General features: G+C 40.5%; 47 protein-coding genes, 3 long non-coding RNA genes and 3 other non-coding genes across 113 annotated transcripts in view; 20 read left to right on the top strand and 33 right to left on the bottom strand.

The window, feature by feature from the left end:
* tns1b (tensin 1b) overlaps positions 1–88,611 on the bottom strand; it is a 161,412-nt gene extending 72,801 nt beyond the window's left edge. Inside the window, exons 1-4 of one of the 2 annotated variants that reach the window (XM_026143669.1) lie at positions 87,732–88,611; positions 57,839–57,953; positions 39,699–39,736; positions 6,420–6,458 (exon numbers count right to left, since the gene is read on the bottom strand). In XM_026143669.1, coding sequence (XP_025999454.1) covers positions 6,420–6,458; positions 39,699–39,736; positions 57,839–57,953; positions 87,732–87,833 — 294 coding nt within the window. In that variant the 5' untranslated portion in view covers positions 87,834–88,611. Of the gene's footprint in view, positions 1–6,419; positions 6,459–39,698; positions 39,737–57,838; positions 57,954–79,864; positions 80,368–87,731 lie in introns of those variants that run through there. The other variant, XM_026143668.1, reaches the window with a different exon arrangement.
* Positions 88,612–130,497: 41,886 nt separating this feature from the next.
* Positions 130,498–147,303, bottom strand: cyp27a1.1 (cytochrome P450, family 27, subfamily A, polypeptide 1.1). The gene is made up of 9 exons (XM_026144874.1): positions 146,992–147,303; positions 146,348–146,529; positions 135,759–135,958; positions 135,395–135,592; positions 132,753–132,916; positions 132,410–132,576; positions 132,023–132,104; positions 131,662–131,862; positions 130,498–131,364 (listed from the first exon to the last, which is right to left on the bottom strand). Exons 1-9 carry the CDS (start codon positions 147,286–147,288, stop codon positions 131,248–131,250), a joined length of 1,608 nt encoding a protein of 535 aa, XP_026000659.1. The 5' UTR covers positions 147,289–147,303; the 3' UTR covers positions 130,498–131,247.
* Positions 144,947–146,134, top strand: LOC113007867 (uncharacterized). Its single transcript, XR_003269962.1, has 2 exons — positions 144,947–145,437; positions 145,653–146,134. It is a non-coding gene; the product is annotated as an uncharacterized LOC113007867 (long non-coding RNA).
* Positions 147,304–150,307: 3,004 nt separating the features above from the next.
* Positions 150,308–153,986, bottom strand: bcs1l (BCS1 ubiquinol-cytochrome c reductase complex chaperone). 2 transcript variants are annotated; one of them, XM_026144117.1, is made up of 8 exons: positions 153,742–153,986; positions 153,020–153,395; positions 152,790–152,929; positions 152,255–152,449; positions 151,832–151,895; positions 151,569–151,741; positions 151,245–151,362; positions 150,308–150,615 (listed from the first exon to the last, which is right to left on the bottom strand). In XM_026144117.1, the coding sequence occupies exons 2-8, from the start codon at positions 153,337–153,339 to the stop codon at positions 150,363–150,365; spliced, it is 1,263 nt and encodes a 420-aa protein (XP_025999902.1). In that variant the 5' UTR covers positions 153,340–153,395; positions 153,742–153,986; the 3' UTR covers positions 150,308–150,362. The 2 variants fall into 2 exon arrangements, with proteins under 2 accessions (XP_025999902.1, XP_025999901.1); XM_026144116.1 differs by lacking the exon at positions 153,742–153,986 and having other exon boundaries at positions 153,020–153,726.
* Positions 153,987–153,992: 6 nt separating this feature from the next.
* On the top strand, positions 153,993–165,794 carry znf142 (zinc finger protein 142). The gene is made up of 8 exons (XM_026144113.1): positions 153,993–154,155; positions 156,779–157,267; positions 157,351–157,518; positions 159,431–160,246; positions 160,342–160,519; positions 160,704–163,461; positions 164,613–164,718; positions 165,141–165,794. Exons 2-8 carry the CDS (start codon positions 156,784–156,786, stop codon positions 165,668–165,670), a joined length of 5,040 nt encoding a protein of 1,679 aa, XP_025999898.1. The 5' UTR covers positions 153,993–154,155; positions 156,779–156,783; the 3' UTR covers positions 165,671–165,794.
* A 1,083-nt stretch (positions 165,795–166,877) lies between these two features.
* On the bottom strand, positions 166,878–189,093 carry plcd4b (phospholipase C, delta 4b). Its single transcript, XM_026144115.1, has 16 exons — positions 188,954–189,093; positions 186,586–186,639; positions 186,309–186,467; positions 183,931–184,159; positions 183,608–183,737; positions 176,859–177,090; positions 176,042–176,243; positions 175,676–175,820; positions 174,835–174,987; positions 172,086–172,235; positions 170,459–170,621; positions 170,165–170,281; positions 168,240–168,418; positions 168,005–168,137; positions 167,753–167,902; positions 166,878–167,389 (listed from the first exon to the last, which is right to left on the bottom strand). The coding sequence occupies exons 2-16, from the start codon at positions 186,602–186,604 to the stop codon at positions 167,298–167,300; spliced, it is 2,253 nt and encodes a 750-aa protein (XP_025999900.1). The 5' UTR covers positions 186,605–186,639; positions 188,954–189,093; the 3' UTR covers positions 166,878–167,297.
* A 5,335-nt stretch (positions 189,094–194,428) lies between these two features.
* Positions 194,429–203,219, bottom strand: ormdl1 (ORMDL sphingolipid biosynthesis regulator 1). Its single transcript, XM_026145012.1, has 4 exons — positions 203,081–203,219; positions 201,291–201,470; positions 198,534–198,685; positions 194,429–197,638 (listed from the first exon to the last, which is right to left on the bottom strand). Exons 2-4 carry the CDS (start codon positions 201,462–201,464, stop codon positions 197,503–197,505), a joined length of 462 nt encoding a protein of 153 aa, XP_026000797.1. The 5' UTR covers positions 201,465–201,470; positions 203,081–203,219; the 3' UTR covers positions 194,429–197,502.
* Positions 203,220–204,704: 1,485 nt separating this feature from the next.
* Positions 204,705–228,560, top strand: pms1 (PMS1 homolog 1, mismatch repair system component). 6 transcript variants are annotated; one of them, XM_026144975.1, is made up of 13 exons: positions 204,705–204,784; positions 205,973–206,116; positions 206,428–206,610; positions 206,706–206,808; positions 207,931–208,094; positions 214,995–215,111; positions 217,602–217,724; positions 217,832–217,978; positions 218,082–218,854; positions 223,471–223,929; positions 224,078–224,208; positions 228,011–228,171; positions 228,258–228,560. In XM_026144975.1, the coding sequence occupies exons 2-13, from the start codon at positions 205,985–205,987 to the stop codon at positions 228,456–228,458; spliced, it is 2,694 nt and encodes an 897-aa protein (XP_026000760.1). In that variant the 5' UTR covers positions 204,705–204,784; positions 205,973–205,984; the 3' UTR covers positions 228,459–228,560. The 6 variants fall into 6 exon arrangements, with proteins under 6 accessions (XP_026000760.1, XP_026000757.1, XP_026000761.1 ...); XM_026144972.1 differs by having other exon boundaries at positions 205,970–206,116; XM_026144976.1 differs by having other exon boundaries at positions 204,705–204,835.
* Positions 228,561–242,990: 14,430 nt separating this feature from the next.
* Positions 242,991–245,586, bottom strand: mstnb (myostatin b). Its single transcript, XM_026145727.1, has 3 exons — positions 245,101–245,586; positions 244,424–244,794; positions 242,991–243,666 (listed from the first exon to the last, which is right to left on the bottom strand). The coding sequence occupies exons 1-3, from the start codon at positions 245,477–245,479 to the stop codon at positions 243,286–243,288; spliced, it is 1,131 nt and encodes a 376-aa protein (XP_026001512.1). The 5' UTR covers positions 245,480–245,586; the 3' UTR covers positions 242,991–243,285.
* Positions 245,587–249,620: 4,034 nt separating this feature from the next.
* Positions 249,621–253,091, top strand: akap19 (A-kinase anchoring protein 19). Of its 2 annotated transcripts, none has more exons than XM_026144433.1 (2): positions 249,621–250,020; positions 250,945–253,091. In XM_026144433.1, the coding sequence occupies exon 2, from the start codon at positions 251,257–251,259 to the stop codon at positions 251,530–251,532; it is 276 nt and encodes a 91-aa protein (XP_026000218.1). In that variant the 5' UTR covers positions 249,621–250,020; positions 250,945–251,256; the 3' UTR covers positions 251,533–253,091. The 2 variants fall into 2 exon arrangements, with proteins under 2 accessions (XP_026000218.1, XP_026000217.1); XM_026144432.1 differs by having other exon boundaries at positions 249,621–250,131.
* A 3,823-nt stretch (positions 253,092–256,914) lies between these two features.
* hibch (3-hydroxyisobutyryl-CoA hydrolase) lies at positions 256,915–279,777 on the bottom strand. Of its 3 annotated transcripts, none has more exons than XM_026144428.1 (14): positions 279,628–279,777; positions 279,294–279,336; positions 278,208–278,339; positions 277,193–277,277; positions 277,008–277,088; positions 276,804–276,856; positions 267,050–267,128; positions 262,038–262,183; positions 260,885–260,971; positions 260,721–260,779; positions 260,385–260,466; positions 259,431–259,550; positions 259,293–259,326; positions 256,915–258,758 (listed from the first exon to the last, which is right to left on the bottom strand). In XM_026144428.1, exons 1-14 carry the CDS (start codon positions 279,657–279,659, stop codon positions 258,643–258,645), a joined length of 1,149 nt encoding a protein of 382 aa, XP_026000213.1. In that variant the 5' UTR covers positions 279,660–279,777; the 3' UTR covers positions 256,915–258,642. The 3 variants fall into 3 exon arrangements, with proteins under 3 accessions (XP_026000213.1, XP_026000214.1, XP_026000215.1); XM_026144429.1 differs by lacking the exon at positions 279,628–279,777 and adding an exon at positions 279,507–279,619; XM_026144430.1 differs by lacking the exons at positions 279,294–279,336; positions 279,628–279,777 and adding an exon at positions 279,177–279,287.
* A 1,865-nt stretch (positions 279,778–281,642) lies between these two features.
* Positions 281,643–282,841, bottom strand: LOC113008261 (glycine-rich protein A3-like). The gene is made up of 4 exons (XM_026145557.1): positions 282,704–282,841; positions 282,556–282,605; positions 282,120–282,475; positions 281,643–281,878 (listed from the first exon to the last, which is right to left on the bottom strand). The coding sequence occupies exons 2-4, from the start codon at positions 282,572–282,574 to the stop codon at positions 281,843–281,845; spliced, it is 411 nt and encodes a 136-aa protein (XP_026001342.1). The 5' UTR covers positions 282,575–282,605; positions 282,704–282,841; the 3' UTR covers positions 281,643–281,842.
* A 1,386-nt stretch (positions 282,842–284,227) lies between these two features.
* On the bottom strand, positions 284,228–286,173 carry LOC113007901 (urease accessory protein UreE-like). Of its 2 annotated transcripts, none has more exons than XM_026144946.1 (4): positions 286,110–286,173; positions 285,722–285,795; positions 285,256–285,629; positions 284,228–284,479 (listed from the first exon to the last, which is right to left on the bottom strand). In XM_026144946.1, exons 3-4 carry the CDS (start codon positions 285,462–285,464, stop codon positions 284,401–284,403), a joined length of 288 nt encoding a protein of 95 aa, XP_026000731.1. In that variant the 5' UTR covers positions 285,465–285,629; positions 285,722–285,795; positions 286,110–286,173; the 3' UTR covers positions 284,228–284,400. The 2 variants fall into 2 exon arrangements, with proteins under 2 accessions (XP_026000731.1, XP_026000730.1); XM_026144945.1 differs by having other exon boundaries at positions 285,256–285,626.
* A 15,014-nt stretch (positions 286,174–301,187) lies between these two features.
* On the bottom strand, positions 301,188–315,443 carry lss (lanosterol synthase (2,3-oxidosqualene-lanosterol cyclase)). The gene is made up of 22 exons (XM_026145895.1): positions 315,371–315,443; positions 314,752–314,920; positions 314,453–314,591; positions 313,266–313,374; positions 312,764–312,885; positions 312,580–312,676; positions 312,250–312,385; positions 310,409–310,517; positions 309,448–309,566; positions 307,971–308,068; positions 307,797–307,824; positions 307,369–307,425; positions 306,141–306,212; positions 305,549–305,599; positions 305,254–305,403; positions 304,686–304,782; positions 304,206–304,311; positions 303,779–303,844; positions 302,428–302,508; positions 302,117–302,287; positions 301,909–301,987; positions 301,188–301,647 (listed from the first exon to the last, which is right to left on the bottom strand). Exons 1-22 carry the CDS (start codon positions 315,382–315,384, stop codon positions 301,510–301,512), a joined length of 2,208 nt encoding a protein of 735 aa, XP_026001680.1. The 5' UTR covers positions 315,385–315,443; the 3' UTR covers positions 301,188–301,509.
* Positions 315,444–315,746: 303 nt separating this feature from the next.
* Positions 315,747–328,552, bottom strand: mcm3ap (minichromosome maintenance complex component 3 associated protein). Its single transcript, XM_026143774.1, has 28 exons — positions 326,612–328,552; positions 326,213–326,460; positions 325,951–326,032; positions 325,692–325,848; positions 325,410–325,600; positions 325,179–325,318; positions 324,158–324,355; positions 323,744–324,012; positions 323,492–323,654; positions 322,592–322,749; positions 322,218–322,441; positions 321,855–322,078; positions 321,513–321,613; positions 321,275–321,406; positions 320,967–321,080; positions 320,334–320,486; positions 320,031–320,228; positions 319,872–319,940; positions 319,655–319,789; positions 319,419–319,572; positions 318,864–319,128; positions 318,680–318,777; positions 318,164–318,554; positions 317,801–318,067; positions 317,437–317,566; positions 317,013–317,198; positions 316,317–316,467; positions 315,747–316,239 (listed from the first exon to the last, which is right to left on the bottom strand). The coding sequence occupies exons 1-28, from the start codon at positions 328,461–328,463 to the stop codon at positions 316,078–316,080; spliced, it is 6,612 nt and encodes a 2,203-aa protein (XP_025999559.1). The 5' UTR covers positions 328,464–328,552; the 3' UTR covers positions 315,747–316,077.
* Positions 328,553–328,596: 44 nt separating this feature from the next.
* ybey (ybeY metalloendoribonuclease) lies at positions 328,597–331,504 on the top strand. Its single transcript, XM_026143780.1, has 4 exons — positions 328,597–329,344; positions 330,547–330,678; positions 330,796–330,864; positions 331,160–331,504. The coding sequence occupies exons 1-4, from the start codon at positions 329,135–329,137 to the stop codon at positions 331,253–331,255; spliced, it is 507 nt and encodes a 168-aa protein (XP_025999565.1). The 5' UTR covers positions 328,597–329,134; the 3' UTR covers positions 331,256–331,504.
* Positions 331,466–347,727, bottom strand: usp37 (ubiquitin specific peptidase 37). Of its 2 annotated transcripts, none has more exons than XM_026143775.1 (24): positions 347,570–347,727; positions 346,513–346,735; positions 343,375–343,525; positions 342,387–342,475; positions 342,184–342,299; positions 341,996–342,073; positions 341,687–341,778; positions 341,492–341,585; positions 340,517–340,672; positions 340,272–340,403; positions 339,997–340,120; positions 338,415–338,662; positions 338,217–338,334; positions 337,885–337,964; positions 337,580–337,744; positions 337,224–337,277; positions 336,942–337,089; positions 336,637–336,856; positions 335,899–336,065; positions 335,427–335,487; positions 335,029–335,144; positions 334,631–334,700; positions 333,676–333,814; positions 331,466–333,578 (listed from the first exon to the last, which is right to left on the bottom strand). In XM_026143775.1, exons 2-24 carry the CDS (start codon positions 346,684–346,686, stop codon positions 333,491–333,493), a joined length of 2,880 nt encoding a protein of 959 aa, XP_025999560.1. In that variant the 5' UTR covers positions 346,687–346,735; positions 347,570–347,727; the 3' UTR covers positions 331,466–333,490. The 2 variants fall into 2 exon arrangements, with proteins under 2 accessions (XP_025999560.1, XP_025999561.1); XM_026143776.1 differs by having other exon boundaries at positions 336,942–337,086.
* Positions 347,728–347,790: 63 nt separating this feature from the next.
* On the top strand, positions 347,791–354,709 carry cnot9 (CCR4-NOT transcription complex subunit 9). 2 transcript variants are annotated; one of them, XM_026143779.1, is made up of 8 exons: positions 347,792–348,135; positions 348,293–348,478; positions 349,327–349,442; positions 351,412–351,521; positions 351,615–351,724; positions 351,834–351,932; positions 352,960–353,051; positions 353,808–354,709. In XM_026143779.1, the coding sequence occupies exons 1-8, from the start codon at positions 348,118–348,120 to the stop codon at positions 353,974–353,976; spliced, it is 900 nt and encodes a 299-aa protein (XP_025999564.1). In that variant the 5' UTR covers positions 347,792–348,117; the 3' UTR covers positions 353,977–354,709. The 2 variants fall into 2 exon arrangements, with proteins under 2 accessions (XP_025999562.1, XP_025999564.1); XM_026143777.1 differs by having other exon boundaries at positions 347,791–348,135; positions 351,412–351,724.
* A 1,086-nt stretch (positions 354,710–355,795) lies between these two features.
* Positions 355,796–359,687, top strand: LOC113007624 (uncharacterized). The gene is made up of 8 exons (XM_026144343.1): positions 355,796–356,132; positions 357,344–357,433; positions 358,467–358,546; positions 358,639–358,754; positions 358,848–358,945; positions 359,078–359,146; positions 359,221–359,279; positions 359,450–359,687. Exons 1-8 carry the CDS (start codon positions 355,941–355,943, stop codon positions 359,568–359,570), a joined length of 825 nt encoding a protein of 274 aa, XP_026000128.1. The 5' UTR covers positions 355,796–355,940; the 3' UTR covers positions 359,571–359,687.
* Positions 359,561–362,704, bottom strand: asnsd1 (asparagine synthetase domain containing 1). The gene is made up of 3 exons (XM_026144341.1): positions 361,282–362,704; positions 360,845–361,026; positions 359,561–359,929 (listed from the first exon to the last, which is right to left on the bottom strand). Exons 1-3 carry the CDS (start codon positions 362,686–362,688, stop codon positions 359,683–359,685), a joined length of 1,836 nt encoding a protein of 611 aa, XP_026000126.1. The 5' UTR covers positions 362,689–362,704; the 3' UTR covers positions 359,561–359,682.
* Positions 362,684–368,089, bottom strand: asdurf (ASNSD1 upstream open reading frame). Its single transcript, XM_026144344.1, has 5 exons — positions 367,993–368,089; positions 364,124–366,480; positions 363,885–363,938; positions 363,643–363,718; positions 362,684–362,747 (listed from the first exon to the last, which is right to left on the bottom strand). Exons 2-5 carry the CDS (start codon positions 364,196–364,198, stop codon positions 362,707–362,709), a joined length of 246 nt encoding a protein of 81 aa, XP_026000129.1. The 5' UTR covers positions 364,199–366,480; positions 367,993–368,089; the 3' UTR covers positions 362,684–362,706.
* Positions 368,090–371,344: 3,255 nt separating this feature from the next.
* On the top strand, positions 371,345–382,143 carry slc40a1 (solute carrier family 40 member 1). The gene is made up of 8 exons (XM_026144342.1): positions 371,345–371,720; positions 371,829–371,896; positions 372,179–372,338; positions 372,727–372,842; positions 378,165–378,291; positions 378,651–378,896; positions 378,994–379,629; positions 380,410–382,143. Exons 1-8 carry the CDS (start codon positions 371,687–371,689, stop codon positions 380,724–380,726), a joined length of 1,704 nt encoding a protein of 567 aa, XP_026000127.1. The 5' UTR covers positions 371,345–371,686; the 3' UTR covers positions 380,727–382,143.
* Positions 382,144–387,670: 5,527 nt separating this feature from the next.
* On the bottom strand, positions 387,671–404,968 carry wdr75 (WD repeat domain 75). 2 transcript variants are annotated; one of them, XM_026145115.1, is made up of 21 exons: positions 404,805–404,968; positions 404,409–404,538; positions 401,493–401,558; positions 400,879–400,978; positions 400,339–400,463; positions 399,492–399,562; positions 398,957–399,073; positions 398,758–398,846; positions 398,086–398,244; positions 397,787–397,846; positions 396,291–396,406; positions 396,036–396,211; positions 395,760–395,926; positions 395,374–395,554; positions 393,237–393,328; positions 392,946–393,041; positions 391,822–391,991; positions 390,763–390,822; positions 389,152–389,298; positions 388,949–389,040; positions 387,671–388,238 (listed from the first exon to the last, which is right to left on the bottom strand). In XM_026145115.1, the coding sequence occupies exons 1-21, from the start codon at positions 404,888–404,890 to the stop codon at positions 388,025–388,027; spliced, it is 2,514 nt and encodes an 837-aa protein (XP_026000900.1). In that variant the 5' UTR covers positions 404,891–404,968; the 3' UTR covers positions 387,671–388,024. The 2 variants fall into 2 exon arrangements, with proteins under 2 accessions (XP_026000900.1, XP_026000902.1); XM_026145117.1 differs by having other exon boundaries at positions 395,769–395,926.
* A 1,878-nt stretch (positions 404,969–406,846) lies between these two features.
* On the top strand, positions 406,847–427,713 carry LOC113007678 (signal transducer and activator of transcription 4). 2 transcript variants are annotated; one of them, XM_026144486.1, is made up of 24 exons: positions 406,847–406,936; positions 407,039–407,223; positions 410,010–410,145; positions 414,030–414,128; positions 415,575–415,667; positions 415,754–415,832; positions 415,921–416,006; positions 416,122–416,273; positions 417,480–417,638; positions 418,613–418,705; positions 418,792–418,851; positions 418,961–418,981; positions 420,325–420,415; positions 420,531–420,575; positions 421,288–421,371; positions 421,460–421,558; positions 422,142–422,277; positions 424,337–424,389; positions 424,580–424,674; positions 425,492–425,628; positions 425,810–426,001; positions 426,108–426,153; positions 426,251–426,356; positions 427,088–427,713. In XM_026144486.1, the coding sequence occupies exons 2-24, from the start codon at positions 407,096–407,098 to the stop codon at positions 427,109–427,111; spliced, it is 2,214 nt and encodes a 737-aa protein (XP_026000271.1). In that variant the 5' UTR covers positions 406,847–406,936; positions 407,039–407,095; the 3' UTR covers positions 427,112–427,713. The 2 variants fall into 2 exon arrangements, with proteins under 2 accessions (XP_026000271.1, XP_026000270.1); XM_026144485.1 differs by having other exon boundaries at positions 420,322–420,415.
* On the bottom strand, positions 422,238–433,832 carry LOC113007679 (uncharacterized). Of its 4 annotated transcripts, XR_003269932.1 has the most exons (6): positions 432,854–433,832; positions 424,557–424,693; positions 424,012–424,395; positions 422,737–422,871; positions 422,504–422,601; positions 422,238–422,301 (listed from the first exon to the last, which is right to left on the bottom strand). It is a non-coding gene; the product is annotated as an uncharacterized LOC113007679 (long non-coding RNA). The 4 variants fall into 4 exon arrangements; XR_003269933.1 differs by lacking the exon at positions 422,504–422,601 and having other exon boundaries at positions 422,241–422,301; positions 422,737–422,893; XR_003269930.1 differs by lacking the exon at positions 422,504–422,601 and having other exon boundaries at positions 422,241–422,301.
* LOC113007677 (signal transducer and activator of transcription 1-alpha/beta-like) lies at positions 429,643–439,763 on the top strand. The gene is made up of 24 exons (XM_026144484.1): positions 429,643–429,765; positions 430,587–430,714; positions 430,898–431,042; positions 431,136–431,231; positions 431,648–431,725; positions 431,818–431,896; positions 432,445–432,533; positions 433,841–433,992; positions 434,096–434,260; positions 434,355–434,447; positions 434,980–435,039; positions 435,174–435,203; positions 435,292–435,379; positions 435,491–435,532; positions 435,718–435,801; positions 435,920–436,021; positions 436,112–436,247; positions 436,906–436,967; positions 437,054–437,130; positions 437,252–437,391; positions 437,571–437,741; positions 437,967–438,024; positions 438,116–438,188; positions 439,449–439,763. Exons 2-24 carry the CDS (start codon positions 430,587–430,589, stop codon positions 439,596–439,598), a joined length of 2,298 nt encoding a protein of 765 aa, XP_026000269.1. The 5' UTR covers positions 429,643–429,765; the 3' UTR covers positions 439,599–439,763.
* A 7,570-nt stretch (positions 439,764–447,333) lies between these two features.
* glsb (glutaminase b) lies at positions 447,334–488,027 on the bottom strand. Of its 3 annotated transcripts, XM_026145982.1 has the most exons (18): positions 487,711–488,027; positions 479,958–480,054; positions 479,582–479,703; positions 476,122–476,251; positions 474,794–474,873; positions 472,924–473,087; positions 471,306–471,364; positions 466,737–466,769; positions 464,667–464,725; positions 464,031–464,097; positions 463,137–463,187; positions 462,610–462,786; positions 461,353–461,484; positions 460,777–460,869; positions 450,820–450,881; positions 449,590–449,666; positions 449,239–449,302; positions 447,334–448,375 (listed from the first exon to the last, which is right to left on the bottom strand). In XM_026145982.1, exons 1-18 carry the CDS (start codon positions 488,022–488,024, stop codon positions 448,228–448,230), a joined length of 1,929 nt encoding a protein of 642 aa, XP_026001767.1. In that variant the 5' UTR covers positions 488,025–488,027; the 3' UTR covers positions 447,334–448,227. The 3 variants fall into 3 exon arrangements, with proteins under 3 accessions (XP_026001767.1, XP_026001769.1, XP_026001768.1); XM_026145984.1 differs by lacking the exon at positions 476,122–476,251 and having other exon boundaries at positions 487,711–487,882; XM_026145983.1 differs by lacking the exons at positions 447,334–448,375; positions 449,239–449,302; positions 449,590–449,666; positions 450,820–450,881 and adding an exon at positions 455,316–459,250.
* An 86-nt stretch (positions 488,028–488,113) lies between these two features.
* Positions 488,114–496,503, top strand: fkbp7 (FKBP prolyl isomerase 7). Its single transcript, XM_026145985.1, has 5 exons — positions 488,114–488,212; positions 490,029–490,197; positions 490,460–490,611; positions 492,824–492,951; positions 494,148–496,503. The coding sequence occupies exons 1-5, from the start codon at positions 488,134–488,136 to the stop codon at positions 494,307–494,309; spliced, it is 690 nt and encodes a 229-aa protein (XP_026001770.1). The 5' UTR covers positions 488,114–488,133; the 3' UTR covers positions 494,310–496,503.
* A 257-nt stretch (positions 496,504–496,760) lies between these two features.
* Positions 496,761–501,041, bottom strand: osgepl1 (O-sialoglycoprotein endopeptidase-like 1). Of its 2 annotated transcripts, none has more exons than XM_026144473.1 (8): positions 500,734–501,041; positions 499,683–499,889; positions 499,192–499,579; positions 498,010–498,214; positions 497,781–497,929; positions 497,221–497,351; positions 497,057–497,128; positions 496,761–496,942 (listed from the first exon to the last, which is right to left on the bottom strand). In XM_026144473.1, exons 2-8 carry the CDS (start codon positions 499,868–499,870, stop codon positions 496,858–496,860), a joined length of 1,218 nt encoding a protein of 405 aa, XP_026000258.1. In that variant the 5' UTR covers positions 499,871–499,889; positions 500,734–501,041; the 3' UTR covers positions 496,761–496,857. The 2 variants fall into 2 exon arrangements, with proteins under 2 accessions (XP_026000258.1, XP_026000257.1); XM_026144472.1 differs by lacking the exon at positions 500,734–501,041 and adding an exon at positions 500,315–500,376.
* adat3 (adenosine deaminase tRNA specific 3) lies at positions 499,844–505,774 on the top strand. Of its 3 annotated transcripts, none has more exons than XM_026144476.1 (2): positions 499,844–499,905; positions 503,788–505,774. In XM_026144476.1, the coding sequence occupies exon 2, from the start codon at positions 503,815–503,817 to the stop codon at positions 504,835–504,837; it is 1,023 nt and encodes a 340-aa protein (XP_026000261.1). In that variant the 5' UTR covers positions 499,844–499,905; positions 503,788–503,814; the 3' UTR covers positions 504,838–505,774. The 3 variants fall into 3 exon arrangements, with proteins under 3 accessions (XP_026000261.1, XP_026000260.1, XP_026000259.1); XM_026144475.1 differs by lacking the exon at positions 499,844–499,905 and adding an exon at positions 499,908–499,961; XM_026144474.1 differs by lacking the exon at positions 499,844–499,905 and adding an exon at positions 500,295–500,357.
* Positions 499,884–502,397, top strand: alkbh6 (alkB homolog 6). Of its 4 annotated transcripts, none has more exons than XM_026144478.1 (2): positions 499,884–499,905; positions 501,415–502,377. In XM_026144478.1, exon 2 carries the CDS (start codon positions 501,420–501,422, stop codon positions 502,122–502,124), a length of 705 nt encoding a protein of 234 aa, XP_026000263.1. In that variant the 5' UTR covers positions 499,884–499,905; positions 501,415–501,419; the 3' UTR covers positions 502,125–502,377. The 4 variants fall into 4 exon arrangements, with proteins under 4 accessions (XP_026000263.1, XP_026000262.1, XP_026000265.1 ...); XM_026144477.1 differs by lacking the exon at positions 499,884–499,905 and adding an exon at positions 500,295–500,357; XM_026144480.1 differs by lacking the exon at positions 499,884–499,905 and adding an exon at positions 500,369–500,417 and having other exon boundaries at positions 501,415–502,397.
* A 77-nt stretch (positions 505,775–505,851) lies between the features above and the next one.
* sympk (symplekin) lies at positions 505,852–518,911 on the bottom strand. Of its 2 annotated transcripts, none has more exons than XM_026144470.1 (27): positions 518,717–518,911; positions 518,449–518,557; positions 518,077–518,142; positions 516,411–516,464; positions 516,253–516,326; positions 516,027–516,153; positions 515,670–515,919; positions 515,417–515,587; positions 514,988–515,227; positions 512,813–512,964; positions 512,577–512,727; positions 512,264–512,483; positions 511,972–512,122; positions 511,646–511,881; positions 510,873–510,954; positions 510,469–510,582; positions 510,222–510,369; positions 509,604–509,764; positions 509,323–509,431; positions 509,138–509,238; positions 508,288–508,378; positions 508,111–508,212; positions 507,840–508,027; positions 507,581–507,757; positions 507,372–507,482; positions 507,045–507,203; positions 505,852–506,145 (listed from the first exon to the last, which is right to left on the bottom strand). In XM_026144470.1, exons 2-27 carry the CDS (start codon positions 518,515–518,517, stop codon positions 505,984–505,986), a joined length of 3,666 nt encoding a protein of 1,221 aa, XP_026000255.1. In that variant the 5' UTR covers positions 518,518–518,557; positions 518,717–518,911; the 3' UTR covers positions 505,852–505,983. The 2 variants fall into 2 exon arrangements, with proteins under 2 accessions (XP_026000255.1, XP_026000256.1); XM_026144471.1 differs by having other exon boundaries at positions 518,449–518,499.
* Positions 518,912–519,501: 590 nt separating this feature from the next.
* Positions 519,502–535,658, top strand: LOC113008022 (solute carrier family 35 member F5). 3 transcript variants are annotated; one of them, XM_026145130.1, is made up of 16 exons: positions 519,502–519,666; positions 522,275–522,379; positions 522,799–522,965; positions 523,238–523,387; positions 524,475–524,537; positions 524,626–524,707; positions 526,176–526,366; positions 526,482–526,563; positions 526,669–526,756; positions 528,477–528,541; positions 528,663–528,767; positions 528,862–529,021; positions 529,173–529,263; positions 529,531–529,685; positions 530,893–530,993; positions 533,134–535,658. In XM_026145130.1, exons 3-15 carry the CDS (start codon positions 522,831–522,833, stop codon positions 530,972–530,974), a joined length of 1,449 nt encoding a protein of 482 aa, XP_026000915.1. In that variant the 5' UTR covers positions 519,502–519,666; positions 522,275–522,379; positions 522,799–522,830; the 3' UTR covers positions 530,975–530,993; positions 533,134–535,658. The 3 variants fall into 3 exon arrangements, with proteins under 3 accessions (XP_026000915.1, XP_026000913.1, XP_026000914.1); XM_026145128.1 differs by having other exon boundaries at positions 522,795–522,965; XM_026145129.1 differs by lacking the exon at positions 519,502–519,666 and adding an exon at positions 519,677–520,059 and having other exon boundaries at positions 522,795–522,965.
* A 4,569-nt stretch (positions 535,659–540,227) lies between these two features.
* On the top strand, positions 540,228–584,502 carry gpr39 (G protein-coupled receptor 39). Its single transcript, XM_026144679.1, has 2 exons — positions 540,228–541,344; positions 582,407–584,502. The coding sequence occupies exons 1-2, from the start codon at positions 540,561–540,563 to the stop codon at positions 582,904–582,906; spliced, it is 1,284 nt and encodes a 427-aa protein (XP_026000464.1). The 5' UTR covers positions 540,228–540,560; the 3' UTR covers positions 582,907–584,502.
* A 1,009-nt stretch (positions 584,503–585,511) lies between these two features.
* LOC113007767 (uncharacterized) lies at positions 585,512–587,893 on the bottom strand. The gene is made up of 2 exons (XR_003269941.1): positions 587,724–587,893; positions 585,512–587,644 (listed from the first exon to the last, which is right to left on the bottom strand). It is a non-coding gene; the product is annotated as an uncharacterized LOC113007767 (long non-coding RNA).
* Positions 587,894–589,137: 1,244 nt separating this feature from the next.
* Positions 589,138–729,049, bottom strand: LOC113007765 (nck-associated protein 5-like). Of its 6 annotated transcripts, XM_026144672.1 has the most exons (14): positions 728,219–729,046; positions 707,629–707,764; positions 697,292–697,382; positions 694,203–694,373; positions 687,273–687,341; positions 684,869–684,907; positions 683,157–683,276; positions 654,933–655,112; positions 651,973–654,818; positions 650,409–650,523; positions 648,499–648,574; positions 638,632–639,018; positions 634,337–634,432; positions 627,803–629,510 (listed from the first exon to the last, which is right to left on the bottom strand). In XM_026144672.1, coding segments are annotated over exons 2-14 (4,221 nt in total). In that variant the 5' UTR covers positions 707,658–707,764; positions 728,219–729,046; the 3' UTR covers positions 627,803–629,508. The 6 variants fall into 6 exon arrangements, with proteins under 6 accessions (XP_026000458.1, XP_026000457.1, XP_026000459.1 ...); XM_026144673.1 differs by lacking the exons at positions 627,803–629,510; positions 634,337–634,432; positions 638,632–639,018 and adding exons at positions 589,138–589,680; positions 606,971–607,099 and having other exon boundaries at positions 728,219–729,049; XM_026144674.1 differs by lacking the exon at positions 638,632–639,018 and having other exon boundaries at positions 728,219–729,047.
* A 2,237-nt stretch (positions 729,050–731,286) lies between these two features.
* Positions 731,287–737,163, bottom strand: ftcdnl1 (formiminotransferase cyclodeaminase N-terminal like 1). 3 transcript variants are annotated; one of them, XM_026144350.1, is made up of 6 exons: positions 736,648–737,163; positions 735,863–735,997; positions 735,492–735,587; positions 735,055–735,210; positions 733,072–733,260; positions 731,287–732,261 (listed from the first exon to the last, which is right to left on the bottom strand). In XM_026144350.1, exons 2-6 carry the CDS (start codon positions 735,975–735,977, stop codon positions 731,825–731,827), a joined length of 993 nt encoding a protein of 330 aa, XP_026000135.1. In that variant the 5' UTR covers positions 735,978–735,997; positions 736,648–737,163; the 3' UTR covers positions 731,287–731,824. The 3 variants fall into 3 exon arrangements, with proteins under 3 accessions (XP_026000135.1, XP_026000136.1, XP_026000137.1); XM_026144351.1 differs by having other exon boundaries at positions 736,962–737,163; XM_026144352.1 differs by lacking the exon at positions 736,648–737,163 and adding an exon at positions 736,146–736,442.
* Positions 737,164–737,273: 110 nt separating this feature from the next.
* Positions 737,274–740,427, top strand: c16h2orf69 (chromosome 16 C2orf69 homolog). Its single transcript, XM_026144349.1, has 3 exons — positions 737,274–738,082; positions 738,783–739,021; positions 739,364–740,427. Exons 1-3 carry the CDS (start codon positions 737,804–737,806, stop codon positions 739,839–739,841), a joined length of 996 nt encoding a protein of 331 aa, XP_026000134.1. The 5' UTR covers positions 737,274–737,803; the 3' UTR covers positions 739,842–740,427.
* A 4,896-nt stretch (positions 740,428–745,323) lies between these two features.
* On the bottom strand, positions 745,324–760,514 carry stk17b (serine/threonine kinase 17b (apoptosis-inducing)). The gene is made up of 7 exons (XM_026144347.1): positions 759,965–760,514; positions 753,012–753,224; positions 749,935–750,073; positions 748,683–748,809; positions 748,301–748,349; positions 747,049–747,228; positions 745,324–746,667 (listed from the first exon to the last, which is right to left on the bottom strand). The coding sequence occupies exons 1-7, from the start codon at positions 760,084–760,086 to the stop codon at positions 746,448–746,450; spliced, it is 1,050 nt and encodes a 349-aa protein (XP_026000132.1). The 5' UTR covers positions 760,087–760,514; the 3' UTR covers positions 745,324–746,447.
* Positions 760,515–763,265: 2,751 nt separating this feature from the next.
* hecw2a (HECT, C2 and WW domain containing E3 ubiquitin protein ligase 2a) lies at positions 763,266–810,262 on the bottom strand. 5 transcript variants are annotated; one of them, XM_026144559.1, is made up of 30 exons: positions 809,414–810,262; positions 798,656–799,277; positions 793,277–793,384; positions 792,954–793,048; positions 791,666–791,732; positions 791,081–791,250; positions 790,623–790,762; positions 790,376–790,476; positions 789,434–790,287; positions 787,626–787,920; positions 787,405–787,497; positions 786,940–787,090; positions 786,017–786,123; positions 785,562–785,686; positions 784,552–784,737; positions 784,331–784,465; positions 782,393–782,513; positions 782,209–782,305; positions 781,980–782,063; positions 781,442–781,524; positions 779,566–779,686; positions 777,786–777,899; positions 777,045–777,197; positions 774,510–774,608; positions 773,808–773,937; positions 773,576–773,722; positions 770,230–770,344; positions 768,545–768,630; positions 767,988–768,100; positions 763,266–766,812 (listed from the first exon to the last, which is right to left on the bottom strand). In XM_026144559.1, the coding sequence occupies exons 2-30, from the start codon at positions 799,032–799,034 to the stop codon at positions 766,701–766,703; spliced, it is 4,581 nt and encodes a 1,526-aa protein (XP_026000344.1). In that variant the 5' UTR covers positions 799,035–799,277; positions 809,414–810,262; the 3' UTR covers positions 763,266–766,700. The 5 variants fall into 5 exon arrangements, with proteins under 5 accessions (XP_026000344.1, XP_026000347.1, XP_026000345.1 ...); XM_026144562.1 differs by having other exon boundaries at positions 782,393–782,495; XM_026144560.1 differs by having other exon boundaries at positions 809,569–810,262.
* Positions 810,263–811,717: 1,455 nt separating this feature from the next.
* Positions 811,718–831,098, bottom strand: pgap1 (post-GPI attachment to proteins inositol deacylase 1). Its single transcript, XM_026145002.1, has 26 exons — positions 830,800–831,098; positions 827,690–827,843; positions 825,293–825,468; positions 824,963–825,134; positions 824,707–824,867; positions 824,474–824,526; positions 824,328–824,394; positions 824,083–824,188; positions 823,890–823,948; positions 823,173–823,256; positions 822,965–823,014; positions 822,761–822,812; positions 822,603–822,680; positions 821,834–821,909; positions 821,670–821,743; positions 821,536–821,587; positions 821,390–821,456; positions 820,932–821,037; positions 820,807–820,845; positions 820,507–820,691; positions 820,105–820,335; positions 819,890–820,025; positions 819,386–819,436; positions 818,932–819,143; positions 818,063–818,167; positions 811,718–817,981 (listed from the first exon to the last, which is right to left on the bottom strand). The coding sequence occupies exons 1-26, from the start codon at positions 830,929–830,931 to the stop codon at positions 817,843–817,845; spliced, it is 2,817 nt and encodes a 938-aa protein (XP_026000787.1). The 5' UTR covers positions 830,932–831,098; the 3' UTR covers positions 811,718–817,842.
* Positions 831,099–832,033: 935 nt separating this feature from the next.
* trnai-aau (transfer RNA isoleucine (anticodon AAU)) lies at positions 832,034–832,107 on the bottom strand. The gene has a single exon. It is a non-coding gene; the product is annotated as a tRNA-Ile (tRNA).
* A 108-nt stretch (positions 832,108–832,215) lies between these two features.
* trnai-aau (transfer RNA isoleucine (anticodon AAU)) lies at positions 832,216–832,289 on the top strand. The gene has a single exon. It is a non-coding gene; the product is annotated as a tRNA-Ile (tRNA).
* A 551-nt stretch (positions 832,290–832,840) lies between these two features.
* On the bottom strand, positions 832,841–839,159 carry maip1 (matrix AAA peptidase interacting protein 1). Its single transcript, XM_026145469.1, has 5 exons — positions 838,536–839,159; positions 838,377–838,448; positions 836,607–836,733; positions 833,887–834,034; positions 832,841–833,803 (listed from the first exon to the last, which is right to left on the bottom strand). Exons 1-5 carry the CDS (start codon positions 838,902–838,904, stop codon positions 833,725–833,727), a joined length of 795 nt encoding a protein of 264 aa, XP_026001254.1. The 5' UTR covers positions 838,905–839,159; the 3' UTR covers positions 832,841–833,724.
* Positions 839,160–839,434: 275 nt separating this feature from the next.
* tyw5 (tRNA-yW synthesizing protein 5) lies at positions 839,435–843,139 on the top strand. The gene is made up of 8 exons (XM_026145467.1): positions 839,435–839,712; positions 841,005–841,159; positions 841,344–841,413; positions 841,488–841,532; positions 841,636–841,773; positions 841,870–841,957; positions 842,269–842,385; positions 842,460–843,139. Exons 1-8 carry the CDS (start codon positions 839,632–839,634, stop codon positions 842,765–842,767), a joined length of 1,002 nt encoding a protein of 333 aa, XP_026001252.1. The 5' UTR covers positions 839,435–839,631; the 3' UTR covers positions 842,768–843,139.
* A 948-nt stretch (positions 843,140–844,087) lies between these two features.
* lrrfip1a (leucine rich repeat (in FLII) interacting protein 1a) lies at positions 844,088–893,101 on the bottom strand. 15 transcript variants are annotated; one of them, XM_026145465.1, is made up of 29 exons: positions 892,992–893,101; positions 892,479–892,910; positions 873,191–873,277; positions 867,419–867,436; positions 867,204–867,275; positions 864,735–864,776; positions 864,265–864,315; positions 864,029–864,064; positions 863,130–863,189; positions 863,006–863,047; positions 862,856–862,909; positions 861,517–861,576; positions 860,069–860,152; positions 859,421–859,483; positions 858,726–858,803; positions 857,308–857,400; positions 856,770–856,796; positions 856,541–856,666; positions 855,991–856,062; positions 855,243–855,413; positions 852,943–853,035; positions 852,617–852,709; positions 852,352–852,444; positions 852,104–852,248; positions 846,244–846,293; positions 846,014–846,128; positions 845,837–845,916; positions 845,182–845,286; positions 844,088–845,081 (listed from the first exon to the last, which is right to left on the bottom strand). In XM_026145465.1, exons 2-29 carry the CDS (start codon positions 892,566–892,568, stop codon positions 844,974–844,976), a joined length of 2,208 nt encoding a protein of 735 aa, XP_026001250.1. In that variant the 5' UTR covers positions 892,569–892,910; positions 892,992–893,101; the 3' UTR covers positions 844,088–844,973. The 15 variants fall into 15 exon arrangements, with proteins under 15 accessions (XP_026001250.1, XP_026001251.1, XP_026001236.1 ...); XM_026145466.1 differs by lacking the exon at positions 855,991–856,062; XM_026145451.1 differs by lacking the exons at positions 844,088–845,081; positions 845,182–845,286; positions 845,837–845,916; positions 846,014–846,128; positions 846,244–846,293 and adding an exon at positions 847,219–850,515.
* Positions 893,102–895,742: 2,641 nt separating this feature from the next.
* Positions 895,743–906,771, top strand: LOC113008207 (ras-related protein Rab-17). Its single transcript, XM_026145470.1, has 5 exons — positions 895,743–896,217; positions 905,653–905,804; positions 905,896–906,021; positions 906,128–906,221; positions 906,541–906,771. The coding sequence occupies exons 1-5, from the start codon at positions 896,037–896,039 to the stop codon at positions 906,669–906,671; spliced, it is 684 nt and encodes a 227-aa protein (XP_026001255.1). The 5' UTR covers positions 895,743–896,036; the 3' UTR covers positions 906,672–906,771.
* A 3,861-nt stretch (positions 906,772–910,632) lies between these two features.
* Positions 910,633–915,026, bottom strand: prlh (prolactin releasing hormone). 2 transcript variants are annotated; one of them, XM_026144720.1, is made up of 5 exons: positions 914,833–915,026; positions 914,657–914,753; positions 914,085–914,183; positions 912,672–912,683; positions 910,633–911,032 (listed from the first exon to the last, which is right to left on the bottom strand). In XM_026144720.1, exons 2-5 carry the CDS (start codon positions 914,667–914,669, stop codon positions 910,878–910,880), a joined length of 279 nt encoding a protein of 92 aa, XP_026000505.1. In that variant the 5' UTR covers positions 914,670–914,753; positions 914,833–915,026; the 3' UTR covers positions 910,633–910,877. The 2 variants fall into 2 exon arrangements, with proteins under 2 accessions (XP_026000505.1, XP_026000506.1); XM_026144721.1 differs by having other exon boundaries at positions 912,672–912,680.
* Positions 915,027–915,580: 554 nt separating this feature from the next.
* Positions 915,581–962,014, bottom strand: mlphb (melanophilin b). 4 transcript variants are annotated; one of them, XM_026144716.1, is made up of 16 exons: positions 957,195–962,014; positions 954,218–954,389; positions 939,912–940,133; positions 938,405–938,544; positions 936,246–936,287; positions 934,263–934,315; positions 931,295–931,387; positions 930,730–930,871; positions 930,170–930,417; positions 925,737–925,820; positions 923,311–923,607; positions 922,441–922,590; positions 922,269–922,337; positions 921,898–921,946; positions 921,198–921,292; positions 915,581–917,629 (listed from the first exon to the last, which is right to left on the bottom strand). In XM_026144716.1, the coding sequence occupies exons 2-16, from the start codon at positions 954,340–954,342 to the stop codon at positions 917,603–917,605; spliced, it is 1,836 nt and encodes a 611-aa protein (XP_026000501.1). In that variant the 5' UTR covers positions 954,343–954,389; positions 957,195–962,014; the 3' UTR covers positions 915,581–917,602. The 4 variants fall into 4 exon arrangements, with proteins under 4 accessions (XP_026000501.1, XP_026000504.1, XP_026000502.1 ...); XM_026144719.1 differs by lacking the exon at positions 957,195–962,014 and adding an exon at positions 941,448–941,541 and having other exon boundaries at positions 954,218–954,243; XM_026144717.1 differs by lacking the exon at positions 921,198–921,292.
* A 23,122-nt stretch (positions 962,015–985,136) lies between these two features.
* On the top strand, positions 985,137–1,040,214 carry col6a3 (collagen, type VI, alpha 3). Of its 3 annotated transcripts, XM_026145542.1 has the most exons (64): positions 985,137–985,459; positions 992,855–992,969; positions 993,345–993,977; positions 995,465–996,061; positions 997,877–998,470; positions 999,298–999,921; positions 1,000,021–1,000,608; positions 1,002,958–1,003,551; positions 1,003,633–1,004,235; positions 1,004,500–1,005,093; positions 1,005,195–1,005,776; positions 1,005,893–1,006,489; positions 1,006,666–1,007,253; positions 1,007,468–1,008,067; positions 1,008,325–1,008,924; positions 1,009,179–1,009,772; positions 1,009,993–1,010,592; positions 1,010,849–1,011,448; positions 1,011,707–1,012,306; positions 1,012,561–1,013,154; positions 1,013,374–1,013,973; positions 1,014,231–1,014,830; positions 1,015,085–1,015,678; positions 1,015,898–1,016,497; positions 1,016,754–1,017,353; positions 1,019,468–1,020,079; positions 1,020,276–1,020,896; positions 1,021,059–1,021,649; positions 1,021,784–1,022,395; positions 1,022,520–1,022,854; positions 1,023,573–1,023,651; positions 1,023,751–1,023,896; positions 1,023,981–1,024,073; positions 1,024,164–1,024,217; positions 1,024,351–1,024,422; positions 1,024,528–1,024,554; positions 1,024,642–1,024,686; positions 1,024,797–1,024,850; positions 1,024,933–1,024,995; positions 1,025,272–1,025,337; positions 1,025,518–1,025,571; positions 1,025,663–1,025,698; positions 1,025,782–1,025,844; positions 1,025,986–1,026,048; positions 1,026,131–1,026,193; positions 1,026,494–1,026,556; positions 1,026,726–1,026,776; positions 1,026,942–1,026,977; positions 1,027,097–1,027,159; positions 1,027,467–1,027,529; positions 1,028,036–1,028,068; positions 1,028,192–1,028,228; positions 1,028,350–1,028,361; positions 1,028,478–1,028,971; positions 1,029,063–1,029,165; positions 1,029,370–1,030,071; positions 1,030,218–1,030,320; positions 1,030,419–1,030,474; positions 1,030,765–1,031,025; positions 1,031,898–1,031,972; positions 1,032,935–1,033,120; positions 1,037,478–1,037,537; positions 1,038,316–1,038,501; positions 1,039,392–1,040,214. In XM_026145542.1, the coding sequence occupies exons 2-64, from the start codon at positions 992,879–992,881 to the stop codon at positions 1,039,430–1,039,432; spliced, it is 20,241 nt and encodes a 6,746-aa protein (XP_026001327.1). In that variant the 5' UTR covers positions 985,137–985,459; positions 992,855–992,878; the 3' UTR covers positions 1,039,433–1,040,214. The 3 variants fall into 3 exon arrangements, with proteins under 3 accessions (XP_026001327.1, XP_026001325.1, XP_026001326.1); XM_026145540.1 differs by lacking the exons at positions 985,137–985,459; positions 992,855–992,969; positions 993,345–993,977; ... (2 more) ...; positions 999,298–999,921; positions 1,000,021–1,000,608 and adding an exon at positions 1,001,672–1,002,379; XM_026145541.1 differs by lacking the exons at positions 985,137–985,459; positions 992,855–992,969; positions 993,345–993,977; ... (3 more) ...; positions 1,000,021–1,000,608; positions 1,032,935–1,033,120 and adding an exon at positions 1,001,673–1,002,379.
* Positions 1,040,215–1,060,595: 20,381 nt separating this feature from the next.
* On the bottom strand, positions 1,060,596–1,060,669 carry trnai-aau (transfer RNA isoleucine (anticodon AAU)). The gene has a single exon. It is a non-coding gene; the product is annotated as a tRNA-Ile (tRNA).
* A 1,392-nt stretch (positions 1,060,670–1,062,061) lies between these two features.
* On the bottom strand, positions 1,062,062–1,073,512 carry cops8 (COP9 signalosome subunit 8). The gene is made up of 7 exons (XM_026145009.1): positions 1,073,374–1,073,512; positions 1,072,648–1,072,718; positions 1,072,452–1,072,500; positions 1,070,927–1,071,059; positions 1,063,497–1,063,604; positions 1,063,317–1,063,379; positions 1,062,062–1,062,628 (listed from the first exon to the last, which is right to left on the bottom strand). The coding sequence occupies exons 1-7, from the start codon at positions 1,073,443–1,073,445 to the stop codon at positions 1,062,549–1,062,551; spliced, it is 576 nt and encodes a 191-aa protein (XP_026000794.1). The 5' UTR covers positions 1,073,446–1,073,512; the 3' UTR covers positions 1,062,062–1,062,548.
* On the bottom strand, positions 1,067,849–1,069,538 carry LOC113007938 (E3 ubiquitin-protein ligase TRIM63). Its single transcript, XM_075410355.1, has one exon. It carries the CDS (start codon positions 1,069,243–1,069,245, stop codon positions 1,068,196–1,068,198), a length of 1,050 nt encoding a protein of 349 aa, XP_075266470.1. The 5' UTR covers positions 1,069,246–1,069,538; the 3' UTR covers positions 1,067,849–1,068,195.
* Positions 1,073,513–1,104,542: the final 31,030 nt, after the last annotated feature.

Raw genomic sequence — 1,104,542 nt, 5'->3', positions numbered from 1 at the left:
TTATATTATGTTAAGTTATACAAAAAAAGGAGACTGAGACAGAAGCAAGGTGGTGACGAACAGAGGAAGAATTAACAGCTAAAAGCCAGATGTGTCCCTCTGGAGGTGCTTGAGGTTGCAGCAGATTTCCAGATCATCATGTTGCTCTGTCACTGGTGGATAAACAATATATATTTAATGCAAAGCAGGCTTTTACCTTCTGAGGTACCAGTCATAAAAGCTTAGAGACCAATTGGTGACCTCTGGTTGCTAGGGAAAAATGTGTATTCCCCAAGTGATTGGCAAGTGGGCACAAAGAGGGTGCAAACTGCAACTGTTGGAATCAGTTCCCTAACCAATTAGCAATCGGAATACACATTCTTCTCTAACTGCATGTAGTTGCAAGGGGGTTGCAGACCAGTTTGTGGCCCTGTGTGATTGTGGTGTTTTTCACAGTAATTTTTATGTGAAAAAAATCAAACTTCTTTTATTATTTCAACAGAAATTGCTGCTGTATAAAAGACATGAGGTCCAGGTCAAAGACACGATGTTGGTTAGAAGCATCACTCCCAGATAGGTCTGTTTTTAGGTAAAGTGAGCAAACTTTATAACCAGATTTTATCTGATTTAGTTTTTACATCCCGTTGATCACTGAAATTTAAGTTAATTTATACATTCTTCAAAGTAGCTGCCCAAATAAGTGTCCACAATATGCTTACCTAGAATGTTTCTTTGATAATTGAATAATAGATAATAGAATGATAGTAGAATGTTATCATGCTAATACAGCTTATTCTGATATTTAGGCATTTTGTTACAACTCCACTTACTGAAAAGATTAAAACATCACTAGGAAAAAAGTTGTGTTCTCACCAAATTATTTATTACTCAACATGTGAGGGAACAAGATGTAGGCGTGGCTAAAAACAGATTGTTAAGACTATGGTCAGGGGAAAAGGAAACCAATGCTGACTGCTTGTAAAGAGAAGCTAACTGTGGCAGTCTTATTGTGTTAACACAAATCACCCAACCAGACTCCCTACTAAGTATGGCATTGTCTGTGTAAAACTATTGAGGGATAACTGTCAGGATTTTTCAAGTAAAGATGGTCTATTTTGGTTTTAGCCATCAAACATGCTGATTTCCTTCGGGATTAATAAAGAATTCTGATTCTGATTCTGATTATTAATAGCAACAAAACTAAAGCAGTCATAAAAAAAACCCATAGATTTTCTGAAGGATATATTGGCATCTTATACCTTGCAGTTACTGAGTGACCATAATCTAAACTGACAGTCTTCATACTGTGTTTTCCAACACTGGTAAAAATAAATAACTGCTTAGCGTGCAAAAAAAGTCCATTCTGGTAATCAGGTCAGAGTGAACAGAACTGGAAATACTTGGACTGCAGCTACTAAGTTTGTGGGATGACTTCATAAAACTGCAATTTATAAGCCACTGTTCAATTGTAATTCACCATTGTAAACCAAAAGGCTCAGTTATTTTCAGTGTATCAGTTACAAGTATACTGGTATATACTTTTGGTGCATTATACATTTTGCTTTGCAATTTGATGCAAAGCAACCAAACTTGTATGAGCTTTAAAATGTTATATGTTCACAAAAAAGAACTGAATCTCTAGAACATGCACACTGCATTTGGATTGGAATTCTATGGAACTGGATAGAAAAAGCATGAAAGTTACTTTCTCCTAGTTGTTTAACAACCATCTCCTTAGGGAATTCACTCTGAGCAGTATGTAACTAATTCTTCTTACTGTCTAAACCAAAGTGCCGGAAGAGGAAAAACTTGACCATGATGTCCTATCTTTCACACAGCATCTTTATGTAATATCCACTTCAAACACCAATGCATTATGCTTTAGTTGGCTCTCAGTCCAATGTTAAACATGCCTATTTTATGTTTTAGTTCCTGCTTTCCCAGGGCTCTGCGAACATTCTGTAATTTGTAACCGGATCCCTGGTTGCTGCTTGTATACACAGCGTAACACAGGGCACATCGGGGAAATATGTGTGGTTCTAAACACAGCACTAATTGGACCACATCTACACCATCTTTGCCCTGCAGTTACTCATTACTCAGCGATGTCCTGGCCCTGTTCCCTGACTACACAAGACCTATATTAAAAAAAATGGTGGATGACGTAGGTGTTAGTGGTTTATGGTTCTCTGAGTGTGTGCATATCTTTACTTGCGAGAACAAATGTGCAGCCTATCTCACCGGTGAGAACACCTAACATCTCCACGACAGCCCACGTACCCTCATCTAAGGGCTGTGCAAAATAAAACTGATTCCTGGCAACATGAGCTCAACATGAGGGAATATCTGAGGAATGCTCCCAGCATGTTCTACGGCACACTGTGCACCCCTCAGTTGCTGTCATCTTCAACAGTTGAAGATATCTGAAACGCACATCATCACTTACAGTAAATGTTGGCATTACCTTCCAGCCGTGGGCTGAATCATTTCAAATTCACTCCAGAGGTAGTCACCAGTATATTGCTACAACATACTAAAATCACTAAGCACCAATTTCACAGTATCATTGACTTAATGCTGGTGCTGTTAAGTTTTATTCATATCTACTAAATTATTACTCTAACCGTTCATCTGGCTTTATCATCCACAGTTTGATTGAGACCAGAATAAAAATAAGTACATTTAAAAGCTGCATCTATCCAGCGTAGTTCACACAGTGCCCTGCACACTGTTGGACTAGGGGCGATCGTGGCTCAAGAGTTGGGAGTTTGCCTTGTAATCGGAAGGTTGCCGGTTCGAGCCCCGGCTTGGACAGTCTCGGTCGTTGTGTCCTTGGGCAAGACACTTCACCCGTTGCCTGCTGGTGGTGGTCAGAGGGCCCGGTGGCGCCAGTGTCCGGCAGCCTCGCCTCTGTCAGTGCGCCCCAGGGTGGCTGTGGCTACATTGTAGCTTGCCATCACCAGTGTGTGAATGTGTGTGTGAATGGGTGGATGACAGGTTGTGTAAAGCGCTATACAAATACAGGCCATTTACCATTTACCATTTGTGCTGTGCCCTTAAACCAGTTGCTATGGAGACAGATTTACCTTAAGCAATGAGAAAAGTCGATTCTCTTAACACTTAAATAATGGTGATAAGTCTGCACTCTTTTTTTAATGATATTTGATTAAATCAAAAGCACCACCAGTATCAAGAACAAACTTTTACTCCCAGCTGTTGTGATAACAGGTCCTTCAAAAGGGATCAGTTATGCTCATTTACAGTACAGCTCCCTACTTTTATTCTTGGTATCTCCTAGAGTAGGTCTGCGTCATTTAAAGTTCAAAATTCAAAATAATCAAACCTTTATAGGGCCCTCGGATTCGCAGAATTGCCATAAACCTGCAGTCTATTAAATGACCACCAGGGGGCAATAGCTGTAGTTGCAAAATGACTTCGCTCCTGTAGAATATGGTGAAAATAGCCCTCGGCCCTGACCTTTGTAGACATTATCCTGATAATTTTTTTAAGGCTCAGTCACTACTTTGGGGTCACATTCAACAAACGATTACGTTCATTTTGCGAATTATTGCCATTATTAGAGTCTGAGAGGAGAATTATACAGGATGTGATGGTTGTTAGCCAATGAACATGCGGTTTGACTGTCAGCTGACCCCTTCACTCATTATATCCAATTTCAAAACACCAACCTGATTACGAGAAATCGGTCAGCTTAAGACTTTATGCGAGAAGTTCACAAACCAGTACATGACATCAGGGTAGCTACATCGCACATCTTTTATACTGTTTAAAACCAACCGGTTTTAGGTCCTCACACTTAAAGGCCACCCTGACATTCAGTGAAGTTTCTTCTGACTGGCCATTCCCCCTCAAAAAAGGTTTGAACAGCAGGACAATAGGGCCTCTGCATACCTAGTAAGGGCATTATGGATAGGCACTCTTGTTGACAGCCAGGATCCAAGAATAGAAAAAAAAAAAAAAAGACTTGAAATTGAGTTTTTATACATAATAAACTCCACTTCAAATGCTCTGAAAAAAAGGCTTCGAACATCTGCAATTTCAACTCCACCTGCTGAGGAAGATCAAAGATTTCAAAAGCTCCCGCAGAACCTACTAAACACCTCATTGCAGTCATGATGATGTGGTTTAATGAAAAGCCAAAAACAAGATGCATTTGCTGTGAACCAATTTTGTTGCTTCCAAATTTTACTTTATTTTGGACATGTAAGGAATAAAAATGAAAAAAAAAAATCCAAATTCAAATAAAATAGTAAACTCATTAAGCACTGCTTATTTTCATCTGTAGCCGAGTAGCAGCTGCATGAGATTCATTACATAAGGAGCGCGATCATCTGGTAATAAAGTTGAATTTCTTCCAGTTGTAGCTCGTCAATCTTACTGGAATGTCTGGATTAAAAAAAACCAAAAACCTTTCTATTTTTTTTTCAGCATTTTTCTCCAACTGAGTTAATATATGGTCAATCAGAGTGTACCTGATGCAGGGCAGTAAATCACGTTGCCTTTGGCTGTGAGCAAAGGAATTCACCAAACAAGGGCTGAGGAGAGCTGACTGAGAGCACACCTCAGGCCTCGCAGGCATGCACACTCTCACGTCCACCCACACAAGCACACACACACACACACACACACACACACACACACACACACACACCATCCAGTTTCCTGTCACACACCAGAGAGGTGACGCACAAACATAATAACTTACTCATTTCTGTAATACATACTGCACTTTAAAAACCAAACACAGCAAAGCTTACCAACAAAAATTAACACCACAAGTCTTTGGAAAACTTCAGGTGCATAAAAGCAGGTGTCCACCATTGTGTTTATTTTTCATGCTTCCTATTTCCTCTTCAGTATCTGCAGTTGTATTTTTAGAAAATCAAAAAAAAGTGCCATTGTTTGTGTTGAAATCCATTGTTTCCCTCAGCTTTAACACTTCTGTGTTTCTTCCTCTCTCCTCAGCAGTACAGTAAAGACACGTCAACCAGTGTTTTACACCTCAGCCCGTCCGTGTTTATGGAGGCAATCAGCACCTTTAATGCAGGCATAAAAGCCTCGAGGGAGACGCCTTTTGGCAAGCTCAAGAGATAGACTGTCGAGATTTGCCCTGCAGTTACTGTTTGCCTCTGCTTTCTTCAGCAATACACAACCAATTAAGATATTATAATATTTTTTTAATCTGTATTTCAATATTACTAACAAAGTGTCCTCCACACTGCTTGAAAAATGTGGGTATGAAAAACATCATGAATGATAATGAATACAGTGTCTGTTACACAACTGTACAAATGCATTAAAAAAAGGTATATTTTTAAAATTTTTCAATATTATTTATATGTGTATTTTTGACATGACACACATATGTCTAGCGGATAAATTGTTTTTTCTTCCTTACCATTGACTATTAAAATACTACTATACTACTAATAAACTACTTAAAACTCTGGATAAACACCTAAATTGGTGAAACTTGAACCTAGTCCATGTGATGGCTGCAGGAGTGCGTCAGATGAAAAAGGTGGAGGGAAAACTGATAGAGGCCAACAGATAGCGGTGAAGTCTATTTTTGTGGTAAAATAATGCCCTCTGCATCCCAAAGGTGTTTCAGAAAGCAATGAACTCAAAGACATGCCTTTAACAATGCCCAGAGAGCTTAGCCTCATGCCTCTGCACATCTCAAACAGATGTCTTCATGGAGAAGGCATCTAGTGCCAAGGCAACTGCAAGGATAATAACATGTTCTTTCTTAATTACTGCTGCTTTTAAAAACAAAATAAGACAATTTCAAGAAATATTTTCTGTGTGAGCACAGAAAAGTGCAGGGGATATTTGCTTTGGTTTGTCAAGCGCCCAAAACCATTTAAACACACAACATTCGATGAAGCGAGCAAGCGAATCATATCCAAGTCTAACACAGCCTCGTATGTCAATACCATATAAGGCAACCGAGCAAGCGAATATTTTATGGCTCTTGCAGAATCTTTTCATACCCAGAATACGTCCCAATTTGCTCTGTGTTATTTCAAAGACCAAAAGTCGTCATCATGATATAGCAGATTCAATAGCACAGCTTTTTATTTACCTTTCTTATCCAGAAGATTTTTTTAAACTTTTATTCCAAAAGCTATAACCTTTAAAACCTTATCAGAACAGAAAATGAGCTGCCAAACAACGGTTAAGTCGAGCAATGTCAGGTTTATTTATATAGCCCCAAATCACAAGTTTGTCTCTGGGGGCCTCCAGATAATGGACCATTATCTGCTATAGTGACTGCAGTGTTAGTGTAGCTGATAGAGCATGTTACTTTCCAACCTTATTTGCAACAATTCTGCACCAAGACGGACACTGTAATAAGTACAGCATGGAAGCAATTACTAACACAAAAAAGAAAAAAGAAAAGAAAGACTGTTGCTTACCAACTCATAGTTTGTTGCTGGAACACAAGATGAGGACACCTGAAAACAGAAAGACAAGCAGTGAGTTATGTGGATGCTAATTTGGAGTTAGAGAAACACTGTAAACAACAAGCACACTGGCAGCTATATTTAGATTACAATTTATGGCTTCATATTTTCGACATGAACCCCAGATGCTTTAAGTTAGCACCCATGTGTTTCTCCATCTCCACTGTAGAATATACAACAAGCAAAGGACAAGCTTCTACAGAATTAGAGCTACCAGAAAGAGAAAAGGAAGAATCCCCTTCGGAAACAAACTACCGGTAATGTAAAATAATATCTAAAAGTCGCCTCTGCTTTACTGTTTTAACTCCGTTCAGCTCACTGTTTTGGCTTTATGGCAACTTTTGTGCATGATGTTGAATTGAAAAAAGTATTTTTGTGACCCCCAAATGGCCAAAAAACAATGGATGCATCTTTAAATAAGGCTGATAATTCAAGAACTGTATGGACAGTGTTTAGCAGGTGCTGATTCGGAGCTACTGAGTTTAAAGACAAGGTAACGACAGACTGTTGTTGTACATGTTCACGTCCGACCCCTCGTACCGTAAGACCTTATTAAATTAAACAGAAGAACAAAGCGGTGGGACCGCTCCAACAGAACTCATGATCTGTCAAGTGCTCGGACTAATCCGATTACCATCCAACAGTTTCCATAATCATTCTGTGAGCTCAGCGTGAGGGCATGAGGCTGATAAACAGGAAGAGTATAATGATAATGGCTTCTAGCAGAAGATTCGAATGATGTGCGCCTAGAAAAAGATGCCCGCTTGATGAGCATGAATGCAAACAGGATGTCAACGTGGTGGTTGTTTCCTTCCTGTGCATGCCAGTCTTCTCATCCTTGGTTAGTGTTTCGTATCATTCTTCTGACATTTCTCATTTGGATTTTCACCAGTTAGTACCTTCATCTCATACATAACCGACTGACCGGTGATAGCACGGGGCAGCTTTATGATTCTAGAGTGCCTTTGTCATTGCTCTTTTCCTATATTCGAATTTCATTGCTATGCTCCGTCCGTTTTAGCTTTGAACGATTAGGCCTCGAGGTTATCACTGCTGTTAACCTCTAAGAGCACCTTTCATCTTTGCTACCGCTCCACCTCTCTCCTTATCCGAGACTAAACGAGTCATTGCTTGAAGACTGGATTTCTGCGATGTCGGGGTCTGCTTTGTGTTACTGTAGCACATTCTTCCTCTGCCCGCAATAATAAAATAAAAAACAGCCTTTGAAAAAGTGCGGTCTCATTAGGCCTTTCATGCAGCTTAGCGCAGTGTTGTTGGGCGGATATTGGCCAAAGAATTGCTCGCGTCATGTATCGCAGACTTCGCTTCACTGTTTTTGACCCTTCAAACTATGTGTAAATGTTGGCAGGTTCAGTGCCAGAGTTTGTGCGATTGATGAAGTCTCACTATGATTTAGTGGTTATGAAAATCCCAGCTGGAGCTCAACCACCGCTGGATTTTCTTGCTTATTGTTGGGCTGTATACTCATATGGATATGGATACAAAATAATCAAATATTTATTAGATCGGGTGACCGGATTCATTGGCCAATTTCCAGTCCCAGCCTTAACAATTTGAATTAAAAAGACCCAAATTAGCTAGCACTATGTACTTGTATAAACAACCCACTGTACTTTTGAAACAAAGTATGTTTTACTATCTGCCAGTTCTCAAAACCAAACTTAAAAGGGTCACTGGATAACTGCCACTGGGATGTTGGACGGCTGATTAGATTCACAAGGTTGAGGATGTGTGAGTCACCTTGGGTCATTACAGTCTCTTTTATAGCTGTTACCCCATCTGGAATACAGGAATGTTAACTCTAAACAGGAAATGACCTTAATCAGATTACATGATTTTAGTCCCTTTAGCAATGGAAGCAGCTGATATGCAAAAAGACAGTGCCTAAATTTAAGACAGGCTCCAACACAGTGGCTGTTACTACTTCAATGGAACCCTTCCATGAATGCTTGTTAGTTGTGAAATGCAATATCTCGACCGTGATACAGTCTGTTCCAATTAGGTAAAACATGAGGTAAGAGCAACACTTTTTTCACTGATTTCATGCTGTCTGTCACAGTCACCACCGTCCTAATATATTACCCGCTAGAATGGATTATGTCTGTTTTAACCTCCTAAGACCCGAACTCTTCCACGGCATGCATTTTTAATTTCTCTCTGATATTTGGGCTGATTGGGACCTGATGAACGTAAAACTATAGAACTACCAGATTTTTTTTTTTACCTAATTTTTGTTTCTAAGAAAAACGAGAGCCACATATTAGGATATTCGTTTAAAATTTCGATAGAACAGTAGCGGTATAATGTCCTCGTAAGTGGATATCAGGCCCTTGTAGAGCAAAATTGAGAATTTTGGTCTAAATAACCCAAAATGTGTTGTCCACATATGTGGACGCCAGGTCCTAGGAGGTTAGAGAATTTTGTCTTACATGGTGAAGTGTGCCTGGAGATGACAGGATACAGTATTTACGTCTGCCTTAAATCAACCTCAGTTACAAGTTATTCTAGCCCTCCCATCCTTATCACTCGCGCTCAACAGCACACCGTTCTTCTCTCCCTGTTCCTTCGGGGGCCCAGGCTCCTTGGGCCTGGTCAGTGTTCTCACCTGACGCTGTCCCTGCCCCTGCCCCATGCTGTTGACAGCTCATCCACCTGCAGTCAGTCATCACCCAGAGTGTTCACATGCACGGAATTTCAAGTGATCAAGTTTTTGCAATATCTAGTCTGCATACTTGAACAAGAGCATGCTTTTATCTTGACTGTAAACCATGTTTAGGCCCTTTCATTATCTGTTATAAGCTCAGAAAGATAGCTAAAGTAATACCAAACAGAACAGTGTGTTTAAAACATCCATGCTTCATTTCATCCTACCATTTCTTTAAAGTTAATTTGCAATAAAAGCCTATATGCTACGCTCGACGGCCCATAGCTGCACACACAGGTGTTTTCACTTATATTGTCTAATCTTCTCAGGGCTGTGTGGGCATGTGCAGACAGTGATTGATTGACATCTTTCTTACTCTGCTGTTACTTCTCGTGTGCCTGTGGGGGTAAACTTGTCTATTAGTGCATGGAGTTTCAGTGACCTTATGTTATTCCCACCAGAGCTCTGCTCAACTTCTACTAAAGTAATAAGAAAATGCAATAGACAGAGAGGCAGTTCTGCGAAAAACTAAAACTAAAAAATTAAAAAAAGCTAAAAAACTAAACTAAACTTGCTTCCTCCACAAGAGCAAGTAGCAGCCAGTTGCTCCTATTCAAATGCACCTGAGTAACTGATCATCAGCAAGCGTTAGCAACTCTATGAAGGCAGGAGTTTTGGCAGTTTGCTGATCCGGGGCATGCAGGCATACAATGCCACAATAATCCCAGGAGTGGACATTCAAACAAATTCACCCCAAGGTCAGCTCGAGCTTTGTGCCAGGTAAGAAACCGTAACAAGCCAAGAGCTCAGTTAGCATTTTAAATACTAAAGTTTATGGACTGATGCATGGCTTAGGTTTGCAAAGTTGCATGTAAAGAACATATTAGGACAAACACATCATACCAAATGTCAGCACAATGAAGGAAGGGTGATGATTTTGGCTTATTTTGAAGCCAGAATACCTGGGTGCTTTGTAGTTATTGAATTGATACTGCTGTGTATACCAAAGTACTCTTAAGTATTCTAGAGTCAAATGTGAAGCCTTCTGTCTGACAGCTAAAGCTTAGCTCAAACTGGGTCATGCAGCAGGATAAGCACACTAGCAAATTAAGAAAATAAGAAAGTAAGTAAAACACAAGGGGGGGAAAGATATTAACAGAGAGGAGAACATTAGTGCTGATATGTGACTTAAAGGTTGTACTGTTCTGTCAGGAAGGAGCAGAAATAGCCATGAAGGGTCTTGTTTGGTGAGCCCCAAAACAATGAACACTACTTTGACTGGGCTACATTTCATTCGAAGAATCAGCCATCAGATAAACAGTTATTAGATCCGATGCACTGTACAGAATAAGTGGAAATGTAATCGTTAAATGCGTCATTTCGAAGACAGCGGCCAAAATGGCAGAACAGAACATAAAGAGCAAGTTCATGAAGGCGCCAAAACATTTATTTAGTTATTGCAACTCAGTTGTCATGACCAATAAAATTCATTCATTTTATTTGCAATTAAATTATGTTTGATGCAATATCAATGACAAATTAGCGAATGGCGCCACTGTAATGTAACCGCTGATTAGAAGTTCAGATTGAGACTGTAGGTAGTCTGCCCACATTAGAATAGCTCACATTCTCCCTCGTGCTATGTAGCTGCTTCACTGGGACTTGGTGCCATTGTACTGTTGCAGTCAGAGTCAGGGTCCACCAGAAACCACAGCAAATATTTATCTAAAAGCAGGTGAGCACTTAGCAATGGGATAGCCGCAGGTCAAACAGCAGGAAACCACTGAATGAAACAAATATTTCCAACACGAGAAGTCTGCATGGGCAAAACTAAAAGTGCATTAATTTACTTTTCAATAGAAGCGTGAGCATTAAAACGTTTCAGGATAGTCGTCAGTCGAGTCCGCCATGTTGGTCCAGAATTAAATATCTAAAGAACTTTGGTACCTAGACATTAAACTCTTATTTTGGTCCTCTCCTCATTTTTCCTGTCAAAATACTGCACGTGTTTTGAATTACAGATACATATATTTATGTAAATGCTGCAATGATCATTGCCATCTATGGAAATACTGCTCTAATATCAAATCTATGTGGCTTTCATATTGCATGGGGGAACCATGGCTCCTAATGCATACATGCCAATGCAGGCAGAGAACTGCACACAATCAAATTAATCACAAGTTACTGATGTTTCAACATACTTTAAAGCAGGTTTGTTACTTTAAAAATCTCAAAACTGTATTTATGATACAGAATACTCTTTAGTTAAAAACTAAGGAAGCATGATTTTCACACCTAAATTCTTATCTTCTATTAAAAGCAGCAATGACAGTTCTAGACAAACAGTTTCAAGACAAACGTTTGCTATACCCTCTGCACCTTCAGCTGTCTTTTGATACAACATATATCCTCTTTATTGCATGAGGATGTAACCATCAGTAACATTGTGTCTGTCCATTACCAGCTATTTCATTTTGTACAAATGGACAAGTTTGTGTGTTTTTCCATCTGACCACATGCATTTTTAGAGAAAAACAAGTTGGGACCCGCACTCAAAAAATAAATATATATATATATATATATATATATATATATATATATATATATATACAAACATAGAATATTTCAGCATCTATTGGAAGAAAAGCCAGAAGTAGCCACAGCTGCTGTGTCAACCTCAGCTGTACATTGTAGATTTCATGCTTTAAGAAGTCAGATTTCTGTAAGTGTATCCAAACACCCCCATGGAAAATGAAAGGATATTTTACACTACTGCAAAATAAGCTCAGATTACAGCACTAGCCTCAGTACTATAGACCCACACATAAGGTATATTGTTGACCAGAATCAAACGTGCAAACAGCCCATAGAACGAAATGCAATGGGTCCAGTGTAACCATGGCTTCTGAATAATGTCTGAATTTAGATGAAAACCTACACAAAGCCTTTGTCTGGGCTCTGCGGTGCGAGAGGAGGAAGCCTGGTGAGAGTGTGTGTTGATGCTATCGGCAGTATTCAAATGAGTGTAATATAATAAAGTATAATTGTGTTGTTGCATTCCATACATGCTTCTGTTAACTGCATTAAACAAGGGCCCATTTCCTGCAGACAAAAGTCCATGTCAGATATCCCTGGCTCGTATGACGGCGTTCACATGCAGTAAGCTTCCTGCTAGCCGCTGACACACTCCAGAAACTGACACGATATGTAACCGATGTCATTCTCCCAGATCTGAATATGTTAATGACCCCACCAACGAACCCACCGGCGCGGCACGGAGAAAAAATGAATCGATTCATTATTTGGGTAAACAAATACCGCTATGCCTATTTCTACAAATCTCAACCTTCACGGAAGAAAATCAAACACAGAGATGGACGTTCCAGCTTTACTTCAAGCAGCAAACCGATTTCCATGCAGGTTAGCTCACTCTCCACCGTGGAAAAGAGCGTGGGAGGGCATGCGCTAGAAAACTTTCTCCAGCTCTCTGCACTGGCATATAAACACACGGCTTCCCTGTGTGCTTTTATGTTTATCCAGATCTTTGCATCTGGCACGTCCCGGCCGAAATATTCACTGTGCAAATTCAATTTGCGAGGCGTAACGAGTAACAGAAGGCTTTTCTGTGTCCGTGCTGGTCGAGTGTGCCAGAGTGCGGCTTCGTATGGACTTATTGGGATATTATCAAAGCACAAAGGAATGATGGGAGAGCTTTGGTCCAAGCAACAATGCCCTCTTCACTTTGCTTTTTTCTCCTTCTTGATCCATATTCATTATTTTATTAGAATTCTGATGCATCTATGCGGGCTGAATAGGAATTCCTTAAACCTCATTCTTTGCCCGATGTATTTTTCTTTTTTCCTAATGTACACTTCTGCTGCTTTACATCCACATATTTTTCTTTCTTGTCTGTCTCAGTCTGTGTGAAAGTTATGGCCTCTTTGTTTCCCTCAAGGGAAAGTTGTGGAAAATCTCAGATTTATTGGCAGATTGGACTGCAGGACGTGTACACGACTGAGCCGCTGTCTCCAAACACTGGTCCTCATCTCGGCGCTGCTGATTTATGTGTCACAGAATGAGAAGCACTTCAGGAATGAAGAGGCATGTACGCACGGTTGTGTCTGTTTTTCTTTTGTCAGCATATTTAAGTACACGTCTGGGATTATTATACTGTACTATACAGTATTTGGGTGTTTACAGTATAGTATCTTATAGCAAAAACAATTAGGACATCAATTAATTATTCACCACATTGGGGACTTTTGCACAAAAAAATCCTTCTTTTCTAGAAAGGCTTTTTATCATCCGTCTTTGTATTACTATAAAAGCGTCTGGACTTCTTTAAGTTGCTTGAAGACGTTTCACCTCTCATCCGAGACGCTTCGTCAGTTCTAGGGTCAAATGGTGAAGAGTCCCAGATTTAAGCCCTGTGGGAGTGTTCTCCCAAGAGGGACAATGGACCTCCTAATGAACCTCTACCTAATCACTGAAGAACTGAAGAAACATCTCAGATGAGAGGTGAAACGTCTTCAAGCAACTTAAAGAAGTCCAGACGCTTCTTTCCAAGCTTCTTAGACTACAGTGGTTCCCAAACTTTTTTTGCTAGGCCCCCCTTTGTTTTACAAGAAAAATGTAACCCTAACCCACGTCCTCCAACCACACACACCCATATTTTGCTCCATTGCGGCTTATTTCACACCTCAGACATTTAGTAAACAATTAAGCAAATACAAGTAATCTGCAATAAATTACAGTTAGTAAGAAAATAAACTACTAACTCTGCGTCCACACCTACACGGGTATTTTTGAAGACGCAGCTGTTTCGTCCACACGTAAACTGCGTTTCAAATCACTGAACACGGAGATTTTTTAAAACTCCTTTTTTACGTTTACGTGTTGACGAGGAATACAGAGTTCTTCACGCAACGTCAAAAGGTATGTGCCTTTTTTCACGTCACGCTGTGCGCCACGTTATTGTTTACATGAGATGAATTGAAAAATGGCAGATAGTCAGATTAACAGTATTTTGTCTCCATCTTCAGGTTTTACACGCTTACACATACACATGCAGTTATTGTCCCTCTATTTAGAAAGGCAGAGGCGTCACGGTGTGATTATTTTACATGTAGTTGTTTTTTTCCTGTGTAATAATATTCAACATTGCTAACAATGAAGTTGGTTTGGAAACATATTCAGCTATGGTTCATCTCCTGCTTTGCGTTTGTGGAGGCGCCCCGTGCTAGCAGTGTCCAAGCGTTGTTTTTTTTTCCCTTCTCATACCGCGCCCCCCCTAGGGGGCGGGCCCCACACTTTGGGAAGGTCTGGACTACGATGACCTGGATGACTGAGAACCTTCACAGACAGTCTAAAGCCCTGTTTGCATGGGGCTAGTACAGGGGTGGGCAATCTCAGTCCACGAGGGCTGGTGTCCCTGCAGGTTTTTTGATGTGTCCTCGAACCAACACAGCAGATTTAAATGGCTAAATTAGCTCCTCAACATGTCCTGAAGTTCTCCAGAGGCCTGGTAACGAACTAATCATGTGATTCAGGTGTGTTGACCCAAGGTGAGATCTAAAACCTGCAGGACACCGGCCCTCGTGGACTGAGATTGCCCATCCCTGGGCTAGTATTACTCTGGATCACTCATGATTTGCAATAATTGCAGAGGTGTGAATCAACCATGTCCATAATTTCCAATATAAAAACATTCCACCACAAATTACCCACCTCATTTTACAATTAAGAGGTTATGCAACCATTTTAAAATTGCATGTGCAATTGCCGCCTCAGGAATTTCAGCTTTGTATTTCTTTCTTTTTGCAAACCTTTTTGTGTACTGGCAATTAGAAATAGATGTTTGGACTGCATTGTTAGTGGTAATTCTGAGAGGCTCGTGTCCAACCCTAACCCTTCAGAAATAGTGAGACGCAAAACATGTGCGACAGCATTCGGTAAAAAACACGTTGCTGGCTTGAGTTAGTTTGTGTCAGTCTATTAAGATTAACTTTGGGTCTGTAGGTGTCAACCACACATCTCATCTCAGTTCTGATCCTCTATGTGTGCACTATAAAAGAAAGCCACAGCTAAGTCCATCACACTACCTAGCAAAGATTAGCTAACGCTAACTTTATTCACTGCCACAGTGATGATAAAGAGATACAGATAGATGTCAAAAGATTTTTGAAACGAAAAACCATCATAATGAGCACACAGTTTGTTTCTTTGCCTGTGTAGGAGCAAATTGAACCCCGGAGGGATCAGACAGCCTTTGCATGTCCCTGCCATGCTTCTTCTCCACGGCTGCAGCTCAAAGTGGCCTTCAGCCTGCTCATTCTCACCCCTGTCTTTGTTGGACGGGGCTGACAGCGTGGTGAGGGGAGAAGCTGCGGCTTGTTTCTTTTGTTCTAAAGTTACAGCGGGGGTCACGTTCCCTTCCCAGGGTCCTTCAGCTAAGAGCTGGTATTTACCAGCACGCTGATTTACACATTTAGCATGGCTCTCACTTTCTGGCACCAGGCCAAGCGGCTGAGGACGAGAAGAGGGGGTTAAGAAGAAGGCAGCCATGAAGAATCAGGGTTCAGAGGGTGGTTTATGTCCTCTGGTGAGTTGGCAAGCTTGCCATCTTCTGTGCCATTTTTCCTTTGACATTTTGGGCATTGTGCTTGTGTTTGCTCCCTCACCCACAGTCAGATGCAAAGATCAATACCAATTTCACTGCTGTGCTTACAGTATGGATAAACCTTTGCAAGGCATTTTGCCAAGCTTTGCTGAAAGACAGCGAGCAGAGAGAAACTTCAGCTTCTGTCAGAAGTCTTTCAGCATCTCCCCATTTTATATCTCAGTGACACATGTTCACATGAAGACATTTTTCCACATGTCGTCATTTGACATCTGCTCACTTGCAGGAGATGTTACTGTAGGAACGGCCCTTAAAACACGCAAACAAATGGAACAAGCCAGAACAGACAGAAATAATGGGTCAAAGTCATAAAAGCAGAAATGAATGCTTAATACAGAATAAAAATTTTTGTCTCATAAACATTTGGTAATAAAACCTTTAATTTCTTTGATTCATGTCTCAGTCTTTATGATGACATATGTTTGCATCCTGGCATATGATTTGATTACAAAAGACTTGCATTCAGAGTTGAGGTGAACACAGAGCAGGAATGTTAAAACACTTTTAATGTGTCAAACTCTGCACATGCATTTTTCTGCAACAGTAAATATCAAATATGCTCAAAGAAGCAGTTCACAAACATTTTAAGCATAGCTGGACTTTTGAAACTAAGGCATTCCCATCCCAGAGTGTCACATACTGCCATTTTGTGGCATCTTCTGGCATCGGTGGTTTGACACACCTAGCATATTGGACGCCACAGAACGAGGACGTGTAGATGGAGGTGGTGTAAGTCACGAGTCAAGGACTGGGGTTAGTGTTGTGTTTGGAAGCTCATATTTTCTCATATTCTTCTGATTCTTTTCACTGGCTGCTTTGTTAATAGCAAATTAGTTTATCAGAACGAGTGACAAACTTACAAAATCAGCAAGAACGAGCAGCTAGACTCAAAGTCTCAGTCAGTTATCAAGTGCTGCTCTAGTGCTTGTCCACATCATCCCTTGGCATCTGCGTGTTCCTAAACATGAAACTAAATGACTGGTTGAGCTTCACGCATGACTGGGCCACTGAAGAAATGTTGAAGCCAGCTCAGCTTTGACTTGTGCACAAATCAGTGGTGTGAACAGAGAACCATAAGGCACTTGGTGCTTTACGTTTAAATGCTGTGGGTGAGCATTTAAACGTAAAGCTAAGTGTCCAAATGCAACAACTAAAGAGTATGACAAGCATTTCTCCGTTAAACTCAGTGAATCATGCCAAAGGAGACCTTTCTAGTATCCATGAGATCTTTTGACACCCTGGGAATGAGACCCTCCATATTTTTATTACTAGTTTAGAGTAGCAGTAACTCTGCATGATTCACAGTTTAAAATAATCTTTATTTATCTTACACTGAGCTTTGGTGGAGCCACTCAAATCATCCTTTGCTCCCTTTAAGATAACTTTCTCCTGATTGGCTGCCCCCCACCTGATGTTGAGCTTTAAACAGCAAGTGGGCGGAGCTTCTATGTTCACAGCCAGAGCAATGTTCCTACAGTAAGATGACCTTATTAGGTATACCCACTCTCAATGACATCACACAGAGCTAGGAATAGACAAAATGGTTCAAAACAGGGTGTTAGAGCAGTGTGAAGCCTGAGCTTTGGACTCGCAAGGTCACATTTGGCCATGTTTATTTTAAGCATCCACCATTGTAATAGTATATACAAAAAGAGAAGAGAAGGAGAAGCATAATAGCTCCATTTTAAATTTCCATTTCTACAATTATGCCCCGTTTACTGATTACGAACACATGATGTGATTAAAATCAACAGAACATTTTTTTTATTCATATTTGCGTATTTTGGAGGGGAACTGTTATCTCAACATTAGATTGCATTTGCACGAGAAGCGTCGAGATCTTGGAAAGCAACAGGTTGATGTCAGGGGAGAAAACTGGACAAGCTGAGACGAGCCTGTGCAGTCAAACTGTGCACAGCTGTTATGTTATAACCTCAATGAAAAAGAAAAGGAAAGAAAAACCCCACAAAGGGAAGGATATCGTTCATTTAACTGCAGCACTAAGTCACCTGCACGCCTACACATTTAGCTGTTTTCTAACGACAGATGGATGGGTGAGTTTGGGTTTCACATTTAATCCCGCCAAAGTATCTCCCTCCTTTATCTGCTTCTCCTTCAAGTCCCGTTTTTTTTTTTTTTTAACAAAACTGATGTTCATCATGCACTCATCAGCAGTTAAACATCAGCTGTTAAACATAGGATTACTTAAGAATTTCTATTTGCTCCATTTTGCTTTGCGCACAATCACTCATTTCTGACATTCGATCAGTATGAAACAAAAAAATCTGCAGAGAAAACACAGATCCATTCAAAGATCTGGATAACTTGACTCAGCTGAGCATTAATCACTGCCGCACTGTGTTTCCAGCACAAATATTAATATCCTAAATGGAGCTATTAATAATACGCATAAGAAAGCAAACTCACCACTGCCATTAACAGGTCATGAACAAGTTGGGCAAAACTATCCTGGCCATTAAAATCTGATGTCTAGCAGTTACACTCCTATATACTTCCTGGCAAGCTTTAAAAACACTCCACAAAGCTGAGAAACTATATTTTATGTTTTATAAAAAAGATTAAAGGCATATTTGTACTCAGGCCCAGACAAGCCTTTCTCCCATCTTTTAGCTCTCCAGCCTTCAAGTGAGTCCAAGCAGCTTGGTGAAAAATCAGGAACCTGGCACTGATGTTTCCTGCCTTTCTGGTCAGTACTATAAGCCCCGCTCGACACCAATCAGTCATGAAAAGCAAACAACAATATGAAGGTTTCTGGTAAAAGCAAGGAAACAGGTCTGCTTTCTATAAACATTCCCCACAGAGACATGGAGGCTTGATAACAAAGAAGGAGAAAAAAGGAAAAGAAAACAACCTCCCGCCCTCCTCGTGGACTTCTGGCACACACACATGAACATACCTCGCATGGTGTTCACATGGATGCTCAGTCATGTGGACACTAAAATGCTTTCACATCTCACATTGATTTAACGGGATAATTTACCTTCTTACCCAGAGAATAAAGTGACATAAAGTTTGCATTGTTTTTATGTTTTCCATATATATCATGTTAAAAAAAACTCAAAATGCAATGATGGGATAAGATGAGTCTTTCAAACTGTTTTTGAACCAAACATTTGTGACATTTAGACTTTGCTCAAGTCTAAATGTTATAAACTTTATCCATCCATCCATTTTCTTAATTCCTTATCCAAACAGGCTCATGGTGCGCTTGGAGCCTATCCTAGCTGACACTGGATGAGAAGCAGGATACACACTTTGGACACACCTCAGAGAACACAAACTCCATACAGAAAGGCCCAATCCAACCCGCCGGGTTAAAAGTAGCTTTCTTGCTGGAAGGCAGGAGTGCTTACCACTACACCACCATGCTGGCCTCATCTAATCAGGAGCTGGTTCACCAAATCTGGAGGAAATCTTAAAAGAATCAGTGATGAAATAAGTGGCCACAGAGGTTCAAAGCTACGGCATCTTGTCGAAGGCTATTACGCGTCAAAGTCAAGAACTAAGTCCAAAGCAAACTTAGAAGACCTGGAAATCAAATCCTGAGACATGACCTCATCAGTCTTCTCTCATATCTACTGTGCAAACAATCTGAAAGATGTTTAAAAAAAGTTTCAACTCAGTGGTGCAGGTTCAGCAATAATGAGATCAAAAACAAACCATCCTGATCGCAGTCAAGCTATGACATCAGAAAATCAAAATGTTTACATCTTATACAAACCCTCGGAAACTAGAAGAACTGAGTGAATACCTTCAGGGAAAGCATAACAAAGCAGAAACTGTGTTTTTTATTGACCTTTGGGCAAAACTGGCACGAATGGTGTACGAGGGGCATAAAGGCTTAAAAAGAGCCAAACCATCCCAACTAACGTGTGCATGTAAGGGCACCGGGATAACAAAAGGTAAATAAATCTTTCAAGACTCTACATGTGGCTCAGTTCCCCTGGAGGAGCCACGTTCAATAATCATCAAGCTGCTTTAAAGCCAAAACAAGTCAATGTTTGTGAGATGGTGCACTGCAAGGGTACATTGAGGACATTGATTGGATACCCCTGATACAAAGTATTACTGGTCTACTGATAAGGTTGCCATCCTGGAAAATGGGGAACGGTGTCATTTGGTAATCAAAAAAACCCTGAAGTTGCATGCCAAAATAAACCTCCCAAAAAGAGGCTGGGAAAATGAAACCCCCCTCCTTTCTCAATATGTTCCTTGACTATGAAACTACCAATGCTATTCAAGAAAGGGCCATTATACCAGGCCTCCAGCTTGATTGCATGGAGTCATTGAAAAGATTAGCTGTCATTAAATGTTCCACTTTTTGGGGGTATTATAAGGAGCCCCTCTATTTAAAGAGTAGTAATCTGTGAGGGTCCTCGGGAAGTCTAAAGACTGCTGGCTCCAGTTACCAGTCAAGAAACATGGAAAGAAAGAAGACTGCGGGCAAATTCTTGACAGCAAAACATAAAACGAGCCATTATACCCACTGAGGTTTTTAGCCAAAAATAAATTAATACAAATATTTTACAAACTGTACATGATGCACAAAAGGCCAGCTGGAGGAGCTGTATAACTATTTTACCTATCTGCAATGGAACAAGTCCAATTCATATTTTAATTTATTTCTTCTCTCAAGGTGGTGTCATCTTTTTTTTCTTGCGTTAAGCTACTGTGTAGAGTTGTGTTTAATCACTGTCAGAGATTTCCATAATGTGAGACCAGAAGATGAAGTGTTGTGAAGACGTTCAGTCCTGGAGAACAAAAACATCAGTGTGGAAGTCTACATTCCCATTTTGGACAAGTTTCTCCAATAAAAAGATACCAGAAGCCCCAAACCTACCAGTAAGTCACAACCAGCCGACAACCTTGGAAGCTGAAAACCAAAGAAGATATAGGAGTACCAAAAACTGCAGGCCTTCAGTGTGTTTGAGGCTGGCTCCAAGAAACTGCTCAATTCCCATAAACTCCCATATTAACATGCAAAATTCTACAGCAGAAAAAAAAGCACGTTTGCAGCCAGCCGGGCCTCACTTCCGCTACCCGAGCGTGTTTGTGGTGTTGGTGCTTTTTGGAATTGTTGTCAAATAATGCAGAGTAAAACCCATCAAAGCGACTGTACTCCAGCTTTGTTTTGCAATGTTATAAGAAGAAAGCCATAATTAGCAGGTATGTATCTGTATCTATGGGATGAACTCGTACAGGTTATGAATGTTCATGGCCGTGTTGAATTATTTCAACACATCACCCAATGATAATGCACAACTTAAATACCTCAAAAGAAAGCTTGAAAACAGTGTGTGTTCATCTAAGCTGGTGGGCTGATGGTCCCGAGTTGTTCGAGCATCCTAAGCAGTAAATTTTGAAGGGGGTTCGCTGTTCATTTTAACTGCAACATTAGTCTCCGGATATGCTCTTTGAAACGCTCTTAAAACACCTTCCTGTGGGCCTATGACAGCAGTTTCTCATATATGCCAGATGACCTGCTAAGCAACGACAATAAGTGAAACATTATATGACGCCCTTGATAAATGTGAAGCTTTTACTTGCTCTCAGTTGAAGCTATTAATTATACTAAAAGCCCAACAATAAGGCATGATGCCTTGGCATGGCTATGGATTATTTATGTTGCTAATGTATTGCAGGTTTGCAGTATGTGCCAACATTGAGCCCCGAGGACCCAGGGAATAAATATATTGCTGTGTGCACACATTACAGTTCAGCACAGCATTTTGTGAACATAAGTGAGAGTGCATTAGTTCAATTATAATACAGTAGATGTATTATGCAATGTATCGATTCAGCCTATGCTGGATATGCAAACTTTGTACTGTACTTGAGTGTAACATTGAGCAAAATCAAAAGTGTCTCCTGGCTTACATTACAATGCACCTTTGTGCCCTTGAATAAAGGGCTAAAGCCAAGTTCTCTCACTCTTCTAGAGTTGTGCACAGTCACAATGTGAGTCCGTGAGAAAATAGTAAACACAAGAAACTAAATGGTTTGTTACAATACACGGTAATGTCGTAGCTGAGGCAGTGTCTGCAAGAACTGAGACATACACACAGAAGAAGAAAGATTACATCAGCTGAAGAGCATGAGAATTCACACTGGTGGTTTTTTATGGTTCATGAAGCACTGCCTTATCCCTAATCCTAGGAACACACACACACACACACATACACAGTAAGTGAACAAACACACCTTCACAAACTGGCCAGCCCTTCCTCTGTCCCGATCTTATGGCTGAATGTGTGGTTGAGTATGTAACTGTGGTTAGAGTTGCCTGTAAGAGTGGGTTGAGGGAGGCTTTGGCAGACTGGCAGACAGTAATGATGAAAAATGCCTCTTCTGAAATCCAGTCCGGCACAGGCTTCAAGCCAGTGGATGTTCGCCATTCCCACAAAGCCAGGCGTCACGGGTAATGCCGCTCTTCAGGCAAGACAATGCCGTGTTACACATACGCCAGCCAAGGAATGTGTGGGTTACACATCCTACAAGTTATTACCAATTGTGATGTCAGAAACCGCTCATTCCAGCAAATCATTTGTAATCAGTATTTTGCCCGTAGTATTGGTTTAAAGGTCTGTGCAACACAGGAATCTGCATTCCCTTTAATCTCTTGAGTAATTTAAATTCTTTTTAGCTTCTTTAATTGTTTTGGTTTCCCCTTTCTTCTGCTTTTAGAAGAAGACTATCCGGTGACTATGAAAAATTAGCAGCTAAAATGAAAGAAGCTGCCCTCAGGAGTTGGTCAGTTGGACAGACAAATGCTAATATCGTCCCATTTCTCATCTCCAATCACTTTACAGTGTTATGCATGCAACCTATTGTTTTTCCTTAGATTAGCTGATCACATAATGCTGCTTTTAAATGGAATTGCTTCTGAAAATTCAACAGGCTTTTAGATTTAGTTACTGTTTCTTGTTTATTCTTTCCATTCCAAATGGTTACCACTCCAAGACCTCTTTCACAATGTTGCTTAAATATATATTAAGACATCACTTATTATAGTTTGCTTATATGGTGAGTTTTCATAAATGAGTCCCCAAAACTACAAGTGCTGAAAGACTTCTGGGTCTCTGTGGCTATAATGAAGCTGAAATGTACAATGAAAATTAAAGATGTTGGGTGGTGGAAAGTGCTCTCATACACATTGGTCCAAAATGTCACAGAGGTGGTCAACTTGGTTAAACCAGTCCTACTGTGGATGGAAGCACTGCAATCCTGGACGATACAGCTCACATCAGGACAGAAATGTTTCCTCAGAGCATAAAGGTGATTACTCTCAACAACTTTGGACTGATTTACAGTCACATCTCCCTGTACTGGAAACCATGCTGACAAAATGTACCCCACTGTATAACATCTGGAAGTGACTGTGCACAAACACCATGTGTAAAAGCTGGGGGTGCACAGGGGTCAAATTTAGACATTTTTGTGGACACATAACTTTTCCATCAGTGCATAGCTGGTGCTCAATTTCACACATTTCCACCATCTTTTTAAAAAAATGTTGTAAGGCTAGCACTGGCACTACAAAAGTGCCAGACCCAAAGTTGGAACCTCTGATGTCAGTGGTTAAAGGAAGGGTTACCATAATGAATTCACCAGTGACTGGCAGATGGTGCCCACATATTGAGTCCAAAATGAAATCCTACTGAAATTACCCCAATATCTGCTAATAACACCATTGGTTCTCAAATCTGTCAAAACGAGGGCCAGTTTTTAAAAAGCACAAAAGCTAGAGGGGGCAGTCATCAACACCAGCTCCATGCTGAAAGATAAGTATTACTGGACTCGTTCAGCTGTCTCTAGCATACATTACCAGCAGCAGCAATACATTACATTATAGCCTAGTATTGTGTTCCAACAGCTCCAACTACACTACAAAATGTATTTATGGAAACCTACTGTCTTCTAACTATGTGAAGACAATTTAACCTCTTACTCACATTATATCCTGCTGAAAGAGCCAGAATCTGTTAAAAATCCAAACACCCACTCAGTGAGGGTGGATGGGACAGAGAAAAATCACAGCTGTCAGTGACCAGCGTGACCTTGCAAATCTGTTTAAGAATACGCTCTGTGTTTTCACATTACGTCTTTATTCTTCTCCCCAGTTTGAAGCAAACTGGAGGCAACTGCAACTCCCGCTATACGTGCCAAAAATTCCCCAAGTGCTGTTGGGTTTTCTCACGCCTGGGGCGATTATATCTGTGAAACAACTTTTGCAAGGTCTTATTGTGAAACAACTGCAGCAGTCGACACAAACACACACACACACACACACTTTATACAGAGCACCACTGAAAGCATGACAGCAAACACATTTTCATTCTCACTCTTGGTAAGTGGAAGAGAAGAGAAGAGGCCACCATCTTTCCAGCTATGACCATGGGCCACCAACCACAAACATGGTTAGCCAAGGAGACCACACACATACACAAGCACTACAGAAGCAAGCAGTGCTTTACATTACCTGACATAAACACATTTAAATACTACACTGATACAACATGAGCTTGTGTATATTACATGCTCGTTAATATAAAATCCTGCAATCCACACCAGAAGCAGCTCGATGCACTCTGCTGTGGAAACACGCAATATGTGTCTGAATTCACTCTTTATCACTGTTCACCTACTGAAGACAGCACTGCTCCAGTGCAGCATAACGCACATGAGTATCACACCTATGTCAGGTCACACACATCCTGCGATAACTTTGTTTCTCTGTAACAGTGAAGCAAATCCACAATGCAGAAAACTGACACACACACACGAAAAGCCAGGAGCTCGATCATCAGACAGACAGCAGTACTTTACCCTCCTTTCCCAACCACGCTTCTTACCTGAAACACTGCGGTGGCCATCCTGTCTCAGAGTGAGTGTCTTTTTTTTGTGTGTCGTTCTCTCTCTCTCTTTCACTCTTTGGTTTTCTCTGTCTGGTTTTAGTGCTGCATCGTCATTTGGCTTTTCTTCCTCTGCCCCCCCACCGTGTGCAGCAGAGAGGTTTTTCCTCTGTGCTCCGACCAGATGGCTAAAAGCTAAATCCACTCACTGTTACCTTGGTGCAGCGCAGGACTGGAGGAGTGTGTGTGTGAGTGTGTGTGTCAGAGAGCAAGAACGAGAGAGCGAGAGAGAGAGTTTGTGTGTGTGTGTGTCAGAGAGCGAGAACGAGAGAGCGAGAGAGAGTTTGTGTGTGTGTGTGTGTGTGTGTGTGTGTGTGTGTTTGTTTCAGGCTTCAGGCTAATAGGTCTGGTTAGCCTCTCCCTCACTCACTCCTCCTCCAAGAAAATGAGCATAAAGATGTCTAAAGAGTCTTAATGTGAGCGCGCGAGTGGGGCGAAGTGCAGCCAAAGGCAAATCTTAACATCCCACAACTGGAGACGGCGCAGTGCAGCACTCGGCGCTGAATAAGCAGGCAAAGTCTGGCTACGGGCTACAGCTATTTCCCCTCTCTTTCACTCCCTGGGTTTATTTTCTCCTCCCTCTTGTTCAGACCATTTTCACCCTCCTCCCAAACGGGGAGACACATGAGTAACGAGAAAGGAGGAGAAAAGTACTCAAGTCAAATTTCCCAGGGAGATCGGGAGGGAAGAAGGGGACGTGAGATCGGGGGGAACAAAAGCACGCCTCTTTCCTTTCACCGTCTTTTTCTCACTTTCTCACACACACTCCTTCATCACGAGCTCATTCTTCATTCTCTCCTTGTTATCAGCTTCTCAAGTTACAGGTTAAATATGAGTCGTCGGCAGACCTCCACCCGCCTTTTCTGCCCCCCCTTCCCCACAAGCTCTCTCCTACACACTCACTCTACAGCTGCCCACGAGAGGGAAAGTACCATGAATGAATCCATTGACTTCAAGGCAAAGTCAGACAGTGTAAACAGCAGCAAGGAGCTACATGCTGACCAGTCACCAGCTCACAACGCCATGAAATTCTATGGCTTTGATTCCAAGAGTTAAACCTTGTCCCTACATGCTATTATAAAGATTTAGAACATCACTCTAGAGTGAAAGTAGTCAGAAGATTGCTTTCACTGACTATCAGCCTTTCACATTTTAAATATCTTTCCTTTAAATATATCACCTTGGCTTTGAAAACTACGAGTTTTAAGCTGGCAAAAAAGTAGAATCAAGTAACTTAAATAGCAATAACCTGGAGAAAGATCAAAAGCTCTTGACCCCTTAAGTTGGGTGATCTAGTGGGTCCTGTTAGGTCCACAAATCAGCTGTTCCGAGTGATCACCTTCTTCCAGTGATGAAATGTGTCTATTATGGCAGGAGAGGTTTGTTCCAATACACAGAGTAGAAGTGCTTACAGAAAAGGTCTAAGAATAATAAGAATATGGGAGTCATTCGCTGTGGCCTTCACAGTCACCAGAGCTCATCCTAGACTGATGCATCAGACACCACCAGTAAAACCAACACGTCGTCTTCCAGCCCCGTCTAATGTGAAAAATATGAAATAGTCACTTGTTAACGGGGATGAATCGTCACTTTTTACCTGACGGAAAACTGAGCTTTGAAAGATGAGGCAACCACTGTATTTTAAACTAACCTAACAGATTAGTTGTTCATTTCTAACCCCAAATTCAATTAGTTATGCATTAAAAAATAATACAGGGTGATGGGGATGCTTGAGCGTATCCCAGCTGTCACAGGATGAGGGCTGGGGGATACTCCCTGGACATGTCACCAGTATAAAGTGGTGAAGAGAATGGATATGAACAAAATTACTGAGTGAAAATTTGACTTTTTTTTTTAATTGAATCTAGTCTTAACTTATCATTAATGTCAGTTTAATGGCCAACAGGTGATAACCTGGTTGGTGCGATTCAGCCACTGCATGAAAGCTTTGGGGGAAGTGTGTTTGTATGCAGTACTATAGATTTTGTTAGCAGCTGTCAACCGATTGGCACATTTGGGCCACATCAGACTCAACAACTATCCAGTAAATGACATTAAACTGGATGGCTTTAATCTCACCTCAAGTCATCCAAGCAGCCTAGGTTATAGCACTACTCGCAGCCTTACAGTAAGCGTGCCGTTTTAATGTGCTCCCACAACGTCGCTGGCTATTATCCAGTAGCAGACAAAGAGGCTTTACTGAAGAATGCATGGTACAAATTTGTAGCACATTAAGGATTATGTCTCAACATGGAAAGAATGGCCACCGTCTTTGATGCTGCTTGGAGGTAATTACATGGAAGGCGGCTCTGAAGAGCAACACCTCTAGCTTGAAGTCGTGCTCACCAGATGTCAGCTCTGTAAGCGTTATTTAATTCACTATTAATGACAAGGCCCAGGAAGGAAGGGAGTGCTGCCAAAGAGCAGACATGTGGTTCACGGCAACAAAACAACATGCTTGTTTATGTGAGATAGTCACCTTCAGCGGAGGGACACGGTTTTAAACTGTGGGGAGCGGGAATTCCCTGTTCCTAGTGTCTGCGTTTGCCTGTGCGGCTCTGAGTCGAGCTTTGTGTTTCGCCGCTCACCACAATGCAGTGGTGCAGACCACCAGTTTCATCCGTGTATGTCGGGAAGTGCAAAGCGTGGGGAAGTTATCTGTCTGTGTTTGAGGCTGATATGTTTCTCTTAGTCTGGGCTATTTCCTGCGTCCTGGCTTTTATTACCTTCATAATCCTGTGGCTGCTGTCTGTAATCACACCGGCACTGCCAGAAACAACTATCGCACAGCCACGCCAATTCTTTTTTTTTTTTTTACTCTTACTGCTCATTTTTGTAGGAACTGAAATCTCTGAGTCTCTTTTTAACTCATTTTAATAGGACACAACATTAACAGGAGGGTCTGGGAATCCACCACAGGAACAAAATCCTTACATTTCTATTGAATTTTCTACATTTTCTGCATTACTTTTTGATGGCACCATCTTTTTTTCCCCATATAAAGAAAAGCACAATAATCAGACTTACTTTCAACTAATTTACTTTTATCGCCCAGTATTTTCCCTGCTAAATCCACGCACATGTAGGCAAGATTTCCAAAATGTGTGAGTCACAGCGTAACAATGTGTTATCTGTTTATAAAGCACTTAATAAAGCCATGGGCTTAATAGCTCAGATATATTAAAGCTCATGTGCAAAACTTTCTGCATGTTTAAACGTGGAATCGTGTGCATCTCAGTGATGTTTTTCAGACTGATCAAAAACAGTTACATTAGCTTAAGCAAACAACACTCAGCTTGGCTTTCAGTCAGACCTCCTCCTTCATCATGTTCCTTCTGGCTTCTTCAACCTGCTGTGCAGCAGCTCAGAGATCAGAACACAATGTGTCTTGCATGTTCTACAAAAACTCATAACTTACATTAACCAGGCAGTTCATTAGTTACCTCTTGATAGGACTGAGTTGGATGCCCTTTTGGAGACATCCTTAGAACTCTCTTAATTCTTGATAGCATTGATTCAACAGTGTATGTCTGCAGCACATGCTCGATGAGAATCTTCACTTCACCACATCCTAAAAGTGGTCCACTGGACTGAGATCTGGTGATTGTGGAGAAAACTCATTGCCATGTTCAAACCAATCTGAGCTTTGTGACATGATGCCGTGTCCTGCTGGGAGCTGTGAAGATGTGTACGCTGCAGTCATAAAGGCATGGTCATGGTCATCGGCAACACTCAGGGAGGTTGTGCTATTTAAATGATGGTCATTTGGTACTAAGAGGTCCAAAGTGTGCAAAAAAACATATTTCCCACAGCATTATACCACCCAAATCAGCCTCAACTGCTTTTATGTTCTTTACACCTAATTTGAATGTTGCAGCAAAAATTGAGACATTTTTACAATCGGCTATTGTCCAATTTTGGTGAGCCCGTGTGAACTGTAGCCTCAGTTTTTCTGTCAGGCTTGGCAGCCGGTTTAACAAGTGGTTATTTGAGTTACTGTAGTCTTGAAGAAGTCTGGCCATTGTCCACTAACCTCTGATATAGACATTTTTTCCCAGAGATCTGCCGCTCACTGGATATTTTGCCTTTACAAACCATTCTCGGTAAATCCGAGACAAGGTAGATGGTGCAGCCAACAGTAAAGGTCTTTCCACGCTCACAAAGGCACTTAAATTCCTTTTCTTCCCCATTCTGATGCTCAGTTTGAACTTTAGGAGGCTGTCTTGATCCTGTCCACATGTCTAAAAGCATCGACTTGCTGCCAAGTGACTGACTACATATTTGTGTTAAAACGCAAATAAACAGGTGTTCCTAATGAAGTGGCTGTGAGTGTCTATGCGAGAGGGGGTAAAAAAAAAAAAAAAAGATTGCTACATCAGTTTCACTAAGTAGGCCCTTTGCTCCTTTAATGTTTATTATTGGGAGGGAACAAATTCTTCTGTACACGAATGATTGTGAAAGAATGAATGCACCAATCACTTTTTCACCATGTGTGGTCCTCACACCGACTGATAAGCAAAGGAGCAACAATAGGGGGGAATCAGTGCCTTCATCAGTGAATGATGGGGGAAGAAAAAGAGGAGGATAGAGAAAGAAAAACGTAGAAAAGAAAAAACAAAATAGTACACAGTAGGGCTACAGAGAGGAACACAGAGCAGGAGAGAACACTCTGGGTGAGGTCCAGTTTCATGAGTCTGACTCAGGCTTTCCCAAGCAACGTCAGGGGCGAGCGTCAGGCTCTCGGTCCCCCAGCGCTCGGTGGAACGCTTCGGAAACGCCCTCGCAGCTTACAGACCAGATTTAACATGGATTTTTCTACTGGATGGTCATGATTAGGCAGCAGGAGCTGACATGGGATGGAAAAGCTGTTGCCTTGAACCAAAGGACAGGCTGCAGATGTAAGGGTGGGGAACTTGAACAGAACAAAGTCTCCAAACTCCTTGAGCACGTAATAAAGAAGGCTCCTCTGAAAAAAACCCTCAACACTCACAGCTGTTGTAGCACTCAGAGACGATTAGAAACTCCGGGAGAGATGGTGCATGCTCAGCAGTTCTTCCTCTGTACAAGAAGGGCAATGAAATGAAAGTGTGGAATTTTTTTTCTAATTGATCTTAAGCACATTCATCCTTCTCACTCACTTCTTCCATCCACGTCTCCTTCGTGCACTTGGCACGTTGTTCACATTCTTTCCCACAGCTCTTGATTACTCCATCATGCTAAAGCTGGGCGTTCCTGTTTGTTTTCTCTGCTGTATCTATGCACATGTCGCTAACATGCGCTTACTAAATACATGGCCGTAAGCCCATGGTCCTTGTGTAAGCCGTTAGTTTATGCACATGAACAAGGAGAAATGACAGATGATTGTGACTGTAGGTCCATTTTTATTTCTTTTGTTTGACAGTCAAAGTTAAAGTCGCATATTTATTTTTTTCATCTTACTATAATGACTGCAGCGTACGTTTGTAGGTCTTCCTACATGTGTTTATCTATCTGGATGAAACTTACTGTATAAAAAATACTGTATAAAGGATCATCTATATAGCTTAGCTGACTTGGCTGAGTCATTGACTAGTATGTTGGCCGTTGTTTTGGGGTCTTTTAACACATCACTCACTAGTTTTCCTTTTAGAGTCTTTAAAATTTTATTTTCCCACCTGCAAGGCTTGTCTGTACTGTGCAACTTTGTATATCCATCTCCTGGTTCGAGAGCATCAAACATTATTTTTCTCAAGTCTAAACTGATTAATTTTGTTTTTGGCATGATGCTTTTTCATGTGACAGCCCAAACCCTCTCTGAAGTTTTTATACTGTGTGCAAATTAGAAGATAATCCTTGGTTTTAACTCAATTTTATAAGCCTTGAGCATTACAAAGTTAAATCACATCACTGCACATCAGTGGTTTGTGCTATTATTCGATAATAAAGTCCATTTTCAGGGGGCTAATTATATTAACCCTGATAGTTTTATGTCTGAAATAATTCTGTTATTATGTGCAAACAAAAATTATTTATGCTTTCTAAAGAAAACAATTTTAGAAATGCTATGTCAGAAAAGCACTTGACAAAGCCTTTAAATTTCACGGAGGCTCTAATAATTCTGTCCACATCTGTAGCACACAGCAGGAGGTAGCACATGTAGCAAGGACGACACTCACTTTGCATAAAATTTCAGACAATTGCCTTAAATATTTTCACGTGGGAGCAATCAGAAACTGCATACTTGCTAAAGTTCAACATGTCTTGACAAATACTGAATTGTAGTAAAAATGTTTACTTAGTCGATTATTTTCATCCTCATGATATAAAATTAAGTCAAAATCGCAATGAAATTAAACCCAGAAAACATCGCTCCTTATACAAAAAATGCACTCAAATTAGAAGCCATATGATTTATCCCATGATTGAGCTGTTGTTGTGTTCCTGCAAACGTTTGCGGTCATAAGGAGGAGAACAGAGTAGCGAGCATGTGTTCTGTCCTGTGACTGCTAATTCAATTAGCCTCAGAGCTGCTGGCTGGCTCTGCATTTGATCAGACGAGGAGCTGTTGTTTTCTTTTTGTTGTTTTTTTTTTTTAAAGTAGGTGCAGATACCATGACCAATACAGGAATAGTTTAGTCATGAGCCCACCATTGTGTGTTTGCTCTAACTGGTTGGCGCGCTAAGTGTGTAACAATTATACAACTCTGACACGGCCTCTTCCGTTTGTTTTCTTAACAGAGGGTCAGCCCCTCTCCTACTTTAACTTCCATTTCTCACTCTCTGCACGGCCAACACAACATGCAAAATGAAGGAAGCTGTTAATGTTGTCAAAGGGGTTCAACGCAATGCTTTGAAACCTCCCCAAACTTGGACTTATGTAATGTCTTACAGCAAAAGCACAATATGTATTTTTTCCCCTTTCTTTGAATGCCTTGTTTATCCATTAGAACGAAAGCAATGCAAAACTAAGAGCATAAAGGCCTTTTCTACATCGAGGGGGTTGAGCGCCATAAGTAATATACATTTCCTGATGATGACTCAATTTATTTAAATGATCAAAGAACCTGTTATATTATGTGTTTTAATAACAGAAACATGAATTTATAAGAGAAATTAAAGGTGAAACCGCTACAGAGACTGTGTTATGTCTTTGAATATGAAAAACCTTTGCTGGGGCTCAGTTGTGGTGACACATCACAGTTTCTGCCTGTGTGATAAATCAGCACTGTGGCAATGTGTGGTATCTACAGGAAGTTACTGGAACAGTAGTCAAGGTTAATCAAGCCAAATGATCCTGACAGCTGCTGCGACTGCTGAAGCAAGCGCTACACGAGAGAGGATGAGGCTCGAGGGCAAGAGGGAAAAAATGCAAACTAAATAAAGGCTTGTGTGTCAATAGAGACTGGCTGCAAAGACACATGGGAGCAGTGGGTCATTCTGGGATGAATCTTCTTCTTTCTGTCTTCTGGTACAGTGTAGAATAATCTCCAAAGTTTAAATCATGGATACACTGGGCTGGGGAAACAAAATGAATCAGTGACTTTAAATGAATTTGTATGTAAAGGCACTGCTGGTTTTCTCCTTTGGTCAACTTCTTCCTGAAGTAGACAGTATGAAAGATGGATCCAGGTATGCCTCCAACAGTTCAAATGTGTGTTGGGTAATAGGGGAGTCTGAATTGGCTGTAGGTGTCTAACTATATGTGAACCCTGTGATGACCCTGTCCAGGGTTTACCCCACCTCTCCTCTAAAAGATGGATGGATAGGACATAGTGGTGCTTTGAACCAAATGATACTCACTAACCAGAGTAGGTAGGATCAACCCTCTGGGGAGCGTCAACTTCATGCCAGATGTTTCTACAGCTAACAGAGTTTTCGCCTTGAACCCAAGTGTTGGACCATCACACCTTAGCCATTTCACACATGCACTGCAGCCCTGACCTTTCACTGATTCATACATTCAGACAATTAACAGACAGCGAGTGTGTGCTGATGTGCGTCGTGTCCTGCCTCCTGCTTGATCGGCACAGGCGCCACCTCATGACCATCAATCTCCAGCTGTCTGCCTCATATGTGAAAGGCCACATCTGGACAATGTCCAGAAAATCAGATCTGTACAACATCCAGACCTCATTACCTGGATTCATGGTTGAAAACAGTTCATCCATATCCATATAGAACAGATTTGTTTTGATTTATTGGGTGTGGGCTCTGAGGATTCATTAAACAACCAACCGCATAATCAAAATAACAATAATCTCAAAATCATCTAAAAAACAGAAAAAGAGGTCAACAACAGAACAAGCTATTGAATATGAATCCAGGTTTTACCGCTGAAACAAGTGCCCAGATAACTGCTAACCAGATAACTGCTCCAGAATTTCACAGTTATCGATGCAAACATTGTTCTCCAGCTGCAGACCTGACGATCTCTCTCAAAAATGCATCTCACATGTGTGGATACAGGTGTTTGGATGTGTCAAAGATTTGGAAGCGATAAATAATACAAGGTAGACTGTTTGTCTTATTTGTAGCCGCACCAAGAACTTTATATCTCCAGGTGATCGCTCAGAAATGTTAAAAATGTCGGGAAACGGTAGCTACTGACAGGCAGACTGTGCCAGAATGACTATTGAACTCAGTGGTATGTAGTAAGATCCAGAAACTTCCTGGAAAGGAGAATATTTATGTAAGAGGCTCAATTCTGCAAGTGAACCTACTGGTTTTATTATCATTGACTATTATTTCAATAGATTTATACTCTGAAATGCTCAGTAACACAATTTAAGCTTGATGAATGGGAAAGGAATCAAGTGTTAGTAATAATGTTGCAACTTTCATGAAACAAAGGGGGCAATTTGCAGCTTTTCACTTGGCAAACCTGATGAGCCGAATGAGGGCGCATCCATCAGGAAGCTCCAAGCAGCAACAACAGAGCTCAAACTGCAACATGATGTGCTCAGTGAAAGGAACTAAAAGGGTCACAAACAACAAATCTGAAATAACAAAAGCACAAAGTGGAAGCGAGCCAGCACAAAGAAACGTACGAGTTCTCTCCACAGTTTCAAAGCATGCGCTCTGAGAATTTCAGGAGCTGACAAAACAAGTGCTTCATCATTTCAGAGAAGCGGAACGAAAACACCAGCAGACAGAGAGGCGGAGAGATGATACGCTCTTCCACGTTGCTCCTGATTAATGGTGGAACACGGTGGTTTCCTTCTCAAAACACGCTTGACATGCAAGGATCAGAGAAACCAAATAACTTCGACTGGACAGCTCAGCTGTATAACACAACATACACCAAATACTATATTTGAAGCCACACAAATACACAGAATGGCAGGTTCCTTTATTACTATGAGCAAGGACACTGCAGTTCATTTCTGTACTATAAAGTGAAGTAGCTCCTTAATAGAAGTAACTTCATGATTTTAAACGCAGCTTCAGAATTACCCTGCACTACTAAATCATGTTAGCTCAGCTATGTTCAAAAGGTAAGGAAACAGCACAATGTTTGGTGTACATAGAGGATCTTTGCCTTTTAGTGACTACTGTCAATAGAGATACAGATTTTAAGTGAAAGCAATTCCATTCCTTGCTTGACTTCCTTTCTATAGACCTTTGTAGACTGATCATAAAGCAGCCTTAAGGGGCGTCCACACAGATAGTGACTGCTGGTGATGTCCCAACAACAAGAGACCACCCAAAGCAAAGCAAGTACTGGCAGGTCAAGAGTTAATATTGTCTCAACTCAAAAAAAAGTCAAAAAATTAAAGCAACTACCAATGAAAGTGAAGAATGCTGTTGATTGACATATAGCACAAAGGAGTAGTAATTACACTAGTAGATTGACTACTAGCAACGAGTGACCACATGAGCAAGTATCATAAGATTGGATGCTGCTACCGATTGATCCGAAGTTTTTCATATAGCACAAAACGTTTTTTTTTGGTTACTTAGTGCATTAGCAAACTTTACTGTAGTTATACATGATACACTAGCTATCTTTATATGTTAAAAAAAAAAATTTCATAGTTCAGCAATACTGATCAATCTAATAAACTTAGACCTACACCATCCTCCCTATTCTGGTATTTTAAAGAGTACTTAGCGTAAATATTAAGCAACCTAACTAATAGGGTTCCAACTCCCAGCAACAACAAAAATAAATAAATAAAAAATAGTTAACCACCCCTCACGCTCCACCTCATGATGCTTAATCAACGTAATCAACCTTAATTTGATGCAGTGTGAAAAAAAAATGCACAGAAATCAATTATTTTTCAAGAAATATTAAATAGATTCAACATCTTTCTTCAACAAAATTGCAGACTGCACAGATGGTACCTTCCCAAAGGAAAAAGTACTATAGCTTACTAGGGTATATATATTAGACTTAATAGTCACTATATACAGTAATTGACTTCTATTCATTTTACATCAAATTAAAACTTTGGGTGTAAGATTCGGATAATTATTTATTAAAAGCTAGACATTTTAAATGAGAATAAGAAAGAAAAGTATGTCTTTGTGCCCCCTTTTCCCTGTTAATGCCCTATCGGCCCCCCTGGCTAAACTTTGCTAGATCCGCCCCTGCACAGTTACCAGCGTCAGCTACGTAGAAAAAGATCCTGGTGTAGAAAGTAATATTAAATAAATTCTAACAACAGCTGATCAAGCTTAAACGTGCTGCTGTTGTTCAGCCGCTGGTTTCCTCTTTCTGGTGCAAAGTGGGCCAAAAACAAACAAGAGAGACGGACTCGCGAAAGAAAAGCCGATCAGCTGATCGTTAAGCAGTTTCATGATTGAAGTAGCAGCGAGAAGAGGCAGTCGCTCCATATATCGCTTGTTAAGCTTAACGCAGGAATGCTTTACAAACATTCAGAGATGGACTTACACACTTGCTTTACTTCTCTCGGGGATAACTTTGTCGGAGATGAAATGCCGGGTTGCTAGCGAAGCTCCAAATGCTATCCAGACCACCGACAGGTCCCGCATGCCACAGCCGCTCTATCATACTAGCAACCAACCATTAGTGACAAAATAATGCACAGTGAGCGAATCTCTTCCTGTATTTATATAGGATTTGCAGGTGGCTGCTCCTTCCCAAACCTGGGTCTGCTGGAGGTCTCTTCCTGTCAAAAGGGAGTTCTTCCTCACCACTTTTTTCCAAGTCCTTGATCAGAGGGGACCTTGGGGAAATGCCGGGCTTCTCTTTCTCTGTTTGTTGAGTTTATCTTACAATGTAAAGCACTTTGAGCAAACTGTTATTGTGAATTGGTGTTAAATAGGCAATGATAAGGCTACTGTCCTTATTAGCCTATTCTTATCATTTATGTTTTTAACCAACATCCTTCTTGGATTTGACCGCTATTTTTATTTTCCTCACATTTATTTAGGGTTACAGTTTGCTCTTGAGAGAAATCTGTTGCTCTAGACCTGTCCGTGCTTGTGGATGGCTATATGGTATCAACACTACCTCTTTCACATCAATGTGTAATTTCCTGAGGAGCAAACACTGGGCAAACAAACCAATATTTTAATAACTACCTTGATTCAGGTAAATGAAGACTGACAGCCCTGAATTTGATCTTGATAACTCTAGTTGAGGTTAAATTCTTTCTAACTTCACAACTTCAACGTCACGTGTATTAAACCCCAGCAGAAAGTAGTCCTTACTAGGATGAAGTCTTTTTGGAAAGATGGTGTCCTGAACCGATTTTCAGCAGTGTTTTCTTGGCACAATACCCTGTAAGGTTAACTAAAAGGGAAAAATAAATATATTTTAATTAGAACTGAAGTCTGAATGCACTCATGTTGTTATTTAACTGCTGGGCAGGGTGGAAGGCATACAAGCCATGCCTTTAGACTGAAATTAGTGCCTAAGCAGTTTGAGGTTTTACCTTTCCTCAGCGCTTTCACAGCAAGTTGGCACGAAAGTCCCAGAAATCCAGCCTCTCTGTTTTTGTAAGGAAGTATATATATATTATATATACAAAGGAGACTGTGCATAAAGAAGGGAGACTTGTAAATTAGCCTGAAAAATGGAAAGATACCATCACTTCATGCAAACATATTCATGTTCACTTTCAGGATCACCCTATGTGATGTTTTTGGCTCTTTCCTGTCATCACCCAGAAGCAAAATTTTACTGACAAGATTTAACACATTTTTCACATCCAGCTGTGAGTAAACAGGCATGAAGGTGGGGAGGCGTTTTGTGACCATTTGTTTGCTGCCCGGTTAAATATGGGCTGTATATTATTCTTATCTCCAGATGGAGATTTATAATTGTAACGTGTACTTACAAGAACTGTCCTACCTCTGAGTTATTTTCGAGCGCTCAGATTCCTAACATTTCAGATCATATATGGCTGACAGGTCGCAGAAAAGAGCTTTAGCTGGATTTTAAAATAAATAAGTCATAAAAATGTAGCCAGTGGTCTTGCAGGCCTGACTGAGTGCCGATAGTTATCATGCTTGACCCTGTCGCGGTCACTCCCTTGTTTTTCATCTCAGGCTTTTTAGCAAATTGCTTCCTGCCAAAGCCTTGACATTTTTAGCTGAAATGTTTAGAAAAGGAAATGCTGCTGTGATTTTTGGAGATGGAAAGTTGCAGGTTTGTATATATAGACACTGGCAGTTTGCTAGGCTTCTCCAACAAATTTGACCTCTGGCTTCCTGAAATTCAAGCGTTATCATGTACTGTGTACTTCCATTCATCACACTTTAAAAATTGCACGATCTGCAGGGAAAACAAAGGAGAAAAAGACGTAATTTCTGCAGGTTTCAGCGACACATTTCTTCTCGATAAGGTCCTTTCAAATTACTCTGGATCAAAGTACATATTATGAGGGAAGTCAGAAGCTCATCACTAACCAACACCAATGCTTTACCAACATTAAAGTGAGAGATCTGGATCCACAGCAGAATTTCATGTTATTCTTTTTCCCTTTAGTAACATTGTGTTTTTTTCCCCCCGAAGCTCCAGCTCTCCACCAAGTTTCATGAAATTTAGGTTTACAGTAACCTTGCTGAAACCCTACCATCACCCCAGCTACCTACCTAGCTGTCAGTTAGACAGCTACCTGTAGATGCTAAAGATTGATTAATTTAATGATTGCTAACAGGCGCACACAGCAGAATAAATGGAAAGCTGGACAGAGGGACTGGTGTCACTCACACGTTTGTAAAGTGTCATTTTGAAGCTTCAAGATTAGCAACTTGGATGTGTCGAATGAAGGGTGGATCTGACTTTGAAACCACATGCTAATGAGCATATTCTGGAAAATCTTCTTATAGAATAACCAGAATTTATAAAACTTAACGGCCTGTTTAATATGACCTGAAAGTATTGCCTGACACCATGAAACAACAAAGAAAGGTCTGCTTCCCATAGACTTTGATATAACTGCAAGTCATTTTTAACCACAATACTCCCTACTGGCTATTAAACAGGATGCATTAAGACTCTTCTGTAATGCTTCACTTTTCAGACCCACACACTCCCACTCTATTCTCATCTACCATTATTAACCCAAGGTTAAGAGAGAATCACACAAAAGGTTTTTAACCTCCCCCTACAAGAGGCTCAGATCCTAACTGGACATATTTGTAGTAAATTGCTTCTTTAAGCCCACTAAAAAAGTCTAAGTCATTCATGAAGAGGTTTGAGTGCATGACAATTCATTGTCGGAATTAGAATCAGCTGTGAAATTGCCACATATTCCCATATGCACCCGTTTCCCCAACTTCATATCAGCCCAGAGTAAAACAGATTTTACACAGAAGCACTCTGAGCGCAAATAAATGTAGCACAACAACATGAGCTAAAAGACTAAATAACTTTCTTGAGCAAAGCAGTCTATTACTAATGACGGAGGAATAAGAGACATTAGATTGGACCGTCTGTAAACACGAGGAAGCTGTAGGAGTGGGAGAATTTTTCTCTGACGATCCTAAATTTATTATTATATTAATCAAAAAACTGATAAAGGTCACACATTCTTTCAAACAGCAGTAAGACTATTCCATAGAGGTCACTGGCTACATTATCTATTGGGTGATGGTGGATGTGTTATATTTTAAAGGTTGTTTAGAGCTGTGGAATTAAACCTGAACCCTTGCACCTGCTCTCTCACTAGCTTTGGTGAACTAAAACTTTAAACCATCCTAAGAAACTGGCACTCTCATTTGTAAAGGTTATAATATTGAAACGCAGTCACCAGTGAGACAGGAATCACACGCAGGTCTTATAATTTCAGCCATTTTGTTTAATAACGTTCCACTGGAGACCTCCCTCACATGGTTCACCAAACCCACCGCCTCTTATTCAGCGTGGCCCGCCTGCCCTGCGCCCCTGGCATTTCCTGTGTGTAAAACAGAGTGGGCAACGCTGGCAACTAGCACCCATTTCCAATAATGGATACCAGATGAAGGGTGTGTGTTTAGGTATGTGCTGTATGTGTGCAAATCCTGCCCTAAACCCTAAATGAATGCTGCACCTTTCTAATTATCCAGCACGAACTCCAGCTTCTCTTTTTTTTCCCTCCCATTTTCTTGCTCTTTGCTTTCGCACAACATTAATCGAGCTCCAGCTCCACCAAGAGGTCTTTTATTTTTAGAACACGGGGACGATCTCCAAGACGCAAGAGCTCATCCAACATAAACAGATTCTGGTACAAAGAGTACTTGTTTAGACATTCTTAAGATTCTTCTGCAGAACATAAACTCCCCCCAAACCCCACCTATCTCAACATCTGCATGTATATGTGCACATACGCACATCTTAAAGAGTAGATGGCTCCAAATAAACAGAACATTCAGCCCTTCTCATGTTCCTTCATGTGGAAAGCAATATTCACTTGATGCATGAAGGTATTACTAAATATAACATTCAAATATCAGCAAACATGACATTGCCTTCCTTTATGGGTTTTTTTTTATGTGTGCAAATTGTTTAGGACTCTTACCTTGACTTCACATTTCTTGTGGCATGCGATTCGGCACACTGGAAAAAGAGAAAAGGAGAGAAAAACCAATTAACTCCACAGATCATAAAAAGCTTTTGAACATTATGGAGAAATTCAGACTGCGTGTTGCATTATGAGTGATGACGCTGAGCAGCTGTCAAGAAGACATGAAAAAGCAAGAGGTATATTCAAATTCCACAATGTTTGTACTGTGGTCAAAGTCAAACAGCATCTGCTGTTAGCAGGCTGATACTGCCACAGCAGCTCACACTCCCAGCAAAGGCTTAGAATTCACTGCTGTGAAGGATAACACACAGTGAGAGATCTCATCTCTGTGTCATCGGTTAAATGAACTTTTTAAAGTGTAATCATCACCAGTGCGATGATCTTTTTACTGAAGCATCTCAAAATCTACAGATACACATCAAAACAAACTCAGCCGGACATAATAAAGAAACCACTGTGAGAGTTTGGGCTGCAGTACTCATCGTCTCCCAGACTAAACAGCTTTCAGTGCAATGAATGAGTCAGGATGTTTCAGCCGTCTGTGCATTTGTGCGACAGGCCACCCTCCAGTTATCGATTCCTACACTGACCACACGACTGTCACATGAAGTTAAAAGATCTGATTTATCTCGAGGTCTGCAGCTGGAAAATATTAGGTTACTCATTAGTCCCAAACAACAAATGATCAGTCTCAATTATCCAGGAAAGGAAATCCCAAAAAGTTGATTCTGTTCATCTGGACGCAGCGTTTCCAGTGGGAGAGACGTTTCGTCACTCATCCAATGACTTCTTCAGTCCCAGCTTCAGTGGTGCTGGTTTCAGTCATTGTGCAAATGTACTGTTTATAAGGTTGGGGAAACCTGCAGTCAGCTGAACTGAAGAAGTCACCTGGATGAGTGACGAAACGTTTCTCCCACTGAAAACGCTACGTCCAGATTAACAGAATCAGCTTTTTGGAGTAATTAATCAGTTTTCCTGAATTTCTTGCTCCAGAATATTAATCTTAGGCACCGTTTTAAAGATCAGGGACAGATTTTCCTCCTGTTTTTGGAAACTTTCCACTTTTTGAACATTTTAATTCTCTCACCTTTTTTGCTACAATAAAAATCCACGTCTGTCTGCTTCATTCCAACCAGTACCCCAATTTTTCCTGGTTTACTCCTGGATTTTAAGACCACCTTCTAGAGATAAGCCTTGCTCTTTCTCCTAGGAACCTTCTGGGATTTTTTTTAAAGCCTCTCAAACTTTATTCAGAATACTGAATGAAACAGCCGTTATCTTTTGTGTCACACAAGAGCGTCGAAATCAGTCATATTTGTTATTTTTAGCAAGAAGTCATCTTTTCTAAACATTTTCTAAAACATGACTGATTGCATGAGATGTATTCAGGTGATATGAAAAAAAGAACCTCAGTTGCACTCTCTTCAAATAGCCACTGCACCAGTACAGTATATGGTTAAAGCAGATCTCGAAAATTTCATCAAAGATTAAAGAAGTTGTTTAACTATAGAATTTCTGCACAGTTTTCACAGCTCCCCTTCTGTCCTCAAGGCCTCTCTGTGGACTCCCACTGGGCCACCAATAAGGGTCAACAAGAGAGAGCAGCTGGACCAGCGGCTCATAAATTCTCAGCTTCCCTCGAAGGACAGAAAACCAAAACACGGCTCAGCGTGCCGAGGTGTAGGCTTTCCAAATAAAGGAGAAGGCTGTATGCTTTTACTGGAACGCTCTACGCCTTATGTAATGAGTTTTTCTTCCTGTCTCGAGCCACATTCTTCAAAGCAGTTGTAATATCTGTTGTGAATAGTTGTCAAGTCATTGATATGAAACTGGGAGGTGGCCAGTCCTGACATTGTGCGAGAGTCAGATTGTGTGTTTTGTATTATGTTATGGTGGCAGTGCAGTGTTTTCCTGAACCCTATACTTCCTCTACTCTTGCTTCCTAAACACTATGTTCTCTCTGATGTATACAGATTAATCATACAGGATATCCCTGAAACACTCCTTTAGTTCCACGTGGAGTTTTCTCTGCGTGACCCTCCTTCTTATAAGCTTCACTCTATGAATGTCAAGTCAATGTTCCACTGGGGCCAGCAGTTTAGTACATACAGACAACACAGAAAGACTTGATAAAATGCTAATTCTCCCAGGCTTGTGTGAAAGACATATCTTGACATTTCTTGGCCAAGTTCAACTAGTGAATGGTTTTGCACTTGCACAGGCTTAAACAAATCTGCAACATAAAAAGTAAAAAGACCAGAGGTGGAAGGTGAGACTGAGGGAAGAACCTGTTGGATGAAACCAGAAAAACCTCTCAAAGGAGGCAGCTAGTATTCGCAGCCTTGCCTTATTGGTTGTTACCCAGCGCTCATGACCACAGGTGAGGGTTGGAACATAGATCTGGTAGCTGGAAAAGCTTTGCCTTTTGTTTTATCCCACTTTTCACCATGACAGTCTGCTACAACGCCTTCATTCCTGAAGATGCTGCACCAACCCACTGGCCCAGCTCCTTTCCATCATCGTGAATAAAATCCCAAGATACTTGAACTCAGGGGCAGCTTCTCCCCCAACATATTGGGAGAAAACTACTGTTTTCAAGCAGATAAGCTTCTGGAAACTATGAATTTAAGGAGATAAACAAGACTTTGTTGGTGCAGTGGCGCCTATTGTGTACTATTCTTCACAGCTGACTTACTCTGGTTGCCAGAAAAGCTCAGACTGAGCATTTTTCTTTTAAACAAACACACTTAGTTTAGTTAGAAGTCATCTTTTAATTTCAATATAAAAATCTATTTCAAACGTGCATGAACAATATCTAATGTCGGTTCTAAAGCAGGTTACGCTAAAACAATGACATACCGCTAAATTTGCAGCAGGTATCTTTAATGTTGGATAAAAAAAAGCAGGGGTGTGAACTCTTTTCCGCCAAGATAAGTTTGAGAACCAGTGCATTTAAGAAGGTTAATGCACACGTCTCTTTTTAAGAGTTAATTTGACTGAAACTTATTTGGTTATGAAATGGTTTTGATCAAACTGTCACACAATGTTTATTTTTAAAGACTGTTTTCTTGTTTAAATATCAAGTTTCCGATGTGTAAATTACACGTAAATACATGCAAATGATCTTCTATCTTATCCTGTGACACATGGTGCTCTTATTGGGACTGCTGTGGCCTCTCTGATGTCAGCAGTCATGGTGTGGCTGAGTGTGTGTGTTGGTCAGTTAGCTCAGTAGGAAAACATCTGGTCTCCAGAGTGCGATCTCATGAGTCTGAGTCTCCCTCATGGTGAATTACATTTTGATGTTTTATACACCCAAAAATGACATTTGTTTTTTGTTCGTTTTATTTTGTTCTCAAAAATGATCAATGAAAAAGAATATGAGAAGTTCAAGAAGGATACTGAGGAACATCGTCATGGCCGCCCGCACAGCTTTTCAGTAAATGTTCTGTCAGTGATTATTCAACACTGTTTTCAAGAATCTTATTTTTAAGACATGATGTGACACTACAGTTAAACATCAGACACTGACAGTAAAGCCAATGGTTATTTGCTGAGAGGCTCAAGTTATCAAGGCCAAGAACACCTGATGTTTTACCTTTAGTCTTAAATGCTTTAAAAGATGACAGCTGCCTTTGGTGCAGGCTTCTTCAGTTCTAAAACCTGATGGAGAGTCACAGTTTAGTGGAGGTGTCACCCTGGATATGGTCCTGAAAGATGATGAACCACCCTGTAATTATGTGAGTCATTAAAGGCCACACATCCAGGGGACAAACTCCCAAACACAATTCAATTTATATAGTGCCAAATCACGACAAGAGTTGCCTCAAGGTGCTTTACATTGTAAGGTAAAGACCCTACAATAATAGAGAGGAAACGGAGAAAACCCCAAAAATCATATACAAGCACTTGGGTGACAGTGAGAAGACAAAACTCCCTTTTAACAGGAAGAAACCTCTGGCAAAACGAGGCTCAGGGAGGGGCGGCCATCTACTGCGACTGGTTGTTGTGGTCGTGGCAGACCAAAGTGACTGAACAACTCTCAGGACCACCTAAAAACAGGCCAAAACCTGAGACTCTCCATCAGTTTTGGAACTGAAGAATCCTCGTGGATGAGAGCTGAAATGTCTTCATGAATCAAAAAGAAGTCCTATTGCCTTTAGCAATGAAAAATGGCCTGGATGCGGAGAAGCTACGCAAAACTCTTTACTTTTACTTTGATGCACTTTGAAGTCCTTAATTTTGCTCAAGGTCAGAGGTCATGTTCTCTGAGCAGCAACTGTAAGGATTAAGGTACAACCTACAAGGCTTTTCAGGAGACTTTAGTTTTTCTTTCACATCTAACCCTATATTCTTTGGAATGAGAGAAAAGTTAGGGGTTTAGGAGTGGGTACTTATCAGTTTTAAAATCTATCTAGGGTTAAATTAACATACGAGAACTTTATTAACATTATTTACATCAGGTGCACAACACAGTTCAATGTGAGCTGCAAGATGATAAATGTAAGATAAAATATGTGTTCACTGGTATTTCAGTGTGCAACAAGAGTATGTCTACAAACTGAAACCTGAGAAAGTGAGAAGCTTCCTTTTTAGATCCAAAAAGTGTACTTACATCATGCAGAGGCATTTAGTTTCTATTTAAGCGCTCGCTGGACTATATTTGCACACGTGGGGGGCTTTTTTGACTTCTTAATTAGAGGCCTTCAAATCTGGGAGGCACCATGAAATCCTACCGGGATGCACAGCGCATCCCAGAAAGTTCCCAGAGTGAAACTAGAAGGGTTTGTTTCTACAGCATGACTCACATAATCTGTCAGGGAGCACCGAGATCGACTCCAGACAAAAATAATGAAACACGTTCATTTAGATGACTGTCGATTCCCGCAAAGACTGTTTTCTTAACTCACGTGGGAGCTTGTAAACCTTCTGCTTGGCTTTTGTCATGTTTACTTTCATGATCAAAATTGCTATGAATCATTATTTTCTTATAATTTATTGTTTTTTTCCATCTAAACCACAGCTAAATCCGCCATAACTGCCCGTACAATGATGTAAAACAGAGCAAAGTACTAAAATCTCAATTGCTGACACAATTTGCCCACAAAGCCCATTTAACAGAGGCTCTGCAGTTTTAAATCATGCTGTATAATCTCACCGATTTGTCATGGACTCTTAGATGTTCTTGTTCTCTGAGCAGGCTACACTGGCTTAAAAGTGCAGACTGACAATCGATTTTTGACTTTGGAAATAACAGAAACGTCATCACAGTGAGGCCCGGCAGCTGGGTCGGAGCTTTCTGTCCAATCACGTAAGCTTCTTCATCAGCTTAAGTGTTTTTCAGCATCAGCCTTTTATGGTGACGTATAGCAGATGAGAATCCTCGATGTTCGGAAACGTGCATCTGTGTAATCTCATGACAAACGGGAATGCTCATAGGATAAGAAAGCTCATGTCCATATACAACTGGAGAGATCCATGATGGCTTCTAAATGGATCGGGCGCTCTTCCCAAAGCCACAGTAAGAAAGTAAGAAGAAAAGTTTAACCAGTAAATATTTGATAAATAGCTTAAACAATGATTTAGCTAATTATTGGTGGAAAAACAATTCAGAGTGGACCTATTGTGTTTTTTGTTTTTTTAACTCTTAGACTCCACTAAAGTAGCTCTCCATGATTAACAGTCAAAGTAATCTTGATTTAACCTTCTCCTGGTCCTTACACTGACTCAAACAAGCTCTACTCCCTTTAAGGCCAAGCTTCACTCATTAGTATGACTAGCAAATGTGGTGCTGTTGGGATCTGCCCTTATATGGTCAATGTTGAGTCCTATACTACTGGTCTGACAAAGTTTGGAGCTAACTGGAGTCCCTTCTAGATAAGCTGGGAAGGAAGTTGCTAGTCATAACTCACCTTCATCATTTAAAACTGATTTATTATCATCTAAAACTACACATTTTGTTTTTGAGCAGTTTTGCAGTATTTGCAGTTCAAAATAATCCTTTTCATTATATTGGACCGTGGTGCAGATGTTTTAGTCCCCTGAACACCTCCATTTAAACCAGCGTTCTCCTGATTAGAGCAGAAGGTTTGAACAACAGGTGCGAGTTCTGTGCCTATAGCAGAGGCTGTGTGCCTGACACGCTCATAACAGGGATATCCAATCACAATGACCACATAAAGAGCCAGGATTAGAAAAAGCTGTCAGAATCAAAGTCTTTAGAGCAGTGCGAAGCTTGAGCGTTAGGTCACAGGTGGCATCATTTAAAATTTTAACCATGTTTAATACTTGCATCCCGCACTGTAAGAGCATATATGTGACAGAAAATAAGAAAAGCACAGCAGGATCCCTTTAACGCTCTGTAGACTTGTGTTTCAGCGCTACACATGTGATGAGCTGTGACACAAGTCGCGTGGAATGTTCTCATATGTGTGGAAACCAAACACACTTTGCTCGATAAGCATAAAAGCCATGTGCTTGTCCATCAGGACGATGTCCAGCACCGTCCCCCGTAAACAACTCTCCTGGGCCACGTGGGAAGAAGTAAGACTTCCATATTGGGTGTGAAAGCGTGGAGCCCGGAGCGCTCAGGCTGGGCTTTACCTTGTTAGGAAGTCGGTGCTTTGGAGAATAAACAGAGCAGAAATGTTCCTGCTGGAGGGAGGAGGGAGAGGAGGAAAGCAGCACAGTGATGAGGAGGGATGGAAGATGAGGAGAGAGAAGATACTGGAGAAAAAAGACATCTGTGCAGAGGATGAGTAATAGAGCGAGGGGGTGCAACAACTGCTCACATCAATCATTGAGAAGATGAGAGGACAGCAGGGATGGAAGTCGATCAAAATGAGGAGATGATGACGAGTGTGGAACGCCGGCTGCTATCTGAGTCTGGGTCTGTGGTATGCTTTACGACATCGGAGGGAGGGGGAGAGAAGGGTTATAAAGAGGCGGGTGATTTCCTTCCCCTGGTCCCTTGGAATGAGCGTACAGTCCCACAGGGCTGGGCTGGACCCCTTTACAACACAATCAGAGGGGCAGGGGTTGGAGAATTTCCTCTTCCTCCACCCTCCTCACTCTCACTCTCTCCATCCTTCCTTTTTTCATTTGCTTCCCATGCACAAACACGTGAGCACCAACACGTGTACATATGATGCGCTAACATACACTCTACATCACTCGTGTGTGTACGCACACCAAATCCCTGAAATCACGATTCCTTAAATGTTTTTTTTCATCAGTTTTACACCTCTTTTTACACTGTAAGCGAAGCTACAAGATAAAACGTGAAGGTGGATGGATGGGTGGGTTTATTAAAGTAAAAACAAGAATGTCTTTGTCATGCTAAATGACACGCCACTTGCCCAAGTTTGAAACATTGTGGACTGGTAGGCATTTCCAGGTCCTATTTTAACCAAACATGAGTCACGAGCCATTCATCGTGAATCTCACTGCTTGGAGGTCAGTAAACAGCCTTGTGATGCCTTAACACACGGCCTGATCCCAACGTGTCAGGGGGACAAAAATAGCAGCACTGTGTGCAGGAAAGTCTCACAGTGACAAGAAACTTTTGGGGACAAAATAATCATTTTGAAAGCTTCATGAAAAAAAAAAGAATCTTGGAATCTCAATTAGGTGTTTTGTATTTACATAAAATATTCATGAACAAACACACTTTTAAAGCTGCAGTGTTTAAAAAGAAAGGTCTCCCACAACATTACACCTTTTACTTTTTTATATCAGGTAAAATTTAAATTGCACCACTGCATCTTCTGTGGGGTTTGTCACTCTTTATACTCCCTTACTTCATGAGAGGAGAGTATCACAGAGACATCAATTCTGAAGCTTGAAAAGAGAGCCCAAAGTAGGCTCAGGAGATCGGGTTCCCCCTCAGACCGCTCAAACATAATTATGGATTTTTTAATTGTTTATTTCTTTGGCCAAAGACATTTAAATACACTCCCCCCACCACTCAAAAACCAAAACAAAAAAAAACCAAACATGTTTTCTGCCCCAGCTTCAACTCCATTTATAGGTTGTAAACACCAAGTGTGTTTGAATTGGCATCTCTGGGTGTTTTTACTTGAAAGAATGTCTACTCAGTGGTTAGAAACCCACACATGCGGTAATGTTTTTTTTCCCTGTAAACACTGAAGAGACGGGACTTTCAGTGTTTATGATGAAGATGTCTAGCAAATGCAGGTGGGATATATAACATTTAACCTGCTTAAAAATATATATTTTCCATGTAATTATGTGCAATATGTGGAGAAAAACTGCCGAATCTCGCTGTTAGTTTGAATTATTTTTTCCAAGCAATGTCATCCAAATAGCAATAAAATAGCAAAAGTAATAATACATGCTGTGTTGCATAATTAACTGCATTAAATAAACAGAATCATCCATAAGCCAACCACTCATTTTGGAGTTTGTCTTAAAAACTGAATATTGTAGACAAAACAATTATCTTGTCACAAAAGTGACTCCACAGACGACAGCATTAAATCTTCTATTGTTCCAAACGCTTGAAAACCTGCAGTAAATTTCTTAATTTCATCACCTGATCCCTGTTGCGTGGTGCAAAGAATGCTATGAATGTGTCTACACATGCACTCTGCTTGCACCAACCTGCAGTGCACTTGCTGCATTTTCTGTGTACTGTAGCATTAATGTCAGTAATTATCGGCACCCAGCCACCTCGATCCATCTTTTGACTCACACAGGGTGTCATCATTTAGCCCACATGTTTTCCCGAGCTAAAATCCCTGCCTGTGCTGGGTTTCTGCGGGTAAAGCCCCACCTTCATTCAGCTGCTCAGCGTTTCTTAACTTGGGAGATCCCCACAAACATTGCAGGGGAGTTGGATAAATCCTGAGCAAGAGTTCCCATGGACTCAGATCTGTGTCATGAGTTTGCTTCTTCCTGACAAAACAGGACTTCTGTTTGTTTACTCTTGTGTCTGGTTGTGTGTGTTTCACTGTGAGTATTAGTCTGACTTTGTTTTGTTGAAACAGCTGTTTCCCTAAAACAATGTGCAGCTATGGAGAAAAAACACAGGAAAACACTCAGGATTTAAGTTTCTGTAGAAGAATTCTGGAATTTTACAGTCTGCAGCAGATGTAGTGTGAAACAAAGACCTCTGCTGCCACCTGGTGGTTGCTGAAGTCCCTGAATCTGCCATGTTTTTCAAAACGTTGAGGTTTTGTTTTTTTTTTGTTTGTTTTTTTAATGGGGGCTCATGATAAGGGAGGCGTCCAACTTTTTGTCGGACTGCACGGCGCTTTTATCAATTGTCTCACATTTTGATTGCCTCTGGTTTACAAAAGTGAACATCTGGTAAGAAATGTGTGCCTCAAAAAGTGACGTGCTGATCTGTGCATCCCTTCTGAAACCCCACAGATGAACACAAACTCTTTGCTCTTCAGTTTGTTGGGAGCTGGTTACCCTAATCATGACCCAAAGAGCCACAGTTTGTTGGAATTTTCTAAAGTGGTCCTGAGCAGCAGTGCTCCAGGCTTTCTGAAGCACTTTCAAAGGTTTTCTTGGACAATGGCAGCTTTTTCTCCAATTTTCAGTCCAGTTTTGCACCTGATTATTTTCAGAGGAATGATCCTTTGTTGGTTAAGACTTAGGTGCCAAATTTATGCCTGACTGATTCCTAAGTCGAGGGATGAACCACTGTTATGGTTACACATAACAGACAAGTTAGCAATGAATCAATTTTAAATTGCATCTTAAGGCTTTGTTAGTAGTCCTGGTCGCGGAACACTGGACCAGCTCTTTATCCTCTCCAGGATACTTGAGGGTGCATGGGAGTTTGCCCAACCAGTCTACATGTGTTTTGTGGACTTGGAGAAGGCATTCGACCGTGTCCTCGGGGTGTCCTGTGGGAGGTGTTGCGGGAGTATGGGGTGTCTGGCCCATTGCTACGGGCCATTCGATCCCTATACAACCGTTGCAAGAGCTTGGTTCGCATTGCCAGCAATAAGTCGGACTCGTTCCCGGTGGGAGATGGGCTCCGCCAGGGCTGCCCTTTGTCTCCGGTTCTGTTCATAATTTTTATGGACAGGATTTCTAGGCGCAGCCAAGTGGCGGAGGGCTTTCGCTTTGGTGGTCTCAGAATCTCATCTGATTTTTGCGGATGATGTGGTTCTGTTGGCTTCATCGGGTGAGGGCCTCCAGCTCGCACTGGAACGGTTCGCAGCCGAGTGTGAAGCAGCAGGAATTAGGATCAGCACCTCCAAATCTGAGGCCATGGTTCTCAGCTGGAAAAGGGTGGAGTGCCCACTCCGAGTCGGGGATGAGTTCCTGCCCCAAGTGGAGGAGTTCAAGTATCTCGGGGTCTTGTTCACGAGTGATAGGAGAAGGGAGCCGGAGATCGACTGATGGATTGGGGCTGCAGCTGCAGTAATGCAGACGCTGCACCGGTCCGTCGTGGTGAAGAGGGAGCTGAGTGTAAAAGCGAAGCTCTCAATTTACCGGTCGATCTACGTCCCTACCCTCACCTATGGCCACGAGCTGTGGGTAGTGACCGAAAGAACGAGATCACGGAGACAAGCGGCAGAAATGAGCTTCCTCCGAAGGGTGGCTGGCCTCTCCCTTAGAGATAGGGTGAGAAGTTCGGCTATCCCGGAGGGGCTCAGAGTAGAGCAGCTGCTGCTCCACATCGAAAGGAGCCAGCTGAGGTGGTTCGGGCATCTGACAAGGATGCCCCCTGGGCGCCTCCTGGGTGATGTATTCCAGGCATGTCCCACCGGGAGGAGGCCCCGGGGCAGACCCAGGACACGCTGGAGAGATTATATCTCTTGGCTGGCCTGGGAACGCCTTGGTATTCCTCCGGATAAGCTGGAGGAGGTGGCTGGGGAGAGGGAGGTCTGGGCCTCTTTGCTTAGGCTGCTGCCCCCGCGACCCGGCCTCGGATAAAGCGGATGAAGATGGATGGATGGATGGCTCTGTTAGTAGCAGCCTGTCACAAAACACATGACATGTTCACATTTCTTTCTACAAAGCTGAAAACTCTCATATCTCAGTATGGTGTGGAGTGTGGGAGACCTAAAAAAAATTAAAAAAAATAAAAATAAAACTATCTACAGCAAATGAACAGTATCTGAAAGTCATGTTCTTAAGAAAGAGTATAAAGAAGAGGAAAAAAATCCAGGAAAGACACGACACAGGACCTGAAAGAGTCTTCTGGATCTTCAGTTGATCCATTTGATGTTCACTGAAGCTTCATCAGAAGTGTCTCAGTGAAAGGACGGCTGTGAAGAAGCCACTGTTAAGCTAAGTTCACTTCATTAAGCTAAAAGAAATGGGGAGAAAAGGGTGGGGTATGCCAAATTACGCATTAGTGGCAACAGGTCTGGTCTGTCGGAGTGATGTGTCCAAATTTGAAATTTGCAGTTAAAATTGTGGAATCATCATTCGTCAACACTGATAAAATTGTGAACATCACACCATCAGATTTTGATCCACCATGCAATACCATCTGGAAAGCATCTGATTGGCAACAGCTTCATTTTTCAGCACAGCAATGACCCCAAACACGCTGCCAGTGCAGTAAAAGCACACCTGGATAGAAAAAAAAAAAAAAAAAAAAAAAAAAAAAACACACACTGGAACACTATCAGTCAACATTATTGAAGCAGCTTGAGATCATCTTGACAGAGAACAGAACAAAAACGCAGAAACATCCAAAGAAGAGCTTTGAATGTCTTTCAAGAAGTCTGAAGAACTATTCCTGAAGACTATTTGAAATTACAATAAGATGCCTCAAAGGGTTCAGGCTGTGCTGAAAAATCAAGGTCCTCATACTAAATATTGACTTTCAAGCTTGTTAGAATTGTCTAAACCCTGTTTTTGCCTTAACACGTAATATAAGGAAATAACGGGCATCTGAAGACTTTAGAGCAGTAGTGTAAATAATGAAAAGTGTATCACGTATCACGTTCTATTCAGTTAAATTTAAAACAGCATAAACTCATCAGGGATTCTTTTACCTCTTTTTACAGCCAGGCTTGCCCCCTGCTGGCTAACATAAAGAATGTCAGTATGTCAGGGACAGATTACATTCAACTGAACAGCATCAGATACGGTTGTAATGTTTCCATCAATCCAGCTGGTGGCTCCCTGACTGCATGAACTGATTTGTAGAGTTCACCGGGGACTGGTTTGTTTCCTCGTCTATTTGAACAACAAGCAATGTGCGCAGATTTCTTAGAACTGACAAGAAGCTAATCAGAGAGCAGGTGTGAGTGTTACAGAGTGTGAAGGTTTCAGAAGAAGAAACTAAATCTGTACAAAATCAACCCCGTTGTTTCTGACAGCGCAGAGAGCCCATGTGCCTGATCACTGCTCACTGAAAATCATTGTCCCATCAGTTTAGCAGATTAGTATAACGACATCTGACAGGGAGACGGTTACTTTCCATCATCTTCATCAATCTGCTCTCCTCGTTAAGCCAATGACTTCTGTCAAAGCACGGCATCACAGCTTCGTACGGTTTGTATGCGTGCGTACATTTGATGTGAACTTGGGCACTTGCTGCACAAATTGAAGTAAGATCTTACTCTGCTGGCGAGTTATGAGCCCATTTTGACACGATGCTGTAACACATGTTTTCACAGCCTAAGAATTTCTTAGCATCAGTGTACAGCTCCACGTGCAGGCAGTTCTAGTTGTGCGTGCATGTGCGCATGTTTGCTTGATGTGTGATAAGTGTGCATACTTGATGTGTGAGACGTGTGTGCATGTGTTTACCTTCACTGGGGTTTGCTACATACCAGCTGTGTGAGCTAAGCGGTCAAGAACAGAGCAACGATAACCTTCACTCTTGGTAACAAACACACACACGCACCTGCTATAGTAGATTTTCTCTGGTCTGTGGAGAGGACCCGTGTGCGGTCACAAAGGAGTCGCAGAGCTAGACTCTTTGCAGAAAAGTGCTTCTTATCAAACCTCCACCATTTTCTAAAAAATATTTTGGAGCTGCAGAAGTTTTATTAACTGCCTATGACTCTTCTGCCAAATTCTCAGTTGGATTTTACCTTTTAAGGGCACAATAGCAGCTCTAATGTACTACACACGAACATCTCTGTGAAAGAATATAAAAGCCAGTTCCTGCCTGCAGGCCCACCAAAACAGACGGCCTTTTTTTTTTCTTTTGTTTTTTTAACTGGAAAATTTCGGCCCTGACCTGCGTCAACATGCTATTGTCGAAGTAACTAACACCTTGTATCTTAGCAACTGCTGAAGAGAGAGGAAGTGGAGGTGCTCCTGCCATTACGCGACCATGTGACTGGAGAGTGTTGGTAAACAAGAGCAGAAACAGGGAGGGAGGTACTGCAGGGCGATGGGAGTGGAGGTTTTGTTCTGAACAACCATTTAACACATGTTGGGTAATCGGCTTATTCACGATCTGGAAGAGAGTCCGATGAGAACACCGAAAACAATCCTCATGTCTGTTTGGTTACATGTGCAGAAACACGGGAAGCAGGGAGGAAGCAGGTGGCCCGCCTCCATCGAAATGCAGCAAAATGTGCACAATCAGCACCTAAAGCTCATTACCGTTTGCCCAAAAACCTCTTTACACTGAAGCGGTGTTATGAGACACACTGACACTTACATTTGTCTATTTTGTGTCCACAAGGTCTCCAGCTGACTACCTTTGTTCAGATTTCAGCAGTATGCTCATCAATTCTGATTGTCTTTTGATCCTTTGACCTTCAGATTTGTTTAGCAAAGCGCACGAGATGTTTTTAGAACTAAAAACACATGTGCAGGTTTTTAAGCTGCTGACATTAGAAGGACAAAGTCATTTATGGTTTGGGTGCAGCACAATAAGACTGCTGGACCGCCACGTCCTGCATTAGCAACATGCTTTTCCTGTTAGGTGCTCGTCAGTGCTGCATAAGGACAAAATTAAACATTTTCATTAGATATGGTGGTTGTTTAGACTTTTACTGCCACAAGACGCATTTTAAAACTACGTGGGAACGATTTACAGAATGGTGTGCTCTGTTTTTGCACAAAAAGGAATGAGATCACAGATACAAGTGGCAGAAATGAGCTTCCTCCAAACAGTGTCTGTGTTCAGGAGAATCATAGCTAGGTATTCTCTTTATTGCTGTTGGGCAGACGACATAGAGGGTGCGTGGACTACCAGATTAAAGGACAGCTTTTATTGTCAAGCTATCAGACTCCTCAAAAGCAACACCTGACACTTCCAATGGATAGATGGAAATTTTATGTGCTGTACGTTTTCTGAACGAGACAATCATGCTTCCAATAAAGGTCATTTAAAAAGAGAAACCATAGGTTATAACAGCAGCTTTGTTTTCTGTAGCAGCTCAGTCTCACTTTTTATCATCTTTAAACCTGATACTGTCCCACTGTATTATGTCTATGAAGGTTCTCAGTCATCCAGGTTGAAAGAAAGAAAGAAAGAAAGAAAGAAAGAAAGAAAGAAAGAAAGAAAGAAAGAAAGAAAGAAAGAAAGAGTCTGAAGACGTTTCACCTCTCATCTGAGAAGCGCCTTCAATTCTAAGGTCAAATGTAGGGAATCGCAGATTTAAGTCCTACAGCAAATGCATACCTTGAAACTAAGCTTACCCTAATGAAATCAACAGATTATGTATTTAGATTTTACACAATGAGAATACACTTTTCAAGTGTTTCCAAAGCCCGAGCTCTTAGCTCTCTTAAAATCAGCTGAGTGCTTCTTTAAGTCTAAATACTTTAAATGTATCTGGGTACCATATTCTGCATCCTTGTCTCGTTGCTTCTAGTTTTGGCTAAATGGGAATTTAATGAATCATATGACATGGAGACAAACGAAGGAAGAGAAAAACAGAGACTGCTAGACGTCTGCTGTCTGAGCAGACAGCTGTCTCCTGTTCACTTTGTGTTGTCATCGTAAATCTGACACACACACACACACACACACACACACACACACACACACACACACACACACACACACACACACGACCAAAGCCAGATACAAGTAGGGGAAGAGAATTATACTGAGGTAAATTAAATCAAAATAGAGTCCAGTGAAGCCTTGCCATGATGGTTTAGTCCTCTAATAAATCATATCTTACAGGCGGTGGTCCCAGGTGCTGTCCTGTGTCAGTTTATGAGAACACTTAAGGGCTGTCTCCACACACAAGTGTATGCTGTTTAACCAAAACAGACTGACAGCAGCAGTGAGTGTGCGTCACTTAGAAATACATCTTTTTGGGGAATGATTTATCATTTTCTGATCACTGCAAAGTGCACCAATGGAGATCTTTGTGGCATTTTAATGGAATTATTTGGCTAATAACAAGGTTTGCTACAGGAGACGGTTCATTCAAGAAGGCTTCTACATCAGGTTTTTTTTTTTTTGAGTATTTTACTTGTCTGTCAATTAGCACTTATTAGCAATAATCTATGTATATTGCCCATACACATGTAGTTTGCCTACTAAGATTTGTAGAATTAGCTAACTTAGCCTTCCACCCTCTCATCCAACAGCAGTGTTCAGGCTTGTAAATGTAGCCCAGAAACATTTTTTTGAACAGTACGTGTTGTTATTGTTGCGTAAGCAGCAGATGCAAGTTTGCTCCTGTGAAATACAGCATCCTATGCAGAACATGAAGGCTAATGTGAAGATTTAATTACATAAATTATCCCACCAAACACATTCAGAACACCTGGAAGCACAAGTTAGATCAGAGGATAAAGCAGGTGTTGAAGTTCAATTATTTTCTAAGCCTTTTATGATCCCGGAGGAGAAGACTTTACTGTGCCAGCATAATCTGCTCCTGCATCATTTTGCTTTATACTTGCAGTAGACACAGTCACCTAAAGACCTGCTCTAGTATCGCAACTGAGGAAAAGATTGTGCTCTTCTTCTGCTCTATTTGTTATGTAATAGGAGATATAACCACACCTTATATAACCGCACCTCCTGAGCTTTTGGCACTTTTTTAACATGAGCATTGCACAATAATATGTCAGACTGCCTTTGAGGAGCTGATAAGATACCAAAAAACAAGTAATGTTCATGTTTTTCTAAGCTACATCAACCAATCCTGTGTCAGTTTTGGGAAGATGCAAACTAAATATCCCCCCCACTGTGTGCCAACCCACACATCCAGCCTTTTCCACATGGATTCATTTGACGTTATCGGAGTGAAAACAGGCATTTCCACAACAGCACGATGTGCCAAGCAGGCCGAGGTCATACATGCTTCCGTTTTTGTTTTTGTCCTGCTCTGCACACTGGACCGAAAAGATTTACTGCGTCGAAATGGTCAGAAAACGGTGACCACATTAACGTCGGTTACTCCGTCTCAGCTTCTTTCCTGCGATTGTTTGACGTTTTATGTTATAAGCCTATCGCAGTAGTTTCAGGTTTAAAAAAAACTGTAAAAACATAAAAATAACCTCAGAAGGGTCCTGGCTATGTTAGTATATCCATTTAACACAGAGACACCCTGCAGTGTATATTTTTAAATGAGAAAACATGCCTCCATCTTTATTCTATTAATAATGACTGCACCAATGGAACGATGCGAATCAATCAGCCGTCAGTCAACCACATTGTCTCTTCAGTAAACACCATTAAGGAAATTGAGAAGCTGTTAACCTTTAACCCTCCTGGAGCTTCTTCTGCCGTCCTCTGTCACTTAACTGACTAAATCCCGACACAAAGGCGACCCCAAGTAACCTTGGATGACCTCTCATTTAGACCACTGACGGATGTGTAACAGATATTGCCTTCAATGTTTTCCTGACTGCAGCAGTTAATATTACCATCCCTGTGTGCCTGTTAACTCTAGCTCGGGGAGATTTAAGTGATCAAACAGAGTTTAGATTAGGAGTCTAACGAAAGTGTTTTGCAGCCTGTTTCCAAAAAACATAATGCAATCATTTGTAAATCATTTTAATGCTATAGTTTAATGAAAAAATGCATGCAAGTAGCAAAAATGTATGCTCATTTTCTATTTGAAAATTAAAAACCTGAAACGGTAAAGAATTTAGGGACGAGTCTGAAAGCCAGCGCTGAGTGGACTCAGGTGGTATTTTATTAAAAACAGACGTATTTCTAAAGTGGAAATCACCACAAGGACTCAGCAACACCTCTGGAACCCATCATCAGTGAACACAGTTTGCTGCTGAATTCTAATTAAAACTGTCTGGATTGATAATTTGCGCAAATTCTTATTAGTGCCTGAAGCTAAGTGACCTATTCCAACTGTTGTGAAGAAGTACATGTATAACATGTGCTGGTGGGGGCTTTGTAAGGTGTGTATTACACATTGTAAATGGGTGTATTTTAACCATAACTCAGTAGCTTTTGCTCAAAACCGTAACAAACAAGTGAAAGCAAAAACTTTCCAAGGAGTTTCCCCCCAAAGTCAGGTGTGTTTATGCCTCTGTAGTCGTGCCTGCCTGCTCCGAATATGACACTTCTTGGGACCTAAAAGTGGAAATGCTCCTTCAGGTGTTCGTCGTATATGTAGTTTCAGAAATGGTAACATGGTTCAGACTGTAGAAGCAGGGAATCAACTCAACTGTTTAGTATGAGGACTTCTGGACAAAATGCACACTAGTATAGATAACAAGATCTGCTTTCTTGTCTGAAAATCGAAGTATGTAAGTCTGACCAATCAAAGTGAGCTGAACATATTTTTGTTCGTCAACTCTCCCAGAAATGGTAGGTCAGACTGTATATGAACCTTGGACCCTGAAAATATTATCTTAACCACAAAAAAGGAGGATTAAGATAAGATCCTTTTAACTACAAAACAATGCTTGGCTCGGCTCACATAGGCAACAAACTGAAACTCTTTGAAATGCTTTCTAGCTAAGTGGTAATGAGTGCAAATATTAGACAATTTTTACAATTTTATTGTTTTGTTTTTATTGCTTTAACATTATTATTGTGTCTAAAATAGGTCTCTTTTAAATGAGACTGAGTCTCAATGGGATTACCTGTATAAATAAAGGTTAAATTAAAAAAAAGAAAGATACTAAAGGTAGGCTCATCAACAAAAAACGTTAACAGAGCATAACTCTGCTTGAATTCTGTCATCATCACGAGGAGAGCTGCTGGGGTGAGTCCTGATGTGGGTGCTTCAGGACAGGTGACTGACCTCGGCAGATGAATCCGTCTTGGATGATGGTTTGTTTGCAGACGCTGCAGTGCTTTGCCTTCTTGAAAGTCTTCACCCGGAACGTGTGGGAATGAAGAGCCTCCAACTCCTCTGGCTGCAGTCAGGAAAACAACAACAAAAGACAAAAGAGGAGGAATGTTAGTTTAAAAAAAATGTTGCAAGCTTCACTGAGTCCAGGTGGCGTGAGTCATTGAGCGGTATTTTTATGGCCAGAAGATCATTCAAAACACAAATGAAATCATTTTATAAGCTAGACAATACTGAATCTATAAAGTCAAACTGTAAATCATATATCAACCCTTACATTCATCTCAGGAGCAACCCCTCCTCCAGAGGCAAATCATTACAACTAAGTTATTTGTGCTTAAAAACTTTGCTTCAAAGTCCTCTAAAGTCCTCCCAGGAAGTAAAGCTGTGGGGGTTTAAGCTGTCAGAAGCAAACAAAAAACGAAAACACTGTCTTATCTCCTGTTTTTCTTTCTTTCAACCACCTCCTACTCCTTTCTCCTCCCCACATTTGACCTGTCATCTCTTTGCCCTCCTTTGCAGGTGTGTTACACAACTCTGGAGAAACTTTATCTCCCAGGCCTGTTAAACATCCCCGAGTGTCTGTCTGCAGCCTGCTGTTTTTCCTTCACCATGTACCATCCAGCGTCCAGCCCTTTTCCTGCCGGCTTTGTAAACGCAATTTAAGGTCGTGACACACACCAAACACAAAAGTGAGACCGACTCCTGCAGGGTCTTTGTGAGAAACGTGCGTCATATTTCCATAAGCCCCCCCCTCTCCCAAAATGTTCAATCATGGGAAACGTGACATAATTTTTGTTGTTTATTTGCTCAGCTGGTCTCAGTTTGTGTCTTAAGGGAATAACAGCTTAACAGATTATACTGTTAAAGACACTTTTATATTTAATTAGAAAAGGCTGAAATGCATTGGGCAAGAACTGCAAAACAAACTTACACAACACTGACAGTATAGCACCATGTAATACCTCTGCAATCCTACTGAATTTTTCTCTGTAAACGTCTCCATGCACGTGTAGGATTTTTTCATGCATCTAAGTGCCTCAACTCTACATACCTTCAGTACTGGGATGAAAGAGAAAATGGATGTGTTTTCAACACAGGAAGTGCCCGTTAGCATGGCGTTCAGCCATGAGGCTTCCATTAAGAGTGTGTGTCTGTGTGTGTGTGTGCGTGCACATGCCGGACAGGACTAAGTGACCATGTGGTTGGCATATTGGGGGACTTCTTGTACAGGAATTCTCAAACTAGAAGACCACAGAGACATATTGAGCATGTTAGAAGGAAACTCAAGTAGTTCCCTCTCTGAAAGAGCTGCCAGACCACCAACCATCACAACCTTAAAACCACTAATGCCCCCCTCCGTTTTTATTCTTCTCAGTCCAAACAGAAATCTTGTTGGAAGGCAGCGGAGTGAGAAATGACAGCACAGGAATAACGCTTCAATTATAAATCAAACTAAGTATCTGTTGGACTAAGTGTGTAGTCTGTTCCCATTTAACTGCTCTACAGTAAAGCTAACTGGTCATCAAAGTGCTACACTCCCTGTAACAACAATAGCTGTAATTTCTTTGCACTGTTAGATATGTAATTCCAGAGAGGTTTGGATTTACATGGTTTGGTTTTTAACAGTCTTTTCTAGATTTGTTCTGGTCTGTTTTGTACAACTAATAGGCAACATCAAAGGCATCATCGGAATTGTATGATTAAGCTTTCTTGGAACTTGATTTATATTAGTGATTTGCACTGTCTGAGCCTGGATTTCCTGTCATCTGGGAAGCAGTTAAAACACAAGCAGGTAATATTTCAGGTTACTCTCTAATATAACATTGAGTTCAACACTGCAAACGCTAAAATGACTCAACAAGACTTGACAAAGATTTAAAACCGGGGTCAGTGTTTAGGTATGACAGGTCTACAACATTTCCTTTAAAGGGCAAAAGCTGTTATTCTTGCACTTCCATGGACTCGGGGGAAATGTCGAAACTTGTTGATGTAGGTTTTTTACGATTTATCAGCATTTCCTGTCATACAGGCTCAATAGTATCATCCATTAAATATGGCTGACTGGCACAAAGACAGATGCAATTTTTTGGGTGTGAAACCTGAAGCCAGTGCAGAACTGCATGAAGCCTGCATTTATAACAGGCATCAGGGGTGGCAGAAACATCTATTGTCCGACAGAAGTCAGAAAACAGCCTTCAGCCTTGACCCTTAAACACTTTCCTGAAGAGTTTATGACACCAATCAATAACTTCTTGTCATATTAATAGAGTCCTTTTTGCAAATATTGGTCATTCTAGGCATCAGACAAGAACATCATCCAGGATATGCTCAAGAATTTGGGATTTACAAATCAAACAGCTTCACAGAAACATCCACACTTGCACGCACATCTGGGTTCAAAACGCCAAGATGTCAGTGATGAAAACACTCATCTCAAGTCTTGGGAACTCTACAGAAATACATGATTATCAATCCTGTCAACTTCCACATAGTGTTGAAGCAAAGATCCACCATATTAAAAGAAGTTTTAGCAAGATCGTAGTGTCAGTATGTTCTGGTAGCAGACATCTCTCTCCAGAGGTCTTAAAAAATAAAATTCAAAAGGCTGGCACTGTGAATAAGGCTTTACAGCTTTATGATGCATTACACTTTCTCAGAATTGATAGTTTCTCTGATTCACGAGCTTATCCAGAGGTTTAGCAACTTAAACATACTCCAACAGCTCTATGCAGAACTTCACTGTTTGTTTTTCAGAGCCGGATGGCAACAGCAGGACAGCCGACCCTTCATTCCATCTCCCGACTACGCCTTGCCACAACATAATGTGATTAGCTTAATCTAGTTAGACTGAAATAATGACCATGGCTGTGCAGGATGCACCATGTTGGCAAGGGGGCTTTTCTGAGGAGGAGTGAAGGTCCCTGGTTGGCACTCGTATGTATCTTGCCAAGGCCCTGGCTGCCACCTGCTGGTTTAAGACTTTGGATATGGATTTAGACTTTGAGAGGCTGGAAAAGCGTGATATGTGGGTTTAATCGTATGCTCGGTCACAGTAATTCAAGCATGTCTAAGCTTTGCCAAATTACACCAAATTTAATGGACACTGATACTGCTGGAATGAGGCAGGGCGCAGATTACGTTTATACAGAAACACTGTTTTTACTTCCAGGCTGTTGGGGAATCAACTGTCAACATAAAGAGTCTATACTATCAGCAGGCAGGTGGCTGGAGGAACACCTGCCTTTAAATTGCTTTTTGTCAAATGTCTATTCTCAAACCACACAATCAAAAACAGTCATTAAGTCCTGTGGGGGCTACAATGACATCACCTGTTTTGGATGCAATTACCACAACGATACTTGGGAAAGGATGTGAGGCAGTAGTGCGCTCTTTAGTGAACTCTCATGTACTCTGCTTCCACTGGTACATTTTAAATTTCATTTAAAAAAAAAAAAATTATATATTGCATAACAATACAGTAAATTAAGCTAACAGTAAAAGAAAGCTCTCAGATGTCTCTAGTGAAATAAAAAAAATGTGAAAAAATGACAGGAATCTGTTTTTAAAACAAGCCAGAATATCAAAACGTTAACATAAAGTAAAGCAGGTAACGTAAAAATAAATGGAAAATTAAATGTAACATGCTACAAACCCAGGTGTCAGTTGCTGGGGGGATGTGATCATCCTAATTCTCCCCACAAGTGAAATCCCATCACATGGTTATCCTCAATGAGAAGCCCATCATTTCCACTCAGGGCTACAGGTCTTTGTGTCCTGTTTTTACTCAGATTTTGATGCACATCTCCACAGCTTCAACATTACATGACACAAAAGAACATCACTCAGTAGTTTTTTTATTTTTGTTTGTTGGTTTTCTCATCAGCAAAAGTTCTACAGCGGAGCCAAAGCTAAAGGGTGACATGAAAATCCTGCAGACCACTGACTAGTCAGGGAGAAACACGACTAACGGGTGAAACACAGAACATCAAACTCGCTGGCTTCCTTTTCTAAAACCAGAGTTCATATCTTTGCTGTGGCATACAGCCTCCCACCAAAAAAGCCATCATTGTTTTATCATCCATCATTTCTGTTTACACTACCTTTCTGTCACGTTGGCTATGATGACCCAAGTACCGTCTGCAGTGGAATAGAGAAGTTTGGACTCCTTTAAAAGTAGATGCCTTCTCCATGCACAAGGAAATTCATTTTAATAAATTTGGGAGTTCCTGTGGAGCTATAATCATGAACTAGGGATGGTCATGATGGTTACGAATAGTCATTAAACTATAAAAACAAATCTAATCTAAATCTGTTTCCTGTCATAAGTAGAGGTATTTTATAAGTAGAGGTATTTTTCTTCTCTCTTTAGTAATGAGACAATGTTTTGTAATTCCTTGTCTATAACAAACTCTCACTCTCTTCCTCTCTCTCTCCCTCTCTCTGACACACACACACACACACACACACACACACACACACACACACACACACACACACACACCTCTACACTATGCTGCACTGTGTTAAACAGGCAGGATGTCTCAATCCAGGAGTCTATTCAGCGGCCTCTTTGACCACTCCTGAGCCTTCTCACACTCTCCCAGCCCTCTATCCATTCACACACCAGGACTTAACCAGTCAGACAGCCAGGGTGGGGGGTGGTGGTGGGGGTTGGAGGGTACAGTCGTCCACTGTTATGCCACTTGTCTTGTTTGTACATTTTTATTCTCTGACTTCTGTGGGTAGAGCGGTTAAAATGAGGCTGGAGGAGTGTAATGTGCATAGAGGATACTCGAGCTGAAATTCTTTTGACTTTGAGAGGTTTAAATTTGTAGTATCACTCGAGTGCCAAGCAGTTCAAGACATCCTCCTTCACACAGCCACACAAAAGAAAGAACTCCTCAACACGTCCGTCTGTTTGAGTCCGCTTGCCCTCACCAGAAATCTGCGCTTCAGTCGTTTAACCCCAAAATGTAAATACGGCGCGCAGCAATATAGCAGGACGCTCCCTTTTGTCAGCCCTTAATTGTTTCCGATCATTAGCGATGCACCCGGGGCTCTCAGACTTTGTTTATTGTTTCGGGGTGGAGTATATGGGGGATTCGACTGAGGATGATGAGGAGACCTATGGGGGTGGGGAGCACAGATCTGCAGAATTAAAGACGTCCCTCTGAGTGCGTTCATGGGATATGAAGCCCAAGCTGATCATTTTTTGTTTCAACCTGTAGCGGCCCATGCAAATGGACTCTGTCCCTCACATTTGCGTCACACTTCAGGCTCTCAAATGGACCACAAAGGAAGGAAATGGTTTCAGACAACCACCCGGGACCCCCGAAAGCTGGGGTCAGGGTGTACAAATACCCCCCCCTCGTCAACTCAGGCACTGCAGCTCCTGGGAACAGACTCCCGTTCCCTTAGAGACGCACACATAATCTCCTGCCTAACACTCATTAGCACGCATGGGCAAAACAGGCGCTCTCGTGCATAAAGATGTGCAAATACGTACACACAGATGAACAGACCTCCTACATCACACATTCATACACATATGTGCAGAAATAACTGACCATCACTCACAAATTCCACCCTCATTTTACACTTTTCATTCCTAAAAGTTGTAAAAAGAAGAGGAAGGTCTTCACTTAGCAGCTGCTACCTTTCCACTTTTCCCAGTTTAGTTTTAGGCACAGCCTGGAACGGTAACAAAAGGGCTGACATCAAGAAGTTTAAACCAGATTTTTTCCTCTTTAATGGAATAATAGGTTTAGATGTTAATCAATACTGTGTTGTTAAAATTTAAGGTTAAAAGATCTGTTATTTTTATCTGTATTGGGCTCCCTGGACTGTTGTGGTTGACGGGGCTCAGCATGAGAGCTGCTCATGCTTTCACCAGTACCAGCTGTCCAGCCATCAGCAGCAGAAGTTTTACATCCACCACTTTTGCAAGATTCTAGCCTGATGCACATTGGGCTTTAATATCTGCAGTCTAAAAAACAATCTTTGGTTTTGTCATCGTTCCTCTTTGTTTTGGGGGGCATTGATTGCACTGTCAGTAACACCCACATCAGTCCAGAGGCATTTCTTGTTAAGTCATGACATTAAATCTTTAAGTTTTACTTTTTTCTGTTCCTTCACAAAAATTCTTTTTTCTTTTTTTCACTTTACAGATTTGGATTTTCTTGATCGCTAAACTGACACATTGCCTGTAAAGAGTCTTGACAACATTGTGCTGGAGGGATAAAACACACTTGTGGTCGAGTTCATCATTTTCAAATGATGCATTTTAACAACTGTTTGCTTACGTTTACATGTAGTGGACGTAGTGGTTTCTGATTAGTTTGTAGTTCTGGTTGATATATTTTGCCAGTGATAGGATTAGTTATTTGTGTGATGAACACTAATGAATTATTACATTTTCAAGCTAGTGGCTTCAGAACACAAAAACCAGTGTGTGGACAGTATTATCATCATTGCCACCACTTGTTTGGCCAGCATTTAGTCACAATATATCTGCTACGCTGGCTCAAGGTGTCCATCAGAGGCAGCTACAACCAAAAACCTCTGCACAGCTGCAGGCTGCACTCAGCCATTCCTCCACAGCAGATCCTCCATGCATTGTGTCCTCATATCAAATGTCTTGTGTATACATATATTAGAACACTGGTAACTACAATCTAAAACACAAAACTGTGTTTATTTAATCGACTACTACAAGTAGACATTAAATGATGGGCAATTTTATTCATCATTTTGTTTTTTGTTCTCCTCATGGGAGGATTATGGGTCAAACTGGGGGCATGGGGGTACCTCCCAAAGGCAATGGCAGGGGAAACAGTGTTGTCCAAGAACTCAAAATGCACAATTACAGAAACATGATCTCGTCACGTAGCGAAAAACCGCCATAATTTGATTAATGGCAGAAAAATTAAACTCAAATTTGAGATTTTCTTTTTTAAAAACATCTGAAACACATTTGTCCAAGGCTGAGTTTTAGATTTCAGATAGCACTGTTTTTCTTGCAATGGATATAAAGTTTTAGAATCATACTGTTCATACAGCTTCAGCATGTATTAGGTAATGTTATAGTATGGAGATAAAGCCTTCCAGACTCTGCTTGGCGACAGACATTCCAGCTGAATAAGGTAACCAAGAGGCTGTTTTTCTCCTCAAGTTTAGAATTCAAAACTATTCCCTCGACTGCTTCCCACATGTGACTCATGCAGAGACCTACGTATGTACACACACTGATTTCCCCTCAGATTACACTGGCACTTGATGCATTACCTCATATACACACAGAACCATGTTTGTATGGGTACAAACGCCTCTGACACTTAGACTGAATTGAGCAGTACGGCCATCAGCTGTAAAAGCTGTAAGAGTAAAGTAAGTTTAAAAACAAAATATAAAAAAAAAATAAAATAAAAATAGAATTGCAAACAAAATTTGGTTCCTTTTAATAATAAACAGACAATAAAAAAAAAAAACCCGTATACCATACACACAACACAAAATATTAAAGGATCAAAGACATGAAGTGGGAATGTGTGAGCAAACTAAAGTTTATTTTTAAACTGTCTTTACAATATCTGATACAAATTTTTCAAATCCATGTGCATCTAACAGTAGTTTTCTGACAAAAGCCCCATTTTTTAGTAATTATGAATTTTGCTTTCATGTGATATGGCTAAAATGGTTATTTCAGCACACCAGTAAAATCATCAGGACTAGCTAATTGTTTTCTTTTACTGAAAACAATTAGCTAGTGTTGTACTAGAAGGCCACACGAGGCATTATCACAGTCAATGGGAGTTAAAAACAAAATGTATTTCTTAAGTTTAATTTCATATCAGTCAGTTCCAGGTTCAAATGTTCACTGTCCCTAAAAACAAGACAAAGAAACAGACATACCACTGACAGTTAAAGAGTAAAATATTTTTATAATCCTGATAACGTGCTCATAGTCAAGTGTAGCATCCAGGCATCCATGGAAAACAAAATAACAAGGCTAAGAGTAAGAAGATAGGAGTAAACTAGCTAGATGTCACCTAAAGATAAGTAGGCTAATGCTCAATCAGCAGAGAAAAGTGCCATCACATGACAAAAATTACATTAAAAAATGAGGATAAAAAATTAAAAGTTAGAGAATCTGAGATGACCCCATTCACACGATGATACTGGCAATTAATATGGTGCACCACAATTCAATTTATGTGTGTTAGAGGAAAAAAGTTACATCTGTTACATCAGTTACAGCTGGCTAGACGGCTGGGGTGTAACATTTCTCCAAAACACCATTTGCTGGCACAGCATCCGAATTTAAAATGTCAAGAAACAAAAGATGTAGCTACTACTATTGCCCTACTATCTTACCCTGAAATTCCTGACCTAACAAGTGTTGCTGGAACAGTCCACAGTAATTGCTTATTCTCCACTTAAACTGGTCCTAGAAACTAACAATGACACCACTCCCCATGACCAAAAAGAACCCAACCAACCAAACAAAAAAAAAAAAAAAAAACCCAAAACAAAGACATTTTGTCTTCATATTGATAAGAAAATAGAACTTTTCACCAGGTTTCATGCAGAAAAAAAGTAAGTGTTTTGTGATTTTTCAGCTGTAGTGAGAAGAGGTGAGAAAGAAGCCGCCACAACAGAAGAGACGGACAAGCACCAGCCGTCCGTCCTCCCCTTCTGTGTCGATTTCCTACAGCGTGAATGGAGGCAGTGAATAGCATATACACACAGTATAGTGCTTCATTATTGACCCCCACCAATCGAACACTATTGTTCTTCCCGCTGAGGCCAGAAGACTAACCGAGACCTCTGCAGTCAGCTGGGTTAATGAGCCAGCTAGCACACTACAATCTCTCATATGGGACACCATATGCATGGATAGACATTTTAACAAGATGCATTGGAGTGATCACTGCATGTCTCCATCTGTGTTTTTGTGTATACACATGTAACGCTCACTGACTCAATGAGTGTGCAAGCAAAACTAATTTCAGATGACTGCAAACAGAATTTCTGAAAGATTTCTCAAAAGCTTTTTCTACTTTTGTGACGACCCCCCCTCCCATCCTCCAGAGGACGGTCCCCTTTCACAAAAGGCTGCTATTCTTCATTTCAGCTGGCAAAGGACAACTGACCTCTAACCTATCTCCTCTTCCCCACGACCTGACCTCTTTCCTCCACGCACTACCTTCATCGATTCAAGTCTTTCCCCATCACCAGCTAAAAATCCAAAACAATCGTAACCTCTATTCTCTTTCCATCTAAACTCATGATATCATGTGACTATAAACAACTCAAATAGTTGGGGGGGGGGGGGGGGGGGTATAATAAAACAAAAAACAGAGTCTCTCTCCTTGGAAACTTTACAAACTTCACAAAGTATATTAGATCATTTTCAATGGTACCTAAACTGTACAGCCTATCAGAATGAGGCATGACTATAACAGTGGGTTTAAAATGGGGGTCATTAAAAAATTCCAGCTTTGCCAAACCCCCCCGAATAATTTAAACAGCACTTAAACTTCAGTTGAGAAATCAAAGGACAAGTTACTGAAAGATGCAAATGCTACCTGTAAAGTGGTGCTAAACTTTGTAATGCTCCCTCTTAACCAGTGATGAAAGATACAGATAATTGCTGTCTTTGAACTAATGAGGCAAGACTGCTAATGTTACCAGTAATCTGATGCTTAACGGCCTGTATAAACCTGTTCAAATATGTCAATGCTACAGCTCTAACATCTCCAGGACTTATGTAATCATGGACGCGAGTAGCTCTGCTAGAGTCACAGTTGAAAATAATCCTCATTTATCCCACACCGGGCTTTGGTGGAGGCCCTCAGTTTGAAACGAGCCCTATTAGTTTATCTAGTTTTAAGTCCACTTTCTCTGGATTGGCTGCCACTTGCAAACAGCTTGAAGAGTAGGTGGGAGGGGCTCAACTCAAGCTGTGATGCAAAAGTAGAAAAAAAAATTGCCTGAAACAGAGCATTTTGCCTAACAAGGCCTGTGCTTAGTCTCCCAGGGATTAGTTGCATCTACTCTGACCTCATTATTATCTAATATGAACATTCTCCATGGTAACAGTAGATTTGATAGAAAATAAAGAAGAGCTTAACATGTCTTTAAATGATCCAACACAATATAACACTGAAGACTTTGATTCTTAAAGGCAGAGTTGACAGTTGCATGCAAAAGTTTGGCCACCCCTGTGCAAACATACACACGCCTTTGGCAACGGTGTCAAAACAGCTCAATTTATACCTCATCTTTCAGCATGACTTGTATCTAAAACAGCTCTAGATTATCCAGATATTGTTTTGCATACAAAATACGTCAGGCATCAAGTATTACGACTGCGTCGCCCATCCTGCAACTCTTTGTGGTACTGCCACCAAAAGGTCTATCGGATTTGCCTTGTAAGTTTTTGTATAAAAAAATAACAACAGCAATAAGTTCACAATTTCTAGTCTTATGAATGTCAAAATTTGCTGATTATTGTTTATATCTAGCAAACAAAGCTGAATACTTTTAGGCTGCTGTTTAGACAAAAAAAAGACAAAAAAAGAACATTTTAACTTCTGGGCAATTTTTAAGGGATATTTTCAAAAAAAACAGGCAATCAACTGAATTAACGCAGATGCATCTAACCTATTAGCATGCACAAAACAGTAAGGATGATGTTAGGAGAATGAGAAACATGAGCTTACACAACAACAGTGAGTGTTCTTCTTCCTTTCACAAACTCCTACAACACCATTTTCAGCTGATTCTCACATTTCTGTTTAGCCTTTGACTCCTTTCACATGCGATGCCAATTACCGGTAGCAATTATGTGCACGGGCCTTGTTTGTAGCAGTGTTATTCTGTCTTTAACTGAACCTCAACAAAACTAATTTGTTATGACTATTATTCAGCTTCAGTCAGACAGAAAAACACTTCCAGCCTCAAGCTGCATGCCAACCAGAGGCTTAATTTTCTGTTACCACCAGCGCATTGTTGATATTTTCATAGGCTAAATGACAGAACAGTAACTTTACAAAATATTTCCACAAAGCTCATCCAGATAGCTTTGTAATGACTTCTTGGTCAACTCTCGAGGAGAAAGTGAGAGCACATAAAACAAGCCTGGCTCCAATTAACTGCCTTGCTCTGACTGGCATGTTACAATACATTCAGCAGTTGAAGAAGGGAGTTTCTCTGAATCCCCTAATTGTCAGCAGCCCACTACAGAACAAGTGCAGTGAGCAACAATTCACAGCTAAATACCAGAAAGAAGAGAGCTCCCCCAAAGCTTTCCTTCCGCTCTCTGGTTCCCACTAACCAAATAGTCTTACAATGAACAGTCACCTGCTTTTCATTTAGGGGGGAAAAATGCACCCCAGGCATTCCAGTCCAGTCTCTCTTTCCTCCACTTTACTTCCTCTGACTCTACAGGCATTTCATTTCAGTGAGGTGGATCTCAAGGAGGAAATTACTCAGTCATCCAGAAGTAAAGAGAGGGGGGGGAAAAATCCCTTCTTTTTCACAGAGCATTAGAATAACGCACAGCAGTCATCTTTTCTACGTTGTCACAATCTGGTACTCATTCAACTTTGTGAGTAGCATAGGAAGCAATGGAGAAAGGTAGGGGAACAATAGAGGTGGTCAGCCCTCCTACCGAAACACAACAAAGACACAATCTGTGACTTTTTATGTTAGGTCCTGAATTTTAACGCAGAACACCACACCAACCAGTATCTCAAGGTTCTTCATTGACAATCCCCTATGACAGGCTCGGCCAACGGCAGGCCTCGAGGGCCGGTGTCGTGCAGGTTTTAGATATCACCCTGGGTCTAAACACCTGGATCAAATGATTAGTTCATTTTAGTTCAATGTAGCCATTTAAATCAGCTGTGATGAATCAAGGATACATCTAAAACCTGCAGGACACCGGCCCTCGAGGCTTAGTCTACATCCATTTAACCTCCATTTTCAGAAATAATCTCTATCTGCAACCCACTAAATACATATTAACCTCCCTTTTCACAGACAACATGCATGTGTGTGTTCTTTATGCAAACAGGATCGAGAAGGCTGGTTTGTTTTCGGAAAACACTGCACAGGTAGATAGAGATTTCTGTGGTTGGACCGAAGATGAGGTGAAAGTGTTGCTGGAAGTTACCACATGAGTCTAAGGCAACTTTAGTGAAGAAAGTCACAGCTGTGAGTCCGTGGACAAATGTTTGCCAAAGTTTCAAGTTTATCCTTTGAGATCAAAGCACGATCCTGGATTTTAAACTGCAGTTAGGTCAACACTTTTCCAGCGTGTGTGTGTAAATGTGGTAAAAACATAGTCTACGTGCTCATTAGATTCAACCCATATCAAGTGCAAGGTTGTATGAACTTTTTTCTTTTTTTGGGGGGGGGGGGGTTAGGAGCTAGTTAGGACGCATGCACCCTAACTAACCCTTTTAGCATCTGTCTCTATTGCAATGTAGAAACAAATAGACACACGCGGTAATGAAATATTTCTGCAACAGCTTCAACCATGACGTCAGTACTGATGGTGCAAGTAGACAGAAAGTATGCAGGGAGGTGCTGCCGTGTTATCTGTTTTTAGTTTTTATATCTAATTTTACATTGCTGATAGCTTTCTTTAAGAGGAGCAGCGTACTATTCTTCCTCTTGCTTCCACTAGGTTGCTGAATTTTAAAAAATTATAATAATTTTTTTTGTAAAGGTATTTGATTCAAGTTTGACCAATCAGCAACCAGCCTAGCAGTTATTCAGTGTCACTCAGGAGTACGTAACTTAGATTAGGTACTTTTTCTCCACCTATTCCAACCTTAAAAAAAAGAAAAGAAAAACGTGTTGTAGGGCAAGATAGTGTGGTAAAACACATGCACCAGGTGCAGACCGCCATAACACAACCCACTAGTTCCTACAGTGGCCAGAGTATTGGCATCACACTGGAGTTTAACCATCTTCACTGATCCCTTAGACACTCTGCTACAGTCAGGTCTAATTTCAGATCACAGCTGTTCTATAAGTTTGTTTATTGCCAGTTAGCAAATGTTAGCATGTTAAAATGGTTTTGGAACATCATATCAAATTAACATTAGTGTGTGTGATTAACCCCATATCGGCAACACAATAGGTCTGTCAGCTCTCTTATGTTATAACCGTGATGTTTCAACCTTGATGAGGTTCATTATAAACCACACAAGGGCTTTACCAGGTTCAATCCAATCACATTGCACATTTGCATTTTTACATTGAAATCAGTTAGGTCCTAGAAAGAGCTGCAGATGACATCTAAAATGATATTATAGATGCAAAACAAACTATAATCGGTGGCTGTGATACTTTTTTCATACTAATGAGATAATTTAAAAACAAAAACTTTATTTATCAAACAGAAAATGTTGGATACTCATCAATTTAATCATGTAACAGGAAACGCATTAATTGTCAATCTGTTGATCCCACTTTGCTTATTCTTGTTTTTACTTATTCAACTTTAAAGAGCTGCTCTTTTCTTTTGTCTGCAACCTCAAAAGAAATTCTTTATTACTGCTGTAACACAATTACAGTATCGTTTCCTGGCTTGGACTCAGGTATCTGTTTCGAAATGTTACAGCAAATCCGTATTAAGCAATTGATAAGATTTCAGCTTCATTTGTTTTTACAGAAAATCTCAAAATCGCCTGAGATAAACTTTGTCTAAAGAAAACAGTTGAACCTTCTGAACTTTCCCTCGCAGCGTTGTCATATAGCAGCGTATGAAAATAAATTATACATGCGGAACATAGAGAGCTACAAGCTCCAAATAAAAAAGCAGACAGTGCCTGCCAAAGGTTTAGATTCAGAAGGATAAAAATGGGTTTAATCAAAGACAGCCAAAGTTCATCATAGGAGGAAACTGCTGAGGGAAACAGCATGAGCTCCATATCGTGCTGGGTTGGCAGAGGCAGACGCTCTTGGATGGGACGAGTGAAACTAAAACCATAACCCCAGATGAAGGAAGAATGGGGATGACATGTTTTGGGGGACTTTGTTCTTATGATTAGATCTTATTATTTCCTGATGAGAGCTTCTTCTGCTTTTCCCAACCTAAATCTTATCTAAAAATACAAAAAATATAAAGAAAATCTAAAAAGTGCAGAAAATTATTCATGGCACCAGCAAAACTAAACCAAGCCAACCACCTGAGCATGAATTCAAATAATTAAAGAATCTCGAAGCTCCCCCGATCCCTTTTGGATAAATGCACGGGCAGCGCAGCATGATGCTGTCAGCGCCGCTTCCAATGAGCGTTGTTTGGCCTCACTCTTGAATGCACAGGTAACCACAGGAGGTCTTAGATCAAGTCCAAAGTAGTAGGTTATCATGGCATTAAGAAGCTCTGTGACTCTCATTGGGACAAATCAAGCAAGTGGACGGCTAGTAAACGGGAGAAGTAAAGCCCAGCGTTAAGGAGAAAGCTCCTCGTCCTTTCTCTTAATCTCCACAGAGTGCTTTATCATGATGTCAGGCTCTCAAACAAATGTGCTCGATTTCTGGAATCAGATTAAAAAAGGTGACATGTTTCCTGGCTTTAAACCGTGTTTGTGCTTTGTTGCTGTATTTTTTAAAAAATTACAGAAGTTTAACTTGGCTGCTAAGTTGTGCTCTGGCACTGAAGACGCTTGAAAATTCGAGTCTACGTGTACATGTAAGGAATGTTTTGGCTTGCAATTAGTCTACTGCACACATGAGATATGAAGCATATCCATATAAGGTGACTTTCAGCACTAAACACGGGGTCGATAAACAACACAGTAAACGTTTGAATCTTCTTTGACATTTTTCTCTCAATCACCTTCCTACTGTGAGCAGAAAGGGTTCGAATGTACGTCTCTTTAATTAGCAAGGGTGTAACAATTCTTAAATGAGATGTACTGTAATGTTTAAAGTTCAGGTAAGTAGTGAGATGGAAATACATCAGAATACCAGAGTTTGTTTTTTCTTCATAATCCAATCATAATCAAGTGATCACTTTTTTCCCCTGCTTCTTCTTTTTCATCTCCTCCAAAGAAAATGTTTGTGAAGTCAAACTAAAGCCCAACAATGAAAGCATGAGCCTCTAATAATCAGAGAACAGAGGTGAAAATCCACAACAGATTTACCAGTCAGCAGCAACAAGGAATACTTGGCTATAGTTGTACCTTAATCTGATTAATGTAAACAGAAAAACCTAAAATAGCGTTACATGAATCCACTGAACTGCTGATGATCAACTGACCTAAATTTCTAGCTTAAACCTCTACAAATGTTTGTTTCTATACTTCTTTTCTGGCGCAGGTACAGCTTTAATATGTTAAAATCTGTACATCACTGGTGACTGCATTACAAAATTGCAGATTAGTTTTGCAATAAACGTGGCCCCAGGTACCACAGTGCGCTTCCTGTTAGCTGCCTTAATTATTACCAGGTTCAAACACCTACACACACTCAAGAGCATACTCTACAGCCAGTCCACATTGTTGTTCTACTTCTCAAATGTTCACCTTTGACCCTCCTTGTTCTCAAAGTCTAAGGCATTTCCTTGAGTGAGGTCACCTGTATTAAATTATTGTCTAGCACAAAAGCAGAATCCAGAGAGGGAGACAAAAGGTAGAAAGCTGTTGTTGAGGAAGAGTGAAGAATATACTTTATTTAAACAAGATGGTACCTAAAAAAATATAACAAAGTGTTTCTTAACAGTCAAAAACTAAGATAAAATCCATGAAACAAGCCAAAGACTCCAGTATATTTGGTTAAAGGTCATTTTAATCATAAAGTAACAAAAGCAAAAAGTCATGGATTCGCTAGACTCAAACAAACCATGTGATAGACATGACTTTGGGATAAGCAGAGGTTTAAAGGACAAGTATTAAACTTTCTAAGAGGCCAGGTGGGTTAAGCTCTTCAGAGAAAGTAATATTTCTACTAAAGTGGACACAAATGTTTAATGAGCATGGTGTCTAATGTCACCAATGAAAATGTAGATAAACTAACTTTACAGCAGTCTAGCAGCCAGTATCCCTGGATTAGGTAGAGTAAAATGAGGCAATCTAATTACGTTTCTGAATTCCAAACTTCCTGTCACAGAAAACCAGAATACCATGGGAGGTTTAGGACCAATGCGCCCAGTGAAGCATAGACAAAGCTGAGGGGGTCCCTCAGGACCAAAAGGGGCGGGTGGGGGTATTACACAAAGCTCAACATCTCTTGTAAATCAATGAGCAAGAGTTAAACGTCCCTTTTTGTTGTTCATGATTTTTCATCTAAGTCACGACCGTGAGAAGAAGCCACACAAAGATAAAGATGACAAAACTCCCCAACATGTCAACAAGTGGGTCAGCATCAAACCCAGAATGTAACTGTGAGGCAAACTCACTCAAGGGAGAGAAAAAATATTTGGGGTAACATAAACGCAGATGTTACGGTTAGGAGTGGTGATGTATTTCAAAGGGGGCCACACATGCGGAGCACTTTTCCCCAATCAGAGGTAATCTTAGGCAATGGGATTGAGGCAGAAGCTAACTACGAACAGAGAGAGACAGAAAAGGGAGAGTGGAAAAGGAGATGAGCTCAGAGAGCGTGTCGGAAAACGGCCAAAAGTAGACAACATCCAGGATGACAGTAGGTACTACACAGAGATATGCTAACCCACTTCTATGTGTTGCAGCTGTGAAGTTTTTGGGCTTCTTATCTATGTTTTATTGCCATTTAATCTTTTTTTCGGTAAGTGGCTTCCTTTCCCGTTAGAGCCAACTTTTCAACAACTCAGCTTTCGATTAATACATAACTGTGATGGCTTTTTGGAAGACTGCATGCATTTGTAGAACTCCCAAAATCCCTCTGTCTGCATAGTCAAGGACTACACAAATGGGCACTACCATGAGACCATGCAACTTGCATAAAGGCATGGAGGCTGGAGTAGTAACAACAGGCTTGCAGCATGTTTTGATTTTCAAGTCAAGACAACTAAAGACCACCAACCTAACATTCTTCAGATGACACAAATTCCCAGAATGATCCTTTTGAGACCCAACTCTGACACTACAGCGTCTGTACGTTAATGGATATCGATCATCCGGAGGAGTTCTTTGATCCCTCGAAACTGTGAAGGTTCAGCCGATGTCAATATTTGCTCCGACAGAAGTGTGAGGCCAATATGTGAGACTGTGGTTATAGTTAGATCAGAGGCACCTGGTCACTGCTACCGACACTCTGGCACTAGGGCTGGGCCATATTATACCGTTCACGGTAATACCGGTATAATGTTAGGCAACATAGGAAAATGAAATATCGCGATAGAATGGGAGTAAAACGCGCATGCGCAGTGCCTTTGTTTTCATACGCACATGGCCGATTGTTGAGTGAAACAGATGAACCAGAATTGGTTTGTAAAAATGGTGCAACTTCAGTGATGTGGAACTGGTTGGGTGTTTGTCCGTCAGATACACAACAAAGCACATTTTTTTGCAGAACATGCAAGCGGCCGTTGTTATTGTCATATTTGTCGGACTAAGATGCTCTTAAGTCTGGGAGTAATCTGGGTCCTAAACTCCGTATCTTCAGGTCAAACAACACTGCAGCATCACTTAAGAGTTAAAAACTGTCTAAATTCTTTCATCTTTAATAAAACGATCAGCATTGCTGCTTTACCAGGTGTAACTATAAAGTTTAACTTCCAGGCATCCATGAAAACAAAAGTTATTACATTTAACGGAGTTAGAAGTTAGCAGGAAGCTAGCGGAAGTTAGCTCGCTAGTTTCGCTAGTTACCTAAGCATGATATAGCATGTTCTGACGGAGAGATTTCTGAAAAAAATCAAACGTACAGCTCTGCTATCACTTCCAACATAAATGAAGACAGGAAACTAAACAGCAGTGACGTTTGTAGGGTTACTGAAGTTGGGCTAGCTGGTATATAATGATGTGCTACGTGATCGCTAGCGACACAGCTATGTTAGCATAACATAAACAGTGAAGCTGGAGGACGAACACTAACACTTTTCCACTTATAAAAGTTAACGTGAAGGTTCTTCATGGTTAGAGACAAATGCAATCGCATGGTAGGATACTGTAAACGGACCAAACTTCAGTCAGGAGAACAACTGAGATAATCCATCCACAATACGAGGTTAGTCTGTACTGCACACTGCAGTTTAATGTTGCAAAGCACCTCTTTTTAACTTCAGTGGATATTATACATGGTTATGCTCAGGATATGTCAGCCCATTTCTACTGGAAATGCCTTTTGGTTAAACTTTCAGCAAGGAATTTGCATTTGCACTGTTACATTTTTATAAAGCTTTAATGTACATAAAAACCAGCTTCTTGTTTAAGTGAAAATAAATGGAAGGTTGTCTTTTTGCGCTAGTAATGTTGTGGAGTTGTATTTTGTCTCGCATCAATTATATCGTCGGTTATATCGTTATCGCAAATTTTCAAATATATATCGTGATAAATATTTTTGGCCATATCGCCCTGCTCTATCCGGCACATATCCTATCAACTTGCCTGTTTGGTCTAAAGGCCAAAGTAAGTGGGTGTGTTAATAACCTACTGCTCCTGAATGTCAACAGGATTTGCATGGCTTTTAAACTTTATAGGCTGTGGGCTGGTAAAGGGCATTTCATTGCTTTTCCAGGCCCCTACAGAGAAACCTGATTAAAAAAAAAAAATTGAAAAAAAATCCCTAAAACCCTTTTTGGCATTCATTAATTATTCAAAGTGTCTGGCGGAGGGTCAGCACTCTACTGAAGGTCTTCTTTCAAGGCCTTTCTCATCATCCGTAAATACTTTGCCCTCCCGTTTCGCCCGCAGCATCTTCTATTCATTTCCTGCGTCCTTCAAGTCGCTCCTGCCGTTTCCTATATTTCTCTAAGCATTTCTTTCAGCTTCCATGCTGGAAAAATCTTCCTTTATCCTGCTCTGACAAGAGGAAGCCCTCCCTATTGGAGGCTAAGGAACAGATCTCGTCTAGTTCCAGAAGCCAGTCTGTTTCCTGAAGCTGAACTTACTCGCTGTCAGGTGCCCAGTCTCCCACTTTGTATCATTCTATTCTACAGACCAGTCTCTTCATAACAGCTTTTGCAGCTGTACTCACTTTCCCATCTGTTCAAGGAGGACGTCTACAGTATGCAGACTTCATCATCAAATGGACAGTCCCTTTTCTGTTTTTATGTTTAATCTTGGAAAAGAGATTTGTGGCAATGGGTCGCCTCGTCTTTGCAATGTAAAACACATTCCTTAAAGACAAATTTGAGTAAATCATAGGCTGAAAAAAGCCACCATGACGCCTCCTCTCTGTTTGTCAACTCAAGTTTAGCACTGTCACCCTCCCCATCTTGGTTTTGTTAGAACTCGAGCCTAATTTATGTTAAGACATTTGTGTCTCCTCACGTCTTTGGCAGAGTCAAAGATTTTGGGTATGCAACCAGCCCAGTCCAGACGTGCTTGCTTTTGGTTCACCAAGAGTTAGTGCAAAGCCCAACGTTGACTGGCAGAATGCTGATTTGTTGAAGAGTTAATTAAACAGAAAAGTCAGCAAAAGCAGAGATAGGAGCATGAAGATAAGCTCAGTGGGGAAAATGGTTGCAGTGGACAGATTTTACTGTTTTTAACACTCGCTTTCCCTCACTATAATCAAGTTCTTTATCTATGATGACTTCTATGTTCCCTGTGACAGGGGTTAAAACTAAAGAACCAACAACAGCATAAATACGAAAGTAGCCCAGAGATCAGCTGTTATGCGTATTTTGATAGTGCTGCACAGATGCCAGCCCTTTAAATTAGTAAACAGCATCTATAGTGGCTTTGTTGGCACCCACAATCCCTTAAAGTGCCAATGCCCCTAAATGATGAGATTTAAGCCTTAATTTAATTTAAATAGATCAATTATATAAAACTTTACAACCTTTACAGCTGGCATAAAAGCCACAATTAGGTTTAGAGATGAAAACAGCCTTTTAAACATATTTCTTTGTGGTTTAAAGTTTGGAATTTTAATATCAGGGCTGACTCGCTCTTTCAAGCGAACATCAAGTTGACACTAGAGGAACTGCTGCTTATTATTAAGCACTTGCAATGAAGGGAGCTCGACTTCAGGAAGACGTTTCACGTGTCATCTGAGAGGCTTCTTCAGTTCTAAATACTGATGGAGAGTCCCAGGCATTTAACCCTTCAAGGGGTTTTAATAACTCTGTAGCTGGAACTGAAGATGCTTCTTAAATGAGATGAAACTTCACAATTCTTCAGGTCTTCATGAACCAAAAAGAAGTCCAGCTACCTTCATTGCAAATGCTTAAAATGACCATGACCTAGATGACTGGGAAGCTACACAGACTGGATAACGGGTTTATATTTCAGCCCTGGAAGTTGCCATTGGGTGTTTTCCAGAGCTACACATTTTTAAGATATCTCATTCAACAAAGTTTCTAAATGAAAATGTTTATAGCTTTAAGAAATCCTTCAAAAGGTCAGAAGTCATCACAGAAAGGGGCGAAAGCTACACATTTTCAGTCACTTCAGGAAGAGCAAAGTGATTGGAGCTTAATATTCAGCTCTTTTCTCTCCTCAGCATTTCTTCAGATCGATCTGGCCTTAAAGTGGCACTGTCCGTTTTAGGAAATTTCAGAAATGATCATGCACAGACACCTTCTCTTTCAGCATAAAAAAAAAAAAAAAAAAAAACTTGATAAAGGATTAGTCTGTCCAGCAAACAGGTCAGAAGGGTGCAAAGCTCGTATGACCCACAACACCAGGCTGCTGGAATAAGGTGTGCCCAAATTAGGGCCATTTTAGCACCAAACAAAGATCTGCTATTAACACTGAATCCCGCCCCCTTAAGTGAGCTCGCTTTGTCATACACCGCTCTGATGCAGTCAATCAGTGACCCAGAGCTTAGCTGGGGGGCATTGAGATTCTTTTACAACCCCCCCCCCCCCCCCTTCACCTCGCCCCCCGCTCCTCAAAAGAAAGAATGGTAATTAACTGATGAAGAGCTCTGTAAGATTATCCAGTCCTCACGCCAAGAGCTGCAGCTCTGCCAGTGGTGTGCAGTCATGTCCCAAAGGACCACTGCAGAATGGGGAAGGATGGATCTCAATGGTCTATTCAAACCAGTCTCCTCTTTCATCCTCTATTCAGCTGAAAAAAAAAAACGTGGAGAGCAGCAAGCAATGTCGTATATTTGAGACAGGAATGTTCTTTCATATCAGCACAAATTAGGAAAAGCACTCACAGTGTTTTAAGACATGTCGAGACCGTAGTCACAGCACATTTAGGATGGACACTCACACACGCACAAACACTGACCAGAGGGCACACAAGTGCACAAACAACCCCTCACTGTGAGCGGGAATGCGCGGCAGATTGAATTATACAAGAGAAAGCAAAAAATAGCTGTGTGTCCCAACCACCTAGTGCGAAACAGAGCGGGACACAGGGGGAGTGAGGGAGTGGGAATGGGTGAGTAAGGAGAGCATTTAATTCAACTCAAAGTCGGAGCAGAAAAGTTTTCAGCGTGCACACGGAGCAAAGAAAACACAAGAACATGTTACTGAAACGAAACAGACAGTGCAGAGGTTTGTCTCGCGTTTGCACGCCCTCCCGTTCTCCTTCATAATATCTCCCACATTCAAATGTGTCACCGTGCCAAGGCCCCCCACAGCCGGGGTCCCAACCCTCCACCCAACCCCCGAAAGCAGACCACCCAATAGATCCCCTGAGCAGGGCTCCCAAATAATCTGAAGCATAAACCTTTTTTTACAGAAAATATCATGCCCACTGCATCGTCACACTATGTCCCACGTGAGTCAGCCCTACTGACTTATACACATGATTTCACTCTGACATATTAGAGCTGCAGAGAAATTGTGCTAAAATTTCTGCTGTCAGACATCCTGTGAACTCCTAAAAATATCTGACTGGAAACTTTTCTCACCCAGAACATGCAAGACAGGCAGACCCAAGTGCGTGCAGGTCCAGCCAGAGCTGTGGGCAAGCTGAGAGAGACAGACGGCATGGTGACGGACAGGAGTGATGCTGCTGCTGGGGCTGCTGCTGGGGCTGCTACAGACCAGTGGGCTTCCTTAAGTTTAATCCAAGAAGAAGAAGAGTAGCCCAGCACTGCAAAGCCATGACCATCCAGGACATAAATACAGCTTCTTCTTTCTGCCTCTTCCTCAGTGTCCGGCTTGCTGTTTTCCCTCTATGTGTCTGCTCTAAATTGGATCCTTACTGCCTCTCCTCTGCTCTGCGCTCGGTCTGCCTCCCGTTCTCTCTGCCGGGGAAAGGTTCACAAAGGTTTTTTTTTTTTTTGGTTTTTTTAACTGAGGGGGGTCAGGCTGCCCCTACCTCTCCACGGGAGCAAAGGGGGAGGGGGTATAGTCCACTTATTATCCATCTCTTTTGCGCCTCCTCTCCCTCTCTCTCATCCCATGTCTCCCTCCCTCCTTAGCCCTCTAAGCCTCACCACTTTTAATTTCATTCATCCCTTGATCCCACCCCTCCCACTCGTCCCCCCACAGCATCCATGGCACTTCACCTCCCTCCCACCTTCTACGCCTCTCTCCTGCATGCTTTCCTTGTGCATTTCTGTATTAAGCCCATTTTAATATTTCATAAACTCCACGCCGCCTGCTTTTACCTACCTACCTTTGAGGTAAATCTTCACTGACATTTCTCCTGACATCAAAAAATGCAACTTTCAATCACTCTGGAAATCAAAAATAGGCACATGCAATTTATTTTTTCTAGTCTTTTCTCAAGGGAAATTTGCACCAACTCCTTTGGTACCTGCTTTCCTAAATATTTAAATTTAAAAATGTAAATAAGAAAAAAAAAAAGTTGAGTTGCCACTTTCATGGTTTGCATAGAAAATACCATCTTGTCTAAACAAGTGCAAACCTTACTTACAAGTGGTAGACAGTTTGCCTTCAAAGTAAAAGTTGCTCCTTTTGAAATACGTTGGTTGTAGCCATAAGGCACAAAACTTTTACTTTGAAGGCAAGCAGGCTGCCTTTCCAGTTTGCATTGCAGTTCTCAGTTTTGCCACCCCTCAGCGACAAGTTGGCAAGTGCTTGCAGACAAGCTGTGTCTTCCATGCAATCTACAGAGCTCCCATGGCAACCTGCTCACAACCAAAGCAATTGCAAAGAAGTTTTCAGAGCAGCACAACATGCCTCTTTGCAATGATCACGCTGCTCTAAAACAGTATCTGCTTGTTATGCCACGCACCATCAGCTGCAACCTGACTAACACTAGGAGTGTGAAATGGCACAAGACATCACTGCAATAATGAATGAAGGAATGACCAATTTCATTAAATGATTAAATAGTGATATGCGATTGCGAGTGAGGCGCCAACCAGTCTCAGGGTCATGTTTGTTTCTACTCTAAAGTTGGTCATTTTAACATGGTAGTCTATGGGGACAGCCTCTGGTGGTCATTCCAGGAACTGCAGTTTTGGTGCTCGATCAGTACATTGAATTTGACTGACATTTTATCTCTTGTGTGCAGAAATACAAAAACAAAAACAACATGCTTGGTTAGTGACAGGAAGTGGCTTTAAACAGACCCCACTCCCTCTTCACACTTTACAAAAGGGAGAAAGAACACAGGGGCCAGGAAGTAAAAGCTGCCTCATTAAGTTCTCACTGCTCATCAATGACCATGTTAGCCCCATGACTCTTTATCCCTTTCTGCAGGTTTTTCATGCACATGCGCGCACACACAAACGCACACACAATCCTCCATACTACTTGAGCCTACCCACGTGTGCACTCAAACCCATCATTTCCCATCAGAGATAAACAAAAACACTCAGAAAAATCCCAGCCCACAATTTCCTCAAAACATAAATACATGTCATTTAAACTATCAAGTTCACCACATTCATATACACAAACATCCACCAATAACCACCTTTTCCTTCTCCACCCTCTCGCGCACATCTTCACAATTTTCTCACATGGTGTGTAAATACACAAACCCACCCACACACAGAAACAGTCATGCATACTCACCCTTTGGCACAGAGGACTAGTGGCCCAGTACTTCTTGCAGGCCACCACCTACACAATCATTCGCTAAAGGATACGAGGTTACAGACGAAACGAAAAACACACGGACACACACAAGGATGCAAAGCCTGACACAACAAGAAGTTATATAGTACGCATGGCTTCAATTCACACTTTCAGATTAAAAACTGCTCTTCAAGAGGACCACCTGTCATCAGCACGAGTCCTAGTTGAGTTTATAATTGCTTCAGTTAATGGTGCTTTCATTCATTAAATGATAGCATTTAATTAGAGTTGGATGGTTTAGTGGTCAGTGAATTATTACCAATGACACAGAGTTTTCAAAAGTTTGTAAGTTTTAGACACATTTTAATTAAGATTTTGTGTTATTGAGTTTTGGCCACTTAGAGGCAGCTAAAGCCCCATCACACAGTCCAGCGAAGTCACTGATTATGATAATCCCTCGTCGCTCATTGCCATCCAGTACATACATCTACTTCCACCTTTGCAGTTCAGGGTGGGGGGGCTGAAGTTTATCCCAGCTGTCACGGGGGCAAGAACCAGTGTACACCATGGACAGGGTTAACACAGAGAGACATAACTATTCATGCTCACATTTACACCTACAGCCAATTTAGAAACATCAATTTAGCCAATATGCATGTCTCTGGACTGTAGGTGTAAATCAGACTGTGCAGATTACAGGGATACAAACTTCAGCCATCTAGTAGATTCTAACCCAGGACCTTAGGTCTAAGGAGATTGTGCCAACCCCTGCACTGCTGGTCCCAGTCAAAAACGAGAAAGAAGCCAGGGAAACATCAAATGTGGAGAATTTAAATATTAAGACTCCTTGTTTTTGCCTGCTTTTTTATTCTATTTATTTATTTAAAATATTTTAGTATCTTTTCATAGCTAATAGAAGGAGACATCTCAAATCTCTCATTGAGAAGCCTTTGCTTTAATGAAACGCAGCTCCAGCAGCAATGCTTATCCTGTCACACTTGCACCAAAAAAAAAAAAAAAAAGGACCAAACACAAACTAACTGCAACTTAACATTCAGCACTTGAACATCAACAGTCCTGTGAGACTTTACACTGTCTGGCACACATGTTGATGGGACAGCACAGCTGACATGTTGCTGGAAATCAATTTGTTTTTGGACGTCATTTAACACCCCACTGTTTTTCTACATTCTAAAAAAAGATATAGAAATTACTACCTTAGCCTCTTAAATTATACTGTGGCAGAGCTGTAGGTGGCAAGACATTGGCTTTTTGACCACATGGTCAGCAGCTTGATTACCATCTGAGAAATGACAGGACAGGAAGCTTTGTTTGTTTACTTCTTTCTTCTTGCCCCCCATGTGTGAAATCAATCCAATAACCTTCCCAATCATAACTGTCAGAGAATGACAGAGCACTGAAGAGTTGTCCAGCAGAGCTTAGCTGTGCTGAAATAAAAGCAGTCACAGCACTGCACACTATGTTCTTGCATAAAGTCATCCTCCACATTATCTGTCAACACACTCTCATGTAACAGTGCATGATGCATAATTTATTTTTTTATAGTCATAACGCCTTCTATATACAGTAACAGAGGAAACTGTATCAAGTTAATGAATTTCTACAAGATACTCAAAGTCTTTTTTACCCCAGTCACATTATTTCACTATAAGGCCACCAAAAATCAAACAGAAACTAAGTGCAGCAGCAGCACCCACTGGTGGTTTTTGAACAAACTGCATCCCTGATTTCTTATCAAGTATTTGTTCAAACGGCGATCGGCCAAAACAATTAAAACCAACGCCCAACTATTGTCCAGGTTCCCCTTTTGCCACCAAAACAGCTCTAACCTGTTGGGGTGTGGACGTCATTGGGGGTATCTGACACTGCTTTGTTTCCAGTGGTTGGACCCTACGTGGATCGGGCTTGTTGTGGTGCAGCCCACAGATGTTCAGTTTGATCTGGGGAGTTTGAAGTCAGGTCAGCTCGGGTTCACGAGCAGGTTTGCGGTGTGGCTGGATGCCCTGTCCTGCTGGAAGTGCTGCACAGATATCCTAGATAGACCTCTCTGCATTGAATCATACCTGTTATTAACCTCTGTCTCTCTTCCACAGCATGTCTTTTATCCTGTCTTCCTTCTCTCACCCCAACCGGTCGCAGCAGATGGCCCGGCCCCTCCCTGAGCCTGGTTCTGCCGGAGGTTTCTTCCTGTTAAAAGGGAGTTTTTCTTTCCCACTGTCGCCAAAGTGCTTGCTCATAGGGGGTCATATGATTGTTGGGTTTTTCTCTGTATCTATGAAGCGTCTTGAGGCGACTTTTGTTGTGATTTGGCGCTATATAAATAAAATTGAATTGAATATCAAAGTAACATCCAGAAGAATGGCAGCTTTTTGTAACAGGATGAATTATATTACTCATTTCACCTGTTAGTGGTTTTAATGTTGTGGCTGTTTGGTGTAGCCCGGCGATAAATTATAAAGCGGGACTACAGAGACTGAGGGATTGTAATGCAGGAAAGGAAAGAAGGGCAAATTTCTACGACTAATCAGATCACTCAATTTGTTTTAGTACATCTTTAACCTTGACCATTTCGGTTTCTTTTGTAAAACCAGAGCCAAGAGCGGACAGCGAGACAATTAAGAAGATTAACTGCTGTCGGATCACTGTCCTTGAACCACGTAAAGACGGATAAACAGCTGAGTGAGATCAAAGCTGCCCAGCCTGTTACAACGGGCTCAAAACAAGAGACAGAAGGAAAAAAAGACTGAACTGATAAAAGAAGAAAAAATAAGCAAAGGCTGTCAGACATGGATGAAAAAGATGGCGGGAGAAACAAAACCCCCTGAAAAAAGAAAAAAAACAAAAAACAAAACAGGGGTCTGTAGTCAGTGATCACATAGATGAAGATAGTAGATAAGCAGGCGGATAAAGGGAGAGTGAATGTGCAAACAGCAGAGGGGTGTGTTCTGTGATCTTGGCCGATGTCCTGACGTGCTACATGAAGGGGAGTTCACTTGTTGACAGACAGAGGAAGAACACACTCCAGCAGGCCACACACATGCACGCGCGCACACACACACACACACACACACACACCCCTGTGACTCCCATCTGTTGCAAACAATGCAGGCCTGCCGCCCTCCCTTTGAGAACGCTCACATGTGTGTGCACGTTTTTCCTCTGTTCTTTCTGCTGAGAGGAAGGACCGTCCGCCCAACACCAGAACACACCGACCCATGAAAGCAACAATAACACGGCTGCAGTACACGATGTGAGGCATTTCAGGGTGGTCAGGCCTATTCTTTAAAAAACTCTAAGGTTCATTAGTGAAAAGGCCCTTTAAAGCCATAGATGACCCAGGTGACTCCATCTGTTATGTCCCTTATTACATAGCAATACTAATAACAAATAACACTTGCTCGTTTTTCCACTTTCTAACACATCAGCTTTGAGGACCAATTGTTCACTTTCTTTCTGACATGTCCCACCCACTAAAAGGTGTCAGCGTTATTCACCTCACCTGTGAGTGGTGAGGTCGGGGCATGTTAAGGCCAGATTTAATGCTCTTTTTAAGCAGTTATCACATAAATAATAAAATGCATTAGCATTGGTTATCCAAATATCCTCTCCACCTACACAGATTCACCCAAATGCACAGTAAACTTATTTCTACAACTCTCTCTCTGCATTCCTAATACTTGCAATCTCTTCAGAGTATATGACTTGGATTTTTAATAGCAATTACAAATTAATGAAAAGAAACCAACCAAAGCAAAGCCATGAGGATCTGATCTTCCTATTAGAGCCTTTAATATCCTCCAGGGGAAATAAGTAGCAAGCACAGCAAACAAACTGTTCAAATTCACACACACAAAAAAAATCTTGTCATGATAAGAAATTCGTTTTATACTTCTGACCAGAATGACATAAGATATATTACAGGATCTATTCTGTTCGTAATAAGGTTGGATGATCTGATATCCTCGTGTCGGTGTTGTTCCCACATCATCATAATAAATGTTGTTCCAGGTTCAACATTGCAAGTGACCAATCACATTGTTGTGACGTCCCCCTTTTCTGCCTTTGAAAAATACCGCCTTAAAAAAAATCTACTTCACTTGCGAGAAGAGAAACCGCTTCTGTCCGCCGATCCAGGAACTTGAATTCTTTGGATTTCAGGATACTTTTCTTTAATAAACGGTAAGCATTATACATATTGTCCTTACAGAGGCGGTTTCTTTTCTCGCAATTGAAGTAGATTTTTTGAAGGCGTTTGTTTTTTTTCGAGGTCGCGGATGACGTCAAGAGAAGGTGATTGGTCACTTGCAATGTTGAACCTGGAACAACATTATTTATGATGACGAGGGAACACCACCAACACGAGGATATCAGATCGTCCAATAAGCACATCCGCAATTTAAAGATACTGGCTGACAGATAATTTTGACGTCAAATAAGAAAGTCACATAAATCAAAAACTAATAAAATAAGCAGTGCGAGTACAATATTCAAATGAATGTTTCAAATGCAACAAAGGGCTGAGTGTAGCAAGTGGCTGTGTTCATATGAGGATGTGTGAACTAACACACTAAGCAGTGGCTGCTTTTACAGGATTAATGGTTCTATTCATCAACACAGGACCTACAATCAGAGAAAGTGCCATGTCAAGTCAATCTGCTAATATCCTGCTGTTTTGACGTGTCTGTGCCAACGCGCTTATCTCTCCAGCTCATCATACCATGCCAGGCTGCTGAGGATCACACAAATATTAAATTTCCTTTGTCATTTGGCAACTGCAGATCTTAATCACGAGAATAATAAATAACTTCTCATACATCTTCGGTCAAAGGCTGTGAGTCATTAAGTTTCATCAGCGATCACACCCAGTGTTCTCTATAGATGAGCTAAAGCTGCATCTAAATCTGTGGCAAGTTTCCCTTCCTGCAAAGCATGCTCATAATAATAACAAAGACAATGCACTATTGTTTAGAATGCATGATTTTTGCCATGTTCATCACATTAGTTTTCAGTGTGTTTGCTTTTTTAATATTATTTTTGCTTTGATCTGCTGGCCATGTTTAGACATTAGGTTAAAGACAAAAAACCCTAACTGGTGAAGTTAAGGCAAAAAAAAACTGCTTGGTTTGGCACAAAAATAAAAAATAAAATAAATGAATAAGAAAAACTACTTACCGTAGGTTATGAAAAGATTGTGGCTGGGGTTACACATGCCCCCTCCTACATTGGACCTTGCACACTGAAAAGTTGGAAATGCCAGCTCTGTCTTTATAATGCAATGACCTGGTCCACAACCTGCCACCTTGAACATACTGTAAAGGTGACAAACTGGCAGCTTTCTAAAGCCTGTATACCTTGACTTGAATATTTTGGAATATCTGTCTCAGTTCATATTATAATCCTTCCAATACTATCCAAGCATTTCAGTCAAAACCACAAATGTAAACCTCGCTGTGGTGCAAGAGGAAATTCAAGAGGGGCACCAGCATCATTAACCTGCACTTTCTTGAAACCATGAGGTGAATTTCAGCAGGTAGACATTTCATTTTGAACCAAACTGACAGACTGACAAAGTGACACTGCTACACCACTAAAGTGTGGTCTTAACCCAGCCCACCTCAGCACTAAGCTATAAGCAGCAGCTAGAGACACCAAAAAAAAAGGTCAACTTCAATATAAAGGTTCCTGCCTCTTAAATTAACAAAATAAGACATCAAAATGATATTTTATTGAAGGTAAATACATCTAAAATACCAGCTGTACCTTGTTTTTGCTTTTCCCTGGCTTCCAGAAAGGAAAGATGCAATAGAAGAAAAATTTTGCCCAACTGAAGACGGTGGCGAGACACCAGCCTAGTCCGCCCATTCTCTCGTGAAAAAACAAAAAAAACAAAAACCTCCTCGCGTCCTCTACCGTATCCTGTATCTCCTTGCTTTGTCTCCCCTCCCTCTCTAGCCTGCCCTTCAAGAGCCGTGTCCAGAGGTGCAAAGACTAGCAGTGTGACCTGGAGAGAATCCCAGAATGGCTTTTCATCCAATCCAAGAAAAGGTACCTTTTTCTAGTGTTTTAAAAAACTGGAGATCCCATAAAGTGCACATTACTCGTAAATGCCTTCTTCGCTCTCTTGTCTAGCATCCCTACAGCATCCCTCCATCTTTCTGTGGATGCTGCAGGATCTGCCATTCAAAGCATGAGGAGGAAAAAGATTAGGAGAGGGGAACTCAGAAGTGGGCGGTGGTGGGATGGGTCAGGCAGAGCAGTCTGGTTAAGAATGAGGCACTTATAGTGATGGAAAAAGGAGGGGGGGGTCTTAAATTTAATGTAGAACAGTGGGGGGATGGCTTGAAGAGAGAAAGAACAATAAATAAGAAATGTGTTGAGTGGACAAGCAGTCCGTCGTCACAGTTTAAATAATGATGTATACTACAAAGCTGGTATGCTCCAGCTGATAATTCAAGCGCTTCATGTTTGAGGTTTGCAGTGAAAGAACCTAAAAAGAATAAAATGAATGCAGTATTTGGACTCAGCGGAGGATGCTGGTGCATTTGGAGCTTTCAGGGTTTTTTTTTTTTTAATGAAGACTGGCAGATTCTGACCAATCATAAATGGTGCATGGAGCCTCTGAACCAGTTTGCATCTTGAGTGATTAGTTGGGTGCCTAGCTTTCCTTATTGGATAAAGTGGAAGGCAATTGAAATCAATGGCTCCTAACTTGCTTTACATTTGAGGAAGAGCAAGAAAGTGTGTGCAATTACAAAAGGAGGCTTGTGATTATCCAAATTCTCTGCATTAAATTTGCAATTTCACCCAATTTAATCACTGATCATGAGACAATTTACCATTTAAAGAATTCAGAAAATGGAATAGTTGGCTCTTTATTTGGAAAACCTCCCAACCGCAGCTCACTTTCATTGCTTCCCCTCAGAGAACTCAGAAAAGAAAGACTGACTCTTTGGTGAAAAGGCCATAAGATAGGCTGTTAAGGCCAATTTGGGTATATTCTTAGCTTTTTGTTCCCGCTCTGTGGTTTCTTACAGTCAGCCTTTTCCATAGCCTGCCACAGATTTTTTTTTAAAATGTCAAAAAGATGTTGGAAAATGTGAAGATGGTTACACTTTGATATCTGGTGTGCCCATCTGGTATGACTTTAGTCCAGAAATCCCAATTGTTAACAAAAAATAACCCTAAGTAAATGAGGCTGTACGTGTTCAAGGAGTTTATCCTAAAAAATACACTTACACAATAGCAAACTTTTTACACTACAATGAACAACCCCAGGAAGCAACAAACATTTGTACATGTACAAATTAAGAGTCACTTCTTACAATCAAAATAATTTCGCATTGTATCAAGATAACTTTACATGTAAATGAATGCAAAAAACGAGAGTGAAACATGGCAAATATTTAGCAAATTACCAGTAAATGTTGTTGTTAAGCTGTCAGATGTATTTAAGTAAAGCTTAATAATTAAGTTGGACTCTTATCAGTTTGATAGCAGGTAATTATTTAGCTTACCCACATAAATGATTTCCATCAAACCTGCTGAAAAAAGAAACTGTTCAATACCAACCTAACCAAGTCTAACTAATCAGTTCAAGCCTTGATTGTGCTTTGCTGCTGACCCGATGGCCCAGTAGGTGTACCAGATGCACTCCATTTAAGTTGGCTTAAAGTCTATTGGCTGGGGTGAATGCATTGTTGGTCTAAAGCAAGTTCTTAGCAGGAGCAGCAGGCGTGTGGACATCCGCACGGACCCTCGAATTCATCACCTAATGATGAAATGTATATCACTCAGACTCACGCGGACCCTTGAAGACTTATGTGATAAGTATCCTAGCTCAACTATCCATTAGCAAGTTAGCTACCTTTTCCCCCCCCCCCCATTTATTTATTTTTTTCAACAGATTAAGAGTTTAAAGGTTTGAGTGATATAACCCTACAACTCCCTGCAAAAAATTTTAACACCTCGAGAGTTAAAACTTTCAGGATTTTATGCTCCAGGAGATCAAATTTAATGATTTGTTTCCCTAGTTTACTCACCCATCTCCACTTTCCCAACTTCCCATAGCTAAAGCTGACTTGGACACATTTAGCTTACTTAAGCATTTCTGACAAGCATTCATTTTAAACATAAATGTCCTGATAGATGGACAGATGCTTTGTGTATTATAGAGAAAACAAAACTGCCTGGGGAAACTACAAGACCTCACTGCAAAAATGTCGATATGATGTGTGACGAGCAATTACATTCATGTTTATGCAGCCTAAGACTCAGGGTGTAGAAGAGAGAATACAAATTCTAAGCATATAAATAAAAATGCAAACAAAGCACAAATAAGATTCCAGTTTACTTTGCTGCACAAGCAGTGTGCTTGTTCTGAAGACACTTGCAGATTTCTACAAATTTTAACATTTCAGTTACTGAAACACAAAAGGGACCATTTATGTATCAAAGAAAAATAACATAATAAGAGCAATACTGCACATTTTCCAGAGCATTTAGCAGATATGTTATTCTTGCAGACACTTTGAGAGTGAAGCTACTGTAAGTTCTCACGTGAAGGAAAGGTCTCACCATTACACCAACCTATCAAGAGCTTTAAGCTTACACAATACTGGCAAAGGGAGAGAAGTTCCAGAGAAGGCGCAGGGACAACACTATGCACACTTCCTGCCTCTCTGCGGGACAAACAATGGGCTGGTTTCACGTCTCAATCTGGCAACGTCAGCTCTGTTGTCCATTCTAGGAAACCAGACAAGAGGTGAGGGAGTGAAGGGTCATTGTTTCTGGGAGAATAAGAGGGGAAGTGGCTGGTCATGGTCTTAATGTGGGAGGGTTCACTGGGATGTTTTACTCACAGCTGGTGGCATCCATTTGTCACTTTAATTTGATATTGTGTATCAGTAAAATGCAGTGGATTTCTAAAAGCACTGATAAAGAAAAACTGTTTTAATGCCATCTGGGTTATACTTTTTTCCACCACTCAGGAATTACGTCATCCCATTTTCCCAGAACATCACATCTAACAATGCTGCGGGGCAACAAAATAACGTCTAGCATATGAACTCAACATTGAAAATGTAGCGTTTTATATTCAATAGGCATCGCCAGTTAGTCGCAGCCTTCTCATGAGACTTATTAAGTGCAGACGCTGCGCTGCAGACTCTTTCATCTTTATTCAATATTTTACATACATTTCAGCTGTCAGTAGTGAGTGCCAGTCTGTGCCCAAGCCTTCACTAAATCATGAAGGCCTTGCTGGTTATATCCAGTATGCACATGACTGCAGTAAGAGACCGTTATTCCTGTAAATACGCCCAGGATTTGTTAGCAATCACTGCATCACTAGAAGGCAGAACAAATCTACAATGAAGTTAACTAATAGCCAATAATACCATTTGCACTGGAGACCCATTTGTTTAAATATTCCACTTCATATTTCTGCCCCCAACAAAGTGGTTGTGATTGATGCTGCAATTACCTCCTGCCCCTCCCATTATTGATCTAAGGCGTTTTTGGGATCGAGAGCTTGGCGGCTTTAAGCACATGGCAGAAAGCCATGAGGGAATTAAGTGAAAGCTAAGCTCATTTCATCTTTTGACATAGCACAGAAACACTCCTCTATCTTAAGTCGGCAGATGGGAGCAGTTTTGGCAAATTAGCAATCATGGAAAATTCATGTGTGGATTGGTGACAGAATGGAAAGCACAGGAAAGATGCTGGTTTGAGAAAAGCTATAATCCCAGCTGCTAACCCAAAGCTTCTTTAGGTGGAAGAAAGATTTTAGTTTTTACCTGCAGGCAACTGATACTACAAATCTGAATCTGTGTACGAGGTGAAATTTGGAAAAATGTTATTGTTTTATGGAATATTTTATTCCATAACACTTTAAAGGTAATTTGTTTGGAAAAAAATGTCAGTTATGGGTTGTTTTTGGTTGTTTTTTAGGGATTTGGTTTACGGAGGTCCAAATTTACTGGTAGGTTTAGGGTTTACAATGAAATTCATCAGAATTTATCCCATTTTTCCTACATTATTTTAGATGCATACGGCAACTATGAAGCTAATAAATCATAAGTGTACAGGAAGGCCTCTCTAGCAACTTCAATCCTTTGTAGGGGAGTAAATTACAAATTCCAAAAAGGAAAGGGTGAGATATTTAACCTTTACTTATCATCTACACGAGCAGCCACCACACATAAAGTACACAAAGTCACCACTTCACCTTTGGAGGAACTATCAGTCTGCCACTGAGCAATCATCAGCTGTCTCATAAAAGCCCAGACGTGGCTGAAATGGACAAGCTGTAGGCCAAGGTGATGAAAGCGGTGAACATCCATTTTTAGAGAGACAGCTCTGTCATACCTCACTTTGAAACTGTAGGTACTTCTAAGTATACACAACCCTGACTACATATGCAATATTTTAGGATTTACATTTAGCCATTATGGATTAACCGATGGTCATTTAAAGAACTCTGTCCAATCAGCTGACCAGTTCACGACAGATGTTAGTTCCACCTCACAGCCCTATGTAAAACAGTCCTCAGTGTGAAAGTTATTACGGTCTGTGAAGCCATAAAGTAATTACTTCTGCGGACACCTCCACATCAGAGGACAGGACGAAAGAAATGGACGAAGCAAATCAAATCAAATCACTTTTATTGTCACATCACATGCATTTCTGGATGTGTATACTAAATATTTTTCTACGTGTGTGTGTGTGTGTGTGTGTGTGTGTGTGTGTGTGTGTGTGTGTGTGTGTACACATATTTTACAAATTAAATAGAGTAAACAATAAATAATAATAAAGCACAGACCGTCTCTGAGCGAGGTCAAAAAACAGACAGACGGCACAAGGCAAAGTGTTTGTCATAAAAAACATTTTATCAGGTTAAAGTACAGGAACAAAGTACTTCATAACAATGTCGACTTTTTTTAAGTGGACACAAATCAAAAGGGCAGAAACCACCTTTCAACTGCAGCCCAGTCTCACAACTAAACGTGAAACAGAAAAATGTATCTACTTTTTGTGTTCATCGGCAGAAATTATCACATTTTCCAGTCGGTGAACACGAATGTGGAAGTAATGTATTTCAAAAGGAATTTTGAGTCACAAGGACATATTTCTATAGTGAAAGCAGGGAGACTTCACCATGGCAACAAACAAAGAAAAGCTTTAAAAAGCGTGGCAAATCTTGTCATGATCTTTTTCCAAACCTAACCCAGTAATTTTAATGCCTAACCAGTAATAATATTTCTAATAATATATTTTAAAATGATGTGTAAAAATCTTTGGCTTCAAACTTTGGCCTCTAGCATGATCAGTAACACGAATCGCTACAGCTCCAACCTCTCCAACTTCTAAATATAGACATTTTGTTTTCTCTTTTTTCCATTTATTTCATGTTCAAAAGATTAGCGATGAGAGTCCAGGTTGTCTGCCATCCAATGCAATTCATTTATTTTAACAAAAATATACTTGGATCCTTGTCTATTACTTCTTACATTTTAATATTGAGGTATTTTCGAGGGGACTTTTATATATTTTAACACAGCTGAACTATGTTTCAAACAAAGCTCATAAATACAACACTTTTCACCTCTTACAAGTCCAAGCAATACTGAGCCTGAGACAAATGGAAACAATATAAGCACTGTGACAGTCAGACAGTGTCTTGTCTGTCTCTTTTTATTTCTAAAGCAGAAAGCAGTGCATAAAACAATAGGAAGAGCAGCTGAAACAACACTAGCAGTCACTTTCCGCTGTAAAAATGACATCATCTACAGCACAGAAATCAGCTGTATGTAATTAACCTTGACAGCAAATCAGACTAAACTGAACTTTTTACAGTTATCTGCTTTACAAGTGGAACGAAGGACCCTGTTAACAACAATTTTACAACCTCTAACATTCCATGAGAAACAAAAGCCACGACTCCAGCCAAAAGCAGGATAATGATTAAACCTTTCAGTTTTAAAGTCCTGCATGGACAGTTTGGATCAGCATGAGTCATCCTACTTTTTCACTCAATAAAAATGTTTACAAACTTAACCAAGATGTAATACCACATGTGAAAATTGTTTTTTGTCAGCTCACTTACACAAAGGGGAAAACTGACAACAGAAATCAAAGAGGCCAAAAAATGTCGCAACAATCAGAGTTTGGAACATTGGAAAGTGGTTGAAACAGTAACCTGAAAAAAACAACAGCTTTGATGCTGTGCATGCTAGGGCTGACCTCAACACCAGGAGCAACACCCTGATCACCCACAGTTTAAAATGACATGTTGCAACAGCACTTACCAGCCAGAGGGACATCGCAGTTCACTTTGAAGACACCTGGGCAGTAATTCCCTTTAACAGATCCGTAACTTATTGAACACCGAGCTAGCTTTTCTGGGATTAACACAGCTCTGTTAGTCCCCCACAAAGTTGGATGCACATACCAAAAAAAAAAAAAAAAAAGAGCCTGACAGTCTGGCCCTTATCCTGACATACTTCCTGAGCTGTATTGTTAGTGCAGGGAGAGGAAACACGCACCGTGGAAAGCCAGTGTCAAGAGATCATAACATGGAAAGTGAGAATACCAGGAGCTATTGTTTGTTCTGATATTTTTTTGCATTTCTTGTAATTTTGCCAAGGTCAGAGGTTAAGATAAAAACAGCCAGAGTTGCTCTCTAATAATCTGTTAGAATCTACAACTTTGACAGATGCTAGCACATTTCAAATCCAGCAAATTATAAAAACTAAAAATTTTACTTCAGAAAAAAAAAGCTTAAAAATCATATAAAAAGTTCAATTTCTGATTTGTTACTTAAGACTCATCATTATTATTTTTTTTTTGGGGGGGGGGGGGGGGAGCAGTAAGTATAACTAACTTAAAGACAAGCTAGCAAAGAATCTCTACATTCCCACAGACAAAAACCTGTATGTCAAATATGTAGTCACTATGACCTCACTGACTATAAACATGAGCATTTTTGTCACCATCACAAGAAAGTGAGAAACCAAGGACCTTATGGTTCGACAGTGGAGATATAAACCACAATATTTCTGAGTCTTACTGTATACCATGAAGTTATCTTGTATTTTACTCAAAATGGGACCATAAATTACAAAATTAACATCAAGCTGTAGCAACTAAAACTTGAAATCAGAGATAGCATCAGCAAATCAGGAAAACTATTACTGATTTCATTAATTAAAAAAGCAGTGGGGTCATTTTCTCATATATTTTCATACAGTTCAGACTTCTTTTGCAGCCAACAGTTGTCCCCTGTTGGCCATTAGAAAAAACATGCAGGTTCAAGGCACTTAATGCAATTAACTTTTTGTTTGTCATCCAATGCTTATCTTCAACAGTAATACTCCCATTCAAAAAAATCCAAATTTACGGCATGTTTTTGACTTTAACAACATTCTACTGAGGCTTCAAACCAGTATACTAAACTACTAAGACCATAAATCAAGACTTAAACTCAACAAGGCTTAATTTTTCAACCAGAGTTGTCACCCACTGCTGGCATTAGAAAGTCTGAAGATTTAAGGCACTTTATATGAAGCTTAAAACGTGTAGGTCAGAAAATTTAAGACATCAATAAACTTCACTAAACAGAAAATCTCATTCAAGACGTCGGTGATACATTTACCTTAGAAACAGCTCTCCTACTGTTTGATACTTTTGTGCAAAGTCCGGCACTCTCGCTTTTAACTAAAAGCCAGCTTCACCCCTTCACACAAATTCTAAAACACATCAACAATTAACCTAACATACTTTTCTCTGAGAACATGCAAAATCCACAGAGAAGGAGCGATAACAGGCGTAAGCATTGCTCCGCCATCTAACAGAGTTTGGAGAACACAGTTCTTATTTAGATTTAATGGGCTTAAAATCAGAGGTGAGCTCTGTGGGGCTAAATCTTTTTGAGATCTCCTTCTTCTTATAGATGGAGAGATTTTTGTGAATCTGGCAAGTTTGATGAATATAAGAATTTTTTAAAAGGGCTAACAGAGGAAAGTGCAAAGCTGAGAAGTGCAATTCTCTGTGGGTACTGTCTATAATATTATGCTGCCCTTTTTCCTTTTTTTCGTGTTACAGGAGGTAGGAAACTCTTCTAAACAGATAAATTAAAGCACTAATGTGCTGGCCGAGGTGAAGAGGTCGGCCCTTTGCGACAGAGTCTTTTCTTAAAGAACTAACTCCAAACTAAACAGCCTTCTCTTTTGTTTTTTTAAAACAGACCCTTAATGGAAACCACCTCAGGCCTGACAGATTCATTGCTACTTGTCCGTGAGTTAGGAGGGGACTCTTAGAAAGCAGAGTATGCAGACTGTGAGCAGCCCGAGTGGCATGGAACATTAACATCTCCCTCCAGTTTCCTTTTCTCTTCTCCACATGACTTTTACAAGCTTTTGAAGAAGGAAGGGAAATTTACTTTGCTGGGGGACCCAGAAAAAAAGAATGCCAGATTCATTCATTAAAGATGTAGACAGCCAAAAAGAAAAAAGAACTTGCTGGGTCTGCTGCAAATTCCTTCCACACTTAGTGGAAGGTACTTAACAATGTTTTAATTGCTTTTAAATGGTTTTGGAAGTGGGAACATCAAGGGTTGATCAAAGACACATCTAAAACACGAGTACCCATCAGCAAATTTTGCATGACGGTCTTCTTGCTCATCATAGATTGTCTGAACAAAATAAACATATAGTAATAATGTGGACTCCGGCTCATGTAGGTATTGTGGGTAATGAAAGGGCAGATAGGTTGGCTAAAGCAGCTGTTAAAAAAGTAGATATAGATGTACAGATACCATTGTTGAAAACTGAAGGGAAAAGTATAGTTTGGACAGAAAGTAAGAACTTCTGGCAAATGGCGTGGGATAATGAAACAAAAGGAAGACATTTATATAGTGTACAAAACACGATAGAAGTTAAAAAGAGTAGTGGATTAAATAGTAAGGAAGAGGTTATTGTAAGTATACGAACAGGAAGTGAAGTAAGAAGAAAAGTCAGGAGATGGTAGTAGTGCAACGTCTTTGGATGCAAGCTGTCGTTAAACATGAAAGAAGAAGAAGGACGCATCTAAAACCTGCAGGACACCGGCCCTCGAGCCCTGGGTTTGGACACCATTGCTATAAAGGATGGATCCAGCTCTGGTGATGTCGCCCACTGATTTCTGAGATCCAATTCTTAAGCCTCAACAAGAATGTTTCCACCACCTTGGTTGCAAAAAAGCTAACGAGGTGTACATCTTACCGAGGAAGGGTTGGTCTGTTAAATCGCATGCTCAAAAGACTTGGGATTGACAACAATTGTCCTCCTTTTTAAAACTTTTTTTTTTTTTTATTAAATTCAACATGACCCAAAACAAGTGACTGAGCCCATGAAACCAGCAGGAGAGTGTTTACATAGGACAGGTCAGAAAGCAGTTTTCCCCCAAAACACAGCTATCGCCATCTGGTGGCCTTCAGATAGAACATAACTTTTTAGGAACTTCGGCATTGGGTTTATTTTTTTCAACCCAGAAGCTACGTCCATTATTATACTGTCTTCTGGTTTCCCCCTTCATTTGTATTTTATATATATATTTATGTACTTGTTAACTTATCCATCTGAAGACCAGAGTTAGCAGAGTTAAAGGCATGGCCAGTATGACTGACAGGTGTCACCACCACTGATTCAAGACACTGAGCTGGACTTCTTGACTGTTTGTGTGGATTGCTTTCAGCACTTTGGTCAGTGGTTGCTGGGTTTGAAGTGTTTTATAAATTAAGCTGGCTAGGCTGGGCTTGGCCTTGCATCCATATAGTTTGAGGAACTATGCATGCTTGATAATCAAAAGGCTAGCATTCATTTATAACCATTACACTTCACCCCCTCCTCCAAACAAATACCAGTGAGTGATTTCATGGTCCATCCTTCACATTCAAAAGGTTTTTCCTATAAACAGAACAAAGTAAAAATGAATGTGTTTGAAAAACATTTCCGAAAAGTCTCAAAGTCCGTTTTTGTGATGGTATTGAAAGAAAAAACAAAGTTGCACTTTGTTTTCGTAGACCATCAACTTCCCACATCTATATACCCACACATCTAGCTTAAACACAATTTTCATAACAGTGTAGCGGCAGTAAACAACTATAAACACAATGACTGACAGCTTAAAGCATGAGAATGTGTTTCTGTCTGTGCATGTTGTAGTAGATGGAGGGATCCTGTGTGTGTTGTAAACACAGTGAAGCTCTGAGCTTAAACCATATAGGATTCATTCTTCCTAAAGCCTTTCTAAACCCCCCCACCGCTGGATCAAAGCCTGTGTTGTGGGCTTGGTTTGTGACGCAGGGGGGTTACTTTTCTGGCCGGCTGTTATTGTCCCTGAAAGTGCTAAGCCATGAGTGAGGCCTGTGTGGTGAATGCTGCTGCCAAGAGGAGTGTCTGAAATGTTTGTAGTCCTCCCTGCCATGTGTGCTGCGGATAAGGCAGAAGGCCTGGCTTTAAATTGGACGTGCATGTTGCATGACCTCACATTTGTCATGTCTGATTAAACCACACGAACCCCACATAAAAGCCAGCTCTTGCTTTAATATAGATAACAAAATACAACACTGACTGCCCCCTGCTGGCCTCTTTTCTCCACAGTCACCAAATGGATTAATTGTTTAAGGAAAGACAGAAGTTTCTGTCTTAGTGGCGGAAATCATGAACATGTTGCTCTCTATGCAAATGTTAGGAAGCCACATGGTTAGAGGCTCAGACTGTAAACATAGCAATGCTGCTTCAAATAAACACTAAAAGACCATTTCTATTACTGTGCCCTATTTCACTTCCAAATATGACCGCAGAACAACAAAATATGAAGATGATAAAACAAAACAAAAATAAAACAAAAAAAAGAAATGACACCAGGCACCAACCTGAGACTTTTGGGTCAAATTCCAAACCTTTGTAAAGTTTCTGTTTCTGCATTTTTCAACATTTTCAACCAATAAGATGTTAACCTTCACTGTGAGTGCTTAAATTATTCTACACAATCAAAACTAAAAGTGTGTTAAACAGAACACAGTAACCACCAGTCACTAGGGGACAATGTGTATTCCCCGACTGGTTGGCTAGTTGTTGCTGAAGGAAATCTGTCAAAGAGGGTGCTGAACTAAAAACCTTTTTGTAATTGCTTTAATTGCTATTAGGCTGCCATAGTTCAACATAAAGGGCATGAAAGATGGTGCGTTTTCTGCAAACACTCACCACTTATACTCCGAGCTGTGGGGAATCTGGAGAAAGTGCAGCACCAACCAAAAACAGATAACGTTCAGCTTCAAAGTAAAAGCGCTGTCTTACCATTTCTACCAAAACATTTCAAAATGGGCAACTTTGTTTTGGGTTTGCGTTTCACAGCTTTAATTACGCTGCTCAAGCAGCTTGCAAGCGATTGCAGAGATCCTGACATCTTCGAAGGTTGATAATCACAACAACCTTCTAGCAAGGAAAGCATTCACATAGACGTTCTCAATGCAGCACGATATACACCTGTATGCAACCAACTTCTCCTACCGACAGCCAACATCCATTCACCAGCCAGTCATGGATTACACACTTTTCCCTAGTGAGAGGTCAGGTGGTCACTGACTCGTTTCTAGTCCTGTGTGACTCCACTTCTGGACACCATTTACACCATCACCAGTTTTTCAGTCAAAATAGACAAACATTTAAAAACAAATTCTCTCAAACGTGCAGTCATTTTTTTTTTTTTTACTTTATTTAATAGAAAAATAGATTACTCTGCAATCGGTCACAGTAATACTACAGCAACTACCTCTGCCTTCACAGAAGTGGATGTCAAAGATGTTACCAGGTACGCGAAGACACCAAACGCAGCAGGTATACTGGGGACTTAAGAAAACAGAACTGTTGACTGACAGCTAGCGGTGAAATTTTACACACTGCAATTTTATACTCCATCTATAAAGAAATGACACTATAATAACAATATATTATTCCTTAGAGTTCCAGTTTAAATTCAGATCTTATTTTCATTGACGCCATTTGTTTCCCTTGCACGTGCTGTCACACTTCCAGAAAGTCATAAATGCAAGAGTGTTTGCAGCCTCCACCCTTTAGCCTTAAGATTTATACACTGATGACACTGAAAAATAGATTTCAGTTACTGCACTGTATAAAAATGAGGCTAAGATTACCAGCAGACCTTATAGAAGTAAAAAAAAAGTTTGTGTGTATTTGTCTGTGTGTGGTGGTTGTGGCAAGGACACCCTGCCTGTCAGCCTTAGATGTGATACACCCTCTGAACATGGAGCTGCATTTCTTCGCAGCACCCACTGTAACCCATGGCGATGGCGAGCCTGCCCAGCAGCCAGGCATTATGCAAATGTAAATCACGCTTGACTGGCCACAAGACTGTGTGTGTGTCCATCGCATGGCTTCACATTTCACCCAAACTTTATTGGTACCAGTGGTCTTTTTGTCTGCTTTAATTGAATTAACTTCTCAGAAACAGACCTTTGCAGGAGAGCGATGGGACGTAGCATAGCCATCAACCCGGCACGGGAGCTTTTAACTGTGTTTATACTGGAATCATTTAATTCTTTTGAAGGAAAGGAGGGGGGGGGGGGGTGTCTCATTTACTTCATTTTATAACTTGATAATTCTTATTTTTAAGAGCTACATGACACATTTGTCACAGTCACAAAGCAAATGCATCGTCAGCACCATCAGACTCACTCCCTTTGCTTGGAAAGAAAAAAAGAAAAAAAAAAAAAAGTAATTTAAGCTCCTGAAAAATTTTTTCCTCAATCAGCGTGCTGGCTTTAGAAATGCATTCCTGCATGAACAAACTATTTTCTGCCAAAGTCAGAAGAATTTATTGTTGTTTCACAGGACATTTTTGTCTCTGCTCCTCTCACTGGTTTACAGTGGGTGGGGCTCGCTTAGCCTAACTGTCGTCACATGTTCCTGCGCATCAATCAACATTTAGCAACATAAAATAAATCAAATCTGACTAAACCACAGCCACATAAATTAGCCTTGTTTTTAGGTTAATAGACGTAGAGGAATGTCACAAATTGAATGCCAAAATAAAATTTAAAAAAATACAATCAACACACCATAAGTAACACTTTAATTTATGGTAATTATTCCTCAATTTGAAGCTATGGGCATTTTTGTGTAATTACGTGAGTAAGTCTCAGTTTAAGGTACAAAAACAGTCAATGGTAATGTCCCCACCTGCTGGTTAAAAAGCACAGCATCATTAAACCCACATCGAGGAGACCTGAGCTCCACTTTGAAGGGTCTGAAAATCTTCAGATAAAATGCATCACTCTGCTGTTGTTTTGACTACAAGGCGCTGTCTGAAAGAAGGAATGCGTTCATCCTTTCTTCTTTCACTTCGACTGCGGACAAAGTGTCGTGGTGTCCCACCCAGATGCCAAGCAAACAGCGTCACATGGTTTCCTCTGGCAGATAAAAGGGTTGTGGAAGTCCAAATGTTTGGCCAGTGTCTAAGATAATGTAGCGCAAACAGGTTTCTGCCATCTCTATGTGTTTGATTTATGCAGACTTGCAGGCGTGAATGGACTTGAATTCTGCAGGGTGATCTACGGTGGCATTTCAGTTAGATGTGCATCAGACAGCATATAACGCTGGCTCTGACTCAAATGGATATAAAGAGCCCAAAAGTTTCCCCACTGCACAGAAAAGTCATTTTGTGTCAAAAGAAACGCATTTATTCAAAGAGTCAACAGGGAAGTTCAGGAAGAAAGGCCTGTTCTGCTTTTCAGGCTGCTCATTAACTGGCAGAGCATGCTGCTGCTGTCGGGAGTTTCTTTATCCAGATCTGTTCAGGTCAAACACATTGTGAATTCAGCCAAACAACACCAGGGACTGTTGAGATTTAGGCTCACAGCCCTCGGGTCACTCTTGTTATTCATCTTCACATTAATTTCATCACTCCTGGGAGGCAGGAATAGCCAAAAATGTTTCTTTATAACTCACAGAACGTACATTTTCACGTTAATGTAGCCTGGCATGCAACAGTGATTTAATAAGCTAGAAAATCTACTTTAAAAAAAAAAAAAAAAAAAAAACCTGCTAGAACCTGCTTTTCCAAAAATTAAAATTCACAGTTAAGAAATAAAAATGGCATCTCTGTTTCTGCAGAAATTTCACTTCTTGTCAAAGGAACTACTGACTTCAGTCAGGATCATCCATCTGTTTTCTGGAGCCTATCCCAGCTTTCATATGGAGAGAGGCGGGGTCTCTCCCTGTGATTGACAGGTCGCTGCCACAGATTACAACACACACTCATATTTACACCTACATCTCATTTAAAATCACCAGTTAACCAAACATGCACGTCCATGGACTGTGGAAGAACACCACAGTACCCGAGGAGAGCATGCAAACTACACACAAAGGCTTCAGCTGATGATCAGATTCAAACCCTCAAACCCAGACGTCTTTGCTGTGATGGAGCAGTAACGCCGGCACATCACCTCAATGATTAGTACTCAATTTCCAGTACTTGATGGTTTAATTTTAGTGGTATGGCTCTGTTGTGCGTCTCAAACAGTCTCACTGAACAGAGCAGGATTCAGTGACAACAGACTCTACAGTGAAGCAATGAATGTGCATAAATGTTGGACACAGCCATTGAGATATCAAACACTGATTAAGTCCTACTGTGAAGCTTGGGCCGTTTGGCCACCTTGATGTTTTAAAACCACACATGACAAACGAGAGGTGGATAAAAATATGCTTGCTTAATCCTTTTACTATAATTTACAAGCTGAACATCAAGTTTGCATTTTTGTGTTTGTTTTGTAGAAAGAATGCAGGTTTCAGGGGAGTTTGGGTTCCAAAGCAGCTTGCAGAGGAAGACATCATGTGAACCATCAACTAATGTAGGCTTTCTCTGAAATGCCTGATCTTGACTTATTGCACTCTGTTGTATTATTTCATGGACGAATGAATAGTAGAAAGTTTAAGCATGTGTCACAGGAAACTGCCTTTAAGAATTAAACACAATTACCTGATTTAGAAATCAATTTTCAACTGTCTTTTCTTTTCTTTTTCAAAGGTGTGACTGCGTACCCTGGGCCTCAGTTTTGGCAGCTCACCTCTTTTACTCCATAAAAGACCCTGACATGCTGAGAGCTAATCCCAGAGTCTAAATTTAAGAATGCACATGTGTTAAAGGCTTGGCTACGGTGGAGCTTAGCAGTAATATAAGACAATAGCACAAAAGGGATCTCAGGAATGTGCCACAAAAGTGAAAGTGCAGAGAGAGGAATGCTATGCAGTGAGGCGATAAGTAACAGTGTCGCGGTGGAGGGAGCTGCTCGCTGATAATGCAGCCATTAAGGCAACTTGTTCAGCTTCATCTAAAACCATTAAAGGCACTTTATCTAACATTAGACTGTTAAATTCATTATTGTTATCTGAGAAAAGAGGAGGCAAAGATTTCCCTGAAAGATGGCGTGCAGAAAGTTAACAGATTTAGTTTGTCTTTTGAACCCAAAAAATGTGATGCAATGTCACTTTGCTGCAACAATTAATTAGCATTTACGGTACAACTGCAACTGCAGACATACATCAGTCAAAATAAAGCACATTTAATGGCAGAATAACAGTTCAGGGCAGTATAGTGCGAGTATAAGATTAGTACAACTCTGTTCTTATGTAACTATGAGTCATTCTCATTATCCCATGTCAACAAGTACGATATTACTTGCATACCCAGAGTAATATTAGCCTCCAGTCAGAGTTGATACACAGACCTAACACTACAACACAATAAGGTGGAGGTATTCAGGCTATTTTCAGAGTCATGCCACAAAGCTGCCAAGGCAGATAGGCACGCAGGAGGCAAACAAGCAGCAGATTATGTTCTGAGAACTCCTGTGACTATCGTGATGTAAAATGAAGTGGGATTAAAGGGTAAAACCCCTCAATTTAGGTAATCCAATATGTCATTCTTTCAGTCTGGGAAAGTCCATGAAGAATCAACGAAACCAGACCTGCATTAAAGCCAAATGCTTTTAGGCTTTTACAGCCATTTACTGCCATATGTATTCTTTTCCTCCTTTGCTTTGATGCGTGGGATGAAGCACAGTTGTCTTTGTCCCATACAAATAAAAACAAGATGAATCAGGAGGCAATGCACAAAGAAACGAAACTTAGCCAATAATAATAATAATAAATATTTCAGTTACTAAAACGTCCAATTAAATACATACTGTTTTCATACTTAATTAAAAATAAAGGAAATCTGAGTCTAATATCCATAATGCCTTTCAAGGGTGTTGCTTGAGTGGCACTGAACAGTTCTAAAGAGTTTCAGAGTGAGAGATGGAGGATAAAAGAGTGTCCTTCTTCTATGCTATGTCCTAAATGCATTAGAAACTTCATCCAGTGCATAAATGAGGCTTCAGCAGTCTGGGCTCAGTCAAACAGACCAAGGATTCTGAGATTTGTCCATTATCTCATCGCTTTCCTTTTTGAAATGTAAGTTTTCTTCTTAGATAAACGTTTTCTTTCATATGTTTTTAAAGGTTAGCAAGAGTAGCAAGTTTTACAACAGCGCTGTTTAGGATGATATGACGGGGTTATTCAACATGCTGTCAGATATCGCCAGCATCACAGGGGTAAGCATAAGATGTTACAGTTAAAGGTTTTATACTCTGCAGTTGCATCGCTTGACTTTCATACACGGAGTAAGTTTACGGACAAAAGTATCGGGATGCACAGTCACTTAATCTTTGAGTTGTTTGGGAATCAGAGGAACTCACCCATGTATAAGTTACAGAGCGTGTTCAAGTCCTGCGGTGCATAGAGCATAAAAGTCGCCAATGCTCTGCTGACTCAGTAACTGCAGACCTCATCTGGCATTAACATCAGCACAGAAACTGTGTGCCGGGAGCTTCATGGCATGGGTTTCCATGGCCAAGCAGCTCCTGTAGGTGTAATCTGTAGGTGCCCAGTACTTTTGTCTTTACAGTGCATGTTTAATTACCAATTATTTCGTACTTTAGCTTTTACTTGTTGGTTAGGTTAGGCACTAAAAACAGCTCTTTTGGAAATAAAATATTCTGACTTGTGACAGGGGATCTTCTGCAGCCACATGTGAAGACTGGGAAGCGAGCAATCTGTGTTACCGCTACAACATGGCACAGACAAGTTGTGCTTAATGGCTGGAAACAAAACTGCCGTATCCAACCACCTGCAAATGCAAACAGGCTGGTTTATCATCATGTCAAATAATCAGCTATTGATCAGAATAACTTTGATTATGTTTTTTTGCATAATCGAGCAGCCTTATAAGACACCAATGCCCAAAATCTCTAGTCCCAGTGCCATTTACAGCCCTGCCTGCAGTAGACAAATGCAGCTGGAATCATGACAAGGATAGCGAACTAAAAGCATAAAAAAAGTCTGCAGACACATTCCAATCATCTAGATATCATTTTAATCATCCCACACGTGTGAATCTAAATAGAATCACTATATTTTCAGCTTTAGTGTGAACACGGGCCTTGGAGCCACCCTAAATAAACTCCCGGCCGGCCCATGTGACATAAATGCGCGGCATGTCGTCGTGGTCGTGTAGGGTTTCAGGCGCGTGTAACAAATGTGCAGCATCGCGTCCAAGAGTGTGATTTAATTAAAGATTCCTTTGCCCTGTGCACGGGGTGGGACACGCCTGCTCTCATTAACAGGGATCAGGACAGGAACGTGAAACATGCAACTTTTTTCTCTTGTTTTTTTTTTTTTCTCTCCTTTTAAATGGCGGGCCTCTGAGTTTCTGCTCGCATTTTACTAATAATAACTGCACAAGCTTTCACGACAGAACAAACTACCGGTGTCCCCTGTTGTTACATTAAGGGCCCTGAAAGCCACCATACATGTAAAAAAACAGACAAAAACAAACAAACAAAACAAAAAAACAACGCTTTTTTAGTTACAGGAATATGGATAAAGACACAGCTTGATGCGTCAGTGTGAGGAAGTTACAGGACTGGTGTCCAATTACAGAGTTACATACTTTCTATACAAACACTTTTTATATTTATTGGACACTTTATGGTGACGTTTCATCATACCAATTGTGCCTTCTTATTTGTTTTGTTTTTTTACAGTCTAGAAACCACATTCCAGAGCAAATACCTATGATATTCCTCCCAAGAGGGATGTGTAAGTGAGGAAATCTATCCCTTAAAAAAAAAAAGGGGGGGGGGGAAAGAGAAATGAAAACAGTAAAGGCAAACTGGCAACAAAGATCTGCCTCAGCTTGTTACAAACATTAGTGCAAAATGGAGAGATGAAAAAAATCTGGGGTCTTTCTTCCTGTGTGTATTCAGAGTAAATGCAGCATGTCAAGGGGGGGGTTATTACGCCCCCAAAGAAAAACATTCTCCTGATGATGAAAACATGATTGGGCGACCTGGGCAGCCCAGCCTAACTTTTGCTCCACTGTCACAGTAATTACCCTTGGAGCCCTGTGGCATCAGACCTTGGCGAAAAGACCCCGGGAAAAGAGAGGAGGCACAAATATCAACAAAAGACACATTTTGAGGCAAAAAGGATGCGACCTGGGAGAGCCGAGCTGCCTGTCCATCACTCGGAAGCGTTGTGAATGGCTACAAAAGCCCCCAGAGCGACACTTTGTGGGATTTCGACGTTGCCAAGAGCGAATGCCACATTGCCTTGCCAAGTTTTAGGAGCGAAGACAAGAAAATTCACCCCCCTCAAACACACACACACACATAAAAAAATATCAACAAAACTGGAGCATAAAAAGGCCACATTCACAGCTACACAAAGCCATCGAAGCTGGATGGTATAAGACCAAACAGTGTGTATTATGTAGCACTGCTGCAACAAGGTCCGAGGCCGAGGTGCAAGTAAGATCTCAGCTTTACGTTCTAAGAAAAGAAGCAAACAACTGGGACTCTGGAGGGAAAATTTAGCTGCTCTCTGCTTTAATCTATTATTTCGACTGTCATTCTATCCACTATGCTTTGCCAAGTGAATTAAAGACACTTTAAGAAGCTCATTTTGTATCCCTTTATCTTCTCGTTCCAGAGGCTTTGTGGCAAACGTCACGCATCGCTGCATCAGTAATGTCCTGAAAGGCTATTTGGAAAAGAAATATCCGCTCATCGGATTCACACATCCTCTGCCTGCAAGGCTTTGAAAGTAGAAAGCTGTTTGACTCCCAAAAGAAAGAAAAGGCCAAAAGTCGGATAATTACACGCCTGCTGTTGACATAAAAACTTTTTGATGTGCGTGCATTAATACTACATTTGATATTTAACGGCAAATAGTTATGATTCGCTATTATTAAAGCAAATCTTTCCTTCTGCTTCATATCTGAACAAAAAGTTTATGTAAGATGGATATACAACTCAATTTTGTAAATTATGAGTGTCAAACATAAGGCCCGGGGACCAGAATCAGCCTAGAAAAGACTCCAATCTGGCCCACTGGACAGCTTTGAAAACATGAAGGTGGGCATAAATTTTTGGGATGGATGACCATCATGTATGTCTGACTGTAAGCCAGTGTGTCTCATTCATGCACACAGGCAAATAGTCACGTGCACACTCACAGCCACATCCTAACATTCATCAACTCTAAACGTTCATAACAACGGACCTAATCAGACGTTTATCTTAAAGAACCTAACAAAGGCAAAATGGCTAAAGCTACAGCTATCATACCAGAGCCAGATACAAATCAGCAGCCAGTTATAAGAATAATCATAGAGATGAGTGAAAAAGAGAGAAGGGCTGATATCTTGTTATTGTAGTAACGAGAACATACCCGTCTAGCGAACCCGTTTTGTTATATAACAACAACAATCTTTATTTATAGAGCACATTTAAAAGCCTTGGGCATACCAAAGTGCTTTACATAAAACAATAAAAGGTTCAAACATTGATAACGGATAAATAAAAATAACGAGTTATGTTCATAGATAGAAGCTACCAATAAGAATGACTACAGCACATGGGTAATAGCAAGATAAAAGCTGTACCACCATAATAAAAGACACCAATAGAAAGATAGGAGGGAATTAATACAAGAGGTCAATAGGTCACAGCAACCAAACAAACAAACAAACAAACCAGCAATTAAAAGGTGGAGAAGGCAAGTTTAAAAAGATATGTTTTAAGCTGTGATTTAAAAGAATGAATAGAATCAGATGCCCGGATGCCAATCGGGAGATTGTTCCACAGCACAGGTGCAACAAGAGCAAACGATCGATCACCTCTAGTCTTAAGTCGAGATCTGGGCTGAGCCAGCAGTAACTGTGAAAAATCTACTGCACCTGGTTTTGTTTTGGTGTACAGCAACTCATTCTCATTGAATTAACTGTACTAATTTAAAGAAGCAGAGCACTTTAGAAGATCCTGCAAGCTAAAAAGTTCATTTATTTTATTACGTTATTCAAAATATTATTGGCATTTTGCATTTTGAATAAATTTTCTTTAATGTTTATACTGTCAGTTATAGTTCTTAAAAAATTCCTTCCATATCTCCAACTACCTTAAATTTGTCCTTCCTGCTGAGCATCATAACGATAAAAACCAGGTGTCCCGATACAACCAAACGAACAAACACCAGTTTTCATTGGAAGAGTTCACAAATCCAGGCCTGAAAATGATGTTAGAGATTGCATTAGCCAAATGTTTTCTGCTGTCAATAAAAAAAACTCAAGGCTGTCCGCCACTTTGACAGATTAACATACTGATGGAGGATCTACTGTAACACAAAACACTGATAGAATAGAAATTTATGAATTTGTTACCAGTTATTAACATAACTGGGTGACACATCAGGTTAGGAGTCCGGCCAGTAGCATGCTCACTCTTTCCTGACATTGACAGTTTTGCATTATGAATTTGTTGCCAGGGACAGATCATCAACTCGAAGAACTCCTGACTCTTGGTATTCGTTGCAAAGTTTACTGGGTTGTTGATAAAGATGCAAAGAGACAGAGAGTCATTAAAAGTGCCTCATTTGAGGGGAACAGATTCACTATATCAAGATTCGCAATATGAGATGAGATAGCCTTATTTAGTCCCAGAGACGGGAATTTCACATATCAGGATAAACTTACTGCCTTTGTTATCTTCTGATCTAAATCCTTTGCATAACAACTTGAAGTCGAAGACAATAAATCATTCAGTCCAGATTGTCACATGCTCCATTGAAAGCTTGCAGCATCAGAGTAAAATGTCTGCAAGAGGTTAAATTCCTGTGTGTGCAGGCATTAAAAAGGGAAAATGATGGGGGTTAACTTTTGCTGAGGCATCACGCCCTTTTCCCGGTCAAGTCCTCAGTGGGCACCTCTCCACAGAGGAACACACAGAGAGGGTCTTGTTCTGTAGCCCATGTGCAGGTCAGTGCCGGCAGGTAGGAGTGAAATGATAGGCCTCCCCAGAGACACGGCACAGAGGACACACTGTTTCCCAAAGCGAATGCATTCACTGGAATGCAATATGGGGCAGCAGGTAACTCTCAGTTCACCGCATACCTTTATCGAAAACCTTCAAATGCCAGGAAAGCCCCCGCCTGCCATCTGACACTTTGGTGGGAATTCAGAAATAGGGGAGTTTGAGAGCAGCACCTGACAGGCATCGAAATGAAATGAGGATTCATTTCTTAAGGAAGGAGCAGTCCAGCATATTACTGGTGTCAGACTGGCTACTAACACAACCTTGTTTCGCATTTTAAAAAGTACTTATGAAAGTCCTATAGACAAGTCTGGATTCACAGAAAAATGTACTGATTTAAATGCAGAAGGAAAATCTGAATGAAAATGTGCTAAATGTCAAATCCAACACTGAAATTTCATTTTAATTCAGTTTAATTGTCACACCTTTAATCTAACTCTAAGAGGAATAAAAAAGCCAGAAAAGGGCTGAGATTTTCAGCCTTCCTTGACTTAACCAGTTAACATGAAAACAACAGCAGCACTGACCGTGAAGAGCATCGGCACAGCATCAGCAACCAACATCCAGTTAAAGCCTTCTTTAAAACAGCAGTTAATTCATAAGTTAACATAACTCTGATCAAACCAAATAATGGGAAACTTTAAAGGAAAATATGAGACAAAAATACAAACCAGAGGGGGAAAAAAAAAAACCCAATAACTACTGTAGCAAGTGGGCTTTGTGATATTCCTTACACATTCCTTATGTCAGCCACTGGTTTGTGGACTCTCCAAAAAAATAAAATAAAATAAATCAAGTTGTATATTTTAACCATCAATCTTGTTCATTTTTTTCCCTGTTTTGACTGAGAAACTGGAGACATTGTGCAGGTCAGCACAGTAAGAACTCTGCCACCAAAAAATACCCCACTTTTTCATGCAGTTTACAAATGAACATCATGCTCACAATCATGCTGTTGTAAATTAGACTTTAAACTAGAGAGTAAGACCATTACTCTCTAGCAATGGGATAATGAGATCATAAATCAATTAACAAGCAGGATGTTTTTTTCAATAGACGTTTTATACGTTACACTTTTTACTACAGCCAGTGAGTGACCGCCTGCTGGGTTATTCAGAAAACGCTGGTTTCATCCCTTCATCATTTATTAGCTAGTCAACATAACACAGAGGGAGACTTTTGTCCACAAGATCTGTTTAGAAGAAGTAAAATACATCTGTGAGGTAAAAATCTGAAACAGTTTCTTGTGGCTGCCTCCCTTCTTTCACCAATGACCTCCCACTTTCCTCTGTCATTCAACAGATTGGTGGTTTCAGCCCTGCATGGCTACTGTGCAGATCTCCAGATGTGCACGACTCCACGGCTGGCCTCCTCAACTCCTACCACATCCTACAGTTTAGGCTGTGAACTGGCAGGAACTTGCCAGAGATGGGCTTTATGGTCAAAAGTACCCACTAAATTCTTAGTCAGCAGCATTGTACATAGGGACCACCTAATAAAAATTGGTTCATGCCCCAACCTCACGAGTACTAATGGTCTGAGCTTAAGAAAACACCTTTGCCAATCCTAAATTATATCCAAACCTACTTGGATCCTGTCTGAAAAAGTTACTCACCCCCCGAGGTTATGCCACAGGACAATGATCTCAAACACACCAGCAAGTCCACCTCTGAATGGCTCAAAAGATTTTGGAGTGGCCTCAATCCAACCGAGATGCTGTGGGATGACCTTAAACAAGCCGTTCATGTTCAAAAACTCTCCCGATTGACTGAATTAAAACAATTCTGCAAAGAACACTGAGCCAAATTTCCATCACAGAGATGAGAGAGACTCACTGCTAGCTGTCACAGTTCTGCCAGCGTTGGGACAACCAGTTAAAAGAAACAAAGCTCGAGGTTTAATTTATATGAGCAATATGTTTTCCTTCTGAATGCAGAACTGATCAGTAATTTAAGAAATGGTCAAGATCAATTCTTATTCTGCTTTGAACTAACTGTTCCGGTTATCTGGGCCTACACATATGGAACTCCAAAGTGTTCAAAATTAAATAAATAAATAGGTCAAGATGAAATAAATAACTATGTGAACAAATAAGACACAGATATGTAATGCGAGAATGATATTGTGAAATCATGGAACACATTTTGAAAACAATGCTCATTATTGTGAAATATATTGCATTCTGCTATATAAATTTACTTATTATTGTGAAATATTATTTCATGGTCATTATTTTTCACAATAACAGAGATTATTCCTGAGGCATTTTATTTATTTCCAGCCGTTTTTATTCCAAAATGACCTTTTTTTCAAAGTCAGTCTTTATTTCAAAATCCCGTTTTTCCCGATGGTCTATTTATTTCATAATGCGACTTTTCAGCAGAATGACTTTGTCTGTCAATCAATGTAAGTGGGCTGGACCTTTGCACCTATTGGCTTATCGTTTACCATCGACTAGTTTTCCTGGATACCGGCTCCGCGGACGGCTGCTACAGCTAGCAACAGCGTGCTAGGTCAAAAGTCACGGAGGATGGCGGACTGGTGTGAACTTCAGCCAGTTCTGCTCATTTAAGCAAATCAGAGAGGGATCATTTACCTGTAGATACTGTTTTGAGTCGTTTAGATGATGTTTCTGAAATGTCTGGATGATAATTGCTCTTCAAAATCTTAGCATCGATGACAGCATTGTCGAAGGTTTAACAGCAATTCAGCACCGTGTTCGTTTGGAATACGCCGAGGAAGAACAGTCTTCAAATGTTGGCCGTCCACGTCTAGAAATCCCGGTGCAGCACTCAGGACTTTAGTGCTGTCCGGGATAACCATCGGGGTAATTGCCGATACGTTTTCTGTGTCTCCGAGCACAATTAGGAGGGAAATGACGGAGGAAGGTCTAAGGTAAGTTTATGCTGTAATTGAGCACCTGTGTGATTCTGTACACAGCATTGTTTAGATGTTGACCTTAATTATGACGTTTGACAATGAATTATTATCGCTTACTTTTTTTTGTTACTGTCTAAAGTGGGGCAGCTACGGCTAAAGCTATCGGCGCCATCTCGGCGTTGAGACACGTTTAGCAGTGTTAGCTGTTAGTGTGTTAACTCGGAGACTGGGGGCAGTGGAGCCTGTAGGAACCTTTTACACAGAGAGTAGACCCACCAGCTTTCCACAGTCTACTTACTTATCACATCTTGTTAGACAGCAGGGTCATTAGTGCTTTAAATAGTACATAGTTGAATGTTTCATTGCTGTTTGCAGTTGATTGTTCTCTGATAATGCATAACAAGGTTGATGTTAAATAGCGAGTTTATTGAAATGGTTTTGTCTATTTCAGCAGCATTATAGATATCATACTTTCTCTGGTGTCTTCGGCAAAGCTAAAACAAGAATACATTTACATCCTTGGTTCTTTCAGCATTAATTGGAAAACTTTGAGATTTGCTGTGTGTCTCCCAAGCCATTCTTTTTTTATCCCACCTGTCAGGTATAGATGGCAATACTTTAAACAAAGTTAAATTTGTTATACCTGAAGAGAACCAATCCTGACCTAGAATGGGTGAATGAATAATTAGTTGGTAGCCAATGCCTAAGCAACTCACATAGGCCCTGGCAGACTCAATAAGTCCATCTAGGAACAGCTGCAGGAAACACCTCTTCAGTTTAGATTTAAAACATGTGCATGCTCTTTCAGGTTGATGAGGATTATGGTGTGGACTGGACAGGACAACATAATCGCCGCCCATCAAATGAGATCACCATTCCTGAGATTCAGCTCCCAGATGCACTGAATGAACAAGACCCTGCTGTGCTACCAATACTTCAAAATCACTTGTAGAAAGACATTATTACATTTAATCAGTTTCTATGTCAGGAGGATTTTTTTTTTTTTTTACAGCTTTGTAGCTAATACTGACTCAAAACAGCATAACCAATTTCATTTTCAACAAAACAGTGAGTGGCTATAAAACAGGATTTGTTTTATACAGCTGTCACTTTAATGATATTCATTTCTTGGTTGGATATACAGTACATGTCAACTCTGAGCAGATTTAATACAATGAACACAGTACAGTAGTGTAACATCTTAATTCAAATAATTTTTTCTAGAAATTTTTTTTGTATCAGTAGCGAGTATAAACAAAACATATTGTGTAATTTATAATGTACAGTGAACAACTGATTTTGATATCTGAACTCTTCATCAGTTTATATTAAAAAAGCCATAAATGCACACCTGTAGTGTGTATTTTTCACTGTCAAGTGTATTAAAAAGAACTAGAACTCACTAGATTGTCCGTTTCTTTGAACACTGAGTACAGTAATGTGATGCAAGAAATAAGAAATGGTCTAATTTTACCATGTGGTTATGGAATCAATCGTAAACCAGACCAAAACCTGAGTCAGTAGAGTTGAGACACACCTGAATGTCCATTAGAAATGACTCATAGGTACAGTAGTGTGCAGGAAGACGTAGTACTTCAAAACCGGTGGAAGACTTTGGAAGATTGCTGTTGACCACTTCCACAGTCATTTCTCGGCAAGACTTCCCATCCTGTCCAAAACTTGATGAGGGCTTTTTGTTGTGCACAAGATGCTGCAACAGAAGATTGTTTTAAACTATAATGACATCCTATATTCATTATTTTGAATCTTTTATAGAGAAATACCATAAAAGATGACCACTTACATACAGGGCACCAGACATTTTTGCCCCACTCAAATTGCTGTTGTAGCTTTTATAGATATTTTTATGTTAACAAAGCTAAAAGTAGTCTACATACAATTCTAGTGCAACTGATAATGCCACCACTTATGTATTGCATGGAGCAAATAACAAAACAAAATTATACTATAGTGTAGAACTGGGCGATAGAACGATAACGATATGTATTGTGAAATAACTTTTTCTCAATAGAAAAATTAAACTATTGTGATAGACCTCACCGCTCTTGTCCTTTTATAAAAAAAAAAATATATCGTGATATGAAAAAATCTCATATCGCCCAGCTCTACTATAGTGTACTTTGTTATTGGTATATTGGTGTTTTGTGTCAACAATTAATGTTCATCCTTCATAAATTAACCAAATACCTTTACTATTCAGATGTTAAAAGATGTGACCTGACCTTACCTCACAACAGGGAGCAGTCTCTGATTCCCTTGGTAAGAAAAGAGGAATGATGTCTGATCTTTCTGTCAGAAGCGGCCATACCATGGTTTCCTTAAGCCCTTTCCTCAGCTGCTTGACTTGACGACTTGTTTGTGTTATGACCTACAACGGTGAGACCAAACCAAAACTGAAGTTGGAGTCTGTAAAGTGACACACACTTTAAATGTTAAATATTTAAAGAACATCCACTATACTAGTAAAAGCATTTTCAAATTATACCCACTTACAAAATCACTACGTTGAACTAAAATTGCTTTCTTTTCTTTCACATAGATTACTTGTCTTCCATATTAGCACAGAAGATAAGCCACTTTAAAACAGTCATGAATAACTATTACCTACAACAATGTAAATAGTAATACAGACATTAACCCAGAAGACAATTATTTTCTCTTACCTAATTTATAGAATTCTTTGCTATGATAAAAAACAGTATTAAAAAAAATCTGTGACTAAACTGTTTAAAAAGCTCATATTTGGCAGACAGACAGACTAACCAAGCAATAATAACATATCGTTACTTACCCTGAACAGCGTTTCGTGGAGTGGAGCTAGCTGTGATAGCGTTAGCATTTGCTAACGTTAACCCTGTGCGGTTGTGATGAGAACTTGGACCAGGGACCACTTCATCTCCAGTACACTGCTGCAATACTCAGACTGAGGTGAAGACGTTCAATCTAAGCGGTTAGCAAGTTCTTTGAGTAACTCAGAAACGGACTTGTTTCCTGCAGCCATGCCCTTCACAAGAATTGATACACCTGTAACGTTATTCGCGCCCAGTGTTTTGCATTTGTCGGTGCCTTAAGTTTATTTTGAGCTGCATACTGCCGCCAGCTGCATAGGAGACGCATTGCACCATTAAACCTAAATCGACAATTCATGTGCTATTACTTATGTCTGAGTAAAGGAGCAACCAATCACACAACTGGCTCCGCCCTGTCTCTCTTGATTGACAGACAAAGTCATTCTGCTGAAAAGTCGCATTATGAAATAAATAGGCCATCGGGAAAAACGGGATTTTGAAATAAAGACTGACTTTGAAAAAAGGTCATTTTGGAATAAAAACGGCTGGAAATAAATAAAATGCCTCAGGAATAATCTCTGTTATTGTGAAAAATAATGACCATGAAATAATATTTCACAATAATAAGTAAATTTATATAGCAGAATGCAATATATTTCACAATAATGAGCATTGTTTTCAAAATGTGTTCCATGATTTCACAATATCATTCTCACATTACATATCTGTGTCTTATTTATTCACATAGTTATTTATTTCATCTTGACCTATTTATTTATTTAATTTTGAACACTTTGGAGTTCCATATACACAACCAAACCAGAGTTCCTTTCTGTATAGAACTGCAAGGCAAAGCTGCTCTGAGGGCAGGAGCTAAAACAAACTGTTCACTGCCTGCCTGGGCAGCCAAAGTACACAGCAGCACCAGCAAGATATTTCTCCAGGATGTTGGTGGACCTAACAGAAGCCAGACAGTGGATTCTGGGCATTTATAAAACAGGTAAGCAGACTCTAAAGGCAGCGCTAAGCCAAAAAGAAAAGAAAAGAAAAGAGCATGAACCCAGCTGTTCCCATTCAGCACTAGTCATCAGAAATACATTAATTTATATTAAACACCCCAATCTTAGCAGTGCTCAGCCTTTGGCAACATGTATCAACTTTCATGCTAACAAAGCATACTTTGTTTACATGCAAATGTGCAGGCTGTATGTACCCAATGTATGTTGTTGTTGTTTTTTTAAACACCAATTGTGCATGGAATTCATTTACAGAGCAACTTTATTTTGATTCCAGTGCAAAGTATTTAAATTGCCTCTTTGGCCATCTACCACTGCAATGCTCAATTTACTGCCAGCTTATCTGGTGTGCATGGCACGTGCCACCAAACAATAACCCACTTGACAAAGCAGCATACATAGCAATAGACCTTGCAATGGAGTCATGTTTCTCTCCACGTGATGAATCCACTCTTAATATACCCACATGGCTTGGTCTGCTAAGTATCTCTTAGGGTGTGCCCTGGCTGGCTTCACAAAAAGCATATTTTAAAAGGCAGGGTAATTACAAGGACAAAATAGCCTACAAATAGATGTGGATTTCCTCCAGTTTAAGCTGAGGTGTAGACACTTGTGCAAGTTAACTGACCATTGTGCAGTCTGTTTTATGAACACATGGAGCCAAAGGAGAGGAAGAAACTAAAGAAAGGAAATAAGAGAAAGACATTTAGGACACTCAACTACAGTAATATATGTTCAGTTCTCTCAGCTTTTCTCAATATCAGAAGCTCTTCAAGAGTTAAAAAAACAAATAAAGCAAGATAATGTTTTGCTGTAGAGCTACTTTTTTTTTTTTTTTTTTTTAAACACATCAGCTGCTCACCACTTGTCACCAGGAATTCAATTGGCTATTCTGAGCTGGAGGCAGCTTGCCAAAGTTTTATATGATGCGGTTACTTTAGCACTTGCTTCTGGGAGTCAGTCAAACTGAAAGGGTTGGTGCTAGCTTGGATCAGCAGGAGGAAAGCTCTGCCATGATTGGTCATTCAGCTGTTAGACAGCTCTTGATATCTAGCCTTACCGGACAATAACTTTTTACAGTTTGCTCCATAGACTATATGCAGGCACCCTTTGGTTTCTGAACACCATGTTTTTCGCTTTGCCTATAGTATTTTGACCACCAACATGTTGTATCTTTTGGAGACAAAAGCTTAGCTATCATGCTGGATTTACAGTTGTGTGAAAAAGTGTTTGCCCCCCTTTCTGAGTTCCTATTTTTTGTATGTTTATCACACTTAAATGTTTGAGATCATCAAAGAAATTTAAATATTAGACAAAAATAACACGAATAAACACAAAATACAATTTATAAATGAAGGTGTAGGCCACTCCAGAGTCTTCATTTTGTTTTTCTTAAGCCATTCAGAAGTGGACTTGCTGGTGTGTTTTGGATCATTGCCCTTTTGCAGAACCCAGGTGCACGTTTGAGGTCACAAACAGATGGCCGGACATTGTCCTTCAGGATGTTTTTGGTAGAGAACAGAATTCATGGTCTATTTACCACAGCAAGTCTTCCACTTCCTGAGGCAGCAAAACAGACCATCACACTACCACCACCATGTTTTACTGTTGGTTTGACGTTCCTTTTCTGAAATGCTGTGTTACCTTTACACCAGATATAATTGGACACACGCTTTCCAAAAAGTTCAACTTTTGTCTCGTCAGTTTCCCAAAACTCTTGTGGACCATCAAGATGTTTTCTAGCAAAGCAAAATGTTTATGTTGCTTCAGCTCAGCAGTGGTTTTCGTCTTGGAACTTTGCCATGCAGGCCATTTTTGCCCAGTCTCCTTCTTATGTTGGAGTCATGAACAATGACCTTAACCGAGGCAAGTGAGGGCTGCAGTTATTTGGATGTTGTTCTGGGGTTAAAAGTAGAGCTTTTTTCCCAATAAGTTGAATACCTACCATGACTACTCCCTTTCAGTCAAATCTCACCAATAGTCTAGAAGGAGTAGCAATTCTTGCAGATCTTAGACTTCCACTGAATAAGCTCATCGGTCCTTTGATTGAATGAGCTAAAGAAATCACAGTTTATGTTGTTTTTGATGGATCCCTCTGCCAATCATCTGTCGGTGCATGTGTTCCCACTGTATCACAGCACCTCACAGCAAAACAATCTCAGGTCCCCCTCATCTAGATCAAAGTCTTGATTTTATATTTTGTTCGATCGTTATCGCTCTTCAAAGTTCGGTGCCTTGAGCTTCCCTGAGCACTGCTGACAGGTGTAGCCAAAACTATCTTCTTCATAAGGAAAACAAACCACAAGCATCACACGTAAAGTAATCTGTGTGCACCTGAGTACACCACCAACGCACACATAGACATGAAAAGGAAAACAAATGGTATGCAAAAAACCCTCTGGGAAGCAAAGGTTTTCAACACAAAGGTCGACAACTTTTAGTCCAGTTTACAGCTTAAAATGCTTGTTAACCAAGTTTCTCTTTAACACTCAAGCTATACTAACTAGGGAACAGCAGGATTTCACACATGGACCCTTTTAGAGCTTCTTCTTCACCGCTCCTTCAAGCGACTGCTGATTGTTTACACTCATGATGATTGACACTTGGCTACCTCATTTGAGTGACTATTTTAAACGCTTTGGCACTACTTCATTACTGGAGCCACAGCTCTGCTGGCAGAGTCAGGGCATTCATTTCCCACAGCTCTTAGTGTGCCCACAGCCCTAAACGCCTCAGTGCCAGCTGCTTGTGTGCACCACTGGCAGCTCAGCACATCCAGGAAAAGTCACCCAAGATGCTCTAAAAATGTGTCTGTAGTGTTACCTCCAAGCAGCACAGGATTACACTGGTTAATATAAAGTATGTGTCTGTGCTATGGTGGGCAATAGATGCCTATTATTTAAGAGATTAAAGGATTTTCCTTCCACAGTACTGATGCACATGGTGTCATCTGGTGATTCCCCACCAGGGCGGCAGTTGCAGCATGTCAGATGGAAAGATTGTTGAATAGTCTGAATTTAAAAAAGAAATCAAAAAGCACAAATAAGTGTTTGACAGAAGAATGCCACATGCACTTAACTACAAGGCATAGGTTACAACACAGTGGCAACTTTGGGACACCCTCGCAGGAATTTGCAGTTAGCCTGTGCCTCTTTCTTTTCAGTTTAATTCAGGTGTTTTTCCAAGATTTCCAAAATAAGATAAGATAAGATAACCTTTATTAGTCCCACACGTGGGGAAATTTGTGATCCCACTTCTCTCTTCTTCCTTGTTTTGAAAGAATGAAAATAAATGGAAATAACAGACTTGATGAAGCACTGTTAAAAAAGAAAAAAAAGTAAAAATTACGACAAAGAACATTTCATTGTCCGTTACTGAGAGAGTCCTGAAAAAGTCACACAGATATTTGCACCTGCACACGAAACATCTGCTTTCACTTCGAAGTGTGGTTAGTAAACACGCAGCAGAGCAAACATGGTGCTGGAGGACCTAATCAGCCACTTCTACTTAAAGCTAGTTGGCTTTAAACAGCACTCAATGTTGGGGAACCTACATCTAAATGCTTAATTTGAGCAAAAGTGTGTAGAAATACACACGTCAAATCCAGTCTGGCCCCAAAACCCTCTCAGATACTCAGGAAACGCCACACAACAGCAAGTATGAGATGAGCGGAATTATTCACTTTGTTAGAAGCCAAAACAAAATGAAACAGCATTCATGGAAATTAAGTTCAGGTTTGTAAACTTTCATGACATTTTAGAAAAGCACATAAGATACCTTAGCAATAAAAACCAAGAAGAAAGAAAGTAATGATAACGACTGCGAACATATTAGACATATTGTAAAAGCCGAAACGGAACTGGGCCAAAGCTGGTGCACTGGACATAATCAAAATATATACATTTAAAGTAGAAAAACTCGCACCATCATTTAAACAGAGGCTTCTCAGACAGTGGGAGGCTCTAAGGACCAGAGTGGAAAGAAATCTAAGTTGGTTGTTTTTCCAGCGAAACTGGAACTGCTTCTTACCATCAATGGCACCTAGCAAAGCCTTAAATGACCCTTTGAACATCTCACTCAGCCAGCAGGCCCTGCAGAAGCAGAATACCTCCACGCAACGTTATTTGTTCCTTTTAATTTATTTTCTCAATAAACTTAAAATTTTGTCTCCACTCTATGGATCCAGGACATCATACAATTCATGTTGAGACCCGACACATGAGCCACAACAAAGGTTTTAGAAACACAGGCTGATGTAAACAGTTGCCAGCAGCGCTTCGGGAGGTCGAGAAAGAAGCAGTGTGTATCATACCGGCACAAGCATGCATTTATCCACACATCTGCAGGCTGCACAGGGGTATAAGAATGTGCATCACAATGTGATCACAAGAGAGCACAGAGGTCTTGATTTGCCAGATTCTGATTGCAGAAACGCAAAATTTATGAACAAATACAAAGAAAGAGGGAAAAGACTGTTAAATAACTCCCACCCTTGGAGCAAGAAGCACCTTTTGAGCTTATCTGTAGGGCTACAGGTTAGAAATATCTGATCACAGCAGAAAAAGATTAGAAAAGGGAAGAAAATGCAAATAAAGAGGCTGACACGGGCATGTGATCTTGAAAGTAACTAAAATGTATCATAAGTGCAAAAGCTGTATCAGATTATTTTCATCACGCTAAAAGTATGATAAGTTAGACTCAAGATTAACTTCACACATACAGTAGTTTATGAATGACCTTAAAAAATTCCTCTGAGAATGATCAGGTACAAAGACTGGACTGAAAAAAGAGTCACAGCCAGTGTCCAAAGAAAAACTTTGAAAACCCTTCAGAAAGCCTAGAAGAAATGATGGGTGGCTTATGACTTTTGCACAGCACTATAGCTCATTCTAAGCAGAGAGCCTAAAACCATATTAACTTTTGGGGGGTCAGACTTTGGAAAACTTCCTGATTACCTCTAAATTACACCAAACCAACCGGAGGCTGTTCGCAGCTGCAGTTTGGCATCGGGACTGATCTTCAAAGAGAGCCTACAGCTCAAAGTTGATTTTCCTGTCAGGGACGTGCTGAGAGGTGGGTAGTTTATCTTCTCAGAGCGGCTGAAAGACTGGCTCAAACATATCTAAAAGTGTTGATGTGGCACAGGTCACAGCCACGCTAACTTGTGATTTAAACTTGACCCTTTACTGAGCTACTCTGAAGGCTCCACCACCGCAGACACAGCAGCGGAGGGTAAGAGAAAGAAAATGTAAATTATTTCCATGACATCACCACAGGTAGCTCCTTTGATGCGTGTTTTTGTCATGGACTAAAAGCATGACTGAACTTGGACTTTTCAGAGTTGCCCTTGGCATCCATTGTAGTGAATGGTTTACCTCATTTCCTCCCAGGAGCAGTGTTTGAATGCCTAATGTCAACGCAGGAATTAGACGCACACTAAACCTGGATTGATGCTCGTGAACAGGCTGTTTCTTGTTCATTTAAGGAGCACTGGATATATCCTGCTCTCACTGGGTGACTTATTGCTGGAGAGAATCTGATGTTGCCTGCAATCGACTTTAGCAAGCGGAACCAAAGGTCGATAAGTCTTATCTGATGTCCTACATAAAGAAAGTCATCTGGCTTATGTACTACACACACATACACACACGCGTAAGCAAATAAACAAACCGAGCCTGCAGCGAAAACAACCTGAACAAACACGCAGGCAAGCCCTGTCTGTTCTTTTGCTAAAATTGGACGCCCACTCGTGTCTGCGCACATTGGCCACCCGCGCGTTTCCCCCCTTCTGGCAACTTCTCCTTACCTTCTTCGGGCTTCCTTTCTTCTTCTCCTCCCCATGGTGGTAAACAGGCATTTGCAGAAAGTCCTCTTCACAGCAGATGAAGCTCACCGAGCATCCCATCCGAGCAAAGCCAGAGCGCACACGTCCAAACCCATTCAAAGACTCCCAGCACTCGGTGCCCTTGTTCTCTCACGCCACTGCTGCAGCTGTAGGCGCACTAATTACTGCTTCATTCCGCTTAAACGCATCGTGAATCGGCGCAGTCTGTGCGGCATCACTGTGCGCTGTTTGGGGCGCGGAGAAGTTTCCAGGAGTTTGTCGCACTTGTTTTCGCCCGCACGCGCAGACTGAGCGCTTCCCACTGCAGACTGTGGAGGACGAACAGGTAGCCTGCAGCCTTAAACACTGAAGGTGTTCCTCCCTCCCTCTCTCGCTCTCTCTCTTCACTTCATTTATTCGGACAGTACACACTAGCTGTGTTACATTACTGTAAAGACTGAAACACGTCCATTTCTGTCCTAACAGGTACAATCCACACCAATGCTCTCCCTCCGCCTTCCCCGGGGTAATTATCTGACCTCCAGGTAAACATGTGCAGGGGTGTGTCCAGAGATTGGCGGCATCAGGTGGTACAGGCCCAAACTTATTCCACTGCTTTTTTTTGTTTCTTTTAATGAGTTCCAGTGTTTGACATATTCTTTAATGTGTATTTAAAAAGGGATGACGCTGCATCCTGTGACAGGTGAACACACCTGCCAGGACATGTTTTAGTATTATACTGGCATGCAGCTTGTTTTACACTATAGATTTAAAGCATGCATATTATTTAATAATACAAGTTGCACGTCCTTCTTACACAATGTCAGTCTTACTTTAACTGTTTCACTTAACTTGAATTTTACTTTCCTTGTTTTTTTTTTATCACTGTTGTAAATACATAAATTCCTGCACTATCTCATAGTATGAGGTCCTGTGTGTGGCACTTTTATTTTAACCTTGTTGTTTATTGTTGTGTATTGTAGACTGTTCTATTTTTACTCTTTATCATGCTACTGTAACACAAAACTTTCCCCTGTGGGATCAAAGTATCTAACTTACTATCTATTATACTACAACTGCAGAATAACAATATTGATAAGACAGTGTGTCAGCTGTTATAAAGTCTCAGTAACGCCTCCTGAGGCTGGTTATGTTGGAAAATTTGACCAGACTGACAAAAACTAAGGATGTTTCCTGTTTATTTTCATTTGTACTTTTAAGGAAGTTTAAATTTAAAGAAAAGTTTCACACATACTTTTAAGTTCTGTTTTAGTTCACTGTAATAAGATAGTACCACACCCCCTGAAATATAATTACCTGGTTTTAATGTACATGTGCTTTATTTAGTACAACCCCAGTTCCTGAAAAACGTTGTGAGTCACTGTGTAAAATGTACATTAAAAACAGAATGTAATGTTCTATAAATCTCTTAAACCCATATTTTATTGACAATAGAACATACTAAATGTTGAAACCGAGAAAGCAGCACATCTCATAAAAGTTGGGACAGCGCCATGTTTCCCATCGTGTAGCATCCCCTCTTTTTTGAACTACAGTCTGCATAAATATGGGAACTGAGGAGAGCAGCTGAAGGACTTTTTGGGAGATGAATGTTGTCTCATTCTTGTCAGGTAGAGGACCATAGCTGCTCAACAGTCCTGGTTCAGCTTTGTCGCATGTTTCATGTCATAATCCTTCAAATGTTCACAGCTGTTCAAAGCTCTGAACTGCAGACAGGTCAGTTCAGCACCCAGACTCTTCTACTATGAAGCCATGCTGCTAGAAGAGCTGCAGTATTTGATTAAGCATTGTCTTATTGAAATATGCGTCTGGATCCAAATGTATGTTCCTCTAAAAGCTCTGCATACCTTTTAGCATTGGTGGTACCTTTCTATCATCTTTGAATGATAGAGCTTTAACCTGCATTTGTGAACAGCGTAGTGAACTGTTTTCACGGACAGTGGTTTGTGCAAGTGTTTATGGCTGTTTTGATGCAGTGCAGTGCTCCATGAGGCATCCAATAGTGATTTTCAGCCCTCCTTATGCACAGATTTCTCCAGGTTATGTTAAAAATATTATGTAGTGTAGCTGATTAGATATTGTACTTCATACCATTTACTTTATAGCTTTAATTTAATTGCATTATTTAAAATTACCTGGCAGTAAAGAAGTAATCAAAGTCATGTCCTGTTGCAACATTAAATTGATACTCTGTGCATTCAGTTATGAAATGTAGATGATTCTGCACAATATGTACTTTAAGTATAAAATTAGTTGCTTTGAGTATACTATCCTGCTATTAAGTAGCACAATAGAGTAAAAAATATCAGGAGACAGTCAATGAAAGTTAAAAAGAAATCCTGTGAAATATTAATTTTACTATTAGAATTTTAGTTTTAGTTTTTTAGCTCATTACATGGATTTTTTGATTGCTGGTTGAACACTAAGTGCAAAACAAGCAATACAATCTTCCAGTGTGCTGTATTTTAATTTGTAACTTTGTAACTGAGACAAAAGATTTGCATTTCTCAAATCCATAAAATCCTTCAAGCGCTTCAGTTTTAGTTCTTCAACCCTGGTGTGAGGAGTTTGCAGAGTGAATGAATCTCTGGGGTATGTAGTCAAGTGAGGTTAAAGGGCTTTTCATGCAATGATGCTTCCCCCTGCTGGATCATTTGTAAAGTAGTGACCAGAGTCAACAGAGCTGCCCGCTTTTAACCTTTCTTTAACCTGTCTTTCTATTGGATACAAAAATACTTACAAAGCTGCACAGCTATCCTCCATAACTTTCTTCTATTCCTGGACACTATCCTGTGTAACGCTGTGTGAGACTGTTACATCATTTCAAAGTCGGTTTATTGTCTTGTAAGTGTATATGTCACGTAATGTACTTGAAAATAACGATGGGAAAGCCGCACAAACTTCAAGCAGTTATTTCCTGCACCCAGTCTCTTTCCTGAATCTTTTACCTGCCACAGAAATCGATTTATGTTCAGGAAAGATGGTGAATCTCGGTGAACTTCGATAAGAACCGACAGCGGTTTTAGACCCTGAAACTAAGGAAGCAACAACATGAAAACCAGATTACCAGAAGTACTAAAACATATTACTGAGGACACTAATAGACTATGAGAGGACGGACATACAGAAATATAAGAGGTCCAGGACCTTGACAGCATCCACGCTGAACGTAAATGAGCTGGATTACCCCCAAGATGTAACCGTGAGGATGCAAGGAGCAGAAATACTGAAGGTGAACAAGTTTAAGTACCTGGGGTCAACCATCCAAAGCAACGGGCGATGCACAGGAGAGGTGAAGAAGAGAGTGCAGGCAGGGTGGAGTGGGTGGAAAGGAGTGAAAGGGAAAGTTTGCAACATGGTAGGGAGACCTGCCACAACGTATGGTTTGGAGTCAGTGGCAGGAGGCGTAGATATGGAGAACATGCAGACGATTGGTATGACAGAGGCGAATGCTATGGACAGGGTGGCAGATAAAGCCAAAGCTGACAACACTTCAATAAAAACCGAGACTCCGATCGATGCACGAGAAGAAGAAGCACACTTTTTTTCTTTTTATAATCTGTACCTACCTTCTCTTGTATCTTCAGTAACAATGCCGAAAATGTTATACCTTCAGATTTCCCCGTTAGAAAAAGCCAATTAATTGCTTCCATTTAACACTACAACTCAACCAGTATTTTTTGACTCAATAATAAAGCCTATCTATGAAAAGCCTTCAGCTGATCCAACATGCTGCAGCTAGAGTCCTGACAGGGATTAGGAAGAGAGAACATATTTCTCCCATACCAGCTTCTCTTCACTGGTTCCCTGTTAAATCCAGAATCCAATCTAAAATCCTGCTTCTCACACACAAGTTCTTGAACAATCAGTCCCCATCTTATCTTAATTACCTTATAGTACCATATCACCCCATTAGAGCACTTCACTCTCGCATTGCAGGCTTACTTGTTGTTCCTAGAGTATTTGAAAGTAGAATGGGAGGCAGAGCCTTCAGTTTTCAGGCCCCTCTTCTATAGAACCAGCTTCCAGTTTGGATTCAGAAGACAGACACTATCTCTACTTTTAAGATCAGGCTTAACACTTTCCTTATATAGCAATCCTAATTCACTTGCTTGATCACGTAACATATAAATTAACACATTAGTACACTGTGCAGATAATAACAGACACAATTACATAGACTTTATCAGAAAAACATTTTACCTTAACAAAGATATATAATTTGAGTAAAATGAAGATAAACAATTAACAGAAACTGAACAATTCACCTCATTCAGTCTTTTGAGTGTACCATGGGTTTCATAACATACTTTCAGAGTACTTTCAGACATGTGGCTTAGGTACAAGGTGATATAGAGATTAAAAAGCGTTTTTTCTTTCTCTGTCTCTCTCTCATGCTCACTTTCTTTTTGTCTTGTCCCACTTTCCAGCACATGCTGCTCCTTTTTCTCCAAACTTCTAACAAATAAAATGTTGTAGCCATTTTAGTTTCCTTCAAAAAGTGTTAACTCAGTTAAAGGTTTTCATGAAGTTTGCACTGTTGCCTCACAGCAAAAAAAGGTCCTGAGTTCGACTCTACCATCAGGCTGGAGTCCTTTCTGTGTGGAGTTGCATGTTCTCCCTGTGTTTGCGTGGGTTCTCTCTGTGTTTGCGTGGGTTCTCTCTGGGTACTCCAGCTTCCTTCAACAGTCCAATGGCATTCAGTTGGTGGGGTTAAGGTGACTGGTGATTCTAAATTGCTCATAGGTGTGAATGTGAGCATGAATGGTTGTTGGATTCTCTGTGTTAGCCCTGCAACAGACTGGCAATGTCTCCAAGATGTACCCTGCCTCTCACCCTGTGGTAGCTGGGATAGCCTCCTGTCCCCCATTCCCCAGCTCAACTCTGACAAGGACAATAACTGAATAAACTAAATAAACTGCACAGATGGATAAAACCTGTCATACATTGCATTATATGTATATACAATAATCATCTTTTATTGAATTGATTTAAAAAAAACAGTTTAGATGTGTTTTTCTATTAGAAAAAGCTCATCTGATGATTTTCAAATCACGTAAAGGAATGAAAAAATAAAGGAGGTTAAAGATTTTAAGTTTTTAGGAATAATTTTAGATTTACATCTCAAATTTGATAAGCATGTAAAGAAGATTTCAAAGATGGTTAAGGTTAATCTGACTTGTCTTAAGTTAACTCGGCATTACATACCCACTTCAGCACCTCAGTTATTTATGCATTTGTTAAGGGTTCAAATATTGAGGAGGGATACAGGAGGAAATCCAAATAACAACACTGATCCGGCCGGGTGGAGTCAAACGATGAGTTTAATGAACACACGTGTGGGAGATGAACACTGTACGCAGACAGCATCGATCTCACTCGAACAATACACAATCAGTTGTTTTTATACCTTCAGGGAAATTTATGACGCCCCCTCATGCGTCATCACATGCATAAGTTTCAAAACCACAATGACTTTTAACACAGTTTGAAAAAGCAACATCGCCTCGTCTCCATGCCAGGTGTCTTCCTGTCGCTGCCGGACGCTCGCTTATCGTCTGGAACATCAGCAGCAGTTCTGCAACAAACTGTTCTTTTGTAGGCACAATTTTGCAGTCACAAGCAAAATATGATTAACCTCTCACCTAAAAATGAGTCTATCTACTGTGTGTGTGTGTGGGTGTGTATGTGTCAACCTGAAATGCACTCAGTTTCACCTCTCACCTCACCAGCTAAACCTTGTAACCTTTCCACCAGACCAGAGGCTCATCCTTATGTGTAATAACCTAACTGAAACTATATCTGTAACATGTTGAATAAATTTTTTAATCAAGAACCTCTACTAAAAGCTTAATCAAAAGATATAAATGAATAAAAGACAACAATGAATAACCTGGTTAGTCAAATAGCATCCTCCCAACAGCTCCTCAAAGTAACTTACACTTAGACTCTGCTTTAGTTTCACTTTCACAAGCACGCTCTGCAAAAGCCTGCGCTTCCTGTCTACTTTGGCACAGAGTGTACTCAGAGTTAGGCCTTTCTTTTATAATGCAATGTAATCTACATATAAACATTTAAGATTATGAAAAGCATTCCAAAGCATTTAAGATTATCGATTTAACTCAACAGTTTAAAGTGGTTATAACTGCACCTGTAATAAAGGCTAATTGGGTGCCAATATGTTTAAACATCTGAATACAATATCAATGCTGTAGATTATGTTATTAATGCAATGATAACTAGAAAGTGCATTTTCTGAAGAAACTGCAGTGTGAATGCTTGAATCTGAATGTATGCACTGAAATGAATTAATTGCTGAATTTTGAGTTAAAAATATTGAATGAGATAAAAAAAACAAACAAAAAAAAAACGAATTTAACCTGAAAACAAAGGTGCTGAACTGCTAAAAGCTGGACGTTACACAGAAGAAGAAGTTGGAAAAAAACTGAAAATGTTTTAAATGTAAATTAGAAAACCCTAAGAAATGAGAAAAGAACATTTAGAGTCAGAAAACATCTGAAAGAATATTAAAAGGTCATATTCTTTGAATCACTGAATGACTAAAATGTGATCCCTCCGCTTGGATCCACACCATTTAAAAATTTTAAATGTCTGAGCTTTTAAAGACACAGTGTTAGAAAGAGAACAACGATGGCGACATTTTGAGGGTAAAATGATGGCTGTAACACTGTGGACACAGCAGCAGTTGAAAGAGAAGTGTTTAAGATGAATCTTGGCAGAGAGAGAGAGAGAGCTCGTTAAGCAGGCAGGTGTGAGCCTGGTTGCTATAGTGACTGCACCCAATGGCTCCATACACACGTACACAGACATGCGCCTCACTTTTGCTGCTTAAAATGAACAGAAAAGTCAGGCCGAAACAAATCGCTCCCAAATGAAAAGTATAGGTCGTATTGACGAAATTCTTTCACCGTGAGCGGCAGCAATGTCCAGTCTACCTAATTCTCAGTTTTCATGCCTGTGGAGTTTATTATATGGACGTGGTGACAGTGTAAAAACACCATGCTCTTCTGATTTTCAAACGAACCTTCTGAGCCGTGTTAACATTAGAGTCTATGGAAGAGTTGGAGGGAGGAGGCTGTGCATTGGTGACATTTACGAAAGAACCATAACACCTAGTACAATAGTAAACACATTGGATGAAAGAGGACAGCGATGGCTACATTTTGAGGGTAAAATCATACCTGTAGAGCAAACGCTGCAGACACAGCAGCAGTTTTAAAAAAGATTTTAAGATTAATTTTTTTGCTCCTCTCACTCTAGCAGTTGAGCTGTCTCACTCTAGCGGCAACATTCCGTCCCATACACACCCATTATAAACTCTGAAACGGGTGAAAAAACATCATGAAACTTAAACTGGAACTGAAGAAAAAGTATAATAGATATTGAAAAGATAAATACAAGTTGAATAGTTGAATGTCTTGTCTTCATTTTAAAGTTTGAATGGTGGCTCTATGTCAATGTATGTGGAAGTAGATACAGTTTAAAGAGGAGGAAGTTGAATGAGAATTTGAAGGGTCTCTCCATTGAAATACATGGGAAATTTTTGTTGAAAAAAGTTGAATAAAATTAAAAATATAAATGTTAAAAATGAGAAAAATAGAAGCAGTGTTGTCCAAAAGTATTTCTCTGATCTCCACACATTCCATGATATTCTCTCATTTTTCATATTTTATGACAGTTTGGACTCAAGCAGCACCATCTACAGTTCAGCATCCTTATATAATCAATCTTTGAAAATAATGGATAAAAAATCTGTTTGGTGGAATCATTGTCACATTTTAAAGAAATATAATTGACTTAGTTTAGGAGCTTCAATCACTTGTGTTGTCTTAAATTACCCTTCAAGTGTATAAATAGGCTGGTCCCAGAGTGTCTAATAGATACATCCAAAGACAAGATAGTTGAAGGAAACTGTTTCCAGGGCCTACTCCGTGGATCGGCTTCCTCCGAGGCGTGGACGTCTATCAGCAGAGAATGTACCTTCACCTATCAGCAGAGAATGTCCCTTAGTCTGTAACACAGTCAAATATATTCTCAAGTAATATTCAAGCATGCCATTCAGCGTGTTAGTACGAGCAGCTCGGGAGCAGCTTGGGAGAACAAGAAAACAGAGACTGCTTTAGATTGTCTTCCCAAAGTGACTCAACTTTATTCACAAGTATAACAGTTTATATAGAGGGTAAAATTCATGAGACAGCAGATTTATCAGTTTAAACCAGTACAGACCAAGATAAGGCAGCGTCTTCCTGCCCTTGGGTGAAGAAGCATCCTTTGTGTAGTGTATCAGTTCAGCTACAATTGTGATTATCTCAGCGACATATTTTCAAGGCACAAAACGAAGAGTTCTTTCATTAGTGAAATCTGAAACAAACCATTTGGCCTTCAACAGGCGTCTAAAAGATTAAGAAACTAATGTAGCTGAGGGAGTGATCTCTGTGGTATTTCAACCTTGTTGAATGACAGAGTTTTCCTGTATAATGTCACTATAAAACAATATCCAGTAAATGCTCCCATGGTACTAAAATACCTAACAATAGTAATCGCATTACTAGGAGTATAGTGAATGGCAACCGCAAAATATCATATCGCAGATCTAAATTTGGACAATCAGTGTTTTCCATAAAGGCTTGCCATCTGTGGAACACACTTCCATCTGATATCAAATTGATTACAGATGTTAGTTCCTTTACATTGAAGGTTAAAAGTTAGTTAAAGGGAAATCAGAGCTGTAGTGATTTCAATTCATCTTTTTTTTGTGGGGTTTGTTTGTTTGTTTTTACATTGTCTGTTAATTGTAGCTGTATTCATGGTGTATTTTGGTTTCATGAAAATGTATGTTTTAACTCTGTGTATTGTGAATGTAAGCCCAACAAGGGACAATTGTTGAAAATTAGCCATAGCTGTAATGTTATGTGCAGCACATCAGTTTTATGTTTTATACTTGGACTATGTTAAACTGCACTGTCTGTTTTAAATAAAGAATTATTATTATATCACTAAGTACACTAAGAGATTATGAGAGGATGGATATACAGAACTATAAGCTGACTGCTGCAGTACATACATAGAGGAACAGTGTTAAGTTGAACTCTTATAGCATTACTTTGATGATACAACATTTAAAATTGGATGAGTTTAGGCATTTCAATTTGTGATTACAAAGGTTTAAAATCCTCTGCTCCCGTCTCACTGACTTAATACAAACCACCATCACTCAGTCTGCTGTCTTTTCTTATCTTCTGTCCACAAAGTGCAAATTTAGTTGTTTGTCTGGTATCAGAACTGTGCGGCTGATGGATTTCAGCTCTCCCAGTGTGGGGTCGGGTTTGATTTCAAACTGCCTGATAAGCTGTGAAAAAAAAATAGAGTTAGTGAGTTGTCTGAAACGTGGATGACAATTGATTTGAATATGGACAAATGTATTATCCCACACAATCACAAACAACAGAGATGCATAAGACACGTATATACCCTTCAGCATTAATGAAGCCGTTCCAGATTTCCGTCAGATTTTTTCCCACTTTCCATGAGACCCCTCCCCCCCCAAACCCCCGCACTTATTGTTGGACACACCTGGGTCACATTTTAAAAAATCCAGGAGTTTCCCTGGGATGTTCAGCAGTTTTTTCTCCTTCTTGTCACTTACTTGAAACAGGAGCAGATACATCTCGAGCTCAGCAATCCTGCGACCGACACAGCCTCTTACTCCAAAGCCAAACGGGATGGAGCCGAAGGGGTTTGGCCTCTCACGGCCGTCTCGGAGCCATCGCTCTGGCTTAAATGTGAACGAGTCGGGGAATGTGTCCTCATCATGGCTGATGGCATAGTGACAAAAGGTGAACGGCGTCTGTAAAGCAATCAACAACTGGAAGTCAACACAATATGGAATACTGATCCTCCCTTATAACACAACAGCCTTTTTATATCCAGGCATCATAAATATGTCTTATTAAGTTAATACAAAAAGCACTCACAAACAATCTAACAATGGTTAAAAGCAGACCTACTTTTTTTGGGAACTCATATCCACCAACAGAAACATTCTTTTCTGCAATGATCCTCGCATTCATAGAAACAACAGGATACATCCTGCAAGACAAGTTATTTTTTGTTTGCATGTTACTTTAGGCTGGTTCATAGTCTGGCTTCTTCTTAAGCAGGTGAATAAGAATGTTGACTGATGAATTAGTCTACATTTAACCTGTTAAGAGCCATGAGTTCAAATAAAACCCATTTTGGCTGCTAAATAGACAAACTTCAGGAAACTTGAAGCTTATTTTCACTTTCAAAGATTTTCAGTTTGGCTGTTACAAATATGTGAAAACTATCTACTAAAAACATGTTTGTTTCCTGCATTAATCACTTCAGTTAAAGCTAAATTGCAGCAGTCTCACCTCAGCGTCTCTTTGATAACTGCCTTTAAATATGGCATGCCAGTGATGTCAGCAGCGGTGGGGATCCGGTCTAATGGTACCACAGTGGACACTTCTTTATAGAGTCTTTCCTGGATATCAGGGTTCTTGGAAAGCTCGTGCAAAGCCCACGTGAGAGTGTTGGAGGTCTTGGGAGTTTAAAAAATGTGAAAGTAAACTTTTGAAGACATATATGCTGAGCCTTGCATACATGTACATGCAAAAGAAAAGTGAATACACTGAGTGGTGAGCTTTGATGATTAGAGCCGTGCAGAGTGCCTTTTTACATGTGATTTTTTATTACTAGTATTGGTATTCCATTTACCGTGTCCACTCCAGCTAAGAGGAGCTCAGTGACGCTGCCATACACATCTTTAGTGCTCATCTGCGTGTTTGAGAGTAGGTATGTCAGGTATTCACCCTCCACATCCTGCTTGTTGTCAACCTGCTGCTGAATCATCTCCAACTTCTTGTCAATCAATTTTTTGGCTAGAACAGGTGCATAAAAATGGTGCAAAAAAAAAAAAAAAAGTTGGAACACTGTATAATATCAGTCAAAACAGAATGCAGTCATTTACTCATAAACCCATATTTTACTAGCAACAGGACATAGGATGAAATATACTGTATCAACTGAGACAATTTATTATTTCATGAAACATATTAGCTTGGGTTCAATTTGATGGAAACAACATATCTTTAAAACGTAGGGACAGTTGCACCAAACTGGCAACAGTTCAGTACCATCAGTACCATAACTGGTACTTTTATATCTTTTATATCCATAACTGGCTATAAAAAAAGAGCATCTTATAGAGGCAGTGTTTCTCAGAGGTAAAGATAGATTATTCACCAATCTGCAACAAAAGACCATAATCTAGAAATGCTGCCATCTACTCTGGGACAAAGCTCATTTAAAATAGAGGCAAAGTGGAAAACCGATCTGTTTGTTTGTTTCACTTTATTAAAGACACACATGGGCCCATAAAAAAATTAATTCCATAGCGTTACACAGTTATATAAAGGCTAAAATGTCAATGGTTCCATAATTTTGAATAAAACCTAACTGAACTTAGTGCAGGGTCAGTCAGAGATACAGTTATATGGGTCCGCTGCCACTGGCCAGCGAGCCTTGAAGCTACAAATGCTGGCCTAGGACCACCTGGTGGCATGATGGGAACACCCACGAGGACAGCCATGGCTGGTAATAACGGACCGACTGGTCCTGGCCCCACGAAGGCCACCGACTAACCCTTTTTCATCTGGGTTTTCTCCACAGGTCCCGGCCGTTACGGACACCATGCCCAGCTCACCTAGGGCTGCATAGGCATTGGGGCAGGAATGCTGGAGATGTGGGCAACCGGGGTATCTCCGTTGGGACTGCCCGTTAATGGAGGTGGGACAGGTGCTACGTATTGCCAGCCCTCCGATGCCCTACCCTGATTCAGGAGAGACATACCGTTTACCGGTAAGGTGCCCAGGGGGTATATGCCAGGCTTTAGTGAACTCGGGCTGTACGCAGACCCTGGTCCACCAAACCCTGCTGGAGGCTGAGTGGGTGGAGGTGAAGTGTGTGCACGGGGACATTCATAAATATCCCTCAGTGCAAATAGAAATTAGATATCAGGAAATCTGGAATCTGGTCCGGCGGACGGAGCAGTGCCAGGCAGCGCTTGTGCGGGTGAAAAAAGCCCCCTGTGGATAACTGCTGTTCCACACACCTAACAGCTCCCTCCTTTTTATTCTGCAGACCGAGGAAATGAACCATTCGGCTTGTTATCAGCACTCAGTTCAAAAGTCTGTATCTCAGATGGTATATGGTGCATCAGTACCTGTGAAAGTCTGGAAATGCTCCATAAATGCTGAAAGGTATCGCATTGCATATTTCATCAGGATAATGTTAAACTGCATACTGCATCTATTCCAACAGCATGGCTTTTTACTAGATGAGTCCAAATGCTGAACCGGTCTGCCTGTGGTTTAGACCTTTCACCAACTGAAAACTTTCAGACCATCACGAAAAGTTCCTCTGGCAAAAGTCCAGCAGCTGGTCTCCTGTTGTTGTTGACTGTTGCTAAAAGAAGAGGACATGCTGCACAGTAGAAAACATGGCCCGTTTTGTTGCTGCCAATTGCCATGTGTCTCTGTACTGAAGCCCAGTTTTGGACCCAAAGTGCAGGATGCAGAGGACAGGACATGAAATCAATTTAACTTTAACTAAACCAAGAAAATTAAAGCAGAGGGTTACACAGCACGTGTATAAGGGAGAACATGACAAGGAATATAGACAAACAAGAGGGAAGGGGGCAAAGTGGAGACACCTGGTGAGAAAAGCTGAACTGAATCCGAGCTGAATTGAACATAATGCACATGAGACAAGAAACTATCAAAATAAAACAGGAAATGAACAGTTGACAGATCCGGATACGTGGACTTTACACAGAAACAAAAAACAAATACTGGGACTAAACTTACTACACACATGTCTTTTTGACACATGACACTGAGGACTAAGCACAGATAAGACAAGGGAAGACACAGGAACAGACGAAGGCAAAAATAAAAGGGCACCCAAAGCATAAACTGAACATACATAACCTGTTACTAAAAACTGGGAGGAGCAAATTTGATGCCAAATACTAAATAGGGGTTTATAACACAAAATGGTTCACTCTGCTACTTCACCATATTACACTACATAGCACTACATCTCTGGATAAAAGATAAAAGATGCTGAATGATGCACATGTAGTAAAGTAACTGTAAAAGGATTCTGAATCCTCAATAAGATAAGAAAAGCACTGTATAAATACCAGCTGATAGAGAATAAGGCCGTGGCTCCTTACGGGAAGTTGGTGCAAAAACCCCCCACAGATTTATTTTTTTCTTTTTATAATAATGTTTATTGTTTCCTAACACTCTAAAACTTAACTAAAACATCAGGACTGTGAGGTTCAAACTGCTCACCAAAGCTGAAGATGCCCTCCCAGCCAGCAATGTAACGTCCCCAGTAGGGCAGCAGATTCCGGCTCCACTTGGGAAGAATAAACACTATCATGTTGTAGGAGAACATCTGGGCTATGGAATTGATGAAATCTTGTGTACCACCAGGAATTTCCTCTTCCAGACAACCAAGCCTTGTCTCAAACAATATGGAGGCAATTCCTGAATGGATAAGAAAAAGAAAAGGCACTGAATCTAGCAACAAATTTTTTTCTTAACTTTTAGCTTCCTTTAAACTTTAGTTTGAAAATAATATTTTTTTCATTTAGTTCATTAAACAAATATGTTATTTAGCATTCAGCATTTGCAGTTTTAACCATCAGACTACCTTCTAGTGAAAACAGATAAAGCTCATTGGCAATGTTGGTCACAAAGTCTCCTGTTGGGCTGCACTGGCACAGACTGCGCATCTTCTTGGTGAAGTCTTTAACCACATCATTGATAATCCCAGAATACTGGGCCGAGTCCTTCGGATTCAGCATCCGCTTGTTAAGCACCACCCTCAGCTTGTACCACCTCTCTCCATCCCTGTTGGAACAGAAACATGTTTGCACTGAAATAAATAAATCCAAACGCAAACACAACAAAGAGTCTGAACTATGATACACTTGTGCATCCATTATGGCTGATTTTCTGCTACATTTTTCCATTCAACCAGTTTGTAGCCAGAAAACTAAAGAGCTCACACAAATATCTAAGCTGACTGTGGTCTGCAGTTTGTTTGCTACTATGCTTACATGCGCACGCACACACGCACACACACACACACACACACACACACACACATATATGTATATAAAATGCATAGAAACATTGAGAGAGTGCATCCTTCATTTTGAGCACTATTTTAAACCAGTTTGTCTTGTGAACAAAGTAACCTTTTGTGTTTAAAGTGCAGCACAACAGACAGACCTGACCTTCATTGACTACTTTGATTATTTACTGATATTTACTGACTGGTATCTGTCACGGCGAGTGGAGTGAGCCGTGTAGAGGAAATGAAAGAGGATCCAATTACAGGCACTTGCTGAGATGCGAATGTGGTTTATTGTAGAACAAATATGGAAATGGCAAAACGGAACAAAAATAATCTATACTGAGACAAACTAAACTATTGAACAGCAAACATGAACACAAAGGAATGTAAACAAAAGGTACATGATGGCGACAGCAGGGAAACCACACAGTAGATACGCAGACAGACCAGCGACTACAACAACAGAAGACACGACTTAAATACACTCAGGGAATACAGGGAGATTACACACAGGTGGGGAACACAGCTGGAAGTAATTGACAAGAGGAGACAAGGAAGGCAAACTGAATACACTCACATAAGACACAGACTTTCACAACAAAACAGGAAACAAGAAACGCAGACTCGACACAGAGGCAGACAGAATATAACACATGGAACTCAAACTATGCTAAACATGAGACACAACCGAAGAACAAATCCTTAAACACGAATAAACAGAAACATAGAATTCTAATAATAATCAGCAAAGCACACGAGTCTCAGAAAACAATCCAAAATGCAAAAATAAACTAAAACTTAAATAAGTTAGTTTTAGTTTATAAAATATAAGAAACTCAAAATGCTGGGTCGAAACGACCCAGAACCGTGACAGTATCACTGATGCCAAATTTAATCATTTAACATTTTTTGCCATTGGTGCATCGTTCTGATGCAGTATTTACTGATATCACATTGCTATTAGTGTTCCCTGCATCAGATTTCTTCAACAAGCCTGTGATGAGTTTATTAAACTGTGGCTCTGACTGTTGACCTAGAAAAACACCAGAGTATTACTTCTGGTGTTTTCCTCAAAATCCTCAAACTTTCTTGTAATTTCCAGCTTTTCATAATAATATGACAGATATTGGGTGTGGAGCCCACTGTCTTCAGATAAACAACACAGTTTAAAATCTGCTCAGCCTTTTAGTTTCATTTGATTGCCTAATATGGTGGTTCTCAAACTGAGCCTTTGCAGATGGTGAAGGAATGACCACCATCTGCAATATAAATTTTATTTTAGCAACATAAATAGGTTTACTGCTGCTACTGCACTGAGCTTGACAGAGCTAAAATTAAACATTGATCCCCTTATATTGTCACCGGTTCATAAAACTTGTGGAGCATTAACATTTTTCTGATTTCTTATCTTTATGGAATATACCAGCCTGAGAGGAATCTATTTAACCCAAATAGGTCAAAAACAATCCCTTCCACTCATAATAAAACTCTTTCCCTGGAAATCTGTTACGTATTAGAATCTAAGTGTAGCCCTGGCTATATAAGTAGCTCATTATTTCAATTTGTTCATTAATATTGATAGTTAATTGCAAATGTTTAATGTGTTCAAGAATGTATACCTGCAAAGTATGTGATGTGTGTCAGTTAAATGCACAACCTTTTTATTTGTATTTTGAGGTTTATGTCATTATTTTTGATATGGTATTGATATGTACTACAGCTCCAGTGAACCCTGAAGTAGTCTCAGGTAGAGGGGTGGGAGTAAGTGGGGAGCCGTGTGCACTCTGCAGGAAGCGAGAGAGACGAGAGCTGAACAGTGTCGAGTGAACGCAGAGTTCTTAGAAGGGCGACAGACGCATTTTCGGGTTGACGGATAGTTAACTGGAGTCGAGAACTGTTGTACCCTTCTGTGAGGTAAATGTGGATTTTGTCTGACACTTGTATCCAATGTTATTGTGTAAAACGGATTAGCGCTAACACAGCCGCTAGCACAACTGCTAACATAGCTGCTAGCATAGCCTAGCATATTCGCTAAGCTCTTGTTCTGCTCTGTTTTTATTTATTAAGCTAATGCTAAGATTGAATGTTATCGCATGTGAACTGGCATTTAGCGGAGTTGTGTGATTCAGTAGGAGGAGACGGACGTCTTGCTGGTGTGTCAGAGAGGTCCCTTCTGCTGGTGTGCTGAAGTTATGTGTTCACGTGGGAGCACGTGGAAAGGACGACTGTGAGTGCTGCTGCCGCTGCCTGCTGGTAGCCGTGACCCAGTTTCCCCGCTATCCCCTTGAACTGCCTGGAGGTGTGAGTACTGTTGTTTGCACGTGCTTTTTATTTGTACTGCTTGGCAACAAGTGAAGCGACCATATTGTTTTAGGTCCCAACGCACCCTAGCCACGACTCAGGCCTGCAACGAGGGGTTTGGTAGCAGAAAGACTGTAGCACTTGAGGTGTGTGTGTGTGTTTGGTGAGAGTGCGTGTGGGCCCACAATATTATTTGATTATTTTGTTTCTGTTGAGGTAGATACCTTATCATTGTTTAACAAACTTTATTGATTTTACTTATTTTCTTTGTGTTGTTAATTCAGCATTCACTAAAGTGGAGTTAACTTTATAATTGACCTGCTTGTGTGTGATTTATTTCCATGTAGTGTAGTTTTATTACATATTTAATACCATAAGCATTAAAAAGGGAGTATCAATAGGAAAGTAACAACAGGAACCCAGGGCCCCTCTCAATAGAACGTGGGACGGGTGTTACACAATTATGGAGGCACCGCTGGGATACTCCCGTGCTTAACTTTTCTAGTTTGTTCTTTAAAGGAGTATTTTGTTTACAGATTTTCACAGCCTAGCACACCAGCATTAGGGTTTATATGATGACTACTCGAAAAGAGTCTCAAATTGCACCTGAGCTTAGTAGCTGGTGCAGTAAAGCAGGTATAGACCCAAACCGGGCTTTTGTACTGCATGATGTTCCTTCTGATTTTGACTTATCAGACATTGAAGAGACAGCTCAGTCAGTGAAAGCTTTTGGAAGAGTAAAAGTGAGAGATAGACTAAGAGACACCCAGACAGGCAATAACCTTGTGCTGTGTGAATGCCGTCAAGCTACTCAGCCAGACCGCATACCACCACATGTACAGCCATTGAATGGAGGTCCTGTCTGGAAGATTTCCCTCCTCACTGAATCTGTGAGGTCAGTTGATGACTTCTCAGCCAAGCTTAAGAAACTAATGGTAGAAGAAGGCAAAACAATTGATGATGTTAGTGCCTTGCTGTCTACTGAAACCCCACAGGAAAACTCCCCTGAATCCATCATTCGGGCAGTCGGAGACCTGTTAGCGAAAACTATGCGACCTACCGGTGAGAATACTGCATCTCGACGTCTGCGGATATTCTCTGGCCACTCTCCCACTCCAGCAGGTGAAGAGAGCCTGGATAGCTGGGTTGAGCAGGCTCGCCTGATGATTGAAGAGTGTGACTGCTCTGAGAGAGAGAAGCGAAGGAGAGTAGTTGAGAGCCTAAAGGGACCGGCGTTGGAGATCATCCAAGCTGTACGACGAGATAACCCTGATGCTAGCCCGGAGAGCTATGTAGAGTCTCTAGAAAGTGCATTTGGATCCCTGGAGTCAGGTGAAGACTTGTACCTCGCCTTCAGGAGCCTGGGTCAACAGCGAGGAGAAAAGCTGTCAGACTTCCTGAGAAGATTGGAACGCTCTCTGACCAAGGTAGTGCAGAGAGGGGGTCTCCCTAGCCATCGAGTCGACCGTGCACGTATTGACCAGCTTATACGGGGTGCAACTGAGTCAGAGATAATGTTACTGCAGCTAAGACTCAGAGAAAGAAAGGAAGAGCCACCCGCTTTCCTGAAGCTGCTCAGTGAGATTCGAGAAGAAGAAGACCATGCAAGAGTGAGGCATGAGTCAAACACCACAGTTAGACAAGTGAAAGTTGGCGAAGAGACAAAAGCCAAATCGACAGAGGTTCAAGAGCTCAAAGCCGAGATCAAAGAGTTACGCTCTGAGCTTAAAGAGTTAGCAAGCAAGCGCTCAGATGCCGAGCTAATGTTGAAACAAACCAAGAAAGTTGCTGAGACTGGCGCGGAGAATGAAGTCCAACAGTTAAAGCAGCAAGTTCAACAGTTACAACACCAGCTGACCGTTATGGCAGTGTCACAGGGTTCAACCCAAACTGACTCAACAAAGAGAGATGGGAGAGCCAGACGAAGCAAGGTAAACAGACCATATGCTGCAAAAGATTCAGAAAGTTACTTCTGTTACCGGTGTGGGGAGAATGGCCATATTGCCACCCACTGCATGGCTCCTGAAAACACTGCCAAAGTAATTCAGAGGCTACTCGGAGCCCTTCGTAGGAGCAAAGAGGGAAAAGGAGCTACAGGTGGCGCTTCTGAGCCCACACAGGTCGGTTCCATCCGGAAAAGTTCCGTGCACACATCCTCACAGGGTGGACTCCCAGAAGGATTGGTCGGCCCGTCCATGATGACCGATGTGACCATAGAAGGACAACCATGTAAAGCTCTCCTTGACAGCGGCTCTCGAGTCACCATTATATTTGAGAGCTGGTATTCCCGTTTCATCCCCAATGTGCCCATTCTTCCTTTAAAAGATCTCGCCATATGGGGACTGAGTGATTCCAACTACCCATACAAGGGGTATGTGGCAGTTGAGGTGGGTTTTCCCCCCAACTCAAAGGAAGCTGTAGAGACAGTCACTGTCTTGGCCTTGGTGTGTCCAGATCCAAAGAGCCCAGACCCGGTTCCTGTCATCATTGGCACTAACTCCCAGAAACTGCATTCTCTGCTGAGAGATTGTGAAGAGGTAGGAGGGAAAGATGAGATTCACTCACTGAGGATAAATAGTCTCTCCTCAGAACTGCCCTCATCACTCATTAGCCAACAAACAGGCGTGGTGGGTCATGTGAAGTGGCAAGGCCCCGGGCCAATCACTATCCCTCCTTGTGCAGTACAGTATGCAGTTTGCAAGGTGGAACAACAGCAGCCATTAGACAAAAGTATTCTAATGGTGGAGGTGGGCGAATCTACAAACCTCCCAGCTGGAGTGTTGGTTCCACCTGTAGTACTACCATCTTCTGAGATGGACACTAACAGTTTCACACTTCTGCTAAGAAACGAGTCCCAAAGAGAGACTATTGTCCCCACTGGTACAGTGCTAGCTCAGGTGTACTTGGTGGACACTGTCACTGAGTTAACAAAGACCTCCGCCCAAGAAAGGTCTATTAACCCTGAACTGTTTGACTTTGGAGATTCTCCTATTCCTGAAGAGTGGAAAGCCAGGTTAGCAGCAAAGTTATCAAAAAGAGCGGATGTTTTTTCCCTGGAGGAGTGGGACGTCGGCTTAGCCAAAGGTGTCACTCACCACATAAGGCTGAGAGACCCTCGACCATTCAGGGAGAGATCTCGCAGAATCGCACCTGCTGACATTGAAGATGTCCGACGCCATCTACAAGAACTGCTGGCAGCCGGCATAATCAAAGAGTCACGCAGTCCGTATGCTTCCCCGATTGTCATAGTCAGGAAGAAGAATGGCAAGGTGCGGATGTGTATTGATTACCGTCTACTGAACTCCAGAACCATCCCAGACCAGTACACTATGCCACGCATAGATGATGCACTGGATTGTCTGACAGGAAGCAAGTGGTTTTCTGTACTGGACCTGAGAAGTGGATATTATCAAGTGGAGATGTCTGAGGCTGATAAAGAGAAAACAGCTTTTATCTGTCCTCTTGGGTTTTTCCAGTTTGAGAGGATGCCTCAAGGCATCACTGGCGCACCCGCAACCTTTCAAAGGTTAATGGAGAGAGCTGTTGGAGACATGAACCTGATTCAAGTCCTTGTGTATCTGGATGACCTTATTGTGTTTGGCAGGACACTGGAGGAGCACGAGGAACGGTTACTTAAAGTCCTGGACCGGCTGGAGGAGTGTGGTCTCAAAGTCTCCATTGACAAATGCCAATTTTGCCAACCCCAGGTGAAGTTCTTGGGACACATTGTCTCTGCCTCTGGAGTTGCCACTGATCCTGAGAAAGTGAGTGCGGTGACTCACTGGAAGAAACCCACTGATCTGAAATCCCTAAGATCTTTTCTCGGATTTTGTGGATACTACCGGCGGTTCATCGAGAACTACTCCGCCATAGTCCGCCCTTTGACAGAACTGACCAAGGGATATCCTCCTGCACAGGGTAGCAAAAAGGGTGTCACTAAAGGAAAGCAAAATAGCTACTTTCGAGTTGCCGAGCCTTTTGGTGATCGGTGGACCCCAGCTTGTGATGACGCCTTTCAGAGCATTGTTTACAAGCTCACACATGCTCCAGTCTTGGCATTTGCTGATCCAGCCAAACCATACATCCTACATGTTGATGCAAGTTTGGATGGGCTAGGAGCAGTCCTGAACCAAGAGTGCCCAGAAGGACTCCGCCCGGTAGCGTTTGCCAGCCGCAAGTTGAGTCATGCAGAACGGAACTACCCAGTTCACCAACTGGAGTTTTTGGCTCTGAAATGGGCAGTAGTGGAAAAGTTCCATGACTACCTTTATGGGGCTAAGTTCACGGTGAGAACTGATAATAACCCACTCACCTACGTCCTGACCACTGCCAGGTTGAACGCGACAGGTCATCGGTGGCTAGCAGCACTCTCCACCTATGATTTTAGCATTCAATATAAGCCCGGCCGTGAAAATGTGGATGCCGACTCACTGTCCAGGAGTCCGCAAGACACAACAGATGGATGGGTGGATATCCCACCTTCTGGGGTAAAAGCTTTGTGTCGTCGGATCACTACAGATGGTTTTCAAGAACACACCACCAGATTTGTTGACCAGCTGGGTGTTTCGCCAGACGCCATTCCAGCTTTATATGCAAACTTCACTCAGATAGAAGTGGGCCCGCTGGAACAGCTAAGCCTGAAAGAACTGTCAGAAGCCCAAGACTCTGATCCAGTTATAGGTGTGGTGAAACCTCAGGTTGAGAGATACCAAAGTGTTTCAGCTTCCACGCATGCAAACCCAGATGTTGTGTTGCTGATACGAGAAAGATCCAAGTTAAAGGTTAAGCGTGGCCTTCTGTACAGAGTCACCACAAGACCCTCTGGCCGAGAAGTGAGTCAGATCGTCTTGCCTGCTAAGTATCGGCCAATGGTACTAAAATCAGTGCATGATGATGCTGGTCACCTGGGCACAGAACGAACTACAGAGCTCATTAAAGACCGGTTTTACTGGCCCAGAGTGGCATCTGAAGTTGCAACATACATACAGAACTGTGGAAGGTGTGTAGCTAGGAAGTCCATCCCACAGAAAGCTGCTCCTTTACAGCACATTACCAGTAATGGCCCACTAGACCTGGTCTGCATAGACTTTCTTTCTATTGAGCCAGACTCTAAAGGCATGGCTAATGTGCTGGTTGTCACTGATCATTACACCAGGTATGCTCAAGCATTTCCCACAAAAGATCAGAAAGCACTGACTGTCGCCAAAGTCCTTTTTGAAAAGTTCTTTGTGCATTATGGATTGCCGGCTCGCATTCACTCAGACCAGGGTAGAGATTTTGAGAGCAAGCTCATTAAGGAGCTATTGACCCTGCTGGGCATTCGTAAGTCCCGAACGTCACCTTACCACCCTCAGGGTGACCCGCAGCCTGAGCGTTTCAACCGTACTTTGCTAGCAATGTTGGGCACCCTGGATCCAGCTAAAAAGCCTAAGTGGAGCCAGCATATAAGCCAGCTAGTACATGCTTACAACACCACTAGAAATGATGCCACAGGATACTCGCCCTACTTCCTCATGTTTGGAAGAGAGGCGCGACTACCCATTGACCTGTGTTTTGGTGTGGGGTCAGATGAAGAAAATGACTTAAAGCACCACCAGTATGTGGCTAACATGAGAAAAGAACTTCAAAAAGCTTACCAGCTAGCCGCTGATGCAGCTTCCAGGAACAATGAACGAAACAAGAGACTGTATGATGCGAGAGTTCGGAATCAGACACTTGAGGAAGGTGATCGGGTGCTGGTTCGGAATCTGGGCCTCACAGGAAAGCACAAACTACAAGACAGATGGAACTCACTACCTTACATAGTGATTGCCAAGTTACCCAATCTCCCTGTGTATCGTGTAAAACCAGAGAGAGGAACTGGTATTGTGAGGACCGTGCATAGGGATCACCTGCTGCCCATTGGTTACATGGTCAGGATGTCTGCTCCATCAGAAAAGACAGCGCGACCAAAGAGACCAAGGACCAGGGCACAGCAAGTAAGGTGTGAAGATGAAAGTCAGACACAAAATTTGGAGCATCTGAGTGAAGATGATTGGTCCTCAGAGTCTGAAGAACAGTGTGTCTACTATGAACCTCCTTTAGCCTTTCGCGACAGTGTTGAACCTCGACGTGAGGAGGTTGTGAGCCTTCCTGACCATATGGAAAGTGATCATCCCAGTGTTCATGAATTGTCCGAGGTGGAGGAACAGGGGGAAGAACTCTCAGTAGTAGTAGATCAGACGGAGGAAAGTTCACAGCAACACCAAGACTTGGTGGAGGCTGAAGAGCTGGAGGACAGAGATGTTCCTACACCTAGTATCTCAGTTGGGGGTGCTGACTCACCCTATGACCTCCAAACAAAAAGGAGAGTGAGACCTGTTTTGCGCCTCAGTTATGATGAACTTGGAAGGCCCACTGACAGACCTGTGACTATTAGTTACCGAGGTATGGTAATTCAGATTTGCTACGACCCTGAGTCCTAAATGTTAATGCCCTAGCCAGTACTCTTTAGTGAGATTTTAACTGGCCTAATGAAAATAGGTCTGATGGGGACATTCAGACATTCAGAAGGGGGAGGGTGTAGCCCTGGCTATATAAGTAGCTCATTATTTCAATTTGTTCATTAATATTGATAGTTAATTGCAAATGTTTAATGTGTTCAAGAATGTATACCTGCAAAGTATGTGATGTGTGTCAGTTAAATGCACAACCTTTTTATTTGTATTTTGAGGTTTATGTCATTATTTTTGATATGGTATTGATATGTACTACAGCTCCAGTGAACCCTGAAGTAGTCTCAGGTAGAGGGGTGGGAGTAAGTGGGGAGCCGTGTGCACTCTGCAGGAAGCGAGAGAGACGAGAGCTGAACAGTGTCGAGTGAACGCAGAGTTCTTAGAAGGGCGACAGACGCATTTTCGGGTTGACGGATAGTTAACTGGAGTCGAGAACTGTTGTACCCTTCTGTGAGGTAAATGTGGATTTTGTCTGACACTTGTATCCAATGTTATTGTGTAAAACGGATTAGCGCTAACACAGCCGCTAGCACAACTGCTAACATAGCTGCTAGCATAGCCTAGCATATTCGCTAAGCTCTTGTTCTGCTCTGTTTTTATTTATTAAGCTAATGCTAAGATTGAATGTTATCGCATGTGAACTGGCATTTAGCGGAGTTGTGTGATTCAGTAGGAGGAGACGGACGTCTTGCTGGTGTGTCAGAGAGGTCCCTTCTGCTGGTGTGCTGAAGTTATGTGTTCACGTGGGAGCACGTGGAAAGGACGACTGTGAGTGCTGCTGCCGCTGCCTGCTGGTAGCCGTGACCCAGTTTCCCCGCTATCCCCTTGAACTGCCTGGAGGTGTGAGTACTGTTGTTTGCACGTGCTTTTTATTTGTACTGCTTGGCAACAAGTGAAGCGACCATATTGTTTTAGGTCCCAACGCACCCTAGCCACGACTCAGGCCTGCAACGAGGGGTTTGGTAGCAGAAAGACTGTAGCACTTGAGGTGTGTGTGTGTGTTTGGTGAGAGTGCGTGTGGGCCCACAATATTATTTGATTATTTTGTTTCTGTTGAGGTAGATACCTTATCATTGTTTAACAAACTTTATTGATTTTACTTATTTTCTTTGTGTTGTTAATTCAGCATTCACTAAAGTGGAGTTAACTTTATAATTGACCTGCTTGTGTGTGATTTATTTCCATGTAGTGTAGTTTTATTACATATTTAATACCATAAGCATTAAAAAGGGAGTATCAATAGGAAAGTAACAACAGGAACCCAGGGCCCCTCTCAATAGAACGTGGGACGGGTGTTACCTAAGCAATCACAATGAGATTATTTTTTAGGTGGGGCAGCATTACTACACTGTTTGGTAGTCTTACTCTGTAAAAGGTCCATAGCCGAATCCTCTCATGTCACGATATTCCCTCCACACACTCATGTCTCCTCTACAAGGGAACTTCTCATCCTTCCTCAGCAGCTCGGCCAAAAGCTCTGGGGTGCTCAAGGATATTGATCTGAGTCCGTCTCTGTAAATGGGCCCATACAGCTGCTTCTCATAGATCTGACGGTGGAAAAGTGATAAAGGTAGAGCTGCATTCTTATAGAATAAAGATGAAGACATTTGGGGATTTTTGCAATGTGTAATTTAAAAAGCAGACATTATATTTAATCAGTCAGTAATCAGATGCCAGAGGTCAGTGTGTGCTGGAGTGGCTGCATGTGATTCATCAGAGAAAGAAAGCAGCCCAAGACTCTGTGTCAGTTAGCTGTGAGACAAGCTGATACTGTCTGAAGGTAACTATGGACAAAAAAGTCATACAACCAGCCCAACATTTTCTATTATTTATTGTCACTGGAGGAAAATGCAGTCACTTGTAAACCCATGACCTCTCAGATTATCAAATTTGTCACCAGGGTTTCTGAAATGCATCAGGTGGAAAACACAAAACATCTTTGACATCGAACTGAAACAAGCACATATCACTGTGAGTGAACATAATAAAGATCATGCACTGCAGCCTACCTGAAGCTCATGCATACGTTTGTAGAAACCCTGAAACACCACTCTGCAAAGAAACTCCAAGAAGCTGACATGTGGGAGATCTTCCACTGTCCGAGGCTTTTTCTGGATGGTGGAGAGGGCCCCTGAGGCAGGGGAGACCCTTGCAACCCCTCTGGAGCAGACTGGGGCCAGGGAGATAGGGCACGGCAGCAGTGAGCTGCATTTTCTCTTCACCAGTCTACTGGACAGCCATGCAGCCATTATGAGGGGAGAATAGAAAATACAGAGAGCTCCTATTGCATGCAGAAGACTAGCCATAAAGGGAGGCGCCACATCTTGCTAAATGTTTAACCCTTCCAGCCCAGCTCTTAAGGATCAACAAAGACAAGAAGCCACAAAGGACCACAAATGGAAAAATACCTAAACTCACATTTTTCTGCTCAGTAACAGTGAGATGGCTGCTTTTAAGCAAGCCTGACTATAGTGTCAAAGTAAATCAATGACTGTTTCTAGTTACTGAATCAAAAGAATGCTTTTAATTTAAAACACATTTGTGTGATGAGCGAAACAGATGTGAGATCTGATCAACACGACTTTCAGTCTCCAGCAAACATGCTTTGGATACTGCAAGAGTTATATTTTTGTGTGTGTCTCATCTCAGTACCCTCCTACTGTGCTGTACAGTGAATACAGAAAGGCAAGCAGAGGTGATAGAGATCCACTTCCACACCCTTTAATCATACACAACAAAAAAAGACCAGTCTAGTACAGTCAGTCATGTGAAACAGAAAGTATATGCTTCCTTTTCTAAAGTTGCTTCAAAAGGACTTCAGAGGACAAGTAGCAACCAGGTGCTTCTTATGAAATACACTTTATTAACTGATCATTAGTAAGAGTAATCGCCTGTGTAAAAGCAGACGTTTTGGCAGTTTTCTGGTCTGAAGCATTCAGGTGCATGTTACCATAATGCCACAATCTTCCCAGAAGTGGGCATCCCAATTAATTCACCCAAGATCGCATCGTGCAGCCCTCAGAGAAACTGTAAAAAAAACAAACCCTGAGCTCCATCTCAAACTCTGAAGGCCTCAGTCAGCATGATAGTTCATGATAGCACAATTAAAAAAAGACTGAGCAAGTTTGGAAGAGTTGCCAGGAGAAATCCTCTACTCTAAAAAGAGCAGGGCAGCACAGGTTATGTTCAAAAAGCTGCATCTGAACAAACCGCAAAACTTGCGGACCGATGAGACCATACGACCAGATGTTTGATCAGCATGCATAGAAGTATGTTTGGAGATAACTAAACACATTATAGCAACAGTGAAGCAAGGTAGTGAAGGGGTGATGATTTGGGCAGCTTGCAGTCTTCAAGTCAACCATAAGGTCCTCATTGTACCAAAGCATTCTGTCACATGTGGTGATGGACATGTGGTGGTGTGACCTCAAAAGAGCTGTGAATGAATGAATGCTCAATGGCCTAAAACAACAATGTAAAACAAAGTGGATGCTAGACTGATAAATAGAAAACAATTATGTTATCACTGCTAAATGTGGTTCTATCATGGGGTGCACTTAGGTGTTCAGAAGCTTCTTCTGCATTTTAGTTCAGTTTTTGTCAAATAAATCACATTGTGTAAATAGGCAGTGTCTTATTTTTCCACCTCATTTTAAGGCTTGCTGCTGATTTATATGTGAAAACTATAACTTTAACTACAACTATAACCAGAGCTGGACTGGAACAAAAGAATCGGCCCGGGCATTTTGACTAGAGACCGGCCCACCAGGTATTATAGGAAAAGCCATAAAGCCTTTGAACGAAAACAAACGCTGTTGTCACAGTGACGTACAGTCTTGTTGGTATATGTATGATTTCTATACATTTTACATCAGATAAAAACTTTGGTTGTAAGATTCAGATAATTATTTGTTAAAAGCGAGACATTTTAAATGAGAAAAAGAAAGAAAAGTATTTCCTTGTGCCCCCCTTTCCCTGTTAATGCCCTACATGGCCCCCTGGCAACACTTTGCTAGACCCGCCCCTGCACAGTTACCAGCTGTCAGCTATGTAGAAAAGGCTCCTGGTGTTATTTGTCTCTCAGAAACAGTTTATAACTTCCCTTCAACTCATTTGTGTCACCTTAAAGGTAAACCTGTTTCTCCATCACCTGTTCAGCTCTGATGATTCAGTAAGGACATCTCCTGGTTTCATCTTCATGTTTCCCTCTCACCAGATAACCAAACCGATATCATGACCAGCAGCTTTTACGGCTGTGGCTCCAGCAAACATCAGCTGAGACTAGAAAGTAATATTAAATAAATTCTAACAATAGCTGATCAAGCTTAAACGTGCTGCTGTTGTTTAGCGCGACATCCGCTGGTTTCCCGTTCTGGCGCAAAGTGGGCGATAAACAAGAGAGACCGGACTTGCGCTAGAAAAGCCGATCAGCTGATCACTGATCAGTTTCATGATTGAAGTAGCAACAGTAAAGGGAGAGGTGAGAATGAGAGAAGAGGCAGCTGACAGCGTAAAGACACAGAATAACTCCAGCTTTGTGTCTTTTCCCATTGTAGCTGAAGTACGGGACAAACTGTGTTCCTTCTCAGCTAATTACAAAACGCGTAATATTTTCTCTGAATATGGGACGATTCCGTTTTTTACTAATTAACCTTATGAATAAAATAAAGTTCACTATCAGTATCATCAAAGCACCCACCCAGCTGTATAGACACTTCGTCATGCTACCTAGCACGCAGTACGAGTTATTGTAACTGACTGTAAAAAGTCAACACAACGAAAATAAACTCCACCTAAACTTGGTTTATATCTGACCCAGATAGACTGCAGGTCATAACTTCTTACCTGAAGTTCAGTTCACCTCTCCTCCTCCTGCCTCTCCTTTCCCTCATCCATCTGTTGGCCTATGTGGTGTTTTTCCAGGTAGGATGGATTCCCAGAACACCACCACCAAACAACTGAGTTATTTTTACACATCTGCCAGCATCTGGCCAATCCACCACCTTTCATTGTTTATACCGTTACTGAAAAAAAATAAATCATCAGCCCATAAAAACAAAAAATCACCATCGGCCCACTGGGCAAATGTCCGGTGGGCCAATGGCCAGTGCAGCTATGACTATAACTACATTTGGAAGACAACCTTTCAAGGTCAGAGCAAAGTTTTTTGCAAATTTTTGAGAATGAATCTTTCCAATAAGACAGAGCTTGGAGTAAATGTAGGTGAGGTTTGTGTGTTTGTATTTCCAACATCTAAGCAGTCGCATAAATCACAAAAATCAACTCTCTTATGCGTCTGTCTCATTAATAAACTTAAACTGAAAATATTTTTCCATTTCTCTTTATTTGGGCTTCAGCATCCAAATCCCTTCCAATCCTGTCATCCTTTTATTTGAGCAACATTGTCTATCGATCCTGCAGGGTCCATTTTGTGCAGCAGAAAGTGTCCTTGCACCTGAGCAGCACTGATTTCAGAGTGTGTGGCTAAAGCGTGCTTGGCAAAGTGTTCTGCCTCAGAGGCCGGTTCGTCGGGATAAAATCGTCGGAACATCTGGGTGAGCTGCCAGTGGGTGCAATGCCCGATGTACTGCTTCAGATCAACACGGCCAGGTCGGATGAGCGCTGCGTCTAACCTGTGTGCAGATATCATACACAACGCTGGCAGTTAATGGCACTGAAAACACTTCTTATGTTTCACAAGTGAAAGAACAAGTTTTTGTAGCCATGACAAAAAGATTGTAATGTTCATTAAGGAAGCAGAGAGACGTGAGGAAGATGAGGTGATGAAGCTGATCATACAGGCAGGGATGAACAGGTAGGCGTGCACGGATTAATTTAAGATCTGAAGATAAAGTCAATCTAACATTTGATCATGTGATCAGTTATAGTTTATTAATGTATGTAAATTGTCACTATGGATACACGGTCTACTGTGCACATGCATATCAGACCTATGTACTCTGATACTGTGTCACACTGCACTACTCCTTTTTTCCCAGGACACTGGTTATGTCAATCCCTGTACTGCACTTATTTTATTGAGGTAGGCTGCTGTATCACAGCAATATCTCAACTTCACCAGCACTTGGTATGCAGCGCCACCTGCTGTTGGGGTCTTTTATTTTCTTCTAATTCTGTTTCAGTCTCTTCACTGCTTCAATTGTTTTTTTTACATTACATTTTTTACATTTACATTAGAAGCAGCTATATCAGTTTACATGTTGGTACAATGTCACTAAACACTCTTGGCTTCGAACAGTACCTGTCTATGAAGTTGGTAGTCATAAAAACTATTCGGGCCTCCGATGAAGCCACTCCGTCAAGAGAGTTCAGCAGTCCGCTGAAGGTCAGTCGTCCCATTCCCTGATAGGCCAGAGGGTCTGAGAGGCAACAGAAGAAAACACAGCTCAGTGACTTCAAAATTCACCTTCAAACCAGAATGTAACAAATCTGGTCAAATACAGCTTTACAGGTTGCTTCAGTACTGAATATCAGCCTGTTTTAAAACCACAGAGTGGAGCTGATGAACATCTGTGATGTTTTAAACATGTAAAAAGAAATATGTTTGATCGGTTCTGCTGCTCACTCTCAGTGGGAAGCAGGTCTCTGCTGACAAAGGCTGCATCGACATCCTCCAGGAGAATGATGCTCTGCTGCGGAGCCACACTCAGGAGGTGATTCAGGCGGTCGTCTGAAAGTGTTCGGTCACTCAGACTCATCAGACAGATGCTGTAGCCCAGCTCACCAGCCAGCGCCGTGCTGAAAAAACAGCAAGTTACACAGGCATTGGTGAGGTTACACGACGAGTACGCAGCAAGAAGAATAAACCCAAATAAAGCATATACTCACATAAAACTGCTCTTTCCACATCCGGGGGGGCCGTACAGCAGGTAGCCTCTTCTGTAGGGAATACCTGCACAGGTGAACAACCACCATCAGTAGAGGATTAATCACAAAAAACCCTAGAAATTCTTCTACAAAGTAGACAAATTAAAACGTTCGGTAACATTTTTCTTATTAGGTTTTTCTAGAGACCTTCCCTACTCTCGAACAGACTCTGGTAAGGAGTCGGACCAGACCTTCAGCAAAAATCCAAGGGGCTTTTAACAGAAGTGATGTTCATCAATAAAGCGATCAGAAAATCAGCAACTTCAACCAAGAATGGGCAAAGTGCCCTGTGAGTAACAGTTTCATGATAACTCAGTGTTCCTTTAATTGTGGTGATCAAGACATTATAATCATGATTAAAATTCATGTCATGTAACATTTTACCTCTATCTGTGTACCATTTGGGATTTCCAATGAAGTCCTTCACGTCATCTACAATCCTTTCTGCAACACCCACGTCCAGCACCACAGAGCTGAGGGGTCTGCGCCGCCGAGGAAAGCCGAAGGGCCGCCACTCTGCACCCATGGCCGTGTACATCACTGTCCTGCCTTCCTCCTGCTTCAGCGCCAGTTCTCTTGCTGCAAAACAGGAATGAAAGCTCAACTAAAAGCCCACTCAAGTATTTTGTCAAGTACAGTTAAGTCTGTAAGTATTTTAGACAAAACTTCACAACTTAGCCCATGTACACCACACACTGTGCACTGAAATTAAGCAATTAAGGGAGGAAACATCCAGACTTCGAGAAGCTACTCGGTGCAAACATTTGGAGGGATGAGCCTCAAATCCCAAAATGTTGATACTGTTCATCTGGATGTAGATGAGCCTCAAAATTCAATGTGATAATTCTGAAAATACATCTGCAATACAGGTGAAAATCTAACTATGTGCACACCTGACTTCATGTGTTGTTAAACTTACCTTCTTGTAAGATATTAAAGAAGATCTGTCTGTCTCTGCCTAAAGCTGTGAAAGTGACAGACTCCCAGGGGGTTCCGGTGTGCAGATCCACCATCTGCTTCTCCCTGGTTCTCTCCACCCTGATCCACTTCCTCCCATACCTGCAGACCACAACGGAAGTCAGTGTCACAGAGAAAGTGGCCAATCAGTTTAGAATACAGGTCTTATAGGTGTAGTGGTATGTGCTATACCAGATGATGTGGTTGCCAGGGCTCGGGTGAAAGTCAAACTGCGTGTGAACCCGTCCGCTCTCGTGCGCCAGGTAGGAGGTCTCCACGCTCAGGTGCTGCGTGTGTTTGGCGTGCTTGGTGATCCAGCTCAGCAGCCAGTTGTAGCTCTTGTCCCTGCTGGGCACCTCCAGAGTGATCATGTAGTGCCTGCGGAAGAAGATCATCCCCACCTGAGCCCCTTTCCTGGCAAGCGCCAGAGCTGTCCCGACCCCGACCAGTCCGAAGCCGGCTCCGAAGTACGGGTTGTCCTTCAAGCCGTCCAGAAAATCCGTCAGGGGCATGGTGACGGCTGCAGTGAGACTCTAGATACCCCCGCAAAAGGAGCTCATCTGAAGACCTGCGTAGTGCAGTAAATAAAGGTTATCGGTCTTTCTTCGTATCCTGACAGCTGCTTGTAGGCTGGAAATACATTTAGCGACAGTTAAGGCTACCCGACTGGCTAAATTACGACAGTTGCGTTGTTTTTTCCCCTCTGACTTAATCTCTCACAGCTGCCACTGGTGACTTCATTCATTCTCGTGTTTAAACCTTCATTCAGCCACATAAAATCCCCAAGCGTGCAACGATGCTTCTGCACGGCGACCTTTACTACACTTCCTGTGTTTGATGGATACCGTTCCGACTTTCCACTGGCGCTCACAAATAATGGTCCCCCCTCCTTAGTAATCTATTTTTATGCTCACCTAATTTTGCTAACCTGTTAAGAGAATAACTACGCAACGGTGGTTAATGCACTCTGTGAATTTTAGTTTAAACGGCTTGAACCGCAACAGCGATGAAAAGCTAACAGGGACGCAAAGACTTTGCGATGAGCGTCTCAAGAAGCTAATGAGGGTTAGCTCAGCTAGCATTAAACGCGATGTTATTATTGGCGTGTTTCAATCACTTTATATTATTAATCAGAGCGAGAAAAACTTCAGCTGCTGTAACTCACTGACAGCTAAGGATTTCTATAACAGGCAGTCAGTAAAAGTGGATTCAATGAGGCAGACGGTGCAGCCTTGCGGTTAAACACAGCTGTTGATGTTTTGTTTTTTGGATCCAAAGGACCGTGGAAACCCGGGCAGTAGGTCTGACTCTGAAGTTCATTTTCTACTGTAAGCACCCGCAATTTTGTGCATGTAACCGTGTACCTGTGATGTGTCTTATTACAGTTAGCACTAGTGCAGTAACTTCATCAGTATGAAAGACCACTATGTACTATCAAAGTTATATTAATATCAATATCTGTATGTCATTAATTTTTTCTATATATTATCCCTGATTAAAGGGTAAGTTATACAGTGGGGCAAAAAAGTATTTAGTCAGCCACCGATTGTGCAAGTTCCCCCACTTAAAATGATGACAGAGGTCAGTAATTTGCACCAGAGGTACACTTCAACTGTGAGAGACAGAATGTGAAAAAAAAATCCATGAATTCACATGGTAGGATTTGTAAAGAATTTATTCGTAAATCAGGGTGGAAAATAAGTATTTGGTCACCTCAAACAAGGAAAATCTCTGGCTCTCACAGACCTGTAACATCTTCTGTAAGAAGCTTTTCTGTCCCCCACTCGTTACCTGTATGAATGGCACCTGTTTGAACTCATCTGTATAAAAGACACCTGTCCACAGCCTCAAACAGTCAGACTCCAAACTCCGCCATGGCCAAGACCAAAGAGCTTTCGAAGGACACCAGGAAAAGTATTGTAGACCTGCACCAGACTGGGAAGAGTGAATCTACAATAGGCAAGCAGCTTGGTGTGAAAAAATCAACTGTGGGAGCAATCATCAGAAAATGGAAGACATACAAGACCACTGATAATCTCCCTCGATCTGGGGCTCCACGCAAGATCTCATCCCGTGGGGTCAAAATGATCATGAGAACGGTGAGCAAAGATCCCAGAACCACACGGGGGGACCTGGTGAATGACCTGCAGAGAGCTGGGACCAAAGTAACAAAGGTCACCATCAGTAACACACTACAACGGCAGGGAATCAAATCCCGCAGTGCCAGACGTGTTCCGCTGCTGAAGCCAGTGCATGTCCAGGCCCGTCTGAAGTTTGCCAGAGAGCACATGGATGATACAGCAGAGGATTGGGAGAATGTCATGTGGTCAGATGAAACCAAAGTAGAACTTTTTGGTATAAACTCAACTCGTCGTGTTTGGAGGAAGAAGAATACTGAGTTGCATCCCAAGAACACCATACCTACTGTGAAGCATGGGGGTGGAAACATCATGCTATGGGGCTGTTTTTCTGCCAAGGGGACAGGACGACTGATCCGTGTTAAGGACAGAATGAATGGGGCCATGTATCGTGAGATTTTGAGCCAAAACCTCCTTCCATCAGTGAGAACTTTGGAGATGAAACGAGGCTGGGTCTTCCAACATGACAATGATCCAAAACACACCGCCCGGGCAACAAAGGAGTGGCTCCGTAAGAAGCATTTGAAAGTCCTGGAGTGGCCTAGCCAGTCTCCAGACCTCAACCCCATAGAAAATCTGTGGCGGGAGTTGAAAGTCCGTGTTGCTCGGCGACAGCCCAAAACATCACTGCTCTCGAGAAGATCTGCATGGAGGAATGGGCCAAAATACCAGCTACTGTGTGTGCAAACCTGGTAAAGACCTATAGTAAACGTTTGACCTCTGTTATTGCCAACAAAGGTTATGTTACAAAGTATTGAGTTGTATTTTTGTTATTGACCAAATACTTATTTTCCACCCTAATTTACGAATAAATTCTTTACAAATCCTACCATGTGGATTCATGGATTTTTTTTTCACATTCTGTCTCTCACAGTTGAAGTGTACCTCTGGTGCAAATTACTGACCTCTGTCATCATTTTAAGTGGGGGAACTTGCACAATCGGTAACTGACTAAATACTTTTTTGCCCCACTGTATGCTACAGTGGGGACATTTGGAAGTCTGTGGGTTTTCAGCTTGAAAAGTTCGGGTGTTATCAGTGCATTTCCAGCAACTATGATCATATCAGCACCATTAAGATACCACTTTATTCCAGACTTTTTTTTTTTTATCTACATGCACAAAATATATATCAAAGTCTAATACTGAGCTGTTGGGCGGGAGGAAAAGAGGAAGACCACCGACAAGACTCATGGATGTAGTGAAGGAGGACATGCAGAGGGTTGGTGTGACAGAGGAGGATGCAGGTTCTACTGTGTTTTCACATGCTGGGAATTAATATCCCATATCATAGTTCAGGAGTGAGATGACAAATGGAACAAAAGAAAAAGCAAACCCTTAATAATGTTTGATTTAAACAAAAAAAAAGAAGTTCTGAATAATATCAAAACTAAAAGCAAAACAGGAATTCACAAGAGTGCGAGAAGGACAAGGAACAGACAGCCCAACACCAAGAACGAACAGGGTTATTTATACACACATGGAGTGATTGGTCGTTAAACACAGATGTGAAACTAATCAGAATCAGAATCAGAATACTTTATTGATCCCTGGGGGAAATTATTTTTTGTTACAGTGCTCCATTATAAACCAACATTAAGACAAGACAGACAATACACTAACTAAGAATAGTACAATATATACATATATACGCATACATACATAAGTCACTCAATGAGCTGATGCATACAGTCAGAAAGGACTGAAAAGGACAGGAATGTTATAGAGTCTGATGTTTAACTTGTGCATGTGTACCCTAACATGATATTAAAATTGTTGTGAAATTTTAAGGCTTTACTCTTTATTTTTTTTAGACACAATGGAGACGATGGATTTTCATTGTGAAAAATGTGGACAGAGCTTTTCAGACAGCGGCATGTTTGCCTCTCACCCCTGTTCACAAAGACAAATCGCTTCATCCAGTAAAGTGCAGCTGGACAGATTCAAGTGTTCTCGGTGTGCTGAGGTCTTTTCCAAACCAGCTGCTCTTAAACATCACTTTAAAACCAGCCACAGTGACCCAGACCTGACAGGCCCGTTCTCCTGCTCTGAGAAAGGCTGCTACTTCAGTGTCTCGGACCGTGACGAGTATCAAGCCCACATAATGTCTACACATGGCCTCACTCTTGTGCCCTGCACCTACCGGGCTTGTAAAAAGTCATTCCTTACACAAGCTGAGATGGAAAGCCATCGGAAAGGACACATGCCCTTTGGCTGCTTTCACTGCCAGTTTGTCTCTCAAAATGCTAAAACCCTGAATGGCCACCTCTTGGAACACAAATATCTACCAAATAATGCTCAAGGTAAGTGGGCCCTGCGGGGAGGTGGAACTCTCATACCTTCAAACCTTAGCTGTAAGATGGAAATTATGATTATTTTCTCTTAGGGAATGAGCAGGAGCCAACACCGATGGGCTATAAGGAAAGCTGCTTGTCTGAGGTCAGCGTGTCACAAAGAAAAAATCGAGCTTGTGGGCCAGAGGAACAACCTGAGAGGCCAGGTGGCATGAAAGACACGACTTTAGCAGGAGATGCTACATCAGTGCCATCCAAAGGTAAGAACACCTATTATCTGCTTAGTGGATTATTATGGTGACCACTGTAATCAGCTACAACATTAAATCTGACAGTCTGCTTGAACACAGTGGCTCCTGGGCACTCACATGGAAGTCACTTTGACATGATTCTCCTAATTCTGATACATTTGATTTGTATAGTACCAATTGGCACTTTATACACGTGTCAATGATCCTACACTTTGCAGACATTTTCACTAGATGGAGCTTTAGCCAGATGTAGAAGTCATCAAGTAACACCTTTTTTGGGGTTGTATATTGTTTTCTCTTCTTTACTTTTGCACCTTTGTGGTCCAGCTACCCAATTTCGCAGTGCAAGAAACTGCAAAATGACAATCAAAAGCTCTGAGTCTCTAAGATCAAGTCGCTGGTTCTTTGTTATCTCGCCTGCTTCTTCACACCCCTCCCCTGACACTGTTGGTTCCACCATTATGAATTTCTTCCCTCCAGGAAACCACATCATCATCTATTCTGAGATTAGTGTATACCCAGGTTGACCTTCATCCTGCTGTCCTTGTACGACAGGTTCTGCCTGATACTGGCCTGTGCCTTTATAATAAAAATGATGCTGTTCAGTTGCAGTTTTCATTTGACTCAATATCCTTTCCTGCTCTAGGACCTCCTAAAGTGCTGTTACCACTGTTTATACCCTAATTGTGCTAATGTTCCTCTCTCTCCACATAACTGGTTGACTGGTCAAGCTAGGACGTTATAAGCTTATTCAAGTAGGAAGGAAATGCTCCACCCTCCACAGTCCAAGTCACGTGATGGCACTTCCTCAAAGATTTGTAATTCTTCCTAGACAAAGCCAATGATGCCTCACGAGACAATATTTGGCAAAAGTGGGGGAAAAAAAATCTGTAACAGGAAAAGTCCTCCAGCAGACTGCAAAGGGAAAGAGGAGAATGAGAAGAAACAGTACAGTAGATGGACAACAAACGAAACTATGGTAGAGTAGGCAAACATTAATGACACAAACACAGGAGTGAAGATGTGATTGAAACATTTAGTTGCAAAGTTGAGGAAAGGTTCAGGTCCACCCTGTATGGCCTTAATTTAAAGGTTAATCAGAAAGGAATGTCCAAAGCCTGCTATTAAAAGTAGACGTGGTCTCCTCAATGCAAACCAGAAGTTAGTTTCATAGTAGACAGCAGGACAGTGACCCTTGTCTTACCACAAAAAACTGCAGAGCTCATGGCTTTCCTGAACTCCAGAGTCCTAAATCCTGTTCTCAATGATCCTACTGATATGTGCTGGAACAATTCGGATCCAGAGAGGCCTTATTTTATAATCTCAAAGTTGTTGCCAAAGTCGCAGTACAAACACCCGTTGGAGTCCCACATCAATGCCCTGAAAGCTAGGAGCTCTTTTGATGCCACAAAAGAGACCTACACATTATTAGACAAAGACAAAGACAAAATGTTGTGAGTGATTGGTGCCCATCACAAGTGGTTTATTACAAAAAACCCATCTCTCATTACTGTTTAACATGACATAAAAGATCTGTTCTTTAATCAAAATGACAGAGAAGGAAAAAACAGTAAACAATGCAAAATATAAACTGTAACAAAGACAACCCATTATAAGATAAGATAACCTTTATTAGTTCCACACGTGGGAAATTTGTTTTGTCACAGCAGGAAGTGGACAGTGCAAAAGTTATGAGGCAAAAATTAGAATACAATAAGAATAAATACAGTACACAACTGTACAGAATAGAATAAAATAAATATACAATAAGATAAAAATAGAATACAAATACAAATACTATATACACAACTGAGTAAAAATACAACGATGACAGAAAGGACTATTGCACTTAGTATTATTGCATATTATTCTTGTAAACATATATTTAAACTAACATTTTCAATTTGTTTCTATTTAACAGAGTACCTTGCAGAGGGATCAGAGCACATCTATCGCACCCACACCTGCCCCAAGTGTCGTCGCTGCTTCAAGATGCGCTCTCACCTCCAGGAGCACCTTCGTTTGCATTTCCCCGACCCAAGCCTGCAGTGTCCCACCTGCAAGCGTTACTTCACCAGCAAGAGCAAGCTGCGTGTTCACAGGCTCAGAGAGGCCGGCGAAAAGATCCACCGGTGCCACTTGTGCGAGTATTCCGCCGTGGAGAGGAGCTCAATCCGGCGCCATCTAATCAGCGTGCACGCCGGAGATGGCGAAAACTGTTACAGCTACATTTGTCCGACCTGTGGGGGAAGCTTTCACCTGAGCAGCGCATTGAAGGCTCACATGAAGTCACATAACATCCCGTCTGACAGCCAACCCTTGGCCTGCTTTCAGGAGGGTTGTTCTTTCCAGAGTTCTCATCACAAAGACCTCATTAGACACTCTGCCGAGGCTCACGGAGTCAAAGCAGTGGAATGCCGTCATCACGCCTGCGGCGCCCTCTTTAAAAGCGAGACAGACATGGATGATCATTATCGGACGCACCTCGCCTATCACTGCTCAGAGTGCGATTTTTCTTGCTCCAATAAAACAGTCTTCCTCCAGCACCAGCGGCTCGGTCATGCAGGGCCTGAAAAGCTCAGCTGCGACTTCTGCTCCTTTGTCACGTTCAACCCCGTGGAGTTTGAGCAGCACCTCGGGCATCTGCACGCCAACGAGAAGATCCACCGCTGCTCTCAGTGCAGCTACGTGACCTCGCACAAACGGGGTTTGAAGCGGCACATGCTCATGCACAGTGGTGAGGATGGGTTTGGTCACATGAATCCTGCCTTAAAGTCTGGGCATTTCTCCCTTGTGACACAATAACTCTTAAACTTGTTTTTCCTCTTTAAGGTGAGAGGCCCCACAAGTGCAGCCTGTGTGAGTTCAAGTGCCGAGATGAGTCCTACCTGTCCAAACACATGCTCACTCACTCAGATGATAAGAACTTCATGTGTGCCGAATGTGGATACGTCACCAAATGGAAACACTACCTTAACGTCCACATGAGGAAACATGCAGGGGACCTTAGGTACGCACTCAAGAGGTTTCTTACACATCTTTGTTATATTTTAATTTTGGATCTGTTGTGTAAGCTGAGTTTCTTAAGAGCGCAACACCAGAATGCACAGCTGTGGGTCTTTAAGGTGGGGAACAGTGGAGGTGGAAGAAGCATTGTTGGTTCTAGATTCAATACTTCCTGTTTCCTCTCCTAGGTATCCCTGTGATCAGTGTCCATATCGCTGTCACCGCATGGACCAGCTAAACAGCCACAAATTACGGCACCAAGCCAAATCACTCATGTGTGAGATCTGCGCTTACGCCTGCAAGCGCAAATATGAGCTTCGAAACCATATGTTGGCGAAACACTCCGGAAAGGACAGACAGTCCGCCGTGTTCAAGTGCAAATACTGTATGTACACCACCTGCTACCGTCAGGCGCTTCAGAATCACGAGAACTGCAAACACACCAAGCTGAAAGAGTTTCGTTGCGCCCTTTGCTTCTACTCCTCCTTTAGCAGCATCAGCCTTTTCCTTCACAAGAGGAAAACACATGGGTACGTGCCCGGGGACAAAGCGTGGCTGGACAACTACGCTGCAAAGGAGAAGGAGAGGAGCTCGGCTGAATTCATGCAGGATTTTTACAACAAGCCTTCAGTTACTCACAAGCTGCCTGAAGGACCTCCACCTTCTGGTACTCCTGAAGGTCAAAGAGACCAAGTCCTGCCTTACCACGATGGCAGCAGAGAAACGTCTCCTGCTTCACAACCTGAGGAAGTTTTTGACGTTGTTTCTCAGGAGACCATTACAGAAAGTCCTTCGCCCATCGGCAGTCCTGAGGAATACTGTACCCTCGTTCTAACTGCACTCTCCACCTCTGACTTTCAAACCCCCTCTGAAAACTCTGAAAGGGTTCCTACTTTAGAATCTAACAGGCCCGAGGCGTCACAAGTAAAAGCAGACCTCTCATCAGAGGAACATGATGAAGATATACATGATAGCTACGAGCCTCTAAATAACACAGCTGAACTGGTTGAGCCCGGAGATTGTCAGACACCTGACAGAAACTGTGAAACAATCAGTCCTACTTTTCCACCTGAGCACAGTCAGCCATTACAATCTGAGGTGCGTCTGAATGCTATGAAAAAGTATGACAAGGACCAAGCAGAAGCCATGGTGTTAGAGGGACGGGTGCAGATGCTCGTGGTGCCAGCTGAAGGTGTTTACCGCTGTGAGAAATGCTCTTATGTCACCTGCAGAGAGAGTGCTTTGAAGCACCACTGCCAAGCTCTGTGCCAGGGCAGGATGAAGGGCCACAAGTGTCAGGCCTGCGGTGCGCAGTTCAAGCAGAGGCGGGGCCTCGATGGCCACCTTAAAAAGAAGTGCCCAGCCATGCCACGGAAAACGAGGACATTTGTAGGCATTTCAGAAACAAGTGTTGCTCCAAAGGAGAGCTGTACTGTAGATCAGGAGGGATCCAATTCAGATCAGACAGAGCAAAATAAAATTTCCACTGATCCTGAGTGTTCATCTCATTCTAAGACCTTTGTTAATGATGATGCTGCTACATCCAGTGCATCTGAAAACCAGCAAACCGAAAGTCAGAAGAAACTGATCTCCAGTAACAAACAGCAAAAGTCCCTTTATAGTAAAAAGGGTGGGAAATTCAGATGCAAGCTGTGCAGCTTCTCATCCGTCAGGCTCATAACAATTAAACGGCACCTCTCGACCTGCAGAAGAAGATTCAGGAAAAGGGAGAATGAGACCAATTCTGAAACAGGTGATGAAGGTGGGAATGACTCAATCAAAGAAAGAGAAGAGCTGGTGGAGAAACTCGACGAAGATCTTGTAAAAGTTTCTAAGAAACGTCAAATTTTTGGCTGTCCAAGCTGTGCATTTAAGTGCAGTCAGAAGAGAGCTTTAGACAGCCATGAAAGAAAAGGCTGCATGAGGCCTGGTGAAGTACAGTGCGCTCTCTGTTCATTTGTAGCCAAATCTAAAGTTTCTTTGACCCGACACAGTTTATGTAGTCATGGCAAGGAAAAGTTCGGTGCTGCCAAACCCAAACGTTTGCACTGCCAGCACTGCACTTTCAGCTGCAAACAGCAGCGCTGCATGACGCAGCACATTGCACTCAAACACAAAGGTGCACGACCTCACCGCTGCCGCTTCTGCCCCTTCAGCACCACGCGGCGCTACCGCTTGGAAGAGCACGAGTCTCTCCACACAGGTGTCGGCCGTCACCGCTGTGACGTGTGTGACAAAACCTTTGGGGCGGTGACCAAATTGCGCCAACACAAGAGACGCATTCACGACAAACTGCCCACGCACTTCTGCTCGTTGTGCGACTTCAGCAGCTACACGCTCGACGACGTGAGACGCCACAACCGCAGATGCCACACGGGGGAGCTGCAGCACGTTTGCACCCACTGTGACGCTCAGTTTAGCTCAGAGGTCGCTTTGAGAAACCACTGCAAGCGTGTGCACCAGCTCCAGGTGCGTTTCTCATGCAAGCAGTGTGACTACACCTGCAGCAGCGACATCACACTAAGGGCCCACCAGCAGAGCAAGCACCCCCAGGTGAAATGCAACACCTGCCAGGAGTCATTTGAAACTAAGGAAAGCCTCGAGCTTCATCAGAGAGCTCACCTGGCGCATCAGTGTCACGTGTGTCCCTTTGCTACCAAAACGAGGCAGCTGCTGGCTCAGCACCTCTTGAGCGAACATGAGGAGGGACCTGCGGAGGACAAGGCACTGAGGTGCAGCACCTGCCAGTTTGCTTGTCACCATCAGCTGGTCCTGGAGCAGCACCTCCGCTCGCACGGAACCAAGCGCTTGTACAAATGCACCGACTGCCAGTACTCGACCCGGAACAAGCAGAAGATCACGTGGCACATTCGCATCCACACTGGGGAGAAGCCTTACAGCTGTGAGGAGTGCAGCTACACTTGCACCGATCCATCGAGGCTGAAGGTACCAAACAAGCTTCCATAGATCCCAGACAGTTGGTTCTGTTCATCTGTATCCACGTCCACTGAAAAAACTTCTATCGACACGTTGCTTTTAGATAATGCAGGATGCTAAATATTCAAAGCAACTTTATTACTAAAAAAACAAGTCAAACAAGCAAAGCTGGCTGGAGAGTTTGTTAATACAACTTAAAGGGTTAACTTGGACTAATACACAAGCTTGGAAAACAGGAGGGTGAACAAACCCACAAGTGGGCAAAAACTGAGGGGAGGAAGGAGCTGAATGTAGGCTGGGGATGGATTGGATTGAAGTAATAGCCAGTAATGATAGGCTAGGTGAGGACAGAAACCACAGTAAGACATCAGAGAAAAACAAAACAGGACTAACTAAAATATCAAATACAGAGACATTACACGGCACGTTAAACAGAGGCAGTGGAGCACAAAAGTAGCTTAAAGTTGAGACAGAGAAATGGCGAGGAAACTAAAAACACAAGAAGGAATAAAAAAAACAGGTTTTGAAGCTCAATAAAAACAAAAGAATTAAAAATGTAATTTATAAATAGTGGTGTGTACTTTCAAGCAGGATTTAGGCTCCAGGTGTCTTCACAGTTAAACTTGGCTTTTCCGTATTATGAATATGTTCATTTCATGCCAGCGTGCATCAACTTGGCATCTTATGCTGCAGAAATAATGTGATCTGGAGCTGGTTATGTTTGAGATTGGAAATCAGCAGGTTTACTGACTAGTCAGTTCCCTGGAAGATGGCATCATTTGTAGCTAGAATTATAAATCCGGGTTAGTATAGTTTGAGTTAGTGAAATGATAAACATTTCATGTAACTATTGAGCCTGATTTCTGATCTTAGGCTCACAGAAGCCAGATGAGTTAAATTTGCTTTATAGTACAGAACAGGACCAAGAGCAGTAAATGGGAACAAAACGCAGTAAAAACTAAACGGGTATCTGTAAGACGACAACAAAACCGCTGAGACCAACATGTTAAAAGTTAAAAACAAAGAACGATGGCAGAAGCGTTTACAGTGTCTCTGGTTGTGTAGTTACTTATTGAGGCTCATTTTGAGTCTTTCCATGAAATGGAGCACAATGAAAGCAATAACAGGTCCCTTTTATTTTATTTTTAATGTTTTTATAGCTTCACATGAGAGTTCACCAAGAAGAGAAGAAGTACCTTTGTCCAGAGTGTGGCTACAAGTGCAAATGGGCGACTCAGCTGAAATACCACATGACCAAGCACACAGGTATCAGAGGTGGCTGTTTTCACCCCTAAAAATGCAGCTGAAGAGCTGCTGTTGGAAAATGAGACGTTACATTTATTTACCATACAGCTCAGGCAGATATGATGGTTATAAACTGAACACAAAACACAAACTGACAATCCACATGCTTATCTGATGTATCCAAACTGCATACTGGACAGTCTAATTTAGGAGTGTCAATCATAAGGCCCGGGTGCCAAAATCAGTCCAGCCCACTGGAAAGCTTTAGAAATTCCCATATACACACAATCAGTTAAATAGCTCCTTCTAGTGGTCAGGGGTGAAAACAAACCAAATGTCTCCTGCAGAAAGGCATAAAGTGAAAGTTTCTAATTTAATCTTGCAATATGTCTAAGTTATAAAGTGATTTGGTTACATTTTTAAATAATGTTTGTCATCTGCAGGAGAGAAGCCGTACGCCTGTGATGAGTGCGACTACCGCACCAACAGAGCAGACGCCCTCCGCGCACACTGCGACACACAGCACTGTGATGTGCGCCCTTATGTTTGCGAGAAGTGCGGCAAAGCCTTCAAGACTAGCTTCATACTGAAGACCCACCAGCGCCAGCACAGCGACGACAGGCCATACACGTGCGGTTTGTGCCAAAAGGCTTTCAGGTGGCCTGCGGGTCTCAGACATCACTACCTGTCTCACACCAAGCAGCAACCTTTCAGCTGTCGCCACTGCTCCTACAGAGCCAAGCAGAAGTTCCAGGTGGTCAAGCATCTGCAAAGGCATCATCCAAACATGCCAGCAGAGGAAGGTGTGGTAAGAGACTCAGAAGCTGGAGGCCTCACCCTGAAGGAGGCTCTCGAGGGGACTCTGGATAAAAGAGCAGAAGAAGCAGCCAATGAGCTGCTTCCACCAGCCAGTGAGGTACAGGAGGTTGCTGAAGAGGTCGAGCTAGGATTAAACCCTGAAGAGAGAGAGTAACTGGTGACATAGCTGGTAAATACTGATGTTTGATTAGCCAAGCCTAATAAGACACTTAGTACACATATTAAGAGAGAATGTAAAGACGGGTCATTTATTTGAACAATAAACAGTTTTTTTTATATCCTATCTTGTGATAATTTCCTATAATCAGAATATAATTGTATTAATGAGAAAATCACCATATGAGATGCCACAACTGTGCTGCCAGTCCAGAAACTCTTAATAATGCAAAATACATTGTTTACAAAAATTCAACACTAAGAGAAATGGAAGTCCTGGAAAAAATAAACAAAAGAAGAAGAAAACAAAGATTCCTTAAAAACAAATTCATGAAGCCAAGGCTGAAAACAGGACTGCTAGGAACTCTTGGCTTAATAAGCCAAAAGCAACTGAGGAATAAAGCTGCTGCTGATGAAGGAGAGAGAGTGCTTTTTGCAGTTTGCTTTGGATGAGATAAGGATGGATGAGAGAGCATAGAGCAGCTTAATGAAAATGATAGAAAAATATGAAAAATGTGCTGGCACAGACGTACAGGGTGATTGCAAAAAAAAAAAAATGCAATAAATGCATTTCTCTTAAACGGGACAGGCTGATGTTGGCCTTTTTTCTTTTTCTAACAGCTCTTTTTGGGGGTTTTTAAACACGTTTTTCATTTGTACCATTAGCTCTGAAATATTTTGCATGCATAGATAATTTTTTTTAAATTCTGTTTCGACATGTTGACTTATTACAATTTTCTGTTAAATGCTGGGTTTCTTATACTTAGCTCCTGAATTTGAATCCACTTCAGGTTCCTATGTCAGTTCTTTCCGGGTACTCTGGAGTCGAAGGACATGTATGTTGGGATAACAGCTGACTCTGAATAGGTCATATGTGTGAATGGTTGTCTGTCTCCATGTGACAGACTGCCAACCTGTCCGGGGTGTTCCCCACCTCTCGCCCTGTCCCAGCTGGGATGGATAAACAACTGTTTGCAAGTGTTTGTGTTCTGTTTAATTTACATTTTAAGACATTCCCCAAATTTCTAGAAACAAGGTTGGGGAAAAAAATTAACAAGCCACAAATGTTTCTGAACAACTGAATTTCACACACAGGTTTTTAACCACTCAGAAAATCACATACAAAGACATATTTACATTATACACAACATGGCCTTGTAGAACATTCATTCATTCATTAGAAATAAGTCATTCATGCAAAGTTGTGAGTATATTTCTGGATTTTTAATACTGAGATTTGTCTTTTTTCCCCACATCTAACCTTTCAGTACTGTTACAGATATTTTGACATTCTCTACATGCTGCAGTCTTTTGTCTTACTTTCACATCCATCATTTAAAATATTTTTTACAATTTCTGGAATGTAAAGTTGCATATATTGGACTTAAAAACCTAAATAAATAGTACTGCATGGCCTAGTTTATCTTATTTCGTGGTTAAAAATTATAGATTGGTTTAAAAGAGATGCACTCCACTTTGTCACTGTTGAAAACTCAAATTCAATAATGCTGATTTCTGAGATGATCTGTTCCCTGTGGTTCATTTTGACAGTCTTATGTAGCGTTGGCAGATCGAAGTACTGCTCCATGTCGTCCTTGTGACCACATCTGGTTTCTCGTTGTTCTTCATGTTAGCTCAGAAATGCTGATGTTAACAAAGAGCGATGAGGGCGGGATAGCTGTTCCATCCTTAGACAGCAGATGTATGTGACGATATCCTGGAAAAAAGAAGAATTTCAAAACAAGTCTCAAGGCACTTTTTAATGCTAGAAAAAGAGCTTCTGAATATTGGAGACAAAAAGCCCAACAGTGTCCATTACACGGCGTGGGGGCCAGAATCTGCTTACCAAGAATCCAGTGCATTGAGTGGTTTCGGAAAATATGAAATGCAAAGAAGGAGGGCTTAAACTTTGGACTATTTTTTACAGTTTTACAGGCTTATTGTTGATGATGACATCACCCATGGCCTGGGACACCCCAAAAGGTTTGAAATATCATGAGGAGAGCAAGGCTAGTTAGTTTGTGTGATGCAGTCTTCTTGTACTAAGAGGTAACACTGGAGCTCTCCATGCTCTGCTCACCTGGTTGGATGCACATGAAGGGCAGAGTGTACTGTCCAATGAAGTCGTTCCTTGATGCTTTGTCATGGTCTTCCACCACAAAGCAAACCAGCGCCAGCTCAGGGGTGTGGATGGTGAAATCTAGAGTTTCATTCCACACGGGGTTAAACCCTGCAGGAGGAGGGCAGCAGAGGAGTGAATATAACCAACTGGGATCGACTTTATACCCAAAATTTGTCCACTGAGTGGTCTAAGTGTTGAATACTCAGTCACCATTGTTGTTAATGTGGCTGGTCTCATCCTTTGCCTGGTCCTGTGGTACTCCGTAGATCTCCACTCGCACCAGCGGGTCAACAATAGAGCCTTCTTTCTGGTTCACCTTTGGCAGTTGTTGCCCGCTGATCACCTGATAAAGATGCAAACCATTTTAGCGTACTTTACCTCTCACACCACATCTCAGATTTCCACACTGGAGGTAAAATAAACAGATTTTCATAGAGCTCTGTACCTGTATGGATAGGCGGAGTGGTTTGTACCCTTCCCGCTCCTCAGGTTTATCTGGACTGAACTGAGTGTTCCCATCTCTCATGAAATTGGGCTTTATGACGTAGCCACAGCAGCCATTCTGCCTGAACAACCCATCATTTAGATCCATTTCCAGACCGGCTGTCTGGAAATTCAAAGCCACTTTGGGAAAGAGGCAGACAATAATTTGATTAACTTTTTTTTTTTTTACTGAATGGCAATCTAGGATAATTTCCCAGAGTCTGTAGAGCTGTCAGAGTTAATGTGAAAAGGGCTGCAGGAGATGAGCTTTCATCCTAAGCAGATACCATCAGTGTGAGCACTTGTGACAGGAACCATCTGTCCTGTCAAGCCTCTTTAGCGACCTTGATGATGTTAGATACCCAGCTCTTAGCTCTAACCCATCTAAAAATAAACATGGTGTGGCACTGAGGATGTCCACAAGGATAATTACTTCCTAATATAATATTACACAATAATAAATGCATGAGCTGTAAAAGCAGTGTGTGTGCAAACAATGAAGTGGAAAGAAAAGAGTCTAATTGAACTGCCATAAAAGCGTGTCGGTCTCTGTGTGTTGGGCCTCTCCATAGCCTCGAGTGTCACATGCTGCAAGATACTCCAGTCCTTCCCTTTGTTACTTCCTTTAGCAGAAGATACAGTGGAATTTGTGAACAAATTCACAAGAACAACTCATGCTGTATATCCTCCTGAGAACCAGCCTATTCATTTATGTCCTATGTAATTTACATTTGTTTTTGGTCTATATCGTTGGACTTATTTGAGCTAGCCTACTCAATCCTTATGTGCTCAATAGAGGATGACCTTTCCAATGATGTGTCATGTGATTGGGTGGCTTCCTTTAGCTCCAAAGGGGCAGGAAATCGCAAAAAAGTTAAACTGAAAGGTACTCTCTCTTCGGTTCTCAGGAGGATATGTCATTGTTAATTATGTTTTCTCTTTCCACACCTGATAATATATAAACATGCCACATGTGAACTATGACCCTGTTCGTCAAGGTGTTGGCTCGTGTGATGAGTGTAGATTTATTTGTTAAATAACAAATGTTAAAAGAGGGAAACAGCAGAAACTAAAAACACAAGAAGAAAAAAATGAAGAACTCATAATAACTGAAGCTCCCCCCAAAAAACAAGAATTCAACAACTTAAATACCAGAACATCGGTAATGTGCGAGCTCATCCGATTCACCATTCATCACAATTCACACATTACTGCCGGTAGAACGACAAATGTGATGCTGACCTTGAGTATAGTTTAGTTGAAGACCCATTAGTGATCAGTGTGTGTATCCAAGTTTGATTAAATTCTGACCAGTACTATAGGACGGATGCATGACAGACGCCTCGCCTCAAACTCAACAATACATCAAGACCTTAAACACATTATTTCCAGCATGATAAAAGAAAACCCTGAAACTGTGACGAGGAAGCCAAAGTTTTTCATCTGACAGAAATTTGAAATATATATAACTAGTACTCATTTACCAAATCCACCTGCAGATACAAATAACATAACCTGAATATTTGACAGAATGGTCAAGCATTACAGAAATGACTTCCTACCAATTACTTTTAGTACGTGTGCTGACACCAGTGCAAAAACCTTCCTCTTGTTTGGACTTCTAAACTATCAGTAATGCAATTTTCTGGATGCACTAAACCAAAAAACATCACACATATGGTGACTAGCAAATATTATACTCGCCTACAGGAAGAAAAGCCCAGATAATGCTGCTGCTTTTTTGTAACAGCATTTCTGATCAATATCATTCAGGCGTTCTTACACTGTGTAAAATAAGGAGGTCGTACTTAACCCTAATGGATACACCGGTTTTGCACTGGCGGTGAGTTCAGATTTTGCACCAGCAGAGGGCGAGCTTGTCCTCACCTATCTGACAGCCCACGCTCCACATGTCCTGGGGGTTGTAATTGGATGAGTCTGTCCTGAGGCCGCTGGGGTAAGTCCTGCTCAGCTGCCGTGTGTTGTACTGCACAAAGTCCGTCCCTGAGAAAATGTTTGAAGAGAACAAATGCAATAGATTTCTACAGCATAGATAACTCTACCTACTTCTCCACCTTTAAGTCAGATACAGTTTCAAATATTGTAATACACTTGTATGACACGTCACAATCGTTTAACAGCTCATTTATTATCTGAGGAATATACTACTCCTTCGTCTACCTGCTTCCTTAGCGAGCTTCTTGGCCTTGGATTCAGAGAATGAGGAGATCTCGTAGCATTTGGCGTGTGAATGGGCGTGCTCAAAGCCGTCGAAGTGCACGCTCTTGCAGTAAACCACCAGGTCTGACAGCTCCCTGGACATTTTGGATTTTGCTTTAGACTTCTGCAGCATAAAAATATATAATCAGTCAACAAAGCTCAAAACATCACTTTAAACATTCAAACATGCCAGGTAATTAAAGGTGACGCCCTAACCGCCCTTATCAGTCAGTCTAGTGCATTTGAATCAGTACAGTAAGTATATTAATTATTTATTTAATATCCATTTGTGTTTGCCAGAAAAAAGTGGTTGCCTAAAAACTGAAGAATTTTCAATTTTATTTAAAATAAATATACATTTTTATTTAAGACATGGCATTTGTGACTCTATGTGGTAGGTCCAGTGTTTATTGCATTTACACCCAGACTTTTCATAAAGTCTTTTCAATTTCACGAGGGTACTGGACAAATTACTGGCTAACTACTATTTATTTACAGCCCTATTTTGACATTATTTTAGTTGTATATGTAGTATATGTAGAGTATAGGTTTAGCTACGTTTCGTTTCTTTACCAGCTTTTCATCTATATGACCAGGAGGATACAGAATAATAAACTGCTTTTTCTTATTATCTAACATGTGTATGTGGATGCTCGTGTTAAACATGGACACTGTTTCAGTGTGTGTAAGTAAACTCTGTGACTTGGTTTCACATAGTTTTTCTATTCTTGGCCTTTGTGATGTCAGAGAGAGAGGCAAGATATTTCTAAAATGATCATCTCAGGAGGGGCAGCCAATCAGAATAAAGGCTCTAACCTCCTTGTGGCTTCAAGGGAAAGGAACAAAAACAATATGTTTGTGACAGTTGATGGACTGTAGAGTCTAAAATAGGAACAAAGAGCTAGAAGTTTTATTCGATTTATATAGCACCACATCAGAACAACAGTTGCCTCAAGATGCTTTATGTTGTAAAGACCCTACAATAACAGAGAGAAAACCTCAACAATCAGGCGATTCCCTATGAGCAAGCACTTGGTTACAGTCAGAAAGAAAAACTCCCTCTTAAAACTATGAGCAGAATATATCAGCTTTGAAAAATGTGAATAACATGATTAGGATTTCTTACATTTTGGTCTCTTTCTCATTGACTCTTATGGATTAATGGATTTATTTAAGCCACAAACAATTCCAGTTATTCTCTCACTGCCACCATGGTTGACCCATTAGTAAACTTTAAGTGTAAAAATTAGCACATCTTAAGCACTACTTTGAAGATAATATAGTTCCTTCACTTCAAAGTGCAGGCTGAGAAGCCTGGAAATTGTGTCTCACTTAAGTGCATCTTGTATTGGCCTGAAATATCTGTTTCCTGTTTCTCTTACACTATCTCCCATCAACTCTTGTCTCGCCTCGGTGTCTCTTGAATCCCAGCCAAGTTTCCTGCCTTCCTTTACTATCAAGCACCATCCAATCCTGCCTCGTCTTACTATCTATATGGTTCCCTTTTTCTGCTCTCTATCTGTTTTAATTCCCACTTTGATATGAACTATGGAAACAGAGAGAGAAAGTAGTTACTGCATCCATCTACCTTTTCAGGTGAATCTTCTGTCGAAGCCATCTCAGCATCACAGTTGGCCATCTCTTCCTCATCACTCACTTCATCTGTACAGGTTTCATCGACATATTCTTCTAGGCCACCAATCTTCTTGGCTTTTAGCAAAATCTTGCCCTTCAGTTCCTGTAATGAAGACATATGGGAGCATGTCCACTTATCCACTGTCTTTTTCTTTAAATTTAAGTGTTTAAATGATTATCTTATTTTAACATAGTTACACAGCCATATCCATAGATGCCACTTGGATCTGCCGTTAGAATGTGGGTACAATAAAAAGGACAAAGTGACTGAAGACTAAATTTCAGTTTTTTTCATACACACACTTCTAATAAAGGTGTTCCATATTCTTGTACTTTATTGTAAATGCATCAATGTGCCCCCTTTTAAGTGGCTAAAACCTCAGTGGGATTTTTCACAGCCATTACTTTAAGTTAGCATTGATTGTCCTGAGTGCTTTAATGGAGAAGAGTTATACAAGTACTTTCAGTCTGTGTGTGAGATGGATAATAAGACACAGGCTGACCATTAATCTTTAAAAAGTTACTGAATTTTTAATAGTCATCAGGTTTTTCCTCCGGTTAAATCATCAGGGCGTTGTCCAAAAACATTTCATACCTCTTGGCTAAGTGTAGCATAACTGCTAAACGAGTTAAGGTTTATATAAAAAAATAAAAATTTAAAAAAAAAAAAAATCACCAAAACTGAAAAATTTCCTTTAAAAAATGCAAAATGCTAGCTTAATATAAAAGTCACCGCTGAAAGAAAAGAAGCAATGCTTGTGGTTTTAAACCTGTGATTTCAGCTATGGAGTGATTCTCATATAGCACTTTTCTACTCTCCCGGAGTACTCAAAGCACTGTATACAACATGCCTCATTCACCCAATCCCTTCAAAATTCAAGTGCAATCTGAAATGATGGCAATATTTATGTTCCTATTTTCCTATTTTAGTTAGAAGATCCAAATGCCATGTTGCAATACTATACTGTTATGGTAGCCAACGTTTCAAATGCAGATTTGACAGGTTTGTGAGTGTACACTTTATCCAAAACCTAGTGAGAGTTTACTCATGTTTACCACTGGGTGGCTGAAGCTCAGGAGGTAGAGCAGGTCACCTACTGATTGGAAGTTTGGTTGTTCGATCTCTGGCTCCTCCAGTCTGCATGTCTGTGTATGAATGTAGTTAGGAAGCACTCAGTTTAGAGAAAGTGTGTGATTGGGTGAATGTGGCATGTTGTATAGAGCACTTTGAGTGACCCGGGAGAGAAGAAAAGTGCTATAAAAGAGTCAGTCCATTCACTGTCTGAACAGAGTTTCATCATGTTACTTTTGCACTATTATGTTCTGGCACATGTTGTTATTACGTGGCTTGATTAAGGTACACATTAGGCTGATATCTGGGGCCAGAGGTGAAACTGTTCTGGGCCAGCACACCAGTGTGTCTGCAACTGGCCTTGTGCTGGTCCGTGTGTGGGCCACCTCTGGCAATTCTTTGCGGTATGCGGGCCATATGTAAGCACATTGTGTGGGCAGATCCAGGCCATACCAATTTTGCTATGTGGGTACTTGTACTACAATCAGCTGATTTTAGTTCATGTGCCAGAGGAGGAAAATGCTAGAGCAGTCCGCAGCATAGACATGGACATTTATTTTTGTTCCACAAAATGATCACAATCTCTTTAATATGCTGCTTAGTGAATAGCGATGATGACTCTCAAAGAAGAGCCAATGAGAATCAAAAAGTGATTTCGATATAATGTAATGATAATGGAATTGGAATCACTAAATTCTTATGAATTTCCATCCCTAGTAGCACTGCTGCTCCGAGAGTATTTGGACTATTGACAGCTTTTATAAAGGCTGCCATGCCAGTACTTTCCACATTACTTCACAGCCTACTCTCCTCAGAAAAACAGATTATTCAACCACAGCCTGAATGTTAAAAGAGCACTGGCTGGGAGGTGGAAATGATGATAGCAGAACAGACAATCGAGAAAGGAGCGGAAATGACAAAGGCAAGAACAAGACAGAAGTATCTTTCAACATGGAACAAGAAGTAACTAAAAGACATAGATCAGGGAATGTAGATGGTGAAGGGAAACAGCAAAATGAGCATAACAAAAGAAACAAATATTACAACGACCATGACAGGATCCTTAAAATGTTTGAGTTCTTTATACTGAGTACGATTTCTGAGTAATTTCCAGGATGGAAATTTATGGGTTTTTTTTAGAGGTTTATGGGGGGGGTTGATCCACCTTTTTTCAGACAGAAGAACTGAGAGCTGAGGGCACTGAGGCCCAGTGTAAGACACATATGCATTATTTTTTTAACTGTGAATCATGCAAAACTATTCTGATAGACTGCAAAGATAAAAACATGAAGCAGGAACAGAATTATTGTAAATACTTGTGACCATGTGATCTAGGAAGCAGAGAAGTATTTGACATTTTATAAATGCAAGATTACCAGTTCAGTTCTAGGTCCAGGATTTTGGAGCCTCGAGCTTTGAATTCGATATCTATTGCTTCTGAAACAAATCCTGCATTCCTGGACTTGTTCATTCTGTCAATCTGGCCTCAAATCTTTATCTTTCCTTTCTCAGAGGTCACTATGTTAGAGTTTAACTATCCTCTTACGTGTCTGGTAAATGACTGAACCCTTGAGTTTAATATGACTATTAAATGATAAACATTCTCATGGTTTAACTGACAGATTCTGACCTGTGGAGATGGGAGCTGCTGAGGGACCTGTCCATCCAGCAGGGTGGTCTGCAGCATGTCCCCCAGGATCTGTCTCAGGTACTGGGCCATGACCGTCTGCTGTTCCACACTGCAGTGATTCTCAATCGACAGGATGACAGGGAACTCGGACGCCTACCAAACATATAAGATGCAATATAGTTACAACGAACAAGAGACTGTTTTGCCAAGTGGCAAATGTCTTTGCACTGTTGAGCATAAGTTTCCACATTCCTCCAAAACAGATTCCTCATCACATCTTCCTATGAAGCTCTGTAGGAAAGTTTGAGCAGGATCAAGCAGAGACACATTAGAAATTCCTGGTTGTTTTCCATGTGGGTCACTCAGTAGGAGAACATTGGATTCCAGCGGCAGGGAAAGTTACTAACTGAATGTGAGCTTTACACTTTTCTGGGCACACAAACACAGTCCTGTAAATTATATCTGCAGAAATAAACACATTGGTTCTATTACTGCCAGCAGAGACTGTTTTGAATTTATCTAATTGTTTTTGTGTTGGACTGAGGTTCGCACAGCCCAGTCAAATACATTAGGGGTTAGTGGAATTTAATTAGTGTTCATTAATGGCTTCATTAGAAGGAAAGACTCCCAAATGTGCTGGACAATAAGAAAAGCACAGTAACCTGATCTCTTAGTTTCACTGGAAATTGTGCAAAGAGGGGCTTGTGTACAGCATAGTAACAGTAAGTGGGAAATTGCTTATTGATCAGTGGGCTGCAAAGCTAAAAAAAAACAGTAGAGATAAAAAACAAAACAAAAAACAGGTACAGTTAGGTGAAGCAGTGCTTCATAAGCTGCTCACCCTGAATGCGTATTCTTTAAGCGTTGAAATGACGTCCTTAAAGAGGATTTTTGAAGTCAAAGTGTGACCATGATACACAACAGGATCCCCATCATAGCCGTCCCAGCAGTCCACTTCTACACAACGACAGCCTCTCTTCAGAGCCCTGCACACACACACAGTTCTTTTAACTCTTAACCTGTCATCACCACACAGCCAACAGGGCTGCAATGAGTCAGGTTCAACACGTTCCCACATTAAAAGGTTACAATAAACAAAAATAAAAAAGGTTCACAGCCTAATACAGAAAAACTGTTTTAGTCTATTTAGCTAATTTACCACTTTGTGACAAGTGTATGAAGTTGTGTGTGTCTGGGTTGCCCTCACTGAATGTAGGCCTCCAAACTGCTCTGTCCCCGTAGCTGGTCCTCCAGTAAGTAGGTGTTGTGTGAAGAGGAGATGAAGTAGTGGCTGAGCGGCTGACTCATGTCCTGGTAAAGGTCCTGATGCTCGGGTTTGAATATGGAGCCCTCCTGGGAGCACAGGTACATCTGGAAGCCATCTAAGGACATGGCACCTTGCTTCTTGGCTGCACAGAGATAAAGACAGGGAAACTTTTCTTCAGAATCAAGCAAGAATAAATCTTGTTTGAAGCATCTTTGTGGTTTGCACTCAGCGTGACGTTAAACCCATCTGCAAACAGCAGAGTGTCGACATTAGCTTCCTTTTTATATCAATTTTCTTATGATTTCATATTATTTTCTTCTTTTTAAAAATGATTTTCTTATCTTAGTATCCCATCGACCCCGACTGCCACCTCTTCCCAAGCCTGGTTCTGCTGGAGGTTTCTTCGAGTTAAATGGGAGTTTTTCCTTCCCACTGTCACCAAGTGCTTGCTCATGGGAGGTTGTTTGATTGTTGGAGTTTTCTCTGTATTACTGTGAGTCTTTATCTTACAATATAAAGCACCTTAATAATAATAATAATAATAATAATAATGCAGTAACCTATATCTCCTTGAACTGGGTCAATACCACATTAGCTTTCTCTGGTTTTATTTACAATAAATACACTAAAACAGCTTGTGTGTGTTCCTGTTACTATAGAAAACAGGTGTGGCTGTATTTCATAGCATTTGTGCAACAGTCCTGCGCTTCCTCGGGTGCAGGTCTCTAGATGAGGGTGCAGTGTGTTACCTTGTTACCTGTCTCAGACGGCTCGTAGCGTTCGATGAGCTCCTGGGCGTGCTGAGCGCTCTGCTCTCCCTCGTGCTGCTCCACACTCAGGAAGCTCTGCAGCTCCTCCAACATCAGCTTCTCTCCATCTTCAGAGTAGTCCTGGAACACCTTCCACACTTCATCCCTCTGCGTCAGCATCTTATAGAAAAAGACAAACTGCTCGATTTCCAAAGAGCCGCTCTCTGACTTATCAGCCATCTGAGGAGAAAAAAGAAAAAGTCTCTTACTTGTTGTATATTTAGAGTTTATTTTCTTCTAATAGTCATATTTTTTGTATAATGTTTTGTAATTTTGTAAGTTTAGCAAACTGAGCTGAGCTGTACCTATGATTAGGGGTGCAACGATACACAAAATTCACGGTTCGGTTCGGTTCGATACTTTGGTGTCACGATTCGATATTTTTTCGATACAAAAAAAATGTTCATGCCTTTTTAATTTGTCATTTATTAAAATTATAAATATATATTTTAACTCAAAAGTACAGTTTTTAAATTTAATGTTGCTGAAACAAAAGTAATTAAAAAAATAAATATATCTCAGGGCTCTCAAAATTTCAAAATCCCTGGTAGCCCTTCAGGCAGGGACTCTTAAGTTTTTGGTCACCCAAAATAAATGTAAGTAGCCCGAATAAAAAAGAGAGCAATTTTTTGATTGATGTTTTGTTTCCTGTTTTGTTTCCTTTACAATTTTATACTTTAATGTATAATATTGTAAAGGAAACAAAACATTAATCAAAAAAATTGTTGAAAAACAAATTACAACATTGTATAAAAATTACAATCATCAACTCAAATACTTGGTGTAGAGGCTAAGCCTACGCTTGAAGCCACTGAGGTGGTCGTTAACGGGGATGACGCGATGTCACTGGTATGCATGAATTAAGTTCACAGTCCAATAAATCCAGCAGTATGTATCTTGTCCTTTTTGGTCTTTATTCCGTATCGACATAGCATAACAGCACAACGGTCACAAACTGTTTGCCTTCTCAATGACACACCTGACGCCGATTACGTGCGTCTACCTTAAATACCTTTACATTACATAATCAAAACAAAAAGGTGACCTCTAGTGACCACATAAGGTATTAACCCAAGAATGGCTCCTACACTTGGTTCTAATTGAACAGAAATTTCTGTAAGAACTGTGTAGGACATGAATCAGTCTGTGTCAGATCCTGACTTTGAAATTTCCACTGAAGTCACAGGTAAGAGACAAGTGGAACCAAGATCGAGGGCATTTGCTTTTTGAAGTTTGCAAAGACTGCTAAATTGTGCCAGTGGTAGTTGTTGTTCTGGGAAAGATATTGCAGACTGAGCAATAATGCGTTTCTTGCATTTCTCATGGGTTCTAATGGGGGCCTTTCTTAAAATGACTGGTCCCAGTAACAAAGGCGCTTGTCGACTCAGAAATCGAGAGAAAACCAACAACACACCCGGTGGAACATTATGTTATTTACACGGGTGCACATAAGTGGTCCGCATTCGCTGTCAACATAAAAGACGCGCACTAGATAAGAAGTTGCAACGCGCGTTTGCGTCCAAAAGCACTGTTTTTGTCCGCTAGCGTGGGATTTTCACGGCACATTCCGCACCACATCTCTGTGCGTTCATCATTTGTTTGAAGCCAGCTCACCTCCTGCAACCACTTTTCCGAGAATACGCGCTTCTTTTGTGGTTCGGATTCCTTCTGACATTTGTTTGGAGGTGGAGGAACACCAAAGTAATTGCTTAAAGGAGCTTCTTCGACATCTTTAAGAGTTTTAAACAAATGTCTGTCCTCCTCCAGAAAATCTTATGTACGCAAACACGCGTTGCAACTTCATATCTTGTGCGTGTTTTTTTTTTGACAGCGAATGCGCACCTGCGGACCACTTATGTGCAGCCCCGGTTACATAGCTCGTCATATTGCAGCCACAGAAATTCTTTTGTCCATGAAACCATAAAGCTGCACTTTCTTTTTGCCTTATAGTCTGATTTGTCATAACTTTTCCGTTTTATGGTAAGCTTTTCTTTGGCTGTCACTTCTTCACCCTTATTTGGCTCAGCAGAGCTAAAATATATATCCTGCTGCTTTTTTACACACACACACACACACACACACACACACACACACACACACACACACACACACACACACACACAACGGTCAGCGATTCTCTGCGCGATCAACCTCTCACATGTTTAAGCTTGCTGCGGGAGATTTCACTTGTCATGTTTGCATAGTAAGCTAACGATTGATAAGACGATGTCAGAGGAATTGGTGCGCAAATTATCATCACTCACCAATCAGTGCTGTCGCTCTCTATACACAGTTCGCACGATTGCAAAGTGAAAGCAAAAAACAAGCGCAAATTCAAACGCGATTTCAATATGTCACATATTGACAGTGGCTCACCGATGCCAATGACATAATTACCCAGCTACATTTCCGAAAGAATGCAAAAGCATTGACATATATTTTTCCTTCCTATGATAGATTTTGGTAGCCCGACTGGAAAAATCGCTAGGGCTAGCGATTTTGCAAGCCCTGTATCTGATTGAGGAATCACTCATCTTTGGAAAAGAGAGTTTATTACAGAGAAATGGCTCTTTCCAAAATAAAAGCTATACTATACGCTTCTTCTGGGCTATATTCTCAGCAGCATATTGTAGCGGGTCAGGGCTGTTCGGGGTTCTGTTTGTACAGTTATGTTTTGTTTATGTTGCCATAGTGACGGGTGACGCCCTCTCGCTGCGACGGTGTGTCCTTCCGGGGTCAGAGGGCGCCCTGTGTGTTGTTGTTGTTGTTGCTGTGCGGTTGCTGCGCTGAGCAGTTAGCTAGCGGCAGTGTTCTTCTGCAGATGTCAATAAACGGCTGTGCTCCCTGGCTAGCTCACGGGAAGCAAGACCAAACGACACCTCCGTCTCCTCCTTGTCTGAGCTCGCCACACTGGTGTCAGAAGTGGGATGATGGTGGCACCCCATGTTCTGTTCCGAGTGACTTTTCCCCCGCCGGTCGCGACCGGCCGGTGCACCAAAAGAAGGCACCTGGACATTTGCAGGACTTTGTGTGGGGTAATGGGGTCGTCGGGGACGACTGACCCCTTAGGTGGGGGCTATGTAGCGGGTCAGGGCTGTTCGGGGTTCTGTTTGTACAGTTATGTTTTGTTTATGTTGCCATAGTGACCGGTGACGCCCTCTCGCTGCGACGGTATGTCTTTCCTGGGTCAGAGGGCGCTCTGTGTGTTTTTTTATTTTTATTTTTTTTCCCCGATCATCGTCGCGTTTTTTTATTTTTTTTATTTTTTTTTCATTAGTAATATAAACATACAAACAAAATGCACCATATATTACAGATTCAGAGAATAAACATTTCTTACATATTAGCAACTTTCATATATAGTGAAAATAAAATATAAAGATGGGGTCACATAAATTAACAGATTATTGACTCACTAAATCAAAATCTTCTACAAAGGAAACAAAAAAAGCAGCCTTTTTCTTTTTAACTAAAGTCAAAGATTTAACCAACAGGTTCAGGTCGTTTTTCCAGTGAGCCAGTGTTGGTTTAATCTTAAAAAAGCGACATTTATGTATAAAATACTTACACAAGATTGGGCGCTCTGTGTGTTGTTGTTGCTGTGCGGTTGCTGCGCTGAGCAGTTAGCTAGCGGCAGTGTTCCTCTGCAGATGCCAATAAACGGCTGTGCTCCCTGGCTAGCTCACGGGAAGCAAGACCAAACGACACCTCCGTCTTCTCGTTGTCTGAGCTCGCCACACTGGTGTCAGAAGTGGGATGATGGTGGGACCCCATGTTCTGACCCGAGTGACTTTTCCCCCGCCGGTCGTGACCGGCCGGTGCGCCAAAAGAATGCACCTGGACATTTGCAGGACTTTGTGTGGGGCAATGGGGTCGTCGGGGACGACTGACCCCTTAGGTGGGGGGCTATGTAGCGGGTCAGGGCTGTTCGGGGTTCTGTTTGTACAGTTATGTTTTGTTTATGTTGCCATAGTGACGGGTGACGCCCTCTCGCTGCGACGGTGTGTCCTTCCGGGGTCAGAGGGCGCCCTGTGTGTTGTTGTTGTTGTTGCTGTGCGGTTGCCGCGCTGAGCACTTAGCTAGCGGCAGTGTTCTTCTGCAGATGTCAATAAACGGCTGTGCTCCCTGGCTAGCTCACGGGAAGCAAGACCAAACGATACCTCAGTCTTCTCGTTGTCTGAGCTCGCCACATTGGTGTCAGAAGTGGGATGATGGTGGCACCCCATGTTCTGACCCGAGTGACTTTTCCCCCGCCGGTCGTGACCGGCCGGTGTGCCAAAAGAAGGCACCTGGACATTTGCAAAGTGAAAGCAAAAAACAAGCGCAAATTCAAACGCGATTTCAATATGTCACATATTGACAGTGGCTCACCGATGCCAATGACATAATTACCCAGCTACATTTCCGAAATAATGCAAAAGCATTGACATATATTTTTCCTTCCTAAGATTGTCCGACGGGCAGGGCAGAGATAGATTTTGGTAGCCCGACTGGAAAAATCGCTAGCCCCGGGACGTCGGGCTAGCGATTTTGCGAGCCCTGTGTTACAGGCATGGCCCTTTAAGGATGAAGCCTGATGGGAAATGTATTCCGGATGTGTGTAGCGGGACTGCCTGGTGTGTGTGTGTGTGTGTGTGTGTGTGTGAGAAGAGAGAGAGCGGAGAAGGGGAAAAAGTAACGGTTAGCTACAGAAGAGACAAAAAGAAAATAAATAAAAGGAATATAATAACTCCCTCGACAGCCAGAGTTGTGTCGGCGATGCTCGCTGTGAGTAAACTGTTTCAGCCCACTGTACGCGGTGTTCGTGCCTTAGAGAAGAAATAAAGTTCGGTGAAGCAGTTTCCTACGCCTCCTTCGATCTTTTTGCTAGCGAAGTTGACCTGTATAGTAAGCTGTTGCCGGCTATGAGTCAGTTACGGAACCTTCAAGTAACTGCCAGAGGTTTCCTTACTACGGTTCGGGGCCGCGGATCTGGCGCGGTAACACCTCTATCTGATTGAGGAATCACTCATCTTTGGAAAAGAGAGTTTATTACAGAGAAATGGCTCTTTCCAAAATAAAAGCTATACTATACGCTTCTTCTGGGCTATATTCTCAGCAGCATATTGTAGCGGGTCAGGGCTGTTCGGGGTTCTGTTTGTACAGTTATGTTTTGTTTATGTTGCCATAGTGACGGGTGACGCCCTCTCGCTGCGACGGTGTGTCCTTCCGGGGTCAGAGGGCGCCCTGTGTGTTGTTGTTGTTGCTGTGCGGTTGCCGCGCTGAGCACTTAGCTAGCGGCAGTGTTCTTCTGCAGATGTCGATAAACGGCTGTGCTCCCTGGCTAGCTCACGGGAAGCAAGACCAAACGACACCTCCGTCTCCTCCTTGTCTGAGCTAGCCACAATATTAAACATATCAGGTCCCCATAAGGAGAATCATGTGCTAACGGCTATCTAAATGACTCGGGTAAAGTTTGTAGCATGCATGCTTGTTGTTTTTGTCTGCTTCCACTTGTCTTTGCACTAGGATGATGTCGGCGTAAATGTGCAGTCATATTCGTTGTGTTCCCACCAGTGCTGTCAGCGTTAATCTCGTTGAAATGACGTTAACGCCACAACAAGGCAAATCTCCGTTAACGAGCTACCCCTGCATGGGGCTAGACAGCCAACACGTTAACGAGCTAACTGCGCTAACACACTAGTTCCCACCCATGTAATTGAGCATTGCGTGGCACATCCAACATACTGTTTTACTTTAGTCCATGACGCGCTTACCTTCAGGGTCATACCTCACATGAAAACCAAAATAATTCCAAACGCCAGATCTGAATGAGGGTGGGGGAGGTTCAATTTGCCATGTTGCAAGGAGAGCTTAACTTCTGTCTCGCTAGCTTGCCCTGCACTCTTCCTTCTGACGATGCTGTCTGTGTTGAACGCTCAGTGGATCTGCGCTCGACAGTGCAGCCTAGGCGGAGTAGTCGAACGCAGATTCACTGAGCGCTCAACGCAGACATCATCGTCAGAAGGAAAGTTGATAAAATAAATTACAGATTTTGTATTGTTCGATACATATGCGTACCGAACCGAAAGCACTGTATCGAACGGTTCAATATCGATACGAGTATCGTTGCACCCCTACCTATGATATATTAATTTCTAATCCCTTCCTTGACCCAAACACTGCAGCAGCTAATAATAAATTCACCATCAACATCTCAGGTCTAAAAATGCTGGAGAATGCTGCTGTTATTGTGTATATATTTATTTATATTTAGATTTCTTCATACATTCTTATATAGTTCTATATTGTGTATTGTGTATTTTGTTGTACAGTTATTTTATTTTCAACTTTAATTTATATATTTTATCTTATTCTTTCCCAGTTAAATTTACCCTTCATTCTAATTTGTGTTGTACAGTTATTTCATTTTTAACCTTAATTTATATTTTATTCCTTCCTAGTTAAATTTACCCTTTTTAATTTTTCATATTTATTTCCTATCTTATTCATAGCCTTATTCATAGCCTTTTCCTTTTTTGTTTTCTTTAGGTCACGAGCAGTTGTCCAAGCATTTCACTACATATCGTACTGTGTATGACTGTGTACGTGACAAATAAAATTTGAATTTGAATTTGAAAAGCTCTGAGTCCTTCACGAGACTTTTAAGGGAGCTGAAGTCAGAGCTCGGGGCTAATCGCTGATTCCTTTCTCTTACCGTGAAGAGATGAAGAGCATGGTCCTCATTCATCTCTACATTCATCATCTTCAGCAGCTTCTTCACTTCTTTGAAGTTCATCTTCCCGTCTTTGTTTTTGTCAGCTTTATGAAACCAGTCCCAGACCCACCTGAGGACATGCTGAGGAAAACCCAGATCTAACATATAGCTGAGTAAATGTTTTTAAACTTCAAAAATGTCCTGCTAACTGCAGAGGGAAAGAAAAAAAGGTTAAAAGCAGACTACTTGGAGCTTTGTTTAGACGCCTGCTAGTGTGTCTGATATCAGCCAACACCAGAATAAACACCACAGTTAAAGGATACTGGTCCAGCCTCTCCTTCTCGTCCATTGTTTGAGCTTTGTGAATCAGCATGCGCACACCCTGGATCCAGGCCTGGGCCTCATCTGGGGACTCGGCCACGAGGTCCAGATTTCCCTGGCGGCCGTGAAACACCAAGGTGAAGCAGAGTTCAGCAGGGAACTCCTCTGCAATGCTTAGCAGGACCTCAGACTGATGTCCTTCACGCACCGCTTCCAAGTCAGTCACCGAAACTGTAACATGATCATCACATGGAGGAAGCTCAGTGTTTTGAGGTTTACACTGATGCATTTCATATGTTTGAGGTGTGTTTTGGGATCTTGAGCTACGATGAGCTGAGTTCCTGTCATTCTGTTTCAAACAATAACTCGTTTCTAAAGCAGACGGATGTTCACCACACTGACAATTCTTGGGACTTTGCTTCTTTTTTTTTTTTATAACAAATATTCTCACTTTTAGTTGAGCCCAAGCACTTCGACCCAGCTTGTGAAACATTGCTGGAAACCCCTCATGTTTTAGCAAGAACACTATAGCAAGAAAACCTACAAACTAATGTTTATATGTTGTCAAATATACTTCTTAAAACAAAAGAATGCTGGAATGGTTAAACTTGGATTGGGGAGGTCAGATGGTGTATCTACTGTATCATCCATCAGGGGGAAACAGCTCTTTAATTTAGATGTGGGGCTTATTCTTAGTTTGTTTTTTATAAGTAATTACCCAACCTGGTTTAGATATGATGCTGCAAAATGTCATGTGGACAAAATGCAGCCTAAAGGTCATCAGGTGGTTTGACATAGTTTACAGCAGTCAGACTGTGGGGTGTGGATGACCACTCAGGAAATGCTGAGTTTAGCAAGAATAATCTGAACGAATAAGTTATGAAGTTTTCTTTTTCTAATTGCAAAATTGGGACATGCAAAAAAGGTTTTGAGCACAGTTGTATTCTTATGAGTTTTGGCCCAGATGTGGTCCAAATGTCATGAGGTGGGCTTGATATAGATTATAGCAAGCTTCTGTAGGGCAGATGTGGCCCTTAGTACCACTGCGCACCCGTCATTTGGCCGCAGCAATTTCCTAATGTTGTAAACCTCAACATCTGGCAATAAACCCATTCTGATTCTGATTCTGATTCAATATGCGATGGGCCGGTGGCTGAATTGTGCTGGCCAGACAGCATTGTCACTATAGGCCAAACGAAACCATAAGAAATACCACCATGGCTGTTAATCAATTCTTATGTAGTAAAACTCAGGCCTGCTTAGAGCCTGCTTGGCTCTGTCGGTAATCAGTTTATAAAGGACTCCACGTCTCTTTGGGAAATGTGCCTATTTGCTTTGTTGCTGACAGTTAGATGAGAACAGTAACACCATGCTCATGTATGCAATGTCCATATTTCCAGACTCAGACTCAACCTGCTAAGTCTGTGAAGATTAGGACTGCTTTAAATGGCAAACAGACTGATTCTTATATGGCACTCAAAGCTATACAATATATATAATATACCTCATTCACCCATTTGCACAAGCTTCGATTAGTAGATGGACCTGCTCTACCTCCTCACAAACTTTCATTTGCATTGCCGTGGGTCTGTGGTTTTGCCTGGGGAGTTACATAATTTACACCCTTGTGTTGTTAACCACAGAGTTGTCAGGTGAACCCAAAAGCTTAAAAACAGAAGCTCTAGCAGCTCTTTCTAACTCAGAATGAGTCTTTGTGTTGGGACTTTGCATACTGGCATGATTAGCATTAAAAAAAACTTCCTCTATCCAGAAAAACCCCTACTTACCAGGTGACATTAGTTTAAGTGACTAGGCCTCAGGGTGTGGAATGAGAATAGGCCTGAATGTGTACATAAAAATCTAAATGTGGTTAGCTTAGCTTAGCATAAAGACTAGCAACAGGGGCAACAGCTATCCTGGATCTGTCCGCAAGAAACAGCCTAAAAACATCCATCCTAACAACAACTTTTCTTCTCGAGACGAAATGATGAAATAAATTAAATTGCAGTGAAGGAGCATGCAAAGAAAAAAAGGGGGGTTATGTGACCCTGAAAGGGCCAGTGGGGTAGATATGGTTTGTGTCATAATGCTGCAGAAGATATAATCTTGACAGCCCTCTCCAGTACCGTCTCCCTCTCAGTACAAAGCTTCTCCCATCAGATGAGCACGGTCATGAGCATAAGCTTTATGTGCAATAAATTATATATGCTTTAAAGCCTCTTATGAGTTTTTTATTTGTTTGTTTGTTTTTCTTTTTGGTTCATTAACCCCACAACATAAAATACAGAAAGCGGCTTGTCTGATGATATATTTACCAAATGAATAATAAATGAATAAGGAGCTAACTTGTTATTACACACAGGTGTGCTTCTGCACTTACAGGTGGAGTGGCCTCTCCCCGCCCATCTGGACTTGTACCAGATCGTCAAGCCGTCCTCCAAAAGGCGAAAATAACGATTCTTCTTCCAGGAGCGGGACTTGACTTTCCTCAGAGTCGACCCGGCCATCATCACCTGAATGTATGGATCATCTTGGATACCTGCACAAAGATCACAAACCTCTCACACACTGCACTATCAGAGCCGGGGTGAATTTAGCAGTCAGCTTAAAGGTCAGAGCTTCTGCGTTGCAGAGTGAGCGAATAGAATTTTACTCACGTGAACCTTCAGGATCCATCTCTACGCTTGACACATGCCAGTGGAAATGTGTTTCTAAAAAGAACCAGATGTCAGTGAGCGCTTCCAAATATTTCCCCCTGAATCCAAACTAAACCGATTTTGCAAAAGTTCAATCAGCAAATAATCACAGTATAATATCCATCTTTGTTTGTTCAGAAGGTGTTCTCTGGGTCTGATTTTTATCATTACGCAAACTCACTTTGCTTCTTTCCTTTAGCTTACTCAGCACTTCCCTGCTGCAGTGCTGGATAATGACCAGGCATTGAGACAACCAGACGCAGTGATGTGCGTTGGATGGTGAGAAGAACCGGGCTTCTCTTGGCTGGTCTCTTTTTCACGCAGGATCACCGCAGTGAGCAACTCTGCGTGTTTGATTTGGCTGATTTTTATGCCCTTCCTGATTTAACCCCAAAGGGATTTATTTCTCCTCCCAAGATCAAACCATAAATCTTTTGCCTGTTAGGTGAATGTATAAACAATGAATCTTCAGAGCCACTGATGGTAGGAAAAATCTTTACTGTTACTTTAAACTGAAGAGTTTGTTCTGGGAGGTCTCTACTGACTCTCTGCAACTCTATCTCCAGCAAAAACAATGTGTAACGATACAGGAGATGGCAGTTTTGAAACTTCCCTATCTGATGGTCTAAAGAGGTTTAAACACACCAGATAATAAGATAATTGATGTATAGGAAAGAGAACTGCAATTTCAACAGTTTCTTGGAATTAAATTAATCTCTATTTTGCAAACATAGGTGCCTATATGTCTGCTAATATTTAAATTACATAATAAAAACTATAATGTAATCATAGTTTTTACAATAATATAATATATAGTAAAATCAAATGTACAGGTTGTTCCTCTGGCTTATAGTGCTGTTTGTCCATCTTGTGGGTGTAGGAGAGTGTGTGTGTGTGTGTGTGTGTGCGTGTGGTGTTTAAAAAGTGCAATTACTCTTTCTAGGAATCAGTTAGTCCAACAAACAAAATGCAAATCTTGTGTGAAGTTTCACTGAGGAAGTATTTTCTTTCCACTAAACCACAGTCACGAGAGGTATCACTGTCCAGGAGGGAGATCCTGTCCATTGATGATGAGAGGAGAGGCTCTTGCTTGTTATACAGTGACAGGACAGGACAGAAGAAAGAAAATAGTTCCCCAGTGAAACTATTCACAACAAGGAATTTTTGAATGTATTTTTTTATTTGATGCTTTGAGCGCACTGAGGTGAGAAACATTTAGCAGACATTTTTGCAGCTAATAGATATAAAGCTGTGAAACTCACACCAAATAAACATGTAAGTGGAGAGAAAGCACTACACAGTACAGGAAAAACATGTACATTTGATTTTAGCGGGGGACTTTGACCTTTAGCAATGATCTGCTGCTTTCAGCGTCTCATTCTGAGCAGATAAACTGACACAGTGTGTCAGTTTATTGATGTGCAATGCAGACTGGATGCTGCGTGTCAATGAAAGCTGACATTCTCCTTCTATCTCTGCTGTTCACTGATAAATGTGCATCAAAACAAACCATCTCAAAGTTGCTATAGCTGCTCTCTCCCAAACCTCCCCTCCACTCGGGGCAAGTTTATCTAAGCTCTCACCACAGTATGCTTGAAGTGATGCGAGGAATGTATTTGCAGTTGCTTCTCAATCCAAGAGCATTAAAGCAAAGCTTATTTTCGAAAGCTATTGGCTCAATTAACTAATGTATGTTTCGTGCTTTCACTGCAGACATTTTCATGCTCCATCCGAGTCCTTCCACCTCCTCTGTGGAAAGGTTAACACACCCTTTTTCAAAATCCAAACTTTTAACCTGCGCTTAGCTCACGTTATGTTTTATTTTGAGGGCTGTGAGTCACACACAGTCACTTCATCAGGGAGTATACTGACCACATGCAGACACACAAGCACACAAGGACATGACTCAGGGGGATATGTTGAGAACAAACAGGCCAATCATGACAGCCAGCCGCTTCGGTCTTTATTCTCTGTGAATGCCTCTAATTTGTAGTTTTAATTTAAAAGTATTTAATGCATAATGCTGGATGTTCCCAGAAGCTTTGGGGATATTTACCCAGGACTCTGCACACATCTGCACACAACCCTGTAACAGATTTAAGTGAACAAGCACTGCCAGTGCTCTTTCCAGTCCAGTAAAACTATATCTAAATCTAAAGTGTAGCTGGGGGAGGGAGGATCGTGTACAGTAAATTAGAAGCAGACGCAGAAATAGGAAACATTACGAAGCATCACTTTGGCAAAGTCATGCAGCCAGCTGAGCTAAAGAAAACAAGCATGACTCATCCAAAAACGGATTTAAGTGATTTAGTATCTGAGTGAGACTTACCTAAAGAAGAAACCTCAGTAGGGTTGTGAAGTCAGACTTTCAGAGTCCAGCTGAGCTCAGCTCTCAACTCCTTTAAAGTCTGAGAGGGTCTGAAGGGAAAACTGGCCCAGCCTCTCCCCTCCCCTTTCTGCAGCCTTAACGCTAGGAAATCTGATTCCCTCGTCACTGCTCTGCTTCACTCCCACCTCCACTCCTTACCCTCCCCGTCCTCTCCACCGCCCTGCCCCTCCTGACCAGTCTTCCTTCCTTTCCTGCCACTCCCTCACGCTGCCGTCCACAGATCTCTCTTCTCAGAGTCACTCTCCTCAGTCCCTCTGTCCTTCTCTCGCACTGTGGATGCTCGGATAGCCTAACAGGTCTCTGTATCAGCACTGATAACTGGCAACACAATAGTGGGAACAAGGTCACACGTGGAAAGACGCCAAATCGTAAAACAATGAGAAAAACATGCCGTGTGTTCTCTGTAGATATAATCGCAGAATGTGGATCTCTTTTCCTGATAAAACAATGACTCTGGCTAAGTCTGGTGATAATTACAATTACAAGAGACTGAGCAAAGACTGATAAAGTCCAATGCCATATATGTTGGCAGTATGCCACAATGCAGAGGCTTGATTTCCCGCTATAATACAGAGTATAACCCTCCACTGGACCCAAACGGCAACACATAAATAGAAAACACCACTTTCCCAGTTCCTGACCAGTGTTGGTCAAGTTACTTGGAAATAGCAATCAGTTACTAATTACTGATTACTTCTCCAAGAAAGTAATCCCATTACTTTACTGATTACTTATTTTCAAAAGTAATTAGTTACTTATTATTTAGTTGCTTTTTAAAAACATGATGCACAACCTGAATACATTATAAAGCCATAGAACTTTCAGCCCAGTTCTATTTTTTCTGCATAATCCAACATATAAAATTGAATCAAATGAAAAAGTCTATTTTTAAAACTTGTTATATTAGTTTTAATCTTTTAACTTTAGGCACATTGCAACAAGCAAAAATTAAATTCTATGCAACATCCTCTGATCGGAAGAAATTTGTTTAACATTTAAACCTATTTTCTGCATGAAATTTCCCCTTGTGGGACTAATAAAGGTATATCGATTCAATTCAATTCCAGCATATAAAATTAAATATTTTTTGTGTGCAAGTAAAACACAGCAAAAAAAATAAATAAAACCAAAGATTTAACAGCACTAAGTCCTGTTGCTCTTAAATCTATTTTCACCTGTTTAGCAGGAGAGGGGCTGGTGGAGGTTTGCCCGGTGCCGCAGCGGTCATGTCAGTGGGGGGGATCCGGGGGTTTCTCTGTGAATTTCACGTTTCCATGGCAGAGTGCTTGGGGCTTGCTCAGATTTGAAGTTTAATTTTTTTGCTGTAGTGAGAAGTTTTCTTTTCACGCAGACTTTACAGTGAACGCTAAGATTTTTGTCACTTTTTATGGAATCAAACTCAAAGTAATGTCAGTACGTCCAAGCCTTAAACTCTGCATGGTCGAGTTTGTAGAGTGTGTAGATCAATCCATTGTTGATCTACACACGCCTGTTGCTACCACAGATATCTCACACATGTACGTCATCGTCATGAGACACTCTCACAAACAAAATCATGGTTTAGTAACGCAGTAGCGCAGCATGCTTATGAGAAAGTAACAGTAATCTAATTACTTTTTTGCAACAGTAATACCTTACGTTACTCGTTACTTGAAAAAGTAATCAGATTACAGTAATGCTTAACGTGCTACTTCTTATCTCTGTTCCTGACGCAGTCCAGCTGATGTACCCGTTGCACCCTGCTGCACACTTATAATGACTGCAGCTACTTTACCTCATGAACAGTAAACAGAGAAAATCACAGAGTGCATACTTAGGAACATCTCCCCGCGGGACCGGATATGCTCTGAAATGGAGACCAGGTGATGCAGGCTGTCCATCTCAGTCGTCGAGGTTAATGGAACCTGTGGGGGCAACGATCTGATAATGTACCGGTAAAAGGAAATGAAAGCTCATTAGTGAAGTATGCAGGGCTGTTGGATGGAGCTCATCACTCAAGGGAATTCAGGTGAGTCATAAAGGGACAGAAAAAGAAACAAACTTCAAAACTTTGACTCCAGTCAAATGTGGAAACAACGGCAACAACCAAACTTCTGGTCATCTAAGCTACACATTTTGACGCTGATACTCAAACTGATCATTTATTAACATTTATTTGCAAGATAACTTTAGTATATTTAATAAAGCCATGCAAATCTTTACCATCTTTTTATGAATATTTATCAAGTTACAGGCCCTCAAAGTATGTGGGAGTTGGCTCTTTTTAATTCTCCTCAGTTTTCCAGCAATTTGCAACCTTATTCTTACTTATAGGAGATGTCCAGATGACAGGAGGACACAGGACGAATCAAGCTAGAAGATGAGCCTTGCATGCAAATTCATCGAAGGAGATCTATCACAGCTGCCCATGCCACATGGTGCTATTACCCTCGAATGTTTACCCTGCATACACTTTTTGAAGTTTTCTCCAGTGAATTATCAGAAACCGGGTCAGACATCCAGGGTAGCAATGCTAGTTTCTGCTCTTTTACTTCATGCATATTAAACTGGTGCAGTTTACTGAAAGGTTTAATGGATTTAAACCTCCCACGCACACGTCCAAACCATCTCAGACTATCTTTACTACCTCTGCTCCTTGCACCATCACATTTCCATTGGTCTCCCTGTCGTTCACACATGTATTCTGTCTAGCTTCTATTAGACTTTCATTCCTCTTCTCTCCACACCTCCACCTTTCCAGGCTCTCTTCAAATTGCTTTCCATTCTTAGTGCAGATCACAGTGGTTTCTGCAAACCTAACAGTCCACGGAGGCTCCTGGCTGAACTCACCTGTCAGACTGCCCATCACCACTGTAAACAAGAAAAGGCTCAGAACAGATCACTGATATAATCCCTTGAAACTAAGTCACTTGTGCTGCACACCTCACACTCCTCATACTTCTCTGCCACTTCCTCATGCAGTACATCAGTTCCTCTCCTGGTACTTCTCCATCAACACTGTCAAAGCAAACATCACAGCTTTAGTGCTTTCTCAGCTGATGGTCACTCCTCTTTGCTGACCGTACAAATCAAATAAATAATAAAGAATTATTTTATTTCAGCATCAGAGACAGGGGTTTAGCACAGAACTCTGGCTCTTTAACATAAACAGCCTCAGTGGAGATCCCTTCTTTTCGTGATCTCCTACCCAGTAATTTAATACATCTACAATAACTCTGCAGAGTTTGATGTTAACTGCAAAAATAATTGAATTTGAATCTCAATTTCAAATTTGGATTCTCAAAGGTAAATGTACATGATTGGCTGAAACAGAAAATGTGTGCTTCTACAATAGAACACAAAGCAAAAGCAAACCAAGCAAACTCCTTGAATCACTACCTGATGATGTGTCTGCGTGGAAAAAGTCACAGGTGCCCCACGCACACCTTAAGTTTCCTGGAGGTAGAGTCTGGATGACTTAAAAAAAAAATACAAAAACATTAAATTTGACACACAGAAGGTGAGGAGCTTCTCATTTGAAACAACTGAAAGCGAGCCGGTCCGGTGAGTCGGCGCATCCATCCAGTGCACAATGACACACTGAAATCACCAATGTAAATGCGGTGACTAAGGAAGGCTTCGGGAACGAGGTGAACACACTGGACAAAAGATATGTTATTCCTGCACTTATTTCACTCGCCATAGTGGGAAGACCTATGCTGCATGCAAAACATCACAGAAGGAAATAAAAGAGATCTCAATAGTGTTCTGCCATGATATTCATTCATAGGGCTGATAGCAGTTTATGTATATTTTAGTCAAGTTCAGTATGCAGTCCACTCTGTTGCGTTACTTGTAAATTTATTTTAAAAGAAATATACCTCAATCATGTGCTATGAAAGATGTCTGAATCTTTGTGTTGATCATCATGTCAGTTTTATAGCAAAAAGTGCTTTTCAGTCAGGCGCATTTCATTCCTTATCTCCAAAAAAAGCCAGTTTCAATATACACGAAAAGCTGAAAGGTGCGTTTTGCTATATTAACGGATTGTTGGGTAAAGTAAAAATCAGTGAATTGTAAATTATTGATGATTCGTCTCATAAGTCACGACACTGCTTTTACCTCCATAAACTGCCTTTATAAGAGGAAATTATCAGTATTGGTATTGGCAATACTCGTCCTGTAATTTCTTTTTTTCATATTGCATTGATACAAAAATTCGAAGTATTGCACAGCACTACCGTTAGTTTTGTTTTGTTTTTTTTACCCATTAGCTCAGAATAGTAAAAAATACTTCAGTAGGGGACTGAAGTATACATTAGTGAAAAGGATGATTCGGCGTTTTCTGCTTTGGTCTTATCTGATTGCAGAAACTGTTTCTCTACTATGCTAGAAACAATCCTCATGTGTTATGTAACATATTTATACATCGTCACCCATAAACCAGCTCCGGGTTAAAACACTGAACTGCTGTTACTGCTATTATTACATTTAATCTAAAGTTGCAAAACCAGTGAGTGCTCAGATGTGCTCGTCTCCATCTAGTGGTCAATTTTATTTACTGCAAATACATTCATTCATTCCAACTTCAGTTAGAGGAAAGTTCTGGAGAAAATCACAAGCAGTATTTCTTTGATATTTATTTGATTAGTTTTAATTTAGAATTTAGACTCAAATTACACCGATGATTTAGATTCAGAAAAAGACACGGTGGCTGCAGAATAACCCTGACACCTTCACTGTAGCTGAAATAGACAGGTACTTCTATTGCTTTTCTACTCTGAGCACTTTCTTACTACCAATTTTGTTCACTCAGTCCTACAAGTGTTTTTAACCCAACATTCACACAAGGATGGAGCAACTCCGGTGTCTTGCCCAAGGATACTCTGGAGTAGCTGGGTATCAAACCAGTGACCTTCCAGTTAGTAGAGCTGCTTTATTTATGTAAGAGATTATGAAGATCTCATGAACTCATGTGAAGTTATAGAGAGGGTGTATCACTAATATAGGTCATCTCAGGCTGTTGAAATCTTCTGGTTGTGAGGGAAAAGTTGACCTAAAAAAGAAGGGGCTAAAATTTCTTGCTTCGGACAGGGGATAAACCCAGGATGAGATAAATATGGATTATTTTGAACTGAATAATAAAATCTACGGATGAAGACATGCAGGTAGAAGTAAACAGAATAGCTCCTATTTAATATGCCTTTATGTAGATGAAACCTGATAGCTCTGTGACGATAGCACTCCTAAACAAAGGTATCCAATACAGCTGATTATTACTCTTCAGGCACTGAAGAGTAACATCTGTGAAATTCTGATAAGTCCTGAAAGAATTCCTCATTTCTCAGCTTATACTTTTGTGGCAAAGTACCTGAGAGCCTCATTGTAGTCGTCAACTTCAGAAACTCGACGAAGCAATTAAGACGTGAGACGGAGTAGACGGAGGGCAAACATTTTAATAAGATTAAGAACCAGAAATATCAAGTACTACAAGCTATGGCCAAACAAAGTAGGACTCGCTGCCTCAATTATAGCCAAAAAAAACAACAAAAACAAATCAAATAATCCCTCAAAGTATGAAGAGAGTGGCTACATGAGTGTAAGTTCATCACAAAGACACTGGAGCTCCCTCAGTAAACACTTAATCTGACAACAATAATCTGTCTCATTTCTACATAAAGGACATAATATTCACTCACACATTCACTCACACGCACTCACAAAGAGTACAATGAGAAACGCCTGCTGTTCTGATTGGTTACAAATGATTCACAAAGGAAATCATGCACCTGAAGAGCTTGATTCTGTTCTTCCTCAGCACGAAAATGTCTGACACCCGTTACAAAACCAGACTGTACCGGTAAACAGCGAGCCATGGGCTCCTACCCTCACGAAGTAAGACATATTTGAAAAATACATTTGCAACATCTTTGTGACTAGAAACACAATTTGCATCACTGTGTGTGAGATGAGAGCAAAGAAAGGAAGAAAAGTAAACTCAGCCTAAAGCCTCACTGATGCCTGGGCCCGCCCAGGTCGACGCAGGCCGAAAATACATCATTAAATATTCACATAAGTTAGTAATGCGTATGGCATCCTGTCATGTACAGACATATCATCTTTAAACCAGAGGGATGCACCACAAAGCAAACTGAACACAGCCAGGCCTCCTTTCAGAGATAACAGGTGTCATGAAGGTGAGATGTGTTTATCCCGACTCTGTGTTGAAGAAAAAAGGAGCAGATCACACTGAGCAGTGAAGACTTTACGATAATTACTACAGCCAAACATCAGGCCAGAAAGAAAGTTTCTTACAAAGATGGGACTCAATACAAAAGTTCTGAATCTCTGCCCATGAAAAAAAAAAATGAAACCATTCCCTTTGACATTGCCTCCTCATGCACGCTGATTTTTGATCGCTCCGTGGAAGTCTCGACTCCTCACACCGTTTCTGTATCATGTCCTGAATCACTCCCAGTTCGCCTGAATCGCAGCTTTTTCCACTTTCATTTCAGTTTGCGTCTGTGCAAGTATGTGCTGTTGCCATCTTAGCTTTATGACACCACGAGGATGGGCTGGATCTGACCAACTCCTGTAGCACTGGCTTGTCATTCACATAACTATAGCCTCTGACCCTGATGGGGAGCTTAATTTAAAAAAACAAAAAACAAAAAACCCAAAACTGCATGTTTTAAATATTTAAAAGTAGAAAGTGTAGTAAGTGGATGAATTAGGGGGAGGGGAGGGTAATTATTCCAAATATTTCCACAAAATCTGGCTTCTTTATGCAGCCAGATTACTCGACCATTAAAAGACTGCAGATATAAGGCACTAATGCACTGGCTTCATGTTTCAGACATGGAAGCAATGGTCATCTCTTCTGTACAGCTTCGGCTAATTTGCTTTCTGCCACACACGCTTTAGGATGTCTGACTTCAGGAGGTAAAAAGTGCTATACAAAACCCAATGCATGTGCAAAAAAGATGAAGCCTCCACAGGGTAAGAAATGTTACATATAGATTTCACTGCTTTAGCTGCATGTTGTTTGTCTTGTGTAGTTGTAGTTGAGCAAAAAGCTAGACTATGCAGGTAAACAATGTAAGGCAACTAGTCAGAACTGCTTGCAACTGAACCAAAACTTGTAGGGGTTTTCCCCCGCACCTTCATTCCCATTGTGGCACTTCCTGAACAAAACATATTGTGACTCACAAATGCTTGGATGAAGAGCAAATATTCAGCGAATTTACATTTCTTCATTTCTGAGTAAAGCGAGCAATGCAACTGCTCTGACCAACCACATTTCAAGACGTTAAATTACCTCTCTAAATCTGAGGAAATTTGAGACTAATAAAAACTAGGGATGCCTTTTCAGATTCAGACAACCTTCAAAATCAGTCTGCAGGAACCCTGTTCTAGTTGCCCCCTTCACTCATTGTCAACTTTTCCAAACAACTTTGCGTGATCTTTTCCTTCCTTTCTACCACCGCCATGAGAGTTCTACCTTAAAACCCGTCTTTCATTTCAGCAGGTTTGTGAAGTCATTATTCCACAGTATTTCTTGCAGTGGATCGGATATTTTATATGGGAATAAAAATAACGATGGGCAGAATCTCTGAATCATTGGTGAACCACTGGTCAACTGCAGGTACTGCCTTCCAATTCGGGTTACGTCGTTGTTTCTAAGTTTGTGCCAGTAGGATTTATTTATGGGGTGGAAATGCATGGAACAAGTTCTAGGATTTCGCGATCTAAAACTAGCCATAGTGGTGTCCAAGGAAACAATTTTGAAGGAGAGATCAGCAAACATTAAAGATATTAAGAATTTTGATTAACATGGGCAGAGCTGTGGAGCTTTGCGATCACACACTGCTCAGTGTTTTCTCTTTGCTGCAGTTTATTCCTAACACAACTCAGGAAGTGCATTCAGGCCTGACCCTGTCCCATAACAAAGGATGAAAATCACTTGAGTTTTTGGCCATTTCAAAGTGGAAGTAAGTTTACTGACTGAATATTAGACAAATCAGTGTTCTACTCTGCTTTACATCAGCAGGAAATTATGAACAAACATAAAAGCACGTTTTCTGCATTGCCAGCCTAATGCATTTAAATCCCTGTTGCTGTAACAGTTTGTTCAACTAAAACTGCACAGCTTCTTTGGGGGCATTACAAACACACGGCTCAACAGGTTTTGCATATATAACCTCAGCTGAAAATCTGTACTGCTCATTAACAGATAATGTTACACAAAAACTTTGAATGTAGCCTCTGCCCAGAGCTGAGTCATCTGGTTTAAAAAAAAAACAACAAAAAACAAAACAAAAAACAGAGCTACCTTCATGACGCTGAAAACTCTTTAGGCTCAACGTACCTCGTTTCGTAGTGCACCCCTCTGGTGTTACTATACGACAACAGCGGCCGTTACACAAACTGTATGACTTGGTACACACATCGGCGGTACAGACTACACAGGAATTAGCTTCAGTTGCTGAGAGGCGCAGCATTTACAATTATTAATACTTGTTGATGCCAAGAATTCTGACTCCATGCAGCTGTGGCAGTTTGGGGATCAGGACACTCAGAAGCGAGGCAGTGTTGATGACAAAGTGTGTTGTGTTGTATTTTGTATAGAAACTTGCCAGGAAGTATCTGTAAAGGTGGGAAAAAAAAGACAGTGTGTTAGAAATACATTGCAGCATTTTGGTTTCAATCAAATAAAAATAGATAAATAAATACAACGCCTCCTAAAGTAAGTCACTTTCCACAGACACAAAAAGTAAAACATTTTTTCCAGTCTGCCACTGGGCTCTATGAATAGTTTCCCGTCTTTCACACTATCATAACAACTATACAGTACAGAACTATGTCACCAGCATAAAAACGGACATCATAGTTGGTCAATGTGAATGAGACTGGACCCAATACTGAACCCTGTGGAACTCCCCTAATCACGTAAAATGGTTCAGGTAATAAAGTCCTGAAACCATTTATAGGATAAAAATAAAAGACACACATATCCTCTGCTCAGGCCCAGAAATGCTTAGATGTTTTTATTTTCAGGGACAGTCTCTTTGACTCACATGTGGAAGCTGAGATGTGCAGCCAGGCTTCACCTCAGCCAACTGAAGTCACTGAGCTGTACCTCTCCACAGAGTTTGTGCCTTCCAGAGAATTGTGTGTTAATTATCTGTTAATTAATACCGTTTTCTGTGGAGTTACTAGGATGTGGAGTCTACCACCAATGGCTAATGGTTTACTATTGTACAACCATAGAAACTAAGAGGTTTTTTGTGGCACGCTGTAAACATCTTATTTCTGCTGTAGAGCATTTTAACATGGGAGTCTGTGTCACTGTTGGAGCCAGGCTCAAACGGGCATTCATGGATTCAAAATCTTTGGTAGTTCCATGTCACTAGTATCATTTTCCTAGAAGTTTCCACTTGGCATTCTCTCACACATGGTAATGTCCACAGAACTATCAGGGTTGGAGGTACATGTCTAAAGACAACAGGTTCAGAAAGAATCATTGGTATATAATACGTACAGAATAATTGGGGAGATGGTGAAGAACTTTCTAGATGAGGTGAACTGAACGCCATAGTCGAGCTGCTCCCAGTGAGTAAGAAGTCTGGCTTTTCCTTGGTCAGGGGTCTCAAAAGGGGTGCCTTTGACTGCATGCATGAAGACATACATTCCCTGTGGAGTGGAAACTGCGGTCAATAGTGTACTGACAGACTGGCCAAAAAGAAATGTGATGTCCTCTTATTGTCAACTATGAGGGCAATCTCAAAAGTAGGTCTCCTATTGTTTTAGAAATACAACCCATTTATTTTCCATAATATTTACATCATTTTAAAGCTTGAAGACTTATTTATTTTTCCTACATAATCACCATTTCGGTCGATGCAGTTTTACAATGCCCATGTCGATCTCCTGGCAAACTTTTGTTGGAACTTCATCACCCACCCACCCTACAGTCTGGACTTCAGACCCAGTGACTACCACCTGTTCCCAAAGTTGAAAGAACATTTGTCCAGTAGGCAATTCTGCAGCGGCCGTGAGCAGGTAATGACATGGGCATTGTAAAACTGCCACAGCGTCTACAACAATGCATCGACCAAAATGTTGATTATGTAGAAAAATAAGTCTTCAAGCTTTAAAATGATGCGAATATTATGGAAAATAAATGGTTGTTTGTATTTCCCAAAAAATAAATACCTTACTTTTGGGATTCCCCTCGTAAGTTAGCCATCTTGGGAGGTTCTAATTACATGTCTGTGTCCAAAACACTGGAGCTTTAGATGGAAAAAGCTGCAATACAGAGGGAAATGTAATGAAACTGAAGCGCTGACATACGGCCAAGAAATAATCACCACACTGATGGTGTATTGTGGTGGAAAACAATAGGCTATAGTTGACCTCAGCCGCTACTGTTAATAGCCTTCCTTATTGGCTGTGATACACAATCCTTGAGCTCAAACTGTTCAATGACGTCACCCACATCAACTCTCTTCATTTGAGGCCAGCCATGCAGCAATGAAAGGTCACTCTTGTCAGACTTTGAGGCATGGGGAAATTATCATAATAGGTCAGTCATCAGGCTGTCAGAAGGAAAACCGCCTTAAGACAAAACAGGGTTCCTGAATCAAACTGATAAGCGTTAGAAATCAGAATTAACACAAAACTTTCTTGAAATAATATAGAGGATAGCTCAGTAGGTAGAGTGGTGGCCCATGATCGGAAGGTCGGGGGTTCGACTCCACTGAACGGCTACCCTGAGGTACCCCTGAGCAAGGTACCGTCCCTACACACTGCTCCCCGGGCGCTGCACTGGTGGCTGCCCACTGCTTCACTGGGTGAATGGGTTAAATGCAGAGGAACTATTTCCCTATGGGGACTAACACGCACACTTTACACTATTACATAGAATTTAATGCTTTTCTTGCCAAACAAAGAAAATTATTTTTTAATTATTTATTTATTTTAACTATAGACTGTTGGTTAGAACAAAACAAGGATTTTGAAGACCTCACTTTGATCTGTTAAATTTAAAAATGTTAACTTTGTTGTTTATTAACCCTCTAATAAAAGAAAATGTATTCAAATTAAATTTTGGAGGCGAATACTTTTTCAGTCTTTTGACCAATGTGGCTTTTTCAGGACCAATACAGATCCTTAGTAAACTTGGAGACAAATAAACAAAATCAGCATCTGACCTCACCATCCCACTTATGTAAAAATAATCAAAAAGACAACGTGATATATTTTGACACCACTAGAATCTTAAAAAACATAGCAAGATAAATAGACATACTGTATAGTAAAATATCAGTACATCGTCCTGCTCAGAGAAGGCCTTCAGTAGATGACCACAGCTGCATTATTTGACCATTTTTCTGTGACATGTGGCCATTACTAACCAGATTATAGAAATCTGATATTATCAAAGATGTAGGGCTCTGTTCCATCTTAAAAGAAAAAAAACAAAACAAAGAAAACGCATCACTGTCAGTATTTTTCCTGAGTACTTGTTAAAAATAAACAAATGCAAATAAATTTTAGAGACTTTAATATCCAGTGAAGTGGACTTTTCAGGGAAACTGCGAGAGATGGTTTTCATTAATATTTATAAGATATAAGAGAAACTTTAGCAGTGGATGAATTCTACTTTGAGCACATGCTGATTTTCCTGTTGCTTTGGGGACGTTGCTAATGGAAATAAAAGTTAATCCACGAGATCCTCATGTCTTTGGACACAGCAAGTGCAAGATTTGGAATCAGAGCTGCTGCTGAAACAGGTTAACGAAAGCGTGTCACATGTGAGTGAGTGTTGGCAAACCTGAAATAAACTACTGCTCAACCCACCAGGTCAGTCTGGGCTGTAACTCAGAGCATTTCCTGCAAGACATTTGGAGCGTGAACAGACTGAAAATCATGACCAAACCACTGCAGTTTAGCTGGCTTGTCCAGCGCCTGTGTGAAATACAGCAGCTGGAAGTCAGAGATGTCATATTTCATTCATTCATTCATTTATTCATTCATTTTCAGGCACAACAAATACCTATATTGAACATAAAATACACAAAACAAAAAACAAAACTTGCCTGAAAAAGGAGTTTATGCAATGCAATTCAAAGCATTGAATTGCATTCTTTCCCCCCCCCTCAATCATATTTTTTGTTGCTCCTTTTGGCACCATCTAAACAGCCTTTCTCTATGTAGAAAAACCCCTGAACAGCCTGGTTTGTTTCTGAAGCTCAGATAGCAGCACTGACACAGCATGAGAGAAAACTGAACTTACTAAGTTGTGAATGACATTTGTTAGAGTCCACACCACGGGCACGCTGAAGAAGGGTATGCTCAGGAGCACGATGTGAAGCACACCAACACCAAGTGCGTAGGTCAGCCAAATCCCTCGACTGTTCATCACTCGGGTGTTTGGGTTCACCTCGCTGTGAGCCACACCCACATTCATCCTGGTCTGTGGACAGAAAGAAATTCACAAAATCACTTCTGTTATACACATTATAAAAAAAAGCTATTCCACCTGTTTTGTGTTAAAAAACCTGGAGGTTGAATGTTTAAACTGAATTCAAAGAGCTGAGCATCGAGGTGGAGAGAAACTGATTGCAGGGATTTAGGGGTGGAGTTGTATTTATAGATAACACCACCATAATCCAGCATCACTAATCCACCTCTTATTGAGTATGTTCACCCCATGTCTAAATGGGTACCTCTGATGCGTTTTGCTAAAAAATAAATAAATAAATAAATAAATGAATAAATCCAACTTTTTAAAATGAGAGTTTCCTCACACTTAACTCCTCCGTGAAACTCACTGTAATCTATTGTGTTTAGTCTCATTTACATTTACTAATTTTAAGTTCTTAGACAACAGTGAAGGTTTGTTGCAGTTCAGTGGCAGAAACTTTTAATCTGACTGCATTTTAACATGGACAAAAAGAAAAAACAAAAACTCCACAAAAACAATCAAATTCAATAGGATGGTCAACTATGATCAACACTCAGCCCCTTTAATAGATACACCAGTCAAAACACTCATTAAGACGAATATCGGTAAATTAGCCAGAAATGCATTTAGACATATTTAAAAAATGTCCACAAAACCATTTCTAGTGTTTACAGAAGACGTTCCAAAAATGAAAAAAAAAAAAAAGACTCCAGAGAAAATATCTGGTTGATATGGTTGAAATATCTGCTTCGAGCTGACAACAGCAACTTAAAAACAACACTAACTCAAATAATTATCACAGTTATCCACAAGAGCATCTCTGATTACAAAAAATGTCCAATCTTTAAAAAGGTAATACCGAATGTATCTAATAAAGTGGCTGATAATTAGATAAATCACAGTAACAGCATGTACCGGGTTTAGCTCTGAAAAAACAAGCTGACTGTAACTGTATGAATTTTATCTCTATATGGTGCAGCTGTTATTTTGAAAATCAAATTACACTATCAAAGTATGTCTGTAGTACTTGGTATAACAATAACGGGGGTGGAGGGCCTTATGTAACTGGTTAAACTTTGGCCTCTGACACACTTTCTAAATAGATAAAGGACAGATCAGAGCTCAAGTTGTTATTAAACAGCTAGCAGAGTCCAGTAAGTGCATCGTTATTTTAACGGACAAATGACATATATACAGCACTGAGTGCGGCGGTTAATGACTCAAATTTTAATATTAGTCTCAAATAGTGTTCACTGTGGTCATTAACTGCTGCTCTTGTCAGCAGACATGCAAATGATATTACAGAAAGACCCAGGAAAAAAAAAGTCACTATCTGCTTAACTTTTGTGTAACAGCACACCACACTAGCCTTAAAATCACCCAGGAGGCACCAAGTCAACTTATGTTCACTGCACTTGTTATGAAACTGGTGTAAACCTGGTATTTAGCAGCAACCCAACCCTCACAAATAGTTGTATAAACAAGGAACGCCTCCCTTGATTGTTTTTTCCCAGGATATAGCCGGACCCCCGAACAACCACTCTTCCTAAACCAAGTTGAATTCAATTAAATACAAAAAGGAAAAGAAACCTCCGACAATCCCAGAGTGCGAGACTTACAGCTAGTAGCAAGCAGTGAAGGTATTTGCACGAACAAACTGCTGCAAGAGAAACGCTTTTTCCTCCTGTTGTGCTCAGCTCCCAGACAGTGCAGACGGCACGACGTAGACGGACACCACCGGAAGTAGACGCGGATTTAGGGAGTTTTTACCCGGAGTATTTTTAACTCCACGGTTTGACTTGTAAGGCCGTTTCCCCGCCCCCTAACGGCTCACACCAATCAATACGCCAATGAATAAATACTATGGGAATACATGTTATTTATTTAATGTTTAAATACATTTATTTAAATGTATTTAAATTCATAAATTATTTAAATATTAATTTAATATTTAAATATTAATTTTTATTTTTTATTTTTATTTTTCATAACAAGTGCAGTGAACATAAGTTAACTTGGTGCTTCCTGGGTGATTTTAAGGCTAGTGTGGCGTGCTGTTACACAAAATTTAATTATTTTTAATATTTAAATGTTAATTTAATATGAAAAGTTTAAAAAGCGGTTTAAGGATATGGTTTTTACAGGGTACAGGGAAAAGGTAGAGATTTGATAGGGTGTTCTTGTCTAATATTTTCATGTGTATGCGGGTGCACGGGTATGTTGGTATGGGTATATAAATATATATATTTGTAGGTTGTGTATCCTTGAGGTGTTAATGGGGTTATTGAAAATGTGTATATGTGCGTATGTATGTATGGATAGATAGAAACATATATGTATATATATATATTAAAAAAATTACACATAACATATAATGTAATTGCAAGGAGGTATTTCTGTAGTCTATTGATACTAGATAGTGGAAAAGGGGTGGGATTAAATAAGCTTATGCTTCTTCCTGCTCCTTTTTGAACATGAACGTTATTTGGAGTTGTGGTTGCTCGTTTTCCTTTTGTTTTGCTTTGTTCATTTGTCTCTTTTAATTCTATTTTGTTGTACTTTTTCAACATGTTCAAAATAAAGATTCAATCAATCAATCAATCAAAAATACATAAAAAATGAAAAATAAAGAAATGTCCAAATGGCATGCCTGTTCTTATCCCTGCACACAGGATGTCACATCACATCAAGCAGGTAACATTAATTTAATTTAATTTAATTTAATTTAATTTAATTTAATTTAATTTAATTTAATTTAATTTAATTTAATTTAATTTAACTTAATATGGGGTGGCATGATGGTTAACACTGTTGCCTAACACCAAGAAGGTCTTTCTGTGGAGTTTGTATGTTAACCCCATGTCTAAATAGGTACCTCAACTTCCTCACATAGTCCAAAGACAACCACTTAGTGGGGTAAGGTTAACAAGTGATTATAAGTTGCCCATAAGTATGAGTGCAAATGGTTGTCTGTCTCTCTGTGTTAGCTGCCACAGGTGCAGAGGTGCAGAGAATAACATCAAGATTGAAACGGAACGTTTAGAAGATGGTAGTGAGACCTGCTATGAATTGTGTTTTGCAGATGGTGCGACAGACAAATTGACTGATTTTTAGATTTCTTGTAAATAAAATGAGAAATAAGAAAAACAATGCCCAAAACTGCCAGCTCTAACTCCGGGCAGACTGCTCTTTAGACTCCGCCTACGCCTGACTTATAGCCAATCAATATGCAGCGAAGGGGGGAGGGCGGGAAAACAGTAACTTCCGCCTGTGGTTCTCCGTGTCTGTTGTTATGAACGATTGAAGCAGAGAAGCAGTTTTATGTTAGTATTATTTAGCCGCTTTATTGAGCTAATTATGGCTTTGTAACATCTGTACGTAAGTTTGAACTAAAATTGAAATTTAAATCTGAGCTAGCAAGTCTGAGCAGCTTAAAGGAGGTGTGGAGAGCAGTTAGCTAGTCTTAAAGTACAGTTTCATTTTGTGTTTAAAGAAATGTGGATAAATTGTGCCTTAAATGAAGTGAATATATCTTAGTGCCGTTGCTTTTTTGACTGCCTTTACTGGTAAATTACTGTTAGCTGTGATCACTAATTCATCGATATAAAAGGACGTTTTCATGTATCAAGGAGCAGCCAATTTTACAAACCGTAAATACTATTTCTTTAATCAGCAGCAGTAAACGAGTATTTCTGGCAGAAGCGCCTGAAAAGTTAAGGATTCCGTCTACAGTCATCAAGGCAGAGTTGTTAATTAATGTAGATAAAATGTCCCCTTGAAATATCTGCTCTTATTTCCATGTATAGATTTTAACTGCAGGAGGGTCCACTGAAGCTGGTTCAGCGTTTCTTTGGGTTTCATGTAGAGAAGTTAAGAGACTGAACTCATAAACACTTACATGGGATGGCCCGCTGTGTTTGAGCAGGCAGCTAAAACAAAGACTGGAGGTGTAAGAAGTTAGGGAGTAACCTGCAGGTTTCTGGGTTGAGATTTTTGTACAGGATTCCTGATTTTTAAAAATCACATAAATACAATAAATCTAATTAGTGACTTCAATAAACTAAAAAAGTTTGAATCATGCATGCCCCTAATACACAGTGAGTGTCGACAAACTGAAGAATATTCTTGTACTGTACACTGAAAGAAAGGGAAATACTTGGACACGTTTTTCTTTATATGTTTGTGTACAATTTTATGAACTTGTCCACCCCACTTCAGCGCAGATTGCATGTATCTGATGAGCTTAAAGCAGTCTGACACCACTGAAAATGTGGATAACCAAGATCATATAAATATTACATTCAATAAAATTGGTCAGAGGACACAAATCCTCTTTTTGGGGACATCCAGGATAATACTCTGCCGAATCAAATATGTGGTGTCACCCACTATTGCAAGGGATCAAAAGAAAGATCAGGAGCATGTTTATAAGGGCTATCCCTTGGCCAGCTATTCTCCTATTATTCTTGTGACTAGATGTGCCACTAAATCCAGATGTTTCACCTTAGCAGATAACTGTAGTCATGAAGCAGCTGCCCCCGGACACTGTGCGTCTGCTGTCCAGCTCCCAGGTCATTACGTCTGTGGTGAATGTTGTCAAAGAGCTGATCGAGAATTCCCTGGATGCTGGAGCTTCAAGCATTGATGTTAAACTGGTAAAGTACTTAATTACAGCTAATGTTACAGGGGAAAAAAATTAATTTATTTAAAAACCTTGATTCATGCAGAAGCAAATGCAGTAACCAGTCTGATTTCCTCCAGTTAATTACCCCTGTTAGTGTATTTTACTTGAATTTATTATCATATTTATTTAACATTAATGATGCAATGATTATGAATAATGATGTGAGTGAAAATAAATCATTAATATTAGAGCATTTTGACTGCTGCTGCAGTCACTCTTCAGATCGTAACAGCTTTGAGTTTGATTTCCCTTCATGTTGCACTACTTTTATTGACATTTTAGGAAAATTTTGGCCTGGACCGCGTAGAGGTTCGTGATAATGGGCAAGGAATCAAAACTGTAGATACTCCTGTGATGGCTGTGAGACATTTCACCTCAAAGATCTGCAGACATGAAGACCTGGAGCATCTGGAAACGTACGGCTTCAGAGGGGAGGCGCTGGGTTCCATTTGCGCCGTGGCTGAGGTGTTCTATTAAAACTCAAACACTCGTGCTGTGTAAATTACAGCCGCTGACACCTCAATGTGGCTAAACTGAAGTTTTGTGTCATTTCCCTTCAGGTGGCTGTTACCACAAAGACAGAGGAGGATGAAATCAGCACCCAGTACACAATGGACTTGACAGGGAAAATTGTTTCCCAGAAGCCGTCTCATTTAGGTCAAGGTACGGCACAGACAGCAGAGCAACAAGGAAAACTTCCTTTTTAAAAAATATCTAAAAAACAAAAATTAAGTTGCTTCAGATATGAGGGCAGAATTTATTTTAATCCCGGTGAGCAGGAAACTTAATATTGATGTTTACAAAATCAGCCAGCAGACACATTATAAACAGTGCTGTTCGTGAATTATTATTGGAAAAATAGAAGTGTTTTACTTTTATGGAAATATGAATATAAAAATTTAAAAACATCAAACACCACCCATCACAAAAGTTCTTAAATAGGTTAGCTCAATAAGAAAAATTAAAATGAAATATGACAAACCAAAAATAGTTCAGTAAGGTAAACGCTATAGAGAAGAGCAAAGGTCAGGAAAAATTGGAGTATAATAAAGAAAGATAAAAATAAATAATAATAATACATTGATTGTATGGAGGACCAAAATTTAAAAAAAAAAAAAAAAAACTTTCTCCTTATTCTCCTCTCTGTTTAACTTCCAGTTTATTTTGAAATTAATTGATTAGTGCATTTATTGATTAACTTGATTATATTTGCTTTAGAAAAATAAAATAGAAGTAATTAAAGTGTATTTATTTCTCTATTTTCTTTTTAATCTTCTTTTAAGGATTTCTTCTTCGTTATGTGTAACAAAAAGAAAAATAAATAGGGAAATCTATAAAAATAGGAAATAATAAATCAGTGATGCTATCACACAAGTACACTTGTTTATTGTGTGTTAAATTGGAAAATGCAAGTCTGCATCCATAACTGTGCAAAACATAGTAGATTTACTATTACACAAATACTCTGTTTAGTTACTCTATTTATTGTTTAATTGTATAAAGTGTCCTTTAATGATGGAATAATAAAACAGGAATATAAATCAATGGACGAGTTTAATAAAGGTAAAAAAAATACAAGAACAAGTGAAAACAAATGTCAGTTTACATCAGTTTTTAAGCTTACTTTAGATATAATTTTTAGGCTATTTTTGGTGTGTTAATACATTTAGTATTTTATTTATGTACATACTTTTAATTTTTGCGATTTTTTTGTCTGCCATATACTCTAATTGTTGCATGAAAATATAATTTTAGGTCACCTACTCTGTTCTGTTTCTTTTGCAGGGACGACAGTGAGTGTAATGAAACTTTTTAAGAACCTTCCAGTGAGACGTCAGTGTTTCTCTTCTAACAAGAAGTGCAAAGAGGAGCTGAAGAAGGTGCAGGATCTGCTGATGGCCTACGCCATTATCAAACCGGAGCTGAGACTCATGCTCGTTCACAATAAGGTCAGTAACTCGTCCACACAACTTAAGAAGAGAAATAAACATTACTTATATACAACCTTTAAAAACAAAGTGCTAGTACATACAGGCAAGGCAGAGCACACACCAGATATTAAAGTAATTTAAAAAAAAGCCACAAAAAATGCAAATAAAAATACAACGAAAAAGAAAGATTGATGAAAGAAGAAAAACAGCAACATAGATTTATATACCAAGACAAATTAAAACTGTTAAGTAAAGAAGCTTAATAAAATAAATAAAAAATAACAGAATAAAATAGGTCTAAATAAGATAAGATAAGATAGGATAACTCTTTATTGTCATTTCACAGTCATACATAATACAATAGTACAATGAAATTGAAAACACAACACAACACAAATAGAAGAATAAGTGTATGCTTATTGCACATTGTTATTATTGCACCTTATTATTATTACAATTAAATAGAAAAAAGAAAGATGTATTTAATGAATAAAAATCAAAATATAATGCAATAAAGAACTTAAGGTATTGTATTGTAGTAAGCTTGTCCAATAAGTGGTGCAGATGGTGGTAGAGGGTGGTATTTGACTCCTCCATCTGCTGATGGAGGAATCCAATTTGAAGCTTGATTCAAACAGCAAACTTATGAATTCTGAAGTAACATGGATCCATTCCCATAGCAGGCAGTTCAAAACTAAGACCACAGAAATAGTAACATTGCACTTTTCCCTAATAGTCACACCATATTACTCTTTACTGCTTTACTGGAGATTAATGTCACACGCAAGTTTGGCCAGGAAGTGATTAAGATGCTTATACAAGTAAAGATAGAGATGAGTATCAGTCATATTCCACTGTGGTTACAAAAAAAACACAACACCTTTGTATACAAACACCCTGATTTAAAGCTTTAGCTTGATGCAACCACTAGGTGTCCGCCTTAGCCTTCAGATGACATTCCCTTTAGCTGAAAATCCCCTTCAGTTTTTTATATATTAATATGGCATGTATGTGTGATGGGACTATAGATGCAACTAGCTGCTGTATCTGCAGCTCTTTCACTTTATTTGTGACCATGTATAGAGTGTGAGAGTGGTTGTGTGTGTCAGAGAGACCATGTTTACATATCTTAGTGGTGACCAAAAATTGGAAGTCTACTATGCTTGTGGGGACCAACAGCCCTTATGGGGACAAAATCCCCATAAGTCCCCATAAGTTTGAAGGCATTTTTGAGACTCAAAATGTGGTTTTAGTGTCAGGGTTAGAATTAGGTTACGGTTAGGTGTAGGCTAAGTGTTAGGATTAGGCATTCATTTTTTGATGGTTAGGGTAAGTGGCTAGGGAAAGCATTATGTCAATTAGATGTCCCCACAAAGATATGAAAACACAGCATGTGTGTGTTCTCTGTGTTGTTGTTTACCTTTTTTATACACAGGTCTCTATTGATAAAGAGTTCTCTTTCTCAGTAAGACAGACTGATTAAATTAAGGATTTGAAAATAAATGTACTGTTTTGTAGCCATCTTGATAACACTGACATGTATCAAGACTCTGAAAACCTCTTTAGGATTACTGTTAGATACTGTTAGATTGTCAGTTAGTTAAGTTGTCTTCACTATTTTGATTAATGCCATTACTATCACTCCTCCTACTGTATCTGGGGGGTGCAAAGACAATGCAATGCATTAAGTAATGTGTTTTAGTTTTAATGCACAAGTGTATTTTTTTATTGAGTAGTATATTGGTCCATTTTGGGGGATTAACAAAAATCAAACAAAAAATTTATTAAATACTGGAAGAGAGAGCCAAGTAATAAAGCCATTAAACTCTTTTTTCCATCCAGATTTCCTTACAGCTGTAAGATGTTTGGGCATCTTTTGCCCTTTGTCCTTGTGGTTGTGTCCTCAGATGTGTAAACGGACAATTACAGGAAAATATCGAGGAGCTTGGCCGACCTGTTTGAAGACAGAAATTGTCTCTGGCCTCCTGCTGGTTTCTTGTCAGTGCTAATGCGAGTCGGTGAGCTGTGAAATTGTTAACGTGTGATGGAAAATCTTCATTTAGCTTCTACAGGCGCTCCAGAAACACTAAAGATTTTATCAAGGCGAGAAAGACGAACCGAAACACTGCAAGACTAGTGAACATTTTCTACATTTAGGTTGATAAAAATTTCACTCATTAATAAATAAACTTAAAATAAAAACATGCAAAAGAATATATTTGTTTCCAGTAAGGTTCAAACAGCCGAGTTTAAACAGAAACAGCTCAAGCTTTGATTAATTGCCTTATTATTTTTTATGTTCATCCTTTTTGGTTCTAGTAATGTCAGAAAATCTTAACGTATCTCTTTTGAATGACTTATTTTGTACGATTTATTGTACTTTTTCTTAAAGAGAAAGAAAAGAGATTTTGATCCGTGTTGGCTTCAAGGTACATAAATAAGTAAAATAGTCCAAAACCAAAAGATACAAAAGAAATGGTGACATAGAATAAATGAAACTAATAAAAACGTCACATCTGAGAAACTCGAACTCAATCTTTTGTTCTGAAATGTTTGATTGAGAATCTTTAAACAGGATTAGATGATGTACAATAAAACCTGCAGACATTTTACAAATACTTGTGATGCAACAGTCTGTCAGATGGTGATCAAAATAGTATAATTAATGCAACTAATTGCTGAAACAAAACCTCTGTGAATGACAAACACACAACCCTTAAATTGTTAGACAACATGTCTAACAATTTAAGGGGAGCATGATCTGCATATTTGAGGATCCCTTTTAGTGGTAAATGTCATTAAGTGAGAGAGCTCTAATATTTGTTTGATTGATTGATTTGTTTGGTAGCAAGATTACTTAAACATTTATGAAGAAATTTGCTTAAAATTTCGACCAGAAGTGGGGCTTTTGGAGTCAATCTGGATCTGAGTTCAGGGATTTTTTGGAAGGTCTGTTTTACCTGTGCAGTTAATTGAATTTTAATTTCAGCTATATTTTTACCCTCCACCTTTTACTGAAAGAAGGTAATATAGATCAAAACATTATTGTGCTACATTCAGTTTTCCAATCATTTTCTCGCTTTAGCTTTTAGCACATCCGTTTCCTTTACTTTTCCCCTGATCACAAAATTCCAGATTCACTCCCTGCCATATTCCCACTAGCCTGCAGCAGATTTACTGCATTCATGTAGTGTTGAGTTTATTTAGTTGAATTACAATTAAAGCTCATGGAAGTCTAATAATAATATATTAATGCTTTTATTTATTTTTCAAAGTTTAATAAATCCACTGTTGTTTTCTGAGAATGATTGTGTTAAATAATCATAATATCGATTCTCATTTCATTCCTAGTACAAAGGCTCTGACGTTTTTGTATGCCTTTCCCTGCACTGTCTGTGTCTTATCAGGGTTATTGTCTCACTCTTATCTACGGCTGTTTTGTTTTTGGGTTTTTTTGCATTAAGAAAAATTACTGTAATTGCCAGAGTTACCAAAATAATTGTGATTGATATTTACTTTAATCAGGCAGCAGCCCTGATTGCAAAATACTTTGCGTCATCACTTCACAAATGCATATAACATTTAATTTTAAAAAAACATGTGAAATGTCATCTTGATTTTCTCAAGAAAACTCACAAATTAATCCAGACCCAGGGACTGAATTCATGCCTGGTCTGGGGGCAATTTACAGCCTTGAAGCCACAGTGCCTCTGGATGCTGCTGCAAGAAAAATGTTACCAAGTGCATCCATGAACATTAGAGCATGATGTAGCAGACATCATTGTTTGGGCTTGCAGGGAATGCTATAGTTCAAATTACTTTAAGAGCAAACATCGATGCTCTGAGAGGCGTGAATCCCTAACATGTGTTGCCGTTTGTTTGGCTCTTTTAGCAAATGGTAGCAATTTGATTGTTGGATGAGTTTGACTAACACAAGCTTAACTGAACATAAATAACATGTGTACTTAAGTAATATATCATCTTTCACAATGTCTAATGTCATTTAATTAACTGTGAAGAGATGGATCATAAATAAACACTGACCTAACAACAGTTATTAATTCTCATTAGTTATATTCAGCTTGCATGTTTTCCAGCGTGAAAAACTGAAAAGTAAAAAGAAGTCATTTTGTGGGATATTTGGTTTTAGACCAGAGACGTGTTTGGTCTTTTTTTTATATAATTTAGAAGTGTACCATTTTAGATATTTAGTAATTTATTCCCCAAATTTGGAAAGGCCTGTGTTGCAGTAAAAAAAAAAAAAAGGTGACCATTTTTAAATAAAGTAAGATAACATGGAGAAATAGAGTAAAATACTATTTCAACTATTTCAAAACATAAAATGTCCCAAAAGACAAGAAGATTTTTTTTAAGTAAAAATGTAAATAAAACATCAAAAAAGAAATAAAAACACAAGAAAAAAAATCAGAATACATAGTTTAGTAAGTCTAGCAAAATAAAACATCTTAATTGAGAACTAAAGGGGACAATAAAATATGATTTAAAAAATATTTAAAAATGGCTTAAATAGGCAGCATGGTGGCACGGTGGTTAGCACTGTTGCCGCACAGCAAGAAGGTCCTGAGTTCAATTCCAACATCAGGCGGGGTCTTTCTGTGTGGAGTTTGCATGTTCTCCCCGTGTTTGCGTGGGTTCTCTCCGGGTACTCCGGCTTCCTCCCACCGTCCAAAGACATGCAGCTTGTGCGGATAGGTTAATTGGATAATCCAAATTGCCACTAGGTGTGAATGTGCGAATGAATGTGAGTGCAAATGGTTGTCTGTCCCTGTGTGTTGGCCCTGCGACGGACTGGCGACCTGTCCAGGGTGTACCCTGCCTCTCGCCCTATGACAGCTGGGATAGGCTCCAGCGCCCCCCGCAACCCTGAAAAAGGATAAGCGGAAGCGAATGGATGGATGGATGGCTTAAATAGGTAAAAGTATGACAACATGGAACAAAACTCTTGGTTCTCATATGTAGAATCATGTAAGAGTTAGTATTTTTAATGTATGATGACAATATGTCGGAAAAATATGATCCAAAAAGCACTATATGCAGTTTTTGGACCAGGATGTTTTTCTTTTTTGGAGCTTTGCCTCTGTACACATTACATTGTATGAAGGGAAAATGGGGATTTAAGAAAAGTATTGGAACAGGTGAGGCCTATTCCCTCATTATTTCATGACAGTCCAAAAAGACCAAATATCTGAAAGTATTCTAAGTGCTTGCATTTGGTAGCTTTTTACTGAAACTGCCAATATGAGATCCAATGAGATGCTAGTGAATGAAGTCATCGATAGGCTGAAAAACCAAAATCCATCTATTAGAGAGAACAAAAGCTATAGAAGTGGCTTAAAAAGAACTAATACACCAGCCAGCCCAGCAACACCGAAAAGGCTGAAAGATTACAGAAGACAAGTGTGGTTGAGCACAGAATAATTTCTATGGTTAAGAAATACAATTTCATAACATCGTACGAAGTCAAGAAGGTTAGATGAGGAGGTGGATGTATCATTTGACACAAAGTCAAAGTCTACAATCAAGAGATGTTTTCATGGATGGAAATACAGAGGGTTCACAATAAAGTGCAAACCAGTGGTTACACTCAAGACAAGGAAATAAATAAAAAGTAAATTAAAAAGAAATATTGCATGTTCCTGTAGTAGTGGAGCAGAGTCCTGGAGAAAGTGCTGCTTTCTGTGAATAGAGTGGTCAGGAGTATCCGCAATGCAGAAGAGTTTGTTGTGTGATCTCCTGTTCACCACAACTCCAAATTTAAGCTATTTTTACTTGTTTCATTACATAGACATTTTCGTCTCTTACCCATCAGGCACCCCAACACAAATACAGCTGACTGTGGCTGCGATTTGGGTGATTATAATGCCTGAGTTAAGTTGCTGATCGCAGCTGCGGACTTGACCTCTGCTTCAGTTTCAGGCTGCAGCCAGTTTGTACACAGAAGTGTGTAGGCGGTGCAGGTCAGGGAAGGGAGCACACGACCACCATATAGCTTTCATAGAAATCAATTTGGAGTTCGTCAGGGGAGGGTACTGAACCCATTTTGTGCAATCAGCACTTAGTTGCCCCCTATCCTTTATCTCCAGCTCTGCCATTTGGCTTGTGTCATGTTTCATAGTTTCTTCAGGAACTGTTTACAGGAGTTATCCGTTTATAGGTGCCAACTTTAATTTAATATCTGAGACACGTCCTGCAACACAGTGTGTGCTTTTAGAAATCAACACCCAGGAGATAAATTCACTGGTAGACACATACTGATGTTAACATATTTTGCACCTAAAATATTTTCTGAACTGTGGTGCTGCTAAAAATACAGCATTGAGTTTTTTTTCTTGATTACTTATTTGAAAAATTTACACATTTAGAAATTTATGTGGGGAAATCTTTTTAAATGTATTTATTTATTTTAATTTTTGTCCAAGCTTTAATTACTACATTATGTTAAACGTTTTCACAGCATTAGGGGGTTTATACAGTGTGATTGTCGATGAAACTTGCTTTTTGGTACAGTGGACCTATTTTGCTTTTCCTTCTTTTTCTGTCTTTTCCAACTACCATTGGACAACCTGCAACTTGGCCCTGCAAGACTAAATTAACTACGAATTCCTGTTTCATTACTCTTTATTGTTTGGCTATATTGTTATGTGCATATATGTGTATTTTACCAAAGGTTCCTTTGTTTCTTATTTTCCTACGTTTTTTCTGACCTTTTTGAGCCTCAGCCCTGACAAAAATTCAGTTTTATAGGAAAGACCAAAACACAGACTATAGCACTTAAAAAATATCAAAACACTTTAAAAATGTGTCACATCGAAAATTAAATTGTCAAAGCTAATAAATAAAAACTGTAATAACCTTGACGAGGACTCATTGAGGTGGACGGGTGTCATTTCGTTCCAGGTGGTCCTTTGGCAGAAGGCCAAAGTGGCCGATAACAGAAGCGCCCTCCTCGCCACGCTGGGGCCCGGTGCTATTGCCAACTTGATCCCTTGCCACCATCACCAGGAGCAACCGGAGGTTAGTTAAGGGGAAGCTGTAGAAACTGGAGAAAAGCTGAGCGATTCTGCAAGATGAACACAAACGGTTGTTAACCCTTTTGTGTCCCAAATTCACATTTTAATATTGCAACAAAAGAGACGGCATGAAGTGCACAGAACCCTGACGGACGATTGTCATGAGTTCAGATCTGCACACTGCCCCTGTCCCGCCTCAAGCGCACACATCTACTCATTGCTAGAACCTCATGCTGTTTCTCCTGTGGCCCCGTTGCCCTTCATTACGCAGACGTTTGTGTTCGAAAAGCACAATTTCCCCTCGCTCACCTTGAAAGCTTGATGTCAACAAACACATCCTGAGATCCAGATCAGTTAAAATATTGTGTAACATTGCAGCATGCATAACAGGACTTCTTAGAGTCAGTGTTGCTAATGTTATGCAACACTAGCGCTCAAAAACCTAAGAAAATATTTGAAAACAAGTTAAAAATAACCAGATCTGCACTGGTGATGATTAATGATTACGACCTTAGGACCTTAGGCTTAGCTGCCAATACTACATTTAATGCCTGGATATGATGGATAATTTCTGCAGAGCAAATGGGAGCATGCACGTTATACTCGATTGTGAGCTAATAACCTCATCATGAACGCCTGGGCTCAAGCCAGCAAATGTGGTCAGTTGGTGGCTGGCCAACAATTTCTTTGCCCTTTTCTCTTGAGTTCTTTCCTGATGAGGGCTGAGTGATTTTTGTTAGCTAAGCTTTGCTCTGCAGATTGTAATTGAATTACCGTCGAGCTGTAACTTTCTGCTTGGTCACGGTAGGTGTCATGTGGCTCCTACCTGCTGTCAGGCTCCAAACTAATCTATTCTGACAGATATGGAGCAGCCCTTTTCACCCTGTTTCTCTCTCATTTTCCCCTTTGTTGTTGTTATTTTCCTGCTTGGTGCCCGGTTATGAGAACAACCTTTCACCTTTTCCTCTTACTCCCCGTAGCAATGAAAGGGAACTTTTCTCCACCTTGTCCCTAAGAACAAAGCTTCAGTGATCAAGGGGACCGGGTTGACAATTTCTCCAGCCTCGCTAGGGGAGAGCTGTAAGAGCTGTTCCTCTGCAGAACAAAATGTGACACTCGCTTTTTGCCAGCTTGACTACACATAGCCGAGGCCCTTTAGGGCCAGAGGTGCCATTCGTACACTCATAAAGTGACCCTAATGAGCAGAAATGGAGAAACGCATGTGTGCCCTGACCTGAAACAGCAGTTCATTTATTAACTTCATTGGCGTGCGCTGCTGCTAATAATGAGCCTGAGACCATGTGGAAACAAGCATAGCTGTTGACTCCTCGCGATCTGCTGAACATTAATAGTTTTCCATAATTTCTTACTAGCTTGCATTCATAATGGAGTTTTAAGTACAGTTGTTGAGGTTTATGCTGAGTCGTCGATTTTAGCTCATTAGGACCTCCTCTGGCATGATTTTGGGTGAAAGGTCATCATGTATGATGCTGAGTTTTAATGGGAAAATGCTGAACACCAAAAACAGGCCTGCATGTAGAAGAGGGAACTTTGGTCCTCTTTTATGAGTCTGATCATTTTAACCCGTAAAATATCATAACCTTAATATATGGACAACAGAATTGTGCAGAATTAGAGAGAGACGAAATGGAAATGTGGCTTTAGTGCTCCTCTGCCACAGTGTGAGGAGAGACTTTATGAAAAGTGAAGCCAATGTCTTAAACCTGGTTGGTCTTACCTTCACCTGGCCACAAGCAAGGCTGAAAGAATAAGATGGCAAAAGTGAGCTTCTTCTGAAGGGAACTCAGAGTAGAGTCACTGCTCCTCCGCACTGAAAAGAGCCAGATGGCATCTGACCAGTTAGCATTGTAAACCCCCTTTAAGTGAGGTGTTTTGTAACATGTCCAAACTGGTATAAGATCTTGGGGCAGACCAGTGATACACTGGAGAGATTATGTATCTCATCTAATAATAATATTAATGGATTGCATTTATTTAGCGCTTTTTGGGACCCTTCAATACCACTATTCATTCACTGGTGAAGGCAGCTACAGTTGTAGCCTGGGGGCAGACTGACAGAGGCGAGGCTGCCATATCGCGCCATCGGCCCCTCTGGCCATCACCAGTAGGCAGTAGGTGAAGTGTCTTGCCCAAGGACACAACGACCGAGACTGTCTGAGCCGGGGCTTGAACTGGCAACCTTCCGATTACAAGACGAACACCCAACTCTTGAGCCACGATCGCCCTCATCTGGCATGGGAACATCTCCATATCACCTTGAAAGAGCTTGGGGAGGTAATGGGAAGAGCAAGCTCTTTATTTAGACTGCTGTACATCCTATACAAGCGATGGAAAATAGATGAATGATGTTATAGTGCTTTTGTTTCTTTTTGGATTTTTATTCCTGTTTGACTTATTTCTAGTTTTTAATGCATGGCATGCCTTTTCTTATTAGCCTTCTTTGTGTTGGATAACTAATTTTTCTTTTTCTCAGATTCTTTTGGAGGGCTTTTTCCCAAAGCCTGGAGCTGATTACTCCTCTACGAGCACATCTAACCCTGACAAAACATTTATATTTGTCAACAACCGGCCAGTCCAGCACAAAGAAATAATGAAGGTAAACTCATTTTGAATAAAACAATCAATAAATACATTTTTATGGATTAAAAACTTTTTGTTTATTTGTTTCTCTGCAAATTTTATTTTTTTGTGATTGGCCATCAGCTGTTGCGTCAGCACTATACTGCTCAGTATGCAGACGACCAAGCCAGAAATCGATATCCCACCCTTATGCTTAAAATTTCTGTTCCACCTTCATCGGTGGACGTTAATCTGACACCAGACAAGACTCAGGTTCTTCTTCATAACAAGGTAACCACAAAGCTCAAACTTAATCAAAGTGAGTTGTAGTTTATTTGTTTGGCTGTAGAGATTCCTGAGAAAGGAAATTGACCTTTTGTCATCTTTTTTTTAGGAGACTGTATTGACTGCAATAGAGGCATTGCTGGTTTCTCTCTATGGATTTCGGCCTAACGCTGATCTCCCAGCTGACAAACACCTCAGCTCTGAGCCATTTCCTTCGCCATCTAGTCCTTTGCAGGCTGACAGTGAACGAAATGCAGAGAATAGTCACAGCAATGATAGCGTCCCCAGAGATGGACCCAAACAATCGAGTGCTGACACCTCGCTGGACCGCCAGGCCTCAAACTGCAGCTCCTCTTCTTCTATAGCAGATGACTGGATTGTAAACCAGATTCCAGCTGATCTTGAGTCTAACTTTTCTCTTTATGATGATGAAATGTCTCAGACGGTGACAAAGCCAGCAAGCAAATCCCCGGAGAGACTTGTGGACAATAAAATGACAGCTGCAACTATAAGCAAAGTCCAAATTTCAGCTGAGGACTGGAGCCGGGGGACCGCTCTTACTGACCCGGTATCAGGAGAACCCCTGCAGCCTGTCATAATTCATCGACCTACAAAGCAGAATCACTCTGTCCCAGATGAGGCCATGAGTGAGAGCAGCTCAAGCAAAAAGACATTAAATGCCATCACGGAGAAGCGAGCTGCCCTGACAGCCTATGACATGATCAGCAACCGCACCATGAGGGCACCGCTGTCTCCTGTCACTATTTTTGAGAAGGAAGCCAGAGCTGAGGTCCTGAGAGAGAAACCCACAGCCAGCCTGCAGGACATCAGCGTCGCTATCCATGAGAGGTGGAAAAATCTGAGGGAGGAAGACCGTAAGAAGTGAGTTTCCAGACCTTCACCTTTCTGAGTTTCCATCTCTTGTTATTTGCAAGGCAGAGATGGAAGAGAGGAAAGTCTGACCTGCCATTTGCATGTGAGAGGCCTGCTGTGGAAATTTTATTGATACGAGCTGTATTTCTAATTTCCACACAACTTTGCCTAATAGTGGGTGAGGTAACATAGATTTCCGTAGTGCAACAGGTATTCCTAATGATGATATGTCCCCTCTTGGTCTGTCCAGAGGGTCACATCTCATTTCTATTTAAATTTGGCAAATTAAAGCTTCAAGTTTGTTTTCTCTTTCCATGCATATCGACTAAACACAGGCATTAACTACTGATTTAATTTATACTCACTGATATAAACTCCTATTCACTCAATTTTAATTAGAGACCATTTCTAGACTCGCACATGTCCCTTTGTCCACTTAAAAATCTCACCTACACTTACACCGCATAAGTGGCATGAGGACTGACACATAGTTGGCTAGTCAAGGGCAGACTTGGCGCAGCACACATGGAGGTAATGAGCATTTGTGTTTGACCCCGGCTCCCCTCAGAGTCAAAGGATTGGCATTAATGAAGGTTAGATGAGGACGGATATGTTAAAATAAATAAACAGAAAAAAAAGCAAATGTTTAGTTTTATTCTTGAATTTGAAAGGATAATGCACAAAAAGATGAAAAAATTGCCTTAGCTCTTACCTCTCTTTGCAGTCCTTGGCCAGTTATGCGCATTATTTAATAAGTTATAAAATATAAATACCTGTCAGCAAGATACAAGATATAAGAAGATAGTCTCATTAAATATTCATCCAAAAAGGGTTAAAATACTTGCACACTACATTTCCAAAAGTATTCACTCATCCAAATCATTGAATTCATGTGTTCCAGTCACTTCCATGGCCACAGGTGTATAAAATCAAGCAGACTGCTTCTGAAAACATTTGTGAAAGAATGGGTCGCTCTTAGGAGCTCAGTGAATTTTAGCTTGGTACCACGATAGGATGTAACCTGTGCTACAAGTCCAGTCGTGAAATTGCCTCGCTACTAAATAATACACAGTAATCTGTTAGTGGTATTATAAGAAAGTGGAAGTGATTGGGAACAGCAGCAACTCAGCCACAAAGTGGTAGAAAACATAAAACCATAGAGCAGATGCTGAGGGGCATAAAGCACTGAGGTTACCAACTTTCTACCAAGTCAAACGCTACAGACCTCCAAACTTCATATGGCCTTCAGATTAGCTCGTCTGCCTTGACATGTGCATAGAGGGCTTTATGGAAAAGGTTTTCATGGCTAAGGAGCTGCAGCCAAGCCTTACATCACCAAACACAAGTGTCAGATGCAATGCTGTAAAGCACGGTACCACTGGACTCTAAAGCATTGTAGACACATTCTCTGTAGTGATGAACGCTTCTCTGTCTGGCAGTCTGATGGATGAGTCTTGGTTTGCTGGTTGCCAGGAGACGGTACTTGTCTGACTGGCATTGTGTCAAGTGTAAAGTTTGGTAGAGGGGGTGATTATGGTGTGAGGTTGTTTTTCAGGAGTTGGGCTCAGCCCCATAGTTCCAGTGAAAAGAACTCTTAATGCTTCATAATACCAAGACATTTTGGACGATTTCGTGCTCCCAACTTTGTGGGAATAGTTTGGAGATGGTCCCTTCCTGCTCCAACATGACTGCACACCAGTGCACAAAGCAAGGTCCATAAAGACATGGGTGACTGACTTTGGTGAGGAAGAACTTGACTGGCCTGCACAGAGTCTTGACTTCAACCCAATAGAACACCTTTGGGGTGAATAAGAGCGGAGACTGAGCCAGGCCTTCTCAACCAACATCAGTGTCTTACCACACAAATGTGTTTCTGGAAGAATTTCCAAAAATTCCAGTAAACACTCCTAAACCTTATGAAAAACCTTCCCCGAAGGGTTGAAGTTGTTATCTTAGCAATGAAAGGCCCACATTATTATAAACTTTGTGGATTAAGAATGAGATGCCATTCAGGTGTATATGCGTGTGAAGGTACACAAGCAAATACTTTTGGAAATAAAATGTGTATATACATTTAAAAAAATTCCCCACTTGCCCTCCGGGTGCTCTTTGTTTGTCCTTCAATCTCAGTTCCTCTACCAGGGGCTTGGAGACTTGAGTGTCTAGGGCAGTATCTTTACTGTTCCTGGGACTATGCTTTTTTTGGACATCTCATTCCTGGAATCTGTTGGAGCCACTCTCCCAGTTTGGGGGTCACTCTCCCATTCATTTTCCTCCTTAACTGGAGTTGCATTCAAAGTATCTTTCCAACAGTTCCCTATTGTCATCCCATGCCAGCTTATGCCATAGCCTTGTTCCAAAAGCACACTTTTCATCAGTATATCCTGGTTCCTGACCCAGACCTTATTAATCCGGGTGATGCCTGAGCTAGCGTGGCTTCAGTTACAAGTCTCTTATCATGTTCCAAAGTAACCTTGAGTAGCATGGCAGGTCCTAGCCTGGGGAACCCTTACTGGATGCATTCCCTGGCCGGGATTTAAACCCATAAGCTATTATTGACCTATTGTTCCAGTGACGGTAATATTGGTAGAATAGTTTGTCATCCTCCTGGCTCAAGGTTTGCATTAAACGTGTGCAGTACTTTTCAGTCATTTGTCAATTTGTCATTAGTGACTTAGAAACTGTCCCAGATGCACTCGTACATGTCAGAATTTGATTTCTAACTGCTGAGCTACTACATTACACTGTGTTGCAAACATTTGAACCCAATTATGTAAGATTGCTGCATACCAATTTAAAGTAATTGCAAGGTTGGAAAGTGTGCATCAGCAGATTATAGGATCTTTTAATAAGGTATGGAAGAGCATATGGAAAATGACATCTGTTCAGACTTGTGTTTCACTGTACTGCTGTCTTAACCGTGAAATAAGATAACTCTGCACCTTTCACTTAAGTGGCACGCTAACATGAATTTGTGAAACATGCTATTTAAATAATGAGGCGGTAAAGCATCAGACCAAATGCTCAGATGCAGTATATGGAAACAGGAGTTGATAAAATTACTATTTTGTTAAGGAAAGCACCCAATGTACCCTGGTGTCAACTTCTCAACATGATCTTTGGGAACAAAGTGGTACTCATGATGTAATTTATAACCCCATTAAAAAAAATCCTTGAGATGCTGTGTACATTGTAAAGAAAAGCGGATTACAATGATTTGTGTTATGCTAAAAAAGGAAATACAATTTTTTTTAAATGAAATATCTCAGAGCTGGTTAGGTGAATTCCTAATGTCATTGGTAATAAAAAGAGCATCCTGGAGAAGCTAAGTTTTTCAGAAGATCGGAGCTGCTCTGTAAGAATGTGTGGGCGAAAACCTTTTCTTAGCATTTATTTTGGGCTTTCATCGCTTACAGTATGTGGTATTTCTCAAAGACTGAGAGAGAGGCTGGGATCCTAAAGAAGCTGACTGTTTGACCAGTTCACCACTCTTTAAATGATTGTGTAGGCAAATAGTTCAAGAATTAATTTTCTTCTTGAGAGAAAATCTCCTCCCGAGAGAGATCATAGGTCATTTTTATCTTATTTTTATCTTTATATGGATAAATTTTAACTGACTTTTATGGAAGAAGTGGTGAACTGTGTTCACTGACCCTGTTTTTTACTGAGCATGTGCAGTGATTTCCACCACACGTCTGATTTTAATGATGTACTTTCCAAAGGCTGAATACTGTGAACATTCGGTACTGGTTTTTTAGTTTTGCTACTTGCAGAGATTTCACTATATCCGGCTGAAAGCTCCAGCTGCTGAAGCGAATCTGGCACACAAAGTACAAAATATTCAGATTGACAGAGCACAGTTTTTGAGCTTTTTATAGTCTGTTATGTTAGTTTTGCAGCCTTTTTTCAGATAAAGACATTATCTACAACCTGCTTTATAACAGCAAAGTAGTGTTTCTTTGTAACCACAGTAAATTGTTTAATATCAAAAACTGAGACAGAATATTGTTCAAATTGCACTTATTCTTCTCTGTTTTGTAAATGAATGGTTCAGAATCCAGACTTCATTACATGTACAGCTGTTCCAGATAATGATTTTACTGGTCTGGCCAGCTTGAGATTAAACTGGCTTGGTTTGGTCATGAGCAGAATGAGTCTGACATCCCTGCTCTGCATTTCCATCTTTTATGATATTATTAACTGTATATGACCAAAAAAGGGTTTTTGTTGTTGTTGTTGTTGTTTTCATCAAGAAAAGTTATTTCTAATTAGTTGAACTCATGAACAATCTGTAGATACTCCCTTAAATACTTCTGAAAGACCTGTCTGCTCAGGGATGCTTTTAAAAAACAAACAGAACAACAAAAAACAACCCAGTCAGGCTAGTCCTGTACCTCATTAGTTGTGAGATACTCCACCACCTCTTTTACAGTCTTCTGTTTGCCCCATCCCAACTTTTCAATGTTTGACATGTTTTTCCACTATGTTCAACTAAAAATACATGTTTATGCTGATCTCATTTCATTCTCTTTGTTTCATTTATGCACACTTTTTAGAAAAGAGGTTTTGATTTAATAGCAGAAACAGCCATAACTACCATTACAAGGCTTGGTTTAACTCTGCAGGTATGAAGAGAAGGCAAAAAAACACCTGGAACATCATGAACAAAGGACTAAGTTGGCCTCAGCTGAGGGCCCCAGAGAGCCTGGTGTGAGGAGCCATATGCAGGGTCAGAAACGTAAGGCCCCGCTGTCCAACCAGCAGCTGCTGGATGAGCTCTTCGCCGCTCAGCCTCAGAAGAAGATGAAGAACCCTGCTCCTAAGCCCTCACAGCCCCTCCCCTGCAGCGTGGCTGCCCTGCGGCTGCAGCTTCAGCGCCTCTCATCCCAGAGCAGCGCAGCGCCGCAGGGCCTCCGTCTTGTAAACCGGCTGGCCTCTCAGAGCGCCTGGGTCATTTTATGTGGTCAGAGGCTCATGTTGTTAAACCCATTTCGAGTGGAGGAAGCTTTGCTGTTTAAGAGACTTCTAGAGAATAATATACTTCCAGCAGCGAGTCTGCAGAACCCTATACAGTTAACAGATGGGTAACGTATCACTCACGTTTCACTAGCAAAGTGCACAGCCACTTTCTTTGTATAAATGTATGCACATATATGAGAGCTAAGTACGAAAGAAGCATTTTTACCTTTGTTTTTTGTATGTATGTTAAAATCCTCTTTTTCTCTTTTTTAGAAGCCTTGGAGGGGCTGAATACACAGAGGCTTTGTGCAGCATGGAGAAACAAAGCCCGGAGCTGAATGGAGCCGCCTTCTTTTCTGATCCTAGGCTTGTGGCAAATGGTTTTAAAGTCAAACTCACTCCAGGTACAAAGAATAAATCCAGGAAAAGTTGCTTGACATTATTTTATGAGGATATTACCACAGAAAACCACTCAGGTACTCTGGCTTCTGTTAAAAAGAGAGATTAATTTTATTCTTTGAACAGCTTGGAAGAAAAAAATAAACCAACACATATCAACTTTAAGCTTTCATCAGGGTCTGACAAATCCAATCAGCCTGAAATAAATACCACTCCTGGCAATCTACCTACATAACCCATAGAGGGTGCTAAAAATAAAAGCAGAAGCTCCACAGAATTCAAATTACAAGAACAAATCATGAGGATGATGATAAAATTCAATAATATTAATCTCCAGGCTACATGAGGAAAATGTAAATATTGCAAACAAAAAGTCCACTAAGTAAACAAGTTGTGTGCAAGAAGTTTCTTGTTTTGTGACTCATGCTTTTGTTAATGTCATAGTTCAGCAGTTAGAAATGTCAAACCTACAGTCCCCGTAACGGGATTACAGGCAATTATGTCTGACAGAGTTTCTCTGTGTCGGATTAGCTGCGGGTAAAATGAAAAACACCCAGTCTTTCACAAGGTTGTTTATCATGTTAAACAATAAATTCTCAATTCTAGTGTTTTTGTTTTTTAAGAGTTTTCAGTAGTAACCTCCAAATGTTCATTTTAAACTTGCCAAAATTACTGATTGATTACTTAACTTTATGCATTTCAACAATGAAAAGGGTGAAGAATTTGTGAGATATTGTGGTAAATGTTAACAGCCAAATAATGCAGTAATCTTGGTATAAGTAAAATCCTTCTAGAATCAAGTCTCAGCACTTGGAAGTGGTCCTGATATTCAAATAGTATCTAAACTAATTTTCAGTGGTCACTGAGACCTAACAATAATGTTTTTAAAAGTTTTTTCCTTCCCTGTGGAAGTTTTATTTCTACCACCACCTTTTCTGTTGTAGAAACCTCACATTTTAGTTTCTATTCAGGTATGTTTGAGTGCCTCTCTTAATGTGTCTGATATAAATACTGAAAATACTTCATCAAAAACATAATTGTGTTTACTTCAGTTCAATTCATTCTGGATTTTAAATTCGAGCCAGTGAAGAGAAGCCAGTATAGGAGAATAATTCTTTCTCTTTCTAGTCCCTGTCAGTACTCTTGCTAAAGCATTTTGGATCAACTAAAGGCTTTTTAGGAAGCTTTCAGGACATCCTGATAATAATGAATTATAGTAGTCCAGCCTAAAAGTAATCAATGCATTGACTAGTTTTTCACCCTTACTCTGCGACAGAAAGCAGTCCTACATGTTTGTTTATTATGAACTTTGAAGGACATATCCTGATCAAAAGTGACTCCAGGGTTCTTCACGGTGTTACTGGAAGCCAAGGAAATACTATCCATTGGTTTTAATCAAGTATCGGCTTAAAATCTTGTTTCTAAGCTTTTCTGGGTCGAGAACAATAACCTCAATTTTATCTCATTGTAGAAGCAGAAAATTTGAGGTCATCCAGGTCTTTATATCTTTAAAACATTCCTGCAGCTTAACTAATTGGTGTGTGTTATCTAGCGTCATAGATAGATAAAGTTGGGTATCATCTGCATAGTAATGAAATTGTATGCTGTGCCTTCTAATTATACTGTTTACATTACACAGATAGATTCTGTGTAATGTAAACAGAATTGGTCCTAGAACCCTGTGGAACTCCATAATTAACCTTAGTGTGTGAAGAAGACTCTCTGTTTAGCTTGAGTTGCTGAGACAGCTGGGTCAAATGATAGCTTTAATTAGTGAATTACTAAAGGTCTGTAGTAAGTAATCCAGTAATAGATGGACTGATCATATTTAAGACTAAAACAGTAATTAATGGTAGGACTTCTTTGGGCAGTCTTGTAGAAATGGGGTCTAGGAGACACGTTGATGATTAGGAGAAAGTAATCACTGAAGTTAACTCAGAAAAATGAATCAGAGAGAAATGGTTTACCATACATCTATGAGATGGTTACAAATAATTTAATCTCTAATGGCTAAAATGTTATTTGTGAATAAATTCATGAAGAGCTCTGACTCTTTGTCAGCCTGGCTACAGTGGTGAAAAAACCTAGGGTTCTTATTTTCTTCAATCTGATGAATAGTAAGATGTTCTAGCTTTATGGAGGATTTTATTGTAGTGCAACAAACTATTTTTCCAAACTAAATGATGATCTTCTAAATTAGTAAGATGCCATTTCCACTCCAGCTTAAAAGTTATCTGGTTTAAGGTGCACATTTGAGAGTTATACCAGAGGGTCAGTTACTTCTGATTTGAGGCTTTCTTTTATAAAAGCATCCCTCTGTCATTGTCATTGGGGAGAGTTTCCTGGCCAAGACAAACAACAGTACAGTCAATGGTGGTTGCGTAGACTAGTAAGGCACACAAAAATACATAATAGTATACCAAATGTGTACTACAAGCATACTAAATGTAAAGGCCATAAACTGCAAAATACAAAAACTACCAAAATCTATGAGTAATCTTATTGACACTGAAAACATCAGTGTAAGTCTTTATATTGGGGCAAAAAACAGGGTTATTAATATTCAAGAAAAACAATTGGCTGAATATTACTTTAGCTTCTGCCTCCACATCACCTAAACTCACCTTAAATTCCTTAAGTAAGACCAGCTCCTAAAATGTTGCTCGTCAAGAGTTGCTCCCTGCTGGCTATTGGAAAGACTGCAGGTTTAAGGCATGTCAGTGTTGACTTTACTTTTTAGACACAGAATGTTTATATTTTATTTTATATCCAGGCTGTAGTTCAAATCTATGGGGTCTTGTTTAAGGCAGTAGATGAATTTAGCATCAGCACCAAGCCCATCATTCAGAGCTACTCTAATAGAGACCGAGAATAAAAATGTGGACCTGTAAATGAGCGAAAGAAATGAGACTATTAAATAAGACTTCGAGGATTTATCCCAGCAAATGTTTAAACATGATGTCAGAGTAAAGTAGAATGACTTCCTCAGTTGAACCTCGTTCATCCATGCTTTGATGTTACCTCTTCAATATTTGCCTGCAGAGGGTATACAATGTCCTGTGAGTATTGGTTGTTTTTGTTGCTGGAATGGTTCACCTCAGTTGACATTGGCTCTCTGCCCGACAGCGTGGTCTCACAGTAGGTTTGTACCCCAGTGTGCAGGTGATGAGAATGGTTGCCCTTTAAAAAATTCCAGGAATTTTCATTTGGCACTGCCAGCCTCTGTGGGTGTGCTTGGACTGAAGGCAGCGGTGCATGTAAGATGTTTTCAGTGCACGAAATCTGCTGAGTTTCTTTTGCTTTTGTTATATTCTTGAAAATATCCTCCAAAACTTGTGTATAATTTTTCTGATATTTTAAATTAAATCTGAATATAAAGTAAATGTGTAACTGCCGTAGGTAATTTTATTGTTTTAAGCTATTATTTTCATATAAATATTTAATAGAATAGAGAATGATTTGAACCCTGCAGTATTTCTCTGCACAGATATTTCAAATTGTCCCTGGCTCTCTGGGTTTGTTCTTTTTTTTTACCATCCAAAGTTGTGTATTAAAAATAATAAATTGTGCATGATTCGCAGTATTTCCTCGTGAAATGAGAAGCCATCATTCTTCCACCCTACAAGACAGCTTCCTTCCAGTCTGCTGGGGCTTCTATTAGTCATTTAACACTCCATTTGGCCCTCTGCTTGTTTGACTTGGTCAACAGTTCGGCTGTAAACCACAATATTTATTTATTATTCTTTCCTGGAGATAGTACTAGCGTCTGGAGTATATTAATCCTTGTTTTCTGCTTATTTTGGCCAGGCGTCACATCAGCCGAGAGACATCTGGAAGTGACAGCAATGGCAGACTGCGTGCCTTTCCTCGGTGTGGAGGACCTCAGGGAGATCCTGACTGCAGTTCTTCACAAGAAAGCCAGAACTGTGCGGGAGTGTAGGCCATTGAAAGTCACAAACTATCTACAAGTGAGAGCTGCTCTGAGTACAAAATGAACACAGCATCACGGTGATATTTTTGCTGTTTAATTTAATTCGAATTTTTTCCCTCACAGGGTGAAGCAGTCCGACTTACCCGGCAGCTGCCTACAAATTTATCTAGAGAAGATGTGAAGGAAACCCTCCTGCGGATGGAACAGCAGCTGGGTGGCGCCAACCACACCTGCATCCATGGACGCCCTTTTCTTCAGCACCTAACTGACGTTCCTACGACAGAACAGGAAGTGAAGGCTTTGCTGAGACCTTTAGAGCTCTAACAAACTGACAATATCATTAAAATTGCTTTTTTCATTATAATGTAGATGAGTGTTGTCAATTTGTTATAACCAGAATACATAAAATAAATATATTTTTCCCAATTTCTGGGCTTTGGGCAATCATGAAATGTGTTTTTTGAAACTTGTATTGTTGGTTTTGTTAATAACAAGATTTGATTAGACTCAGAACTGCTGTAAAAAGAAGGGAATGTTCTCACAATATCAAAACTCTTTTTGTATAAGGCTGTAAACATGTTTATGCTGTTATGTTGGACATTTTAACATGGGAGTCTATGGAATTGACTCACTTTGGAAATAATAATGATGATTGATTGCATTTATATAGCGCTTTTCGAGACCCTCAAAGCGCTTTACAATTCCACTATTCATTCATTCTCACACTGGTGGAGGCAAGCTACTGTTGTAGCCACAGCTGCCCTGGCAGAGGCGAGGCTGCCACATCGCGCCATCGGCCCCTCTGGCCATCACCAGTAGGCGGTAGGTGAAGTGTCTTGCCCAAGTACACAACGACCGAAACTGTCCAAGATTAGCTTGAACCGGCAACCTTCCGATTGCAAGACGAACTGCCAACTCTTGAGCCACAATCGGCCAGGGGAGTCAATGAATGGCATTGACTCCCAAAGTGAGTCTGAAGTGGCTGTTAGGGGTTTGGCCAATTCCCATAACAACCACAATTCCATGTTGACCTAAATTTCATCTCTGGAGTTTGGTGTTCATCAGACCAGCTGATATGTTTCCAAGTTGGTTAAAAGCAAATTGTCATCCACTGTCTTTGGGTGGGTTAGCAAAACCAACAACAGAACAACAAAAACACCACATTAAAAACACACAAAATGTAAAAGCCCAGCATTGTAACAATATTGAAGGGTTAAGAATATTTGAAATATAAGTTAAATCATGACAATCAGTACAAGACAGCTATTATGTTATCTTTAGCCAAAACTGAGGAGGCTCTCTTTCAAAACTACACCGTCCAATCACCGCAGATACCATAGTCCTAAGGCGGGATTCACATTAAAATATCTTAGACCATAGAACTTTGTATGGGGTTACTTCATGGTCTAAGGAGCTTGGAAAGGGTGTTACTTCATGCATTGCTGCATTGAACCGCTTTGCACTTAAAAGTTGTAAAAAGTAAATCAACTTTGAAGCAAATGAAATCACACTTATTTAAATGGTTCAGCACATCCAAAAGCTAGTCAAACACTGTTATGAAAATATCCTGACAGAGAAAAGTTGTTGCTTGCACAATTAGGAATCAAATTAAAGAAGTTGATCATTGCCATGAATAATCAGCTTGGTGTGCATCAAGTTGGTAACAGGCAGCTAGCTAGACTAATGCTAACTGCTTGGTTTTTGCACTATTATGATCGGACGTGATTTTTGTCTAGGGGTGTTTCCACTGAGATGAGAATTTAAAAACAAACCACTTAAGAAGCTTATAAAGTATATTAATGTAATGTCTTTGCAAAGAGGAACTATCATGTGTTACTTATATATTATAAATTTGATGGATGGAACTAAACAAATTGGTGACTGATAGATACAAAAAAATACATAGTGCCTGAAAAATTGAGAGATGGATGAATAGTTAAAAGATAGATAGCATTATATTTGTGAATAGTATAAAGTGGGTGATGGATGGATGGATACATGGATAGTACACGATAGATAGATGATAGCTAGATGAATAGTACCAGATAGAAAGTATCGGATATATCTATGGATGGATGGATAGATGAATAGATAGATCGATACATATGGTATCTGATGTACAGATTGTTTGTGCCAGACAGACAGGCAGTACCAGATGGATTGATGGATAATACCAGATAAATAGATATATATCGATAGAACCAAATAGATGGGTAGTACTAGATAAATAAATGGATAGATGAATAGTACCAGATAAATAGATTGATTGTACCAAATAGTACCAATAAATAGACACATTTCAAGCAGGCAGACGGGCAGATAAGTAGATAGATCTGTGCTACTATTAACACAGAAGCTCCAATCACCTGCTGTTGAAAACTTCTATTTATGACGAGTAGGAATTCAGAAGAAAGCTTGCATAAAAGGGTACCTTTGACTATAATGCTGTTTTCAGTCAAAGAGACTCCACTCTGATCCAGTATAGGATAAATGTGCATTATTGTGAACTTTAAATCATGCAAAGCTACTCTACTAGAATCCAACTATAAGGTAGTTAGGTGGAAATGAACAGATTAAGTCCACTTAAATAAAAGTGAGCCAGTCTTTGCTGCACGGTCAAGAGACTAACAAGTGAAAAAGGAATGTAGTAGCAATAATGCTGATATGCTTAAAGGAAGACAACCCTTTCTCTGACATTTTGGTTTATTTGGCCAATTCCTCACAGATTATGCATTATCTAAACAGCAGCCTTCAAACTGTAGAGTGACATCTGATCTCCTAACTTGATTTCTGTCCAAAAGCCACAGTATCTTACTCTCCCTAAGCCTCATTGTGGCACCATTGGAATGGGCATTGGCACTGCAGAGAGGTGTACTGTGCCAGCTACTACCCATAATTCTTTTTCTTCAATTAGTGCTGGCCGCTCAGCCTTTAGTATTGACAGATAGTTGTATATTATCCCTGGCTGCATTAAATGCTTCAGAGATTTGCACTGTAATTTCAACCACAAAGTTTAGCAAATCCTTCACACTGTGCTAACGTGTAGTGGTGCCACTTCCTAAAGACATTAGCATATTATGCCTTGCTTAACGTTTAGCATGGGGAAATTAAAGTGTGCCAGAAAGGAGAGAAATGATGGGAGTCAAAATCTAAAAGTATATTGTTTATAGTTATTCATGTGTTAATCATTTTCTCAACCTGACATAATGATAATTGGTCGTACTTCAGCAGGTCTGACCATGTACCACATATAGACTTTCACTCAAAGGTTTTGGCATATGGACACTGAAACCAACCACAGGGAAAAGTGCAATCTGATCAGTCAACTTATGATAATATTATAGTTAGGACTGTGAAAGGTCAAACCACAGCACACGTCTTGTTTTACGTGGCCTCCGCTGAGAGAACCCACAGATGGCTTCAGCATTGCTGCAGGGCCAGCACACTGCAAAGTGCCTCTGGGGAAGGGATAAATGCCAGTAAAAACTCGTGCCCCGCCTTTCACCCCTTCCACCCTCCACTCGTTGTCCCTCACTCCCACATGGATGCTTGTTTGAAACTCCCACTGCTGGACAGTCACTCCACAGTTGCTTGTGTCCAGAAATTCGCGCAGCGGCAGAATCTGCTGTGTACACGCTGTCTTTGGCATCTAGGGGGCATATCAGAGTAATTGGGGTGGATTAACTGATCATCATCTTTTGACCATGTGACCACAATGTTTAAAAGGTCAGCAGTGGTTCATTTTGCCAGCTGTCTTTTAAACCACCTGTTGCACTCTTTTTGACTTTTTTTGGAATCAAAATGAGGCATTTTCTGGTCATTGTGCTGACATGAAGAACGAGAACAAAAAGAGCAGTTTTGAATTGCCCGCAGTATGTCCCACTTATTAATTTCACATAAGGCGCCATGTAGATAGTTTTCTCCTCTCCTGTTACTGCCCTAATGTGCACAGCTACTGCTTTTTAGGTCCTATTCAGCAACGAGGGCAACTGTACCCCACTCTTGCAACCCAGAGGTAACCATAGACTTTAACAGAGTCATCAGATCCAAAATAAAATGACATGAACTATATTTAACCCCCTTTCCCACCCTATTTTTGGAACTTTTATGAGTAGTGGTCACACAGAAAGCTGTTCTCAGTTCTGGGTAATAGCACCACCTGTTTCTGTTTAGAAATATGAAGCTAACTTTATAAAAAAGACAACATTTTTATTGAGCCACATACATAAAGGACATAAAGATAATGTTGTCACATTCAAATGTAGTAATCAGTTAATTTAACAGTTTTAAATAAAACTACCACCATAGCTGACGACCCACCAAGAAGAAACAAGAAACTTAGTAGCCAGTAAAATTATGGCTTTAGGTGGGCATGATGTATACTATATACTTGTATATATATATACTTCTTTTAATCTTTTAAATGGTTATTAACGAATTTTCTTGTGTGCCGGTAAATGCGACTCTATGACTACCTGTGTATGTATTGTTATTACCTATGTATTGGTATTTTATATCTACCCTGCAAGAAGAACAGAGAAGAACAACTTCTTTCCGCGTAATGACAGGATCTGTCTCCACCTGGGATGAACAAATCCATCCTTTGACAGAACATTAACATGCCGTCCTCCTTAAGGCACTTTAGCCACTGCTTCTTCAGTCTTCAGAGTGATCAACCTTGGGGACTGAGACAAAAGGCTTTTCAGATAAATTGTCATGGCTTCTAGCCACATGGAAATGACATCAAAATTGCAATTCTTGCATCTTATATGAAATTTGTGCAACTGCCGATCATTTTCTGACATCTGCATTTAAGGTAAGTCCTAAGATCTACTGAAACATGAATATTTCCAGAGAAATAGGCAGAGAGCCTCAGATCCATAGATGCCACTGGGGCATGACAGTTCAATGGGCATTTCTCAGTTACAGAAAAGGGAGTTGAGCTAATGCTTCTTCATCCATGCTGCATTCACTCAAGAGACTATTAAAGCTATTAAAATGATGTAAAAATGTGTATTTTTTCGTCATGCTCAGCCTCGGTCACATGCCAGATGTTATTTTACACATTCCTTGAAATGTACCAAGTTTGATTTTGATTTGACCATCCCTCCTGCTGGTTTTAATTGCTTTTGATGGATAAATACCCTCATAAAGCAAAAGTCTGCATGATTACGCTTGTGAAGCCTGGTATCGATCTATGACAAGACTGGGGAAAAAATGTCTTTTCTGCCCAAAAACCAACAAGATGGAAAACCAAGATGACAGAGCTGACGTGTTAAGGTGCTTTTAACTCTGCTAGATCCCAGGCTTTCTTGTCTGTTGAAACTCAGGAAGGTGATTAAGAAGTTACATGGACAAATGTCCCTCCAAATTCAACTCATTGCTGGAGTTACAGTATTAATGGTGCAGGCAATTCAATGGGTTTTTGTTTTATCCCTGCTTCACTTTTTCACCAACTTTCATGAAAATAAGCTAAGGTAGTTTTTGTGTAAATCTTCCAATAAATAAACTGTACTGAAAACAACCTACTGAGATAGTACATGGTAATTATAATTTTAATTGTATATCATTAGTCTACTCTGAGTGCACAGAACTTTAAAGACATTAAATACTCTTAGTCAGGCACCCAAAGAAGTCTTTAATCTACCACCAGAATCAAAATCTTCTTATTATCAGCACCACTCAGAAAACATTTATCAAAGCTGTTAACATACCACCGGTCCATATGGGACTACTTTGCTGCATCTACTTTGTTTCTTGGCTGGTAATTGGTGCTGGTGCCTTGCTGTGACTCTGCACTTTTCTGCTAACCACTGAACGGCTACTCAGTTGTTTTTATGGGCTTCAGGCACACACACTAATGCAATGGCCATTAAAAAGCCACAGGTTCCCAACCATTGGAGAATTTACAGTCACACGAAAATCAATTTCATGGGTCAAGGGCATCTTCGATGGGGCCATCAAGTCTGGTGTTTGTAATTTTTTATTACTTGTCATCAATTCCAGTAGCAAGAGGTTATATCCCAAGATGTGCTAATTGGAGGAATATGTTTTAGGTAATTAAAGAAAATGCTACTGCTGTCTAGCTCAAGAAATATCTATTTTTTCGAAGGAATAACTGCTTTAAGTAGGTCCCTTTTAGTCATATGATGTTTTTAGCTTTGAAAGAAACAAACCTATAAATAAACACTGCTTATGTTTCAAATAAATTTGCCATAAACTTTCGAAACCTAATGTTTTTTTCCATATCAATAAATGTCAAGCCCATGCTCAGACAGTACCTTGGATCTATCCACCGAGGCCTATTCTGGAAATTCCTGCTTGCTGCATGAATGTCACTCAACCAATCCTCTTGTAAAATTAATTGTGTGCATTAATCTGTAAAAATGTACCATAAATGTTATTTCTGAGATGTCAAAACCAATCCAGCCCTCTTTGACACATACCTGATACTATTCTACATCCGTCTCTGTTAAGAGCACAGGCATATCATTGGGAGACAGGAGGTTTCCATAATCCTCCCTCCCGTTGTCTCCTTAGAGGAACATCTACCCTTCATCACTGTCAGCTCTCTGTCCCAGGAGAGGCAATGCTCAGCTGCCTTGGAACTTGGGGTCACATTTTTTGCTCGTCACCTAACCCCTCCTCACAAACAAACACTGACATTGAGGAATTTTGTAAACATATCTGGAGTGAACACCAAATTTGTCCTCGCTCCAAGCTTCCAGCAGCCTTACAAAGTCATTAATCAAGCGATAGCTTCCCAGAGGTGACTGTCAGTTTTGGGGTTGGAGTAGTGATTCCTCATTGCTAAGTGAAATAGCAAGCAGAGCGCAGACGGGAAGGATAAATCACTATAGAGGTGAAGACAGGTAGCATTCAGCAGCTGGCCATCTGGCCCTTATCATGTCCCAGACTGGCTGATTTTATTGCTTTTCATTGCTTTCTGGGGGCCCGAGAGACATTTTAATAAACAACCTGTCAATCTTGCCTGATATGATCATCTTCTCCTGGTTGTTTAAGTGATTACAACCTCGATTTTAAACATCATGCCCTCGTAAGATGAAGTGTCTTCCCAGGGGCACATTGTTTAAGTCAGAAGTCATTTGGATTTTGAGGGGTGTTTATCATAACCACTAATCAATGTATTTTCATGGACTAAGGTTTAAAATTTTCCTATAAAGGAGAGTTACTTAACAGACGCCAGTTTCACTTATAAATTGACCTCTTCTTTTAATTTTGTGACAAATGGGTAATTTGGAGGCTTCTTAAATTAGGCCAAAATGGACTGTCCTGCTCTGTTAGTTTGCAATATTGTATATATTGTAATATTGTAATTTATATCATGGTTGTTGCACTGTGACTGCACCATGATGACAAGAAAGCTTGAACTTGTATGTGACGAACCTAACAACACCAAATAGGCTAAATATCGTCCATTAGGCCCCAGTTAGAGAACCTTAGAGACTGGTTGGTAACCACTTAGCAACCATCTGTCACTAGGTGAAACTGGTCATTGTAGATGGTGAGTGTTTGCCTGCAGATATTTGGGAACTGCTCACAAACTGGTTGTGAAACTGTCAAGAGTAGGACACAAACCAGCTGCTTGTAGTTTGCCTTGCACTTTTTAAAGTTTCACTTGCCCAGGGGTTATTTAGCAAATGTTTGCAAGCCATTCTGGAACTTTTATGCAAACTGTGGCAATTGCAGCAATCTGGTAATAACCCTAACAATTACTAAGAGGTTTTTGGTGCCACATCCTCTTTGCAGCCAATTTCATCTAGCAGCAACCAGCAGCCTCCTGCACCCACTTGCCAACCAGTCAGGGAGGGAACATGTATTTCTCCCCTCGTCACCAATGGTTGTATCACATCCAATACGGCAGAAAACTCTCAAGCAATTTCTATTCACAAATTGTTAACCAGTAAATGTAAGATTTATCAAGTAGATCTAACACTTACTTGTTACTTACTCATCTAGTTTGAAAAGATGCCAATGGTAAAAGCACTGATCTTGAGACTTTGAAATAGGATTTCACAAACCAAAACTTTGCAATCATAAGTCAGTGTACTGCTACTGCCATTCCCAGGCCCTGATAAATAGTGCTGTGTCAGAAAGGTAGATTTTATGCCAGATCAAATATGCAAGTTAGCTAGCAATTTGTCAATATTATCAATGAAGCTTGCTAAATTAGCCACAATAAAGACATCTCAGGGTCATTTTAATTTAAAATAAAAGACAGTCAGAGCGTTCTTAATGAAACTAGTGCATTGCTGATGTTGGCTACAGTTTTGCATGGATGTCATACTCATTAGTCCAGACAGGCTTCACTCGATAAAACTAGCTTTCTTTTGGGTAATATTATTAGGAATCAGGCATTTTTCATTTAAAAATACATTGCTAATTAAAGAGCATCCCCAACCCCACTCTGCCCTGAAAGAAGTGTGCATAATTGTCACAACCTGCTGGATACTGGCGCAAGCTTCATTTTGCATTATTTTTCAAAGCTTTTTGGTTGTTGTGTTCCTTTTTGTCTTTGGATCATCGCGCTTTTTTAGCATGTAGCACTAGCCATGTTTTAAAGCCCATTGACTGGTAGTTAACAAGTTCACTGTTAGTTTATTGCTGGTCTTCAAACATCTTATAGGTGCATTGTTAATCTTTTGGAGCTGAGTTAAAGCCTATTCATACATTGATAACGGTACAATGGTACATAACTAAACTTTTAAAATGCGTACTTATCATACTCCCACACATGTACCAGTGTTTTCAGACGGAGCCTTACAGGTCCACATATCAGCTTGAAATAGGTGTCAGTTTTCTTTTTTCTGCACTAGGAAAATACATTATTGCTATAAACATTGTTTAGAATGGTATTTAATGGTTTTATCCAACTTTGTGGCCTCTTGCCATCCTTGAACCTTGCTGCTTGTGCAGGAAGACCTTTACCACTGAGCTATCTAACTGCTGAAACACTTCTCCAGATGGTATGCTTTGCACATCTGTTAAAGGCTCCAGATGTTTTGGGATGCACCTGGCAAGCCCCAGGGCATCGTTTTAATTTGTCCAGATGTTTGGGGAATCTTGAGGGCTTGTTGAAGGAGGTGTAGGAGGAAAAGAAACGTTGCAGTCTGAAAACTGTGAATATTGTAAACCATCCATCAACTATGTTAAACTGATTATCAACAATTAGTCGATACAAACAATATATAAACTCTAATTACTGTAGTTAAAACAAATTTTCTGTTCTTATCTTATTACCTTAAATGGATATGTGTCCCTTTGTAGCTTGCTTACAAAAATATGTTTATTGATAGGCAATGAAAAGGCATACAGTAAATTCCCAATGTTATAATGTGTATAAATGCACAGTAAAAATAGTAATAGTAAATCATAAATGGTGTCTAGAGAATGTATCATTATTACTCTGTTGATCCCCTGACCATAAGGAGGACATTTATAACTCCAAATGAAATATCTGTCCTCCAACTGGATTGATTGTGATTGAATTTGGCACAGATTTCTATGTTTTATCTGCAGATAAATTCTAATAACGTTGGCAAGCTCTTCAGATTTTGGAGTTTTTCCTTTTGAACCTTTTGAGCCTCTTTTTAAGTCATTTTTTGCTGCCAGTTGTTGGCCAGCCGAATGTCTCGCCCATTTGATTCAGAAAAAAATGTTTCACCAACTATAAAATCTTTAGCAAATGTATATCAAATGTGCTACAGACTTACTATAGAGGATAAGATCCAGATTATTTTGATCTCTTGACTTTCACTTCACTTTTCCACGTTACCCAGCTCAATATCCCCTTTGTGGATTGGTTCAGAAGTCTCTAAAGACATTCATGTTCCCTAGATGGGATGTCTTGATGACTTTAGTAATCCCTTGTCTTTTCCCTACTGCAACCTTGAGGTCCAAAATTTGGTACAGACATTAATGATCTCCAGAGTGTGACTTGTAATAACTTTCAGTCATACTTAGTTCTTTCATTTCATTACCATATTGCTACTCATGTTCAAGTACAGTATTGTACTATACCCACTACAACATCAACATCAGCAAGAAGTCCCTTTTTTTTTAAAGCACACTTGAAAAACAACAGGAATTGAGCCAAAGTGCTTTCAAGTCAAGACACAGATTATTATTTCAAGTACACAAAAATATAAATATTAAAGCAAAACCCAAATAGCATGGCTGCACACTCTTAGAGCCACATTTTTATCTCTCTCTTTTTTTTTAAATACAGGCATGGATATTGGTCTTGTGCTATTTTGTATTATAATTATTTTTGTCACTTTGGTCCAGACCTACCAACCCACCCTATCTACCCATCCTACCTAGCTATCTTCCTACATACACAACCCAACTAGATTTTCAACATGCTAAATATAAGCGTGTAACGTCATTCTGAAGATGCGGGCAGAAGTATTTCACTCCAAGTGCAATTAGGCTTTATTACAGTAACATAAAGGCACGATTGGAGCTGTAAATTCTTAGTCTACAGTTCCAGTTATAAATGTTAACACAAGATTTGTGTTTTGCTGATGTTTCATTTTAGTCCTTTAAATGTATATTTTTATGGTTTTAGTAGCCTACCAAAACTATTATATAAATATAATAGCAATATATAAATATTCCAAAACATAAAGCAAAGACTACTCTGCAGCCAGTTCCCTGTAGAGTTAAAGAGAGAGAGAAAAAGATCTGGATTTGTGGCCATGTTTATGGCATTTAAGTAAAATTTAAATCTGTGGAAAAATTACTTTTTACTCGTCTATAGAAATAAATAAAAGTAAGTAAAAGAGCATATGGAATACACAAGAAATGTCTTTATCTTTAGTCTTTGTTAGTTTGTCAACAAACCAGCCTGAAGATGTTCTGCTGAATATGTTTATTGAGACTGTCTACATGACGTACCTAGGGTTTAGGTTTATTGTGTTGTTGTAATGTTGTTAACTTCATATCAGAAAAACAAACACTAACATAGAAACTAATAAAAACTCAACTGAAACCATTTTAACCAATGAAAAGCTAAACTGAAAAGAGTAAAAAAAAAAGAAAGAAAAAAAAGAATAAATTTAAAACAAAAAATTTAAATTCAATCACCTCTAGTTTTGGTAAATCTATTTGATTTCCATAATCATTACTTGATTCCCTTAAGTACGCATTTTCATATAATTACTAAAAAATCATCAAGCAACCTTATGATATGTTATTAATGGCTATTTGTGAATGCACACTTAACAAAGAGTATGTTTAATCCATTCAATTTCTATTAAATTTACGCAACAGGAATCCCATCCAATAACGGGGTCTCCAGCTGCCTTGGACTACTCTTTCACCCCTGAACATCCTTCTTCCCGTTCTCACTCTCACTTCCTCACCTGTCAGAGGTGGAATGTTGCTGGCGGATACGGTCCTCCAGGGTCGGACTCCTGACAGATGTAATGATGCTCAGTGGAAATGTTTCCCAGCTCCTGTTCACAAACAACACACTGCAGTGAACACTGTGGAAGAGCAGCTGCTGTCTGCCCGAAACAAGCAGCTTATGAATGAAAAAGATAGGCAGTCATTACTGAATCAGAGCAGCTCATGTGGCTGCAGGATGTTACTAAGTTTTATGTGCCCAAACCCACAACCTGAGCAGTTTTACAACTGTAAAATCATAAAAGACAATGAAACATTATTTATACCTATTTATAATATTTTTTTTGAGTTTTTAATTTAATAACTTCTAAAATGGCTATCATTAAGATTTTATATTTCACCCAGGATTTTTTCTTAATTTTGAGATAGCTAGGGAATCTTTATTTATGAACTTCTTGTGATTTAATTAAATACTGAACAGATAACTAATATATAAAATAGATCATTTCTTTAATTTTATGCTTTTTTTTTTATTCAGTTACACTAATAATGGACAAAACATCTTGAAAAACTAATGTTAAAAGTAAACAGGGCAACAGGAACAGGGAACAATGTCTTCAAAGAAAACAAGATTGTATGTTAACTTCTAAAATGCCATTTAAGCGAGGTATTACAGCCTGCACTTAAAATACTAACTTATGCTTATAATGTAGTAGGGGGAGTTTGAGGAGCTCTATAATGCCCATACAATATCTATAGTGTGCCTATAATAGTAATGTGTAGTTTATAATGAAAAAACGGGAGATTAGGATACTCATATTCTGCTTTTCAAATATTTCTGTGCCCAAGCCACACCAAAGCATATCCCATTAATGTCAAGACACACCTGTATTCACACCTTTAGAAGCAGCTCAGGTTTCTTTAAGAAGCAATGCTTGGTTTCTAGATCTTTTTTTGCATGACTCCATGTCAGCATTAGCTAACTTATCCAAAAAGCTGTATTCAGGCTCCAGACTAGCTACAACCGTGTCTGGTAGTTTTTGCAACAGTTTTTATGGACCATTCTTTTTTCTACTTTCTGTAGATCATTCAATTGACCCTGCTTCATAAATCTTTATTTCACCATCATTTTCAGACTTTATTGTGTCCCAGCATTTGGTAAACAATTGCCTAGAAAATACTGATACAGTGAATCTGATTTGTGCACTTCTATATTTCAGTAATAACATATCTGAGCTTGTCTCTGAAAATACCAAGGTTTATTTGTAGTGTTTAACCTTTATTTAGCCTGGACCGTATGACTCTATAGATTCAAAAATCCCTGTAAAATGGTTGAGGAGGATGTTAGGATACTCAGAAATGCAAAACACACTCATAACAGTAATCTGTCTGTTCCGCTAAAGTATTCACTGCCTAAAACAAACTCACTGTATTAATTGTATTTCCTTTCATTTAAAGAACTCCAAATGTAGTCATTAATCTAAAAATAATTACAGCATAATGTGTTCTGTTGCACGTATCTGTAAGAATTTTGGATACTTAAATTAGATCATAATTTAAGAAGAATTGCAAAATAAATTTTGGTATCTGTGTAATATTGTGAAGTTTAACTTTTGGAAAGTTATAAAATTCTTGTGTCCATGTCTTACATGTAAAGAGCAGTAGTGTAGGAGGATAGTTAAACTACGGTAAATGGTACACTTTTTTTAAATGGTTCTGCCCACAAACGGTTAAATTAGCAATAATATATAAATATTGGAAGTACAGATCTTTCCACTGGCCACAGGAATTCAGAATCTGTAATCTCCCCCTTAGAGAGCAAAGACGCTCTGTGGATCCACTCTGCCCAGGCTCGGCTCTGCGCTGTGGCTGATCTTCATGGCAGTTTTCCAGCTCTCAGCAGGAAAGGAAGTGGCTCTCACGGGTGGCGCTCAATTCGCCCTCTACCGGGCGGAAGTCAGGCCTCAATGAGGCTGTCAGTAGAATAGGTCATGCTGTCAGAGCGCACCAGAGTTCACATCCTCTCATTAGACTACAACACTTTCAACATCCCTTCATGGGGAAAAAAAAGCAGAGTCAGGGAAATTGGGCTGAGCCGTGCATAAGAAAAACGGGCGGTGACGGGATTGTGCAGGTGTAGTCCGGTAGATGGAGGGAGGACGAGTGCTGGAATTTGTTTTTTGCACACACACACACAGTCACGCACTGGCTGTATCAGCTTGCACCATGTGCTGAAGACATAAAGATTCTCAGCTGCTGGAGTGTGACAGGAGGGGGACTGCGATATTGAGGTTCAGGTTGTTGTGTTGTGATACTGAAACGTGACCGCAAAGCTTTCTCTGAAGCAGCTCTAATAACAAATTCTATCGAGGTTTATGACTGAAAATGAGCTTCGTCGAGATGTCAGCTAATCAAAGAAACAGAACTCTTCAAACAAGCTAGAAATTTTATTTGTTAAAACAAGTATATAGAGTTGCTGCATTACAACATTTATCTTGCTAGGTTGCAGTTTTACATATTTACCAACAATGGTTCAGAAAGGCAACTCCTACTGGAAACAAATGCCATATGAATACAATACAAATTAGCAAACATATCAAAATCAGTTTTTACAACTTTTTTTTGTAGCAACCAATTCTTTCTATTGGTGTGCCATAGTGCAAACTGTGTTTGTAAGACAGAGTCTAAACATGATTTCGACATTCACATCGTTTTCTGTCTTAAACACACTTTCATTTGGAGGCTGCATTCATCGTGCCTTCAGTTCAAGTCCTTCTGTCCAGTCATGTGAATTTACAATCAGAATAATTCAAGTGTATCGGGCAGGTTGGGCTGTTTGGTTGGATACTGACAATTGCGACTGAGGGAGAATGATCTCTCAGTTGGATATATTGTTGCATGTATGTATGACAGAATAAGTGAGGACCTGACAAGACCTAAAGTGGTACTTCAGACTGGTGGAACATGTTTGTATCCATAGGCTCTGAAGAGAGATTAACCACCACATCATTATGGGGGAAACTTTGAGCAATAAAAGAGAGATTAATCTCCAGATTAGTTAGTCTTTTGTGTAGTTTAACTTTTCATTGACTCTTGGGGACACTTAGGGGTACTAAAACATGTTCTACCAGTGTGAAATATCACCCTAAAGAGTCTCCAGCTGTGTTTTTTTCCGAGCCCTTTCAAAAAGTCCTTGAGGATTCCTGGTTTCACTCTGAAAACAAAACTAAAAAATGATTATCACAAACACAGAGCATCAAGTGTGATAGCTTGTATATCAGCTACAAGTGGAGTGGTGTATAAACGGACGGCATGTTGTTATAAATGGACAGAGCACAGATCATTTAAAAAACAAAGAATAATAACACTGTTTTGGAAAACTGTGATCATTTCTGGCTACATTCACTTCAAGGTCCAGCATGTGTTATATTTGTGTGTGTGCGTGTGTGTGTGTGTGTGTGTGTGTGTGTGTGTGTGTGTGTGTGTGTGTGTGTGTGTGTGTGTGTGTGTGTGTGTGTGTGTGTGTTTGCATTCTTGCATCCACCTGGCTTCAAGCCTCTATGGCTAAGATTTCACTGGAGGAAAGAAAAGTGAGAACTATGAAAGCGTTGCCCTGCAGGAAGGTCGGGCTGTTTGTGGCTTCTACTCTGATTCTATTGCACCGTGTTCTGCAGGAAAGCACTGGAACTGGTGGATTGGTGGTATCAAACAGTCTTAAAGTAGGATGCTGGACGGCGCTTCGGCCCCTTCGCCCCCGCCCCCTTTCTCTCTCCATCCCAACTCAGGAGCATCCACAACGGTCCACCACCATGTCGGGGATCTTGCCATAGATGATTTGCTCTTTGCGGTTAAAGTAGAGCATGTTGATTGGCGACATCTTTGTTGGGGTACAGCAGGGACCTGCAGTCCCTCTGGGGTTGGCTTTGTTCACCAGGTGGGTGTGTGGGTACTTCTGTAAGTGCATGTACTCACACTCCCCAGAGCAATAGTTGGCCTTGTAGCGTTTTGGTGCAATAATCCAGTCCCAGCCAAAGTCCTCGAAGTCCACAGTGAGTGGGTAGCGACAGCACCGGGACTCTGGAGAGTTCTCATCGCAGTCCAGGCCCGAGTCTCTCCGGGCACGCCTGGGGCCCTCTGAAATCTTCACCTCCATGAACGGTTGCTGAAACAAGAGAGTGTGTGTGAACAATCTGATAATAACAGGTTTGCAGGTGGAGGAGGGGTGACAGCATTCAGCTTTTCATCTTTTAATCCGCTGCCCTGCGGCTGTCAGTTTTCAAACATGGCACGATAATATTATGAAACTTTGAGTTATGCAGAAATTAAATCATCTGATGGTTGGTTAGCCACAGCTGTCTAGTTATTCTAATTGCCCCAGTGCCGGGTGCCATTATTAGAGCTCTGTGATGTATGTTTGTCATTGATAGTAGCTCTGTGTGTGTATGTGCCAGCAATTACTCTGATTTGCACAGCCACACTGAATACTTAAAGGAATGTGGAGCAGGTGAACTTTTATGTAATCAAGCAATAAGATTTGAGGTTATTGTGGACCGGGCGCTTGTCCAAATGCAGGTGTGCGCCTACATGGAGTCTGTGTTGATTAACAGCTTTCAAAAGTCTTTTATATCCTGATTCCTTCTTCCAGCAGTGAAATGCAGGAATGTTTAAACGCCTGCTGAGCCTGCAAAGCCTCTCTGCACACTGGAAGTTAAAGTCTCACCCTCTGTACAGAGACGCATTAACAGTTTTCTGAACCTAGGCGCTTTAGAAATGGCTAGATATGCACCGATTGTGACAGTAGCGACAGATAGCCTATTGCTCTAGACATATGAGACCAAGCTCCATCTATTGTTCATCGTTTCAAAGTGAAAACCTAACCACAAGCTCCCTGTTAAATTTCAAGTAAAAGTTGAGCTCACCAGACCCTCCTCTCCCGGCTCTGCGGAGGTCACAGCTAAGTCATTTCCCCTCGAATCGAAAGCGTTGATCTCGATGCCCCAGTTGGTCTCTGGCTGCCGCAGCCACACAGTCAACACTTGCTTGACGTCTATACTTTGCCAAGAGCTGGCCCCGGCATTCACGTCGATCTTCAAGGAGCGGATTCGTATGTGTCTGTTCCCGTCTGTGACCGGCATAAGCCGGGAGATTTGCAGGAACACGGTGGTCACTTCTTCTGAGGGACGCAGATGCACCCAAAGCTGCGCTCGAACTACACGACTGGCTTGAAACTTCTGCGTAATTGAGAAAAAGCAGCACTTTGGTTGCCCGTCCACCAGGACGGCGGAATCAGCTGCGGAGACATGGGAAAAGAAAATTAATTCCATGATCGCTGAGAAATAAAGTGGCGCGTTTGCGCATGATTGCGTAAAACTCATGCGTAATCACTCGGCGCACTCTCTGCCCAAACACCATGTCTCATAAAGTGTTTTGAATCTTTTGCATCAACAATTTAACACAAAACCTTGGTGGGAAAAAAATGACTGCTCTCTAAAAATAAACTCTCCTGTGCGTTCTACCACGTGCGTAAAAAATTATTTTGGAGACGTTCGAGTGCGCTTACGCAGTGACACAAAAAATAAAGAAAATTCACACTTACGTTCAGTTGCCACCATCACAATTGTCTCTGTGGTTGCGTGCTCGTCGTCGTCCTCCAGGACTTCTTCCCTGTTGTCATCTCCCAGCACGTCGTACTGATCCAGAAGCTGCTGCAGCGGCGGCGCTTTGGGCAGGAGCTGCTTCACGATCTCTCTGCTAATGTTGGGAGCTTCCTTCATTCGCAGCTTGCTCAGAATCTGAGACTTTATCGCGTTTAATCGCATGGTTTTAATATGCTGCCGGACCTCGCAGGTAGCGCATTGATCCGTGTCTACTGGGGTGCTGACGGAAGGCTGCTGGTGCGCCTCTTGGTCACTCAGAACTACTGGACCCAAAGCAATCAGCAAGCTCAGATACAGCACGATCTGAGACAGATGCATTGTCTCTTAGGTGTGAAGTCTGGTTTAAAAATACGCTTTGTTTAAAAAAAAATCCTTTGCACTGTGTCGGAGCTGATGCGCGACTGAACTGGGGTTGGATTAATGTCCCACACTGATAGGCATCATAGTTTATTAGCGCGCACCTTTTTATACTCCAACTTTAGCCTCTTTTGTGTCGTCAAAATCTATGATTGGCTGGACAGGCAACAATGAATTTTAACCGACTGACAGAAAATTTTTCTTTCGCTGTCAACCCATAAAGGAACGGTGGCTGTGGGCATGTGCTGGACGGGATAATCTCACTCAGACAATGTTTTATATCACCCAAAAACAAATAATTTAATGCAAGTCTTGAATAAAGATAGAAGCTGCATTCTTCATTTTCTTAAACTTTACAATGCGTATCTTCTCTAAAGAATATCCAATAGTCAGTCATATCTTTGCTCGCATCTCTTTCTGCGTCCTTGAGAAAGGGCAGCGTTTTGGATTTTCGGCTGATTCTGGATTAAAATGTTAATTTCTAAATGAATTTACCACCTGAAGAAAAATGACAGTTGTAATGTTATCAGAATCAGAATCAGAATGGGTTTTATTGCCAAATGTTGAGCAGGTTTACAACATTAGGAAATTGCTGCGGTGCTTCAGTGCAAACATACTGTCATAAATTGCGCTTAAATAGACATGAAAAAATAAAAGTAAGAATAAGAATTAAAAGTGCTACGTAGAAAGATATATGCATGAGATCTACATGAGTTATCGAGTGGCACTTAAATCATCTGCTTTGTTGAGGTCAGGCTTTCTGTCAAAATCGAATAAATCCTCTTCCATGAAAATCTGGAACTATATTATTTCTCAAAAGAGCATTGGGTAATGGCATCAGGGCCAAAGAGAATAAACTAAAATGTAGAAAATACTTGGCCAAGGACTTTTCAAAATAGTCAAAGTTGGTTGAACGACCCGAGAGAAGAGCGCCATCGTGTGGCCAGTTACTAACACTAACAGCAGAAACATAAATTGCTGGTGTCAAGGCTATTTGAAAATGTATGTCTTTAATTTTTATGCACTGCATGTACTTTAAATTCTGTAACATCTAAAGTTGTTCTGTGTAGTTGTTCTGTGTGGCACTGCTTCGGATAAATATACTTAGCCATTAGAGAATGGCCCAGGGGGAAAAAAATATCCAGTGAGCAACACTTCTCTGGGTCAAAATGCCTGCTGATGTCAGAGGTCAAAGGAGAATGGCTGGACAACCTAAAGCTGATAGAATAGTAACAGTAATGCATATACTTCTCATAGCAACCAAGGTATGCAGAACAAACCTGCACTGTGTGCTACTCCTGTCAGCTAACACAGGAATCTTTGACAACAACTCACACAGGCTCATCAGCAGAGGATAATAGAAGACTGGAAAAATGTCTCAATTTCTACTTTTAGATTCACATGGCAGGGTCAGATTTTGGCTTTTATACGATGAAAGTTTGGATCTAGCCTGTCTTGCATCAGTGCTTCAGGCTGATGGTGTTGGGGTGTTTTCTTGGTACATTTTGGACCACTTAATGCAAACTGTACATCGTTTACACACCACAGCCTACCCAAATAGGGGATTGCTGATGTCAATCCCTTTCTGACCACCGTGTGTCAAAGCTCAGATTATCTCAAATTGGTTTCGTAAACATGACAATGAGTTGACTATACTCAGATGGCCTCCACAGTCACCAGATTTCAATCCAACAGAACATTTTTGTTTGTGGTCGAAGAGGACATTCACATCATGGATGTGCAGCAGCTGTGTGATGCTATCATCTCAACGTGAACTGAGGAAAGTTACAGCACCTTATCGAATCTATGTCACAAAGAATTGATTCAACAAGAGGGTCCAATACAGTACTGGCAAGGGATACCTAATAAAGTGGTTAGTTTATTTTCTCAACAGCCTATAGGGGGTGTATCCACATGCCAGTCAAGAAATCAGAGCTATGAATAAAGCCAACATCTTTTTTGTAAATCTAACAATAGTTTTATTGCAGTTTTAATCTATTTATGTGTACAATAAATTACTAAGGCAGCCTGTCTTTATGTGGGAGTACAGAGCTTTTTGGTCCTTTGTTCTCATGTTCCTTCGTGTCTAGACAGTGTTGAGCATTGTGACCAAAGTCAACACTATAAGACAAACTAAAACTAAAATCAGGTTTTAGACTGCCATCATGGGTCTCTTGCAGGTTAACATGTCAACATCATTTGGTGTCCACACTTCTCCCAAGGTGGAGAATTGTGTGTGCCCACAAAGTGGAGTATGATTAAAAACTCCCTCAAATAAAAAGAAATAGAGATTTCCAATAACCTGGTGCAACTGATGGAAGGTGAGTCTTAGATTTATTTATTTATTTATTTATTTATTTATTTGCAAATATTATTGTCAGTTATTTTTGAGTCTTACGAGAAAAGCATTTCAGAAAGAGACAAGAGGACGGATACGTTAATTAATTATTTCCACAGTATAGTGGTCATCTGATACATGAAAAGGTATAGATTCACCCGCCAGCAGATGGAGCCACATGAGACATTTGGCACATGTTTTAGCTTGTGATCTTCTGAGGCTGAGTTTGTGTCTCCTCCTGTAATTGAATCAGAGATATTTTATGTGTAAGGTTAATCTATTCACCCCTACACCATGGAGCTTTAAGTAAGAAAACGTTCCCATCTCATTATACACACAAGAGATTTCAATGCAGGAAAAATAATGCTGGATATCTGCATGGATATGGACTGGGTAATAGGTTACATCGCATTGTTTGGTGGTGATGAAAATTATCAACCCACAGACAGCTGAATTCAAAGACACCCCAAAAATCAAAGTGAAAAAAATATGACAACACAGGGGCATGAGAAAGGGTGGATGGTGTCTGTGGATGTGATCTCCTCCCAGATCTGGACCAGGACATTACTGAGCTCCTGAACAATCTGAGGTGCAACCTGGGACCGTCTGAAGGTCCCAAAACATAATGTCCCAGAGGTGTCCTATTGGATTTAGGTCAGGTTAGTGTGGGCACCAGTCAATGCTATCATTGTCCAGGAACTGCCTGCATACTCTCACCACATGAGGTCGGACATTGTCATGCACAAGGAGGAACCCAGGACCCAGTGTACCAGTGTAGGGTCTGACAATGGGTCCAAGGATTTAATCCTGATACCCAACAGCAGTCAGGATGCTGGTGCTTAGCCTGTAGATGTCTATGCGTTCCTCTATGAATATGCCTCCCAAGACTATCACTGACCCATCACCAGAACACATCGGCCATGCTGAACGATGTCACCGACAACATAGTCTTCTCCACGGCTTCATGAAATCTGCTTCTGATTGTTTTGTCAGAGACATTCACACCAGTGGCCAGCTGGACGTCATTCTGTATCTCTGTTTTGCTCATCCTGATCTTCTATGCCTAAAGGAGCAGATACCGGTTCAGCTGATTGGTTAGGGGCCTGTTACGGCTCTATCCAGCTCTCCTTAGAGTCATCCATGCTCTTAAGATTATACGGACGTATTGATGTGCCATCCTGAAGGAGTTGGGCTACCTGCGCAACCTCTGCAGAGTCTAGGTATCAGCTCATGCTACCAGTAGTGACACTGATCCTAGCCAAATGGGAAACAGTCAAAAAAGACGAGGAGGGGAAAACGTCAGTTTCCTCCACTTGTGAAACCATTCCTGTTTAGGGGTTGTCTTTTTGATGCCCGTCTAGATCACCTGTTAACTGAAATCCATAATAATCAGTTTTAAGCAGGAATAAATAGTAAGTTAAAGTTTCAACTCATTGTAGGGTGTCTGCCGCTTTTTGTGCTCACGTTTATTAGAATTACTACCAACATAGGACAGCCTTACCAGGGAGGGCCTCTGGGAGGGCCAGCAAATTTTGGAAGGTGGCCAGTGCCCCCCCCCTGGACCCACCCTGGTGGCGCCCCAAGGATCAGTATCCCAGAAGTTTAACTGACTTGGTGCTGTACTCTGAATAAAAAGTGTTCATTTGGGGTTTTGAGCAGTTTAAATTAAAATAGAAGTCAGTTTGTCCCTCATTTGTGTTTTTGTGATTTTTGTTAGGGCCCCACGTTTATTCTGCACAAATGAACCTCCATATCGTTTCGTCACTTGTTTGGCCGGCAGATGGCAGGCTCGCCCCGTGTGGGTGCGGATCGTCTGGGTTCTCTCTCCTCTGGAGCCCCGCTGCAGCTCGGTAACCTCCGTCAAGCGTCGCTGTGCTCAGCTCAGTCCAGACTTGTGATTTTCTCTCCCGGAGCTGCACTCTGCGTTGACTGACCGACGCGAAGGCATCAGGGGAAACAGTCTGCAGAGCCCGCACCCTCCAGGCTCGGAGATTATTTGGAAATCTGGCACGGAGCGCTTCATCACAAATAACCGGCGAGCAGCGCCACGAACTTGTGGAGATATTTTGATCTCTTTACATTACAGCCAATAAGGTTCAAGTTCAGATCCGTCGGATGCTGTTTGGAAAGCAGAAGGGGGCGAAGCGCAGAGACACAACATGATGTATGGATTACTGTTTATATGAACGACCTTGGGGTTATTGCTCCTTCTTCTGTCGCTGGATTATTTCGTTTTAAAGTGGAATGGAGAGAAATCTGAGACTCTCTTCTAGAAGTATGTACAGCTTCTTTGGGCCACTACACAGTCATGTTCATGTTTGTAGAGATAAAGCTGCAACACTGTGCTGTTCAAATCACGTTTAATCCAAATCCCATGTGTCTGTCAGACATCTAACGGGTGCTCTCAGTTTTTCATACTAAGGCAACTGTTTGTAGCCATTTAAGCTCATTAACATAACATCAGCTGTGGATGCGGATTTCCTGTGTTGATGTCTGCCCGAACCTCCAAATGTTGTTGTACTCACAGGGAGACTCCCCGGCTCTGCATGAATCATTCATGTGCTGCGTGTTGTGCAGACTACATGCAGCTTTCTGAATGAAGCACATGTTTGCTGTGCACTGAGGCCTCCAGTCCTAGAAAAAAAAAAAATAGAGGAGCTGTCACTGCGAATCAGGCTGCAAGGCTCGCTTAGTGGAACAGATGGGAGACACGGGCTTACAACAAAACAGCATCAGGGCACTCAGGCCAGAGACAGACGTGCCTGTGTCATGCTATACAAAATAGGGCGAGGGGGATTGAGTCATAAAACACGAGTTAGTAGAGGAGGAAGAGGAGGAGGAGGGTGGATGAGTAACACAGTAGATGTGCAGAAGAGTGGAGCGTGGTTAAAAGTGACCCTGCAGAGGTGAGCCAACTTCAAGGCCCTGACCTCGAACCAGCCCCTGGAGCCCAGGGTCACAGCCACTGTGAAATTCGTCCACAATCCTCCCCTCGCTCCCCACCATCTGGTATTTTTAGACTGTTTTTACTCTAGTGGAAAATAAATCACTTTAAACAATCCTGTCCCTGTCTCTTCTCTATCTGCAGCCAAGGAAGGTGTGAGATCTGGTCAAGAAAGCTGCCGGACTGTCAGACCCACACAGGGATGGGCCTCCTAGCCGGTCAACCCACTAAAACCCCACCCGCAGCTGTGTAACACCACCCCGACCATCGCACCTGTTGTGCTCAGAGACATGGCTACGAGTGGGAGTGGATGACAGTGACTGCAGCAGGAACACAGCTTCCCTCCAGAGGTAAAAAAGAAATGTTGGTGTTGGAAATCTAACCAAAAACTCTGGCTCCTCACTGCCATCCTACACCCCCCACCCTAAACTGAATCAATGCTACATCCTCCAGAGTATGGGGTGCGTCAAATCCAAGAGGAGCGACTCGGTGGCCCAAAATGCAAACTCCACGGAGAAGGTGGAGGGAAAGAGCAAAGGGACAAGGGGTGAGAAAGCCTACTTAGTTCATTCAGAGATGGGTTCACCAGAGAGCTCCCCTCAGGTCAACCCGGTGCTGCTGGAGTACGCCCAGAAGCTATCAGAGGAGATCGTGGCCCGGGCCGTGCAGCAGTGGGTGGAGGTAGACCGCCGCTACAGCGACATCCCCTACATTGAATGTGACGTGCCATGACGGGGGGAGGTGTGTCGCAGTGGAAAGGTGAGGCTGGGACGAGTTGCTCTGACCATCATTCAGAGTCACTCCACCTACTTGTGAGGAGGAGTATGAATGAGGCGTTAGTAATTGAGCTACTTTTGGATTTGATTTACATGGACTGAGACTAAAAAACCTCCTCCAAAGTGACCAGAGTGCTCTGATCTATGTTTCTGTGATTATTGGTTTCTTAGCTGGAGCCTCACTGACGCACACCGTCTTCAGCTAGATATCATCTTCCTCGGTCCTTATTTGTCCCCTCTCTGCCTCGCAGTAGGTGCTGGCTCTTCGTGGCTGCCCTCATAAGAAATCCTATCAGATATGCCCGGAATCACAATGTTCCTCCTTGCCAGTGAAAGTCTACCCCGTCCACTAATGTTGTCCTGGGGCCAAGATTCTCTCCTCTTACGGAGGATCTTATTTATAGATCCCTTCATTTGGTGAAGGCTCTCACTTGAAAACTGGTATCAGCAGGTCAGAAACACACCCAGCTGTGTGACTCCTTCCGGTCTGACAAAAGGCTCTGTGGGCTCCTAATGGCCTCCCTGGAGATCCACGAGGAGCATTATCCTCCAAGCTCTGCAATTAGACAGGCTTGGCTGCAGCCCTCCTTCCAAACATGTCCTCAAAACGAGTCCAGGAAATCCAGGGTACAAATGATGCGCTTCCTGCCCTCCAGGATATTCTCTGCACACAAGTCGTGCAGTTTGGGAACTTTGACAGGACTTGGATCGTATAGGCGGCCAGCGCAAAGAAACCAGGGCACGAGGAGGATTGACACACTTTCAAGAAACATTTGGCTCATCAACAGAAAGAGGAGTGAATAAAAAAACTAGCAGCAGTTTGGGGGAAATGTTTTAGGGCCTAGTTTCTTTTTTTGTTCGATTGTTTTTTGGGGGGGTTGTCCACATCGTGTCAGTGTATACCTGAGAAATATTGCTACCTGCCCTAAAGAAGAAAAAGCACAAAGCCATGACATTTAACCTTTTATCTCTAACAAGAGGGCCAGTGCATCTGGAATAAGGTTTAAACCGCCCAAGTCCTTAATGACAATGAGCCAGCTTTAAAGGCTCACTCCTGAACTCCTCTGGCCATAGTGGTGTCTATCATTGTTTGTTTTTGTGTGAGATGCCAAATTTGGTCAATTCTGTCTGCTTTTTCTTACATATAGAGGAATATATAGAAATGCTTTTTTAAACCCTCCCATCTAATGTCTGTTTCCAGAAATCATGACTTTGTTACTCAAAAATATAAAAAAAACAAAACCTTTTGTGATTGATACATCATTAGCCAATGAGCTGTCTCCTGTTAGACTCTAATGGGTACTGTAATGTACAAACTGAATATCAAGCTGTGTTCAATAAGACCTGAAACTAGAGACTGAACCCAGAAAGACATCAACTGCCGGTTCCTTTTAAAAAGGGAGTTTGTCCTTCCCACTGTCACCAAGTGCTCGCTAAGTGTGGGTTGTTTAATTGTTGGCTTTTATTTGTAATGTTTTAGTCTTTATCTTACAATATAAAGCAGCTCGAAGCGACTGTTGTTGTGATTTGGTGGTGCAAAAATAAAATGAATTGACCTTTTTTTTCTTTGGACCTTTAAACAACCAGTTCTGTAATTCACTTCCACATAACCTTTATTTTTCACAGCTGTAAGCCTCGTCCATCTTTTATATACAGTCAATTGTCACAGGTTGTTTTTCTTAATAATTTTTTCTTTTGAGGACTGAATCATGATTTCAGGAAATAAATGTTGCTGCTGACAGCTCACACTAAAACAGATGAATAGCATCACAGGCCAGAGGGGTCTCACCTATATGTACATTTATGGGTGAAATGTCCCTTTAATATCCGACAGGTCCCAAGATAATTTCAAACAAATACATTTTCAGAAATTAGAGGTTTTTACTTTTCAAATTAAGTTTCATACCCATTGTTATGAGCCATTCCATTTGGATAAACACATTACATACAAAGGAGTGGATGTGAACCAACCCCTAAACTGTAAATGGGTCACTGGCAGCTTGGTGGATGCTGACAGGTCAGTTTGTTGTGCGTCAAAGTGGCATCAGACAGGTAGAATTTACCCTCAACTGAAGTCATTACTGCGAGCTGTCGCTTAAACTGCCACACAGCTGTTTGCAGAGACAACAGCTTTGAGTATTGAAGTAATAAAATAACTGCAAGGATGAACCACAATAGCAGGAGCCAACTGCTAATAAAGCCATAAAAGTAAGTGGCAGGGTATGGTCACCGCTTGCCTTCTCTCCACGTCTCCAGTCTGTGCTGACATAAAACTGACCAATAAAAGCAGCAAATACACCCACACTGCACTGGGAGGGCTATCTGATGCTATTCGGTGCTTCAAACTGTGCCAGCTTTACAGAAGAGCAGCAGCCTCTTTAAAAACAAAGTTCTGAGCCACAGTTCACAGGTTGAATTGTTTCTGTGAGTTCAGTGATGATGAGTGGCACCATATTGGTGCGCTATGTAACCCAAACACTCCAAAAATCAAACACATTAATCATAATGTTCCTGCGTGGGCAGATTAATCTCCCTCCAAACATGTTATGAGCAAACTGGAGATTAGAGGTCGTGCTAATCGGATGTTTTGCTTCTGATAAACACGAGAAAAGGCTAATCTGACTGTTTTCCTAAAAAACTGCTTTCTGTGAATGAAAGGCTGGCTTAGAAAAACACACACACACACACACAAACACGAGGAGGGCCTGATAGCCAGAGTTTGAGCTGTTAATGCAAGTCAAGATGCACATTTTCTTTAAAGTTCTCATGCTGGAGGCTGAGTCATAGTTTTCATTTCTGCCTCCAATTCTGTTTCTTAAAGATACTGCCAGAAATATTGATGTCAGGTTTGACTGCATTTCCCGTGTTTACACATTTATAAATGTGGGGTCTGCAGGTCATACAAAAGAAAAGCGTCGAGTTGCACCTTTCACAGAATTGAGAAAAGAAAATCTCAGACCCAGCGTGAATATCCGTCTTCATCCAAACATCTGTGTTTTCCAGGTGATGCTTCCTTTTGGGGAAAAGTGATTCATGGTTTTAAAGGTCACTCATTTTACGCTATCTGACACCAGCAGGTGTTCCCACAGACAGGCTTTACTCACACTAAGGACAGATTCTCTGAGATGCAGAGTCTGAAGGGCTGTAGTGCCCTGTCGTTGAGTTCAAATCAATGCTGGAGCGAAGCGTTATCATTTTCTTGATGCAATTTTTTGTGTTTAAAGAAGCTCCTTCTGCTGTTCAGTGTTCAAATATTACAAATATTAATCTTTAATTAACAACTAGTTCAGTATGGAGCACTTTAATGGCCATAGATGGGACTTTTTTCCCATTTTGAGAGATGAATAAGCAAGACGATATGTTTTTTTCTTAAAAACATAAGGAACTTATGTAAATGTAATGAAGTAAATGTATTTTTCAATAGGGTAAGCAGTCTTAAAGTAAAAGAAGGAGACACCCAAGAAGAGGGAACTTATAGCTGAACACACCGGGTCCAGCGGTAGCTAATACTGCCAATTACCTTTAAATCAGCATCGACATAGCCAGAAACACCTGGATGCCCTCATTGTTATCATATTTATACTGAATTTAGCAGAAAAAAATACAAGACATGGGTTTCTCTGATAAACCTGCTACATAAGTGATGATCAATCAGTACCGGATTTGTAAACCAGAAGCTCTTGGTGCACAGAGAGGGATTCCTCCAATCAACAGAAAACAATTACAGGCTCTTCTCTGTGGATCTTATCTGCGAGTTCTGGTTTTTCCCACCATCAAAAATCATTCAAAGACAAATAAATTCTGCCTCTTGGGCATTTGTCTATAATGTTTAATTTCCTGTTTAAATAAAGATTTTTTTTTAAAAAAGTATTTCCTACTACATAATAAATATAACCAAGTATGCACACAATACATGCTATGAAAAGTCAGGGGTCCCCTGTGCTTTGCAGCCTGGCTTCTAGGTAGAAAAAGCGCTATGATGTGTTGATGGTGCACACAAAAATATACAAAATTGGTGCACATAATCGCATTTTGTGGCTTTAAAATGTAATTTTTTCTTGTATTTGACTCCTGCTGGACTCCACAGTCCCCAACACAAAGGAACTCCATTGATTTGTTACAAAACAGATGAGATGCTAGACCCAACAGCTCTGCAAGTTTCTGAAAATGAAAATATAATGTTGCGCCTCCTTTACTTAAAATCTTTTTTTTCCCGTCTTTCTCTCATTATTCCTGAATTTGTCCACCGTCTCTCAAGTTTTGTTTAAAATTAGTATTTGAACATGATTTAAAAATGTGCCACTGACTTGACACCAGCCAAGCTGATTAGTTAATGCTCAGCATTGGACATGTAAATCTGAGGTCAGTATGATCTCATTGGTGCAATCTCTCTAATGTACCAGCTTTCTACAGCAGTCTGAGGGACCCACAGAATAAAAAATAGGTAGAGAAGTCTAGCGAAACACGAGCAGCCCGGGGAACGATGACTAAAACCACATGCATCATGAATAAGCTGTCATGAAATAACCTGAAATGAGTGACTTTGTGCATCACTAAGACTTTGATTTGCAAACTGTACAGTGTGTGTAAAACTGATGCCAATAAATCAGACTCATGCCTTCTGTCATTGAAGTGTTTCTGTGGCTGTTTAATAAGAGGAGACGCAATTTTGAGATATTTGTGGTTCACGATGACTTTAAAATTCCTGCCAAACAAAAACGCCCATCAGCAGGCCGAGGGACAAATGTTCAGAAATGAATTCCGGCCAGCTTTTGTCTGAAGAGCAAGATGTAAATAGATGTAAATCACAGTTCATCTGCCCGTCCAGAGCGAACACTCAGCAATGGAGGTCGTCCTGTCTGCTTGATGAGCTGCAGACTGCACTGATGAATGAGTCAAAGCCTTGATACTCATTTCTTAGGCAGGATTTATGGGCTCAGACTGTGCGAATGTGAGGCAGGTAGAGAAGATTAAAACAGACATGAGGTGTCCCACGCTGCAGTCTGGGATTTAAACAATAATCTGAAGCCTGATTTAAAAATTGTTTGAGTCTATGCAGCTCGATGGGGACAATTCAGTCGGAAAGCATTATCATTCCCAGGTGCCAGCCTGTGCTACCGAAGCAGGATTTCCTGGCAGTGCTGCAAACAGAACAGAGCACTTGACGTAAAATAAACGTGTTTACTTTGGAGAGTTTATATCTGAGCAGCAGCTTAGTGCTCTCATGCTGATAACTAAGGCACTTTGTAAAGTTACACAAGAACATTTTAGGTCATAAAAAATACCATCCTCAACAATCAGTTCCTTTAAACACACCCAGTAACACACACACATAGAATTTCATGTGACCAGCTCTTTTATTGCCCTCTGTTCCAGCACTGAATCCGACTCTGGTTGTTTCATAAATAATGCAGCTGCAGAGACCTAATGATGAGGGAAGTGATTTGATTTCCTCTGAACAAACATCGGGAAAATTATTAGAAAAAACAAAACGTGCATTTCAGACGACTAAAACCAGATTTGCTTTGCTAAATTATGCAGATACATTCAATATCAGCAGTAATTTATAGGTTTGTCTTCGAAGTATTGTTTGGATTTGTGTTAGAACACTTTATTAATTCCCTGTTATACCTAAAAACAACTACAGGTAGCACTTACACTGATCTGCCACAACATTAAAACCATTTTTCCAGTACCAGAGAATTTAGGGATATTCCAGAACAGTGAAGATATTAGTAAATGTGTAATTAATAGTGGGGGGAAAAGGTTTTTGCTTTAAGATGTTAATCAGACTTGACTGATGAGTCTTGGTAACCATTAACATTAAAAAAATTGAAATAATGCTTCAAAATAAATGCTCATATCTCACCTACAAGTGGCGAGACTTGATTCCAGAAGGACTGTACTCATATCAGCTCTGACTTATCAGAGGATTCAACTTCTGTGACCAGTGTTAGAATGGCCCATTGGGTCCAGTGGGTTGCCAGGTGGGGCCATAGACTGTATATGAAGATGGGCTTAGCTTCCGAAGTTAAAAACTTAAGCCGAAGCACCTTGACATTTTAACCTTTTTTAATGCCCACTAGGGGGCGACTCCTATGGTGACAAACATGTCTTCTTTTTTTAAAGATAGATGTTCATGAGGAAAAAAACCCAAAAATCAACTGCACGATTGATTTACAAAATCAAAAGATTTTCCTTAACAAGACATGGGTTAAATCACTAGTTTTAAGTCTTTATAAATGGCAGTAAACTTGATAGAAAAGCGCAGTATTAAGGTTTCAAAAAGAGGACTGTGCAAACCAGTGCATGATGTCATGTGGGTATGCCCATCTTTAATATACAGTCTTTGTTTAGGGTCTCTGTGGACTGAGCTTTTTCCAACAAATTTGATCAATGCGAAAACGTTTAGGAAGCTGCACCTTGTCAGAGCAACATCAAAGGTTTCCCAGCACCGCACTGTAACAAGATGATCGATGTTATCCAGCGTTGAGGGGTTTTAAATGATGCGGCCTGTATGAGATTAAACATTGGAGGGGAAAAAAAAAGGGAACAGGAAACAGGAAGCTGAGACGATATATGATCTGTATCAGAAGCTGTGACCGCGCTGCAGGACTACAGATGATACTGCTCCGTGTCACATCAACAAACATCCACAGGAAATGTAGTGAAGCACTCAGTGGTGAGATCATTATCCCCTCCTGTGTCCTTGTGCTAATGTAGCACTGCTGTTCTGATCCTTTAACATGCAGCACTGTAACATTACAACTGTACAAACTATGCAGAAAGACTCCACTGCAGAGCAACAGTGCACCAAACTACCTGCTCCCTCTTCTGCCTGTGAGCATGACTCAGCTGTGGAGACATAGTCGTGATTTTTCTGTAAAGAATCACCAGAACTACTACTTATTCTACAGCAATAACACGGTTTATGAACAAGGGCTGACACGCTTCCATCCACAGCGGCACGCTCCTCCATAAAAGGATGGGGGGGGACAGGAAGTGGCCGGTTAGAGAAGGCTTAGCGGTGTGTTGTTTGAAGTTGGGAGGCAGCTGCTGACCAACTTCACAAAGTCAGGTCCTTCTCACCCAAGGAGGAAAAACACTGCTCCACCATCTGGTTGGACACCTCCTCCAGTGTTGATGGGTTCCACTTGGGATTCTGGTCTTTGTCAACTAGCACTAAAAACACAGAACATCGAGTTTAGTGATGCTAAGAGGAACAATAACTAACCCACAACCTTTAGAGGCGAGCATATACTTCTGCAGAGTGATCCGTGATTATAATAATCACTGCTCAGAATCCTTGCTAGTCCCAGTATATACTTTAAATCTGAACCAAAAAACCAAAGCTTATTTTAAAAAGGCTGATCTCCCCTTCAAGGTTGTCTTCGTGTGTACCTCAGGACCTCTTCCAGCAAGCCTGATTTTTCAGATCTCCCCCTGAAGCTCATAATTTGCCTTTGTGCATATGTGCATGAGCTAAGCGCCTTCAGCTGAGCTGGAGGAGATGCACCAGGAGACGACCTCAAAGAGGAGATCGGCACGGTTTAAATCAGGTAACGTTTTAATCTCTTTATCATTTTCATTTTACTTTAGTTTACTGATCCTACAGTGTTTATTATGTTTGGTAAATCTATGTAAAAATAAGTTACAAGACTAAGTTTCATACCCATCCTCTTCTGCTTTTGTGTCCCCTGTACTGCAGTGACTTACCGGCTCGAACGCCTTCATAGAAATCACAGCCCCTCTGCAACACAACACAAACAATGCCTTATCACTCCCTGAAACACATCATCAGAGCTGAAATGTGAAACCACCTTGGGTTTCAGACTTCACTGTGATGGTTTTTACCATGCAGGCCTGGCTCAGTCGATACTCCATCACCAGCACGTCCTGCAGGCTCAGAGCTGCGCCCGCCTGCAGCTGCTTGAGGGTGATCTTCAGGGACGTGGGAGACATTTTGGACAGAGTCTAGAGGAAGAGAAACAGTTTGTTTGTTTTACTCAGATTTGGCTTCATAATATCAGAACAGTCACAATCTAAGACAAATCGTTCCTTCTGTGGATTCTAACAGCCCCAGCTGTTACTTATACACATATAAACCTCTCAATAATGCCAGGATTTAGTCAGTGACAGCCGAAAGAGAGAAGGAAACTTTTAAAAAGATCATCAGCTCATCATCGAAATGCCAAAAAAAACCCAAGCTCTTTCCTCGTGCCCATGTCCAGACTCTACTTCCTTCTCACACGACAGCATTCAGAGAACATCCTTACATCCAGAAACAAAAATCACATCACAATTATTTCAACATGTAAATAAAGATTCATTAATAAAAACTTTTTTTTGTTTGTTTGCTTTGGTCTTGCTGAAGGTGAGAAGATCAAGCTCATGACTTTCCTGGTGAACAGATTTAAGAAGTGTGGTAGGTGAGGGAGGGAGGGTCATGTGACTCGTTTAATCTCGAGTGAAGTGGGACATCGCTTTTTAGGCTGTTTGAGGGAATTTTAGTGAATGAAGCCATGATAATTCACCCTGAAACCCCACTAAAGTGTCTTTAGCTCCAGCCAGCAGGGCACGGTGATTAACCTCATTAAGTACTCATTCTCAGGTAACTACTAATTACCAAAATGCACAGCGGAGCCAAATAACACCCCGGCTTCATTCCAGCTCTGTCTGTGGGTTTATCGGAGGGTGGTGTTCACCATCAGCCTCTGTAAGAGTTCGTGTTTTAAAGACAGCTGACTGTTGGAACAGAAGCAGCTGAACCGCACTCTACTTGAACTGAGCCGCAGAGGAGCAACGCACCTCAGTTTGTTTCTTAGCGAACTCTGAGCCGTCGGTCTTCAGGTTCTTCACAATGCCCTCCACACTGCTGGCGCTGAAGAGCCTGACAGGATTTAAAAGGACAAGAGACTGAAAATAAATAAAAGGCTGATAGTCTTTAAAAACAGAGCACAAAGAGATTAAAACCAGCACTGAAAGAGTGCATATAAGAGTACATATGGAGCCCTGAAAGCCGATTTCAGGAATACATTTCTGACTAAATACAGTGTTTCTGTAGATTTTCTTTATCTGTCACCAACAAAAACAGACTCCAGCTCACCTCCTGAACCTAGTTTCAGGAAGAAAGTCATGGCCCACCTGTCTATATCAGAGAGGTGCTTTTTCAAGATGAAAGGCTTCTCAGCATCCAGACTGCTCTGTGGACAAAGAGCAGAAACAAAGAGTGAGATGCAGTAATGAAAATATACAGCTAGAGTCTAAGCCACATGTTTGTGTAAATGACTGGCTTCTTGGCTTCTAACCTGGCTCTGGTAGGAGTCTAGCACTCTGGAGACATCTTCAGCAGAGGGAGACTTCAAGTCCACGAGCTCCTTCTGCAGGTCTGGGATCTGTTTAATGCAAACGGAAAAAGTCAGTCTGCAGCTGATCTGTCGTTTATGATGTGTAGAAGTCTGACGTGTCAGCACATTCACTAAACATAGTTTTATCGTCTAATAAATAAACAGAATGTGAGGATTGTTATTCCCGACTAATGAAAAATTTAGGTTATGTTAACTCTGTTTATAGTTTCTCCATCTCAGTCGTCCTTGATCGCTTCCTGTTTGACTTTGACATTTTTTTGCGTGTATTGCTTTGTCTTTACTTTCTCCATTTTTCCTTCTTTGCAATTGCCTGCCCTGCCCTCATCTTCACCGCCTCTTCCTGCAGTCTCTCAGTTTCTTCTTTCAGCTGCTCCCTTTGCTTCACAGCAGGTCATCTGCTTCCATCTCATCCTATCCCAAGCATCCTCCTCTGTCCCATCAAACTTCTGAATGTCCTCCTTCACTACACTGATGAACTTACACTGAGGCCTTCATCAGGCCGACCTCAAATACCTCAGATTATACTTAATCTGGAAGTCATCAATGCAATAAAGTCTAAACTATAAATAAAAACAGATGCTAAAACAGTACCTGAAAGTAAAATGGAAAAATCAATCTAACACTTCAATCGGTAAGCTACCCTCTTAATGAAATTTGACTATCAGACCCCACCGATAATCTTGTTTCTTTCTCCTTGTTCATGTCAGCTCATTGCTAACACTCTGTGCAGATTCCTTTTGTTTTATTTACTCAGATTCAGAATTTGTGTATTTTGGCTCTTCTTGCATCAGCTCATTACCTCCGAGTCCTCTCTCCTGTCTTATCTAACCCTTTGTCTTGTTGGTAAACTTCCACTGAGGTGAGATGTGTTTGTTTCTGCCCAAACCAAGGTTAGAGTCATAAACAACCTGCCGCCCACCGCTCTGACCTCATGCCAACAGCAAGAAAAACACAACTGGCCTCTGCGCCGGCCGGTGAATGCTGGCACCGTAAACAAGAGTGAGGCCTCCAGTGAATCAGCATCTGGCTTTCCAGTGCAGCTCTGACCTCACCCCCGCACTTCCAACACCTGAACTGAAAGCTCACACGGTACCTTCTTAGACTCCACAAAGTGAGTGGCAACCCCGGCTCTCTGCACATCCCGTCCTTTAAGTCGGAAGCCCGTCAAGGCAAGAAACAATCCCAACTTCCCCTGGAGCCTCGGCAGAAAATAGCCACCTCCCACATCAGGGAAAAGCCCTTTCAAAATAAAATGAAAAGCAGAGTTAATAACAGTTTGCACAGGTTTTTCATGAAAGCAGCATGCCTATTAATCAGTGACTTACACAAGCCAAGCAAGGGTTTTTATTATAATGACTTTTCCCTGAGAATAATCAATGGTTTTGTCCTAAAATATCATCCCCCCTCACTCTAAGACAATTTACACATGGTGGTATTCCAGCAAAAGGCCACTGGCACACTACAAAAGGCCAAATATGCAGCTTAGGAGAATTAATGATCATCATCACAATCTGCAGATTTAATCCGTTCGTTCTGTCCTTTCAATAATGTTTCCATTTGATTTCAATATTTCTGACAGGACGCGACAGTCCAGTGCTTACTGCGGGTTCTGTAGTGTGGCGAGAGGGGGGGATTAGATAAGCTGACCTGATTTATGGCTGAAAATGTAATATTATAAATGTGGCAGATTATGGCTGTTGTTCAGAAGGCTGGCAGGGCCGAGTTAAATCTGTTAATCCCGCCTCACGGGGGGTAACAGGGGTTACAGCGTGCTTGTGTGTGTAGATATAAAGATATGATGTAAGTACTGCTAGAGATGCTATTAATACAAAGACAAGTTTTCCTGGGGGAATAATTAAGTAATCTCAGGCACTGACAGCTACAGCTAAATCACGCCCATGTGATGCTTCAATGTTTGTGAACCAGTGCATTTACAGGTTCATATGGAGCCTTGTGTTCACCTGCTTTTGATTACATGTCATGTTACGTGAAAATACGATAAGTACATTTTAAAAACAACAGAAACACATCTTCTCTCCTTTTTGCCAATGATCTGCTGGGACTGAGACAACACGCAGTTATTGCCTCGTTATTGCTTGTTTATCTTTGCTATGACTTGTTTATCATAATTTTGGGGGTAACAAAAAGAACTCACTTTTTCATAGTTCGGCTCTGTTCCTCATGTCTAACCATTTTTTTCCCCTTCACACAGATGGAGGATGTCGTGATGACTTAAAGGTTAATGAGATTAATTCAATTAGACTGCAACAGACCATTTTATCCATCTAACAATCATATCCAGACTCCAAAATTTTAATAAGTGGACACATCCTGTTGTTACAGCAAAGCCTTTAATTCTACATCAGTAAATGTGCCCCTAATATGAGAACTACATCTCAAACATTTTCAGAGTTTACTGGCACTAAGTTTAAAGCTCCTGCAGCGTTTGAAACCCTGTCGTCTAACTCTGGAATACCACAGTGGAAAAAGCAAGATTCAGTCCACAGTGCGACTCTGGTTAAAGTAAACCAGCACAGACGAGAAGCTCTTGAGAGGATTCCTCCCCAGGATCAGGTCTAAAATAAGCTTGTGGGGTCTATAAGGTAGCTGCATTCCAGTGAAAAAGGCAGAAAAAGCTCATCCCTGATGGAAAATCACGCGGTGTGAAGTTCCTGATTACCCAGGGGACGTGCTGATAACGGCCATGCGGTGACCTGCAAGTCGAGAGCTTTTAGTAAAAACAATCGTGACAATGTTATGACCATGGCAGCTGGGAAGGGGATTAGGCGAGATTTTCTGCTTGTCCTCGCCAAAGTGATGGGAGAGATTCAAAGCTAGCAGGAGACTCAAGAAACTTAACGGTGAGGTTAAAATCAAATTATTCTGTGTGCCAATTCATGTGCAAGAGAGCACGCCAAATGAAGAACTGACACTTTAAAACAGATCACATCCAGTGTAGAACATCTTTGCCCCATTATGGCCAATCCTGAGCATGGACGATTGAAATACTGGCCCATTTCCTCCCACTCCTTACTTTAGCCTAGCCTCTGACAAAACCCCAGACAAATATCAGAGCACATCGGCGGGAATCTCCTACTTTTTCTTGCTGCTACGCTCATTTCCTGTCCGCTGACAACATAATCTTCACCCTCCACCTCTCTCCAGACACCAGACCGACTCCACAGCGCTACACATCAGCAGAAGATTTATTATAAAGTCAGAGCCCAGAGTACTTCAGAATAATAAGTCTGACATGCTTCTGTTTGTATGTGTGGGTGTCAAATGAAGAATGGCTCGAGCGTCCTTGGAAGTTTGCACGTATGAGGGAGCGAGTGCACACAATCAATTTATCAGAACCTGAACAGACTCGGAAAAAATGAGCAGTGCCCACGCTGCAAAGCCCTCTCCTAATCCACTGACTCCAGGACCAACGTAATAAAACCTGCACAGAACGTTACAAAACACCCTGAGAACCTTTATGAAGACACTGACGACATTAACTGTTCGATCACAGCAACACAAACCCACTGTAACAAATACCTTTACAGTCATATCACTCTGGAAACAGCTTATACGCATTCACAGCAACAGAGCTGTGGTAATCCCAGTGGATTTCATTGACAACATGCTAGTTCACGGTACAATGTCGACTGCATTTGTTGTCACAGATTTGTTACTAATCTCCTCAGCACCTCAGCAGATGACCATCTGTCCACTAGAGACAATTAGCGAGAGAGGAACCTACAAGTTTAGTGTCTCAGTGGCCTTTTTCACTGGAGGACCTGCCTCACACTGCAACAGACAAAGATGTCCTACATGATTCAGTTATGATGCTTTAAAAGATCTAACAGGTTAATGTAGCACTTTTTAGTTTGATCAGATCATTTTCTGGCTCCATATCAGGACACTGTAATCTATTATCTTTAAACATGCATGAAATAATTAAAGAATTTGACCTTCTACAACTCTTCAGCAACTAACACACTGACAGATGATTTTTGCCGAAGGATTCAAAGGATGTGATTTTTATGTTTGCTTCCAAAGACTGTAGGTCTGGGCCTCTTTGCTTAGGCTGCTGCCCCCGCGACCCGGCCTCGGATAAAGCGGATGAAGATGGATGGATGGATGGATGGATGGATGGATGGATGGACTGTAAAAAGATGGATGTAGGAATATGTTAAACCTTCACTCTTTCTAATTGCCAGCAGAAGGCGAAAAGGCCTCTGGTTGTATACAAGTCGATGAGAAAACTGAAAGTTTCACTAGTTTCAGTTCATGCTGGATAAAATATGATAATTTTGTTTGGCACCTACTGGAGTCAAAAAGGAGAATTATGCCAGCGAGGCTGGTGCAGGACATGTTACTAGGATGAACTGGATTAGAAATGAGCACATCAGAGGGACAGCTCAGGTTGGGCTGAGATGGTTTGGACATGTGCAGAGGAAGGATAGTGGATAATATGGAGCTGCCAGGCAGGAAGAGAAGAAGAAGACCACAGAGAAAGTTCATGGATGTATAGAAGGAGGACACAAGTTTTCTCAGTTTTGCTAGAGTGGCTAAATTTAATGTAGCATTTCTTAAAACATATTTTTAGAAAGTTTAGTCAAGAAGTTTACTAAACTCCTGACATCCACCTGCAGAGCATTGGCCTTTCCTGCTCTGTGACTGTTTGAAGTCCTGGATTTGTCTCTTCCCTTCTGGGTGATGCAGTGTGTTTGTTTCCCTATCTCCCTGGAGGCTCAGATAAAAAAAAAAAAAAGTTTCTGTGTCAGAAGGCAGCAACAGGAGTAGAACAACATACAGCCTGCTTTTCTATCACTGACATGTACGTCTTCCAGGAAAAGATGAATCATATATGGGAAAAGCAGCTGTTACTGACGACAGCTGCACCGCTGGATCACCTCTCAGTGGGCTCGACTCTTCTATATCAATCTTTTTTTACACACAGAAAGTGATGTGCTGGTCCAGCGAGTCCACACACTTACCACTACTGCATTTAGCAAGTCCAACTAAGCAACCACAGCAACCCATTTAAGGGTTCCTGAACTACTACCAATTTAAAATACACTATGACACTGCCGCTTCAGTCTCCTATGAATAATTTTAAAGTTTTTTAGTTGGCTTAGAAAAAGAAGTGCCACCAAACGCTGCAGTTCCTCTAATGCCCACTTGAGGCTCTCTACAAAAGTGACCCACTCCTCATAGACCCCCACGTTTAAAGGGAGCATAAAACAACATGTTACCGCCTGGTAGAACAACATGTACAAGGGTGATTCCTTTTAAATAATTATAATTCATGCTTCCTTTGCTTGACAGGTGGCACACCTGATTGCTGTCTGTTAGGCTTCTTATAATCTGTTCTAATCCCTGAACAGGACCTCTTGAACATTTCTGTGTTGGTGAACAAAGTTTGAAGTTAATTTTGCAAATTATGGTCAGAAGGGACGATTACCCAGAGTATTTTCATTGGCTAACAACCTGTCAATCACAAGTCGCTGGCCAATGAGCATGCAGTGGCCTCAGTTTCTCAGTCAGACCCACCCCGCTCAAGATGGTGACAGCGAATATGCCCCGCTTGTTTATTCTGCTGTTAGCTCAGCACTTCACCCTCTTGTCCATGTTGAATTACTTTTGGCTCCAAAAAGACAAAATGGCAGCAGATAAACTGCAGCCCAAAAACAATTGGTGACATCATCATCATCTTATCTACCGCCTTAAAAAGTTCTAAAGACTAAATATTCCTATTTTTAGATTACTGAGCTTCTGTTTTCCAAACTGTCTGAAAAGGTCTTTTTGTGATTTGTACCATTGCTGAAGATTAAAGGCTTAAACGCTGGACTTACTTTTTCCACCCTGCCCATTTTAGCAGTTCATTTTCAACACTTATTTAGGAATGAGGTCATCAGCAAACTGCACTGAATGCAAATCACTCTTCTGCTCGTGTTTGGCTCCCCAGCTTCAAATGCAGACAGACCTTGTATGTGAACTGGGTCCAGCTTGAAATCATTGCTCCTACATAATTAATATTCTAGATATACACTCCCACTGATGTGGGCCAACCCTTGCCACTGAGCACTCCCTCAATCAGGCAGATCGCAGGCTTACCAATGGCAGTCTCTGGCATCGCAAACAGCGTCTTCTCAGTGGCCACTCGAAACAGTCCGTGAACTGAGAGACCCACGCCCTACAGGTATAAGAGAACACGTTTTAAAATAATTAGAGAAATAAAATAAAAGTCATATGATAGAATAGAGTAAAATTTAAAAAAGAAAAAAAAAAAGAAAAAGGAGGGATCAGTGTCATTAATGACCGTCACCTCTACAGAAAGCTGGAGACTCAGATGAAAATTGGCTGAAAAAAGTAAACCAGGTTAACCTGTCAAGAAAGTGTGTGTGTGTGTGTGTGTGTGTGTGTGTGTGTGTGTGTGTGTGTTTAACTCATGCAGCTCCCAGCAGGGAGAGAGGTGAAGGCTAATGAGCAGTGTTGGCCAGAGGACATTTCCAGCACAGTAAGGTGTGTGTGTGTTATATTATAAGGTTGCCTTGGAAACAACATCCCCTTGCATACCTGAATGCATATGGCCCTGCAGATAGGCAGGAAAATTACACTACCTGATTGTTCATTATAACTGAAGTACCTGTCAATTGGAAGCTTTTATTTTGAAGGTCAAATATATATCTGCAATAACAGTGTTAGACGTTCAAAGAGAACATTGTTCAATCCAAAAAAAACCCAACACATAAAAATGTTTGTTGTGTAAAAGCTGCTGGTGTATCTCAGTTCATCCCAATGCCGAGTGTCTGCTGGTGGTGGGTTATGGCGTTTGCTGTTGTAACGTTCAGGCTTCAACGTTCTCACCTCTCACTCACTTTGTGAATTTGACATGTGTGTAATTAGACAAAGGAAGGAGTAAATGGCTCTTACAGGGGTGGATTTTACCCCGAACTACAATCTTTTCTCAACTCTAACCAGGTAGTTTTATAACCTGAGCTTGATCATCAACTCATCAATTAAAAAAGCAACATCAAGTGCAAAACACAACAGAGTCCAGTCTGCTGTCCAGTGTTCTGATATCAGAAATCCCGAGGTCTCAGTCCGAATTTACAACTGGATCACTTCTTAAAATCTGACATTCTACTCAAAAAGTTGGAGAAGCCAAACCAACGCTGACTTTGTTGATGAATTGTTGAATGGCTCTAGCTTGGCACGGAGAAAGCTTTACTGGAACATGTTCAAGTTGGGTGTGACATCACTCCCAGCTCTGACATCCAAAGTTAAAAAGATTACGGCATAATGCGACTGCCATCACTCCAACGTCTTAATGCGGACTTTGTCAGGATCGTCACCTCTTGGCGGCCAGTACTTCCACAGTAGCTCTGTCAAAGTGCCAACGCCAAAAATGACACGACGTGTGAGAATGTGTCGATCCACAACATTCAAAACTGTAATTTATGTGGACAGCAACAATAAAAAAAAGATATAAAAACAGGAAGCGATACACAAACCCTCAAAAATCAGGATTATTTAACTTGAGGACCCACTCGCTCCATTATCATGATGGAAACCTTTAGCAGTGGACTCCCCAAATTAAAAGACCCCCATTGATAAATTCAGGGATCTGGTTTAATGAGTTTGGGTTTGAATGTGTAGCAGACTCTGTGTACACAGTTCTTCTGCTCTCACTACACCAGTGTATTAATACAACCCACAATCCTGACTTTATGAATGTGGGCTTTATGATTACACTCGTGGCATTTCATCAATAAAAATAGTTTAAATCTGTGTGACATTTAACCGATGCCAACATCCTGTGATGTGTCAGGGAGTCGATGTAACGCAGACCAACATTCGTTGTTAACTAACCACCAGTAATTATTAATTAAACCACAGAACTGGTGTCACAATACAGTTTAATAAGGGCCAACCTTTTTTTCAGTGTCTGAAGATTCTATATATAAAGGATCATGTTTGAATAACAGATATAAATTTAATCTCACATAATTCACATGGCACTCCAACCTCTCGTCCAAATTGGTACAAAAACAATTTGGTGGTGTAGAGAAACCAGCGTAGCAACACCAAAGTCTTCCTATAAGCAAAACTTCACACCTTTTTTACCTGACAATTATATGATGTAATTCTTTGAATGTCGGCATGGATCTGTTATTACTGCAGCCTGTACAAAATCCAGCAGCTTCGTCTTTAGACAGGAATGAAATGCCATTGGTCACATCTTCACATGTTCATGTTTTTAAAGAGTCTCGCTGGTTTGGCGCCACCCTACTTAAGAGACCTTTTACAGGTTTGTGGTTTTTATTGTGGATTTTTGGGTATATTCATAGTCTGCTTAATGACTCTTGTGTATAATGTATGTATGTATTTTGTACAGCCTGTGCAGCATTTTGGTCAGCTGAGGTTCTTTTAAATGTGGTACAGAAATAAACTAAATTAAAGCCATGTACATACAGAAAAATAAGGTTTTTCAGCTTTTTCCCTGCACAAGTTACAGTCCTACTATTCCCTTGTGAATCAATGTAGCAACATGACTGGCTGATATTTCCTCTTTCAATTGACGGCACCATCCAGCATCTTAACATTTCAGAATTGTCCCACTGATTTCTATTCGTTTTTTTTTTTTGTTTTTTTTTTGGCACCTTGCTATCGTCTTACTGTATATGCACTCTATGAGTCAGCACTACTAAAGATCAATCATGCTGTCGTTTAGTGCAAAGTAAAGGTTGTTACCTGCTGAGGGATCAATCACAGCCAAAACAACAGCAGCTGATTGATTACAGCTGACAAACTGTCTTTATCTTGATCTCAGCGATCAGCAAAAGAGTTCAGAGCTGGACAGCAGCGCTGCTGGATCCGCCTCACAGCAGAGAGATAAACGACCACAGGGGAATAAAAATATCTGATCACTGGAGACTAAACAGGCCTCTGCCAAGAGAAGTTGCTCCTCTGGAAGACCCAGAACCCAAAAACCTTAAAAAAAAACCACCATTGGGGACACAGGCCTTTGCATTTATTTCATGATGACATTTCTCAAAAAAAAAAGTTAAGGATGGATTTACATGAGAATTTTTCCAGAGGTGAGGCTTTGCCCCACTCAGAAGTGGGTCATTCATTATAAATATACTGAATTTTAAAAAGTTCCCACCAGACCCCGTCAAGCTGATTTTTTTTCTATGCATGCAAAATTTCGCTGTCATACTATGAATATTTTCAAACTTTCAGGTCTTCAAAGTATATACAGGTAAGCTGAAATTTTGCACCTTCTTCCAAGCATTTTATCAGAGACACCGACATGCAAACCCTGTGAGATCCAAACTTGCTCAGGACCTACAATGGTTTGATCGATGTGATACAGCTAAACTTCCAGTGCTTGTTTCTGTTCCTCCGCATCACAGACATTAAAGTGGTGATGTTTATCCAAACTCTCTATGTTTATACACAATCCTTCATTTAATCGTGGGTAATTATTAATCTCTGGCTCCGTTTCAAAGCGTCTCTTTTATCCAGTATCCCCTGCCCTTCCCTGATCCTAGTTATACCGGATGTAAAATGGTAAATGGTAAATGGCCTGTATTTATATAGCGCCTTACTAGTCCCTAAGGACCCCAAAGCGCTTTACATATCCAGTCATCCACCCATTCACACACACATTCACACACTGGTGATGGCAAGCTACATTGTAGCCACAGCCACCCTGGGGCGCACTGACAGAGGCGAGGCTGCCGGACACTGGCGCCACCGGGCCCTCTGACCACCACCAGTAGGCAACGGGTGAAGTGTCTTGCCCAAGGACACAACGACCGAGACTGTCCAAGCCGGGGCTCAAACCGGCAACCTTCCGATTACAAGGCGAACTCCCAACTCTTGAGCCACGATTGCCCCAAACAAGAGTGGTTACGGTTTGCAGTTGTAGCATCTATTCTCATGGTGATGTGTTCATAAGAACTCTGTGCAGTTTAACTTTTACTTCCATCTACAGCTGTGGAAGCTATATGAACCTTCAAGTGTAAACTATGCTCTTTAACTGGCACCTTTTATTACATGTTATGGGAATGACTACTTTGTGGAAACAGTCTGGTTTTTAAAAGCCATAAATGTGTTTTTGGATGGCAACAACAGTTGCTCACTTTTATCTTGAGTTGTCCATCGCATGTATCTATGGGTCCTAAAGACAACACTTTTAAACTTTGGGCTCAAAAGGTGGAGAGGGCTTACGTACTGAAAGACCCACCTCCTATTCTTTTCATACCTCTCCATTCATCTCCTCCAGGCCTCCTTTCTTTGGGGTTTGTGTTTGTTTGCTTAATCTGTGTGAAGCTCTTTGGTTTCACTGTTTCCATGTTGATGTTTGTTACAAATGTAATTACAAAAATACATAGAATTTACATTTCAACAAACGAGCGAGTGCTCCTCTCATCTGCATCTATTTTTAGTAACCAGATGAGTCATGTAAAGCGACGTGACCTTGAACTGTACGATTGATGTACCGAGTGTTGAGATTTAAATATATATTTTAATGCTTATTTGCTGATTATATTGTCTTATGTATAAAAGAGGGCCAGCTTTGAGACTAGGTCACAGGGTGACAGGAAACTGCATGTTTTTTGTAGAGTATGAGCAACAGACAGAGTGAAACTAAGTTCAGACAGGTTGCCCTGGCAAAAGACCTCAGAAAGGGGAAGTTATTCCAAGCTGCACAGGAAGTTTTAGTGCACAGGCATATTAATAAATCAGACACAGAAAAGAGGAACTGAGTAGAAGGAGTTTGTTTGTAATGAAACTGTGTGTGTCACGTGTGACGTGTGTGACGTCTGAGGTAACAAAATAACACCATATAAGACACATGTTGAGCTTGTAATGTTAGAGATCCTGCAACTGGCGTTTGGGCTGTGCAGGGGTCTCTCTCTTCCGTAAGATGATTGAATTAAAAGAAATATAAATGTTTTGACCACTATGAGTCGGGTTTTTCTCTGTTCTATCATGGGGATAAAAAAACAAACAAAAAAAAAACGGGTTTTAATACGAGTAAATCACGGTATCAAATTCAGCCAAAGGGCAGAAATAACATAACCTGAAAATAACTGTGGGAAAGCTTACTTCTTTTACGAAGAAAGAGAAAGACAAATGAGAAAAAGAAGGATGGCTGAAAGCAGCCTGTGGAACAAGAGGCCGTTTAATCACATTACTCGAGTTTCACCATAAAAGTAGTGGAATACTGCGAAGCGCTGGTATAGAGCCTTATAAGAACATGTCTCCAGATCCTCCTGTAAACAACGCCAATTTGTCAGCAGACGAGCGTGTTTACAACTTAAAAATTTACAACTTGGCTGGTGAAGCTTAGAGTGCTGAAGATTGTGGAGGCATTCCTGAAGCCCTCTTTAGGATATCTGGGTTATTATGACGTAGTTGTCACACAAATTTGGCTTTGCATAATCAGAAATCAGTAGGTGAGACTGTGAGTGAGAGTGGAAAGTCTGTCACTTACACACCAAGTGACAGATGTCTGTTTGGACACAACAGTTGAGTTACTCTCCACATCGCTCTCACTCACAGAATTCCCCTTTAAAACAACTACACAGGCTCTGGATGGAAAACGAAAACCTTAAAACAGAGATTAAAAACCTTGTAGGCACTCCTTTCATGAGGCTATCAGGAAAAATGTAAACAGGAACTCTTTACTCCAAGGAGACAGAGATCAGAGTCATGCAGCTCTGGGCAAATATCTATCAAACGGGCAGCATTTCCCTTTACGAGCCATCTTAAATACAGAGTGTTCTCACTATGTAAATGTTTGAAATCTAAAGTGCAAGCACAGAAGGACAGGGACGCAGTGTCTGCTCAAACAAAGCACGGTGGATTAATAAGGAGCATTTCACAGAGCTTAATTCAGTGGACTTTAAACAAGGTGAGCGTTGACTGATGTGCATGAGATGTGATGGGATAATCAAACAGTTTGTCTCTGACTGCTATCTGACCTGCCTTTTACTCCCTGGTGGTTTGTTATCGCTAATGTAATAAGAAAATATGTTCTTTGTGGGGGTTCTGCCCTGAGCTTGGAGCAGATCTGCGATCAGGGGCCTCTTGGACTTGTCCTTATATAGAGCTGCCCCTTTCCATCCAGTTATGCGCATTAAACAGCAACCACCCTCAGGATGGTTTGCTCTGACATTAGTGTCGCCTCAGTGCTGACGTGACACATTGAAGAGGTCGACTTCAAATCGCTTTAGTTCCAGAGACATAACTCATCACACAGAAGTGATTTCTCTGTGTGGAAATCACACGATTCAACAAACATCACAGTTTTTGATGGGCTGATGACCAGAGCTGACTTCAAAAAACCACACAATGCAGCACGCATGAGATCCATCCAGCATTTTACTTCATGCTGTTGTTCTGACACACAAATTACAGCTTCTGTCAGTCTTGGAAAACATCATCATCATCGTGGCTGTCTAAACACAGAGCAAGCCAAGAAACAAGATGATTTCTGGTTCACAGCTCTGGGGATTCATCTTCCTGTAAAATGTACTCCATAAAAGTGGAAGCAAGGTGTTATAACCTCAGGATAATAATGCTTGGAAACTCAGGGGCCACTTTCAGGACGTTTACTGACCACTTTCAGAAACATCCACAGTTAGCCACAACACATACAGGAACCTGTTTTCCACATGACATTATGATGGGGAAAACCCTTAAAAACCTCTGAAGGTTCCGGGGTGTAAGGCCCCCAAACATACATTAACACCAATACTCACTACAACACAATCAATATTTATTTATGTAGTTTATAAAAGTGCTTTAAAGAAAATAATCTGAGATAATGATACATTTAGAAAGTGGGTAAAAGAAAAAAAAAAACATTCAGACAAAGACTGTTCAATGCTCTGTATGTGAAGCTGAGGATTTTAAACTGGCACCAAGTAATCTAGTGAGCCAGTGAAGGGACATGAGCAAATCAGGAGACCGTCTGTTGGAGCTACTGAGGTGATTTAGGGCAGATTTACTGAGCTCTTCAACAGAAACTATAAATCTTCATTTAATAACATTTCTCAGGTGAAAAACTGGATATCAGAAGCAAATAAGTGCTAATATTAAATTTCCTGTCCCAAAGACAGCAGATATAAAATGAATAAGAGGGGACCCAGGTCTGAGCCCTGTGGGACACCACAGAAAAATAAAATAAAAAGGGGTTTAGTAGAAAAACCTGCAGAAAGGCTGAGAATCTACTTGTTGAAGTCAAAACCAAATGTTTTCCAGATGGTTTTGACCAAAGCAGAGCTAAAAGGAGGAGTTTGGGCAAGTCAGTCCCATCTCAAGGTCCACTGAAACTTTGCATCTGTAGTAGAGCTGGGCGATATATCGAGTTTTTAAAACATATCGATATATTTTTATACGAGATATAAGATGTGACAATATCCTTTATATCGATATAGTCTATGTTACGTTATAATTATAGTTGTGGAGCCGCAAGTTTGCCTCTCTTTCGTCCACTTTTGTCTCTACGCAACGTTACTCCGCCTCGCCTTCACTGAAGACAACTCCCTCCTACCCCATCGCTTCACGTGCAGGCAGCGACAAGACGGACACGGCAAATCTCCGTTAACGAATTACTGCGCATCGCCCCATGCGTGGGGCTGGACGGCGTCAACGTGCTAACGAGCTAAACATGCTAACGAGCTAACCGCGCTAACGAGCTAACAGCGCTAACCCTAAAATCCTTTCATTCTCTCAAACGTTGATAGCGCGCCTTATGTATGAATTCTGGTTGTGCTTGATGGCCGCGAACCGATTTTATGTGGTACACGGCGCTCAGCAATCTGTCAAAAATGTTTGAGTACGACTTTGGTAAGCTACGGAGCTGCACCGCTTGATAGATTGTCGGCGCATTACGGCTACCGAAGAGCTTCGCGGAGTGATACGTACTGTGCATCAACGTAATATTACCGTATTGTTGTGTGTATAAGGACCATAAATGGCACCTGTAAGAGACGTGGTTATGAAGCGGATTTCAAACTCCAGGCTATCAGTCACACAGTAAAACTTGGGAACAGAGCAGCTGTGAAATCTGTCTGTCTTTGTTATTACGCTCAGCGTCTTTTAGTTTACATTTTGACTGCACAATTGTGAGCTCTTTGTTTAGCACAAAAACAACCTTGTTTTCTTTTATTTATGGAGCATTATTATTTAATGAATGCTCATAATTTAATTTTGAGTAATTTTTCATGTACATCTGTGCTGTATGTTATAAAAGTGCCTGTGTGACATCTGGGACACAGCTTTGACTAAGAACTCTCTTTTTGTTCTTACTTTATGGCTTAAAAAAATATATATCGAGATATATATCTTATATCGCCATCCAGCTAAAAAATATCGAGATATGAATTTTGGGTCATATCGCCCAGCCCTAATCTGTAGTTACAGACAAAACTAAGATGTCTTCCGCTCCCACAGTTTTATTCGACGTTGCTTTTCCAGTGATTTGATTCTTGTTGTTAATTCTCCTTTAGCAGTTTTTCTTTTCATGCTAATGAGGTTTTATGTTAATTACAACAATAAAGTTCTCGATCCAAAATTAAACGCTGTTTAGCGTCTGATGAATCTGACTGAAAGAGTGTTTGTTGAATAAATTCTGGAAAGACCGGCAAGACAAACACCAGCACATTTTCTCTGCTTGCTATGTCTCCCGTTATCCATGACTGTAATCTGTTTTCACTCCCAATGTAACTGGGATCACTGACATAATGCATTCCCTAACCCTAACCTCACCTCAGAGTGGGTCTGTTGTGTTATTTTCCTTATTTTCTGTTCTGTTGGTGGATGCTAGAACCAGTTTGAAAGGTTTTGAAAGGTTTATTTTAAGTCTTGCCTGTGTATGATGTAAGATAGATTTAATATTTTCATTTCAGACTAAGAAACTCCACCCTTATTTAAACCTACCGATTATGAGGGGTAGCCGATCAGAACAAAGCTAGCTTACTGGGGGAGAGGCTAAAAAAAAAAGCACCAAAGGCCAAATTAACCCTTGCTCCACTTTGAGGATCCACTGCTACTTATATTTACAGAGAAGCACTGGATTTCTGTACTGTAGGTACTTCCCAGCCTCCAACCTGGATCGTCTGCTTGTAAGGTGAATGTGTTAACCACTACACTTTCAAAATGCAAACACAGGTGCATGAATATGAACTCTCGCTACCTGGTATCTCCATCAATATACTGTAATTAATAACAGGCCTCCTTTAATGAAAAAACTAAGTCTTAATTATCAAACTTCCCCCTAAATATGTGAAGAGCAGCCTTAATGCCCTTTCACCAGTCGTTTCAGACCTAAACTGGTCCTTACAACAGTAGCAAAGCACGCCCACACATATGCACACAGACAAGGTCGTGATGACTAATGAGCCAATGGGATACTGGCTGCTGTGAGTGACCTCGGTGACACCTCAGGAGTGACATCACCATCAAGGTCACATCAGAGATTCAAGCCTCACAGCATCTCCTGTAACCAGGTGAGTTGAACCGTGCATGTGTGCAGCTCTGCATGTATGACACTACACTAAAAGTACCAGTTCATATTCCACCCAAATCTGACACCTGGAGGGAAAGACTAGTGGCAGCAACAATGATTTGTCACTTTACATTTCATCCAATCAGAGACCACCTTGCCACTGGCAGCAGGTAACAGGAGCAGATAAATCTCCACTGACACCTACTGGCAGACTTTCACATAACATTTCATGAGAAAAAAAACAAAACAAAAACGTTTTTCATGCCTACAATTCATGCCAGTAATGGCAAACAGTATCCATCCTGAACTTTATAATACAGGATAAAAACTCAAACTCACCCCTCCCATTGTTATGCCATCAATAAGGGCGATATACGGCTTCCGGTACGATCCTTGAAAGAAGAAATAAAATGTATAAGAACAATGTGAAGCTGCCAGAGTGTTTGGATAAGTGAATGAAAACAGACAGGTAACATTTTTATTAAACAAAATAAATAAATAGATACATACATAAAATTAAATTAAATTAAATTAAATACATACCAATAGCATTGTTCAGAATATATTCCTCACGAAAGAAGTCCTGGGCAAGAGAGTCTCCGACCTTCCCGGCCTCTGTTACAGCTGAGAGGGGGAAAAAAACAAGATAAAAACAGTAATCGGTCACACAGGTCAACATAAAAACTCATCTGAAACTGATACCTGAACCTTGAAGGCAGCTTGCTTACCTCTAATGTCTCCACCTGCACAAAAAGCTTTGTCACCTGCTCCTTTAATGATCACGATGTCCGTCTCATTGTCGCTTTCCCATTTCTAGATTCCCAAACAAGGCAAAACACAGTTTTTGTTTACAGGAAATCTTCCTTTATTCAAAAACCTGCCTTAAAGTTATCGTTATTAAGTTATAGAGACTGCATGAGCAGCTACATCTGTGGTTTAAAGAGTGTGAAAAGGGATCTTTGTACAGAAATACAACCAAACATCTTCAGGACAGGTGAACCTGACAGATCTTTCACAATGTCGAACTACACATCGGTAAAAAATGAAAGGAAAAGAAAAAACCTGTGCTCAGTGTGATTCTTCAGTACTTGTTTATCCAAGTTTCTGGAATGCTACCGGACGGATGAACACTACTACTTCGTTTGTTACTTCCTTTAGGGGTTGCTGCAGTGTGTTATCTGCCTCCCTACCATCCTCCTCTGTCCCACATGACCACCTCCTTCACTACATCCATGAATATCCTTTGAAGTCTTCCACTTTTCTTCCTTTCTTTCAGCTCTTTATTAAACATTATTTGTCCAATATATCTACTATCCCTCCTCTGCACATGTCCAAACCATCTCAGCTTTGCTTTTCAGACTGTCCCCAAACTGCCCAGCTCCCACATTCTCAGTTTGAGACTGACATCATGGAGATATTTGCTCCATAATAAGGAAATAATGACATCCCACAGCCCGCTGATAGCCTCATGTCATCCTTTTTTCCTTTTCATCCCTGTGAGTTGTTCATGCTGTAGATATAAAGAAGTGGTTGCGGTACTTTAGCATCTACGGAAGAAGAGTAAGTATTAACGGAGTAACTGTTCTGTTTTGGGAGTTTAGGTGACAGGAAATTTCAAACATCTCAACAAAAATCAGCTCACTGAGCCCCTCTTTGATCACTCAGGACCTGGTGGTGCGTGGACAAGGAAAGGTCAAGATTTTTCTTTTAATTCGTCACATACCAGATTTTGATACTACATACCTTGAGCTGGGGGTAGATTTGCCGGATCATGGTAAGGTTGAGGGCATTCAGGACTTTGGGTCTGTTCATGGTGATCACACCGGTTCTGCCCACCTTCTCCAGGAGAACCTCCGGTTCTGCATGACTCGACATCTGTAGAGCAGAGACAGGAAACCTCTATAGAAATATCTCAAAAACACTGAAAGACAAACACATTTCAACATCCACTGATCCAGGTAATGAGGAAGCAGTACAACCAAATGTTGGGGATCAGGATCCAGGAGGCTCCCTGATGCCCAACACTCTTCAAATCCTTATAGTGTGGAGGAGTAGTGGCTCTACTCTGATCGGACTCCTCAATCATTTAAACAAATCAGGACGGCGCAGTTGGTTCGACCCTGCAGATTCTGCTGCACAGCCTCTTAACAGGTTATGGACCCCAGACTGACAGCAGTACTTGGCTCTGATTTTAGAGAAGTTCAGTACAGCTGTGAACCCATGGTGCAGCTCAACTTGCTGCCGTTACCTTAAACTCAGCTTGGATGTGATTTGGGGATGGCTGGGATTTAAAGTGATCACCTTTTGCATTTGCTGGCCCTATTTTTTACTTTGAAGGCTGAAACCTGTACACTCTTCAGCAGTTGGTTCTCCTCGTTTTTGCCAGCAGATACTTGTTTGTGTTGTGTTGTTGCTCATTACTAGTTTAAGTTTTTTTAAACTCAATGACATCAAAACAAATTTTTCTCTTGCACCTTCCCTCCAGCTTATCCTGCAAACTTACGGTTCCCCCCTTTAAACGAGCCAAGCTAAAGGCCATCATCACTTCAATAGAGGGAAGAGTCAATGTATGAAGGTTACTGATAGGTATGACTAATGATTAAAACTGATAAGGTTTTATTGATACCAATGCCATTACTTATTGATCCAGTTCCCTCACTAATTTATTTATGATTTATTACTCCAGTAACCCCCAGTGTTTCCAACACGAACCAGAAGAAAGATGTAGTAAACTCAGCAGGGAAGCAGATTCTGTGTTCCTGCGCATGTCTGATGTGAGTGAAATAATCAGAGGCGGCAGTGGACCATGCTGCTGCTACAACTTCTCACCATGTGAGCCTGGATTCGCTGCAGCCTGCAGAGGGACCTCAGTCTGGAGGAAACAGCAAACACACGGAGCATTGATGACGGTTAATAAGCAGATCTGAATTAACTGGTTCAACTTACACCGCGGGGTAGCAGATACCCCGGCTACAAACACACAACCAGTCCCAGCAGGTGAGTGCAGGAAATCAGCTGACAGCCTTATATTGGTGAACAAACCTGCTGGGTCACTTTAGTGTATCTACTTGTGCCGTCCATAGCTCGTTTATGAGCAGAGACGGTCATTTAAATGTGCCAAAGGAAAAACAAGCCGGCTGCACCTCCCAGGTGAGGCTCGTACCTGTACGCAGACGTCAGGACCGTCAGGGACATGATGATTTTTGACCTGTGCCGCGGGGTCAATAGCAGAACCTCTACAGCCTCGAGTTTCAACGTTTACTTCCTGGAAGCGGGGATGAGCTCCCGCTGATTGGTGGGTGTCGGTGACGCCAGAGCGTCTCTCCGCGGTGTATTTGTGCCACACCGCCACCTGCTGGCGAGTGAAGACGACACACATATTTATTACAGACTCAAAGGCCCAGATTAAGAGAAACACGTGGCATAAAAAACAAAACACAGAGAACATTTTAGTAAAGAAATACAGATGTGCTAGTCTCTCCACAGCTGGAATGTACGGAAGCGTAGAGCTGCCACCCAGGCAAAAGAAAAATACAAGTGTATCATGTTATAACGTGAAAGGTTTATTGTTCTAACAAGACACTTTTCCTGTTTGTACAATATACTTTTCATGTTTGAACAACATAATATCACGTTATTACAATATACATAATTATCACGTTCGTACAATATATTGTAAACATGAAAAGTATATTGTATAAACAGGAAAAGTGTCTTGTTAGAACAATAAACCTTTCACGTTATAACATGATACACTTGTATTTTTCTTTTGCCTGGGTGGCAGCTCTACGCTTCCGTACTACGCTTCCGTACGCATCAATGAGGTCTCTTTATTAATAAAGTCACTTTGTCCAAAAGTGCTGGGTTTGCACAAGTAAGTAAGTGTTTTTTGTGAGTAATACCTGCCTCTCCTTTGCTGGAACCCAATAATCTGCCTCTTTGTCTGCTTTTGTGTGCTTTAAACAAGCTAAGTGAATTTTTTCATGTCTGATATCATGTGTCGTAGTTCCAGGGTTTTGTTTCTGGCTCTGGTTTTGATTTTATTACCACTCTAGTTATGTTGAGCTTTCCTGTCTCTAACTCTTTAGTGTCAGTTGCTGTTTGGTTATTTGCTGTTTTATGCCAAACATTTGGTGTTTTTTGGCATCTAGATTCCTTTTCCCTCCTCCCTCCTGTTGTTATCAGTTGTTTACTGTGTATTTCACTCCCTGTGTCCATGTAGTCTGGCCTACCTGTTGCTCTTCACCAGATCACTGTTGGTTTCCCTGTTTTGAGTCTGTGCATTCCTGCTTCATAGATTTTTTTGCTTAACACCAAATAAATACTCATTATTTGTTTGTTTAAACCAACATTTCCGCATTATAACCCATCAACAATACACAAGTGAATTTAATAAAATAAAATAAACAAAAGCTAAAATTGGTCAGCCCCTTATTCATAAGAAAGCACAGTAAAACCCACAAGTCTGAGTATATTTTCCAGACATAATAAATCCTTAATTATTAACCTGTGAGCACTCAGAGCAACGCTGTCGTGGGAAACATATTGAACTTTGAGGATAGAGATAAAGTATTCCTAGTATTGGCTTGAGTTTTATCTACTGAGGCTCCTTTAAAGACATATTGTTGCAAACCAACTATATGAACAACTTTAAAAATATGATTTAAATATCAAAGTACCCCTAGGTGTACTGTACACACAGTTATCTTTGCAACAAGAAAAAAAAATAAGCACATTGAAGTGGAATCAATTTAGTTTTTTTTCTGCTAATATTTTTTGTGTTAAACTTCAAATTATATTTACATTAAGCAGTTTTTCTGCTTAAATAAAGAATGAATTTATCTTCACCACAGAGTGAGTGTGCACCTTTCAGTAACATTTCTACATGCAAAAACAAGAGGCAGCAGGTCTGAACTTTTCCATGTAAACGGCTAGCTATCATGAGATAAGAGTCACAACAGTGGAAGTTTCAGGGTGTGGAACACCGCTGTGAGCAAGGTGTGGCTGATCAAATCAGTTCAGTCACCTGGGTAAATAAAGTTTGGTTATATGGTCAAACAAAACCAATAAAAAAAAACAAAGGGATACGGGATATTGTATAAAAACAAGACAGGGTGAGATTAATTTTTTAAAAAAAAACTGACCATGCACTGAAATCACTTTTATTTCTTTGCTGACAAACACTGGATAAAAATAATGCTTGTTAAAGCTCACAATGATCTAAAGTAACTTGACAGATGATTCATTTGGTATCTATCAAAGTTTAGATTATTATTATTTTCTGACAAAAACTGGACTGATTTTTTTTTTTTAAGCAAAACTGTGTCAAAGCTCAAAATGATGAGACAGGAGCATGAAGGTTTCCGGGTTTTTTCCATCTAGTCGGAGTCGCTGCTGCAGGAGCTGCTGGAAGACTACAACAGAGAACATGAGTCGTGTTATTCATCAAAACTCACGAGAAGCTCAGTTTGTCAAAGTTTATCTAGCATTTAAAAAAGGCTGTCATGCAGGTATTGCAAGTTTTGCAAAAGCACTATGAAAAATACATTTCTGTGTTTTCCTGTGAGTTGCAAGTCCACAATTTGGTTGTGTTGTACAAATTTCTTATGTTATATGTCACACTTTGAATTTGTGGTTCGGTGCAATCAGTCTTACCCCGTGGCTGTCCTTTCCTTTCTTGTGACAGTGGCCATGCTTGTGACCGTGCTTGTGCTTATGTTTGTCCTTTTTCTTGTCCTTTTTCTTGTCCTTGTGTCCATGTCCATGTCCATGTCCGTGTCCATGTCCATGTCCGTGCCCGTGCCCTTGGCAGGATCCTTGGCCTTGACAACAACCAGAACCAGGTCCGTGCCCATGTCCGTGTCCTCCATGTGGCCCATGGTGCTGAGGAGGACAGGTTGGTGGGACAGTCCCTGGAGGATAACCCTGTGGAGGGTAACCCCCCTGTGGAGGGTAACCCCCCTGCGGAGGGCAACCCCCCTGCGGAGGATAGTTCGGGTAACCAGGTGGGCCTAAAAAAAAGGAGAAATGAGGAATCAGCTGTAAGTTCAAGGTGATGATTGAGGGGGCGATCTAAAAGAGTCGTGTTTACCTTGGTTGTGTCCGTACATTTTGCTGCGTTACCAGGAGAAACTGCAGGTCCTGAAGAATAAAAACACAGATTTTAAATTAAAATCTTTAATGAACACAAAGACAAGAGTATCACAGGTGTATCACAGGTGCATCACAGGTGAACATACCGAGTGCTGAGACCAGATCTGCAGATGCAGACGTCACCTGCTGCTGCTTTTTATGTGCAGCTGAACCTGAAGCAGGGGCTGAGTCTGAACTCCTATCAGACTATTTTCTTTTTTATGACCTACATGGGTGTGTGTGTGTACAATCATTAATATACAGTCAGCAAACTAGATTTTATAAGAGTGCACACCCACAGACCCACATGATCTATTTTGCCCTGTGGTTAGAGTTTTTTTTTTAATCGTTTGCAGTCCTGCAAAACTTTTGAATACTTGGTGTCACCTGTTGATGCTTATAAAGCTGAGCATCTGCACAGACGTTATGCACAGTCAACACACAGGCGCATCGGTGCAGGTTTCATATTATTATTGAAGGAGACACGTTAAATTTCTGCTGAATTCTGCACTGGTTTGTGATGGAAATTTCTTAATCATGAAAATAAAGCACCACGTTGCAATTCAGAAGTAGTCCTTGACTTCTTTCATCGTGTCATTTGGGGGTAGAAAGTACAAATACATGTAATATTGGGAGAGACATGTCTGCTGCATTTCCCTGAAATCTAAACTCATACGTAAGATGATTCTTTTCTCACAGAAATTAATATTTCCAGGCTTAAGGCGAAATTAATCTCACTTGTGCACTGAACACACTTTTTGTTGTAATCAGATATAAAAAATGCACCACCCATTGGAATTAAGACACAAAGTTTCCATCCACAGGATGCAGTACACAGATTAAATGGCACAAAAGAAACCATAAACTGTGATAAAAAACTGAATTAAAGTGACTGTACTGGGAGCTGCAGGGTGTGTAACAGTTAGGAGAAAAACAGCACTGAACAAAGGTCCAACCTGCCCTGAGTAAATAAAGATAAGGCACAGAGAGGAAGCAGAACAGCTGAGGTCAAATATAAAGTGGCACAAATGTGGGGACTGACTGTTTTTAAGATTGATTTAGTATAATACAAAAAACACTTGAATGATCATAATTTAACTCAGATACTGTTAGGAACAACCCTCTGCTTGTTACATTTATTTAAAGTCTGCTTCACGTCAGCACGTTGACTGCTGTAAAAGAGCCAGAGGCTCTACTACCAGCTGAGCATCATTTAAACACCACAACCTGCCGGAGCTTTGATGCCATCCCTTTATGACCACAGAGTGCCCACCTTCTTCCACCATGTTAACACACCACATGACAAAACCCCTATACTCTCAAACTGGTTTCTTAAGCATGACAATGAGTTCTCTGTGCTTCAATGGCATCCACAGTCAGCAGATCTTAATCAAATAGCCTAATAACCTAAGCTAATCTAGGAGTGGTCCTCCTAACACAGCTGCACACTGATTTTAGTTGCACCTTCTCAAGTATAGATAAACAGTAGTTAAGCCTATGCAGCACACAAAGACTCATGCACCACTAGGCCAGCAGGGGCTGCACAGGGATCATGTTTAATATGAGTACCCACCACTATAACAGGACACACATGAAAGTGAGAAAGAGGCCATAAAGAAAATAAATACATCTTTGTTCTCAAATTCAAATTTATTACCACAGAGATAGATACAAAGTCACCATTATAGGCTCACTGTGTGTTTTACATGATCTAAAAGTGTGTTTGCATTTCTTGGGCCAAAAACAGGTTTATATTTGAGTAAACACAAGATTTTTACATCATAAAAATGATTTTTGTAATGTGTCACGAAGATTTCCAGGTGGAATGTGTTTCATGGAGAAGTCTTCTAGTCAGAGTCACTGCTGCAGGAGCTGCTGGAGGACTGCAGGAGGGATAAACACAAGATATTTTAAATACTCTGAAAGTATCTAGCACACTGATTTAATCTCAGTTTTATATCCTCCATTCTGAGTTACTGTAAAAGTGATGGCATCAGATCATCAAGGTTGTTGGCTCAGTGTGACCAACTGTGACAAATTCAGACAAGACTGAGCAAGTTATAAAAACATCAGTGTTGAAAGTCGATACTTGGTGAGTTACACTTGGATAAAATGCTTCACTGAAAATCGGTTTTCAGGAAGGATTGCGCAAACTTGCTAGTGTCATCATACCTCACCTCTGTTTGAACTGCTATTCAGTAGTGCAGTGCTGCACTCCTGAATTCTACCCTGTTCGTAGCCTTTCCCTTCCCAAATGTTCACAGCTGGGACACTGGCTTTAATAACCTTTACTCTAAAGCACTAGTCATGAAAACCAAAACAATAAGTCTTAGGTTGTGTGGAGCTCCGGGAAGCCGCAGATTTGTGTCAAAATCTGTGTGTGATCATGAATTTGAGCAAACCTATTAAGTTACTCATAGGTTTGACACTGGTATTATAAATGAAGACACATGCAGCTACAGGGACTCTGCCCGAGGTCTCTTCCCCTTAGAACAAAACTTACTCTCATCAAGTGCTGCTCATAGGTGATCTTTGGACTGTCTTTTGGTTCTCCCTCTAATATTGTTGAGTATTTTTTATTACAGAAACTAAAGAAAATATAAAGCAGATCTAATAGCATAGCAAAATGTACATTGTTGCATAAATAATCATATCTTACCCCATGACACTTTTTTCCTTTCTTGTGGCAATGACCATGCTTGTGGCCATGTTTATGCTTGTGGTGGTGACCATGATGTCCATGGCCATGCCCGTGACCATGATGTCCATGGCCATGCCCGTGACCATGATGTCCATGGTCATGACCGTGGTGTCCATGACCGTGGTGTCCATGACCGTGGCCATGACCATGCCCATCACCATGTCCATGAGTAGATCCGCAGCCGGGTCCTACCACGTGGCCATGACCTCCAGATTCTCCACAAGGTGAGGTCACTGGACAGCATCCAAATGGACCAGGCTGAGGTGGACATGAAGGTGGTGGGGCAGGGCCTGGTGGACATCCTCCTGGCACTGGATGAGGTTGACATCCTCCTTTTAAAAATAAAATTTTGCTCCTTAAAATTCAATGAATAAATATTTACAAAAACAACTGAGGAATCAGGAAATAAAAGTGATTTCTTTACCTTTGTTATGCCTGAACATGTCAAATGATCTGATCTAAAACCAGAAACTCAAAAAACGTGGTGTCACCCGTTACCTGTTAATGTAAGGGAAACGTTTAATTGTAATGATAACTCAGAGAAGACGGATAAAAAGAAAAATCCACCTTGAAAAAGACAAAAGGTTAGTTAAATGTTTTTAAACCGGTTAAAATATAGAATCATACGATGTATGAACAAATGAAATGAATATATAAGAAAGCCACAGCACAGTATAATTACTATAAACTACTCATCAGAAGGAAAGTTCACACTCGTAAACAGACTTTTGTCCATAAAACTAGAAATAGTACCAGGTGCATAAACACATATTTCATGGTAATTATTCCTACATATCCACGAATGGACTTACTGTGTGTTGCACTGCAGATCAACAGACACAGCGTTCAGCTGACCCTGCCGTTTTATAAAGCCACACCTCTATTATGAAATCCATCTTACATCATCAGGGGCAAGCCTGAACTCCCACCACAAGATGTCATGCCATCATTTGTTAAATTAATCCCAGCAAACACAATGATGGATTTCATAGGATCTGTGTCTGGTGCAGCTACTAATAAATCATCAGAATCAGAATACTTTATTAATCCTGAGGGAAATTAGGGAATCATCATCATCAAATCACAGCCTTTGTGTTTGTGCTGTGTTACAATTGGAATGTCCGATCTTGTTCCATAGACTATATTCAAAACATAGAGACAATTTGCTGGTCTGCTGATGTGAAAGTGCCTCAAACTGTCATTTTTTTTGATCAAGGTCAAGGTCAAATGTATTTATATAGCACTTTTCCAGACAGACGATGCTGCATAAAGCTGTGTGTTAAAAGCCAGGACATGAAAATATGTCTTTAGCAGTGATTTAAATTAATCAAGTGTTTGTTCAAGTCTAATATTTAGAGGAAGACGATTCCAAAGTCTGGGACCTGCCACAGAGAAGGCTCTATCGCCACGAGATTTGAGATTAGTCCGTGGGATGGATAGCATTAATTTTGAGCTAGACCTCATGGTTTTTCCTGGAGCATAAACAGAAAGGACCTCAGGCAGGTAAGAAGGGGCTTGGGTGTTAAGTGACTTAAGAACAAAAACTAAAAGTTTAAATTGGATCCTGTAGGAGACAGAAAGCTAAAAAAAAAATTGGGGTTATATGCTCTCTTTGTTTGGCATTATTTAGCAGGTGAGCTAACTGGTACCAAACGGAGATGTCCAAAATAGTCCTGGCTCTGTAAAAGGACATCAGACAAAAAAACTGAACAGACCAGAAAAGAATAATCAGTTTTCATATTTATTTTTTCAACACAAGATAACCATATAGCGGAAGCTGATTATAGGTTTACACAAAGTGTGTGTACAAAAAGATGAATGTAGACTCTAGATTTTGTTTTCCCAACACTAAAAAAACTGCATTCTCTTTGATGACCAGCAGGGGGCAGCGAGGTGCAAAAGAATTTAATTGCATAATTTCACAGATATACTTGCTTCTGATTTATGAACTCGGTGAACAATTTCCAGATGGTTTTAGTTCTACAACATGTTATTTTTGAAAATCATGTTCCAGAGCAAAGAGACACTGAAGCAGGCTTTGCGTTAAGGCAGAGCTGCCTTGTGACTGACAGGTTGCTACCCCGTGAGAATGCAGTTTCCCCAGTTTCTCAGGTAGAGTTGAGCCACTCTTGTCATGTTCTAATTCAAAAACAAACATAGGAAAGCTCAAGGCTCAAAATGATACTCCACAAACCCAGATATCCAGTTTTTATTCATATGTGAATGAGCATTCTGTTTTACATATTCTTTAAGTTTAATGTATTTTTACATCTGTTAAAGTTATTTTTAAGTAAACATTAAAAGAAATGAGACAGGAAAGGCTAAGATAGTAATGTGTCCTTGCAGGTTCCTCCAGACATCTTCATCTAGTCAGAGTCACTGCTGCAGGAGCTGCTGGAGTCCTGGAGAAGAGACAGATAATATTTGGTGAATTCCTCATGCTGATTCTAAATTCTAAACTCATTTTGACTCAGTGGTTAGGATGAGGGGTTTATTTTTCACTTATGACCTCAAAATATCCTTAAAATTGGCTTAAAGTGTATATTTGCTGACCTGCTACAGTGCGGCAAAAAAGTATTTAGTCAGCCACCGATTGTGCAAGTTCCCCCACCTAAAATGATGACAGAGGTCAGTAATTTGCACCAGAGGTACACTTCAACTGTGAGAGACAGAATGTGAAAAAAAAAAAAATCCATGAATCCACATGGTAGGATTTGTAATGAATTTATTCGTAAATCAGGGTGGAAAATAAGTATTTGGTCAATAACAAAAATACAACTCAATACTTTGTAACATAACCTTTGTTGGCAATAACAGAGGTCAAACGTTTACTATAGGTCTTTACCAGGTTTGCACACACAGTAGCTGGTATTTTGGCCCATTCCTCCATGCAGATCTTCTCGAGAGCAGTGATGTTTTGGGGCTGTCGCCGAGCAACACGGACTTTCAACTCCCGCCACAGATTTTCTATGGGGTTGAGGTCTGGAGACTGGCTAGGCCACTCCAGGACTTTCAAATGCTTCTTACGGAGCCACTCCTTTGTTGCCCGGGCGGTGTGTTTTGGATCATTGTCATGTTGGAAGACCCGGCCTCGTTTCATCTTCAAAGTTCTCACTGATGGAAGGAGGTTTTGGCTCAAAATCTCACGATACATGGCCCCATTCATTCTGTCCTTAACACAGATCAGTCGTCCTGTCCCCTTGGCAGAAAAACAGCCCCATAGCATGATGTTTCCACCCCCATGGTTCTGGGATCTTTGCTCACCGTTCTCATGATCATTTTGACCCCACGGGATGAGATCTTGCGTGGAGCCCCAGATCGAGGGAGATTATCAGTGGTCTTGTATGTCTTCCATTTTCTGATGATTGCTCCCACAGTTGAGTTTTTAACACCAAGCTGCTTGCCTATTGTAGATTCACTCTTCCCAGTCTGGTGCAGGTCTACAATACTTTTCCTGGTGTCCTTCGAAAGCTCTTTGGTCTTGGCCATGGCGGCGTTTGGAGTCTGACTGTTTGAGGCTGTGGACAGGTGTCTTTTATACAGATGATGAGTTCAAACAGGTGCCATTCATACAGGTAACGAGTGGGGGACAGAAAAGCTTCTTACAGAAGACGTTACAGGTCTGTGAGAGCCAGAGATTTTCCTTGTTTGATGTGACCAAATACTTATTTTCCACCCTGATTTACGAATAAATTATTTACAAATCCTACCATGTGAATTCATGGATTTTTTTTTCACATTCTGTCTCTCACAGTTGAAGTGTACCTCTGGTGCAAATTACTGACCTCTGTCATCATTTTAAGTGGGGGAACTTGCACAATCGGTGGCTGACTAAATACTTTTTTGCCCCACTGTATATGGTGATAACCTTTCAAACATATATTATAAATAACAGAGAATTTCAGTGATCTTTTTCAGGATGTATTACACAAACATGTCACGCTTCACTTGCAGCTGAATAACATCTACTTCCTGTTGTGGATAAAATATTTACTGCTGCAGTATTCAGACTTACCCATGATATTCCCTCCCCTTCTTGTGGCTGAACAGGTGCCCGTGTCCTCCCCTGTGTCTGCACCTACGCTTCTTAACATCCAGGATGATGGTGTCCATGGTGTCCATGGTGTCCATGGTGCCCATAGTGTCCATGGTGTCCATGGAGCCCGTGGTGCCCATATCCATTACCATATCCCCCATAGCCATTACAATATCCCCCATAGCCATTACAATATCCCCCATAGCCATTACCATATCCCATATAGCCACCACTATATCCCCCATGGTGACCACCAACTCCGGGATGCCTGAGGCCGAGGTTGAGAAGTCCACTAAGAAAGCCACTACCATGTCCGTGGTGACCATGGTGGCCGTGGTGGCCGTGGTGGCCGTGGTGACCATGGTGGCCATGTCCATGATGTCCGTGCCCTGGAATTAGTCATAAATTAAATCTTTAGGATATAAATTCTAAAAGAAAAATCAAATCTGCAAAGCACACATGATGAGCGCTGTGTATTTACCAAACATTTCAAAACTGCAAAATTCAGATCCTTGAGTTCACCAAAATCTGTTCAGAAAATAAAACACAATATATTCAAACATAAAAAAATTACAAATTACATATATACTTATTATCACGAGCAGAGATTCAGTGTTAAACTTACTGTTCACCGGAAAGTTGATCCACTGACTCGCCTGTCACCTGCCACTCTTTATATGTAAAGCCACACCTCAACCTATCCCATGCTGAACACCCATTACACACGTGAGCCCACAGTTCAATGTAACACAAAAATACGCTTAGATTTGATGTTCAGTTACTTAGTGAACAGTGTGATTAACAGGGCTCTTTGTTCCTGCATTTTTCTCGTGCCAAACAGGTGTGATGATACCAGGAACAAAAACCCAGATCTGTTCAGAGAAAAGGAACTTCATAGAAAACTTTGTTTTTTTTCTTAGAGTTGTTTGTTTTGTTGATATGGCTACACAAACAAAACTGTTTTAAAGGCATTGCATCCATAAATAAAGGGACCTGGTCTAGCTGTTAACATTTTATGGTTGAAATTATGATGATTAGCCATTTTTGTTTGTCAATTCTTTCATTTACATTTGTCATGGAGAGCTCTACTATGAACGGTGTTAAACATCCCCTCGGTATTTTTCCATTATCTAGATTCACTTACTCTAATATTGTCAGCTGGGATACCCCAGTTGACCCCCTATATGTTCACATGATCATATGACTCTTCTTCCACAGAAAATGATCCCTATGAGTGTCACCATCTCGAGTCAAAGACGTCGTCAGATGATGGTGATTAAATGGAGATTTAAAAAATATATAAATATCACAAAAGTATAAGAGTAAAATGCATTTAAAGGGTTTGAGGGTAAAGATTACATTCACAAACCAGAACTCAAACATGGACTTAGTCTACATTCATAATTCAGCAAATCAGTGTAGATGTCCTGTTTCAGGATCATATATAAATGCTTATAAAACACTAAGAACAAATAAAAAATACAGTTGCATCATTATTTATGACTGATGTTCATCAGTAATAAACACAAAGACCTGACACTCCTACTGTCCTCATAGAGGTCTGAGGTAGCTTCCAGGAATGATGATGCTGTTTCTGGAGAACTGATTGAACCTGCTCACTGAACACAGATTAGGTTCTCATGTTACTAGGGTGATTCACCTTTTAGTACAGAAATCCCAGGTTAAACCTGAAGTTACCTGGGTAAGATGAATTCATGCTACCTGGTGCAGGCTTCAGGTTAGTTTTCACATATCAACAGATAAGAAATCACCACATGCTGACCAATCAGATCCTCGGACAATAGCGTCACTGTTCCTGGAAGACACCTGCTGGCACACAGAGCATACACCGAAATACAGTTTAATAAATCTAAAGTTTAAATGGATCCAGTTTAAAGTTTCAGAGTGCTAATGAGCAGCTGTCACCTTAGAAATAAACAGCTGCACTGAGAGCGCGCTCAGAGGTAAAAGAAGTAACCTGAATTAAAACTTTCATTTTACTGTTTTATGTGCTGAATCACCATATTAGTAACTTTAATCTCTCATCTTATTTCTATAAATGTTTTACTGATATATTTTTATGTTCTTTATACATTTCGAATCACCATTTGCTTCCAAGAACGCTCTTTTTTAAAAAGCAGCACCCACTAAGCTACAGAGTCACAATACAAGGCTTTCAATTGTACATTATGTGCCCAGTTATTAAAACACATTAATAAAACAAAACATTCGTCATGACCACACCAGCTACTGGACTGCAGCCTGAAAAAAAACATGCACATAATGGAATAACAGGAATGGTTTTAATGACGTCAGCTATGTGCTGTATTAGGTGAGGCAGGGCGTTGCTGCAGAAAGCAGTCGAACTCGTTGACTGTGACTGTGAATAAAGGATAAAACATCACGGGACGTCCGTGTCATGGTGGCTGTGCTTCATGTGACTGAGTCAAATTGTTAAAAACCAAAAACAAACATTTGGCCTTATCCGAGTAAGCAATGAGGAAAAATTGTTTATTTTAAAGTTCTCTGGTGGTGGTGTAATAACTGTAGGCTCATTTAGATTACGCAGGACATCCTCTGCTCTCTGCAAGAGTAGCTTTGTATAATTCAGAATTCAGAATAATCCTCATTTATCTTATACAGGGTCCTTGTACCACCCCTCAGTGTGTACCCAAAGTTTTTTTTTTTAGTTCCTCCCCCCTTAAGAAATCATTCTTCTGATTGGTTGCCTCTCATACACAGAAGCTTTCAACTGCTGGGTTTTCAGCCTGAACTGTGTGCTGAGACAACTATATAACAGTATGCCCTATCTGTGTCATCATACAGAGCCAAGAGAATATAAAAACTTGTACATACTGCCCTCCTGGTTTGATCCTTTTCTCATGCTCAGTGAACACCCACCACTTTAACAGGATGTATGTGACAGAAAATGAGTAAAAACCATTAAAAAAAACCTGTAAATTTTAAATGACTTCTGAATGAAAAACTACTGTATCCCTGAAGGTACAGTCTGAGTGCAAAGAGATGTTGCTGCTTAGTTTCTCTAAAAAAAATTGTATAAGTGTCAGATGTCTATGGGCACATCGCACCATAGTTTCTAGCCTGTTGTCTCACATTTGTCTGGATGAACACTTTTTAATCCAACACAAGGAAAGATCCGTGGTTTCTGTCAAAGGAAGCTCCTATAGCTCGAAGTGTGCTATGTATTCTATTCTATTCATTTCTGCTTTTTGCCATCCTGTCAACTTGTTTAGCATTACTCAGTTTCTCAGTGTAGTTCTGTTATCTTTGGGTCGCTTCCTGTTTTAGAATTGTTTCTTCTGTCTTCTCTTCTTGTTTTACTTCCTGCATTTTGCCATCCATTGTGTTTTTCTTCCCAAAACGTATTAGTCTGTCCTGTGTTTGAGCACATCTTGTATTTTGTTTATTCATGCACTTTTCACCTGCAGAAATAAAAGAGTAGTTACCATGGCCAGTCTTATCTTTGTCCTCCACCACACATCCTTACATTTCAAAAGGCAGAGGAGACTAGTGTGCAGGTTACCTGCAAGCATTTTTAATTGTAACTAAGTGTGAATCACCATAAAAGTTAAGGTGTCCAGATTTCAGCATGGACTTTTTGTCACGTTTTTAGTTTGCTGGGATCCTGAAACCCTCCTCACTTGATAGAACCTCTCCCCTACTTTTTCTTCCTCCTCAACCTCATCTACAGATGTTTTGTCTACTTATAGGAAGAACCAAACTCTGTACTTCTTTTTTAATTATTAAAATGAAATGAAGAGTAAATGCATCAGGGTGTGGTTGGTGGCTCGACTGCAGGGGAGGAGTGGACCAGTGAGTTCAAAATGTTGGTTTGCTGGTTTTGCACAGCTGTTGAGCATTTTCTAATCATGCCTTCCCTATTTCAGTAGCGGCCGGGGCGGGAGAGGAAGCTGGTGGTGGAGGAGAGCACCGGAACCAGGGCAGCGCACACTGGAATGTGCCCAAAAAGTGAAAAATCAGATTGTGTGATGACAATACAAAATGCAAACCACAGCTACAAAGTCTTGTACGGTCCTTTTAAGATCACAGTAAACTACAAGTAAAAGGTGATATAAGGCAACTAGGACAGTTTGTTTTTTGAGGATCATACAGAGACAGCATTATAAGCAGGAAATCTGCTGAAGTAACATCATTATGTAGATGGAAATTGCACTAAAGATGGCTCAAAGCACTAAAACAGTACTTCTAAAAACCTCAGCAGCTAGATCTATTTACAGAAAACACGACACAAGTACAAGAAGATGTACTCCAGCCCCTCTCTCAGAGTTGACCTGAATGCGTGCTCAAGATATTTTCAGAAAAACACAGTTTGATTTTATACTTATTTTGTTAGGTTGGCTTAAGTTTAGTTCAAGCCGTACTAATACTTTGGACAATTACAGAAGAATCTCACACTGTGGACACATTTGCTGCACTAGGTTTACGAGAGGGAGCTAAAAGGGCAGCAAAGATGGCTAATGTAGCCTGTAATGTAGCTAATGTAATGTCCAGCCTTATGTTTCCTGTCACCTGGTTGTCTGTCAAGTGATGTGCACAACACTTCACGTAAGAGATAAAAGAGAAAGACAGAGACGGCACATAGTAACAGTGTAAAGCAAACATTTCACAACATGTTCTGCATCCTCATTTTCAATGGAAAATAAGGCGGTCTTTGACTTTTTCCTTTGCTACTTGAAAGGTTGTTGCCACATTTCAGTACGCAATGGAAAAAGGTTTCACTCTCCAAATGTCATGTTTATATTTAGTGCCTCCCTTTTTCATATCCATGTATTTACAGCTTGAGTCACTCAGACATTCCCAGCAGCAGCAAGGAACTCCTCCTCACATGAACCTTTGAAATCAATGTTTTTACACAAAGAACATGTTTTTTTTTCAGTAAGATGTTTGCAACACACTCACCCAACACACCACAGAGGGGCTGAGCAGCTCCAGGAGGCATCCACCTCTCTTAGTTTTATATATGGTAAATCCACTGTGTCTGGGTTTCTCATGCTCAGCAGCTATAAAAACAGAAAAATGATGAAGGGATGAAGAAGAAGATGATGAGGGGCTGGGTGTTCAGTTCAGTTTGCACTCTAATTGCTTTTAATTGGAAAAGGCAGCAAGAAGCCTTAGATATTCTCAATTTTTCAGAATGATCCACGTTTATTCCAATTACGTTTATTTCAAAGTGCTATACATAAAATATGACAGGCATTAGGGTCAATGGCATGGCCTGCATTTGTATAGCGCTTTACTCAGTCCCTAAGGACCCCAAAGCGCTTTACACTACATTCAGTCATTCACCCATTCACACACACATTCACACACTGGCGATGGCAAGCTACATTGTAGCCACAGCTGCCCTGGGGCGCACTGACAGAGGCGAGGCTGCCGGACACTGGCGCCACCGGGCCCTCTGACCAAAAAAGAGCGACGTAAGAAACTATTCAAAATTATAGTCCAGTTTAAGAGCTGAGTATTTATGGAAGTTAGGAATAGGGAAGGAATTTTGTATAATTTAACTTTAGTCTCATTCTAACCACTGATGACTCTGTTGAATAAACTGGAAACCAGTCGTTAACCTGGAAAACCTTTTAAAACACAGGCCTACCTGTACAGCAGTAACTCCTGATCACAATTATTCTGTATTTTTACTAATGCTGATATATTTACTAACATTATCATTATTAGTTAAATCGTCATTAAGAGCAAAGATGATCAGGTTTAAATACAGTAACAACAGGAGGTTCACTGTCTGTGAGTGGTTTTTTACTGAACTTTAAGATGATGTCATGTCCACATACAGCCAGGTGAGGTAAGCCACAGCTGGGATGCAAAGTACAGCACTGAATATGTTTGGTCGTACTGTGTTAGAACATGGCGGCCTCTTGTGGTACAAGGCGGACTGCACACCTGTCTGAGGCTGGTTCTGCACACCTGTCTGAGGCTGGTTCTGCACACCTGTCTGAGGCTGAGAACCATGGCATCTTCCTCTGCGGTCAGTTGACGGTGTAACAGTAGCTCATCGGGAGGAAGACCTGCCGACAGTGTTTTGTGTTAGTCTTTGTGTCTCAACTACTAACAACTTAAACCACCAAACCGAAACAAAAAGGGAACTAAATTAAAAAAGAATGACCAAAGAAGGAGAAACTGAAATATTGAGCTCAGCAGGACTGTTTTTTTTTTTTTCTTTTCCTGATGCTAGCTTATTATTATTGTTATTGTTGAAAGCTTGTTTTATTTTCACTTGTCAAAATAATAACCATTGTCGCTCATTTCCTGCCTCCAGACATTTAATTTCACATTCACCTCAGTTCCTATTGTAATCCTCTCAAACCTGGCAACTAGTCGATACTTTTAAGTTGTCTTATTAGAGTCATGAGTTACACACAAGTAAGCCCATAGTCTGAGGGTGAAGTGCTCTAATGGAATGATACAGTACTATGAGGTTTTTAAGATAAGATGGGTACTGAGTATTCAGGAGCCCCGTCAGTACTCCTGCTACAGGCTTCTGTATCACCATCAATGATGGCTCTGCTCACCCGTTACCTGTTAATATGATGAAATAGTTTAACTAAAAGGAAAGATTCACTGTGAATAAGACAAAAAGTTTATTTGAATGTTTTTAAAAGGCAAGCAGAAGCTTGCTGCAGCAGACCTGGAGCTCTCTGAGAGTTTGATGCAGATGTGTGGGGCATAAAAACAAACAGGATGTTGACATTATGAGCTGTAAAAAAAAAAAGTTTACTGAATAAGTCCTCCTTTTATATCTTTCTGCAGACTCACTACGTTGACGGCGTCACACAGATGCTTGGAGGTAATGGGGTGCATGACGGAGGGGCAGAGCACCTGCAGCAGCATCAGTGACTTCAGGCCTTCTGCTGTGCAGTTGGCCACAATTCAACCACTTTGAAAAAAAAGGTTTTTGAAAGTGTCAGTATAAAAACTGTTGTGGTCAACTCTCAGCCCAACCAGTCACGGTGGATGGCCGCCCCTCCCTGAGCCTGTCCTTCCCACTGTCAAAAAAGTGCTTGCTCATAGAGGATCATATGATTGTTGGGTTTTTCGTATATGTATTATTGTAGGGTCTACCTTACAATATAAAGCACCTTCAGTTGAATTGAATTTAATCAAGTCTTGCAACTTGATAACAATCTTAAAAGCTCATCCAGCGTGTATTTGGCCCATTATCTTAAAACCTTATCTACATAAAATGACATTTCAATGGTCACCAGGACACAGAAGCTGCATGTTTAAATCACCAGTCAAATTGGATTAAATTCACTTAAATATCTGCAAATGTTTCTCATTTGGGTGTACTTCTATTACCATTGCTGCCAGGGAATTCACCCACAGATTATAATTCAGGATTCTTTGACTTTCTCTCTGATGTCATCTCAGGATCTGGAAGCAAAATAAATACTACAAAAACAACATGTAGCACTTGATTGTTTAAAGTGTTTAATTAAGGAATTAAAAGCATTGGGTGGATACTGAATACTAATGCAAATGAGCTCCTTTAGCTGAGGACCCTCCCCTGTCCCCAGGTGGTGAGTCAAATACAGTAGAAGAGCTGTTACACATGAGCCTAAATGTACTTCGGCTGAAACTATTGTAAGAATTAGAGGTCATCTATATGTTACCTCGAGGTAAGCCTGCACAGCGAAGCAGGTGTCCCAGAGCTAAGATCCATTCATCCCCTGTGTCAGAGAAGAGATGGAATTAAACCCAAAGCATGAAACTAAACTAAAACAATGTGTTTAGAAGGCAATAAGTTTATGTATTCAAGTAGATTTTGGGCTATTCCTGAACTTCAGCGGTCACCTAAACTGATTCTATGGATTCTTCTTTCTACACCGATGATGCACCATCCTCCTCTATGTCTCACACTTGACATCTTTCTGCCAAGAGAATATTATGGGTTTAATAAAGGCTCAATAAAGAGTTTTATGGCTCTTCTTTTGCAAGCTGCAAGTGCAAAGATCCTCACAAAAACACCTTCAAACTGGTAAAACAAAAACAGAACAAATTCACACCATTTTCATCCCATCCAGTCCCAACCTGGTACACAGAGAACTTAAGTTTATCAGTTTTTCACCTTTTGTAAATGATTTTTTTCCATCTGTATGTTGCATGGTTGAAGTTGTTCTTGAAGCTGGAGTTTGGTTTGTTTTATTACTGAATTGTTCAAGATCGGCTGACTGACCAGAGGTAGTCTGGGACTGTGTGTGTATATGCAAGCATTTAAACACTGCAGAGAACAGTAAATTTATTTTCTCTAAGTCCGCCATTGTAGAACCGAAACCTGACGTCAAAAAAGGCGCACACCTTTGACTGTTTTCTCCGTTTTCGTCCACACATAAATGCAAAAATGGAGTTTTCGAAAATCTCCACCCTGGCAGGAGTTTTTAAAAATCTCAGTTTTCAGTGACCGAAAACGCCGTTTACGTGTGGAAGAAAGGTGCAAACGCATAGAAAAATCTGCATTTTCAAAAATACCCGTGTACGTGTGGACGTAGCCTTAGCCTGATTTATGACCTCAGTAAACACTTTACACATGACTTTATGGTTAGCTCTACAACATAATATTTTTTTGAAAGTCATGTTCCAATTAAAAGAGAGATTGATGAAGGCTTTGCTTTAAGGCGGAGCTGCCTTGTGATTGGCAGGTTGCTACCCAGTGAGAATGCAGTTTCCTCAGTTTCTCAGGTAGGGTTGAGCCACCCTTGTCATGTTCTAATTCAAAAAACAAGGCAAGCATGGCAAAGCTCAAGGCTTAAAATGATACTCCACAAACCATCCAGTTTTTATAGATGTGGGAAGCAACCTTCTGTTTTACATATTCTTTATGTTTATTTTTGTTCTTTACATGTGTTAAAAAAATGTAATATTAAAAGCAGAAAGTATAAAATAGCAATGTTTCCATGCAGGTCCCCCCAGAAATCTTCATCTAGTCAGAGTCACTGCTGCAGGAGCTGCTGGAGTCCTGGGGAAGAGACAGATGATATTTGGTGAAGTCCTCACATTGATTCTAAATTGAGGGGTGGTTAACTCTTTTTGGCAGAGTGGTTAGGATGAGGGGTTTATTTTTCACTTATGACCTCAAAATATCCTTAAAATTGGCTTAAAGTGTGCATTTGCTGTCCTGCCACCTGCTGATAACCATCCAAACACATCTTATGAATAACAGATTATTTCAGTGATATTTTTCAGGCTGTATTACACAAACATGTCATGCTTCACTTTCAGCTCAATAGCATCTACTTCCTGTTGTGGATCAAATCTGCACTGCTGCAGTATTCAGACTCACCCCGTGACAATCCCTCCCCTTCTTGTGGCATTTGAGGTGCCTGTGTCCTTGCTTGTGCCGGCGCCTGTGCTTCTTCTCACATCCATGAGCATGAGGGCCATGTCCGTGTCCACCACCATGACCATGTCCGTGTCCACCACCATGGCCATGTCCACCACCATGGCCATGTCCATGCCCTCCTTCATGACAATGCCCGCCTAGAATTAGTCATAAATTCATCTTTTAACATTAAAATGTTTAAATATGTATAAGATATGGAAAACACACATGATGGGAGCTATGCGTTTTACCTCTTCCCTTTCCAGACATCTCCAAATTTCAAACCTCACACCCTGTAAGTTCAGATCAGAGTGAGTTCACCAAAACCTGTTCACAAAATAAAATACAACATATACAAACTCTTTCTTCACATATGCATACAAGATAATCAGCAGAGATTCAGTGTTGAACTTACTGTGTGCTGGTAACTTGATCCACTGACTCACCTGTCACCTGCCACTTTTTATATGTAAAGCCACACCTCAACCTGAAGTATGCTGAACGCCCATTTAAAGGTCAAATATAGTGTTATAGTCTGCAACTGACCATGCACATACTGACAAAACCAGAATTACATGTTGATGTAAGAACACATGGGTCAGAGTAACACACAAATGCACTTCGATTTGATGCTTAAGTACTTTGTGAGTGAACAGTGTGATTGACAGGGCTGTTTGTTCCTGCATTTTTCTCATGCAAAACAGGTGTGATTATATATGTTATATTATATCTGTACAGCCTTAGAAACAGGAACTTCAGAGAAAGTTTTTTTTATAATTTATCTTTTATAATAGTTTTTTGTTTCGTTTGCAGGGCTACATACTCAAGTCAATACTGTTTTAAAGGTGTTGCATTCATAAGTTCAATCCTAACATTGGCAGTTGGAATTAAAGTGGTTATCACCTCACTAAGTTAATTTAGGTTTTTCCCATGTGTTGACATGATCATATGATTATGATCCCTATGCGTGTCACCATCTCCAGTCAGACACATTGTCAGATGACGATGATGAAATGGTAATTAAAAATGTAGAAAGACCATAAAAATATGACAGTGAAATGCTAAATATTCTCAGGTGAGTAAAGCAAACCATTCATCTCATTATTTGCACATTAAAATAAACATTTTAATTCCAGTTAATTATTTTATCACTGAGGTGATAAAATGGAGCCGGATGTTCTCTCAGCTGCAGACTTGGTGCTGTTTAAGGGTTTGACAGTAAACATTATGTTTAAACTTCAGAATTCAAGCATGCAAATTAGAGGTTGGAGGTTGGCACAGATTGGATGTCCAGTTTCAGGATCGTATATAAATGCTAAAATGATTCAAATTTTAGCGAAAAATCTTATATTTTATGCCCATCAGAGAAACACACACTTGACGCTCCTAATCTCCTCGCAGAGGTCTGAAGCATCTTTCAGAAACAGTAATGCTATTTTAGGAGAATTGATTCAGGAGCCTGGTAAGAAGTGAACCACCTCTGTACATAAAGCCCGGGGTTACCCTGACGTTTCCTGGATAAGCTGAATTCCTGTTACCTGGTTTGGGCTTCAGGTTAGTTTCCAGATTAGAGATCAGCAGGTATGAAATCACCACCTACTCAGATCATCAGAAAATACATCAGTACAGGTGTTAAATACCTCTAATGGAACACAGAGCATACACCAAGAAGCGTGCACAGATCCTGAGGCAGAAACTTGATATATAAAGTTGATAACCATCATCAGAGTGGGTTTTTATCTTTGGCTTTTTTCAGCTGATTAATTATTACACAAAAATTATTTTTGAATTCACCAACTTGGCTTTTAGAGGATTTTGCCCATTGTTATAAATACCTCCAAATACACTTGGTCCGTCCTTTCAGGTAACAAACAAAGGTTAACCTGAAACCTCGTTTGGCACTGATATTATATTTTTACAGAGTTGAAGAAGATGCAGTGAAACCTGCTTTCTTAGCATGTTGTCACGCCTCCGACTCTGAACAAATATCAAGATGGATCACACTGGATTAACCAGTTGTGAAGCTTTGTTATGTTTGTTTCCAAGTGCACTTTTTTTCCCCCAAAAGTGACACTCCCACTAAGCCACCAAGCCACAACACAAGGCTTTTTTTTTTTGTACACTTGACACACAGTTCTTCTAATAAATTAACTCTTTACCACACAAGCTGCTGGACTTCAGCCTAGAAAACATAATGGTAGGATTGGTATCAATAACCTCGGCTATGTGCTGCAGTAGGGGATGCAGGCATTGTTGCAGAAAACAGTTGACTGTGAGCGTAAATAAATGTTAAAACATCATGAGATGTGATGGTGGCAGTGCTTTGTGTTACTGAGTTTTGCTGGGATCATGAAACCCTCCTGACTGCATAGAACCTGTTAATGAAAAATCTCTGTGAGTCTTTCCTCTACTGTTTCTTCCTCATCACCCTCGTCTGCCAATATGTTTTGTGTACTTCAGGAAGAGATGACAAAGCCAAACTCTGTATTTCTTTTTTAATTATTAAGATCAAATAAAGAGTAAACTACAAGTAAAAGGGGATGTAAGGCGACATCGACAGGAGTCTGTTTTGTGTACATGAATGTTTAAGATCAGACTGAGAAAGGATTTTAAGGAGGAGCTCTGGCTGTGTGGACAGGAAGTAATTCAAAGAATGAAACGTGTTCGCAGCTGAAACACATCAATGGTGCATGTTCATTGAGTCATTTCAGGTGTGACTTAAAAACAGAGATTATGTGTTCCAGTAAATGTTGTTTTTCTATTTTTTGTTGGAGACATTGATGTTTTTTGGCATGCAGTCTGTTCAGAGCTTGACCTTCCCGGCCAGCCCACTGGTGGGATAAAGTCGTGAGAAGCGGCCGAGGGTCCAGATCGGGAAGACGTTTCTGTATGAGGTGTAGCTGATGGCACAGCTTTTATTGAACACACCTGCAATATTCTCCTGAAAAGGAAGAAGAAAAACAACACATTAACAATCCTGTTGTATTTCACATGGTCATCAATGCAGGGATTAAAGGGACACATGTCCAGTTTTGGAAATATCTGCTGTAGTAACGTCGTCATATAGATGGCACTCGCTGTGTTGGGCCAATAGCACTAAAACAATGCTTTTGAAAAACTAAGCAGCTAAGTCTCTTTACAGAGTGAAGACATTTGTGTTTGATTTTTAGGGTGCGCTGTCCCTTTAAAGGCAGAGAGTCACCTGTGGCCAGTCTCCGTTGGGCAACTGCTTGTCAATCAGCATCTGTACTCCCCTCTCAATGGACTTCCTGTCAGGATGCCTGGTTATGCAGACACACAACATGCATTACATAAACTAAACAACCCGATTAACACAATGCTCACATCACATCTTTATTCTGACTCTTTCTGATTGGTCAGTAGCCCAAAGGTGAGTTGCTCTTTGTTACCTGACAGCCATCAGCCCTAACAGAGCCCAGCAGGTGTTGTGTATCTGAGCGGAGCCACTCTGGATGTAGCGACGCTGCTCACATGACTCAAAGTCCTCCCCCCACCCTCCCTCTGGCATCTGCCGGTCCAGCAGGAACTGACAGGCTTTCTGCACCTCTTCGCACACATGTCTGCTCACAAAGAATGTGATACAAAAAGAAATATGTAGGCTAGAGGTCACAGAAGGTCATTGCTGTTCAGCAAGTTTTGGAGAACAATGGGCGGTTTAAACGTAGGAGAATGTGTATAAAAGTCAGTGATTACATCTTACCCATTCTCGTACACGTGACCCATGCAAGCAAAAGCTTCCAGGCCAAACCACATCCCATACGTGAAGCAGACTCCCCAGGAACTAAGCAATGAGACAGGAATGTAAAAGTCATCTTCACAGTATAGTTGGGGCTTTCCTTGCACACCTTTATATCATTTTACTTCCTGCCTTTGTCTGTTTTAACTTCATGGTCTACTCATCGGTTTCACCTGTTGTTCACAAGCATTAGCTGCACCGTTCTGTCACCTGATCAGCTTTGAAAGTTGGTGTAATAGTTTTTCTTTCACATTTCAATAAGGATTAGCCTGCTGCATATTTTACAAATGCACTTTAATGCACTTGCACCTGCATGCTACTGATTCATGTTAGTTGTTCATCATCTTGTCTTAGGAATATTAGGAAAGTCTGTGGCATCCGTCTGTCCAGGAGAATAAAGAGTTACATTAGTAACATTTTAGGCCCCTTTTCTATGGAACCAGCTTCCAGTTTGGATTCGGGAGACATGCACCATCTCTACTTCTAAGATTAGGCTTAAAGGTTTCCTTTTTTGCTAAATCATATAGTTAGGGCTGGATCAGGTGACCCTGAATCCTCCGTTGGTTATGCTGCAATAGGTGTAGGCTGCTGGGGGATTCCCATGATGCAATGAATGTTTCTTCTTCAGTTGCCTTACTCAATATGTGTTAGTAGACCTCTCTACATTGAATCATACTTGCTATTAATCTCTGGCTCTTTTCCACAGCATGTCTTTTATCCTGTCTTCCTTCTCTCACCTCAACTGGTCACTGTAGATGCACGCCCCTCCTTAAGCCTGGTTCTGCCAGAGGTTTCTTCCTGTTAAAAGGGAGTTCTTCCTTCCTACTGTCGCCAAAGTGCTTTCTCATAGGGGCTCATACGATTGTAGGGTTTTTCTCTGTATGTATTATTGCAGGGTCTACCTTACAATATAAAGCACCTTGAGGTGTTGAGGTGTTGTTGTGATTTGGCGCTGTTTAAATAAAATTGTTGTCTTTCAGTGTACTTGGTCATTACTTGATGTGTTTTTAATTTTTTCTGTAACAATAGCACTGAAACTTTTTCTCTTCCAAAGTGTAATTTCTCAGTTCAATGCACGGTTACACCGAATAAATAAATCTCAGGTGATCTAATTCCTTTGTGGTTTTGAAGAACCACATAAATGACTTGAGCTTAGCTGATTTTACTAAACCTGACAAACTTCATGTCTATGTTATTATTTCGTTTTTTTGTTTGTGTTTTTTACAAATTTGTCTCTAATGTTCTGGATTTGGGTGCTCTCATATATAAAATCTACCAAGGAGATCCAGTAATAAATCTCTAATTTTGGCCTCACCCTTCCCAAGATCCATCAGGTCTCTGAACTTTCCTGCAGTACTCCAGCCCCTCTCTCAGAGTCGACCTGAAGAAGACACAGCAAACTCAGAGGATCCTCCTGAACTTAAGCGACAACTGAGAAAACACATATGCTCAAGATATTTTCAGAAAAAGACAGTTTGGTTTTATACTCATTTTATTAGGTCAGCTTTAGTTTAAGCCCTGCTAATACTTTGGACAATTACAGAAGAATCTCACACTGTGGACACATTTGCTCCAATGGGTTTATGAGAGGGAGCAGAAAAGATGGCAGTAAGTGTAGCTAATGTCCAGCCTTTGCTGTCACCTACCCGTCTGTCGAGTCATGTACACAAGGGTTCAGGATTGCAGTGCATGTGTGAAAACAGTTTTAGGAGATAGCATACCTCTAAACAACGTGTTTATACCTTATCTCTTCGGCACGGTGATCAGGGTAGACCTTCTGGAAATGCCTCAGAGCCTGCATAACTGCTGAGGTGCACTCCACATATGTGTAATCAATCATGATGTCGCCTGTTTGTGTATGAACGTAAGAGATAAAAGAAAAAGACAGACAAGGCACAAAATAACAGTGAAAAACAAACATTTCACAACATGTTCTGCATCCTCATTTTCAATGGAAAATAAGGCAGTCTTTGACTTTCTGCCCTTTGCTACTGGAAAGGTCATTGCCACATTTTCAGTACGCAATGGAAACAAAGGTTTCCACTCTCCAAATGTCATGTTTATATTTATTGCCTCCCTTTTTCATATCTACATATTTACAGTTTAAGGGACTCAGACATTCCCAGCAACTGCCGGGAACTCCTCCTCACATGACTCTTTGAAATCAAAGTTTCTTTTAGACAGAGACATTTTTTTCAGTAAGATGTTGGCAACACACTCACCGAAAACCTCAGAGGGGTTGAGCAGCTCCAGGAGTCTCCCTCCTCTCTTAGTTTCATATGTGGCAAATCCACCATCTGTGTTTTTCATGCTCAGCAGCTACAAAAACAGAAACATGGTGAAAAGATGAAGAAGAGGATGACGAGGGGCGGGGTCTTCAGTTCAGTTTGCACTCCAATTGCGTTTAAAATGAAATGGCAGCAAGATTTCACAGGAAGCCTTAGATATTCTCAATTTTTCTCAACACTCCACATTTATTTCAACAACATTTATTTCAGTTAGTGCTGTACATAAAATACGATAGGCATTAGAGGTCAAATGTGCAACATAAGGTAATATTAGAGTGTTAAACCTAGAAAATCAATTAGAAATTACAGTCAAGTTTAAGAGCTGAGTATTTATTTGGTTCATTTAAAATACGAGCAGAAGCCTGCTGCAGCAGACCTGCAGATCTCTGGGATGTGTGGGGCATAAAACACAAACAGGATGTGGAGAGTATGAACTGTAAACAAAAAAAAAAAAAAAAAAAAAAAAAGGCTTACTGACTAAGTCCTCCTTTTTTGTACTCACCACGTTGACGGCATCACACAGACGCTCAGAGGGGACGGGCTGCCTGATGGAGGGGCGGAGCTCCTGCAGCAGCATCAGTGACTTCAGGCCTTCTGCAGTGCAGTCGGCCACAATCCAACCACAGTCACGGGTACTGAAGGGGAAACCTCCCTGAAAGAAATGCAGTGCATGCTTTACTTATACACATAAGCTAAATTTAAGACGGTTTATGTTTCGTCAAAGCACATTCGAGTGATTTATTTAACAATGATAAATAAACTGGTTAAAAGCGACTGCAGGGTGATAATATCTGTACCTTATTCATCTGTCTGTAGTACTTCTGATATTGAGGAGGATTCTCCGGGATCTGTAAGAGCGAAAAACTGGTCAGCCATTTAAAATAAACATTTTTTAAAGTGTCAAAATAAAATGATGAAGTCTTGAAACTTGGGGCCATCTTAGAAGCTCATGCAGCATGTATTTGGCCCGTTATCTTAAAACATACAATTACATTTCAATGGTCATCAGGACACAGAAACTGCATGTTTAAATCACCAGTCAAATCGGATTAAAATCACTTAAGTATCTGCAAACGTTTCTCCAAATAAAGTTTTAAAAAAACATTTTTCACTAAAAGGTATTACTTCTATCATCATCATTGCTGTTAGGGAATTCACCCATAGATTATAATTCAGGATTCTTTGATTTCTGGAAGAAAAACTAAAATATACTACTAAAACAATGTGTACTACTTTCTGGTTTCCAACTTTAATGTTTAGGTGAATTATCCCAATCAGAAGCTAGTTTTTCAGATTATTCAGACACCACATAAATATGCAAAGAACACAAAAAAATTTGTTTTCATTATCAAAGCCATTCGGTGGATAAAGTGCATCTCCTTGCTGTACCTGTGTGATAGTGAGAAACTGATGGGCGTCTCGAAGGCATTCAGCTAGTTTTGGGTCGTCCTGAGCTCCTGCCTGAAAAAAACAAAACAAAACTGCAACACACAAAAGTAGTTTTCCTGATGTGTTTTGATGTCAAACACAGCACTAAAACAGCTCGTCAAGGTCGTCTTGATCTCGGACTAAATTACACAGGTAACATTTCTGTTACCAGATAATATTTATTGACAAAGTTGATTGTGACGTCCCGTTTAGGACTATGTGTTGGCTCAGTGTTTGACTAGTTCGACTCTCATCAAATTTTACTCACTGATTTCATATGTGGAGTTTCTCAGGGCCCAATTCTGGGTACACAGCTGTGTCTGAGTACAATAACGTGCATTTTACCTAAATTTAGAAGCAAAAAGTTATCCAGGTCATCCAGGTTATATCTTTAAGACATTGCTGTCTGTTTTCTGTTTTCATGGATAGATAGAGCTGGGTGTCATCTGCATAGCAGTGAAAATGTATGCTGTGCCTTCTAATGATGCTGCCTAAGGGAAGCATGTATAATGTAAACAGAATTGGTCCTAGCACTGAACCCTGTGGAACTCCATAACTAACCTTAGTGTGTGAAGAGGACTCTCCATTTACATTAACAAATTGGAGTCTAGTAGTTAGATATGATAAAAACCACTGCAGTGCAGTACCTGTAATACCTACAGTATGTTCTAATCGCTATAATAGGATATTATGGTCAACAGTATCGAATGCTGCACTGAGGTCTAACAGGACAAGAACAGAGATGAGTCCACTGTCAGAGGCCATAAGAAGATCATTTGTAACCTTCACTAAAGCTGTTTCTGTGCTGTGATGAGCTCTGAAACCTGAGTGAAACTTCAAATAAGCCATTCCTCTGCAGATGATCTGTTAGCTGTTTGACAATTCAAGGATTTGAATTCCATATGAAATTAAGGTTGGAGATTGGCCTATAATTAGCGAAGACAGCTCAGTCAAGGGATGGATGATTAAGTAATGATTTAACTACTGCCAGCTTGAAGGCCTGTGGAACAGAGCTAATTATTAGAGATAGGCTGCTCATATTTAAGATTGAAGCATTAATTAATGGCAGCACTTCTTTAAGCAGTCTTGTCAAATACAGATGGAGGGCTGTTGGAGGGGGTTTTACATATGAGCATGAATGTGCTTTGGTTGAAATTACTGTAAGCATTAGAGGTCATCTTTGTCTTACCTCGAGGTAAGCCTGCACAGCAAAGCAGGTGTCCCAGAGCTGAGATCCATTCGTCCCCTGTGTCAGAAAAGAGATTGGATTAATCCCAAAGCAAGAAACAAACAAGTAAACTAAAACAATGTGTTTAGAAGGCAATAAATTTATGTATTCAAGTAGATTTTGGGCTATTCTTTGGATTAATGCACCACCTGAACTTTAGCTGTCGGCAAAACTGATTCTATGGATTCTTCTTTCTACATCGGTGATGCACCATTCTCCTCTATATCTCACACTTAATGACATCTTTCTGCTGTGAGAATAATATGGATTTAATAAAGGCTCAGTAAAGAGTTTCTTCTTTCTTCTTTTGCAAGCTGGAGGTGCAGAGATCCTCAGAAACACACCTTCAAATGTTAAAGAGGTAAAACAAAGACAGAACAAATTCTCACCTGCATTTTCATTCCATCCAGTCCCAACCTGGTACACAGAGAACTTACAGTAAGTTTATCAGTTTTACACCTTTTGTAAATGATTTTTTTCTGTATGTTGCATAGTTGAAGTTGTTCTTGAAGCTGGAGTTTGGTTTGTTTTATTACTGAACTGTTCAAGATCGGCTGACTGACCAGAGGTAGTCCGGGATCCTGGACACGTGCTCCTGAAAGGCTGCAGAGGAGGGACCATCGACATACCAGCGAACCAGCATGTTGATAGTCTTGGAGATCTGAGGAGAACCATCAGCAGATATCTAACTGCACGTTGCTCTTTTTATTTTACACTGTTGGTTCAAAACATACTTAGAAAACAGGAAATACTTTGTATCAATAGGTAACTTCACATCTGAGCAGACAAGTATCACATGTGGAGTTCCCCAAGGTTCCATCTTGGGACCCCTTCTGTTTAACATTTACATGCTCCCACTGGCACAGATTATAAAGAACAACAAAATAAACTATCATAGCTATGCAGATGACATACAAATATATATCACAATGTTACCAGGAGACCAAGGCCCTGTACAGGCTCTTGGTAAATGCATTGAGGAAATTAATGACTGGTTGTGTAACAATTTTCTCCAGCTAAACAAAAACAAAACTTAAGTAATAGTCTTTGGCGCCAAAGAAAAACGATTACAGGTCACCAGAGAACTTCAATCTATACACCTAAAAATCAGAAACCAGGAGAGAAATTTGGGTGTAGTGATGGATGCAGACCTAAACTTAGAAAAACGCATTAAGACAATAACAAAGTCAGCTTACTATCACCTCAAGAATATTTCAAGGATAAAAGATCTGATGTCTCAACAGGACCTGGAAAAACTAGTCCATGCATTCATCTTTAGTAGGCTTGATTACTGTAACAGCATCTTTACAGGTCTACCTAAAAAAATAAGTCAGACATCTACAGCTCATTCAGAACTGCTCGAGTCCTCACTAAGACCAAAAAAGTGGACCACATCAGTCCAGCTCTGAGGTCTTTACACTGGCTGCCTGTCCGTCAGAGGATAGACTTTAAAGTTTGGATGCTGGCCTATAAAGCTCTGAATGGTTTAGGACCAAAATACATCAATGACCTCCTGACCCAGTATGAACCATCCAGATCCCTCAGGTCATCTGGATCCGGTCTTTTATCAGTTCCCAGAGTCAGAAGAACCAGACACGGAGAAGCTGCATTCAGCTTTTATGCTCCTTATATCTGGGACAAACTCCCAGAAAGCCTCAGATCAGCTGAAACACTCAGTTTATTTAAATCCAGGTTGAAGACTCACCTGTTCTCAACTGCATTTGAATAAAGCACCAAATCCACACTTTTAAGCTTAAATTTCCAAACTTACATTTTAACTACGGTACTGATTTTATCTACTGTTCTGATTTTATATACTGTTTTTTTGTTTGTTTGTTTTTTAACAATTTTAAATCATGCTTTTTATTTGTTTTTGTTTTTAATGTCTCTGTAAAGCACTTTGAATCACCTTGTTGTTGAATTGTGCTATATAAATAAACTTGCCTTGCCTAAATAAGATGATTTAAATAAATTTTGCACCTAGAAACTCAAACTCCACAAATCTGTGTTCTTTGCTTCGAGTATCTGTGTATTAGTTACCGGGCCAATGCTGATGCATTTCGTGTAGCGATCGTCGGCCTCGATGTGATCATACAGCTCTTTGACTGCTTTTCCTCTCAGCGTGGTACTGTGGTGGGCTTCGTATACATTTAACACCACTGCAGGCCAAAAGGAACAAAGTCACAGGGTTAGAGAAGAGAGTGGAGGGGAATACCCACTGAAAACACTTATTACCATCCTCACTGTGTAAAACACCCTCCAGACAAAACTTTTCTATTAAAGTAAATTGGTAAATGTTGTAATTTTTATTCTTACCATCTCTACATTGTTTTAAACTGTGTGATCAAAGACATTCCTTTGTCTCTGACCACTTCTCCAGCCAATTTGGTGCTGGGGGAGGCTGACATGGGTTTTATTAGGCACATCTTATCTGAAAGATCTGTTTCTTGTGTTGTAAGCTTCCTGCTTTTATGATCGTTTTGGTGAGCAGGAGGACACACAAACGCACCCCCATGACACACACACACGTTCTTGCACATGCAAAGACATGCATACACGTGCACACACATACACATAGTGCCTTGTCTTTTAGAACCATTGGGGGGTTTTACGGTGGGAGGTGCTTGTGTTGTGATGTGTATTGTAACAGTTTGTCAATAAATAGCTGTGAGGAGAGCTGCTCTTTGAAGGACTTGGTTTGGAGACAGGTGAGGAGCGTTTAGCTCCACAGCCTGGTTCTGACCAAGCCGTCCCTCATTAGCGAGTAAAAGACCGGTTGAAGATGTTCTGTCTTGTTTTCGTTCTCCATGAGGAATAAGTCTCTAAATTAGCGGAGCCTGTGGAAACACAGACTCAGCAGTTTCTCTTTCCTTCATATCTGCTGCTGAAAGCTTTGCTGTTGTGCAAAACATCTGTTAGTCCATTTTTTCTTAGCAGTCATTACAACCCAACTGTTTTAAATGTGCAGCTCTGGAGGCAGGTATTCACAGGTCAGACTTACTGTAAGCGACTGTGAGGAGTGTGCTGTGAGGTGTGTACATGTCACATGCTGCCACGTTGTTCCTCTGCGCCGGCCAGTTTATAAAAGCATAGTCCTGCACGTAAAGCTCCTATAGCACAAAGAACAAGGCCCATGTTATTGATATACATACAGACTACAGAGGAAGAGAACAATTAAAGGCAAAACACAGGCACAGGAACACACTCTATTCACATAATTCTCCTAGACTCCAACCTCAGCCTAAAAAATAAGAACAAGGAAGAGACAGACAGACAGGTAGATATAAAAAAAAAAAGGAAGAAAACAAACATAAAAAGCGAGAGCGAAACTAAAATAAGAAAAGGAAAGAAGGACTGAGAGGCAGGGCTCTAGAGTGCGACCAATTTGGTCGCAAATGCAACCAAATTTTTCAGTGATGCAACTAAAAAATAAATAAATAAATAAATCTTTGGTCACACCAGTGCGACCAGCTGTTTGGGTAACAAAAAAAAATCTCGTGTGGTCAACAACAGACACACGTTATGCCCCTATCGTGGACTAAACCAATCAGAGACAGTCAGGGGCGGGACCTCTCTGATCGGCCGTGGTCCAGTTGAAAGTGCAGGTGGAAGAGGGAGGTGAGTAGCTTGAATAAAGCGATATTGACTCATTAAATCCTGAATTGACTTTTAAATATAACTGTGTTTTGCCAGAAACGCCAAATTCTCAGATTAAAGCTCACAAAACTATTTCAACAACCACCAAACAGCAAATGAGAGCAGGTACACGGATTCCACACAAAGACGTAAACACGGAGCGGACCCGACGCATCAGAATCAGCTTTGTCTTTCTCGGCTTTCTCACCCGACGGCCCGTAGACGGACACGCCGTCGGAGCTCAGCGATTCTGATGCGTCTGGTCTGCTCTGTGTTTACATCTTTTTGCGCTGATTCTGAGCTGCAGGTTTAGTCTCTCTCCAACCAAAATTCACCGAGCCAGCAGCAAAAGAAGCATCAAACTGCGCTTCACATTTGATAAACATCGTCATGAATTCCCTCTGAGTTTTGCTGGTTTGCTTCCACCACAATAAAAAAATCACACTTCCTGCACAGCTCTCTCTCTCTCTCTCTCTCTCTCTCTCTTTACTTCAAGAACAGTTTCCCGTCTCAAATCTCTGTTTTCTGCATTATTCATTCGCTTATTACCCAACAGTCTACCGTTGTTTACAGCAAAGTCTTTTTCTTTTTTTCACTTAAAGGACCTCGGACAAGAAAGCCTAATTTCTGCTGTTCAATACTGAAGAAATTAAAACTTTTTAAAATTATGCAAAATTACAGAATATTGCAGAATATTTTTTAAGGTTATCTGCTATAAAAAGCCAGGCCAGAAAAATCTCCTTCATGTTTTTCTGTTTTATTCTCAGTTACTTTCACACAAAGGCATCTGCTGTGATGGTCACAATTCTGATGAAGTCTCATATGTATCAGTACTGATAAATGATCAGAATTATAATATTTCTGACTGTCTGAGGATTAATTGAATCAACCTAGAAAACCTTTTAAAACACAGGCCTACCTGTACAGCAGGTAACTCCACAGATGCTCACAGTCATTCTCTATTTTTACTAACGCTGATATATTTACTAATATTATCATTATTTTAATTATCATTAATGGCAAAGAGGATCAGGTTTAATTACAGTAACAGCAGGAATGTTTTTGTGCTAAACTTTAAGAGGATGTCATGTCCACATGACATCACCAGGTAAGCCACAGCTGGGATGCAAAGCACAACACTGAATACGTTTGGCCGTACTGTGTTGGAGCATGGCGCCCCCATGTGGAACACGGTGGACTCCACACCTGTCTGAGGCTGAGAACCAGGGGATCTTCGTCTGCGGCCAGTCTGACGGCATAACAGTAACTCATCGGGAGGTAGACCTGCCGACAGTGACACCACAGGGTGGAGGGGTGGGCCGGCATCCAGGTGGGGAAGAGCCTGGAAGAGACAGAAACACGTCAGGAATCCTGGAACATTTATATTTGAGGGAAAATGATCAGTCTGACTTCCATTCTACTTAGGGTCAGAGTCATGACCAACAACGCCGCAGAGGGTTAAACTCTTGTTTCATGTAACACACCTGTGAGAGGCCACAGAGCTGCACACGAGTCTGGAAATCATCTCCCACTCACCACATCTCAGGGAGGAGCGTGTTCATTCCCTCCCAGCTGTAGACGTTCAAAATGGCCAACCAGAATTTACCCCACGAGGGAATCCCAACTGCTCCACCTGTACCAGATAAACACAGAGCGCTATGGTACACTGCAGCTGAAAACATGACACCATGGAGAAAAACGCACACTGAACATGACAGACCTTTGCTGTGCAGGTTGTTCCTGGCACGAACCATGTCTGGATCATCGGGATCCACTCCCAGGATCCGAAGTGAGGTGTAACTCAGCGCTGTGCCAAAGACGGTGGACTTGTCTTCAACATGTCTGCAGAAGTGACACACACATGCTCACTGCTGCTGTGATCAGCGCTTGAGAAGTTGACTTTGGAAACGTGCTGTCCTGGGATCATTTTAGAGCAGTTTAGCAGCACTAAACTTGCCTCTCTGTTATATGTGCTGTTAAATGTGTTTGATGTCTTTCTACTTCTCCTGCCATCGTGTTTTGTGTTAGTCTTTGTGTCTCAGTGCTTCTTATTTGTTTGTTTGTCTCTGTATTTGGTTCTTATTTAAATCTGGTAAGAGTTTTGATGTAATAACAGGTTGGAATCCAAGTTATTACTGATATCGGTTCCACATGAGTGATAAGGTTGGTATGGTGATATGAACATTAAAAGAATATTAAAAAAAAAAACCCTGTTGACTTACAGACCCCAGCCTCCATCAGGGAGCTGGACTGAGCGCAGGTACCTCACCATCTCCTTCTTCCAAGCCTCAGGCAGAGAGATCTTAGCGACATGGCAGGTGATCAGGAGACCTGTGGAAGTACCCGAACAGAGACATGAAATCCCTCACACCCTGTTTTATTTATATAGCATCAATTCACAACAACAGCCACCTCAAGCAGTTTTATATTTTAAATTGAAGACCCTAATACAGAGAAAACACCAACAATCAAAACAAAGGACAAACTCCATTTGAACAGGTAACCTGCAGAACCAGTCTCAGGGAGGGACAGTTATCTGTGTGAACGAGGAGGGAGATGGACAAAAGACAAACTATGGCACAGAGAGCCAGCGTTAATAATTGCTAAAGATTCAGTGTTATAGTGGTGCATAAAGAGGTGAAGAAGAAACACTCCGTGCATATAGGAATCCCCCAGCAGCTTGGGACTATTGCAGCGTAACTAAGGATGGATTCAGGGTTAGCTGATCCAGCCTGAAGCATAAACTTTATCATAAAGGAAAGTTTAAGCCTAATCTTAAATCTGAAAAGCAGAGTGGCTGTCTGTCTCCTGAATCCACAGAAGAGGGGCCTGAAAGCTGAAGGCTCTGCCTCCCATTCTACTCTTAACATCCCAGGAACCACAAGTGAGCCTGCAGTCTGAGAGCTATGAGGTTTTTAAGATAAGATGGGTCCTGACTGTTCAGGGCCTTGTATGTAAGGAGCAGGATTTTAAACTAAATTCTGAATATAAGAGGGAGTCAATGGAGAGAAACCAATACAAGTGATGCTCTCTCTTTCTAGTCCCTGTCAGTACTCCTGCTGTTTCATTCTGCATCACCGTCACTGATGGTGCAAAGGTTAAAACTGTTGCCTCACACACACACACACACACACACACACACACACACACACACACACACAAATAAATAAATGGTGGGTTCAAACCTTCCTGGGTTTCACAGTTAGTCTGCCATAAATACATTAATGTGTACTGAATTTGCACCTTTATTTTTCTACCATTACATTCACAACTGGAGGTTGAAGACAAGACTCTGTTCCCTGTAAAGGCAGTGCTTTACAGGGAACATCTCCAATGATGCAATGAGAAACTTCACTTTATTTTGCACGGTCACTACAGACATCAGGATAAGGAGGATGACTAGACTCACCTGGCAACAGGAAGAGAGGCCCTCCATAGTCTCCTGCCCAGTGACCGTCCTCGGCCTGCAATTGACTGTAGAAGTGCATGCCTTTCACTGCGGCGTCCACAGCAGTGTGGGCGGCTGGAGAGTCGGACACGAACTTACTCTGTGGAGAGAATCAGTGATCTTACTACCCACCGTGGTCATCCACAAAGTTTAAAGATACTCAAGTTTACTGTGTCGCTCTGAGAAATCCAGTTTCCAGTAAGAGCCAAACAGTCAACTCAAAAGCTGTAAAAGATGGGAAACAACTGAGAGGAGCCCACCGTGTCCAAGCCGAGTGAATGGGCCTCCAGCATTCTCTGCTCTCTGTCTGCGGTCTCCTGATCTTCCAGGTACCGCCACGTCTGCCGGCCCTCCACATTGGTCAGCCTCCAGCGGCTTAGGTCTGTGGCTGGCTCCGTCTTATACGGCCCCCCTCGCCTCCGCAGGTGCCTGGCAGAAAGAGTATTTGAAGAAGGAAACACTTCTGTAGATTGCCTTTTACAGATGTGACTGAAGTGCAGACTTCCAGCTTGATTTCAAGAGATTTAACAAAATATTGTTTCATTTTTATAAATTAGAGCAATTTTACATACAGACCCCATTTTCAAATGCTCAAAGGTTATTAAACACTTGACTGTCAACCTGTTTCATGAGCAGGTAAGACCTGGCTCCGACCTCTCGCATCCCATCCCCAAATTTTAGCTTTCTAAAAAGTCTTTATAATTCCTGAGCTCATTAACAAGTACATTTCACTAATGTTTTCTTAAACATTTCTTAGAGTTACGACAAAAACGTGCACTATGAATGATTTATTTATTATTATCGTCCTATTTATTCAGGTAAAATTCTCACTGAAATTAAAATCTCATAGTTGTTAAATGAAAGAAGCCAAAAACTCACGTTCCCTCAGTCATAGCTGCTGTCAGATCAGTCAAACCCTCCGCTAAAATACGTGAATGAATCTCATCTCAAGAGCTCCCGAAGCTCCGCCCCTTCCAGTGTTTCCACGGGAACTGTAGTCCTGAGAGGGCAGCGAGTGCAGCGAGTTTAGTACATCTTAGACTCCACTTCCCAGGAGGCCATGCGAGGCCCGTCCGAGGAGTTCTCCACATGGAGAGACATGAACAGATACTCGGCTTTCCAATCACAAACCGAGTGGGAGGGGAAATGGGCGGAGTTTACAGTGAGGTCGTGGAATCATAGAGCTGCTCAGATAAACATACACATGTGGCTCACAGCTGGACAGTGATAAAGCAATGATAACAATGACAAACGGTTTTACAAGAAAAATATTCCACTTTTATTCAACAATTATATATTCAATAATAATGTGGGATTAAAGGAGTTCAATCCCCAGCGTTTAATGTGCTAGTTACACAGAGACACTCTTAATAAACAACAATAAATCCGGAGTCAGTGTTACAAAGTTAATCCAGTGCTAAAAATATACATTTTCATGTTTAAAATAACAACAACAACAACAACAAAAAAAAAACCCCACACTCCTATTTGTAGTCCGTGAACCCGACCACACTGAGATGAAAAGGTGATGATCATGTCACAGACAGGTATGAAGATGCAAACACTTCTGTTTGCTTCAAGTGCTGTCAGTCATCGACGATGCTCAGCATGCCGCTCAGCTTTAGCCTGCAGGCCAGTTCTTCCTCTTGGCTTGCCAAAATCTGGCGTTCCAGCTCCTTCAGTCGCCACGTCAAAGATTCAGGAGCAGTCTTACGCCGGGTCACTTTTTCCAAAGGATCATCAGGCTCCTGGAAAGATAAAAGACTTTCTTTATCTGTAGCAGCTTAAACAGCGAACCTATTTCAGTGTCGGGAAACAGTCGTACCTGTGTGAAAGATGCCTCTCGAGTCCTGGCTGTGGGGGTGTGCCTTATGGTGGTGGGCATGGACAGAAGGGTGGAGGATGGGAGGAAAAGCGGGGTGGTCAATTGCTCCAAAGGGTCGCCATCCACCCAGCACTGAAGCTGCTCCATGCTCCTGCAGAAAGGCAGAGAGGGTGTGTTTACTGTCGGACTCCCCAGTCAATCAAACTTCAATTTAAAAATCACAATTTTGACTTGTGATGATTATGAGTTCATTCTGATTACAATGCTCTTGTTTCTTTCTTTCAGGCCCAAATTCAGTTGCTCTCAAGTTTAGCTCCACTAGAGATGGCTAAAAACAATCTTCAGTCAACAAGAACCTTTTGAATCTGCGCAAGGGTTTCAGGGACTTCTTAATTAATATTGAATCAAAAATGAAACGAACGCAGCAGAAAATGAATCAGGGTGTAATGGTTTGCTCCTGGATACCCAGCAGATGAAAAGTTGCTCATAGGGGACACAAAAGAAGTGGAAAATTCTCATTATAATAAAATTGGGATGATTTTGCAAACTGCCATGAGGTTCACTGAGGTTCACTTGAACTGGTGGGTGTGGGATGGCCTTATGGTCATAAAAATCTAGTCTGGGGCTAAAACTCCCTACCTGTGTGAGCCCCACCACCCTAATCCATGACCATCACATGCAGTGATGTAGGTATACCTCTTGCTTTCAGCTTTCTCCTCCTCTAAGCTCTGCAGGACTTTGTGGGCCAGCAGCTCCGGTGGCGTGGGCGTGTGGGTGATGTCCAGCGGGGCTGACGTAGCCTCGACGGGCTCCACCAGACTGTGGAACAACCTCTGCCTGAGGGTCGCCGTGGTGGGTGTGGCATAAGCAGCTGCACTCACCCTGAGGAGGGAGAAAACCGGAGGAATTAGGAACAAAGGAAGAGCAAAGGAGGCGCTCCAAGGATGCCACCATGACGCCGGCTTTAGAGCATTTAAGTAGGACTGTTTTTGGGGAGTATGAGTTTTTGCTTCATGCACTGCACAATAGTGTTGCACATTCAGGTGCTGTCAGATTAAAAGAAAGATGCGCATGTCTCAGAGGCATTGACAACCTGTGGGGTTTTCCTGGGCCTCCTTACCCCTCCTTCTCTTGCTGCTTCTCTCTGTGAGTTTGCCTCATGGCCTCCGTCCACTCCTCGGGCGGCTGGAAGCCCTTCAGTGAGTATTTGGGGAAATAAACCAGGATCTCTCCATCCTCTGTCACAGCATCTTAAAACAAACAATAAATAGGAATTATGGGTCAAAAACATCAATAGCAAAGTGGAAAATAGGCATTTTTTTTAAGATGATCTTCCACAGAAAATTAGACCAAACTGACAAAGACTAAAACTTAAGACATTGTCTTTACATTTTTATTGTATTTGGCAACTTTATTAAGTGCTCTATATGGTTTTAGTTAGTCTCAAATTTAGTTTTAATTAATTACAGCAGCATGGTCCTCACCTTGGCAGACAGGTGGTTTAGGTATCTGCCAGTCCTTCAGCTTGTGGTCAATGCAGATCACCAGCACGTCATCCCAAGGAATCAAACTGAAGTCCACACATACATCGTCTTCTCCAGCGTATCCGGGGGTTCGGGTGCGCCGACTCTTTAACTTGACTCTTTCCAGAAGGTTTTCGAGTCGAGACATGAGGAGGGGTTGATTGCGACGTGAGACCGGGATCTTAGCGGCGTAGCGAAAGATGGAGGAGCACAGCTCAGACCACGAGTCTAAAGAGAGAAATAAGATGATTAAATATATAAAATAGGATTATTAACCTCTGAATATCTTTGTGGAAGATAAATCTCTTTCTGTGTGAAACTGACCTGTTGCGGACAGCTGCTCCCACTCTGGCAGCTGCAGGCTGAGGATGATTTCCCGCAGCCAGGCCAGGTGCTGGTAGGAGTTCCAGGCCAGATGAGGCACAAAATCCCTCATGTCAGGCAGACAGAATTCGCCCGGAGGCCATGAGAGCCCGCAGAGCTCCTGAGATGCCACTTTATCAGCAACGTGAGTCAGGACTGCGTTGTAAAGCTGAACGACAGGAGCTGGATCCTGGGATGGAAGATGTGCGGTAGCTCGCTCCAACCGGTGGGAGTAAACTCTGGGACTGAATTCATGACTTAAGGTGGACTCAATGAGCTCCACTAGGGTCTTACAGGTTAGACTGAAAGGTGGCAGAGTACGGAGAGCCAGCCAGCGCACGGCCTGGTTTATCTGAAGACAAACAACAGGACAGGACGGAGAGAAGATGGAGAAGGTCAGTAAAGAAAAAAAAGCAAGACCGAAAAAAAAGCAAGACCAAAAAAAACCTCCATGATGGCAAAGGAGCAAATGCGTACCTGTTTGGATCCCTGCAGATCATTAGTGGTCTCTGGTATGAAGAAGAACGTATACTCCGATATCAGGCCGTCCGTCACCAGTGTGTGCAGCTTCAGAGCTAGAAGAGATGAAGCTTTTTTAAAAACACTCATTTACCAACTACTACAGAAATCTCTTCGTGCTGTCTTCACTACCATTTCTCACCTTCAACAAGTTTCTGTGTATCAGCAGCGCCCCCGTCTAGCCCTGGTACCAGGATGACGAGTGGCAGTGGGCAGTGCCAGGCGCTGGCTTGCTGTAGCTGTTTGAGCTGAAGCAAGGCGGACAACAGCGGGACGTCCTGCTCGTCCTGATCAGGCTCCACAGTGGGCAGGGCGGGCAGCAGCATGATGAGGGCACTCGTCCCCTGGAGCTCACAACTCTCCTCCATTTTTGACAGGCCGTCTTCGTTTAGCGGACCTCGAGACACCTGCGGGGTGGGGAAAGAAATATTAAAATATAATTCCTAACCGTTTTTTTTTTCTGATCATTAACGGACTTCTGGTACTTTTAATCTCAGCAAAACATGATTTATGTCCCTGAAAAAGCTGCTTCTTCTTTACCCTTTAAGCCAATTCTAGTTATTTTTCTTCACACAAGCCTTTCAGCTTCAGCCTTAAAACATTTAACCTAACGTGAAGCTCCTGTCTATTGTGATTCTAGCACAGCTCTACTCTGAATAATCATATTTCTATTTCTGCATGCCCCGCGTGATCTGACCTTGATGCTAATGTGGACTTTGTGAGTGCGCTGTCCGCTCTCCTGCAGCGTGTTGGTGACAGTCAGTGTCTGCAGGGTGCCCTCTGGCTGCTCCTCCCTGCCCTCTGACTCCTTATGCCCACCAAGCTTCACCTCCAGCCAGTCAGAGAGGATCCTGAAATCATAACAGACAGGACACAATCAGTGAAATGTTCATAGAAAACCGGGCCTAGAATATCTTTAGGGCATTAGAGCACCTGTCTGCCACGCTGGCAACGCTCTCATGGTTGCTGGGTAAAAGAACGACGGCCTTCCAGAAGATTCGCTCGGGTGCGTTGGGGATGCTTTCCGTCACCAGCGCCGGGAGGTCGAGAGGCGCCCAAACTGTTTCGCTGAGGGCGACGCCAGAAACAGGTCAAAATGACACTTTGTGACACGGACTGCTGACTGAACAAACACAGGAACAGGACTTACTCAAGCAGCTGCTGAAAGTAGTAGTGAACTCTCATCTGGTGGATTGCTCCTCGTCTCATATCGTACAACCTGGACAGACAGAAAACATGTTACAGCAAAGGAACTGTGCTCATCGTCCAACACTGACAGGAGACAGGAGAGGACAGGAGATACACACACCTGGTGCTGGAGAGCGCCAACATGCCAGCATTTCCCAGGTTGACCAAACCACGAGCCAGATCTGCTATGGAGGGCTGAGCAGGGGCGCTGGGAGCCAGAGCTTTCAGTTTGAAGCGAGGGTCAACGCAGCAAGGGGCTGCAGGAAAGCCTCGCATCTGTCGCTTCAGCTGACGGCGAACAGCCACCACGTCACGCCACCTGGTAGATGAGGAAGAAGAATATTTAAAAACTGCAGAAAGACGTTTCTGGGATTCTTGGTGCTGTTTTGTTTTGCTCGTGTGCCTTCATTATCCATGTTTTTACCTTTTGATGTACTTGTGGATACGCTGCAGCTCTGCTTCAAGCAGGTTTTCAACCAACACAGCGATGTCTGCATTCAGAGTCTCCTCAACTAGACTCACACACACCTGCTCTGTGCATTTAGCCACCCGCTCTGCTTTCTCATTCAATGCCTCTCTGAAAAACAATTTTTTTAAGTTAATGTCTGCCACTCGAAGAGCTCCAACGTCACGACATTCCTCTTTTTGTTTTGCATGTCCACTCGTCCTCATCCTCTGTCACATGCATACTGTTAAGTTAGTGGATGCTCATAATAAATATGAAACAAGTCTTAAATAATGAGGTTGGTGTGCGTGTGTAAGTAATTCTTCAAACATTCAGTGTCGGGCTGGTTTTTCTATTCTCCACAATCTGCAACAGAAGCCCCGCCCACCTCCTTTGTGGGTCAGCCAATCAGAAGACAGTTGGCTTAAATGGCAGGAGCTAAAAGAGCTTCTCTGAGACATAGGATGAACTGAAAATTGTGCCAAAGCCCAAAAAAGACAAATAAGGATTATTTTGAACCGTGTATCGTGGAAAGCGACTGTATTCAGGTCAAAAATTAACATAACAGATTTTTCTTAGTTACACATTTGGTCAGATCTGTTTAAGTCTTACTGGATCTCAGATGCGGCGGTCTCCTTTATGGTCTCATCTAGCACTTCGTGCATCACCTCTGTGCAGAGAGAGAAGCTGAACTGAGTTAGGAAAGCCTCGTGCTCCTGACGCCTCCTGATACAGACAGAAAAGGAAAAACAGACCAGGGTTAGTCGTGGCAAAAACAGCCCAAAATATTTAAGACAGAGTCACAATTGCGGCTTAGGAAAACACGAGTCTGTTGTTAGAGTAGAAGATATTTTCCCCTTTTCCTAACTGAACCCAGGGCGGTGATACGCCTGTTATAAACCAGCTGCTGGCAGACCAACCTGGTTTCTTCAAGCTTGCGTTTTTCTTCAGCGATGCGCTCATGCTCCAGCTTGATCTCGGCAGCAGACACCTCCTGTAGCATCTGCCTCAGGACCTCGCTCACCATCATCTCCACCTGCACGCTGCTCTCCCTGCACAAAACAAAAATAAACAAAAAAACCCAGCCAGTTATCAATCACGTTAACCGGAGGACTTCCTCCCACACACTGCAATCACAGGTTTTCATGATAAGCTTACTTGAGTGCTGCTGAAGCGTAGCTGGCGCCGGCCTCAGCCATCTCCCTCACTGCTGCATCAACCACCTCTTCTACCACACCATCCAGCTCAGCCATGATGTCCTGCAGCGAGTGACAGAAAAGATGTTTTAATGAGTTCTTATCATCTTTTAAGAGAAGGAAGGAAAATATTAATTCTTTATCTTTACTGTTAAAGGTACACTAAGTGATTTTAAGTGAGCAATCCTAAATTTAATTGCAAAAATATCTACGTTGCTTATAAAAACACAGAGTTACTAGAGAACGGTCTGTATTGAAAATGAGAATTAGTAATGTCTATGAAGAGCTGGGAACTCTTCCCCACCTCATCACTGAACACCAGCTGAGGTTTGGGTGGAGGTGACGGGGGTCTGACAGGCTGGAATAGCAGCTGGGGCTCAGCTGGGTGGGTCGAGAGCTCTCCCGTCTCATCCATAATAGCTGCAGCTGGCCCAAAGGCAGCGGGAACATCGGGAGCTTTGACTGGTACGACCTGAGACAGCAGCTCGCCACTGGGTGGCGCCTTCAGCTCCATTCTGTCACCAACAACTGAAACGGCAAAACAGGCATCAAAGAATTCACTTCCTCGCCTCCTGAATGTGATCAAATGATCATTCTTAGTTGAGTTTTACAGAAATAGAATAACCTAACGTGCGTGCAACAACTGGAGAAAATAAAACATGTTAACCTTTAAACTGGGATGGCGTGGCCTCGATCAAGCCTCCTTCTCCTCTGTATTTGTTCTGGGAGTCAAAGCTGCAGACGGGGGTGTGCTGGGGAGGGTTCGGGAGGGGCCCTCCGTTTACCACCTCCCCAATCAAGACCGTTCTCTTAGCGAGAATCACTTCAGACTTCTTCTGGGATAGCGGCAGCTCTGGCTCCTGATAGGCTATTCGACTCAGCTCGACCATGCTGCAGACAAAACGTAAAACACAAAAACGAGATTAAATCAAAGGCTATTTAAGGTGGTCTTGCCGATGCAATAAGTCTGCAATACGACCTTAGAAACACAGCATTCCACTGAAAGGAGCTGAGAGAGAAACCAGTGGCATGGACGCTCACCCGTCGTTGACGTTGAGGCCGTACTGCTGGACGAAGTCAGTCGCTTCTGCAGTGGTGCGGAACATCAGCATCCGCACGACGTCATTAACAGGAAACAAAGTTGAGCGGGGACCCACAGTGTGAGCCATGTTCAGGGTCTTCAGCGCCTTAGCTCTGACCTGCACACAGACATGAAGTTTAGGAGTTTTCAACACCCGCACAAAAAACTGTATTATTTTAATGAGCACCAAATCTTTTTCCAACACATCAATATTTGTTCTGACCCTTTCAACCAACAAAAAACTAAAATATTGTCCCTTTAATTAATATCCTGCCAGATCTAAATTAATCTCCATGCTGAAGGTTAAGCATCATATTTTTTTAAGGATTGTTTAAGATATAAGCTACAGCTGCTAACAACCATTATGCCATCATACAGTTCCAGGAATAATAATTACATTGACAGGAAGTTGGTTAACTGGGATTTGGTGGTCGTCAGCTGGTTGACGTGCGCTCCAGATACAGCACGAGCTTACAACACAAGTGTAAGCATTATAACAACCTGCTGCCATCCTGTTACTGCAATCCTCTGTTTTAACCTTCTCTCACTCATTTAAAAAAAAGTCATTAAAAAGTCCATCAGGCTTGATGACTACAGTATATCAGGAAATAAAAATATTATCTGGTATGGCACATTCATTTTGTGCTGAATAAAAGATCAAATAACTAAATTGTTTCCTGGCACAGTGCAGGAGATGAATAACAACACAAACAAAATAAAATAATAATAAGAGCAACAAAGATTTAATCAGCAAATTTAGGTTGTGATCCAAAAGTGTCACAATTGAAGCATCCCTGAAAAAAGTGCGTAAACAACCTCATTGAGAAAGATTCAGACATGATTTCCAGGCAGTTTCTGACCTGGTTGAAGTATCTGTGCAGGAGGCAGCTGGCGAGGTACGAGGCTCCTTTCACCAGCTTGAAGAAGCGAACAAAGTTGTTGCTGTTGACGGCAGCAAACGCCTGGACCGCAAACTTCACCTCGGTGGAGTTTCGCACCTCATCACGAAACTGCTGCACCTCACTGCGTGGAGATTAAGGGTCAGGTGTGAGATGCAGCTACAAATTACAGAGGAAATGCTCGCTGGAGCACCGAATGTTTCCGTGACTGACCGCAGGATGTCCCCATCGTTGAGCTTCAGCAGAACGCTGTACTGACGGAACTCCGGCTCACGGGGGCAGAAGATGTGACGCGTAGCCAGGTCCTGGTACATTTCTTTCAGGCTCTGCAGGCACTTGGTCATATTCTCGTTGTTTATCTTGGGGTCGAACGTTGACATGTGCTCCTCGCAGAGGTGGTGGGCACAGTGCACGTGGAAGCGGGTGCACTTTTCAATCAGTGACACCGTTTGTGGGCAGCAGAGGTGCTGCTGGATGATGTCCTGTGAGTGAGAGATGGAGACGAGGATCAGTCTCTCCAGAGCAATGACTAAATCACACCAATCACCCACCTAAACCTCCAGAAACAAAACAGCTTTTTTGAAGTTGTAATTAAGTATAGCTGGAGCAGCTCATCTGAAGGACTACCTTGCGGATGCCGCGGGTTCTGTTCCAGACAAAGTCGTACCAGTCCCGGTAGTTGTCGTGGCCCAGATCCATGATCTGCGTCACCAGATAGTCCATAGTCATGCTGAGCACCGGCAAAGGACGCAACTCGTGGGGCAGGGGCTCCTCCTGGTCGGCTGATGAGCGGCTGTACTCCTTGATGGCGGCTTTGTGATCCACCTGGTCAGAAACGGAAGGAGAAAAAATTGTTTACAGCAAGAAGAATCTAATTTCCTTGCATGACCAGGTTACAGCCTGCTACAAAAAACACTGACAACCATTTCATCCATCTATCCATCAGCGTTTGAGTCACAGGGCAGCAGTCTAAGCAGAGAAGCCAAAACTTCCCTCACCACAGCCACCTCTTTAATCTCATCGGAAGGGGACAAAACGTCATTCCCAAGCCAGCCAAGAGGTATAACCTTTCCAGTGAGTCCTGGGGCTGCCCTGGGCCAATACATTTTCATTCTGCACTACCCATTGAGGTAATGTTAACATCACCTCACTGGGTGAAAAGTGAAAATATGACAGTACTTTAATTACATGTAAGAAGACATTTAAAAGTATCTCAGGCGGTTCATCATCAGTTCTGTAATCGACAGTTCACTACATTTGAAAGTTTTTAGCAAATTTTTGTTTAAATTACGGTAAAAGAAAAGTTTTAAACATTTAGTTGTTTGACTGTCGGGCATCATACGAGGCTTTCTTTGGCCCACAAACTTAAGTGAGTTGGACATTTCTAGTCTGCAGTGTCTCTCCAGTGTATACATATTTTTTATTATTTATCACCAAGCCTAAACAGATATTTACACATTCATTATTTATGAATAGCAGATATGTTTACAATGTTGTGCACCCAAACGTCCAATTAGTGCAATCAGATGAAGTGAATAAAGCGTTTAAATCTAAATGTGCTCCAGAGAATCTTCTGAATACTAAACATGGAGTTCTAGGTCAAATTTAATATTTTAAATAATATTAATATTGATATTAAAGACATTACCGTCTCTGTGCTTGGAATGACTTCGAATGCGCTGAGCTGGTTCCGAGTTTCTCTCATGTACCTCTCCTTCTCAGGACACATGTCAGGACACGTCCCCACAAATACCTTGGAAAGGTGGAGGTCTGTCCGCTTTGGCCGGCCTGTAAAGACATTAGCACTAAATGTCTCACACCTTTTTATTTTATTTTTTGTAGCTCTGTTAATAATGGCTGATGTGAGAGGTGGCTTTGCCTTGACGCAGGATCTTGTCTCTCTGCTCGAGGAGGCGGTATTTGTCCTCTGCGGTCTCAGCCACCTGCCCGATGAGGGGGAGGAGAGAGGATGGGACCGGGCGCTCGGAGCTCTGGCTGGTGCTGCTCTCTTTTTGAGGTTCAGTGTCAAACTGCAGAGCCTTTACGGGGGAAGGTTTCTTCACCGGGGAGCTGACACATGTGAGAGAGTCATGATGTTGTGGAAACTTTTCATACTACATGACAGCTTTATTGGTGAAGTAAAAATTAGGTGCTGTGTTACCTGCGGCTGAAGGTCACCGTGCTGCTGAGTGTGGGAGGTCTCAGGGTGGGTCTCCGGAGTGGTGAAGAAGAACCCGCTTTTGACTCCATGTCCTCCTGGCCTTCTCCTTCTGACGTCTCCTTTCCAGTTCCAGATCTACCCGCTTTCTCCCCTGGACCTGCTCCATAACATTACACATTAATACAGAAGAACCATCACTCTGTGTTAGAGGATATTTTTGCCAAAATAAACTAGCTTTTAAAGAAATGTTTGCATTTACTCTGCTTCTTTCTCTGCCACAGGAGGAGAAGCTCTTTTCCTTGCAGCATTTTGCCTTTTTTCTTTGCTTTTGCCGCTGATGCCTGGAAGAGATGATGGGAAAAGACAAAAAAAATCTACATTACACTCTATAAAGTAGAATAGGAAACTCCAAAATACTTGCAATAAAAGAGTAGAAGCTTGAGAGAGAAAAGTTAAACTGAATGCCAGTTTTGTTGATACCCTCTAACTTAAGATGTTGAGGGTACAAAGAGGTGACTCACGTGGTCATTGAAGTACACTATGGTGAGGTTCTTGGCGGGCCGGCAGATAATCTTGTGAACTTTCCCAAACCGAGCAAAGTGCTTCTCGATCGTGTCTCTTCTGTTGAGTGATGAAGGGACGTTCCTGCACATGAGTGAGGTGCAGTCGGTGGGAGACATGCCGCTCAGGCTGTCCATGCTCTCAGTGCGTGAGCCACGTTTATTTGGGGTCGTGGTTGCGACCTTTGATTCTGAAGGTTTTGCTGAATCTGTAGAGAAAAATCACTACAGTCATTGTAAGCACTGACGAGTAAACTGGTCTTCAATTGTTTAGAAGTACTTTGCATGATGAAAGATTTTTGTCATGACCCTTCGAACATTTGTTACTAATGCATAGTATATATGACTTTTATGTCTCACCTGATTCTTCGGCTTTATCCTGCACATCTTTGGTCAGTGTCTGGGCAGCAGGTGGAGTTACAAAGAGGTCACCACTCTGAATTTGGACATCCTCCCTCTCCGGTTCGTTTGCAGCCTTCCGCCTCACTGGTTTAGCACCATCCTTACGAAGACTGCTCAATGCTCGGCTGATTAATCCTCTTGGTGGGTCATGCGACCTCATCAGCGGCCTCTTTGGGGGATGTCTCGGTGACTCTGCTTCAGGTGGAACATCCTCCTCAGGGACAGCTGATTTCTCAAGGCCGGTGCTGGAGATTGGTGGATCGTCTTTCCGCTTGGTGCCTTTGCCAAGCCGTGCAAATATGTTGATGTCCCCTTGGGCAGTATGGACTTTAACATCTGTACTAGCCTCTTCTTTGGTTTTGGTTTCACTAAAAGCTGAGGGCTGACCAAAAGTTGTTCCTCCAAAAAGCTGCGATGCCTGAGGCTGGAGGGTTTTGGGTGTAAAGCTAAAAGACGACGGGGTGGTGGGCTCTGTGGTGGCAGCCTTAGTGCTGGAGCTGGTGAGTGTGGCTGGTTGGGAGAAGGTGAACTGAAGAGTGGTAGCTGGACCACTACTGCTGTCAGTTGTTAGTGGGTTACTTTGAGAGGAGATAGAGGGGGCTGAGGCTGGTTCAGAGAAGCTGAAACCTAAAGACCCAGGCTTAGGCAACAGAGAAAAACCAGCCGTGGTGGTGGTGCTGGAGGTTGTCTGGGACCCACCAAAAGCTGAGTTGGACAGTGAAGTGGTTGGGGGGTTGGTTGGCTCGGGACTGGCACTAAAGATGGGTTTGAAAAGTGCCTCATTGGCTGGCCTGAAACTAAATTCAGATGGTGCGAAGCTCCTGCTCTGACCTGGCCCAAGCAGACTGGCGTTGGTGGTGGCAGTGGTGGATGATGATGATGGCTGTCCAAACCCGAGAGGCTGAGGCTGACTCACTGTGGGTCTCAGTGGGCTGCCAAACCCAGAGGGCTGCTGGCCGATTGCTGGTGGCTGTTTGCCAAATCCCGAAGCCTGCCCAAAAGCAGGCGTTTGCCCAAACATTGAACTCTGACCAGGCCCTCCAGTCTGTCCAAAAGCCGGTGTTGTGCCACCCCCAAAACCCGTGCTGCTTACTCCTGATGACGGCTGTCCAAACGCTGAAGCCTGGGCAGATGGCTGTCCAAACGCTGAAGCCTGGGCAGATGGCTGTCCAAACGCTGAAGCCTGGGCAGATGGCTGTCCAAACGCTGAAGCCTGGGCAGATGGCTGTCCAAACGCTGAAGCCTGGGCAGATGGCTGTCCAAACGCTGAAGCCTGGGCAGATGGCTGTCCAAACGCTGAAGCCTGGGCAGATTGCTGTCCAAACGTTGAAGCCTGGGCAGATGGCTGTGCAAACGCTGAAGCCTGGGCAGATGGCTGTCCAAACGCTGAAGCCTGCGTAGATGGCTGTCCAAACGCTGAAGCCTGGGCAGATGGCTGTCCAAACGCTGAAGCCTGGGCAGATGGCTGTCCAAACGCTGAAGCCTGCGTAGATGGCTGTCCAAACGCTGTAGCCTGGGCGGACTGCTGTGGAAACGGTGAAGCCTGCGCAGATGGCTGTCCAAACGCTGAAGCCTGGGCAGACTGCTGTGGAAACGCTGAAGTCTGCGCAGATGGCTGTCCAAAGGCCGGGGCTTGTCCAAACATATTGCTTCCTTGAGGGGGCGGCTGACCGAAAAATCCCACACTCTGCGGGGCCTGTGTGCTGGAGCTCTGCTGCCCAAATGACGAGAACAAGCTGGGCTTCACGCTGCTGCTCGGGACTTGGAAAGCTCCTCCATGGGCACTACCGAACGGATTGGGTGTATTCATGGCTCAAATAACGTTTTATGTTAACGTTTTTAAGCATTCGAATAGCAACAAGCAGTAAGGCAGTTCCGGCCTGAGGAGAATTTAAGCTTAAAAGCTGATAAAAAAAAAAAAAAAAAGACGAAAACAGACTCGTAGCTACACTGCTAGCACAGGCTAACACCATGAAAGTATTACTTAGTAAAGTTTGTTTGGCTGCTCATAAAGTTCCCCAGTTAACAGAATTATAGGAATACCCGAAGAAGTGCGTAAAAAAAGATCCCACCTTTTACTGTTTTGTGTTGCTTTTTTGGCTCACGTTTTTCTAAATCCGGTTCCGGTCCGACAAACTTATCAGTCCTCCTTCTGCTAGTAATGCTAAACCATTCGTTCCGCTATGGCCAATGAGGCGGTTGTTAACAGATAAGCGACCATATCTATTAAAAGAAAGAATATATTTCATGAATGTAAATTAGGTTATCAGAGCTGTATAAACCAGAAAAGAACTACACTATCTACTTCCCGGGGACTGCATTCGTGTCACCTCGGAGACTACAGTTTGCTTGTGGCTAACGGCGAAGCTCACCAACCGACAATAAAGTGCTGCCAGGTAGGAGATAGGTTAGTGGGTAACCTTCACCTATGTACCGAGATCTTTCCGTAGCTGTGTTCTCTTCTCGTGTCGGCTGTTTAAAATGGGAGTAGTTTTGAGGAACCTCCAGAAGGTGGTGCCTCTTCGGCGCGCCAGGCTGCGCAGGGACGTGGTCACGCTGAGACACATACTGGGCATCCAGAAGTTCGACCTGGGTATCATCTGCGTGGACAACCAGAAGATGCAGCAGATCAATCACATCTACAGGAAGAAGAACACACCCACGGATGTCCTGTCTTTCCCATTCTACGAGGTAAACATGGCAGCTAAACGTTTTGAATGAACACACTTCTGTTAGTGGAGATCTGGTGGTGGTGGGGGTGTGTTCTGGACGTCTTCTTCTGTTTTTGATTTATTACACTGCTTTGTGTGCAATAAAAGATTCATAAAGTTTCAAAGGCCAAATGGAGCTTCAGAAAAAGCCTCCTTTGTCGTCCAGCTGCTTCTTCTGTGACTCATCAATGTCACCATCTAACAGCATGGGCAAGCAGAGCCTTTGAATGGACTTATCAAGAGCTGTAGGGCAAACTACAGTCAGGGGGTCACAGGCAGCTGTGAACCATCTTAATCTGGCCCTCCACATCCTGAAAGGGAAATAAAACAACCCCAATTAGAAAGCTGAAGGCTGATTTGATTTCATTGTAACTGTCAGCCATGTGTCAGTATCAGTTTTCCACTGTGTAAAGCTTGGCCGAAAAAAATGGCATTGGTACAGTAAAATTATGCCTTTGGTGTGAATGGCTACATTAGGCATAGATGAGTCTGAAGAGTATTTTTTAAGCTCAAAATATTTCTACAGATCTTACACGTATGCTGTGTAAAAGGCTTTCAGTCAAAACTGTTGCCCAATGCTTGCATCATGGCTAATAGTGTCCTTTTCTAATCATCCATATTATCTTCTATGGAAAGCGGCATGAGGTGAATAAGAGTTTTGAAAGAGAGATAGTGTATGCACATTATTTTACTGTTTGGGCATCTATTTGTATTTAGTAGCTCCTTTAATATTAATGTTATTTAATATTCACTCAGGGACGGAAATTGGTGGCTTTCCATCTATTTTAAACCAAAACTGTGAACCTTACTGGTCTGCACCAGGTTACCTGTTTGGCATATATTACCATGGTGATATAGCCAGGTAAAAAATAAAATAAAATAAAAGAGAGCAACCTTCATGGCACTAAAAACTTTGACTCTAGGCTCAGCATAGTAGTACATCTCTCTGATCACTTCACTCAGTTTGGAAAGCTTCCTTAAAGGGCCTCTTTTTATTTACCCTCTACAGAATTTAACTAACTTTCACCACTAGGGTGCAGCGTTACTCAAGACTTAACTAGTTAAAATTGAGGTTAAGTTGACCTACTGTGCTATCTTGTGGGAAAGACATGAACACAATCTGCAGGGTTGGGGTAACTTCTCCACTCAAATATCTGTGTGTTTTGTGGGGGTTTATTTAAGGACCTGAGGCCCGGGAAGTTGCCCTGCCCCCTTCACAGAGACGAGCTGAACCTTGGAGATATCTTCCTTGGGGTGGAGTTTGTGATGAAGCAGTGTCAGGAGGAATCCCTGGATCTGCATGGAGCGCTGACTGTATGAAACAGTAACTTAAGTTATCCTGTCCCTCATGCGTGTAATCCGTCAATGCTTCCAAATGAAGCACAGCAGTACCATTTTCTGTGATTAACTGTTTCATTGTTCCTGTTTCAGGTTGTCACTGCGCACGGGATCTGCCACCTGCTGGGCTACAGGCACGAGACAGAGGAAGAATGGACTGAGGTTTGTAAGGAGACAGTGGCTTTGTGTCCAAATTCATTCCTCCACTCAGACTATAGCTCAAATGGAAATACACTTTGTGCTCAAGTCACAAGATCACAACCCATTAGAAGTCCTTAGAAGATGCCTCCATCATCACATCTACAAAGACTCAGTTTTTTCCTTTAATCTGTCATCCATAGGTAGATCTATATGAGCTGAGTCTTTTTTTCTTTTTTTTTTAATACCAAATTTATGAACTTCAAACTGTGTGATGTCTGGATGTTCGATGTTGATTAAAGGTGTAACATGTTTGCAGATGCAGCAGAGAGAAAACTACATCCTGAGCGAGTACAGCAGACTCACAGGCCGACACCTAGACCCCCTGATGAAGAGGTGCAGTCAGGACAGGTGACCCTGACTGCTGCCTGCAGGCCTGAGATTAAATATTGCACTATGTGATGGTGGAAACTGCTTCTATACTGTTGTGGTTCTTATATTTATTTGAAGACACCCACTACAGTCTGTATTATAAAATGACTTGTCACTAAACAGTCTGACCTCCTGAAAAAACACTTGATGTGAGCTCTGCTGAAGAGTTTCAAACACCAAAAAACATCTGTTCTTTCATTGGAATATTTTATTAAAATCTGCTTTAGGAAGAGTCGGTTGTGTATGAAGGGTAGAAAAAGCTGTTCATTCTCACTTCACTAATACATGTTATGCTCTTTACACTGCGTGTAGGACAGCATGTTCAGGAGAGGCATTTAAGAAACGTCAATCAATGCAGACATTAAAACACCTGGAGAATTAACACAGCGTGGTGCAACAGGAAGTCGGCTAATCAGTGCACACTTCCTAAAATCCCCAAATATAAAGACAGAAGTTGTGTCAAATTTGGTCTGCAGTGATTTAATTTTTGAAATTAATGCCATGTTGTGCTAATTTGAGGGAATAATCTGCTGTACAGATTAAGTCTATAATAGCATGTGTACGAGTGAGCTTTTTTTTTTTTTTTCCTTTCACAGAATAAAAGTTACACAGTCGGTGCCCAGTAATAAACAGAATATTCCACATATTTCATGCCTGACAGGAACTGGTTCATAAAGTGCCCCTTTTATGCTTTTTAAAATTAAAAAATAAAATAAAATCTCCCTACAGTTATAGACCAGAAGACAAACAGAAGTGAAAATATCCAGCATCTCCAACACTCACTGTTTATTTATTCCATCATTGAATAAATACTTGTAGGGTGAAACTGCTTTAAAACAAAAACACCGAGCTGCTAAAAGGCATTGTTTGTAGTCCATAACGAATCTACATCACGATGTACTGCCCTAGTAGCAGTGAGTTTGGCACATTTTGAAATAAAGAATCAACAGGTGATTCCGACTGTATTTACAGGTAAAAACGTCTTCCAAACATGGCTACAGCTTTAACAGTCAGTCTGAGAATATTAATGTTATCAACTGACCAATCAGAGCAGAAGACAGGTGCCTTGAAGGGACAGGCACTAAAACGGAGCAGATAACGGGTTCCTTCCCTGAACAATAAGGCGTTTAATCCCACAGTTACACTTTAACCATGTAAATGAGCATAACAGGGGCACTTTAAATGCTTAACACTTGTTCTAAAGGTGTTGAAATAAAAGATATTATGCAACAGGTACTGTATCTTCTCTGGTTATAAAGTAGTAATGACTTCCATTTGCCTTGGCTCATATTTTGGGCTAATTAAGAGAAACCAACCCCCTTCTATATGCAATAAATATAAAAATCTGTTGGCTTTATAGAAGAAACTCTGACTTGCACACTGTTTCAGATTTGACAAACATTCAAAAACAACAAGGTTGTGCGACTTTCCAAAGTAAAGCTTGTATGCACATATTTATAAAACTTTTCTTGGGAGGCACAAGGTCAAAACCCCAAACAAACAACAAAGTGTGATCAACTGAGAAAAGCTCAGTTAAATATTAATGAATGCACGTTCTTTCACACCTCTAAAATATGGAAATAATCACACAAAAAAATATCAGGTTGCACATGAAGTACAAAAAGCAACTGGGAAGACATCCACACTGTGGGACAGAAAGCTGTTTTGAATGGACCAGTTTGTGCCAGTAACAAATATTGCACCAAATGTACCCGCTAAATACAACAACCCTCTAAATTCTATAATAGCTTATACTCCAACATAGAATATATCTTTATTTTGCTTATATGGGAAATAAAGGGGTCTGCAAACATACAATCTACAAAGCACCAGGAGCGCCCAGTGTTTGATAGTTTGAAGTAAAAGTCTGAAGAAAAGTCTTTAAGAAAGAAACAACAAAATTAAACCTTACAAAACCGTTGATAAAATGATAGCAAAGAAAGACTCCAGCCCCAAAAACACGGAGGCAAAAATTGATCCACGGAACATTTTAACTGCATTTCTGGTATCTGAAAGAGTCTTGACAGGTCAGCCCCTGTGTCGGCATCATCAGGTGTTATTTTTATCCTGGCCTTTAGTGATCTGTAGAGGAAAAAGGAAATGCCTGAAGGCTACCTAAAAGGGACGGCAATCAGTAGTATAGGAGGATTCACAGGGCAGCTTTATCTAACAGGATCAGCTGTGGTTGAGTGTGGGTGGGCGTCCAAAGACGTTGCGCTCAGAGGGGCTGCAGGACATTCCTTCCTGCCTCTGAGGTGCTTCCGGCTCCAGATCTCTCCATCTCAGATAGCTGCTCGAACACATCCCTGAGAGATCACAAGGTAGCAGCGTGTTATTAGCAGGGCATCTCACATCATTACAGTGACATCTATAACCAGCTGACAGGAGGACTTGCACACTCACTTGTGCATGTAGAAGAAGATGTATCCGCTACGGTCACGGTCTCGCTGGACAGCTGCTTCCTGCGTGCGAGACACGTCCAGGTCATTGTAGGTCAGCCACGAATGTTTCTTCATGTCGTACACGTCACTGATGTAATGGCCTACAGGGAAGATAAAGATGGGGAACAATCTATCAATATTTGTTCACAGAGCAAGCATTTGGTTCTTGAAGTCTATAGTCACGACAGCGACAGACACAGAGGGCACACCCACGCCATCCACGTATAGACAAGGATGATGTCACCAGCATTTATCCAAAGTTATTGGACAAATATAACCTCTGCCTGACACATGAGCTAACTTTATGGTTCTAGCTTTAGTATACAGTCAGGTAAATAAGTGTTTGGACAATGATACTTTTTCTTTTTTCTTAAAATTCCACTGTGTTGGTGGCCTGAAAGATTAAAAAACAAAAAACATTTTTATAGCCACATTATCAGTGGCTCCTCCTAAAACCTACAACCATTAAGTTAGCTAATGTCTTAGATTTCAATTCTGTTTTACCTGGTCAGCTAATATTCATCATCTAATATCAGATCAGGACAGGCTAGATCATGTTTTTGCTGAAAGGTGCTGACCATTATTTGAGGCTCTCACAAAATTTACTGCTGAAGACAAAACTAAAGGCAAGAGACCCACAAACCCACACCAAGTAAAGACCACACAGTTTCATCCAGCAGTGTTTTCCCTGATAATTTAAGGATTCTTAATATAAATAAACTTTATTTCTGGCTGCCAATTTCTTCATTGACATTTGAGATAATAAGGGATATAAATAAAGCAGCGTAAACATCAAAGCAGTTCCTTAAAGTGTTCATACACAGTTTTGACTCATCTTCATTGTTCCTGAATAATTTGTCACTGTCAAAACACATGAGGACCTAAACTCGGAGGCACAAACAAACACAAGTGCTCACCAGAGGAGGAGCTGCTCCCGATGTGACTGACCACACTGATGAGTCTGAACGAGTTGGCCAACTCCCCACTCTGTGGATTACAGGATACATAGGCAGGTTAATGCAGGCCACAACCAATAAGTTATCATCAGTCTGCTGCTTTATTTAACTTATTCTGCAGTTTCTTAATCAGTGCGTGTATTTCACCATGTTCTGATTCATAATCAACTCAGTGTCCTGCAGATTATCTAAGACTTTATCTGTGGTGTGTAAACTGACCCCTTATTAAGGTTTACATTTGTAAAACACTGTTTTTATTTTTGCATAGTGATTATACATCCGTTGTATTTAAGGTGAATAAACTATTTGCTGTTTTTTGTGCTCTGCAGCATTTTACACTGTGTGCCAGCTGGATATACCTCTGCGTTTCTCTTCAGGTTCTCGGCTTCTGCTTCAGTGTACTCCATGTCCAGCACATCCTCGTTGCCAGAGTCATCATCCGAGCAGAGCAGATCGGGCAGGGAGTTGTTAAACTCTGTTGAATGAGGAGGAGATGATGACGCCGGTGCAGTATTTTCACATTGCTCAGAGTCTGATTAAAGAACACTTTAAACATTTGTTTGTGCTGACTAAACAGATCTGCAAATATCCAGTCAAATTTCTTTGTTTAGTGGCTGCGTTCAGTCTTATTTACATCGCCACACTGCTGCCAGCTGAGCGGGATCAACAGCAACCATCACAATACAAAAATCAGCTGAACACAGTTGGTCAAATAAGCGTGTGCTGACGATTCCTGGGAGTAAATTGTATTTCTTACCTTGCAAGCTGAGCTCAGTGGCTCTCTTCAAATCATCGTCCTCTCTCATCTCCTGAGCTTCCTGTAGAGATGATGTCATAAGTTTTATTTTCCTGCATCAGGTCTGTTAGTTGGTGAAAGACTTCAGAGTAGTCAATGATATTTAAGGATAATGAGAGATCTACTGTAATCTAACAGCAAATGGAAGGTCACCATTACTGGAAGCTAGAAAAAAAATTGTTGTGAGCATCTAACACTGGTAGAACTGGTGCACCAAACTCAGGTGTTACATTGGATTATACAAAGGTCCATTTGGGTCAGAGGGATGTAAATGTAGCATCCCTTCTGATGGGCTCCAACCATTCTCTCTTCAGCAGCTGAAAGTAAGCACTTTTTCCATTTAGGTGCATCAAAGTGTCTCCACTGTGTTGAAATATGAAAACAATTGAGCTGCAGATGTGTTAAATGCTACACAGTCTCTCTCTGGTCTTACATGCTCCTGGAGGCTCTGTGCCAAAGCCTGCTGCAGCTCCTGTTCTTCTCTCTCCTGATCCAGATTGTACTGTTGGACCCAGTCCAGCTCCCCCTGCTGCTGACCACTCTCTGGAGTTTGGTTCTCCTTGTTTTCATCCATGGTCAGGTCCAAGGAGTCCAGCACATCTACAAGAGTTCAGCAAATACTCGAGTCAGCAAACCTGATACGTGAAGTTGGGTTTTTTTGTTGGATTTGTTGGTAACCCAGGGTTTATGTGAATGTAGAAACCCACAATCAATTTAAGCAGCATGTACTTTCAAGAGAATATGGAACGAAACATGAATGAGCCTTTCTTAGAAATGTCACATATAATAAAAACCTGATGCAGATCCCGTATTAAAAAACAAAAAAAACAAAAAAGTCTATTGCAAGTTTAAGTACTCCAAGAAGTGAGTCTGATCACTTGGCAGCCTTCCCGAAATACCTCTGGCCATTTATATGCAGCATGATCTTAATTAATTTTAACTTTAGTGGTCAGCAGAACAAAACAAACAAACAAAAATAAATAAATAAACACATCTGCATTTAAGTACCAAAACTCCAATCTAACCACTCTTAAAATTTGCAAATGTTTTCCTAAAATAAAAACTTTGTTTCCCCTGAAAGCTGTACATCTACCATCATCTTTGCTGTTAAGAAATCTTGCAATAGATTTGAAACTCATACTGTCTCTGCTTAAATATCCCGTTAGAGTACCTGCGGGCTGTTTGCTATCTGCTTCTAGCAGATCTGCGTGATAGGCCAAGTCATGTGCATCTGTGTCCCCAAACCCGGTGTCCGGGCTGCTTGTCGGCTCATCATCCAGAGGAGGAGGTGCAGAGAGCCCGGCCTCTTGGCGACTAATCTCCAGCACAGCCGCCAGCATTTCATCATCATTGATGCCACTGAAGTCTGTTGAATCGATTGCTGCCCCCCTCTGAAAACACATTAAACTGTGTCACAACAGAAGACGCCAGAGGAGGCTGGATTCTGTTTGTTAAAGTGTAAAAGCAGATGCTCACCTCTTCAGCGCGATCATCGTCGTCAGGCAGACAGATACTCAGGCGTCGCTTGCGGCTCGCGCTCACCTTCCTGTTAGGCCCCTCTTCGCAGTCAGAGTCCACAAGGATGGAGGTACAGTTGGAGTTGGAAGTTTTCCCTACGATCCTACTACACAAAGTCACATGTTCAGCAAATAAATTCATAAGCCCAAACCGAAAACCCTTCAGTCAGATAACACATTGTTTAAAGAGGTTGTTAAAGCACAAAAGTCATTTTTCCTCTGCAAGTGTTGCAGAACTTACCGAAGAGGCGCTGTGGACGAGTTGACCAACTGTGACGTTTTAAGTGTTCTGGACCTTTGAGAAAAACAAAGGCAAATAAAACTCTTGCTGCTATTGGAGCTCTACTTCTAGGCTGATTGTTAAGTTTTACTTAAAGGAGCAATATTTGCATGTTTTTCCTTTAAATTGCAAACTAAATGCTGACTTTATTACATGTAGTCCTCTCTGGGGTATTAAACCAACATGAAAAATCATGGCTGCAGGAGATGTCAAAACATTGCCAATTGGCCTTTTAAAACTGAAATCACTCCAGCCATCTAATGTATTTACACAGAATTAAATTTGTATGCATATTAAAATGTTTTCTCCCATCTTACAAGGCAGCTTGAGGGCTCCAGCCAAGGCTGATGGGGGGTCTTGTAGATTCGGTGCAGTGGGGGAGCAGGGTCAGGTATCGTGGGATCAAGACCTGCTGACCCAGCTTGCTGTTTAGAGACAGCTGAGCGTTAAAGCTGTACCGTTTCAGGTGTAGGATAAGCACTCTGTGAAGACAAAGGTTTTTAGGCACTTAAATTCTTTTTATTCCATAAGCTGGTTATGCTTTCAATGTTTTCCATATGTGCTGTATCTTTAGTGTTTATTGCGTGTCTTTACTGTGTGTGTTTAAACAGACTGTAGATACCTGGGTAGTTTACTGAATTTATGCGTAACAGTCGCTGATTTCCCGTTGCACTTTTCACACGAATACTCAATTTCCTCCATCTGTAAAAAGAAAAAGTAACTAATTATATATGAAATTACATCCAACCGATGCTTGTCTCGAAAGAAATTCTATTTTTTGTGTCTCCTCACAAAGGCTCTCTCAGTTTGTAAACTGCAAACTAAAATGCTACAGTGTTTTTTCCTGCTTGAGCCTCATTGCGCATACTAAGCTAATAAGTGCACTCCTCTGACCCTGTTGGTCATTTTTGATCCAACATGGGGGGCATCAGGATGACGGGACCAGTGACTCACCCTAAAAAACAGATCCAGGGAGTCCTGGATGGAGCGAAGCGGCAGTGTCTTCTTTCTTCGCGGCAAGTCGATGGACAAGTCATTGAATTGTTCTCGCTTGTTCACCACCTCGCCACAGCTGCAACACAACAAAGAGGGAATCAAACACCTTTCACCTTCATCGAGAGTTTTGAATGATAGGCAGGAGACCAGCCTCACCCTTTGCACGTGATGGTGTGCTGCACCTCAAACTCCATGTTGACCGCCACGGGGCAGGTGTAGATCCGCGAGGTGTCTGCCTCATCACCAGGCTCTGCTTTGACTGCCGATGACGTTCCCTCCAGACCATTCTCACCCACTGCAGAAGATGAGGAGGAGGAGGCGGCCTCGTTCGTTAAGCTCTTATTCATCTTCTCCACGTCGTCCTTCAGCTGGTCCAAGCACTGACTCAAGAATTCATGAGCATCCTGAAAAACAAGAAACATGTAGGGGTTTAAAACAGGATTTTATTCACAGCCACTTTAAACCATAAGCCTGAAAGATTTAACTTTTGTGTGTTTTAGTTTGGGGGGGTTTTTGCCTCTCCTGGTCGGTACTTTAGCAATCAGAATTGTTGTCTGAAGAAAGATGCTCAACGGATTTATTTTTTTTAAGTGGAGAAAGTATGGCAATGCCATGTTGGTCCACTTGATTGATCTATATTATTATTAGACAAAAAGAAAGAAAGGGAGAGAGAAAGACAGAAAAACAGAGGGGAGGGGGGGCAGTAAGAGACACTGAGAAAATTTGTTAGAACAGCTATTAAAAGAAGAAGAAAATGAAACAAACAACAAGAGAACACCACAATACAGAGATCAAAGCAACAACCTAGATAAGTGTAAATAACAGTAAATACTAAATATTGAATGTTATAAACAAAAAAACAACAGAGTTGTGATGATGCACATCTATCACAAAACTATGAGGAGGCAGCCTCAAACAGAAATGGATGGGGGGGGGGGGGGGGGGGGGGGGGGGGATCCTCCTTTGAAAGCCAAAAGTCATAATTTGAACCAGCGTGCCATCTCATGTTTGCTTTACTTTCGCTTTGAAATTGAGACACTTTCTAAAGTCACTTGATTGCATTATAGTCAGCTTTTATTTAATTACATTATCATTGAATTGCTGAGCTCTGTACTGTATCACATGTTTCTACATGTTCTACTGTGTTAGATTTTTACTTATTTATCACTTTTAAAACACTTTCCTTTTTGTTTTTAGCCTCTTTCACATAATTTTACCTCGCTGGACACTTGTTGTGTCGTATTGTATTTTACTGTGCTACACACTACTGTATATGCACACCTTTTTTTGGTATTGTAGTCTGTGTTCAATTTTTAGCTGTGGCACCAGAGAAATTTTTGAGCAAATACATTATATCTTCAGTCCAAACACACAGAGTAATAATTAGATAATTATTACTAATTAGATAATAATTAGAATTGCAGACTGTCCTTCAGCAGGTATTCTGAGCCCAAAATGAGCTCAACATTAATAATAAACAGTCTTACTGTAATTTGGGACTAGAGGAAGAAGTTAGAGAAAACACTGGGAAAAGCAAACCTATATTACCTGTTTAATTTCTAAACTGTGCTCTTTAAACATAAACCTTCTACTAAAAGTTATTCTCTACACTATTATTCTTAAATTTTCAAAGGTGCAATTTAAAGATTTGTTTTGCTGTCCCTTTTCATATGTGGGCACACAATCTCAACTGAAAAGCATACCTGGTCATATACATGAGTTTAAGTGGGAAACTTACATTCTGCATGTTTCCAGAGAAACGCTCCGCTGTGGAGGAGATGGCACTCTTTACTTTCCTCAAAAGGTCTTTCTTCGTCTCTGGACAGGCCACATCCTTCTTCACCATGAGGTGAGCAAATCGCCTGCACAGAGTGAAGACAGGACACTGATCATAACAAAGTTCATTTAAACTGCTTCCTGTGTCATTTAACACCTATGTTAAAAATGACAACAATCCAGAGTATTGTTAACAAACAACAGTTACTATCAACCTATAATAATATAATACAGTACCTGAGCAAGGCATTGATGGGCAACTTCTTCCATGGGATGCTCTGCCTCAGCATGTCATTAGAGAAGGAGGGGAGACTGAAGAGGGACTGCAGGATGGCATTCATGTAGCAGGTGTTGCCCAGGTTGGAAAATCTTAAATGAATAACAGAAGTTTCAAAAACTGCTTGTTGTTTTGATTTTTCCCTTGTTATTTGGTGTCATGGATCAAATTAATTTCATATCAAGTGGAGCTGGCTTATCTGTACCCTTGCAGTGGAGCCTGAGGCTGTGCCAGGGTAGAGGGCCTCTGCTTGTTCCAGCCACCGTAGTCCAAGGAGGGTCGTACCTTCTTAAAGGGAGTGGAGTGGTTCGGTAGCATGAGGCTCCTTTTGGCTGTGGGGGTCTGTGCAGTACTGGATGGCCTGAGGAGATTTAAAAATCAATCACTGGATGAATAGAAATGTTCTCCCCTGTTATCACCTGGGCCAAGGAGATGACTGGTTCCTTTCATCTGATTTTAACTAATCAAAACCTACCCAGGTTTGAAGCCAGCACTCTAAGCACCCACCATCAGTCTAGCAGGAAGCTTGGAAAAGTCTGCAGGCAGGTGGGAAAGCTTGGCTCAACCTTGTGAAAGTAATTCACTTTTGAAATTAGATCTGGGACAGAATCTTTAGACCTGATTTTTTCTTATCTAAGATTTCATTTCGGATCTTCATAAATATATATCTAAGTCAATCAAGACAAATTGGGAGACGTACTTTTAATTCTAGGTTTAGATTTCTTTCTAATTACAGGAACACAACTCACAAGTATTCTAATGATCTTGAAATTATCTAAAAATTATTAACTAAAATACAGACAGTTAAGATCTTTAAAAAAAAAATCATAGTTTATGTGACTATATTTTATGTCAAAATATTCACTTTCCCTTGCCTGGTAGGATATAATGCACTATCACATAGTGGCGATAATGCAGTTAGAAGCTGTTTGTAACCTTGAAACAAAACACATGATGGCTACTAGCTACCAGGTATCAGCAAAGTGGGAGATAATCTATAAATAGAAGAATCACAGAAAGCCAAAGCTAGCATGGAGGGCAGGTACTGTAGAAGTCATCTTCGAAGAACAATCAAAAGGTTCCCTTTAAATAAGTATCAAATAGTACTGTTTTTAAATTCTTGATCCTAGGTTCAAACTGCTGCTGCTTTGCATTTTAATTGAGCCATGAAGCAACTCACCTGTCCAGAAAAGAGTGGCTCTGGCTGTAGTCTTTAGTCGCAGATCGGCTGCCGTAGAAAGATGATGGCTGAAGGGGAGTTGACCCAAGAGGAGCTACAGTTAAGGAGGCACATGAGTGTATCAGTGTCTGGGAAAAATTTGCATAGAGAATGCTGTGCAACTAGATTACAAAAAGGTGGTGCTGCTGGGTTTACCTGAGCTCCTGTTCTCCTCTGACTGCTTCAGCTTTTCTTTGCAGCTCAGAAGAAACTTCCTGGAGGAGGGGTCAGAAGTCGCCTTGTTGTTGCTGAAAAATGTTACTCAAATTCAGTAAAATAAAGTCTATCAATCAAGGTTCGTATTTTGCCGATGAAAGTAGCGACCTACTGATTACCAGTTACAGTTTTAATTATCTCGCCACAAGATTTGCAAAAAACAAACAGGCAGTGGTTCAGACAAAAGGCTGCAGAGATAAGGTCATCCTATGAGTCACCAACAGCACTGCAATTCAGTGCTGATTATACCTCGAGGAGTCGTTTTCCTTTGGGTAATCCTCACTGAGGTCGTTATCAGGAGTGAGGAGTCGCTTTCTCTTCTCGCTCCTGAGAAACAGAAACATCGAATAATTCACATGCCAAATGGGGCAGGATTAAACATTCATAAATTAATTTAATTTATTCTGTGTAATACAGTCTAAAAATTCCCAGCCTGCCTGTTTTCAGACAGTCCTGTGCGAGTGGGAGTGGAAGCCGCTCTGCTCGGGCTGCCGAGAGGTTTTCTCGGTGTCGTGTCCTCCCGGCCTTCTGCGCTCTGCCGCCTCAGTGTCGTCTGAATACACCAGGAGGAATTAAGTTAAACACATGTACGTTTGTCCACATGTGTTTAAGTTAAGATTGTTATTGCATTCTTGATCACCTGTCTCTCCCCGGACGGGTTAGCCTCATTTTTCACAGATCTGTTCCCGAGCACACTGAAGTTGGCACTTCCGAGGGATGATTTTAAAACTGCAGCATAAACAAAAAGTTCAGGGGAAAAAAAAAAAAAAAAAAAAAAAAAAAAAAAGCATAAAAATGATCCCGTTACACTGTAGAGTCAGCATCACTTCAAGTTAATCTATGTGCTTGAACTGAAAATAATAAAAAAAAATAATAATAAAAAAAAAATAAAAATAACACTGCTGCATTGCCATGATGCATAAAGCATTCAGATCATAGATTTAAAAGCAGACTAACACACACCTTACTTCGCAACAACCTGTTGCATAAGTTTTCATGACAGCTACAGATGTTTTGTTTATTTAATAGGATACAAATGAATCCTGTTCTTCAAGCAAACTGATGACATGCAGAGGTGCAAGGCAGCCCAGGTGGAGAAATTTTGTTTTTACACTTAGCAACTAATTTTATTTCTCTATCTGATAAGAAAACTATTCAATCAGATAGTTATTTGTGGTGAATGAAATACATTTACAATTTGAAGCACTTTTAAGCACAACATCTGAAATTCAAGTACCTTTCAAACCTTGAAAAGACAAAATAAAATTCAAGCATTTATAAGGATAAGGATTTCAAGCACCTGTACAAACCCTGTTACTAACATTGGGTATCAATTAAATGTAAACCAAATAGATTAAATGACTAGTACATCTGTTATCAACTAGTGACAATAGCAACAACTAGTCGACTGGTCAGCCAGACGAGCACATCCCTACTTGAAACTCTGCATCAACTTAAGAAATATTAATATATTAACATGAAGCTGCAGAGAAAAAGTGACCATTCTCTGCAGGAAGAGCATACAAGGATTAATTCCCAAAAAAATAAAAAATAAAAATCTTTCAGTTTTGTTTGGTTTTTTTTTGTTTGTTTTGTTGTTGTTTTTTAATGTGCAGGGGTGTCATTACCTGGCTTTCCTTGCTTCAGCTTTTCAAGGTATTCTTTAGTCTTCTGAACCAAAGGTGGAGGCATCTTGTCCAGCGTGATGACACTGTTATCCTTCAGAGTCAGGACGATGCGGTTGGCACTCTGGCTAATATTTTTCACGTTCTGGTTCAGCTGAGAGCAAAGAACAGCAAATATTCGGATTCATGATTATTACTATTACATACAATAGTAATATATACATTATCATCGTCATCATCTTTCTCCTCACATCATACTTGTTGATAAAGTATACCTTTGAACAAACTAGTTCTATATGACAAACCTCACTCTATCAGCTATTACTTTCTTCAATAGGTCTTATATCATGCTATCTGAGGAGTGAGGTTCTTCGTAACAAGAGACTCAGAACACTTGACTGTGATGACAAAGTTTTTTTTGTTTTACTTCTCTTGCTCCAGACTATTACAGAAAAGCTCTTATATGTCTGTTTGGAAATTATAACAGTCGTGGGGGTTCAATTTTTTTGACTTTCCTAGCAATGGAGCAAGACAGATTCATTACAGTGTTAGCGCCTCCAAGTTTTCCAGACTTTCCTACAAACTTCAGTTATATTGTGTTGGTAGGAGGGGATCGAGAGAAGGCACACACACTTTATTAAAGAAAGTAATAACAAACTTCGTGTGAATGGGTTAGAGTTTCTGATCTCTTAGACAAACTCCAGCCTCTCTGTCTTAACGCTTTCCCCATCAAAACAACATTTGACAACCTCCCCTGCGCCCATAAAGATGGGTTTTGACACCTGAGTATTTGAATAAATATGTGGTTTGCATAGGCAGAGACCACCTTTAATAACTTCCAATTTAAACCCAGGCATTTTGTTCCATAAGCAGGCCTGAAATATTACAGAAACGGCTAATCTTTAAAAAAAAAAAAAAAAAAAAAAAAAAAAAAAAAAAAAAGAAAAAGAAAAAAAAAAAAAAGAGCATCCAAGGTTACTCCTAGTAGGGGAGAGTTAAACAGCAGCAGATGCTGTGGTCCTTGTCCTGCATGGCCTACTAGCCATGAACCAGTTTATCTCCTGATGCAGGTTTGGGTCAGAGTGACCCACCAGGTCACAGCAGATCAGCAGAGCAGAATAAGGACTAAGATAGGAGTGGTTAAGTTGAACTGCAAAAACAAGAGGTTTACTAGTAGGGAAAAAGAGGACAGGAAGCTAGCTGTTTTAGCAGCAACTGAACTTTCAAAATAAGAGGAAGGGTAATATTAATTATTCTTTTTAGACCCAATCACATCAGTCAGTCTGAAATATTTTAGTTCTGGAATATGGGATCATCTAAAAGAAGTACAGGCATGCATTAAAAACACTTGACCCGAGGGCTGAACAAACCCTGGTATGTGCCATGGGTGAGATTATGTTTCTAATCCGGTTCATTCATGGCTTCAGTGCAGAGCTACTGCTCATTCATTGGATAATGCCTCAAAGCTGACAGCTTAGATTCTTCTAGTACTGACATGAATCAGACATGTAAGACTGATTTATGGGGTGCCATTTAAAAAGTTTGTTCCTGTAATGCTTTAAAAAGAAATATCATCATTTAGCCATCCATTAGTAGGAGTCTTTTCAACCGAGAAAGCAACTCAAAAAAAATAAATAAGATCTCTCGATCTCTCGATCGATGCGCTTTTTTAATTTATCATTTATTAAAATTATAAATATATATTTTAACTCAGAAGTAGTTTTTAAATTTAATGTTGTTGAAACAACAAAGTAATAAAAAAAATAAACCTATCTGATCGAGAAATCACTCATCTTTGGAAAAGAGAGTTTATTACAGACAAATGGCTTTCCAAAATAAAAGCTATACTATACGCTTCTTCTGGGGTATACTCTCAGCAGCATATTAAACATATCAGGTCCCCATAAGGAGAATCATGTGCTAACAGCTGTCTAAATGACTCAGGTAAAGTTTGTAACATGCGTGCTTGTTGTTTTTGTCTGCCTCCACTTGTCTTTGCACTAGGATGATGTCGGAGTAAATGTGCAGTCATATTCGTTGTGTTCCCACTAGTGCTGTCAGCGTTAATCTGAAATGACGTTAACATGACAAATCTCCGTTAACGAGCTACCGCGGATCGCCCTGTGCGTGGGGCTGGACTGCGTCAACACGTTAACGAGCAAACTGCGCTAACGCAGTAGTTCCCACCCATGTAATTGAGCATTGCGTGGCACATCCGACATACTGTTTTACTTTTGTCCATGACGCGCTTACCTTCAGGGTCATACTTCACATGAAGACCAAAATAGTTCCAAACGCCAGATCTGAATGAGGGTGGGGGAGGTTCAATTTGCCATGTTGCAACGAGCTTAGCTTCTGTCTTGCTAGCTTGTGCTGCGCTCAGTGGATCTGCGCTTGACAGTGCAGCCTAGGCGGAGTAGTCGAACGCAGATCCACTGAGCTCTCAACACAGACAGCATCGTCAGAAGAAAAGTTGATAAAATAAATTAAAAATTTTGTATTGTTCGATACATATGCGTACCGAAACGAAAGCACTGTATCGAACGGTTCAATATCGATACGAGTATCGTTGCACCCCTAATATTTTTGTATTGTTCGATACATATGCGTACCGAACGGCAAGCACTGTATCGAACGGTTCAATATTGATACGAGTATCATTGCACCCCTAATATTTTTGTGTGTGGTTTCTTGCAGGATTATGAGGGTTCAGTGTCTTTTTCTCTGTTTTTAAATCAGCTGTTTAATTTGCAAGTCTGGTGCATTCTTACATTTTTTTTTTTTTTTAAAACGTTCCTCTCATCTAACTCATTCACTCTTACACACCAAAATAAGGCGGTGGCATGACTCACCCCAAGGAATCTTATTTTGACATGTGAATTGACACAACAATCCCAAGAATAACAGGCAACCCACAGTACCTTCTGAGCCAGCTGACCCAGATAAAACAATACTCTATCTGGATGAAGTGCAAAAGGTTGCTAGATCATAATCAAAAGGACCACTAAAATCGAAATCAGTACCTCTTAGGACATTAACAAAAAAATGACAATAATAAAGACCAATGTGAAAGTAAGACATTTTTTGGGGTCTTATAAACAACAGTAAACACAGTAAAACACAAAAAAAACAGTAAAATACCTGGAACGTTTTGGAAGCTCCTCCACAGTTGAATCTCAGGCAGAGGTTAACTTTATTGTCCTTTTCCAAAATCTCAAACGTCCCTTCTTTCCACCTGGTGGTGCCCAGGTCCAGACTGGTGAAACGGATCTTCACAGCCCCAGCGCTGGAGAGTTTGGGCACTACAGTTGCCATGGCTTTCTATCCCGTTGGTGCACTTGGGAGACTGGGACTCAAACTAATCCTAAAAAAGACAAATTGGATCCGCTGTCACACAATCTGAGCACATTATATTTATAACAACTGAATGTGTTCAGCAGGAGCAGTTTAAACCAATGGTCAGGTAGTTCTGAATTTGATTACTCTAGTTAAATACTGCAGGAAAATAATGAGCTTAACGAACAGAAGCAGCCACTAAAATGAACATAGCACCTCTTTTTGTAATAACACTAATATCACCTGTAGTCGTCTCGGTGAAAGCAACTTCAAAGTTTCCGAGGCTGAGCTCAGATAACGAGAGCAGGCAACCCACGTTGTCAAAGTCACAAGAAAGTACAAACCATCCAAAACAAGCTGACAGGAGTCAGCGCAGCATCTCGCAGCAGAAAAGCGGACAGCACGCTCGCAATGCATTTCTGACAAATAAAACAGCTTGTTTGGCTGCGTGTGGCAGCTCGTGCCTTGTGATTTTCTTTGCTAGCAGCTTCAATAAAAGCCCATGTTTGCATCTGCCATCAAACTAGCCAAACTAACGGCCACTCTGAGTCGCGGTAGCCAACGACTGGTACGTGCACAACAACACGGGATGTTCCCTCTCAGCTCAAGGCATCGATGCTCCCACAGAATTACCTGTCCAAACCGGCAACTCCAAGAAAAGGTGCTAGCCAAAAGTAAAAAAGCCCCTTTGGATGCGGATAATGTCGTATGCCCGTCCGCAGCCCCTGAATGGGATGGAGGAGGCCGACGTTAGCACCTCGGCTAACAAGCTAACGGACGCTAGCTAACTGGCTAATTTGCTAGTCTGTAATTTGGTGATGGAAAGCGTATCGCGTTGCGATTACACCGAGCAGGTACTTACCTATCGATGACGAGAGCTTGTCTTCAAACTTCTAAAAGTCCGGTGTCGCTTCTGTAGCTGCTGAGCAGGCAGAAAGTTTGTTTTGCCGGCATTCACCTGCTCTCCGGTGCTGTTGACAGCAGAGCAGCACACGACGCGTCGCTGAGCTGCGCGATGATGGCGGGAATGTGAAAATTTACAACGGAAGTAATGACCGAGGATTTTCATCTCGCGATATTTCAGTTATTTGTATCAAGGCTGTCCACGGGTCTGCCAAGCTAAGCCTCGCTTTAGTTTTAGTATGAATTACGTTTAGTTTTGAGCTAATTAGTGTGGTTTAAAGCGCACAAATTAGACTGCTAGTGTTCCCTTTCCCCTTATTTCGGCGAATTTGAAGTTATGTTAATGTACACGGGTACTTGTCTTCATAGGCCAGGACATTTAGCAGCCAGCTCGGGCTAGCTTTGTGCTAGTTACGCCAACTTACTTGCATTGCAACCACGTTCACCACACTTAATCAAATTTAGTTGTTTATAACGACATAAAGACGCCACAAAGAGCTTCGGAGAATGCTTGCAACGGGAGCGGTGAGTGTAATTTCACCTTACTTTGCTTTGAAGTCTCGAACCGTCTTAACATGGAGCTTCCTCATCCTTTTGTTTGATTTACATTAAACATCGACCACCCATTCTCAAACACAGACCCAAGACGACATGCTTTTTAAACTAATTTTGCCTTTTGCAGGCTGTATCTAATGTCACAGCCCTGGCTCAGGTAGACCGGGAAAAGATCTACCAGTGGATCAATGAGTTGTCCAGCCCAGAGACCAGAGAGAATGCCCTGCTGGAGCTCAGCAAGAAACGCGAATCTGTGCCAGACCTGGCACCGATGCTTTGGCATTCCTGTGGCACTATCGCTGCTCTCCTGCAGGTAAGATCTGTTGCCTCTCTACCAGTTGGAAATCAGGATTTTTTATTATTTTTTTATGCTTCAAATCTACATCGGAACCACAAACCTGAATCTTTAACCCTATGGCATAACTGGACATGCACCCTTCTAGAAATTTAATACACACAGCATCCAGAGCACGTACTGTGATTGGCCTACCCAGTGCTATAGATTTCCCACTGTTAATTTCATCTTAGTTTTTGAATTTCTCAGTGACAGAATAACATCATCTCCTCAATATAAGGATTCACAAATGTCAACAAATTACTGGAGAAAGATATAGAGGTAATAAAGTACCAGCATTTTATTTGTTCCTGTAGGCTGGCTCCACATATAAAACACCAGAAGACACACTAATTAACACATAATGCACAAACACATAAATGATGTTGACAACATGGCTACTTACATAAGCTATGCCATAGGCTTGACAAAGATTCAGCACAACCATCAGGGACTACAAGTCATGCCATGTTTGCATGGCAGCTAGGCCTTACAGACCACTCGCATGAAGTGAGCTTCTTCATTACTCTGAATTGTTTTGCTATATTATTTTTATTTATATAATATGTTGCATTGGTACTTGTTGTTAAGAGCTCTTAGTATATTTTAAAACTTGACCTGAATTATAAGACTTCCAGGGCACTAGGTCTTGAAATGGTTGTAAGCGTTTTTTTAATCTCTACCTACCATTAGAGTTTATACCACTTGTTGAGTTAATACCTGTGAGTTAATACCACAGAGATGACGGAGTAATCCATCATCTCTATAGTTCTGTTTGCCCAGTGTCATTTGCTGTGCACCATTGATGCATTCCTTTCTCTTTGTAGGAAATAGTGAACATCTATCCATCCATTAACCCACCGACACTCACAGCACATCAGTCTAACAGAGTGTGCAACGCCTTGGCACTCCTGCAATGTGTTGCCTCACACCCAGAGACACGGTAAGGGGACAATTGGAAGCTTTAATTGTGTACTACTAAAGAAAAACCTTTACTACAGAGCAGATTGAGTTTTATCCACTTTGCCTTCATTTGTTCTGTTTCAATCAGGAATTTCAGGAAACTAAACTACAACCATGCTTCTTTTTTTGTTTTACCTCATCTTTTCTTTTCACTGATACAAACAAGGCTTTTAAGCCTTAAATGAAAGTACCTAATTTTCTGCACTATAAGGTGCACTTAAAATGCTTTAATTTTCTCAAATATCAGCAGTGCACCTTATAATCTGGTGCACCTAATGTATGAATTCTGGTTGTGCTTACTGAACCGATTTTATGTGGTACACGGCACTCAAAAATCTGTCAAAATGTTTTAGTACGACTTTAGTAAGTTACGAAGCCGCACCGCTTGATGGATTGTCAGAGCATTACAGCTACCGTAGTCAGGAGCCTCACAGACTGAGTATCTGGGTCCAAAACGCCGTCCCCTTCAGGTCCCAAATTCAAACGAACACTGAGAGTTAAAAACTTTCTAAATTCTTTCATCTTTAATAAAAATAATCAGTGTTGCTGCTTTACCAGGTGTAACAATTAAGTTTAACATCGAGACATCCATGAAAACAGAATTTATTAAATTTAACAGAGTTAGATGTTAGCAGGAAGTTAGCTCGCTAGTTTCCATCTAAACATGATATAGGATGTTCTGACTGAGAGATTTCTGAAAGAATTAAAACATACAGCTCTGCTATCACTACCATACCGAGCCCTGCAAGGGACATGGGAGAAAAAAAAATTAAGATGAAGTTTTGTGAGATCCCACAAACGGTTTGCAAGATCTCACAAACGGAGATCTTGCACTGGTATGCTTCGCAGGTCACATTTGAAGGCCGAGTCAGTGTATCCTTCGTTACCCAACCTATCCCAGAATTCATAGCGTGGCCCAGCCAATTCGTTTCTAACAATGGCGCCAGCTAGTTGGTTTTAATATTACTTTTTCTGGGTCACAAAATAAACTTTTAAGATATTTTCAGGCGTGAATGTAGCTGTGTAAACATCAAATATCTGCTCGGTTTATCAAGACATCACATATTTGCAAAAGTGCTCCGACGTTTTCAGAGACGTCTGTTACCCACCATCTCGAAGCTAACAGGAGGTCGAGGCCCACTACAACCGGGGGGGAAAAGGCACATCGTGCCTTAACCTCCCGGTCGGCTTCGAGCTGTGCACATCACTAAATACCAGCTTGTCCAACTTCAGTAAACCAACGAACATCACTGCTGTGATCGTTAGCGACACAGCTATGTTAGCATAACAAAAACACAGTGTGTGTGTATGTGTTAGTCCCCATAGGGAAATAGTTCCCATTCACCCAGTGAAGCAGTGGGCAGCCACCAATGCAGCGCCCGGGGAGCAGTGTGTATGGACGGTACCTTGCTCAGGGGTACCTCAGGGTAGCCGTTCAGTGGAGTTGAACCCCCGACTTTCCGATCATGGGGCCACCACTCTACCTACTGAGCTATCCCTGGCCACCACCAGTGAAGCTGGAGGATGAACGCTAACTTTTTTCCACTCAATAAAAGTTAACATGAGGGTTAAGAACAAATGCAATCGTGTGGCAGGATGCTGTAAACAGACCAAACTTCAGTCAGAAGAACAACTGAGATAATCCATCCACAATATGAGGTTAGTCACTAATATACTGCAACAACATGTGAAAGAGCAGCTGTGAGAGAATTAAACATTAATGGATCAATGGTACGGAAGTGGAGGAAACAAGAAGAATGAGTTGAGTAAAGTTTGACTTATCTGACTGTTTTGTTTCGCTTGATGCACCGTATAATCTGGTGTGCCTTATGTATGAAAACAGACCCGTTAATCGACAGTGCGCCTTATGGTCCGGTATATGTGTTTGATATGAGTGTGGTTACACTGATTTAAAAGTATTTTTCTTTTAATTTTTAATATCTTGCCAGGTCGGCTTTCCTCGCAGCCCACATTCCCCTTTTCCTTTATCCCTTTTTGCACACTGTGAGCAAAACGCGCCCATTCGAGTACCTGCGCCTCACCAGCCTTGGAGTCATAGGTATGCTCTCCTCTCATTGTATTATGAAAAGAGTTTTTATCATTCAAAGTGTGTGTGTACAGGTATTAAGATGTCTGTTTGTACTTAATGTAGGTGCCTTGGTCAAAACAGATGAACAAGAAGTGATTAACTTTCTTCTCACAACTGAAATCATCCCGCTTTGTCTCCGCATTATGGAATCAGGAAGTGAGCTCTCTAAGACGGTACGGAGCTATTCTGTTTTTAAAATAGTCTGAACCTTTACAGATAGCCCGCAGCATAATATTGACACCTACTAGTGAGAAATCTTTATACGCATGTTTGTTTTTTCAGGTTGCTACCTTCATACTGCAGAAGATACTGCTTGATGACACAGGGCTGGCTTACATATGCCAGACTTATGAGCGTTTCTCCCATGTGGCAATGATCCTTGTAAGTGTTTGCTGTAAAGATATGCATGGACATGATCAGATAGACTTTCTGTGACACATCATCGATTACAAGAAGATGGTTTAGTCTCACTGATTTCTGTTTGTAATTTGTTGAAAAGTCCAGACAGAATTAAAAACTTTTGTTAACCGTTCGGAATAAACAGGCACAGACTGATATTTAAAAACCAGTTGTCTGTTCAAAGCTTTTTACAAACTGACCAGAAGAAAATCTGCATCAAGTCATATCTTTACTTCGCTGTCAATTATGTCCAAGCAGAAATGGTCCACAGTTAAAAAAAATTTAACAATTAATTTTCAGTCATTATCAGCAAATGAAATACTTCAGAACGTAAACTTCATATTAAAACTAAACTTGATTTTTCAAAAGGAATCAGTTCGTTGCACTGCAGTTCGAACCCTAGAGTCTCTTGTTTATGTTTCTTTTTGGTGTTTTAAAAACCCAACTGGGCACGGACATCACAAATTAGCCCAGGCTGCAGTGGCGTGCAGCATGGTTCATGTCACATGATTGAGCCTATAAAATAAAATAAATTAAAAAAAATAAACCCTTGAGAAGTTGAGAGCAGCATAGTAACAATATTTACTGCACTCCACTGATTTGATTTATGTAATCCATATACAGGGGGCTGATCAAATGTACCAAGGACAGAAGAAAATGCCCCCATGTCACATTCATTACCTTTGATGTGTAAACAGCACGCTGTAAAATCCTGTCACGTGTTCACAGCTGAACTTTAATCTTCAGTCAGAATAAAAATATTGATCCAGTTCGGTGGTTCTCAAACTGTGAGGTGTGGGCAACCTGGTGAAATCATTAGGAGGGAAAAAAGTCAAATAAATCGAGACATTAACAAGAGTTTCCTGAGGCTTTCACACTGACCTTTAACTCAAATGTAGTTTGAGTGCTTTCTTTAAATAATAATTTGTTGATTTGTGGCATGTGGGTCGGGATCTTTGTTTGCTGGATGTAACTGTAGCTGTTGTCTCCATCATGTTTGCATCTTCAGGGTAAAATGGTGCTACAGCTCTCCAAAGAACCATCAGCTCGGCTGCTGAAGCACGTCGTCCGCTGCTACCTTCGCCTTTCAGATAATCTCAGGTACAGCATCTTTACTCTGTTGCAGTTTATTGTGTGCTTGCAACCTTGCGCCACGGACCGGTTTATGCCCGACAATATTTTCACAGACCGGCCTTTAAGATGTCGCGGATAAATACAACAAAATAAAACTAGTACCGGTACCGAAAAAAAAGAAAATTTATTCATAACACACGTGAAAAGACCAAGGAAAACCAAGTAAACGATAAAAACGATAACAAAATAACGCTGAAAACCGATAAAAACCCTGAAAACTATACATTTCACACCTGAGCCTCAACTCTCGCGGCCCGGTACCAAATGACTCACGGACCGATACCGGTCTGAGGCCAGGGGGTTGGGGACTGCTGCTGTATAACACTGGCTTCGCTGTTTGAAGACTTCAATCAGCTTGCCACTAGGAGAAGCTATTGCAAAAATACACTGGTAGTTTTTACACCATGAGATGTTTATGTGTGTAAAAACAGTTCATGGTAACAGGTTGTATTAGATGTAATAGCTGCAGCTTTACTTGAAACACTTGGGAATAACTACATAGACAGAAAAATGCACTACATGTTGAAGCTGTTCATCGTTTAGGAATATTATATTTTTGTTTATTCTGATGATTTTTTGTTTTTGCCTTACTCTTCTTTCTAACCTGACATTAATTATTTGGAAAAATATATCTGCACTTTCATTGAGTGTTTTCATCAAGTTTGAAGTTCAATTTCATTTGAAGTGATATTAAAAGGAGGTTTTGTGTTGTTCCTTCCTCAGAGCCAGAGAGGCACTCCGTCAGTGTCTACCCGACCAGCTGAAGGACAGCACCTTCGCCCAGGTGCTGAAGGATGACACCACCACCAAACGCTGGCTGGCTCAGCTGGTCAAAAACCTGCAGGAGGGCCAAGTGACCGACGCCCGGGGCATCCCGCTGGCCCCGCAGTGAAGAATTCACAGGAGACACAAACGGACTTGAATTTGTATTCTGTCACATGTGGTGCTAAGACTGAAAAGTAAACAACATGATGGAAGAAGATATTTTTGCTCTTGGGTCATTTATTTTTCCACATCTTCTTTATAGGAACCCAGACTGTATGATTTCCAAGACTTTTGTGAATATTTGAAAATCCAATAATGATACATAGGCTGATGTTTTCCTTGAAACAGCTTGATAAAGAAATGTTTAGGTAGGAGATTTTGCGGTTGAAAAAAGGAAAACAGTAACACTCCTGCATTTCTGTTAACAGCGAAATTAACTGACGTTTACTTTTTAGAAAGTAAATAAATATGCATTAAAATGCATTCCTTTTATATGAAACAACAGACAAACTAATAATAAAATGTGTCTATTGCTGCAGTAACTACAAATACATTTTGCCATAATTATCACCACAGATTACTGGTAAATTAAAATAAGATGGTACTGGCTGTAAATATCCTGCTATCACTGGATCCTACAGTTACATCCCACATTACATACATACTCTTGTTTGTTGTGTTTCTAATGGGACTACTTCCAGATGTGCACACTGGTATGTGCAGCAGTTTAGTAATACAGTGATATTCTGTACATTTGCTGGCACATTTGTGTAAAGAAAAAAGGTTTCTGTTCTGAATAAATCTCTGAGCTAGACAGCACTTGTTGGCAATATTTCACAAATAAACAATTTTACACCAAACTCCTGCCCCTGGCAGTGCCCTTTATGTGTGATTAGACTATCTATGGAATTTGACTGTCAATCTATAGCTCAATAATACGACTGCAATATGTCTTCAATACGACTGCAAGCACTTTTTGAGTTTTTTAATTGAAATGGTTCCATTATTTGCGGCTTTGTTGTTTAACAGCTAAAATCCTACAAATCTTTATTTACAGTGAAATTCCTCGGAGAATTACTTTTAATTTAGAAAGTAGCAACTGGAAGCGATGGTCTCAGTGTTTGAGGGGACAGTACGGATCCACCATGGAGGTTAAGGCAATAAGAAGAAAGTATATCTCACTTCCTCTTTCCCCTAAAGTAAGAGGTTAACTTTAAAATCATAAATGAGGTTTATCCAACCAATGAATTCTTAAAACGGAAATTTAACTTAGATGTGAACGCCTTCACATTTTGTGACAGTGATATTGAAAGTCTGGATCACTTGTTTTTCTACTGTGAATCAGTGCACCCCTTCTGGATTGACATGTGGAGCTGGCTACAGTTCAGGAGAATTCAGTTACCACATTTGATGATGACAGTAATAAAATTTGGAATACTTGCTGAGAATGCAGATTTTGACTTGTTGATTAGGACGTTTTTGTTACTGGGAAAAAAATTTATTCACAAATGCAGATATTTTAAAGCTAAACCACGTATAAACAGATGGCTGAATGACTTTAAACTCTGGGCTAAATCGCTGAAACTTGTGAATAACAAGAAAGCTCATAAACTTATTGTATTATTTAACAAGTTTAATCTATGTTAAAAAAGAAACCTCCCTATTTAATGATCATGATTGCCCTTTTTTGTTCATATAAATTTTTTCCTTTGGTTTTAAATCCTTCAATGACTGTTCTCTCTTTTTGTTCTAACTCTTTTTGGCTTTGTGTTTATTGTTTTTTTGTTTTTGTTTTGTTTTGTTTTTTTTTCTTCCTCTTTTGTCGTTGTAACGCTCAACCGAGGATATTACATATTCGGATTAATGATGGTGCCTTGTATGTTATACTGTTGATTATAAATAAAGTTCTTTAAAAAAAAAAAACTAGCGTCCTGCCATTAGTTGGACGCTAACCTCGCGAGAATATCCAGAAGTTGATCTATGGACGTTATCAAACTTTGCTCTCTCGGTTTATACCCGCTAATGTGCCGTTGAGTTTCCCCGTAAAGCACCTGACAGCTCGCCGGGAGCCCTTCGGATTACAGAGTTCAAATGAAAGCCGTGATTCTCGCCGCCGGGTACGGAACCAGGCTCCAGAGGGATGTGTTGGCGGACACCACCGGAAGGTTCGCCCACCTGGCGCACGTAGCCAAGCCGCTGCTGCCCGTCGGTCGGTGCCCTTTGAGCTCACGTTGGATCCACGCGCTGACAGTGTCCGGCTCCGTGGACACCATCTATGTCGTGGTAAATAACCAGTAACTAGGTCCAATAACTGACTCCATTTCACAGGAATCTGATCCGACTCTGCGTAACTGTTAAAATGATAAACCAGGTTTGAATATGTGTGGACAACAGTGTTGGGGAGTAACGGAATACATGTACCGCCGTTACGTATTTAAAATACAAAATATGAGTAGGGATGGGTATTGATAAGATTTTCACCATTTAGATTCCATTTTCGATTCTGTTTAACGATTCGATTCTTTATCGATTCTCTTATCGATTCTTTTTTTTAAAAAAGGAGAACACTAAGGTCGATTAGCTTAGAACTTTGTTTTATAGCTTCTCTTTGAACAAGATAGAAATTTAGGAGTAACATGGCCTTACAAACCCAACAGTGAGATCTTAAGAGATCCAGCCTATGGCTCTTTAATGGGGTGTCACAGGGTCCCCAGGAAAAATAATTGTAAATGTAAAATAATAAAATAAATATTCTTCTGTAGCAATAACAAAGTATAACATAAATTATTCTGTAGCAATTACACAAGAATATCCAGTAATGTCCCTGCCTACAATTAAACACACTCACTTACCGTAAATCGGGGGCATCTGCTGTGGCAAATGGGTGCAAGTCTTTTACCTCAAACTTAGTCACTGCTCGGTGACATTCGTCTATCCTGGCCTGAAAGGAGATGCTACCGGTAGACTGCAGCGAGAACTGCCAGCATCTGAGCCAGACTCTCTCTGTCTCTCTCATCATGGTCACCTAAATGCACAGTGCATTTAGGTGGGGCATGTATTCTGTAATCTGTAGTGGAATACATTTTAAAAGTAACCTTCCCAACACTGGTGGACAAACACATCAAAGATAGTTCCCTGATTCACTTTACATGTTAGTTAAATAGATAGAGATAAAGTGTTAGGCACAGCCCAGATAGCAAGGAGACATTGAACTGATGTTGATTTTTCATCTGATCCATCAGAATCATTAGGATTGAAATTTCAATGCAAAATCAATTTTGAAACAACATTAAAATACTGATGAAACCTGACATTGACATTGAAATAACATTGATTCATTGTTGTTCTGTTATTGTTGATTGTTGATCTATTTATAGTTGACTATGTGACAACAATCACGTAGTGAGTACCTTCTCTTCTGATGTAATGATTATGATAATGATCAGTAACGTGCAGGTCTGTGACCCACTCTTATCCTCTGCTGATCTCCACAGACCAACACTCTGTACCTCAGGGCGTTTGAAGAATGGGCAACAAATTTCACAAATGTCCAGATCCTCAGCGACCAGACGACAAGCAATGATGTAATCCTTTACACTCCGCTTCCATACCGTCCTCTGACCTGTAATCTAAAGATTTTTTTACACATGCCCCGCAGCACTGAGCAGTGTTGGTCAAGTTACTTGAAAAAAGTAATCCTGCTACTTTACTGATAACTTATTTTCAAAAGTAATTAGTTACTTTTTAAAACATGATTTATCCCCTAAATACGTAATAAAGCGATAGATCTTTCAGCCCAATTCTACTTTTTCTGCATAATCCATCATATAAAATGTAATCAAATGAAAAAGTCTCTTTTTAAAACTTGTTTTATTAGTTTTAATCTTTTAACTTTATGCATCAAGCAAGCATTAAATGCTATGCAACATTCTCTGACTGGAAGAAATTTGTTTAACATTTAAACCTATTTTCTGCATATTCCAGCATATAAAATAAAATAGTTTTTTGTTTACACTCACTCTTTCAAATAGATGCACGTAAAACGCAGCAGAAAATAAATAAAATCAAAGACTCAGCGGCCCTGTTGCTCTATTTTCACCTGTATAGCAGGAGTGGGGCAGGCGGAGGTTTGCCCTGGTGCAGGTGTGCTGCAGCAGTCAGTGGAAGAATTTGGCAGTTTCTCTGTAAATTTCACATTCCAGCGGCAGCGTATTTGGTGCTTGCTCGGACGTTTAGGGGTTTTCTTCCCATGCAGTGAGCAGCGAACGATAATGTTTTTGACACTTTTTACGGAATCAAACTCAAAGTAAGGTCCGTTCTTCCACGCTTTAAACGCTGCACGGTCATACTCTCTCCTGCACACAGCTGTTGCCACTCGCTTACGTCATTGTCATGAGACACTCTCGCAAAAAAACTCACGGTTTTAGTAACGCAGTAATGCAGCGTGCTTACGGGAAAGTAAGTAAGTAACAGTAATCTAATGAAGGTAAACTTTTGCATAGTTTCATTAAATATGCTGAAGCTCTTGTACATTAAGTAAGCTGTTGATTCCGATGTCAGGCAGGGATTTTCTTCTCAGATCTGGTTGATTACCTGGACTGATTTGTCCTTCACCAGGAACGACTGGGCGCCGTGGCCTGCCTGCAGCTCGCTGTGAAGCACTTTAACATAGAAGATCATGTCATAGTTATCGGAGGGTAAGTTTGTGCTCCTTAGCTCATGGTAAACTGTAGTTTTGAGTGTGTAAACAGCTCTGAGATGTAGCTCTCTCCCTGTCCATCCTGAACAGTGACACCCTCTTCAAAGAAGATTTCAGCCTCAGGAAAGTTAAAGAGAGGTTCTCTGATGTCCAGTCGAAGTGTGAAGACAGCTGCCTTGTGCTGTCGTATCAGTGCAGAGACGAGGGTGAGGTTAATAAAGCTGTTCACGTGTCCAACATCAGCCGTGGCTTTGCGTCTTCTTCCCAGTTAGTTCTGTATTTTATGTTTGTGTGTTCAGAAACCCAGAAATATGGAATCCTGGAGGCAGACACTGATCTTCGTGTCCTCTGTATGAAGGAGAAGCCTCTTCCCTCAGAGACAAAGTCCAGGAGAGCAGTAAGTTCAACACAAATGGTCAGAATGTGGTAAAATATACACTCAGGGATCTTAGGGTTAAAGACTGTAAATGAAAGATGGAACTTTACTACCCGGACTCAGAACACAGAGCTGACTATTTTTGGTTTTCAGTGCCCTTGTTTCTACATGTTTTCAAAAAGAAGTCTTCGTCTGTTGGACACTTTCCTTGAGGAAAAGAAGGTAAACGAAATAAGCCGACACTCCACAATTAAGTTATGTTTTTATTATTAACGAGAAGCTTAATATTTCCACAGGATGCTCCAATCACAGAGAAAGACGCTCCCGGAAACTTTGTGTCTTGGCTCATTCCGAGGTAATTTCAGCTGGGAGAAATCTGAGTTTTACTCCAAATAAATAATTTCCGCTTTTTGTGTGTTTCAGAAGGAATCAGGGTTTCATTTTGAATCTGTTCTTGTATTTTTCATATACTTAAATGACACTCAAGCTTAGATGATGGCAGACTGTTGTATTCTTTTTTTTCAGGAAACCTGTTTACATTCAGGAAATTTCTGGGCGTTTTGATGTTGGAAACTTGCCATCATATGTTGAATGTGATCTGTACTTCAAAGAAAAACTTCAGGACGTTGAGTCGTACATGGTGTAAAAGGACGTTTATTTTTTTTTTAAACTGATCCAAGAAGAAAATTATCGTGTGTGACTGTAAATACACCTTTAAGTTTATGATCAATCTTTTCTATAAATGTTATTTTATTAATCTAAACAATGTGGAGTCTTGTGCATTTGTCCGAGGCCTTCTCGCGGCTGTTCTCCATCTTTGCGATGCGGGAGCCAAACTGCATGGCTCTCTTGGGCAGGACGGCCGATTGACCGAGGCCCAGTCGCCTTGCCGTCATCCTCAGGAGGAGTTTCTCGCCGACTCCTCGAGGAAGCGACAGATCGGCTTTCTGCCACACGGGAAGCGAATTCAAGTAGCTCACCACGTCTTCGTCCAAGTACGGAAACCTGCAGAGTCCACAGAGGAGAGCGCCTTTAATCTGCGGTGCTCAAAATAAATTCTACACTGAGCTGCAGTTTCAACCAGTACACCAGTCATGATTTCATACGTGACATGAATTTTTTAAGAATAACAAGAGATAAAACACCCACTGTGATTTTTTTTAAGCCACCTTACACAGTGCTGTGGAGGCGAGCTGTATTAACTGTTCATGCCTCTCAGTTCAATTATGTGATTAAATGAAAAAATGAATCATAATTTGGCAAAAATGTTTATTTACACTAAAAAATCCAATTTGTTGTGCTCTTTGCACTTATTGACAAATAAAACTTATACCAGCTGATCTGCAAATAAGAGGACATTTATTCCACTTCGGGTATTTAAAGAGCTCAAACTTAGAGGAAAAAAAAGCTGAGACTTTATCATAATAAATCTTTTTTTTTTTTTTTTTTTTAAATATAATTTGCGTATTGGCCAGAATTTCAAAACCCATTCCAGTTTACAACCTTATATTAAAGCTATGAGCTATTTAGCTTCATTATCAGTGTACAGACACCTCAGTTTAAAATCTCTGCCTGTAGAAAGTTCACAGAAACGGACGGCACATCCTTCAAACAGAAACGGCATGCTGCTTAAATTTTAACCAGACATGAACAAAAATATTATTTTAAGTTGTTTTCATTTCAGTTTTTCCCTGAGTGGTTCCGCTTACTGACAGCAGGTGGCAGTAAAATGTTTTTAAAAACATGATAAAAATTAGTAAAAGCTGTGCTTTTTTTTTCTTTTTTTTAAACATCAGGAAGGAAAACCACCTATCTGTTAGACATCAAGGATACACATGGGATGTTATAAAGACCCCAGATTCATTAAAATAAACATCTTACCCACCACACAGACAAAACAAGCTTCACTTGCAGACCTACCGAGCTTCCTTTCCATGGTCCCCGATCACTCTGTCGTCTCTGCCCAAATTCCTGGAGGAGATCCGGCCCAGCTCCATGGCCAGCTCCTGGATCAAGCCTTCGTGTCCAGAGGTCTTAAACCGGACTCGGTGCCTGGAGTAACCAGCCAGCTGCTCATCTGCTCCGATTCCGGTCAAAATGACCTGCACAAATCAGAAACGTCTCTGATAACAAGTTTTTAAAGTTAAATGTGGAATAATTCTGCTTTCCACCAGCTCTGTATTTTTCTAGCTCACAATAATCCTAATCTATCTTAAACTGGCCTTTAACACCATTTATGACCCAAACTCTTTTATTCCTGAGAATCCTCCTCAAACAACAGTTTCATCAAATTAAAAAAAAGTTATACTGAGCTCTCACACCCTCCTTCCTACAAAAGAAACTCCGCTCTTTGTCACCTTTGCCGACGACGTGAATGGCCTCTGGTGGTTTCCCTCCGCGATGAATCCCACTCCTCTTGCAGCGAACCAAACAGCACAGCCGATGCTGTCGTCCAGCACCGTGTCCAGCGGATGCACCAGGTGACAGACGTGCACCAGGCGCTTTTCCTGCAGCTCCTCCTGCGTTACGTTAATCTCCACAAAGTTCCACTTCCTCTCAGGGTTCAGTTCTTGTAGTTCCCTGAGCCCAGCTCTTCCAGTGATTCTGTCAGGAACGTCAAAGGGGCTCAACACTTGGGAATTTCCCCGATCAGCTTTTAAATCTATGGGCTTATTTTTGGGCTTTCTCGAGGACTCGTTCTGCTTTTTGGGCTCCTGTAGTTTAAAGGCCACATTCAACAGGTCTACAGGCTCATGTGCAGGTACGTGACGGTCAGCTAAAGCAGCCAGGATCATTGAATCAATGCCTCCTGAGAAAAGTATGGCAACACGAGCACAGTCAATAGCAGGAGGAGAGAGGTTTAGAGCCCTGAAAGGTAGAGACTGAACGCGTCTCCTCACTGCCTCGCTGAGAACGTCGATGAGATGATTCACCTCATCAGTTTTCTCCTCACTGCCCAGCAGCTTCTCCAGATCCTCCACAGACAGACATGAGTTTGAGTGAATTTCTGTATCATTTAATGTTTCTGGAAGAGACACATTCATAGGTGGAACAGGTGAAGAGAGTTCAAGACCTGACTGGTTCATCACAGCACTGCAACCTCTCGGGATGGACTCCAACACCTGAGGTATGGTGTCATTACTGACATCACTTTCTGCATGAGCCCAAGGATAAACCTCAAATGCCACACAGCCAGCTTCTGCTGCCGTCTTGAGGTTAACCCTGAACACACCAGCTGCCGGGACTTCCTGCCACACGCACTGTTTGGGACCAGAAGTGTGAGCAGCCACAGAAGTTAGAGTCAGTTCGCCGGCCTCTGCGTCAAATGTCCATAATAAGCTCCGCCTACCAAAGAAATCTCGGCCAAACCACAGGTAGTCTCCTGCCTTCTGGTAGTAAACAAACCCCCATGGTCCACGAATAGCAGACAGGACAGTGAGAATCTCTGAAGGGGCATTGCAGGATGATAGCCGCTGAGCTAAAACCGTGGTGTCATTCTCCTCTGGCGTCACCGGCAGGCCACTGAAAATCTCTCCATTCCACAGCAGGATGTTTCCGGCGGTGTCTTGAAGCGGCTGAGCAGTGAGGAGACCTCTCATGTGAAGAACGTGAGCAGAGAATAAACAGCAATAGCTGAGATCTGAGCCTGTGATGGCGAGGTCCTGGCTCAAATTGGGCCCTCTCCTTTTTAAATGTTCATAAACTCTTTGATTCCACTGAGAGTGAGCGGACGCCAGACTCAGCGCACAGAAGATCCCACACATCGCGGCGTTGCTGTGGCCTCAGATATCCTGAAGTTCCTTTTTCATATAATCAAGCTCCTCTGGAAACAGAACAATGCACTAGTTACATGATGCCATAACATTGTGCCTTCACTGTAGGCCTATTATGGCATAAAACACGCTGCTGACTGTTTAATTATTTAACAAAACAAAAAAAAAAAAAAAAGGGGGGGACCCTGTTCCCAACTTTACTGGCATCAAATTCAAAATGAGCAAATACAGGAAAAGCCAGCAAAGACAGAACACAAAAACAGCCAAGCACTGAGACAACCAAGAATAACAAAACTTTCCAACATTTCCAGTGTTTGTTTTTACCTCACTGCAAATATTTCTCAAACCTACGTCTGAAAAAAGTCCTTTATTGAGCAGTTTCTCATGCATAAACTTAAAATAAACAATGCAGCTCAGAAACAATCCCACAGTGATGCCGGTGACTTTTCAATCTTTAGCTTGTCTTGATAACGACACCTGAAGTTTGATTGACATATTCTTGAAAATCTAATGGAGTTTTGTTCAGAAGAACTCTGGACTGGACGAGATGTTCTGGGCATGTACTAAAAGAGGAGGCCCTGGGATAGATACAGGACAGACTGGAGATATCACATCTCTCAGCTGGCCTGGAAACACATTGGTCTTCCTCCAAATTAGCAGGTGGAGGTGTTTAGGGAAGGGAGGTCTGGCCTTCTCTGCTTAGATTACTGCCCCCAGTCTCCCACTATCCTGGATAGCAGCAGAAAACGATTGGATGGATGGATGTTAAAAAATAAACAAAGCAGGATAAATCTGTTTTTTGCTTCTACCCTGTTTGACACATAATGTATCACATTTTTCAAAAATAATAAACTCTCAGTCAATTTTTTTTTTTTTTTTAGAATTTTTGTTCATCTTTACTTCCAAGTTTTCACCTCTCAACCAGAGACATTTCCATCATCTTACTTTTGCACGAAGTGAGTGTCTGACTTCTCTCTCCCACAAAGAAGATGTTACTGTTCCTCTGCTGGATGTAGACTTTCTGCGGGGGAAACAATCTGCATTAATCCACATTTATACTTTCAAAACACATGACTGCACCAGCCTAACAACATAGTAACCCATGTGATTTGCGTGTTTCCCATCATAACTGCACAAATAATGATGTGATCTAATAAATTTTGAGACTTTCCACTTCCTCCACTTACCCTGTTTTTCTTCAGATTGCAGAGCTCGTCCACAAGAACCTTCTGCTCTTTAATCTGTAACACGGAAAGTTTCACCGATAAAAACTACACTATCTGAATCTGTTAAGACACATAAAGCTAACAGAAGCGGTAGAATAATTATATATAACGAAAATAACCAAAAGTCTATGTATTTGGGAGACATCCGGTGGTCTGTAACAGCCACATTAGCCGTATTAGCATGTTTGGGCTAACGCTACCTTCTTGTTCAGTTCTTCTTTTACTGCGGCCTGTCCTTCAAACTGCTCGTCACTGCTGCAGCTTTTTGAAGACATGATGGTGCGAAGAAACGTAGAAAAAACTGTCCAGAGTTTTTATTAATAAAACCAAACCTGGTTCATACAGAGTAAGCTCATGCGTCTAACCAGAATGAAGCTTTTCCGGGTGCTGAATGTTCACACAGTTTGAACTCTACTGCCTCCTGCTGGTGGGCGGTGATATAGCCATTCAACTGAATCATTCATCTGTATCAAAAAATACAGATATTAATTTGTGCATGGTCGAAATTTTTTTTTTACTTTTTCTATTTGTTTTCTCTTTTTTTTTACAAGAGCAAACCACTTAAGTTTAAGACTTTCTTCAACCTCCAAAGGTAGCCAGCCTGAAACCCCTGGCATTTGTTTTGGCACTTACCTTGAAGCATTATCTAATTAACATTATTTTAATGTGCACCAAAACCAGTCAGTTTCAAAATAAGCCAAAGTCCATTCACTTAAACATGGCTGTCTATCTATGTTCATCTCACTAGGCTTTTATCAAAGTCAGCCTTGTTTGGAGCCTACTGAGGTGGTTCAGGTGATGTATGTCCAGGATGCCTCCTGGATTCCTCCTAGGTGAGGTGTTTTAGGCATTTTTTTTTTACTGGTAGGAGACCCTTCAATAGACCCGGGTCATGAAGGAGCGATTATGTCTCTCAGCCGGCTTGGACCGTCCTAAAAGAGCTGGAGAATGTGCCCGGGGAAAGTGAGGTCTAGGTATGACTGTCACTTTTCTCTCAATTAGGACCACAGATGTCAACCTGCCCCACACAGCAGACACACTTGGGTCTAATCTGGACGTCTTCAGTTAGCAAATATGCAGATCACACATCACAAACTCTGGGTTACTGCAGATGTCGGGTGGGCTAGATGCCACAGCACACCTGACATTCGGTCTATAAAGGTGAATTTGTGGCTCTGCTGAGCTAGCTAGACTCATCCTAATGACATTTAGGCCATTTAGGCCAAATCCGTCAAGCACCTTTTAAACTTGACAAACACACCTGCCTGAAGCCTCACGTTGCTTCGCTGTCCACTCAGCTGCAATGCCTTATTGATCGGAAACAGCTGTCAGATGTTTGCAGTCTCATTCCCTGAAAGCGAGGGCTGTCATTTCAGGAACAGCGGCCACAGGTTGCCACAGCCGGCCAGACTGTGACCCTTGATGTTTATTTTTCTGTGGTGGAGTTGTCAGGCACATATAAAACTCATTGGCCTTATATCCACAAAAACTAAACCGACCACAGCCCTGTTGTGCTCCCAAAACGGTGATTACGACCATTGTTTCTTTGGTCACTCAGATGGTTGGTCATCTTTCTGTATCAGGTGTTGTGACCTTGATACCTCAAGAGCCATGCCTCGGGTATTTGGATTTTATCAGATTTTGTTGAAATACGACTGAGCTGTTCTTTAACACCTTCATTGCAACAGAGCACAAAAAAAGAGGAGAAGCATAAAGAATAGATGAATAAGAGATTTCCCATCTTGCACCTGGATCCCTTCTTTAGCTGCGGCTGGTAAATGTGAGACAACTTTGAGCCACAAGAGGCAGGTCATCCAAATATTTTTATCCAGGAGTACAAATTTAGCTGATGTAAACACAGCTTGTTGTTGCACATCCCGGGATCCCTTCAGGGACAGACGTACCTGCAGGTCACATGACCACAAAATGACAGAGCAGCCGCCTGACCGCTGATGACAGCTACCTGACACAGCGGCCCACTAATAGTGGAGCTGGTAATCTGTTTGTAGCGGCTCAGTGTGTGCAGGCTTTGAGACGGTTGGGCGCTCTGTAAAAGATCACAAAGGAACTGAAGCTCCTATTGTCATCACCCGGCTCAAAATACGTGCTTATGTTACCTGTCGCTGTCAGTTTTGCTCCCTCATGCAATGAGACAGCACAGTATGCATATGCACTGCATTTGTTTTCATGTGCATTCACAGAGCTTTGTCCTAAAATAACTCAACCTCCAACCTGCTTGGATCACACATTAAGAGTTAAATTTAGGGCTGGATTAATCTACTGGAAGGAACCTGGGCTAAAAGAAGCTGCACTGATTCTCTTTGTGTCTGTAAATTAGTGGATTTGTTAGTAATTACCAGTTATCATGGTAAAACTCAACATCAAAACCACCAAGTATTCTTAAACACAGGACCTCCCGGGGGGTGGCGTCTTCAGGGGGATCCCCTTTGGGTCTTCTGGAATGCAGGGTGGTGCTCTAGGGCCAAAAACTGTAGTTCCTTTAGTGGCCACTTGAGACTTCCTCCATAAATTAGTCAAGTCCCATAGACTCCCAACTCTACAGCAGAAATAAACAAGTTTACAACCTGCTACAAAAAACAGTTTTGGTCTATCTGATTAGTTTCACCCTCCATAATAAGCTTTTAGTAGGTTAATATTTTTCAAAGTCATCCAGCTAGATTTCGATAAGGCTCAAAGTTAGAGCTGTGTCCAGTTTGATTGAGGAATGTGCTGAGACAAGGAGCCGTAGCCAACTGCTTTATCTTCTCTGAGTTACTGAAATATACCTCTCCATCATGGCCTGTTTGCAGTTTATTAATTGCATCAATATCAAAGCCCTCTCACTCTTTGACTTGTCTTTGCAAGGGTTCGTTTCACCCCCTTGTCTATATTCAGTCTTTATTTTTATACAATTAAAGTTCATTGAGCTGCAGCAGCTTTGTGCAATACTGTACTAGTGTTATCTGATACCTTAGGTCTCCATAGACTTCCAACTCAAGAAAACAAACATGGAGAAGGAAAAAATACAAACATGAATGCTGAGTCCAAAACTAAAGTGTGGCGTCAGAGTGGCTGCTGGTGACACTGGTGGTAGGTACGACGTTTTTGTTATGTTCCTCGAGCTGTTTTAAGGTGCAGGCGGACACATTGTCCTGTGGGAGGAGACCACAGACATGCAGCGGTGCTATTTCCATACAAGTGCAGAGTTAGTCTGAAACAAATTTTAGGTGGACAGTGCTTGTCTAAGTAATATCCAAATGAAAGTCAGGTGTCTTGTCAGGATCATGACAAGAAGATCAATGTCAATAGTTTTAATGAAGCATACAAAAAATGTATAAAACCTTTAACCTCTTATCAGATGCTAAGTAAGCACATTTTCAGGAACTGGAAATTGTGATGTTTATTACTTTAGTACTACCGTTCATCTATTATTAACTTTTCCATTGGGTGTTCCAAAAAGGTGGAAAGTCCAGTGAGAGCATTGTATTTATATAATCCTAAGCAGGACACCGATAACCTGGTAAATTAATATCTTATTCACATTTCTTCTAAGTGGAAGGTGCTCGTATTAACAAGGATAAAATAATAAAATTATTAACAAATTACACAGCTTGCAGAAAGTTAAAAAAAAAACCCATCCACTTCTAGTTAGCAACTTTTAAAACCACGAATTAACAGTTTGCATCACAGACAACTCAAATATTAGATTTAAAGAGGTCATGAACCAGATTACATCTTAGCTTGGTACAGTAGATTTCTGGTTTTATATTTCTGCTCAGGTTAAGCTGTATCATTGAATGTAGAATTGTGCTTTGGAGCAGTTTTGCAACCTTTGGACAGATCCAACTCAGGCATCTGCTCTTTGATTTCTCTTGGAAATCCAACCTTGAATAAACTTTTCTCATGCCTATAAATAAGCAGGAAATGAGTGACCATCTCCTGCTTATACTACTTTACCCAGTGCAATAATATTTATGAAAGGAAGAAGATGAAGATCATTAAAACACATCACAAGCATTTTGGACATCGTAAACAATACTTTAGTGCCAAATTAGACGTGAATGCTCACCTATAAAGAATTCTGGAGATGCATTTGTTTTTATGCATCACAAAGCTGCAGTTTTTCTTTCTACACTCCAGAATGTGATGCAACCGGTCGACAGATTTTAGAGTAATTTTGCAACAAGGATTTAAGTAACCAACAGAACTGCAATGAGATCCTCCCACAAAGAGCAAAGAGGCTCTGCTTTGTCACATGTCATTTTGATGGACTGCGTTCAGTGTGTTTGTGGGTGTTTTTGACCTTGAGACAGATTAGGAGCTTCACAGAGTCCATTTTTGTTTTCATGCTTAAGCTTTCGTAACACCGCAGGGCTGAGGTGGTAAAACTGGAAGGTTTAGTTGAGTTTGTGCAAAGTTTTGTGTTGCAAATGGATAAAAACAACAGCTCTAAATTTGCATCAAACCCAACAAAAGTAAAGCACTTGATCTTTGTGGTATAATATGAAAGCCACATAGAACCTGCCCCCACAGGACCGAGCACAATACAGGGCTGTATGTGTGGGTATTATTCACTGGAGTGTGCTAAAAAAAAACCTCAAAAAACCTAAACTGTGTCACTGGAGAGCAGTCATGATGTTTCAGTGAGGGTCTCACTCAGCTGATCAGAGTTCATACAATGTGCAGTTAAAAGAGACATACATGCAGGTGTTCACTGAGTGTTTATTGCGGCCCGAGGAGGCTTCATCCATGCAAGCTGTAATTACAGCTGTAATACTGTTCTGTTGACAAAGTGCACGAATGCAAGTCATCCGAATGTGCACTATGTACACAAGTTTTACCTCCAAACTCACCTGCAGCAGCAAGCAGGAGGTAAACAGCTCCACTAGGTCAGCGCAATAACCAAAAGTTTCTTTTGTATGTGGTATCACGTGGGCAGAAAACGCTCCATTAATCTTTAACCTTTGATATAACTCTGCTCTCCCTTGGTCTTTGGCTTTTCTCTGATTCAATTTAAAAGAAAGAATGGCATGCAAAAGAATCATACTAGATCTAAAACTTTTAACATATTTTCACAAAAGAATACTTATACTTCAATGAAGCACTAATAATATTTGGAAACGGTACAAATGTGTAGGTCACACATGCGTCATGGTGTTTTAATGCATCAGTTAAAATTTATGTAAGTGTTTTAAAGCATTTAAATGCCTTGTATATACAATATGTAACTTTAAATACCATAGACTGCATATCAAAGATGGCCAAAGAAATTGTGACATCATAATGTTGAGCAAAGTCCAGGGTGAACATTTTCACCTTCACTATGTTCCCGTTTTGAAACCAGATGTCACAAGCTACATGCGTGCAGAGAATTGTTAATCACGTGCTGAAGCAAACTGTGGTTTATGCTTCTTTCAGACTCCAATAAAAAACACAATTTACAAAGTGAACTTCATGTTCCACTTCATGTGGGACTGCTGAACTATACAACCAGAGGAGTCGCCCTCTGCTGGCCATTAACAGAAAATCATGTTTAAGGGACTTCCACATTGGATTCTGGATCTGTGAACAACTTATAAAATCTGTGTTGTAGAAGCAAGTCTTGCCACTCATTCAGTTATCTAAATTAACTTTATTGTGGTCACCAGAACATAAAATTGTTATAATGACATATATGTCATATAAAAAAAACACATGCTTAAACAGTTTGTTGACTTTTACGCTTTCACCACCATCTTTGCTGATGCAGAACTTTCCAGTATGTTTTATTTCTAATCCTTTCAACTATATTTTAACTGTATTTTAATATCTATTAAAATATGCTTTGGGGTTGTCTACCATATCAGATCAGAAGCTGGCAAGTGGTTGCTGGTGGTTGTTGGTACTATCAGTCACACAGAAGGTGCTGCTCCAAAAACATCCTTATGATTGCAGATTGTTGCTGTTCGTTGTACTTTGAATGGAAGATGCAGAACTGTCTACAACACCCTCCAACTAATAGTAAAATTGAAATAAAACTTTTAAAAGTGCAAAAAACATTCACCTTCAAAGTAAAAGTTGTGCCTCTGTGTTCCAGACATGTTTCAAAAGGTGGTGCTTTTATTTTGAAGACGGATTTTCTCTGTTTGTGCTTTTGTTGCATTTTTCACAGTTTCATAGATGTTTGGAGAGACTTTGGTGAGTGTTTGCAGTCGGTGTCTTCCATGCAAATTACGGTCGACTGCTGCAATCTGCTAGAGAAGAAAGCGATTGCAAAGATTTTTGTGGTGCAGCAATTTGCACTTCTTTGTGACTAATTTCAGCAACCTCAAGCAACCACAGAGAAACTGGTTGAGGAATACAGATTTTTCCCTGGCAACCAGTTTTGGCAAATGGTCACAGCAAAAATGTCAGATAATTGGTTAGTGGTCACTTCAATCTAAAACTTCAACAGGCCTTGATATTCTCCTGATTTTCTTTCGGCTGTTCTCTTTAGGGGTCACCACAGCGGATCATCTCCCTCCATCTTAACCTATCCCTAGCACCTTCCTCTGTGACACAACCCCCCTGCATCTTTGAACCTCCTCTGTGGTCTTCCTCTTCCTTGCTAGGCAGTTCTATATTCATTGTAATCCATTTTCAATAAATTAAATTGAGTTTAATTTATATAGCACCAATTTAGAACAACAGTGGCCTCAATCTGCTTTATAATCTAAAGACCCTACAATATTAGACAGAAACCCCAACAATCAGACGACCCCCTATGGTCAGACAGTTGGCGACAGTGGGAAGGAAAAACTCCTTTTTAACAGGAAGAAACCTGCAGAACCCCCGCAAGGAGGGAAAGCCTTATATTCAACACATTTATTACTATTCACATTTTTTTAATTGTCTTTCAAAATATTTAAGATAAAAACATTGTTAATGTATTTTTTAGCTAACAATTTTAACTGTCATGCATGCTATTAGCTAATAATTTCAATTTCGTGTCCATTATAGTTACCCAACAGTTTAATTTCCTTATTTATATCTTTATTATTTTTCTTAAATGTCTGTATAAAACTTGAATTTCTTTTCAATAATAATGATCATCATCATCATCATCATCATCATCATAATAATAATAATAATAATAATAATAATAATAATAATAATAACAAGAATAACAAGAATAACAATAATAGTAAATAATCATGCATGTTGCTAGGAGGTAAACAAGTGGAGGAGGGGAGCATTTAAAACCGAAGCTCACCTTTGTGAGAGGAACCGGAGGGTTTAACTGTAACAAGGTAACAATGACACCATTTTCTGCTCCTATAGTGCATTTTTTTCTTTTTCTTCTTTTTTTTTCTTTAAGTAGGCAGGACCGCGTCTGTTTTTGACACAGGGGTAAAGAAAGGGCAGTCACGTGACCGCGCGGGGTATATTCGAGGCGGGTCGTAAACAGAGCAGCAGCAGCTGCGGAGAGCAGAGCCGAGCAGACAGTCCACAGGAGCCCAGCTGACAGGAGCTCGTCTCCCGGTTTCGTGTCCCTGCGACCCACCCGGCCTTTCGGGCTATAAAATCATTTCTTTCCAACTTCAGCTACAGTGATAGCTAAGTTTGGAGAGGAGAAAAAGGGAGAAACGCCGTGTCTTCTTTTGTTTTTTCCGGTTATTGTGTCAGTTAGGTGCAGAGGTAGTCGGAGTCGACCTCCTTTTGCATTACAAAAGGGGATCTAGCAGAAAAGAGAGAATATATATTAGACATATCAAGCCGGTTGTTTCTATCTGAAGAGCTTTAAAATGGATAACTCTGGAACTAAAAAGACGTGCATGGGTGAGTTGTTTTTCTGTTGCAGGAGAAATTACTGAATATTTCCCAGGAGAGGAGCCTGAGTGTCACAGATGGGTATCGAACACCAGCTGTAACATGTTTTCTCCACAGAATCCACCCGAGACTTCTTCACCTCGGCCAAATTTCTCATCTACATGGGCCACGCTCTGTCAACATGGGTGAGCACACACTGTTTATAACCAGCATTGTATTATAACCATGCTCATGTCCATCTAACTGACATCACACAGTAAATGTATGCATGTTCACCTTGATGACTATATTTATTTGTGGCCATCCAGTGTTAAATCAAACCTAATGCGTTATTAGTTTTGTTATTGCTGTTTTATATGTCATTACAACTGTGCAAACTCATTTATTTTTGCACCTGCAGCTAGCCACACAGTACTCTATTTACAAATAGCTTTAAATATCTGAATATCTGAATTTAAATTCCTCAGGGTGACCGGATGTGGAACTTCGCTGTGGCAGTTTTCCTGGTGGAGCTGTACGGGAACAGCCTGCTGCTCACTGCCGTGTATGGGCTGGTGGTGGCTGGCTCGGTGCTCCTGCTGGGAGCCATCATCGGGGACTGGGTGGACAAAAACCCCAGGCTTAAAGGTAAGTTTAATCTGGGTTATGTGTGGCACTTTTTGGCTCAGTTTGGTGGGCTTGAATTGGGTTTCTGGCAGTTCTTTTCGCTGGTCAGATGTCACAACACCTCTGACATTTGGCCCATATAAGGGCCAGGACCTGTAGCTTGCCCTGAGTCAACACCGTCAGCCAAGGACAAAGAAAACTGTAAATAGTTACTGCAGCCTGGGATGTAAAACCAGGTGTTTGACTGTGAACATGAATTCCCTTGAACACAGACATTTAACAGTTAAACTGGAAAATAATTACACAGAAGAATTTGGCAAAGACATGAAATGAGCTTCTTTGCACCATAATGAATGTGTTGTGTCTGATCAGATCTCTGTCCCTAATGCCTGTCGTGGTCTTTCCACAGTGGCCCAGACTTCGCTGCTGGTCCAGAACAGTTGTGTCATCGCGTGCGGGGTCCTCCTCATGCTTGTTTTCCAGTTCAAAGACCAGCTCACGGAGCTCTACAATGGATGGATTCTGGTAAGATCCCCTGTCCCGTTTCAACCTGTTTTGGTGGGGATTTGCACTGAAAGCATTTTTACCTCCTTTCTTTAAGCTGAGGTTGAAACGTTCCTACTTTCACTCACTGATGCGAGTTCCCCTGTCAGTGTGATTTATGGAGTGAGCACAGCTTATCCACAGAGGATTGCAACAGCTCCACTAGAATTTTTTAATGTTCATTTGAACTCAAGTTAATCATCTTGAAATCATAAACTTATTATAAGCAAATCGATGAACAAAATCTGTAGAATTTACACTTGAGTATTTAATGCTTTAGTGGGTTTTTTTAAAGCAGTAGAAAGAGCCTGTTTCTAAAATATTTGTGGGTGTAACCTGTCTTATCAAACGACTATCAGGACACAGCCTGAAGTGGACTCCCACAGATACTTACTGAAGCATCAAAAATAGTAAAAAAAAAATTTAATAGAAAATTTAAAAAGAAAGAGGCCTATCAGATAATTTATTCTAATGCAAACTAAAAGCACCTATTCACTTCAATATATCAAATAATTCAAACACAGTTAACAGCGGAAAAACAGTAAAATGTGAAAGTGAAAATGAGTAATACACATAATTAGTTTGTAGTACACCAATCAATTATTTAGATATTTAAACTTTTTTTCTTTCAAATCTAATCCGGTGTACACATGACTGCTGATGAGTACAAATTTCTCTCTAACAGACTGAACTTCTGTTTTTATAATAAATAAGAAATCAATAATTCCTCATTTAAGTTTCCTCTTTCTCTCTGCTCATGATTTCAAGGGAAAGACCCAACAGTTAACACCAAAGCAAGTTAAAATTTCAAGACATAGCAGTATTCATATTTGCAAAACTCTTTCTATTGTCATCAGTTCCTCCTTAAAATAAATAACGCCGCTCTTGAGGCAGTTGGACAAAACATGGCACTTGAACTGAGTTTACATGAAGTTTATTCTGAATAAAATCAGTCAAATCCGAGAAAGGTTCCCATAGTTCAGTGAACCTTGGGAACCTTACATTCATACATTCATACTATGAATATTTTCTAGGCCCTCAGAGTACACAGGAGTGGGTCCGTTTTCACTCTGTTAAATGAGTTTTATCCCAAATTTCTAATCCCTCATAACTTTTATAAGTACCAATGATATTCACATTAAAGTTCTGTTAAAAACTGTACCTGGATCAGGTAGCACTACTCATGTCCGTTAAACCATTGGTGCTCATGTAAGGGAACAAGGTAGGTCTGAAAAATTAATTAAGGCCTTTATTTTACACAACTGAAGTACTTGTAAATTACACCATCACGTAGCAGCTTTTGTCTTCTTCAGGATGTAACTTGAAGAAGCGAAAGCTGATAAGCTTTGGTGATAAGCTGCTACGTGTTTCATAGCAAATCCAGCACCTTGTACTACGAAAGAGTTTATCATACAAAGCTGGTTATCACCTCAGACCTGCACGTTCACATGATCATATGACTCGTCCAGAGAAAGCAATCCCTATGAGTGTCACCTACTCCAGTCAGAGACATTATCACATTATGATCAAATGGTGATCACAAATCTCTAAAAAACATTTTTTTTTTAAATATAACAGCAAAACGCAACATTGTTGTTAAAAAGAAACAGTTAATGCAGAAAACCATTATTCTGATCTTTAGTGTACAGAGCAGTAAAATAAAAATTTTAATTACACTTAATTATTTTCTGGCTGAGGCTGAGGGTTTTTTTTCCCTGCTGTGGAGTCTTTACTATTTAAGGGTTTGAGAGTAAAGATTAAATACAAAATCAATATTCAAATGTAGTTTACACATTAGATATGATGTCAGCAATTAAAGTGGAGGTGTCCTGGTTATGATCAAATGTTAACGATTAAAGTAAAATAAAATTGTTGTAGAGTTTTGATTGCCAACAGATAAAAAAAACAAAATGAAATAAAGTTGCGTCAAAAGATCTATATTTATCAGGGAAACACAAAGACATTAAAATGCTCCTATTCTCCTCGTAATGAAATCTTTTAGGAATGGTGATGCTGTTTTCTGAAGATTGGTCAGTAGGAGTTAATTTCATACCTGTTGGTTTTCATCTGAAACTTAACGTGCTCTGGAGCAGGTTACCATGGCACGTTAAGACGTAAATCACCTTCATAGTACTGTACAAAAATGAGATTTTTTTCCTTAGATTGTGACACTTGGAGTGGCTGTGAAGTTGACTTATTTTTAGTTTTAACAGAGTTTTTCAGCCCTGAAAATTTCAGATGTATATCTCGTTTGATTATGAAGGTATGAGGGCTCAAAATATTGGAAAAATCCAAAAATTTGAATACAGGTTCAGCAACTCTGAAAACATTCAAAGTGTGCTGGTAAAGATTTGCTTTGGATCAATTAAATAAACTAAGATTGAAATAATTAGCTGATTCTGAAGGAGTCATGTGGAGGATTACTCAGATTTATTTATTTATTAATGCATTGATCCAAGAGTGTCCACATAAACTTCTCTGTAGCTAAATCTGTACCTGACTTCAGTTTTTCTCCCTGAATGCAGATGTGAAGCATTACAGTTAAAAAGTGAAACACTTCCAGGAGAAAGTCAGCAATGACTTTCTCTAAAGTTTGATTTCACTTCAAGACGAATCTTGAATCTTGAGTAAAGGGGGTTAGAAAACAAGTAGATTCTCAAGCCTGCAGTAGATTTAACATACGAGTACATACATACTACAACAGGAAAGCTACTGGGGACCAGGTGTTTCAGTTATTTCTTTTTTACACTTGTTGAGCTATGTGACTAAACAGGAGCTCCCTCACTGTCAATATTTTGATCTCCGCGATCCAGAGATCCAGAACTGCAAACTGTTCAAGTTTCCGTTCATCACAGGAGACGGGTTTGGGTGTCGGGTTGAAACACAGAAGCCCTCCAGCGTTGTTCTTTTGTGTTTGAAGTATCTGTGGGAAAATGGGGCTATTTCTCTAGCGGTCAGAGAGTTCAGAGGGCTGGCTGTTGTCGGAGTGCTGGTGGAGGTGGTGAGAGACTGGTGAAACAGGAGATTTAGTGTCTTGCTGAACGCTGTGCAGTCAGCAGGTTGTTCAAGACCAGTCACATGACACAGAGAGAAATGTGGCTGGGCCTGCTGAAGCATTTCTGTTTTTTTTTATTGTTTCTATACTGACCAGAGCAGCTGTGTGAAAATGCATGCACAGACCCACAAACAGAGTCTGCTTCAGAAAAATGTGCAGTTTCTGCTGAAATTTTTAATTTTAACTAATGATATAGATTTTTTTTTCAACAGGAAGTTATTGATTTGACACGTAGTGGGAACGGTTGACATTTGATTTCATTCTTAAAGAGCTAATCAGGTCGGATTTTGAGAGTTAGAAAAAGTTGAGAAACTCATGTTCCCTTTACCCTTGACACCTTCTGTTGAGGGATCTGGTCCATGCTTTGCAGCCAGTTAAAATGACCCACTTTTTGAAGACAAGTTCCTGAAGATGTTCATCACTGTGACAGATTCCATCTGAGCTTGTTGGGCTTCATACTCTCAATTGACACTCAGCTCACACTGCCGTCTCTCTATTATCCACTGTGGTGTAGCCAACATTGACATTTTTCTAGTGTTTGTTTTTGTAAGTTTTGGCATTTACTGCAGATTGTAGCGGAGTGCACAACCTTACGTAATTTATGTTTAGCCTCATCGTATCTTTAATAATTACTCTGGTGGTGTTTCCCCTTGGTAGACTGCTTAGTGGGTCCGGGTGATGCCCCCCCCCCAGGTTAGTCAGGACTAGCTTCCCTGTCATCAGACTTAGACATTTGGGGTCAGTTGGTGTCTATTCAGTATGTTTTTAGATGATTGAACACTTGCTGGGAAGCTTTTTCTGCCCTTCAGTCAGCTCTAGCCTCTATCTTTTGTTCTCCCGTCTCATATTTCCTACTGCCCCTCCCCCCTTAAACCGTCACAGCAGAAACAAACATGACCATAAATGACTGCAAAATGGAGAGTATAACCCTGTGATAAAATTTCACAAAGGCACAAAAATTAGGCAAGCTAGATAAATAAAAACATGCATTTTAAATCTTTTTTAAAAATATATTTATCTGTTCCCTTGGCTAAACTGTGCAGCTGTACTGGAACAGGAATGACTACTTTGGACCCCTCCTCCACCCTAGAAACAACTCCTTTTTAAGTCAAAGGTCAAATCAGTATGGATCAATACAGATCCATCAGTGATGAAACATAAATGTCTCTTCTAATGGGAGATTTTGTCCCAGTATTTTAAATGGGAAACATGGAAAAGGGGACCATAGCCCAGAAAAAAATCGGTGAAATTCAGTGATTTAAAGGGTTGACAGGTAAAATAAAGCTTAAGACTGCGCTGTCCAACAGATCGAGAAATTAAGTTAATGGTGTTAATTCTTTCATTGGAAATCCAAAGAGTTGGAGAATCAGTGCTAAAGCTGGCTCTAGCTATCCTCTAAAAAGCAACAGTGGACTCATGTGTACTTTCTCTGACACTCCAACCAAACCCCGTATTGGATTTAGATTCAACCACATGCTAAATAGGCAGATTTTCATAAACCAGAACATGCCACGAGGTACACATCAAGCTTGGGACTGCAGGCTTTTCTTTTTGGGTGTTCCAAAAAAGATGTTAACCTGAACTCGAACCTGAATTCTTGATGGGTTTATGGATGACCTTGTAAATGTTAAACGTTAAATAAAAATCATAATCTAAAATAATAATATATTATTTTAGAATATATAAAATAATCATGCTTTAGTTGAAGGCAGCTGGACTCCTTTTAGGTGTTTCATGTCATCTGAAAGGCTGAGGAGTTGCAGGTGTTTATCTTCTTATAGGGCTGTGATCTTGGAAATTGTCAAGACACGCCCAGACGTGTGAGGACGTTTGTGAGTCATTAAGGTCACAGTGGTGGAGGTGTGAATGGCAGCTCAGTTGCCTAGGAAGGGATCTCAAGATTGTTTTACAGGTAACTGATAGCTGGTGACATAGGCCACCAGTTCGGTTCAAGGATAGCCGCTCCAGTTGAACCTAAATTGTCTCCTTTTTTCCTCTGAGTTTGTTGGTCTTGAGGAGATTGTGTAAATCAACATAACTCAAATATGTGTTCATCGAAAAGGACTGAACTGTGTAGCTTTGTGGCTTAATACTGAGGTTTTTGGACTACAATGGAATTCGATGACATGAGGGAGTTAGATCTATCCGATTCTTAGTTTTTCATGTTTCATGGGAGTATTTGTCATTTTATCACACAAAGTCAGTCCAAATATAAAACTACTGTTACATTTTTTTTTTATCATTTTCAGACAACTTGCTACATCCTGGTCATCACCATCGCCAACATTGCCAACCTTGCCAGCACGGCCATGTCCATTACCATCCAGAGAGACTGGGTGGTTGTTGTAGCAGGTCAGGACAGCAGCAAGTTGGCAGGTAGGTGTTTGCTATCGACTGGTGGCTTATCTTCAGATGTAGGCCTCATATGATCTGTTATCAGGTCACATGTTCAGCTGGGAGGACTTTGAACCCCGGATGCTGACTCGCTCACATTTCTTTTTCTTTTTTTTTATGTCACTGCAGTTTTCCATTGATTGTGACAAGCTGCTAGAAAGATTTGGTCACATGGTGCACAACACTTTGAACTGGTTGACCCTTATCAATCCGCTTGTGCTAGTTCTTAGTTTATATTACTGTAAACACGAATTTTAAGACCATAATCAGCTTTTTTATATCAATGTGTTAAATTAGCTGTTAAACTAACTAGCTTCTACTTCCACTCCCTTGTCAAACAGATATGAATGCCACAGTGCGGATTATTGACCAGCTGACCAACATCCTGGCTCCCATGTTAGTGGGCCAGATTATGGCCTTTGGCTCTCATTTCGTTGGCTGTGGCTTCATCTCTGGCTGGAACCTGTGCTCCATGTGTGTGGAGTACGCACTGCTGTGGAAGGTCTACCAGAAGACGCCTGCACTGGCTGTGAAAGCTGGACAGAAGGAGCAGCAGCAGGAGCTCAAACAGCTCAGCCCTACAAAAGGTAAGTGCAGCATTATCTGTTTGTATCGTTGGGGAATAAAACTGACTGTGTTTTAGATTTGGTAATCGAGAACCTCCATTATTCTGCCCTTTGACAGATTTGGAGAATGGCCAGAGTCCCGAGGAGTCATCTCAGCCACTTATGAACGAAACCTCCGTTGTTGCCAAGTCTGACTCTCCCAAACAGCGCAGCTGTTGCTACCAGATGGCTGAACCTGTGCGCACCTTCAAGGCCGGCTGGGTGGCCTACTACAACCAGAACATCTTCTTCGCCGGCCTTTCACTGGCCTTTCTTTACATGACGGTGCTGGGCTTTGACTGCATCACCACAGGCTACGCCTACACACAGGGCCTCAATGGCTCGGTGCTCAGTCTGCTGATGGGAGCCTCGGCCATCTCGGGCATCTGCGGCACCGTCGCCTTCACTTGGGTTCGCAAGAAGTGTGGCCTGATCCGCACTGGCTTCATCTCCGGCATGGCCCAGCTCTCCTGCCTCATACTGTGTGTCATCTCAGTCTTCACTCCTGGAAGCCCCTTCGACCTCAGCGTCTCACCCTTCCAGGACCTCTACACCCATCTGATTGGAGAGAAGACCCTGCCTGAAGCTGTCCACAGCCTGACCGGTGGAAACATCACTATGCCTACTACTGCCGCACCAACCCAAGAGCTGCCACCTATGCAGTCCTACATGTCTGTTAGTCTGCTGTTTGCTGGCGTAATTGCTGCTAGAGTTGGTGAGTGAAGTAGTTTATTTTTTTTCCCAATCTGGGAATAGTTGCTGTATTTTAGATGCGGTGCAGAGATTTACCAAAATGGATTAGTACGCCAGCTATTAGTGGCCGAGTCCAGATGGAGAAGAATACGTCTGAAATCAGGAGTCAGTGGACGTTTGGAGAATTTTAAAGGCTTAAAAAACATTGTTAGTTTTGACTTGCATCTCTCTCTTATTTCGACTGTACTTTTATGCTACACTATTGTATTTCAAGTCGTGCAACAACAGGGTCGGTCATACTGTTGTTTGATAGGTCTTCCAAACAAAATTTCTATAAAAACACCTGCTGGAGATGATCAGTGTAGGGCCAGAAGCAGTTATTAAGTGGACTCCAGGGAAGGTCTCACTGCACATTATAGTCATAACACTGGTAATAAAAAAGGTCCACGCACCCCAAAGTGCTGATGTCCATTTTCTTAGGTGTGTTTATTTTATTCGTTAGGAAATTGGAGTGTTCAGGAACTGCTGCTCATGCTTTATTGGCATGTTCATTTCCTCTGACCAGATAGCAAATTTTCAAAATTATCACTTCCAGACAGGTGACTCAAGCAGCTTGACAAGTTGGACTGTTATATAACTTGTAAGAATGTCCCACAGGACCTCTGCAGTATCTGCAACCTTTGATGCCAGTAATATTGCCTCATTATTCCTAGTAGAGCTACTGTTGAGTACTGAAGCGGTTTTATTATGGATATAAAAAGATTATTAGAGCTGACTGTTGATCTTTGCCTCTGCCCTGCAGGTCTGTGGTCTTTTGACCTGACAGTGACCCAGCTCATCCAGGAGAATGTGATCGAGTCAGAGCGAGGTGTGATCAACGGCGTCCAGAATTCCATGAATTACCTCTTAGACCTTCTGCACTTCATCATGGTGATTCTGGCCCCAAACCCAGAGGCCTTTGGCCTTCTGGTCATCATCTCTGTCTCCTTTGTGGCCATGGGCCATATGATGTACTTTCGGTTTGCCTTCAGGAGCCTGGGCAACCGCCTCTTCCTCTGCTGCTCGCCGGAGCAGAAGGTGGAGGCGGTTGACAATCCTTCACTTCCTACCACCGTCTAATCCCATTAAAGAGACTCTGTCCTGGGTACATACATCTCAAACCTTACACTAGCCCTGCATCTTATTTATCTCACTAACATCTTAGCTTGTAGCTGGCAGAGTGCTAACGTAAAGCGTAGACAACATGCTATCGGTAGCCATTAACCATTAGCAGTAGCAGAGGAGTAGAAAGTGTTAGAAAGTAGTGAAAGTTTAGATAATGCAGGGGTTTCTGTAGCGTTTTCAGTCTGGGAGTCAGATGAGCGCCTCAGCCATACACCTATGGATCCACGCTCCTTAACACATGCATGCGCTGTCCAACAGGGGTCCATCGCTTCTGGGTGCTGTTGGAGAAATCATGGACAGTGCAGTGTAAAATCCTCTCCACCTAACAGCCCGCATGTAGCTGTAAAGATGTCTAAAAGGTGCTTCAGCAAAAAAAGGGCAGAATGAGAGAGAAATCTCATAGAGGAAGCTGAGATCCTGACAGTCAGGACGCCACTCGGGTTGCCTCTCAGTTTGGGTTCGTTGGTGCTGTCGCTGCATCCGCTCACTGTTCTCTCATAGACTTCTTTCTGTGCTGGCTTACATATATATATACGTGTGTGTGATGAGCAGGTTGTGGATACTTTTTATTTAACCAAACAGAAAACTGGGATCTTGTCTCTTTAATGTGTGGTGTTGAGCATTTAGCTGTGTTTATTCAGGAAATGCAGGCGGTGGTTTTTGTAATGACTGTATCATCAGTATTGTGTTGTGTGCTTGCAGTTGTGCCATATGAAACACAAACATCCTATGCACCCTTATCAATAGCTCGCAGTTACCAAAGTTAAAGTCCATACATGGCTTAAAAGGAAGTGAGGGAAACCAGTTTTGGCTGTCTAAGCATTCCAAATATACACAATATTTTCCATCCAGTGAAAATCTTACTGTATCTGAACCCACTTGTAGATTGTATCTAATCTTTTTTTTCTGGTAGTTTACAATTATATGAAGATGTGTTAGGGCCGTTCTAGGATTGTGGTGAATTTTTGTGGAAAGAAACTCCAAGACTAAAAAGCTGTAAAATCACACTAAAACAAATATGAATATACAAAAACACAAAAGTGCCAGAAAACGGACATCACTTACGAGGAAAAGAGAGAAAAAAAAGTTGTAAATTTATGGGAAATACAATTTTTGAGAAAGTTGTCTAGAAAAAAAGAGGTCATAAATATGTGAAAAAATTACAACTGCATAATAATCTTCTGCATAATCACAAATGCAGAAGAAAAGTCAAGATTTCCTGAGATTAAGTAATAAATTAGTCAAAGAAATTTAGGTATTCTTTGAGATTACAAAACTACCTCTTTAGTCTCTAAAATTTACATTTTAAATTTGTGAGAAGAAACTCTTAAAATTGCAAATTTATCAGAAAAAAAAAACAGTATTTTGACATTAAAGAAAAAATTCTTTATATTCTCTAAAATAAAAATAAATTTATTGTGTGTACTAGAAAAATATATTTTTTGAGAATTTAGTCATACATTTATGAAAATTACAATTGGACTCGAATGTGTTTAGTTTAGTTCTCTTAAAGAAGTTGTAAATTTATGATCTGGAAAAAATTTAAAATCTGGAAAAAGTCGTAATGATTCTGATTATAATGTTTTTAAGCTAAAATTAATGAGAAATTAAAACTATTACAGAATATTAAGATATACAGTGTTGTATAGATTTACAACTTTAATAAAAAGAAGATATATCCAAGTTTCTTTCCAAATTTCTTTTTACATTTATTTTATTTCATTTTTTTCCCTCAGAATACCACCCTTACCTCCACAAGTTTTGTTTGTTTTTTTTAAACTTGAACGGCTCTAGCATGGATTCATATGAACATCTTAGTCTTTTGAGTTCTCTGGAGTGATTTTTTTCCAGTGATTGTCTATAACTCAGGCACTTTACGTGATTGACTTCTGTCTTTACACCTAATGCGTGATCAGGCATTAGTTCAATATGATTTTGCACAAATCTGAAGTCCCGACTTCACCCAAAACCCTCCGCACCATGCACAGTAATGCGTTCTCTCTTCAGATGTCGTTGTTTGGCGGGAGGGTACTACGGCACATATTGCAACACCCAGCACTACTACCACATGGTCATGAGGGAAAAATAACCTACCCGAGTTCCTGTGAAAAACAGCCTCGGTTTACCTCAGGCGCTCCCACGTTTCCTCAAAAAGCTACTCAGGGATCTGAGTCAGCAGGTCTTATCTGAAATCACTTTATGGCACTAAAACCCTCAACTTTTATTCAGCCGGGGTTGAAAACGTACCCATTTAGGGATTTTTGGCGCTTCTGCATGCCATTTTTGCCATGAAGTGATTAAACAAATTAAAAAGTTTAATTTTTTAATGAATGTTTCCAGACCTTTACAGAATCACTATAATACAGAAATATCTATATAAAGAGCGTAGCATTGAAAGCCCCAAAGGTCTATTTTGTTCCCCGTAGAGTCAACCCTTCAGTTGTAAGTGGAATAACATGTTGTCTGCTTACCTTGCATTTTTACCTGTATCCTTTCCACCTCTGAACCTCCGAAATTTCACACGCCTTAATGGAAACCAGACTCGCCACACTGGCCGGTGCTCGCAGATGAAAAGGTTAACCACAATTCCAGCCGCGGAGGGTAGACGTGTTTGGGTTGGAAGGCGAGTTAACCGCACCAGGTGTGGGAGAACAGAGGGCCATTTTGTAGGGCCCGTGAAACAGGATGGAGGAGCTTTATTTTCATGTTCCACCTGCTTCACATTCAGTCTGCGCACGGGAACAAAAGCAGCTCTCAGAACAGGTCTGCTGATTCAGGAATATCCCACATGGTCATGAATGCTATATTTTCTAATGTAAATATATTTAGCTGTGAGTCGATACAAACTTAATTGGAAAACAGAAAATCAGAGTGTATACTGTTGTTGTGCTGTTTGAAAACTTTTTTTTTTTTACATTTTTATATATGTAGTGTCAACACTTTGTGATTCTTTTTTCTGTAAGCTGTAGTTCCTTTTCATTTGAGCACATCTGTATTTTATTGCTTTCATCTCTTTCTACAAACATATACATATAAATAAAACTCTATATATCAGTGTTATTGTAGTTTGATAGAATAAAAGCACCAAATCATTAAGAAATCCTTTTTGTGTAATAATCACACTCCCCTGAATATCAGGAGGTTTGTATTGGTTGTAGTGCATGATATGTCTTAAATAAAGAAAACCTTTACAATCACTTCTCTGTAAAGTCGTGTTTGTGTGTGTGCCAGTCTTGGCCTTGGCTGCCACTGTGTGAGGTCACATACCACAGCAGAGTTAGCAGCTAATTTCCTTTTTCTCCAGGCAGCCGGTGCTGAACTGAGCCAGGTGACCTGAACTTCAACACAAAAGAGTGAGCTGGATTTGCACAACATGAGCAACAAATGAGCATTTGAGGCTCAGGCACATTAGCGAGCTTCAACTTTAATGAGGGTGGCCTCATCACTCAGCGTCCTGTAGCGCGTCCTGTCCTCGCTGCTCGGCACTGTGCAGCCTGAAACCCATTTGCCATATCATACCAGCACTGGCAGGTCCACCACTGACACCCTGTGCTTTTCATGATGATGAGATGAGAGCAGATTTTCTAGAATTATGCAGAGCTGCAGTTGTCATTCGACCACTAAAGCAGCATGGATCATGTTTGAGTTATCCAAGCTCTCCGATTTTACTTGAAACAAAGCTACGAAAAAGTTGTAAATTAGACCCTCCTCAATTCCCTTGAAATGTATCCTTTGATTCAAATTCTCTAATGAAAAATTCTCTAATGCCTCCTAAGACTGAAACAATGGCTACATTGGTAAATTTTTACATTTTGAAAATATAAGTAGCTAATGGTTCCAGACAAATCCAGAAATGTTTTGGAATTTTTGAGAGATTGAGTCAATGATATGCTACATGAAACAACAAAAGTAGTCTGATCCAGTTTAACACGGGTTTATGTTAATAGATTTGAACATGAGGAGTCATGTTAGTGCAGGATCCCAGCTGACAGGGCGTTCAGTGAGTTGAGAACCAGCCTAAACTGCATTATGTGAACATGTTTTGTTTAGTTTTTTTTATCTTTACTGTCAAATTACTTTGTCTATTCACTATTTGGTACCATTATACCTAATCACTGTACAATTAGGAGAGAACCGGCCACTGACCTTAGTGAAAGTCCAATGTCTACAGACAAGAACTAGGTCTCCAGATAAGTGTGCACAGCATAAATATTATCTCCTTGAAAACGCCTTAAACAACAGGTGTGTTTTATTCAAACCCTGTGTTCACCTATTTGAAGAAAGTTTTCAGGAAAGAAATGAAACTTTTATTCTATCTGCAAAGAAATCGTCAGTGCCTGCTCCTACAGCTGATAAAAAAGGCAAGTGTTAGAGGTTCACATTGCTCAATTTTACAAGTCAGTAATCAGGTGTTTAACTCTATATCCACCTATACACTGAACACCTTTATTACAGTTACAGCTTCATTTCCAGAATAGCTGGTACACAACGAAACGGAATAGGTTTCAATAATTTTAAGTGTATATTTATATACAAAAAACTATATATACAAAAACTAAATTTGTCAAATATTAAACTATCATTTCTTCCATGATCACCTGGATTCATCAATGATTAGATTATATAATTTGATTCTAGGTAATGTTATTACTTCCTTTTAATAATCACTACCTGTGCAAGAACAATTTCCTACTCTCAAAATATTTCGCTTTACAGCTGTCAGCAGTTAGCATTCCAAATGTGGATACTTTTGTAACTGGCAGAGACATCCGAGGGAACGTTTTCCCACCAGAAAGCTATCTTGTTTTATGGGGGGGAAAGCTGTCGGCAGTTGCTATGCCAACTACTTGTAATTAGCAAACAGACATGGAAGTGATACCAGGTCTCATGTTAATGGGTTGAAAAGAAAAACATTCTCCCCCAAGAATCACTGTATCTGTGCAGGAAGTTTTGCAGGAAAATTTTCCCACCCAAACTTTTTTTGATGTTATGCTAACTATTGATAGCTTTGAGATTAGCAAACAGCCATTAGGGTAATATCAAGTATCTTGTATTACCCTTTGCAAGACAGAAAGTTTTATTTCCTAAAGCATTAAAAAAAAAAAAAAAATCTGTTAAGCTAAAACAAAAATATATTTTTTTAAGCTCAGAAAAACAAAAAGTCATAATTTGATTCCAGGTAATGTCCCGTGATTTCCTCCTAACGGTCACTATACCTGCACAGGAACTATTCCAGGAAATGTTATTTATGAATCACAATTGTCTCCTCATGGCACTTTATACTGTCAAGGTAAAGATTCTCCAGTACTGTAAAACGAATGAGCTCATTTTGTTTTTAAATAGTACATTTTACCAGTTTAGATTTGTATAATTCTTTTCTGTATTTTATTATGAATCACTCCAGGAGATTTATGAGATTTGCAAATCATTTCATTCTATTTTTAAATTATATTTCACTTATATTTTACAAAGCCTTCATGGGATTTTCTGGATTTGGTTTATACTGTAAAAGTATTAATATTACACTGAATTTGTACTGGAGTTTAGGTCAAATTTATAATGACACGGTCACAGCGGCCAAAGTGTTTTTACAGATACCAGCTCAGCTTTACAATCCCTCAATTATAATGAGTCAATAAAGGTGACGGATAAAGCTTACGACTAGATGAGAATGACCCGGTTTGATCAGTTACTGTGAAAAGAAACAGATAATTTTTCAGCAGCACCTGATCAGGAAAGGAACTGAAAGATGCTGATGTGAAACTGCACCGTCATCCTAATCCTGGGGGGAAAAAAAAACCAAAAAACACCAGCAGCTCTGCCTGAAATCAGCTTACTCAAGACTTCAGGACTCAAGAGTGCGAACAAACCTTATAGCAGCAGTAATCAGACATTTCAAGGTTGGAGGTCACACAAAAATATGGGCATTGATCAAAAACAACAGCAGTGCCCATGCGTCAGCTATTCAACCTTTACATCACTAAAAGGGTCACAAGTTATTGTGACCCTTTGTGAAAGCAGAACTGAATGTGGTTCACAAGCATATACAACCAAAGTTACATATATGACCTTTACCCTTCATTATACTGATAATGGAAAACAGCTTGAACTCTGAAGATACTGAAAGTCATATAAACTTGGAAACTATATTAAAAAACAAAACAAAACAAAACAAAAAAACCCAAATCCATCATTTACTTGAGGAGTGTAGCCAAGGTTATAACTGTAGCTACAATTTCCAGATTCCCCGGAAAGATAAGTGTTTTCCAAAATAAAATGGAGTTAAAACAAAGAGAAAAATAAATAAATAAATCCTACTTCCTGATGAAATGACCCGTCTGGATTAGTGTGTTAGATAATGAAGACGATAAACCATGTTATAACGGGACGACTTCTAAAACACTAGAAGTTAAAAAAACAACCAAAAAAAAGCTCTACTATAACTTTGGACGTAAACGGAGAGCGAAAACTAAAACAGCAGCGACGTTTGGATGGTTAAAGAGAAGTCGGGATTCTCAGCAACTTCATTATATTTAATGGAGCCAAAACTTTCCTTTCATACTGTGAATATTTTCATAGTTATGGGTCTTTGAAGCACACAAACGTGGGTCAAAATCCTGTGCTTTTTTGGTGCCTTGTTGCTTCATAAGTTCAGGAGAATCAGATCAACTCAACACCTATTCATAGTGTCACTTATGGAGTACTTAAGCTGTGAAACCACCATGCTGAGCATGGCGGGGATGCTTCTCTGCAGCTGGAACATCAACAGTGGAAATGTCACATTTCTCAAAAACAGCAGATACTGCAGCTTTTTGTATACATGAAAACATGCTGAGAGAACAGATAAGAGGAAATATTTTTATGCTTTAGTGAAAAAAAAAACCTAGAAGCAGCAGAACTCTGGTTTGGTACAAATATTTATTTTCCAAAAAAGAAAAAAAGAATAAGACAAAACAATTGAGGATTGAAAAGAATCCAGACCAAAAATTCAGTCCAGAGTTTTGGCAAGAAAACTGGTGGAAACTCGCGCTCGCTGTACAACAGCGGAGGAAAAGCTGGGAGGGGTTCCATTGTTTGGATGTCATAAACTTGTCCAATAATGACTTGAGGATTGTGTAATCAAATATGTGCTTTGTGTTTGCACAGAGATTTGTTTCCAGTCAGGGAGACAAAGTGGAAGAAGCCCACTTTGACTTAATGGTATAAAACAGAAAACGTCCGAGCTGCTGGTGGAAACCTCGTACAGGCTCTGGTTAGGAGTCCAGGAGGCCTGCGAGCCAGCTGTGATCCAGCTTCCTCACCCTCCTCAGTTCTCTCGCCTGAGCCTTTGTCAGAGCGGGGGTGTCCGACTCTGTCGCCGCTGCCGCCGCCAGCTCCGGTTTGGACCTGCTGGATTCCATTTCCTCCTCAGAGTCCTCTTCCTCTTTCTCGCTCTCCATTTCCTCTTCTGCATGTGCCTTTTCCTCCCTGAGGCCACGAGAACACCAAAATCCCCCCCCCAAAAAAATTATCAACACCAATGTGACTCAGCATATTTTTAGAGATAAACAGACCTCAGTTTCACATGTGCTGCTGAATCATGTGAAGCCTCAGTTTCAATTATATTTTCTTAATCCACATTGAGATCATCAGACCAAACGAGGCTTAAAAGAGTCTGAAAATCTAAAACTCTAATTTGAATAATCTTTTATCATCTTCTCTTAATGCTAATATTGCCCAGTCTCTCGCCTTTTAAGACCGAGCCCTGGCATCTCATTTTAAAGTTTCGCCAGGAAAAAATGTTCATTTTTTTTCTCAAAGGTTTTCATTATGAATCTTTCTTATAAATATTTACACTTTTACATCATGTCTAGTCTGTATTCCAGTCTGGGTGCTGCACTTAAGTCTGATGTTGATTTATTTTAAACTGATGTGTGGATCGTTTTTAAAACCTTTTCCCTGCTTGCTGAATGCATTTTTTGTGTTTTCTGTTTCACTGAGAGATCTACAAATAGCAGCCACGCCAGAAGCTGTCTGCAGATACCTGGGAAGATGATCTTGAGCGAAAATCTGACAAATTTAAACCAGTTATGGATTCTGACTTTTTTAGGTCTGATCACATCTTGTGTATACGCTCAGTAGGAAACAAACAACTGCAGCGGCTTCAACAATTATTCAGTAAAAGCTGGATTACTGACCTGGCGTCTGAGACAGAGATGAGCAGAGACTGAACAAACATGGAGCACAGGTATGAGGTGGAGGGCAGCACGTGAGCTGGGGTCTGCAGGAGCTGGGAAAAAAAGGGAAAAAACAGCAACAACAATGAAGTCTTAAAACGCCATCATCTGTGGTTATGTACAGCACAAAAGGGACGGGATCCCTGGATGGACAACCAACCAACCTCTTTCATGGAGGCAGAGGTCTGCGGCAGCGCCGTTCTCTCCGCCCACAGGCTGCTGTCGGAGTCCTGATGCTCCTGTTGCTGCTGTCTGTGTTTCCCCAACAGCAGATAGAAAGGCGTCATGGCTACGCTGTCGTCAATCACAAGCTTGAGAGGGGAAAGCAAGAAACGTGTTATTAATGAGAAACTGAGAGCAGAGGAGCATTTCTCAGATCTGAGGCTGGGAAAGGAGCTGGATCAACAGATGGCTTTTTCACTGGAGGGTTTTGTAACTTCAGATAAGAACAATGGACTTCTTTCACCCTCCGGGTTCCTTCCCGAAGAAAACAAATGGAACAAATCCTCAGTCCAGCTCACAGTTTGACTTTTATTTGATATGTTTTACTTCACTGTTCACTCTCAGGTATCAACTCTGGTCTCTCTATAGCTCAAAACCACTAAACATTCCCAGTATGCAGCATCCTGGGTAATTTAACCTCTACCAGGTGGCCAGTGACCAGATTAGGGTTAATCTCCATCATGTTTAGGCTTTGTGAGGCCAGGTGTCCCGCTTTATGTGGAACTACTCAGCTTATTCATCTTCTGTCCTCCTCAACAACTTAAACCTTATTAGGATGAAAAGAGAAAACATGAGTAAGAAGACACAAGACTGAACTTTGGCTTCCTCTTACAATATTTACTCAGTGAGGGAGTTGTAACAGTCATATTTAAACCGAACACGTGCTTCACGTCTTACTAACATACCCCACACATGTTGGGATCTGGTCACCCCATGGTAAACCGTGGAGATTAATGGAGAGACTGCACGGGCCTCTTTATTAGCTGTTTCCCACAGATTTAGATCCTACCCCACACACTTTTAGCATTGTTTAATCCTACTGAGTCCTCCACCTCAGTAGGAGCTCGCAGGAGCTCCTCACAGCAAAAGGAGGACTGTCATCACTGGTGGTTAAAATAGGAGACAGTAAGAGCAACTGAACTTTCAACAGCCAGAGGTCAGACCTCTCTTCTCTAGTGTCTACTTAAATAATAAATGCTAAAATTAGCCCCAGCGGCCCACCAAAGTAAAATGTGTGCGTGGGAAACTGCAAAACGACCATTCCTAAATTTCAGACTTCCACGGCTCATTTCAGAATCTCAAGATCTTCCTCTGTGCCCCAACCAAGCATTTAAACCCAGCTGCACACAGGCTGAAGACGAAGTATTTCCTTCCTTGTGTTTTCACTGATTCTTCTGAGCTTTTCTCCAAACAGAAAATTAAGAATAACTCTGATTAATTTTGCACCTTGGTTCAGTTTCTTGTTTTATAAGAAAATATTTCAGGTAAACTTTACCTAAATAATATATTTACTGTAAAAACCTTCTCAGACCCTCTGCAGTACCTTTCCAGCTCACTGCTGTTTTATAAACACCACCCAGCACTTGGAACAGGAAGTTCTGAACATCAAGTCTATTATTGTGGTTGCACTGACCCCTAATTCACACAAGCTCTGAACATAAAAACAATCAGATCAAAGTGTGTGGGCAGGTCCTTACTTTAAAGTGAAAAATGTGTTACAAGGTCAAATAAAAGTCCAAATGTTTGGTGCAAAACCAATGGGAGGAGCTCACCTGTTTGCTGGATGCCAGCAGCCTGTCCTCCTCGGCTTTGGTGGTGAATGTCATAAGATCCTGCAGGGAAGAGTCCACAGTCAGCATAAAGTACTTATTTCTATCACGATGAAAGCGTTTCATAAACTATTTATCAAATAATTTTCCTTTGGTTTGACTGTATAAACTAATTCTTCACTGCAGACACTTTGAGTTTAGATAAGGATGTTTACAAAAACTATCAGTTACGAGGTCATCTGCAACCCGGGAGGGATAAACGGCCAGTATCTTATCTCTCCACTAAGTCCAGAGTGATTCTCAGTGCTGTGGAAACTAGTTCAGGTTCAGTCCCGCAGGGACGAAGCTTTTACACAGATACACTACAGATTGTCAGTCAGTTTGGAAAGTGAAAAAAAACAACAACAAAAAACAGCTGTTTGAGCAGACACCAAAACTCAGGACGGTAAAGCTGGGACTCATTCTGGAGCCATTTTTGTCCTTTAACTTTCAAACAAACACCTGTGCCTGCCACATTCATTATTCCCCCTTGGAAATACTGGAAGCACCTCTAAAGCACCTTCAGAGGACTGTAAAGCTGAATTTTTCACATCTACAGCCGCTCCTGTACCTTCAGTCAGATGGAGGTGTAGGAATGTCACATATGTAAAGGTCTCATCTTTTGTCCTAAAATTAGAAAAGAGACTCTTCAGGCTTCGGGGGGGGGGGGGGGGGTTCTAAAAGAGCTGAGCTATTGAGCTATGACATTCCTGCAAGACACGCCATGCCTTTAGTGACCTGACTGACCTTATAATTAGCAACAAAGCAAGGCGCCAAACAACCTGTAGGTGCAGCGCTCGCTTTAGAGCACTCACAACTCTCACGAGTTTTTCTTTCAGACTCAAATCCAACAGAGTTCCTTAAATATACTTGCATATTTTATATTACAGTAATAAAAAGCAGTGTTTATGATTTAAACCGACTCTCCCTGCCAATAAAAAACAGGCCGACCCGGCACATAAGCAGCATTTATGTCGACTTCTCGTTCTGTTTTTCTTCAGCAGAAGTTGAAATGTTGTTTACCATCTGCTGAGTGAGGAAGTAAAGCTGAGAGCGGTTCAGCCACTGGCTGCTCTCCTCGCAGCTCTCCAGCATCTCCTCCCTGGGAGCGAAGACGGCCTGAGTCACCTTCCCCGAGCACACAGCCTTATGGGAAAACAGTGGCCGAGGCTCGCTGGGCTTGAACACAAACACTGAAAGCAGGAAAGAGAGAAACAGTGATATAAAACGATTCAAAAAGTCACAAAAGAAAGTGTGTGTGGACAGCACCTTTATCTTCCACATTATTGGATGAGTTACCAATTAGGTTTATGTATTAACCTGTCATTAAATACATCAAAAATAACATAAAAATCACATTTAGTCTTTTTATTTATTAAATGTGGGCTAAAATTTTATTTTGCCTGTGCATTTATTTAAGACTGTATAAATACAGCTAATTATTAACTTGCTAATTAAGTTTCCCATTGTTAATTGGTGAATATATACATAATTAAATTAATGAACTTCCAAATAAATGAGTAAAAATGAATCGGGGATTAATTAAAAATGAAATAAAACCCTCAGTTTAATATATGTTTAAGTCACATTTTACTTAAACATTTAGTTTTTAATATCAATTCTTGATGAATTTGGTGGCAGAATAATTTACTAATCAAGCCAAACATATCTGATCTTTTCTTTTTTTCATTGGTGGGATTATTGAAAAGTAAGTACTACTACAATTTTATTTTTATTTTGGCACTTTCGGTCCTCCATATTGACTTGCTGCTGTGAGTAAACACAGTTTGGTTCTTTTCTGCGAGATTTCTTAATTTCCATGCTTACATCTGCAGGTAGCTAGTATGCATTCTAATTGTGTGCGTGTGTCTGTCTGTTGTGAGGGAAATGCATACACTATATACACCAATCTATACGACTGTTTTTTGGACAACGACTCAAAGACAAATTCCTCATTCGTGTCTAAACTCTGCATTAAAAGGCCATTCTGATTCTGAGGAACCAGAGTGGCCTTTTTATTTGAGTCAAATTAAACTGGACTTCGTTGTTGGGTCCAATCTTGAGGTTACAGCACCACTATGAGCCAATCAAGTTAGAGTTCTCAGATGCCTTTTGTGCAGTTTTAACGTGGACGGTCTGAAGCTTACGGTCAGTGGATCCGCTCTGATAGCAAAAGGCAGCCATGTTCTCGGAGAGGGGGTCGGCCACCAGCCGCCTGACATCCATGGAAGTGGTCCACTCCACTGCCAAATCGGACACAGAGGAAGACATGGAGGGGAAAAACAGATGGAGACATGCAATTTTTTTAACCAGTCAACAGACCTCTCATATCTGAGAGCCTAAGTTTTAAGGATATGTTAGAATCTGTTCAGACTTTTGGGATAAAAATAGTTTTTTAAGTTGCACAGAGCAAGTCTGTACATAGGGGGAAGTCTTACAAGAGCAGGTGAGGAGGTTCCAGCAGAGCAGATTGCTGGCGGTGGTTCCCAGCAGATACTTGGAACAGCTCAGTCGCCCAAAACAAAGATCACTAATGGAGGGGAAAAAAGGTCCTTTTTATTTATCTCGTGGTTAAACCATCTGAAGTGCAGTTCCCAACCAACCAGCTCCTCACACCACGCATACTTCTCAGGATTAGCTTTTGCACTTAGGAACTTGAAATGAGAACATGCAAAGACCCACTCAGAGCTAAGAGCACAGAAAATCACAAACAGACATTCCTATTATAAAAACAAATGTTTTCCTTTTAAAGTAACTCAGATGAGGTAAAGTGTTGTAATTATAATTATCCCTCAGCAGGCGAGGGCAAACATTATTAATGACTGAGATCTGGTGACTCAGCTCTGGACATCTATAGGTGGTGGTTATGTAAGGGGTAGCAACGGGCAGCTGTCTAAACATCTGTCCGTCTCTTCACATCTGAATTTGAAATTACACAGAAACTGTGTGCTTATTTAAAGAAAGCTGTCAGAGGGTGACTGACTTTTTGGCCAGAGAGGCTTTTACGCACTTTAAGTTCAGACAAACTGAGATTCATGTGAGAGGAAACAAAAATAAATGTCCAGTAATGAATATTCAAGTGATTTTAACATTCTGTTTCCTTCATTTTAATGCAAGTCATCTCTTTTTGTTTTTCCTACAAACGTGCTAAAAGCTGACTCTGTTTTTCGGGGATTATTTCAAAAAAGTGGTACAGAAACCAGCAGCAGTAGTTTCACGTCCTCAGTGACCTCTGTGGGCCTCTTGTCAGCTGAGGGGGAAACGTGCCAACATTTTTGGAGACTTGAGCAGTGTTACGAAACGACAGTGCTCGTTTTTGCACAGAAGGTTAAAAATCCTTCGGTGCTCTGAGAAACAAAGCTCTGAACTTCTGTCGGGAAAACCTGCTTAACTCATTCAGAACAGCTGCTGGCAGTGAACGTTGGAGCACATCCCCCGTTTTAGCCAAATGTCCACTGTTGCTCGAGTTGCACAGGTTTTACTGTCAAGCGGTAAACACTGTGAATAACATGTATAGTGACAATAAAGGGCTATTCTATTCTAAAACAAAAACTCTACACTACGTACTCACCTGGACTGTATATAAAAGATGGACACAGCCAAAGCGCTGATGCATACTAATTTGTGAAGCCCTGATTTTGAAGCCTTGACCTAAGTGTCATCACCGTGGTTACAAGCACACATGGTGCACTTATTTCTAAAACCGCTTTCAGAGAAAGTCATTTAATGGTTGAACTGAAAATAAAGCACCACGACACAAATCCTCGTCCAGCAAACCTCTCAGCTACAAGGATAATGCCCCCTGCTCTCGCCCGAGGGCGCGACCACAGCTGGTCAGCCAGTGAAATTTGCCCCGCCAGTGATGCTGACCACTTTTCCATCTTTAACGTGTGGTTATAACACCACATGGAGTGTGACTGATCTTGGTGAATCGTTACTAAACAACACACATTCAATTTGACATTTTTTAACTTAAAATTAATGGAAAATAATGAGAGCGCGATGTCACTGCTTGTGAAGTTTGAGGTTTTGACATTTTAGGAAACATTTTTGGACTTTAACTTGGTTATCTCATTTCTTCAGTTAATTTTTTAAAATACTTTATTAAACCCTCTATGACACTACGACACATTATTTAACGGCTTAATCTATAATAATGCAAAAAAATCTGAAAAAAATTCAAATTTTGGCAAATTCAACAACTGGTCTGTCAGCCTACAGCTCTAACTTTAGCGCGTCTGTTTGAAATATCTGTCTGACTGATGGCAGCAGCTGAAGAGATGCATCTTCACCAGTTAAACCTGATAAACAGGTTTACACAGATGTGTCGGGGAATTCCTCTTATTGGCTTTTTACTTGTGCAAGTTTTGATAATAACTTGTAACAAACTATTCACTTGTAACAAACTTAAGCCAGTCACCATGACGGTGCTGATATTTGACCCGTTCTGTGTGTGTCTACGCTCTTTGAAGAGGAATGAGGAGACTTGACTGGGTTAACTAACGCTACAAGCTTAAACCGGTCACCGTGACGGTGCTGATATTTGACCCGTTCTGTATGAGTCTACGCGCTGACCTGACAGCTCCCGGCGGCTGCGACAGGGTTGTCAGGAGCTCCCAGGTGGAGGGGCTCCACACGGTCACCACCTCCTGAAAGACGACGGCTAGCAGAGAGCCGTCAGCCGAGAAGCTGCAGCATTCGGGCACCAGGCCGTGATAGGCACTGACGAAATCACATAACCAGGAAGGACCTTCATCTGCAAGTCAGAGGAAACAAAGAGAGAGAGACAGACATAAGCTGAATTACTGTGTGAAGGGGAAAGAAAAGCAAGCCTAATTTGGTTTAAACCTCATGTTCAACGTGATGTTCTGAAAAGCACACTGGTAGAAACTTAAAAATCTCCATTAAACAGTTAATATTATGAGAATTTAGGTGGTTGGCTTTTTCGGTTGACTGCTTACCGTCTGTACCTTCTGTGTGGGCTGGAGCAGCGAGCTGCCAGGCTTTGAAGTGTCCGTCTTTGCTGGTGGAGACCAGCAGGGTGGTCTGGCTGTCGGTGGGCTGGCAAAAGCACATGGCGGTAATCTGGGCGTCGTGGGGGGCCGAGATGGTCGTGTTCAGCACAAAACTGCATGTGACAGTGGTGTGGTTGGTTATTGTTACACTATTTTCATCACATGAAAGAGAAACCTTGACTGACCCTGCAGCCCACAGACAAACAGCTGTAACATCTGTACCTCTGCGTCTGTTCATCGAAAGCCCACAGCTTCAGGTTCAGCTCCAGCTCAGCAGCTTTCTGATGTCTTTCCTCCACCGTCGCCAACCACGAGCCAGAGGCGTCAAACGCCGCTTTGACCACCTCGAACTGCTGTAGGCCCGATTCATGAATGTACTCCTGCTGCACGATGTCCAGCTGTGGGAGAAACAGACAATGTTAACCTAGTTTCCACACTTTCAAATCCACCCGTGTGTGAGACCTGCTGAGAGCTTACATTGTACAGCAGTTTGTCTCTTTGGAGCGAGTAAAACTGCAGATGTCCGGGTTTCCCGTTTAGCACCAGAGCTTTGCTGCGAGGATCCATCATCAAGTCTGTCCTGATGCTGTCGCCTGAACAAGAAAACAGGTTTAAGGAGGATTAACCCCACATACTAAGACATTATTTTATTTCTTTCTGATACAAACTTATGTCATTAATTATGAAAACACATTATTGGCAGGTGATGAATGCATAAAGAAACTCAAAAGGTACTTTTTTTTTTTTTAAAACTACATTTCCTCCAGTCTCACATCACCAGTCAATAACAGTTACTGGTTTTCCCTGTTTGGTGCATTTGTTCAAATGGGTTCTTTTGGTGCTTCTTTTGTTTTAACACCTTTATCATGGTAACAAAGTAAATTTCTATTTCTTTTTGCGTTTTATGTGAAGATAAAGTTAATTGGTTTGCACTTTGTTTTTCAAATCTACTTGTGGTTTTTCTTCAGTGTGGTGGTTTCTCATGTGACATCATGCGCACATTACCTGACTGCTGTCCACCACATTGAGTGTGTGACCGTTCCAGCGATCATTGTGAGAAATGTGAAATAATATGAGTTTAGTGACCTTATTTATGACCGTCGGGAACACTGATGTCCGTGCTTAGCTTCCGGACTTTTCCAGCAGACAATGAGATGTTAAACTGAGAGAAAATTTGGGATTGCACTAGCTGTGGTGAAGGAATGTTTTTGTGTTTTGCTAACTGTCATCTCCACTGTCTGCTGGTTGTGCTGTTGTGCCATGTTTTCTCTGCATGGTGAACTCAGCTTTCCTGTTCCAACCACTCCACCTACACGCAGCGTTATCCACTTTGAGATTCATGCTGCTGGTTTAGTGGAGGATGTCTGTGTAGGCTGTGTACCCATAATCCTTCACTCTGTGTGGGAATACACCTATGCAAATGGACTCGAATGTGGTATCGTTTCGTCACAGCCCTTTTCAATTTGAATCACACTGTTTGGATTCCTCCGTTAGCTGACGCAGTTACTGTGGTAACCGCATGTTTATCCCGAGCGATGCAGAAATCTTTTCCACTTCACACCTGAATTTATTTTATATTTAAACTCCTTACGGCATCATTCTGAAACTGTCATTCGCTGAGCTCTTTCACTTAATTTCCAGCACTATGGCGACAATTCTTTATTTTGCTTCAATTTGTGTGACAAATTCCAACAATGGCATTTCAAAGTCATGCTCATGTTCAGGCAGGTTCAAAAACATGTTGCAAACGCACATTTTAGGATCACTTTTAGTGTCAGATACACCTCAGCAGTGTTACTGATGCTAAAAATTTGTGTTGTGTTAGAAAATAAGCAAAGAATTATTGTCTCACTGCCTTCCTTTCTTTTACATTCTATAATGAAGGGATCAATAAAGCACATCTTAAATTAACACTAGTGTTTATTATTTATACATACATCATGCTCAAAAGTCACCTTACAGTATGTACTCACCTTTGACCAGGCCCTGAATGACAGCAGACACTTTAACGCAACTCTGGATGATGGTGATCTCTATAAGGAAGGGAAACAAAACCTTCAATAAACAAGAAAATCGCTGAAGCAGAAAATGAGTTTGGAACCTGAGCCGTTTAACTGCATTTTATTTGAGTGACTCAAATGCTCTGAAATCAATTTAGTGAAATCTGAGAGGTGCACGACTTGATTTGAAAGAATGGACCATGTTCACCGAATTTCACTGACAATAATTTGTGCGTATCTGCATTGAAATCCTGCAGGCTGAGACTCCTTACTGTTGTCACTGTGTGAGGTACAGAATAGCGATCCATCAGGTGAGACGGTGATGTGAGTGATGGCGCCACCCAGGCGGGGCAGGAAGTCCCGCTCGCTCTCTTGGTTGTACCTCCACTGGACGAGCACAGACTCCACACCTCCACTCAGCAGGTTGGTCCCTGACAATACAAAATAAATACATAACTAAAACCGTAACACACAGAGGAGTGATTTCTGTTTGTTTCCTTGTTCCTTGGAAGAATATATACATGTGGAACTTGCTGTGTTAGTAAGTTGGTTTACACTTTCTGTAAAAAAAAACTAGCAAAAATGGATGATTTCAAGAAAATTACAATATTTTTACTTTTAGAAAGTCCTTTTTTTAGAGTTTAGTTGATGTGTTTTCCTTTTCTTATTGTGCTTTTGATAATTTGATTAAAAATAAATAAATAAATATCACCCCTACTGTTTTGATCCAAGTTACTAAAAATAAAGGAGCACAAAGAAAGTTAAGCAAACAACTTTAAAATTATTCTACTGACTCTCACAACTTCTGCAAATTTAATACCCACAAAAAAGGTATAATATAAGATATTTTGATGCCATTTTAATTGTTATTTCAATTTCAGACTATTAAGGACTTCCTAACGATCGTGGGAACTAAGTAATAACTATAATACAGCTATGAATACCTTCTGGAGTGAAGCAAAGCGAGCTGACGGTGCTGTGGTGCCAGTGCAGAGTGGAGTACGTGTACTCCTTCTTGTGGTTAAAGTTTCTCCTAAAAGGATGAGCAGGAATGTCAGTTTTACAACGCAAAACCAGCGACCAGCAGAAGTTTAAGATCTGGATCATCGATAATCTGCGTTTGTTTCAGTCGAGGTCCCTCACCACAGGCGGATCTTCCCGTCTTCGTGTCCCGTGGCGATGCAGTCATCTTTCGGGTGACAGGCGACGCATGTGAATGTGTTCCAGCCACCCTTTTTGTTGTCTTCTTTCAGGAAAAACCTAAAAACCAGCACCAGGACAGATGTTTGGTGTTACTGAACATCAGCCAACACAACATGGCCTTTGTCATGTGTGACAGCAGCACTGCTTCTCTCCATGACAAAAATAAATAAATAAAACTAACACGATAACCTTTTAAAATTAACATCTAGCCCAGCAGCTGTAAAAGTTTAAATAATATACAATCTCTGACACTTGAAGTACTTTCGCCTGATTGGCTCTACCTCTCAAACAGAACACAACTGATATGACCACATAAGAGACGTTTTTCTCCTGTGTGAAACTGAGCATTCAGAGCGGCCTGAAGCCTTAAACAAAACTCTAAAATAATCATTCAGCGTTGGAACAGGAGAAATAAATAATAGGAGCCTGAATTTTAAAAATCTAAGTCACCTCCAGTGACCATCTTCACTCTCACCTGTACGACTTCTGCTTCTTGAAGAAATAGACCTCCAGCTGCAAGTCGTTCACTGAAGCAATAAATTCTCCCTGTGAAGATTAAAGCAGGCGATAAGCATCAGACACATTTGGATTTAAAACACTTCAGTCTGAAGTAACGTTTGAACTGTTGTCTGCTAAACACAGTGAAGTACAATGATAAAGAGTTTTGGACTTATAACACCCTGAAGTGTGCACAAGCTCCACATTTCTGCTTCCTCAGGCAGACTTCTTTGGCACATTCATGTCACCAAAGTCTGGTCCTTTAATAATTTGTATTTTCTCTGACAACATTGACTAGTGGACAATCCCTGGCTCTTATTTTGAAAGTTGCAGCGCTGCTAGCCTGTTACCTCAACCTCCACTCCTCACTGCCTTGTTCTTTCCCTGCCAGCCTCAGTACCACCCAGCACCTTTCCCCAAAAAAAATCCTGCAGTCAGACCGACTCCAACATCATTCTACACTTTGGGATGCAGCTCGCAACAGTTGTCCTTGTTTTTATAGTTCTGTGATTAGCTGTAGAGTCACTCCAATCAGAGCCTGTAGCAGAGGAAGAACTGGTTCATGTGGTGCTGGGCTAGCAAAGAACACAGGCTGCAGTCCAAGACGAAGGAGCTGAAAGCTAATGGAGGACGAGGGATGCACTGGGAACAGCTGATCATTGATTCACTAAAATAATCTGCAGTGAAGAAGCATTAACTTTCTCTCATATACTCCCCTCTAAAATACCGTTTCCTCGAGAAACTTCAGTTGTCAAACTAAAGTTCCTGACAGATTAAGTCGAAGTAGTCAGTTCTTGGTATCAGCTGTGGCGGCATGTACGTACCCCTCTGCCAAAGGCGATGGCTGCTGGGTTGGGGTTGACGCCACTGAGTACGGCAGAAAGTTCTTGAGCCTCCACCATTTGATCTCCACTCTGTGGCAGATGGACCGCAACCAGCTGGAAACGCTCTGCAAACACAAATCAGCCTTTTTCACACATTCCCATTCAGTGACCTCTAAAAAAACCTTCTTCTTCCCACATATTAAAGCTGGTTCGAGGACGACCTGGTGACTCCAACACATTAAAACTATTCCAAAACAAGCAATAACATTCAACATGAAGAGGTATGACACATACAGGCATCTGCGTGGCTAGTTTTTTCTTAATATTTGACTTCTTGCCCTGAGAAGCATCACTCTGCTATTTTCCCCCTTGGGTCACCCTGCAGTAGCCTGCGATTAAATAAATATCACACTTTATTAATAAACCTTGTTTGGGGACTCTTCCTTTACCCCTCAGACGGTGGTGCAACAGATTCACACTGAGTTCTAGAAACTTTACTTCACAAATGGAGTCTGAATGGCGCTCTGATGTCACACTTACCCGCTCTTTTGTCACTCGGCATGGATGCAACAATAAAGATGACGTTTTCATGTTTGTCAGAGGCGTAGAAGGAGTAGATTGGGTATCCAATGACACAAGTCTAGAAGAGACCGCACAGCTGTCATGCATCTTGGAAACATGGGCTCTTAAACTGGACCCACAAACATCATCATAAACACCTCTACTCCTTTTTCTGCTGAATTTCCATGTTTTGTAGCTAATTTAAGGTGAAACAATTCATTTATATGAGAGTTCATTTACAAAAAATATATATAATTAGTTAAATTAATCACCCACAAGGACATCGAGAGGAAATCTTTCAGAACTAATGCAAAAAACTTCTGTTAGCTCAAGAAAATTCAGTTATGCAGTCAAAGCACAGAAGATAGAACACATTTCCTTTATTATCATGAACAGGATCTGCATCATCTGCATGTTCGCAGACTGATCACAGGTGCCCTGCTCACTCTGTTTGAGGGCTGCCTAATAATAAATAAACCCTTCATTTCACTTTTATAAACAGAGAAAATAGGAAAGTGTGTGTTGCAGCTGGAGTTTGATGATCCACAGTGACAGAAAAGACTGGAGAGAAACAACAAGACTCAACGTCCAACCTTAATAAGAATCCCGTCTGTGAAGTCCCAGAGTCTGAGAGTGCCATCTAGTGATGAAGAGTAAACCTGCAGCACAACACAAGCACAGTGAGAGACATAACAATGAACTGTATTTATATAGAAATATATATATAGAAATATATAGAAATATATATATAGAAATATATAGAAATATATATATAAAAAACAACCCAAAAACAATAATAATAAAAAGAAAAATACAGAGAATAAAAACAATTAAAAAATAAGTGAGGGAAAAAAATAGGGTCCTGCTAAAAAGGAGGTTTAACAAACTCAAAGTCACCGGGAGGAGGCCCCGGGGCAGACCCAGGACACGCTGGAGAGATTATATCTCTCGGCTGGCCTGGGAACGCCTTGGTATTCCCCCGGATATGCTGGAGGAGGTGGCTGGGGAGAGGGAGGTCTGGGCCTCTTTGCTTAGGCTGCTGCCCCCGCGACCCGGCCCCGGACAAAGCGGATGAAGATGGATGGATGGACAAACTCAAAGTCTTAAAAGCCAACTTTTTGGACCCAGAAACGTTGATCAGCATTAGCTCAGTAAACCCAGAGTTATCCCTGAGGGGTGTGGTGGAACAGGCCATTTCCATCATGGATTTGCAAGAGACACATCTGTATGTTATCGTGTCAACATGGACCAAAATCTCTGAGGCATGTTTCCAGCAGCTTTTTGAATCTGTGCCTTGAAGTAAGGTAGCTCTGAAGACAAAAGGTGGTCCAAAGGTGTACCTAATAAAGCAGCAGGTGAGTGTATGAGGGTATGAGGAGCAAGAGGGAAGGAGTCAGGTACCAGGAATGGTTCCCAGGCTCAATTTCCATGGTAACTAGTAGGGCTGCCACAAACGATTATTTTGATAGTCGACTAGTCACCGATTATTTATGCGATTAGTCGACTAATCAGATCATCATCCACTGGACGTAAAACTACAGCTTATTGCACCAGCAGCATCTGCTCTTATATAACTATCATTAGCTTACAGCTTTAAGCTTTTAAGGTGCTAACTAAAAATAAAGACAAGATGATAGTTTATTCAATTTTAATGAAATTTGCAGATTGTTTTGGTAAAGTTTAATAAACTCCTTGCTATCTAAAATATAACAGGACACCGGAGTATATTCTCCAGCATCTCATACTTCTGATAATCAGCTGTCTGCTTGACGTTTATTCAGCTGTGTAAAAACTATAACTTTAATCTCAGCCAAACCGATTTACTCAGGAACAAATAAAATACTAAAAAAAAAAAAAAAGCCAAACAACAACATTTTTAATTTATCTAAGTGACTCATATATATTTAACCTGAGTCGCGAAAGACGGCGGTGGGTTTGAAAACAATTTGCCGGGAGTCCGGTGTTCTCACGGCGCTAGTGACCTAGCCCCCGGCTAGCTATCGAGCTAGTGGGTGACGTCTCCAAAAACGTCGGAGCGCTTTTGAAAATATGTGGTGTCCTGATAAACTGAGCCGATATTTGAGGTTTACACAGCTACATTCTCGCCTGAAAATATGTTAAACGTTTATTTTGTGACCCAGAAAGAATAATAAGAGTAATATTAAAACTAACTAGCTACCGCCATTGTTGGAAACTAAGCTGGGCCGCGCTATGAATTCTGGGACACAGCTGCTTCTTCTTCTTCTTCGGGGTTTAACGGCAGCTGGCATCCTTGTACATGCAGTGCTGCCATCTTCTGTTTCAGTCCGTTATTACACTCTTAAATCCTGCTATTATTCCTGCGTCTTTTGCGATCTTACAAAGCTTCAAACGACACGTCGACTATTAAATCAGTCGTCGACGATTTTGATAGTCGACGTAATCGTGACTAGTCGACAAATCGTGGCAGCCCTAGTAACTAGTGGTGCAACGGATCACCGTTGATCCATAATCCGGACCGATCCCACTCCACGGTTTGGCACACACGTGATCCGAAGATTCGAAAAAGAAGGAAAAAAAGTATGTGCATGGTACGCGTGGTCAGTCTGTCAAGCCATAGTTATGGCCAGTGCTAGCAGTCCAGGAGGAGCAGAGGAGTTTGCGCCATTTGCTGCCCAATCCGTCCGGGCTAAAGCTATTACAAAAGCTATTGGAGTGTTTAGCTGCAGACGTGAGGCCGTATTCCGTTGTGTAAAACAAGGGGGTTTAAACTATGATGAACGTGCTTGAGCCATGCTATGATATCCTGTTGCGCGTCCACTTCAGTGATCAGATCGTTCCAAGCATGTATGAGCACGAAAAGTCTAAAGTTATGCCTGAACTGTCCCAGGCATCTTCTGTTGCCCTAATGGGTGGACCTCCAGGGCAACAGAAAGCGTTGTGACCGCTCATTATATTACCACGGAGTGGTAGATACAAAGACCTGTACTGCCCTATATTGCACCTTAATTTGTTTTTATATAACTGCGAGGAATGAGTCTTGAGTTGAATGTTTTTTAATAGGCAAAAAATACCTAAATAAGTAAATGGCGAGTTAAATTTTTGTCTTTTTTTGCTGAGCCGAAAATTGATCCCATCCCTGACTTAAAACCGTGATCCGATCCGAACTGTGAGATCTTGGATCCGTTGCACCACTAATCGTAACTGACTCAGAGTTTAAGTTAGGGCTCTTTCAGGAACAGAAAATCAAGAGTTTACTTACTTTGCCTCTGGCCTGAACCAACAGAGTGAGTAATGAGGATAATGAGTAAGTAAATAAATAAATAAATAAAAAGAGATCTGATTCTTGTTTGATCAGAGCTGGGGGATTGAACTAAACTTAATAAATAAATAATTACACGTAAAGAAAAAGTGGCTTCAGCAGCTATTCTGCTTTTCCTGTATTTTCTAACATTAAATGAATATCAGCGAGTTTCTGGATAAAGACGTCTTGAAAAAAGTCGTTTTTCTAGGTGGAGAGGTGACTGTACCTGTAAGTGGTTTGAGGGTCTGAGCAGCACACCTGTCACCAGCCCGGTGTGACCCCGCAGCTCGTGGATACACTCCTCTGTGGAGGTGCTGAACACCTTCACAGCCTCTCCGGAGGCGCACAGAAGGAACCTGCAGCGATACAAATATGAGGAAACAAACATCAAACAAACATGTAGGGACCGGGACACAGCTCAGTCTTGGTCTGTGGCTCAGTCAGAGTCACGGAGCTGAGACGAGCTGCTGATACTATGCTGTAAACAGCAGCAGGAACATCCAGCAGCTTCTTCTCAAGCTAATGCTAACAGCCTCAGCTCTGAGGCTAACACAAACGACACGAACCGCGCGAGACCTTTCCACTAAATATGAAACATCGGCAGATTAAAACACTCGCTCACCTGGAGTCGTGGGTTATCACAGGATCCCTGAAGTTTATTTTACTGCCGCCGCAGTGAACCACGCGGATATCCCCGTGTTCAACCATGTTTTTACCGGAGTGAACTCTCACCTCTGAGCGCTGCTCCTCACTCGGTCAGCACCACTCCGTTTAACACGCGCCCCCTGCTGGATAGGGGGGCTACAGTAAGAAATACACGGGGCACTTTTATGACTTCAAATTAATAAATAATAAATAATGTTTTAATTGTATTTAAAAGTTCCCCACCCTCTGCCATTTTGTTACATATGCAGAAAGTGTCATACCACAAAATGTTTATTTAATGGTTAGAGTTTTTATTTGCTCTTTATTGTATTGCATTTATATTTTTATTCAGCAAGAATTTTATTAAACTTTTCTATTTAAATGTGCCACTTCTTTTGTATAGTTCTGTCCTAATCAGTCATTCTACGTTTCATAAGCTTTTTTGTTATAAGGTAAGATTAGATGTACTTTATTTATCAGGGAAGAATTTGGAAAATTAAAAACAGAATCAGAATCAGAAGACTTTATTTATTCCCAAGGGGCAATTAACAAACAACAAGGCACCATAACGATGAAGATAAGGACAATAAGAACAGGCAATAAGAGTGAAATAATAAATACACAGAATATACAGTTTTAAAATTACACAGTTTTAAAATTAAAGTGACTGAAAGGTGAATAAATAACTGTAAGTGACTAAAAGTGAATAAAGTGAATAAATGGTATGTAAGCCAATAATGTAGAGAGTGACAAAATAAATGTCTTATTAAGGTAAAGACAGAAAATAAAATAAGTGTTAATTGATTTAAAAAAAAATGAATGTACTAAGATTTTGCCCCTGACAAATATACCCCAGTACATAATATGGAAAAATTAACAGGAACAACTGCTAACTGTATCTTTAGCAAAGTACACATATTTTAATTTATGATTTAAATTAGCAATATATTTAAAGATATACATTCTGTGGTTTATGTACTGTATTTAGTTAACAGTCTCAGCTATTAATATAACAGGTGTTAATCGATTGTGTTACTCTTAGTTTGTTAGTTTAGCTACTAACCAAGGTATTTAAAAAGTTGCCTTTGCAGCAGAATCAAAATCAAAACACATTTCAACACTTTATGGCTCATTAATTGTGTTTTGAACTGTTTGATTTTTTTTTTTTAAAAGGTTTGTAAATTATTTTATTATTGGTATAATAATCTTAAATGTCAAATGTTGCCTAAGAATATAGATAAAGTTAGCTACAGTATATGGTTCACCCATTGCGTTTAGCTAACCATTTTAACTGTCAGTTAAAAGTGTTAGACAGCTTAACCACTTGGTATAACTTTAACAAAACCTATCAACATTTCTAGTAATTTAATTTAATTTGATACTTTGTCATAATGCCAATTTAACTGCTAGCTTCAAAAGCAACATAATGGTTTAATGTTAGCAAACTGTTAGCAAGCAGTTTATCAGCTAGTCATAAATAATTTATCACCTTTAACTCATAATTTAATCTAGCTAGTGTAATTCAACAATTGCCTATAGATGCTTGTTTCCACCATTTAAAAAAAAAAAATTAAATCATATTTTCTGCTATCTGTTAACTTGAAATTCTAAGATACATAACTCAAAACTGGTGCAAACAAACTTCCATAAATTACTATATAAAAGTTTGTTTACAGTCACTGATTTCATCAGTTTATGGTTTATCCATTATGTTTGGTTGGTCATTTAGACTGTTTATCATTAATTTGTGATCTAGCTGAAAGTAATTTTTGATCATTAATTACCTATCTAAAGATTTATGTAATCAGCTGAGATAAATATGATGCATTCATTTCAGCTACTTCTCTAACTTAGTCTGTTTCTTTATATAACCTTACAGTATCACTTTTCTAGTTGCACCTGTTACCTGTCTAAAAGTTTAGGATCATTCTGAGTGTGTGATTGGCAGGAGGAGGAGGGGCCTTCTGAGTACCTGAGAACAGCCACTGAGGGGAAATGAGGTCGCTTCCTGATCTGAGAGGCACATATAAAAAACGAAAGTCAGCGCAAGGGAAACAAGTGCACATGGTAGATGAAAGCTGACGGGAAGGCAGCGCGGAAACATCTCAGGTAACAAACACGAGGAGAAGCGACATTAAACGATCAGATAATTACATACAATAAATAATCCGTAATTTTAGATAATATTTAACATGTTATTCATGTTTTTAGAGCACTCTTTGGTGATAACGGGTGTGTGCATCGCGTGGTGTCCGAAGGCACAGCATCATGAGCCAGTGGAAGCAGATTCAACAGCTGGAGATCAGACTCCTGGAGCAGGTGGATTACCTGTATGACGATAACTTCCCCATGGACATCAGGCAGGGGCTGGCCAGCTGGATCGAGTCTCAGGACTGGTGAGTCTTCATCTATGTGCAAAGAAGTGTGGGGAAAAAAAAGTCTGTATTACAAAAAAAGGCAGCTGTCTTCATAGGCTGAAAGACCACATGGTATGGAGGACTGAAGCTGCCAAAATTAACATTAACTAAATACACAAATTAATGACTTAGTACATAAATAATTATTCAATTAAGTACACAACATGTAATATTAATGTTTTTCTTTTTTATCAAAGTATTGTGAACTATTTATTTACTATTTACCAAATATGTCTGTCTTTTCATTCTTCTTTCTTTGTAATGATTGTAATATAGCAGTTTATATAAGTGAGTTTTTATTTGTGCTTTAACTTAAGTTGTAGTTTGCTTCCAAAGGGTGGGGATGGTTTAGTTTTAGTATCAGTTTTATTTTTTGTAATGTAAGTACTAAATAAACCCATGACTCAGTCACATGGAGTTATCATCTTCAGTTAATAAAATGCATATTTTTATTTTATTTCAGTTAACTCAAATATTTATTTTATTCATTTTATATTAGTTTTAGTCGACTATAATAACCTTGTACATAAGACTAAAGATAACCAAATAATAAGTATATGAAAATATATTTAGGATATGAGTCTGGTGTTAATATGCTGGCAAAGAATCACCTCCATAAACACTCACAATGTCAGCCGTTTATATTTGTTTAATAAAGCATAAATGTCTAAATAAATATTCTTTAAGAAAAATACTTGAGGAAAAATGGAGTAAGGCAAAATGATGAAAAAATAATAATTTAGAAATGAGTAACTTGAAATTAAAATGGATGAATAAATAATTCAAGGAAATAATCCTATGTAATAGTTCTGAAGCAAAATAAGACAGAAATATTGTCTATCAAATATTTTAAGTGTATAGATATCTATATTTTTAATGGGTCTAGGCTTTTTAAATTTAAATCCAGAAAAGCAGGAGTTTTTGATCCAGACGTCTTCTGAAGCTCAGTGAAAGTTTGTGCAAACATAAACGATCACCTGTGCATCAAAAACATGTTGACAAAGCTGAGTTCAAATCGCTGAGTTTATACTTTTGTTCAGTTGAAGCTGATTGATCAAAACCATGACTTCTTGGTTTTACAGCCCACAACTTCACGTCATAGACCTCATTTCCTACAGGAAGCTCTTTTCAGTGAAAAACCCGCTGTAGCTGCACCTTCTTCCTTATCAACGAGAACAGTGATCATTTATCACCCACAGAGTGTTTGCTTTTAGCTAAAAGGAGAGTAAATGGATGCTTTTAGTTTTCGGTTTCAGCAGGATTTAGGAATGATTGTGGTCTGAGTTAAAGTACATTTTTCAACGGTGCTGGGCAGATCTGAGAGAACCTGCCTGAAGGCTCTTCCATTCCTTCACTAAATAACATGTACATAAGGCTACAAACCTTTGAGTTTTATTCCACAAGAAATACAATTTAAAAAGTCCAAGAAATGTATTGAAGACATAATTTTTCATAGTTTTCTTATTTTTTTTCTTATACAAAGAAAAGGTACATGTTTCTTGTTGTTTTCAAAACTTAAAAGACCTTTTTCTCCTCAAAGATTATTGGTTAAGTTCAGTCTAGAAATGCATATATCAGAAATAAATAGGTTATGTAATGGTAGCTACATTTATTTTTTAAATACAGTCTATGATTTTTAACTTGGGAGTAGAAGGATCCTGTTATGTCGCCATTCATCCCCTTGCGAACGGCGCTGTACGCCTAAGTGATGTCACACCTGCTGTAGCAAGCCACCATGTTGGTGTCGTGTCAGCCGGTCCTGCAGCTGTCGATTTCTTTAAAATGGTCCATTGTGCTTCTGCTGGGTTGAAGAGACAATACTAGTGCGAATGTGGAAGTTTTGTCTCAATTGCGACATCTATTGCTCACGAGAATACTGCAGGGGAATTCGCACCCTAAGTACTGGAATGAAGGGTACAGAGCTGTGGCGGCATCATTATCGGCATGAGAAGAGAGAAAAACCAAGAAGACAAACTTACTCTTGAAGTCTGGCTTCAGTGATCATTCAAGGAACTGCAGTTTTTGTTTTTTTGGGGGCATGACATGTTCTCCCCGTGTCTGTGAGGGTTCTGTCTGGGTACTCTGACTTCCTCCCACACCACAGTCCGAAGACATACAGTTAGTGGGGTTAAGTTAACAGATGATTCTAGATTTCCCATAGGTGTAAATGGCTGTCTGTCTCTCTGTGTTAGCCCTATGACAGACTGGCACCTGTCCATGGTGGTTGCAGGTGAGTGCAGCCTATCCATTGTCTTCCAACCCTTTATTGGAAGAAAATGGATGGATGGACAAAAGTACCACTATTGTCAGAACTTCCCAAATCACACTTATTTTTGACTCTTGAGCAAGGAACTATTCAATTCAGTTTTATTTATATAGTAACAAATCACAACAGCAGTTCCCCGATGGCACTTTATATTGTAAGGTAAAGACCCTACAATAATGCAGAGTAAACACCAACAACTTGCTCACCTCTGTGAGCAAGCGCTTTGGCAACAGTGGGAAGGAAAAACTCCCTTTTAAGAGGAGGAAAACTCTGGCAAAACCAGGCACAGGGAGGAGCAGCCATCTGCAACTGGTCTGACTGCAGTCTAAGAGCGAAGGGCTCTCATGGAGTGATACGGTACTCTAAAGTCATTAAGATAAGATGGGGCCTGATTATTCAAGACCTTGTAGGTCTGTGGTAGGTGGTAAAGCAACTTCTTTGTTCTTCACAGGTTTTGTTGCTCTGAATCTCCTGAATGTGTCACTCTGTATACTTTTAGGGACACCGCGGTGAACGACGAGTCGATGGCTGGCGTGCTCTTCACCAACCTGCTGACCCAGCTGGAGAGGGTGCGCTCGCAGGAGCAGAACTTTCTGCAACGACACAACATGAAAATAATCCAGCAGCAGCTGCAAGTGAGTCCACCTCTCCCCCAGACATCTAATTTCTCAGCACTTCAGATCTGCCTTTGTAACACAAACATTTGTTAGACTTCCTGTTTTCTAGGACAGGCTAGAAGCTACATGCTTGTTTTTTCACATGATGCACTTACTGAGTGCTCCACAGATGACAAAAACAACTGTCACCCTAATGTGCCCCATACTGGAAAGCAGCCTTGACAGACAGATGTAGTGTAAATAGAGGAAGTGTGTATGCTCTACTCACACAGTTTTATTGACACATATTACAGAAGAAACAGGTGAGATTTTTACTACGACGTGATCATGTGGAAAGATAAAAGCTCAACACGTGCTTTTAAAGCGTCACATACATGTTTACACAGCAGTGAATGAGACCGTTCGGCACACGGTGATGGCAGAAAGATGACAAAGATATGGGTTTCAAATCGCATATGGAGGAAAAGCTGGTTAGTTAGGTACTGGTATTTTTATATGGAAGATTGCAAATGACAAAAATACAAAAAGTTAACATAAATAAAAAATATTAATAATACATGCTGATATTCAATTAATAGTGATTTATCTAGTTAACATTATTTATGGTGGCTGCCAAAAATAAAAATTTGAGTTTCTTATTTAATATTAATATTACTGTTATCCATAGTGGATTAAAACTGCCAAAAATATAAATGAATATTAATTCAAAACTACTGAAAAATAACTACTTTGAATGAAACAGTTAAGAGCTGACTGAAGTGCAGACTTTTAGCTTTAATTCAAGGGGTTTAACAATTTCTGTATTAACTGTGTAGGAGATACAGCTATTTTTATACACACGTTATATTTTTAGAGTCTCAAAAGTAATTGGACAGTTGACTGATGACTTAACGGCCAGGTGAGGTCTGTGGTAAGGCAGGCCGGATTCTGGAGTCCTGAAAGAAGATAAAGTCTTACAAGAGTGAAGGGAAGATAAAAGTTTGGAGAAGGAGAGAAATCTGATTTGAAGCGTATAACATCTGTTAAACATGGTGGAGGTAGTGTGGGCCTGGGCATTTATGGCTGCAGGAACGGGTCACTTATGTTTACTGATGATGTCACTTCTGATATAAGCAGCAGAATGGACTGTGACGTGTACAGAGCTATACTCTCTGCACAACTGATCAGACCTAAAGAATACAAGCTACTAGCAGAGAGCCCCACAGCATCTAAAATCAGACTCATGTTTGTGTCGTGCTGATTAAAGCAAATCTGATGATCCTGATCAGTCTGATAGTTTTACATAAATCACATGATTCAGCGCAGGCTGTGGAGCTCCAGGATGTTTTTGAGGAAGTATATGCATGTTAATCATTTCTCATGATTACATTCGAAGAAAAGGCTTTTTTTTGTTCTTTTTTTTTTGTTGAAGCCACAACTGTGAGCATGGATTCAACTGCATGCAAATCTGTAGAAGAAGTTTCTAGCTGAACTTTGCAGACTTAAAAGTATTCAGGAGTTGTGGGAATTTTGCAAAGTTCGTAATTAGCTGCAGTTTATTTATGGCAGTCCAGATTAAGCAGCTTTAATTCTCATTTAAGTTGATATTTGTGGTGTTTCTACATGAGTTTCCTTTGTACAGCTCAGAAAAGAGGTCATGTTGGATTCTTTGCTCAGTACTTGTAGGTTATAGTGCTGCTCTGCCCGTGGCTTCTTGTTATTGTTGTGCACTTTTATCCACACACCTCAAACAAACTGAACACAGAGAAAACGTTCAGCCGTGAACTCCCTGAACTGTTGTCATTAAAGCGTCCTCAATTTGGAGAAGTAGCCTCGTGGTGTGTACATGTGCCTGAGGTGAAAGGGAAGTAAAATAATTGCCGTGCTCACGAGTTGGGAATTGCTGTAAATGTGCAGCTTTCTGTTTGTGTGCTGCCTGAAAGCTGCAGCTCCTGTTTTTGCTGCTACTGTTTTAATCAATTGAAGTCAGTAAAGAGCTTTTGCACATTGAATTCCTTTCTTTCATTGTTGTCTATAAACGCTTTAAGTTATTCTCTCTGTCGATGAACCCTTTGAGGATGTATATTCTGCCAGAGGAGCTTCTCAGGAAGTTTGGTTGTGGTCGTCACTCGCTTTTATTCTGGAAGAAAGACAGATACCTCTTGCAGAATGAACCCTCGAGGCTCATACCGCTGCTTCCTGTGAATATGTATATGTGTTATGTGTCAACACTTCTTAGAGGAAGTAGCTACTCCTGTGCGATAGTCGACGGTGTTTGTGGCTTGTTGTTGTTGTTGTTATGTGTTCATGTAACAGAGGAGAGATTTTAGCTCATGTTTGAATCTCTCTTCCATTCATGTTCACGCAGGGTCTTTCTTCGAGGGGAAATCCCTCGCAGTGGTAGGCGCACATTTTTAATCTGACCTTCGCTGCTTGCTGAGGGAAAATGTCAGGAGTGTTGGGTTTGACTGTAAAGTACCCATAACAGCAGGAGAAGTATTTATAGTGAATTTTTGCTGAATAATGTAGGTCAGCTTGGTGAACGGTACAAACTCTGAAAGGATACCAGTGCATCACTGCCGCTGTCATAAGACTGAGCGTGTAGGTGTGTGTGTGCGTTTGTGCGTCCTCAGTCTGTCATTTTAGTGATGAAATATTAGTCACACCTGAAGGCGAGACAAAAACTTTCCCTCTTCCTCCAGAAGAAGTTTTTTGTACTTTTCTTAGTGAGCATTTGAATGTATGTAGAGGCCGATATGCAGCTTCGGAAAGTTTGTGGCTTCTGCCGCATATATTAGCCATATATAGTCTAAAAATAAAGAGATTTAAAGATACAGGCATCTGGCAGGAATGTATGGAGGTGCCAAACTGCCAAAATCAAAAATAAGTTGATTTTTAAAAAAGTGAATGAATATACCATTAAAGGCATCATTAGAATACCGAATTCACGAAAAAGAATATGTCATTAAAGGCACAGAAACAAAATATATAATCCCACTTATCAATATTTAGCAAATGCAAAAAAAACAAACCAAAAAACATCAAAAGGCCATTAACGACTTTAAAACCAATAAATGTGGGTATTTATTTATACAATATATGTTTCTATTGATTCTACTGTTTTACTTACTTTAAATTTCTTATTTTAATGATTAATGTCATTGCATAACTCTGTGATTTGCCTCATAAAAAAGCAAAAAAGGAATGTATTACGAAAATAATGAAATAAATACATCTTTGAAGAAAAGGAGAAAATGCTAATGAGTGAATGAACGTAGATGGATAGATTGAATGGAGAAATAAATAAATGTGGCACTCATAGATAGGGAATGCAATTTAAAACAAAAATAATAATTTGAGCCCTGAAGTCTATCCCTACTTAAGAAATCTAAGGTTTCTAGTGGACAATAATCCTCAGTTAGGGTTATTTGCTAAAGGTTAACAAGGTTTGTCTTAATGTTGCTTCTTTTATTTTATTTTTTAACCTCATGGTGCAAGTTGCATCATTACAATTTTGATTATGCAACTTTTACATGTTTATAAATGAGGCTCACACGCTCGAATCTGTTCTCTAATATTTAACTAAATGTTGTGGTTAAATTCTTTGCCCTTAAAGAGTCGAACCTGGATGAGCTCCAAATATCTGACTTTATTTACTCAGCTGCTGTTCACGGAGAATGCTCGTTTTGTGTCCAGTTAAACTTCATTCCTTTGTTATTGAACTAAAGGGCTTCTGCTCTGTCAGGGATTTCCTTTTCATCTCTTCTTCACAGATAAACAGACACTGTGGGAGTATTGATCATGCTGTGGTTGGTTTTATAGCCTACTTACACAAATGATCACATCATTAGGAAATCATTGGTTCGAAGGTTTTTTCTCAGGGGGTTTTATAACTGAAATTTTCTCTGTTTGCGTCACTGTAGCTGAAATACGCCACCAATCCTGCTGTAATGGCCAGAGTCATCTCCACCTGTCTCAGGGAAGAGCGCCGTATTCTCTCCAGTGCCTGCATGCAAGAACAGGTTTGTCACATTGTCTGCCTCAGTGAAGGGAAAGTCCCTTTATTACAGTCTCTGCTGGTAAATCTGGGCCACTACCAGGAAGACTACACTGTAAAACATATTTCACACCCCCACCCTCCCAACCAGCCAGTTCACTTTATTCCCAACAATCAGTGTTTGGCTTTTTACGGTAATCACTAAAGTGTTTCTACTCCCGTGAACAGGATAACTGTGTTTGTTTAAGCTGGGTTGTTCCATAGAGACTGCTGCTTCACTTAGCTCACTGTTTGGGTTTAATGCACCATAACTTTATTGTTATTGGAGCCAATAAAGAGTAATAAACTCACCTTGGACTACCTCCCCAGCACTACACAGCACACAGACATCATTAACACCTTTTCTTTCTAATATCCGTGCAAAAAAACGTTGTAAAGACCAAAAACTAAAGCAGTCATAAAGAAGTTTACTATATCGCCTTAAAACGTTTCAGTGATGCTTTGCAGCTTCTGCTCACATCAGATGGCACAACACATCTGTTATTGCAGGTTTAAACTCAGTCTGGTTTCAGGTTTCAGAGGAAGAAAGAGGTCTTCTATATGCAGATACTCATAGCTAGAGTTTAAACATTTAGAGATTCTCTGTGCACAGAGGCTGTTTGTTCCCAAAATATTACCCACGCAATGTTAAAATTTAATGTGCCAGAAAAATATTCAACACGTCCCAGTACACGATATGTCCAATAAATCGACTGTATACAAAAGATGCATGTAGCCACTGTGCTACATGTCCACATATTAACTAAATTTTCAGCTAACTTGAGAAAGCTTGATTACCATGCTGCATCCATGAACTGTACACAGACACAGCTACGTGCTAATACTATAATACTATGGTGAATATTCACTCACCCCAAAGCTGTGGACAGCCTCTACCTCAAAATAAACTGTGGTATTTCTCAGATAATTGGTTAAAAAATGCCTCAAAGACATAAACATGATGAAGATCCAGTCTTTAACTAAGTCTTCAGTTTGCAGAGACCAAAACCAGTGAGTAACATGTTTTTTATTCATGCACTGGCACCCTGAATTTTCCCAAAGTTAATAATGTTTTCTTGTCTAAAGATGGCAAAAAAGCAACTTTAAAAAACATTCATTACACACTGTATTGAACATGAACCCCACATGACCCTGAATCACAAAGCCACAACATTTGCAACATTCTCTGTATCTACTGTACAATATAAAGCGCCTTGAGGCGACTTTTGTTGTGCTTTGGCGCTATATAAATAAAATTGAATTGAACATTTCAACAGCTCTTAGTTATGATGCTGTGGGAGCAGCACCAACAGACATATGAGAGAGTCATGTCATTAATGTTGATATGGTTAAATCAGAAGTAAATAAAGATTACAGTCTGTTCAGAAATGCAAAGTTGTAAATGTTTTTTTTTTTTGTTTTTTTTTTACAGGGTCCTCTGGAGAAGTCTTTGCAGAACTCTGTGGCGTTTGAGAGGCAGAAGAACATGGACAACAGAGTTGGGATCATCAGGGGCAGCGTGCAGGTAACTCAAACACCTTCAATACAGGATGGAGAAAACACAAAGCTGAATTTTATTGATGAATTTTACACAAAAAAATGTGTTTCCAGTTGATGGACCAGGCTGTGAAATACATCGAGGACATGCAAGATGACTTTGATTTCCGCTACAAGACCCTGCAGTCTCGAGGTGAGCCATTTTACAAGTTGTAAAAATAAAAAGTCATTTACTATTTTAGAATTCTTATTTCATACTACTGTTTTTGTGGTTGTGTCAGAATCAACTGATAGAAACTCTGACGTGATGAAACAGGAAGTAACAAGACTACAGGAAATGCTAAACCGGCTTGACTTTAAAAGGAAGGTACGCACATGCAAAGCTCTGAAACGTGACAAAAATATATGCAGGTGTACAAATAAAAAAATTCATTCACAGTGTGTTGATCAGCCATAAACACTGTATTTTATGCCTTTGTTAGGAGATTTTATCAAAGATGGACGTTGTGATCAAAGAGATTGACGACCTGATGACCTCTCAGCTAAACCCTGAGCTGCAGGACTGGAAACGAAGGCAGCAGATTGCTGCCATCGGGGGTCCTCTGCTCACCGGGCTGGAGCAGCTGCAGAGCTGGTAATGACCTCCAACAAAAAGTCAGAAATCCTTACTGCTAATGCTAATTATTTATTTATTTATCTATTTATTTATTTATTTAGGACAGTGCATGTTAATGAACATAAATGTAAAAAAAAAAAAAAATTACATGAATGTAAACATACCAGATTATAGCCAAGGGCTAATTTCCATCTGTTGTCCTTAAGCATAAAAATAGACATAATAATTCATAAAAATTCATCATTCATTCATAATAAAAACTCCATCACCAAACTTACACATACACACCATTCTGTTCCCAAATAAAACATTAAAACTATACAACTCATACATGATCACACACTTGATTTGTCCATAACCAGTACTTTGTATGGAAGCCCAAAAATGCTAAAATAATATTAATAAATTATGTAAACAGGACATATGGTTGTATATCTGTTGCATTTGTAATAGTTAAGTACCATTTGTATATCTGCTTTTATATAGATATATGGAGGACCAACACCAACTGAAGTAAATTCATTATACAAAAAAATAAATGTATACATTATTTCTAATAAATATTTATTTATAGATTGAATATTAATTTCCCAGTACATATGACACCCTGTGATATATACTGTAAAATATATGCTATATGTCGCCCAACTTGACACGAATATTACTTGGTTAACTATATAGCTAACTCGTTAGTATAATTACTATGGAAGCTTGTTTCTGTGACTGAAAAACGCTTTGTTTTTGTTTTTTAATTTATTTTAAATGGTAAATGGCCTGTATTTATATAGCGCTTTACTAGTCCCTAAGGACCCCAAAGCGCTTTACATATCCAGTCATCCACCCATTCAAGCACACATTCACACACTGGTGATGGCAAGCTACATTGTAGCCACAGCCACCCTGGGGCGCACTGACAGAGGCGAGGCTGCCGGACACTGGCGCCACCGGGCCCTCTGACCACCACCAGTAGGCAACGGGTGAAGTGTCTTGCCCAAGGACACGACGACCAAGACTGCCCAAGCCGGGGCTCGAACCGGCAACCTTCCGATTACAAGGCGAACTCCCAACTCTTGAGCCACGATCGCCCCGATTTTTAATTGCCAGCCATTTCTCTTTTTCAGTGGCAGAAACGATCTTCTATAATTGTCAGTTGTCAGTTAAGTAGTTTACTAAATAAAGATCAGATAAATTCTCTGCCCTCATCCTATTCTTCGCTTCTCTCAGGTTCACCCTGACTGCCCAGAGCCTTTTCCAGATCAAGCGTCAGCTGGACAAACTGGGGGAGCTGGTGGTGAAGGTGACCTATGAGAGCGACCCAATACCCCTGCAAAAGCCTCAGATGGAAGAGAGAGTGAAATATCTCATCTACCATCTCATCAAGAGGTACCAACACAGCTCAGCAGAAGACATTTTATTCCTTTAGCATTTGTGAAAGAAATCTGTGTTGCATGTGGGGGTATTTCTATGATTTTTATTTTTTTTAAATGTGGTGACACAGAACAAGAATATTTAATTTGAAATGAATGAAGTGTTAACAAATACTCAAGTAAGGTACAAATAACTAAAAATTCTACTTAAGTACAATAACAAAGTATTTTTACTTTGTTAATTCCCACCTCTGAAATTAGCTGCACAAAAAATTAAACCCTGTTATGAAAAGAAGTATTTAGATGCTTTTAATTTATTAAACAAAACTAAAATTGAAGTAAAAGTGCAATAGTTTGAGTAGCAGAATCTACTTAGAGTATGCTGAATCACAGTTATTGATTCTCTTTTGTGTATATCTCTTTGCTGCTGAAGCTTGAAATGATTTTAATGACCTGTTGACAGCTGTGTAGCTTCATCTATAATAATAAGAGTAGTGATTTAATGTTGGGTCTCATTAGAGAAACTGTCAGAGCCTAACACAAAAACCCCAGTTTTACCAGGAGTAAGATAAAGGACAATTAATTAATTAGTGACACATTCACTGAGATAAGAAAGAAAGAAATGGTACTAGATACCACTGAAGCTGTTAAGTTATTAGCCGAAAGATAACCTATATAATGAAACCAGAGGTGGTCCCAGGATTGAGCCTTGAGGGATGCCACACGGGAGAGGAGGAGATGCAGATGTGTAATAAGCAGTGCAAGGGATCCCAGCCCAATTCATCTTTGTGCAGAACAACTTTCAGTGCTCTGAAAAATGAAAAACACGACTTCCTCCTCTGCTTCAGCTTCTGACAACACATTAGACAATAAACCGAAAGGTGGTAACTACCGGAGGAGGAACACGGCCAGCTGTGGTTTGAATGTTCTCTCTCAAGCTCGGGGTGTTAAAGTGAAATTGTAAATCGAGGTGTGGGTTTTTTTTCACAGTTCATTTGTGGTGGAGAAGCAGCCATGTATGCCCACACATCCACAGAAACCCCTCATCATTAAGACTGGAGTACAGTTCACCACCAAAGTCAGGTATGGTGATGTGACATCTTGTTGTTTCAGGATTTGTTTCTGCTGTTGGGTTGCAGTTTGTTTCAGTTTATTCTGATTTCTTGCAGACTCCTGGTTAAACTTCCAGAAGTGGATTATCAGCTGAAAGTGAAAACAACATTTGACAAGTAAGATGATTTATTTTCTTATTAAATGGACCCCACAGTAAACCTGTCTTCATTGCTTGAATAAAAATAAGGTAAAAATGTTGTGTGCTGTGCTTGTGTGTTTCTGCAGGGACCTCCCCCCGGGCAGAGTGTGAGTACAAACTGTCTAAGCGTGCTACTACTAAATGTCCAAGAACAGGAAACAGCACCAGATTAAAAGCAACCTAATCTGCTCGCTAATACAGTAGTTAGGCATGGTTTAGTGAAATAATACTACTTTATCTAATACTGGACCTTAGAACCCCCTCATTTAATTCTCTACATGAAATAACCTGTTTTAGCTTCTTCCTCTTTAAGACAACTTCTGATAGGCTCCCCCTTGAAAGCAAAAGGTTTGAATAGCAGGTGGGCGGAGCATCTGTGCCTGAGGTATTCATACAGGGATATCCACTCTGATTTAACATCATACAAATTCAAGACTGGAAAAAAAATAATGAAATGTCTGTAAGGGGGTAAAAACTTAAAGATTAAAAGCCAAAATCAGCCCTAAAGCTTCCTGTTTTATGGCTTCACTGGCGTGTTATTTGTTTGGCGTTACCAGGTGTAAATATGGTTTGAAAAAGCACTTGGAAACCAAACATGCACCTCGGGGGAACTTTGCCTCTAACTTCCTGTAAAACCAGATGCAGAAAAAACATATTATTGGGTTAAAGTCACCTTAAAAGCTATAGGAGTTTACTGAAAGCAAATGGATTAAAAAAAGAAAAGTGAGTGATTAAGAATGTTTTCTGAGATGTGAATGAATACAGGCATGCCGTGATAGATTTACTTGTTCTCTTGCTTTTTTCCTCGGTTCTCAGTAGGATACAAAGCAAAAATACTCGATGTTCATTAAAAACCAATTGCCTGAACTTCACTTTTATAGAAGTAGCACTTCTTCAATTTTTGCTGTTTAAACAGCTGGTGTTTACTGCCACCTTCTGGTAGTGTTAGCCTGATACCGCGCACTGGAACAGACAGGAAAAGCAATAGGAAATAGGAAGACAGGAAACACTCGCATAATGTACTTGACTTTGTTATAACTTATTGACTTGTCAGTTATTCAAAAATCCATAAAGATATGTGGGCTTTAAAGATTTCATCTGCAAATTATAACAAAAAAATTTACAGCGAAATGTAATCAGCTTGGTTTTCTTTTATAGATCTCTGTTTTAGATTTATACATGTATTGACAGATTATATACGGTGTTATACATTGCAGGAAGGACAGTCTGCAGCTGAACCTTCTTAAAATCGCCCTGATTTAAAAACCTTTACAGTAAAATAAGTGGAGTGTTTTATTTTGAAAACTACATACAGATTTTAAATATGGTTTAAGTTATTGTCTAAAACAATCCACAAACACTTCATCCTCTGAATTAAGTCCATCTTATAGATGGATGCTGGTAAACATTGATAAGAAAATCAAGTTTTCTCTCCTTTTCTCCTTAGAAGTCGTCAGTTTTTCATCCTGACCAACAACACTAAAGTTATGGACATTGAGGACTACTCAAACGGCTGCCTCTCAGTGGAGTTCAGACATCTGGTAGGACAAAACTCTAACAAATCTTGACAGTTGTTTAACTGGTTCTTTCATTGAACCTTTAACCATTTATTTAAAATGGTGTTTAGTCATCTCACTCAGAGTTTGTGTTTTACAGCAGCTGAAAGAGAAGAAATATATCAACGGCACCAAAGGGAACGAGGTAAGAAATGTAGATGATCTACGGAGGACGAAAACTGCCAAATAAAAGAGACTCTGTAAATAAGTTCATATTTAATGAAGTCCACAAAAAGTGTAGGGATTTTTTTTTTTTTTAAATAATCTAAATTGATTAAAAAAAAAAAAAAAAAAATTGTATTCTTTTGCATTTTTTGTACTATTTGTAGTATTTTCTTCCCATAAAATTTTCTATTTTATTTATTATATTTTTATTATTTGCAGTGTATTGTGTTTATTTGTATTTCTAAAGTAAATAAATCATTATTTTAAATTCATATAGGTCTTATTCATTTATAAGATATGACCTAAATTGATTTTCAGCTGCTTTTGGATGCCCTTCATGACACAACCCCATGCTTCATGGTTGATTCAGAAATACATCATGTAACTAATACATTTAAATAAATGTAAACATTGAATGGGAAAGTAGATAAATTAGGGAATTAATACAAAGGTAAGTAAATATTGAAGCAAAACTATCAGTGCCATAGTTTGTAAATTATTTAATGTATAGGCTTAATTAATATTTAATGTATTTAATGACATATTAATTGATGTATAGCATCATTTGCTCCTGATTTGGCAGTTTCTGTCCTCCGCAGTGACCATTAATGCTGCTTCAGATGGATTTGTGCATCATATTCAATGAATCTGCCTTTGAACGCCAGTTGATGTTTCAGTGTTTTATTTTTCAGGGCCTGCTCTCTGTGACAGAAGAACTTCACTCTCTCAGTTTTGAGGCCTGCTTCACGGTGCAGGGCCTCACCATCGACCTGGAGGTCAGCGGCAGAGCAGATCTATTTCAAACTTGTTTTTGTTGCTGTTCATTTACAAAATAATTTACTAATATTTATTTTTATTTTCTAGACGTGTTCCCTGCCGCTCGTTGTGATTTCCAATGTGAGCCAGCTGCCTGGAGGCTGGGCCTCCGTCATGTGGTACAACCTCCTGACTGATGAGCCGAGGGTGAGCCATACTGGACTTCTTCTAAAAACAGAAAATTCATTCATTTGAAAGTTTAAGTTTTAAATGAAATAAGTTGAGCTGAATCAAACATAACCTCACTTTCAGCTCAACTTATTTGAACACACCTGGACATCTTTGTTAAAAGCCTTTGTTTTTATAAATTCATTTCTATTATCTTTAAAATAAAATAAAATAATAAAGAAAGAAACACAGATTTTATTTTTTCAGTCGACCTCTGTTGTGCGGATCTTCACAGGGCATTTCTGCATTTTTCAAGTCTCTAAAATTGGTTTTCCCAAAACAGATGCGCGATTAACAGCATCAAAATGACATAAATTACAAATAAATCTTGCAATTCACCCCCATCTCCTGAGTTTAACATCAGTTCATAAATAAAACAAGAAGAAAACTGACTTAAATTCCAAGTCTTTGACTTCCAGAGCGTGACAACAAATTCTGCTGATGTTCCATTTACTCTGGTTCTTCTGTAACTGTAGCTCATGTTCTCCAGCTGTTTTGGAGATGTTTGTTTTCATTTTTTATGCTTTACAGCCTCCCTCACCTTCTCCATCTTCCTCCACAGAACCTGGCTTTCTTTGGGAACCCTCCTCGGGCCAGCTGGAGCCAGCTCTCTGAGGTCCTCAGCTGGCAGTTCTCCACTTTTGCCGGGCGAGGCCTCAACAAAGAGCAGCTCACCATGCTGGGAGAAAAGCTCTTTGGTATGTTTGTCTTTTAGTTTTGTTCTTTCGCAAAGGTTGAAGATTAAGAAAAAATACATTAAAAAAAAATGTGGCTTTAAAGTCGTTAACCTGGAAAAACATCTTCCAACACAGCAAACAGTAAAATATTATACTTAAGAAGACAACTGCAAGCTAACAAGCTAATTAGGACAGAAAGTTAAAGCTGAAGGCAGAAACATCTAAAGAGAGGTGGGAGAGTGTTTACTTGTTTATGGAGGGTGAAGCGACACCTCTGTCATTGTGAAACCACACGCCAACAGAGATATTCAAGCATGTAGGTGGTGCAGAGACTCCAGAAAGTCGCTCAGTTTAAAAGCGGAAGAACCAGAAACGTTATTCGAGCCAAGTATCAGACTGGTCCAGCTATAAAGTCAAAGTCAGCATAGCAGAGAAACTCTGAGGGGCGATCAGAGGGTCTATAAAAATGAAAAGCCTTACCTCATTTAAATCCAGTGAATCACCCTTCCAGCGTGGCTGTTCTTATATATTGCTAACCACTTCCGTTTATGCATAAAGCAAACACGTTTGCTTCAAGCTGAGCCAGACTTCACGTGAAACAACAGGGAGCTTGGTCTGATGAGTCAAACAAATCACTCTAAAAGACCAAAAGTAGCATTAAAGGTGATGAACAACAGCGGTTTTTTTGTTTTGTTTTTTTAACCCAATCAGATCCCAACAAATCAAAGAAGCTAAAAATGAAGCTGAAGCTTCTTTGATGCTCTGTTTTCTGTATGCTTGTAACACTTTGATGTTTCAGATCATCAAACAAATTCAAATAATACACAAAGATAACACAAGTAAACACAAAATGCAGTTTCTAAATGAAGGTGTTTATTATTAAGGGATAAAGATGCAAACCTACATGACCCTGCGTGAAAAAGTGATTGCCCCCTAAACCTAATAACTGTGGAGGAAGTTGTCTCATCTTTGTAGAATTGTTGCAGTTCAGCCACATTGGAGGGTTTTCCAGCATAAACCACAGCTTCTCAATTGGATTCAGGTCAGGACTTTGAGCAGGCCACTCCAGTCTTCATTTTGCTCATGATAAGTTGCTTTTTGAGGTATTTAGTTTCAGTTTGTCAAACAGGTTCTGTTAAAGTGATTTCTTGATTCAGCAGGTCTGCCAGTAATCAGGCCTGAGTTTGTTTAGTGACGCTAAACTTTGCTTTCCAAACGATGTGGTTAATCACAATTTAACAAAAGGGGCAATCACCTTTTCAACCAGGGCCAGGTGGGTTTGGATAACTTCTCTCTTAATCAATGAAATAATCATTTACATTTAAATATTTTACTCGTGCTGTGTTCTCTAATATTAAATTAGTTGTATAATCTGAAACATTTAAGTGTGATAAATATGCAAAACACAAGGACATCAGGAATGGGGCAGACAGTTTTACACCCCGCTGTATATCGCCTGCTCCTGATCTGTCTGCTCAGCATCCCACTGTGTGAAAATAGTAAATTGTATGAATATAAATGAATTAAGGCAAAAAACAAACCCTGAGATCTCTCTCTCTCTCTCACATTGGTTCTGTACTTTCATCTTTATTGTAGCTAAACATCCTTTTCCTTTCCTTTACCTGTTTGGTTAAAAATTTTGCTTTACCGGGATGTAACATAGGCAGGAAGAGATGACCAGGTTTTTATATTCATTATCATTCCACAGACCCTGCTCTATGAGATAAATAAGCTCCAGGAGGAAAGATATATTACCTTTTATTGAAATTTCCCAGATTACCGTTGAAGCCTATGAAAAAGGCACCATGAAAGGCCATTGCGTATGCGCTGCGTTTTGATTCGGTGGGTTTGTTGTTGATGAGAACTCGTACCTCAAAGCTTCATGACAACATGCTGTTTGTCTCGGAAACTGTAGTAAAACCACTTTATGCCCACACGGGGAAGGTCACACTAGTACATTAGTGCTGCTGCTCACAGAGTTCAAAGAATTTTCTAAAACAAGTTCAGAGAATAACTAAAAAGCTGCTGACCTTGTTTTCCTGGGACGGCCATTTATGATAGTTTCTCTTTGTCTCTGTAGGTCAGCATGCCTCCTGCAGCGACTATCAAGTGTCCTGGTCCAAGTTTTCCAAGGTGAGTCTTAGATAATATGAGCATGAGCGGCATAGTACCATTATTTTCTGTGTTATTGTGCCATCTAGTGGCAGTCATAAAACCTTCTGCCGTGTTGTTAATGTTGGTCATGTATTTTTATCCCACATCGTATCTAATTTCAATTTAAATTCCGAGAAGGTTCTCACTCTCTTTTCTTCCAATCATACAGGAGAATATTCCAGGGAAGCCGTTCAGCTTCTGGATGTGGCTCGACTCGATCCTGGAGCTCATCAAGAAGCACCTGCTGCCGGTCTGGAATGAGAAGTAGGTCATCGTGTCCCGGCTGAAAGATCATAAACAGAAAATGTTTCTAAAAACAAACAAACAAACAAACAAACAAACAAACAAACACAACTCCACAAAAAGATGAAAGGGTTATTAGATACATGAACCGCTATCATTAACATATATGAAGGACCAAAACTGCCAACATCAGTTGGCAAAGACAGAACAGTTAGATACATTTATAAAATATTAATATATTTAATATTACATTACAATAAAATAAATTTTCATTAAATTTATTAATATCAATATGCGTTCTTGCCGTGAGCACAGCATCTGGTGTTAACCAATCAGAGACAAGTTTAAGCCCTCATTTGCATAGAAGGAAATGGAAAGGACAAATACATGGAAACTCAAATGGAATGTAAATACAGAACTAAATGAAAACAAAATGTGGCATAAATATACATTTCTATTAGGTAATTAATGCTTACATCTATTGTTAATGCTGCTGCTTTAGTAGTTAGAGGTTTTTTAATTTTTAAGGGGTTTTTTGGGAGGATTTCTTGTCTTTTTAGAGTTTGAATCAACAGAAATTATTATGAGTTCAAGTGTGTATGTCAGCCAAATTTAGACGCCTTTATAAAGGCTTTATCCCAAAAAATAGCATCAATGGATGTCTGCAGGTGCCAGATATCACCTGCAGACTACAACCCTGTCTTAGAAATGTGCAGCTTCAAAATGCATTAGGATAAACTTCGTATGAATGGCAGATCTAAAATGTGAAATTGGACAACAGATCTCACTGGTTGAAACCAAAAACCTAAATTTCTTTTGTCTTTCTCCGCCTCCGCAGCTACATCATGGGATTTGTGAGTAAAGAGATGGAGCGAGCCTTGTTGAAGGACAAAGAGCCAGGCACGTTCCTGTTACGCTTCAGCGAGAGCCACCTCGGCGGAATCACCTTCACCTGGGTGGAGCACGGCGATAACGGTGAGATTTCCCATAAACCAACATCATCAGACCACGTGTGGTAATAAAATGCAAATGTATACCAAACCTTTAACTATGATAAGACCGTTAAATAAACTTTGTTGATAGAAAATCTGTGCGGTTTTACTTGCTTTGCTGACAGTGGACAACAAAGTTTGCTAACAGTAACTTTTCACACTAGGTGAGGTGAAGTTTAACTCTGTGGAGCCTTACACTAAAAACCGGCTCAGCGCGCTCCCGTTCGCCGACATCATTCGAGACTACAAAGTAATCTCAGACGGGGTTGTCCCCGAAAACCCACTCAAGTTCCTCTACCCCGACATCCCCAAAGACGAGGCCTTCGGGCGGCTTTACAACAGCCAGCCCAGCAAAGGTAAGATCTAATTATGAGGTGAAGTGTTCAAGTTTTTGCTGGGAAACTCTCAGGCTAATTCTCAGGTCGAATTAAATATTAATATAAACCTCTGTTAAACTTCCAGTGCATCCTTACATCCCATCAACCCTGATCCCCATCTCAGAAATGCGGTGAGTTAATATTTCAGTCAAGTCGAGCTCAGTTAACCTTAAACAGAATTTCAAAACAGGCAAAATGTATTTTAATGTCTCTTCTAATGTATTTCAGCTCCAACGCGAGCACCACCCCGCGGTCGTGTCAGTCTCCGGAGCCCCCGATGACACCTGGAGAGTTTGACATGCTCAATGAGCACCTGTGCTTCGACATCGACACCGTAAGTTTACATTATTGTACTTAGTGGATAATACTGGTAATAATATGCATTTTATTATTGTAAATGAATAAGACACTGTATGTGTCTTTTAACTCTTATCGCTCTGTGCAGTAGAGCTAAAATAGAAAAAGGTCAAATGTGGAAAACTTCTGGAAACCTCATAATAAAAACAGTAAATTCATTATTCTGCTTGTTTCAAGTCAACGTAGTCTATAAAAGATCAGAAGTTAGAGATTACACATTACTGCGACTAGGACCAAAGTGGCAAACGCCAAAAAGCTGGGTTTTGTATATTTTCTGTATTTATAGCAAGCATTTTTATTATCGTTAACTCCTGAGCGTAAAGACTGAGAACAGTGCAGAGACATTTCTGCAAACACTGTTGAAACATGGCACACTGATCAGTGATTGATGAATTGTTGTGTTGTAATCAATCACACTGATGGAAAGTTGTCTCACATGACATGATGTGAATATTCATGAAGTCAATGTTTTAGGATTTTAAGTTTGGATTAAATGGAGTTTAATTGTTTTTTGTGTTTGCCGACAGTCTGTCTGTAATCAGATTACATTTCTTGTTGACCTGTGATCGCAGGCTGAGATTAAATAATTGAAGACTGCCTCTGATTAGCCTTGCTGAAACGGAAGACTGCTTTTTGCTTAATCTTAGAATTTGTTGAATCTGTCCCGATGTTATGCCGCTAATATTTTTCTTCTTTTTGCGTTTACAGATGAGCTCTCCGTATTCAGAGTAAAAAGAGGGAAGAAAAAAAACATCTGCATCTGGAGCTTCTTTGAATCCTTTGTCAATATCGTGACTCCCGTGAGGGTGTTGTTTTTACAGAGTTTGTGGTTAATGTGTTTTTAAAGCATATTTTGCTTTGTTGTCCATGAAAGAAAAGTTTGTATCATGCTGGTTTTGTGCCTTTAATATTTTGCATGTTCAGTCATGTTTTTCTATAAGAAATGAATTGTATATAAATCAATCTGAACATGTTTTGTTTATGTTTTTTGTAGTTGACATTATTTTGATACTTTATGTCTGCATCTGTCTCTTTTACCTGTTTGTTATTGGCAAAAAAGTTAAATACACGCAGTGTTTTGATTCCCTTTGTTTAACTCATTCACACAGTCGCTCAGCTCTCCTGCCCCCTGCTGGCCACCTCACTGAAATAGCACCGAGGTTTTGTGCTTTTATTTCGAAAGCAGTAGGAAGTGAGACGTCGGCATGTAACAGCTGCTGCTGCTTGGCGGTTTTTACTTACGGCGTTTCTGGAGAATCACGTGATTCTCGGTGATTGTTGAAGGGTGAGGCTGTATTTGGGTTCTTGCGGAAGTTAAAAAAAAAAAAAAAAACACCAAAAAAACCAACAACAGCAAAAAACACGGCTGAGGTGTCTCAGTGTTGCTGCTGCTGCTCATAAATTATTATCATAAAGAATAAATCATTATTTATACCATGTTATTCATGAATCCCCATTACTCCTAATCAGATTATTTACTGTATGTGTGAACCTCTGACCACAGTCAGGTTATTATGCAACAGCATGGCTGAACATTTTTTTTAAAGAATATGTTGACTTAAAAAGTACAACTTTGTATTACAGAAGATCAAAAATGCCAAAATAAAAAGTAAATCTTGGTGCTTTGACTGACAGGTGTGTTCAGACACAGGGAGGTGTTAAATGTCTTTTCGGCATTTCCACTCCTTTGAGTCCCAGAATTTGACCTCTGGACTCTGTCTCTGTGAGTTACACCTGTGTGAGTAATGGAGGAAACTTGTGAGCTGAAAGCTCAGCTCCCCATCCTCTCATCCAAATATAGCCACTTCTAGTTTAAAGAAAAGTAACATGGAAGCGGGGGTGGTAGGTGGAGCTACAGCATTTTTCAGTGAATGGATGGGGGTTCAGTGTCTGTTCTTGTCCAGGGATGCTTCTGCATGCAGACTGAAGGACCGAGGGATCAAACCCTGGATCTTCAGATTAGTAACGCAGGTGCCAAAAGTAAGACATTCTGTACTTGAGTAGAAGTACAGATGCTAGTGTTTAAAACATAATCCAAGTACTGATTCAACTTCTTTACTCAAGTAAAAAAGTACTGTCTCTGATATTTACTCAAAGTAAGAATGTAAAAGTAGCTCTTTGGAGGACTTTTCTACCAGCTGTTTTTGTACAAAGGCAACTGAATCTTGTGCTGTATTAATAATAAAACAACATAGTATAAACTTGATTTCAGTATAAATTTTAATTCTAATAAATGTGTTCAGCTTAAATCAGTTAAATAGAACATGAGCAGAAAAAAGAAGGATAATAAAACATAGCTCTATTTTTTTGTTGCCTACATTATAGAGCAGGGTTCTCAAACTTAAATGAGCCGTGGGCCACTGCTGGCACTGTCATCTCATGTGAGGACCATTTTAGTGTTCAAGTAGGACAAACGAATGAGAAAACACCCACAAATATTCCCAGTGTTTTGTTTGTTTTTTCAAATTTCAAATATTGTACAACAAGACGAAACTGCAAATGTGAACGAATTTCCTTCTCCCCTCTCTAAGCCTTTCATTGAACTTCCAAATAAACACATTGGAACTCTTTCTGTCCAGACATCTGGCAGCACTTCTGCTGTAGTTTCTTTTGTATTTATGAAACGCAGACATAGTTTTTGACTGCTAGTGAAAATAGTTTTCCTTACAAATAATTCTCTTATACTGCCTTCATATTAACTCATTTTTTGCTTTTTAAATAACTTATTTTAGCATTGCACTCAACAACAAACAAATCTTCCCTAACAAAAAAAGTAACTTCAAGAGCCAAGCTGCATTATATTTCTTCACGTCAATATAGTGGCACCCGGGCTGCCAGTGTGAGACCCATGTTGTAGAGGGTAATTTTGTTTCTAAATAGGAAAAAGGTTGTTGGGAAGAGATTACAGGGATTTAACAGTGTGGGGAAAAGAAGGTGCAAAAATCCAAAACAAAGACACCAGACAGTACAGACCGATACAGACACAAGACAGTGCAGACACAACAGTGCAATAGAAATGTGCAGAAAGAAAAAGTATTGTGGAAAAAAACTGATAAAAACGGGTTCATGCGCGCTGATGTGCAACAGCCCACCAAACTGAGCTGAAACCTGCACAGAAAACAGCTGTTTTCAGGGTTTCAACATCTGGCTGTTGTTATTTTTTCTTTACTTTGTGACTTGCCGGATGTCGAGCTGTGCGGCCTCCAGCTTTACGCACTCAGCAGGACGAGTTCTGGAGAATCACGTGGTGAGTGTGAGTGGGCGTGTGCAACGGAAGTTCGAGTCCTCGTTCTTAAGGCAAGAATTAACAGCCAGATCAGAAGGCTGGAGGTCGCTTGTGATTTTTGTCCTGCTTTCACCTGTCCGACAAAGAGCCACCCACCAAGGTAAGTCATGATTTCTGCGCAAAGAAACAACTTTAGTTCTATTGCGGGCAGCCTTGTGCGCAGCTTATGGCCCACTTTTCCTCCAAAATGTGCGCGATCCTGATTTTTAGAAGTAGGTAATTGTCTGATAAAAGCTGTTAAAAAGGCAAATGTAAATAAATGAAAATCCTCGGTTCTTGAAGTTGCTGCGGTGTTGTTGCATTTCTTGGAAATCCCCTCCGATTATATTAAAGAGCGGGGCAAAACTTTCCAGTGAGCTCAGTTACATTATATTTACCGATAGCTGGCGACATCAATACGCCACCACAATCGCTTTGCATTACATAAACACATAAAACTAATCAGGTCATCATTACTCACACCTCACTTTGGTGCTGTGCTTATTCGAATTATTTTGAGATTTCCACGTTCTGTGTCCACAGACATTCCCTTTGGCTGATAAATAAGATAAATATAACTGCATGGGAGTTTAAGTCAGCTTTTAAGGACTAAGAAAACTGTCAGTGTGATCACTTTTGAAACTGCACTTGTTATTCACTTGTTACAGCATGTGATCTGACGATTGGCGGTACACATTTTCAGTGAGCGTCAGTCATATTTGTATGATTATATATGGTTATAGTCATGGCTGCCCTCTTGGCCAGGCCACACGTAAAAACAGATTTTTAATCTATATAAAACTTTATCTTAAATTACTCTAGCGTAAGATGTATTTCTGTTAATAAAATGGAGGAAAATAACGGTAAAGACTCCTATCACATCTGTGGACCAATCAGAGGCCCTGAACTCGTAAAAAGAGGTTCGTGTCTTTGTGACTGCAGATGGCTCAGTGGCAGGCCCTTCTGAAGCTGGACTCTGCACTCCAGAGCCGGGTCTGCCAGCTGTACGAGAGAAGATTTCCCAAAGAGATTCGCCACTATCTGAGCACCTGGATCGAGAACCAGGACTGGTAAGACGGGGCTGGATGCAGGAGCAGGGAAAATAGTTATGGTCTAAGATTAAAGAGCTTTAACTTAATAATATAGTAAGTTGTACAGTATGATGTAAGGAAGATTGTGAAATCGTAAATTGTTTTTCAGCACATGCAAACAGATGCAGTCCTGCAGTTAAATCTTCTGTTTCTCTGCATTAGGGATTCGGCAGCTGTGGACGAGCACAGAGCCAGAACCTGTTTCCAGGCTCTCCTGGTGTTTCTAGAAGAGCAGTGGTATCATTCTGTTCAGGAGAACAATATTCTGCAGGGGCCAGATTTTTCCAGGATGAAGGACTACCTGCTGGTAGAACAGATATGATGCTCTGTGCAGAAAAAAATTTTATTATTTGAAAATGCACTTCCAGTAATGATTTGCGTGGTTCTTTCTGCTCCTTAGGGGCATTTCCAGGGTGAGCCGCTGAAATTGGCCCTAATTCTGTCTGAATGCCTGAAGGAGGAAAAGCAAATTCTGGCGTCGGTCTCTCAGCCTCAGGTCAGTTAAATGCTGTTCTAATGAAGAGCCTGGTTTCATTCCTAAGTCATATTTACACAGACAGGTCTGTCCCAAGGTCACTGCAGTTAACCAAAAGTAGATATGAAAAGATTTTAGTAGAATCATAACTTTGATGCACACTAACTGTAAACATGTGCCTGGGTTGCTTATAGAGAGAGTTACAATTAACGGCAGAAATACATTTTCCCGGACCAGTGAGTAGGTGGAACTGTAAAAATTGCTCATGCTAACAGAAAACGTAGCATTGTGAGTCATAGCAAAGCAAATATGGCAACACGTTAGAGCGAAACTGTGATCACAACCAGAGGAAAGGAAAAGTAAATATAAATTTTAATTATAAATAAATATTTGATAATAATTGCAAACATGTGACAGAACCTTCTTGTTTTTGTCAGAGTTGCAATAATTCAAGCATGCAACAAAGCTGGAGAGAGTTGGACGACAAAGTCAATGAACTGAAGCGACAGACTTTGGTAAGATTACTGGGATTTTATTTTCAGCCTTCCAAGAAGGATAAATGTTTTCCTCTTGGTTTTTAAACCAATGCACTTTTACTCTAATGTAGGAGACCAAGAAGGAAATCAAGACACTGGAGGGTCTGAATGAAAAACTGGACTATATTCTGATGGCCTGGCAAAATAAAGGTACGATAGCACGACCACATACTGTATATAAAAGATGGACATAGTCGCCATGCCATTACCTACTGGTTTTTGAAGTGTGGACGACATTAAATTATTAATTTTAGCAGTGTGATTAGTAATAAAATCCTAGAAATTTCACTAATCAAAACTGAGGCCGTAACTCAACACAGCCCTTGCCCATCTTTAAAAAGGCACAAACACTGCAGTGACTCAAGTTATTTGAGCGGAAGCCCAGCAGACATCTGACAGTTACCGATGCCTCTGTCACCTGTCATACTGGCCATGCCCTTCAAAGTAGGGAAGGAGGGAAGTATCTGCAAAGATTAAACCTGTTTTTTGTAACAGGCTGAAAACAAGGTGATGTTGTGGCGTAAATTTGGGCATTTTAATATGGGAGTCTATGGGGACTCTGACTCACTGTCAGAGTCAACCTCAAGTGGCCACTAGTTCAGTCCCATTTGTCAGCCCAGGAGTTGCTTGGCAGGATTGGCAGGTCTGGTTTGTCACTCAGTTGTTTTTGACACAAGTGTCTTGTCTTCCTTTTCCAGTGGAGGAGCACACTGATATGGCCCAGTCCCAACATATTGTTGATCAGGAATGTCAGAAACATGCAGTCTTCATAACACAAAGAAAGGAGGTATGATAAATAATAATAATAATATGGTAAATGTTTGATGAAATGTTGGCATTAGTGGTGTAAACTAGTGTTTTGAAGGAAGGAAGGTTCAGGGCTTAAGCAATCAGCATCATGGGCTCATCCGGTTAGAATAAGAATAAGCAGCCATCTAATTCAGAATTATTCTCCGGGTTCTCCTTTTATTCTCAAATAAATAAGGCAAAGAAGGAAGGAAACAAAGACACACATGGACTGCCACAGCCGAAAGAAAACAGGAAAACAGATTTAAGTTACTCATTCCCTTAAACAAGACATAAAATAAAACCCAACTAGAACCTCACCTCAGCTGCCGCCCCATGTGGAAGTGAAGAAGGAGTGAGCCAAAAGTGAATGCAGTCCTTATATAATGTGTGACATATAATGTGTGACAGGTGAGTGCAATTGAGGACAAGCACCACACCCAATCAAAGGTGAGAGAACTAAACAAGGTGCATCTGGTGAAGTGAGTGGGTGTGCTGGGATGTGCCAAAGGGTGGGTCTCTACAACAACTAGTCTAAATGGATAAACCACATTCATTTTGATATTTTGTGCAATTATTATGAAAGCTTCATAGAAAATGTTCATGTCATAGATTTCTTTCATGATTGTTTGCATAGAAATCTAGAAACAAACTGGTTGGGGCAGTTTAGTAGAAACATCTATTATTTGCTATTGGTCTGTTCTACTTCATGTTTCAAATTACATAATACATAATTACCTAATCCTAGCATGAAATGTAAAACTAGGTCGCAGTAACATTACAAAACTGTAATTGTAAATGTTTTTACAGCATAAATGTGACATCGCATTTACACTGTACTGTAACGTTACTGCTGCATTGTGACCATGGAGCAATGTTGTCACGGCGTCATGTTGATGTTGGCAGCTTGCCAAATCATGACTAAATGCAACATTGTTTTTCTGGGGAAATATTTTTGAGCAAAAACATAGGTGGAAATGCCTTGCACTGATTGGTTGAACAAACCAGCAACCTATAGGCAGTAGGACTAAGTCAACTTTGCGTAGCAGTCTTCCCCTTTCAGACGTTGCCATTTGAAATGCAAATAAGTCATATAAGCTGATACAGCCAACAGCAACATAGATGACAGCTCTCAGAGTTATACTCATAGAACCTTGGGTTACGGTGGGTAACCTTTCCTTAACTGTTATTTTGCTGTGTTCAGATTTTATTGCGGGCTGTGAGAGATCATGTCTGCACTGGTCAGATGGTGAAACCTCTTCCCTCTCTTATGCGCACATATGAATCTTTTCTTTTTTTGTCTTGCAGATTGTGCTGCATCAGTTGGTTAACATTTTAAAGCAGACAGAAAAGGTTGTGGCGACTCTCACTGATGTGGAGCTGCCAGAGTGGAAGCGCAGGCAGCAGTTGGCCTGCATTGGAAGTCAAGATGACACCAGTCTGGACCACCTGGACAAGTGGTTAGAGCTCATTTGTTCTGCTCACCTTTGCATGTCTAAGAGAATCTGTTTTTCCTCTGACTTTTTACACTCAGCACTTGTGCCTGTTTTATTCTGTGTGCAGGTTTTCGACTGTCGCCGAAGTGCTGCTAGGAGTCTGCGAACAGCTGAAGAAACTTCAAGACCAGAACAGCAAATACAGCAGCACTGACCCTGCCTTCTGCCTCCCTACTTCAATCCCAGAAATGGAGAAATTTGGGCTGTCCTTGTTAATAAAACTAGTCACAAAGTGAGTCACTCTTTTTTTACATGTATAGACACACACACACTGATGCACCAACAGTATGAATAGTGACATGTTCTGTTGTGGTCTGGCATTGCAGCGCTCTGGTGGTGGAGAAACAGCCCGTCATGCAGAAATTTCCACAGCGTCCTCTGATACTGAAGACCGGGGTGCAGTTCAGTATCACAGTGAGGTAAGCATGCACTGACTTTATACACGTGTATGTCTGAGAAACCCAAATGTCAGCTGGGACTTCATGTCACTCACCGCTTCAATGTAATGGGAGTATGTAATCAGTTCCTTTTGTTTGTCTGTCTGTTTGTTAGCAGTTTAATGTTGGGGGAAAACGGGGTCAAATGTGAAAATCAGTGAAAACTTTATATTGCCCACAGTTTTCTGTGGCCTTTACACAGTTTAGGGTCAGGTCTGATCCCCAAAACTAAAACATTTCTTTATTAAACTGACGTTCATCTTATTTTGACTGCAGTTTTCTCTCTGAGGTCTCAGATGGACCTCATTAGGTATACTTTCCTTTTACCTGCTAATTATTCTTACAGACAAACTGTTTCTTAACAAGCACAGGAGTTAGCAGCTACGTTTTGAGATGAGACATTTTGACTGAAAGCAGTTTATGAGCTTACTTAGACCTTTTTACGTGTTTACTGGGCCCAAAATAACCAGTGCTAAACTAAAAAAACATAAAGAAATGTCTTTTCTCTTTTCAGGTTCCTGGCAAACATCCCTGAATTCAAATGCAGGTTCAGAGTCAAACCTGTATTTGACAAGTAAGTGAAAGAAAAGCTGGTCTGAAAGAGTGGCATAGAGTTCAGATGGAAATATTTATTTTTTGAACTTTTATTTTAAAAAGACCTTTTTTAAATTTTAAACCTTTTGTCTTTTTTCTCCCCACCAAAATAAGGGATGTTGCAGAAGCCAAGACAGTGAAAGGGTAGGTAGACTAAAATCTGAAATATACATTTATGAAAGTTTATATTTCTGTAATAAATGAGTACTGATGCTTTTTGTACTTGTCGCAGGTTCCGTCTCTTTGATTTCAACAGAGACGACTGTAAGGTGTTGGACGAGGACACAGATGGAGGCTTGATGGCAGAATTTGGGCACATGGTATGAAAATCCTCAACGTTAACAAAGCTTTATGTTTAACCATTGTGCATTCATATGTTCTTTTATACAGTACAGCTTGTAGTTTCTTATAAAAAAATTATATTTTTTCAGTCGCTCAAGGAAAGAAAATCAAGAAGCAAAAGCTCATCTGCGGTAAGAGAAGTTTATTTTAAATTGTCTTTTTTCACATGAGCATTTATGAGCATTACTATACTGTACACGTTTCAGTAGTATGTAGTCCTATAAATCTTGATGGAAAATCTTGAGGGTAAGCAGAGGTAAATACTAGAGACGTGAGCTGCTGCCTTACTCATGTTACTTTCTTTCTTTTCCCTTAGAACCATCTGGTAGTCACTGAAGAGCTGCACATCATCAAGTTTGTGACAGAGTTTCAGTACGCAGGACAAACGTGCAACATCGAGGTAAGCAGCATGAACTTCAGCTTTGATGGCGTTCTCTAGTCCTGATCTTTAAAAATGGTTGCTGTGGTGGAGGGTTTGTACTTTTATTGACTGGTTTCCTCCTCTGCTGCCGGTCCAGGCCAGCTCCTTGCCCGTGGTCGTCATCTCCAGCACGAATCAAGTCCCCAATGCCTGGGCCTCCATCATGTGGTGGAACATGGTGTCCACCAGTGAACCTTGGGTAAAATTTTGTTACAGCCAACAAACACTAGTAACATCTGTTAAGACAAGTCAGGAAACTTCATTGTGGTTCTGTGACTTTTCCCTTTAGGACCTGTCACTGTTCCTGAATCCTCCTCCTCTCACCTGGAAGCAGCTGTCACAGGTGCTGAGCTGGCAGTTTTTGACCGTTGGCAAACGAGGGCTCGATGAAATACAGCTCTTCATGCTAAGAGACAAAATTATGGGTAAGTAAATAAAATCTAAGCTAATTTTTTGCAATTACTTTTTAAAAAGACATTTATATTTCATTTGCGTTGTTGATGGGAGTTAATTTTAGAGCTCATTTTAGTTATTAAGCTGTGTATATAAAGATATATCTTGCATATTGTGCGTAGTCTTAAAAGCCTGATGTTTCTGTGTATTTTTTGGTTTTGAAAAACAATATCACTAAGGATCAAAGTAAAAAAAATATTTACTTGCATGTTTAAAAAATGTATATTTTTATATAAAATCAGTACTGACCAGTACAAAAATAGTTTTTCGCATTTTGGAAATCACTATTATTTTTACTGAAATGATACAATTAGCATGCAAAGCAGATTGTTAGCATAGATTAGCATGGAAAATACATTATTAGCTTGTAGCATACAGTAAAAAGCAGAGTACATAGTTGGCTTAGCACAAAATACAAAGTAGCTTAGCCCTGATGTGCAAACATTTGAACGTGCACATGAAGAATAAAAAATATGTGCACAGGTAAAAACAAACAAACAAATAGTGCAATGATTACGCATGTACTATACTATCTAATATTAAAATTTATAAATACTATAAAACACTTTATGGTAATGTGTTTGTTTGTTTGTTTGTTTGTTTGTTTGTTTGTTTTTTTAAATGTAACAGTTGGTGCTGCTGCAGATGATGATGATCCTGACGGCACGGTGTTCTGGAGCAGCTTCTCCAAGGTGGGTCTTAAGATAAGTTCCTGTAGTTTCCTTGAGTCTGACAGCAAGCACACAGGGGCTTGACTCTTTGTTTTCCTGTGAGGCAGAACGAAAATGCCTGGATCTGGATCGATGGCATCCTCGATTTAATCAAGAAACACTTGGTGGATCTTTGGCGTGATGGGTACGACTTCACACTGACATCCAAACTTAGATTAGCAACATTTCTTAAAGTTGTATTACAGTCATATACGGATGATGTGCTAATGTGGAAGGGTGTGGCGTTTCCTGTGTGCGACTTTCAGATCCATCATGGGGTTCGTGAGCAGGGAGAGGACACGCCTCCTGCTGCAGGAAAAACAGGCCGGTACTTTTCTGATCCGGTTCAGTGAGAGCAGCAGAGACGGCGCCGTCACCTTCAGCTGGGTCGACCACTCCAACGATGGTATGTTTCTGAGTCTGTCTTCACTGAGCCCACTGAGGACAATTTAAATAACTCTGCTGGAGGAAATAGAATAGTTATAATTATGTATTCACTATAAAGTATATTTACCTTAAATTGTGTGTTTGCTGACTGCAGTGGTTTGTCCTGCTTTGTATTGATATGTGTTTTTCCCCCTGTAGAGCCTCATGTGCATGCAGTACAGCCATACACCAAGAAAGAGCTGTCGGTGTTACCTCTGCCAGATATCATTTACCGCTACAGTCTGGCATCCCAGCGAAGCAGAAATCCCCTGGTCTATCTTTACCCCGACATCCCCAAAGACACCGCCTTCGGACGCTACAAATCCCCCGGTATCACCTCTCACATCACTTCCTCCATGAAAATTACAACTAAATAAATAAATAAATAAATAAATAAATAAAAATCCTGTAGAAAACAGTGAATATAAATTTTGTCTGGTACTCTGTCATAAGATAAAGATAAACTCTGTCATAAAGTGTTAACCTTTTCAAATAATGTTGAGATGATCCAGTTTACTTTCTGTGTAATGAGCTCAATCCTATCTGTCCACCCAGAAACATCAGAACCTTCAGGGGATGGATATCACCGCAGAATACCTTCTTTTATATCAAAGTAAGTAACAGTAACAAAAATGCTTCTGCAGTGTGTCTGAATTTAATTTTTATTCATTATTACAATCTTTTTTTTGTTTGTTTTTGTACAGCGATCCTACGCCACCTCCTTCTCCACCCAATGAGATCCACATGATGGAAATGGACAATGACCTGGAAAGAAGTGTAGGTTTATTATTTCTTTTTAGGTTTATTTTCCCGCAGCCCTTTTAAATAGACTTAATTCGTTGGGATCTGGATCTCGTTAAAGATCTGGTTTAAGAACAGCTTATTTACCATTTAGCTGTAGCCTGTTGAAAACATGAATACTAAAAGTGACGTACGACAGAAGATCCCAACGATCACACAGTAATTTTCCCTCACCAACACTGTATCTGTACCTCCAGTGATAATTTCAAAATTTACAGGTTGTCTTTAATGAGCCCGCTTTGTGCCGTGTTCAAACAGCCATTTCTTTTATTTGCATAAAAGACCACAAGAAAAAAATATGTTTAAAGGAGACTAAGGCTACATTCACACTGCAGGTCTTAATGCTCAATTCCGATTTTTTTTTTGATCAAATCCGATTTATTTATTTATTTATTTATTTTTTTTGTCTGGTTGTTCACACTAAAAATAAAATGTGACAGCAAACACGCTCTAGTGTGAACCGTTCACGGCCCTCAAAGCGGCCCGCATGCGTAAAAGAAGACGTCACACACGACGCGCTCTGTTTAGACCCAGACCAAACAGTATTGTTTGACTGATGGCCTTAATATAAAGACTTGTTTCGGACTTTACGTTTCCCAATTTTGCTTTAAGTTATAAAGTTATTTTGTTATTTACATATGGCCTAATAATGATCCTTATTGCTGTTTTAGAGAGGAGCGGTGCTTCAAAGGATAGTTGCAGATTTCTGTCAGAATCTGCAGATTATACAGTACAAATAAAATGTTCACGTTTCTCCAACGTTGTTTTCCCAACAGCTTCACTGACATCTACACTGGATGGCCAGGAAGCGTTCGCGATGTTTTCTCCGGCGCTGATAATTGGTGTCTGTCTTGTGTCAGTGATGTAAAAAACAGATTTAATGCGACTAGTCATGTCACAAACTTCAAACAGCAGTGTTTTCTAAAACACATATGTATCGGATTCAGTACCACATACGAAAGTGACCTAGATCGGATTTGAAAATATCGGATTTGTGCTGTTCAAACTGTCATACCATGATCGGATATGGGTCGCATAGGGTCAGAAAAGTCGGATTTGATGCGCTTTTGCCTGCAGTGTGAACGTAGCCTAAATGTTCTCTCTCTGTTGCAAGTAAATCACAACACATCGAATGCATCACATCACATGCATCACCTTCTGAGTATCTCCAGGTTTAAACCCTATCCCTTTCCTGCTGCAGCTAACTTAAACTAAACCTTCTGTGTTTCACTGCAGGCCAGCTTGAGTGAACTCTTCTCTTTTATTGTCGACTCGCCTGCTCCAGTCGTGTCCTGGGAATCTCAGCTGGACATCTGCCCAACTTTAGCTTCGTTACAGACATCATCGCCTGAAAACCTCTTTGTCGATCAGTTTAGTTTCAGCTAAAATCTGCTGGATTGCTGATCACACGCTGCACTTTGCTGGAAAAGAAAAGCTGTACTGTAAAAATAGCAACAATCAATGTGTATGAGATTTTAATTCAAAGTTTGTATTCACATTCTGTTTTTCTTACTGTGCTGTATATTTGGTATATTTAGTTTTTTTTTTTTTTTTTTTTTGACACTGTAATTTTTATTGATAGTTTTGTCACAGTTTAAACATAGACATGTTTTGCATTACAGGAGAAATAACCATGCAAGCACACAGTCAAAACAAAACAGAACTAAAGCGAACAGAAGGTGTGGGTGCCAATTCTAATCAACTACCGTATGCATGCCTGCCTTTGCTCAGCAGCATACATACTCCAGCTTATATATGTACTTTTATACAGGCATGCATCAATAGATATACAGAGTCATAGACCTTAAATGTTTTGTTCGTTCATTAATTTTCCTTGGTGCCATACAATGTCCACTTCTCCCACTTAGCAACGAAAATATCTTCCTTTAATCTGAGAATGTAAGTCATTTTTTCCATTGCATAGATTTCTCCAACAATATTTAACCAGTCTTGTGATGAAGGCGGAGCCAGTTTGTACCAGTTTCTTGTTATAGCTTTCTTTGCAGCTATCAATAGGATTTTTGTCAAATACAAGTCGTCGTACAGAACATACTCTCTAATATTCCCAAGATATACAGTTTTAAAATTGTGTGGTAATTGGTAGCCCAAGATACTGCCTATTACAAGACTCACGTTCTTCCAAAAATTATGCAGTTTCAGGCACTCCCAAAACACGTGCGTATGATGTGCTTCCATGTTACCACATCTTCTCCAGCATGGCAAACTGTCTTGAGTCTGTTTACTTTTGATTTTTGGTGTAATAAAGAATCGAGTAAGGTGTTTCCACCCAAATTCTCTCCAGCATCTTGAGTTAGTCGTTGTGTTCTGGGTTTCACACATACCTAACCATTCCTCAGTTGAGATATCAGTTTTTATTTCCTGCTCCCATTTCTTTTTTATGTATTCAGTTGATGTTGCCGTGTTCTCTCTTAGATTTTTATATAGTACAGAAATCTCCTTGAATTGGAGGCCCCTGTATGATTTAATTATACAATTCAGGATGCCATAAGACGTACGCGAACTTCGTATTTCCTTTGAAAAGTAGTCTCTGAGTTGCAGGTACCGGTAAAAATTGGTTTTCTCTAGACTATACCGATCTTTTAAATCTTGAAAACTCATCAAATGGCCATCTTTCATTACTGTACAAATCGCTGTTATTCCTTTTTGTTCCCACTTCCTGAATCCTGGGTCGTGAGCACTCAGTATATCACCAACAACATAGGCAGCCCAGTTTAACATCTTAACCTCCCTTTCCAACTTACTTTGTTTAACTAGGCCAAACCATATCTCTAGAGTGTGGGATGTTATAGGATCAAGGAAATGCTGTAAGGTTTTCTTAAGTTGCTCATTTCCAAGAAAAGTCTGGACTGGGACATCCCGTACTTTTATTTCAATATCTTTCCATTTAGCATTAAAGTTCTGATCACACCACTTTATCGCCGGTCTGGTTTGGGCCGCATGATAGTAATCTTTTAGATTAGGGAGTCCCACACCACCCTGCTTCCTAGATAGTTGTAATGTTGTGTATTTTATTCTAGGCCTTTTACCATTCCATACAAATCTAGAGATGAGCCTATCCCAGTCCTTGAATTTTTCCACTGGGATCTTAACTGGCAGAGATTGGAAAAGGTACAATAACCGTGGGAGGACACTCATTTTTATTGTTGTGATTCTTGCACTAAAGTCTAGTGTAAGAGTTGACCATCGGTTTAGATCATGTTTTATCTGAGTGGTCAGCCTATCATAATTTGTTTTAAAAAGGTCACTCAATTGTTTAGTCACGGTTACACCCAAGTATTTCATTTGTTTTGCAGTCCAGTTCAGTCTAAACTTATTTTTAACCTCTTCAGATGGCAAATAGTTGAAAGCCAGTATCTGAGTTTTGGTCACATTAATTTTGTACCCCGACATTGATATCAGCAAAGCAATCAAAATACATAAAATACATCAAACAATTGAAATTTAAAGTTGAGCTTTCGGATTTTCTAGTAGAGCATAAATGATATCATCTGCCAAATACGCTGATGACTTGGTCTCCCCTTTAATACTCTATTCCTCTCACCTCCTCACTTTGCCTCGGATGGGCCTGCTGCCAGGGGTTCAATATATAGAGTGAAGAGAAGCAGGTGAGAGCAACAACCCTGATGGGTACCCCTCTCTCGAGAGATTTGCTCCGTTAGGCTGCCATTGATTCTAATTTGAGCTGTAGGAGATTGGTAAATAGATTTGATACACATCACAGCACCGTCATCAAAACCAAACCTTTCAAGCACGGCATATAGGAAGTTCCAATCTACACTGTCGAAAGCCTTCTCTGCATCCAGGCTTACTAGGGCCGCACTGCCCTTTTTTGTTTGTATCGAGTTAACTATTTGGAGGGTCCTTCTTATACTATCTTGAGTTCTACGTCCTGAGATAAAGCCAGTTTGGTCTTCATTAATTAAGTCTGTCATAATTGCTCCATATCGCTTAGCGATTATAGATGTGTATATTTTGTAGTCCACATTAAGAACCGATATGGGTCTGTAGTTGTTACAATATTCGGTGTCTTTTCCCTCTTTAGGGATTACTGAGATAATCGCCTCTCTCCATGAGGGAGGTGTTACACCCTCCGCAAGGGTATGATTGAATGATGATTGAAGCATTGGTATCAACTCCTCCTTAAAGTTCTTGTACCACTCTGAGGGGAACCCATCGGCCCCCGGTGATTTATTAGCTTTCAGACTGGAAATTGCTCTAGATATTTCTTCATGACTGATGGGGGCAGTCAGTTTGCTGTTTTGCTGCGTACCAATACGTGGTAAGTCTAGGAAGTTAAGAAAAGCAGTTTTCTCATCTTTATTTGAGGAACATGGTTGTTTATACAAGTTTTCGTAATATTTCTTAAATGTTTCTTCTATTGCTTCCTGGGTATACTGCAAGTTATTTGTAGATAGGTCTCTAATCTTGTGAATCGTATTAACAGCTTGCTGCTGTCTAAGACGCCGTGCTATCAGTCTAGCTTCCTTTGGGCCATTCTCATAATAATCCTGTTTCAAAAATCTAAGTTTTTTTTCCACTTCTTCAGTCAATATATTGTCAATTTCCTTTTTTAGTGTTTTAATTCTGCCTTGGAGCTGAACATTCCGAGTTGTTCGGTATAATATTTCTGTGTTTTTCAATTCCTCCACCTGGCTTAGGTACAGGGCCTTCCTCATTTGGTGTTGTTTTGAAGTTATAGCAATAAGCTTCCCTCTGAGCACAGCTTTGAATGCATCCCAAAACACCGTTGGGCTAATTTCTTCAGTGGAGTTTTCCTCTATGTATTGCTTTATATCTTTCTTGATTTGGTCTTTCGTTTCTTTATTATTCAGACAGCTCAGATTTAACCTCCAACAGGTATTTCTACGCCTACTATTTAGATTTAGCTTTAAATGAATGGCACAGTGATCAGCAATATCTGCCACTCCAATTGTGCATTCAGTTACTCTGTGTAGATCCCATCTGTTCATTAAGACATAGTCAATTCTTGAGTATGTGTTGTGAGTCTTTGAGTAGTGTGTATACTCCTTATCCAGTGGGTGGTGTTCCCTCCATACATCTACCATTCCATGCTCCTTCATAAATGTATTAACCATTCTCGCCAGGCTGTTTTTGCTTCTATTTGTGCTTGTTGTATCAATTCTATGGTCGAATACCACATTAAAGTCTCCTGCACACAGCACAATCCCTTCAGATTCTGACATGACTGTAGTAAGTAGAGTCTTCACATTTTGTTGGTTGCTCTCAGGGGGAATATAGAGATTGATTAGTGTCACCGCCTCCCCTTCTAGTTTACCTCTTACAATAATGTATCTCCCCTCACTGTCCCGAATTTCTTTAGAACATTCAAAATTAACTGAATTTTTAATAAGTATTGCTACCCCCCTTTTACGACTTTTCTTGCAAGTACTATAGTAAGAATTTCTGTACCCAAATTTCTTCAATTTATCATGCTCTTCCTGCGACAAATGTGTTTCCTGAAGATATATTACATTGGCATTAAGCTTTCTCATTTTGAGTATCACTTTGCTTCTTTTAATTGGGTTATTCATCCCATTGACATTCATTGACACCAGCGTTATATTCCTCATCTTTTCACTGTTAAGTTTTGCTTTATTTTTGGCTTATCACTATCATAGCATCCCACACTAACTCTAAGAACTTGGAACAAGATAACAAGAAACTTAAGAGAAACTGAAAATACGTATTTCTTACCCACAGCGTCCCTGTGGTTCGTGGGGTATATCCCTTTCAGATTAGGGGCCCCCGTGAGATCCAACATAGGTTCCTTAAGAAAAAAGAAAAAAAAAGAAAAGAAAACCTACCACTTTCCGGTCTACCTTGCCTTGAAAAGTAACAGAGTAATGAACCTTTAGTTTCAGAGTTCTACTGTTCAGTCATTTCCACCGGATTCAAATGTTTGTATCCTCACTTATAAGTTCTCGGTGTTAGATCGCTGCCATCCCAATGCATTTTGCAGTCGCTCCTCCAGCATCGTGCTTTCCCCGCTCCGCTGCGGCACCTCCACCTGTATTCCTCTCCTCCTTAGCTCCTCCGCCGCCGCCTGGCCACTGTCATATGTCCTGGCGCCGCTCTCCCAGTGGATCCTGATTCTGGTCAGAGGCATCTGGAAGCGAATTCCTCTCTCTTTTAAGGCTTTCTTAATTCCAGCGTATTCCTTCCTCTTTTGAACCACGTCGGCAGCGTAGTCATGATCAAAGAAAAGCTGCTTATCCTGATGTACAACCTTTTTCTTCCACGCTGCCTTCAGCACCATCTCCTTGGTTGAGAACTGAAGAAAATTAACCACCACCGATCGCGGAGGTTTTTCTGGTCCGGGTTTTGGCACCAGAGCTCTGTGCGCCCGCTGAATATTTAGAGCAGAATTCGGCGGGAGCGAAAGCTCAGCTCTCAACAAGTCCTCCACACACTGCAGCACAGAGTTTCCTTCAGAGCCCTCTTTTAGGCCGAAAATGCGAATGTTGTTCCGTCGGCTACGGCCTTCCAAGTCAGCCAGTTTCGTCTGAATATTCCGTTGTTGCTGAAGCGACTGGATTAGAGCGTCTTTTGCGGCCAAATTCCACCTTTCCATCTCTTCCAGTCTTTCCTCAGCTTCTTCGAGTCTGGTCTCATGGCTAGCTAGCTCGTTCGCAGTTTCTGCCAGCTTTGTATTAATGTCTTTCTTGAAGCTGTCGAATTCGTCCTTCATTTCTTGTGTGATGTCTTTCTTAAACGTGGCAAACTCGGTTTTAAACTCTGCTTTAAGTGAGTGAATTTCCTTAATGATGTCCTGGAAGTCTGCGTGAGGGTGGCTAGCTACATCTCCTTCCATCTGCTCGCCTTGCACGCTGTTCTCGGACATGTCTGCGTTGCCCCCTCTTACCAGCTCCACTTGTTTCACAAAATCCTTAATGTTTCCTTGTCTTTTTGACCTTCTTCCACCTTCCATGGCATTTATTACACGGTTTAGCGGTGGAAATATTCGAATTCTGGTTCTCTTTCGAGTTTTGACCGGGAGCTGCAGGTTTATGCTGCCATCTTCCTTACGTCCCCCTAGTGGTCCCCGGTATATTTAGTTTTAATAAAATAAGTGACTGGATGACTGTGCACCCCGACTGTTGCTCTGTGGCTGCTCTGGGATCACGGTCCTCCTCTGACACTGAATTGAATAAGTGGTTAAGTCAACTGATGGGTGGATGAATTCCAGGGCCGAGAAAACCCGCATGGCCTCTTGGTCTTGTTTTGAAAACAAAATTTGCATCAGATGTTTGTCTAGTCCTGACCAGAGATGGGCAGTAACGCGTTACTTGTAACGCGTTACTGTAATCTGATTACTTTTTTCAAGTAACGAGTAAAGTAAGGGATTACTATTGCAAAATCAGTAATTAGATTACCGTTACTTTCCCGTAGGAACGCTGCGTTACTGCGTTACTAAAACCGTGATTTTTTTTGCGAGAATGTCTCATGACAGTGTCGTAAGCAAGTGCGACGTTGGTGACAGCAGCTGTGTGCAGATCAACAATGGATAATATATCGAGTGCGGGAGAGAGTATGAGCGTGCAGCGTTTAAAGTGTGGAAGTACTGACCTTACTTTGAGTTTGATTCCATAAAAAGTGACAAAAACATTAGCGTCCATCGTGCGTGGGAAGAAAACTTCTTTTTACAGCAAAAAAACCCCCTAAACTTCCGAGCAAGCACCGAGTAGCTATGACGTGATGGGAAACTCACAGAGACACTCGCGCGGATTCTTCAACTGACCGCAGCACACCTGCACCAGGGTAACCCTCCGCCTACCCTGCTCCTGCTTTACAGGTGAAAATAGAGCAAAAGGACCGCTGAGTCTTTGACTTTATTTATTTTCTGCTGTGTTTTACTTGCATCTGTTTGAAAGAGTGAGTGAAAACACAAAAAATATTTTATTTTATGTGCTGGAATGTGTAGAAAATAGGTTTAAATGTTAAACTAATTTATTCAAGTCAGAGAATGTTGCATATAATTAAATGTTTTGCTTGATGCATAAAGTTAAAAGATTAAAACTGATAAAACAAGTTAAAAAAAGAGACTTTTCCATTTGATTACATTTTGTATGATGGATTATGTAGAAAAAGTAGAATTGGGCTGAAAGATCTATCACTTTATCACCTCTTCAGGTTGTAAATCGTGTTTTTAAAAAGTAACTAAGTAACTAAGTAACTAAGTAATTAATTACTTTTGAAAATAAGTAATCAGTAAAGTAACGGGATTACTTTTTTGGGGGAGTAATCAGTAATTAGTTACTGATTACTTTTTTCAAGTAACTTGACCAACACTGGTCCTGACTGGCAAACTGAAGACACTGACAACTTGTCAGTCACAAGTCATTAAATAATACACACTCTTTTAAGTTATTAACTAAGTTTCTAAACTACAGATTAAGATTATAAACTCACCAGAATCCTGTTTACAGAGGTCACAAGTCAAGAATCAAATTCAACAAAAATGAATAAATCATATCAAAAATTATTCGAAAATACTTAATGCTCAGTGTATTTCAAGTAATTTTAAAGCACTCCAATATTTGGTTAATGTTTATGTTGATGGATGTATCCTGGTTCCTCACAGTTTTGCTGGAGATTAAGGTGATGACATCCAGTGTAAATATGTGGTTAGACACCCTGTTTCTGATATTTTTTTTTAGGGTTGAGTACAGTAATCTTAGTGTTTCAGGATTCAGAGGTCATCTAAAAAAATGTTTTTAGTTTATTGAATTTGTGTTATCTAATGTCATAGATAAAGGTATCATCTGCATAGCAACGAAAACGTATGCAGTGTCATGTAAAAAGCATTGTTCCCAGTACAGAAGCCTGTGTTACTCTGTCACTACCTCCTCTGTGTAAAGAAGACTCCCAGTATACATGCACAATTTGGAACTGGACGTTCGGGTATCACTGCTCTGTCCGAACACTTTGATAGCTGAATCAATGAAAATTCAGAATTTGGCATCTCACTCAAAGACACTTCAGATTCAGACTGGAGGAGCCAGGAATCAAACTACAAACCTATAGATTAGTCGACAACCCACTCCACGTCCTAAACCACACCGTGTGAAACACAATCATATAGAGGTTTCTATTCCAGCTTTTTATTTGGCATTTTTCCATGAAATACATGAACTCCAACTGACAACATGAAAACACTCACATGGACATTAAATTTAAGTATGTAGTTTTGATTATAATTATCGTACGTGTTGTTCATGTTTATATATTTGCAAATTAAATTTCACAGGTTAAAAACAATGACTATATTCCACATGTGGAAAGAAAACATCTGAAAATAATGTCTGAGAATTACCGCACAAAACCAGATCAGGTTGTCACTGTAAACATTGCCCTAAAATGTATGCCAATCAACATTATATTGATATTATAGTCCGCCCAAATTAAATACGCAAATGTAACCATGCTGACAAAATAAACTACAAAATGCAACAAATCACACGATCTTCTGTCCGTCTCACACGCTCTGAAATGAATTTCCATCTTTAGAAAGTCTGAAATAAATACAAACTGTTTCTATTGCAAGTTTTTCCACTGAAAAATACATTCTGGAGTACAATCTCTGAGAACCTGCTGGTGACCTCGCAAATGAGCACAGAGGCAGGAATGTAAATCAAGCACACCCGTAACTACACATCGCATAATTTACACCATAATTTCCACACAGTTTACAACACATGTACAGTGAGAGTAAAACGAACAAAATACTAAACTAGTACAAGGTACATCCTAGAAATGTGGTTTACAGTACTGTGAGATTACAGGAGTAATACCGTAAACACTTTAGATATGAGTTTAAGCCGCTCACGCTCACATTTCGATAGACGTGAACAAGCAACCATTTACGGCCAAAAATCAAATCACAGCAGAGCAGCTAAATAATTCAACAGAAGCCTGAGCGTTGGGCTACAAAGTTTTTCCTCCTCCGGTCCTCCGTAGCAACCTGCAGCAGGTCTCACAGAAGGCTGTCCAGGCTCTTCTCAGGGCTAGTCTTGTGCTCGTCATCGGAGGGCGGGCTGTATTTCTCGTGGTACTGCTGCAGCATGGTGACCACGTCGTGGTGGCCGAAATGCACCGCCTCATCCATTGGCGTGTTTCCCCATCTGTGCAAAAACAAATTAAAAGGTTAAAGAATACACTTTATGTTTGATAAAAAAAAGAGAGATGTAACCCTGCAGGTGGGTATGGAGGACCGAAAACACCCAGAATTAAAAGAAACTATTAAAGGAAATTAATAACCAAGATTAATATTCATCCATCCATCCATTTTCTTCTGCTTATCCATTTCAGGGACACAGGGGGGCTGGAGCCTCTCCCAGCTGTCACAGGACAAAAGATTAGGACTAAAATTAATAGTAGATAAATTAATAATAAATAACAAATATGTGTAGGCATTTATTAGATATTGCATGAGTTCACCTTCACAACAATTTCTCAATTTATTTATTTTAGAAGGAGTTTGCCTAGCCTAGCAAAAAAGACACGCACACAAAAAAAACTACAATATGTTGCAAAATAGGGGAAAAAATGTACAAATACTATTTGGCTTCAATTTAATAATTTATTTATAGAATTCTAGCCTCTATATTTTAAACCTTTCTGATTCAGATTTACAATTTATTATTTAATGAAGCAACACATTTCTTTGTGGCCAACCCAGTGGCACACTGCCTCATTTACATAATGGGAGAGAAATTATTACACAAATAAATACACATAAACTGATGGTAAACTGGTGAATAAATAATTTAGCATACAAAAATAGATTATTATTATTTAAAATGTTTCATTTATTTATATTATTTATGATTTTGGCATGTTTGGTTCTCCACAGCTATCAGAATCTGAGCTTGGAGGATGAATTTTATTTATTTTTTAACCACACTGAGACTTTTCTCAAAGGCTGGAAATTCTGCTTCAAAGCTCATTATTATAATCAGTATAAATACAGGTAGTAAAGACTCACCTGTCTCTGGGTACTGGATTCACCTTGCAAGCCTCCAGCAGAAAGCGAACCACCTCTATGTGTCCTAATGGAAGCAGGGCAGATGTTACAAATTACTTTTACCTTGTTATACTGTGAAAAGGGTGCATGCTTGATTTTAATTGGCTCTCCTGATGCATAACTCCTCTTAAAGACTGTATTTTTCTGCAGCGTCTGTATCTTATGTCTACTTCTTACCTTGAAACTTTGCTGTTTCCATATATGTAATTTATATACATCATGGAAACAGCTCCAGACCACAGGATCAGACTTTAAAGAGTATTTGAGGGCGAGCTGTGTCTACTTACTGACTGACCTCAGGCTGAATGTTACCTTCAGCTGCTGCAACGTGCAGGGCCGTCCTCGAGTCATAGTCCCTCTGCTCCATGTCCATGGATGACAGCGCGAACCTGCACACACAAAGGACCAGTAAACAACTCTGTATGCCCCTCTAACTGCTGCACAGTTCAGTCTCAGGCTGGAGGTTAAAGAACATCCTGGTGTTACAGCCTGAAACATCTTTTCCTAGGAAATTACCTTCAGAAAGCAGCAATAATACATTTTATATGGAGAGCTGATCTAGGATACACGATTTCCTTCTGTTTTATGACTTCCTGTCCAGTTTTGGAGCAGTTTTTTGTTTTCTGTTTCTTCCAGAAGTTTCAAATAACCAAGCAGGGCTAGAGCAACAAACCGCAGTTCCTCTAGTGGCCACCAGAGGCTCCAGCACTGAGTCAGCCCCCACAGACTCCAATGTTAAAAGGTGCAACTTCACAGCAGAAATAAACATGTTTACAGCCTGATACAAAACACCTTCATATCAAGTTTACAGGAGGGGAAATATTTTAATAGCTTATAATATTTTTTAAGGGTTAAATTGAGGGGCGTGGTCACTCTGACATTCATCATTTTTAGATCCTTTGAGTTTTCAAAGCAAACAAACGCTGAAGCATCACAGAGGTTTACAGAAGGTTTTACAGCTACATTAAAATGATAAGTGAGGCTTAATCTCCATGGTGAAATCTTAGTCGCCCTCACAGTGCTTCTTTCCCCATTTACACACCTCTAACCAGCATAAAATTACTCAACAGGTAAAAGTGAATTCATTGTTGAAATCAGGTTAAATTTACTTCTTTGTAACAGCCTGAAAACACGACTTTCCAAACAAAAGTCTAACAACCAGACCGAGCCCATAAAACGACATCCATGTTTGTTTGCAGACTCTTGTAGATTAAAAAAATGATGAAAAATATTTTAAGTCCATAACTCAAAATTGATCGTTAACAGGTGAAGAAGGCTGCAAACATGGATGCAGAGCCACACTTTAAACTATTTTTGAAAATAGTGCAAATGTTTCATGAGACTTTCATGAGGTCAGATGTAAAAACTCCACAGGGACACCTGTAAGTTCATTTTTCTGCCACTTGAGGTCACCAAGGTGCTTCCTCGTGCAGCCAGAGGAGTCTTTCTTTCATGTAGATGTTATTAAAAAGCTCCACTGGGGGGGCGAGACGTGACTAAATCTGAACTGCTCTCTTATTAAAAGCTGTGTGAGCTGCTCACCTCCTCAGGGCTGATACGTCCCCAGTGTAGGCGGAAAACAGCAGGTTGATGACAGACTTGACCTGTGGACGGAAACGGGACGTTTTCAGGGTCACACCATTAAACCAAAACACACAGGCAGCTGCATAAGAGCTGAAAGACTCACGAAGGAATTACTCCACACACATCTAATCTAACGCCACACATCTCAAGCAGCACTGAAAGGAAGTCAATCACACATTTATTTTTTATGATTATTTTGGAAGAAATTAGTCATTTAATCACCACAATGCTATAATTCAACAGCACTAACTATTTCAATCACAGATCCACGGTTTGGTCATAACTTACCACCAAACAGGAATGAATCATTTCCTATGAGCAAAACTTCAAAGTAAAACATGTGAAGAAAATAAGAATACAAACATGGAGAGGGCTCTACAGAAAAAAATCAAATCAAATCATTAACATTCAGTTTTTAGTATTTCACATTGTCAGAGCTGCAGTCTGTGAATTAATGTTGTTAATCCTTTATCAGAAGGGTTGCTGGGAGAGTTTCTCCTGAACAGGATTATTTATGTGAGGAGAGAGCTGAAGAAACGTAAAGTTTTGGTCCAAATAAAAGATTTACACAATTGAAAAAAAGAGACAGGGACTCAGAAAACCTGCAGATATTCATCAAAACAGCCTAAAATGGACATTTTTAAGAGTTTGACCATCTCTGTATTTTGTTATTCTGATCTTTTCGCTCCACAGTATCATGTTTTGTTTTCAGATAATCTTCTATTTTAAGATGTACTCATTTGTACCAGAGTCGTTGCAGTGTTCATAGTTTTCTTTTAGACTTTTAGTCTTTCTTTCACTTTAGCTTCAGTTTATTCCAGAGTGGATTTTCTTGTTTTTAATTAGTGTTTTTCTGTTTTACTGCAGGCAGCGCTTCACTCATTCATTCACTTGTGAGGACTGGTTTAAAAAAATGTTTATGCTAATGGTTACAACCATCTTTTCAATACAATTTGTGTTTGAGATTCAAAAAATAATCAGTCTCGCACAAAGCCTGTAACTGTCCAGTGTCATAATGTTTCTCTACAGGGTAAACTAGTTTCACATCTAGTTTTATTTCTTTAGTTTTAGTTAAGTAAATTAACCTTGGTTTGTACAAATTGGCCTTTGAGTGAAATCTTCTGATTTTGTTGTCCTAACCTCGTCCTCGTTTGGTAGTCCAATGAAAATATGCAAATTGTATCAGAGAGGCTAAAATAAACATGAGCACATACAATTTTCTGATTTGTGGCAAAAATGTGCACGAGTAAATATTTTTATTGGTACTTTTGAACTCGACATCATTGAATTAGGTAATATTAACTAACATTAGGCTTGGAATGTGACAGGAGCATTTACCTCTCAGAGTAGCTTTGTATGATTCACAGTCCATAATAATCCTTCTTTATTTTATCTTGGGCCTTTTTTTTTTTAACCCAAAGTTCTTTCGTGCAAAACAACATAAATGAAATTAAAACTAAATCAGCTGGATGAACACATTTTTATCTTATGTTTAAAAAAGCAAACAAAGCTTCAACATTAACTTAAAGTGGGGCAATTAACCAAGATGGCTACTAAGGTGCAAGTATGTAAAGGAAGAATATTCTTTAAAGGGCATGCGCAAAGGAGCTGGCAAGGGGCGCAGTGATCGAAGGAGATGGAAAGATACCAATAAGTTGGAGGGGGCGGTTACTTAGGCAACCAGAACCTGGAAGTCTGCAAGTTACCAAAGTGATGCGTGACAGGTTGCGTGGTTGACAGGTCGCCACAAAACGAGCGCTTAAGATTTACCCTATACTCCTGACACCTAGTTTAAAAAAGTGATTAAGCTGATGGTGATGCCCATCTTTTGTATACAGTCTGTGTTTGAGATGGTGAGAATAATCAGGGGACAGGGTCTCACATACATGACCTTTAATCAAAAATCAAAGCCACGTGCGAAAGTCGTTAACTCTCTAATGTCTCTCTAAAAGGTAAACCAGGCACCTTAAAACCCAGACCAGGTGCACAAAAAACACCTGCCGACGAGGCGTAAATATATTTGCATGTCTTCTTGTACGTTAGAATGCAGCAAAGCTGGAGTACTGATGAATGCAGTAACAGATGGCTGCTTGTCACCTTCAGGAAGCTTAATTCAACATCAACACATCCTCCAAACATTCACCTCTCCAAAGGTACAGTATAGCCTCATTCTGTGATCTGTTTGTTTTGCTGGTGGCAGGGAGCCAAAAGTCACACGCCTATGTGGTGTGACATGACAAAAATGAGGAATGGTGGTCCTTCAAAAACACCTGAGAACTATTTTTCTCCTTGCTGTCATGTGACACGTCACTGCGCACTCACATGGACGATCTTCTCAAAGGTCAGCGTTTAGCTTCTCTGTGCTCTGAAGGAGCTGCTGGCTGTGACTTCTTTCCACATCAATCGATGGGTGTGACTGTGTGTGCTGTAGTTAGTACGGAGCCCCGCAAGTTTAGCTTAGCTTACCATAAAAACTGGACTGGTGTGTGTGACGATTATAAAAAGGAAACTAAAGCTTATTTCACTCATTTATTTATTCACTTATTTATTATATTTGATAAAACAATTATATACTTAAAACCCCTAACCTGACAAATATTTGGAAATAACAAAAAAAAAAACTTTTTGTCTTTTTTGTATAATCTATTTAAAATAGCTACAAATTTCTGATCATGTCACCAAACTAAGATAAGCTTGAGGAGACAAGCTTCCCAAGTACAGGACTCATGAGGTGTTTTTTGTTATTTTTGCACAAAAAAATTGTTCTTTCGTGCAAAACAACACAAATTAAAGTAAAACTAAATCACCTGGATGAACAAGTTTTTATCTTATGTTTACAAAAGCAAACAAAGCTTCAACCTTAACTTAAAGTGGGGCCATTAACCAAGATGGCTACTGAGGTGCAAGTACGTAAAGGCAGAATATTCAGAATAATCAAAAGACAGAGTCTCACACACGTGACATTCGAAAAACAAATCGAATTAAAAAAATAAAAGCATTAAAGAACCGCTGCGAGCTCAGATGGGGAGACGGTTTAAAACAGATGCTTTATTTCATTTAATACAAGAAACAACAAGGCAGCAAAAATAATATCGACACCATTTTTACTGTCACGTCTGCACGTCCAGAACAAAGAGGCAGCTCATGGAGACTTCACAAACAGAAACATATAAAAGTATGACAGCTGTGAGCTGGGAACTGTTTGGTTTCACATTTTCAGGTCAGGAAGCAGCTCATTTTATCTTCTGCTTGTCTTTATATAAAAATCTAACCTCACAGTTCCGAGGTCACCAAACTTTGATGGTAGTGATCACTTTTAAATCTTTTATTAATTTACAACGGGATAACACACATGTTCAAGACACAAATTAACAAAAGAGAGACAGTGAAAAGGATTCAAACAAGGATGAAAATTCATGGAAATTGACAAAAAAAAAATAAAAATCATGCAGACAACAGAAAACAAACTCATACATGACATGAAGGTCTGTGCAAAGACGAGTCCTTTTGTTAAATTTGCACCATTAGAATTTAATCATCTTTGATTTTCTAACACTCGGGTTTGGATCGAGCCGTTCTTCATTTTATCTACTTTCATGGTGCAAACCGAACAAAGATTTACACAGACTCATAATACAGATCTGATGATTTCCACTGACGCTGCATTCAAAAGCCCCGCTGTCACGATTCTGATCGGAATAATCAGGGTTTTTTTGTTTGTTTTTTTGAAGAATAACACCAGTGTTGGGTAAGTTACTTTAAAAAAGTAATTAATTACTAATTACTTAATCAATATTGTATTTAAAATACTTATCTAATTACTGTGTCTGAAAAGTAACTTAATTACTCAATAAGTAATTTAACTAAATACTTCTTAGTCTTCTTTTAAAGACGGAGACTACAGTACGCAGCGGTAGCATCTCTTCCACAATGTAGCCTGCAGTTATTTTTTTAAGCTGACCTTCAGACGCTTTCTGTGCTGCTGAAGTAAAATCAGGTTTTGCCTGCTTAGCAGGAGTTGCCGCGGTGTTATCCATGGATGATGAACAAGAATCACTCAGAAGTGTTCGTCTGTGCTCTCCTGTCAGGCGCTTCAGTAGATTACTCGTGCTATTAACAGCAGCCGATAGTTTTTACATATTACTGTAATATTCTTGTCTGCTTGTTTCAGAAAAGTGAAGAGATGGGAATATGTCCATTTCATAAAACAGCCACTCGCTTCAGCCGAGTCCGACATCTTCCGCTTTAGAATACGACTATGCAGCAAACTGGTGCGAAATGACGCGCAGCTGCACTACAGCGATGTTAAAGCGGCAGAGTTTATTTTTACCCTTTAGAAGATAAATTATTGAAATTAAATAATGATATTCAGCGAGTTTAATTATTTTACAATGTAACGCAAGTACATTGTAAGTAACTGTAATTAAAATACCTAAAAATGAACAGTAATCAGTTACTCTACTTTTTCAGTGGAAAAGTAATTCAATTACAGTAACGTGTTACTTAGTAACGCGTTACACCCAACACTGAATAACACATAAACACAAGGTTTATGTGTTATTCTTCCAAAACAAAGAAGGACAGATGCGATTGATAATTAGTCCTGATTGGCTGGATCGGTTTAGTCTCCCCCCAATGCAGGTCCCTTTAGTTTTTATCTCTGGCTCTCAAATTCAGATTTTTGTGCCAATGAACTGAGCATCAAAGATGTAAAAGTCAATATTTTAAAGAAGAGGAGAGCGACTCGTTTCGCTCACGGCCAAGAGAAGGAAATGCCGAGCTAAGACCGAGCGAATCAGGAAAATAAACTATTCCTGTTAAACCGACGAGCTGCGCAGCGTTTAATCAAGTCCTAAAACAATTAATTACGTTAGTCTTAAAAGTGTAGTTTTTTTAGTGAACTGATTAATGAAACGTCCATAAAAACAAAAAAAAGGAACTGTTGTTATGGTAAAGGCCTCGCTCACATGTGAGGGAAGTAAAACAAGCGAGTGGTTGGTTGCTCGTAAAAGTCACGCACTCTGGAAAAACTCTGCACATATGGTTGATTTAAATGGGAATAAAATGAGCTTTGTACGTTAAACCGGGTTCAAGCTACACAGTATTTTTATCTCCGTATGCTCAGCACCCAGGATCTGTGTAGCCTAAACCGGCATACGCATCGCCTCCTCATTAGATCGGTTTTCCAGTGACTCAAGAGTTTGTACATTCAATAGTTTTACTAAAAAAATAAAAATAAAGTGCAGCTACATCATAATTTTCTCTAATTGTTTGGCAATTATATATTTTTTAAAAATCTCTTTATAACAATTTGCATTTTAAACGCAGTGTCAATTTTTCATAACTAACAATTCAGCTAAAATCAGCAAAATCAGTCGAACAGCAAACTTCACAACCAACAACACATGCGGGGGAGTTCATTTAAGCGTTCATACATTTGATCACTACACGAGAAAATAACTTTTTTATGTGATAATAATCTTCAGATTATAATAATCCAGCAACACTGATGATGACTGAGGCTTTTGAATACGTTTCACCTGTAACACCCACATGACCAGCAGAAGTTTAACAAAAAAGGAAAAAAAACAAAAACATGCCATGACAGTAGTAACATGGTGGTAACGGCTCCAGCAGCATCACTCTGAGCTCAAACCTACAAACACATGTTCAGTTTCAACAGTGATTAATAAACACACACCTCCTCCTGCTTCACGGTGCAGAGAAACTAAGGCATCCGCTGGCGCGACATTTATGTGCAAGTACTTATATTTACAGAGGAGCTCGTGAGATAAACCCGGAACGTCTGAAGTAAAAATTCAAACACACTCTTTGGTCTGCAGCTGAAGATCACTCGTGTGCAGATGCACAGCTGATAGCTACACACGCCTGCTGCTACGAACATCCAGAAATAAGAAATGCTGCCTAAACTGATGAGACTAAGACTCTGAAAACTTCCCAAACAACACTGAACGTTGTTCCTCGAGCTGGAACATCGACACACACCGGTTAACACCTCTTTTCTACAGATTTATGAATTTTTTTATTTTAAACAAAGTTTTCAGTGACATATATAGAGAAGAGCAGCTCCTCAGCAGACTAAAGCTTCTAAAACTGAAAGGGCCAGACTCACTAACCATCCTGCAGTCAGGATTTACTGAAGAGACCCACCAAAACCTGCACTCAGCTGTTTTTGCTGATTAACGAATCTGGTTTTAATTAACATGATTTCTTCAAGTTTGTGGCAGGTGGCTTACTGCTGTTTAAGCCACACAAACACAAAAATCATGTTTCATCCTGCACCTGACGGGTTGCTGGGAGCATTAATGTACTTGGACAGCCAGGCGGAGAGGTTATCAGAAAGGTGGATGTTAGTTCAGAACTAAAACTTCAGCAGGAACCTTTCGAGCTGAGCTCAGCGTATTTCTGGTCAACAGTAATTGTACTAATACTAGTAATTCTGGTACTTTGATGTAATAGAGTAAAACACAACACGGGAAGTCAGAGGGAGGGAATAGTTGCTCGCTACATGATTCATGTAAAAGCCATGGATGTGTTACGGGCACAGGTGAGCTGATGGGGCTGCAGTGTTTCAGGATTTTAGCCACATTTCTGCACAAGTGCCGGTCCCTCATGAAACTGTAGTGCACAGAAACTTATTTTGTGTCTATTAATGAGAATCTGGCAAGAGTGTAGTGAGATAGAGTCTTATAATCTGATCTGCAGGTGGAGTTCTGCAGAAACTGCTGTGCACAGACGGCTTTTAGTTGGATTGTTTCCATTGACTTTCATAAATTCCTGCAGTCTCACACAGTAAAAGCATCATGGCACAACAGCGGTAACTCAATGCAAACATAAATAATGGCATGTGACGGCACATCCAACATGTGATCCGTTCTCCTTCAGCTGTTTCTCCACGTGTGAAGCTAGCCATGCTGTATTTTTTTGGTTAACAGCTCACTCGCACACCCAGCAGGCTCGTGTTTGACTCGATAATCGCTTTGGTCATCACTGAAATGAACTGTGGCTGAGAAAAAGGGTTTTATTTGATGACTTTATCCTGTAACTGGACTAGAGCAGATAAAAGCCTCAGATTAAGTTCATCCACGGTTAGTACGTCTGATTTTTTTCTGGAAGTGCCAGCTCCATCTGCTCGCAGAACTTCCGACGCAATTTCAGGTGAGGGACATGAATCGTCACCTTTGTAGTAAATAAATGCTGCATTCACATTTAGCAGATTTATTTCTACATGGAGACATCGTGTTTGCATACTTTTGTGAGCTGTGCAAGGGAGTTAATGGTTGTATGAAGCCACGAGAGACTTTAACTGAACCTACACGACTGACTTTACTCGCCTTTCCTTCCTCAGAATTCAGAAGCATGTCAGGAAGCTGCAGGCAAACAAGTCAAACCTAAGAAACAGCCCAATGCTTTTGTCACCTGACTGCGAGAAAACTGCCCTCTGTTAGTATCAACCACATCATCAAACACAAACAAACTCAACTCGAGCTGAAAGTCCTCACGACTTCTGTCTGTTTCATAGTCGAGTTAATGTCAAAGAAATCGAAGCAGGCACAAATCAAGTATTATTTTAACAGAAAACACAAAGATCTGCAAAATAACGCAACACTTGTGAATGACATTTGTTAATGTTCTTCATCTATATTTTAAATCGAGGAGCCAAATGTCACAAAAGTGGGAAAAAAAAAAAAATAATAATAATAACCAGGAAAATAAAACATATCAATCACGGCTAAAATATTCATTTAATCACTCGTAACACACCCCTAAATTTAAAGTCAGTGTTTACTCTCAAGCAGCTGTTGTTTTGGGTCGTAGAGTGAACGCAGCATTAGCCGACATTGTTAAAAAGAAAACTCTGACGTGATGAAGAAGAAAATAAAGATAAAAGTGTGTTGAGATAAAACGAGAGCGAAGTGCGTACGTTACACATCAGATCCTTGTCACGTCGCTAAGGCAACGAAGCAAATGGAGGTCATTTGGAGTTCATAATAATAATAATAATAATAATAATAATAATAATAATAAGCTGATCCCATTTTTCCAGCACAGACAAAATCAAAAACAAGTTTCCTAGTAACCGCTTCACCAGCAATAAATAATCCTCTACATAATTTATACATAAATATGAGGGTGAGGAGACGATGCCGTCGCGTTGTTGGGAGATCAGGCGAGGTGGGGGCGTCTGTTTTTGTTTGTTTGTTTGTTTGTTTTAAAAGTTTCACTCGATGACTTTGTCCATCCTATAGACTACAGTGGTGGAGCTGTCCTCGTTCGACTCAGCGGGGGACACCTTTTTCCAAAGAGGGGCTTTCAGAGCCAGCTCCTGCTGGAGGCTCTCGTAATCCATAGGTCCGAAGGTCTGCTGCTGTTATTGACACGGATAATAAATTAGTCTCAAATCTCCGTTTCTGCCTGCGTTTATGTGCTGGGTGGATCGCTGCAACACTTGGAAGTAAAATGGAGCCATCAGTTTTCACAGTGCCATCAGTTTTCACAGTGTTTCCCACACATTCAGCAGTGTTAATGGAGCACTATATACCGAAAATACTGCATAATGTAATAACACAACACACCTGCTTGCTCATATTGACAACTTATATCCCTACCAGGGGTCAGACATCTTTGTTTATAGAGCTATAAAACACTTTTAGGCCCTATAGTAACCGAAACACAGCTCAACAGCAGGTGTTAATTTAAATCTTTAACCACATGTGACTCTGCAGCGGGGCATTTTCATCACAGTAAGACCACGCTTTCTTCTTCTTCGTTTTTGCATTAATAAAACTAAAATTGTTTACATTTTTGTTGTTATTACCAACAAAATGTAACAATAAGTTAGCATATTTACGCTGGCTCTGACACAGAGTAGCTATAAAGCTCTGCGCCTGCATTAGCAGAAGGAATCAAAGTAAAAGAGCTGGCATAATAAATAAAGTAAATTTGACATATAGCATTATAGAAACGTTAAAAGTAGTATTTTTATACAATAGATTAGATTCTATCTAATCAATAGATTGTGATTAAAGTCCAGCAGCAGATTATGCAGTAAGTCAGTAACTCAGCAAACAAATCTGTCCACAAAATCCTCTTTTTCCACTTTTACATTTGTAGCTCAGGTGACTCAGGACTACACACTTAGGACACTTCCACACTGACCATCCACCTGAGCAAAACAGTTTTCTTTCAGATTTTTAGACTTGACGAAATCCTGCCGTTATTACACCTGGTTCACATCATCCGACATGCTCGCTGCTTGATTTTTTTTAGGCATTTTATTGTTTAGTTCTTTAGTCGTACTGAGGAAGCGAGCTAGAGCTTTTAAAAAAACCACGGTGGTTAATCAGAAAAAGAGAACATTAATTTTTGATCATTTCAACCCATTTGTGTTTACTTGCTTAAACAGAAAGTAGAGATGGCGAAAGCCTGGATGCACCCTGGACCCCAGTTTTTATAAAGTCACATGATGGAAAAAGCCGCAGCTACGTCAGCAGAGTAACGGAAAAAAGCTTCACCAGTGCTCGCCATTGTGGAAGTGCACGCTACGGTCTGAAGAAATACTTTAGTTTCCTCAGAAAAAGGTTCTGGGCACTCTGAATGTAAAATGTGAGGGAAACACTGCATCATCTACCAGACATGTTCTGAACGATCAGACTGAGTTTGGCTCCAGGTGTCTTTTAACTCAAGATTTGGCTCCTTGTATGTTAAATATATGCAGTAAACGAATATACTCCACTCACTTTATGCAGCTCTTCCACCCGAAGGAGGAACAGGGACAGTTTAGGGGCTACTGTGCGTGCAGTTATGGAGGTCAGTGCAAACAGCTGAGACTACAGGAAGCTGCTGGAGAGGTGTGCTGTCACATGAGCCTGACGAGGCGGCGTTTGTCCTTACCCGCTGGTCGCCTCCTTCTCTGCGAGGGTCGTGCTTCTTGGTGAAGTGCCTCAGATTGTCGTAGTTGTGGAAGTTGAAAAGCTCCACCAGGTCCTGAAATACAAAGACAGAAAGACTAAAACTAACAAAGCAGCTGAGAAAAGCTAAAATGGTGTCTTGCCACCTAGTGAGAGGTGGGAAACTCCAGCCCTGCCACAACCCTGGACTAGGTAAACAAAAGAGATGATGGATGAATGAAAAGAAAACAAAAACGTAAACAAAATTCAATTAAAATTAAAAGTGAAGTCTTACATCTTGTGTGTGTTAATGTGACGCTGAGCGGTTCAGACTCTGCTAATGTTTTGGGTCTGATCTAAAATGACTGCTGCTTAGACTTCAATGCAAAGTAGCCGGGGTGCTCATTCGAATTCGAATATGAACCACACTAATGGGAAAGAGCATCCCTGCAATGAAAGGCCACTTTCAGCTCCTAAAAGCAATTCTGCTCCTTCTGCTGCTGTAAAATATTTAAGTTAATAAACAAGGAGGTGCAATATTGTCTCGAGGCGGAGTGTTTATTCTCCGGGCATCACGTACCGTGCAGAACTGGATCCCTCTGACCGAGTTGCCCAGCTTGTCGAGCGGAGGCGACCAGCACATGATGCCCATCACGTTGGGCACAACCAGCAGGATCCCTCCTGATACTCCAGACTTGGCAGGCAGGCCGACCTGCAGCAGGGAAACAAAGCAGTTACAGAAAGGCTGGCTGTGTGTGCAGAAGCAGCACGACGGTGACAAAGTACATCAACACAGCGATGGTAAATCTCACGATACACTGAATATTCTCAGAAATCCCTAAGAGTTATTTAGATTTTTTGTGTCAGATCCAAAGCAACAGTGCCTTCGTTTTTCTGTTCAGTTTCAGAGTCCAGAAATCCATTTCCCACCGACTCAGGATGAAAGTCGTTGTGCCTCGTTTATTGATCATTTCCTCTGAGATACTCTAGCTGTGGTTTAATGTGAGAATTCATATGGTTAAAACTACCTAACACAGATAATCTAACACTATCACGACTTTAAAATCTGATATCCAATCACATGGGCCCTTCGGTTGAGGGTTGTTAATACAGTAAACACTGTATTAACAGTATTAATACAATTGTGGTGCTTTTTAAAAGTAACAAAAGACATCTCATTATGTTTAACAGTTTTAACTGGGATGGATTTTGAATGTCATGCTTATGCAGAGCTGGATTATCACCAGAGGAAGCTTAGTTACATTTTGAATTGTTGGTTGCACCAGAAATGTTTAAAGACAAAACTGTCCGAAAACAACAACCCATGCTTCAAAAAAGAACGTTAGCTCCACAATATGCTAAACTCCGTAAGAAAACAAGTGTGAAAAAACTTCACCTGAGCTTCATGAATTTGTTTTTTTAGTTTAATATCATCAGCTATAAACTATTTATTTTGGATCCACATCTTGAGTATGTCTCCAGAACACTTATGTCCATTTTTAAGGACAAACACTCAAACTTTTTTCCCTGTTTGCTCTCAGTTTAGATGATCATTGCACCTGATGAAGCCTTGTCTCCTCGACATCATCTCTTATTTTGTTTAATATCTGCAGTGCTTTATTTAAGGTTTTTGTTCACTGTTATATTTTTTTTAAATCACCTGTAGTGCTACTGTCTGCTTGTTGAAGCACTCTGAACTATTTTTAGGCACTGCTGTTTAATAAATTGCATATTCCTGCAGTTTTAACAATCATCGTTCCAAGTCTAATTAAAAATTCTGAAAATACAAACAGTTAATAAATCAAAACACCAGTAACCCGTGTTGTGTTTCACTCACATGGAAAGCAAACTGCCCTGAGAAGTCGTACATGCCACAGGAGTGCATCAGACTCAGCGTGTTCCTCACCGCCTCTGGGTTCAGCACACGCTCGCCCGTGATTGGGCAGATACCCCCGTTGGCCAGGGTGGCCGCCATGACACTGGCACTCTCACATGTCACCTCAATGGAGCAGAGCTGGAGAGGCAGAGACAATAACTCTGTTACTGCAGCTTGATTTACAAAGCGAGGTGACAGAAAAGTGAAAGTAAAGGGTGGAAATGATGGAAATAAATCCATCTGATTGGTTTGGGAGATACTGGAACAGCATATAGAGGTAAAACCATCTGTTCGTGGTCTGGAAGCTATGTATGTATCACACAGAAAGAAGCTGAAAGAAGTGGTGGAAACAACTGGTCAGGAAGCTTTACTGTTGAGGATAAAAATCAATAGCAGGAAGCAGCTCAGCAATGAAGCAGGAAAACAACCTAATGATATCCTCTCATTAAAAATGTATAAATACTGGAAGAGGCTAAAGTTACACTCACTTGAAAGTACAAGTCCAGTACAGAGGTCATGTCTGTCCCCTCTGGGAAACACTGCAGAGAGGAGAAAAAAAAACATTTAATAACCATGCTCTCATGCTGAAGAGACTTGAAAGCATCAGGTACAAGAGCCAAAGGGCTGAAACCCTTTAAATATGTGTTTCACAGTCTCCACTTCCTCTAATATGCATCCATCATCTCTCCATCATCTTTGATCCGTCACAGCTTACGAGTGCCGTCAGCCCCATTAAAGACTTGTTTTACACCAGACCACCTGATCAAAGGTTTACTGTTTCAAAGAATAACTGTTGTTTTCTTCACAGGAAAAAAAAAAATCCCAAAACTCTTTTCATCTTGTTCTTTCCTCAGAAACACATGGACTTGGACACACGGTGACTGACTGACGTCTTTCTTGCTGTCTTGCATCTGCAGATGAGTTTATTTCTGGGAAAGTCCAGCTGAACTTGCAGCACTCGCGCTAATCAAACGAGGAGCTCGGCCAGAACATGGCTCACCTTGTTTGATTGTATTTATGTTACTGATCTGTGATCCCGGCAAAAACCAGGCTGCTGTGTCCTAGATAAGAACAACACCACCAGGTTTTTTCTGTTCTAAACTGATGCTGCAGTTTTTCCATTCATACGTTTAAAAAAAGTCTCAGGGGTCTTAGCTGACTCCTACCAAAAGGCAAATCAGGAGGGTTACAATCAGCTGAATCAAAAATATGCAGATTTTTCTCATTTATGCATGAACGTAGTTAAGGGGCGAGAAGCATTACATGCTGAGCTGCTGGCTGTAAACTTTCAAGCTTCAGTGGCAAAATAAGCAGAAACGTGAGGCTAGTTTAAACTCTAAATTCTCTCCAGGTTTTCAGAGAGGAGAATCACAAAGACAAACCTTTTTTTCTTTCAGGTAGTAGCCGATGGCGAAGTTCCTGTCTCCTGACTCACGCTCAGACTGGAATCTGTCACACAAAGAAGAGCACTCCCATTACAGATGAAGGTAGCGTGTGTGTGTTATTTCAGTGCTGTGCTGGTATTCACAGACCTCGGCCTTCATGTGTACAACATAACCACAGCTCACGCAATCATGTGATGACACTGCAACACGAGCCGTCATAAATCATGCAAACCTTTAAAACCTCATCAGCACCTGTGGAAGTCCTCAGCACACAACAGATGTGGGTCACTGAGGACCAAAATGATGTTTCTGTAAACAATTTTCAGCCTTTTTGTATAAAGAAAAGGGTTTTTTTTACACGATTAATTATTATTGTTGTTGTTCTGAGCAGGTATTATAAGACAGTCCTGCTTATATCTGACTTCTCGTGAACATAAGCCATTTAAAACATGGCCTGTGTGCTTGTTAATTTGATCCCAGTTAATTAAGGTGTTTTTCACAGTTTATGCTTCCTGTAATGAGCCTGTGAAGGTTATTACGGTGGTGTTTAGGTCAGCTCGGTTCAGGGGTTTGCAGGGCAAGGATAAGTAAACTTGGGTGATTTTAAGGAGGCGATGTGGAGGGAGGACTTACGTGGCGTTGCTGAAACCCACATACTCATTTCCCGCCATCTTTTTCAGAAAGTTCATGACCTGGAGGGAAAGCAGGAGGAGAGTAGAGATGAAAAAATGATCCAGAGGTTCATGTATGGAGGTCAAACACTACAAATGATAAGAGCTGCCAGCTAAACAGCACATATAAAACATCAAGAGTCCCTCTAAACCTATTCAACACACACAGAGGTGCAGATAATTAAACCTCAAGAGAAAATTCAATGTTTGATTTCACGAGTACTGACTCTTTCCTACACGAGAGCATTGACTGCACCAATAAAAACATTTATGAGGAGGAGGGGTGCTGAGGGTGCTCACCAGCCTCTCAAATAATGGCTACAAGAAAAACCAACACAGTGGCAGCCAGAGATGGGCAGTAACGCGTTACTTTTTTCAAGTAACGAGTAAAGTAAGGGATTACTATTGCAAAATCGGTAATTAGATTACCGTTACTTTCCCGTAGGAACGCTGCGTTACTAAAACCGTGAGTTTTTTTGCGAGAATGTCTCACGACAGTGACGTAAGCGAGTGCGCCGTTAGTGACAACAGCTGTGTGCAGATCAACAATGGATCACATATCGATTGTGGGAGAGAGTATGAGCGTGCAGCGTTTAAAGCGTGGAAGTACTGACCTTACTTTGAGTTTGATTCCGTAAAAAGTGACAAAAACATTAGCGTCCGTTGTGCGTGGGAAGAAAACTTCTTTTTACAGCGAAAAAAACCCTAAACTTCCAAGCAAGCACCGAGTGCGCAACGACGTAATGGGAAATTCACAGAGACACTCGCGGATTCTTCAACTGACCGCAGCACACCTGCACCAGGGTAACCCTCCGCCTACCGCAGTCCTGCTTTACAGGTGAAAATAGAGCAACAGGACCGCTGAGTCTTTGACTTTATTTATTTTCTGCTGTTTTTTACTTGCATCTATTTGAAAGACTGAGTGTAAACACAAAAAATATTTTATTTTATGTGCTGGAATGTGCAGAAAATAGGTTTAAATGTTAAACTAATTTATTCAAGTCAGAGAATGTTGCATATAATTAAATGTTTTGCTTGATGCATAAAGTTAAAAGATTAAAACTGATAAAACAAGTTAAAAAAAAGAGACTTTTCCATTTGATTACATTTTGTATGATGGATTATGTAGAAAAAGTAGAATTGGGCTGAAAGATCTATCGCTTTATCAACTCTTCAGGTTGTAAATTGTGTTTTTAAAAGGTAACTAAGTAACTAAGTAATTAATTACTTTTGAAGATAAGTAATCAGTAAAGTAACGAGATTACTTTTTGGGGGAAGTAATCAGTAATTAGTTACTGATTACTTTTTTCAAGTAACTTGACCAACACTGGTGGCAGCGAATGCTCAGGTTGACCCTTCAAAATGAGGAGTCTGAAACAAATGAGCAATGTCGCTTTTATACATCCACTGGTCATTTTATTAGGTACACCTTCAGCTCTGCCATTATTTATCATGTCATAGATTCAACAAGAGATTTTTGTCCATGTTGACTTGATGGCATCACACAGTTACTGCAGATTTATCAGCTGTACATACATAATGTGAATCTCCCATTCTACCACATCCCACAGCTGACCCTATCGTCTGACTGCCACAGCAGAAATAGAGTCTTATCTCGTCAGACCTGGCAACATTTTTCCAATCTGGTATATCCAGTTTTGGTGAGTCTGTGTGAAGTGTACCCTCAGTTTCCTGTTCTTAGCTGACAGAAGTTATACCCGGTGTGGTTTTCCACTGCAGTAGCTGAGCTGGTTAAGCTGGTTCAAGGCTCAGAGATGCTCTTCTGCATACTTTGGTTGTAACTGTAAGTGTTATTTGAGCTACTGTTCTATATTGATGCATCAGCTCGAAGCAGACCGGCTGATTAGAGAGTTGTGCTTTGAAAAGGTGTACCTAATAAAGTGTCCAAGAAGATTTATTTCACATTTTAACATCAGGTTATGACGTTGTTAGATGAACGAATCACACCTTGACAAAGAAAATATAAATGAACTTTAAATACTTGTGGGTCAGAGCTCTGACCAATACTCACATAGTCAAATTTCTCTGCGTTGCTTACACTTTGCTGCGGAGAAAACAAAATAAAGAGTCGTTAGCACGGTTCATTTATAGAGAGAAATCTCAGAGGATAAAGCACATCACAAAAGATTTTATAAAATGATAAATGATAATTCTGACCAACTAGATTTACATAATTAGCAGGCATGAACAGATCTGATTACAAATAAAGTGTAAAAATCACACGAGCTTTGCCAAGAGTTCAACAAACTATTAATGCGATCAGTTTGCGGATAGATTACAAAGAGGGAAGTTTGAAGGGAGACTTAGCAGACGTGTTCATGACATCTCACTGATTCCAATCCAAACAGTCAAACCTGTTTTTAATATGTATGACATTCCTGACTGTGTGCATGTTTCTACAGTAAGTCTGCAAGATGTGGGTGTATGCAGGCAGGTGTGTATTATAAGTTAACACTGTGCAGGTGTGTGAGTGTGTGTATATTTGAGGTGAAGAGGGAGGGAGGTTTGGCCTTCGTCACAGCTTGTAGCTCGCTGATGTCCCGCAGAGAAAACACAGCAAAGGAAAAACAAAACAAAAGAACATGGCCACACATGCACATTTAAAGTGCTGTAGCACCAGTTTTAACTTTACTTGTAGAGTTTTAAAACTGTGGCACTGATGGAGATGTTAAAGAGTCACTACATGAAGTTTCTACAGAGCTGATTGGAGGAGAATAAAAAAAATAGAGAGAAGGGAGAGGAAGAGGATCAGGGGAAGTGGGAGAGAATGAGGAGATAGATATGGAAAAGGAAGAAAAAATTACCAACGTCATTTGACCTGCTGCTGCAGTCATTATTTCCCACAGTTCCTAAGTCTGCAAAATATGCAACATACAAAAACAGCAACAACATGTAGCCTTCAAGCAGCATGTAACAACAGTTTGGGGGCATACTGCCACGGCAAGCTCCTCACGGCGGGTTTCCCCACCGAAGGTTAAAGGCTAACTGTGCAACCTCACCAACGGCTTTACAGTTAAAATCAAAATCAAAAGCAACACATTTAAAAAAAAGAGACACTGATGAGCCGATGTGGACACAGACACATGTTCTGAGTTTGAGTTTAAGGCCTGAGGACTTCAAACTGCATCATTAATTAGTAAGAAAGCTGTGACTGAACCTGTCTGACGGCTGTGAGCGTCTAAGGAAGTCCTCTTTGTATCACATGGTGGTTCAAAAACACAGAACCTGATCAGCTCAGACTTTAGTGAGGTTAATGTTAACTCGAGCGTGCCTGCAGAGCCGGAGTCCAGACATGTTCAGTAAAAGTTTTATGATTCAAGAAGCAGCGAGTTCAACCAAGCCGGTGTTGAAGCGTTAAAATCTGCAGTTCCACTAACGTCCACTTGAGGCCGACTCAAGCAGCGAGCCAGTCCCTGCAGACTTCCGCGTTAAATCAACTTTACAGCAGAAATAAGGTTCGGAGCCTGATATAAGCAAGTCGTCTCCCAGGCTTCACCTCAGCCTGTGTTTGTGCTCTTGGAGTCTCTTTAATTCAAATAAAAATGGCGGCTGAGCAGTTAATTGTACTAACAGACCATCCAGGAAGGATGGTGCAGTTTAGATGAGTGAAATTAGAGGATTTTATTTGAATGTTATTCAGCGGTTAGCAGCTATCTGTGCACTGCACCCATACAGTTTATGCTCCTGTTCAAGTCTGGTAACTTCTGACTCCAAATGTTTAAGTTCATCTTTTTTTAAAACAGTTTTTATGCATAATATTCAGCACTTTACTTTTAAAAAAATAAATAAATTTGTGGCTTAAACCCAATGTAAGCTGGAACCCACAGCTGCCCTCAATTAACAGTATTATAATTATCTAAATGATTCTTTATGTTTCTGTAATTGTTAATCCACCTGTATGTGAAAGCTCTTTAATCTAAACTGTATTTTAGTGATAAAATATAATTATTATCGTTATCCATAAATTTTTGAACTTATTATTTTAAAAAAAAAGAAAGGGAAAAAAAAAAAGAGAAAATAGTAAAGAAGATTTTTTTTTATTAAGATGCCAAATTATTGTTATTTACTTGTATTCCTGATTACTTTCTGACTTCTCAAAGAAATCCCGTGTGAGAGCTTTGCATGACTGGGTTGATGGTGTTAGTAAAGCTGTAATGTCACATGACAGTAAGGATAAACTGTAGTGAGAAAAAAAAATTTAGTCCTGATTTTGGTGCAAATTCAAACTTTTGAAGCAGTTTAATGGGTCTGATGGGTGTCTCTGTCCGTGCTTTACAGTTTAAACATAACAGAGGTGTCAAAATACAAGGTGTGGAGGCTTTTATTGCCAAAATTTAATTGAGAATCAGTGCAGCCTATTTTTCCCTGGTTTAAGAGTGTTTTGGCTAACCTAAACATGTCCAGACTCCAGCTCAGTAGGAAGCATTTAGTGACTCTGACACATGAATGATAAACTGCCTGCAAAACAAACAGTTTGTTTTGGTCCTGAGAAAAAAGATCCAGCTCTTGATGCTAAAAGCTGTGGGTTGCTTTTATCACAGGGTTTCCTGCTCTACCTCCTCCTGCAGCTAAAAACAAAGCTGATAAGAGCAGAGAGTGAAACACAACAATAACACCAGGGTCATTGAACTGAAACACAGAGCAGTCGATTATCTGCAGATTTATTTTATATCATTCAAACATTTAAAATGACATGCAGGCGTTCGTCCATCTGATGACTGATTTTTGTGACTGTTACTCTTGCATCTGCTCTCTCGAATGTTTCAGTTTTCATTTTAGCTTCTTTTCGTTCATTTTTACTGCGATGCTCTTATTTTGTTATAAACCAAGCTCTTCCCTTTTTCTACCTTTTCTTTAAAAGCACAAAGTCATGCAATTAAATTCAAATAAAGCAGAGTTGGAACAAATGTTTGGTCATCCATCTACAGAAAGTAAAGGTCAGATTATTAATGGTTTAGAGGGATTAACATTTCCTGTAGTTGCCTTTGCCTCTGGGTTGCAGTGCAATTAATCAAAATCTAATTAAAATCACGATTTTACAATACAGTGCAAAGTTTATTGTTTCAAAAGTTCAAAAAGTCTGTGGTTTTTCCATCGGTTCTTCTTTGCTTTCTGCTCGTCTACCATGCAGGTCTCCCAGATACTCACCTAAACTCCCTAATGTGATGACCGTGTGTCACTTCACCTTCTCCGCCTCTTTTGTCCCTGCGTTTATTTGTTTTCATTTGACTTAAATTTAAAATTCATACCCCTGTAAAAAGACATTTTTTTAAATTTCAGTAAATAAACGTGATTACTATTTTTGTCGTAAACGTGGAGTCCTGCCTTATTTCAGTTCGGGACCAAAGGACCGGAGAGAAGACAGCGTTTAGTCTAAAAGCATTTTTGTAAATGAGCCTGCTGCTGTCTCTGTTTAAACTAATTTTGTCCTCTGCTTTGATTTAAATTAGGAGTGTTAAGAGTCTGCACTCCCCTTTGCTCAGCTGCTGTTTTTCAATCGCGACGCAAAAGCTGCGTGATAAACGTCCCTCTAATGTGAAGCTAACAGATCACGAGGCAAAGTGTAGTCACTTTAAAAACGGTTCATCTGCAGGGTGAAAATGAACAAGAAGCACAAATAGAAAAAAAAGATCAAATGAACAATGTTACAATAACATGTGGTCACTGAAAACACACAGACCTGAGCTACCTTTAAATACAAAAAGATCCAAATCACTCTGAAGAGCTTCCTTCTCTGGACTGCTTCCACTCAAGTCCAACAAAAACTAAAAGTAACACCTTGAAGCTTTGGCAATATATCAATGCAGCTGGGATGAATCACTTCATTAGTCATACAGGATAAAGTCTAAGTGCTGGGGACAGAAAAAAATAGGTCACCTCCAGAAAAAGCTGCAGCAATCGATCGTTAAAGTGAGTCATGACACAATAAAGGGGGGTCAAACATCTACTTGAAAGGCTTTAAAGTGTTTTTAAATGTAACTCTGCCAGAGGAAAAGCCTATGACAAAGCTGGCATTTAAGCCAGGTTTAATATCTCCTTTGTTTGGGGGGTCAGACTGTGAGCTGCAGCTGGTTTGATCTCTCACCAGAAAACTTACTGAATCTACGTTAAGGCTGAGATAAAATCTGAAGGTGTGCATTTTAACCTGTGCTTGCTCTCCGTGCAGGTTATTTTTAGTCTGTGTGGTTGAAGCGTGTGAGCTGGAGCAGCTAAGTGTCCTTCAGGAGGGATTAACGAGACTTTTAATCACCACAACAGGACACACGCCTAAGGGCAGTAACTTACAAATACCTCGAACTGAGTCAGTCGTAAACACGAGAACACAGTGGAAAGAAAATCATGAGTTTCACAAGAATCAGTTAAATAAGTCAGGAAATGGCAGGTAAATCATTAAAAGCAGGTTAATTAACCCCCAGACCCACAGCCTTACATTACCCCTCATTTTACCTCACTGATAAAGCAGCTCAGTGACGCCCACATTACAAGGAATTTTCTGAGGTTTGAGAGGAAGTGACACACAGACTGGACGTAAACGAACACAAACACACAGAGGAGGAGGACGAAGTGTGACTGCTTTTACCTTTATGAGTGAAGTACAAACAATAGCGCCAGCATTCACCATCGGGTTGTGCGGCTTATCTGCAAAACAACGAGAGCTCCGTTAGCGTGCTACGAAGGATCAAAGTGCAAACATTCGGCCTGAGAGCTGTGCATATACACAGATCAGAACACGAGGGTCAAGTGCATACACAGTAAACACTGACTCAAGATAATACAGAGAAACACAGCGGAGGCTGTAGCAGCTGAAACAGTCACAATATCTGATTTGAAGTATAAAACCGAACAAGTCTCTATGTAGCTTGCAAAAAAAACAGATGTATGTAGTCTAAGGAGCTGAGAAAGAAATGAACTATACTTCTGTAGGTTTTGTGTATATATGTATATATATACATATATACACAAAACCTACAGAATGCTACTGTTAAGTGTTTATAAGCAAGTTTTTGTTGTTCATACAGTGGACTAACAAAGATTAAGAAAAAAAACAGTCCAGGCCTACTAAAAACCACCCACAGGGCAGATTTTTGCTGTAATGTGTAAAGAAAAGTGCGGCCTACTGTATCTAAAGTGTAACTTTCAACCTGACTGTTTGATGGCAACTGGCCGCTTGTTGATGTTTGTGTAGCTGTAAATGCAGGAATGTGCTGGTGGGCTGACAAAGTGTGTTGCAACTTGCTGCTGTATCTGTGGTATGCTGCTGATGATCTAACTCTAACCGTCAGGACTCTGTGTACATCACACAGCCCAGTGAGAACCATCTGTATGTATGGACAAGTTTAAAACTTATTGTTGTTACTACTGTAGAGGAGTGCAGTGTTTACAGTGTTGTGTGAGTGTGTGGAGGCGTGGACAGGGACATAGTGAAAAATAAATCCAGCACTTTCCTCCCTCAGATCTCTGAAAGAGCTTGAACGCTTACATCACCTGAATTTCCTTGTGGTCATGTGATCTGCTTACACAACATTATCCCCTTGCAGGGCTGCCCTGGCAGAAGGCGGGAGAACACAGGAAGTGACCATGACATGTCTGCAGTGTGAGCCTCAGCCTGGGGATTCTGGCATTTCCTCTCAAAATGCCCATTTTTGAACAACCCAACCACGTGTTCTCCCACAATGCATCTGACTACTCACAGCTCTCACACTCGTTCTAACCAATGCTACAGCTAGCTGAGCAGCGATGGCAGGCCGTGATAGCCTCCCCCATCAAGCATCGCAGTGAGATGCAAGCGCACGTCCTGATAAAAGAAGCCCTTAGTCTTTATTAGCCATGTGACTGAGGTTTAATAAGCTGAACTGTTTTTCCACACACCTACACACAAAAGCAACACACGCCCCCTTTTGCTGGCTTTTTTGGGCATGTAAAAAAAACAGCTAACACAGACTTGTTAAAAAAACACCTATTCAGGGGGTCAACATAGGCCTGCATGTTTTTAACCCTACAAAAAGGTAGAGTGCCAAGACATGTGGCCAGGCGAGGGGGCTGCTTCGCTGGATTTCTGACTCATTGTGATTTAAGAACATCTGACCCTCGCATCATATCTACCACTTAAGTCTTCCACCAACTTCCTGTACCCTGCACTAGCTCTTCATCGCTTTACTTGGAGGACAAGGTTTAATAAAAAGTCCAAGACAACTCACCATCTTCATTCAGGAAGAGCTTGTTGAAGCGGAGGCCGCTGGGCTCCTTCCCAATGAAACTGTGCACGTACTCCGTGCTGTGGTCGTGCACGGCGACGGCATACTTCAGAGGCTTCACACAAGACTGCATGCAGAAGGGGACCTTAGTGTCTCCCACCGTATGTCTGCAACAAAAACATAAAGATAGGACGTTATCAGAGCAGGCCGCAGGCTGCGGGTTCAGTGATTAGAGACAAGAAGAAGCCAGAACAGACACGTGAAAACAGTGAGTGTTTCACAATTTGTAGGAAAGGCACGATAAACTGAAGTAACACTGTGTAAAAACAAAACCGTTATCTTTACAACTGTCAAGGTTTGTTAAACAAACTTTTATGAAAGTTTACAAGCACTAATCAGAGAACAGGGTGATCAGAACGCCTCCTGACATAGTTACTGAGAAATGGTTATTTCTTTACACGTGTTTTGTCTTTTCTGGGAAATACAAGTGGGATAGAATCAACAGTTTTAACCAGCTTGAACCAGGACCGCCATACAATAATTAAAAAACAAACAAACTGGTTAATCTAATGCTTCTCTGAAATATAAACACTGACCTTCACAAAGATTACTGCGCTAAAACAGGTACTATAACGTATAATGTAATATAACACCTTAATTTTTTTTCTGCGGTTGCCTGGTGACTGTAATGATTTATTTCTGCTGTCAATGACCTGCTGCAGGGAGCTATGCCAATTGAAGATTAATTGTCCAACAGAGTTAACCTCTGGGTGACCGTGTTTGAGCATAAAGGTGATTGCATAGGTCGCCCTGGTGGGCTGCAACTTGTCTCCTAGCAACCATTCTCTCACAGATTGGTAAAGACTTGCAGATAACTGCTGTTGACTTTATAAACGCAGATTACCAACAAGTTGCAATTCATCTAAATCAGTCTGTGCGATGAGCTCAACATGTCAGCATCTCTTTGGAGATGAGCATATATACAAGCAACTGAACTCGACTCAGCTGCTTGTTTTCTGATTACGTTCCTGTGTAAGAGCGTTCGGTGTCATTCTGCAGTTAAATTGCTGTCCTTTAGCAGCTTTGTCGCTATTTGTGGAAGAAATTCCGTTTCAGATCTTTGAGGTTCTGGCTGGAATCTAAATGTAAATAAATAATGTGGATTTCTGATTTCTGATTTTGCAGACACCAACAGATTTGCGATTTTCATTGATTTAAAGTTAATTTTATCAAAAACAGTTTGCATGAAACTCCAACTTGACTTTGCTTAACTGCAACCTGATAACAGTCTAACTCCATCTTACTGGTGTTTTAATCACCATCACAGGCCTAGTCCCCTAGTCTGCAAAGCAACTACATCAAAGGTAACACCATCACTATTCTTTGGGTTGTGCCACCAACTCTAACAACTAATTCTAACTCAGTATGACTCCAGTAAGGATGTTAGGATTTCGGGTATTTGCATCCTTGACCTTATTCATTCAGTCACTTTGTACAGCTCGTGACCACAATTAAGGGCAGGACTGCATATCAACAGGTAAATCCAATCAAAAAACAGCAGTTAGAATTTACCGATCTGCTGTGGAAACTTCTGTTTCTTCTTCTTTCTTTAGGTCTTAAAAAATCTTAAGATAAGATGAAAGTGACAGAGTAAAACACAGCACCATCTCAGAATCATTAACCAGGTTTCCTGAGGTTTTAATAAAAAAACAATGCGTAAAAACTGTCCTGTTAGCGTTCCTCACTTCACTCCTGGAACATTATTGTGTTATTATTTAACCAGCATATAGCTGAACATGGCGATTTCACACAGCAACAGTGTGTGAGAACCATTAAGCGAACATTAAGTATTAATGTGCTACCAGCGTCTCACCTCTGCCCGTCCACCGTGCACAGAGAAACCGCCCACAGGTCGGGGCTGAACTTGGCCAGCTGAGGAATGTAGTCTGCAACCTGAAAGAGAGGGCAGGCAGGTGAGAGAGGAGGCAGGTCACCTTACACTGCTGACGTCTGCCGAGGCTCAGGCTTCAGCACACAGCACACACACAGAGCTGGTAATACACAATAACAAACCTCAGAAGGAAGAATCCACCCTCGGTCATTCAAAATAAGTTAAATTAGGACAACATGCTAATTTACCTTCAGCTACCATCATGACAGTGGCTCACTTCCTGCACTCTTATTATTCAGACTAACAAGGCCCCTTTTAAAAACAGTTTCATATTAAACACGGCAAACACCTGTAGTTTCTGTGAGTTAAAAGCTCTAAAGAGTCCGTTTTAAATAGTTCTTTCTACTCTTGGCTTAAATGTTTCAGGTTAGCACAGAGGCCCAATATAAGATATATAAGGATCGCTTTAAACTAATAATCATGCAAAACTACTCTAGAAGAGTCCAGGAATAAAAACATGAGCTGGAAACATCAGATCAGATTCTTATCAAATAAAAAGAAAGTCTTCATCTGGTCTAGCAGAGCACCAGTTTGGCTTAGAAGCCGCCATTTTTCTACAGAGAAGACTTTTACAAACAGGAAAACACAGCTAGGGAAGCAGCGACTGAAATTGTGAATTGATACTGATGTTTAAATTTAGGATGATATTTTATTTAAGTCTTTCTTTTGTTAGTGATTATTTCCTCTTTGTTCAAAGGAACAAGGAACGGGTCATTTATCTGATGTGACACCTTATAAATACAGACCACTATAACCCGGGCTGAGTCTGTATTTCTGATAGATGGATGTTTGCAAACTGACTAAACACAGCCACTAATTTCGCCTCTGCTTTTTTAAAAATTGTTTTAGTTTAACAGGTCAAACATCCTCCCACCTACAACCCTGCTGGAGTAAACAGCCCTCTATTAGATTGTTAGTTTTCCGTTTAATTTAGGGATATTAGCCGATATTTCTCCTTTTTATGACTTTGCTGACTTTGTTTTGAATGCCTGAAAGTTTTCACAGCGAGCGCCAAACAGATGACGCAAACAGAAATATGCTGTCAGTGAAAATCCTGCACTCTTCTGCGAAAGTGACAGCTAGCTCACAGCGGCCTCAAAGATCCCTTTAACTCGTCTGAGGGCAGATTTTTCCCTTCGAGGCTCGACTGATCCAAACTTTCGACTGCACCTGAGAAGAGACTGATGGTAATGGCTAAATTATAACCATGATGCAGAGAGAAAGAAAAATCCATGGATCTAAGGACACACCTGCCCTCCAGTGAGATTTTTGGCATTCTCATACAGCTCATCAATATGGGAGGTGAAGGACTGGAAGTCTGGGATGACGAACTTCTTGCGGAAGGCCTGAGTGAGCAGGACAATGTTGCTCTGGACACACCTGATGAATAAATCACAGAAAGCATGCTAAAACATCGGAACTGCATGCAACTGGAGGTAAAGTTTGCAACCCTGAAGTCTGACAAACTTTTGTGACGTGTTTGATGAAGAAGCTTCATCAGAACAGTTTGATCAGCAGCTCATTTTGTCCTGGAAGGAGCCTGATCCAACATGAGCGCACACACTGATGAATGAGAGATTTCACACACTGTAAAACCATGAAGGAAGTAACCAAAGCTAAGCAGCAGCGCCAGCTGGGATGGATCAGTTTAACTGACAACTATGTTTGAATCAAACCCCCAAATCTTATAAACGAGGGCTGTTCCATACATCGCACGTTTTGTGTGTTAGTGACGTGACTTCAGGAGATGAGTTTGAGGTGAGGAGGAAGAGGACAACATTTTATTAAGATGCTGGCGGTGTTATGTTTCCTTTGTGCTTTTGTTTCTTTGGCGAATGGGACCCCTTCCCCAACAACACATAGTTAAGATGCTTCATATCTTGAGTCTGAAAGTGCAGGCAGAAATTAAAGAGCTATACGAGCACATGAACGCCTACGACCTCTCTCCTCCTCCACCTTGATATACTTCCCAGCCACTGAATTTAAATATAGTGGAGGAACATGGCGGCTTCCACAAACCACAAACCCATTCCTATATTTTTAATGGATTAAATGTAAGTTTATGAAACACATCAATTTGTTGGAAGACATAATTTGCACATTAATACATATCTGTATATATTTATACTATGAGTACTTAAAAAAATACTAACTCTGTACCTGTAGCCCTCACCTCAGTAGTGATGAAGTGCTTTGAACGCCTGGTCAGAGACTTCATCATTTCTTCACTACCAGACACACTGGACCCACTACAGTTCGCTTACCGTCCAAATCGTTCCACAGACGATGCCATCTCTCATCTCCTCCACACATCACTCACTCACTTGGACACTAGAAGGGGGAATTATGTTAAAATGCTCTTCATAGACTACAGCTCTGCATTTAACACCATAATTCCCTCCACACTCACCACCAAGCTGGAGCATCTGGGACTCAGCTCATCTATGTGTCAGTGGATCTCCAACTTCCTAACTGGCAGACCACAGGCAGTAAGGATGGGCGGACATGTCTCAGCCTCCACCACTCTCAGCACTGGAGCCCCCCAGGGGTGTGTTCTGAGCCCCCTGCTGTACTCTTTGTACACATATGACTGCGTGGCCACTACCAGCTCCACCACCATCATCAAGTTTGCTGACGACACCGTCGTGGTGGGCCTGATCTCTGATAACAACGAGACGGCCTACCTGAAGGAGATTAGGAATCTGGAGAACTGGTGCCAGAGGAACAACCTCCTTCTAAACGTCAGTAAGACAAAGGAGCTGATAGTGGACTTCAGCACTAAGCAGGAGAGGAACTACCAGACCCCCGTCATCAACGAGTGCCCAGTGGAGAGAGTGGACAGCTTCAAATACCTCGGAGTTCACATCACGCAGGACCTGTCATGGTCCTGTCACATCAACACCGTGGTGAAAAAGGCCCGACAGCGTCTCTACCACCTCAGACGCTTGAGAGACTTCCAACTGCCCTCCAAGGTGCTCAGGAACTTTTACTCGTGCACCATAGAGAGCATCCTGGCGGGAAACATCTTAACCTGGTTCGGGAACAGCACCATGCAGGACAGACGAGCTCTACAGAGGGTTGTGCGGTCAGCTGAGCGCACCATCCGCTCCGAGCTCCCTGACCTGCACTCAATCTACAGCAGGCGGTGCTGGACCAAGGCCAGGAAGATCGTGAAGGACCTCAGCCATCCCAACAACAGACTGTTCTCTCTGTTGAGGTCAGGAAAGCGATTCCGCTCCCTGAAGACCAACACAGAGAGACTGAGGAGGAGCTTCTTCCCGCAGGCGATACGGTCTCTCAATCACACCACCACACAGTACTGACCCACACATATGGTTCTTACACACACACTGGACTTTCTGGACTTTGTTTTTGCACAACACTGGTCACTATATTCTTCATTTCCAGTTAATACTTGTACAGCTGCTGTTATTGTGTATATATTTATTTATATTTAGATTTCTTCATACATTCTTATATAGTTCTATATTGTGTATTGTGTATTTTGTTGTACAGTTATTTTATTTTCAACTTTAATTTATATATTTTATCTTATTCTTTCCCAGTTAAATTTACCCTTCATTCTAATTTGTGTTGTACAGTTATTTCATTTTTAACCTTAATTTATATTTTATTCCTTCCTAGTTAAATTTACCCTTTTTAATTTTTCATATTTATTTCCTATCTTATTCATAGCCTTTCCTTTTTTTGTTTTCTTTAGGTCACGAGCAGTTGTCCAAGCATTTCACTACATATCGTACTGTGTATGACTGTGTACGTGACAAATAAAATTTGAATTTGATTTGAATTTGAAAAAGCTCAACCCAAAATAAACTGTCCCTGATAGAAAATATTTTCACTTTCACTATGTGACAATGTTGTGTAGCACCTGACGAGTTACAGGGTTAAGTTATTTCAGTTATTGTTAAGCAGTTATTTTTTACTTTTACTTAAAATTTCCAGGGAAAACACTGCCTGTGCTACTTTTGTGCTCACATTTTACTTGTGCTGTGTCACTGTTATTGCTGCTCCTGGCGCCTTCTTTCAATATATTCCTACTTTGAAGTAGGTAATATGTCATCGGTGACAGTAGCTCACTCGAAAATGAGAATGAAAAACTCCCTTGTTTTTCTAATGCTGCTTGCAAGCATGAAGAAAATGTTCAGTAATTTCTGGCTGACAATTAGAAAGACCAAAGAAAACAGTCACAATTTCACATTCTGTTCACTTTGGGTTACAAATCAAGCGCACCACCTTATTTACAGCGGTGTGCTTTCACCCCTCCTGAAAGCCGGAGAAAACGTAATCTTCACTCATGCTACAATGAAATGAAGGCTTTCACTCACTGCAGCAAAATATTGCTAAATATGTTAATTTTAAGGAAATCCTTTTTTTTTTTTTTTTTTAAAAAGAAGAAAAATGAATGCTTTAAAGTGAGTAACTGATAGCGTTAAATAACTGATCGAGCAGGCCCTGTGAATGAAAAGCTAAACTAATTCTGCACAATCAACTGCCTACTTCACACTTGATGAATATATTTTTGTACTCATATAATAAGGAAATTCAAATACTTGAATTTGCTTATTAATAACACACGACCATCAATATGTGCTGAATGCTTTTTGAGGCTGCTGTCAGTGCAGTTTCCTTGAAAAAATGAAGAAAAAGGTGGAGATAAAAAATAAATAACACCATAACGAGCAGCCTCACTTCTTGAAAAGGTGCCTGTCCAGTGTAACGCCATCTGAAGTCTTCTTTAGAGTTTCTTTCAGTGTTTCCATGCACTCCTTCAGTCGTGGATCTCCGGAACGAAGCCCCGTGGCTTTCAGTGCCTAAAATTAATTAAACAAAGACGTTTTTGGTGAATATTTTCACATTTTTAACACAGAAGTCAAAACTGTTTGGATGAAATATTCACATGAATACTAGGAGTGAAAAAATGTCAGTTTACAGCCAACCAGCAGGTTTCTAGTTTTTATGTTTTAATTAATTTATTTCAATTAAGTAACATGTCTCCTAACACCCAGTTGCAGTGCACCATAATAACTCTGAATGTATGTGACCAAACTGAATCTGAAGGACTTACTGTGAGAAATTTGTGAGCAGGAATCGTCTCTTGACCTTCGGCCACTGTGTAGAAAAGCAAATCCTCCAAACTCGGGAGAATCCCTGCGTTTCTTCTCCTGGGATAGAAAGAAAAGACAGAAAGGAGGCAATGATTAAGTCCCCAAAGCAGTATCGTCACCTAAAAGCACTTTACACACGAGCTCTGATATAAAGTAACTGCAGCCTCTCAGGGTCGTTGACACACAGCAGAATCGCCCTTTAACACAAACCACACTATACCGTATTCTCACTTTTCAAGCCAGTGTAAACACAGAGCTTATCTTTGGCTGTTGATACAGCCATTTACACATTAGTGACGGATCTAATAGAAATAAGCAGGCCAAGCGTTAGTGACAAAAGGTGTGTGTGTTTGTTTATACAGTAAATCCGAAAAACGGCTTTACTCTTTATAAAACGCCACATTACTGAGTCTATCCTTTTATAGATGTAAATGAAACAGCAATGATGATGATTCATGAGGAGATGAGATGACAGATGTACTATAAACAATATGACTGTTTGTATCGGAGACAAAGTTTAAATTGATACTTCCGGCGCCGTCTCGGATGGCAGCCTGTCTAACATGCTCTCTACAGTTGAAAATTACTTTCCTATTTTGGCGGGTCCTTTAATGTTTGTAGGAAAATGCTGACAATGTTCTATCACTCTGTGGTAGAGAGTGTTGTGTTCTTTGCAGCTGTGCTGGGGCAGTGGGGTGAAGACAGCTGATGCCAACAGGCTGAACAAACTGATTAAAAAGGCTGGTTCTGTCCTGGGTGTCAGACCGAAGAACCTAGAGGAGGTGTCCGAGAGGAGAATGCTAAAAAGGCTTCTTTGTATCATGGACAACCCCTCCCACCCCATGCACGCCTCCATGATGGATCATCGGAGCACACGCAGCAAAAGACTCATTGCCCTGAAATGCAGAACTGACGGCCACAGAAAATCCTTTGTACCGGAGGCAATAAAATTATACAACTCTTCCTCACTCTGTAGGTGATTTTCCTGAAGATTAATAACAAGCTATTCTGTTCCCATTCAGACCGTGCAATATCACCCAACAGTTTTTTCATTGAATGTTTGTTTCATCTCCCCATCATATGCTGCTACTCTTGTATCCATTTGCACAAAACTATGTCACTTTTACAATCACCTGCACTGATAGCTAAGCTATTTATTTTTCAGGATATAGTTATACTGTTACTTGCTACAGTTATTCGATATTATATTTTGCACTATCCTAATGCATATTACTGTATACTTGTATTCTATTGTACATATTGTATATCTTATTACTCTCTTCCTGTCTCTCTTGCTGCATTGTGCATGTGTATGACAAAAGAATTTCCCTCGGGATAAATTAAGTTCTTCTTATCTTATCTTAAATGGTTTTGGAAGGAAGAGAAGACGAGCTTTAGAGGAATATTTGGTACAGCTCAATCCAATAGAGCATATTTGGGACGTGATGGAATGGCAGGCTGACATCATGAATCTGCAGCAACATTGCTCAGCAAAATTCCTGAGCAATGTTTCCAGCAACTTGTTGAATTTGTGCTGTGATCTTGTGAAATTATATCTGAGGGCAAAAGTGGGCAAATTCAGTTTTAACAAGGTGCATCTAATAAACTGTCTGGTGAGTTTGTCCTTGTGTGTATGTGCTGCCATATTCTGGTGCAACGGTTAAGTCCATGCACATTTATACTTTTTCCTTATTCACTGAATTGAGCTAATGCATTAAACAGTGTACACTGTCTCCACTTAAATAATGTTGCAATAGAAGCATCTATAATTACATAAACCCCCAAACTACGTGACCGCTGCACACAGGTTTGGTGGTTGTGTCTGGATCAGACCTAAATTCCAGGAATTCTCCCGTCTTTGGTCCCGTCCAGCCCTCGGAGGCTCTTGGATTAATAAAACCAACACTGTGGCTCGTTCACACGCCGGGATGACACCGCAGCAGAGGAGAAAAGTTAGCTCGGCACAGAGAAGCATTCAAACATCTGGATTTTTTTCAAGACACCAACAAATTTAACCTGGAAATAAATAAATGAGCCACCAAAACTTTGCACTGCACAGACTAGATTTAGCTCTGCCAACAGCCACATCACCATTTAAAATCCCAGGATTCACCCTGCGCTCCTCCCTGCCTTCCTCTCATCTCTTCCTGTTCTCCACAGAGTAAACACTCCACATTCAGCCGAGGTAACGACAGCCAAACGTGTGCAAACACACCCAGATCGACTGAAATGCCGTCAGTCGGGCATGCATGATTCAAGAGATTTATTGACCCGACATCTGCCTCTGCACGCACAGCAACAATAAGAACAGCACACAGTCGAAAGGAAACTTGCATGCGATATGCATCTAAGATAAAGTCTCCACTCTCACATGTGCTAATCTGAGACACTTTTAAGCACAACCTGCCCTCTGATGTGTTTCACGCTGCTGAGCAGTCATTCAGACTCTGTGGAGGAGGGGTTTGCACTGAGATCTTTCTGCTCTGAAACTTGCAGCAGCCACATGGCGGCATTTTGTGCAGAGCCGGCAGAAAACACGAGGGCGGCTTCATGTAATTAAACTCCACACATCAGTGTGGGTTCATTAGTCATGATGAGGCCCATTTAACTTTTGAATTCATTCATTTATCAAAACTAATAAATCTCCACTTGGGATTCTCAAGTCATCTACCAGAGCATCCATCACAGAAGAGGTTTAAACAGGATGTGACCACAGACTGGACATCGACATGGATCTAGCCACTGTTACGCCGCTCATTGGTTTCTCGAGTTTCAACATTAGTGTTCAATATACATCACAGCATCTAATTATCGCTATTGGCATAAATGATCCCTTATACACCTTTTTACTAGCTAAAAGTGTCCTGAACCATTATCCTGAGGCGATTAATTCAAATTCAGAATGAAGAGGGTGTTCATGGTCATCAAAAATAGGCTGGGCTTTCCTTAAAACAGCCTGATGATGCAGCTTAACCAATGAAATTTGTTGTCAACCAGTAATTTTTCCAGCAGCTCTAACAATCCTGTTCAGTTTGTTCTTAATTCCCCCAGTCAGGTTACCATACCAGACTGAATTATTGAACATAAGGATGCTTTCAATCAAGCTCACATAACTGACACAAGCCTCTCAACTTTATCTTTAAGAGCTGATATCACTAATAATGCTAATCAATAAAGGAGGAAGCAGTTACTTCTACCTAAACCTGGTTCTGGATGTTTTAAGTCATCTTAGATCATGAGTTTAAAATTCTGGTTGTACCATAGGGCTGCTCGATTATGGCAAAAATGATAATCACGATTATTTTCACTGAAATTGAGATCACGATTATTTGACGATATTTATTTAACCCTTTAAGACCTACTATAGAACCAAGTCCACCAGAGCTTTTTTTTTTTTTTTTTTACATGCTGTAGTGCCATTTGTGGGAGCATTTCAAGTTGCTAAACATCAATACAACTGTTATAGCCCATATTTTAATAATATGTATGCATTAAGTCCATAGTAATTACATAAATTGCAAAAAAGTGCAATAAACTACAAAAAAAATTGAAAATCACTTTTGTTTTGTTTACATATATTTCTACTTGGAGAAATTTAAGAGGCTTATCCCTCAAAACTTTAAATACAATAAAGTTGCAAAAAATAGTTTACAACAACAGGAAATTTATTTTGAGTGTCTTCATAGTTTTATTTTGGAGATACAGCAATTTTTATATACTGCAGGAAAAACAAAAAACAATCCTATGATGCAAATTTGCAAAGAAAACAGCATGTGCATCATTTCACTGTGGGAAGTGTTACGAACAGCTGATAGGAACGGCGAAGCCTGTTTCTGGAATATTATGTTTTTGTTCCTGCAAGCGCTTTTTATGCAATTTTTGCAAAGCTATATGTGGAACGAAACCGTGACCGAGGACAAGCTGATGGCATCAGATGTAAGTACAACTCCTCCGGTTTCATATGCAAAACAAATTATTGCGCTAGCTTACACGGTTCAGGTTCTACAGGGATTTAAAAATAGTTACGCAAAACGGAGCGTGCTGCTCTGACCGGCTTTAAAGGGTTAACAATGACTTTAAAAAAATAATATAAAATAGTGTGCAACACCACTGAAGTTTTTTTTTTAAACTCTCTTTTCAACCAACGGCAGTTACTCTCCAAATAACTTCTGCTTAGCTTTCCGAGCTTCCCTCCGGTCCTCTTAATCAGCGGTCTCCAACCTTTTTTGCGCCACGGACCGGTTTATGCCCGACAATATTTTCACGGACCGGCCTTTAAGGTGTCGCGGATAAATGAGGGAGGGGCTAATAATCGGCTCAGTCATTTTTAATGATCGTTGAAAGCCCAGATCGTAATCGTGATTAAAATTCGATTAATTGAGCAGCCCTATTGTACCATATTTAACTCTTTGTTTCGTGCAGATTTCCATTGTCATTTGGTGGTGTGTATTTGTATTTGTGTACAACTGCAGTAAAGCTAAATCCTTCCCACAGAGAAACCTGTCAAATAGTACATAGTAACCTCCACAGAGAGCATCAGGACTTCTGCTGTAAACACTTCAACATTGGGAGTCTGTGGGGACTGATTTACTGCTGGAGCCTCAAGTGGACATCAGAGGAACTGCAGTGCTGGCTGCACATGCAGGAGTCTCAGGTTTGTTTGGATAGCAGCCACCTGAAGTCTCTGTTCATACACTTTTCCAAGTACTCCAGGTTCACCTTGTAGTTTAAAGCAGCAGGAAGTAGATAAAGGCTGAATCTTTACTTTACTCAAAGCTAACTTAAGCAGAAAAACTGACAGCAGTGTCAAGCCCTATTGAAACCCTTGGACTGGTCCACAGATGACTGAATGAACAAGCCCCATTTCACAGAGTCCAGTGGTTTAAGTGCCCGAGTCTTACAGTTGTCAGCAGCAAACATGAGCTGAACTAAATGAGCAAATCCACCAGACGGTGTTTAACCAGTAGATGGGTAAGGGCTGAATACTGCCTTGAACACCTTGTTTGTCTGCATTTGTCCCTGTAAAAATCCTCACGGACAGATGGCTCAGTCCATCTGCAATTGGATGACTGCTCACCAGTGCATGCAAGAGCTTCCTGGAAACAAGAGCTGAAGAGTAGTCTTCTTTCTGTGCTCTGCTTCATCAGGAGTGCTTTAGCAATGACGGCTGCCCTCTGGACACCCAGTCACACAAGAGTAGACACACCATAGTGCTCATATATCTGCCAACATCAAAAATCAGAGTAACACCTAACCAGACCTCCGGTAAATGCAATTAATATTTAACCCATTGTTTTACATGGATGCTGCCATCACGTGAAGCTTCTGCAGCTACAGGCTCAGATCAGGCAGCTGCTGGCCATCTACTTTAAGACAGTTTGACTTGTTTTGCTTCATTTCGTGGCTTCATTTCACTGAGGGCGGGGCTTACGGATGCAGCCGGAGGACTGGTGGAGCAGACTGGTTCAATTTCAGTTTTCTATTGACAGGAATAAAAGAGGTTTCAGAGAAAAGTGTGCGATTACAGGACTTTTTAAGATGTGCAACTGCAGCCTGACTTAGCTTTTCCTCCTTACCTCACTGGCTGAATATTCGTGGGTATGCAACCCTGCTGTACTCATGCAAATAACAGAAGGAGAAATCCTGCTTCACCTTCGGTGTGAACGCACCCGTGCCAAATATTTAATGACTGTATATAATGATGATTTCATCTGCAATGTCTCAGTCATGCAGTAATGCTGTGATATACTGTAAAACCTTATCACTACCAAATAATTATATTTTTTTGCTTTATTTATTAATCACACTGTTTTAATAAACATATCACACTTGATTTCATAGAAAATACTGAGATAGTCTCCATCACATACTGACATCAAGTCTAAAAATATCCACATCTCAGCCACTCTTCATGTGATGACAGCTTGGTTTGACCAGCTACTCCAGGAAACACATCAGCCTGTGTTAGATACGGGTTCCCTGATGGGTTTCCTGCAGTAGCTGTACCTACTCTTATCTAAAGCACTGAGAAACAAAGACTACAAGCTAGAGCAATAACTGCATGTTGTGTTGCTTTCATTAAGCTTCATTATTTCAGACAGGAAACCTGCTGACCCTGAGGGATTATGTGAAGAGTGTCTTGGGAGTGCAACATGTGCATTAGCAAAGCAAAAACCAATATCGTACATCTGTGTGGTGACGCCACCCTGTCCATGTGAGTCTTCATTTCGAGGTCAGGAAATATCTCATGAATTTTTTCCAGCTCGCTGCAAAAGGAACGACGTGGCTGCAGGCAGGCAGCTGGAGGCTGCCACAGATGTGGATTTAACCCCCCAAAAAAGACTCAATCATTAGGATTTCATTTTTTTATCTGATGACAGCTGCAGGGCTGCTACTTAGTAGGAAAACTTGTGAATTTTTACCAAAGACACCAAAAATTCCTGCATTTCTCATCAGTTTGTAAATTGTGGCATTGGTATTGTGTAAGGTCAAACATATGGCAACACAAGGAAGTCCAAACTAGTGAAAACTGCAGAGACGTCATTAGTAATTCCAATTTTTAAACAAAATATTTCTTTTGTACTTTATTTGAGGTGAAATATGTTTAAACTTTACAGTATTTCCCATTTTTAAATGACTAAAATTACCTTTTCTTCTTTCCTACAATACTCAGAAGTGAAGGCTTTGTGCCCTATTAGAGTCACAGCCATCCTAAAATCATAATGCAGATCTAATTTTTAAATGATACGGTTTTATTTCTACTTGATATAGTCCGCTAAAACTAGGCCCATCAACTGAAAAAAAATGGCAGGACTATTGTAATGCGTCATTAAGTGGATGTGGATAAATATAAACAGCATAATGTGTCCTTCATTCAATGCTGTAATGGTTTTATGTTAAAATACATGTTTTGTTGTTGTTGTTCTTGTTGTTTTGTTTTCTACAGGGAGTTGATCGAGTCTGTTAAGTTCAACATAAATAACCTGTGGAGCAGCAGCAGCAGCAACGCTCCAAATGTGACCTCCTTAGTGAAGGTCACAGTAGAAACCACTAGAACCTGCTCTGCTTCCTCCCCAGAACAGCAGCACTCCTTGTCGCAGCGAGCGAAACTAAAATAAAAACACGTGCATGTGGATGATCGTAGCTCAGTGAGAAGCTGAACCCGGTCTCCTGAAGCCTCGGTGTGGACCTTTTTACCCTCTGCTTCACGGCCTGCTGCTGTTTCACTTTCACAACTGTTGGCCCCCGCTGAGTATTATCTCCTCTGGGGCAGGCAGCTAACAGGACAACACTTACAGATTGGCGTGGTCAACTCAAAATCCCGGTAGAGCGGAAGTGCCCTGATGCGGAGTATTTGAAGACGTGAACATTTTTTATCGCCACCTTTAACGAAGCCGGTGGAGCGAACACGTCGCACATGGCCCGAGAGCCACTGATGTCCCACACAGGCTACAAGCTAGCTTATTTTTTTTATTTATTACGGTTTATTTAAAATGTCTTAAATGAAGGGTTAAACCTGTAAAAATCACATTTAAAAAATAAGTAAACATTTACATTTTAAATAAAGGGACATTTAATGCGGTCATTAAAAAGTGTTCGCGTCGGTTAGCGGTCGCAGCATCCGATCGCGTCACGCACAGACGCCAGATGCGACGTCATGGCATGACAGCGGGCAACCCGGAGATCTTCTAGAAGTATTTTACTGAAACCTACTTGTCGCTGTCCGCTTCGCCGCCGGCTCCATCCTTCTTCAGCTGCTCCTCTACCTCCTCGGCTTCGGTTTTCACGCAGTAGGAGCGGAGAGAGGCGGCGCGGGGCGCGGTGCGGAGAGCCGGGCGGTGCGCGGCGGCATTGAGGAGCTTCAGAGGAGCAGATGTGGCTCTGGCATCAACGGAGGTGGCGCCGAGGCAGCAGAAGCAGCGGGAGCCTGTCGGCAACCAGGTCTTCTCTCGGTAGACGGGAAAGGGACGCTTGAGGGTGGCTTCAAACAACTCCTTCAGCACTGTCGAGGACCTAAAATGTAACATCTCAATCCTGTCGGGCAATGAGAGAGAAATTCGTGATTCCTAATAAATCCGAGAGAATCTGCGAGGCTTCTGAATAGCGATTCGAAGCAAGTTGTCTGTCCGAGCGGCGATGACTCACAGACACCGGCTTCCACAAGTATATAGAGCGGAACAGCCACGCCCCATAGCTTTTTATTGGTGGAAATACAGTTAAGTAATTATGACGTACCCTATCAATTCTTCTTCTGTGTTTTTTTTTTAAAACTGCACCATCGGATATATGACCTATCAATATATGACTATGTTTTTACAACATGTTTACAGAGAAAAGGTGGCTTAATTACGCTGCTTTTACCGGGTTTATTAGAATGTTATTAGATTCATTCATTCCTTATTATTCCGTATCATTATCATTATTATTATTATTATTGTTGGTGATGGTGGTTTTGTAGTTGTTATTATCATTAAAGGAGACTTGGTGGTTGAATGAAAAAGTACAAGAGAGAATTCGAAGGAAAAGGCGTATAATGAGTTGTATGTCAGGCTGGACGCTAAGGAGCGAGAAAAGGATTTGTAGTGATTGGCAGGGCATATGAAGCTGGAGAGGACGTGCAGCAGGTTAGGGTAATTAATCCTAACAGAAATCTACTAATGAGTGACGAGAGTGTGCTGAGATGATGGAAGGAGTACTTTGAGGAGATGGTGAATGAAGAAAATGAGAGAGGAAGACAGTTTGTGAATCAGGAAGTGCAGAAGATTAGTGAGGAGGATGTGAGGGCAGCTTAGCAGAGGATGAAGAGTGGAAAGGTAGCTGGTCCAGATGACATATCTGTGGAGGTTTGAAGGTGTCCAGGAGAGAGGGAAGTTGACTTACAGATGGATAAAGTTGATGACATGAGGGCAGCTTAGAAGAGGATCAAGTATTTCCCATGAAGTTATGGGAAATAGTTATTCAAGCTATGTTAATAAGAAGGTTGAGTATCTGCAAGCAGCAGTATGACTTCATGCAGAAAAAAGACCTCTACAGACGTGAGGCAAAGAAGTATGTGAGCGTGGAGCACGACAAGTATGAGGACAGTGATGTTAAAGTTTTCACTGTGACTGAGCGGGTTGGACAGGATTAGAAATGAGTACATCAGAGGTACAGATCAGGCTGAGCAGTTTGAAGCATGGAGGAAGAATGTGGAGACTCCAGGCAGGAAAAGAGGAAGCTCAAAGAGAAGATTCATGGATGTTGTGAAGGAGGAGATGCAGAGGGCTGATTTGAAAGAGAAGATGATACACTGTGGCACAGTGTAAAAAAAAGCATATACTACTACTACTACTAATAATAATAAAAATAATAATAATGATGATGTGTGCATTTCAGTTTATTATTATTGTGCTGTACGCAATAATAATATAATAATATTAATAACAATAACAAAATAATAATGATTATTACATATTAGCAATTATGACTAAAATTATACTTATATAATTAGATTTTAATTAATGATTGTGATTTTGAGTATTTTAATTATTATATAAAATAATTATTATTATCATACATATTGAGCCTGTGGAGCCATTGCTTTTCTTCAGGCAAAATTTCAGTGGATTCGGGAAAAAGGCGCAAACTAAGCAAAATGTGCAAATTCAGGGAATCAAGTGTCTAACACTCACTTTTGCAATGAGCACGTATTCTGTAGTTTTATACAGCAATATACAGCTTTAATGTAAGATTTCGGATGCAGAATTAACATCACATTATTTATTTGTTTGTTTTTATTTACGTAATAATTCTGCAGCCCCAGTACCTTTTGAGAGCAGCATTTCTGCCCTCGGTATAGTCTGTCAGGAAAAGCATGCGCAGTTTCTCCAACCCAGGTTGATCCCCTGGCAGTCAGAACTCAGGGTATTCCGGCCCAACGTCTCATACGTCCTCCTCAGTGTTCAAACGTCACCTTCAGAAGTTGCCACGAATGCAAAGCGGCATGATGTGGAGGTTACTGAGCTGCACAGTGTGCCTGTTTGTGTCCGCAGGGCTGAGTCTGCGGCCAGTTTCGGCCGCTGAAGAGGAGCTGGACGGAGAAGTGGAGACTGAAGTTTTATTTAAACCAGAGGAGTGCAGCCAAAGGAGCAAGAGAGGAGATCTGATCAATGCTCACTACGATGGGTTCCTCGCCAAAGATGGTTCCCAGTTTTACTGCAGGTCAGTGCTTTGAAAACAGAGTTATGTGTTAGTCCGATGTTAATTTGGAGTGAGTAATGAATGCATACTTAATCCTAAAGTCCTCTTTAATGTGTGTTTAAAATGCTGAAGCTCTATTTAAGCTTTAAGTATGTTAAAGTGTAAAGGGATTGGAAACATTCCTCATTTTAAGTTTAAAGCAACCAAAATTAAAGTGCACGTTTAGTCAAACTTATTCAAAGATTGTTGATGTTCTTTGTCTCTGCTTTTATTTCTGTTTCAGTCGTACAGACAAAGATGGACAGCCTCAGTGGTTCGTTTTGGGTGTGGGACAAGTCATTAAGGGACTGGATGATGGGATGATGGGCATGTGTCCTGGAGAGAAGCGAAAACTAACCATCCCATCAACCCTGGCATTTGGAGAAAAGGGCAAAGGTAAAAACATCTAGGTGGTGGTAGGTGTGCTGATTATGTATTTCCCCACAAGGTTGGGGATGTGATTTTAAGGTTTTTATCATGAAAACTCAGTTATACTCAAGGTAAGGCCTTAAAAGGTTATCAGCAGTCTGAGTTTTAAGTTGCTTCTATCATTTCCTGTTGTGGTGTTCCCCAGGGCTCAGTTCTCGGTCCTGTTTTATTTTCTGTCTGTGTGCTTCTGTTGGGTCCAATAATCCATTAAGCAGTGACTGTGAAGACCCATAGAGGCCTTTATATGACTGTTTCAGAGGTTGAGAAGTACAACTTGTGTAAAAATGTGGACACCTCTTTAAACAAATAACTAAAAAGTCCTGAGATGTAAATAAAAATGTTTTCCATGAGCTTTGAGTTTCTGCAAGTTGACTTTGTTTCAGTGATTTGAAAGCGTTGCAGAAATTAAGTTTAAGTAAATCAGTAGAAAATCTTAGTGTTTGCTTCAAAAATGAGCTACAGCAGCATCTGTCTTTTTTATTATTCATTACATACATACATATGCTGTGTTTTCTCAACTCTGTTTTGTGTGATATTAGTTGATTGTTGCAGGTCTGCCTTCATGCTGTCTTATCTTCTTTTACAGCCCTTTAACTGAAGGGAGATCACATCCCTCGCAGTGTTTGCTACTCTTCTCCACATGGCATGTCCTGTAAGCATGCAAAGATCTTTAAAGGTCTCCTCTTCGTTTCTTCTTTGTATGTGTTGGAGAACTTTTGGAGGAGTAATAGTTGATTCTTTGATTAATACTAACTACAGTCCTCTGATAGTGGTGTGTTCAGTCTGGGATGTTGCATTTCACCCTTTGCGTGTGAAAGAAATGTTTCTTCTGCTTAGAGTGCATGTTTTAGTTGCCCCCTGCACTAGTTGGCTTTATAATGACCCACAGACACTGAAACAGAGCTTCACCGATTCTTCTCTCTGTACCCTCTGTTATTCTCTGTACATTAACTGCATGTCAATCTAATATTCTTTTACTCTCTTGCTCGTATAAAGCATATTTTATCTTGTTTGATTTTAACCAATGGCAGTCATTTTCCAAGGTACCTTTGTGTCTTTATTAGGCAATAAAAGAGAAATGGTTTGTAATCTAAAGCATAAGGTGAGAAAATCTAAAGATACTGCAGAATAATATGTAACCATAAAACGTTTGGGTCAAAAACATGGACATGGACTTATGATTTTTCCCAAACAGCTACTAAACAGACTGATGAAAAACAAACAAACATAATTTCACTTTGTAAACACTGAAGAGGAAGATTGTACTACAACACAAGCCATATTATTTGTCAGATAATTACTATTAGAGGCGACGGCTCACATAATACAAACTTAGCCTTAATGTAATTTAGTGGGTGGAGCCAGAGGTTATAAGGTTTGGGTTAATATTGCTGTAAATGGTAGTAGCAGGGCTTCCTGTGCCTGAAGTTACCATCCTGGAGTTCCACAAGTATACTTGGTCCCATCATGCTCACATTTTTCATTAACATCGTGTCTTTTGTAATAGATTGTAATGTCCATAGTTACTCATGCTGAAGATGCAGTTGTGTGTTGCAGAGCTGTGACATAGGGGGAATTAGCTATGGAGACCAAAGCAGATTTTGTATCAGGATGTAAACGTGTTTGTTTCTGCTGTAAAGTCTGGACATTTTAACATAGAAGTGTATGGAGACTGAGTCACTGCTGGAGCTTCAAGTGGACATTAGGGGAACTGCAGTTTTGACACTTTAGACTTTTTCTGCATTGTGTAATTTAATGGGGTAAAAACAGACGTAAGCAGCCGTACATGAATTTTTACATAAGATCAGTTTAAAAAAATCTTCTGGTCTCTTGGGGCTTGTGTAAACCTTTAGATTCACATTTTCAACACACATATTTTTCTTTAAGCTTCAGAGCAGCGTCTATAGTTTTGCTCTCAAATCACATTTTTAAACACACACCTATTCTCCTTGATAGTACAAACAATGCACCAAACCTACTGCGTACTTCCATGCCTTTATATTTTGCACTGATTAAAGTCACTACCATGTTACTCAGTGATTAATGTTTCTCTGTCGGTATCTGCTGTTTTATTCAACTCAGCACAAAAATCTGAAATCAGCAGCTGAGCCACCAATCTGATAAACTTCTTCAATGATAATGAATCATCGGTCATTTAAAATGTTGATGTTTTAAACAGGTCCGGTGCCTCCTAATGCCACCGTGGTCTTTGAGGTGGAGGTCCTCTCTGTGTCCAAGGGACCACGCACCATGGAGGCTTTTGGAAGGATGGACCTCGATAAAGACAAGAGTCTCTCAAAGGCAGAGGTAACTTTATTTTATAACCTGGTAATTACAATAAAAGCAAGGACACAGTTGGTTCAGCTCATGCTTTCTATCATAAAATAAGTCCTCTGTAATCCGATGACATATGATCCCAATTCCACTTATTCAGCCGGACATTAGTCTTCAGTTCCAGGTCTGAATGCACCTTCAGTCCTAAATGACTGAATAGAAAAGTGAAAAGACAAAAAACTGCAGCACATTAATAAGGCAAGAGCCTGGAAACAGGGTCATCATATCTTAAGAATCAGATAAGCAGTCGAGCAGAATGGGCTTGTTTTATGCTGAAAATCAGGGTTATTAGGAGATACAAATTAGCACCTGGCCCATCTGTGTGCGTGCAGCTTAAACATGCATAGAAAATACCTTCCTACAAATTTGTTTCTCTGTAATACCAGTCATGAAACTGAGAGAACAAACTACATGATTGTTATGTAATAAAACAGGATCCAGCTCTACATGAAATGTGCTTAGTTGGTCTCTTTTCGCACACGACTCTACCACTCTGGTGTATGTGGGTAAACGTGTGGCATTAAAGGCAAAAAACTGGGGTTCAACCAAAAAAAAAAAAAAACAGCCAAAAAACCCTTTGTCCAGCGTAAAAATATGTGATTCTGTGGCGAAATGTCCCGTTACGTTAGAATCGGCTAATCTCCTGCAGTCTCCAGTTTCATGCAAACTCACAAACACAATCTTGTTCCTGTCATGTGATTCTGGAACAGAAAGTGATGGTTTTCTTAAAATAAACCCGCGTCTTTACTTCTGCAGAGGCTGATCTCGTGGTTTAAATTTAAATTATCCCAAACTTGATAATCTGACTAATAATCCTGCCAGTGCAGTAACACATCAACCTGTTTTCACCAGCCCTACCTGAGATTATGTACCTTGCATGTTTATCATAGTGCATATTTCCACTCCTTCACATATAGTCGCCTCATAAAGAATAAAGGTTGCATATTATGCTCATTATCTCTATTTTATCTTTAAATTATTAACTGCAGTACCAAGAAGCTTCTAGCACGCATGTTGTCTGGATGGGTAATACTGAAAGAAAACAGGAGAACCAGCTGCTGAGGTTTCTATAACATATATATATATGTGATACGTTTCCTGTCAGGCACAGCGTGAGGGCGGCGTTATTAAAATTCACAGTTTACTCTAAGGTGTTTCTCTGTTTCCAGGTGAAAGAATATTTGAAGCTGGAGTATGAAAAAGGGGGGAAGCCGCGCGACGACCCTTTCTACGAGAAGCTTATAGACGATATCTTCTACAAGAACGACGGCGACAGAGATGGCGTGATCAGTGCGAAGGAGTATAACATTTATCAGCATGATGAGCTCTAGCACTGTTTGTTTTTTTTTTAGTTTGTGTGTTATTTAGAGAGGAAACTAAAGGGAATACACACACACACACACACACACACACTTCCACTGTTAGATGTGTACACTTTTTCAGTCACTTTCCGTCAAACAGACTCACCACTTCTTCTTCATCTGGAAGTTTCCTGTTTTTCCCGCAAAGCCTTTTGAACATGTAAATTCAGGCCTGCAGAAGCGAGCATGTGAGGGGGTTTCTTCCTCTTTAGCGGTTATTTTGACCCATTTTGTCGTTGTAATGATTTGGAAAATGTTTGCGGTGGAAATAATGGGCCAGTGACTTGTTACCTGTTTCCCACTGACGTGAAGCCATTTCTGCCTTTGAGAACCAGCCCACATCGTCACTGGTGTGAGTACCCTTCATTCCAGTGTTTCTAGACCGTGTAAAAGATGGACTTAGCTACTCTGAAATCAGCCGTTGCTATTGCTGGTCCATCTGCTTTTTTTAAGGACTGACCACAGTAAAAGTATCCTGAAATATCAGCTTCAGTTTGGTGATAGTCTGTGCATTTTACAGCTTAAAATGTTGACTCAAGAGTTTGGAAACCCCATAAATCTTAATCTGATCCATAATCAATGGTCAGTCCTTGAAAAACCAGGTGGACCAGCACAACCCCACACAAGTGTGATCAGCCTGGAGCTCTTTGCATATTTGCCAATATAGTCTTTGAAATTTATAAAAGGCTAATGGCTGCTCTTCACCAGAAACAAGTTAAAGCTGAAGCATGCCCATGATTTCACAGGACCTGTCTTTGTGAAACCACAGGTAGCGCCCTCTGGTGACTGCTGAAACAAATTCAGGTTTAAGGCACTTGCAGACCATTTTCTATACAGTCTGTGGTTTCTAACAGAAATTTGGGCTGAGGAGGAAACATCTGAGGGCTGCTTCCGGTGGAAAATGGGTAAAAGAGGCCCCCCAAATAATCAGTAGTGACATGGAAACACTAAATGGGATTAAAATTCTGGGGCCTTTTTCTACGAAGCAATCTTTTCCTTATGTAGCTTCACTTAACCTAATCAGGCTAGGTGGCTATCGTCTCGATAAGTCATCCTGGGGTTTATCAGTCTAGGTATGAGTATGCTCACATGAAAGAGCCAGGATTTGACCACTCGCGAACATGCACAGGTGTACTGGCAGCAAATGCCGATGGAAACATGACAGCAGCAGTGTGTGAGAAGAAAAGAGCCGTATGGTAGTAAAATTCTGAAAACTCAGAGCTGTTCTATTAAGACAGAAGATTATTTAGTTATTCCTTTAAATTAAGTTGTTTGGATGCACGTACCACAGTCTCAGCCTTATTCTTTCATTTGCAGCCTGCACTGTTTAATGTTCTAAGAGCAAGTAAAGAATAAATAGAAAAAAAATTCAAACTGGCAAAAAGGTCAAGCCTTTAAGGTGTGCATGGCTTAGCCGCCCTGTCATACTATCTTAAAGCTTTCAGAACAATAAAGTTGACTGAATTGTTTGTAGCAAACAGGCAGAAAGGCGAGTAATAAATTTGCTTCCAAGAATTTCCATTTTTTACTTACGGTCATCAGATAAAGACAAAAACTTGAGACTCTCTTGCTGTTTGCACTCCGAGGTCTTCTAGGAATGGTGACGGATTTCCAGGAGAACTGATTGGTCAGAAGGTGGTGATTTCATGTCTGCAGCATAGGTTACCATGGCAGCGCACTCATGGTAGAAGTGAACTGCTGAAAACCTCCAACTTTAACCTAAAGTTACTTGCTTTGTAGGATAGGCTAAGCTCCAAATGTTGTTTTAGGGCAGATTTTTCCTTTAGGAAGCAGACAACAAGTAAAGCTGAGCGAGCTCGAGTTCAGTCTGAAAGTAAGAATATGTGCAGCACCTGTGAAAATGTGCAAACACCACTATATATTTTGCCATTTAAAGGTTTTTTTCCTTCAAGTTTTCTGAACTTTGATTCAACTTTCAGCCAAAACCGAAGGATTGCACAACGTCCTGCAATCAGCCATGTGATAAAGTCTTTTAAGATGAACACAAGAACAAACAGCTCAGAGGATCCCGGCTGCATCCGGGCCTCACAGCTCCCCGGATCAGCAGTGTTTCTCTCAGAAACCACGTCTGTAAACATCTGTGTGTAAAAGAATGAACTGTGACACAAGTGAACATAACTGATAATAAAATTGTGTTTTTGTCTTGGTGTGGTCAGATCTGTGTTTGTGTGTATGCAGAGGGAACAGATGAACGAAGAGGAGGAAAATCTGTATTCAGTCTACTTAGTATGGAGGACTGAGAGTGCCAAAATCCTAAATAAAAAACCAACTCACTAATAAATCAATAGGACAAAAAATATCCATCTAGCTACTGAAACGTTTATAAATAAATATGAAAACATTTAAAAGTAAAAAAATTTAATAAATAAAAGAAATACTTTTTTTTTTTAACAAAACCAGTTTCAGAAAAAATATTTATTAATAAATATCTGTATAATGTCCTTTTTAGATACAGTACTGTTATACACTGCTTTGGGAAATCGCAATGACAATGACATCAGCTAGGGATCTTCATCTTTAAGGGTGGCAGCCTGATCGCGGCGGCCTTCACCTCCGCTGTGATGTCAACGCCCAGCGGGGCCCTGCAACACAGCATCAATGAGCCAGTGTCGATTTAACCGGGGGACGACGACACACACTTTAGAAAGAAAACTTAAAAGAACAATAAAATAAACCTCGTGAATAAATAAACTGACCTTGGCTCGTAGCAAACGTCAACATCTGGAGCCAGGATCCCTTTTCCTTCTCTCAGCCGCTCCACGCCGTTCCTAGTTTTAAAAATGAAAAATTAAGGAAAATGTTTTTCTCATCCTAATCTAAGAAAATTTAATCCGATTGGCTGACAGGACAGTAAATGCACCATGCAATCATCACTCCGTTGTCAGTGCAGAACTTTGCAGGAGGGCAGATCAGATGCAGACCGGTCATCTCCGTGACAATCGTCAGAGCTTTTCGGATGTACTGGTTGCTCGCAACTCCCCCAGAAAGCACCTAAACGTAAATCAATGTAAAGTAAAGGACTAGTTTTACTTTATATTATTTTCACTGTGAACACATTATAAGAAAGCAGCACAAACAGAGACATGTTTATTAAATCTATGGAAGAAATCTTTGGCTCCCGAGGATCGTTTGTACAGAAACCGACCTCATTACCAGAAATTTAGATCTTGTTTAATATGAACATCCACCAGTGAACATGAGACAAAATAAGGTAAGGTATAATAAGTAATGATCCTGTGACTGAAAGGTGAATGTGACTATAGAAAGAAAAGTTAAGGTTAAAGCACTTTAAGCTCAGGAAGCTTTAAAACCATTCTAAAGATTTCAGCTTTGCATGATTCACAGTTCAAAATAATCCTTCTTTGAGACAATTTTCTTCTGACTGGCTGCAGGTGGGTGGGGATATCCCAGCAAACTCACCAAGGTGGGGCTGCTCGGCGGCAGCAGGCCGTTTGCCTTGCAGAACAGGATGGCGCGGTGTGTGCGCTTCGCCAGGTGGGCGGCGACGGTGTGCTGAGCGGCAGCTGCAATATCATTCACACATTTCAGCAGTGTCCCCTCTTCCACACCTACAGAGGGAGGGGAGGAGAGCCTAAAAGTCAGAGGTGAATCGCTGCTGCAGGCGTTATGGGGGAAACGGGGCTCGTACCTTCCTCTGCTTCTTTTTTCATTATCGTCATCGTAATCTGATTTCTGAGTCCAGCAAAGGAAAAGCAGCAGTCGTGCGTTTGTCCCATTGGTGTCCTGAAAGAGAACTTCGTCCTATCGCCGTCCCGAGCGAGCAGCTCTATGGCCTGGCCTCCGCTCAGCGAGGAGCACTGCGGGTGTTTGACGAGGGACAAACGTCTCGCCACCTGTAGGTCACAAAAAGTTTCATCTGCATAAAGAACTGAGGCTGCTGATGTTTCTCAAACTTCCAGCAACTCTCTTGCTTTGATCTCATGTGGGCTAGACCAGTGAAACACCTCTTGCTGAAGTATACAGAAATGTAACTACACGTTTAATCAATGAAATATCTTGAGAAATCTGTCAGCACGTCTCTTTGAGCTTAAATTGTAAGAAGTAAATGTGTAAAATTACAAAAAGCTATCATTTAATGGAATATGAATAACCATTGGGGAGATAAAGATAACCCCAATGGTTATATATGAAGACTGAAAAAAAATTTTCGTCTGATTTTCAGTATTGCTCTTATTGTGAAAGGACTCAAGGTTCTCTCATTGATCCTTCCTGAGCCCAGCCTCCCCAGTGGTCCCTATCCTGGATCACTTTTATGTAAAACACACTACGGACATGAAAAATCAGGATTTTGTGTTTTGGAAGTGAAAGATTTTCTCAACTTCTTGTGCTTTTGATTTTGTGGACTTCCTTCTCCAGGATCCCAAATCCTAATCTGTCTCCCTGTATCTGAGTCTGTCAGACAGCAGGGTCTCTAACATTTCTCAGTCTGCAGTCACCATGCCAACTGGTCCCCACAGGTGTGTGTGGCAATGTCACAAAACTAATTCATCATGTGGACGACACCTTGATAACTTTACAAAGGCCGGGTTAATGACCTCAGACCTGTAGCTCTCAGCCCCGCTCTGATGAAATGCTTGTAAAGGTCACATCTTCACTTCCTGCCACCCTGGACTAACAGGTCAATACCACCCTCTGCGCTGCACTGACACACCTCGAACATCAGGGGTCGTGTATGAACGCTGTTTTTAGTCTCAAATTTGGGACTTCTTAACAAAGTGACCACAGGCCCTTACAGAGGGGACTTACAAATAACGGGATTCTAGTCTATCCTAAACATGTAAATTAGTTTTGTATGTCATTACGGTCTCACTTTATCTAGAGTATCTCCAGGAGCTTCATCCAGAGCGTGACCCAAAAGCAGGAAGTCATCAACTCCCCGGGCCACAGCGAGGAGTGAGTGGCCTCCGGACACGAGCAGCACCAGGAAGGGGAAGCTGACGGGCTGGAGCATCCTCACAGTCAGGGCGTGGGCCTCCATGTGGTGGATGGGGATGAATGGCTTGTCATGCCGCCTCACCAACTGCCGAGTGAACTCAAGTCCGACACCCAAGCTCAGGGCCAGCCCGGGCTTCACTGTGGTGGCGATGGCGGCCAACTGGCTTGGGGCCACGCCACTCCTCTCCAAAGCCTCCTGGACCACACGCTCAATGTTCTCCCTGTGGAGCTGCTGGGCCACGGTAGGGATGATGCCTCCAGTCCTGCAGGTTTGAGAGCATGTCAGGTTACTCTGTTTATCTACGACGATCGCTGCCAGTTTTTTACAGCCCCTAACAAGCAGTGACCTTGACCTCTGACACCTACCTGAGATGCACCTCCTTCTGTGAATGCAGAGACTCTCCCAGTATGGCGCCAGTCTCATCCAGCACAGCCGCTCCCGTGTCATCACAGCTGGTCTCGATGCCCAGAACCAACCTAGAGCAGGAAGCAGTGTGACGGAGTGTGTATCCGAGCTGCAGCAGCCTCAGAGCCTTCACTTTACTGCGAAACATCTTCCCGAACTAGTCACACCTGTGAGGACAGGCAGGTAATACCTCAGGGTGACTTCACAGCAGTTCCTCCAGACATTAAACTAACATAATGGTAAGCCATGAATAAGTTCTTAGAGTTCAGGAAGCATGATAAACAACTGTATCTGTCCAGAAAACGTGGGTTAACCCAAGTTTCTGTCCTGCTTCGTCTCGCTGTGCTACATGTAAATAATTCCGACTACCCCAAACTCTGTGATTAAAAACACAAAACTGACAACAAAAAGGCGAATCAACAAATTTGGCATTAATACTACTTAAAACATTTCTATAAACTCAATAATAGAAAACGTATTTCGAAAAAATAAGGCACAGGTCCAAAAAGTCGACGCTTCTTTCTCTTCCGGACATTTTATTTCGGTGCACAAACGCGTTATTGCGGATGGCGTCGGGCTGTTGGGATTTTACCTGAAGAAACGGAATTTTCATCAGATTATTTATGTCTAACCAGGTAAATCAGGTTCTTCTGCATGCTCTCCGTCGCAGTGTGCCGTTTTTAGAGTTCCTGCAGGTATCGAGTAGCCTCTAAACCCGGAATTCTTTTCAAAATCGCCCGTTTCCGTACAGTAAACTTGCCTTTGCGTTGCCTTTGGGGCCACACAGAATGTCGGATTTCTGTTTTGCGGTAAATAATTCAAGAAATAAAAATGTAACCGATATTAATGTGAAAGGTAGGAATTCTTTTACAAAGGCACAATATTCATAAGAATTTATTTGACTTAAATAAAACTATTATTTATCTATCTTTCTTTCACGGAGTCATAAACTCACACAGCGCCGTTTTAGCACTTAATTTAACGAGCAATTACACACACACGCACACTAACTTTAAAGCTTGGTGTTGTTGGTTTTTGCTGACCAAAAATCATCGGATTTGGATGTCGAGAAAAAAGTTTTTACGACACTGGAGCTCGCGTGACCCGCGACTTTAAAGGCAGCGTCGTGTTTCTTTTTCTTGTTTTTCTCGAATTTTTCTGTTTTTAACTGCAGAACAAACAAAAGCCTGCTGTTGAGTGAGTGAAAGGTTTTAATGATCATTCAGTCTGAGTGAAGCTCCGTGTATGATGGGCTGTGGACACAGAGAGGAAATTCATCGGATTTAAAAAAAAAAAAAAAAAGGCTTTTCTAACTCTATGGACAGAAATTCAGAGATTAAAATTCACAAGTTTACAACTTTAATTTCATTCATTTTATGAATAAAAATCTGAATTTTAAAGTAAGTTTAAGTCTAAGGGGAAGGGGAAAATAAATCTCAATTGTAATTTTAGAGAAAAAACATGGGAATGCAGCAGAGTATTCATTACTTCTCATTAATTTAGTATAAAAATAACTGAAAATGTACCTTTTTAAAATAAAATAAATGTATTTAATTCATTTTAATAAACTTAAACTTTTTAAAAAAAACAACTAATTTAATATAAATATTAGTGAACCACAGAAAGACTGCTTTATTATTATTATTATTTTTTTTTCTGGGTTTTAATGAGTTTCATGTTAACTTTCTTAAGGAGGCATGGAGCGCCCAGCATGTATTTTGGAGGAGTTGAAGCAGTTTGTCGTAAGCGAAGCTCCGCCCACAGCGTATTGTGTTCCAGATTTCATATCTGAGGACGAGGAGTCGTACCTCCTCCAGCAGGTCTACAGGTCTCCAAAGACTAAGTGGACTCAGTTGTCGGGCCGGAGGCTCCAGAACTGGGGAGGGTTACCACACCCCAAAGGCATGCTGGGAGAGCGGCTTCCCGATTGGCTCCAGACGTACTGTGAGAAGATTTCGTCTCTGGGCACGTTCAGTGGGAAAACGGCCAATCACGTGCTGGTGAATGAGTATAAACCAGGAGAGGGGATCATGCCCCACGAGGATGGGCCGCTGTACCACCCCACCGTCACCACCATCAGCCTGGGCTCTCACACCCTGCTGGACTTCTATACGCCGCTCAGCAGCACTGAGGGCGCCGCACCGCAGACAGCGGAGAGCCGCTTCCTGTTCTCGCTTCTGGTAAGGCCACGAAGCCTTCTCATCCTGCAGGATGAAATGTACCAGCGCCTCCTTCACGGTATCCAGGGGCGCGAGCAGGACACGCTGACCGAGAAGGTGGTGAACCTGTCTGCCGCCGGGGCGCAACTGGGTGAGGAGCTGAACCGAGGCACCAGGGTGTCTCTGACCATACGGCACGTGCCCAAGGTCATCAAGACGAAGCTGATGCTGGGAAAGCGATGAAGAGCGATAGAGCTGACACTACAGCACAGTGATGGAGTTTTAGTTCAGATGGATTCACCGAGTGAATATTAAAAGGATTTTAGCATCTGTGTGTAAAACGACCAGAACTGATCACCACTGAGTCTTTAAGTTTTATGTTTTAATCAAGTAATCTGATGCACTTTCACACCTGGAATAATTTATTTGGAGTTCATCAGATGTTTGTTTATGTGACAGATGAAAATAAATACGACCATAAGCGGTGTGTGCGCCGTGGGTTTGCTTACAAACACATCCACCAGTCTGTTAGTCTGTCTTAGTAAAGTGATGCACCGCCATGTGCTGCCAGCATGGGCGTGAGACACAGTTTAAAAGTCCAGCAGAGGCCGGATACTCAAAGAGCTGAACTTTAAAGTCACACAGGTCATGCAAAACTTCCATTAGAAGTAGTGGACAGAGCGATTAAACAAGCACGGCCATTCCTGTGGTTTTACGTATCAGCAGGTCTTAAAATGATTTAAATAGATGAGCAACAAAACATGACACATTACACCGTCTCATTATTTAACATAAACTGAACAAAAGTGAAGAAACAGTGCTGTGAAAACTCAGTATGTCCTCATCGCTTCCACACGAATTCGGAATAACTATCGTCTGGAGCATTCAGGTGTGTTAACACAATCCAACAATCTTCCCAGGAGTAGATACCCCAACACATTCACTCCCAGGTCAGACTGAGAAATACTTAGAGAAAAAAAATCCAAGAGCTCCATGTCGGACCCAACCGGCTTCAGGCAGCTAAAGGTTAAAGTTCAAGGCTGAAGAAATATGCTTTGTTTGGAAGGGTTACCTGGAGAAAGCCTTTTCTCTCTAAAAAGAACATGGCAGCACGGCTTAAGTTAGCAAAGCTGCATCTGAGCAGTGTTAGAGGTCTGTGCATAAATGAATGTCTGCAAACACCAGAGAACTGAAGCCAACGCTGTAAAGAAAGGGTGGGTCAAAGTTCCTCCACAACAGTGTGAAACACTTGATCAGAAAAGCATGACTTCAAGTTTTGGCTATTACGCCACCACGTAAAGGGAGTTAAACAGAATGAGTGAAACATTTTGGAGATCAGAGTAACGTGGACCCAGAGATACTCGAGGTGGTTTGAATCCATAAAAACACAGTTTTGCTTAAATGAAGAAATGTGAATGAACGTCAGTTTGAGTTTTCATGTTTTATTGTTGATCAACGAGAGATAAGAGAAATACAAAACCCCTCACGGTACCTGTTAATTTGTCTCGTGTATACAGGTGTGTTTCCTAGTTAGAAACTACATAATGGAGATGATGTCATATGTAGGTTGTCCACCAGGGGACTGTGTTTACATATTTATTTTAAAGTGCAACTCCCCTGTTATTTATATTTGTCATAAGCTCAACTTGGGAGGATGGTTTTGAATCAATACTAATAATCTTCATTTTAATTATTTATTAAATAAAGATTTGCAGTTTTTTTTTTAATAAACATGGCTTGATTTATGGGAAAAAATGTCAATATCTCCATCTTCACTCCCACCACACTGAGAAGGTTAAAACATTGAAGGTTGGAGGGAAACCCTGCAAACATGATTTCTGGGAGAGCCGTCCCTGCTGGAAGCCAGGTTTGATGAGTAACTGAAGGTTTTGTCATGTGCTGACAGGACGATACCGGGAGATCAGAGCCGCCGATGAAGCGCTGGAAAGGCTCGCCGTGTGATGTCGACTCCTGGGTCGCCCTTCCAGTCCTGTCAGATGAGCAGTCGCAGGATGTCGAGCTGGTGGAGGTGTACGCTGCGCCCATCCTCGACAAGAAGGAGACGTCTCGGCTCGTCAGGGAATTGAACAGCCTCTGTCCGCTGAGCGGCCTTCAGCACGTCAAGAGGGTGCGGCCGTGCAGCGAGAGACCCCACACCCTGGAAGTCCTCATGTGCCTCGTCAGTGATGTGCCAAAAATGCAGGTGGTTAGCATTGACTCTCTGCTGCCCTCAGGTGGAATAAATTGCAACGGGTTGGGCGAGCCTTTTGTGGTTAAGGTTCCCGCTCGTGCCCCTTTGACCCGACCCCAGTTTGAGTTAGCGAGCCAACACTGGCCCACGTCCTTTCACGAGGACAAGCAGGTGACAGTCGCCCTGAGAGGAGAGCTCTTCAGCCACCATCAGAAGGAAAGGATACACGCCTACATGGCGTCCGCTGTGACTGCAGCCAGAGAAGGAGGCGTGGCGGGGATGGAGGCCATCGGGGCTGTGGTGGTCGACCCAAAGACGGAGAGGATCATTGCAGTCGGCCACGACTGCAGACGCAAGCACCCTCTTCATCACGCTGTCATGGTCGTCATCGACCTTGTAGCTCGGAGTCAGGGCGGTGGGTTTTATGGTTTTGACAGTTACCCCGCCTGCAGGTTTACTTCAGCGAGCTCAGTTCAAACGGAGGCCCAGATAGAGAACGGCACTCAGCCGTACATTTGCACCGGGTACGACCTTTACGTGACGAGGGAACCTTGTGTGATGTGTGCCATGGCCCTCGTTCACTCTCGGATCGGTAGGGTTTTCTACGGAGTCACTTCAGCTGACGGGGCGTTAGGGTCAAAGTTCAAAATCCACACTCAGAAAGATCTGAACCATCGATTCGAGGTGTACAGAGGAGTTCTAAGCAGGGAGTGTGAGGATCTTCACAGCATGGATGACCACATCAAAAAGGACAGAGGAGAATGAAGCCAACTTTTTATTACACCTTGGAAATGAATTTAAAACTCAGACATGAAAGAGAAGCCAGCTACATTTTCTCTAATGGCCTGCAGGGGGCAGCGACTCGTCAGACGCTGTAAGACTTCTGATCCTGTAGAAGTCAATGAGAAGACAGCCACGTCTCCCTTTGGTTTTTGGCTTCCGAAAACATGTTCCTGATGAGTTAAATCAAACATTCAGTCCAGTTAAATTATGATCACGACTGGAGTCAGAAATGAGGATTAATCAGGACATGCTCATTATATAAATACCTGTTAATCACAAGTCTGTAAAATGTTGATGTTTTAAGCTGAGATAAACTTCAACATCTACTGAGTTAATTATGCTTTTGTATCAGAGATCCAGTGAGAAATTTTTTATTACATTTTTTATCCAAACCCAGATAAAGAACTTGTGTATTTGTCTCCATCTAGTGGTCAATTAGATTTACTGCAGTGGTTAAATCCTTTACCTTCAAAGCATATCGGAACATCAGCTCTGCTTTCGCCTGGAAGCTTCTTCGCACAGCTGCCCACACTGAGAGATCTCTAGAGATTTTATTACGCCACAAAACCACTACCTACAGCAGTTATTTAAATCGAAACACCCAATGCAGCTCTTTAGAGATCAAGATGTGGATGTTAGATGTTGATGTTTCCTCAATTCTCCCTCAAAGGTCCCACAATATTTAATCACACATGTATTTAAAAGACCTCATAAGGAAACATAATAAAGGCTAAACGAGAAAATTCAACAGCTAAATGTATTTTTTTAAAAAGCAAACAAACTGGTAAACAATGCCCCCTGGTGGTTGAATTTTTAGCTACATTTTGCAGAAAGTGGTTACTGAAAGTACCTTTAATGTGTTTGAGCTGGAGTGGAAGCGTATAGAGAGGATGTACATACACCTACAGCCAATTAACCCTCAAATGGATGTCTTTGGACTGTGGGAGGTGCACTACAGATTTATGACATTGATCAGTAATTGAACGGCGTCAAAACTTACGTTAAGCCAGTGTGCTGATTTATTTACCAACTTATTATGACGTGGAATGCTTTCATACACAAAATGAGCTGATATTCTTCCTACAAATACAAAATACAAAACAGAAATCCTGAAAACTGAGTGCATCCTTATTCTACATCCTCGCTGGTGTTTCCGGCCTCCTTTGTGACGTCATCAGCTTCAGTGTCTTTTTCGGGCTCTGGCTCCTCTGAAGGTTCGGGCTGAGATTCCTCCATTGGCTCCTCTACTGGTTCTGGTTCAGGTACCGGGGTCTCAGCCTCCGACTCCACCTGGAGAAAATCAAAAGCATTAAACGACTACCTATGAATGGCATGCAGGGCCCTAAGAATCCAGCCACAGCAAAGAAACATCACCGTCACAGTTATTAAAGACATGAGATTAAATTGTGACAGTGCCAGAGTGTCTTTTTCTGGATTAGCACTGGATTGGATTTTATCTTAGCTAATGCTGTGATTTTAGCTTTTCCTTTGCAAATTTTAGCTCATGGAAATGTGGTATTCCACAGGGTTCAACTGTAGGACCACTACAGTTTAACTTAAAAGAAGTGTGTTACTGAAACTATCCCGATGATACTCAACTGTATACTTCACTGTAACTTGATTATTTAAGCCCTGCTGACACACTTTCAGAATATATACAGGATGATATTAACTTTCTACGTTCAAACTTTTAGAACTCCTGGTTATTTGAGCTAAATTTTATGACTTTCCAGAGCTGGAGTTGTAAGTAAGTTACAGCTGGTATTCCTGTTTAGCCTTTTCAGTGGTCTACTTCCTGTTCTAGTTATTATTTTACCAGATTTTTGCTTTTTTAATGAATTTTATGTTTTATATGCATGTTTTATTTTATTTTTCAGGACTTTTGTTGATCTTTATTTTTTTATTAGCACTCCTTTTATTTTAGATGTTTTTCATTGTTGCTTGTTTTTTGGAAGCAAGCAACAAGGTTTCCTTTGTGCTCTTAAATAAAATTTTGCTTTCTTACATTCAGTTTTAACCAAACTTGAATTCAGTTATGCACTACAATAAAAATAAATCCTCAATTCACAGCAGTTTATATTTACTTTAAAACCTCAAACATCCGACCTTTTGTATTATCTGCAATCTAAATTACCTCTGGTGCTGAAGCCGCTTTTAAAGCCTTTAACTTGTCGTAGTTTCCTTTTTACCTGTGAGATATTAAGTGTCTCTTCCTGTATTGCTGGTTCAGACTCTTCTTGCTCCATTGGCTCTTCTTCATCTTTCTGAGTGACGGGCTCCAGCTGGACTGTTGTTTCTGGCTCTTTTGGTGCCTCTTCTACAACTGAAGGAGCTGGAGCTGCTTCCATCTGTAGGAAGATGTCACGTTAATTGCATTATTGAGATAATGGAGCCAAGAGGTAAAAGCTAGCTGACCAGAAATAAAGAAGCAGTGCTGGATGGAAATGTAATTTTTACAGATTGGCGATGGCCAATATGTTTATAAACTGCCCTAATTCAAGACATTCAAAAATCACCTGTAGCTCTTGATCTGTTACATCTGTCTCTACGACCGGCTCTGCAGGCTTCGGCTCTGGTTTTTTATTTGCTTCCAGGACCGCCATGATGGACCCGGGGATGTGCGCTTGCTATGTACACAGAGAGAAAAAAAAGAAAGTGGGTTGAAATGGAAGTTCAGGATGAAGTAAAATGTTCAGAGGTGTGTAAATGTGGAAGCAGCTGTCACCTGGTGAGGCGTGAAGGAGTGGACGTGCTGCAGAAGAGGCGCCCTCATCTCCGGGCAGCGCTCGAACACGCTCGTGAGCTGAGCGGGCGGCAGCTGTAAGAGCACGCTGAACGACTGCGGCTTTGTCCTCTGGCAGCACTTCACGAATCCCTCCCACACCTTTGGATACTTCCACACCTGCAGGGCGAAATAATAGGAAGAAGATTAGCTTCAGCAGATGATCTTCTCTGGTTTCCTGCAAGATCAAAGTGTTGCTGACCTGCTTGACGATGAGGCGGGAGAGGATGTTCATCACAAAGCCGCCCAGTCGGGGGTACATGGTGAGAGACTGGATGACAGTGCGCATGAGCAGCATGGGGAGGGGGTTCTGCTCCATCAGCTGCTGCATCACCACCGCCAAAACTTCAGATGTGTACACATTCTTCTCGCCGAAGCAGAGGTTGGTAGCTGTCGGGCAGATGCTGAAGATTAAACGCTGACAACAGTTTGTTTGTCCACGACCGACACGCCATGTTTGAGGACTCACTGACCTTTTATGATGGACTTCATGTCACATTTGATTGAGTCTATGTTGTGCAAGGCGATGAGGAGGTCGCCTGGAGTGAGCGGGGACACAGAGGAACTCCCTTCACCTGCAAAACACAAAAGTCAAATCTCAGTCCACCACAGGAGTTAGACGAGACAGAAAAGTGATGAAGGGCTCTTACTGTGCTGAGTCCCCAGCAGCCTGTTAAAGACCTCCTTCACTACAATCGGGTTCAGTTTGATAAGTTTGGGAAGAGCCTGGATGACTTCGTTCTGCACGAGAAAAACAAGAAAAACCAGATTGAAAAACCCCCAAACTTAACAGGAAACGGTTCACTGAAGGTGTTCTCATAGTACACGTTCCACAGTCCGATTATGGAGGCCAAAAGAACTCAAAATAACAATATTAGCTATAAATTAATCTTTTACCCTTTTCTTTTTTTTTTGGTAATTAAGTAAATAGAAATAGAAATGTAACAAGGTGGAAGGAGGCTCTATAACCAGAAAAATTATGAGCTCTGATGATATCCTTCACTTTGCTGTTGCTCAAAGTTAGAGGGAATTCCTCCATGACGTCATCTCACAGGTGAGCTCTGATATTTATCCGTGGTGTATCTTCAGCAACAATAACTATTGTGGTCATCTCATTGGCTTTACTTACTGACAGTGTGTACGCACAAATCAGTGATTTTTCAATGTTTTTGTACCTGAATATGTTCAAATTCAGAAGTTTTTCTGACCGTGTGTACAAACAGACAAAATCCTGGCTGTCTTAAAAAGCTTAAATAAAACCTTTTAAAATGAACACTACAACAACTAATTATTATTTTTGCCATTTGGTCATTATTTACAGTTTTCCAAAATATATATATATAAACCACAAAAAAAGTCCAAAATTATAATTAAATAAAAAGTAAAATAAACCGTAACCAAAACAAAACATCAAAAGTGGCCCTGAGTGTGTTCATGAACAGCTACAAAGCCAAATTAGCACCTGTCGTCATTCACCTGATGATGAAGAACAATCATTACCTTTTCCAGCCCGTTGATAACGGGGATCAGGAATCGAACATCTGGCACCCGCTTGTGGTAAAGGTCTCGCACCCTCTCCACCAGCTCTGGAGATGGAGGCACTGAGTGGAGGGAGAAAAATTATGTTACCCATCAGCAGAAGAACGGGGGCATATTCAACTGGATTCTGCGGTTCCTGTTTTTACCTTTATCTGTGAGAATGTGCAGGCATCGAGTGACCAGAGTCTCCGCTCCTTTAGGACAGTTTTCCACCAAAAGCAGCAGCTCAGGAGAGTTCATGCCCATCCCACGGATCTACAGAAACAAAGAACAGAAGAGGACTTGATAATAACATTCAGAAAGATGAGCATTACTTCTTACTTACAGCAGCCACGCCGCTAATTATACAAACTTTGAGTCTTGATATAAATTAATGGCGAATCAAAAATCCGAAAAGGGCTTGAAATGAAAGTGAGGAGTGACTTACAGGCTGCTCGATGGCTCGAAGCACGCTGCGTTTGATGTCAGCGATGGCCTCGGTGTAGACGCTGGCGAGTTCGTGGACCAGCCGGTGGTTCAGAGGAAGCAGGGAAAGGTAGAGGAACAGACACTGCCTCACAGTCTCTTCAGTCCAGGGAGCAGCCACCTCTGCCTCAGCAAAAAACACAGAGTGGAGGTCAGAAAAGTCTGAACAACTCACTTAGTAAGCACCTAAAATGCTACTCTTACACACTCTGTATATAAAAAATGGACTTAGCCACTGTGACATCTCCTGATGGTTTTGTACTCCACACTTGGACAGCTTAATGTCAGCATTTAGGCTGCTATAATGTTGTTTTTTTGTAGCCAGACGTGGCCATATTTGTACAAAATTGTAAAGTGCTAACGGGCTATTTGCTAATTAGCCAATGCTAGCAATCTTTTTTTTTTCCCACTTTAACTGAAGCAGAAACAGCAAACAGCTAAAAATGCTCCAAAAAGCATCAACAGCACAAAAAAGTTCTAGTTCAGATTCAATGTGTGGTCACTAGCTGGAATGGCAAATGTTAAAGCGGCCACACCCCTAACTTTAAGCTGGGCTGCTGAGTGCATGCTGAAGGCAAACCTGTGTCTTTGTCGGCCCCGAAGAGCAGAGACGGAGGGTTGGGGTGAACCAGGAGCTGCAGGTAGTTCAGGGCAAACTTTTCGATGTAGTCCCTGAGATGGTCCTTCTCGTACATGCGCTTCAGAAAAGCCAAGGCAGTGGTTCGCACCTGAGAGAAAAAAAAAAAACCCAAAAAAGGAAAAATATATGACATTTTCTTTTAAAAACACTACCCGAGGGAATTTCAGGGTGAAGACGCGTACACCACCTTCTCCTTTTCATGGGAGCTGAGATCCAGGAGCACGTGCAGATACTGAAACTGCCTCGAAGGACGTTTGACGATGAGCTCTTTCAGCGTCGTCATGCCCAAATACACCCGAGACTGAAACACAGGTCACAGTTAACAGGACGTTAACTACAATCCAACAAACCCAACAATCCATAGATGTATATAACATGGTCCACCACCTTGCTTGGTGCTGCTTTCTGAGGTTTTAATGGAAGAAGCGGCGCATCAGCGCTTCATCACAATGCGTGTTTTGTTTTTTTAACATTTCAAAAAGATAAAACTGATGAAACCAAGCTGATAAATATCATCCAATCACATCACTATATGCCATCATATCCACCCATGTCAGTCAAGAGGAGCATTATACTGGTGCCGCCATTTACCTCGTCCTCACAGTAACGCCGTATGACTTCCAGTGCCGACTCTGTGATGATCGGCGCCTCCAGCACCAGTTTGGTGAAAAGTCTGAAACGGTCAAAAATCAGCTGGTAACTCAACTGAAAGCAGGTTTAGCAACAGAAGATCAATTCAGCTAAATTTTATTTCTATATCTGTGCCAGAAACCAGATTTGTTCTGTGCAAATATTAAAAGCGCTTCTTCCTGTCCCTGCCTTTCACAATAAAAACCCTTGACATATTCCCTGTGTGACAGTGAACAAAATAGGAGGAGATTTAAGGTTAAAATACGCTTTTATATTTTACTTTTTTACTTATGAAATTCGAACATCACCAAAACAACTTCTGCTCTGATTGTTAAACATGTTCGGGGTTCAGCAGTTCTCTATTATGACCTTCGCAGGCCAAATCAAAAAGTGGGACATTATCATGAATGAAGGATGGGGGATGAGGGATATGAATGCCACTTTATTGGCAAGCAGATGTAATATATTATTGGCCAGTAGTAGCGCTGTGGAGTGTTGGTGCAGGACTCCTGTGAATCGTAAACATTAATATAAAACATTTAATATGTCACAACTATCTATTCAACAGGATAAACCTGGATGAACGTGATAATCTGTGAAAGAGAATATTTTCAACACGACTGACTGCACATTCATAAAACTACACTACTGAATGGCATGCTGGGTAATTCTAGACAACAGTGGGAGGAGCTCTGTGCTGCATTGAGGAGCAGTAAAGAGTGTTGTGCTCTCACCCGTCTCTCTGCTCAGGCTTCTCCTGCAGGCCGGACAGCAGCGTGTACAGACAGTGGTCGTAGCTGTCCAGCAGCCCCGACGGCAGCTGGCTGAGGTAGGTGTTGTACTCCTGATAGAGCAGCGAGAAGGCCAGGTCGCTCCTCGTCCTGATGTCGTCCAGGATGAAGTCCAGCACGTCAGCTTTCATCATCCCGTCGAACTGTGTCACAAGCCGGGAGAGGAGCTTCACCCGGACCTGCCGCACATATTTCAAACCAGGTCATATCATTGCTTCGTTTTTGTTGTTTGCTTCTTAGTGATTATACGACTGGCTGGGGTTACTCACATGAGACATTCCACTTTGAGCAATCGCCTTCTCAGAATGCAGGATGCGCTTCACCGCCTTCGAGGTCAAGTTCTCGATCTGGCTGTCCGATAGCTGCTGGACGATGTCGGAAAGTCGAAATACTTTTTTCCTGCCGCTTGCTCCGGTCATCCTGAAACAACGTAAAACTCGCTGATCAACAATGATTCAGAAGCTTTGGAGAAAAAAAATTATTCCACTTAATTTCCAGATGTGATGTAAAGAAACATCTTTAAACTGTAGACGGTGACCTTGCATCATTTCCTGAACTCACTTGGTCTGTGCAGATGGAAGGATGGGCTCCGGAAGCCTCTTTACCACCGCGGCTGGAACTTCCGGTAAAGCCTTTTCTGCGTAACCTCCGACCACAGAAATGGCCTGCCCGACCATCACGGCAGGAACTTTGCGTTTGATGAGGATGTCTTTAGAGCCAACATCGTCATCATTTTCCTCTTTAACAGCGCCCTCCCCTCTGGCTTTGCACTGCTCAAGTCCTGCGAGACAGACACAGATAACAGTGGCATCTCAGTTCATCTGTCAAGGGTTTCAAGTTTAAGAGATGGGTCACATAAGCTTCTTCTTCTGACCTGGACCGATCCCTGCGGCGGTCATCTGTGTGGCCATCAGCCTGGCCAGATGTTTAATTTGAGCGTCAGTGCCTGCTGACTCCACAGGTGTGTAAGTGGCTTGGAAGGAGGCTGGCATGATATCAGGCAGGTAGACCATGCTGATGAGCACCTGAAGAGTGACACAGGGGGTGTGAGGTGAGCTGTGAGGCAGTTTGGGTTAAAAGGAAAGGGAGCAGAATAAAAATGGTCCTTACAAGGTTGGCCACGTTCTCAGGGGTGAGCAGCGGGTGCAGGAACTCAGCCGTGAGGTCGATGGCGGACTGAGCGACGGGAACAGCGGCCGGCTTCGGAACCGAGAGGGGGGCGGGCTCCTCTTTGTCCTCGTCATCTTCAATAAGTGCCGGCTCTGAATGCAGGCAGACAAAGGTCAGAGGAATCCAAATTATTTTTTGCACAATTACCAGCTTTTCCTTTAGACTGGAGTCTGAAAATGTTAATGTTAAATGACATTTCTCTCATTAACCCTGGAGAACCCATGGGGTCAAATTTGACCTGACCCCATTGGTTCTCCAGGGTTAAACATGCTCTACAGTTTACAGCAGATCTGAAAAAGCTACAAAAATTCTAAAACTAAATAAAAGTGCTTTAATACAGCTATAAAATACTTTGTGCTTTTCACACATTTCTGCTCATGTGTAGCCATGCTGACACCACCACAACAGGAATAGTGAATTCTAGTGAATTCACTATTCCTGTGAATCCACAATTCGGCCTGGGGCTCGGTCACTCAGGCACAGCTGGCTGCCGGCGGAGCTCACGGGCGCGTCACTGCAACTCCCCCTGGCTTCTGCTCCGCGGCTGCTGAATGAGCCCTCATCTGGGACTCTCCTCAGCTCTTACTGGGACAGTGGCGCGGCTGCCCCTCTGTGGGTCTTCCTTGGTCTCTTGTGTTCTGGGGGCCTCTGGATGTCTGGAGTTTTGATCTCCTCCATACCTGCTTCATACCATAGAGGACAGGGCTGTGGCTCCCCACACTCCCTAGCAGATCATTACATGGAGAAACCTTTGGAATGCAAGCATGCTGATCCACACAGGTATGCACACAGGTGTACACATGGGTATTCACAGACACGGACTACAGCTTTCTTGGCTGCTGCCTCAAAGCACACTGTGCGCTGTCTATCTTGCGTGCTGCACAATATTGTTTATTATTTAGTATCTACTGATATCTACTGCTAGCTAGTTTATTGTGATGGTGCTTTTTTTTTTTCTTATTATGTTGCTCTTTGTTGTTTGCTTTCTCTTCTGGTTTTTTTTCTCCATACAGGTGATCCAGGTGTTTGTTTTTTTTTTGTTTGTTTTTTTTTTCTCTCTTCGCCCCCTTCTCACCGTCTCTTCTCCCCTTTGGTTTTCTTTCTCTCCCTCTCTTTCTTTCATTCTTTCTCCCTGTCCTATCCCACAGTCATGTCTGTCCCGTTTGTAGCAACTGAAAATAAAATAAATTCATAATTATAATAAAGGTCAATCAAATGGACCAATATGGCAAGGCCATGATGATCCACTTGGTAAAATAAATCCGCTTGGCATCTTTCTTGGCCTTAAGACAACAATTCTGATGGCTATAGATCCAAACGGGACAAAAAAAAAAAAAAAAAAAAAGAGAATATGAAGGTTTTTGTGATTTCACTGCATTTTCTTTACCCCAGGCTGCATGGTTAACACCTCTGCTACAGACACAGGCTGTTCATCATTAATCTGCAGCTATGTTTGAGATTACAAACACTTTTAATTTACACATTATTTCACCTGGTTCAGATTTTGGATTTAAGAGATTAGACAATGGGTTTCTAATTTAGAAAGCGATAGTGATAAATTTCTATTTCCTAAATGCAGTCACACTCAATCAGCCTCTTAAGGTGCTAATGGGTTGTTATAACATGCTGTTAAATGATCAGAGCGCACTCAGTTTTTTCTTCATTGCCGGGGCGATTGTGGCTCATAAGTTGGCAGTTCGTCTTGTAATCGGAAGGTTGCCGGTTCGAGCCCCGGCTCCGACAGTCTCGGTTGTGTGTCCTTGGGCAAGACACTTCACCCGGTGGCGCCAGTGTCCGGCAGCCTCGCCTCTGTCAGTCCGCCCCAGGGCAGCTGTGGCTACAATGTAGCTGCCATCACCAGTGTGTGAAAGTGTGTGTGTGAATGGGTGGATGACTGAATGTGTAAAGCGCTTTGGGGTCCTTAGGGACTAGTAAAGCGCTATACAAATATACCATTTCATGTCTCAAACATAATTCATGAACAGAAGCTGCTCTTTAGCACCAAACGATTAGACTTCGACCACAACAACTTAAACTGAAGTGCACTTTGTCGATTAACTATCCGACCAAGTTTAATCACAATCCGTGGATCCAGGTTAGCCTGAAACCACTCACCCATCTTGACCTTCTTTCCCTCGGTGTATTGCTCTTGGCGAGGCCTCTTTCGCTGCTCTCGTGGCACAGGCGTGGAGCGGGTGATTTCGCTTTGGGGCATTCCCAGGTCTAACAGCAGGATGCTGATCTGACCGTGAAACTCCAGGCTGCAGGGATGCTTGAGAACCGCCACCAGGTGGAGCTTCAGGTTCTTTCGCACGCTGCTTACCTGAGACTTTGCCAGAGTGGGGGGCAAGTTTGCTGAAAAATGAAAGTGTAGAGGAAACATCTTGTAATTGAGTTATTTAGCAGCTGCAGCCAGACTGTGAGAGGTCATAGTAAAGCAATATATCCTCTGATGTTATCAAACCTGGGAAAAACATGCTTTGAACTGATATCAGGCCGATATAACACTCTAAAGAGTGAGTGTGAATTCTGAGAAGAACTCACCGTGTAATGTCTCATACGCTTGCACCACCTCTGACATGAACATTGGTCTCTGGCGAGCGATGGTGGCCAGTGAGCCCAGCGCTGTGGTGAGGTTAATGCTGGATATGGCCGGGTGGACCATGAACTTAAGCAGCTTCTCCAGCGCCGTCTTTCCCTCCTCACACAGCTCATCTGTTTGGGAAAAAGCGAAGACATCAGCCTTAAAAGGTGAACGTCACCACCTCAACACATGACATTAGTCCAGTATCTGTACCGTAGTGAATGTACGAGTGATCTGTGGGAACTTTGTCCAGGCTGATGTCGCCTTCCTGACGCTTGGGGACGTCAGAGTCAGCCGTCCGTGGTGAAAGAGTAATGATTAAAGATTCGGTAAACTTGATGGCGTGAGTACGAACGCCGTCGTTCTCAGAGTCCAGCAAGGCCAGAACATCCCCTTTCATCTGTGTGACAAGATCCCAGCACGCCTCCTGCATTTCTGACACGGCTTTGGAGCGCACCAACCACTGAGACAAGAAAAGATAAAGGAAATGAAGATGAAGTGAAGAACAGAAACTGATCGCATAAAGAAAGAAATGGTAGAAATGAAGCGGGTAAATCTGACTCTTTGTACCTGAAGTGTGACTTTATACAGCTGGGTGAGGGTGAGGATGGCTTTCTTCACCACATTCACACTTTCATCCTTCAGCAACATGTTCAGGTTGGCGATGAGTCTGAGGAGGAGCTCATTGTCTCTTTTACTGAAAGCAGGATAATAAAACAGTAAAAAATCTCAAATGCTGACCCTGACTTAAAAAAACCCCCAAACAAACAAAACAACAGCAGGTCTGAAAACTCACCATGCCTCCTCGATGAAGCCGATCACAAACTTTTTCACTTCGATGGACTTGTCTGTCTGGAAAGCGATCATCTCCTACAGGAAAAAAACAAAACAAAAATGAGGCAAATTTAAATGAAACTACAGCTGGTTATGAGAGACAAATACTTGCTTACTTACATCCAAAAAATTGTCGAGAAGAGATGGATCCTTGTTGATGATGAGTTCCTGGACCTAAAGGTTAAATGCATGTACTGAATCAATGTTCTTGTGCATTCCTGTGTAAGTGGATTAGACACCAGTCTACACGGTTGCACTGAGATCTTCTGATCATTTCCAACTCTATATTGGACTCGGCTAGACTAGCTTTGCACAATTCACAGTTAAAAATAATCAATTTTTGCCTTATACTCAATCCATTGCGCAGCCCTTAAGTTCGTCCTCTCTGTTGTTGTTTTAGCCCCTCCCCCTTTAAGTCAGTTTTCTTCTGATTGGCTGCCCCTCATAATTAGAATATCTCATCTGCAGATATGGGTGAGACTTCAACACCATGCTCTGGCACCTTAGTAGTGTATAGTTAAACTTGTTTACAGTGAAATAAACAGGAACAATTTTTTCATGTAGGTTACAGGACAATAGTTTTACTGGTCTGGCACTCTTAAAAACAAACTGGGCTCTAAAACAAGTTTGACACTCCTGGTTTAGAGCCGTCTGAAGCCTTCTTGCTCACAGGGATTACCTGCACATACACAACCTCATTAGTGGAAATTTTGTACATGTTTAATATAAACATCCATTGCTGGAAAACATGTATGGGACAGAAAATCAGGAAAACCAAAATGGCTCCACTATAGAGTTTATGATTATACATGTTTAGCAAAAATATCACACATGTGACTTTCTGCCAGCAGCCTGGTGTAGGTAAAAAAAAGAAAAGCTTTTTGATGGTAGATCCAAAAAGATATGCTGACAGTAAAAAGTTTGTTTAAGCCTGCAAGTCCAAGTCATCATCTACAATAACTCAAACTGCTTTCAGCTGCACCTTTTAGGGATCATCCAGCTCATCCTATCCCTGCATCCTACTCTGTCACATCTCTTTACAACATCCTACCTGTACATTTACCTGTACCTTTTAGGATCGTTTTTAAAGTTATTTCTTTGTTTTTAAATCGGAGCTACTACAACCATATACCCCTGCCCGTTCCCTTAGGTCCACCAATCAGCAGCTCCTTAAGGTGCCAAAAACTAAGTATAAATTTAGAGGTGATCGTGCTTTTGCTTTAGCTGCTCCAAAGTTGTAGAATGATCTGCCCTTGCATGTTAGGCAGGCCTCTTCTCTTTCTGAGTTTAAAACTCTTCTTAAAATACATTTATTTGCTGAAGCCTTTGGCACCCTCTAAGGGGTTGACTCAATTTGTTTTAACATGTTTTATTTTATTTATGCTTATGCTATTTGTATATGTACAGCACTTTGTGAACCCTGGTTTTATGTTAAAGTGCTTTATAAATAAAGCTGGTATGGTATAGTATCCATATAGCTCCTCTGAGGTCCTCCTCTTTATCTTCTGCCTGGCAGCTCCATCTTCAACATCTTTTGTCTTATATATCCACTATTGTTCCTCTGCAAATGTCCAAACCATCTCAGCCTTGCTTCTCTAAATTTGTCTCCAAAGTGATTAACCTGAGCTGTCCCTCTCTCTGACAAACTCATTTCTAACCCTGTCCTTTCTGGTCACTCCCAGTGAAAATCTGAATATCTTTAGATTCTCTACCTTTCTCCACAGCCTGTGGTAAGGGCCGTGCTCGGTCTTTTGTATCACAGAGTTAAAAAGTCCAAGCTACAAACCTGTTTGAGCACATTCAGCTTCTCATCTGTGGGTATCAGAGCAGCCTGATTCAGGAGCTCCACAACCTGGAAGGAGAAGGCAGACCCCCATTACATTACAGTTGATTTAATAAAGGCACAGCTGAGAGATTTTCTAATTTAGGACAAACCTACTGTATGTGTACTTGTTGCTGCACCTTTCAGCAAGGTAAATGTAAGACCTTTAAACCCCTTTTTGTAAAAAGCTTTTCATTCTGGCAAAAAAGTGGTCTATTGCCGTTGAAAATGGTCGTCATTATTATAATCACAACTGTTGTGATTTCATCCAGTTTTTAAACCATAAAATCCATAAATCTTCCCCTAAAATGTTTATCAGCGATCACAAAAACGTACCTTCTCGCTGGTGGTCATATCGATGACAGCGGGGGCCTCAGAGTCCCCCTCCTGTGAAGAGAAGTCCATGTTGTGACCCTCACGCTGGTGATAACATGCTCCAAAGATCCTGTAAACAAACGAATAATAAGGATGCTATCTGTGTTATTATACCAGAGTGCTAAACGCTGTTTATTAGCCTTTAATAAGACGCTCCTGTTAGCCTTGTGCTAACGGCGGGAGCTGCTTTAACTCCCTTTGTGCAAACACATGTGCAAAAGCTACTTACCGTTTAACTCTATCTTTAATTTGTTCTTCCAACAACAACTGAATATCCCGGGTGTCAAGAACTTATAAACGCAGGAGGCGTCTTAAGCTAAAGCACTAAAACTCTTCTAGCTCATAATGGACGCAGCCATGTTTCACCGAAAAAAGCGGTGTCAAGCTTCTTCTTCGACGGTTGGGAATAACCACGCGCAAAAAAAAAAACAACGGCCACTAGAGGAGACACCTGCGCCACTACAACAACAGAAACCTGCTGTTCAGATAAAATTAACATTCAAGGACTCATATTCAAGGATTCAAGGATTTTCATTTTCGTCACATTTACGACACATTTACACAGATGAGGTGAAACGGAATTAAAAGCCAACAAGAATGAGAACACATCAGAGCAATTTATACAGAAACAATGAACAAAAAATATTTACAGTGTAATTCAATATAAATAACAAAATATTAAGTATAATATTGTTGTATGTATAAATTAGTAAGAAGTATGCATAATGATTGTATTTGTATAGTGCAATGACACAAATGGTTTCTCAGCTGTGGCTGAGCAGTAGAGACTACAGAGCACCACCTCTTTGAAGCTCCTATTTTTATTTGTGTTTGTAAATGATGTTTTCTCCACAGCCCGAGGTAAAATTGAATTAATTTGCTCAATTTAATTTCCAAAAAGACATTTTCAAAGGTGAAAACACCCATCTATAACAAATAACCAAGAAAATGAGAGTTTATAAATACCGTATGAAAAAACAAACATTTTCCCCTTAAGACTTCATACCCCAGAATTCCTTGCACCGTTAAGTGATGTCACCTGACAGGAGGCTGAGCTAATGTTTACAACCGCTGGGCTGGTGACTATTTTTATCGGTCAAAGCTGTGATTTTTGTCAGGATTTCCGGAGCATATGGGATGACGCTTAAATAATGGCGCAAACTAAACTCTCACATTCGGGTAAAAAAAAAATCTTATTTTACTATTGTTTCTTTTTCATTTTTCAATAAAGCCAGTTAGCGCTTAGAATGCTAATAGGTAAACAAGCAGCTAAACGCAGCACACCTGCGACGGCGGTACACTGAATAAGTGGACTTCAGCCTGAGCTGTGGGCAATGAACTGGAGTAGATGTCCAGATAAGTTATAAAGTAAAGCGTCGGGACACCTGTCGACCTCCAGACTGTCAGAATTTAACAGGTAATAAATTAGCTAGCTTAAAAGCCGTGAGTGGCTAGCTTTGAGGAGGTCGTGTTTCCAGCAGCTTACCTGTTCGTACCTTAAAGAGTTACTGCCAACGCTCTCTGGATGTACTACGCGTAGCTAGCTGGCAGATAGTTGGATTTAAAGCTCAGGTAAGTGAAGACTAATGTCTTTCATTAGTAATCGTTTAAAAGTTTTCTGAAGTGTGTTTTTTAAAGTTCGGGGCATGCCCACTGACAGTTGAAAAACAAGCAGAACAAAGTTTATTTACACATAGTCTCCTACTGTCTGAAAATGGAGCCATGAGCACCATTTTACCGAAATCTATCCCTCCGTATGGTGTTTCGATGGTAGTAAAAAGCCCTGTTATAACATATGGTTCGCTTCATTTCAACACAGTGTGGATTTTATTGACCATATATGTGGTGAAATTCACATATGGTACACAACAGGTAGAATATTAAACAAAGTCTGTGTAGGTTCTCAGTCATCTTAAGTCTATCTGTTCAGTGAAGGAGACCATCACAGAGTAGCGTTGGTGGCCTGTCCACCAGCCACCTTTTAAAGCAAGAGATTCTCCATTCACAACTTGTCTAGTGCGACCTTAACGAGTCTCATAAAGTCAGGATGGGTCAACAACGTCCTCCAAGGTAACAGCCCCTCTAGTGGGTAAATGCACAGGCCTTCCTCTCAGCTTTCTGAACTCAAGTTGCCTCTCAGATGAGACTTAGTGTCTTCAGAAACTTAAGTCAAGTTGCCATCAATTTGATCACTTCAAGTTAATCAAAGTAGAGTTTCTCAGTAAAATAAAATATGACATGTGAAAGAAAATAAATTTGTGAGGTCAAAATTAGTAGTTAGATCACAAAAAGTGTTACTGGTAAGGCTTGAGTTAGATATCTGCAGGGAGTGTTTGTAGCACCTATGATGTAACGTGTAATTGGCCAATGTCATTGTTGGCATTTGTGCTTGTATCAGTGGATTACGTGTTAATTACCTTGTGTGTCCTGGTGTTGTACATGTTCTCCGGTCAATAGAAACAAACAAAATGCTTTTGTTTGTTTTTCCAAGTCTTTGAACATTCCCTGATGTCGTCCAGTATATTGAGCAGTCTCCCTCCAGGAATTTGCTGAGATTTGCGAGTCCTTATATTGATGCTATGATTATTAGTCCTTATATTGAGACAATAATTGTTAAGTGGCTGGAAATGCCCAAGAGTAATCAGTGGCACTGAACAGGCCAATAACGGTAGTTGTGTACTGCTTTGACCTGACGTGTAGTTACGTTTCTAAGAAGGTGCACCTCAGGTTACACAGTAGGTTAAAAAGAGAGTTTCAGAGACAACAAATAAATAAAATTAGATCAACTACATCTCTAACCTCAGACTAAAACACACTCACAACAAAAAAAAAAGAAGTAATAAAGCTTTCATGTCACATCGAGCTGTAGGTGAACTCTTAGTATTTAAGTTACAGTCTGCTGGACAATGCATCCATGGTTTAACTCCAAAGTTTAAGGGGTACACCGCGACATTTCATATTTTTCAAAAATTTTATTTTCTCTTAATTTGTATTTGTTATCCCTCATTTTAAAAGTGACTGGTATTTGTCTGTCGTATGATTTATTTCCCCACACCACCACTCAGTAACCCACATATGAAACAATAAGTAAATAATATAAACTAAGAATAATGATATTTCACAAAGTCTTTAAATTTGTAAAATATTAGAGAAGAGTTAAGCATTTTAATTTTGACATGATTACTGTAAAGTGCATGATAAGCATGTTAGCACGAAGACAGTAGTGAATTGTTAAAGCTCAGTGTCTGCAGACCCCTCACAAACACCCAAAGCTCATCGTTCAGCAGTTAACAGAGGCAGCGATGAGCATTCAGATATGCAGCCTTTATTTCCATCGCAGCATTTTTCTATGAGGTGTTCTTTGGGCTGGTTAACAGATGCTCACGTCCTCATCAGGAAGAGGATTTGTGTCAGAGTTTGTGGGACTGTAGCCTCAAGTTTATATTTTCCTTTTCTTCATACAGATCCATGGTCTGCTCTCTGTGCAGCGTTTAACTCTTTACCCTTTGAAAGTTGACTAGAAGCAACCCTCGAAGTTCTTTTCTGAACTGATTGGTTTGTGTCATATTTCAGACTTTTTATATAACAAAATAACTGGGTTTGAATCAAAAGTTAGTGAGGCTGGTCTCTGCCTGTGCAGCTACACAAACTATTCTAATGGTCATCAAACCTCATCTTTATTGAAATAAACTGACTTGTCAAACTCATCATTAAGGAAACAGAGGTCACCAAATATAGGGGATAGAGATAAATATGTTATCATGGACATTTGTTTGTTTTTTTGCAGGTGTTTAACTGCGAGTCTCAACTTAAACTGGCTGAAACAAAGAATCTGAGTTGACCTTCAAAGAGACTGGCTAAAATTCACAGTTTACTTATTGGCAGCGACCAGGTGGGTGTTGAAGTGGTAAAAAGATAACCTTACTCCGTTAAACATTTGGCTGCAGGCAAACTTACAGACACTAACACACTTATTGTTTGGGCAAAAGTTTTCTGAAGGTTTGTTTATGTCTTGCATTGTCTGTCTAACTTCCACTTCCAGATTAAAAGACTCCACACTAGATTAGCCACATTCAAAATTGAGGTTTTGGTTGATATGTTAGACTGAAGTCTCTCGTTGTGTGGTTTCATAACTTTTTAGATGTTTTTAGTGATTAAAATGTTGAATGGCAGCTTTTTAAACAGGTTTAGAACAGGTTCATCAGCTTTAAAGTAGAAAAAAAATCTAAGGTAAATAGTTGGGAAGTTTATAGTTGGTCAACCTCGGAGCTCACAGTCTTCTGTCTGTCTTCTGATGTTGTCATCAGCCAGGCAGTTTCTGAATTTCTCCTCTCACCGTCCCGATGGAGTGGGTGTTCATCATGAACCGGATGAGCTCTCAGGGTAGCTCTGCAGCCCAGCGGAGACGGATGGCTCTGGGGGTGGTGATACTCCTGCTGGTGGATGTTATCTGGGTCGCCTCCTCCGAGCTGACCTCGGTAAGTCTGATCTCCATGCCTGTGATGTTGGAGCCAAACACTGAAAAGGCTTAATAAAACGGTGACCATGTTTAATGTGACTCAGAAAGCAGAAAAAAGCAGAATAGGCCCGCTTTAAAACGAGGCGCAGATACACCAGATGGTGCTGGAGTAACTTTACCTGACTGTGATGCTCTTCCTTCACATCTCATGAGGAAAAACTGCAGTTAAATATTTTTAAATTGTGAGTTTCAACCTTTGAAATTAAGTTTATGAAACAACTCCTTCTGCAGTACATTTTCAAGCGACAGGACTATAACAAGCCCTTCTTCAGCACCTTCGCCAAGACGTCCATGTTCGTGCTGTACCTGCTGGGCTTCCTGCTGTGGCGGCCGTGGAGGCAGCAGTGCACGGGCACCCTGAAACGCCGCCGGTCCGCCTTCGTAAGTGGACACTTTCAGCGCACATTTAAGGGCTGTTTTTCATGCTTTTACTTTTCTAATGGTGACAGGTGTCTGTTGAGCTCTTTTCTTGTTAAAACTCTCATCAGTGTAAATGTTGCTGTGCTCGCTGCTCTTCATCGTAACACGAGTCAGTGAGGCAAACATTCTGCTCAGGGGGAACTGACCCTTTGAACATGTTTATTCAGGGGGTGAGTTCTGCCTGTATGTTTGTAGAGTAGGGGTTTATAAAAAACAGAATTGTACTTATTTTTAACTTTATTTGACCAGGACGCCCTTTTAGATTTAAATCTCTCTGTAAACTGAGACCTGCTTGGCAAGCTCATATGACTGTGTCAGACAACGCAAACAGACAGGAGGCAAAATAAAGGCTTAGGAACATCAACATAAGTCTTTATAAGAGCTTTAAACTCTTCCAGGGAGACACCCAACTTTGTTGATGCAATAACTCGAGAAGGAGGTTACGTAGGGGTTTCAAATTGATACCACAGGTGCTTCTACTACAAATCTCAGACAATTCTCAGTGACTTCAACCTCGAGGTCAGGGTCAGAGGTCAGTTTTTCTGAAAATCTTGTGAGGTGAGCTGAGGCGTAGCATTGGATTTCGCCAGTATTTTTCTTTCATGTTTACCTCAGAAAGCAGCACAAAAAGTTTAGCATTTCACAAAGGAAAAGATCAGAAAATACAGGCAAGACCCCCTGCGTCTGCTCCCTTGTGGGCTCATCACAGTAAACCTTCAGCCTCCATTTCACTCTATCCCTCGGATTCTCCTCTGACATGCCAACCCTCTGCATGTCCTCCTCCATCACATCCATGAATCTTCTCTGTGGTTGTCCTTGTTTCAACTCTTTTGTCCATTATATCCACTGTCTGCTGCAAACCTGCCAAATGCTCTATGCTCTAACTTTATCTCCATTTATGTTTGTCATTCTTTGTGTTCATGAACAAAAATGACGATAATTAACTAAAAGTTATAGAATGATATAATTGTCCTGTTACGAAGCTGAAGATCAGTCTGACATCTTCTGCTTTTGACTTCTTTGATGTTTGATTTGCACCTTTCTGCAGTTTGCTGATGCTGAAGCCTACTTCACACCCTGCACCACTGACTCCACTGTGAACAACTGTCTGGTACGTAGTTTATTACTGCAGGTGTACTGCACACGAGTAAATCTTCCTGCACCTGTACCTAAGCTGGCTTTCTGTCACACCTTTGCAGAGTGAGCCTCTGTACGTCCCTGTGAAGTTCCAGGACATCCCCACCGAGCACTCGAGCTGTTTAATGGGAGACTGTGAATCCTGTGAGTACTGATGTTTGTGTCATTCATTAAAAATGCATCCCTGCTTCTGAAGCTTTCACCCAGACGTGACTGATTAGGAGTTAAAACTTCTGACCAACAGAGGGCAGTGCTGAGCTGTGCAAATATAAGAAAACGTTGTGTCCCTCAGACCTTTGCTTTCAGTGACTAACAAAACTAAATTATGCTCAAATTGTCTGTTTGATAGAGCAGTTAAGAAACAATGATTTTTTTTTTTTTTTATGCTCGCCTTCACAAACGAATGAAGATGAGCATAAAAAGCAATCATGTGTCTTAACTGCTGTGATGGGAAGCTGTGACAAGGTAAACGGTGATGGTTTTTTTGGTGTTTCTACTGAGATTTCGTTTCCTGTGTTTATGTTTGTGGCACCTGAAGCTGGAAGTGATGTTTTTTATGAAATTAAAACATTCTGGGAAGCGCTCAGAGCGACGTGTGAGGAGATAATTTTGAAGAATCCAGAGGGAATCCAGGGTGATTAAAAATAAATATTAATGAACCTTGAATGATTAAATGCCAAAAAGATGACAGGATTGTTTTGGAAATAAACTCAAACACCATGTTACACATTGAATGAGACAAATTTTGTCAAACTTTGAAAAGAAAAAAACCTCACACATAAAATTAGCATAAAAAGTAAGGCGGTTTGTTTCTTTCTTTCTTGTAACAATGTTTCTTGGTAATGAATCTCATACTGTTGGAAAGCCTGTTTATTTCTCTGCCACATTGTGGATTGAGCAGCAGAGTTAAGTATGTGGGTTGTGCTCGTGGAAAAAAAACCAAGTTCTCTGCCAATAACAAATGGCTTATTCTGCCAGTCACTTTTTTAAAAGCTACTGGTACTCCACAGCTGCCTGATTGGCTCCTGATTAGCAGAACCTTTTACTGATCTGGACATGGCCAATGCTATAGGACAACTTCATGCTGGTTTTCCACAAAACCAAGTTACAGCATTATTTGGAGTGAGCACCAGTATCTTCTCCAAATTGAGAGAGATGGGTTGCAAAGTTGGCGTTCCAGTCAGACAACACAAGAAGACCGTTTCCTCATTCTGTCAGCACGTAGGAACCAAGGGCAGTCTTTTACATGTTTGCAGTCAAGGTCTGCAGGACGATATGGCCGATGACTCTCTACCCAGACAAGCCAGGTCAGACTGCACACAGCCAGGCTCTGGTCTCATAAGGCAGCCAGGATTGCCCTTCACCATTAAGCCCATTTGCGGTGATGTCTGTAACATGTGCATTAGAACCTGAACATGTTCAGTGATGAGTCCAGATTCTGCCTACAGCAGATAGATCGTAGGGTCAAAGTGTGGAGAAGACACAGTATTATACGTATTGCTGCACCAAGAGGGTAACTGCTTTTGATGGAGGCAGCTTTAGAGCCTAACTAGGTGTGTCCAGCAGTAAACATTAAAGCCTTTAAAGATACGTCTTGTCTCTTTATTCCCAGCATCCAAAAAGCAGCGGGTGCGTTTCAGTAACATCATGGAGGTGCGCCAGCTGCCCTCCACTCAGGCCCTGGAGGCCAAGCTGTCGCGCATGTCCTACCCCGCTGCCAAGGACCACGAGGCCATGCTGCGCACCGTGGGCAAGCTGACCATCACTGACGTGGCCAAAATCAGCTTCTTCTTCTGCTTTGTGGTGAGCAGCAGTGAGAGGAGTTGGAGTTCCCGACTTTCTATCAGAGCTGGATTTATGAGGCAAATTAAACTGTGTTTTATCACAGGCCTCATCGTTGTTTTTGTTTGTCTCACAGTGGTTCCTGGCTAACCTGTCCTACCAGGAAGCTCTGTCCGACACGCAGGTTGCAATCGTCAACATTTTATCTTCCACCTCAGGTAACTCCATCACTCTCTCTCTCCGTGTACATTACAGCACTAACATCTCAAAGATGATGGATCATTGCATTAAATCGTTTCTGAATGTCTCCTTTTCCTCTTCAGGTCTGTTTACACTCATCTTGGCAGCCATATTTCCCAGCAACAGCTGCGACCGCTTCACCCTTTCCAAGCTCTTAGCCGTGGCTCTGAGGTAAGGCCGGATCACGCGGAGGGTGAGAAAAAGCATTGTGGGAGACCTCTTATTTAATTAAAAAACACCTCAGTTTCTGTCCTCTATCTATTACAAACTTACTTTGTCAATAAGAAGGCTGTAAAACTGATAAAAATACAGTTAAAAACCACCTTCCTTTTACATTTGGCCGAATGGCCCATTTGGTGGGCTGTTTGTGGCTCTCGGACCATATGTTTGAAACCACCGGGTCTAGTTCATTCAGGAGTATTTCAGATCATAAATTCAGCTCCTTTCTTATTGGGTATTGTTAACTTCATATTCCTAAGCAGCTGATTCAAAACAAATAAAAGTCATAAGCTGTCATCTCTGCTGGAGGAGATGTAGCTCTTCTTTTCTTAGCTTGTTTGTGTTTTGCACAAACCAAAACACATAGATTTCATAATCTGGTCTTCCGGCTGCACCTTTTCCATCCAGCTCTACTGGATTCATGGAAATCTTCAAGCTCTGCTTCAAATTATTTTTTCATTTTATTTTTTAAAGTTTGGCCTCTGAAGTAAAATGAATAAAATTTACTCGTTTTCACTTTCAAAAAAAAAAAAAAAATGCAGTCAGAGCTGATTTCTTTTTTTTTTTTCTTTTTTTTTTTAAACATTCAGGCTGCAAGTTCTGTTTTTTCATTTCTAGCATCGAACAACCTGCTCAACACACTTCATTCAGAGGATGCTAGTTTAGCATCACAGACACATAAACTGGCAGATTGAAGAAGAACTTGGTATTTAGTATTCTTTTGTGGAACTTTTTAACCCTCTGAAGCCTAACCTGTCTCTGACGTCAGACAGGCGTTTTGCCATGTTTTTCTTCCAAGTTCTGTAACTACCGTAAAATCGGAACCTTCAAAGACGAAGACTGACTGAGCTCTACAGAAAACAGATATTTTTACAGTAGTTTTAAAAAAGAAAAAAAAAAGTTTTTGCTTTTTACTGTTATTTGCCGTGATTTGGATGTGCTGCCCTGCCTGGGATTACCGTATATATCGCTGAAAAAGCACAGAGTTGACACTTTCAGAAACTGTTGGAATTTTTGAGTGTGCAACTGGTTCAAGAGTTGCATTAATTAGACCTAAAGGTTTGACCTAAAACAGGTTAATAGACATTGATTAGACATAGAATGGTCAGGTATAAGAACTGGAGTGAATGTGAGCGAAAAGGAAGTCAATGTCGAAGGAAATGCTTTGAAAGACCTTCAGACAGCTGGAGAACTGATGCTGAAAACCATCTGGCTTCTTGGAAGTAAAATAAAAAATGAAGGGTGGTTCAAGACTTTTGCATGATACTCGATAATAATGGGTTGTTGTTGAAAATAGCAGATTTTTCACGCTCTTCACTGGCTGTGCTCTCAGATTCACTGGTTTTATTTCATAGTGTGATTTTTTTTTTTTTTTTTTTTTTTTTTTTTTTTTTTTTTTTCCCCCCCCCTCTTTCTCAACCATCTTTGTTTCCGCTCGGTTAGAGGCAGATTGTTTTCCTTCAGAGAGACTGACTGTTTGATCCTACTGCTGATTAAACCCTGTGCTGCACCTGATTAAGAAAATCATCACATTATTCATTTCTTTCTACAGTTTTGTGTTTTTCAGAAAATCTGAGCATTGTAGCTGTGTTATATTTTCTCTCTCTGCGTTTTCTATTTTTAACATGTTCGTTTTTAATTGTGAGATTAATTCAGTGCCTCTCTTGTTTAGCATGGGAGGCGTTGCCCTCGTGAGTCTCTCCAGCATGGACATCTCGGATGGGAAAGGAGTCATCGGTCAGTGATTTCCAACTTTTTCTTTATCACAGAGGCCTCGTACAGGCATCACCTTGTTCCTAGTCTGTTGGTGTAATACAAAAAAAACACATCTAATGTAATGATTTGTATTTCTATGAAGGTTCCCTGTGGTCGCTGGCTGGGGCGATGCTCTATGCCGTCTATATCGTAATGATCAAGCGGCGAGTGGATCGGGAGGATAAGCTCGACATCCCAATGTTCTTTGGTAGGAGAAGTGTTTGTTTTAAAGGCTCAGCGGTCACCTCTGTAGTCTCACTCCATGAAGTTGTCTAAATTGGGGTGTGCTGTGCGTCTCTCAGGGTTTGTGGGTCTGTTCAACCTGCTGCTGCTGTGGCCTGGCTTCCTCCTGCTCCACTACACCGGCTTCGAGGCCTTTGAGCTCCCCAGCCAACTCGTGTGGACGTACATCCTCATAAACGGCCTCATCGGCACCGTTCTGTCCGAGTTCCTCTGGCTCTGGTGAGCTGGGTTACATTTTGTATCAGGTCACGATAGTGACACCAAATCATCAACGTTCACACTACCATGAAGGCCACGAGGAGTTGTGTTTGAATAATGTATAGCTTTCAGAGAAGTGGTGATTTTTAGTGACGAGTCTTTGTGTCCTCAGGGGCTGTTTCCTCACATCTTCTCTAATTGGGACTCTGGCATTGAGCCTCACCATCCCACTTTCCATTATGGCTGACATTTGCATGCAGAAGGTGAGAGTTTGAGATAAAATTGTACGTAATTTTGTTGGTTTTGTGTGAAATCAGCAAGAAAACTGTCAAAATTGTATCTAAATGACTCCGAATGGGTTTACTTAAGGTACTTTTATCTATTTTAACTAACTCTTTGTGATTCATTCTTATAAGGGTCCTTTAATCACAGAATAAAATGTTTAATGCATGGAAAACACTCCACACCACACCTTTAATGGCACGGATTGTGTTAAATTAGTTTCCCCTCATATGTGTGTGTGTCGACAGGTGCGTTTCTCATGGTTGTTTTTTGCCGGAGCGGTCCCTGTCTTCCTCTCCTTCTTCATCGCCACACTTTTATGTCACTACAACAACTGGGACCCAGTGCTGGTGGGGCTGAGGAGGGTTTACGCCTTCATCTGCAGGAAGCATCGCATTCAGAGGTACGAGACTATAAACATTTATCATCAGAGGGTTTTTCTTCTTTTAAGGCCTCCATTGGTGAGCCACGGTGCATGAAAAGAGGAAATGCTGCTGAAAGCCGTTCCTATCAGCAGCAACTCTGTTCATGGATTGTGACAATAATCTCAGATATGATAACAGCTAAATTAGGATTAGGAGTTATGCTCCGGGGCTGGAAAACCAAGTCAGGAAGTGTAGAAAACTGAAACTCCTCTTATAAGGTTGGCTCCGGAACACAGACTGTACGTAAAAGATGGACGTGCCCACCCAGCTTGACAGGAGCCTTTTCTCCGTCGTCATCTTAGTGCTTTGAGATGTGACAAGTTAGTGCAACCACATGCTTGATAACTTGATAGGTAGTGAGTGTAATTGTTTGGTGATTGTAAGAATGACCAAAATATATAAAACAAAAAACTTACAGGCTGGTGGAATATTGGGAAAATAAGTAAATTTGAGCAGAATTTTGCTTTTATTTTTATTTTTTTATTTTTTTTTTTGGGATGAATAACCATAAATGTAATTACACTTTGACTAGAGCCAAATGCATTTTAATTTCTCAATACCGCGTTTGTTCAAACTCTTATTTAAGCAAATGAACATCAGTGAAATGAAAAAACAAAGCAAAAATAGAGCACATCATTTGAAACAAATGAGTCTTTTTGGACTTTATGGGCACAAATTGTCTGTATTATCCACTTTTATTTGTGTACAGTGAGGCTCCAAATGTAGCGGCTGTGTCATTTGTGATGCAGCTGCAAAAAGCTGCTTAATGGCTTGTGTGTTTGTAAAAGGCAGATGGAAGTTGTAGCTGTGCACACACCTGAGAGCAGGCAAAGCTAATGTACTCTGAAGCCTGTGCAGGAAGTGAGTCATCACACGCCTGGTGTTTTTAAGAAGTCAAAGCTTTTAAGTTTGTAAAAAGAAAGTGAGTTGTTGTTGTGCGTCTGTGGTGTGTGACCTATTAAAAATGGATTGACCTTCACTCTGACCCACACTTTGGATAATGCAGTCCATTTGTGGCTTGCAGTCTTGCTAAGTTAAGTCTGTAATCAGCTGTACATGCTTCACTGACTAACCTCTCTGCACAGCGCTCTTCTGCTTTTTGGTTAGCGGTGATTATAATAATAATGATGGTTGTCAGGATGACGACTGTGATGATGATTGACATCCTGTTTTCTCCATCCGCAGGCTGCCAGATGACAGCGAGCAGTGTGAAAGCCTTATTCCCCTCCACACCGTCTCCCCCGGCGAAGGAAGCTTCTGCTCGTGATCCGGCAGTCAAACAAAATGTAAATCCCACTCGACCTTTTCTGGTCTTGGTTTGTGCGCTGTTTACGTCTGTATTTGTGTTTGTGAAAGGCTGCTAGAGTCAATCTTAGACTGAAAGAATAACAAATCAAAAGTAGTCATTTGTGTACTCTGACTGACTGATGGTGCTGCAGGATACGGAGGACCGAAACTGTCCAGATTAAAATGTGAATAAACAAAAACAAATAAGAGACTCGCTCATTCAGCAATAGCAAAATAAATATTCCATTAAATCAGCGCAAATGTTACAAATAAATACTCTTAATATACAATTACCTATTTAATTTTCTATTTTGTACATGTAGTATATATTTTTGTATTATTTTTTCCCTTGATCCTTATTTGCTTTTTAATTAAAGCAAGTAAACTAATTTTATTTTGTCTTGCCCCTAAAGTGTTCAAAAAAATAAAAAAAACTTAAAGTAATTTGATTAAAAACACAATTGCTTTTGAAAATTATGTTTGTCTTCTATATTTATTTAATGTTCTTTAATTTAATTTCGTATTTTCTTTGGATATTTAATTAAAATATGAATTTAATTTTCTTCTTTTAACATTTAGAATTCTTAATATAACTTATGGCCACAATTATTATTAATTAATTATGTATTGCCACAAAATGCACTAGCATAAAATATAATTCACCAGCAGTATTAATATTGTATTAAAGAGACCAAATTCAATTAAATTTAAAATTCAATTCAGTTGTGACAGATTAATAAACATATTTTGCATGTTTTGTCCTAAACTTCACTATTTTCCCCATTTAATAGAACAATTTATTCCTGGCATTTCTCTTAGATTTAAGTGTTTAAGTTAATTTTGTATTTTTTTTTATTTATCGCCAATAAAAGTAAGGAACAAACTAAGGCAAAAATGTATAACAATAATCTGAAAATGGTACTGGAAGGTAGGATTTCTTTTTAGAAGAAGAAACCCTAGTATTAATTAATGTGTTGGAAATTACATAAATAGGGGAATTAAAATAAAGTTAATGAAATACAGAGGGAAATTAAAATAGTAGTAATCTGTGTCATAAATTATTTTGATAAAGATATTTTTGGAGGATTTACTGGTGTATTATTGTTCTTTTCAGACATTTATTTAGTTTGGATTTTGGCAGTTTTGGTCCTTCATAGTTACTTCTAACCTAAATTTCCTCTGCAGTGTGAAAACCGACAATGAGAAATCCAAATAGAAACGTATTGGATTTTTAGTCTCTTTTTAGCTCATTGTTTCGGTTTTCCACATTTTTTTTTTTCTGTCCTCAGTGTAGTTTGAAGGCAAAGGGAATAAAAGAAAAGGAAACCATAAGGAATAGATGTTATTTCATTTCACGTCTCATCCTCAAAAACACATTATAATATGTCCACACTTTGCTTTGAGCTTGGCAGCCTAAAAAAAACTTCCACTTTAATGCAAAATCCTGTGACAGGTTTGTTCCCTAAACAAGCCGATAATATTTACCAGAGTTAGCCATTTGCCTTGAACATCTGTCCGACGTCCAGCCTAAATATTTTAGATAGAAGTCACTTGTCTCTGGTCATTGCTTTAGTGGAGCTATGATTCGATTTCGCAGCAGAGCTGAGGGGATCTGACCTCAGCGTGCAGTTTCTAACAGGACTGTCACCCAATAATAAATGCTGATCTTACTATTTCATTACAGATCAAGTATCAGCTCATCATGTAACAGTGCCACAAACTCTTGTATTCTCAGACAACGCCACCTTCCAACAACACGGGCAAAGTGTTTTATATTTTACTTACTTGGATAATTTATTCAATGCAAGTATGATAATAAGGAAAAATATTCAAATAATATAAGAGGACACACAGTGTTGATCCACAAATGTAAAGGGGTCTTACAACCTGTGCAGGTGGGATATTTCAGGTAAACTACTGTAACTGATGACCTTCAAGGCGTGTTTAATCAGTGTTGCTTCAGCAGGCTGAGGTGTGATCACTGCTGGTATAAAACGTCTTCTTTTTGTCTTGTGTTTTGTTTTCTTGAAGCCTGGCAGTGAAAGCGTTTCCTATTAAAATAGGAGGTTTTTGTTATGTTGAGTTTCTGTAAGCGCACAGTTTTTGTCTCTGACAACATTTTTTTCTTCTCTCTTGCAGGGCGGCCATCGTGGATCTGGCTGAACTGACAATCGGGAAGCTTTCAGAGACATTGAACGTACCCCCAGTGCCTCCCATTACATCTTATTTATTTTCTACAGTGTTCAGATTTAGTTCTGGAAGCTCGGTTTTATCATCACGCTTCCATCCAACACTACAGACTAAAGATTTCCTCATTTTTGCTTATTTTCTGTCTAAAAGAAAGAAACGGTACGTCACTCAAGATGCAGGGCTTCATTATCAGTGATATTGCCAAATTAAACCGTTAATATGGGAGAAGACTTCCTTTTGGTCTACTGAAGGATCCTAAGAAATGACAATCTATTGGACACAAAGTGTTGTTTATTATTTCCAAATGGTTCCTGTGACGCATAACTGTTGTTGAGTTGTTTTCACGACCAGAGATCTGGCAGAACTGGAAACGCTGGACACGGACGAGCTCCTGGTACCCAGCGGGGGCGGCTCGGGTAGTCAGAGCGACCTCTGTGTCTCCACTTTATAAACACTAGACAGACAACACTACAGCCGAACAGGACAGCATCACGTCTTGTTTTCTCAGTGCTGGATTCTAAACACGAGCTCCAAATGGGATAGAAAGCCTTCAAAAAAAGTTCTGCTCCTAAAAATAAAAACCCACGTCAAGTTTGGATTGAGCTCATCTCCCCTTTAAGGTCGTCTCTGAGTGAAACTCTGGACCTCTTCCAGCACCCCGACTCCTTGGACGTTCCTCCTGTTTTGATTGTTTGCATTTGATTTTGGGACAGTTTACACGGTTGTTAGATCACATCGTCCCAGGTAGGGCACAGAGTTGCATCTACAGGGTTACACACAAGGAATTCATCAACGTAGCCACGGTGATGTCACCCATTTTGAAGCCTTACCCGAGGAATCTGTCGGATACGTGTCCATGACACTGTTTTCTTCCGTCCTTTGCACGGCTTCAAGTCACACTGGGAGCGTTTAACGACTCCATAATCTTTTATTTTTAAATTTAAGCTGTTCCTGTGTCTGACTTCCTGCCCTCCTCATCAGCTTGCAGTGACTTTGAGCAGTACGGAACAGGAACTTATCAGTCTTTTGAAACACGCTGCGGGAAAACAGGAGGAATCGAAAGCCAAAGCTTTTTCGGTTATACTAGAACTTCACTCAACTGATGCATTAACTTCTTGGACCGACTGCAACTCTCAGAAAGCCTTATAATTAATGAGGTAACTGCATTAAAATGCTCCAGAAGCCTCAAACAGCACAAGAAAGGTTTGGAGGTTGCGTCCAGGGGCTCCAGTGGACAATGAAAGAACAGCAGCATTTGGCACGTTTGCCTTTACTCTTTCTCTCATCACTTTAAGTTCGTCTGTCAGGTTATTTAGTTTTTTGTTGTTTTTTTTTAAAGTTGGGGTGTTCACAGTGACACTCAGGTCGTTTAAGAGCACAATCTTCTCTCGCAGTGCCACCTACTGGCCAGGTTTGGCACCCTGGAACAAACAGGCACACTAATGGATACACAGAAGTGAAAGTACGCAGTCAGAGCTGGATACTAAAGGAGTGTTCTTGGCTTATAGTTGTGTTAGAAGAGGTCCAGTGTTTCCTGAGGAAACTACCTTGAAGGGGAGATCAACCGAAATCAAACCAGACTGGAGTCACCGAACTTTGTGATCGCCTTCGTGCAATAAAAACAGTTGTCTGCAGTTTCCTTTGTTAAAAAGGTTTGTAAATAGTGTACACAGTGAAACATGTACATGGAACTGTTTTATTTTTGACCTACAAATGACCACTAAAGATTCATATTTTATATCCGTGTCTTCTGGAACGACTGCCGCCACAGGAAGCTTTCGCTCTGCAGCCAAAACTCGCTGATATTTCACCACCTGAACTGGACTGTGTGTGATTTTATTTTACATCTTAAGTGAAGAAAAAATATTTACTGTGCTTGTGATTTTATGTGACAAGAAGGAGCCGTGTTGTTCTGTCATCAGCCTCAGTGTTGGTCATGTCAGCACTACCGATGGAATTGAGCTGCTGATGTTGTTCCCTTCATCCTTTTAAATATGTGCATCTTCATGGTGTTGTTTTTTTTTTTTTTTTTTTTTTTTCCTGCACTCATCTCTGACTGAGCGTTTCGAGTGGAGGAGGTAATAGCCGTTCTGTGAGGGTGAATTAACGAGTTGAGCACTTTAAGTGACAGAAAAATTATTGCACTTTCTGTGTTTTTTGCCAATCAGTCAGTCCCATCTTTCAGCCACGACTTCAGGTTTGAACACTGAGAGTCTATGGTTCCTGAAAAGCGTTGATTATTTCTGTCTTATCATGGTGCTCGTGGAGTGCTGATTTTCTTTCTCAGGTTCTTTGTTTTGTCTTTACTGTCTGAGCGTTATCTTTGTCTTTAAAGTGTCTTTGATGCTGAGGATGTTATACAACCTAAATGAAGGCTAACCTTATACCAACCTAAGCTCTTGAATAGTCTTATTTTGCAACTCTTGTTTTCATACTTCGGTGCACTATTAAAAAATATCTTTTAAATATCTGCATTTGAGGGTGTATTTATTCAGTTGTGTAAATTTTAACCAGATGTGACATTTTCATTGCTGACATCTTGGTTTTTTTTTTGGGGGGGGTTGTTTTTGTTTTTTTGTTTTGTTTTTTGACAAGTAAACAACACACTGCACTGGTAAGGTAAAGCAGACCCTGGGTTATCTTTGACTCTTATGTGTCCATGATTTACAAAACAAGAATCATGCTGTACGAAGCATGACAGCTGTAAGTGTGAATATATACTTTTCTGATGAGTTTACTTTCCCATAGACGTCCATACAACCCAACTTCTTTATTTTTGCAGCCAGAGGAGTCGCCCCCTGCTGGACGTTACGAGTGAAAAAAAGTTTAAAAGTTGTTTTGTTTTTTTTATTCAAAATATTTTAATGGTGAATTTGTGGATATAGTTTAGAAAGAAAAAAAGAAGACTGAAAACAAACTGTTTACAATGAATACAAAACAGAACTTTTCATGTTAAACATTGTTTTCCTCTCTTATTATTTACCAAACAAGCAACGAAGAAAAACAAACCCAGAGGGGAGAAAATTTTTTTTTTTTTTTTATTTGACTATTGCCTGCTAAATTAGATTTTTTTTCCCCCTTCCTCGTTATTTATGAAACGCTGAAAAGTTACTTTGTTACAAATGTAAATGTTTTATATTTTGGTGGAGAAAGATGGAAACGGTATACAAGGTAAAAAAAAAAAAAATAAAAAAAAAAGTTTGTAGAGTTCTAACTAGACTAAAAGTCAATATTTGGTATAACCACCTTTTATTCTTCAGCACAGTCTGAACTGTTTAGGAAGCTTTGTTTTAATTCCTTTAACTAGTCTTCTAGTTCTCCGGGTTTCTTCAATAATGTTGAGGTCTGGACTTGGAGCCCAATCCATGACTGATAGTTTTCCACTGTTTTTCTGTCCTGGTATGCTTTTACTGCATTGGCAGAAAATACAATTTTTGTCTTTCAAACTTATCTTTTGGGTTTTTTGTAGATTTGAAAAAAAAAAGGGGGGGAACAAATGATATGTTTATTTTAAATTGGTTCTTTGCCAGGTTGCCTTTTATTTGTTGACACAACACTGGTTCATCCCCGAGTTAGGAGCTTTTCTTTCCACTTGAATGACTCATAGATTAGTGTTAAGGAACTTATCAAACACACACTTCTCAGAAATGATTAATTCTGGTTCTTTGGAAGCAACTTATAAAAAAATTGGACTTTTGCACAGCACTGTGTAGAAATAAAGAGTGTACACATAGGTCAGAATTATTTTCATATGTGAAGATGTGAAGGGAGAAGCCATCCATAGCTATAATAACATGTTTGCTTCTCTATTTTAAAATAAGAGTCTATGGGAGCCAGCCTGTATCTGACAATACTCAATCACAGCGAGAAGGTCCTCAAAGCTTTTATCTAATCCTCTTCAACCTGCCTTCATCACTTCAAGGAGTCATCCTTTTAGGGTTTCTGTTTCACTCCTATGTTTGATTGACATTTTAAAATAAGAGTCTATGGGAGCCAGCCTCTAGTGGCCATTAGATTGACTGCAGTTCTCACCATCTGTGTTTCACTGCTAACAAAAATAAAAAGACTGTGTGTGTGTGTGTGTGTGTGTGTGTGTGTGTGTGAGAGAGAGAGAGAGAGAGAGAAGATAATGGCCGGAATGAATTGGCAAACTAAATATTTTTTCCTGAAGTTTTGTGCACATCCTGTTTGGAGTTTGCAGAGGTGATTGGGAGGAGGAAGTTCCTTTCACTCATTAGCCAGATTGGATGTAAAGGGAAATCTTCCTCATTTCTGCAGCCTGGAAAAAAACTTTGTTTCCTGTGGGTTTTTAACCCAGTCTTGGTGTTATTTAGATATTTGACCTGCTTATTTTGCACAGTGGGTTGTGAAAAACTGCTAAAAAATTATGTTCTGCACATTATCTGTAGTTTCACTCATGATTCACTTTATCCACTTTAGGAATATGAACTGTGCGTAGGCTGAAAGTCGGCCTTGTGTCTGACGTTTGGCTGCTTTTTTTTCCCTTTAAAATAATCAGCTGTTAGTTGAGTCCTTATCACGTCATGTCTGCTCTTTTTTTCCTTTAACCTCAAACAGCTGTGATGATTCCTCGCCTCATGATGCTGCTCATGATCTCAAAGTCAAACGGACAGTTTGTCGTTACTGAGATCTACAAACTGGAGCCTGAACACAATGTCACATAATTAAGATGCATCAGTACCATAATGAACAATCAACCTCAATTTTAGTTTTGACAGTTAACATCTGGCTGCCAGTGACGCTCGATGGAGCTCGGCAGTTTAATTGACGGTATCTGACAATACTCAATCACAGCGAGAAGGTCCTCAAAGCTTTTATCTAATCTGCTTCAGCCTGCCTTCATCACTTCAAGGAGTCAGCCTTTTAGGGTTTATGCACTCGAGTGTACTTCATGTTTATAGAGAAAGAATGGCCCCGCATTCATCACTGATTACCTTTAAAAAGGAGGAAAAGCAGTCAGATTTTCTTCCCCGGGCCTGGTGATGAACTCACCTCCTTCATATTTAGTTTATTCCACCTTTGACTTCTCCGTCATCCAAATGAACAACTGTGGCTAAAAGTGCACATTTCTGTCCTGTTTGAAGTCATTTTCAGGATTTCTGATTGTGCAGGAACTTCATTTTTATCTTCAGCACAAGCTCGATATAAATCTTAAATGTTTATTTGTACTGAACTGAACAGCGTTTCAATTGCTGCTTCTATTCTCGCTAAAAACTCGAGGCAGAGGATGTGTAAAGGAGGCACATTAGGACCGATGATGCACTGTAACATTGTCAATGTTAATGTTTAACTGAACAAGATGAGATGGCAAATAATGCCATGAATTTAAAATCTGTGAATGAATGAACACACAAATTCAACAGTCCAGCTGTTCAGCTCAAAGCAGACGCCTGATTCATTACAGAGAACATACAGAGCTTTTAACAAAAGGGAAAGAGGAACAAACAAGTACGCTGACGTTGGAAAGTAAATACTACAACCTGTTTCACTCCTATAGCTATATACACATAATCAGATTACCGGGCTATAAAAAGAGTATTAGAGCTACATTACGAACAACATATTCTTGTTCTTTTTGATAAAGAAAAGTGAAAATGTGGAGATTAAAGTTCAACACAAGACATTTTGTAGATGGTGTAGCAGCTGTGGCAGCTGTTTGACTTAAAAAACAACAACTTTAATCATGAAATTGCAACTTCAACACAGAACCACTTGGGACTGAAAATATTTATATTTCTTTCTCAATACTGTCAGTGTTATCAGACATGTTTCCAGCTGCCTTTGACCCGTGATTGGACAGTTTCAGCAGTGCTCCATTAATCAGTAATCAGTTTAAGATATGGACTATACAAAGAAATCAGAGAGACACTTCAGTCTTTGTGGAAAATTTCCTGCACCTGCCTCCATCATTCCAAATATCTGCATATTTGTTTAAAATAAAATAAATGTTTGTGCATAAAATGTTTGGGTTGTGATGTTAGGCTGACTTGGCCCAACAGAAGTAAATAAGTGTGAATTATAAAGTTCAGGCAGCTTAATATTTTGAACTGCGTGTATGTTTTGTCAACTAAATGGCAAAGTAAACTTCTGCTTGCCCAGCATTTTTAGGAAGTTGAGAACCCCCCCCCCAAAAAGTTCAACTTGTTGTTCTTTTTACAGTGTTGTAATGTTATGTTAGAGTTGCTCCACCAAGTAGTAATGATGTGAAAATAAATCTACATCTTTTATTTATATAAAGAGTGTGTTTTCTGGATCGTTGGTTGATATTCTGTCATTATCTCCATAAAAAGAACACTACCATAAAATTTAGAGATTATTCATTTCTTTAACTGAGAAATCAAATAATGACTTACTCCACTGCAACAGCCTGGCTAACTAAACTATTATAGTTGACCCAACAACTATAATAAAGTTGTGAAAACTTGGGACAACATGACCCAAACAGAACTAAATAAAAGTCTGAATTATGAAGTTTGTGAACTTAATATTGAAACTAAACAACCACGTAAACTTCTGTTTGTCCACCTTTTTAATTTACTGTTTAAACAAGCCTTCGGTTACCAACGCTTTTTACATTTTTAATTTACATTTAACCTCTTATATTGTGTATATTGTACATTTATATCGTACTCTTTATTTTAATCTTTGTGTACAGTGCTTTGTGACTACCTGTCTATGAAAAGCGCTTAATAAATAAACTTTACTTACTTACTTTACAAAGTGTTTACAGTGTTGTAATAATATATCAGCTCAACTTGACCCAAACAGAAGTAAAGTTCTGTGGGCTTCATATGTTGAACTGTATGTCATGTCAACATTACCTTCCGTGTTTCTTTCCTTTACAAAGCCGAGTAAAGTCAGCAGAGCCGTGCAGTCTGTTGCTGATCTGCTTCGTTTTTTGTTTTTATTCGTTGGCCCACCTGCTTTTTGTTTCTTACAGTGTGTGGGGTGAAACCAGACCCGCGCTCGTGTTTGATGTTTAACTGGGCTGTTCTCATCGGAGGGAGGAGGAAATCAGCGCAATTTAAATGTTGCCCAACACTTTACTTACTCACAGGTGAAACCACAGGAGGACACGCACGGGCGGAAACTCTCTGGATACTTCTACCTGATCATGAAGGCAGAAAGGAGGTGGCCGGGGCTGGGGAAGCACGCCGGGTAAACTGCGGAGTTTTTGTTTAGAAAGTTTTCCACAGTGCGCGTAGCGATCCGTGTTTCCCACCTCTACGATAGTCGGGAATACTTTGAGACAAAGTTAAGCTGTTTCCAGGAAAAACCGGCCCGCAAGGAGAGCGCGCAGCAGGACTGATAAGAAAAGCAATACCTGGAAAATCTGGACGCGCCAGTCTGCAGCCATGAATGAGGAAGTGCAGAGAGGAGAGGAGAAGAACTGGCAAGAGCTTGAACCCAAATATGGGATCAAAATCTTCCTCACGGTCCTCTACAGCCTCATCCTGGTGACGGGCATTGTGGGTAATTCAGTCACTATCCGAGTGACCCAGGTGCTAAAGCGTAAGGGCTACCTTCAGAAGAACGTCACTGACCACATGGTGAGTCTGGCTTGCTCTGACATTTTGGTGCTTCTCATTGGCATGCCGGTGGAGCTCTACAGTGCCATCTGGTTCCCCTTCTCGTCAGCGTCGGGCAACGCCTTCTGCAAGATCTACAACTTCCTGTTTGAGGCTTGCAGCTATGCCACCATCCTCAACGTGGCCACGCTCAGCTTTGAGCGCTACATCGCCACCTGTTACCCTTTTCGCTTTAAAACCTTGGGAGGAAAATGGACCACCGGCCTAATCACCTTCGCCTGGGTCGTGGCCCTGCTCGTGGCCCTGCCACTGCTGATCACCATGGGAACGCAGGGGCACATCCCAGTCACGCGCAGCACCCCAGTCCAGAACCTGACCTTCTGCACCAACCTGAGGGAGCACTGGGTGATGTACAGGATCAGCATCTTCTTTGCCTTCATCGTGTACATGATCGTGCTGGTCTGCGTGGCTTTCATGTGCCGAGCTATGATCGTGGTCCTGAAGAAGCCAATGGGATTCATTGAAGGAAGCACCAGTGGAAATCAAAGAGCAATCCACAATGAAAGTTCAAAGGTCAAGTCAGCCAGGAAGCAGACCATAGTTTTTCTTGGTAAGTTGGAATGTATTGTATTGTATTGTATTGTATTAATGTCTTAAAACCGATGAAGCTGCAGAAATTTGTAAAATAATTTGAATCTGATGCCACAAACGTGGAAGAAGCGGCGACATCATGACACCAGAATGCGCCAGTCCACTGCCTGGCTGCAGTTCAGTCAGGCATGCAGCAGAGGGCGATCACAAGGTAGTCCGCAACCAATGGCAGTGCCGCAAAATGGTAAAAAACCATCGTGGGCTGGACCAGAAAAAAAAAATCACAACAGCTTAAATTAATTTTTTTAAAAACACTGTCCAAAGTTTTCCCTTCTTTAAGCGTTGAGTTTATTCTAGAACTGTCCTCGCCATCATTTGTAAAGTGGAAATACCACAAAATATCATTTCCTATTAAATTATTTTATTACCAGAACAAACAGCCTTTGAAAATATACCCCCAGGACATGGAAGTGTAAGTACACGTACAAATTGCAGTAAAAAAAAGGAAGAAAAAAAAAATTCACACAGACAGTGTCAGGGCTGGCATTACTGTACTGGGAATATTATCGAAGTCACTTTAGTGGCCCGGTTTGAGCCCTGACCTTTGGAACAAAGTAATTATTAACAACTCAACAAAAATCCAAAATTTTTGAATTTGTTTTTAACAAATAAAATGTCAATAAAGTCTTTTAGTTCAAATAAAACAACACGGCCAAAGAAGACTGGCATTCTGCTGCTACATGCTGATTGGTTAGTTAAAGGACGCACAGTTAAACTGTAAATGTACTTTACTGTATGATGGCATGAAGAGGGGATAGCATATCCCTAATATGATCATCTCAGGTGCGGAAGCCCCACCCATCTGCTTCTCAAACCTTTTGTTTGCAATGACAGCCAATCAGAAGAAATTTGTCTTAAAGGGGGAGGAGCGAAAACAAATCTAAGTTTAAGATCAGCTTAATTTAAAGAGGTGGACTTTTCTTACCAAAGTGCTTGAGTCTACTTGAACTCTCCCGAGTCTAAATTTCTCGATAATGTTAACAGAAACAGTGAAGTAGGGTCTTCTTTGTACACACTGTGCACCGTGCTCTACATGAGTGATGTGCAGTCTCTCCGCTTGTTTACACCAACAGTAAAAACACCACTTTGTCTCTGAGCCACAAGAGGAAGTAATAAAAATGAGTCTGGGCTGTCTTCTTCCCTTGTTCTGACCATGAAAATGATTGATGTCACACACTGACACGCACAAGCTGCTTTTGTTTAGGGTGTGTCAAACACGCTGCACACAAATTGCCTGTAATAGTAATCATGGCTTGTTTAATGCTGAGCTGTTCTGCTCATGTCCAGCTCTGAATTTTTATCCTTGGACTCCAGGGTAGCTTTGCATGAGTCACTGTTCAAAATAATCATCCTTTGCCTTAAACTAGGAGTCGGAGCAGCCTCACAGCCCCAAACACACTATTTTAGCTTCTCTCCTTCTTCTGATTGGCTGCTCCTCATTTAGAACATGTTTGAATGGCATGTGGGTGGAGTTTATTAGCATATCTGCTTTCTATGACATCATAAGGATCCAGGAGTTTTAAAAGCTGCCTGAAACGGAGTGTTTAGACCTTTTTGTCTGTTATCCAAAAGTGTGACCATGTTTAATATGGACTTCCACCAGAAAGCTAAATCTCTATTAAGCTTTTAGCCTTGCAAAGAGATGTTTTCATGCTGCCCAGTGTGAAGTCTTGAAGTTGAGGAAGTCAAAATGCTCCATGGTCGTGTTTTAACTCTTAAGAAAAATACTTCCCACTCAAAAACTGACATGAAATCATCACAAGAGACAAAAACATGGGTGAAACCTCACTAAACACCTCACAGAGAGGAATTCTTCTACCAGAGCAGTCAGGCATGCCAGCACCTGCCTAACCCAGACTACATGTTAACAGCAGAGTTTGTGGAATAATGACACGTTGGACGTCCTGTGTGCTCTGTCTGGGTCCACTGAATATGAGCAAGGAATGGCCTCGAAGAAGGAGAGGCTCGGAGGTGTTAACGGATGTTGATGTTCTGCAGTGAAGGCAGCAGACTGACTGTGTCCCTTTAGTCATACAGCAGACTCAGCGCATAAATACACAAAACACTGACAGGAAACAGGACGTGCATGAGCTAAACTGCACACTAACAGAATAAAACTTTTAAACCCCTGTTATCCTGGTCCCAGCGACACCTACAAAACATTTTGAATTGTTTTGGGGGTTTTTTAACTTTAAATATGGGTGCGTTAACCATCACCCCTGCCCCAAAGAGCTGTTTGATGTTTTAAGTTTTGTTTTTTTTTTGTATTAAAACATGCTGACATCAACCTGCTTTTGTTTAATGGACTGGTTCTTATATAGTGATTTTCTACTCCATCTGAACACTTAAAGCAATTTATACAACATGCATTCAAGCATTACGTACTAAAATATTGCATTTTATGTTCTTTGCCCAACTGGCTGAAATCTTTGACTTTTATAAGCTGTAAAAACTTGAGATTTTAAGGTATATTCAAACTTTATTGCTTCACTGTGATGTCGTAGGGTACCATAATGACAGGTGTGCTGCATAGCGCTCTCCATCCCCTTTTATATGATATAGTACTGAATATGGTTTCTTGAAATGTCTTTGTAAGGTCACCTTTGATCTTGGGTGCTATCAGTGAAGGTCCGGGTCAAATTCTTAGTCAGCCTAGGTATTCATATCCCCAAAGGCCACATATATTGCTGTGTTTGAAGTCGATCCATGAAGAATTGTGGGTAATATCAATTTCTTACTGATTTTCACCTAAATTAAATCAACTCGAGCTGTTATTGGTACCATTGGACTAAATTGAGCTTGATATCTTAAAAACTGTGGATGCTGGTCTGCTAACAGGGGAAAATAAACTGGGCTGTGAACAGAGGTCCACCTTTATTCCACAATAATCCTCCTTTTGTATAATACCAGCATATTCCTCTGGATAAAATCCTCATACAGCACACACAGTTTTCAAAGACTCGTCCTAATAGGCCGTTACCTGTAAATTCATTTATGGTTTTCAATGCGCTCTATAAAGTTTTAGGAAACTGGACAAGTGGGGGACAAAAGAAGTGGCAGACTTGAAATACTATCTACAGCTCATGAACAGTATCTGAAAGTCATGTTTTTATGAAAGAGGACAAAATCCTGCAGAGAACTGAAACAAGACTGAGAGGTGATCTGAACCATCTACTGTTCACTGAAGCTTAATGAAAATTCTATCCATCCATCATGCAATACCCTCGGAAAGCATTTGATTGGCAGCAACTTTATTTTGCAGCATGATGACACAATGATACACTGCCAGTGCAGTAAAAGCATATCTGGATAGTGCTCCATTGTGTGTCTTCCCCAGAGCCCGGCCCTCAACATTTGAGCAGCATGGGATCATTTAAAGGCAGAGACATCCAAAGAGCTCTGGATATCCTTTGAGAAGCCTGAAGATCTATTCCTGAATATACTGACAGAAATTCCAGAAAGCTGCCTAAAGGCCCCGGTTTACCCACCGTAATGGTCGCTTGCCACCACAACATTGTATCACAGGGCTGACCCACTTGACCCAAGAAGTTTTATTTCCAGTTCTCAGAATTAAAACTTTAGATTAAAAAAAAAACAAACCTAAACATGTTTTCCTTTTCTACAAAAAAGTAAAAGACAACTTTTTTGTTATCGGGGAAATTTTGACCAATCACAATAAGCCATTTCACACCTGCCCTACACTTGTTTAAATCTGAGCATCATGTCACATTCATAGGTTGGTTAATAGAGGCTGAAGAAACAGAAGTATTCTGAACCCAGCAAATACATTTAATACTGACAGTTGTTAAAAGTTTCTGTTGAGATAAGTATTTGCAGCACAGAGCACCGCCCTCTCCCTCTGCTGATTGGCTCAGTGTAAGCCACCTGGCACTCCCTTTCTTTTACTCCTCCTCTCAATATAACAATAATCATTCAGATAAGATGATACTGGATTATAGTGTTTATTATCCTTTTAAAAATCTCATTTGTGTTGTGTGGCAGCTGTCAGACAGATATAACCACAACAATGATGAGTTCCTAGTTACTGACATTAAAGACCTCATGAATCACCTGGACTTGTTCAGCAGAGCTAGAAAAGATTTTTGCAAAGGTGGTGCCCTGCAGCTCCATCCTGATGGTAATGCATATTCACCACGAAGAAGGTGCGCTACATCACTGAGGATGTTGCGCCTCCTTTGTCACCAGTTCGGACTCACAAAGTTGCGTCATATTGCGTTGCTACTGACCTGCAATCTTACTGCTCGTATTTACAGACCTGCTGAGATCTCGGTGTTTGAGTGGATAGTAGTGATGTTGGTCTTCATAATCCACAGCAAAAATAACAATAGCAGTGCTGGTGTTGTTTACTCAGTGCGTACAGGCACGTGTAGCTGCTTCAGGCCCAGCCCAAATTACTCAAGTCCGTTTAAAATCATATAAAATCGTTCATACCATATATTGACCTAAGCTTGTTAGACTTATACAAACTGTTTTTGCCTTAAATTAGGTAGCCTGAGTACAGCTGGGACAGTTGAAGCTGCCATTTGTTTCTGCACATGTGTATTAGTGTTTCACTTCAACACGTCGCTTTCCCATAGTTCACTGTGCTTTAACATTGCTAAACTGAACTCTCAGATCACTCTAATCTTCACTGTGTACTGACGTATGTCAGGACATGATGTCATTCAAGGTTATCGCACTGCTAAGAGAAATGGGCAGGGTGGTCTGTTTATTTAAGTGGTTTAACATTACTGGTTTAGGCATACAAACACACCTTCCTCTGTTTGAGTCAGTCTACTGTGATGTCCTGCTGGATCAGCCTGGCATTGAACGCCAGCCAAACCTGTGTGTGTGTGTGTGTGTGTGTCTGAATCACAGCACAGGAGTCCATTATGTACTCCTAAAACTCACACATTCAGAGTATTGATTTTATAACCTTGGTGTTTGTGTGCGATTATTCTTTTTTTTTTTTTTTTTGTGCTGAAAGTATAAATACTGTGAAACATTTTAAAAACTTTTAATGTGAATTGTTGTGAGTTTTACTTCAGGCTGAAGGGGGCCGACGGGGAGGGACTGAGGTAAAGAACCAGTGTGATGTGAAAACAATGGGAAGCTAGTGCAGAGTCTGTGACACTCAGCTAATGGAGGCAGTTAAGGTGTTTTAAAGCCTGTAGGGCTGATTGATGCAATTTGTGAACCACACTGCTCCTCTAAAACATAACTCGGTTGAGTATGATCACACAAACAAGATGCACAAAATCACTTTCAGGTCAGAGCAATCCAGTGGCAGTTATCATTATAATTTCTGCATAATTCACAAAGATATGAGAGGGATAATGTAGAGCTGAAGGTTTGCTCGACATTTACACCAAGCTGCAGCTTCCAGGGCTGAGAAACTGAGGTGAAAGTGCAAAAACCTGCAGTTTCTTTATATAAAAGTAGACTTAGCCACAGGTGATATCACGATTTGTTTTGTTTTTTGTCTCTGCATTTTAAAGCTTCACCCCACCATGTTGGTTTTTTTGGAGGCAGAGGTTAAACTATTTGGACGGGGAAATGGAGATGGAGCTGGAGCACACTGTAGGATGGTCTGAACCCAAAATGACACCAACAGAGCAAACACTGTCTGCATGTCGGGCTGTTTGTTTTTATGTTGGACTCACTCAGTTCCCGCCGGTTTCCAGGATCAGTTTCTTGCAGCAAGCCGTAAACATGTTTATTTCAGTTGGACATTTTAAATTGGGAGTCTGTTAGAACTGGCTTATCTTTGGAGTGTGTCTCAAGTGGTCATTACAGGAACTGCAGTTTTTGACTCTTGAGGCTTTGTCTTCATTTTTCAGTTCTGAAGGTTGCGACTTCATTTTAGGGGTGATTTTTGTTTTTAAATAACTTTCCTCTTCTAACTGTATTAAAGTGTGTACATTATGAGGGGCGTGGCCTCTTTGACTGACAGGTGTATTCGACACAGGCTATAGCTACTAGCTGTCTGCTAGGTTTCGCCTCAGCTAATTGAAGTCCCTGAATTCTGACCCCTGGATGTGCTGTGGGTGCCTTTTGGAGCATTTTAAAATAGAATCTGGCAAACAAAAACCCCAACCAAACAAACAAGCCATGACTTCAGACTGTCTATGGTCCAGTTTTTTCCATTGACACTGGAGTGTTCTCTGAGTCTGTTAGCAGTAATTAGTATGTATACCTGTGTTTGTATGGGCTTCATGGATGCATGTCTTTGCTCACCATCTTCTCCTCCATATATGGTCATGGATGGCTCCAGAAAAACACATCTAAAAGACCCAACTCCAAGCTTCAAACTGGGACTCCACAAAATACGGGGTGGCTCTGTCCATCCTCATTTTACAGTCTGTGGCAGGCTAAGACAGGGAGAGGGAAACTGACCAAGAATACTGAGATTTTATGAGGAGATTGAGGTCTTGTGCCTCAAAGTACACATCTTCATAAGCAACTAGTAGAACATGTAATTTTTGTATCAAAGTGCAGACTTGTACTAGCTGCAGAAGTCTGGTTAAAGCCAGGGATTACATGAAAGCATGGAGAGTTTTACACTGGACCTGTAGGAATGTAAAGACGTAGTGTAAGACGTACTTTACACTGTTAACATTTGTCAGGCTTTGTGTTTGACATGCTTTTAGACGACATTTACTCAAAGTGAAGTGCAAATAATTTGGTGGCTGTTACATATATGGGCAAGCTGCCCAACTGAAGTCTATGCCTTGAAAACTGTCATTAATGCTACTTTACATTCACTTCTTTTTACATTCTTCTGAGGGAAATGCTGAACTTTAAAAAGAACTTATAAGCTTAGAAGTTACAAAACACGTTAACCCGTGGTTTCCAAGCATTGTGCATAAAAGAAAGTTTCTTTGAGTTCATGGTAAAGTAAAACACTTATCTTTGGAAAACAAACCTTTGAGTTTTATAGAAGTTTAGAGGAAGGATTTCCCCCCTCGTCCTAAACAGGTTCATTTAAATAACTGCTTGAGAACCAACCACATCAACTTGTTCACTATTTCAAAAGGGACACAAAGGTTAAAGAAAGGTGAGAATGCAGAAGTGAAGCATTGCTAATTAAAGGCTAATTCGCTGTTCATTGGGCTTCTTCTTTAAGAATTGTTAGACTTTTGTGCATTCTGTGCATATTTCACCCGCCTCTAAAAAATGTGCAGCTCAATCAGGAATCGCTCGCTGCTTCGACATCAAAGGTCTCTTATTCTGCTCAGTTTCAGGAGGATCAGAAGACTGATCTACAGAAGATCAAAGCAGCAGGACATGCCCAAAACACCTCACCTGGGAAGCACTCAGGAGGTATCCTGAATATCACTTCCTGTCACATGCTTCCATGAGGTTGCTATTCTAATTCCCCACCACACCGAGCTCATCGAGCTCTGCAGCACAAGACAACCAGTCGACCTGGTGGAGCCGTAGTTAGTGTAGGAGAGGCAGCAGATTATGTTGCTCAGGTTTTTCTTTGTCTCGAAGAACTTGACAAATAAAAAATTAAGAGAAATTAGAAGCTTATAGATGTTATAATTTACTCGTTTATTTAAGAAAAGCAGTTCCCGCCTCCAAAGATCATGAGGAGAATCGTGAGCAAGTAGATACGGTCGCCACTATCATCTGAGAGTACAGATTCACATTCAGGATATTTTCAGTTCCAGGTCTCTGGGTTTTATTATCACCTGATAATTTCACTGTTGTCCTGAGCAGAAAACTGCTTCACTCCCACTGTGGTCTGATTCAATTACTGGCCAATTGTACACCCTTGTTAGCCTAATAACATAATAAGTATTAGACAGAATCTTTGTCCTCACATAAATGAACGAGGAAGGGTCGGCTGCATTAAAACCAGCTCATAAAGTGGGTTTTTATCCGTTAGTCACAATTACTGTGTGGCTTAAATTCCTGATAGGACACAATTTGTTTCTGTGCTTCTGTGTCGATGTGACTCTGAATGCGGATTCACTGGTATTACCTCATGGTCGATGGTGACAAGGTGGGCATGATGATGATGCCAGACATAGTGAAAGTGATGTGAGAATGAAAAGGACATAAAATCAACATGTTCCTGGTTAATTAAAGGATTGCAGTCATGATCATTTGGATTGGCAGACAGTGCTGAATATTATACTGGAAATGGCCTTTAAAGTGGGCCTAATCTGCTTCTCTTTTTTCCCCCCACTCCATCAGGTACATCTGTTCAACTTCTCGTTAACGCAGATATCACATGGCAGCAACTCAAGTGCATTTAGGCATGTAGGTCAAGACGACCTGCTGAAGTTCAAACTGAGTATGAGAATGAGGAAAAGTGACTTTAAACATAGCGGGGTTGTCGCTGCCAGACGGGCTGGTATTTCAGAAACTGCTGATTTGCTGGTATTTTCTCACACAAACATCTGTAGGTTTTATAGAAGATGATCCAAATAGGAGGAAATATCCATTTCACTGGGTGGAAATGCCTTGATGATGCCAGATGACGAAGGAGAATGGGCAAACTGCTTGAAACTAATAAGAAGAAAACTGTAAGGCAAATAACCACCTGTTACAACACTCCCATCAGCTAAGAACAGAAAAGACTAATATGCAATCAGATTCACCAGAATTGGACAACAGAAGATTGGAAAAGTGTTGGCTGATCTGATGAGTCTTGATTTCGGCTGGACTTTTGGATGGCAGGGTAGAAGGGCAGAATTTAGAGCAACCAACATGAAAGCATGGATCCATCCTGCTTTTTATCAACAGTTCAGGCTGGTTGTGGTGTGGTTGTACGTGGGATATTTTATTAGCAAAGTTTTGGTCCCTTAGTCACCGCTAAACACTGTTTAAACTCCTCAGCCTTCCTAAGTATTGTTGCTGTTGTCCATCTCTGAATGACCACAGTGGCTCCTTCCAGCAGGAGTGCATGCCACAAATGCCACAAAGCTCAAATGATCTCAAACTGGTTTCTTGAACATGACAATGAGCTCACTGTACTTAAATGGTCTCCACAGTCAACAGATCTCAGTCCAATAGAACACCTTTGGGTGTACCTAATAAAGTGGCAGATGAGTGTGATGCAATTCTCATTTTCTCAGTAACAATGAGAAATGCTCCGGAGTTACTCAGTTTTCTCCCCACGTTCTGTGTTTAAATCAGCTGAAAAATGGACCTAATATTTGGAGAAATTCAGCTCTTAGTGAGGGCTCGAATGGGCTGTGAATAATGAGTAAGAGCAGAGAAAAACTGAGATGTAATGCATATATTCGGTCTGAAGAACATGCCTCACTTTTTCTCTGTAATGCGCTTCAGTTGAGTTTTTGCCTATTGTCTCAAAATAAGCCTACTTACCATATCTAAACCATGCAGTCATGAATACTGTAGTGTTTTGCAAAATTAAGAGTAAGGATTTTGAGGAGAAAATTGTGTTTGTAACCAAAGTAACGCTCCCTGCTTCAGAGTCTCAGCATGTATCAGACATGTTTATTACAAAATTGAGGTTTATTGCTGTTTTCAGGCTGTTTACCGAAAGCGTTCACCTTCCAGCAAAGCCACTGCTGATACGAGAAACGCATTTTGAGTTTGTTGAGCTTCAGTCTCTCATTTTATATCCTATAAAAAAAAGAAAAAAAAAAGGTGCACAGAAAAAATGCTGTTAAAAAGAAAAAAGTGCAAGTCTGAGACTGAAACTCGACAGCCCTGAATGATTTTTAATCAGGCGGCGTGTAATGACACTCCTCAGTGTGTGATAGTCTTTTATGCAAACAGTTTGCTTGTACTTAATTTCAGCAGGAATCGTGTGGGCTGTTCAGAGCACACACTCCAACTCTACACCCTCCTCCACTTATTACCAACAGACTAGAATATTGATGCATAAATAAATATTGATGAGAACAGATATAGGGGGGATTTTCTGGGTTTAAAAAAAATATTATTTATGGCTCACTTTCAAGTCAGTTTTTATTTCTCACTTTATTGCATCCACATTTAAAGGAAGGTGTTTTGAGTCTTATTAGGAATGACTAATTTTCATGATTCCTAAAGAAAATCACCTGACCATGATTTAAAAAACTTCAATATTTACTAATACAAAATTCATAAGAGCTCGGGCATAAACACCACTGCAGACTCGACTTCATCATCTTTGTAATGGAATATTACATTTTACTGAATATAACTTTGAGGTCACGTCTGTTATCGACTGCAGCGATGATCCCAGTTTGCATTTGAATATTGTTATTGTGACAGATTCCACTCTGTCGTAAACGCTGATGTCAGATGTTTCCCGTTCCTGCCGCTGATGCACTTTACTTTGAAATAACTTTCAAATCCCGGCTGGGCCCGGCGACTTTGGAGAGTAATTAAAACCAGGGAACATCCACGTTAAGTTGCCCGCACATCACGTCCAGGACAGAAGGTTAATTGCTTGAGAGCCAGCATTTGTAAAATGAATATTAATTCTATTGAGCTGCTTTTGGCTTTTGGCCTGTGACCTTTGACCTTTGGGGCCACTTGTGATGGAGCTTAGGAAAAAAAAGAGCTGTGAGGGCTAAAGTTTTTGGCTGCAGCAGGGCTCATGTGTTAGAGCTTAGCAAAAACAAATCACAGACATACAACATTAGCATTAATCTTCAGTTAAAGTGACAAAACATCTGCTCTCAAACTGAAGAATTTCAACATCAGGGTTTCCTGATTAAAACAAATATTAGGCGCTAAAAGAGAGTTCCTGAACCACACCAACTTTATTTTGATTCCTGAGCCCATTCAAGTATATTTAATGCCTAAACCAGGGATGGGCAGCTCCAGGCCTCGAGGGCCGGTGTCCTGCAGGTTTTAGATGTGTCCTTGATCCCACACAGGTGATTTGAATGGCTGAATGACCTTCTCAACATGTCTTGAAGTGCTCCAAAGGCCCTCAAGGCCTGGAGTTGCCCTCCCCTGGCCTAAACCTACCCAAGTTCACTATAGTTCCCAAACCTATTCAAGTAGGTGTTAGTACATAAACCTAACCAGTAGGTGGAACTGAAAAAAAGGAAAAACTAAAACAAAAAGAATACAAAATTTTCAACAGGATGGTAATCGAGGTCTGCTGGCTGTCTCCATAAACCTCAGTCTCAGGAGTCCTGTGTTTAGTTTATCCCACATCCACACCTCCACCTCCTCCAAAATATGGATGTGTTCGCTCTGTGAATCAGCAAACTCTCCTGCGGGTTTATTTCAAGTCATTTCCTATTTTGGTTTGTAATCCCAAGTCTCCTTGCACTCACTTTGCTTCCTTCATTTGTTATCCTGCCACTCTTGTTCCTATCAGTGAAATATATACCCTGTAAACTTACACCCTTTTCACTCTGTCACTTCGAATGTGGTCTTGTTAGTACTTGTTGTCAGGCTTTCCAGGATTTCTCATCTTCTCATGTTTGTTCTCCTCTTGGATTTCTTTTTGGATTGTTTCCTAACCTTCACGTGGATTGTTTGGCACACTGTGATTAGAGATCTGGATTTTGTGTCTTGTTTTTGGATCGCTCCGTTTTTATAAAAGGTGAACCCTCAAATTCCTCCAAACCTCAACATGTATATTTTACCTTTTGTCCATCATGTATTGCGTATTTATTCATTGTGTATTTATTCATCTGAGTGGGAACGTTGTCTTTCCATGTTATGAATCTGTAATGATTTTTAGCCAATTATCTACTGTAGCTGTCCATTTTAACAGTGATCAATTATTTCGTTGCACTAAAAAATGTCATAAAGTGTAAAGTGCACTCTAGATACGCTCCATAAATTTTAGAAAAAGCCAGCTGGCATTGAGTAATTCCATTTTAATGCCATTTCTGGACCAAAGACCGGCACTCCAGAGGCTGATTGGCTGAAACAGAGAGAAAGAACTTTGCTACACATGCTTAAAGCAGCCGTTTACATGTATGAAATGCTTTATTCTTCTTTTAAAAATCTGGTTGTAACTTAAAGTTTGAGTCTTCCTTTGCTTATTACGGTCTTTGACTTCTATGTAAAAAACTTCAGGCAAATTGTTTTTGTTATAAATTGGCTCCCAGCTGCTGTGGTTGCTAAGACCAAAGACCGTTGCTGATATTGGTGCATCAAGATGGCGATAATACAGCCGTAAGATCTGCTGTCAGTTTGCAGGTGAATAGGGTCAAGTTGGTAATCACATGCAATGTGTTTGTGTTAATGGTAATTAACTGTGATAAAGCCCCAGAAATTCAAATGAACATACAGTGGTCCCTCGCTGTATCGCGATTCACTTTTTGCTGCCTCGCTGTTTCGCGGATTTTTTGGTGTGCATTTTTTTTTACAGTGCATTGTGTTCTGCATCCTGATTGGCTGTAGACCATTTTCAATCAATCTCTTGCCGTGTCTCCTGTACAACTTGTCAAATTTATATAAATCTTCGCTAGCAGAAGACAACACAACAGTGTCAACGTCAAAGGATTATAAGGCGCATTAAGTGAAACCAAACAGTCAGATAAGTCAAACTTTACTCAACTCATTCTTCTTGCTTCCTCCACTTCCGTACCATTGATTCATTAATGTTAAATTAGCTGCTCTATTCCCATGTTCTGGACTTGAAAACAGGGTTTGATCTTTGGTTTCATTCTATAATACTGGATTCATTATTCTACTAAGGCTTGGAGTTTGAGAGTGTTGAAACAAGAGAGAAACGTGTGAAACTGTTCATGCCTGTCTGAGAAAAGTGTACAAAGTGTTTAGTGAGGGGTTTTACAGCCTTAAAACATCTATAATAATTGTAAAAAATAAAGATCGCTACTTTGCGGATTTCACCTGTCGCAGGTTATTTTTAGAACGTAAAACCTGCGATAAACGAGGGAACACTGTACTTGCATTTAGTTCAGCCAGAATTTAATAGATTTCAACAGTTTCCTCTACAAATTGTGAGGTAGTACTGAAGAATGGTGATTTAACTGCGAAATTACATAGGTGCTTGATAATCTGGCTTTTATATAGAAATACAGCCAGTTAGCAAACAGCAAAGAGACACATTGCAGAAGAGTTGTGCAAACTAACTCAGATGAATTCCAGTGTGTTGTCATTCTGTCTGCATTTATAAATTAAACAGCAATTATTGGCTTCGCCAGTCTGAGAATCCGGTCAGTTTTAGCGCGACTTTATGGAGACAAGTTGCCTCCTACCAGGCAACCTGTAATATCCTTGGGATCAAAAAGTGGCTGCCGCAACTACAGCAAAAAGAGTTCAGTCAATCACCGGGCAGCCACCATGTTTTTTCCTTGTAGCAAGGGGTTTGCCGGCCTATTTTTACTCAACTGTGAGTAAGCCGAGCCATTAGTCATATCCACCCCTTACTCATCGCATCAGGAATCAAAATTCCAAGATAGCAAAGGTGAACAGGCTCAGTCTGAGGCTTCACTAACCAGTGCATGATGTCATATTGGTTTCATCCGTCTTCCTGCCGACGGTCGTCAGTAGATTATGGCAGCTAATTTCATCCTAACTTCTGGGGCTGATGTGGATTTATTTTATCAGCAAACATTAGAACGAACCAAAATACAGTTCACGTGGTGGAGCTAAGTAAAAAAGAAAAAAAAATAGCTGGCTAATCAAATCTGTCTTATAATATGGGATAGAATAAAACAATTCAGGTAAACAAATAGATGTTAGTGTTTAAGCACTACTGAGAGTGTTTGATAGTACAGTTTTGTTCTTTATATCAAAATAATGTTGTGGCAAGCGTGTGTTAAACATCATCAAGAATTGTGAGACTTGCTGGTTAGATTACTTGTTTTTTTCTTTTTTTTTCTCTTGCTATATTGTCTGTGAGGGACAAAAGAGATGAGATGATGGGAATGTATGGGATTAATTTCAGGTAGTATTTCAGCAGGCTTTATGACACCTGGTACCCAGAGATGACCTAGTTTTATTCCAGCATCATTTATACTGTGTGAATGCCTGAGTCATGTACAAAATAGTCAGACTTGGGCAATTATACCACTGTACCGATACCACTGTACATTCACAAAATTAGAATGAGAAGAAGGAAATTGTTTTTACACCATAATTTCAAATAAACATAATATGATGGCAGCAGAGGAGAAGAGAAGCCAATGTGTAAGGGTGTGTTTTTCTTTTAGAATAATTCACAGCTTTCTTGGCCTTGCATTTCTTACCTGTTCCCATCAGACACTTTCCACCACTCTGCCACAGCAGGGCCATAGCTCATGAAGTGCGGCGACAGCCCAATTGCCACCCATGAACCTCTCTCCTTCGGATCGATTGGGCTTATTTATTGTGTTTGACTAGATACCTTGACTCCCCGCCGGCCTGTTTACGGTTCTCGGGTGGCCTCCTTCAAACCCTTTTATCATCAAATATAAAATAAACCTCGGGGAGGATTCGCTGTGTGCCTTGCCATTCATCCTTCCTAGCCTCCATCGTATGCTCGGCACTGAGTGACAGCTGCATAGTTTAGTAATAAGATCCTGGGCCCCCGTGGCCTCGTGGCAGCCAACATAGCTGAAGGCAAGCCATCCTGAGAGTGACAGCACTGCACTCAGCGAACCACCTGGGAGACAAATCTGCAGATGGTTTAGAGTGAGTGCACCTTCATGGGGTGTGTCAGCGCTCAGAAGGGAATTCACTGTTGTACTGCGTGGGTGTGTTTACTTATCTGCTCTACAGCACCATGCTATACGGTGGCATGCACTGATACTAAAGGTTGCAAAGACTGGTGTGTGTGAAAGGATCTTAGACTGATATCTGTTTTCAATATTTTGAACTAACATGATTCATTTGTGGTTTGTCATTTTTCCTTTTTTATTATTAAATGAATCCATAAGAAATGAACCCTTAGATCATCTGGTACTTAATGTGACTCAATGAGCATCTGTTGGAACAGAGGTCTATGTCTGTAACTTATTAGCTATAATTAGAGTATATCTTGTACTACTTACTCAATGCTTGGACTGCGGGTGTGGCTGTTGACTGCAGACGATTAACACGGCTGCTCAGCTGAGTTGCATCATCAGAGGTATGTGAGGTCTGAGTTCGATGTAGCAAGGTGTGTCTCCCGACACCATTTATGTATTTTCTATTAGGATAAGACTCTTAGGACCAGAGGCTTTTGACGTGGGGTGTCAAACATAAGGTCAGGGGCTCAGAATTGGTTCAGCGTTGTCTTTAATCCAGCTCCAATGGGTGTCTTTGGAAAATGTGAGGAGCGTATACATTTTGGACTTTATTTTATTTTTACTGATAAAGACCTCCCCAGTGGGCATTCATGCTACACCGGAGTAATTAGGTGATGGGTAAAAAAGTTAAAAGTACACAAATATAATATAATTGCTACACAGTAACAAAGACTAAAAATGTCATGAATTAACTGAAACTTTTAGTTTCGTAGATATAGGACAGTCAGTGTTTAATGTCCCAGCTCTAGACGGATAGCCAGTCCAGACCATCCATAGAGAGGTAAGTGATCCATCCAACATTGTCCCGATTGGTGTTTTTCTTAGATTAATGTTCTCACCTGTTGAACTTTAAAGATAAAATGATTAGTTATTAAAAATCACTTGATGGTTTACTCCATCTTCTGCATCCTTTTTTAGAATACACTCATCTATTTATCACATACATCTTTATTTTTTGCCCACTTCAGTTTTGATTCGATTTTAAATTAATAATTTTTTTGACCACCACTCTACACCTAATGACAATAAACGGTAAACCCCTTTCCCGTGACATTGCAAATTTATTCTTGAGATAAGACTATTTTGTAGGAAGTTGCTGGGGGTGAGCAGGTGGGGTTGGAGCAGCTTTTTAATGTCCTGTGGGACGTACTGCTTCAAGGAGCTTTAACTCAAAGAAACGTGGCATCTTTATCACACTGACTGTTTCAAAGCAATTAAAAAGCAGGAGATTAGCAGAGAGGAAGTGCCCTGTAGGTTGACTGATGAACCAGCCAACATGCCATTTTTGCTCAATTTTCTCCATTTGTTGTAATCATTCTTGTGTTGCAGCCACAATGAATTATGGTGCTGTCTTCCTACCGTTATGCAAAGATAATGTAGAGATGTTTTTATTTAAGCACCAAAGTACAGGCCAAGAAAATTAAAAGCACACCTGTATTCATGTGAATCTATGGGAATCTAGTTTCTGTGTCACCTGGCATGTTGTCAGGACTTCTTCTGCCTGGAGCAGGTGGCGTAGCATGTGTTGCATCGGCTCTGGTTCAAATCGTTAACTCCAATTGTTGGAGTTGATGATGAGTGATTCAGATTCTAGAGTTAAGTTGGATTCTCTGTTGTGGGGTTTGCCTCTGAGTTTCTTTTTTCTCCACTGAAGACTGTGTTTTTCTCAAGTGTCTGTTAGCTAGAGCTTTTGGGTGTGACAACTTTTAAAGCTGGTTACTGGAGATTTCTCAGGTTTCTGAAATCTGATATCATAAGTAGAGCTTTTTGTATAAGCTCCACTAGTCTCTGAGGTTGTCAGTCATCCAGGTCATGGTAGTCTTAGTCGAGTTGAACTAAGTCCTTGAGTTGAAAGAAACGGGACTATTTTTTAGATTTTTCATGTCCCCTCCAAAGGGCTGCTGCTTATGATTCTTGGAGTCATCTTGGACAGACAGAGGTTCTTCAACACTCTAAAATTAGAAACATCCTGTCTCAGATGCTAAAAGCAGTTCATGTATTTATTATGAATACATGAACTGCAGTATTCAGTACATGAACAGTATTCATGTAGGCCATAAATACTGTAATTATATTTCAGGACTTCCTGCCTCTGATTCAGGCTCCATGCTTTCTTGTAGTAGACTAAGTCTCTCTCAGAAGGGGTGCTAGCTTGGAGCCCTCTAATGAAAAATGCACACATGTTGAAAATCTTGGAACACCTGATTCTGCACCAAGTGAGACTTGAGGTCAAAAACAAACATGATCTGCTGTAGTTTGCATACAAACAACACACATGGAGTGAAGGATGCTGTCCTCTACTTGCTTCATAGTCTTTGTTTCCCGGATCACAGACTTGGGGAACTGTATTTTTGGGACATTAAGGAGCAGCAGGGGTGCTCCACAGGGGAGTGTCCAGGCTCCATTCCTTTTCACATTACTCATTACTTTCACAGGACTCAGATTTGTATGTATTAGATACAAATATACACTATAAATACAAATCTGATGGCAGCAAGTAAAAAAGCAATAACTAGAAGATGGCTAGACAAGGACCCACCAACGGTTGGAGAGTGGTCAGCCATTGTAAAAGATATCTGTGAAATGGAAAAGATGACCTTTTCTCTAAGACTCTGTAAAGACAAATTTCAAAGATACTGGTCAAAATGGTTTTCGAGTATGCAAAAGGGTTGTGAATAATGTAGGGAAAGGATCTTATTCATCCCCTTCCCATTCTATTTTCATTTAACCTGATATTTCTGGTGCTCGACTGGTCTTAATTCCTTATGATGTTGAATGGACACTTGTATAGACATGCACAAAAATGTGTAAAAGGGTATACATACATGAGTATGCATGTATGCACATGTAGATATGTATTATGTATGTAATGTAGATACTTGAAAGTGTGTGTGAGTATGTACACAGATGTGGGTGTGGGGGTGTATACAAACGAGCAAGATGCACGGTGTGTCTCCAAGTGGAAAAACTACATTTTAGTAACTTCACATAGCCATTGTTTTTATTTTTTTATTTTCTACTTAGTTGTTTCCTTTTTTCCCTTGCTGTGTCTGTGTAAATGTTAATGTTCCTAAAAATAAATAAAAATAAAGTAAAAAAATAAAATAAATACAAATCTGAGTCGTGGCACATCTAGAAATACCCAGATGCCATTGTGGCGTGTATCAGGAATGGATAGGAATGTGAATATATAGGGCTCTTGTAAAAGCCTTCAGTGACTGGAATTACACAAACTACCTCATGTTGAACACCTCTAAGGCTACGTTCACACTGCAGGTGAAACCACATCAAATCCGACTTTTTTGACCCTAGGCGTCCCGTATCCGATCATGGTATGACAGTTTGAACAGCACAAATCTGATATTTTCATCTGGGTCACTTTCGTATGTGGTACTGAATCCGATACATATCTGATGTTTTAGAAAGCGACTGCTGTTTGAATGGTCATGTCGCATTAAATCTTTTACGTCACTAACACAAGACAGATGCCAATTATCAGCGCCGGAGAAGGCAAACCTCTGCACGGAGGTTAACATGTGAGTCTGTGGAAGCCGGCCTCTACAGGACATTTAGGCCTTTTACCCTGACTTCCTTTTTTCAGTTCCAACTGTTGATGTTTCGTCACACTGGTGCACAAGAAGTGATAACTTTTCCCACTGGACAAATTTTGTTATCCTCTTCATACTACCCCCTCGCCTACATATGTATACTTGAAGTGTTGTAGTTACTTTTAATCTTTAACTGAACATTATTTTAGACCACAACAGAAATGTCTATGGTAAGGTAAGATAAGATAACATAAAATAACAAAAGATAACCAGACTTTACAGGAGATTGCTTCTACTGATAACTTTTAAATATGAGCTTTAAAGATGATTTTGAGCATCCCGCATGCCACAGGTAGCCGCTGAATAAACTTTAGCAGCTTTATAGCTCCTGAAAACTGCTTCTACTAGATATCCTAAATAATGTGACGTTTCGCTCAGTTATTGGACACCCAAACAGAGCTCAAAGGAGACTGAATGTCATACTTACATTAATCACCTGACCAGAAACACAACACTTTTATTTGAACCTGACTTTAAAAAAAAAAAGTGAAGTTCTGACATTGATTCAAAAATGCCCGTTCAGATCACTTTACCGTTAATGAGGATAAAACCATTACCACAACCATACCTTATCAGTGGACAGGTGACAGATGGCCAGCAGGACTTGTGTAATAAATCATGCCGGTAAAAATCTAATCATTAAACAAACACGAGGGCAAACTGTACACAAGACTCAGTGTGTTTATGGTTCTGAAGGCATTGTAATAATAATAATTAATTAAGGGATCAACAGTCAAGTTCAAAGATGGCATCGATGGTACCTGGTTATAAGAGCACTGATCCAGTAGCAGCATTACATTTAAAGGTTTACTATCAAATATAAATCTCAGAGGATTTAAATGAATACCAATCTTTATTTTATGTGTAAAAAAACAAACAAACAACATCAGACATGACTGAAATATTGTATTCTTATATAATAAAATAAAATAGTAATATAATATAAATATAATAAAATAGTCATCAAATGTATGTTTTTATGTAAATTTCTACTTATTTTTCTTGTGCTCATTTTGATTTCAGGCAAATCTTTACTAGATTAAAAGAATTATTTTTATACATAATGTATTTTACTTGATTGAACTACACACAATTCCATTTAGTTATTTGTTATATGTTTGCTGTGTTTATCCTCATTTTTACCAGCTGACACCTCAAACTTCCCCATCTCTGGAAAAAATAAAGTATACCATCTCTTGAGTTTAACTGAGTCTTAACTAAACTTTGCAATTGTCTGCAGGTCTAATTATTTGTAACAACCACCTCGGGATGGGTAAAGGAGATAAGAAGAACCACTTGAGGCACCTCCTCAACCCTTTCCGGGTAAACATGAGCGAACATGATAGCTTAGCTAATGCAACCCTTCTGTTTTCTTCACCTCTGCCTGGGGCATAATGAGGGTCAGATATGCCAAGTGTTACCTGAGCTCTTCTGCTTTCTTTATGTTGGATTAGACGTTAAGAAACTGGATAGACGTATGGTCAAAAAGCAGCATAGGCTGAAAGTTGGCTAATCTTCTCAAGCTGTTTAGATGACGGAGGATACGGAGGCAAAGTGTTGTTATTGTGCGCATCCAATCAATAAGGTATTGTTATGACACCTCAATTTAATCAGAGTAAAACCAACATGTGCTGCAGTCTGAAATCCTCTCCAGCATCAGTGAGATTGATGCAGGACTGTGTTGAGAGTGGTGATTGGATGTTCGGTGTTACAAGCACTCTCAGTGCTGCACTTTTTTAAATGAATTCAAAGAAAGTAATCAGATTTGGGCAAGTGTGTTACAGCCGAAGTAGTACTTCTAGCCGGAGTTGGTCTTGAGTGCAGTCGTAGGATTTTCCCCGACTTCAGCTCTGAGGTGGTGCAGCTGGGGTTCATGGTTCAAATCTTTTTTATTTTTAGTCAGTACTTGCAGGCGACATAATAAAACTGTGTTATGCACATTAAAATACTAAATTAATAGAAGACGCAGTAATCTTTCTCATGTGTTTCGGTGATATAGCTGTAATAATAGTCGGTATTTTTGCTGTCTTTACTTTGTCGTGGTCCAGGCAGCCACTGCACTTGTCCTCCCTCACCTCATTTACTCAGGCTTATTGTTTACATCTACATGCCCACTCCCTACCTTTGGAAGATTCTGGCCTGCCATCAACTCTTAACTGGAAACTGGTCACAAGTAAATGCTTCGACCTACCTCTTTGTGTCCAAGCTTGTGCCTGGTAGACAGGCGGAGGATCCCAGCTCCTTACTGCATGCCAGGTTAGAAAGTTTAGCTATCTTGCAAAGATGTTCCATTGAAATGCTTCTCCAAAAAGTTGTCTCCTAGATTTATTGGTATTTATGAAATTGAAAAAGTGCTTTCATACTCAAGTCATTCCAGTTTCCATGAAGTTCCCAGACAAATACTCAACTGAAGTTCTTACCAACTCCAAATACTTCACACCTATAAAATAAACCTTTTAAATAGAGCTGACTGTTGTGGTCTGGGTCCTGACTCCAAGTCTAGAACTTGTTACTCGTTATGACTTAAAATGAGTTAAACTTTTTTTAGTCTTAGTTATCAATTTTTCCCAAGTTAATTTTTACCCCCTTAGCCGTAAAAGGCTGATGGGGTGCTGCAGTCACTCAGTCGAGGGGGCGACATGAACACCCAAGCTTGTGAATGCAATAACTCCAGAACAAAGTGACATATAGGACTTTTAAATTGATACCATTTATCTACTAAAGGTGTATCTTGATCTTGATTTATTCTGCGTGTAGTTTGTTCTATGTATTCTTCATCAGAACGCATCCTTTAAACATCTGGGAGCATTTATTAAGAATTTAGGATACTAGTACATATTATCATCAAATCTTTTTCTGTATGCTGATCACTGGTGCTGCTCAGGTATACTGTAAATCTGTAGATAGTTTTTTTTTTTTTTTTCTCTTTTTCTTCTCTTATACTGTATACAAAATGTACAGTCAGGGGTTACTCCCAGGATGAGCATTATTGTAAAGAAGGTGTTGCATAGTTTTCCACAATATTCCCCGTTTGCTGCTGTTCAGTGTGCTTGTATCCATGTTTTTATTAGAGTGCTTTAAACCGGGACACGATCTGCTCATCACCAAAGTCCCATTTGTCCTTGGATCTGTTGCATTTTGCTTAAACATAACCGCCTTTACATGTATTTTCCCTGTTAAATAAATATTATTGCAGAAAAAAATTTGATGAATTTGTTCTCAAACTGCAGGCTTACTTGTGGTTTGTAGGGTATTTAAAAGTAGAATGGGAGGCAGAGCCTTCAGCTTTCAGATCCCTCTTCTGTGGAACCAGCTCCCAGTTTGGATTCAGGAGGCAGATAGCACTGCTTTCAAGATTAGCCTCAAAACTTTCCATTTTGATAAATGCAATTAGGTTGGATCAGGTGACTCTGAACCCTCCCTTAGTTATGCTGGAATAGGATGGCTATCCAGGACCCTGGTTCTGCTGGAAGCTCTTCCTGTTAAAAACAGTTTTTCATTCCCATTGTCACCAAGTGCTTGCTCTTGTTGTCACGTGATTGTTGTGGGTTTTCTTTTTATACGGTAGGGTCTTTACCTTACTATATAAAGTGCCTTGAAGCAGCTGTTGTTGTGATTTGATACTATATAAATAAAACTGAAATGAATTGATGCAGCACTGCGAATAAGCTGCAGTTGAAATTTGGACTGAAATAAGCAATGAGAAGGAGAACACAGAGAAATATCTCATCTAATTAATCCTTTCTTACTCTTTGTGGCCTCGCGTGTGTTCGTTCTTGTTTTTACTTTGAGGGCAGTGAGAGTCACAGATCCCAACTTTTGCTGCTGTTGCTTCAAGTCTGAAACACGAACTGAAATCATGTCAACAGTCACTCGCTGTCGGCCTCAGAAATCACTGAAAAGGAAGGAGATTGAGTTGATTGGCTGCACATCACTTCACACACATGAACAGACAGCAACACACACAAGCTCGCCCATGGCATGGGACCCTGGACATCTGCCCCTATATATATATATATATATATATATATATATATATATATATAAAAAAAAAAAAACACCCAGCACGCCCCTGCGGGCGGTTTATCCTTCAAGCTCGGGTCCTCTACCAGAGGCCTGGGAGCTTGAGGGTCCTGCGCAGTATCTTAGCTGTTCCCAGGACTGCGCTCTTCTGGACAGAGATCTCCGATGTTGTTCCCGGGATCTGCTGGAGCCACTCGCCTAGCTTGGGAGTCACCGCACCTAGTGCTCCGATTACCACGGGGACCACCGTTACCTTCACCCTCCACATCCTCTCGAGCTCTTCTCTGAGCCCTTGGTATTTCTCCAGCTTCTCGTGTTCCTTCTTCCTGATATTGCTGTCATTCGGAACCGCTACATCGATCACTACGGCCGTCTTCTTCTGTTTGTCTACCACCACTATGTCCGGTTGGTTAGCCACCACCATTTTGTCCGTCTGTATCTGGAAGTCCCACAGGATCTTAGCTCGGTCATTCTCCACCACCCTTGGGGGCATCTCCCATTTTGACCTCGGGACTTCCAGGTTATACTCGGCACAGATGTTCCTGTACACTATGCCGGCCACTTGGTTATGGCGTTCCATGTATGCCTTGCCTGCTAGCATCTTGCACCCTGCTGTTATGTGCTGGATTGTCTCTGGGGCATCTTTACACAGCCTGCACCTGGGGTCTTGCCTGGTGTGATAGACCCCAGCCTCTATGGATCTTGTGCTCAGAGCTTGTTCTTGTGCTGCCATGATTAGTGCCTCTGTGCTGTCTTTCAGTCCAGCTTTGTCCAGCCACTGGTAGGATTTCTGGATATCAGCCACCTCCTCTATCTGCCGGTGGTACATACCGTGCAGGGGCCTGTCCTTCCATGATGGTTCCTCGTCTCCCTCCTCTTTCTTGGGTTTCTGCTGCCTGAGGTATTCACTGAGCACTCGGTCAGTTGGGGCCATCTTCCCAATGTATTCTTGGATGTTCGTTGTCTCATCCTGGACTGTGGTGCTGACACTCACCAGTCCCCGGCCCCCTTCCTTCCGCTTAGCGTACAGCCTCAGGGTGCTGGACTTGGGGTGAAACCCTCCATGCATGGTAAGGAGCTTTCTTGTCTTTATGTCAGTGGCTTCTATCTCCTCCTTTGGCCAGCCTATTACCCCAGCAGGGTACCTGATCACGGGCAGGGCGTACGTGTTGATGGCCCGGATCTTGTTCTTACCATTCAGCTGACTCCTCAGGACTTGCCTGACCCTCTGCAGGTACTTGGTGGTTGCAGCTTTTCTAGCGGCCTCTTCATGGTTCCCATTCGCCTGCGGGATCCCCAGGTACTTGTAACTGTCCTCTATGTCTGCAATGTTGCCTTCTGGTAGTTCAATCCCCTCAGTTCTGACTACCTTCCCTCTCTTTGTTACCATCCGACTACACTTCTCCAGTCCGAACGACATTCCAATGTCATTGCTGTATAGCCTGGTAGTGTGGATCAGTGAATCGATGTCTCGTTCACTCTTGGCATACAGCTTGATGTCATCCATGTACAGGAGGTGGCTGACAACTTCTCCGTTCCGTAGTCGGTATCCGTAGCCAGTCTTGTTAATGATCTCACTGAGGGGGTTCAGGCCTATGCAGAACAGCAGTGGGGACAGAGCATCTCCTTGGTAGATCCCGCACTTGATGGTGACTTGTGCTATGGGCTTGGAGTTGGCCTCTAGTGTTGTACGCCACATCCCCATTGAGTTCCTGATGAAGGCTCTTAGGGTCCCATTGATCTTGTACAATTCTAGGCATTCCAGTATCCAGCTGTGGGGCATTGAGTCATAGGCCTTCTTGTAATCAATCCAGGCAGTGCACAGGTTGGTCAGTCTGGTCTTGCAGTCTCGGCTGATTGTTCTGTCTACCAGTAGCTGGTGTTTTGCGCCTCTGGTATTCTTGCCAATTCCTTTCTGTGTCCCGCTCATGTATTGACCCATGTGCCTGTTCATCTTAGCCGATATGATGCCTGACAGGAGCTTCCATGTAGTACTGAGGCAGGTTATTGGTCGGTAGTTGGAGGGGACCGGTCCCTTCTTGGGGTCCTTGGGGATCAGGACCGTCCGGCCTTCAGTTAGCCATTCCGGGTGTCTCTCGTTAACTAGCAGCTGGTTCATTTGTGCTGCCAGACGCTCGTGGAGTGCAGTTAGCTTCTTCAGCCAGTAGGCGTGAACCATGTCGGGCCCTGGTGCTGTCCAACTCTTCATACTGGAGACCCTTTCTTGGATATCTGCCACTGTGATGGTTACTGGACCCTGTTCAGGGAGGTCGCTGTGGTCTGCCCTCAGATCCTCTAGCCACTGAGCATTGCCGTTATGGGTTGCATCCTTCTCCCATATGCTCTTCCAGTATTGCTCCGTCTCCAGCCTTGGTGGTGCTGTTCTCTTATTGTTCCCTTGCCACTGAGAGTACACCTTTGCTGGTTCTGTGGAGAACAGCTGGTTTATTCTCCTGCCTTCTATCTCTCTGGTGTACCTCCTCAAGCGGCTGGCCAAGGCTGTGAGTCTTTGCTTGGCAGTTTCCAAGGCCTCAGGTATGGACAGCTTGCTGTATTTCTTAGGCACCTTATTCGTCGCACCTTTCTGCAACTCCGTTAGTTGGCTAACCTCTCTCCGTGCTACTTTGATCTTGCCCTCTAGCCTCCTTCTCCATGGAGGGTACTGCCCCTTGTGGCTGTTCAACTTGTAGCCAAGCATCTCACTGATCACTGCTGCCGTATTGTAGATCAGCTTGTTAGTGTCGGTAATCGTGGTTGTAGGCATTGCCCGTAGTGCTGCATTAACATCATCTAGCAGACCTTCTGAGGGTACTTCACGTAATCTTGGTAACCGGCTACGGGGGATCCATGATCCTATTTTTCAGGTCAGTTCCTCTCGCACTCAACGATCCTTCTCCTATCACACTTGGGGCTATGTACCCAATCTTGGGTGGGGGTGATGATATCTCCCCCCTGACCTGGCGTCCTGACTCCTCCTTGCCGTAGCATTTGTGTTGTACCTCATCAATCTCTAGCTGTGAGAGCAGTCCCTTCTTTCGAATGTTGGAACACTGAGCTACTAGTTGTTTCGCCGTCATTGTGGATGTTGGGTATCGAAGAATCCATAGGTCCCTCATCCTATTCATGTAGCCCCTTCCGCCGGGGTTACTTGCGTAGTAGCATTCCAACAACGCCCTGTTTTCGTCCCTTGCCCACCGATGCCTTCTTGTTCCAGTAGCCCACTTTTCGTCAGGGTGCCCTGGTTCCTCAACACCTGACGCGGACCTTGTTGATCCGGGCGACGTCCGAGCCGGCATGCCTTCATATTTATCTGTCTCGCTCATGTCTGCGGTAGGCTTGCTTAGCATAGGGGGTCTAGCCTTAGGACCCTTACTGGATACAGACGCCCCAGGCAGGAATCGAACTTGCGATCCTCTGTTCCAAAGGCGTGTAGTCTAACCACTACGCTATCCAGCTATATATATATATATATATATATATATATATATATATACACACACACACACACGCGCATACACAGGCATAGTGACCTCCATCGCTAATTGACAAAACCCACACACTGTCCAGTGACCTGCTTTCCCAACACTCCCCCCCCCATCGTGGAATCACTCGCTGTTACGTTGTATGTCAGACAAACCTGTAGATGTTCTCAGCACACACGTTCATCAAGTCCGGCACTGCAACACCCTATGTCCACCACAAGTAACTTTGTGGGTGCTGCACATTACAACCTAGCATAAATACATCTCATTACCCTGTTCGTTTTCTCAAACATGAACTGAATTATTTCCATAATGATGTTTGTTGACCACTCCCTTCTCCTGTTTCCTTAAAAAAAAAAAAAAACTGTGTTCGAAAGACAAAAATGCAGATAAGTAAACAGTAACAGTGTAACTTATAATTAAAGGAGACATGGAGACAGAAACACATCCTGAACTGAATCCTGAAATGCAAATTAATGAGGAAAGAAATTGTTTATAACCACCAGCATGTACATATAATAAATTCAATGTTAGGTTGATAATTCAGTTGTGTCCAAACATTTTTGGACAATGAAAGATTTCTTGTCATTTTCATTTAACCCTTTCATTCAATAAGTTTAATATAAATAAATACTACTACTACTGTTTAAGAATTGCAACCATTTTATACATAGTCTCTCCTTTTTAGAGGCACATAACTAATTGAATAAATTAACATAATATTAGATATAAGGATCATATAAAATACTTGGACAAAGCAATATTTGTTAGTGTCTGGAGCCTGCTATGTGTCTTGTGTTGAGGTGCTCTGCCAGTCCTGCTGCTCAGCTGCTGCTTGTTTGTTGATCTTTCTGCGTTCAGATAAGCTCTGTTGGGCTGAGATCAGGTGACTGGCTTGGCCATTGAAAATTATCCCATTTCTTTACCTTGGCATTCTCTTGGGTTGTTTTTGCAATATGCTTTGGGCCATTACCCATTTGCACTGTAAAGTGCTGTCCAATCACTTTTGCAGCATTTGGATGAATCTGAGCAGAGATTACAGCCTCGCAAACCTCAGAAGTCATAAATCTGTAGATAGTTAACCTGATAGTGAAAATACAGAGTGTAATAATTAACATTTAATTCATGGCATTGTTAACCAAGATCAAGATATTTAACCTGAGAACCGTCTAAACCATTTATGAACTCTCTTAACGTCTGATTAACTGAACTGTTGTTCAGCAGTAATTCTAATGTCAGAGGCAGCTTTGCGCTGGGAGCTTAGACCCAACAGCTGTGGTGGAGCCGTTTTAACAGGCAGAACATCATCTGCATCCATGAAATGATTAATTGGGAGATTACAAAACCACCAGCAGCAGCTGTTTTACAAGCGTTTAACTTCCCTGGCAACCAAAACGGGGCTGGAAAAACATATTCCATGCTCGTTCTCGCTATTAATGGCATCAGCTGCATGACATGAAAGCAGAATATAAAACACATTTAAAATGGATGTTTATGGGATCCTTCTTCATAATTGTAATTATAAAATAAATATATGAAGGACCGGTTAATAAAAATGGGGTGTTAAGCAGTGTGGTTTATTGGCCGTTACAGTCTTTTATTTAGTTATTTATTTATTTATTTTCCAGGCATGACCATATTTATGCTGGCTCAGTAGATTGGTTAGCATATTAAATGAGATGAAGTTTGGCTAGCACAACTTTGGCGTTTATTACAGCCAAATGTTGAATTAGACAAAATGAAAACTTTACTTCCTACTTTTTCTTTCCTTAGTGCCTTCTTTCCTTTTTTCTTCCTCTGTCCTTCTTTCCTTTCTTTCATCTCCCCTTTCCCTTTCTTTCTTTGTTCTCTTGCCCATCTTTCCTTTTTCTTTCTTCCTCTTTTCATTTCTTCCTTGAATATTTCCTTTCATCTTTTCTTCTGTCCTTTCCTTGCATTCCTCCTTTCCTCTTTCCTTCGGTCTCCAACTTCACTCACTCCTTGCCTTTATATTGTTCTTCCCATCTTTTTCTGCCTCCTTTGATCCCACTTTCTTCTTCTTTTTATTTTCTTTTTTCCCTCCTTCCCAACTTTCCCCTCCTTTTTCCTGTTCTTTTCCTTCTTTCTTCTTTTTCTTCCGTTCTTTTTCCTTTCCTGTTTTTCCTTCATCACTTGTATATTTCCTCACTCCTTTGTTTTTTCTTTCCACCGTTCCTTCTTCATTTTCTTCCCCTTTCCCTTTCTTTTCCTTCTTACCTCCTTTCAGCATTTTCCTTTTTCCTCCCTTCCTTTCATTCCTCCATCCATTCCTTCTAGCTTCTTTCTTCCCTTTTCTTCCTGTCTTCTTTTTCCTTCCCTCCTTTTCTTTTCCATATATTTTTATGTTTTTTTCCGTCTTTGTCCCTAACACACACGGTTGTATTTATATATTGACATGTGCATATTTTTTATCAGGGTGGCAAACACAACTCTCTGGTGCCTGGCTGAGTAAATGTGCTCTGAGGTGATTAGCTCCTTTATGAATAACACTCCTGTGTGACTGATTTCAGTGTTTCAGGTGGTTTAATAACGCAGGATCTCCTGTTAGCCGTCAGATTGATTCTTTGTGGCTTTCCTCTTGTGGCTGATTGAGGAAGGATCGTTGTGTTTGTGCCTGACAGACTCATAACTGCCGTTAGATCTTTGCAGTGTGAGCTGCTTTTCATGGATAACATTTAATGAATTCAGCGCTGTGCAGAAACAGCCTTAATTGCCCTTTTGTGAAAACTATTTGCAATCACTGTTCTTGGTTTAAATTAACCTTCTACCTCTCAGAAGGATGTTTGCTGTGAAGGAAACACAATTTAGTCCACAAAATCTTGACTAATGTTTGCATATTTGCAATTAAGGATGTTTTTTAATGGCTCATATCTACCTGGCACTATCTGAGCTGGCCTGCTGGTTAAACTCGCCCATCTGGCATCTCAGAATCTCATTATTATGCAGCTAATAAGCCCAAATTTCCAATCTACAAAAACCCTCTTTATTCTCTCTGTGGGAGGAAATCGTTCGCTATGCTTGTGTCTGATAGTCTCTGGGTTCAAGGGAAATTTGTTCTCAGCGTCGCAGACTTTGATGATGTTTGCCTTCATCACAGGTTTCTTAGGCTTATTATCCACAGGACCGACTTCATCCAGCGTCTGAGGAGAAATCTAACCAGATCAATGAGACAGCTGCAGGATTATTTTCTCACGTCAGTTTCATTTTCTTTTGCTTCAGCAGTGGTTTGTGGTTAGATTGAAGTCACTTTAATATGAAGTCATTAAATGTGCAGTTTTTCATGCGATGTGTGTTTGAAACATACTAAATGATTAAAATTGTGGCTGTTTAATTAAATATCAAGTTTTATACTAGAAATTTTCGGTTAAAAAAAAATCTCCTTTTATCACCAGTCTCTTCAAATAAAGGGAAAGGGAACTAGTGCCATAAACTAAATACTAAATGATCCAAAATCAACAAAGCCTAACATAAAATGGGAAAAGCAAGAAAAAGAATAAGCAACAACAAGGGAATCAAGCAGGAAAACCAAGAGGAAACAGACAAGAACAATGGAAAATATGGAGGAAACACAAGGAATAAGAAGGAGCTAAACAATAGAAACAAAAGAAGAAAAGCAAAATAAAACACAGAAGAAACACAGAAGGAAAACATGGAGGTCAAGCAAGTAAAATAAGAAGCAAAAGAAAGTAAAACCAAGGAGGAAGACACAGAGGAAAGGGAAGATTTGGAGGCAAAGCAAGGGAAAAAGAGGAAACAAACAGAAAACATGGAGGAAAAGAAAGATCTGTTTTCTGATAATCATTTCCTTTATATACAATATGAAAATGTAAGTCATATATAAGCTCCTCCATTGATGTTCATATCACACCACAAACAGCTCCTGAAAGTGAAATCAGCTGCATAATCAAACAAGTGAATAAGCTCATTCGTTAACTTTTACCCTCATCAAGCAGATCTGAATAATTTCACTCCATGCTCATCTTCTCCTTCATTAGCACTCTTCAGTTGGGTAATTGTATAGATTTGACATAAGCTTTAAATCAGTAAGCAATCAGGACCGTCGTCACCGGTGAGATCCAGTCATCAATCAGGTGTTTATCAACAAATACTGGTGAAAGACTTCACTTCTCTCGATTATTCAGCTCTTGTCTTTGAGCTGTTTCCAGTCATGCAAATGAAGGGCGCCGGCGATGTGGCGATGCCCTCTATTTGAGAAAATCCCCCCCCCCCCCCGAGTTATGGGAGAAATTTTGTGTTTATAAGCTGCTCGCTGAGCATCCGTGTGCAGGTTTATGCAGCTTCTGGGATTTCTAAAAGAGTCAAATCAGTTGCAAAAGTTTTAAAATGAGTTTCAGAGTTTCTCCCCGTGCTGAATATTCATCTGATTATCAGGCGGACTCAGGTGTGACCCAGTCCTGATACTCTCACTGATTCACTGGGATGTTGTAGTGGTTTGTTTCGCTCTGAAATTGCATCTAAAATCTAAAACAGTATTTATAACACCCATGAGACTATTGTAAAAGATTTGTTTTTAATAATTAACTAATTATTAGGTCTTCCCTCCCCTTCCGCCAAGAATTGTTGGCAATTGTTTGATAACAGAGTTACTGCTAAAGTTACGGGCTACAGCATGGCGTCGCCTATTGGATTTTGAAGCCAGAAGTGACCATATTAGCAGATAGATTAGTAAACTGCGTTTTTCAGCTGTGGGTTGCAGCTGTCTAACTGTTATGAAGCCTCTTGGTGTAGCTAATCAGTAAACTTGGGATCATTCAGTTATCTGATGAACTGTAAAATTTTGTAAAACCTTTCCGGTTTTACTGAATAAAAGAGTAATTAGCAATATTTTTAAAAAGGCCACAAACAAATCAATAAATTCAAGCCAATTCAGTTCAATTGTATTTATATAGAGCCAAATCAGAACTATAGATGACTCAAGGTGCTTTATATTGTAAGTTTAAGACCCTACAATGATACAGAGAAAACGCCAACAATCAGATGACTCCGTATGAGCAAGCACTTGGTGACAGCGAGGAGGAAAAACTCTCTTTTAACAGGAAGAAACCTCCTGCAGAACCAGACTCAGGGAGGGGCAGCCATCTCCTGGAACCGATAAATCAATAAACAAATTATTCTCCTGAAGACTAATGCAGCCAAGAGTCTTTTTACAGGCGCCCCCTGCTGGTCAGTTAAAAAAAAAATTCAGGTTTACAACATGTCTTGATGCAGGCTCAATCATGCAGGTAAGGAAATCTCAAAAAGCTAATTCTCTTCACCTTATTCACCTTATTCAATGGGGCTAGTTTAATGACACACTCCCAAAGGGATTTGTGTGTCCTCCCATGGACCTTTCACTTGTTAGGCAAGTGTGTAAACCACAGTATTTCCTGTATGAGCTACACAGAAAAACCCATCCGAGGTCTGAAAGGGGAAGATTTTCCATGTAAATGAGGCAGCGGTCGGTCTGATTTCTTTCTCTTTTTTTAGCTCTTATTAAAAGTGTAAATCATACTTACGGCAGGCAGAGACTCGGCTCGCCCCCTTTTCTCCTGCTGTGAGATGCACAGAGGAACTGGGAAGCTCAATCAAACACACTCCAATTACAACAAAAAGACAGACAATTAATTGTTCCAATAATCTCCTTTAATTGCCTGCTAATTAGCAGGCAGTTATATTTTGCCTGGCAGAGAGACAGTGAGAGTGTGTGTGGGTGTTTAATGTCAACAAGTTCGGGAACATCACTGATGAGTGCATCAGCTGAGATTGGAGTTTTTGAGGAAGGTGCATTCAGCGTGAAGAGAGTGACATTAAAACAATAAAGATTTATCAATGACATGAAGGAAGGCTCATGCAATCACATGTTCAGCTGCATCCTAACTCCTCTGCAGAGACATTACTGATCTGTTCTGACTCAGGGGCATATTGCCAGGTGAACGTCTCGGCTGTGATCAGCGAGCCGATGTGATAGGTAGATCTATAGGGGGAAAAAACACCTTTAAAGAAAGAGAGATACGGCCACTTCATGATCTGCTGCCAGGATTCGATGATGCATCCAATCCGTAACCTGCTGCATCGTTACATTTTTAATGCAACATATTGGAAATATGAACTTTGCAGGTTTTAAAGTACAAAAAAAATTTGCCTCGATGTATCATCCCTCCAGGTTTTACTGAAATTGAATCAGTGGAGTGTGTGATATCTATAGTGCCTTCATTTGAACAGTTAGGATCATTTATAAGGCTGGTGGGATAAAGGATGGCAGGTCTTCATCAATTTAAGTGTAGGAAAGTGGCATTTTTTTAAAGCTATGATGTCCCACTGTTAGTGGAGCAGGACTGGAAGGACCCACTGGAGACGCATATTATGAGAAATGTGTGCACTTATCCCAGTTAGAGCTGAAACAGTCAATCCTCAGCAGTATTGGTAATATTCAGTCAAAAAAAAACAACCCCCAAACCTGCTAGGTTTGGTTATAAAGTGCCAAAAGAAACAAGCAATTAAAAGCCAGACTGACAATCCTAGAGATTTGAACCTGAGGCTTTGGGAGCCCCACAGGGTTTGTGGCCCCGGGCAGTTCCTGGCAGGAGAACCGGCACTGCAAGTCTCCAACATGAACACACTTGGAGTGCATCCACATCCAGCTGCTTAGATTTATAAATGTGTATGGTTTTATGTGCTTTAACCGTTAGTCCTGAATGAAATTGCATTTTTCATCCAAAACAAATGTCAGATTGGTGGAAATCATCAGTTTATGGCTGGGATGGGCAACATTTTTCCTCTGAGTTTCAGACTGACTTATAAAAGGAAGGGGTCTCACACTGAACAGAAAAATAACACAAAGTGCTGAAAAATGTAAAAATCCATGACTGCTGACAGACACGACTCCCTGCTTTACAATAAGCCTGGATCCTTGTTTCATCTCTAGTTCTAGTCTCAGACCTGACATACAACCGTGGACTTTTTAAGCATCAGGTAACTGCTGTCTTTAACCGTATCTGTCAAAGTCAAGTTAAATTCTTTATCAACGCTGTGAAATCACACTGTCTTCCAGCAAAAGAAGAAATAGGAGAAGCTAAATAAATGAAACTGAATTGGAGAATTGTTGTTTATTCAACTGTTTCATTGTGAAAGTACACAGTGGCGTCTCTGATCTTCTCTGTGCTGCCTACAGTTAGTTAGATGTTGTTCTTTTTGAGACAACACAGGGAGGTGGGTGCTGCAAATATGAGTTTTTCAGTTTTCCATTAGAAAGTTGTTTTAATATCTGAAAATAAAAACATGTCAGGATTCAACATTAGATCAGATCTTCAGCCTTTAATGACAGTTCCTCCCCTCTGCAGACTTTTGAAATGCCAGAGCTCAAAAATGCATCATCCTCCCACACTAGGAGGATCTGGAGATTTGCAGCACACAAGCCTTCATTTTTTGCAGTAGACTGTCATCAATTATAACTCTCCTTTTTTGTTCACTGACATTTGAAAATCATCTTCAAAAAATATTCAACCTGAAAATCTCTGATTATCTTGCAAACCTGACAAAGTATTTCCTTTCTTGTGCTTTTGTCATTCATTTTAATCTTCTGATCATCTGCTTATTGCTAGTGCTCCTATTGATGGTCTAGCTGGATTTAGCAAGAACTTTGGTTTGTTTCTGGACTTGAACTCAATAAAAAGTCAAAACCAGAGATCACACGCAGGGCTCAAACCCAGAGACCACAGGGACCAACCTTAGAGACCAAGCCTATAGACTGCAGGGACCAAACGCATGGCTCAAAACCAAAGACTAAACCCAGAAATCACAGGGACCAAATTCAGAGAGTAAATCTGCGGAACAAAACTAGGGATCAAATCCAGAAATCCCAGAGCCCAAACCCTCAGGGACTGAGAGTTGAAACATAGATCATTGGTAAACCCTCACTTTTGACTTCAGCTTTCTAGTACAACACCTGCAGTTACTGTTATGACCTCATCAACCCATTAATCAATTGGATGCTCCTTCGGTTCTCAAGGTCCAGCTTCAACTAGATTAATCCACCATTTTTTTTAACATAATACCATAAAATCAGACTTGAATTCTCTTTCTGCCTCCCTTCACACTTGACTGCAAACCCTTTTCTCAGTGCGCTCTGAAGGTGAAGATGACAGTGTTGTCACTTATTAAATAAATTGCTTTGGCCAGCTGACCAAATTGTTTTTGGAATCTGGAGAAGGTCATAAAGAGAATATATTTCCAGATATTTTTAATAAAAAGACACTTTAAATTACCCGAGAGGGTCTAATTATCTACCAAAGTGTCAAGGAGAAATGACTCAGAGCAACATGAATCTCTAAAGTTGTTTTTATCTGTGTCCGTCACCTCTGCCTGCTCATTTATTTTTGTATTCCAGCAGTGTTCCTTTCTTCTGACTTGTCTTCATCTCACTTTCTTCCTCTTTGTACTTTCACTCAGATGAACCCTCTGTCTTTACTGTCTTCACAAACCTTGATTTGAATTCCTCTTTGAAAGTGATCAGAACTAGAGTTATTACCGGTGACATCTCTTGGTATTGATTCAGACTGGTCACGGTACAGCTGGCCTTAATGAACAATACCATACATGTGAGTGTTTTCTCTCTTTTGCCTCCTTTTATCTTAAAGCATTAAAAGAATTTAACTTGGGGGCTGATGCTGTCTGTAGCTTGTTTTCTTCAAACTTGATGATTGTTCTGAGAGGAATCCCTGCAGACCACAAAGTGTTTGGCTGACGACAAACATGATGCAGAGTGCTGCTTTCCACTCAGATTTCTTCATCACCTCTTGTTTGCTTTGTTTAAAAGCCTGCCCACAAACAAACCTGTTTTTTATGAGACCAGTGACCCTGCTAGGCAACAGCATGCGTGGCTCTGGGGTTGATCCTTCCTAACAGAGAGCAAACTCCAAGTCACATCAGCAGGCAGGTGGACCAGCCTCAGGTCCTGCAGCGAAGCTGTGTTTGTACATGGCGAGACCCGACATTAAGCTGCAGGGCGTCATGAAAAATTAGTGTCTGTGTCTGGAAAATAAGACACATGCATCTGATGGGGTCAGCAAAAACAGACAGCAAACTGTTTATTAAAGGCGGACATCTGGATTCTGTATTTTGAAGCCTTAACGTTTTTGTAGAAGGTAGAAGTGACCATATTTGGATATATTTGATTAGCAAGCTGCATTTTTTAAAACACAGGATAAAATCGCCAACAGCAGCCACAACCGAAAAGTTCAGTTCAGTCATTCAGCTTAGCAGGGATCTGACCACAGCTCCCTGTCAGTTATTTTTTAAAAACTCTGTAACAGCTGTAAGAAGGACAAAGAGAAACACATCCAAAGAAGGTAAAGTTTCATTCCAGGTTGAAGGTAAATATATATATATGTGGACATTTTATGTCTACGAATGAGCCTCGTAGAGCATCAGTTATAGGTACTTCAGTGTTAGCATGCACCCATGTTCTTGACAGACGATCACTGCTTAACGACCTGATAAACATGGTGGTCATGGCCTCAAAACTAGTCAATGACCAACCACCGGTTGCAAGGGAAAAGTGAATACTCCTGGAGCTGCTGTGAGAGGTTGATGGCTAAATGATCCCCTGGTCAGCATCTGTCACTAGGGAAAAATGTGCATTCCCCTAGCTTTGGTCGCTAGCATATTACTGCGGTCATAGTTTGAATGGAAGTAACAAACTCTGTCCAGCTGTTCTCTGCGCTGTAGTGAAACTGAAGTGTGTGCCCCAACCGAAAAATGCAACACAAACATTTCCAGTTTGTATTGATTATTTTGTTCTGTTAATTGTGTTAATTATTAAAATATGGGCATGTTTTTCAGAAGTTCATTATAGATGTTAAAACATAAACATGATTTGAAAGGGGCTGACCCACCCATCGGGGCCTCCCTAAGCTGGTTGCAATAACCAATTTGGTCATTTTGAAATTAAAATGTACTTTTCTGAGTTCAAAATGCAATTTTAGTTACTGTTGTTTAAAAAAAAGTAAAGTTTTAGTGAAGTAAAATGTCTTTTCATACTACTTTTAGTTTGTCGATTTGGTCCATTAAACCTTGGCGTCTGTAAGACTGACATTGCCATACATTGAGGCTAGGCTATAAAAACAACAAACAACATATATTCACTTTCACTTTTTTGGCTTGTAAATGTGACAGATAAGTTAATGCAGCTTTTTTTTAAAAACAAAACAAAACACGACACATGCTTCAGGCGCTCATGTTTTTAGTCTAAGATAAGATGGGATATAAAACAGAGGAACTTCAGCCCAAAAGGCCCATTAAAATGCATTTCAGGCTGCCAGAATTCCCAAATTTCTGTCAGGTTTTCTGAGGCAATGCCCTTGATGTCTTTATTTTGAACTATTGACATCTCTTTATAAAGTCTCTAACATCACTGGCAAACCTTAAGACAGGCTGCAAGGGATCAAAGCTCACTGACACTTGAGATTAGCATTAAACTGAACCTGAACCTTTATAAACAAACACTAATGAGTGTACTTAGTCTGCATGTGAGAAACACAGACTGATTTTTCAGTTTTTTTATTCTCCCTTTTCATCTCTTAATAATATCAGGATGGATGATTCCCCCACCCAGCGTCTTTGGACATGGTGTTATACATGAATGTGTTTATGTTTGTGCTCCTCAGCAGGAAGCATTTGTCTCACATCAGATAATTTTGTGAATGCAGAAAGGCTGTTTGGTTGAAGCTTAATCCCCATTAAAAACACTGTAGGGAGACGGATAAACAGCAGAAGAGAGACCGAGGGTGTGTTTGTCCTTTCAGAGAGTTCAGGGCATGACTCAGACATGAATGATGAAGTGTGAGTAATTGCAGTGGTATATTCAGATATTTCACTTAAATGTGCTCTCTGTATATTTTTACATTTATTAAATGTCATTGTATTGCTGCCATGTGAATGGATTGTAACTTAAAACAGGAAACCTCCCATTAGGTCTGTGGATTGATTTGTGCATGTTACGTCCCCCCCACCATGGTGGTGGCAAAGGCAGGAAGGAGACAGCAACACCGGACAACCACAATCAATGGAGGAGGATGACAACAGGACAGTTAAGAATTAGGCAGGATTTAGTGGAATCTATAAGAAAAAAGGTGGAGGAGGAGGACTGGGCGGTTGAACCAAATCAAAGAAAGTAATAAAACAAAAAGAGGTCGAGAGCTCCCAGGGCCTAACTAAAACAAAAATGCAAAACAAAAGGCCTACCTAGCTGCTCGACAAAAGGTCAGTGAAAACATACAAAAGTGGCATCAACCACATACCCTAGTGTGTCTAACAGTTTAACACCTGCAATCAGTGTATAGGGTACCCCAGCTTACCTGCCCAGCTTCCCACCACACATACTATAAAGACACCTGTTCGCAAATGTTTGTCATAGCAGAAGCCAGCAACCACCAGCTGGCCAGGGAGCTGCTCATTTGTAGTGATCCTTGGCGTGTGATTGGCCAACTGGGCCCAGACCAGCCAATAGACACATGCCAATCAACTTCGAACTGGCCAATAGGTGGAGGCTTGACACCTGAAAGATAAATAGAACACAAAAGCAAAGCCACATCTCTTGGCACGTAACAGTGCATGAAAATGTAGGTTGAGCCATTAAGATCCAAATGATGTGAAGCTTATAGCTTTAGAAATAGAGTCAAATAATTCTGTGTTAATGTAAACAACCAGCTCGCAAGATAAAGACAAACTAACACTGGTTCAGATAATATTTTACTACCGACAAGGTTGGTGAACAAATTTGCGACTGTTTGTCATCATCCTGAACAATCTGATTGTTAAGTGATGACGTGACGAATCCTACTTCCGGGTCTAAAGTAGTCTGCGTTTAATATGGCTTTTGTGTTGTTAACATGTTTAATGTTATGTATTTTCTTCTATTTAATCTCAAAAAGCTCCTAAAACAGTCAGTGATCACTGTTGACCTCCCTCGGCTTTTATTACCGCTAATTTATTTAAGCTCAGTTTTTAAAACCTTAGGATGTAACTACAGCCCAGCCCATGCAGCAGTATATGAATGACTAACCTCGTATTGTGGATGGATTATCTCAGTTGTTCTCCTGAAGTTTGGTCCTTTTACAGCATCCTGCCATGCGATTACATTTGTTCCTGACCACCGAGAACACTCACGTTAACTTTTATCAAGTGGGAAAAAAGTTAGCTTGTTTATATTATGATAACATAGCTGTGTCGCTAGCAGTCACGTAGCACATCATTATATACCAGCTAGCCCAACTTCAGTAACCCTACAAACGTCACTGCTGTTTAGTTTTCTGTCTTCATTTATGCTGGAAGTGATAGCAGAGCTGTACGTTTTAATTTGTTTCCAAAACCCCGCAGTCAGGACATGCTATATTGTATTTAGATAGAAGCTAGTTTGCTAACTCCCTGCTAACTTCTAACTCCGTTAAATGTCATAAATTCCGTTTTCATGGATGCCTGGATGTTAAACTCAATTGTTACACCTGGTAGAGCAGAATGCTGATCATTTTATTAAAGATGAAAGACTTTAGACAGTTTTTCAACTCTCAGTAATGCCATAGCGATCATTTGATATATGGACCTGCAGCGGAGTTTAGGTCCAGACACGGCTAGTAACGTCAGACTGAATAGGTGTCACCGCTCAGACCTCCACATCAGCGCTGGTGTAGCGGGAAAAAAAGTCAAAACTGGAATCAGTTGGTTTTTTTTGTTTTGTTTGTTTGCTCATTTTTTATTATATATAATATGAAATATTTAAGTTTATTGTATTTGCTGTAAAAAAGTTTGCATAATAAATAATATAATTTGTAGTGTCAAGCAATTTTTTTTATAGATTTCTAAACTTAAATAAATATTAGTGCTGTCAATAGATTAAAAAAAATTAACTAACTAATCTCACAATTTTCTGTTATTAATTGCGATTAATCTCAATTACTTTATTAATAGCCTGGCTCCAATTACATTTTTTTATTCTTTATATTTTAAGTAATTATCGTTGTTCACCGAAGTCCAGTGGTCTCCGGTGAGAGCGACATTCCTTACTTGCACAAGCTTGCTGGACTGCTGAGCCCTCTGGTCCCCATACAAAGTGTGCAGTCTCGACACAATGGTTCCTCTCGAGGGCAGATTGTAACACTCATCTCCTGATGCAGCACGAATGACTTCTCTCAGTCCATCATCTTCTACTATGCTAACTGGTCGGCAGTTTTTAGCTATCCAAACAACCAAGGAATTGGTTACCTTTTCTCTCACATTTTTTGTTATTCGTCCACAAGCACCATACTCCTGAAGCGTAGACTGGCGAGGTCCCGTAGAGGTGGATTCAGTTGGGTGTTTTGCTCTCAGGTGATACGCCAGTGATGAACTGCTTCTGTGGTACTTGAATTCAGCGTTGCAAATTGTGCATCTTACTCTCGTTTTGTCCAACAAGCCATCAGGCAACTTCTTAAAGAGAAACTTTCCACCCAAAAGTCCGCCCTCGTCCATGCTTGCGTGTGTTAGCTAGTGTTAGCTAGATAGTAGCATGGTGTCACTTCTTCTTCTTCTTCTAATCATTTCTGTCAGGCCAAACGCCAGCATAGCACACTGTTGCCCCCTCCTCCAGAGGTGCTCATGAATTTAAAGGTCTTAGATTACAGGAAATTAATAAAAAAACAAAATCAGCGTTAAATTTTTTTAATGCATTAAACATTTCGCGTTGATCTTAACAATTAACGCGATAATTTTGACAGCACTAATAAATATATAAAAATAAATTGTTTAACCAATCTACATAACGAATAATTAAAGTTGTCCTCTAAAATAAATTGACACAAATGCACTAATATGTATAATTCAATTTTAATTATTAATGTAACTGCAATGCATAGATAAAACATCAGCTAAATTTTCTCAGTTTTGATTGGTGTTACGCTGTGAATAAATTATGAATTTATTATTTACCATTTACCAGCTCTTTTGGAATTGGGATTGCATTTCAAGTAGAGAAGGGCGATATGACCAAAAATATTTATCACGATATACATTTGAAAATTTGCGATAACGATATAACTGACGATATAATTGACACTAGACAAAATACTTTACAATTCCACAACTTTATTAGTGCAAAAAAACCAAACAAACAAACCCATCAATGTATTTTCACTTAAACAAGCAGCTGTTTTTTTTAAATGTGCATTGAAGCTATATAAAAATTTAACAGTGCAAATGCAAATTCCTTGCTGACAGTGGCATTTCCAGTGGAAACTGGCTGACATATCCTCAGCATAACCATGTATAATATCCACAAAACTTAAAAAGAGGTTATACACACACAATACGGTAATATTATGTTAAAACACAGTACGTATCACTCTGCGAGGCTCCTGCGAGGCTCCTGCCTACGATAGCCGTAATGCTCCGACAACCCATCAAGCCGTGCGGCTTCGTAGCTTAGCAAAGTCGTACTAAAACATTTGACAGATTTTCGCGCGCCGTGTACATAAAATTGTTTCGAGGTCAGTAAACACAACCAGAATTCACACATAAGGCACACAGGATTATAAAGGGCACTGTTGATTTTCAGAAAAATCAAAGGATTGATTTTAAGTGTGCCATATTTTCGAAAAACACGGTAATAACGATGGCCCGCTAGCATGCTCTACCAAAAATAGTGCTTTGTTGTGTATCTGACGGACGAAAGCTAAACCAGTTCCACACCACTGAAGTTGCAGCATTTTTACAAACCAATTCTGGTTCATCCGTTTCATTCAACGATCCGCTTTCGCCCTTCTCATTCCCCGTCGCCGGCACGCTTTTTCCTCCATGTGCGTATAAAAACAAAAGGCACTGCACGTGCGCTTTCCCCCCATATTCTATTGCGATATTTCATTTTCTTATCATTATCAACATTATACCGGTATTACATTTCAAGGGTAAAGTTGAAATACTTTTTTGGGAATAAAGGTGAAAAACTGTTATGAATAAAGTAAAATATCAAGAACATAGCTTTTTAAAGAATAAAGGTGGTGTTTTAGCTCGTCACCCTTCCTTTGAGTAAGTTTGATTAAACATATTTTCTTTTTAACAAACATGTAGCATATTAAATGTTTTGTCTTGTTTCCTGTCTTTTTAAAATTATTATATGATATTGACAGACACGAGAGTTTTAAAAAAGCCATCACTTCTCTTATATTTATTCTTTTTGTGTTTTTCTTTAGTTCTCATTGTTGGATCCTTGATGGTATGCTGGCTTCCCAACCAGATTCGCCGTCTTATGATGGCCGCTATGCCCAAATCCAACTGGACCATTACCTACTTCCGGAGCTACGTCATCCTCCACCCCGTGGCCGACACCTTCTTCTACCTCAGCTCTGTCCTCAACCCTTTCCTCTACAACCTGTCCTCGCGGCAGTTCAGGGACGTATTCATGCAGGTTCTGCGGTGTCACCTTACCATCGTGCATAAAAATCAGTCCACCGTGCAGTTCAGGGCTGCCCCCATGCAATCCCTTCAACGCCCCCTGCTGCTGAAGTCACTGCGTCGAAATAGGTCGAGTCGCACCACCGTCGCCAAAGAGGAAACACCTTCATCCTTTACGACAATTCAGTCGCAAGATGACTCGGGACTGGGCACGGATACTCAGACGTCCATCATAGGGACTGAAGAGCAAATCTTGGCGCTCAAGAATAGAAATGTACCATCAGAGTCGGAAATATAGCCTGTTGTGCGAGTCAGTGGGAGAAACTGCTTTATCCATGGATGCAGTAACAAGTATTCAGTGAGCAGACACCCTGTGCTGTGTTTATTGAGTACACAAAAAACATAGCACAGGGTGTCTCGAAAGGACATTTACCTCCAGTGATAATGTTAAAATATAATATAGAATCTTAAATACCCCAGAGCTTCAGTTAAAATTAAAGGTACAGACTGGAGGGTTTAAGGACTGTAGTCTGTGTTCTGCATTCCAGAGAGGGGATTTTTTATCAATATTTTGGCCCACAGATGAAACTGAAAGTCACATTATGATCACCAACCTTCAAGAAGAGCAAATGCAGTAAAATAGCAATGGATTTTAACATTGATTAACCCTACTGTTAGCTATGGTAGGCCATGATGTCAGTGCAAGGTCACAATCAACTATTAATCTGAAATAGTATTTAGGGTACTTAGCTTTAGCACAGTAGCTGCAAGCTGCTTTGCAAACCACAACAAGCCTAGCTCTGCTTTTTAATCCCTTATATGGTTCAATTGATGTTGCATCTGGCGCTTAATGCTGCTGTATCCATGTCAGGCTTTCCTTTTATGTTCAAGAAGGGCGGGAGGTCCCAAATCAGGGAGTAGTCAAAGTTGGAATCTATAATAAAAATTAAAAATAGAAATCTAGTGGTTAGAATTAGTAACTTAGAAAAAGTGTTTTGATGCAATGATGTTGGGGTTCTAATGGGGTTAATATTAACTTGCCAACACCTCACAGTCTCTGGCTAATCTGGAATAGCTGGACTTTGGTGTAACACTTGATGGGCCCAGCTTTGAAGCCTGAAAAGCGAAGTCGACACAAAAACCTGCATTCTTTTCAATGGCCAGCAGGGGGCGACTATAATATTTTGCTGGCTTTATGACCTAGTTTTTGGTCATACTGAGTAAAACATTAAGTGCATTTTATAAATAATAAATAATAATCATTATTAGCGTCAGAAAAGAGGATAAAAGGATTTTACAAACCAAAGGGTGAAGTGCCCTGTGGTTCCGTCCGTAGTTTTTATACCAGAGGTGTAAGTTAATTAGTCAATCGATGTTTAAGATGAGTGAAAGGCCAGCAGCTGAATTAAATATAAAGCACTTACAGGTGAATTCTGCTGCAGTGTTGAATCAGAACATTTGTGTGACTTTTTTTTTAGAATTTTTTTTTTTTTAAACTTGGTTGTACTAACTCTAGACTGTTTCTACATTTATATTTAATGGTGAACTCTAACAGTAGACTAACACATTCACTGTTAGTCTACTGTTAGAGTTCCTAACCTCACTGATGCTTAGACCTGACGGGGAGTCGGTTTAGACCTGGAGTAGTTTGGCAAAATGCAGTAACTGAGTTCACGACCCAGCTCGATTACAGAGAGGGAGTTCACAATCTGAGTTAAGTTGGGAAATCTTTTGGTTTTTGTGCCGTAAACATGAGAAACTGTGAAACTTTAATTGTGCCGACTCAGGATTAAATCTGGCTCCTAATTATTTCATTTGTTTACTCTGTAATGTGTAGGTATGTACATATCTTAGATACATTTTTATATTGGAATAAATGTAACTATGCAACTAATCTTTGAACTTGAACAATTCAATTCATTGTGACAAATAAATTAACGTGACTTTAGACTAAAGTGTTCCTAACTGAACTAAGAAACCTTTACACGGTACTTTTAGCATCTTAAAACTGTCTTTTACACAAGAACATCATCCCAATACTGTTTCCTTTTTCAGTGTCAAAAACACAAATGTCCCAGTGCTATTACTCAGTTAAATAAATTATACTACCCAACTCACGTCTGTCAATCGGACTGATTTCATCATCACTTTGGGCATTAAGTCTCTGTCTCAGGGCTGGAGAAGAACCCACAGGAGCAGTTTTCCAGGTGTTGCTCCTTTTCTGGGGTCATCTCGTTGCCTCTCGAGTGCACCTGTTGTCACTTTGATTTGCACCAAAGCAGGTGAAATGAATTCAGAAATGTTCATTGACATATACAGCCTTTTCGCTTAAAGGTTAGATTCAGCTCACCACAGAAGAACATAAATACATATTTAAATTCTTATCATTTGCGTGTCTCAAATATGCAAAAGACACTGAATATTTCCATTTAACAAACTATAACATCATTCTGCTTTCTGTGTAGCATCTGGGTTACCTGCCACCATCACATGCTTCACCCAGGCGTCTGCAGAGGTATGCGTGCTGAAGTGTAAGCCTTCCTTGATCTGTATTCTTGTCTGTTCTCGTGCGCGCATCAGTCATCGTACTGCTCCATTACAGTCTAAATGGCTATTTTATCAAGGACATTTATGAAATTGGCTTGTGTGTATCCTAAAACTTATTTTCTAAATTTATCTAGTCATCTATGCAGCTACCTGCCGACTCCTGAGATGAATGTCCAGCCATGTCTGACTTTATCCCAAGGAGAACAGCCTCATCTTAGCTCTAATACCTCTGTGATGATTTTATATGCACTATAACAAAAACATTGATTAACTTAAAGTATATGTTTCTGTCTGTGTATCCCTGTATATACACAGTTGACAACATTTCAGTAAAGTCAGTGAGTAGAGTCAGTGTATTTAATTAATTTTTTTATTGTTTAGCAGGCTTTTAACTGCATCTCACAGTCAACTGGATTAGATTTGGGATATTTTTTGGAGCAGCCTAGAAAGCTGAGCTGGTGCTGTCCTCCTTTTTTCCAAATCACTGTGACAGTAAGATAATTACCAACAAAAACAGCTTTTTATTTATAGTGATAAACACACTGCACCCTCTGAACTGTCACTCACAATTTTTCCACATTTTAGTGCCAACATTTTCCTGTAAACATTACAGAGCACAAAACACAGAGGCGTGGCCGAAACAGTGAGAACTACATAAACAAATTGGGTGAAGTGGTCCCTTCCTGAAACAAACACAACTGTTTCTGATATCGTTAGGCAGCGAGGCAGACACAGAGAGGAGGCAATGGCACAAAAATGCAAATTTCAACGAGGAATTGAGGTTTCAGGATAGACTAAATAGGTCCGAAAAGGGCAGAACGTGCCTCAAAGCGGCATTATTTTTAATGGCTGACTGGAAAAAGAAGTCACACTGTATTGAAGTGTATGAAAAATGGCCCTCTGTTCCCCTGATCTATGACAGGGGTCAGCAATATTTATTATCAAAAGGGAGCTGAGCCATAAATGAGCATATCAACATTATGAATAGGTATAAATAATTAAAACAAGTCTGCAGTTACTTTGTATGACTATTTGGTTTTTTAACTTTGCATTTTCATAACAATAATGCCACATTCATGTTGAATTTATAACATTATAGAACTAGGATAATAAAAATTTAGTTAGTTATTTTTTTTATTAACCACCAAAGAGAACATTTGTGAAGTGAAGGAAAATCAGATTTGTTTTAAGTAAAAAGATCTGTTGGTAGTGAAAGCAATCACATTGTGTTTATTATATTTATTTCCATATACAGATTAATTTTTTATCAAACCCAGAGGGAGGCACTGGACATGGGCAAAATAGCCACAGGTTTCTGACCTCTGATCTATGACCTCAGTAAAAAATGATTTCCTGATGACAGTATGGCCTCAGTGGCTACTTTTAAGTCATACTGAATACAAAATGTTTTTAATTTGTAAGTTACAGTAAAATTAAAGCCAAAAAGAAATATACACTGGGTCATATGCAGTCCAACTGGTCACATCACAGTGGCTGCATCCATCTTTGTGTCTCATTTTTTTACTTTGTTTCATTTAGAGGCTTAAACTAGCTAAGAGGTTTTCATACATGAAACATCAGGAGTATTCGGTCAGGACATTACTGCTGAGAATCCCGAGGATCTGAAGTTGTGTTTGTTGCTTGCAGCTATTTGAGAAGTCTTTAAAAGGTATCACATATTTGCACCTTTGCCTAAAGCAGTGGTTCTCAAACTGTGGGATGTAGAACCAGGGGAAAATACAAAATGAAACTAATTGGAATTAAGAGTATGCTAATGCTATGTTTACCTTTATTTACATAATATACTTATTCAGATAAAAATGTTGAGGGTTGTAAAAAATTGTGGGGTATGGGGCATGCCAGAACAGGTTTGAAAACCACTGACCTAAAGCAGCAGGATTCATACGAGCATCCCCAAAAAGAGAGGGGTGCGCGCATTTAAATAACCTCATTCATTATTGAAAACTAATTAATTATTACCAACACAAAAACAGCATTAATCACTCTGTATACGTCACACAGTGGTCAAAAACAGAGTCACAGTTTTAAAGTTTAAACCATTTGTTAAAGAGCAGCCATCCTCAGGTGGAACCCTGAGCTTCATCATAGCTGTGCAGTATTTAAATTTATAAAGTAAATTTAAATCAAGTAATTACTTTTTTCTGCTTAAATTCAAAGTAAATATTTGCAGATTTTATTGTTGTATCATTAGTTTGCACATAGATGTTTCCCACATAGTGACTGCTCATCTCAATCTTTAAAATAAACTCAACATGGGAACAAATTTCAGGTACAGCGAACCTTAGACGTTTAAGCTGTCACGGAGGAGCAGGGAGGACTCGGCGCAGACTGAAATCTCAGAAAAACAGGTTTATTTACACACTCCAGGTGCACTATATACAGGTGAAGGAGAAGGGGGCCAGGGTTCCCAGGGGTGCAGAGCGGGGTCGGGAAAAGCGTCCAGAGTCTCCAAACCAAACACGAGAAATCTGCATACAGAGAACAAGGGTTAGCACGGAACTTTCACGGACAGAGCTCAAAACTGGCTGAGGCTAAAGTAGCACTGACGAGCGTTATTCAATAGTCCAGCGGCGAGGTGCTCTCAGTCACTGCCTTAAGTAGCGGGAGCAAACAAGGTGAGGAGCCACAGGTGATTGCCTACAGGTGGTGGAGGCCGGGAGCTCACAATGAGCTCCGCCCAGGCAGCGAGCAGAGAGAGAGGAGAGAGAGAAAAGACAAAACATAACATGTAGCCACACAGGGCCAGCCGAGCAGGCACGGGGACCATGACATAAGCGGAGTCAAGGCTTGCTGTGTTGAGAAGATTTATATGACCTCTCCAGCACTTTGAAGTCTTATTCTTATTGTCCTGGTCAGTCACAAGTTCAGCAACCCTTATTACTACATACTTACTGCATAATGGTCTTATTTTACCTGGCCAACAAAAAGCCACTTGACTAAGCAAATAGGAAAATTAGTACAGCAACAGTTACAGTTACAACCCTAACTGGAGCCAGTAGCTTCTGTTTTCTTAACCAACCTCATCTGGGGACAGATCTTGTGGTTGTGGAAATAATGTTACTCAGTTTCAAAAGGGTCAAATGCTAAGTATAAGAGTCAAATAAGCTAAGTATTGTCCAATGTGTTAAAAAACAACAACCCAACAACAAACAAAACAAAACCTTAGAGGACAGTGGTGAACCGTCATCTCCAATGAAGAAATGTGGCTGGAAAAGATCATGATCAGCAATCAGGTAAATGTTCTGTGAAGTCAGAGCATTCCACCCCCAAAGTACTCAAGGGAGTAGGACCAAAGAGCTGTGTAGGCTTAAGGAAATTAATGAGTGGTTCAGGGAGTATGAGACATCATTTTCGCAGATGGATTGACCACTACAGAATCCAGATCTTAAACCACTGAGAATCTTTGGGATATGCTGGAGAGTACTTTAGTGATTCTGCCATCATCAATACAAGATCTTGGAAAAATGATTAATGAAAATCCGGAAGGAAATAACTGTTAATTGAAATGATGCCACAGCAAATTTGTGCCTTCTTCAAAGGTGTTTATCAAATTTCTGTTTGGCCAAACACTGTAAAACACCTGCTAAGAGGCTGAAATGGTTGTTAAAATTAAAAAAATGTTTTCCTATTATTTTATATTTGTTTATCATTTAATTTACCAATAGCCTCTCAATGCCAAAAGGTCACTAGTGAACTTTATGTGGAATCAGAACCTGTTTAGTTCAAATTATACCAAATTAACAGAACATAAAGGCAAAAACCCCATAAAAAGAACTGATTTTAAAGGTAACAGCCTCTTCTCCAACCCAATTCTAATCGCACCTCTAAGTGGTTTGTTAACAACATGGTAGATGCCAAGAGGTTAAATAAGTCATGTTCATTTGGGAGATGTCATACATGTTTTGTTTCAGTTGGTGAATACACTGCAAAACTTGTTTTTTCCTATTCATAGAGCATAGAGCAGAAATAAGAGATTTATTCTGGAAATTACACATGCTATCTTTGCTGTTTGCCTTTTTCCACCTTGCAGACGTTCATGAACCCTCTGCTGGAAGCCGTTTTATCCACCACATCTTACCCATATTCACGACATGACACATGGCGATAACTTTGTTCACTATTGTGTCGTTTTTGTTGCAACAGAAAGCCGGGACTCAAGAACAAATGCTGTAAAAAGCCTTCTCTTGTATACATTTCAAAGCATGTAGGGCAGAGCTTGTACAGTTTCAGTTTGTTTCAACGCACATCTTAGGAAAGTTCTGTCAGCACAGGATAGAGGAAAGTAGGATGATGATGTTGAAGGAAAGCACAGGAAGCCGTGGCGTGTTAAGAGTGATGGCAGCAGATGGCTGGGGTCGCTTCTTCTGGCGTGGTCCGTTACACAGCGGTGTGTTACAGCAGCTGATGCAGACCGAGTTGAGCTTCCCGGTGCAGAACTGCTGGTAACCAGAAGAGGCGATAAGACAAGCTCCAGATGAGGCACAGGACTTTCGGTAGTGCACACCTGAAATGAGGACATAAATGGATGCATTAGGCTCGTAATGAGAGGATTAAAGCTTGCGATGGAGATGGGTAACTGGGAATTTGTTCTTTCATCTACTTGAAGGAAAACATGATTACAACACCTCTTTTACAAACAACTCTTAACGTAGCCAAGTCATTACACTTAGCTGTCCTGTGCGTCTTTGAAAAACACCTTCAAGTGTGTAAGTAACTGCAATTGTGAACAAAAATTAATAAATTACTGCCTGTACTTTTTCCTTTTAACATCTGTTTTCACTTGAATCAGTAACCAGCGACTGATATAGAAAAGCCAGCAACCAGCAGCGTTGATGAGGTGTTTAAATTATTGTATAGGAAAATCTGATTATGAAGATATATATACTGTTTGCATGCAGCAAATCTAAAACATAAACTAGAGGTCTAAGGGTGAAATGTATAGAGAACTGTTTTGTGTGGTCAATAATATGGAATTAGTAAGAAGATGTCATTCCCTGACCAACATTTTGGAGATGAAATGTTAGCATTACACAGTAGCTAAATATCACATATCGTTAATATCATAGCACACATTAGCTAATGAAATAATTTGGCCAGCTAACGCACTTTAATTTGTTCTCAGGATTTTGGCAGCAGTTTAGCCTCCGATCCTGATCAGACTATTTGTTTGACTCTCTCGCTTTAACTTAGCTAGGTTATGTGAATCTGTTGACCATTAGATCATAATGTAAGCATACAAAATAATTTAAAACTGATGAGATAAGTTTAAAAAAAGCACTCGGCACAGTATTTTGCCAAGTGAGACAGCTTATGTGTCTGTGGCTGTCTTACAGTTTGTCTGAGGAAAATGTTAGCCAGCCAGAAAAGACAGATTGTAGTTGGTTGGATCATGAAAACCAAACCACAGAAAGTCTTTAAACAGAAGTGGCAACTACTACAATCGTTTTTCAAACCTAGCAAAGCAGACTTTTTTTTTCAAAATTTCCAAATCCAAGTTGTTTTGTGTGCGTACATCTCCCAAAGTAGTTTTTAGTGATAATTTAAAAAATATTTGCTCCACCACCAACTCCTCATGGGTATAAATTTTGAATTTTTGTGCTTTAAAAGATAAAAACTTTGCACAGTTAAAAAATTGCATCCATGAACACACAAAAATAGAAGAAAGACAAATCAACAGTGACTATCTCACAACCTGCTCTAAGAGAACGTGTTGTACAATATGTTCACATACTGACAGTGAAAGCATTAAATACATTTAACAATCAAAATTAATGAAGCACATTGAATTATTAGATTGTATTGTATCAGACTGTAAAGAGTTCCATCCAAGCTTGTTCATTTGTTTTGTGAAGGAGAACTTTATGAGAGAACGTTTTCGACCTTGAGGCAGTGTCCAGTTCACAATAAATAGATCCAGTATAATAAAATATCTTTAAAACTATATTTACAGACATTTCAAGTGACTGCATTCGATGTTTAAAGTTCTTCTGAAAAGCATTTCAGGCACAGTTTTATATGAAGTTATAAAAACAAAATAATCCACATTGCAATAAAAGCCAAGGGGAATAAAAGAGGGTAATTTTTTCCACATATTCTTTCGCTGTATACACGGACACGTTATTTATTTATCCAGAACAAGTCAGAGGCGTTTATGAGATTACTTGGGGGAGGCTTTAACATTTTAGTGACATTTTCTTTTAAAGAAATTTAGAAATCAGACCATGAACTTCCAGTAACCCCTGTAATATTTCACTCCTCTCTCCACCCAAGTGAAACTGATGCAGGTGTAGTAACACCCAAAGATCTGTACGCTCATTTAAATTGTGCATCCTTCCATGTTTTCTACACTGCAAATATCAGTGGAGGTCCCCGAAGGTGCAGACTAATCCAGGGGAAACACAGTGTGAAATGTTACAGAGCTCTGGAGGGAAAGGTCTCATCCTCTCACAAAGCCTGCAGATTAAAATCTGACTGAAGCCCTGTTTACATTTTGAATTTTAGCTGCTGGAGTGTTAAAAACCAGGAATAACAAACCTGGAATAACACTGTGCGACAAGGGAAATGGAAAACTGACAATCTCTACACGAACATTCCCAAATAGCAATTACTAACATTTGCATGTTTAAAGAAAATATTTCATAGATCCCAGATCTTTTAATATTTTTATGTTATATTTATGTCATCATCATCATCATGAGAATGAAATGTTACATTCTCCATTTGTATTTATACATGGTCAAGTTCAACATATGTCCAGTATGCAACTTAATGGCCACCTAAATTTAAATTTTATTGGAGCCACCACCAAATATGGAAGGAAGAATGATAAAGTCCTTAAATATCACAGACATATAGTTTAACACAGCAGTCCCCAACCTTTTTTCCGCCACGGACCGGTTTAATGTCAGACAATAATTTTAACGCACCGGCCTTTAAGGTGTCGCTAAAATACCCTAAAATGTTATAGTAACACGTAAATATTTCTTTCAAAATAAGACACACAACTACAACACGGAAAAAGACCCAGGGAAACCGAGTTAACGATAAAAACCCTGAAAACCATGAACACACGAGCCTCAACTCTTGCAGCCCCGTACCAAACAACTCCCCGTCCATGGCCCAGGGGTTGAGCCCGTTGGTTTAACACACAATTCAATAGATTCCGATAAAGCTAAAGACATTTTTGACAACGCTCAGGACATCATCTAAAGCAGCGGTCCCCAACCTTTTTTGCTCCACGGACCGGTTTATGCCCGACAATATTTTCATGGACCGGCCTTTAAGGTGTCGCGGATAAATACAACAAAATAAGACTAGTACCGGTACCGAAAAAAAAAGAAAATTTATTCATAACACACGTGAAAAGACCAAGGAAAACCGAGTAAACGATAAAAACAATAACAAAATAACGCTGAAAACCGATAAAAGCCCTGAAAACTATACATTTCACACCTGAGCCTCAACTCTCGCGGCCCGGTACCAAACGACTCACAGACCGGTACCGGTCCGAGGCCCGGGGGTTGGGGACCGCTGATCTAAAGGATCTTGGAAAGAAAAGGGTCTGGATTTGCTCATTTAAATTGTGCATCCTTCAATTTTTTATACACTGGACATCGGGAACCCTTCTGCAAGCACTGCTAAATATTTTGTGGGCGTTGTTACTCATTCACATATTTTGGCTAACAAATTACCAGTTTGATTATAAATCATCAGCATGAGGATTTAGTTCTACAGCTAAGGTGTGAAAGTAAGGTGCAATGACTATTACAACTGGGATCTCAAATTGTTGACCAACGAAATCAATACATGTACTGTGTCCCTTAAATGACGTTCAATATGACAGGTTAAAGGCATAGATTTTTTCTGAACTACTGGACATGGTGAGTTCAGGATAATCTTCAAAGCTGTCTTTATAACTTGGGTTTGGAATTCTTAATGTCAGGATGCGTCTACACGTACACGACTATTTTGGTAACTATAGCTTTTATTATGCGTTTTGGCTGTTTGTTTTTGATGTTTTGGATCCCTGAAAACTGACCTTTTGGAAAACTTCTGCCAGAGTTAAGAGTTTGGAAAACTTGGATTCAGTGTTAAAGTGTGGACAAGGACTTTTGAATGGTCAACATTTCTTCACGGTTGGAGTTACATCGCCACCTGCTGCTTTAAGATGGTCTTGACAAGACTTGGATGTGGACGGTAGTGATGGGTCGTTCGCGAACGAAATGGCTCTTAGAGCCGACTCTTTCACGTGAACGACGCGAGCCGGCTCCTTATCGCGAGCCGTCACGTGTTTTTTTTTTTTTTTCTTTCTCTCACCCCCTCTCTCTCTCTCTCTCTCGCACTTTTTTTTTCGCTTCACTTCGCACCTGAGCCTTGTGCTTTATGCTGGGCAGAGGGGGGAGGGGCGGTAGTTACACTGAGTAGCACAGGAACAGAGCCAGAGGGAGAGAGAGCGAAAGTACAGTGGCCCCTACAGACAAAGCACATACAAACTTCAAATCACGTACGAACTCTGAAGCACGTACAAACTCCAAAACACGTACAAACTCCAAAACACGTACAAAAGACAACAGAAGTGCTCCAGGATGCTGGGCGCAGTGTTGAGCTTTTGTTACCTAGTGGCTACACAAGCCAGCAAGTACCAACGACCGGATTTGGTGTGTTGTAGTAACAGGTAAATGAACTTTTTTTTAAATTATTTGAATATATATGAGTGCCTGTGTATAAATACACAAACAATACACACATGCTTTCAATTGTGTAATTTAAGTGATCTAGTAGCTCTGCTTTGGAAGTTCAGTTCATGCTAGAAATGTGTTTTGGAGTTTGTACGTGTTTTGTCTCTAGGGGCCACCGCATGTATTTATATATAAACATATACAAATAAAACTACTTTTTTTTACGTTAGTAATTCCTTTTGTGCATAATTTTATATTATTGTTAATAATAAATTAATTAAAGCAACAAAACAACCTGAAGAGCTGGTTCGGAGCCAAAAGAGTTTTTAGTGAGCCGAACCGAAAGAGCCGGATCTCTAAAAAGAGCCGGAAATCCCATCACTAGTGGACGGATATATTTTTTAAAACAAACTCAGAATTTTTTTTGTTTAAAAATAAAAAAAAGACTGTTTGTAACCTCAGAAACACTTCAAGAGCATGTCCCGTTCTACGATCTGATCTCACTGCAACTTTATACACACCCCCCCCCCCCCCCCCCCCCTGCTTTAAGCTCCTACATCATGCCTGGTCTAGTATGTTTCTAATGCTATTTAAAAATGCAGCTTCAAGCCATGCTAAATATGAATAGTGCTGATAAAAACCTGGCAAGGCCAAGAATGGTGACTGAGTAGTTTTTGGGTGCGTGTATCTGCCAAAAAATAAATAAGCTAACGGACAAGGAACAGCAGCATGTTAGAAAGATGAGTCGTTTTTTGATGCTTGGACCTGAGGAACAGAGTCAATATGTCTTTTTTTATTTTAATATTTTGAGCAGTAATTTGAAGATGGAAACAGTGGGTAACATGTTCAGTCAGGGGAAAATGAGCGTTAATAAAAGTGGGATATTACTGACAAAGAAAACAAATGTGATGGTTTTTCCCATTTCAGTCACAGGTTTTTTATTGGTGTGCTAGCCTCAACTCCTCTTCAGCTCCTTCATCTTCATTCATACCTTCATCTAGAAGCTTTATTTAAACTCCAGACCAGTCACCACCCTCCTGTGTGCAATCATTAGTTCAACCCTTTTTTTTTGTACATGTCACTCACAGTTTTTCATTAATCTGGCTTCAGGTTTTATTATTTTTTCACACCCTGTCAGATTTTGACTGATTTTTTTCTCGTCTCTGGAGCTTTTTAACTTTCTCATTTAAAGTTCAATAAAGACGATCTGTCACTCACATTAAGTATCTTGATGTTGATGGGGCCATTCTTGCTGCTTTATTTTCTTTGTTACTTTTATTTTGTAATCTGGGCCCCCACCCGTGTTATAGTCTACATACATCAGGCTTAATGGCCTAACAAAATTTAATAGATCCATGGTGCATAAAGTTTGGCTTGCAATGAACATAGCGTGGAGCCAGAATTAGACATGTTCAATGAGGACAGCTAGAAACCCCATTTAAGGAAAGCCATTTTGCAAAGCTGATTTATCAGTGAGACAGTGTAATCAGCCAATATTAGCAATTTGCTGATATGTCAGTATCAGCATTTATAAAGCGTGATAAATGGAAATTAAAAATAAAAAATTGGGGTGGCTGTAGCTCAGGAGGAAGAGCAGATCTTGTGCAGCCAATGTGAAAGTGGGTGATACATGTGCAAAAAGACATCTGATCCTATTGTAGTCTATGGTAAAATGTCCCATAGAGTACAAAACACTTTTAGGTTGAGTTAAGGTCCATGACATTGCTACTGACCAATCATGTTGTTATGATATCATAGCTTTAAAATGTTGGGGAAATGTTGTAATTACCAACACTGTCTTCTGGGAAAAAATGGAAAATATTTTCTTTATTTAATTTAAGAATATGATAAATATGTTATCCATTTAGATTTGCTTTTAGCCCAATCTAGGTTACTCATATTAATTTGCTAGCGATTTTTTAATTACGTTATCTAGCTTCTTGGCTAATGCAAACTGAATGCTGAGACAACGTCACTGGGCAGTTGCATTTTTGAACCTGATAAGATGAAGTTATCTCACTTAACTTATTTATTTTTTGGCTACAAAAAATATTTTTTTTGTCAAGCACATGAACACTGTCAATGAAACCTGCCATAAACGGTGCCATAAGATGAGCAGTCAGCTAACAGATCATATTGGGTCAAGTTGGCAATTACATTAAATTTATATGTAATAATACAGCAATTAACTGTGATAAACCAGTGACAGTCACATGTTGCTGCCTACATAGTTAGAAATTTACATTTAAATAATACATTTGCACTGAGCAACCTTTGTGTTCAATAGGATTATAACAGGAAAACAACCATCTGGCAGCCAGTTGAGTCAAATTGAGTCAGCAAATTGTGCTCATTCACAAAGATTCATTCAAAATGACAGCAACATGTTAGCAGTCTGTAATTATTTGTAAATAGAAGTTTCCCTCAGCCTACTATGAAACCAGAAATCAAGAGAGTGGGAGATCTCCTAACATGTTATACATTTAAATTGTAGCTATAAGATACCCCTGGATTGTACTGTGAGATAACGAGTTGCTGTTGATGAGCTGATTCAGTGCAGCAATGCAGCTGTACACCAAATTTTTTTATGTTCCTTATTTTTAAACATGTTAATGAATAAAAAAGTTGAAGAGCAGCAGTCAGAGTCTATTATAGATCACAGAGGTTTCTTGTTTAATTGCAAAACTGCCCACTAACCTATAACTAATATATAATATATATAATATAATGTTTTATCGATTACCTTGAGCTCACACACAGTCAGGGGGGCTCTTCTAGTTGAAATTCTGAACAAGTCCTTTATAGACATCATGCTCTGTAATTGAGTATTGAGTATTGATTACACTCTGTATGTAGTAGCTTTAAGCGTGGAGAATATATGCATTGATGTGCCACATTTCAGGAGCAGATATCAGCATAATGAAGCTCACGCGGCACATCAGGTAAACACTCCATCACATCTGAAGCGCCTGGGTGGGATTTCGTTTAATTTGTGCGTGGGGATCCAAAGATTCAGCACTTCAATCTAAATTATGCTGTTGAGTTAATTTATGGCAAAAAGGGTGAAAGGATGAAGAGAGAAGAAGTCTAATGAGAATCAGCATGCTTGGCTGCACAGGGAGGACCGAGCCATCCAATAAGTGTCTGGAAACCCTTCAGCTACTCCTCTAAATGACCTTTTAACCAAAAAAAAGAGCGATTCACTGACACTTTAAAGAAGCACAGAACAGGATCAACGCTAATGCTTTTGTTTTGGGGTTTTTTGCCAGTGACCTTGACATGTGCAAAATAACAGTTCCTTACTGGAGACAGAGTGATGTGAGTCTGCTCTATAGAGTTTATTGTCCATTTAAATCAAACCAGACGAGGCAGTGAAATGAGATAGCGGATGTTATACGAGCTGAAGTAAAGATGTCATCGAGATAAATGGTCAGCGGGGACGGTGGAATTTCACAACAGATATTTTTGGTGAAGGATGTAGAATCAAGTAATTACCTAATTCAAAGGTGTGCTGAAGTCGAGTAGAAGAAGATGAAGTCTAGAGAAAGTGAGCATTTTGTATGACTTACAACCTTGACATTAGTGGTCCATCCATATACAGTGGATTACAAGTGGATCTAGTACTTCCATAATGCTTTTATCTATGTCTAAGCACTTTTCCATGCACTGATAAATACATCTGGGGTAACTTGTGGTTCCACATTTTGCCCAAAGATACTTCAAGATGTGACCTTAAAACAACCTATGAAAATCATCTCCATTTAATATATGCGCAACGGCAGCAATTTGCTAGCAACGCCATACGAACATAGATGTGGGACCAGAGCAGTTAGCTGCTATCTTCAAAGCATCTTTTGTGTGCCAAGACAGCAAAACAGGAGTAAGGTGGAATCAGTCTGCTATTGAATCAGGTTGGCAGGTACATGCAGTCTGTTTGTGATAATCCTGTGCTGTGATTCGGTACATTGCTGAACTGTGGTAGTATCTGCATACTTTGAGTAAACAGAAATTCAATTCAGTCTAATAACTAATTACATTTAGAGTCAAACCACAGACTTGAAATTCAGAAGTTCCTCCACAGGTTGATGATTAAACTGCAGAATGAGGCACTCAGCAGCCTTTTATATTTGAGTGTATTAGATACTAACCAATTGGTGTTGAGTCCCCTATTGAAAATGTCACCAACACAGATAGCTGCTACAAGTACTGTTCGTCATTATATTAGTTTGCAACCACTCACACACTGATTCCAGTTGTTTGCAGTTGTCTGCAAACCTTTGGGAACCTGTCTATGAGTAATAGCAGAAGGCTAAGTCGGTCTGCGATGCTCTGGAGATAAGTTGCCTCCGGCGAAGCAAGATGTGCAACTGCTTTTCTTTCGCATGCTCAACCTCTGGACGACCACCCATATGGAAAAGATATATATAAATCTTATAAAGTTTGTATCTGTCTTGTGTGAAACTTGTATGAAAAGCATATAAGTGTGAAAACAGATATAAGATCCCTTGAAAAATTATATAATGAAACTTGTATGTTTTGGATTCTTACTAAAACTATGTATGAAAGTAATGCGAAAGTGGCCACTTTCATGAGTAAATCATGTAATCCTTATATGATTTACTCATGAAAGTGGCCACTTTCATGAGTAATCACATATAAGTTTTTACTATTTCTTTTCCGTATGGGCAGTTTCTCATCAACAGCAATTTTTTTTTTTTTTACTAAATAATATTCAATGGAACCACTGATTTTTCCTTGTTACAAAGAAGTTAGTGTCCCATTTTTACTACTTGGCTGGCTGACACACAGTTGTTACCCAACAACAACCAGCACACTGACCATTAACAAGTCCTGAGGCTTCAAAACGTGAAGTCCAAATGTCATGAACGAGCTCGTCTGGCTGTGTCCAAAGTTATATATACACAGCCTTACACATTTGACTACATGAAGCGGACAATGAATGTCAATATGGCTGAAAGAGTAGACACAGTCACAATACAGATGCAAATGCTTTTTTGTTTTCTCCAGGCACCGGCGTCACACACATTGTGCTGGTCGGTGTTCATTCCCTGCTGTTAAAGAATTCCACATCACATGTGGTCAAATGCTGTTTACCATTCAGGATCACTGCAGCCTGCTCAGTTTGCTCTGTGATAAAACATCCAAATTCATGAGCTACACAAGTAACCACACAGTGTGCAAAAATGTATGACCTGTAATTTTTCCTTTTAGAAATAATAATACATTTTAAAGTCCTTTAAATAATGGTTCACAAAACCTCACCCTGACAAACTTCAGCAGCCTCGCTCCCTCGATTTAACAGAATGAATGTAAACTTCCGAGAGTAACCACAGTCTCATTTCATTTTCTCTGATACAGTAAATTAACTTTTCTGAATAGCCGAAGCTAATTTAGATAAGCAGTGAAATCAGGCAGACACGGGTGAAGCCGCCATTGTCTCCATCTTGATCCATGATGCTCTGCGGTCTCTTTGTCGAGATGAGCGGTGGCTGGGTTGGGGTCATCAGCCGTCGTTACATAATCTGAACCGGCCCATTGACAGGAATTAGTCTGGTGTTACAGCTCTGAGTCATCGGGGCTCTAGGGTTATAATACTTTTACATTTTTCCATTAATGAAATAACTTTTATTTCATTTTGATGTCAGTTTAGTTTTGAGTTTGCTTGATTCAGTTTACTTTTTAAGATCTTGTGTTTTCATGTTTAATTCGTGTGAGTGGTATTTGTTGGGGCAGATGCTTGAAAGATTACCTCTGAATCATTGAAGCATAAAAAAGGTATTTAACTAAAGGGATGAACCAGTGTTGTGTTTGAACCCATTTTAAATTGTATCTTTAGGGATTTTGTTACTCTCAACCTGTTGCAAAAACATGTTACTTGTTCCAGTTTATTTAGTTGAATATGTGAAAAATGCCTAAGATAATAGAGTTTGACAGACACAAAATAGTATATTTGCAAAATGAAGAGGATTTACAAAGAGTTATTACCCCAAAATGTGGCACATATTGTCATGGTGTGCTGTGTCCTTACAAAATCTGAGGAAGCTGAAGAAGTGGAGGACAAAAGAAAGATTGTAGATAGGTCTTTAGGCCTATCTACAATCAACAGTATCTGAAAGTGATTCTCCTAAGAAACTTTTGACTTTTGGACAGAATTGTATCTCTTTTAAAGAACAAAAACAGGAAATCCAGGAATTGCTCAGACTCAAATACTGTCAGTGAATTTCTTTTTTGGTGGTTACTTTTGAACCTGTGCACATAAAACTCAAAAACCTGTTCAGAGATGAGACACCGCAGCTTCAGGTGGTGAAATCAAACCTCCACAACAACAATAAAAAAAAACAAGATGATTTTGTGCTCAGCCGGTGACATGTTAGTTATCTGCCTTCATCAACTGCCTAACGTGCTGCACTGCCACACATCAGCCACTGTCGTTTGATTTTCAGAGGAATCCGAGGGGGAATAATTGCGCTTATTCGTCTTGCCATCGCTGCTTCATTTAGTCAGCTGCCTCTGTGAAGATTTTACATGCTTAGTGTGATGGCAAGACTAAAGCGCGCAGCAGTGATCATCATCTATGGGCTGTTAAACATGTTTTTGAAGACAGTTTTAAGCAATAATGTTGCCCAGCTGAACTGCACGTTTTCATTTGTTTCCTTAGTAAAAAGCGTGCTGTTTTTCTTGTCTTGATCACTACAGCTGGATTAACTTACAAAGAGAAAAGTCGCTGGGTACCTTTTAATAGTCGTGATACTTATTATTATTCAAGATAGCCAGAAATCAATCCTTTCTCTGAACCTCAAATAATGGCAAATCAACTGAATAGCTAATTTTAGTTACTGAAAGGTGTAATTAATATTTTAAAGCAAAATGTTACCAGTAACATCTGTCCATTCATTGATACAGTCAGCTTCAAATTTGGCAAAAGTGTTGCTGATTACCTGAGTAACTGCAGTGCCAAATTTGAGATAATTTAGATGACCCTTTTTCATACTTTGGCTAAAAATTATTCTCCCCTTACTAAAAAAAATCAGCAAGTCCAACTCTGAATGGCAGTCTCACCAGTGTAAGACCTTGCTGCAAAATGATGGGTGACACACCTCCCCCTTGTCCCCTGCTTCCTCCATGGAAGGAGTGCCAGTGGGATTAATGAGACGCTCCATTTGGAATCAGTGTCTCAAGCCTTCCTCAGAATGTTCTGCTTGAAGGTGGAAATTGAAGATCTCCCACTCACGTTCCTCCAGGTCTCTCTGTCATTGCATTGAAGTTATCCAGCACGACAATGGAGTTGCAGATGAGGCATCCTCTAGCACAACAACCAGGAACTCCAAGAAGACTGGGTGCTCCTGACTGCTGCTTTGCAAACAAGTGCAAACAACAGTCAGGACTTGTTACCAAATCCAAAGAAGCAACCTTATCATTCACCAAGAAAAACGTAAACATACTGGCAGCGAACCAAGGGGATAGTAGGAGACCCACCCCAGCCTCCTCTCATCGAGGGCAGCTCCAGCTTTTTCCAGGACACTGTTTCAGAGCCCGAGCTGTGTGTTGAGGTAAGTCTGAGTATATCTACCTGGTATCAGTCAACGTACCAGTTTGGGCTGCTTCCCTGCCAGAGCGGTGAAGTTTCACATACCAGTAGCTAACCTCAGCAGCTGAGGGTTGGACCTCCAGGGTGTCCCGTCACCCTACACACATCACACTCAAACCCTATAGCGCCACCTGCAGGCAGTGAGCTCCAAGGAAGTATTTTCACTTTCTTTTGTTGTGACATTTCCACATCAAAACCTTTAATTATATTATTATAATACTTTATCACTATCACCAGCAAAAATACTTTAATGGCAAACTTTCTTTGGTATGAGTTTGTGTGCCATTACACTAATCTACCGTCTCTTTGAGACTGCCTCTGAGGAGTAGCAGGGTGACCACTTTCATATCATTTATTACAGTAAATCGACTCCCCTCCATTAAAGGAGAAAGCTCTGAAATGAAAGGTGGCCCACTGGAGCGTGACAATCATCTCCTTTTTTAAATACACGGGCGATAAACATCCGTCTCCAAGCTAAAAGCACAGCCTTTTATGTTTTCTCAAGACATAATCAAAGGAGAAAGATGATTATAGTAATAGAAGACGGGAAGCAGAGCTTGTTTCATGCTGCCCAGCAGAAAAAACTGCCATCATAGGAAAAGATGTTTGCTCTGCATGTGGTTTTGTTGACTGCTGGTGCTTTAACAGGGATAGTTTAGGGCTGTTCATCGGGTGGGGGGTCCTTCCCTTTCCATGAACTAGCTTTTCATTGGTTTATGATGGAAAACAAAAGGCAGGCATCAGGTGAGAGTTAAAAATGAGATAAATTACTGGAGTATAACGGCGTGAGGCTGTCAGATAAACACAAGTATGGTATCTAAATGTAGGCACAAAGGAGCAGCTGATATCTCACATGGCAAAATGAGCCCTAAAAGTTTACCCAGAATGCACTTTTTCAAGCTTTGTCCAATGAATTATCAGAAAGAAGTTTAAACCCCCGTTCTCTGCGACCTGCTGGAGCGGGGGGGCTAGGAGGAGGAGTTGGCCGTCCGACTGCGGTCTGGAGTGTGGGGCCTCCCTGCTGCTGCGGAGTTGGGGCGGTCTGCCTCCCCCCACCGCAGGGAAAAGGGTAACACCACCTGGGTCTGGGTGCAGTTCCCCCCTCCAGGGGCAAGGGTACCTAGACCCGGTTTGTAGAGTACGCTTGGGGAGTGTGATCGTGTGTACAGCGTCTCTTTATGTCTGTCTCCACGTTGGTTGAGTGTGGAGTAAGTGTATATGAGAGCATGAGGGTGGGAATGGATGTTTGTATCTGTGTGTGCCTATATTTCTGTGTCTATATGTCAGGTTGGGTGTCAGGCGCCACCTCTCTGGGGACATCTCAGGCCCTCCAAGGTTTGGAGGCCTATCTCCCCCTACCACCACTTCCCCTGCCAATGGCGGACTCCCTCAGACATCGGTGTGTTGGTGGTTCTTTGTGTCCGGGGATGGACGTCCAGGTACACATCGGCTCACTCCTTGGCGGCCGCTTATCGGAGCCTGGGGCTCGCTCGGGCCACTTCGGAGGTGGGGTGCCCCCGGCCTCTCGGCCTGGGGCTCGGTCACTCAGGCACGGCTGGCTGCCGGCGGAGCTCACGGGCGCGTCACTGCAACTCCCCCTGGCTTCTGCTCCGCGGCTGCTGAGTGAGCCCTAATCTGGGACTCTCCTCAGCTCTTTCTGGGACAGTGGCGCGGCTGCCCCTCTGTTGGTCTTCCTTGGTCTCTTGTGTTCTGGGGGCCTCTGGATGTCTGGAGTTTTGATCACCTCCATACCTGCTTCATGCCCTGGAGGACGGGGCTGTGGCCCCCCCACACCCTCTAGCAGATCATTACATGAAGGAACCTTTAAAAACAAACAAGCGCGTCCATGCTCACAGGTGTACACACGGGTGATCACACCCACAAACTACACCCTTTTTGGCTCCTACCTCAAAGCACACTGTGTTCTGTTGATCTTATGTGCTGCACAATAATGTTTAATATTTAGTATTTACTGTCATATTCCCATATATCATTGTGATGTTGTTTATTCTATTACTCTTGTTCTCTTCTGCTTGTTTTCTTTTTTCTTTCTCAGCAGGTGACCCAGGTGATTGATAGATGCTTTTTTTTTTCTGCCCGTTCTGTTGGTTTATGTTTTTTGCCCTTCTCCCCCGTCCCTCTTCTCAGCTGTTTCTCTTTCCCTCTTTCTTTCTCCCCTTCTTTCCCCCAGTCAAGTCTGTCCCGTATTCAGTAAGTGAAAATAAAATGAACAATAAAAGGTGAATCAAATGGACCGTTACGGCAAGGCTGGGATGGTCAATTTGGTAAAGTAAATCCGTTGGACATCTTTCTTTGCCTTTAGACAACAATTCTGATGGCAAAAGAGCCAAACGGGACAGGCAGAAAAAAAAAAAAAAAGAAGTTTAAACATTGATGCTTGTTCTATTAGGTCCAGGTCAAACATTAACCTGGAACATTTTTCAGAATCTATGATCATTGCCATCACAATGAATGCTGGTTACAGAAAAATCATGGTGAACAAAAAAAGCAGATTTTGGCTCTAGACTGTGCCTCTGAAGGGGGTGTAAAATTGTTCTTCAGGCCTGAAAATTTCCTTCCTTTCTAATCTGCCTTTAAGAAAGCAGATGATTGTTTAACGCCCTCCAGATACAGAAGCACTGATCTTCAAGCCCCAGCTGAGGAGCATGCAAAGTCGCACACTTGTGGCGGAAATCTCACAGCAAGTGTACTGTGTAAGAATCATACAGCTGCACAAATTTCCATTCTTATCACTTGTACACGTCGCTCGGAGGTGCCGTTGCTATTGTGAATCCATCTATTGCACTGCAAACAGCGATAAGGTGCGGTCAGTCGGATTCCCGAGCTCTCCTTGTACTCGCAGAGCAGCATTAATGATAACACTGCGAGATAAAAGCCGGGACGTACATGAGCATTCATGCAGAAATTTTCTTATTAAAGAACTGTCGACACCACAGTGCAGCGAGCTCGCCCTTTGAATTGGGATCCACATTTCCAAAGACAGGAACTTATTGAGTTTGCTCATCAGCTGTAGAGAGAGAGAGAGAGAGGGAGTAACAACACCACCCGCCCGCATGCATGCACGCCTCCAATTTCCACTGGGTATTAAAATGAAGGACACCTCAGGGAGAGCGACCTTTAGTGCCCGTGCTCTCACTAGTAGATAGGCATGTAAACACTGCAGGGTTTTTGTGGGATTTTCTGTGCGTTCCTGCTAACTTCAAGTCTGAATAGCCTTTACTGAACACGGTCAAAGCCGAGTGTCCTCTCGCTTTTTAAATGACATTGAAACCTTCATAACAAGGTTGCACATTCTTTATTCCGAATAATGTGAGCCGAACAAAAGCGATGCAAATGCACAACTCTGAAAAGAAAGCAGCTGCAAAACATGTTGAATAAGGGGGAGAGAATCCAAGCCGCCATGTCCAACCAGCACCTGAAACCGCAGACCACAGATACTGTGGGTCTCTATGTCACTGAACTTCAAACACTGAAACCACAAGCTGGATATAAACGATGGACTGTGGCTGCACTGCATAATGGTTTTTTTATTTTTAAACTATCACTCACATAAAACTTTATTATGGACACCTGCTCATTTCTAACACCACACCAATTTCTAATAAGCCAATCACGTGGCAGCAAGTTAACGTGTATGTAGACATGATCAGAATGACCAGTTTTGAGCTGGTAGGAAGGCAACGGCAACTCAAATAACTACTTATTACATTCAGGGTGTGCAGAAGAGTTTCTTTGATTGAGGATGTTTTCTCAGCACACTTTGTCTCTTAGCACCTGCTGAGCATTGTTTAAACACCACAGCCTCCTTGAGTGTTGCTACTGACCGTGTCCATCCCTTCATGACTACACTGTTCCCATCTTCTGATGGCTGCTTCCAGCATGATAACACACCTCAGATCATCTTAAACTGGTTTCTTGAACATGGTGTAACAGGAAAGTCACATCATGGATTTGCAGTAACTGTGTGATGTTATCATGTCAACATAGATCAAAATCTTAGAAATGTTTCCAGCACCTTGTTGAATCTGTGCCATGTAAGTCTCAGGATCATGTTATTTCTTCCAGCAGTGTTACTTGGTAAATGGCCTGTATTTGTATAGCGCTTTACTTAGTCCCTATGGACTCCAAAGCGCTTTACACTACATTCAGTCACACACACATTCACACGCTGGTGATGGCAAGCTACATTATAGCCACAGCTGCCCTGGGGCGCATTGACAGAGGCGAGGCTGCCGGACACTGGCGCCACCGGGCCCACTGACTACCACCAGTAGGCAGCGGGTGAAGTGTCTTGCCCAAGGACACAACGACCGAGACGGTCTGAGCCGGGGCTCGAACCAGCAACCTTCCGATTACAAGACAAACTACCAACTCTTGAGCCACGATTGCCCCCCAATACACCTTTATTCATCTTTTTATCATCATTTTCATCCCTGAGATGCTTCAGCTGAATACATTTTGGTCCTACTTCATGATTATTGTCTATAAAGGGAAGTTTCCATTGGGTAAATGATGACTGAGTGGATGAGTGCACTCCTTTCTCCGGTTTTGTTAAGATAAACATGATCGTTCAGATTCTTTGGTCTCGTTAGTCCACTGGATTAAATTGGTGGTCATTATAAACTCAGGATGAACATACTCCGAGTTTATTGAGCTAACTGATCAGCTTTTCTAGAACTGAAACAGTTGGTTTAACCTGTTCTAGCCTACAGCGCCCTGTTCACCCTCTTGTGTTTTTAGACTCCAGTGCTGATCACTTCCTGTTCCCTCTTCCCTTTTTCCACTTCGCTCCAGCTCTTTCCTTATTTCCCCTCCAAGTCCATAAAACTCTTCTTTCTTTCACACGACCTCAATTACTTACAGGCCAGCACACTGCTAGCAGTGTATCTGCAGGGAGCTGATATCGTCCGAAGCGTCAGATCTGGCGGTTTATCTGTCAGGCTCTGTTGGATTATAATTCGCAGGATATGAGGTGTAGAAAAGTCTGATCTCACACAAAGGACACAGCTGTCTGTGTATGCAAAACATCTCTCTCTCACATGAAAATGGCACAGTTTATATCCATGAAAGCTGCCCCGCAGCTAAGTATTTCATCCTCTAATGATAGTCGTAGTGTGGCGAGGGCCCTGTCCTCGCTGACCTCAGATCAGTTTGATTTCAGCTGACGGCGGTGGCGCCTGGAGAGCTGTCTTTCTCCTGTCTTTGCACAAAGAGAGGAGCCTTAAAACATGCCAGAAATACAAACTGTTTCTTTGGCGTCACTTCAAAACGGCCTTTTGTTTACAAGATTTCCTCCGGCTGAGGAAATATAACTGCCTAAGCGCCCACCAACACAAACACGCTAATCCTGCCTGGAGACACGGGGAACAGTTGTGCGCTCTGAATTCTTAGTTTATATATTTGAGTTTGGGATTCTATTAAAGTTTTACTGTAAAGCTCCACATAACCACGCAGATCCAATCCGCTACACCAAGGTCATGACCTACCGTCCTCCTTCACCAGGACCTCCTTCTGGCACATGTCCTGCACGTTCACGGTGCAGTTGACGATGAACTCTGGCGTGGAGCAGTCGTGCGTCATCTCACACTGGTAACACTGGATCTGCAGAGCCAGCCCTGAAACACACACAGAAACCCCCTCATTCATGATAACTCACCCCAACGAGGTCCTCGACACTGTTTTTTCCTCCAGCTTTATCATGAAAGTTTCACCTCAAAGTGGAGTCGAGTTTTACTTTGTTAAATATTCTGCCTTTTACTCGCGCTGTTTCAAATCTGTGTGACAGATAATGCTCAATTATTTATCTGCCTTGCTGCTGGTACGTTTATCTTAGCAGCACATTTCATCATGTCTCCCTTTGATAGCTCATATTTGTCCATTTCCACAGTGAAGCTGACTTGTTTACGCCGAGTGTCCTTCAGGGGGCTTATTTACTGGGAGCGAAGGATAAACAGATTTCCGGCAGAAATCCAGTGCAGGTCATGAGCACGCTAACCTGAATCTATTTTTCATAACTGAGAAGATATATTTTTAACAGAGCGAGTCACACGCTAGAGACGGGGATCAGTCACACAGCACCTTTCAAGTCTTACACATCACTAAAACACCACACCTCAGGATTATTAACATATGGGAAAAGTGTATAGGCTACACATAGATCCTCATGTCTCTGTGGCTGACTGACTCATGGATCATCTCCCTGCTCGTTCCTCAGGCTCCTCTCATGTTGTGTTTTAACTACAGGTTATTTTTTTAAAAAATTCTATAAAAAGAAGAGTCATGGTTTTGGATTATTTCATGTTTTTGTCTTTTTCTATCAGTTTCATCTCCTCTCTTTGGTGATTTTCAATTTCAGCTCAATTTTATTTATACAGCGACAAATCACAACGAAAGATGCCTCAAGGGGCTTTGTATTGTAAAGTTGCTACAATAACGCAGAGAAAACCCCAACAATCACACAACCCTTTTTAAGCGACCACTTAGCGACAGTGGGAAGGAAAAACTCCCTTTTTCCAAGGACAAAAGCTCTGGCAGATGCAGGCTCAGGGAGGGGCGGCCACCTGCTGCAGTCAGGGGTGACCAAGAAAATTTATGAACGTTGAAAAACAATTAGTTACAAGTAGGGGAAAACTTTCATTTCATAGAGTTAAAACGCTTTTTAGAGTTTATATGATCAGACTTTGATGGATGTGTTTGATACTTTGAGTCTACAAGCTGTGATTAAGCTGTATTTCTAATGTAATACCTGTTCCTGCTGTCTCCAATAAACTTCATTGGATGAGCTGTATCACCACACTGTCTTAAGAAAAGCCCGGTCTTTTGTTGATAACCATGAACAGCCTCCTTTAATCTTGAATTACTGCTCTCAGGATGAGGTTATAGGACGCCTCTAGCTATCATAAAGGTGTATAAAGGGTCATTTGTGCCCCCCAAAAAATCAGTATACTGAATAATAACATGGTGGGATGTATTTCTATAGTTGTATAGTTCTATAAATGCATAAGTATGAATGTGGGCTGACACCCATTATTTTGTTTTTATCATAAATTCACTGATTTGTGCCTTTTCTCATTAATGAGACAATAAAGTTATTCTACTCTATTCTATTTTCCTTCTATTGTGCCTCCAGCACATGCGTTCCTTACAATATAAACTACAGATTTTAAAACATTAAAAACTAAACTGAAACAAGCAAACCTACTGAAAATGAATTAAAAAAACATAAAAATTAAACAAAACACAACTAGAAAACACCCAAAGCAATAACAGCTGTGTTGCCTGTTCCACATCTGGACTGTTTGCCACGCTGCCTGTTTCTCAATAAAAGTGTGTCTCCTACATTTGGATCTTCTCGGACAGCCACACTTTGATCCTGCCTGTTCGAAGATGGCATCCTAATAACCCTGATCACCGGCTGGACTGGATGTTCAGAGGAGCACCGCCGTAATACGAAATCCACTCCTGGAGTGGAGATTCATGTTGCAGCAGCAGCGCAGGTTTAGATAAACTACCTCTTTAATGAGAATGATTTGATACTAGAAATATTCTGAAATGTAAAAGTACTCACTTCTCTTTTATTTTATTTGGCTGTTGTGCAAATATCCATGCATGTGAACATTTACAGGTATAAATACATATGTATGTAATGTGTGGGTACACATGCTTCCATATACAAGTCTTGCTCGGCATTTTTAAGTGCACATGCATTTGTCCCTACACAATAAAAGCATGAAAGACCACCACGACATCACTAGTCTAGGTCTTTTCTTCTTCAGCAGTTTTAATCTCAGAATGTCAATTATGAGTTACAGGATTTTTTTGTATCAGGCAGCAGCTGCATGCGTCTCCTTTAGTGCTGTGGACATGGAGGTGGGGTAGTAACCATGAAGGATCCTTTTCTTCTTAAAAAGTCTAAAAACCAGGTGACTTATTGTGCACTTTTTATTTTAGAAAGGCTGCTGATGTTGCTGACTAACCCTAAGGAAAAGCTGCCTCTCCTCCTTGTTTTAGATAAAAAACACGACAATGTACAATGTATTATCCTGTTCTGAATCAACCTCTCGGGCACCTCTGGATCATTTTCAGCAAGTGTTTTTCTGTCTTCTTGTACTTCTACTCGAACTATACTGGGTGCTGGTGCTTCTTCAGTGTGTCAGAACAGTGATCCTCAAGCTTACTTTTCATTTTCTGAAAGTGGAAGAGTCCAGGTGGCGAGCAAACACTGTGTTTTTCAAATCCTGTGTTTTCAACGTGGCTCCACAGTGCACATGGTTTCCTTCTCCGTGCGACACCTCGGGGTTTCACTGTAAAACTGTGCGATGACAGTCTGACCCCAGGGGATGGATTCACGGTGCACAAACCCATGAATGCAGGAAAAATGATGAGCCTGCTCCTGGTCTTGCTCCTCGCTGCCTTCAGGCATGGAAAGCGTGCACTGTAGATCCAGCTCTCATCACCTCCACATGAAATTCAGGTCAGTTTGAAACAAAGGTTGATGTTTGCACTCGATGTTGCTGGACCAACATTCAGTATGGTGTATTGGAAAAAATGTGATGCATCATTAATCCTGTAAAATAGTTATTATGCTACCTCTGTCTGTCTAATAGACAACACATCCTAATACTATTCATAGTAATATGCTATTTAAACATTTCCTCTTATTTTCGAACCACTAAGATATGAAACTCCAAAAGAAAAACTGATTACTATGTTCTAGCTTTTTGGTGGGGATTGCACAAGAGGTGCAGCACAGTAAGATCGGTGCTAGTGTACTCCAGCACGTTTACTGAAGGACTGCACTGAAGCACAGCTTAAATGTAGTCTGTTTAAATGTGCTTTGTTTAAAAATTAACTGAAACTAGCAGAAAAATATGAAGAAACAGCAGCTGTGGTGTGATGTCCATGATGTGCTCCAGAGATGTTTGTATGATTTTGAAAAAAGGCCAGGCTGTACTCTCCAGTAATACCACTATCAGCCACAAGGTGGTGCAGTGTGTCAGAGTCAAAACTGCACAGCGTTACTTTTAACTAAACTTCTGGACAAGAATCAGGGTATTTTTATGCATAGCCTTATTTTGGTAGCATAAAACAGAAATGGTCTCTTTAAATTAGCAAAACATAAATATTTTTAAGAAGAATTTAATGATGGTTGGGATGAACAACTTTATCGCAATCACTTTTTTATCCAATTGTGTTTTCTTTTTTTTCCTTTTGATCTATTTTGTTTTATTGTTTCCCATTTGTGATCTGTTCTTTTGTGTAAATTTTTTTAACTTATTAAATACATTTGTTTTCTATATACATGTTATTTAACTACACTTTATTTAAACAAATTTGTTAAAACTTGCTAGAGAAGGTAAACATTAAGTTAAACATAGCAAACATATTTTAGGGTATTTTTGGCAAAATAAGATGTAGAACTCAATAAAATAAAATGCAATATGAAAAAAAAATCTTAAGAAGGTAAAAATTAATCTGAAATCAAAATAAGTCAAAATAATCAAATAAAATCTAAATAAAAATAAAAACTTTTAAGTAATTTGATACATAATTATCTGTTTAAGTTCTATTGAATGTGCTGTAAGGCATAGATATTCAGATTACAGCAGTACAATGTGTAATCTTGAAAAAAAAACTATAGTTTTTTTTTAACCTTGCACTGAATTTACTAAAATGTACTATTTATGGAGATGTGTATAAAAATAAATACATGAATAAAAAACAATGTTCTGGCAGAAAATTACAAGAACATTTTCTGTTTTAACATTTTTCTAAAATGTAACTTATCTTTAAAATGCTGCCACCTCGTGGCAAAGGCTTTCATTACATTTGTGTTGAAGGTTTTTACTAAAAGTACCTTTAACAACTTCTTTGCTGGACAACTTGATCATAACTGTACTGCACATTGTACTCCGTTCATTTATTTTATTTTATTATTTACTTTTTGTTTATTTAGTAATTTGCATGTTTTAAATATGAATATATATGATGCTGAGTTTTATAGTTAAAACTAAATCCTGTCCACTTAACACATTAAAGTGATATACACATTAATGAGCCAATAGTAATGTCACGTATGTACGACTGTACCTTTGTACATACTGAGTACTTTAAGCATATTCTAGGCAGAAACTTTTGTTCTATTAAACAGGACTGCGACTTTTACTTTAATACTTTTAAATGAGTTATTAAATTTTCAAAAATCGCTGTTTAAAGAGTCGTGCAGACATTTTGCACGTTATAAATCCGTATGAGAGCTGCACGTGCAGCTGAAAAACATCCTCTGTGTTTATTTCTGATGAAAATTTCTGTTTTTGCGTCTTTTTCTCTTCCTTTCCAGACCCTGGAGAGGCCCCTGACTCTGCTCTCTCTCTCCGCCTAAACTTACCTGGATCGTTTCATGCGCACCGGAGCGCACAGTCCGCGCGTGCAGACTGAGCCTCCTACAGTAATAAAGGTTTAATGTGAGTAAATCCACATCAGTCTCATTAGAAAAAGGAGCAGAGAGCCTCCCGGTTTGTCTCCCACCAGCGAACAGCCTCCATACCTGAGCCGAGGAGCAGCAGGAGCAGAGAGGAGAGCGCGAGGAGCCGCATCGTCCGCGGATCAGTAAGACTCCGCACGGGAGTCCGACAGACGGAGGCGCGCCAGCTCGGAGGTGCGGACACGGAGCAGCAGCGGGCAGCCTGGCATGGTGAGCCTGACGCCTCCCGCGCGCCTCCAACGCGCTTTTATCCTTCTTGCGCACGCACACAGGCGCGTGCACGGAGACACTGCGCACCACGTGGTAAAGAAACTTTAACCATGTACCTTCTCACTCTCCTCCTCCATCACCTCCTTTTCTTCTCCTCTATTTACATTCTCCTAGTCTTCTCGTCCTGGTTCTTTCTTCCTTTCCTTCTTTTCCACCTAATTCTTCTTTTCCTCTTCTGGATCAAAGTTCTTCACCAGCCACTTCTCCTCCTCTTCCTTTTCCTAGTCATCTCTTGTCTCCTTCTTAGCTCCTTCTCCTTCTCAGTCTCCTACTCCTCCTTTTTCTTCTTCACAAACTTCTCATCATCTTCGTATTCTTCAACTGTCCCTCCTCTTCCACCTCAGGAATAAAGTTCTGCTTCACCAGCTTCTTCTCATTGTTAGTACTATTCACAGTAGTAGTAGTAGTAGTAGTACTAGTAGTATGTGGATATTTTCTCACCTGTGTTCAGTCTCATTCATCACGGGAATCAAACATCGACTTACTGACATAAATAATTAAAGTTTTCACTCTTCCAGCTGTCTTAAATCCCTCTGATGGCTCCTAATAACAACAGTCTCATATTTATGGCTCATTATTAAACAGAAATGAGGCGATAAAGTGTCACAGATTTAGTGCTTTGACCTCCAAAGTCCCTACTCAGATTTATTAATCTCGTGAGTTATAGGAATCACTTCGCCAAAAGTTTTAGCTCCATTTCAGACTTTGACCCAGCAAATGATCCACAAACACTGGATCAGAGGTCGGAGGTCACGGGTACAGTTTGTGGAAAGCTTCATTCAAACTATGATAAAATGGCACCATCGGGCCACGTGTTTGACACCACTAATCTTGGTACAATCATACATGAAGTTTTAAAGTGGTCTGTAAGTTGTCTGAGCTCCTACAAACTGCTGCTGTTATTCACGTGTCATAAGATGGGAACAAACCCTGGATGATTAAACGTGAACAGACTGTAAAACTGTAAACGGAGGAGCTCTCCGGTTCAGTATTGGTCAGGCGAAGCAGCTTTCAGATGCTTTTCAAAGACAAATAAGCCTGTCTGCAGAACTCTGGGGTGGTAAAAACCGTCTGGATTTTCTTTTACAAATCCTACAGATGAATCAGTCTCCCGAGCGCCGTACATGGTGGGCTAATATTTCACATTTAGCTGAAACGTGGGTGAACTAGCCCTCGTATCAACCTGTCCACCGAGAGCACAGACCTGCACGGGGAGTAAGAGGATTTCAGTGCAGAACAAACCCAGATGAGGGCAAACTGCTGATCTGCAGCAAAGGCGGTCATGCTTTGTCACTGTTTCCAGGTCTCAGAGGAGGGAGGCTTCAATCCTTAGTCTAAACTCCAGCAGTTTCACTCAGGTTCGGTGCGATCAACCCGTTATAATCTGTGTCTGTGATGCATTGAGAGGCTGTTTGTGATTTACTGCGCTAATCTGCTTAATTGAAACTTGGATAATTGCACATTAAGACACAATTAAATGCTATGAATCCCTTCTTTGGTCGAACTTCAAATTAGCTGACGGTCATTTAAGTTACGCTTTAAGGAATGAGAAGATTTACAGCAACGACCCAAGGAGGTTTTTACTCAGAAATGAGACGTCCAGGTAGATAATTAAAGTGAAACCTCTCCGGTGTGAGAGGGAGAGGCATAACGGGCAGCTGTTCAAGCTGTCGAAATGCTGAAAAATGGGTCCAAATTTCAAGAGGAGAAATTTTAAAAGCCATTAGTGGGTTACAGGGGCGACAGGCAGAGATACTCAGACTTTCATCTCACATGTTTTCTCCTCCAGGTTTGTGGTTGGTTTGTTCATTGAGCCCCTCGTCTTCAGACTAGCACCAGTAAATTTCATCCACTATAGAGTTATCAAACAGGAAAACTACCCCCAAATCTCAAATCTGTTCTTTGTATCAGGCTGTAAACATGTTTATCATAACATAAGAGTCTATGGGGACGGAATCACTGCTGCAGCCTCAAGTGAATCTCAGAAGAACTGCAAGTTTTGGCACCCGAGCCATTTCAAATGCCACAGTGCGAGCTGAAGGTCATCGCTCGATGGAGCCAGCAGGACTGCATTCCCTCTGCTGCACCCAGGAACTCTGTCAGTAAAAATGAGTTCAAATTCATCCACTTCTTGTACTTCACTAAATTTGAGGCATCAGCAGTAAGTTTAGCCAAGTGTGCTGCAGCTCTAGTTTCTCTTTATGGCAGCTTCCGAGTATCCTAACATGACTGATGGCACACTGGGAGCCATTATGCACCGAGCCTTTTAAAACAGCAACACTAATCAAAGATGACTGGCCATCGGATCAGGGAAAAAAGATCCCTCGGCGTGCATGCAGAGTGTGGTCAGCATCTTAAGAGCACAAGAAAACAAAAAGTCCAAAATGAACCCAATTTGCCTGTGAAATATGAGACTTTTGTGTCTTTGGGAAATGTTATTAAACTGGTTGCTGTGCATCAAAAGGAAATCATTATGTCAAAAAAGAGGAAGACGCTGGGACATTCGCTCTGACAGCTCAAACCGTGCAAGGTTACAAGAACCTTGATGCTTCCTGAGCTGCGGGAAGGTCCAATATTTTAAGTTTCTCTGCTGGCACCAGGCTCCACGCTTTATAGCTTCACATTCCCCCCACTCTGGATCTAATGGACCGCCCTTGACAGATGTGGTAACCGAGCAATGAGACACTAACACAAAATATTTCTCACGTGTTCATGTTTCAAAAGTAATGTGCTGAAGAAGTGTGAACGTAAACTGGGAACCTGCTCAAAATGACAAACTGACTCGACTAAGCCACAAATGCTGCAGTCACATGGACAGGATTTTAAATCCAGTCTGTTTGTTTCATAGTTCCAGCTCAGGCCAATCGCTGGGAAAACCCACAGCTTTTTCCTAAAACAATCACACAGTTAGATGAAAGAACAGGCTCAGAATCAGCTGGCACGGTTAAATCAAATATTCATGTTAAAAGACGGTGATTTTCTGATTTAGCAGTGTCGTGTTTTTAAGTTTCTATTACTCTGGGTACATTCAAATAGTCCAAAAATAATTCTCTGACTTCCTTTTCCTAACCACTTTTCCTTGATTCTGATGGAAAATATCATGAGGTCAAGGAAAAGTGTGAAGGACACTTGAGAAGTACTTAGGAAAGAGAATAATGGATTGGATTTATATAGCGCTTTTCAAGGCACCCAAAGCGCTTTACAATGCCACTATTCATTCACTCTCGCATTCACACACTGGTGGAGGCAAGCTACGGTTGTAGCCACAGCTGCCCTGGGGCAGACTGACAGAAGCGGGGCTGCCGTATCGCGCCATCGGCCCCTCTGGCCAACACCAGTAGGCGGTAGGGTAAAGTGTCTTGCCCAAGGACACAATGACCAGGACAGAGAGCCCGGGGATCGAACAGGCTGTGCCTGCATTTAAACTTGACTTGCAAAACAACATGCTAATGTGTTCTTACTCTGCTGTTTCAAAGGTTGGAAGTTTTGAGAAGAAAAAGGAACATTTTTTGATTACATTTTTACATTTATTTTAACAAGATTAGCTGTTTAATACGTTTTGTAGCTTTAATTAAAGGTTTTCCTGCAAATAAAGATGTCCACCATGGCCATTCATGCTACACCGAAGCAATTAACTAATTAAATTATGGAAATCTTCCTGTTTTTTGTTTCTTTTGTGTGTGTGGTTATTTTTTTTTACAATGGGTTCACACAGAAATTGATATTTTACAGGACAGTCTGAGCAATGAGCTACTGGAAACCTTTCTGTAATTTATCTGTAAATATTTCTTAGATTTATAGCTCAAAGAGTCATGCGGACAGATTCCTTTCTTTTAGTACAACAGCATTTATCATGCAGAAAAATACTGGCAGCCACCAGTGCTCAACCTCCTAATAGATAAATCTATGATATCAATTTTAAAATCCTTTGTCACTTTGTTCTCAAGTTATTGCATTCACAAGACTTTCAGAAAGCTTGCCCTCTGAGGTCACTGAGATTCAAACTCATCTGAGATTTTTTGCAGATACTCGTATGGTACCAATTTAAGAAGACTGGTTATTCTACAGAAATGTCCAATTTTGGAATGCCAAGATATTTTTTAATTTATTTTATTTTTCTTCCTTTTTACATCTGTCACATGCACCGCCTTTTTGTCACTGGTGTTACTCCTTTGGCAACTTTAAAGGCTTTTATGAAATATTATTTCCTCAATCTCATCAGCACATGTGGTCAGAGCCACAGATGCAGAATAATGGTGCAACACATCAGGAGATTATCAACCAGGATCTGATTATATGATGTTCATTTATTTGCTATAATAATTAAAACATTTGAAAACGTTAAAAATGAGTAATGACATCACATCACAACCCTTAAGTGTGACAAAATTCAATGTAAAATTATTAACACCTTTAATATGACACATTTTACTGCCACATCCTCTGCAAAGACAGAGACAGCACATCGGCACCAGAAAGCAGCGTTTTGCTACTTAGTTTATGGTTATTTAGTTCCCTTGAGTACTTTAACCTCATTAGTGTTTTATTGTTTACTTTTGGTAGTTTGAAATTTACTTTTATTTTTTAAAACCTCACATTAACAGCAGTGACAAAATGACACAATAAAATATTAGTATTCTATGTTTAAAACTGTACGTAAGCGAAGTACTTGTGTAAGTAAATGTACTACCATACTTGGTTGTGGCAATGGGAGGGTCAGTGTCACCCCCAGCACCCCACTCTAGACTCACCCCTGATACTTTATAGTTATACTTTTGCAGATTTCTGCAGATTTCCACTGCTGTGAACAAGATTCCTATAATAGCTCTGTCCAAGACTCAGGATGTCCTCACCTGGTTGGAGGAAAACTAAAAATGTGTGATTAAAAGCATGAAAACTGGACAGAGAACAGTATGAGGCAGCAGTGTGGTGGCACCGTGTGCTGTAGGTGTTGGGTTTGAGTTAAAGGGGATTTAGAGTTCAGAGAATAAACCAAACCAGATGGCCTGAGACCTCAAATACCCAAATGTTACCCACAGCCAGAGTGGGGGTGGCTGCATGGTTTTATTTGAGCCACTTTCCTGTTTTCGTTTTTATGCCAGCATCATCTCCCATCAGCTATATGCACATAATTTGTATTAACAAAATAGATTTCTGTGGAAACATGATGTGGGCCAAACCGTTCAGTGTCATTAATATTAATCAAAGACAAGCCAGAAACATTTTGTGAAGTTACTCGCTGTCATGCTGAGAGGTCAGGCACGGTGTCAAGACTTCATCGCAACTTTGATTCAAGATTTGACGAGATCAAAAGACTCTTTAATGTCAGTCCAACAGATTTCAAAAGCTCAAGACGCATGATTGTGTTTATAATGATGGTCCTGCGGCAACATTAATTATGATAAGAGTGGTTTCAGTTTCAGTCTAAATCTTTAAAAGAAAAGAAGTAAAGGGAACCTGTTGTGCCGTTTCTTATTTCCTTTCATAGACATGCTCCGTTCTAGTGGTGGATGATCGCATTGTTCAGCCAGAGTTTGAACAATGAGGTTCAAATAATTCCTGAGCGCTAAAACAGTCCGTAGACAGCTGGAAACACTCATTTTATCACAGTTTTTAGATTTGGATTTCTCATGTAATCTCATTCAGCTCAAATAAATTGCATTTTTAAAATGCCAAATGAAAACAGCAACCTTATAATATTCCAGAGAAAACCCCAGCAATTAGAATCCTAATCCCCTCTGAGCAAACACTTGGTGAGAGTGGGAAGGAAAAACTCCCTTTTAACAGGAAGAAACCTGTCGGCAAATACCCGATAACTGCTAGCCCAGTGGTAATAAAAATTGAAATGCTTTACTACCAGAAATGTAAAAGGTTTGTCTTCAAACAGCACTACAGCCTGTATGTTTTAAAAGGTGTAACTTTTACTTTGAAGGCAAACAGTTCCCATTTCAAGTTTGCATTGTACTTTTCACACTTTCACTGCAGCTTGGAGAGTAGGAACAGATGGGGGTCACTGGCAGGTATCTGGGCTTGCATGATTGGGACTTTAATGAAATGTTAATTTCTTTTGCTTATTTTTTTCACACTTGGCTAGCAGTTTCCAGATTGTTGCAGACCAGTTTCTAAGCCCAGGCCTTTTTGGTCAGTCTTACACTGTCACCACAATTGTCACATGTGCAAAATGACGAACAACTTAATGGTTAGTGGTCACATCTCTGCAAAGCCTCATTATATCAGTAATACAGTCATCTCAGGATGTTTGCAGCTTGTACAAAATATTTTTTTATTAATAATTTTGTATCTATGGACAGTTTCTTCTTAATAATAGACAGATCCTTTTGGAGGTCATTAAGGCTTAAAATCAGGGGCATGGCCTGACACAGGCGGCTATAAATGGACCATCTCTATACTGTGTTTGTGCTGTCGGTGCCTTTTGGATAATTTCTAATGCAGTTATCAGAAGAATAATATACCTTGTTGTGCAGTTATTTGTACTAACAGACTGTTAAGAAGTCTGTGCTCCTGTCATGCTGAGAAAAATTCTAAGATTTATTTATTGCTTTTGAGTGTTTTGTGGAGACAGCTGGTATCAAGCTGTCTAGCATTCATTAGTTGAAAACTCAGCGCTTTGTCTTCTCATCCAAGTCTATTTCCCAGGCTCCAGAAACACCCAACGTGGCCAAAATGCTAAAATTGAATCTTAGAAACCAGGTGGGGAGTTAATAATGACAGCAACCATCTTTCTATACAATAAACTGAGTGGCTGTGAAAAATGAGATAACTCTGGATTATTTTTGAAGCAGGCTGCATGTGTAACATAACTCCATATGTTGCAGTAAAAGTGTCTGTTCATTATTAATCATAAGCTGTACTGTACTCTTTATTTAAGAAACATATACAGTGGGGCAAAAAAGTATTTAGTCAGCCACCGATTGTGCAAGTTCCCCCACTTAAAATGATGACAGAGGTCAGTAATTTGCACCAGAGGTACACTTCAACTGTGAGAGACAGAATGTGAAAAAAAAATCCATGAATCCACATGGTAGGATTTGTAAAGAATTTATTCGTAAATCAGGGTGGAAAATAAGTATTTGGTCAATAACAAAAATACAACTCAATACTTTGTAACATAACCTTTGTTGGCAATAACAGAGGTCAAACGTTTACTATAGGTCTTTACCAGGTTTGCACACACAGTAGCTGGTATTTTGGCCCATTCCTCCATGCAGATCTTCTCGAGAGCAGTGATGTTTTGGGGCTGTCGCCGAGCAACACGGACTTTCAACTCCCGCCACAGATTTTCTATGGGGTTGAGGTCTGGAGACTGGCTAGGCCACTCCAGGACTTTCAAATGCTTCTTACGGAGCCCCTCCTTTGTTGCCCAGGCGGTGTGTTTTGGATCATTGTCATGTTGGAAGACCCAGCCTCGTTTCATCTTCAAAGTTCTCACTGATGGAAGGAGGTTTTGGCTCAAAATCTCACGATACATGGCCCCATTCATTCTGTCCTTAACACGGATCAGTCGTCCTGTCCCCTTGGCAGAAAAACAGCCCCATAGCATGATGTTTCCACCCCCATGCTTCACAGTAGGTATGGTGTTCTTGGGATGCAACTCAGTATTCTTCTTCCTCCAAACACGACGAGTTGAGTTTATACCAAAAAGTTCTACTTTGGTTTCATCTGACCACATGACATTCTCCCAATCCTCTGCTGTATCATCCATGTGCTCTCTGGCAAACTTCAGACGGGCCTGGACATGCACTGGCTTCAGCAGCGGAACACGTCTGGCACTGCGGGATTTGATTCCCTGCCGTTGTAGTGTGTTACTGATGGTGACCTTTGTTACTTTGGTCCCAGCTCTCTGCAGGTCATTCACCAGGTCCCCCCGTGTGGTTCTGGGATCTTTGCTCACCGTTCTCATGATCATTTTGACCCCACGGGATGAGATCTTGCGTGGAGCCCCAGATCGAGGGAGATTATCAGTGGTCTTGTATGTCTTCCATTTTCTGATGATTGCTCCCACAGTTGATTTTTTCACACCAAGCTGCTTGCCTATTGTAGATTCACTCTTCCCAGTCTGGTGCAGGTCTACAATACTTTTCCTGGTGTCCTTCGAAAGCTCTTTGGTCTTGGCCATGGCGGAGTTTGGAGTCTGACTGTTTGAGGCTGTGGACAGGTGTCTTTTATACAGATGATGAGTTCAAACAGGTGCCATTCATACAGGTAACGAGTGGGGGACAGAAAAGCTTCTTACAGAAGACGTTACAGGTCTGTGAGAGCCAGAGATTTTCCTTGTTTGAGGTGACCAAATACTTATTTTCCACCCTGATTTACGAATAAATTCTTTACAAATCCTACCATGTGAATTCATGGATTTTTTTTTTCACATTCTGTCTCTCACAGTTGCAGTGTACCTCTGGTGCAAATTACTGACCTCTGTCATCATTTTAAGTGGGGGAACTTGCACAATCGGTGGCTGACTAAATACTTTTTTGCCCCACTGTAAATGCCAGTTTGATAAGGATCATTCCTCATTTGACTTTGTATTTTCATTTTCATGTGAACACAGTGTTTGGATGCCCAGCAGGAATTTGCTCCCAGCTTGAGAAGCTCTGCTCCAGCGCCTGTGACATGTTGGTTGGCTTTCTGCAAACTGTTTACTTTTTATTATTAATTTATATTTAAACTGTTTCCATTGTTGTGAGACAGTTAGAAAAGTAAGCTAGACTCAGATGGTTGAATTGCCTCTGCAGGGCTTCCACACACAGAGCAGAGTTAACACTGAGATATAAATGACACCATAAGGGTGTACTTCAGTCAGAGACAGTGGGTATAATGATGATGGTTGTCACAAATCACTGGGTTGTGCTTAATGTACTTCAAACTTTTTTAAAAAAATGTTTATATTTTGTGGCCCTGTGTTCTTTAGACCAACTGTACAGCTGTTGCAAAGGAGGACACTATCCAGGAGCCACGAGGATCTCATTCTGAACATTCATTCTGCTCCAGACCAGAAGCCTGTGCTACAAAACAGGATTAGGTGCTTAAGTAACAGGGTCATAAATCACATCTTGTCATAATAACACAAAATGTGTTGTAAACCCCCAAACCGTTCCTTTTATACCTGACTTTTAGGACCTCCAAGCCTGTAGTTATGTTCATTATCAGTTAGAGCCCCTCCTCATTGTTGTTCTTCTTTGGTGCAACCCTATAAATACAGTGTACATCTTTTGCTTCTCCCCTTTTCTACAATTCCCCTGTAGGAGAGGTTGGTGTCATTTCTTTCCAACACACATATAATTCATATTTAGCCACCCTGATGTTTCTGATTGCAATTTTAGTTCAATTATTGTCATCATTATGCCTGTTTTTTGTTAGATGCTATAAATGTGTGTGCCACATATGTGTTCTAGGGAACGTGAATGCTAACATGAATAGATAATTCTTGCTAGCTTGGAAGTTGTGGTGGATTGAGCTAACCCTCTTCCCCACTGTTTGTATTTGGTCATAGGAGCTGGAGTGGGCAAGCTATTTATTTGGAGGTCTTTCTTTCTTTCACCTTTTATCGTCAGACACAACGTAGAACCACACCGGTCACACTTATCCAGGTAACTTCAGGTGTAACCCTGAAAAATGAAATTCGCAAGCAATTTTAAATCAGTGTTATTGTTCTATAAGGATTAATACGTGATCCTAAACAGAACACTTGTAAGGACTTGTTTACCACCAGTGTTGGTCAAGTTACTTGAAAAAAGTAATCAGTAACTAATTATTGATTTCTTCCCCCCAAAAGTAATCCAGTTACTTTACTGATTACTTATTTTCAAAAAGTAATTAGTTACTTAGTTGCTTTTTAAAAACATGATTTACAACCTGAATACGTAATAAAGCCATAGATCTTTCAGCCCAGTTCTACTTTTTCTGCATAATCCATCATACAAAATGTAATCAAATGGAAAAGTCTCTTTTAAAAACTTGTTTTATTAGTTTTATTCTTTTAACTTCATGCATCAAGCAAAAATGTAATTATATACAACACTCTCTGACTGGAAGAAATTTGTTTAACATTTAAACCTATTTTCTGCACATTCCAGCACATAAAATAAAATAGGTTTTTGTGTTTACACTCACTCTTTCAAATAAATGCAAGTGAAACACAGCAGAAAATAAATAAAATCAAAGACTCAGTCCTGTTGCTCTATTTTCAGCTGTATAGCAGGAGCAGGGCAGGCGGATGTTTGCCCTGGTGCAGGTGTGTCGCAGCGGTCAGTGGAAGATTCCGTGGCAGCGCACTCGGTGCTCGCTCGGAGGTTTGGGGTTTTTTTTCGCTGCAAAAAGAAGTTTTCTTCCCACGCACTGTACAGCGGATGCTAATGTTTTTGTCACTTTTTACGGAATCAAACTCAAAGTACGGTCAGTACTTCCACGCGTTAAATGCTGCACGCTCATACTCTCTCCCGCACTCGATATATTATCCATTGTTGATCTGCACACAGCTGTTGCCACCAACGTTGCACTCGCTTACGTCATTGTCATGAGACACTCCCGCAAAAAAATCACAGCTTTAGTAACGCAGTGTGCTTAGGGAAAGTAACAGTAATCTAGTTACCTTTTTTGCAATAGTAATCCCTTACTTTACTCATTACTTGAAAAAAGTAACGCGTTACTGCCCATCTCTGTTTACCACACATCAAATTTGTGCACACACTAATATTTTAAAAGTTAAGAATAAATACTAAAACATGATTGAGACCGTTAAACGCCAACAGGGCTGAAGCTGAAAGAATAAAACTGTCTCACTGTCTCTTAGTTTAATGGGATAACCATTGTAATCTGTCAGCTTCTCCCATGTCCTAATTATACAGCTGCAGTCTAATACTGATAAGCGTAATAGCTTAGAGAGTTAATTCTTCTGCTGGCATTACTTACCCATGTGAAATAGTCATGAAAAAAACAATCATTTTTCATGTACATGGACATGAATTGTCCATACATGAATTGGGACAGGAATAAGTGAGTAATGAATTTAAATAGGAAATGAATAACGTGTTTGTCCATAAAAGTGAGCAGGAGCCAGTATGACCATCAAGAGAAAGCTTGAAAAGAGGCTCATATTTCTGATATATGTATGTATCCTGTATGTATACTTTTGACCATGTGTGGTTAAGAGAAAACCCTAAATAAATTCAAGGTTGTACACCCGACTCTTGTTTTTTTTAAGTCATTAAAGATGTTTGCTGTACTCTATTTCCTCTCTAGAAAGAGAACAGTTCAAAGAAATAATTAAATATCCAAAACTATCATGACATTCATGCCAACGATTGTATGAGTGCACATAAACCTCTGACCACAACTGTATAAATTACAGGCCATGGCACTGTTACCTTCTAAAACAATCACAATACCTTGAAATAACACAAAAATATTATTAACAGTTCACTATAACTGTGATTAGCAGTCATGGACCATTTACACTCCAGATATCGTGGTGCATGGGCCTTCCTTCCTTCCACAGGGTGATGGCTAAAGATACTTTAATTTTTTACAAACTGCTCTGCCTCACTATTTTCATATACGGAATGTGTTAATAGTAGATGTCATTACATATCTATAAGCCAAGTTTTTACAAATTGTAACTGATCATACGAGTTATGTTTCATTAACTATCAGCCGCAAAAGCTAACTTCCCTAACTTGGTTTGAAAAAGCACCACATCTTATCTCACATGGCAATTTCCCATCCAATAATTACCAAAAATCCAAATTCTCTATCCTTGTATTTATGCATTTAAATTGTCTGCCTAACCACGTATCACATGATGACCCTGAATACTGAACCCCAACTTGTGGGCTCTGAGAGAGTAAAAAATATTAATCAACATAATTCATACCGTTACACATCACCAGGCCTAAAGCTGAAATAAAGTCTTACACAAATCTAAATCTTAATTTAATGGACTAACCATTGTAATCTGCCAGCCTCCCCAATGTCCTAATTGTACAGCTGTAGCCTAATACTGATAAGCGTAATAGCTCATAGTTCATTCCTCAGCTGGCAGTAGACTTCCCCATGTCTGTCAGGGTCTCATGAGAAAATGTGAAATAGTCATGAAAAAAACAATAGTTTTTCATGTAAAAGGACAAATTCGTAAGTAATGTGGAAAATGTATTTAATGTAATAAGCATGTATTTTTTCCAGGGAAAGTGGGCAGGAACCAACATGCTCATCAAGAAAAGAGCTTGAAAACCGATGTATTTTAACCCAAACCAGAATTACTCCAAACCTAACCCAATAACCCTTAAATGCCAAGACCTAAACAAGTAGCTGTTAATGCTTAAAATTAACCAGTTGACATTTTTAATTAATAATTATACTGTCAGTATGACTCAAATTTGATTTGCTCCATTACTTCCAAATGCAGACTTCCAATTGCTGATGTTAGGAATCCAGTTGATGCAAAGACATCCTAGATATGTTGGACTTGTGTATAACACCATCAGCTGGTTGGGCTTCATTTTGTAGCCCATCTATCTAGATTCCTCTCTACCAGCCAAAGCAATTCAATGACAACACACAAACAACGTCCTTAATGTCGTCCCAGTACTGAAATCGTTTATTTTTTCTCTGACAATAAACAAAGAATATCAGTAATAAACAACTCTCAGTTTGTACTGATAAGATGACACAAGAACATCACTGTTATTATTTGGATTCTGGAAATATAAAGACATTTAGGAGGAGAGTTACTGTGATAGTGAGTGACAACAAGTGCTAATAAATGGCAAAATACACTCATCAGTGCAAGGTACAAATACAGGACATCGGAGTAAATGCTAGAAAAATACAACCCTTGTGAGAGTGACGCTCTTCGTGATGCGAGCTGTTTTAAAAACACAGACGCCATGCTTCATCTACCCGTATCAGTGCAGCCAATCTGTTCCCTGATCCTCGTCTCACGCTACATATTTATTACACATATAAATGTTTTGCTACTGCTGCATTTTTACAAATATTACCATCAACAAAGAAGAGGTAAATACAGTTAATACTGATGATAATGTGCGGTGCTTTGTAGCTATACATCATGTGAAAAGAATATGGCTATCATCACCTTGATGAGTCTGATATGTAGATTCAGGTGCATTCATGTTCTGTATATGCAATCAGTTTCTTACTGATGGTGTGAAAAGATGCATCTCGGCAAATATCTACACATGATAAATAACGATAAAAGTTCAGGGGGACGGGTGGGTTAAAATCGTCAAATGTGCCGGGATGCATTCGGAACACCAAAAACAGCAGATTAAAGGACACAGTGTACTTCTTAAAGACAGAGACTCAGATATCTTACAGATAAATGTGCAGAAAAGAAGTGGCAATCGGGAAAGATCAAGACAGGAAAGAGAGGATTCACGTGTATGTGACTTTAGAGTTCTTCTACTTTCTGAAAAGAAAGTGGTAGAACTGTTAGCTTTTGATAAGTTGCGAAAAGTTCGACTAAAAAACTTGCCGTGTAATTGAAAACTGTCACACTGTTGATTTCCACAAGGGATGCTCTCGAGTTAGTAAAAATAAGGGGGGGTCTCTGTACTTTTGCTTGCCTTGAAAATTTTAGAAAAGTGCAACCCTTGAATTGCTGCCAGATATCTGAGTCACTTTATTAAAAAAATAACACCAAACAGTGAGCTAGTCATATTTGTAACACAAAAGAGAGAAGAACAGGACACAGTGTACTTCTTAAAGAGATAAAACGTGCAAACTATGACGCGGAAAATATTAAGTCCAGGAAAGAGAGGATTCACGTGTACGTGATTCCGGCTGAAGCGCATCTTAACTGTGGCAACGTTCTACATTCCCAAAATCAGTGGTGGAACTCTTGGCTTTGATTTGCTTACGCTAAGAAGCTGTTCTACTATATTTCTTGTAAAAACTAGAGAGGGTCTCTTGAATTAGTCCAGAAATAAAGATGTTCTGCTGGAGCCTAAAAATGTAAATGTCCTTCACCATTAGCTTCATAGAGCTTCCCCTGTTCTGGACTACTTTACAAGTGCCCCATAAAACAGGATGTCCAAAGAGCTGAAGTTCTCAATATATTTACAAGTTCTTTAGTTTACCTTAAATATGAGCAAAGCAATGGAAGAGTTCAGTCCAGCAAAAAAGACGTAACTGGTCTTTTGTTGCTGTGACAGAAACGTGTACATGTGAATCCTCCCTGTTGGATCTCTTCACATGCTTTAATGAAAGCTGTACGTATTAAAGTTTAACCCACAGCTTCAACCAGAGACAATAAATTTCCCTGAGCTAGCATGCTGACAACTGAGTGCGTTACCACTCTAAGATTACATGCAAAACTCACTGCTTTGTCCTGATGTCATAGCTGTGGAAACGCACAAAAAGCAGCTCACATGTGAGGAGTTTAAATTCAAAATGAAACGTGCAACATTTACCTACAAAACAGTGTCGGAGTATGTGAAATAATATTTAAGCTTTTTTTTAAAAAACTTCTTGTAATAAAACAGGCCATATGAAGCATCACTGGGATCAGAGTAAATTATAGAGGCTGAGTGCATGCAAGTGGATATTAACACAGTGACAATAAAAAGTAGTTAGCGCACACTTTAGAGAATCACATTACTCAGTCAGGTAAATGGCAATCAGTAGGTAGTGCTGTACATAGGATAACACTGTAATCTCGAGTTTTGGTGGGCCCATGGGAAAATATATTACGTATGTATCCTAGCTTAGATCGTCATTTTGTCTGGAGCAGACTTAAATCTTAAACCTTTAATAAAATGTTCACACATGGCTGGGAAATGTAAATAAATGTGGCTACATGACCTTTAAGGAGAGACAGCCAGTGCCATTATGGAGGTCTGCAGGTGAAACGCTTATGTTTGTTTGTCACAGCCTACATGACTCACCCGGTATTCAATCCTCTTAAGTTTTGCTGAAGCTCAACAGTGACGGTTAGCATGGCTCCCTCGAGCTACAGCGTCCAAATCCAGAAATGTTGTGGAGAAAAACTGAATTTAACAGTACAGACAGATTTGTTGCACATCTGCTTTGAATCCATGTAGAGCCTATGGCATAGTCTATGAGCGGCGTTTCTCTCCAAATTTCTCATCCGGTCAATTTTAAAAATGGGAACAGAAGAAACAGAAACTGGAAATGCATAGGAGGAAACAACAGTATGGAAAATGCTAATCACAGTCTCTGTGGGCTGCATTGATGCTACATGCAGTTAGACTTCAAAAATTATCAAAATTGGTAGATCGCTGTTGTGAATGAATGCTGTATGTAGACTAAAATAACGGAAATGGTTTTGTCAGGTCTGTTTTAAAGTGGACATGAAACACTACATGTATAAAGGCTAATTTATACCACCAGCCCTGCTCTCAAAAACTGATATAGATGTAAAACTGCCTGTGAAGCTGAATTTAAGAAATAAAAGCTTAAAGTAAAAGTTTTAAAAACGTGTTTAGTGCCACTGGGAACATTATGTCACTTGGTTGGTTGGTTGGTTGTGGTCAACAGACTTACATTAGTTTATGTTAGCTAACCAGTACAGAACCAATAAATGTGGAAAAAATAAGGACACGAACAATAAAAATCAATCTAAGGGGGTCACTTTTGTGCTACCCATGGGTGCAACAATGAGCTTTATGTTAAAACCAAGTATATACTGTCCACTTTCACTTTCTATTTCTTACATAGCTGATTGGCAAGCTGCACTGACACAGAAAAACCTACCCGTTAGCTGTAATGTTCAGGTTTGTAAAGCACTTTAGAAATTAGGACAGTGTGGAGGAGTGCCTGTTTGAGTCAGGTGGTTCACTGGACCAACAAGCTGGAGTCAGAAACTCTGATTTTTCCATGTCTGACTGAGTGTACCAAGCGGTCTGGTCTGCTGGTCTCAAAAAAGTGCTTTACAAACCCAAAAATTACAGCTAACAGGTGGATTTTCCTGTGTTAATGCAGACAGTCAAACAAAAAATAACCACTTATTGCTTAAGAAATAGAGAGTGAAAGCAGACAGTATATCCATCTGTTTATACTGTCATGTTTGCACTGAAGCACCGCAGCAATTTCCTAATGTTGTAAACCTGCTCAACATTTGGCAATAAACCCCTTTCTGATTCTGATTCTGATCTATTTTCTTCCGCTTGTCCTTATCAGGGTCGCTGTTAGCAGCAACTAGCCAAGCTGGTGACATAATGTTCCGTACTAACAGAAGATGGCATAAACATGTTTTTAAAACTTTAACTCTAAGCACTTAATTCTTAAATCAAGCTTCACAGGCAGTTTTACATCTGTGTCAGTTTTTGAGAGCAGGGCTCCATGTCTAAATTTGCCTTTATATGTGCAGCGTTTCATGACCACTTTAAATAAGCTTAACAAGTAAGCTTTAATATGTGAAAAACAGCTGCTTGTTACTAACATAAGCTCTACTTTATCAATGGTAACTTTCAGCTTGGAAACATGAAACCAATGTGGAAGTACGTTAAACCTGCATTCTTTCTCGTAGCCAGCAGGGGGCGACTCCTCAGACTCGCGTGTATGAAAGACAGTGGGAAGAACTCCTTTAATTTAGTTCTGACTCATGTTAACTCCTCTCCATTGATTTATGACTTTAGTAGGTGCTTTTCTGATGAGTTTATGGGTTCCGTCTATTTTAAATTATTTTTATTTTTCAAATGTATGATAGGTTTTTAAAATTTGAGAATGTTAAGATGGTGACAATGAATTTGCTGCACTTGAAGTTTCAAATACAGGATTTTGGTAACCAGTGGGTGACTAATCATAGCTATGTCCATTGTGTTTTTATAGTCCGTGATCACACCCACAATTAGAATATTTTGAGATTATAGGTAGCTCTTTTTTAATGCTACAGTAGCTTTTATGCTAAACATGCTAAATGTACATTTTAAACTTTTTTTCAAGAAAAAAAACCTGTTTTTCTGTGAAGAAAAGTCTGTTGCAGATAAATACAATCAGCTGCTCACAGCTGATGCCAAACAAGATGCAGACCTCCAAAATGGCTGCCAGACAGTTCATTGCTACACCTGAAAGGCTTCTCGGTATCTTAACGCTACACTGAGCAGAGGCGGAAGCCTAACAATGCCAAGCTGGCTTTTTGTCCCACTTCTGAGCATTTCATCCGGACACAGAATCCAAACTGTGGGATTTGGAGGTCCTCCATGTGTGGCTCGGCGATAAGTCCACCCAGTCGCATGATTTCTCTCTTCAAGTTGACTCATCCAGCTTCAGAAACTCTAAAAAGAGAAGGTGTGGAGCAGAGTGAGATAGTGGATCTCTGAACCACACAAACAATATCCAAAATGAGACTAGTTTAAAGGAGAAGCCCAAACTGTGATTAATAATAATAATATAATGGAATATTTAAGAAATGCCTTTAAAGATGATTAATCAGCTCACAGGCTTTCTTTGGGGAAAAATTATAGAGAGCAGGGTCTGCCAAAATCAAAAACTAATAAATAAATAATTGTAAAAAATGATAAACTGTTACCAAAATAATAGCATCAATAAATATCTGCATTTATTGTTACACATTTGGCATTTGAATTTACATTTGAATGGAGAAATAAAAAAAAAAGTTATTAATAAAACTTTATTGATCAACCAATAAATTGACTCAATAAGAGCCTCTTCTTTTGCACATTGATACAGAAATGCATTAAAATGTAAAACTATAAAAAGAGGGTAGAGAAATAAATAAGTTTACAAATATATAAGCAATACCTGCAAAAAAAGAAAGATACGCAAAAAAAAGTAAACAAAAGTACGAATTTACAGCAGGGAAAATGACTTAACGGTTTACTGTCATGCGCTTTAATTTATTTTTTATTATTTATTGATCTATTTATTATTAATGAAAGGATAAAAAAGTTAAACAATTTTAAACACTATTTTTTTTGCATAGTATTTCTGGAGCCCACAGTGTGGACTGTGAAAAGCAGAAACAGTCCTTTGAAAATTTGTATTTCTAGCCTCCTGCTGAGCTCACACTTTTTACTTAACAAGGATCCTTTTATCTCTAAAAAGTATGAAAATTCTTCCTCAAAGCCAGCAGACTCGTTGGAGTAAGAGGACTGCCATTAAACTGCCCCACAGAGATCCACTGTAATTTCAGCTTTTTTCACAGACACTACCTCTTTATCAGTGTCTTTCCTGTGATTTTAAGTGACCTCACACTCTCAGGTACATAAAGCAACTTTTATGGATATTCACGGTTTTATACAAGTTGAGGTTGTGACTTTTTATAAGCAGTTTTTTGAGAGCTGGGCTGAGCCATGTCCACCAGCACAGCAACTTCATCTGCAACTAAACTGAAGCTTTGTACTTGCTATTTTAATTCTGAGCCACAATTTCATATATTTGTGGACAGGCTATAATTTGTGTTTGCTTGTGTAGCTCAGTGTGCTTTTTTCTATAAAGAGTGGGGTTTGGTTTATTTTGTATACGGTAAAGGGCATAAAAGTACATGGTAGATCTTTTGCATTGACTTTGCTTGCTGGTTATAAAGTGGCTGAGGAGTGAACATTGCCTTAAGGTTCCACTTTATGTTCCTCAACTGCAGCTGCATACAGAGAATTAATTTCACACAAAAAAAAAATGTCAGCAGGTCTTGTCACTGATTCCTAAGCACTTTAAATTATGGTAACATAAGATGTATCTGGGATAAAATGTGGTTTAAATTGAAATAGGACAACTGTGATCTGATCCCATTGGGCAAAGATAAAACAGCAACATCCGTCACTGCATGTTGATGAGTGTTCCTGACGTGTTCCACACATAGTCTGAAACAAAACTGATAACTAGTCTGATTCAAGGAATGTAAAGGTGGGTGAAAAATCAATAGGAAAAACCTGAATCCCTGACCCTTACAATGTGATGCCATCATAGTTCAGGTCCACTTGTTAAGGCAGCCACATGTGCCAAATAAATCTACTGAACTGGACTGTTTCATTGCCCAGCAATACCTGTGACATGATAGCAAAGCTATTTTTTGTCTGCTATCATGATAACAGCTGGAGGACATGTGCCTTTTCTGCCATAACTCAGCTAAATTTCAACTTTTTTGTTGGCTTTCCAAACAAGTTATTTTACTTCCACCTGCTTTCTTTGGAATTATTGACATATCATGAAAGCCTTCACTGCTTTTCTCACAGTCACTGGATAAAAGTGACACTCCTGCAGTGTTAACTTATGAATTTTTGAACCAACACCACAATGTGGGTCATTGTCTCAGTTTGTGTGACGAAGGCGACAAGGGCCTAACACACTATGGGGCCTTACATAAAGTGGTGCACCTGGTCATCAGATCCCCCATCAAAATGGCACACGGGCTTGTTGAATGATTTGATGAGGATGAAAAAGATGTGAATAGCATTTATGGCCTTCATAGTCACTAGATCCTAACACAGCCAAACACTAATGAGGAATTTTACTGGCAACACATGAGGAAACATCTTTTAAAAGAATGGTCTTAATCCCTCCAGCAGACTTCCAGATACTTGCAGAATAATTACTAAAGAGGACTGAGAAACTGTTCTGGACTTGTTTTGGTTTTTCCTGTTATTTTTCAACCTTTTCTCTGTAATCGCTGCATAAAGATATTGGAAATGGGCTGCTGAGGAGTGTGAAACACTTCGATGAGTGTGTTTCTATAAATAAAAAGGTATTCATGAATCTTTATGTGCATCTTGCTGTGATTGCTCATAACCTGTGGCTATTTTTTAACCCACAGGCACATCTCACGACCTACTACTACACACACAACCGTTGTAAATGCCAGCGTTAATGTAGTGTAGAAAGATGCAAATGATGTTTGGCAAACTTGTGTTAGTCATGTGTTCAGTTGCTACCATTAAGCGTGCTTTCTGCTCAGTGGGGATGAAAATGGGCTTGAAAGCAAAGTGTAGTTTGAAAGAAAAAGTTATTAGTCTTTTTTTTGTGCAGTGTGAAAAAGTGAAATACTGAACCTTGGTCTGTCTTTATAACTGCCAGCTCCAGTGACAGGTTTTAAAGGCAGCATTTGAACGTGTCTGACGAGTCTCCCGAAAGAAGAGTTCACATTTATTTTGGTAGATAAAAACTGAAAAAGTATGAAACTTTAATGAAACTTGCCAGTAAACCTTTTCAGTGGGTTAAAATCAACTTAATAGTATGTAATTTTCAGTACTTAGAACAAACTCTGACACTGTTTTTAGTCCTTAAAAGTCCTTGTGACCCCGGCAGTTGGAGGGTTCATAATTTTGCATTTTCCAAGGCTACAGATCAAAGTTCATTACACATAAAAGCCATGTGTTTTAATGGTTCAGTGCATGTTTTACAGATGAATTATTTGGTTCACTGGATTTCGGTGGTGGTAATCTGAAAATAAAAATAAACTGTGTATCATGTAAAATATGCATACAGTTAAAAATTCATATATTTTTAGATACTGACTTAAATGTGTTATTCTAGCTGTGTGCAAAAACATATTAAAGCTTCAGTTATATGACTTTCAGCCATGAGCTTTAAGTGCAGACTGTCTAAACTGCACATACTGTCTGTCACGGTATTTGTGTTTCAACTTATGGAATTATATTCTTTGATTACTGAGGTTCATGTTTTTGGGTTTCTTTAGTTTTCAGGGATCGTAGTCCTCTCTCCCTTAGTGTTTATCTCAGCCTGTGGTTAGTCTCTGTTCCCATGTTTTCCCTGTGTCCCAAGTCTAGTGCTTTAGTATTCCCTCTGTTCCAGAGACTGTCTGTTTCCATGTCAAGTCTGCGTCTATGTGATGTCATGCTTCCTGTTTTATTTTGATAGTCCTTGCCTAATGTCACTTTCTTTGTCTCGCGATTTCTGGTCCTCTCGTCGTCTTGCCTGTGCATTTAAGCCCTGTGTTTTCCTTTGCCCTTTGTTGCATTGCATCCTCACTATTCTGTGTTTTTCCCTCTGTGTTCTTAGCCGTTTCCTAGTTTACAGTTGGAGTTTTTGGTCCCAGTTTCTAGTTTACAGAAAGTTTACAGTTTACAGTCAAAATAAAGCTGCCTCTTTGAGTTTACTTCCCATTACTTCCTGCATTTGGGTCCTACATCCTGCCCACCACGCAGCAAAGCTTGACACAGTCACATATTTTCATGCAAGTTGTCCAAATATGCCTGTTCAGTTAACTTAACTCATTCACTGCCATTGACGTCTATAGACGTCAATTGAAAAACTTACGTTGACTGCCATTGACGTCTATAGACGTCAATTACGTTTTTCAATGGGAGGGGCTAGAATACAACCTCGTCACAAAGCAAGAAATATTAGTGTCAAAGGCACTTTTCTGCTTGAAATGTATTTTTCACAAAAAGCTCGTTTTTTCCCTTTTTTTGGTCAAAACAGGCATTTTTGGTGGAACCCACCTCTCTTCTACAGCTGATTACTAAAGAATGGAAAATGGTAGAAACAAGCTTTTTTTTTTGGATGAAAGAAGAGAGTCTGTTCTTCATTTTGGTAGGTTCAGCGTTTATATGATCATAACACACAGTTTTCTGTGGCTCTTCAAAAATGAGTAAAAATGCTCAAAAACCCTGGCAGTGGGGAGTTACCTGATTTGAAAATGGCTGGCAGTGAATGAGTTAAATGTTGTTTAATGGACCAGCATTAGAGATTTCTTTCATATTTCTTCATAAACTAAACTAGTAAAAGGTCCAGAGATTATTCCAAGTGTGTTGGGAAGCATTGTTTCCGTGAATCATACAACAAAGATTTCTCTCTTTTTCTAAAGAAAAACTCTTTTCGCAACATTTAGCTGAGTGAAGAAAATTCTCCAGGAGTTAGGTTTACCAGCCTCGACATTAGAAAGGTCATATTATAAATTATTTATATATTGCGGTTAAATATTTCAGTCGTTTGGATCACACTCTCCCAATTACACTTAGTCCAGAATCATATTTGTTCAAATACAAGTCTGCACTTTAAGGGCATATCACACCACATAGCTATAACTGGATTGTTATTGTGGATAACTAAAATAAAAGTTGCCAGTGTTCAAAATATATGGACCTCACTATACACTATCTCTTAAATAAATGTGGTGTCTTACAGTTGGCCAGCTGAAGTCTCGTCTGTTCTTTCTGTTGGCTCGGAGTGGCTCGTGTTTTCGATTTAATATAGGTCAACTTCTTTGGTTCCAATCCACCTGAAAGGATGAAATAAAACTAATTTTAGACATTGTTTTCTCAATGTTCTCACTCATGTCAAGAACAAGACTCAAATGTGGAGTTAGAAGAACTGCTTGACGCTGACAGGCTGACGTCTTCAAAGAGAGCACGATTATCATCCTGAATTCAAAGTGGCAGCAGATCTAAGAAACGCTAAAGGAGCTGCAGCTGACATCCAGAAAGACGGTAAATGTTTGGCTCAAACAGCCACCTCACATGTGAAAAATAATGCAAATGAAGACATGTTTTTCAGATAGGGAGTGACAGTTTAGGATGCTTAAATAAAACTGTTCTGACTGTGGGATGTCCTGTGTAGACAAACATTTAAATATGCATTTCACCTAAAAACAGTCAGAGACATTAACTGTTCACTTATTTGCTCCTCTGGACAATGTCTAACCAAGCTAAATGGTCCATATGTTAAGCGATCTGAGGCATTTTTTATCTATACAAACTAATTCAACTATGAGTCCTTTAAAAAAGTTATTGTTTCTCCCTCATCCTTCACCTGCTTTTAATTTTTCTCTCATAGTCAGCATATCGAAAATTTGTCTATCTTAAAAGATGGTCCTTCATTTTGATCCAATTCATAAGCTCTTTGTATTAAAATTAAACAGTTTTTCTTAAGAAATATGAGGAAAAGGAGGTTCTCAACTGTTTGCTTATCAAGAATGCAGGTTTAACATATCCTCAGTCTCAGGGCATCAAATACTGACTTGGTGTCTGAATAATAAAGAGACAAAGTCCAAAACCCATTGCTCCCTGATAAGGAGGTTTGTCCTGGTGACAAATCTGGGACTTACTTTAAGTCCTCCAACTTTTAAATATGGACCCTATGAAAGAGGACCTGTCACAGTCCTTGGATTTTTGTTATTTTGTGGTTTGGAATTCCAGGTAAATATTTTTATTCTTACTACAACTGTTTTAAAGGTTTGACTTCTGTGTTTGGCAGATTTCTGGTTTCCTGCATTGATTTCAACAATCTAGTAGATCACAAGCTTCATTTCCAGTGGTTGTTCTAATGATTAGTTTCAGTTTTGCATCCTATGTTTTGGTTCCTGGTCTTTTGTCTTTGTTTCTATTAAGATTCCCTCAGTGTTTTCCCTTCTGTTCATCCCTCTGTCACATCTTTCTGTCTTTGTCCTCCTGTGTTTCCCTGACTTTATCTTGATGTTTAGTGTAGGTCTTCTAGCCTCCATTATCTCCATGGGGGCAGGGATAGCTCAGTAGGTAGAGTGGTTGCCCAATGATCGGAAGGTCGGGGGTTCGATTCCCCTTAACAGCTACCCTGAGGTACCCCTGAGCAAGGTACCGTCCCTACACACTGCTCCCCGGGTGCCCAATGGCTGCCCACTGCTTCACTGAGTGAATGGGTTAAATGCAGAGAGCAATTTCCCCACGGGGCTCAATAAAGTACAATAATGTACACACTTTCTTCTTCTTATCAGTAAGTTTCCTTGGGTACTTGTTATTATTCATGTCCCTATCAATCTCCTTTGATTACTTCCTGTTTTTAATTAAAACGTTTGTTTCTTTTGTTTCCTGTGTTAATTTTGCATCAGCCTCTCTCCCTGATTGGTTTCTCCGCTACAACCAATTTCTCACCGTAAAGGGGTTACTGTTAGGAATAAATGTATTTAACTCAAATCATATTTGATTTATAAACTATAAAAAAAAGATTTTTGAGCATCTAAACGTAATCAGCAAGTAAAAACAAAAGTAAAAGGGGATTGGGGGGAAACAAGGAAAATAAAAAAGGAACAAATGAGTTGTGAACTATAGTGTGATGTGGTATTTATGGTATCCCTTTGGTGTCTGCTTATGTAGGTCTTTGGCTATGCAAAAATGCCAACAGCGTGTGGTGTTAGGTAAAGTGCTGACTGGTTGAAAAACTGGCTAAACCAGTAAGGGAATGGTAGAGTTCACCATGGAAAGAAAAGGGAAAAAAAGTGCTTTTAATTTCAGCTGAAAATCTTAATAACCAAAGACAGCACTTCAAAATGATGAATGAGCTGTAATTAATATTAGCTTATATAAGTAACTTGTTAATTTATAAAGTCAGCCATCAAAAGTTCTCATTTAAGCTCTCGTTTGATTAAAAGTTACCGCCTCAAAATGTAAACCTGCTTCTTTCTGCCTCGGTGTGAAATCAAGTACTTGATTTCACAACATGAGTGTTTTTCCTTTTTCTACATGCCGTGTCATTAGCATACTGAGCAGGCCATGTGTGCAATATGCTCTCAGTACCATGATAAAGGCTCCGCTTGTTGTAACGACACCGTGATCGCTTCCAGCAATCTTTTATATAAAGGTAAATATTGAACTTTGAATCTTCAATTTCCCCGGTAACCTTGAATAACGCAGAGAACATGTGGATAAATGTGAGTGGATCTTCAGGAAATTTCCTTATGTGCTAAGTGCTCAATAGATACATGAATAATGAATTCCCTTCAGCAAGATTTTCTCTGGATATGTCTTTTGTAAAGGAAATGAGCAGTAAATGTCAAGAATAAAGCCTGTTCTTTAAGAGGCTTTAAAAAGCAAGATCATCTTTTTAAATCACAGTGCCTACTTAGACCAACATTAAAGCCACTGACAGGTGAAGTGAATAACACTGATATGAAGAAGTGTTCTACTGGAAAGTCTTAGGTCCTGGGATTCACCTGGATTATATTGTACCACCCATTAAAATGAATTTTTATTTCATTTTGGACAATTGAATAAGTACCTAATTTTTACCAAATTATTTTGTTGTTATTCTGCCTTAATTTCATAGCATTTGGTTTTATTTACTAATGTCTTAGAAATCTTTGATCTGGTGCAGGAACCTTAAAAAAACAAGGGGCACTCCCTGGTGACAGGAATTGATTTAAGGATGATGATTTGCCAAATGACAACAAAAATACTGCTGAGGAACAGGTTGAGGATACCCACAAATAGTCCAAGGTCCTCACCTGTCCTCTAAATTTCCTATATCCCAATCCGCTTGTGTGCTAACACGATGGAAATGCATCCCTTTTAGATCCATGTCCTCACAGATAAGAAGTCTCAACCACTAACCATAAGATATCAAGACAGTAGATTTGTGTCCAAAAAGTCTTGACCATCAGGACACAGAAAAACAAACAAACCACAACTGAGACATATCAGAAACTTTTAAATAAAAAAAAGAAAGCCATTGTATTTGTTGCCAAGACACAGGGTTAACCCTCTGAGGTCTGAGTCGTCATTGGTGAAGACTCAAACCCTAACCCTAAACGTATTCTATCATAATATGTCATTTTTATCATTTAAAAAAATGTCAGGAGTAAAAAAAAAAAACTGTAACATCCATCAAACTTTTTTCATGTCTTTCAAAAAAATTCCTTTTTACTCTGTTATAAAACAGAGACTTATGATTACGCTGCATCCGCAGAGTGAAAGAGATCAACATGGTGATCAGACCAAAGAAAGTTGATGATGTTTGGTGATGTTAAAAAATCTGGTGACACGAAGTGGGCGGGACCTAAGGTAAAGTTTTCACACCTTCTAGTTGAGAAAATGAATGGCTACCAATGATATCTCAGGATACTGCTTACATATGACCTGGTAGTAAATACGATAGATTGTTACCTAGGCAACTGTGGCCTTGAATATCTGATCGTGACCAACTGACAGTTTCCAAGCGATGAGACATGAGTGAATCACTTCCAACATAGACACATCTAAAGGGGTTTGCGTCATAACTAATGATGACGTATACCTTAGAGGAGTTAACCTCTTTACATTCACTGTGTCACCAGTGACCTGTCTGGGGTGATGGTTGGGTTTTATTTTAGCCACATGCTAAACAGAGAAATTACTAGACAATATTTTACTCTCATAAATTTTGGAATTTGCAGTTTTCCAGATAAAAGATTTTCCATTTGGATTTGGGCACTTCCAAACAGGTGGAATTTCCACAGAAAAAGCCAAATGTTAGCCAAAACCCACTCTAAATGGATTGCTGGTGATCTGGTGGATGTTACATCAAGTATAAGATAAGTGTTTGTTACATAGATCAAACTCGGAACATTATACCAGCAACGCTACAAGTAAGAAAGATTAAGTAAGAGAGCATAAAAGTTTCCATCATTACTATAAGCTTTATTCCTGCAGTCCAAAGTTCAAAGCTGTACCTTTGGTCATTTTACCGTACCTTGTGGTGCTCTGGGTAGCCTGCTCTGGGCTTCACACACACTGGCAGAGGTCATAATGGGTTCAGACGGGGTTTGGATGGGCTGGAGGAAGGCCACAGTGGGGAAAGGCACTGACTGGATATGGGTCATGGAGGAATCGGACAGAGAGTTTGGCACCCCTGCATGGCTGCCGTCCTTATAGCTGGAGGGAATTCTCCACCGGGGTAACGGGGAAGGAGATGCGTCCTCGCTGGAGGAGCCAAGGACACTGGGAGGACTGAGGGATTGCTCTGGGGTTGATGAGGATTTGGGGAGGAGGTGCAGGATGGAGGAGAAGAAGGAACAGGATTCAGGAAGGGGGATGGTCCCGATTCCACTGTCCAACGTTCGCATCTTGCAGCCGGAGCCTGCGGCACAAGGAGAACAGCTGAAGTGGTTCAGGGTGGAGGGAATAAAAGGGAGAACATCAGGAATGAGACAGAGGGGTGACCATGGTTGAAGTGGCATTAAAGTAACCTTTAAAATAAATATGTACGGTACATGAATATAGATACTAACAGGCCTATTGTTAATCATTTATCTGGTACTCTAGCTGACTTTGTGTCTCCAGGAGCTGTTACAGTGAGGGCAGCTTTATCAATCAATAATAATGGATCTTCTCTGCAGTATCATAACTGATTCTCTCGTGCCTCCTTGTTATTCCTACCACATAACTTGACTGTTTGCCTGTTTTAAGCAGCTCGATCCTTGTGTTCTGGTCATTTGCAACACATGGTTAGTCTTTTCCTTCCTCTCTTTCACGGTCTAACTTTCAAAAGCCTTAAAAGCCAAGTCAAAAAGCAGTCCAATCTAATTATATAAGTGTGAGGCAGGGTAATGGTTTCTTTGCTCTCCAGCAGAAAATGACTCAGCCAAATCGGGTCCACTTGAACCACTGCTTTCATTTTACAGATATTGTTTGATGGCTCTGACTGTTAGCATGCACTGGTCACATGGTGAATATGAAATGCACACAATGGCATGTGACATGAAATACAAATGCACGCTGCTGGGGATATTTAATTAACAAAATATTTGAAATCTTAAATAAAAATGGTTCTGTTGTATGCATTATTTAAACAGGTGTAAGGTTAATTCTTAAATGTATTAAGCACTTTTTGTTGAAAATATAAAGTAACTTGAAAAATGAGCCCTTTTCCACAAATATTCAAAGGATGTAATGCTTTGGTAAGCAGCATTAGCTAATATTAGCTTATAAATGTAGTACACTAATCAGTAAAATCATCAAAGCACCAACTTCCAGCACAGCAAAGACAAACTCAGAATATAAATTAAAAAATAAATACTGGTGTTGCTTCAAGTAGAAATTTGCTAGTAACAGTAGTAAGAAAGTAAGCTAAGTTTAGCTAGATAGCTACTAAATCAAGCTATCAAGGAATCTGTTTGGATTAGCTGATAAGCAAAGGGTGGGCAATTACTTTACCCAAGTGGCCACATGAGAAACTGGGACTGTTGTGAAGGGCCACACCAATAAGCTGAACTCAGTTAAACTCAGTAATAATGCTATCTCTTTATAAGCTTATTCACAACAGTGAACAACAGTACCAGTTTCTCATGTGGCTCCTTGAGACAAGGAAATACCCACGTTTGAGATAAGATAAAATTAGCTACCTGGCCAAATAAGGATTTGACCATCTGGGAAAAGTACAGTATCATGAACATGATATTAGATCATGGAGGATGTTTACCATTAAATGTAAAGCTAAGTTGTCTTTCCTCTTAATGAGAAAGGCAGTTAATATTAGTTAACACTAGTATTTCTGCTAACACAGATGAATTGCTAGCTATGTCACACAGCAAACTGTTGTCTTAAAGTGGTCAGCTAAGTCATCCAATTACTTATGTTAGATGCTATGGCTAGATGGCTAACCACATCTTGCTTGCTAACGTTACTGCTCACAGAATCTGAGTGGAAACGTTAAGTGGATGACTTGGCAAATAACTTCATCAGCTAACCTAATCCATGATACTTACTTGCATGTAAGGTCAGTGTTGTTTTTAATCCATCAGTAAATTATGTAATAGAATGAAGTAAAGATTTATAACATTTGTGTTATACAGTAATAGCCAGAATGATGGCAATTTTCCAGGAGGCTGTAACTTAGCTACACAACTTAACTCACAAGTAATTTTTTAAAACTAACTATACAGATATTCAGGTATTTACTGGTCTCTCAGTTGTTATACAAGGTTCATACAACATTCAGTGCATTAACAACAAAATGCCTAACTCATTTAAGACTAATATATGCAGAAATTGCACTGGACTTTTTAGCTTTTGCATCACTGTTCAGCCACATTTGCATCAGAGAACCATTTTTGTAAATCATAGGAAACCAAAAACAACATGAATCACTCCAGTCACCCATCTAGCATGCACATCATTGAAATAAGAAAATATTTCTTCAAGCTGTTGTCATGCAGACTCATGTTTTAATATGTAGCCTGAAGCATGAAGCCTGTAGGCAATCACACTGTGGAGCTGAGGCAACAGCTGTGCCCCCTTTATTAATTAAGATGTGCACGCATGAGACTTTTGAGTGCTCCTCTGGGTTTCTTCAAGCCTGTTTTTCTTCATTTTTTTCTAATTCTGATTTTAAGCTGTTGTGCCCCGATTAATTGAGAACTTAAAATGATCACATTAAAAGTCATGCTATGTTTGAAAATAGACAAATGTGGAAAGGGGAATGGTAAAACCATTATCAATAATGCTGAAAAACATTAAGTTACATTTTAACTAGAAGCTCTGGAAACACCTCAGTACCGGTAGATTGCAATTCTTTAAAGTTACAGCCTCAGCTGGAAAACATTAACATCGATTACAGTCATCCACTGCAGCTTCCTCATATTAAATAATAGCTTTAAGTAGCTATGTTTAAATCAGCCAACTTGTACTCATGCAGCAACAAACAAGAACAAATAATTGAACTGTGGAGAAGTAGGACAGAAATGTTATTGATTAGTCTGGTCTTAGGTTGGAAGTCTTCTTTAGAAAGGCAGGATCACAGAGGCTGAGAAATTATTGCTTACAACAAGCCTCAGCTGTATTGAGAACAATCAATAGCTGCTTAATGTCACAAGATAACAGTGCAGTACTTAGTATTTAAAAATTATATAGCATACACATAAAAATAATATGACATGGTTTCTGTTTAAGCAGAAAAGTTTCACTTAAAGTGTCCCTACTGTGCTTTTTCCAGCTCTGTATTTTCATTTTTTGACTCTACTGCAGTAGCTTTGCATGATTTACAGTTCAAAATAATCCTTTACTCACTATAGAAGTTCCCGACTTCATACTTCAAAGCCAACCATTTTAGCTCCTCCCCTTTTAAGCAAACTGATTGGCTGTCACTTGACAAATTATTTTAGTAGTTGGTTTGGACTAATGTGGGTCCTGATTACAATATTAGGGATATCTTCTTATTCTCTGTGACATCATACAGAGCCAAGAACAGAAAAAAACCTGCCAGAATTGGAGCATTTAATGGAGTCTAAAATATTAGTTTCTGGCTCACAGGGATTATTTGCACAAAAACTGACTTCATTATTTGAAACACTGGCCATGTTTAATATGAATAGTTTATATATGACATAAAATATTGAAAAAGCACAATAGGTCATCTTTAAGGGTATGTGTTCGATAAGTTTAAGGCAGTGGTGTCAAACAACAATCAAATTGTCAAAATCTCTTCATAGGTTTTACAGCCTTTCCTACTGATGAAGACCACCCAACAGCCATTCATACTGCATTAAAATAATTAAGCAATAGATAAACAACTAAATGACAGAAAAGTCTTTATTTACTATTGTTTATAGAAACTGTTTGTTTTTGTTTTTTATGTTTTTTTTACCATAGGATCAAAATAAAAACAAAAATGTTATTTTATTTGTTTTAGTTTTACTGTGAATTAACAAAAACTTCTGTTTTTAAATAGATTGCAGATTGCTTTCACTTCATTGTCTTTATCAGCAGCATTTCGTTATCACATTGAAAAACTGAGACTGTTCAATACTGTTGAAATTGCAGTTCTTTTTCTTATGTTTATTGAGATCGAATGCATAGTTAAATTTCTCCATACTGACAGAAGGGGCATTTTCTCTGGTTCTCTGGTTTGACTTAAGGTCAATGTGGGCTTTATGTGGCCCATGATGTAATATGAGTTTGACATCCCTGAGGTTCACATCTTAATAGGTCAAAAGGCTGGGCAGCAATTTACACCTCTCAGTAAAGGGCATCTTGTTAGTGAAAATCAACTTGAAAACAAAAATAAAATCTGACAAGCTTGACTTGAATGTAAAAGAGAAACTCATCACAGAAAAATAATTCAAACACAGACCAGAAAGGGGAAATCCAGTCGTCTTGCTCCTTTTAGAGTTGCTACAGCGGATCATCTGCCTCCATCTCATCCTGTCCCAGCATCTTCTTCTATCACACCAACAGTCTGCATGTCCTGCTTCACTACATCCATGAATCTTCTCTACAGGCTTCCCCTTTTCCTCCTGCCTGGCAGCTTCATATGTAGCATCCTTTTTCCAGTACATCCGCTATTCCTTCTCTGCAAACCATCTCAGGCTTGCCTCTCTAACTTCGTGTCCAAACCATCTTAGCCTGAGTCGTCCCTCTGATGTACTCATGTGTAATCTTGTCCTTTGGATGGTGCTTAAAGACAAATGCAGCTGGTTAACCTCTTAAGCCCCAACGCCCCCTGATACGGGGGCAAAAGGCAGGAGATCAGTTAGGCTTGGGGTTTAAGAGGTTAAAGGAGTTTGTACCCTAACCTGCTGCACATTCTTTCCAGCTTGATCTCTCTGCCTAGCCAATCAACACCTTCCTTAGCATCCAGCCTTACATACAAAGCCTTTTCCTTTGCCATCATTCACTTCTGTATGCCCAGCCTCCCAATACTCTGAAATCACAAATATAAACCTTTTTTTTTTCTAAACTTTTCTCTAATTGTTGAGTGGGAATGGAAGTGGCCTCAAACATGAGCTCACTTCCACGTTCGTTATAACAACGTAGCCAAACATCCCATGACATCATTTGTATCCGACACAAATGTTGTGGATGCCAAGGTGATGTTATACCTGCCTCTCGGTGTGTGACTTTTCACGAGACTCTGTACAGCTATTTTCCTCGTTGCCGAGTGTCAAAAAGGGCGGTTTTGATTTTCGTGAAGGAGAAAGTCTTATGACTCATCAGGTGACGCCACAGGTTAGCCAATTTGTGGCATGCAGTCTGTTGACATCACGTTTTTGGATTTGCTTGGATCTTTGTGCCAGGTACTATGACCTAATCGAAAACCTAATGGACTTAATGGAGTTGTGCCGAGCTGACCCAAGTCAGGACTAAAAGGGCTAATAGAGAGTCAAACAGGGCATGAAACAGGGTCTCTTGGCTGATAAACCTGCACCTTTTTACATGACCAGCCTTGCATCTTTGGTTTATAAAATGAGATTATTATTGGTGCTATTGTTATTAGGCAATAATGATTACCTGCAGAACGAGCAGCACACTCGTTATGATATAGTTTAGTAAGTTATATAGGGAGATATTATGTAAGGAGCAGATACGGCACTCCATGAATGCTGCAAATCTATGGCAAAGATGATGGATGCCCCGCTCCTGCCGCAGAGATCCTGACAACAACCAAACGAATCATATCATAGTGGATCGAACAATTCAAAGTTTCGCCGCATGCTGTCCAGATATTAGCTGTGCATATGACTATCCATATCGGGTCAGTGGCACGTTTCACTAGTTTGGTTATATGAGCACTTTGGTTGGTGATAAACACATGGACTATATAAAAGAAGGACGTAGCCACTGTGATGTTGCCCGTTATGAATACTTGAGCTTGGTGATTTGAAGGTGGATGTGACTATGAAGCTGCACGCTTCGCGAGCGCACCCTGACAAATAAATACCAGTCCATTTCCATCATGCAAACAACTTTAAAACTTTTAAGACATGTAATTTTACAGGCGTGTGACGCCCCAGCTGCAGCAGCCTGTCCTGCATTATGCATTCCCTTGTTTGTCCCTTTGTTTTGCCTTGCAGGCTCCTGGTAATCAGTGCAGCTGGGAGCACCTGGCTGGTCTCTGTAGCACATTTATGAGCTGGCTGTCACAATATTTCCTCTCCATTCACCGTGCACCTTTTATTTGAGGTTTTATACAAAACTCCACCCTACAGTTAACATTCAAGCACTCCTGACGACTTACACACCTAATAAAATTGTAGTTTTTGCCTCTTTTTAGTTAACAAATTTGCATTAAACTGTGTCTCTGCCATTACTTTTCATGGCTCATGAGTTGGACCATGACAAGGGGGTAATAAAAACATGTTTTTATCTCAGCTGGATTTTAAAATAAGACTTCAGTTTGATGAGGAGTGGCTAAGATAAACTCTAGTGGCTTCAATGCACAGCCAGAAAGTTTCTCAGTAAAGTATGAGACTGAAAATGAGAATTTAATTGTGGTATTTTTGTTTTGTGCCTCTTCGCTTTAATGCATCAAGTTGAAAGCTGCTCTGTCGAGTCTGCATCAGGCCCAGCATTTTGGAGTCTGGGTGGTATAATTCAGCTCACAGCTGAAGGCAAACTTAATTCACTCAGTAGTAGTTTGGCTGATCGTGCTTAGCTGGTGCAGCGCTGAAATTTTAACGAGGTGATTAACCCCCGAGGGCAAGCGTTCGTCCGTATCAAACATGCTTGATATTTGCAGTGCCTCGCCGATGGTGTCACTCTGGCCAATGAAATTTCAGTACGGTCTGTCACCGGTCCTCCACTGGAGTGATGTGGAAAGTTTAATAAGCCGCTATTTCTAATTTAGTGAGTGACCACAAAGCAGAAAGAGCCAAATAAAGTTTTACTCCTCGTCTGTTATCTCTTTCCCACTCGCCTGCTTTTAAATAAATTGACACCTTTAGTTTCACCTCGTTAGTAAGCATCAGGCTTAAATGCTTTTTAAACTTGCTTTGTGAGAGATTTCATCTACACCGAATTATTACTGAGCAGCAATCCAAGCCTAGCACAGAACATGAGTGTTTTTGGTATGTTCTTGATTCTCTGGTATTAAATCACACAGGTAAAAAAAACCCACTCCAGCCTAATGTGTCTGTGCATTTGTTTTCAAAAGGGTAATTAGAACAGATCCAGTGGGACAGTCAGTCCAGAACTTTAAGGACCAAACTGGTCAAAATGCAGAATTTTTAAATTTTTAACCAGCAGATAACAGGAAAAAGGGACGAGAGAGATTAGTTTGATTTGCCCATATGAACCCATGTTTGCAGCTGTGGCCTTGCTTCATAAAAAAATAACAGATTATAAAAATGTAATTGCAGTTCAAGAAGCAAACTAAACGTCTACGCCTACACCGAAACATCGAGATCTGTTGGGATCTTCTGTATGTGGAATTTGCATGTTTTTCTTGTGCCTAAATGAGTTTCCTTCAGATACTACCAGTTCCTCCCACTGTCCAAAGGCATGCATGTTAGGTGAACTGGAAAATGGATGTACTGCAGATCTTTCTTGTTTTCTCACATGCCAGTTAGCAGAGTTTGCCTGAGTATGCTCCTAAAGGTATAGACTGACCAAGTCACCAGGATCCATCTGTACACTGTATACAGATGCATGAAATCCACTGCTGTCCCATCCAGCAGCTGCTGAGATATTCCAGTTTGAATCAAAGACTGAAACATCCACTACAGGGAGCGTTCTCCCACACATGTGCCCAAATTTGAACATTATTAAACTAAGATTGAAATTTCAGTCCCATGCAGCCCTCTGCATGAGAAAATTACATCTGCACCCCATCTTATTATGGCAAGCATACCAACTTTCAGCTATCAGTTGGAGGGAGATTGTTGGACTAAATGGTGGGGCGAGCGTGTGTGTGTGTGTGTGTGTTGGAACATTAAACAGTGCAGAGGTGTATTTCAGAGGGGGAAAAAAGTCCCACGGGACAATAATAACCTTAATAATTAGTTTTCAGCTCAAACTTGCCGTCTATGCTGCTCACAAATGCACAATGTAAAAACAAAATCCTAAAAAAACAGTAATATTCCAGCAGCTGGGGCACCAAAATAATACCAGAAAATAACAGAAAATAACTTTCCCATGAAAATACGGTTATTTTCAGTAATGAAAATACACTTTGTTGCCCTAATTTTACATGGGATTTTGCCTTTTTCAGGTGCTTTTAAACATTAAATTAGGAACAATTTAATGTGATTAAACAATGAAATTACCTATAAACTGAATGGATGAATAATAATACTTAAATGTATAGAAACATACAGCTAACAGTTGGTTTAAATAATAATGGATTGCATTCATATGGCGCTTTATGAGAACCTCAAAGCGCTTTACAATTCCACTTTATAATTCCCCTCTGGCCATCACCACTAGGTGGTAGGTGAAGTGTCTTGCCCAAGGACACAACGACCGAGAGTGTCCGAGCCAGGGCTCGAAGCGGCAACCTTCTGATTACAAGGCGAACTGCCAACTCTTGAGCCACGATTGCCCTACTAAATATGCATATGTACAGACAGATACATTTAAAAAACAAAGAAATTATGTTTTATTACATTTACAGTGATTTTACGTTAATTTACATTTGAAATGTGAAATCACAGTCTCTTTATGTAAATTTAATGATATTCTAGAAGAACAGTACAAAACTGTAAAATACACAGTAAAATACTTTTATATTACAATTTTTTTTTACAGTGTGTGTTTTTACTTCATATGTAATCAAACTGTATTTAACTCACTCACTGACTCAAATGAACAGGCTTCTTACTCCCATGTTCTTTTACTTCCTAACAAATTCTATATGATCTTAATGGTGTGTATTATTATGCTAATGTTGCATTATTTTGGCAATATTTTATCCAGTCATCCCAATAAAGACCACTGAATTCAGTTCAATTTAAATACTTACAGAGTTACACTAAGCAGACATGCATGTGCACAATACCTGTAAAGCTGCAAGGTGTAAGTCTCATTAATAATCTCTAACAGGCAGGTGTTAAATTAAAGGATAGATATGGACATAGGTGGGGAAAATCTCCAATCTTTGTGGTGTTGAGATGTAAAAACAAAAACTAAATGTGAAGACTAAAATAAAAGGTTCAAGCTAATCTTTTTTTCATAAAGAGCTGGTTTTGAAGCTTCTCCTTTTATCTGGAGACTTTTTGGGCAGTGTGAGAATGAAAGCAAAAGTGTGTGTCAGCCATGCGTTATGGTCGTCATATGGCTTCACACCTCTGCAGGGCAGTGAGCTGTCTTTGGTTGCAGCAGCAGTTTGGTCCACAGAATCAAAACAGCTGAAGCAGATTCATCATGGATCCACCACTCACAGTAAAACTGGCCATGAGTAAGCTCGAGTGAATACGTTTATCCTGATTTGATGAGCCTGGGCATGCAGATTTTTAGTGCATGAGTCCGTGAAGATGAGTGGTTAAGCCTACCGTTAAAGAGCAAAGTCTGCATGGTGTAAAGCCACGGTGGAATGATTTGCTCCGATTTAAAAAAAAAAAAACATGAACAGAGATATGGTGGCGGCAAAAGCACAAACTGACAAAATTTAGCATTTTGCATGTTTGCTTGACTGCTCATGGCATATTTATCATGTTCATGACTTACACATGTGTGTCAAATTTGGTCTTCACTTCTGTCTGCAAACTGTAAAACGGTAAGCACAGATGAAACCTTAATGCTATCATTGTTTGAAAGACACATTAACATTGCTACATTGGTACCGAGTCAGAGGCTTCTAAAACTATTTAAGGAGACTGTGACAGAACAGAGGAGAGAAAAGTCTGACCTATTACTGCATCCTGGTTCGGGCTCTTCACCGTGGATCCATTTTCACCGTCAGATCTTCTGTTCATCATCTGCATCTTTGTATTTTTGAAGAAAAATAAAAACAAAGATATTAAAACTTTATACATTTGTACATTAAGCAATTTTTCATTGCATGTTTCTTTTAGAAAACACTGCATACGTTTCCACTGAAATCACTGAGCTCACACCATGTTAGACGAACCAACTCAATGAGTGAAACTAAAGACATGTAATCTTCTCCTTCTAATAGAACATGGTCTCTGACTCTGGATGGCATTACTTTGGTCTGCAGCAGCATGATGAGTAACCTTGGTGTCATTTTTGATCAGGATGCATCCTTCAGCTTGTGCATTTAACAAATAGGTTGCTTTCTTTTATCTGCATAGTGCTGTCAAAATCAGAAGCGTCCTGTCTCAGAGTGAAGCTGAAAAGCTAATCCATGCATCTGCTACTTATAGCCTGGACTCGTTATCTGAAAGCTCCCTAAAAACAGTCAGTTGATCCAAAATAAAAGTAAGAAACTTAATTCAAGCTCAGCATGTGGCTAAAACAAGCCCTTACACAGGGCACTTGTGACAAGAAAGTACAGTACACATGTTTTACCTGCCTCTTATTTCTTAAAAAATATTTTTCTTGTAATTTTTTTAATTGGTCTTCAGCAATCGTTCTTCAGGCTTTCCAAAGAAGAGCTTTAAATGTCGTTCAAGAAGCCTGGAGAACTATTCCTGAAGACTACTTAATGAAATGACAAAAAATCTGCCTGAGAGAGTTCAGACTGTGATGAAGAATAACGGTGGTCAGACCAAATATTGATTTATTTATTTTTTATTAGTATAAGTTTCAGTTTCTAAAGTGTTTCCCTGTCGGTTTCTCCTTCATGTTTCTTCTTTATGTGTTTAGGTTTCATTTTTTGATGGACCATCCTGCATTTGGGTCCTTCCCAGAAAGTTTGGAGGAATGGTTTGTGGATTTGAACTGAAGTCTAGCTCATTTATTAAAACAGCTGACAATCAAGTACTGAACAAAATCTGGCTTTTGGTCAGCGCATACTGATGTCGTATTTTAACTGACTGGGCACTCCTATAGCATTATTTTTTTATTCTGCAAGGCTGACCTATAGATTTCCTCAGATGCCTAGAGACTGCAGCCAAATGCGCTCTGCTGTCATTGTCACTGCAGTCGCACTAAAAAAGAAAGAAAATGGTTGGAAAACCTTACTGCACATGTTGTACAGGGGTGTATTTTCAAAATCCTACTCAAACAGCTATTGTTAGTAAAATAAAAATTTAGAAGCAGTGTTTGGGTTAAGATCTTGTATTGTATTTAACCAAAGCTATTACAGTCTCCAAGTCCTCACAGAAAATGACTTGCTCCTTAATCAGACTAATGCTACCACTATACCTCCACCCTCCTCGTGCTGACTTTTTTTGGTTTTTACACTTTTTTATAAAGCAAAGAAGGATTCCAACAAAATGATGTTGAACAACATCTTCTCACCCCATGACATAAAACCTGAAGTTTTGTCTCTGGGTTCTCATCAACACTGGTTGCTCAAAGCAAATGTTCCTGTATAGAAAAACCCACAATCAGGAGGGAGCTGTGTGCCTTTGTGTCACATTGTGACCTGAAGGGATCCTGACCCAGCATCAGTATGTGAGTGTGCTTCCAGAGGCAGGAAGCATTTTGGTGGCTGTGAATCTTTTCTGTTTTCTGTTTAGTGCCTCAGCGGCAACCGAAGCAACAGCTGAATGTTGTATCAGTATTTCAGAATTCACCTCTCATCCATTTCTTCATTTTTTCCCGGACATTAAAGGTACAGTTCTTGCTGCTGTGATGCATCTCATGCTAATAAAATCACTGCCTGCTTGGATTAGTTAAGGATTAATTTACCTTCGGGTCCCCGATGATGTCAGCATGTCCTTGTATCTCACTCAGGGACATACCCGGGCAGGGCATTGAGATGCATGCCCGCACTGCATCGTGAGACTCTCTTCTCCCCACAGAGCTGAAAGAAAACAGTCTGTCAACACGCCACCACACACTGAAATCTTGTGATATTGACTCTCGATGCCCGGGGTGAGTCGGCTGATAAATGACCCCGCTATCTATTGAAACCTGGCTGTGAGCCTCTGTATGAACAGGTCTCAGGGCTAAGGAGGCTCATAAATGTGTCTGACCATTTGATAAAAAATGACCCGTGTCATCTGAATCAGGAAAGCTATGAATCAATTGTATATATGAAACTGTGAGAGGCAGTGAAGATCTCAAAAGTACAGTAATTAGTTTATTAAGCAGAGAAGAGTCAAAACGGGGTCTCTGCACCAATTTAAAGATCAAAATGAATGCTTTTGTGTATATGGTTGAATTTAAGTGAAAAAATGTGACAATGGTTTTTCGTATACTTCTTTTAATACTAATGTACTACTATACAAAATAAAGCAAAATACACCTATTTTGATTCACTTTGTATATTATTCAGCATCCTTATTGATGTAAACCTCAACAACAACAACAGACATATTTCTAACGTCCAGCTCAGGCAGTTTTGCAAAGCTTGAATTGATTAATATCTTTTCAGCAAGGTTGGTCATCAACTCCCTGCTGCACATGTGTGGCAGCTCATTGTTTTATTGAGTGTCAGATCTTTACTGTGGACAGCTGAAATGAAACATCTGTTATATACACACTGCAACTTAACAAAACACCAGCAAGGAAAACTACAGTGTTCTGTTTGCTGGTGTTTTTGCTTTTGTTAAGCTGGAGAGTGTTTGACCCCTCAGGGCCATCGTAGTGATAACAATTCATTCAGCATTCAGCTGGTGAGTCTGTACGGAGAGCTGCACACTCCTCCTTAATTTTGTGTGTGTGTGTTACTCCAGCACATGAGTTAAAATTGTATTTAGAATGTGCAGACATAGAGAGTCTGGTAATTTAGTAACATTAGAATTTCAGAATAATTGTACTCCAGTTATTAATAATAAAGTGTGAGGGCAACACAAATTAAGGGGGAAAAAACAATACTGAGAGATATTTTTAAGAAGACTTTTTGTAGATGGATGCTAAAACATGATCTTAGCCATATCTTATTAAACTACTATAGGAACAAAAATATTTCAGCCTGAAAGAGAAAGGCAGGGCTTTTTCTTCATTATGACAAGATAAGCCATTCCTGTTATATTTCTTTGAAGTCTGCCTAAAGGGCAAAGTCTCTGTGGACTAGTCTGTGCAATCACAAACACCAAAGCAGGTATATGGCTGTCGACATGAAGCCTCACATTCTCTATCACTGATCACTGCTTGTTAACAAAAAATGCTTATCAATTGAGGTGGGAAAATGCATGTTACCTACAGCAGATTTATTGGAAAGCTAAGATAATTTCCATTTTTATGATTTTGTGACATGTGGGAAACCTGAAAAACATGACCTTTATCACTGATTTACCAGCTTTCTTACCAGTCTTTTCCATCACTTTTTCTTCTGTCTCTCTTCTTGTCAGACTTTGTCTGCTTTCCGCCCAGAAGCGATGAGATCTTTTGCTCCCTCTTGTCGTCTTTTCCTTTTGGTGGATCAACCTTTTTGCTGGGAGCAGGAAGCTTACTCTTACGAAAGCCGAACCAACTTGCTAAGCTTGATCCAGATTTTTGCTTCACCTCACTGGTTCGCTCTTGTTCCTGAGACTTGTGCAAGTTCTCCTCTATGCCGAGCATCACTTTCTCTTCAATTGTAGTTATGGTGCTTTGTCTCTCAGGCTCTTCAGAAACTGGCTCCCCGAAGGCGCTCGAAAACTGTTGCTCTATCTGAAGTCGCCTAGCCTGCTCACGCTGGAGTTTGAGACTTTGGAGTCTTTCACTGGAGGACCCCAGATGTAAAGGAACTGCTAGTCCCTCTTCAATCAAAAAGTTGTTTAAGAGGGATCGATTCATTGGACAGTGGTAGCTACTGGAGCAGCTCATACTTCCTGGGAGGACATCACCAAGAGAGTTCAAGGAGCTCCCTGAGTGTGTTTTGATCTGTGTGCGGACCTTTCCAGATCTGTTGAAGCTTGGTCTGTCCATATAGCGTGCACCAAAGCTCTGACTACGAGCTTTGGCCCCATTCATGCCCAGCACTGGTTTAAGAGGAGGTCTAGTAGAAACAGATACAGACCGTTTGAACAGCCAGCCTTCCTCGTCAAATCCCCAGTCTAGCATTACACCACTGTCTGACACAACAGGTTGGACAGAAGGCTCAGAATCTAGCGAGTTGCAACGGGTCTCAATCTTTCTGCGGGTGTTATCATGAGTGCTGGATTCATGTATTGTCTGGGGGTCACACGTGAAAGTCTGAAAGGTCTGGATGCTTTTTCCAGAAGGGTTCGTATCGTCCTTGTTTTGCCTTCCGAAAATGAGGAAGGTATTTGCTTCTTGTCCAGCGATTGCCTCGTGAGATTTGGCATTTACAGGAAGAGTCCTTTTTACGGCTCTTGAAGAGGAAGTCTGTGGATGGTAGTATGCATTAGAATATGCTGGTGGTAAGACTTCCGAGAGTTTTGGCTCACTGACACTCTGTTGGGATCTTTGCAAGACGCTCTGATTTGGCAATACAGAGGGAACGCCATTTTCAATATAGCTGATGGTAGCTCTGTCTGTAGATAACCGGACAGATTCTGAAGCTGATTGTGATTCTTGAACTACAACAGGAGGTATCATAGATGAATGGGTGTGGTACATTTTACCTTCAGCACCCATTTGTGGGGCTGCATGTTGACCATCTAGTATTGCACTGGATTGTTGAGGTTGTACGACTGAAGAAACCTGATGCATATGCAACTTGGTTGGGCCAGTCATTGAACTTTGAGCCTGCCCTGGAGATGTTTGATCTTTGGGAAAGCTGTCACTACTAGGTCTGAGAAGAAGAGAAGTAGTTCGACCTGGGGGTCGCGGCGGGGATAGGGATCTGAGTTCTGAGTCACAGTCATGGTCCTGACGTCGTTGTTTTCGTGGAGAGCATGGTAAGTTGTCATAGATACCATCTTCTGAAGAGTCATTGCTTGACTGAAGTCTGGCTATTTGTGATTTTGTGGGACTCTTTAAGCCATCACTGACCCCTGTAGACTTAAATATCTTTGAATGTTTCACGGGAGAAACAAGAGGTGAGCACTTTTGCATCTTCTCAAGAGACTTGGAACTTGATGATGCTGAATTATCCTCATCTTTCTCAGTTTTAGATAATGTGCTCTTGGTTGAACCATGGGCTTTATTTAAATTTGTCCTTTTGCTAGGGGCACTGCTCCCTGTAGGGTTAGGGCTGGGCTGTCCTTTGGGCCTTTGACCCTTGATAAGCTTTTGATGTAGAGGAGAATGTGTGTGCTTTTGTTGCTCTGGTCCTCCATCTGCACTCTTGCTCCGCAAAATAAAAGCCTTTCTTGCTGAGTCACAGAGTTGAGGTTTTGGTTTCCTCTGAGGAGATTCTGAGGCGGAATAGTCCTGGTGGTCACCGCCGGCTTGACTTATTGGGTCTCTGCGATGAGGAACTTCCATTGAGGAGCTGCGCTGCCTGGCTTCATTCATGCAGCACAGAGCTCTTGGTACAGTATGTTGAACTGATGAGCCAACATCACCTGTTCCCACTTCCACTTGTTTGGAGGACGCTCTTCCCTGTTGTCCTTTGACATAATCAAGCCTGGATTTACGGTCAGTGGATCTTTCCTGGTTATTGTTTCTGTCACTCAACTTTACGCCTTTATGTTTTTCTAGTGAATCTATCTTCATTTCCTCCAGATGTGTAAGGCTATCAGTTGGGCTCACACCAGGTTTAACTGTGGGGCCCTCCAGAAATAAGAAGTTGTCTGTGACAGGTGAAGGAAACAGACCAGAGTTCCCTGAAAGTTTCACAGGATCTACTTCAAATTCCTGAGTGACCTCCAACTTGTCCAAGCTTAGAAGTTCTTTTGCTGGCAGGTCACTGGATTCGCTGTTTGGTACTTTAGGCAATTCGTCATCCGCATCATCAGAGTCTACAATGGAAATCCTTGTTTCTGCTTTGAAAGGTTTACTTGTAGGGGCTACTTGCTTGGCTGTAGTCCCTCGCTGGGCAAACTTGACACCAAGTGAGTATATACCCTCGTTTGAGGTCATACAGTCTTTGCAGTGTGGTACAGATGGAAGGGAGGAAGTCCCCTTGGAGTTGGACATTTGAAGACGTTTCAGGCCTTTCAAAATGTGACCTTCCTTCCATCCCAGGTCTGTGTGCTCCAGAGCAGCGGAGTGATTGCTGGATACTGAACCAGTACTCATCCTTTTGTCTCGGCTTGAGGCACACTGTGTATTAAAAGAGATATTTGCAATTACTGAAATAGCATTCATAATTAGCTTTTGCAAATTACATTTTTTTCAAACAAAAAAGAAGATGGATGGAAGGTGAATGATACCAACCTGCTTTGAGTAGCCACGTCCCTCTGCCCAAGTGTGGGAGCCACTGGAATATTCACTGCAAGCGCTGGAGAGTGAAAGCTCACTGCCACTGCCGCTGCCACTGCTGCGTGGGCACGTTAGACTCAGCAGGCTGGGCCACCTTCCTGCAGGAATTCCTGCTTTTCCATTCCTTTGGACCTCCTGAAAAAGAAGATATCTTGCAGTTAATTTAAAGGTAGTATTTTTCTAGTGGGTGTGCTAGAATATTTTCTGATGTGTGCTGCTATTTTGTACTTTTCTTTACCTATCATTTCACCATTGTAAATAAGAATGTGCTCATAATGACTTAAAGTTCATTGAAATAAAGTTCACACTGGCACACTTCAACATTGTGTGGTGCAAACTGGTATTACACAAACGTGCAGCTTGGTCGTACTTTTTCAACACAAAGCATACTAGATGTATGGCTTTATATGTCCCTATGGCTTTATATGTCCCTATGGCATATAAAGCCATAGGGATGGTTTCTTCAAATTCCGCTGATAGGTTGATTTTAAAGGTTTAAAGCACAGCGATTTACAATAAGCACCTTAAAAACACAATAAAGAGACAACTGCTCCGGTGAAAAATTCATCGTACATGTGGGGTATGGCTGAGTGGTGAAAGCACAAATGGAGGGCCTTTACTGCACCTCATTTACAGGACAGATCAGTTTGGCCAAATCTGAAGAAAAAAGTCAAACTAAGAAAAGTACTCCAATTGTTAAAAGTATACACACTGTCTTTGTTGGGTGTCTGGTAGTACAGGCACTGTTGCTTCCTCACCACCATTACCTGATACAAAAGACTGTCAACAAAAGCTGCAACGCCCACCAGTATAGACAGTAGTTACTCCCAATTCAGTTTTTCAAAAGAGACTTATAATAAGTCAACAACGGAAAACATATACTGTCATAATAAAATAATTGCAAACATCATAAAATTAACCCACAAATATCACCCATATCCCCCCTTTTTTCATACCACAGCTGGCACATTGCCCGGGGAACCTGAAAAAAGTCTAAAAGGGACCTGGAATGGTTTGCCAGTTCCTGGGTTCAGCACTGGGGTGATCCCTCATGCACTATATGGACAAAACATTGAATCCTATATGAAGCATGAATCCTGTAGGGTTGTTGTTCCGGGGCTGACCTGTCAAACATCTTTGAGAAGAGCGAAAATTCCCACAGACACACTCCAAAAACTTGTAGACAGCTTTTCTAAAAGAGTGGAGCTGTTATATCTCCAAAGGGGTATATAACGTGTACGTGGCTTCCTTCTTTTGTCCATACTCTTTAACATTCAGCTGCTTCTCCAGTGAGCCTCCTGTCCTGTCTTGCTTTATTGTGAGGTTCTAGCACTCTGACTGGAACTGGTTCATTTGGGCTCAGAGAGCTCAGAGAGCCCAAATGACAGACAAAGACATCGATTGTAAAATGCATCCAAGATCAGAGAGTTGGAGTCCAATCGTGGTATGGAAGACTAGCTGGTGAGGCAGCTGGTCAGTTATTCATATATTCAATTCATTTGCAGCTAAAATTTTTGCAGTGGGGCTCCTGATGTTAACCTCCTAACAACTATCAGTTCACCTGTGATCCATCTACAGTTATAGGTTTGGGTTGAGATAACAGTCATGGAATTTTTCCTGTTTAAAAGCTTACCTTTTGGATGTTTTAAAGGAAAACTGTAACGGGAATGACAGATCCAACCACATACTGCACTTTAACACCCTTTATTAATTCCAGGTTGTCGTATTTACAACTCACGGCTGTAGCTTTTCACCTGCGATCCACTATACTACAACAACAACACTCCTTAGGTCCCGGCACGTTTAATAGGGGAGGCATGATGAGCTAATTGACAAACCATGCCTCGCCACACTGTAATGTGGAAATGAAAGTGTAAGCATTCATTTGAAAGGTAAGATCTTCTAAAAACTGTCAGTGTGATTAAACTTAAACTCAACCCCGAACCCAACCCTCAGCAGGTCGCCAACTGCTGGGTGTTATAAGCTCATCCTCTGATTCACACTGGTGAACACAGTACGTGTTCATCCACCTAATTCGTGACATTATGTGTTTCTTGGACGGCCCTTCGCTCTCCATTTGTCTCCGTCACAGTCCTTAAAAGAATCAATATGCTGGATACACCGCTGTCTCTTTCCATCCAAAGGCTAATTGAAGAATGGGATGACATTTTCTACTCCTGCGGTCAGATGGCTCCTGTTTAAAAACGCTGAGTGTTTTCATCTTTCTCTAGTCTCACAGGTGCACCATGATCTCTGTGAGAGCTGCTGAATGAGACATTTTAAAACAATGCCTCTATTCTGACACAAAGGGAGGCTATTAACTGTGCCAAGAGCCTCTTGGTGTCTCTGCTGTTCATTTATATTTCAGCTGCATAAAGACTAATGACTGTTAGATGAAGATGATGCCCCTGTGAGGGCTAAAAAGCTAGAAAATGAACCAAAATCAACATTCACATTATTCCACTGACTCATATCACTCTTGATATGAGTCCTTTGGTGATATTTCTGAAAGCAAGTTTTGTGCCTGTGCCAGATGTGCCTGCGTGATGAATGTTTGTCGCAAGGACAAAAATGCAATTTTGTAGAAAGAAAATTTCACAGAGCATTTTCCCTAAAAAGTCTCCAGCTAATGCAAAATGCTTGTATTAAAGGTTAAGAGAGATAGACATGGTTTGAAGGAAAGTTTTGAAAGCTTTAATAGAAACTGAATATTTTATCACGCAATTTATTTTGGAGTAAAATCCCCAGTTTCTTGTAATAACGGGCAACTTTTGAATGATTGGTTTACTGATACTGTCACGGTCCTGGGTCTTCTGACTCAGCGTTTTTAGTTCTTTGTGATGTTTGTATTATCGTACTTGTGTGAGTTATTCTATGGTTTCTAGTTTCGATCCCTTGCCCTTCATGTTTCTCTGTGTCCCCTCTGTGTCTGCATGTTTGAGTTCCCCTCTGTGTCTTTCAGTTCTTAGAGTCCTCTGCCTTATGGTTTATGTCTCTGTGTTTCTTAGTTGCTGTCTCCACTGTGTCAAGTTCGCGTCTCTGTGATCCTTCCTGTTTTACTTTGAAGGTCCGTGTCTTATGTGAATGTGTCCTGCTTTGCTTGTCTCGTCAGTCCTGATTTCTCCCAGGCAGTGTTGGGGAGTAACGGAATACATGTACCGCCGTTACGTATTTAAAATACAAAATATGAGTAACTGTATTCCGTTACAGTTACCGTTTAAAAATGTGGTATTCAGAATACAGTTACTTTGTTGAAATAAATGGATTACACTGCGGTACTTTCCTGTTTCATATAGTCGAGGGTCAGGACTGTTTGGGTTTTGTTTGACAGCTACGTTCTGTTGTTCCAGGCGGCAGCGTTACGGTTGCCATGGTTACATGGCGACGCTCTCTCTCTCTCTCTCTGCGACTGAGTGTTTCCTGGGTGAGAGAGCGCCTTTTCGTTGTTGTTGTTGTTATGCTAAGCTAACAGGCAGAATGCTACAAGCATAGCTCTAAAGAATGTGGCATCATGGGCAGTGTAGTCCGTGTTGCAGGGAGAATGGACTGCCATACACGTTATGTGTCTGTGAGCGCGAGGAGGGAGAAAAAGGGGAGTGGAAAGGTACGAGTTGTCATCGAGCAAAAACGGGAGCTGGAAGCATGTAAATATAATAATAACCACTTCAGCCAAGAAGAGAGCCCGACGAGCCCAGTTGTAAGTAAGCTATTAAGACTCGACTGTACACCGTGTTCGTGTTTTCCTCCGAAAACAATAAGTTCCGTTGGAGCAGTCTTTCAACGCCTCTCTCTGTCTCTCGCAAGAAAAGTTGACCCACACAACAAAGTAAAGCTATTTTTCGGCTACGAGCCGACAGGGACCCCGCCGTATTAGTCAGAGGTCCCTTTACTACAGTTCGGAGTTGCGCGGACCTTCAGTAATAGTAATAAATCACACAGCAATAGTACATTCACGTTGTTGTAAAAAGCATGATAATATATTAAGTAATCCAAAGTATTCAGAATACGTTACTGTCATTGAGTAACGTAACGGAATACGTTACAGAATACATTTTGGGGCATGTATTCTGTATTCTGTAATGGAATACATTTTAAAAGTAACCTTCCCAACACTGCTCCCAGGTGTTCCCTCCTTCTGTGTCTCATTCCCCTCGTTACTCCCCAGTGTATTTAAACCCTGTGTTTCTCTGAGTCAGTGTCGTGTCGTCCCTCATGCTGTGTGGATCTCCCTGTGTCTCTCTGTGAGTTCTTAGTTTGTTGTTTCCCAGTTTAGTTTAGTTTGTCCTACCAGCAAATAAAGCTGTGGTTTTTGAGTTCATCCCCTGAGTCTGTGAGTCTTGCATTTTGGGTCCGACTCCTGCCTGCCGCACAGCGATTCATGACAGATTCAGAGTGTAGTGTTTTCCATATTTAAAGATACTGATGGATGTCCAGTCTGTCCTCTTTCCTGCGGAATCAGTTAATTACGTTTGTCAAACTGCTGCAGCTTTCTGCATCTGGTTTGTGTCTGCTGTGTTTTGCACTTTTTAGATGTTATTTTTACTTGCTGTTAGATTCGGGTATGACAAGGTTAGGTTCAAGAAAACAAATTTTGCAAGAACTGGCCGGATTAAAGCCTCACTGAGATGCGTCCGCCACTTTGCAGAATTAAGCGTATTTTTGGCCTGCCTGGAAAGCGTCCCCCTTCATAATATTAATAATAATGTATACGTTATTGATCCCGTGGGGAAATTCCTGTCTGCATTTACAACATTCACTCACCTACTGAGCTATCCCTGCCCTTCATAACAACTCTGAGGAAGCAGTACATCTACAGTACACACACACACACACACACAGCCCCGTTCAGCTATCTTAGTGAGGACCTTCATTGACATAATGGTTTCCCTAGCCCCTTACCCTAACCCTAACCATTAAAAATGAACGCCTAACCCTTACCCTAATACCTAACCATAACCTAATTGTAACCCTGACACTAAAACCACATTTTAAGCCTCAAAAAGGCCTTCAAACTTGTGAGGACCAATTGTGTGTCCTCACAAATGACAGTTGGTTCTCACAAGGATAGTAGAATGCAGATTTCGGTCCTCACAAAGATAACTCACACACACACACACACACACACACACACACACACACACACACACACACACACACACACACACACACACCTTTTCAGTGAACAATATGAACCAGATCTCCATTCAACCTCATGAGGTGGGCTTTGTAGGTCTTTAAAAAGGGGCTGTCTAACAAGACTTGTGTATCCCGTTTTTATGTCCTATCCGATTGTTCAGTCTGACGTCACTAGCCGTGTCTGGGTCTAAACTCTGCTGCAGGTCCATATATCAAACGATCACTGTGGCATTACTGAGAGTTGAAAAACTGTCTAAAGTCTTTCATCTTTAATAAAATGATCAGCGTTCTGCTCTACCAGGTGTAACAATTGAGTTTAACATCCAGGCATCCATGAAAACGGAATTTATGACATTTAACGGAGTTAGAAGTTAGCAGGGAGTTAGCTCACTAGCTTCTATCTAAATACAATATAGCATGTCCTGACTGCGGGGTTTTGGAAACAAATTAAAACGTACAGCTCTGCTATCACTTCCAGCATAAATGAAGACAGAAAACTAAACAGCAGTGACGTTTGTAGGGTTACTGAAGTTGGGCTAGCTGGTATATAATGATGTGCCACGTGACCGCTAGCGACACAGCTATGTTAGCATAATATAAACAAGCTAACTTTTTTTCCACTCGATAAAACTTAACGTGAGTGTTCTCAGTGGTCAGAAACAAATGTAATCGCATGGCAGGATGCTGTAAAAGGACCAAACTTCAGCCAGGAGAACAACTGAGATAATCCATCCACAATACGAGGTTAGTCATTCATATACTGCTGCATGGGCTGGGCTGTAGCTACATCCTAAGGTTTTAAAAACTGAGCTTAAATAAATGATTAGTGGTAATAAAAGCCGAGGGAGGTCAACAGTGATCACTGACTGTTTTAGGAGCTTTTTGAGACCAAATAGAAGAAAATACATAACATTAAACATGTTAACAACACAAAAGCCATATTAAACGCAGACTACTTTAGGCCCGGAAGTAGGATTCGTCGCGTCATCACTGAACAACCGGATAAGTGCTCTCTTTAGTTAAAACATCCTGTGTTTTCTTGTTTTTCTTCGCGTCTATTCTAGTTTCTTGACTGTCCGAGTTACCTTCCATGTGTCTGCCCTTTTTTCCTGTTTTTGGACTTCACCTCTCGTCCGTGCTGTATGACCTTGCCCTGGATTAAAGGTCTGAACTTTGAACTTTTAGTCTTCCTAATGCATTCTGAATTTTGATCCTCTTCTTCTGAGTCATTACTACCGAAGACTGACATTATCTTCAGTCACATTCTTTCGATCACTACCCAGAGCATCGGGGCCCCCTGAGCTAAGGTGGTCAGGCTTCACCACAGGCACAGCCTCCTGTAGGCCCACCACCCATAGGAGGAACCATGGGTTTTCGATTTAGTGTGCATTGAATGGCAGTCAGGGGCGGAGGAGGTCTTGATGGCCCAATTCCCGGTTGCCAAGACTAGATGTCAAACATTATAGAATTATGCATTCTTTGCTTTGGCTCGCCACAAAGTTCATGAGTTATAAATGTATTATGACAGTTAAGCAGGTTAAAATATGGACTCTGGGTACCAGAGTTACCCAAAGGTTTTTTTGCCTTTCACTGTAAATAAACTACGTAGATAAGATGATATCATCTACTATGGAAGACCCCAGTTTGACTTAAATTTCATGGCTGGCGGGTTATCTTATTTGTGAAGGATCTTGTGTGGAAGTCTGTTACGGCACTCGAATCGCTGGCATACTGCAGATGCCGTTTTCAGTCAGAAGGCCCAAAGGTTCAAGTGCTGTGACCCTATTTAAAACGGCATCGATCGTTTGGAGAGCCGCCGAGGCCAGCTTCCTCTCGAAGTCATTAGTGTCATCTGTTAGCAATAATTAATGTGAATAGGAAATAATTGCATGGGGGAGCTGGGGACCAATGTGATTTGGTCTTTTCATTGATATTCACCTATTATTTGATTATCCGAGCTATAGCCTTTACTTTGAGAACAGTGTGGGAGAAAGCCACATTTGGCCGCGTGCGGATTAATCTGGAAACTAATTACAGTCAGTATGTCGAGGGGTATCTGAGAATTGACACAAGTGATGCAGTTTAACAAAACCCTCAATCAGAGCGGCGCTCGGCTTCAAGTCAAGGGCAAACTCGAGGGCTGTGGAAATGGGTTTTCCACTTCATGTTTTCAGATGGTTTTCCCACTCTGGAAAAAAAATCTGACAAAGAAGAAGGCAACTTCCTTTTGACCACGACAGAACCGACGCTGCAAACAAATACTTGCCATGTTAAAAAGTTCATAAAAGAGGACAGAACTTCAGAAGTTCTCTGGATATGTCTTTATAGAGTCTCAGAAAATCCATTATTTTAGTTTTGTTTTCTTGAAGCACATTTTCTTATAAATAATTTTTCTAAACGATTGATGGTGAAAAGACTGAGCTGTTAACATTTGGAGTTTTTGTCCTAATGACTGAAACAACTTATCCAATGTGTTTAATAAATACACTAGACCACCATCAGTGTATGGGTTATGCCACAGCTGCCCTCAATTAACAGTATTGTAATCACCAAAACCATTAATGTTTCTGTAACGGTTAATCCACCAGTATGTGAACGCTTTTTAATCCTAATGATATTTTTAATGCCAAAATATAATTATTATTGTTATGCATGAATTTTCAAATTTAAAGTTTTCCCCCCAAAAAAGCAGATTATTATTTTTTTTATTAAGAAATTACAGTAATTAGCTTGAATTCCTGAACAGAAAAATTTGCCTTAGTGATTGAAAGCTATGCTTTATTTAATTCTGACTGAGAAGTCCAGTGTGCCGCCTCAAATTTGGGTATAAAATTGTGATTTCGGTTTATTATTTGCTCCATAAATAATAATATAAGCTTTCGTTTTAAATAACTTTTTGATAGAAAAGTAAATTATTTGTATTTCCTTGTTTTTACGACAGGCGGTCTAATAAAGATGTTAAGCACTGTTGATGTAAAAATTAAAGAATTCTTGAAAGTCATAAAAAGTTGATATAAAATAAAGGAAATAAAGTCCTGAGGCTCTGTGAGGTACACTTTTGTAGACTGTAGGGACAGAAATAGACGTTGCCCTGATTCATAAAACTGCTCTGTTGGCAGTCTGCAAGTTACCTTCATCACAGCAGCACATCAAAAACACCAAATGCATCAAACGTGTTTAGAAAATTTTCTAAATAAAAAGATTTTCACCAAAGTTTTAAGAGGAAAGCTTAAGAGAGCATTTGAGTAAAAGCTAAAAGGAAAAGTGAGGCGATAACTAAATAAGCTACATGTATGTAAATGAAAGAGCTGAAATCACTTCGGTTTTGTGTAACTGCTGAACCGCGCTCTTGTCTTGCTGCAGGAGATCAGACTTTCTACAGCGTTCATTTAGATGAAACATGATTCTTCTTTTCTTCTTAGGGAGCGCTCATGCAGGAAGTGACACGCTCTGCGCTCGCCGCAGGGTTCGGATCGCTGTTCCTGCGAGCAAGCGCTTGCATGTTTTCTCTACTTCTTTCTCAGCTTTAATAGATCTGTAGAGCCACTGGGAGGAATAAACAACAAATCCAAGTTGTTTCCACACACAGTGCTGGCCTACAAGAATCTGCCTGACTGTTACAGCACACCTGATGTCTCTCCTCAGATGAAAACATGGTTCCAAGGAGATGTTCTTCCATCCCATCACATCCATACTGTCAGTTTGACTGGTGATAGCTTCACAGGTGAGAGACTAAAGTGAAACTCTAGCACAAACTCAAACAGCTAAACATTAACCAACCAACCCTGAACCTTAATTTGAGAGGTGTGAAAACCAAATGAAAAGCTAAATCTCCACATTAAGCAACATTAAAAGAAATTAGTACATGAGCTCTTAATCCTTTATTCTTATAAATAAAAAAATATATATAATACATGGTCTAAATATCTGTGCATATAAGAAATACTTTTGTGTTTACACTCTTAACTTGTCACACTGGTGAGATCCAGGAGCTCAGTAGCAGGTAACTGAGCCCCGTTTGCTCTTTTGGTCCATTTTCTTCTGACGAGACATTCAAGAAGTGGTGAATATGTCAGAATCTTTGGTGAAACTGCAGGTGAAGAGTTTAAAAAGAATAAGGTTTGAAAAGTTCTGGTTAATGTTATCATTTCACCCTTCTGTTTACTCAGTCACCATCTACAAACTGTCACTGTAGGTCTCTGTTAACTCGTACACAAAACACTCCGGCCACTCTCTCTCTCTGCAGAAGAGATACCTGCAGCGCGCCCATTACACTCACTCCACACATTTAAGTGGACTCATCCTGCAGATTTAGATTAATATAAAATATGAATCTACTAATAAATTATGAAGTATTATTTTTATAAATTAAGGTACTTAGTCAAATCTATTTACTTTCCTCAGACCCTGTTCCCTCATATGGGGACACTACATTAAGTGCTTTATAAAATCATATATAAATAAAATAATAATAGTGGGTGTACATAGGAGTGATTTTTTTTCTTGTGGAGCAGTAAAACTCTGATCTACTGGCCTGGGGAGGAGGGCTGTGTGGGAAAATGTTGGACACTGAATAGCCTTCACTGTGTGGTGCAGTGAAAATAACCATCAGAATAACTATGAGTGGTAGCAATGTAATATAAGCCTGCATTATGAACGCTGGATTAATACTAAAGAGTGGTGGTGCTTCTCCCATTGAACAGGCTGTTGTTTTTTTTCTAACTTTAAAGTGCAGTCCTAAATACACTCTGCAGGACTGGAAACCATCTACATGGGGGGTATTTTAAAGTTATAATCACTGTGTAAAGACAGGGCTCACAGACTTGTGTGGGAGGCCTCTTGTGTGACTTGTGTGCATGAATAAATCATCGAATCGCTGCTTCCATCCAGCCTCTCAGTCAGAATAATACAGTGTGTTCAGTGTCAGCTGGTTGGTCTGCAGCTTATGGAGGATTCTCCACAGAGCATATTCTATTACACCAATGCTTTTATCCCAGGCACCTCACAGCACTGCCACTCCGTGCACTTTCATGTTAGGTTTACTAATGGAAATCCTTAAGATCTCGGTGCAGAAGATCATACATGAACACCAATGATCACATCAAACAAGAAAGGATCAGCCTGGGAGATGCAGCTTACAAACTCATCATGTAGCTAATTACTGCTCTGACTTTAAAGAGCTAGTCAGCTTTCTTTGTTAATGTAAATGAATGCCACTACTTTTTAAAAATTCTTCTTCTGTCTTTCAGTCTGAAACTTTTAGATCTGAAGGTCTAAATCTTTAAAAAGGTTCTTAAAAGGTTTCTTTTTTAAAACCAAAGCTCAGTTCTTGTTTAAAACAGCAGGATATTGAAGTTTTCAACTGTTTAAAGAACTAAATATTGGATTTGGCCTGGAGACTACTTTCAGCTGGGCGTTTAATACATAATTGGTGTAAAATTATTCAAAAAGAAACTACACGTGAGGCGAAAAACAATGAAGCCAATAGGGCTTTGGAGTTGACGTCACGCTGCAATGCATTGTGGGAGCGCAGCACCATTTTAGCAGGCCACGAATCAAAACAAACACTATGTGTTGGAAGGAAGATTGCTACGAATCAAACTTAAAAGCAGCTCAAAAGAAAAGGATGTTATAGAGACAGATTGCGTCCGGATGCAAAGAGACTTTACTTGCAAAAAATAGCGTGCATTGGAAATGTTGACCCGTATGAAATACGGCAGTGGAGTAGAAACCCTGAAGACCAACCGCTATTGATTTAGCCTGATATATTCTCGTACCTTGTCTGTGGAGTCAGCACATACACGGCGAAACAATTTCGCAATTATAAATGTTTGGAGGCACACATCCAATTCACCAAGGATGGATACAAGATTTAGCTATTTTTAAGCCTCCACATTGTGAATTTGCCGTCATTCAAACAAAGGTAAGTCAGCTTGAGTACCGTAGGTAAAATGCGTTTGATTTTCCCCCGAACATTCAGATTAGTGCTAGCATAAATTCAATCATGAGGGGGAAATTACAGTGAGAACATATGGAGGCTCTGTTAGATGGATAACATAGTGAGTTCAGTGCACTGATGTGACATTGTCCTGAAGGATTAAGTCATTCTCTATGGTTAAAGAAATTGCACTAATTAATTCATATTTATTATAAATAATCCTAATTATACACCCTGCTTCCTTGTTTATGTCCCGTGTAACTCAAAATACATTCTATTTTAGTTTTAAACATTGGTTAATGCCCTGCAGAATCTCCTTTTCATATTAAGTGATTCATAATTGTCACTTAAAGTCGAACTTTATGCTTTCTCCCTGTTGAAAGTGATTACATCCTTGCCTTACATACTTTAGGTTCATTTTTTGCGGGCGGGTTTCTGAAAAAGAAAAAGAGGCAGATTTAGAATATAACATGCAGCGTTCTATAGATGGATACATAAAAAGATTAAAAATTACATGTATGTGCTAAATTTCTATACACTTTATTTGTTACATTTATGATAAATGGATTTGAAAGTAGATAAAACACATTTGTGTCGGCCTTGGGTCATTAGAGTTTTTGTCTTTAAATTAACTTTGTCTGTGTGGTTTTCAGGTCCTGCACTCTCAAAGACTGAATGAACCAGCATTGCAGCCATGGGTCATTGTGAGCATCACAGGGAAGGTTGAAGACGTCCACTGCACCTACTGTATATGGCCAGAAACTGCAGTTCTTCTAATGACCACTTGAGGGTCCAGTAGGGAATCAGTCCACATAGAGTCCCATGTTAAAATATTCAACTTTACAGCAGAAACAAGCATGTTTACAGCCTCGGGCATCTTTGCAGTAACAAAAATCGGACATAAAAGAATAATAAATGTTAGAGCTACAAGAAAACCTGATAAAAATAAGAAGATACTGACAAATCCGGTGATCTGGTGACTTCTTTAGTTTTGCCCTAAAAGCAAACACGTGTTCGTCTTTATTCTTTAAACATTGAGTGGTACTGTTAGCAGACCAATACCAGTATATATCTTAGGATCTATACTGGTTTGCACTGGGAGCAGCAGTTCCAGGAATTATTCTGGGGCCAGAATCAGGCAGGAGGAGAAGAGGGAAACCACAAAAGAAGTTCATGGATGTAGTGAAGGAGAACATGCAGAGGGTTGCTGTGACAGAGGAGGCGATAGGAGATAGAGGCCAATGATCCACTGTGGCGACCTCTAAATAAATGCACCATATAAGCCCACCCACTCACTCTGCATGGGGATAAAAGTTTGTATAATTTAGCTGTCTGCTTGACTTCCCCTCAGATTGTTCTTGTTGTTAGAGCCTTTTGGAGCGTTCGTCCATCTTGTATATACAGTCTATGTAAATGATTCTTTAACAACAGTTAAGAAGTGTGGTTGTTTCTGTTGTTCAAAAGTGAGAGTTGGCACTCATGTCTAAGTGTTATATCTCAGCCATAGGTTTAACTTGAAGAAGATACACCTGATTGTCACTTCTGGCTCAAAAAACCCAAAAGTAAAGTGACTGTGGCTACATCTATCTTTTATTTACAGTCTGTGGGTTTTCCAACAGCAGGAGAGTGTACTTGAATGCGAATGAACATCAGGTTATCCAGAGGAATTTGTGGATACACACAATACAGCAGGATCAATGTATTGGTGGTTTTCCATTGGACTGGATATGTGGATCCTAATTCTTCCATTTCCCCTTCCTTGTTTTACATTTGCTGTCTATTTAAAACCTAAAGTGTGAAAATCATGACATGCCCGAGGCACTGAAGTGGTAATTTGCAATTAAGCCATTTTCACTGCTGCTGAACCAGCCCGCTGATCAGCAGACCATTCAGACACAAGGACAATGTACTTAAGCTTCCATGGACTCTTAAGTTCACTTTCAATTTCACAGTCTCATCAGAATTCGTCCATGCATCTCTCAAAGCTGCCCAAAGCAAGGTTACACTCATTCAGCCGCTCCTCAGACCAGCTTTCTGCGCTCGGGTCTCTTAAAAACAGCTTCCATCCTCTCTGATCGAGCCTCATTCAAACCACTGTCTCATCCACCTCCTCATCTACAAGGCTTCCAATTGTTAATACTTCTCCCTCATTCATAGCTCGCTGTTTTTTCTTTGTTGTCTCACCTTCAGGTCTTCACTGCTGCTGAGTTTTGCCTGCTGGGCTCAAAAGATGCAGCTCATTTTAGTGTCAGCAGGAGTGAAACGACAGAAAAAAACCAAGGCAAACTGACTGTACTGTAGGTAGTGAAGTGTATGGAGGACCAAAGCTGTCGAAATAAAACTGTGAAATAAAACAATAATGAAATGGCCTGGTAAATAAATGGTAATGAACAAATATGATATCAAGTGCACCGCAGATATCAAAATAACCTTTATTTAAAATGTAAAAATTATATTTCTGCTTTAAATTGATTCTGTATTTGTTAACTTTTGTATTTGTTGCTGTAGTGAAGTCGGAGCTCAGCCTGAAGGTTGAATCTGGTGATTTACTGGTTCATCTGTGCTCCTACCGGTGAGTGTATAAATAACATGGACTCTGCATTTTCATGTCTCAATATAAGTTGATATTTCTTTCAAGTGAAGCGAAGTGCTAAGTTATCAGCTAATGCAGGCATACGTGATTAGAAAGCTGCACCCACAAAGTGTACAGGTCCATAGCACAGACTTGGATAACTGCTAATCTGTGCAAAGTAACAGATTAATAGCAGGTTAGATTGTTTGTCATAGAATTGCATTAGAAAGTGCTCTTAAAAGCTCCAGCATCACAAACACCTTGGAGAGGTCCAGATCAAAGATTCAGATTTAAACTTAGTAGACAGCTAGATGCTAAAACTGTTTGGTGTAGCAGACAGTAGACATGAGTATTTCTGCTGTAAACTTGAGTGTTTTAACACAGAGATGCCTAAGTGCCTTAAACTGGAATTCTTTTCAATGGCCACCAGGGGGTGCCTCTTCTGGTTGCAAAAACACTTCAGGTTCTCTGTGCTGACCTGTGGAAACAGTTTCCTGATGGCTTCATGGGCTCAGTCACACAATTCAGGTCGTACTTCTCTCTTTTCTGATAATGTTCTGTCCTGCTTCCTGGTCTTCCACGAAAACAGAAGTCTCTTTTCTTATTTCTTCTTATTATTAATATTTATATACATTTATTAGTTTCAGTTTTCCATATAGGTGTGCTGCCGCACTTTAATATTTAATATCGTTAATATTTATGTTAAAAAAAATGCTGATTAAAGAAAGTTAACACTGATTTACATGACTGCAAATTTCCAGTTCAGCTTTCTGAGCTTTGTTAGAAGCAGAAAATCTGTGCTTGTGAACCGTATGCAAAAGAGGTTACTGAGAAAAGCTGTTGTTTGTGTTGTAGATCGCACCTGTCTTGTAAATCTACATGCATTTTCCAGCACTTCAAAAATAAATTGGACTTTGTTATATGACTTCACAGAACTGCAAAATCAAATGCTGTTTGAAGCCCTTCAAAGGGTCAAATAAATTTGACTTTATTATGTATTTGCCTTTATCTGTCACTGCAGCTCTACCAGAAAGTTGATCTGAGGAAAGAAACACCTGCCACTGTTTAAACAACCTCGCATCACCGTCTCTCTCGAGTATCGCTCGGCGGCTGAAGTGTAATAACACGGAGACAGACGACCCTGTGACAGAGCAGTGAGACTTTTTACGGTGATGGCTCTCTGGCACAGAGTCAACTGTAGGCAAGGATGCTGTTGTAAACAGTCCAACTGTTTAATAAAAAACAGCCAGAGGTGTCATGGCCAGATCCTAGAAGAAAAGAAGGCACTGGCAGCGTGTACCCGCATGTCATAGTGGTCCTTAAGCATACTATAGGGCTACTATAGGGACTACTGCACATGTGTGAGATTAACCAGCTGAACATCAACTAAAATGGAAAATTATTTTAAAAATTACAGTGTGTAAAATTTAGATCTCAGTAAATTGCAGATTTTTTGACTGGATCTGGAGCTTCTCTCTGTCTGTGTAAAGTGAATTGGTGTAATCAACTGTTTAACTCAGCTGTCAATGCCGGGTGAGAAGTGTGCACCTTTATTTACTCTGGAAGAGGTTGTAAAGGAGTGAGACGTGGCCAAAGAGTCAGAGAAGAACGTTTCTGTTGGTAAGTGCTGCTATATTTGCAGCTGTTAGCTTCTGTTAGCTGCTCTTAGTGAAATTGTCTAAAGTGAATATAACTTTGCTGGGCTCTGACACTTAGTAATAACCTCTTATACAATGTGAGAATATAATGAAACTGTTTGATTTTTAGGACTCTTGAACCTAACATTAGCCGAAATAATGTACCAGCTGCAGCTGTTGTTTAAGGCTCTTTTCAGCTGTCTGGGGATGGGAGGGTCGTGGCCAGTTTCTAGCCACGCACGTAAAATGCGATTAGCTGTGATGGTGATTTCCTTCCCACCCAGTTTATGAGAATGCTGGTCAACATGACTACACACTAATCTGTGTATATTTATGAGTACTACATAAAATTAAATAACCTAAAAAAAATTACTGACTGCACTTTTTAAAGGGAAATTTTGACTACAGAACCCAGGTTGTGTGTTTATTTCACTGAGGTTGGGCACGCACAGGAGGACGTTACCGATGCGAAACACTCAAACAACAGTAAACGAGCCTACAAATGGCCACATAGGACTCAAACTCCAGTTGCCTGGGTGAAAGTCCAGCAAACACTTTGTATCAAACACTGCAGAAACAAGTAATGAAATAAAAGCCTAAAGTAATCAACCACTAAGACTGGGTGATTAATCAAGTCTTAAAATCAGTCATGATTTTTGGTAATGAGCGATTATCAAAATAAGATAATTTTCACTATAAAGCTCGTGTTTTTTTCTTTTCATGCAGACAAAGTTACAAAGTTAAAGCACTCCCCTTTACCTGTACAGTGGTGTTTTGCCACCCACTCCTGTTTCAACTTTGTGACTGACGTGTTTGTTGGCTGTGGGACTTCACGTGGTTATGTCAAGACATACCACAGTGGATGCCGTGGGCTGGCAGGGATTCAATTTGGCCCAGTGAGACGACCTTTATGTTGGAAAACACTTGATAATCTGGATCTGCCGCTATAAGTATTGTGGTGGGGCGTGGTCTGCGGTGCCGCTGCAGGGGAGGCGGACGCACCTGAGTGTTGTAGTTGTTGGCAAGTGTAATAAAAGTGTGTTTCTGAATGAATAATAATAATTGGATTAAATGAGATGAGAGTTGTTGACTGAAATATAAATTCTGGTTGTTTTCGCCTCTCACTCTCCCTTGTGCTCTTTCTAAGACTCTAAATCTCTTGAGACCTCATCAGCAGCATAAAAAATCCCCAAAAGAGCCTGAATAACCTCATTGTTCCTTTTCAGACTTTTTTCCATCTTGCTTCTGGTAGCTTGCTGAGTTTATACAATTGGTCATCTCTTAGTTTAAGCAGCCACACCAATGAGCTTTTGAAGGATCTCTCAGGACTTCTTTATCCCTCAATAAGGATCCTGAAAGTCCCACCTGATAGTTCCTGCAGTAGAAATCATCTCTACAGGGGTGATCATCTTAAAAATAAATGTATGAACAAGGACAATATAAATCAGAGCAGGTACCTGTGAACATGGAAATGTTTTTCTTATTTATGCATCTCCTTCTTTGTTCTCCTTTGGCTCTAGTGGTCCTGCAGTAAAAGGCACAGCAGACTAACAGCTAGAGAAAAAAACGATTTGTTTTGTCTCTCGCTTGTTATCTCCTGAGCTGTGAGCGGCGTTGCTGTTACCTCACTCGGAGTCAGTCAACCTGACGGGGAACAGGTGTGCTGTCGTAGTGATTACGGAACCTAACAAGCACAACTCGCAGTCAAAAACAAATTTTCCATTTCAATAATTCATACATAATTACCCCTGTGTTACCCGACAAATTGATACACAGCCAGAGTGTCATGTCTCCAATATCAGAGCCCTCCACATTACCTTCTCCACATCGCTGATTGTCCCTCCGCTATGGGGACAATGAAATGACACATTTCATTTTTTTCAAGGGCTCTCTGCAGCTGGATCAGAGTGCAGGGGCTAATGGGTTTTGGCCTCTTTGCTCCCACTTTGAGGAAGTACGAAGGCCGTGATCTTTTGTTGCTGTAATCACACCGGTCCTCTGCTGCCCGAGCTCATCACCACACCAGGTGATGACAAAGAAAGACGGGACCCAAAATAATAATGAACATGAAATATTTGTGTCTGATGCCACCGACTGTGCACCACAGAGATGGTTAGGAACTATGAGGGTGTTTAAAATCATTCCCACTAGCTTATATATCAAATATAAATATGTCAGTAGACTAATTTTGGGTAAATGTCACCCTTATGGCACTGCAAGAACTAAATGAAAGTGTCACTTCTACAGAAAAGCGTCACTGCAGAGAAAAACTGAGTTGGAGAGCATTTTGGGTTTCAAAACTTTAACCCACATAATCAGTGCTGTAGAAGATCAAATCACAGATGGCAGCCACTGCAAAGCTACACTTTCTGGACACGTTTTCATTCTTGTAGCAGAAGAAGGATGGACACAAACTAAACTGCCTGTGAACAGTTCGTGCATGATTTGAGTAGAGAGGTCTTATTTAGTATAGATTTTAGGTGTTTAGGTGTTTTAAGGTGTACAAGTGCAGACGTGCCACCTGTTCAGCTCCTCCTGGTAAAAAAATCTAATCGGTCAGTTTTTTTACTCTTTTTCATGCTGCTGTAACACAAGAATTTTCACCCATGGAGTCAATAAAGTATCTATCTTTCTAAATGAGACATCTCCAAACCATCTAAACCTTTATCCTCATTATTATTGAGTCATCCTACTTGAGGGCTCTTTCATTCCTGTAGCGACACCTTGGTTCATGTTACCGGCAATAAGTCAGTCAGTAAGTCTTTTGTCTCGTCTCTAGCTTTCTGCAGCTGGTGTAGTTTCTCTTGAATTCAGCCAGTGACAACCTCCAGCTCACACCGGATGAGCAGGATGAGCTTGGGCACCTCCACGTGGCGCAGAAAAGGGACAATCCCCGAAACTGGGCATAAGCTGAAGGAGTGGGACGTGAGTGGAGTCAAAGAATGTCAGATGGATTGATACCAGGCTATGGTGGTGAAGAGGGCGAGGATGGAGGTAAAGCTGTCAATTAACAGGTTAATCTTTGACCCCATCCTGACCTATGGCCCTGAGCTGTGGGAGACAGAAACAGGTGGATGTTGCCACAGAGTAGAGCTGCTACTCCATTAGTCAGTTGAGATAGAAAGAGCACTAGGACTCTGAGCACCTCCCAGGTGAGGTGTTTTGGGGTTTTCCACCAAGAGAGCCTGGGGCAGAGCAACAACACAAGGAAGAGGTTATGTCTCTGAGCTGGTTTGGTTTCTCGTCATAGAGCTGGAGAAGGTGAGTGGGGAAAAGCTTGGATGAGCAGTAGAAAATGGTTGGAAAGCATCTACTCTGTATCTGTCTTTATGATTTTAAGTAAGCATTTTCTTTACCACGACTGAGATGCAAACTCTCCACCTTCAGTGAATTCTTCAGTAAGTCAGAAGTACAAAAAAAAGTTTGTTGCTTAGCTGCACAGTGGGAGGTCTCATCAGTAACTTTTTTCTCCAGATGACGACAGACACAAAGTTTGAATCAATCATTTAAAATGCAAGTCTTGTTCTCAAAACTTTTGTTTGTGACTTTACTGGAGATAAATATAACAACTGCGGTTAATATTCAAGCTTCAGGCGGTGTGAGATAATTATCTTACACTACTAATGTAGCCTCCTGGATTACTGGGAATGCTGCATTAGTGAATCAAAGGCTTGGCATTTGGCACATAAAAGTTTTTTTTTGTCATGCTGCCAGCAATGTTGGGTTATTAATATTCTGAACTTTTTTCTGCCACAAAAAAAAAAAAAAAAAAATCATCCAAAGCACAAAAGTTTGGGATTCAACATCCACACTGACAAACAGATGACAGTAAAGTTTATTTTCTGGACCGAGAATGATCTAATAAGTATTTAGCTGAGTGATTAATGTGAGGAAAGAGAGTTTAATCAGTGGAAATTCGGCTGAAAATGTTTGGCGGAGGATGGGGAGACAGACTGCAGGTCAAACAGTCGATCCTCTGATAAGAGAAGCTCGAGAAACAAACTCAACTCAATAAACTTCACACGCAAACACAAAACGAGCAGCCAAATTAACAAGAAGTCGGGTTTAATGAGAGGAAAAAGTCTGTAGGTACAGTACTTCTTTCCAGCACAAGCAGCTGAGCATCTCTGCAGAGATGCAGACGCTTCTTCTGCCAGTCTGACCTTTAACGAAAAGGTTAAAGATGAAGGACGGCGTGTCCAACTCTGCTGAGCTCGCAGCTTGCTTAACAGCCTGGAGTGGGAATTGTTGGACCTTCCTGTAAAATTTCCTTGAAGGAAATTGAAGAAATATGTTTTTGCTAATTACCAGTTCAGTCTGTGACAGCAGACTGGTCCCCTGACCCCAATGTTTGTCAGAGGGGAGGAATTATGCTGCGATCTCTGATAATCCAAAAAGACCTTTTGAAACTTCCTCCCTGCTTTCTGCGTAACGACTACAGCATGAGGCTCAGAAACTCACGTCATTAGGATTCAAGGAGTTTTGCTCTGGCTTAAATTCCTCCGCAAGTCTGTTCAAGACCAATCCAAAGCACTATTTCAGTACCCAGCAGGTAGAAAAGCATGCTGTCGCTGTCAGTCACGCCTCTGCCCCACACACTCAGATTTCACCCCTTTAACCTCAACATCGACCAGGTCACCAGCGACCTCTCTGAGGGTACAGTTAGGATTTGCTTTAGCCAAATAAAGTCTCACACAAAGTTTGTGAAGTTTGGATGTTCTAAGTATAGAAGGCTTTTATAACCCTGACCCTTACTGGGTCACTGAGTTTGGTTTGTAACTTGCTTTAATCGGTTGTGTTTGTTTTTTGCTCTAATTTTGTTCTTCTGTCTGGCTTCAGTAACCAAAAGACTTTCCTAGTATGTTTAATATAACATACTGTGAAATGTGCAAATTTCCTGTAAATGTTTGATCTAATTTCACATAATGATGCAGAATAATTTTGAGACTTGGAGGAGAAAATGAAAGAAGTTCGTCTCTCACGTCCGGGCACGATATGTATGATTTCCAGAGACCTGGCAGTTTAAGGCTTCTTGGGCTGGAATCTGCTCGTTTTTCCAGGTGTTAAAGTTTTAATACCCCTCAGCAGCTGCATGGTATAGTAGTTATATTAGTTACTGCAGATTGAGGGTCCAAATACCAGTCAGGGCATGCCTCTGGTCAGGGTCTCAGGACAGACCCCTAATGCTGCTCAGCCTGAGAGTATGACTGAGAGACACAACTAACAGAAAAGCACACAGCTGGGTTTGTTTCCCCCTCAGGCCGTTTGCTGTTCATCATCTCCACTCTCTCCCCCCACCTTCCTGTCTCCTGTCGCTATTAGATATAAAAAGAAAGACTTTATTTATCCCAAAAGTGGGAAAATTAACTGCTTTCCAGCAGCCAAAACATCAAAAACAAGTTAGCTTAATGAAATAAATACAAGATCACCACAGCAGGTAGCTCCACATGTATGATTTGGCAGATTTGTACAACAGACACCCTTTCTGACATAACACCGTAGGGGATTTGTGTCTCCTGCTGGTATTGAACCAGCAACGTTTACAGTATGGAGCCAGTAAATTAATAAGAAATACAATGAATACAGATGTTGTGCAAATGTTTAAGACAGTGTTGAGCTGCATGTGCAGTAAGAGGTCAGCATGGTCAGGATCCATTAATTATCCACATCCATTCACCACACCCACGCTCGTTAGGATGAGCCCCCCGTCAGCTGATGGAGGAATCCAAACAATTTGCAATGAAGCAATAATTCTGAATAAAATGCATCTGAATTATATAAGATCCAAGTTTTGTTCATTCAAAAAACGAATCATTAAAGAAAATGTGATTGGTATGTAATAAGATTACTTAAAATCAGAATTTTGGGTGCAAATATTTTTCTTGCTGGTAGAAATCAGATTTAAAGTCTGGAAAACGAAAAAATTCATGTCCATGTGCACATTTTTCCACAGGAATGAGTTTTGTGCGCACAGGAAAAGCGGTATCAGTTTAAATAATAATAAAGGGTTGTTTAAAAAGAATTTATAAAGTGCTTTGAAAAGCAGGTGAAAGTAGAAAGCTTACAGGCTAGATGAAAATGAAAAGGCTGAATAAAATAAAGTTAAAAAGAAAGAAAAACATGAAGATGCAAAATAGAAATGAAATAATTCAGATGAAGGAAAATGGCTAGATACAAAATCTATAAAAGACATGTGGTGGCATCACACAAAATCAAAGGGATCTTGCTCAAAAAATGAAGTATATTAAGTAGTCTTACTTTTATCTTTGAAGGAAGTGCGTGTTTTGTGGATTGACTGAAAGCGTCAATCCACAAAACACAACAAATATTTTATCAAATCTGCAAACAAATTACACATTTTTGAGAGTTTTCTGTTCAATGAATGCTAAATCAAAACTGAAAGAAGTGAAGGAATACCCCAAAAAGCTGAGAACGGCATCGCTGCAGCCTTCTAGAATTAATCAAAGTGTGTGGTGTAGTAGCCCGCTGCACAGTGATTTGCAGAGCAGGTATTCAGCAGTACAGCACACTTGTCATGTGTTTGTAGTTGGCTTCAATGAGCACGAGCGTTCCTGCTGGTACAGTGACAGCGAGAGATCCTCAGCGCACGCTAATAACGCGTTTCTGTCAGCAGAGCTAAAACCTGTTTGAATTCAGGGCTCAAATAAAGGGTAACAAACCGTGCTCTGCCATCTCTGCATTCAGCAGTCAGTTCGAAATACAAACAGAAGCACCTGTCCATCAAAAAAAAAGTCAATTATTTATGGGAGAATCATCAGCTGACCTCAGAACAGCAGAGAAACTTCATGAATCTGTTATTTTTTGTTTCTTTCCACTGCAACACATCTCTGCTGTGCAGACCAGCTGAACTCGTCTAGCAGAACATGTGCTATCGTTGGCTGTTCAGTTTCTCAACACTCAAATTGCCATTAAATCAGAGTTTAGGAGATTTTAATTAGTTGCTGTTTAGGAGGGGTTGCTGTCTTATTTAATGAATCATTTCAATGTAAGCAGCTATCTCCTGGAAGTTTTCAGTCTTTTGAATATGTGGCTTTACAGCTGAAGGCCCCATCCAAAGTTGTGTTTCTTAATGTTTACAGGCCTCCCAAATACTGCACAGACTTTTTTAATGACCTCAGTGAACTGCTGTCTGTGATCTGTGTTGATTTTGACTGTGTAATTATTGCTGGGGATTTTAACATTCATGTGGACAACCCTCAGGACAAAGGGACTAAAGACCTGAGTAACACTCTGGGCAACTTTGGGCTGACTCAGCATGTAACAGAGGCCACACATAATAGAGGACACACTCTTGACCTACTGATCTCCAAAGGCCTGAGCATTTCAAAGGTTACTGTGTCTGATGTGGGCCTGTCTGATCATTACTGTGTTTTCTTTGAAAGTAAAATCTCAGCCCACACAAATATATCAACAACAGTGATCACAAAACGGTGTATAACTGAACACAGTAGTGCAATTTTTAACCAGGTCTTCCCATTAACACCTGACCTGTCCAGAGGGTCAGTCAATGAGCTCGTCAATAGCTTCAATGCTAACATGTTAAATGTAATGGACACTATTGCTCCCATTAAGGTGAAGGTTATCTCTGGAAGGAAAAAGTCTCCATGGAGAAACTCCACACTGGTGAAAAATGAAAAAAGAGAGTGTAGGAAAGCTGAGCGCAGATGGAGAAAAACAAACCTCCAGGTTCATTATGACATTTATAAAGAGAAACTTCACAATTATAATTTACAACTGAGGAATGCAAGGAGGTCCTACTTCTCTGACATCATCACTAAAAACAGCCATAATGCTCGGGTCTTATTTTCTACAGTTGACAGGCTAACAAACCCTCCTGTGTCAGTGGCAGCTGAACTTCATTCGACCATGGCCTGCAATGACTTTGCCAAATTCTTCACTGAAAAAATCCAAAAAATTAGACAAGCAATTGGTACATCAACAGCAGATCCAGGATATGTACTGTGTCCACCAAAAAACTGTTTAAACACCATGAAACAGTTTCAACCTATTAGCAGCAAAGACCTGGAGGACATCTTAGGTAAACTGAACTCCTCCTCCTGCTGTTTAGATGTCCTGCCAACAAGTTTTTTCAAAAAGGTCTCAAAGACTTTAGAGTCAGACCTGTTACAGATCGTCAACTTTTCTTTATTATCAGGTGTGTTTCCAGAATCACTAAAAACTGCTGTAATCAAACCTATACTGAAAAAGGACAATCTTGACAAGACACAAATGAACAACTACAGGCCGATCTCAAATGTCCCGTTTTTAAGTAAGATCATTGAAAAAGCAGTTTCTCAACAGCTCAGTTACTTCTTAAAACAGAATAATTGCTACGATGCCTTCCAGTCAGGTTTTAGACAGAACCACAGCACTGAAACCGCTCTGACCAAAGTGTTTAATGACATATGTCTGAATACAGACAGTGGAAAAATGTCAGTCCTAGTTTTACTGGATCTCAGTGCAGCATTTGATACAGTTGACCACAACATATTACTCAAACGACTGGAGAACTGGACAGGTCTTTCAGGAACTGTACTAAACTGGTTCAAAACATACGTAGAAAACAGGAAATACTTTGTATCAATAGGTAACTTCACATCTGAGCAGACAAGTATCGCATGTGGAGTTCCCCAAGGTTCCATCTTGGGACCCCTTCTGTTTAACATCTACATGCTCCCACTGGCACAGATGATAAACAACAACAAAATAAACTATCACAGCTATGCAGATGACACACAAATATATATCACAATGTCACCAGGAGACCGAGGCCCTGTACAGGCTCTTGGTAAATGCATTGAGGAAATCAATGACTGGTTGTGCCACAATTTTCTCCAGCTAAACAAAAACAAAACTGAGGTAATAGTCTTTGGCGCCAAAGAAAAACGATTACAGGTCACCAGAGAACTTCAATCTATACATCTAAAAACCACAAACCAGGCGAGAAATTTGGGTGTAGTGATGGATGCAGACCTAAACTTAGAAAAACACATTAAGACAATAACAAAGTCAGCTTACTATCACCTCAAGAATATTTCAAGGATAAAAGATCTGATGTCTCAACAGGACCTGGAAAAACTAGTCCATGCATTCATCTTTAGTAGGCTTGATTACTGTAACAGCATCTTTACAGGTCTACCTAAAAAATCAGTCAGACAACTACAGCTCATTCAGAACTCTGCTGCTCGAGTCCTCACTAAGACCAAAAAAGTGGACCACATCAGTCCAGCTCTGAGGTCCTTACACTGGCTGCCTGTCCGTCAGAGGATAGACTTTAAAGTTCTGATGCTGGCCTATAAAGCTCTGAATGGTTTAGGACAAAAATACATCAATGACCTCCTGACCCAGTATGAACCATCCAGATCCCTCAGGTCATCTGGATCCGGTCTTTTATCAGTTCCCAGAGTCAGAACCAGACACGGAGAAGCTGCATTCAGCTTTTATGCTCCTTATATCTGGAACAAACTCCCAGAAAGCCTCAGATCAGCTGAAACACTCAGTTTATTTAAATCCAGGTTGAAGACTCACCTGTTCTCAGCTGCATTTGAATAAAGCACCAAATCCACACTTTAAGCTTAAATTTCAAAACTTACATTTAACTACTGATTTTATCTACTGTTCTGATTTTATCTGTTTTGATTTTATATACTGTTTTGTTTGTTTGTTTGTTTGTTTGTTTGTTTGTTAATTAGTTAGTTAGTTTATTTGCTTGTTTTAATCAATTTTAAATCATGCTTTTTATTTGTTCTTGTTTCTAATGTCTCTGTAAAGCACTTTGAATCACCTTGTTGTTGAATTGTGCTATACAAATAAACTTGCCTTGCCTTGCCTTGCCTAGTTAGAGATTTTATTCATGCTGAGTGATTAAATCTAACTTGATATAACTGTTTGGAAAGTGTGACACAGTCGACCGTGACTTTGATCAGTTGCAGATGAGTCAGCCCATCAGAGAACAGCACTCAGACTCATTATTACTTGGCACTGAGAAGAGTAGACATGTGGCTCCTGTCAGCATGATTACTCACATCTAATAAAAAACACAGACACCTGTGGAGCCGACACAGCTGCATGAAAAGTAAAATTAAACTACACAGGGGACCATCGCTTCCATGACGTGCCCTCAGCGTCATGACTGACCCTAATGCTAGATTCGATAAGCCACAGACCCGAGCCCAGAATACTGCAACAGCTGCACACCTGCAAGCCACTCTGCAACCCTCCTCCACACCAGCTAATCCATTTCTTACCTTCGGGGAGATTTAACTCTGCTCTGCAGTTAATATGTATGGAAACGTGGTTTTTGCACAATTTAAGCTAACATAAGCTAGCATGAATCCCAAGAAGGAAACTTTTCCTGTAATTTTAATTTTTATTCTCATAAAATCCTGATTTAGAAAAATATTTTCTTTTGCAACATAAACTTTTAAACTTTTTATTCATATCAGCTTCAAACTTTATTGCAGCAACTCTCTGAACTTCAAACTAGGAAAACAAATGATTGGATATTTGAAACTGAATTATTAACAGGTCTGTGCAGAGTGAACTTAAACACGGCATTAATACCTTTATTTTATTTTTGTTTAATTTTATATCTGTAACACATAAATCTATAATTATGTACATTGCATTATGAGCTTTTTTGAACTTTTAAAGTCATGCTAAAAACATGTAGGCTATGATCTCCACTGCAGTTAGAAAGCAAAATATTTTTGACTCGGCTGTTCTGAATTGAGGTTGATGACTTCGATAATGAGAATTACTCTGGATCGCACAAATGTATCATTTTTTTAAACCTTTGATGCTTTTCAATCAAAATAAACATCACAAAAATGAAAAAGATAATATTTTGATTTTTTTCAGATGAAGAAACTTTATTATTGCTGTCATGTTAGCTGACCTGAGATGTAGAGAAGTGTTTAAAAAGGAATGTTCTGCACTCAGCTTCACATCTGTTCGGGTTTCTAATGAGCTGCTTTATTTCTAAATGCTGAAAATGATCTCATTTAAGCCTCACTTTCCTTTTAGCCCTCTGCAGTGTGTATGGGGAAGCCTGTCACTGTTTCTGGGAAAGAAAAAAACTGTTTGTGCAGTTTGTTAGTTAAAGCTTCACTCACTGATAGGTGTAATAAGAGCAATTAAGAATAAATTTAGTCAATAAATAACAAATGAAGACAGACAGTTACTAATGTTCCCATAACTACTTTAAATGCTTTTAATTTTCTTTTGACTTTTGCAGCTTGCCTCCAATTTCATCAGTGTTTGTCTCGGCATAGTCTTGCCTTTTGTCTTATTCTGTCTCAACCAAAGCTTCTTTCCAAAGATTTTTGCTGGTGCAATAACTAGGCTTCCTACAAAGCTTTGTTTCATGTTTCAGACAGCATGAAACTAACAGCTGACAACATTCTGGGCCTGTATCTGTAAATGCTTTTGTTTGGAAGATATAACAGCAACAAATGAGACATTAAAAGGTCTTAAAAGTCTTAAAATAGTTTTTAAGATTATTTAATGTTTCTGATGCTGAGATAATACCAAAGATGAGTACCAAAAGCTGATAAATGACTTCATTCTAGTCTGTTTTAATTAAGATTGGATTTCTCAACCCTGACTTACGCCAAACCATATGATTTAAAACCTTCTGGACAAACAGTCTCTGTTAGCTGAATCACCTCAATTATTAATAAGAAACTGACAAAATAACAAGCCTGAGCTTGGCTGTTACTGGCATCTGTGATTGATAATGTGACTTCTAACCCGCTTTCATGTCCAGATTATTTGAAACTGTTATTAGCAAAATGTTCACATTAGTGTCGCCCACCCAACTGTCCCGATGCAGGTGGCACTTTTAATTGGCCGGGTGAGGCAGGGGTTGTTAGTCAAAAGGCTTCCTGTCAGGGTTAACTCTTTCATTTATTACCAAACTATTGAACTTTACTGTGCTGCTATAACTTCAGTTTTGTTTTTTTGATACAGAATTCAATTTTGGGATTGCTGTGATCCTCGTGTTCCCCGCCTTATCTAGGCTAATGTATTAGCTTAAGTCGCTGGTTAATGCCTCCAGGTGACAAAAAGTAATATTAGAATTCAGTTGGAGTAAAATTAGAGATTACCTAAAGAAAGTAAGACGAATAGTTGCCCTTTAACCCCTCTGTGTTCATGTGTTGCTGGCTTATTGTGTTAATTTTTAAAAGCTGTGCAGAAGATGAAAACCTGCTGATAAAAGCTAACTGCTAAAAGCTAACAAGCTAAAACAGTCATGCTATGATTCTCTTTGGGTCTATCACTGCAAGACCTTAAGATTTTAGTCATTTTCGACATGAAAGAAGTTTATGTGTATCTTTGAAGTTATACAGTACAGCTGGCGATGGAGGTCAACAAACTATGCAATCAACTGTCATCACAGCTAACTGAAAAAATGGAAAAAAAAAAAAAGCTAAGGTTTTAACCTCAGGAGTTTTCCAATTAGAAAAACATGCTCGCCTCTGTCTCCCATTTCTGCACCACTACTTTCCTGCCACAGCTGTGTGAGAGGTCTGCCTCACTATTAGGCTAAAGTCTGGCATAATTAGCATAAAAGAAGAGAAGGGTAAGGGCCGGTAATCCTTGTTTGAGGACGTACAGTGCACTCGAGCATGAAGCCGTGACAAAAACGACACTAATTAGGACAGAAAGAAGGATATAAATCCAGCTGTAAACCCGCTGTACCTCTCTGTGAGTTCATTTGAACACATCCAGGGCGGGTTTCTCTGTCTTTGTGGTCCTCGCTGAAAGTTAGTAACCTTTAGAAGTGGAGCGCTGCTCATGTAAAATTCAAACAGCCTTGGAGCATGCTAGCTCTGTCAGTTTGTGTTTGTATCCGCGGCGCCGTGAGCTCCTACCTGGGAGACGGGAGTAGTGGACATTTTGACACGTTGTTGAAACAGCACGCTCAGTATGCGGTTTTGTTGCTCCAAGTCAAACACACGGGTCCGCAGCTTCACACACTCCTCTTTGAGGTCCTGGAAACAAATACAAAATGGACAGATGACGGCGACTGACGGTGGCACTTCAGAGACATACACGTAAATCAGATGCTAATTTAGCAGCCACAGGGAACGACGGTGTATTCAACTAAAGATGCACATGATGGTGCTCGAAAACATGAGCAACCTGGAAAGGAGGACCTACAGAGGTGTGACTTAAGAGGGGGGCTAAGGTGGCGAAACCCCCATGATACCGCATGAAGTATACTTATAAACTATAGTCAATTTCTCACAGCCGCTGTGACCATTCTTCACATAAACTTACAGCAAAACCCTTCATATGTTACTTAAATATCAGACTTTCTGTGTATAGCATTGTTGGTCATGACAGGGTACTTCTGCCAGGGTTGTTTACAGGATTTCGCCACAGAGTGGGTCCAGGAACGAGACCAGGGAAAGAGAAAATGAGAATATTTGATGATAAATGGTAAATGGTAAATGGCCTGTATTTGTATAGCGCTTTACTAGTCCCTAAGGACCCCAAAGCGCTTTACATATCCAGTCATAATAAACAGAGCATACAGCGTGCAGCCTGCCTGAGAATACCCTGGGCGTGGCTGCGTCTCTTTCTGACTCCACTGCGGGTGCTCAATCGAATCGTGTCCACTCAAGACAGTATTTCAGTGCCGCAGAGACCCAGAAACAGAGCTCAGGTTGTCATTGCTTAAAATAGTGCTGGTTCTGTTTTTTAAGGAGCCTGTGTAGAGCTGCACAGAGCAGGAATGGAGTACATTTTCAAAAAAGACTGCTTCTGAAATGGTCCTGGTGTAATTTACCGTATTTTTTGGACCACAAGGCTCACCGGTTTATAAGGTGCACTGTCAATGAACGGGTCTGTTTTCATACATAAGGCGCATTAAGCGAAACAAAACAGTCAGATAAGTCAAACTTTACTCAACTCATTCTTCTTGCTTCCTCCAATTCCGTATCATTCATTCTTTAATGTTGAATTCTCTCACAGATGCTCTATTCCCGTGTCGTTGCAGTATATTAATGACTAACCTCGTATTATTGATGGATTATCTCAGTTGTTCTCCTGACTGAACTTTTATCGAGTAGAAAAAAGTTAGCGTTCATCCTACAGCTTCACTGTGTTTATGTTATGCAAACATAAACACATAGCTGTGTCGCTAGCGATCACAGAGCACATAATTATATACCAGTTAGCCTAACTTCAGTAACACTACAAACGTCACTTCTGTTTAGTTTTCTCTCTTCATTTATGTTGGAAGTGATAGCAGAGCTGTACGTTTGAATTTTTCCAGAAATCTCTCAGTCAGAACATGGTATATCATGATTAGGTGGAAACTAGCGAGCTAACTTCCTGCTAACTTCTAACTCTAATAAATTTTGTTTTCATGGATGCCTGGATGTACAACTTAATTGTTACACCTGGTAAAGCAGTCACACTGATCATTTTATTAAAGATGAAAGAATTTAGATCGTTTTTAACTCTCAGTGATGCCGCAGTGTTTGTTTGACTTTGGGACCTGAAGCGGAGTTTGGTCTCGGATTACTCCGTGAGGCTCCTGACTACGGTAGCCGTAATGCTCCGACAATGTACAAACCTTTTGCGTGAGAAGAGCCTGGACCACCTGATTAGCCACCTGAAAGAGACGAGAAGGAACAATGTGTTTAAAAAAGTTTGGTCATTATTTTAAGAGTTGAACTTTGTGACTTTGAGATGCAAAGAGATTGTAAAACGACCGAGAATAAAGTTCAAAAATGAGGATTTAGAGGCGTGGACGGTGCCGTGAGGACAAACTGACATGGCGTTGCATCAGAGTCGGGCTCGTTGAAACCACACAGCTGTTGCCCGCGGTTACTGCATGTCTGACCACAGAAAATATACACATGGTTAATGTTGATGTCCTAACTTTTTCATTCTGTATTCTGTGTGAATTTCTGCAGGAAGAAGAAAAAGTTCAGCTCAGTTGTATGGATTGATTTTTAAAAAAAGAAGAAGAAGACTAATCTGAAACGCTTTCTTTCCTGCTTATTTTGATTTCTGAAGTGGAGGCATACAATATATCTTGGCACTGGAATAATAAGTATGTTTTGATTCTTTTGTATGTGGGCCACAAAATTATTTCCCTCCACCTCTTTCATCTTTCTATCAAAACGCCTTGCCTCAGCTCATTCAGATGATGACAGGAAACCATCTCAATGCCCCCCCCCCCCCCCCCCCCCCCCAAAAAAAAGAAAAAAAATCATCTGCATAATGAGACTGAAAAGCAGCAGAAGCGGTGGCGGTAGCAGAGAAATTAATCCCACAGCAGAAACTCTGAAATATCTGTCCTCAGCCAGATTCTCATGGGCAGCAATCTCCATGGTACCAAGCCCATTAGCGAAGGCTGCTAAAAAACTAAAGTGGCACTGTCGTGGTGGCTGGAGAGAGATGCAGGAAAAGATGGAGAGACTTTCAAAGTGCTGTCAGAGGGAAGGAGTGCAGTTAGACAGCCTCGTGTTAGAGGTGAGAGTCCGTGCTCCTGAACGCCGAGACTCACTTCTTCATATCGCCAGGAGCTCTGCTGTCTGTCTACTTCAATTAAAGATCTGGGCATCCCTCTGTAGACTCCACCAGTGCTCATAATAAACAAAGTGTGTTTGTGCGTCTCCTGCTGTAGCTACAATCACAAGACTGTCGGAGTCCTGAGAAGTAGACAGCACTGTGTGGACATTTTAGTTTTTTGATTGCTTGTTTTTTTTTTTGGGGGGGGGGGGGGTAATTCATCTTACACTCCAAGAAATAATCCTCTCTACATTCATTTACCTTTTGGATGGTTGGAATTGGAAAGGTTGTTGATGTGAAAACAACATGTAAATTACCACAGTGAGCTGCATCCAGAGTATATACAGGGCATCCACAGCATTAGGACAAACTCAGGCCTCGGTCACACACACCTGTTCAGAAAAATGGTATCCCCTGATTGGTTGGAGAGTGGTTGCTGGGCATTGCTAGGTGAAATTGGTTGCAAACAGGTACGTGGTGCTGCGAGAAAAACTTCCTTGGAATTTCTTTGATCACTAGCAGGTTGCTGGGTTTAGCTGCAACAGTTTGGCTGGAAGATGCTGACTTGTCTGCAAACACTGGATAGTCAGGCAGTGCTTGCAGATAAGCTGATTAACCTGCAGGTGACGCAGGGCAATCACAAGGAGGTTTTTCTTAACTTGCTTTCCACCAAGGGAGGCCCCTTTAAAGTTTACATATATCTAACTGAGTCCGAGATTGATGTCTTGGGTTTTTTGCAGTTTCTCTGAGCGTTACATTGTTCCGACCTTGGTGATAAATTAGTTGGGACGTTCAGTCCTAGGAAGACTGGCAGCTGTCCTGATGTTTTCCACTCATGAACAATCCTTCTCACTGGAGAATGATGGACTTCAAATTGTTTGGAAAGAACCTTATAACCCTTTGCAGAACTGATTGGGCATCACTGCTGATGTCTGTCGTCCTCAGCATTCTGCTACCATACACCTACTTCTGCATTTTGGCTTGATTACTGTTCAATAAATGACTCTGTGTCATATGTCATGTGCTTTTGTTCATCTCAGGTTGTTTTTATTTCATTTTTAGACCTGATAAGAATTACAGATGAGTTTCATTATGTCTTTTATGACTTTGTCTGTCTATGGACAGTCCAGTACAGTCTATGGATGCAGCCTGCTTATCAAGCTAGCCAGCATTAGATGTCGTAACTAAACGTGTAACGGTGTAAACTTCTGTTTTTTATGTGCAGTCTTTTTAGGGTTTTATGAGGACTGACTCACTGTAGGTTGGTACTGTATACCAGCTAAATTTTTCAGACCCTAAAAATGCCATTTACTGGAGAATGACCATTTTTGGTGGTACAAATCAGTGCAAATATAAGCCTTAATTATAAGCCTTATAAGCCTTAATTATTAATGAAAAATAAAAGTGTGATTTCATTGTAAATACATGCTGTATATCTTCTGCAGTGTGGGAGCACTCACCTCATCCAAACAGCGTTCGTACTGCTTCCTCTGGTTATCGTTTTCCATCGACAGAGCCGAGTTTTCTGCCTGCAGACACAAAACGCACGCATGCAAACTGCATTAATAATTTCTGAACGCACTCATATAAATAAGAAAATAAACAAAAATATGTAGGATAGAAAATGTGATTAATTATAGAACTATGAGAAACGTTAAAGGTCTTGATGCTGTTTTCTCTGGATGGAGGTGAGTTGTCTATCTAGACAGTACTCTCCCTGAAGCACTTGGATTTGTTGGTTTCACTGGAGAGAGATGGTCGTAAATGAACGATGCCTTAAATTTCAGGCATCCCAACTTAATCCTGCAGACCCTCACTGTGTCTGCGAGGCTGACCTGAGGTACCTCAGCTATAATTCAATTACTGACAGAGGTTCAGGCCCGACACCATTCTGGGAACTCAGCGGGCGACTTTCTACACAAGTGATTATTCTTGTAAATCTGAAAGGCCAGGCCACCTGAGCTGGCTTGTTTTCACTTAGTGTTGTGGGCAACTCCTCGGAACAACAAGTTCACAGAAGATCACAGAAATGGCTGATCACAGGAATGAACAGAGTTCAAAGAAGAACTCGCCCCACACAGATCAACACCACCTGTATCCCTGTGCAGCAGGCAGAGGTAAACAACACAGTATTTCAGCAGCTGAAATGATGCTGATTACTGGCTTCAGGCGTGAGGAAACGGTTTACTTGACTCTTAAAATGAGAACTTTGGAGATTTAAATGTGGGTTAGGTAGCTTTGTCATGTTTTAAACCCTCATTTTCTATTGAAGTCTAAACTGACTAACTTAATAAATAAGACATCCCCCGACTCTTTTGGAAGAGGACTGAGGTCACATTGACCTTTTGTCCTTCACATAGACTGTTAGAGGGATCTGTGACTTTCTGCTCCAAGTGCCTAAATTCCCCGTTTGGTTAAAGCATCTACAGGAAGCCACGCCGGCTAAAGTCAACTTAGAAATGAAGTCCACCCGTCAGACTCGCTGGTCACACCTGGTTTAAAGAACAAGATGGCGATGGACAAAACATCTTGAAGCTTCATAACCACTGAGTGGCATCTTTCATACTGTCTATGAATCCAAGCTAGCCAGCTCTAACTTAGCATCTGTCTGGCATTGGCTGCTGTGTCTTGTGCAGCTTGGCTGTGTCAGTGTGTGTCTTTGTCCTGTCTTCCTCCTCTCGCTCCTAACTGGTCACAGCAGTTGGCCACCCCTCCCTGAGCCTGGTTCATCCAGAGCTTTCTTCCTGTTAAAAGGGAGTTTTTCCTTCCCACTGTCCCCAAGTGCTTGCTCATAGAGGGTCATTTGATTATTGGGGTTTGCTCTATCTTATTGAAGGTTTTTTTTATATATATATAATGCAAAGCACCTTGAGATAAGATAGATAAGATAAGATACCTTTATTAGTCCCACGAGTGGGAAATTTCATGTCTGGGCAACTGGGCAACTGTTATTGTGATTTGGCACTATATAAATGAACTGAACTGGACTGAATTGTCATTATACTGATACTTGTGTAAAGATATACAAAGAGGTGTTTACAAAGGTTATAAAGCTAGTTATGTAGCTATTTGGTGGTTACGTGTTTTGATATTTACATGTTTACATGTTTGAATGTTTAGACATGCATGTTCAAACATGTAATAAGTATGTGTTATATCTACCTGGTTGTTTTCCCTGTTTTGATCTGAGTATAAGATTTCCTGGCTTCTGAGAGGCCAGTGAATTATTCATGAGGGCGGCACACAGGAAGTGTGGGTTGTTGTTGCTGTGTGCTGAGAGTAACGCGGCTGCTAAAAAGTTATCCGTCTCCATCTTGCTGTTCCTAATTATTCAGAGAGATTCCGAACCATCTAGTGAACCCTCACGTTACACTTGCATGAAGTATATCTGCTGGTATCGCAGTACATACAGTCCTATGCATGTCTTATAGTGTTTGCAAATACAAGCTGTGCGTTTGTGCGTGTGCAAGTTCTGGTACTGTACTTTGAGTCTTTCAGCCTGTTATGTTATGAGTTCACACTTGCTCTTGCAGTTGCATTACACCATCTTTACAAATGAGCCTGATGGATTAATGTGTCAATGTGTAGATTGCAAGTAAAAAAAAAAGTTTATAGGTGTCAATCAATCTGGCTTGAAATAAATTGTTTTTGCATCTGCGAAACATATTAAACCCCCACAAAGTGATCCTGCATGTACAGATAAATCACTTGCAAAGCTGTAAATGTTTGGCAGCGCGCTTACAGTCGGGCTCCCTCGTCCTTGTTTGTGCACCGTTAACTTGTTCGATCTGCAGAAACCATCACATCAATCAGTGTTTCAGACTTAACTGTCAACTTTCACTGAAAACTCAGACTTGGTGGAGGAGCTGAGCAGTTCAGCAGTTCCCCTCAGTTAGAAGAAAGTCCGTTCACTCTGTTTTTATTATTTATATTCTCACTTTTTGGAGGTTTTCAAAGCAAATATTTTACTTTCTGTGGCGGACTATGTGGAAGGTGCCCAAGTGTGCCATAATGACTGGAAAGTAGTTTGAACCTAAATTGAAAACTCTCTAATGTGCATCTCTCTCTCACTCTTCAGTTTGACATTAAAGTTTAATTACAATGTGGATAAAATAAAGGCAGCCACCATGAAGAAGCAACAGCGTGAAAGCCACAAAAACACACTCCGAATCATCCATTTAGGGTCATCAGAGTAGGCAGGAAAATTGATGCAATTTAAGGTGTTCTTTTATTTTTAAAAAACCCTCATTAATGACAAACTCGTTATACAGGCTTTGACCAGGTTATTACCAAGGAAAATTAACTTTCACTAAAATATCACTGCAAATCATGCATGGACTGATGCCGGAAATCACTAAACTCATGCTGGATGCAAAATTAGACACACATACTGTACAGTGCTATGAAAAAGTATCCACCAGCATCCTGACTTCTTATTCTTTTGCATATTTGTCACACTTACATGTTTCAGATCACCAAACAAATGTTTATGCCATGCAAAGATTACTTGACTTAATAAAGAAAGCAGTTTAATTTGTTAAAGGAAATAAATTATCCAAACTGTGTGAAAAAGTAATCGCCCCCCTTGTTGGCCTCTATTAGCTGGTTGGGGCACCCTTGGGAGCAAAAACTGTAATCAAGCATTTAATATAACTGGCAACAAGTCTTTCACATCACTGTGGAGGAATTTTTTGCCTGATCTTCTTTGCAGAATTGTTTTATTTCAGCCTCGACCTACATCTGAGGTTTTTCAAGCTCAATTCTTATTTACCTCCAGGGTTTGACTTGGCCACTCAAATTTTGGTTTCAGGCAGACTTCCTGTTTTGTTTCAGATGATTGTCCTGCCTCATAGGCTAAGAGCAGCTGAGCTTCAAGGCAGGAATTTATGGCTGGACGTTCTCCTTCAGAAGAATCATGAATTCAGTAAAAGGCAGAATTCATGGTTCCATCAATTACGGCAAGTCATCCTGAAGCAGCAAAGCAGCCGCAGACCATTACACTACCGCCACCATGTCTGACTGCTGGTATGAGGTTTGAGTCCCATTACAATCCAGATGTAATGGGACTCAAACCTTCCAAAAAGTTAAGCTTTTTCTTGTCAGTCCACAGAATATTTTCTGAAAGTCTTTGGGATCATCAGGATGGTTTTTCCCAAATGTGAGATGAGCCTTTGTGTTATTTATGGTCAGCAGTGATTTTTGTCTTGAACTCTCCCATGGATTCCATTTTTGCAGAGTCTCTTTCTTATTGTTGAATCATGAATTCTGACCTTAACTGAGACATGATAAACCTATGGTTCTTTAATGTTGTTCTGGGTTCTTTTGTGACCTTGACCTCCTGACTCGTTGATGTGCTCTTGGAATAATTTTAGTCAGCCAGTTACTCCTGTGGCCACTTCACCACCAGTCCAAGTTTTCTTCATTTGTAGATAATGGCTCCCACCGTAGTGCAAGGGAATCCAACGACTAAGAAATGGTTTTATAACCCTTACCATACTGATAGATGTGTTGCTTTTTCAGATCTTTTTGCCTATTTCAATTTGTCAGACAGCTTCTGTTTAAGTCATTTCTTGATACAACAGGTTTAAAAAAAATTTAAAACTTTGAAAACTGTTAAATTTTAAAAAAGAAAGAAATGTATGATCAGTAACCCCATTAAAAAGAAGAATTTGTATCCCTGAAGCAGCAGCAGATTAAATTTCATGAGTATTTCATGGACTGCTGTGAGACTGTGTTGAACAGCCAACAGAACAACACAAGCAAAGCCGAGTGAATTCACTCTTTTTTTTTCTCTGTTTTTCTTCTGTGAGGCTTTTCAGTGGATATAAGCTCCATCAATAATGGCTGCCCGAGATCTCAGCAGATGGCGAGTCCTATGACCTATTCAGCAGGGAAGATGTAACGGGGGGGGGGGGGGTGCATACTGTACATTCACTGGAACACTGACTCCAAATGTTAACTACCCTGGCAGCCTTTTAATTATCACCTCCTGGATATGAATAACTCCTTTGTCTTCTGCAGTTTCTGTGCCCTTAGGACCGCGCTTCAACATAATAGAGCCTCTTTTGTTGTCCTATTCAAAGATGGACAGAGGCCTTACAAAACACGATGTGTGTGCTTGTTTTTCTTCTGCTTTGCTCACTGTTTAAAAAAAATGAAAGCACCATACAGACTTGGATGCTCTGAGCAACATATAATGGCTGTTAATTATCATTTGCAAGCAATTCAATTTACCCCTTAACATCCACCAGGTTACTGGCAAACCATGTAGGGGTAGGGTTATGCCTGCACATTGTCCACATGCTAAAAAAGCATAGTTTCAGAAACTAGAAGATTTATGTGTTAATTTAAAGTCTCGTACATGCCATTGGACAACAAGATTTCCTTCTGAATATGCGAAATAACTGAAAATGCCATACAAAAATGTGACCCTAAATCTAAATCTGAACAGGTAACGTGTAACCTAGTTAATGTAGGGTTCCCATGGGTCATTAAAAAGTCTTAAATTTTGAAATGAAAGGAAATTTTTTAAATAGGTTTTAAATTGGTTAAAAATATTGCTACTGACTATAATTTCTATATATTAGTAAATCCGTATCAAATAAATTTATTTTAGGGTGTAATTACATGGTCTGTAACACTAGGGGGTGCTATACTACTAAAATAGTTCTACTATTACACAATAACCCAGTCGCACTAGAGTAAAAATAGGATGGCAACCACCCTACGACAAGGAAAACTAGATGGTTGATAGTTCAGCACGCTCAAACTCATCATTCTATTACAAGGTGATAGCAAGTTTGCTGGGCTCCCACACTGCAGCAGATTTGTCACTATCGGGAAGAATCTGTGGTTCTGGCTGTAAGTAGTGATTTTATATTTAATGGTAATTTCTTTGGATGTGATTGGACAACAGATTTGCAAAAGATGAAAACAGATAAGTGACAGATAACTGACCAATTTTTCACAGTTAATAATTTATTATCACAAACAAATTGCATGTAATTGCCAGCCTGACAGAACGAACGCATCTTATTGCCATTCGGACTCACCAAAGTCACTGTGAAGATGGCGGCTGACTGTGACTGGTTGCAATACTGGTCTTGTCTTCAAAGCAGCCATTTCAGAGGCAATGAGATCGCAGCTTTGGTAATTCTGGTTGTGCTTCAATTTCCAACCACTGTTTCATCTTGTTTTTATCTGTGAAAACCGCTATTGGTAAAACTCTGGATTTTGTAAAGATCAACAAAACTATTATTTATAACACAAGAAAACCAACGATGCCACTTTTGTCTTTAACTTTATTTATCAGCAGTGCTCATACAAGGACTTAAAAACCTTCAACAATCACAGAGAAACTGAACTGTTTCCATTATTGTCCACAGGCTCTGTGGTGTCCCACATAATGACCCACCCAAACGGTTTACAACACCTAGTTTTAATTGTTTTCAATTAACTATGCACCACCCATCAAATTTAACTTCTTCAGCTCCAGCTGAATATATATAGCACATATATAAATGTGACTTACCTACCAAAATAAAAAAATGTAGCGCCATTATCAAATGGCTTTCCTAAAACAGGAAAATAAGATGAACTAATGCTAATTTTAGGGCCAGCAGCTGCTGGGTATGACAGAAACCCTGCTGACAATTACTGAAAATCCTAAATTCAAGTGACTTTTTCACATTACTTGTGTTTTCTGCCCAGAAGTCAGAAATCCAAAGAAATTAACTTCAGTGTCATGTGAATCTCGTGGTTGCTTTGTTTTATGTTCTATATAATTTAAAGGAGAAATGGATCTGGGTTCTTATGGCGTAAGGTCTTAAGAAGCATTGCTTTCGTTTTCTTTTAATAATGGTGCAGGAACTCTGTGTTAAGAGGCTGACTTGAATAACATAGACATTTAAAAACTATGTGTTTAATGCTCCCTGCTTCTGGGAGATTTGAGTTTTTCTTCTGATTTCTTTAATAATGTAAAGCACCCTAGGCTTCGGCTAACACTTTTACATTTCATCACCACATAATGTTGTCTGACACCTTGTGAATGGCATCTTGAAGCTATAACAGCACAATCTGCTTACCTGCTGTTGACCTCACTGTTTTTGAGAGTGGGAAAAACTAACACATAGTTTATATTCTTAACCGGTCACGGTGAAAGCATTAGGGGTGGCCTACAACCACATAATTTTGCAACCATTAACACCTACTCAATAACCCTTCCTACATAAAGATACAGCAGTCAGAGTTATGTTCATCCAATGCCACCTGTTTATTTCTAACCATCAAATGTAATATGTTTAATTAAACATATTTCTCAGTCTGACATGGTGAAAGTGAAAAGTTGTGGACGAAGCCTAAGAACTGGACCGTGCAATCCACTTTATTACCTCGAGCGCTCTGAGCCGCTCCAACAGGGGATTGCTGTCCTTTGAATTGTCCTCTAAACCGCCGTCGCCACCACCGGCCTCGGGCGAGGTGGACATCTCTGTTGTTGGTGTGGCAGATGTGGGACCCTCCAGACTGTCCTGTTGCTTCCACATTTCCTCCAGGAGTTTGTCCTGGAAAGCAGAGAGCATATCAAACATGCATGCCTTGGAGTCACAAAGAGATGAAAACTAAATGCTCCATATTCCATAAAGCTCCAGTTATAAGAGCAATAAATCTTGATGAGCTGCACACTGAGAGCTGCAGCCACTGCATAAATAAAGCTGCTCTGCTTCACTTCAAAGATTTATTAAACTTCTATTATTTATGCTAAAATGTGCCAGCTAGTGCTCTAGGCTACTGGATTATGTAGACATTAAAAAGAAGAGGCTCCAAAATGGAGTCTTGGGGAACTCCATACCATTTATCTACACTTAAATTAGACCCACTGTGCTTTTTCCTTTTTGATTGTCTCATATTACCTGTAACTGGGATGGATTTTCATATTAAACATGGCTAAGGTTTAAAATAATAAGGTCAAAGAATGTAGACGTAATCCCTGTGAGACAAAAGCTCAGACGGCACACTGCTCTAAACATTCAGTTTCACACATTTTTTTTCCAATCTTGGCCCTCTATGATGTCATAGAGATGAGATATCTCTATTATGGTCATTTAAGGCACACAGCTTTGGCTATGGGCACAGAAACTCCACCCACATATTGTTTGCGAGTGGCAGCCAATAAGAATAAAGTTGGCATAAAGGGGGAGGGGCTATGGCACTTTTTCTGTGTGCTGTGGACTTTTGTCGACACATGAACGGCATTTTGGACACTGAAAACTGAGCTTTTCACAAACTCCTGCCACAGTGAAGATTTTCAAAGACTCAGTTTCTGCATTTAGACACAAACAAAGTCAGCATCAAAGGTGTGCACCTTTGGGATGCTAGTTTAGCTCAGTGGGTGAGCAGGTATGCCACATGACCACAGTTTGTGCCTTCCATCTCTCTCTCCACTTTCTTCACCACAAATGTGCCCCTAAAAAATAGTCTCCAAAAAAAGGGCTTTTATCTCCTCTTTTCATGTCAGAATGTGTTATTGTATGTGGACTGGACTGGTCAACGTTTCTTCAAGGTTAGAGTTATATTACCTCCTGTTGCTTTGACATGCTCTTGACAACACTTAAGATGGTTTTTCTGTTTTACTATTTTATTATTATTATGGTATGAATCAGAATACTTTATCGATCCCAGAGAAAATTATGTAATGTAAGGATTATTCTGAACTGTGAATCATGCAAAGCTACTCTAGGAAAGTCAGGAATAAGAACATGTTAGTAGTAAACAGTCCCTATTCTTTAGATGGTATTAGAACAGATTTAGCAGTGAAATAAGTAGCACTTAGCCTTTTTCCCAGTCATGGATCAAGCATAGTCTTAGACTAAATGAAAACTTTCAATTAAACTTCAACTGGGAAAAGTATTTAGTCTGAGATTAGTGATAATCCATGTCAGAGAAAATAATTCCCACACTTTCAGTGGATATAAGTTAAGACCTTAAAAAGAGCTGAGCTGCCTCTGTGATGTTCTCATCATTTTACTGATACTCAGTTAAAGAGTAAATGGAGTTTACAACATAGAATATAAAAGTACTGTATGTAGATGTTTGGAGACAGTGGCAGGAAGCAGAGCTGAAGATGCTCAGACTTTCACTGGGATTGACCAGGATGGACAAGTTTGAAATAGATACATCAGAGAGACTCTTTGGTTTTGAGGATTTGGAAAGAAATTTAGAGAGTCAAAGCTGAGATGGTTTGTAGACGTGCAGAGGAGGGATAAAGGATATACTGAACAAAGGATGTTGAATATGGGTCTGACAGGGAGGAGGAAAAGAGGAAGACCTCAGAGGAGGTTCATGGATGTAGTGAAGGAGGGCATGCAGGGGATGCTGTGACACAAAAAGATCCTAGAAATACTGTGGTGACTACTAAAGTGAGCGCTGAGAGAAGAAGATAACATACAATACATGGAGTATATGTAGCAGTGTAGGACATCCTTTTCTTTTTCCCATCACTGTTTTGGTTGATACACACAGTTCAAGCAATCTAAGCTTCATGCATTTTGCACTCTAATGTGTTTTTTGGAGCATCACTCATAGATGATAAACTGCCTGCACATGAGGCTGGCCCTTAATACAATGATGCATCATCTTTCACTTTGCATTATTAGTATAAAACTGCAGAATACAAACATTAAAAAAAGCTTTGACTCAAACAGGAGAAGATGGATCGAAGTATGAAAAGGACAAGATGGATAACGCTGAGATTCCTAATTATGAGACTTGTTTGCATTTGCTATACGGTTCATTAGCTCCTGTGATTTGCACATTTAGCCACACCAACATTACTCATAAACAACATCAAAGCTGAAGATCTGGAGCATGTGTGACTCTGTGTTCCCACAACACAATAAAATTATTGCATTGTGGGGACTTGGATCTATCTGGAGACACAACGCAGACCCCCGCAAGCTAAACTATTGCATCATTATTGGTAGTACCATAAACACGATATTTTTTCATAAACATAAATATCTAAAAAGACTGTGTGGAAAAAGTATTTTAAATGTATTCATTGATCCCTAGTCATATGCAGTTGCATGGATGGATATTCCCATGCGTACAGCAGGTTTTAAAACTATGCATCATCCCAGCAAAGTGTCCATTATTATATATATTTTTTAATACTCCAGCAAGCACATGAAAATGAACCACATCAACCACCCACTTCTACACAAAGCATAAATGTATTATAAACTTGATTAAAAACAAAAAAGGAATTTTAAAGTGAGATCAATAGTGTATCTAAAAGTAAATCACCCCGTGTATTTCATCTATATAGTAAATGAAAAATATCATCTGTTAATTTATTTTCTTGTTAGAGTTCAAGACATTATTGCAAATAATGTTTGTAATTTGTCTGTTTCACATTATTTCAGATTTTTCTGAAACTTCCATACCCGAAAGAAAGAACTTGTGACTGAAAGTGTGTTGGTACCTTGTATGCTTTCATTAGGTCCAGTGGGTCCACCTTGGGCCCTTCCAGTGAGTCCTGGTTCTGTAGTAGTGTTCGCACCGTCTCCTCCATGCTGTGGTTAGGAAGAAAACAAACCTGTTAAAATATAATCTTCTTAATGAGAGATAAATTAATTGCAATTAAGTGTTGCAGGACATGTAAAAGGCTAATTATTATTGTGGATAATTTATATTTTAGAATACATTTTAACCATAGACATTTTATGGCACAGCTGCTGCTCCTCCACATCAATTTGAGCCAGCTGAAGTGGTTCAAGCGCTGCCCGGAACCCCCCAGCCCTCATCCTGGAGGAGACCCAGTGAAAACTAGAGAGATTATACCTCTATGGCTCTCAATTGACTTGGTTTCTTTCCAGAAGTGCTCAAGGAGGCTGCTGAACAGAGGGAGTAAGGTTATATCCCTGCTAGCAGCTCTGTGAAACTCATGACTTAAAATCTAATCTCAGTTTAATGGGAAATAGTTTTTATATCTTGTTCCCTATTACCATTTTCTATGTTATCCTGCTATCACTGGTTAGAATCAGGGAGCATTGGCCTCTGTGGGCAACTCAGTCTCTGCAGTGCTGTTAAAAAAAACCCTAACTTCTCTGAGATATACATGAGGTGCATTTTGGTGTCTGGGATACAGCTAGACTTTTCAGCCGCTGACACCAAATACCATTTGTTGTGGTGTTTTACATTTTTCACACATGATCGCCAAAAAAGGGCCTAAAGTTTCCCTTTCTCACATGTAGCACAGAGCAGGAAACGCTTCAGACTCTTCTCACAACTGGAAATACTGGACACGGGCACAGGCGGCAACATTATTGATGCCCACCTAAGCCTGCACCTTTCTCACAATGGGGACATGCGTAGAAAAATCCAAGACCCTGGTGAAAGGTTAGGTTTAAGCCTCAAAAATACTTGTTTAGGTTCAGGAAAACATGAAGGTTTAGTTTAAAATGCACAATTTTGCAACATTAACCTCTTCATGTTGAAAAATTGCACTACTCTGAATCAACTGCATTTACATGTGACAACAAGAATTCCTAACCAAGCATCCATTTCATCTAAGTCATTGAACCCGCTCCAGGCAGTGGATTAACCAATAAGACAACTGTTTAGTAACCAAAATTTTCTTAACACATCTCACAGAAACTTGAAGGAAAGTCAGAGACTGATCACTGGATTCATCATCTGGGTACCAGGAAAACTTTAAAAGAACCCAACTGGACCAAAGTGATGGGCCACCTCACTGACAGTAAATGGTAAATGGACTGGTTCTTATATAGTACTGTTAAATTTTACTGGAGTACTCTAAGCATTCACACCCATTCATACCAGCAGTGTTTTTCTGTCTTTTCTATGTGCTTTCTAGCTAATATTCACACAAGGCTTAGTGTCTTGCCCGAGTATACTTTGGCATTCAGACTGGAGCAGCTGTGGATCAAACAACCAATCTTAATCTCTGATTATTAGATGACCTGCTGTACCCCTTAACTCATAATGCCAATACAGCTTATAAAAACAATTTCATTAACACATTTCGGAGACAGACATACTGGAAAAATATAGTTGTTATTACTTTTTGTTCATTCATATATTAAAACTAACCTCAGACTAAGACTCCATCCTCTGTTTAAATTTTGATAATGGGGTTACACCTTAACATTTGGGTCACTGACCAAATTCTCCTTAATCTAAAAGTTAATGATAAGGCAGATAGCGAGTAGAGACATTAACATGTCTGCAATACAATGTAACTTTTCCAGGCTGCTGGACAAAGTAATGAAGTTCACTAATTGGAAGCAAAGGTGTAGAACAGGGAATATGAAGCTGTTACCAGTTGATCTTTAATAGAACATCTCCACACTTTATAATTTATATGTTGGCTGCATGAGAATTTGACATAAGTTGCATAAGCTGCCACTGAGAGGACAGTTTTCCACAACTAATAACAAGACATAATTTTTTAGGTCCTCTACAATATAACATGATGTTAACTTCAAAAAACACAAAAAAAAGAGAGTATGTTATTAGGGCATTGCTACACAGTTGTAAACACAATTAGTCATTAGGTTTTTCCACTTAGCATTAGCTACTAACTTTCCATTGCAAAGCTAGTGTCCAATTATGGTTCCATCAATCTTGAAAAAACAAAACAAAACACAAGATTGTGCTACAATATAGATTTTCTGCATAATGGATTTTGTTTCCCCCTGTTAATTAAGGTAGATATCCAGCACTTGCATTAGCTACTCTCTCAAATGTCTGCTAATTCCTCTTAAAAAAAAAACCCTACTATATACAGTTGTTTCCTGATTAAAAAATAAATGTCAGATAGCATGTCTTTTGGATTAGTTAATTTTCTTTCCACTTGTTTTTTCTCTTGTTATTTGCTACAGTAACTTTATCTAGCAACACCTCAGTGGTACCCTCTTATACAAATACAGTCCTGTCCATCTAAAAATGAAAAACTAAAGCATACTCTAAAGAGTTGGTGTATTAGCAAGCAGCAATAGCTTTGGCTACTGACTTCCTGGTCCATCTTGTCCTATCAGTCATCAGTACTATCCACAGTCAAACAAAGTAAAAAAAAAAAAGGGGGCACTTGAAGGAATCATTTGTCCTAATTAGCACATTTTGTTTTAAGTCTGTTTTTCTAGCCAAGATGAGCATCCGAGCTAATATGACACGTGAGCAAAGAGGCTAATGCTAGCGAACACTAATCAAATTCAAATTCAAATTCAAATTTTATTTGTCACGTACACAGTCATACACAGTACGATATGTAGTGAAATGCTTGGACAACTGCTCGTGACCTAAAGAAAACAAAAAAGGAAAAGGCTATGAATAAGATAGGAAATAAATATGAAAAATTAAAAAGGGTAAATTTAACTAGGAAGGAATAAAATATAAATTAAGGTTAAAAATGAAATAACTGTACAACACAAATTAGAATGAAGGGTAAATTTAACTGGGAGAATAAGATAAAATATATAAATTAAAGTTGAAAATAAAATAACTGTACAACAAAATACACAATATAGAACTATATAAGAATGTATGAAGAAATATAAATAAATATATACACAATAACAGCAGCATATACACAATAACAGCAGCGTGATTAATCCCTAGCTAAAGCCTTGCTCTACTCTCTACCTCCACTTTGTCTTCCTCTCAGTAACAGAAGGAGCTACCTAGCACCAGCCTAAGACAATAACACCCATCTGTTAGGATAGACCTTGATGACTAACCCAGTAGGAGCCTTGACTATCAAGCTCCACACGATTCTACATAGAGCTAATATGGCGCTGACCAAAAGGCTGAGGCTTCAGAAACAGGAATCTACATACCAATGGGTAAAATCTTTTACATTATGTTTTTTATTTTAGATGAAGTGACATATCTTATCTTCTATCTTATCTTATATCTGGTGGTGTAGCTGTTTTACAAAACTCACTAGTTTGGGGAAAACAAAGGTTCTTAAAGAGCTTTTTGGCTGGTAGCAGCTGACTCATGTGAATCATGAGAGTATCCACAGGCAGGACAAATTAACAATCAATTACTGATTTTCTTTAATGTTTGATTTTATTTCAAGCCATCCATAAAAGCGCTGCTGACATTTCTTCAAAGGGCTTCAGCTATATTTGTGTAGCTTTTGACTGTTATTTTTGTAATTATTTTCCCCTGGAGCTATGTATGCTTGATGGACGCTGACCATGCCTCCGTAATGTCGTACGCAGTGACATTTTGCCCTGTCACTTCCAGGCCAGCCTTTCCCTCTGTTAGATGTGTGCGGCACAGCCATTAGCGCCGGCTGCCGACTGTGAGCACTTCATTGGCATTGCTCTCTTCAGTCACTGCCACTGACCTGAAACAAGCTCAGCTAAAATGAAAACAGCGGGTGGGATGGTGGTGGGAGGGGATGATACTGAATTCGAGCAATCTTTGAGTTTAAAACCCAGAAAAATGCATTTTAATCTGGATACATGCGGTCTGAGAGGCCAGATGTAAAATGCAGATTCCACTGTATGTTGCTCAACAGCTTCAGCAGACCATCAGTGCTGTAAAGTGTTGGGGGTTAAAATCCTGCCGGTACTACCCACACTGCACTTGTGGTGCTTTAAGTGAAGCACTTTGGATCTTACTGCATCCACCAAATGGAAAATTCAATGAAACATTAAATTCATGAACAACCACACGATGAATGCTCTCTGCAAAATCGACCGTGCTATGAAGCTAAACGCTGCAGTTTGAATGAGTTTGTATAATGACACATGATTATTCTTTTAAAACAAATGGAGTGCTTTTGCTAGGACATCTTATATATATGTACGGTAGTGACTTCCTGGTCATACACGAGTACATTCTGAGGAAGAAATTATTTTTTTACTTTGACATTTTGACAATTATAGATAGTCAGCTAATTCTTTTCACAAAGATATACTGATGTCCTTTGACTATGATTAAACTTAAAGTTCATATTTAAGGAGAAATAAAGTTCAGATCATGTTTCCTAGGGGCTTGTCGATTGGGAAAGACTGGGACTGTTGTGGAGGGTCACACAAATAAGCTAAACTCAGCCTTCCACAACAGTCCCAGCCTGTCATGTGACCACTTAGGAAAATTAATAATCTTCCTGAAACTTGGCTTGTGGACTTGTGTATAAAAGATGGATGAAGATGTCATCCTTTGGTGGTTTTGGACTCGGTATGCTGTCCTGTCAACATGTTAGTTTTTATCTTTCTTAATGGAACTTTTTATAACTGTAATGAGACACTTTTGTGTTATATATTTACATTTTTTATGTGTATTTATTTGAGTTTATTTGAGCTTTTCTTTACTTTTAAGATATTTTCTTAGTGTTTGTGTTTACATCTTTAGTCGCTTTAACACAGGAATTTCCCAAATTTATCTTATCTTCCATTGATTTTCTATGACTTTTCCATTTCATGGAACTGGCGCCTTTCCCAGCTGTCATAGGGCAAGAGGTTGCCAGTCTGTCACTAGCTTGTCAAGGCTCCAGTATTTTCTGTTTTGGTTTATCTTATATAATTAAAAGTGACATAAAATTATACTGGTGACTTATCGAGTTATAACTTCACATCTTTAGGACTTATGGCTTAGTTACAGTACTGCCAGATGTTATGTAGACCGAAATTCATATGCTATGTTTGCTAAGGGTTATTTCACGTATTGGCTTGGCCAGGTATGGCTCAAATATTCCCACACACCTAATATCTAACTGGCAGACTCGTACTGAGTCAGTGCCAGAACATGTGGGTCACACTTGGGCCAGAAAGACATGGTTATAAAGGCATAATCCAATTGTCATAAGACTACATCTGCTCCTCACGAGGTCCACCTGATTCCCATCAAAATTCATGTTGTTTTTACTGCCTCCACTTTCTTCCCAATCGGTCCTCCCTCACGCCACGCTGCATTCCGACTGACCGCTGGTCATTTGAAATGAGGCTAGCTGCACGAGTCATCAGTCCATCGCTGAAGGGAAAGTGGGTCTAAGGATCTCTCTGTGGGCCGTGTTCAAAATATATAATGTGCAGCTGAGTGCTCTCAAAAAAACAAGCACTCGCCCTGTCTGGCTCTGTCATAACGAGCTCTCGTAAATGCCACGCCATCGCAGACTCATCGCTGAGACATCTGACTGTCCAGCAGACCTCATTTCAGAGCTGCTGCCCACCGAGCTCAGGAAACAGGATTGGATTCCTTAAACATATTACTCTGTTTTATTTTCCTGTTTTGTCTTTTCACTCCCAGTCCCTCCGTTTTAAACTGTAGTCAGGGTTGGATTGTTACACTGGATAGACCTTTTCTTTGACAGGAGTCAGTCCATACACCAGAAAGAAGCTCTGGTTTCATTCAGCAGCTGTCGAGGTAGCTGTTCTCACAATCAGTTCCTAAAGAATTTCATTACTCTCGATTTCAGACGTATAATACACCGACTCCTCCTGACGATTACCTCTACAAATCAATCCACAACAGTCACACATAGCATAACAATGAAATACGACCTCTGCATAATAAAAGCCTCAATATCTTCGCCTATTTATTACAGCTGCATTCTTTTGAAACGGCTGATACAAATGTGGTGCTCATTGTTTTGTTGTCTGTTGAAGAAGACTGCATAATAAAAGAGTTCAGCAGAAGACCTATAAGGCTTTTCAATTATCATTTGGATTTAAAGTAGCAAGCCCATATTTACTGGGGGTACAAAGGTCAGAAATTATTGTGACTTCAGATAAATTATCAGACTTAAGCTGCTGTCAAGAGACAGAAATTATTCTGAGAGTTTGAACTGTGCAGAGATTATAATTGTTACACTTCAAAAGATGCTGTGATGTCACCGATTGGTTGTAAAGTTGTCTTCTGGGGCTTCAATTTTAGACCAAGGGTGAATTAGGCAGTAGTGAGGCTCTACTCTTCAGCACGATGCATGATGCAGTGCTTGGATAGTGACCATTAGTCGTACAACACTTTTCAGAATGTATTATGGAATGCTCTTGGGATGGATGGATATTTGACTACTTATCTAGGAAGAATTGGAAGAATCCATTTAAACTGGTTAGTTTCCTAACACAGTCTATAGATTTCCAACAGGGTTGAGATCAAGGATTTGGGAAGGTTATTCCAGAAGCTAAACATTAGCCTGCTTTATCCATTCCAAAACCAGGTTGATGTGTGATATGTGTGTTTGGAATCATTGTCCATTGATTCCTGTTGAAATCATTGGAACACCCAGTTGTGTCCAAGATTCAACTCCAGCTACTGATTGGAGGTGAAGTTTGTGCAATGTGCCAGTACCACATGCAGGATATTGACCAATGCCATGAGGATGCCATGCTAAGTTATTAGCTAATGCTAAAAACAAGAACTTGCTTAGCAACTGTGTGTGACAGTAGTAGTAATTATAAGTAAGCCATATTATTTGTTATTTAATGCCCTTAAAAATCATCCAAACCAGCCAACATGAGAGTACGAAAAACAAAGCAGCTATAGGTGCCTACCTGTGGGTCAAAACAGCCGCGCCCTTAAATTTAAAACATGTTATCGAACACTTAGTCCTTGTACAGTTGTCATAAAAGCGTGAAACTGTCCATAGGCACCAAAATGTTTTCGTCTCAGGTTGTAAACATGTTTATTCTTTCTGTAAAGTTGGACATTTTAAAACGGGGTTCTATGGGGACTGACTCACTGGGCAGTAGAAGAACTGCAGTTTTTGGTACTTGTGCTTCATTTGGCTTCATTCTACAACACCAGAAGTTTATCACTTTATAACAAAGCGTTAAGAATAATTATGGGAGTAAAAACAATCTAAAAATGTTACTTTACACATCTGGATAGATGAAATTGTCTTTTATTATTTCACCATCCACTGACACACATGTGTAGTCATGCATGTGTTTACAGTACGTGTGTCACACTGCTCCAGCAGCCGTGCAGATACTGGTCTTCAGTGACTCTTCCTTCACCCCTCAGATGATGCTGCTGCCGCTTTGTGATGTTTTGCCACAGGCTGCACTTTCCAAAGCCTGACCCTCAGCTATCACGCACAACAATGTATGAATGAATGAATGAATGGCCTACATTCCCCCTTAAGTAATGACCCCTTTCCCTACTTTGGTGTAATACACTCAAGCTCACAGTCTTTATCTTCAGCTCACTGAGTTATCCTGTTAAGTGTGAGTGTGGCATCCTCTCACAGAGGCTCTGTTTGTCAGTCAGCAGCTGGATTACATCGACTACATGATGATGTGTGTGTTATTTAGCAGTTTTGATGCCATGTGAGTTGTTTTATAAAATAGGAGATATAAAAATACAGAAGAATTTAATCAAATATTAGATGGAGTGGAACTTGAAGCTAGCTTTTTTTTCCTTAACCTAATCAAGTTGTTTTGGTGCCTGAACCTTAAGGAATCCATCGGGATTGTTTCATATTATTGAAAATATTCTTTGTGAAGATGTGTGAACAATAAACTATTCTCAAAAGAAATCATCCCAGAAGATTCTGTGATTCAAACTGCTTTGGGTGAACTGCTTTGTATCTTTATGAAACATCATTTTAAAGGAGGAAAAATAAAAACTGTCCCAGCTGATGCTCAGCCAAATCATCCTGATTTGGAGTTAGCTTTTTCAGGTATTGATCGATGTACTAGCATGAAATTGAAGCTGTTTAGATATTTTGAAAATATCTTATAAAGATGTTTTTGTAAATAAAAGATGAGACTGAAAATATCCTGCAGAGCTTTAGCAGCTCAGCTTAAAGAGGCTGCAAAATTAGTGTAATGAACAGAACACTGAGAGGCAGGATTTATTTCAAAACACTGCATTGGATGAGACGTGTAACAAGATAAAAAAAGACTGAATAAAGCTGTTTTTAAAACCCTGACATTTAGTGAATGCTTCATTTGTTATTTTCTGATTTTAAGAATTATTTATTTCTTTTTATAATTTTTAACTGCCTGACACTTTGCTATCTATCAGGGACAGAGAGAGAGTGAAAAAATGGCTAATATCTTCTGTAATTTTCCTAAATATTGGGCAGCAGATCAAATATCTTCTGCTTGGCAGGGGAGGGAATTAACTTACGGTCACAAATATTGGAGGCCTAATCTCACACCTCGCTGAGCATATGCAGATCGAACTCGGATGACGGGGCACCGTCAGTAGCCTAACAGTTGGCTGGACATAATGCTTGGTTATTATTTCCCCTTTATCAGATGCCAGGAGGGGAGATCAATAAGTGGACATGAGTTTGAGTTTTTAGTGTGGGGCACTCCATTAAAACTGAGTAGATTCTTCTCATTTCAAAGACGACCTGCGGTGGGCTCTTACCTTAATGAAACCGCTGGACGACACCGCAGAAGCCCAGCGGTTCGTCACATCGGGCTGTGGCGAGCATTGATGGATATGCTTTAGATTGTTTGCATCCCAACTGGACAGTTTTTTATGGGCTGTGGCCAATGGATTTTAATAAACTGAGGTATGAGGTGCGATGTTAGAGGGGAAACTTTTTGAAAAGTTTAAAAAAAAAACTTCATGCAACCCTAAGTGACATACTGGCTTGTTATGTGGTGATGTAATGGCACTGAAGTAATTACACTGTAATGTAATATAATAAAGGTGTAGATGATTAATGGGTCTAATTGTCTACACCTAGCTCTGGATACTGACTGGTGGCATTTGAATGCAGCACTGTTGGTCACATGTGCAGTTCCTCTAAAAAAAAAAATCTTGAAAAAACAAGCTAGCTTCTGTTAGCCAGATAAGCAGTAGGCAATATATGGATGTAATGATGTTGCTGTCAAGACCACCACATTTGGGCCTATTCAGGCCTACTTTTGGCTCTCCCAAAAGTCATGAGCCGTGCTCGATATGGGTCATGACAGCTGTTGGATGAGCCAGATGTGGTCAAAAGTCATGACGTGGTTTCAAATTGAAGCAGTAGTGGCTCAGATGTTACAACACTTCAGATACTTAGACAATACAATGTGGAACTGTGGCTGGATTAAGACAGCCATATTTATCCTGAGTCATATCCATCCATCCATCCATCCATCCATCACTTGTCTAAAGTCAGAAGGTGGTGGCAACAGGCTAAGCAGAGTATTCCAGACTTCTTTCTTCCATGCAAAAACTTTAGAGTTGCTCCAGGAGGATGAATACAAACAGACAAAATAAGTTTCTTCTGTAGGGTTGCTGGGCTCAGTCTTAGAGATAGGGTGAGCCTTGGAGATCCAGATGGCTCTCAGAGCAGAACTGGTGTTTCTTTGTGTCAGCTGAGGTGATTTGGTCATCTGGTATGCGGCTGCCTCTGGGAGGAGACGCCAGAGTCAACAAATGGTCAGTGATTAGTTTTTTGGGGGCTAGATGTGGCCCAAAATGTCACATCATACCTGAAAGCTATGGCTAAGTTGAGACAGCCACATATGATATGATAGCAGATAAATTTAGGCACAGTGTGGAATACTTATGGCACTGAAAGAGCAGTTGCACTGCTAGTAAATGTTATATGAACAGCCTATGGCAGAGGCAGCTGCATTTACCATGAGTGAACACTGTCAACCAAACCCAAATGGAGCCCAAAGAAGACTGCAAAGTGGGACGTTTGGGGCAAACCATTATTGCAATCTCTGGTGAGACAGTCCCCACAAAGCCACGTCATAGTTTGTGTAGTCCATAAGCCCTCTTAGACTCTCACACAGTCTCCATACACTTTGTGCATCTCCCTCAAAAACATTCATAAACAGTCTTAGGAGAGGATGTAGTGTGAGTGCAGCGTGATGACTGTGCTACCTGGAGAAGTGTTGCTGCAGTGTCACCATCTGCCGCCCACCCAGCTGAGGCTTCGCCCTCTCCCTTCTCTCCACACCCAGATGTTGTTTGTTCTCCAGCTGGGGATTATTATCACGGATCAGTCTTGATGGTGTAGCTGCAGGGCAAAGGAGTAAACACAGTTAGCTTGTTGTTAATCTCACATACTATAATCCCACTGAACATCAACCCCCCCCCCATTTCTCCTTTGTTCAGCTTACACACTGTAGTTTTAAATTATTCATCCCTGTTTGCCCCACAGCTGATAGGTTGTGAGCTGGACTTCCTACTCATGACATTTAAAACAGGGCCTCGGGGTAATCTGTCATGTCAAACCCATGTACTGTGCATGTTGAAAAAAGAAGAAGAAAAAGCATGTTGTCATGGTAGCAAAAGTTCAGGTGTTGTAAATATTATAATGACTATAATACCTCATGGCTGCTCCTTTGGGTGTTTACCTGTCTGGATGGTATTCAAATGAAAAAAAACTGCTGGCCGGGAGAATTTAACACTTACAGTAAGCGTAGCCAATATTCGTGTCAGCAGCACTCATAGCTCTAATAAACCTGGCATAAATAAGTGGATTTCCAGTTTGTTTGTTTGTCTCGTTTTGCATCAACTTCATGGGAATTTTCCATCTAGAAAAGTTCATTTCTTCTTTAGTGTCAGTCAGTCTAAGCAGCCATATGAGGAAGCTAAGCATAATGATAACAGTTTCCAGGCTATTACAGAAATAATCAGTTTGGCTGAGTGGGTTTATTTTTATTTTTCTGCATGAGTGGAAGCCTCAAGCCACAGGTTTGGCTCACTGTGACTCACTTTACCAATCAGACTGCATCAGCAGTCCTCCACCATGCAGTGCTGCAGTGCAGAAGAGAATCCAGCAGAAGAATATGGACATGCATGAGGCATCATCGCCCTGAATATTTAGATTCACACGTTTGTTAGCATTCCAACAAAAACATGGAAGAAGAAGAGTAATGCAGGGTGTTATTAATATGTTTCTGCACATAAATGTTCATGCCTTTTTTTACCTGACCCGTGTCGTGTGCACTGATATGTGCCCATCTACATTAAATGGAGATTTTTTCACTTTTAAAGGGTGGTTTGTTAAGTTTGCTTGAATTCAATTCAGTTTTATTTATAAAGCAAAAATTCAGAAGAAAGGTCACATCAAGGTGCTTTACGTTGCAAAGTGAAGACACTAAAATATCAGAGAGGAAACATCACCAAGCAGCAGGTTTTCCTTCCTCATGAGCAGCATTTAGTGAGTGCGGGGAGGAAGAACTCCCCTTTAGCAGGAAGAGGGGAGAGGGGGGGTGAAGGGATCCTGTGCCAGGAAACCAGTGATCGAGCGAGAACAATGCCAGAAGCTCGTTGATGGCTACCAAAAGTATCTGGTCAAGGTGCAATGTGCTGAAGTTTAACCAAATATTAGTGGGCAATTATCATTTAGAGAAAATCCTACATATATTTAAAGTTGTGCACCCAATTCTCGTCTTTCAAAGTCATTAAAGATGTTTGCTGCACAATCATTCCAGCCTGGAAAAAGCCCCAAATTACTATTCATGCCCACGATGAGTGGATAAAGACTTCCGACCACAACTGTAACAAAGCAGATGTGTCGAATTGTTAAAATGGAAAAATCGAATGTGTGTTTTAGAAACACATCAAACACATCTATCAGCTAAAGTGAGTTTGTGCTTTTCTTTTTGTAAAGTCTCAAAATGTCCTGTGTGGAAAAGATTTATACAAGCGGACAAAAGCATAAGAGCACTGCCTCCATTAAAACTGCAGACTTTTAGAGAATCAGAATGTGAGTCAAAACAGGGCCACTACAAAAGGTCAAAAAACTAATGGCTCTCCTCTAATTATTCCTCCCATTAGTGTTGTTCTTTTAAAGAATGAATTGCAGTCACAGTTTGTTTTTCCTGTAGCCAGCAGGAGTTTGTAAAATCAGAGAATAAAGATGGAGGGTTTTCACTGTTTTCATACAAAGTCAGGGACAAACCCATTAAAGCATGCGAAGGAGGAACTGGTCTTAAGTGAACTAATATGACGGGACTGGTCTCTTAAAATGTTAATCAAGGTTTTTCAGGCCTTCGGGATATAAATCAGCATTTGAGGGAAACTGGCAAACATGGTGAAGTTTGACTCAAGGCTGCCATCTAGTGGTGATTGCTGAGTGGATGCGCAGCAGGATAACTGAGGTTTGAAATGTTTCAGGACATTTAGGCCAAAGACTTGAAAAAATGTTGTTGCTGAAAGAATCACATGGAGGACAACTTTCTCTTCTTTATTTTCTTAAAGAAGAATGGGAATATAAATTTCTTCTGACACAAAATCCAAAGGAAACAGTCCTAAAATCTCTTTTTGATTTACAGTTTAGCTGTTGTGATTTACTTTACATACAGTACTGCGCAAAAGTCTTGACCCATCCCTCATTTCTTTATCTTGTGCGCCCAAGTCCTCTTGAGCAACAGTTTTTCAGGTTTCAGAAGCTCTTTCAAAGATTGTTTGTTTGTTTGTTCGTTTCTTTTCTTTTTTAGTTTCAGTTTGATTGACAACAGCTTTACAGCACAACTTTAAAATTATTGAAGCACTGTGGGATCATCCTGACAGACAACAGAATAAAAAGCTGAAACATCCAAAGAAGACCTTTGAATTTCCTTCGAGAAGCCTGGAAAACTATTCCTGAGGACTGCTCAAACGTATTTCTTGTTTTTGCATATTTAAAAATTATTTTTAAAAAAGCAGCAGAGAAAAAGTCTGACAATGAAGAATCACAGAAGTTGGTTGGGTCAGATCATGTTGATGAATGCTGTGATCTGTGCTGTGAAAAATACACCTTGAAGCTCTGCTTTATTTTATTTTATTTAAAAAAAAAAAGCTGGACAGCACATGAGTGTTTATAATTTATACTCTTAATTAATTATGAAGGTTTTGAGGGTGCTGAGGCACCATCGTCAGGGCAGCTTTATTATTCTTTGAACTGTGAAGAGCAACAGCTTCACTCCTCATGTCACAGCAGCGGGAAACAGAACTGGTTCAGAGGTGCACCCTTTTTTCTTTTTACCCTGAGAAGGTCGGCTGGACAGAAACGTGTGATTTAATAAACTGAGGTTACACGAGAGTGTGGAGCTTAAAATTTATATTTTTAAAACAACAGTGGAAAACAAAAAGATGGATTTGAAGCCTGTAAAAATACTTATTTTTAAAGATCAGCAGAGAGAGAAATCTTCTGCTGTCTTAATGTTTCTGAAATGTTGCACTTTATTTTTATTTAACTATAGAATATAAATGATTTACAAGTTATTAGGTTCATTTTTTACTTGCACTTTATTCAGAAACACTTTCCCCCCTGTAGATTCTGTCTTGTGATACTGTAATAATTCTAAAACAGCTTCATTATGGTGCCATAAAATAGCTGTATAAATGGTAAATGGTAAATGGCCTGTATTTATATAGCGCTTTACTCAGTCCCTGAGGACCCCAAAGCGCTTTACATATCCAGTCATCCACCCATTCACACACACATTCACACACTGGTGATGGCAAGCTACATTGTAGCCACAGCCACCCTGGGGCGCACTGACAGAGGCGAGGCTGCCGAACACTGGCGCCCCCTTGTGGCTTTTCTAGGTAACGCACACTAATTTAACAAATGTAAGCTTCATGTGGTCCAGCTCGATGTTTTTGTTTCTTAACATTATAGAAGAATCTGATTTAAGTGATTTTTCACAAAATATTTAAATATATAACTCCAAATATCTGAAACATATTTCACATCTCCAAACCAGAGTGTTACAGAGTGACCAGTTCATCCATAGTTTGGTGTTGAAGTATTGCAGACATACATGTGAGCAACCATAGGCGAGGAATACAGGACAGGAATATTAATTTTATATGAGAAAAAACAGAAACATAAGCATGTTTTTCAATAGCTGTCCAGCAGATGGAGCTCTTCACTCATTTTCCTCAGTAATCTGGAGTCACATGACATCTCTAAAGGAATCATGTGACTTTTGTCCTGAGCTCACAGTCATGCAACATACATGTTAAACAAACGTGGTGCAGAATGACATGTGATCCCGATTTATGATATTTTATCTTTATTTCTGTTTGTTTCTGAGCGTAAACACCAGAATAAAAGATGAGGAGTGAGCTGTGTATATGGAGGACCAAAACTGCCACAGTTTAAATGTGGGGGAGGGGGGGGGGGGGGGGAAAGGTCAAGAAAATAAGCCAAAACTATTTGCATGAATGAATTCATATTCAAGACAAATTTTAAAAGCAATTATCTACTTTTGTGCCTTTTATTTGATGTTGTATTAAACCCCCTTTTTATTTGAACCGTTATGATCATCCATCCATCCCTCTCCTCAGCCGCCTCCTTAACCTCATCCAGGGACACACTGACACATTCCCGTGCCAGCCAAGAGATGTAATCTCTCCAGCATGTCCTGGATCTACTCCAGGGGCCTCCTCCCAGTAGAATATGTCTAAAACACATCATCTAAGAGGCATCCATATCCGGCTCAGATGTCTGAACTACCACAAATGGTTCCTTTTGATTTGGAGGAGTAGCCGTTTCTACTTTGAGCGCCTCCCAAATGACCAAGTTGCTCACCATCACCTCTCTAAGGGAGAGCCCAGACACATTTCTGAAGAAGCTCATTTCCACCTCAAGTATCCACAGGAGCTCGCGGCCTGAGAGTAGAAATGTAGAACAACCAGTAAATCGAGAGTTTTACTTTCACCACTACAGACCAGCACAGCTTCCACATACCTGCTGATGCCACAGCAGTCGATGAGTCTCCTGCTTCACTCTCCTCATACTTAAACCAGGGGCGCCACCAAAGGGGGCCCGGGGGGGGGGGGGGGGGGCACCCTGATGGAAAAAATTCTGGAGGCACCCCTGACTTAAACTCAGTTCGGAGCAGCAGCTACTCTTCACTGCTGTCCATTTTCCAGCTGTGACTTTAAGGTGTTAATTCTCATCCCAGCCTCTTCACTCTCAGCTACAAACCTCTCCACTGTGAGGTCACGATCATCAAGACTGGCTTTTATTTTTTCATTCATCTTCTTCTTCCAGCTGCTCCCTTAGAGTGTCCAACCCTCTCTATTCCGCCTTCATATCTACATCTACATCCATGAACCACCTCTGAGATTTTCCTGTTTTCCTCCTGCCCTGCATTATCCAATATATTCACTCTCCCTTCTCTGCACATGTCCAAATCATCTCAGCCTTGTCCCTCTAACTTTGCCTATGCTCGACCTGAGCTGTCTCTCTCATGTAGTCTGATGTGTGAAACTCTCAGCATCTTTAGCTCTGACACCTCACTCACCAGCCCCTCACTCAGGACCAGTATGTATTTTACCCACCAATGAGGAGGCTGTCACAAAAGTGCAAATCATTCTGAAATTGTTCCACAATTTGCAAACAGCTTTTTGGAGATTGGTGAACTTCTGCCCCAAAAAGTCCCTTCAGCTGTTTCTTTTTAGTACCACTTACTTTTCCAGCCTTCTGTTGCCCCTGTTCCAACGTTGATAAGATGTCTTATTGCCATCAAATTCAAAATGAACTCATATTATTCATACAACAGTAAAATGTCTTAGTTTAAACACTTGATATGTTTTCTCTGTTCTATTATAAATAAAATACAGGTTTATGATTCTGTTCACAGTGTCCAAACTTTTAATAAAAATAAAACACGTATAAAATACTAAGTGCACCTAGTATTAACTTATACTACAAGAGGAAGCTATGAGTTGACATCATTATAGACCGATTATATCCTGCAGGGCGTCTATTATTAGACTCCTTCTGTTAATACACAGAGTGACATGCAGTTCTTTGGCCGAGAGTGCATCATTGTACCAACGCAACAAATGGTAAATAGACTGGTTCTCATAGTGCTTTTCTGAGCTCTCAAAGCACTTTAAGAGTCACCAACAGAGGTCAGTTTTGTTTTCACTCGGTACAAACAGCGGGAAGTTTCAATTCATGGGTCTCAGCAGGGGTTTAATAGAGACTTCCCCTCACGACAGAGATATAAAGAGCTGAGGGTGGGCACAAGAGTATTCGGGTAGCAAGAATGCACAGTAATCTAAAAAAGCACTTCAAAATTACCCACCCAACTGTTAGACCTTTTATTACATCTGGATTTAGAAATCTGCTGCAAATTAAAAAAAACAATGCTGCGAGTTGAACACAATATAAAAGTGCATGTGTAACACAAAAAATACTATTTTTGTCTCAGTGACCAAAAAAAGAGAAGAACACAATTTATCCAGTTATACTGAAATCAGGATGCCTTCATGGGCTTAAAATGTCCAACTTCACAGCAGAAAAATCCAGCTGCTGTAAAACTGTTCTTTTTAAATAGCTCATCCATCTGGATATTGTTAAAGCTTAAATTTGGGGTGTGGTCAGTTTGTTTAGATTTAATCTCTGTTAAATCACTGAACTGGATTTATTCATCTTATTTGTGCTCTTAGTGCCTTCCAGAGCATTTTAATGGATTATCGAAGAAATAATGTAGTCTGCTGGGTGGTTAATTGTACTAAAAGGCCATGCAAGAACCCCATACTTCAGTTTTAGTGAGTAGAATCCTAGGTTTACCTTCAGATGTTGCTTAGCACTAATTAGCAGATGTGTATCTGTGGAGCACATCTGCTAACCAAGACAGCTGATAGTGTAGCCCTCTATCCTCTTATCCAAATATGTCCATTTCTGGTTCCATACTTTGTCTTTATGTTTGTGTTTTCCTCATAAAACTTGTAGCATGACATGACAATAAAGGTTCCTTATAAATGTGGCTGTAGCTTCCAGTAACATAAAGCCAATGCAGAGGTGTCTTAAACCTTAAATTCTAGCTGAAGGCCACCAGAGGGCGATAGTTGTGGTTGCAAAAATGTGGATTCCAGAATGAGTTGTAAATCCGAAATTTAATCTGAAATGCCCCAAAACTTGGGTTTAATACATGAAAAGTCAGAGCTGCTTCACCAAACCATCCATCCATTCACTTCCGCTTATCCTTTTCAGGGTCGCGGGGGGCACTGGAGCCTATCCCAGCTGTCATAGGGCGAGAGGCGGGGTTAACCCTGGACAGGTCGCCAGTCTGTCGCAGGGCCAACACACACAGGGACAGACAACCATTTGCACTCACATTCACACCTAGTGGCAATTTATCCAATTAACCTATCCCCACAAGCTGCATGTCTTTGGACGGTGGGAGGAAGCCGGAGTACCCGGAGGGAACCCACGCAAACACGGGGAGAACATGCAAACTCCACACAGAAAGACCCCGGCCTGATGGTGGAATTGAACTCAGGACCTTCTTGCTGTGCGGCAACAGTGCTAACCACCGTGCCACCATGCTTCACTAAACCAAAGTTAAAAATCCAAGATGGTGGCAGGAAACGTAAACACCAGTAAAACTGCAAAACTTTTCATCGGTTCTGCCGCTGTTGTGTATTTGTGACTCTCTGGCAGGGTGCAAAGTACAGACATTCGGGATTTAAGTAGAAGTACAGATACTAGTGTTAAAAAATACTCCAGTAAAAGCTGAAGTACTGATTCGACTTCTTTACTCAAGTAAAAATGAAAAAAGTAGTGGCCCTGAAATGTACTCAAAGTAAGAAAGTAAAAAGTAGCTCCCTGAGGCACAAGACTCAATTTCAATTTGTTATATAGGACACAAGGAGTAAAAGAGAATTCATATATATATTCTGTTGCCTACAGGTTGCCTCCACAGCTAAACAGAAAAATTAGTACAATCAGAGGTTAAAAGTGAGACTTGGCAAGTGGGAGAACACTGAGACCTGTGTAGTGACTCAGCGTGGGCTAGGTTGTTGAGCAGGTCACCTACTAATCTGTATGCCAACTATCCTGGGGCAAGAAACCAACCCAAGGTTGCTCTTTGATGTATCCATGGGAGTATGAATGTGTGTGAATGTTAGATAGAAGCACTTACATAAGCACTATATAAGACCCAGTGCATTTACCAAAATAGTAATGGCTCAAATTAATTCCTAATATGAGCTTCAGTAGATTTTCATAGTGTACAGGCTGTGATCAGCTGACCTGAGTGGATTTACACAACTGAATTCAAATGATACAGTTCATATAAAGTGAAAACTGAAAGCATCATATCTTAAATACAAATTCATCTCTGCTACACTTAATGTAACCTAACTCTGACCATGAGCACCACAGCCACTGTGCACACAATGCTGTGCTGTGAATTCACCACATTAATGCAAGCTTACCTGTTTATCCTGGACAAAACTAGCCAGTATTTTTATCCAACATTTGAATATCACAAAGTTAGAATAGCTTAGTTTGTTTTGCAGGACGTTATATAAAATTAAAATATATGATTTATCAAAACACATTATATATAAGTCCAATATGTGATTAAAATTATGATATTACATATAATCTGCAGACTATCAAGTGTCACTGAACAGTCTGCATCTTTTAATCCGACCTCTCTTCTTCGTCTCCAGTTCTGTCTTTCTTGTCTTTCTCCATTTCTTAGCGAAGTTAACTCTTTTCTTTCTTTTCTCTCCCCGTAAAATACAGCAGCTGGACCTTTAGCTAGCAACACACTGTGTGACAAAGTGCACACAAACATGTTTGCATGTTTGTTGAGCTGATAGGAACATTATGCCGTGTAAAATGCTAATTCCTCTTCTGGAGCTCTACCTAGATGCTCACAACATACAGACACCTGCACGCCTTTCTGGCCCACTTTAACCCCCCAAAACGCTATAAATGAAAACTGCGGAACCTAAAGTAACAAGTCTGTTTTGAAAATGTAAAAAGCAGAAAGTACAGATATTTATGTTAAAATGTAAGAAGTAGAAATAAAATACCCGGGGTAGTCTTGCTAAGGTAGAATGGAGGATTATCTGTGACCCATCCCACCTCATCACATCTGTTTTTTAGGAAGATTGTGATGATGGAAAAAGGTCCTGTCTGTGGTTTTCCTTTTGTCCCTTAGCCATGCATTAAACATCCTCTGAAGACAGACTTTATTCAGTGGAGACGAGGGAAAGGTTTCTAAATAAAGACAGGTTAAATAAAAACAAACAGCACTGTGAGGGTAACGACTTTAAAGTAAATCAAGTTACCTGTAAAGCAAGCACAGCTGTAATCTGATTGTGCCACAGCAGCCAAAGTTAGATAGCACATGCGCATTAGAGTACTTCATCTCCTCATGCACCCAGAGCTGATCACATTTCTCTGCCTTTGTGTCACAGAGACAAACAGTTTGACATTTATTGTCATCTGATGCAGAAGAAGAAACAAAGCTCGCGTGTGTTTACTTTGGCCGCTCTCGGAGAGGAAAGCTCTCCAGTGTAAATAGGGTAATTACATGTCTTCCTTTTGGGCGGGTGGGAGGGTAAATTGGTATAATCAAGGCAGCGGTTCAGCCTCTGGCATTGATGTAGGAATGAATTAGGACAGGCGCTCGCTCAAAGTGCCCCCTGGGTACTGAATGAAGGCATACTTCTCCCCTAAAATCACATCCTGCTGATAGAGCTGCGAGCCAGTCCGGTGACTGTACGAGCAAATGAAGTGACTGGAAGTGCAAGCTGGCAACTCAGACCTTTTACGCCTTTGTGCATTAAACAGCATTATTTTTATATACTGACAGAAAGCAAACTGGAAGATCTGTTTCATTCATCTGAGAAATCGAATGTGCGTGAAGCTAAAAAAAACATAAACAGGTGATGCTATATTACTTATTCGCTGAACCTTTCACGGCTCCGTCTCCTTCACAGCAGTATAGGACTGTAATTTATCTGGTAAACATGGAAATTTTATGCATCCCTCTCTGCTTTCATCCCATAAATAGTCCTTGGGTGAGATATTTTTAGCACTAAGCTATTTTTTTATGCGTCCTTGATGCTGAAGAAGTGCTGTAACCATTCTGTCGTCCCCCGGTCTCCAATTTGATTCTGCAGCAAACAGTCAGTCTTCAGTCTTTGATGCAGAGCTATTTATTACAGATTCTTCATCATTTTAACTGGTTTTTAAATTCGGGGAATGATTCAGCTCTTTCTCAGCTTCGCTCTGTCGAACAGTGTAATTACACTGAAGCTTAAACACGATACCAATGCAGATTTACTGGAATTTATCTTCCACCAAAGCTCATGGCTTATTTCTTCTTCTCTAGACAACAGTTTGGCTGCAGTTCCAGAAAATGTTGTACAAATAAAATAATTAAATTCCTAAAGTTATCTAAAGCTTCACTAATCTGGTCTGCACTCCAAAAAACACTTCACGCCACACTCCCATGATTTATACACTAATTTTTGGTTAACTAAAGGTCAGCGTCTCTACAAAAATCATATTCCACGTAGCTTCACTGCATGTTTTTCATTTACTCCCTGCTGTGACTCCAGGACCCACACTGCACTGATCAAAAGTGAGGCTTCAAGCCAACAAAAATGCCACAGTCATCAGTTGTTACAGCAAAAATCAGATAATGAGCCCACAGTATGTTTATGTTCAAACACCAGAGGTCTGCAGGGACACGGCTGGAGGTGGAGGCCAGGGAGAGGGGGATCTATACATCTCGCATCACAGCCTGTGTGTATGGTGATCAGCACAAACTTGTGTGGGACGTAAAGCTAAGAGGTTTTTATTTTATTCAATCTTCCCATCCATCGATTTTTTTAAGCCTTCATCCAATTCAGGGTCACAGGGCTGCAGGGTGACAGGCGGAGTACACCCTGGACAGTTCAATCAGTTCAGTTCACATTCAGCACGTAACCCGATATGCATGTTTCTGGATGTCAGAGTCCACACTGAAAGGCCTCAGCCGGCCGGATTCAAACCCAGGACGCTCTTGCTGTGAGGTGACAGTGCACACTGCTTTACCAATGTAAAGGAAGGAAGGAAATGCACTGAGCACAAAGAGAAGCTAACGTTTAGTCTTCATATTCTCCTTTAGTCCTAATCCCCAATGTTATCTGTTATTTCAGATGTTTTTTGGTCTAATAATCAATCGTTTAGTGAACATACATCGACTGGACGCCTTGCTTTGAGCTACAGTTTTATTGTGACATAGAAAATAGATGGAAAACTCTCTGAGAAAAACCTTTCAGTCATTAACATAAGTTTCAGTTTTATTTTGGCTGCGTTTCCTTCATCACTGGTTTTTCATCATATTACACCAAAATCTGCGTAGCTTCTGGTTTCGTGGTGACTCAGTTTTCCACCTCAGGCGAAGCGTAGGCAGCAAATGACAAACGCCTATCGTGGTTCTGGATTCTCCTGTTTTATTTTGCGTTATCGGTTTTACTTCCTCTGTTTGGTAATCGTCCATCCCGGCCTGATCAGGCTCACCTGTGCTGTCCTCCACACCTGCTTCCTCTCCCTCAATCACTCGTTCATTTAAATCCTCTCAGCTTCTTTGTCCTGTGGATCATTCTGCACTTATCTTGGTGTGAACGACTTCTGCCTGCTCTCCTTTTGATCGCTCGTCTTGCTGTCTGCCTCACCGTGTATTCCCACCACCTATTTTTTGATTTTTGGACTTTCATTCTCACTGCCAGCATCCTCCTGCTGTGGAAACCGTTGCAGTAGGTTAAAACCCACCCGCTCATTCAGTGTCTGGGTATTCTTGTTTCTTTAGTTTACACGCCTCTGTCAGTCCGCCCCAGGGCAGCTGTGGCTACACTGTAGCTTGCCATCACCAGTGTGTGAATGTGTGTGTGAATGGGTGGATGATTGTGTATAGTGTAAAGCACTTTGGGGTCCTTAGGACCAAGTAAAGCGCTATACAAATACAGACCATTTTATTTTTTACATGACCAGGCCAGGAAGCGATTCAGCACAATGCAATGAAGAATCAACTGTTTCCCATAAACAACAATCAGTCATCCACACTGTGCTCACACAGTTAGTGCTACTGTACAGATCAGAGATGTGCTTTTTTTCCATTGACGTAAAATACCAAAAACCTAACACTGCTGGGCAAAATAAATCAAACAATACATCAGTGAATGAAGGTAAAATACTGGGAAAGCTAATCATGGCAGGAGGTGACTCACAGCACACTTAAAGGACACCTCAATGGTGCTTTCAGATACCATCAATTAAAACAAAGACACGTGATACGTGCAAATTCCCATCACCTTGGGTTTGTAGACTTTGTGGTTTAAATAACCAAACGTTAACCGGAGTTGTTGAATTGCCTCGGGAATCCTATCGACGAGGGGCCCTGCAAGCTTTCAGCATCACTGCAGCTGTGCTATCCTCTCTGAGTGGGAACGCTGAAGAAAAATGCATGGATGTGACTCAGGTGTGCTCAGCTCCACTTTAAAATACTCATTCCACCCTTTCCCAGCTCATCATTCCTCCGGCCTGCTCAGAGAGTGTGAAATGGTTTTTGGTGGCGGGGAGATGACTGACTGTAGACTGAGAGCTAGCTGTAGCTACGGTCTCCCTGCCGTCATCTGAAATGGATGAAACTGGGGAGTGTTTTACCAGCAGGTGTTTTAACTCAAGAGCTGTTTGTCAAAGAAAGTGAAAACCGTATGTGCTGCTCGGTGGGGAAGCTAACACTGTACATGGAATTAGCATATTTTAAGGAAATGTGTAGAGAAATGTTTGAGCTGATTAAGTCTAAGAGTTGAAGCCAAAGAAACTGAAATTCTTTCAATTGCTGGCAGGATACCCAACTTCTTTTTCTCAAAATCAATCAAAATTTTCTTTTAATGACTGCCGGAAAAAAGCTGATATTTTGTAAATAATGCTTTTGCAGGAATTGACTACTTTGACTGTCAGGTGGATGGCTACACATGCAACTGTAGCTTCTAGCTATCAGGCTTCACCTCAGATAACTGGAGTCCCTGAACTGGACCTCAGGACTGAGTTTGTATCGGGGGTCTCATCCCAGAACCAGTCTGGGGTTTACTTGTATCCACCCAGTTGCCTGCATGTGTGGTTAAATGTACTAAGAACAAGTCGATGCTTCAGTTTTGGTGATTAAAATTCTGGCATCTTCTTCCCTGGCACTAATGATCAGGTATCAGCTGATTACAGCACGCCGCCATCTCATCTAAATATTCTCCCCAAAACACTGGAGTGACGTCAAGTCGTCTACGCTAACCCTTCATGTGTTTGTCTGCCCCGCCCTCATTAGGTTCCCCTGTAGCCAATCAGGCCTGAGCTAAATATCTTCAAGTTCTCCATGCTGCAGTTAAAGATCTTTATTTTTACTTTAAATTTGGATGTTTTTAACCAGCAGCACAACTTTGGTTTGGGATCTGGCCAGTAGCAGCTGTGAGTTTCTATCTTGAATTTAGGCAAAAATAATCTTTGATCTCACCGACTCATTTTATTCTTGATATCTTAAAAAGTAGAGGCTACTCTCGATCTGAAGCCTTATAATACAGAGCACTGATAGAACCAATAAAACCTTCCTTTTCTTTAACCTTTAGGCTACCGCTGACCCCTTTTATGTGGCTGTACGGGGCACTCATACACTCCCCCAATCAGATGTTTTAGAGTATCTGCTTCTATGTGGCAGCCGTGGAAGAGATGCAGCAGCAGACAATGGTTGAATCTTTGCCCTGGAGCTACTCTACATACACTGTTTAAAGGTTTTCTTGTACATTGAAATGAGGTCAGCCATGCCGCTGCCGTGACTCAAATAATGCAGCTTGCTGGACTCTATTTTTTTTTAAATATGTATCTTAAATAAATCCATTAAATATACACGTAAGTGAATGTAAATGTGGTGAGATTACAAGTGTCTTACTTATCAGTGGAGTAATTGCATCAGTGTGACAGTTCGGTCTGTGTGGTAATTTTTTATCGCCGTGAGGGACAAGACCTAATTGTTTACTTTTCCCAATTTATTGTAACTCGCAGCTGTCACATTAGCTCTCTTTTTGAAGTCCTTCCTGCTTAACTCTTCCTCCAGGAAGAAGCCACAGCAGTGAGCTTAAATGGCCACTGAAAACGCTGCTGTTACAGTCCAGACGACCACGAAACTCTTATATCGCTCAATGTGTGCAGACCAGTTTTGGATGTAACTACAGGAAGTAAATGTGGACTCGCACACCTGACAATGTGGCCCAGATTTGGATTGGATTGACTGGTGTCGACCATCTTTACATCAGATTATTGGTGAATGAACGGCACACAGACTGTTTCACTTTTCAGACCTGAAAGCTACAGCCATGTTTTTGTCCTGCTTTTTATCCTGGGGGCGTGTACGCCATAGTGGCTAATGTTGTTTGTATCTATACTTGAGTCTGCACTGCTGTGCCATCACAAGGGAACTGAGCTGTTGATGTTGGACTTGGAGCTGATCCAAGTGAGTCTAAATGTGTACAGACAGAGCCGAGAAAAGGAAAAATACACATCCTCTACAGTGGAAGAATACTTTATATACTGAGTGAGTATTTTGAGCGAGATGATACAGTTACAGCTGGTGACATTATGTTTAACAGGGGCATTATCCTTGTTGATGACTGGCTGACCAAAGCATCCAGGCCACGGGACGGCTTTGCAAACACAAAAGACAAGTTGTAGACAAGTTATTAATAATTCCAGTTTTTCAGTTTTTCTGCTGCTCCCGATGATGCCTGGGGTGTAAAAACTGCCCAACCAATCAGGTGGTCAGGAGTAAAAGGACATTTTGTGTTTCTTGTTCAGACATGAACATGAGCGGGGGACTTGTTGTAAGCCTAATTATTAAAAAATTGACGTCTCATGACATCTCAGTAGCGGTGTCCTTGGTTCAACCCCCGGCTGGGGGGAATTTTGTTGCACGTCATGGCCTTTCTCACCCACGTATCCACTTCCTGTCCGCCTCTGCACCAAGAGCCCAAATAAAGAGAAAAATCTTTGTCTGATGATAGCTCCTTTAAAGAAGTTGTATGATTTATGAATTCTAAACTTATAAGTTGACTCACTGACACGTCTGTGTCTGTGACTGCAAAATGCTGATAAGGTTATGAGTAATACATACCCGGGGAGCTTCTTATCAAGAGCCTGACAACCCACTGTGATGAATACATGTTAATGTTATAAATAAATACATGATGAATAAAGACAGAGCGCAAAATAAAACAAACTTCTTTGCTTCTCTAGATTCGTGCCAGTACTGTAGACAGAAAACATCACATTAACTGAAATCAGCCTCCTACGCTCACCATCATCTGACCTCTGATCAAGTGACACCCACTGCTAATTTCTTTTAGAATTTCTGATGAGCTGATATGTGACTTGATGTGTGTCTTTTTCACTAAACATGAATGAACTGATTTGAGCTCCGCTGAGGAGGAGGAGAGGCTCCCTGGGATCAGTGCGATCTCATCTGAGTAAAATCATAAAATCAAAATCTTTTCCAGGAAGAAAAACTAATAGGATTTCTTCTTCATTCAAGCAGAATGAAGCCAAGTGCTTTTAAAAAAGGACTCGAGTAAATTATTAATCCGGGTCTCCTCCGCCTGTGCCATCCTAGCCTACTTTTCTTGGCACTTTGGGGGAAGCACACTGACTTGTTGCTCTCCATGACACTTCCCAGGCCATACATTATACATGCAGCTATTCTGCACAGATCATGCATACTCGTCATCACAGCCATGAAACTGGAGCTGCTGTACTGTGAAAGTCTTGAGCCACCCATTATTTCTTTATATTTTGCTACCAAGAAGCCAGACTCTGCACCGTTTTTGTTTTTAATTGGTTTAGAGCAGCAGATCTCCAGACTTTCTGAAGGTCTTCCAAATCTTTTCTTTAGACATTGGCTTGAAGCCTCATCAGAAATGGTCTCAGTGGCTGCCAAGAAGCCATTCTTAAGGGGGAGGCTCTGTTGGACATCTTGTCAATATCAGTGAAAACGAATGCAAGAAGGCACCATCAGATTTTGATCCACCATACATTTCCATCTGGAAAGCATTTGATTGGCATCAGCTTCATTTTTCAGAATGACAATGATTCCAAACTGACTGCCAGTGCAGTAAAATCATACTGGGATAAAGAATCATACAGTGGAATGCTATCAGTCATGGATTGGCCTCCCCATTCAAAGAAGAGCTTTGAATGTCCTTCAAGAAGCCTGGAGAACTATTCCTGAAGATTATTTAATGAAATTATAAGAAGGCTGCCTCAGAGAGTTCAGGGTGTGCTGAAGAATAAAGGTGATCATACTAAATATTGACATTCAAAGTCATTAGAATTGGCAAGAACGCTGTTTTCACCTTAAATCCTGTATTTTCATGTGTGTTGGCACGTATCTGAATAAATCACTGCAGCTATATCAACAACATATCAAGAAATGAGGGGTGGCTCAAGACTTTTGCACAGCACTGCAGGTGATGTTTTGTGATGTATTCAGGGTTAAAAACAGCTTAAACACTTAAAATTTCTAACACTGTTTTTAATGCCACATCACAGCTGACACAACCAGAGAAAATTACATCATTTCCTTCAGGTTGTTGGGTGTTTTTGGTGCGTTTAGATGCGACAAGTAAAGAAAGCTCTGCTAGGTTTTTCTTCATCCTCCACATCTCATATCACAGAGAACGAGGCCATTTATGTTTAATTTCAAGTCCTATGTTGTAATGGAGCTGATGGAGGGAGGCGCAGTTCATCAAACTGTCATTTTCGCTCACAATTCTGGCTTCTAGTCCATCAACAAACACGGTTTTGTCTGGTTTCACACATTCTCCTTCACTTTTGTCCCTCCATAAAAGTCCAGATTCACTCCCCAGCAGGCCGTGGCAGGCTGACATCACTTCTTATTAAGATATTTCATTGATTTTATAATTAAAGTTAATGGAAATTCACTTAATTAAAGAGACATACCTGTTTTTTAATTAATCCAAAGTCTGTTAAGTAACCATGTTAAATAATCTCCGGGAACACCATAATCTGGTGTTAAGTTCTTACAGTCTCTTATAGTCAGCACAAGAAACAAGTAAGAAATAAGGTCAGCTTAAAGCGCCGCACTGAAAGGACGCATTACACTTACAGTGATGATGTGTGTCACTGTCATGTGCATCAATCATACGTTCCCTGAGATGGCACTCAGTCATAAACACAGCTGCACATTAATACAAATGTAATATAGATGGAGCTTTTGTACTGCAAGCATCATTCACCCATTCATACACACACATTCTATGCCTAAACTCATTTAACCTAACCTCACACACTCCAACCAATGCACTGGAGGCAACTCAGGGTTCAGTATCTTACCCAGCGATACTTGGTCATGCAGAAAGGCCAGACGTCACTGGACTTAAACTCCATCTCTCTGCTTGCTAGCAGAAAGTGCTGCTGCTTTCAGTAACCTGCATTTTGGATATTTTGATTGGCGCGTGACCAGAGCCTGACAACCAATCCTATTGGACTAGAGCGAGCCAGTCAGTCTTACAATGAGAGCTTTGTTAGGACCAGCGGTGGAACAATCAAGTATTGATGCATTTATTGTAAAGCTTTAGTTCATTTTTATTTAGCAGGCTTAAAAATATATGATGCTGTATTATTTTTAGATAAAGTTACCCAGCAGTATACACAGTAAGTAAAATCATCTCCAGATGCAACATTAAAGCGATATTCACATGAATGAAAATCTGATTATGTTGTGTATTTGCCTCTGCGTAAAAGAGTTTTTAACCTCCACAAAAAGGAAAAACACCCAGACTGTGGTTTTAAAAATATTAACTGGATTTTTAAAAGTGGGTTTAATTTACAGAAGAATGAAACACAAATTTGTTTATTCAGTGGTGGGAAATAATTATACATTCTTCTTCTGTCAAGCAAGGTAACAGACTTACTGCTTCAACAACATATGGACCAATCTTTCTTATATATATCGCCTCTGTCAGTGCACCCCAGGGTGGCTGTGGCTACAATGTAGCTTGCCATCACCAGTGTGTGAATGTGTGTGTGAATGGGTGGATGACAGGTTGTGTAAAGCGCTTTGGGGTCCTTAGGGACTAGAAAAGCGCTATACAAATACAGGCCATTTACCATTTACCATATTCATGTATGTAGGGTACTTTTACTTTTGGTACTTTAAGTATAATTTGGTATTAATGTATCTGTGCTTAAACAGGGACTTCTAGGTAAAGGGTCAACATGCTTCCTTTCACAAAAGTACCTTACAAAAAGTACCTATCAGAGGTACTTTTGAAAGGTACTTTTTCTCATTACCTGAAAACTTTCACCAGCAGGGGGCAGCAGTTAACATCTAGTGCAAAGATATTTCTGATCTGCTGCTGCTTTTTTAAACGTTTAATATTTCCTTTTAACTCCGCCCAAATTTCCTCAAGAGTAAATTGTGAAACAAAAATAATGATTTGTCTGGTTGACTCACTACACCATCTAGCAGAGGTGGGACCAAGTCATTGTTTTGCAAGTCTCAAGTAAGTCTCAAGTCTTTATCCTCAAGTCTCAAGTCAAGTCTCAAGTAATGTCAGGCAAGTCAGAGTCGAGTCTCAAGTCACTGGTGTAAAAGTCCGAGTCAAGTCACAAGTCTGAAACTTTGAATTTCAAGTCCTTTCGAGTCATTAAAAAAAACGAAAAAAAGAATGTTGCAGTTATATGCTAAATGTAAATATTAGACCATGTAATTTTAAAATCTGTGTTTTTCTCAACACATGACAAAATAGTGAACTTAGAAAATATACACAAATTGTGAAATTGCACCTCTTTAGAATGCAGCTCAATTAAACCTAGCTCCAAGAATAATTTTCACCGACAGTTCTGAGATAAGCTGCATGTTATTCTTGGATGCGGTTGTAGGACCGGCTTTAAAATCGCATGACAAAAATATCATACACATTAAAAAAAAACTGCATCACCAACGTAGCCTGGACAACATTTGCTAGTTAGATGAAGTCAGCTATCTCATCGTAGCATATTTATATGCATATTTATAATTATACGCTTCTTGGAGTGAGTGCATACACTCATGAAGTTTAGTAACTTCCGGTCACTGCAACAAGCCCAGGTACAGTTTACCGCCGGATGGGTGCAGGACCTTGAAACGCACCGTGTAGAACGAAAGACCATCGTACGTATCATAAGTTTACCAGTCTCACAAATCGTCGTCATAAATACACATTCCTTAACCGTTTATTAATAGGACCTTTGAGCTCAACGGTAATTAATTAGTAGTGGAAATAATTTCTGGTACCCATCACAGAAATGTAGCAGTGACAATAATACTGTATGCTGTAATCGCACTGGACAATTAGTGATACAAAAACCCTGTTTTATCCTGTGAATAAAAGTATATGTTTTTGTCAATGTACCATAATAACAGAGGCGAAACACAATATTGTGTCAGGACAATTCACTATTCATGCACAATAAATAAAGGAGCATAGCGCGACAATTTCTGTTCAGCGCCAGACTTGCTTGTAACCTATATCACCAATTATGTTATGAAAATGACGTATTAACTACAACAGCAGACTGACCTTTGTGGAAATGCTTGGAGCAGACTAACCTGTGAGCTGGAGTGTTCTGGGACGTTATATTTGATCTTTGAATGGCTGCAATCCAGTCGCCTCTTTGTTACTTCGGAAACATGGCTGAACAATTTCTCTTAAACGTCGTAATCCGATAACAACCGATCTCTTTACCCGTCGGCTTCCCGTGGCTGTCATGCGACCGGCTATTGCAGTTAATAATACAACAGCTTCTTGACATTTTTGTGTTTCTTTTTATCGCTGTGTAACTGATTTTAATTGAAAGCCTGCGTGCGCTAGTACTTCTTGCCACGAGTTCCCAGAATCCTTTGCGGTTCTACCCGTGAATGACGTCACATTTTCAATCTCTATATAATATGCATGTTAAATTTTATATTTGGGGTGAAATATCAAGTCTTTTCAAGTAAACCGGTTCAAGTCCAATTCAAGTCCCAAGTCATTGGTGTAAAAGTCCAAGTCAAGTCACAAGTCTTAGAACATTTTTTCAAGTCAAGTCTAAAGTCATAAAATTAATGACTCGAGTCTGACTCGAGTCCAAGTCATGTGACTCGAGTCCACACCTCTGCCATCTAGTGGTGCTAATTTGCATGGCATAAAAGTACAGCCTGACCCTAGTTCACCTTCAGTAGGTATCTCTTCAACACAGTACAAAGATGTTTTGGATATAAAGTCTTAGCAACCTTTTTTTCATATTCTTGAGCTTTAAATACTTATGCAGCTTCTTTTTGAGTAATACACCCATATGGAGGCTCAGGGGGCCTGGAAATCATATTAAATGTTCTCCACTCTTCTACAGTTTATTTATTTCTGATCAAATATCCTGATGTTCTCATTATTTAAAACATGTGTATTTTAGAGATTTTAAAATTGCACTATACGATTAACATCTTTTTAATTTTAGGACTTTAGAGCCTGGTGTGAGACATCCTGAAACCTATAAGGCCTCATTTTCAGATTAATGAATTCAAAACCTTGTTAATTTTTAAGAATCTGCAGGAAGCCTGGTATTTAAACACACACTCACACACAGACACACACAGAAAACCAATGAGCATGACATTTCAGCGCGCAGGTCAGTGCTGTGCGTCCTCACCCTTCCAGCTGCTGTGCGTATCCACGGAGACAGATGTCAGCAGAGGCAGCAGGCTGAGCGGCGACCACCGAGGTCCAGAGCATCCCTCGTCCGCCTCACATCGGCAGACCACCCGAGGAGGAGCAGTGCCGCAACTCCACGATCTGGGTCAGAGTCATCCTGAAGAAGAACGCAGACATCACAGGCCCGCATGGATCCTAACATCCAGCCGCAGTCGCAGCATCCTCCTCCTCCTCCGTCTGCAGCTGCTTCGGATGCAATGAATTCCACCGAGACTCAGACGGGAGCAAATCCATGAGGTTCTCTCATCCACGCTCGACGATGGCTCTCTGCTGCTGTATGAGAATCTAACTGCATCAAGCATCAGTGAAAGACTGCCTCCTCCTCTTCCTCCTCCTCCTCCTCTCCCTGCCTCTGCCTAATTCACTGCTTTATCGCTCTATTTCTGTCTTTCTCTAATGCTCACCCATATTTCCACTTCACTGCGCCCTCTTCCTCTCTCTCTCTCCCGCTCTTCCTCTCTAATTCTCAGCTGTGTCTCAGCACTCCGCTCAGCCTGTGCCCAGAGGATGTTGAACATGTGTTCAGGATGGGGGTTGGGGGACTAATGACTTCATAGGTGGCACTCTTACTTCTCCCACTGATAGGTTAGGGAGGACGGCACCCTGCGCTAACTGTTTAAAGATAAAAATCAGAGCCTGGCCTCTTTTTTTTCCCGTCTTTGTAAACGTTCCTATATTTGAAGCAAACACTTGCTTAGATGAGATTAACCATGAGGCTGAAGGAAATCTGTGGAAGGACAGCTCTGCAGGAATGAAATGAGAGGAGGGATGAGTGAGCCACAGTACTCCACGTTATAGAAGAGGAGCAGAGGGGAAAGGGAAGATGTGGGAGGCAGAATAAAAATGGACAAACAGTGGAAAGAGGGAGGGGGGAGGAGAAAAGAGAGCTTTGGAATATTTATAGAAGACTGAAGCGGAGAAATAAGCTCTATTTCTGTGCTGTGACACCCGGTTGCATCTCGGATGATACACTGTCAGGCTAAGTCAAATCAAAGGCATCCTATGGTGCCTCTGCAGCAGCAAGCAAAGAGAAATTTGCCTTTATTTCGAGCAGATTACACATTTCGTTCAGGCTTCGGTGGCAAAGCATCTCTGATTCCGGGATCTGCAGACGGAAGAGTGCTTAATCAAGGAAATGATGGCCTTGTGACAATCATGAGAGCCGCTTGACTGAGTCACAAAACGAGGTTAATGTGGGAGGGAGAAGAAGGGGGTGCACAAATATGAAATCCAAATAAAAAATCCTTTCCCTGTTAACCGAGGAGGAATGAGTCAAAATAGATTCAATGTTCCAGACACGTCACTCTGACTGCAAATTTAAAAACGTACGTTCATACGTCTGTGTGTGTGCGTGTGTGTGGAGAACAGGATACCTCTGGGCTTATGCTGTGACCTAGATAAGGCCTTGATGCTCCCAAGTCTGTCAGGCAGAGTGTATCCGAGTGTGTGTGTGTGTGTGTGTGTGTGTGTGTGTGTGTGTGTGTGTGTGTGTGTGGCATCCCATAGAGTAAATGCATGTGTGTCTAAATGCAGAAGAGAGAGAGAGATAAAACGAAGCTGCACGGCTGCGATGCCTGTGTGACTAAGAGCCTCAGCTGGATGACATACAAATGGGTGACCGTTCACACAGCAAGAAAGCTAATCCAAACACACAGGGATACAAAAACTGCAAGTCTTCAGCCTCTCGCTGCAACCTTACGTCACATTGAATGCAGAAAACCTGTAAAATTACACAACATAACAAAAGCATAGTAAACTCAAGCCCTGATGCCAAAGCTCGTCCCTCTCCATGCAAGACTCAGTGAATCACCCCTCCACCGTTTGGGTGTAAAGCTTAACAGCTTAACGCCCACTATGGATGTAGATTAGATTGTTACGGGCTCTTAGATTTCCCTTCCATATGGCATAAAATTAAACACTTCTGAGGCTTTTTACCTCCATATAGCCCAGATTAATATAACATAATGAACCAAACCCATACCCCCTTCACTCTATTACTCTGCAGCTATTCAGTGCATTATGTAAAAATGACAGGAATCATTTCGCCCCAGTTAATTCTTGACCTGTCCTCTGGCCAGATTTGTCATTAAAGGGTTAATCCCGTGCAGCAGGAGCTCTGAAAATTTAACGAAAGGACAGAAAACTCGGTAGGCTTTAAACGGGCGCGGGACAAAAATAGCCGTTTCTCACACAGATGGTGACTCTCCCACAGAGTCAAGCATGGCAAAAAAAATGATGGGAAAAAACTCATCAGCAGAGACTCATCAGTAAACACAAGCGTCCTATTTGCTCCAAACAGGATATGACACATATGCATGTGGAGAGTGCTGTCTCCAATTTCACTCTGGAGAGCGACACGCTCAAAATGTCACCGTTTTCACTCTTTGGCAAGTTCAGAGACTTTGAAGTAAATACTCCCAAAGCAGGAAGGCATTCAGAGGTCAGGTGTGTTATTCTACACAGACTCTTGAAAAAAAAAAAACCCCACCAAAAGTATAAAAGTGGCAGTAACTCATAAACGGTTCAACACTCCTGTCAAACTCATTGAATTAAAGTTGACATTCTGCACTTCAATCACATGCTGTTTGGTTGATTTAAAATCTACTTATGGAGTTACATAACTGTATGTCTTCTTCTTCTTTTGGTGACTCCCTTTTAGGGGTCACTGCAGTATTCCTATCATACTCCTCTGATCCACCAACCATCCGCATGTCCTCCTTCACTACATCCATGAATCTTCTCTGAGGTTTGCGTCTTCTTCTCCTGCCTGGCAGCTCCATCCTCAGCATCCTTTGTCCAAACCTTCTCAGCCTTGTCTCTATAACTTTGTCTGTCGTCTACCAACGTCACAGTTCACAGACGCTAATGCCTGACCTTACCCGTCGACCTGTCCATCACCTCTGCAAACAAGGAACTCAGAGCACCCTCACCTTTGACCCCATCCGTCATTCCAACTCCACTGCACTCTATGTGAACTTGTGAAAAAAATACCAAAAGAAAAGCATCAACTGTTAAACCTTTTATTAAATGTGATGTTTTTAGTCTAAAGGTAATCACACAAACTGATCAGTCATCACTCAATGTTTCAGTTTCCCTCGGTGAGTTTATCTGTTTTTTCAGTTCTTCTGACTGACTTTTTTGCTCATTTATTTAACAGGCACCACAGCGAGGAGTCACAAAATAGTGACTCTGTAGGTCAAACTGGGAGGAGATGATGCAACAGAATGCCTCATGTTTTATTAATAAAGTTTAGTGTATTGATGACATATCACAGGGAGAGGAATATGATATATTGCTATATCAGGGGTTCGTCCTGCTCTGGGGAAACACAGAGGTTCATAAATCTAAATCTGAGAACCCTGAAAGTGAAGACCTCCTGACTCAAACATTACTTCAAATAGAAAAACTATTGATGCTATAAACTGTATTTGTGCAGCGGTAGAACATAAAGCAGCACCGGTGGTACCTGAGGGCTCAATAACAGTCAGTTTCCATGGTAACGGAGGCGGAATCTATCACAGATTATCGACTTTAGTTTTTGTTTTCACATGCGGATCCTGCGCTGCTCTTTCCAGAACTCGGCAATCCCCTGAGACAGAGCATACTCTGCTAGGCCCCTGCAATCACGGGGGGTGAACCCCACCAAGGCCGTGCCCTTCATGCTGACCCCCTGTCTCCCTGCCAGCTCGGCGACCCTCGCCGTGATGAGGGAAGCCGGAGCGTGACAGTACGACTCGCCGCCGATGCTGAAAGACGGCCAGGGTTCACCTGCGGTGAGGTGATCTGGCGGGGTCCCCTTCACGCTTTCCACATTACAAGCGATTTCCACAGCGCCCCCGTGTGGTAGGGCCAGCACCTGCACTCCAGGCAGGCCTCCCGGCGTCGACTCCCTGATGGCTTTGGCGATGCTGCGCCCCAAAGAGACGTCCTGGGTGTCAATTGTGACATTGCAGTTCATGACGTAGGGACCTGCCCCGACACCTGCAGGAGATCAGACAAATCGGAACTAAAGGAGCTTCTTTAAATCAATAACAACATTTTTTGCAGATTTTTACTAGTGAGACAAAAGTTGCATAGCAATCCTCTTCCTTCTGAAGTCTTATTCACATTCAGAAACAGATTGTTCTACTAGTGCTCTGCAGTCCTCAGCCCTAAAAAATGGTCAGAGTGGCAGAAGCTGTACTGAAAGCTGAAGAGGAATGGACACAGCACAGTCCCCCGTGTCAGACAAAGCACTGCCCAGTCTTACAGACTACATGTCTATCAGGTGGTGTGAGGTGAGCCAGGACTAGTCTCTCCAGCTCTGCATCAGATGTGAAGTGAGGGCAACTGGTTGACAGTCATTTTTCTTGGATAGTGACGACTTCTTTGGTACATGTAGTTCACCAGATGTTCTCCGGAACACTATGAATCCTCGATCTCCTGTCTTGTTTGCCTCCAGTAAATTATTTTTTTTCTTTACAAATCCAGCAGTGCTTATAATAGAGACTAAATGTTGCAAAGGCAACAACAGGATACCTTGGCTGTGTGAATCTGATGCTTAACACCTTTTAGTTAGATTCAGAATGTGCTAACAGGCTCAGTGGCCTGACTTTCTTTTTATCTGGTAACACGTCAATGTTATTTTTTTTAGCTGTGAGAACTTTTCAGATTTTTCCTTTCAAAGGTCAGAATAGAGAAGGGAGACAGCCTGTGGTCAGACTAACAAACAAACAAAGATAAAGTCACCTGTGTTGTGTAATCACACCAAAGAGACACTCTAACCTTCATTACCTGCTACCTCTGGCTCACCTGTGAGGCCGAATCGTTTCTGTGGCTGCGGCCCCACGTCGGCCCTGATCGCCCGCAGGTCTGGCATCTTCTTGAACCAGCCCATCTCCTTCCTCCTGTGCGCCAGCCCTCGCTGTAAGGGGAAGTCTGCCCAGCCAAACAGGAAGGCACTGGTGCCCCGGACCCTCTCTGTAAGTCCCTGAGCCACAGCTGAGCCCAAGCAAGAGCACAGACACATTTCAGCTGACTGGCATACGGAGTGCACGTCATCACGTGCACACAAATTCAGAAACGCAAAGGTGCAAAGACCGTGACGGACCAAAACACACCCGCGGGAATGTAATTCAGACGGATGGAAAATACGGACACATGGGCTGCTTATTACATGGATGCATGAATACAGTGCTTGTTAGTGGGTTGGCCAATTACCATTTTTCAATCACACCACACAGATTAGCATACAGAGTGCAGTCTGCAGGCATGAGGGCAAAGTGTTGAGTTATTGCTCATTATCAGATAGACACATGGCTGCGAAGTCAGCTGGTAAACTGTGAAAGTAATCAACAGCCCAAGAAAATAGAAAAGACGTCACATTATCAGCTACATGCAGGTGAGACATGCTTGTAGAGACACAGAGGATGAGCTCATGACCGAAAATGTACTGAGGAATAATAAAAACTACATACACCCTGCTGAATATGTCTGTGAACACACATTGAGAATTTATTTTAAGTCACATGTGATATTTGTCTAAAGAACTAAAAATAAATTACGAGCACTGACAGCCAGTGAGGATTTAAAATATAGCTGTGATTCCCAACCAGGGGTACATGTTAGATAGGATTTTAGGGTTATGTGGGAAGTTGTGTTCAACTAATCTAAAAAAAAAAATGCAATAACAAGTAGATCTTAAAATATTTTACTGGAAAAGTTAGCAGCGGTAGCAACAGGGTAACTCAAATATATAAATGATTTAAATAGGTAGATAAATAAATAGTTAAATAATGACTGGAAAGAAAGGGAGAAGGCTTGAATTTATAAAATAACAACTAAACCTTTGAGAAGTTTTCATATAATAAACAAATTCAAATTTTAAACAAATATAATGCATAACTGTTGAAATAACTCACCTGGCTAACAGTATGGAAACCTTTTTTTAGCTAAACCGCTAGCTAAAAAAGCAAGGCTAGCAGTTAAAATAATTAGCCAAAAATGTGCTGTTAGTAAATAATTAGAATTGCTTTTTAAAATTATAACGAAGGGGGGAAATATCCAACTATTAACTTTTGAAATAGCTAAATAATAATTAGGTTAAAGGGCTAGCAGTTGAAAATGTCATCTTAAAATGTATACTAACAAATAAAATTGTTAGCTTAACATGACAGACAAATATTTTAAATGGGTAAAAATTATAAATGAAAAGTTTTAAATACTTAGCTAAAGGATATCTAGCTAAAAGTTGAAATTATTAGCTAAAACATAATTAAATGATGTTAGCTAAACAGATAAATATTTGAAACTACAAGCTTACTAGCAATTAAAAACATACGATAAAAGTATCGATTAATTGAAATAGCAAAACAAAAACTATGAATGAAAGTAGGGTTAGCAGTTGAATATTAAAGGGTTAATAAACACAGGAATTATTAGCTAAAAGTATGAGTAGTAGTGGAAATACTGCATTTCGTTGCCCTGTACCTGTGCATGTGCAATGACAATAAAGTTGAATTCTATTCTAAATTTTTAGGCAAGGCAAGGCAAGGCAAATTTATTTGTATAGCACAATTCAACAACAAGGTGATTCAAAGTACTTTACAGAGACATTAGAAACAAAAACAAATAAAAAGCATGATTTAAAATTTTAGGTGAATTAATGGAGAAACTCAGAAGGTTAGTCAAACAATAATTAGTTTGAATGAACACTTCATTTGATGACGGGGTATTTAAGGAGGGTACAGTGTTTCAGGGGTACATTAACTCTCAGGAACACTGTGAAACACATACCGAGCGCCTCTTTAGTACAGTCCTCTGCCCTCACCTCCTCCCCCAGTGGGTAGATGGGTATGAGGTCAACAGCGCCCATGCATGGATGGACTCCTGTATGAGTTTGCATGTCAATCAACCCACACGCCTTCTCGCATGCACACAGGATCGCCTCCCCTGGAAAACATTAAAAAAACAACACCAAATAAAAGCTGCAAACTTTGACTGCTTTCACTGTTAAGGCTGTCGTGTTTCGAACAAGGATTCGTAGAAATGATTTTTTTCTCTGTGATCCTTGTTAGAAAAAGGTTCTTACTGGGTTTTTTTTATGTGTCTTTAAATCCCTCACAAAGCTTATTAAAGGATTGGAAGCTGGAGCTGAACCCATTCATCCATCTCTCAGGAGCAAGAGAGTGAATATGGAACATGTTAGAAGCACAAATACAAAGAGGACTTACTGATCGAGTCGATGCTGGACACAATAGTGATGACAGAGCGGTTGTAGTCATAATCATTAAAGATGTTTAACACCGTGGTCCCCTCACGCCTCACACCTGAAGCACAATAAAGACAATACATGTGAATAAATGTCTAATAACAGGTTATATTTTACAGGTAAAGGGCAAATTTAGTGCTTAGAGTAGGGTGGTTATCTGATTATCATCTGGCGCCATCATGGATGACATAACTGCGTACAGGCAGTGATTTTACAGCTAAGAGTTGGGTATATGTAGTGGCTTGCCCTTCAAACTGAGGCTGTAAATAGTTTACCAGCAGTTAGCTCGTGTTGAAATTCAAACTTTTTTTTCCGCTGGTACCTTGAACTCACCTTCAGTATTGTACAACGCTGCTTTGGCCACCGTCTCCACCAGATCCTTCCTGCGAGCTTCAGAAACATTGAGGAGACACGCCACCAGTCTCCTGCCCAAAGAGCTCGAGGCCATGTTTTATCAGGTATGCAGAACTGGGAAAGTAGAAATGCAGCCACTCATTAGATGAAAATTTGAATGTGTAACCAATAAAACGCAATCATGGGAAAAAGAAAGTCCATATTCTTTCAATTCCAAGGGTTCATATATGACAACATTTTAAAAATCCTTAACATTATTTACCCGTTTCAGATCACCAACTCTATCTGTCAGACAGATGGCCTCACATTTCACTCTACAATACTTTGGTATGTCGAAGAGTTCATGGTCAACTCAGGCCAACCCTCCACCACTGTGCTTGACAACTGGTACAATTGGTACGAGCTAAAAATGGCTGCATTAGTTACATTTTAAAATTTGTAATTATCCCAGCATGTATCAAAGTACCAGCCAGGTGACATTTTCCCCATGTTTTTGCTGTTGCACCCACTTCTTTGAGCTCATTCCTTTGAGAAGTTCAGGAAATACTGTTTTTATTTCAACTGTTTGATGATAAATGGTACAGTTCATAGAGCTGCATCTTCATCCCATCAAAAAATGAAGCAGTGAAATAATACTTTTGATTTTTAATGCAATTCTAAGTGTAACATGGATACTCAAGCAGCAACAGAATACGTACATGGGCTATGAAAAGTTCTCCAATAAATATAAGCTGCTGCACAGTGTGTTTAAAAGCTGAAGTTACCTTCCAGCAGATGAATGGAACTCTTCTTATGTGCAGAATGACCTTGATTAGTTTATATGGTTAATTATCAGTCATATAATTATTCAGTGCAGTTTATAGGAATTATTAAGCCGAGTGGCGGTGCAATGGTTTACCCATTGTGTCTGCACAGCTGTTTGCACAGCTGTAGAACATGTACAAAGTCCAGCCTGGTGTAAACTAATTTGCTGTGTTATGCAGGCGGAACCAAAGATGTCAGTGGCACACTTGAAGTATGTGCAGCGTTTATAAGGAAAAAGGGGCAATATAAACTATTTCTGCGGGAAAACACTCACTTTGCACTCGCTTCAGCGCAGCCGCTGCGAACCCACCCACATCAAGATCCACGGAAAGGTAAACGCGTTCATTTTATGTGTTCAGCTAAACTTTGGAAGTCTCAGCACAAGATGGTTCCACCCCGATCCCAACCATAGACATTTTGAGATGTGTTTATGTATGTGCGGTCCTCGTATGTATTTTTTTTTTAAAATAAAAAAGGTCTGGGGTGTAAATATTTTTTCCTGGACATGCTGTTACCTACTTATTATTTTTGGAAAATAATACAAATTCCATAAAATTATGAAAACATTCGAAAAAAAATTAATTAGTGGTTTAATCAGTGTCAATTTTATTTATGTTTTATATCCATAAATATCCTCGGCTCACATCGATGACAGTTCACGTTTCTCACCACAAACGTGGTGTTTTATACGATTGCTTTGTTCTTCCCTTGGCGTCGTTAGACCGCGCGGACGAAAACGGAAATACAAAGGAGGGACTCATCCGATTCCTACCGACGAGAAAACTCAACACATGCGCAGTAGCGCGTACGTTTCCTGTCACTGCAGTCGTTTGTTATTTCGGTGGGTTTGTTTTTGTTAAACAGCGCCTCTTTGTGGACAAAAGGAGACTTTAAAACTGTGACAGTGAAGTAAATCTTGGACGTTTATTCCGCAGGTGTCGTAATGTGAGGCGGACAGCGGTTGTAGACGCCGTGTAGTTGTAATTGTTTGCGTATAATAAGGCTGTGTGGCCCGGTTTGGCGCTACCCGCTGATAATGTGATGCTAACTGACAGCAGCATGGAGCGAGTGCGCAGATGAGGAAAAACGCCAGCTCATTTTCTTATTTTAGAGTCCATGCTAGCCGAACGAGCAGCAGTACTGGACCTGACTTTAATAACTGCGGCCAAAGCGATGACGACGTCACCCTCCGAGCTCCGGGGGCTCCACGCCTCGGCAAGCCGGGATGCACTGTCGGGAACCCCGCTGCAGAAGCTGCAGAAGCTGCAGAGGCTGCCCGCGGTGCCCGGGAACCTCCCCAACCGAGTGAACGACCTGCTGCTCCTGCGGCCTGACCCGGAGGAGCAGGAAAAGAGCAACAACCGGCACGCGGTGTTTTTTCACGGGGATATTCAGGTGAGAGTGATGGAGAAGGTCTCAGGTGGACATGGCTGCCATGGCGAAATTAATCACTGAATACGATTACTGAGGCAGCTCTGTGCCACCTCCTGTGTGTTTAATGTTGGAATCAGTCAATGATTTCTTTCAACAAACCAAATAAAAATGCGGGGAGGCCAGTCCATGGCTGATAGTGCTCCATTGTGTGTGATTCTGTCCAGGTATGATTTTACTGCCTCTGCAGTGCGCTTTGGATCATTGTCATGCTGAAAAATGAAGCTGTTGCCAATCAGACCTTTTCCCCATGGTATTTCATGGAGCATCAAAATCTGACAGTTCACTTTTGCCGAGATTTCCAACACCACTGGCTGAAATTAAACCATGACAGAGCCTCCACTTTCTTTTACAGATAGATGCTCACTGTGCTAACTCTCTCCTGATCTCCTCCGTACACACTGATGATGATTTGAACCAAATATTAGGACTTATCACTCCATCAGCCCTGTTGCCACTCATTTTCAGTCCAGTTCTTGTGTGGTTTCGCATACTTTAGCCTTTTCTTACAGTGAGACATTTCGGATGTGGCTTCAGGCTTTATTCCCCTGAAAATGGTCAGGAAAAAGTACAGGACTCAGCTGTGCTGCTCTTGTTCTGAGATCATGTAGGACCTCTATGTTGCAAAAAGCAGTTGTAAAACTTCTCATTTCTCTCTGTGCAGAACTTCCAGGAGGAGATGGCGCTGCAGCCTGAGGGTGCCCAGTGGCTCTCCTGGAGCCTGGAGAGGGTCGCCTTCACTCTGGGCTGCCGTTTCCCGGATAGACACGTGTGGGTGGTGAGAGCCTCGCGCATGTACCTGCACAAGTTCAGCTGCTACCAGAACTTTGTGGAGAGCAACATGTTCGGGGCTCCGGAGCACTCTCCATACTCTGCTGACTCTGGAGCGTTTCACCACCTCAGGTTTGTTACTGGAGCTCATTTTGTCTTGTTGAGATATTATTTAACTTGATTACTTTGGCTAAATTTTATCCGGCCTGTATATCAGTTAAGAATAAATTAAGAAAGGTGTAGAGGCTTAAAAAGCCACCTGCAAGCTAAATCATCTAGCTCACAGATGATGACACAGAAAAGGGCAATTTAATGGTGAACGCGTTTCCCGTGTCTTTTCCCAGTTTTCCAAATTTTATGTTTTTGGAAAACATGACCAGGTCTAAAGGTGTGAAGGACAGGAAAATGTTGCTGTAATTCTTTGAGATGATTTTGGATCTTTTCTCTGAGTCTGAGCAGCGTTTCTGACCACAGGGCCCTGCTGAGCCACGGCATGGAGCGAGCCAGCCTGCCAGACCCGCTCCAACCACAGGGCGGCGCTGACAGCATCCCCTCAGGCTTCTCCTTGACCCTGGTGGGCTTCAGCAAAGGCTGCGTGGTCCTGAACCAGATGGTGTACGAGCTGCCCGGGGCCCGTGCTGATCCGCAGATGTCACCCTTCGTCAAGCACATCTCTGACATGTTCTGGCTGGATGGTGGCCACCCGGGGGGCAGTGAGACCTGGGTGACAGACAAGCAGGTCCTGAAGGAGCTGGCCGGCAGCGGCGTGTCGATCCATGCCCACGTGACCCCTTACGAGGTGTGCGACCCGATGCGGGCCTGGGTGGGCCGCGAGCACGGACACTTCATCAAAACTCTGGAGGAGTTCGGGGCGTGTCCAAGCAAGAAGCTGCACTTCAAGGACGAGCCGCCCTCCATCGAGAACCACTTCAGGGTCATCCAGGAGTTTTGAGCGCTTTATGTGATCTTTGTGTCTTATTGCTGGTCTTACCTCAAACCTTCAGATTTAAGGGCTCAGATGAGTCGGATGCTGGTTTGTTAAACGCGCTAACCCTGAGGTGGGACGAGCTTTCCTCTGTTCTCCACTGTCTTCCTCTGAAAGTCCTTCAGGCTAAATGAAAGCTTTTCCATTTGCTCAGACTTTATGCTGCTGCCGAGCTGCTGGTTAATATCCGGTTAGTTTCTCTAACTCAACTTGTTTGCGTGTTTAGCTGCAGCAGAAAAGCTTCTTACATTCTTTCTATACCTGCACTAGCATTGAGCTCATTTTAGACACATGAATGTTTGAGAATCCGGTCTCCGGGTGGACGTCATCAGCAGGAATATCTGCTGATTGTGTTTTAACTGTAATGAAATAACAAGCAGACACTTAAAGTGTTTGAGTTCATTCCTTCAGTTTGATGCTGATGGTGGATTTCCATCAATGACGAGTCAGAAAAAGGACAAAAAAGCAGTTTAGATTTATATTTTTAAGATAAGACACTGCAGGCTAACAGAACTGTTCACTTTTTGAAGCCATTGAAGTTCCAAAACCAGACTTTAAAAAAAAAAAAAATCTTAATTAAGATTAATTATCTCACAACGAGTTATGTGTGTAAATTGCAGACTGCTTAAAAAAAAAAAAAGTGCCTGCAGCGTCTCCTCTTAAATCGCTGCAGTACGTTTTATTCTGACACACAGTCACTTCAAGGTGTGTTCACTACGTATTCTGGAGCCGTCACATTTCACATGGTCTTCATCAGCACAGGATGTTCTGCTGATGAAGACCATGGGGCTCATAGGTCAGCTCTGTCATCACGTTTGGAAATCAACTTTTAAACGGTACAACTATAACAACAACCAAAAACTTTCATATTTTACTATAAATGATTTTAAAATATCAGATTTTATGTTTTCCTGGAGAAAAAAAAAAGTCCATCTGCACAGATTTGTTTTTTGTTTTCAGTAAAATGCAATAATAAGAAGGAACACTCAGGTGCTTTAGTATTTGGGCAGCGGGGCAGTTTTAGTTTTTTGCTTTGATTAAATCTGAATCGCACCATGTGATTAATCTGTAGATGACAGTTGGGTGCTTCTCTTCTGGCCTGAATTGCTTTGGGGTGAGCTGTACAGATGTCTGTCTTCTTTTAAATATTATGGAACTCTATAAATCACCTATCATATTTTTGGATCTTTGAGTAGGTGGGTCGTGACTCCTCCTTTCAGAGAGGGTGTGTGGGAGTTCTCCACACCAGTCTACATGTGTTTTGTGGACTTTGGGATGGTTTGGCTGGGGTGACCTGTAGGGGGTGTTCCTGGACTCCGGGATATCAGGCACGCTGTTAAAAGCACTTTGGAGCCTGCAGCTGCAACGAGAGCTTGGTTCACTTCTCCATCAATAAGCCAGACTCCCTCAGGGTTGACCTTTGACGCTGATTCTGTTTACAGCTTTCATGAATAGAATATCAGAACAGAGGCTGTGGGGTTTGGTGCTGTGGATGCTGTACTGATCTGTTTTTTGTGAAGAGCGAGCTGATGATCTACACCTACATCCACAAGCTGTGGATGCTGACTGAAAGGTGTCCAGGACACCAGAGGTGGAAATGAGCTTCCTCTGAAGGCTTTGGGCTTTTGGGGGTGTCTGAGTAGAGCAGCTGCTTTGCCACATTTAAAGGCATTGGTTGAGGTGTAGTGGATGTCCTGGATAACTTTGAGGCCCACGACTGCTTGGATAGATCATGTCTGCTGGCTTGGGTGGTACAGCGAGGATGTGTGGCCTTGGCGTCTTCGTTTAGGTCACTGCTCCTGTGACTTAGACCCAAAGAACTGGTAGAAACTGGATGAGTCTAATTAGTGGAAACAGATGTTGCTGTTGGTTGTTTCAAACACTAGAAGGCGAGTGCCATCTAGTTCTAGGTGAAGGTGGACATCTTTACAGCTAATATCTCCAAAACCATCTATGGACCCCCCTGTCCAGATACTTTTGGATCTGAATGTATCTCATGGTGGCAGATGTGATGTGTTTTTATGACACTGGGTGGGGAGAAGGACAAAAAAAATCTGTAAACTTGCTTGCTGTGTCCAATTAATGAAGTGGATTATTCCTGTAGGACTTCTGGTAGCTGGCAGGGCAGCATGCACTGTACATCCATCTGTATGATCTCTGTATGAGCTTAAATAGCATCTTTGCACTTTGCTGATGGCTGCGAGTCGTTCTGCTGAATGTAACTTCAGATGCATTCCATTGTTTACTACTCGCTGTATGTTGTGCTTTTTTTTTTTTTTTTTGTTGTTGTTGTTTTGTTTTGTTTTTTAAAACAAAAAAACTGAGTGGATTTGACCTTTTAAAGGAGCTCAGCTCTGATTGGTTTTGTTCTTAGACTCTGTACTGCTGTATGAGTCAGTTAAAATAATCCTTATTTATGTCACATGCTCTCAAAATGTCATTTAGTGGCTGTAACAGTCAAAGAAACTTACTGTCTGGACTATCTCATTAGACGTCCACTGAGTGGGAGTTCTTGAAGCAAATCAATGAAGTATTTAAATATTAAAATGCAAAGCTGAAACAATTCTTCTAACATGGAACAAAGGTCATCAGTTTTTATATAGTTGTTACATGTACCCAACAAATATCCCTGGGAGGGTTGATTGAGGAAGAGTATGTAGGATCAGCCTCTGCTAGTGCCAACTCGGATATGCCGATTGTCCCGCTGTGGTGACCTTTGAACTGAAAGAAGCTCTTAAGGTACTTTGAGCTGATCCATTATATTTAACAAGGCTTGGGACTGGTGCTAAGAGCACAGCAGTTCACATTTGGTCCTCCAGTGTTTAGCTCCATGGTGCAGTGGTCATGATATCAGCTTCCATATATGAGCCTTTATTAGTCTTTGTAGCCCGATTCCTACCATTCACACTGATGGTGGGTAAATGGTAAATGGCCTGTATTTGTATAGCGCTTTTCTAGTCCCTAAGGACCCCAAAGCGCTTTACACAACCTGTCATCCACCCATTCACACACACATGGGTGACATAAAAACCCTATAAAGATAATGATGTATATTAAAAGGTTAATATGAAGTGTTTGAAACATTTTTAATCAGCATCCACTGTTGTTGGGGTGCGTGCGTGCGTGCGTGTTTGACAAAAATATGTAAAAACATAACATATCAGGACCCCTTTAGAGCAGTGTTTCCCAACCGGTGTGCTGTGGACGATTATCTGGTTCTACCCGATTAGTAAGTCAGCGGTCCTCAACCTTTTTTGCGCCACGGACCGGTTTATGCCCACAATATTTTCACGGACCGGCCTTTAAGACGTCGCGGATAAATACAACAAAAAACTAGTACCTGCTCTGATTAAATGGGTTGACAATTCCTAGTAAAACAGAAGGAGAAATTAGTCACGCTGTAAGACTGTGCAGTGCAAAATAGCAATAGATAAATATTTGAAAAGGAAAAAGTCAATCTGAGATGAGTCCTGGAGAAAGTTCTGACCCAGATGAAGGCCCTAGCATGACTAGTGGTCAGAAGAAAGCAAAAAAGGTATACTGGGGACAAACTGAGCCAATTCCGCTATACCTGGTGGGCGGGGAAAAATTATCAATATGCTTTTTGTGACATTTGTTTGTTGGTGTGCGGTGTGATTTTTCTAATGTGAAATATGTACTGTGGCTCCAAAAGGTTGGGAAACACTGCTGAGAGTTACTGAGCTACTGGTTTCCAGTCTGTGCCTGCTCACTGGTACACACTGACACAGTATGACCCAGTATGAACTCTCAGCTCTGCAGGGCCAACAGGGGGCAGCGTGGAGCTGGAAAAACATCAAAGCACAGACACCATTTATTTTCTACAGTCTTTAATGAGCTTTTCCAGTTTGCTTTGTGATGCCTAACATTAGCCTGAAGCTAATCAGAATACAAATTATTTTTTTAGTTATTTCAGATGCAATCAGAACGCTCATACTTTAAAAAACCCAAAACATAAAAAGCAGAATAAAGGTAGATCTGATTTATTTGTGCTTGTGGCAGGTTTCATTCTGACATACAGTAATCCTTCAGTCTCAAGACAACAAAGAGGAACGCTGAGTGACATCAGCGGCACTGACACAAAGAGCGCTCGCACACTCCGAGGCCGCCGAGTGACGCGAGAACAACAGCAGCTGTACAAAAACAACACGACGGTTACAGCAAGAGTCTGACGGAGACAATGGTCCAATGGAGCGTCGGCACCAAAGTGACGTCAGACCCACCTGCTCTGCAGATTTAACCAACTCCAAACCTTTTATTCTCAGAGCAGATGGATTCAAGCTTATTTCCGTTTACAGCAGTCTGCTCTTTTACAGTGTGGCGTTCCAGTTATAAAGGACGACAGCACGGCCCAGCCTCCTCACACACACACAGATACACAAAGGCCTTTGTGCTGACAGCAACAACAAACGCACGCAGTGTGGTCCCATTCGGGTTTGGCACCTAAAAATAAAACCAGAGGAATGTTTTCTCTGGAGGTTGAGAGCTGCCACTGTCTGAGGTCAGGATTTGTTGCTGGTGGCACCTTGGCTCCTCTGTGAAATAGTCATCCCTACTTTCTCATCACCTCTCCACAACTTAAAGCAACCATCAGGAAATACTTCTTCCCACACTCACTCTTCCTGTTTAATCACCTCTTTCCTCTCTAAAAACCATCTGACACCTCTCTGTTTCCCCACTTTGACTTCACTTTCCTGAACCACCTCATTGACTAATCCTTCCTTTCATCATCACCTGAATCTCTGCTTATAAGACACGTGAGTGCATTATTTACATAAAAAATAGAAGTCCAGCACATAAATATTACAATAATAATAATAATAATAATAATCAGCTTGTGAGAATAACATTAAGAATAGAAAACAAAGAGTGAGCAGCAGCCCTGAGATGAAATCTTGAGGCACCCGGACCTGCGGAGGACTGCAGGAGGTCTAAGTGAAGGCTCTGCACACACTAAGTGCTAAAGTTTCTCCTCTAAGAGGAACTCGCAGCTCAGGGAGGAAATCATTTGAGTAAGTGCGGGCACGGCCCACTCGGCTGATTCACCCCTTTATACTTACTTTTACTGCAGCACACTTCCAGCCAGAAATTTCATAATAACCTAAATGCAGATTAACACTGAAAGGTGCATATTTAGATTTTTTTTTTTTAAAGAGCTTTCTATAAGACCCTGAGCTACGTTTAAACCCTCAGTATGAAGCATATGTTGAGAAAATCCAAGTCTGACATCAGGTTTAAAGGCAATCATGCAGCAAACTCTTTCACGAGTGGATACAGGTACCAAAACTATTTTTAGATAATGTTACTCTGACCTGTCCCTTTTTAATATCCTAGAGTCAAAATTTTCCCTCTAATCATGTAGAAGTTGACTTCAGAAGCTTCTTTGTGGCGTATCTAAACTTATTTTCAAAATAATTTGCAAACAGGGCTGTGGGAGTGTAGAAATAGTGGGTTTTATTAACCGATACTCAATTTTGGCTCAGAAGACTGACTATAAGATATCCATGCTGATAAAGGCTTCATTGCATATTTTCTGTTTTTTTATGGTTAAATTGCCTCATGTTATGGTTAAAAACAAAAATGAGACACAGGAGCTCTGGAGGGATGCTTTAGTTTACTATTTAACTTCCTCGCGGTAAGAATGCTGAAAACCTGGAAGTCTTTGAAACTGAACCTTGATGGTTAAAAATCTGTTTAATAATATTAATAGGCTGGAAAATGGAAAAAATTAAGTTGGTAAGTGAATTCCAGAGGGGGGAAAAAACTCCACTAATGTTGTTGCTTGTATCCATTTCTGAAGGATTTATCTGCAGCACTATTAAGGAATGTTTGTCCTAAATGTGGTCCACATCTGGCACCGATTCCACCTTACACAAGGCAGATGTCAAAGGAGCATCACCCTAACTCCACCATGTCTCCCAGGCCACATCTGGCCCACAAAGCAGCTGCTATAACTAGCCAAAAGCAGGCCTGATCAGGCCCGAATGTGGCCGCTATCTGACTTTGATGCGACAGAGAAGTTACCCTGACGCGGGCAGCAGCGGATTTTATCTACAGATAGAAACCTGAAACACTATAACGCTGCTGCCTCTTTTAAACATGCAAAGAACAACATGATCTCACTTCCTCATAGCAGAGGCGCTAATCTCTATATCACACATTTCAGCTGAAGCACAAGTGCAACCGAAAGCAGCTCCAGGTGAGTCAACTTCCCACAGTTAAGGCAAAGAATTCAGAAGCACCAGAAATGTTGCATAGATTCCCCTGGAAGTCCTCCGGAGCAGCCTTCATCAGCACAGAGTGGGTTTAAGACAGGAAATTAAATACTTGAGGTTAAACACACCGCATTAACTGAGACGTACTGTACAGTATGAACAGCGACACATCAGAGTTTAGCCGGTTATCTTTGGTTGGTTTGAGTAGATCAGTATAAACAGAACGGTGAATGGTGGCCGGCACGCTGCTGGTTTCCAGGAGACTTAAAACAATTTAAAAGCTCAGAGGAAGAAGTGATCACCGCTGCATCTTCATCTCCCTCTTATCATTTTTGTAGCTTCAAAAGTCAGCATCCTCCTCGAAGCGAAACCTTTTTGCGTGTGAGTGGGATGACTCCAGGAAGTTTTCCTTGTCTTCAAAGTCTTCGTGAGGGGCCGCCCACTTTGTGCCACAGCTCCTGGTACGGAAGGCGGTGGCAGCGGGTTCCGGGCTCATGCAGATTTGCGGCTGCTGCCACAGCCAGGGGTGACTCATACAGTCGACGGCGCTGGGCCGGTCCCTACGGTCAAAACAGAGACAGTCCAACGATTAGACACATTCATGCAAAGAGATCGAGGTGCTGGTGTTTCACTGAACAATCTGATCTTTCCTTCAACCAGATTTCTTCCTTTATAGATTAACACCAGCAGGTTCTTCTTGACATACTAGTTCTGATGAGATCATACTTAGCCCAGCATGCTGCCTGATGAGTGTGAATCCATCACACACCAGTGGAAAAACTTTAAAACAACACATGACGTGACTTGGAAAAACATCCATCACGGTTCTGTTCACAGCTATGTTTTCATTTTCATCTCTCTGTTACATGGAAGTTATGTTAAAACACCCACACTCTTACACTTGCACACAGACTCTCGCACACAGATTGTCATTTACTCACTCAGGTGCTTTGACCAGCAGCTTGCGGATGAAGTCCACAGCGAGCTCAGACACCCTGGAGAAGGCCTCCCTGCTGTAGTCCACATTGACCTGGGAAACATTCAGATACGTCTCCTGCTTGTCGTCCCCAGCAAACGGAGACTCGCCCGTCACCAGCATGTACGCGATGACGCCCACGCTCCTGAGAAACACACACAGGACATATCAGACATGGAGAGTCTGAAGACTAAATGACACAAGCAAAATATCTGAAATAATCTTAGAAAAACAAATAAGAAGAACGATGTGTTCTCATCGCATTTGCCACAAAAGAAGTGGGAAGCATTACATTAATACCCACACTGCCGAAGATCGCCTTCACTTTCATTTCCAGTTTGTGATGTTTTTCTAATGAAGCTGCATATGTTTTAGATTTATGTTCACAGTGACCAATTCTTTTAAATCAACCCAAGTAAATACTTTACGTTTTAAATTCACTTACAGCTCCACAAATGTGAGGAAATGTGAGGCTGGAATGAGCTTTAAAATTTGTGGCTTGCTTTACATTTTCCAGACTTAACCGTATTTTTATACTTTTTTTTTCAACCTCACCTATGGCCATTCATACTACACCAAAGTCAAAGTAATAGAGCAGTAATAGATAGACAATAAAATGTCAAAAAGTGTTTTGGTTTTTCACCATCTACTTTGGAAATGTATTATTTTCACAGTGGGTTTACCATAGAAAAAGAAACTCCAAAAAGAAGACATTCTGTCAGTTGACAAAAATGTTGTTTTATAAATGGTAGGACAGTCTGCAAAAGTGCTAACAGAACTTTATCTGTAAATTTAAACATTTATTTCTTACAATTTAAGCTTAAAGCAGCATTCCTTTCCCATGTGGAAAAACTGAGATATATTCCTTAAATTGAACTTCTTTCCTTATTTTAAAATATGTCAGCGATTACACATGTGGTTAAACTTTACTAAATTGTACTCTGACAAAAAGCAGAGTTTCACTGGTCTGGCACACTTGAGATCAAAGTGGGTTGCATGTGGCCCACGATGTAAAATGACTTCCTGTGCTGTGGTCACTGGTCACCACATCGCTGAGAGTCACTTCCAGCACGTACGCAGCTTAAGCTCAGCTTTTATTCTCCTGGTGGTGGAGTTCATGTTACTTTCTCTTCATGCTGGAAGTGGCAAAGTACAAGTGGTGATACCGCTCCTTCCAAAGGGTTAAACCATAGCCCATTTAGTACAGATATACTCACCAAAGGTCACTCGCTGTTGTGATTGGCTCGTAGTTGAGGATCTCTGGAGCTAAATACAAAAAAGAAAAAGAAGAAAAGAAGAAAAAAAGTAAAAGCTGTCAGTCAACAGTGAGAAGAGAAAAGATCTCTGTGTAATTTCCCAGATTAATTACTGACTCATGGTTCTTTCTGCATTTATTTATAGGTGTGTCACTCATCCACTCTCACAGGAGCTAGCACAGTAAAATGCACATGTTAGGTAAGAATTGATCAAATGCATGATCTCTTCTTAGTCAACATTGACAATTTACATATAGTTTATTATTGTGAATCTGACTGATGTTTGTCTATAAATATGTGTGAAATGTCCGCTGCCGCCTTTGTTTCATGAGCGTCAGCTTACCCACGTATTCAGGTGTGCCAAGAATCTCTCGGAGCTCTCCGACCGCACCCAGTCTGCGTGCCAGGCCAAAGTCCACGATCTTTATGTCTCCTGGAGGCGACAGGCTGGTCAGGAGGATGTTCTGTGGCTGAGAGAGGCAGAGAGGGAACAAAGTGAAAGCAGGAAGTGCTCGAGGGATAAAACTCATTTCTGATTGCAAAATTCACCTCATGATGAATGTCTCTGCACAGGAAACAGTTATTTAATTAAATAAACGACTCTTATGATATTGCGCCATTCTCTTTAAAACAGTCTGAGAACATTTAGTGCTGTATGTGACTGTCCTGTAATCACAGGGTATTCACAGGTATAAATAAGACTTATTGATTTAACTTGAAATGAAATTTAAGACCAAATCTGCACACATGAAAGCTGAAAATATGCTCGTTTAAAGTAAATGCACTGAGGTCAGCCAGTATAAGTTCTCCTTTTTCTGTTGTGTCAGTTCAGTTTGGCTGTTTGAGAAGTTAATTTGCTGTATCACTGTTTTTTATTACTTTGATCAGGTCTGGGATTAGCCGATGTCTTTTAAAAGGCTCAAATTGCTTGTAAAAAAGAAAAAAGTGAAATGAAACTCACTTTCTACAACATTATCTGTCTTATTCAGGCCACACCAGCTTGGTCCCTCACACTCACCCAAACTGATTTTAGGACAATACAATACTTCTTTTTAAAGGACCTGTGGGTCAAATGACAAGTATTCCTGACAGTGATGACAGTTTTATGTTGACATGTAAAATTCCCACCCTCATGAGTAAAATAACACATTTAACAAAGGCATTTGCTAAGATTTGGTATTTAGTCAAGATCTTGAATTTTTGAGACAAAAACCCCACACATTTAATCCATTGTTGTGGCCCAGGAGAGTCAGAGGTGTGTGACGATCCTGGTATCAACATGTAGATTTAATTTTGTAGTCCTATACAAAAAAAAAAAAAAAAATCAGCTGATTCTTAGGGGCTCAGGTGGTGGACACTCGATTTGACCCTGATGTAGCGGCAACAAAACTCTTCACACCCTGCTGTCACTGCAGCAGAAGTCAGTTCCATGCTCTCTACAATCCTGATTCTAGGCTTAACTGTGGCATTAAAAAAGGAATTTAGGATTTTGAGCGCTTAGAGAAGGGAAACACCCGAGTACTTAAGGTTAAGTCTGTGGTGAGTTGAGTAAACGGTTAAAAATAGATTCACTTTGGTTGGATGTGTCTGAATACCTTGAGGTCTAAGTGGACCAAGTTGCTCTGATGGAGGTAGTGGACTCCCTCCAGCGTCTGCCTGATCAGGCGCGTGATCTGGGCCTCGGGCAGCAGCTCGTCGGATACGCAGTGGTCAAATATCTCTCCACCGGCCGCACTGCATGAACAGGAGACAAGAAGGAATGTCTGGTGAAATATGAAACACAGACCAGTTTGATACAGACTGTGTGTGTGTGTTAGAGTTTCCACAGGAGAAAACAAAAATGCATTTATGGATTAAAGGGTGGTGCAGTGGTTTTAGTCTCCAGCCCACAGCCAGAGGGACGCAGGTTTGATCCTGCATGTTGTGGTAAGGTTTTATTGAGAAAGAGAACCTCCTTCCTGCTTAGTCATTGCAAAAAAACCAAAAAAAACCAAAAACACTGCAGGCACACAAATGAAGACTGAAGCGCTAAAATGTACAAGTAGAAAGTTTTACTACACCTCAGATAACTCAAGCTTCTAACTGCCATTTCTGAATTTGAATTTATATCCTTGTTGCTGTAATCGCAAGCAAAATGTCGGTACGAGTTAAGAACAAGCCTAAAGCTGAAGAGAAAACTCTGGTTTGTTTTTCGCAAGTTTCACTCGGTTGACAGTAGTTAGCACTATGTCAGTAGTAGCTGCATAGACTCCACACATACAAAAGTACGTGACGAGCTTGACTATTGTATGGGCATGCCATGCATCCAGAGGGGGACACACTGAGCATCTGTAAACACTGTAAGTTTTGTATGTAGAGCTTTATGTTCAGCCATGTGTTTACTGCGAGCTTTTAGCTTTTACTACAAATCATATGATTCTTTTTGACTTACCCTGTAGTTTAATCAGCCCGGCAGTATATAAAGTAATGAAAGATTTAAAACTTAAACCTCAATAAAACTTAATTTGCTGAAAAATTGGACCACATTTAAAAGAAAAAAAAGAAGTAAATCAAAATAAGTCCCATGTATTTTTATTTACTTAGTTTTGTAAGTACGTCAAATCTAGGCCTCATTTCTACTTTCTTGTTATTATTATATTTCATTTAATTAAAGTGTTGCACCTAATTTTAGTTTCTAGCTCAGTTAGCTGTAAATAACCATTGCATGTGCAATGGCAGCTGGCTGATGCAGCGTCTTCACACTCAGGTATGAAATAAAGATATATTGATAAAGAATAAGGGAACTGCACGAGACTGAATGAAATAATTCAGGTGAGGAATGCATCTATGATCCAGAACAAGGAATTCTAATGGAAAAGTAAACAGATGAGAGATAAATCAGTAAAAAATAGCCGGACGGAGAAAGACTTTCAATAAGAATTCAAAACATGCTAACAAAAGTAGAGGTGGAGAAACTGAGAAAGCAGAAACTAGACAGCAGGATGCGGGTAAAGACATTTCTAAACAGGTGCACTACATAGCAAGTTTTTGCCACGCATGATCGATTACTGCTCCTGTTCTAGAAACCTTGAGTTTGTTTATACTGAGATGCAGGAAATGCTGGGATTTATTTTCCATAAAAACGAGCCAACTTGAATTTCACCTGCTTGCCGGCAGATTTCCTCTCTGACTCCTTCCTCCTGCTTCACCTGAAGCAGCTGATTGATGCTGGGTTTCATTCATACAGTCGATATTAAAGCTCATATTAGAGCACATTAATCTGCATCTTTCTAAGACAGCTGTGACTACACACGCCATTTAACAAAATCAGCCCACAATGACTCTGTGCGGTGTTCTGTAACAGAAACCTACAATTTCCTTGTTATTTGTGGCTGTTACAGAATAGGTTCAATGTAAATCCTGCATGACAAAATAAGAAAGAACTGTGGTACGTCTTTGGCAAAGATAAAAACAATCCTCACAATCTGTTTTAGACATTATGACTCATAGATCCAAAACGTTATCACTCCAGTTTGTAGCGGAGCTTTGTAATGCTGGAAAATGCAGATTGTCAACAAATTGCTCCTGGAAGAAGTTGGTCAGTAGTCTTTAAAACATATTATCTAATGTATTAACTGTATCACAGAAAGTCTTTACTTTGAAGGCACAGTGTCTCTGTTTCCAGTTTGCATCACACTTTTCACGACTGCTTAGCAGGGAGTTTCCTATGGAAACAAATACCAACCACAGCAATCGGCAAGCGACTAAAGCAATTTCAGGGATGTATTTGGTGCAGCACTCAGCAGCTTCCAGACTGCTTGCTGAACAGCTGGGGGAATACAGATTTTTCCCTAGTAACCAGTGGTTGCTACTCAGTCTCTAGGTCGATTGGCACTGAGGCCTAAGAAAGAAACTTGTCCATACTTCTATTATCACTGCATCAAAATGGAGGCTTTGCTATTTATTTAGCCATTGCCATGGCAAATCTGAGTATCAAAGATCCAGGCGGCGATGGATCTATCTGATTTTCAAGCACAATCTCAGGTTGAATACAGACTCAACCTCAGGAGTTTCTACTTTCTGAGTTTAAAGTTGGCTTCGAATACTGCTGAAGCTGCTTTCTGGAACAAGGACCAGGCCATTATTTTCCAGACTGTCTTAGATCAACAAAGTGAGCTGTTTACCATGTTTGCACTTTGGAGGGGATTAAGGTGTCTCCAATGACAATTACAGGTGTGGTTAGAAAAAACAGAGCAGTTCATTTCAACAAGTCCTCATGTATTCTCATATCTAATCTTCCAGTTTCAGTTTTGATTGTACAAAGTGACAAGACAAATGGCGGCACAGACAAAGGACGTGACATTCATTTGAAAAGGGCTTTTAAATAGGAAAGGTTAAGAGGTCAAGACTAAGAGGACGGTGGTTCAGGTCACCTTCAGCTCAAGCTTCCAGCATGTTGCTGTAGCTTTCAACCTATTCCTGATAAACCTGTTATGAAGGATGAGCTGTTTGCTAATTTAGCAGCTCCTTAGGACTTGACAAACAGGACTTCGCCCTCATACAAGCGTTTACAGGATCTCACTGCTGGCTTGGCGTATTTGAGGAAAATAGAAGCACTCAAGTAAAATGTATGAATTAAATAGGATGCAGCATATATAAAAATAAAACAGGCAGAAAGTTTGTGTGAACTCACTATTCCAGCACTAAGACAATGTCGTGATCCGTCTCATAAGCGGCATGCAGGTTGACCACTCGGGGGTTGTTACGTGCCATCTCCAGGACAGCCATCTCATGGATGACCTCTGCCCGGCAGTCACGACCTCGTCTCCTCTTTTTTAGGAATTTGGCAGCGAACGCTTTTCCTGTGGTTTTCTCCACACACCGCTTCACCACAGCAAACTTGCCCCTGAGAGGAAAAAAAAGCAGGACAAGAATACACAAACTGAAGCTGAGTTTTAATTTATTTTTTTACAGTTATATTGATTAAACAGGAAATGCCTGAGTAAAGCTTTTATAAAGTTTAAGTAAAAACCTCCATAGTCAAAAATCAAAACCAATTGAAAAAACTGCAGTTCCTCTAATACCCACTGGAGGCTTCCATGTTAAAATGTCCAACTTTACAGCAGAAATAAACATGTTTACAGCCTGCTACACAGACAAGTGGCCTCTGTAGTTATTTCTACTCTTTTATGATAACCCTACAGGGTTTGAATTTTGTGGGGTGTGAGGTTGACAGATGGATTAGTGCTGCCCTCGCAGTCATGTAGGCTCTGTATAGGACATTTACCATCCTATGTTTCAACACTCACCATTGGTAATGAACTCTGGGAATGAACAAGGTCATGGATAAAACAGACCCAAAAACATTTTGTCTGTTTCTGGGTTCAGCTGTAGCGATAAGGTGAGATTTTTCTTTCTAATTCTTGCTGTAGTAAAGATGTCAGTAAATGTATTTTTTTTTCCTGGCTAACATATCCAGGACATGAATTACCATGCATTTAGGTCAAGGCCATTATGTTCTGAAATTCTGCTCATGCGAGGTGTAAGTATAACTAAATCCAGCTTTTTAAACCTTATTATGGGGCAATATCAATTTGATTAAACACATTTTGTTAGGTTCCATTTATTAATATTGGAGTTGTAACCATTTATTTAGATTTATTCATCTGGCTCTAAATAACCACCTGGATTTGATTTAGAGTTGTTTCTAGAAGAACTTGGTTAGGATTTTTTTAGTCTTTTCTTTAGCACAAATGCCAGAAACCAATGGGTCAAGTCATGGTTATTACACCATCGTATACATATACATATAAGTGTATATAAACAGGCTTTTTTCCAGGCTACAAATTGGCCTTTGGCATCAACTTAAGAGAAATCTTTACTTTTCTTTCCTTTTATTTTTGTCCATTGCGTAAAAAAATGTTTCAGATATTTTTACAAATTGTCTATCAAAGTGCTGGTGATTTTCCTTTGATGTAAAACGAAAGCTTCTTTGGTTGTTTCCATCATTTTTTTTTCTGTGCAGGAAAAACCCTGATAGATGTTGTGGTTTGAGCCATTATCCACTGTAAGATTAATTTAGATGGCTAAATATCTCCAACATGATTCACCGCAAACTTTCCCCAATATAAGTCAAATATAACTAATGATTAATATGTTTCATTTTATGCAGAAAATGCTGATTAGTATGTGGTCCAGCCTTTACAACATAATATCTGTAAGTGACTTTGTGATAAAGGTGTTATACAAATACAGAAATGGCATTAGATAACAGGTTCTGTGTGCGGGAGTGTTATCTAATGCTAGTACATTTCCAACAGCCTACTGCCATGCCTTGTCACCGTGGTAACCATTTGTTTAGGTCATTAAACTTCATTTTAGAGCTATTTTAATATTTAATACGTATTTTAAACTTTGTTTAAAGTTCACCTTGTTACCAGCTGTGCAGATAACAGCCCTAATTTCAGCTCTCTAGGAAAACCTAACTTTTCTAGGTTACAGACCCAGAAGGAGTTCTTTGAATTGTGCTAAAACATCCTGCACATCATGTGATAGCATATAAGCCTCCACCATGTTAAACCTTCATGTCTTCTTGTACATATTCTTTTCCTGCTTAAAGGAAATTTGCTTTGCTTTGTTAGCGAGGGAGTTCAATTATTTAAGTAGAATAGATATTTATGTATATTAAATGGTCAGAAGTAGTTTGGTTTAGTTTAATAAGCAGGAAAATGAAAAGATTTCTGGTGAAAAGCCGACTCTGAGGCAGGAAAAGTCTCTACAACTCAACTACCTGTTTCTTTTGTTTGGCTGCACCTTGTAAACAACAGTGTTTCTCCTGAAACGGTCATACTAGGGATATTCCCTCTCAATGACATCATACAGAGCCAAGGGCAGAAAGACCGGCCTGAAACAGAGTTCAGAGCAGTCCGAAGCCTGAGCTTTCAGCTGACAAGATTACTGACCTCAATATTTGAAACTTTAACCATGTTTAATGCGAACATCCACCAATGGAAGAGGAGATGTAACAGAATAAGCTCCCTCTGAAGACACTTGCCAAAAAGGTGTTTTGTTGGGGGGTTGTTTTTTTTTTTTAAGATCAAGATCTTATCTCACGTTACAGTCATTTCAAATACACAGACAAATGATGATTGATGTGTTTTTAATTAATTCCATGAACAGCAACAACCAACAGAAGCATTTAAGCTTCATTCTGACAAATAAATAAATAAGTAAGGACACACAGTGAAAGGTCCTTGTTTAGGGATTTAGTTATAGCTGGGAAATTACCTTAAATTCAAAAGTAGAGCTACTACAGTTTAAGATTAACACCTTTGTGCCAGCCATGTTCTCATCACTGAGTTTTAACACATTTCACATCAGAACTTCCTGTTTTAACAAATTGCAAACAAAGTGGCGAGCAGAAGTAACCCAAGCCGGTTCTGCTTTCTTAAGTCTGCTTTCCACATGTACTTGTTTCCTTCCTCCTGCAGACTAACACTAGCTACACTTTAACGCTCTGCGTGACGCATAATGACTTCAAACACACCTCGGGCTTGTCAGGATATGATCATCAGCTGCCTGCGGTTGCCATGGCTCGTACACAAACACATGATAAAGGTCTCCTTTTATACCAAGGCTTCATATTTTCCCACTGTACAATAAAGTCACCTCCCCGGTCAGAGGCTGGAGTGTTAAGACTTAGAGTCCAGAGTCCAATCACCATTAACTTAGTGCATTACACTGCATGACTCGATCTGAGCTATTCAGCCAGCACATGCAAAAAGTTAGGGTCAGTGTATCAGCATGAATACACAGATAAGTGACATCAGCTGTCCTTCAAATGTGTGTTGTTGCAGCTCCTTCTTGAGCTATCTTATTTTATTTTACTGAGCTGTTTTTACTTCATATAATCTAGTTTGTTACGGGCTATGTTTAATATTTTGCTAACCTGGTAATTTTCCAAATTTGGGGATTTTTAAATTTTTTTTCTATCTGAACAGTCATGCAAGACCTCCTCTTTCATGTGACAAGGTAGCACATTTGCTCAACTCTTCCTGTTTATTAACACTCAATGCTAAAAAAAAAAACATTTTCTGTAGAGTATGTGCAGAAAAGAAGTAAATATAATTTTTTTCTCAGTTTTCATGCTGTATAGTCTTAACCTCTGTAATTTAACCTCTTGCCTCTCTCTACCTGCTTATTAAATGACAACCCTGTTTTATGTTTTAACTATCCAATTATCATTCTTGGTCTCTACTCCTTCATATTAGCACTAATACACTAATAATTAGTCTCCTGGACAAACAAATCACTCTTGGGCCAACAAAGATTTCAGTGTGCATGTTAATATTAGGATTAGGATTTTTTCATAGTGAGTAAACCACACAGTGGCATATTAATGACTAACCTCACGTTGAGAACCAATCATTTCTGATGTTTTCTTGGCTCAGAATTGGTCAGTTTTTGGGGTCTTCTTCCTGCCATGTATGGCATTTGTCTCCACCCATCTGGGTCCCTCAACATGACAACAATTAAATCCTCATCCCAAACCTTTCCTCTGCTAATGTTTATATTCTGTCTCAGTTTATGCCTCAAGTTAAAGCAGAACAGGACATTTTAGGTTTATTTTTTAAGGTAACTACAAAGTAAATGTGGTCAGGGGCAATATATACAGTATTTTACTGGAATGCAACTTCACATAAACATAAATAGAAGTTTTTTAAGGTCTTATGTAACAGTCTTTGTGGATTTGTGCATTTCCTTGTTGTGTTGTAGTAAATGTTAAAAACTGTTAACTGTTATTGTAGGTGTGGTTTCAACAGGAATGCTTTTTGAGTCACAACTCATCTGAAACATGCTGAATTTTTCAAAGTGTGGAAAATTGTCATAGTAAGTGGGACAAGTTTACCCTTATAAAGCCATCAATATTTAACGGTTAAACTACACCCCACCATCACTGGCACAACAGATATATCAGAAGGAAACTGCAGACATGATGTAAGAGTTCTTTTGCACAAACTGTAATTAAAGGCGGAACTTTCTGGAAATCTGCACCTGCCAGTTAAGAGCAGATTAGAGCTATTAAACCTTTCTGCACAGAGGTTAAAATCCAGCCACTGGTTGTGAATATGAATTCCTGCAATAAATCATAAGAATCTTAATAAGGTATGATTACTTGTAAAAGTTGAGAAATACTTCATGCGGTGAAAGTCCTGGGAATTCTTGTTAAGATTGGCTTAGATTATTTTAGCTGTTGCATAGGCCAGTGGTGACAGAGGCCATTACCAGCCTACCAAAGGGCCCTTGTCTAACACCGTTTGATGGCTAAAAGCTTAGATTTTCCTGTTCACTGTCATTTCTTTTGTGGAGATACAGGTTCACTCCACACTGTGAAAATGTCTTAAAAGTTAAATTACTCAGAAAAACTCAAGTGTGACAGATTTAACCCGTTCCATGGTGGTGTGTAAATTTTAAAAGACATCTAATGACAGTTGAGTCAGTAAATACAGAATACTGAGATCTATTTGATCATCTCTTAGGCTGTTTAACCGTTTTCCAAATTAAATACTACTTCCTGTAGTCTGGTACAGGAAGGGCATGGGGAAAAGGTTGCAGCCTCTTTTGAACCTTTGTCCTAAACCAGCTGAACGTTTTCAGACTGTTTTTCATTGCAGTTAAAAAGAAAGGGAAATATTTACTGGCGTGTTTTTAGAGATCAAACAGGACTTTTTAGTCCCATGGACTAAAATGAGTGTGATATTTTTACTACTTTAGTTTTTACTCACTGTAACACAACTTCAGGGTTTTTCCTGCTCAAAACACAGCCTTTGGGGGTTGACTACACTGTGTGTTACCTTTTAAAAATAAGTTTATGACTTTACTGTTATTTTTGCCTCTTTGCTGAGCACCAAGTATTTTATATTCACAAAAAACTGAATGACAAGCTTGACACTAAATTTTTCCAAAACTCTGGTACTGTAAGGAGTAATTGGAAGGAGTCCTGAAACAGTCTTAGAAGAGCAGAGGATGCACCAAGTTTCAGATTTTTAATATATAGGTGTATCGTCTTGGTTAATTTCATTCAAAAACATAATGTTTTGACATGAAAATTTTATGTTTATGAACAGCATTTTGTTGCTGTATAAGATTAACCATAATTCATGTAGCAATCACAAATTTCAATAAATAACTTTTTTTTTTTTGCTTAAAGTGGGCAAAATATTTGCTGTACGTAGATTGTAAACGAAAACCCCTTTGAAAGCCTGCAACACATTTTACTCACATGCACCTCGAGAGACTAAACAGACTAAAAACCTCTTTTCTCAAGAATACATTAATGATTCGGTACAAAGCTCATGTGTACTTAGGTGAAACTGCACAATTAGCCCAGTATTTGGTCATGCACACTTTCGACTAGGTAGAGTGTTGTTTGTGCTCTATAACAGCAATAACTTTGTGTCTTTTAAAGAACATCAGACTTTAAATACCTTCAGATACAAAGTTTTATATTAGTTTTATATTATATTATATAATATATATTAGCTTTATATCAGCCAGGGATATATATCAGCCTAATAGTTTCAAACATCCCTCAAAATCTATATTCTATCTATCTATGCAGGAGTCACTATTTTACAGCCTATCCGTTAGTAGAAAAGTAATCTCATAGCATACTGGATGCACAGATTGAGAGCGCATTTACCTGAGAAAGCATTGTTACAAGCATGCTCTTTATTTTAATCAATATAAATAGATACATAAGCAATACAATGCTCCAAACCTAATATTCCCAGTCAGCCCTTGCATTAAAGGTTATTCCCAGTAAGGACCTTTTTTCTTTTTCTTTCTGGGAAAAGGGTGCTTGATGTGTAGTGATCGTTAGTGAAGAGGTACTGTTTAATCCTAAATTAAGCTTGGTGAATATTTAGTAGGAGGGTTATGTGATCTTTAAAAATGTCAGGTGTCTACTTCTCCTTTTTTGGAAACCAGACTGTGTAAAGTTCACTTATGAAAGACACAAACAAGAAGCAAGTTACATGCATACATGTGCCTTCTTGCTCTGCTTTATCTTCAAAGCAATGACAGTCAAATAAAGAAATGCTTGGAAAAACACTGACGTGCACCTACTAGGAAATGTAAGCACACGCCATGTTTTTAACACTTGATTTCTTAGTTCTTCTTATTTCTACACCACTGAAAAGAACACTAATAACAGATATAGCCGGTAAGCTATATATATTGTCCCCGTCTCCAACTGATTCAGCTCCACTGTCATAACAGGCATGGGAAATCTTTCACAGCTCCTACAGTGCGACGCATCTGTCCACCAGAGAAACATCCGTCCTATCATCTGACATTTACTTTGGTGATTTTGAGATATTTGACTTTCCCTATATCAGTAGCCGTGTATTTACATGTCTACAGTAAAGCTGATACCTTCTATGGCACTGGACGGTGCGTTCCTGTACCTGTACTTCACAAATGTAGTACTAAATAAATACAACAAAAGACTTATAAGTAGTAACCCTTTCTTAGTAAGTGATAGTAATACAGAAACTGAGTTTCATCTGTAAATATCTGACTGTATAGTGTCAGGTACAGCTCCCAGGTGTCATATACAGCAGGTGCACTCTCTGGCGGACTCACCTGCCCAGCTCCCCGGTGATCTCGTACACAGTCTCCAGCGGCTCCGTGCTGATCGGAGTCTGAATCTCGCCGAGCAGTCCGGCGGAGAGTCCGCTACGACTGTCCAGCCGCCTCCGAGACATCTTCCTCTCCTCCTCGGTGCTGCTTCCCGGCTGAAAACGGTGCCAAACGCCGAGCAGAAGTGAGAGAAACGGTGAAAATGAGCTAAACTAACGTTACCACTGCTCGTTTCGCCGTAGTTACATGTTAATGTTAGCTCAGCCGGTCACCGCGCGCCGCTCCAGCTCCCCGGCTAGCTCAACTGTCGCTAAGTTAGCTCGACGGCACTTAAAAAGTGACTTAAACCGATTTTCCTCAGCTCAAGAAAAGCGAAGCTTGGGTCTATAAAGTCCGCACTCATGGGCTGTTAACACAAAACCTATCCGAGCTGCCGCTGCGGTTGGCTGTTAGTCCGCTCATTGAGTTTGTCCGCACAGTTTGCGATCATTTTCACATCCCTGTTTGACAACGTCGTCGACGCGTCAGTGCGCATGCGCACTGCTTTTGCGTTCAGTTGAAAGGTTTGAATTTGGACACGGCCGAGATATGGCAGCCTATTCATGTCACTAAAGGAGCGGGTTCGAAGTTCAGAAAACATAAATGAATAAAATAAATAAATAATGAATCTTAATACTCAAAAGTTGGACTGTCAAAGTCCAACTTATGAGAGTTAATTTAATTTACAATATTTGTGAAATAACAAGCTTAATGTTTGTTTGTTTTTTATTATAAATATAAGACATATGGTATATATGTGTGATATGATTTTTCAGTTTTACAATAATTTTATTATAATAGCACTTCATCACCTTGACATACTATCTAATAATGGTGACTTATTGTAATTATAGATGGAAAATGCCAATCATGAAATAGAAAATGCATATCTAGGTCTTGCACATATGAACTCAGTTTTCAAGATTTTAAATCTCTTAGCTCGTGTGTCTTTAAAAACACTAAAAAACTTATTTCAAAAATACATTTGTAAGATGAAAAGTTTAAATTATATCAATGGAAATTTAGATTTGATATCTCACAAATTTGACAAAATATTCTACAAAATTATCAGAACTTATAAGTTTTTAAAATTTATTTATTTTTGCCATTTCATCTAGTGTTTCTCTTTCTCGCACAAGGTTGCTTCCACATAAAACCATCCACTGTGTATGTACAATGTGTACCTTTATTAACAATGATCTAAGCTTAACACAGCCCTCAGCATCTAAACCAAATTTTCATTACTGCATGCATTCCAATCTGATATCTTTAAATATCTGCATCATTAATATATTAATGTAGCTTCACTTATCCTTTTTCCTTTTGTTACTTGGACAGAAACCTCAGGTTTAGTAGAGGAGTGTTTAATCAGGGTGAGGCCTCCTTCATGATATACTTTGGTACCATTAACACAGTTTGTTGTTGACATACAGTGGCTTGCAAACGTATTTGGCCCCCTTGAACTTTCCCACACTTTATCACATTACAGCGACAAACATGGATCAATTTTATTGGAATTCCATGTGAAAGACCAATACAAAGTGGTGTACACGTGAGAAGTGGAACAAAAATCATATATGATTCCAAACATTTTTTACAAATAAATAACTGAAAAGTGGGGTGTGCGTAATTATTCAGCCCCCTTTGGTCTGAGTGCAGTCAGTTGCTCATAGACATTGCCTGATGAGTGCTAATGACTAAATAGAGTGCAGCTGTGTGTAATCTAATGTCAGTACAAATACAGCTGCTCTGTGATGGCCTCAGAGGTTGTCTATGAGAATATTGGGAGCAACAACACCATGAAGTCCAAAGAACACACCAGACAGGTCAGGGATAAAGTTATTGAGAAATTTAAAGCAGGCTTAGGCTACAAAAAGATTTCCCAAGCCTCGAACATCCCATAGAGCACTGTTCAAGCGATCATTCAAAAATGGAAGGAGTATGGCACAACTGTAAACCTACCAAGACAAGGCCGTCCACCTAAACTCACAGGCCGAACAAGGAGAGCGCTGATCAGAAATGCAGCCAAGAAGCCCATGGTGACTCTGGACGAGCAGCAGAGATCCACAGCTCAGGTGGGGGAATCTGTCCATAGGACAACTATTAGTCGTGCACTGCACAAAGTTGGCCTTTATGGAAGAGTGGCAAGAAGAAAGTCATTGTTAACAGAAAACCATAAGAAGTCCCGTTTGCAGTTTGCCACAAGCCATGTGGGGGACACAGCAAACATGTGGAAGAAGGTGCTCTGGTCAGATGAGACCAAAATTGAACTTTTTGGCTAAAATGCAAAACGCTATGTGTGGCGGAAAACTAACACTGCACATCACTCTGAACACACCATCCCCACTGTCAAATATGGTGGTGGCAGCATCATGCTCTGGGGGTGCTTCTCTTCAGCAGGGACAGGGAAGCTGGTCAGAGTTGATGGGAAGATGGATGGAGCCAAATACAGGGCAATCTTGGAAGAAATGTGTAATAATGTGTATGTGTTAGTCCGCATAGGGAAATAGTTCCTCTGCATTTAACCCATTCGCCCAGTGAAGCAGTGGGCAGCCACCAATGCAGCGCCCGGGGAGCAGGGACGGTACCTTGCTCAGGGGTACCTCAGGGTAGCTGTTCAGTGGAGTTGAACCCCCCGACCTTCCGATCATGGGGCCACCACTCTACCTACTGAGCTATCCCTGCCTACTAAACCTCTTGGAGTCTGCAAAAGACTTGAGACTGGGGCAGAGGTTCACCTTCCAGCAGGACAACGACCCTGAACATAAAGCCAGGGTAACAATGGAATGGTTTATCACAAAACATAGACAAGGTCTAAATCCAATCGAGAATCTGTGGCAAGATCTGAAAACTACTGTTCACAAACGCTGTCCATCTAATTTGACTGAGCTGGAGCTGTTTTGCAAAGAACAATAGGCAAGGATTTCAGTGTCTAGATGTGCAAAGCTGGTAGAGACAGCTGTAATTGCTGCAAAAGGTGGTTCTAAAAGTATTGACTCAGGGGGCTGAATAATTACGCACACCCCACTTTTCAGTTATTTATTTGTAAAAAAAAAATGTTTGGAATCATGTATGATTTTTGTTCCACTTCTCACGTGTACACCACTTTGTGTTGGTCTTTCACACAGAATTCCAATAAAATTGATTCATGTTTGTGGCTGTAATGTGACAAAATGTGGAAAAGTTCAAGGGGGCCAAATACTTTTGCAAGCCACTGTATATTAGATAACTTTAGTAAAAGATAAGTAAGATCGTGAATCATTCATAAAAATTTTCCATTTGTTCTTTTATTACAATCATTGGAGTGAAATGGACACACACACACATACAGGAGCTTTGCATAGAGTGGAATTCTGAAAACTGGAGCCGGGTCCTGTCAGATGTACACAGAAAGACGAGCGGTGCAGCAGTCTTCATCTGCACCTGAAAAGCCTCAAATTGATGGTGAACCGAAACTGACCCAACCGGGTGAATATCCTAACGTGAAGCGTCGCTGCCCATGCCACAAATCTGCTCCTCAAGCAAACATGAGGTGATGCTCTGTGAGCCAGAAACAGCGGTGGGGAGGAGGGGGGAATGTGTGGTTGTTCGACTGAAATAGAGAGCAGGCCTAATGGTTGACTTTGCAAGCCCCAAACCTTTGGTACATCCGGTGCAAAATATATATATTTAAACACACAACAGGACAGACATACATATACATTTATATACAAAGAGACAAACAGGACTCCACACATGGTACACATACATGTGCTCTCACAAAATCAAAAGCAGCCCTATTGATCCATTACCTGTTCAGCAATGAACCATGACCATCAGCCTGTGACTGAGACAGGCAGACACGCACATGTGAAGTTTTCGAAGCATGCTGCCAAAATACTCGCTGTTCCACTGTCACGGAGAGAGCTAACAAACACCATCATCCTCCACCTTGTTCCCACGAGCTAAAGGTACGACAGTGCCAGGTGAGCACAAGGGCGCACGCCTCAGGTGGAGCGCCACAACCGGAGCGCCACAACTGGAGTGGCACAATTTAACCAGCTCCCTCACCCCTTTGTCTGAATGTATAGCAATATCCTCATGCAAAAAAAGCTAGTAAGGACAGTGTGTTGCACTATTTCAGCATGCAATATCGAGCTATAACACAACGCCACCTAGGAGTTTCTACCAGGTCCAGCTCACGGAGCTGACCAGGAAGATCCTGCATGCATTATTAGGGCGGGGGTGGGCGAGAGGTGTGGGTAGGGAGGCGGGGCTCAGATACAAAAGTCTGCCCACACATGTCGCATCGCAGGTGGGGATCTCTACCACTATTCCAGCCCCTGTGGTCTAACTCCAACAGGACTCTGTACAGTAGGTGTAATCTTGCATGCACCCTGTAGAAAATGAGTTTGTGTGTGTGAGTGCACTCAATGTTCGATCACATGCTTCAGAGACAAAACTACTGTCTGGCATGGACTGTATGCAACAAGTTCTAAAGTACAAGGCCATCATCATCATCTTAATCTACCCTGGTCAGGAAGCCACTCAGAGAGGACCAGACCACTGGTTGTTTGAGTTGAGTGGGACTTTGCTGCCCTCTGGTGTTGATATCTGATATTTTGTTTTAAAAACTGCAGCTCCTACAGTGAGACGCTTGGATCTGGTCACATGTTTGCAAAGAAATAAAACTTCATTCCCAAGAGGCACTAAAATAATCCCACCAATGCCTCATGGTACATCTAATAGCCATTCACTAGAGCGATGCATCAAAGCGGCCACTGCGTTGCTCAGGGGAGTTGGACCTCAGATGCTGCACATCTATGAAAGCAAAGGTTTATATGCAACTTAAAAGCACCATAATGCAATTAATTTAAACAATTTTCAAGCAGTTTAGTTTTCTAAAAATACCAGAAATTTATTTTTGATACTTAAAATGTGGATTTTTATTCCTAAATCCTTCTTTTACTTTAGCAGTAACAGTAGTAATTGCTATACATGATGTTTAAAATCGTGGATCTGCTTTTTGTGATGATTAGTTAAGTGTAAAATGTAAAAAGTGATGGGTATATGCCATTATTTTGACCTTCCACTGTCCTGTCAAAGTCTGAGTTGAACTGAGAGCTGCAAAGAAAACATTTTGTCTTCTCCTCACAACTGCACTCCATCAGTGACTTCTATTTTATCATTTTGGGGATCTTATTGGTCCAACCATGAAAAGTGTTACATGAGTGAAATATATATATATTTTTTAACGGCATAAAATTTGATATGATTGTAATTTTCTCCTCCTAATTACTGCATTGTGATGTTTTGCAGTGACTAATGTTAGTGCATGGCTAACAGACTGAGATGTCCTTCTGCATAAAAAATGATTTAAAAAGATAAATATTTAAGTTAAAACACTTTAAAATATGCATCCTTGGTAAATGAAAGAATATAGATGCGATAAACACAAATAAAGCCATTAAAAACCATAAAAATGAGCCCAATGATCAGTTTAATCAAGGAATTGGGTTATTTTTGAGGGTTGTTATCAGTAAAATGTTTTCCTCCCAGGAAATGTTACGACCTGTGACCTAGTTTGGCATTTCTTTCATTTGAGCCCTGATCCCCCGAGCAAGCTGGCAGCACCATAGATGCATCTCATGAGCCATCATTGCATTTATAAATCATCAGTGCTTAAACAAACCGAGTCACGCTTATGTTGAAACCTTTCAACTTCTGTTTCCTGCTCGAGGTTCATACATTCAGTCACTGGTTTGGTACATTCATCACTTTCACTGGCTGGGGAGGACTTTGTGTGTTATGTCAGAAAGTGCCTCTATTGCTCATGAGAAATGTGTTGTAAGACAGGAACCTTGCGCTTCTGTTGAAACCGTTCATGTGTCACATGTTTTTTTTTTATGTTTTTGGGCTGTGGTGTCGCAGTAACTGAAGGTAACAGTCCTGACCTCAAACCTGCCGTCATTACCACAATGTGTCACTGACGCTGCGCACAAGCACCGCCGATGACCTGCGACTCCATGTCCAGCTCATTTGGGGTTCTAAACTGTGAGAACAGGTGTGTTTTCAGTGTGTATTTGTGCACACCAGTGTGTCCCCTCTCTTCGAACAAGCAGCCAGCGTTCGGTTTAAAGACTAAAATGTCACTTCTTCCCGCGCCGATGAAGACTCTCGGGGAAAACACTGGTTTGCACTCATAATACAAAGACAATGCTTAAGTGTGTATTTGTGCAAAGGTGATTGGTGTGTCTTATAGTTCATATCACTGCAGCCCCGGAGCGGGACGGGCACAGTTTTGAGGTCCAGAGAAGGGAAAAGGAACTCAGTGGGTTTTTGGAGCAGCTGTCTCTGAGGAGGTGGAGGAGGAGGTGCTAGAAATCCAGTAACCAAGGCCATTAACTAAAGAGATAAAGCACACATGTGGCTCAGTGAACAAAGGTTACCATGAAAACAAGAAATTGTACTGTACAGCTTTTCAACCCGTCCTCCGATTCTCCGTCTTTTGTCCTGAAGCTGTCGGAGGTGGAGAATCAGAGCAAAGCCGGCGTGCCGAGTGATGTAAAGCCAGTCGGAAAAAACAGCAGCGTCATCCAGGGAGGGGAAGGGAGGGGGGTTTAGTTGCCTTTTGAGGATATTAGTTTTATTTTTAATGCCTCTAAGTGAGGAACACAGATTTCCAGATGGTTCTCTCTCCTGGGTGTCGGCCAATTTGAGGTTACTCCAAGCCGAACGTGCTCGTTTCCTCGACAGCGGTTACCAGCTTCTCGTAGAGCATGGAGAAGGACGGGTAGGGCGGGAGGTCCAGACGATTAAAGCAAGTGTGAGCCCTGTGGAAACACAGCGAGACCTTATGAAACAGATGATGAGATGAGTCATCTGTTAGATTTTTCTTCTGCTTTTGTTCCTGTCAAATAATACACCCAAAAAGAAAACTGCTGCACTTATACCCTACAGAGCTGCAGGTATGCTGCGTCTTTATTAGTCACTTGTATTTATAGAGAACATTTAGAAATAGCAATAGAGTTGACCTTAAGTGCTTTGCATTCAAAAAACATACAAAAAAACCCAACATTTAAATAATGAATTAAAACGCTGTGAATGAACGTCAAAATCAGAATATGATCTTTGATCAGAAACAGTATTGCTTTTTTTTTTTTTTTTTTAAACTTCACTTAAAAAAATATATTTTTAACAATATTAATATTTTATTTGTCTTAGAAACAAACCAAAAAAAATGTATGTAAATTGTTATTATATAAAATGTGACATAAATTGATGGTTCTGTTTTTTTATGTTTGCATCTATGTTTTTTAACATTTGTAATGAGCCCCTAAACATTTATTTTTTGTTACATTTTCCATTTTTTTAGTCTAATGATGTCAGTATGTATGCAAAAGCCAGGGGAAAATAATAGAAAAAAAACAAATAAAAATTAATTAATTAATATGATAAAAATAAAATAAAATAAATAAAAAGGCATTAAAAAGGTAGATAAATGTCATACGTATTATATCAAATTTGTATGATAATTAATTTGATATCCTATTATATCAAATTAAGAAAGAAGCGAATGAATACAGAAATATAAATTTGTCTTAAATTGTATGTCATTATTTTATGTATTTTCAGTGATTTAATGGCAGTTAAATTTTCTTTTAAGTTAAGTTTAAATTAAGTTTTCTTTTGAGTTATTTGTTTACTAGATATTTGTTTGAAATTGTCGGTTTTGGACCCCCATAGAGAAACACATAAATAAATCCACTAAAATTCTTAAGTGTGTTTACGCCCTAAAATTGTGTCGTATCTCTCCCATCATATTTTACAAAAAAAGTAACAGAGGTGACGTATATGAAGCCTTAACAACCTAAACAGCCCGTTAAAGCCCTTATTCATACCTGTTTGATCAGCGTTCATATTTATGGACATTTTATTTTGAAAAGATTCACTCTACAATGTCTCTGCTATTATTCATTTTTGTATAGTCCCTAAAAGGTGAGGTTACCTGGGTAAGGAGGTGATTTTCCCCCACTTCTCCACGCAGAATCGGCGAGGTCCGTTACTTCCTCGTAGTGAGGCAAAGCCCTCATAGGGAATGCTGGAGGTGCCCGTCACAAACTGAGGAGAGAAGAGAGTCAAGAAAAGGATGAAATGTAGTCAGTGTTTAGGCCATAAAAAGTTTGGGTTATTTCACTTACTCTCAGGTTCTTTGTTTCAGTGTTAAATAAATCAGAAAACTGAATACACCTTGTTTAAATAAATGGGACATTCCTGCAGAATTAGAAACATATTAAAAAATGTAATTGCAGGCGGTGTCCACACGGGGGCATCCTGTGTGCATGCGCTCCCCCTCGTGCCCTACCTCAAATCAAATCAAAATCAAATCAAATCACTTTTATTGTCACATCACATGTGCAGGTACATTGGTACAGCACATGTGAGTGAAATTCTTGTGTGCGAGCTTCACAAGCAACAGAGTTGTGCAAAATACAATAATGTAAACAAGCAAAATACAAGAATGGCTACATCTGAAACTAATAAATATATGTACAATATATATACCTGCAGCAGCCTCAGCCTCTGCTCGTTGTTGAATCTTTCCACAGCCGCCCAGAACCAGCGAATCACTATGTGGTTGTCATGGTAACCTGTGGGGAGATAAGACAGCGATGGTGCATGAGTCAGACGAATAACAAATAATAAGGGCGTCCGTCCCCCTGTTCCTGAGGTTTGTGAGCTGGCTCTGCTTCTTAATGTTTGATGGACACAGCGGTTTGGTGCGTCTCAGTCGATTCGTCCATTAAAAGCACCCTGACACTGAGTCATGGCCGATTGTCAGCTCGAGTTTTGTTCTGTCTCTCAGCTGCTGGCGCCTTTTCAACTTTGCTGGCCAGAACCCTAAAGAGCCTTTAAATGTGATGGCTTTGGACACCGGCACCTGCAGCCTGACTGTACACCGCATACGCTGTAATAACTCCAAAGGTTTGAAGCTTATTGCAGAGTAACATTAAGTGAAGTCCAGTACAGCTGTTACCCTGCAAATTTAATCACTTGTTCACAGGAGAATTATTATATATTGTGAAAAACAACTTGATTAATTTCAGGTAAGGCTTCAGTCTTTTCAGATTAATTAAAGGGGCTTTGTTCAGTTCATTTCAAACTTCTAATTTTTATTCTAGGGTAGCTTTGTATGGTTTTCTGTTCGAATTAATCCTTCCTTATCTTAAGTTGGGCACTGGTGCAGTCATATAAAGACCAAAACAAACTTCTTCCTCTTCAAAGTCAGTTGACGCTGAGGCCAGTCAGAGGCTTCAGCTATCGACCCCTCCCTGAGCCTGGTTCTTTGGAGGTTTCTTCCTATTAAAATTGAGGTTTTCCTTCCTACTGTCACTGGGGTCTGATCGTTCGGGTTTTCTCTAATATTTTCTAATATTGTAGGGTTGTTACCTTTCAACATAAAACCCTTTTAAGGTGGCTGTCTTGTATTTGTAAGGCGACAAGAGAGCAGCAGTGTACTGGTTGCTCACAGCGGAGCTAAATTAGCAACAAAGCATGAACAGTTTGGAGATATTATAAACTTGTTGATCACCAGCTTTTCTTTATGTGTTTGCAAAAGTTTTTCAGTACACTCACTATAACATAAAGGTCTGTCATGTGTCTGTGCCACTTAACTCATTTTATTCCATTTTCAAGCATAATTTCACTAATAAATATAATTTCTATGCATTTGCAAATGTTTATATATGTTTTTCAGTTTTTAAGCCGACACGGATGCCTACATACACATACAAGAATAATTCTCATGAATACAGCTAGTCTTGGATCAGTATTTGATATCTGTAGACACCCAAAGCCAAGGTGTCAGTATCAGAAACAAAATAGGTAGGACTGCTTGTGTCCCTCAAACAGTAGAAAGAAAAACTGAATTACAACCACCTTCACTTTAGGGGCTAGAGACATTTAAACAGATTTGAACTTTCTTCGGGGTGAAGATGGATTTTTTTTATGGTTTTTATTAGTAGTGTGTAGTCTTATTTCCTTGCATCTCCCCGAGTGTTAAAATCGCTGGACCAGTTGAGATGAATGAATGAGGAAATACTTCTCAGAGCAGAGGTTTAGTGGCTGTGGCACACTTGTGAATGAACATGTTGCAGGACCGGAGGCGGGGCATGCATTAGGCTAAGCTGTCAGTACGTTCCTCCACCTCCTTGCACCCAACCTCCACCCCCCCCCCCCCCCTTCCATACCTCCTCTGTACTCTGTGTTGTTCCTCCAGTCTGCCAGGTCAATCTCTGCGGTGCCTGCAATAACCAGCTCCAGCTCCCTGGCATCAAACACCGACACCAGCCGCACATCCACCACCTAACAAACCAAACCACACACACAAACATTGGTGAAAACACGGTACAGCCTATTTATTTATCTATCACAATTTATTTATCACAGTCCTCCCACCTACATCAGACTGCTGGCGGAAGATCCTTTTTGTGCAGTGACACATCACTGTGGGAAAAGTTTCCATCAGTTTGTTTACAGTAAATTCTGGATTTAGAAAAGCAGGGCGCACAAAGGCCTGGATGTCTGTCGACTTGCCAGGGGAGGGATTAAAGCAGCGGGTTTGTGCTTATACTGTTTATTTAAAAAAGGGGGGAAAAAAACTGACATAAAAAGACATTACAACCCACTCCTCATCACTCTGTCTTCTCTTTGTATGACAGCAGGCTATCAGATCTATTTTCCTGGAGTGTTAAAGGGACAGCTACATATTCTTCCTTTGGCCTGCAGCGCTGTTTATCCATCTAAATTGTTCTGCCGTTGACTGCCAAGTTTTGGAGACATCTGCCTTCTCTTGAATGTAATAAATGGTAGAAGTTACATTATGTTACCAAAAAAATCCATTTTAATAACTCAGCAGCTATGTTTCTGTCCAGAAATAATGACCTGGTTACTCAAAAAATAAAAAATAAAAGTCTACAAACTGTTGAGAGCAGCTTTGTGCAGGAACTATTTTCTTTCTTCTATCTACATCCGCCAAGCAAAAGAAGAGTGCAGCTATCTGATAATACAGCTCAGCCGAGGAGCAACTCCATTAATGTTTCATGTTCTGTCACGTTGTCAGTAGTCACACGGGGTGACCAGGTGGGCAGCATTTTTATCTCTCGTCTCCCTGTCCCACATTTTGATTGGCTCTGGTTCTGACCCTCTTCTTAAAGTCTCATTCATTAAAAGCTTTTAATGAAAGGCTGTCACGTTTGATCTCCGCAGGTTAACAAATCGCCTTCTGTCACTAGTGATCAGTGATCACAAAGACACAAAGCTATGCAGATTTTTGTAGAAAATGATCACAAATAAAAGGAAAAGTGGTCATAACATAGACCCCTTTCTTATTTTTATCTCCAGAAGCATGGAGCTGATGGATCCTCACTGAAACCCAAACAACTCTAGGCAAAAAAGCAGCAACAACAGTTTTATAGGTATTTGAGGCATAAAGGAGAATACAAATATAGACTAAATTTCAGCACCTTTTCACACATTCAGAAGACATGCCCTTCATATGTTGAATGCCTCTCAGGATCAGTACACTTACTGTTTGTCCCACATTAAGTTTTTTGTTACCCAAGTAGCGCATCCACTTGTTATGGGTGGATTTTCTAAAGTAAATGTACAGCTGATGATTTCTGGAAAGAGACTTAATATTTATTGAAGCGGCCAGTGAGTGTTTACATAAAGTGCCTAATGTAATCTAACATAATCTAAGTACTCATTGTGCAGAATCATATTACTGGGGCATAACCAATGCAGAATTATATATGAGTTATATATGAGTAGGCTTATATTAAAAATCTACAAAATAAGAAGCAGTGGAGCCTTAAAAATACTTGGTCTGGAGTAAAAAGTACAAATACTGCATCCAAAATATAGTTGAGTAGAAGTAGAAAGTAGCAGAGTATAGAAATACTTGTGAGAAAAATATGTAAGTTACATTACACCACTGCTGCTATCCATGCTCTCATATAATAATAAGATTAACAACACTCTGACAACCCCTCTAGATAAAACAGGCGAGATGGATAACTAAAACCTTAACACACCAGCACTTTAACTAGAAAGCATTCTCGGCTTTGTCAATATTTCAAAAGATTTTGAGTACAGGTTTAGCTGCCATTACTGCACCACAACAGGTACCTCCAGGTAATCTTTTTCATTGAATTACTTTAATGCCCATAATGACAAGAGAGCTAACATCACAGACATGTAGTAAAGAGTTAGCACATCACAGTGTAGATCGCTTAAATGCTAACTTGTCATTTGCTCCTTTGGCATTATCGTGAGCATATCTAGCCCTTCAACTTGAAGCTGCATCATCGTGCACTGCTGCAAATGCCAGATGTCCATTTGGGTTAGCACTGGTTCAAAAAGAAAGAGGATTTTCAGCCAGCTACTGCAATGACGCAGCCATACTGTGTCACCGGTATTGATCGATGGGGTTGATAATACCTATTATGTGCTATAAAGGAGAAAATTGTACTTATTGTTATTTTAACTGGGGCTCATGGCATCAATAAAGCACAAGCATTTTTCAAGTCAGTACTTAAAATTATGTTCAGGTACCAATAAAAACATTAAATCAGTCCCCTTGCTCATACGGGCCATCTAAAGTCTCGGTCGTGAGCACTTTAAGATAAAAAGAAGCCATTTCACATTTAAAATGGACCTTTTATGCTTTCCCTTATGTTATTCATATACATACATATACATGTTCTTAATCCCTGTGAACCAGAAGCTGAAAGTTAAAACAGAACTAAACACTCTTTTTTATTATTTTTGGATCTCTATGTTGTCACAAAAAGGGGATATCCTTATATGGGTAGTTTAGAGTGCAAAAGCTCCTCCCAGCTAATTCAAACATTCTGCATGCGAGGAGCAGCCAATCAGAAGAATGGGGAAGAGCTAAAACTGCTTCTTTTAGCCAGAAGATGAACTGATTGACCAAGCAAAGATGGAACTAAGCATGATAGATCCCCTTTTAATCACACAATTGTAGACTAAAAACAACAATATCTATACAGAAAATGGCCAAAAAAGCTGTAGATAAATTAATAATTAGTTTCTCTAATCAAATACAGATATAGATATGGCTGACCATCATAAACTAATAAGCTACCTTGAATGGTGTTTTGGTACTAGGGATGCAAGACTTGCTTTGTCCTCCCCCTACATCCTCAGACTCTCTGGCATCCCCCAGGGCTCAATCCTGGGTCCCATTTTTGTTCTTTATCTGTATGCTTCCACTCAGATAATCCATAAATATAATTTGAATTTCAACTGTTAAGCAGCTGACGAATCTTTAAATCTGATCCAGAAATTTTCAGGCCTATACCCTTGGAAATTTGTCCTCCCACATGAGGAATTCTCTGTACTTTTGTTGTGAAAGATGCCACACAAATAAAGTTGTATTTATTTATTTAGTTATGCATTTATTTGAGGCCTTTAGTTGGATTTTGGGGATGCCCCTAAAACCCCTTTGAGGATTTTAGCATTGTTTATCTTGTCTTTTTGACACCTCTAACATTTGTAACACCGGCACTGTACCTCGTAGAAGCCTCGGACCAGGCTCTCTGTCTGCTGGGCCACGCCTCTCTCGATGCGCCATTTGACCATTCGCTCAATATACTCCTTCTTGTTCTTTTCTGACACAGGGATGCCAGCCCCACCCGGCTTAAGCTCTCGCTCTGTGATCTGCAGAATTACAGAGGAATAACAATAATAAAATTTGCGGTCTGCTTTTCTTGTTCCAGGGCGCCACCACAGACTGAAGACGCACCTGTCCAAAGACCTCCTCATTCACAGTGAAGGTGAGGTCCAGCATGTCTTCGATGTCATTGTCCTTCATCCACTGCAGACTCTGATGGAACTCCTCATCCAGGAACTCCAGATCACTCAGGTCACAAGGGCTGCATGAATAAGGGTCACAGCGGGGTCAACAGGTGGGGATGACCTGCTCGTTAATCATCGTCAGCTGATTTTAACAAGTGAGGCTGAAGGTTAATCATACAAAGTATGGAGATGAAGCATAGGTATGTGTCAAATCTTTTGCTGATCTTTTGAATGCTTTTGCATAATTTTCATTCCTTGGTCATTCCACATGTTATTACTGTCAGGAAAATATGCACGTTCACTTGCTTTGTTGATTATACTAAGATCATTCAGCACTATATTGGACTGAACATATGACATTTCATTTGATAAATGCTTATCTCTGCACTAATGGTGATAAAGCTAAGAACAGATCGCTGCTGCCCGAGAGGTTAAGAACACATTTAATACAGCATCTGTCCTCATTGCAGACATTTGGCAGCGTTTCAGGTTGTTTGGACAAAGCTTAATAAGGGTGCTGCTCCTACTGACAGGAGAAGCAGACAGCTGCTGACTGACTGAAACATTCAAGGTCTTATTTGGTCAGGGAGGAAGTGCTGCTACCCTGAATGCTGACTTGCAATGAATGGAAGCAGGCTGAGGCACTTACATGCGAAGAAGCCCCTTATAGAAAGGACGGGTAAAAAAGGCATCCAGCAGGTACTGATGAACAAGGGCCAGCCCCAGGATGCGCCCGCTGAAGCGAAACCTGCATAAAACATGGAAAATATGTGTGAATACAGACAGCAGCAACATCAGGACCGCAGTGATCTCGCTTTCTTTCACACTGTCTAAACAACACAGGAACCAGATTCTACATCTTTTCCTGCGGATGCAAAAACATTGTGCCATAGTCTGCTGCACCTTCCACACATTATGTTCATGTTATGATATCTAAAACTCTCTTGATTGAGGACCCAACAAATAGAGACAACAAATAAGAATCTTAAAGATGGTTTGTGAGAACAAGATTGAAGTTGGCAGAACAAATCCCAACCACGAGGGAAGATAACAAACAATTTGGTATCTGCATCATATTTTAAAGATGCTTCTCGATTCTATCTGGTTGTGAAACTTCTATAACATCAGAAAATTGTCTTTGTTCTTTCAAACATAGGTTTAGCTTGACAATTGCCTCTAATCATACGATATAACAAACAACTTTCCCCAAAGAACAAAAACTGCAGTTCCTTTAACGGCCACTTGAGCCTGGCTCCAGCAGTGAGTCAGTCCCCATAGACTCCCATGTTAAAATGTCCAACTTTACAGCAAAAATAAACATGTTTACAGCCTGATACAAAAACAGTTTTGTTCTCTATAACCAATCCCCAACTTCATCACAGCTGCATGAGAGTTGATTTTTCCTCCTAACTCACTATCTGGATACTAGTAAAGCTTAAATCTAGGGATGTAACTGCTTTAAATATGGTGTCAATAACATGGCAATTCAAGAAGGTTCGGTGAGTGAAATTCTAGTAAAGACCCTTCTTCAAAAAAAGAAAAAAAACAAGAAACTCAGTGAGTCCATCCTACCTGACCACCAGGTGTACTTAAATAGAATTTCCGTGTATCTGTACTTTACTAGAGTATTTATTTTACTCCCCATATCTTTACATAAATATCTATAGTATCTACTGTCTTAGGTTTAATACATTTGAGGGAAGTATTTATCTCCCAGCCCTGCACGCCTTCAAACATCAAACACATTTGAAGCTAAATGGAGGAAACAATGACACATAAAAGAGAATCCTATCGGTGTATCTGTGCTTATCGGTTACAAAGAGATGAAAGAGCAAAAACCACATAACTTGTCCACCATTCATGGTGCTATACTCTGGGGTTAAAGTGGGCCAGAATGATCTGGATTGGTGGTCACAGCACTACAAATGATCTTAGGGTACCCCCACCTGCCATATCCCACTTCAACCCCTAACTGTGCTCATTTTCCTGTTTAGGTATTGAGGCAGAGCCACATTCTACAACGTATGTGACAGCAAATAGATCAAATTCTCTCGCTTTCTCTCTGCTCACGTTCTGCATAGCAGTGTTCAAAATGAGTACATTCACTAGAATCAGATAGATAGATCTGATTCTAGTGAATGTACTCATTTTGAAATACACAAATATTGTGTATTTAGAAATACACAATATAATATCTCTGACACAGAGGAAGTACCGGCAGCACTGGTAGGTGCAGTTCTTTTATGTAATGGACCAGTGTTTTATTCTTCTGTTTCTTAGCACTAACTACCAAGTATCTGTGTCTGATACACTGAAAAAGATTACAGAGGCAGCTTGCTAAAAAAGCTAGTGAACATTACCTGATACTAAATATGGTCACTTCTGGCTCCAAAAAAAGTAACACGGCAGCAGCCAGCACACTGTTGTTGAAACCGGTGAGCGATATCATGGTGGCTGCATCCAGCTTTCACATAAACAGTATACCTTTATATATATATATTTAAGCCACATAAACCCTCCCTACACTCTTATACCTCATGGGGCGATCGTGGCTCAAGAGTTGGCAGTTTGTCTTGTAACCGGAAGGTTGCCGGTTCTCGGTCGTTGTGTCCTTGGGCAAGACACTTCACCTACTGGTGATGGCCAGACGGGTTGATGCCGCGATATGGCAGCCTTGCTTCTGTCAGTCTGCCCCAGGGCAGCTGTGGCTACAACTGTAGCCTGCCTCTATCAGTGAGTGAATGAATAGTGGAATTGTAAAGCGCTTTGGGTGCCTTGAAAAGTGCTATATAAATGCAATCCATTATTATTATAAAACCTATTATAACCACTTAAAATCTAAAATAATAAAAAAAAATACCTACCGGTATAAGAAACAGAAACCTGTGATATAATGAAATTCCGGCAATATAAATTTACAGATAAATCTGCAATGTAGCAAGGAATACTATAGTCTGTGGTTCATGTTACTCAGACCTCCATCCATCCACAGCCACTGAGCAAAAAAACTGAGTTGTGACAGATTGCTGATCCAAATTTCCACACAGCTCTCCACAAATTGCTTCCATTTTGGGATCAGCATTCAGGACAGATAAAATTAACACCTTAGATTTAGCACAGGAGCACACACAGCAACAAACAAACAAACAGGCAGGCAGAGATCACAGGCTGACAGAAACCTCACCATTCATGGTGGTTGTCCACGAAGGCAGACATGGGGCTGATCTGGACGGTGTACGTGTCATTAGCTGAATATTCAAACAGCCCATAGTATGGGTTGAACAGCTCTCTAGAGACCAAGAAGAAAAACTCTCTGGAGGGTCCACTGTAGTCCAGCCTGCAACACACACACACAAAATGAGAGTACACATGCATATGAACCTTGATGACTTTGGCTGATGATTGGATCAGAGGAGGAACGCATATAGTGTTTATGGGATTTTGCAGCCTCACAATCACGATACTTCTGCACTGGAAACAAGAGACGGGTACAGGCGTATAAAATGATTTGTTGTTAAATTTGGTGACATTTAATTTCCTGCTATTGACCTTTTTTTAAAGGGACACAATGTCTCCTTTGTTTTGTTTTATTTAAACTGACTATAAAAGCTTTATTAAGTTATTCTTCCGGTCCTAGATTCTCTCTCTCATGTACACAGTCAGCGCAGGTGAAACAATAACTGAAACATGAGGTCGATTTTCGGTTTTTGGCTGGTACGATGAAGGGCCTGTTCAGTTCATTTTTGCAATCCTGTATGCTGATGTTATAAACAATCATTCCTGCACTGTGGCGATGTGCGTTAAACATTATGCTTTGAAACTTGAGATGAGAACAGAAAACTCTACCCTGCATGAGGTGAGCAAACATCTCGTGTTATTAAGAACAGTAACGCCAATGAAATGGAGGTAAATGTGTTTCTCTGACCCGTCCTCGCCTACAAAGCTGACGTAAAGCTTGCTCCTCTGCAGGTCTTTACGGGAGTAGCACATGATCTGGTTAAAGGCGTCCTCCAGAAGGTGATCTCTGCGTATGATGAGCCTGGGGGTGCACACACACACACACACACACACACACACACACACACACACACACACACACACACGCACGGTTATAGAAACAGAGCGCCAACTATAAACCACTACCGATGAAAACATACAATCATCTTTTGATTAAAATAGTCCGGACTGAAATACACTGCTGAAAATAAAACATTAAAGGAACACCTTTTAATCAGAGTATAGCATCAAGTCAGCTAAACTTCTGGGATACTGATATGGTCAGAGGGGGTGTTAATGAAATTAACAACAGGTGAACTAGAGGAGCATCAGTGAGACAACCCCCACAACACAAACGGTTTTACAGGTGGGGGCCACTGACATTTTTTCCTTCCTCATTCTTTTTGATTGTTTTTCCTCTAGTTTTGCATTTGGCTAGGTTCAATGTCACTACTGGTAGTGTGAGGTGATACCTGGACCCTAGTTGCACAGGTAGTCCAGCTCCTCCAGGATGGCACATCAATATTTTAGAGATATTTTATAAATCCAGAGGCGACAGAGACTTCGGAGTTTTGCCTCCTGAAATGTGGAACGAGTCAGGCAGTCTTCATTTGTTGCTGACTTTAAAACTCGTTTAAAAAGAGACATTTTCTCTTTGGCTTTTAATCCAGTGTTGTTATCTGTCTTAAACTCTTACCCTTCATATGTGCCTGTACTATTTCAAATGTTCCCTAGGTTCTATGAATTAACTTATAGCTGATTAATTGCTTTATTCTTGTTCTCTCATTTCTTGTACAGCACTTCTGTCAGCTGTTATGTTGTTTTTTAAGTGCTTTAGAAATAAAGTGATGATCAATACGTCATTACAGGCTCAAGAGCAGGAGGAGATCCCGGGAGATGGGCAGGTACTCTTGGAGAGCTGGACAGGCCCGTAGGAGGCTCAACACATCAGCAGGACCAGTATTTGCTCCTTTGTGCAGGAAGGAACAGGACGAGCACTGCCAGACACATGCTAGACGCACTGTATCCTGGGTTCTTCCTGGTGCATGACAAATGCCCTGACTGCAAGAGTATGCAGGCAGTTCCTGCGAGATGAAGGAATTGTTCTTCATCTCGCAGGAACTCCTCTTGAGCATTTTGTGTGAGTCCATCCAATGCCATGAGGCTTTGCCTCAGACTGACCAGGTGCTCAGTGATGTCCAGATCTGTTAGGAGATCCCCCAGGACACCAGTCGTCCTCTCATTAGGATTATGGGGGCATTAGAAACTACGAAGTACTATTTTTAGTTGGTGCAATTCAATTTCATCAGAATGGAATAGTATCACTTTTTCACTTTGATTTTTGGGGTTTCTTTATATTCAGCCCTCTATAAGTCAATCATTTTAATTTCCATCAAACGATGTGACATTCACGTATTACCCAGTCCATATCATTATTGATATCCAGCATGATTTTTTTCCTATTGAGGTCTGAGGTATGTTCATACTGTTCCTTTAATTCTTTTTTGAGCAGTGTATATGTAAAGCCTAAATTTAGGGTTATACCTAACGCTAAACCCGTGATGGTGTGCCTCCTGAAATTTAATTCGCCCTCCTACCGGTTTATGATTTTGAACAGAACATGCAGTTTTTATTCATAAATAACATTTTTTATTTTCATTTAGAAATCAGCATTCATTAATTCATCTTTTTGGAGCTTTTAGACCTACTTGACTTTCCCCGGTCCCTGTCCATAACCCTTTGTCTCCAGCTTTCGATAGAAGTTCCTCAGTTTGGCCTCAAAATCTCGTTTATAGGGAGCCGGGGCGCGGGCATTAGCTCTCTGGGTACCTGAGATGTAAATGACAGTAAAAAGCACAATGAATGCAAAGCAAGAGACAGAGCAAGAACAAAAAGAGGAGCACAGACATGTAAAGACAGATAAATGGATACAGGGAGACAGAAATAAAATTAAATCTGAATGTTCCCGAGCAGAAATTGAGTAAAGCTTGAGTGATTGTGTAGACAATCAGAAATAGCGCATGCAGGTTAATCCTGGATTGTTTTGGGGGGATTTTTTTTGTATCAGACTGTTAAAGCTTTTATTAATTTTAGAGCAAATACACATCTCAGTGATCAGAGCTCAGCTCAGCATAAAGAGGTGAAAAGAAAAACACTAATAACAGCGCTGCAAAGAAAATGTTTGTTTTGAACCAAGTCTGACAAGGACGCATTCCAAAAAGCTTCTTTGAATAAAGTGTGCTGGATTTTTATCGAAACATTTCTCTTAAATGCATTGTTTCGAGAGGTGGTAAGTGCTTTGCAGCTTTTTGTGTTTTCTATCAGGGTGTGTGGCTCCCTTTATCTGTTCCTGTCTCCTTTCAGTGTCATCCTGCAGAGAATTATGACAAAATGCTGGAGCATAATTCTGAAACTCTCAGCATCGACAGCATAGGGGGAGGATGTTTTAGCAACACCGGTGGGCTGGCAGGAGAAGAAAAAGAGATGAACAGCCTGGTGGAGCTTTGGGATAAAATATATTCCAAATATGGAAGGTGGGTCAGCGCAGATAAAACCACACATAAAAACTAAAGCCTGAAAGTACCTTGGTGCTTTTATATCCGAACGTGGATCGAAACTGGAAGTCAAGGCCAAGAAAACCAAAACTACAGACACAGTTTCCAGATTGAAACCAGGATGAAGACTCATTCTCATCTTAATATTGAGGTTGGACAGCTGACTTTGTGTGGTGGGATTAATCTTAAAGGATGCTACTTTAATCCCAAATCATCAACACACAGTGTCCAGGCAGGAGAGTGAGCTCTGTGTTCAGCATCTGCAGCTCTTAACACAGATTTGTCTTGAAATCATCTCTCGCTTTCTTTCTCTGTCTCTTTTACTTTGAATAAGCAAGAACCTCAGAGGCAAATAAAGCCAATCAGAAGTCTCAAAAGTGCAGTTCCTCTAGTGGCCACTTGAGGCTGACTCTAAAGGTGAGTCAGTCCACAGACTCCCATTTAAAAAAAGTCAAGTTTAAAGCACAAATAAACATGTTTACAGCCTTCCCAAAAATCCGAGGCATTCTTTACAAATATTATGGGATCACAAGATCAGCAGGTTTTCTAGGTAATGGTGAAAGAAGACATGAGACTAAAATCTCCCGGACTGGACGTTAGACCAACAGATATCCAGACTCAGAAGTGTTGTTACATTTTAGCAACGTCACAGTTACATCATTGTTACTGCGCTGTTACAATGTAACAAGACAGAAGTTACAGAACAGTTACACTGCAGATACACCATAGCTGCGGGTAATTACACCATAGATACAACATAATTTTACTGCAATGACTACAACTGCACAGGAGCTACACCATAACATGTCAAAGTTACACTTGTGATGACACAGTAAATACACCATAAATATGCTGTAGTTACTCATCATTACTCATATAATTTAGGTATATTGATTATAAACCGTTAAAAAAGTTTATTATGTAAGACAGCATATACACGAACATTTTCATTTTACAGTTTTTATTATATAAAAGTGAGAATTTAATAAATGCTGGGCTGATGCAGACAAGGAGTGAGACAGAGACTCACCGGGGGAGCTCTGTGGAGAGGAGAGGCAGTAACCTGGGTGGAGTAATGGCGGTACATATGACATCACCTCCTCCTCAAATAAGCTGAAGATGAGAGAGAGAGAGAGAGAGAAAGAGATACACACACACACACACACACACACACACACACAGAGAGAACACTGTCAGACAGCACAAAGGAAACGATACGCCTTCAGGCAGCGTTAGTCCTCACACACACACACACACACACACACACACACACACACACACACACACACACACACACACACACACACACACGGTAGCAGGAATGCAATATTGCGGGTTGCTTATATATAAAATCAGGCAGGCTGCAAAGCCAGCCGCTTCACATGAGTCAGCACATAATTATGACTGTAAATACTACTTGTAGGTCAAATAATCATGTGTGATGTCCACAAATATTTTACTTCAGAGGCAAAAAGGTGACACAAGCTACCAATTTATGTCATTTCATAAGTGGTGATCATTTTGACCAGCAGGCTCTGTCCCCACACAGACACACCTGCAGGACTTACCTCAGCAGTATGACGAGGTCAGCGTCACTGGAGAGGCGAGCCAAGCCGTTGACTCCCTCGCTGCGAATAAACTGCACTTTCTCCCTGCAAACACACACACACTTTAGGGGGCTAACCAGATGCAGTCCATCAAGATTAAAGGTTAAACGTGTTCAGTTTGACTGATGGCGATAATGGAGGCGCGGGAGGCCGGACTGAGACAGAGATGGAGACTGAGAGAGAGGCATACTTGAGCGAGTGGTTCCTGGCGAGCTCAGGCTGCCTTTCCTGCAGGATCTCAAATATATTGGGTTGCCGTAGAAACGCCACTATCTTGTCATTGTAGGCTGGAAGAAAAAGAGGAGAGAATCAGCATGTGTGATTTCACTTTATTCTTGCATCCACACGTGGAAGTGGAAGTCTGTCCGACTCACCCACAGGCACCACGTCGTGGTACTGACTCCGACTGGAGCCGCTGAAGGTGCTGGAGGGGCGGGGCAGGACGGGTGGGTTGGTTTGGCGAGAGTCATCCACCACCTGTGACAACAGTAAACACTACAGTTCAGGTCGCATCCTAGTTCTGGGACCGACCCACCAGTTGGGAACAACAGCAACTCAGCCACAAAGGGGTAGACCACATAAACCCACACAGCGGTTGCTGAGGGGCATAAAGCACTGAGGTTACCAACTTTCTGCCAAGTCAAACGCTACAGACCTCCAAGCTTCATATGGCCTTCAGATTAGCTCGTCTGCCTTGACATGTGCATAGAGGGCTTCATGGAAAAGGTTTTCATGGCTAAGGAGCTGCAGCCAAGCCTTACATTACCAAACACAAGTGTCAGATGCAATGCTGTAAAGCACGGTACCACTGGACTCTAGAGCATTGGAGACACGTTCTCTGTAGTGATGAACGCTTCTCTGTCTGGCAGTCTGATGGATGAGTCTTGGTTTGGTGGTTGCCAGGAGACGGTACTTGTCTGACTGCATTGTGTCAAGTGTAAAGTTTAGTAGAGGGGGGGAATATGGTGTGGGGACTGTGAGCCAGGACTTCTCATCCAACATCAGTGTCTGACCTCACAAATGTGCCTCTGGGAGAATGTCCAAAAATTCCCATAAGCCTTCCCTGAAGAGTTGAAGCTGTTACAGCCCGGCCGATATCACATTAGACGCACACATTTTCATGTGCATGTGTCAGAAGCAAACAGATGTATGCAAAATAGTCTAGACCTGGTGCAATGATGCTGGAGAGTTTGGAGCGTCTTAATACTGCAGATATAAACTGTGAGTTCACCCCATAAAAACAGCTAAACGTTATGACTGCACGTGTCACAGAGCATCATTTTAGATCCTCAGCATCCTTTACATGTTGAATTCCAGATGCTTCCATTTCAGATTTCTCCCCACAGGTAGCACTAATAGAGCGACACTCTCATTTGTCATATCCACTTTTTATTTTAAACAAAGTCTAACCCAGGAAGTCATCTCATTTCTCTTTAATATTTTCTTCAGTTCAATTAGTCTACTGTCATTACAAGGAAAGTCACGAGCAGGCTCTCCTTTGTTTAACTACCTTACCTTGATATATTACTGTCACACAGTCCTGGCTCATGCCCTCGTCACCTCTCGTTTGAATTATTGTAATTATTGTAATTTTCTTTGGACCACCAAAACAGAAAACCCTGCAATCGTCTCCAAATGGGACAGAACTGCAGCAAGAGTCATCGGCTGCACCCAGTTTGCTGACCACATTACAGCTACTCTCATCAGCTTCACTGGATCCCGATTCCTCAACACCAATATTGGTCTTCTTTTTAATTTTGTGTTGCACAGGGCCCTTGAGTACTTTAAAAGGCACCAAAAAATAAAAAGTATTATTATTATTATTACTCCAAGCCACTGGTAACATCTTTGCCACTAAGACGGCTCTCAAACTGACCTCCAGCTCTCTACATCGTTCTTGCTGGTTCAGAATAAAGACAAAAGTCCAAAAATTAGACCATCTTTCTTCTTTTGCACTATTTACACCTTAGAAACCATCAGATGGGTCCGATTTGAGACCTCGGAGCCTTATGTTTGACACCGCAGCTGCAGAATCTCACACAGCTGGACACATCTGAGATTCTCCCTCTAATAGTGAGCATTACTACCTTGATAATACCTTGACATGACTCTTGTTACGAGATGCTGTTATATACACTAGAAGTGAGCTTCTGTGGCACTTTTTACTCTATATTAAAGCTGCTGTGACGCATCCTTGATGGCTCCAACACAGGTGACGCCAACATTCAGAGTTCAAACTGGCCTCTCTAAACATGCAAACCCTAAGCGTGCTCCAGGCAATGAGTGCTCTGCAGCAATGGCGAGTCTCTCACCTCCCCGGCACTGTGGCTGCGCTGGCGGCTCAGATGCTGGCGGTGGGCCAGCAGCCCGGTGGAGCGAGAACTCTGGAGGGGCAGCCGCGGGTCGATGAAGGTCGTGGAGCGACAGTTATGATCCACGAAGAAAGGCTGAGGGTTGAGGCGCACATAAACTAATCAGAAAATGTCACACGCAGCGCAGTGAAGGTGAAAACGGGCGTCATTGCGTGGCATACCTTCCCAGTGTGGTCGTGCTTCATCTCCCAGCCCCGGGGAAGCTCCAGCTGCTTATTGGAGAACATGTTGAGGAAGGTGACGAGGTCGCGGTTGTGCTGGTAGCGCTCGAAGAAGTGAGTGTCTCGACGCACCTTGCTGATCATGTGCTTCAGGCAGGTGTTGCTCGTAAACATGCGATAGGCACTCTGAGGGGAGGTCATCAGGAAGCGACAGGAGAACCAATGAGAGAAACAAGAGTGGGGTTATTTCAGTGGTATGATGCTATTTTCCTTTTTTATCTGAGACATACTGTTATTCAGGGTTTTTCCTACATGATTAGTGCAGTATCAGTACATCAGGTTTGAAAGTGTACATGGAGTTGAATGTGGAGTTTTCTAACAGCTCAAGCAGTTAAAAAGCAGAAGTTATAAAGATCTTTATGTTGTATAAGAGGAAGAAGAAACAGATTAAACTAACGTCAACACATCACATGGAGCTAAAGGGGGCAGACTATAAGAGTCTCAATATCCCTAATATTAGTGACTACCCTGACAGAGGTCCCTTATGACCCCAGCCAAATATGTCAATGTGCTGATGTGATATTTGGAGTTCTTTATAGATCCTGGCCCATTTCTTAAAATACTACACTTATAATTTCTTCTTTCTAATCACTTTATTGTGATGTTGTGCAGGGAAGTATGACTAACTGAATGAGAACAGAGTGTGCGTAATTCCCAACATCTCCACTCCAGATGTTTGCTCAGATTTAGTTTGAAGCATGGAAGAAAGAAAAGATGAAAAACAGCCTGACTCTGATGACCTCATTGTAACGTGTTGTTGATCACTTGTCACTGATGCTGGCATACATATACAGAAGAAAAGAAAACGATCTGTAACAAGTAACAGGTGACGATGTAATCTGTCAACTACTAGTTTCTGAAACTAGGATAGCTAAGCAGAAACATGAGCCTAAATGGTTTTTGGTGACCTTGCGTATGTTAGATCTGCTCTACAGGTGTGTTGGACTGACAGGGTTTGAATGCAGCACGGTGAAGAAGTCGGGGCTGCACAGGAACTTGGCGCTGGGCGACTGGAGCAGCAGGGAGAGACGCGAGCGGCCGCTGGAGTGCGCGACGCCGCTTTCTCGTCTGTATTCTGAAACAGAAACGACATCCAGTCAAAGCCCGAGACACCAACCAAACCGACCACAGCAGCTTATGTCAGGAAAACACGCTCTAATAGCACGTGCTGAGTTTAAAGACAGTTAGTAATCACACGTCTACAACTCTGCATGAGTGATATGACAAAGAAAGCTGCTCTTCTCACATCTCTTCATAACAAATAACAGTATCATGGCTACCAGTAGCAGTTCTGAGGATGAATCATCTTCCAGAGGTGACTCATTTAATTGCACAAATGTTTCCTCGTAAAATCTCTCGTCAATGAAACCTTTAATTACTGCATTTGTCTGTGAGATGAACTAACCAGAAATGGAGTGTGGCATCAGTTCGCTTTCAGGTTCAGGAACCAGGTCGACGGAGCTTTCCTCTGACCGATCGCTGTTGGTGATGGTCCTCCTGATGCTCTGATATCTGTCATCAAACAGTGACTTTAGCTTTTCAGTTGCTCCCCAAAGGAAGCAAAGACAATGAAGCATGCATAAGCTTTCTTCTTCTGAAAGTGTGAGAACTTCTGTTTATTCACAGGTACATTAGCTTAAAAACAGGCAGATTATAAAAAACAAAAACAAAGAGATATCTGCAGGTCTCACCAACATACACAGATCGGTCTCACTGTTTTATTTAGAACCCACTTTCTATTTAAAGATAGGAACCCTTGGCTTAATCAAGGATTTGCACCACTTCACACCACTGGACACTTCCAGATGCTTCAGGTTACCTGTTATCTGTTACCTCAAAGCTAAAAAGACCAAAACAGTGGACCGTCTGGAAAATATTTCTTCCATTAGGAAAATATGTTTCTGAAAACATCTGGATCTCTTTTACTTTAGATCAACAACAAGTGATTAAAAACGTCTGTGGGAGTTTCTAGAGACAGAAATCTGAAGCTTGGTCACCCATTAAACATCTACAAAGGTGTTCAAGGAGCTTTCAGGCCTTGGTTCAGTAGTTAACAGTGTCACATGTCAATCAGTGGCATCCTGTACTCTTACTGATAATTACTTGTATCACTCACCGCAATTTAAGAAGAGGTTAACTCAGGACCCACCCACTTTTGCATCTGTATGCCATTGACTTTTTGTGTTATCTGCATTAGACGTTAATTTCTTGAGTTAAACTACAGTTACTTGGGGGGTAAACTGATTTCTTTAACGTTATCTAGATCCCGGTCCTCCTTAAGCTCCCAGTCCTCAGAGAAAGTTCATGATTTCTCCCCTCAAAGCCCACCTGCGGTTCAGCTGCTCCATCTGCTGAATGGAGTTGGAGCGGGTCAGGCCCTGTGGGGCAGGAGGTCCGGTGGGCCGCTGCCACGTGGTGGTCCTGTTGACGTGGTCCACAAAGAAAATCCTCCCATGGCTGTCGATCCGGGCCTCCCAGTCTGAGAGGCAGTTAAAAATGGAGATAAAGCAGGTGTTTAATGGCTTGAACTGAATGTAACTGTTGAAAGTAACACACTTCAGGAATTTAATTTTTAATCTGAAATGAGGAAAATGGATAAATGTGTGTTTACGTCGGGAATCACTGCATCCATGATGTCATTCTGTGGCTGATTTGGGGTTTCAAAGTGTTTGTCAGGCTGACTCAGTGCGACGCATGTGAACAACAGATGTGGACACGGGACGGTCGTGTGAATAGAAACACACACTGCCGCACACTGAACAGTACAGGGCATGCAGACACACACACACTCACTGGGAGGCAGAGGCTCGTCCACACGTTGGTATCGGTGGATGTCGTGACGCACAGAAGGAAGTGAACGCACAGGATGTCCATTAACGTGAGCACCTGAGCACAGGAAACACACAGCACACAGAGGGAACTTTGTTTTAACTCGGGATGAAAATGTCATGGGTTGTAATGTCCAACAAAAACTGTGGTGACCGACTTTTGGAGATTTGTGTAAACGGTACTACCTTCCTCTCCTTCTGTTTCTGTGGTAACTTGTTCTGAATCTGCAGACCCCGCCTCCTCAGATGGCTTTGCCTCGCCTTCCTGTTGTTCAGCCACGCCCCCTGCAGCCTGCAGACTCAGCCTCCTCACGCTGATCTCCTCCACCTCCTGTTGCTCGCTAGTTGGTGGCGGCGGCGGTGCTTCAGCTTCAGCAGCGGCACCTTGCCCTTCACCATCTACAGCCTGATTGGTCGGCGGTGCAGCAGAGTCTATGTCTCCCCCTGGATCTATGGCGGTCTCTGCTCCCTCCTCTGCTTCCTAGAAAATATAAGCGTTTAAAGAGATGGCAAAATAATCACAAAATCATTCAGTCACATATATACAGATATGAAAGGAGTCCATATCTCACGGCATGAGGCAGAGCTGGCTCCGTAACCAGGGCAACAAAAGTTTGACTCCATGAAAATATGTGTCAGTGCGTAGGCGTCGCATCTCAAAAAGAAACAATCATGGAAGATTTGTGATAAAAATTCAGTGGAAAATGGAAACAGATCACTGGTTCCCACTCACAGTCTGTTCCCAGAACATCTCTATAGGGACAATACAAGACAGACAAAAGACCTCCATGAGCCTGTGTACAGCATTAGCCCACCACACGACAGTGAAAGCAGGGTGGCAGTGGTGCATTAGATCTCTGTGTCCTTTAATAAAAGAACTAGAACCACAAGATCCTGCTGTTCTGTTTGAGCACTGCGGGAAAACTAATGGCACTTGGGCTGCACATTAAAAATGAAACAAATGGAGAAACTCTTCTTCAGAGGATTTAACCACAGTGGCATATTGTCATATCTGACATATATGTTCATATTCTGATGTGCTTTGGCTAAGCCTCAATGATCGAGGTGTGGCTCTGACGAGAAGCCAAGAACACTGCACGTCAGAGATGGGGCCAGCACATGCTGCTTATCTTCGTTTTTTTATTCTAAATGAGACTGAATTTACAAAATAACTGGGACCGTGAACTTTTTAAGAAAGTGTTTGCTGTGGTTATAGTGCAAGCCAGCCAAAGGATCATCTTCCCATACGCTTCTTTTTAAAAGAAGAGGTGTCGCCCCCTGCTGGGGGACAAAGGCACTTCCTTGCTTAATTTTTCAGACACTCGGTGAACTTTACTTAGTAATTAATTAAATGTACAGCAGACTTTCCACACTTACCAGCTGTCCACTCTAAAAGTGTGGGAGTGTTAAAAACTGCAGTTCCTTGAATGGCCACTGGAGGCTGGCTCCAAATGTGACTCAGTCCTTATAGACTGCTGTGTTAAAATGTCAGATTTTACAGCAGAAATAAACACATTTAACTAGAATCTAAATTTAGAGTTTAATTACAAGAGGACTGTGCTTTTAGTTTTCTTAGATGCACTAGCAGATATGTCCATCAGTGTGCCATATCCATCCAGTATTTGGACGCAGGACGCAAACCAAGCTTACTGGGGTTTCATCTGGATATGGACAGTCCTGGCTGCTAAAAACTTGGCAATGACCACAAATTATAACAGGACGTGGCAAAAAAGTCTACACTTCCAATTGCAATTGAGATCATAAAGTCATCAGCAGTGTGAAAAGCTGAGTAAGTTTCTCATATACTTTTAGCTAGCAAGTTAACTTCTTTTGCTCCCCGATGGCAGATTTAGGCAGTGACACTGTGTTTGTGTGTGAAGTGCATCTAAATTCAACAAATACTTCTGGTGTTTGGAATGAATAACTTTTTGTGTTTTAATGTTTTTGCAGGAATGGTTCAAACAAAGCAGTAAATTTTGCTCCCGTGAACGCACCACAGCGGTGGTCAGTGTGACTGGACAGCTGTCTGAAGATGAGAAGACCGTCTGGGGGGCTGTTGCCATTGAGCAGCTATCGATCTCTGATAAGGGCTCCTCGCCAGCCATCCTTCCTTGCTCAGGAGCGTCTCCACCTTCTGACAAAGCATCATGGGACGCAGCCTCTGTGAATGGAACCTCTTCCACTTCAAGAAAAACATCCTGCTCCAAAACATCCTCTAAGTCCGTGCCAGCAACGGCCTCTGCGGCAGCCTGGGCCTCGGGGGCCGTGTCTTCTGCCTTAGCACCTCCACCCACTGGCCCCGCCTCCAACACAGACCCCACTGGTCGCTCAGGCTCCTGCTGCCCCTCAGTGTCGTCTTCATCAGTACCACGGGCATCAGGAGGCTCTCCGTTCATTAGCAGCGGCGACAGGGGTACCGGAGTGATGTCATTGGCTCCGGATCTTTCTTCATCCTCGTCTGAATCGATATGCAGCATGGCGCTCAGCCTTGTGTGTGTCGGGAAACTAGAGCGCAGTTTAGGTGAGGCGGCACCCAGAGGTCGTTCACCAGGTCCTTTAGGGGCCTCAATAGCATCCAGACTCTCACTGAATGACCCTTGGAGCATTTCATGACCTGCAATGCTTTCAGTATCCCCAAATCTGCCCTCTGCTCCGATGAAAGGCAGCTCCTTTTCCAGACAGGCTGCGGTAGCGCCTTCCCCCGTGCCCTGGGAGCCCTGGGAGCCCGTAGGAGAGGGGCCTGCTGAGACCAAGCCTGGAAGGTGATGAGGCAGGTCTTCATCATCAGAAGGAGTCCCTGGAGCTCCATTCAAGGATGAAACACCGATGATGGAGTCAGGAGAGGCACCTACAGCCGGGAGAACATGTTAGTGAAAACAAATTCCAAGAAAGTGTGAAGTCATGAATATTTAACCACAGCTGAGAGGCAAACTTACCATCCGGTCCTGTCGAGGTGAGCTCAACTTTGAACTGCAGCTGTCCACTAACGTGCTCAGTGGGCAAGCGTCGACACAGAGAGAAACTGACCGGCTGGACTCTGCACAGTTAAAGAAGCAAAAAAAGAGAGACCTGTGTGTCTTTTACACTGCACACACAGATAAAGTACACATGAAGGTCTGTTTATGTGTGCGTGACTCTATGAGTGAGCTCCTACTCGCCTGTGTCTGCACATTTTCCACCTACCCGGGTATTTTTTCAATGAGCCGCTGCACAGGGATCGTAAGCTGGCCAAGGAAGCGCTTGATGATCGGCCGGCTCTTGGCAAACTTGTCCTTCACTTCAATGTAGAGGATGTCCGTCATCAGGGCCACGAATGTGTATTTCTGCAGAGAGGCAAAAGCATCGATGTGCAAAAAAAGAAAGAGGGAAACACATCATGAGTTTGATGCTAGAAGTATTTCAAAAAGACAGTCTTACTGGAGATTATGGGGTGCAAGCAGAAAACTCAAGGCACTTTATCTTTAGGTTAGCCAAAAGCCAAAAACAGACCAATATCAGTCTGTATTAAATACCAATCCTGGATGCCAGTCTATCAAAACCTGTGGCATGATATAGTCCCCTGTTTTAATATAAATGCATTTAATTAACAGTAGTGCAAAGTAGCATTCAAAAAGAGCTTGAAAAAGTTTAAACGACGTCACCTCTCCATGCCAGACGGGGTTGGTGGTGTTAGCGATGATAGCTGATCGGCGTTCCTGCCCGTGATGGCTGAAGACGGGGAACACGCTCCTCTTCCCTGGGTGGATTGACATCTTCAGGTACGGATCAGGATTAAAAAACATCCCCTTCTTCAGGCCAGTAGCACGCAGGTCTGCAACAAAACAGATGACGAGAGAGACGAATATCAAAGCAAAGGATTGTTCTCGCTCCTTTGCTTGTGCGCGGCTTGACCTGCAGATGCATCATGGCTAACAAAGGCGAGTGGTTTGGGTAAGTGAGGTGGACATCCCATTCTTTTAAACTAATTAAACTGAACCTGATATCATCATTGGGAAACTGATAAAAACTTCAGAGTCTCTCTGGTGGGGAAAAAAACCCTTCAATACCAAGGCCTCTGTGTTTACTCGAGTTTACTCTAGTGTTTCCCAAAGGGACTGTAAGACACAGATGAAGATAAGATGGATCACTCCGTTAAAATCCAAGCATCTGTTCTGGGATTTATGGTGTGGCTCTTCCAGATTTGGAAATATTTGCAAAGAGGCATTTAGCAAAACTGCTAAACTCACCCGTCAAAGTGAAGCTGATCAGTTTACGAGGATGTTCGACTCCGACCTGCTCAGCCAGCCCCTCCACCTGAGATAGAAGAGACAACATCACACTTTAGATGCTATAAAACACATGGAGCACATATTTTCCAAGGACCACAAACACACACACACGTCCTACTGAATTCACAGGAATTTAAATCATAACTGTGGACACGACTTTGAAGGTTGAGGGAATAAATTAGAACTGAACGCAGACAGCAGTGCATCAGCGAGGAGCCAAATCTCAGCATTTATGTGGGATTGATTACGGTCACAGACGACTCAATATTGAGTCATCAATCAACTGAAAAGTATGAAACATGCCATATAAACCACCGTGAGGCTCCATTATTGAGAATGATAAATAACAGGATTTCTTAAGGCAGACAGTGAGCCAATGAAGGCAGTTCATTGTTTGATAGCTCAACGTGCAGAAACGTGAAATAAATGGCTTCAAAATCAGTCCTGCATACTGAAATATCCAAAAACCACCCACATCTGCTATTTTCAGAAACTGGAGAAGGTCCACGACTCCTGAGTTAAAGCTGATCTTCCTTTCAAAGGAGCACTTCCAGGCTTGCTGCTTGCTTTAGGTCATATCCTGGAAGTCCATTCTGACCGCTTCCATCTGAGCATCTGGGATTCTCTCCTGGTGTGTCACAACCATGAGTCTTCAACTCAGGTTTTATTTTAAAAACAGGAAGTGACAAAGAACCACGCCTGGTAAAGAAGGGTAGGTTTCCATTACTGCTGTCAAAAAACTCTCACAGACGATTTCCTACTGACTCAACTTTCATGTCTCCGACTCAGCGATCAAATGGTAGTTTGAGCTCCACAATGTCCAAGCGGAAACATGGTACATCCGGTCAGGAAGGCCGTGGGAACACCATTCAGAGCTGTTAGAGAGGAGTCCTGCTGCAAAATCCTCCTGTAAAGATCTCAACTTTGCGCAGCAGCTTTGTCAGAAATTCAAGAGTTCACGTTTAATACAGAGGACGAAATTCAGCACACATACGTACAAATACCAAGAACGGGAATCCCAGGAAAGCATCCACAAATAACAGAAACAGCTGGATGCAGTCCAGAGGTGTTAAAGGATATGAACTTGAAGGGGACATTAATGATATTTAAGTCTGGTTTGTTTTGTTGTTTTATGGTTGGAGCTATTACAATCACAATAATCATAACCAGCTATCCCCACCATATTCCAGACTTCACATGTATAAATCTCAGAGTGATTGATCAGTGCGATCCCTCCCTCACACACCAGGACTGCTGGGTTCTTCACAGTGATGCACGGGGTCGTGGCTCTCAGGGCTCCGCTCACTCCGTGGTAGTACTTGAAACAGATCTTTGTCTCAGCTGCAGAGGAAGCAAAAAAGAGTTACAGCCCTTTAAAAACATCACATGGAAAAATCTTTAAAGCTCAGCTGCACCTGGAGGTTCATTCTAAATGTTCTCCTTTGATTTGGAGGTAATTTTTACACTCAGTGAGGTCTAAATCATCACTGGCGGCCATTTAGATCATTTTAAATATTTTATAGCAAGAACTGCAAGAAGTGCAGAGATACTTTTCAATAACCAACTTACGCTCCATAAAGTAGGGCCCGGGCTCGAGCCTCCACACGATCTGACCCTTCTGGGTGCCATTCACCCCTCTGTTCTTGCAGTCCCACACGTTGGATGGACTGGTTTCATCTGCAGGAGGGTAAATGTGTTAGTTCACTCTTGCTTTAGACACATCCGGCTCTTGCAGCATTTATTTTTAGACCAAAGAATGTGAGTTAAATCAAACAGCATGCTCTGCATTGTGCCGCTGCAGTGCAAAACTGTTCTGCCTTTCAGCGTGTTTAGTCTGCGGACTCTGTCTTCCAAAACACAAGTTTGCCTTTAATCAGTGAAATCCATTCCCAAAATAGCCTCCCTGTAACCTCCAAACAGAAGGACAAACTCCAAACTTCCTCTGAGTTAAAAACGGGGAGGGGGAATTCCGCTGTACGTAGCACTTTTGCGCACAGATTAATGAAGCACCAAACTCAGCTGACTGGTGGAAGTGTGTGTGTGAGCATGCCAGTGTGTCTGAAGGGGAGGCGAGGAGGGGAGGGCAGGTAGCTTATCATTGAATGTCTGCTTAGTCAAGGAAAGTGGTGTCTCCTCTGGGGTATAAGACCCCGGAGAAGGTAATGAAGTCCTGGCGGCCTTATGATCGATATGAAGTGACCTGACGCCCCACCGCCCCCAGACAGTTTTACCAACAAGGAAGGAAATGTCTGGAAAATGTAATCAGCTTATCCAGATGGGTTAAGTCTTAGAGGTCAACAGAAATTAAACTGATCGCCTGGTAAACAAGTTAAAACCATCACGAAGTCGAGTCCTTTATAGGAGTAATTTCACGCCGTCCAGAATTTACTGCCGTCTGTTGTGCGGCAGGTTTGTCTGACCTTTCCAAAACCAAAGGCGCCCATTGTTTTCTGAAGCTCATTATCCATCACTAACACAGTCCATCATGTTGATGAACAGCTCTCAGAGTTGGAGTTCTCCCTCAACGTCACTTTGTAATTATCTGGGGTAAAGAGACAACGTTCATTATTTGCTTCAGTGAACAATGAAAAGGCAAATTTATGACCGTGGCAGAGATCCCCGTGTTTAATGTGGTCAGAATATTTTTCAAAAACTATGTTAGAAACAAAAATTTAACTTGAGTTGGAAACTGGGTTCACCATGACGCAGAAGAGACTCATGCATACATCTGACCCTGATTAATGTCCTCGCAGCCCCTCATTAGGAAATTTAACGCCTAAACCACGGGGTGCCAATTTGGAGTATTATATCTGTGCACCCAGATGAAGGTAACACTCTGGCTTATTATGAGCTGCCGTGCAGCAGGTTAACATTATCATTAGGCAGTAATTTCACACTAACTTTGCTCCAAAAGGGCATTTGACTGCTGTATCCTGAGCAAAATTTGGCTTATGAGGTAAAATATTCTGTATATTTGCACAGATTCTAGCCTGCTATGTCTTAAAAGACGTGCAAGAGTGGGATACTTTTTAATGGTTACCTGTGTGTGCACCTGATGTGTGTGCTGGATCACGGTGCAATTTTGGATGTTTATACTTACAGCTTATTATTAGGCCCACACACACACACACACATCAGCAACCAGCAACCTCAAGCTTCGCTTCTGTGCACTTTTTAATATTTGTGCTAAATACCTCAGCACCATTAGAAATACTCCATTTCCCATAAGCCCCATACCAGCCATGTGTGCACAGCCAATAAAAATAGCTTGAAAGAGGGGGTTAAGAAGCTGAGATCACAGCAGTGTGTAAACACGCATGGTGGACAGTACACCACACTTAGATTTTTCAGACATAAAAAAATAAGAATAAGAATCTGCTTTCAATCACAGAGCAGCAGATCTCTTTTGGATCTTTACTACGTGATCAAAACAGAGTGGACTGATCACCGGTGTGCTGGTTTCACACTCTGATTCCTGTATTAGCTTTCACCATCGTGGACAGATCTGCGTGAGCCCGATAGCCCTCTTCAGCACTCAGGTCGACGGATTTCCTCCCTGTCAGATTCCTGTCTCTAAGCAGGATTAGCGGACATTATTGGAGACCACCCGGCTCGTGCGTGCTTTGTGATGGTGTGTGTGTTATCGTACACCGAGGCAGAGCCGTGACACGTTGACTCAGCCTCCAGGCCCGGTGTAAAGTCTCAACAGCTAATGTTTCAGTATTGACTCGCTGCTGGAAGCTCCTGCACGAGACTCTGCACCAAGCTATCGACAGATTTCGATAACAAAACATCAGGATCAGCCGAAAAGCTTCGAGGACACGCAGGGTCAAGTCAGCTCTGAATGACGGCGAGCTGCCAAAGAGTTCAGCAAAACAGATTCAGTGGTAAAAATACACGTAAAAGTTAAAGTGACTGGGAAAAACAATCATTTAGCTGGCGCGTTCTGATAACATACGTGGGAAGTGGGAAGAAATTTATGGAGGCCAATAAAGAAAACACATTTTCTTAACCATAAGTCAAAATTTTAGTTTATTATCTCAAAATTTAGAGCTAGTTATCGACCTATCGAAACGTCCAGAGCAATCAAACTGTAGATTTGAGTGTTATAGTCTAATTTAGTTTCCTTTCAGTGGTATATTAGTTTTTTATACTTTTGCCAAATTCTTAAATATAAAGACAACAATTTGAACAGCTAAACTAACTCTGGATTAGACTCTGAGTTTCTACGCCCTGTATTTGCTAAATCCAGCATACCCTGAAAGCTGAGGACTCTTTCTGCAGAAAAACATCTGAGGCGAGTGGGGTCTGTAACAGCCAACCAATATGTGACACCCACGTTGATAGCCTTTACCTTTATGAACTGTCAGAGTTACAGAGTCACTAGCAATGGATTTGACATATATTGACATATAATGCCACCACCTCTTCTATCCACCCTTCCAGGTCTATATTGGGTATTAGCAGTACTTTTAACAATGGAAAGCAGAAAGCCAGGCGTGTTTTACTTTTAAAATCAAAGGGAGTAGATTGTATGATGAGCCATCGGGGCTGGCATCACCTAAAAACAGCTACAAAGATGAGCTCAGAAGAGCACAGTGGATAAACAGGTCTGCTACCCCTTGTGTTAACACCAGTGTTGAGCTTATTAATATGCAAAACTTAAGTTCAGTTTAGGCTGCAATGACAGTGCCCTGAGATGAAGACGAACACTATCGAACCGCCAGCCTTCCAATCAGTGGACCTGCTCTACTGTCTGAGCACATACACCTCGCCTCTGCAAAGATATCAGCATTATAACAGCATCAACACTGATCTGAGAGATAAGCTGTCCCAGACGTGTGTCATTTTCAGGTCACCCCATATAAGACTGATTAAATCTGAGAAAAGCTCCCATCTGACCCCCTCAGAATCAGCTGATTGCTTTTTTACAGTAACTTTAGGATATTTAATGAAACCAAGCAAACTTCTGTGCTCAAGCTAAGTGTAATATTTTAGAGTTACAGAAATGTAATCTTTTTTTTCTCTCCAGGATATGTCGTAAGTAGAGCAGGGCGATATGGCCAAAAATATTTATCACGATATATATTTGAAAATTTGCGATAGCGATATAACCGACGATATAATTGATGCGAGACAAAATACAACTCCACAACATTACTAGCGCAAAAAGACAACCTTCCATTTATTTTCACTTAAACAAGAAGCTGGTTTTTATGTACATTAAAGCTTTATAAAAATGTAACAGTGCAAATGCAAATTCCTTGCTGAAAGTTTAACCAAAAGGCATTTCCAGTAGAAATGGGCTGACATATCCTGAGCATAACCATGTATAATATCCACTGAAGTTAAAAAGAGGTGCTTTGCAACATTAAACTGCAGTGTGCAGTACGTGTTTTTCGGACCATAAGGTGCACGGGATTATAAGGCACATTAAGCGAAACAAAGCAGTCAGATAAATCAAACTTTATTAAACTCATTCTTCTTGCTTCCTCCACTTCTGTACCATTGATTCATTAATGTTGAATTCTCTGGCAGCTGCTCTATTCCCATGTTGTTGCAGTCTATTAATGACTAACCTCATATTGTGGATGGATTATCTCAGTTGTTCTCCTGACTGAAGTTTGGTCCGTTTACAACATCCTGCCATGCGATTGCATTTGTCTCTAACCATGAGGAACCTTCACGTTAACTTTTATAAGTGGAAAAGTGTTAGTGTTTGTCCTCCAGCTTCACTGTTTATGTTATGCTAACATAGCTGTGTCGCTAGCGATCACATAGCACATCATTATATACCAGCTAGCCCAACTTCAGTAACCCTACAAACGTCACTGCTGTTTAGTTTCCTGTCTTCATTTATGTTGGAAGTGATAGCAGAACTGTACGTTTGATTTTTTTCAGAAATCTCTCAGTCAGAACATGCAATATCATGCTTAGGTAACTAGCGAAACTAGCGAGCTAACTTCCGCTAGCTTCCTGCTAACGTCTAACTCCGTTAAATGTAATAACTTTAGTTTTCATGGATGCCTGGAAGTTAAACTTCATAGTTACACCTGGTAAAGCAGCAATGCTGATCGTTTTATTAAAGATGAAAGAATTTAGACAATTTTTAACTCTAAGTGATGCTGCAGTGTTGTTTGACCTGAAGCATACGGAGTTTAGGACCCAGATTACTCCCAGATTTAAGAGCATCTTAGTCCGACAAATATGACAATAACAACGGCCGCTTGCATGTTCTGCAAAAAAAATGTGCTTTGTCGTGTATCTGACGGACAAACACCAAACCAGTTCCACATCACGGAAGTTGCACCATTTTTACAAACCAATTCTGGTTCATCTGTTTCACTCAACAATCGGCCATGTGCGTATGAAAACAAAGGCACTGCGCATGCGCGTTTTACTCCCATTCTATCGCGATATTTCATTTTCCTATCGTTGCCTAACATTATACCGGTATTACCGTGAACGGTATAATATGGCCCAGCCCTAGTCGTAAGTATAGGAGATAAGTCCACATGACATTTTCAATTTATGATCCATTTTACACACAACAGAATTCACAATCTGAAGCCAAATCCGTTTTTTTCGCACATTTTTTATTTATAAGCAGTTCTGAGCATCAACATTTTGTGATCTAACATAGTTTGAATGAAATGCCCCAGTTTAATGTCTCTGATGAGCAGAAAAAATCACTGGTAGAAAATTTTAAAAAGTGCATTTTGTGTAAATTTTCAAGGCTTGTATCACTGTGTTGGATAGGCGGCTTTATTAAACAGCTTTTTTACTACCTATGTTTAGATACCAGGATCATCGCCTTGCTGCATTTCCTTCTGAATCCAATAATTTTCTAATGTAGCCATATTGTAATGTTTCTTAATGTGCTGGGAGGCACTGACTTGAGATTTGACACAAATTAAAGTTCCTTTACTTGCCATTGCATCATCTTACCGATGTGGTACAGCCCGATCCAGTCTGTAGCATCCACTTCCTCCTTTATGTCCCAGGATATGACGAGGTTCTGGCCACGGTTCAGCGTGTACTCCAGAGTGGACGCTGTCAACGAGGACCGGCTCTGGGATGTCACCAGGTCAGTGTCGCTGTTTGCCCGCGGAAGCCCGATGGGGCTGCTCACCACGGACACGGTATCTACAGCCGCCCCGCCCCTCTCCGCCAGAGTCCGCAGGTTCTCCGGGCTGAGGGTGTGCCGGAGATGCGGGCTGCGCCTTCGTGGGGCCGACAGGTGTTCGCGGCCCCCAACGGACAGGTTGGGTGGATTGTGGGAACGGGTCCTGGGTGGCAGGACCGCTGTGGCGAGGGAAGGACGCATGTTGGCAACAAGTGAAAGCAGTTAATGAGTAGAGCCGAGAAGTAGAGGCAGAGATGAGCTTCTTATTGAGCCGGACGGTCACCAAAGCGATGACACATGTTTCTGATTTATCTGCCTCTTGTCTAGAAGTGATGTGTGGGTTCCTGATCCACAAAGCTGTGCATTTTCATCCGTTTTCGTCCCTTAATGAAGCTAAACAGTCGACTCTTTACTTAGTTCATGTTATCCAGTGGCATTAAGAACCTGAGGATGGAGAAAGAAAAGAAAGACAGACAAAACTCAGTGAGCTACAAAATTGCTCCGGCACAACAAAAGCAGTGATTGCACGGCGCGAACTGCAATCAACAAATGGCTGAACAAACATCCGTCACCGGAGCGGCTGTTTGCTGTCAAAGAAGCCGTCACAGACACAAGTAACCCGGCACCTTCCTCTTCCAACATCACCATTCCAACACTCATTTTAAGTTTTCTTTCATTAATTTAATGCACTATTTACTTCTTTGAATGATGAACGATGCGTACCGTGTGTTCGCTCTCTCTGCTAGAAACACTCAGCCCACATGAGGAGAAGAGCAGGCTGAAATGATCTCATTTGGAATGCATTATCTCTACGAGACCGCTGGAAAAGGAAATCTTTAAAACAGCACACACACACACACACACACACACACACACACACACACACACACACACACACACACACACACACACACGTGTCTACAACAAGGTTTCAGTCAGTGTAGGCTGCCTCAGTAAAAGAAAGGAGAGAGGCGACAAGCAGCTGTATCTGCCTCCCAGGAAGCTCTTCAATCAGCAGATGCCAGTTTGGGAAGTGTCTTGGGAGCGCTGTCAGAGTCTCAACCACAGCCATTTTGTTTTTAAAGAAAGGATGCCATGTGACTTCAGAGTCTAGCCAGGGGGAGGCTGGTATCAGTTAGACTGAGGAGCATTAGCGGTAAATGTGTGTGTGTTTCTTTTCTTAAGGGCAGAAAAGGTTTGGTAATATTTAGCTAACGCATGCCTGGTGCAGTCACTGGAAAATAATGTGGGCTGCAGTCTCAGCTAAGCTTGATATCTGTGGTATTTGAAGTATGCCTCAAGAACCGAGCCGCTGGTAACATTTTAAAACTGTCAGCTCGTCTGCAGACCTCAAAGTAGGTTGTCAGACTAATGGTATTAAAAAAAAAACAAGAATCACTAGATGGTCTGAGCTTCATTTTATCTTATGATAAGTCACTGCAGCCTGCTAGGGTTACAGGTAGGACGTCTCTTATTTGTGACACTCAAACAAAAACTATGTCTATGAGATTTAATTTGAAAGGTAACACCTTTTGGCTTAAAATCAAAACCTAACTCCAGCTGCAGAAAGGATGCGGGTGACCTGGTGGAGGTCAAAGAAATGAAACCGAGTCTCCAGAAGTAACTTAATCTGCCAACCAGGTCTACAACTCACTGCTTGCTCTTTAATCTGGACCAAAAAATAAAAATGACTGTAAAGAACTATGGAGAAAAATAAATAAATAAACGACTTAGTAAATAATTATGCCATTAAATGCACCCCAAAATTTAAATAAATGTAGGCTATTACATTAAAAAAATAGATAGATAGATACATTGAAATTTCAGTTCTTTACCTTTGCAGTCTTAACTTCCACCCAAATGTACATGCATATTATTGGATAATCACCACGCTTTTATTCTGAAAGTTTGGTTAATGACTAATAATAACTAGCTAATAAATAGCTTGCAACGGTCCTATCTAACATTTTCCCTACTGGTTAGTTCGCTGACCAGGCTGCCCCTATGGTGGCCCATGCAGCTGCTTGCCCGGCTCCATCGTCTTAAAGGATCACTCTAACCTGAACCTCACCTAAGTTACCTGCTGGAGTTCAGCACAATGAAGCTGGGAACTCATCTGAGTTACGTATTTGTCACAAAGTTCATGGCATAAATTAAAGTACAAACAGCACTATCTAATTCTATGTTGGTCTTATTTCACGGTGCACATAGATGCATTCACACATATGTATGAGTAACACCCCTCACCTGAAAGACAAATCATATCTGTAGTAAAAACTAGAGGTGGGCGGATCGATCCAAATATCTGCTCTCCCCTATATAAAGCTCCTGATATAGGCTAAAAGTTTTGGTATCAGCGTATGTTTTCTGGTTTTTCATTTGGCACTGTGAAATCAGCTTTGCTCCATGTCACTATGTCAGCGATTTAAAATGACTTTTAATAAAACAGTTTATCTTTAAGCACTGGGACAATCATTTTGTTTTAGTGTATCGAGAATCACGTAATTCTACTTGTATTTTGGTATTGTGATATTCCTAAATATTATGTAATTGTTTGTTAAACTGTTTAGTTAACTATGAAGTCAACAGTAATAGTAAAGTTATTTGATTTTTGTATTTATGGATTTTTTTTTTAAAGTTTATTTGTAATCTTGGCAGTTTTGGTCCTCCATATAGGAGCACAGAAAAAGGGTGTTTGAGTTTTTTTACCATCCCAATTATGTTGAAATATTCCTTAAACATTGATTTTAGTGTGTTTTTTCCAGCCATACGCTCTCTCCTTTACTTTGTCTACTTCCATCTTTCTTTGCTGACTAAAAGAATCAAATTGAAAGTGACACTGAGTCTTCACAGTGGGTATAAACCTCACACAGCTGCTATTATAAATGCTTCCTCTTATCAGTAATACCATCTTCCTTTCTGTCTTTCACTACATTCTCATTAGTGTTTCATTTCCACTCAAAGACCATGAGGTAAGCTGAAACTCTTGACCATGCAAAGCAGGAAATCAATCTGAAGGTGATTCATGCGTGTCTCTGAAATATCCCGGGCCTGATGCTGAAATAAGATCTGTTGCATTTGTCATGAGGAAAGCCTGGACGTCCCTGACTCAACGAGATTACCAAGCCCAGATCTCGTACAGGGATTTATGGCAGAATAAAACCTTCATCACAGATGCAGGAATACGTAAATCCAGATCACGTGCTCACATGGCCAAAGTCATATAGCACAAGCAGGGGAGAGAGGTAACATTCATAAGCAAGCAGAGGCATCTTCAGTTAAAAAATAAATAGATATGAAGCTGCTTGGTGGTTATGTAAGCGCTCCTGTGGTCCAATCGGCCCCCTCCTGCAGTTCTTGCCAGGCATTGTCTAACCCCGATGTGTAGCGGGAGACGCCGTGGCTGCTCACTAAAATAGAGAGGATGAGGAGTGCGTGCAGCAGCTCCAAACAGCACAGAACAAACCATGACCTCAGGAGACAGCATTAAGTAATCTGGACCCATTCCAGTGCTTTTTTTCTTTGAAAAGACTCCTGCTTCCCATTATAATCCCGAAGCCCGGCCCTGCACAGTTTGACCTGGATTAGCGATTGATTCTCAGGAAGGTGAATATAGATAAAGCCTTGCATGAGAACCCCAAAATCAAACAGCTTTTCTCAGGGATGATAAATGTCTCAAATGCCGTCATTTGAGCGCTGCTCTGTTATTAGGCACTGAATACTTTGTACAGTGCACCGCTGTGCGCTGAATACTAACAGCAGACACATCTGCAGCAGAGGAGGTGATGGAGTGTGCCAGACTCTGCTGGATAGTTGTTTTCTCGCATCCTGTCAAAAAGAGTTTCTTCAGAGAACGCTCCCAAAACCAGATGGCAGGTTTAGGTATTCAGGTATCGCTGTCGTGCCGTTCTTCGTGGCAGGTCGTTTTCAGTGTTGTTTGTGAAGCTGGAAAACTCCAGCGTCCCAAGTGACAGGCATGACTGACAGGCACCATGGAAGCATTATGGCTGTACATCTCCCTTTGCACAGCTCACAGTTCTCTCAACACAAGGCACATGCACCGCTCTACTGCACGCACACCATGAGTTTTCCCCTGGTTAAACAATTAATGAATTTGATCGAGTTTAGTTTAGTTAGATTCTGGATTTACTTTTCTTCTTCTCCAAAGCCTCATGTATCTTGTTGTCACAACCACAGTTCAAAAACCTACCAGTGAGCCATTTCATTACACTTTCTTTGCCTTTCTTTCATTTAATACTAAAAAGCATGCTTCTGCTGTCAAGACATATCTCCTCACTAACAGTTAAAAGCCTATAAAACTGATCAAAATGGCAGTTTCCAACATGAATCGAGACTCTGACACCTTAAAAACAAAAACCACAAATGTCAGTGTTAGTTGTTTTTTTTAAAATAAAAGCTTTTTTTAATGTCAGGCTGAACATTTTAGTCACTGCCATCTTGCTTTTTAAAAAAAAAAAGTGATATGCACCTGCCAATCATAAGTTAGGTCCCACCTTAAAGTATACCCTCAAATATTGTCTGTTTTACTTTAAATGGGATCGTATTTTACTGAAAAAACATCATGTTGTTTTAAATAAGACTTAAAACTAGTGACTGAGACCATAAACTCATTAGCAAGACATTTATAGAGCTCATTAAAGAAAGTGAGAAGGAGGCTCATTTTGTCATAGACTCCCATACAATCTGCCTGCTTTCTGGAACCAGAGGAGTCGCCCCCTGCTGGCCATTAGAAATAATGCAGTATAGGGGACTAGAAAAAAAAAGTGGGCACATCTTTTTTCTTCTCCTTTTCCAGAATTCTGAGAAAAAAGTCAGAATTCTGACTTTAATCTCAGAATTCTGAGAAAAAAGTCAAAATTCTGAGATTAAAGTCAGAATTCTAAGATTCTGCACATACCTGCTATAAAACATGCTCTCATATAATTAAACTACATTCTAACAGGCATTCAGAAGCAAACCTCCAGAATAGATTAGCCAGTCATAAAAAATATGGGGTTCTACTCGTCAAGTCCGTGACCTATTAAATTGTACAAAACCTTCTTACATAGTTAAAGTTGTAAAAGAGTCTATTGTAACCCCATTTTTGATCTTTTTCTGAGTTTAAAAAGGAGCTTTGGTTCAAACAGCAAGTAACAGAACAACTTCAAAAAGTGACACTACAGTAAGGGGTAAAGCTGGGGTTGAGCTCTATCTCTACCAAGATTTGCTGTTGCTTTAAACTCTGTTGTTTCACATTATCTCACGTAAGTTACACTGTCCTGCTGCAAATACCCTGCAACAAATGTGTATTAATCCTTCGCTGCAAATACTCCCAAGCAAACGCACCTCTACTCAGTGGGATTAACATTTTCTGAAATCGACAGTGACCATCTGTTACTGAGCAAATTACTAAACCTTTACTTGGCAGTAAGAAAGACACAGATGGATTTAAGGCCAATTCGTGGTCCCACCACATCTGCATTAACCTCTGGGCCTGAAGAATAAAGCTGCCGTTGAAGTGCAGTTCCTCTCATGGCCACTCGAGGCTGCTTAAACATGTTTAAATCCTTGTACAAAAACCAAAAAGTTTTGTTCTCTATAGGAAATGTACCCGTGGATAGATGCTCTGCAGGATCAAAAATTAAGTCCTCCAGAGATCTGCACATTCAACTGTACTTGACTTACTTCTTCATGTTGTGCAGCTAAACCAACTATTTTCTTTCCCCCTCTAAAATGAATATAGTGATTTAAAAACACTTTTTTGGATAAACTGTGGACAACCACCCACTGATTCGTGAAGTCCTGCTGTGAAGCCTCGAGCTGAGCATTTTTATAGTATTTGTGAACGCTAATGGAGATCATAAATTACAAAATGAACATCACGCTGCTTTCAATAAGACTTGGAACTGAAAACTGAGACCATAAAACCATCAGAACATCATAAATTTTTGTTTTCGCAAACACAGGAGTCGCCCCCTGCTGACTTCACTTTTCAGACCTGGAAGTGTGTGCATCTTTTATATACAGTCTATGCACAGCTGTTGCTTCATTTTATAAAAAAAATTTACAACTGACAATCAGAAATGAAAACCTTTGCTGCTGCTTTTCTGGTGTTTTCATATGTGCAGGTATCTGAGTGTCTGTGTACTTGACACACAAGTGCAAGCAAGGCTTTTCTTTGGCTTGGACCTGAGGACACACACACGGAGCTCAAATAGGCGCCCGTAAGGAGCTCTGACCCAACATCATCTGTCGACCAATCATTTTCTCGTAGACAGATGCACCCGTTACACCTGCAGCTCCTCGTGCACATCACTTCGGGTTTTGTGATGGTCAAGTTTCACCAGTTTCATGATCTTCGGTGGTGAAAACAATTAACAGTGGAAAATATTCAGGTCATCAAACATTAAAACGAATCAATAATGAAAATAATCGCTGAATTCACCGCCTGCGTTTCACCATCTGGATACGTGCCGTGAGCTGTAGGTGCCATGATGTCAGTAAAGGGATTTCTCCACCTCTCACTCACTGTCCCTCTGTTTCTCTGCCTGTGTGTGTGTGTGTGTGTGTGTGTGTGTGTGTGTGTGTGTGTGTGTGTGTGTGTGTGTGTGTGTGTGTGTGTGTGTGTGTGTGTGTGTGTGTGCCAGCTCCCCAAGGTGCCCGTTCTGTCAGGCTGTAAAGTGCTGCAGTCACCTCCACAGGGGCACAGAGGGGTCCCTCTGCTGACACACACATACTTTGGCACACAAAGTTAGGAACAAATCACACAACCAGCACAAAAAAAATAACTTTTACACACTAAAAGCACTTATTTCTATCCACAAGAAAGATGCAGCACCATAAAATATCCTCTCCCTGAGCTCCATGATGACCCTAAAGGTGGATGAAGACATGCTTTTGTTTAAAGGTTTAAAACTGGAAGATGCACCTTTGTGAGTCAGTCTGAGCGAACACGTATTTCAGTGCCGGTGTGTTCCCACTTCCCAGAAAAAGTGCAGCGCTGTCCCACTCGGGGTATTTTTTCCCTCTAAACACATCGCCCTGGGAGTAAATGTCCAGGATGAGTCACTCCTCGGGGGGGTATCCCTCCATGTGACAGGCCTCGGGGAGTCAAAAATAGCATTTACGCTGGAAGGCTGATTGATATCTCCGAGTTTAAAATGCTTACTATAAATGGGAATGTGGGTTGTTTGTGGATGTGTAAAAACTGTAAACAGACGCTGCGCTCGAGGCATTTGTATTCTGCTCTCTTTATTTACTTTAACTCCTCATCTTCATTCACCGGTGACTGTGCAGACCATCATTACAAATTTATGCTGTGCAGCCAAATGCTTAAAATTCGAGCACAAAACCTAAAGTTTCTTAGCGCATCAGGCTGAGACCCACAGAGGAATCTCATATTAACAGAGCAGCTACAGAAATGTGAATATCTGCGAAACCAACAATTATAATAACCAAAGGAGACAGCTGGCTATTCGCGGGTTAAGTTAATCATGGATTAATGATGACCTGCACATAAAGCAGTCAGCCGTTTCGTGACATCACTGCAGGGTGACACAGCCCTCTATCCCTCGCCCATTTTAACATCTGACGTATCGTCTCCTTCTATTTCTAACCATCTAAAAAAAGACTCAATAAGGGTGCTTAATGATAACAATAACCCAGCTCATTCTCACCATACAGCTCCACTTCACTTTGTTACAAACCACAAAACTGCACACCCTGCCTTAACGCTTAACTAATAGTTAAAGTTGTATAAAAGGTTAAATACCATTTGAATTGTTGCTATGATACTATTTGAAGATATCATATCCAACTCGTTTTCATTCATACAGCACCAGAACCCCAGCGATTGGACGTTTCCCTGTGAGCAAGACTTAGGAGACTGTGGGGTGGAAGAACTCCCTCTTTAACATCAGGAGACCTCCAGTCTTATACTTATCTTTAATTTGTAGATATCTGTGACTGCACATAACCCTGTCCAGTTTATAGATGCAGACTGATAACCAAGCTTGGTAGCATTAGCTGATAACTTAGCACTCCAACCCCTCGTCCAGAAATGGTCAACTCTGGCTCCAAAAAAGACAACATGGTGGCAGACTAAATGATTCAAGATATGGAGTCTAAAACCAAAAGGTGATGTCACAGTAGCCATTTTTAACATACGGTCTAAGATAGAGAGGTATAGAAGAAAAATGGCATGACCTCATTAAAGCATGACTTCACTAAAGCGCATTTAAGATTTCAAAATAAACAGGAAGTGAGGTAGACAACAAAACAAAAAGCCATATCACCTGTTTGTTATTCATGGTCTCTCTATGCTTGCCTTTTTTCTTTTCATCTTCCTCTCACATCCCCAGCATGTCACAGTACATGGCTGTCCTTTCATGATCCCAGCTCTGTTGTCAGTCTCTTCCTGTTAAAAGGAAGTTCTTCTTCCCTACAGTCACTAAGTGCTGCTAACAGGAAATGATCTGATTGTTGGGGTTTTCTCTCCAAACTGCAGCACATCTGCTTTATTTTTTTCACCAATCATAATGTACTGTGTATCCAGTTCATATTAAAGTGGGAAAATCACACTTATCCCATATTAATATGCTTTCGAAGAACAATTACAACACACATGCATTTACTACAGTACTTTATTTAAGAGGCATGTGTAGATCTGAAACAGCCAAAAAGATAGTTTATGCTGTTTTTCCACATCACTTTTACAAATTACTTTGTATACCGAGTCCTCAGTCAGTAGACCTACGTGCAGCTAACATTAAAGACTCTGTAGGGTCTCAGTCAGGACAGATATCAGGACCAAACCTCCCCCCATAACCTCGTCAAATTCTGTCAAGTGAGGAAATTTTCTTTTCTTTGCAAGAGCAAAACAGAAATTCTGCATGTTCCAGTTCATCTCGGGTAACGCATCTGTTTCAAGTATCAGATTTTTGAGAAAGCTGAGCGTGCTTGCAGCTTTGCAGATTTCATCCAAACCCCTACCTTGAAAGCAGATCAAAGCATAAACAATTTATAATAAAGTTGCTCCCAAAGGGGAATTTAGCAAAGACACTGCAGGCTCCACAACAGCAAAACTCAATTAGGACCACAAATATGTTGAAATTAAAGGGGGAACTATGGGGGGATTGGGGCCTGAATGGGACAGTATAACTCTGCTGTGGGGTTGTTTACCTACCTGATGGCTGAAAGTCAGAAAGGCTTTTTGCTAAGCTGTGATGTGAAGCTACATAATCAAAACTGCCTCTCATCATCACACTGGAAGCTGACCCAGAAAATAACTAGTTTCTATCATAAAATTGTCACCGCTCGCTTATCCCACAAACCAGTGATGGAAACATGAATGTTTGTGTTTATCACGTCGTTAAATGTGACTCATGTGATTCATCATTCATGTATTGTCCCACACTCTTCAACCACAATTTATTTCGTGGACTAGAAACACATTTCTAACCCTGACCCTTTCTGGAGCATTGGTGTTCGACACTGATCCACTAAACCCACTGCTGGCGCATCTACACTGTCAGACTGGACCACTCTGAAGGTGTGTGTAGCTAATGTGGTAGCCCCCATTGTGGGCCACAAAATGGCACACCATGGCAGTGTACCAGTGTGACCAAATGACAAGAAAGTAAATGTGGGACAACAAGTATAAGAGTATAATTTACTAAACGAATTTTGTATCTTTGATGATGCAAATTAAAGGTTTGGCATTCCCTGAAATACTGAATTTTGAATATCTGAGCCACTCAAAGAGTGCAGCAGTGCCTCAGTGTGTGGGACAGGGGGAGGAGGCATAAAAATCATGTACAGTCTTACATAAAGAGGTAAGCCTTGTGGCCCTACAGCATCCTGAGCTACATCCAGTGGTGACGGAGTTGTTGTGAGTGTGAGAAACAACAACTTTATCCTCTACGGATTAAACAGACAAATTCAAATGTGCATGTAAAATTACATCAGGTAAATTAAACGTAGACTGAGTATTCAAGCCCACATGTTGCCACATGTCCCCAATACCTTCTGCCTTAAATAAACAGGTGAGGACTTCATTAGTGCAGAGACACACGAGGTGATGTTTTTGCACTTTCATGGATTGTGATTCAGATCGATCCCGTCGGGCTGAGCTGAACCGCCGTGGACGTAAACAGGGAGCAGCACCCCCGAGCCGCGGGGACGTGGAGGTAACCCCCGCTCATGGCGAACCGCGTCAGCAGAATCACGTTACATAACGGCTCGCATCCAACTTTAATCGTTTCAGTCCGCGCGCGCCGCTGGCGAGGCCGCGCGCGGCAGCAGGCCGCGCCGCACTGGCGGAATGTGCAGGTGTCGCCGCGCGCTATTGGATTACTGTGGGAATTCCCTACGTCATTTTTCCCTTTCTGCGCGTCTGTGCAGAGACACGCGCGTGACACAGAAATCGATCGAACAGCAGCGCGGAGTCGGTGCTGCGGCGCTTCAGCGGCGCGTTCAGCTACTCTAAGCAGCACCTTCATCATCGTCATCAACAGGCTCTCGTTGCCTGCTGGAAGCCACGAGCGCTTGCACGCGCCCCCGCGCCTCGCGGAGCTGCTTACCTTTGGCGCAGAGGTGCGGGCTGCTCGGTGGGTTCCGTGCGCGAATATCACGGCTCAGGTCCGTGCGGTCCAAATGAGGCGAGACGGGCGGGGTGCCGCGCTACAGCCCCCCTCCCTGTGGGATCCGGGGCAGCTTCGGTTTCGGAGTCACGTACCGAGGCGGGTTCCCGGTGCAAAGCTGCGGCGCTGCAGAGGCTCCTCTTCGGCAGCAGCTTCCAGAGGTGTGCGCACGAACTCCGCCAGCTCCACCCTGCGCTCCGTCCGCACAGGTTTACGGATTACAGCTCCGGCATCACAGCCTCAGTGCCCCCCTCTCTGCATCGCAGTGCGCTGCAGTCTGAGCCGACGTCCTCCCAGCAGTCCCAGCAGATGCTCAAAACCTGACTGGGCTGAGCAGCTGCTGTCAGTCCAGGAAGGGACGAGAAAAGCGTAGCCTGCCGGAGGATGGCGTAACGGCAGGGTGTTTGCAGAGGAGCGACTTCTCCTCTTCAGGGCGCGGAGGGATTTCTTCAGAGGATCATCGAGCCTGAGATGTAGTTTTTTGACTGACGATAACGTACAGTATATACGCTGCATATTAATGTGGGAAAATGCCAGAGTGGGCGTGAATCTGGACACGTCCCACCGAGAGAGAGAGTGAGACTGCGCTTAGTGTTGTCTACCTGTCTACAGTTGCACCACAGTTGCACCACAGACACACACAGTACTAAAGCACTATATTTAAAAACGTTTAAGCCCTATAGAGGACCAAGTCTGACAAAATCAAAGAATAATAAAATTTAAAAATATATCACAAGATGACAAATTCATGTTTCACGGGCCTCTAAAAACGTATATAACAATTTTACTCCCCCCGCAAAAAAACCCAAACATCTGTAGCAGTTATAAATAATAAATATTGTTAATATAGTTGTTTTTCTTTCCAAGAAAGTAATATTTGGTGGGTTCATTTATGCGAATTTAATGTAATAAACTACTAAATAAAATTAAATAAATGCATCAAAAAATGATTAGGCTTAAAATTTGTTATGAATTATGAAAATATTCAAAAATTAGAAACTTCTTAAAATTTTTATGTATTTATTTATTTTGCTTTCAGCCTCTGAAGCTCTCCGTATGTATCACCAAAACTCTGTAGCCATTAAGGTATAACCGATTTCATTTTAGAGACTTTTTTTTTTGTTAAGTAAAATTGAGTGGAGTTTGTAGAAACACTGACTTGGTTCCTTTAATAATGTGATTCAGATTGTAGATAAACAGGTGATGGCAGGCACACACAGTCCTCTGGTGACTGTATAGAAGGCGTGCAGCAAGAGTGCCAAACTGAAACAGAAGAAGGTAATGCAGAAACGGTGAACCGGTCTCTTAAAAACTGCATGGGCTTTGATGACCAGCAGGGGGAGACTGCTCTGGCTGAAAAAAATAATCCTGCTGTGTAGGGAAGATGGCCCTCAGCTGGCCTGATCCATGACACTTAATGACATTATGATTCAAGTCTGCAGTTTGAGGTCTAATTTAATACAGAATGATGTATGTTTTGCAAATTATGCTCCCATTAGAGTTAAAAAAGAGGATAAAACAGGGCATACTTTAGGGCTGTATGCTGGTTTGAAAAGCTAAGATGACTGTGGAGAAAACGCTGCATTTCAGGCTTTAACAGGACTTCACTGACTAGTTAGTGCCCTCATGCCCATCTCTTACATACTAATCTTTGGTGTTGCATGAAAGTGTAGTGTAAAGAGTATTTTCTGGTGAGACGCTGATATGTGGTCAACAGTTATAGGTATAGCCTGAAATACTACTACTAATCATCATTCACTACTTTTAAAATAGTTTTAGTCACATTAAAATCACAATAAAAGCTTATTTCAGCTGCACCCTGATTTACAAAAACTGTCAAATTATAAACACAGAAAGTTCAATAGATGGATGTTCAAAAGAAAACACATGTATGACTGAAGCAGTATGTAAGGATGGATTGAAATAATATCAAAATTATTGAAAGGAAAATACAATGGAGAAGTCAATAGATAAAATAAAATAAACTGCAAAAAATAAAATAAAAATAAATGTCTAAAATGTGTTGTTTATTAGTTTATACTTCATTTTGATAGTTTTGGCCCTCCATATAAATATCTTTTGAATACCAAATTTTAAATTTTATGAGCAGGGAAGCATCGATCTTAATCACACTGATGTCTCAGCAAGTCTCTGGATACCTCAAGGTAAGTTCAGCTGTTACTGCCCCGAGGATGCTTTTGTAACAATAACTAATCACATCACTACAGAATAAAAACAAAAACAGTCATTTTCGCGGTTTTATTCCAACAACAACAGTGCCAAAAAAAATTGCACAGTTTGCTCATTTACAGTCACATCAGATAAAAATGTGAGAGATATAAAAAACATCAAAGCGACTGATTTTGACACACCGACACAGAAACCTGAGGATTAAATACTCGTCCACGCCAGAGCCTCTTCAGAAAACGTGAATAAACAAAACAAGGCGTTTCCAACTGCCTGATGTATGAGCATGTGTTAGAGGACTAACTAGTTCTGCACAACGAGGACCAGCTAGCAGGAGGTTACAGGTATTAAAGTCACTGTAGGCAGAAGCAAGACAAGTGGAACCACTGAACTGTAAAGCACTTATAGACTGCAGTAAGAACATTTCATATCACCAGGTAAACACTGTTAAACATCACAAGTTTGTACAGAAGATGATTATGAATAAAAACAATCAGCTGTCTCTGATATTGTTTCTTTGGCTGTCACTTAACAGCAAAAAAAGAGATCAAGGATGTGTGTCGTTTAAAGGTTTTTGTGTTTGTTCTGGGAAATACGACTAAAACTTTCACCACCAGGGGGCAGCAGTTTACCAGCCTTTTCCTTGGCTGCCACTGTAAATAGGAATGTGCTTTTTATTGATTAAATGCAAGGTTACACTAACTCGCTGCTCCCTCTTTTGGTACGTACATGAAAGTACAGCCAGGCCACAGTTCAGCTTCACTTCATATTTCTTCAGCACAATACAGATAAAATCAAAGTTTCTGCAAATGCTGATAACTTTTAACACTTGAATTTACAGTAAGTACCAGTAAAATGGCTGATTTTAAGACTTTAAATTACTGCGACATCTTGAAGCCTCTAGTCTGTTTTTAGGGGTAAAAGCAGCTCGGGTTTTGGCAGCTGCACAAAGGATGTTTCCAGAGATCAATCAGAGTGAGTGTCACCTTGGGAGCCAGAGAAGCAAGCTCATTAAAAAAAAGAAAGAAAGATGCAGTGGGATGCAGTAATCTGGTGAAAACTTCTCTTACTGTGGTTCAGTTCAGCAAGAAGACAAACTGATGTCTGAAACTGAAATTATAACAAATCTTTCTGGACAATGAAAACGACACCTTGCAAAAGACTTGACCTCTATTTAACTTTTACTAATGTTTCAAACCTCAATGAGCATCTTTAGAGACCTAATGAAAGGATGGGGTGATGCCATTTTCAAAAGTTCATGAACTCGTTCCCAACCATCAGCAGGCACAAGCTCCTGTAAGCAGCTACCAGCACTCCGAACATTAAAATAAATGATGCTCAGAAAGCAGGAGAAGCTGGAAGATTACCGAGTGTAATGAAATTAGGAAAACGCAGATAAGAGGAAGAGGAGAGGTCAAGCTGCTGACTGGAACCCTGGAAGAAAGTAATCCTGTTAAATATGACAGAAATGTGTCAGTAGCTGGATGAGAAAACAAACAAACAAAAGCTTATATTTTTAGCTGTTCACACAAATTTGCATGCCTAAAAAAATAAAAATAAAAAATAATAATAATCACTTTGAACAGGTTGACATTTAGGATGTTATAAACTCTATTCTGCTTTCCTGTATTTCATACCAAGCATGATGAAACTTTCAAATAAAGAGATAATCCCCGTTCTCTGAAAATCTTAAGACTGCTCAGAACACTCAGTTTCAGACAGTTTTGTTTTTTAAGTTTGCAACTGTATGACATCATAAAGAGGGTACATCCAAATTTGGGGACATAGAAGAACCACCTACCTGCTTTTTCAAATCTGTTGCTAATGAGGGCCTTAAAGGGAGAGGAGTTAAAACTGGCCCAGTGTAAGATAAAGAAGAACTACTTTGAACTGTAAATCATGCAAAGCTGCTACAGAGGAGTCCAAGAATAAAAAATATGAAGTTGGAAATAAGAAAAGGTCCACTTTAACTGCCGATTTTGGCTATAATAGGAGACATTGTGGCAGCAATTCCTGCGCCTATTTTATGCAATTTATACAAATTGAGGTTTTTTTTCTGGAGGCTTCCACAGAGAGATTTGGAGGAATAACGTGCCCTTCTATGCAAAGGTCCTTTTACCTGAACTGAAGCCATGCTGCACATTCATATATATGACAGATGCTCTACAAAGAGAATGCATCAGTTTGGCACACTGGTTTCAAGTGACAGCATTTCAAAATAGAACAAAATAAAATGAGAATTTGATTTCCTGCTTTATTTCAATCCAAATGTTTTAACTTTATGTTGAATGTATTCCAAGAGCTTCATCACATTTTTAAAAAACACAAAACCCACCAAATTTGAAATAGCAAAATGTCCCCAGAACAGCAGTTGTCTGTGTGTGGATTACTCGGTGCGAGAGTGCATGTGGAAGGACGTGATCACAGTGAACACCGATACAAGTCACAAGTCTATTTATAGAAAACATAACTCTCATCGCTACTAATTTGTTCTACAAAGTTGTGTTTGCCACCGATTCACAGCGAGGCAGACGATGTGCATCTCAAAGCACTAAAACTATACCAAAAACTCACAAGTGCAGAGAAAAGCTGAACACTTACACCACTGTATAAACTCAAACACACAGAGACATTCAGTGCAGGTACATTCACATTGGGAACAGCGGTTTCTGCAGAGCGTGTTGACTTCTGACTGTGAGCTTGATTGGTCCCTAAATCTTTAGTATTTAGTTACTACAGAGTCCCACATTTTAAATAAAATGTAAAGAAAACAGAGGAGCTTTGCGAGTGGACACAAAGGAGTGATATATGCTTTACATTCAATGTAGGGCTTCAGCCAGCACAAAGCTGCTGAGATCTGAACACAAACTGCTGCTTACACAAGAAAGCAAAAAGGCACAGCAGCAGCAGCAGCAGGATGTAAGACAGAAATAAAATAAGACACTGTTAGTACGGAGGACTGAAGCTGTCAAAATTCATGTACAACAAGGCAATGAATAAAGATCAAATTATAAAGATTAAAAAAGTAAAAAGTTGTACAACTCAATTAATGAAAAAAAGAGCGACATATTTGTCACCATATTGTTTCCCATAATATCAATTATATAGTATTTATTTATTTCCATTAAATTTTTTCCTTCCATTTATCTCCACAAACGTGTTTCTTCATTTCATCTTTATTTAGCTAAAACTGATTTTTTTCTTCATAAAAATGATGGCACTGTCATGCAGATAAATTTCCTTTCTACCTCCAAACGCATAACTTAACTACAAACTAATAACAATGGAAGATTAAATCACAAGTTAAAAAAAAAAAGAAAAAAAAAATCAATGTTATAAAATGTGCCATAAATTAAGTAATACTTACGTTAATTTTTACTTATTAATTTTAGCGCATTTTATATCTTATTTGTTTATGAAGTTATTATTTCAGCATTTTTGGTCCTTCATAATTTTCCAGAGAGAAAGGTATGACATGAAATACAAACTCTCAGAGCTAGCTTCTTATATGCTTGAAGTTGATTTATTTTAGTTACTGAATAAAACATATTCAAGTTAGAGTGACATAGTGACTACAGGCTTAAAGTAGACTCTCTCTGCTTTAATTCGAGGGGCTGAATAAAAGTAATCTCCAAGCTATTGAGGAATTACAGCCAATTTTAGACACATTACCCCATTTCGAACTTGAATATGTTTTGGCCAGCAGCCAAAATAATGTTTGACAACATGTTTCCCTTTTTTTTGTTAAGTAATCTTGGAGCACAACACCCATATATTTATCACACAAAAAACATTTTAACTGATTAAACTGATTTAAGGTCAAACGAGTGTGAGTGAAACTGGCTTAAAAATGTAAATTTGGCAACAAAAATTGAACAAAAAGGCAACAAAAAGTCAGGCCTACATGTTATAACAGCACTCAAACACACACACAAAACTGTTTTCAGCAATGATAACAGTTTGAAGTAATTGTGGCAACAGATTTTTTCTCTATGACTCTTTCCATTCAAAAGCTTCAACATATCAGATGCTCTCTCTTCTCATTAAAACAAAAGTCTTATTTCTGTCATATTTCTTGTAAAAGGTCTCACTTCATTCATATTTTCAACCCGTATCCATTGTATTCTACTTCACACTCTGTGCAGCTGCTGAAGGAAGCAACTAGAGCATTAAATTTGTAATAATCCGCAACTGAAAATAGTCCCAAATCAATGCACCATCATTAATGTTGGTTCACACCAACATTAATGATAACAAACTTTTGTGAGCAGTTTTAGAATATTTAAATCCTCAGCAGGAAGCTGAAGGGTTTGTAATGAAACAAAGAAAAATATGGAAGTCAGGAGGTGCCAAGATAAATAACATGGGGTTGGTTTGATTTTTTTCGCTGACAGTGCAAAAAAAACAAAACAACTCTATCCTCTCCTTGTTAAATTGTTAAAATCCAAATCTACAAGTTCTTTTATGTTATGTTTTTTCAACGTTTCAAATATGAAATGAAAACAAAAAACTTCAACCAACACTCAAACATAAGATAAATACTAAACTCAACACAACACCAGCAAAAAGCAAATTCTACTTCCAATCCCAGGATTCAAGGTCCGGATATCACAGAGAACGTACACAGAAACAACACACCTCAAAACACCAACAACCACACCTGATATAGAATGAACATGTGATTGTATGCCCATAATGAAATATTTATGATTTGTTCCACCTTAAAACGCTAATTTATTTCTGCTTGGCATTCATCTCTCAAATTCCTTGGCATTTTGGTCTAACTTACTTTTAACCCATCAACAGGATTACAGCGAGTTTGGCACATAGAGATTTCTGAACACGTTTTACAGCAATGCCTTTAAAGTGCTCACTTCCTTCTCAAAATGACATGTAATATTTTTTTTTTTTTAAAAAAGCAAAAACAAAAAAACCCTAAAAAGTCTGACACGTGCACGGATAAATTTGTTCTACAGAGCACTGAAACTGCCAAAATTAAAGCAAAATATAATAATGAATGCCCAGGTGATATGTAGAATAGTTGACTTCTGACCTCGAGTTTGAGCTCACTGAGATTTCGAACTTCGAACTTGATTTCGTATTCACAAACTTGGGTGTCCACATTGCCCGCTTGCCCCATGGTGTGACAGCAACACCCCATCAGGCATAAAAGGGTAACAGGGAATTGGAAAAAAATAAGATATGGGAAATTAAAATAAAAATTTCTATTTACTTTGTTATAAATTAATGAATATTTGTTTTAGGCATCTGATATAATTTTAATTCAGTTACAGATTTACTATTTATTATTTTAGCAGTTTTGATCCGCCATATGTTTGAAAATCTGGTGAAAATTCTTTTAGTTTGTTTAGTTTCTTACACTATCTCATGAGCTCCCCCTGCTGTACCCTTCCCTGAATTGCAGCTAAACCTTTTAAAATCAAAAATCAAATAAACAGGAAGTAGAATGTTTCTTATTGATCAGGTGTAGTAGAGATCATGGAGATTCAGACTTTCTCTGGATAACAAGACGCCCCCAAACCTGCACGTGTACACAAGCCTTCCTCAGTGCAACCCTTCATTTTGCCAATATTGTGCATCAAATAGGTGAGAACATAAACACGCCTGCTTTGGATTTCTCTAACGGAATAAATGTAATACTCTGCCTCTGGTTTAGAGGAGGTACTACGACAGTGAGCAGGTAACAGTTAGAGCTGTAAGTCGTTGCTAAGCAGTAGGCAGTGTAAGAGTTTACAGCACAGTGACCACAGTGAACAACGCCACTGTTGACACCAGAAACAACATCATGTTATAACAGTAACACCCTTTCCACAGTCTCTCATATCATAAGCTTCACTGGTTGTGGAGCTGGCGCTCCCTGAAGGCAGAGCTATAGATATACAGAGTAAGGCAAACATGGTTTCAGGACAATCCAACAGAGCCATATTTGCACCAAATGCTCTGAGGCCATTACACCCTCTCTTTTTAAAACACCCTGTGTAATCACCACGGAGCCTTTAGTGCTAACAGTGAGCAGGAAGTTAACCAGGCTATGTATGTCTATGGCTCCGCTCCATAGCAGCCCGGTACAGAAAGTCCTCAACCAGCCTCAGAGAGTCAGGCTGCGACTTAAGAAGAGGCATGTTATGGTGGAGATGGAGACTGAAACCAGCCCGGTGCTGTCAGAGGAGACAGCACAAGGCCAGCGGGATGAGTGACGCCAACAGGAAGTAGGTGATTCTGTAGAGGTGAAGAGGAGAGAAAGTCACCATGATGATGGCCAAGGGGAGAGGGAGGCAGGAGGTCAGAGGCAGCAGTTTACTGAAAAACATGAAGAACAAGTTAACTGTTAGCATGAAGGATCTCACTGGGAATGTGTGTGCTGGGCAGGTGTGCTCCTACCTGTTGCTGAGCTTTAAAGTGTTACAGTTAATAAGCAGCATGTAGACAAAAATTAGAGGCACGATGTATGGCCAGCAAGGGTCGGGATTCAGCTGGGTGGAATACCTGCACAGGTTCAACAAACAGAGAGCGTTAATATGGAACTACTTATCCTAATGATCACACTCTGTACCTTTGTGTTTATTTAAGCATACAGTTCCCATATTCTTATAAGTCCAGAGGAGTTAACGGTAACATCACTCGAGGTCAAACCTAAAAACCCAAATAACAAGTCCAGACATTTAGGCATTTTATGCAAATAACCAAGTAGGTGCACTCTGTAACATTTTTAAATATAATAAATAGTCATTAATGTGAATTTACAGGGAAAATCCAAAGGATATGACGGTTTCTGCCCTGAACTCTGCCTCCATGACATCCACACATTTACCCATCAAATGCTTCCCTGTGTGCAAGGAAAGTAGTTTAGGGTACAGTAATGGAGCTGCAAGCATAATTTATTTATATATATATATATATATATATATATATAAATAAACTTCAGACTTAATTTACTCAAGTAATGTAATAATAAAAAAATGATTTATGCAGTCCTATTTATCTCTCGGCCTCTTCCGCACACACTGAGTCATAACAGCTTGCTCCCTCGGCTGTCTGCTTGAAGCCAGAGCAGCAGCTGTGTGATCATGGGTGAACTTCAGGTAGACTTCCTTTGTAAATCAGACACTCTACTGGAGACTGCTGTAGTCACTGTGCTACTGCACATGTGCATTAAAACAAACATACTGCACAGTTAGCATCTATTTATCAACTGTGAGGTTCAGAGAAATTAACGCTGATGTGCAGAGCAGCATCTTTCTCTCACATACCTCAGGTTACGGATCCAGTGGATGAGCGAGGGACCGCTGAGCATGACGGGCAGAGTGAAAAGCGCCGACAGGCAGAGGTGGAGCTGCAGGTCATCCCTCACCTCCTGCAGGGCGCACTCCGACAGCAAGGGGGTGCCGTTGCTTTCTTTAGACCTGCTCAAGCATTCGGGATCGATTGTGCCATTCTCAGCTTCTTTGTGCTTCCGGGGAGCCTGGAAAGACACCAGAGGAGATGAATCAGACAAAGCTTGGTTTATAACAGTTTGGCAATCTGTATTTAAATAAGCAGATGTGGGAATGCCATAAACTGCAGTTCCCCTATTGTCCACTTGAGGCCGTTGCCAGCCAGTCACTCACTCAATCACTGCAGCAAAATTAAGTACGGTTACAGCCTGATATGAAAGAAAAATGAAAATCTTACAACATAAATGTTAGTTAAACCTGAACATCTTACCAGATTCAACATGTGTCTCAAATATCTTTCTGTCATCTGCAGCCTCAGAACCTGAGAGCAACAAACAAACACAAACAGCAGCTCAGCTGAAACTTCAAAACAGAGTTTGTTTCCACAGAGGAAGTCCATGCTACACCAAAGGCTCCTGCACCACTTAAAAAAATAAATTAATTAATACAATTCATGGTTTTTAAATATCTATTTAAGAACATAAAATATACACTAGAAAATCTGTTTGCTTTGGTGTTTGGTCAAGACAAAGACAAACTGAATACTCCTGAGAAAGTCTCATGAAAAACCCAAAAGCTTTAAAACCTGATTCACAAAATTTACCTGCCCAGCACTGTTTTTATCTTCATAATCAAATTTAAAGTAAATTTATGGTAAATATTAGATATTTTAAGGCTTTTTTTCCTTCATTATAATCTGAATTACAGGAAGTGTTACCTGCTAAGCAGCTCTGGACAGCAGAATTATAAATAATTTAATTAAATCAATATTCACCCTATAAAGGTGGAACAGGAAGGAGGCAAATATCGACAACGCCCCACAGGAAGTCCCGCCCATAACAGTCAGACACAGCGTGATGAGGAGCTGGGTTCGCAGCCGCAGGGTGCCACAGTCTCTGGAGACAGACGGCCTGCAGATGAAAAGAATTAAAACTCAAGCGAACAAACAGACAATCAGCCAGTTTCAAATGTTTGAATGAACCTCGGTACCTGTGCAATGGAGCCAAGACCAACGAGATCAGCCGGATAACAAGTCTGAGTAGAGCGCTGCCCCAGTACGCCACAGCTGCCCCAAAAATATACAGCAGAGGGGAGAGGAGGTGAACCCATTCTTCACCTGGTGTCTCCTCTTCATGAAATGCCACATCAAGGAAGGTTGGAGGGAGTGTGTCCATAGAGGGGAGGAAAAGCATGGACCAGACCTCCTGAAAGCAGCTACAGCTGTGGGGGGGACAGAAGGGAAAACCATCCTGAGGCGTTTGACTGTTATATGAAAATTTATCTTAAATTAAAGCAGGAGGCCGAGGCGGTTTTAACCACAGTCAGTTTTTTCTGAGGCCAGAAAAAAAATAACCTTCCCACTCAGCTTCATATTAGAACCACTAAGCTTACCTGAGTGCGATGTGCAGAATATACACAGGCAGGTTGACTTTGTGGGGCTGCAGGCCTTTGCCCACCATCTGACTCATGTCTGCAGCTCGCCTTGACTTCAGGATGGAGGACACCTGCCCCCCACAGGCCAGAAGGAGGGTTACAGCTGTGTACACTGGTACCATGTGACCACAGAACCTCAGTATCTGTCAGATAAGATGCCACAGCGTGAATCAAGTTGGTAATTAAAGATGAAAGATTTATTCGAATGCCACGATGCCCCTAATTTCACCGGAATAAATAAAACAAGGCAATTCCTACCTGTCCGAGCACCCTGGGTAACGAAGTTCTTATGGAGACCTAAGTCACAGGGTAAATATTTAACAGTTTGTCACAACAAATGTGAAGAAGACTCGACCTTCTTTCTGGTAGCTGGAAGGTAGTACCTTATACTGGCAGTTGGGGGCAGTGTGGAGCTGCAGGAGTGCACCTGAGGTGTTGTCTGGACGACTTGTGTGGAGCATCCCTGAGATCTCCGTCACTGATGGCACGCTGGCAGACAGATCACATCAATCATGACAGGTTAAAAGAAAAGCTACTCATCATAGGTCAAAAACAGTTCTTGTTTTACTGGTACTAGTCTAAGTCAAACCCCTCAATTCATCCTCTGTCTCTAACAAGCAGATGTAAAACCTCTTTAAGTAAACTTTCTTTTGATTGGCTGTCCCTCCCAAACAGAAGGTTGGAACTGCAGGTGGGTCAGGCTTCTGCGCTCTCGCATGACCGCAGTGGGAAATTCGATCTTACTGACATCAGACGGGCCAAAATGTGGAGGGAAAATAAAAGCATTTGGCTCACCATGGTTACTTAAACATAGTCTCTAAGAATAACTTCAGAAACTCACCTGACCGTGGTTAACGAGTCCTCTCGAAACCATGGCACCTTTATCCTGTACACGCTCGGCAATCTGTCTGCAGACACACAATCAGTCACCACTATTACATTACAGCATGAGCACATGAGCCTCTTGATCCAACAACACACACTCACCTTTCTGTACTTTGCACTGGCTTGCAACATTAATTCTGAAAGCCTGATAGACCTGGAGACACAGAGGAGTTTTAAATTTAGCTGAAACAGGGAAGCTGATCCTGACTAGAACCTGAGAACACAGTGAAAGCTACCTGGTGAAAGTGTTGCAGCTCGATGGTGTGAAGAAGTCCAGAGGAGTTAACCGTAACATCACTCGAGGTCAAACCTAAAAACCCAAATAACAATTGCTGAAAAAAAAAACCAACCTTTTTTTTTTTTTAAAAAGTTTGTGAATCGGTTTTACTAGATTACTCACCGAAGGACAGGACATGCGGCACTGCGACAGACAGAGTCTGAGATTCTTCTCTTTGCCACTCACACTCCACCGTGAACTGCAGAGCAGACAGACACACACACCTTGACAAGCTCTTTAAAAAAAGGGGGGTTTGTTTGTTTGGCTTCTTCCTCTTCTGGCCTCTGTTTTTGGGTAGTCTGAGGCTGATCACAGATCAGGTCAGAATCAGCATGTAACATACAACTGGATCACCTCCATCACTGCTTTTGGTTTAGTTGAGAGAGGCTTGCCCAAGTAGAGCAAACAGGACGCAGCACACATCAAATCCATTTGCTCACGGTAAATTTACAGCACAATAACATCTGCGGGCTAAATTGGACATCACACAGACTTTACACTATGGAACTAGGAGGTTAAAGCTAGTCTTAGCAGAATTTGTGAACCATTGTAGTTTCACCTCTGTTAGGTTTAAAACGGTAAAAGGAGTGAAAACAGCTTCAGCTTTTTATATATCAAAAAAAACCTTTAAATCCTTTGATGCCACTGTGGACTTGTGCACATTGACCACAAACACTCATGACTAAACTCAGCTATTCTTCGGAAAGCTGTGTACAAAATCTACAGCCAGAAAGATGATATGGAGCTTAAAGTTTAAATAAAACAAGCCAACACTGGTCTCCTCATTTCAAATATAGGTTATGGAAGTAGAAGTATAACAATGGCAAACAGACCAGAACATTTTTACTGCAGGTTAATCTGAAATACTGAGTCATTGTTTAGTTTGAAGTACCTGCTTGCCATTGAGGTTTGAGGCCGAGACAAACAGATGAGTAAAAGACGACAAGTCACTGAGCCTCAGAGTCAGGACCTGAGGAGGACGACAGACTGTTAGGACAGCTGATGGGATAAAGACTGAACTGAATGGAGTCTCTTTTAGACCATAGTTACCTTGTAGGGAGGCAAAAGCTCAGTTCCCTTAGACAGATCTGCTGCAAACACACTGGAGGAAAAGAGACATAAAAGAAACAGAAATAAATAATTGTGTAACACATCCACAAACTCCATCACATTTTTCACATTGGAGAAAAATATTAAAGATGCTTATTGAGAATAAAGGTGGTGTGAAAAGTTTGACATTAATGATATACTTACCATGATGAGCCATTCTTTTGCAAACAGCCATACACCCAGCTGGTCATCTCCTGTTGGACAATAAATCAGAATCTCTTTTCACTTGGTTTCAAATTTAAAAAGATGTTCTTGGTTCTCCTGCACTAAATATGAAGCATTTAGCCTTAACTCTTACACATGTTAATATTATCAAGCTCTTACAGCTCAAAAACAAATGGTAGTAACTCACCAGGTTGTTGCTCCGGCAGTAGAAATGGCTGTAGGCTTTCCTGCGACTCGACAGGGCAAACAGGAAGAACTTGGGTTGACCTTCCTGTACAAACAGAGAGCAAAACACTTATGATTACTGTAATCGCTTTGTTTGTTTTGTCAGTTTAATTAGTCAAATAATCCTGTTTTGTAGCCTTGACCAGATGTGAAGTGCGACATGTGGGTTTAACTGAGACATCGTTTATGGGACGCTACACGCTCATACTCGTACTCTTCAAGCACAGTGTAGTCACACCGTAAAGCACAGCCTGATTTATTATCTTATTTTCATTTATTTTTAATGAGACGATAACTGACACAATAAACATTGTGTTATATTCGATAAGACTCTAAAGTAGCGCTTGTAATCACGAACAATGAATCAGGAACATGTTTACTGAGGTCACAAGTAATTTTATAATTTCTATACAATCAGAATTCTTTTTGAAACAGGAGGCCCCGCCCCCTCATGGCCTTTAAGCACTACTGCACTGGTTTCATTTTTCAGACCTGTAAGCTACGTCCATCTTTTTCATACAGTCTATGGATTAGACATCACTCCAGATGGTTTCATTTTTACCGAGTAGATACATTTTATACATTAAAAATAACTTTCTTTTACAACTTGTATCAGCTACTGGCAGATAATCCATTCAATTATTAATCATCATTACAGATGGGTGAGGCTCTGTTGTACCTTTGGTGTGCTGTAAGCCAGACGAAGTGTGTTAACTTCACTCCATGCATCAGGAAGATCTGGAAAAGAAAACAGACAAACAACAGGACACCGATCTTAGTGATTCATCATTAATGCACAGTGAGGTACAGCGAAACTTTGGATGCAAGTGTATTACACTGTCGCCATGAACCATAAAAGAAGAGATGGAGACCTGAAATGGAGACTGGTGTCTCTTGAGTTTCTCCAGGCAACCTCACGGGATGTTTAATGAAATGATGGTTCAGCACAGCTAACTTCTTCTCAGAGTTTTCTGTGAACTGTTAAGAATAAACTGATTAAGTTAGGTTGTCAGATTTATTCATTTGCTTTAAATATTCCCATCTCCCAACTCTCTCTGATGGAGGTTTGTCTTTCATGTCTCCTCAGCAGGAAAACACATGTTGTTGTTGTTCACACCTGTCTGGTTTCAGGATCGATGAGATCAAAGAACGCCCTGACAGTGGCAAGAACAAGCTCCTTGCACCTGAAACACAAAGACACACAAACATAAATAATTTTAGTAATATTTAAATATGGCTCCAAAAAAGGAAAAAGTCCTTTACCAGACAATGGACAGATGATCAGTAGACACCCACGTCCTGGGAACTGCAGTCACCTTGGTAAAAACAAGACGAAAAACTTAAGATACAAAAGTACATTTTAAAAAACAGCACTTGGAGTCAAAAACAACACAAAATGAGAACTTTTCCTTCAAATAGTCCCAAAGTGAGAACGATACCAAAAGGAACCAGAGAAAAAGGGCTGAATTGAAACTTTATTCAGGAGCAAATCGTACCACCAGTGACAGCTTGTTCGGGTCTCCTGGAGGACACGGCAGGGAAGTGAGGCCGGAGCGGACCTGGTAGTCACGATAACCACCCCCGACGGACAAAACTGTGACATTCCTGAGCTTGTTTGCCTGGTTAACCCACTTCTGTCTGACTGCAGAGTAGAAATCTGCACACAGCAACCAAGCAGAGAAAAAAAAAACTGTAGAAATCTGTTTATGCTACATGAACGAGTCGAACTGAGCAGGTTTGACCAACTCTTACCCAGCAGGTACGGGTCCAGGGCCAGCACTGGAGCCAGGTGAGGGGAGGCCTGGGTGATGATGATGCTGACCAGGTTAGTGTTGAAACGAGGCAAAGTGAACAGTGCCCGGGCCACCACTCCTCCCATGGAGTGACCGACGAGCACAACGCTCTGAGGTGGGGTCTTCAGGTGCTGGAGAGATAAAAACCCGTGAAATTTTCAAGTCTTCTGGCGTGTGTAGAGTTCAACTTAGTTTCCCTTCACTTTAAATTTGATATTAGGTGAAGACCGGTTATAATCTCTCTCTCTCCGTCACTTGGAGTAACCCAGTCTGATATTCAAGGCCTAACCTTGTACAGCCTCAGGATGGCTTTGATGCTCTCGTGCAGGAAATGCGTCTGCCTGAGCAAACTGCCGCCGTAAAGCGCCACCAGCTCCTCGTTGAAGTCCACAGTGAACACGTTGAAGTGGAGACCTCCCTCCATGGTTTCAGCCTTCCTCAATGCGACTGAGCCCAGAGATCGAGCTTCAACAACAGAAGAACACAGATGGTGTTAAATCAGTGAGGATTAAACTGAATGATGTGGTGCAGCTGTGGGGTCAGTACTACTTAGCTATCGAGCATCATCTGATCAGATAAATCTCTGCAAGAGTTATTTATAATTTTCTTTTTTCAGACTTTGGATTATTGATAAAAGTGATCATGGAAGCCAGAAAATGGAAGCAGGAGAAGAAATGTTGAGGAATACTGCATGCAGGGCAGCAAAAAACCACCAGAGTAACAGCAAAATCTGTTTGTATTCACAGGAATAAAAGCGGGGGCGTTCCACTCCTACACACAGCTGGTGGAAAGAATGGATAGCCACCATCATCTCAGAAAGGAGTTGCATCAACAAGAGTTATTAGTTGGAGAGAATATTGAAGTCACCAGAAGATTCCAGGTTAGAATTTCCCAAGAATTCCCCCAGAATTAAAAATCTAATATACAATAAATTATATTATAAAATGCAGTGCACATTTATTCTTAAACTATTAAAAAGTATATTCACCTATTAACTGCATTTTATTTAGCATTAGCATTGCAGGTTTGAGCAAATTCTACTCAGCAGGAATAAACAGCACATGTGCTGAGGACTGTTTCCACTCACAGGTTTATTTCTATTATTTTGGACTGATTAAACTACAGTGAGTGAGTTCATGATACTAAGAGAAGTACAGCAGTGAGGCTCGGTGACGCGTTTAAAATGCCGTAATAACGACACAGCAAAAAACAAGCGCAAACTGTGAAAACATGTGCTTGAACCAGTTTTTCATGATGAATAGATTAGAAAAACACACTGAGGTATCCTGATCGATGTGATAATGCAAAAAGCTTTGAGCATCTACTTAAAGTTAAAAAACTGAATGCTTGTGTTCCAAATTATGAGTTTTTATTCGAAACCAGGGATGTATATGGTATACCCCAACACTTCAAACCAGCTTCAAGACCCATAAACCTAATTAAGGAAGTAAATAAGTTAATACTAACATGACTTAGCAACTTGGGGGTTGAAGCATCACAAGTTATTGTTGACCAACTTAATTTAGTGCTTACTCTAAACGATGATACATAATCGCCCCAGGATTTCCAACACTTTGCCTTTTCCTGTCTTCAATTAAATGTCAGTTTCTACATAACATAAATTTTGTGGACTATATGAATCCAGTCCTCGAGTGAAGTCAAATCCTTCACCAACTGTTTTTTTTAGAGCTTTCTTACAAGAAAATGTTCAGAACTTTGTTTTCAAATCCATCCGTCACTGAATTCTTTTTTTCTTCATAAATATATTTGCTCATTTTATACGACTACAAAAATAAGATAAAAACCTCCTAGTTAAACAAAACAAACAAAAAAAAACAAAACAAGCCACAACATCCAGTTCAATTTAGTTTTATTTATATAGCATCAAATCACAAAAGCAGTTGCCTCAAGATGGTTTATATTGGAAGATAAAGACGCCACTAAAATGAATGAGTGAAACACCCAACATCAAAGAAACCCCTTTGAGCAAGCAAATGGCGACAGTGGGAAAGAAAACCTGCCTTTTAACAGGAAGAAAAACTCCAGCAGGCTCAAGCAGGTGCCGCTGTCTGACAATCCATATTCACAACAGTATGGAAACAGATATACAGCTGTGGTCTGAAATAGTTTTTATGCTATTTCACCTTTATAAAACCTCCCACCATTTTTCTATTCAGGTTAAATTTATGCTTTTAAAAGGTTTCAAGCGATGCTCCTCTTAGTGAGTTGGGGGCTGTGAGGTACTCTTGATGACAACTGGCTGAGCAGAGAGAGACTGTCACACATCATACCAACTTTTGGTTTTGCAGTTTTTTTCATGTGTCAGAGTACAAATACATGGGAGGAAGTAGTTTTAGACCACACGATTCCCTGGTCTCTTAACAAGGAATGTCATTTGTTGAAGAAGAAAACAGCCCTTAGTTTCACAGCGCAAACACAACACTAACTTTGGACATTTTAACCCCTCATGTGCAAAAAGCAAGCATCACAAAGACAAAAATTTCTGTTTGTGAAGGAAACTTCAGTTTGTTTTTTCAGCCAGAAATGACTCAACAAAAAGCTTGATGTCCTCCGTTTCTCCTTTGTCTTTGCTGTAGCACAAAACTTAACTTCTCAGTTTTTTCCCCCACTCGTTCATGATAGTTTAAATGTAAGCACTGGACCATTATCAACTTTGCACTCTTACCTTGTTTATAACTTCCAGCATTTCCAGGCAGGAAAAGCACAGGGGCGCCGGTGAGTTTGAGTGCTCGGGTCTCCTGGGCGTAGACACCCTCTCCGTACAGGTAGAGCCCGTAGGCCGGGTACAGTCTGGCCACACGGCGAGGCAGCGCCACACGCTGAAACCACACGGAGAGCGGTTAGGAGGCAAAAACTCACACAGCTCATTAGCCTGCTGTCACAGTTACATCACAAAGAGCTTGCTATAAAGCAACTACAGCTGAGCCTACATGTAATCTACAGCTGATTTACTCCAAGCACCTACGCAAACACTGAGCATGAGTACAGCTGATCCTTAATGTTTAAAAGTGACAAATATACTATAACACTAGCTTTTTGTATTGACCATTAAGGGAATAATTCTGTTGGGGAGGTGGGGTGTTTGAAATGAACGGAAGTATGGACAGTAAGGAGCTGAAATTTTATGTAAGTCCTATTAAAATTTCATTTTTTCCCCTAGAAATTTTTAACAGGACATTCTGGGATTGTCAGGTACAAGTCATTTGGGGAGCTGCAGTATGACAAAGCGCTAACTCTCATTTTAGTTTGACACTCTGATGAAATGCCCAACATTCATAAGAAATAAATACGTTTACTTGGTTTTTATGGAGGGTCCAAAGTGTCAAAATTAAAAGTCCTCAAATGACTAAGAAAAACAAAAAAACTGAACTTACTGACTGCTTCTTTATTCATTTACCTATGAATTTACGCCATTGTCTATTTAAAATTTGACATGTTTTTAAAGTGTAGCATGATTTAAAAACAATTTATGGTCATCGATCGTTTTCTTAAACCTGTTTATTTCCATATTTCCTTTTCAAATGAAATGTACTTATTGTACCAAAATGGTGACCCCCTAACCTAAAAACTAACCTGTTTATTGGGACAATAGAGGCACTTTAATTTTATAAGACAAAGACTTCTGATCCAACCTGTGAAAACATTATAATAACCTAATTTTTAGGGACAAAGAAATATTAGATTGAATGCTCGTCTAAAAAAAAAAAAAAATTGAGGTTTATGGATGTGACATTAAACCAAAGGTGATGAGACTGTGCACCTGAGTGCAGTTTATTTTATGGTCATGTGTGACATCAATTTGAGGGCTTTGTGTCTAAATGAGACACTTCTAAATGTCTTAGTTATCAAAGGAGGGATTTTATTGAAAGTAAATGGATACATTTTGTATTAACTGACTTATAAACGGTGTTAACACTTGGTAACAATGTCTCATTAACATTGTAATTCTGGAAGTGAAGTGAATTTTGGCTGTTTTGTTATCTTTTTACATTTCTTCATGAATTTCTGTTTCACGAAACGAACGAGGGCGGTGTCCTTCAAAGTGTCATCTCTTCACCTGCCGTTTGATCGACACTCGGCTCACGACAGAAATGGCCTTCTCGAGTCAGGGGATTAGAGAGCTGAAAATAAAGCTGTCAGTCAGGACCATTTACTTTGATGTTTAAAATAAAGTAACCGTGCATGTGATGTCTCATGGTGGGATATTGTAGCAGTTATTTTCAGACATACACACACCTGCTGACCTTTCAAAATAAGAGCAAAGAGACTATCTAAAATAAAACACCTTACAGACAGTTTTAAAATAAGATCATTTTTCAAAAGAAGTTAATAATATATCTGGGAAGCATATGTGAGATGTCAAAACCACGTGGCAAAAGCACTGAGCCAACACAAAAATACTACAAGGTGCAGTTCCTCTAATGTCCACTAGATGCTCTAACTGTGTCCCCATTGACTCTAGTGTTAAATTGTCCACCTTTAAAGCAGAAATAAAGATGTTTATAGCTTGTCAATAGATAATTTCTTCCTTTAACAACTGTACTGGGTGAAATTTTTTAACTCAACTGTTCTTATTTTTTGAAGCCTTAACATTAAGGGCATGGCCAGTTTGACTGATCGGTGTGCCAATATAGACAGCTGTAGCTGACAGCTGGCTGGTGGGCCTCACTTCTGCTAATTTTAGTGACTTAACTGCACCTCTACACCACGTTTTGCTGCTGGGGCAAGTGGTGTAGCTTTGGTGTCTATTTTATTAGTCCTAGTTAGCAGGTATCTGGGTCTGTGCATTACACCTGTGTAGTCTATGACTTGCTAGTTCATATGCTGGCTTGAACGGGACTTTTGTTTCTGTCTTTCAAGTATTTGAAATGTTAATCCTTTAACACTAAAATTAAACCGAAAGGTAAATAACGGTAAATAAGGTTTTGTTTATTTATTAATTTTAAATTAAATAAATAAAGAAGCCAGTTAACATAGAAATATCTTTTTAGTTTATATCACATCTTAAAATGGATGCATTTGTTTTATTCTTTTTAACATCATGTCAATTTATTTTCTGAAGACTTTGTTTTAAATTTTGGCCGTCTTCGACCTCCATACATTTCCGCCCTGTATATCTCGGAACTCTGTTCCCGATACTCTGTCCATTGTGCACATTAAGCATATCTACATAAAGTGGGACTCTGAATCCTTGTTCTCGCTAACAGAACACACACTCCTGAACTGTGTGGACTCAGGCTGATGCCCACATGGCGCATGGCCTCCAGCTGTGCCCCACTTCTGGACAGATGAACCCATTAGTGCGCACATAGAGGAGAGGAAGGCGACCACTTCAACTACTTTCACGAGGCTTGGACCTGTGTGCATTTAACCCACGTCCGATATCGTGCAAAGCTGATCTGCAGGTGACCTGCCGAGAGGGGTCAAGCATCAGCAGTTAATTCAAGCTGCATTGATAATAATCCGACTAACCTAAACCTCAGCAAACAAACACTCACACACCTGTCAGGGAGGACAAAGAGCGACCACACACACTGATAGGGTAGCCACGCACCTGACATTACTTTCTCCCTCAGTTAACGCTAGCAGCCTTCAGAAACTAGCTTAGAACACACCTGGCAGTCATAAACCAACATTCATTCGCGCTAATAAAAATAAGAAGCCACTTAGCGACACACAACCAGCCTCTGCCTTAAACAGCACACCGAATATACCTAACTGATGGCTGATATGCGGGTCTTTGGAATGCTCTGAGTTAATTAGCTGAGTACTCACCCGATACTCCGGGTATTCAAACATATAGGTCATACTGCATCTGTTCTCCTCGAAGCCTGTCAGCAACTCTCGCAGGCCGACCGCCAGCAGCCCCGCGGCCAAACCGTAAAAAGCCACCGCGGCGAGCTTCATGCTTCCACCGTGAGTGTGGCTTTTAAATTTCACTGATGTCTGAGCTACACGATTCCATTTTCCTTCTGTTCGTTCCCCGCCAGGCTGTCAGACACCGGCTGAAGCTCACAACAGGAACCACACGCCGCACACCCAAAGAGTGGCAGCTCGGCCGGCCAATGGGTGTAAAGCTCTAAATGAAATGGACCAATGAGAGAGCAAATAGGAAGTCACACGTTTCACGCGAGAAATAGCTACGCTTAGCTTAGCAGCTGTTGTTAAGTTTTTTCTTATTATTTTCAAATTTTATCATCTTGTGTGTTATTAACAGTATTACCTTTATTTATATGTATATATTTTTTCAAGCAATTAAACATTAGTCAATCTGTGACAATTTCAAAGCTAAAATAATTAATTAAAGTGCAAATTATACAGCATTCATGGCAGCTGCCAACTGGAAAAAATTAAAAGACAAATACCAATACCATGCCCTTCTCCCCCTTGAAAATCTGATTGTATAATCCCAAGACAAAAAACCCCCAAAACTTTTTCTTTAATTAAAAAGTTTTGAGACTCGTGAGATTCATTTTGAGACAATAAATCTGTCTCAAAATGAATCTCAAATTCATATCTTCTTAAAGTGATTAATCCAAAGTGAAATTCAAAAGTAATTTCTTTTTAAAGAAAAAATACAAGCATATGTGTGTCTGTGATATTTTTCTCAAGGTGGTGGCGCAGAGGTAAGCACTGTTGCCTCACAGCAATAATGTCCTGACTGGGCTGTTTCTGTGTGATTGTGTAATTCAGGCCTCTTCCCATGTCCATATGCATGCACACATGCATGGCTTTAACTGCGCATCTAATTAAGAAGTCTTAATATAAGAGTATAATAGAAGAATAAGTATAAGATATGTATGTGCATTAGTTAGTTTTTGCCGAGACTATTCTTATAAAGCAGCCTTTAGTTGTTCGAATTTAAGTCTTTGTTGTGATGATTCTAATATTTGACACCACTATTGGGTCCAAATTTGGTGTAGATCAGTGTATCTTGCGACAGAATGGCAATATTGTCTGTTTCTTCTCTTTTTTATCCACATACCAAAGCTGCCCAATAAATTTAAACTGGCCCGTACGGGGATCGAACCCGCGACCTTGGCGTTATTAGCACCACGCTCTAACCAACTGAGCTAACCGGCCCTGTATATTAATGAGTGACTCCGTTGACACGGACAAGAGGAAAAAGTTGGAGTCCTGCTGACAACGTAAGAATCTCGGCGTGCGGGGACCGGGCACATATTAACACCTGGCCGGTTAGCTCAGTTGGTTAGAGCGTGGTGCTAATAACGCCAAGGTCGCGGGTTCGATCCCCGTACAGGCCAGTAGGTTTTTATTGGTGTATATAATCAAGTTTAAAACCATCGCGTGAGTGTATCAGGCAGCCAAAGATATAAAGTATTCAATGTGTGCTACAAAGTGTTTCTCAGAGCTCCTCTGTCTGAAAGCAAACAACAAGAGAATTTAAACACAAGCTCTGATAGATGCCGACAATAATCTAAGTATAGACAATGTTTATAAATTCACTGTGGCTCATACAGGGTTTTTAGTTTGTTTTCTGTAAAGTGAGCGCAATACAAATCATTCTTGCCTGCTTGCTTTAGTGACAGTGTCCTTGGCCTGTGTGGACTGTATCAGCTAGGCTATACTTTTGAAGCAGAAAAATTTAAAATATGTTAATAATTAAATTAAAATCTATATACATAATAACGAATATATGAAAACAATCTAAAAAAATAAAATGTTTTACTAATTCTGCGATTGAAATCACAAATTTTAAGAAAAACTTTAGATTTTTCTTATTTAAAAGGTTTCAGTTTTGTAATTTTGGAAATGTAGTCTTTCCTTAAAAAAACCAAAAAAAACCCCACCCCTCTCCAATAGTTTTGTTTATTTTTTAAAAACCTAGAACATCCACAAACATGCTGTCATCATATATACCAACAAACGCGTCATAAACTGCACAGGAGCAGCATACACTTCATTCCTCAAATCTTTAATAAAACCGAGTCTGCTGCAGCTTTGTGAAGCTGCCTTAACCATCAGAGACACATGTACAGCAGGTTCATACTCCAAAAACTCCTGAAGGCAAAGGGTCAGGAAATAAATCAGAGACAAAAAACAAAAACGAAAAAAAATGCCACATACATCCTGATCGCAGCTCCACAGTTACAGAAGCAGATGTCGGTCGGTCTTCTCTGAAAAACAGTGAGTGTTTTCTCTCAAGGAATGATTTCACATGAAGTGTTTAATCTCATAATGCGTTCAGCTTTTAAAGATGAGAATACACAGCAGCAGATCAACGACTGAAAAAAGATTAAAAAAATCTCAGTGGTTTCAGTCACTTCGTCAGACTTAGGTCAGATTGAGCTGGGAGACATTTATCGCATCAGCACCATCACAATGTATTCATTTCAAATCAGCTGGTCGCTGTTAATCTGTCTGAAGACCCCACCCATCTGGGATCACATGACTGTTAACTGGAAGATAACACTTTCTTCCTGAAAGTGTTCGACTTTTGAGAGCAGGGGTTACAAGCCAAATCAGGCTTGAAACTCTAATTTCTACGTCATGAAAGAGCGAGGAAACAAACCAGGAGTCCAAGGTGGTATTTAGTAGAGCGGCTGTGATTGGCTCCTGTGTCTTTGCTTAAGTAAATTGTGGAAAAATCCAACTTAGTCCTTTTCATTGAGGAGCTGTGTCTCACTCCCCCCTGTGTGGATAATCTTGAGCTGTGACTATTTTTCTTTCAACACCACCTCAGTCCAAAAGCTTGGAGTGCTCTATCCTGGTGATGGTCCAGTCTGGAGGAACTCCTTTAGTAAACTCCCTCTGGAATCTGTCAGAGAGGTAAAAGGAAAGATCAGAATGACTCCAAGTAACTGAAAAATGTACAGAAATATAAAAAAAAAAGATACTCACTCATAAATTGCAGTAAGCAGTCTCTTAGTTTCTGGTTCTCCTTCTCCAATGGCCATCTGGAAGATACGAGTTCCCTCCATGGAGTCTTCGGGAAGGCGTGCGCTCGTTAGATACCAGAAACGCATCAGGATGCTGACAAACTTCCTACCTGGAAACGTAAACAGTTCATTTCCACCTTTATTTATACAGGTAAATCTCATTGCACATATACACTATGTTGCCAAAAATATTCACTGTCTGCCTTCACACACATATGAACTTGCGTTACATCCCATTCTTAATCAATAGGGTTTAATATGTTGGCCCACGGCTTGGACATTCTCCAAGAAGCACATATGTGAGTTCAGATACTGCTGTTGGACAGGAAGGCCTGGCTCACAGTCTCAAAGTCAGGACTCTGTGCAGGCCAGTCAAGTTCTTCCACACCAAACTCGCTCATCCATGTCTTTATGGACCTCGCTGTTTGCACTTGTGCGCAGTCATGTTGGAACAGGAGGAGCCATGCCTATGCCTTCCCACAAAGTTGGGAGCATAAAATTGACAAAAACATCTTGGTATGCTGCAGCAATAAGAGTTCATTTCACTTGAACTAAAGGGCTGAGGTCATCTCCTAAAAAACAGCCCCACATCATAATCCCCCCTCCACAAAACTTTACACTTGGTACAATGCAGTCAGACAAGTACTGTCACCTGGCCCAAACTCCTCCATCAATCCGATGGATGAGTCTGAGTTTAGCGGTAGGTGTCGAAGAAGAAGTGTCATCCATCACTCCAGAGAACAAGTCTCCCCTGCTCTAATACAGCAAATACAGCTGCTCGACCATGAAACCCATTTCAGATCATTGATCGTGAGCTCCCCCCTCTCGAATCCATTCTAGGTGCTTGATTTTATACACCCGTGGACATGGAAGTGACTGATTTGGATGGGTGAGTGAGTGCTCACTATAACGTACGTACTGGTGATATAGTGTATAACAAGTATACACATCTATTTCTGTATTTAAAGCTTCCTACTGCTGCACTCAGCAGTCCACCACAACCACAACAAGAGTGTTTGCTGGGGACTATTTTCAGCTGTGGACTAATACAGTATCTGAGGCTTTGTTGTACCAGTGAAAACAAACATGGCTCTCTGGGGACACCTCAGGCCCTCCAAGGTTTGGAGGCCTATCTCCACCTACCACCACTTCCCCTGCCGGTGGCGGACTCCCTCAGGTGTTGGTGCGTTGGTGGTTCTTTGTGTCTGGGGGTGGGCGTCCAGGTACACACCGGCTCACTCCTTGGCGGCCGCTTATCGGGGCCTGGAGCCTGGGGCTCGCTCGGGCCCCTTCGGGGGTGGGGTGCCCCCGGCCTCTCGGCCTGGGGCCCGGTCACTCAGGCACAGCTGGCGGCCGGCGGAGCTCACGGGCGCGTCACTGCAACTCCCCCTGGCTTCTGCTCCGCGGCTGCTGAGTGAACCCTCATCTGGGACTCTCCTCAGCTCTTACTGGAACAGTGGCGCGGCTGCCCCTCTGTTGGTCTTCCATGGTTTCTTGTGTTCTGGGGGCCTCTGGATGTCTGGAGTTTTGATCTCCTCCATACCTGCTTCACACCCTGGAGGACGGGGCTGTGGCCCCCCCACACTCCCTAGCAGATCGTTACATGGAGAAAACTTTGGAATACAAGCGCGCTGATCCACACAGGTATGCACACGGGTGTTCACTGCTCGTAGACCCAAATTACACCTTTCTTGGCTGCTACTTCGAAGCACATCTGTCCTGCGTGCTGCACAACAACATTGAATATTTAGCATTTACTGCTGTTTACACTTAGCTAGATTAATGCGATGGTGTTGTGTTTAGTATGTTGCTTTGTTTTTGGGTTTTTTTTGTCTTTTTTTGCTTGTTTTCTATTCTTCTCTCAACAGGTGATCCAGGAGATTTTTATTTTTTTTCTCCCCCCCTTTCTCACTGTCCCTCTCCCCTTCTGTTTTTCCTTTCCTTCCTCTTTCTTTCTCCCTTTCCTATCTCTCACTCATGTCTGTCCCGTCTGTAACATCTGAAAATAAAATATAATAAATAATAAAAACAAAGATCGACCAAATGGACCAATACGGCAATGCCACGATGATCCATTTGGCAAAGTAAATCCATTGGGTATCCTTGTTGGTCTTCAGACAACAACTCTGATGGCTAAAGAACCAAATGGGACAGGCGGAAAAAAAAAAAAAGAAAAAAAAAAAGAAAAAAAGAAAACAAACATGGTGCATGTTCATCTTAAGGAAGGAACACGTCACCCCAGTTTTAAACCTTCTTTATGATCGCAGCATTCGCAGCTGCACACGCCAACTGTGACATCATCACAGCCTCGTAAACATTTATACTAACGTCTGCAGACTTGCTGCAAGTCAGAAAAGACATCCACATGTCTTGAATAGAAGACGCCAAAATAGGAAGCAAAGTGACCGTGAAGCCCCCGCCCCACACCCGAGCTTCTCATCTTTTCCAGCGTCTGTCTCTCTGTGATCTGGGACTGGATCAAACCACTGTGAAGCACGAGGGGGAGTCAACTTATCAAAACCTTAAAAGGCCTCTCAGTGCTTCTTTCTTTGGGGTGTGTTGTGGGTGGTTGGATGTCTGTAGCACAGTCTGAGTCCTCAGACTTCAGAGGAAACTCACAAGCAGGTTTAAGGCCTTTCAGACAGTCTTACCCTGCCAGTAATCCTGACACTTCATGCTTACCGTTGTCATCGTAGAAGATTCCCACATCCCCGGGGGTTGTGTACATGATCTCATCGGGCTCTGCAGACAGTGCTTTCTTATAGTCGGAAGGCAGCAGGTTGCACTTTTCCTCCAGCTTCCCAATCAGCTGTATGGTTGAGAAATTTAGAACAAGCAAAATAAAAAGCCTTTAAAATCCTGAGTTTATCTTTTAAAACAAGGCCAGATGTTTTGATTATTGCATATTTAGTAGCAAAGCCCTGAACCTGAGGAGTTAGTCTTACTCTGGAGTCTCTTAAGGTGATTTAAATCTATCTAAATCACCTTACAGTATTTTAGAAGCACTTAGAAGGACACAGATGTCCTTCATACGTCTCTATTCTGTCAAACCTTCTGCTACTCTGCTCTCTACCTGAAGCACAAAACACAAACTGGCAGACAGTCTAAAAGATGGACAGGTGTAATAAAATGAAGCCAATGCTAAGCCTTAAACCTGCATTCCTTTTGATGGCCAGTAGGGGGCGATTGCTCTGCTTGTCTGACTGTAAATAAGTCTGCACAGCGATTAGTTACCTCGCTCTGTGACAGCAGTAATTTCCAGATGAGTTCACGGTCTCAGTTATGAATAAAGCGTGAAGGTCGTCATGTTCGAGGAGGGTATGCTCCTATGGTCATGTGACCGACTGTTTACCACCCAGAGAAGGTGTACTATCCTTGTTTTCTCAGTCAGAGAAAACAAAAATCCCTCAGCACGATACTCTTTAACAGAACTTCACCAACCAGTGAAACAACAACTAAGCAGATTTGTCCAGAGAGGAAACAGGAGTGAACTTTTCCATAGTGTCTCTGTTTGTTTAATAGGACTTGATAGGGTGATGTTGCTGACAACTCGGGTATGTTTCCAATAGTACCTCACGTCATCTTTTGTGTTTACCCCGGCCTCTTATCACAAGATACCCTGCAGTGTAATCAGACCTGGGTGATTGCAGGGTGACTGGCAGCCCTTCACACTTCAGTGACAGCCACGATCTCTTGGCGATTGTGGTAATTTCCTGAATTGCCGTCCTCTGGGCCTGCCGCAGCCCAACCTTTGTGAGATCATTTTACCTTCCAGCCCTGCTTCATCCAATGTTTATCAGTTAGAACAAAATAAAAATAAGTCATATGGCAAATTTTTTATCCCACAGAGCTAAACAACGACACTTCCACATTCCCACACATTAATAGTCCCCTAACAGGGTTTATTAATGTGGACATCTCCAGCTTCAGAGCTGGTTCAGACCGGCTGTGGCAGTCTGATGTGGTAAGTTCACTGTGCAGTAAACAGAAACGGTGTTGCCACAGCAAATAGATGGATCTGCATCCACCTCACCCCATATCCTGCATCCTCCTCTGTCACACCAACCCTCATCTTGTCCTCCTTCACTACATCCATGACAATTCTTTATTCAACATCCTTTGCCCAGTATATCCACTGTCCCTCCTCTGCACACGTCCAAATCATCTCAGCCCAGCCTGAGCTGACCCTCTGATGTACTCATTTCTAATCCTGGTTACTCCTAATGACGATCTTCAGTTCTTCCTCCTGTTTTAGTGCATTAAACGACTCTGCATAATTTACTGCAGGTACTTTAAACAAATTATAACGTTAAAGCTCTTGCACGTTTATGCTACTTTAGCAACATTTTCTTTAAGCTCTGTAACAGCCCACCGATGCTCTCATTTCCTGTGGTCCTCTCCTCTGTTACCAAGTGAATTTGTGCCTGATGCGGGTGTATTTAGCGCACTCACATCTTTAGCTACGAGGCCCTCTAAGGCTTCAAACTGGCACTGTGACAGCAGCCTGGAAACATGAGAGAAGGCCTGCAGAAAACAGCACACCATCATTAATAACACATTAACACACAGCACGGAGGAAATCTGGGCTCTGCAGCTCAGCCTTCCACTCACCTGCTTCGCCCCCTCCGTGAACTCCTCTATACTGAACTCTTTGTCGAAGTACGTCCTGATAAGGAAGTAGTAAATCCGGGTGCGGAACCAGATGAAGGGGTTCGGGATGCCGACCACCACCACCTTCTGGTGCTTCTGCTCTCCCTGGTCCGAGCTATAGCGACGGACCGCTGCCGCGACAGCGGCGGGAGAACAGGGAGGTAGTCGCCTGTTACCGAGCCTGTTCAGGACGAGTCGCTCTTTTAAAAACAGGCGATTGAAGCTAAATGTTGACTGCAACCTGAAACAACCTCTTAACATGGGCAGCGCCATCTTTTTCCGTAGGTTTGCTGAAGCCAGAGAGCGTCTGATAAAGTGAAGAACTGCCATTCTTTGAACTTCGGGACTTCATAGGGGGCGCTCGCTAGATAGGCATCTAACGTTTGTAGCCAACATTGTCAGTTTAACGGGGTAAACGTTTTCCTTTGGCTTACCGACCTTTCCAATATTTAGTTATCGCTTGGAAACTGGAACTACTGAGGAATAACCGACCAATCAGCACGCATTAGCAAAATGCTAGCGTTTTGTGAGCAAATCGGCTTCCCGTAAGAAAAGCTAACGGACATAAGCGTCATTTTTATCTAGGTGAGACACACTATTGATGCTCTATTTGTGAAAATAAACAAACAAACAAACATGGGCTTTTTTGTTTTATGATCATTTATATTAAGGACCAGCCTGAGTGCGTCCTCTGCTGCTCCTCCTGCTGACCCACAGCTAGTTTATGTACAATGGAATTAACAGGAAGTGGACGGTCTTTCCCCATATCTGCTCTGGGCGAAGCTTTCTTGTCCATCCTCTTTTATCTTCCGGTTAGAAACACGTCACACATTAAAAACCTGCAAACAGATATTCATAAAACACACAGTGACGCTGTTTTTTTAATATCATTAAAATAAGCCTAGCAGTTACGAATAATTTAAAGTTTATTCCGCTTTTCTTTTAAAGCCAACTTTTACAGTTATTTTTCGTTTCTATGGGGAACTTTGATAACGTAACACCCAGTGTGAGTGTTTACAATCACTGACTGAAGACTTTCTACGTCAAATCATGTTAAATGGAGCTCCAGGAGAAAATACCTGTGCCGGTCTTCGCAGCAGTAGACAGGGAGGTGTTTCTGAGGAACATTTATCCACAGGTGAGACGGATGTGCTTCACTGCACGAGGGCAGGGCCGCAGGAAAAAGAGACAGCAGCAGTTCACATGAGCACCATCACACTCGCTCGTACATATTTAATTCCCCACTACAGCTTGCTCTATAAAAAGAATCCAGCCACTTCTTATTGCCACAGAAAATACACTATAAAAGTAAAAAATACCCAAGTTTTAACATCAAAATTTTCTTAAATACTGAAAGTGCTCCTTATGGAGAATCACATGAATTATGTATTGGATCATTATTATCGATTCATTTACGTGTAGTTTGCTTTAATGCCGCAGCTAGAGATAATTTGAATGATTTATATCCTAATCTAGGTAAACGGACGTTTATTCTGAAGGGATGTGAGGGCTGAGAAAGTATATTTCACTTCCTCTCCCTCCTAAAATCAAAGAGCTGATCTTCAGCATTCAAGCTAACAAATTGTTTAGGCTGAGGTTTAATTTGGTTGTGAAAAAGTGTGAAGCTTTTCCAGACACAATGCAAGACAACTGAAAAACTTTCACAGTAAAAACAATCAACTTGGACTTTGTTACTAATACTTCACTGCTATCAGGGAAGTTTTTATGCACGCAGTGTTGTGCAGTGTCTCAGCCATCCCTGATTTCTTTGTATTTTGCCCAGAACATGGCAAATAGGGGCAGCAATTTATTCAAATACACACATGTGTATGTGTATTCAAATGTGTATAAAACACATTTTATAAGGCAAAAACGGAGTTTGTATAATTCTAACAAACTTTAAATTCAACATTTTTCTGACCACCTTTATTCCGAAATACAGCCTGAACTCTCTTTGGCAGCTTTCTTTAAGTAGTCTTCAGAAATAGTTCTCCAGGTTTCTTGAAGGACATCCAAAGCTCTTCTTTGGATGAAGTTTCAGTCTAGTCCAAAAGCACCACTGAACGACACAGGAAATCATTCCTGCCTGTGACCATCTCCCTGTACAACTCATCCACCTAACACACTGTATACTGCAACTGCCGCTGAAACTGCTTCTTCTTTTGTCCTCCACTTGTCCATTTTTTTTTTCATTTTTTTAAGGACACACTGCACACCATGCTGACAAATGCCGGTTTTTATCAATTAGCTCTTTAAAGGATCATCATGTTGGTACAGAGAAAAAGTTTTTATTGCTATTGGACTGTGTTATCTTCAATTGTCCAGTGGGGGTCAAGTAAATTGCTTAACTTTTGGATCGTAGGCACGTTAATTTGAAATCAGTAATAAAGACTGGAGTGAAGTGTTTCCTCGGGTTTGTTATCCCTGCAGCGTCAACCGGCTGTTCTCAGAGGCGTGTCTCTGGGTCCCTGTCTGGAGAAGTGGACAGTTGACTATCTTGGAGAAAAAGGAGGAGACAAGGAGGTAAAGATTCATGTGTCCACGGTGCCCCAGATGGATTTCCTTCACAAGAACTTTGCCTACAAGTAAGCTGACGTGCACACACACAAGTTTGTATTGCTTTTTAAGAATAGAGCATTTTATTAAACCAGCTCTGAGTGTCACACAGCTCTTTAAAGCTACAAAGAGCCAATACGTCCTCACAGTGATAGATGTAAACACACAGACAGCAATAAATCTCCACACTTGTCATGTGCTCCACGTTGACAGGACTCTGCCATTTAATGAATTTGTGAGAAGAGCATCAGAGAAGAAACACTCTGACTTCTTCCTGTGTGAGGTGAGGATCAGAGAGCACGTAATAAAATACACAAATGTATTCTTTTAATGAGAAACTGCTGGGTTTGGTTTCAGGATGAGAGCTACTACCTTCGTTCGCTTGGGGAGGATGTCCGAAAGGTACAAAGAAGACTTTCAATCTCACAAAGAATGGAGCCTGATGACTTTTTTGGGGTGTACATTGCAAGTCGTAACTACAGGAGCTTTCTCTTCTCTCCTGCAGGAACCGGCTGAGCTCAGCAAACAGTTCCCGGGCTTGGCGGAGGACTTTCACACACCTGACTTCTTTGAACCTGAGCAGTTCTTCTCCAGCGTGTTCCGCATCAGCTCCTGTGGTCTGCAGCTGTGGACGCACTACGATGTGAGTTTCAGAGGTAGCTGTTGCAGGACTGTCGGTGTATTTTTCTAAACATGCACGGTCCCTTCTTCTTGGTTTTTTGCACTTTGGTTTCTTTAGGTGATGGACAACCTGCTGGCTCAGGTGACCGGAACAAAGAGAGTGGTCCTCTACAGCCCCCAGGATGCTTTGCACCTCTACCTGTCAGGTTAGTGGCTGTAAAAAAACAGGACTTCCTGTTAGGTTTAATGCTGAAAAAGTATCACATGTACTGTGTCCACTCTTAGTAAAGGGACAGTTGGCACCAAAATCACATGAAGAGGTTTTGCAGATGATTCTGCCATGAGTTGCCTGTTTTGGGAGATATCTGCAGGATCTTCTCGAACACATTAGAAGAACAAGTACCTACTGGTTTAGCATTCAGGTTGCTAAATGTTGGTTTTTGAAGACGCAGGTTAAAGTTATCCACCAACAGGCATGAGCTTGGTTAGCAGCGTGTTTCTCATTGTTTCCCATTAGGCGATAAGTCAGAGGTTTTGGACATTGACGCCCCCGATCTGAAGCGGTTTCCTAAGTTTGTGAGAGCAAAGAGATACGAGTGCGTGCTGGAGCCCGGAGATCTGCTTTTCATCCCCGGTAGGTGGAGTGCTTCATTCCTCCTACAGCCAAACATGAAACACGACTGAACCCAGCGTCCCTGTTTTCCACAGCTCTGTGGTTTCACAACACGCTCGCTCTGCAGTTTGGAGTGGGCGTTAATATCTTCTGGCGCCATCTACCTGCAGACAGCTACGACAAGAAGGATCCGTACGGTAACAAAGACCCCGTGGCTGCAACGCGAGCGCTTCAGGCCCTGGAGAGGGCGCTTCACACTCTGGATGAACTGCCAGCAGAGTATCGGGACTTCTACGGGCGGCGCATGATTCAGCGCATTCAGAAGAGGACGTACTGCGACGGGAAAATAGACGCGGAGCAGAACTCTACATTACCCAGCAGTCCATTTACTAAACCTGGATGAGTTCTGAGACATGTGAAGTATCCAGTAAAGCAGCACTGCTTTGCTCAGCGGGGAGGTCGACTGTTGATAGTTTGACTGTGTGTTGTGTACAAAAAATTGAAAGTGGAGCTGAAAAATGAGACAGTCCACAGAGGAAACATGGATGCAGCTCACCTGTTTATTCCTTTAATAAAGCTTAAAGACTGAATGGAAAGGGGTGTGGCCACTTCTGAATGGCAATTGACAGCTTGACCATGTTTGTGGTGATACATGAAGAGAGATAAAATACTGTGCAAAAGTCTTGAGCAGACTCTTATATTTTGCTTCTAAGCAGTCAGACTTTCTTGTAAATTTTTAAAGTTGGTGTGAACAATGGTCCTCCAGCTCTCTAAAGGTCTGTCTAAGAGTTTTGCTTGGCTGCTTTTTCACTCATTTTCAGTCCAGTCCTACTGCCTGACCATTTCCATTATTACCCTTTGGCTGTAAAAGGCTGATGAGGTATTGTTGTCAACCTGCCGGGCAGACGAGCAGACACCCAAGTTTGCGAATGCGATAATGTGAGAACCAAATGACGTACGAACTTCAAAGTGACACCATAGGTGCAGCTACTAAAAATCTCAGACAAGTCCGAATCTAAGTGACCTTAACCTCAAGGTTTTTCTGAAAATCATAACTTTAGAAAAAGGTGATGTATTAATCTCCTATGAGGCTGAGGGGTAGAACTAGTGTTGGCCAGTATTTTTTGACTTATTTGTTATTTAGGACAATTAATGCTAGGCACCTAGCTAAAGAAATTAACTGGTAATGTGCCAACGGCAAGTTGTATTTTATCTTTAGGTATTGTTTTACTCGCAGCCTGTCAGAAAAGATGCCAAAGACAACAGGTTAACAGAAAAATTTGAAGAAACTTGACAAAAGAAGTGGCAGGCCTAAAGACCTATATGTAGCAGATGAACAGTATCTGAAAAGCATGTTTTTAAGAAACAGAAACAATTCCAGCAAACACCTGACACAGGACGTGAGAAATGCATCAGCTGAAAGTCTAGAGTTTCCACTGAAGCCTGGTCAGAAATGCTCTCAGTGGACAGGTCGATGTAAGAAGCCATTCTGAAGGAATATAAAACACTCTGTTATGGTGTGAAGCTGAATTTCAGTCAGTGGTGTTGGAGATGTCAAAACTGATGGACTTAACAAGGAAAAGTACAGTCAGATTTTGATGCGACGTTCAGTACCATCTGGCAAGCCTGTGATCGACAACAGCTTCATTTTTCAGCATGACGATGATCGCAAACATGCTACCAGTGCATTAAAAGCACATCTAAATAGAAAAACAGCAAATGGTTCAGTTTAAATTTTTTATTGCACGAAGGTTACAGTCCTTTGCTTCCTTACAAACAGTTTAAAGCTCTGTAAACAGTGAAGCAGCATCTCCCCAGTGTGCTCTGTATCTCCTGCTAACACCGCTTTGTGAGTCCCTGTCGTCACATTTCGTCAGTAAGTCTCAGCCTTTACGTGAGTGCACAAGAGCCAACCAGTGACCGACTACGTGAAGCAGGAAAAAGCTCCGAGATACGACTGTTTCCCAGAAGGAGACGGATACACGCTGTGGGCAAAAACTTTCAGTAAACTGCTGGCTACGTGAAAAACTCCAAAAATGTTCTGAATGATCAGATCATGTTTGAGGTGCTACAAAAACCATCTTGCATAGTTGACAAACACCCAGACTTTAACCCAATTTTAAAACTAGTTTGGCTTTGGATGCAAAAAGAAAAAGAAAAAAACAACACAAAGCTGAAGGTAACAGTCTGAGCCGTCGCTAACGGCGCCGTGCACCGTCCTGAATGTCTCTTCCCTCCGTTTGACTTAGGAGAAGAAACGTCTCGGTGAAGAGCAGCAGAGAGTTGGGGGAGGAAGCGCAACATTTTGTGGGCCCGGTTCTGGTTCAACCACAGTCACAATGAAAGTACACGAACGGGCGCACCCCTCAGTTCCTCCATGTACTTTCTGGGTGTGTGCATGATGCTACGAAAAACACTCATCGGAAAGAAAACAAAGAAATGGCACATGGCTTGTTGGTGTTCTCTATTCTGTGGATAACTGTGATTTTTTTGTGTTTTATTAAAGTTGCTATTAGGCAGCTGAAAGAGAAACCCAGAAAACTGGATGATTCCCTTTTTAAGCCAGTTTTTGGTTAAAATCACGATGAAGCTGCTGCTTGCAGTTGGTGCTATGGAGTCTGCGCCATGCCGCGGCTGGACTTCATCTTCTCCAGTCTTTTAGAAAGGTGGCTGTTGTTGGACTCGAGCTCCTCAATCTTGTCCAGTGCCGATCGCAGCTGTTGGATTGAACAGGAGGAAAGAGAACAGATTATCTTTGAATTAGAGCCTCTTAGATTATCCAGCTTGTAATTCTGGGGTGAGAAAACGATACTCTACCTCTCTCTGGAGTTTCCGTTTCTCGGCCTTCAGGTCGTCCTCAATTTTTTCAGCGTTCTCGGCAGCAGACTTGTAGCGCGTCACCTGACCCTCGAGTCTGGTCACCTGCACAACAAAGAAAATCCATGATTTAAAGCTCAGCATTTAAGTCTTTAAAGGTGCTAAAAGCAAGCATTTTATTTTGAAAATTTAAAAACTTTGACACTCCATACTTGAAAAGCCAATTAAAATATGTTTGAGAGATTAAGTCTGAAATGTTTTCAACTTTTACTTTCAAGATCCAGCTAGTGCTAAGCAGAAGCCCCAGCTCATTTCATCTTGTGTTTGTCAGACTGGTTAGTTCATTGTTTTACTGGTTCAGCTCCCTCTCCAGTGAGTTTTAAACTGCAGATGGTGAGCTTAAGCTCCCCATCAGGAACCCCACATACAGGTGGAGAATTTGTTAATCCAATGCTACATGTAGATGGAGAGCAGAATAAGGAGTTGGGGTCTGACCAGAGAACCAAAGAATCACAAAGAGCCATCTGACACTGGGGGCCTTTAAACACAGACCTTCCCTGCATGCAGGGAGAGAGAAATGAGCTAGCTGATTAGCAGTGGCTGAAATTTCAAAATAAAACACACACAGTATATTTAATAATTTTTATCTGCTTACATTTTGTTCTAATGCCGTCGCTTCCTGCTCTGCCTTCACGAGTTTGAACTTCAACTCGCTGATCTGCCTGTTGGAGTCCCCTAGAAGGAATTTAAAGAGAGATTAATTTTTTTTTTTTTTTTAATCACAGACACGAACTTAAAAACTAGCAGGCTGTTTCTGATTTATTTGACTTACTCTGTAATTCCATTATGTTTGGATCGTTTCCATTTTCAATAATTTCAGCGTCTGGGCTGGTGTCTGTGCCGTTCTTCTGAGTTTTCTGTTCCAACTGGGCTTTTAGTTTCTTTACCTGTACAAAACAAACGATGAATTTAAAACAAGACACCGGAGGCGCTGGTGCAACTGGAGAAGTAAGATTCATACAGATGTGCCAGACAGACTTATAGAAATATAAACCTGTTCACCTGCTCTATCATTTTCTCACGCTCATCCACCAGTTTCCTCAGGCGAATCTCTGAAATTAAAGCACATGTTTTAGGTAAAAAAAAAAAAAAAAAGAATCGCAGCATATTTGCAACTGTTTAATAATTACAACGACTTTGTTCCATCTTAAAAAGGAAAATAAGATCACATACCAGGGGTGGGAGGACCCGGAGAGATGATAGGGAGGGGGCTGGGGTTGATGCATGCAACAGAGCAGGCATCCAATGAGGGCGTGATGGAGTGGTGTGTGAGGGATGGGAGGGGGGTGTTAGCATGCACAAACTGTGGAGAGGAGGGGTCAGTGCAACAGCACACAGCTTCCTGGACTATAGTCACACTGCATGACAACACACAATGAGCTAGAAAAATGATATTTAGGTGTAAATGTGAAGAATGAACATATCTAATTAAAAATAATCTCATTAAAAAACATTTATTTAGAGCAACATTTCAAACAGGTAACAGCAGGGTGTTTATTAGCATTTCAAAGTTGTTTTCCATTTAGTGCAAAAAAAAAAAGAAAAAAAAAAAAGAAACGGACACTAACATACATGTTCTGTGCAGAGTTTGTGAAAGCAAAAATGGCTTTAAACTCATTTAAACACTGACATGGACAGAACATATTCGAGCTTGTTAGCTTAAGTCTTAATAACAATTACCCATTAATATTTATTTTTGTTGTGGACTCATGACATAAGTAGATGACGGAAATTGCACCGAGATGCAATGATGCTGTAGCAGAACCGTTGGAGAGCAATATAATCAGAGATGTGTGACATGGTACAAGCAGCAAAATAAATGTGCATCAATATCTGAAGAAATGTTACCTGTTATATCAAGTGCATCATGGCCCATGTGTATAAACCTACAGTTACCTTACAGTTTAGAATTTCATCTTTCCACAAATTGTTTTGTTTGCACAAATGAGCTCAATGAAAAGAGATTAAGAAAATATAAAAACTTACATCAATATTTATTTGGAAAGAATCAAAGTGCTTTGAGGTTTAAACCGCTTTCTAAACATCAGTAAAATAATAGTAAAGGCATATTAAGCACATCTGTAGACTACGACATCTTACATTCCTCTTTGCCCTTTCCTTTGCCTTTCTTTCCACCCTTCTTTGACTCCTTCCCTGACTGTGCTGCCCCTTTATTGCTGCCCACTTGGTCTGCACTATTTGGTAAATTCCCATCTTCACCCTGCAATGCATTCTTGACCACATCTATCCCTGCCTCTACTGATGAAGACACAGTCTGGTTAATGTTCTCTGCAACAGCTCCCAGCGCTCCAGCGCTCGAGACTTCCTCTGAAGCTTTGCCTGGCTGGTCTTCTTCACTGGCTTCTTCTTTATGTGTGTTTTTCTCTTCTTCACACACATTTTCCACCTTTTCTGAGGTAGCTTCCTCATGAGCCACAGAGTTCTGGTCTTCTTGAGGCACCATATCTGGGTCTTTATCTGCCTGGTTGCCTCCATCATTGCCTTCAGCTGGCTTGTTTTCATTTGACTCGGCATTACTTTGGCACAGCCCATCGTTGGTTTCATCTGCTGTTAATTCAACTCCCTCATCAACTTCTTCCTGCTCTGGATTTTGGGAACGAGTCGATTCTTCAGCTGCTTCGATATCCATGTCATCAAAATCAAAAGACTGCCCTTCATCTTCCTCATCCTCTTCCCCTTCACTCTCCAACTGATTATTATTTTCAGATTGGTCTTTGTTGGATTCATGCGGTTGCTCAGTTGACAAGGATGACGCTTCCTCATGTTGATCGTTTTTATGTTGGGGATCTTCCACGACAGCCGATTCCAGATCAGCTGAAGAACCAGTCTCAGTAGCTTCTTTTGGAGCCTGTGGTGTATCTAACACGACAGCAGCACTGACCTTTAGTTCTTCGTCCTGCACTGCAGTCTCAGTGCTTAAGGCTTCAGGGCTTTCTGTTGATGATGCACCATCACAACTGTTGCTTTTTTCATCTGGATTAACTAAATCTTTGGGTTCTTCCAGATTTTTGTTTTCTGAATTATCACCATCCTGACGTGGAGATGTGACAATGGCAGGAGGACATTCTTGTTCAGTCTCTGCTCTTGGCTCCCCATCAGTGGACTCCTCAGGAACCTCGCTGGTAACGTCAGTGGGAGGGTCATCTGTACCCGAGTTTATAACTTCGGATGGCTCCATGTCAGATGAACCAATAGGGGAGTCATCAGCAGACGGTGGCAGGATGAATGTGTCGTCTTTACTCTCAGAAGCAGACTCTGAGTCATTGGCAGCAACGTCACAATTGGTTGCAATGTGTGATTCTCCTTCAGTGTTGCTGCTCGTTTCATGGCTGTTTTCAGTGTTGTTAGACGTGCTGTCAGATTTCCTGTCATCAGCAGCCTCTACTTTCTCTTCTGTTTGATCAGTATGGATGGCATCACCATCAGTTGAGATACCGACCCTTTCAGGATCATCTACACTGGACGTACACTCTTTGTCAAGGCCATCAGTGCCTTCTGCACTGTTGGAGTTGAGTTCGGCTGTACAGATGTTGGCCTCTGTGTCAGGATTTGCTGCCGTTTCCATTTCCGGTACTTTCTCTGTTTCAAAAGTTTGCTTGTGGTCTTGTTCATCTTTTTCAGAATCTGTTCTGGATTCTTCAAGAGTTTCAACACTTTTCAGTGCCTCTACTGATTCTACAGTCTCTGTTTCCAAAGTTTCTTCATCATTCTGTTCTTCTGTAACGTGATTTGCTATTGTTTCACTGGGAGTTTCACTGTCTTCAATACAGGTCACAGATTCCACTTCTTCTAATGTCTCTACTTCCAAAATTGGTTTCTCCTCTTGATCACCCTCTTTGGAATCTGTTTCTATTGATTCCTTGATGGCTTCCAAATGAGAAGAACTTTCAGTGGGTTCTTCTGTCTCTACTGCCCTGTCAGTCTCTATTTCCAAAGTTTGTTCCTCATTCTGTTCTTCTGTAACATCATCCACTATTACTTTGCTGAGCGTTTCTGTTTGACAAGGGTTTTCAGAAGGTGATACTTCTTCCATTTCTTCTATCTTGTTGGTTTCTAAAGTTTGTTTGGTGTCTTCATCATCAATTTTGGAGTCTGTTTCAGTTTCCACGAGAATTTCTGCATGAGACAAACTTTGAGTAGGTTCCTCTGCCTCTACTGTATCTGTGGCCTTTGTTTCTAAAGTTTGTCCCTGGTTCTGTTCATCCTTAACATGATCCACTGTTACTTCTTTTTGGGCTTCACAAATGGCCTGAGCAGGTACTACCATTTCTGCTTCTTCTACTGTGTTTGTTTCCAAAGTTTCTTCTTCATGACACTCATTTGAAACAGTTTGTTCTTTACATTTACTGGATTCGATCGGCTCCACTGCATTGACTTCCTCAGTTTCTTGCTTGTCCTGCTCTTCCTTGACTGGATCCATCTTTGATTCCTTAAAGGTTTGAGTGACAGAGCCATCAACAGTAAGTTCTGCAGCAGATCCATCATTACTTCCTGCTGGTTCTTTGTCTTTTTTCTTTTCATTCGCCGTTTCATTTTTCTGTTTGGTCTTGTCGTCTTGAGCCCCTCCTTTCTTTTTGCCTCTCTTCTTCTTTTTCTTCTTTTTCCCTGAAGCAGGAGTACCCTGAGGCTGAGATTTACTGGGCGTTTCCTCTGCCTCATCGTTCTCTGCCTCTTCTGCATTTTCAGGCTCAGGTTGAGCTTCAATGTTGGAAGCAGTTGGAACGGATTCATCGGTTAAATCTTCTTTTGGAGCAACATCTGCAACTTTTTGTTGAGGACATAATTCAGTACTTGTTAAACTACTTTTCTCAACAGCTTCCTGTTTGCTGTCTTGCACCTCACTGGTGTCAACACTAACACTTTTGGCATCTGTCTCGACTACATTTAGACTACTCGTCTCTTTTAAATTAACCTCCTCAGACATTTCTGTTTCTGGAACATCAGGACTTGTTACAATCTCTTTCAGCTCAAAGCTACTGGGTTCTGTACCAGGAGAGTCACTGATTTCTGCATTTAAGTCCTCACTGAGACCATTTTCTGCAATGTTGTTTTTCTCTGCAGGTAAGCATGTCTCTTGTTCTTCTTGAGGCTGTTCTTCACTGGATGTTTTCAGTGTGGAAACATCAGCAGCATTACAGAGAAGATCAGAGCTCATATGATTCTCTTTGGCTTTCTCGTGCATTTCTTGTTGCTGCTCTGGACCCACTTCTTCCTCTTCTCTGCTACTTCTCAACTCAGTCTCCTCTGTGTTGCCTGGGAGATCATGAAGAGCATACAGTGATGGAAGGCCAAAAAAGTGTAGGCTTAAGACAAGACTTTCAACACTTCATCAGGAAGCGCATCAGCAGAAGTCCAGGTAAGGCAGAACACCTGGCTGATTCAAAGGCCAGAAAGAGAAGCAGAGCGCCAAGATGACCAGGAAGCACAAGAAGAAGAAAAAAGAAGCAGAAGAAGAAAGGCAGGAGGAAAATCAAAATAAGGCTGCTGATCCCGAGTATGTAAGAGAAAAGAAGAAGGGAATACTCCAACTGAATTTTCGCTACACACACCAGATGTTGACTTTTAAGAAGAAGTCCATTCAACCCTCTCACTGTAGGATGCATCAGGATTTACACACCAACACCAGCCGCATTAGCAAAGTTAGTCGTGATTCAACACTTATGTGTTTCTGGTGAAAGTGACTGAGGTGCAAGAGTTACATGAAAGCCAAGCATTAGTAATGGAAGATGATATAGAAAAAGCAACTCTGTTAGTGGATGATATTTTAAAGGAAAAGCTTAGAGAGGTGATTCTCGTTATGTTTCTAGTTGCTTCTCAGTAATATGTCAGCCTGTCTCCCACTACAGTCTGACTTCGCTTTAGTCGATAATGTGCAAAACTTTGCAGAAGAAGAGAAACGTGTTTACAGACTGGTACTAATTTATCCCTTTATAACAACTGAATGAAGGCTGAATTTCTTAAATTAACTAACGTGAACTCGGATTAAGGCTTAAAGTTTGCATTATTAGGGGCGTGGCCACTCTCATCGACAGAGTGACACATACACGTGCGGCTGTAGCTGCTAGGGCTTACCTCAGCTAATTCAGGTCACTAAAAATAAAACTCATATGGCTTGCTGAGTCTTAAAATCCATCTAAGAAGTAAGCTCGTGCTCTAGTTTTTATAACTGAAATTCTAGTACTTCATCTAATATTCAACTTAGCACTAAACAGCAAGCCTCTGTGTGATGTTTTGTGCTAAGTTTCTAGTGTTAGCTGATGACTTAGCACTCCAGTATCCTGAAGAAGTATGCCTCTTTTTAGTGAAAGATTAAAAAAAAGGCCAAACTTAAACTTAAAATAAAATTTCTCATATTTGCTCCAGTCAAACCAGTGCACATCTTTTATAGCGTCCACAGACGGAGCATGCACTCTGCCACAACTGTGTGGTACATGAATGTGTTTTAAATAGTTCATGGACAACGATGGAAATTTATGTTATAGAGAAAAAAATATATATTTATGGTTAATGGTTTTAGCCTTTTTAAGGACTAACGCTTCTGGACAGTGAGTAACTGATGAAGGCTCGATTAGTGAATTAGTTTTTCCTTTTTACCAGAAAAATACAGAGGATCACCAAGCTTATCCTTAACAGATCAGTGCAAATCAGAGTCTAAGTGATATATAACGCATGAAGCTGGGAATTGAAGAGTTCACTCCAAAATCTGACAGATCTGACTCCAATAGTAGAAAAACATGTTCTATTTCATCGTTACTGTTTTGGAATGAGACTCTTGCATCAGTTGTACGCAGAGCCATGCAGTAAGAAGGAAGGAAGTTTTTAATTCCACAGTGGGTTTTACCGAGCATGCTGTTCCCCTCTGCTGGGGTCGTCTGAGACTCCTGAGCTGGTTGGGAAGCAGGGTCTACACTGGAGGACTCATCAGCTTCTGCCACGTCAACATCCCCATTGATGCTCAGATCAGGTCCCAACACTATTCCATGTTTCTGCACAGGTAGAATAAATTGTTAGCATCGGAAAGCACCAGAACAGCAATTCCCAAACAACTAAAGCTTACAGTGGTTTTTTTTCTCTCCACACACTGAGTACCTTCAGAATATCTTTCAGCTTCACAGCTTCTTCTCTGAGCTCATCGCGCTCAATTCGGATTGCATCTGTGTATTCTTTCTGTCGCTCTAAGGCCTGAGCAGAGCCACCCACCCAAAAGTGTTGCAGAGTGCAAAACAAAGTTAAAAGTGTGCAAGAAGTGAAAACAAGTAAAAACAGGCATTCAGGGTGATGCAAAGAAGATACTGATTTCATGTCAGTAAGCTGAATATGATTAAATGAAAAACTGCTGGCTCATAGGCCATACCCCAATTTTTTTATCCTTCCACTCCACAGTCTCCTGCAGATCAGTTATTTCTCTAACAAAACCCTCCTGTTTCAAACGCAGCTGACGGATCTCCTAAACAGCAGGGAAAGGAAAGCAAAGGTGTAAAAGAATGAAAGTAAAGCAGAGCAGGTATCAACTGTGCGGGAAAAGAAGGAAAAGCTGTGAAAAGCACCCCAACATGCAGCCTCTCTGTGTGACAGAGAGTATAGGTACAGGACAGACTTTTTTTTTTTTTTTTTTTTTAAATATGGAAATCTGCAAAAACCCTTCACACTCATAGTGAGTGGGTGATGGGGGGTACTCACGTTTAGGAGCTCTTCACTTTGCTTTAGCGTCTCTTTCATTTCATTGAACTGGAACTGAAGCACGCTGTGGGCATACTTCTCTCGCTCGTATTCCTGTAGGGAGCAAGATTTAGTTTAACAGCCAAATAACTGACAGATGGCACAAAAACATTACAGCACAGCTGCTTTTGGGAATTTCAACACCTTTATTGGATACCAATACTGATTTAATGAGCTGACAATACACATGTCTCATATGTCCTAATGCAACCTTATCAGCTCTGCTTTGGTGTAATAAAAAGCAATGAAGCTCAGTTATGATTTCCTTGTCTGACTGTACAGCATCACTTCTGTTTCAAACCTCTTTAAAACACTCGGTGCATAAGGGTTATATGAAGCTTGTTAGATGCTGGGTTGTCCAGGAGAAACCTTTGTACTGCTTCTTATTAGAAGTTAGGATGTCAGAGCCTTGTTTGATACTTTAGATAAAAGATGTCCCCCTGTGCAATGTTCCCTCTAAGCTGCGCGCGTGCGCAATTGCGCACTGCTGGCACGGTCTCTGCGCAGAAAAAATCTGCGTTGTGCACAAAAAAAAAAAAAAAAAAAAATCTAACCTGAATTGAAATTAAAGTAAATTGTTAACAATTCTGTTTGGCAGTGTTAGTAAGCGACTGGCTGCTTCAGTATGGGATTAGAACGATGCCACCTTATCCCATAGCCTAGCCAATCACATGATTCACATTCGTATATACGCAGTTAATCAACGTTGTTGACAGGCTATGACAGCATCCTTATGTGCCGACACCGGTGTTTTAGCTAGCAAAGCGGCTGATGAGGAGTGAAGCCACGTTAATGACAACGTGTACAACCTTTGGAGATGTGAGGAGGACAGACGGAACAATTGACGGAAAAAGTGCGGACTTTATACCAGTTTTTAAATTGTGTTGATAGGCCACGTAAAACCAAAGTTATGATAAAAAATATGCAATGTTTGGTTTTCTTCCTGAATACTATTGTTGTTTATATTTACTGCGGGAAGAAACAGTAAAAACGGCATTTTATAAGGAAAACGCTCAAAATCACTCTCCGCTTGTGAGCAAAAACAAAACCAAAAAACCCCACTCTTTCCTATTGGTCGAAAAATGTACAATGTCGACCAATCAAAACATGGCGTTTAGTTGTTACAGGTGTTACAGCAGTGATACATCTCCTGTTGTCAGGCCTGCAGGTATCAGGCTTTTGTTCTCCTTTATCTCATAGCGGACAGAAATTATTTTTTGGAGTGGCACAAATAATTTGTGTGGCATCAAATTTGATGCAGAACAGCTGATTGTTCTGTAAATATTTTGAAATGTTTGTTTAAAAAAATGCCCTGGCAGCATTTTTAGGTACACAGCTGCAAAAAACTTTATTGTTTGCAAAACTCAGTTACTTTTTTGAAGAAGTAACTATATAATTAATTGCCCAACATTGGTCATTATATACTGTATTTTGCAGACAGAGAGTTACAGACTCTCTCCCAGACCACAGACTCATACTCATTATACAAGTCAGAGCTTTATTAAAAAAAAAAAAAAGTTGTGTTTTCAAAATTGGAGTTCAAGTTATTTTTACTTCCAATAGTGTTAACAAACTACACAGGTCATGAACAAGATTTGTTTTTTCATTTTCATTGTAAGTGGGCTAAAGCAGTTAATTAAAAGTAGTCTAACATAAAAATAACTGCTGTAATTTGATTATTTTAATAAGCCATGTAACTGGGATGAATTCGATGCTGGCGTGACCACAGTGCACACGTCTGCTGTTGCTCACAGTGGTCCAAGGGACTGCTCAGGGAGTTTGTGCGTTCGCTCAGACACATGAAAAATTAGAGGGAACATTGCCCCTGTGCCTGTACTTGGGATTTGCACTGATTCACTTTCCAGACGTGGAAGCTATGTAGATATTTTTTGGATATGCAGTCTACTTTTTTTGCAGTGATTCTCTGCGTGTCTATTTTCAGACATGTCTGCTTTGGGGAAACTAAAACATTCAAACTGCGGCAGGCTTTGGTTCTAGATTTTCAGCTGTTCCATGACATCCTTAATTTTGTGATGTTGTAGTTCTCTGCAGACTAAAGAGCTCTTCAGTAAAGATGGCTATGAAGTTGTGGGGCCAGCTGATACTCTAAACAGAATTTATTGGCTTTGACAGGAGATGTCACATGAGCCAAGACACGCTAATGTACAGAATAAATAATTTTTTATGATCCAACATAAAAAATGACATATTGTGCTTCTTCACTTTATATTAATGGCAGTTTTAAAGACAGTCTGTCGTACCTTGACTTTCTCCTCGTGCTCTCGGCGTGACTCAGTTAGCAGCTCCTCCAGCTCCATGAGTGAGTCTTTGAGCGTGTCCACCTGGTACATCAGGTTGTTTTTCTCATTGTCCAGCTGAGCGTTCGACACCATGGCCTTACGATACTTCTCCTCCACTTCTGCTAGTGCATCCTGATGCATTGACAAAGGATAGAGGATTATCACAGTTGCTAGCTCATCACCCTCCAACCGGTAACAGCAGGTGGCTGGCACACCCTGAACCTGGTTCTTCTTCACCACCGTCGCCATGTGCTGTTCAGCTAGCACCATTATATATACAGTATTTTTATTTTACTATGTAACACTCCATGAGATTGCGGTTGATGAATCAGCACTGTGTTAATAAAACTGCACTAATGAATTTAGATTAAAGTCTGAATTATGTACTTTCTGTAAGTGAGAATGAAATTAAGCACACATGCATGCACACACATCAAAAGAAAGAAAGACCACATGCAGATGTCACAGTTAGCATGCAACGTATTTGAGCCACATCAAAGGACTGCTAATTAGTGTCCTTTCACTCCTACTTATTGAGGAAGAATTGAACACTCTCTCCACAAGTTATTAATCTGTATTAGCAGAAGCCTCAGAGGAAAGGATTTCAACCCAGTGTGCCATAAAAGCAAAAAGAAAACCACAATAACCAGTTCAAGTCAGGGGAGGCAAACCAGTTAGTTAACAATATGAAAGGCTCTCAGGTTTATACCTTGACTTCTTTTAGGTTCTGAGTGTACTTGGCTTCCACTTCCTGAATCTGATCCTTCAGTTCGTGAATCTCCTGGTAAAGAGTGCAGCAGCAGCAGCAGCAGAGGTGAGCAGAGAAGCACAGCGTGACAGTAGCAGTGAAGGTGAAGCAGAGAGTTTGGTGAACAGTTAACACCGTGAGAGGACAGCTTCGCAAAGACAACGAGAACGGTAAAAACATGACACAAACTGACAAAACAGCTAGCCCGGCTGTTATGACTGAGTAACTGAGTTATGTTTTTCAGAGGCTGTTTAAAGAAACAGTTTAAATAAAAACTTTGTCTTAAAAATTTGGCTTATTGCAAAAAAAGCTTTTTTTATGTAGTTTTTAAAAATTCCATCGCCTTTTGCGCTAGGAAAACACGATTCATTCTGACATGAGTCTTTCTGCTTTTAATCAAACTATCTTTTAACAATAGCGATCAATAAAAAAAAACAACTGGGACATGTCCAGCTACTGTTTTGAAGCATCCCTGCTATTAACACAATCCTCTCTGTCTACAGGACTGTACCTTGATTTCTCGTATGGAGCTCTCGGCGTCTACAGTTAAAGCCGTTTCTCCGCTTCCTCTCCGGGAGGACGACCCTCCTAATGAGGTGAGCGTGGCTGTTGTTAAGGCTGAAGCTGCTCGAGATCCCTGACACAACGAAAAAGAAATTTGTTACATAAAATACATCCAAACATATTGTAACAATAGCATTCAGTCTTCTCCATAACTGTCAAAAAAGTGCATTTCTCACCTTCTCAAGATAATCTCTGTCCTCCACCTGTTGAGAAAGATAAACACAGTCAGAGGAATCAGAGGCACATGAGAGACCACAGGGCCAAGAGGATGAACTGAGGGAGGAAGGAAGTCCCACAATCGTCACTGCAGCTACCGTAGCACTGATTTATCTTCACATCTGCTGATAAAAAGCAACACACCATACAAAAACCTCCAAGGACCGGAATCTGCCATCTATTCACAAGCACAAATTCATCTCTGTAGCAGCGTGCAAATGATTAATCAGAGTGATGTCAAAGCTCTCTCAAAAATATCAAACTAACAGCAGATCTGTGTTAAAAAAACAACAGCACACACAGAAACTGCAGTTTCAACACAGATTAACTTCGCACACAAACCCAGTTAACAGCAATCGCTGTCTTTGCAGTAATAATAAACAAAGTTAGTTTAAAAAGGAAAAGGAAAACCCCCCCAAAAAACAGGCGGCATATAAGAAATCAGGCAGGAACTCAGCTCACATCACAGCCTCGGCCTGCGGGTGCAAAGCTACTCACGTCAGGAAAGTCGGGAATAGTGACATCGTCCAGGTCCCTGGGAAGACCACTGCTACTGCTTCTCAAAAAACTGGCAACAGAGCTGCAATTGCCCTGCGACAGCCACCAGGGGGCACAACACAACAACAAAGAAGCCAAACACTCATTGAATGTTAAGACTTCAGAAAACTTTAAAAGTACTAATTGAAAAAGTACAGCAGGGGCTAAAATTACCACTAATAATCACCATCAGTGCTGTAAAGGTTATTCATCAGTGTATTTAACTTTCATTTCCTATTTTCTAAAACCTGGATGTGTGAAAAAAGGGCCGATAACAAAAAACACAGACATCACTGTGCTGTCCAAAAATGCAAAAAACCAAACTTGTTATTACACAAGTTTGCACGTTCTGCAGCACATTGCTACATAAAGATGTGTGTGATAAGTTAGATGGCACTAATTTAAAAGAGGAACATTTGTGGGACTGTTTCTGTCACTAAAATGCTTCACTTAAAGTACTCTGTGCAGCTGCAAGCTGGTGACAGATGGTCCCAGTCAGGAACTGCTCTGCAGCTGATCCAAAGCTCACTCGACCACTCCGATGATCACACACTCTGGACCAAGCCCACACTTCAGGCATGAAAGGGATTATCCTTTGTGACCTTCAGGGAGTTAATCTCCACATTACTGATAAACTTGATGGTATGTATTTAGCAGTTACGCTCCACAAGTTCACCAGGAGTGAGTTTTTGTTTATACTCTAAATACGGAGCATTGGTATGTTTTCATGCTGGAGATATCTGCAGACAGTGTTAACTGTGATGCATTCAGATCAAATACTCAACATAGTTTAAGTGCTAGGAGAGTTAGAAATATCTGAAAAATCATCTGACACTGTGCCATGAGATTTTGCCACAGACTCCGGATCTTCTTTATGCCATCGACACCCAAAAATGGTCTGTGGGTCACATCTGTGCTGCAGAGCTGGTAGAAACTTCAGCAAACACCGGCCAAAAATAAAATATCAACATGCCCAAGATAAATGACATGAAATGTTTTAAATAAACAATATTTTTTTTAAATCTGATTTTAGCTCCCTGTGAGAGTCATTACTACAAACCGCTCTTATTTATGGTTGAGCTATTTTCCACTTTCCCTGCTCACTTTGACTGCAAGTACACCACCTCGCACACGGAGTGGAGCTGATGGAAATGGGAGGAGTAAGGATTGTAAGGGGTGAATATTTCTATGTCTGTCTGAACACACTTTGAGTGAACAAATCCTCCAAACAGTGAATCGTGAGCTAAATGTTTCAGTCTAAATGCACGATGGGTCAATGAAAGCATCTTGTCATTTAATGTTATGTCCACATGGCATGCAGCCTAAATCCTTTCAAACTCCAGGATGAGGAGAAGCGTGTCTGAGGAGGAGAGGCTCACCACTGGGCTGGTACGGGCTGACCCGGCCCTGCTGGAGGTTCTGGAGCCGGAGCTGCGATAACTAGTGTACTCTACAGGCTGCAGAGAGAAAACGTCGTCATGTTTCTGTCACCAACTACCATGCACACACTCACATGGTGCCTTTAGTACATAACATGCATCTACCCTTCTTTGTTACTTCAGCTTTACCATGCTTTACCATATTCAACATCTCTTATGCAGCAGAAAAAACGTACATCCTAAATGATGACTAAACTAAACTATGTTTTAGGTAAAAGTCTCTAAAACTAAATCAAAATGTGTTGTTAATGCTGCTTCACTGCACTTGTTTGTACCTCCTACTCTTGTCTGTGTCCAATTTGTTGTTAAGATCTGAGTTGTGCTAATTCATGCATGCCCTTCTCTATAAAAAACTATAAATGCATGTTGTGTGTGTGACTTCCTATTAATTACTACTGCCCATAAACAAGAAGATGATACCCATGCCATATACACGAATCCTTTTAAAAAGCAGATCATTTGCCCAATTGCAGATGATTTACATCCACTGGCTCACCCGGATTCACTCTCCTTTCAGGTAACCATTAGAAACATCCATCCAGACCATATTGGCACATGCAAGTTAATTTAAACACACATCAAACTGAACACACCACCACACACCAAATAACGCCACAATTCCAGCAACATCTTACATGAGAGCCGGCGCTGATGACTCGCCGCGACCCACTGCACAGACTGTCTTCATATAAGGAGCTCTGGACATCACCCACACACACACCCACACACACACACACACCCACACACACACACACCCACACACACACACACACACACACACACACGGTCAGCTCAGGGTCACACCTCAGCAGTGTGAGCAGACTGTAAGGTTTCTATATTTCTATATTTTGCTCAGTGGATTAAAAAAAAAAAAAAAAAGTGACCGCTGCCTTCAGTGCCTGATTCAAACTGTGCTCTGTGAGGAAGCCTTTAACTGAAATATTTTGCTGTTGAGATCAACAAACTCAGATGCAGTTGCACATGCTGGTGTGGAGAAGTGCAGGTCGAAGGTGAGTGGGAGGTGTAGCGGTGAAAAAGGTGAGCTGGAAATGAACCAACCCTACGATAAAGCTCCTGGCTGTACTGACTGAGTGACCTGTAGAACTGCAAGAAGGGATGAAGAAGGAAGGAACAATGATGCTTGCATGAGAAATAAATGAATAAACATTTAACTTTAAGCTCTGCTGTCCTGCTCCCGCGATCATGAAGCAGCAGAAAACTGTTTTTTTGGGGGGTAAGTGCGTGTGTCTTTCTGATGGTCTGGCTTTTGTCTGCATACAGACCTGGTAACCATTGAAAGCTGAGCCTGGGTTTCTGGAAGAGGACAGACCATTGAGGCTGTACAAGTCAGAAGAAGCGTAAGAGGCCTGAAATGAGGAGAGCGAGAGTGATGAGCAGAGATAAGAGGGAGACGAGAGAAAAACTGATAGGAGGTTCAGAAGGTCACACAGCTGTTTGTTGAAGCAGCATTTAAAAGAGCGCAGCAGTACACACACACACACACACACACACACACACACACACACAATTAAGGGTATTCCTTCCTGACTTCACTTTGGTACCATTGTAAACTACGGTACTGTGCAAAAGTCTTGAGCCTTCTTCATATTTTTGAAGAACCAGGCATTCTTATATTTTTAAAGTTCTTCAGGTTTTCTGATAATCTTCTCTTTTCAGAAGTTATTGGCTGCTTTTTTCCTTTCATTTTCAGTCCAGTCCTTGTGCCTGTTCGTTAAGCCATTAATGACTGACCTATTATTATTCAAGCATTAAAAAGACACCTAACTCAACAGATGAACCAGTTGTGTCTACATATAACAGACAACTTAGCAAAGAGCCCGTTTTAAATTGTATATTTAGGCACTCCTAGCAGCCTGTCACAAAAAACACATTATGTTCAGTGAAGCCTCATCAGAAAATGTCTCAGTGGCTCTCAAGAAGCCTTTCTTAATGAAGAGAAACAGTGAGAAAAGGCTGATGATCTGTAATCAAATGATGAATCCAAATTTAACATGAAACAGATTTCGATTTCAGTACAACAATGATCGCAAACACACTGCCAATGCAGTAAAAGCATAGCTGAATAGAAAAACACATAGTGGAGCACTATCAGTGATGGATTGGTCTCCTGAGAGCCCAGACCTCAACATTATTGAAGCAGTAGGGGATCACCTTGACAGAGACCAGAACACAAAGGCTAAAACATCCAAAGAAGAGCTTTGAATGCCCTTCAAGAAGCCTGGAGAACTATTCCTGCAGACTATTCAAAGAAATTAGAGGAAACCTGGACGGGAAGAGTTCAGGCTGTGTTGAAGAATAAAAGTGGTTACAACAAATACTAAATTTCAAGCTTGTTGAAAGTAAAACAAGCCGTTGTTACTTTATAAATTTTAGATTATAGATTCCTGCAACTATTTTCCAAGAAACATGAAACACAAACAAGAAGGATGACTCAAGAGTTTTGCACAGTATAACCACTCTTTGCAGGAAAAATGTCACAGTCGTGTTTGAAGCTTCTTTTAAATTCAAAGGCAGACAGCTGCCCAGGCTTCAACACCACATCAGCAAGTTCAGTAACATCTAACCATGCACCAGCGAGTAATAGAACTTGTTAGACCACACACACTACACAAATATTTCAGTTAAAATAAACAGACTAAACCGTCAGCGGCTACTTTGGTTATTAGTCATAACTTCGGACAGCGAGTGGACGGCGTGCAGAGCCACGCACCAGCTGCAGGTCTGATCGGGAGACACGAGACAGCCGGCTGTCATCGCTCAGTCTGGAGCTCTGAGAAGCGGGAGACACAGGTGATACCATCAAACACTGTCCAGCAAAATCTGAACTCACATCATCACCAACGCATGCAGTGTTCAAAGTAAAGCAAATAACTGTCATGTTTAAAGGAAAGCTAACATGTCCCATACAAATGTGGCCAAACAGACACAAAAATGAGACAGTACAGTATAATAGTGTTTATATTTCAGCTTTTTAATTAAAGTCATAAGAGCTCCTAATTTGTGTTTTGTTATTTTTCAGGGGGATGAATAACAAAAAAAAAATGAGGAAGGAAATCTTATTGTTACTGGTCTAATCATTCAATCGTGAACAAAAAATAACTTCCATTATTTGAATGCTCTTCCAGTTAATTCACTATCCGAACGATCTTCACGGCTTACACACGCTCAAGATCAGCAGCTCCACACGGGACATCCAAATAACAATTTCAGTGTTGGTTTCACAAATGTTACACCCTGTTTGTCATGTTTTAGTTCAGGTTTTTATCTTAGGCTTGTTACTGCCTACCTTTCTGTAATAGTTGACCACTAACAGTAATCTTCAAAGGAGTTTTCAAAGACAAATAAAGTTATTAGAAGCAATATTAGAAGTAACTCTATTTACAAGGTGTTACTAAAAAAATTCACCTTCTCCATTGAGTACAGCTGCTTTGTTTCTGTAAGCCCTTTTCTAACCACCTGTATGAAGCTTTCATTTTTTGAGGATGTCCAAAAAGCAACCCCATTTAAGTTGATTTTCACCAAGCTGGGAAGAGCCAAATCTGAAGTGAAGGGTGGATTGTGAGTGAAAGCTGTGCTGGTCTGAACAAAACACTGGTATGCTTGCAGTTGTGCTCCTGTTGCAATGCCTCTGGGTCATGATCAGTCCTCCCACAGCAGTGACATGAGGGTCAGGTCAGTTTGACACTCAAACACATGTAAATGAGGTTAAATTTGGACAATTTCTAATCTACAACCTGCCACAGCGCTGGAAATTGTCCCGAAGCGCACACGTAGATCAGACAAATTTAAATGTTTTTCTCTTTCTGACTGCAGTTTGCAAAGACCATTAAAATGACTAAAATACTTTCCTGCCTTGTGGCAACATGTGACATCCTGCTTTACAACCTATTGTTATCAGCTCAATCTGCCTCTGCATTTTTTGTCAACAAACAAGTTTTAACACGCGGCAGGTGTAGCTGGCTCATCAAGCCATAAGCAAAAGCAGATCTCTCATATTGTTCCAGCGTAAGGCTGTTTGGCGGCATGGATCAGAGATGGACAGCACGCACCGTGAGGTCTAGCCTGGAGCGAGACACTCTGCTTTCATCACTGAGTCTTGAGCTCTGACAGAAAGAGGAAAGTTGTGAGCAGATGCTGCATAAACCTCCCCCCCCACATCAGCTTGAATGCTTTAATCAGTTTGACACACAGCTACTGACCCTGTCAGATATGACGCTGTATTCGTCATCACAGCCGTTTCTCTGCGAATCAAGAACCAGAATGAAACACACAGATACCAACTCTGTTTGTGCCATGTGTGCAGCAGTTTGAGCTTTTACATACATCTCTGTCTTTGTGCTTATGTTTCTTCTTTTTCTTTGACTTCTTATGTGAGGAGGAGCCCTTGAGAGTGAAGAGAAGCAGAGCAGAGAAGTATAACACAGAGCCGTTTGGACGACAGGTTTGAGAGTGCAGAAGCAAACCGAGCTGCCTACCGAATGTTCATGCACAAATGACTCTCCACACTGAACACACAGCGATTAGTGGCACAATAAAAAACTGATTCAGCCAATAAAATGACTGAGCCAAATATCCGGGATCTTGCATGTCCGGCAGAATGATTAGTAAGAAGAATTTTTCCACAATTACGAAGCACAGGAACAAGCTGCACTACAGCCTAAAATAGTGCAGAGTTTGTTTTGGTTGGAGAAGGATGGCTCCTCAACAGATTCCAAGGTAATCAAAGTTCCTCTACAACAGCACAAACAAGAACTCAATGAGCAACTCTGGAAATTGCTTTGGGAGGTTAGTGATTGATAATGCTAAAAAGCCTTCCAGGGAATTGCCGTGGAGTTTAAATATTTTGGCAGTTTTACAAGGCTTAGAGGCTTAACAAGCTTCAGCTCCAGCTGCTTGGCGTAGAGGAGGCCTACAACGCCCTCGATGTTACATCTTTTTAAAAGGGTTTATGCATCATTTGCGACATCGTGCACAGGTTTACTCAAACATCTGATCATAAAGTAAAGAAATAGGCAGATGGATAATGAGAACAGACAATAAGACCTAATCTGTGTGTTATAACTTAAATGTCTGGCACACAAACATGCTTTGTATTACTATTATTTGAGTTACTGCAGGAACTTGCAAACCAACTGTTAGTCAAAGCAAACAATTCACAACATATCTCTGGGAAAAGCAGTTCAAATTCATCCATCTCGTGTTCAGACACTGTCAGCTCTTACCCCTCCACCATAAGCTCCAACTGCATCAAGATCCGACTGTGCAAAAATACACAACATCATCATGTCACACTAACACCAGCTTGCCAAGTTATCCAGCACTGACACTCTGTCTCCAGAGGAGAGGGTCGGTTTTTGTGAATGAAAATGCAAAGAGAATAACTGATAGGAGAAGAATAAAGGAGGCTTTGTTTTTTTGTTTTTTTTTTAAAATTACATGAGCTGTTTGTGATACTGACCCTGGCGCTGCCTCGGCTTCCCACTGACATCCGCTCATCGTCGTCTGAGAGCTGCGTGAGAGGGCGAGAGAGTGAAATGGATGGTTAGGGTTCGGAGAATGCAATGGCTTACATCTGCAAACACTCCAAACATGAGATTCTGACAGGAGGCCTCGAGCTGCAAACACACATGGTTCCAAGTCAGCTTTCGGTGTGACCCTAAAGACAGAAACAAACCTCATCTAAACTTCACCACTGCTTCCTTCAGCGCTCTACTCAGATGAATAAAAACAGAGAGCTGCCTAAAGTATGAGCCTGATTCAAGTGTCATGAAAACATGCTGCTGGATCGACCAACACAAAGCCGCATATAACTTCTAATTTAGTTAGTCTGTGCTGTGTTCGTCCGGCACTGACATTTTCATGGTAAAAGACAACAGATTACGGAGTTAAAGCATGAAGAGGTGGAAACAGAGAGAGAGGACTACAAACCATGTGAATCCGTGAAGGACGTGAGTACCTCTCACTGTCTTCCTGAATAAGGGAGGGGAGGGGTGATGATGGAGGAGAGAAGGGATGGAGGGGGTAGAAAGGTAGGAGAGAGATGTCAAACATCAACAGGACAGACGACCAAAGAGGAAAGTGTCATTTGAGCGTTTAAATGTGTTTTGAAGAGTCCAGGACAGATAAACATTTAAACACCACAAAGAGATCAAAGTCATTTATTGCGTTGCTTTACATTGTTATGTTTTATTTTATTTTTTATCACACTAAATTTTTTATCTGTGAAAAGTGCTATATAAATACATTTTGCGTACTTGCTGAAGAACTGATAGTTAATTTAAAGCAAAGGGAATCTGTCATGCAATTTGTATTTGCCAGGTGATAAATTAGATTTAACTGCACTGCTGTTTTCACCTTTTAACTGCGTTAAGATGTGGATTAGAACATATCTGTTAGTCCATTGCTGATTATTTGAGCAGATTTCTTTATGTTTTTATTGGCTCAATTTGGAGTCTACAAAGAAAAAATGTGCATTGGAATGGTCAGCTTAAGTGGTTCTTCCTCAGGGCTGAACAGCACCACAAAATAGTGCCTCCCTTTTGTTTTTTCTCTGGAATTTAGACATTATGCCAAATAAATAAAAAAGTAATTTAAAAAAAACCTCTTTATTCTAGTAAACAAATCCCAATATTTGGGTTCAGATGTGATTAAACACTATCCAAACTCCATCATCTTTATTACCCGAATCTATTGGTACAATGCAAACGATGCATATTTTATACCAAGACAACAGCCATGTTTACATGGACACAAGTAACCAGTTAAAAAACCTGACTGGAATAGAAATGCTTCACCTAAACACACCAACTGGAAGATTTTGACCCAATCACACACCTTCGTAGCTTAACCTACCTAGATACAGGTAGGTTACACCAATCCTTAATCAGAGAGGTGTTCATGTAAACACTTTTTCCAGTCAGGAATGTTCTCGATAAGTCGACTAGTCCAGTAATTGTTGCTAATTGCTAATTGTTTACATTTCTACAGCCATTTGCTACTATATAGAGCTGCAGCCTCGACATAGTTGTAGAAAAATGTAAGTCTGTTAATATAGGACCTGATCTTTGTGTTAATATTATTATTATTCTTTTCAATCACAATGTTTTCTTTAGTAGTTTTTTCAAACATTAATTTGTCATATTTTAGTAATATATGAACAACTTTTTAGTAAAACATTTTGACATCATATTTAATATCATAAAATATTTATTTTAAGTGGGTTTTTTTTTTTTGGTTTTTTTTAACTTCTTCATTGTGTGGAGCATAACATGCAATGTTCATAATGCACATAATGCAAGGTGCCACCCGATTAAGCAGAGTTTAAAGTAAGATTCAGTATTGAACAGATTAATTAACAGTTTCAATGGCCGTTGTTTAGACAGTTTTTGACATTGACCATTAAACAATCCTCAAATTTAATTTGATATCTCGAGTCTTTTAGTTTTAGACTAATTTCTTTTTCTTGTTTAGTCGACTAAGAAATTCTTTGCCAGAAACTCCCCTACTTCCGATGTTCAAAGTGAAATTATCCTTACTGCGCATGTCTGTTACCATTTAGTGAACATAATGTAGGTGCATTCAAAAAGTGACAAATGTGAGAGAAGGGAGAAACTGAAACCCATACGATGCAGCAAGGTGACGATAAAAAAGGAGACATCCAGAGAGCGGTGTTTGTTTACAGCAATCACAACTACTATTTCTACTATTCCCAGAAAGTTGGACAATTCCAAAATGATTTATTCTGTTTAAATGCTTGACACATGATGCAAACGCACATTAGGATCAGATCAGCTCAGTTAGGGTCAATGTAAACAGTGAAGCTCTAATTTGACACATGTAAACATGGCCACTGACACAGTGACACAACCTGGGTAAAAGGAAGCTCACAGAGGCTCATCCATGCACACTTTAAATCCACAGCTGTCAAACAGTAATCCAGCTGACACTCATGCGATTTTCGCCACATGCCAACACTGTTCAAACTGAAACATTATGATACTGCTGGCAATAAACCGTTGCATAAATTCTCATCACAACCTAAAATTACACATCACAATTAGTCAACAGTTACTCCTACACACAGAGTGTGATTGCTGTGCCAAACCCTTTAAATAATCTGCACAGTCATACTGAGTAAGTGAATTCAACGCAGTAAATCCCATGCAGTCTCGCATCAGTGGGGCAGATGGTCATGCTGATTCAAAGCCAGATGGTCACCCTGCTTTTTTAATAAGTGGATTATCATTAATGTTCAAGCTTTGATTCCTTATAATCTTTTTTTTTTTTTTTTAAAGGCTCAACAGGAATGACTGAGAATTCAAACACAGACTGGGCACATGGAAAAGTCAAAATACATGCAGATCTGTTAGTGTTGTTATCACAGCACAGTAACTCTACCATCCATTGTTCAATATCTCCCCATTTGTTGTCCACGCGGTCATCTAATTTGGTGTTCAAGCCATAGTATTTCTAGGGAGAGGCAAGAAACGAGGGCAAGATAAAACAGGTAAGTTGTTCCATCTTTTTCTAGGGTGCGGTCTGAAGCACACATCGAGGATGATCAAATTAAATCCAAAAATGTGCGAAGTAGAAATGAGGAAGAGTAAACCTACCTTCTGCACCTGAAAGATCTAAGCAGCAACACCGAACAGCGACAGAGGAGAAAGAGCGAAAAAAACAAACAGGAAAGATTTAATTAAATCAACATAAAAAAGATAAGTGATGGAAAAAAACTGAAACACTGGAAAGCGAAAAGCAAAACAGCATGCAGGAAAAAGAGCACGAGGCTCAGGTATGTGAAGAACCCCGCTGCACAGCAGAAACTGACCCAAGAACACAAGTTCACCCGAGATTTAACTACCTGTGAGACGCACTTTCACAGCATTTTCCCATGCTCCTGTAACGTTGGTATCAGTGACGGAAAGCTGTGCCAGTGCCACAATGTCACTTTCACATAGTCTGTGTAACCACGACTACATAGCAGAGAAAACCACGTGACCTCGAGAGATCCTGGTACAGAGGGCTTCCAGAACCACAACCACAAGGTGGTTCTCCAAATAAAAAAAACAAACAAAAAAAACCCATAAAAAAATAAGCTCCTGGGTAACTCTACAAAACATCTCAAGCTGTCCTGTTAGGTTAAGTAGATTTGACACCTAGGACAATAAACGTTATGCTTGTGTAGACATAATGCATATGCAGTAAAATTAAAGATGCAGCCCTGAGCTGCATCTTGACTCATCTCAGAATAAAGAGAAGAAACAAAAGGGAAACAGTGAACCAGGTGAAAGGTCACCATTTCAGTTACACTCTGCTTGTTTAATATGCACAGATAAAACAAGGAGTATGTGTGTTTTATGTTGTCACCAAAATGCTACAGCTGAAGCTCACTGCTTTTCCAAGCTACTTGATGTTTTTCCCCTCAGGAAGCTGAAGGTTGCCTTAGATGATGATGAAGATGATGCTTGTCTATTGAAAAAAAGTCTGCTGATGTAAAAAAACAAACAAAACAAAAACAAAACAATCCCCCTGAAATTACCTTCCAGATTTTAAAAGATATTTGGTTGTTAATTCTTTCTTAGTGCAAAATTGTTTGTTTGCACATTTGCTTGGACATCATCAGCAGAGCTCTTGAGACCACACAGTACAGTGTGGAGACCCAGTCATTGTAATTTTGGGTGACGAAAAATGAAAATATATCAGCAGCTTGTACAAAATGTCCAAAAACAAACAAACAAACAAACAAACAAAAACCCCTAAAACCCTCTGGGGTCCAGGAACCTGTGCTCCTAACCCTTTGCTATAAGTGTTACCTTTTTTATTATTGTTATTATTTTATCAAAAGCAGACTAAAGAGATCAAATCAAACCAGCCAGGCTGAGACCCTCTTAGTGTTTCCTGTGGTCGATGTGCTGCGTCACTTGGGGGTGTTGCCATCTGAAATTTGGAATGTTTGAGGAAATTACGGAAAATTAAGGTTGTTTGACTATTCCGATAAATACAATTAACCTTGGCTTTATTTATTTTGGTAGTGGTTGTTATTCGAGATGTTCTGTGCTGGCAAACTTTTAAAGTAAAATAAAGATCTCTGCAGCCTCCAATTTCCTTCATTCTTTGAGTGTTTTGCTGATGTTAACGTGACGGGACAAAACGGAAAGACTGCAATCAGATTTCCTAAAATCTCCCACATACGTTCCTTCACCAGTGAGACCAACACATTGCCTGTTAAATTTAAAACAACCCTACACACTGCCTTTTTGAGTTTGTTTCAAAAACTCTGCTGACAGCAGGACACACTAAAAACACACCCCACCCTCAATGACGTACTTTCTACCCCAGTGCTTTAATCCAGATTTACTACCACTGTCTCCCTTGTATACTTGCCCAATAAATGGATTGGCCACTTTTGCAGTTCTGGTCATCACAAAGTGATTTGCAGATGACCGCTCTGCCCGCTGCATCGCTGTAGTAGCAGCAGCACTTTTAGGTGATCAATGGAGAACGGCCTCTTGCCCTCACCTAATCTATAATTAACCTGAAATGGAAAGCCACGTCCCCACAACGATAACCTCACAGATATGCTGTCGACTCAGGAAAGTCATACTAAACTTCAAGAAGGTGAAAGTGAGTTATAAAGGTCAGATTTATTTATAAATATCGCTATAATTCATATCGTTGCAGAGTCACAGCTCTAATGTTCTGCACACATCTTCCAGAAACTTCCTCTGTTAGAACCTCAGATGCTTCTGACCTTGTGAACTTTGATCTTGCTTCAAGATCAACGCAATCACAATACTACAATCTAGTTAAAGAGAATTTGATTTTGAGTTGAACTCCAAAGAGCGTAATATTGCACAAAAATGACCAGTGTCCAGTCTAATCAGATTAGGAAGTGACTGGAGGGATCTCGTTTGCTTACTTATCTCTTATTACGTGTCTGGACAGCCTATTAGCAAGAGAGTCAGGCACCGTCATAATCCCATTCATCAACCGAGTTACACAATCAGCCTACATGCCAGCACCGGTCCCCTTTGACTCACCGAGCGCACCTTCTTAATTGGAGGGGTTTTTGGGCGCCTGGTGAGGGCAGCCCTCAGCCCCCCTCTGGTAAGCCGCCGCCCGGCCGTCCTGCTGCCCTCAGGAAACCAGGAAAGGTCGCATCCCTCAGCGGTCAACAGGTAACACCATGACCAGTCATGAAGGCAGGCTGATGGTATGACAGAACGCTGAGATTTGAGCTCAGAGCACTCGGAGCAACCAAGGTTTGAATTTCCCCTCGCGTTTAATGCTGCAAAGCTTCTGCTAATAATCCACTCCTAATTTCTGTCTTCAGCGTATGAGGAAACATCCATAAATCCAGAAGGTGGCCGAGAGCACAGCAACCCATCGCTGGCGTCCACGATACGGCAACAACAACAATAACAACAACGACTGCTCCACTGCAGGCTGGACCACAGAGCACAACCTGCTAAGCTACTTTAGAACTCGGCTAAAAGGTTTAAAGGACACACAAACACACACACTCAGCTTGCCAGTGACCACTAATCTGGCATATGTGACCGATGTGTGTGTGTGTGTGTGTGTGTGTGTGTGTGCGTACATGCAGAAGATTATTGTTCAGGCTTGACACCTGTGTTTTGATTGGTGAAATAACAATAAATTAATATTATAATTACTAATAATCTTAAAAATATCTTTTAAAAATAGGCATTCCATATTGACGAGCCATAAAAGGTTCAGCTTGATGTAAAATACTAATTTCTGTGAATAACATACATCGGACTGTCTCAGTATAATGCAGTGACCTGGTATTAATATGGATGCTGTCCCACCTAACCATTACTGAGGCCACCAGTCTGTGCCATTGAGTGTCTCCTACAGTGTAATAACACCCTCAGCCACACTGAAAACACAGCCCAGGAATGGTTCCGTGACCAAAAAGCCCACGGTGCTGATCGGTATCCAAGTGTCTGTGACATGGATGAAACTGAAGGATCTGCTGCTAACATTGTGGTTATGAGGTTCTGTGTTTATACCCTGAGGGGTCAAAGGTGTTTTGGTTGCACAAGGGGGGGCTTCACAGTAACCCAGGCCATAAGGCATGTATGGGTGCCTGCGCAACCAGTGAGCTAAACTGGCACTCATTTTGCTCTGTGTCTGTTTGCCTAAAAGGTTTATGGAATTTTTCTTTTAATGTGGTGGTTGCTGAAGCTGCGAAAGCACATGCATGTTGTCTACTAAAATCACAGTGAACTCTGGTCACACAAAGTTTAATGTTGACAGTCACTTGAAATTATGAAGGCACTTATTGTTTTGGAGCAAACACAGCACTCAGTGACTGCAGGAGTTGATGGCAGCAGCCTCCATCTGCAGTACGATGCACCCACAAAAACTGCTCGAGGGATGTAGCAAAGTAGCTAAGAAGCTTTCAACCTTCCCACATCTCAATCTGATGCAGCATCTGTGGCTCCAGCCTGAAACCCACAGAATCCAAAGGGGTGTCTGCTAACGTCACAGTGCGAGAAAGCCAGAACACCCCCAGAGATTCCATGTCCGTGTGCGCAAGCAGCACAGGAAATAAAGTTTATCGACTGAATTTCCAGAAATATGCTTCAACAGTACAGAAACTGTGACTGACGTCTGCCACAGCAGACAATTATTTCACTGTCATTTATTCTTCTGCTTTTTTAAAACAAACAAATAAAAAAAATCCCTTCACACAGAAACTGAGCAACTTTTGAGTTGAGTTTCCACAGGTGCTAGGCAGTCTGTAGTCTGTTTATGTGTTCAGGATTACTACTGACTAATAATAGTGAGCTCGGAAAAGCGAGACTCCCCGTGGTTCAGATCAGAGGTGCTCAACCAAAGAAAGAAAAACTCATGTAACAGCACTGAGCTCACATCCAAACACCTTTCAGCGCTGCACCTGATTCAACACAACTCAGAACACAGCACGGACGCCAGCACCGACACTGGAGCTGCCGAGGGTCCAGTACAGAGATTTATGGGGTTCTTTGCTCTTTTTGCGAGACATGTACAAGTTTTCCACAACACATTGGTAAAAATGGACATGTTAAATAAAAAAACAAAGATTTAATTCACTGCTTACTTCCCAGGAAGGTAGTGCATCACATTACGGGGCTACTAATATCTGGAATAAGTTATGTCAGTGTTACACTATGTACTGTATTTAGCTAACCAAAGAGACAAAGCCACAAAAATAGAAATGCAATAACAACCAACTCTGCAGGTTAGACTTTCTGACCTTTCAAAGGTGTACAGTTTATAACAGATAATGCAAATTACTGTTGTGATTGTTTTGGAAGAAGCCCTTTACATGTGACGGTTAATTAACAGGAAATGTGCTCCGTGGTGTCTGAAGAAAAAGCTCTAATTTTATGTTACTCAAAAACTTTCCATGTGTCAATATCTGTATCAGCGTGGGATGAGATTAACTTTAAAAGGTTTTGTTGAAAGAGTAATTAGTGAGAACTTTGGAGGACTTCCTCGTTTGCTATGGTTATTTAACCTCAGTATCAGCTGTTGGATATTTAGCCAACCTAGAAACCTTGTAACTAAGGAATTAGTTTGTTACGAGATGTTTGTGTATAGGTGGGGGCACTGTTTTAGTACATAAATAATAGATGTAATAATTTCCCTTTCCGAAAGCCTTAAAGCTGGATTCTTTAACATGTCCAGCAGGGGTTGACTCCTTAGAGCCCACCCTTATCTGGTTTCAAAAGGCCAAGATTGCTAACATGCTCAGCTAGAGGCTACAGAATGGGAGCCCAAAGATTAATGAGTGACTTCCTGCTTGTTACATCCATCTTAATTATATGGTTCTATGGTTCGAATCAACTCATAAATTCAGTGTGTTGAACAACATCATCTATAGATGTTGGAGGTTTTTTTAATGAAGGAATTTTAAAAAAGTCAATCAAAAGTCAGTGTCTAAACTACATTTTTACATCAATCCAAATCAAATCCACAGGAATGTTCTTTCTATGAACGGCAAGGATTGCTTGGATCTCGACAGCAGTGCTCCTAAGTGCTGCAGTCACAGTTCCTCTGACCTTTGACCCACAGGATCAAAGAGTCAGCTTAAGAGCAGAAAGCAGAGCTGACCGGAAATGCTTTCGGTCCAAACAAAACCAAGTGTCTAGTAACAACAAGTCTGCTTAAATCCTTTTGTTTTTCAGAACAGTGTTAGCCATTTGGCAGACAGCAGAAATACTTGTTTAACTCCATCAGTGCTCCGCTGTTTAGATTCAGCATGAAATATTAAACTCTTACAGATGTAAAATCTTGCATATCTGTCCTAACATGAAGTTTTGTATTATGCCATATCGTGTGTCACATGTCATGGGGTATTTTGACTTGTATACCTCTTTCTGTTGTCGCTCCAGCTCCTTCATGCGGATCTCTCTGGCCTCTGCCCTGGCTGCCCTCTTTGCTGCCAGCCTGGCCTCGGCCTTGGGATGGAAAGGGGGGGGGGGGGGGGGGGGGGAATAAAAACACAGAGAGAGAAAATTAAAAAAGGAGAAGTTAGATAGCAGCAGACTTAGTCCAACTCACACACATCTATACATCTATAAATTGTCAACACAAATGTGAACAGAGCTCCAGTTCCTTGACAGAGTTAGTTTGGGAACTTTGTGACACATTGTTGGGAAACAGAAATAAAAACAGTCACACAGTTGAAGATTAATATCACAGGGGGACACTACCAGCCCCTAAAAACCAGTCAATAAAGCAGTGAACAAACACAGGACATCAAGAATCATTTAAACTCTGAACAGATCTCATGGACTTTATTTAGAAGCAGACAATCTAGTGAGACTCCTAGGCCCCCGTACATTTGAAAGACTTGCCTCTGCTCCACTCAGCACTCAGGCGAGAGCAGGGTCTTTCCCTTAAAAGGATCTCTCTCTCAGAGTGTGTGCTGCAAGTGTGTGTGTTACAGTGTGCGTGTGTGTAAGCATTTCCTTCCTCTAACTTGTGGTAGACACTACACGGCTGCAGCCTCTAGGCGGGGTAACTGTAACAGCTCATACCGCTGCACTAATGCATTTCCCCAATGTCAGTCACCATGACTGAGTAACAGGAAAACACTAAATACAGAGTTGGTTTCAGAAGAAAGCACGATCACACACATGCACGCTATCAACAAAGTTCAGCTCAGGACTCACATACACGTGTCTGCATTCATTAAAAAGCTTCACCAGGGGATACAAACAAGCTTGGCCAAATCTGTGTTGTCATCAACAACACTGACGTTCTGCACCGCAGATAACAGAAGCACATTAATCTCAGTCTTAAAATGGGAGCAAACTGTCAAGCTAGATTCCTGCGCTACCGTTAGCAAACTTCAGCCTCTGTATGAGATGAAATGAGGATCTTATCAAAGGCACAGATCATTGTTTTGGCCCCCAGCATCCTTTACATGTTGTTCTCCAGATGCTTCCATCAGGGCAAAGGTTTGAGCTCCCTGAAGGCACCAATAATAGACACAGAGTAATTTCTTCCATATGCTGCTTCTTTAAACCAATCGTGGCCCTTTCCCTCTGACAGCAGGAGCTTGTACTGTATTTCTGTAATCTGTTGGACTAGAGTATATAAAGCAAACGGCCCCTCAGGGATATTAAAGCTTTACGCAACATCTCTGCAGGTCTCTACTCATGTTCACGCTCAAACTGCATCACTTAGTCCATTGTTTTCACTTTTTAGTTTTAACAATTTCCTCTCCTTTGCACAAAGAAGAGAAGATGCTCTCTGAATATGTACATTAAAAGAAAGAACAGCATTTGGTCTGTATGTCAGCATGTTCGCTGCGTATCAGCAGTGCTTGCTGAGCAAACTTTATTCAGTCACTTTTATTCAGCTTGTGTTCATGCCGTCAGCAACACTTGCACGCTCGCTTTGTTACTATCCTGCTTTATTATCCAGGTTTTTATATTCCTGTATCATTCTGAAATTGTCCAGGTTAAAGTTCATGTGTCTTTGATGCCTTGCCATGACACAGAGTCTCATTTGGGAAGTGATGAGTGGGCAAAACTTCCACTTATGTCACTTGACTATTTTATGATTCAGCGTTTAATTCTGTTTGTTGCATTATTTAAACAACTTTAAAGTGCACACTTGAGGGGGAAAAGAAAAATTCAGTGTGAGTGCTTTCTGCAGGAAACCTTGTACAACATTTAGACATTTATTAATCTCAAAACTAATAAAACACTAAACTGACTGCAGCATTTGCGAGGTGTGGTGATGTGGTGAAGCTCACCAAAAACAGACACACAGCAGTTCCTCCCAGGCTTCCTCCACAGTAAAGCTGTAGTTATATTACAGAAACTGAAACTGGCATCTGTTTGTTATACATGCTGGGTCATGGATGCCGCTGGTTCACCAATAAGCCGTTTTTGACAGCTGTCATTATACGAGCAAACATCTGGATTTAAAGCTGACTTGATCAGCAAAGCTGCAGGTGAAAATATGAACTACAACTAACTGAAGTGCTGTGAGCATTCATGACTTACTTAAAGCCTGCTTTTTTAGCGTGTAGATCCCCGTGATGCTATGGCCGCTTGATAGAAGTTATGAGCTAGGAAGTGTACAGAATGACTCACACAGCAACCATCTGCTTGAATCTGCTCTTAAGATGTCTTGGAGGTATGGAACCGGGCAACAGATGATTGAAATATCTGAACAGCAGGCTGGTCGCTGCCTCAGTAGAGATGCGTTTTGCCCTGCAGTGAACTGTGTCTATTTGCCGAGCACCTCCTGCACATGAATGCGAGCCATGTCACCATAATGCATTCCAGGAACTTCCAACTCAAAAGAATTGTCCCGAGTAGGTCTTGCCAAATAACTAAACATTGTTAAATAATGATAAAAAAGCCCAAAACAAAACGCCTTAATTATAAAGAATTTTTTGAAAGGCTCCTAAAAATGATGATGCAGGAGTCTATATTGACTCTGTGCTGCACTCACTGCCTGCATAAGTGCCATTTCCTCCAAGTCAATGCTCACTGTCCTTGGGACTCTTTGCATTTCTACCAAAAGCTTTAAGACACAAATCCATCTACACTATGTATGCACACATAAACTCCCTCTTAGACATTTTCTCTTCCATGAAATTAGAGGTGGCAGAAGAGTAACATGGCATTAGTCTGTTTGACCTCGAGCAGCATAAATACAGCACTTAAAAACTTCCATTAGCATTGGTACACAGTTGCTCCATCAAACAGCAGGCTCTGGGGTGAAGTGCTTTTTATCCACTCTGTCAGTGAGGTTGTTCAATAGTTCAACCACCAACTTAATTCAGATCAAAGACAAGAGCAAAACAGACCTGCAACAGGCAGATTAGGGAGCATGAATCGCTGGAAATATTTTTATGGGTGGGCACATAGTGCTGTACACAATGCAACACAATTCAGTTCAATAAGTGTCAGAAAAATGTGAACAATTGCATACTGCATTAGACTTTCCCGTCAAGTCACAAAGGTTGCCTTGCAGTCAGCATCTATTGTGTAGACCAATTTGTTTTACTGGTGCCTTTAATTACAGGCCAGCTGGGAAAACTACATATAACAGGTCACATGTTTGTTTGCTGTATCACACTCATATTTGCACTGGCTAAATATTAAAAGATGGTGTGATGAAGGGATGAAATCAGTATCGGCACTGGTTGAAGTGTCTCTTTCATTTAATTTCAGTCTGCAAATTTCGTTTTTCTGACTCTACTCAAGTAGTTTTGCATGATTCACAGTTCTATTTGAAATGAGTCATTTTAGCTCCTCCCTCACGTTAAATACATTTTCTTCTGATTGGTTACATATCTTAAAATGTTGCACAGCAGGTGGGTGGGGCTTCTGTGCTCACAGTCAGATCTTTGTGCTCATATTTAGGGGTATCCCCTCCATGACATCATACAGAGACAAGAGAAGGAAAAATTGTTTAAAACTGAGTCTGAGGGCTAAGCTTTAGGCTCATGGTCATTACTGGCATTCATCTTCATTACTGGAAACTCTGGTCATGCTTAATATGAACATCCACTATCCACTTTCATTCAATTCCAACTTGTAGTCTATTTCTTTGATTAATTTATATTAAAGGTTATCAATCCTATGTCTAAAACGGTTTATACTCCCGGGATTTGTGATATGTTTTAGGACAAATGAGTGTATTATGCTTGAGGTGTTCGCCTAGCTTGGGAAGCTCGGGAATTATTAATTTCATATGGAAAAACAAAAAATTCACTCATTTCAGGATGAGGTAAGAGACCTTCTTTCATCTTCTTGTTCAGTTTTAAAACTTTGAAAGTCAAATTTCAGACACAAACTGCTTAAAGGAACCCACCTTTCAAACACCCGCCCTTCAAAAACCTTCACAACACTAAGAGGTGTGAATTATTTCATCATGACCACATTACTGCCTTCCTTTTACTGTATGGCCATAGAGTGCAGTACTTAAGCACACAACAGCTTAACTCAAGACACACAAAAAAAGCAAAAGCTGAAGTTAAAATAAACAGTTAAACGGGGTACCAGCTTTCAGTTAAAGTAATCCAACATGATGCGAGCAGCTGTAACAGACTGGGTCATCTTTCCATGCGAGTGTATGCTGCATCAGCCTCCAGTCAAAAAGATGCACATAACTAGGCCAAAAGACACACTCATACCTCCTTTCTCTTTCCTCCTCTAAGGCTATTTATACCGACCTACATGGACTCTGGTTCTATCAAACTGTTCTAATTCAGCATGATGTCAATGGGCTGTCTGCCCTCCTGAGAGACAGTGAGCTAGTTCAGTGCAAAACTGGGATGCTCTATAGTGATTTGGAGATGCGACAGAAGAAAAAAATACACAAGTTTAAGTGGGAATACTTCACAGTGGAAAAATCATAAATTACTATTTTGGTCAATTATGGCAATCTCAGATATTTAATGTAGCTATTCATCACCTTAACAAGCATTATGGATTTAACTTTGTTTTGTTTGTTTTGTTATAAACCCTCAAACTTTAAATACATTTCAAATGGAAAATAAATAGAATAATTTGGGTTGAAAAAGAGATGACAGTTCACACACAGTATTTTCATCATCTTTCCTTAATTGATGAGCGCAATTTATTGTGTAAGACCAAATGAGAGATTTGGAGAGAAAATTAATGCAAAATAATAATAATTTTATTCCCATAATCATAGTTTCACAATCATTAGAAGCCACAATCGTAGCTGCAAAAACCCCCAAACCAAAACAATGATTCACCCCCTAGTTTAATGAAGGTTCATTATATAGCCTCCTTCTAGCTCTAAGTTGCAGAGTTTGTTTTTTTTATTCCATTTTAATCATAATAATATGTTACTTAAGTACCTAGAGAGGTCAAATTTATAGTTCTGGCTTCTGTCAACTTGATCCCTTGAGTCTCCTGACAGCCTCTCGGGGCACCAAGTCCTCAAGAGCCGAATGCCAACCTAGTCTGATTGTCTCCAGCAAGCTGGATTCCCACGCCCTGCATGCCCGTCTTCAGCAGCCAAAGTTGGGTGGTTATTCTAATGACCACGAGTGCTGACAGGCTCCACAAAGAGAGCACAGAAATAACTCTGATTTCTGTTTGACTGTGTTTAAAATGAGAAGGGATCATTAGGTGGATTCACACACAGTTCGCTCATTGTACGGTGAGGGTGATGACTAAGTGTACCAAAAAAAGTTTATTTCCTCTTTGCAGAACCTTATAAGCCTCAGATGTTGCCTAAAAGGGAGTGGCTGGAAGAAAGTTCAGCTTACTATGAAGCCATAGACATGAGTCAACTCAACGGACGTCACAAATGGACAAATCGAGCCGTTGTTTCCAAACCTGATGAGCTCAGCAGACGATTCCACATGTGCTCACAGAGGAAAAGTACAGACCATGAAGAACTACAGCACCAAAACAAAAAAATACTTAACTTGCCATCAAGTTTCAATTCTTTCTAATGGTCATAAAGGGATGACTGCTATTAAAACTCCTTATAGAAGTCTGTGGGAAAATGGGCCTATAGCATCAATAAACAACGTCTTGATCTTGATGATTCTGCTTATATATTGTATTATGTTCTCTATTAGGTACAGAATAGAGGTTAACAGAAGGTTTACTTTACAGTGGGCTGGCCTTATGAGAAAGAAGTAACTACCTTATAGGTGTGTAGTGACCATGTGTAGAGTTCATTGGTTTGTCACTCAGTTTCACCCCTTATTTCTGATATCTGGTTTCAAAAAGCTAAGATGGCCAATCAACACGAGTCAACAAACCAATGGGACATTGCTATTTTTAAATATACAGCCAATGAAAGAAAAAGATGAATGTGGAGCTTTAAGCAAAAATTCCTTCACATGACCCGTAGACAGCGACTGATTTAAGAAACAACAACAAAAACAAATCAGACTGCAGAAAATGTCTATGTTGCTCATTAACTCATTCACTGCCATTGACGTCTATAGCCGTCAATTGCAGTGTATGAGTCAATGGGTTTAACTCATTCACTGCCAATGGCTGGCAGTGAATGAGTTAATGTTGGTACTTAAATAACATTAAATAACATTTATTATTTAATGCAACTCAATTATAGTTTTGTGAATTTGGTCCCATTTACTGTAAAAAATACAACAACAAAAAATCGTGTACTCTTTCAGGTAGGCCTAACCTGTAATTGACAGGTCACTACCATATGAGCCCACCGGGTTCATATTTCTAAGTCAGATCCACACACTCCCACTGGCCCCATTGGATTTAAAAAAAACAAACAAACCTACATGTCAAAGGCTAAAGGTTACATCCATCCTCTACATACAGTCTGTATTCAAGACTGTGTTGAAAGCTCTTAGTTTGTCATATAATTTGCCTTTTAAGGTCATTATGAAATGACAACAGTCTGACCAATAAATGACAAACCCAAACAACTGAGGTCATAATAACTGGTTCCACTTGATTAAATTATATTATCAAACAAACCACATAAATGTAAATTTGAAAGGAAAATGCCGAGTGTCCAACCATCGCACTTCTTGATTAAAACTCACTCCACCCATACATGTTAACCCTCTCAGGCCCAAATTAAGTTTTGTGTTGCTAATGCACAACCAAGTCCTGCAATGGTACTTCTGAGTAAAAAAAACTCATAAAACATGTATGTGGGGTAATCAGGTTGTTAGGTCTTAACTGTTGCAAATCTGCAACATCTGCCTGGAGAGGGTTAATGAACTGTGGTTAAGTACAGAACATCCAGGGGAAAAAGGAAAACTCCTGCCTGCTTCTGCTCACACAGCCTTGCAACTAAACCCCAGGCTGCACCACAAACATATGGAGCAGCTGTACAGCTCTCAGCATTGCAAACAAAGTGGTCAGCCACTGGGCAAGCTACTTCAGGCCAGGAATAAAAATAAATAGTATATGCTTCAGACATGTCTAAAAATAAAACGAGGGAGGCAGCTGGGTCTGAACACCGAGGACATGAGATAAAACCGGCAGAGCTACATTTCAGCACTTTGTGCATACTTTAAATGATATACAAACACTCTGTTTGCAAACTAGTCACTGACATATTGTAAATGATGCCTGTTTAAGTTATTTTAATACGTTTCCAACTGGGTATAATCTATCTTCTTGTTTTTTTTTTCTCTGTGGGAGTATCAGGACACTTCTTACTGCCTGACCACCGCGCTTCAGGCAGCAACAGTTTATGTTGAAACTCCCAGTGCCACTAAAGCATGATGGGAAAACAACACCTCACAGGAAGTTGCAAAATGTAGCTCTGTGAGTGAATAACAGGAGACTTGTTGCAGAGAGTAATTTCTGTGACATGTTTATTTACAAATGCTGATATACTTCTTAATTAAATCACACTTTCAAACAAAGCTGTTTACTGCTTGCCTGTGGGCAGTGAAACCAACAAACGGAGGATGATCGGGTTTGCTTAAGAGACCACAAAAACAGTTGTTGCATCAGGGAGCTCAACACCAACAGGGCACATAAAGTTTATTTTCCGATACTTGCTCCTGTTCCCTATTCATCACACTGCAAACCAGTCAAAACAAACAACCACATGTTCCTCTGTCACTCAAAGGAACATGTGGTTGATCATCTCAGTTTAGGATTCTTTTCCATTCATGTGATTTAATGAACTCAGGACAACAGAGTCACTACTGCCCATCATCAAAAGCTGTTACAAGTGATGCTTTGGACAAATTAAAAAAGACACAGTGACACAGTGTACTATAATTTAACCAAATATGGTACTGTAGAGGCGTGGTGGCTATATGCATGCAGTTATTGACAAATATGAATCTGATGTAACTGCGATGCTGAAAGGTCAGCAGGCTAAAGGGCCAAGAGAAGTGAAAAAAAATGTTACTGGTCATCAACAGATTTCAAGCACTCAGCCACAACAGTAAAACCACCCGTGTAATACTGCAATTCAGCTCTGACACCTCAGAGTACTGACATATGACCACTGGGGCTATCCTGAAGTGTTTGGCACTAGTATGTTGGAAGTGGATCCTTTGGGTCCTGTGGCAGCTAAAACATGACCTGCTGGGTTTTTCATAGATCTGTAGAAATCTGCATTGTCTTACCACACACCTCAGGCAGGCAATACCTTTACAGGAAACACAGCTTTGATCTAATGCTGAGTTTAAAGGAAGGAATAAATGTAATGAAGGAAGTGTGGTTGTTTTTCTTAAGAGGCTAAGAGTGTTTTTGTTGTGGGTCTTTGTGTATCATAAAATATGAGCTGCTTTTTACATGATGTTTGTTGCATGTCTGTTACCATACAGACATTTTGATCTCAAAGGGACTTCTCGGAAAAAATACAAGGTAACAAATAAAAAACAAAAAAATAATTCCAATGCAAAAGTGCCAAAAGCTGTAGTTTCTCTAATGGTCACTTGTGGTTCTGACCTCTGTGAATAGTTTCCTTATTTATAACAACTCCACCAGAGGTGGAAGCTGAGCAGGTTCGATATTATTAAAACTGTAAATTTGGCGACATGGATGCTTTGATTAGCAGGTGTGTCATCAGGTGGCTGTAGCTGCTAGGCCTCATCTCTGCTAATTTGAAAGATTGAATATATTTCTCAGCCATGTTTTTGGTGTTTAACAAAACAACCTGACCAAAAATGTGGCACTCATACAGTTTATGGATACAGCTTGTTAGCCAAGCATGCTAGCATTAGCAGTTAACTTAGATCTCCAAACTCAGGTCCAAATGTGGTCTTAATACATCTGGCTCCCATAAATCCACATGGTGGTGGCAAAAACACTAAAGTTGAGGTTTAAATTTCCCTACGTCCATCTTTTATATACAATATCTGGATGGAGCCTATGTGGTTTATGCACTTCCATTCACATTACCACATCTTGATCACATGCTTGACTGGATTAGGACTCGGAAGGTTGAAAACCAGCTGAACACCTTGGGTGCTTTATCATGTTTCTCCAGCGACAGTTAGCTCGCTGATAATGGTGATGTCCGTCTGAGTCATTAGCAAATAATCAGTAACTTAATGCTGCTGCATTATGCTGGCATAGCTGTACTGAGGGTTTTGGTCACAGAGCTGCTTTTCAGGATCTTCAGGAATTTGCAGATGTATCTTGCAGCGTTTTACATTGGGCCTACTCTTTTGGTCTAAGTGCAATCCCCCATCCCCCACCCACCCAAAAATCTACCTGATCTAATAACTTGCTATATCTGCACTCAATTACCCCACCCAAACCTCTCTCCAATTCCCACCTCGCTCCCTGAACTTCGGAGGAAACTCAGCCTTGTGGAATAAACAGGAAGGAGTTTGTGATAACAATCTACATTGGGCCGTGCACATGGTGATGTCATCAAGAGGAAACTAATACACACAGGCAAGCCACTTCCTTTTATGGAGACATGAGTCAGGCAGGGCAAACTGAACTGAAGCCAGCACTTTGTATATTCACATATCAGGAACTCCATCCACGTAATTGTTTATAGAAAAAAAATGTTTGAGTACTTCATGGTATAATGGGTGTTCACTGCTGGAAACACCTTAACTGAAGGGGTTTTAAAAGTGAAAAAACCTCAAGCGCCCAACTGAAATTGGGTGTTTATTCTGAACAGAGGCAGAATTACAAAACCGCACTATTTATTCAGCGTGCCTTTTGACTGGTGGCCTTCACTGTATGAATGTGTGCCCCCAGCATTAAAGATTAACTCGGCTGTTTCTGCCTGAGGGACTGTGTGGCTTTCTGGCCTGGTCCCTAGATGACTGTGTGGTGGGCTTCATCTTCTTCATCATCATCAGGGCTCAGACTAATCCACTCTAAATACTCAATTCCTTAAACGCTTCACTGAGCTTCTGAGATCCACGCAGGGCCAACCTGGCAAGTTAATCCCCAGTTTAGATTGTCTCTTTAAGCTCCTGCAGACAAGAGTCTCAACATAAAGCCGGACAAGCTGCTGTGGAGTAAGTGATGCAGAATCATGGATCTGGTACTGGTAACTGAGGTTAAACATCAGAGATATTCAGGGTTTTTGGTTTTTTTTGAGATTATTGGAGCCATTCTTCATAGTTTATACCAAATCATCAACCATTATGGCACAAAAACAGTTTTTCTTGGTATGCAAAGAATGTCACCTTTCTGCTTTTATCAACATTGAACAAGTTGTGCCATATCGGTTAAAGGCCAGGCTGGCTGATATTATCACTATTCCATAACACATTCTGGCGCATACATCATCTAGCACTCCTATTAAAAAGAAAACATTTGAAAATATCTTTCATGTCAATTCCCTTTAAGTACAAACCTGACTTATGATACAAAATGCAGGACGCCCACCCCTGATTTGTTGGTCTTTAAATTTTTGGTCCATCTCTTTCCAAACAGCGCAAGTGGACTCCTGAGATTTGAGCTTAATTCACAACAGGATATCATGAACATGTTCCAAGCGAGTACGCAATCATGGTCCTTTCAGACTTGGCTGGGACAGTTTCACATGCTTGTTCTCTGAAGTGATTTACAGTAACTTTGTCAGCTTTTCACAGAGGCAGGACTGTTCTCTAATTTAACCCTGAGAGATTCTAAGATAATACAGTGATAATCAATTACGCCATCACCTGGTATTCCTGCAGTGGTTTTACATATTGTCTACTGTTTAGCCTAATACGAGGCTCGAACCGCACAATATTTTTGTCAGTTACTCAGTACAGTGTGGCTAAGAGAAAAGACTACAATCAGTTATGCTTATGTTTCATGAGGTATCTGATGACATCGAGAAGGAGGCTTTAGCAAGAAATTTCTAGGAAAATAATCTAAATAGACATCTAATCTAATAGTATGATACTTCAAATCACAGTACCACCTTCTGTACCAGTAACATCTTTCCACTTTTACTCTCTTTTTTCCTGCTGTACCCAGACACAGCCTCAGGAAACTTGTATACATAAGGGCATGATGCACACCTCCTTAAAGTAGTCTACTTCTATATTGGGAGGACTGCTGCTCCAGACCAGCAGCATTCCAACGCAGTCAACTTAAAGGAAACAGTGATCTAACCACAAAGTTCCCAAGTCAGTAACAACGTACTCCTGTTTCCACACACACACACACACACACACACACACACACACACACACACACACACACACACACACACACACACACACACACACACACACACACACACACACACACACACACACACACACACACACACACACACACACACACACACACACACACACCTTTTTTCCTTGTGTCTGTGAGAAGCAGAGAGAAACAGATCTGAAGAAGCAACATGTCAAAGCAGTTTTTGTCCTGGAAGCTTAAACAATATTAGATGTGATGTAATTAACATCATCATGTAGAACAAACTGCAGTGACATAATATCTTGGACATCCTGAGTAAGAAATAAATTTCATGGTAATAAATCCAGCAGATGTTAGTTTGGTGTGGACTAAAGTGCTAAACTGACCAACACACAGAGTAATGACTGGAAAAACTACAAATCAACCAGCAACTCTGCACTAGTTTTTATAGCTGTACTTACTACAGGCGACAAGTTTTCACTTGCACTCAAAGCAATGACAATTCAGTTTGCTCCTTCAGCTTTTCTTCTACTGCCAAGCTAAAACATTTTTAGCCGCATTAATGGAAACAATCCAAGAACAGCAAGATCATTTCTGTGCTTAAATGGGCGTGTGTGTGTTCCCTACCAACAGGGACCATTATATCCTTTATTTAGTCTCTATGAGAACAAAAATCTCCTTTTCAATTTAATTCAATTCTACCTAAATAAACACAAATCCAGCTGCTGTACAAAAACAAGTCAATGTTTTAATGGGAGGGCCATCTGATTATATTGACAAAATATTCTTAAATGTATTTAGATTTTTTTCCCCATCTGTTCAACACACCAATGTGATTTACTATCAGACAGTCTCCTCGCTCTTATTTTGAAATTATCAATCATTGCAAAACAGCTATCTTTATCCTTTCCTGTCTCCTGTTTCTTTAGGAGATGGCTGCTCAGGTAATTGTAACGGTAGTCCTCAATGTCATTCAAGATGCTTCAGACAAACTCCAATTCGAATGCCTTGGTCTAAAGGTTAGTGAAGTTTCCCCTTCTTCTGCTCTGGAGTGACTCTCTGAACTGGATGGTTGCTTTAACCAGAATCTGAAGCAGGTGGAGAGCTGGCACCGCTTCACTGAGCTCATCAAGGCTGCAGAGCAGAAGTTGGACTACCAGAGTCATCCACAGAGTGAGGAACTTAATTACATTATATATAGTCAACAAGTGACATTATGTATTAACTACTTCAACAAAACAAGGCAGTTGCTGCAAAACAGCTTTCAACAACTTTTAGTACAAAGTCCAAAGCAATCACAAGGATCAAAAGTAGCATTTCTCAATTTTTAAACTCAGTTGCACCAACTGTAACGACCTCTTATGGTTTCAGGTCCTTCTGTAGATTATTCTTCGAAATGGGACCAGCGTATAGCAGCTGGCATTAAATTAAGAGTTGGAAGGTTAGTAAGGACACCTTCAATCTTCACCTTCAAATTTCATCCAACTCTGATGCTAAAAAAAAAGCTGTAAAAGCAGCTGAAATGTTTTTTTCTGCCTTTTTATCGTCAACAATTTTGGTCCTGAACTAAAAATGCTTATATTCAGTTCACAGTTTGCACAGAACCATGTTTACATTCTCTGTGTTTGTAGAATCATTCAATGAGCCGTCTTAATTTCTCACCCAGATCTTGCACTGAGATGTACTCAGACTTCCAGCTGTTAAAACTGAGCTCAGTGGGCCAGGTCTGACAGCTGGCTGTTCTGAAACAAGCAAAGTATCTGAAATAGAGTTGACCTCATTACATTATCAGATTATAATGCGAATAATGATTCTGAAGGTCAGCTCTATGGACCTCAATTGTTCATGTGTGTGTTAATCCACGTCGTCCAGATCAGATTGAGGAATGAAAACTAATAACCTCAAAATAGTGAGTGAGTGTGTGTGAGAGAGAGAGCAGTAAATAACCTTGGCTGTACTCTGCTACTTGTCATGAAGATATCAGCCTCTGTTTTGACTCTCCAGCACCTGACTGGAATTTAGGAATACAAGCTGCTTAAACTTACAGTCAATATTTATCAAAGGTGCTCTCTACTAAAATTTAACAGAATTCACAGGCCAACTAAGTTCACACAAACAGACTCAGGTACGTATTTAGGCTCAGGCACACAGAGCTGGGTGTAATCTTTGGTGTAGTTCATACTGCAGAAAAGTCTTTACCACAGTCTGTTTCTGGCCAAATTCCAGTGCTCCTATCATAACTGTGAAAATCGATAGTAGACCAACCTGAGGGGAATAGCTGGTACACTGGGGGTAAAGGTACATAACACACGTCACTACAACTTCAACAAAGTCAACCCAGACTGTCCAATTATGGCAAAAAAACCATAATAACAAGTATTATGATCAATAATTATAATAACCATTATTTAAAACAATTATTCATTAACTCCGTGATTTGAACTTTAAAGTTAATTAGTATAAACTGCCGATTAAAGATCATTTAAAACCTTCTGAAATTAACTATAGCTGTTAGCACAAAGTGAAGGCAAAAGTGCTACAACTTTATTTCCACATCTTTTTCCTGCCTTGAAAAGACGTAAACTGAAGCTAAACATGGGCCAGTCTGTACTTTCATATAACACCTTTGTTAACCAAAATAATGGTACAAAGAGTAAGTGTAACCTGTATGCAACAGTGTTGAAGAGAACACTATTATTCACAGCAGGAGCCTGGCAAAAAGTAAAACCTCCTTGTTTTAGTCTATATACTGTTTTTAGCTGGATAGTGTAGTGGTAAGACCACACACCTTTGGAGCCGAAGTCGCAAGTTTGATTCCCTTCCAGTATCCAGTAAGGGTCCTGGCTAGGCCCCCCATGCCAAACACCAAGCCCTGGAATGGCGCAGCTACTTCTGCAGCCTGTCACAGCTCAGACACGACGCATTTCACTGCATGTTGTACTCTGTATGATTGTATATGTGACCAATGAGGCTTGTTTCTTTTTGAATTACAGTCAAAGACAGCTTGTTAACAATTTTATGCAGTCAAATTTGTGCTGATGACCTCTGGTTCAAAAACCTAGAAGAAGAACAAAATGTAAGCAGATGATGGACTGACAGTTGTAGATAAACAAGCTGAAATCACTTCCACTAACATGCAGTATTACAGGATTTGAATAATCCTTTTTACTAAATTGTCCTCCGAGCTTTATAATCAACTCATCAGTCTCTAACGACCAAATTAAAAAGCTGCTGCAGGTTAAACCAGCTTATAACAAAAGACCACAAGCCTACACCTAAGCGTGAGGAGAAAACACCCAGTGTTTTCTTTCCCACTGGAGCCACCCATGTGACATTAATTTAATCAGTTTACTCGTGACTCTCATTTTGAAGCTCTTCCTCAGATTCTCAGCTGGGGAAGCATCTCATTGTCAGTGTCTTTGACATTGATCACCTGCCTCTGTAAAGACGTTGTTTGGAGATCCACTACAAGCTTGAGCACTCTGAGAAACTACAGAGCATATTTAACAGTATGTATATATAACAGATATAACAGTAACTGTGGACATATTTTTGGCCAATCAAAAGTTCTCTAAAGTCTGAACACTTTTGAAAAGCTCAGTTTTCATTGATCCAAAACGCCCTTTAAGTGTATATTTATTAAAATACTTGTGTACATAGCATTAGTTGAGAAGCAGCTGATTACATCGGTCAGGTACATATTTGTCAAGAAATACTAATAAACTAAAAGCAGAGGAGAAATTTATAACTGAGAATTTTTCCCATCCCCACTGATACAAATAAAATCTAAAGCTTCGGGAAACACGACACATCAACAGCTTGCTAATATCTGCTGAGGTCGATGGGAATGTTACTTTAAAACCAAAGTATTGCCCAAATTAAAATCTTGGCCTGATGACACCATCCTAACCAAACTTCACTCCCACAGCAGAGACAAATTTCAGCTTCATCGTGGAAAAGTTCAACTCAGTGGGATTGCTCTTCGGCCTCTGTGGGTAATAACTGCTGAGCAAATAAGCATTTCAAACCAGTGTAACATGAGTAAGCTAAATCAGAGTTGACAGAGGTTGCTGTTAGAGCAGCCAGATGACAGACTTCAGTTTATCTGCTTGACTGACTGATACCCTCGACTCTTTATCACAGCAGAAAACTTTGATTGGTCACACTACAGCAAGTGTAAGTGGAGTGTTACGATTAACATGAGCAATCACCCCGTTTAATTCAAGCATCCTCCTGTGACTGTGAGCCAGCACCTGTAACTAAAGCATCTACATGGAAATCATTTTCAGGGTTTCTTTAGTTCATAGATTATTTTACTGTAATCAAAAGAATATAATCACAATATTTAAGATTCAATATCACTTTCATTAAGGCAATTAATTTAATCTATCTTATTACGATTTAAAGAGAGATCGCCCAGTTCAGCGTGCCATCCTCTATCCTTGCGCTACAGTACAAATTAATGTTTACAGCATGATTCAAACTGTTTGACAGACACAGGAATCAGATTCCCTTAAAGCACAGTATAACTAATGCCCTGATATCCATTCCTCACATTCCTTCCTGCTGTCTACTCTCCTCCCATTTCTTCCATAAGTAGTCAAGTTTGCAGTACTGACAGTTTCCTCTCACTCTCTAATACTGTAAATGTACAGGATAATATTTCTGATAAGCCGCAGCTAGCTGGCTGCACTATCTTGTGCAGAGTCTTTCTTCCTTTCAGGCTTGTGTGACGGCCAGCTGGCGAGCAACAACCACCCTCACCCCCCCACTCCCCACCCCCACCCACAGACTCGCTCTAAAACTGGGGTGCAGCAACAGCTGATCTTCCAGGAGCATCTATTTTTAAAGCTTCTTTGCAGAGTAGGCCAACTCATCAGCACTGACATACCATTCTGTCAGAGGACAGCCAGTGAGGGACTCGACCCAGCTGCTGCTTAAAGACACAGAAAACAACCCGCCGCCGTTCCTCCCAACCCCGACAAACACATGCGATTCATCCATCACGGACAATCTCCTCCTCGGAGATACCGTATCTGCTGCTGATGCTTCATGAGCTCCGTCAAGCTCCTCTAACGTCAACCGGGTAACACTGCTGCAGCAAGAAGAAACCACTACCAGCTACAGGAATGTGCAACCTCAGCCTCCCCACAGCAGCGTAAACAGTCAAATAAGCAGTAAAGAGAAGATAACATTCAAACACTCCAACTGCCCAACCATGGCCATTCACGGTTTTGAAGAAGAATAGACGAGAGAGTGTGACTGTTAGAAATGATATGCAAATTCACTGAAACATCCGGGTTGTGTTAGCAAAAACCCAACTTCCTCCTAACTGAAGACAAGTGGCTCTGAATCATGCTCAGACAACAGAGAGTTGAGGTTTTCTATGCTCACCGGGAGCCGCACAGAATATGAAAAGTTATTTTCAGCAGGGAAAGTAATAAACCGAATGTCTGATCCTCAGTTTTTTCATAAATAAAGAGAATTACATCCTCAAAGGGGCCACAGTGTTGCTTAGTAACAATAAATGTCTGGTTTTACCGTTTCTTGTAGTTCATCTTGAAGCTAAATTTTTATATCGATACTTAGCTTAAGGTTTACACCTCAGAGGAGCAAAGTGTTCGCTTCAAACAGGTTGGCTTAAGTCCTGAAGACCCACTGGGCATTACTTCTCCTATAAAACATTAGATTTATCCTTCACTCGCAGTCTCATAATAACAAAAAGGATTAGGAACTTTGAAGCAGCATAAACCTGTCATAACATGACTTCGGCACCTGCTAAGAAACAACAACGTGCGACTGCCAACTACAGTTCTGTAGTACTGAAAGAGACCTCAACAATTCCTGCAGGTCAGCACATGAAATAATTTCTCATGTAAGTAGAGCAAGCCATTATAATCAGCTGTGGATTACAATTATGGTTATGTTGATAGAATTTATAATAATTTGAGCCTGACTGACATACCGGGAGGCTAGACAATATTGACAGATGTATTGTACAGTGTGGTGGAAGCATTTTACCATAAAGATTTGGTAGAGCTGTCCTCCTTAACCAGAACTGCAGTCTTTTTTTGTCCATCTGAAATTATTTTATACTATATATGTACTATCAGAAAGATGACGTAATGCTTTTGTGTTCATTAGGGCTGCCACAAACGATTATTTTGATAGTCGACTAGTCACCGATTATTTTTGCGATTAGTCGACTAATCAGATCATGCATCCATTGGACGTAAAACGGACAGCTTATTGCACCAGCATGCATCTGCTCTTAATAACTATCATTAGCTTACAGTTTAACCTGAGTAGCGAAAGCCGGCGGTGGGTTTGAAAACGATTTGCCGGGAGTCCGGTGTTCTCACACGCTCTAGTGAGCCTTGAACCCCGGCTAGCTATCGAGCTAGTGGGTAACAGACATCCCGAAAACATAGCAGCGCTTTTGAAAATATGTGGCGTCTTGATAAACTGAGCAGACATTTGAAGTGTACACAGCTACATTCTCGCCTGAAAATATTTTAAACGTTTATTTTGTGACCCAGAAAGAATAATAAGTGTAATATTAAAACTAACCAGCTGCCGCCATTGGCAGCTGGGCCACACTATGAATTCTGGGATAGGTTGGGCCACGAAGTATACACCCGACCCATCCTTCAAATCTGGGGAAATGAACCGCACATTTGTCGGAGTCTTCGAATTTGGACAGTTTTCCTCGTGTCGCTGTAACGTAATCGGCCTACAAATGCGGCCACAGGAGGATGCAGTTCCTGAATTTGGACACAGCTATGATACCGGACACAGCTTCTTCTTCTTCGGGGTTTAACGGCAGCTGGCATCCTTGTACATGCAGTGCTGCCATCTTTTGCTTCAGTCCGTTATTACACTCTTAAATCCTACTACTTATTCCTGCGTCTTTTGGGATCTTACAAAGCTTCAAACGACACGTCGACTATTAAATCAGTCGTCAACGATTTTGATAGTCGACGTAATCGTGACTAGCCGACTAATCGTGGCAGCCCTAGTGTTCATGTTTATAAAAAACTGATCATTAGCCAAGTATGGCAGGAACATAAATTCTGTAAAAACGTTGCACTAACACCAGTTGGAATAATGTTGGAATAATGAATCAGATGCTATTCTGACTCACTGCACCACCATGTGGTTATTACGCAACCTCCTAGCCCTTTTCAACTTCAGCTGATATCTCTGCAACACAATATATCATAGCTGTCGCCATTCTGTTTCACTTTAGAATATATTAAACTATTTATGCAGATGTTTTTTTTCACAAAAATACCTGAACTTACTGTGTCTGAATTACAATGTGGGAAAATATTGCTCAGGGGGCCAGAACCAGCTGTCAGTCATCTCAGCCTGACCCCTTATGTCCTGAAAGGGAAGCTAAACCCCCAGCCTCCAGCCAAAAAATAAATAAATAAATAAGGAAAGAGGCATTGTCTTATTGATTCATAATAAACTGGTATTTCTATCTTTACTCAATTTCAGCATATGTCACTCCACATGTGTGTAAAAAAAAATTTGTGATGTGATGAAATTAGTCCTGAGTTTTGCTAAACTCCACTATGTGCATCATGTTAAAAATCAAGCTGTTCACAAAACGTGTTCCTTTCCTTACAGGGGCCCAGACTGCCCTTAGCTGTGGCAGTTTGACCAGCCCTGTTCAATAAAAACCACGTTTAAACTCCTGTACAGTCACCTAATACCCTCTGCACAGAAATGTGAAAATTGCAGCCAGCAAATATCTACACTGCTGATGAAATACCGATTTCATGAGGGGCCCCGTGTCCCACTGGAAACGCCCCTGCTGCAGCGGTATCAGGTGAAAGGGATGTTCAAAAAAAACTGGGGACAATGTCTGCGTATTTTTAACAATGACCAATATTACACATGTGGAAACACTAAGTCAGACATTAAACACACAAATGTTTTTTTCATAAGGAACAAAAACGCGAACGCGCCTTTAAGTGTGATTAAGTGTGATTAAATAGGTTTGGGGGCTCTTTAAAAGTTACATTATTGCTTCCAACCCCCCTCAGTAAAGATTTATTGTCTCCCCTTCACTCACCTCTCTGGCTATGAGGTTCAGGGCATCGTCCTCTGCCGTCGTTTTGTCCTTTTTAGTGGACCTTTTCCGTCCTGTCCCCTGGGTCCCCATGTCGTCCCCCTAAACGCTTAAATCCACTTGGTGCCGATTAATTCAGACTTCGGTAATCCACACAGACCCGCGGCTCGTGCGTTTCATGTGTTTCTACAGATTTCAAGTTAAAGACGCGGAGTCAGTGACACAAACCCGGGCTGCCTGCTCCGGTTCTCAGCGTGCCTCATTGTCATACATCCGTCTTCACACTTCTTCCTGTGTTTCTGCAGCGACTCACGAGCTCGCGACGAGTCTGCTTCACAAAGCTGCGCGCTGTCTCCACGTGCAGCGGCGCATTCAGGTCACAAATGATCACCTGAGCGTCGCTCCTGTGCTGTTAGGGTGTTTCTGACCCTGTCACTGTAAACATAAAAGAAGTAGAAGATTATTTTTGTAGAAAAACCACAGTGTGAAAATATGATTGCAGTCTCGTTCTCGTACAGCAGCGTTGTGTCTCCACCACCTGTCGGATTCACTGCAGCAAAGTCTCCCTGAAAAACTTCAAAGGTTGTGCTCCGGCAAGCTGCTTTCACATGTTGTCGGAAACATGGCCACTGCGCAGTTCACATAGACAGTATATAAGGAGCGACGATGGAAGCCACCATGACACTGAGTTTGGACACTTTTGAAGATGCAGAGAACTTCTAATATAATGGATATAATAGATTAAAAAAGAATGGGGTCCATGCAAATGAAGTCCAGATAGACAGATATTGTGTTGCAGCAGCAGGATAAAGAATAAAAATAGTATACGCTACAATAAATATATATAGTTTAAATAAAAGTGGCACAAGAGCGTTGTAAGGTCACATATAATAATGATAAAAAAAAAGAAATACAAAAAGTTAGTTAAAGAATACCAAAAGTGAGTAAAATAGTGGAAAACTATCTAAGACAAAAGCTACAAGAAGCTATAATATATATATGCATTACATATGTTAACTGTGATTAACCACATTTTTTTGGAAAGCCGAGTTCAGTTTCACAAAACACACTCAGGCCTGATTAATGGCAGACCTGCTGAATCAAGAACTCACTTTAATCCTGTCTGTTTCTCAGGTTCTTCTCTAGACTGTGGCATGATGTGTTGCTTTTTGAGATCTTTTAGCCTGTTTCACTTTGTCAAATTCAGTCTGGAAAGGATTACAAAGCTGTTTTTGAGCTTTGGGAATCCACTGAACCAAAGTGAGAGCCATTATACACAAATGCAGAAAACTTGGAACGGTGATGAACTTTCTCAGGAGTGGTCGGTCAGGATATTCTCACTGACTAACAATTCAGTCATGAATCATTAGCCAATGAGCATGTAGCTTCACAGTCATAGCGACTCATGGATGTAGCTACCATAATGTCATGCATTGGTTTCTGCAGTTCAGTCACCATGTTGTTGTTGTTTTTTTAAAAATGGATGTGATGAGGCAGGGTGGGTCTGACTGTGAAACCACTTGCTCACTGGCAAGAGCGTACCACAGATAGTCCTCCATTCTGAAACACACACGTGTCAAAATAGACTTCTTTCTTTTTCAACATGATCTGAAATGAGTGGCTGAGATCAAAAGCAGTAAAGTGTTTAGAGAGGTCAAACTTCTGTAGGACAATACTTTTTACCTTTCTAAGATCTAGTTACAGTTTGGATACTAGCACCAATGAAGCAGTGCATGATGTTATAGCTCTTTAAGGACTAGCAGAATGGTGTTGAGAATTTTCCACACAGCGTATGAATGCAGCACCAATCTATGGACTGGACTCCATCCAACTTCTGCCAGAAACCACAGCTCCTGCATGCACTATCTCACTCTCTCACAGCCCCTCTGCTATTTTTAATAATGACCAGCCAGCTCTAAAAAGCCTCTTGCTTCTTAAAGAGACAGACAAGGCCTGCCACCACCCCTAAAATACAATGTGCTCCCAGCTGAGTGTGTGAGTGTATAGTGATCTCATGAAACGCTGTTTTTATCCCCTGGTGTCACTGTACTATTATTTGCAACTGTTGTAATGTGGACACACTTTCTCCTGAAATATGCAGTCGCCCTCTGAGACTATTCATACAGTCGAGGAATGTGTGATTCAGGTGTGTTCACACACTTTGTTTAAGACAGTTCTTTCTGTACACACTGTTTCTTGTAGATATGATTTACTGGTATCTCTTAAGATGCAGAAATCCATCCAGAAGTGTCACCATGTCCAAAAATCTTAAATGTTTTCATGTTGAAAAGGAATAGATTTAAAAGTTTCCTTTCTACACATGTCAGGTTTCCTTAGGTTGCATCCGTCCATTAGATTGACTCATCAGAAGCTTTTAAAAATAAATCAGCCAGCAGCCATTGTTCGTGTGATATAAATGTGTCTTGGCTTCAAACTAACAGAACTTTGCTGACTAAGTAACACTGTGACCAAAAACAAGATATGAGGATGAAGGGAAGTATCAGGGGTCAAGCTGTTATTCTGAACAAAGAGGGACTTTCTCTGAGTCAAATCAGAGTTGGACTCTGGATTTGTAGGAGTCCAGTGCACAGAGCTCCAAAACACTTTCTGGAAACTGAATCAGTTGTATTCAAAGTCGAGTCAGACAGACCAGAAGTGACCATCAGAAAATATCAGTACACAGCACTGAGAGAACATCAAATTCATCACACATCCAGAATTTACCAAGTAAATAATCCATGACCAAAATCAGCACAGATAAAAGGCTGTCAGCTTCCTCCAGGGTCTCCTGACCTTTAACCCCTCTAAACTTTGATGGAAAGCATTGAAAACATTCCTGAGACAATAAGAAACTTTTGGGGGAAATGGCAAGGACAGATAATTGAGCATAGTTGTGATATTTCTTTAAAAAGTCTAAATAAAGAAGAAGAATATCAAACTGTCCACTACACATCGTCTTATCGCAGTGAAGAGGCTTTACTATTAGAGCAAAGTTGTAATATATACAATGCTGCCGTCAGCTGTTCAAAATGAGAATTACAAGGAGATAAAACCCGGAAAACAGGCCAGCAGCAAAATGTGCTGACACAATGATCTGAAGGGTTTGTGCACAAAGAGGATCCACTGAGTTTCTGTAATTTTACGAGCATTTTGAAGCAAAACAAAACTTTGCAGACATATCAGACATTCCTATAAGTTTATATTTGCATGCAGTACAAGTCCCTCCCAACAAGAAATGTGGCCATTGATTTTTTCAAGCCAGTCTGTCCATGTGGGTTCAAATCAATGAGACAGCATGTGATAGCAGGGAGGTTTTAAGACGAGTCAGGAGTAGGTGTGCTTAAGGAAGTGAGATTATTGTTGCTGGCTTCACATTTCTGGACTTAAGTTTTACTTTTCTTTTTAAGCTGAAGCTGGAACAGTCACACACTTTCACAACAAGCAAGACGACTCTTTGAAATTACTGTTGTGTTTTTAAAGAAAAGGAGAGTTGGATCAGGACTTGAGGACCCTTTTTGGACTTTTTTTTACCTCCTGTTTTGGAGTTAACTAAGCTTTTCCATGGGGGAAACGCTCCCAAGAGTCCACGGAGGGGCCCAGCAATACAGTGACACTTTGCGCAGACCAGTGCATACTCTCAGGGTTAAGATGGTCCTGCTGGGGAGCTCTGGTGTTGGAAAGTCGAGTCTGGCTTTGCGATTTAACAAGGATGAGTTCAGGAGTATATCGCCCACTGTAGGCTGTGAGTTCATGACACTCTGAGGTGTGGATGGCAGTGGTTAAATGTAACATTGTGAATCAACTATCAGCTTTTTTTTTTTTTTTTTTTTTTTTTTTACTGAGGTTGTGGATGAGAAAACTGATGCAATTCTCATGTTGGCTTAAGAATTAGCTTTGATAAGAAACAGAACTAAACAGAGGTGGGACCAAGTCATTGTCTTGCAAGTCTCAAGTAAGTCTCAAGTCTTTATCCTCAAGTCTCAAGTCAAGTCTCAAGTAATGTCAGGCAAGTCAGAGTCGAGTCTCAAGTCACTGGTGTAAAAGTCCGAGTCAAGTCACAAGTCTGAAACTTTGAATTTCAAGTCCTTTCGAGTCTTTAAAAAAAAAAACGAAAAAATAATGTTGCAGTTATGCTAAATGTAAATATTAGACCATGTAATTTTAAAATCTGTGTTTTTCTCAACACATGACAAAATAGTGAACTTAGAAAATATACACAAATTGTGAAATTGCACCTCTTTAAAATGCAGCTCAATTAAACCTAGCTCCAAGAATAATTTTCACCGACAGTTCTGAGATAAGCTGCATGTTATTCTTGGATGCGGTTGTAGGACCGGCTTTAAAATCGCATGACAAAAATATCATACACATTAAAAAAAAACTGTATCACCAACGTAGCCTGGACAACATTTGCTAGTTAGATGAAGTCAGCTATCTCATCTTAGCATATTTATTTCAATTCAATTCAATCTTTTTTTTTTTTTTATAAATTTTATTTTCAGTCACAGCAGCATGTTAACAACAAAACATTGAACATACAGTAGTTTGCTGTTCAGTATTTACAATACCCCAAAAGATAACAGAAATAGAGAAGGAAAAAACAAACAAACAAACCAAAGAAACCCCTACAAAACAACAAAAAACAAACAAACAACAACAAACAAATAGAAAAATAAAATGTATAAGGGACATTCAGCGTACAGTTAGCTATGATAGCGATATAGAGATATGGTATCTGGTCATGATAAGGTGGTCATTTTAAATGTTTCCATGTACATCAAGAATGGCTGCCATGCCCTAAGAAATTTGGTGGTTGAACCTGCCAGTGTATATCTCATCTTTTCTAAATGTAAAAACCTCATGAGCTCCGCAAGCCACTGTTCATGTGTGGGAGGAGCTTCCTGCTTCCATCTTAAAAGTATAAGGCGCCTTGCGATAAGTGAAGCAAAGGCAATAGAATTCAAATAGCATTTTGGCAAAGTGATGTCTTGAGGTATCACCCCAAAGATAGCCGTTAGAGCAGAAGGCTCATATTTAACGTTATACATCTCTGACAGAGTGTTAAATATAGACACCCAATAGGTATGAAGATTGGGGCATGTCCAAAAGGTATGAAGGAGCGAACCTGTTTCTGCTTTACATCTGTTACACAGAGGGTCAGCTCCTGGATAGAACTTGGCTAACTTTTCCTTGGAGATATGTAATCGGTGTAGGACCTTAAATTGAAGGAGCCCATGCCTGGCACATATCGAAGAAGAGTGTACCCTCTGGAGAAAAGATTGCCAGAGCTCATCTGTTATAGTCATCCCAAGGTCTTTCTCCCACTGTGCTTTAAAGATGAAGAGAGAAGGAGATTGAAGATCTAATAGTATAGCATAGATTTCTTTAATCGCCCCTCTCTTATGAACGTTTATATTAATAATTTTATCCAAAGAAGTTTCCTCAGGTAGTTCCGGAAATGAAGGAAATCGACTCTTTACAAAGTGACGAATTTGTAAATAGCGGAAAAAATGTTGCCGAGGAACATTAAACTGCTTCAGGAGCTGCGTGAATGAGGCAAAAATCCCATCTACAAAAAGGTCTTTGATATTTCTAAGGCCATTACTTTCCCATATTTTAAAGGCAGAGTCCATCATGGAGGGTGGGAACATATGGTTTGAGCAGATAGGTGCTTTAATTGACATTAAGTGTAACCCCAACCTTTTCCTACATTGCACCCAGATTCTGAGCGAGTCATACAACAAAGGGTTACGTTTATAGGTGTATAGTTCTAATGGGAGAGCTGAACTCAACAAAGCTGATAGGCAAATTTTGCCACAATTGGATGACTCAATTTGGAGCCAAGCTGGAGTCTCTGTAGTAACATTACTCATCCAGTACAGCATATTACGAATATTTGCTGCCCAATAATAAGACTGAAAGTTTGGCAAGGCTAATCCACCCATTGGCCTAGTCCTCTGCATGAAATCTTTACGAATTCGTGGACTTTTGCCATTCCAAATAAATGCAGAGATATGCTTATTCAGTGTTATAAAATACTTATTGGGTAAGTAGCATGGGATACATTGAAATAAGTAAAGGAACTTGGGAAGTATGTTCATTTTGATAGAATTGACGCGGCCAATTAATGACAGTGGTAAATTGTTCCACCTCTGAAGATCTGTCTCAGTATTTTTAAGCAACGGGACAAAGTTTCTTTCATAAAGATCTTTGTATGAGTGGGTAACCTTAACCCCCAGATAGGTCACATACCCTGATTTAACGCTAAATTGAAAACCTGAAAATGAAATCTTTCTGGCTATAGAGTTGACACAGAGAAGTTCACTTTTATGCAGATTTAACTTGTAACCTGAAATATTACCAAAACATTCAAAAATGGCAAGAGCACAGGGAAGAGAGCATAAAGGCTCTGACATATACAGCAGGAGGTCGTCAGCATATAAGGATATTTTGTGCTCCTGGTCACCTCTGAAGATGCCCTTAATGCAACTGTCAGCTCGCAGTTTAATCGCCAGTGGTTCAATTGATAATGCAAAAAGAAGAGGGGATAAGGGACAACCTTGTCTCGTACCACGGAGAAGTGGGAAATAAGAAGAGAATAACGAATTTGTTCTAACACGTGCCATAGGTGAGGAGTAAAGTAACTGAATCCATGAAATGAAATTAGGGCCAAATCCAAATTTATGCAGAGTATAAAACAGATAATCCCACTCCACCCGGTCAAATGCCTTCTCAGCATCGAGTAATAAGGCAATTTCAGGGGTTGTAGTTGACTTGGTGTGTAATATGTTCAAAAACCTGCGCAGGTTGAAAAAACCATGCCTACCCTTCACGAAACCTGTCTGATCTGGAGAAATTAACAATGGTAGATGTTGCTCTAGCCTGAGAGCAAGTGTTTTTGACAGTATTTTTAAATCTACATTTAAGAGTGATATAGGACGATATGATGAACACTCTAATGGATCTTTATAATTCAATTCAATCTTAATTGGCAGACTTCATGTCCATAAAAACAAGACAAAAAAAAAAAAAAACACACACACACACACAACACCCCCCCCCCCCCCCCCCCGCAACACAAGGTATACACCATTAAATATATATATGTATATAAATAAGTATCTAAAACATTTGTAAAAACATAAAACCATAATATACATAAAACACAATTACTTAAAATAAATCAATAAATACACAAACACTTTAACCAGTGCTTTCTGAGACTGGATGAGTAACGGGAACCACTCACTGTCGGATCTGTAAGTGCTAAAATTATACTGTTACTCGAACCATCCAGTCGTTCTCTAAAATTGAACATTAGCTTCCTTAAAAGTGCTTTAAAAGTCCAAACACCCACAGCTACAAACATCTGGCTGGCACTACCACTTCTAGGTATCCTGCAAAGGATTCTCATCGCATCATTATATGCAACATGCAGCTTCTGCATGCTACATTGTTTGTAGGATGACCACAAGGGGGCAGTATATAGCGGTGTGCAATAGGCTTTAAACAAAGCCACTTTAACTGGAAGTGAACAAAAGCTGAATTTGCGTGCAATAGTATTTGCCTGCACATAGAGCTTACACTGTTGTCTGTATATGTCATCATCATCATTCATTTGCTCAGTAATAAAGTGACCGAGGTATTTCACCTTTTTATCAACTTCAAGAGTTTTTTGTGCCAGTTTAAACAAAGGGAAATTTAGCTGTTTATCCTGCTTGGTTCTACATATCAAAACAGCACTTTTAGCAGCATTGTACTCAATGTCATATTGCACACCATATTCAGTACAGACATTAAGAAGATCCTGTAACCCAGCACTGCTTGGACTAAAAACAACCAGGTCATCTGCATACATAAGATGATTTATCAGTGCTTTACCTAATATACACCCAGTGTTACAGGCTCTCAGTTGTATGGACAAATCATCGACATACAAATTAAATAAAATTGGAGACAAAATCCCACCCCGTCTAACACCATTGCTGACACCAAAGGGGGCAGAAATACTGCTTCCCCATTTAACCTGCATGTTCTGATGAGCGTACCAGTAAGAGAGAATCCTCACGATGTACTGAGGAACTCCCCATCTCTTCATTTTATCAAAAAGTTTTCTGTGGTTCACTCGATCAAAAGCCTTAGAGGCATCAATGAAAGACATGAGGACAGATGAATTTTTAGCCCTGTACAAACTGACTATTTCCTTGAGTGCATATATGCACATGTCAGTGCCGTGCTTTGAAGCCAAACTGATTATCCAGAGAAGAGATGAACACACTAACTCTGTCAAACAAGATTCTTTCTAACACCTTAGATAAAATACTGGCTAGTGCAATCGGCCTGTAATTATCCAAGCAGCTCACTTTTGCAGCTTTGTCCTTCATAACTGGTACCAGTAAAATACACAGCATTGAGTCTGGTAATATGCCATGAATCATAAACCCAGTGAAACAGAGTGCTAAAAGAGGAGCTAGCCTTACACTAGCATGTTTTAAATGTTCTGCAGTGATGTGATCCAAACCAGAGGATTTATTATCAGACAACCTATGAATGGCTTCATATACTTCATGTGTCCTTACACTTATTGTGTCATTACTCATGTCAAGATTGTCCTCATATGGTTCACTTTTTATACAGTTAAACAACGCACTGTAATGCTGTCTCCATAATGCTGCAATGTTATCTGCCCCAGAAACACCTTCAACAGTTGATGGTAGAGATGGTTTACAGTTATTAAGAGCTTTCACCTCTTTCCAAAAATCTGCCGTATTATTACACAGCATTTTCCTGGCCAAAGAATCTGCTCTTAGCATTTGCTCATTTTTAGTTATAAAGCGAACAGCGTACTTATATCTGGCATTCGCACATTTTTTCTGTTCAAATTCTGGGCCTTGTTTAGGTCTTCCAGCCATGGCCCAACATTTATAAGCTATGCGAGCTTCATCATGGTACATGGATACATGTTCTTTCCAGCCAGGTCTGATGTTAGGTTTCTTATGCTTATATTGTTTATCAAGCAGTGTGCCACTTTTATACAGAGCAGTCACTATATCATCATACATGGAGCAGAGTAAATGTTTATGCACAGCATTCTTACAGTTGACATCTTTGCACAAAATAGCTTCTTTATTTATATGCATATTAATAATCATACGGTTCTTGGAGTGAGTGCACACACTCATGAAGTTTAGTAACTTCCGGTCACTGCAACAAGTCCAGGTACAGTTTACCGACGGATGGGTGCAGGACCTTGAAATGCACCGTGTAGAACGAAAGACCATCGTACGTATCATAAGTTTACCAGTCTCACAAATCGTCGTCATAAATACACATTCCTTAACCGTTTATTAATAGGACCTTTGAGCTCAACGGTAATTAATTAGTAGTGGAAATAATTTCTGGTAGCATCACAGAAATGTAGCAGTGACAACAATACTGTATGCTGTAATCGTACTGGACAATTAGTGATACAAAGAAACCTGTTTTATCCTGTGAATAAAAGTATATGTTTTTGTCAATGTACCATAATAACAGAAGCGAAACACAATATTGTGTCAGGACAATTCACTATTTATGCACAATAAACACAGGAGCATAGCGCGACAATTTCTGTTCAGCGCCAGACTTGCTTGTAACCTATATCACTAATTATGTTATGAAAATGACGCATTAACTACAACAGCAGACTGACCTTCGTGTAAATGCTTGGAGCAGACTAACCTGTGAGCTGGAGAGTTCTGGGACGTTATATTTGGTCTTTGAATGGCTGCAATCCAGTCGCCTCTTTGTTACTTCGGAAACATGGCTCGAACAATTTCTCTTCAACGACGTAATCCGATAACAACCGATCTCTTTACCCGTCGGCTTCCCGTGGCTGTCATGCGACCGGCTATTGCAGTTAATAATACAACAGCTTCTTGACATTTTTGTGTTTCTTTTTATCGCTGTGTGACTGATTTTAATTGAAAGCCTGCGTGCGCTAGTACCGCTTGCCACGAGTTCCCAGAATCCTTTGCGGTTCTACCCGTGAATGACGTCACATTTTCAATCTCTATATAATATGCATGTTAAATTTTATATTTGGGGTAAAATATCAAGTCTTTTCAAGTAAACCGGTTCAAGTCCAATTCAAGTCCCAAGTCATTGGTGTAAAAGTCCAAGTCAAGTCACAAGTCTTAGAACATTTTTTCAAGTCAAGTCTAAAGTCATAAAATTAATGACTCGAGTCTGACTCGAGTCCAAGTCATGTGACTCGAGTCCACACCTCTGGAACTAAATAGCCAGTGTGTTCTATTTTCCTCTAACAAACCAAGACCCACCTACAAGCATCTTTAAATGTCACTAAGTAATATATTTGTGTCTAGCTTTTAATTTGATTCCAAACAAAAAGCATCTGTGTAAAAGCAGCAGGTTTTACAGGAAAATTCAGCAGACCTGGAGTAACACACGTGGAATGTAAACCTGTAGGTTATGCCGGTGCTCTAAGCTTGGTCTTGCCTAAATAACATAAAGACACAGCTACATGTGTTTATTGTGCTGCTGGGTGACCAATTAGAGAAAAACCTCAACCTTTGACCCCTTTCAGTGAGGGGGTGTTGTGCCTTTGTACTGCAAATCAATACAAAGGATTCTTTACAGTCCTGTGTAAACTGAGCACACCCTTGCTGCTTCCACTGGAATTAAAATGGACAGTTGGACCCAGGTGTCGCTAGTAGGTGTGAGCACTTCTATAAAAGAAGAGGTTTTGGCAGTTTGCTGTTCTGGAGTATTCAAGTGTGTGTTAACGCACTGCTACAGTCTTCACGGGGCTGGACGTCCCATCAAATTCACCCTGAGGTCAGACTTTGCAATGCTTAGGAAAGCTGTAAAAACACCAAAAGTTCCACATTTGACATTATAGACCCCAGTTAGCATGTTAAAGGTTAAAGTTCATGACAGCATGATTAGAAAAAGTCTGAACATGTGTGGATTGTTTGAAAAGGCTGCAGAGAGAAAACTTCTTCTCTCTTAAAAGAACATGTCAGCACAGCTGCATCAGAACAAACCACAGGACTTATGGAACAATGTCCCCTGACACCAATGTGGACAAGTTTGATGATAATGCCTAACAGCATGTTAGGAGAAAGCCAAACACAGCATATCAGCACAAAATACCTCATATCGGCTGTCAGCACAGTGGTGGGGGGCTGATGATTTGGGCACCTCGCAGTGATTGAGTTTATCATGAAGTGTTTTGTGTAACAAAGTATTCTAGAGTCACAGGTGAGGCCATCTGTGTGACAGTTAATGATCCAGCCAAAGTCCAGACCTTAATCCAACTGTGTTAGTTTATCACAGGACTGCAATTAGTCCTATTAAAACTCTTTTCATGTGGCTATAGTTTTTTAATTTCGATTTTCAGGTCAGTTTAGTTTCTAGACTGGGTTTACTGATTTCAGTTTAGTTTTAATGATTTTTTCTGTTAGTTTTTGGTTTTAATTCATTGCCATATTTGTCAGGGGCAAGATTGAATCATTTTAGAATAGACGTTACCGTAAAAACCCTTTGTGAAGGCAGTTGGCTCAGAGTCATTAAAAATACCACTTTCAACAAATCTTGTTTCATGCCAGACAAAGACACTTGAGACATAAACTAAAGCCATACATTTTTATTTTACTTACTTTAACTTGACTTTTTACTTTTTTTTAAGTAAGTAAGTAAGTAAAAAGCCTTGATACAAAGTTTCTCTCCACTGTTTATCCAGTGGTGAAACATTTGTGTTAGCTAGCTCATGTAGAAGCCAAACACCTTAAGATACAGTACTTTATGTTGGTTCATTCTTGAAGTTGCAATCTGTCATTATATTTTTTATATTTATTTGCGTATCTTTATATCATGGAGAATTTGTGATAAATTGCACTTTTTGCCTGTAATTAACACAACAGAAATTCAATATTCCAGCATAGAGCTGAACATTTTCATCATTAATATATAAAAATGTCTCTAATAATCAATTGATGATGTAAAACAGCGGTCCCCAGCCTTTTTTGCGCCACGGACCGGTTTATGCCCGCCAATATTTTCACGGCCTTTAAGGTGTCGCGGATAAATACAACTAAATAAAACTAGTACCGGCACCGAAAAAAAGAAGATTTATTCATAACACACGTGAAAAGACCCAGGAAAACCGAGTTAACGATAACGCTGAAAATCGATAAAAACCCTGCAAACCACACATTTCACACCTGAGCCTCAACTCTCGCGGCCCGGTACCAAATGACTCACGAACCGGTACCGCAATGTAGCATGGTTGCTGGTGCCAGACGTGCTGGTCTAAGAATGACAGAAACTGCTGATCTGCTGAAATTTTCCCACAAAACCATCTCTTGGCTTTACAGCGAATAATCTGAAAAAGAGGATATGTACAGTAAACTGCACTTCTTTGGGAGTCTTGTCCCAGAGAAAAGTCTTGTCGCTGTCAGAGGTCAGAGGAGAATGGCTAGACTGCGTTGAGCTTCGAGCTCAAATAATCACTTGTTACAACCAAGACATGCAGAAGAGCATCTCTGAATGCACAACACATCCAGGCTTGAAGATGGGTTACAGCAGCAGAAAACCACAGAGTGTCAGCGACAAATGTGGAACTGAAGCTACATTTCACACAAAATCACCAAAACTGGACAAAAGAAAACTAAAAATGTTGCCGGCTCTAATGAGTTTCTATTTGTGGTGCAGGATTTGGATGGTAGGGTCATAGTTTAGTGCAGACAACATCCTCCATCCTGCCTGGTGGTGGTGCTGTAATAGTTAGGGGGATTTTTTTTCTTCACATTTTGGCCCCTCAGTACCAACAGAGCATCATTTAAATGTCACAGCCTACTTGAGTATTGCTACTAACCATGTCATGGCGTCCAGATCTCAGCCCAATACAGTACCGTTAGGATATGGTGAAAACTGAGATTCACATCATATATGTGCAACAACTGTGTGACACTATCATGTCATCATGGACCAAAATCTCTGAGCTTTGAAGGGAAGGTCCAAGCCAGCAGTAGCTTTGTGTAGCTTAAAAAGTGACCAGTCAGCATATGTTAAAAATTTACAGCTTTCACAAAGACTTCAGTAATAATCATGATAATAATGTAAATACAATTTTTCTAATTTCACACACCCACTCCTTTGGTGTTTATTCCTCCAGGTGCTTACCTTACCCAGTTGGTGCGTCTGAGTAATGCCACTCTTCGCTTTGAAATCTGGGACACGGCAGGCCAGGAAAAATACCACAGCGTCACTCCGCTGTACTACAGGGGAGCCCACGTAGCACTTTTGGTCTATGATATCACGCAAAGGGTAAAACGAAGACACACCTGACTATGAAATGATTTATCTCGACTGGTTTTCTCTTTATGTCTTGTTCTTGAGCATGCTTGTGTCATCATAGGAAACATTTGTCAGAGCTCAGGTGTGGCTCAAAGAGCTCGAGAAACAGTACATACCAGGATCTACTGTTATATGGCTGGTAGGCAACAAAGGAGATCTGGCTCACAATCGGCAAGTGCCACTGGAGGTATACAGACAAAGACAAGCACGCTCCTGTAATCTTATTACCTGCACAGAGTCACATGTAAAGAGAGTCCAACTCAGTGATGAGCAGTTCTGATTTCTTCCTCCAGGAAGGACAAAGTCTAGCCAGTAACAAGGGCTTGTACTTCACTGAGACCTCAGCCCTCTCTGGAGAGCAAGTCACCGAGCTGCTGCAATCCGTAGGTAAGAAAAAAGAAACACTGGAAAGATTCCTGCTGTGTTTTTTCACAGGAAGCCTTACTAATAATAAGTATTAGGATTAAAATTTACAACATAAATATCCTAGTATCCTAAGAAAGGACAGTAGATGGCAGTAGATACCAACATGAGGCACTAACTTGCAGTATGAGAACTATTAAATATTACATAAGTCCAGGTCAGAGGTTTAAGTTTTCTTTGCCTTTTTTCTTTCAAAGTCTGGCCTCTGAAATGTCTGCATGTTCCCGCTGTAATATAATACAGCTGTGAGTTTCATGTCTGTGGTAACAGAGCTCTGATTCAGCCCACAGAGTGTTCGAGTGCATTGGAGCACAGCAGGGAGGTCTGACAGAGTGGGAGGAGATGCCGAGTGTGGAGCTGCAGCACAGAGACTCGTTCAATCTGTTTTCATCCTGCTGCAAAGTTGGACCTTAAGCTGTATGACTGCCAGTGGCTTGGCTGCCTGTTTCTGTTGTGTCTTTCTGTTTGTCTTAATTATTTCAAAGATGGGATACGTAACATGACAATAAAATGCTTGTGGATTTTGGAATTTGTGGTCCTCTTCCTTTTTTGATTCTGACTCTGGTTAGGAGCACAAAATGCTGTTTATCCTGAAACATGCCTAAGACGAACACAAGAATACAGTCTCAGTTTGTTTTATTTCACTGTCATATTCAGTAAACTGGTTCTTCTGATTCTTCTCAGTGGGCTTGGGATCAGCCTCCAGCAGGCAGTAAACCCCCTCAGCCTGTCTGCGTGCCAGATGTTGAACTGGCACTGATTGCCTCCACTCTGTGTTTTCTTGCCTGGTTACTTTTGGCATGCAATCACACTGGAATGGAGATCCCCCAGCACAGTTCATTTGAGTGTGGTTTGCACAATAGAGGTAATTATTACAGTATTATGAAGTACAATATTCCAGTAATTTAAAACTTTGAATGTTGCAGGGCGAATGAATCACTTTAACACTGAAGAAACTTCCAAGTGACACAATTAATATTTACTGCAAATGAGCTTATTTTCTGTTCTTTCCATACCTCATCCTGAGAGCAGACACTCTAAAATCTATAAAATACATTACAAATCAATGTAGGCTGGTGACTTTTATTGATAAGCAAGGAGAGACTGACACCCCCGCGTCCCCCACCTCCAATTTAATAAACTGCAAGATGAAGTCATTGCTAAAAAAATAAAAAAATAAAAACTACAGATACTCTAAGGATCACCTGAGGATCCAGCAGTCAGTCTCAGTCCCCATCAGTCCCATGTTAAAATGTCCAACTTTACAGCACAAATAAATAAGTTAGTAGCGTTAAAAAAATTATGGACTTAAAATTAGAGGTGTGAAAACTTGAAAAGTGTTAGCCAACACGGACCCCCACTTCTAATTAAACTCAGAAAAGCGGACTTTTTGGCTCAAGCTGCATCCATGCTGGGAGTACACTAGGCTTCACTCTCTGTCACTTGTCTGGTAGTTGCTCAGTGTGTTGTTTTTAGTTTAGCTTTTTATGGATTCAGCTGGCTAATCTTAACTAAGACTTGCACATGGACCCTTATTTTTTCCTCTCCTCAGCTGAACCAAGGTTTGTGGATTAAATTATCCAACAATCAATAATAAAAACAAACAATAGAATTAAAGGATTTAAAAGACTCCCAAATGCATTCAACAAAATAATGTTGCTGGTGGTATTCGGACAGCCCCATAAAGCAACTTTTCTCTCCTGGATTAAGTCACTTGCTCTTGCATAACATTCTTCTGCGTTTTCTTCACACAAACACAGCAGTTTTTCTCCACATGCTGGCTTCAAATTTGGACTTTTTACTGCTTAGTGATTTAAAATGATAAATCTTCAGTATAAATGAGGCTATTTAATGCTGATTGAAACCAAGCTTCTGTAGGACTTCTGACAGAGCCCTGGCCCAGTTCTTTAGTTCACAGAAACAAAAAAAATGCCTCACGCAGAGAAGATGAAATAGAGGGAAAATAAAACTAGGATGATTTAGTCGTCATTTGTATTGTGATTTAGTGTATAAATCCTCCTTTGTTTCATATTTGCAGATGTTTTCTACATTTTCTTGTGATCTTAGCCAAACTTTTCTTCATTTGAAACTTTTGAGCAATAAACAACACTAAGCCTATGCTCAGTGGTGAAGATGTGGACAAAGGTTCACTAGTGATTAAATCAAGAATGCAGTGAGCTGAATTGCCTTTGTGCCAAAGCTGTACAGAAGTTGTGTAATGGAACCAGGGCTCTTTGTTGTGCAAAGTCATTCTGCAAATCACTGAGTAATTAAAAAGATCTGCTTTAACAGTAACTGCACTTTAGTATCATTTCAAGGTTGGCTGCTTTCTGTTGGTCTGCTATCACGACTTGCCAGAGCCGACCTAGGGGAAGCATTCCTCTTTATGCCAGAAACCATTGTTAAGAAACTGGCTAAAGTTTAGAAGTGTGGCATGAATAGGTTAGCTGAGTGGTTGAAGTCATGATTTACCAGCCTCCAAAGAAAAACTGCCACATTATATTTCCATTTTTGCAAACTCACAAAGAATTATTTTTAAATGCTAAAACACACACTAGAAGTGCCATTTAAACCCAATAGAATCCTGTGTGTGTGTGTAACCTGTTTTGGGTGACTTAAGGTAATGCTGTCAGGTGGTTGCTTGCTCTCTCTCTTATGCAACTGTTGCCTTGGATGCCATTAGTTATCTACAGTGGCTTGCAAAAGTATTCGGCCCCTTGAACTTTTCGTCACATTACAGCCACAAAAATGAATCAATTTTATCGGAATTCCACGTGAAAGACCAACACAAAGTGGTGTACACGTGAGAAGTGGAACAAAAATCATACATGATTTCAAACATTTTTTACAAATAAATAACTGAAAAGTGGGGTGTGCATAATTATTCAGCTCCCTGAGTCAGTACTTTTAGAACCACCTTTTGCAGCAATTACAGCTGCCAGTCTTTTATGGTATGTCTCTACCAGCTTTGCACATCTAGACACTGAAATTCTTGCCCATTTTTCTTTGCAAAACAGCTCCAGCTCAGTCAAATTAGATGGACAGCATTTGTGAACAGTAGTTTTCAGATCTTGCCACAGATTCTCGATTGGATTTAGATCTTGTCTATGTTTTGTGATAAACCATTCCATTGTTGCCCTGGCTTTATGTTCAGGGTCGTTGTCCTGCTGGAAGGTGAACCTCCGCCCCCGTCTCAAGTCTTTTGCAGACTCCAAGATTGCCCTGTATTTGGCTCCATCCATCTTCCCATCAACTCTGACCAGCTTCCCTGTCCCTGCTGAAGAGAAGCACCCCCAGAGCATGATGCTGCCACCACCATATTTGACAGTGGGGATGGTGTGTTCAGAGTGATGTGCAGTGTTAATTTTCCGCCACACAGCGTTTTGCATTTTGGCCGAAAAGTTCAATTTTGGTCTCATCTGACCAGAGCACCTTCTTCCACATGTTTGCTGTGTCCCCCACATGGCTTGTGGCAAACTGCAAACGGGACTTCTTATGGTTTTCTGTTAACAATGGCTTTCTTCTTGCCACTCTTCCATAAAGGCCAACTTTGCGCAATGCACGACTAGTAGTTGTCCTATGGACAGATTCCCCCACCTGAGCTGTGGATCTCTGCAGCTCGTCCAGAGTCCCCATGGGCCTCTTGGCTGCATTTCTGATCAGCACTCTCCTTGTTCGGCCTGTGAGTTTAGGTGGACGGCCTTGTCTTGGTAGGTTTACAGTTGTGCCATACTCCTTCCATTTTTGAATGATCGCTTGAACAGTGCTCCGTGGGATGTTCAAGGCTTGGGAAATCTTTTTGTAGCCTAAGCCTGCTTTAAATTTCTCAATAACTTTATCCCTGACCTGTCTGGTGTGTTCTTTGGACTTCATGGTGTTGTTGCTCCCAATATTCTCTTAGACAACCTCTGAGGCCATCACAGAGCAGCTGTATTTGTACTGACATTAGATTACACACAGCTGCACTCTATTTAGACATTAGAACTCATCAGGCAGTGTCTATGGGCAACTGACTGCACTCAGACCAAAGGGGGCTGAATAATTACACACACCCCACTTTTCAGTTATTTATTTATAAAAAATGTTTGGAATCATGTATGATTTTTGTTCCACTTCTCACGTGTACACCACTTTGTGTTGGTCTTTCACGTGGAATTCCAATAAAATTGATTCATGTTTGTGGCTGTAATGTGACAAAGTGTGGAAAAGTTCAAGGGGGCCGAATACTTTTGCAAGCCACTGTATGAAGAGTATCTGTATTACATGGTGCCTTCATCCAGTTTTGTTGTCAGTTCTTGTTGGAGCATTTCTGTCATAGACCATTATCATAAAACAAACAATTTCATTATTGATCAAACCTTTTCAGTCTCAGAGGTCAGAATATATGTTCCATTAATTCATGGATTCCTTTAATTGTAACACTTTCAACTTTACATGTTGCTTTTCTTACATATGTTCTTTTATCCCCATGCTTGTAGAGCAGAAAACACAAATTATTTATACAGAATTTACAGAAAATAACTGAATGTAATGTTAGAAAACTCCTAAATCTAAGACCAATTCCATTACTTAACCTAAAAAAATGAGAGCATAGCAGCTATTCAATGATCCACAGTGTTCTCATTGTGTGATCCAAACGCCACTGTCAGCTGTTGGTCTATAAACTCTCGCTGTGATGAAAGCCAGAAGTTCATTTCTTCTTGCAGCTTTTCGACCAAATCTCCCAAGGGGTCTGATCCCCCTGCCTGTGTACCAGGAGGCACTGATATCTGGATCTGAGCAACACAGATGCAAAAACAAAAGAGAAAAAAAAGACAGATGACAAGCTGAAGAAAATCAATTTGAATTTCACAAGTCCCCAAAAAAAAAACTATGACGCTCGAGAATAATTGCTTAAACCTTAAAATGTGGCACATGTCACAGTTTAAGAAGGCTGGAAAGGAACATGCTAAAACTATGCCAGATTGTTATATGAGTGGCTGGATCTCATTCAGAAAGAGTCACACTGAAGATTGCACAAAACATATTTTGTCAAATGTTTTGGATCTATGATTGTTTCTTGAACGTTCATTTGCAAAGCAAAATTTATATGTTTTTTGTAGTCTTTTAGCATAGAAAATGCTATTTGAAAAATAAAAACACTGGATAAAAATAAATAAAACATTGTTCATATTTTTTTGTTTCTGTTTTTGGTTAAATTGACATTTAAATATTTTTTTAAATCATCATATCATCATGTCCCATTCTCTCTATAAAAGCAACTGAAACTCCACCGCTATTGCGCATGTAAATACAAACTGAATTCAATTACTGTAAACTGGGTACACACTTGTTTATTGGAGATTACTGCAGAGACAACTGACATTCAGTCTTTGCCTCAGACTGACAACTTTTTAATGTCTGAATAAATTTTGCTCTTACTGCCACTGAAATGACCAACACCATCAGAAATAGACCACTTAAGCAGGTCAGACAGGCTTGATGTATTGTCTGATGTTAAGTTAAGAAAAAGAGAGATTACAGTTACTCTGTTCTTGACAGCGTTGTAGTGTGAAATATAGAATATTACAGTAGCTCACCATCCCTATTCCAATCTGTCAACTTACTAGACTCCATTCAGATTTTTTTTTACTTCTGCAAAAATGAGTGCTGTCAGCATTAATCTCGTTAAACGCTGCATGGCATCAATGCGTTAGTGTTGTTAGCATGTAAAACGCATTAGCGCTGTGCAGCCCCTGGCACGGGGTGATCCGCACAAACTCGCTAACGGAGATTTGCCGCGTTAATGTGGCGTTGACGTCATTTTAACGAGATTAACTCTGGCAGCACTAATATAATTTAGTCAGGGCCAAACTGTCATAAAAAGAATGATATTTCCACATCTAGTAATTTATATGGTGGTATAGTTCTATTCTTGGACTTTCCTGCTCTTCAATGACAACAGATACGAGGCATTGGAAAAATGCAGCATCAACTCCAGGAGCTGTGGTGGAGGTGGGTCGCAAAGGAAATATGCAGCAACTGTTGCAAGGCTAAAGCAGCTGAAATCAGTACCCTACGTGAAACTTGCCAGTTGGATGTTTACAGGATTGTCTTTTTTTTTTTTTTGCCTGTCCCGTTTGGCTCTTTTGCCATCAGAATTGTTGTCTAAAGGCAAAGAAAGATGCCCAACGGATTTACTTTACCAAATTGACCATCCCAGCCTTGCCGTAATGGTCCATTTGATTCACCTTTTATTGTTTATTTTATTTTCACTTACTGAATACGGGACAGACTTGACTGGGGGAAAGAAGGGGAGAAAGAAAGAGGGAAAGAGAAACAGCTGAGAAGAGGGACGGGGGAGAAGGGCAAAAAACAAAAACCAACAGAATGAGCAGAAAAAAAAAAGAAATAAAAAATGCATCTATCAATCACCTGGATCACCTGCTGAGAAAGAAAAAAGAAAACAAGCAGAAGAGAACAAGAGTAATAGAATAAACAGCATCACAATGATATATGGGAATATGACAGTAAATACTAAATATTAAACATTATTGTGCAGCACATAAGATCAACAGAACACAGTGTGCTTTGAGGTAGGAGCCAAAAAGGGTGTAGTTTGTGGGTGTGATCACCCGTGTGTACACCTGTGAGCATGGACGCGCTTGTTTTTTTAAAAGGTTCCTTCATGTAATGATCTGCTAGAGGGTGTGGGGGGGCCACAGCCCCGTCCTCCAGGGCATGAAGCAGGTATGGAGGAGATCAAAACTCCAGACATCCAAGATGTTTACAAGATTGTCAGATATGGGGATGGTTGCACTTGATCTGTAAGACAGAACTTAGACTTGTGCATTTCTAATAGTAGGACTTATTTTTGCACCTCACTTACCGCTACATCATAGTGTGTTAAATCAGTGGTGTTCAATCAGGATAAGCAGGGCAAGCCCTGCTTTTTAAGTGAAATACAAAAATGAAGTGAACATATCTCTCCTTTCATGTCAGACAGGTTTCTGTCATAATGCTTCTCCCATGTCTGTTTGGATCCACTCTTTACATCACTGCCACCTTGTGACCACAGCTGGCTGTTGTCTCTGGAAGCTGAATAAATTCAGCTTGATTACGGAGTGAATGAAATCTCTATAGGGTAGGCATCCCACAGGCATCTCTGTGTCTTCTTAACAATGTCCGTAGCTTGTCAACTTGTGAGGCCAGCAGCTTTTTCTAGCTGTTTACGCATTGTAGATAAAAATCTGGCTTTTGATGGGAGACTGATGGGACACTAGCATGTTAGAAAAACCTGCTGCTGTCTCTGCTTTCCCTGCTCTGACTTCAGTTTTGAGCAGTGTTTTGAGAGTACAGAGGACCACTCTCAAAGTTTTCTCTTAGTAACCTCCACAGCCAAGATATTTAAGTTAAGAAACTAATTGTCACTGTTAGCAAATTGTAAATAGAGTTAAGTATAGTAGCAATAACATTTATATATTTCTACAGCCAAGAAAAATGCAGCAAGAGGCTGTGAGAGTGGTATGTTTTAATCTGGTCCAGTTTGTGAAGGACGATTTATTTGTACTTTATTTTATTTATTGATTTTAATTTTCTTTGCAGGGGTTGGGGATGTATCATAGTCTCCGCTTGCCTTCCTCTAACTGCAACTCTAACCTCTGTACTGCTTTAAATGCATATATATTTTTCTCGACAAGATTCCAAAATGATTCTATGGTTTACAAAGTAGCTTTTTTTGACTGACAAACATGGAAATTTAAATCAAATAAGAACAAAGAAAAGCAGAAATAATAAAAAGTCATGGATAAATAACATAATGATATGGGTAGTTAGGGGAACCCTTACCTCTAATAATGACAGAGCCATCTCTCTGAGATTCACTCAGAGTTCCATTCAACAGCAAGACAACAAACAGCATCACACACACCCTCATTTTAGCTCCATCTGCAGCAGAAAAAAAGCACACATGTACCGTTATGCTGGGTTTGTCAATTTGTTGCTTATACAAAGAAGCATCACTTGACACAAATGGAAAATATAATTACTGATTGAGCTGCACTTCTGCATATTATGGAAATTCAATCAAAGTTTCCACAGCCAACTTTAGATTAAGTTTAATTACTCCATGGCCTCAAAGCGAATGGCATAACTGGTTTTCTACTGTTGTTTGAAAACAGCATGAAGAACGAGTAAACTCTGGATCAAGGAAAGCAAACAATGTAATCAGCAGATTGGATCAGTCAAAAATAACACATCTGATGCTTAAGCAGTTTTCCCCCCGTTTTTCTCTTACTCAGACTCTCTGGCTCTACTTTGTCTTAATCACATGGTTGCATTACTGCAGAGCCAAACAATCCTCAGTTTGGTTTTGCAACTGAAAGGCATAATAGAGATACTGAACACATGTGAAGACTTACCGTTTCGAAACATGTTGACCTGCAGAACCAAACTTCAATGATTGCTTTGCTACGTCCCAGTAAGAGTCAGCTGACGCAAACAGGTGTAGGACTTTGTCTGGGCAGGAAAGGCAAGAAAAATAAATTTATGGCTTGAAATAAGACTACAAGAGAAAGAGTGTTCAGATTCTTCTCACCTGATCTATAAAGGGGTTGTGCTTCTCAGGTCTGGGTCTCTCCGGGTGTCAGTTTATCAGCTGTGTCATCATTTCTTTATATGCAGCAGGAGGGGCAGCGGCATGTTGATATGCTGATGTCACCCACCTTTCAGGAAGAATATGTAGTGCATGCACGTGCAAGAATGGCAGCACAGCTTTCAGTCAACACAACAATCAGCTTGGAGGTTTTTCTTCTGTTGGAGCCCACAGTTGATCTTTTTTAAAAAAAAATAAAAAATAAAAAAATCAAACGCTACATAGACATTTTATTTTATTGCATCTAGAATTTTAGTTAAAAGTTATATTGTCTTTTGTTCTGTTTAGTTGAGCTTTTTTGGGTTGAACCTAATTGAGCTATTTCGTTTTGTCATAATCTATTTTAATGAGCTGCTATAGTCTTACCAAGCTTTTTGTTACTGGTTATTTAGTGCTTTTTATTATTTTAACTTAGATGTCATGAAGTTAATCAAAAATATACAAATATACAAAGTTAATGCAACGTTTAAATGTGGGATTGTTGTATATTTCTATTTAAATTGTTCTTTCCATAGCGCAGAGATAAAAACCTTCCCTGGAGATTCAGTTAACAAAGAGGCACTATGAAAAAGCTCTGAACCAAGAGCAAAGGTGTGACTTGTTAAGGTTTTGATTGGATTATACTGATATGAAAGCTGCTGCTTGATACAATAATCTACGCCAATGGCTAAAAAAGGACAGAAAACAACAGTTTAGCTTGTAAATAATTTAATAAGACCAGTGGTGCAAATAATTTCAATTAAAGTGATAATTTAACACAGGCTTGAAACAATCTTTATGGTGATTCAGAAAAGTAAATAAATCAAATCAATAAAAAAGTCAAATAAATACGTGTTGTCAGTTTCTCTCTCCAGTGGCTACAAATGGTGATCTTAAACTGTAATACATAAAGTAAAGCAATTCTGTGACTGTGAAGCTCACAGGCTGTGAACCTCCTCGCATCGTTCAGTCTCCAGCCCTTTATAAAAGCATATGCATTTATTTACACAGTGCACACCCAGTTTATCATTACATCATGGATACATTCTTTGTCATCTCCGAAGACATGTCATTGTACAGCCTATAAATAAACACTGCTGTTTTCAAAGGTTTGGATAAATTCAACTGAAAGGGCAGTGTGTAGGACTTCTGGGGATCAGTTAGCTTAATTGGAATATAGTATCAATATTTAGCTAGTCCAAGCTAGGCGAGTAATCTCTCCTTGCAGACTGTATATAGAAGATGGACATAGCTTCCAAGTTTGAAACGTGAAATCGAAGTCAACCCACATTCCTTCTAAAGGCCACGATCTCAGTAAACACTCTTCTGATGTGTTTAGTTTCAGATGTTATTGAATACACGATAATGTTGAACCTATAAATTATGGTCAACAAAGATGCTCCAGCTAAAATTTTACAATAAGTGACAAATTAGTGAATGATGGAAATTCCAACTTATCATAAAAACCTTGAAATCTGACAAGCAGTACAATGTTTTGACTTCTCTCACTCACTATAACTCCTCAAAGACAAAAAAGATGCATATTTAATTGCACTTATAATTAATTTTTCCATATATGCTGAGATTACATAAAAATATTGATTTCAAAGATTTAGTTAAAAATGAATGTGCATGATTTATTAATCCAATATAAAAATATTTTCCAACACCATAATGCATACAGTGTGTACTTCTATATATTCCGTATACATTTTATTCATTAACTTACATAAATGTCATATATTATAAAACAATCACATCAGACCTGCTCTTCTCACTGTGACATCAGTTTAATTTTACAATCAATTAAACTTTCCAATACACCGTAGATTATTAATAATAGAACTTTTAAAAAATATATAAAAAATATACATTTATCTATATGTTTTTTTGTGTGTGAAAATTTCAGACTAATTCAAACTGATTTACAGTTCGGATTTGCACCTCTTTTTCACTGGCTTGATTCTGTTTGCTGAAACTGCATTTAAAGCACGCAATGCATATTTCGGTTTATCCACAACGATGAATTAGCCAGTTATAAATTCCAGATTAGTACAATCAGTGCTTTTGCGCATTAAGGCAAATGCATGTGTTAACTTGCATGTTAGTGTATACAAATTCTGTAAATGTTTATACTTAGAGGCAGATGTTAGTGCATGTCACGTGTAACATACTTTATGGATTTAGCCCTGCAAAACAACAGCAATATCAAAAACACACCTTTTAAAGATAAATGTAAGAAGATTAGAAGACCCACTGTTCCACTGCTCATTTGACAAGTTCTGCAATTTATGTGGGAAACCTAAACCAACATAGTCGTACGGCAATTTCTAAGTTCCTCATGAAATTTTATATACTTCCGTGTAACCGCACATGAATTTCATGAACAAGATTTTTCATCAGTCTGATATCATATTTAAGATTCTTATTCAGATGTACACAAAGTCATGTTTCTCCAGCTTTAAAGGGATTTAATTTGGATTCTGGTTAAATTTCCAAAACTACATTGTTATGTCTAGGCAACATAAACTACTGCACTATGGTCAGGAAAAGATAACTGATTGATCTCTGATCTCCGTTTGTTGGTTGCCACGTGTCAGTTCAAATGCATTTGTTTCAAAGAACAAAAACACGCCTTTTGTGAATAGTTCATGTTTTGCTGCTCAGTTCCAGTGTGTAAAGCATTATGTAATAACTGAAAGACTTGTCAGTCAGATAACACTCAGCCTCCTCCTCATGAGCCCTGGGTCATTACTGGTTTCTGCAAGAAAAGCGAGACAAAAATATTGATTGACTAGTATTATGGTTAATCAGCCATTTAATGCTTTGATTGGGTTAATGAAATCACTGTTTCAAAGCAATCGAGACAAAAGATCAATATGTGTTTAATACATGTTAGAAATATTTATAAACCTGCTGATGACTTATGAGCCATTATGCAAGCTGTGAGGTTTGTGAATGATTACTCGGGCTTGAAGAAAGGAACACGAAATTGACAACAGATGTACAGCGTAGTATAGTGGACCTATGATGCTCACTTCCAACTGCATAGTTTTATTCTTAGATTCTACTTGGGTAGCTTTGTGTGAATCACAGTTTAAAATATTTTTTGTTCATCTTGTTTATTTTATTTATCTAATGAGCCTCGGTCCCGCCAGTTCATTGTCTGTCTGAAACAAATTACTTCAGCTGTTGTCCTTTTAAGACCACCCTCCTGCTAATGCCTCAGCCACACTGAAGTTAAAAGACGGCGGAAACCTCATGTCAATAGGCGAATTCAGTGGTTGGGCTTTGATCGAACTGTATTTGTATGCATTTGGTAAACAATTGTAATTAGCTTCAGTCACTTTGATTTTTCAGCAATGCATCTTGTTGCAATGGGGATTCAACCCAACTGGTTGACAGCTGGTTGTATATTCATATATAAAAGCAAAGTGGACCCACTGTCGCTGTAGCATAAGACAGCTTTCTGGTAAAGATCTGAAAAGCAGGTGGGTGGGGCTTCTGTGTCTGAGATGACCAAATTAGGGACATTCTTTCTCCATGATATCATACAGAGCCAAAAGTAGAAAAAAACTGTTAGAAACAGTGGTTAGAGGTGTCTGAAGCTTGAGCTTTTGTGTTACAGGGATTATTTATACACATGCGGACCACATTATTACAAACTTGGGGCATATTTAATATGAAGTCAAACACCTGGATGTATATGATGTTAATTACAGAAAATAAGGAAAGGCAGAATATGTCCACTTTTAAGAGAAAATAAGCACGTTTTTACATGCTTTATAATGCTTCTGCAAAGTATAACAGTGTGTAGAGCAAAAGCTGAGCACTGATCAAATTACAGTGTGTTCATATTGGGGTTGCTCTGGCTATGACTAGGTTGAGGACTGCTGAACTGTCACGGACCCGGCTCTGGAGGACTCGGGGGTCCGTGAGCAGGATGGACCGTTATTATTATTATTATTATTAGTGTTGTTGTTATTATTTGGGAATGTGTGTTTTTCTGCACTATGCTGTGTTGTTCGGTGTTCTACTCATTATATGTACAGGCAGGGTATGGGTGTGGCCCTGCAGGAGGACTGGCCACACCTGAAGTTCCTGCCACACATCTGTTGGTGATCAGGGCTCGTCGGGGGAGCTACTTAGGAGAGTGTTGGAGCTCCCACCGGCGCGGAATCATTGAGTTGTCTACCCAAGTGTGTGTGTGTGTGTGTGTGCGTGCGTGTGTGCGCGTGCGTGTCAGTCAGTCAGTCAGTCAGTCAGCGTACAACGGTGCAGTTCGTGTATGCCCGCCGGGGTTGGTGTTGATGGCTGTTTTTGTGGTTTTCCCTCCAGGTGGAAGAGTGGACCAGAACGGCAGCACGCACAGGGTGTGCGAGAACACAACAGCGGGGAGCACGAGCACAGACGTCGGAGGGGAGCACACACACGGGATTCAAGGGAGCATCGGGGAGTTATTGTGTTTACAGCCTTCACTGTAAATAAAGTGCACTGTTTGCATCGCAGAACCATGCGTTTTGGGTCCTCATTCCCCCACATCCCCACGGTCTGCCAGCCAGACCGTGACATGAACACTGGACGATACGCTGTGTTGAAAATGAGATATATTTTACTGGATGAGGCTCCTACAGTGATAAAAGTAAAAAAAAAAACAAAAAAACCTCCTGTGATTTAAGGTTCACATTTTTTCTCTTAACAAGGGAGGCCTCAGAAAATATTGTTTCTGGCTCTTTTTAAAATTCTTATCATTGACTTTAGGTACCTTCAACTCAGAGACAAAGTGTAATGCAGACATGCATATTTCTTCAAGCAGGAAGCCAATTATATTATTCAAAACAGCCACATAATCACTGATGCCATTATTTTTCTCTCTTATCAAAATTACCCTGAGATTTTCCACCATTATATTGTGTAATCAAACATCCCAGCGTATGCACTTAATTTCAGACAAAGTAATTTTAACCCAGTATGAGATTTAACTCTTTCCTTTACCAACAGAAACATGATTCAGGAAATGTGAACGTGTGCACTTGATTGGGGGAAAAAAAGCAGGAAATGCGTTAAAAAATGAAATTATTTCAAAACACCACAAAGCTAGAAACCACCAGCAGCTCAAATCAAACAAGCAGTGAAAGCCTGGTGTGATCAGCACGTGAAGAGTTCATTCCTGACATTCAAGGCATTTTACTAAAGGAATTTTTATTCACATTTGGGAAAATGCATGAATCCACGTTTTGTGATGGAGGTTAGTTGAGAAGATTGATATCCACTTTCATGGATCCTTAAACTTTGCACAAATCCACTGGAGCAGCTCAGGAGCATCTCTAGCATCCTCACCTTCAGATGGAGTCTCGTTTCACTTTATTTTGTTTTTTTATTTATCCATATTCATTCATGACATGGGACAAAATGCACAGTGAGCAGGTTTACAAAGCAGCTTTTTTTGACTGACAAGTTACAAAAACCTTGAATTAAGCTTTCTGAAAGTGAGGGCTGGATCTGACTGAGTAATTAAGGGAGACTGCACAAGCAGGGATTTGACTTTTTAAAGGTGGTATTAAACCCCAGCCTGGATCGATTACTGTATAAAAACGTATTTTAGTATAAAAGATCAGTGTGATTAGTCACCCACTGCTTTATGTCGACCTTTTCTGAAGCCTCAAAATGTGCATGTTTTGCAAAAAAATAGGATGCGACGAGGAAGGGCAGGCCTGACTGTGACTGCTCATTGGCTAATCACTTGTGATTCATAACTTCATAAATCGGCTTTGATACCACACATAATTTTCAATTTTGAAACCTTGTATTACCTATATATACAAGCAGACTTAATCTTTTTATTCAATATGACCCAAAATTAGTGACTGAGCCCATAAACTCAGCAGTAAACTATTTCCAGAGAGAGAAATCTGTTTTCCTATAGACGTCTAGTAGTGGAGTGTTTTGTTGACACCACTCCAATTGCCATCTGGTGGCCTTCAGATAAATCAGCCGCATGTTTCCACATTGATTTTTACATTTCGGACCTTTACCTGAACCTAAATATGTTGCTTTTCCTAAATGTATCCAGGAAGTTGTAACAACCACAAGATAAAGTTAAAAAATATCATCACAGTACACATTCAAATTTAGCTTCACGGCTGTAGATCTCCCAACTTAATGTAAAATTAACTATGACAGTGGAATCAATCTTCTCACATAAAAAAAATTGGTAAGCATCGAATGCCAGTTTTGTTGCAGCACTTTTTTTTTTTCTCCAAATGGCACTTATGTAGTTTGGGAATTGAACTCTTCACAGCACCCAGCACCGTAGGGTGGGGTCATACCGCACAGGCAGCCCTGGTCTTGGCCTTTGCCACTGGGTTCCTCTGTGTCAGTGAGCCCCTGTAGAGGGAGTTCCTGGTAAACCTGTCCACCTGGTCTGGAAACATACATCAGCTGCATTGTACATTGTATTCTACAGGCTCTATTTTATCAAAGCACAGTTAAAAGTCAAATTATGGCTCTTTTTGGGATTCAGTCCAGAATCTAATAGTTAGAAACAAATGTGATGTTTCAAAATCCCAGATGTGGGATGCTGAAAATAAGCTTATTGGAAAACTTTGATGGGAAAGTAAATTAGAAACACTCTATAAACTTTAAATAACAACTGGCACCAAGTCCAAGAGCAGGTTACAAAAGCACTTGACTTGAATTTGGCCTAAAAAGAACTTTTCAGTAGCAAAGAAAGATAAAAAAAATAACATAATATGCTAAAAAATTAGATATACTCCCTATTCTTTATAAAAACAACAAAAAAAACACAATACTGTTTAAAGTACAAGACACATGGTAAGTCTCCACTCAATGAATCAGATGAAGTGCTATCCAGCTGGGAAAATTAAAGCCATAGTATAACGAGGACACAGTGTTCACTGAGTTATAGAGCAGCTCATCATGTGTTCTAAGTTTCAAAAGGTTAAGATGTTCTGAGTTAGCTGTGATGCCCTGGGGATCGATCTCAGGGGCAGCAGTGTCAGTTCTTACTTGTGGGAAAGTTGTAGGAAAGTCTTCTGGCTTGGATCGGGATTGCGGACTGCAAGACAAAGCAGAAGGCAAGGAGAAAAAACATAAATTTAGGATGTGGGAAAACTTTTATTCTATTAGCATTCTGGCACCTCGATGCTTTACAAATGTTCATCATAGGCAGACCTACTCATAGAAATCACATCTGTGGTTATTTTGAGAGGCAAATCAAAGACCATCGTGCCACATAATCACAGAAAACACGTTGGCTCTAAGAATGACGCCTGTGTCCACTTGTTTGATTTCACACAAACATAAAAGGGTTTTGTATAAGCAAATGTTTTCTGTCATAACAGTTTTGGATATGAAACTCAGTGATATAATGGTGTTACCTTTCTTTTTTTATCCGAGGACATGCCGGCAGCGTTCAGGGCAGCAATCCTGCTCTCGATGTCAGACACCTTGGAGTAAAAAGAAAGAAATGACAGGATGTGCCACAACTTTACATCTCTTTGCATTTTCAATACAAATCAAACTTTACTTAGCCTTTAATGTAACCCTCACCTCACTCTGGGCATTCTGGACATTAGCTGCTGCTTGAGCTACTTTGTCTTCCAGTTCAACTAGTAATGCAGTTGATCCTTTGAAGCTCGCCTTTGATCCCTCCTCTAGGGGGTGACCCTTCCTCTCCAGGCTTTCAGAGGAGTCATTAGCCTGGAAGACAAGTCCAGTCAGAAAGCAAAAATTTTCATTTTCAGGTAAAAAAAAAAACAACAACAAAAAAACTTAATGAAATTTGAAATGATGTCATGTTAACAAATTATGTGATAGCTAAATGGTGCCACTTGATTGGTACCTGCTTACAGTGGGGTCTGAAAAATTATGTAAAATCAAATGTACCAAAATCTGCAGTTCTTCCTCGTGACCACCGGCTCAATAAGTTTGGTCCCACGTCCATTTTCCTGATACTAAAAGCCAGTGTTACCTGATACTTTAAATACATTAAATTAATTGAGCTAATGCTGGCTGAACAAACTTGTAGTGAAGTGATGTGAAAACATCATGACTCATCAGTGCACTGCAGCTTAAATGGAAGGAACTGCCAGTGAAAACAGTTGAGGAAACTTAGCACGGCAGCTAAGCAGAAGTTATTAATTTAATTCGTCTTCTTTTTCCGACAATCTGGGAGTGATGGTTGCAGACGAAAAATAAACCCAAGGCCTGAGTGACTTGATTTATGATTCCAGTGTGCACTTGAACCGATTTCCAGCAGAGGTCGGCTGGAATTTCATGAGCCATGCTGTTTTTAGTAAGTGCAGCAAGCCAGATGCTCACGGCTTATGTCTCTTTCTGTCAGTAAACAAACTGGTAATGAATGCTTGCGCGTACATAAAAAAAAACTGATTTCTTATAAAAATGCCACAGAATTTGTACCTTCAGAGATTCTGTCTGCTGAGGCTGCTCTTCCTCGAGCCTGGAGACCACGATGCTGGCTCTGGATGTTGGTCTGATAGGTAGTTTGGAAGGCCTTGGATCCGCCTGTGGGCTCCTCCATGCTAGGATTTCTTGGGAGGAATGTGGTCTCTCGGGCTCGTCCTCATCATCAGAGGTCAGGCTATGGTCACTGATATTGTCTGTCATCTCGTGCAACCTCTGTCTTAGCTGCTGCTCTTCCAGGTCCACTTCGTTCCACTGAGGAAGAGGAGAGGTGCTGCTGGGAGTGGGAGAAGTCTGTTTGGGAACAAAGCACAGACAATGTGACTGAGACAAATCTACACAGCATACGGTTAATGTTTTTACTTTGGATCTTGAATGACTGGATCGTCAACCTAATGGGAATTGTTATACTGATTTAAAATGTACTGCTAGAGTGAATGCATGATGTATAATACACAAGTGCTCCATCACTGATTATGTTTTTCTGTTTTCATACTCCAGTTTTCTTTTCCAGGCCAAAAACAAACAGACTGCAGTGTACTTTGGTGGCCTCGGGTACAGTCCATGTAATTATAACCTAACATACTCGTTGGATTTGAGGGAAACTTTGCAGGATTTCCCCTGACTTCCAATCAACCATCTTCTATCTATTATTCACTTACAAATATTATTTTGACAAATGCTTCACATTGCAAACACGAGAGCACTGCTTTAATCTGATCTGATTGGTGCCTAATGTATAATAGCACACTAGCATTGTTTTGCTCATGAAAAGGTTAAACGCAAACCCCTTTGGTGGCTCCATCACTTCATTTAGACATAGTTTTACATCACTTTGCTTCACTGCTTCATACAGACATACCCACAACAGTGACGGGGAGTGCCACAGGATGCTCGAAATTTTTTCCACATGTGCAAAAACCTTGTTGCATGTGTGGCAATGAGCACTGTCAGCATTTAGGCCTAGTAAAGTGTAACCAAACTTTTCTCCAGCACTATCACTGAGAGCAGAGTCTCTGTGCTGCAGTGAGAGATGGCCAGCTTGGCCCCTCACAGAAACAAATCTGTCTTAATCTCACTACAAACTAGAAAGTCGCTAAGATAAATTGCTATCGTCTCAACTGATATTCTTGCTTTAGGAGATTCATAGATCCATAACAACTTGTTTTCAGTTTGCATGAAAGACAAGTGTCATTTCTAACCAATGTGTGACTGTGAAGATGTAACAAGGATCCTTAGCTAGACTTAAACTAGGGTCTATAAGTCCTAACCTCTAACCTAGCATGTTCAGAACACGCATATAGGGTTATCATTTGAATTTCTCATGTATCATTCAACGATTTTCAACTGGAAGATTGTGCATCTGTTGTACCTGTGCATCTGTTGTACCTGTAGTTCTTATTTATGTGGAGTATTCGAATAGAATAGACAGATACAACAGAAAGTGGGCAGAGCTTAGTGTACCGATTACAATAGACACATTCATTTGTCCAGCTGTGTTCTGACCACTCGGTAATGATCCTAAACAAGAACTGGAACATGGATGTCTGAAAGCACAAGAACTCTGTTTTTCCTTCACTGATCACATGGACATTAATGCAGACTTATCGCGTGCAGACAGAACAGTCAGAACATAAGATATATGCAAATTGATTTAAGCTGTGCTTTGCCACAAGAAAAAGAGGAAAAGCATGAGTCAATCAACTGCTGCTCTCACTTGAAGTTGAATAGCCACTAATTAGCGACTGAGTCTAAATTCTACATTCGTTTCTGGTTTGCTGTTTTTGCGGCTTGGCTCAGTCTGTGATGATACTGATGTGGGTTTGAGAGCTCACGGCCCAATTAAAGACAGACACTGAACCCACTGAGATCACACATTTGATTAGAGGATGATGAAATATGAGTAAGTGTGTGTCTCCTTTCTTTAGCACAATGCATGAACAATGAGTTAGTTTTCTTTATTTGAAAGAAAATACCTTCAAAAAAATCAAGTTTTCATGCAGGTACATCAAGTGTGTTTGTCTTAAAGTTGCACTGATTGTTTTGGCCACTTGAGGGCGGTATAACAAGTATAACCATGACCCTGACAAATTGTGACTTAATAAAAGTGAAGTTTGTGTGCACTTTTAGCTGGTACTGGCATGGCATCAAATTCAAAATAGAAAATTATTTATAAAAATAAAATAAAATAGATGTAATTTGTCTTAACTATTTTCATGTAAATTTAGGCTTTAAGTGATTTGAAAATCCGCTAGTCTGTACATTGTTATGCTAAAATACTGCACAGTGTCTCTAACCATGGCTTTATAGATGTAAACAGGTTCTTTCAGTCTTTTAAGCTTCACTCATTTCTTTCTAGGCTGCTGCTGAGATGCTGATCATGAAATTTTGGCAGCTGTACTCTTGACACCTGATAGATTTACCTGGTCATATGTTGAGGTGACTTTCTGCTCCAAGCGGTTCAGAAGAGTCTCAATTGCTGACATCCGTCTGTTAATGTCAGTGATCTAAGAAAGAAAGGAAGAAATAAATGAAAGTACATATAGAGGCAGAATTAAGAAATATTAATTCATAAAACAAACAAACCCCAAAATAACACAAAACGTAAGGAACATTACAAAAAATGTATAGTTTTCAAAACATGAAAGTACTGGACACTTAATGGTTTAAATGGTACTGCTCACATCTATGCTATGAAAGCAAATGCATGTCTTAAACCACTCTGACTCATACTGAACCAATCAAAACACAGTGGCACCAAATATGCAGATGGTTAAGCTACAGTTTCACATGTTCTCATCAGAGTGAGCTGTCTGGATATCAACTCGTCCCCAAATCTGATTTCACCATATTTCATCAATGTCTAAATTTACTTGGATGAAAGAAACCAGAAAAATATATTTAAACTAAAAGTACTTAACCAAATTCACATTACACTGCACAAAATGCTCTTCGTGTACAAAACTGAAGACTAAATGTTCCCTTCGATAATTGGCCATAATGGAATAATATTTTCTCTACACGAGATCGCTCCTTGGTACATGAAGAATCATATTTAGGTCAGGAAGTCAAGCAGACAGTCATCTGATGCACCTTTGATGTCTTGCCACAAGAAAAATTCCTCTCACAGTTCATCCAAATTCAACCTCCTAAAAAAAATCCAAACTCTTGATACTAATATTAAACTTAGGCAAACAACCTAAACATAATTATTTAACTGCTGTGGTGCATTATGGCTCTCAGATGGTCAGGGGGGATTGATGTTAAAGGCAGAAAGAGAAAGACAGTAAATACAATTTTAAAAAACACTGGAAAATCAAGGTTTTTTTTCTATAATTGTTCATTCTTTTCATCAGTGCATAAGCATGAGTTGTCATTACTCTGTCACCATTGACTGTAAATAAAAGATGCAAGTAGCCACTCTAAGTGTTACATTTTGCTATGTTGTTTGTTCTTTTATTGAAACCGTATGTGATGAGCGAGGTGTGGCCCTAAATGAGAAATGGTAAATGGTAAATGGCCTGTATTTATATAGCGCTTTACTAGTCCCTAAGGACCCCAAAGTGCTTTACATATCCAGTCATCCACCCATTCACACACACATTCACACACTGGTGATGGCAAGCTACATTGTAGCCACAGCCAACCTGACAAAGCTACAGTTTTATAATATGTGATGTTGTAAAGCAAATCCATATAGACATTATATTCTGTAAAAAAAACCTTGAAACTAATGACTGAGAAAGTCATGAGGAAAGTCAACAGATCAATGGAGCCAAAGGAGGAGTCCTTTGGCAGAGCTGTACTGGCTCCTCTTTTTAGTTCTGGACATTTTTATACAGAATAAGCCTGAATAAACCTGCGACGCAGTAGTGAGCACTGTTGACCAGTTGTGTTTAATGTCTTTATTAAATCTATAAATGTACTCATTTAAAACCATGTAAACATATAAAGATAGGGTGACATTTAGAAGCTGACAGGATGCCTGCAGACCGTGCAAGAGGGAAGTCCAATTGTAATTATTGCAGCTGTGCAAATATTTGAATGCAAAGTTCAGACACTCCCATATATTGATAATGGATAATATTATGTGAACTCTCAGTTCCATTAACTGCTTTGTTTTCACTGAGCAGGTATGTATTTACTCTAGGTTTTATATTTATCTCTGTGTTTTTATTTCTTGCAGGATGTTGGGAGTTTGCTAACAGGACACCACCTGTGGCACTCCCATCTTTGGAATTCTTGCAAAACTAATTATGCAATGACATGTGTACACCTCCTCTAGGTGGACTATAACTTGTTGCTTGTTGTCTCTTTGGCTACACTGATGTAGAAACATTGATAACAAAATGTTAGCAAAGTCCTCAAGACTTATATTCAAGACTTTGAGTCAGATTCCATAATATATGTTGCATATTTTTGACTGTTGTTTGATTATTTGTTGAATTTATAAAGAAATCTGAGACCAAGTTTTCAGGGACTGTGAAATGACTAGGTTTTACCATAAAACTGTTTGGTTGGCTTGATTGACGTGGTGTTGCTATCCATAATCTCATACAGCTGGGTTCAGATCTGGTGACTGGAGGTCACAGAGGATGATTCATATGATTTTCATCAGTGAGCTTTTGTGCCTTGTTTGGAAGTGTCCACATGTGTTATGCTTCTCTGCTCTTTCATTCAGGCTATTCCTTTAATTTTTCCCTCTTCTGTATATTAAACATACCGTAAAGTTTTTACCTCACATGTGCCCTGGGCTTATACAGTCTGTGCTTGCTGACTTATCTTGATGTTCCACAAATAATCTAATTGCTGATGTCACTCGGTTCTATTGTTGGCCTCCAAATCAATACCAAGACAACAGACAGCAGCACCTGTATGCAAGATGAGTGACTGTTGTCAGATGAGAAATGTCACGTCTGGTTTTGATATCTGACAAAGACATGTCTGGGCTGTATGTTTTCCACTGTATCCTGTTTGCATGTCTCTTCAGTGTGCTGCCCAGCTGTGAGACAAATTTACCATGACACAACTTATCGAAGGTATAAATCAGCGCAGGGAGACAGGTAGGCTGGATAATTCCTTCTGTTTTCATGGCTACTCACCATCACAGAGTTTAATTGCTTTCTTTGTTTTTATATTCCTTATCTTTAAAAACTGCAAAGAATCTTTTTATGGCTCGAGTTATACCTCCATATAAACTCCAGACTGTGTTTGAATCACCTCAAAGACAGATGAACTGAAAACTGAGATTCACAAGGATAAATCCAGACATATTGATTAGTGACAGCAGTCAGCAAAGCAGCCTCCTCAGACTAATGGTAAACAAAGTCTGTTTTCTATCTGCTTCACAAGAACAGAACGGCCACGGTTACTGCTTCAATCCTTTCCAGGGACTGTGTTTAATACTGACACATAAATAGACACTGATGTAATGCATGTAACCTCCCTCTGATCTAGCAGCTGTCTCCACGACATCACTCAGCACGTCAGACTGAAGAACTTGTGTCCGACTTCCAGCATGCACTGCTTGAAAGGCTTAAAATATCAGCTTGTTATTTGTGTTCTTTCTAAACTGTGCCTCTAAAGCGACACTGCAATTAATGTATGTACCAGATCAGATCAAATGCTGAGTTTGGTATGAAGTTTGAACCCATACAACCCATTCAAAACAAGATAAAGTTTATCATGTTAACACTACAGTTTGTTGTCCCATTTGACCAATGCAGGTTTTAAAATTAGATGAATACAACCTCTGATAAACTGCAAAATATGGTCATTCCGGACAATATGAGGGACATCATTCTGCAGGGAGAAAAATTATTCACAGTTAGAAAGTATTGAGAACAGTCTTTTCAGGAGTGGACGTCCCAACTAATTTATCCCAAGGTCAGTCTGTGCAATGCTGAGAGGAACTGCAGAAAACCAAAGCGCTACATCTCAGACTCTACAGGCCTCATGTGACATGTTAAAAATGTTAAAGTTCATGACAGTACAATTAGAAAAAGACGGAACAAGTATGGCTTTTTTGGAAGGGTCGCCAGGAGAAAGCCTCTTCTGAACATGGCAGTACAGCTTCAGCATCTAAACAAACCACAACACTTCTGGATGATGTCGTTTGGACAGACGAGACCAAAGTGGAGATATTTGTCCATAAATAAAGAGCACAATGTTTGGGGAAAACCAAGCACAGTATATCAGCACAAACATCTCATATAATCTCATATACACTGTCAGCGCGGTTCTGTAGGGCTGAATTGGGCTTGTTTTGCAATCACTGGAGTCGGGCACTTTGCTGTCATTGAATGATGCGAGGCCATCTATCTGACAGCTACAGAACAATGATTCCAAAGATTATGACTGCAGTTCAATTCATAATCCCGAGTGGAATTAATAACAACAATTTACTGAAAGTTATTCTGAGCTGCTTCAATCAATCCAACACCATGTCTCAGTGATCACAGATTTGAACCATGTGATTTTACTGCATCAGCTGAATTTTTCTGCTTTCCTTATAATGATTCACCAGGCCTACCCTTTTCCAATTTCCCCTACCAACAAACAAAGTGAACAGAGCACAAAAATAAAGATTATCCAAGAAAAAAACAAAACACGGGCATTAAACTTTTATGATCATCATTAAAACCACATGGATCGTTAATAATGTGGAATCTCACAGCTTTACGTTTTAATGTCTGGCTGTGTTCATTGGTGTGGAATGCAGGCAAAATGTATAAAATAAGCCAGCAACTTTCCTCCACTCACAGAAACCAGACGTGAAAGACGATTTATGAGTGTCTTAAATGAGTGTAATGTAATGACCATTTCGTGTGATGTTAATATGAGGCATATGAAAGACCTGTGGCGGATGGTTGGCTGAGCTCAGGCTGTCCTGAGATGTTTGGCGGCAGAGGCCTGAATGCAACTGGTAGAGTGGGTACGGCTGGCAGTGCTCATCCTCTTCTTCTTCTGAGTCCTCAAGGCCAGGCAGGTAGACGCTGCTGCTGCATCGAGGGCCTCCGATGCTGCCGCTGCCACACGAGGAGTAGCTGAGCCGGGAGATGGAGCGGGATGGGATTGTCCGGCTATCTGAGTACACCAGGTCATCTGTGCAAAGCAACCTCTTTGTCACAGGTGCCATTATACCAGCAGTAAAATAACTACAATGCTAAGTATTATAAGTATTATAAGTATTTTTCTTTGATCAGTTATTCATTACAAAGTAACAAACAACAGTTTAGCACATTATAATTACTTAATTACTAAATTCAACAATTCCAGTTACAATTGCAAATAAAACAATTATTTTTGTTTTATTTGCAAGTAACACAAATTCTTGTGTTACTTATAAGTTCCTTGATTATTTTAATATTTTTTTTAAAAAAAAGTTTTATTTGTTTGTTTGAATCTAATTTCTACCTTGTTGTGGAGTTATTTCAAGGTCCAACTCTTTATGTTGTTCATCCAAGATCTGATGAAACACGGTGGCCATATCTGCCTCAGCAAGCATAGACTTCCTCCCGCCTACATCCATGACCATGATGTCACGATCACCCGGCTCCTGGAGGTAAGAGTGGAGAATTGTGTGCAGGTTATTCCCTTTGACTTCTGCTGCTTTTCCGGCTCAAGTAGGAAAAGCCTAAATTTACTGCTGCTTCACATTCAGTCCAAACAGCATACATTTACAGCAGGAAAAAACCACCTGAAACAGTTCACTGCATTAGAAAATCTGTTCAGCTAATAAATGGACAAGATGTGTCCATGTCTGCACACACAACATTTGGATGTACACAAAAAGGGTTATTGTGGCCAGATACGAGAATGAATGATGACAGTGCTAATACAGTACTGTCTAGCCAACACAGACAATGTTTGGCAAAGACAGAGTGCAGAGGCAGATGGTCTTTGTTATGGATTACAACATGCAGATTAGTTTGTTTTGGAGGGATGCTAGTTGTGGTTAGTTTAGTTGTCTAGCCTGTACCTCATTTGAGGGTCCTCTTGATTGGCTGAGGTAGTCAACGTCCAGTTTGAAATCAATGGGATCAACAGTTAACCTCCTTTTGACCTTTTTCATCTTTGGAGAACATGAAGGGGAAACACCATCGTCAGCAGGGAGGAGAGAGGAAAGCGTAAAGAGATAAACCTCTGCCATGACAAAAGGCTGTTTGCTCCATACACTCAGAAAGTGATTGACTTGTCGCCCTTTAATGTACTGCCGCTGTAGCAGAACTAACACAAGTATATACCTTCTACTGCTAATTAGCCTGTTATAATAGATTCGTATTGCTTGTAGAGACAGAAGTGGACTTTTACTTATGCATGATGACCAAATACTAAGCACTAATTGCTTCCCATGGGGCTTATAGTCACATTTTTTTTTTCCTTTTAACCAACAATAGTCCAAATACACAGGCCACCTTGTTAGGTACACCTAGTTCATCCTGGGTTGGACCTCCATTTCTTTTTAGATGATATCATCATATCTCCATCACATCTCTACTGGACTCAGATGAACTCAACATGAACTCATTATCATGTTGCTGTCATGTATTATAATTGGATAATTAAAGATTTGCATTAACAAGCAGCTCTGTGTGGCTTTAAGTGTATGTGTAGAGTTACACTTAAATACCTGGCTAAAAACAACAAGGCTATAATATTTTAGGAAGGTTTTAATAGGGCATACATAACACTTAAAAGCTCAGGTCTGCAGTAAAATAAATATGATTAATACTTATGTTATTACATTTATATCTTTTGTTTTATTTATTCATTTATTTTTGGTGCCGGTGCATGATTCACAGATACATGCACGTGGGTAAATATTTTAAATGAGTTAAAAGTAATGCTGAAATGAGAGACGCACACCATGGGTTCTTTGGATCTTCTAGGGAAATTTGATTTAAGGGTGCATATCCATGTTCCAGTGTTGACATAGCATCAGGGTCACTGAGTCTCTACCAGCTCCAAACACTATCTAAACTGAACTGTAGCTTCTCTGAGCAGGCAGAATGTGAGCCGGTTTCCTTACAGGGAAATGTCAGAAGGTTCAATACATTAGGCTGTTTGGAACAGCAGAGGGCACTGTGTCTAAAAGAAACTTGAACGAGGGATCCAGTGAACAGCAATCTGTTTCTGTAACGTCCATCAAAATTAAGATTCTTTAAGATAAACATATATAGAAAAAACTGCAAGGGTTGGAAAAAATGCATCCGGAGACCCAGCAGAGCCTGGGAGTCCTGTCATTTCTCAACAGTCAGCACAATGATTGAAAATAAACAAAGCTTAACTTCTACAGTACACACAGAGTGTGGTATAAACAATAGTAATCTTCATTTTATGATGAATTCCAGTGGAATCAGTGCCCCCACACCCACCCTTATTTTCTAAACCAAAGGCTTGCTCAGCTCCGGTCTGACTCTTTTATATATGACAGCTTGGTATTTCCCCACTGCACTCTGCAGCCAGTGCTGGCCTGCCCGTGCCAGGCATTCCAGTCCTTCACGAGGGGCTGGCCTAGATCACTAAGATAACCTGTGAAGAAAGCACCTCTGCTTTTTATCAGGAACCAGCCATCAGTGGGAATTAGTGTTGACCAGCGCACACTCGTGCAAAAACTCCATTGATTAAAGAAAAAAAGAGCAAACATGTGGATGCAAAATTAAGCTACAGTGAAGTTGTCTGTTTTGCAGATAAGCTTTGATCACACCTGACTTAAATTCCCAGTAACTAATAAACAGGATATTGCCTCTTGTTTTAGGAAATGCTTGCAGATCTCCACATGTCACATCAGCAAATAACAAAATACCTGCAAATGATTTTCTCTCTGCACACACTAAATTCATTTTTTGTTTTATGATGCACATCAATTGAGTCGCTCCTGTTGGCAGCAAACTCACTTAAACTTTACAACCTGAAACACAGCTGCATGCTGTCTTTTTATGTAATGTGTTAACAGAATAATAAGGCAACTCCAGAAGCTTGTATGTTCTCTCTGTGGATGTTAACTGTAAGTGTGAACATTAGTGAAGTGTCTGCATGCGTTCAGTAAGATAATCACCCATCTGCCTGCTTTCCTTGCTGCTAGTCTGTCCATTACATCACTACCAGTTTCCCACGCTGTCAGTCTCAATATTGACATCACTACTCTTTGAGCCAATCAGCCTCCACTCTGCGTGGTTTAACCCTGTGCTCTCCATCATTCTTCTTTTCAGACTCTCAGTTGCTCAACCCGCCTCCTCCCCATCTCTACCTCACCTGAGTCCCTCAGAGCTGCACCCAAGCCTCAGGCTTCATCTTCACCACCAGCGTCAAGGCCACTGGGATTCTGTTCTGCTGTGATGGGTTACCAGTCTACTCATCTAAGACAACAATTTGTCTATCTCAATAAATCATGTTCAGTTCTTTTAAATGATCTCTCCTCATCAAAATAGGAATGATTGTTGTTTTCTATGAGTTAGCACTGTGATGGACTGCTGACCTGTCCAGGGTGCATCCTGCTCAGTGATAACTGGAATAGACTCCAGCATTGCCAGAGTTGTACAAAGCTTAACAACATGCATAAATGTATAAAATCTACATGTAAGTTGTGGCTGCATTGTGAGCTGAACAGTCAAAAATGACTGATGTAACATGATAAGCCAGCAAGTTATTGCAGTGGTTAGCACTGCTGCTCCACAGGAAGAAGGCTCTGAGTTTAATCTATGAGTTTTAGGAGGAATCTGTGTCCTTCCACCTTTTAACCAAATTTAGATCCAAACAAATGTCTTTACTATGACCTCAGAAGGTGTTTCCTCATTTCACTTTTCATTTTCCATCCAACTCTCAACATTGTTCAAACATTTAGTAAGGCTGCCCTTAAAACGATTTCAGATAGTTGTTAAAATTGAGGGGAATCTACTGCTAGTTCTTTTAAGATATGAAAATGATTTAAAAATGAGCTGCCGTACCCTTTGGTGTTGTTGTGAGTCTGTTGCATCCATACTGTGCTCCCCATATGCACCTATAGACAAAGAAGGAAGACATGGCAGTGTTAGAATAACCAAAAAAAGGTTTTTTGTTTTCCAGTGTGCATGCATTTCCAAAGATACCATGTGACTGAAACCAGAGTCACTCCAGACTACAGAGACCTCTGTTATTGTTAACCAGTGGCCTTTGACCTTACAGTGTGAACCTTGTTTACAAAGTACAGCAAGAGAAAGCAAAAGCAGAAACACTATGGACTGTGTTTCAGTCCCTCTTTATGAGAGCGTTTACGAGGGAGCTGCATTTTTGCAGTGTGTAACAGTTCCCTCTTGAATACAGCACGAGAAAGAGGGAAGAAAATGCTGGGAACAACAAAAACTTTACACTGAGCATAAAAGCAGAAAAAGATGAATATTCATATTTTTAGATTAGTCTTTTAGTTCTTACTGTTAACTGCTGAACTAATTTTGGGGCTTTTGCTACATTTTGCAGAAATTATCTGCAGAAAAAAAACCCCCGTGACACACACACAACTGTGGAAATACAACTACAATAACCTCGTAACATAAGTTACACTTTTTATGTTCTTGAGTCTTTCTGACTAAACCTTCCCTGGCTCTGCTCTTTTACTGTTGATATGCCAGTGGCAATGGGAGCCAGATGACTGTGCCAGACTAACCAGAACCTTTAGGTCTGTTCCCAAACCGCTGTGCCCACCGCATGTGTGAGGCATTCAAAAACACCAAAGGGATCGTTGTAAATGAACGAAAATGAACCTCTCTTATTTACTGTATCGTTATGCTTACAATTATCATCACAGATGTTCCTGTTAAATGTTAAGGTACCAGTTAAAAAAATATATGTATCCATAGAGACCACACATGGGGCTGAATTAGGGGAAAAATAAGTGGGCTCAAATTGACTCTTGTTAGTGGTAAAATGGTGAAAAATAGATTTATTTAGAACAGTTAAGGTGAATCAAAATGAAAACAAAACAGGTACTAAAACAGAACCTGCCTTAAAAGTTTCTTTTGTACAATTACAATCAAATAAACACAGCCAGGCAAACAGGTAATGCACTGGAAGCAATAACTGAACAGATTCACTGAACGAGTTTTATATCTGACATTCAGTCAACTTAATGTCAGAAACTTTTTGCCTGACCACAGAATGAGTCCATTACTCATACAAATCTCTGAAAATAGTGAATAGAAGTTAGAAATGAGCTTTCTGATCATGTTTACAGAAGACCCAGTGAGTCATTCATCGTTTTGATCAAATGTGAGGTCTACATGTATTTGTAACTTTGCTTCTGTAGATCATCACGTGTAGTTGGATAATTGACTGACAAGCAGTTTCGTAGCTGCTGGTAGAAGCAGCAGGATGAACTGTGAAGTATAGCCTCAGTCAAATGCTGCCAAACTGACTGGACAGAGATTAACGGTGGAAGTGGGTAACAACCCAAAACAAAATGTAAAAGCAGTGTTTCTCAAAGTTAAGGAATGGGATATTTCTCAATGGCATGCAAAGAAAATCCTGTTTTCACTCTGAGAGATGGATTGCACATTCCAAGATGGTGCCTTATTGGTGAAGACAGAAGATAATCAGGAGCACAATTACCAAAAATAAAGAAATAAATGAATGAAATGATAATTATATAAATAGATAAAAATAAATAAAATAATAATAAAATAAACCACAACTTTAAAGGGGATAAAATAAAACAATCTTACTGAGAATTCCCAAATGTTTATTAGATCCGATAATAAAATGTCACATAACTTCATGAGTGAGTGAGTTAGCATTTAGCTTAAAGCAGAGCTGTAGCTAAGAACAGTTTAAATACGCGACCAAATCAAAGCAGAATATACTAAAATAATGAAAGCACCTTTTGGTTATATTTAAATTTTGGAAATTCAAACATATTTCTGTCTTGTGACAACATCTGACCTTTTCAGTATACTTACTGTGGACCTCAGGCATGCTCTGTGTGTCATACTCACGAGGCTCTGGAAAACAGAAGAGCAGCGCGCACATGGCTTATTAATTTGCATTTAATTATAGTTTCATATAAGTGATCCGATTCCTGTAATTACTATCACATTGTTCTCCTAATTGCAAATCTAGACGTAATGACATTAGGTTATTAACTGCAATAAATAGCTCAAACTGAGATAATACAGGTAGTCCTTATACTTTCCACATAAAACAATAATCAGAAGCAGCAGTAGCAGCATTAAACGGCAGAGCCAAAGTGAGAGTTAGCCAGTGGACTGAATTAGACTTTTGTATGTGAACAAGACTCTTTTGTAAGTATCAGCAAAGAGTGTGAGGACAGGATGACACCCTCCGAGCTCTGGGGGCCCAGCGGACCATAGAATGCATACAGCAAAAAGACAGTAAAAGAATGTGTGCCTATGTGTGGAAATGCATGTTGATTTCAGTCCAAGTGGTCACATGCTGAGTTCATTTTAAACATAATACATCTGTTAACATGCATTTTTATGACTGTATTTCACGGCTACAGCTTGCATCTGTGGACACTGTGTGCTAGATTCCACATACATACACGACAAACATTTTGTCCTCCTCCCTCCACTTTTGCTCTGCTTCTGGTTGGACGAGCCCTGCAGGACCGAATCCTTCAGTTCCAGGCACAGAATGGGAGACATGTGAGTGAATTATCACAAGGCCCACGGGAGCTGCATCGGCCAACCAACTTGCTCTGTATTCCTTCCCAAAATCCTCAGGGGTGACTCAGCGTAAACAGTACCAGAGGTCTCGGCTGTTTCTATATAATTCATCACATTCGCTCATCTCCTGATGTTGTGATCTCAAAGGGTAATCTGTTGTGAGTAATAATGCTTGAAACTGACATAAAGTATGCTTCAAGGATCACTTGTATCATATGCTGTGGGTGTGGCCTCGCAATGCAGCGTGAGCAAGTTCAAAAAGAGAGGAAAAAATGGTTTTGATGAGGCCTAATAGCGTCACTGGATCAGACTTTAAACCTGAGCTGCACACAATAAACAAACAGCATTTTCCTCCACCTTAGTATCTCTGGTAATAATCTCCCGCAGGGCAGAGTTAGAATAAGCATCCTGGTCAGCTGACGACAAAAGAGAGATACAGCTGTGAGGAGCCAGAAAGCAGGAAAAACAGGAAAGATGGAAGATTAAATCCCTGTGACAGATCTGGCAGCCTGCTAATATTTGAGAAAGAGAGCAGAAACTTTCTTCTGGTGACTTAGTGTCAGAAAAATAAAGATGCTCATACAAAGACGGCTGACAAATTAAAGGACAAGGGTGACATAAAGCGTCTTGGACCACAAGATTGGCGCCATTGCAAACACCATAAACACTATTGTCTCAAAATATATTCTCTAATTTGCCGTTTTCTTTGATGGAGAGGATCTGATGATTGCAGAGGCCCGGGCACAGCATTACTTTCAGTCTGCGTGCATCACTGTGAAGAGCTTGCATTTTGTTGTCCAGTGAAATATAATAATATACATTACAACTCCAATTCTTGAACTCAAACACAGTTCACAGATGAGATGGCGATCGTCACGGTGACGTTTTACCAGTCGAGCTGGAGTGATGCATATTTTCCAAGCAGCCGCAGTATAGTATGCAGCTGCTGAATCTCAGTGAAGCCTTTCATTTAGTGGGGATTTCTCATGGTAAGCTCAAGCAGACTTCCATGACTTCGAGTCAGTGCTCTCTGACTCTGGCAGATTGAACTTTTGACCGGCAGCTTCTCCTCAGGGCTTGTAAAGAAATGAGTGGAACAGATGGAAATTTCTTAAGATTGCCTCTTCAAAGCCACCTTGACCTGAGGCTTGACATTACAACACATTTGTAACCTTTTATTTGCACTTGTTTGGATATTCATGTAGACATTCCCTACTTGGCAACTGCCCAGAGCAGCAAGTGTTTGACTGCTAACCACTAAGCAGTTTCTAATTAGTCAGTGGGGTGTTAATCTTTTTTCTTAAAGGCCACCATGACAGTACGCTGACTGGCAAAAATGCACATTTTCAGCAGCAGAACCAGGATTATGACATTCCAGACATAAGCTTGGTTTGAAACGAAGTAACAAACCAGACAGAAGGTGGATTGCTCACCTCCTAAGTCACTCTGAGAGCGGCTGCCTTCTCCGTCGAACCTCCTGAAGAGGGAACGCATCACCTTGGCGCTGCCGAAGCGCTTGAAACGGGCACGGACGTTCTCATGGTACCACTCCAAAGTACCGATCTTGAGTACTCTGTAAGTGAGAAGAATGGAAGGAATCAAAATATAGATGCTAAAGAAGTCATTCACAGATGAGGTTCATTCTGAAAATGAATGCATATGCATTTTATATTAAGAGATTTTCTTCTATTTGTTTATTAATTCAAGTATAACATTACATGTGAAACGTTTAAAATGAGAACACATGGTGAGAAATGAGCCCCAAATGAGGCCAATTTATACACTATCCCATAATATCACATAGAAAATACTTGTGGGAATACAGACTTGCCAGCAAAAAGAGCTGTATTTTGCTCTTTTGCTATAAAACAGCAGTGTGCAGGTTTAAGCATGAGATACATAGCATGATGCTTTCCAGACACTGGCCAAGCTCCATTAAAGAACTTTTTAGTATGCAGCTTCATCTCAACAAACAATGGTATCATGGTTCCATATGGAGCTGATTTCAAGCAGGATGTATTGAAATCTATCGCTGCATCCAGCAGAGCCTAAGCAGTAAAAAGGATTTTTTAAATATCTGTTTAAAAAGCAGCCAAACATCCATCAAAGCACATCGAACCTGACGCTTAACCTTTGATTCAACAACAGTCGCCTCAAAGCTCTTTAACTACTGACAGGACATGGGTTGCCTCTTTGTTTATTAGTAATCTGAATGTGTTATTTGCTCATTTTTATTCATCTTATCAAGAAAGAACACAATGTCCTAAAAACATAAATTCACTTTTAGAAATGTCGAGTTGCCACAGCAAACCACAACTTGCAAATCAAGCTTAGCATCAGTTCAGGCCAGAAATACACAATCTCAGCTTTAGTCGCTCAGTTCAGCAGATGGAAGAGCTGGTACCCATCTACAAAACCAGTTGACAATTGTCATGTAGAGCAGTTTGTGCTATTTATGTTTCTTGAACCTGTCAAAAGTGCTGCTCGCTGCAAGCCTCTTTGCAGCCCACCACCTCTTTTCATGCTTTTTCTGACCTACTCTCTGTCACATTTACTATGATTAATGCCTGCTTTGTAGAGTGTCTTGCTGCTGAACTCTCCACCTCTGGCTTTCCATGTATGCATGTGGAAGGAAATCCCGCTGAAAATTAACAGAGGAATCTTCTTTTGACTTTAGTTTTTTCTGGCTCTAACATATTAAGTGCTTTCCCAGGTACACATCCCAGAGCTCGCTGGTCAAGTTATTAAGCATGGTTAAAGGCATGTCAGCACAAAGCTTATGAAGCTCATGGAGACAGTGTGTTGTCCACAAATGACTGGTTTAAAACTTGAACTTGAACTGCATTTATAGTTACAGTTAAATATATGATTTCTTGTATTCAACATGACACTTAGTTTGAATGACCATTTTGAATTATTCTTACACTGGTCATTACCTACCTGGTCATGTGACAGGTGTCACACACCCAGCCATCCTCCTTCTTGTTATAGCGGCCGCAGGACTTGCAGATGTAGAGCTGGCAGTCCAGGCACTGATGCTTGTTGTTAAGCAGGAATTTAAAAGGCTGGAGACATCGAATGCAATGAGACTCAGTCAGGCTGGTCTGGTTCCCCAACAACTCTTTCTTGGTATCTTCCCTCTCAACCTTGGTCTTTAGATCCCTGAAAACAAATAAGACAACAATATGAAAGGCTAGCATATCCACAAGAAGGCAGACTGTCAACAAACAAATAATCTTCCAGGCCTGGTAGAAGGTTTTATTTCACATCTGGTTCATTTGATATAACATTAACCAATTTACTGTATGACTTATGAATGTAGAAATAGTCGTGGGTTAAAAACATGCAGGTCATTTTCATGCATTTGTAAAGAGACAAAGCAGAAAATGCATGGGAAAACAGTGTTATACATACAGTACAAGAAATCCTTGAGAGAAAATTACTTCACATTTTTACTCCAGGGATCCATCCAAACTGACTATTAAATGCTTGTGGCACTTAACACACTGATCTCCTATATATTTAGTCAAAGTGCATATTTGGCTTTTAAGTGTGACTGATATACCCATAAACTGCCAATATAACTTATTAAAATTTAGCCCAGATGATCGGTATAAGACGGATAAAGCGAAATCCAGCTGCTGGTCATTAATAATGACATTTAAAATTATATCTGTTAAAATGGAGAAACACTTAATAAATAACACCACTTTCACTTAAAGTAGATATGGGTTAAAACAAGCACGCACACACACACACACACACACACACACACACACACACACACACACACACACACACACACACACACACACACACACACACACACACACTTGTCTACATAGTGTAACTATAGATGAATAGATGACAGACAGATTCAGGCAAGAGCTAATATTGTGGCTCCTTTGAAAAATCTATCCGTCTTCATTTTAGATCGGTAGCGGTTGGTTTAAAAGTTTAAAGAATACAAAAAGCATGAGACAAATTTGATTTGTATTGAATTTGCTAGACCTCAGGTTTTTGCAGATTTTGAGTAATACTTGAATTGCAATTCTACCAGAATACATTGTGTGATGGACCAAGTTGGAAAAGCAGGAGTCATTAGAAAAATAGGGTTTTCATTTATTTAACCCCAAAAATTATATTTACAAAAGCAACAAATGTTGAAGTCATAAAAGAGGTAAAAGAAACAAAACCCACCTCTGTTAAAGAACTGCAAACTTAACAAACCAAACAACTGGCCAAACAAACAACTGACCTAAACAGGAAATGACACACAAGGGTAAATATAATGGCTGATCAGACCACTATGACACACGAGTGGTAACTAAACAAAACACAATCATAAACCACAAAAATGATGCAGCATAGTCTAGTTTGTTAACAAAGATCAAAGAAGAGAATCAAAAACCACTAAACCCTAAAGTCAAATATCTAATCAAATACAAAAGCTTTTTTTAATGAAAGGAAACATACATTCTCCCCTTCAGCAGGAAGTGGTGGTGCCGTCCATTTATCCCTCTTTGTATTTAACAGCTTCAAACCCTGGCCATCACCTTTTGTCTGGCAACTCTCACGGATCATGGCAGGTAAGAAGTAAAAGAAACAAAGGTTAGTTAAAAATCAAACAAAGCAATGAACTGGTATGAATAAGTAAACTATATGTGCGCGCTTACAAATAGAACAAATGTATCCAAACCAATCAATAAACTTACTGGAAACTAAAGTGTGTTATTGTGTTCAAATGAAGAAATGAAAATACACAAGAGTTACCAACTTTAGAGTGTGGAGATGGGTTTGGCCATCACAAATTGCAACACTGGTTACGTTCAGTAACTATGAGCCATTTTGTGCTCAAGGGCATGACAAAACATACCTATATTCATATCTGTGTGAAATAGCCTCCATGTCATGTGATCAGTCCTTCTGCAGATTGCAGTTCTTGACAGTCCATATCCAACATCTAGAATAAGACACTGCAGAACTACACTAACACACACCTTGACTTTGTTGTCTTATCAATCATTTCTACACAATACAAAAAATCCTCTTGCTACTATTGGTTGAGGTCATAGTAAATAGCCAACTTGTAAATGCTTCTAACATACCTGCAGACAGTTAAAGTCATAAGACGGTTAGCTTTTTGTGTTTCCTTTATGTGGTTGATCATCGTCTGAAAAAAAGTCCTGATGCCATTCATTGATGCTAGGTCATTCATATCTTTGTTCGGTTGTACTTTGGTTGATCAAAAGTCTTACGGCAGAACTGGACTTCCCTCACGCCATTTCCAAAATACTCAACTCATGAATCCTGTGGACCATTAGCTGCTGCTGCTTTGGGTGTATTTTTGTGTCCCTGGACACCATCGGACAAAGTTCCCCCCTTTGACTCAAGTATTTATGCTTCGCTAAGCTAACCATAGCCTACACCGCTGAGTCCGAGACAATTTAAAAAACACATTTCCCCCCAGATGTTCAAATAATAAAAATTTAGCTGTCATGAATGAGATTTGAAGGTTAATTTCTAACTCATTGCTCACTTTGTGTTTTTATAGCTGCAAAAACAAACCTCATACTGCTGCATTAAAAAAAGATTTTATGAGTCAAATTTTGGCTGACACTAGTAAAGAGATGGCTGTCAGCACATGGATGGCAACACATAGCTTTATTTGGCACCTCTTTTCAAAAACAATCATGTCAGCCTGCTACACTGAAAAGCCAGTAACGGGACAAAATTCTAGCAAGAGGAAAATGTTTCACTGTGACTTTTTTGTTAAAATTACATTGTAATTGCTGTAATTATCAAACTTTTGATATTGTTATTGTTGTAAAGTTTTAATCAGTTTTAACCTTCTTCCTGTTCAAATCTTTCCTCTTCTCTGCGTGGCTTGGAATCTGCTTGCATGTGTGTTAACAATGACTTCATTGCTTTGAGTCAGATCATTTTGTTCTGCAACGTTTTTAATTCAGACTTTTGCTGATTGTTGGATAAGTAACAGCTTCACTCGGTGCTGAAGGATGCTAACAGTAGTGCGGTGGAAAAATTCAGATAACAACTCCCAAATGTCACACAGCATGGGTGGAGTCTGGCAAAACACCCGCCGGGGATGAGAGGATGCTTATTGTTTATTAAAGATTTATTTTTTTTAAAGGCCATGCTTTTTAAATTATAGCCCAGATCATTGGGATGAATGGGATACTTTGTAAGCCTCTTTTAACCTTTTGCAGAAACAGCTGCTGGCCACTAGCAGTGCGATTTAAAAGTAATATCTCTTAAATCTACCCTCCTCTGAAACATGAAATCCCACAAATCTGGTATACAAGATGCCCTTCTATGATTTCAACTACACATGTGTGCTGTAGGCAACTACCATACCTGCCAAGCACCAGGGCATGACTTGCAAAGTCAACTATCAAAAGACAAGTGCAGCAGCATGCAAAGAGGGGAGGATAGCAGAAGTTTATAAGTGGAGCTCCCAAAAAACTGCAACAAGACTTTTATGTTCCAATGACTGATGAAGGTCGTGAAAGCACAAGAAATTATCACTTCACAAGTTTCTATAGTAATTATTCAAAATTACATCAGTTAATGTTTTTTTTTAATATACTTAAGGGCAATGGAGACTTTCAGCAACAGCACAAAAGGTTTTGATTAAGAGCCATTTGAACGGTTACCTCGAAAATTTGATCGGCTCCTGAGAAAAATATTTAGAAATGTTGCTGCTAAGTTTGTCTTTCCGTAGCTTGGTACCATTAATTTTGTTTTATTTTCAGCTCATGTTTCCTGCTGAATGTCTTTACAGTAGCAAGACTATGACAAAACTATAACCTGCAGATCACATAGCTGAAACAATGAGCGAAAAGGGGCTTGATTCTTCAGTAGAGCTGAGCAGGACTACACACTGGTGCAATCAGTCTTTGTTGATTTGTCTATTTCACTCTTTAGATTTCTAAGCCGATCTTCTCATTGGGTCCAATTCTCCAAACAGACTTAACTATGAGCTTTGTCTTATCTTCTTTAATAATCATGTCAGGGACCTGTGCACTTACAGGCTGCACTTGCTCTAAAGTACTTTTTGGCTTTAAATAGGACCACTAGCTATTGATGCTCTAATCAGAAAAAGTGTTTACTGAGGTCATAATGAGCAAGTCCATCTTTGATATACAGTCTGTGTACACACCTTTTACTGCTATCTGAGAAGGACATGTTACTCAGATATGATCATAGTCAAATCTGTCCCACTGTCTCACTGGTGGGTATGAAAGTGACCATATATAAGAGCTAGTCAATAACTAGCCTACATTTTACAGGTATTATTGGATACATGAACTAATCATTTAAGGAATGCTGCACAGTCATAAAATATCCAATTCAACTATATTTATAAAGAACCTTAAAATACCCAGCACAGGACCAAAGTGCTGTACTGTAAAGTAATTGTACAGAGCTGAATATGTAATATAAATAAATACAAAAAGCACTGCCAACAATAAGCAAAAGGCTAACAAAACTTTGACACATTGCTAATATAAATAATATATTCACTAGTACTAACAGTAAAAACATTTCTCAATAAACTGTAAATATCCAGATTAATAGAACCTAAATATTTAAACGCTATTAAACACACAAGTATATACAGAGTATTTGTATGTACCTCTGTAGTGTAAACAGTAAGATTCAAAGAGTGTTATATTTTTCTTCAGTGATATTTTATTTTATAAAAGTATTAAAATAAGTAAAACAAAGGGGGCCATTAAATTGTTTTTAATAAAAATAGTTGAAATAACTTGGGCAGCACAGTGATGCAGCATTAGCCCTGTGCCCTCACAGCAAGAAGGTCCTGCATTTGACCCAGCCTTTGTGTGGGCATGCTTCATGTCCTCCCTGTGCTCACCTGGGTTCTCTGGTACCTTTAGGCCCGTGACTGCTAGGATAGGCTACAGGCATTTCATTTTCGAAGAAAATAAAAACAACAGATGAATGAAATAACAAATTTTCTAAACATTTAAGCATTTTTATGCTTAAATGCTTATGCGTTTATAGAAAACTTTCGTGTATTCCCCAGCACTCTCCAGTATTTGATTAAAAGCAGGTAGTGCAGAGTTTTTGCTTAACCGGCAAAGCTCAGGAATCCGGGTGCGGCAGCCAGGCGTTCAGTTAGTTACTTTAGTCCTCATAGCTGTCTGCCTGTTCCCATACATGGCGATCTCTCTCTGTGGCTCTTCGCATAAATCTGACTCTGTCTAGCTTAACTCAGCTGGTGTAGAGAGTCTTAGTAACATCATCATCTTTTATTCTCCTGCTGACTCAGCTCTATCTGACAAGTTGCTGTAAACTAGATCTAAGCAATTGGAAAAGATCAGGAGTGAGACATAAAAAGGGAGGGTGACACCCATACACAGAGGATTAGGGCTGGAAAATAATAGTTTCTGAGGAAAGAAGCAGATGCTGCCCTTTGGACTTTTAAACAGTCTGTTGAAATAGCGCTAACCCACTTTAGGTCAACTTTCCTCTGATTGGCTTCTCCTCATAAACAGCAGGCGTGTGAGGTTTCTGTGCCTAAGACAGGTTGTAGGGATATTAGGGATATGTGCTCTCATCATTAAAATCCAAGACAATAGATACATGCATGCATAGAACCAATTATTACAAGCGGGCTGCAGCCTCAGCTTTTGGGAGTACTTTTTGGGAGTACAGGAACTGACCTAATTATTTGAAATACGTGAAAAAGGAGACATCTAAAAATAAAACAAACACTAAAAGTGCAGTGTATCATATTACAAATCTAAGGTTTTATATATCAATACCTAAAAAGAAATTATCTGGTTCTATCTGCTTACAAGTCTCTAATATAAAAATAAAACCTCAGTTTAACAACAACACGTGGGATAATTACACCCTGTGATTATTTAACAAAAGCTGAATCGAACTGAAGAAGCAGTGAATGAAAAATTAAGCACACCCCATGATTCAGCAGCTTTTAGAACCAGCTTTAGCAGCAATAACTTGGAATAATAGTTTTCTATGTGACTTTGAGGCTTTCACATCATTGTGGAGGACTTTTCGTCCACTCTTCTTTACAACACTGCTTCAGGACATTGGACTTTGCACACATTCATTTATACACAGCGCTCTTAAGGTCCCACCACAGCATTTCAGTCTGGTTGAGATCTGGACTTAGAAATGAAAAGAAAAAATCAAAGTGCTCTACTTTCATTACTGAATGAAGTAGTCAACAACTTGAAACCCACAAGATGTACTCTGGATATTGTTCCATCTTGTTTACTGAAAGATGTTTTTGATAATGTGAGTATGAGTCCCTCCGGGTACTCCGGCTTCCTCCCACCGTCCAAAGACATGCAGTTAGTGGGGATAGGTTAATTGGTTAATCCAAATTGCCCATAGGTGTGAATGTGGGAGTGAATGTGAGCGCGAATGGTTGTCTGTCCGTGTGTATTAGCCCTGCGACAGACTTTCGACCTGTCCAGGGTGTACTCTGCCTCTCGCCCTATGACAGCTGGGATAGGCTCCAGCGCCCCCCGTGACCCTGAAAAGGATAAGCGGAAGCAAATGGATGGATGGAGTATGAGTTTGATTTCCATGTTCAATAGCAGTCTTCAGTCAGGCAAAATCTGCATCCAACAGTTTTATCCAACTTCAGACCAATTTCTAAATTGCCTTTTCTTTCTAAAGTCCTGGAGAAAGTTGTCCTTCTTCAGCTCCAGACCTTTCTAGATAAAAATGGCATTAGTGAAGTATTTCAGTCTGGTTTTAAAACGCACCACAACACTGAAACTGACATTTCAGTGGCCTTTTAACATTTATTGACTTGGGAGATATTGCCATTTTAATACTATTAGACCTCAATGCTGCCCTTGATATAGATCATAGGATTCTTTTCTCTCAGTTGTACATTGTGTTGGAATCAAAGGGACTGCATTGGAATGGTTCAAATCTTATCTGTCCCACCGAAGTTTTTCTGTTATATTGGGGGATACATCATCCTCAAAAACCTCACTTTCTTGTGGGGTCCCCCAGGGGTCCATTCTTGGCCCAGTCCTTTTCCCCTATGCTCCCTATGCGCTCAATTTTTTTTTTTTTAACAATATGGCATCTCATTTCATTGTTATGCAGACGACTCACAGATTTACCTACCACTGAAATGTAAATTTTTAAGTCCTCTGAAGGTTTTACTAGATTGTTTGGAGGATGTTAAGGCATGGATGGCTTTAAACAGAGGTCGTTGAGTTTGGTCCCTGTGACCACTATGACTTTGGCAGTAATCTAACCTTTGATAGACAGATCAATTCTGTAATCAAAACCAGTTTCTTTCATCTCTGGCTACTTGCAAAAGTGAAGCCATTCCCCTGTTTCAGAGACTTTGAGAGAGCTATTCATGTGTTCATTTAATCTCACCTAGACCACATATCCCCCATACTAGCATTCTTACAGTTGCTGCCAATTATTTTCAAATTAATTTTAAGACTTTATTATTTGTTTATATTCGCATTGCAACCTCGCAATGCGGGTGTGCAGATCCCATGATCTTTTGAACTAGTATACAACTGGTCTGTGGACCAAATGCTCCTAGCTGTACCAAGGTCCAGATTAAAGCACAGAGGAGATCAAGCCTTTGCTGTGACTGCTCCTAAACTGTGGAAGAAACTGCCCCTTCACATCAGGACCTCCTACTTTTATTTGTCTTATTTTTTATTCAAATCTTCTCAGTTCATGCTTCCTTCCTTAAATTTTGCCATGTCTTCACATGCTTTAATCTCCTTTGATTATTTTAAATGTACAGCACTTTGGTCAGCCATTGTTGTTTTAAATATGCTATATAAAAAAAATCTTTTATAGAGGTGCTCACATCTACTGATGTTCAATAAATCATGTGCATTTGATTTGACTGCAGTTATCCTCTTGGACTGCTTCTGCATTTTGCCTTAATTTTTGTTAAATAAATAATGCCACTGTGTTTCATGTCACATGTTGTGTCTATCTAATGTTATATTTGCCTAATTTTAAAACCCGGTGAATATTGGGTTTTGAATTGAGTTAATTTGGTGAAAATATGAGCTTAGAACTTATAAAGGGTGCAATTTCTTTTTTACATAAGTGCATTATTTACAACAGACAAAAAAAAATACCCCCATTTCCTTTTCTTAACTGCGTCTCAAGTTCTGAATCTCGTGGGACTGGAGGCTATCCCAGCTGGGTGAGAAACAGGGAAAACACACCAACTACACCAGAGGAAAACTTCAGCTGAAACAGCTGATTGATGTGTGTTGACAGTGAAACCAAAAAGTAAACTGACAGACCAGAAAACCAAAAGAATGAGAGATGGTATAAGTATGTAAAAAACAAAACGAACACCCCCCCCCACCCCCAGCATATAAAAACCAAAACAGTGACATTGCCTTGTAAAGTTAACAACAACAATTTTCCAGATAAATCTTTTCTCCTTGCACAGAGTCATTTGATCTACTGTAAGTAATAAAATATTGATTAGTGCAGTATTATTGTCTCATTTTGCATGCTTTTTTAAAAATTCTCACAATAAGATGTGACTCAAAAAAATAAAGTTTTACAGCTACACATATTGTGAGATTGTAGTTTACACAACACAATTACTTAAAATAAAGGTATGTCACTTAGGAAGTGTGTTGATGTCTGTTATTTTAGTGAACAAAGCAAATTATAAATCATTGCCAAAATATTTCATTTTGCGATCCATCCAGTAGATGTGGTTTTGCACGATTTAGGCGTGGGCAGTTTTATATGTAAACCACATGAAAATCTGCACCTTTTTATAGACCACAGAGGACTCGGATGAAAACAACAGTTGCCTGAGAAGCAAACAACTGGCTCATCTAAATGGAAAACAACTAGCTGAAGAAGAACATTGGCAGGGACCTCAACCCAAATGGTTAAAACTGTCGTGTCCTGTAGTCTGTGTCCATCCCGCTTTTCATTGCCTTCTATTTTGGGTAATTTATACTGGAGACACGAAGGTTCACTGTTAATGTATTCTAAGTAAATTAGTGACAAAAAGACTCTTATTATGGACTTGTAGACAGGCAAAAGCACTTTAACAGACTCCAGACAATTCAGGTTTCTCTGGCTGCAACAACAAAATAATAAACTGCAGAAATACACACATTTTCCAAATTAGCACGAGTGATTCTGATGAGACTTGGCCTAGATATGTTCAGAAAAAAATCATCTGAAGTAACTGTTGATGCACTATCCACTATCCATATGTCTACATTATTGCCGAGTCAGGAACCATCCATCCAGTCTGGGGGACTCACAAGGGTGCTACACACTTTCCTAGCTGTCATGGGGTGAGAAGCATGTGTCACGGTCCCCTGGGGGCTCTAGGCGGTGAGGGGGAAGTAACAAAAGTGACCGGGTCAGAAAAAGGAGTCAAGGAGGCAAAACAGTTAAATAAAACAGTTTTATTGAAGTAGTTCAACTAAAAGAGACGGACAAGCCGCTATCACCATATAAGAAACACAAACAAAACTCAGGCGTTGGTCAATAAAGCACAAAGTCAAAAGGAAAGCGCAGCTCACTAGCTGGAAACCACCGCAAACACTCAGCTCACTAGCTGGAAACCACCGCAAACACTCAGCTCACTAGCTGGAAACCACCGCAAACACTCAGCTCACTAGCTGGAAACCACCGCAAACACTCAGCTCACTAGCTGTACCCACACAAAATGGCACTCTGGCCCAGAGCTCACCCTGCTCTGGGCTTAAATACCTTTAATTGCTGATGGGAGTCAGCTGTACAGGAGGGAAAGGTGGCACCTCAGGCAGGAGGTAGTGGGACACGCCCACACAGGCACCCTCAGGAGAGAGAGAGGCCCTGCTAGGGCCGTAACACATGGTACACTACAGAGTATGACAGGTTACCAATATGCTGAGGGCTAACAGAGTGACAACAATTCACTCTCATATTCACATCTATTGCCAAATTAGAAGCACCAATTAACCTAACACATGCCTGTCCACTGTAAAAGGAAGGTGGGGTACCTGGAGAAAACCCAGCACCACAATGAGGCCCCCGCCATCCCATGGATATGAACCCAGAGCCTTCTTGCTGTGAGGCAAAAGTGGCAACCTTAATTTTCGGACACCCCTTTAGCTTCTTAGCTTTTCAACGTGAGGAACAACAGCATTTACAAATGCCTGCTTTAGAAGGTGGGTGTGGTGCCAGATAGCACAGTCACATGATCTTACATTGGTCTTTGCCTTTTCTGGTGCTGTTTTGTTTTCATTCATTAACACCACTTGGTCTGGTTTACGGTCTGTTAGGATGAAAAATCTTCCAACAGAAAAACTTTAATGTTAAAATGAATGAATGAGACTTGATTTGAAACCCCCAAATACAAACAAAACCCCATACTAGCACACTTTTACCCCTACACAAGTTATCAGGGGTCCCCGAGGATGCTGAAAGGTTAAAATAAGTTCTTTCAAACCAGTAACTGTTCACATGACAGAGCAGGCTGTCCTGAATCCAGGCATGGAAGAGAACACTTTGATAAAGATAAAATCTGGAAGGGTACACATTAAATCGCATGGCTGTGGAATAGGTTCATGAATTCATATGGATCCGATTTTAACATTACACTCATAGTTACTTGAATACTAAAAAAACTGTAGATCACAATTCTGGCTATAGGATCGACTACTCACTCTGAACTCTTTAGAAATGTTAAGTCTTTCATAAAGTTTTGCCTACTACAGTTTTTAAATAAGAAGCAAATACACCTTTACTTATTATACTACTCACTACCAATGTGAATAGCATAAAGTTATACTTTCTATACTACTATACTAGAGCTATACTGCTGAGGTGTGAAAACATCTGTGAGTGTACAAACTCAGGCTACATCATCTGAGGCCGGGGTTCTCAGACTGCTGCCTCACATTAAAAGGCAAACTTCTTCCATCTGCAAGAAGTTCCTCTGGCATTTCCTCTGTTACCCTCACGACAGTGATGAAACCAATTGGAGCACACTTTTCTGTGGTCTAATTATGCCTGTTTCAGTCATTGAGAGACCCCTGGAACCACCTTGCATGTCGGAAACGATGCTACAGGCTAATCTGTGCTTTACATTGTTAAAGTGGTGCTGAACAGACAGAACAACGTGACATCTTCAAAGTGAGACCGAGTCGATCTGCCGCAACCGCTAGTCTGCAAATTACTTTACTTTGGTCTGTGCAGACAAAGGGTACTACATCTGTGTGAAACCTTTCTAAAGCCGAGTGTAGACAAAAGAAGAAACTGCAGTTTAGGGTAAAACCATGCACAAGATTTATAGGCAATATTTCTATTACTGTTTGTTAATGTTTGTTTTGTGAAAGTTATATGGAACAAAAAAATAATAATGGCTGTTATATCATTTGTGGTCTAACCTCTTAAATGGGGACTTTTGCTGCTGCTGCCCTGCACTGATCATCCACAGGTGAAGTGAAAATTTCCTGTAAAACGTCTTCCTCCCATAGCCTGATTTCTAAACCATCCGCCAATGCTGCCAACAAGGCGTGTGAGCAGGAGGTCAGTGAATTAGTATCAAATGACTCAATCATCTGTTGGGAATGTGGAACAAAATTAGTCTGATCGCTTTTTCCTGTCAGTGTGTCATATCTGCTCAATTTACATCAAACGAACTGACTGAGGATGCATATTTTAAGAATAAATAGATCTTATAGCGGAACATGATTTGAGATCTATGTTATTCATGTGAGGGCCCTGGTGCAGTGAAAGGTAATGTGAGATTTGGCTTCTGTTCAAAGTTAAATTTGAATAAAGATTTTTTTGTCCACTTTCTTTTTAAACCAAAAAGTTGAATTTCTAATTGATAAAACATGCTGGTGCTTTAGTAGTGGGCATATATTTGTAATGTCCAAAATTTACCACACCCGTGACAAAAATCTTGCACAAAGCACAGATAAATGTCCAGAATTAAACTCAAAATCCACTGGGTAAGCAGTGTTCACTCTTCTTACAACTACACATGTTTCTTTTCCAACTATTTATTTATGAGTGACTTATGTATGTATGTATGTATGTATGTATGTATGTATGTATGTATGTATGTATGTATGTATGTATGTATGTATGTGTATATATTGTACTATTCTTAGTTAGTGTATTGTCTGTCTTGTCTTAATGTTGGTTTAAAATGGAGCACTGTAACAAAAAATAATTTCCCCCAGGGATCAATAAAGTATTCTGATTCTGATTCTGATTCGTGCCTGATTGCTGGTGTTCGTGTAATGTCAATGAGGGACTTCACGTTTCTACACAAGCAAAACACAGCCTGATTACATGACACTCAAATATATACAGTGTGATATACCTATGTTAGTGCTGTGAAAAATTAATTAAAAAAATCTTGTGATGTCTGTCAACTCTTATACGTGTGTACTACAGGTGCACAGCACACACCCTTTACCACTGTGTGTGTCTCGTCTGCGGTTTACTGAACATCTAACGGCTAGCTGCTCGCTCTGGAGAAAGAAATGGTGTTTGACTGCTTTTCAAAAGAGGCTTTTATATGAGCTTCGTGTCTGGTGTGTTCAAATTTGAAAAAGAACAGGAGGCTGACCAGCTGACAGGCAATTAGTGCTGACTTGGCACTGGTTAACCTTAAAGCTGTTTTTTGAGTCATTGAGGGAAAAAAGTCTATAATCATCATTCAGGATGTTGTAATTGAAAATGATGCATACACCTCGTCTGCTTTCTATTTTTGAGGCCTTAGAGCAATAGATTCCCAGCATACTGTACAAGTGACGGCCATAGTTAAAAAATGGCACACATCAAAAACTTTCTGTTCAGGTTTGCCCGGTGTCTGTTCAGCAGCTGTTACCCTGCACAGCTTTAATAATATGATATGAACTGTGGATGGAGTGAAAGTTCACAAATGAAATAGACATGGAGGTAGAGGATTTGTAGGTTTCCACTACCATAGGCCAGTCTAATCTGAAATGTATCAGAAGCTAGAGCTATTCTGTTTTATGAATATGAATAAATGGGTGGGCTACTGGTGTAAACGGTACTACTTTAACCTCTTCATATCCAGCAGGTCACAGGATCTAGGATTAGGAGGAGGATTGGAGTTAGGGTGGGGCTTTGTTTTAGCTCCACACCCTAAACGAGTTGTTGTGACCTGGATGGAGATTAATCTTTGCCAAAAATGTGAAAATAAAATGTGGAAAAGTCATGTTTCAAACATGATGGGACTCACAATCACCTGGGTGTTAAACTTTGAACCACTGTAACTCCTTCAACATCCTTAGGTTAAGAGTGCAGGTCACAAAAATGAGGCAAGTCATGGTTAGGCAGGCCGTTTTACCAAGGGCAGTGCATTAAGGCACTAAAGCTAAAAAACACCTTGTGAGTAATGATGCACATGACATTTGACGAAATGCCCTGATGCAACACCTCAGAATGAGATCACACTAGACAGCCCAGTCTCATTAATCACATAACCCAGTGAGCCACGCACCAAAGGGCACATGCCAAATGACATGTGGCCTAACTGAAACATGCCAGCAGATTCAACAAAACCACCTTACTCTTCACCCCAGGACTGAAAATGGCCAGTGGTGCAAAAATAATGAGCCGAAACTAAATAAGCTAAATAAGCTGACTGGATGCAGAGCTTCATTTCCTAAATAATCAACAATGAACAGTGAGCACTGAAAAAAACAAAACAAACTTCATACTTTTAAAACAACACATGAACTATCTCTATGGATCAACAGAAGCATTTGTCACTGAGAGGCAATGAACACTGCAATACAGTGGTCTCAGAATACCAAGAAGAAAGTCAAAAGAATAAGTGTTTCACATATAATAATCATGTAATCCTTATTCAGCATACGCATGTGGGATAGATTTGGGTAGCAGAATAAAGTCCCATAATTTACCAAGTCAAATTATAAAGGTGAATACATACAAGAGCAAGAGGAGATCTAATAGTAGAAGAGATTTCATTTCAAAGAAGTTTAATTCAATTTGTTTAATCGTTTGTGTAACTTAATGTGGGTCTGTTTTATTGTTGAGTTTTAAAGATAAACCTATTAGTGGGAAAAACTCCAACCATCTTGAAATTGGTAGATAATGTTAAACAGTTTATGATTTACTGCTGCCAAATAATTCAGTTGGATAAACACCAGCCAGACATCTACACCAATGACAAATTACAGAGAAATAAGTGAACTTACCCAAGCCTGTCCTCTTCCTTCTTCCTCAGATCAAAATCTCTCTGGACAACTTCCCACACATGCTGAGCCTCCTCATCTGTGAGCTTGGAAAGATCAAGCTTCTTGCCTGCAGTGCTGCCAGGCATGATTGTGAACCTGATGCCTGCAGACTAGCAATCTCCCTGGTTTTGGGCTGTAACAAACAGAAGTAGTTTAAGTCATTAGTCAGCATTAATAGCACCCCGTGGCATATAACAATATAGGAACATTTCTGCATGCATTGTAACGTTTAAGATAAACTCTGAATGATGAGGTTTATAGCATGACATGTGAGTGATCAAATTCTATCACATTCTTTGGGGTTGATCACGTCATGTTTATTAGTGCAAGCTAAGTGTTTAAAACAGATTTTTTAAACAAAGTTTGCATGTAAATGTCCCTGCAAGTCCAACGTACGTGTGAGTGGAGAGTGGAAGTGGAATTTAATAAACAGCTTTCTGAACTGACTCACTGAACTCAGTTTGCAAAATCTAACCAAACAGCACAGGTCGTGGATATGCATTACATATCCTGTCTCACTACTGTATGAGAAAAAGATTGTTTTATTATTAAAGGTCAGGTTCAGATTTATTAAGTCATCCCTGCATGTGCTGAAAATGTTCTCTTCCTATAGTGGCTACAAAAAGACATATGGGACTGAATCTAGAGAGTTGCACCAGTTCCAGATGCCAGCTTTGGCTTTAAAAAGCATTGTTGCATATGATGAGGTTCAGGCTGTATTTATGCCTTGTGTCACCAGTCTACACTGAACACTTTAGGCCCCTTAATACCAATCACTTGAGGTTTGAATGCCAGAGCCTGTCAGATAATTGCTGCTAACCATGTGCATCTCTTTGTGGTAACAGTTCACTGTCTTCCGATGGCTTCTACCAGCATGAGAATGTGTCATCTCAAACTAATTTCATGAACATGACCTTAATCTTAGTAGACTGTGCCTCCCCAGTGATTAGATCTAAATCCAGTAGAATCAGGAATATGCTGGAACAAATATGGACAAATGACAAATGAAGTTCATGCAAACAACAAGAACTTCAGATTTCTTTTTGTTGAATCCATGACACTTAGAGCTGAGGCTATTTGAGAGTAAAGAAAGGCCCAACCTAGCATTTGCAAGGTGTTCGCATGGAGTGAATACTTGACCAACTATTACAGTTTTTAAGATCCACCAGGTCAACGTCAACCCAGCTAGTGTGTGTGTCCTGTTTGTTTTAGCCACAATGCTAAATGGGCAGATTTACAGAAAGAAATGAATTCTCATACGTTTTGGAATTGGAGTGTTTCCTGTTTAAAGAGCTGTTTTTTTCTACTTGGGTAGTTTATACAGGTGACGTTCTATACAAACTGAGTACATGTTAACTAAAACCTAAGCCTATAATCCTCAATGGGTTGCAAAGACCCAGTAGACCACAGACGTTAAAGTTTGGTTTGCAAACTCCACTGGAAATGTAAGCAAATAAACCTGAATGTGGGCTACTAGAAACTAAAAGCAAAAACACTTTTTGTCGCAGGGGGCATATATTCTGTAAAGTTGGGCATTTTAATGATTTTTACGGCAGTCTGTGGTGACTGACTTGCCTTTTGGAGTTAGCTTCAAATGTCCAATAGAAGAACTGCAGTCTTTGTCACTTTCAAACCTCCAGGGCTTGTTGCTTGGCTTTAACTGATACTGATACTAATACTGCACTCCACCCTATAGTGATTACTTTTGGCAAATGTCAAAATGCTCTAAGGTTTCAAGGCCTCAAAATGGGACTTTACTCTACAGTATAGTACATTTACTTCCTGTCTTCATAGAAAAGCTTTATTGTGTTTGTGAGTCACTCAAGCTGTCACTCAAGAGCTGAAAACAATGTCCTATGGGGAAATCTACTGTCAAGTTCATTTTTCACTGTTTTGCCCAAACATATGAGACCACTATATTAAGAGCTTAAACCTTCTCAACCACATGGATCTGTCCTGTGATCCAGAAAGGTTTGGCACAGCTCAACAATTACATCACTGCAGGATTTTAATCAAGTTTCTGTTATAATGGAGCCTCGACAAAATATTTCACATGGTTCGGTTTCAGAATGCATTACTTTCAGAGGATGAGGTAAGGCCACTCAAGCTGACAGAATGATACACATAAATAAGTGAAGGAATGTTCCGGATGGTCACATAATTGTCTTGTTTTCCAGAGGCCATGCAAGAACAACTCTTCCATCACGTGACTGGCCAACCAAATCTAATTTCTCCTTGTGCAAGTGGGCAGTAATGTTAAAAACAAGCGCGCCAGTTGAGAGAAAAACAAGTTTCATTGAAATGGTAGAATATGAACACATCATTTCTCACAGTTTTCCCACAGTTAAACTCTTACATGTTAACAGGCGAGCTATGCTACCTCTACGTGTATTTGTTAAGTGGGTGTGAGCTACTGATTTCGCTGTGCTGTATTAAGTAAACATTGTAAAGAAGTGAATAAGAAGATTAAAAATTCCCAAAAGCAATCAGTATGGCACTTTACTTTTAATAATCCTATTTTCTGAGGTCTGTAAACTGAACATATTCTGAAATGAAATTCAGGGAAATTATTGTTCCTGCAATGTATTCAACAGGTGCAGGTGATTTGCAGCAATCCTTATGTTTGCAAAGGGAAGGTTTTACAGCAGGTTTGGAGACATTAATCCTGGGATAGTTTTGCTCTAAGAAACTGTAGCGATAGCAAACAAGTTCTTTATTTCTCATAAAGTCAGTTTACACTCTTTGCAACCTATGCTACCTCTGAGGAGATTAAAGGAAATTGACTTTAAAAAACATAAAAGATGTGTCTTTCATTAAAAGTTAAAACTTTTCAAGACATACATTTGCCCCAATGACACAAGTTAAAACCCTGACAATTAAAGTATCACGATTCTTACAAATCAGGAGATATGAACACATTAACAAGACACTGACTCACCTTTGTGGTGGTTTAGTTGCCTGCAGGCAGTGTTTCCTCTAAAGGCAGACAAAGCTGACTGCAGGGCAAAAACTAAGTAGCAGACAGCAATGCTAATCACATGTCTTGTTAACCAAGAGGAAGAAAAGCCGGGGAGACAGCCTCCTCTCCGCCTTCTTTGACTTTACTTCAAAAGGTCTGGCTTTAAGCTTGCCCTCCCCCCAGGCCTCATCCATAGCATTATTCAAATATACTGGACTTGCTATTTTGTCAGGAAAGTAGCTCAATAATGGTAATCAATCAATTTGCAAGCAATTATTTGGGAGCATTAGATCACAAGGACGGTCAGAACATGCTGTGATCGGGAGGTTATATTAAAGCCAGTCACATGCAGTGGATCCTGAGTTAGATGAGAAAGTGTGATGCATGACTACAGAGCTATTAACCTTACTTAATTAATACCCGATATCCTCCATTATAGTTTTGAAAAGAAAAACACTTGATCTTCTAACATGGGAAAAAAAGCAACCCCCCCCCAAAAAGCATCACTGCTGTTAATAATTGATGCATTGCCGTGTTTAAAGAGTACTTAGAAACACAACATAGTTGTAGGCCTGTTATTAACACAGCAGGTGGATCAGTTTTCTTTGTCAGAAAGCTATCAGGTTCAAGTACAAAGCCAAACATTTTATGCTTTGAGCTACAACTTGGAAGTGCTTATTTTGTGTTGAAATCATTACAGTCACACGATTTTGGAGAAACTTCTCATAGATGATGATGAGAATGTACAAAGACAAGATGATTATGTAAAGCATCCAACTGAATGTGAAAATCAACAGGGACTGAACTGAGAGGACCTCTCTTTGGTAATACATTTATGTCATTCTCCTCTTATAAACATAGGATTTTCTCCCATTCCTTCCCTCAGCTCATGTGTGTATTACCAAAAGGGCTGATTTGAGCCATGTGACAGGTTCAGCAATCCAATTTTCTTGTTTGTGCAACCACTAGTCCCTATAAGTTCCCTGTGCAATAAATAAACATGAACACAGTATTTTTTTTGCACTTCACATTTTTGTGACTTTATTACATTCCAGTGGGTGGATCCATATATACATACAGTAGTTTCTTTCAAGACATGGAAAGGCTGAGCTAGCCCAATATGCACATTACATACTAGAATAACGTTTGGCTTATAAAAAATTGTCTGTTCAAAGATGAGCCAAATTTGGAACAATTTGAATATACACAGGCAATTATTGAACTGAAGAGGACTTTAATTGCCCATGATGGGCTTACTCTTACAGGCTTAGCGGCCGGTCTTTTGATCTGGACAAATGTGCATTCCCTACACAGTTGGCAAGTGGTTTCTGCCAGTCATATATATAGGCATAGGAATATGGTGCAGCACAGAAAACCTTGTGACTGTTTTGGTCACTATCATTTTGATGCGGTTACATGTAGTTTGCGACTTGTCTGCCAACACTTGATAAGTGTGGGAATGAAACTGAAAAATGTGACACAAATGGAGACATTTGCCTTAAAAGTAAAAGCTTCACCTTTTCAAGTGTTTTAGTTGCAGGGGCAAAGGCCAGCCCTATAGAAAAGGTTGTTGGGACACAATTAAGGAATGTTTTGGAGATGATCAATATTCCTCACAAATTTCATTCTTATTTCAGAAAGTTAAGAAATCCAGTGAAATTGCTCTACTAAAAGTCTCAAATTACATTTTGATGGCTGCAGATAAGCAGATAAGGTAAGGGATCAGTCCTTGTTTTGCTTGACCTCAGCTCAGCCTTTGATATCATTAACCATCAGATCCCGATCCATACGTTCAACTGCATGATAGGAATTTCCAGCCCTGTTTTGGATTGGTTCATTTCAAACTATTTGGTTTTCGTGGGAAGCTTTTGGTGAGTGTTGCTTGTCTAACATATGGCATTCCTCAAGGATCTGAAAGTCCTTTGTTATTTATATTGTATATTCTCCCATTAGGTCATAGTATAGTAGTATAGTCAATTCTTAATATTTGTTTGCAGATGACATTCAACTATATCTCTCTTTTAAACCTCACAAATTGACAAGTTATCCATTTTAAATGATGGCAAATAACTTTTTGCCACTTAACAGAGTGACAAATTATCACTCCTGAAACATTATTGGCAAAATCAAATAGTGATTGGGGTCCTTTTCATCCTGTCTGAAAGATAACATGTGGAACCTTGGGTTAACTTTTTATCAGCCTTTGACATTTGATGCTTATATTAAGTCTCTAAAATGCTGTTTTTTTTGGTTTTGTTGTTGTTGTTTTTCATTAAAGAAATACTGTTGAGCTAAGAACTGTCTCAAAAAATGAACTGGAGATACCTGTATACTCTTTCATCTCCTCTTGCTTGGACTTTTGGATTATGCACTTCTTGTCTGAATAAAGCATCTATTAATCATCTCCAGTCTGTTAAAAATGCCGCTGTAAGGCTTTTAACTCACTCTCATAAGTCTTCGTGTATCACCCTGCTTTTAAAGCTTTTGCACTGGCTTCCTGTCAGGTTTAAATTTCAGTTTTTCCTTTATCGACTTATGAGGTTAGGCCCCCGCCTATAATATGGAACTGCTCCGAGTCTGTTTCGCCGCACCCTTGACTCTGTGACATGTTTTAAAAGCAGCTGAAATCCCAACTGTTCATATAGGCATTAGGGTGGTGTTTGTGTTTTGTGTTGTGTTGCTTGATTTATGTGTATTCACTTTGCCTTTGATACTGGCTAGTTGTATCAATTTACCTCAGTAAAGCACTTTGTGACTGTTGCTTGTGTTAAAAAGTCCTACAAAAAGAAAGTTTATTTATTAACTTATAGTGAGTTATTATACTAATACTTTGTTACATATGGTGACAAATGAATGCAGAAATGTCTAGCAACAATGCTGTAAGTTTAAAATGAATCATCCTCTAACTTTTCGTACAATTGAATAAACACAACCTACGCTGTGTTTATAAATTCCTCTCATCTTCTGTATTTAAATGGACACGATGGCGATCTTTCAAAATCTGCTCAGATGGATGCAATTAAGGTCACATATTTAAAACAAACTAAGCAGCCTTAATAAACACCAGTAAATACCATTAATTTTTCACTTGATGTTTGAACTATCTCAGCTGTATTTACCTTTTGAAATTTAATTGTCTTATCTGACAAATGCTACCATTTGTTGCGAGATAAATAAAATTCAAGAAGCTGGTTTTAATGAGTTTAATTCTACCAATTTTGTAATCAGTTAGCAATAATTTGCAAGTATGTGTGTCTGTGTTGCATAGAAGGTATATGATGGATGTAGTTTGAAGTCAATGCAAAAGTGCCTTAAACATGCATTGTTTATAATCACCAGCAGGGGGAGACACATGGAGAGCAGAAAATAGGGACGTAGCTTCAGGGTCTAAAAAGTGAATTCAATCTGGAAGCACACTGAACTTGCATTCTTTTCAAAGGGACAACTTCTCTGACCATCTGCCATGATCTAATTTTGTGTCACACTATAAAAACAAACAAACAAAAAAAAGAGCAACAACAAAAATCAGATCTGTAAATTTTATTTATTCTACATGGAACTCTGAGATAATGCCCTATAGTGTCATCATATGTGTTGTGTGTCAGGCAGGATTGGACCTAAATGCAGGACTCTCAGAGATGGGACTTAAACTCTAAACACAACTTTATTTGCTGGAGAAACTTGTCATAAGAAATTAACTTTATAAAATAAACCAAAAACCTCAAACATGAACTAGAAACTAAACTGGACTTGCTAGAATTTCACCAGGAACACACAGCACAGAGCGGGTATACACAGAGCAAGGAAAACACAGGGCTTTAATACAAGAGGCAGTAACGAGGGAATGGGAAACAGGAGGGAACACAGCTGTGCCCAATCAAACATAATGAGACCAAGGGGAAGCAAAACTGAAAACATAGACACAGGACACAGACTGTAGAACAGGAAAAATGAGACAATTCACAAAGACGCAAACTAGACAGTAAGATATAGAAACATGACAGACCTGGAAAAAAAGGAAACATGAAGCACAGAGACAAAAAATAACCAGACGTGAAACACGGAGAAGGTACAGAAAACTGAAACTGGAAGCAGGAAATTTTTTTTAACATGAACAAAAAACCATCAAGAGAACTCAAAACCAGGAATAACAATAATCAAGGGTTATAAATTAAACACAAACACAAAGCACTCGGTGGCAGACTCAGTGCCGTGACACACAGCTGTTTTTCCTAATGACTTTATGAGCTTAATAGCTTATTAGGTTAAAATTAAACTGAGTATGTTATGATGTGCCTTTTAAAAATTAAGGCCTTTACCGGAGTAAAAAAATAAAAAATAAAAAATTGTTTTATCAACAAATTCCTACAACAGTCAATTAAACAGGTTATGCTTTGCTGGCAACTTATGTCTTAACTTCAATGGGACTTGTGTTCATGTCATGCTGGATGTGTCTATCTTTTTATACAGTCTATTTTGACATCACCACAATAGACAGTTTAATCAGTAAATCATATGTTAAAGTACTGTCTTTATTTAAGCCATGTTAGCTAACAACATTGATTAGATCAAGGTATGGAAATGGCAGCTCTTAACAACCTACTAGTGTGTGGCCTTTATTTAATTTAGTTTTAAGACATTTTTTGTTGAGTGAGTCCCAAAAAAATAATAATATTCATGAATCCTACAAATGCATCAGCATTAAAAAACAAACAACCAAAAATAAACAACTTGTAATCATATGGACTGCCCTCTTCTGGTCATTAGAAAGAATGCATATTTAAGGCAATTGCGCATCAGCTTCACTTTTTAAATGTAGAAGAAGTCTTTTTATATACAGTTTGTGATAAATACCTCTTACTGCATTTATTCCACTTTAAGTTTTAAGTTTTAACTGAAGCCACAGAGATCATGACCCCATTTAGCCTTTTTAAAAATCTGGAATGAAAAACTGAAAACAAACTATTTGAAAGAGTGAAAGAATTTCTCCTTATGCCTCTTCTCACTATTGTTTGAATTTAGGCCCATTTTGATTAAGAATTTACTTTGACATGGACCTGTTGATTATCTCTTCCTGGTTTTTCAGGAGTTCTGGGCCTTGTTTCCTGTACACACTGGAAAGCATGTAGGGAAAGGTCCTGTTTTCAATGCTGCGATAAGCCTGTAACAGCAGGAAACGTACTCAGATTCCCTGGAATTTAAGGGAGTCATGCCTTCACTGAAAGTTTTTCTCTATATTAAATTGAAAGTTGATGAAGTATCAGCTGAGTCTCTGTGTCCAAGTGTGTGTGTGTGTGTGTGTGCATGTGTGATTGTGTCCATGGACCTCATCATGTGTTGCTGGGTCTTTTTTACATGCTGCACTACTTTGTCTTGTGTTTTTCTGAGCAGATACAAACTTCAAGTCATCTTGGCTTTTAGTTAGCTTAAATAAATGGTCGTGACAGTGCTAAGTTCTTAGAATATAATCCAAAGCATGCAGCATCACATTAATGACTAACTTGAACTAACTGGATCATCTCTGAGTTGAAGTTTTAACCTGTTTTTGCAGTTTTCTTTCTGCTTTGTTATGATATTTGTCTCTGTCCACTGGGGATATGAATTATTGAGAACAATTTCATCTTCCTTGTGTTAATGTATTCACAATTAGGCTAACCGTATCTGTAGATAGATAGATAGATGGACAGACAGATTGAAGCCAGAGGGGACGTTTTTGTGCTACAGGAGCATGAAAAAAGAGTTTGAGTAAAAATAGTACAGCCAAAAACAAACAACAAATACATAACACAGTTAAAATAAAAGTGTCACCAGTGCCTGGTAAGGAATTTATATATTTACAAATGTGATTAAAGAAACAGGTAAAAATAATGTTAGTTAAAAACAGTAAAAGTAAGCCTGACATTGTGTAAGAGAGAAGTGCAAATTGCATTAAAAACAATATGTACACTATAAATGTAAGAAAACCAGTTGCATGAAGTTAAAACACAAAAATATCTTTGTAATCTTATGCCTCACCTGTCACATCCTGTGACAGGTGAACAAACCTGATACTGGTAGGAATGATTTCCTGAATCAGCCTGAGAAGAAGGAGCTCTGCTGCCTCAGAAGTGTTGGAGTGGAGCAGGTGTGATGGGTTTTCCATGATGGAGAGTAGTTTGTTCACTGACCTCCTGACCCTCACTGACTCAAACGCCTTCATATTCTGACCAGTGATGAGTCCAGCCTTGTGGATCAGTTTGTTGATCCTGCTGGCATCTCTGGCACTAATGCTGCCCCCAGACAACAGCAAAATAGATGCCACTCGCTACCACAGACTGCTGGATGATTTCCATTATAGTTTCAGTTGTTTCTCATATATTTCAGAGTTTTTCTCTTGTATATATTTGTGATTTTTTTATGTCAGTTTGGCACTTTGATTCATAAATTTGGCAGTTTATGTTCTAACATACACTAACAACTTTAATATATATATATATATAAAAACTTAATTAAACTAATTTATGCACTTCTCTTTGTTGTTTATTTCTTAGAATTTGAATATGGAAATTTGTACTGACATCATGTCCGTCATCAGATTCAGCCAGCAGACTGGGAGTGAGCACAATCCTTGTTTGCATCAGAAAGGTTTGTGGTTCTGTTTCCAGAATTTAGCATTAGATGGTAAAATAGGAGCCCACTTTTATTATGAGTGTTAATATTGCGGTCACTGTCTTTTCACTTAGTGAATTTTTATTGAATCATTCTTAAGTAAAGTAAGACCAAGATTAGAATAAAGATATTGTAATGTTAAAAGGTTCTTTATGCACTTTCTAATGGGAAACACAGCGCAGCAGTAGTTTTATGGGAATCCCCTGTTTTAAGACTGCAGAGGCTTTAGCTGGAAAAGTTTCCTTTCACACATCCAGCTGGGCACTGCTGGCTGTCCTTGCATTTTTTTCTTATGTGAAATCTGTTTGGACCAACTGACAAAGGCTCATTCTAAAGGCAGTTTTAGTGCTGCAGTCACATAATCCACACAACAGAGAGTGAAAAAAATCTCCCTTTCCATTTCCTTTTTTGCATGAATGTTTTTGTACTTTTGTGTCACATATTTGGAGTGTAAAAAAATCCAGAGGTATTTTACTTAACCTCTGTCTGTCCTCTTTAGAAAAACTACAGGCTATGTTATTTAAGCAAATTCCCAAAAAGGAATCAACGCAGAAGCGATGCGACTTGTGAATTTTGTTTGTCTAAAAGAAAAACAGAAGATTTGAACATGTGACTTGGTTTGATTACTGTTTCCAGCCAATGACCACGGTTTCCTTAAATCCTGGCCGCAGTTGTTCCAAAAAGCCCTAAACCGAACCAAAATGATGGTGTGTCAGATTCGTAAACAGTTTTATTTTTTGTTGACATGTCAGTAAAAAAAATGATGTCATCGGTTTGTTCCCGGCATCTGGACAGCATTTACAAAAGGTGTTTTTGTCATTTGGTCTGCAGCACCCACACTCTGGTGCTAAAATGTTTAATTTAAAGATACTTTGTCTTGTTAAGTATGCTGTCAAGTGTGCTGCTCAGCCTCTCTTTCTACACTGCTTAGGGAAAATGAATCATACCTTTTTAATGCACTCTGGGACTCATAAGCCTCTGAGCGTTCTTATGCTTGTTATCGTGCAATAGTTGGAAGAAGCTCTCAGTATGATCGATCATGTAATACACTCCACAAAGTAAGTCTGAAGTTTTGGGAAATGCCCCAGCTTTCTTCTCTTTGCTTTCATATGACTGAACATTATCTTATTGGTAAGTATAAAACTATTGTCCCTTTTTAAATTGTTTTAATTACACCAGAGAAAGTCCTTTATCTTTATGAAGACCTGGCAGTTGACACCAGCAGCTCTTAACGTTAGATGTAGCACAATCACAAATTACATCAAAACCTTTAAAAGTTTCCTTTTACTTCAGCAGCATGATGATGCATGAACGGCCCTGATTCAAGGTCTGGCTATTGTCAGTAAGACTAGAAAAGTGTTGTTTGAAACCCTACTCTGATAGATTTCAGAATTCTGGGACCTCTTACTGCTCATTTGTTACTGTTCAGTAGATCTCCAATCAAACTTTAAGTCTTTACGTGCCACAAATCTCTTGCCTAGAGATTCTAGAGGTTTGGATACAGATTACTGTGCAATACAAGTTTAAAGCTGAAAGTGGTGTGGTGCAAGATGCATGAACATCCAGTTAACACAGTGACGTTGGAAAATCTTTATGTTCTGTATCCGGGTATCCTTTGGGTCCACTGTTCCCACCAATGCTTCCTCCAAAAGCACTGGGTTACTGAGAGCAACAGATGTGTGCAGCATCATGTTCTTTCCAAGTTATCTGGTAAGAGGATCAAGGCCAAAAAATCTTCAGCAGTGATCAGTCTGTGGGTGCACTTAAAATTGTAAAGCTGGCAAGAAACCACTGAAGGGTTGAAGGGACTGAAAGAAAAAATATGGCCTCATCCCTTGGAGAGGATTAGGAGGCTGGCAACAACTTTCTGTAGTGACTGCAGATGGAGACATTTTTCTTGATGAGCCATGAATAAATGGAGTTACACTAATGAGGCAATTGCTGCATGAATCAGCTTCTCCATGTCTGCAAATACAAAGAGCCGATATGACTTGAAAGATACAATTGTTATACAAGCACAGTGGGCCTCAGACCAGCATAATTAGGATTTTTGGATTATCACAGCTCTGACAAACACTTTCATTTTTTATAGTATACAATGTTCAGCTGGTGAGAAGAGTTTTCATTAGCTTTCAGCTTGACTGCATCATCTGTCTGAGGAAATTGGCAAATTCTAATATTGTTCACAGCAAGCTGAAGAGCCACTTAGAAATGAAATGTTCCTTCTCAAAAGACACTTAACTTCAAAACGGTGATGACGGTGACTGAACCAGACAAACAACTTGGTGCACTGTGTGAAAGTGTACAATAAGCTGATAGCGGGTTATTGCATTGCAAAAAAGTAAGATTTAAAACATATACCACATTCAAAACAGCCTTCATCTGCCAGTACATTTAGAAGAAGACAGTGAAGAAGACATGATTGTTAGAGCTGAGAATATCTTGGACAGATTGCCAGTCACAGGAAGATAAGACAAAGTGGGTACACCTGGATGAAATCTATCAAGATACTGGGAGAACATTCACAATTTCTCTACACGGATAGTCACCATCTATCCAGGATATTTAAATCATGATGGCAGGATTGCAATGAACCAAACTATCTTGTATTAACATCCATCTTACCTCACATACCAACTTTGGTTAACTATGACCCACCTTCCCTGTTAAATTTTCATGTACAATAAAAGATTGTTGGTAGGTGGACTTATTATTTTAATTTTTTCTAATTTCTTAACTGATAAATAAAGTGTCTGTTATGACCACGTTTAAATCAATGAACAGTGATTTAAATGCAGGCTAAATTTTAGTGAGGAAAATTATCGAGAGCAGAATAATTTATAGAAAGTCCCTTACATTTGTCAACTGTGACAACTGTGGCAACATTAAACGACAGTCCAAAAAGTTATGGTGATCAGTTAGAAACACGAAGAAAAACATAAGGAACAATGGAAATGCCGTAAGTCATGAGATAAAGACAATCTAGTTACTTGCAGGAGAAAGAGAGGGGGATTATAGACACCAAGTAGAAGCAGAAGTGACAAATTCAAGACAGTTGAAAATATTGAGGGTTGGGCAGACAGTTAAGCAGTAGGTAGGACTGACAGAGGTAGGAAGTAAAGCTGACAGCAGGATAAAGAGACCAGGAATTGTCACGGCTCAGTCGCCAGCAGTGAGGAACAGACTCAAAAGCCGATTCACCATGAAGGCTCAGAGCTAAGAATCCAGAAAACTTTATTTACAAAGAGGTGGAAAACAAAATGACCAAGTACTAACGCTATGAACCAGGTTAGAACAAAAACAGGTACTGTGATTAGCAAGCTAGAATACAAGAGACATGAGCTATGAAACACTAGTGCAGGAAGGCTGGGAACATGAACTTAACAACTGGCTGGGCTTGGCAGGGAAACTGTGGCTTGAGAGTTGATGGACTAGGAACAGAAGGAAAAGGGAATCAGGGTGGTCTTGAGAAGTAGTGAGCAAAGTCCAGATGAAAATGTCAAAAGTCTTTTGAAACAACTGTATGATGTATCTTGTTCTTGTACTGTCTCTGTGCCTTTCAAAAACATAAATGAAAAAAAAAAGAAAATGTTAAAAGTCTTACGCATTGGAGGAGCTGGACGGGGAAAGGCGAGTGGTTGTGGTCTGGGTGAGTCCAGTGAGGATTGAGCCTGAGGTTCCAAGCAGTGAAGCTCATGACCATGGGTCACTGATTAACTGTTAAAATGCTCATCAGCTCAGGTTAAAGGCAAGTGTTTATTATGTGATCTAGATATGATGGGTATAATGAATTTTATAGTTGGCTTTAAACACTTTGAAACTTTTTTCTCATCAGCAACCTGGAAACACTCCATTGTTGTTGATGTTCTAGCTTCTTCTTTTGGCTCCCTATACACTGTTAAATGTAATTAGTTTCCAGAAATGTAAATTTTTTTTTTAAACTCGTTGCCTTAAAAAGAAAAATTAAGTACTGTTTACTTAAGATGATTAAGTTAGGGCAACCCACATGTTGTGAGGGGTTGCCACAGCAGATGCCTGCACCTTACCCTATGCCCTACAGCCCCATCTGTCACATCAACTCTCACTACATCAATAAATCTCCTCAGCTCTTCCTCTTTTGCCCCTGCCTGGCAGCTCCATCTTCAACATCCTTGGTCCAGTATCTCCACTGCAGTCTGCATCTGTCTGCACATGTATGTACTGTCTCAGCCTTGCCTCTCTGACTGTGTCTCCAAACTGTGCCTCTGAAGTGCTCATTTCTATTCTCATCCATTCTGGTCACTCCCAATGCAATTCTTAACATCTTTAGCTCAGCTACATGTCTTTTCGTCCATCTAAAACCATTCACAAATCACTCCTGAAACTCGTCTCCACCCACTCCACCCTGCCTGCACTGTCTTCCATACCTCTCTTGTGCACAGTCCTTTGCTTTGGATGTCTGAACCCAGCCATTTAAACTCATCCACAGTCACCACCTCTGCTCCTTGCATCTTTACCTTTCCACCTGTGTCTCTCTCATTCACACATGTGTATTCTGTCCTGCTTCTTTCGTTCTAATGTTCTCTAATGTCTAATTATTTCTGGATCTGGATTCAGATGGATGTGAGATGGTGATTTACCACAATTAGCCAAAGTCATTTATGAGAGGCAGAGGGTCCAAAGATCTATCACTGAACTCTGTGCCATCCTGAAGTAGCTAGCAGTGTTTGCTTTCCTCCCATGTCAAAGTGTTTGCCACGCTTGTGCCACATTATGTAACAGCTGCTCCCCTACATGAACCTCTAAGGCGGAACATTCAGACTTAAATATTATTCCACTTGCTATTTCACTCGCTTGGCTTCTTGCCCTCTACTTCACTATGCTGTTTACTACATAGTTTCCGCTTTTCATGATTACATGGTGTATATTGTTTGATATACTCTATGCCATGATGGTGAGTTGGAGACTCTTTTAAAAATGAGTCATTCTTGACTGTAACGATTATCCAGCTGCAGACAGCTGGTTTACAATCCCTGTTGCAGCAACTTTAGATTGATTTAAAGCAAGAGTGTGAAAACGGCATGTTTGTCACATCAACAAAACTAAACAGGGGGTTGTGTAGCTATGAATTTTAAATGTGTCAACAGTCATGTCCTGTTATCTAATCACCCCATCCCCATGGTGCAAAACACTGTCAGCACCGCATGTTACATTAAGACAGACGAGGGAACGCAACTGTAAGCCTGATGAGTAACAATTATTTCCAGATGTCAAACAAGGCAACTCATTTTTCCAAATCATGGAAATTACAACTTTTCAAGGTAAGTACCACTCATTGACGACGGGGGGAAAACACGACGGTGAAATGAGTCAGTTCGTAAACATCAGCAGCTCTGAAGGGCCTTTTCAGGACAGCTTAGGACTGTGACAGAGTCCCACCACGTTTCCATCTTCAATGAGGCCGAAAATGTATTTCCAATCATGAATATGTATGTGATTTATTGTGGAGTTGTCATAGCTACTGGACTCTGCATTAATAGATTCCAGCTGTCAATTAAAGACATGCGTTGAGAGTTCAATGGTAGGCATTGTTCAGTCGGATCTGTGAGTCAGAGAAGCACTGGAGGAAGGGGGACTCTGTGGCCATACTTGGCAGGGCAAGAGGGACATGTGAGACACCAGAACCACGTTACAGCAACAGTTAAGTGTTGGAAAGGCATTCAGCCTCTGCCTCTTCTGTGGGGACAAGCAGGAGCCAAGTAACTGCTTTTCTGCAGAGTAGACATTTGCTTAAAAGCTGGTTTAAATAACTGAATGTTAATGTTACCCCCCAAAACCTAATGGAAAACATTTGATAGCATTAACTCATCAGAACATAATCAGTCTCCTCTGTAACTTTGATTTGAGTATATCTGGTCCAATTTTTGAGTTTACCTCCCAGTGAGATTGAGTGGGTGGTGTGGCGAGGAGGTGGTGTGGTGAGGAGGTGTGGTCAGCTGTGCCATCAGTTGTCATGTAAGAAGAGGTGTAACGGCGGTCTGAGGTTGGACATGGGAAAACTAAGAGAAGAATATTCCAGAATGACTTTCCAAACCAAAATGGGTGGAAATATGTGCGCATCACGTGACTGCCCGTGTTACTGAGGCCTTGTTGAAAAAGAACAGTGGACCCATGTTAGCAAAGAGACACTTGGAAGGGAATGACTTGTTCCTTTGAAAGCTTCCAAATAAAATCCCTGACAAGAGGCACTTAAAAATCTTTTATGTTGTATAATGGCTTTACTTTCATTGTTCAAATCTTTTCTATTTTGCATACGTTGTTTACTACTAAAGTGAAGATTCAAAATGTATGAATGTATTACATCATATGGAGTTAATAAATCAGATTACATGCCATATTCATTGGATTTTGCCATAAAACTATTCATGCAAGATTGTCTTCTTGCTGTGTTGAAGTGCCGACACCACCACAGCACATATGCACAACGTGTTTTTATACCGTACACATGCAGATTATTACAATGTCAAAAGCAGCCAGAACTCCTTCTGATACATGATCCCATGTTTGTGTTGCTCTAGAATAGAAGGAATCTTGGAATTCAACAACATGGATACCACAGAGACGCACTAGCATGTAATCCTCCAACAAAGTAAAGGTGCAGCACCTCTGGGAGATGATGCTGTGTAGACTGAATTTCAAAGATTGAGATTGCGATAGAAAGGGAACAACCACAGCAGAGTACAAGAGAAGTGTGAACTGTGGACAACGTCTGCTGTGAAGTTCTTTGTTAGCTCTATTCAAGGCACAAACAGTAATAGCAATAGAATTCTGGTTGTTCCACAGATTCTTGACATTGCTCTTGCAGAAAGCTACAACAGCCTCATACATGTCTGCAAACACTGAACGCTATACGTTGTTGAAGCCTCAAGGCACTTCAGTGGTTTGCGTGAAGATGCTTTGATACCACAACCTTTGACTTTCTGTTGGTCCGATGCATTTATTTCAATCCATTTGAGTACTCATTAAAGAAAACTGACATATTTTTGACTGCCTGTGTGGTACTGTGCAGCAGCAGCCATCAAGGTTACTGAGAAAGGAAGCCAGCGTGTGGACATACTAAACCGAAAACACTGGTTTAGGTCTATAGCTTGTTTCTCACTTCATAGCAACTGCACGAACAGGGTGAATATTTTTAAATTAAAGTTTGTTGCTTTGATTGATAGTTGTGCACACCCAAAGAGCTGTGGCTTGTAGCTATCTGCTAGGCCTCACTTCTGAAATTTAGGTCACTGAACAGGGCCTTTTGACTATGTGCATTTTTTAGCTTTTTTTAATAGAATTATCTGATGGCATTATATGGCTTATGGTGTAGTAGAAAGTTTGTGCTCAACCTTTGGTGAGTGACATTGTAGTACTTAGTACATAAGTCTGTTACTTAGCACTAACTAGCTGTTTTTGATGCTCAAGCAGTTAGCTTGTAACTTACCTCTCCACCGTCTTATGGTCACTTGTGGCTCCAAAACATGATAAAACATGCTGAGGCTTCAAAATGCAGCGTCCAGAGACTAGTGCATGACATCCTGTCAGGTAATGTAAATATTAAAAAGTTCAGCAGATTACTTGCTTTGCCACAGTACATTCTCATAGAGTTGCTAGCACAACTGAGGGCTCCAGTCCTCTTTTGCACTAAAGAAAACTGAACTCTGTTAATGGGGGCTTTCACCAAGATCCCAGTGATGATATTTCAGCTTGGGATGATGACATAACAATGTTTGGTTTGGCCTCCACGCGACCAGAAGTGGAAGACGGCGATTTGATGTTATCATTCAAAACCTGACCAGAGTGTTTATAAGGTTACTATCAGAACTCAGATTCCCTCCCCTAATACATCTTCCACTTATTAAAGAAAAGTTATGCAAAATGCTTAACTTTAATGCTTTGAGGTGTCTGTACAAACACACCAGAGAAGTTATCACAATTGTGTGAAATTAAGCAAAAAGCATATAAGCAATATTGTATATACAGTAAATAAAATGAAAATGAATGCTGTGTTTATATTTTTATATGCAAACATCTGAATTCCTGAGAAATTGCATATTATAATTTAGAAATGTTAAGCAGATACTAATAAAAAAATAAAGGGGAATTAAAAAGCAAAGGAAAGGAAAAAAGGAAAAATGCAAAACTGTAAGAAGATGAAACCAGATAAAGATTCAGGCCACAACAGTATGATGTCCACCACTCATCTGGACTCCTTGGTGCAATTCCAGGTTATCAGTGGTTAATTCCAATAAGAGCAAGGGAAATCAAAGGAAATGGGATCACTGAAGAATGGTACGCAGCTGAGCTCCTCATGTGTGCAACACATTTCTATTTTATAACTCCTTGCTGGCCTAAATTGTTTTTTTCCTCTCGGCCAGCTGCTTTCCCTCCCTGCTTCCTATTTAGTTTTGATTTGTTAGAATTCCTCTATTTCCCAGTGACCCTGTAGATGGTGTTAAAAATTACAGCACAAATCATTTGCATCTTACAGGCTATGCTTATGTGACAGAAATGCTTTTATTTATCATATAAAGAAGGCTGTACTGTAGGTGAATATTTTAGCTCTAAGTAGAATGACTTAATAAAAAGGACATTCACCATGCTTTTCCAGTTATGGTTGCCATTGTTTATCTCATAAACAAAACAACATGTCCAAATAAAAGACATAATAATGCCAAAGCAGAGGTAAGTGGGAACCTCCTACTGTGTGGAAACAGCAAAATAAAAGACTGTTCATTCCTGCCTCCTACCTTTGTAATGATTGCATATTGCAGTGTTTATCTATAACTTTGTCAGATGTTAAAGCTTTGAAGTTTGTGATGATGAAGCTGAATAAAACATAAGGCCACAAGATTCTCTGCCTCTCCCTGACCATCCCTGCAGATGTGAGGCCCAGCAGATAACTGAGATGAAGCACAGCTTTTTAAGGATCTGAGACCAAACAGATGCATGATGTGATAAGTAATTCCACAACAGCGTTAAGACAGAATACGGGGTGGGTTTATTCCCAAAGAGGAAACGGCTTGTATAAATAGTATAAATAGTTTTTGACCTTGTTTCTGACCAACACTAGCAGAGAAGACCAAGCATGGGGGAAAAAAAAATCACAACTCACAATAATTTCTATTGAGAGGTCAGTAGATTCAATTAAATTAAATTCAATTCTTTATACAGTGCCAAATCACAACAGTCGCCTCAGGGTGCTTTATATTGTAAGGTGGACCCTAAATTAATACATAGATATTCTTAGTGTATCGGCTGTGACCAGCTGACCTCTGCTGCTGCTCTGAAGTTTACTGCTTTTTGTGGATTTACACACCTAAATGCAAGATGTAAGCAAAGTTTTCATTAGTTGTCTTGATTGATTTCCATGCTCTACACTGACAATGTACTGTTTATGCTGTCTTTAAATAGACAGTATAAAGTTGGTGTGAAGGTTGACCATGAACACCACAGCTGCTATGCGACAGTTCAACACAATGCTCTTTACTTTAAATACATCATAGTAATACAGCAAACGAATCTGTTTATCCTTCATTTTAATGCACCCTTTAAATAGCACAAAGTTCAGTTTGTTTTGCTGAAGTTTCACAATATGAAAAACACAACTTCACATCATATACAGATTTAAGAATGACTTACATGTAAACTTTAAAATCTCAGTTTATCAAATCCCGCTGAGCAGTCCTTACATTTAAATCCAACCTAAAGTTTGGCTGACATTGGGTCGTGCAACATGACAATGATCCCAAACACGGCAGCAAATCTACAACAAGGTAGCTGAGAAAGAAAAGACTTACGGTGTTGCAATGAATCAGTGAAAGTCCACACCTCAAACTAATTGAGTTGCTGTGGTGGGACCTAAATGAAGTGAAGCCACGTTGTAAAATAAGTCGACCAAAATCCCCCACAGTGATGTGAGAGACCGATAAAGTTATGCAGAAATCCATTACTGCGGGTTGCTGCTCACAGTAATCTATCTACCACTAAAGATGGTTCGAAAAGCTGCAGAATCAGAAGGTGTAATTAGTTTTTCACAGGTCTGCATAGAATCATGTGAAAACCTTTAGTTCCACATGACTGTTTATATATATATATGTATATATGTGTTTATATATGGTAAAAATGGTAAATGGCCTGTATTTATATAGTGCTTTTCTAGTCCCTAAGGACCCCAAAGCGCTTTACATATCCAGTCATCCACCCATTCACACACACATTCACACACTCACACACTGGTGATGGCAAGCTACATTGTGTGTTTATATATATGTTATATATATGTTTATATGTATGTGTGTGTGTGTGTATAAAAAAACACCCAGCACGCCCCTGCGGGCGGTTTATCCTTCAAGCTCGGGTCCTCTACCAGAGGCCTGGGAGCTTGAGGGTCCTGCGCAGTATCTTAGCTGTTCCCAGGACTGCGCTCTTCTGGACAGAGATCTCCGATGTTATTCCCGGGATCTTGCACCCTGCTGTTATGTGCTGGATTGTCTCTGGGGCATCTTTACACAGCCTGCACCTGGGGTCTTGCCTGGTGTGATAGACCCCAGCCTCTATGGATCTTGTGCTCAGAGCTTGTTCTTGTGCTGCCATGATTAGTGCCTCTGTGCTGTCTTTCAGTCCAGCTTTGTCCAGCCACTGGTAGGATTTCTGGATATCAGCCACCTCCTCTATCTGCCGGTGGTACATACCGTGCAGGGGCCTGTCCTTCCATGATGGTTCCTCGTCTCCCTCCTCTTTCTTGGGTTTCTGCTGCCTGAGGTATTCACTGAGCACTCGGTCAGTTGGGGCCATCTTCCCAATGTATTCTTGGATGTTCGTTGTCTCATCCTGGACTGTGGTGCTGACACTCACCAGTCCCCGGCCCCCTTCCTTCCGCTTAGCGTACAGCCTCAGGGTGCTGGACTTGGGGTGAAACCCTCCATGCATGGTAAGGAGCTTTCTTGTCTTTATGTCAGTGGCTTCTATCCCCTCCTTTGGCCAGCCTATTACCCCAGCAGGGTACCTGATCACGGGCAGGGTGTACGTGTTGCTGGCCCGGATCTTGTTCTTACCATTCAGCTGACTCCTCAGGACTTGCCTGACCCTCTGCAGGTACTTGGTGGTTGCAGCTTTTCTAGCGGCTTCTTCATTGTTCCCATTCGCCTGCGGGATCCCCATGTACTTGTAACTGTCCTCTATGTCTGCAATGTTCCCTTCTGGTAGTTCAATCCCCTCAGTTCTGACTACCTTCCCTCTCTTACCATCCGACTACACTTCTCCAGTCCGAATGACATTCCAATGTCATTGCTGTATAGCCTGGTAGTGTGGATCAGTGAATCGATGTCTCGTTCACTCTTGGCATACAGCTTGATGTCATCCATGTACAGGAGGTGGCTGACAACTGCTCCCTTCCGTAGTCGGTATCCGTAGCCAGTCTTGTTAATGATCTCACTGAGGGGGTTCAGGCCTATGCAGAACAGCAGTGGGGACAGAGCATCTCCTTGGTAGATCCCGCACTTGATGGTGACTTGTGCTATGGGCTTGGAGTTGGCCTCTAGTGTTGTACGCCACATCCCCATTGAGTTCCTGATGAAGGCTCTTAGGGTCCCATTGATCTTGTACAATTCTAGGCATTCCAGTATCCAGCTGTGGGGCATTGAGTCATAGGCCTTCTTGTAATCAATCCAGGCAGTGCACAGGTTGGTCAGTCTGGTCGTGCAGTCTCGGCTGACTGTTCTGTCTACCAGTAGCTGGTATTTTGCGCCTCTGGTATTCTTGCCAATTCCTTTCTGTGTCCCACTCATGTATTGACCCATGTGCCTGTTCATCTTAGCCGATATGATGCCTGACAGGAGCTTCCATGTAGTACTGAGGCAGGTTATTGGTCGGTAGTTGGAGGGGACCGGTCCCTTCTTGGGGTCCTTGGGGATCAGGACTGTCCGACCTTCGGTTAGCCATTCCGGGTGTCTCCCGTTAACTAGCAGCTGGTTCATTTGTGCTGCCAGACCCTCGTGGAGTGCAGTCAGCTTCTTTAGCCAGTAGGCGTGAACCATGTCGGGCCCTGGTGCTGTCCAACTCTTCATACTGGAGACCCTTTCTTGGATATCTGCCACTGTGATGGTTACTGGACCCTGTTCAGGGAGGTCGCTGTGGTCTGCCTTCATATCCACCAGCCACTGAGCATTGCCGTTATGGGTTGCGTTCTTCTCCCATATGCTCTTCCAGTATTGCTCCGTCTCCAGCCTTGCTGTTCTCCTATCTGTTTTCGTCTCTTGCCCACCAATGCCTTCTTGTTCCAGTAGCCCACTTTTTGTCAGGGTGGGAGTCCAGATTAAAATCCCGCTCCACCACAACCACCCACACATGCAGGACCTTGGAGTAGGGGTATGGCACCAGGGTGCAGAGGAGGCTACCCCCCCCCCCCCCCCCCCCCCCCCCCGTCTGTCCCCTTCTGGCTGCCTCTGCCTCAATTTTATCCCACAACTTAGACATTCACATTACTCACACTCTCATTACACATACATATAGGATCTTGGGGGTGGGCACGATACACGGAATCCAAAGTACCATCAGGGTATACACCCCACCCCTGGCGTCATTGCCCACCTCTCAATTTTAAATACACGTAGACATTGAGGGCTAGCAGGAGGGACCATGCGCTTACCTGCTGCTCTCTGGCAGGTAGCTCCATGCCCTCCTGGGTTTTAAATGCACCTTAGAACACACATGCATCAACACTACAATGAGCGGGTGGAGGGAGGTTTGGAGTCTTCTCTCACCCCCATTCTCTGCGACCTGCTGGAGCGGGGGGGCTAGGAGGAGTTGGCCGTCCGACTGCGGTCTGGAGTGTGGGGCCTTCCTGCTGCTGTGGAGTCGGGGCGGTCTGCCTCCCCCCACCGCAGGGAAAAGGGTAACACCACCTGGGTCTGGGTGCAGTTCCCCCCTCCAGGGGCAAGGGTACCTAGACCCGGTTTGTAGAGTACGCTTGGGGAGTGTGATCGTGTGTACAGCGTCTCTTTATGTCTGTCTCCACGTTGGTTGAGTGTGGAGTAAGTGCATATGAGAGCATGCGGGTGGGAATGGATGTTTGTATCTGTGTGTGCCTGTATGTCTGTGTCTATATGTCAGGTTGGGTGTCAGGCGCCACCTCTCTGGGGACATCTTAGGCCCTCCAAGGTTTGGAGGCCTATCTCCCCCTACCACCACTTCCCTGCCAGTGGCGGACTCCCTCAGACATCGGTGCGTTGGTGGTTCTTTGTGTCCGGGGATGGGCGTCCAGGTACACACCGGCTCACTCCTTGGCGGCCGCTTATCGGGGCCTGGAGCCTGGGGCTCGCTCGGGCCACTTCGGAGGTGGGGTGCCCCCGGCTTCTCGGCCAGGGGCTCGGTCACTCAGGCACGGGTGGCTGCCGGCGGAGCTCACGGGCACGTCACTGCAACTCCCCCTGGCTTCTGCTCCACGGCTGCTGAGTGAACCCTCATCTGGGACTCTCCTCAGCTCTTTCTGGGACAGTGGCGCGGCTGCCCCTCTGTTGGTCTTCCTTGGTCTCTTGTGTTCTGGGGGCCTCTGGATGTCTGGAGTTTTGATCTCCTCCATACCTGCTTCATGCCCTGGAGGACGGGGCTGTGGCCCCCCCACACCCTCTAGCAGATCATTACATGAAGGAACCTTTAAAAAAAAAAAAAACAAGCGCGTCCATGCTCACAGGTGTACACACGGGTGATCACACCCACAAACTACACCCTTTTTGGCTCCTACCTCAAAGCACTCTGTGTTCTGTTGATCTTATGTGCTGCACAATAATGTTTAATATTTAGTATTTACTGTCATATTCCCATATATCATTGTGATGTTGTTTATTCTATTACTCTTGTTCTCTTCTGCTTGTTTTCTTTTTTCTTTCTCAGCAGGTGATCCAGGTGATTGATATATGCATTTTTCTTTTCTTTTTTTTTTCTGCCCGTTCTGTTGGTTTATGTTTTTTGCCCTTCTCCCCCGTCCCTCTTCTCAGCTGTTTCTCTTTCCCTCTTTCTTTCTCCCCTTCTTTCCCCCAGTCAAGTCTGTCCCGTATTCAGTAAGTGAAAATAAAATAAACAATAAAAGGTGAATCAAATGGACCATTATGGCAAGGCTGGGATGGTCAATTTGGTAAAGTAAATCCGTTGGGCATCTTTCTTTGCCTTTAGACAACAATTCTGATGGCAAAAGAGCCAAACGGGACAGGCACAAAAAAAAAAAAAAAAAATTCGGAAATAGGAAGCTGTTAACTTTGAAGTTTTTAACAATGAAGTGGTTGTTTATTGTGTTATGTAATGGCTACACAATAATGAAACCACCAGGGTTTAGATTGGCTCACTTTCACTACACAATTCTGTTTGAAATCAGTTATGAAAATTCCAGAGAAAATAGAGAGGACGGCTATTCCCTTTTCTAGGTACCAAACAATGTGAACAACTGAATAAATGGAGTGACTCTGGAAAAAGAAAAACGGTCTCATTTTCGGAGACAATAGAACCTTGGAGGACTTACAGAATATGAAATCATACAAAACTGAACTTTGTATGGGTTTACGCTCAGTGGACAGTGTTTCAAGGCTTAAAAAGGCTTGAAAAGCACCATTCAGTTGGTGTTATTTCTACTATAATAGAATGTACTAATACCTGCTAACACACTACAACTTAATTGCCGACTCATTTTATCAGTACTCGACATTTTCAACCATAAGAGTAAGCCAGGGCCGACCGTCTGGACAGAATGACCTCGCTTGACAAAAATGCTGTTATTTTAATGGTCAAAATAGTTCACAAACCCTCACACAATAGCAAAACACCATGCTCAAGCGAGTGCAGGGATAAGGAAAAACACACATTTGCACTCAGAAACACACACGACATAACAAAACAACACAGCTTGCTAAGACATTCCTGTTAGCAGAGATAAGTCTGTTTCCTCACTCTCTTTCCCTTCAACCTCCCTCCTTTACCATCTGTAGGCAGTTTACTTCAACACCTGAACACACACACACACACACACACACACACACACACACACACACACACACACACACACACACACACACACACACACACACACACACACACACACATCTGTAACCTGTATCTACTGCTTATTAGAGGCAGCAGCTCCACAGTTCATGGCATGCAAAAGGTTTGCGACTTGACCAATCACATGACCACAGTATGACTTTGTTACATAAACTGCTGGGGGGGGGGGTGAATCAAAGGTGAATCAAATGGACCATTATGGCAAGGCTGGAATGGTCAATTTGTAAGTAAATCCGTTGGGCATCTTTCTTTGCCTTTAGACAATAATTCTGATGGCAAAAGAGCCAAACGGGACAGGCAAAAAAAAAAAAAAAGTAAACTTCCCAACACTGGTTATGTAATGAATAATATTTTTTGTGCTGCCCTAACGTACAGCGAGTATGACCCTACTGTACTTCATGAAAAGTTGTATACAACTAATGGTAATTACCAAAGCACTATACGCCATTTAGAGGGAAAAAAGAGAGATTAATTTTATGAATTATTTGTATGTATTCATTTCAGAAAGAAAGCTTGTTTATATATATATTTAAAAATGCATGGCAGTAATAGTTCTTTTAATTTTGCTGAAATTAAAAGAATATCATCCTCCACACAAAATATATTACATCAGAAGTAAGGAGAAATAGTGAACAAATCACTGATTTTATATATGACCAGATACGTCTTTATTCAAAGGAAAACAAAGAAAGGCCACTCCAACTTTCTAAGATTAATATGCAACACTTCACTTGGATTTAAGAGCAATCTGGTTAGTATATTAAATAAATTATGTAGAAAATATACAGTACTTACTTGAATTAATGCATAAAGGTTTGTCACTCCTTGTGTGTCAGCTTGGCTAAGAAAACAATCAAACAAAATAAATCTTTCAGGGTTAATGATCTAAAGGAGGGTTTTTTTTCTTACCTGAAGGTAACAAAGTTTAGTTTGGTATTTTTTGGTGTGTAACCTGTCCTTTAAAATAAAGTGAACAGAATAAGATTGTGGAAACTGAAAAAAAAAAAAAAAAATAGGCAATAGTGTGCTTAGAAGGGAAATACCTCCAACCTGGACAAACATTTGCCCACACAGCATGCATGAATGTAATGTCTTTGATATGCTGCTTAGAGATGGTGGTGAGTCTCACAGCGGAGTCAGTGAGAACCCAGTGAGAATCGAGAAGATAATTGACAAAGAATCTAATCCATAAGTGATATCGATAATTGATTTGTAATGACTAAATTCTCATCAATTCCCACTGCTAGCTACTGTAGACAAAGGACACCTTGTCTATAACAATGTAACACATGGAGTATATGACACACCTGGATGAAAACATACATATTTAACTTAAGAGGTCTTAAGCGCAAGCCTAGGCTCCATCACTGTCAAGCGAAAGCAGAATGATTACTCAGCATTTTAGTCAGTTATTCAAGTCAAAGCACAGAAGAATTTCCTTAAATAGTTTCCATCATGTGTCCAGATGTGATGGCCATATCCAACATCAGGAAATAAATGATAGCTTGGATTTTGAATAAGGCCACCTGCTGGAAACAGAAAAAAAGTCTCTCAAAGTCCCACCCTTTGTTTTTGGAGTCCAGAGTTCTGGCACAGCAAAGAGCACCTCTGATTATACTATTATTAGGTCAACCATGTGCACTGAAAAATTAACTGTGAATTATGTAGACCTTTTTTGTGATGTAGTACATACACGGTTCACTTCGAAGTGTGCTGTTTGTTAGATTTGGTGCACGAAGAAGACACCATAGGTTTTTATGTGGAATAAAGAAAAATGACGGTTTCATGCAACTCATACTTTCATGAGTCATTGGGTGGTACTGAGTCAAACTCCTTGAAAAAAATGGAACGCACTGGAAAGCCAGTTAGGATTATACCATTTTCAGGAATAGGAAAACCAGTATGGAAACCAGGAAAACCAGTTAGTATGGAGATATTCCCCAGATTTCATTGGATTCTGACTTTAACTGTCAGGCTAACTGGCTAATTTTGGATCCTTGTTTTCTGAACTGAATTTCATATGCCTAAAATCTTACTCCCTTACCGTAGAGCCATTAATATAGCAAGAATGGCATGTATGGTGGACAATGTATACATTTTTATTAATCATAATGTACACTTTAATGAAATTTTTCCATATAAAGTTTATTCTTCAGGCTGACATTGTATTTGCCTATTTGGGGGCTGTTTTGAAAGCTTTCAGTAAACCTAACAAACACAGAAGGTATTTTAGAATTGCATTTAAGTAAAAATAAAAAGAATATAACTACTTTTTTACAAGACTTGGAAAAAAAAAAACCTATGCCTTTGTAATGGTTATATGGTAATGCCCAATGTGAGGAAGCTTTAAAAAGGTAAAAATCCTCAGTGGGATTTACTATCTTTGAACTTCTACATTACTGTTATTACTATTAATACTTTCCTCGGAAACAGTATGAGTGACGTAAGGGCAGCACTCCTCTTCCCTTTTATTTGCTTATGCTCCATTGGAAACAAGTGTGTTGGTGAAAGCAACACATTCCCCCAAATAAGCCAATGAACAGTTTGTTCCTAATGCTAAAGCCTTCACAGGAATGGAAAGCAAGCAGTTTGAATACTTCACTTATGTGAAAGGGAGTCTCATGCTTTCATTTGTGAATAAAATAAACAGTGAATGTGTGTTTGGTGTTTTACAGGGCCTTTCATAATTTCCATATACTGTAAGAACCTACCAAAGTCACACCCAAAACATCGTCTGGTTGCCGAAGAAAGTGCCCCCTTGTTTGGGTTTTTGTTTGATGTGATTAAAGGTTAAGTGAGTCCCACCTCTACCTGCGGGTAGTTAATGACAGAAACAATGAGCCGCACTTTCACAAAGTCACCTTGGTGGTGTGCATCAAAGTATCGCCTTACTTCAGACAATTGTTCAAAGCTGTAAGCAGGACATTAGCATCAGCCAACAATATAATTAGCTGTCCTTTTCACACTGACACTATTGAATGCTTTGATTGTGAGAGGTCTGTGTTCAGTTACTGCTCACTCACAAGGGAATATATGTAAGACATGTTTTCTGTGATGAAGGAATATTTGGATTCAACCGACCCACATCTCACTTTGATCTTAACTTATAACATACATGAATGAATTTAATAAGAACCCAGAATTTTGTCAGCAGTTTCATTCATCATTTGGTATTTGGGACAGTTGCTGCTTATCCATCTTCACTTCCTCTCTGAACATATAACAACTTGTTACTCACACAATATTATAGCAGTGGGGTTGCCTAGCAGCACCATAACAGTGCAGAGTTTGCAGGAAATTTTTGGTGGTGTGAGTAATGACCTTCAGACAACAGAACATGGATGCACTGCTCCACTGTTATAAATGCTTCCATATGGTGCATTTTCAAATCCCTTTTTTGGATGCAGTTTGTGGAAGTGTGACTGCACACAGAGCTCGGTGGAATAAAAGGTTATCTTGTCTTATAATCAACTGTTGTTGTACCTCCACTTACTAGTGTTTTTTCCCCCACAGATATCAGGGAATTAAGTCAGATGCAGCATACTGACCTCCAGGAGCAAAGTCTGTTTTAACTCCCTGGCAGAAATATGCGACAGCAATCCTCCCTCCATCTGGTCTGAACATTTTAAGAGTTCAGCTAGAAGAGTGATGATGAGTCCTTTCTTTTTAACATCCACTTTAGTCCACTGCCTTATAATGGATTCCAGACTACTATCCCATTATAAAAACAGATTGCAGTGATTTGTGAGTAATTAATGACTATATTTAGGTGAAAACAGTTCAAAGACATGTTAAAATATAATGTGAACAATGCATTTTAAGAAAACTGCAACAGGAACATGCTTCTCATTGTGTTTCAATAACCTCTCTTTTAAATACACACTTTGGTTTTGTCATTGTTTCTGTCATTAATACGCACTTTGGCAGCACGGTGGCATGGTGGTTAGCACTGTTGCCGCACAGCAAGAAGGTCCTGAGTTCAATTCCACCATCAGGCCGGGGTCTTTCTGTGTGGAGTTTGCATGTTCTCCCCGTGTTTGCGTGGGTTCTCTCCGGGTACTCCGGCTTCCTCCCACCGTCCAAAGACATGCAGCTTGTGGGGATAGGTTAATTGATTAATCCAAATTGCCACTAGGTGTGAATGTGCAAGTGAATGAGAGTGCGAATGGTTGTCTGTCCCTGTGTGTTGGCCCTGCGACAGACTGGCGACCTGTCCAGGGTGTACCCTGCCTCTCGCCCTATGACAGCTGGGATAGGCTCCAGCGCCCCCCGCGACCCTGAAAAGGATAAGCGGAAGCGAATGGATGGATGGACTTTGGTAAGTGAGAAGGCCAATGACTGGAGGAAAGCAGAATATTCTACAGTTCTTGCTTGATATGGGGTTTCAGCTCTTCACAAGTTCATTGCCTCCTTTGTCATAAATTTAGCTTAACAGCAACATTGCACAGAGTCCTAATATTCACTGTCTATTAACTCAAATTTCTACCAACAACTTGAAAATGCTAACTGTTGCAGCATAGCACAGCTTAAGAGTGGTCCACCATTTGCATCCAAATGGTTGGGCACATTTTGTATGTAACATCTGCACGTTCTAAGATTTTTTGCATCATTTTATGATATAAATGATCCATGAAAAGATCAGGGTTTGGAATTCAAATATTTCATCCAACTCTAGCGACTCCAGGATCATGCTATCTACAGCAGTAACAAGTAATAGGTTTATTTAGTAAATGTGCTGTTAAACATGCATTTTAGCACAGAAAAGACACAAATGAGAGACATTCATGTTATTCATATGTTTTGAGCTTTATTCTCTTCTTCTTCTCCTCAAGAAAAATATATCTCTTCAGCTGCTAAATGGCTAAATGCCCCAGTGTGTTTGCCAGCTAGTTGCTAACTGTGTCCGCTTGAGATACACAGCATTTATTTTAAGGAATTTGTTGCAAAGGTTTTCTATTGTGAATTAGCAGGAACACAGTTGACGGCTAGAAAAATATTAAGTTAGCTAAAATGCTAACATGATCATGATCAACTGAGAAATCTCTAACTAGACCTCCTGTTTACGCCTTGAGTAAAAATGTTCCGTACTTCCTCTCAAGGCTTACTAACTTGTGGCAGTTTAGTGGAAAAGTCCTTTATATGTCTCTTCGTCCTGTATATGTTAGGTACTAACATGATACAAGAAGAAGCAAACAGGCTGCTTGCTGATAAAATACCAGTGTACTTTGTAGCTGGACAGGCACGGCACAATGATGTTTTAAAAGAATTTCAAAAAAATACATATGGCATGGCTCTGTATGTGCTAATTTAGCTTTCTAACTACTTGTGCCTGCACAAGTTTTTGTTATAAGGTATGTTTCTATACTTTTCCACTGATTCTGGAGAAACCAGCTTCATGCATCTGCTGTAACTTGCATGCTAAAAAAAAAAAAAGATGAAGGAGAGAAAAATGCAAACAGGCTACATGCACATCCAGCAGAAACAAGTACCAACATTGTTTATGTGGATGTTCATTTTTTAGCTCCTTCTCTCAGTTTTCCAGCGTGAAATACATCCTGTGACACAGTGGTTACACAAATGAACTCATAAGCAGTGTCATTATGCGTGGCTTCATGGCTGATTTTGGTTTGTTGCTGCAGAGCAATAAAATGTATTAGCAGGACTCAAATTTTTAGTGTGCGCCAGTGCACTGTCCTGACTGTGCTTTATGTTTACTGGTGAGCTAGTGAAACTTAATGGCCAGCGCACACAGTGCATTTCATCAGCTGTCTAGACAGTAGAAAATGACATAGCTTCTAATAAGTCATTGACAATACTAGATTGATTGGTGGAAGCTAGTTAAACTGCATTGTGCTTTTACTTGAGTCACTTGAGTCCAACATCAAAAGGAGGATGCATTGACAATTCGAAATCTCAAAATCAAATGAACACCAAGTTAGCTGACATGGCAAAGGCTTGAAAAAAGGGGCTTTGCAGAGATAGAGGAAGAAATGACAATATGTAGGAAAAGGTAAAGAGAAAAGCCCACTCCAGATGTGTGACATCATCCTCCCCGCTGCTTCCATCCAGACCAAACAGGGCCATGTGTCTGGTTTTCATTTACTTCTTTTCTCCCCCTCTTCTCTTCTCTCCTCTCCCTCCTTTTTTTCTTCTTTTTTTAGAGAAAGTGGGCGGAGGAAGAGAGATGGCAGAACTCCAGGAGTTTAGAAGTTTGTCCCATCTCAGCCTTGAACTCAGCACCACAGCTCCTCTGGTTTGAGACCGGGAGGGTGCCTGTTTCTTTCTTTCTCAACCATTTCCCCTTTTCATTCACGACCTCTCTCTGTCTCTCTCTCTGCATCTCTTATCAGTGGCCTTATTACTGCTTTGCTCAGCTACCTTCCTTCGGGGGGTGCTGGAAAAGCCAGCGAAGGGAATTTACCAGGAGGATAATGCCCAGTAGTCTAGTTCTCAGTCGTTTTACATAACTGATATCATTTTTCCTCAAAAACGAATCCAGTGGAGTACAGCTACTTCAGCTCAGGGTAAGTTTTGAATGTGCCGGTGGTGTTGTTGCAGAAAAAGTTTGCATGCTCGCTCAATTTCACTTTTACTTTAAGTTTGACCTCAGTTGCACTTTACATGATTATATATAGTGCATTGACCATAGCATAGTTTCAAGTCAGAACATGTAAAGTCATGATGGGTGAGATAATAGGAGGTTTGTGCAAGACTTTCTGGCATCTACCTCATAAATATCAAACAGCATGCTTTTAGCACTAACACTGAAACCTATACTTTAGTGGTGAGAGTGCTGTGAGGGCAAGAGGTGAGCCGCAGTTAGGGTGAAGGAGGAGACCTCAGCAATGTAGTGAATGATACATGTGAGTGGAGAGAGAAGCATGTTTGCCCCTTCTGTTAAAACTTTGTCTTCTGTGTGACTTTTTTGTCTTTGCTTTATAAATGTCAAATAAATATGTGGTGTAAAATCCCAGAGATACTACATAAGGTCTTGAAAAATAAGGCATTACTTTGCACCATATGATATACAATTATCCTTTAAGCAAGTAAAACCACAAGCACCATGCTTTGCGATTTCACTAAATAACTAATATCAAGATGTGAGGACTACTGTTTTTGTCTTTGAGGATAGAACAGGATAACCAAATTTTAAAGTCTCCCCACCCACATGAGAGCTCTAATGAAGAATAGTCGAATGGCTAGATGTTTCCGCTGCAGCCCAATACCACACCCTCCCTGAAACCAGTGCACAAGTGGAAAAGTGTGAACTAAGTGTTCCATGCTTCTGGCCAGATGCACCAGGAGAGCCAAAAGAGGGCTAGTCTATTGGTGGGTGGATGAGAGGTGGTGCTGGTGGTGGTAGAAGGGGGAGCTGCAGGGTTTAGTTGACCAGGTGTGAGTCATTAATCTTCCATTTCTCCTGTACGACTGTCCAAGCGGAGATGGAGGAGTTCAGCAGTGTTTCAGTGTATCCATGTGGGATTTGATGAATTAACTTGTCATATTCTTCTGAATCCAAACGTAATGAGAATGCACTGGAAAAATGATCATGAGTAATTCTCATGAGCTACTGTTCCACGTACTTGTGTGTTTTGCGTGTAAACCCGTTGCTGTGATACAGAGAGGAAGAGCTTGGTCGCGATTCAAATATGCTAGAGGAAACTTGGTGTGCGCTCCAGATTTGGTTTTATGTGTTTGAATTTTTTTTCGACGTGATTTACTACCAGCATTACGACAGTGCTGCAGCTCCCTTTGTAAGCTGGTATCAAAACCTTTATTGGCAGTGGTGCATCGGGACGATTCTTAACAAAAGGGATTTTTAGATATACAGAATAAATCACGATTAATGTGTTTTATAGCTGCTCTGCTCTCTCCAGCTTTTGTCTCTTTTTTTCCGTGATGCAGTGCAGATGTTTGGAAAGTTGGAAGAGTTTTCAGAATGCTCTAGTCTCAGGGATTTAGTACCCCAATCTTCTCTTTTTAAGAAGGCAACCATGAATAATTGTAAGAAATCTGAAGCATATTCTGGTTGGTGAAAGCACGTTTGAGTGGCTGCAAGCGTGCAGACAGATTAATTATAGTGCAATCACTTGCACAGGTCAGCTTAAAGGTATATCAGAAGGAAATCAGGCTTTAAAACAGACCTTTTCCTTGGCTACAAGTTGATCCAGCGTGTGCATCTCTCTCGTCTTTACCAATGCTACAGGAGTGTCAGGTTTAATATGTGAACAGGCTCAGATCGAGCACACATCTGCCAGGTGTCAGACGGTCTAACACACACCAGCTGTGTAGAACTGCCTGTTCAGCCAGCCTCCCCCTCCCGCCTTTTTAACTTCATCATTGATCTTCCTCTCATCTGCTCCACACATGTCACATTGCATCCTTACAGCTGAGGGGTGGCGTGCGGTTGGATGTGCAGGTCCTCACAGATGCAGGATTGACTTTTACATGCTGGAGCACAAAGTCACAAGTGATATTTGTTCACCAGCGAGTGGCGGTGTAGCACCACCTCACGATCAGAACACTTGTAAGAATCTCATGCCTTGTGATTTCACTTATCTGATATAAAAGATACATCTTGTGCATAGAGAGCAGGCCTTAAAAACGGATTTGTGGGGATTGGCAGTGGCATTAAATGTAACAATAAAAGAAAGATATAAAAGTGTAGATGCTGGTTCAGCCTTTATTATGACTCATTAAAGTGTGGATTTCTCATTAAAGTTTCCTGTTAGGTGGATTTTATCCTCTATTTGCTTATTTAAACTAACAGTTAGAATGTTCCCCCTTTTCTCCAGCAGTGCACGTGTAGATTTATAGTTAATGACTCAATTATATTAAAGTAAATTAATGGAAACCATTAGCTAGTATGATGGAGCAAATATAACAACATCTTGTTTATACAGTGAGATGAAAGATCATGTGTGGCTCCCAGTAGTTGAGGTGATGTAAGAAGACATGCTACTGCCATTGACACTGGCTCACTTTTATTTTAAAGTTAGGATAGTATTGTATTTCAAAGTAAAAGACTTAATGTCCCAAATATACCTGTAAGGGCTAAATGCCAACTGTGTTATATAAATGCAGCTCTTTCATCAACATTAATTTTAATAGTTTAATTTGAACACAGGGCCTTAAATTTGTATACTTCAGGCCAGGTTCACTGTTTAACACACGGGTTTTTAAAATCTGTAATCGTTGAGTGTTTAGTGCTTGGCTGGAGCAAAAACAAGCCATCATATGGTGAAAACCTATAGGTTAATATGATCCACATTGAGAATGTGTGTGTGGTGTACAAAAAATTAAACAGCATTAACTATACTTAAAGTGAGTAAAATAAAAGTGCTCATTATGTAGAAACATACAAATTACATTACAGAGTCACAGTTTTTATGATTTTAATGACATAGTTATTAAGTTAGTTATTTAGTTACTTTGTAGTTCTAACATATGACACCATAATACATTAGATTTATAATTCTAAATCTAAAATAATAAATTTGGCAGACACATGACCACTGACCATTTACATTAACTTGTCTGCCACTTAATCATTCATGTCAACATGATTGCCAGGTTGTCCAGATGAAGTGAATAACGCCTCTGTAACAGAGGCCTAAATACTGGTGGAAACAGTTTGTCCCAAATGGTTGTGAGTGGTGCTTGGAGTGTGATGGCATTTGCAGGGATAATGAAAGTCTCAGTAATGTAAGTCTACACTTGTCACTAGGGAAAAAGGTGTATTCCCTAACAGATTGGCAAAAACCTGCTTGGTCACTAGCTTATTTCACAGGTGGTAGTTTGAATAGCAGTGACAAACCTGTCTACAAAAACTGCCCGGGTATTTTCCGAGCTGCTGTAAAACTGAAAAGTGGAACACAAAGTGAAAATGGAGAATGTTCATCTTCAATGTAAAGAGTTGTGCCTCAGCGCTGTCAACATGTTTCAAAAGCCACAGCTTTTACTTTTAAGGCAAACCTTTTCCATTTCCAGTATGTGTCACACTTTTTCAAGTTTTACTACTGCTGGGCTCATAGTTGGAACTACAGGCAACTTTGGCAATCTGCTAGCAACCAATAATCACACAGGAGGTTTTTGGTACAGCACCTTCTTTCCAACTGATTTGAGTGAAATCCCAGTGTAAGCCAGGCTCTTCCAGGAACCACTGCCAACCAGGGGAGTACATGTTCCCCTAGCAGCAAATGGTTGCATCACATCAACTATGGCAGACAGCTATTGAGTAATGTGTACATGACATCAAGTGATGAACCTCACTATAGTACAAAGTACACATTTACATTGAAAATATGTTGGAATGTAAGTACAAAGCATTACTTGATAAAATACTTGTACTTTAAAACTTTCCATAATTTACTTAAGTTACCATACATAGTTATATTTCATTGTTGGTTTTATCCACACTCTCATCTAATGACATTGGTGGGTGGGGCACTATTATGAAGGAGTGGGTGCCACCCGATGTCCCCCCAATATATATGTGTGTGTGTGTGTGTGTGTGTGTGTGTGTGTGTGTGTGTGTGTGTGTGTGTGTGTGAGGACCAGCTGCGATTGTATTTACAGAGGGTTCGCAGGCACATTGCAGCACATATCTTCTGTAAATGTAAATCGACTGTATACACTGTGAAGTGGAGTGTTTCTGCTTGTGTAACTTAAAGCATGTGTTTTCAGTCTGACACTTCATGGTCGTGACTTGATCACAGACAAAGTGTTGATGTTGCATATTCACTGAAGTACACATACCGAGGTACACTAGATGATATAGGTAGTTGAATGACCTAAAATATCATAAACTTGCTAAAGTTAAAAATGTAAAAAGGCTAAACATCGGCGCCACCCAGTGGAAGCTGTGAAAAAAAGATATGTAATGGGCTACAAGCTACACAAAGATCAAAACAGCTATTGCAGTTACTGGCTCATTTCTATTCAAACACAACTTTAATGGTATTTTTAAAGATTCTATTCACATTAAACCCACAGAGAGATACTCTTCCAGTGTGTACTTCACAGTAGATTAAATGACAAAGAATAATGTGTGCTGATTTCAGTGGCTCACTGATGAGCCTTTTTGCACCTTTCCCTGTTTGTTCTTTGTGGCTTGGACGTTCCATTAGCGCTCTGTTGTTTGCTATCAAAACCTGGACCTGATGGTAGCATGCCAGAAACAAACTGTTCAGCTTGTTTTTAGAGATGAAGTGGGAAAAAATTGCAGCTTTAAGTTGCTAATTTTCTTCATGAATGCTCTGTCCCCCGTGCTGCCATTGTTTTGGTTGCTTCTATCAGTGAAAACAAGATTCTCCTGCCCTGCTATGTTTTCCTCTGCGGTGATGAGGGGAATCCATAGTGTTCACACACTGGACGAGCCTGGCTGAACTCTTCAGAGCAGTGGTTTTTGTGTGACCCCAAATCACATGGGTGAACACAAACATCTGCCGCAGTGTCCAAGGCAGCTTAGATTTCCTTGAAATGAATGCTCTTACTGGTTTAAGCCCAATATGGAGAGTAACAGCATCTGGGGACTACGGGGATATTTTACACTTCCCTTATGTGGTTGATCTATATACTGTATATGTTTGTTTCATAAAGCAAACACTAATGCTGAAAATTTAAGGAATAACTCCAAACGTGGACTTTATGGGCACTATACACTGACCCTATAAATGTGATTGATATTATTTGTGTGACACAGCTCTGCAGCTGTTTTCAGTAGTTTTATTTCCTTCACCAGCATTCATCTGCAGGCCAACTTTTGAAAAGTTATGTTTTGTTTGCATTTGAAAGGTCATACTGGCTCACTTGTCTAAGATGGGAATACAAATACAGAGTTGTATGGTCATCTGCAAAACATGGCCTGCACAAACAGAGTGCACAGCAAAGTGTAAACACCATGACTCAGTGCCTGCAATTCTGCATAGAGTACAATGTGTTTAGACTTCATTATAGATTAAATCTACTGTAGCAGACATAGTACTTTTTTGGCTTTTTCTTCCAAGTCTAACACTAGTGCCTTGATGTAATTTAATGTTGTTTTTAAACACCTTGCCAGAAAATTCTTCTTTTGTGTTTTCATTTTCAATATCTACTAATTTTGGACCAAATAGTTGCTGCATAATCCACTTAAACTCACTAACATGCTTTTACCTGGCATTCAATTGACCACATGACATTTTTAAGATCAGATTTAAGGGCTCATGCATGGCATGGAAATCTAGAGGAGTTTCCATAACTTCAACAAGGCAGCTATATGCTGGCTCGCACAATAAAAATAAGCTAACAATAAAATATGGCATTAGCCAAGTTCCAGCTGACTAAAACAAACAAAAAAGAACAAGAAAAATGTAAAATACTGTAGAAAATGGCCCTGATATTGAGGGTGCTCATTCAAAATTAGATTTTTTGACAAAGACCACAGGATCAAGGTCAAACAATCCCTGGAGAAATTTGATATATATTACTTTATTATAAAAGGTGCTATATCTGCATTCTCCACCAGAGGTCAATTGTCTGTTTATTTAGCTTGCGTTTTGTGCACTGGAAAATACAAACTTTGTTGACATGAAAAAGACCTCCCCTTTTTTATAAACTAAAGACATCTACCATAAACCCTTTATGATCCAAAATGTGACTTTTCTCACACCTAACCACCGAGTGCTGAGCTTTTAGCGCTTTTCCTAACAGGCTCTGATGCTATTAAAAAGACTGTTCTGGGTTTGGTTTAATATCCATCATTACCTTAATGAAGAAGAATTTATTGGTCAAAGGCCATGTGTGCCATTTCATTCGTAAGTATTAACCTTTTTGTTTTTGCATTCACTTCCTTGAGTTGAAATGCTTCTTGAGTGGTGAGTCATGCAGATGTTACAAGCATATGTTTATTTCCGCTCTGTCAGCTTCTTCTTAGATACGATTTTTGCACTTTGCTTTTATGCTCTTGGATCTTGAAAAGCTGTACAGACTTCTCTGTTCATGAAGGGCTTTGAATGAGTTGTGGGCTGGGATTTATGGGTTATGATGGTTATGGGAATGAATCATGTCAAAGACAAGTCCTCCACTGTGTGTGTGTGTGTGTGTGTGTGTGTGTGTTTTGCCTGTACCTGTAGATCTGTCTTTTCAGGCTCTTGATGGGTTGAGACCTTTCTTTGCGCTTAGGTCTCATAAGGTCCTAAGTGAACCATGTGTGACCTCTCTTTCATTTCCTGTGATGTTACCGCTCATCATAATGAAGGAAAATCTAACTAAGTAGAAAAAAAAGCACATCCTCTGTGAAACCAGACTTTCCAGTCTAATACCGCTTTTAAGAGCACATTATTTTTGTGAGCTGGAAAACTGAGTCCCTGCCAGGCAGAGTTTATTACTAAGGCACACTGGATGGTAATTTTCACAGGTGGTTTTGATCATCATCCCTCTCCACTCCGGCACATGCTGTAGCTCCTTCACTTACTGTGGAAATAGGTTGTCATGAATGTACATCAGTACACGCAAAAATGTACGCACAGTGCAATGAAAATAACTCATCGCAGAGTTATTCCCTTGGAAAGATAGCTTTGGAATGGGGAAATTAAAGAGGCAACATGACCACATTTTAGGCTACATTCAGCTAGTACAATGGGTGCATCTCCCACACACAGCATTCCACACACCAAAATTGGAACACAGATATTTTGAACCAGCTATTAGTGCAATTAATTGAACACTAAAGCATATTATTTGTCAACATTCTAGAAAAGCACCACCAGAGGTCCAGTTCAGGTACATGAATTTGCTGAGTTGAAGCCTAGCTAACAGTCACTGCCTAGAGTCACCTGTGCCCACTGACCATGTGTCAAAACCTCTTTTATGGTTATGGTTAATAAACTTTATATTCATGCTTTATAGCTCATATTTCGCTAATTCTGGTTTCACAGGTGCCTTCTTAGTTTCTTCTGAAGATGAGGAGTCATCATTTGCTACCGCTACGTGCTCTTCTGGTCGTCCTGCTTGCAGGACTTCTTCCTAAACTCGATGCCCAGGAAGATGAAGGTAAGTTTAACTAATTTAATCTCACTGCAGTCAGCAGCAGCACTCATTTTACAGATGATAGAACCGGGTCTCAATAAGCAAGTGTTTAAATATCAAATGCAAGCAAAGGGATTATAAAACTGTATTTGCATTTCTGACTTTTACATGTATTATGCTTTCAAGACTGAATGCAAACAGTTAACCTCAAAATGGGACATAAAACTTAGAATATAAAACCTCAAGAGATACTATAGTAGAGTAAGTCTGATACATTTGACACATTAAACATACATAAACAGACTGATGCTATCAAACTGAAGTACATTTATATTGTGCACTTTGTTAGCATCTTTTCACTGGTCTTTACTTTTGTCCTCCCAACACTCCCTTTGGAAGATTGTGCACAAGGTTTGGCAGCTGATATGTACTTTCTAGTGGATTCATCATGGAGTATGGGTCAAGAGAACTTTGAGCATGTCAGACACTTTCTGTACACCTTGATACAATCTCTGCACCAGGTCGGAGGAGAAAGGTTTAAATTTGCCCTTGTACAGTACAATAGCAGGCCTCACACTGAGTTCCAGCTCAACAGCTACAAAACTGCACAGGGAGTCCTGGCACACATCAAGGCTATGTCTTACCGTGGTGGGGGCACGCGGACTGGCTTGGGTTTGGATTTTCTGATACATACACATTTGACTGCTGCTTCGGGCAGCCGTGCTGCTGACGGAGTCGCCCAGGTGGTGGTGGTGCTAACAGACGGCCGCTCGCAGGATGATGTTGCCGAGCCAGCTCAAGTGCTGCGGATGGCAGGCGTGGAGATGTTTGCAGTTGGAGTTCAGGATGCAGTGGACTGGGAGCTCAGGGAGATGGCTAGCCAACCTCAAAGCACTCACGTTTTCAGTGTAGACACTTTCCCAGCCTTACAGAGTATAATTCAAGATTTAGTTGTGGGACTTTGTGATGCAGTGACCCAGTCAGGGGGGTTTCCTGTGGCAAATGAGGCCCCTGTGGCTGGAGGAGGGACAGGTAATGAAATGGGACCAGCGTCACTACCATACTAATGTCTACATGTGCAGAAAGAAGCTGCTGCACATGCGGCTGTGACTGGACCTTTTTATAATTAACATAACGATTTTTTTAACCACAGTAACCTTCCACTGTTCACCTGCAACATTAACACCACTTTTTTGATTTGTCTTTCAACATGTAATATACCTCTAATGCTTCAAAGATCACAGTACGATTTGCATGTGTTCACTTTACTGCATTAGGTGTTGTACCTGGTACTTTTGCAAAAGGTAGGTCTCTGATAGAGGCTGAAATGGCTTCTGTTATAATTCAACACGCCATTTTCAGAAGATCAGATCTTCCCCAGTGTCCTCTTCTAAAACCTTTGGAAGATAACAAGGTCTCTGGGACACTTTAAAAGCTTTTAAAGCCCCCGAAAATCAAACTGTGAGCTTTTAACAATAGCTAACCATGCACCACTGCTTATGTGTCCTGCACATGTGTGTTTGTCTTTTTTCAATCACAATGTCTATCTGTGTAAAATATGTGCAATATTCTGTTTTTGAAACAGTGATGAACCTGTCTGGAGACATCCTTGACCTGTAGAAGCACTTTGAGAATGTTTTTATCTTTAAATAGCCTAATCTATTTGCTGTCATAATTTAATGACATAAGAAAGGCGAACGGTAATGAAGAATGGTAATTTAAGATACTCAAATATCCAAAGGGTACATGTTCATTTCAAATGAAGCATTGCCATTATATGTGGTTTTGCTCTTTTTAAACAAAATCATACGTCTCAATGACTGCAAATATGCAGGCACCAAGGATGGTTCACAGGGTCATGACTGGTCACGTCATCTGAGGTCTGTAACAAGAGTCTGCATGGAGTGGTTGAACTCAGCGGAGCTCATACAAATGGGCATATTACATTATTTTTTAAATATTAAATATCATAAAAGATTATATCTCTTTATATATTTAATCATTTGTTTTCCTCTAGAATGGAAATTCTTAATGCATTATGCCCATCTGCAGATTTTCTTTTAGTTCTTTATGTTCCTAGATGCTCCAGATTTTAAATAGCAGATCATGTTCTGTCACAATTTATTCCCATAGAAAACTGTGAGATACATCCAACTCTAAGACCTAACATTGTCTCAAAACATATAGAAAAATGTATTTTTGTTCAGAAGACATGTAGATAAGAAAAAGTTTAAACACTGTGACTTTTCTGTACATAAATTCTAGTGTTACTGTAATTAGAATTGAATTCAAGTAAAAAAAAAAAAATCTATGGAGCAAAGTAATCGACAAATTACAGGACTTTAGGAAATCTCCTTGGTTCAGCCAACATGCAGTATGATGTTTTGCAGTGTTGTTGATTTATTCACTGAATGACACAGCTAGCACGAGTTCTTTGATTTATGTCTCTGTCTCAGATTCACTTATTTAACGCTTTCACAAGTTCCATTTTGTTTTGTTTTCTCTCTCTCTCCTTAAAGCACAAGACACAGCTGACCTAGTACTGTTAATTGATGGATCACAGAACATTGGAGCAGCAAACTTCCCCTATGTGCGTGAATTGGTTTTGAGAATCATTGAGCGCCTTGATGTGGGCAGGGACACTGTTCGGGTGGCCTTGGTCCTGTACAACAGCAGCCCAGAGATAAAGTTCTATCTAAATAGCTTTTACAGCAAATCATCACTCCTGGATGCTGTGAAAGCCCTCACCTACACAGGGGGCGATGAATCTAACCTGGGGGCTGCCTTGGAGGAAGTGGCCGAGAGCCTTTTAAGTGAAACATCTGGGGGCAGGGCTGACGAGGGTGTGCCCCAGATGTTGGTGGTTATCACTGCTGGGCCATCCACTGATGATACTGGTGCTGGTGACCGAGCTCTTAAGAGGGCCAGTGTTATCACATTCGGCGTGGTGATTGGTGACACTGCCACTGCAGATCTGGAAACAATTGCTACAGATATAAGTTTTGTCCAGTCAGCCTCTGATGTCAGAGAAGTTGCAAACATTGGTGACCAACTGCTTCCACTCATTAACGGGGTGATCCAGCGCACTATTATAGTTCAGAATGAGTTCACAGAAGGTATGTAACTTCTCAGTAAACCCTGGCGGGGCATTACGGTTGTGGAAGGGGACTTCATAATTCAATTGATATGTTATAGTGCACATGGTAGGTTAGTTTCTATATCCCTAATTTTAAGTTTATAACAGAAGTGGTAACACTTAGAAGTCTTATTACCATTTTAAAAATATTTGAAATTTGACTCCATTCCATTAACCCTCTCAAGGCAGACGTTGCCGATTTGCAACAGTTAAAAACTAACAACCTGATTACCCCACATACATATTTTATGAGGTTTTCTTTTACTCAGAAGTACCACTGCAGGACTTGGTTGTGCATTAGCAACAAAAAACTTAATTTGAGCCTGAGAGGGTTAACTTACATAAATGTTTGATGAAGATAAAGATGTCATTAGTACCAGACAGCCTAATAAGAAAAAGATATTTGTATGTAGGTCTGGTGCTTGTGTTTCCATAAAAGTTGGAATATGATGTCAATAAGAAGAAATCATTATAAAAACAGCATATCAAATGTTGAAACTGAGAACATTTTTGGAATTGATTGTATATATGTTTAGCTTGTCTTGTAGGTCAGTTTTTGTGAATTCAAGATTGGTAAATAATTTTATCTGCTCAGCAGTGGCCTTTTCTGTAATTGTTTTATTTCATAATGTTTTCAATTGAGTACAGGTCTGGACTGCAGGAAGGCCAGTTTAGCATCTAAGCTCTTTTACTACAAAGCTATGTTGCTGGAAAATATGTTCTCATTAAAAAGATTCAATGTAAGAGGCAACAATGTATGGGCAAATAGTAAGATTCTAATGTGTTTAAAACTTTTCACAAGTCTTATCAGCAGTTATTTTTCACTACAAAGGTAATCCACTGTTCCATTGTGATTTTGGCCCTCAACCTTTTTACACAAAATGTCTTTGGATTCTCAGAATATTTTAATATGTAATATTTAATGCCTGTAGATTTTGAAATCCAAATTTTATTGTTTATTATTTCTTCAATTTTGTGTTCAGAAATTGTATTCTCAAATTGTGGAAGTGTTTATCACTGAGCAGTGAATGTCTCTAACTCTCTGGGATGCTATTTTATAATCATTTGATGCAACTTCTTTTCCCAGAGTGATTCTGGAAAAAAGAAAATCAAAATGATAATGTATTTTTCAATAAACAAATTTCTCAGTTTCAGTATCTGATAGGTTGTAATCATTGTAATTAAATGCAGAATTTAAGCTTTTAGCAGATAATCGAATTCCTTTTTAAATTACATTTTACAAAGAGTTACAGCTTTTTTTTTTTTAGGTAACTAGGATGTATGTTGCTCAAAATGTGGTTTATTAGACAATATATATTTTTAACAATGGCATAAGATCATCTTAGTTAAATCAGTTAACAGAAAGAGCTTTGTGCATTTGTATTATTTATGCAGTTTAAATTGATTTTTAAAATCTGATAGTTTTAGCGTATTTAACTTATTTTCAAAGGAGCATGCACACTAGCTGTACTTTGTAAAAATATAAAAATATATGGGTTTCAGGAAATAAAATAAATCACTTTATCACTTGATCTATAGCTGTTACAACATTTCTAACATTTTGTAAATTGTAATTGATGTCTATTAGAAGGCATCTGAATTTGTCCTACTTTTTTCCATGTCAGTAATACTTTACCCTCATGCCAAATAATTTAATGCAAATACAAAATATACATTTATTAACAGAATATATTTTCAGAGTTTTGTCAGCCAAAAACTTAGTCTTATAGACCGATTATTATAGCATCTAATATTCCCTCCTAACTGTAATGTTCTTTGTTGTTTCTTTTTCCAGTTATTCAGTCAAAAACAGTTGGAAATCGAGACATCATTTTCCTTATTGACGGTACAATGGGAACAGCAAACATTAACAATGTGCGGAATTTCATCAGAGAGTTTGTGGAAAGCATGCCAATTGGTCCAGATCAAGTTCAATTGGGTATTGCACAGTTTTCTGCTTCCCCGAGAGTTGAGATGGATCTCAACACCCATGGGACCAAGGAGAAAATCATTTCTGCTTTGAGTACTATCAAACCAAGACCAGCACAGGTAGTCAACATCGGAGCAGCCTTGAACTTTGTCCGGGAAAGAATGTTGCAGCCAGAGAAGGGCAGCCGTATTCAGCAGGGTGTACCCCAGCTTGTAATGTTGTTAACCAGCAAAAGATCCAGTGACAGCGTGGAAGAACCTGCAAGTGCCCTGAGGGAACTAGGTGTATTGACCTTGGCTGCAGGCGCAAAGGCAGCTGATGAGCAGCAGCTGAAGCAGATTGCCATTAGTGACGATGCTGTGTTCTACGACAAGGATATACGACCACTGATTAGAACCAAGAAAGAGAAAATGATAAGTGCTCTTTCTACTTTAGCTGGAGGAGTACCCACCACAACAGGTAATGCTACATCTATATAGGTTGTTGAGCCCCTAAGTGCTTGAAATGAAGGCAACAGGACACCCTTTGGTTTGTGAAGAAATTTCGATCTCACCCAAGGGTCTTTTTCAGGTCAAAAACCTGTGGCGAGCCCGAGGTATTTAACCCATGGTGGGGTTATCCCCTTGGAATTGTTACTGATAGTCGTTAACCCACTCTACAATCATGTGAGCCACCGTGTCGATCAAAGAGTTGGTTCTTAATGTCACAGGGGAAAGTCCAGTCCAGTTTAAGAAATCAAAAACAAGTCTGGTTGCTTTCATTTCAAGTGGTCAGTAATGATTTGTCTTTCAGTGAAATTCAGGATAATTAGAAAGGGAAACCTAGGACTAAAATGAACTTTTGATAAATGTGATAGATAAGGAAAACTTTGAATAAATATGTGGAAAAACAACTAAAGCAAAAGTTTCCATTCAAAATTGAAAACTAGGACAATTCTGTGATTTGTGTGGAGTATAAACACAAGAGTCAGTTTCATGCCAGCTGAAAAATATAAATTGATCCTGAGTAAGTAGTTGTGTTAGTGACATTTTTAATGTTTAGTTGGCATTTTTTTCCCTACTTTGGTACTACGTCTTTGTGGTTTGAAATATTCTTCACTGTTATATTTGTAAATAATTGTTAAAAAAATACAAATTGAAGTAATAAATATTGGGCACTTTACATGTTAAATTCTTCATTTGCACAGAGAGAAATGTTGCAACAGTCAATGCGTCACTATTACTGAAAGCACATGTTCTTGGCATTACACAGAGAGTAATTAATACATTTTTTGTGCTTTTCTTCAGTGACGGAGGAAACCATAGTGGAGACTACAAAAATGGTCAGAGACATTGTCTTTCTTGTGGATGGCTCAAACTATGTTGGAAGCAGTAATTTGCCCTATGTGAGAGACTTTATGATCAATACGATCAACCAACTTGATGTAGGTCCTGACAGGGTCCAGGTTGGTCTCCTGCAGTTTGCTGACCGTCCAAAAATAGAATTTTACCTGAGCAACTACAGGACCAGGGAAGAGGTTGTAGAAAAAATCTCTCAACTCAGGCTGACCGGAGGCTCAGCTGTGAATACAGGAGCTGCCATGAATTATGCCCTGGACAACATGTTTCACTCATCAAGGGGGTCACGCAGAAGGCAAGGAGTCCAGCAGGTGTTGGTTCTGATCACAGGTGGTCCACCCCAAGATCAGGTTAAATCTGTGGCTGACAGGTTGGCTCTGGCTGGTGTTTTGACTTTCACCGTCAGTTCTGGACAAGCAGATGAGGCCCTACTCCAGAATGTTGCCTTTGTTCCAACTTTGGCTTTCCATGCAAGAAGCTTCTCTGGTTTACCAGGCCTTGCTGAACAAATCATGCCAGAGTTGGTAACAGTGGTTGGCGATACCGACGTGGCAGTATTCCAAGAGGAAACTGGTTAGTTTGGAATTTCTGTTTTCTTTGTCTAATAAAAATATGATCAACTGTATATCTGGCAAAACATAAATAAATGTGTATTGTATTTTTTTCCTTCAGTTGTTGGAGCTGAAAGAGATGTTGCTTTCCTCATTGATGGCACAGATCGAGTTCAAGCAGATTTTGCCTACATAAAGGATTTTATCATTAAAGTAATCGAACCACTTGACATTGGAGATGACAAGGTACGAGTTTCAGTGGTTCAACACAGTGAAAGGCCAACTCTAAGTTTTTACCTTAACACTTATAAAACCAAAGATGAAGTGATAAGAGCTGTCCAAGGACTCAGAGTGACTGGTGGACGTAGTTTAAACACAGGATCCGCTCTGAGATTCATGAAAGACACCATCCTGTCTGGCAGTTATGGTGGTCGTGCTGCACAAAATGTCCCTCAGTTTCTGATTGTTTTGACTGGAGGCCGATCTACGGATAATGTAAGGGAACCCGCTGGAGCACTGAAGACAGATGGAGTTGTACCGTTTGGTGTTGGTGTCAAGGACGCAGACCCAAAGCAGATTGAGGCCATCTCGCACAACCCTTCTTTTGCCTTCAACGTTAAGGAATTCAGTGAGCTCAGCACCATACCGCAAAGACTGAATAATTATGTGAGCCTACCAAGGGAAGAGTTAGAGGTCGTCCTACAGCAAGGTAAGATTATTTTTTTTCGGGTGTCCGGAACTCACAAAATCTGCAATTTTTGGTGCTTTATATCTCATCTAACTTATGTTAACCCCATTTTAATCTTAATTAGATTCTTATTGTTGTCTTAACACAAGATGATGCTGTAAAAATAAATATTGTGCTCCTAGTTGATGGCACTGATAACACTGGAAATGGATTGACAGACATTAAACACTTCATTAAAAACATAACAGAGAACCTTTATATCAGTGAGAACCAAGACAGACTGTCTGTGGTTCAGTTTGCAGATAACACTCAGGTCAGCTTTTATCTAAATTCTCACAAGACAAAGAATTACAATTTAAATGCGATAGACATTTTAAGGCACAAATGAGGGACATGCCATAATATTGGTGCAGCTCTACAGTTTGTGATGCATAGTGTCTTTACTTCCTCCATGGGTAGCAGAAGACTAAAAAGGAATCATCCAGATTTTAATTAAGTGGCAAACTGTCCACTGATAATGCAAGAAGCCCAGCTTTTCCTCTTAAAGAACATTACATTTTACATAACATTTTGGAGTGAGAGATGCCAAAATATCAGAGTTGGAAATGATTGCGCTCAAACCTAGTTTCACATATAAGGTTTCTGAATTACCCTCAGTCCAGTCACAACTTATTATTTCACTGAACAGACACAAAGACACTCAAGACAAAGCTGTCATGTCAGTGTATAAGCTAATATTATTTCATCAGGACAAGTTTTACTCCTTAGCACAGTTGCATTTTCTCATAAAACTAACATATCCCTAAACTCGAATGATTGATAAGATTTTATTTGGTGATTTTGGTAATTATTCACCCCATTATTTAAGCCATTTCTATTGTGTAAATTTCATGATTGTTCTCACTAAAAAGCCTATTCTAGCTGAAAAAGAAATAAATTTTGGTGTGTTTTTCGGTTTTATCTTTTCTTTCCAAGTGTCCATTTCACTTACTACTTTGAAGTCACTTGGAAGATCAGTCATTCAAATGTCTTATACATCTTTTTTGGTAAAAAGATGTTTTTCTTCCCACTTTTCAGAGCAATAGCTCACATCTTTACAGCTCAGTTTTTTCACTGAGCTTGACTTGCTCATGCTAATAAATATGCATGACTGTTAGAACATCTCAAATGCGTAATTCGCAAATCTTCTATCCATCCTTGTATCATCTAGTTGACACACGGAGGGACATAGTGTTTCTCCTTGATGGGTCAGATGACTCCAGAAATGGTCTCCCAGCTATTCGAGAGTTCGTCAGAAGAATGGTTGAAGAGTTGGACGTTGGCGAAGATAAGGTTCGAGTGGGCGTTATACTGTATAGTGATGATGCCTCAATTTACTTCAACCTAATAACTCACAGATCCAAAAAAGCTATTATCTATGCTGTAAGAAGTCTTCGACATAAAGGAGGGAAATCTCGCAATACTGGAGCTGCTTTACAGTTTGTGCAAGACCATGTTTTCACAACTTCATCTGGGAGTAGACACCTGGAGGGAGTTCCTCAGATTCTTTTTTTGCTCACTGGGGGAAAATCCAAAGATGATGTTTCCAGAGCTGCATTTGGACTAAAGCAAATCGGTGTTATGTCTTTTGCAATTGGAATGAAAAATGCTGGACAAGAGGAACTTCAAAAAATTGCCTTCTCCTCCAGATATGTTTTCAACTTGCCTTTCTTTGCTGAAATTTTGTCCATTCAGCCAGATTTAGTAGCATTTGTCCAGACAGAAATATCAGCTAAGCCTGCTACTGTTGTAGGTAAGAAACAAATGTAATATATAATTTAAATTTAAACTGACTCGCTGTTTCTGTTCTTGCTCATTTGGTCTTTCTTAATTTCAAATGTAATGAAACTGAATTATTTTCTGAAGAATGTCATTGATTCAGTTTCACATTTGTTAAATTCTCTTCACTGGCCAGACACATCTTACGTGTTACTTGCTTCTTGGTTGGCTGCCATCCTTTTTTTTTCTTGTACTCCAGAGAGCTTTTCTTTCTTTTCTTAAGCTCTCCCTTGAGCCAGTGATAATCACATCATTGACTGAAAATATGTTCTTTTGAACAAAAGAACTTGTTTGGCTTTAATCTATCTTTCATGCGTGAAAGATGAATATGCTACTTAGCTTGTAATTTCTCAATATCTTTCTTTGTTAGCCAGTTTTCCTACAAATTGTTGCATCTAACACATCGTTTAAAACAATAATTCTTTGAATTTCATTACCAGTTTTAGTATATTTGCCAACAACATAATGGCTAATTATTGCACTACAGTACATTTTGGCTTATGTTTATGTTTGACTGCTAAACGAGGTTTTCATATTCTTTCTCTGAATTAGAATCTCCTCAAAGAGACATAGTATTCCTTTTGGATGGATCGGATAATACACAAAGTGAGTTCCCAGCAATAAGGAGTTTTGTGGAACAAATGGTAGAAACACTCACAGTTGATGAGAACAGAGATCGTATTTCTGTGGTTCAGTATAGCGGAGATCCACAGACACATTTCAATTTGAACACCTACATGGCAAAACAAGATGTTCTCGGTGCAATCCAACGTTTGAACCACAAAGGAGGCATATCCCTCAACACTGGGGTAGCTCTTGACTATGTAAGAAAAAATGCTTTTGCCGAGTCCTCAGGTAGTCGGCATCAACAAGGTGTCCCTCAGATATTGATTCTGCTGAGCGATGGACGATCTCAAGATGATGTTGCAAGTGCTGCTGCTGCTCTAAAACAGGAAAAAATTGTTCCAGTCTGTGTGGGTACCAGTAATGCAAACATACTTGAGCTCCAAATGATTGCACATGACCCTTCCTATGCCTTCTCCATAACTCAATTTGATGATATTGAGAGAATGAATGATCAACTTGTGTCACTTCTAAAAAGGGTTCCTCGGCAGCAGCCAAGACAAAAATCACAAAGTCCTTTAGGTAAGGCTTTTTATTGATGTTTTCATGGTCTATCTGTCTTATAATACTTAACTCTAACTTAGCATCATCATTTCTGTCAAGATCCTGCAGGTCAAAATGAACCCATTCAACGTGATATTGTGTTTTTACTGGATTCCTCTGATAAAATGCAGAAAACCTTCAATGCTGTTCTTGGCTTTGTTGGAAGAATCATGGAGACACTCAGTGTGGACAAAAACAAAGATCGTGTTTCAGTAGTGCAGTACAGCAGAGAACCTTCTGTTGATTTTCTCCTAAATACATACAACACAAAGCAAGATGTTGCTGACAGTTTGCGAAGGTTGAGGCATAAAGGAGGTGAACCCCTCAATACTGGTGCAGCCCTGCAGTATGTCAAGGATAATGTTTTAACAGCTTCCTCTGGAAGTAGGCACCAGCAAGGTGTCCCCCAGATTTTGATTCTTTTAATTGGTGGACGTTCCAGTGATGATGTCAGAAATGCTGCTGAAAACTTGAATGAAATGGGTGTAACAACTTTTGTGGTTGGAATAGATCATGCAGACACCCTTGAGATTCAGTCTATTGCACAAAAATCAGACCGTGCTTTCCATGCAGCAGATATCAATAATCTATCAGATATTGAACAACTAATCATTTCTACCATGAAGGAGATTAAAAACCCTGCCATCAAACCACCATCGCACGGTAAGGTTGTAATGGTTAGCTCTTACACTGGGCGCGCGACTTAATGGATTGTCAGATTGTTGCAGACATGAAATCCCTTATTTTCGGTGAACGATAGATGATGAACTCCTTCACACTCAAATCTTTTGCTTGACAGAATCCTTTGCTTGATTAGTTGTAATTGAAGCACAAGCTGTGTATGCAGGATAAATGCATATTTACAAGAACAATTTTATTTTTCAATGTCATCATCAACCAGTTTGTTCAAATTCCTCTTGATTACAGATCCCAACGGAAGAGACATTGTTTTTTTGCTTGATGGTTCTGATGATTCTCAGCAAAAATTCCCAGATATTATTGACTTTGTAAAGAGGATAACAAAGCATCTAAACGTCGATATAAACAAAGATCGCATGGCTGTGGTCCAGTACAGTGACACTGCAGAGATTAATTTTAACTTGAGTCGTTATTCAACAAAGAATGATATTCTTAAAGCAGTAAATGGTCTGAGACACAAAGGGGGTTATCCTCACAACATTGGAGCTGCTCTCCAGTACTTGAAGGAACATGTATATACCCCTATGTCTGGTAGTAGACGTCAGGAGGGAATTCCACAGATACTCATACTACTGATTGGTGGACGATCTGCAGATGACATAAGAACCCCAGCCAGAATGATGAAGCAAATTGGTGCCATTTCAGTTGTAATTGGGACATCTGATGCTGACACTCTAGAGCTACAGACAATAGCTCATGAACCCAAGTACGCGCTCCCAGTTGCTGAATATGGACAACTTCCTAGTGTTCAGGAAGATGTGTTGGCATTGATAAGAGAGGCTTTGCACCATGTAGAACAAATTGCTCCCACAGCAGGTCTCGGTAAGAATCAATGTTTTCATTATCTAGTAAAGAAGAGAGTTTGGAGGATTTTCAGAAACCGTCATTGTCACATTCTGTTTACATTTTTTTTTTTTTTGCAGATTCTAAGAAAAATGATGTAGTGTTTCTCATTGATGGATCATATGACTCACTGAATGGTTTTGAAGAAATACGAAGCTTTATTGAAAAAACTGTGGAAAGTTTAAATTTGGGCAATGATAGAGACCAAGTGGCTGTTGTTCAGTACAGTCGTGATGCCACTGTTAATTTTTACTTGAATTCTTATTCTTCCAAGAATGATGTGCTCAATTCCATAAGAACAATGAGACATAAATTTGGAAGACCACTGAACATTGGAAAAGCACTGGAGTTTGTCAGAGACAACGTCTTTTCTGCTTCAGTTGGAGGCAGACGTGCAGACTTGGTCCCTCAGTATCTGTATGTTTTTAGTGGTGGAAGATCTGGAGATGATGTCAGAGGACCAGCACAATCACTCAAAGACAATGGCATCAAAACCTTTAGTATTGGAACGGAGAATGCTGATACTTTGGAAATGCAAACTATCTCCTATACACCAGCACATTATTTTTATGTCACAAACTATAATAATCTACAAAGCTTAGATCCATCAGTGGAAGCCATGTTGAGGGGCACTAAAGAAACAACTGAATTTTCAACTATTGGTAAGAGTAACAACAATTTATAATAGCTTCCTTCTGGACATGATTGCATATCATGATTATCGTTTAGGTTATATGTAAGAGGTAAATGTTGTAAAATATTTCATAACCCATTTCAGATACATCTGTGACAGCAGAAACAGGATTCCAGAGTGCTGATATTGTTTTTCTTCTTGATGGATCTGATGATATGCAACCAAGTGAACAACAAGCTTTGGAATTTGTCAGAGAGTTTGTCAAGCAAATAGAAATTGGGCCAAGAAAAGCACAAGTTGCTTTAATCCAGTACAGCACAGAGCCCACAACTGAGTTTCTTCTAAACAAATACTTAATGAAAGATGATATCATTAATCATTTGGACAACATGAAACTGAAAGGAGGGTCCACTGTGAACATTGGTGTAGCCCTTGATTATGTGAAAAATAATGTCTTCACTGCTTCATCTGGAAGCAGAGCACTGCATGCAGTCCCACAGATACTGATACTCTTCAGTGGAAGAAATTCAAATGATGAAATCTTAGGTCCATTAGAAAGGCTCCGAAATGTGGGAATTGTTCTTTTTGGCATTGGTGTGAATAATGCTGATAGGTTTGAGATGGAACAATTAGCTCCTACAGCAATGTATTTTATAAAGAATACTTCTGACTTTCCTCATGTGAGAGAGCAGTTGCTGTCTGTCATATCCTCTCTCAAAAGTACTATCACACCTCATGTGGGTAAGTGAAAATAACATTTGATGATATGAAGTTTGATTAAACAAATATCTCATTTAATATTATTTAAATACAAACCTTGTAAACCTCATGCTGAAGTGTCTTCAACAGTAATTTGATGACTGTTGAATTGGTTAGAAACAACATTTAGAAATTTACATGATTTTGAATTTTTTTAGGTTCAAGATCCAGCATAAAACGAAATATTGTATTTCTCATTGATGGATCTGATGATGTCAGGATGAGTTTCAGTGCCATACGTGAATTTGTTGCCAAAATGGTTGCGAGCTTTGACCTGGACCAAAGAAAAGATAAAGTTGCAGTTGTGCAGTATAGCAACAATGCTGAACTTAACTTTAATCTGGATACTTACAAAACAAAAGCTGATGTCCTAAAGCACATTACAAGTCTTAAACCCAAAGGTGGAAGGCCACAGTATATTGGGGCAGGACTGCAATTTGTGAAGGATAATGTCTTTGTTCCAAATGCTGGAAGTCGACAAGATGAAGGAGTCAAACAAATACTTATTGTATTGGCTGGTGGAAGATCAAGAGATTCTCCAAGAGGACCAGCAAGTATGCTTAAAACAGCAGGTGTCACTACATTTGCAATTGGATCAAGAATGTCCAATTCAGCTGAGATGGAAATGATTTCATCAAACCCAAATTTCAAATACTCAGTCCCAGACTTTGTAAATCTGCCTCGAATTCAGGAAAGTTTGAAGAGTCACTTTACTAAAATGGCAGTTGAAGGGGAAACAATGGGAGGTAAGAATTTAAATGAGTTGTCAAATTTAATACGTTAATTTTAATATGTAGATTTTATTCAAGTGAATTAGAGGTGAGTAAAAATTAATCAGCAACTGTATTTCTAATTAAAGAAGAAAAAAGAAAACAATGAGTGTGAGTTGAATAAATGGCTTTATGTTGAAGAACATTTGACAGGCCAAGATAAACATGTTGAAAACTTTATATCCCTTAGTGGTCAGACAGCCAGCAGGAAGGGATGTGGTGTTTTTGCTGGATGGATCTGATGCTACTAGAAGTGGATTCCCAGCTATGAGAGACTTTGTCCAAAAACAAGTAGACACACTCAGTGTGGATGATGGCAAAGACCGTGTGTCGGTTGTTCAGTACAGCAGCGATCCAGCCGTGCAGTTCTATCTGAACACGTACACCACAAAAAGAGAGGTCCTTGACAGTGTCAGAGGTTTGAGGCACAAAGGCGGACGACCCCTCAACACTGGAGCAGCTCTCCGGTACTTGAGGGATAACGTCTTCACGGCCTCTGCCGGAAGCAGGCGGCCCTCAGGAGTTCCGCAGGTCCTAATATTGATCACTGGTGGAAGATCATTTGACAGTATTGATGAACCAGCCTCTGCTCTCAAACAGCTGGGTGTCTTGACCATTGCAATTGGAACCCGAGGCTCTGACCCCAGAGAACTTCAGACCATAACTGGCGAGCCCAGTCATGCTGTATCTGTGTCTGAGTTCACTGACCTTCCCAATGTTCAAGAACAGCTCTCTTCTGTAATGAGCACAGTGCCAATGAGGGTCACACCTTTGACCCCAACAGTAACTGGTAAGAACATGACCCATCTTCAAAGTCCAGTATCATTGTAGGAAACAGTGTGAAAAGAAATCATTTGGTTTTGCTGTGTTTAATCAGCCAGTGGATTGTTTTTCCTTTTTTTTTTGTTCTGTTTTCGTTTTTGTTTTTTGTTTTTTTTATAAAATAGTTGTGGTTGTAAAGAAAGAGTTCAATTTACCATGGTGCTTTTTAGCTGCAAAATATTTGATTGACCAAGTTAAACATATGGTAAATCTCATGTCTCTTAGTGGTCAGACAGCCAGCAGGAAGGGATGTGGTGTTTTTGCTGGATGGATCTGATGCTACTAGAAGTGGATTCCCAGCTATGAGAGACTTTGTCCAAAAACAAGTAGACACACTCAGTGTGGATGATGGCAAAGACCGTGTGTCGGTTGTTCAGTACAGCAGCGATCCAGCCGTCCAGTTCTATCTGAACACGTACACCACAAAAAGAGAGGTCCTTGACAGTGTCAGAGGTTTGAGGCACAAAGGCGGACGACCCCTCAACACTGGAGCAGCTCTCCGGTACTTGAGGGATAACGTCTTCACGGCCTCTGCCGGAAGCAGGCGGCCCTCAGGAGTTCCGCAGGTCCTAATATTGATCACTGGTGGAAGATCATTTGACAGTATTGATGAACCAGCCTCTGCTCTCAAACAGCTGGGTGTCTTGACCATTGCAATTGGAACCCGAGGCTCTGACCCCAGAGAACTTCAGACCATAACTGGCGAGCCCAGTTATGCTCTATCTGTGTCTGAACTTACTGACCTACCCAAAGTGCAACAGCAACTTGAGTCCTCTGTGGAAGCTGCAGTTTTTGAAGTCACCCCAGAATTACCAACCGTAATTGGTACGTTGTCAGACACATCCTGTTGCTTGCTCCAAAAGTTATTAATTTTAGCTACAGTGAGGAAAAGCAAATAAATGAATGTGATGTGTGTATAGGTTTTTTGTGCATTTCAAACCAGTTGGTAGCATGCTGTGGTCTTTCTAAAACAGAAGTAGGCCAGGCTAGTGTTGTTAAAATATTAGTGTGCCAGTGAAAGATAATCTCACAAGCTTTGTGAAAGGTTTTCATTTTTTTGTCCTACTGTCTTTTCTCAGCTTCACGTGACAGAAAAGATATTGTATTCCTTCTGGATGGTTCTGATGGCACAAGGAATGGCTTTCCTGCCATGCGTGATTTTGTAGAGAGAATGGTGGAGAAAATCAATGTGGGAGAAAACAAAGACCATGTCTCTGTGGTCCAGTACAGCAGAGAACCAGAGGTCCATTTCTATCTGAACACATATACCACAAGGGAGGATGTGGTGGACTCGGTCAGAGGGCTTAGACACAGAGGAGGAAGACCCCTAAACACTGGGGCAGCTCTCCAATACGTCAGAGACAACGTCTTTACAAACTCCTCTGGAAGTAGACGCCTGCAGGGTGTCCCACAGATATTGATCTTACTAACTGGGGGAAGGTCTTTTGACAATGTAGATAGCCCAGCCTCAGCTCTCAAACAGCAGGGCATTTATGTGATTGGCATTGGAACTAGGACCTCAGATGCTAGAGAGCTGCAGAAAATATCATATGAGCCCAGTTATGCTCTGTCAGTGTCCGAGTTCACTGACCTTCCCAGTGTCCAAGAACAGCTCTCTTCTGTAATGAGCAAAGTGATAGTGAGGGCCACGCCCATGACACCAACAGTGACCGGTAAGAACGTGACTCCTTTGTAATCTCCAGTATCATGGTAGGAAACAGTGTGAAAAGAAACCAAATGTGATTTGCTGTGTTCAGTTAGCTAGTGGATTGTTGTTGTTTTTTTTAAATAGTTGTGCTTGCGAAGAAAGAGTTCAATTTCAAGATGTTTCTCTTTAGATGCAAAATATTTGATTGACCAAGTTAAACATATGGTAAATCTCATGTCTCTTAGTGGTCAGACAGCCAGCAGGAAGGGATGTGGTGTTTTTGCTGGATGGATCTGATGCTACTAGAAGTGGATTCCCAGCTATGAGAGACTTTGTCCAAAAACAAGTAGACACACTCAGTGTGGATGATGGCAAAGACCGTGTGTCGGTTGTTCAGTACAGCAGCGATCCAGCCGTCCAGTTCTATCTGAACACGTACACCACAAAAAGAGAGGTCCTTGACAGTGTCAGAGGTTTGAGGCACAAAGGCGGACGACCCCTCAACACTGGAGCAGCTCTCCGGTACTTGAGGGATAACGTCTTCACGGCCTCTGCCGGAAGCAGGCGGCCATCAGGAGTTCCGCAGGTCCTAATATTGATCACTGGTGGAAGATCATTTGACAGTATTGATGAACCAGCCTCTGCTCTCAAACAGCTGGGTGTCTTGACCATTGCAATTGGAACCCGAGGCTCTGACCCCAGAGAACTTCAGACCATAACTGGCGAGCCCAGTCATGCTGTATCTGTGTCTGAGTTCACTGACCTTCCCAATGTTCAAGAACAGCTCTCTTCTGTAATGAGCACAGTGCCAATGAGGGTCACACCTTTGACCCCAACAGTAACTGGTAAGAACATGACCCATCTTCAAAGTCCAGTATCATTGTAGGAAACAGTGTGAAAAGAAATCATTTGGTTTTGCTGTGTTTAATCAGCCAGTGGATTGTTTTTCCTTTTTTTTTGTTCTGTTTTCGTTTTTGTTTTTTGTTTTTTTATAAAATAGTTGTGGTTGTAAAGAAAGAGTTCACTTTTACCATGGTGCTTTTTAGCTGCAAAATATTTGATTGACCAAGTTAAACATATGGTAAATCTCATGTCTCTTAGTGGTCAGACAGCCAGCAGGAAGGGATGTGGTGTTTTTGCTGGATGGATCTGATGCTACTAGAAGTGGATTCCCAGCTATGAGAGACTTTGTCCAAAAACAAGTAGACACACTCAGTGTGGATGATGGCAAAGACCGTGTGTCGGTTGTTCAGTACAGCAGCGATCCAGCCGTCCAGTTCTATCTGAACACGTACACCACAAAAAGAGAGGTCCTTGACAGTGTCAGAGGTTTGAGGCACAAAGGCGGACGACCCCTCAACACTGGAGCAGCTCTCCGGTACTTGAGGGATAACGTCTTCACGGCCTCTGCCGGAAGCAGGCGGCCATCAGGAGTTCCGCAGGTCCTAATATTGATCACTGGTGGAAGATCATTTGACAGTATTGATGAACCAGCCTCTGCTCTCAAACAGCTGGGTGTCTTGACCATTGCAATTGGAACCCGAGGCTCTGACCCCAGAGAACTTCAGACCATAACTGGCGAGCCCAGTCATGCTGTATCTGTGTCTGAGTTCACTGACCTTCCCAATGTTCAAGAACAGCTCTCTTCTGTAATGAGCACAGTGCCAATGAGGGTCACACCTTTGACCCCAACAGTAACTGGTAAGAACATGACCCATCTTCAAAGTCCAGTATCATTGTAGGAAACAGTGTGAAAAGAAATCATTTGGTTTTGCTGTGTTTAATCAGCCAGTGGATTGTTTTTCCCTTTTTTTTTGTTCTGTTTTCGTTTTTGTTTTTTGTTTTTTTTATAAAATAGTTGTGGTTGTAAAGAAAGAGTTCACTTTTACCATGGTGCTTTTTAGCTGCAAAATATTTGATTGACCAAGTTAAACATATGGTAAATCTCATGTCTCTTAGTGGTCAGACAGCCAGCAGGAAGGGATGTGGTGTTTTTGCTGGATGGATCTGATGCTACTAGAAGTGGATTCCCAGCTATGAGAGACTTTGTCCAAAAACAAGTAGACACACTCAGTGTGGATGATGGCAAAGACCGTGTGTCGGTTGTTCAGTACAGCAGCGATCCAGCCGTCCAGTTCTATCTGAACACGTACACCACAAAAAGAGAGGTCCTTGACAGTGTCAGAGGTTTGAGGCACAAAGGCGGACGACCCCTCAACACTGGAGCAGCTCTCCGGTACTTGAGGGATAACGTCTTCACGGCCTCTGCCGGAAGCAGGCGGCCCTCAGGAGTTCCGCAGGTCCTAATATTGATCACTGGTGGAAGATCATTTGACAGTATTGATGAACCAGCCTCTGCTCTCAAACAGCTGGGTGTCTTGACCATTGCAATTGGAACCCGAGGCTCTGACCCCAGAGAACTTCAGACCATAACTGGCGAGCCCAGTTATGCTCTATCTGTGTCTGAACTTACTGACCTACCCAAAGTGCAACAGCAATTTGAGTCCTCTGTGGAAGCTGCAGTTTTTGAAGTCACCCCAGAATTACCAACCGTAATTGGTACGTTGTCAGACACATCCTGTTGCTTGCTCCAAAAGTTATTAATTTTAGCTACAGTGAGGAAAAGCAAATAAATGAATGTGATGTGTGTATAGGTTTTTTGTGCATTTCAAACCAGTTGGTAGCATGCTGTGGTCTTTCTAAAACAGAAGTAGGCCAGGCTAGTGTTGTTAAAATATTAGTGTGCCAGTGAAAGATAATCTCACAAGCTTTGTGAAAGGTTTTCATTTTTTTGTCCTACTGTCTTTTCTCAGCTTCACGTGACAGAAAAGATATTGTATTCCTTCTGGATGGTTCTGATGGCACAAGGAATGGCTTTCCTGCCATGCGTGATTTTGTAGAGAGAGTGGTGGAGAAAATCAATGTGGGAGAAAACAAAGACCATGTCTCTGTGGTCCAGTACAGCAGAGAACCAGAGGTCCATTTCTATCTGAACACATATACCACAAGGGAGGATGTGGTGGACTCGGTCAGAGGGCTTAGACACAGAGGAGGAAGACCCCTAAACACTGGGGCAGCTCTCCAATACGTCAGAGACAACGTCTTTACAAACTCCTCTGGAAGTAGACGCCTGCAGGGTGTCCCACAGATATTGATCTTACTAACTGGGGGAAGGTCTTTTGACAATGTAGATAGCCCAGCCTCAGCTCTCAAACAGCAGGGCATTTATGTGATTGGCATTGGAACTAGGACCTCAGATGCTAGAGAGCTGCAGAAAATATCATATGAGCCCAGTTATGCTCTGTCAGTGTCCGAGTTCACTGACCTTCCCAGTGTCCAAGAACAGCTCTCTTCTGTAATGAGCAAAGTGATAGTGAGGGCCACGCCCATGACACCAACAGTGACCGGTAAGAACGTGACTCCTTTGTAATCTCCAGTATCATGGTAGGAAACAGTGTGAAAAGAAACCAAATGTGATTTGCTGTGTTCAGTTAGCTAGTGGATTGTGTTTTTTTTTTAAAAAAGTTGTGCTTGCGAAGAAAGAGTTCAATTTCAAGATGTTTCTCTTTAGCTGCAAAATATTTGATTGACCAAGTTAAACATATGGTAAATCTCATGTCTCTTAGTGGTCAGACAGCCAGCAGGAAGGGATGTGGTGTTTTTGCTGGATGGATCTGATGCTACTAGAAGTGGATTCCCAGCTATGAGAGACTTTGTCCAAAAACAAGTAGACACACTCAGTGTGGATGATGGCAAAGACCGTGTGTCGGTTGTTCAGTACAGCAGCGATCCAGCCGTCCAGTTCTATCTGAACACGTACACCACAAAAAGAGAGGTCCTTGACAGTGTCAGAGGTTTGAGGCACAAAGGCGGACGACCCCTCAACACTGGAGCAGCTCTCCGGTACTTGAGGGATAGCGTCTTCACGGCCTCTGCCGGAAGCAGGCGGCCATCAGGAGTTCCGCAGGTCCTAATATTGATCACTGGTGGAAGATCATTTGACAGTATTGATGAACCAGCCTCTGCTCTCAAACAGCTGGGTGTCTTGACCATTGCAATTGGAACCCGAGGCTCTGACCCCAGAGAACTTCAGACCATAACTGGCGAGCCCAGTCATGCTGTATCTGTGTCTGAGTTCACTGACCTTCCCAATGTTCAAGAACAGCTCTCTTCTGTAATGAGCACAGTGCCAATGAGGGTCACACCTTTGACCCCAACAGTGACTGGTAAGAACATGACCCATCTTCAAAGTCCAGTATCATTGTAGGAAACAGTGTGAAAAGAAATCATTTGGTTTTGCTGTGTTTAATCAGCCAGTGGATTGTTTTTTCTTTTTTTTTGTTCTGTTTTCGTTTTTGTTTTTTGTTTTTTTTATAAAATAGTTGTGGTTGTAAAGAAAGAGTTCAATTTTACCATGGTGCTTTTTAGCTGCAAAATATTTGATTGACCAAGTTAAACATATGGTAAATCTCATGTCTCTTAGTGGTCAGACAGCCAGCAGGAAGGGATGTGGTGTTTTTGCTGGATGGATCTGATGCTACTAGAAGTGGATTCCCAGCTATGAGAGACTTTGTCCAAAAACAAGTAGACACACTCAGTGTGGATGATGGCAAAGACCGTGTGTCGGTTGTTCAGTACAGCAGCGATCCAGCCGTCCAGTTCTATCTGAACACTTACACCACAAAAAGAGAGGTCCTTGACAGTGTCAGAGGTTTGAGGCACAAAGGCGGACGACCCCTCAACACTGGAGCAGCTCTCCGGTACTTGAGGGATAACGTCTTCACGGCCTCTGCCGGAAGCAGGCGGTCCTCAGGAGTTCCGCAGGTCCTAATATTGATCACTGGTGGAAGATCATTTGACAGTATTGATGAACCAGCCTCTGCTCTCAAACAGCTGGGTGTCTTGACCATTGCAATTGGAACCCGAGGCTCTGACCCCAGAGAACTTCAGACCATAACTGGCGAGCCCAGTTATGCTCTATCTGTGTCTGAACTTACTGACCTACCCAAAGTGCAACAGCAACTTGAGTCCTCTGTGGAAGCTGCAGTTTTTGAAGTCACCCCAGAATTACCAACCGTAATTGGTACGTTGTCAGACACATCCTATTGCTGGCTCCAAAAGTTACTAATTTCAGCTACAGTGAGGAAAAGCAAATAAATGAATGTGATGTGTGTATAGGTTTTTTGTGCATTTCAAAGCAATTGGTAGCATGCTGTGGTCTTTCTAAAACAGAAGTAGGCCAGGCTAGTGTTGTTAAAATATTAGTGTGCCAGTGAAAGATAATTTCACAAGCTTTGTGAAAGGTTTTCATTTTTTTGTCCTACTGTCTTTTCTCAGCTTCACGTGACAGAAAAGATATTGTATTCCTTCTGGATGGTTCTGATGGCACAAGGAATGGCTTTCCTGCCATGCGTGATTTTGTAGAGAGAGTGGTCGAGAAAATCAATGTGGGAGAAAACAAAGACCATGTCTCTGTGGTCCAGTACAGCAGAGAACCAGAGGTCCATTTCTATCTGAACACATATACCACAAGGGAGGGTGTGGTGGACTCGGTCAGCGGGCTTAGACACAGAGGAGGAAGACCCCTAAACACTGGGGCAGCTCTCCAATACGTCAGAGACAACGTCTTTACAAACTCCTCTGGAAGTAGACGCCTGCAGGGTGTCCCACAGATATTGATCTTACTAACTGGGGGAAGGTCTTTTGACAATGTAGATAGCCCAGCCTCAGCTCTCAAACAGCAGGGCATTTATGTGATTGGCATTGGAACTAGGACCTCAGATGCTAGAGAGCTGCAGAAAATATCATATGAGCCCAGTTATGCTCTGTCAGTGTCCGAGTTCACTGACCTTCCCAGTGTCCAAGAACAGCTCTCTTCTGTAATGAGCAAAGTGATAGTGAGGGCCACGCCCATGACACCAACAGTGACCGGTAAGAACGTGACTCCTTTGTAATCTCCAGTATCATGGTAGGAAACAGTGTGAAAAGAAACCAAATGTGATTTGCTGTGTTCAGTTAGCTAGTGGATTGTGTTTTTTTTTTAAAAAAGTTGTGCTTGCGAAGAAAGAGTTCAATTTCAAGATGTTTCTCTTTAGCTGCAAAATATTTGATTGACCAAGTTAAACATATGGTAAATCTCATGTCTCTTAGTGGTCAGACAGCCAGCAGGAAGGGATGTGGTGTTTTTGCTGGATGGATCTGATGCTACTAGAAGTGGATTCCCAGCTATGAGAGACTTTGTCCAAAAACAAGTAGACACACTCAGTGTGGATGATGGCAAAGACCGTGTGTCGGTTGTTCAGTACAGCAGCGATCCAGCCGTCCAGTTCTATCTGAACACGTACACCACAAAAAGAGAGGTCCTTGACAGTGTCAGAGGTTTGAGGCACAAAGGCGGACGACCCCTCAACACTGGAGCAGCTCTCCGGTACTTGAGGGATAACGTCTTCACGGCCTCTGCCGGAAGCAGGCGGCCATCAGGAGTTCCGCAGGTCCTAATATTGATCACTGGTGGAAGATCATTTGACAGTATTGATGAACCAGCCTCTGCTCTCAAACAGCTGGGTGTCTTGACCATTGCAATTGGAACCCGAGGCTCTGACCCCAGAGAACTTCAGACCATAACTGGCGAGCCCAGTCATGCTGTATCTGTGTCTGAGTTCACTGACCTTCCCAATGTTCAAGAACAGCTCTCTTCTGTATTGAGCACAGTGCCAATGAGGGTCACACCTTTGACCCCAACAGTGACTGGTAAGAACATGACCCATCTTCAAAGTCCAGTATCATTGTAGGAAACAGTGTGAAAAGAAATCATTTGGTTTTGCTGTGTTTAATCAGCCAGTGGATTGTTTTTTCTTTTTTTTTGTTCTTTTTTTGTTTTGTTTTTTGTTTTTTTTATAAAATAGTTGTGGTTGTAAAGAAAGAGTTCACTTTTACCATGGTGCTTTTTAGCTGCAAAATATTTGATTGACCAAGTTAAACATATGGTAAATCTCATGTCTCTTAGTGGTCAGACAGCCAGCAGGAAGGGATGTGGTGTTTTTGCTGGATGGATCTGATGCTACTAGAAGTGGATTCCCAGCTATGAGAGACTTTGTCCAAAAACAAGTAGACACACTCAGTGTGGATGATGGCAAAGACCGTGTGTCGGTTGTTCAGTACAGCAGCGATCCAGCCGTCCAGTTCTATCTGAACACTTACACCACAAAAAGAGAGGTCCTTGACAGTGTCAGAGGTTTGAGGCACAAAGGCGGACGACCCCTCAACACTGGAGCAGCTCTCCGGTATTTGAAGGATAACGTCTTCACGGCCTCTGCCGGAAGCAGGCGACCATCAGGAGTTCCGCAGGTCCTAATATTGATCACTGGTGGAAGATCATTTGACAGTATTGATGAACCAGCCTCTGCTCTCAAACAGCTGGGTGTCTTGACCATTGCAATTGGAACCCGAGGCTCTGACCCCAGAGAACTTCAGACCATAACTGGCGAGCCCAGTTATGCTCTATCTGTGTCTGAACTTACTGACCTACCCAAAGTGCAACAGCAACTTGAGTCCTCTGTGGAGGTTGCAGTTATTGAAGTCACCCCAGAATTACCAACCATAATTGGTACGTTGTCAGACACATCCTAATGCTGGCTCCAAAAGTTACTAATTTCAGCTACAGTGAGGAAAAGCAAATAAATGAATGTGATTTTCTGGTGCATTTCAAACCAGTTGGAAGCATGCTTTGGTCTTTCTTAAACAGAAGTTGGCCAGGCTATTGTCTTTAAGACTTTGAGAACATAGTATGATCGTCTGAACTTCTGTGAGAACACAGAACTTTCCATCATCTGCTTTAAGCTACGATATTTAATTTTTTGTCACTCTTTTGAACTTCTTATTGTTGAAGTTCATTTTAAATTGTCTTTTGAGGCTGCAGTTTTCATTATTATCCCCCAGCCACCAATCTTATTTAGTTTGTTATCCATTAAACCAACGATTCTTTCACTGCTATTTTCACCAAATAACCTCACGTCTTTTACATCTGTAGAATTTGTCACTTTTTGAACTACTATAGTTAAAAGCATTTAATAATATAAATCATTATACATGAAATGAATCAATTTGTCACATGCCATGTGCCAACATGCAGAGTAGTTGCCTAAATTCTAGCCCCACTCATTTCTTTTATCTCATAATGCCATTAAAAGTGTTATAAATGATTAATAATGCATATGAATTCTAACTGATTACAATGCTGAGGCTCCACCGATGAAGACAGTTTGCAATCAAAAGTGATTGAGTCCCTTGTATAACTCACAGACACACACATACTTTAATGCAGGTAACATGTAAGCTCTAGAAAACATGTTGCTATCTATACAAATTTATCTATACTGTAGAGATCTCTGGATAACCAGGATATCTTACTGTTAACCAATGATCCTTAAAACCAAGTCAACTCCAGTTTTCTTTTCACCACTGTAGCCAGGCTGACAATTAGTCAGAGCTCTGTTGAGCTCTTATTCTTTGAGACTGTTCAATAAAGTCCTGCAATTAAACTTAAATAGGATCTGTCTGTCTCTCTGAATATACCCACAAACATGTTTAACAGATCATTTTCATAACTTGAAAGTCCATCCATCCATCCATCTTCATCCGCTTTGTCCGGGGCCGGGTCGCGGGGGCAGCAGCCTAAGCAAAGAGGCCCAGACCTCCCTCTCCCCAGCCACCTCCTCCAGCTTATCCGGGGGAATACCAAGGCGTTCCCAGGCCAGCCGAGAGATATAATCTCTCCAGCGTGTCCTGGGTCTGCCCCGGGGCCTCCTCCCGGTGGGACATGCCTGGAACACCTCACCCAGGAGGCGCCCAACTTGAAAGTCAAATATAAATTTAATTTCAAAAACTTATGTACAAATTTTGCAAACAACATAAATATATACATAACTATTTACATTAAAATGCAGGCAATGTCTCAGGCATTTTTTGTGCAGTGATTTACAAACCAATAATGTATTACAATAGATGCCACAAGACAGATCAAACGTTCTTGTCCAGTCATTTTTGACCAGGATACGTCCTTTAATGTGCATATTCAGCACATTAAATTTATTGCAGCAATTGTGCAATAAATGAATAAACAAAAATAAAAACATCAAGTCTCGGAGTGATGCTGACAAACTAGTTATTGAATTTATTACTCCTAGGCTGGACTATTGTAATTAATTAGTGTTGCGCTGTCCTAAAAACTTCCTGGATCAGGTGACCTTGAATCCTCCGTTAGTTATGCTGCAACAGCTTTAGGCTGCTGGGTGACGTAAAATTATGTTGTTGTTTTGTTTTTTTAAATATAGAGCTCTCAAGAATGTTTGATTATCAGAAGAACATTTTAAAAGGGCCTTCTTTTCATTCATTTGGGGTCATACCTAAAGTCTAATTTTTTTGAGTTTCTCATTTGGAGAACCGGTGTTGAAATGTAAAATTTTCGTAATTTGATCTAATTTGGGGTTTTATGAAACTTTCTAGCTGAAAGTTTTGAAAAACTTGGAAATGAGTAAGATATATTAAGAGATATACAACTTTTTTTTTGTCAAAAACAGGAAAAAAGTGACTTATTTCTTCGAATATGCACCAGAATCTTCATGATAAAAAAAGATGTAGGCTCAATTTACCACCAATACGACCATTTTATTGTCATACATTGATGAAACTGAGCCTAATATCAACTTCTGTCTCTTCCAGCTGCATCACAGGGCCCCAAGAAGGATGTCGTGTTCCTCGTTGATGGATCTGATGGCGTTGGAAGGGAATTTCCAATCATCCAGGAGTTTATCCGCAGGGTCGTCGAGAGTCTCAATGTGGGCGAAAATAAAATCCGTGTTGGTGTGGTCCAGTATGGTGACACTGCTCGGGCTAATATGTATTTAAACACACATACAACCAAAGAAGGTGTTTTGAATGGCATCAAGGGAATGAGGAAGCAAGGTGGAACACAACGTAACCTGGGTCAGGCCTTACAGTTTCTCAATCAGGATATTCTGACAGCAGCACGGGGTAGCAGAAAACAGGATGGTGTTCCACAATTTGTTATTGTTGTGTCTAGTGGGCCTTCTACAGATGATGTCCGTCGTGCAGCTTCTTCTCTTAAACAATCTAGAGTTCTTCCATTCAGCATTGGGACCAGGGATGTGAACCCCACAGAGCTGAGGGTGGTGTCGTATATCTCCAATTACGCCCACGTAATAGATGACCTTCCTGGCCTGTACACAGTTCAAGAAGAATTAATCAACAAACTCACTGAGCTGTCAGATGATGACATCAGCAGGTTGCGTCCAGAGTTCCCAACTTATGAAGGTAAATTGAATTTAATAAAATCTACAGGTTAACACAGTCCTCATTTATATTATTACTGTGTTACTACTATATTAAAGCTAGAATTATACCCCAAATCATACTGTATGTTATATATATTTATCTGTGTACACTATTAGGAACTCTCCATTCAGGATTAGTAATCAGACTGTGTTATTTTGCTTCTATTCCTTTCAAGCACCAGTACCATCTGTACCCACAGGAGGAGAAAAAAGGGATGTTGTATTTCTTATTGATGGCACAACAGCAGTGCGTAGTGAATTCCCTTCCATCCGTGATATGATAGGAAGAGTTGTGGAGAAGCTGGATGTAGGACTGGATAAGGTCCGAGTTTCAGTGGTTCAGTACAGCGATGATCCAAAGATAGAATTTCTATTGAATGCACACTCAACAAAAAATGAAGTGCTCCAGGCCGTGTCGAGACTTCGAAACAAAGGTGGAAATAATCTAAACACAGGACGTGCTCTCGAGTTTGTCGCCAGAAGAGTCTACCAGAGATCAGGCGGAAGCCGTCTTGAGGAACGTGTGCCTCAATTCCTCATTCTAGTTACGGCTGGCAAATCTACTGATGATGTATCCAGCTCAGCCAATGAACTCAAGAAAAGCCTGATAGCACCTCTGGCCATTGGTACAAGAAATGCAGACCAAGATGAACTGAGACAGATTTCCATGAAGCCAGAGCTTGTGTATACAGTTGACAGCTTGAGAGATTTTTCAAAGGTGGAAAAACAGCTTATTGATTCAGTCAAGAAAATATCCACCGATGATATCACTGAAATTTATACTCGTGTCCCAGAAGGTAAGAAATAGTGTGTAATCATTCTGTATATTTAAGACTCCAATTAAGTTCAACTGAAAGTGCTAAAGGCAGTTACTGATTGTCTACATCATTTGCTTTTTATAATTTACCTTCACTGTTATGGAGGCATTTCTTTCCTTATGTTGTGTTTTTTTTTTTCAGTCATTCTAGATCTCGGGAAAAAGGACATTATTTTCCTAATTGATGGCTCAGATAATACAGATTCTGAAGGGATTGCTCACATCCGTGACTTCATCCTCAAAATTGTTGAACAACTTGATGTGCAGCCCGATAAAATTCGTGTCGCTCTTGTCCAGTATGCAGACAAAGTTAAAACTGAATTTTCGCTCAATTCACACAACAACAAGGCAGCTGTTCTCTCTGCTATCAGAAGACTCCGTCAGATGGGTGGACGATCGTCAGACCTGGCTGATGCTATTGATCACGTTCTGCGCTTTGAGTTAAACTCTTTTGCTGGTGCTCGACCAACTGAGGCCTCCCAGCATCTTGTGGTTCTCACAGGTGGACGTTCACCCCAAGATGTTTCCCTCTATGGACCTTTGCTCAAGACCTCCCGAGTTAACTGTATTGGTATTGGTGCTGATCGTGCTGACACAAGGCAACTGATGAGTATTTCCAAGAGCTCCGCTGATGTCATTCAGGTTTCTAAGTTCTCAAACCTGCCAACAATAAAGGACAAGTTTATTAACAGGTTGAATGTTGTTGAGGATACACCAGGATATGACACTCCAAGTAAGTAACACTAAAATGTACTCATTTTACAGGGCCTAGAATGATTAGGACGTGTTGTGGATTTGGACTAAAAACCAAGGTAAATATTTTCAATATAAACATATCTTAACATATCTGTATTTCCCTTTTTGTAGCACCAGGCCTGCCTCCATCTAAAAAGGCTGATATAGTGTTTTTGGTGGATGGCTCCATTAATGTGGGCCGTGAGGACTTCAAAGAAATCATGATTTTTATCAACAACTTAATTGATCTGTTCTTCACTGAGAGAGATAACTTACAGATTGGCTTGGCACATTATGCTGAAGATGTCAATGATGGCTTTTACCTCAACACATACAGTAACAGGGATGATATGCTAAATGCTCTTGGTCAAATAGAGTACAAAGGTGGACGCAGACTGAACACCGGTGCAGCCCTTCGCACTATTCAAGATGTTTACTTTTCTAAACAAAGGGGCAGTAGGGCTGATGAGGGCACTCCTCAAATTCTTATAACTGTCACTGGAGGAAACTCAGCTGATGACAGTAAATCAGCAGTGCTTGGCTTGAAGAATAAAGGTGTGAGAGTCTTTGCAGTGGGAGTGGGCAACATTCAGAATGAGTTGGAAAACCTGGCAAGTGAACCTTCCATGGTGGCTCGAGCAAGTACCGTTCAGGAACTCTCAGAGCTCAATGAACAAATCCTGGAAACTCTGGATGATGAAGTAAAAGGGAAGCTGTGTGTCGGTGCGAAAGAACTTGCTAAAAGTAAGAGAAGTAATATTATGTGTTTCTTGCTTGTCGATGATACATTAAATTAAATGATTAAAGGTTGTCACATGATTTGGGGTGACCAAAAGTGTCTAAGGTAAAATAATATTATGTTTTACAGCCTCCAATATAGAAGTGTTGGTCGGATTTGATGTGTCCGCCCAGAATATTTTCAGTTCTCAGACCAACCTCCAGAGCAAGATGGAGGCTATTTTGCAGAGGATTTCCAAAATGGCATCCATTAGCTGCTCCGATGGGCAGATTCCATCTGTACAAGTGGGCATGCTGGCCATGGATTCTGCTTCTGAGCCGGTCCAGCTGGACTTCACAACAAATCCAGATGAGTTATTTGAGGCTTTCAGAGCTTTGCGGAGTCGTGGCCCCTTTGTTCTCAATGGCAAGACCATATCAGCTTACACCAACAGATTCAAAGTCAGACAGGATGACACTGTCAAGGTTAGTTACTCAAATATACTAAAGTAGAAATGGCCCAAGCAGTTTACATGTGTCGGTGTCAGGGCTATTCTAGGAATATTTCAATATCTGCTAAAATAATGTATATCTCAAGTTGATGTTGAAAATGTCATGTATTGTCACAAGAGTCATAAAATTTCTCTTGTGCATTTGCTTCAACTGGTGCACTTCTTAGTTAACGTTTCATTCATGTATTAATAATCTGACTTGATTGGTTTAGCAACTTAGTGTAATTATTGAGCTGAGTTAGTTTGACCTATAGACATTGCCGACAAAACTCAAAAAAACCCAAAACAAAACAAGCAAAAAAACAAAGAAACCCCAAAACAAAACAAAAAAACACAAACAAACCAAAAGCTTTTTTTAGGTTGTTGGTTTTTACCTGGGACACCATATACCATCAGAATAGCTTTAGTATGCCATGACCTTGAATCTTTCCTGGAGCTAAAGTAAAAATTTCACATGAAATCAGCCAGATCCCCTCATTGTTGGGGTCAGTTGTTTAGGTTTGTCCTTGAATTGGTCACTGCCAGTTTATATTAATTGTATTTTTTTAATATTAAAGAATAAGATCAAGGCTAAAAAACCTTTTTGCCAAACTGTAGAGTTTAAACTTTAGAGTTTATACAGTGAAAAGACTATTGGAAACTTGAAAATTAAGAAAGTATAAAACTTGTATTTTTGTTATTTTCCCCTGAAGGTTGTTATTCATCTGACTGATGGTATTGATGCTCCATATGCTGAAATGAAAAGGCGAGTTGAGGAGCTTCGGCTGTCAGGTAAAAAGATGATGAAACATAAAGTGCACTCAGGTATTATCTATCCTGAAATCGCAAAGGTAATTAGTGAACTTAAATATGTTGCGTTTTGGAAAACAGGAGTGAACAGTTTCATTCTGGTTGGGTTGGAGGGGGTACCCAATTTGGAAGAGGCGTCGCTATTAGAATTTGGTCGTGGCTTCAGGTACACAAGACCCTTAAGACTGAATATCATGGACTTGGACTATGAGCTTCTGGAAGAACTGGTGGGTACTGATGATTAATACATAAAAACTATGCCTTTCATTTATGACACCCATAAACTGAAAATGCTTTCTTTTACTGCACAGGACAACATTGCAGAAAGAGAGATCTGTGGAGTGCCATGCAAATGTACTGGCAACAGAGGAGACAGAGGAGGAGTTGGACAGCCTGGATCTAAGGTATCTTATCCTAAAAAATACCCCTCAGTTATACTTGGAGATTTTGTTTTTAATTACAAAGCTTATATATGTTTTGTTTTTGTCTGTTAGGGTGGTCCAGGATTGTCAGGAAGTCAAGGACATCCTGGAGATGAAGGTGGACCTGTAAGTTTGAATGTTTTGTTTATGGTTGTTGTTCTATTATCTTCTTCATTTATCACCTCTCTGTGTCCTTTCTTAAGATTCTGTTCTGTGGTATTTTGTCAGTGAATTTTGTTGTCATGTTCTGTTAATACAGGGAGAACGGGGTCCTCCTGGTGTGAATGGAACCCAGGGTTTCCAAGGATGTCCTGGCCAGAGAGGTGTCAAGGTAAGCCCTTTAATATTAACCCTGCCATTCAAGTTGTATGGTTTAATTGTTATATATTGTTTTGTTCGTGAATACAATAATCTAACACTCTTTATTTCTATTTAGGGGTCTCGTGGATACTCAGGAGAAAAGGTACGTTTCTTTCTTTCTTTCTTTCTTTCTTTCTTTCTTTCTTACATTCTGACAAAAAAAGGCTAACCCACTGCCCCCTTATTTCAGGGTGAAGCTGGAGAACTTGGTCTTGATGGCATCAATGGAGAAGAGGTGAGTCATGTATTTTGTCTTTTATGCCATGTGTTCCATATATTAACAATTAATCATACAAAATCATATAAAATTATCAGCTTTAAAGGCTGTGTTTGATTTGGTTTTAGGGCAAAAGTGGTGTGGCTGGGCCCCCTGGAGAAAGAGGAAACCCTGGCAGAAGAGTGAGTGACTAGATGCATCTGGGTTGTTTTTTTTCTTAATACTGAATATGGTTAATGCTGAGAAATTCTTTTGTTTTTTTAGGGTCCCAAAGGTGCCAAAGGACAAACAGGAGACATAGGACAACAGGGAATCAGAGGAAACCCTGTAAGAAGCTGATTATTATGGCATAGTTTTTGACTGATTTTATGTGCATCACTTTTATTTTGCATGCATACATAGTATGTGAGAAAGGAATGTGTAAGAAGAGAGTGTTACTAATGCTTCATGTGAAGCTGCACATACTTACTTTCTAATGAATACAGTTCTTGTGATTAAGGCAATGTTTAAATATGGTTATTTTGTTTGGTTTTTTTAAGACAAATTTGTATTTATTGGTGTTTGGATGTAGCAGCGACTGAAAGAGTGATTTCTGTTTAATAGGGAACAACTGGACAAGATAACAACCAGGCAGGACCCAAAGGAGACCCTGGTGATGCTGGACCAGCGGTAATACCCCCCTGAGCTAATTATAGTGCTGCTGAAATAAATTCTGCATCTCTGTACTCAATTTAATTTTTGAGGCTTAATATCTCTTGTATATTGTTCGTTTGTTTTGTTGTTTTATTTTTTTTTTGGATATCTCTCAGCATGAATTTAATTCACTGGGATGTTTGTCCTGTATGACAGGGAGAGCCTGGTCAGGATGGAAGGAGGGGAGGCCCTGGTGAACCTGGAAGAAGGGTAAACGCTTTCACTGTCTTTTCTGATCACTTACTTGCCAAAGATTATGTTAATGAAGTTTTTTTTTTTTAATTTACTCATTCCTTATTAGGGACCCAATGGTAGAAGAGGTTCACTTGGACCAGCTGTAAGTGCCTTTTTCATTGTTAAAATAGAGTTTAATACCTGCCCTCGTAATGACAGTAACATCTTTCTGCATTATCATTAAAGGGAAATGTTGGAGGCCCTGGATCGCCTGGTGTGCAGGGAGAGTCTGGTATTGATGGACCAAGGGTAAGTTTGTCATCTTCTCACCCTATTTTGGTGCATATCTGTCTGTCTGTCTGTCTGTCTGTCTGTCTCATGAACTGGTACTGCAGCTCTAATATGTAAGTAAGTGGTGCATCACTGATGGCGGATTTGTCTTTTTCCAAGGGTCCGCCTGGACCAAATAGTGCACCGGGAGCAAGAGGAGAAGATGGAAATCCTGGACCTAGAGTGAGTGAATACAATAGGTCAAATTTTCTATGTTGATTGCATTCAAAATCTAATTTTAATGTTCTAATTTCTTCTATTCTAGGGTCCTGGAGGTACCCCAGGTCCTAGTGGAGAAAAAGGTAGAAGAGGACCTCTTGGCCGCAAGGTACTGAATGGAACTAAATTTGGAGTGGCTCATGTTCTTTCATAACAAGTTTGATTTAATCATAAACACACTGGCTTAAGCCAAGCTCTATCACATTACTGGACATACATGTGGAGTCTATTTCAGTGAACCAGAAAGCACTGTAAGAAAACATTAAGGATCTCCTTGCAAAACAAGCACATGTTATTAGTTAAATCTATAGTAAACCAATCATATTAAATATATATAGTCACACTTTATTCATCACTTTGACATTTACCTTACATCTAAAGGTATTTCATTATCTTCATATCTTTGTAGGGAGAGCCAGGAGAACCAGGACCTAAAGGTGATGTTGGACCACCTGGCCCCTTTGGAGAGCCTGTAAGAGCAAATCATCTTATTTTATTGCAATGTTACTGAATGTAAATTTTCTGAATATTGAGCAAGAAATTATTGTTTAATTGGGGGGGGAAGGGAAGATGATAGCGTTGCTATTGTTTTCCCTCTGCTACCCCAGTATTTTGAATTAAAATATGTTTTTCTTTTACAGGGTGAAGATGGTAGAGATGGTTTTGGTGTTCAAGGGCCTAAAGGAAGAAAGGCAAGTGATTTGTGAACTGAACATGCCTAATTAAAGATAACAACCCCTTCTGTAATGTTGAATAGAGCTGTATACAGGGTGATGGCTCTGATGCATCCAAAATAAAAATTATTTTTGCAGTTTTATACAAAGAGTACTTAATGCATATGTGATTCTTCTTTACAGGGAGATGAAGGATTCCCAGGATTCCCAGGTCCCAAGGTAATGCAGAACACTAGCAGTGAACCTTTAAAACAAACTGTTGTGTTTTCCTCAGATGAGTAAACTTATTATTAGATACTCGTCATTTCCATTTATCCTCTTTTTATCCATCATTTCAGGGAGCAGCTGGAGACCCTGGCACCTCGGGTGGACCTGGATCCAGAGGAAATCGTGGACAGAGGGTAAGTTTTAAGTCCACATTTGAATAAGGTTAATATACACGTCTGTTACAGTTTCATCAGATGCCCCAGCTTTGTTCCAGATCTCAGCTGAGCAGATGTGTTTGCTGTTGTGAAGTAGAGGACAGGTTCTGAAGTTTTGGTTTAAATATATATCATGCATTCTTGGCAGCAAATGACTTGCATGCACATTTGTTTTATGTTTGAAGATAGCAAAGTACAGGGACTGATGGTCTGTTTGAAAGTACGGACATCTGAACTGCTTTAAATGTGAATTTCTTTCTTTCCCCTAACTGTTAACTATTTCCAGGGAGTCTCTGGGGATATTGGTACACAGGGACAAAAGGGAGAAGTTGGATATCCTGGGCCATATGTAAGCATCAAAAAATCTATTTTACAACTTGCGTGAATTTAATTTGCATGACATTATGTCATCAACAAGTTTATTTCAAGTTCATTTATAACTTTGCCTAGATACAGGTGTTTCATGTTTAAATACACAGTTATGGCCAATTTCTTTATATTATTTTATAACCTATTAGTGTAAGCTCTTCACCTTATCCCCCCAACTGGTTGCGGCAGATGACTGCCCCCTTCCTGAGCCTGGTTCTCTCTGAGGTTTCTTACTGTTACAAGGGAGTTTTCTTCCCACTGTCGCCAAAGCTCTTGCTCATAGGGGGTCATATGATTGTTGGGGTTTTCTCTGATTTCTTTGTATTATTGTAGGGCTTTTACATTACAATATAAAGCACCTTGAGGCAACTGTTGTTGTGATATGGCGCTATATAAATAAAACTGAATCAAATTATATTGGCTGTAACTCTCACCCCTAGGCTGGATGTTTATTTAGTTGCTGATACCCTGTTTTCTCTCTAACAGGGTATCAAAGGACAAAGAGGACAAGGAGCTGTGGTATTTGATCAGATATTTGTGTGAACTGCATTGAACAGAGCATAATTCTCATAACTTTACTCAGTTCTACGCATCACAGCCTTTTTTTAAAGAAATGTTTCTGTGGTTTCTTTGTTCCCTCAGCAATGTGACCTTGTCAGAAAGATCAGAGACAATTGTCGTAAGTATAATTTAGTAATTTTCAGCAATGTGATTTAATTTATTTTTGTGAACTATTAATGCCTATGCACTGTGTGCTTCATGAAACATCTTACCATATTCTGTGCAATTTTCTTTACCAGCTTGCTGCTTTGGTAAGTGCAAAATGATTTGCTAATGAAATAATAATTTCTTCGACTTAGACTTTTTGTTTATGTACTGTATCCACAACCACAGTGAGAACAAAAATCCTTTATGTTGACATCATTAGGTAAGCAGGAATGCCCACTCTACCCCACTGAGCTGGCTTTTGCCCTCGACATCTCACAAGGCCTTGGCCGTCCAGTCTTCAACAACATGCGTGACACAGTCCTAAACATAGTCAGAAAAATTACAATCGCTGAAAGTAACTGTCCAAGAGGAGCTCGTGTTGCTTTGACCCTGTATAACAACGAAGTCACCACTGAGGTCCGGTTTGCTGATGCCATGAAGAAACGTGCCCTGGAGGAACGCATTGAAGGACTTCAGATCCCACAGACAAGAAAGCCCCGCAACTTGGAAACAGCCATGAACTTTGTGGCCCAGAACACTTTCAAGAGGATACGCAGTGGCTTCCTCATAAGGAAGGTAGCCATCTTCTTTGTAGGTGATCAAGTTGGTCGGCCACAAGCAATTACTCGTGCAGCCCTCCGCCTTCACAATGCTGGAATTGCCACTTTGCTGCTGGTCAGACAGGAGGACAGAGCACTCTCCAGAGCGGTGCAGGTAACATAACAACATACAGCCAAAGCAAATGTTAATCTTATAGGCCATCAGTTTGTATTCAACTTATAACTTTCCTCTCCTTGTATACCAGGCCAACAACACAGCACTGGCCCAGGTCATTGTCCTTCCCAACGCTAATAGTCCACAGTACAATTCAGTCATCCAGAAGGTTATGAACTGCCATGTCTGCCTGGGTAAGACCTGTTTGGGTGGATTAGTATTTATGAAACAGCTTCTCACTTTTATTTTGTCAGATTTTGATGTACTTTTATCTAAGAATAGAGCCATTTTTTCCAAGCATTGTATAAAAAGAGACTAGATGAAAAACTGTTGAATACAGATTGTCTCAGTCCATGTAAAGGAAAAAAAATGCATAATTTTATTTCTTCTTTTTTAAGATTTCTGCTCTCCGGACCAAATCTGTGACTATGTTCCCCCAACGGCTGGCCGAGATAGGAGATCTTTCACCTCAGATGTCGACATTGACATTGCTTTTGTCATGGACAGCTCTGAGTCTACCTACCCAACTGTCTTTGCCGAGATTAAACACTATATATCTTACATGGTAGAGCATCTTCATGTGTCTTCAAATCCCACATCATCTGCTAACCACGCCAGAGTGTCTGTGATTCAGCAAGCACCTTATGAGTTCCTAAATAACAAATCTGGGTCCCCCCTTCATGTTGACATTGGCTTGACTGAACACACTTCAGCACAAGATATTATCAAATTCCTGGTAGAGAAAACACCCCAGCTGGAAGGTGGCCGGGCACTCGCAGAGGCAATTGAAAGGACGGTGGATCAAGTGTTTGAGAAGGCACCTGTACAACGTGACAAAAAGGTACTCATACTGTTTGTGACAGGAAGTGTGGAACAAGACCAGGAGCAGCTGATACGCATTGCCACTGAGGTCAAGTGCAGGGGCTACTTCCTCGTCATCTTTGGTGTAGGTGAAACATTGAGTGCTAAGGATGCAAGTGTCTTGTCAAACATGGCCAGCGAGCCTTCAGATGTCTTCTTCAAGCAGCTGAAGAGTAGCTCAGACTTTTATGACAGAAACATCCAGACCTTTGGCCAGCTACTGCCCAAGTATATCAGTAGTAAGTTCAAGATATATTTTGATGGGCATGATACATTTTCAATACCTTTTGCTTTTCTTTTTTTAATATTTTAGAATAGATTCTATTTGTTACATCAGTCTAACAAATCCTGAACTAGTTGTGTTCTATGTTGCATTGCTTTTCAGTTGAAAATGCTTTCCACATGTCCCCTGAAGTCTCCAAAAACTGCAAGTGGTTTCAGAATGACCAGCCACTAAAAAACCCCTTCACACCATCACAGGAAGTGGAGTAAGTTTTGTAATTTTTGTAATGCTGTATTATTAATGCTGGAAACATTGGTGGTTTTCTTTACAATTTTTTTTCCCTTAACATTGCCACATTTGTAGGAAACACCAGAAGCATCATGAAAATCACCAAGCAGTTCATGAAAGAAAGCACAAGGGTAAGACTGTTGTTGAACAAATTTTTCTTTACTACTTTTGCATTTTCGGCTAGAAGTACTGACAGCTTTGGTCACTTTAAGTCATACACACTGTCGCTAACTGCTAAAATTGCCTGCCCATAATTCAATAATATTTTTACACTTGTTTTAGAATATTACTTTTATCATGCTTCACAAAGTAAAGATTACTTATAAATTTATGCTTCTTGGCCATGCAGCAAAATAACATTTGTTGACATCATCCACCACAACTACAACATACTCTTTTTCTGTTATTTTCTTACACACAGATGCAGAGGAGCTGCATGTCTCTAATGTCACCTCCAGCAGCTTGAAATTGCGTTGGAGCAGGCCAGATGCAAAGCTCTTTGTTTACTTTGAGGTTGTTGTGGTGAGGCTCCATGACCATGCACTGGTGCTGAAGACCAATGTGTCGGGTACAGAGCTTGCTGTGGACAACTTGGAAAGTGCTCAAATGTATCAGGCTGTAGTCACAGCTTACACGGCCGAGGGCCAAATTGTCTCTACTCTCAAAGGCGTCATTACTACAAGTGAGTTTATAAAGACAGCTTTAGCTTTTTCAGAAATTATTCATTCATATTTTGCATGTGTTGCATATTCAACTGTAAACATGCCATTGGGGTACAGAAGTACACAAGCACAAATGTGGAAGTCTTCAAAAGCTCTTATGGAGACCACTTAAAAAGAGCTAGCTTCAAGCTGTTACAGATGTAACTATCCATTACAGGTTGTGTATCCTAATAAATTTTAGGGGTGTATAATTCTCAGTATATTAGAGTTTGTTTTTTTTAATTACCACAGGCCTGATAACTTAATGGTGATTAGATCATAAACAAAACAAAAGTGTCTGCATTCTGATGTATACCATGTACATTCATTATTGGAACAATCTTTTGCTGAAAGGTACTTGCTCATAAAGAGTTGTTTGATGTTGGGTTTTTTTGTTTTGTTTTTTTAAACCACTGTAGGATTTTTACCTTGCAATGTAAAGTGCCCTGAGGCAACTGGTGTGATTTGACTCGAAATAAATTACCCCGAATGGAATAGAATACAACCTCTACCAGATTACCATACTTTGAATACAGATTACCCCACATAGGTACTGCAGTACAGGAGGAGGAAACTGTAATATGTGTGGACATTGGTATTAACATTTGTATTAACACCATGTAACACTGGTCTTGATTTCACAGCTGTCCCAACCCTGTGATTCAAATTAAATAGTTCCCCAAAATGGCAAAATAAAATGAACTAGCTTGTTTTAGCTTCTTTGGTTTTAGGGACCACCTCAAGCCGCAGACACACCCTAAGAATTGCCCTTTCCTAGCTAAATAAATTAATTTATTGCATGCTTTCTATTTTTAAAGTTGTATTGACAAATACATTATTTATTATTTCACAGAAGCAGCTGAGCATAAGCTTGCCAGCCAAAACACAAGTACTCCAAATACCACACCCCTGGACAAACCAGAAACTGGTGAGTAACTTTGCATGCTTGTGTCTGTATATTGCTTGGAAACTTCTTTGCTTTTATAACATTTCCTATATAATTAGCAGCCATATATCGGAATACCAGTATATTGGACCTGTAATCAAAATGGGCCAGTAATATATCTTCGAAGTAGCCCCCATAGAGTTGTGTTTTGCTGGGTTTCCAAGGTATTATATTAGCTATGTAAATAAAACCTGTAGGTTCAAGTCAAAGATCGTGGTCTTCTGTAATGCAGCAATATCAAATGGGACTACTGCACTAATATTTTATTTATCAAGTCACTAGTACGTGCAAAGATACACCGCAAGTTGTTTACAAAACCTTACAAAATCGGCAGTTTAAGCCCTAGTGTCTCGGTTTGTTAATCTAATCTTTTCCCTTATGTATCGTGACAAACAATGCACTTGTGGGTAAAATGTGTGGCACTATGAAGGAGTTTGTTTCATCAGAAAATACCAAAGGAAAAGAAACCTTATAGCTGTTGGTCCTTGTGAAAGGCATAGAATTTAGAGCACAACTAAGGCATGAAAACACAAAAGTAACTAACATTTAATGAATTTAGTTACAACTAACTTGTCAGATCCATCCATGAAAACTTAAAAATAATCTTCTTTCCTTCTAATCACAACTTTTTTATTTTTTAAATAAGCAAAACCTCTTCTAATATATTGCAATTATCCAGACTCCCATGTAGTGGATATAGTCTCATGCTGAATGCCATTTCTTTTCCTCTGCAGGCACTTAAACTAATTTAAAACCCCTTTCAAATACATCTGAACTTCTAATACATTTGTTTACTTGCTACTTTCAAAGCTTACAGTTTGTTGTATGCTGTATTTGTTCATCTAATCCTCACACAAATGCATCCTCTTTCTCTATTTGTCCTCCATCACTGCTATATCACAGCTATCTGTTTGTTTGTTTGTTTTTTGTTCTGCATGTTCTAGTTAATGAATTGGCAGGCCCATGCTCGCTTGACTATGACCCTGGAATGCCCTGCAAAGACTATGAGGCTAAGTGGTTCTTTGACAGAAAGAACGGGTTCTGTGTACAATTCTGGTATGGAGGTTGTGGAGGGAATGGAAATAGGTTCGACAGTGAGGCCCTCTGCTTGAAAAACTGCGTGAGGTCAGGTAAGTGCAGAGGTGGGTCGAGTATCAAAAAATTGTACTCAAGTAAGAGTAGCATTACTTTAAACAGCGGTCTCCAACCTTTTTTGCGCCACGGACAATATTTTCACGGACCGGCCTTTAAGGTGTTGCGGATAAATACAACAAAATAAAACTAGTTCCGGTACCGAAAAAAAGAAAATTTATTCATAACACACGTGAAAAGACCCAGGAAAGCTGAGTTAACGATAAAAACGGTAACAAAATAACGCTGAAAACCGATAAAAACCCTGAAAACCATACATTTCACACCTGAGCCTCAACTCTCGCGGCCCGGTACCAAACGAGTCACGGACCGGTACCGGTCCGTGACTCATACCATAAATTGTATGGGTGTGCATTTATTTCTGCATATTTAGAAAAATATGCCATTTCTTCACTCACTGAGGTGATGGTTAAGCTTCAGCAGCAGTTTGCTCTCAAGGTTCTTTCTGTGAAGCTGTAACTGTTTAGCAGTGAACAGGAGTCCTGCATGACTCACAAGTCCTTCACAAGCTCCAGATGCAGGAAGAGCTATATTGACTTTGATCGACAGCTTCTTGATGTGAGGAAAGCCATGCAATACATCCACACCTCCAGTGAATGGACATGAAAGGTACCTCTCCAGATCCCCTGCTTCTGGCTTTCCTTACCCCATGGATCCATCTTCGTCGAATAGGCCGCTGTTTGTGCTGGCCTCATCCAGCTCTGTGTCTAGGTGATGTCTGATGAAGTGGAGACCTGTGGAAAGATGTATGGTTTTCAAAAGAATTACCGTATTTCCCGGACTACAAAGCGCACCTGAATATTAGCCGCACAAGCTAAAATCAGGGGAAAATCCTGTTTTGTACATACATTAGCCGCACCTGACTAAAGGCCGCAGGTGTTTCAATGTTGACTTGTCATATGTAAGAGAATATGCACAAAGGGAATTGTCAGGAAAGAGATGGCTGTTTGGAGACACACCCCTTTTATTAATATTTTGAAAAACAAGTTATGGGTACATATTTGCATAAGTTTTTAGGTATATGTACAAGTAGCGGTAATTACAAGTACGAAACATGTACTGTGCTTCATAAATGAGTAACAAATGTAGTACATAACAATAACCTACAGCACACCAGAGAAATAGATTCAGACTACCTTTTAGGCTCAGGTGTAGTGACACGGCTTTAACAAGAAGAAAAGTCAGTCATTCACCACCATCTTCCTGCGCACTAAAACCACCAAAGTCCTCTTCTCCAGTGTCGGATACGAACAGGCTCAGGATGGCTACGTCATCCCCTCTCAGCTCCTTTCCTTCGTTGTCACTTTCAAAACCAAAAAAATCATCGTTGTCAGTGTCAGAGTCGAACACCCTCTGAAGGGCCATGGCGGTGTCCTCCTCTCCATCATGCAGCAGTCCAGCCCTTCGAAATCCGTTGGTGATCATGGATGTTTGCACACTTTTCCACGCTGTCAGATTCCACCGGTGGAGTTGAGCATAACTTGCTTTTCGCAAGTTTATCGCCGCTCGTCATCCACGACTCCCGCTGAATGCATAGCGCTACTTTGAAGTTTGTTTTTCACGCTACTTGTACAGCACTATGTTGCCTGGCGGATGGACATGTGACCAACATACCACTCTTGAACCCCGATACTGTGTGTCTGATCACATGCCCTTCCGCCAGGCAACGTAGTGCCGTACAACAGCGGAACAGAAAAGCCGCACCTGACTAAAAGCCGCAGGGTTCAAAGCTTGTGCAAAAAGTAGCGGCTTATAGCCCGACAATTACGGTAGGTCTGGTCATTATAGTGCTGTATACACTGCCAAGCTGCAGATGTTTGTTTGGAGCTAGCCTCCAAAAGCTGGGCATACACTGTGCGATTTTTGGCCCATTTTGAGACGATTTTTCACTCGCGCAACCATTTTGGGGATCGGCCCGAGTTTTGCCTTAATCGTGTGTGCATCGTGTAGTATACATGGGGTAACGAAAAGCAGTTAACACCTCACGACCAGCTCCCAATCATCAATCATATGGTCCCATGATAATCAAACCTGTTTGAAATCCTGTCGCCCCTCAACGCAACCTCTCACACTGCGCACACACAAACACAGAAATGAAAGTGAAAAGGTGGAGCAGCACGTCAGTGCAGCGTGTGATCTGGACACAAGAGATTGAGGCACAACTTGTAGGATGAGGCAAGCTCATCCGAGTACGTAAGCTAGAGCTGCCACCCAGGCAAAAGAAAAATAGAGCTATATCACGTTATAACGTTAAAAGTTTATTGTTCTAACAATATACTTTTCATGTTCGTGCAATATACCTTTCGAACGTGATAATTATGTATATTGTACAAACATGAAAAGTATATTGTTCGTTATAACATGATATAGCTCTATTTTTCTTTTGCCTGGGTGGCAGCTCTACGCTTACGTATCGGAGGCTTTTCAATGTGGCCTCACAAAATTATCACGACTACAACAACCATGAAAAGAGTTGGATGGACATTGCTGCTCAATTGCAGCTGCCTGGTCAATGTTTTTCATTAGTAATTTAGCAAAGTTGATGGTGGTGGTGTGTCTGTGTGAGTGAAAGACACAAAGAGGGAGAGCGAGAGACAGATTTTGTATGATAAGCTTTATGTTATGGATGCACAGTTTGAGCACTCAGGTCGCATCAGAGCATCAGGCCCTGCATCGTGACCTATGAACTTCTAACCTCTGCTATTTAATTGTACAGTTTGAGCAGGAGCGGAACAACGTGACTAAAAAAAATCGCAGTGTTTGACCAGCTTAATGCAGACTGTTTAAACTAAACAAGCTGCTGTTTCGCATAATAAACCCTGTCAGCCGCAGTATTGCCTTCTGTTTTAACAGTTTAAGCAGTAGAGACAAGCTGTTTGCATGTTCGTGGAACTCCAGCGTCATTAACCAGGCTAGCTGTTAGCTTATAGGCTAACCAGCGAGCAGCTAACAGGACAGCCGAAGCTGCACAAAACACCCACAAACTTATCTCACTACAACGTAGCGCCGAAAATATGACTCGCAGCTCGAGCTCGACACAGCTGCTGTAACATAAGACTGACATCCAGCTTACCACAGCTAAAAAGATATTTAGAGAGAACTTACCGTTTCCTCAGGTTACACGAGTTGAGTTGTTTCATGCTGAAAAGTTGGTTTGTTTTGGCTCTCACTGAAGACACCGACACTGAAGACATACCTGTTCTTTTGTACTGCTTTTAAGCGAAACATCCTTTGTATGTGAGGAAAATGCTGTTCATCATCTTCAGCTCTAGCATAGACTCTGCCACGTTTTCATGTTTCTTCTTTCCGTGTGTCCGCTACTTTGAAACGCTTGGATCGCTCTGCCCGCCACAGTTTCAAACTGGTCATGTGACTGCATGGCCACATCTCATTGGTAAAAAGGTTACCGGAAACTCCACTGGTGGCATGTTATCTAATGTGTTAAACTAATTATTTTTAAAAAAGTAATGAGTCGAATTTTGCAAATGTAGCGGAGTAAAAGTACCGTTTCTTCTTCACAAATGTACTCAAGTAAAAGTAAAAAGTATCGTGCAAAAAAGGTACTTTAAATGGTAAATGGCCTGTATTTATCTAGCGCTTTACTAGTCCCTAAGGACCCCAAAGCGCTTTACATATCCAGTCATCCACCCATTCACACACACATTCACACACTGTACTTAAAAGTACATTTTTTTCAAAAACTTACTCAAGTAAATATAACGGAGTAAATGTAACTCGTTACTACCCACCTCTGGGTAAGTGATGTTGTCAGGATTTCAGTGGGAGTGTGCCATCACCTGGTTAATGCAACGTATGCAACATGGGCCTCAACTGGATATGCAAAACTTACTATTTAAATTGTCATTTTTGACATATATTACGGAGCCCCTCAAGGGACATGGGAGAAAAAAAAATGAAGATGAACTTTTGCGAAATCTCGCAAAAGTTCATAGAAAGGCTTATCATACAGCTACTTCATGAATAGGCCATTGTTTGAAGTCTAGCAGATCCCAACCTAGCCTAGTTGCAACCATCTGTCATTCCTAAAAATGCACCCTTTAATATAGTTCAAGCTGCTAGAGATTATTTTAAAATCAAAACCTTGTTAAAAATGAGGCACTAGTCATAGACACCAGAAATAATTATTTCTAGTCTAAAGCTAGTTTTTCAGGAGTCAGCTCACTTTGAGACAGTCTAATAGCATCCAAACCAGGTAGTAGGGGTGGGAGCTTATGAAACAGCCAATGAAAAATGTTGTGGTATTTATTTATGTATTTTATAACAACATCTGCCCCTTTAAGGTTAAACCACGGTAATATTTTTGTATTTTCACAGTGGGAGAGCTTCAGCCAATGGTGAAGCAAGTTGAACAGGTGGAGGTCCTCCCAGATCCTGGTAAGCTCCAATATACACTCACTGGCAATATTAAGACCTGAATATCATGATTACTTCTTTCCAAAAATATTATGTTACACATGCTTTCCTTGCCAACCCACTTTATTGATTAGCTGAAATTGATGTAAATGCATGTGCATGGTATGCAAATATTAACCAGAAGAAAATAAACTTTCCCTTTGGTCTAGTTTTAAGCAAGCAAATCCATATCAAACCTTTTTAGACCATCATTAAACATATACATAACAGCCACTGGCTTTGGAAGTAATATTAGTGTTACGTATATTTTCCACACTGCTGTACGCTGTGCTGACTTTGCAGTACAATTAATACTATGTCTTCAGGGGCATCTGGATCCTCTACTGCCCTTCACATTCTCTAAACATGGCTGATGGTGCAAATAAAAAGCCAAGCCAAGGTTATATTTTTTTCTCAATGGCGTGAGCCAAGTCACATGGAGAAAATTAATGGAAAGAAAGCTATATTCAAGGATTCATTACTTTTTTTTTAGCAGAAGGCTTATTAGATAACAAGGTTAAGTCATCAGTAACTTATCAGCTTTGGAGTAAACTGCCATCACATACTCACAGCTAGGAAATGTACTATAAACCTTTATCTACCTATATGTCCACATATCTCATCTCATATGGAAAACTGCTGATCCCATCAGTCACCAAATCTCATATTTAAAGTGTAATTTAGCACATATCGCATAACCTTTAGCTGCACATGTTTTCATCCTTTTACTGAATACTATTCTTTCTCATTTTCTTCCCAGCTGCTTTTACAGCTGTGGACATTTGCCAGCTTCCACAAGAAGAAGGTACTTGTGCCAAATTTGTTCTCAAGTGGCACTACGATGCTGCCAACAAGAGCTGCATGCGCTTCTGGTACGGTGGCTGTGGTGGAAACCAGAATCGCTTCGACACTTACGAGCAGTGTGTGAAGGCTTGTGGAAAACCAGGTACTCCTCTTGTTAGTAGTACTCTTCTCTCAGTAGGGACTGGTCATATTTAATGAATGGAAAAGTTGAAATCAGCTTGCTGTTCTGCGCTAAATGTCACAGTAAATGTAACAAGACATTAAGCACAAGTAAATCAAATCATGTGATGAATCATCTTAGATGTATAAATCTTTCAGATGGCTTATTGTTTAACTATTTGTCACAGATATGTTTAAGACAAATCTAGCAGAAATGAAAATATGCCCTTATTTTTCTCTCCTGTATCTAAAAATGAATTTTGTGACTTTTTGGAAGGAATTGACCCCAGATCAGGAAAAAACTTTGGAGTAAGGAGTTAAAATGCAGCACAAAACAGGCTGATTATAACAAAATAAAGTTTTATAGCTTATAATGATATTGAGCTATGTTTCACTCTTTTACCAAAAAGAGCCGCTGCTCAGAAAACAATATTATGAACCATTTCACTGCTTGCATGGGCAAGGAGACGCCCAACACAATCCCATAAAATAGGTTTAAAAGTCATAAGCCATCATTCTGAAGGAGTACAAGTTGATTACACTTATCACTGAAAAATGGTTGTTATCATGTTGCAGAAAATTGTATCTTCAAGCCTTTCTTAACTGGCTTAAGCACAAACTCCCCTGCCTTCCTTATCTAAATATGCTTTTAATAATGACCAAATTAGCTAGCCCATATTTGGTTGAATGTAAAGCATCTACATAGAAATAGAGTTAATAAATTGATGTTTAGTTGCTGCTAGCATAACACATACACTTCTCTAGACAGTCTCTTGAGAATCAAGTGATTAAATAGAGATTTAATAGAAATACACGTGGAATTTTGTCAAATACAAAGGACTTAATCATGTTTTCTTCTTCCTTCATCCCCAGAACCAGTGAACCAAAGAGTCATTGCTACAATAAAAACATAGGACGAAAGTCACAGACATGGCCAGCTCTTACCTCCATTTAGCAGATTCTGAGGGGAACCATCCAAAATGGGCATAAAGTAATGGTGGCTGCACTGGATTCCACAAACATGGACTTTATCCCCCAACTCGTGAAGTAGTCTTTTTCACAACAAGAAGGAAGCAACACAATTTGCTGCATGATTTGTTTTAACCTACTGGTGCTACATGATATGTTTGTTTTACAGAAGTTATTTAGTGGATTTGGTTTTGTAAAATCACGTTCTCTTGAACGATCACAGTTTTCATATTTTTTTAAAATTCAGTTTTATGATTAAACAAGAAACATGTATGAATATCTTGGACAGTGTTTAGCAATGACTCAGTACATGAAGGATTTTAAAGCAGTAATCTTTTTTTATATTGTGGTTAAGTCTTCTTTTTACATTCCAGATTCACATAGCAGCATTGTTTTGTTTTTTTTTTAAACTCACTTCATCCCTGTGGATTATTTCACTATTTCACTGTCACCAAATCCACAGCAATGTTTACACAAGTCTAGTGTGGCAGCGTGTGTGTATGTAAAGACAGCGACCAACTGCTGGGATGCCAACATTAATGTAATGTTTAGTGCACTTCTGGATCCGTTGCCTCAAACACAAGATTTCCAGCTATTGAGAAACAGAATGTACTTTTCAAGCTGTTTTTATTTTTCATTTCATTTTGGATTTGCAGAAAGTTATGTTCCATGTGGGAAAGGGTGAAATAAAAATGAATTAGACTTTCTAATAAACATGAGCAACTGATTCATTTTATTTCTTGTTTTGAATTAAATGTTGCACAGCAGTAAAATGCTAGACATTCATGTCACACAGAGATGTGTTTAATGGAAGTTCATTTGCAAAGTGATAGTTTACTTCATTGGAGTAGCATGATTTAGAGCAGGGGTATCAAATTTGCGGCCCACTTCAACCGTACTTACTTGTATATTGACATGAAGAAATATAATGCAATTTGGCCCTTGAAATTACATTTTTTGTTAAGGAGGACTTGTTTGCTGTTGAGTGCAATGTTAACGTAAGTAAAACAAAACATTATATAATATGAAGACAATATGAGCAGAGAATACATGTTGAGGGACTGGCTGTGTTAGTTCAGTGAGAGAGTTGGAGTAAAGGAAACAGTTTTCACTGCCAGTCAAAAACTACTGTGTACACTTATGACTGCATTTTTATTTTGTTAAATATGAACAAAATTATAGCAGAAGTCCTGCCACGTGTCTGGTCAGAGAGAGAGAGTAACAATGTGTTTATTTGATAGTTCAATGAAAGGCTTCAGTTAAGAGTGAGGGAAAAAAATTGCATTCACGTTTGCAGTTTTGTCTTGCAATACAATATATTTAAAAAACAACAAACAAACAAAACACTATATTTTCGGAGATTTTTGTACAACTTGAGCACTAAAGTGGCCCTCCAGTGAGATGACAGTGCTATCAGGGGGCCACAGCTCATTTAAGTACTGAGGTTTAGAGTTTTAGTTGGCAATCTGATTGCATTAACTAGAGAAAAGCAGAACAACAAGCACCTAGCATTTTAGTGCTGAACTTACTTTCAGTTGAATTAGTGGCCATTAGGATTGTAGACTTAGTTAACTTAGTTATTTTTCCAAGTATTTGTCTAAAATTTTAGGTTGATTTTTTTGTGGCAAGCTTAATTCTTTGTCAATCCTTTAGACCCCAGGCAATCTCTTTAACAAGACTAGATCCAAACCCTCCACCATTTTCAGATAGCTGCTGAGTAGGGCTTCCCCTGACCCCCGACCCCCCATATTTTTGGTAATATATGATGTCAGATTATCATAAACTACAAATCTTTATTGGGGTCAGAATGAATCCCAGATGGTTGTGCAAAGAGGAATCAAATGGTGAAGAACTAGAAACACAAGAGAAATGTAAAACATTCAGTAAAACATTCAGAGAAAACTCAGGCAGCACAACTGGTAACATAACAGATGAGAGAACAAAGAGACTGAGGAAGATAGAACTAAGCATACACACTAGAGGAGGGCTAACTGGGGATTAGACAGTTCCTGGAACGAGACAATCAGGGGGAGAAGGACAGGAAGCACTGCAAAGGAAAATAAACTTTCACAGTAAAAGAGGAAATAACCAAAAGACATAAGAAACAAGGAAACAGAAAAGGACCAAGGAATAAACACAGAATAAGGGAAGCAGAAACACCAGAAAGATCATAACAGTTACTACTATAGCACTAAAACTGTTACAACTAAGTAGATGCAACCCCCCCCCCCCCCCCCCCCCAAAAAAAAAAAAAAAAACCCCAAGAAAGCACTAAATCTAAAACTCATTAATATAGACATAAAGTAAACACAGAAACCTAGTATCATTAGGGCTGTACTATGAATTGGATTTGGGCTTATTGACTTCGGGCCTAACCCTGGGTTTTTTTGTACTATAAATGTGTTTCTCTTCACAACAGGATGTATCAACATGGTGAACAAAACCTGCTCCAGAGCAGGTAGTATTCAAGATTAGAGATCAAGAGGTATGAAATCACTGCCTATCACTGTAGAGAGGTGACAAATCAATTGTCTGGGAAAAACAAAAAACGTCACCATTCCTGGAAGACTCCTCAGACCTCTGCATGCAGATAGCTGATGGAAGACAGTTCATTTGTTTTTTCTGATGAGCATCAATAAGAAATATAGATTCTTAGACTCAACTTGTTTTATCCTGTTGGCTGCAAATATTTTCAAAGCAAGTTTATTGTTTTACACATATATATTTTTTCCTTTGTTAACCCCTTACCCTCCAGAGATTGCTCTACAAGACTAGATTTTAACCCTCCATCTTTTTCAGATAGCTGCTGAGTAGGTCTTCCTATGAAATATTTTTTCTACAGTTGAGTTGTTATAATCTATCAGATTCTCCTGTATTTTCATGATAGAGCTGTGATTTTGAACAGTAACAAGAGCTCATCTTCAGCTCAGCTTGCAGCATCTCCAATCCAGTAACAATAAGCTCAGAACCAAATTTTATGGAAGCCCTGTTGCATCCTTAATCCTTATAACTGACAGATTCTAATAATTCATCCTATCTTCACAAGTATGGTGAAAATGTCAGTGATTAATAACTATCCTATTTTTATACAGCACTATATTCTTAAAATCCCGACTACTTCCCAGAAACAATAAAAATCAAAATATTTACAATTAATTGTCTCTGACAGTTATGATCTCTGATTTATTCTCAGGGCAGCCACTGAAATTTTATTCTACTCCTTTGTGATTCTGTGAATGTAATGCATCCGTAAATCATTTCATAGATCATTTCTCTTTTTAACTTTTAAAGCAACACATTGTATTTGCAAGCTTTAAAGATTCCAAAGTGATCAGATAATCTTTCATAAGCATACAAAGGAGAGGAGAAATGCAAACAGCGTGTGAATATAAAAAGTCTGCAGATGTGATTTCTCTTCAGCCACAGCAAAATCTCCAGATGTCATCACTCATGGGGTCTTTAAATATTATCAGTTCTTTCATCATCATTCTGTATCTTACCACAATCATCCTCGTTTCCCATTATGCAACAGAATGTAACATTAGTAACAGAAAGTTAAACTAAATGTTCATCTTAAAAAAAGATTCATATTATCATTATTGAGATTATAGTTCTTTTAAGCTAGAAATGACCATATTTGAATGACGGAATGGGAGGCTAAGTTATGTTAAATGAAATGATTCTTATACAGTGCTTTTCTACTCTATCTGAGCACTCAAAGCACTTTATACAACTTGCCTCACTCACCTTGCACTTTTCCCCTATAATCTTTCTATCAAAGGTTCATACTCAGATAAATGCATCAGAAAGCACCTTGGGATTAGGATCTTGCCCAAGGATATTAGTATGCAGACTGGAGCAGACAGAGATTGAATCACGAACCTTCCAATCAGTAGCTGACCTGCTCTACATCCTGAGCTACACTCACCCAACACATCAGTAGCGTAGGCTGTCTCATGACAGATAAAATGGTCACCTAAGGTTAACAAGCCTGGTCCACAGAAACGAAGCACCAACTCCTTGGATGGTACGTTAAGTGCACAGTGAGCCATATTATTAGCCTAGTAATTTCACTAAAATGCTTGAGTTCAGTAATTAAAATTAGCTCAGGTGAAACCTAGCAGATGGAACATGGCTACAGTTCATTCCCCAAACACCTGCCAATCATGTCCCTCACTCCAGCAGTCATCAAGACATTGATTTATTGGATTGAAATATTTTTAACCCTCAGTGGTTACTAATCAGTACTGTGCCAAATATCTTTGTATCTGCCAACTTTGAGCAGTTTCACTGATGACATAACAGTGGCAACAAAGTCCAGTTTCTGCCTTTTGTAGATGATGTCCTTTTGTTGGTTTCACTGAGCCATGTCCTCATGCTTGTGATGACAAGGTTCACACCCAGTTTTATTGATGTTTTTGATTCTTAGAGGACCAAAATTTACAAAATGGTCATTTTATATTTATAGAACTTGAAGCTAGAAATTGAGCCCATAAACTCTTCAGCTCCTGTTACTCAGATCACAGGGCGGTTTACCCATTTATTTTAATACTCTTGACTTTTTTTTTGCAAACATAGGAGTGTCATTACAAAGAATCCTGGTTTAAGACAAGCCTGTACTGGCTTTGCTTTTATACACAATCTGTGCTCATCCATTCATTCATCAATTTTCTGCTGGTTATCTTTTTTTGCATTGCAGGGGCAGCTGTCTGAGCAGAGACAGCTACCCCTGCATCCAGTGAATCCTGGGTGTGCCAAGGACCTGCTTGGGACAGGACATGCCCGGAATACTTCACCCAGGAAACGCCCAGGAGGCATCGAAGTCAGATGACCGAACCATGCCAACTGGCTACTTTCAATATAGAATATGGCAGAGCCCATTACTGAGCACAGTAGTGGTACTCAGAGATGGGCCTCTAATTCTCCTTTGGTTGGAAAGAGTGACTGGAAAGAAAAGTGAAGGCAGTTTAACCAGCAGATTAACACTTTGGAATGTCATTTTTAGCAAACACATAAGGGTGATGTTCAGATATCTACTTATATGTAGCTAAATACTCTATTTGCAAAAGGCCACACCAATCAAATATAACGTTTTTCTTTTCTTTTCATTTTTTACAAGTACTGCTCCAGACATGATACATAAATAGACAAAAACCTCACCCTATGATCTAGTTGTTTTGGTTTTCCACGCTTTGCTGTTAAGGCTTTAGTTAAAGTATTTTGAATGACAAACATCACATACAGTCAGACCTTGTTAGCATATCACAAACATTCCGCTAGAGGACAATAATTCAAAACCAGTTCTTTAACTAAAAACAACTGCTCACAATTAGTGGTGAGACTTGATGTATTTACACCAGTGCTGTCTTTTTCTCTACATGGGTGGGAATTTGTACTTTTGGTCTGATGTGTCAAAGATTGGTTACATTGCTTGAGGCTAAAATTCAGATGTACACATGTAATCCTCTTCTGAGATACTGAATATACACATTTGTGGGTTGCATGTTTCTGGAGTTTATCACTAACACACTTGTCACAGTTGTCATTTTTCTCCTTTATATCTATCAGAGTAAATGGTTTGTTTTGAGCAATGATGGCACACTGTGGTGCAAACTGATCAAATATGCAAGAGCTGATGCAATGAATCAGTAACTCATCCAGCCACCAGCAGTGACTTCTGAACAGTATATTTCATTTTTTAAATCTTCTTTTTCGAACAGTTAACATGGAAAAAAACACAAATGTAGAAAAATAAAATTGATCGTTTTATGGAATTTAATAGACTTTAAGAAGTTATTTTACACAGATTATAATGTGATGTATACATAAAGGTTCCAAATGGGCTATCAGAATTTTTTTTTTCTTTTTGGTGTGTGTGTGTGTGGGGGGGGGGGGGGGGGGGGGGGGGTGTCATTTCACACAGTTCATTTGATTGCCAAACAATTTTTACCATAGTTTTCATGAACTTTTTTTCTGCCAAAAACAAGATACAAAAACTAATGCACGAGGACAAAAATTACGCTGATATTTGATGAATAATCAAATATCCTGGCTGGCAGGAGGAAAATAGATATTGTACATCCTTTGTCCAATATAACCACTATCTCTCCTTAACACATCCAAACCATCTCAATCTTGCCTCTCTAACTCTTCTTTCTCGAAAAGTTTATTCTGTTTATCTGGATACTGCATTTTAACACTCATCCAAGTGACACATTCAGTCTCCAGACTCAAGACTCAAATATATATTTAGCCAGCTATATTAGGAAGATCTTGGCAGAGTTTCTTTAATTTTGGGACAAATGCTCAGTGTAATACACTATGTGTAATGATTTCACAAGGTAGATGACCTAAATGTAGGATACAGCTTCCTGGATCATAGATCACCTTTTACTAATACTTGAGGGAATGCCACCCACGCAGATTAAGTCTTTTTTTTGTTTTTAAACACAGGGCTTTGTTCACTGCAAGTTCACAGGTTGTAAAACTAGACCTACAGAAGTTAAAACCAACTTGCCAGACCTCACTGATGTAGAAAAAACGACACAGAAACTGGTAATTGTGTGTCAGAGTTTCCATAGCATGGAGTGAGTTACTGACAGCGGCTCACTGTGATACACTGCCGGGGCATTCAGCACAGGCCAAAGCAAACCACTGTCTTCCAACTTGCAGCTACAAGGCAGAATTTGAACTAAACAAATAACTTCAGAACTGTGTGACAGAGGAAACTATTCTTTCAGTTATAGTGAGGTAATTAATGGGTCATAGAGAATGTGAAAAAGCAGCAATCCTTTCATTAGCTCTTTGGAGCCTTTCATTCAAAATGTACTATTTTACTTTGGTGACTTTTCTTTGGGCCTAAAAAATGTTCATATCCTGTGTTTTCTGCAGGGGTTTTGTAGATGTGAACTGCAGATTGCATGTCATGGGAATTTTTAGTCAGAATTTTCAAGACATGGAAAAAAGTAAGGGACAGCAGAATGGTATTATGATTACCACCATTGCCTCATAGCAAGAAGATTCTAGGTTTAAATCATTCATATGGAATCTGTGTGAGCTAGTGTTATCCTATATATCCTATCCATATGCTAGCTAGTGTTACCATAGAAGAAAATGTATGTTTGGATTGAAGAAGATAAAAGATGCTCTCTAAAGTGCATGTGGCATGAGAAAGTACACATTCAAAGATGTTTATTTACAGTACCACAAAATATGTTTCCTTTGTGCAACTTTCCAGCTGCATCCTTTCACTCTGCACACCCTACTCAAATACAGAAGGCATGATCAGACAATAGTCATCAGTGTCACGGTCCTGGGTCGGTGACCCAGTGTTTTGTGTATTGTTATTTTATAATTTTCTTGTAATTTGAGATTTCTAGTGTTTAGTATTGGTTTTGTTCTGTGCCAGTTTGTGTCCTGCATTACTTTGACAGGCTGTGCACTACGTTGGTGTTTCTAGTTTGGCGTCTGCCAGTTCTGTCTGTTAGTTGATGTCAGCTGTGTCTTCCAGGTGTTTTCCCTTTGCCCTGATTTCCTCTTGTATTTAGTGTCTGTGTCTGCTCCTGCTCGTTGTGGTGTCGTACCCTCATTCTGGCCTGTGTGTTTCACTTTCATGCCCTCATCGTTCTGTTCTGTTCCGTTTCCTGATTTATGCCTGCAATAAAGCAGTGGACTTTGAGTTTAAATTCCGCCTCAGCAAGTCTGCATTTTGGGTCCTTTTTCCTGCCTGCCTACACACAGCCATGACAATCAGGTTCTGGTCAGCCTCCGCTGACACCACACCTGAACCTACGGCTCCAACCTTCTCCTGCAGCCGAGCCACAAACCGACGACCTCTCCTGCCTTTTGCCTTGTGACAGCTCATGATTTATTGGTAGGCTTCAGCCACACTCTCACCCTTATTTAGATAAGAAGGAGAACAAAGATGAATTGATGGACAAATGGACAATGATGCATTTTCAGATGCTTCAGAACATTTTAGTAGAATTCTGTGAAGACAGTCTTAGAAAACTTTCAGAAAATCCTAGAAATTCAGGTGGGTTTGAGACAGAAATTTGAGGTCTGTTGTGAAACTAAAGAATACAGTTTCATGACTGAAAGTGTGAAAATAAAACTGATCTGAAGCTACAGAAATATCACAGGTGTCTGTCCATCTGAGAAGATGACTTTTGCCAAATATGCATGAAGTAAATCTTTTCATTTTCATGGATTAGCTCATACAGTGTGCGCTACCACTAAAAGTTAAATATTTCTGCTTGTGTATTCAAATTGCCTGTAAAGTTTAGTCATTCCGCTGAAACCCCTTTTCATTTCTTTCTGAATCACAAACAAGAGCAATTTGAACCCGATCTCAAACAATTTTGTATCCACTTTATGACAGCATATTATCATGAGGAGTCACTTTTATTTCTCTCAACCAGCTCCTTTGGCTCCACCATATGGTGCATTTACCAAACCTGTGGTTGTGCGGTCAGTTCATACAGGCTGATGATTCATATAGAGGCCATGAGAGAGCCAGCATAAACATTGTTGGATGGAAGACCATTGAAGTTTGAGCCACAAACTTAAACTGAAGAAAATCACTGAAAAATGTGCGGTCTGGACTTGAAAAACCAGCCTGAACTGCATTAACATTTCTGAATATGAGTGAAATACTAATTGGTGGTTCAAAGTGTGTTTTGATGTTAGGAAAGCCAGGCAAAAGTACATTTAATAAGGTCTTATAGACAAAGTGATCCTGGTGAATGATTATGTTTCTGGTTTGCTCAACTACTTTCCAGCTGATGAACTTGGCAAGGTTAAACTCTGAGCGTGGGAGCCCTGCTTCGTCCCTGGAGGTTTTATAACATTTGTGGCCAAAAGAACAAGGGGAGGGGAAAGGAGTGAGGATTTTTTACTGCTGTAGCAGCACACATGCATCCACTGATGACTCATACTGCTGGCTCTGCGTCTTTCCACAAGAGCCATAAAATTCAGGGGCCTGTAATGAGTTTCACATTGAGCAGCAGAGCAATAAATGCACTTCTGCTATCTGCAACTTCTGAGTCACATAAGAAACCACAAGGACACTCAGCTCTTCCCTTCCTCAGTGCCTACTTGAATTCAAAATGGGCATTTTCTAGGATCCCCAGCACGCCTTTCTGCTATTGTTCATTCATGGTCAGCCTAAATGCTGAGCATACAGTCTGCAAATCTCTCTGGATTGGTGAACTTTGGCTCTGGCAAGTTAAATGTCTAAGGTGAAAGACCAAAGAGTTCTGAGGCAAAAGAAGGAACAAAAGTTTCCCCAGTAAGTTCTGGAAAAATGTTCCCCTTTTAGACTAAATTATTTTACAGTAAATGTGGGGCTGAGAGATTCCTCGTGGAAGTCTTTTCACAGTCTGATGATAATTTAGATCAGATATTTCTCAATAAAGTAGAAGGCTAGTTAAGCTCGTGTGATTCTGATGTCTAATGCTAAGTTGAACAAGAAGTTTGTCATGGAGGAACGTCCCTATTTTGTACAATAAACCTGCTACTTAGGGAGTTGCATCTGCCCTAATAAAAAAAATCCCCTAATAGAATAATAGAAATGTAATTCACATTAGATCGTGGCCAAAGCACATAATTCCAGTTGTTTTCATGAGCTATTGTTACCAGAGCAAAATGCCACTTAACAATGAAAATCTTTCTTTAAACTCTAAATATTTAAGTTTTAATCAGAAAAATCTGGGAGTAACAATGGATTGTAGGCACTTGAGAGATTTTATGATGAGGACAATTATGCATTATGTTTATGCTCCATGAAACAAAGATAACTATATAACTTCTGAAATAACTGAAACCGCCTGTTATAAAGTTGGGATCTCTTCCCACAAATGAGTTCTACATTCATAGCCTTTTCCTTTGGTTCAGTTAAATCTTGCAGTAAAATCCCACCGAGGCTTACAACAACAAACACAGTGCAGCTCTTACTGATTACATACCACTTTGCCTGTACTCACATTAAAACCATAAATGCACTCTTGACCCAACAATACTTGTTAATGAAAGAAACAGGGTTTTGAGGATGATTAAGAAACTGCCCGCAATTCACTTCAGAGGCTACAAACTGATTAGTACTGAGGGAAAGGGAACTGGGATCATTTACAGTGACTGACTCCTTGAGGTCCCTGACCTCCATGTAAGGTAGCAACATCACCACAAGAGGAATTCAGCTGCTTCCAGTGGAAGAGAAACAGATTAAGGAGTATTTTCCCATCACGTTCCTCAGGTTGTTTAAAGAGCGACAGATGCTTGAAATCTGACGTCGTGTGCAGTTTGCCAGGAAAATGTTTCAAGTCAAAACACTTCATTACACTGTTCAGGTGCATGTCCAACAGAGCTTCCTGTGTTTGTATGTGGATGACAGCTTGAATGATAAAGATTTTCAATAAACCAAAACATTAGGAACTCACTTTTTAAGAGGAAATTTGAAACTTTATGAATGTAATTCTTCATCTTTTATCTATACTTATTTGCAGGTTTAACAGTTTGGGTTTCAAACAAGAACAAAGAGGTAACAACATCACCTGTTGTTTGTGTTTGTCAAGCACACTAGATTCTTAGTATGTATCAGAACTGATTTGAAAATGTTAGTGTTGACTTTTAAATCTCTTTATGGCTTCTCTACCTGTTGTATGAGGCTGGTTCAAAACCTTTGGTCCTTTGGCAGATTTTTCTTACCCATCTCTATTGTATAGCCAAAAGCTAAGGGCAATTTGTTAGACCTTCAAAAGTATGGAAGATGTGAGGCCATACATTTAGAGTCACTAACATGATTGTTTCAAGATCATTTGCATCATCTGCATCTGGGTCATGTTCTGCACCTGCTGCAGGTTGAGTTTACAGAGATGTCATGAAGGGATAGATTATTTGGTTATTTGAAATTGCTTGTTGGAGTGAGTGGTTGCCTATTTGTCTGTGTCAGTGACAGACTACCAACCAGTCTATGGTGTACCCAACCTCTTGCTCTATGACAGCTGGGATTAGGTCCAACCCCTCCTGTGACTTGGAATTGGACAAGTGGGAGAAAATGGATACACTAACAAATAAATCCTTTTATATACAGTCTGTAGGTGGCACAGGAGCGATGTTACTACTGTGTTAGTATGACATAGCTCACTTTCTTGTCAGATACTACCTAACAAGAAGTCAACATTATAACCACCAGAGCCTTTAAGCTAAACTTAGCATTGATTGTCAGACCCTTAAAAACATATTCCTAGAGTTTTTTTGTTCATTGATGATTATCCACTTGTTTTTCCAGGAGCAGTCTAATTTTTGCGAAGCCAGTTTTATTTCATACTGAGTAAAAAATTCATAAAACCCTTCTCTCCGTTATAGTGATTTGGTGTCTTAGGAACAAAAATCGAAGATTTGTTGTTTAGCCAACAAATTGACAAACTGTTGCCATTATGGTCCCCTCCCCTTCCTTTTTCCATTTCATGCTGAGGTACTTTAATCAGACAGCAGTAAAACTTACGTCCATTTCCTGTCTGTCAGGAAAACATTCCTTCCATCCTGAGTCATCAGTGTGAAAAGTGTTTGCAAAGTAGATAATTTAATTAAGATTAATCTGCTTTGATTTCAGAAAAGAAAACAGGAAGGAATGTTTACGATAACAAGTCACTTCATTGTTGCAGGAAATCTTGTCCCATAGTTGATCAAAAATACTTTTAGTTGTTTACAGGGCTGCTTATATGCTTCTACTACAGGAACCCATAGAAAAGTTGCAATGACAAGTCAACTTCAAGTAGGCGTGCACAAATGGAAACAATCATTTTAAAAAGGAGGGGCACTCGCACAGCAAGTCCAGAAAACAAGTACAGCTTTTATTTGAGCAGCTCATTCTGTCAGTTAAGGTTTTTTGGTTTATTTCCAGACTGCCAACCAGTGCAAAGTCACATGTCCGCAGATGCTCTGGAAGTGGTTTTTGTAGACTTGTTCCATAACAGTCTGCAGTCCAGATTTTCACCTTTGTTGAATTTGAAGCAAAGTAAACCACAATCTTCAGTTTTCCTTTTTATGTTTACCCAGATTCGGTCTGATCTATTTTGCATTGAAATTCCTCTAATTCTGGTTTAGTGCATACTAACTGCCTGGATTGCAAGAGTGAGCAATAGCTAAATTATGGTTGTCACTTGTGTTGGTGAGGTGGTTTCCAGAAGAAAAGGCTGACTGTAAGTCATAGGCATAGATTTTATGGCGGATGCAAGTACAGGAGACATGTTCAGAAAAAATGAGCAAAAACACACCATCTTTATGTTTGCACCAGTCAGTCAACAACCCACTGTATGATACTCTGGTCCTTAAGCAGGAAACCAATGAACAAATACAGCTACAGCAAACAAAATACAAGGAAAAATATTTCATTTAGAAGTCCACATTGAAACATCCTTTGTGTTTTTACTGCAATGCATAGACTCTTCTTCACATGATGTGGGACCTTCTGCAGTCCTCTGGTCTTTGTAAGTTGGGATCTGCACTTGTGCCAGCTCAGCAGCTACCCAACACAATATATTTCAGTCTGTCTCAGAACACAATGCAAAACTCTGTAATTAATGTAGATGTGAGCCAAACAAACTGTTCCCAAAACACCTCTAAGTTCTAGTATTGCACACATCTTCATATTGGTTGCAGCTGTTCCTCAAACTCTGACACAGGATCTGAAGCATGCAGCTCAAACACTTGGTGATAAACTACATGATTCTCACCATATCTACTTAGCTTTTATTAATCACACCATCATGCAGGTTGTGAGAACTAATTTAAAACTGCACAGCTGGAATTATATGAGTCACAGTCTGTTAAGCTGCTGTGATTCAGTGACTGTGCTCAGCTTAGTGTGTACCTTCAACTTTAGCAAATGTCAATACGACCCTCTTCTATTCTTTCTACATGCTCAAACAATTTGCACAGATGTTCATAGTGGTTGAAAATGTCCAAATGTTCAGCTCTACAGAGCCCCTGTAGAAAATCTAAATGAAATTTCTGTACGTCTGCTTTTTATGTGCATGTGTGAAGTTCCCCCAAAATGTATGAGAAAGCACAATGTAAACAGGAAGTTCATTATTTTGAATTTATTGTGCAATTCTCACATCATTTGTACAGGCACTGCACTTGAACTCCTTGAGATGAACATCATACTCGGGCAGTCTTATCTTTAGACCTTTGCAATGTAAAATTGTGTAGTTTTTGAGTCTTTGTCTAATGGAATGTTTGCAGTACCGCGGTGAATTTCACAATAAAAAATAAGCTGATGTTTGTTAATCTTCATCAAACTTAATGCTCGTTAAGAATTAGGCCATAAAGACTTCTTCCATATGCAAATACTGTGTAATATTCACAGGTCTATGGACATTTACATTATGTGTTCTATACATAACATATAGCTTTTTAAATTGCTGGGTGTTCTCTAAAGCTACACAGTGCCAATGGGAAGAGATGTCCAAATTGTTTGTACAGCATCCAAGAATAGTAAAAAACAATAGAAACATAAGAAAAAAACCAACACTGAACCTGAGCCTCCAGAATATCCAAAGATAACATTGTCTGTCTATTAGACAGATCCAGATCCAAACTATTATTTGGATCTGGGGGGAACATAAAGCCACACGACATAATGTTCCTCAGCCTTGCACAGAACAACCCAGAGAATTCAGGGAAAGCTAAAATAATAATATGGCATTGAGAGACTGTGGCTTACTTTTAACCAGAGTGAAATGTTGGAACTAATCTTTTGGGAACACAAGCACTTCAAAATGGTGATTTAAAGAAACCTACAGTGAATGGACAGACAGTAAAAACAGGTAAATCAGTTTAATATACTGTTAAAGCCAACTCTATAAGAGCTTTAAAGTTTTATCACAAGGTGAGGTTAGGTCTTTAATCTGGGTATAAATTCTAATCATAATCAAGTTCAGTAAATGGAGTGAGTTTTTTTTCTTACCTTTTATTATCTTCTGATTTTGCTGCTGTTTCTGTAGCATCATGGTGATATGTTAGCATGTTTTTCAGCTTATTTACTACATTTTCGACATTTGCTAATTAGCACTAAACATTGTACAGTTGATGATGAAGGGAATGTCATTAGTTCAACAGGCATTTTGTCATAAACCCATACTGAGTAAACAAAAGGTAGGAATGTTGTCTATGTTGCAAGAGAGGCAGTGACAGACTAGTAATAACTAAACTATGAGTTAACACAACAGCTGAAATTACTTTCTGGGGAGGAATAGATGAAAAATACACACAAGAGCTAATGAAAGGCAGGTGAGCTGGCTGGTAACAGTGGTAAGCTGATAGAGGCAGATCAAACACACACCCACACACACACAATTTAATAAATGCCTGTTGCCTCACCTTATCTCTCCTTGTGTCTTTTACTCACCTTTTCCACATTCATCTCAGGAAGGAGGGACTGTGACACGAGGAAAGCAGGCGAGAAAAGGAATGGAGGATGTGCCAATTGAGAAATGAGAAAGGGGGCAAGCACTCAAAACCTTTTGCTCTTGCTATTTTTGGAGTTGTTCCAGGGTGTTCAAAGTGCAGCACTCTGTTCTTTCTTTCTTTCTTTCTTTCTTTCTTTCTTTCTTTCTTTCTTTCTTTCTTTCTTTCTTTCTTTCTTTCTTTCTTTCTTTCTTTCTTTCTTTCTTTCTTTCTTTCTTTCTTTCTTTCTTTCTTTCCTCTAGGTACGTCATAGGTTGACATTTAATGTCATATGAGACAAAATGAGCTTCTGTCTTCAATTTTCATTTTTAGCATAGACTAAACCTTCCACATGCTCATAAATAACTCTTGGGTGGAACAGTGGTTTGTGCTATTGTGTCAAAGCAAGAGGCTGCATGGTTTGAACCTGTGTACAGCATTTTGGAGTGGGGTCTGCACAGCTTTTCCTTCTGCCATCAAAAATCCAAAGTCAAAGACACTCATGCAAAAGAGTTACTTAATGCCAGGAGTTTAACTTCCTGTTTTTAAAAAAAGGTTACAGATGGCACTAATGGTTAAAAAACAAACAACATACAAAACAGTGCACTAGAATTAGAATACTACAGTTTTTTAATGCGTGCCTTTTTGTTTTGCATGCTTCAGCTATTTATTGACTCCCTAAACTGGGCCCCAGCCATCAAAACCATTAAAACCTGGCCTGACTAAAAACTCTGTTTTTTTCCTTTTTTCATTTTTAAGAGTTATTAGTCATCCAGTCAACATGACAGGTGCTACAAGCACGGTTAGCATTGATCTTTAGCCTAATTATGGTTAGGAGTGAAATTCTTCTAGGAATACTGGTAATTTCTACCATTTCTGTTTTTTTGTTTTTTTTTTAAACATGTACATGTTAGTGGGATACATTCAGTGTTGTTTTTTGTTTGCAGCATGATAAACATGGATTTTTGCCAGACATATTTTCTTTTAAAGCAGAAAACCCCCAAATATCTAGAATTTACAGTTTTTATCAAATATAACTAAAGCAGACAGTTGGGGTAGAAGTGTATTATGAATGTTCCAGCTGGCTGAGACTCACATATTGCAAGAGCCATGTCTGCTGTGTGCCCTTAGCCATGTCATTCCCTCAGCTTAAAACTTTCCAGAAAGCATTGTGTAACACTGAAGCTGTCCCAGTTTAAAAAAAAAGACTTCTGGCACTCAGTGGTGATTTATAATGAATGGCATTAAAAATGTTTTGTTTTTAAAATCAAGTCAACTTTAAAGCTGTATTAAATGACAACACACTTTTGCTTGTCTTCCCTTTACTCTACCGGTGATCTGTATTCATTTTCCTACCTTAATTTCCTCTTTAATTACTTAAAGTCAGAAGGTCATGTCCCTGGGAGCAGGACATGAATGAAACAAGGTGGACTCATAAAAGAGCCATTCAAGTTTGGCTGGCAGAGGCACAGTCGAAGCCAAGTTTGCTCCTACAGGATATCTCCACTTTTAATAGCAGATTAGGAAATCTCTTAGATTGGACATGTGAGGGCTTGGAGCCCCATGGACCATCATCTGGGAACTCTTAACTGAGGTCACATGGTCATGGAAACAGCTGCGCTAGTCATGAGAATGATATAATTTTATTTCTTTATCTTTTGTTGATTTCTCCACTTGGCACTCCTGTAGCAGTGCCTCTGTAACATTCCCTTTGCCCTCCTCACATCTACCAGCTCTTTCACTTTGGCTCCCACAGCCCCAGCTTTCATCTCCTCCTCCTCCTTTCTGATCCTCTTTGTTTTTTCTCATCACCATCCTCTGTTCAGTCTCCCACATCCTCTTGGAGTCTTCTTCTGGTCTCATGCTTATGACTCATCATCCCACATGGAAACAGTTTTTGTGTGGATGTGAAAGATCTTTTACTGCTGTTAATGAAATTTTAAACAACACCCCCTCTGCAGTTGGAGCAGCGAGAAGAGACGTGAAAAAAGAGGAATTTTCTTTTTTTTATGCTGTTATCCAAATACTACTAGTTTTAATGGGAGCTTTTATGGTCTTTTACGTTTTGACATCTGGAAATAGCAAACAATATTTATTGTATCAGTTTGCTCACTTTGAGATCACAGTGTTGGCGAAGACTGCCCCCCAGTGGGTCATATTAGTACACAGTGTTTTATGTAATCTCTTTTCACATCCAAGGCATTCCCTGTGAGGTAAAAACACTCTACAGCTATCATGAGACTGCTGAACAGATTGTCTCCACCTGATCCAGATACTAACAGAAGTTATGATTGTCCTCGTACGTCTGCGTCACCAGACTCAAACTGCACATGTTACAATAAAATAAACAGAACCACCCACCGAATTTCAGAGCAGTCAGTTCATCAATCATCAATCAACAACCAGGCTTCCGGTTCCTGTGATTGCTCCTAAAACAGCAGCAAGTTAGTTTCAGTGGTTTATCAGCACAGTGGCTGTGACATGCAGCTCTTATAGTTACCTGAGCAGGATTGAGTGTTACATGAAACTGTTTAGGCAAACAGATTACAAACAATCACAAAGTTTAATCAGCCCATATTACTTTGAAAAAAATGTGTGATCAGATTATAATTACATTGTAGGGGGATCGTTTGATTTTATTTTCACTATGTCTTAAGATAAGTCAGCTTTAATTTTATGAAACTTCTTTTTTTTTTTAAGTTATGAAGCCCACATGTCAAAATACTCAGTGCACATTTTTTGTTTGGGCCTATCCTAGTTTTGTAAGGCGAATGTTGGAAATACTACATGAATTCAATTTTCATTCAAAATAGTTTTCACATTTAACGAAAGATTTGGGCTTTTGTGCCAAAGATAACAGTTTCACAGCTTGAAAAAATTATTTATACCACAAGGTGATTCCCAGAAAGCTATTAGCTGAAAACTTATATATATCTTGACACGGTATGCAGTGCATGCTTAAAGCAATGAGAAAACTGGACTAATGGAGGACAAAAGGTGAAGTGGCAGGCCTTAAAATTTTTTTTTTTGCAGCAGCAGCAGCAGTCACATCCATTAGAAATAGGAAAATATCCAGCAAATACCTGACACAGTACCTAGGAAATGCACCTGATTCAGCTGATCTATCAACTCTTCAATGAAGCTTGTTCACTGAAGCTTGTTTATCAGAAGCAGAAGGGAAACATGGAGAAAGGGATCATATTTCAGCCAGTGGTGTTTAAGAGCTTGTCAGAACTTATATCATTTTACTGGGGATTCTAAGTACAATTTTTAATGTTCCACTGACCACTGAAATGAAAAGTTAGACTGAAAATAACTGGTGAAATAAGTGCACAAAGCTTTGAAAATGGCCACTGATTTTGAGAGACAGTAAACAAATACAGACTTCTAAAAGGAAAAGCGCCTCGACTCATCTGTGCAGTCGTCTGTAACATCATGTGAGGAAGAAGTCACTTTTGACCCCTGGAAAAAATGACCTCACCCACAACAGTTCCTACCTAAACATAAGCAGCTGTGCAAAAGATGCTGAGCCAGTGACTCAAGTGCTGTTGTGGGGTTTTTTTTCTTAAACAAAACAAAATGTAATAATAATTTAAAAAAAAAACCCTAACAACAAAAACAGGAACATCCAGATGTCTGCCAGTCTTTCCTTGGGCTATTTTTTCATGTTAATTCTTTCTAAAATCTGCAAACTGTCTAGAGACTCACTGCAAACAACAATGAGAGGGTTGAACATGGAATTGGAAACAGTTATCTCAGCCTCTTCAAAAGAAACATGCCGAACTGAAAATGTGAAAGACAAAGTGTTCTGCAATGTGGACAGCATTTGCATGTATGGAGAGCTGACGATTATTTTTGTAGCAGCAGCTGTCGTGTGTTACAGAACACTCGTGGCTCTTGATCAGTGAAGCTGAAAAATCTGTGCAACATTTTAGTATGTCCAATATAACCTGGAAATACATAAATACGTGCTTCCTGACTGTTTAAAACAATTATACAGTAATGCACAGAAGTCATGAGCCACCCCTCATTTCTTTATATTTTGCAAAGAAAATATGTGCAGTGAGTTACTGAAACATGTGAAAACATATGGACATACAGAATACAAGGGGAAAGCTGAGTTTGAGCAATTCTAATAAGCTTGGAAGTGAATATTTGGTATAACCGCCTTTATTCTTCAACTGTGTCTGAACTCTTTTTGGCAGCTTTCTTGTAACATCTTTAAATAGCCTTCAAAAATACTTCTCTAGGTTTCTTTCGTCTTTAAAAAAAAAATGTTTCTGTCTTTTCTTCTCTCCTTCATCAAGACGATCTCACACTGTTTTGATAATATTGAAGTCGGTGCTCTGGGTAGTCCAGTCCATGTTTGATCACGTTCCGTTGGCTTTTACCTTTTCTCCCTGTTTCGCTGCAAAGGTTTCTTGACAGTCACCCTTTCATTGAAACAATTTCTTATGCCGTGTTTGTGAACTTCCGATGGATCAATGTCCAGGTGCTGTGTTGTATATTTTTCTGTTTCCTTTTGACACAGCTAGCTCTTTCAAAATCACCTAGATGGTGCAAAAATACTATTTTTATGTCTGTCAAACTGTTTTATCTTTGCAATTTTCCATATATTCAACCAAAGAAATGCCAGTAAAGACACAACGCTGGTTCATCCTTTGTTGCCTTTTTATCCCCGCATTTTTCATTGAACAGTGTTAAATTGTGTATTAAAAAATGCCATTGCTTTGAAAATGGTTGTGTACAAGAAGTGGACTTAAAAAGAGTGAAAAAGCATCCTGTGTGCAAAGACAGACTTGCTCACAACCACTGTGAATGTTGTAGAAATCCTCACCAAGTCATTCACAGAATCCTTTTCGCTGGGTTGAAAAGTCTGTTGTGTCCACAAATGTTCCTCCTCTAAGTTGATAAGGTCAGTAAGTACAGTAGTGCCTGAGTGTGCGGGAATTATTGTCATAAAAAAAGCCACAGCCAGTGAAATTGCTGCTGTGCTACTACTGCACTGGCACATGTCACATTCTAATACTGACAGTCCAAATTTTCTCTCCATACTGAAGTTCAGGTTTTGGTGTACACCTACCATGACGAGTTAACTGCTGTAGCTGCAGTGTAGTGACATTATTATTTACTTAAAACCTAAAAAAAAATAAATCAAATTCAAAGCTGGCTTCATCTGACAAACAGAGCCTCATCTCAAGGGAGTCCTGCTCAGCCTTCAGATTGTGAGAGTGCAAAACTGTGTTTCACCACATATTCACCGTGGCATTCAGAGGGTTGCTGTTTCATGTGGTCCATTTTACAGTCAGTGAGAAATGAGAAGAGCAGAGAATGGCCGAAACCATTAAACAAATTGCTTTCATTAAAATGACAATTGAAGTTTGAGAAAACATATGAGGCCTGGCTTCCCTTCCCACGAGTGCTACCACTTACTACAGTAACAATATGTAGACAAATTAAAGTGTCTTACTTTATATTATGACTGCGAAGATTTCTGAGAAAAAGAAGCTGAAGTCTGAGGGGGATAATTGAAAGTGTATGACTTTCCATTCACTTTCAGTCCATAGATCACCTCATCTAAAAATAAGTTACCAGTGCTTGTAGAATCTTCCTACATGAGAGCTCTGTGTCAAAAATGGATCAGTTAAAGGTAGGTGAGAACACTGAGGTCAAATTTATTATTGTAATGCAGATAGCAGATATGAGGCCATGTATACCACATGGCATTATGCATGTGTCAGTAATCTGAACCAGCACGAGGTATAAACGTTGACCCATGGTAGTAATTAGCACAGAGCCAATTCTGGAAACACAGTGTGACCTTGTGCCCTTACTTCAAAGCACTGGCATCACTGTGTATCATATGAACCTAGAGAATTGTGTTCTGCATACATCAGATTACTCTGTGTTAATAGTCAGAGTTTTTAAAAGTTATTCAGTGAAACTCTGTTTTTTGACATCTTTAAAAAGATGGAAAAAAACAAAGTCTTGGGCTGCGTTGTCCCTGAAAGTATAAACCTGGCAGGTTGGGAGGCAAAATTTACCCTGCATGAAATAAAATAAAATACACACATGATGTGGGTGGAGTCACCTTACAAGAATGGTTATTTCCATTTAACAAGTGTTCCAGAAACAAATGGTTTGAAATGTTTTCTAAGTTAGTTAAAAGCCAGAGGGTCTTGGCTAGAAGCATTACATAGCTTCACAGTGCTGAAATCCTGGATCATGTGGCCATCTCTTTGCTTCTTGCTCACAACAATAACAGCCATTTTATTTTTTGCTTTTGATACTTGTTTAAAATGTATTTACCTTTAAAAGACGGGATATTAATGTTACGGCAACCGAAAACACCCCAGCTCCATTAAATACAATATCATTTAAAAAAAAAAGCGCAGAGAGGTACACAAACAAATTAAACATTACAAGGAGCCTGACAACTAAGTGTAAATATATAACTTAAACTTAATATATAACTTAAAAACGTAACCCTAATTATTAAAACTCGTAAATACAGGCATTTTCGTCTCAAAGACTGGTGTCCTTGTAACAGTTAACCTGAAAAAACAAAACAAACTTTGTTTGAACTGCATGTCGATGAAATCATACACAACGTGGAAAACTCACGACGCGTCACATATTCAATTACCAATAGGAGAACCTTGGCCCGTACGGGGATCGAACCCGCGACCTTGGCGTTATTAGCACCACGCTCTAACCAACTGAGCTAACCGGCCACGCTGCAATGCACATTCACGGTGGTTCCGCGGGTGTTAGTTTGTTTTCTGTACAGTGAGCACTATACGAATTATTCTTGGCTGCTTCCTCTCGTGACAGTTTCCTTGGCCCGTATGGGCAGTGCTAACTCTGCTGCCAGCTGAATCCTGCACAAACAGTGAGAATAACCCAAAACTCCAAACCCTGGATTTCACATGAGCCAGTGTTTCCTTAATTCACAGATGTCGAACTCCAGGCCTAGAGGGTTGTTTTCCTGCAGGTTTTAGATGTGTGCTTGATCCAACACAGCTGATTTAAATAGCTAAATTACCTCCTCAACATATCTTGAAGTTCTCCAGAGGCCTGGTAATGAACTAATCATTTGATGGAGGTGTGATGACCCAGTGTGATATCGAAAACCTGCAGGACACCGGCCCTCGAGTTTGACCCCTCAGTCACTAAACTTCCAGTCAGCTTAATACTACATTAATTATTGATATAAATCGAATTAAGCACTCTTTACTTAGTTTAGGCAGTTTATGCACAATAGTTTGCTGGACACACATCTGTGTGTATATCCTTATGGTCCATTACCTTTTAGTGTTTGTGTTGACTAAACCTGGTGGATACTGTCATGCTGGTTCAGTGCCAGTCCCTGAGAAGTATCTTTAAGTTCACAGTTCCCTTTACATGCTGCAAATCTGTAGACCGAGACAGACTTAAAAGGACACACAGCAGCAAATGTAAACAGACGGGCAATTTTCATGCTTGCAGTCGTGTCCAATGTGGCATTTTCAAAACAAAGCAAACCATGCCATGAAATAAATGAGATCCTTGCAACCACAAAAGTGCAAGGAATGGCCCCGATGTCCAGGATTTCACACTAAATCACATCAAATGGCTGCCTCTCCCTTCCAGTGCCAGCTACAATAAAAGCTGAAATGACTACAAAGTAAAGGAGAAGTGCACATTTCAAATTATGCCTCAAAACAGAACAGAGGCCTTATACAGGCTTTTATTTTGCAGCAGTGAGGAACAGATGGCAGCCAGATATGACATCACAGAATAAAAATGTCCGTGAGCTCTCTGATGTTAATTAGAAAGCATCACTTTAGAAGTTTATTATATTTAGCAGAGATGTTAAAAAATGTTTGTGTGTTTAAAGTTTTGCCTTCCACCGCCAGGATTAAACTGCAACTCGTTTCATTTTCCAGAACAATTTATGTGATTTTGGGGTATAAATATCCATTTGCTCCAATATCAACTTACCTGGTGGTCCATAATCATACATAAATACAGGGCTGCTTCCTCATATTGGGCCACAGAAGACAACAAACTTTCATATACAGTGAATGTTGACTCTGAAATACAACACCAATTACAGACAAAACTCAGAAGAACAGTACGAGAAATATAGAAACAGCAAAATATTTATTCACCAGTCAAAACATAAAATTTCAAAATGAGGTCTCCGTACGGTGATGCATGCATGCCAAGACTCCTGTTACCCGATGACATTTATATCAAGGCCAACTTTAAATGCTAAAACAGAAGGAGTGGACTGTACAAGCTGGTTTGTGTATTTCTGCTGGGAGGAAAGAATTAGTTGGTGACGGGAAAATGAAGCTTCCTTTGAAAAACGGCCAAATCTAGACATCAGGTGGGTTCGCGAAGAGCATAAAAATGTACAACATCACAGTCTGAAATTTTCAACACATCAAGAGCAGAGGGTTTATTAGTCGCTGAACATAAATAGCTATGTCCCAGAGAAATCATGCAAGATGATGGGGGGTGGGGTGGGTGTACGTCTCAACCAGGGCTGCAGGAAGGATGAAGAGTCTTGTATTCTCCCTCAGTACCGAGCGGGTGAAAACTGGTGGCAGTGGCTGTGGTGGGTTATCAGTTCTCAAGAAAAGCCACGTAGTCAGTGAGTCTGGCCAACTGCTGCTCATTTGGAACCAACGAGACAGGGGGAAGATCTGTTGAAGGAGAGAGACACGGAGGAGGAGAAGTTGAGTCAGAGGGAGATTCCTCTTGTGCCAAATGCTATCGATCTTCTTACATCCTTTCAGTTTTAGCTCTTTAGCCCACATGCTCGGACTCTGAAGCTCAGCTCATTCGAGTTAGACCTACTGTTCACATCTAGAAGTGAGCTCAAGACTATTCCTCACCTGTTAAACAACAACTACCTGCCAGGCCAGCACAATTTTTTTACATCCATCTTAAATAGAATCGTTTCTGGTGTGAGATCAACAACTAAAAGAGCCAATAAAAACTAAGGAAGAAAGTTGGGGGATTCATGTGGGTGGGTTGGTTGGTTGCATGCATGTGTGCAGCAGATGCTTCAGTCATGCAGTAAGTTCTGATGATTACAGATAAGACAGATGTCCCCTGGTATGTCCACATAAATCAACAAACCCGTGGATTAGGCCTTGACGCTTTGAATCGCGGACATGTGACCGTGATAAAATTTGGGCTATATGGACGATAATCACATACTTCAAGAATTTCAAGGAAAAACAATGTCAGCATGACCCAAGTCCTAAATCTGTGCTCACAGCATTTTTATGTGTCTAATAAAATCCCCGGGGAGGAGAAGCCTGGGAGTTGGATGCTCCTTTTGGGTACATCCTGGTCACAGTTTAACAGAGCAACACTGCCACCTACCTGGTTTTTTGGGCATCACCATTCTGGTGTTGGCGTCTGCCTGCCAGCCTTGGCTCACCACACCTTTGAAGTGAGGGGAAAAAAGAAAAAAAAAATTCTTAATAACTTTGTATAAAGTAATGTGATAAAATTGAGAGCAAGATTACTGACTGATTAAAAAAAAAGCAGATATAACATTACCCTTCACTGCCTCTTCCACAGAGTAGCCCACAAAGGCAGCAAAATCCTCCGCTGCGATGGAAGTGTACGCCTGGGCCACAAGGCTGTACGCCCGCTGCCGTGTGCTCTCTGTGAAGACATATGAGATAGGTGCATATGGAGTGCATATGAGCTAAATCTAGGCTCTGGTTCTATTTAAAGTGCACAGCAAACAGGGCAACTTGCTGGGAGCTTCCAGGCACGAGGAGAGTATGATGTTACAGCATTTTAACATGATATTTAAGCAACATGTCTCGTGTAAACAGCACTTCTAATGAGCAACAGCACAGGAGGTCACATGCTGAGACGAACAATTCTTCAGGAGTGATTTATTATATTCTAAGGAACAAAGCTCTGAGAACCAGAAACACATCAGATTATAATGAACCACTGAACAGACTGTTCATCTCATAACGTACAAAGCACAAATAATCTATATTCACAGGCTGTTTTAAATTACATATGAAACATGTACTTAAAAAGTATTCTGAATAGATCTTTCCCTCTGAGCACAACTTTATTATATTTAAAAAGCCATGTACAGTTTTACCTTCATGCTATGAAACCTGCCAGAATTGCAGACTGTCAAAATACATTAAGGAAAATTATTCTGACCCAAAAGGAACTGTGGCTGGACGATGAGGCTAGTATGAAAATGTGTGTGTGGTGGTGGGGGGGGGGGGGGGGGGGGGCTTGTATAATTTGTTTTCACAAGCTAGCAATCATTCATGAATCACACTTTAGAGTTTTTTCCCCCCTTTGAATGATCAGAAGCCTGCAGACCAGGACCACCCGACACAGGAACAGTTTCTTTCCCCTCACCATCTCCCTTCTTAACAGTTGACCTGTCACACTGCTCCCACTGCCAGACTGCAGCTGCACCTTGTGTACATTTTGTAGTATTCATTCCACCTCATTCATTTCTGTATTTTATGTATATAAGTTTAGATCCGTTATTTATAGTTGGTTTACACAGCTTTGTGTATGTATGTGTAATGTGTATATATAGACACGTGTGTGTGTGTGTGTGTGTTTTACATCACTGTGCTTGAGAGCCACCATCTACCGGAACCAAATTCCCTGTATGTGTCTGCACATATACTTGGCCAATAAACACGATTCTGATTCTGATCAGAAACATATTAAACATTTATGGTACCAAAGCTTTTTTCTTCTCGTGGACATTAAACTGGTGCAGTTTATTTCAACTATGATATATCCCATTAAAATGTTGCTCAAAACTGGTTACAGGGCTGGACAGAAACATTTTCTCCTTAGACCATGACCCTTAGTGTGGGTGTAAAATTGATTTGGCTCCAGTTTTTAAACAGAACTTAATGTGTTTTTTATTTTTCCCTCAACTCTGGAGAGGTCATGTGGATCTCTTTGGTACTCATGCAGTTAAAATCCTGGACCAGTAAGCGGATTAAAAAAAAAAAAGCTCCAAATTTCAACCCACACCTTTGCACTCTGAAGGTCTGTAACTCTGGAAATATTTTGCATGGGTTGAATGAAAAAAGTAAAGCTGATGTACACAAAATCTGATGATTTTTGCAGGTCACTTGGGATCACTCACTGATTTTTCCATGGATTGAGGGGGAACATTGTTTTTGTCTTCTATTATTTTTACATGATTTATCACTGCCTTTGGTCCTTAATAGTGAAATCTGGTTATCAAACTATTTCCATTTTGAATATGCAATGCAATAAATTCAAGCCCAATCATTATTGCATTTTCAGGCAATAATTTGTGTTCTTCCACTGACTTTAACACTTTAAGGTAATTGATTAGTTTTATAGATATTCAGAGGCTTTGTTCTGCTATGGTCAGCTGCACTCATGTAGCGTGCATCACTGATCTCATCCCTGGGGCATCACTTAATACTGAAATGTCAATGCTGGAGAGGATTTTCCATCTTTTGTACTGTCTCACTTATGCCATAACCCAGATCTGTCACTCCCAACATGCATTCACGCATTACTGATGATGCATACATCATCAGTAATGCGTTTTCCCAACTTCATGTTTTAAGTATGAGACGTATCATCCTAATAAAACTGAACAGCTGCATCATGGCTTTAGTCTTAGTTTCAACATTGTTACATCCTGAGTAAATGTCAAGTAAGGGTATTTGTTTCTCTGTCCATCTGCAAGATTACACAACGCCCCCTGGACCAAATTTCAGAGAATGTGGTGGGAAAGGAACTTAACAAATTCTGATGCTGATTTCTTTAAAACTAGACAGTGCACTGGCCTTGGAAGAAGCTCTTTGTTTCTCACTCTGCTGACTTTGCAGATTTTTAACCTTTCTTGTGGTAATTGTATGTGTTTGGCAAGTCACTTCATCCCAGCCCAAACAAACACACAATGACACGCAGCTCTAACAGGAACTGCTCTGGGAAAATCAAACAAAGCTAGTCTTAACAAAAAAATTGTCTTTAATTCATCATACCATCTGGGTTTGCTTTAAGTGAAATCTTGCATTTGTTGTTCAGGAAACTTTGACTTGAGCTAAAATGAATTCCACAATCAAGTACACTTAATTAAAGATCTGTTAAATGAAGCATGCTTAAGCCGAATCACAAATAAGCTCACACCACAGACCCGTTGAAGACTTTATCAGCAGGCTCTGGCTTCAGCTTCCAAACTGCCCTGTTTATCTAGCCTGACTTGACGTGCTGTGGAGATTACTGTAGGAGTGACAGGGCCTCAAAAACAACATACGCTGGCAGGTATTCGCTGCTGCTACAGCAGCTATCACGCAAGTGCCTTGGGGTTATGGCCTTTGGTGTTTTATAGCCTAGCAACGGGTTGTGTGTATACCAACAATCATCCTCCTGTCTGCTGCAGCCGTTAGCAGCAGTAACAATAACAAGTGGGATGAGAAAAGACAGCTGTGTAGGGGAAGGCCGGAGATTGTCAAGAGCGCGTTCCCATTGTGATGTCCAACGAGCTTCCTGTCCTAAATGTTACTGCTCTTATGGAAAAGAGGCAAAAAGAAGCTGAACACATGTCTTGGAAAATATGTCAACACCGTTTACGCAACAGCTGCGCTTGAGTTTTAACCAAAGTCATGACTGTAGGTGGCGTTTCAGCATGGGGGGGGGGGGATGATCTGTGGGTCCAGCTCTAGGGAAGTTTGACCATTATATACACCAATTTGTTTCTTCCATTAATTTATTAAAAAAATAAAAAAAATCTTTATTTATGTAAAGGAAGAGTGCTTGAAGAATGGTGTGATTCTACTGATTGAGATCAGTGTGTGTTTGGGTTTGTGTGTGGTGGGGACCATTAAATATATCCAAAAGATTCAGGGGACCTGAACAAATAATTCATAATCATATTCTGGCGAGGTGTTCTGTCTCACTAAAATGTTACAGAAGCTTATTCTAAATAATTCTTTTCCTGAACCTTAAAAAACAAACTGTAACTGTGACTCGAATAAAGACAAAGTTTTTGTAGACAAACTAAACTGCACTGAAAACAAAAGCTTAGCCAAAAACAAACTAAAAAAAATATGTTGGACTATAAAAACTGACTGGGTGTGCTCTGTGTCGTCCCTGAAATGGAGGCCTGAGATCAAATAGCCACAATCCTTATTTATTTAAATACTGTTCTGATTCAAACAACCTCTTAAATCAAGAAATCCAAATGAAACCCATTTTGTTGTGCATCACTATGCTAAAAACTCCTATTAAAAAGAGACACAGCTTATAAAACTGCTTCTTGTGTTGGAACAACTTTCTGGCAGCTGACCATCTGTAAATTCAAATGCTCCTGACCCAACAAGGCCGATCATCTCAAGGGGTTTTTTTCTGTAACCCAGCCTCAGGGAAGATGTATATTTTTACCATGGTCTCTTGGCCGCTAGAGAATGACTTGTGTGGCAACTGGACAGGCCTTTCTTAGCATGCCCCTCTGACACTTCAGAGTTGGGTTGTGGGTGCTGAGTAAGACATCAGTGAGTGGGAGGATGGGAGTTTTATGCAGGAGAAACGGGACCTGGCTTGTCCTTCCCTGTCAGTCTATTCCAGGGTGAGCTATCACCTCTCACCATCTCACCTCTTAAAAATAGCCCCCACTTTTCACCAGCAAAGGCAAAGCAGACAGGACATGGCAAGGGGCTTTATTTTTAAATACAGTCCACTGCCAAGTAAGAGCAGCAACAGACTGGGAACCATTTGGATGGAAGCACTCCAAAAGTCTGTAGCACCAAAATAATCCTAAGTCATGTAGGGTTTTTTTTTTCCTTTTAAGCCCCATTTATTTAATATAAATAAATCAATATTTTAAGTTGGGCTTACATTGAGCTAAAAATAAAGAACATTGCTGCTTCAATTCATGCAGGTTTATTACCAGTAACAACAGACTTGGTGATTACATCGAGGTCAGTTGATCACCAATTCCACAAAAAAAGTGAGAAAGGAAATCTAAAATAACAACTATTCCTAAATACTACCTGTTTCTACATTTAACAGACTTAGAGGTACAAAAGTATAAAAAGAACTTAAGAAAAAAAGAATGAATATGACACTGAAATTAGATATTGCACTGACAGGGCAAACAGTTTCAGCCCACATCCTCTTTCACCTCCTTAATATTTCAGTCCTCAAGACAAACACTGCCCTATTTCAAAACACCTTCAAGAGTACTTAAGTTCAAAACAACTTCCAATTCTCATCATTCCTCCTCTTCTTCCTCCTCTTCCTCTGCATCCTCAAATTCATCATCATCTCCAACCACTCCAAAGTCCATTTTTCCAAGGACTCTTTCAACACGCTCCGTTGATATAGTGAAGTGGTCCATCTTCTCAAAGCCTGGCTCGGGCCTTTCTTCCCCCAGTGAGGCTTTGGCTGCATCTTTGGTCTGTGTGATAAGGCCCTTCGAAGCCAACAGGAACTCAGCAGCTCCGCTCTGCTCCAATGCCCTCACAGCCGAATCAGTCAGCTCTGAGCTGGCCTGCAGTCGCTCACCGTAACGCTGAGCCAGTGCCCGCAGAGCTGCCACCTTTTCATCTTGCTCTTTCCCAATCTGCTCAAGTAAAATGCCCTTACGCTCTTCTAGGATAGCATATAGCAGATCAAACCGCTCAGAGAGGCCCTGCTTGGCACGCTGAGCGTTTTCCTGTACAGCACGGCAGGCGTCTTCCATCTGATTAAGCAGAGACTGCAGGCGACCATTGCTGGTCACCAGCGTATCGATAGCATTACTCAGTTCACCCTTCTGGGTCTCATAAACAGTTGTTAGAGGGGCCACCTCACAGTCCTTATGCTGGCCAAACACTTTGCACATGGAGCAGGTGGGTGTTTGGCAGGTCACACAGTAGATGTTGATTTTCTCATCCTCATGTTCCTGGCACTTTGGCTCTTTGGACTCTTTAGGCTTCAGGTTGGTTTCTGTCTTTCCACTGCCACTTAGTTCTTGCTGCTGCTTGTAGATGTCAATGATATTTTCCACTAACAGGTTTCGCTGAAGCCCGTGCACACCATGGCGGTCGAGCACAACCTCAAACCGGCAGGTAGGGCAGCGAAAGACGCCACCAGAAAAGCGGTACGGGTTGCGCGAGTCATAGAGGTCACTGGCACAGCTACGGCACAGGTTGTGCTGGCAAGGCAGGATGACCACAGGCTTCGTGAACATGTCCAGGCAGATGGGGCAGCTCAGCTGCTTCTCAAGGCTATCCATGGGGCTGGGGGGCCGAACTACAGATCCTGTCCTCTGGATGTCCATTTCGTAAGTTTTATGCGTACACCTAGACTAGGAAGTCTTATGTTCTCACAAGGAGAAAGCTAAAAGCTGAGTCGCTGAAAGAGAGTACAGCGTCTAAGAACTTCTCCTGTTGGTGTGCCGTACTTGAAATGCTGATATCTATTCTGGTTGAGAGCTAGCGGCTCTGTCCTTTATACTGCACACTCACAGCTGGTGACACCCGATCCTTTCCACCAGGCATTCCTACCCGCTTGCTAGCCTAGGATCTTTTCACCGAAACTCCCCCTCCTACCCATTGCAGCATGTGTCACATGCCCCAGTGGGCGCAGAGTCCCCTCTAACAGTGACCCAAGTGGCCAACTGAGTACAGACAAACAGGGTCCATGTGACCGGCTCAGAGGAGCTCGACCTGAGAAAGAGGGCTCAGTATTATTGGTAAACAAGTCTGTGTCAAGATCCTGTGACTTGGCTGTTTTTCCATTTGATTTCTTTTCATTTATCTGCTCAATGTGCCAATTTATGTAACCGGTTCTGTTTAGTAAATGGAGTGACTGTACAGAAAAGCAATTTTCATACGTTTTAAATTAAACTAACCGGTAAAAGCAAATGGCTGAGGATCAATTATGTTTATTAAACTACCACGGACACAACATTTAAGCCTCTTTTTTCTAAATGATAATTTACCTGCTAGTCTCTTTCTTTTGCAATGCTTATTCTTCAGCACTGGAACCTGATGAGTTTAATAATAAAATCCACAATTTAGTGAGACTGTTAAATTAAATTTAAGGTAAGATGATAATATATTTTATTACTTTTTAGGTTCTCAATATATTTAATGTCTTCGTTTTGTGGCTTTGATTTAAACAGATTTATTAAAAATATTCAGATTAATTTATACGTTTGGAAATGTATTCTTTTAACACATTGATGGAAAAAATATATATTATGCAATATTCTAATTAGTGTGAGCTGTATGATGGTCATGAATACACTCAGTACATTAAGTGCCTGGAAGTACAGTCAGATTGCAAAAAAATGTAATCTTGAATAAATGCTGCAGTTCTTGACTGTTGCACATTTTTTGTTAATGTTTATTCACACATCTACTAAGCAGTTATGACCAGTGGTTGCTTAACTGTGCTATGACATACTGTTCTGAGCATTAATATCTGATCAACACACAGTGTCATAAACATAAGTGAGAAGCTATTCTTAAACTGTTGCACAATGTAATTGACACATGATACAAATGCAGCTAGAACTGTGACCATCAGATGATATAACTTTATGACCTGATGTTTCCTTTGAAGTTGAGAAGGTGATCTGAAAAACAGAAAAATATGTAGGTACGCAACCACCTTCTTAATATGCAAGTATCTTGTTGTGGTTATTTGATGTACCCTTCATGACCATGAGGGTTTCTGTTTATTTTCCCATTGCTTTGTTGCCTCATAGCCCTGACTGGGTTCAGCTGTTGCCCCCTGCTGGCAGTTATTCTAAATGATTTATGAAACTTTTTTAAAATATTGAACTCACTTAAACCTGCTGAAAGAACATGTTGCCTTAGTTCCTAGTTTCAACAGAGCCAAATTTATATATCAGATAAAGAATATTTGGAAGCATAATTAATCTGAAGAGTGTAATAACAGGTCAACGTGAGGCACGAGAAGTCAACTAGTGTTCTTAACATTTTTTTGGTTACCTCTAAGGGCCTCCATGACATGAAGAATATTCTCCGACCACTGATAAGCAGCAATGGCTGTGTAGATCCCTGGAAAGTCTCTCTGCCAAATACGCTGGCCCACTGCCCATATAGCTGCTAATTCAGGATTTGCCTGCAGGAAACAAGTGAGAAGCATTTCAAACACAATCAGAATGCAACACTTGACCAGGTAGTGGCTTTAATGCTACTGTGAAGAACATTCACAGCCCAATATATATGTAACACTGTTGGATCACAATGGTTCCATCATCCTTAAATTGTCTTTTCTTGGACTTGGCAAGAAGTCATGACTTGATTGGCAGTACCATAATTCCATTTATTTCATAGTGCTCTCTTGGTTGTCTAAGCAGGTCCAAAAAGTTTTCCTGTGGGGCAAATTGATCTGCCAGGACTTAAGATCATTTTGCAATACAAGTGAAAATGCCAATTACATATGTTTTTAGTTACTTACATTTAAAGTTGAGCAATTTTTCTAGAAACATGGAACTGGTTGTGTCAGGGTGGTATGCCCTTAATATTAAATGTGATGCAGGCACCACAATGGCAAAAAGGTGATGAAAAACACAGACCATACATTTCTAACTTCTAATTTGAAGCTAGAATATAATTCCTTATTATCATATTGTTCTGAAAGCTCCATGAAAAGCCTCCAGTTGATCCAAAGCAAACAGGGACTAGAAAAAGAAATCTTTATTAGCCTCTCACCATTGGCTCCTTGTGCCATCCCTTTGTGATGCTATGATGGATCTGGCTGCTCAGTCATTAAAGGACTTCTCCAATCCATGAGTTTGTCTTTACTCATTAAATCAACCAGTCACATGACATTAACTTAGTGCATTCACACAAGACGAGACAAAGACAAAATGCTATTCAAATTGAGTATTCGAATGACGAAGAATGGTAATACAAGACACTTTGAATGGTTGGTGGTGTCAGATGGGCTGGTCTGAGTATTTAGGAAACTTCTGATCTGCTGGGATTTTTCATCTAGGATTTACACTGTATTTTCAGAAAAAAGGAAAAATCAAATGAGTGCCACTTCTTGTTGATGACAGAGTTTAGAGGAGAATGGTCAAACTGTTTCGAACTGATAGGAAGGCTAATCAAATGGGCTCCACAGTCATCATATCTTAAGCAAGTACAGCGTTTAGAGAGGTTTCAGAATAGGAGATTTATGTCAGAGATAAGCACCCAACAAATCTGCACCAACTGTGTGATGACATCATGTCAACATGGACCAAAACCTCTAAAACCAGCACCTCGTTGAATCTATGAATGCACAAAGAATTAAGGCAGCTCTGAGGGCAAAAGAGGGCTCATCCAGTACTAGCAAAGTGCACCTTACAAAGTGTCTAGTAACTGTGTACATGACAGTATGAGTAGGTTTGAAAAATGTAATAAAACCAACATTGGATTTTAAAGTAAACAGCATTTACTGTTCACATTTACATGCTCAAATGTTATTTTTTTTTAGCAATGTTTACACATGTTTTAACAAGCTTACCGATTTTATTGCTTGGGGAATCCTCTTCCACAGATACCTGCCATTATTCCTGTTAGGAAAACACACAACACATTCATAATATAGATACAGGCAGTAAAAAGGGTCTCATCAACTAAATCAGCTACCTGCAATCTGAGACCCAAATATAGATTTAAATGTATTTCTTTTTATAAATACATAGAGATCAGAGACTTACATGTCATTATTAAGTAAATAGAGCGCCAGCAGCTGAGCGTAGACCTGAGGTGTTGCAATGCCCCCTGGAGCCTGTTACAAAGAAATGCAGGTGTGCGATTAAACATTGGAACTAAAACGAGCGGAAAACTGAACAAATGTTACTTCTCAGAGAAAACGGGTTATTATTATTGTCTTATTATTGTCATAATAAAGAAAAAATAATAGTCGCTGATGTTCACCCAGCCAACAGCAAGCGTCCAGTTAATAGTTTTAGCTCCTGCTAACATTACAGTACTAGTCTCGCTCATTTATTCTTATACTATAAACTGTCAGTCCGTAGGCTGCATGCAGATAGACAGACAGACTGTCAACACAGATAAGACTTAAAGGTTCTTAAATCAAACACATGACCTGCAGATATGTTCCAATTTAACGGAGAGATTATGATCGCTAACTTCCTACTATCTGCTGACAAGTAAAGGCAAAGGTAAAGCAAAGAGCAGTCCAACATGAACACGTTGCTACAGCCTATATCTCATTTTTAACATGAGAATGTTTCGCCTACGAGAAAACGTGTTTGATAAGTTAATTTCACAGAGCTTTAAGGTAGGCTACACACAGGCTAGGTTTCGTAGCCAGTAAGGTAGCCTAATATATCTAAAAACCGCAGCGTTCCCATCCTGCTTTCAAAGCCACAAAATCTCTGCGACCTTCCTGTTCATATTTAAGATCACAAAGTCCTTACCTCAAGCTCTTGGGCTTCACACTGCTCTAATAGTTTATCAAAATTTTCCTCCATAATCACAGCAGTAGGCATGATGATGCCTAGCTGTTGCACCGGAAACTTCTGCTTCTACTTCTTCTTCTTTGGTGTCTTCGCCGTATTATTACGAGTCCGACGTCGGGTGTGTGATCACCCGCGTCCTCTGCTGGCCAAAACGCAAACTACAGTGAATCCTGGGTTGTGCGAAATCCTCTAAATAAACCCTAGACAAAGTGAACTAAGGTGTAGGTTTATTAGGTTATGTTGTGGTGATCCTCGGGTTGAGGGATGGGTGTTCATACTAGAGTGTAAAATTAAAACTAATGGAAGATGGACAAGAAAAGTTCAAAGCCATCATGTCTTCAGCTTAGAAAAAAGAGAAAGGAAGAGGAGGAGAAACGAGCACAAGATACAGGTAAGCAGATGTGTCATTGGATAATGGCAGGTCATGTATTCTGAAACAATCAGAATCAGAATACTTTATTAATCCCTAAGGAAATGATGTGGGTTACATGCTCCAAGAAGAAATGGTAAAAATAGTAACAGTAACAGACTAAACTCCAAACAATACATTATGTTACAGGTTTTAATATTAATTAATCATTGTCAATTGTTGATTTGTTCTGTTCTCATTGTATGATGAATTATGATGGCTGTTTGGTGGCTGTTTGCATACTAGGCGCACTCTCTCTCTCTCTTCATATGTCTGTGTGTGTGTGTGTTTCTCTGGTGAAATTCAGCATGGCTCCAACAACAGTTTTATGTTTATGTACAATCCCTAATATGTTTTATGTGTATGTCTGTCTGTGTGTGTGTGTGTGTGTGTTTGGGGGGGGCAGAGGGAGTGTTTGCCCAGGGAGCCACACAGGCTAGGACCGCCACTGGGTATGTGAATCATATGCTATGGCCTCATTTTTATTTTTTTTTTCAAAATGGAGATCTTGGACTCTGCTGGACTCAGAGCTGTGGCATTCTGAAAAAAAGATTACTAAAAATTAAGTACTTGCCATTGGTGACAAGGAAAAACTTGTCAGTTCAACAAATTTCACCCTGAAGCTGCCCTAATACATATTTTAGCTGTATGACAAACATGTCTGAATTACACAGAGGAAGACTGCAATCAATGCAATCAAACTGTTTATCAGAGGGATATGTGTGATTTTTAGAACACTGGAGCCTTACATTAGCAGCCATAATGTTAGCTTACAACCAGGTGTTGTTTTGCTGGCTAGTTGTCACCTGTGCAGAGAGGACTGTTGTGTGTGTAATCTTCTGGGGTGGCTGTAGCTCAGGTGGCAGAGCAGGTCAGCCACTAATCAGAAGGTCGGTGGTTCGATCCCAGGCTGCCTCCTGACTGCATGCCAAATATCCTTGGGCAAGATACTAACCCCGTGTTTGCCTACTGGTGGTGGTCAGAGGGCCTGGTGGCGCCAGTGTCCGGCAGCCTCGCCTCTGTCAGTGCGCCCCAGGGCAGCTGTGGCTACAATGTAGCTTGCCATCGCCAGTGTGTAAATGAATGGGTGAATGACTGAATGTGAAGCGCTTTGGGGTCCTTAGGGACTAGAAAAGCGCTATACAAATGCAGGCCATTTACCATTTCTGACAGTAAGTAATTGTCCTAATATCAGGAATAAATAAGCACATTTATACACTTTTTGTGTGGGCAAAAGATTAAGAGGAAAACACTTTAAAAATAATCTAGAAAACTCCTACAATGTTCATCAAACACATAACTATACTAAGATTTTTGTGGACAATGAAAGATGATGACAGCTTTTTACTAGATTGTGAAAACGTGATACTTGCAAACAAGCTTAAATATATTATAAACGGGCAAAATCTTACAAGCTATGTATAACAAACTGTTGTTTCTTTAAGTAAATTTAGAGTTTAATGAGTTTTATTCATATAAAAGTTCTTGTCATTATTATTAAATGCTGTAGTTTGTCAACTTTAAGATATACATGCAAGTTTACATTTATTGGTACTTCTACCAGGGAAACAATCACTCTTTAAATAACACTCCCAGTGCTGAGAGATACTTTTTTTCTTTGAATTCACTAATGATCTTCCTGTGATCGTGTGTACAGCGTCTCTTTATGTCTGTCTCCACGTTGGTTGGGTGTGGAGTAAGTGCATATGAGAGCATGAGGGTGGGAATGGATGTTTGTATATGTGTGTGCCTATATTTCTGTGTCTATATGTCAGGTTGGGTGTCAGGCGCCACCTCTCTGGGGACATCTCAGGCCCTCCAAGGTTTGGAGGCCTATCTCCCCCTACCACCACTTCCCCTGCCAGTGGTGGACTCCCTCAGACATCGGTGCGTTGGTGGTTCTTTGTGTCCGGGGATGGGCGTCCAGGTACACACCGGCTCACTCCTTGGTGGCCGCTTATCGGGGCCTAGAGCCTGGGGCTCGCTCGGGCCACTTCGGAGGTGGGGTGCCCCCGGCCTCTCGGCCTGGGGCTCCGTCACTCCCAGCCCGGCTGGCTGCCGGCGGAGCTCACGGGTGCGTCACTGCAACTCCCCCTGGCTTCTGCTCCGCGGCTGCTGAGTGAGCCCTCATCTGGGACTCTCCTCAGCTCTTTCTGGGACAGTGGCGCGGCTGCCCCTCTGTTGGTCTTCCTTGGTCTCTTGTGTTCTGGGGGCCTCTGGATGTCTGGAGTTTTGATCTCCTCCATACCTGCTTCATGCCCTAGAGGACGGGGCTGTGGCCCCCCCACACCCTCTAGCAGATTATTACATGAAGGAACCTTTAAAAAAAAAAAAAACAAGCGCGTCCATGCTCACAGGTGTACACACGGGTGATCACACCCACAAACTACACCCTTTTTGGCTCCTACCTCAAAGCACACTGTGTTCTGTTGATCTTATGTGCTGCACAATAATGTTTAATATTTAGTATTTACTGTCATCTTCCCATATATCATTGTGATGTTGTTTATTCTATTACTCTTGTTCTCTTCTGCTTGTTTTCTTTTTTCTTTCTCAGCAGGTGACCCAGGTGATTGATATATGCTTTTTTTTTTCTTCTTTTTTTTTTCTGCCCGTTCTGTTGGTTTTTGTCTTTTGCCCTTCTCCCCCATCCCTCTTCTCAGCTGTTTCTCTTTCCCTCTTTCTTTCTCCCCTTCTTTCCCCCAGTCAAGTCACTAAATGAAAATAAAATAAACAATAAAAGGTGAATCAAATGGACCGTTACGGCAAGGCTGGGATGGTCAATTTGGTAAAGTAAATCCGTTGGGCATCTTTCTTTGCCTTTAGACAACAATTCTGATGGCAAAAGAGCCAAACGGGACAGGCAAAAAAAAAACAACAACAAAAAAAAAAAACTAATGATCTTCCTGCCAGTGGTGGGCATTCCTCTATTTTAATTCCTTTTGATCTTTTCTTTGCCTTTGATGGTGGTGACTACACATACCTTTTTATCCCCTCAACCTCTAAAAAATTGGCTTGGCAACTGAGACACAGCTCTCATGTGTTTTCTTCATTTAGATAGATATTGAACTGTTGATATAGAAAATTTATCATTCTCCAAGCTTTTGATTTTTTTTTTAAATCTGCATTGAGGGTGGTATTTTGCAATCTTAAGGAACACTAAATGTGTAAAAACAAACGAAAACCACCCCTCAGACATCTTTTTCACACTTTAATTACAACATTTTTAAATTACTTAAAAAATCCAGTTATAATGACAAATCTGAGATTTTTAAAATTCATTTTTGGAGGTCACAACCTCCTAAATATTTGTTTTTATCAATGCTGGAACACAACATGCACTAATCAATTTATCAGCTTCACAAGCTCTTTTTAATCTCTATGGAAATAATAGATATCTTGTAAAACAACACATATGGACCAATTTATTTGAGATTACTGTTGCATGCAAAATAGAAAAATAAATTATGTGGACTCTTAAGCAGGACCCAGTGCAGACAAATTCAACGTTCTGGAACTTCCCATTACATTACAATCACAGTACTACAGTTCTCAGCAGCCACTTATTGAAAACCTAGAAGACTTTTCAGATGTGCTACCTTGACCCTCCTGTCAAATCCTCAATAAATCAATAAAGTATATAGGGACCATAATCCCTGTTATGTTGTAGGCCAAAGGAAAGGATCAAAGAAATGCAAAGCAGTGGTCTTAATAGTTTAATAATGCTGAAAGAGAATCCCATAAACACATGAATGAATCACGATGAACTACATAAAGAACATCAGAACAGCTTCTTTCTCTGAAGTGTGGATAACATAGAATAGAATATAAAGAATAATAATAAAAACAGATTTTATTTACTTAGCTTCTCCTCTCTAAATATATCTCAGTGTTCAGCTCTGAGAAGAAATCCCCATGTGCTGCATCAGCGGAATTCATGAGGACTTTTGATGTTCTTAATTCTTTATATATGTGCATGATTCAGCTCCAGACATTACTGAGACTCTCTGACTCAATCAAATGTTGACATGGGGAAAACATGAAAAAAAAAATCCCTCATCTTAAGAGCCTCATAAACCGTCATGTCCTGCAGATTGAGGTACCAAATTCAGGCTCCAAAAGGCAGGCGGAAATAACACAAAGCGACCCTTTATTTCAAGTTGATGACGTATCGAAAAACAGGAAGTAAATGGAAAAATGAAACGTGAAAACACAGGCAACTATAGTGAACACAACAAAATAATTAATACGTAGAACTGGAAAAATATAAAGATCATAAGTTAAAAGAGAAATCAGAAACCTGAGGGATAATTAGACTCAGTAATAATAACAGAAATTGTCCTGATAAATTAAAGTCAAAATGTAGACAACAAACCAAGGACCAAAAGAAAGCCAAACAAAAAGAGACCCTGAAGGCAGAAGAATTCCAAAGGAGTCCCAAAGCAAAAACCTACGTCGGAAATCCAGGACCATGAGATAAACACCCTATTATAAAAATAACTGTGATTTTTGTAAGAGAAAACACTGTTAATGATGTGATGTTGTGTGGCTTTAGTTCCACAACTAAGAGCTGCTAGGCTTCTATAAATAACTGAGAAAATGGGTCTTTGATCTCTGAATTGTAAGAGTTTAATGACGCTGAATGCATGACTGAGTCTTTGGGCAGAAGGATGCACTGAGAGGAATTGTTGGGTTGCTTATTTTCACTTAACAAAAATGAATGCAGGTGTCTCATGTTCTCCAAATATTACCTTATTGTGTCCGGTTTAACAAGAAACATCTTAAATGTTTTGTGCAAAGCTACTTATCCAATAACAAAATAATATTAGAAGATGGGAATACAAACTTTAGTCTAATTTTTAATATTAGTTATATTCAGCTTGAATCAGAAGGAAAAGAAGGAAGCTTAAAAAAACCCTATATTTTCTGTTGTCTACATTGTAGTGGGTGACTTTGCCTCTGAACAGGAAAAGGGGAGTAGGGAAGAGGTTAAAGTGGGATTCAGCATGTGGGGAACCCTAACATCAGTTGTAGCCACTCAGTGTGGGGAAAAGTAGGTTACAACAGGTTAATTTTCTTAGTGTACAGGCTGTGATCAGCTGATATGGATATGCACTGAGGTTCACTGCTCTTTGTGGATATACAAAACTTTGTTGTACACAATCCAACAACATGTACGCATATGTTTCAGTCAGTGTAGGGGATGGAGAACTGTTTACTAGATGGTTTAAAGTTGGTATGAACCATCTAAACATCATCAGCTTAACTTCAGATTCATCTCTGCTAAACTTGATTGTATCCCAACTTGCACCAAAGTCACTGTACACCAGTCACACACTGTTCTATACTTTAAAACCATCACAGTACAGCAAACTGACCTGTTTATTTTGCACTAATCTGCAGAGTATTTTCATGTAGTCTTTAAATAAAATAGTCTACCCCAGTTAACAGGTCCAAACAGAAAGGTCTGGGTTGGCCAGGTTTGAAGCTGATCAGTGTCTAGCCCTATCTCTGAGCCTACAGGAATCATAAACTGCCTATACCACAGGTCTCCTTCTTCAGTCACTATCCCAAACTCAGGGCCTGACTGGTAAATTAAATAGTTTACTTCAGTTTACTTCAGTTTCTTCAATGTATTCATTTTCTTTCTCAAGTTACTGGTAGATGAGGCTTTGATACCAAAGCTACTTGATTAAGCTGGATTGCAGAGTCACAGTATTTACCAACTCAGAAAGCCTTTCTGGTAGAAGGCAAACTGCCAAGAGCAACACCAGTTTTCTTATTAGGGATAATGAGGCTGATGACAATGGTGGAGATTGTAGAGGGAGATCGTACAGGGTGGGCAATTTATATGGACATTTGTTTTTTCAATAGGAAGAGGGCCATGTGACACATCAAACTTATTGGTAATGTCACAAGAAAAATGATGGTGTGCTTGGTTTCAATGCAACTTTATTCTTTCATGAGTTATTTACAAGTTTCTGGCCACTTATAAAATGTGTTCAATGTGCTGCCCATTGTGTTGGATTGTCAATGCAACCCTCTTCTCCCACTCTTCACACACTGATAGCAACACCGCAGGAGAAATGCCAGCAAAGGCATCCAATATCCATATTTTGAGGTGCTGCACATCTCGTATCTTCACAACATAGACAATTGCCTTCAGATGACCCCAAAGATAATAGTCTAAGTGGGTCATATCGGGAGACATTGGGGGACATTCAACTGGCCCACGGCGACCAATCCACTTTCCAGGAAACTGTTCATCTAGGAATGCTCGGACCTGGCACCCATAATGTGGTGGTGCACCATCTTGCTGGAAAAACTCAGGGAACGTGCCAGCTTCAGTGCATAAAGAGGGAAACACATCATCATGTAGCAATTTCAAATATCCAGTGGCCTTGAGGTTTCCATTGATGAAGAATGGACCCACTATCGTTGTACCCCATATACCACACCAAACCATCACTTTTGTTGTTCCAACAGTCTTGGAGGGATCCATCCAGTGTAGGTTAGTGTCAGACCAATAGCGGTGATTTGGTTTGTTAACTTCACCATTCACATAAAAGTTTGCCTCATCACTGAACAAAATCTTCTGCGTGAACTGAGGGTCCTGTTCCAATTTCTGTTTTGCCTATTCTGCAAATTCTGTGCGCTGATCTGGGTCATCCTCATTGAGATGCTGCAGTAGCTGGAGTTTGTAAGGGTGCCATTTGTGAGTAGCTAATATCCGGATGTTCGACCAATGCCACTGCGACATGTGGCGAGTGCTACGCTGTGGGCTCTTGCTGAATGATGCTAAGACAGCCACTGATGTTTCTTCATTAGTGACAGTTTTCTTGCGTCCACATTTTGGCAAATCAAACACTGAACCAGTTTCACGAAACTTAGCAAGCAGTTTGCTAACTGTAGCATGGGAGATGGGTGGTCTCGTAGGGTGTCTTGCATTGAAATTTGCTGGAATGACCCGGTTACTGCGTTCACCAGATATAAACACAATTTCAATCCGCTCCTCAGGTGTTAACCTCTTCGACATGTCAATGGCTGTGAACAAAGAGAACTTTGCAAATAACTCATGAAAGAATAAAGTTATGTTGAAACCAAGGACACCATTGTTTTTCTTGTGACATTACCAATAAGTTTGATGTGTCACATGGCCCTCTTCCTATTGAAAAAACAAAAGTTGTATCCAAGATGGCCGACTTCTAAATGGCCACCATGGTCACCACCCAGATTGAGGAGTTTGCCCCCTCACATATAGACCTACTAATGTGTCACAAACAGGACTTTAACATCACCAACCATTCCCATGTTATTACGGTGTTTCCATATAAATTGCCCACCCTGTAGATGCACTCCATCCATCCATCCATTCGCTTCCGCTTATCCTTTTCAGGGTCGCGGGGGGGTGCTGGAGCCTATCCCAGCTGTCATAGGGCGAGAGGCGGGGTACACCCTGGACAGGTCGCCAGTCTGTCACAGGGGTAGATGCACTCATTCAGATCATTTAAAAAGATACCCCCCTCAAAATATCAGTTGTTTTAACCCTCTTGAACAGTTGTCTAGCTTTGTTATTTCTGGTCAGGTCAGCCTGGTAGTTTTTGAATTTGCTATGTCTCTGTTGTTCTTTTGTTCTCATAATGCCTCATATGCGCCCTATTGTATAACTCTTTCAATAAAGAATATTAAAGAGGAAGAAGAAAAACAACGTGCCAATCACACAGTCTTGTCATTTCTCCCCTTTACATTGTGTGAACACTGTTGTGTCGACCTGAGTTATTACTCTGTGGGCTTACAGAAAAGGACAATGCAGCTGCTTTGGGGAGTTATTTCCTTGGGGAACAGGAGAATTGTTCTGTGATGATTACTTGTAACCTCTGGGCTATTATTTGAACGGAGTGTCCACTTTTTAAATGCCAGATAGGGCTGGGGGTCTGCTTGACTGATTAAGCTATTTGTTGAACGCTCTGTGCAATTTGTTTGCAGGTTTTCAAAACCACTTGAGCACACAGCTTGACTATAAGCTGCTATTTCAGCGCAAGAATCAATCAGAATGAAAACTAGTTTTAATATCTCAGCCTTGGAATTTAAAGGATATTGTAAAACGTTTTCATATTTTAAAAAAAATATCGTGTTACATGTGTCAATTTTGGATCTTTACCTATTTCCTTGCTTTCCAAGGAAATAGGTAAAGCGTCAGTGATAACTGCCAGCAAACCCAGTTAATTAATTTACATGAATTACTTCCAGTGAACAGTAGGGGGTCAACTCTTCTGGTTGCAATAAGAAGTCAGATTGTATGTAATGTTATTGAAAAATGACTCAACTTTTTCACATTAAATACTTCAATCGGTTCATCAATCACTACTCTAAGGTCTTTTTTAATACAACATGGTACTAATCTTATATATAATGGTGCCTTTTAATTTAAAAAGGGACCATTGTTTAATCTAAAATCTTCTTAATGCATGTACATTGTCATCCCTTTCTCCATTAGCTGGTAAATTCAAGTTGGCATTGTATGTGTTATGCATATGATTTATTAGAAATACAAGGATCTGAATCCAGCGTTACAGCAAACAGTATTTTAAATCAATAATCAAGCTTAATAAATTTGAGGATTATTTTATATGGAGTTCAGTACCCAGAGATCAATAAACTCCCGCCTACATTACACAACTACGTTCTCATTTCAGACCTTCTTCCTTTCATTGTTCTTTGTAAAAAGTACTCTGGGGGATCTGGATGGGAGCTGTCACCAGTTCTCAATGTTGCTTCTACTTCTGGCTCATTTCATTGCTTTCCTTTATGCATCCAAGCCTAGAAACGGTTCAGTGACACCATTGCAATCACAAGTTGATGGAGTTGGTGAGTGGTATCTGGCAGTTGCTAGGTGAAATTTGCAGTAGCAATTGCTGAATTTGCCTTTAGTTTGCATGGAAAACATTAGTTTGCCTGCAAATTTGCCAACATGTGATAGTGAAGTCATGAAAAGGGTTACACAAACACAAAAGCTGAGATATTTTGCATTCAAGGTAAATTCTGAAATGTGTGAGTTGAAGTGCTGAAACACAGCTCTTACTTTGATGGTTTGCATTGCACTTTGTTAAATTTTGCTACTGCTTGCTGAGAAGCTGGCAAGTCTTTGTAGACAAGTCAATGTTTTCTATTCGAACTGGAGGCAACTGCAGCAATCTGCAAGCATTCAAAGTAATCGCAGAGAGGTTTTCGGTGCAGTACTGCATACAAATCAGTACTCACGATTATGAATTCATTTTTAAACAACCATTCTCTTCTGTCTTTGCTTTTCTAATAATTTTTTCTTTGTTATCATGAACTTATTTGAGTTACTGTGCTACAATTCCCATGGCCCTGAAATTGAACACTCTTTCTACAACAAAGACACTTTTCATGCTAATTTATCCATCTATCCTTTAACCAGACCACTTCTTAATTTGTCTCCCATTTGACAATTTATTTCCATCTTTCAATCTTTCAGCCTGAAGCCTGAAGACTTCTAGGTTAACAAGTATTACTAAAGCATCAATATTCAGCTGTGTTGGGTCTAATTCTGCCCCATTTAACTCATTCAGGTGTATTGTCCCCACAGCTGTAGGCTATAAATCATTCACACTGACTGTTTGGTCCCAGCAGACGAGAAATATACCCTGACTTTCTACAAAATGAGACATTTATATGAAAACAGGTCAAACTGTGTGTTACTGCTATGTATCCCACATCAGGGTCATTGCAGTCTTATTTGTTTTACTTTTCCTAGTGCTCCCGTAGATGATTTAAGGGTTTCGGTCAAGCTGCTCCTCTGCTTGTTATTAAGTATGATTTCTCAGAAAATTCACGTTTAGTTTATAGAGTTAAGGAATAAAGAAAACCAACAAACAGGAGAACCAAAGTGCACCTTTGCACATGATCAAAGTGCTTTGCTCTTTTTTAAGTCTGCACAAATTACTACTCTTATTATCTTCAGAACTTTATTTAAAAATATGGTGTTCTTGGTGATTTCAGGACCTGAAGGGGAAAAAAAAAATCAACCTTAAATAATTCAGTCACGTTTTTAATCCATGCTTATATCTCAAGTATAGTTCTACCTAATTTTATTTAATACCATCAGGGCCAAACATGTTTTATTAAATGGTTTTCTTTTGAATTAGTCAAACATTTGAATATTCCCATTTTCACTTTCTGTTTTTCTTGGGGCATTTACCTACTTTTGGTGCCTCTGGCTGACAATAAATAAATAAATAAAAGCTTCCATACCTCGAAGAAAAAGGGGATACTGCCTAGGGGACTTGTGAAAGTTTGGGCTGCACCACAGGCTGGAAATTCATATCATCAGTTCTTACTTTGTAGTTTGCAGAGTCTTATTTCAAGGATACTTTCATTTCACTGTTAGCTTACTGTTAAGTGTTCAGGATGTGGTAATACGTATTTTGTCCCCTACAAGTTATCTTGGCATTGGCAGTGAAGTGGATATGATGTCATGATGTGGCAGTTTAAGGAGTTAGGTTTGTGTTTTAAACTCTGTTATTCAGTCGCAGGTTGCCTCAGTTTCTTGCCACACTGGTGAAGCCTGGGGCCAACCTTGTATCATGTGACTGGAACACTTGTTCCTCAGCTAATTCAGAATCTCTTGGCTCTTAGTTACCTCTGACACCTGTAGGAGTAAGAATTTACTTGTTCATCTGCTGGTGCACTCTCCTCCGGCACCTCTCAACCTTCCATTAAAAAAAACTTCCTTCCTCACCTCTCCTTCAAGTGAGACTGTTTCCAAATATTACAATCAGTTCTACAAGTCACAGCCTCCATCCTGCATGGATCCTGTCTCTTTCCCTCTGTGCAACTCAGTCTCACTGCACTGCCACATTTTTTTTTAACACATTAAGCACATAGCCTCTTGCTTTCTGGGTCTGTAAAAGTCATCAATGTGACACTACTAGCAGATATTGTTTTTTGACGGTTTAGCACACTTTCAAATCCTTTGCTCCATGTTACAGGCACACAACCAAACAGATAAGCAAAGCCGAAGTGCAGGTATGATGTGTTTTTTTACAGGCTAAGTAAAAAAAACACTCGTTACAAAGAATACTATGTATCCTTGACAACATATCCACTCATGAAGAGCATTTACATGGAAATACACAAATTCCAGATCACAACGCTGTCAACCAAGAAATTGAAGTTCCAGTGAGTAATTAATTTTAGCACTTACTTTTGCATGGATTTTACTTGCTGCCTAGTTTCACTCCAGTGAAAATATTGCGCTGTGAGCATAATCATAATCCCAACTTTTTTGCTCATAGCATAATAGGGCTGAGGACAGTCCACTGAGGATGCCTCATCTCTCATAACTGGGGTCTTCTGCCCCTTGTCAGCCACCACTATGTCTGGTTGGTTGGTCAGCAGCTGCTTGTCTGTCTGGAACTCAAAGACCCAAAGGACTTTAGCTCTGTTGCTCCCAACCACCTTTGGTGGTATCTCCCACTGGGACTTGGGGACTTCTAGTCCATATGTGGCACAGATGTTTCTGTACACTAACCCAATCATGTAGTTGTGTCTCTTAGTGAACGCTGTCCCACCTTGAATCTTACAGCTTGCCGCTACCGTATCTTAGCCACGAAGGTTACACACAGAATACATAAAATCCCAGAGGATTAAGTGTGACAAAGAATTACAAACAGAAGTTTGAAGGCACAATAACTCATCATTCAGTAATGGCTGGACGAGTCAAAGGAAAAGGCCTTGATCTAGACAGTTTCATCTGGAAGAAAGTGCACTTCTCCCTAAGTCTTACTGCTTAACAACTCTATCAAGTTTCCCTACACTTGTCATGCATTAGATCCAACAAGAAGCTCACTTTAGTGCAACCACATATCATAGCTCATCTTGGCGCATCCCAAACTCTTTTGATCCTCCAGTTTGTTGTGTTCTCATGCCAAGAAAGGCACATTTCATCACCATTAGAGCTGTTTCTATGGGCTGAGATTCACAGATGGTAGGCGGGTGCATGTCAAGATTTTTCCGATATTCCCATAAGCGATAGAGACATGCAATATTTATGATTTTACTGTTTTGGTGTGTGTGTGTGTGTGTGTGTGTGTGTGTGTGTGTGTGTGTGTGTGTGCTTTTGAGTGTGTGTTAGAGTGCTCCAAAAAATGTTTTTTTCAAAGCTGACAAAATGAAACATGTTTGATGTGTATATAATTTCCCCTTGAACTGCTCTCTGAATGGCTCCTATTCTTTAATGCGTGAGAAACACATCAACATGAGCATGCAAAGCAAAATAATTCACAGTTAAGTGCTTTTTACTTCAAAACATGTTGCCTAATGCCTCATCACGTTAAACTTAGTGTGATTTTTAGTGGAATTATCTCAGATTTTTCCTTAAAGTTATATGTTTCAATGCATGTGTGGGTAGCTTCAAGTACTGCAATTGCTTAAAGTTTCTAACAGTCAAAGTTGAATTAATCTATTGGTGCACTGTCTCTGAGAACATTTTTTATTTGCTTTATCTGTACTTAAGACAGACTTAAAGTTCAAAAAGGGGATTTTGAAATGGTGACAGATGTCACCAACAGTACAGACAAGTGATAAGAAAATACTAGTATTGTTACTGATCCAACCATCCTGTTAAAACAACCTGTTCTTATTCCCATACTGTCAGATGCTGGCATCTTAAAGATAAGCACAAGTTTCCTTTTTCATTGCTACTGGCAAAAGGAATATGGAAGCAGAGAGCAAATGGCTCTGTCTAAAAGCAACAACTCTATAGAGTTGTTGAAAAGTGATACCTACAGCTTTGTCACCATTGTTAGGCATCACTTTGTAGCTGTTAGTTGACAGCTTGTGGATATTCCAGGCCTTAGTTGCATAAATGGCCCTCTGTTGTATTTAGCACCCTGTCATATGTAATTCAACAATATCATTTGCTCCAGCTGCTTCAATCACTTGCCTCAAAGTTGATACATTTGCTTATGGACACACCGGCTTCACATTGCTAACAGTTATTTTACTGACATTTCTCTGGATGGTGCTAATCTCTTCCTGCCAAGCTTCTACTAGGCTGACTCATAGGCCTCTGAATACTTACTGCATGGAAAACAATTTCCCTTCTTCATCACTTCATTTCTAACTAAAAAATGTGTTTAAAAATGGCACTCAAATAAATACTATAAAAAATGAATAAAAAATAATTTTAATAGTACTTTTCAAACCAGTTAATTAAGAAATTGCAGTGATATTTTAAAAATCACGTAATGAAAGCAGCCTGTTTTCACACTCATTTACTCATTTGCAGATCATGAATCAGACCATTTACAAACTATGAGTAGTCACAGTTACTTCTGATTTAATGCACAAACAGACAAGCGTGTGGGGGTATTGAGTAAAGCTTAATCTGAGGATATGCCCACTTCACCTAAGCCACCAAAAGCCTTATATTCAACAGGCAACAAAAGAACAAAGCAGACACTTTATTGCCATTTGGAACATACACGTGTTAGTGCACATTAGAATTAAGTTTTGGATAGGAAGATTCTGACCCTTATAAGGATCAAACCCACAGAGTTAAACGGCCAAATGTGCAAAAGTTAAAAGGACTGTGCATCAGTAAATAACTCGCTGCTACAGTAAGACATTATTCTGTGCTCTATGGTCGCCTGTCACAGACTTTGATGTTAGCTATGTGGCACTTTTTAAGCAGGCTGCTAAAAGAAGGATCTTAATGATATTCTCATTAGAATAGAGTTTACTGTAGATATGTGGGTAGATGAAAGGTTTATTGTTATATTAGTAACTAGTGATTCCATCAGTGATTGCAGAGCAATTAATCTACCAATCTATCTTATTGCCGGAATAAATAAGAGCAGTACATTATTATCTTAAAAAAAAAAAAAAGTAAAAAGTAAATGTGTAATACATTAATGTTTTTGAGCAATGACCCCAAGACTGATTGCTGCATAGGTTGCTGGTTCAGTCCTGGGTGTGTTTTACAGTTTCAGGACAAATATTTCAGGGACCAAATACTGTAATACACACTGGTGCTATGATAAGTACAGTGACAGAATTGTTTGGACAATATTTGAGACAAATTTCAAAACAAATGTGTCTTCTACTGCAGCAGAATAGCTCTGGCATGACAGTAGGGATCTACTGGACAGCGTACTGGGAAGTCAGGCTCTAGATTAGGACAGGACTCTTTAGTAGGACTTCTTTGTTGTTGGTTCTTTTTCCTGGATTTGTTGACAGGAAAAGAAAAAAAAAATATGATCAGCTGTTTCCTAAAGCCTAAAGTAGAACAGGGGGAGCATCCTGTACACAGTGGCAGAGGTAAGAATGATGAAATGTAGACAACATCTGCTGCCCTTTCGCTATGTGGGGAAATGATGCATCTGCCAAGCCTGCAGCTTTCCACCCTGCTGTGCTTCCTCTCACAGCAGCCCTGCCCCAGCATTTGCCTCAGGAAAAAAAAATCCTACTTATTTTCTTATTTTTTAAAAATTTCTTTTGAAACAATTTGAAACAATCAGTATCATAGCTTTTATATAAAAGATGGATGTAGACAGACTCACTGCACCCTGTTAGTAACATTCCATTATGAAGCCCAGAGAAACACTTATGGGTGCAAAGTTTATAAAATTATATAATGTTGTTTTTATTTGGCATTGAATCTCTCAACTGAGATCAGATACTTATCATGAAAATGTTTTCTGAAGTCACAGTAGTAGTGTCTATTTCTCATTGACTTCTATACATTTAGACTTAAAACCAACTAGAGGAGTTGCCCCCTGCTGGCTTTTTTGAAGTAATGCTGGTTTTAAGCACTTAAGCACCCCTATGAGCAAGCACTTTGGCGACAGTGGGAAGGAAAAACTCCCTTTTAACAGTAAATAACACCGCTACTTAAATTAACTTATTTTTCTTGAATTCTTCCTTTACAGGATCGAGGACCAATGCAAACGTCCAGGTCAAGGACAAAAATGGGAAGCTCCTGATCGCCCAAGAAGAGCAACACAAAAGATGGGCCGAACACTTCCAAGAGACCCTTAACCAGCCAGAGCCCGCCAAGACGTACAATTTCGAGGTGGAGAATGCACAAGATGAGCTTGGGTTCAACACTGGCAGAATCACCATCGAGGAAGTGAAGATCGTGATCGAGAGCCACAAGAACAACAAAGCGGCCAGCTTAGATGAAATACCAGCAGAGCTCCTGATACACGGCGGCCAAGCCATGGTAGAAGAATTGACGACCCTGTTCAACCTGTGCTGGCAAAGTGGCACAGTGCTGGAGGACTGGCGGAAGGGCGCCATAGTCAAACTACCAAAAAAGGGCAACACCTCTGAGTGCACCAACTGAAGAGGCATCACCCTCCTCTCTGTGCCTGGCAAGCTATTCTGTATCGTCCTCCTTCGACGACTGAGGAGTGCCCTCAACCAACGTCTATGAGAGGAGCAAGGTAGGTTCTGAAGCGGCCGATTGTGCACGGAACAGATTTTTGCCTTAAGAAACATAATCGAACAGTGCGTCGAGTACCAGCAACAACTCACCATCAATTTTGTCAATTTCAAGAAGGCCTACGATAACATCCACCGCGATTCGCTTTGGCAGATCCTACACTTGTATAGTGTCCCTACCATCTTCATCAACATCTTCAATGACCTGTACTTGCGATCATGCTGTTGCGTTAAAACCAGAAATGGCCACACTGACTTCTTCGACATCACCACCGGCATCAGGCAGGGCTGCATCCTGTCACCTCTGCTTTTTCTTGTTGCCCTCGACTACGTCATGCGGAAAGCCGGTGCCCGTATAGGAACTGGCATCCATTGATCTGGCCAAGACCGTCTTGGCGACCTCGATTTCGCTGACGATATCGCCCTACTTGAGGAACACGAGCTGAAGCTACAGCAAGGAACGACCGATCTAAGAAAAGAAGCCGATAAGATTGGCCTGAGGATCAGCTCTGAAAAGTCGAAGATCATGCACGTCAGCTCCAAGGACCCACGATGGGGGATCTACATTGGGACACAGCAGCTAGAAGAAGTGAAGAAATTCACCTAACTTGGTAGCATGATTTCCAAAGACGGCGATGCGGAGGTGTATGTCAGGAAAGCCAGCTGCGGTATTTCGGAGGATGAACAAGGTCTGGTCCTCCTCGACCATCTCCCTCAAGATCAAACTCCGCTTGCTTAATTCGATCGTGATCCCAACCGCGATTTATGCCAGCAAGACTTGGAAGGTGTCGGCCTGTATCAACACCAAGCTCGACGTCTTTCAGCAGCGATGTCTTCGCTGGATTCTGAAGATCCGCTACACCGACCACACTACCAACACGGAGGTCCTGTGAAGGAGTGGCACAACTTCACAACATCCTCGCACTCCAAAGACTCCGACTGGCCGGCCATATCCTCTGCATGGATTACAAGAACAGCGATGTGCTGGCAACCCCTGGGCATTAAAAGACCACGAGGACGTCCCCCGCAACACCTGGCAAAGGTCATTCCATCAAGACCTAAAGACATCGAACAAGCCTGGGCACAAGATCGAGCCTGGTGGTGTTTGTTTGCCCCCCGATATGCCACATAAGGCATGGAAGGATATAAGTCTAAGTAAGTATTCTTCACTTATTGAGACTTTCAGAGATAAATTATTAGTTTTCCTTTATTTAATATAGGTGGATTTAATGTATTGTGCAGAACTCACATGTAAATTATTAGCATTCTAAGTATATTGAGGTATTCTCATAAGCTTTGTGTGTACACGTGTACAGCCATATGTGCCTACATATTATTATTATCAATGTCTATTCCTCCAACACACACACACACACACACACACACACACACACACACACACACACACACACACACACACACACACACACACACACACACACACACACACACACACACAAATAATTTGTGCAGCTTTTTGATTTCACACAAGGCTTGCCATGCGTTTCTTGATAAAATGCGATAGTGACCTGAAAGCTGTATAGACACACATAAACACATGCAGAGGCGGGTACTTGTGCGTATGTGTGTGTTTCATTTTGTGGGGGAAGTGGTCAGAGAGTCTTGATTCTGCCTTCTGGGTTTGTGGGAACAAAGGTTTCTAAAAATAAAAGTCATCCCGTACTGATTCTGGAGAGAAGTCTTGACGAATCACTGCATTTAAATATGACATTATTTGGCACTACAGAGATCTTTTAGAGGAAAATAGCCTAATTAAAATTGATTGCAGTTTGTCACAGCCTGCACAATTTCAGGTTGCTGATGAAAAGTGCAGTGTTTTGAAAGCTTGAAAGACTTGAATTATCTTTTAAAAGGCTGGTACACAGTAAAGTCTTTATGTGCATAAGAAATAAGAGTTTATAAAACACTTTTTGGTTGTATGAGATTCATTTCCAAGCAGCTGGTTAACCACGCAACTCTCTCTGAGGTCATGACCTTTGTTTTGGTTATAAAATTCTGTGTCTCAACAGTTTACTCGTGGTGGGTATTTTGCACCCTGATTCCTGGATATTTAAACTTATTAGATTTAAATATTACTGTTGATACCTTCAGAAAGGAATGATTTAGTATGGATATAGAATGCAGAGTTCTCCTTGTAGACAAGAAGATCATGGCACAAATTTAAAAATAATATTTGGTTGAGTGTTAATGGAAGTAACTATAATTTTCAGCTGGGAATAATACTTTTCCCTTTGCCTGAGATAAAATGTTTTAGTTTTGAGTCATTGACACTATTATAACATTTATTATTTTCTGCGCTGATGTTAATTTTATTGCAGAATCTGGAGAATCATTGGACGTGTTTGAGGCATAAGAGTTTCCATCTCATCCGCAGAAACACATTCACATACTAAGACACATAATAGCAGCTGAATGCACTGCCTGGATTTTAGGACAACAGGGTCCTCAGCAAGCCTCCAGATTATCCTTAGCTTAGAACGGATTTCCAACTGACCCAAATTTTGACCAACATGGAAAGTGTTAGTAGCATCTTTGCTCTACTTGTTGTAGGGAGGTCCTTGGAAAATTTCTTTTCTTTTTCTTAGTTTGTGTTGACATTTATAAATAAGGACGTGGTGCAGATAATTCATTCAGTGCTATTTGTAATGGCTATTTCTGTGCAGTGATTTTGTTTTTCAGCTTGTCTGCTAACAAGTTCGCACTGACATAATAAATAAAATATATTATATTCTGGTTGTTGGTACCAAAGCATTTTTTTCGTTTAATGAGTTGTTTTTTCCCCCCAGAAATTTCCCTGTAACTCAGTGATGCAGATATTTCCCTGTAACAAAACTAGAAAGATGAACTTTTATCTCTTCTTTAAATTGTTTAAACACAAGGCTCACTGATACATTTCAGCACGGTAAAAGAATGCTGATGCAATAGGGACTCAAAGAAAAAATACATCTCTTTGTGGATTACAGTGTTGCTGCTGTTTCTGCTCCAGCTGTTTTATTTTCTGCTCTCCAGCAGCGGACTGAACAGAGTCTCCTTGAATGTTTGCCATTGGCCACTGCAGCTCAGTGTGTGTCAACTCAAATCAAAGACTGTGCTCATCAATTCATACATTACAGTAAATGGGCTCCCCGGTAGCGATGATGGCCCGAGCTATTGATGACAATCCAACAGAGTGCATCAATAATGCAAAATCTTATCTGCACTCTACTTGAACCATCTGGAGATGAACAGAGGAATATGAGGGTACTGATGGGGATGTTTAAATTCTCTCTGAAGATAACTGCACAGACAGACTTTCAATTACTGGTAGCACAGACACAGAAAACATTCCTGCAAAAACTGTTAATATTGAAAGGTCTCACTCCCTGGGCTGCTTGATGCATCCTAATTATTTGTTTATGAGGAAGGTGTTGTCTTGAAACAAAATATCTCTGATATACAATTGACAGGTTTCCTCTTCATTTGATTGTCTTAACATCCACCTTGTCCATTTAGGGATGGGGTTACATTTTAGCACATGTTAAATAAGGATGGTTTCAGAACTATTTTTTCCATTTTGGCCTTGCATTTTTGCCGTAAAAAGTTTCTGTTTCAGCATGGTGAAAAAGTGAAACCCTATAAAATGAGTAGGTCTGATTTTCTGATACTCTAGCTCCGCCCCTAACCCTACAATTTCTCTGTCTTTTGTTGACCTCTGTCTGTGGACTTTTATTTATTCCAGCTTTAATTCACTGTAGTTGTTTCTTTTTGGATTTTTGATCAAGCAGCAAAATTCATGTTTCCCTGTTACTTTCATAGAGGTAGCAGTGGAGATATGTTCTTTAACCTAACAGCTCAACTTCTAACTGATTCCAAAGTGAGAATACACTGGTTTAAATCAGATGCGCCTCAGCTGTTTGATGGCCTAAGGCTAAGCCATCATCAGTGAGAACCCCAACTCAGAGGCTCAGAATAGTCTGGTAATTCTTCCCAAACTGACAGATTTCCGACGCTGTCCTACTCATTTCTTTGGGAATTCGTTTTTTCTTTTTAAATTTTAGCACACTGTGCTAATGGTGAGACCTCTAAAACAACCACATTCTTCTAAAAAAGGTCAACAATTTAAATGAACTAGGCTGGTAATAATCAGTCTAGGGAATGTGTCAAATCCAGCAGTTTTTTTGCACACAGACTCAGTTAGTATTAAACATCTGTTTTGGTTCAGTAAATATAAAATAGCTTTCAGACTTGTATTTTGTGTTCCTGCAGGCTGTCTTTGTTTTATGCTGAGTTTTTGTTTGAAGGTCTGATAGTTTAACATGAGTTTTCTTGGAACTGGATGCTATGGGTCTGAAGTACCAAAACAGTTGGGGTTTTGTAACCATAAAACCACATGGGCCCAGTCTAACTATCATGGTCCTGGGTCGGTGACCCAGCGCTTTAAGTTTATTATTATCATTTTTCTAGTTTATTCTGATTTTGTATTTGTTCTTAGGGTTTGAGTTGTATGTTTCTATCATCCCTACCTGTGCCTCCCCTCTGTGTTCTGTTCATGTCCCCAGTTGGTAGTGTAAAAAAGTCTGTGAGTTTCCTGTTTTACTTTGTAGGTTTGTCTCGTTATGTCCATTAGTTCCAGCTGTGTCCCCACCTGTCTGCCATTTCCTAATTACCTGGTGTGTGTATTTATACTGCGTGTCTGCCTGTGATCCTTGTCGTGTCGTCTGTGTTCATCATTTTACCCTGTGTACGCTACATTACTTCGTGAAGCCCCTGCATGTTCAAGTTTGCTGCTCTATAGTTTAGTTTTCTCCAAGTTTAGTTCATCCTTAGTTCTGTTTTGCCATCCCCACTTTATGTTCGGTATTCTTTATAAATCACCCTCACATCCTAATAAGTGCTGCATTTGAGTCCTCCTTTCCACACATCACGCGACTGCTGCCCCTAGTCGTGACACTAACAGCCTCAGTAGGAAGGCTGCTCTTCTGTTTAACAGAAAAGTGTGTTTGTGTTTGAGCTGAGAGTCGATTTTAGTTTCTTTTTAACTGCTCTGTAACCTTGAATACCTATTTGTTCTGTAGCCAAATTTACAAAGGTCCCCTTACCTCCAATTTAGAAGACTTATTGATCCACTGTGCACATCAGCAGTTTCTATTCTGACTCCTGACAATACCATTTAATACACTAACCCTGATCACCTTTAAAAACCTAGCTTTTATATATTTTCAATGGGCAGACTTTGGACAATCCAAATCCTACCACAAAGCACACATTGTCTCTTCTGTCAGTGTTAATTAGAATACCAACACAGACTCACCGGCCTCTTTATAAGATACATCTGATCGACTACTCGTTAACACAAATATCCAATGAGTTAATTTCAATACATTTAGGCATAGAAACCCAGTCAAGATCCCCTGCTTAGGTTGAAGCAGATGGGCTGTCTTGAAGATCTTGAAGGTTTGAAACTTGATGTTATTAGTTAAGGAAGGATCTGACTGGTTATGGGTCCTGCCCTCAATATTCCTGTTTAACTTCCCTGCCAATTGTCACCTTCATGTGAACCTGTGATTTTCACAATAAGAATAAAACTAGCAAGATTGAATAAAGTGTGTTTTAAGTTAAACCCTCTTGTGAAATCTTCTTACTGGCCAGATGGCATTGTTTCAAATTTATCTAAAGAAGAATCTCTTTTGAACCTTGCCATCTTTTGAAGACACCTTATTTTTAGAGCTGCGTTTGTGAGAAGTACACTAACGCTGAAAATGAACTTGCCCAAAATAGAAACAAAGGCACAAATGAGTTCTGCATAAATTTATGAAGACATAATGTAGGTGCATGATGCTAATTAATTTGCATCTCATGTCTGTGGAAGTTGAAGAAACAAAACTCTTGGAAAACAGAAATAGCTGCAAGTGAGAACAACAACCGGATGAAGGGCACAGAGGCAAAAGTTGGGGAATTGGATTGTTAGCGATCATTTGACGTGTCTGAAAGGTGCAGAAATCATCTAACTCTCAGGCTCAGAAAGCTCCAACTGATTTCTTTTCAAATGTGTTGACAAGAAAAAATTAAGTCAGGGTGCTTTGTATTGTAAGTTGAGCCAATCATAGACAGCAAGAGTGCGAAGAATTCAGCTGGTGTAACCATTGTGTCACGCTGCACACTCCAAAGCAATCAGAGAAATAATAAAACAAGATAGTATGCATTGAGAAGCATGTTTTGGAGCTCATGCAGCACAAGAGATTTCTTCACACCCATCGAGTAAGTAATGAGTGGGAAAACAAGTGTGAGTGCACCAGTTAGACAGCATCAGCTCCGGTCCCAGAGTACAGGTCTCCAAACACCCAGGTGTACAAGTGAATGTTTCAGAACAGAGGCACACATTACTTTGATGTCACTCATATTTAATTCAGTGTTTTATTGTTTTATTTTATACTCACGAGCTGAGTAATGAAGTGTTATGGGCTAGTCAGCAGGAATCTTTATACCTGATCCGATCACTGGCAGGCAATCACAATCAGTTTGCAGAAAAGCGTCTTAATACTGAGAGATAATTGAACTCTTGGCAGGTGATATGTGTTTTTAAGTTGCTTGAATGCATCCATATTTTGAAACTTTATTGAATAGACATACTAAGAGACCTACTTAAGTTAGCATGGCTTTTATTAGGAATGATACACCATCACTGACTGCCTGTATTCTCCTGTTTTTTTTTTTTTTTTTTTTTTTTTTTTTAAATTACGGATTATGATTACAATAATGGTGCTAAATGTGGATTAACAAATACCCCTGGTCATCAGAGCAGTCAGTGACCTCCTACTGTTTGAAAACCTGTTGGTGAATACGCTGGCACAAAGACCAAAGACAGTCACTACGAATAACTATGGGTTTGATCTCTGTGTGTATGGACATTAAAGGAAAGAAGACATACAGTAATTATTAGTATTAGTAAAAATGATGGGGAAAAAAGGCTCTCTTGATTGGGGGAAGAGGTGCACTTGCTCTCAGATTGTTGCCAATTTTTAGATGAATGACGAATGTGCTCCAAAAATCTCCTTCTGATTACTTTGATTGCCTGTAGTTTGCTGAAAAAACGCCCTGAACACTCACCAGCTACTGGTCAAGCAGGAGTGAAACTATGAAAAGTGTGATGCATTGCAGTTTACGCAGTTTCACTACTTCAACTTCTGTGAAAACAGTAGAAGCAGCAACTGGCAGAAATCTGCAGCATTTTCTCGGCAGTTGTGGATGAAAGTTGGGGAATACACATTTTAGCGGTTGGTGGTTGCTGACAGGTCTGTTTAACTGGGGCCTAACCAAAGTTTATCCTGGCGTTAAGGTCTATTGCTTCTTGTTTATTGCTTTTCTTTTATCCCGACCAGTTGTGACTAGAGGCTGCTCCTTGAGCCTGGTTCTGCTGGAGTTTTCTTCCTCTTAAAATCAAGTTGTTTTTTTTTTTTTTTTTTTAAAGTTCTTGCTAAAAAAAAAAAAAAAAAAAAAAAATCCCAACAAATCAGTATTTTAAGGTGTTTCTCTAATAATGTACTTTTGCCAAAGGTAACAGGTGTTTTGGCTCTGTATCATTTAAATAAGCAACATTCTGTTTTAATTGACTCTGGCTGAATCTTCATCTTAATATATAATGATTTATGTTACAGTGATGATGGTCAGATTTGGCTTTTGTTTATAAAAGAGAGATAGATTTCACAATGGTGTGTTCACTGATGGCAAAACAAGGCAGCTAGTGTTCTCTAGTCATAGGAAGAAATCAAAGGTCAGTAAAAAGTATGGTCAGTATTTACAAAGAGACCACAGTGATGAGATTGTATGTAAGAGGTGGGACCTGAGAGGTGTTTGAGACTGAGATTGTCTTTCTCATGGCGCATGGACATGAACGCATGTAATAAATTACTTTAAAACTATGAAAAGAAAATTTGAAAGATATCTAGGAAGTACTATAAAGCCTAAGGTGTCACTTAGGTTTTCTATCCCTGTTGGTGCCTCACTGGTAGATATGTATGTTGACTGGTTAGTTCATACACTTTACTCAGTAAATTTAACATATTATGTGTTTTTGTTACAAGTGTTGTTTGTGAATCCCAGTATGACGTTTCTCTCTCAGCATCCAGTATTGCTGTAGCAACACCAAAACATCCCTCGTGTGTAACGGTGAGATGCTGTCATGTGACAAAACAGCATAATGTGATGCCTTTGGATGTAAATGCATCACCATACACATTCCAAAATATAACTTGAGATAAAAATATCAATCTGTGCCACACTTGTACAATTATGGGTGAAAAGCTACAGAGGTCTAAAAAGACCACTACTTTTCAAGTAGCGTTCTCCAGAGCCATGAATGTTTCATATGTTTTGCAAGTATCCCACATTCACTAGAGGGTGTAAACTAGGTCCATTTCCCCTATAAGGTTCAGGTTGATCATCTTGACTTTTTCATGCTTTAACCTTTTAGTGGTTACACAAACTGTGCCAAAAATAATACTGAAGTTTAATAATGTCTTTGCTTTTCTGCCTGCTTACAGCTCATTCATGGAACTAAGCTATAGCGGGATGAGAGAGGACAACAATGAACTGGATCAGGACAAGAAACTACAATTAGAACCTAAAACTCTGGGATACAAAGGACTTGAAAATGTTCAGCAGGACAGAATACACTGTATTAGTCACCCAAATATCTACTGATAAAAAGAGCAGAGAAAAATCCCTGTAATTGTGTAGTAATTGTGAGAAAACATTATACTGCCTTACAAAAGCTTACAGGATGTCTTTGGAGTCCATTGGAGAGTTAATAATGGCTCCCGCATGTCAGTTTAAGTGAGTGATTCATATAATTGGGTTTATAATCTACAAAAGCCCAAAATTTATAAAGATTAGACTTTGCGTTCTTAAATCAAGTATGCTGTTGCAACTTCTCAAAGTCATTTCATAGTCATGGCCAATTTCAATAAAATGGGATTGTAAGACAAGGCTTTGCAGTTTAATACATATTTTCAATATGCAATGAAAAAGACTGAATCAAATGTATTATCATTTGCTCCCACTGTGATACACTTTTATTCTCATTTAATCAGACCAGATATCCAATTTCCAAAGCTGTACTTATGACACAGTATTCTTTCAAATACTAGGTCAAACATCATTAAAATATAATAAAATTTTCTCTATAGTGCATGTGTCACAGGGTCTGTTCTCAATCCATCACACACGTCTTGCTGTGAGGGCTTTGTAGACTTAGTTCCTCTTCCCCCATTCTCTGTGTAATTACAAAAAGTCTTAAATAGACCTGGGCATTAATCACTTTCTGTCGGCCTGCACTCAGACTGTAAGTGTGCCATGGTGCCCGTCCCAAATGGTGCAGAGAAGCCACAAAAGGAGAAATTTGATTCCTTGCTATGACTTTTGTGGGTTCAAGGCTGAATCTCTGTCTTCTCTGTCACTTACTGTAATGTACATTCCCATAAAATGTGCAGGGTGATTTTATTTTAACTCGTTTCTAAAAGAGATCAAACAAATATCATGCCAGTTTATTAGGAAAGGTTTTCTAAGCACATCTAGACACTGTAGTATGAGGCCTGGGTGGACCTCCAGTAGGGAAGTCCAGCTAAAGTGTGGGCATACTGTTAGTAAGCTGTGGGTCCTTTAAATACCCTAGATTTCATGCCAGTATCAAGGTCCACACTATGTAACCCGCTACCAAGGGTTCATGTGCACCAAGGGTGCATGTTTGCTGGATAGGTCTGTATGACTGGTGGCCTTATGTAAAATGCATTAATGATCATTGGTGATGAATGAGACAGTGGTCTCTGAAGAGAGTCAGAGGTGTGGTGATGGTATAAGTCCAAGCATGGGGGGTACGCTTGGGATTCTGCACTTTCTTGGAGCAGAAATAGAGAGGAGGTCCTGTAGATGAATGGCACATGTGATGAGAATATAAAAATTCCTAGGAAGTTCTTCAGTCTCGCAGCTTTAAATGTGATGGTCCAAAGCACAAAATCATATTAAAACAAAGTAAATCAACATTTCTCTCCATGTTAATATTTTTGATGTATGTTTTAAAGCACTTTCACATATGAAAATGACAAACAAAAATGAGTTTTGGTTTTTGTTTGAGGCTCCACTTAAAGCCACCATGAAAAATATGACAGCCTTTAATTCCCAGCAGAACAATGGTTACTAATTACCACTGAGTGGGAAACAAAGTGATGGAGTATGTCACAGCCAGGATGCTTCATTTGATGTCCTGATTAGGAGCTTTAATTTTCTAAAATTTTTGTACTTCCTTTTTTATTTTGCTTCATCGGTGGGTTATTTTTTTCATCTCTGGTTAAAATATGCCTGTTCAGAAAGTGAACTCTGCACTGTTTAAATGTAAGGTAAGTTTAGATGTAGTAAAGTTAGAGAAGTACAACTTCAGAAGAGGTTGAACACTTACAAGTCAAAGCAGTTGCCGCAAATTAGAGGGTTGGCAGGGTCTCTTGTACACCCTCTGATCAGCAGATTTGCTGGTCCAAAACATATACAAAACAAAAAGCATGCTACATGAAAAAATACATGAAAAAAATATTGCGTAACACTCATTTTGGAGCTGGCAGAGGCACTGGCCTAGTTCTCAAGACTTTCCTCCAGAATAATATGTTCATGTGTTACATATATACTCAGTGTTTCATTGTTTCGACTTTCTCCTGATCTGGCATAGGCACCAAAATTACTTGGCAAACACTAAGTAAATATGACTGCAAATCTTATTAAAATGTTTGCAGAAAGCTTGCTGGTGGTTTGGATTGTGGTGTCCACAAAAGTTACTCTGCATTTGTCATGATTTTCCAACCCTTCGCTTTACAAGGTAATAGGAATGCTAATGTGTTCAGCATTTAACCAATCACTGGTTTCTCAGTTGGGTTTCCCGAAGTACATCAATCCAGACTCCTGTTTCTATGGCCTTGTGCTCAGACTGCAAATATGCATTAGGAAAGGGAAAGAATAACAAAAACTTAAAATTACTTTATCTCGAAAAACTGTCAAATTAACCAAATCAGGTCAAGGGAAGACACATGCATGATGGGAAGTTGTGGTTGGTGTAATTTACATGAATATGTAAATAACTGGCTCAAAAGATGCACTGGAAATCTTTTTTCCCCCAGCAACAGCCCATAAAGTATGTGGTAATAATTTACTGTTTGGAGGGGGAAACATTTTCCCATAACAGGATGTGAGATAAATAAATAAGTTCCAATGATTAAGTTCCAGTTGCAAAGTTCCAGCTGCACTGACAGCTCCAGGGATCCATCAAAGAGAAGAGACAAGCTCTTTGTTTGTGTCATCTCGGTGGGGGAGAAGTTGCATCAATCTCACACTAATATCTCTCCTCTGTATGAGAGGTAACAAGAATCCGCATCAGTCGATGTGTATACTGCTAATGGAAACATTGGACACAAATAACGGCGTCTGGCTTTGAGGGTGGTGGGGGTGGAGATTTATTTAATGACTGTGAGCGGCTGTCGCGCGGGTTGGCTCAAGTGTAACACATCAGGTGTGTGTGTGTGTGTGTGTGTGTGTGTGTGTGTGTGTGTGTGTGTGTGTGTGTGTGTGTGTGCAAATAGCATTTTCTCGCCTAGGCTTGAAAAGCTGAAAAAAAAAAATGTGGCAGTTGCAGAACATACAAAGAAACATCCAGAAAGGGATCAGAAAGAAAAAGAGGGAAGTGAAGGAGAGATGCACCTCGCTTTTCTGTTTCCTGTAGCTGACTGAAGGAAGTAGGTCCAACAGACTGATGGACAGATTGGGACATCAGGAGGTCAGGTTTGGACTGACACAGCACCACTCTCTGACCGAGGACCTGGTGCTTTTCCTCCTGCATCAGCAGGGCAGAATTCTGTCATGTAGATCAAAGAGGAATCGATCATCATACCTTGAAAGCATACCCATGCTGCGTATGAACACGAGCTGAAGAGGAACAGATGAGACAGTTTAAAAGGAATTTCTGAGTGGACAGTCAAACTTGTGCACTGCTGTCATGTAGAGGAAGATCATGCGCCTCTTTGGAGCAGTAATTTAGTGAACCTGCATTTTTGTGCTGGATTCAGAATACAAATTTAGACTCTATTTGGTGTCTAAAAATGATCAAACACAAATGAGACAGGGAGGGGAAAAAAAGCACTGAAATAAAGATAAATATAGTAAAATCAAAAGAAACAAAAATAAACTGACTGCAAGTGTGATTCAAATAAGAAGAGGTCTGAGAAAAAAAAATATTGTTATGTAACATCAGGCACATTATCCGCAGGCCACAGATTAGAAAGGAGTCAGAGGGATGAGTACATTTGGCACCCATGAGGGCACGGTCAGTGTGGCAGGACAGAGCGCACACAATCAGCTTATTGTAAGCTCCAGCATATCCACCACAGCAGCTGATCTCCTGTAACAGGCTTGATGTAAAAGCATGTTGGGAAAACCACGTTGACTTTTCTTTTTACTTAAAGGGACAGACCATTCAGCATGTGCACGTTGAAGGTGGATACGGGGAAAACGCAGCTGCTGGATATCTGCTTGCTTGACTGTGCGGTCACATTTGTGTCCTCCAGTGAGAGAGGATGAATGTAGAGTGTGCAGAAAATGCTCTTACTTTGGCCTTCTTTTCCTTTTCCAAATCACATTTGACTGAGAGCTCTTCCTCCTGGGTTGCAGACGCGGTTGAGTCTGAACCAAAACAGAGTGCAGACTGGTTCATGTCAGGAATCAGCTTTTGATACAAAGTTAATGAAGACTTTTCACACAGTTTAGGTTTTTTTTTTAAATTTTCTTTTGTATGAAGTTATAACAAAAAGTTTATTCATTTGATTTTGATCAGAATGTTCATGTGTTCATTTTTCACTTGTTACAGATGTGGCTGCACCTCAAGTTTGCAGGGGAGCATTATTTCCTTATTACCACTGCAGAGTGCGGACACGTTTGACATATTGCACTTTGCATTATTTCTGTGTGCTTATTGCTTTAATTTTTACTCTACCGGTTATATTAGGGCACTAAAAATTACTTGGCTAGGTTCAAGAAAAGGCTGTAGTTTGGCTGCAAAAGCAATTTTTATCTTTTTATCCAAGCTAAGTTTTCTAATCAAAGGAGCTTGCAAAGAAAAAGCGTCTGGAGTTCTTTAAGTTACTTGAAGACGTTTCACCTCTCATCCGAGAAGCTTCTTCAGTTCTAAGTCAAATGGTGGAGAGTCCCAGATATAAACCTATGATCCTCTAATCGCCTGAGCCAAGGTGTGAAACTGGGTGTGGGTCCCAATCAGCCTTCTAAGTCTTCTAATATAAGCAAACAAAAACCATCGATGTACGACACATTACACATTGCAATGAACAAAATCCTTAAATGCAAACTTTTGAATATTTAAAAGGCTTTTTCCCTTCAAGACTAAGACCTGCAGTATAACAAGCAAACACTGATGTTTCAAATGGTGAGCTGCAACATTTGGTTGTATCCCATGCTGTTTAATATTGCTGGAGAGAAACGTTTGTGTTTCTGTGGCATTTTAACTATGAGTTATTGATTGGGGAAACTTGAAGCTGAGGATATCTTTTCAACCTTGCCACACTTAACAGCTCCAACCACTGTGTTTTAAAGTCTAAATCTTTACAGTGACGTTGCAGTAAAGAAAGCTGAAGTGGTGACGCAACAACAGCAGCTAAGATAGCAAACACCCATTTGGTCTGTCAGCCTGCACAGAGATTAGAGGCACACTTGCTACTGTTATGTCCCTGGCCTAGAGGTAATCTAGACAATAACATATCATGTTATTGTCTAACATAACATAGGGCCAGTGGCAGAGAACTATTCAAGATGCTGAGATGCAGTTTATTTACTTCAGAGGAGAGCAATGCCCAAAGCAACAGAAGTTTCAAATGATCCCTACTCTTCCCTAACAATTATTTCAACATAAGGGGCTTCTCACTCCTACTAACCTGCTGTAAACTGCTCAATATTTACAGTCTGTGTTCAGTATTTACTATTTACAAAGTCTGTTCACAAGAAGGTTTGAGTTAATGGCACAGATGTCAGAATTTGCAACTCAACTTTGGGACTCTGTTGCCGACAGAAACACACAAACCAAATGGCAAACCATTTGTTTGCTCAATGTTGAGTGCAAAAGAGGCAAGGAGAGGGCAGAATCGGAGTTTAAGAGGCTGCTCTCCATCCAGTGATCCCCTCCAAATTGGCCAGTTGGCAGTCTCCACCTGTCACACACACGCACGCACGCACGCACGCGCGCGCGCACACACACACACACACACCTTGGACAGATAAGGGATTAGAGTATGTCCCTTCCATGAGAAGGGTCATACTTCATATTGTCGCAAGATAATGAGGCCAAGCACACCTCTGAGCTTTGAAGAAGTACTTGAAGACCAAAGATCCTGAAGGAGTGCTGACTTAATTTCCTCCACAGTCACCTGACCTCATCCTCATCAAACATTTATGAGGGTGCTTGAAGACTGAGGAAGCCAAGCACATCAGACATCACAAGATAGCTCTTTGGAACATTGTCAGATTATGCTGCATTGACTCTGGTGCAGTCACTGCAGACCATGTGCAGCATTCAAAATAATAGTTTGAAATTCGTGAAAACTATTCATATTGTCCTTGGTCATTGGGGGCATCATAAAATGGGCAGGGAGGTCATTCCAGAATTTGGGGGCAATGACTGAAAAGTTTCATTCGAACTTTCCATCAGAGCCACTTCCAGTTTATTGACAGCACACTCATACGTGTCCCGCTTGTGACTTAGAAGATAGCTGCACTCTTGAACACACCCTGCTTAATCCTCTGGGGCACAGTGTTTACAAAAAGTACATCATTTTGCATTAAAGAAGATCTTAAACCGGTGATGTGGACCTTAAACTCACCAGGAAAGTGCTTGGTAAGGTCATATCCAGAGAAAGCAGTTTTCCCATAGATTTCTAAACAGTTAGGCCTTTAGAAAAAAATGCAGGTTTGAGGCACTTTGCATTGGCTTTTCTCTTCAGACCTTGGGGCTTTGCCCAGTTTTTCTTTATGCAGTCCATTTTCTAAGATAATAATAATAATAATAATGATAATAAAAAAAAAAAAACCCTCTGACTGAAGGCAAAATCCATTACTGCTGTAATGGCTCAGTATGAGACTAAAAAGCATGACTCTAAGAGAAGGCAGGTAGGTTGGAATATTTTATTATATAAGACGAGAAGGCAGCATTTTG

Source organism: Astatotilapia calliptera, chromosome 16, assembly GCF_900246225.1.
Source record: "Astatotilapia calliptera chromosome 16, fAstCal1.2, whole genome shotgun sequence".
NCBI lineage: Eukaryota > Metazoa > Chordata > Actinopteri > Cichliformes > Cichlidae > Astatotilapia > Astatotilapia calliptera.
The sequence above is the reverse complement of the archived record's forward strand: the minus strand, read 5'-3'. Positions and strand labels throughout refer to the sequence as shown.

Excerpts from the sequence above, each read along its gene's own strand:
- mstnb (XM_026145727.1), bottom strand. The coding sequence starts at position 245,479 with ATGCATCTGTCTCAGATCGTGCTGTATCTGAGCTTGCTGATTGCTTTG. Across the intron at positions 244,795-245,100 it reads TGTGATGGTGGCAACTGAAC|CTGATTCCGCCGTCCTGGTG; the intron begins GTAAGTGTGAAT and ends ATGTCTCCGCAG. Across the intron at positions 243,667-244,423 it reads AGCCGGGAGAGGAGGGTCTG|CAACCGTTCATGGAGGTGAA; the intron begins GTGAGCTCAACT and ends CTCTTGTTTCAG.
- cyp27a1.1 (XM_026144874.1), bottom strand. The coding sequence starts at position 147,288 with ATGGCTAGTCTTCTGCATGCAATAGGAGCTCTCTGTATTTTCTATTCT. Across the intron at positions 146,530-146,991 it reads AACGTATGCATGAGCTTCAG|ATCTATGAGAAGCAGCTGTA; the intron begins GTAGGCTGCAGT and ends TTCCACCGTCAG. Across the intron at positions 132,917-135,394 it reads GGAGGGCATCTTCAGCTTTG|CCAAAAAATTGATTGACAAG; the intron begins GTGAGCAGTTTG and ends CACCTGTTCTAG.
- ftcdnl1 (XM_026144350.1), bottom strand. The coding sequence starts at position 735,977 with ATGGCCTCGAGCTCTTTGGGCAGGAGACTGGTGGCGTGTCTCCTCAAT. Across the intron at positions 735,588-735,862 it reads AGCGTTGTACAATACTGAAG|GTGTGAGGCGTGAGGGGACC; the intron begins GTGAGTTCAAGG and ends ATTGTGCTTCAG. Across the intron at positions 732,262-733,071 it reads GAAACGATTCGGCCTCACAG|GTGTCGGGGCAGGTCCCTAC; the intron begins GTGAGCCAGAGG and ends GATCTCCTGCAG.
- fkbp7 (XM_026145985.1), top strand. The coding sequence starts at position 488,134 with ATGACTCACAGACACCGGCTTCCACAAGTATATAGAGCGGAACAGCCA. Across the intron at positions 490,198-490,459 it reads GGTTCCCAGTTTTACTGCAG|TCGTACAGACAAAGATGGAC; the intron begins GTCAGTGCTTTG and ends TTTCTGTTTCAG. Across the intron at positions 492,952-494,147 it reads AGAGTCTCTCAAAGGCAGAG|GTGAAAGAATATTTGAAGCT; the intron begins GTAACTTTATTT and ends CTCTGTTTCCAG.
- cnot9 (XM_026143777.1), top strand. Across the intron at positions 351,725-351,833 it reads GAAGTGAGCTCTCTAAGACG|GTTGCTACCTTCATACTGCA; the intron begins GTACGGAGCTAT and ends TTGTTTTTTCAG. Across the intron at positions 353,052-353,807 it reads CGCCTTTCAGATAATCTCAG|AGCCAGAGAGGCACTCCGTC; the intron begins GTACAGCATCTT and ends TTCCTTCCTCAG.
- LOC113007765 (XM_026144672.1), bottom strand. The coding sequence starts at position 707,657 with ATGGTGACACTGCAGCAACACTTCTCCAG. Across the intron at positions 687,342-694,202 it reads AGCGGCTCAGAGCGCTCGAG|GCAGAAAACTCGGCTCTGTC; the intron begins GTAATAAAGTGG and ends TTGTGTCTGCAG. Across the intron at positions 655,113-683,156 it reads CCACTACTCCCGTCTCCCAG|GAGGTCCAAAGGAATGGAAA; the intron begins GTAGGAGCTCAC and ends CTTCTTTTTCAG.
- LOC113008022 (XM_026145130.1), top strand. The coding sequence starts at position 522,831 with ATGGAGTGGGTGTTCATCATGAACCGGATGAGCTCTCAGGGTAGCTCT. Across the intron at positions 526,367-526,481 it reads GCTTCTTCTTCTGCTTTGTG|TGGTTCCTGGCTAACCTGTC; the intron begins GTGAGCAGCAGT and ends TTTGTCTCACAG. Across the intron at positions 529,686-530,892 it reads AGGAAGCATCGCATTCAGAG|GCTGCCAGATGACAGCGAGC; the intron begins GTACGAGACTAT and ends CTCCATCCGCAG.
- wdr75 (XM_026145115.1), bottom strand. The coding sequence starts at position 404,890 with ATGGTTGAACACGGGGATATCCGCGTGGTTCACTGCGGCGGCAGTAAA. Across the intron at positions 391,992-392,945 it reads TCAGAGCGGATCCACTGACC|TGTTTGTGTTCAAGCCCAGC; the intron begins GTAAGCTTCAGA and ends TCCTGCTTTCAG. Across the intron at positions 389,041-389,151 it reads CCTCTGCCTCCATGAAAGAG|CTCCTGCAGACCCCAGCTCA; the intron begins GTTGGTTGGTTG and ends TTTTTTTCCCAG.
- ybey (XM_026143780.1), top strand. The coding sequence starts at position 329,135 with ATGGGAGTAGTTTTGAGGAACCTCCAGAAGGTGGTGCCTCTTCGGCGC. Across the intron at positions 329,345-330,546 it reads TGTCTTTCCCATTCTACGAG|GACCTGAGGCCCGGGAAGTT; the intron begins GTAAACATGGCA and ends GGTTTATTTAAG. Across the intron at positions 330,679-330,795 it reads ATCTGCATGGAGCGCTGACT|GTTGTCACTGCGCACGGGAT; the intron begins GTATGAAACAGT and ends TTCCTGTTTCAG.
- LOC113008261 (XM_026145557.1), bottom strand. Across the intron at positions 281,879-282,119 it reads AAGGAAAGGACAGCCACGGG|TCTTCCAGCAGCTCCTGCAG; the intron begins GTAAGACTGATT and ends TCTCTGTTGTAG.
- LOC113007624 (XM_026144343.1), top strand. The coding sequence starts at position 355,941 with ATGAAAGCCGTGATTCTCGCCGCCGGGTACGGAACCAGGCTCCAGAGG. Across the intron at positions 356,133-357,343 it reads TGGACACCATCTATGTCGTG|ACCAACACTCTGTACCTCAG; the intron begins GTAAATAACCAG and ends TGATCTCCACAG. Across the intron at positions 359,147-359,220 it reads CTTTCCTTGAGGAAAAGAAG|GATGCTCCAATCACAGAGAA; the intron begins GTAAACGAAATA and ends ATATTTCCACAG.
- col6a3 (XM_026145542.1), top strand. The coding sequence starts at position 992,879 with ATGAGGAGTCATCATTTGCTACCGCTACGTGCTCTTCTGGTCGTCCTG. Across the intron at positions 1,005,777-1,005,892 it reads AACTGAATTTTCAACTATTG|ATACATCTGTGACAGCAGAA; the intron begins GTAAGAGTAACA and ends AACCCATTTCAG. Across the intron at positions 1,027,160-1,027,466 it reads GAGGAAATCGTGGACAGAGG|GGAGTCTCTGGGGATATTGG; the intron begins GTAAGTTTTAAG and ends AACTATTTCCAG.
- LOC113007677 (XM_026144484.1), top strand. The coding sequence starts at position 430,587 with ATGGCTCAGTGGCAGGCCCTTCTGAAGCTGGACTCTGCACTCCAGAGC. Across the intron at positions 430,715-430,897 it reads TGGATCGAGAACCAGGACTG|GGATTCGGCAGCTGTGGACG; the intron begins GTAAGACGGGGC and ends TCTCTGCATTAG. Across the intron at positions 438,189-439,448 it reads ACAATGACCTGGAAAGAAGT|GCCAGCTTGAGTGAACTCTT; the intron begins GTAGGTTTATTA and ends GTTTCACTGCAG.
- osgepl1 (XM_026144473.1), bottom strand. The coding sequence starts at position 499,870 with ATGTTTCGCAGTAAAGTGAAGGCTCTGAGGCTGCTGCAGCTCGGATAC. Across the intron at positions 498,215-499,191 it reads CTGGAGATACTCTAGATAAA|GTGGCGAGACGTTTGTCCCT; the intron begins GTGAGACCGTAA and ends TGTGACCTACAG. Across the intron at positions 497,930-498,009 it reads GAAAAAAGAAGCAGAGGAAG|GTGTGGAAGAGGGGACACTG; the intron begins GTACGAGCCCCG and ends CTCCCTCTGTAG.
- plcd4b (XM_026144115.1), bottom strand. Across the intron at positions 184,160-186,308 it reads GGGGAGAGGCCACTCCACCT|TTTCGGTGACTGACTTGGAA; the intron begins GTAAGTGCAGAA and ends ATCATGTTACAG. Across the intron at positions 183,738-183,930 it reads GAGAAGGAGAGGCTGGACCA|GTGGGTCTGGGACTGGTTTC; the intron begins GTATCCTTTAAC and ends GCATGTCCTCAG.
- asnsd1 (XM_026144341.1), bottom strand. The coding sequence starts at position 362,688 with ATGTGTGGGATCTTCTGTGCGCTGAGTCTGGCGTCCGCTCACTCTCAG. Across the intron at positions 361,027-361,281 it reads CATTCACGTCGTCGGCAAAG|GTCATTTTGACCGGAATCGG; the intron begins GTGACAAAGAGC and ends TGATTTGTGCAG. Across the intron at positions 359,930-360,844 it reads GACCATGGAAAGGAAGCTCG|GTTTCCGTACTTGGACGAAG; the intron begins GTAGGTCTGCAA and ends TGGACTCTGCAG.
- znf142 (XM_026144113.1), top strand. The coding sequence starts at position 156,784 with ATGGAGACGATGGATTTTCATTGTGAAAAATGTGGACAGAGCTTTTCA. Across the intron at positions 157,519-159,430 it reads TACATCAGTGCCATCCAAAG|AGTACCTTGCAGAGGGATCA; the intron begins GTAAGAACACCT and ends TCTATTTAACAG. Across the intron at positions 163,462-164,612 it reads CCGATCCATCGAGGCTGAAG|CTTCACATGAGAGTTCACCA; the intron begins GTACCAAACAAG and ends ATGTTTTTATAG.
- cops8 (XM_026145009.1), bottom strand. The coding sequence starts at position 1,073,445 with ATGCCTACTGCTGTGATTATGGAGGAAAATTTTGATAAACTATTAGAG. Across the intron at positions 1,072,501-1,072,647 it reads TATTTACTTAATAATGACAT|GAATAATGGCAGGTATCTGT; the intron begins GTAAGTCTCTGA and ends TTTTCCTAACAG. Across the intron at positions 1,071,060-1,072,451 it reads TTCCCCAAGCAATAAAATCG|GCAAATCCTGAATTAGCAGC; the intron begins GTAAGCTTGTTA and ends TGTTTCCTGCAG.
- hecw2a (XM_026144559.1), bottom strand. The coding sequence starts at position 799,034 with ATGCGTCCTTCCCTCGCCACAGCGGTCCTGCCACCCAGGACCCGTTCC. Across the intron at positions 793,385-798,655 it reads GATCGGGCTGTACCACATCG|ATGAAACCAGTCCATCCAAC; the intron begins GTAAGATGATGC and ends ACCCTCCTGCAG. Across the intron at positions 773,938-774,509 it reads TATAAGGGGCTTCTTCGCAT|CCCTTGTGACCTGAGTGATC; the intron begins GTAAGTGCCTCA and ends TTATTCATGCAG.
- ormdl1 (XM_026145012.1), bottom strand. The coding sequence starts at position 201,464 with ATGAATGTGGGTGTGGCTCACAGCGAGGTGAACCCAAACACCCGAGTG. Across the intron at positions 198,686-201,290 it reads CAAATGTCATTCACAACTTA|GGAATGTATGTCTTCATGCA; the intron begins GTAAGTTCAGTT and ends TCCACTCCACAG. Across the intron at positions 197,639-198,533 it reads ACCATCTCCCCAATTATTCT|ATACTTCCTGGCAAGTTTCT; the intron begins GTACGTATTATA and ends CCACCTTTACAG.
- pgap1 (XM_026145002.1), bottom strand. The coding sequence starts at position 830,931 with ATGAAGCTCGCCGCGGTGGCTTTTTACGGTTTGGCCGCGGGGCTGCTG. Across the intron at positions 824,868-824,962 it reads CCTGGACCCGTACCTGCTGG|ATTTCTACTCTGCAGTCAGA; the intron begins GTAAGAGTTGGT and ends TGCTGTGTGCAG. Across the intron at positions 821,038-821,389 it reads GACTCGTTAACCACGGTCAG|CGTGCCATCAGTGACGGAGA; the intron begins GTGAGTTTCTGA and ends TCTGTCTGCCAG.
- tyw5 (XM_026145467.1), top strand. The coding sequence starts at position 839,632 with ATGGAGCTCCAGGAGAAAATACCTGTGCCGGTCTTCGCAGCAGTAGAC. Across the intron at positions 841,160-841,343 it reads CACAAGAACTTTGCCTACAA|GACTCTGCCATTTAATGAAT; the intron begins GTAAGCTGACGT and ends CCACGTTGACAG. Across the intron at positions 841,533-841,635 it reads TTGGGGAGGATGTCCGAAAG|GAACCGGCTGAGCTCAGCAA; the intron begins GTACAAAGAAGA and ends TCTCTCCTGCAG.
- gpr39 (XM_026144679.1), top strand. The coding sequence starts at position 540,561 with ATGAATGAGGAAGTGCAGAGAGGAGAGGAGAAGAACTGGCAAGAGCTT. Across the intron at positions 541,345-582,406 it reads GCAGACCATAGTTTTTCTTG|TTCTCATTGTTGGATCCTTG; the intron begins GTAAGTTGGAAT and ends GTTTTTCTTTAG.
- LOC113008207 (XM_026145470.1), top strand. The coding sequence starts at position 896,037 with ATGGGGGAAACGCTCCCAAGAGTCCACGGAGGGGCCCAGCAATACAGT. Across the intron at positions 896,218-905,652 it reads TATATCGCCCACTGTAGGCT|GTGCTTACCTTACCCAGTTG; the intron begins GTGAGTTCATGA and ends TTATTCCTCCAG. Across the intron at positions 906,222-906,540 it reads CGAGCTGCTGCAATCCGTAG|CCCACAGAGTGTTCGAGTGC; the intron begins GTAAGAAAAAAG and ends GCTCTGATTCAG.
- slc40a1 (XM_026144342.1), top strand. The coding sequence starts at position 371,687 with ATGGATAACTCTGGAACTAAAAAGACGTGCATGG. Across the intron at positions 372,339-372,726 it reads CAAAAACCCCAGGCTTAAAG|TGGCCCAGACTTCGCTGCTG; the intron begins GTAAGTTTAATC and ends GTCTTTCCACAG. Across the intron at positions 379,630-380,409 it reads CGTAATTGCTGCTAGAGTTG|GTCTGTGGTCTTTTGACCTG; the intron begins GTGAGTGAAGTA and ends TCTGCCCTGCAG.
- LOC113007901 (XM_026144945.1), bottom strand. Across the intron at positions 284,480-285,255 it reads AAGGAAAAAAGTGTCATGGG|TCCTCCAGCAGCTCCTGCAG; the intron begins GTAAGATATGAT and ends TCCCTCCTGCAG.
- mcm3ap (XM_026143774.1), bottom strand. The coding sequence starts at position 328,463 with ATGAATACACCCAATCCGTTCGGTAGTGCCCATGGAGGAGCTTTCCAA. Across the intron at positions 326,033-326,212 it reads TAGTGTACTTCAATGACCAC|GCATCAGCGGCAAAAGCAAA; the intron begins GTGAGTCACCTC and ends CATCTCTTCCAG. Across the intron at positions 317,199-317,436 it reads AAGCAGCAAGAGAAGGAGGG|GGTGAGTGCAGCTGCTTATG; the intron begins GTAAGGAGGCCC and ends CTCCCTCCTCAG.
- lss (XM_026145895.1), bottom strand. Across the intron at positions 307,426-307,796 it reads TGGATGGAATGAAAATGCAG|GGGACGAATGGATCTCAGCT; the intron begins GTGAGAATTTGT and ends TTTCTGACACAG. Across the intron at positions 302,509-303,778 it reads CCTGATGGATCTTGGGAAGG|TTCCTGGGGAGTCTGCTTCA; the intron begins GTGAGGCCAAAA and ends CTCATTGCTTAG.
- usp37 (XM_026143775.1), bottom strand. The coding sequence starts at position 346,686 with ATGGCAACTGTAGTGCCCAAACTCTCCAGCGCTGGGGCTGTGAAGATC. Across the intron at positions 340,404-340,516 it reads CCTCAGGCTCCACTGCAAGG|ATTTTCCAACCTGGGCAACA; the intron begins GTACAGATAAGC and ends TATTCATTTAAG. Across the intron at positions 336,066-336,636 it reads AGATAGCAAACAGCCCGCAG|ATGTGCTGGACTCCTTGGAC; the intron begins GTACTCTAACGG and ends GAACTCTTGTAG.
- pms1 (XM_026144975.1), top strand. The coding sequence starts at position 205,985 with ATGAAGCAGCTGCCCCCGGACACTGTGCGTCTGCTGTCCAGCTCCCAG. Across the intron at positions 218,855-223,470 it reads AGGGAGGAAGACCGTAAGAA|GTATGAAGAGAAGGCAAAAA; the intron begins GTGAGTTTCCAG and ends TTAACTCTGCAG. Across the intron at positions 223,930-224,077 it reads CCTATACAGTTAACAGATGG|AAGCCTTGGAGGGGCTGAAT; the intron begins GTAACGTATCAC and ends TCTCTTTTTTAG.
- alkbh6 (XM_026144480.1), top strand. The coding sequence starts at position 501,420 with ATGGAGCGCCCAGCATGTATTTTGGAGGAGTTGAAGCAGTTTGTCGTA.
- LOC113007678 (XM_026144485.1), top strand. The coding sequence starts at position 407,096 with ATGAGCCAGTGGAAGCAGATTCAACAGCTGGAGATCAGACTCCTGGAG. Across the intron at positions 416,274-417,479 it reads CTGGAGCAGCTGCAGAGCTG|GTTCACCCTGACTGCCCAGA; the intron begins GTAATGACCTCC and ends CGCTTCTCTCAG. Across the intron at positions 422,278-424,336 it reads GCTGGGAGAAAAGCTCTTTG|GTCAGCATGCCTCCTGCAGC; the intron begins GTATGTTTGTCT and ends TTGTCTCTGTAG.
- lrrfip1a (XM_026145451.1), bottom strand. The coding sequence starts at position 892,568 with ATGGGGACCCAGGGGACAGGACGGAAAAGGTCCACTAAAAAGGACAAA. Across the intron at positions 864,777-867,203 it reads GAGATATTGAACAATGGATG|GAAGACAGTGAGAGGTACTC; the intron begins GTAGAGTTACTG and ends TCCCTTATTCAG. Across the intron at positions 853,036-855,242 it reads AGCACGAGGAGAAAGTCAAG|GAATACGAGCGAGAGAAGTA; the intron begins GTACGACAGACT and ends TGCTCCCTACAG.
- akap19 (XM_026144433.1), top strand. The coding sequence starts at position 251,257 with ATGGGGTGCGTCAAATCCAAGAGGAGCGACTCGGTGGCCCAAAATGCA.
- glsb (XM_026145982.1), bottom strand. The coding sequence starts at position 488,024 with ATGTTACATTTTAGGTCCTCGACAGTGCTGAAGGAGTTGTTTGAAGCC. Across the intron at positions 461,485-462,609 it reads CAGGGCAGTTTGCTTTCCAT|GTCGGCCTGCCTGCCAAGTC; the intron begins GTGAGTGAAACA and ends TCCCTGCTGCAG. Across the intron at positions 448,376-449,238 it reads AATCCAGTACCCAGAGACAG|ATGGGGAAACACGCCAATGG; the intron begins GTGAGTCTTTAC and ends GTTTTTGCACAG.
- asdurf (XM_026144344.1), bottom strand. The coding sequence starts at position 364,198 with ATGTCTTCAAAAAGCTGCAGCAGTGACGAGCAGTTTGAAGGACAGGCC. Across the intron at positions 363,939-364,123 it reads AAGAAGAACTGAACAAGAAG|ATTAAAGAGCAGAAGGTTCT; the intron begins GTAGCGTTAGCC and ends TCCGTGTTACAG. Across the intron at positions 362,748-363,642 it reads GACACTCACTTCGTGCAAAA|AGGAGCTTGATTATATGAAA; the intron begins GTAAGATGATGG and ends TTCTGTTTCCAG.
- c16h2orf69 (XM_026144349.1), top strand. The coding sequence starts at position 737,804 with ATGCTAGCCGAACGAGCAGCAGTACTGGACCTGACTTTAATAACTGCG. Across the intron at positions 738,083-738,782 it reads TTTTTCACGGGGATATTCAG|AACTTCCAGGAGGAGATGGC; the intron begins GTGAGAGTGATG and ends CTCTCTGTGCAG. Across the intron at positions 739,022-739,363 it reads GGAGCGTTTCACCACCTCAG|GGCCCTGCTGAGCCACGGCA; the intron begins GTTTGTTACTGG and ends TTCTGACCACAG.
- maip1 (XM_026145469.1), bottom strand. The coding sequence starts at position 838,904 with ATGGCAGTTCTTCACTTTATCAGACGCTCTCTGGCTTCAGCAAACCTA. Across the intron at positions 838,449-838,535 it reads TCACGGAGGGGGCGAAGCAG|GCCTTCTCTCATGTTTCCAG; the intron begins GTGAGTGGAAGG and ends TGTTTTCTGCAG. Across the intron at positions 836,734-838,376 it reads AGGGCCTCGTAGCTAAAGAT|CTGATTGGGAAGCTGGAGGA; the intron begins GTGAGTGCGCTA and ends TCAACCATACAG.
- bcs1l (XM_026144117.1), bottom strand. The coding sequence starts at position 153,339 with ATGCCCCTGACGGATTTTCTGGACGGCTTGAAGGACAACCCGTACTTC. Across the intron at positions 152,930-153,019 it reads CCTGGCAACCACATCATCTG|GTATGGGAGGAAGTGGATCA; the intron begins GTATAGCACATA and ends TGTGGTCTGCAG. Across the intron at positions 150,616-151,244 it reads ACTACCAACTTCATAGACAG|GTTAGACGCAGCGCTCATCC; the intron begins GTACTGTTCGAA and ends ATCTGCACACAG.
- mlphb (XM_026144716.1), bottom strand. The coding sequence starts at position 954,342 with ATGCCTGGCAGCACTGCAGGCAAGAAGCTTGATCTTTCCAAGCTCACA. Across the intron at positions 940,134-954,217 it reads AAGGAAGAGGACAGGCTTGG|GGATCTAAAGACCAAGGTTG; the intron begins GTAAGTTCACTT and ends ATTTGTTTTCAG. Across the intron at positions 923,608-925,736 it reads TCACCTCAACATATGACCAG|ACTTCTCCCACTCCCAGCAG; the intron begins GTAAATCTATCA and ends GTTCCCAAACAG.
- hibch (XM_026144428.1), bottom strand. The coding sequence starts at position 279,659 with ATGTCCCTGACGGTCCTGACGTCTGCGTACAG. Across the intron at positions 276,857-277,007 it reads TATTCTGAACAATGCTATTG|GATCGTACCGGAAGCCGTAT; the intron begins GTATGTATTTAA and ends TCTTCTTTCAAG. Across the intron at positions 259,551-260,384 it reads TCGCTAAGAAACAAACTGAG|ACTCTGTCCAAAATGTCTCC; the intron begins GTGCGTTGCTCC and ends CTCTTCCTCTAG.
- stk17b (XM_026144347.1), bottom strand. The coding sequence starts at position 760,086 with ATGTCTCGGAGGCGGCTGGACAGTCGTAGCGGACTCTCCGCCGGACTG. Across the intron at positions 753,225-759,964 it reads ATCACCGGGGAGCTGGGCAG|GGGCAAGTTTGCTGTGGTGA; the intron begins GTGAGTCCGCCA and ends TTTTCCTCTCAG. Across the intron at positions 748,350-748,682 it reads TGGCACACCTGAATACGTGG|CTCCAGAGATCCTCAACTAC; the intron begins GTAAGCTGACGC and ends TTTTGTATTTAG.
- sympk (XM_026144470.1), bottom strand. The coding sequence starts at position 518,517 with ATGGACTTCTCTTCACAGGAGGGGGACTCTGAGGCCCCCGCTGTCATC. Across the intron at positions 511,882-511,971 it reads CTCAAAGTGGAATGTCTCAT|GTCCGGGTGAAGCTCCTCTC; the intron begins GTGAGTAACCCC and ends TATGTGCGGCAG. Across the intron at positions 506,146-507,044 it reads AGACACTTAATATCTCACAG|GTGGAGTCGGAGGCTGAGAC; the intron begins GTAAAAAGGAAA and ends GATTTTCTCCAG.
- LOC113007938 (XM_075410355.1), bottom strand. The coding sequence starts at position 1,069,245 with ATGGACATCCAGAGGACAGGATCTGTAGTTCGGCCCCCCAGCCCCATG.